This window comes from Sus scrofa, chromosome 4 (genome assembly GCF_054392235.1).
Source record: "Sus scrofa isolate SSC_HxYL_T2T_F1_AM1 chromosome 4, Sscrofa_HxYL_maternal_Yorkshire_Landrace_v2.0, whole genome shotgun sequence".
Classification (NCBI taxonomy): domain Eukaryota; kingdom Metazoa; phylum Chordata; class Mammalia; order Artiodactyla; family Suidae; genus Sus; species Sus scrofa.
The window spans coordinates 111044832-112198264 of NC_139386.1; the positions used below are offsets into that span (position 1 = coordinate 111044832).

The 1153433-nt window shown below is 42.5% G+C and overlaps 15 protein-coding genes, 7 long non-coding RNA genes and 2 pseudogenes across 118 annotated transcripts in view; 14 read left to right on the top strand and 10 right to left on the bottom strand.

Moving 5' to 3' along the window:
* Positions 1-5552: 5552 nt before the first annotated feature.
* AMPD1 (adenosine monophosphate deaminase 1) lies at positions 5553-28814 on the top strand. Of its 4 annotated transcripts, NM_001123076.1 has the most exon segments (16): positions 5628-5649; positions 7276-7287; positions 11092-11272; positions 12219-12384; positions 16326-16491; positions 20106-20325; positions 20798-20927; positions 22132-22326; positions 22620-22751; positions 23410-23573; positions 25236-25362; positions 25541-25704; positions 26392-26512; positions 27552-27725; positions 27896-28006; positions 28635-28793. In NM_001123076.1, coding segments are annotated over 16 exon segments (2244 nt in total).
* Positions 28815-31678: 2864 nt separating this feature from the next.
* DENND2C (DENN domain containing 2C) lies at positions 31679-128459 on the top strand. 4 transcript variants are annotated; one of them, XM_085023574.1, is made up of 19 exons: positions 31679-31778; positions 85477-86486; positions 87079-87215; positions 87632-87744; positions 88268-88438; positions 92704-92800; positions 98138-98275; positions 100514-100701; positions 104314-104423; positions 108951-109020; positions 109547-109624; positions 110200-110340; positions 110823-110971; positions 112575-112752; positions 118809-118850; positions 120086-120191; positions 125091-125330; positions 125573-125659; positions 126356-128459. In XM_085023574.1, the coding sequence occupies exons 2-19, from the start codon at positions 85666-85668 to the stop codon at positions 126385-126387; spliced, it is 2898 nt and encodes a 965-aa protein (XP_084879700.1). In that variant the 5' UTR covers positions 31679-31778; positions 85477-85665; the 3' UTR covers positions 126388-128459. The 4 variants fall into 4 exon arrangements, with proteins under 4 accessions (XP_084879700.1, XP_084879701.1, XP_084879702.1 ...); XM_085023575.1 differs by having other exon boundaries at positions 125094-125330; XM_085023576.1 differs by having other exon boundaries at positions 98231-98275.
* A 1010-nt stretch (positions 128460-129469) lies between these two features.
* Positions 129470-140064, top strand: BCAS2 (BCAS2 pre-mRNA processing factor). Its single transcript, NM_001244424.1, is given in 7 exon segments — positions 129470-129655; positions 129765-129857; positions 132927-132997; positions 133944-134105; positions 137835-137885; positions 138501-138581; positions 139763-140064. Coding segments are annotated over 7 exon segments (678 nt in total). The 5' UTR covers positions 129470-129562; the 3' UTR covers positions 139890-140064.
* A 6160-nt stretch (positions 140065-146224) lies between these two features.
* Positions 146225-178759, top strand: LOC106507446 (uncharacterized). Of its 3 annotated transcripts, XR_014844544.1 has the most exons (5): positions 146225-146389; positions 162836-163078; positions 164941-165094; positions 170464-171163; positions 171476-172037. It is a non-coding gene; the product is annotated as an uncharacterized LOC106507446 (long non-coding RNA). The 3 variants fall into 3 exon arrangements; XR_014844543.1 differs by lacking the exons at positions 162836-163078; positions 164941-165094 and adding an exon at positions 176777-178759 and having other exon boundaries at positions 171040-171163; positions 171476-174879; XR_001303429.3 differs by lacking the exons at positions 162836-163078; positions 164941-165094 and adding an exon at positions 177243-178232 and having other exon boundaries at positions 171040-171163; positions 171476-173649.
* A 15640-nt stretch (positions 178760-194399) lies between these two features.
* Positions 194400-327555, top strand: TRIM33 (tripartite motif containing 33). 5 transcript variants are annotated; one of them, XM_085023530.1, is made up of 21 exons: positions 194400-194486; positions 194867-195094; positions 259283-259401; positions 259823-259967; positions 260131-260263; positions 288244-288360; positions 292425-292539; positions 294629-294775; positions 295565-295682; positions 297311-297585; positions 298461-298625; positions 302130-302330; positions 310006-310138; positions 311843-311906; positions 315081-315240; positions 316958-317307; positions 320163-320286; positions 321971-322045; positions 323980-324132; positions 325539-325589; positions 325669-327555. In XM_085023530.1, the coding sequence occupies exons 8-21, from the start codon at positions 294650-294652 to the stop codon at positions 325879-325881; spliced, it is 2208 nt and encodes a 735-aa protein (XP_084879656.1). In that variant the 5' UTR covers positions 194400-194486; positions 194867-195094; positions 259283-259401; positions 259823-259967; positions 260131-260263; positions 288244-288360; positions 292425-292539; positions 294629-294649; the 3' UTR covers positions 325882-327555. The 5 variants fall into 5 exon arrangements, 3 of the variants coding, with proteins under 3 accessions (XP_084879656.1, XP_020945665.1, XP_020945666.1); XR_014844458.1 differs by lacking the exon at positions 194400-194486 and having other exon boundaries at positions 194543-195094; positions 298461-298645; XM_021090006.2 differs by lacking the exon at positions 194400-194486 and having other exon boundaries at positions 194543-195094.
* Positions 205385-238330, bottom strand: LOC146404185 (uncharacterized). The gene is made up of 3 exons (XR_014844553.1): positions 237696-238330; positions 234824-237085; positions 205385-205626 (listed from the first exon to the last, which is right to left on the bottom strand). It is a non-coding gene; the product is annotated as an uncharacterized LOC146404185 (long non-coding RNA).
* Positions 265090-267948, top strand: LOC146404186 (uncharacterized). The gene is made up of 2 exons (XR_014844552.1): positions 265090-265843; positions 266029-267948. It is a non-coding gene; the product is annotated as an uncharacterized LOC146404186 (long non-coding RNA).
* Positions 275961-276574, bottom strand: LOC146404187 (cytochrome c pseudogene; annotated as a pseudogene).
* On the bottom strand, positions 325900-691498 carry LOC110260341 (uncharacterized). Of its 10 annotated transcripts, XM_085023671.1 has the most exons (15): positions 691272-691498; positions 689979-690069; positions 631589-631703; positions 547321-547717; positions 546454-546619; positions 533535-533739; positions 533034-533147; positions 473504-473643; positions 461862-461950; positions 454293-454345; positions 442216-442341; positions 441294-441554; positions 432790-432930; positions 429523-429742; positions 428152-429464 (listed from the first exon to the last, which is right to left on the bottom strand). In XM_085023671.1, exons 1-5 carry the CDS (start codon positions 691496-691498, stop codon positions 546556-546558), a joined length of 894 nt encoding a protein of 297 aa, XP_084879797.1. In that variant the 3' UTR covers positions 428152-429464; positions 429523-429742; positions 432790-432930; positions 441294-441554; positions 442216-442341; positions 454293-454345; positions 461862-461950; positions 473504-473643; positions 533034-533147; positions 533535-533739; positions 546454-546555. The 10 variants fall into 10 exon arrangements, 4 of the variants coding, with proteins under 4 accessions (XP_084879797.1, XP_084879798.1, XP_084879800.1 ...); XR_014844531.1 differs by lacking the exons at positions 428152-429464; positions 429523-429742; positions 432790-432930; ... (4 more) ...; positions 689979-690069; positions 691272-691498 and adding exons at positions 438307-439081; positions 552600-552797; XR_014844529.1 differs by lacking the exons at positions 428152-429464; positions 429523-429742; positions 432790-432930; ... (4 more) ...; positions 547321-547717; positions 691272-691498 and adding an exon at positions 325900-327975 and having other exon boundaries at positions 689891-690069.
* On the top strand, positions 494345-496399 carry LOC110260488 (tumor protein p53-inducible protein 11 pseudogene; annotated as a pseudogene).
* Positions 558567-621785, top strand: SYT6 (synaptotagmin 6). Of its 14 annotated transcripts, none has more exons than XR_002343499.2 (8): positions 558567-562240; positions 573949-574297; positions 575627-576182; positions 608500-608620; positions 613310-613481; positions 614682-614832; positions 618335-618403; positions 620218-621785. XR_002343499.2 is itself a non-coding variant. In XM_085023647.1 (7 exons), the coding sequence occupies exons 1-7, from the start codon at positions 562078-562080 to the stop codon at positions 620287-620289; spliced, it is 1563 nt and encodes a 520-aa protein (XP_084879773.1). In that variant the 5' UTR covers positions 558567-562077; the 3' UTR covers positions 620290-621785. The 14 variants fall into 14 exon arrangements, 4 of the variants coding, with proteins under 4 accessions (XP_084879773.1, XP_020945679.1, XP_020945680.2 ...); XR_014844513.1 differs by having other exon boundaries at positions 614682-614811; positions 620218-621088; XR_014844512.1 differs by having other exon boundaries at positions 618266-618403; positions 620218-620355.
* A 195-nt stretch (positions 691499-691693) lies between the features above and the next one.
* On the bottom strand, positions 691694-697981 carry LOC146404188 (uncharacterized). The gene is made up of 2 exons (XR_014844557.1): positions 696206-697981; positions 691694-695652 (listed from the first exon to the last, which is right to left on the bottom strand). It is a non-coding gene; the product is annotated as an uncharacterized LOC146404188 (long non-coding RNA).
* A 2654-nt stretch (positions 697982-700635) lies between these two features.
* LOC102157897 (uncharacterized) lies at positions 700636-706623 on the top strand. Its single transcript, XR_002343500.2, has 2 exons — positions 700636-700767; positions 700993-706623. It is a non-coding gene; the product is annotated as an uncharacterized LOC102157897 (long non-coding RNA).
* OLFML3 (olfactomedin like 3) lies at positions 703420-706211 on the bottom strand. Of its 3 annotated transcripts, none has more exons than XM_005655421.4 (3): positions 706040-706211; positions 705047-705335; positions 703420-704722 (listed from the first exon to the last, which is right to left on the bottom strand). In XM_005655421.4, exons 1-3 carry the CDS (start codon positions 706151-706153, stop codon positions 703902-703904), a joined length of 1224 nt encoding a protein of 407 aa, XP_005655478.1. In that variant the 5' UTR covers positions 706154-706211; the 3' UTR covers positions 703420-703901. The 3 variants fall into 3 exon arrangements, with proteins under 3 accessions (XP_005655478.1, XP_020945682.1, XP_020945681.1); XM_021090023.2 differs by having other exon boundaries at positions 705047-705617; XM_021090022.2 differs by having other exon boundaries at positions 705047-705689.
* A 763-nt stretch (positions 706624-707386) lies between the features above and the next one.
* On the bottom strand, positions 707387-763857 carry HIPK1 (homeodomain interacting protein kinase 1). Of its 12 annotated transcripts, none has more exons than XM_085023529.1 (16): positions 763693-763857; positions 751602-752679; positions 741218-741341; positions 733882-734001; positions 732960-733046; positions 732088-732272; positions 731336-731498; positions 730221-730446; positions 724272-724393; positions 722854-722988; positions 719840-719979; positions 718917-719099; positions 718234-718440; positions 715984-716225; positions 713708-713838; positions 707387-707575 (listed from the first exon to the last, which is right to left on the bottom strand). In XM_085023529.1, the coding sequence occupies exons 2-16, from the start codon at positions 752675-752677 to the stop codon at positions 707555-707557; spliced, it is 3162 nt and encodes a 1053-aa protein (XP_084879655.1). In that variant the 5' UTR covers positions 752678-752679; positions 763693-763857; the 3' UTR covers positions 707387-707554. The 12 variants fall into 12 exon arrangements, with proteins under 12 accessions (XP_084879655.1, XP_084879654.1, XP_084879652.1 ...); XM_085023528.1 differs by having other exon boundaries at positions 719840-719982; XM_085023526.1 differs by lacking the exon at positions 763693-763857 and adding an exon at positions 763289-763581.
* Positions 763858-785915: 22058 nt separating this feature from the next.
* On the bottom strand, positions 785916-792847 carry DCLRE1B (DNA cross-link repair 1B). The gene is made up of 4 exons (XM_003125837.5): positions 792460-792847; positions 791423-791588; positions 790850-791032; positions 785916-787235 (listed from the first exon to the last, which is right to left on the bottom strand). Exons 1-4 carry the CDS (start codon positions 792646-792648, stop codon positions 786160-786162), a joined length of 1614 nt encoding a protein of 537 aa, XP_003125885.1. The 5' UTR covers positions 792649-792847; the 3' UTR covers positions 785916-786159.
* On the top strand, positions 792326-804432 carry AP4B1 (adaptor related protein complex 4 subunit beta 1). 23 transcript variants are annotated; one of them, XM_085023591.1, is made up of 11 exons: positions 792326-793019; positions 793455-793644; positions 795234-795458; positions 796728-796858; positions 797489-797636; positions 797971-798467; positions 799617-799700; positions 800634-800737; positions 802266-802473; positions 802989-803270; positions 803657-804432. In XM_085023591.1, exons 2-11 carry the CDS (start codon positions 793532-793534, stop codon positions 804076-804078), a joined length of 2214 nt encoding a protein of 737 aa, XP_084879717.1. In that variant the 5' UTR covers positions 792326-793019; positions 793455-793531; the 3' UTR covers positions 804079-804432. The 23 variants fall into 23 exon arrangements, 21 of the variants coding, with proteins under 21 accessions (XP_084879717.1, XP_084879715.1, XP_084879728.1 ...); XM_085023589.1 differs by having other exon boundaries at positions 792456-793019; positions 800592-800737; XR_014844481.1 differs by lacking the exon at positions 792326-793019 and adding an exon at positions 793139-793332 and having other exon boundaries at positions 800623-800737.
* Positions 804019-819544, top strand: BCL2L15 (BCL2 like 15). Of its 3 annotated transcripts, XR_014844532.1 has the most exons (6): positions 804019-804158; positions 811150-811301; positions 811853-811974; positions 815457-815579; positions 816221-816445; positions 817061-819544. XR_014844532.1 is itself a non-coding variant. In XM_003125839.5 (5 exons), the coding sequence occupies exons 1-5, from the start codon at positions 804103-804105 to the stop codon at positions 817076-817078; spliced, it is 573 nt and encodes a 190-aa protein (XP_003125887.3). In that variant the 5' UTR covers positions 804019-804102; the 3' UTR covers positions 817079-819544. The 3 variants fall into 3 exon arrangements, 2 of the variants coding, with proteins under 2 accessions (XP_003125887.3, XP_084879803.1); XM_003125839.5 differs by lacking the exon at positions 815457-815579; XM_085023677.1 differs by lacking the exons at positions 811150-811301; positions 815457-815579 and having other exon boundaries at positions 804126-804158.
* An 8673-nt stretch (positions 819545-828217) lies between these two features.
* Positions 828218-894313, top strand: PTPN22 (protein tyrosine phosphatase non-receptor type 22). 2 transcript variants are annotated; one of them, XM_021090719.2, is made up of 21 exons: positions 828218-828500; positions 848744-848852; positions 849381-849457; positions 849563-849658; positions 850079-850117; positions 851687-851758; positions 851875-851934; positions 853050-853192; positions 853961-854027; positions 854803-854880; positions 858275-858361; positions 868273-868349; positions 868501-869315; positions 872235-872318; positions 872467-872576; positions 874428-874455; positions 879072-879155; positions 879392-879507; positions 882242-882272; positions 887410-887487; positions 893192-894313. In XM_021090719.2, exons 1-21 carry the CDS (start codon positions 828414-828416, stop codon positions 893254-893256), a joined length of 2403 nt encoding a protein of 800 aa, XP_020946378.1. In that variant the 5' UTR covers positions 828218-828413; the 3' UTR covers positions 893257-894313. The 2 variants fall into 2 exon arrangements, with proteins under 2 accessions (XP_020946378.1, XP_020946377.1); XM_021090718.2 differs by having other exon boundaries at positions 828251-828500; positions 868498-869315.
* A 480-nt stretch (positions 894314-894793) lies between these two features.
* On the top strand, positions 894794-943295 carry RSBN1 (round spermatid basic protein 1). Of its 3 annotated transcripts, none has more exons than XR_014844470.1 (8): positions 894795-895964; positions 908462-909135; positions 910277-910394; positions 927996-928133; positions 928431-928573; positions 936306-936473; positions 937648-937756; positions 938673-943295. XR_014844470.1 is itself a non-coding variant. In XM_021090720.2 (7 exons), exons 1-7 carry the CDS (start codon positions 895280-895282, stop codon positions 939144-939146), a joined length of 2391 nt encoding a protein of 796 aa, XP_020946379.1. In that variant the 5' UTR covers positions 894794-895279; the 3' UTR covers positions 939147-943295. The 3 variants fall into 3 exon arrangements, 1 of the variants encoding a protein (XP_020946379.1); XR_014844469.1 differs by having other exon boundaries at positions 910280-910394; XM_021090720.2 differs by lacking the exon at positions 910277-910394 and having other exon boundaries at positions 894794-895964.
* Positions 922909-924510, bottom strand: LOC110260436 (uncharacterized). Its single transcript, XR_002343729.2, has 2 exons — positions 924359-924510; positions 922909-923518 (listed from the first exon to the last, which is right to left on the bottom strand). It is a non-coding gene; the product is annotated as an uncharacterized LOC110260436 (long non-coding RNA).
* LOC110260434 (uncharacterized) lies at positions 941159-945761 on the bottom strand. The gene is made up of 2 exons (XR_002343727.2): positions 945624-945761; positions 941159-941344 (listed from the first exon to the last, which is right to left on the bottom strand). It is a non-coding gene; the product is annotated as an uncharacterized LOC110260434 (long non-coding RNA).
* A 61-nt stretch (positions 945762-945822) lies between these two features.
* On the top strand, positions 945823-1020691 carry PHTF1 (putative homeodomain transcription factor 1). 14 transcript variants are annotated; one of them, XR_014844472.1, is made up of 23 exons: positions 945823-946335; positions 946620-946694; positions 947948-948004; positions 975252-975321; positions 975798-975956; positions 982019-982175; positions 983496-983630; positions 985826-985985; positions 987045-987218; positions 987300-987389; positions 989445-989666; positions 993020-993148; positions 993767-994039; positions 995555-995686; positions 996438-996524; positions 1008587-1008742; positions 1010376-1010471; positions 1011172-1011297; positions 1011807-1011939; positions 1015011-1015095; positions 1015307-1015418; positions 1019184-1019294; positions 1020087-1020691. XR_014844472.1 is itself a non-coding variant. In XM_085023582.1 (19 exons), the coding sequence occupies exons 2-19, from the start codon at positions 946650-946652 to the stop codon at positions 1011825-1011827; spliced, it is 2289 nt and encodes a 762-aa protein (XP_084879708.1). In that variant the 5' UTR covers positions 945823-946335; positions 946620-946649; the 3' UTR covers positions 1011828-1012354. The 14 variants fall into 14 exon arrangements, 5 of the variants coding, with proteins under 5 accessions (XP_084879708.1, XP_084879709.1, XP_084879710.1 ...); XR_014844474.1 differs by having other exon boundaries at positions 1015378-1015418; XR_014844471.1 differs by lacking the exon at positions 1015011-1015095.
* MAGI3 (membrane associated guanylate kinase, WW and PDZ domain containing 3) overlaps positions 1017285-1153433 on the bottom strand; it is a 266980-nt gene continuing 130831 nt past the window's right edge. For 3 of the 10 annotated variants that reach the window (XM_085023519.1, XM_005655429.4, XM_085023517.1), the window contains exons 2-22: positions 1117575-1117691; positions 1105534-1105653; positions 1099631-1099840; positions 1094035-1094209; positions 1089772-1089851; positions 1074948-1075005; positions 1070630-1070724; positions 1063277-1063465; positions 1060403-1061008; positions 1059138-1059169; positions 1056752-1056908; positions 1054934-1055025; positions 1050448-1050640; positions 1047316-1047504; positions 1041460-1041645; positions 1032577-1032679; positions 1031720-1031846; positions 1030375-1030518; positions 1021783-1021921; positions 1020868-1020958; positions 1019361-1020263 (exon numbers count right to left, since the gene is read on the bottom strand). In XM_085023519.1, coding sequence (XP_084879645.1) covers positions 1020909-1020958; positions 1021783-1021921; positions 1030375-1030518; positions 1031720-1031846; positions 1032577-1032679; positions 1041460-1041645; positions 1047316-1047504; positions 1050448-1050640; positions 1054934-1055025; positions 1056752-1056908; positions 1059138-1059169; positions 1060403-1061008; positions 1063277-1063465; positions 1070630-1070724; positions 1074948-1075005; positions 1089772-1089851; positions 1094035-1094209; positions 1099631-1099709 — 2694 coding nt within the window. In that variant the 5' untranslated portion in view covers positions 1099710-1099840; positions 1105534-1105653; positions 1117575-1117691 and the 3' untranslated portion in view covers positions 1019361-1020263; positions 1020868-1020908. Of the gene's footprint in view, positions 1020264-1020867; positions 1020959-1021782; positions 1021922-1030374; positions 1030519-1031719; positions 1031847-1032576; positions 1032680-1035918; positions 1037514-1041459; positions 1041646-1047315; positions 1047505-1050447; positions 1050641-1054933; positions 1055026-1056751; positions 1056909-1059137; positions 1059170-1060402; positions 1061009-1063276; positions 1063466-1070629; positions 1070725-1074947; positions 1075006-1089771; positions 1089852-1094034; positions 1094210-1099630; positions 1099841-1105533; positions 1105654-1117574; positions 1117692-1153433 lie in introns of those variants that run through there. The other 7 variants (XM_085023515.1, XM_001925127.8, XM_085023514.1 and 4 more) reach the window with 4 other exon arrangements.

Below are 1153433 nucleotides of genomic sequence, written 5' to 3' on the forward strand. Positions count from 1 at the left end.
AATGATTTCCAGGTTAATGCATATGCATCTACATTATCATATTAATGACTAAGTGATATTTTATATAATGGTTTTACCATACTTTAATCAGTCTTCTGTTGCAGATGTGTCCATTGTTTCTATTCCTTGGCTCTTATAAGCTTGGCGAAGGTTAACATTATTGAAACACATCTTTGACGACTTGTATAATAATTTACTTAAGTCATAAAAATGAAATTGTTTCATCAATGGTAAGTATATTTTTTAAAGGCTTTTGATGAATATATTGCCAAATTTCCTCCCAGAAAGGCTAAAATCTTACATTTCCACCAACTACATGAGGGTCTATTTCCCCATATATTAAACACTGAGTATTATCAAGAAACTGGTTCTTTTTTATAACCAAATTCACTTCAAATTACATGGGGAAAACAAAATAGGCTGAGAATTCTTGAAAAAAAAAACTAATTTTTACAATATATGCAGTTTTAGAAGCTCTACAGCATAATCAATCATATTTTTCTTGCCTGCATCCAGTGAAATTCCCCAAAAGAGTACAGGTTTTTTGTTTGTTTGTTTGTTTTTGTTTTTTTGTCTTTTTGCCTTTTCTAGGGCCACTCCCATGGCATATGGAGGTTCCCAGGCTAGGGATCTAATCGGAGCTGTTGCTGCTGGCCTACTTCAGAGCCACAGCAACACGGGATCTGAGCTGCGTCTGCAACACACACCACAGTTCAGGGCAATGCTGGATCCTTAACCCACTGAGCAAGGCCAGGGATCGAACCCACCCGCAACCTCATGGTTCCTAGTCAGATTCATTAACCACTGTGCCACGACAGGAACTCCAGGACACTATTTTCTTTCTTTTTCTTTCTTTCTTTCTTTTTTTTTTTTTTTTACTGTTATTCAAACCACTGATTTCTTTTTATTTTTATCTATTTTTTTATTTTATTTTCCCACTGTACAGCAAGGGGATCAAGTTATCCTTACATGTATACATTACATTTACATTTTTTCCCCACCCTTTGTTCTGTTGCAACATGAGTATCTAGACATAGTTCTCAATGCTACTCAGCAGGATCTCCTTGTAAATCTATTCTAATCTGTGTCTGATAAGCCCAAACTCCGGATCCCTCCCACTCCCTCCCTCTCCCATCAGGCAGCCACAAGTCTTTTCTCCAAGTCCATGATTTTCTTTTCTGAGGAGATGTTCCTTTGTGCTGGATATTAGATTCCAGTTATAAGTGATATCATATGGTATTTGTCTTTGTCTTTCTGGCTCATTTCACTCAGTATGAGAGTCTCTAGTTCCATCCATGTTGCTGCAAATGGCATTATGTCATTCTTTTTATGGCTGAGTAGTATTCCATTGTGTATATATATACCACATCTTCCGAATCCAATCATCTGTTGATGGACATTTGGGTTGTTTCCATGTCCTGGCTATTGTGAATAGTGCTGCAATGAACATGCGGGTGCATGTGTCTCTTTTAAGTAGAGTTTTGTCCAGATATATACCCAAGATTGGGATTGTGGGGTCATATGGAAGTTCTATGTATAGGTTTCTAAGGTATCTCCAAACTCTTCTCCATAGTGGCTGTACAGTTTACATTCCCACCAACAGTGGAGGAGGGTTCCCTTTTCTCCACAGCCCCTCCAGCACTTGTTATTTGTGGATTTATTAACGATGGCCATTCTGACTGGTGTGAGGTGGTATCTCATGGTAGTTTTGATTTGCATTTCTCTTATAATCAGCGATGTTGAGCATTTTCTCATGTGTTGGCAGGCCATCTGTATATCTTCCTTGGAGAAATGTCTATTCAGGTCTTTTGCCCATTTTTCCATTGGTTGATTGGCTTTTTTGCTGTTGGGTTGTATAAGTTGTTTATATATTCTAGAGATTAAGCCCTTGTCGGTTGCATCATTTGAAACTGTTTTCTCCCATTCTGAAAGTTGTCTTTTTGTTTTCTTTTGGGTTTCCTTTGCTGTGCAAAAGCTTTTCAGTTTGATGAGGTCCCATGGGTTTATTTTTGCTCTAATTTCTATTGCTTTGGGAGACCGACCTGAGAAAATATTCATGATGTTGATGTCAGAGAGTGTTTTGCCTATATTCTTTTCTAGGAGTTTGATGGTGTCCTGTCGTATATTTAAGTCTTTCAGCCATTTTGAGTTTATTTGTGTGCATGGTGTGAGGGTGTGTTCTAGTTTCATAGCTTTGCATGCAGCTGTCCAGGTTTCCCAGCAGTGCTTGCTGAATAGACTTTCTTTTTCCCATTTTATGTTCTTGCTTCCCTTGTCAAAGATTAATTGACCGTAGGTGTTAGGGTTTATTTCCGGGTTCTCTATTCTGTTCTATTGGTCTGTCTGTCTGTTTTGATACCAGTACCACACTGTTTTGATGACTGTGGCTTTGTAGTATTTCTTGAAGTCTGGGAGAGTTATGCCTCCTGCTTGGTTTTTGTTTCTCAGGATTGCTTTGGCGATTCTGGGTCTTTTGTTGTCAGGACACTATTTTCTTAATTTGCTGAGCCACATGGGGAACTCCTTCAGTCACAAATTCAGGTTCCACTTCTAACTCTATTTCTCTTGCTATTTCCACCACATTTGCAGTTACTTCCTCCACTGAAGTCTTGAACCCCTCAGAGTCATCCATGAGAATTGGAATCACCTTCTTCCAAACTCCTGTTAATGTTGATATTTTGATCTCTACCCATGATTCATGAATGTTCTTAATGGCCTCTACAGTGGTGAATCTTTTCCCTAAGATTTTCAATTACTTTGCCCAGATCCATCAGAGGAATCACTATCTATGAAAGCTGTAGCCTTATGGAATATATTTTGTAAAAAACAAGTGAAAGTCAAAATTACTCCTTAAGCCATGGACTGAAGAATGGATGTTGTGTTAGCAGCTATAAAGACAACATAAATCTCATTGTACATCTCTATTTGAGCTTTTGGGTGGCCAGGTGCATGGTCAATGAGCAATAACATTTTGAAAAGAATTTTGTTTTTCCGAAGCAGTAAGTCTCAACAGTGGGCTTAAAGTAAGCAGAAAACCATGTTGAAACAGATGTGCTGTCCTCCTGGCTTTGTTGTTCCATTTCTGGGGTACAGGTGGGTTAGATTTAGCATAATTCTTAAGGGCCTTAAGACTTTCAGAATGGTAAATGAGTATTGGTTTCAACTTCAAGTCACCAGCTGCATTAGTCCCTAACAAGAGAGTCAGCTTTTTCTTTGAAGCTTTGAAGCACTCAAGCCAGACATTGACTTCTCCTCTCTAGCTATGGAAGTCCTAAATGGCATCTTCTTCCACTGTAAGGTTATTCCATCTATATTGCAAATCTCTTGTTTAGTGTAGCCACCTTCTTTCATTACAAAGGTAGGTCTTCTGGGTAACTTGCTGCAGTTTCTACATCTGTACTTGCTGCTTCACCTTGTACTTTTATGGAGATGGCTGCTTTTCTTAAATCTCATGAACCCAGCTCTGCTAGCTTCAGACTTTACTTCTTCAGCTTCTTCATAAATCTCAGCCTTTGTAGAATTAAAGAGAATTAAGGCTTTGCTCTGGATTAGGCTTTGGCTTAAGGGAATGTTGTGGCTGTTTTGATCTTCTGTTCAGACTACTAAAACTCTTTTCTTCTTTATTTTATTTTATTTTATTTATTTATTTATTTATTTTTGTCTTTTGTCCTTTTTAGGGCCACACCCGAGGCATATGGAGGTTCCCAGGCTAGGGGTCTAATCCAAGCTGTGGCTGCCGGCCTACACCACAGCCATAGCAATGCCAGAGCCAAGCCACGTCTGCGACCTACGCCACAGCTCACGGCAACGCCAGATCCTTAACCCATTGAGTGAGGCCAGGGATCGACCCTGCAACCTCATGGTTCCTAGTCAGATTTGTTTCCTCTGCGCCACTACAGGAACTCCTAAAGCTTTCTTCATATCAACAATGGAACTGTTTGGCTTTCTCATCACTCACGTGTTCACCTTTAATTTCCTTCAAGAACTTTTCCTTTGCATTTACAACTTGGCTGTTTGGTGCAAGAGGCCTAGATTTCAGCCTGTCTTGGCTTTTGATATGCCTTCCTCACTAAGCTTAATCATTTCTAGTTTTTTATTTAGAATGAGAGATGTGCGACTTTCCTTTCCTTGGAACACTTAGAGGCCATTGTAGGGTTATTCATGGACCTAATTTCAGTACATTTATGTCTCAGCGAAAAGGAAACTCAGAGAGAGAGAGGGAATAGCCCAGTCAGTGGAGCAGTCCAAATACACAGATTTATCAGTTTAGCTCTCTGTCTTATATGCAACCAGTTTGAGGCATCCCAAAACAGTTACAATAGTAACATCAAAGATCACTGGTCAGCAGTTCCCGTGGTGGCAGAGCGGAAACTAATCCGACCAGGAACCATGAGTTTGCAGGTTCGATCCCTGGCCTTGCTCAGTGGGTTAAGGATCCTGCGCTGCTGTGGCTGTGGCACAGGCTGGCAGCTGTAGCTCCAATTAGACCCCCTAACCTTGGAACCTCCATATGCTGTGGGCTCCAGAGAGCCTTGGCTTTCCATTAACGAGCAGGATGACTTTGGGCAAGACACGTCTCTTCTTAGAGCCTCAGTTTTCTCATTTGGGAAGCAAGGGTAAGGTACTCCCTACCTTACAGGATTATAAGTAGGATCGAATAGACAACATTTGGGAAGTGCTTTATATACTGTAAAATGCTGCACATGAGAAGGAATATATAGAGTAAGGGTACCAGAGCATTCTAGATGGTGGTTGTGCTTCTCTAAGATTTGAAGTAAATTTATGACTTATTTGAGTTCCCGTCGTGGCTCAGTGGAAACAAATCTAATTAGCATCCATGAGGGCAGATTCCATCTCTGCCCTTGCTCAGTGGGTTAAGGATCTGGCATTGCTGAGAGCTGTGGTGTAGGTTGTAGACATGGCTCGGATCTCGAGTTGCTGTGACTGTGGTGTAGGCTGGCAGCTGCAGCTCTGATTCAACCCCTAGCCTGGGAACCTCCATATGCTGTGGATGCAGCCCTAAAAAGACACACACAAAACAAGTGTGACTTAACCATTCAATAAATTCTATCAGGTGAGTTTCTGCCAAGTCAGGGATATTTCTTATGAGGTGTGTGTGTGTGTGTGTGTGTGTGTGTGAGTGTGTGTTTTGAGAGCTTGATGAATGTACCAGCATATTCACCAACCATGGTTAGCCGTATTCAGGATTAAAATCCTGAGGACCTTGACTTTGCAGAGCCGGGAAGACTACATTGTGTTTCACTAGGGTGGAATATACTTGACCGTCACTGGTCAAGTCAAACAAGAAAAGTACACTTGAAGAGAATCCAATCTGTAGGAAGATTTAGAGGGTATTGAAATGAAATTCTTGGCCTACCACCGATATCTTGTCTGAAATCCCAGGGTAAACACGGAAGGCTTCACCTGTTTTTCACTGTCAAAGCTAAAGCTATAAATAGGTCTAAAGCTCATCTCTCTCCTTTTAGCAGAGAAGGGTCAAGTTACCAGGGCAAAGCAAAAATAATAAAATAAATGTCAGCGTATTTTATAGTGTCAGTCAGTCATCCTCACAGTCTCCTGTCTCTTCCTTTCTACTGTGCTATCCTAGAACCAAGGATCCCAGCACAATGCCTCTGTTGAAACTTCCAGGTAGGTGTGCAAAAGTGTTTGGAGAGTTCAGTTCTTTTAATGTGCACTCATTCCTTTAACTATCATGTCAGCTCTGGGAATCCTTTCTTTAGGGTTCATGGTAGTTTTAATGAATACATTTCAGGAAGAGACAAGACAAAGTTTTCAAGAGGGTTTCGGTTTTTAGTTTTAGGAGGAAGGTAATCTTCTAAAACTGTATCATGGGATAGCATCCTTGATGATCTCAGGAGAAAACTGTGTGAGATATGTCATATCTACTCTGCTAGTCTAAACAAAACTTGTACTGCTACACTTCTGAGAAGAGTCCTATATAATGTTTGTAGCTATGCTATTAGCTGAAAATCATGAGCATAACAGCAGTATTAACCCAATCTGTATATTCTGCTTGTTCACAATCCAGGTTTGTACACAGATTAATTTTTAAAATAATAATGTTATAGGTTATTCTCATTATAAAAGTAATACCATGTTTCAGGTGAAATAAAAAGAAATTTCACTGAAAAATAAAAGTAATAAACACTAATTTAGAAAAATTGGAAATAAAATACAACCACAATCCCATTATCCGAAGATAACACTTTTAACCTCTTAGTGTTTTTCTTTTGAAATGTTTCCTTTCAAATTTAAAGATTTAAAAAAAATACAGTTGAGATTATATTATGAATCCTGCCCTTTTTTGATTTCATATTATAACTTAATTATTTACCATGGTACTCCACATTCTTCCTAAACATGATTTTAAATGGCTATGTAATATTCCAATTTTCTTAACTAACCTCTTAGCTAACCTTTATGATTTTCTTAACTAACCTTTATGATTTTTTTTTGTTTTTGTTTTTTTTCTTTTTTGTCTGCCCTGAGGCATATGGAATTCCTGGGATCAGATCCAAGCCACACCTGTGGCAATACCTGATCCTCCAACCCACTGCACTGGGCCAGGGATGGAACCTGCATCCTGGCAATGCAGAGACACCACCACTCCTGTTGCGCCACAGCAGAAACTCCTCTTTATGATTTTTTAAGTATGAATATTCTCTGACAATAATATTTATAACTAAAAATGTTTCCATGTTTAAGGATTATTTCAGTAGAGTAGATGCTCAGAAATAGCTGTTTTGTAGGTGTTAATTGTTTACCAAATGATCTATTTTAGTTTGCCTGCTGCCAGCATTGTGTGAGGGTTTCCATCTCTCCATCAGGTTTTTAAAAATCACATTTGGAGTTCCCCGATGGTGCACCAGGTTAAGGATCTGGCGTTGTCACGGCTGTAGCTTGGGTTCAATCCCTGGCCTGGAAACTTCCACATTCAGCAGGCACAGCAAAAATAAAAATAAAAAATCAAATAAAATCACATTTTATAAAGAGTACCTCAATAAGCTTATAAACATAAATTTAGAGACAAATTAGAAAGGAAAAGAAAATGAAGAGGCACATAATGACTGTCTTCCCAGGGTTTTCTAATGGCAGCAAATTGTAGAACAGAGGAGAGAGATGTAATCTCACATTCCACCACACCCCTTCCTTGTATCAACCTACATATTTCTATTCCAAAGCACTGATTAGCAGCCACTATGATTTCTGAATGTTGTTCATACATTTTATCTTGTTCTATTTTACTTCATACAGCAGAAGAAAAACGTGAGTATTTTGGATTATTTTTCCTGCCCTTTGCCATTGTATCAATTTTTAAAAGATACTATTCTTTAATTCAGAAACATAGCTATTTTTCAGCAGTGTTTATTAAGTGATAGCCAGCAAATATTTATAATGACCATGGATCACCCAGAGTGTAGCAAATGAACTCATGGATTTTCCTGACTCCAATAAAAATCCATCTTTTAAAGAGAACCTCATGGAGCATTCATCTGCTATTTTGAAATAAAATAATATTGTCCTTTAGACACTAGCTAAGGGGCTCTACTGAATCTTACCTTTGTAGACCCTCAACTCCAATGTAAAAAATTTACGGTAAAGTTTCATGACCAGATAAAATGAAACCCCATTTAAAAAAATAAGATCGGGTGTTCCCGTCATGGGGCAGTGGTTAATGAATCCGACTAGGATCCATGAGGTTAATGAATCCGATTAGGAACCATGAGGTTTCAAGGCCAATCCCTGGCCTCGCTCAGTGGGTTAAGGATCTGGTGTTGCTGTGAGCTGTGGTGTAGGTCGCAGATGTGGCTCGGATCTGGCGTTGCTGTGGCTGTGGTATAGGCCGGCGGCTACAGCTCCGCTTAGACCCCTAGCCTGGGAACCTCCATATGCCGCAGGTGTGGCCCTAGAAAAAAACAAATAAAATTAAAATAAAATCCTGACTTTTTATGTATCTTCCACTCCATCTCAAATGCAGAGTTGGCCTTTCACTGACTGCAAGTATCTCATAGTGCCTCTGAGTTGCTCTGTGAGATGAGATGTGGCCGATGAAAGGCAGGCAACCTGTCTTTCCTCCACGTGTATAAAGCACTGCTGAGAAATACACATGTTTTTCTGAATCTGTTGGGTGAAGAAGCAAGCATGATATTCTTTTTCTCAAGAGTCTTGGACTTTTTATGTTAATAATAATAATCCCCAACTTCTGGGTCATTTCATCTTTAGAACAATTCTCTGAAGTTGCCATTATTATTATTAACATCCCCCTTTTATGATGATGAACACTGAGGCTCCTAGTCATTAATGCTTTGCCGCTGTCACAGACACTTTCTCTCGCTCCTAGTCTAGTGTCCTTTCTGCATCCCCATCCCCACTCTCCTTCTGGTTTCTACTCTCTTATCTATTTTCTATCTAAATGCGGATGTCCTAACCTCAAGACATTGCCACTCAGATGCTTCCTTTATCTCAAACAGGCTCAAAAACGAGCTCAGCAGTTATCTCTACAAACCCAAGGGAGTCATCTGTCCTTTAGTCCATGAATTCACGGTTACCAAATCTTACTGGCTCGTCTTGTGAAATACCAGTTTCGTTCTTTCCTTTCCCTAATCATCACCACTCCCTGAAGTATTTTTAAAAGGCAACAGCTCTTCAATTAGGAATCAAATTTCAGCTGTGGTTACATGAAGTCAAAACAATTGGTTGATGCATTGGAAGGAAATAATCCAACCGTATAATATCTGATGATAATGTAAGCTACTTCCTGAGAGTAGACTTTTCAGCTTTCTATAGTGGCTTAGGGAGATATAACCTTAGGAAAAACAATAACGTTTAAAACCATGAAATACAGAGATACATGCCATCCCAGATAACAGATGCTTGTTTTGGAAAAGCCAGCTCTCCAGCAAGCAGGATTTGGTTCTTGAGAATCCATTTTCCAGACTGTCCCCCCTGGGGCCTCTAACAGCATTGCCACAGACTGATGACAAGCCAGGTGATTGTCATCTTTACCCTCTTCCTCTTCATCATCATCATAACCAACTGGCCTACTTCCACTTGCTCTCCATTGTGCATGAAACTTCTTCTAACTCCTGCTTGTCATTCATCCTTGAGGTGCATGTGCTTGCTTGTGATGCTCCGGAAGGAATGATACTATTTTGGGGGGAACAGCTGGCAGTAGGTTGGCGAGGCATTCTCAGGCCATCAAGTGTATCTACTTAGTGTTTTGTTTGTTCCTTTGTGGTTCATGGTGCTTGCCAAAAAACCAGGTATAGCATCCAAAGTTGCTTTTCAGTTTCAGGAAGTGCTTGAGTTCAATGAGACAAATAGATGCATGAAGTTCAGCCAACACAGTGGGCTTCTCTGTTACTCTGGTGTGACCAGCCAGGTTTAAAAACTGGCTGACCTGAGTGTAAGTGTTGGTGAGGTTATGAATCAGTTACTATTTCTAATGTATGCTTCAGCCTGTACTAAGCCATATCATTTATCATTTCCTCAATAGCCAAAGCTAACCCCAAATACCAAATACATGTGTAGTTAATGTTATCAACCTATATCATTCACTTTAATCTGGTGGCTTCTTTTCCTTTAAAAAATTGCTTCAGGAGTTCCCATTGTGGCTCAGCAGTAATGAACCCAACTAGTATTCATGAGGACATGGGTTCGATCCCTGGCCTTGCTCAGTGGGTTAAGGCTCCAGTGTTGCTGTGAGCTGCAGTGTCGGTTGCAGATGCAGCTAGGATCCCAACTGCTGTGGCTGTGGCATAGGCTGGCAACTGTAGCTCCAATTTGAGCCCTAGCCTGAGAATTTCCGTATGCCCTAAAAAAAATAATTGCTTTAAAAGTGCATTTCCACACATATTAACTCACTTGATATCACAACAGCCTTGTGAGTGAGACTTGGTAGGTATCAGTGCTCCACTTGATAGGTAAGGAAACTGAAACCAAGGAAGGTAAAGGAGGTGATAAGTGCAGAACCATACTTGAACACATTACACTTACGTAATTATAATCGAAAATGTGTCATGTTGGAGGACATAGAGGTATTGATGGGGCAGGGATGGGGAGAATCTATCTTTCTGCATGCAGTTTGATTTGTCATCACGTCAACGTTTCTGTTTTCTACCGTTGTTTCAAATATCTAGCTGTTTGCCCTTCTCATTATTTGCTACCTGCTCTTTTCTGGAAATACCAAGAGACTTTTAGAAGTATTAGAGGTAATGGCTATTCAGATGGAAACACTTGGGAATCTGGAACATACAATGGAACTTAACAGAAAGGCAGATACTTAATGGCCACCACCACCCTGTATGATGAAACCTTTTCTCTTATATCCTGAGGGTCCTGGGGTTGCTCATTGCCAAGATAAAAGTCATCCCTCTACTCATGTTAAGAATGGGAAAATTAAGGCATGTAAACATAAAATTGGCTTCCAAGGGTCATTCATGATGGAAGTGCAACGCGTTCACACGAAATGGGACTCCCAACACGAGGTAGTGGATTTTAGTTATCACCTTCCCCCAGACACCGGCATACCACCAAGTTGTCAGGATTTGAGGGGGAAAAAAAAAAAAAAAAAGATTGTGACGTGCAACAGAGGAGGAAAGGCCCTAAAGCACACCTTTCTCTCTCAGAACTACTTAGATCACTGGTTCTTTAGGAAGAAAAATGCCAAGGACCAACTACCCTATCTACATCTTTAAAACCATCAGAAAAACTCCACCAACCCAGTGAGAACGACTGTGCTGCATGGTGACTATGAAATCAAACTTAGCCCCGTCAGAAACAGGTGATCTTGTATTAAGTGTTCGTCCTGCAAGAGCCCAATCCCATCTTTAGGACTCTTCTAAAGTTTGTTATAAGAATCTGACCCATGATTCTGAGCACAGATTTCCAAGCAACCCACACAGAAAGAGAGTAGGCGTTAAGCTCCATCAGGTGTCTGGGACTCTCGCTGGAGAGCAGGAGAGCCGTGTACTCGGGGTAGTCCTTAGCCGTGCACCTTACCCGTAGAAAAAACTCTCGGATGACTTTTGAGAAAATGCTTGAATATTAACATGTGAAAACCTCTTTTAGACCTTGATGACGCAACGCGTAGCTTTGCTGAAAAAGTGTTTGCCTCTGAAGTCAAAGATGAGGGAGGCCGTCATGAGATCTCCCCCTTTGATGTGGATGAGATCTGTCCAATTTCTCATCATGAGATGCAAGCACACATATTCCAGCTGGAGGCTCTGTCCACCCCCACAGAAAGCAGGAGGTAAGTGTACAAGGGGAATGCTTAGTGCGTTGGGACACAAGGAAGGGGCAATATCAGGGAAGATGGTTTAGTCTGTTTGAACGATGCTTCAACTTGGAGGAGAAATTCTGCCAGAGTTAAAAATCCACCCGCCTCCCGAGCCCCACATACCCCACACAGAATGAGCTGGGGCAAAGTTACAATGACTAGACAAGAAAACAGTGCCTCCCACTGCTGTCACCCACATCTCCCTTTAGCTGCAGCCTCCCTATCCTCCCAAGCCAGAGGACACAATCGACTCCTTGATTAGTCCAAACCAAAGCAGGCTGACGGCTGCTGTGCACACTGTCAATTTCCCCACTATAGGCGTAGAAACTGGAACCCAAGAGCTTCATCTACAGACCCTGTCCTTAGTCAACCTTAGTGCCGGGCTGACTGATAGGACTCCTGTCCTCCAGCCAGTCCGACTCCTCCTGGTCTCAAGGACACAGCCCTCTGTTTCTGCCCTCATGCCCTGCCTATCCTATGCCTCTGGTGCATAATTACTGCCCTCCCTGAACAGATCCCTCTCCACAGAGCCTGTTCATTTTTCCTTGTTTGAACTACTCTAGTACTTTCTGTCACTCTGTGCCACAGGCTAGTCCTCAAACCTGTCACTGACCCCTTACGTGGAACCCTGTCCTCACAGCACCCCCCACCCCCACCAGCTTCATGATGAAGAGATCATACTGCTGTGCTTTCCTTGGTTTTGTATCTTTAAAGAAAGAACAACAATCTACCTTCTTCGGCATCCTCCATAGGACCTAACAAAGGGCTGTGGTGGCTTGGGTTGCTGCTGCTGCGGTTCGGTTTGATCCCTGGCCCAGGAACTTCCGCATGCCATGGGAGTGGCCAAAAAAATTTTATTGCCATGAAATTCCCAATGAAGATAACGTTACGCCATTTTATTTTTCCATTTCAAACACAGAAAAAAGCGTTTCTTTGGACGGAAGACCATTAGCTTGTCTGTTCCACAAAGTGAAGCCTCTTCCACCAAGCTGTCCCACATTGACGAGTACATCTCTACATCTCCCACTTATCAGACAGTGCCTGATTTTCAGAGGGTGCAGATCACTGGTGATTATGCCTCTGGGGTGAGTTCTTCTTGCCCCTCAGCTGTATCTGCTGGGAAGATACTCGGCTTGATTATTTCAGCTTCTTTCCTTCCTCAGTTCCTTTTGAGGAAGGTGTTGCTCCCCTGTCCTTTGTTATATTGCATAATTGCATTTTGATACTGATGTGCTAGGACTTCCATTTCTGTTTTGCTTTTTTTTTAAAAAAAATTATTGGGGTAGAGTTGACTTATAACATTGTGTTAGTTTTGGGTGTACAGCAAAGTGAATCGGTTATACATGTACATATATTCATTCCTTTTCAGCTTCTTTTCCCATATAGGTTATTAGATCAAATCGAGTAGATTTCCCTGTGCTATACAGTAGGTCCTTGTTACTTATCTACTGTAGATGCAGTAGTGTGTATATGTTAAAGCCAACCTCCTAATTTATCCCTCCCTCCATGTTTTGCTTTTATCATCTCACCTTTCTCCTCCTTTATTTCATTGCTTGCAGTAGAATGTGGTGTATGTGTTGTTACAGAATGCAGTGGACAGATTTTGGCCGAAGAGAGGAGCATCTGGACTAGTCCCACCGAAGGGATCATAAAGCAGGAAAGGGAGCCACCGGGAAGCACGGGGAGAGGGGGAAGGGCTCTTGGGCAAAAATGGACACAGAGCAGACCTAGGATGGAGAGAAGGGCTGCAGGTACCAAAAACCAATTGGAAGAAAACAGATCAGGGGAAAGCGAGGGAGAAGAGAAAAAAAGAGTTGAGAGACCAGAGAAAAGAAGATAAGTTGAGAGTTCCCATTGTGGCTCAGTGGTTAACGAATCCGACTAGGAACCATGAGGTTGCGGGTTTGATCCCTGGCCTTGCTCAGTGGGGTAAAGATCCAGCATTGCCGTGAGCTGTGGTGTAGGTCGCAGATCCTGCATTGCTGTAGCTATGGTGTAGGCCAGCGGCTGCAGCTCCAATTAGACCCCTAGCCTGGGAACCTCTGCATGCCTCAGGAGCAGCCCTAGAAAAGGAAAAAAAAAAAAAAAAAAAAAAAAAAAAGATAAGTTGGAACATTCTAAGGGGGCTATTGTTTTTCCACCAACTGCCCTCTCCGATTTCACTGCACATGCTTACACAGTAGATTATTGCTTGGAACAGACTCTAGGATGCCACATGGAGAGTAAATTCAGGTTGCAAACAACTTGACCCACTTGTCCTATCCAAAACAGTTGGTCAATTAATAAATCTCTGCCACAGGGACTTGCAGAATCAGCATCGTATTGGTGAAACTGCTATTTAGCCATTAGCCTATGCTCCAAATATAGTTTTAACGACCAGTCCTAAGCCCCCTTCTCATGTAACTGACCCACTTAGGGTCAGTCCTAAGATATTTAAAAGTGACAGAGCAATGAAATGGACCCTATTTTTGTTTATTCATTATCTCTATGATAATCTGAGTGTTCTACAGATAGCAAGGGTTTTAGACACTAAATAGCCCAAACAAAATGTTTGATAGCAACAATGAACAACAAAGTTTGGAAAGGTCCAGAGTTCAAAAAGCCACAAATATTAGGAGTTCCCTCCGTGGCTCAGCAGAAACAAATCTGACTAGTATCCATTAGGATGCAGGTTGGATCCCTGGCCTCGTCAGTGGGTTAAGGATCCGGCGTTGCCATGAGCTGTGGTGTAGGTGGAAGATTCGGCTTGGATCCTGTGTTGCTATGGCTGTGGTATAAGCCAGCAGCTACAGCTCCAATTTGATCCCTAGCCTGGGAGACTCCATATGCTGAGGAACCCTTAAAAAAAAAAAAAGCCACAAATATTAGGCAATCGACTTAATCCCTATGTGCTTGATGGAAATGCAAAAGGAATAAAAAGAAAGAAAATGAAAGGAAGGACAAGGTTCACAGAAGTCAGGGAGTAGCTTCTCCTCCTGTAAGAGCTGGAGGGTGCCTGAAACCTTGTCCCATAGAGACTTTGAAGACACAAGTATGTTGCTACACCTGTTGGCTGAAGGTGGCTGAGCTACTGAGCAACGCCCCACCTGGTTGTAGTCTGTACTGGAGTCAGTCTTCACCCTTGTAACTGAACAGAGAGGTAAATGGGGAATTAGATCCAAATTTCCAAGGCCATTCATTCCAGATAAACAACAATTCAATTTAATGTCTTTTTTTTTTTTTTCTGTCTCTTTGCCTTTTCTAGGGCTGCTCCTGCGGCATATGGAGGTTCCCAGGCTAGGGTCTAATCGGAGCTGTAGCCACTGGCCTACGCCACAGCCACAGCAATGCAGTATCTGAGCCGCGTCTGCAACCTACACCACAGCTCATGGCAATGCCGGATCTTTAACCCACTGAGCAAGGCCAGGGATCGAACCCGAAACCTCATGGTTTCTAGTCAGATTCGTTAACCACTGAACCACGATGGGAACTCCCAATTTAATCAGTCTTTATAGAGCACCTTACTTTGTGTCAGGCATTGCATGTTAAGTGCTAGGATGCGAAGGTATATAAGATCCAGCTCTTGGAGTTCCCGTTGTGGTGCAGTGGAAAAGAATCTGACTACAAATAATGAGGTTGCAGGTTCGATCCCTGGCCTTGCTCAGTGGGTTAAGGATTCAGCGTTGCCATGAGCTGTGGTGTAGGTCACAGATGCGGCTCCGATCTGGCATTGCTGTGGCTCTGGCGTAGGCCGGCAGCTACAGTTCCGATTAGACCCCTAGCCTAGGAACCTCCATATGCTGCAGGTGCGGCCCTAAAAAGCAAAAAAAAAAAAAAAAAAAAAAAAAAAAAAAAGATACAGCACTGTCCTTGGGATCTGAGAGGTTAGCAGCCTATTAGGTGGCAAAGGAAAAAGCATACCATTGGAAGCAGATTCCCAGGCCTATCACTTGTCCCAGATGCTCTTGGCCAAGGTCAGCTGGTCTTTAAAAAGAATTTCGACTGATTAGAATCAATATCTGGACCTCAAATCCCTGGGAACAAACTTACATGGGTCTCAGAAAGTCATCCAACTCTGGTGATAAGTATGCAGTGATTTCAAGTTATAAGTGCTTGGGCATGCCAGGCCCCACCAGCAGTCTGGGATGGAGCAGGGGAAATAGATCAGCTTAGGAAATTTTCAGCAGTTCTGAGAAAATTTTACTCGAGAATCTATTTTTAGTCACAAAGTTCTCCTTGGAATAACTATACGGGAAACAGTCTGGAAAAGAATGGATGTGTGTATATGTGTAATGATTCACTTGGCTGTACACTTGAAACTAACAGAACATCATAAATCAACTATACTCCAATAACATTTTAAAAAAATTCATTATGTTACACAGTTGAACTTCAGAAATGTACGTTCTCAAGCTCAACATTTGTCAGGAACTGTCACTCACAGCTTATTTCTTTTACAGTCAAAATAGCATTTAATTTTCGTTTTGTTAAAGTTCTCTTTAAAACCATCCCAATGATTGCTTACAGGACGATGTTCTGAGCCATTTACAGCTACAGAAGGTAATGCATGCAGGACAAGATTTGAGGAGTGTGTGTGACACCTCATTCACTCTCCAATATTTCCCCCACTGAGCAGCAGATGGTTTGAATTCTCAAATTAGACCAACCTTATCTTTCAGTTGAGAGACTATCTTCAGAAGCCCATACCTAAAATATCTCTGTGTCATCAGGAGGAAGCATTTTCCATGTTAGAATGGGTTCTTTTACTCATACTTGCTAGATAATCACTGCCTTCTAGCAAAAACCGGACATGAGACTCTAAGGAAAGACTCGAAGGACAAATACATTTTGGTAGAAATGAAAGAGTGAGAAAAATTTTAGGAGCTGCTCCTGGAGGGAGACCAGGGCCCAGGTCGAGTGGGAAGCAGCCGAGTGGGTGGAGGTGGCTCAGCAGGGGCTGCGACCCCAGGAGAGCTGGGAGGTGCCTAAGACAAGCTTTAGCATGTCTCTGATTTTCACAGGAGCTACTCTGAAATTCTCTTGGTAGGTTACAGTGGAAGATTTTGAAATGGTTTGCAAAGGTCTTTATCGGGCATTGTGTATACGGGAGAAGTACATGCAGAAGTCGTTTCAGAGGTTTCCAAAAACCGCTTCCAAGTATTTGAGGAATATTGACGGTGAGGCTTGGGTAGCAAAGGAGAGCTTCTATCCCGGTGAGTCATTTTCTTATATAATGTCTGGAATATAGCTTTAGGTTTAACTACTAGCTATTAAATGTGCTCCGTCATTGTAAATAACCCAGCTTTAAAATACCATAGTCGGAGTTCCCTGGTCACCTAGTGGCTAAGGATTTGGCATTATCAGTGCTATGGCTCAGGTTACTGCTGTGGCTCCCAAGCCAGGAATTTCTCCATGTCATGAGTGCAGCAAAAGAAAAAAGAAGGAAAAAAATACCATATTCACCTTTGGCACCATGCTCTGTCCTACCCAAGTGCCCAATCACTTGATTCAATCTGTACATCATCTCTCAGAACGTACCTCTCCACCATTCCCCAAGCACTAATTTAGGCCTGTATTTCTCTTTGTCCAGGTTATTGTAATAGCTTCCTCACTACGCTATGAAATTCTTTTTTTTTTTTTTTTCTTTTTAGGGCCACACCCACAGCATATGGAAGTTACCAGGCTAGTGGTCCCGTTGAGCTACAGCTGCTGGCCTACGCCACAATCACAGCAACACGGGATCTGAGCCACATCTTCAACCCACACCACAGCTCACAATAACACCAGATCCCCGACCCACTGAGCGAGGCCAGGGATCAAACCCGAATCCTCATGAACACTAGTCAGCTTCATTTCCACTGTGCCACAACGGGAACTCCCTGCTCTGTGAAATTCTGATCTCATTCCCCTTTGGTTCATCCTCACTTTGGTACCAGCTATTATAACAGGGATCTAAGCACATCTGCCTCCTGACAAAAATCTTCAACCGCTCCCCGTTACTTTCAAAGTCCAGTCTTTAGCCTGGCATTCAAGGCCTACCACCATCTGGCCTACTAACTCTGTTTTTTTATCTATTATTTATTTATTATCAGAATTGCACACTCAATCTCTGTTTTGTTTTGTTTTTTTGTTTGTTTGTTTTTGTTTTTGTTTTTTTTGTCTTTTTGTCTTTGCAACCGTGGCATATGGAGGTTCCCAGGCTAGGGGCCCAAGCGGAGCTGTAGCTGCCGGCCTTTGCCAGAGCTACAGCAACGTGGGATCCAAGCTGCTGTCTGCAACCTACACCACAGCTCATGGCAACGCCGGATCCCCAACCCACTGAGCAAGGGCAGGGATCGAACCCGCAACCTCATGGTTCCTCGTCGGATCTGTTAATCACTGAGCCACGACGGGAACTCCTCACTCTCTTTATAGACTTACCTCCTTACTCCACCTTTGAACTCTTTGTTCTGCTTGGAAGTATGCCCTGTCCTCCATCTAGTTCAGCACATTCCTGTCTCTGAACTGTTGCCATGCTGTGCCCTGTGCTGCAGTGCCCTTCCCTTCACACTTTCGCTGTACGCCTGAATATCCAGATCCAATCTCATCCTTCAAGGTGCAGCTCAAACATCATCATTTCCTGCCTTCCTCTGACCTGTAGATAAAAGTAAACTACATGGGAGTTCCCTGGTGGCTCAGTGGGTTCGATCCCTGGCCTGGGAACTTTAGCATGCCAAGGGCATGGCCAAAAAAAAGTAAAATAAAAAGATTCTAGATTCTAGGTCCTTATCCACATTATTCCTCCTCAAATCCTTTCCATTGCACTTTATTTATATATCTCATTTTTTCCACACTGTCTTGTAAAAGTTGAGTGCATATATTAAAACCATCAGATTTTGATAATTTCACAATTTAACAATTTCTAGTCTATGACATATCATTATTCATTTAACTCATTGTGGGCATTTAGATTTCTGACTTTTAAAAATTAATTTCTAACAAGGCTACAATAGGCATCCTTAGGTAAACATCCTTGAGCCGTTGCTTTATAGCTTTAGGATTAGATTCTAGAATTGAAATTTCAGGGGAGGCAAATATTTAAGGTTATTGAATTATTAAACTGCTATGTTGTTAAAACTGTAGCAATGCACTGTTTCACTTCTTTCATGTTTCATATCTCTCTTTTAGATAGAAAATGTGCAAACTTTTTCTTTCTATATTATTTTTCTCACGCTGGTGGTCTTTGTCCTCATAAACCGGAGACTTTCTGATGCCTTGGGCACATCTTGTTGAAAGTAAAGGAGTGTTTTCAAGGTTGTGACAGTGTGGAATTCATTCTTGACTTTCTTAGGTTGAAACTGTTAGCAGTAGAAAGAAGGAGGCCCTTATCCACATTATTCCTCCTCAAATCCTTTAGCAAATATTGTATGGGCTTTAAAAGGTGGAAAATATAATAAGAATGGCCATTCTTTTTTTTTTTTTTTTTTTTGCTTTTTAGGGCCTCACCCGCAGCATATGGAAATTCCCAGGCTAGGGGTCGAATCAGAGCTACAGCTGCTGGCCTACACCACAGGCACAGCAATGCAGGATCTCAGCCACATCTGCGACCTGCACCACAGCTCACAACAACGCCAGATTCTTAACCACTGAGCAAGACCATGGGTCGAAGCCGCAACCTCATGGTTCCTGGTCAGATTTGTTTCCACTTGCACCATGATGGGAACTTCAAAAATGACCACTCTTAAAATAAGAATTTATTTTATATTTCCATTTATATTAAAACCACTCCAGATGGAGCACGAAGGATTTTTTAGAGCAGTAAGACCATTCTGTATGATACTATAAGGGTGGATTCATGTCATTATAAAAACATTTGTCAAACCTCAGAGAATGTACACCACCAAGAGTGAACCCTAAAGTCAACATTATGGACTTTGGATGATAGTGATGTGTCTGCGTAGGTTCATCGACTGTAGCCACTCTGATGTGAGGTGTGAATAGTGAGGAAGGCTGTGCCTGTGTGGGGATAGGGGTACATGCAAACTTGTGTTTGATGCTCAGTGTTGCTGTGAACTTAAAACAGTTCTAGAAAATTAAGTCTACTAAAAAATAGCCATTCTAAATTAAGACTAATAGAAAAGGTTTAAACAAGGAAAAGGTTCAAACTGCTTTTTAACTATAGTTTTACTTTTATTTCTATGCAATTATAACAACAAAATGCTCTAAACAGGAAGACTTTTATAAACTTTATTAAATTATTAAAATTAGTTGTAAGTATATAGCAATTATATAAACAGCACTTCTAAAGAACTTGAAAATCATTCTTACACTTTATACTACTAATTGAGTCACTTTTGAAAAGCGTTATAAAAATGAACTTCAGCTTAGCTCTGGATAATTACAACCTGTGATGTACAGAACTGCAAATAAATGAGATCTCCTAGGGTTTTTTTGTTTGTTTTTTGTCTTTTTGTCTTTATAGGGCCACACCTGCGGCATATGGAGGTTCCCAGGCTAGGGGTCTAATCGGAACTGTTGCTGCCAGCCTATGCCAGAGCCACAGCAATGCCAGATCCGAGCCGCATCTGCAACCTACACCACAGCTCACGGCAACGCTGTATCCTTAACCCACTGAGCCAGGCCAGGGATGGAACCCGTGACCTCATGGTTCCTAGTCGGATTCGTTTCCCCTGCACCATGACGGGAACTCCCCAGTATTTTTTTAATTACTCCATGAATTTTATTACATTTGTAGTTGTACAATGATTTATAGTATTTAATTTTGGTTATTTTTATGTGGTCACTCATCCTATGTGCTGATATATTACCATGTGTTTTATTGAAAAAGTCTTTACCCCTCCTATGAAGAAGGGAGAAGACCCCTTCCGAACAGATAACCTCCCGGAAAACCTGGGTTATCACCTCAAAATGAAGGACGGTGTGGTTTACGTCTATCCTAATGAAGAAGCAGCCAGCAAAGAGGAGCCCAAGCCCCTTCCCTACCCAAATCTGGACACCTTCTTAGATGATATGAATTTCTTACTAGCTTTAATTGCCCAAGGGCCTGTGTAAGTATAAGACCTAATCTGCTGCTACTATTACTACTGCTGATAGTAAGACTAAGTATTTACCGATTGCTGGCAATGTTCAAACACTATGTTAAACCCTTCATATTCATGATTTCCTTTACTCCTCGCAATTGTTCTATGAGGCGGGTACTTTTATAATTGTTATAATTCCAGATTTATAAGCTGAGACTCTGATGAGTTAATTTGCCCAAAGTCACCCAGGTGACTGAGGCAGGATTTAAGCCCAAACCCCCTCTTACTGTTTTGTCCAACTTTGATGAAACGATTATGTATTTGGAGCCCAATAGTTTTCAAATTAGATTAACTGCAGAGTAAGCCAAACTATTTGTTCCGTTTCAAAACAAACATAATTGTTTCCTGTAAGTGATAAGGGTCCTGATGGTTTTGAAATTGTGACTGTCCTCCTTAAATGTCCGGAACTTTTTACATTATGTGATTTAATTTTCCACAGTAAGACCTATACCCACCGGCGCCTGAAGTTCCTCTCCTCCAAGTTCCAGGTCCATCAGATGCTCAATGAGATGGATGAGTTGAAGGAGCTGAAGAACAATCCTCACCGGGACTTTTACAATTGCAGGAAGGTAAGTACATTTGCTGTTCAGAGGTCACTCCTGGACAAAAACACTATCCCAATTACTTCTTGAGCAGGACCAGAAAGGTACTGCTTTTCTGATTAATGTAAGATTTCTGCAGGCTCAGGGGAATTTAGTGAAAGCAGATAGATTATGTCGGAGAGACTAAAATGCCACTTCTACTGTTTCCTACATGGAAAAGTTTACCACATTCTTGCCATAAAAAATTATAGTTATTATCAACAACCAAAACAACAAAATATATAAAACCTCAAAAACCGCTGTTCTAGGTTTTGGAAGATCTTCATTCTAGTCTCTCTTCTTCTGCTTCCTGAGTGTAAGGCACTGGGGGAAGGGATTAAATATTTCTGAGTTTCAGTTTCCTCAGTTGTAAAACTGGGAATTATTCTGCTCATCTAGCTCACAAGAGGATTGTGAATATCAAATAAGCTAATGCTGGTGGAAAACAAATCAACTAGAAACACTTCCAGGATGTCTTCTGACCATTTAAGTGATTGCAAGGAGGTGGGAGTAGGAAATAGGAGCAGAGGTTCAGGACCAACTCCTGGCTGAGCCGCCTGTATAATCTTGAGCAAATTACTTAATCTATCAAAACTTCATCTTATAAAATTGTAATTGTAAAACATCTAAGAGTTCCCTGGTAGCTCAGTGGGTTAAGGATCCAGTGTTGTCACTGCAGCGGCTCAGGTTGCTGCTGTGGCTCAGGTTGGATCTCTGGCCCCAGAACTTCTGCATGCTGCAGGAGTGGCCAAAAAACAAAGACACAACAACAGCAAAAACCCATCTAATGCATAAGTGCCATCGCGGTGCCACAGCTTCATCATTTCAGTCCTTTCTCACTTTAGGGATGAAAGCCGTGGCAGCTACTTCACTTCAGTTATGTCTCAGGAATGGAGAATTATCCCTAAGAATTTTGTGTGGATCAAATGCAGGAGTTAAATTGGATGTACAGATGTCCAAGAGAAGCAGGCACCCTTATTGCATCCAGCCTAAACTTTCACATCCTCTCAAGGGCACAAAAAAGTACCACGGGTTCTTTTCTTGCTCGGCCACCTCCACCAGCTGTCAGGTCACACCCTTACCATTTACCCCTTTCTCCCATCACAGTGGGATCTGCAGCCCCCATAGCCTCTAATAGAGCAGCATCACTAAGGCTGATTGTCGGTTTTTCCTTCTCTGAATGTACACACAGGTGGACACCCATATCCACGCGGCTGCGTGCATGAACCAGAAACATCTGCTTCGCTTTATTAAGAAATCTTACCAAATTGATGCCGACAGAGTGGTCTATAGCACCAAGGAGAAAAATCTGACCCTAAAGGAACTTTTTGTTAAATTAAAAATGCATCCCTACGACCTGACTGTTGATTCTCTGGATGTTCATGCTGTAGGTTGAAAAGCTAATGTCAGTTTCATCTCATGCTTAGAAGGCCACATGCCTTTCTCCTACAACCTCTCCCTTCTCAGAGCCCTCTTAACCATGTTGGTAAGCACCATGCTGGCTGAAAGAACCCACGGACGTTTTGGGGGTTCTGTCATTGTCAGCCATCCTGGATTCCATTCTTGGAGAGCAACCCCTTCCCCTGCTACCAGACCCCTGTTCCTTGTGGTCATTCCCTAACTCTCTGTGTCCGGGCAGCTCTGATAATGATACACTTGTGCTCCTGTGTCCTGATGCAGGGACGTCAGACTTTCCAGCGTTTTGATAAGTTCAATGACAAGTACAATCCTGTGGGAGCAAGTGAGCTCCGAGACCTCTACCTGAAGACAGACAATTACATTAATGGGGAGTATTTTGCCACTATCATCAAGGTGAGGAGGAACCACCCAGATTTATGATACCCGGCCTGGTTCTTGAGGAGGGGGAAGTAGAGAAGGAGGGAAGGAAGGAGAGAAAGAAAGGGAGGGCAGAAGGATGATTTCCTGCTATTCCCGGGGTCAAGCACTGCAACAAATGAACGTGGTCATTTCTTCTGAAACACTCACTATAATGATTTTTAAAGTCCTCAATGCCTAGGGCAGAGAAACTAAGGGTATGGATTTGGGATGATGGAACTGGCTCTTGCAGGATTGGGGAGTTACAGTTCAGGAAGAGTTAGGATCTGAATCTACCCTGATCTTTGTGACATCTGAGCATTAGAGGGCAGGAATGACATGTGGAGTTGGGAGATGTGTGTTTTGGGAGAGAGGGGACATAGGAAAAGCTGACCCTTTTGCAGCAGTGCTTTGGGGTCTCATCATCCTTAGTCTGACGCTTTTTCTCTCTAGAGTCCATTCCTATTGTCTTTTACTTGAACTAGATTCCCTCACCTCTCAGTCCTCTTAGATCTTAACCTTGATAGTTTTCTTCTGACTTCCTTTCACATTTCTTCTGTTTTTCTTAGTACTCATCTTCCTAGATCCCACAGGTTTACACCCCTGAGGGACCGGTGGGAATTCCTGGCTTTGGACTCCTGTCTTGGCTTTGCAGGAGGTAGGTGCAGACTTGGTGGACGCCAAGTACCAGCACGCTGAGCCTCGCCTGTCAATCTATGGCCGCAGTCCTGACGAGTGGAGCAAACTGTCTACCTGGTTCGTCCAAAACCGCATCTACTGCCCCAACATGACATGGATGATCCAGGTCCCCAGGATCTAGTACGTACCTGCCCACCGGAAACCCTAAAGCCTGCTTTCATCCCACCTGTCTCACCTCCTCCGCATGACCAAGGAATAGGCAGCACATCTGTATAGAAATAAGCTTTGTTAAACTGTACTGGTCCTGGGTGTCTGGTTTGTCCACCCTGGGTTTAGAACTTTTTTTTTTTTTGCCTTGGTGTGCAGTGGCTGAATGTGGGATCTCAGTTCCCAGACCAGGGATTGAACTGGCAGCGATAGCGCTGAGTCCTATCCACTAGACCACCAGGGAACTCCCTGGGTTTAGCAATCTTGTTCATAGACAGGACCTACAAAGATCATTTCAGTTCAGTTTTCTAACAACATAATTTTTGGTTTTGTTTTTTAAAACACAGGCGTTTATGCAGATCACACAATAACTTATCGTGAATGATTAAAACTTAGCTAGGATAAGAACTATTTACATTTTACTATATATTTTCTCTCTCTGGGTCTTCCTCTCTCTGCCCAGGTCATTCTTGCCTACGTGCATCTGTCCTTAGGTGCATTTTTCTTGTATCAGAACCTCTACCACTGTCTGCTGATACTCTCATTGGCAAGTGCTCAAGTTCTCCGTAATCAATAAGTATTTATCAATGGCATTATTACCTGCTAAGTACTCATTGCCTTCAGGGATGTTCATATCACTGATTTTTTGATCTAAGTATTTGTATATGGTCTGGCCACTGCCTTTATGTTCTGTGTGCCCTGTAACAAGGCAGGAGTTTTATCCTGTCTCTGTAGCCCCTCCCCCAAGTTAACTTTTTGACTGGGGTAAACTTTGTGTCTAATACCATTAAGGCAGAGTGTGGTGGCCAGGAGCATGGGTCCTGGACCTGGACTGGCTATGCTTGAATCCTGCCTCTTCCGTTTATTAGCTTATTGGGCACATCACATGATCCCTCTGGGCCTTGGTTTCCTCATTTTAAAAATGAAGTCCTAACAGTACCTATTTATTGAGTTGTTATGAGGCTTAAATTAGATCATAACTTCTGGCCACTTGAAAGAGTGGATGGCATATATCGAGGGCTGTGTAAGAGTTAGGGAGTTCCTGCTGTGGAACTGCAGCAGCTCGGGTCACTGCGGAGGTTCAGGTTCAATCCCTGGCCTGATGCAGTGGGTTAAAGGATCCAGCATTGCCACAGCTGCAGCGTAGTTTGCAGCTGCAGCTCAGATTCAGTCCCTGGCCTGGGAACTTCCATGTGCTGAAGATGTGGCCATTAAACAAATAAATAAACAAAAAAGAACTTGTTGGATTGTCCCTGGCTACAGCATATCAGAGGTCTTCTTGATAACTGTTTCCTGTCACCGTCTTGTATAGCACACACATAAAAATCATCGAATCTTTTATGGCATAGCTCCTATAACTCTTCATTCTCCATCCGGACGTAGCTGTGAAGGTTTCGTTTTCTTACCAATAGAGGGTTTATAGACGAGATAGGGCATGCTGTCCAACAAGAAATATGTACCTCTGATGCCAAACTCTAATGGAATCCCTCCTCAGGGGTGACCAAGAAGAGTGCACCTAGGATGGACATGCTAGGTCTTTTCCTGCTCATGGCATGTGGTCCTCTGCTTCCCTCATACTGGGACTATCAGTCCAAAAATCTTTTCCTCCTAAATTCTCTTCATTCTTGCCTCTAGCGATGTGTTCCGATTGAAGAACTTCCTTCCACACTTTGGAAAGATGCTGGAGAACATTTTCATGCCAGTGTTTGAGGCCACCATCAACCCCCAGGCTCACCCAGACCTCAGTGTCTTTCTCAAGCACGTAAGCATGACCCTGCCTTCTTATGGCTGCGCATGGGCCAGTCTGCCTATGTAGCCATGATAATTCTTGATGCTTATTTCTGCCATTTGGTCCATGCCTTTGGGAGCTGAAAGTCTGTCTGAGGGCTGGGACCCTGCATTCAGACTGAACCCACTGCGTGGTTCACCTTTCCTGACAGATTACTGGCTTCGACAGCGTGGATGATGAGTCCAAACACAGTGGCCACATGTTCTCCTCCAAGAGCCCCAAGCCCCAGGAGTGGACCATGGAAAAGAATCCATCTTACACTTATTATACCTATTACATGTACGCAAACATCTTGGTGCTCAACAGCTTGAGGAAGTAAGTCCACGTGAACTGGAGCTAGAAGAGGAATCTCTGTGACACATGCCTTCCGCCATACGTTGGCCCTGTCATGGTTGAGGGCCAGTGCTGCATTGCCAGGATGCCACCAACTGGCCCCTTGGCTTTTTTCTTCAGTTTCTTTACTTTTTTAGAGGGCAGGAATGGACCCTTTGGAGGCTTCAGTAACTTTCACAGTTCCTTGTCTTTTCTTTGGACAATTAAGAATTTACACTAACCACTGTTCAGTTTATTATAAAATTCCATACATTTTATCCTTCTTGATATATCAGGGTAAGGAATAAATAGAGGGATATTATAATGGGTTTTCTGGAAACATTTCCCCCTTAAATTTACGTAGGAGAAATGATGCCATGGTAATAACGATATATTTGGAGGGGAAACTAAAGACGTTTCTGTCCAGGTCATCAAATCTTAACTTTCCTCCATACCCTCATAGCCTATATGGACTCTTTTTTTTTTTTTTTTTTTTTTTCTTTTTCAAAAAGTCTGTGTTTAGGAAAAATTAAGATTATGATTTGGATTGCCAGTTTTCCTTTGGATGCCCTCCTCCCTTTCAGAGTGTTAATTTTTCCTAGCAGATTTGCTTATACATCACTCTGCCCAGAATTGTTGTCAGGACCCAGCCAGTCACCTGTGATTCCTATAGCAGTTCCATTTCCCTAGGGAACGAGGCATGAATACGTTTCTGTTCCGACCTCACTGTGGGGAAGCTGGAGCTCTCACCCATCTCATGACAGCATTCATGACAGCCGATAATATCTCTCATGGCCTGAATTTAAAAAAGGTGAGTTGGAGAGTTCCCGTTGTGGCTCAGTGGAAACAAATCCGACTAGGAACCAGGAGGTTGCTCAGTGGGTTAAGGATCCGGCGTTGCCACGAGCTGTGGTGTAGGTCGCAGGTGCAGTTCGGATCCCGCATTGCTGTGGCTGTGGCGTAGGCCGGTGGCTACAGCTCCGATTAGACCCCTAGCCTGGGAACCTCCTTATGCTGCGGGTGAGGCCCTAAAAGGACCCCAAAAAAGACAACAACAACGAAAACGATGAGTTGGGAGTTCCCTTGTGGCACAGTGGGTTAAGGATTCAGTGTTGTCACTGCAGTGGCTCTGTGATGGCCCAGATTCAATCCCTGGCCTAGGAACTTCCCCATGCTGTGGTGAGTTGGAGCTCTTTTCAATGCTAGCTTTTATATTGGAACTAGAGGAACAGAATTTTTTCCGTTATCATTCTGTCACAAGTCATTATCAACACTGGAATCTAATTAGAGCAAAAAAAGATTTTTTAAGATTATTTGGTGCATTTCATTTTACAGAGGCAGAGAAGGAAAAGCACTTGCTCAAGATTCCCTGGCTAGTTGGTGGCAGAGAAGAGTTAATGCAAATCTCCTGGCTTCCATTTTAGGACTCTGACAAGGGAGAAATCAGAGGCAGCTTGGCTTACCTTAAATTGGTTTTTGCCAGATTTCTTGTTAGAGCATGTCTTAAAATGCCTCTTGTAAGAGTCAGAACTTTCTTGTAGACAAAAAAAAAAAAAAAAAAAAAAAAAAATGTTTCCAGGTGAAGTCTTTTGCCTGAGATGGACCATCTAACTTAGACAATTAAAAATCCAACAATTTGGTTTGACTCAATGCTTCTGAAAATCGATTCCAAATAAACCTATTCCTAATATATTTACATTTAAAAACCATTATTCTTCTTTACAGGGGAATTTAAAGAATAGGTGATAGTTTTGTTGAAAGCTAAAACTTGAGGTAGACTGTGGGGTTTTAACATTTCTGGCTTATGTTCCTTATTTATTTTAAAATATTTTTTCATGTTTCCTTTTCAGAGTCCTGTGTTACAGTACCTGTTTTTCTTAGCCCAGATTCCTATCGCTATGTCACCATTAAGTAACAACAGCTTATTTCTAGAATATGCCAAAAATCCTTTTTTAGATTTTCTCCAGAAAGGGCTAATGATTTCACTGTCGACAGATGACCCGATGCAATTTCACTTCACCAAGGTACGCATATGGGATTGTGAGTAATGCAAGTCTATTTTGTTGACTGTGGTTTACCACCCAGAATTTTAAAGCCAAATGAAAGCATTTCACTATTCTTTTTGTGCAGGATGGCTGTTATTTCTTTTAATGCATTCCTTTTTCTATTTTTTTTCTCAAATAAATAACCTAAGGAGCCCCTAATGGAAGAATACGCCATTGCTGCACAAGTCTTCAAGCTGAGCACCTGTGATATGTGTGAAGTGGCAAGAAACAGTGTTTTGCAATGTGGAATTTCTCATGAGGTAGACCTGCCCTTGACTGACTGTTCTTCTTTTTCTGAGCATAGAATCCGGTAACTTGAATATTGAAAAATTAGTTGGGGAAACATATGTTAAAAATTTATTTCAGGGAGTTCCTGTCATGGCTCAGCAGTAATGAACCTGACTAGTATCCATGAGGAAGCGAGTTCAATTCCTGGCTTCGCTCATTGGGTTAAGGACCAGCGTTGCCATGAGCTGTGGTGTAGGTTGCAGATGCAGCTCAGGTCTGGAGTTTGTGGCTGTGGTATGGGCCATCGGCTACAGCTCTGATTCGACCCCTAGCCTGGGAACGTCCATATGCCAAGGGTGCAGCCCTAAAAAGACCACAAAAAATTTTTTATTTCATAAATCATATGATGTTACTATGGGATAGGGACTAGAAGGAATTATTTTGTTTTTCTGGCCATGCTTTTTGGGCAAGGGAAAGAAAATACCCTGGATTTCTCAGCAGCCCATGCACATTGAGGCACTGGATGAGCGCTTTTAATGGTTTATTGTTTTCCTTTGGCCTATAGCGAACATAAGGAAGGAATCTTTGTGGAGGATGTAATAAATGTCTATATCAGGGGGAAAAGAGAAAACAACCATTCTCTTTCTTTTTCTCTTACAGGAGAAAGCAAAGTTTCTGGGTGCCAATTATCTTGAGGAAGGTCCTATTGGAAATGATATCCGAAAGACAAATGTGGCCCAAATCCGCATGGCCTATCGCTATGAAACCTGGTGTTATGAACTTAATTTAATTGTTGAAGGCATTAAATCAGGAGAATAAAACAAATACACCAATCAATAATATCGGCGAAATTTTCATTGTAGACTGTGAATAATAATAGTTACCAGTTATTGATTCCCTATTATAAGCCAAAGATTGTATTAGATATTGTTCCATTGGCATTGTTTTGTTTAGTTCTTTGCACAACTTTATAAATATTATTATCGCCACTCGGTGGAAGATGAATAAACTGAGGTTAGTGATGCTAATAATCTGCATAAGGACACACTTCGTGAGAAGTAGCCGAACCTGGTTTTGTCTGACTCGAGAGTCTCGCTGACTTTCAGGCAAAACAGTCATTGAGGCAGGGCACAAATAGAAGCAAACAATTTGTTATAGGGAGAATATAAGCTTTCGACTTATAGAATGAAACTTGCTAAAGGCACTTTGATGAAAAGTCCTTTTATTAGGACACAACTGAAGTGTGGCTTTCTTGGACAAAAAAGGAACAGGTGTGCCCCCTATAGAAAATTTGTAACTCTGAGTTATTGTACTTAGGGAGAATTTATCTTAGGAAAGAATTCTTAGTTTTAAGGATGTAATTGACAATACAATTATAGTTAGCTGTAGTGGTATATTTTAAATGATTTCACTTACCAAAATAAGATACATGTGTAACTTTTTAGAAACATTCCTGTCACTCAAGGTCAGGTGGCATTCCAATTAGCCAGACTCTACTTGCATGCACATGCAGTTGTGTTGCCATCTAGCGGTTGGGCTGATACTTCATTCACCGTGATAACTGATGAGAGGTCTAAAGTATCCAGTACTATTCTAAACAGCAAAGGTTCACAGCCAGAAGGTACAGCATGAGTGGATACAAATGTGAAAGAACATTTTGTGGGAGTTCCCGTCGTGGCGCAGTGGTTAACGAATCCAACTAGGAACCATGAGGTTGCGGGTTTGGTCCCTGCCCTTGCTCAGTGGGTTGCCGATCTGGCGTTGCCGTTAGCTGTGTAGGTTGCAGACGCGGCTCCGATCCCGCGTTGCTGTGGCTCTGGTGTAGGCTGTGGCTATGGCTCCGATTCGACCTCTAGCCTGGGAACCCCCATATGCCTCGGGAGCGGCCCAAGAAATAGCAAAAAGACAAAAAAAAAAAAACCAAAAAAACATTTTGTGAAATATTTCAGAAAGTAATGATATTTAAAATGGGGGGGGGGGAAAAAAAAGCAGATTCCTGCATGCTTCCTCATTCTGTACAGGTAGCCGTAAGCATAGGTGTGATCTCAACAGCATGTCTGTACTAGTCCTAGTGTAAGAATTCTCTCCTTGGTTTCTGAAGTTGAAGTTCTGTTTGCTGAGTATTTGTAAGTCCCTTAGAGAACCTGGTTTTATTTTACCTTGGCCTCTTTGTCATCAAAAATAATATAAATTGCCAAATTAAACTTTCTATTCTCAGATTCTAAAAGGCACCAACATTATGTATATCTCCAACTTACCCATGAGAGGGCAGTAGAATACATACATATTAATTCAGTTATTCCATCCATAGAATCCATGGAGATTTGGTTTTAAATTTGGTACTTGGGAATTCAATCTGCTCATTTTGGCAGATGACCTTCCTGAATGCAAAGTTTGAACTTTGAAATAAAAGTTGAATTTTGAAATAAATTCCAGAACTATGCTATTCTAGCCCCAAATTTTATTTTAGGCAGGTGTTTGGAAAGATTTCTAAATACGTAAGGTTTTTTGTTTGTTTGTGTTTGTTTTTGTTTTGTTTTGTTTTTTGGTGTGTGTGGGGGGAGCGGGGAGAAGTCCATAAAGATCAGGGTTCAACATTTACTACAAACAGTATTCACATTTATTTGCTCATTGGGACATGACTAAAAACGTCCTGTCGTTCCTCTTTATTTTCCTCCATCATAGAAGGTAATTCCTGTCTTACTGTCCACAGCTTGTGGTTTCACGACGGTGTGGGATATGCAGCTTTTATTGCTTTGGCTAAGCTGGCTTGTGACGGTCATCTGTGATGTGTGACCAAACACTTTCTTTCTGGCCGTCTTCTATTTTGGTACCTCTCTGTGAACAGATGTGGGAAGAGTTTGGTCACCAGATCCAAGAGGCGCTGGTGGGGTAGGGTAGGGTAGGGTAGGGCGGTATGGGGCGGGGCGAGGCGGGGTGGGGTGGTTAGCGAGCGCTTGGGAAACAGGCTCAACTCATCCTTGACTCGCAGCCTTAGTGAAACTGGGCTGCTGCTCGAGGTAGGCACTGTGCCATGCGCATACCTGAGTGTGAGCGTGTTGCAGGCGCAGTGCTTAAGCATGTGTGTCACAACAGGGCGTGGGAGCCGACCTCAGACACTAGGAGTGTCAAGGCACCTCTGCTCCGGGATTTCAAGCCTCAGGTGTCCGTCTACGTTTCAAGTTGCCGCTGTAGTGCAACTGCCAGAGAAATGTTTGCTCCTTGAACTCAGCCAGAGAAATGGTGCTACTCTTTCACTGGAAACACCAGGCCTTCTGCCTCCGGCGGCAGGAGACATTTCTATGGTTTCCTTGAGAGAGTTGCCATTTGGATTCCTTAATTAAACAAGGCTTTTTCCTTGTGGCTGTGAAGAGTCAACCTTCATGTTAAGTTCTGGTCCATCACTGGTGGGTCTGTCGGACAGCATGCGCAGCGACGGCGAAGGAGCTTAGGTTAGAGGCGTCGGCCGGATAATAGTGGCGCTGGTCGCCTACCTGCTGAGGCCGGTACATGGCAGTGCCCAGGTTTCTGGGCAAGGTTCTGGGACTTACGCAGGACTCAGACGGGGGCGGTTCCCCTCTGGAAGGTCCCAGGGAGGCGCCGGGGGGGCGGGCCCGAGCATGAAGGGTGGGAACAGGAGCCAATAAGGACAGAGCTTGGCCGGGCCGGGGCGGGGCCTGCGGCCGGGCCTGCGGGGGCGGGACAGAGCCCACCCTAAGCGGGACTGAGCAGACCAGGCGCCTCCGCCAAAAGAACTAGAGCCTGGCAGCCCAGCCGCGGAGGTGGCGTCGAGGCCCAGGGCAGGTAGGAGCCCGGCGACCCGGGGCGGGGTGTGAGACAAGGGTTTCGGCCTCTCGCGGCGGCGGGTGTCGCACACCGGCTGTCGGGAGCCGGCTGCGGTACGTCGGGCGCCGTCCGCCGGCGGTGCGGGAGCGGGCTGGCGGAGGTGTCGGCCGCGCTGTTTTAGCACCTCCCGGGCCTGGAGGGACGCCGGGCTTTGCGAGCCCTGCTCGGCGGCCGTGGCGGTTGTGGAGGAGCCTGGCTGAGGGTCTCCTCGCCGCTCACTTCGGAGCGCCGGGACCGTCGGCCGGGTGGCACTCGGGCGCGCTCGGCAGTCCCGGGAAAGAGGGAGGGAGCGACGGCATACAGGAGGAAATGCGGGACATTGGCCAGGATTAGCCTTGGAGCTTGAACTTCGACAGGCGGAGAGAATGGGCTTTAAAATACTTTTGCTTTTTTTGTGTTTTGATTGTCAACAGAATTTGACGAACACAATAGTGAAAGTCGTCTAGTAGGATTTAGATTTAAAAATCTGACATTGGAACACTTAAGAGCTTTTAACTAGTATGGCAGGAGGTGATCGGATTATGAGTCAGGGGCCTCTCGGCCAGGACCCACATACCAGGTGTGATACCTGCGTCAAGTCAACTTTTCTGGGCCTCTGTTTCCTTAGCTGTAAAACTGAGATGCTCATGCCTAGGGGTATTCTGAGGGTCAAATGAGATGAGTGAGAGTATTCTATAAATGTTAGGTATTAGGTATTATGTAAAACAACTACTGAGTGCCAGGCACATAGTAGGCACTTTGTAAACCTTTACCCTAAAGCTAGTGATCCACCTACAGTGTTTTAGATATAAAGTCCTACATCTCTGTTTACTGTGTAAGTAAATAAGCTTATTTTCCACAAATCACCATTATTGGAAGTGTGGTCCACTTTTAACTGATTAATCAATTTTTCTAGAAGCACTGTTTATCCATACACTGTTACTGATTTATTTACCAAGCAGTTTGTTTGGTAGCAGTCAATCTATGCCTTTGCTTGAGGTAAATAGTTGTAATTTGAGTTACCTGGTAAAGTAAGCAGGGAGTATTGCTTCAAATCAAGACTTGTATTTGCTTTTGTAAGATTTAAGTCCTCCAAAACAAAATTAATATGTAGCTGCATTTTTAACTTTTTTTGTACAGGCTTTATTATAGACATTTGCATTCTTTTCTGTGGGTATGTGAGCATTTGAGGAGAATTGGGGGAGACTGGAAATTAAAAAGTTTATAATCAGCAAACTTTGACTAAGGATACTTACAGGCATGTTCTAAAGTAGTTTCCCAGGCAGAATCCAGGAAATGTAGTAATTGTGTCTCTTGGCTTCTCATTAGTTGTTTGTGTGTGTGTTGAATGTGGCAATAGATTTTTTTAAAATGCAGATATAAAGGGATAATATTATTTATCTGATGTGACATTAGACAGTTTTCTAAAGCTGGAAATTATATTTTAAGTGATCTGTAGTGAATCTCACATTGTAGACAAGAATTTTAGGCCTCTGGATAAGTGGAATAGAGAAAAATTCTCGGCGAATATAGTTTGTGTGTGCTTTAACAGTTTTATATCTTTCAACAGTTCAGTGTAAGATTGGTATTTTGGAACACCAATTTCAAATACGTACTTCACATATAAATTTTGCTGTGATTTGTAATTTGTTGATCTAGGAGGACTGAAGCTTTTATGTTCATATTATTTATTGAGCACCTATTACATTCCAAGGCAGTTTTAGCACTTATATTCATGTATGGGCAGGATATAGTTCCTTCCATGTGCTCTGTACTAAGCAGACCAACATAAGTACAGTGAAAGCAGTTTTAAAAACTGATGATAAACCATGAGGTTGCGGGTTCGATTCCTGGCCTTGCCCAGTGGGTTAAGGATCCAGCGTTGCCATGAGCTGTAGTGTAGGTTGCAGATGCAGCTCGGACTCCAAGTTGCTGTGGCTCTGGCATAGACTGGCAGCTACAGCTCTGATTAGACCCCCTAGCCTGGGAATCTCCATATGCCTCAGGAGCGGCCCTAGAAAAGGCAAAAAGACAAAAAAAAAAAAAAAAAAGAAAAAAAAGAAACCTGATGATAACAATAACATCAACCAACATTTATTGGGAGCTGCTCTGGGCCAGACAGTGTTCTAAATTCTTTACCTGCATTAGCTTATTTAATCTTAAAACAGCACCTTGAGGGGTGTTACTGTGATTTCCTCATTGAGAGACATAGAAAGGTTGAATAACTCCTATATCAGCGGAGGTACCAGAGCTAGGTAGGATTCAGACCAGACAGTTGGGTTCCAGAAATCCTGATTTTAACCTCTTCACTACACTGAGTTTAAAATTCTGTGAATGAGGAGTTCCCGTCGTGGCTCAGCAGATTGGAATCTATCATCCATGAGGACACAGGTTCAATCCCTGGCCTTGCTCAGTGGGTTAAGGATCTGGTGTTGCCATCAGCTGTGGTGTAGTTTGCAGATATGGCTTGGATTCTGTGTTGCTGTGGCTGTGGTGTAGGCCAGCAGCTACAGCTCCAGTTTGAGCCCTAGCCTGGAAACCTCCATAAGCTGCAGGTGCGGCCCTTAAAAAAAGACAATAAAATAAAATTCTGTAAATGAGATACAGATGAAATCCAACAAGTATTTAAAAGGAAGTAAAGAACTTCTTCAAAAAGAAAGAAAGAAACTGGTATTGCAAGGTGTAGATTAAGGCGTATCCAAGCTACAGTTAAATTATACTTTATATATAGGAGAATTTTTGCCCTGGTAAATGACATGGGATTCTTTTTTGTTTCTAAGCTCTCAGTCACTCAGTTACTACAATTATGGCATTATCTTAATACTACAAGAGATGATTGTTTTTCAATAACAAGTTTAAAATGTCTGTTCTTAGACCATAAGTTGAATGTTAGATGCAAGAAAATAAAATGCTTTCCTGCCTTCAAGATGCTTATAACCAGACATGAAATAAATCCCTACAATTTCAGTGTGATAAAAGTTATAACAGATATAGAATTTAATGGGGCCATTGATGGGGGAAAATAATTCTATATATTTTAGAGAGAGCCATATTTGAATTTGGCTTTGAAGGATGAATAAGAGTTTCCTGAGTTGGGAAAGGGAACAGAAGATACGGATGAAAACCAGGAATATTATGTGACACTATATTTTATGTTTGAGAAATGTGTTGTGGTCCACTTTGTCACTAAAAGTTCGTGACTAGACATGAGGATTGGGCTAAAGGAGATGGTACTTGGAAATAAGCTGAAAAAAGAAAATTGCAGAGCATAGTTGCCAGTCATGTTAGCATCACTGACATTTCTAGAAATTGGTTAAGTGTGGGATTTCAGTGTCTTTCATTTGAAAGAATAAAGATTTGTCCAGTTTGGCAAAATCTTTCACTATAGATTATCGTGGGTTTTTAATGTTTGTTTGTTTTATGGCCGAACCCAAGACATATGGAAGTTCCCAGGCCAGGGATTGAATTCTAGCTGCAACTGCAGTTTACACCTCCGCCAGCAACACCGGATCCTTTAACCCATCCTGCTGGGCCTGGGAACTGACCCATGCCTCCACAGCTACCTGAGCCACAGCAGTCGGATTCTTAACTCACTGCCACAGCAGGAACTCCCTAGAACATGGTGTTAAAGGTAGTTGTTAATACTTTGAAGTATAGGATATATTATAAAACAACATACAGATTTAGGCGAGTAAAAAGTTATGACTCAAAAAACGGAGTCTGTGGTGCTACATGAAGAGCCTTTGTATCACGCTGAGGACTTTGGACTTGATTGTAAAGACAATGGAGAAGCAGTGAAGGACTTTAAGTAATTAGGAAAGATAGCACGGTGGTGGTATGGTGTAGAGGCTGGATTGGATGGAGAGAGGCAGACGGGAGATAAGTTAGAAGGCTGTTGCTATTGAAATGGCCCAGATAAGATAGGATAAGGTCCTTGAGTAGGAAAATAGTAATAGAGATGAAGAGAAGATAGGTGATAAAGATGTAGAATTTTTTTTTTTTTTTTTTGGTCTTTTTTGCCTTTTATAGGGCCGCTCCCGAGGCATATGGAGGTTTCCAGGCTAGGGGTCAAATCAGAGCTGTAGCCGCCGGCCTACGCCAGAGCCACAGCAACGTGGTATCCGAGCCATGTCTGCAACCAACACCACAGCTCAGGGCAATGCTGGATCCTTAACCCACTGAGCGAAGCCAGGGATCGAACCCTCATCCTCATGGATCCTAGTCGGGTTTGTTAACTACTGAGCCACGAAGGGAACTCCTGATTTAATTTTTAATGTGAGAGGAAGATAATTCTTTGGGTTTTGAACACAATGAATTTGAAGTGTCTGTGGAGCATTCAGATGGAGAGGTGGAGAGAGGTTCCAGAATCCAGAAGAGAGTCAGAGATTGGGGATTCAAATTTCAGAGTTAGCCAGTAAGTAGTCATTGAAGCTGTAAGAGCAGATGAAATTGTTCAGGGAGCACATAAAGAATTAGAAGAGAAGAGGGCCAGTGATAAATGACTTGCTTTGTATGGTGGAAAGGATTGTTAATTCATTTATGCCAAATTTTTTTTATTAATCGTGATTATAAAGCAGTTAAATGGGTTTAACTGGAGATTGAATAACTTTTGTATCCAAAGAATCCTGTTCTTTTAAACTTTCACTTGGAAATCGCTCATTTATTCCCAAAGTGTATTGCTTATACTGTTATTGGAGTGCCTCTTTGTAAGAAAAAAAAAGAAAAAGAAAAAACCCTTATAGCAGATTCACAGCCAATCAAGAAAGTAGGTCTCTGGCTTTATTATAGAATTATTTTTCCTCCTCTGTACTTTCTGGTTCCATACTTATATAGATGGTTCCCAACTTGACGGTTCCATTTCTGATTTTTCAACCACAGGATGATGCAAAAGTGATATTCATTTGGTAGAAACTTCAACTTTGACTTTTGATCTTTTCCCAGGCTAGTAATATGTGGTACGATGCTGTCTCCTGATGCTGGGCAGAGGCAGCAGCTCCCAGTCAGCCACATGGTCAGGAGGGTAAACAACCAGGACACTTGCAGCCGTTCCGTACGCATGCAGTCATTCTGTGGTTCACTTTCAGTACAGTATTCAGTAAATTACATGAGGTATTCAACACTTTAGTATAGAATGGGCTTTCATCAGAGTCTTCCCCCACTTAACCATTGGGTTACGTCCTGATAAAGCAATGGGAAAGTGAAAATGTTAAGTTGAAAGTGTATTTAATACATCTAACCCACCATACATTGTACTTAGCCTAACCTGCTTTAAATGTGCTCAGAACATTCGCATTAGCCTACAGTTAGGCAAAATCATCTAACACAGGTCTGTTTTATAATACAGTTATCTCATGTATTCAATAAATTATTGAATACCATACCAAAAATGGAAAGCAGAATGGTGTCATTGTATTGTGGTTTTTTTGTTTGTTTTATGGCACCCCTGCATAGAGACCTGAGCTGCTGCAGTCAGATTCTTTTTTTCTTTTCTTTTCTTTTTTTTTTTTTTTTTTCCGCTGCCCTGGAGCATATGGAGTTCCCAGGCCAGGGATCAGATCTGAGCCACAGTTGTGACCTATGCCGCAGCTGTGGCAACGCAGGATCCTTTAACCCTCTATACCAGGCCGGGGATTGAACCTGCGTCTCAGCATTTCAGAGACACTGCCAATCCTGTTGCACCACAGCAGAAACTCCTGCAGTCAGATTCTTAACCCACTGCGCCACAGCATGAAGGGTTTTTGACCAGCATATCGGTTTTTGACCCTTGCGATCCTGTGGCTCCCTGGAAGCTGTGGCTCCCTGCTGCTGCCCAGCATCAGGAGTATCATACTGCATGTGACTAGCTTGGGAAAAGATGAAAATTCAAAATTTGAAATATGGTTTCTACTGAATGTGTATTACTTTGGTACCATTATAAAGTCAAAATTTTTATTTTTTTAAGTGTTATTGAAGTAGAATTGTTTTACAGTGTGTTAATTTCTGCTCTACAGCGAAGTGGTTAAGTTTTACATATATATTCTTCATATTCTTTTCCGTTATGATTTATTACAGGAGTGATATCATGATATTTGTCTTTCTCTTTCTGACTTACTTCACTTAGTGTAATAATCTCTAGGTCCATTCATGTTGCTGCAAATGGCATTATTTCAGTTCATTTTTATGGCTGAATAATATTCTATTGTATATATGTACCACATCTTTATTCATTGATCTGTTGATGAACACTTAGGTTGTTTCCATGACTTACCTGTTGTGAATATGAACACAGATTAACTTGTACATTGCCAGAATAAAAAACATCTTTGAAAATATTTTACAGTGTTCAGTACTCCTTACTGAACCTGTAAAACAGCAGTCTTTCAGCCTCAGTGAAGGTGGGACATTGAAAGCTGGGACATTGAAAAGACCAAAACTGGAAGGAGTGTCCTGCACTGGTTCCCAGAGGGTTGGGCGGGATGGGATCTTTTGTCTTTTCTCTTTGAGTTGCATGAATAATTTTTATCCTAAGGAAAAGAAAAGATGCAGTTTTTCTTCACCTCATGGGCGTTACACCAAGTTTTAAGGTTGAAGGATTAAATAATGGTGAGATAAAAGAAGGAAATTTAAAGTTCTTACATTTTTTACATCTATCCATCCCAGTGCTTCTCTTGTACCTCCTATTTTTGAGGCGTAAATTTATGATTTTTTTTTTTTGCTTATAAATCTTAGATTCCTGGTTAGCAGCCTGAAACTATCATTTTTAATCTTCTGTTTAAGCAGTATTAATCCATTTATCTTAGTTACAGGTTATTATTTATGCTCTATTTCTTAAAGTTAGATTTCTGACTTTCATGGCTTTCATAGCAATAAATGTTTATAAGAGGGGATGTGGAGGACAATTATGAATTTTATTTCAAAGTTTAAATTCATAGAAATGGCATATTTGTGGATTTTTTTCTGTTGTATGTTGAAATGTAGGACAGATTGGGATGTGTGTATGTTTGTGTGTGTGTTGATGCTGCTTAAAAGAGATGTGCTTTTTTTCTTTCTTTTTTCCCATTTGAGTAAAAAAACCAAGAAACTCCAGCTGTCTGGCATATTTTTGAATTGGTTACTTAGCAATATGAAGCATAATTTTGTATTTAAATATTTATCTGTATTCTTTGGTACTCTGATTAAATAAGAGTCTATTAAGGCTGATGATAATAGGGCCTGCTGTGAGGAAATGACACAGCCTGCTCTGCACGAGTATTTACTACAAATCACCATTTCCCTGGTTTCTACTTAAACTGTAAGGGGTAGCATGGAACATAAGAACAACATTATGTGAATTAGAGTGATGGTCTATTTGATGATGATCATAATGCAATGCGTCGCCCAGTTAATTTATATTAACAGAGTTCAAGGTCAAGCAGAATGCCGCAGAATTTTCTCTACAGTTGGTAAAAATGGTGAGTCACTGTCTAACCAGGCTTTATTTTTGAACTTTAAATGCATTCTTCAAGTGCAGTGTTTTTAAGAATTCCATGACAATTGTTATTTAATAACAAACCAGATCAATTTGCCCTTAATATGTATTGTTTCATTATTAGGAGAAGAAAATATGAAGTAAAACAAAAAATACAGAGCTATGTTAATAGATGCATCTAGAAGTACAAAAATGTTGAGGAAATGGTGACATGAGGAAAAGTGTAAGACTTTAATGAAGATTATTTTAAAAATGAGTTTATCAGATGTGCAAAGCCTGAGTACAATGACAGACTCCTCCGTGTATTTGTATTCATGCTGTAAACTAAAAATTTTTTTTTCTTTTTAGGGCTACACACACAGCATATGGAGGTTCCCAGGCTAGCGGTTGAATCAGAGATGTAGCCGCTGGCCTACACCACAGCTCACAGCAACTCAGGATCCTTGACCCACTGAGCAAGGCCAGGAATCGAACCTGTGTCCTCACGGATGTTAGATTCGTTTCCACTGAGCCACGAGGGGAACTCTGAAAATTAAAATCTTTAAAATTGAAAAGATTCTTGGAAATAGTGTACTGGATTTTTCTTTTTTCTCTTCTTTTTGACTGCACCCGCAGCATGTGAAAGTTCCTGGGCCAGGGATCAAACCTGCATGCCTGGACCAGGGGTCAAACCTGCGCCACAGCAGCAGCCTGAGCCACTGCAGTGACAATGCCAGATCCTTAACTCACTTATTGGATTTTTCAAGAAACTGTTTCAAATATTTTCAAAGAAAGAAGAGAATATAAAATTATCTTGATTTCCCTTTTATATAAGGGCCATTTCTGAGAAATAATAGTTTTTTAAATTTAGTTTCATATCAGTGGCGTGAGAAAAATGGCCGCATATTTCTTGGAAAAAGTATTTGTCTAGAATGCATGTAAGTTATGTTTGTGATATGGAAAATTGAAAATTACACCTCTTCATATCGGCATACCCCTATTCTGTATCGTTATAGGAAATTTCAACAATGCTTGTAAGGTGGTTACGGTCTGATGTAGATTTTACAATCCAAATTAATGAGATCACTGATACAACTTTCACTATGCTTCTAGTTTACCCCATATGAAAGCTAGATAATTAATAAGGAAGATTTTCTTGTGTAGTTTAAATTTAACCCAGCTGTAATGAGCATATTTATAGAAAAGTTAATTGTTGATCCTTGTAAATTAAACTGGGAACATTTTTTGAAATAATTGTAATGGCATAGCAAATATGATTAGAAAACATAGAGGAGTTATCTAAACATTGTTTGAAGCTAGTGGTAGTAGTGCTGCCTTTTTTGCCCCAAAGGTCCACACTTTCCTTCAAGCACCCTTCTAGCACTCAAAGAGAGGGAGAGAGAGTGATAGAGACAGAGACTGAGAGAGATAGCCATACAGACAGTAGTCAAAGCAGCACAAGTGACAGTGCAGGCACCCTCCTGCTTTCTTCTGGACCTCCAGAGCGGCAGGACCACTGGTCTCCTGGAAGCTTTCCCTCCAGCAGAAGCAGCAGGCTGGGCATGAGTGAGCACACTGCTAGGAGATCATTGCTGGTCTCTCTTTCTGTTCCATTTGTTCTAAGGGCTTAGAGTGCTCTTGGGAATCTCTGGTTTGTGTATCACAAAACTTTGTTATGTGTTAAAAACTCTCTGAATCTCTTGGATATATTGAAAAACATCGAATGTTATTAATTATTATAAAGGAGACTTACTGAATGGCCAAGTTTTAAAAATGTTTTATTCAGAGCTAGTCATACTTATTTACTATGTCACAGCAGAGTTTAATAGTTGTTAAGAGATAAGCTAAGCAGATTGTGTGAATGTAGAATTTTTCTAGTTGAAAGGCAAGCTCATTTGGCAGTGTTTTCCAATATTTTTGAATAACAAAATTTGAATATTTAACTGATATTTTTGGCAACCTAATGAACTAAATTTGAAGCTGTATGTCTAAAAGTTCCAAGATATTGTTATGGCAAGTAATACTTTCTAGCCACTATATTTTTAGACATTGTTGCTGCATTTGGAAGAGAGCATTATCATTGAGGGAAATTTGAACAAAATAAAATGTAGGGATATTATGAATCTCATTTCTTTCTCTGCACACTATTAATTATTATTTTCCTGAGGGAAGGTTTGAAACATTAGAGAAAAACATTTGGCTAAAAAATCCTTTTGCCTTGTATCAGTAATTGAGTTCATGGAGTTCCCTTGTGGCTCAGTGGGTTAAGGATCAATTGTTGTCATTGCTGTGGCACAGATTCCGTCTTTAGCTCTAATGTGCTAAGATGCATGCTGTGGCCAAAAACATTGAGTTCATTGTGTATTCCAAGAAGAAAATGAATTCGTACAATTTATTCTTAATTTACCCTGAAGTGATTAAGAATAACACTAACCGTCATTTCATGTTAAGAGCAAAGAATTTCCACTACTAAGCAGAATGAGTATGGTACTATTTTTACCATTCACAACAACTTATTGTTTCATCTAGAGTTTTCAACCCTGACCCAATTTTAATCAAAAGAATACAAGACTGTAGGGAACCTGAGAAGTACACAGCATTGTCCTTGTGTTTTTTCCAGTCTGGAAATAATTTATGAACAGGAAGGTTCACACATTGCATTGCATTGACTCTTTTCTAATTTTAATATTTATGTTAAATAATGATAACATAATATTTGATGTTAACTTTATTTTTATCATATATAGTAAGGTTAATTATTGTTCTGTGAAACTTCTGTTTCAGTTGTATGTGTGCGTATGGTGAATCAAACGTCTTTCTTACCTTGGGTTTTGGTCAGAGGAAAATTCATGAAACACTGGCCTACAGTGCAAGAGAAAAAGGATTTGATTTGCTAAGCAATCCTTCTCTCCCACTAAGCAGGCTCAAGGCCCTTGCGGATAGTGTGTGTTTTATAGTCCGTAAAACCATACCAACATACACTTCGCCTGTTACTGCCCTTAGATGATTCCTTTTTGATTTTCCATTCCTCCGCCGATTATGATTGCTCACTCTGTCTCCTTTCCTGTTGATAGTATGTGTGCCCATGTTGCTTGTGCTTCCAGCAGACATGTCTCTCCTTCACCCAATGCCTTTGACTTCAGTTTTGCTCTTATATCCCTGGGTTCCTTTGCTCAGCTGATCTTCCGTCATACACGCTGAGGAGCAGGGCCTTCCCCCTACTGGACATAATTACTAGGTTTCCTATCTCTGGCCCCAGTTTACTTTGCTCACTCTCGTGCCCAGCTGTAGGAAACAGATGAAGAACCACTTAGGCCAGACTCTCTGAATTCTGTTTGCACCTTCAATTGAGTATCCTACCATTAATCTGTTAATTACTCAGCTGCTTGTTGTTGAGCAGCTCTTAATTTTATCCTCAAGAGCTTTCCTCTATCTCTTAACATGGTTATTATCATTTTCATAGATTAAAGTTATGAGCAAGCTTAACTGATTTGGTCTGGGTCTTAAGCATAAACAGATCTTCTCATTTTTTTCCCAGTTCCATAAGATTGTCATCCTTTTCAGACCCCTAACCCCTCTTTTTTCCATGTGACTTAACTTCCCCTCCCTCTTCCATGTATTTATTATATCTTTCATTACTTTTTTGCTGTAGTTTTAAAAAATACATAGTTTTCAATCCCAGCTTTAAAGCGTTGTATTTAAAATTGTTTCCTTTTTTGACCTTATTCAAAAACTGTTTAAAAAATATGATCTGAGTGCATAAAAACTACCATTGTGAAGGCAATGAAACTTTAATTGACCCAACTACCATATCCTGAGCTAATGTCCAAGGGATAGGGTGATCACTTCCTAACCACCTGCTTCCTCCGCCTTGAGGAAGATTGATCTATCGCACCCAGGCGTCTTTCAAAAAAGGGCACCACAGAGGGTAGGAGTCAGTTGTGTAACATACAAATGCACATTATTACAAGATATCTATGTGTATGTGGGTGGGTGATTATACATATAGATATACGTGTGTCCTTTTTAAAAAGTCTCTGGAGAAGTTCCCTGGTGGCTCAGTGAGTTAAGGACCCAGTGTTGTCCCTGCTGTGGTGTGGGTTTGATCCCTGGCCGGAGAATTTTGGCATGATGCAGGCATGGCCAAAGAATAAATAAATAAATTAAAAGTTTATATAAAGGGAACCATAATAGAGAAATACTTTCCCCTTGCTTTCCCCCTGCTTTCCCCCCACTTTATTCTGAACATCTTTCCATATCTACATACAAATCTCTACCTCATTGTTTTATTTTTATTATTTATTTATTTATTTATTTTTTGGTCATTTTGATATTTCTAGGGCCGCTCCCATGGCATATGGAGGTTCCCAGGCTAGGGATCTAATCGAAGCTGTAGCCCCCGGCCTGTGCCACAGCCACAGCAACCCGGGATCCAAGCCTCATCTGCGACCTACACCACAGCTCCCGGCAATGCCGGGTCCTTAGCCCACTGAGCGAGGCCAGGGATCGAACCCGCAACCTCGTGGTTCCTAGTCGGATTCGTTAACCACTGAGCCACAACAGGAACTCCTCTACCTCATTGTTTTAATACTCATATAATATTCAGTCAGGATGCCTATGTAATTGAATAGTTTGTGTATTACAAATAGACACCCAGCTGAGGGACTGAAATTCAGCCCAAGGGCCACTTGTCAATGCTGTGCCCGTCTGCCCTTAACACAAGGATCCTCTCTTCACCCCGCTCTGGCTCTGAAAACCCACACCAGGCCACCCATCAGGCTGGTCTCCCCCTCGTTCTGTTCCAACACTAACATCTCACAGAGGCTCCTTACCCTAGCAGAACTTTTATGTGTTTTAAATGGTAGTTTGAGGGATAGGAGATGTGTTTAATATCCATGTAAATGTGGTTTTACCTTTTGTTGCTTTTATGTTGTCAAGTGACCAAATATCCAGTGGATGTATAATTCGGGGATGTGATTTGAAAACTTGAGAAGTTGTCTTCTGGCTTTTTAAAAAGCTTTAGTTTGAAGTAAGAAGTTACATTGTATAATGGATATGAATATGCATTTTTAGGAGAGCCTGTTATGTCTTAGTTTTAAACCTTGAAAAGTACATCTTTTTAGACAACACTAAAAAGAAAAGCAGGATATAATTACATATACACTGTAATTGCAATATATAAAAATATGCTTATGGCCGGCAGCTGCAGTGCTGATTCGACCCCTAGCCTGGGAGCTTCCATATGCTGCAGGTGCAGCCCTAAAAAGACAAAAAAAATGTGCTTATGAAATAAGACAGGAAGGAAATATACCAAAATATACCAGTGATTATGCTGGATGTGGTAGGCTTACAGATATTTTTCCCCTGTTTTCTATATTTTCAAAATTTCTAAAAAGTAGTAGTGTTACTTTATGACCTTTAAAACCTTGAAAAAATATTTTTAGTTTCTGGACATTTGTTTCAACCTTTGAACACTATAGGAAGAATTTTGCTGCTTTTATTTTCCAATGTCTTGCTAAGAATTTAGCCAGGTTTGAGTTTATGATTTAAAAACTGGGTTATTTTTTGGAGTTCCCGTTGTGGCTTAGTGGTAATGAACCTTAATGAACCTTACTAGTATTCATGAGGATGCAGGTTCAATCCCTTGCCTCGCTCAGTGGGTTAAGTATCTGACATTGCCATGAGCTGTGGTGTAGGTCGCAGACACGGCTCGGATCTGGTATTGCTGTGGCTGTGGTGTAGGCCAGCAGCTACAACTCCAATTCGACCCCTAGCCTGGGAACTTTCGTAGGCCACAGGTGCAGCCCTAAAAAGATTCAAAAAAAAAAAAAGATAAATTTCATTTAATTATGCAGACAGTTACTAACATTGCATTAATGTAATAAAATTCTAAAATTTCATGTTATTAAAGTTAATCTTAAGAAGTTCCCACATGGCGTAGCCAGTTAAGGATCCCGTGTTGCTGCAGCTGTGGCACGGATCGCAATTGTATCGCAGGTTTAATCCCTGTTCTGGAAACTTCCACATGCTGCGTGTGTGGCCAAAAGAAAAAAAAGTTAATTTTATGTGTAAATTTCCACATTGAAGCATTTTGTAAGACTTCCTCTTTTTTTTAAATTTTTTAAATTGCTTTTATTTTTTTTTTTTTTGTTTGTAAAACTTCCTCTTCCTCTGAGACATTTATATGACTGAGGTACCTAAGCAGCCTTTAAAATTTAGCTGTGAGCCAGCTCTAGCCAGGAGTTGATCCTCGGCCCCTGTGCCTCCTCCTTCAGCATGCATAGGAAAGTAGGCTGAGTGGTTATCTTGAGGTTTCAGTCCCTTGGCTTGAGGTGGGCAGGACGTATCTCCCCCTCTTCCCTTAGGAGACAGAGAAACATATACCTCCTAGTTTTTTAAAAGAAGTCCTCTCTATTGTCTTTTGTGATCTTTACAATTAAGGAATTGAAATTCTTCTTGTATAGTCTTGACAGGGGTAATGAACTATAGTCAGCAGAGCTAGATCTTGGCCCCCGACCTTATAAGCCTTGCACTTCTCTTTACAATAGGAACGTGTTTGACTCCTATTGTTTTGGTTTTGGCCGGTGAGGCCCCTGCTGAAACTCAGGACAGGAAAAGTTGCATTTGACATCCTGTTATATTAGCTGATATTATTGTTATGTCTACCACCAAAACAAGTAATATATAGTGGTTAAATGCACAAGCTTTGGAATAAAGTGGAACTAAATTTGTGTTACTTTGGGAAATGTACTTAACCAGTCTCAGCTTCCTTATCCACAAAATAGAGATAATAATGACTGTCACAGTTGTGAGAATTAAACCTATCGATGAAAGTAGGTACTAAGCACAGTGCTTGGGACATACAAGCACTTAATAAATAGGAATATCATCATTTAAAATATCATATCGCTATACAAACACATCTCTTCTGCATCATCTGGAGTTTTTCCTTACATTTTATTTGCTGAAAACATTTGAATAGTGGTAATTAGGTTCTACTGCTGATCAGAAATATGTAAGAATTGAATTAGACTGAAAGACTGTTTTGACCTCAACCATGCAATTAGATAACATTAAACACTCTCCTGTTAAAGTATTGCCTTATGGGAGAGGAGCAGTGATGTGGTTAATGAACCATATCATTAGATTATTTAGAAAATATTTAAAAAATTTTGATGCGATATAGTTTCCAGTTTTCAAAGTATCTTTATAACTTTATCTTTCTTGAGTAAATGTCGTCAAAGACCTTTAAAATGCTGCTGTTTGGTAAAACCTTATAAGCCAACTGCATTAATTACTCTTTTATTCAGTGTAATTGTTGTGTTTCAGTTCAAGGATGTGATTTAATCTGTGTACTGGTTAGCATATACGTTAGAGCAGGAAAATTAGTTTTTCTTGGAGTTCCCGTCATGGCTCAGTGGAAATGAATCTGACTAGTGTCCATGAGGACAGAGGTTTGATCCTTGGCTTCACTCAGTGCGTTAAGGATCCAGCATTGCCATGAGCTGTGGTGTAGGTTGCAGACGTGGCTGAGACCTGTGGCTGTGGTGTAGGCCAGCAACTACGGCTCTAATTCGACCCCCAGCCTGGGAACCTCCCTAAAAACAACAAAAAATAAAATAAAATAAAGTTAGTTTTTCTTTAAGTCCTGATATAATCCTGGCTAAGAAGCTAGTTGGGGAAGTTAGTTCTTTTCCAACATTCCTTAAGGCCTTTTTCTCCAGCGGCCCATCCAGCATTTGGGGACCAGTACATTTCTGGATACCGAATCATTTGCAGTAACCAAAGCTAGGTTGTCTCTAAACTAGGTTACTAGCTGGAACGCTAGATTAAGGTCCAGCTGCAGCAGAAGTACAGCTACTGCTGTGATTTCTAGCCTCGTTGATGTTTAGACTGAGGGAGCTTTCTCGAATCACATTCTTCTTTTCTTCTGCCTGTAGTGCAGGTCCGCCCATCTCCTGCAGGCTTCCTTTGTGTTTCCCCATCATTGAGGAAAGCCTGCAGACTCTCCAGATGTAAATGTCCTGTGAGCATGTACTTTTGCACCTTTCAAAAAATAGTTCTTGGTGATTATAGTTAACAATATTGTTGCTGAGAGAGTAGATCTTAAATGTTCTCATTGAAAAAAAATAGTCATTATGTGAGGAGATGAATATGTTAACCAGCCTTATTGTGCTGATCATTTCACAGTGTATGTATGTATGAAATTGTGTTATGTAGCTTAAAGTTACACAATGTTTATATGTCAATTATATCTCAAAAAAGGTGGGGAAAAATAGTTTCCTGCTTCACACTACTTCTTTTGAGTCTCAGCGGGAAGAGTTGTTTACATTTTCTGTTCATAGAATTCAGGGGTCTAACCACTTGGTTACTTTGGCAGACCCCTGAATATCCTCAATTTACCTTTGTAAAATGGTGAACATTAAAGTTAATGCACATGTAAGTTATAATACCTTACTCTATACTCATGGTCTGCTGGGGGTGCCCAAGATGATATCTTAGGATGTGAAAAGAGCACTAGAGTTGAAATCATTCTTTCTGTTCATAGGAGCTTAGAATCAAAGTTTGGAGACCCCTGACTTAAATATTGCCCCCCGCTTCCGCCTTTTTTTTTTTTTTTTTTTTGCTTTTTAGGGCTGCACCCTCAGCATATGGAAATTCCCAGGCTAGGGGTCGAATTGGAGCTGCAGCTGCCAGCCTACCCTACAGCCACAGCAAGGCCAGACTTGAGCTGCATCTGTGACCAACACTACAACTCATGACAACGCTAGATCCATAGCCCACTGAGCAGGACCGGGGATTGAACCTGCATCCTCAGCGATACTTGTCAGGTTCATTACTTCTGAGCCACAACAGGAACTCCTTGCCCCCTTTTAAAAATGTCTTTCTATGGCGTTTCCTGGTGGCATTAACAGTTAAAGGCTCTGGATTGTCATTGCTGTGGCTCATATCACTGCTGTGGGGCGGGTTTGATCCCTGGCCTGGGAACTTCTGTGTGCCATGGGTGTGGCCAAAAAAAAATGTGTTTCTATTCTGAAGGGAATATGTTAAGTGCTATTAATAATAATAGGAGAAAAAAATCAAGGAGTTCCCTTCATAGCTTAGTGGAAACAAATCCAGCTAGTATTCATGAGGATGCAGGTTCAATCCCGGGTCTTGCTCAGTGGGTCGGGGAGCTGTGGTGTAGGTTGTCGATGAGGCTCGGATCCTGTGTTGCTATGGCTGTGGCATAGGCTGGCAGCTGTAGTTCTGATTCGACCCCTAGTCTGGGAACTTCCGTATGTCACGGGTGCAGTCCTAAAAAGCCAAAAAAAAAAAAGAAAAAAACAGGGGTTTTTGAGTTTAAATTCTAGTTTTCCCACTTATAGTAATGAATATGACCTTAAAAAGTTATCTATCCTTTCTTCTTTTTTTTTTTTTTTTTTTTGTCTTTTGTCTTTTTTGTTGTTGTTTTGTTGTTGTTGTTGCTATTTCTTGGGCCGCTCCCGCGGCATATGGAGGTTCCCAGGCTAGGGGTTGAATCGGAGCTGTAGCCACCGGCCTACGCCAGAGCCACAGCAGCGCGGGGTCCAAGCCGCATCTGCAACCTACACCACAGCTCACGGCAACGCCGGATCGTTAACCCACTGAGGAAGGGCAGGGACCGAACCCGCAACCTCATGGTTCCTAGTCGGATTCGTTAACCACTGCGCCACGACGGGAACTCCTATCTATCCTTTCTAAACCTCAGTTTCCTCATCTAGAAAATGAAGATATCTTCCTCTAAGGATTATTATAAGGATTAAATGAGATTATGCATGTAGTGGCTGTCAAATAAGAAATGTACAAAAAAGTCATTATTGTGGTGCTTATAATCATTTAAATAAGTTGTTTTGGTGTTACTCATTTATCTTTAAAGTAGTCTAAGATGTTTTCCTATTTTACAGATGAAGCAATTTCAAATCATTAGAGGCCCTTAAAGTAGAGGGCATCGCTAATTTTCAGAAACCTTTCCTTTTTATACCTACTTACGTTCAGGGTTTAGTCACTTGGAGTTCCCATCATGGCTCAGCGGAAAACAAATCTGATTAGTATCCATGAGGATGCAGATTCAATCCCTGGCCTTGCTCAGTGGGTTAAGGATCTGGTGTTGTCGTGAGCTGTGGTGTAGGCCGGCAGCTATAGCTCTGATTCGACTCCTAGCCTGGGAACTTCCATATGCTGCGGGTGTGTCCCTAAAAAGTCAAAAAAAAAAAAAAAAAAAGGGACTTATTCATTTGACAAATATTTACTGAGGGATTACTGCATGATGCATACATACTCTTAGGAACTGGGGATACAGTAATGAAAAAGCATATGTTCCAGTAAGAGAGAGACAAACAAGTAAACAAATAATAGAATTTCAGGTAAATGATAAACTCTATGGACAAAATATAGCTAGGTGAAGGCATAGAGAAATATTTGAGCAAAAAAAAAAAAAAAGACAAAAAAAGGGAGTTCCCATGGTGGTGCAGTGGTTAACGAATCCGACTAGGAACCATGAGGTTGTGGGTTCGATCCCTGCCCTTGCTCAGTGGGTTAAGGACCCAGTGTTGCCGTGAGCTGTGGTGAAGGTTGCAGGTGCGGCTCGGACCCCGCGTTGCTGTGGCCCTGGCGCAGGCCAGTGGCTACGGCTCCAATTCAACCCCTAGCCTGGGAACCTCCATGTGCCATGGAAGCGGCCCTAGAAAAGGCCAAAAGGCAAAAAAAAAAAAAAAAAAGAAAAAAAAAAGAAAGAAATATTTGGGGAAAGAAGCCTCATTTGAGATAAGATAGGCAGGGAAAGTGAAAACAATAGAAACCAAAAAATGAGAAAGGGAGGAATGATGGTGATGGCCTGGATTAGTGTGGCCTCAGTGAAGGTGGTCAGTGGAGTCAGAGATATGTTTTGGAGGTGGAACTAAGAAGAATTACCATTTGTCTTAGTACGCTTGGGCAGCTGTTACAAAAACACAGTGGACCAAGTGGCTTGAGCAACAAAAATTTAATTCTCTCAGTTCTGGAGGCTGGAAAGTCCAAGAACAAGGTGCCATCCAGTCCAGTTCCTGGTGAAGTGCCTCTTCCTGGTCTGGAGATGGCCATCCTCTCACTGTATCCTCCCAAAGTGGAGAGAAGGACCATTTCTGCTGTGTCTCTTATTATAAGGGGACTAGTCCTATTCACGAGGGCTTCACTCTCGTGACTTAATTACCTCCCAAAGCCCTGCCTTCAAATACCATCACATTGGCAATTAAGGCTTCAGCATATTTGCATTTCAGGGGAACGTAAACATTCAATCCATAACAGCATTAGTTTAGTTACAGGGATGACTCCTAAGGTCACACAGCTGTGATAAACAAACCTCCAGCAGTGCCAGTAGAATCTGAACAGCAAAGAGGAAGAATTGTCATCATATGGAAGTTTTATGAATAATGTGGATAACCATCTGTCACACAATCACAAAGTTAGTATTATTCCAAGTCTTTGGCTTGTGCCTCAAAATTCTGAATATAATCTGCAATAAATCAACTATTAGGAGTTCCCGTTGTAGCTCAGTGGGTGAAGAATGTAGCATTGTGTCCGTGAGGATGTGGGTTTGATCCCTGGCCTCACTCAGTGGGTTAAGGGTCCGGTGTTGCCACAAGCTGCGGCCTAAGTCACAGATGCCACTCGGATCCATTGTTGCTGTGGCTGTGGTGTAGGCCAGCAGCTGCAGCTCCAATTTAACCCCTAGCCTGGGAACTTCCATAGGCTACAGGTGTGGCCCTAAAAAGAAAAGGAAAAAAAAAATTCTTAAAAACAAATCAACTATATTTTAGAAAAACCTTACAACATTCCCACGACAGATGTTTCAACAGAGTTGATAGAATTGTTAAAGTTCAATTTTTTTTCAAGAATCATATTTCTTGCTTTGCATTTAGGCACAATAACTGCTTGAGATGTTTATGTTGTCTATTATTCATAATATTAGGCATTTTTTAAAGTTTCTTTGCTATTTTGGGAGTCATTTTTAGTTACCTATAAGGCTGTTTCCTCTGATAGAAGTGAGATAAAAGGCTGATATCCTGTATGTGCTTGCTTTGAAGATTTGTTATTCCAGAACCAGTCAGCAAAATGGCAAAAGTTTTGAAAGGCAGAAGCCTGTCTGACATTTACTTTTTTCCTCTTGCTTTGTTCCTTTATTCTTGGCTTTAAAATATTTCTAGTTAAATTTAATGAAAAATTTAGGCAAGATTTTCTCCTGTGGGTTTTATTAAAAATATAGAGAGAGGCTTTAAAATTAAATACTATATTGATATTTTAATTAATTGTACCTAATAGAAAATTCAAAAAAAGCAAATACCATGAGCAGTTCAAATTCCTACCTGTCTTCCTGAGCAGATTTTATTATGTTCAGTTTTCTCTGATTCATGTCTTAGCATCCTCTGCTGTAACAAGTACAGAAGTGACATGTCGAAATTCAGGTTTACTTTAGGTCTTTCAAGACAGCATTGCAAAAGCATTTACCCCTCTTGGCTATTAATGCTGTCTTTCTTTCCATTTTCAACCCTGCAACTCTGAGTTTCCTTTTTTTTCTAAATATACCCAGCAAGAATGACTCAAGAATCATTCTAGAGTGAATGAGTGAAGTTAAAAAGACAAATAAATAAATAAATTTAGGGAATTCCCATTGTGGCGCAGTGGAAACAAATCCGACGAGGAACCACGAGGTTTGATCCCTGGCCTCGCTCAGTGGGTTAAGGATCCGGCGTTGCTGTGAGCTGTGGTGCAGGTCGCAGACCCGGCTCGGATCTGGTGTTGCTGTGGCTGTGGCATAGGCTGGCAGCTACAGCTCTGATTCAACCTCTAGCCTGGGAACCTCCATATGCCACAAGTGCGGCCCTAAAAAGACAAAAAAATAAAAATAAATAAATAAATTTAGAATGAGTGAAGTATTCTAGAATGAATCTAGAATATTAAGATTCTTAAGGTCATGAAAAGTTATACAGAAGTATTTATTGTAAGGAGAACTCAAAATTGGGAAACAATTACAGAAAATTATTGGGAGTAATGGGAGTGCACAGAAAGAGTGATTAACTCTGGGTAAAGAGCTAAGGAAGATCTCACAGAAAAACTGATCTTGAAAGTGTATTATATGTTCACGAAGGAATTAATAGTAGCTACCATTTATTGAGCAGTTACTAAATGTAGGAACTGTCTTAAACATTTTATTTGAATTCCCACAGCCATCTTATAGAATAAATAAATACCTGTGTCTTTTTGTGGCAGAGAGTACTCAGCCAAACATCAGTTACTTAACCCTTTTGTGCCTTGTTTCCTCATCTGAAAAATGAAGATAGTATTTACCAATGGATTGTCACGAGAATTAGATGAGTTAGTGCTGGTAAAGTGAGTAGCTCTTGGCTCATAGTAGGTGCTCAATATGTTATTACCTATAATCACTATGACCATCCCGTAGATAGAGAAGCAGGCTTAGAAGGATAGAGTAATTTGACTAAGGTTACACAGCCCAGAAGCAAGTCTGGTGGTATTTGAGCTCTGTGTTAACTCTAATATTCTAGCTCTAAACCACTAGTAGATGACAAGGATTCGATGTTGTTAGAACGTGGCGTGTGAACAAGGCATGTGGAGGGAGTCAGGGCTGGAATCAGAGGGCGAAAGACCTGTGTCATGTTAAGGAGTATGGACTTTATCTTGTCGCTGATACAACCATGAAATATCTACAGGTTTAATTTTTATCATTTAAACCAGAAACTATTTTAGAGCAAAATTGTGACCATTTGTGTGCATGCACTGTAAAAATACAGATGTGTGTGTATTCATGACATATTTTTAAAGCTCTGTAACTTCATTATTGGCTTGTTCCAATTTTTTCATTAATATTTGTTGGCCGTATATTTATTTGTTTTGCCATTTTGGTTTTTGGGTTTTTTTTGCCTTTTTGCTTTTTCAAGGGCCACTCCCACAGCATATGGAGGTTTCCAGGCTGGGGTCTAATCAGAGCTGTAGCCACCGGCCTACACCACAACCACAGCAACAGTAACATGGGATCTGAGCTGTGTCTGCGACCTACACCACAACTCATGGCAACGCTGGATCCTTAACCCACTGAGCAAGGCCAGGGATCGAACCCACAACCTCATGGTTCCTAGTCGGATTCGTTAACCACTGTGCCACAACAGGAACTCCTGTTTTGGGTTCTTTTTTTTTTTCAGGGCTTCACCTGCAGCTTATGGAAGGAAGTTCCCAAGCAAGGGGTTAACATAGGAGCTACAGCTGTTAGCCACAGCCGCAACCACAGCAATGCTGTGGGATCCTAGCTGTGTCTGTGACCTATACCACAGCTCATGGCAACGCCAGATCCTTAACCCATTGATCAGGGCCAGGGATCGAACCAGTGTCCTCATGGATACTAGTTGGGTTCGTTACTGCTGAGCCATGACAGGAACTCCTGTTTTGCCATTTTGTTAGTATTGACTATCACCATGAATAGTAGCAAGGCTCATATGTTCAAGATAAATTTATGGAGGAAAAAACTTAATATTGAGGAAATTATGCCCACTAATTTAGCTTCTTTCTGCAAACTGATAGGGGAGATATTATGCAATTTTGATAGCAGAACTTGGTCAGTTCTTGAAAATGCATATCACCTTGGTAGATTATGGAGCACCACTAAAAGATCTAAACTGAATTATGACCTGATCATATCTACGTTTTAGAAATGGTGCTCTGGCAGCAGTGTTGGAAGGGAAAGGAAAGGAAACCATTAAAAAAAACGAAAAGACAAATTACAGAATGTGAGAAAATAGTTTCAAATGATGCAACTGACAAGGGCTTAATCTCTAAAATACACAAACAACTTACATAACTAAACAGCAAAAAAAGCCAACAACCCAACTGAAAAATGGGCAAAAGACCTGAATAGACATTTCTCCAAAGATGGCCAAGAGGCATATGAAACAATGCTCAACATCACTGATTATTAGAGAAATGCAAATCAAAACCACTATGAGGTACTACCTCACACCAGTCAGAATGGCCATCATTAACAAGTCCACAAATAACAAATGCTGGAGATGGTATAGAGGAAAGGAAACCCTCCTGCACTGCTCGTGGGAATGTAAATTGGTACAACCACAATGGGAAATAGTATGGAGGTGCCTTAGAAAACTAAATATGGAGCTACGATATGACCCAGCAATCCCACCTTTGGGTATATATCCTACAAAACTTTCCTTGAAAAAGACACATGCACCCATATGTTCATTGTAGCACTAGTCACAGTAGTCAAGACATGGAAACAACCCAAATGTCCATCGACAGATGATTGGATTAAGAAGATGTGGTATATATACACAATGGAATACTACTCGGCCATAAAAAGAACAAAATAATGCCATTTGCAGCAACATGGATGGAACCAGAAACTCTCATACTAAGTGTAGTCAAAAAGAGAAAGACAAATACCGTATGGTATCACTTATATCTGGAATCTAATATACGGCATAAATGAATCCACAGAAAAGAAAATCATGGACATGGAGAACAGACTTGTGGTTGCCAAGGGGGAGGGGGAAGGAAGTGATGGACTGGGAATTTGGGGTTAATAGATGCAAACTCTTGCCTTTGGAATGGATAAACAATGGGATCCTGCTGTATAGTACTGGGAACTGTGGTCACTTGTGATGGAGCATGATAATGTGAGAAAAAAGAATGTATACATGTATGTGTGAATGGGTCATCTTGCTGTGCAGTAGAAAATTGAGAGAACACTGTAAATCAGCTATAATGGAAAAAATAAAAATCATTATAAAAATAAAATATCTGGATGTATTTTATTCTTCTCTAATAGCATTTGCCTATTGTGATAATTTATGGCTTTACATTTTTTATAGGAACTTACTTGGTTCTGTGTTGGCATGTAAAAGCCTTTGAGTTTCTGAAAAGTTGCAATGCATGAAATTGATCTAGCAGTAGACTGTTCTCTTTACAGATTGGTATCCTAATATCCTTTCTCTAAACGTGTGCTTTTACTAAAGAGGACTTTAATATCTCTAGAACAGAGACTTTCCAAAATTTTTTGACCACAACGGACCATAATAACTACATTATAAATCCATTATATATACATACATCTGAAGTAAACATCTCTGAAGCAATACTTTCCTTTATGTACATGCAGTGTATTCTGATTTTTTTTTTTTCTTTTTAGGGCCACACCACGGCATATGGAGGTTCCCAGGCTAGGGGTAGAATTGGAACTACAGCTGCCGGCCTATGCCACAGCCACAGCAATGCAGGATCCAGGCCACGTCTGCGACCTATACCACAGCTCACGACAACGCCAGATCCTTAACCCACTGAGTGAGGCCAGAGATTGAACCTGCAACCTCAATAGTTCCTAGTCGGATTCGTTTCCGCTGCACCACAACAGGAACTCCTGACTTTTTCTATTTTGCCAGAAACATTCCTTAGCATGTAGAAGGACTTGAAAAATCATATTAGCAAGAAAATCCTGCACAAACAAAAATCCTGTATTTCTCTGGCCCCAGTGAATAGCAGTGGGCACAGGGAAACTTTGATGAACTGAGCTCCAAAATGGATTCCTTTTAAAGTGAGTGGAAAACCCAGCAACTTTCATACCCAGGGACAGGCACATGATCTGGATACATGTAGCCCTGACATAGATGTTGAGGCCTTATAGAGTCAAGGGGAGATCTGCCAAGCCTCAGTTAACAGTAAGGTCTCTTGGAATGTGAATTGGAATTTGAAAGATCCCAAATGCAAAAACAAATAAATTGGCCCAACAATTATGTGCTCTGTCTGCTGTCTTCAAATTTTTACTAATAAAGCAGCATTGCAGGAGAGTGTGGGAGACACAAAGAAATTGTTCAGTCTCCTATATTTATGCAGCGATGCTCTACCAGTGTTGAATCCAATGGTTAGGCCAAAAATATCTGAAATTATAGCCAAGGGGGGAAAACAGATTTAATCAAAAACATCAACTCAAGACTGAGAAGCTCTACAGACATCAAGCAAGATAAATATAATTAAAACCACACTTAGGATTATTGTAGTCAAATTGCTGAAACACAAAGATAAAGATTAAATTTTAAAAGCAGCCAGAGGAAAAAAGCTACATTATAATAGCTAAGAATGCTGCAAACTTCTCATCCTATAGAAACAATGCAAAGTGCAAGTCAGAAGACCGATAACCTAAAAAAATAGAAAAACACTACCAACCTGAAATTCTGTATCCAGAAAACTTATCTTTCAAAAATGACAGTGAAACAGCTATTCTAGATTAATGAAATCGGAGGAAATTTGTTCACCACAGATGTGCAGGACAAGAAGTATTCAAGAAAGTACACAGAGAGCAGTGATTAATCAGAATTTACAGATGAAAAAATTGAAACCCAGAAAGGTAAAGTGACTTTCCTAAGGTCACACAGCTAATATGTTGCAGGGCTAGGACTAAACTCCTTTTCTTCTGATTTCTAGTCTAGTGATTCTTGTTTGGGGAACAGTATAACATAATGAGTGGGAAAAGCAAATGGCTTTGGAGTAGTCATATTCAGGTCTGAATCCCAGCTCCTCCAGCTGCTGGGACCTTGGACTTTTCTCAAGAGATTGAGAAAATCTCTCTTTCCATTTCTCAGATGGAGAATATGCACAGAGATTATTCTGTTTCATAAGGTTGAGAGGAGGATCGTAAAGTTTGCTAAAGGATCTTGCATACTGTAGGCATAATATGAATAGTAATACTCTTCCCCTCTTTCTCCTATGATACCTCGTTTCTTTTATGGTTGTACCTGCAGCATATAAAAGTTCCTGGACCAGGGATTGAATCTGAGCTGCAGCTGCAACCTACGCCACAGCTTCGGCAATGAGGGATCCTTTAAAACCACTGTAATGGGCCAGGGATTGAACCCACATCTTTGTAGTGACCCAAGGCCACTGCAGTCAGATTCTTTTTTTGTTTGTTTGTTTTTTAGGGCTGCTCCCACAGCATATGGAGGTTCCCAGGCTAGGGGTCAAATCGTAGCTACAGCCGCCGGCCTACACAACAGCCACAGCAATGCAGGATTCGAGCTGTCTGTGACCTACACCACAGCTCATGGCAACACCGGATCCTTAACCCACTGAGCAAGGCCAGGAATCGAAGCCGCACCCTCATGGTTCCTAGTCAGATTCACTTGCACTGTGCCACGATGGGAACTCCTGCAGTCAGATTCTTAACCCACTATACCACAGCAGGAATTCCTACTATGATGTCTTTTTAAAAAAATCAATAGAGGAGGGTTTTTTTTTGGGGGGGGGGGACGACTGTCATCTTTCCAAGAGATTTTATCTTTTTTTTTAATCTTTTTTTCTAACTTTGCGTATGTATGTATGTATGCATTTATTTATTCCCTAGGAATATCATATTCAGTCTTACCTTTTTTCTGAAATAAGACACCAATAGTGAGTCTGTCTCCATTCGGCTATGTTCCAACTAGTATCTGAATAGTTGGAATCCTTTTAGCACCCATTTTCTTCAGAGAGCACCAGTCATTCTGGCACAAACTTGAAACTGGCATTTAAAAAATAGGCAACTTTACCCCTTAAGCCCCCTTTTTTCCTAGGACAAAGGAAGAGCTAAGAGCTTAAAGTAAATCTGCAATGAAGAGTATTGGTATTCCTGGGGGCTAAATTCACTTATGAGGAAAAATAATCAGCTTATTTAAATGTTTAAAAATATGGTTGCATGACAACTTGTTTTAGATTTCCTGACTAAAATCTGTTGTTCAGAGAAAGGTAATACTGGTCCTATAGAATTTAGGCTTGAATACAGAGTGATTTTTGTTTGGAATAATTAACTTGTCTTACCCAGCATACATTCATTGTTCGCAAAAGGTCTAATATTCATTACAAGTATATGGGTCTGAAATTCATGACATAAATGGACCCTTGTTAAGTCCAAAGCTTCCTTTGCATCCAAGCAGTAAGCTGTATGTGAAAATTGAATAGAAGATTATTTAAGTGAAAGCTAATCAGATTTTCCACAAAGTGAAATTCACTATGTTTAGATTTTGTCTACTTTAGTAACCAGTTTATTAACACAATTTAATTAAATGATTGTCACTTCATTATTAAGGATCCAGAAGACCAGTGACACCTGTTTTGGGGCATTAACTTCAACAAAAGAGATTTTTCAATTTGATATTGCAGTATTTTCCCTTAAAGCATTCAGATTCAGGAAATTAAATCCTGTTGGCCTTTTTTTTTTTTTTTTTTTTTTTTTTTGACTTGGGAAACAATTAAAGAGCTAGTGTCTCTAGCTCTGGAGAGGAAAAACAGGTTGAAATAAACTCAACTGTCAACTTTTAATAGTCGTTGTGATATAGAAGAAAACTCTGGGCTTTGTGACCTGAGTACGTCATTTATCTTCTCTGAACATAAGTATTCTCACCTATAAAAATGTATACAATAATATATTATACTAATCAAAGTTGTTATGAGGAGTAAAGAAGATAAGCTGAAACTGCTTTGTAATTGGAAGTACGATGCAAATTGATGTTGAAATCAATGACATGTTTTAAGTCTGTTTTAAAAGTCAGGATGATGGAGTTCCTGTTGTAGCTCAGTGGGTTACAAACCTGGCTAGTATCCATGAGGAATAGTGTTTGATCCCTGGCCTCAATCAGTGGGTTAAGAATCTGGCATTGCCATGAGCTGAGGTGTAGGTGGAAGCCATGGTTTGGATCCTGCCTTACTGTGACTGTGGCATAAGCTGGCAGCTGCAGATCCAATTTGATCCCTAGTCTGGGAACTTCCATATGCCCCGGGTGCAGCTCTGAAAAGACAAAATAAAATGAAAGTCAGGATTATTTTCTCATTCAAATTATGAGCGAAAATGCATGGGATTTTCAGAGTGTACTAGAAATTTTATCTTTGATTTTTTTTTTCGCATTTAAAAACTAACTTCACTGAGATACAATTTCGAACAGTAAAATGCACCCATTTTAAGTATATGGTTAGTTAATTTTTTTAATGGCCACACCCAGGGAATATTGGAAGTTCCTATGCCAGGAATTGAATCCAGTCTGCAGCTGCAACCTGTGCCGCAGCTGCTGCAATGCCTGATCCTTTAACCCACTGCTCTGGGCCAGGGATTGAACCCTACCTCTGCAGAGACCCGAGCTGCTGCAATCAGATTCTTAACCCACTGCACCACAGCAGGAACTCCTATGATTAGTTAATTTTGGCAAATATATACACCTATGCAACTTCCATCCCACTGAAGATATGTAATATTTTCATCACTCCAGAAAGTTCCTTAATACTTCTCTGTGGTTGGTTCTTACCCTCCTAGCCCTAGGCAATTCCTGATTTGCTTTTATTGTAATGGATTAGTTTTGGCTGTTCTTGAATTTCATGTAAATGGAATCATACTGTATGTACTCTTGTTTCTGTGTAGTGTTTTTGAGAGACATTCAAGTTATTGTCATATCATTAGCTTATTCTTTTTAATTGATGATTAGTATCCTATTGTATGAATATATCACAGTGTGCATATGCATTCACTTTTTTTTTTTTTTTTTGCCATGCCCACAGCGTGTGGAAGTTCCCCATCCAGGGATCAAATCTGTGCCATGCTCAGCAGTTAACAAACCTGACTAGTATCCATGTGGATGCGATCCCTGGCCTCACTCAGTGGGTTAAAGATCTGGCGTTGCCATGAGCTGTTGTATAGGTTGCAGATGCAGCTCAGATTTTGTGTTGCTGTGGCTGTGGCGTAAGCCAGCAGGTGTGGTGTAAGCCAGCTGCTGTAGCTCCAATTCGACCCCTAGCCTGGGAACCTCCATATGTCCCGGGTGCAGCCCTGAAAAAAAAATCTGTACCACAGCAGCACCCAACCTGATAGAGTGACAATGCCAGATCCTTAACCCAATGTGCCACAAGGGAACTCTAGCATTCACTTCCTGATGACCTTTTGGTTGTTTCTGGTTGGGACTTATATGAACAAAGCTGCTATGAGTGTTCATGTAAAGGCATTTGTGTGAACATATACTTTCACATGAAAGTGAGATTGTCACTGACCAGTGTTCTTGGACTGTTCAATCAATGGGATATTGATAAGGGGCCAGATGAGAAATTCAGGCAGGGCTTTAATGGGACTCCATAGAGGGGAAACAAGTAACAGGTTTTCTTGCTTCCTGAAGGGGATGTGAGCTGGTCCCTTAAATGGGGTGAGAGTAGTGGTGGACCATGGGACAGAAGGGGTGGCTTAGGTGCTTTGCCCACCCACTTGGTGGTGCTGTGTACAGGGATTGTATGCAGTACCTTGCTGTTTCTCTGGATACCTCAGAAGTAGGAGTTGAGTTTTTGGCCTTTTTGTTTCTTGTTGTTCACAATTTGTCCCACCTGCTCATGCATGCAGTTAGTTTTAGTTCCTTGTAGTTTCTTTGTATGTTGTTGCTGGAGGAGATGTTTGTCCAGGTGTAAGGACCACAGTAAAGGGTCTCAGGTCCCAGCCTCAAAATTGCTATCTAATATGGCAGTCATGTTTAATTTTATAAGAAACTGCCAAACTATTTTCCAAAGTAGTTACACAGTATTACACCAGTAGTGTTTGAGAGTTCTGTTTGCTCCAATACTTAGTATTGTGATTCTTTTACATTTTTAGCCATTCTAGTATGTATATAGTGGTATCTCGTGTTTTAATTTGCTTGTTTTTGATAACTGATGATAGTGTGCATTTTTCACATGCTCTGTTGCCAACTCTTAAGATCTTTTGTGACGTGTCTATTCATATCTAATGTTCATTTTAATTGTGTGACTTATTATTCAGTTGTTATAGTTCTTTATATATTAAGGATTTAAATCCTTGTCATATATATGTACTGTGTATAATTTCTCCCTGTGTGTGTGTGGCTTGCTTTTCTTTTTTAAATCTTTTTTTTTTTTTTTTTTTTTTTGGCCATGCCTATGGCATGCAAAAGTTTGGGGGCCAGGGGTTGAACCCATGCCACAGCAGTGACCATGCCAGATCCTTAACCTGCTAGGCCACCAGGGAACTCCTTAAAATCTTCTTTAGAAGAGCATAAGATCTTAATTTTGATTAAGTCCATTTTAGCCATTTTTTGCCTTTATAGTTAATACTTTTTGTGCTGTGAGAAATCTTTTCCCTCCCTAAAGTTACAAAGGTTTTTTTCCTCTGTTGTTTCTAGAAGGTTTATAGTTTTAGTTCTTAGGTTTAGGTTTATGATATAGTAATTCCCACTTACCTATGGTCTTAATTTCGTGGTTTCAGTGACACACAGTCAACCATGATCCAAAAATATTAAATGGAAAATTCCAGAAATAAATAGTTCACAACTTTTAAATTGCATGATGTTCTGAGTAGCATGATCAAATCTCCCACCATCTTGCTCTGCCCCTCAAGGGACGTGAACAGTCCCTTTGTCTAGAAAATCTATACCGATTATGCTGCTGCTCCGTATGGGAAAAAGCATAGTATATATAAAATTTGGTATCATCAGCAGTTTCAGTATCCACTGGGAGTCTTAGAATGTATCTCCGTGTATCATGGCTATTGGAGGAGACTACATGCAGGTAACTGTATTTCCGGTTAATTTTTGTAAATGGTATGAGTTAGGGTCAAGGCTCACTTTTTCTGTATGGATATCCATTTCTTCTGTGCCACTCACAGAAAAGATTATTCTTTCCCCAGTTTTGTGGAAATCAATTATCTATATAAGCGTGAGTCTCTTTCTGGACTCTCTACTGTTCTACCGACGCATTTGTCTCTGCTTTCACTAACACATGGTCATGATTACCATAGCTTTATAATGCCTCGAAATGTATTTCTGAAAAATTTTTAGGTTAATCTAGGTCATTTAGATTTCCATATGTGGAGTTCCCAGTGTGGCTCAGTGGAAACAAATCCAACTAGAAACAATGAGGTTGCAGGTTTGATCCCTGGCCTCGCCCAGTGGGTCAAGGATCCGGCGTTGCCAAGAGCTGTGGAATAGGTCCCATACACAGCTCGGATCCTGCATTGCTGTGGCCGTGATGTAGGCTGGCAGCTGTAGCTCTGATTCAACCCCTAGCCTGGGAACCTTCCATGTGCTGTGGGTACGGCCCTAAAAAGGGGGGGGAGGCAAAAAAAATTAAATAAGTAAATACATTTCCATATAAATTTAAGAACAACTTTTCAGTTTCTGAACAAAGCCTGTTATGAATATGATTAGGATTGTATTGAATCTACTAATCAATTTTGAAAGATATCTACAATTGAATCTTTTGGTTTTTTAATGTGATAGATCTCTTTGTTTAATTATTCTTTTTTTGTTTGTTTGTTTGCATCTTAGGCATATGGAAATTCCTGGGCCAGGGATTCAATCCAGGCCACAACTGCCATCCATTGTGACAATGCCAGATTCTTAACCCACTGTGCTGGGCTGATGATTGAACTTGCGCCTCAACCTAAGCCACTGCAGAGACAATGCCAGGTCCTTAACCCCTATGCCACAGTGGGAACTCCTAGTTCTTCTCTTTTTTTTTTTTTTCCTCAGAAGTATCTTATAGTTTTAAGGGTAAAAGTCTTGTCCTCCTGGGTATTTCCTGTTTTTCATGCTACTATAAATGTTGTTTTAAATTTTATTTTCCAGTTGTTTATTCTCAGTATCTATAAAGACAATTAATTCTTAAGTACTTACCATGTATACTGAGATCTTGCTAAATTCCCTAGTAGCTTGTAGTTATATTTTTTTTGGGAGTAACTAAATTCAAAATCTTACAGTTTGTAAAACAAACCTTTTACTTCTTTTCCAATCTGAATGCCTTTTATTTAATTTTTCTTGCCTTATGACATCGATTTTGACTTCTTATACAGTGAAAAGTTTATTCTCTCACAACAGTGAGAAGTTTATTCTCCTACAATGAGAAGTAAAAGTGGAAAAAGAACATACTTGCCTTTTTCCGTGTCTTCAGGGAAAGATGTTCATTCTGTTTTCTTTTTTTATTTATTTTTTATTTTTTATTTTATTTTTTGTCTTTTGTCTTTTTAGGGCCGCACCCGTGGCACATGGAGGTTCCCAGGCTGGGGGTCTAATTGGCCGCCAGCCTACACCAGAGCCATAGCAATGCCACATCCAAGCCTTGTCTGTGACCTACAGCACAGCTCACGGCAATGCCGGATCCTTAACCCACTGAGTGAGGACAGGGATTGAACCTGCAACCTCATGGTTCCTAGTCAGATTCGTTTCTGCTGCGCCACAACAGGAACTCTTCATTCTGTTTTCTTTTGGCTGCCCTGTGGCATATGGAGTTCCTGGGCCAGGGAACAGATCCAAGCCACAATTTTGACCTGTGGCAACGCTGGATCCTTTAGCCCACTGTGCCACGCTGGGGATCAGACCTGCATCCTGGCACTGCAGAGGCATTGCCAATCCCATTGTGCCACAGTGGGAATGCCAGATGTTCAGTCTTTTACTGCTTAGTATGATATTGCCAGTAGTTTGTTTTATAGATGCCCTTTGTGAGATTGTGGAAATTTAATTACTAAGTTGCCAAAGGGTTATTTTTTTTTTAATTATGAATGAGAATGAATTTTTTTCACATGCTTTTTCTGCATGTTTGTTTTTATTGGGGTGTAGTTGATTTATATTTTTTTTTACATTCTTTTTTAAAATAGTATTTTCCACCATGATCTCTCCCAGGAGATTGGGTATAGTTCCCTGTGCTATACAGTAGGACTTTATGGTATATCCATTCTATATGTAATAGTTTACATCTATAAACTCCCAGTCCATCCCACTCCCTCCCTTCTTCCCTTTGGCGACCACAAGTCTGTTCTCTATGTCTGTGAGTCGCTTTCTGTTCTGTAGATAGGTTCATTTGTGCCATATTTTAGATTCCACATATAAGTGATATCATGAGGTGTTTGTCCTGCCCTTCCTGACTTACTTCATTTAGGATGATAATCTCTAGTTGTATCTGTGTTGCAATAAATGGCATTATTTTGTTCTTTTTATGGCTGAATAATATACCACATCTTCTGAATCCATTTATCTGTCAGTAGACATTTAGTTTGCTTCCTTGGCTTGGCTCTTTTGAATAGTGCTGCAGTAAATATGGGGGTGCATGTATATTTTTGAATGAAAGTTTTGTCTGGATATATATCCAGGAGTGGGGTTGCTGGATCATACGGTAGTTCTATGTTTAGTTTTCTCAGGAACCTCCATATTATTTTCCATAGTGGTTGTACCAGTTTACATTCCCACCGGTAGCGTAGGAGGGTTCTCTTTTCTCCGCACCCTCTCTAGCATTTTTTGTTAATGATAGCCATTCTGACTGCTGTGAGGTGGTACTTCGTTATAGTTTGACTTACACTATGGTATTAGTTTCAGGTATAAAGCATAGTGATTCAAAAATTTTATACATTATACTCCATTTATACTTGTTATAAGATATTGCCTATATCCCCTGTATTGTACAGTTTGTCCTTGTAGCTTGTTTATTTTATATATAGTAGGATTGTTTTGGCCACACTCTTGACATGCGGAAGTTCCCAGGCCAGGGATCAAATCCATGCCACAGCAGTGACCCAAGCGACAGCAGTGACAGTGCCAGGTTCTTAACCCGCTGAGCCACCAGGGAACTCAGTCATACATAGTAGTTTGTACCTCTTAATCCCCTAACTCTATCTTGTCCCTCCCCCATCCCTTCTTCTCCCCACTGGTAACCACTAGTTTGATCTTGGTATCTGTAAGTCTTTTGGGCTTTTTTGTGATATTCACTGGTTTGTTTTATTTTTTGGAGTCCACATATGAGTGATAAAATACAGTATTTGTCTTTCTCTTGATGATTTATTTAACTAAGCATAATACCCTCTAGGTCTGTCCCTGTTGTTGAAAATGACAAAATTTCATTCTTTTTATGATTGAGGAGTATTCCACTACACACACACACACACACACACACACACACACACACACACACACACAGCATCCTTTTTATCCATTCATCTGTTTTTTGATACTTAGGTTGCTTCCATATCTGGGATATTGTAAAAAAAAGCTACAAAGAACATTGGGGTGCATGTATGTTTTGAATTAGTGTTTTCATTTTTTCTGGATATATACACACCCAGGTCCAATTGCTAGATCATATGGTAGTTCTATTTTTAGTTTACAGAGGAGCCTCCATACTGTTTTCCACAGTGGTTGCACCAGTTTACACCACCAGCAGTGTCCAAGAGTTCCCTTTTCTCAGCATCCCACCAACATTTGTTATTTATGGTCTTTTTGATGATAGCCATTCTGGCAGGTGTGAGGTGTGATATCTCATTATAGTTTTTATTTACATTTCCCTGATGATAAATGATGTTTCATATGCCTGTTGGTCATATGTTTGTCTTCTTTGGAAAGATGTCTATTCAGGACTTCTGCCCATTTTTTAATTGAGTTGTTTGTTTTCCTGATGTTGAATTCTATGAGCTACTTATATACTTTGGATATTATCCCCTTATTGGTCATATCATTTGCAAATATATTCTCCCATTCAGTATGTTGTTTTTTTGTTTTTTATTTTGTCGTGGTTTCCTTTGCTGTGCAAAAGCTTTTAAGTTTAATTAAGTTCCTTGTTTTTCCTCTTTTCACAGCTGCGCATGTGACATATAGAAGCTCCTGGAGCTAGGGGTCGAATCAGAGCTACCATAGCCATAGCAATGCTGGATCCAAGCTGCATCTGTGACCTACGCTGCAGCTTGCAGCAATGCTGGATCCTTAACCCACTGAGCAAGGCCAGGGACTGAATCCACATCCTCATGGATACTATGTTGGGTCTTTAACCTGCTGAGTCACAATGTGAACTCCCTATTTGTTTATTTTTGTTTTTATTTCCTTTGCCTTAGGAAATAGATGAAAGAAATATTGCTATGATTTATGTCAAAGAGTGTTCTTCCTATGTTTTGTTCTAGGAGTTTAATGATTTCTGGTCTTACATTTAAGTTTTTAATCCATTTTGAGTTTATTTTTGTATATGGTGTTAGGGAATGATGTAATTTCATTCTTTTACATGTAGCTGTCCAGCTTTTTCTGCACCAGTTATTGAAGATACTGACATTTCTCCATTGTATATTCTTGTCACCTTTGTTGTAGATTAATTGTCCATAGGTGTGTGGTTCTGTTCTGTTCCATTGAACTTAGTGTCTGTTTTTGTGCCAGTACCATACTGTTTTGATTACTATAGCTTTGAGGAATAGGCTGAGGTCGGGGAGCATAATACCTCTAGCTCTGTTCTTTCTCCCAATTGTTTTGGCTATTTGGGAACTTTTGTGTATCCATACAAATTTTATTTATTCTGGTTCTGTGAAAAATATCATTAGTAATTTGATAGGAATTGCCATCAAGCCTATAGATTGCCTTAGATGGTATGGTCATTTTAACAATATTAATTTTTCCATTACATGAGCACAATATATCTTTCCATCTGTTTGTTTCATCTTTGATTTCTTTTATTAATGTATTATAGTATCCAAATAGAAGTCTTACCTCCTTAGGTAGGTTTATTCTTAAGTATTTTATTCTTTTGATGTGATGGTAAATGGGATTGTTGCCTTAATTTCTCTTTCTGATCATCTATTGTTACTGTATAGAAATGCAACAGATTTCTGATTATTAACTCTGTATCCCTTAACTTTACCGAATTCATTGATGAGCTGTAGTAGTTTTTTTCGGTGGTGTCTTTAGGATTTTCTGTGTGTAGCATCATGTCATCAGCAAATAGTGACATTGCTACTTCTTCCTTTCCAATTTAGATTCCTTTTATTGTGTGATTGCAATGGCTAGGACTTCCAGAATTATGTTGAATAAAAGTGGCAAGAGTGGGCATCCTTGTTTTGTTCCTGATCTTAGAGCAAATGCTTTCAGCTTTCACTATCGAGTATGATATTAGTTAGTCATGGGCTTACCATATATGGCCGTTATTATGTGAACTATGTTCCCTCTGTACTCACTGAAGAGTTTTTTTCATAAATGAGTGTCACATTTTTTCAAAAGCTTTTCTGTATCTACTGAGGTGATCAGATGGTCTTTATTCTTCAATTTGTTAATGTGGTATATACCACATTGATTTTCAGATATTGAATCATCCTTGCATCCCTGGGATAAATCCCACTTGATGATGGTGTATATCCTTTTAATATTAAAGTCTTGTTGGATTCCATTTGCCATTATTTTGGTGAGGGTTCTGTATCTGTGTTCATCAGTATTATTGACCTATAATTTTCTTTTTTTGTGATATCTTTGTCTGGTTTCAGTATCAGGGTGATTTTGGCCTCATAGAATGACTGAAAGTTTTCCTTCTTCTGCACCTTTGGAAGTAGTTTGAGGATAAGTGTTAACTCCTCTCTAACTCTTTGGTGAAATCAACCTGTGAAATCATTGGCCCTGTACGTTTGTTTGTTGGCAGTTTTTTGTTTGTTATTTTTATCACTGATTCAGTTTCAGTACTGGTATTTGGTCTGTTCATGTTTTCTGTCTTTACCTGGTTCAGTCTTGGGAGATTGTACATATCTAGGAATCTGTTTCTTCCAGGTCGTCCATTTCATTCATGTAGTTATTTGTAGTCATCTTTTGTGATCCTTTGTATTTCTGTGCTGTAAGTTGTAACTTCCTTTCCATTTCTGACTTTATTGATTTGGGCCCTCTTTTTTTCTGGATGAGTCTGGCTAAAAGTTTATCAATTTTAGGAGTTCCCATTGTGGCTCAGTGGTAACAAATCCAACTAGCAGCCATGAGGGTGCAGGTTGGTCCCTGGCCTCACTTAGTGGGTTAAGGATCTGGCGTTGCCATGAGTGTAAAGTCATAGACGTGGCTCGGATCTGGCATTGCTGGGCTGTGGCATAGGCTGGCAGCTGCAGCTCCAGTTCGACCTGGGAACCTCCATGTGCTGCAGGTATGGCCCTAAAAAGACAAAAAAATAAAAATAAAAAATAAAGTAATTATTGATATGTATGTACTTACTTTGTTAATTGTGTTGGGGTTGGTTTTGGTAGTTCTTTTTTGTTCCTTCTTCTTTTGTTCTCTTGTGACTTGATCACTGTCTCTAGTGTTTTGTTTTGATTCCTTTCTCTTTTGTGTCTGTTATCTAAGATTCATTTGTGTGTGTGGTTACTATGAGGTTTATACATACATATATAGACACATACGTCCCTACATACATATGTATGTATTTTAAGTATGTATTATTAATACGTATTATTTTAAGTTGCTGATCTCTTCAGTTTAAACTCATTTTAACAACTCTGCTTTTGTACTCCCCTTTCCTCACAATTACTGTTTTCGACATCTTTTTGTTTTATGTATCCCTTAACTGCTTATTGTGGCTACAGATGATCTTACTACTTTTGTCTTTTAGCCTTCCTCCTAGCTTTGCATGTGGTTGATTTACTGCTTTTACTATATATTTGCCTTTACCAATGAGCTTTTTCATTTCATTATTTTCATGTTTCTAGTTGTGGCCTTTTCTTTCCTGTATAGAGAAGTCACTTTAACATTTCTTGTAAAGCTGGTTGGGTGGTGCTAAACTCTTTTAGCTTTTCCTTGCCTCTATCAAAACTTTTGTTATCTCTGTCAAATCTGAATGAGAGTCCTGGTGGGCAGAGTATTCTTAGTTGTAGATTTTTCTCTTTCATCATTTTAGTTGTATTGTGTCACTCCCTTCTGGTCTATGAATTTCTGTGGAAAAGCCAGCTGATAGTCTTATGGGAATTCCCGTGTAGGTAATTTGTTGCCTTTCACTTGCTGCTTTTAATATTCTCTCTTTATCTTTAATTTTGTCATTTTAGTTATAGTGTATAGTGATGTGATCCTCTTTGGGTTGATTCTATTTGGGGCTCTCTGTGATTCCTGGCTTGGATTTCTGTTTGCTTTCTCAGGTTAGGAAAGTTATCATCTATTATGTTTTCAGATATGTTCTCTGCCCCTTTTCCTCTCTCTTCTCTTTCTTGGACCCCTATAATGCAAGTGTTAGTATGCATAATGTTGTACCAGAAGTGTCTTAAATTGTTCTCATTTCTTTTAATTCTTTTTCCATTTTTCTGTTCAGCTTCAGTGATGTCCACTACTTTATCTGCCAGCTCATGGACCCGTTCCTCTTTATTGTTTAGTCTACTGTTGATTTCTTCTAGCAAATTTTTTTGTTTCAGTTGTTGTATTTTTTAATCTCTGTTTGGTTGTTCTTTATATTTTCTAAATCTTTGTTAAAAATTTCTAACTTCTATGGAGTTCCCGTTGTGGCTCAGTGGTTAACAAATCCGGCTAGGAACCATAAGTTTGCGGGTTCAATCTCTGGTCTGGCTCAGTGGGTTAGGGATCCGGTGTTGCCGTGAGCTGTGGTGTAGGTCACAGACACAGCTTGGATCCCACGTTGCTGTGGCTCTGGCGTAGGCCAGCAGCTACAGCTTCAATTAGACCCCTAGCCTGGGAACCTCCATATGTCGTGGGTGCAGCCATGGAAAAAGACAAAAAACAAAACAAAACCAAAAAAAACTTCTAACTTCTTGCTCTGTTCATCTTTTTTTTCCCCTGAGTTCTGAGGTCATCTTTACAGTCATTTCCTGGAACTCTTTCTTGAGTAGATTGTCTGTCTCCACATTACTTAGTTCTTCTTCTGGAGTTTTATCTTGTTCCTTTGTTTGGAATAGATTCCTTTGTCACTTGCTGTTTTTATTTCTGTGTACCTGGTAGGTTGGTTATGCTTCTCAATGCTGAAAAAATGTCCTTTTGTAAAGAGACATCCTATGCACCTGGAGGTACAGCTCTCTCTAATCACCAGAACTAGGGTTGCCCCCTTTTTGGGTTGTGTGGGTAGTTCTTTTGTGGTGGGCTGACTACTGTGGTCAGTTCTGGTAGGCATGGCTGGCCCTCTGTCTAGTTGGTTGCCAGGCTCTGCCTTGTGAAGAGGCCGTCATTTGCTTTTTGGCAGGGCTGGTCATGGGTCAGCTGGCTTCAGAACCCTGGAGAGCCCCAGGGCTAGTGTTGGCTCACTGGTGGAGTCTGGGTCCAGGAAGTCCCAGGACTGGTACTCACCCACCAGCGAGTGAAGCTAGATTCTGGAGCTAGTGCCTGCCCACCGGCAGGCAGAGCTGGGTCCTGGAATCTGTCTGAGGAGCCCAGTTGCCCCAGAGCTGGTGTTGGACCACTGGTGGGTGGGGCCTGTTCCTGACACAGCTGACTGTGGGGTCCACGGTGGCCCAATGCCTGTGTTGGTCTGCTGATGGGCAGGATCAGTTCCTAGCCTATCCCAGGGATGTTGCTGGCCCGCTGGTGAGTGGGCTGGGTCCTGCCATGGCAGGGTGCAGAGCTGCAGTTGTCCAGGGGCTGGTGGCTGCCCACTGGTACATGAGGCTGGTACTGAGGCTAGTTCAGACTTTCTGGTGTGTGGGGCTGGGACCCAGGGGGTTCTAGGATTGTCACGTGCTCAGTGGTGGGCAGAGTTGGGTTCTAGGGTGTCTGGCTGCAGGGCCCTAAGGGTCCTGGATCCTGTGGAGGGGGCTAGATCTTGGGTCCTCTGTTGAACAGGGCTGTGTCCAAGGTCAGCTCTGTGTTCAGGAGATCTTAAAGCAGCTTGTCTGCTGGTGGGTGGGGCTGTGTCCCCACACAGTTTGTCGCTTGGCCTGAGGTATCCCAGTACTGTTGCCTATATTCTAGTGAGCGGGATCCTGAGACTAATGAGCTAGAGGGAGGATTCCAAAATGGTGCCTGCCATACCAGTGTCCACATGGTAGGAAAATCTCCCCTAAATGGCTGCCACCAGGGCCTGTGTCCCCAGGGTGAGCTGCAGTTGCCTCCTGCCTCTCTAGGAGACTCTCCAAGATCAGGATGTAGGTCTAACCCAGGTTCCTTTCAAATTATTGCTTCTTCCCTGGGTTCTGGAATATGTGGAATTTTGTGTGCTCCCTTTAATAGTGGAGTCTATTTCCTATAGCCCTCTGACATTCCCAAAATTAAGTCCTGCTGGTCTTCCAAGCCAGACATTTTGGGGGCTTGTCTTTCTGGTGTAGGAACCCCAGACCAAGGACCTAATGTGGGGCTCAGACCCCTGGCTTCTTGGGAAACCTCTGCAATTGTATTTACTCTCCCATTTGTGGGTTGCCCACCCCGAGGTATGAGTGTTAGAATCTTAGCAGAGAGTTTGCCTCTCTGCCCCTCCTTCTCATCTTGTTGTGGTTCCTTCTTTATATCTTTAGTGGTAGAATATCTTTTCTGGTATGGCTCAGTCTTTTCATCAATATTTGTTCTGTAAGTAGTTATAATTTTGGTGTGCCTGTGACAAGAGATAAACGTAGGGTCTTTCTCCTCTGCCACTGGGACACTTTTTCTGCATCTATTAAGATAACCATATATTTATTTTTTTAACTGACATAATTTACAGTATTGTCTTCATTTCAGGTGTATAACAAAATGATTTGGTTATACATATATATGTATGTATCTATATTTTTTCAATTCTTTCCCATTATTATAAGATTTTGAATATACTTCCTTGTGCTATACAGTAAATCATTATTGTTTATTTTATATATGGTAGTATGCATCTGTTAATCCCATACTCCCAATTTATCCTTCCTCTTACTTCCCCTTTGGTAACCGTAAGTTTGTTTTCTGTGTCTGTGGGTCTGTTTCAGTTTTGTATATAAGTTCATTTGTACTGTTATTTAGATTCCACATATAAGTGATATCATATAATATTCTGTTTCACTCTGACTTACGTCACTTAGTATGGTAATCTCTAGGTCCATCATGTTGGCATTACTTCATTCTTTTTTATGGCTGAGTAATATTCCATTTTGTGTGGAATATTCCATCTTTATCCATTCATCTGTTGATGGACCCTTAGATTGTTTCCGTGTCTTGGCTATTGTAAATAGTGCTTCTGTAAACATTAGGGTATATATATCTTTTTGAATTAGAGATTGTATCTTTTCTAGATATATGCCCAGAAATAGGATTGCTGGCACATATGGTAAGTCTGTATTTAGTTTTTTAAGGAACTTCTATACTGTTCTCCATAGTGGCTGCACCAATTTACGTTCCCACCAACAGTGTAGGAGCGTTCCTTTTTCTCCACACCTTCTCCAGCATTTATTATTTTAAACTTTTTGATGACGGCCATTCTGACCAGTGTGAGAGTTTTTTCTCTTAATGACATAAATGAGATGGCTTTTCATGTTAATCTTGTAATCTGTTATAAACTATACTTAGTCATGGCTTAGTATCCTTTTTTATTTATTTATGGAATTTATTTACTAATATTTTATTTTATTTTTATTTATTTATATATTTTTTGCCATTTCTTGGGCAGCTTCCACGGCATATCGAGGTTCCCAGGCTAGGGGCCGAATTGGCGCTGTAGCCACTGGCCTACACCAGAGCCACAGCAACGCTGGATCCGAGCCACGTCTGCAGCGTACACCACAGCTCATGGCAAGGCCGGATCCTTAACCCACTGAGCAAGGCCAGGGATCGAACCCACAACCTCATGGTTCTTAGTTGGATTCGTTAACCACTGAGCCAGCACGGGAACTCCCTATTTGCTAATATTTTGAAACGACTTTTACTTTCATGAGTTACGTTCTTTGTTTTTCTTCTCTTGTAATATCTTTGTCTTGTTTTCTGACAGGGTAATGCTGGCCTCATAAAATGAGTTGTAAAGTGTTTCTTCTTTTCTGAGATAGTTTGTGTACAATTGGTATTACTTCTTTACATGTTTAATAAAATTCACCAGTGACTCACTCTTGACCTGGAGTTTTAATTATGGAAAGGTTTTTAATTAACATTTTTAAAAAGTTAATTTTTAAGAAAATATAGAGATACTCAGAATTCCTATATCTTTTTATATAAGTTTTAGTAACTTTGTTTCTTTCAAGAAGGTTGTCCCTTTAAGTCATCAGATTTATTAGTGTAGATTCATTCTTATATTCCTTTATATACTTTAATGTGGGATCCGCAGTGATGCCCCCTTTTCATTCCTGATATTGTGAATTTGTGTTTTTTCTCTCTTATGTTTGTTCAGCCTGCCTAGAAGTTTATCAGTTTATTAGTCTTTTTAAATTATTTTGTTTTATTGATTTTTCTCCATTGCTCATCTGTTGCTGTTTCATCAATATTCACTATTATTTCCTTCTGCTTGCTTTGGGATTAGTTTGTTTTTTTTTTCTTCTTAAGGAAGAGCCTTACTTAAATCATTTATTTTTCATGTATTAGGTGGAATGACACTCAAATTTCACTGCATGGTTTATAAACATGTAATTTTGAAAAGGATAGTACAGGGAGTTCCCATCATGGCTCAGTGGTTAATGAATCCAACTAGGCACCATGAGGTTGCGGGGTCGATCCCTGGCCTCACTCAGTGGGTTAAGGATCTGGTGTTGCTGTGAGCTGTGGTGTAGGTCGCAGATGTGGCTCGGATCCTGCGTTGCTGTGGCTGTGGCGTAGGCCAGGTGGATACAGCTCCAATTAGACCCCTAGCCTGGGGACCTCCGTATGCCGTGAGAGTGGCCCAAGAAATGGCAAAAAGACAAAAAAAAAAAAAAAAAAAAGAAAGAAAGAAAGAAAAGAAAAGGATAGTACATTTTTTTTTCAGGATTGACCATATAATAATTTAAACAAATGTTAGGCTAGAGCATTTAATCTGGAAAGAAAAAAATAGAACTTGAAACTTAATGGGAGAAAATGTGTTCCAGTTTAAAATACCAAGAAAAATAACCTCCTTCATTGTTTTTAAACTTTTTTTCTTTTGTAATATAAGCATTAATTTCCAGATATTTGGGGATTTTCCAGATATCTTTTGGTTTAGAACTGATTTCCAATTCAGTTCCATTGTGGGTTAGAAAACATTCTCAGAATGATTTCAATCCTTTTATATTTATCAAGTCTTATTTTATGGCCCAACTTAGAGTATCTTGGTAAATGTTCTGTGTATACTTCAATTCTGTTGTTGGGAGTGGTGTTCTAAAATGTTACTTAAGTTGATTGATAGTGGTATTCAAGTCTTTTATATATTTACTGATTTTCTACATTTCTGTCAGTTACTGCTAATGAAGAGCGATAAAATCCTCACTATAAGTTGTGGATTTGTCTTGTCCTTTTAGTTCTGACCTTTTCTGCTTCTTGCATTTTGAAACTCTAGTATTAGGTGCGTGAACATTTCAGACTGCTGTTTTTGTTGTTGTTGTTTTTGTTTTTAGGGCTGCATGTGCGGCATATGCAAGTTCCTGGGCTGGGGTCAAATCAGAGCTATAGCTACTGGCCACAGCCACAGCCACAGCAACACAGGACCCGGGCCATGTCTGCGACCTACGCCCCAGCTCATGGCAACACTAGATCCTTAACCCACTGGGCCAGGAATCAAACTCGAATTCTCATGGTTACCAGTCAGGTTTGATACCATGGAGCTGCAACAGGAACTCCTAGGATTGCTAGTTCTTGATGAATTGACTCTTATTATCTATTTGAAATGTCCTTTTTTATTTATATAATATTTCTTGCCTAGGAGTCTGTTGTTAGTATAGGCAATCCAATGTTCTTATGATAATGTTTGTATCTCTTTACTTTAGCCAGATCTGTGTTTTTATATTCAAAGTGCAATTTTAAAAAAGGGTAGAATTAGGTCTCGCTTTTTTTCTTTCAAGTTTGATCATTTTCGCCTTTTATTTAGAGCTTCTTCGCTCATTTACACTTAACGTAATTATTGATATGGTCAGATTTAAGTGTACCATCTTACTATTCATTTTCTGTTTGTCTTGTGGTAATTTTGTGGTTGCTATTGTTCTTGTGTTTCTTCCTCCTCTCCTCACTCCCACATCTTTTTCTACAGTGAGTATTTTTTAGAATTCCATAGAATCTTTTTTATTAACTTTCTGGCTGTTCCTCTTTCCTTTTAGTAGTAGCTTTAGACTTTGCAACGTACTACTTGGACCTATCCCCTTCCTATAGTCTACCTACTTCATTTATAAAGAAAGAAACTCAGTGTTACAGTTCCATTTTCTTTCCCTCCTTTGAGCTTTTGTCTTTACTGTGACATTGTTTTAAATGCCACTGTACATTTTTATGTTTACTTTAAAGTCATTTTTAAAAGAGATTAATAATGAGAAAAATGTGTTTATTATTTACCCATGTGTAGCATTTTTTGGTTCTCATCATTCCTTTATTTATATCCAGATTTCCATCTCGTATCATTTTTCTTCAACTTGAATAACTTTTTTTTTCCCCACTATACAGCAAGGGGATCAAGTTATCCTTACATGTATACATTACATTTACATTTTTTCCCCACCCTTTGTTCTGTTGCAACATGAGTATCTAGACATAGTTCTCAATGCTACTCAGCAGGATCTCCTTGTAAACCCATTCCAAGTTGTGTCTGATAAGCCCAAACTCCCGATCCCTCCCACTCCCTCCCTCTCCCGTCGGACAGCCACAAGTCTATTTTCCAAGTCCATGATTTTCTTTTCTGAGGAGATGTTCCTTTATGCTGGATATTAGATTCCAGTTATAAGTGATATCATATGATACTTGTCTTTGTCTTTCTGGCTCATTTCACTCAAGATGAGAGTCTCTAGTTCCATCCATGTTGCTGCAAATGGCATTATGTCATTCTTTTTTATGGCTGAGTAGTATTCCATTGTGTATATATACCACCTCTTCCGAATCCAATCATCTGTTGATGGACATTTGGGTTGTTTCCATGTCCTGGCTATTGTGAATAGTGCTGCAATGAACATGCGGGTGCATGTGTCTCTTTTAAGTAGAGTTTTGTCTGGATAGATGCCCAAGAGTGGGATTGTGGGGTCATATGGAAGTTCTATGTATAGATTTCTAAGGTATCTCCAAACTGTTCTCCATAGTGGCTGTACCAGTTTACATTCCCACCAACAGTGCAGGAGGGTTCCCTTTTCTCCACAGCCCCTCCAGCACTTGTTATTTGTGGATTTATTTATTTATTTATTTATTTATTTGTCTTTTTGCTATTTCTTTGGGCCGCTCCTGCGGCATATGGAGGTTCCCAGGCTAGGGGTTGAATTGGAGCTGTAGCCACCGGCCTACGCCAGAGCCCCAGCAACGCGGGATCCGAGCCGCGTCTGCAACCTACACCACAGCTCACGACAACGCCGGATCGTTAACCCACTGAGCAAGGGCAGGGACTGAACCCGCAACCTCATTGTTCCTAGTCGGATTCGTTAACCACTGCACCACGATGGGAACTCCTATTTGTGGATTTATCAATGATGGCCATTCTGACTGGTGTGAGGTGGTATCTCATGGTAGTTTTGATTTGCATTTCACTCATAATCAACGATGTTGAGCATTTTCTCATGTGTTTGCTGGCCATCTGTATATCTTCCTTGGAGAAATGTCTATTCATGTCTTTTGCCCATTTTTCCATTGGTTGATTGGCTTTTTTGCTGTTGGGTTGTGTAAGTTGCTTATATATTCTAGAGATTAAGCCCTTGTTGGTTGCATCATTTGAAACTATTTTCTCCCATTCTGAAAGTTGTCTTTTTGTTTTCTTTTGGGTTTCCTTTGCTGTGCACAAGCTTTTCAGTTTGATGAGGTCCCATGGGTTTATTTTTGCTCTAATTTCTATTGCTTTGGGAGACAGACCTGGGAAAATATTCATGATGTTGATGTCAGAGAGTGTTTTGCCTCTGTTTTCTTCTAGGAGTTTGATAGTGTCCTGTCGTATATTTAAGTCTTTCAGCCATTTGGAGTTTATTTGTGTGCATGGTGTGAGGGTGTGTTCTAGTTTCATTGCTTTGCATGCAGCTGTCCAGGTTTCCCAGCAATGCTTGCTGAATAGACTTTCTTTTTCCCATTTTATGTTGTTGCTTCCCTTGTCAAAGATTAATTGACCATAGGTGTCAGGGTTTATTTCCGGGTTCTCTCTTCTGTTCCATTGGTCTGTCTGTCTGTTTTGATACCCGTACCACACTGTTTTGATGACTGTGGCTTTGTAGTATTTCTTGAAGTCTGGGAGAGTTATGCCTCCTGCTTGGTTTTTGTTTCTCAGGATTGCTTTGGCGATTCTGGGTCTTTTGTTGTTCCATATAAATGTTTGGATTATTTGTTCTAGTTCTGTGAAAAATGTCCTAGGTAATTTGCTAGGGATTGCATTGAATCTGTAGATTGCTTTGGGTAGTATGGCCATTTTTACAATATTGATTTTTCCAATCCATGAACATGGAATATCTTTCCATTTCTTTACCTCTTCTTTGATTTCTTTGATTAAAGTTTTATAGTTCTTGGCATATAGGTCCTTTACATGAATAACTTTCTTTAACATTTCTTATGGTATAAACAGGGTCAGCTTCATGGGCATATGATCAGTGTAGTTGCATTGGGTCCCTCACTCAGAAGTGCCCTGTGGGGTTTTGCTATATAGTAGCCATATTGAAATTCTGATCATTTTATCTTTGAATTTTGGTTTTGCAAGTGAAGTCTGATTGGACAACGTAGTGTTCACCAGGGGCTTGGGGATGGAATTCACCCACAGTCTGAATCCTGGAATGGAGTCTCAGCTGTCCTCTCTCTGACTCCCTGGCATCCCTGGCCCTGTCTGGTCCCCTCCTCCCTGCCCCCTGTTACCCTCCGACCATTGTTACCCTCTGTTCTCAACAGAAGCTTGGGTGTTTGAGGGTGGAGGTTGGGCATGCATACCCCATGGTGTCTTGGGTTGGAGAATGAATGGCTTTCCCACACTGTGCTGGCAGCAATGGTATATCTTGTAAACAGCCAAGCAGAGGCCTTGGTTTTGCAGGGGCAAGTCTGTCACCCACCTCAATCCAGATAGCAGGTATGTTCTGACAGAGGTTTAAAGATCCTTAGGATTACATGTCTGTCATGAGTTAGAAGGCAGGCCTGTGGGATGGGGAGATACCTGGCTGTACTTCCCCAGATCCTACTTCAGCTAGAGCATGGCCTCTTAGCTTAGTGGCTGACAGGAGGGGATTCCAGCAGCTGTTAAGCCCAAGTCGGCGTGTGTGTTCCCCACATCACAGGGCTGGGCTTCCAGGTCCACGTGAGGATCTTCACTCGCCTCACAAGTATCCCTAGGCCTGGGAACTTTCTCTTGGCTGCTTCCCATGTCTGAGGGGACCCTCTCTTCCTCCTTCCAACCTTCCTAAATCTGGCTGTGTTTGTCTCTTGCGGCCAGCTGGAGGCACCCTTCAGGACGGGCCATGAAATGGGAGTTGTTTACTTTCAGAAATTCTGCATTCAAGTTAAATGTTCTGATATTTGCTTTTAAAATGACATTGTAGAAGGAGTTCCCCCGTGGCCTAGCAGCTAAGGATTCCACATTGTCACTGCTGTAACTCAGGCTTGATTCCTGGCCTGGGAACTTCCACATGCGGTAAAATAACTAAAATGACATTGCACAATATACAAATGAATGGTAGAACTCATGCTAACAATTTAAATGTTTAATTTTTTTTTCCCTTTTTTGGCCACACTTGTGGCTTGTGGAAGTTCCAGAGCTGTGGATTGAACCTGCACCACAGCAGTGACCCAAGCTGCTACAATGACAATGCCAGATCCCTAACCTGCTGAGCCACAAAAGAACTAAAATTTTAATTTATTTACATAAAACATTAAATAGTAAATTTAGAACACCGTGACAGGTTGAAAGGGAGACTGCAGAAAAAAAGGGAAAAGCTTCTTATATTCCTTTAAAGCACTTTGAAAAAGGGACCCTACATTTTGAATTTGCCCTAGGACCTAGAAGTTATGTTACTGGCCCTGGGTGCAGGTCTTCTGTGTCAATACGCAACAGTTTTGTTTAACTGAAAATGTCTTTATTTCATTTTCATCTTAAGGATATGTCTAGAATCTTAACAGTTTTTCTCTCTAAGGACTTTAAATATTTTCCCTTGTTGACTTTCTTACCTGTTGCCCCTATATGTAATATATATATATTTCCTTTGGCTCTTAAGAATTTTCTCTTTATCAGGAGTTCCTGTCATGGCTCAGAGGTAACAAACCCAACTAGTATCCAAGATGTGGGTTCAATCCCTGACCCCGCTTAGTGGGTTAAAGATCCGGTGTTGTCGTGAGCTGTGGTGTATGTAGGTCGCAGATGTGGCTCAGATGCGGGGTTCCTGTGTTTAGAATTTACTGTGGCTGTGGCATGAGCCAGCAGCTGCAGTTCCAAATTGACCCATAGCCTGGGAACTTCCATATGCCTCATGGTTCCTAGTGGGATTCTTTTCCGCTGTGCCTTGACGGGAACTCCCTACAGTCAGATTTTTATCCCAGTGCACAATGGCACCAACTTCCCAGTGAGACTTTTTGTTTTAGCCTTTTCTTTTCTCTGTGCCTCAGTTTTTTAGTTTTTGACAGTGTCTCTTGCACCTTTTTCAACTTCATTGATCATTTCTTCTGTAGTATCTAAAATCTGCTATTCAAACAATCCAGTGAAGTTTTCATTTCAGATGGGGTATTTTTAAGCACTCTAAGTTCCATTTGTTTTCCTTTTTACATCTTCCATTTATCTACTTGCTATTTTCATGTCTTCCTTTAACTTTGCAAATATATTTGAAATATCTGATGAATTCCTTCTCTAGCATGTCTGTCATTTTTGATTCTCTTTCTACTGACTGATATTTCTCCTAATTATGGGTCTCTTTTTTAGGCTTCTTTGCATGATTAGTAATTTTGATTAGATGCTAGGTATTGTAAATGTTAGGTTTATGGCATGTCTTGATTTTGATGTGCTTATGTAAAAATTACTGACTTTTGTTTCTATGGGCACTTAAATTACTTATGAATCAACTCAATCCTTCTGAGGCTTTTTAAAAGCTTTTTCATGGTGACTCTAATGTAGCCTTCACTCTAGGGCCACCCACGACCCAGTTAGTTTCATCTAACTGGCAAGCCATGACCTGCTGTCATGACAAGGCCTCTCTTCTGTAGATCATTGGAAGTTGAATGTTTCCCAGATCTTTGTGAGCTCCGCGTATTAGTCAACTTATAGGATCCCCATAGTTGTTCTTTCCCAGTAATTTGATGTTTGGCCTTGTGCAATGTTACTCTCTGCATACCAGCTTAGTATTCAGCCCAAGACTCAAGTAGATCTTATGCAGCTTTCTGGAGTTGTTCCTCTGTGTTGTTCCCTTCTTTCTATCTTTTTTCTTTTTTCTTTTTTTTTTTTTTTTTTTGCCATTTCTTGGGTCGCTCCTGCGGCATATGGAGGTTCCCAGGCTAGGGGTTGAATCGGAGCTGTAGCCACCCACCTACGCCAGAGCCACAGCAACGCAGGATCCGAGCCGCGTCTGCAACCTACACCACAGCTCATGGCAACGCCGAATCCTTAACCCACTGAGCAAGGCCAGGGACCAAACCCGCAACCTCATGGTTCCTAGTCGGAGTCGTTAACCACTGTGCCACGACGGGAACTCCCCGCTTCTTTCTGATATTCCACCCTGAAAATTTCATTTACCTCTGTCCTTCCACACCCAACCTCTTTGTCTTTGACTTGGCGTAGTTACTATGTTCTAAGCTATTTTGTGAAAAGAGCCTCCAGGGCCATCTTGGTGCCCACCTCATTTGTTTTTCGTCTTTCAGGGATCACAATCTTTTGTTGTTATCCAAAATACCAAGGTATTTTATGTACAAGTCCAGCTTTATAGTCATTTATGTTGGGAAGGCCAGTCTAGTCCAGTTATTCTGTCATGCCAGGAGTGGGAGTCTTCTTGGTCCCTTTCATCAGTTTTCTTTCTAATTGAGGTAAAAATGAAAAAGTAACCATTTAAAAGTGTACCATTTTTGGAGTTCCTGTCGTGGCTCGATGGAAATGAATCTGACTAGGAACCATGAGGTTGTGGGTTCAATCTCTGGCCTTGCTCAGAGGGTTTAAGGATCCACATTGTTGTAAGCTCTGGTGTAAGTTGCAGATGCGGCTTGGATCCTGTGTTGCTGTGGCTGTGGTGTAGGCCAGCGGCTACAGCTCCAATTGGCCCCCTAGCCTGGGAACCTCCATGTGCCACAGATGTGGCCCTGAAAAGCAAAAAAAAAAAAAGTACACCCTCTTACTGGGTTTTTTTGTTTGTTTGTTTGTTTTGTTTTGTCTTTTTGCTGTTTCTAGGGCCACTCTCGCGGCATATGGAGGTTCCCAGGCTAGGGGTGGAATCGGAGCTGTAGCTGTTGGCCTGCACCAGAGCCACAGCAACACAGGATCCAAGCCACATCTGCGACCTACACCACAGCTCACGGCAACGCCGGGTCCTTAACCCACTGAGCAAGGCCAGGGATCAAACCCGCAACCTCATGGTTCCTAGTCGGAGTCGTTAACCTCTGCGCCACAATGGAAACTCCCTCTTACTGGTTTTTAAGTCAACTTTTAGAATGTTCCAAATTCTTCCTATTTTGCCAGATTATATTTAATCAAATAAAATATTTTAAAGGGTTTGGAACAAGAAACTTTCCCTACGTAGACGTCAGTTAGTAAAATAGAGCATTAATATTCTCTTTCTTAAAGAGAATTTCATTTACCTGAATGGGTTTAGGTTGAATTCTTTTAATGTACTAAGAACACAGAATCCTATATATGATAGGTTGTGCTATACTATAAATAACATCTTAAGCTGATAAACTACAGTTGATATATTTCTTGGATGAAAGTAAATAGTCAGAAAAGCAATAGGGAGTTCCCGTCGTGGCGCAGTGGTTAACGAATCCGACTAGGAACCATGAGGTTGCGGGTTCGGTCCCTGCCCTTGCTCAGTGGGTTAATGATCTGGCGTTGCCGTGAGCTGTGGTGTAGTTTGCAGACGCGGCTCGGATCCTGCATTGCTGTGGCTCTGGCGTAGGCCGGTGGCTACAGCTCCGATTCAACCCCTAGCCTGGGAACCTCCATATGCCTCGGGAGCGGCCCAAAGAAATAGCAAAAAGACAAAAAAAAAAAAAAAAAAGAAAAGCAATAGAAAATAAAAACAAAGGGACATGATTACAAATCACCTCTCTGGCAACAAATAATAGGACACAAATTTGATTAGTACCCTTTACTCCAGGTATTCTGTTTTATACACACACACACACACACACACACACACACACACACACACACAAATTTCTTTTTTGGCCATGCCCACGGCATGTGGAGGTTCCCAGGCCAGGATCAAACCCATGCTGGAGCTGTAACCAGAGCCATGGCAGTGAAAGCACTGGATCCTTAACCAGCTGGGCCATGAGGGAACTTCTTATTATACTTTTAAAATCATACTTAATCTTCACATTTATACTTCTTTTGCTCGCTCCTGAGGAACTGAGTTGCTCTTTCTTATGTCGAAGTTGCCATTGTGGTTATCATGAGCTCTAGCTTCTCTTTGTGGGAATCCTGCCTGCTATATAGTCTTGAACAGTTGGAAAAGCCTTTAACTCATTTTGTGTGTTAAGAAACAACATGTTAGAAGTTGTTGAAGCCGTTATAGTTTCTCAACCTATGATTCTTTTAGAACTGTTGAAGCAAGCTTGAGATGGTAATCTCTAAGGACAAATATGTGAATAAGTTGGCTTTAGGGAGTTTTCAAAAGATGAAGCTTAGAGACATCCAAAACTTAAACACTGGGCCAGGACTTAGGGATTAGAATGTCTACTGACAGTAGAGGTCAAGGCAAGAAATTTGAGAGGTGGTGGGAGGGGTGTATAAAGAATCTTGCAAGTTAGAAAAGCCATGGGAAAGAAGGTGCTGGGTATCAAAGTGGCTCAGAATTTAATTAGGAAAAGAAAGTCCAGTGTGAGATGCCTTTAAGAAAAAAAAACTAGGAGTTCCCCTCGTTGCGCAGTGGAAATTAATCCAACTGGAAACCATGAGGTTGCAGGTTCGATCCCTGGCCTCGCTCAGTGAGTGGGTCAAGGATCCGGCATTGCCGTGAGCTGTGCTGTAGGTCACAGACGAGGCTGGCATCTGGCATTGCTGTGGCTGTGGTGTAGATCCGATTAGACCCCTAGCCTGGGACCCTCCATATGCCACGGGTGCCCTAAAAAGACAAAAAAAAAAAAAAAAGAAAGAAAAGAAAACAACTGAGACAACTCTTGGTTTGGTGAGCGAATCTTATTTTTTGGATGGGGCAAAATTACAGCTCCTATGTAAGAATAGGCAAGCCACTTTATAAAGCTTTTAAGTTAATTTGGCCAAAATTGGAGCTGTGCAATCAGGTATAAAGACAAACTCTCTATAATATCAATACAGGCATTGATCTAATTAGAATGCTGTAAAACTTTTGGTTTTGAAATAATTTGTCATTTTTTAAAAAACTCCAGTGTATTAACACATACAAGTCAAAGAAAGTGGCGTTTTCTCTTTGTAATACCTGCCTAGCTTAGGAGTGTCATGACGCTATGTTGCTCTGTTGCCACTGAAACACCATTAATACACATCATTTATATTTGTAAGTGAATTCTGTACTTTGAGCCATTTGTTGCCAGTACTTTTCAAGTTAAACTTTTTTTTTTTTCGGCCCAAGCAGTTGTCTTTTTCTTTGTTTGACCCATTCATACTTAAAACACATTAACAAGGGAAGAGTAATGAAAGAGTTAACAAAGACTGCCAAAAGCCTTGACTAGGCTCTCAGGAGAGAGAAAAATACTCCCATCTCATCTATAGTGAGGAAAACCTGAGTTTCAGGGACACCCTAAAATCTTTAGGAATCCTCCGTAAACATCAGAAACAAGAAAAGGATTTTCAAAGTTTTAATAATGACCAGTAGCTGAGTAGATGTTCAAATTCTATGCATTAGTCTTTTATCATGAGTTCTATAATGATAGCTTTTACATTTTGCATGCTGTTTTGTGTTGTTTTTCTACCCAAATGAGTTTAATTTCTTGAGGTTTTTGGAATGATTTTCTTTGCCTCAGACCCTCATCAAAGTTTGTTTCCTAGCAAAGCTGGTTTTACGTACAACTTGCAGAAATGGTTTAATTGGAAGTTGATGGGAGTCCTGATTAGCAGTTGCTCTGCCTGGACTCAATTTGTGTGTATGTTGTGTGTGTATCAGTTTTGTCAGCTGTACTGACAGAGCTGGCCCAAGACATTTTCCTGCCTGTTAATCAAGGCCACACAGACAAAGCTTAAGGAAGGATGACCCCTGCCTCAGGAAGTATTGAATCAGTTGCTAATTATAACCAGTAGACAGTAGAACTTGAGATCAGGTCTTTACTCAGTTCATAGGAAAAGTTCTCTGGCAAATATTGCATTTGAGGAAACAGTTTTATGGGCCTACATGAGTGAAGCCTCTATGTGAAAGGAAGGAATGTGACAGGGACTGTAAGTATTTTTGCTGATTTGGGTCAAGGGTGTGGTGGCAGAGATATGGGGAGTTCAGAGTCAGTGACAAACTCGGTTATTACTTTTCAGAGCAACAGATAGGTAATGGCCCTGTGGTTGGTCTTTAGCCCTGTGTGTGTGGAACTCTGCTGCCAGTAGTGAAGCTGACATGAGGGTATGTGATGAGCCAATATTACCTCTCAACATAGAACTGGAGAAGGAAATCAGCTTATTGGTGTGTTTCCAGACTAACTGGCTCTTCCTCTGGATGGATACATAAACTTTTTGGTTATTTGAGATGTAATTCTGTATACTTTTTATAATACATTGTTGGTCTTTATTTCATTAAGAGAAGGCTTCATAGGAGTTCCTGTTGTGGCTCAGTGGTTAACGAACCTGACTGGTGTTCATGAGGATGCAGGTTTGATCCCTGGCCTCACTCAGTGGGTTAAGGATCTGGTGCTGCCATGAGCTGTGGTGTAGGTCACAGACGAATCTTGGATCTGGCATTGCTGTGGCTGTGGTGTAGGCCAGCGACTATAGCTCTGATTCAACCCCTAGCCTGGGAACCTCCATATGCCACAGGTGTGGCCCTAAAAAGACCCCCCCCCAAAAAGAATTGATTTATTACAAAATAATATTGTCTACTACTGTGTGTAATCTCTTGTAAAACCTCATTCTACCTAACTTTAGGAAGTTAAATACGCAGAACATTAAAGCAGACAATTTAAGAAATACCCTAAGTAACATTTTCTCTGTAGTGTTAAATCACTATCTTGGGAATGCCGTTATGAATCTGAATAACTTAATGGCTGACAGGTACATTTTTACATATGTAGTATAAATGAATTATTTAGGGATAGGTGGGCAGTGATTTACTGGAGTTTAAATTAGAAAATTACAAAACTCTGTTAACATATTCTTGTCTCATTTTAATAGGATTACTCAAGATAAAGTTATAGCTATTTTCAACAAGGATCAATGATCAGGATTTTTCTTTTTAAAGAGAGGTTTCCAAGTTAAAGATGAAAGGAAAATACTGGAATTGTTTGGATTCTAACTGATGGGATAAAGAATACAGTATTTCAGTTACTTGGAATGGAACCTTAGTGAAATTCATCGCTTGTCATGCACCCAACTGGGAACATGGATGTTGGTTTTTCTCGTTCTGCTGTTCAGACACTGTCAAGAAGCCACTGCAAAAACATTAAACAAAAAATTTCTCAGTGGGAAGGAAGAACTAATGGTATATCTAGTCCAGATAAATGGCATCCAAAGGACTTTGGAGTGAAATATAATAACTATAATCAAGAGATTCTTCTTAAGACAAATCCTGTTACTGAAGAAAAGAGCAGAAAGTCAGATGGAACCGGCTCTCACAATGTTGATCCAGGCCTTGAAGATGCCAAAAGCCGCAATCGAAGTGAGGATGAAAGCGAGAAACATGAATATGATGATAGACGCTTCTGTAAAAGTGAATCAGAATCCAAATGGGTATGTTCCCGGGTCAAGCAAATTGAAAGTTGGAAAGAAGTTTTGGATCCAGAGACTTCATTACCTCCAGGAAATTTCTATACCTCACAAATATTATGGAAGAAAATAGAAGCACTTCCTCCAGATAAAGTCTTAAATTTGGCTTTAGAACGTTGTGACTCTTCAGAAAAAGAACTGGATTTCAGAGTTCTGGATAGTTCATATGGAATAACAAAGAGCTTGGAAAATATTTACTCTGAACCCGAGGGACAAGAATGTGGACCTTCTATTAATCCTTTGCCAAAACCTCGTAGGACATTCAGATATTTATCTGAATCTGGTGTTACACCATTTAAAGAAAGAAACTGTGACAGAAAATACTGTGAAAAGAATTCTTGTGCAGAGTCCTCTTTAACCGCTTCTCAGGAACCTGAACCAAAGAAATATGGTGGAAAAATCAAAGGGAGATCCAAAAGGTATGTTTTTACTTGATGGGTGTAATTTGCAAGTTCCTTACAGAACTATTGAGCTTTTTTTTCTTTTCAAACCCAATTTCCATTTCATATCTGAATTACACCTCTAATTTCATTATACAGTTGTTGATTAACCTGAGGGGAAAATATATACAAGAGAAATAGTAGGGGGAAAAAAAGAGAAATAGTAGGAGTATAGGTGATATCTAAGACAGTCTGCTGACATGAGAGCAGTAGAAAAACTTCCATTTTGTATCTTTTAAGATGTGTGGGAAAACAAGTACATTCTCCTTTGTCATGTAGGGCATGCTGCCCTTAGCTTCACTTTTCATTAGAGAGCGAATTTAATAAAGAAGAACATGAATGTGATTGGCTAAAAGCCTCCAAGTTTCTCATGGTGGGTGTAGGACACCAGCCTAATTTATTATTCTTAGGTATCTGATAAGATACCTTTGTAATTTTGTACGCAGGTCCTTTACTTATCAAGTTCTGTCTCTCATGCCAAATCAAAGAATCTAGAGTTTTAAAAGGTACAACGTTTAAAAATAATACAAAAAGAAAAAAAGGTACAACTTTAAAATATCTCCTTATTTAGGAAATCCTTTGAATTTGAGGACATTCAGCACTTTCGAAATCGGAACTCACGGAAGATTCATGAAGAACTTGGAAGAAACTCTGGCTCGGCACTTTATTACACACAGTCTGAGGACAATATCTATGAAGATATCATATGTAGGTGTCCATACAGTTTGTGATTAAATGAATATATAGTTGGTGGGGCCCTTCACTATAGTATGGTATTTTCTTTTACAATTAAGTATGTCTCATTCCAGGTTTTCCTTTTTAACATCAAAACCTTTGCTGTATAGATACTTTTATTCTCTAATGGATTTTACAGTGAGTTTAGCAGACTCCTTAGTTCAGAAGTAGATTTGTGTGGTATGGTATTTTGAGAATTTTTTTTAGGTTGGTTGAACACCTGAGTGGTGTCAAGTACCATTGATTTTTAAGACCTACACCCCTACAGCAACGTAGAGTAGAAAACTAAACATATTTAGTCAGGTTTTTCTTTCTTTTCCATTTATGTAGTCACTTTGTTTCCATTTAATTATGTTCCTCTAAACTTATTTTTTTCGTTATTTTTCAAGATCCCACCAAAGAAAATCCATATGAAGATATTCCGGTGCAGCCTCTGCCCATGTGGAGATCCCCTTCAGCGTGGAAGCTACCGCCCCCTAAAAGTACTTTCAGAGCACCCAAGGTATAACCAGAGAATTAATCTGAGACGACATTCGAGTTTTGTTTGTGATTCATTCAGAAAGGTTAAAATAGTTGAAGGCCAAAACTAAGAGGCACGGAAATGTGGGTTTTATTCTTCTTTGTTTTGTTTTTGGGGGGCAGCACAAAAACTTTTCTTTGGTTTTGGGAGGGGTTTCTTTAGAGAGGCCGTGAACTCTTCAGTTCACTGCAGTTCCTGCAGCTCTGTACCAGTCTCAGGTCAACCTGTGGGCTCAGTTACCTGCCTGGTCCCTGAAAGCGCTCACCACCCCCGAAAGCAAAAAGGCTGCCTTGAGTTAATGAGGACTCTGAGCCATTGTTTTCTGGAAATTTGATTATGTTGTTGTAAAAGAAACTTGAGACGCTTCTTTTCAATTGGCGAAAAAGAAATTGCACTTGAGATGATTTTAAAGGCAAGATAAATATTTTCTGGGGATAGCTCTGACTTTGAGAACATAGGCATTAACGAGACGGTCTTACGCTTACCAGTGTGTCTTCTGCTTTAGCTTCCTCCCAAACCTCAGTTCCTTCACCGAAAGACTATGGAGCTGAAGAACTCACAAGCTTATATATGGTCGAAGCTCTCAAAGGAAACCACTTTGCCTGTCACTTTAACTGAATGGAAGCTTTTCCGAGCTGGAGAAGTCGCAAACAGGAAAAGGAAGAATCTTCCGAGGGTAAAGATGCCAGTACTTTCTTTCTTTGACTCTTCAGCATTTCCATAGATGAGAAGAAATAAGCTTTCAACTGAAATGAATAATAGGTTAGAACTAACCTACTGGAATTAGAAGATTTGGAAGGCTGCCTTAAGCTTTAAGTTTTTGCTCATGCAAGAAAAATGCATGAATGGCTTTTGCCAAGATTTGTGTGTGTGTGTGTGTGTGTGTGCGCGCGCGCGCATATTTGGAAAATTGATTTTGAGTGGAGGACTTTACTTCGGTTATACCTTAATTCTCATTAAAACAGCTGCATATTTGAAGGAAGCACTAGAATTCCATATAAAAGGACCTCTATTAAGATGGCTACAGCGTTGTCTCACTCATTTGTATAATAGCTGAAGTTAATTCAGTTTTGAACCTGAGTTTATAGATTTTCAGCCATAACAACATATATGCCAAGAATTTCCATTCGGAGAAAGGAAAAAATAAATTCTACTACTAATTGAGAATAGAAATTTTTACCAATTAAACTAAATAAATGACTCTGTCTCAAACGAGAAAAAGCAGTAGATAAATCCTCCCAACTAGAGCCATGGAACCAAAATGAAGAAATTGGGACTATTTCTAATGTATGTTTTTTCGGGAGAGACATTTAAGAATATCACATGAGAATATTTTAAAGTCCTTTATGTTACTTTATTTTAAAGTCCTTTATGTTCTATAATTCAGGATGTTTTCAGGATTATTATGCAGAAATAAAGATACAACATTATTTAAATCACATTCCTTTCCTTAATCACATCCGAATTAACTATATATTCATTTAGCACATGAATTTTGTACCAGATTTTAATACTAAACAGAAGTCATAACTGTTTCTTGGTTTAGTTATTGCTGATTGGTTCCTTGCAAAATACTTAGTTCCACAATTACTTTAATTCTTCTGATCCATTTCCTGCCCCTCACTCTTTAATGTGTGAAGTTTTAAAGACACACGGTTTTTTAAAAGCACTAAACTGATCTCTGAGTAGAAAAAAAATCTTTAGGTGTTTATTCGCCTGTGTATGGTGAGGAATACTTAAAAATCAGAGGTTTAAAAACTGACAAGATATATGTTTGTGTGTGTGTGTGTGTGTGTGTGTGTGTGCGCGCGTGTGTATAAAACTGAATCACTTTCTCGTACACCAGACAATTAAAAAGAAAGAAAGAAAGACTTGCCAGGCATTCTGCAGTAGTTCTCTCCTCTGATAAATCATGCTGGCACAAGAAAGCAGCCTCCTCCGTGTCCCTGGAGCAACAGATCATGTGTTCACAGGGCCTGGAACACAGACACATAAGGGATTGCATTTAAGATGTGGTTCTTGGAATGGCATCAACAAATATTTAGAAATTATGGATTGCAGAGCTTAATGAGACCCAAGGAGATTTGCAGTGCTTTTGATTTCATGCCTTAGGAGTTTATGTACTGTGGCTCCCTTGAGAACTCAAAGTTTGTTCTCCTTCTGATTTTAAGTGAGATGATCCAACTTTTCCTGCTCCAATATTCTCCCAGAGGTTTTTTGGCGAAGTAGGGAAGAGAAAAATGGTGATGGATTCCTGATTTTCAGGCAGGAACTGACTGTTAGCATTTCTACCCTTGACCTTCTTTGGATGACATCCTTTTAGGATGTTCCATTTGCAGTACAAATTTTGGTTTTGGAGCATCTTCAGCAACAGCATTCCGTGAGGAAAGCCATTTTCATTTATTTCCTCTTTGATGACTAGAGCTGTCCCTGGAAGGGAAACTGGTTTCATAGCTTGAAAATAACTGATATAGTCCATATGCCTCTTCCCCACCCTTCCTTTCTTTCTCTCATGTGGAAGTCTGTGAGGGACTGTTTGCTAGAGTTGATTTCCTAGTGTTTTATATTGTTTGTGTCAAGTGTGTACAGCAGTATGGGTTCCACCATTCCTTAGACGAGTATCCTACACTATTTCCTGAAAGTAGAAGGTAATTGTAGGCTCCTCTTCCTAGCTCGTAATCAAAATTCAATTACTTTAGCTCATACTTCTAGAATACATAGTTCCCTTTCCTTTTTAACATTTGAGTATACTTTTCAAATGCACATTAATAATTATACAATTTTTGGTCATTATGTACCCAAAATATGTGTTTACTTTCCTATGTCTTTCCTGTAGGCCTGAACAATACCTTTTTATATTGGGTTCTTTTATTTTTTTATAGTGCTAGTATTTAAGAATATTGGTAACTTTTCATTTGAATTACAGCCATAAAAATCTTTAAAAGAATAAACTCATCCAAAAATGTGGGAATAATCTGCATATTGGAAGCACATGTTTCTCTCCTGTTATTTTCTTTGCACTGGACTGATTCACTGCCTATGGATTGCCAGGACTGCTAGAGAAAGAAGGACAAAGGAAAAAACAAGAGTATTTTTCTCAAGCAACTTTGTTGGTTTTCATATTATATAATGTTGCTAACAGTTGTAATTCTGGGCATTCAGTCGGTTAAATCAAAATTAACAGTTAAAGGAGTTTCTGTTGTGGCACAGCCAAAAGGAACCCAACTAGCATCCATGAGGACACAGGTTCGATCCCTTGTCTCACTCAGTGGGTCAAGGAGCTGGCGTTGCCGTGAGCTGTGGTGTAGGTCACAGACTTGGCTTGGATTCCATGTGGCTATGGCTGTGGTGTAGGCCAGCAGCTGTAGCTATGATTTGACCTCTAGCCTGGGAACTTCCATATGCTATGGGTGCAGCCCTAAAAAGAAAAGAAAAAAAATCAACAGTCAAGAAAAAGTTTCGAAGTTTAAGAAAAATATACCTGGAAAAACTAATCAATTTCTCCTTTAAAAAGTGGCTGTTTCGGAGTTTCCGTTGTGGCGCAGTGGTTAACGACTCCGACTAGGAACCATGAGGTTGCGGTTCAATCCCTGGCCTTGCTCAGTGGGTTAAGGATCCGGCGTTGCCATGAGCTGTGGTGTAGGTTGCAGACGAGGCTCAGATCTGGCATTGCTGTGGCTGTGGTGTAGGCCGGCGGCTACAGCTCTGATTAGACCCGTAGCCTGGGAATCTCCATATGCTGCGGGAGAGGCCCAAGAAACGGCAAAAAGACAAAAAAAAAAAAAAAGTGGCTGTTTGGAGTTCCCGTTGTGGCTCAGTGGTTAGCGAACCCAGCTAGCATCCATGAGGATGTGGGTTTGATCCCTTGTCTTGCTCAGTGGGTCAAGGACCGGGCATTGCTGTGAGCTATGGTATAGGTCACAGACTCAGCTTGGACCCCATGTTTCTGTGGCTGTGGCGTAGACCAGCAGCTGCAGCTCCGATTGGACCCCTAGTCTGGGAAACTCCAATGCCTCAGGTGCAAACCTAAAAAGACCAAAAAAAAAAAGTGGTTATTGTTGGGGGGTGCTCCCTGATGTTTCACAGTGCGTTAGGAATCCTACTGAAGTGGCTCAGGTCACTGCAGAGGCTTGGGTTCAATCCCTAGCCCAGCGCAGTGGGTTAAGGATCTGGCATTGCTGCTGCTGCACCATAGGTTGCAGCTGCAGCTCTGATTTAATCCCTAGCCCAGGAACTTCCACATGCCACTGGCACAGCCAAAAAAAAAAAAAATGGGGAGGTGGGGGGTGGCTATTGATTAACTTTCTACCTCTGTGTCTGTCAAAGAAAGAATTGTAATGACTAATGCATATTAAATGGAACATGGTTTTTGTGCTTGGGCATATTTCAGAGTCACCTATATTTATAACATGTCTAAAATAAATTGTAGTATCAGTGCTCCCAGGAGCAAAGAGAGTATTCCTTTTGACTAAAACTTTCTGAGCATGACTATCCTCTCTTTGCAAAAAAATTCCTAGGAGCAGAAATAAGTGAGCGTCACCCTGCCTTCCAAGTGAATAAATACTCCACTTCCTACTCTGGGCAAGCAAAAACCTGAGTCCATGAATAAGGCTTGTTCAACATATGGAATGCAGTAGCCAGATTTCCTGCCCGTGGTGGCATGGAATGCCCAGCAGTCTCTCTAATAGCCTGTGCTGGGTTTCTTTGGAAAAGAAATATCCTTTCCCCACTTCTCTTACCCATGTTAAGCAGACTTTGTATTAGAACAACATGTCATCTTACTGAAGATAATTCTAAATTCAAAATTGAAAAATGTAAGAGTTTTTATTTATAAAATGAATCTTTCTCTAAATGAGAATGACTGATAAGTTAATACTTGTTGGTAAGCTATAATACTTGTTGGTATTGGTTTTAACTTGTATTTTTCTGGTCTTTTTTCAGCTTGTATTGAAAATAGATGATATATTTGAATCTAAGAGAGGGAAGAAGAGGGTAAAGTTACACCCTTACACTGGAAAAGATGTACCTCCCTCAAAAGGTAAGAATTGTTCCAACTGACCATAGCTGGAACAATTATATAATGATTCTCATAGGGGAGAATCATTATATAATGTAACATTTGATGTGAATTATAATTTTTGGTTTACTTTCCTGTATGTCCCACTTAAACATAAAACTTACTTGCGCTAAGACACCATTTCCTACTCTTCCTCAAATCCCTTTTAGTCAGTTCTGTACCAAGTAATAACTATTGGATGAATAAATAAAACTAAAAAATAGTTATAAACCATGAGACTAATTTTCATAGGCAGATTGCATCCTTATTTTGTAGTCCTACTTTGATTTAAAGTCTTTTGTCAGTAATGGAAAAAATAAAAATCATTATTAAAAAAGTCTTTTGTCTGTATAGACTCTTTTAGTGGAGAAATGAAAATATTAAGTGTATATATATATATGTATATATGCTGAAGATGTGTGCCACTTAATCTATAGTCATCTAATAAGTTTAGTAGTTTTATCCTGCAAATGCCTAGATAAGACTTATATTGTTTTAAGAAACTTTCAACATCTGCAGTAAATTATTAGAATTTTCTTTAATACCTTGAAATTGGTTGTCTGGCAAAGAATATATAGAATTTAGCAGTTTTTGTCTATGAGATTCATGAGTGAGAAACAGCAGTCAAGTCATACCAGAGAAGAATATTTCTGATTTCTACAGATTTCCAAAGGCAGAAATTTCTGAATTTCCATTAAAAATCTATTCTACATTCTAATAGTTACTATGTGAAAATAATCTTTTCTGTGCAGTAATTCAAAACTCTTTCTTACTACTTTGTGATGATTAAAATCAACTTGTCACCATTTTAAATGTGAGTTTTCATATTTTCAAAAGCAATTATTGGAACGTTTCAGTCTTCTAAAATGTTCTGTTTATGGAACGAAGTAGTAGTTTCTTCGTTTTTTCTGGCCTATAACATAGGACCACACTAGGAGGTAGGGACTATCCTAATTTTACAAAGGAAGCTGAGCCAGAGGAGGAAGCATCCTTTTGAGTCAAGGAGCATGACAGCACGAAGTCTTACTCTTCTCTCTCACCAACAGTTACTCTCATTTTTCTTTTAAACCTTGATTTTTAGCAGTTTAACTATCCCCTCTCCATGTGTTTTCATATCTTCAGTAAAGTATGGTTAAATGCTTTCTATTTGTATAATTCAGGATGACATACAGTAGATGAAAACTGATGCTAGATATATTAGCTGGCTACTTTAAGATACATTAAATGATTAATTTTCTAAATACCTCCAGGTAGCAAATATTATTTTATCAGTAAGGAAACAAATAATAAATTACAAATTATGTGAAGTATCAAGACATTGGACCAGGACACATTCTTAGAAAACATTATCATTTTCTCAGATTAACAGCAGTCTGGGGAGTTCCCATCGTGGCACAGTGGTTAACGAACCCAACTAGTATCCATGAGGATGAGGGTTCGATCCCTGACCTTGCTCAATGGGTTAAGGATCCAGCATTGCTGTGAGCTGTGGTGTAGGTTGCAGTCGAGTCTCGGATCTGGCGTTGCTGTGGCTGTAGTGTAGGCCGGCAACTGTAGTTCTGATTCAACCCCTAGCCTGGGAACCTCCATATGCCACAGGTGCAGCCTTAAAAAAAGACAAAAGACAAAAAACAAACAAAAACCATAGTCTGTTGTTAACTATGTTCTCCAGATATGCTGCTTGAGGTAGATTATTACCAATTTTTTATTTTATTTGTATGCTTTATGCTTTATGGGTTGGGAACTTTAGTAAATTTGGCTCTAAGAAAAGTTTTTGAAGAGCCAAATCCTTTTTTTCCACTGTATCATTGAAAAGAAAAAAATTCAACAGTGTGGAATGACAACTTCTAACACATACTCACAAAAAAAGGAGTGGACCCCACCAACTTTTTTCCTTTTGCATGGCTCAAAGAAAATATGTGTTTATCCAGTTTCTTAAGACCAACCTCTTCAATGCATTGGAGAAATTTAATGGCTGAGGATCTTGTGGCTCCATAGTCACAGTTCTCCGATTTTGGTTTTCCTCCTTAAGCTTTCATCTGGGTATATAAACAATGCCTTGTAGAACCAGATAATTACATTTACTTGCTCTGCCAGTACATGCTAAGTTTTACTGACTCTGTTCCAGCCTAAGCATTTCTTAACTTCAGTTATCAGGTATCACAAAATGATTTATTGCTCTTCTTCAAAATTATAATTTTGTGTATCAAAGTCACATGTAAAAAAGGGACAAGCTAGTACCTTTTTGATTCCTACAGATTCTCAGTAGATTTTCCTACTGGCTTATAAACCCCTTAACTTCCACTCAGTGTCTTGGAATGCAGATCATCAAAACCCACAGATGTGAGTATGTTAGAACTATTTAAATGATCTTTTGTAAGGTCTTTTCTGGGTAAATTACCTTTCCTCCCTTCTTTTCTTTTTTTCTTTCCAGACACTACATAGGCTCCTGAGAGGTACCTGGTGCTAAGGATACAAATAGGACTTAGGAGCTCACAGTGTTTGTCCTCTCATTTTGAACAATATTTTATAGCCCCAATTTTTGTCATTGTAGTTAGTTTGAAGTTGTAAAATGTATATAGTATGCAACATATAGTTACTTTTTCTGCAACATCTCTTGTGTTCCTTTCCTACATAAGAAGAGGTAGTATTTTTTTAATGTTCTTTTCTTCCTTATTACAAAATTAAAATGAACACAGCAAGAAACTACAATACTATAGAATAGATAAAATGGAAAGTCATAGTTTCCCAAACCTCCTCCTACTCCCAGAAGATTTTATGCACATGCAAATATTTTTTTCTCCCCAGATAGTTTTATACTATTCAGACTTTGTATGTCTTTTTTTTTTTTTTTTTTTTTTTTTTTTTGGCTGCCTGGTGGTATGTGGAGCTACTGGGCCAGGGACCAGATCTGAGCTGCTATTGTGACCTGTGCCGTGGCTGCAGCAATGATGGATCCTTTAACCCACTGTGTGGGGCTGGGGATCGAACCTGAGTCCTGGTATTGCAGAGACACCCTGTGCTACAGTGGAAACTCTGACTTTGTATGCCTGTTTTCTAAAAAAAAATATATATGTGTGTGTGTGTGTATATATATATATATATAATTAATATATTTTGGAGCTCTTTCAGTATCAACACATAGAGATCTACATAGCTGTACTGTATTTCTTTATATAGATATAAAATAATTTTATTTAGCTGGTAGACATTTTGGTTGTTTCTAACATTTTGTTTAACCTGTGGATATTTAAGTTTTAGATAGATAGATAAATAGATACAGATATAGGATTTTTTGCTCTCTTTTTTTTAGGGCTGTACCCATGGCGTATAGAGGTCCTAGGCTAGGGGTCTCATCGGAGCTGTAGCTTCTGGCACACGCCAGAGCCACAGCAATGCCAGATCCGAGCCGCCTCTGCAGTCTACAACACAGCTCACGACAACGCTGGATCCTTAATCCACTGCTCCAGGCCAGGGATCAAACCTGCAACCTCACGGTTCCTAGTTGGATTCGTTTCCACTGTGCCATGATGGGAACTTTGAATTTTTGCTCTTAAAGCAGTGATATAACCTGCATTTTTTGCTTATATTTTTGTATATTGACAAGTAGACATCTGTAGAATAAGTTCCTAGCAGTGGACTTAAAGAATCTATGCATTTAAAATTTTTGTAACTGCTTCCGGATTGTCCCACAAACTGACTGTAAAAGCTTATGTTTCTTTGAACAGCTTTTGAAAATTACTTTTTTCCTTTTAATCTTCATTAATAATGTTTTATTAAATCTTTTTTTTTGCCAGTATCTTCACTGAAAACTATATCTTATTGCTTTAATTTATATTTCTTTAATAATGCATTTGGATAATTATCATGTTCATCGATAGTTAGAAATCTTTTCTATAAATTTCCTATTTATTAATTTTTTTTGGGAGTTCCCGTCGTGGCGCAGTGGTTAACGAATCCGACTGGGAACCATGAGGTTGCGGGTTCGGTCCCTGCCCTTGCTCAGTGGGTTGACGATCCGGCGTTGCCGTGAGCTGTGGTGTAGGTTGCAGACGCGGCTCGGATCCCGCGTTGCTGTGGCTCTGGCGTAGGCTGGCAGCTACAGCTCCGATTAGACCCCTAGCCTGGGAAACTCCATATGCCGCGGGAGCGGCCCAAGAAATAGCAAAAAAAAAAAAAAAAAAAAAAAAAAATTTTTTTTGTTGTGCCTTTTTTTCTTATTCATTTGTAACAGCTATTTGAATATTTTTTTTCAGCTATTTGAATATTAAGAAACAGCCTGTGTCTGCAGTGTGTATTATAAATATTTTCACAATTGATTGTTTACCTTTTGCATTTACTAGTGATTTTTTATTAGATTAGAAAATTTTACATTTTTTTATAATCAGACTTATATATATTTTCATTTATGACTCCTGGTCCCTGTTTTTCTGTTCCTTTTTTTTCTTTTTACAGCTTCACCCACAGCATATGGAAGTTCCCAGGCCACGGGTCAAATCAGAGCTGCAGCTGTGGCCTACCCCACAGCTTGCAGCAACACTGGATCCTTAACTCACTGTGCGGGGCTAAAGGATTGAACCTGCATCTTCACAGAGACAGCATTGGGTCCTTAACCTGCTGAGCCACAGTGGGAACTCCCTGTTTTTCTTGATACATTAAACTTTTTTCCCTTTTCTTTACATTTTTAAATTTTGCTCTGACTTTTCAGATCTCATCAAGACATTTTTTCACTCACTTGTTCATGAAGTTTTGGTCCTTTTTGATAAACTTACAATGTGCCTAGTATTGTACAAACCATTCTCTTGTAAAAGCAAAGCCCCTTATCCTCAAGATACTTAAAAATCTGATTGTGGCAAATAAGGGCAGTTCAAAGCCATCTGAGTACTGTAAGAATTCAGAGTAAAGTTCGTTCAGTTTGGCCTTAAAAGTAGCTTAGAGGCATCCTAAAAGAGGCAGAATGTTGCTTTGTGAATTTAGTCAGTAATCTCTCTTAGCCTCACATATTTTCCTATTAATCCAAATTCATAGTTTGTTCCATGTTGACGTTTTTGTTTAGCCGGGTTGGTGTTCTACCTTTGATACCTTACTGGAGAATCTCAAGGCAAGGGTAAGAATGCAGAAATAGGATCCACTCTGACCTAGACTTGCTAAAACTGGTCTTAACTGCTTTTAATTTATAGAATTAGGCATGAGAGGGGAACTGAGGAGGGAAGTGGGTGTAGGAAGAGGAGGAAAAAGAGTGGTTTCTTCCCTGAGCCTTCATTCTTTTTTGTAAGTGGTTGGAGAGAGGCTCAGGGTCCTTTGTACTCCTTATTCCAGGTCCCCAGGGCTGCGGAGCTGTTAAATTGTTCTCGTCCCCATGTACTTCCTGCTGTTGTTGGCCAATACAAATGGAAACTCCTCTCTTTTCAGGTGAAACCAGTGGGTACGAAAGTGATGCCGAGTACCTGCCAAAGAGTGAGTGAGTCAGTGGGGCTGCTCCCTTTTTCATGACAATCCTGGCTATAGGCGGGGTGGTACCTACCTTTGTGATTAAGCATGTTTTTTTCTACACCAAGTTTCACTTTGTCGGTGATTTCTTCATTATAAGAACCTGTTGAGATCTGGGGACCTAAGTAGAACACCGTCAGGTGTTTGACAGCATTAAATACCTTCCCTGGTGGAGGGAGGCAAAGCAGTGTGGCTCTTAAGATGGAATGTTCTTCGGGGAGTGGCAGAGCTGCATGTTCAGACGTCGTACAGTAGTTTCCCAGCAGCCAAAACAGAGTGTGTGAATCATCTTCTCAGACAAATACTTAGCATTAAATATCTGATTTTTCATAGTTACTCAGGTGTGATTTTTTTTTAAGTAAAAACATATATATCTCTGATATTGAGATAGGAAACACTGATCTGTTTCTTATTCAGACACTTATATTCTAAATTATTGTGCCATTCACTTTTCTGTTAGAATGCAGAATATGCCATGCATTTGGGGCTATATTTGTTCAGGTACTCGTAGTGCTCTGTATCCTTCATCTTATAGATTTTCACAGCAAATTATTTAGTTTCTGTTTGACTGACATACTGAGGCATGGAAAACATAGAAGACGTGAATTATAAAGGCTGAGTACAGGGCAGTTCCAGGTCTGATACTCCCATCTTATGATTAATAATCATGTGCTCCTACCATTAGCCTATGTTGCTTCCGGCGTTTGATTCTGTAGCCAGCTGAAGGTGAAACTTAAGTCATCATCTCCTCAAGTTCAGCTTGGATGTGCAAAGATGACTAATTTAGTGCTGCTGCTACTGAGAAACAGACCCTAAAACTTTCCTAACTTGAACTGAGCCCTGTGGAATAAGTAAGCTATGCCTAGGAACTAAATGTACTGGATAATTTTGTCCTTTTGTCTTTTAGGGCCGCACCTGCGGTATATGGAGGTTCCCAGGGTAGGGGTCGAATTGGAGCTGTAGCTTCCGGCTTACCCCATAGCCACAGCAACGCCAGATCCGAGCCGCATCTGCAACCTACACCACAGCTCATGGCAGCGCCGGATCCTTAACCCACTGAGCGAGGCCAGGGATTGAACCCGCGTCCTCATGGATGCTAGTCAGGTTCGTTAACTACTGAGCCACGACAGGAACTCCTAAATGTACTGGATAATCTTGGAGAGGCACCCCAAAATTATGTTTTAAGTGTTCTTAATATTTTGATTTACATTGTAACTTCTTTGGGGGCAGAATGCATCATATCTCAAAAGAAAAGCAAAATAATTAGAGGATGAGTCTTTCAGTCTTTGGTTCAGAATGACACCTAGTAAATCTCTGGGATGCTTAGACTATTTCTTCTGGCAATTATGGCCTATTCCCTAGTGGAGACTACCCCAAATTATTCAGAATTTAGAGATAAATGAAAATAAAAGATAAATGCTATCCACTTTTGGGTGATATTGCTCATACTATTTAAATAGTTTGCTTTGGAGTTCCCTGGTGGCACAACAGGTTAAGGACCTGGCATTCACTGCAATGGCTTGGGTCACTGTTGTGATGTGGGTTTGATCCTTGGTCCAGGAACTTCTGCATGCTGTGGGTGCAGCCAATGAATAAATAAATAAATAAATAAATAATACACTTCCATCAGTTCTTTCTTTTGAGAAATAGTCTGCTATTGGATGTCTTCTTATACTTCAATTTTTTTCCTCTTGTATTTACCACCATTTATTAACACAAGGATGTGTCCATTATTAGTAATATATGCCAAGAAGAGAAGGGAAATTAATAGTTTCTTTAATGTGAGGATAGTTTTTGTTTTAATTTTATCAGACTTATCCCTTTATGTACTTACCTTCTATAGGACTCGGTCCTTTTATCAAATCTCCCCCCACCTGTGATTTTATGGTCCCAACAGTGGCATCTGTTGTCAGCCAGTGCTTTTACTTGACGTTTTCCATGTGTCCTGGTGTCACCCCGTGATAGATGGGATGGTATAGAGTATGGACTGGGACACAGAACACCAGTCCCGCTGCAGGGCCCCCAGGTGCTTGTCCTCCAGGTGTGTCACAGCCCTAACAAGCCCGTCTGTTTGGCAGACGTTGGTTAGTCAGCATTCATTAGCAACGACTGAGTGAAGATGAGCCCCTCGGGGGTCATGACCGCTGGAGACTGCACGGAAGACAGGGCTGCAAAGGAAAACAACACTCTGTGATGTCATTGCAGACCGCCACAAGCGCATAGCACAGCTGCAGCAGTCTTCCAAGAGGAATCCTCACTACCAGACCTTAGAGCGGGATCTGATTGAATTACAGGAGCAGCAGCTGTTTGAACTTTTTGTGGTGGTGTCTCTACAAAAGAAGCCATCAGAGATAAGCTACAGTCCCCAGGTCATACAGCAGTTCCCCAGCAAGGTAGGTGCAAGGAAGCCATGAGGCATTCAGGAAAGTTCTTGAGTCTCCATATATTTATTCCCTCTCGTTGTTTATTGTTGTCTCCATCAGCTTTTATCAGTACTACACTGTTTCTGTTTTTGTTTTTGTTTTTTTGCTTTTTTTAGGGTCACGCCCATGGCATATGGAGGTTCCCAGGCTAGGGGTCGAATTGGAGCTGCAGCTACCAGCCTACGCCACAGCCACAGCACTGCCAGATCTGAGACGTGACTGCAACCTCCACCACAGCTCACGGCAACGCCAGATCCTTAACCCACTGAGCAAGGCCAGGGATCAAACCCACAATCTCATGGTTCCTAGTCGGATTCATTTCTGCTGAGCCACGACAGGAACTCCGCCAGTATTATACTTCTTGTAGGATCTGGTAGGTGACTCTGATGACATCTTACGTCAGGCATGAGCTGCAGCTAAGGAGGAATAAAGCCCATTATCCAAGTTAGGTTTTTACTTTTTGTTCTGTTTCCTTAAATGACCTTTAGCAAGTTAGAGCCTCAATTTTCTCAACCCTAATGAAGGAAGTAAAAAATGTGACAGAATAGGGTAGCAGTTCAGAGCCAGCTATTTGCAGTTGCCACTTATAAGCTCTGTGACTTAGAGCAGTTACACTGCTCTGTGCCTTGGTGTCTTCATCAGTAAGGTGGAGGTAATCGTAATAGTGTCTACCCCACGGAGTTGTGAGGTTTTTTAAATGAGGTAATTATAATTAGTACAAGGCACACAGAACACTGTCTGGCATATAGTAATAGTTACCCACTATCAGGAAGGGTTTAATGAGATAATGTACGTAAAGTGCTTAATGCAGTTCCTGGCACATAGCAAGCACTTGATAAATAGTAACTATTTTTCTTTTCTTTTTTTTTTTTTTTTGTCTTTTTGCCTTTTCTAGGGCTGTACCTGTGGCATATGGAGGTTCCCAGGCTAGGGGTCCAATCTTAGGTGCAGCCGCTGGCCTACATCACAGCCACAGCAACGCAGGATCCGAGACACATCTGCAGCCTACAGCACAGCTCACGGCAATGCCAGATCCTTAACCCACTGAGCAAGGCCAGGGATCGAACCCTCAACCTCATGGTTCCTAGTTGGATTCGTTAACCACTGCGCCATAATGGGAACCCCACTCACCTTTTTCAAAAAATGCTACATTCATTTATTTAATCAGTATTTCAAAATACCTACTCTTGGATGAGATTAGGACTGGGAACACAACTTAAATAGATCTTCTTGGTCCCTGCCCTCACAGAGCTTACCAAGTAGACCCCAAATGTGGCTCTGAGCTCTTTGACAGTAACAGAGAAACATAATCATTACATCAGGGTTTGCAAACTGGCGGCTTCTGAGCAAATTGAGCCACAGACATGTTTTTGGGGTTTGCAGTGTTTTTGTAAAAATAGTAATACATTTTTTTTTGCTTATTTTTTGTTTAAAAATCAAATTTCACATACAAATCTGTATATCTGCTTTTTTTTGGGAAACTGGAAAGACTGCCAGCACTCAGCCTACATTCCTAAGTGTCATGAATTGGCTGAAGCTGAGTAAGGAGCAGAACCGTCTTCGTGGGCGTGTGACCAGCGGGGTCACACAGGGCCCCTCACTTGGAAGGGCCCTGCGCCCTGCTCGCCACTGAATTTCTTAATAATTTTATGTTTGAATTTGTGTTTTGTAAGTGAGGAGTGAGGTCTGATGGGACAGTGGGGCCCCTGCCAAGGTCTTAAAGCCTTGGTTCATGGATGCACTCACCTTCTGCTGCCTCCAGATGGCTTCTCTAGTTGTCCTCAGGCCTACGCCCTGGTTCCTCAGGCTCTGGGGTTCTGGCTGGCTTCCCCCTTCCTGTCCCCACTCATTGACAGCTGCCTCCCTCTGCACAGGCATGGAGAGAGGGTCAGGATCAGGCAAGCATTAAGCCCACAACATATAGCAAAGCCTTCCCTGCCTGGGCAGTGCCTCTTGTATTCGGTGGGTGGCTTGGTGGGGCACATGTTTTCACCACCCCAATCCAAGTACCAAGGCATCTCTGTGTGGAGGCTTCAATCCCTTCAGGGTTTCCCAGCTGCTGTGGGTTTGAGTGATGGGCCCGTGGCAGCAGGAGATGCCTTGGCTGAACTTGCCCACCCCTAGTCAGGGACACAGAATTTCCATCCTGCAGCTGGCCAGAGGAGCACCCCATCAGCTGGTGGGCCACTTGTGTGCCAGATGCAAGCCAGAGCCCCTGGGCACCTGTGAGGGTCTGTATTTGTCCCCGGGATCTTTCTGCCTAAGGGAGCATGACATTAAATAGAAAATCGGGAGTTTCCGTCATGGCACAGTGGTTAATGAACCCGACTAGGAACCATGAGGTTTTGGGTTCGATCCCTGGCCTTGCTCAGTGGGTTAAGGATCCGGCATTGTGGTGAGCTATGGTGTGGGCCGACAGCTATAGCTCCGATTCATCCCCTAAGCTGGGAACGTCCATATGCTAAAGGTGTAGCCCAAAAAAAAAAAAACCAAAACTTAATATCTAAGTGACCTAGCATGGCTATATGTTTTGTTTTAAAAATTAAAGGATATATCATTTGTATTAGTTACATGAAGGCAATACGGTAATTAAACTTATCTGCTTGTTTTTATACTAATTTTTTGAGGCAGCACTTGCAGTATGTGGAAATTCCCTGGTCAGGGATCAAACCCAAGCCACTGCAGTGACAGCGCCAGATCCTTAACCTGCTGCACCACAAGGGAACTCCATTTTTATACTAATTTTTAAATGGCTTTTGGTTTAACTAAATTTAGACTGACCTTTAAAGTACAATACTAGACTTGGACAAAAGGGTCTTCCATGCTAAAATTTTACAGGAAGTTTCAAACCACCAATTAGGTTGCAAAGATTATATGCTAAGGGAAATGATTATACATGGGATATATTCTAAAAATAGTGTCTTTCCTCAACTATAATAGAAAAAATAAAAATCTTACCAAAAAAATTTTGTTAAATAGAATCTTTTCTAAATAATATTCTTCTATCTGCCTTTTCAAAACATCTTGGATTATTGATCAGAGAGTGTCCTGAGCTGACTAGGTTTTTGTTACCAGTATATTATAGAATAGGCTCTCATTTATGTCCCATGATTCCTAAAAATATTATCCCTACTATGTGAATTCTGAATTAAAATTCTACCTCTAGGAGTTCATGGGTTAAGGATCCAGGGTTGTCACTGCTGTGGCTTAGGTCACTACTAGAAGTTCGATCTGTGGCCTGGGAACTTCTGTGGGTGGGCATGGCCAAAAAAAATTTTTTTTTCCACCTCTAGATAAGAAATTTTTCCGGCATTCTTCTTACATCAGATTATAGGATCTCCTTAAGTACCTTCTCTATGTAAAAACAGAATTCTTTATTCTTAGTAACTCTGTCCTCAGTGCACTTTCAGTGGTTACCAGTCTTGGCCTTCCTATTTTGTTAAACCACAAAACCACTCTGAGATAACTACCTAGACTTATCAGAGACCTCTTTTCCTGAGACAAGGCTGAGTTTTTTTTATTATTATTTCTGTTCTCCACTTATATAGAATGTTAGTCACTTACAGTGTTATCTTTTTGCAGGGTGATCATGGCTTTAAGCAATCCAAAGACACTGAAGAGAGGCTCAAAGTTATCCCCAAATTTTGTTTTCCTGATTCAAAGGACTGGGTGCCAACCTCAGAACTCAAGAGGTAAATAGGCTGCTTTATTTGACTTCTGTTTGTTGGAACTGCAAAAGTAGACTCAGAACATTTGAGAAATGGGTAGAGCAAACAATGAAGCTACATGGACCCAGTGGCAGATCAAGGATGCAGTGGGAGGAAAGGAAGAGGCAGAATTAGGGCATTTCCTGTTCAGGGCTCAAAAAAGAAAAACACAGTGTCAAAGGGAAAAGTTTGAGAGTTTCTTCAATTTGCCAAATCTGCAAAAAGTTCCATTTTACACACAATCAGAAATGCCATCAAGTGGTCAAAAAAGGAAAAAAAAAGACTTCAACTCAGGGACTCAGAAACGGAGATAAAACATGGCAATTTCTGCATCTTATTTCTCCTTCTGTTAGAAGAAGCCATAGCCAGATTATATGTTCCCTTGTCAAACTTGTACAAAGAGGGGGCTCTAGTTGAGAAGGTGTAAGTACATTGAGAAGGGAATTATGAGAAATTTCTTCCCGGTATCTAGGGGAAATTACCATTTTCAACTAATCATCATCATTTCATATCCTCCTTATAAATAGGTAACTGTTTTGTTCAAACTAATTATTGATCATGTATTTAGACTGAAAAGCATGATTATGTGAACCATATTATGTGCCAGTGACCTGCTGGAAGACAGCCTCACCTGTTGTCTAAGTAGCTCTGCCTGTCCAGCCCATGTTGCTCCAGACTAAGCTGCTGTCTCTTGTAACCAGTTTAGCCTGATTACCACTCTCATCTCTAAGCCAACAATCTGATGCTTTCGTTCTGTCAGTTGCACTGCTAACTGCATAGGCAGCTCTTTTACTATTGACCTGGCTGCTCCCCACCTCCCCAAGAGTTATGTGTGTTTATTCTAGAATATTTGGAAGAAATAGAGGAGTAAAGAAAAAGCAGAAATTGAAAATCACTGGCATTATGGTTACTCATAGATAATCACTGTAAATGTTTTGAAGTATTCCCTTCCAATCTTTATTGGCCATATATAGACCAAGACCATATTTATTGACCATATTTATTGTTAGATAGACCATATTTATTGTTCAGATATGAATTTTTTTAGTTTGTTGAATTTTTACATTTTTTTGAAGTGTAGGCCCTACTTTATTAAGAAATTTTGAGTAATTTTTCTGTCGTTGATGTTATTGCTGAACCCATGGCATATGGAAGTTCCCAGGCCAGGAATTGAGTCTGAGCGACAGTTGCAGCCTATGCTGCAGCTGCAGCAACACTGGATCCTTTAATCCACTGTGCTGGGCAGGGGATTGAACCCACACCCCCACAGGGACCCAAGCCTCTGCATTTGGATTTTTAACCCACTGAGTCACAGCAGAAACTCCAGCTTTGAGTAATTTTTTAAAGATTTTATTGGGGTATAATTCATTTATGATGTTGTATTAGTTTCAGGTTTACAGCACAGTGAAATAGCTCTACATATACATATATCCATTCTTTTCTCCCACATACATTATTACAGAACACTGAGTAGATGTCTGTGCTATCCAGTAGATCCTTGTTAGTTATCTATTTTATATGTAGTAGAGTGTATGTATTAATCCCATCCTCCCTGTTTATCCCTCCCTGCCATGGTTTACCCTGTGGTAACCCTAAGTTTGATTTCAAAATCTGTTTGTTTCTATTTTATGAATAAGTTCTTTCATATTATTTTTATTAGCTTCTACATATAAGTGATACCATATGATATTTGTCTTTTTCTGTCTGACTTCACTTAATATGGGAATCTTTAGGTCCATCCATGTTACTGCAAATGACATTTCATTCTTTTTTATGGCTGAGTAATATTCCATTGTATATATGTACCATATCTTTTTTTTTTTTTTTTTTTGGCCATATCTGTGCCATGTGGAAGTTCTAGGGATCAGGGATCAAACCTGAGCCACAGCAGTGACAGTGCCAGATCCTTAACCCACTGTGCCACCAAGGGAGCAGCTATACCATATCTTTTTTTCTCCATTCCTCTGTCGATGGACATTTAGGTCGTTTCCATGTCTTGGCTACTGTCAGTAGTGCTGCAGTGAACATTGTGGTGCATATATCTTTTTGAATTACAGTTATCTCTGGATATATGCCTAGGAGTGGAATTGCTGGGTCATATGGTAGTTCTGTATTTAGTTTTTTAAGGAACCTCTGTACTGTTCTTCATAGTGGATGTGCCAATTTACATTCCCACCAATGGTGTAGGAGGGTTCTCTTTTCTCCACAACCTGAACTGCATTTATTGTTTGTAGACTTTTTTGATGATGGCCATTCTGATTGATGTGAGGTGAGACCTCATTGTAGTTCTGATTTGCATTTCTCTAATAGTTAGTGATGTTGAGTATGTTTTCTTGTGCTTTTTGGCTATCTGTCTTCTTTGGAAAATTGTCTCTTTAGATCTTCAGCCCTTTTTTGATTGGGCTGGGTTTTTTTATATAAAGCTTTGTGAGACATTTGTGTATTTTGGAGATTAGTCTTTGCTGGTTGCTTTGTTTGCAAAGATTTTCTCCCATTCTGTGGGTTGTCTTTTCATTTTTTTTTATGGTTTCCTTTGCTGTGCAAAAGCTTTTAAGTTTAATTAGGTCCTATTTGTGTATTTTATTTTTATTTTCATTACTCTAGAAGGTGGACAAAAAAAGATATTGCTGCAATTTATGTCAGAGACTGTTCTGCCTGTTTTCCTCTGGAAGTTATATAGTATTTGGCCTTGTGTCTAGGTCTTTAATCTATTTTGAGTTTATTTTTGCGTATGGTGTTAGAGAATATTCTAATTTTATTCTTTTACATGTAGCTTTCTAGTTTTCCTGGCACCATTTATTGAAGATGCCTTTTTTTCCATAATATATTCTTGCCTCCTTTGTCATAGATTAGTTTGGCATAGGTGCATGGGTTTGTCTCTGGGGTTTCTATCCTGTTCCATTGATCTATATTTCTGTTTTGATGCCAGTATCATACTGCTTTGATGACTGTAGCTTTGTAGTATAATCTGAAGTGTGGGAGCCTGAGTCCTTCAATTCTGTTTTCTTTTTCAAGGTTGCCTTGGCTCTTCAAGGTCTTTTGTATTTCCATACAAATTAAAAAATTTTTTGTCTGGAGTTCCCTTCATGGCTCAGCAGTTAAAGAACCTGACTAGGATCCATGAGGTTGTGGGTTTGATCCCTGGCCTCACTCAGTAGGTTAAGGATCTGGCATTGCCATGAGCTGTGGTGTAGGTCACAGATGTGGTTCGGATCCCACATTGCTGTGGCTGTGTCATAGGCTGGCAGCTGTAGCTCTGATTTGCCCCCTAGTCTGGGAATTTTCATATGCCACAGGTGCAGCCCTAAAAAAAGCAAAAAAAAAAAAATTTTTTTTGTTCTAGGTCTGTGAAAAATGCTGTTGGTAATTTGATAGGGATTACATTAATATATAGATTGCCTTAGGTAGTATAGTCATGTTGACGATATTGATTCTTCCATTCCAAGAGCATGGTGTATCTTTCCATCTGTTTGTGTCATCTTTGATTTCTTTCATCAGCATCTTGTAGTTTTCAGAGTACAGATCTTTTACCTCCTTAGGTAGGTTTATTCTTAGGCATTTTATTCTTTTTGGTGCAATGGTAAATGAAATTGTTTCTTTAATTTCTTTTTCTCTCTCTTTTTTTCTTTTTACAGCCACACTTGTGGCATATGGAAGTCCCTGGGCCAGGGGTCAAAACAGAGCTGCAGCTGAGGCCTGTGCCACAGCCATGGCAACGCTAGATCTGAGCATCATCTGTGACCTATGCCACAGCTTGTAGCAATGCTGGATCCATAACCCACTGAACAAGGACAGGGTCGAACCCCTATCTCACAGGGGCCCCAACGGAACTCCTGCTTCTTTCATTTCTTCTCTGATCTTTCATTGTTGATATATAGGAATGCAAGAGATTTCTGTGTATTAATTTTGTATCCTGCAACTTTACCAAATTCACTGATTAGCTATAGTAGTTTTCTGAATTTTTCAATTATTAGTAAATTTATTTCTTGGGCATCTTTATATCTTCTTTTTGTAAATTATCCATGCAAATCTTTTGTTTGTGTTTCTAGTGAAGAGATAATAATTTCTCCATTAATTTTTATATACTAAGGATACAACCTTTTTCCTATCACTGTTCCATATGACGTCTCAGAACTAAATAGAAGAATTTGGAAGGGAAAATAACTTATCAAAATCCATAATAGCTTACATAGATGTTTGACTAAACTGGACAGTCAGCAAAAGGAAAGTAGACTTAATTAATAGCAAGACTGGATAAATAAGAAAGTAAAAGGGGGCAGTGGCACCAACAGCTCATCCTATGCCTTTCCTTTTCACTCCAATACAAAGCAAGATATTCTCAAGGTCTGGACATTCTCCCTCGGGAGGAATGTGGCTTGCAGTAAATCTAATACCGATGTGTCCTCTTCCATCGCAGAATGACTGCTGTTGGACTCTAATTTTTAATTGTTTATTCCAAGGAATAACATAGGCAGTTGTTTGGATCTCAAACTATTGCCTTTTTTTTTTCAGTGAAACATTCTCCTTTGTCCTAACTGGAGAAGATGGCAGCCGGTGGTTTGGTTACTGTAAGAAGCTCCTGGTAAGTCCCAGACTTGTGCTACAGGCAAGTTTAGTTGAGGAACAATAGAGTCAGACTAGGAACTTCAGAAATATAACCTCTAGATGAATTTGGGGGCTTCTCAGTGATCTGTGTATTATAAAGAAGCCTCATTAGCTCTAAACAGTAAGATCAAGGTAGAGGTTAGCCACAGAGTGTTCCAGAATAGAAAGGGTATGGGTTTATTTTACTTGTTAGTTTGTAATTGATGAAGAAAGCACTGACTTTGTGGCTGGCTCTCAGTCTGGGTATATTTGAGGACTGGAGTACAAGGAGCCAATAGAGGGAGCTCTGAGTTACTTTTTTCTTGCTTAGATGCCTTCACTAAACTGGAGTAAATGATACTCAACTTTTTTCTTAGCATTTTCCCATCTTTCAGTGCTTGTTGAGGATGAGAGCTTTGGTTCCTACCCTGTATTAAAGAGTATTAAGAGAGTATTAATACTCCAAATTAGTAAAGACTTGTGCTGCTTAATTTTTGCTTTGTTGTTTTTCTTTTACTTTTTAGCCAGAAGGCAAAGGAAAGCGGCTCCCTGAGGTGTACTGCATGGTCAGTCGCCTTGGCTGCTTCAACCTTTTTTCAAAGGTGAGTGGAGAATGGGCCTTACAAAAAGTGACGGTGTTCTTTCTGAGCTCTGAGTAAGTTTTTGTTTCTGATGACTTCACTAGACAATGTTAAGTGGCATAGATTTTAACATACTACTTTAGAAAGGGTTCCCCATTTGTAGATTAGAACCACAGGTTTAAAGGCTTCAACTTGGATCTCTAATCCCGATGATATTTCCCTGTCATCCTCATTTTGGTTTGCTCAACCTCTCAGCTTAAAGAACATTACCTGAAGTTTATCTTATGTCTTCCCCAGACCACAGACTGCAGGAGATTATCTCTGCCCCTATTTTAGGGAAATAAAAAGGGCCTCCTCTTCTAAAATTAAGTTTATTTATTTTAGTGACTTTCCTTAAAGATTTAAAGCTACCTCCAAGAGAAGTGATGCCTTTAATGAACTTCTCTTGGTTTCAGAAGATTATCTGTTTTAAAATCTGTTGGTGTTATTTTCAAGTTTGTGCTTCCAGTTTAGCAGTTCCTTTAATAGGATTCTTTTATGTTTTTTAATTGAGTCCCTAATAAAAAAAATAACTTTTTTTTTTTTGGTGTATACAGATTCTGGATGAAGTAGAGAAGAGAAGAGAAATGTCCCCAGCCTTGGTTTACCCATTCATGAGAAGTGTCATGGAAGCACCTTTCCCAGCCCCAGGACGCACCATCACAGTGAAGAGCTACCTCCCTGGGGCTGGAGATGAGGTAAATTAATTCATCCTGAAAAGGTTTCATAGCTGCCAAAAAGCAGGCCGTATGCTCATAGGCCTTACCAGGTAGAGGCCTCAGGGGATAGTTTTCCCTTTTTCATAAAATGCCCAGAATATGTTTTAGTCACACAAAGTACTGGGGAAATCGCCAGTTATCTGTGAGACAGTCGATCCTAGACCCAGGAAGTAGAGGTTTTCTACCTGTCATGGATTGAGCCCTTCATGAGGGCAGCTTCAGTGTGATAAATGAAAATTATACTTACTATTGTCAGGTGGGATGGAAGATGTTTCCAGAAGTTTACAGCACGAAAATAAGGTATTAGGTTTTGGGATTCGTGTAGGCAGCTCCAAAGACTCTTCGTAGCAGACCCTCTCTCTTGAATGGAACCTGTACAAGGATGACGGGGATCCGTTAGTGTGGTCACTAGGGATTGTTTTCCTACCTCCGCTCCCCTGATTGAAATTCTTGCATTTCAGTCAATTGAACTGTGCCGACCCCTGGATTCCCGATTGGAACATGTTGACTTTGAATGCCTCTTTAAGTGCCTGAGTGTGTGCCATCTCCTCCGGGTCTGTGCCTCTCTTCTTTTGGAGCGGAGGGTAATCTTTGTTGCCAACAGCCTAAGGTGAGAAATAAGTAAAATGTGTCACTTCAGACTGGTGTTTTATTTGTTCTTGCTATGTTAAAATTTGAGCACATTAAAAAAAAACCTGTCAGGAGGGGCTGTGGAGAAAAGGGAACCCTCCTGCACTGTTGGTGGGAATGTAAACTGGTACAGCTGCTATGGAGAACAGTTTGGAGATACCTATGCATAGAACTTCCATATGACCCTGCAGTCCCACTCTTGGGCATATATCCAGACAAAACTATACTTAAAGACACATGCACCCACATGTTCACTGCAGCACTATTCACAATAGCCAGGACATGGAAACAACCCAAATGTCCATCAACAGATGATTGGATTTGGAAGATGTGGTATATTTACACAATGGAATACTACTCAGCCATAAAAAAGAATGACATAATGCCATTTGCAGCAACATGGATGGAACTAGAGACTCTCATCCTGTGTGAAATGAGCCAGAAAGACAAAGACAAATACCATGTGATATCACTTATAACTGGAATCTAATATCCAGCACAAATGAATATCTCCTCAGAAAAGAAAATCATGGACTTGGAGAATAGACTTGTGGCTTCCCAACGGGAGAGGGAGGGAGTGGGAGGGATCAGGAGCTTGGGGTTATCGGATACAACTTGGAATAGATTTATAAGGAGATCCTGCTGAGTAGCATTGAGAACTATGTCTAGATACTCATATTGCAGCAGAACAAAGGGTGGGGGAAAAAATGTATACACGTAAGAGTAACTTCATCCCCATGCTGTACAGTGGGAAAAAAATAAAATAAAATAAAATAAAATTTTAAAAAACCTGTCAGATCTCAATTACCTGACGCTACAGTGACATGGATGATTAGATTATAACGATGACTTTAGGGGGTTCCAATTAATTTAGCATTCAAAATGTGTTTTGCTTTAACTGTTGTTAAAAATTGGTGTTGCTTTTCTAAGTACACACTGGGTTTTAGCAGTATAAATTGTGGGAAACAGGAGTACCCTGGTGGCTCAGCAGGTTAAGGATATTCCTGTTTGTCACTGCTGTGGTGCAAGTTTAACCCCTGGCCCATGAACTTCAACGTGCCATAGGTATGGCCAAAAAAAAATTGTGGGAAACAACTGAGTTGAGAGTAAAGTTTTTCGGTAAATTAAAATTTTATTTATTTATTTATTTATTTATTTATTTATTTATTTATTTATTTATTTGTCTTTTGTCGTTTTTAGGGCCACACCCGCGGCATATGGAGGTTCTCAGGCCAGGAGTCCAATCGGAGCTGTTGCTGCCGGCCTGCGCCAGAGCCACAGCAACACCAGATCCGTGCTGCATCTGCAACCACAGCTCAGGGCAACGCTGGATCATTAACCCACTGGTTCGAGGCCAGGGACAGAACCCACAACCTCTTGGTTCCTAGTTGGATTCGTTTCCGCTGGGCCATGAGAGGAACTCCTAAAATTTTAAATAAAATGTTAAAAGTTAATGAGCAATGACAGAATTGTTAATTTGTGGTCACTAACTGGCATGGATTTGTAATTCTGTAACATGATATCTGAAATGCCTTCTGCATGTTGCTCTGTATGTAACCCCCTTTGCTTTATCTTCTGGCCAGCACCCTGTCAAAATGTGGCCATGCTGTGGTTGCCACCCTGTATCCATTCACCTGGCAGCACACCTACATCCCAGTCCTACCAGCATCTATGATCGATATTGTGTGCTCACCTACGCCATTCCTCATTGGGATCCTGTCTTGCTCCTTACCACAGCTCCAGGACCTGCCCATTGAAGAGGTGAGATGGGAGAGGTAGTGGTACCTGTGGAAAAGATTGGAGCCCTGGCAAATGAAAACAAGTGATCTTTAAGAGAGATGGATATGTCATTAATTAATAATAATCTGTGATTATTATTGTTAATACATTACGCTGTCATATTTTTGTATCTGTTTATTTAAGTAAGAAAAATTCTTAGTACCCATGAATGCAAAGTTGTATCTTAGTAGTTCCCACTGTGTTGCAGTGGGTTAAGAATCCAACTGCAGCAGCTCGGGTCACAGCAGAGGAAGGGGTTCAATCCCCAGCCCAGCACAGTTGGTTAAAGGATCTGGCTCTGCCACATCTATAGCTTGAATTCAGTCCCTGGCCCAAGAACTTTGATATGCTGTGCGTGGGTGGAGCCATTAAAAAAAAGTTACATCTTGTATCATATTTACGATATTGAACCATGGGCTAATTCTTGTATTATTCTGAAGGTCTTTTTTTTAAAAATCATACGTAAAAATGACTTTGAGTTAATTTAAAAATTTGTTTCAAATATAACACACATACAGATAAGTGCCCCAAACACTTGTAATGTACAGCTGAGTGAGTTATCACAAAGGGAATGCTTATATAACCAACATTGGAATAGAATGAAAACATTTCGGCAGTGGAAACAGAAGTCCCCTCATGACTCTTAATCACTGTTCTCTCCTCCCATAAAAGGTAACCGCTATCTTGACTTTTATGATGCAAATTCTCTTGTTTTTCTCTATATTTTAGCATTTAAGGCATGTATCCCTAAACAATGTAATACAGTTTTGCCTAGTTTTTTTTTTTTTGCTTTTTTTCTTTTTTTGCTTTCTAGGGCCACACCTGTGGCACGTGGAGGTTCCCAGGCTAGAGGTTGAATCATAGCTACAGCTGCCAGCCTACACCACAGCCACAGCAACACCAGATCTGAGCCGCGTCTGTGACCTACACCACAGCTCACAGCAGTGCTGGATCCTTAACCCATTGAGCAAGGCCAGGGATCAAACCCGCAACCGCATGTTACTAGTAGGATTCACTTCCGTTGCGCCATGACAGGAACTCCTGGTTTTGCCTGGTTTTAAGCTTGATATAAATAGACTCGCATAGTATTTATATATTCTTTTCTTTTTGAGGGGAAGGGAGTGTGACTTCTTTTGAACAACATTGTGTCTGTAAGATTCATCCATGTTGACGAGCTTAACAGCAATTTGATCATTTTATCATGTGTAGCATTCCATTGTGTGAATGTACCATAATTTCCTTATCCATTTTACAGTTGATGGACATTTGAGTTGTTTCCAGTTTGGGGTTATTATGAATAATGTTGCTACAAATATTCTTGTACCTGACTCTTGGTACATATGTGCCTGCGGTTTTATGGGAATATGCTTGGATTTGGAATTGTTAGGTCATGGGATGGACATAGTTTCAACTTCAGTAAGTAAAATCAAGCTTTTCCAACGTAGTTGTGCCAAGTTAAACTTCTGTTATCAGTTTGTATAATTTAGCCTGTTTGGTGGGTATGTAGTTGTATTCTCATTGTGGTCTAATTAGCATTCTCTGGTTATCGTTGAAGGTGAACATCTTTCTATATGTTTATTGGCTGTTTGAATATCATCTTTTGTAAAATTCATCGTCTATCCTTCTATTGAATCGCTTACCCTTGATTTCTAAGAGGATTTTTTATACTCTAAATTTGAACCCTTTTGTGGCTTTCCTTTTCACTCTCCAAAATGATGTGTTTTCAGTGCAGAGATATTCTTAAGTTGGTTTTTAGTTTTTGTTTTGTTTTCTTTTATGGCTCACCTGCAGCATATAGAGTTCCCAGGCTAGGGATTGAATCCAAGCTGTAGCTGGGACCTATATCACAGCTGCAGCAGTGCCAGATCCTTAACCTGCTGCACCACAGTGGGTACTACAAGACGTTCTTAGTTTTAGTGTGATTAGGATTATCAGTCTTTTTATTTATGGTTAATGTTTTTGTGTGTTTTTGTGAGCTGTTTAAGTTTTTCTTTATATTAACTTCATGGAGCTATCCTTCTGTATTATCTCCTCGAAGCTTTATTATTATGCCTTTAATTTTTGGTTCTAAGCCTAGTGCTTGATTCTTTTATATATGTATGGTAGGAGGTAAAGGTCATTTCATTTTTTTTTTCAGATGTATAGCCAACTATCCCAGTACCATTTATTGAAAAAACTCTTCTTCCCTGTTAACTCTGCTGGGTTAACTGTTTTTAATCCCCCAGTTTCATTGAGCTGATTAACATCTAACATTGTATTAGTTTAAGATGGACAACATAATGATATGGTATGACATGCGTATACTTCAAGAAGATTACCACAATGAGTTTAGTTAATATCTATTACCTAGTTTATAAAACTTTTTTTTATGATAAGGACTTTTAAGATGGACTCTTAGCAACTTTTTTTTCCTTTTTTTTTTTTTTTGACTGCCCCATGGCATATGGAATTCTTGGGCCAGGGATCAGATCCAAGCTGCAGTCACAACCTAAGCCACAACTGCAGCAATGCTGGATCCTTAACCCACTGTCCAGGCCAGGTTTTGAACCTGCGTCCTAGCACTCCCAAGATGCCACTGATCCCTTCGCACCACAGTAGAAACGTCTCAACTTTCAAATATACAATATGGTATTAACTATAGTTACCATGGTATACATTACACATCCAGGATTTATTTATCTTATAACTGGAAGTGTGTTCCTTCTGAGCCCCTTCACCCGTTTTGCACATCCCCCATGCCCACCTCTGGCAACCACCAGTCTGTTCCCTGTATCTGTGAATTCAGCTGATTTAGATTCCACATGTCAGTGAGACCGTATAGTATTTGTCTTTCTCTGCCTGCCTTATTTCACTTAGCATTCATGTTACCAGTGGCAGGATTTCCTTCTTTTTTATGGATGAATAATATTCCATTGTATAATTATAGACCACATCTTTATTCATCGGTTGATGGACATTTTGGTTGTTTCCATGTCATGGCTGTTATAAATAACACTGCAGTGAACATGCGGGTGCAGAGATCTCTTCAAGGTAGTGGTTTTGTTTCCTTTGGATATATGCCCAAAGTGAGATTGCTAAATCATATGCTAATTCTATTTTTAATTTTCTGTGGAACCTCGCCACTGTTTTCCATAGTGGCTAAATCAACTTATATTCCCATCAAGAGCACAATAGTTCCCTTCTCTCCACATTCTTGCCAATATTTGTTATCTCTTACATTTTGATAATAACCATTCTAACAGGTGATTGTATCTCATTGTGGTTTTGATTTGCATTTCCCTGATGCTGACTGAGTACCTTTTCATGGGCCTGTTCACCATTTGTATGTCTTCTTTGGAAAAATGTTAGTTCCTCTGCCCTAATTGGATTGTTTGGGGGGTTTTTTGCTTTTGAATTGTTTGAGTTCTTTATATATTTGAGGCATTTAACTCCTTATCCAGTATATGATTTGCAAATATTTCCTCCCTTCCTCTAGGTTTCTTTTATATTTTATTGATGATTTCCTTTGCTGTACAGAAGCTTTTTAGTTTGATGTAGTCCCAGTTTATTTTTGCTTTTGTTGCCTTTGCTTTTGGTGTCAAATCAAAGAAATCATTGCCAAGACCAGTGGATGTAAAGACACTACCTTTCTTGGAAGTTCCCAGGTGGCTCCTTGGGTTAAGTGTCCCGTATCGTCACTGCAGTGGCTCAGGCTGTGTGTCAAGGGTTCAATCTCTGGTCCAGGAACTTCCACCTGCCAAAAAATAAAATTAAATTAAATTTAAAAAGATGCTATCCCTTATATTTTCTTCTAGGAATTTTATGATTTCAGGCCTTATGTTCAAGTCCTTAATCCATTTTGAGTTGGTTTTTGTGTGTTGTGTAAGATACGGATGTAACTTCATTTTGGGGCATGCAGGTATTCAATTTTCCCAACACCATTTATTGAAAAGACTATCATTTCCCCATTGTATATTCTTGCATCCTTTGTTATAAGTTAGTTGACTATGTGTGGGACTTTATTTAAGGACTTTCTGTTCTGTTCCATTGATCTATGTGTCTGTTTTTATGTCAGAACCACACTGCTTTGATTACTATATAGCTTTGTAATATAGTCTGAAAGCATAAAATGTGATGGCGTCCACCTTTGTTCTTCTTTCTCAAGATTGCTTTGATGAGTTCCTGTCGTGACTCAGTGGTAACGAACCCAACTAGTATCCATGAGGGTGTGGGTTCGATCCCTGGCCTCGTTCAGTGGATTAAGGATTTGGCGTTGCCGTGAGCTGCAGGGTAGGTCGCAGACATGGCTCAGATCTCACATTGCAGTGGCTGTGGCTCTGGCCAGCAGCTGCAGCTCCTGCTGGACCTCTGCCCTGGGAATTTCCATATGCCACAGATGCGACCCTAAAAAAAAAGAAAGAAAGAAAAGATTGCTTTGACTATTTCGAGCCTTTCGTGGCTGCATAGAAATTTTAGAATTGTTTTATTTTTTTATTTTTTTATTTTTATTTTATTTCATTTTTCTGTCTTTTTAGGGCATCATCCGAGGCATATGGAGGTTCCCAGGCTAGGGGTCTAATTGGAGCTATAGCTGCCAGCCTACGCCACAGGCACAGCAACTCGGGATCTGAGCCACGTCTGCAACCTACACCACAGCTCATGGCAACGCCAGATCCTTAACCCACTGAGCGAGGCCAGGGATCTAACCCGCAACCTCATGGTTCCTAGTCGGATTCGTTAACCACTGAGCCATGATAGGAGCTCCCTTAGTTGGATTCTTTTCTGCTGCGCCATGACAGGAACTCCTAGGATTGTTTTAGATTTATTTCTGTGATAAATGCCATTGGGATTTTGATAAGGGATGCCTTGCATCTGTAGGTTACTTTGGGTATTTTAGACATTTTAACTATATTTATTCTTCTAATCCCTGAGCAAAGACTATCTTTCTATTTATTTCTGTATTGTTCATTTTCTCTCATCAATATCTCATGGTTTTCAATGTAAATATCTTTCACCTCCTTGTTTAAATTTACTTCTACTTTTTTTTTTTTCTGCTTTTTTTAGGGCTGCACTCATAGCATATGGAGGTTCCAAGGCGAGGGGTCGAATTGGAGCTACAAACTCCTGGCCTTCACCACAGCCACAGCAGTGCAAGATCTGAGCCGCGTCTGCAACCTACGCCATGGCTCACAGCAACACTGGATTCTTAACCCACTGAGAGGGAGGCCAGGGGTCAAACCTGTAACCTCATGGTTCCTAGTAGGATTCATTTCTGCTGTGCCATGACAGGAACTCCTACATATTTTATTCTTTTTGATACAATTGAAAATGGGATTGTTTTGTTCATTTCTTTTTGAATTAAGTCCCAAGTAAAGTCCATGCATTGCATTTGGTCGATGTGGTTTTTCAGTTGCTTTTAATCTGTTGGTGTGCCTGCCATCATTTTTTCCTTGTATTTCTTTCTTTTTCTTTTTTTTTTTTTGGCTTGCAGTTTTGTTTTGTTTTTTTAGGGCCGCACCCATGGCATATAGAAGTTCCCTGGCTAGGGGTCAAATCAGAACTACAGCTGCTGGCCACAGCCACAGCAACGCCAGATTGAGGCTGTCTGCAACCTACACTGAAGCTCTCAGCAAACATCGGATCCTTAACCTACTGAGCAAGACCAGGGATCAAACCTGCATCCTCATGGATACTAGCTTAGCCACAATGGGAACTCCTCTTCCAAGTTTTTTTTTTTTGCTCATGTTGAGGAGTTACCTTTTAAACAGGCTAAAAAAATTTTTTTGGCCACACCCACAGCATTCACAAGTTCTCTGGGACAGGAAATATATAATAGAGTCTAATCACTATGTTATACACCTGAAACTAATATAATATTGTAAGTCAATTTAAAAAACAAAGAAAACAAAGCAAACCAAAAACACCCCTGTAAGTTAATTTTGTTTAAAGCTATTTCTATTGCATGAAAGAATCAAAACATTCTTCCTGATCTAGCAGTATCTAATGTATTGCTCTGTGAAGGTCTCTGGTTTAACCTGCCTGGCTCCTTTATTTCATAGGTGCTGATAGTTGATCTCTGTGCCGACAAGTTCTTACAGGAGGTAAGTGACAAAGGAGGTGATTACATAATGTTTGGGGATAATTGGCCAGAAAAATATGTGAAAGTACTTAGAGAAGATGACTCAGGGAAGACTTTTGGTTCCCATACATACTTGATTTGAGATGGTGGCCATTCATACAAGATTGACCTGAAACATTTGGCTTGGGTTCACAGCTATCTGTCCCAATTTAAGGAAGGAGGAAGCAGATTAAATGTCATTCTCAAAAGAGCTAACCCTCCCTTCAAGTCTCATGGGTTGGTGTATATAGGCCTCCAATTTAATTAAATTTAATAAGCATATAGCATCAATTATTTCTAGATATTCTGTTAGTCAGAAACTAAACATGAGTAAGACACACTTTGAGCCCTCAGGCCTTGTAGTTGAAAGGGGAGGGGGAGAAGACATATCCATAAAGTTTTAAAAGTGGTGTAGTAGAAATTTATAGGAGCTCCCATCGTGGCTTAGCAGTAACAAACTCGACTAGTATCCATGAAGACACAGGTTCAATCCCAGGCCTCACTCAGTGGGTTAAGGATCCTGTGTTGTCATGAGCTGTGGTGTGGGTCATAGACACGGCTCAGATCTGATATTGCTGTGCCTGTGCGGTAGGCCAGTGGCTACAACTCCGATTCGCCCCCCAGCCTGGGAAGTTCCATATGCTGTGGGTGCAGCCCTAAAAAGACAAAAGAAAGAAAGAAGGAAGGAAGGAAGGGAAGATACTTATACCGCATACAGTAGGGGTAGAAAAGAAGTGGTCACTTATTCTGGATGGTGAAGTAGAGGAGAGAGTAAAGCCTTAGAGCAACCCTCTGTATGTCACCTGTATAGAGGTTTATGAGCACTGGACAGAGATAGAAAAGAATGTTTCCCAAAACCGTCTTTTTAAAAAAGTCCATCAGCTCATCATATTTCATTTCATTTATTATTGTTTGTAATATAGCGTAAGATTTGGAGATGAGGAATATTTGGTGGGAGAGTGGCAGAAAATCTTATAAGGAGTATTATTTATTTTTCTTAAATGTAGTTAGGATATATACACCATAGACATCATGGATTCTGCTCACCATGGGGAAGGAAGCTTCAAACTCATTCTTCACCCAAAATATACACAATTTAGGGGACTTAACTCAGACTCATTCTTCAGCCAAAATGTATACAATTTGGGGGACTTAACTAGTGCATGTTTGAGACTTTCTCTTTCACAACTCATGAAAATCTCAATTTCTTCTCTTGAGGTATCTGATGAGGATGAGATTCTACCACCTAAACTCCAAGCTGCCTTGATGCAGATTTTGGAAGAACGAAATGAAATCTTGGCTCAGGAGCAGAATTTTTCACAAGGTATAAGACAAGTGGTCTGAGGATTTAAGGTTAAGGTGGTTAGTATTTACCAAATGCTTAGCATCCTGCCAAAGCATATACAAAAGTAGCATGAATGATAAAAATGAACTTATTTACAAAACAAAGAGATTCGTAGACACAGAAAATAAACCTATGGCAGACATAGAAAATACACCTATGGAGTTCCCGTCGTGGCACAGTGGTTAACGAATCTGACTAGGAACCATGAGGTTGCGGGTTCCATCCCTGCCCTTGCTCAGTGGGTTAATGATCCGGCGTTGCCGTGAGCTGTGGTGTAGGTTGCAGACGCAGCTCGGATCCTGTGTTGCTCTGGCGTAGGCCGGTGGCTACAGCTCCGATGGGACCCCTAGCCTGGGAACTTCCATATGCTGCGGGAGCAGCCCAAGAAATGGCAAAAAGACAAAAAAGAAAAGAAACCTATGGTTACCAAAAGAATTGGGGTGGGAGAAAATAAATTAAGAGTTTGGGATTAAAATAGACACACTACTATATATACAATAGATAACCGACAAGGACCTACTGCATAGCACAGAGAACTGTATTCAGTATCTTGAAATAAGCTATAATGGAAAAGAGTCTAAAAAAGAATATATGTATGTATGTATGTATATAACTAAATATATATATATATGTATGATAACTGAACACATATCTATGTATGCATAACTGTGCCACTTTGCCATCCACCTGAAAGTAATAGAACGTTGTAAATCAACAATTATTTCAACTTTTAAAAAAAGCAGTGTAAGATTGTCTCTACCTTCATGAGCTCATGGTCCGATTCCTGGCTCACCCTCAGATGTGCCATGTCCCCTTCTGTTTCAGGACTTTTGCACTTGCTCAGTTCCATTTATGGAAATCTATTCCCACAGATTATCCACAGGGCCCCTGCTCTTTGTTCTTGAGAGTCTGTGCTCAAACATCACTTTTGGAGTTCCCGTCGTGGCGCAGTAGTTAACGAATCCAGCTAGGAACCATGAGGTTGCGGGTTCGATCCCAGGCCTTGCTCCATGGGTTAAGGCCCCAGCGTTGCCGTGAGCTGTGGTTTGGGTTGCAGACGCAGCTCGGATCCTGAGTTGCTGTGGCTCTGGTGTGGGCTGGTGGCTATGGCTCCGATTCGACCCCTAGCCTGGGAACCTCCATATGCCGTGAGAGCGGCCCTAGAAACAGCAAAAAGACAAAAAAAAAAAAAGTCACTTTCTCAGTGGGGCCTTTCCTAACTGCCCTGTTTAAAATTGTTCCCGTTCCCTTAGCACTTCCTATCCACTTCCCTGACCTTATTTTTCTCCAAAGTTTTCAGCGCCATCTGATGTGCTAGAATGCAAGTTCTGTGAGAGCAGTGGCTTTTCTACTTGTTTGTTTTCTATTTCCACGACTTTAAGTAGCATTCAATAAATGGGTACTCAGTAAGTATTTGTCGAATAAAGGTATGAATAATATTTATTGGGTGGCTTACTCTGTACCAGGCCTTGTTTTAAGCACTTAGCATATACATCTTTTTTCATCCTTGTAATATGTTTATGTAGCAAGTATTATTCAAATGTTATTATTTAATCCCCATTTTACAGATTAGAACACTAAGGCTATTTACTGATGGAGAACATTACAGAAGGAGCAGGTTTAGAGGAGTAATTAAAAGTTCAGCTTTGGGGAGTTCTCACTGTTGCACAGTGGGATTAACAGCGTCTCTGGAGCACCAGGATGCAGGTTCAATCCCCAGCTTCAGCACAGGTTGCAGCTACAGTCTGAATCTGATCCCTGGCTTGGGAATTCTATATGCTAAGCGGTGGCCAAAAAAGAAAAAGACAAGAAAATTAAACAATTCAAGTCTTTGGAGTTCCCATTGTGGCTGAGTGGATTAAGAACCCAACTAGTATCCTTGAGGATGTGAGTTTGATCCCTGGCCTCTCTCAGTGGGTTAAGGATCCTGTGTTGCTGAAAGCTGCGGCATAGGTCACAAATGCTGCTTGGATCTGGCATTGCTGTAGCTGTGGCGTAGGCCAGCAGCTGCAGCTCTGATTTGACCCCTAGCCTGGGAACTTCCATATGCTGTGGATGTGGCCATTAAACACACATTGAATAAAACAGTAAGTAGCAGAAGAACATAAAGTTTTCTATAATGTTCAAAGACATACGAAATCTAACCGTACGTTGTTGAGGTTGTGTTATATAGTAAAATTATAATGTAAAACAAACGATATACACAAGATTCTAAGGAATCGTCACCCTCTACTGGAAGGTGGGGGAAGAACCCCCCTGAGAGCGCATCACACAGGGAACTACAGTGACGCATGTGCAGTTCTACTTGAAGCTTTGTGGTGGGCACTTGTGTGGTCATTTCACTGCTGATATATTCACATATGTGAAAGAATGTATAATGTATATACCTTAAAACAGAAACAAAGAATGGAAGATAAGTTATAGAAAAAAAATTTTTTTTAAAAATGGCATCAGGTGTAAGAAAGTGAGTACAACAGGTGTAAACAACTCTTCGAGAGAAATTTTTTGCTGCGGAGTGGGGGAGAAATAGGACTGGAGGGGATGGAGAGTGGGGCAAAAGTGTTGACAATAAAAGCTGTGAGGACCATGGATTCTCAGCTCCAGAAGGAAAGACCTGAGAAGGAAGTCTGTTGAACAAACTATAACAAAAATCTAGATTAGGAGTTCCTGTGGTGACTCATCAGTAATGAACCTGACTAGTATTCATGAGGATGCTGGTTTTGTTTTGTTTTGTTTTTTAGGGCCACAGTCCAGGCACATGGAAATTCCCAGGCTAGGGAATCTAACCGGAGCTGTGGCTGCCGGCCTACACCACAGCCACCGCAACACAGGATCCAAGCTCCGTCTGGAACCTACACTGCAGCTTATAGCAATGCCAGATCCTAACCCACTGAGTGAGGCCAGGGATCAAACCAGCATCTTCATGGATCCTAGTTGGGTTGGTTAACCACTGAGCCACGACGGGAACTCCCGAGGATGCAGGTTTGATCCCTGGCCCCATTCAGTGGGTTAAGGATCCATCCAGTGTTGCAGCTGTGGTGTAGGTTTTCAGACACGGCTTAGATCTGGCATTGCTGCGGCTGTGGTCTAGCTGCAGCTTTGACTGGACCCCTAGCCTGGGAACTTCCATATACCCTGGGTCCACCCTAAAAAAAGAAAAAAATACCATTTGGGTATGAAAGAAAAAGGAGGAGTCTTAAGTTGAGCCTGGAACCTGGAAGCCAGCACATCTTGTAGTGGTTCAGAGTGACTTGACTGGAGTTTCTCAGTGGCCTACAAATTAAGGAACTGGCCTTGTCTTTGCTGTGGCTCAGGTCCCTGCTGTGGCTCCCTCCCTGGACCAAGAGTTTCCATATACCGTGGGCATGGCCCCCCAAAAAGAATCACCTGACTTGGGAATCCTGCAGCGTCTCCACTGCACTACATGAGGTGACCCTGGAGAGTGTCTTTTTTTTTTTTTTCCCCCTCTCTCTCTTTCTTTTTATAGCTGCACCTGCATGTGAAAGTTTCCAGGCCAAGGGTTGAATGGGAGCCACAGCTGGAGCCTCTGCCACAGCCACAACACCACCAGATCGAGCCACATCTATGACCTACACCACAGCCTATGACAACGCCAGATCCCAACCCGATGAGCGAGGCCAGGGGTCGAAGCCGCACTCTCACAGAGACAACGTCAGATCCTTAACCACTGAACCACAATGGAAACTCCCTTGGAGAATGTCTTTGATTGAGCAACAGTTTCCTTAAGTATAAAAAGGAAATAATATACCTACCTCACTGGATTATCATGTTTGTAATTGTAATTTGTTATTATTTTTATGGAATAATCGTGATGTAATATGTCATGGGAAAGTTGACAGAGAAACAGATTTGGTGGAAAAATATGATGAATTTGGTTTTGGCATGTATTGTTTATTTATTTGATTCATAGTCTACAATTTTCCAAAAGGACCTAAGATGGTGACTTTTTTTTTTTTTAGGGCCATACCTACAGCATGCAGAAGTTCCCAGGCTAGGGATCCCATCAGAGCTTCAGCTGCCAGCTTACACCACAGCCACGGCAACACTGAGATCCAAGCCATATCTGTGACCTGGGCCACAGTTTGCAGCAGTGCCAGATTCTTAACCCACTGAGGGAGGCTGGGGAAAAATCCACATCCTTGTGGGCACTGTGTTAGGTTCTTTATCCACTGAGCCATGACAGGAGCTGCAATGGTGACTTTTAGACAAATGGAATGTAAGTGTTCAAGAGACAGCCAAACAGTGATCACCTGTAGGTAGCCTGAAAATGTAGGTGTATTTTGGCGAAATGCCTAGGCTGGAGATCTGGGCTGGTTGAGAATTATCAACATAGAAAACCAGCTCTCTCTTTATACCAGTTAGCTCTTTACAGAAGGGAATATTGAAGAGAAGGGGTCTGAAGACCATGCTGAGGTAGAGGAAGAAGAGGCAGGAGCAAACCAGTGTCTGGTCATAAAGGCAGGAGAGGAATCGGGACACGAGGAGAGTGGAAAGGGAGACGAGGAATGAGGAGGTCACTCAAGTGCAGCAGAGAGCTCAAAGGACAATAACAATAGGAAATCATGTTAAATTTGGCTGGTTCTCACTGGTGGCCTTTGAAAGAACAGTTACAGTGAAATCACAGGTGTGCAAACCACAGTATATGTGGGAAGAAAATGAGGGTTAGGATATAAGCCATTTTGCTTTTTTCAGGTCATGGAGAGTTCAAGAAAGCTAAGCATGAGGATTCCTGCCTTTATTCTCTTTTAATATATGATTCCCTATGCATCACTTTCATACCAGAGCCAGTGTCCCTATACACATAAAACTTAGGGGTTTTTGTTTTCCCCTTTCTTTCTTTTTTCTTTCATTTTGCAGAAGATGTGACACTCAACTCTCTGGTGTCTGAAGCATTTGTCAGGTTCTTTGTGGAGCTGGTGGGACATTATTCTTTGAATATGACTGTCACTGAGCGCGGGGAGCGTGTATTCCAAAGGGAGCCGTTTCGTAAATCCCACACCTCCCGAAGTGTACGCCACTTCCTGGATCTCTTCATGGAGACTCAGATGTTTGCAGGATTCATCCAGGACCGAGAGCTTCGGAAAAGTGGGGTAAAAGGTCAGTTTCATCATGACATTCTCCTTCTGTATTTCAGGGGCACTTGAAAGATTTGAAAATAATGTAAACAAAAACAGCATAAAGCTACAAAGGCTCACTATGAGTTATTTATTGTGGGAAACATTTATTTTGTGATATTGTTTTGACTACAGAAGTACATTGGTAGTGAGCACAGACTTTTATTTAATTGATTTTCAGTCTTGAATATGTGACAGCTTCACTAACATGAAGTTTCCTTGTAGGTTTGTTTGAAGTCCGGGCCCTCCAGTATTTGGAAACAATTCCTGAGTCTGAGCCCAGTGGGGTGAATAGAATTTTGCGAAGTCTTGGTAAGTTGCTGTGTTTTCCTGTTAGATAAATGTAGTTTTTTATATTTTTAAGATAAATGTAGTTTTTAAAAAAACTGCAGTGAACATGCCTCATCACAAAACCTTTATTATCAGGGAGTTCCCATTGGGGCTCAGCAGGTTAAGAACCCAACTAATATCCATGAGGATGCGGTTCAGTCCCTGGCCTCCTTGCTCAGTGGGTTGAGGATCCGGCATCACCGCAAGCTGTGTTGCTGTGGCTGTGGTATAGGCCAGAAGCTGCAGCTCTGATTCCACCTTTAGCCTGGGAATTTCCATATGCCATGGGTGCAGCCCTAAAAAGAAGGAAAAGAAAAGTTTTTTTAAATGCTTTATAATCAGATCAACAATATATTGAAAATCCACCCCACACCAATACCAGGCTACAATAAATCTCCAGGGAGCAGGGCAAGTGATTTTAACCTACAGTCAGGGTTGAAAACCATGGAATTACATGAAGCCTGAGTTCTCTTCTACCTCTGCAGTTAGACACATTTGCGGGGGAGGGGGGGTGGTATTTTGTTTTGTTTTTATTTTGGGTGGTTAAACCTATCAACTGATAGCTTGAGGTGTCAGCTTCCTCCTGGTTGAATGACTAGGTTAAATCCTTGCCTCAAGTAATGTACAATAAATAAAAATGAACTAATGAGAGTTCACTCTACTTTTTTCTCCCTTTAGGAAGTAAAATGAAATTTCTTCAGAAGAAGTGAAATCTTTGATTGACTGCTTCCATCATAAATAGAACAAAAAGTGCTAAAGAAATTATTTTTCCAAGAGACAGGATGCTATGAAGTATTCTACAAAATTTTGAAAGTTGAAAGGTTACCAAGCGGGCCAGTTCTTGGAGGAGGACTCTCCTGTTGCTGCTGTAGTGATCACTGGAGAATTGTTGAGAGTGGTCTGCAACCACTGCCCAAAGCTCTCTTTACTCTGCCTCCAGGTTGTTTTGTTTTGTTTTGTTTTTTTCTATTTTGGCCGCTCCCGTGGCATATGGAAGTTCCTGGGCTGGGCCAGAGATCAAATCCCAGCCAGAGCTGCAACCTGCACCGCAGCTGCAGCAATACTGGATTCTTTAACCCCCTGCACTGGGCCAGGGAATGCACCAGCACCTCCACAGAGATGAGCTAGATCATTAACCCACTGTACCACGGTGGGACCTCCCCAGATTTTTTTTTTTTAAGTGGCCTTTTCTTTTTGATTCTTGGATTCATTCTTTGTGTTTTGTGCTTAGTCTTCTACAAGAGAATGACTTGGTGTTGCATTTAAAAAAAACAGCTCACAATGAGCCCAGTGAGAAAAGTGCTGCATTTAAGGTACTAGAGGGGCATGATAGAAGTAGAGGACACTCGCCCTTCATACGTAATTCTCATCACTGAAATAACCATGGCATCTTTAAAGCTGTGGGCTGTTTGAGCTGAACTAAGAATATACTCATTATATAGCTCCTTTTTTTTTTTTTAAGTCTAATGTTCTGTCTAGGGGAATCTCACTTACATGGAAACCCTGTTTATTAGCACTGTTAATTATCTTATAAAAGTAGACATCTCGAGGCTCCATTTCCATATTATGTGGCACTTGGGTAGCTTGTCCCTCATGTGTCAACATTAAATTTTGTGGAATTATATCTAATAGGAAAATGCCCTTTAAGGGCATGAGAACTACCTTCTTTTTTAGTATCCACCATGTGCCATGAATGGATGTCATCTTATTCAATCTTTAAATAATCTCATGAGTTATTTGCATCTCCATGTTACTAACAAAGAAAATGGAATTCAAAGAGATTAAATAATTTGCCCAACTGAAGCTAGGACTATTAGTTTATGAACATAGAGAAGGTTGGTTACTTTTGCAGATGGAAATTTGAGCTCTATGGGATTATAGCTATTGAAAGTTTTTTTTCTTTAAGCTGAACTGTACCAGAGCCAACTTGCTGCTCTGAGGATAAGGCTATTGGTGTCTAGAGAAGACTTTTTTTTTGGTTCCCTTAGAAATGTTGGGCTTTTTGTTCTAATTAAATTGGACTCAGAATAGGGACATTTCCTAGGCACACACCACATAATCACTCCTACTCTTAATATCTAAAGCTGTCATAGTGATTGGAGAGAAGAATTTGTCAGCAGTGGTGTAATTTTCATTGATATATGTTCCAGCAAGTGTCAGTTTTTCTTCAACTCCTGCTGACGGCTTGAACTGGCATTAAAAAATATTTATTCAAACTTAAAACCTTGTAAGTTACAGTATGATACAACTTATTAACCTGTGCAGTATTGTCTTTACAACCCATTCAGGTTTGCTTGAATGGATCTGAAGCAGACACCATTTAAGACGGGTGCTGTATAATACAACTCCTATATATGTGGGTCCAGAAAATAAAACTGAGCCTATGTCTTTTAAAAAAAAAAAAAACATGTTAAGCAGCTTACCCCAGTGGGGATCTTACCAGACATCTCCCCATTTGGTCACTTCTGAGGGAACTCCAATCCTGAGGGAACAGTTAGTAATTGGGAATTGAGTGTTTATAAAATGGGGATAGAAGGTGTAACTGGTGGATCCTGGCCATCCCTCTGTGAGGAGACTTTTGCTTTGCTACAGGGATGGGGGTCTTATTTTATCCCTGCAATCTGAAGCTGCTTCCTTTTCTTAAGTCTTTTATTTTGCTTTTGTAAAGTATTACAAATTCTGGACATGTTTGTAAAGTAATTGCTCAAGATTTGTATAAAATGTTGTTTACAGATCTTTTAATAAACAAAAAATTCCGTGGATCTCTTGGGAGAATCTTAAATGGCTTAAGTTGTAGATTTTTTACTTCAGTTAAATCTATATAGCTAGCACACTTAATTAATGGTAGGTTAAAAGATAATCCTAGGTTCAAGCTTAATAACCGTGGCCGACATTTCCAGGCTCTTGGCAAAGTCTGGGTCGATATTTGCACACCGGACACGGTATAGAGTCCTACCTACCTTATTTAGTCTTCCCCTGCTTAATCAAAGGGAGCTGGAAATAGGTACTGGCAGTATCACGAGTGTTAGGATGCAATGAGAAAGATTGTCCTGTTACCAGAAGCCCTAAAAGCAAAATGATTGGATTTTATACACGTCCTGAAGGCAAAAATCAGTTTTTTAAAAGATGAGGTTAGTGGGCAGTTACCAATCTCGCCCCGGGGGAAGATCAGGTTCCTTTTGTTAGGCACACTCCAGACTCCAAAGCTTCGCAGTTTTCACTGGAGTCTAACGCCCACTTCTAGAGTCTGCGAGAGCTGCACTTATTCCACTTATTCGGTGCAAAGATTCTCAAGGGACGGAGAACAATAGTGCAGATAGAGCAAGGAAGTGAAAAGGGAGAGTAGTTTAACCGAAGACTGGAAGGTTAGGGGAATAAAGCCGAGGTGGGAAACCAGGATCCTTCTCTTCGCTAAATCTTGCAGCGAGTTCCCTCAAAAGTTTTATTAAAGGGTTTCCCCTCCCTCAAAAGTTTTATTAAAGGGTTTCCCCTCCCAGATATCAGCGAGCCGGAGGAAACCAAAAGTCCCAACTCTTCCACTTGGCTGCCAATCGGAGGCAAAAAAGCGCAGCAGGTGGGGACAGGAAATTGAGACGTTCCTGCAGACTCCGGAGCCACACAACATGACGTCACGTCCGACCAAAACAAGAAGGCTGGACAATTTCTAGTTAGCACGCCCTCGGAATTAACTGAGCATGCGCCAAAAGCTATTACGCAAGCGACGTGCTTAGGACAGTGTCGGCGCTGACGATAGACGTGATTACATGTTCGACGTGATTACGTAGGTGTCGGACGTCGGCAACGTGATTATGTTAATATCGGGTGCAGGCCTATTTAAGCGAGCCTGAGCCCGCGCAGACTCAGAGAAGTCAGGCGAGCCCAAGAATGGCGGGCACCGGTTTGGTGGCTGGAGAGGTTGTTGTAGACGCGCTGCCGTATTTTGACCAGGGTTATGAAGCGCCTGGTGTGCGGGAAGCGGTAAGTTCCGGGTGTCTGTGTGACTGACTCAGCGCTCGCGGACACTTCGGGCTGGAAGACTGACCTAACAATGTGCTCCTCTTATTTTGGCCTCTGTTCTCTTTCTTAGGCCGCGGCGTTGGTAGAGGAGGAAACTCGCAGGTACCGACCTACCAAGAACTACTTGAGCTACCTGACAGCCCCAGATTATTCCGCTTTTGAAGTGAGTGTGATATTTTGAGTCCACGTTATAAACCAGGATCCTGTGAATCTTTGTTTTGGATTGAGAGCCTTAGCCACACAAAAGTGAATTTCAGATTCCAGCTTTAACTGTTACTTGCCTAGCCACAGCTTACTCATTGGTATAGGTAGTGTCAGTCAATTGAAAATAGCTGCATGGATAAACTGTCTCCCGGGTTCTTATTCTTAGAGCCACAGAAGGACTTTCTAGGGCTTCGCGAACTGATCTAACAATGCAAAAACGAATGTTAACGTTTTTCCGAGGTAGGTTCACTGCGTAAATTCTCAAAGGGATCCTTTTCTCTTTAAGGTCTACTGCAAAACAAGTGATCTAGGGTTTTTTAAATACACAAAAGCCTAGTTACCTAAGCTTCTGAGAACCACTGGAGGGCGGTCTTTGAACCAAAGTTTAAGTATTTTCTGAATCTGTGAGAATGACTGAAGAGACAAACCGTATCTAAGTAATGCACCCTTTAAATATTTAGAAGTGCATCTGTAATACTATTTAGGGTCTAATCAGCTAAATGAAATGTAAAATATTTCTAAATTAATGGATTCTGTTAGGCATTTTAGTATATACATGTTCCGTTTTTCCCCATATCTGGTAACCATTTATTTACAAAAGAAATCTCTTATAAAAAGCAGTATTTCTATTGAAGTAACATGAAAAAAATATATCGGTTAAGTTTTAAGTAGGAGAGAGATGTTCCTATGGCATCCTGTTTTCCCATGCTTTTTCTAAATGTCACCCAAATGTAGATGTTACAGTATTAAGAACTATGCACAGGAGTTCTTGTCCTGGCTCACGTGGTTAACGAACCTGACTAGTATCCATGAGGGCTTGGGTTCGATCCCTGGCCATGCTCTGTGGGTTAAGGATCCAGTGTTGCCGTAAGCTGTGATGTAGGTCACAGAGGCCACTGGGTCTGCGTTGCTGTGGCATAGGCTGGCAGCTACAGCTCTGATTCAACCCCTAGCCTGGGAACTTCAGCATGCCAAGGCTGTGGCCCTAAAATGACAAAAAAACAAAACAAAAAAAAAACTAGGTACAGTAATAATAAGTCCTTATTAGCCTGATTTCTGAAAATTTCAGATAACTTCATTCAATCACAAACTTTTAAACACTTGAACAGGTTTTCTTTTTTGGTCTCTTGAGTAGAACCTATACTTCTATGTTTATAATTAGTATAGTGATTCTTAATAGTAGGAGCTAATAGTGTACTGAGCTCACTATCTCAGTCCTAAAAGCAGTCCTGTGAATTGTAAACTGTATGTTTTTTATACCAGTTTTTTGGATAGGAAAAGTGCAGCTTACTAACTTCCCCATGATCTTCAAACTGCCTTTGAAGCTGCTCTTTCATTAATTCATTTAACAACTATTTCTGACATTCTTTTTAAGTTATTGGGGAACAGGAGTTTACATTCTAGTGTAGAGACGGATCAGAAATTATTAGATTATTGGTAAAGCTACATGGAGAATTAAAGTAATGATGTGATACAGAGTGACTGGGTGACTACTTTAGATAGGATGGTTGAGGAAGGCCTATGTAATCTGAGATGATACTCCATGAGCAGGGATGCTTTTTGTCTTCTTCACTGTATTTTCATCCCTTAGGACAGTGTCTGGCACACAATAGGCACCCAAATATTTGTCAGTTGAATGTATGAAGAGCTCCTAAGGCATTCTGATTTAACGAATACTTACCATGTGCCATTCATGCCTGGACTTCTTATATGACAGCCCTGTGAGTGTTGGCTCAGTCTTTGGAGAGAGTTGAGTTAAAATTCCAGATCTCTCACTTATTGGCCATGTGAGTTAGGTAAGGGCTTCTATGTTACGTGGCTCAAGTTTGTGTGTGCTGTATTTTTGTAGTTTCTCTCACCTCATTAGTAGTGTTTACTCTTTATCTGTCACTGTGCATAGCCTTCTAGCTAGAATGCCTTAGTGTCTGCAGGAAACAAAATAACCACATTTTCTTAGAGGTGTGTGCAGCTCAGCAGTATTCCAAAAAAAAAAAAAAAAAAAAAAAAAAAAAAGGCTTTCTCCAACAAGACATACTTAATGCAGAACTTTTAAACAAGGAATGTGGGCTTCTGGAAGTCCTTTTTAGCTTACTCTTTAGTCTAAACGGAATAGAATGTTGACCAAAACATTGGCCTGAAGAGGTAGAGCTATACCACATTTTTTTTTAATAGTAAAATTGTTGGAGCAAACAGCAGAACCAGTTCCTTTTGTCCCTTCTTCTAGTCTCCATTCTTTTTTTTCTTTTTAGGTCCTGCACCCACAGCATATGGAAGTTCCCAGGCTAGGGGTCGAATCAGAGCTACAGCTGCCGGCCTACACCACAGCCACAGCAATGCGAGATCCAAGCTACATCTGCGACCTACACCACAGCTTACGGCAACACTGGATCCTTAACCCACTGAGCAAGGCCAGGGATCTACCAGCATCCTCATGGATACTACTCAGGTTCATTACTGCTGAGCCACAATGGGAACTCTCTCTCCATTCTTTCCAAAGAGTAAAGTGTAAAAAGAGCAGCAAGGATCAAAAAGGAAGTGTAAATTTAGGCTCATAGCTCTAAAGCAAATTATGTATGTCCAGGCCATCTTCTTTCTCCCCTGCCCCCAGTGAATCCTTAGAGCCGTGGTTCTCAGCACAGCCTTCACTTTACAGACAACTGGTGAGTTTTTAAAAAAAGTTATTATAGTGTCCAGTCTCTGCCTCAGAACAATTACTCGGAGTAGGGAAGAGGAGCTACATGTGGCTGGTATTAAAATTGTTTGCTCCTGTATGATTCTACATGTGCTGCTGGCACTGAGAACCACTGATCTAGGATTAATCCTTTTCTCTATAGGCTCCTTTACATATGAAGTATGTGTGTGCCTGTGCATTGAACCCAGAGAAGACTTGGGAGAAGGGAAGTGCTCCGCTATAGTGGACAGTCATAAAGTAAATACCTAAGTAGCTTAGATCCGTTATTTGATGGTTGTTAATATAAGTTTATTGATATGATTTTGGAAATAATTCTTTCTCTAATTTATATATCAGACTGACATAATGAGAAATGAATTTGAAAGACTGGCTGCTCGACAACCAATTGAATTGCTCAGTATGAAACGGTAAGTTCTATTTCTGCATTCAGATGCTCTCAAATCATAGTTTAATTTTAAATTATTAGTCAAACTACTGTAAACTGTTAAATATGGAAAAACAATTCTTGTCTGTTTTTTATATATTTATATTTTTCTGTATAAAAGTTATAATAGTGGTTCGTGTAATCACGTGTTAATATTCAGAAATATTCTTTGCACCGTTATTTTAATACAAAAAATATTTTAAAATACCTAACAGGGAAAGAGTAAATTAAAACACAGTTCACGTTTAAGAGTTCCTAAGGGGGGATTTCCCTGGTGGTCTAGTGGTTAGGACTTGGCGCTTTCACTGCTGAGGCCAAGGTTCAATCCCTGGTCTGAGAACTGAGATCCCACATCAAGCTGCTGCAAGCTGTGGCGCCCTCTGGCCCCCTCATCCCCCAAAAAACTCAGAAATTAAAAGTTAGTTTGTAGTAATTCAGTACTGAACAGAGATTTATGAAGAGGTTATGTTGCCGGCTATATTGGCAGTATTGAAGTAGTATGAAGATAAAGACTGAGTTCCAAATGTAAAAAATTACTGTATCCCTTTACCATTTTTTTTCTCTAGAAGGAGGTGGGTAAGTGGCAGTGAGAGTGGGTGGATATAGGTATGTTTTACAAAATAACTTCATATCCTGCTTTTTTTCCCCTTAAGATATCACAAACATTTTAATGTTTTAGGTATTCTTTAGTAATGTTTAATAGCTATTATAATAATCATTTATATGAATGCACTGCAGCTTGTTTAATCAGTTCACATTGAAGTTTGTCAATTGCTTGTTTCTTAGGATAAATAGGTTTCTTATTATTGCAAGGTCTGCAACCTAAGTCTTCTGTAGTTTTCAATGTGTATAGGTCCATGATCCTGTTGGGAGGAGACAAAAGGTTTGGAAGAATAATGTGATTTTATTTCATTGTTGTTTAATTTCAGATATGAACTTCCGGCCCCTTCCTCAGGTCAGAAAAATGACATTACTGCATGGCAAGAATGTGTAAACAATTCTATGGCTCAGTTGGAGCATCAGGCAGTTCGAATTGAGAATCTGGAACTAATGTCACAGCATGGATGCAATGCCTGGAAAGTATATAATGAGTAAGAAGCTTTTTTTTTTTTTTTTTTTAAACCCATCCCACCCATAGTCTTGCTAGGGGAAGTAGGATTAAAAATAGTATAACTGGACTTTCACTTGGATTATGTCCTAGAACTAGAATTCATATAAAAGGCTACTGCTTTGAGACCCATCTCAACATTTGAGAATACTAAAGGGACCTAAAACTAATGCATTTATTGTATAATATTGCAATAGTGAGTTCTGAGGTCTAGATTTACAAATCACAGCATGGTAGAACGTAGGGGATTGCTTATACAGTCAGCTCTCATTAGTTGCATGTTCTGCTTTATAAAGTGGCCTTGAATACTGAATTAGCAAACAATGAACCAGTTCTCCTGGGAGAAATACATACATATGTAGATATACATATCTCTCACATAGATTATAATCTTAAATACTTTAAAGCAACTTATCATGGCAGGTTCTATATTTTCTTTATAAAAGAGAGGACAAAGTTGAGAAGTGTTAAGTAATTTACCAGAGTTGGAAATTAAACTCTTTCCTTTGGTCATGTCTGTATGGGACCTGAAACAAGAAGGCAGAGTATCACCTTGTTCCACTCTAGCTAGAAATGTTCATGTCCAGCAACTCAGTTTTTTTGCTGCTCTGAGCATGAATGATCACAAAACACTGCAAGTGTTGATTTTAGGTTACAGAAAAATTTGAGTAAATAGGCAAAAATTCACAGATACAGAATCTGCAAATAATGAGACCTGACTGTAAGTAGAGAATTAACACCAGCAAAAAAATCCCAAAACAAGCCACTGAGTTCCTATTTCTGTTCCATATAATTAGCTTTAGGTTTTGTTATTTATTTAGGGTTCAGTTCCTATTTGTAAGTCAGTGCTTAGATGATCTCCATGGCCCCTTTGGGCCCTAAAATCCCAAGTCTCTATTAACAGTTTAAGGAGAAAAGGCCGTTGAACCTCATGAGTGTGCATAAAACTGTTAAAGAGTATGATTCCTGAAACTGTAAAGCAAAATTGCAAAATGATAAAAACCTTTTCCCAAATTTTCAGAATTGTGTTTAAATTTCTGTGGCCATATAGAGATTTGTGGGCAAAATCCAGCATTTAAGAAGCTACAGAACAATTCACTTTCTACTGTGAATATATTACAAGCAGAATAAAGGGGAAATGGGGCTGGAAGGATTAAGAAATATAAAAGAGCAGATCATTCCTAAAAATGTTTGTATTTTACTAAGTGGAAAAATGTCCTCTTTATCCTCAAGAAGCTTTATCTAGTTGAGGAGACAATATATTCTGTGGCAGATAACCACTAGTTCATTTTGGTGATACGGGGGCAACTGCTGCATTGCATGTTGTGGTCCATAAAGTACTGAGATCCAAAGAAGGGACATTTAGATCCCACATAAAAGTGATTTCATGCAGTATTTGTCTGACTTATTTCACTAACCTTCATATTCTGTAGAGCCATCCACATCACTGCCTATGGCAGTATTTCATTCTTTTTCCTGGCTAATACTCCACTGTATGTGTATATGCATAGCACATCTTAATCCTGTCACCTGAAAGGCATTTGGGTTGCTTCTATATCTTGCCTGTTGTAAATAGTGCTGCTATGAACATTGGGGTGCATGCATCTTTTTGAATTTAGAGTTTTCATTTTTTCCAGATAATTGCACAGCAATGGAATTGCTGTATCACACTTTTTTTAGTTTTTTAAGGAACCTCCATACTGTTTTCCAAAGTAGCTGGACCAATTTACATTCCCACCAACAGTGCACAAGCGTTCCAGAAAAGAGTGAGCACATCCCAGGAATGGAGGAGGGCATAGATTTCAGGGTGGGCCTGGAATATTACATTGAAGAGAACATTGCTTTCAACTTGCCTAGAAACCATTTAGTAATTTTCCCTTACCTACAAGGTAAGGTCCAGACTCTTTAACATGGTATTCAAAGCAAAAGGCTATACTTCGGTTGTAGACTTTGACTCCAGCCAAACTAGTCCTGACTTTGGTAATTATCATAAACCCTGCTCCTGAGCCTTTACTCAGGCATTGCCTCCTCCCGGAATACCTTGAACTCTTCTACCCAGATTCAGCTTATTTAGAGCCCGACTCTGATCTGCTTCCTTGTCTTCCTTGATTGAAATTCTACCTCTGGTACTCTCTTCATGTTCTTAGTAACTTTACAAATAATCATGCACGTGTTTTCCATTTAATTACGTAACACTTTATAGTGTTGGCCGTTCTCCTGTGCACCATGTTTTCTCTCCTCCAAACCCAGTGGATACTTCTCTAGAAATGTACTATGTCTTAACAAAGTAAATTTTCTTTCCTTGTGGAAGGATTTGAGGGTGTCAAATAGGCTAGACAGTGCTTTTAGCTTTTAGCAGGACTGCTAACATATGTATGTATATGAATATATATATATGTATGTATATTTCATTCATTAATAAGAGAATTCTGTACATGAAACTGAGGAGTAAACCTTCAAGGTCAGCTCCCAGTTTTACAAATAAGCAGATTTGGGCCCAGTGATGTCAAGTGACTCAAGGACACATACCTATTTAGGGAAGCGCTGGGACTAGAACCCAAGTCTTCTGACTCCGTGGCACAATGTGGGAAGTTTCAGGTTCAGAGTACTTGAGGAGGGACCTGGGTACTTAAGAGGGAGGCTGGAAGAAGGGAGACGATGACAAACTGGGCATTCTGAAAGAGGTAATTCAAAGGAAAGCAAAAAAAAGCAAAGGAAAGTTCCCTGTTAATGGTTAGAGGTCAGGAAGAGACCACTGAGCTTCGTTGTTCTTGGCATGGAATGATGGTCAAAGTCAAGGAAAGTGGGATGAGCTAAAGGAAAGCCTGGAGAGGCACAGCTGTTTGAAGATCAACTCTAGAGAATTGGGGTTAGTTACAGAAAATTTGTCAGTAGAGAGAGGAGAACAGCAGGAAATTTGAGTCACAAAAGCAGGGAAACAATACTAGATCTACAGCAAGAGCATAGTAGTCAGTATGGTTGAAATGGACTCCAAAAGTGATTGTCTGCTGCCTTAAGAGGAAATTGATACAGTATGCGAATTATATCTCAATGAAGTTGTTATTTAAGAAAAAGAGGACAGTTGAACTCTGCCTTGAATCACTTCTCTAATGATAATAATCTCATGGAATTCTGTTATCACTCAACTTCTCCCCTCTGTACTTAGAGCAGGCTTGGACTAGAATCTGAATCTGCAGCCCTCCACAACAGGTCTCTTCTTAGTTAGCAGTAGACAGGAGAGAAGAATAATGCAATAAATGTAGATAAAAAAGGAATTCACGTTGTGCCTCAGCGGGTTAGGAATCCAACTGGTATCCATGAGGATGCAGGTTCGATCCTTAGCCTGGCTCAGTGAGTTAAAGATCCGTTGTTGCCATGAGCTCTGGCATGAAAAAGATTAAAAGGGGTTTAAATGAGTATTTTCCATCTTCTTTATAAAAAAAGTAATAACAGTTTAAGGAGTAATGTAAGTACACAAAATCAGAATATCGGTGAACAGCTTGGATCTAAAGTAGAATTCACCTCTGACACTTAGCATTAAATTAACTAGTATTATAGAGTGCCTAACAAGGTGTTTGGCACAGAGAGCTCAATAGATATTAACTATTTTTAGCAGAAAAACTTGACCTTGTATCAGCTAGATAGTTCGGTTTTAGCTGGTGGTATTTGATTTTAATGTACATTAATCTGATTTCCTTTTTCTTTTCCTTAGAAATCTAGTTCATATGATTGAACATGCCCAGAAAGAACTCCAGAAATTAAGGTAAATTGTTAGGTGAATCCTTAATAAATAGAGTGGGAAGAAGGAACAATGGGTTGTTGTCATATGAGAGTAGACAATTGATGATCCGCTCTTAGTCCAGTGTTTAGTGTCGAGTTTGCCTCACCTGAATGGAGGAGCAGAAGACCTGGTGTCTGAAAGCATCTCTACCAAGTCATTTGCTATCTGCAAGTCTGCAGTTGTTGAAAGGTCCCCTTTAGAAGGGGAAAAAGTTGTAGAATAATGTGTATAACCTGATTTATGTCAAAATGAAAGCCCTGATCTCTATATGTACATGTACATACAGGAAAAAATCTGAAGGAACACTCACCAAAAACTGAACAGAAGTTATCAGGGAGAAGGAGAAACACATGGGAGGAGGGACTTTCAGTTTTTAATTTGTACATGTGTGTGTGTATGTATTTTCCACTGTGAGCATGTTTTATGAAATTTGTAATTGAAAAATAATTAGAAGAAAGTTAATTCCTAGAATTAGTCCATAACTTTATGTATCTGTTCTTCTCAGTGATTAAAGATGTATTAATTATAGATTTTTCTGCTGATTTTGGTCTTATGTTAAAATGTAGATGGGTTATATAAATACATTTTTTTTTTCAGGAAACATATTCAAGATTTAAATTGGCAACGAAAGAACATGCAGCTCACAGCTGGATCTAAATTAAGAGAAATGGAGTCAACGTGAGTATTTACAATTCCATCATCTTTTAAATTGCTTAGTACATTTTAACGTCAAGATTCAGCGATGTAATTGGAGTTCCTTTCCCTTCATGGCTCAGTGGTTAATAAACCTGATTAGGATGCATGAGGATACAGGTTTGACCCCTGGCCTCTATCAGTGGCTTAAGGATCCAGTGTTGCCATGAGCTGTGGTATAGGTCACAGGCATGGTTTGGATCCCATGTTGCTGTGGCTGTGGTGTAGGCCGGCAGCTGTAGCTCTCATTCAACCCCTAGCTTGGGAGCCTCCATATGCCAAGGGTGTGGCCCTAAAGAGCAAAAAAAAAAAAAAAAAAAGAACAAATAAAATAAAAATTCAACAATATAATGAAAACAGTATTCAAATGGGGTGCCAAAAGTGCCTTAAAAATGCTGTTTTCTAAATCCCACTCTTCATTGCCTCTGCCTCTTCATGAAGTCTGGGCTTGGAAGGAAAACAAAAACTGAATCACTTCCAATTGATTCTGGTCTTAAGCTCCCTGTTTTCCATTCAATACTTCTGCTCTGAATAGGATTCTATGTATATTCTCCTTTTAAAAGAAAAAAAGTTTACTTTTTGATTCTTGCAGGAGGGAGATACTTTCTTGATAGTTTGTAAACTTTTTGTTTTGAGATAAGTGTAAGTTCACATGCAATGTTAAGAAATAAAAGAGATCCTGTACACCCTTTACTCACTTTCTCCCTTAATTGTTTTTGAAAATGTAAAGCTAGAAGTAAAAGTGAGTTTAATGATCCCATTTGAAAATGTATATACTATAAAAATCTTCTAAGAGGAATTCCTGGAGTTCCTGCTGTGGTGCAACAGGACCTGCAGCATCTTTGCAGCACCTGAACATAGGTTCCATCCCCATCGCAGCACAGTGGGTTAAAGGATCTGGCTGCAGCGTCAGCCACAACTGTGGCTCGAAGCTGATCCCTTGTCTGGGAACTCCATATGCTGTGTGGCAAAAAAAAGAAGAAAGAATTCCTTTGGCACTGGGGGTTAAGGATCCAACATTTTCACTACTGTGGCTCAGGCTGTATCTGTGGGGAGGGTTCAGTCTCTGGCCCCAGAACTTCCCCATGCTGTGGGCATGACCCCCCCCCCCAAAAAAAATCTTAAAAGAGAGATTAAGTAATTTCCCCCCTTTTCTTCTTTTTTAGTTGGGTATCCCTGGTCAGTAAGAATTACGAGATTGAAAGGACTATTGTACAATTAGAAAATGAACTCTTTCAAATGAAGCAGCAACATGGAGAGGCAAACAAAGAAAACATACGGCAAGACTTCTGAAAAAGATTAATTTGGCGGGTAGGAAGGAAGGCTTTCACAGAAGATCAGGCATCTGAGCTATGAGGAACAATAACATCCTATGAAAATCATCCAGGTTAAATGTGGAAACCGTAGAATGTGGACTGTTATATGTCATTTGTACATTTAAGCAAAATAAAAAATTTCAAAATGGTGGTGTTTTTGTTTTTGCTATTAAAAAAAAAATCTTTAGGTCTCCAAGTAAGTATGACCTTAGAATAATGGTTATATAATTAATTTTGAGCCACTAGGACCATATTTTTTGTACCCAAGAGATCTTTATTGAAAGTTTTTTTGAGTGCCTGTTGTGGCGCAGTGGTTAACAAATCCAACCAGGAACCATGAGGTTGTGGGTTCGACCCCTGGCCTTGCTCAGTGGGTTAAGGATCCGGCATTGCCGTGAGCTGTGGTGTAGGTCGCAGACGCGGCTCAGAATCCCACACTGCTGTGGCTCTGGCGTAGGCCGGCGGCTACAGCTCTGATTAGACCCCTAGCCTGGGAACCTCCATATGCTGCGGGAGTGGCTCAAGAAAAGACAAAGTTTTTTCAACCTGTACGAGAAGTTGGAAACCTTTGGTTTATAAGTGTTTGAAATAAAGAGGTGGTTCTAAACAAATTCTTGATTACCAAACAATAAGAAATACAGTGGCTTCATATATCACCTATGATCATCACCACAGGTAACAGTTACATTAAGCTTAGTATGTGCTGAGCACTCTTCTAGGCACTTTGGGTAGATGAACTAAATTTACATGAATTTTAAAAATAATTTTTTTTTATCTTTTTAGGGCCGCATCGGTGGCATATGGAGGTTCCCAAGCTAAGGGTTGAATTGGAGCTGTAGCTGCTGGCCTACACCACATACATCCACAGCAATGTGGGATCCAAGCCGGGTCTGTGACCTATATACCACAGCTCACGACCACACCAGATCCTTAACCCACTGAGACACCAGGGTTGAACCTGCATTCTCATGGATACTAGATTCGCTTCTGCTGAGCCACGATGGGAGCTCCAAAAAAATTGATCCTCACAAAAAATTTGTTCCCATACATTTAACAGGTACTGATTAACTAATCTGCCAAAGTTTGTTAAGCTAGAGGGCATCATCCGTGTTTTTTGTGGGGTTTTTTTGCTGTTGTTGCAGTTACTCCTTTTTAGGGCCACAACTGTGGCATGTGGAAATTCCCAGGTTAGGGATTGAATTGGAGCTGCAGCTGCTGGCCTTTGCCACAGACACAGAAATGTGGGATCGAGCTGCATCTGCCACCTACACCACACGGCAATGCTGTATCCTTAACCCACTGAGTAAGGCCAGGAATCAAACCTGCATCTTCATGGATACTGGTTGGGTTTGTTACCACTGAGCCACAATGGGAGCTCCATCATTTGCTTTTTAGGGCCACACACCCATGATATTTGGAAGTTCCCAGTCTAGGGGTCAAATCAGAGCTGCAGCTGTTGGCCTCTGCCACAGCAACAGCAACACAAAGCCAGTGATGGAACCCACATCCTCATGGATACTGGTTGGATTCATTTCCACTGTGTCACAATAGGAACTCCCCATCATCCAGGTTTTGAACCCACTAATCTAGTGCCATGATTGTGTTCTTAACCCTCTATATTTTAAGGGATTAAAATATAAAAAATTACTGCCTAATTAAAAAAAAATACAACATACCTAAGGATTAGTAGTCTTTAAGGACAGAGACCTTTTATAAATCACTGAGAGGTGGACTCCCACCAGAAAAAAAAGATGTTTAGCATTAATAATACAAATGAAATCTAGAACTTTTAAAACCCATTATGTTGATGATAGTGCCTTTTTTTTGAAGTATAATTGAAAATAAGGCTCAGTGCTTTTTTTCCCCCACCAACTGTATTGAAGTAGAGTTGATTTACAGTGTGTTAGTTTCAGGTGTATAGTACAGTAATTCAGTTACATGTATACTTTTTCAGATACTTTCCCTTTAGAGGTTCTAAAGGGAATATAGTTCTCTGCTATACAGTAGGTCCTTGTTGATTACTATGTATATAGTAGTTAATCTGCTCCTACTAATTTGTCTCTTCTCCCCTTGCCCTGTTGGCAACCCTACATTTGTTTTCAATGTGAGTCTCTGTTTTGAACATAGGTTCTTTTCTCTTTGTGTGTGTGTTTACATATATGTATGTATATACACACACATAAGTACACACTTTTTTAGATTCATGTATAAGTGATGATATTTGTCTTTCTCTGACTTCACTTAGTGTAAGTGGTCCATCCATGTTGCTCCGAATGATATTAGATAATTCATTCTTACGGCTGAATAATATTCTGATGCATCTTTATTCATTCATCTGTTATTTTTAAGTTTTTTAAGGAGCGTCCATCCTGTTCTCCCAGTGACTATACCAAATTACATTCCCACCAACTGTGTGGGAGGATTCGTTTTTTCTGCATAACCTCTCTAGCATTTATTATTTGTAGACTTTTTTTTTTTTTTTTTTTTTTTTTTGCCATACCTATGACATGAAGACGTTCCCAGGCCTGCGATCAAACCTGAACCACATCAGTGACAAGGCAGAATCCTTAACCACTAGGCCTCCAGGGAACTCCTCTGGTAAACTTTTTGATGATGGCCATTCTGACAGATGTGAAGTGATACCTCACTGTGGTTTTGATTTGCATTTCTCTAATAAGTAACGATGTTGAGCATTTTTTCATATGCCTGTTCACCACCTGTATGTCTTTGGAGAAATGTCTATTATTTCATTTTCTTTTATTTAGTTTTGGGTTTTAGGGCCACACCCGCAGCATATGGAAGTTCCCAGGCTAGGGGTCCAATCCGAGCTACAGCTGCCGGCCTACCCCACAGCCACAGCAGCATGGGATCTGAACCGCATCTGCAACATACACCACAGCTCATGGCACTGCCAGATTCTTGACCCACTGAGCAAGGCCAGGGATTGAACCCACATTGTCATGGATACTCGTCAGATTCATTTCTGCTGTGCCACAATGGGAACTCTGAGAAATATCTGTTTAGATGTGCCTTTTTTTTTTTTTCTTTTTAGAGCTGCACCTGAGGCATATGGAAGTTCCTAGGCTAGGGGTTGAATCAGAGCTGCAGCTGCAGGCCTACTCCACAGCCACAGCAATACTGGATCAGAGCAGTGTCTGCAACCTATACCACAACTCGTGGCAATGCTGGATCCTTAATCGGCTGAGTCAAGGGATAGGACCCACATTCTCATGGATACTAGTCGGGTTCATTTCTGCTGAGCCACAAAGGGAACTCCAGATTTGCCCATTTTTTGATTGGGTTGTTGGTTTCTTTGATATTGAGCTGTACGAGTTTGCTGGAACTGGCAAATCTTTAGCCTCAGTTAAAAGCTCATTGGGGAGTTCCCGTCGTGGCGCAGTGGTTAACGAATCCGACTAGGAACCATGAGGTTGCGGGTTCGGTCCCTGCCCTTGCTCAGTGGGTTAACGATCCGGCGTTGCCGTGAGCTGTGGTGTAGATTGCAGACGCGGCTCGGATCCCACGTTGCTGTGGCTCTGGTGTAGGCCGGTGGCTACAGCTCCGATTCAACCCCTAGCCTGGGAACCTCCATATGCCGCGGGAGCGGCCCAAGAAATAGCAACAACAACAACAACAACAACAACAAGACAAAAGACAAAAAAAAAAAAAAAAAAAAAAAAAGCTCATTGGTCTTGAGCTGTTGACTGCTCAATTGCAGAGGACAATAAATTAGAGAAATGTATGAACTACTTACAAAATGTAGTCAAAAAAGTTATAGGGATGGAGTTTCCATTGTGGCGCAGTAGGTTAAGAGCCCAACTAGTATATATGAGGACTCAGGTTTAATACCTGGCCTCACTCAGTGGGTTAAGGATCCGGCCTTACCCTGAGCCGCAGCATAGGTCATACCATCCAGCCGCACCTGGGACAGGTATATGTGAATGCATTTTTTTTTTTCTTTTCAGCTGCACTTGGGACATGTAGAAGTTCCCAGGCCAGGGACTCAGAGTAGCAACCTGAGCTGCTGCAGTGACAAAACCAGAGCCTTAACCCTCTGAGCCACAAGAAAATGCCATGAAGGCATTTTAAATAGTATAATTTACATCAAGTTCCCAAAAGGTCTGTATACAAGAAAGATCTGGTAGGAGTTCCCGTTGTGGCTCAGTGGTTAACGAATCTGACTAAGAACCATGAGGTTGCGGGGTCAGTCCCTGGCCTCACTCAGTGGGTTAAGAATCTGGCGTTGCCGAGCTGTGGTGTAGGTCGCAGATGCGGCTCAGATCCCGAGTTGCTGTGGCTGTGATGTAGGCTGGCAGCTTCAGCTCCGATTCAACCCCTAGCCTGGGAACCTCCATATGCCGCGGGAGCGGCCCTAGAAAAGGCAAAAAGACAAAAAAAAAAGAGAAAGATCTGGTAGACATGACCATTCTGTGACATCAAGTTCCATCTTCCTCTGTCCCTTTGCCATCTCCCCAACCCCCTCGTGATTACATTGAGCCACCCAGATAATCCAGGATAATCTCCCCATCTCAAGGACCTTAACTTAATCACATCTGCAAAATCCCTTTTGCCAAGGAAAGGAACATGTTTACAGGTGCCAGGTATTAGGACCCGACATCTTTGGGGGCCATTATTCAGGGTACTGTAAGTATCTACATGTGAGTGAATGTGCAAGGTAACACAAGAACTGAGAGGTAAGCACTTAGCTGTGTAAAGAGAAGGTGTCTTAGTTCATGTGAGGTGCTGTAACAAAAATACCACAGACTGGATTAAACAACAGGCATTGATTTCTTACAGTTCGAGAGGTGGGAAATCCAGGATCGAGGTGTCAGCAGATTTGTGTCTGGTGATAGCCTATTTCCTGGTTCAGAGCAGGCTTCTGTGTCCTCATATGACAGAAGGTGGGAGGGAGCTTTTTGGGGGTCTCCTTTATAAAGACCTTAATCCCATTCATGAGGCTCCATCCTCATGACTTAATCACTTCCTAAAGGCTCCACCTCCAAATACCAGCACACTGGGGATTAGGTTTCAACATGTGAATTTGGCAGAAGGCACAAATATTCAGGCTAGAGCACGAGGCAATATTTCAAAGGTTGAATGAAGATGGGAGAGGACAGAGGATGTGAACTGCTAGCTTTAAAGATGATAGAAAGGGATCATGAGCTAAGGAATGTGAGTAGCTTCTTGAAACTAGAAAAGGAAACAAATTGCCCTAGAAAGTTCTGCCAAAGAAACTCAGCCTTGTCGTTCGGTTTTAAACTTCAGATATCCCAAACTGTAAAGTAATAGTTTTTACTTTAAGCCACTAAATTTGTGGTAATTTTCTACAGCAGCAATAGAAAGCTAATACAACAGTTGGTGAATACTAACAACTCTGACTAAAATGGTTTAAAAATGTTTATTATAGGCAGTTCAGAAAATGAAGGTACAAAAAAATTATTCATAAACCACCAAAGATAGCCACTCCAGCGTTTTCCTGGTGGCCTAGCAGTTAAGAATTCAGTGTTGTCACTGCTGTGACTCCAGTTTAATCCCTGGCCCAGGGACTTATGCATATGATGGGTGTGGCCAAAAAAGACAGTCACTCTGTGCATCCAAAGGTATTATTTTCATTTAATGTCAGAAGAGCACATAGTCACAGATGGAAACCCTACATTTCATTTAGTTTCAATATAAGTTTATTGGCTACCATGGAATAAAAATTAATCAAATGGACTAATGGGACACTTTGTAAATATTTATGAATGGATGTTTATATGTCTGTTTCACTCTGTTTTCTACCCTAAGGACTAGTGTTTATTACATCAGATCCTCTTTGCTTCTTCCATCCTTCGAATGTATTTCTGCATATTGGAACTCTATTTGCAGGTGACAGCTAACTAAAACTTAGTTAAAAGCAGGAGTTCCCCCTTGTGGTGCAGTGGAAATGAGTCCAACGAGGAACCATGAGGTGGTGGGTTCGATCCCTGGCCTCGCTCATTGGGTTAAGGATCTGGCGTTGCCATGACCTGTGGTGTAGGTTGCAGACGCAACTCAGATCCTGTGTGGCTGTGGAGGTGGCATAGGCCGGCAGCTGTAGCTCTGATTGGACCCTAGCCTGGAAACGTGCCATATGCTGTGGGTGCGGCCCTAAAAAGCAAAAAAAAAAAAAAAAAAAAAAAGCAGTAAAAGGGTCTTTATTGGCTCATTTAACTGGTATGGAGAAGTGGAGGTGCCTTCAGGATCAATGAAATCTAGGGATTCCTGTCATCCTCATTGTTTTTCATCTCTTTTTTGTTTCTCCTTTTCTTACCTTATTCTCTTCTCCTGCAGAGAGGTTTCCTCAGGATAACTTGAGCCAAAGACGAGGCAGCTGCAGATGCACATCATCCCACTTTAGCAATCCCAGAGGAAAGCAAGGGTATCAGTACACATAATTCCAGAGAAGAATTTCAGTTGACCTCGTCTGGATTCCATGTTCAATCCTTGGACTCAGAGGTATGGCTGGGGGTTTGAGATATTATGATTGCCCATACTCAGGGCACATGCCTGTGGCCTTGTGGCAGGGTACTATAGGCAGCAGCTGGATATGGTCAGCATTGCTATGAGCTGTGGTGTAGGTCACAGAAGCGGCTCGGATCTGGTGTTGCTGTGGCTGTGGCACAGGCCAGCAGCTGTAGCTCCGATTAGACCCCTAATCTGGGAACCTCCATATGCCTTGGGGGGGGTGGCCCTAAAAAGCCAAAAAAAAAAAAAAAAAAAGAAGAAAAAAAATGGAGGTCAGTATCTGAATTTTTTAATAACTGTCTTTCGAAAGATATTATACAGGCATTCTCTGGTGGTGCAAAATATTCAGGATCTGGCATTAAGGATCTAGTGTTGTTACTGCAGCAGCTTGAGTCACTGCTGTGGCATGGGGCATGGATTTGATCTCCAGCCCGGGAACTTCCATATGCTGTGGTCATGGCCAATAGAAAAAAAAAAAAAAAAAGATATTATGCAAATTCAAGATTACCCCCTCTCATCTCTGTCTTACTTGGTTGGATTCTTATGTCTTTTGAGAGGGAAAGGGGTAAACTCAGCTCACTTGCAGTGAGTTACTGTAGCAGGGACCACTACTTATCCTCTAGTTTGTGTTATCCCCTTCTATATTAGAAGTTTTAGCTTCTGGGCACATGGATGCTTAGCTTAAAACCAATTTCCCAATTTCCCATCTGATCATGTGCGTGCATCATGTAACTAGATTGTGCTCAGTGAGATAAGAACTGAAGTGATATATGCAACTTGAAAGTCATGCTTTTTCGTGTTATCGCTTTTGTTTTTTTAGGGCCACACACTGGGTATATGGAGGTTCCCAGGCTAGGGGTCTAATAGGAACTACAGCTGCCAGGCTATGCACAGGCGCAACAATTCCAGACCTGAGCCATGTCTGGGACCTATACCACAGCTCACAGCAACGCTGGATCCTTAACCCACTGAGCAAGGCCAGGGATCAAACCCACCACCTCATGGTTCCTAGTCGGATTCGTTTCCCCTGCGCCACAATGGGAACTCCACAAATCATGCTCTTGATTCCTACATTTTACCAACCAGGAATCTTATCCCTGGTAGTGATGACTTATCTAACATCACACACTAAATTACTGTCGGGCTACATTAAAAGAAAGGGTGGTGTATAAACAAGGAAAAAGGAGAATTCTGTGCTAATAATGATGTGAACAATATGCTTAGTATTTATTTTACTTAAATGATTAGTCTGTGCACAGTAGCAGGAAATTTCCATTTTAATGAGATTTGGATACAACATAGTAATTCATATTCATTATAATGGGATTTTACTGAACAGAAAAAAAACCCATTAATATCAGCCTCAATGTTTAGAATTTCCTTCAGTTAAGCTCTGGTTTTTGCAAAGCTGATTTTGCACTATCATTAAAAAAATTACAAAAGAATGTCTAACCAGTTGAAGAGACTAGAAAGAAATATTCTAGTGGAGTTCCCACTGTGGCACAGTGGGTTAAGAACCTGACTGCAGGAGTTTCCATCATGGCTTAGTGGTTAACGAACCCGACTAGTATCTATGAGGATGCGGGTTCAATTCCTGGCCTTGCTCAGTGGGTTAAGGATCTGGCATTGCCGTGAGCTGTGGTGTAGGTCACAGACGTGACTCGGATCTGGCGTTGGTATGGCTGTGGCGTGGGCTGGCAGCTACAGCTCCGATTAGACCCCTAGCCTGAAAACCTCCATATGCTGCAGGTATGGCCTTAGAGAGACAAAAGAAAGGAAAAAAAAAAAAAAAGAATCTGACTGCTGCAGCAGCTCAGGTCGCTGCAGAGTTGCGGGTCTGATACAGCTGCAGCTCGTATTCAATCCCTGGCCTGGGGAACTTCCATATGCCATGAGGAGTACAGCCAAAAGACACGCACCGGTAATACTAATTTATATACAATTTGCTACAGATAAAATGCCTTTAAAATGCATAACATTTTGATATAACCAAATTTTGTTCATGTGAATATATAATCTCACTCTACAGAATCTAAAAATGAAATGAATGGTAAGCAGAATGTCCCATTACATTTCAATATGTGAAAAATGCTTTGTGTATAATAGGAGGCAGTTCCCTTGTGGCACCGCTAGTTAAGCTGTCATTGTAGTTAATTAGATTGCTGCTGTTATGTGGGTTCAATCCCTGCCCTGGGAATTTCTGTATGTGGCAGGCATAGCCAAAAAGAAAAATAAATAGATTAAATAAATAAATAGGAGCAGTGGGGGTTAATAGCCTAATATAAAATTTTCATTCTCTAGATCTTAAAGATTTTTGGTCCAGTAATTTGCGTATGGAGTTTAAGGTTACATAATTCAGGACAGTAAAAAGCTCAATTTCACCTTCCTCAGTCTTCCCTTTGTCTTCCATACTGTACGATTAAATTTTGTCAAAAGAAAGATGTGTATACAGCTTAGAAAATAACTCTTAAACCAAATTCTGTTAATGACCATATATGTTAGATTTATGCTTATAGCTGTAATTAAGTCGTAACAATTCACTAAAATTGGCCCTGAGAACATCTACTTAGTCATGCTTAAATGTCCTTTGTGTTATTTTATGTCTTGTACTTTTCACTAAATTTGAAGGTTTCAATCCACATTCTGTTAAGCAGAGAAACTGCATATTTCTTGTAGTTTTCTCGTCTGACCACAGAGGGCACAAGGTCATTAAAAAGTTAAGTATGTTACATAGGCACCAATTCATAATACCTGTCTGTTCCCCCGTTTCATGGCTTGAGAAAATGGAGATAATTAATTTACTCTGATGCTTCACATATTGAAAGATTCTTCTGTTTCTTTGCAAGGTTAAACTTACTCCCCCCCCCCCAAGGTTAAATTTAATCTCAAGTAGACCTCACTTTCATTGTTACAAATATAAAGGGCACCAGACTCAGCAGAGTATCAACTTGTCCTGCTAAACTGTTAAATTCACACTTTGTAGATCTGCAAAGGAACAGTGTTCTACTTTATATAGAATAGCAATTACTTTGCCACCTTCAATCTCAATCTCTAACAAAAAGTAAACAATAGCTGATATTGTCACTGGGTTGCTGCTGTGGCACAGGTTTAGTCCCAGAGATTTCCATATGCCACAGGCAAGCCAAAAAAAGAAAAAAAGCAGCGATTAAAACAAAGGCAATGACAGTATTCTAGTAGCACAGTAGAAACAGATTAGAAAGTTAGAAACCAGGGAATTCACATTGTGGCACAGTGGAAACGAATCTGACTAGGCTCCATGAGGATGTAGGTTCAATCCCTGGCCTCGCTCAGTGGGTCTGGGATCTAGGGTTGCCATGAGCTGTGGTGTAGGTTGCAGATGCAGCTCGGATCTGGCGTTGCTGTGGCTGTGGCTGTGTCTATGGCCGGCAGCTATAGCTCGGATTGGACCCCTAGCCTGGGAACTTCCATGTGCCTCGGGTTCGACCCTAAAAAGCAAAAAAAAAAAAAAAGAAAGAAAGAAAGAAAGAAAAAGAAAAGAAAGTTAGAAAACATAGTAACATAAAACAATGAAAATTATAGCATAGCTAAATAAATTTCATCATGGGTAATAATACAGATTCCCAGTATTCTTCCAAGTTCATTGAATTTAATCAGTTATAAAAAGGGATTTTAAAGAGGAATCAGATATCTTCATACATCAGAGCCTTCTTGCAGCATAAGATAGTATAATAAATGAGTGCATTTTTTAATGTTAATACCAACTAATCAATTGTAATTGGTATAATTACTACTTTGCTCTTTTCTCCTAGTATTCATTATTGCTGAATACGTAATTACCGCACAGGATATAATTTATTCTTTGGCAATATGTCAATTGCAAATCCAGCATTTTCAATAGATGTTTCCCTTTACTGAATTTGTATGTATTGAAAAGTGCACTGTAAGCCTATTTACTTCAGGGTTAAAAACTTGACAATTTCACTGAGTACTGAATGTTACTTGTTTCTAAACTACATCTATTAATCTCGGTGAAAAAAGGACATTTTGTAAAACAAGGCAAAAAAAGTGACTGTAGCCTATCAGCAAGATAGCCAGCCAATCTCTCCGTATCTTTTCCATACCACTTCTTTCCTTCAAAAGCTGTCAAACCAATCATTGTCTTATCAGTATATTTATCCACAGGCCCTTTGATGCTATAGGCTTTTTGAGGCAATAGGTCTATCCATGCTAACCACTTTACTACCTATTTTATTTTATTTTATTTTTAGCTTTTTTTAGGGCCACACCCATGGCATATGGAAATTTGCAGGCTAAGGGTCAAATTGGAGTTGCAGCTGCTGGCCTACGCCACAGCCACAGCAATGCCAGATCTGAGCTGGGTCTGGGACCTGTACCACAGTTAGTGGCAATGCCAGATCCTTTAATCCACTGAGCAAGGCCAGGGATTGAACCTGTGTCCTTATAGATACTAGTCAGATTCTTAAGCCACTGATCCACAATGGGAACTCCCTATTTTTAATTTTTATTTTATACTGGAATATAATTGATTTATAGTGTTGTGTTAGTTTCAGATGTACAGCAGTGATTCAGGTATACATAAACATGTTTTTATCCTTTTTCTGTTTTTTTTTTTTTTCTTTTCACTGCTGCACCTGCAGCTTATGGAAATTCCCAGGCTAGGGGTTGAATTAGAGCTGCAGCCGCAGCCTATACCGCAACCACAACAACGCCAGATCCAAGCCACCTCTGCAACCTATGCTGCAGCTTGTGGCAATGCCAGATCCTTAACCCACTAAGCTGAAACGGGAACTCCTACATATATTTATTCTTTTTCATATTCTTTCCCCATTTAGGTTATTATAGAATACTGAGTAGAGCTCCCTGTGCTATGCAATAGGTCCTTGTTAATGATCTATTTTTGATATAGTAATGACTATATATTCATCTCAAACTCCTAACTTATCCCTCTCCCCTACTTTCCCCTTTGGTAACTGAAAGTTTGTTCTCTAAATCTATGAATCTTTTTCTGCTTTGTAAATAAATTCTTTTGTATCATGTTTTTAGTTTCTACAGATAAGTGATATCATATATATAAGTGATAATCTCTAGGTCCATCCATGTTGCTGCAAATAGCACTGTATCATTCTTTCTTATGGCTGGGTAATATTCCACTGTATACAGGTACCACATCTTTATCCATTCCTCTGGTGATGGACATTTAGGTTGCTTCCATATCTTGCCTATTGTAAATAGTGCTGCAGTGAACATTGTGGTACATGTATCTTTTCAAATTAGGTCTTTCTCTGTGTATGTATCCAGAAGTGGGATGGCTTGATCATATGGTAACTATTTTTAGTTTTTTTGAGGAACTTCCATACTGTTCTCCATAATGGCTATACCAATTTACATTCCCCACCAGCAGTGTAAGAGGGTTCCCTTTTCTCCATACCCTCTTGAGCATTTCTTGCTTGTAGGCTTTTTGACGGGTGAGGTGGTACCTCACTGTAGTTTTGATTTGCATTTCTCTAATTAACAGTGTTTAGCATTTTTTCTTGTGCTTTTTGTCTGTCTTCTTTGGAGAAATAGCTATTTAGATCTTGTGCCCATTTTTTGATACTGAGCTGTGTGAGCTATTTGTATATTTTGTCAGTCACTTCATTTGCAAATATATTCTGCCATTGTGTGGGTTGTCTTTTCATTTTGGTTGTTGTTGTTGTTGTTGTTGTTTGTCTTTTTGTCCTTTCTACAGACGCACCCATGGCATATAGACGTTCCCAGGCTAGGGGTCTAATCAGAGCTGTTGCTGCCAGTCTATGCCAGAGCCACAGCAACATGGGATCCAAGCCACGTCTGTGACCTACGCCACAGTTCATGGCAATGCTGGATCCTTAACCCACTGAGCAACCAGGAATTGAACCCCCAACCTCATGGTTCCTAGTCAGATTTGTTAACCACTGAGCCACGACAGGAACTCCCCTGTATTTTCATTTTGTTGATGATTTCCTTTGCTGTGCAAAAGTTTTAAGTTTAATTAGGTCCTGTTTGTTTATTTTTGTTTTTATTTCCATTATTTTGGGAGGTAGGTCCAAAAAGACACTGCTACAATTTATGTCAGAGAGTGTTTTGCCCATGTTTTACTCTAAGGACCTAATAACATCCAGTCTTACATTTCAGTCTTTAATCCACTTGGAGCTTATTTTTGTGTATGATGTTAGAGAATGTTCTAATTTCACTCTTTTACATGTAGCTGTCCAGTTTTCCCTGCACCAATTATTGAAAAGACTTTCTTTTCTCCATTGTATATTCTTGCCTCCTTTTTCATAGGTTAATTGACCATAGGTTATGTGAGTTTATCTCTGTACTTCCTATCCTCTTCCGCTGACTATATTTCTGTTTTTGTGCCAGTACCATACTGTTTTGATAACTTTAGCTTTGTAATATAGTCTGAAGTCAGGGAGCCTGATTCCTCCAGCTCTATTTTTTTCTCAAGATTGCTTTGGCTTACCACCAGTTTAGAATGACAGTGTTTTGTTGCCCATTTTAATTCCAAGTTTTAAATGTATGAACTTTGTTCACGGTGCTTTTATTTGTTTGTTTCAGGGCTGCACCCAGGGCACATGGAAGTTCCCAGGTTGTTAGGGGTCAAATCCAGTCCTCATGGATTCTAGCTGGTTTCGTTACCACTGAGCCACAACAGGAACTCCTCATGGTGTTTTTTTGTTTGTTTGTTTGTTTGCTTGCTTTTTTTAGGACCACCCTTGAGACATATGGAAGTTAGGGGTCCAATTGGAGCTACAGCTGCTGGCCTATGCCACAGCCACAGCACCACAGCATTTGAGCTACATCTGCAACCTATACCACAGCTCATGACAATGCTGGATCCTTAACCTACTGAGCAGGGCCAGGGAGTGAACCTGCATCCTCATGGATCCTAGTTGGTTTCATTACCAGTGAGCCATAATGGGAACTCCCTCCTCATGGTGCTTTTAGACTAAAGGACAGTAATCCACTCTGCTGAGAGCCATCTGTAGTATAATGGTTGGTGATTTAAAAAAACAAAACAAAAAAAACTGGTGCTAAGTGCAAAATATATAAAAGAAAGTTATTTTGGACAACTGCAAAAAAAAATCAAATTGTGTCACAATTTCTTTGTAAGCTGAAACCACACTCTGTAAAATCTTCAGCTATGCTCCTATCATAGCAGCTTCGACTTGCAAGTATAGCTAGTACTCTACAAGGTACCCAGCAATGTGTTCACTTAGCCCAGGATATATCCTGCCAAGCCATGATTTTATAAAAGGTAGATCTTGGTGTTCTATCCAACAAATGTCAACAGTATTGAGGAAAACTGCTCAAACCAAAATCTGGGTTCACAGATTTTCTGTTAAACTAATAAGTAGCATAGATGAAGAATTGAGTGAAAATATAATTATCATGGGTGTTGCAGATTGATTCCCTGGGGAAAAAATCTGAGATTGAAATTACTGTGTAATAAGTTTCTTAGGGAATGTTCTTAGGATCAACATATGTGGGGGAGTGACAGGAAAAAAGAGTGGGCAGGAGGAGTAGTTACACTGTGATACAGTTACAAGAAAGGCCTCAGTCCATCTTTACTGGGAGCTCTGGAGCTGAGATGACACTTCAGCTTTTCTGAACTGGTGTGTGTTTTCTGGGCCTTTGTAGATACTGTCAACCAGTTATTGAATGTGGGCTGCACCTGGTGAGGTAGCCTGACATTGGACAAAGTGGCTGTCTTTAGCCAAGGGCAACTTCCAGAAAGGGACTTAACTGAGAGCTGCCAGCTGTCTATTCTCCCAGAAGCTGGAGTGCTTCAGACCTAGAGTGGGGGTGGGGGGTGATCTGGGCCGAACCACAGCATCCACAACGCAGAAACTGGCAGTGGGAAAGAGTGTAATAGCAGTAAACATTTTGTACAGTAACACTAGCTAAGATCAAATATGTCCTGTACCTTAAATATATCACAGCCCTGCCCAAGAACCCACAGTAGCACTCTGCTCCTTCCCGGTCAGTTTTAAACCCCATTCTCTGGCGTATAAAAACCACCATCATCTGACCTTATGCTACCTCCTAAAACTCTACTTCCCATGAACTTCCAACTGAGATCTTCAAGTTCATTCGGAAGTGGACTCATATCTTTATTTCTGCCTGCACTCTTCTTCTCTATCTAAATCCAGCCCATGGAGTTCCCGTCGTGGCGCAGTGGTTAACGAATCCGACTAGGAACCATGAGGTTGCGGGTTCGGTCCCTGCCCTTGCTCAGTGGGTTAACGATCCGGCGTTGCCGTGAGCTGTGGTGTAGGTTGCAGACGCGGCTCGGATCCCGAGTTACTGTGGCTCTGGCTGGCGTAGGCCGGCGGCTACAGCTCCGATTAGACCCCTAGCCTGGGAACCTCCATATGCCGCAGGAGCGGCCCAAGAAATAGCAACAATAACAACAACAACAACAACAACAAAAAGACCAAAAAAAAAAAAAATAAATCCAGCCCAATTCCACTCTCCATTAAGCTTCTATACACACATTATCTTACTGTCTTCGCTGAATTTGCATCCCATAGGCTCTGCCACAAAATTAATCCCTTACTTATTTATATAAATGATCTCCATCTGCAGTGTTTTTCCAGTCTGTGTGGATGGGGCGGAGGGGGATAGGCTAGGATCCCCAGTAGATTGAAAGCTCCTCCGTAGCAGGTTGTGTTGTCTTGCACCTTCCCATAACATCTGCCCTGTTAGTGGGCGTATGACAGGCATGGAATAGATTCAGAGGTTTAGAGACAAAAGAGACTTCAGGGATCATTTCGTCCAACCTGATTTTATAGATGACTTAACAGAGGCTCAGAAAGATTAAATTGTAATCCTCCTTTGAACTCCCATAGGACTTTGTACCTCTTTATAGTATTTATTGCTTTCTATTTTTTGTTAATTATCTGCCTACCTGTTTTACTTTACCTGTATTTTTAGAGACTACTTCTCTTCTGCCCATTGCTTACATGCTGGAATTCCCTAAGGCTCTGTTGGGTTGTTTTATCTGGGGCTTCAATTCCCATAGGCTTCAATTACCACCAATAAGCTGGATGACTCTTCAGCCAACTCTACCTGGATGTTTTGTAAGATTCTAATACTGAACGTATTGTCCCTGATATCTCCCTAATCCTTATATTGAACTGGCCACACAGTCCTATTCATTTACTTGGGAAATGCCGCACTAATCCTGTATATCCTCTGTATTCACTGCCATTTATTATGAATTCAGATCCTCCTTATCTCTGAATGATAGGAACAGCTTCTTCTCTGTGCCCCTTGTAACCACTTTTTCCTTCTACTCACCTTCAAATTGCTACCAAAGTAATCTGCCTCCCCCTACCCCCACCACCCAAATTTACCTAGTAAATCATTCCTTTCTTGAATTTTTTTTTTTTTTTTTTTTTTTTTTACTTTTTAGAGCTGCTCCTGTGGCATATGGAAGTTCCCAGGTTAGGGGTCAAATCGGAGCTGCAGCTGCCAGCCACAGCCACACAGGTTCCAAGCTGCATCTTCAACCTACCCCACAGCTCAAGGCAACGCCAGATCGTTAATCCACTGAACAAGGCCAGGAATCAAACCCGCAACCTCATGTCTACTAGTCAGGTTCGTTACTGTTGTGCCACAATGGGAACGCCTCCATTTCTTGAAAATTCTTTATTGGTTCTTTGTTACCAATAATTAAAAGTGAAACATTTTACCATGGCATACAAAGCTTTTAAGAGAGAGGCAGATAGTGAACCTAGTGGTTAAGTCAAACCTCCAGGAGTAAATTTTTTTTTTTTTTTTTTTGCTTTTTAGGGCCACACCCATGGCATATGGAACGTATGCCTTCCCCCCTTTGCCACTGATGAATTTATGCTCATCCTTCAAGGAACAGGTTAGGGTCATAGCCTCCTTGCAGCCTTCCCTAATACCCATTTCCATGTGCCAGTTGCATTCTTTCGTATCTATTCTTTAAGGTTAGATACACTTTTGTATTTGCCTGTCACACATTATGTCAGAACTACCTGTTTACTTGTCCCTCCTCCCAGCCAGGATATGAGTTCCTAGAAGCCATGTGTTAATTTTTATTTCTCTAATGCCTAGTACAGCACCTAATACATATTGGGCATTTAAGAACTATTTATTAAAAGGAGATAGGAGTTCCCGTTGTGGCACAGTGGTTAACGAATCCGACTAGGCACCATGAGGTTGCGGATTCGATCCCTGGCCTTGCTCAGTGGGTTAAGGATCCGGCGTTGCCGTGAGCTGTGGTGTAGATTGCAGATGCGGCTGAGATCCCTCGCTGCTGTGGCTCTGGTGAAGGCCGGCGGCTACAGCTCCGATTAGATCCCTAGCCTGGGAACCTCCATATGCTGTGGGAGTGGCCTTAGAAAAGGCAAAAAGACAAGATAAATAAATAAATAAAATAAAATGAGATATATGTTTGTAGGGGAGTTCCCTTTGTGGCGCAGCAGAAACAAATCCAACTAGGAAACATGAGGTGGTGGGTTCGATCCCTGGCCTCATGGGGTAAGGATCTGGCATTGCTGTGAGCTGTGGTGTAGGTCGCAGATGCAGCTTGGCACCCAAGTGGCTGTGGCTGGCAGCTGCAGCTCCAGTTCAACCCCTAACCTGGGCACTTCCATATGCTGCGGATGCATCCCTAAAAAGCAAAAAACAAAAACAAATATATATTTTTAATTGAATAAAATTTTAAGGAGTTCCCATCGTGGCTCAGTGGAAACAAATCTGACTAGGAACCATTAGGTTGTGGATTCAGTCCCTGATCTTGCTCAATGAGTTAAGGATTCTGCATTGCCATGAGCTGTAGTGTAAGTCACAGACCCAGCTCAGATCTGGTGTTGCTGTGGCTGTGGTGTAGACTGGCAGCTGCAGCTCTGATTAGACCCCTAACCTGGGAACTTCCATATGCCTTGGGTGCAGCCCTAAAAAAGCAAAAAAAAAAAAAATATATATATATATTTTTTAAAATGTTTTTGGCTAGGAAGTCTAAAATAGATTATAAGTATACCATTTTTTTTTCACAAAATCAATCTGTAATTCAGTGTAGCTCTAAATCTAGATACTAATTGGTCTACGTTTATTTGCTTATTTGGTTAGGATTTCATGATATGATTTTATAGTTTATCTAGAAGAGTAAATGTTTGAGAAGAGCCAGGTAACAGCCAACAAAGATGAATAATAGGTGGCAAGCCAAACCAAATAACCAGATAATAAAACTTATAAAGCTGTAGTAATTTATGAATATTGGTACTAATGGAGGAATGGACCTGAATCAAATCAAAGGAAAACATTGTAAGTAGAAAAATAGACCGAAATGCACAAAAATTTAGGATGCATTAAAAATCTTTTTCAGGGAGTTCCCATCGTGGTACAGCAGAAATGAATCCAACGAGGAACCATGAGGTTGAGGGTTTGATCCCTGGCCTTGCTCAGTGGGTTAAGGATCTGGCATTGCCGTGAGCTGTGGTGTAGGTCACAGATGTGGCTCAGATCCTGTGTTGCTGTGGCTGTGGTGTAGGCCAGCAGCTGGAGCTCCAATTAGACCCCTAGCCTGGAAACTTCCATATGCTGCAGGTGCAGCTCTAAAAAGCAAAAAAAAAAAAAAAAAAAAATCTCTTTTACATCAGTGGGGAAAGATAGATTACTTGAAATTGTAAGGCCATTTTGAAAAAAAAAAATATATATATCTTTAATTTGTTCTTTATTCTTTGTATAACCATAAATTCTAGATCAATAAAAAATTACAGGAGTTCCCCTTGTGGCTCAGTGATAATGAAGCCAACTAGTATCCATGAGGATGTGGTTGGATCCCTGACCTTGCTCAGTGGGTTAGGGATCTGGCATTGCCATGGGCTGTGGTATATAGACCGGTGGCTGCAGCTCTGATTCAACCCTTAGCCTGGGAATTTCCATATGCCGGGGGTGCATCCCTAAAAAGAAATTCTTTTTAAATGAATAAATAAAAACCCAGGGGAAGTTCCTGGTGTGGTGCAGCAAGTTAAGGATCTGGTGTTATCTCTGCTGCGGCTCAGGTTGCTGCTGAGGTGCAATTTCAATTCCTGGCTTGGTACGCTGGTGTACCTTGCACCTGTGCTTTAGATTTGATCCCTGGCCCAGGAACCTCCCTCTGCCATGGGTTTTATTTATTTATTTTCTTTTTTGGCCACCCTGTGGCTTATGAAGTTTCCAGGTCAGAGCCACAGCTGCCGTCCTATACCACAGTCACAGCAACTCGGTATCGGAGCCATGTCTGCAACCTCCACCACCGTTCATGGCAATGCTAGATCCTTAACCCACTGAGCGAGGCCAGGGATGGAACCCACATCCTCATGGATAGTAGTTTCCACTGAGCTACTACAGGAACTCCAAATGAACCTTTCTTGAGAAAACCGCAGCCAGCAGAGAACATGGGCAAACTATAGCTAACAGGCTGGCCATGAGAATCAATTCAGATAAAAAACAAGTATGCAAAACTAAAGGTAGATGTAAGAAAAAAAAAGATGGAAATGAGCATGACAGAAACATACATGCTCTTACAATGTAGGAAAATGAGACCCACCAAAAATCTGGAAGGCAAGGCAAGAGAGAGACAATTTGGAGGTATAGTAAGTTTTGAAGACCTCATCTGAAATAGTGAAGGGTAAAAGGTATTATTTAAGGGTGACAAATCGGGTAGGAAAAGGATAAATAATGGCACAAAAGGAAGCCCCGAGTCAGGTAATGTTACTGATTGAAATTGGATGAAGAGACGGAGGTGAGACAAGAAGAAGCTACAGGATCACATCGTTCATGGGTTGGAAGTAATAAATATTGCTTAAACAAAGAAGGGGGAAAGTAGTATTATATTCTTATAATATATATTATAAAGGCAACCGTGAGAAAAATATCACAGCACATTTTAAATAGTAGAACTACAGTAACAAAAAAATGTAGAGGAGACAAAAGAATTAAACTTCTTGTTACTAAATATAAAAGAATATATATAAAATATGAATTGCAGAATAACCAAACACCACAGAGCACATAAAGGGTGAACACTGCCCAAGTCAGGAAATGCAGCATTACTAGCATTCCTTTCTGATCCTAATCTCTTTCCCCACACAGATAGCCACCATCCTGACTTTTATGCTAATGAGATGATTTTTCACAAGAATACCTCATTTTCTTGTGCTTCAGGTGTACTGTGTTTTGCAGATATTGCAGTTTTGTGGTTTTTGTTGTTTTTTTTTTTTAACAAACTGAAGTTTTGTGGCAATCCTGTGTTGAACATGTTTAACAGACCCATCTTTTTCCTCATTTTATTTATTTAAATTTTTTTCTTCCAGTTTTATTGTGACATAAGTAACATACACACTGTATAATTTTTGTGTGTGTCTTTTTAGGGCTGTATCAGCCACATATGGAGGTTCCCAGGCTAGGGGTTGAATCAGAGCTGCAGTCGCCAGCCTACCCCACAGCCACAGCAAAACCAGATCTGAGACGTGTCTGCAACCTACACCACAGCTCGCGGCAATACCCGGTCCTTAACCCACTGAGCAAGGCCAGGAAGGCCAGGGATCGAATCCACGTCCTCTTAGATACTAGTTAGGTTCATTTCCGCTGCACCACAGTTGGAACTCCAGCAATAAAGACTTTTTAAGGAGTTCCCGTCGTGGCGCAGTGGTTAACGAATCCCACTAGGAACCATGAGTTTGTGGGTTCAGTCCCTGCCCTTGCACAGTGGGTTAACGATCTGGCGTTGCCGTGAGCTGTGGTGTAGGTTGCAGACTCCGCTCGGATCCGAGTTGCTGTGGCTCTGGCGTAGGTGGCTACAGCTCCGATTCGACCCCTAGCCTGGGAACCTCCATATGCCAAGGGTGCGGCCCTAGAAATAGCAAAAAAAAAAAAAGAATTTTTAAATTAAGGTATGTGTATTTTTTAGACATAATGCTGTTTTACACTTAGGCTACAATATAGTGTAAACATAACTTTCATATATACTGGGAAACCAGAAAATTCATATGACTCACTTTATTGTGATCTTTATTGTGGTGGTCTAGAACCAAACCTACAATATCTCTGAGGTATGCCTGTATATATATGTGTATGAGTGTGTGTGTGTATATGTGTGTATGTGTATTCACTATCTATGTATACATTCCTGGTTTTGCCTGATTCGGGACTTTATGTGAATAGAATCATACGATATATATTCTTTTATAAATTCCTTCTTTTATTTAAAGATGTGTTGGAGAGAGTTCATGTTGTGGCTCAGCAGGTTAAGAATCTGACTAGTATCCATGAGGATGCAGGTTCAATCCCTGGCCTTGCTCAGTGGATTAAAGGATCTGGTGCTGCCATGAGCTGCCGTGTAGGCCGCAGATACTGCTCGGCTCTGGCTTTGCTGAGGCTTTGGTAAAGGCCAGCAGCTGCAGCTCCAGTTTTACCCCCAGCCTGAGAACTTCCATATGCCCTGGGTGAGGCCCTAAAAAGAAAAACAGAAACAAATGTATTGGCGTTCCGGAGTAACGTAGCAGTTAAGGAGCTGGTATCATCACTACTGTGGCATGGGTCATTGTTGTGGCCCAGGAACTTCCACATGCCTGGGGCTCAGCCAAAATAAATACACAAAAAACCCCACACATTTCAAGGAGGAGTTCCTCTCATGGCTCAGCAGAAACGAATCTGACTAGTGTTCATGAGGATGCAGGTTCGATCCCTGGTCTCTCTCAGTGGGTTAAGGATCCAGTGTTGCCATGAGCTGTGGTGCTGTTCGCAGACAAAGCTCGGACCTGGTGTTGCTCCAATTGGACCCCTGGCCTGAGAACCTCCGTATGCAGTGGGTATGGCCCTAAAAAGAGAAAACAAACAAAGAATCAAAAACGTATCAAGATTCATCCATTATGTTACATATAGCTTTCTTTTGTACATTGTCTTAGAAGGATAGTATTTGATTGTGTGAACATAGCAATTTACTCACCATGCTTCTGCTCATAGATATTTGCATTTTATACAGTGTGTTGGTACCTCACCTAGGTTTTTATTTGCATTTTACCGATTACCAACAACATTAAGTGCTTTTTTTTTTTTTTTTCTGTCTTTTGTCTTTTTAGGGCTGCATCTGTGGCATATGGAGGTTCGAAGGCTAGGGGTCAAATCAGAGCTATAGCTGCCCGCCTACACCACAGCCACAGCAACAGCAGATCCAAGCCATGTCTACATCCTACACCACATCAGCAACACTGGATCCTTAACCCACTGAGCAAGCCCAGGGATCAAACCTGCATCCTCTGGATACTAGTTGGGTTTGTTAACCACTGAGCCATGACCTGGGAACTCCTGAGCATTTCTTCGATGATTGTTAAATGTCCTCATTTGTGAATTGCCTGTTGAGCGCTTTTCACCTATTTTTCCCCAGTGGGTCGCCTTTGTTTTCTAATTGATTTTAAAGATACCTTTAATAGTTAGGTTACGAACTTCTTTTGAGTTATATGTGTTGTAACCATATATGTCTTGTCTTTCTACTCTTTTTTATGGTTTTTTGGATTACAGAAGTTCTTCTATTTCATGTACACCATTTTATAATTTTTTAATAATTTTCGTATTTTAAAACTTAGAGAAATCTTTCTCTATCCTTAGGTCAGGAAGATATTTATCATATTCTTCTATATTATCTTTGCAGCTTTATAATTTTGTTCTACATGGTAGATCTGTAGCTCTTTTGGGGTTGCTTTTTGTGAAAAATGCTAGTTACTTTAAAAGGGGAGAATAAGGATCTGGGCTCAAAATCTGTATGCAAAGCAGGTAGATCCATTGGTCTCTTCTCCCCCTGGGTGTGATTACAACTTCTCCAGATAGATGGATGGGTCACCTCCAGACAGATGCTTCTGAAAGTCTTCAAAAGGAGACACAGGAAACACACTAGAGGGCAGGGCTTTGCCTTATGGCTAAAAATGGAAGGAATAGATTAAAGTTTGGTCCCCTTTTCAGTTCTAGCACCTGAACTTAGGAAGCCAGGCATATGGTCTCTGGGAAATTGAAGAGAACAAATTGAATAGCCTCAGAAAAAATACCTACAGATGAAAAACAATTCTGGATACTCAATACATAAAAACTTCTTGATCACCTAACATTGTAGCCCACTGTGTAACAAATTACTCCAAAACTTAGCTGCTTAAACAACAAACACGTGGAGTTCTCTTGTGGTGCAGTGGGTTAAGGATCTATTATTATCACTGTGGATGCTCAGATCACTGCTGCGGAGAGGGTTTGATCCCTGGCAGGAACTTCCACATGTTGTGAGAGTGGCCAAACAATACAAATAAAATAAATAAACCCAAATATTTATTACCTCCCAGTTTCTGTGTTAAGAATCATGGTATGGCTTAGCTGAGTACTTCTGGCTCAAGGTCTCTTTTGGCATTGCAGTCTAGCTGTCAGCCAGGGATGCAGTTTCATCTTAAGATTCAAGTGAAGTAAGATCCGCATCCAAGTTCATTATGTGGTTGCTGGACTCTCTCCATGGAGTGGATTCAGGATGTGACAGCTTTCTCCCTGAGCAAGCAATGCAAGAAAGAGCACCACAGATGGAAGCCTCAGCCTCTTCATAAACTCATCTCAGACATGACATCCTATTGCTTCATTCATATTTCGTTTGCTAGAAATGAGTCGGTAAGTCCAGCCTACTCTCAAAAGGAGAGGACTACACAAAGGCATTGCAAATTTAGGGGTCCCTAAGGCCACCCTCAGGTTTGATAATTTGCTAAGTCTCATAAAAATCACTGAAAGTTGGGAGTTCCCATCGTGGCGCAGTGGTTAATGAAGCCGACTAGGAACCATGAGGTTGTGGGTTCAGTCCCTGCCCTTGCTCAGTGGGTTAAGGATCTGGCGTTGCCATGAGCTGTGGTGTAGGTCTCAGATGCAGCTCGGATCCCGAGTTGCTGTGGCTCTGGCGTAGGCCAGTGGCTACAGCTCCGATTCGACCCCTGGCCTGGGAACCGCCATATGCTGCAGGAGTGGCCCAAGAAATGGCAAAAAGACAAAAAACAAACAAACAAAAAAAAAAAACCACTAAAAGTTGTTATGTTCATGGTTGCGGTTTATTACAATGAAAACACAGAGATCAAAAGCAGCCAAGGGGAGAGGCACGTAAGGCAGTGTCCAGGAGAGTTGTAAGGGCAGAGCATCTGATCGATCATCTCCACACACAGATAGCGTGTGCAGATAGCACTTACTTCTCAGAGCAAAGATGTGTGACAGTACACATGGAACACTGCCAGCTGGGGCAGCTTCCCCCAGCCTTGGTGTCCAGAATTTGCACTGAGGTTTAGTCATGGAGATATGATTGACTGCTTGCCTGGCTGGCCTCAGGCTCCAGCCCCTCTGGAGGTTGAGCTGTTACTGTGCCGCCCAGAGCCACCACCATCCATCACATTGTTAGCACAGACTATCTGGCATGGCCCTATGCCCCCAGGTAAACAAGATACTCTTATCAGGGAGAATACTCCAAGGGCATAGAAATGAGCTTCCAGGAACTGAGGGCCAAGACCTCTTTAGAAAAAGGTGGATCCTTCACTGTAGAGGCGGGTAAGGGAGATAAGGATCACTGGGAACCTCCTGGAGCCTGCCCGCCACACCCCAAATTCACAAAACTTCCCCAGGCTGGGTTCCTGTCAGTTTTTAAGTGGCTTGATACATGTAATTGGATTACCACCATTTAGGAAAAGTCTCCAGTATAAGAGAGAGGCCTAAACGGAGAGGAAAGAAGGAAACAGACTATTTAGGGAGTTAACTAAGCTCTAAAACCAACTGAGACAAAACAAACCCTGCAATATTACCAGGGAGAGGAAATATTGCATCCACAGGACAACACAGGAAAATGTGGCAAAGAGAACAAGGAAGAGCATCTGAAGGTTAAAACATGGTAGATGAGGTTTTGTTGTTGGTTTTTTTGCCACACCTGTAGCATGTGGAATTTCCTGGGCCAGGGATTGAACCCTATTGCAGTTTCGGCAACACCAGATCCTTAATTAACCCACTGTGCCACAAGGGAACTTTTAAAGCTTTTTAATCATTATAATTGTGGGAGATTGAGGAGGGGAAATAGGTGTGTTTTTGTGTGTGCATTGAAGGGAGTGGAGTGTAGTTTAGCTAAAAGTCCTCATTGTCCAAAATCAGTAGTAAATGAGGAATGAATTAGAAATTTGTAGGGCCAGAAACACGATTTGAGGGGTTCTTTAAAAAAAGTAGTACAAAATTACAGGTTTGAAGTTAAGAAAGGGGCCTTGAAAAGGACCTGTTGAAAGTGAGACACTCTGAAACTTAAGCTGTATTAGTTTCACAATAAACCTCCCTCTGCGGTCAATAGAAAGCATCTAAAATTGGAAAATGAAGAAATAAGAGTTGAAAACCTTTCTTAGAAAAACATGATAAGTACCAAAAGAAAAACCTGAAAGAGTTGAATATTTGTGGTCGTGAGACTTGGCATAGAGTGGGTTGGGGCAAGGATTTACTAGCTTTTCTTTTTTTTTTAGGGCTGCACGCTCGGCTCGGCATATGGAAGTCTAGGGGTCAAATCAGAGCCACAACTGCAGGCCTACACCACAGCAACAGCAACAGCAACAGCAACACCAGATCCAAGCCTCATGAACGACACCAGGGATCGAACCCAAATCCTCATGGATACCAGTTGGGTTCTTAACCCGCTGAGCCACAATGGGTACTCTGGGGAATTACTATTTTTTACAATAAACCCTGGATATAATATGTGACTTTTTGCTCCATTCAAGGCCCCTCTCCTGTTTGTTTATTCATTCATTACCTTTTTAAAAAAATTGCAGTTGATTTACAGTGTTGAGTCAATTTCTGCCATACAGCAAAGTGACCCAGTCACACATATGTAGACATTTTTTTCTATTGCTGTCTTCCATCGTGTTCTATCCCAAGAGATTTGATGTAGTTCCCTGTGCTGTACAGCAGGACCTCGTTTCTTATCCATTCTAAATGTACTAGTTTTGTGTCTACTAACCCCAAACTCCCAGTCCATCCCACTTCCTCCCCGCCCCCCTTGGCAACCACCCATCTCTTCTCTGTGTCTGTGAGTCTGTTTCTGTGTTGTAGACAGGATTCATTTGTGCCATAGTTTAGATCCCACATATAAGTAATATCAGTGGTATTTCTCTTTCTCTTTCTGACTTCACTTAGTATGAGAATCTCCTCTAGTTGCATCCATCTTGCCACAAACACCATTATTTTGTTCTTTTTTATGACTGAGTAGTCATTCATTCCCTTTTACCTCCATACCCCAGTACCAACTCCCCTTGTTTTTTTCTTTCTTTCTTTTTTTTTTTTTTTTTTTTTTTTTTTTTTGTCTTTTGTCTTTTTAAGGCTGCATCCATGGCGTATGGAGGTTCCCAAGCTAGGGGTCTAATCAGAGCTACAGCTGCGGGCCTACGCCACAGGAATATGGGATCCAAGCCGTGTCTGTGACCTACACCACAGCTCACGGCAACGCCGGATCCTTAACCCACTGATCGAGGCCAGGGATCGAACTGGAAACCTCATGGTTCCTAGTCTGATTCATTTCCACTGAGCCACGAGGGGAACTCCCCCCTTGTTTCTTATAGTAATGTTCTAATGTGTTTAATGCATCTTTTGACCAATATGGTGAAATAGGCTGCTGGCTCCTCCCCTTGAGATTAACCTTGGGAAAACTGTGAGTTTCCAGGAACAAGCAAACCCTAAGAACCCCCTGAGCAGATAAAAGTTTGTTTGAACTAGTATGTGTGTCGGGGGTGGTGAACTGAGGGGGCAGTGGTGGTGGTGGTTGCATCCTGGGACAGAATGTTGCCTTGGCTATGAGAGGGTAACTTGGAGAAAAACAGTTTACATTCCTCTTGCCTGTCCATCCCCTTGGCGTTGGGACAGTCATTGCTAGCCTTTACTGTAGAAATCTTTACTGTCCAGGACTTCTGGTCCAGAGATCAATTTATGACAGTACGAAAACCCTGCTGGAGTGAAGAGTTAGGAAAAAGTGGATGGGCCAGCCATGCGCACGCCTCCTGTTTTCTTAGCCTCCAGCCACCATGGCTGGTGGATGACAATCCTGAGAGTGCTTCCTTCCAGTGATTCTTCTCCCAGAAAGTTTGACAGTAAAGTCCAAACACTGGATTGCTGCTTAGAACAAGGAGATGTGGTGTGATTTGCTGGTTTGCTAGTGCCTTGGGCTCCCCATCCTAGCAGTTTCTCTGGGTTGACAAAGACCGTGGTCTGGCTTCCCAGCCTTTTCCAACAGGCAGTGGCAAAGAGACTGGCCATCACACGCAGGGAAATATGTACTCACAGATCAAAACAGAGTAGAACTGAGCCGAAAGGAAGAAAAAGTAGGGGAGGAAACCACATCTGTCAAGGGAAGCAGAGGAACTAGAACAGACGATAAGTACTTTAAATTAATATTTAAAAAAGTGCATCTTCATATTTTATATTTGTTCTAACAAGTGTGTATACCTTTTTAGTATGAGGGGTTTTTTTGTTTGTCTATCTTTTTAGGGCTGCATCTGCAGCATATGGCTGTTCCCAGGCTGGGGATTGAATCAGAGCTACAGCAGCCAGCCTACACCACAGCCACAGCAACGTAGGATCCGAGCCGCGTCAGTGACCAACACCACAGCTCACTGCAGGACTGGATCCTTAACGCACTGAGCAAGGCCAGGGATCGAACCTGCATCCTTATGGATCCTAGTCAGGTTCATTAACTTCTGAGTCACTACGGGAATTCCTAGTATGAGTTATTTTTAATTAACAAAGATGGAAAATTATGTTTTATAATACCTCTCATTCCATTTTTTTATAGTAAAAAAAAACCAGTAAAATTTACTATCTCCACTTTAAAATATACAGTATCATTCTTTTTCTTACTATTTTTACTTACTATTTTGAGAACCGTCTGTGCAGCCAGCTTTAAACCTAGTCTGCTGCTATCAACTTATGCACCGATCTCCATGGTGAGTGTCTCCCAGCCAGGGACATGAGGGCAGCCTCTAGTTACTCACAGTTAAATAACACTGTAGTGAATAGTCTTGATTATTTCCTTGCATGGGCCCATTGGAGAATTTGAGAGATATACCCACGAGGGAATTTGCTGGATATAGAGGGTGGGTAATTTGACTGTTTGAGCAAACGTGCTCTCCAGGAGGGTGCACCAGGCCACACTCCCCACCAGCAGGGTATGGAGGTTCCCAGTTATTTTTGTTCCAAATATCTCTGATTATCAATGAATCTGAACATCATGTGATTTGTAGCTTTTTTGGTTTCCTCTTTGCTAAATTATCTGTTCATATCCTTTGTTCATTCTTCTTTTGCAGTTGCTGATTTTGTTCCCTGTTGATTTATCAGAATTACCTGTATTCTAGATATTAATTAATCCCTTATTGAATTCTCGTGTGTGTGTGTGTGTGTGTGTGTGTGTGTGTGTGTGTGTGTTTTAGGGCCACACTCAAGGCATATGGAGGTTCCCAGGCTAGGGGTCAAATGGGAGCTGCCAAGCTACACCACATCCATAGCAACACAGGATCCATGTCTGCAACCTACACTACAGCTCACAGCAAGGCTGGATCCTTAACCCACTGAGCAAGGCCAGGGATTGAAACTGTGTCCTCATGGATACTATTCATATTCATTTCCTCTGAGCCTTGACAGAAACTCCCCCTTATTGCATTTAGATTGCAATTATCTCATTCATTCATTTGTTAAACTTCGTGGTGGGTTTCTTTGAACAAAATATTAAAAATATATATATTTGGAAACAATTTGGAGCTTATGGGAAAATATATTTCAAGATATATAGCAATAGAGACCTTTCATTTGAGCATATCTTTCTGACTTGATGCCCATCTGTCTTTTATAGTTTGGTGTGTGATTTCCTATAAACAAGGTGTTCTCGTATATAATTACATCACGGTCCTCAAAATCAGGAAATTAACACTGTATACACTTCAGACCCCTTTCAAGTTTCAACAGTTGTCTCAATAATATACTTTATAACAGAATAATCCAATCAATGGCATATATTGCTAATAGAAGGAAATTTCCTCAACCTAATAAAGGACATTTATAGCAATCTGAGATCTAGCATCATACTCAGTGGTAAAAGACTGAAAGCTTTTCCCTCTAAGATCAGGAACAAGACAAGGAATCTCTTTTTGTTGCTTCCATTCAACCTTGTACTAGAAGTTCCAGCCAGAGAAATTAGGCAAGAAGAAGAAATAAAAGGCATCAATATTGGAAGGAAAATACAAAAAATAACAAAAAAGAAAAAATATTAGAAAGAAGTAAAACTATTCCTGTTTGCAGATGACATGATCTTATATACAGAAAATCCTAAAATATCCACCAAAAAACTATTAAAGCTAAGAAACAGGAGTTCCCGTCGTGGTGCAATGGTTAAGGAATCCGACTAGGAAACATGAGGTTGCGGGTTCGGTCCCTGGCCTTGCTCAGTGGGTTAAGGATCCGGCGTTGCCGTGAGCTGTGGTGTAGGTTGCAGACGCGGCTCGGATCCCACATTGCTGTGGCTCTGGCGTAGGCCAGTGGCTACAGCTCCGATTGGACCCCTAGCCTGGGAACCTCCATATGCCGCGGGAGCGGCCCAAGAAAATGGCAAAAAGACAAAAAAAAAAAAAAAAAAAAAGAAAGAAACATATTCAGGAAATTTGCAGGTACAAGATCAGTGCACAAAATCAGTTGTATTTCTACATACTAACAGTGAACATTCTGAAAAGAAAATTAAGAAAACAATTTCATTTATAATACCATTTGAAAGACTAAAATTTTTAGGAATAAATTTAACCCAAGAGGCTTATAGATTGAAAACATAGAACATTACACAAAATAATCTTCTTTGTGGTCACTTTTCCACTTCCCTCCTTTATTTTCTTTATAGCTCTTAGAACAATCATGAGTTATACAATTTGAATATTTTGGGATCTGGCCCCCATATTAGCATGTAAATTCCACAAGAACAAGGATTTTTGTCTTTTTTTTTTTTTTTGTCTTTTTGTCTTTTTGTCGTTTTTAGGGCTGCACCCCTCAGCACATGGAGGTCCCCAGGCTAGGAGTCCATCAGAGCTGTAGCCGCCAGCCTGCGCCACAGCCACAGCAATAGCAATTCCAGATCCGAGCTTCTTCTGCAACCTACACCACAGCTTATGGCAATGCCTGATCCTTAACTCACTGAGGCCAGGGATCAAACCCACAAGCTCGTGGTTCCCAGTCAGATTTGTTTCTGCTGAGCCATGATGAGAACTCCAGGATTTTTGTCTTTTTAATTTATTACTAGGATGGTGCCCAGCCCAGAATAAGCAGAAGATATAAATGGTCACAGCCATTTAAACTTGTAATGTTCCAACATTTTATAAAGATACCATGTTACTTGTCAATAAATGTTAATTTTTGGAGAAGGAAGGCATAGTTGTGTAATGAGAACTTAAGGAACTGATGTCTTAAGACAGCCTATTGTTTGATTTGCACTAAGTTTAAAGGAGCTGACTAGACAACAGCTGAAGAGCAGGGAAAGTGAACTTGAATTTGGGCACCATGACTGTTCACAGAACCAGGTCTAAGAAGGAACCTGGTAAGCATGGACCCATGGTACTGACTGCCTTCTGAAATAGAAACTATCATTTAATTAAGGACTCTTAGAATTCAGGGCAGATCTAAGCAAATAGTTAAGGATATAGGCATTCCTTGGTGGAACACTGATTTCAATTCAAATCAAACATCACAAGGTCTTTTCTCACTTTCTCCCATTCCATATTTCATTTTCCTCCCCCTACAGGGAAAACCCTGGGTCTCATTATCACTCATTTGCTCTTTCCTATATTATACACAAGAGTTTCAAGATTGCAACACCTATATCACTACCAACAACGGATCTTCTAAGTAAAATTTTAAGATTTCGTTTTAGTTCTTTTTGCCTTCAAATCATATCCCATTAAATGAATGCAGTGAGAAGCTTGCACTCAAATGACTTGAATTATTTTTCTCTGAGCTTATATTAGTTGATATACAATTAAGTTTATTTTTCTTCTTATTCAAATTTAAAATTTGCTTTTAAAATTCACATGATGGAGGAGTTCCCATCATGGCGCAGCAGAAACGAATCTGACCAGGAACCCTGAGGTTGCAGGTTTGATCCCTGGCCTCGCTCAGTGGGTTAAGGATCCGGCATTGCTGTGGCTGTGGTGTAGGCCAGCAGCAACAGCTCCGATTAGACCCCTAGCCAAGGAACCTCCTTATGCCAGAAGTGTGGCCCTAAAAGGACAAAAGACAAAAATAAATAAATAAATAAAATTAAAAATAAAATTCACATAATGGAGTACTGTGTAGTCAGTCATTAAAAAGATCAAGGAAGATCTCTATGTCCTAATGAGGAGTGAAATTGTAAGCTGCAAAATAGTATATATGGTAAGCTGAGTTTTGTGCAATAAAAAGGAGCAATATGAATATACACACTCCCCCCCCCAAAAAAAACCCAACACACATGTGCAGCAAGAAGAAACCAGTTCCTTAACAGTCCTGTTCTGTTTTCTTGCTAATGGGTATTGTGTATCAAATATTTTATATATTCCAAACAGGAAGAAGGAAATGGAGAAGGAGCAGCAGCACTTCCACTTTAATCGCATCAGCCTGGATTGAATCACCTGGTCACACTTAGCAACAAGAGGGCCCCGGGAGCACAACCCTCTATGTCAGATGAAGGTGAGTAAAAAAGCGTTTGGAAGGAAGACTGAATGAGCCAACCTCCTGCATCTGCCACTACTTCCCTTTTATTTTTTAAAAGTGAAACTGAAGATGGTCATTAGTTAGACTCATTAAACTATAACTTGCTTGTCTAGTAAATAGTAAATGGTAATCTGTCTTCACTGATCGAGCTTGCGAAACTGCACGCCCTTCAAGCTTCACGTAGCTCAGACAATGTATCAGGAGATTCCCTTCACACCTGACTATAGATAGCATCTGTGACATGAGTCTTAAGATGTGTGCTTAACATTGCTTTTTTTTTTTTTTCAGGAACTCTGAGTCAGCTCTTGTCCAGTTCAAGCCGGTTGAGACCACAGACCCCTCAACTGGGCCTGCTTGAGTGTTCCACAGGTGACCTTTTGTGTCAGAGGGCTGAAAATTCCATTGGATCATGCTAACACCGCTGGTGTTCTGAACATACACCCTGTCCAGACGCATGAAGCCCATCTGCACATGCGCAGAGCAACCATTCAATCCTTCCTCACGTGTCTTACCCACAGTTGCCTTGCCCTGCACCTCTGCCGGCACTGTGCCCTTTACTCACAAATATCCCAACCCTCTTGCCTTTGGGAGAGCAGACTTCGCGATCTGTTCTCCTGTCTCATGAGTAAACCCTCTCTTTGCTGCAAACGTCAGCGTCTGTCAGGCAAAGGAACATGGTTTGGTAACGAAATGACAGGAATCTAAAGAATTAGCAACAAGCATTTTTCAAAAGTGTTAAAGTGCTTATAATAAAAGCAGCCTATTTGTGAAGCAGAATCCAGGTAAGAAGAAAATTTAGTGAACTATATTATACTATGAAATGGATCTCTATTAAAATTATTGTGCCATATGTCTCTACATCTTTCACAAACCCGTCAACATTTTCTCTTGCTAGCTACGATCTATCTTATTTGTGCTTTAATTTACTTCAGTTGACACCTACTAATATCTAAAGTCAATTAGACCTGTTTTTCCCAGGACAGTCACAGCATAATTATTAATAGCATCCCCTTTCATTCTCAAGTGTTTTGGTTTAGATGATCAGTTATATGGTTTCCATTATATCTAAAGAACAACAACAACAAAAAAATGAACTGGTCCAAGTGGAACTGTTTGGTAATGACTTGGAAAGGGCCATTGAAGAGTCTACTTCCCAGAAAAGAGCAAATCACTTTGACATGTCACGTGAAGCACACTAGAATTTCCCTTGTGCTAATACAGAAGACTAGGCGGCATCCTTCAGTTCCTTACAGCCATAGACAACGTCACAATTTGTGTAGACTGGGAAATCCCAGTTCCTCCTGTTACAAAAACCAGGATCCTTTGCCCGATACACAGCAAGCCAAACACTGAGACTGGAAATAAGGGAAAGATGAAGTAATTGTTGCACTGACAGGCGAACCTAAGCTACATGCTTCTTCATGGGACACATATTCAGAAAATGGCGGCATTAGTGTGTTCTGAGGGAGGAGGTTTGCCCTCTGGCCCCAAAAGGTCAGCCATTGGACACTTGAGCATGCCCAGTTGGGGTCTGTGGCCCCAACCAGTTTGAACTGGCTTGAAATGGACAACAGCTAACTCCAAGCTCCTGGAAAAACAACTTGGGCAAACATCTTGACTCATGACTTAATGTTTAGACTACATGACACTTGTAGGATATGCAAGTTTTTATAAAAACAAAGCGAGTTTGATCAGTGAAAGCAGGTTACAGTTTATTGTTTATTAAGCAAGTTATATTTAATAGATGTGATGATTAGCCTCAGATTCACCCTCTTTTCTTTCCATTTAACTTTGATACTACTTTCTTTTGTTCTTGTTTAGAACATCTGACAGAATTTCTTTAACTTAGGCATAGTTGGGGGTAGGAGTTGATATTGGAGGGCAAGGAATGAGATTCCAATAATATAGACATTAAACTGAATGGAGATCTTGGGATGCTCATAAATTTGGAAGGCGTTGCACCAATCTATTTATGCACCTCTACTCCAAGGCACAAATTATCTAACAGTGCTACAGCAAATATTCTCATATCTTTGGGTGCTTGCCCAATTATTTCCTTATAAATCCTTCTATTTCTATTTATTTTCTAAATTTAAACAAATATGCATACTATTTTTAATACATAATGGCAGTTTGTTTTACTGTTATAGTAAATGGGAATATATATTTTTTCACACATACAACACTGAATAATATTTTCCTGGAGCATCAGATCTGTGACAAATAATATCACTTTCTTTTCGTATGGTTTTTTTTTTTTGTCTTTGTAGGGCCACACCTGCAGCATATGGAAGTTCCCAGGCTACTGGTAGATTTGGAGCTATAGCTGCTGGCCTACACCACAGCCACAGCAATGTGGGATCCAAGCCATATCTTCGACCTACACCACACCTCATAGCAATGCTGGATCCTTAACCCCCTGAAAGAGGTGAGGAATTGAAGCTGCATCCTCATGGATATTAGTTGGATTCTTTTTTTTTTTTCAAACTCAAGAAATTTTATTATAGTTGTATAACGATCATCACAGCCCAATTTTACAGTATTTACATCGCAAATCCTCAGCCCATCTCTGCCCCCTAACCTGTCTCCTTTGGTAACCATAAGTTTTTCAAAGCCAGTATCTGTTATACAACAGAAGTTCATTGTATCCTTTTTTTAGATTGCACTTATAAGTGATAGCATATCACCCTTGTGCCTTATTGTCTGACTAACTCACTTAGCATGATAATTTCTAGGTCCATCCAGGTTGCTGCAAATGCCATTATTTCATTCCTTTTTATGGCTGAGTAATATTCCATTGTGTATATGTACTACATATTCTTTATTCATTCCTCTGTCAATGGACACTTAAGTTGCTTCCATGTCTTGGCTATTGTATATAGTGCTGCAATGATCATTGGAGGACATGTATCTTTTCAAGTCATGGTTTTCTCTGGGTAGATGCCCAGGAGTGGGATTGCTGGATCAAATGGTAGTTCTATTTTTAGTTTTCTGAGGAGTCTCCATACTGTTTTCCATAGTGGTTGCACCAATTTACATTTCCACCAACAGTGTAAGAGGGTTCCTGTTTCTCCACACCCTCTCCAACATTTATTGTTTGTAGACTTTTTGATGATGGCCCTTCTGGCTGGTGTGAGGTGGTATACCTCATAGTAGTTTTGATTTGCATTTCTCTGATAATTAGTGATGTTGCACATCTTTTCATGTGTTTTTTTGGCTATTTGTGTGTCTTCTTTGGAGAATTTTCTCTTTAGATCTGCCCAATTATTGATGGGGTTGTGTGTTTTTTTGGTATTGAGCTGCAGGGGGTGTTTATATATTTTGGAGATTAATCCTTGTCAGTCACTTCATTTGCAAATATTTTCTCCCATTTGTGGGTTGTCTTTTCATTTTGTGTAGGGCTTCCTTTGCTGTGCACTGAGCGAGGACAGGAATTGAACCCGCATCCTTGTGGATACTAGTTGGGTTCTTTTTTTTTTTTTTTTTTTTTGTCTTTTTAGGCCTGCCCTTGTGGCATGTGGAAGTTCCCAGGCTAGGGGTCTAATTGGAGCTGTTGCCACCAGACTTCACCATAGCCACAGCAACACCAGATCTGAGCCTCGTCTGCGACCTATACCACAGCTCACAGCAACACCGGATCCTTGACCCACTGAGCAAGGCCAGGGATCGAACCCGCAACCCCATGGTTCCTAGTTGGATTCGTTTCCACTGTGCCACAACGGGAACCCCACTAGTTGGGTTCTTGACCAGCTGAGCCACAATGGGAACCTCCTAGGTAGTGCACCTTAAACATTTTTTATACCATTAATGTCCATTTATTTTTATTCTTCCTTTTTTTTTTTTTTTTTTTTGGCCATGCCCACAGCATGTGGAAGTTCTGAGGCCAGGGATTCAGCAGGGACTTCAGCCACAGCAGTGACAATGCCAGATCCTTAACCTGCTGAGCCACCAGAGACCTCCCATTTTTAGTCTTATTTGTAATTGCTTAGTCATGCTTTTTATCTATTCTATATTGAATGGTTTTTTCTTCTTGATTTTTAAAAGAATTCTTTCTATTCTAGTGTAACTAGTATGCTATGCTTCACAAACTCAAGTTAGAAATGTGGTCAGTTACATCCATTAATTTTCTCTGCTGTGGTTGAGGCCTCCTACTTGCCCTCTTAGAAGAGTCCAGTTTTTCCCACTGTGGTTTCTCCTCTGCTCCACTGATCATCCAAGAATCCTGACGGGGGCTTACTCAGCCCAGAAGGCAACAGACCCCTCCTTTTACAGCAAAATACAGAGAGAACTAAAACGGGTCTCTACTCAATCTTCCTTTGCCACTGGGTCTTTGCACATCCAAATAGATCCTCTTTAACTTCAGAACTTGGTGAGCAGAACTTGGGTTCTTGGTCTCCTCTTTCCTATGGTGCTAGGCTTCTAGTGCAAATTGACTTACCTTCTTCCCCATGACTGGCTAGGCATAACGAAAGCTGAGGCAGTTTTTGCTAAGTGGGAAACACACACACACAAACGCACACCCCCCCAAAAGTTTTGTTAGAACCTTTTTGCAGTCCAAAGAGCACCTTCTCCAAATACATTTGCATAACTAAGACAGTCACTTAATTGACTCTTCATAGAACAAAGACTATCAACCTCATCTGATTAAAAATTTTAAATAAACAACAAAAAAACCCTATTATGTTAAGAGATACAATCCTAACCCTTTTTCATGTATATTGTGACATATTTTTCCATTTGAATTGCTTTTTAGCCTTGAATACTTTTTTTTTAAATTGGGAGGAGTCAAATGTACAGCCTCAACTTTCATTTCTTAAATCTTAATCAAGATTCAAAAGACATTTCGCATCGCAAATTATGAAAGATATTTACTCAAACTTCCTCTTGATGCTTTAATGTTTTTGTTCTTTCACCTATAAAATTTTCATCTATACAAAGTTACTTGGCAAAGGAGTGAGGTAACAACCTAATTTTCTTTTTGCTGTATATGATCAGCCAGTGACATAACACATATTAAGATTCTAACTCTTTCTGGAGTTCCCGTCGTGGCGCAGTGCTTAACGAATTCGACCAGGAACCATGAGGTTACGGGTTTGATCCCTGGCCTTGTTCAGCGGGTTAAGGATCCGGCGTTGCCATGAGCTGTGGTGTAGGTTGCAGGCCATGAGTTGCTGTGGCTCTGGCATAGGCTGGTGGCTACAGCTCCTATTAGCCTGGGAACCTCCATATGCCACAGGTGCGGCCCTAGAAAAGATGAAAACACACACACACAAAAAAAGATTTTAACTCTTATGATTTGAACTGTCCCTTTATCATATATGGTCAGTTCCCACAGCAATTATTTCAAAACTTTATTTATTTATTTATTTATTTATTTGTCTTTTTGCTATTTCTTGGGCTGCTCCCACAGCATATGGAGGTTCCCAGGCTAGGGGTCAAATCGGAGCTGTAGCCACCAGCCTACGCCAGAGCCACAGCAACGCGGGATCCGAGCGGCGTCTGCAACCTACACCGCAGCTCACAGCAATGCGGGATTGTTAACCTACTGAGCAAGGCCAGGGACCGAACCCACAACCTCATGGTTCCTAGTCAGATTCGTTAATCACTGCGCCACGCCAGGAACTCCTATTTCAAAACTTTATACCTATTTTATCCCATGTCAGCCACTTTTCCATCACTCTCAGCAGACAGATCTTCACAAATAATCAAGTATGTCAAGAAGTCCAACTTTTGGAGTTCCCTGGTGGCTCAATGGGTTAAGGATTAGGCATTGTCATTGCTGTGGCTCAGGTTGTAGCTGTGGCACAGGTTTGATCCCTGGGCTGGAATTTTTTTTTTTTTTTTTTGGTTTTAGGGCCGCAGGTGTGGCATATGGAAGTTCACAGGCTACGAGTTGAATTGGAGCTACAGCTGCCGGCCTACGCCACAGCCATAGCAACATGGGATCCAAGCTACGTCTATGACCTACACTGAAGCTCACGGTAATGCCACATCCTTAACCCACTGAGTGAGGCCAGGGGGCGAACCCATGAACCCATGTCCTCATGGATACTAGTTGGGTTTGTTATCACTGAGCCACAATGGGAACACCAGCAAGCCTCCAAATTTTGGGACAAATCTATTCTTCATATGAACACAGACCATTGCCTACCTCCCTCTAGAATAGGGCTCGGCAAACACTTCTGTAAAGGGACAGATAGTAAATATGTGAGACTTTGAAGGCCAAGAGGCAAAATCGAGGATATTACATGGGTTTTTATGTAATTCATTCTAATGAGAAGACTGAAAAAAAATTTTTTTGGGGGAATAACATTTTACTTAATTGGGGCTCAGATCAGTTGCAAATATTCATCCATTAAAATCACTATGACCTTCTGGGACCTTGCAAAAACAGGCCAGATTTAGCCCTTGACTTTTGACATCTTCCTTCTATCCATTTATTGGAGGAAAACTGCCCTAGGAGCATCCTTCCTACCCACCAAGGCCATTTCCAGTTCCAAATTCTTGCCTGCTTTTTCGGTGACATTAGCCATAAATCTATTTAGCAATTCAGTTACAATCCCAAATGAGCTTCCTGGACTATTTAGTGATAAATTTATACATTGTCATAATAAAAAGCTGTCTTTTTAAAGCCAAGTAAAAGTAATTTAAAATAGGTGGACTGCACTTCCTGTTTTTGCAGAATATATTTAAAACTAAGGAAAGTTAAAAAGCACATTCTCTAGTAACTCCACACATTCCTATGACAAGTATAATACAAAATAAAACTTTAAACTGAAGGAGAAGCTGCCAGGAGAAATATTTTCTGCTGACCTGACTCTCTGAAAGGGGAGATTAGCTATCTTGATTACTGTAAATTTTCCAAAGAGAAGTTCACAAGGAAGCAGTCCACTTGTGACCAAAATCAATAGTGATGGAACTTTTTGCTTCTTTGAGGGAAGGACAGCAGTGAGATGTGCTATGGCTAATTTTAGAAACATGATCCAATGTCAACTTTATGAGCTTAGATAAAATTCAATATAAATTAAAGAAACTGAAAGAAAAAGATGTTGTACATATATACAATGGGATATTACTCAGTCATAAAAAAGAAGAAAACAATGTCATTTGCAGCAACATGAATGGACCTAGAAATTATCATACTAAGTGAAGTAAGTCAAAGACAAATATATGTAATCATTAATATGTAGAATCTAAAAAAATTTGATAAAAAGAACTTACTAAAAATAGAAACGGACTCAAAGATTTCAAAAACAAACTTAGGGATACCAAAGGAGAAAAACATTGGTGGGGGAAGGATAAATTAGGAGGTTGAGACTGACATATATGCACTACTATATGTAAAACAGGTGGCATGACTGTGTCTGTGGTGTAGGCTGGCTTATTGTATAGCACAGGGAAATCTACTCAATAGTGTGTAATAACTTATATGGGAAAAGAATCTGAAAAGGAATGGATATATGTATATGTAACTGATTTACTTTGCTGTACACCTGAAGCTAACAAAACATTGTAAATCAACTGTACTCCAATAAAATTTTTTTAAAAGTTAAACAACAACAACAACAAAAATTTAAAACTGGAGTTCCCATCGTGGTTCAGCAGATTAAGAACCTAACTAGTATCCATGAGGATGTGGGTTCAACCCCTGGCCTTGCTCAGTGTCTTAAGGATCCAGCATTGCTGTGAGCTGTGGTGTAGGCTGGCAGCTATGGCTGCAATTGGATCCCTGACCTGCAAACTTCCATATGCTGCAGGTGTGGCCCTAAAAAGAAAAAAGAAATTAAAAATCATTTGTGGTGAGTTTCAGAATCCAGATACAATTTTTTTTTGTCCATTAGACTTGCTTTTCTATGTCTAGTCTCTTTTCATTAATATTAACTATGGCTGTCTTTCCGAAAGGTATGTTGTCTGGAGGATGGGGACTCATAACACAGTAATGTGCGAGGTAGTTAGAAAAAGCCAACCTTGAACAAATAAAACCCCATATGTACAAAAATACATATTTTGGAGTCCAACTTATATTATTGTTGCATTGACCACATGCAAAAGTGCTCCAGACTATGTCTCAGGAGACCCGTGCTCAAATCCTGATGTTAAAACTAACCCAGGATTCATTTTTCTCAATTGTTTAATAGACACCTGCTCATTTCCATTTTTTTTTTTTTTTTTGGTCATGCCTATGGCATGTGGGAGTTTCCAGGCCAGGAATTGAACCTGAGCCACAGCAGTGACCTGAGTCACAGCAGTGACAATGTCAGATACGTAACCTGCTGAGCTACTAGGGAACTACCCTAATTTCCATTATTTATTCTATCTTTAATTTTTTTTGGAAATAGGGAGTTCGCATCATGACACAGCAGAAAGGAATCCAACTAGGAACCATGAGGTTGCAGGTTCGATCCCTGGCCCTGTTCAGTGGGTTAAGGATCCAGCGTTGTCATGAATTGTGGTGTAGGTCCCAGAGGTGGCTTGGATCTGGCATTACTGTGTCTGTGGTGTAGGCTGGCAGCTGTAAGTCCACTTTGACCCTAGCCTGGGAACATCCATATGCCTCGGTTATGGCCCTAAAAAGAAAAAAAAAAAAATGTTTTTTGGAAATAATCTTAAGTATGTGGCAGAGTTATAAGCACAGCACAAAAAATGTTTTGTTTTGTTTTCTCTCCTGGGTCATTTGAGAGCAGAGAGCACATATAATGTCCCATCATTCTCAAATATTTCCATCTATTTCCTGCCATCAAGGATATTCTAGGAATTCCTGCTGTGGTGCAATGGATTAAGGATTCTGTATTGATGTAGCTGTGGTGTAGGTTGCAGCTGCTGCTTGGATTTGATCCTTGGAATTTCCATATGCAAAGTGTGCAACCAAAAAATAAGATGAAATAAACTTAAGGGAGTTCCTGTTGTGGCTCAGCAGTAACGAACCCAACTAGTATCCGTGAGGACTCAGGTTTGATCCCTGGCCTCGCTCAGTGGGTTAAGGATCCAGTGTTGTCGTGAGCTATGGTGTTGGTTGCACACGTGGCTCGGATCTGGCATTGCTGTGGCTGTGGCGTAGGCTGGCCGCTACAGCTCTGATTCGACCCCTAGCCTGGGAGCCTCCATAGGCTGTGAGTATGGCCCCGAAAAGCAAAACAAACAAAAACTTAAAAAAAAAACCAAAAACCCAAACCTGATATTCTCCCAAATAGCCTCAGTGCAACCATCAAAATTACGAAATTAATATCCATACGTCACTACTACCTCAGACCCATTCAAGTTTTTCCAATTATACCAGATATCAGAACAAAACAAATTTACCATTTTAACCATTTAAAAATATACAGCTTAGCGGCATTAATATATTCACATTGTTGTGCAACCATCACCACCATCCATCTCCAGAACTTTTTCGTCTTTCCGAAATGAAATCCCATACCCATAAAGCTCCCATTTTTTTCTTCCCAACCATGGCAACCACCATTCAACTTTCTGTCTCTATAAATTTTACTACTCTAGGCACTTCGCATAAGTAGAATCATACAACATTTGTCTTTTTGTGTTTAGCTTTTTTCACATAGCATAATGTCTTCAAGGTCTATTCATGTTGTTGCATATGTCAGAATTTCCTTTCTTCTTAAGGCGAAATAATATTCTATGGTTTGTATATACCTTTTGTTTATCCATTCATTCATCAGTGGACACTTGAGTGGTTTCCACCTGTTAGGTATCGTGAATAATACTGCGATGAACATTGGTGTACAAATATCTGTTCGAGTTCCTGCTTTCAATTCTTTGGAGTACATATCCAGAAGTGGCAGTGGTAGATCACATGGTAATTCTGAGTATAATTTTTTAGGAACTACCATACTGTTTTCCGGAGCAGCTGCATTTTACATTCTCATCAGCAAGATACAAGAGTTTAAATTTCTTTACGTAATTGCCAACACTTGTTCTTTTCTTTTGGTAAGATCTATCCCTATTATGTGTGAAGGGCTCTCTCAGGGTAGTTTGGATTTGTATTTTGTCACATGTTTTTATTTTTATTTATTATTAGAAGTATTTTTTGTCTTTTTAGGGCCACGCCCGTGGCATATGAAAGTTCCCAGACTAAGGGTCAAATCAGAGCTGCAGCTGCTGGCCTATGCCACAGCCACAGCAATGCCAGATCCAAGCCATGTCTGTGACCTACACCACAGCTCACAGCAATGCCAGATGCTTAATCCACTGAGTGGGACCAGGGGTCAAACCCATATCCTCATGGATACTAGTCAGGTTCTTTACTGCTGAGTGACAACGGAAACTCCTATATATTTTTAAAATTTATTTTAGGAGTTCCTGCTGTGGTGTAGTGAGTTAAGAATCTGACTGCAGCAGCTCCAAGTAGCTGTAGAGGTGCAGGTTCCACCTCTGGTCTAGTACAGTGGGTTAAAAAACCCAGCATTGCCACAGCTGTGGCTTAGGTCACAATTGCAGCTTGGATTCAATCCCTACCTCAGGAACTTCCATATGCCGTGAGTGTGGCCGTAAAAAATGTATTTTATTTTTGGCCATGGTGTTGAGCATCTTGATATGGGATCTCTGTTCCCAGAACATGGATCGAACCTAGGCCACAGCAGGGAAAGCATAGACTCTTAACCGCTGGACCACCAGAAAACTCCCTTTAATTTCCTTCACATCTTTTAATTTCCTGTCACATCTTTAATTTCCTTCAGTCTGGAATAGTTCGTCAGACTTCCCTTGATATTCCTGACTTAGATACCTTTGCTTTTGTTCCTCCAAATGAGTAGTGGCTCAAGCAGAAGTTTATTTATCACTCCCATAAATTCCATAATCAGTGTTCCTGATCAATAGATAGGGATTCAAGATCCCAGACTTTGGAGTTTCCTGGTGGCGGCTCTGCAGGGTAAGGATCTGTCATTGTTACTGCTGTGGCTTGGATTACTGCTGTGTGGCGTGGATTTGGTCCCTGAGCCAAGAAGCTCTGCATACCATAGGCACAGCCAAAAAAGGCTAAGATCTGGGTACTAGGTGTCTTTTTTTTTAAATAGCAAAAGTCAGATTTTACTGCCAAAATTTATTAAAAAAAAAAAAAAAGCCTTCTGATTTTCAAAATCTGTGAAGTTTAGAACTTTTTTTTTTTTTTTTTTTTTTTTTTTTTTTTTTTTTTTTAGCTTTTTGGACTGTACCCACTGCATATGGAAGTTCCCAGGCTAGAGGTTGAATCTGAGCTGCAGCTGCTGGCCTACACCACAGCCACAGCAACAAGGGATCTGAGTTGTGCCTGTGAGCTACACTGCAACTCTCTGCAACACTGGATCATTAGCCCACTGAGTGAGGCCGGGGATCGAAGCCACATCATCATGGATACTAGTCAGGTTCCTTACTGCTGAGCCACAACAGGAACTCCTGGGTTTTGGAACTTTAAACAAGAGCTTATGAATCTGTAACATCTATCTTATTTTTTCAATTCAGTTTTTTTTGGGGGGGTCTTTCAGTCTTTTTAGGGCTGCACCTGCAGCATATGGAAGTTCCCAGGTTAGGGGCTGAATCGCACCTGTAGCTGCTGGCCTATGCCACAGCCACAGCAACGCAGGTCCTGAGCCACATCTGCAACCTACCACAGCTCACGGCAACACTGGATCCTTAACCCACTGAGCAAGGCCAGGGATTGAACCAGAAACCTCATGGTTTCCAGTCGGATTCATTTCCGCTGCGCCACGACGGGAACTCCCTTAATTTAATTTTTGATCGAAGTATTATTGATGTACAATATGTGCGAGGAGTATGTTTCTATTGGGGTATTGTCACCCCCAAGCCTCTCAGTGGACAGGCCCAAGAAGTGTATATTTTATATGCACACATATACATAAAAGGGCCAGAATATGCCATCTCAAAATATGCTACTGTGGCCTCAGGATTATTTTAAGCAAAAGGCTCTTAAACAACAGTAGGTGCAAGAAGGCTGCTCTGACGTCCCCTTTTCTACCTGAAAGCAGGAGATGAACCGCCCATGAGAAAGCTGGCTTCCCTTTACCAGGAAGAAAGAAACATTCTTATCACCAGAGACGGGGTGCTGAGGCCGAGAGAATGCTATACAAACAGGTCTTGTTAAAACAACCCTGATCTTCCTTTAGTTTTCCCACAGATTTTAGTTACTTTTCCCCAATTGCCTCTCTTTGTTCAATCTAATATATAAGCCCTTAGGTTCTGTCATTGCTTTGAGTCTTCCATTTCCTTCCCAAGGTGCCCATGCCATGTAAAACTGTCTTACATAGATCTGTACGCTTTTCTCCTCTTAATGCATCTGATGTCAATTTAACTCTCGGGTCCCCCAGAGACCTTAAGAGAGTAGAGGTAAAGTTTTTCTCCCCTTCTATATACATACACACACAACCACACATTTATGTCTGTGTTTATTTCTCTATGATTTCTCTAACTACCTCTGTGTCATGACCCCTGTGAGGACACATAGATACCACAATTCCACCCCAGAACTGCAGAGTTCACTCTAGTTTTCTCCTTCTGCATGTGTAACTGAGGAGGATGTCCTCACCCTGCCAAGGCTCTGACACACTGTGATGGGTCCCACTCCTGCAATGATGCTCTCCCTAACCCTCTCGGGCTATCCCATGCTGGGCTCACCCCTGCCCATGCAAGGCCGTTCGTCCTCCCCCTGGATGTCTTCCTAACCTGCTCAGGGTCCATCCCTGTACACTGGATTTTCCTTCCACACTGATGCCTTCTTCATCCAGACCATTTTCCCCCTGGGCCTGGCCACTCTCCGCATCCTGTGCTGCCTCTGATGTCCCATGCCGCTTGCCCCCACCCTGCTCTGTTTTTGACTGTCTGTGCCAGGTGGTAATCCCCCGCCTGGACCCCTTCTTCACCCTGCTTGTTCCCCACACTCGTGATGGCCCACCCGCCTGTATAGAAGCCTCCCTTCCCATCCCGCAGAGGTGGAACCCTGCTCAGTCTCTGACTCTCTGCTCTGGAGAACAGCTGCCCTCCCTCTCAGGCACAAACATCTCTACTGTTGAACCCCTACTCAGTGGCTTTGGGGCTGACGAAGGAAAAGGAAAGGGTAAGAAGCAGAAGAGCTCAGTGACTATTTTTAATATTTGTCAATTAAAGCAGAGAGTTGACTACCTTCTCAGTAACTATTCTTTCCACTATCTTTTATTACCTGCAGCCAAAAGAATTCCAACTGCCCAACAAAGCCTACTGATGCCCTCTCATGGCATACAGCCTTGCTTCTTTCTCAGAGGCTGTGCAGGCTTTTCCTGCTCTTCTTTCCACATCCCTTAAGGCACAACACCAACTCCATCTCCACAGTAGGGATCTTCTTGCCCATAATTCCCAGGCAGTGATATTCTTTTTCTCACCCAAAGCTAATTTACCCATCTATGTTTATCCAATTTTCTCCCAGATTCTTAGGAAGTCTGCTTTGTTAAAAATTTCCTTTCTTTATTTTTAAATTCTGGATTATTATTGGTTCTTTCCTTTAAGGGGCAAACATAGTTAAGTCTCTCCTTTCTTATAAACCATGATAAATCTTCCTCCAAGCAGAAAACATTTGAGATGTACAATTTTTTTTTTGATTCAATATAATTCTACTTTTTTTTTTTCTTTTTATGGCTGCACCTGCAGTACATGGAAGTTCCCTGGCTAGAGGTTGAATCAGAACTGCAGCTGGCTGGCACAACAGCCACAGCAACGCCAGATCCAAGCTGCATCTGCAACCTATGCTGTAACTTGAAGCAACACTGGATCCTTAACCCACTGAGCAAGGCCAGGGATCGATCCTGCATCCTCATGGATATTAGTCAGGTTCTTAACCCTCTGAGCCATAGTGGGAACTCTGACTTCTAAGAGTCATTTTTTTTCTTTTTCATATTCTTTTCCATTATGGTTTATTACAGGGTATTGAATATAGTAATAATCACTCATTAGTTTATTGACTATTTATGAGCACTTATGTACCAGGGAATGTGAATAAAATGATAAGCAGAAACAGATATCACCATTTCATGAAGCTTAATGAGAGAGACACATATCAGTGAGATACAGTAATGAATGCATTATTGCAAATTGAGATCTTAAAGATAAAATATTATATACTTATATTTGCTGGTCCCTATTCCAAACTCTTTCTATGCATTAATTTAATCATAAAATAATGTATTATATGTACTATAATATATATCTAGTTTTAGTATGCCCAACACTATTATACCCACTTGCAGATAACTAAACTAAGTCAGAAAGAGGTTAAGTAACCCATCCAAGGTTGCACAGCCATTAAGTGATAGAGCTGGAATTCAAACCCAGGGAGCCTGGCACCTGCTCTTATAGTATACTGATTCTCACAAGCAGCTTTGAAGGAAAGAAACAGGGATCTATAAGAATATCCCGCAGAGAAAATTAATCTAGACAGGACCTCTCTGGGGAAGTATGGCTTGTACTCAGACCCCAGGTTTGAATAGGCATTAAATGTGCAAAGTAAGTGGTGATGGTGGTAGAAACAATCATTTCACCTAGAGGACAGAACGTGCAAAGGCTCTGAGGCAAGAGGGAGTATGGCACAGTGAGTGAAGAGACTGAAAGGCCAATGTAGCTGGAATGTAGAAATCGAGGGAAAAGTAGAATTTTATATGGCTAGAGAGGTGGTCCAGGCCAGCTGAAACAGGGCCTTATTGGCCCTTAAGGATTTTGTTTATCATCCTAAGAGCAAGAGAAAGCCATGAAGATAAGGATTGAGGAAGCAGGGATAAGTTTCCTTTGAAAAGCTTATTCTAACTGCAGTTTAGACAATGGATTACAGGGGCGTCACAGGGAATTCAGAGATGAGGGTTGTGATATCTTGAGGGTGGTAAGTTGATTTAGGGTGGTGACAGGGGAAATAGAGACAAATGGAGGGATTTGGAGAAATATTTAGAAAGTCAAAGTGTCAGGACTGGGTAATAGATTGAATATGAGCTATGAGAAATTGGAGGTTTTAAGGATGTCAATAAAATCAGTTAATGTATCTTCTAAATATCCTTTCTGGTGCGAGTAAGTTAATGGTAACACCATTTATTGGAAGAGGGAATGTGGAAGGAGATGAGGAGATTTGGAGAGAAGATTATTGAGTCTTGGACATGCTGAGTTTGAGGTGCCTTTGAGATATTCATGTAGAGATACTAATTGACCTGGGCTAAAGTCATACACTTGGTGGTTATCAATGTATGGATGGCAAGTAAAGCTACAGCATGGGTGAGTTTGCCTAGGGAAAGAAAATTGAGAAGAGAAGGGGATCTAGAGTTGGTATTTCAGAAAGTACAACATTGAATAACTCTAAGTGCAGTAAAGGGCTAACTTAGTAGGCCGGGCTTGCTCAAACCCTGCCCATTCCAAAGAAAAGCTAGTGTTTAGAGCTGGTCCTTGGCTGACTCCTGGGAGATAACCTCTGAGCCCTTGGAATGCTCTGGTTTTTATGCCTTCTGCCTTTGGCGACACTGTATAACTTTGACCCAATAGTTTATGCTTCAATGTGATTTATGATGAATCATGCTCAATCATTTTGACCTCTGTGGCCTGGAATTTGAGCAGCTGAGGCCAGTTATGTGGGTGATCCATGACCATAAGACAGACCCTCCCCCCCCAATCAAAACCCTGTAAACCAAGGCTTGAGTGAACATCCCTGTTTGGCAACACTTCACAAATGTGTTGTCACACATCATTGCTGGGAGAATTAGTACCTGTGCACTCCACTGGGAGGAGATTCCTGGAAATATGTGCCTCTTTCTATTTTTTTTTTTTTTTTTTTGGTCTTTTTAGGGCTGCACCCAAGGCATATGGAATTTCCCAGGCTGGGGTCAAATTGGAGCAGTAGCTGCCAGGCTACACCACAGCCACAGCAATGTAGGATCCAAGCCATGTCTGTGACCTACACCACAGCTCATGACAATGCTGGATCCTTAACCCACTGGGTGAGTCCAGCGATCTGACATGCATCCTCATGGATCCTAGTCAAGTTCATTAACCACTGAGCCATGACGAGAACTCCCTGTACCTGCTTTTCTTTGGGAAATTTCTCCATGTACCTTTTACCTTTGCTGATTTTAATCTGCATCATTTCACTGTAATAAACCATAACCATGAGTACAGCAGCTTTTCTGAGTCCTGTGAGTTCTTCTAGTCTCATCTTGGGGAATGCTGACACCGTCTGTAAAAGATAAACATCAGTCCGAGATGTGGAAGGGAAACCAGCAGATTGTAGTATCATGAAAGCCATGGAAGTAGGTGGTTCCAGAAGGGGAGATAGCCAACAGTGTTAAATCCCACTGAGGAGAGAAGTAAGGTTAGGAATAAAGTATATCTACTGGATTTCAAAACCATGAAGGACCATGATGACCTTCATAAAAGCTCTTTTAGGAGAGTGAAGGGAATGGAAGCCAGGCCAGAGTAGATTGAGAAATGAGTGTGATGTGAGGAAATAGAGAACTTCAGAGAGAGCAACAAATTTGAAAAAAGATTGCATGTTAATCTGCCTTTATTTATAGTAGCAAAATACATCAAATGCAACTAGTTACTTAATAATCTAATAAGAACCCTCTGAATTTATTTATTAATAACTTTTACAATGGGTATACTTGCTGAACCAGCAATTCTATCTTTAGAAATATTCAGAAAAAATAAACTGTAGACATGCAAAGTATTATTCATCACAATGTTTATCACAGTATTTTTTATAATAGCAAAAAAATTGAAAACAACCTTATTATGTAATAACAAGCAGCTAATACATCAAAGTACATTCATATTATGAAGTCTGTTTATTGTCTAAACTGGAACATATCTTACTGGTTGCAAGAATTAGAGAGAATGTTTGTGAAATGTTTGTAAGTTGTAAACTAATGTTCAAATGTTGTATTTATTAATAGGCTTACCAATGTGCCCCTGGAAGGCATTAGAAATATAGAAAAGCCAAAGCACTAGCAATTAGACTCAGACTCTGCCATATGTCTCTCTTTCTTGGTATTAGTGGTACTCAAACTCAGATGACATAGCACCTGGAAGTCAAAGTGCACTTGGCGCAACATCATGAAATGCTGAGAAGTTAACCTTATTTTTTCTATGATTTTTTAATTTATCTTAAGCCTTATGAGCACAAAATTTATAAATGTGTGCTGATATTTGTGTATATCTCCTCTACTTGCTATCATATCTTGTTACACTGATTTTTTTTTTTAGGGCCACACCTGCAGCATATGGAAGTTCCTAGGCTAGGGGTCAAATCGGAGCTGTAGCTGCCAGCCTACATCACAGCCACAGCAATGCGGGATCCAAGCCACATCTGCATCCTACACCACAGCTCATGGCAACGCCGGCTTCTTAACCCACTGAGCGAGGCCAGGGATTGAACCTGCATCCTCATGAATACTAGTTGGGTTCGTTAACCACTGATCCACAACAGGAATTCCCACTAGTTGGGTTCTTAATCTACTGAGTCACAACAGGACTTGTCACAATGATTTTTAAAAGCATCTGACCTTATAGATTATCTACAAAATGTGAAAAGTGTTAAATATCCTTTGATATCATACATAAACCAAACTAAAATGCCTTTCATTAAGTTAAAAGTCAGCATTTTAGATATAGGGAATTTTTATTTTGTGGCAGCACCTGTGGCATGTGGAAGTTCCAGGACCAGAGACCAAACCTGTGCCATAGCTGTAACCAGGGCCACAGCAGTGACAAAGCCAGATCCTTAACCCGCCAAGCCACTAGGGAACTCCAAAACAGTGAATTTTAAATTGCCATCATTAAGACCAAAAAGATAAATATAGCTTATCTTCAGCCCTTTATAGCCTAATGAACACAAATTGAAATATAAATGTCTCACTCAATTTTATGAGACAACAAAGGGATACCAGTATTTAAATATTATATTCATATAATAAGTTATATAAATTTTTTTTTGGCCATGCCCATGGCATGTGGAAGTTCCTGGGCCAGGGATCAAACCTGTGCCACAGCAGTAACCAGGACTACTGCAGTGACAATGCCAGATCCTTAACCTGCTGAGCCACCAGGGAACTCCTATAAATCTTAATTAAAATCAATCTATAGGTTTTAAGGTAGCATTCACCATTTCTGTGAAAAGCTGAACACTACCAATCAAATCCATTCGTATCTTTAAAAGGGGAAAACAGTGATAGCACTTGGTGAACTGGAATTATTATAAAAATGCAAAAAGCTGATCATGTTAATTTAACCACAAGTCAATCTTATTTAAATCAGGACTAACCAAAAAAATATTTTATCATCCATTCATGATCTGTGTTCTGGTATATGAGATCAATCTAAATATATTACACATATGTATACCTATAAATGTAATAAAATTCATTGATTAATTTAAAAAAATCTGAAAAAAAATGTTACACATAGAAGAAGTTGAGACATTTCTGTTTTGTAAGAAATAAGGCAGTGGGCCAGCTTTTACTCATTGGTAGCTTTGAGATAAGTGATCAAATCTTCCCTTTCTGCTGCTGCCTTTTTTTTTTTTTCTTTTTTTGGCCATACCCACAGCATGCAGAAGTTGCTGGGCCAAGGATTGAACTCAGGGCACAGCAGTGACCAGAGCTCTGCAGTGGCAATGCTGGATCCTTAACCCACTGTGCCACCAGAGAACTCCATTTCTGCCTTATTCTTAATGCCATTGAAGATCATTTTTAAACATTTCAATAAGGTACATTTGATATACAAAATTGTGTTAATTTCTACTGTACACCAAAGTGATTCAGTTATACACATTTTTTCTTTTTCATATCCTTTTCCATTATGTTTATAACAAGTTATTGGATATAGTTCCCTGTAAGACTTTGTTGTTTATCCATCCTATATATATTACTTGGCCTCTGCTAATCCCAAACTCCCAGTCCTTCCCTTCCCCACATCCCCTTGCCCCTGGCAACCACAAGTCTATTCTCTATGTCTCTAAGTCTGTTTCTATTTCATAGATATTTTTCATTTGTGTCGTACTTTAGATTCCACATATGAGTGATATCATATGGTATTTATTTTTCTCTTTTCGACCTCACTTAGTATGATAATCTCTAGGTCCATCCATGTTGCTTTGAATGACATTATTTTATTCTCTTTAATGATTAATATTCCATGGTATATATATATATATACCACATCTTCTTTATCCATTCAGTTGTTGATGGACATTTAGGTTCCATACTTGGCTATTGTAAACAGTGCTGCTATGAACTTTTGCATTTTTTTGAATTATAGTTTGGTCTGAATATATACCCAGAAGTGGTATTGCTCAATCATATGGTAACTCTGTTTTTAGTTTTTAAAGGACTCCCCATTCTGTTTTCCATAGTGGCCTCACCAATTTACATTCATGTAGGTTTCCTCTTCTCCACACCGTCTCCATCATTTGTTACCTGTAGACATTGTAATGATGGTCATTCTGACAGGTGTGACGTGGTACCTCATTGTAGTTTTGACTTACATTTCTCTAGTAATTAGCGATGATGACCATCTTTTCATGTGCCTATTGGCCACCTGTATGTCCAGCAAAGATCATTTTTGTTCCAGGAATGTACTTAGTGAGATTCTCCAAATATATTTCTCCCCAGGTGATGCTTTTGTTCTTGTTGGCATTAGTCTAAGAGAATCCAGGGGCGTGACCTGTCATCTGTCCAAAGAGACCATTTCTTGTGCTTGCTTTTCTTTTCCATGGTGTGGTACTGGTCATACTTCTAGACAAAAACTTGCCATTCTCAACATCACCCATTTTAAGTTTGCTCTTAATGCTAATCCAAGGTATGTGTGCCTGTGTACCTGTGTTCAGAGAAGTGAACTTTAAATCACAAAATGTCACCTTTATATCTCCTGGCCTCACCCACTCATAATTACAAGTATGGCCCATTAACAGAAGTGCCCCAAATCTTTTTTTTTTTTTTGTCTTTTTCGGGCCACACTTTGGCACATGGAAGTTCCCAGGCTAGGGGTTTAACTGGAGCTGCAGCTGCCTACACCACAGCCACAGCAACAACAGATCTGAGCTGTATCTACAATCTACACTACAGCACATGGCAACGCTGGATCCTTAATCCACAGCAAGGCCAGGGATTGAACCTGTATCCTCATGGACACTGGTCAGGTTTGTTACTGATGAGCCACAACGGAACTCTGAAATGCCCCCAGATCTTAACTGCAGCTCAATATTCCTCTGCTGGTCCTCATGATCTCTTCCGCTTTTTGCTGCTAACCATGGTTTCTCTGTCCAAGAGTGGCAGAACTGGACAGTGCTCATCTTCATGCTACTCTTGGGCTTGCGCTGCCTTACTGTTGCCAGCTTCCTGTGCCCATCTGATGAATTATGCTCTCACTGTTGCTTACCTATCTATGTCACCTTCTCCCAGTGCTCTTTCTCTTTTCTGGACAACTGGAAAGCTCTTTTCACTTCTGATTACCAGCAATCAGGGAAGTTTTCTCCATAGCATCACTACTAGGCATCTACTGATAGCTCTCCCCTTTATTTCAGGACTGTGTTTTTCTTATAATGTTCCGGCAAGATGGTCAGGGGTAAAAGATGGTTTAGGTCAGAGGAATGGCTGGACACAGCCTCTCCGTGTATCTGCTGCTCAGTTCAGCCCAGAGCATGGTTTCTCTTCTGGAGATTTTTCTGAGATACCTTTGTTTCTCCCTCCAGTTCTGTTCTCTTCATGAACCTTTGGTTCTATCTTTACATTCATTTCATGTTTACCACATGCCAGGTACTGTTAGCCTTTACAAATATTGAATTGCCAACTTTTTTTTTTTGGCTGTGCCTACAGCATACAGAAGTTCTTGGGCCAGTGATTGAATGTACACAACAGCTGTGGTGTAGGTTGCAGCCACTGCTTGGATCAGGCATTGATGTGTCTGTAGTGTAAGCTGGCAGCTGCAGCTCTGATTCAACCCCTGGCCTGGGAACTTTCATATGCTGTGGGTGCAGCCCTAAAAAAGAAAAACAAACAAACAAAACACCCTATCTATATGTGTGTGTATCAATTAATATAAAAATCTCAGCGTTCTCGTCATGGCTCAGTGGTTAACAAACCAGATTAGCATCCATGAGGACGCAAGTTTACTCAGGGGGTTAAGGATCTAGTGTTGCCATGAGCTATGGTGTAGGTCACAGATGTGGCTCGGAGCCTGCATTGCTGTGGTTGTGGTGTAGGCCAGTGGCTACAGCTCTGATTCGACCCCTAGCCTAGGAACCTCCGCGTGCCTCTGGTGTGGCTGGAAAAAGCAAAAAAGCAAAAAAAAAAAAAAAAAAAAGTTATCTTTGGAGTTTCCGCTGTGGCACAAGAGATCAGCAGTATCTCTGCAGCACCAGGACACAGGTTCAATCCCTGCCGGGGTCAGTGAGTTAAAGGATCCCACTACTGCAGCTGTGGTGGCTTGGATCTGATCCTGGCCAGGGAACTCTATATGCTGCCAAGTTAATGTTGGCAAAACGTCAGAAATTACACTCTTTGCAACTATGTACACTCATGATGAAAAGTTCCCGGAGTCAATTTATAACGTTTGAGGGGAAAAATATACTTTCCAAAGGGTACGAAGTTTAAGAAATTGAAGGCTACTTCTGTACATGATCTGGCTCTTTTAATTCTCTTATGTTCTACTGCTCTTAACCTCTTAACTCAGCCACACTGACTCTGCTGTTCCTCTAACTAACCAAGAATCTCTGCCTCAGGGGCTTTGTCTTTATTGTTTATTCCTCTGCCTGAACACTCTTCTGCAAGAGAACTACAAAGCTTGTTCACCTATCAACAGAGGCCTTCTTCAATCTTTTCTAATTTCTTTTATTCTGCCTTTTTTGGGATAGCATTTATCACTCCCTGTGAATATAAATGTCAATTTTCCTCCATGAGATTGCAAACTCCTTGAAGGTAAGGCTCTTCTTTGTTATCTGCTATAATCCTAGCACCTCTAAAACATCCTGACGTATTCTAAGAGGTCAATGTATTTTTTTTTCTTTTTGTCTTTTCTAGGGCCGCACCCGTGGCGTACGGAAGTTCCCAGGCTAGGGGTCTAATTGGAGCTATAGCCTTCGCCAGAGCCACAGCAACGCGGGATCTGAGCCGTGTCAGCGATCTACATCACACCTCACCGCATTGCCGGATCCTTAACCCAATGAGTGAGGCCAGGGATCAAACCTGCAACCTCATGATTCCTAGTTGGATTCATTAACCACTGAGCCAGGAAGAGAACGCCAATATTTTTGAACAAATAAATGAAAAATCTTTCGAGGCTTATTTTAAAGACTTAACACTAGTTCAAGAATAGCAGTTTCTTGGGAACACAAGAGAAAAGCACCGCATGATCCTATCCTTAAAACAGGCTGTAGTATTTGTTTCTCAAAAAAAGACAACCGTGAAAGTTTTTATTACTGACACTGTAAGGGCATCTGAAACCCAACTCATGCCAGGACACTAAGTGGGACTCTTGGGACATAATATTAGCTTCATTGGTGACTCCCAAACTGATGCACATCAGAATCAGCCAAAGTGACTTTCAGTGCTCATCAGCTCTTCCCCACTTCCTGATGCAGGTCTGGGGTGTGGTCCTGGCACATTTCTGCTTTGAAAATACTTCAGTTGACTGGGTTTCTGATAGGTACCAATGTCAGAGCATCAATCACTTTAAGAAGCTAAAAACGGCTGCTAAAGTTTTTTTCCCCCCCTCAGTGGATCTTTTCAGCCTATTTCTGTCTGGTACGTCACCATTAAAAAAAAAAAAAAAAAAAAAAAGCTTCACTCTGCGGCTCCCCTGAGGTACAACCCCCCAAAGGAACGCGGCGGGTTAAAGCTCAGAGACCCAGGAGGCCCGGGAGTCTGACCGTGCGCGGAGTGAGATTTCGGCGGAGACGCGCCCGCCCCTGGGGACAGCGCCGCCCGGGAGACGCTCGCGGGCAGGAACCAGCCGCGGCCTTCTACCCCTTTCTCGCTTCTCCCCGCATCGCCGCAGCGTCTGAGCTTTTAACCACGACCTGTCAAAGGCGTCATCTGCCCCTGGGTTTAAAGGCTCACTTGGAGCGGAACCCCGGTGGCACATACTCAACCGACCAGCCCGGCAGGTCTGGAAGGGAGGCGAGGGCGCCTGCGCGCCCGCGTTCCGAGTTCCCGCCTCCCTCCGGAGGACGTCCATGCGTACGTGCGCGCGCCGCGTCCGCCCTCCTGAAACCGCGCGACGCGAGGGTGGGGGAGCCGCGTGCGCGCGCGCTCTCGTTCGTTCTCTCGCCTGCTCGTTCTCGGCGGCCGCTCTCGCTGCGGCTGCGGCTGGGGCTGGGGGCGGCGGCGGCGGCGGCGGGCGGCGCGGGGCGGTCCGGCGGGTTCAAAGAGGAAAACATGGCGGAAAACAAAGGCGGCGGCGAGGCTGAGAGCGGCGGCGGGGGCAGCGGCAGCGCGCCGGTAACTGCCGGGGCCGCCGGGCCCGCGGCGCAGGAGGCGGAGCCGCCTCTCGCCGCTGTGCTGGTGGAGGAGGAGGAGGAGGAAGGCAGCAGGGCCGGCGCGGAGAGCGGCGCGGCCGGGCCCGACGACGGTGGGGTAGCCGCGGCCTCCTCGGGCTCGGCCCCGGCTGCCTCTGCCCCTGCAGCCTCCGTGGCCCCTGGAGTTCCAGGGGGTGCGGTATCGACCCCGGCCCCAGCTGCAGCCTCGGCTCCGGCTCCGGCTCCCTCGGCGGGGCCGCCTCCTGGACCGCCAGCCTCGCTCCTGGACACCTGCGCCGTGTGTCAGCAGAGCCTGCAGAGCCGACGTGAGGCGGAGCCCAAGCTGCTGCCCTGTCTTCACTCCTTCTGCCTGCGCTGCCTTCCCGAACCCGAGCGCCAGCTCAACGTGCCCATCCCGGGGGGCAGTAACGGCGACATCCAGCAAGGTGAGCGGGAGGCCCTGACGCGGTCTGGGCCGAAGGGGATTTGTAGGGCCGAAGAGGATCTGAGGACCGAGGTGCTCGGGCCCGGGGTTGCTCTGACCGGCGTGATCCTGAGGGGTCTGAAAGGTGAAAGACACGGCTCCTGGGACAGTTCCGTGGACCTCCAGAGATACGGAGAGGGTGAGGGGAGGGGTGCCGGCTCCGAGAGACTGGGGGAGGGGACACCGGCTGCAGGAGAGGTTTGCGATGTGTGGATTTGGGCCGGGAAGGCGTGGACTCCGGCGGAGCGCAGGTTCGGGGGCCGGTGGGCCGGAATTGGGGGGGGGGTCTGGGAATCCGCTTGCGGGAAGCGTTTTGGAGTGAAGGCCCAGCCGCGAGAGGTGTTGCGGAGGGTGTAGGTGAAAGATAAGGGCAGTAAGGATGAATTGCCATAGAGGGAGAACTTGACCTGTTCAGAGCTAGGGGAAAGAAAGATTAGTGATTAAATAGAGGAGGTTAAAGGGGCTAAGAGAAGGTATCTGGAAGAAAGTAATTTTAAGATGATATTGAGAAGGAGGAACTCTGGAAACAAAATAGCTGTGGGGACCTTGCATGCTTAGGGAAAAATTCTAAGGTTTAGGGGTGAAGGAGAAATGAACTTTGAAGGGAATTGGGAGTTAGGGAGAGCTGGGCACGAATTTCAGTTCCTTGTACATTAATGAACCCTTGGTGTGGAGGAGGTGGGTACTTGGGACAGTGGTTGTGACAGTCAAGAGAAGGTCAGGGAAACTTTATTGAAAAGGAAACCCTAGACAGGTCTCTTGAAGGGTGAGTAGCTCACTGAGTTGGAGAGTATTCAGGGCACAGGACACCTTACACATCCCTGGAACCAAGGAAATTAGGTTGGTTTGATGGGCTGAATAGGTAAGGGGTCTGCAGTCTCTTATCTGAAACCCTTGGGACCAACGGTTCTGGATGTTCAGTAGTTTGGAAATTTTTCTTTTTCCTGGTAAGGTCTCTGATACTCCAGAAGGATCTGGGTTAACAACTCATTATCAAACATGAATTTTTTTTAGTGAAGCATGTGTATTTCACTTTAATGGGGCAGACAGCCTCCTGCAATTCAGGGTGGGTTTTGTTGCAAGCTTAAGAAAGAAAACTTTAAAATCTCAAAGCTTTTGAATTTTGGAACTGCAGGTAAGGGGTTCTGGTACTAAAGGGCTTGGGATTCTTTCTGTAGTGTGTATCCTGTGCAGTATAGATAGACTAAAGGGAGTTCCCAACAGACTTTATTATGTCAGGAGGATGAAAGGATCACATTTGTGATCTAGAAAGATCGCTTGGGGGCATATTGAAGGGTACAGGAAGAAAAGATGTGAGGCAGGACCAGTTAGGAGAATCATGGCGGTAAATCTGGGAGAAATTAGTGTTTGGAGTAGGTAGTAAAGGACTGATACCAGGTGTTAAAGAAGGAGGTGTATTTTTGGTATGGGGGACTGTCTACTTTGTCACTTACTACTTGTGGATAGATTAATTTTTCTTTTCTCTTTCCTTTTTGGCTGTCCTGTGGCATATGGAGTTCCCTGGCCAGGGATCAGATTGGAGCCACAGCTGCAGCAACGACGGATCCTTAACCCACTGTGCTGGGCTGGGGATCAAACCTGCATCCCAGCGCTCCCAAGATGCTGCCGATCCTGTTGCGCCCTAATGGGAACTCCAGGGAAATAGATTAATTTTTCTTGGCTTCAGTTTTCTCATTTGTGAAATAAGGACAAGATTATTGACCTCATAGGGTTATTGATAGGATGAATTAAGTGACTGGTACATGGTCGTTATTAATGAAATGGCAGCTAGTTTATTGTTGTGGTAACTCATTGTAAGTAGCTATGGGAATGGAGATGAGGGGCCGACTGAGATTGGTGTGAGAGAGACAGAAGTATCTAGCTGAGGTCTAGGTTTCTTGTTTGGTGTGTGGCAGCGCTGTTAATGCAAATAAAAGAATTCAGCTACCGAAGCAGATGTGTGTGGTGGAGGGAGGATATAATGGTTTCAGTTTGGGATTTGAAGTATTATTGAGATCTGCAAGGAAGAATGTTATGTTAAGGATAAAAGTTTGATTGATGGAAAAGATGCTAAATGATGATGGTATATAGAGGGTGGATAATGGGTGTGTAACTAACTGCTCATGGCCTCATGAGTATAATAAGACATGTGGGATTCAGTGTTCTTGTGGGAACCTGGATTAGGTGAGAGATTTAGAGGGAAAACAAGATGAAAATTGTGTTTGATCGATGAGGCTGAGGGACTGAGGTTATGAAATTGGCTCTACGATATTTATGCCGGAGAGAGTAATAGTCTGAAAATTCCCTCTTCATCTCCATCCTTTGTTTTGAACTAGGAGAAATAAGTAGATGAGACTGAATACTGTCAGTCTTAAGGTATTGTTGCTTTCTATTTTTTTCTTTTTCTTTTTTGCTTTTTTTTTAGTGCTGCACTTGAGGCATATGGAGGTTCGAAGGCTAGGGTTTAATCAGAGCTATAGCTGCTGGCCTACGCCACAGCCATGGCAATGATAGATTTGAGCCACGTCTGCTGCCTGTACCACCACAATGCCGGATCCTTAGCCCACTGAGCCGAGGTCAGGGATCGAACCCACAACTCATGGTTCCTAGTGGGATTCGTTTCTGCTGTGCCAGGAGGGGAACTCCCTATTGTTGCTTTCTAACTAGTATCTAAAACAAAAGTCTTGAAGCTACCATGTTTTTAGACAGGGCATCTAGAAAGCGACTGGTTAGTATAAACTCTTGTATGTATCCTTTGCTTTGCCTTTTTAAAAAAATCAAATATGCTGTTCTGGAAGGAACACTGGAATTGGAGTCAGGAGACACAGTTTTGCCACTTAATTGTTTTCTGGTTCCCTCAGGTTCATAATGTTTTCTGTCCTTCAGTTTCTTTATCTCCAGTGTGCAGCTAGTAGTCCTTCACTTGTATCTAAGTCAAATTAAATAATGTGAAAATGCTTTTATAAACAAATGCTTTGCAAATGTTAGGAATTATTAAATAACCTGTGATTCCACCTCTGGTCTGGGTAGTCATACATAGTTGGTAGTTTAATTCACCATCTTAAGTGGTTCTGAAACAATGATACTACCCTCCCTCCTAATGGCCTTTTTTTTTTCCTGTTCCTCTGATAACACCAAAGTTATTCAAACCCTTTAGCTCTTCTCTCTAGACTGATGATTCTCCAAGGGTGTGTTTTGGACTAGCAGCATCAGCATCATCTGCAGTCTTGGGCTCTACTTAAGATGTTCTAACCAGAAATCTTTTTTAGTAAGTTGTCCAGGTGATTTTGACGTACACCGAGTTTGAGATCTCAAGAGTGGAGGGCTCTTCGCTTCAAATGTTGCCTGTGCAGAAATACCTTCTCTTGACTGCATTTTTGTTTAAAAAAGGCTTTATTTTTAAAGAGCAGTTTTAAGTTTACAGCAAAGTTAAACGGAATATATGGAGGAGTTCCCATCGTGGCTTAGTGGTTAACGAATCCAACTAGGAACCATGAGGTTTCGGGTTCCTTCCCTGGCCTTGCTCAACAGATTTAAGGATCCGGCGTTGCCATGAGCTGTGGTGTGGGTCGCAGACGCAGCTCAGATCCCGAGTTGCTGAGGCTCTGGAGTAGGCCGGCGGCTACAGCTTCAATTCGATCCCTAGCCTGGGAACCTCCGTATGCCTCAGGTGTGGCCCTAGAAAAGACAAAAAAACCCAAAAGTGGAATAAATGGAGATTTCCCATAGATCCCTTTCCCCCAGACCTACAGTTTGCTCCCCAACCAGAGTATATTTTTTTTAGAGTCGATGGCCCTTCATCATAATCACTGAAAGTCCAGAGTTTATATTAGGTTTCTCTCTTAGTGTTGTACATTCTGTGGGTTTCTACAAGTGTATAATGATATGTATCCTTTATTATAATATATAGAGTATTTTCACTGCCCTAAAAAATTCTTTGTGTGGCTGCTCCTTTTATAGTTTGCTCTCTGTATCTGATGTTTTTGGAACCAACTCCCTGAGGTTACTGAAGGACAATTGTAGTCTTCCTGGTCACTCTGACATTTTACCTTTTTCTTTCTTTTCTTTTTCTTTCTTTCTTTTTTTACTCTTTAGGGCCACACCCTGGGCATATGGAAATTCCCAGGCTAGGGGTTGAATCACAGCTGTAGCTGTCGGTCTGTGCCATAGCTATAGCAACACTAGATGCGAACCGCATCTGCTACCTACATCACAGCTCACGGGTCTTTAACCCACTGAGTGAGGCCAGGGATTGAACCTGCATCGTCATGGGTGCTAGTCAGATTCCTTACCCACCTCTTTTTCTTTTCTTTTGCCTTCTAGGGCTGCACTTGCAGCATATGGCAGTTCCCAGGCAAGGGGGTCAAACTAGCCTATACCACAGCCACAGCAACACGGAATCTGAGCCCTGTCTGCAACCTACACCACAGCTCACGGCAGTTCCAGATCCTGGCCACTGAGCAAGGCCTGGGATTGAACTTGCAACCTCATGGTTCCTGGTTGGATTCGTTTCTGCTGTGTGGGACGGGAACTCCTGTTCTTGTTACCTTTATTTTTTCACAGCACAGCTAAAATCCAAAATGTTTGCTTGTTTTTGTTTATTTGTTCCTTGTTTTCCACTAGAATAATGTTCAATAGATAGCTTTTTTTTTTACTTTGTAGGGCTGCATTCAAGGCATATGGAAGTGCTCAGGCTAGGGGTTGAACTGGGGCTGTAGCCGCTGGCCTACACTGCAGCAACACCAGATCGGAGTTGCATCTGCGACCTACACCACAGCTCATGGCAACGCCGGATCCCCGATCCACTGAGCGAGGCCAGGGATCGAACCCTTGTCCTCATGGATACTACTCAGGATCCTTACCACTGAGCCACAAGAGGAACTCCTCTATAGATAGCTTTTGAATGTGTGAGAATCATCTGGAGAGCTTTTAAAAATACCATTTTGAAAGAGTTTTTCCTGTGGCAGTTGGTTAAGAATCCCACTGCAGATTGACTTGGGTTGATGTAGAGGTTCGGGTTCCATCCCTGGCCCAGGAACTTCTATATGCCACGGATGCAGCCAAACACCGCCCCCGCCCCCCCAAATGAAAAAAGCAAACAAACAAAAAAACATTTTGAGACTGCTTCCACTGATTTGGGGATGACACCAGGAATTTGAATTTTTATTTATTTATTTTTGGAATTGGAATTTGAATTTAAATATTTTGAGGAGAAAAACTGATCTATGTGCTGTTGGAGTATTTGGGACATTAAAATAGATAAAACTAGTTAATATTTGTTGAATCAATAGCTTTTTAGAGGGCTTTTGTGATTTTTATTTTTTGAGTTTATTTCAGGTTGGTTAGAATAGTTATCAGTAGTGAGTATGTACAGCTCTATAATGTATCAATAAAAATACAAATATGTTGTGATATAGCTGAACAAACTCTCAAATGAGCTCTTAAAGGAGATGAGACTTTTGTTGCAGGGCATTTCCGAGACAGCACGGTGATGTGGATGAATATCTGGATTGAGGGTAACTTGCATTGGGTTCTACTATCAATTAGCTATGTAGCCTTGGGCAAGTCACCTGGACAGCCTTTCCAGGTGTGCAATATGAAGGAGTTGAGTTCCTATCCAGTAAAATTCTGTGATTCTGTTAGTGCCGTTTATGCAAACTTTTTACATCTTGTAAGTTTGGTATTCATATCTTTTGTGGGGAATAATGGAAGAATCAACGTGGAAAATGATTATGTTTCTGAATCTTCAACTTTTTGTGGTAACAGTCATACAGTAAGTGTGAGGGAATACCTCTCTCTGGGTATAGTGTGAAGGGCACCTCCTCACAGTGGTTCTGTTTTATCACTGAGCATAGTGAGCCACTCTGGGGATTCTTCTGTTTATGCCCTTGGAAGTTCTTGCCCCAGGAGTACATTATAATATATGGCAATTTGCTAGATCTTGGTGTGTCTCGTCGTCTGGGGATTTTGTAGGCCCTACTTTGTCTAATGCCTTATTTGACATAAACAGGCTTGAAGTTTTGAATGGTAACACAGTCATCAGCAACCAGTCATTAAAGATGTATCAAAGAACAACACTTTTTAACAACTTCTAGCAGTGTGGTTGGTTTAAGCACACACAATTCAGGAGGCAGAATACCTGAATTCATTTTTGAGCTCCATTGTTTACTATTTGAATGACAGTTGATATGTTACTTAACATCCATAAATTGAGAGTAATAATTATACCTCTTGCATAGTGTTGATGTGAGGATTAAATTAGTTAATACATTGTACATTGCTTCATATAGTGTCTGGTACTTGGTGAGCCTCAATAAATTATACTACTCTTATGTTTTTTGACTTCCAGTTGTCTCCCATTGCCCTTATGGTTGTCTCTATTTCACAGTAAGCAGGAAGAAGAGGCAGAAAGGTAAATTGTTGGCATTTTTTTTCTAGGTTTTTCTGATATTTAATGAAGTGCAGCACACCTGACAAAGTCATTTGTATTCCAAACCTCTTCAGCTACCTAAAATTTATAGTGTAAAAACTTGTAAACTAATGTTCTAAATGCTAATTCTTTACAAAGGCTAGTATCTGTACATCAAAAATTTTAGTTAGGAGATTCTAATTGCTTTTAATTTCCTCATATATACACTTCTTAACAGACGCTAAATGAGAATAGAACCTTAAAGCAGTGATTCTCAGTGTTGATCCATGCAACTTGGTGGGGGTGGGGGGTGGGGTTATTGTCTCTGATACCCTTTCAGGTGTTGGGAGAGTTGAAACTGCTTTCAATATAACACTGCTTCATTATTTGCCTTATTCACTGTTCTAACATTTATATTAACAACACAAAAGCAGTGATGAGTTTAAACTCCTCTGCGCCTTAGGAATAAAGATTGTGCCTTCAAGCCTCTAAAAAGGTCATTGTTTCTTTATTACCATTACATATTTAGAATAAAACCACCACCAACAAAAATCATGTTAGTTTTACTTTATGTCCTTGATGAAGCAGTAAGAATTATTTTTAAAATCTTGATCCTTAATATTCTGTGTGATGAAATGGGATAGTGCATAAAGTGCTTCTGCTGCAGACTAAGTAAGTCTGCAGTAAGAAAAGTACTTGTGCAGTTGTTTGAATTCTAAGCTAAATTAGTTGCTTTTTTTTCTTGGAAAATAATTTTTACCTGCAAGTGTATTTAACAGACTATGGCTTTGAGGCATGGATATTTGGCAGCTGTTTTCTTAAAAATGAATGAATTGAGCTTTGTTGCTTCAAGGAAGAACAACTGACGTTATAAATTGACAATGATAAAAATTGAGCTTTTAAATGAAAGTTAGGATTTTGGGAAACTGGTATTTGCTACCATGAGCTTGACAGCTTCTCATTACTTAAAGGCTTTTCTGATGAGATGGTAGTGATATTAACACCTTTTTTCTTTTCACCTTTCTTTCTTTTCATAGCTGCACCTGCAGCATATGGAAGTTACCAGGCTAGGGACTGAATCAGAGCTGCAGCTGCAGCCTATGCCATAGCCATGGCAGCACCGGATCTGAGCCTCATGTTGCAGCAACTCTGGATCCTTAACCCACTGAGCAAGGACAGGGATCAAACCTGCATCTTCACAGAGACAATGTTGAGTCCTTAACCTGCTGAGCTTCAACAGGAACTCCCTTAACACCTTTTTTTTTTTTTTTGATACTGTGCAATGAAATGTCAGCATTTGAAAAAGCTACGTATTGGACCAGTATTTCCCAAATGACCAGTGCATGACCAAAATCATGCATAGGGAAGAGACTCAAAATGCAAGACAGACCAATAGATTTTAATATAAAAGAGTAGTAAAAGTTCATCAGCATGGTTGGAAATTTCACATTGCACCTGACATTTAAGAAATAAATAAATACACATTAAAATTTTTGAATCGTATCAAAGAAGAATATCCATAGATTATATAAAAAGGCTATTAAAATACTCTTCCCTTTTCTTAAGTACTTGGCTCTATGAGGGCAAGTTTTCTTAGTACAGCCATGTACTTAAGAAAACTGCATTAAATACTAAGGAAAATATTTTTCAAACAAAACAACTTATCACAGCAGATTAAATGCAGAAGCATATTATTTAGACATCTTCCATTAAACTAGACATTAAAGAGGTTTAAAAAGTATAAAATCAGTGCCACTCTTAAAAAAAACTTTTTGTTTTGGAAATTATAGTTATTTCTGATAAAAATGTTACTTAAGGAGTTCTCTTATGTCATAGCAGGTTAAGGATCTTGTGTTGCCACTGCAGCAACTTGGGTCACTGCTGTAGATTTGATCCCTGGCAGGAGAACTTCCACATGTAGCAAGTGCGGCCAAAAAAAAAATGTTTTATTTATTGATTCTCTTTTTTTGGGGGGTGCTGCCCCAAGGCATATGGAGTTCCTGGGCCAGGGATCAGATCTGAGCTGCAGTTGTGAATCTATGCCACAGCTCTCTCTGGCAACGCCAGATCCTTAAACCCACCACAGCAGGCCATGGATTTAACCCTTGACCCTCACTATTGCAGTCAGATTCTTAACCTATTGTGCCATAGTGGGAACTCCAAAAAAGTTATTTAAACATGTGGTGAGTTTATTTTTAAACGAATTAATAAAATAATTTTAATGAAAGAAATTATTTTTTTTTTTTTTTTTTTTTTTTTTTTGTCTCTTGTCTTTTTGGTGGTTGTTGTTGTTATTGTTGCTATTTCTTGGGCCGCTCCCGCGGCATATGGAGGTTCCCAGGCCAGGGGTCCAATCGGAGCTGTAGCCACTGGCCTACGCCAGAGCCACAGCAACGCAGGATCCGAGCCGCGTCTGCAATCTACACCACAGCTCACGGCAACGCCGGATCGTTAACCCACTGAGCAAGGGCAGGGACCGAACCCGCAACCTCATGGTTCCTAGTCGGATTCGTTAACCACTGCGCCACGACGGGAACTCCAGAAATTATTTTTTTACATTAACATTTATTTATCGTAATAAAATATTTTAAAATTCTCAGTTTTTATTTCTAATACTGTACACATTGATGGATAAAAGTCATGTAAACAAAAACTTTTTGAGGTCCTCAATAATTAAGAGTGTAAGAGGGATTCTGAGGCCAAAAGATTTGACACCTGAATTTTTAAAGGGGCCAATAAGAAAGTGATAATAAAGAGTCATTGGAAAGAATGTCAGACCTAGAAGGTGGCAGATTCTCATACATCATTTTTGGGGTATGCATCACAATTCATAAAGAGCTTGCCCCTCAAAGAATGTAAAGATAAGAAAGATACTGGAGTTCCCCTCGTGGCGCAGTGGTTAACGAATCCGACTAGGAACCATGAGGTTGTGGGTTCGGTCCCTGCCCTTGCTCAGTGGGTTAATGATCCGGCATTGCTGTGAGCTGTGGTGTAGGTCACGGATGCGGCTCGGATCCCGCATTGCTGTGGCTCTGGCGTAGGCTGGCGGCTACAGCTCCGATTGGACCCCTAGCCTGGAAACCTCCATATGCCGCGGGAGCAGCCCAAGAAATGGCAAAAAGACAAAAAAAAAGATACTTAATAACTGAAGTTGATCTTTTGTAAATAACTCACTGTCAGTTTGCAGATTCCCCCTCCCCCCATTTATGACTGTTTGACTTAGTTCTTTCACTTTATTTTCCTGAGGACAAGTTTTGAGGTTGGGTTTACGGTGTTGGGTACATTAACCTATATGTCTTCTTTGGCCACAAACTACCTTCATCTATAACCAGCTTTTTTTTTTTTTTTTCCCCCCTTTGGCTGCACCTGCAGAATGCAGAAGTTTCCAGATTGGGGACTGACCCATGCCACAGCAGTGATAATATCAATCCTCAACTTGCTAGGCCACCAGGGAGCTCCCATAGTTTCTAGACCACATTAGTCACAAGGGAAAATGGGAAAAAAACAAGGATGAATGAACAAAAAACACATTGTTTTTAGAGAAATATTTAAAGTCTATGTGTTAATGATAGGTAAATAGTTTGAATTACGTGGTACTAGTGAATGATACCTTATGTGGAATCTCAGTTTCCAGACCAGAGATTGAACCTGGGCTGCTGCTGTGAAAGCACCAAGTTCTAACCACTATACCATTGGGGAGCTCCCAAATAATACTTCTTGAATGTTTGTTACATATGATTTATTGCTGCTTCTGTGAATTGTCCATATGTCTTCTATTTTTCTTTAGTTTGCTTATGTCTTTTTGATTTTGATTTATAAGTTTTTTTTTTTTTTTTGGTCTTTTTGCCATTTCTTGGGCTGCTCCCGCGGCATATGGAGGTTCCCAGGCTAGGGGTCTAATCAGAGCTGTAGCCGCTGGCCTACACCAAAGCTACAGCAACTCGGGGTCCGAGCCAAGAAAGTGACCTACACCACAGCTCATGGCAATGCCGGATCCTTAACCCACTGAGCAAGGGCAGGGATGGAACCTGCAACCTCATGGTTCCTAGTTGGATTCGTTAACCACTACGCCACGACGGGAACTCCTGTAAGTTTTTTTTGTTGGTTTGTTTTGTCTTTTTAGGGCTGTACCTGAGACATATGGAGATTCCCAGGCTTAGGGGTCGAATCGGAGCTGTAGCCGTTGGCCTACACCACAGCCACAGCAATGCCAGATCTGAGCTGTGTCTGTGACCTACATCACAGCTCACGGCAACGCTGGATCCTTAACCCACTGAGCGAAGCCAGGGATGGAACTGTCATCCTCATGGATCCTAGTCAGGTTCATTAACCACTGAGCCATGACGGGAACTTTGAATATGTAGATTAATTTGGGAGAAAATCCTATCCTTACAATGTGAATCTGCCTGTTAATAAACATTGTATGCCTTTCCCTTTGCTTAAATCTTTTATTTTTGAATATTATATAGTTTTTCCCCCAGAAAAGTCTTGTACATCTTTTATGAGTTATTATTATATACTTTATATTTTATTTTTGCTGTAAATGGTTTCCCTTAAATTACATTTAGTTGTGTTTGTTTTCTTGTTTTGCATTTCCTTTTTATTTTTTAAATATCTGAAGAATAATGACTTCATATTTATGTTTGATAATTCCATTATCTGAAGTTCTTGAAGTTTTATTTCCTATTTCCTGCTTCTGCCTACCTGTGATTATAGCGATGATGTCCAACGTTTTATAGTTTTGGATTGTGAGCATGTTACCAGGGCCTTTATCTGTGAATCCTGCCAGATCTGGCTTTAGGAACAAGCCTCCAAGCAGTGTTTTTCCTTTGCCTCTATCAGGTGCCACCAGTGAAAAAAATCACTGAAGTTAATTTTTAGTTTGGTGTTTCTTAGAACTGTCAGATGTTGATTCAGAGTTTACTTTATAGGCTGACCTGTATTTGGAACATCTCAGGAGAAAAATTTTTCCCCCACTCCTAAACCAGGCAGTGACTTTTTGGATTTATTTTTTTAAAAGTTTGCGGAGTTTCTGTCATGGCGCAGTGGTTAACGAATCTGACTAGGAACCATGAGGTTTCGGGTTCGATCCCTGGCCTTGCTCAGTGGGTTAAGGATCCAGCATTGCTGTGAGCTGTGGTGTAGGTCACAGACACAGCTCAGATCCCGAGTTGCTGTGTCTGTGGTGTAGGCCGGCGGCTTCAGCTCCAATTAGACCCCTAGCCTGGGAACCTCCATATGCCGAGGGTGCGGCCCTAGAAGAGACAAAGAGACCAAAAAAAAAAAAAAAAAAGTTTGCTGTTATTATTTGCTTATGTATGCACCCTCTGACCAAAGGGGTAATCTTTCTTGTGCACTTTATAGAGAGTCTTGGTTCTGATTAATTTACACAGGCTTCCCTGTTCTTTTGTTTATTCCCTTGTTTGTATATCCTAAGAAAGACTCCCTTAGGAGTACAATTTCTGAAGTTCTCTTTATTTTATTCTTATATTTAAATGGTAGTTTGACTGGATATGGAATTCCAGGTTAAAAATTTTTTTCTTCAGAATTTTGAAGGTGAATCTTCCAGTACTACTGATGGTAGTCTGGTTTTGCTGCTTTATTAACCCCAGTTAGGTTTTATTTATTTATTTATTTAGGATTTTTTTTTTTTTTTTTTGCTTTTTAGGGCCATACCCACAGCGTATGGAAGTTCCCAGGCTAGGCGGGGAATGAGAGCTACTACTGCCAGCCTACGCCACACCCATAGCAACGCCAGATCTGAGCCGCTTCTTAGGGCAACTCCAGATCCTTAACCTACTGAGGGAGGCCATGGATGGAACCTGCATCCTCATGGATCCTAGTCTGGTTTGTTACCACTGAGCCACAATGGGAACTCCTCGGAACCTTTTAATATTAATCTGTCCTTTTTTCTGAAGTATAATGGTGGCTCTCTATTTTGTTTCACTGTTTTTAAAAGTTCACTGCTTTTTCTGTTGGTTTTGTACTCTAGTAAGAAAATTTTTTTTTTTTTTTTTTTTTTTGTCTTTTGTTGTTGTTGTTGCTATTTCTTGGGCCGCTCCCGCGGCATATGGAGGTTCCCAGGCTAGGGGTTGAATCGGAGCTGTAGCCACTGGCCTACGCCAGAGCCACAGCAAGGTGGGATGTCTGCAACCTACACCACAGCTCATGGCAACGCCGGATCATTAACCCACTGAGCAAGGGCAGGGACCGAACCCGCAACCTCATGGTTCCTAGTCGGATTCGTTAACCACTGCGCCACGACGGGAACTCCGTTTTTTCATAAGAACCTTCCTCTCTTCACACCCTTCATAATATGAAGTCATTCTTCAAATATTTAAAAAATAAAGGCCCTTCCCCAACTCTTTTTGGAACCGTTACTATTTGAATGTTGACACTCCTGGGTTCATAGTCTCTCCTTTTTTTCACTTATGCTTTCCATCTCTTTGTTTTCTTTTTCTTTTCTTTTTTTGTCTTTTTTTTGCTATTTCTTGGGCCGCTCCAGTGGCATATGGAGGTTCCCAGGTTAGGGGTCGAATTGGAGCTGTAGCCACCAGCCTACACCACAGCCACAGCAACGTGGGATCCGAGCCTCGTCTGCAACCTACACCACAGCTCACGGCAATGCCGGATCGTTAACCCACTGAGCAAGGGCAGGGACCGAACCTGCAACCTCATGGTTCCCAGTCGGATTCGTTGACCACTGCGCCACGACAGGAACTCTTCTTTGTCTTATTCAACTGATGTCTGAAGATTGCCTTGACTTTATTTTCTCATCTTTTTTTTTTTCTTTTTATCTTGATCTCTTTTTCTGTCAGAGGCTTAGGCTCTCTCAAGCAGTGGGTAATCCTTGGTTCTCTTCCTATTTGAGTTGGTAAAATTCTAATTGGGAGTTCTGTGCCTGTTAGTTGTTGGACCTTACTTTAGGTCAGGGATTGGCAAAATTTGGTCCATGGGCCAAATCTAGCCTGTTGCCTGGTTTTAATTTTATGAAAATCAAGTTTATGTCTATAAATTAAAATTTTGGAACACAGCTATGTCCATTGGTTTGTGTTATATATGACTGCTTTCATGCTACAGTGGCAAAATGAGTAGTTGTGACAAAGACTATTGGTGTTCATTGCTTTTTTTTTGGACTCATTTGTGGCATATGGAAATTCCCAGGCTAGGGGTCAAATTGGAGCTGCAGCTGCTGGCCTACACCACAGCAATACCACATCCAAGCCATATCTGAGACCTATACCATAGCTCGAGGCAATGCCAGATCCTTAACCCAGTGAGCAAGGACAGGGATCAAACTGGCATTCTCATGGATACTGGTTGGGTTTGTAACCGCTGAGCCACAATGGGAACTCCTGTTTGTTTTTTGTCTTTGCCCATGACATGGGGAAGTTTCCAGGCCAGGGATCAAACCCATACCACACCTGAAATAATGCCAGACCCTTAACCCCTGAGCCACCAGGAACTCCCTATATTACTTTTTGGGGCATTACAAATTACAGTGATGAGTCATAATTTGATAGGCATGTGTATGTCTGTACTACAACATTTACAAAGATTTTTCAGTTACCAGTGCATACCTATCTTTTCAAACAAGAAAGAGAAAAGTGGATTTCAAATGTCATACTTTTAAGTCACAGTGGAATATGGGTTATTTTGTTTTGAATTAGTTGGCAAAGTGGTGTTTTTGTTTTTGTTTTCCTTTTTAGGGCTGCACGTGGGGCATGTGGAAGTTCCCAGGCAAGCGGTTGAATCAGAGCTGTAGCTGCCAGCTTATGCCACAGCCACAGCAATGTCAGATCTGAGCCCTGTCTGGGACCTACACTATAGCTCATGACAATGCTCAATCCTTAACCCATTGATCGAACCCATGTCCTCATGTATACTAGTTGGATTTGTAACTGCTGAGTCAAAACGGGAACTTGGGTAAAGTGTTTTTTACATGCTTTTACTATAGCTTTGCTAAAAGAGCATATAACACGTAGACAGTACCAGACTAAGTACCGGACACGATATTTCCGATTCACAGGAAAGCAATAGACAGAAAAATTAGAAAATCTAAAATGGTTTATCTCATCACAGCAGAATTTTTTAGAAATAGAAAAGTGAAACCAAGATTTTTCACTCTGAAATGTGGCTCAGAAGTAGCTGAGCTGAAATTTACTGCTTTCATTCTGAATATTGGTTGGGAGGTGAAGATCCCTTGTGTGCATATTATGTGACTGATTTTGGCTTTTTGCTTTTGGTTGTAATCCAGGGTGTTTTAACATTGATTTTTTTTTTTTTTTTAACTTTTTTTAGGGCCGCACCCAAAGTATATGGAAATTCCCAGGCTAAGGGTCAAATTGGAGCTTCACCTGCCAGCCTACACCACAGCCACAGCAATGCCAGATCCTTTAACTCATGAGTGAGGCCACGGATTGAACCCACATCCTCATGGATCCTAGTTGGGTTACCACTGAGCCACAACAGGAACTTATGATCGAGTTTTCCTTTTCTGTTTTCTGTCCTCAGTTTTGTCATTTCGCAAGAGGGTATCTGAATTATTAAGGGCAAGAGAGAATTAGACATGGGTAGGTTTATTTGAATCTGACTAGACTTCATGTTCCTTATCTGTAAAATAACATCAGCTCCAAGTTAACATTTTTTTCATCTCGTCTCAGTTGGTTATAAAAATTCTGTCAGGGAGTTCCTGTCATGGCTCAATACTAACGAACTCGACTAGTATCCATGAGGACTCGGGTTCAATCCCTGGCCTTGCTCAGTGAGTTAAGGATCCTGTGTTGCAGTGAGCTGTAGTGTAGGGCTGCAGCTTCAGTCCCAATTCGACCCCTTGCCTGGGAACTTCCCTATGCCATGGGTGTGGCCCTAAAAAGACATTTAAAAAAAAAAAACAAACAACCCCAAAACCTCAGGAAATGTTATCTTAATTTCTCTCTCTCTCTCTCTTTTTTTTTTTCTTTTTATGGCTACACCTTCCGCATATGGAAGTTCCCAGGCTAGGGGTCAATTTGGAACTGCAGCCTCATCTTATGCCACAGCCATAGCAATGCTGGATCCTTAACCCACTGATTGAGGCCAGGGATGGAACCCACATCCTTACAGAGACAATGTCAGGATCTTAACCCTCTGAGCCACAACAGGAACTCCTACATTTTTTTTTTTTAAACAAACCTATTAAGGCACAATGGTAAAATTTTACCTGAATGTGGCTCTCCCATATGGAGATAATAGACCAACCTCAGATAAATGTTTTCAGGGGCTAGACAGGTAATTCGTCTAAGACTTACAGAGTATCACAGCTTCCCTAGCCTAAGAGCAGTAAAAATTAAACTTAAAAATACTTCCTTGGGAGTTCCCGTCGTGGCGCAGTGGTTAACGAATCCGGCTAGGATTTGAGGTTGCGGGTTCTGTCCCTGCCCTTGCTCAGTGGATTAACGATCTGGCGATGCCGTGAGCTGTGGTATAGGTTGCAGACGCCGCCCGGATCCTGCGTTGCTGTGGCTCTGGCATAGGCTGGCAGCTACAGCTCCGATTAGGCCCCTAGCCTGGAAACCTCCATATGCCGAGGGAGCGGCCCAAGAAATGGCAAAAAAGACAAAAAACAAAACAAAACAAAACAAAAAAACTTCTTCCTGGCCAAAGAATAAGACAGACTGCCAGTTTTTCACCTTTGTCCTTATTCAGAATCTGATTAGTCACTTTTATTAGACTTGGATATAATTAATTTATAATTAGATTGATATCAGTTTTAAAAGTTTAAGTACTTATGTAAACTTTTCCCTTTAGAATTAATTTCACTAAGTGATATTGTTATATTTTAATAAGAATTAAGTATCATTAGAATGATGAGTCTTTTTTACTATCTAGTAAGATAGACAAGAAAAAAACTTAAGAGAATTTTCAAAGTACGAATTGTGTAGTCACATTTGCTAAGTTGAAATACTGAAAATAGTGACTAGCAAGTGCCCAAAAGTATTTAATCTGTGATACAGATGTCTTAAGAATTTTACTAATTCTGTACCAAACCATATTATAATAGATGTTGAAATTTACTTACCTGTTCTTCCTACTTCTAAAAACACTCAAGTTTTACATGTTCCAATGGAGTTAGACGAGTGGTTCTCAGCTGATGTGTCATATATAGCAGCATGTTACACTTGAGCACTTCACAGGTCTAATGCCAAATTTTGAACCGTGTGAAATTAATTTTTATTACAATGGCACATTCAGTGTCTATTTGTTTTACTCTTGAGTGCTGTGGGTCATTTAATGTGGCATAAAACATGATGCAACTTGCTTCTCCTTGCACAAGTTTGGGAAAAGGCAATCTCATGCCAAAAAAAAGTTGTATGAAAACTTTGCCATTTCAGTAGAGAACATGGTAGTAGTTTTGTGATGGGACACTAAAATGTTTAGTTTTTTGTTTTGTTTTGTTTTTTTTAATCTTTGGCCACGCCCATGACATTTGGAAGTTCCCAGGCCAGGGAACAAATCCACACCACAGGAGTGACCCCTGCCACAGCAGTGACGACATCAGATCTTTAACCTGCTCTGACCCTGGGAAATTCCCAAAATATTGGTTTATTTTATTTTTTTTGTTTGATTGTGCCATTCATTTATTTATTTGTTTTTAAAGTTTTACTGAAGTATAGTTGATGTACAAGGTTGTGAATTTCTGCTGTACAACAGAGTGATTCAGTCATACATGTAACATATCCATTCTCTTTCAGATTCTTTTCCTATATAAATTATCACAGAATATTAGGCAGAGTTCTCTGTGCTGTACAGTTTATTTTTATTGATAAGTATAATTTTAAAGTAAATGTCCTGTTGAAATATACATGAAAAGAGTATAAAAATCTGAGGTATATAGTTCAGTAAATATGCATAAACATACTTGTAAATCCAGCAACTGGAGTAAGAAAATACATTATTATCACCCTTATAAGCCTGTACTCTTTGTGTCCCCTTCTAGTTACCACCTGTGAACCTGACTTCTGGCGTCATGGGTTAATATGCCTGTTTTAAAAGTTTATTTAGGACTTCTCTTGTGGTGCAGTGGGTTAAGGATCCAGCGTTGCCACTATCACTGGCGTGGGTTGCTGCTGTGGCCCAGGAACTTGCACATGTCATGGGCACAGCATTCCCCTTCCCTGCCACCCCAAAACAAAACTTTATGTAGGACTAAACAGTATATACTAGTTTGTGACTGCTTTTGCTCAACATTTTGAGATTATTTATGTTGCTCATGATTGCAGTTTGTTCTTTGTCTTCACAGCATTCATTGTATGAATATACTAAAATGTATTCATCCATTGAGATGTTGATGACTATTTGTTTATAGTTTAAAGAGATATGTTCACATAACATGTGTCTTGGGGGAACATGTGCACACATCCTGTTCATTATGTATGTTAGAGTGGAGTTGAGGAGTCCTAAATTGCATTTGAGTTCATCTTTACTAGATATTGTCAAACAGTTAAGTTCTTAAGTGGTTATATCAATTTACACTTCTGCCAGCAGTGTTTGAGGTTTTTAATTGCTTCATGTTCTTACGATGTTATGTGTCTTTGAGATTTTGGCCATTCCGACGGGTGTGTTATAGGTACAGCGTTGTAATTTAATTTGCATTTCCCTGATAAACTATAAAATTGAGCACCTTTTTTGCATCGTTATTGGCTTTTGGATATCTTCGATTGTGATAATGCCTGTTCATGTTGTGTCCATGTTCCCCCCGCCCCCACAGTGGGTCGTCTGCCTTTTACCAAATGCTTTTGTGGAATTCTTTGTATATTCCAAGCATGAGTCCTTTGTCAGGTATACATCCTATTCTGTAGTTTGCCTATTTAATCGCATTTTAAAAGCTTGAATTTATTTTAGCTTTTGAATAAGTGGTACTTTCGTATGGCTCAAAAGTTTTAAAAATACTCAAAGCTAAATAGTGAAAAGCCTTCCTTCCAGTTCTTGTCCTCATCCAGTTGCTATCTCCCTCCAAATATAATGTGTGTTAATAGTTTATTTGTTCCCCCCCAGTATATCCAAATGATTTTTGACAAGAGAGCCAAATCCATTTAGTAGGAGAAAGAGTATTTCATCAGCAAATGTTGGGACAACTGGATTTTGCATGTAAAAGAATGAAGTTGGACCTCTGCCTCCCCACCATATTGAAAAAAGTTAACTCAAAATGGATCAGCATCCTAAATGTAAAGGCAAAACTCATAAAACTCTTAAAGTAAATATAGGAGTAGCTAAATCTTCATGACTTTGGATTTGGTCTTGGATTCTTTTGTTTGTTTGTTTTTTTGCCATTTCTTGGGGCGGCTTCTGTGGCATATGGAGGGTCCTAGGCTAGGGGTCGAATCGGAGTGATAGCTGCTGGCCTACACCAGAACCACAGCAACGCAGGATCTGAGCCGCATCTGCAACCTACACCACAGCTCACAGCAGCGCTGGATTCTTAACCCACTGAACAAGGCCAGGGATTGAACCCGCAACTTCATGGTTCCTAGTCTAATTCATTAACCACTGAGCCACGATGGGAACTCCTTGGATTCTTGATATGACACCAAAAGCATGAGCAATGGAAGAAAAAATTAATAAACTGGACTTTATCAAAATTAAAATTTTTGTATATCAGAGGACATTATCAAGAAAGTGAGGGGGCTCTTCTCCCCCTTCCCAGCAGCGCTGGGAGCTCTTTGCTTTCCTGTAATAAAGCCTTTGCTTGCTTGCAAAAACAAAAAAACGACAAAAAAAGAAGGTGAGGAGTTCCCATTGTGGCTCAGTGGTTAATGAACCTGACTAGGATCCATGTGTATGTGGGTTTGATCCCTGTCCTTGCTCAGTGGGTTAAGGATTCAGTGTGGCCATGAGCTGTGGTATAGGTCACAGACAAGGTTTGGAACCCTAGTTGCTGTGGCTGTGGTGTAGGCTGGCAGCTACAGCTCGCATTCAACCTCTAGCGTGGGAACCTCCATATGCTGTGGTGTGGCCCTAAAAAGAGCAACAAACAAACAAACACCCCCAAAAGTATAATGGAAAAGATAAAAATCATTAAAAAAAAAAGTGAAAAAACAACTTGCAGGATGGGAGACTCAGATAGAAATCTGGTACCTGGAATAAATAAAGAATGCTTACAATGTAATACTTAAGACAAACAATACAATTAAATAATGAACAAAGCATCTGAATGGATAATTCTCCCAAGAATTCTAGTGGCCAGTTAGCGCGTGAAAAGGTGCTCAAGATCATTCATTAGAGATGTAAATCGGAATCCACTGAGATACCATTTCACATCTACTAGGATATTTCCAATGAAGAAATCAGAAAGTGTTGGCAAGAATATGGAGAAATGTGAACCCTTGTGCATTGCTGGTGGGAATGTAAGAGGATGCTGCTAAAACTGTGAAAAACAGTTTGGCAGTAGTGGTTGGATGGTTACATAACATTGTGAATGTAATTAATGCTTCAAAACTTAAGTACATGAAAATGGTTAAAATGGCAAATTTTTATTGTGGTAAAACATACATACATAAAAAATACTTCTTCTTTTTTTTTTTTTTAAGCCACACTTTTGGAAAAAGGAAGTTCCTGGGCCAGGGGTTGAATCCTAGCCCCAGGTGCAACCTACATCAGAACTGTGGCAATGTCAGCTCCTTAATCCACTGTGCCACAGTGGGAATCCCACTTCATTTATTTGTTTGTTTGTTTTGTCTCTTTAGGGTCTCACCTGTGGAGTATGGAAGTTCCCAGACTAAGGGTCAAATTGGAGCTTCAGCTGGCAGTTTATGCCACAGCCATGGCAACACCAGATCTGAGCTGCGTCTGTGACCTACACCATGGCTCATGGCAATGCTGGATCCTTATTAACCCACTGAGCAAGGCCAGGGATCGAACTTGAATCCTCATGGATACTAGTTGGGTTCATTACTGCTGAACCACAACGGGAACTCTGAAACTTCCACTTTAAAAAATGTTTTTCCTTCCAGAGGCATAAAAACTATTTATATTTTGTGTTTTAGAATTTAGCTACTCACTAAAATTTATTTGTATTCCCTAAATCAGTAATTGTGACACTTTCTCATTTGTGACATGAGCAAAGTGGCAAAAAATTCAGGTTGCCCAGTTCATGTGTTCTAAGCTCAGGGAGAACAAGATAATCTGCCTTTCGTCTTTCATGCTGGAAACTGTCCTTCTTGTGGTATGTTTTGTGCCATGTTTTACTCATTTTTTGTGCTTTTCTTTTTGTCTTTTGAGGGCCGCACCCACGGCATATGGAGGTTCCCAGGCTAGGGGTCTAATTGGAGCTGTTGCCACCAGCCTATGCCAAAGCCACAGCAACTCGGGATCCAAGCCGCGTCTGCAACCTACACCACAGCTCACGGCAATGCCAGATCGTTAACCCACTGAGCAAGGGCAGGGATTGAACCCGCAACCTCATGGTTCCCAGTCAGATTCATTTCTGCTGCGTCACAATGGGAACTCCTTTTTATGCTTTTTTTGTTTGTGATTTCATTGTTTAAGATGACCCCCAACCATAGAGCTGAAGCGCTGTCTGGTGTTCTCAAGTGCAAGAAGGCTGTAAAAAGAAAAACAAAAACAAAAACAAAAACATATTAGATAAGTTTTCTTCAGAGATTTATAGTATTATTGGAGTTAGGATGTTTTTGGCTTGAATTCGTTGTTAATGAATGAACCAAGATAATATATTAACTAAAGTATAACTAAACAGAAATACACTTAAAACAGGGTTGTCCACTGGTTGTTTTTATTTATTTGTTTGTTTGTTTGTTTATTTATTCTAGAGCTGCACCCAAAGCATACGGAAGTTACCAGGGTAGGGGTCAAATCAGAGCTGCAGTTGCCGGCCTACACTATAGCCACAGCAATGCCAGATCTGAGCTGCATTTGTGACCTACACCACAGCTCACGGTAACACTGGATCCTTAGTCCACTGAATGAGGCCAGTGATTGAAACTGTATCCTCATGGATACTAGTTGAGTTCCTTACCACTGAGCCACAGTGGGAACTCCCAGTGCATTGACTGATGAAAATGTTTTGACCACTACCCCTCAGAAACCTAACCCTGTGTTTTTCCTAGAGATGGTTCGGTATCATTTTTGTAGCAACTTTATAGAACATAACTATTGTGAATAATGAGAGCTGACCCTATGTATGTACAAATAGAAACCATTTTATTCTTTTATGTAAATGGCAACATTTAACTTTTTCATTAAAAATGTATCTTGAAGAGCTTTTTTTGTTGTTGTTGTTGTTGTTGTTGTTGTTGTTGCTATTTCTTGGGCCGCTCCCGCGGCATATGGAGGTTCCCAGGCTAGGGGTTGAATCGGAGCTGTAGCCACCGGCCTACACCAGAGGCACAGCAACGCAGGATCCGAGCCGCGTCTGCAACCTACACCACAGCTCACGGCAACGCCGGATCGTTAACCCACTGAGCAAGGGCAGGGATCGAACCCGCAACCTCATGGTTCCTAGTCGGATTCGTTAACCACTGCGCCACGACGGGAACTCCATATTTTTTTTTTTTTTTTTTTTAAAGAGCTTTTTTTTTGTTCTGAAAATTTTTTTTTTGGCCATGCCGATGGCATGAGGAAGTTCCCAGGCCAGGGATGGATTCTGTGCCACAGCAGTGACAACTCTGGATTCTTAACTCCCTTGGCCACCAGGGAACTCCTGAAATCTTTTATCTGATATTAAGATAGCCACCTTTTAAAAAATATAAGGGCTTTGGAGTTTTCTTGTGGTCCAGTGAATGAAAGATCTGGCACTGTCACTGCAGTGGCTTGGGTCACTGCTGTGTGTGGGTTTGATTATTGGCCCAGGAGCTTCCATGTGCTGTAGGCATGGCCAAAGATAAAAATTATATATATACTTTATATATATTATGTATTATGTCTATTTTATATATATATGTGTGTATAAAGGGCTTTATTGTGATAAAATTCACAAACCATATACATTCCTCATTTGTATCCTTAGGAGATTGATTCCAGGACCCCCATGCCAAGATCTGAGGATGCTCAAGTCCCTTATATCAAATGGCATAGCATTCACATGTAACCTATCCTTCTATATACCTTAAATCATCTCTAGATCATAATAGCTAATAAAATGCTATATAAATAATTCCAGCACGTGGCAAATTAAAGTTTTGCTTTTTGGCATTTTCTGCAAGTTTTTTTCTCTTTTGAATTTTTTTTTATCTGTAGTGGGTTGAATCTGCAGATGTGGAATCTGCTGATAATGGGGGGCTGATTGTATTTCATACATTTGAAGTGTATGGCTTATTGGTTTTAGTGTATTCATAGAGTTGTTACCACCACCTCAGTCAATTTTAGAATATTTTCATCATTCCAGAAGGAAACTCTACCCATTAATGCTCACTCACCATTTATTCATGGTACCCACTGATCTAGATCTAGACAACCATTCATCAATTTTTTTGTCTCTGTAGATTTGTTTGTTTTGCGCATTTTATGTAAATGGGATCATAAAGTATGTCATCTCTTGTGACCGGCATCTTTTATTTATCATAAAGCTTTCAAGGGTCATATATACTGTAGCAGTGTCAGTATACTACTCTTTTTAGTATTGAGTAATAATAACTCCAGGAGTTCCTGCTGTGGAGCAACAGGATTGGTGACCTCTTGGAAGTGCTGGGATGCAGGTTTGATCCCTGGCCTGGCACGGTGGGTTAAGGATCTGGCTTAGGCGAAGGTTGCACTTGGGGCTCGGATCTGATCCCTGGCCCGGCAACTCTGTATGCCTCAAGGCAGCCAAAAAAGGAAAAAAAAATTAAAAAATTAAAAATAAATAAAAAGTGTGACTCTCTCTTAAAAAAAATAATTCCATTTTATGGTTATCGTATGTTTTCTTTATACATCAGTTGAGGGACATTTGAGTTATTTCCCCTTTTTGGACTATTATGACTAATAATGCAGCTGTGAACATTTTTTACATGTTTTTACATGAATATATGTTTTATTTTTTCTCGTATGTATGTTTAGGGGTGGAATTTCTGGGTTATATTGTAACTCTGTATTTAGTCTTTTGAGGAACTGCCAAACTTTTCCGTTGTGACTCTAATATTTTACATTCCCATCAGCACTGTGTATGAGGGCTCCATTTTTTCCTTATTCTTGCTAACAGTTGTTATTATGTCTTTTTTATTAGAGCCATCCCAGTAGGTATTAAATAGTATCTCATTGTGGTTTTAATTTGCGTTTTCTTGATGCTAATGATGTTCTGCATCTTCTCAAGTGCTTATTTTATCTGTATATCTTCTTTGAGGAAATATCTGTTCAGACTTTTGCCCATTATTTAATTGGATTATTTGACATTATTAAGTTGTCAGAGTTCTTTATATATTCTCAATAGTAAACCTTTTTATTTATTTATTCATTTATTTATTTTCCACTGTACAGCATGGGGGCCAAGTTACACATACATGTATACATACTTTTTCCTCCCTCAATAGTAAACTTTTTATATCTGCTTTGCTTTTATCTTCTTTCAATTTTTTGATGATATCATTTACCACTCAATTTTTTTTTAACTTCTTGTTATTTTTTTAATCTTTTTGTTGTGGAAAAATGTGTAACAAAACTTGCCACTTATCAGTTATTGAGCCTACAACTCATTGGCATGAATTATGTTCATAGTGTTGGCAGCACAAAAGTTTTTGTGTTGATGTTCAATATATTTTTTTTTCCTGTGCTCTTTTGTTTGATGTCATATCTAAAATACTACTTCCAGGGAGTTCCTGCTGTGGCACAATGGGTTAAGAATCTGGCATTGTCTCTGGTGAGAGGGTTTGATCCCCAGCCTGGCCCAGTGCATTAAGGATCTGGTGTTACCGCAGCTGGTGGTGTAGGTTGCAGCTTCAGCTTGGATTCGATCCCTGGCCCTGGCCACAGGTGTAGTGAAAAAAGAAAAAAAAAATATTTCCTATTTCCTAACCCAGGTCATGATGTACTCTCATGTTTTCTTTTAACAGTTTTACAGTTTTAGCTCTTAGATTTCCACCAGTGATACAGTTGAGTTAATTTTTTTTATGTAATATTTGTGTGTGAACCAAAGATAACAGTTTCAGTTTTTTTGCACTGTCCTAGCACCATTTTTCACAGACTGTTTTTTCCTTTTTGAACTCTCTTAGAACCCATAAAAGTGAATTTTTATTTCCAGAGTCTCAATTTCATTCCATTCACTTACAGTTGGCCTTCTGTATCCATGGGTTTCACATCTGTGGATTCATCCAACTGCAGGTCCAAAATATTCAGGAAAAATATTTTTATAAAGTTACAAATAGCAAAACCACCTTGGCAATTATTCATATAGCATTTGCATTGTATTTACAACTATTTATGAAACATTTATATTGTATTATGTATTATAAGTAATCTAAAGACGATTTAAAGTATATGGTAGAAATTATATAGGGTATATACAGATATTACTTCATTTTATAAAAGGGACTTGAGTATCTGCACATTTTTGTATCCATGGAAGTCCTGGAACCAACCCCCATGAATACTGAAGAATGTTTATTTGCATCCTTGTGCCTGGAACAAATTTTCTTGCTTACTCTAGTGTTGTTTTTCACTGCACCTACAGCATGTGGATATTCTTGGACTAGGGATCAAATCCTCACTACAGCAGCTACCCTAGCTGCTGCAGTGACAGTGCTAGATGCTTAACCTGTTGTGGTACATGTGAACTCCTTGCTTGCTGGAGTTTTGTAGTAAGATTTGAAATTGGTAGTAAGTCCCTATCTTTGTTCTTTTTTTGAGGTTATATTAGCTCTTCTGGGTCCCTTGTCTTTTCAAATGAATTTTAGCATTGGCCTGTCAATTTCTGTACACAAGTCAGCCAGGATTTTGATAGAGATTGTGTTGAATATATAAGTAGTTTTGAGGAGTATTGCCATCTTAACACTATTAAGTTTTTTGATCCTAGGACATCTTTATATTCATAGGCATACCTTGCTTTGTCGTGCTTTGCTTTATTTTGCTTTGCAGATAGTGTTTTCTTATATTTTTTTTAATAGATTGGAGTTTTTTTGGTAATCCTGCGTCAAGCATGTAAGTCAGTGCCATTTTTCCAATAGCATTTGCTCTATTCATGTCTCTGTGTCACATTTTGGTAATTCTTAGAATATTTCAAACCTTCCATCAGCAAAATCATTATGACTTGTTGAAGACTCAGATGATAGCATTTTTTAGCAGTAAACTATTTTTATATATTTTTATTTTTAAATTTTATTTATTTATTTATTCTTATGGCCACACCCATGGCATATGGAAGTTCCTGGGCCAGGGATTGAATCTTCCATAGCTGCAACCTACGCTGTAGCTGTGGCAACGCTGGATCTTTTAACCCACTGCGCCTGGCTGGGGGTCGAATATGCATCTCTGCAGTGACCCATACTGCTGCAGTCAAAAAAAAATTTTTTTTTTTTTTTTTGGTCTTTTGTCTTTTGTCTTTTTAGAGCTGCACCTGCAGCATATGGAGGTTCCCAGGCTAGGGGTCTAATCGGAGCTACAGCTGCTGGCCTACACCAGAGTCACAGCAACACCAGATCCGAGCCGAGTCTTCGACCTACGCCACAGCTCATGGCAACGCCGGATCCTTAACCCACTGAGTGAGGCCAGGGATCGAGCCCGCAACCTCATGCTTCCTAGTCGGATTCATTTCCGCTGCGCCGAGACGGGAACTCCTGCAGTCGAATTTTTAACCCATTGTGCCACAGCAAGAACTCCTGCAGTAAAGTATTTTTATTTTTAAAAATTTTTTGTCTTTTTATGGCTACACCCATGGCACATGGAAGTTCCCATGCTAGGGGTCAAATCGGAGCTACAACTGCTGGCCTACGCTTGAGCCATAGCAGTGCAGGATTTGAGCTGAGTCTGTGACCTACAACACAGCTCATGGCAATGCTGGATCTTTAACCCACTGAGTGAGGCCAGGGATCGAACCCTCAACCTTATGGTTACTAGCTGGGTTTGTTAACCACTGAGCCAGGATGGGAACTCCAGTAAAGTATTTTAAAATTAAAGTATGTGCATTTTTTGTTCCTTTTTTTTTTTAAACACATAATGCTATGGTACCTTTAATAGACTATAGCATGGTATAAACATAACTTTTATATGCAATGAGAAACTCAATAGTTTGGGGAGTTCCTGCTGTGGTGCAGTGGGTTAATGATTTGGTCCTTGGCTGGACCAAGGATCAAATCCAAGCTACACCTGCAACCTATGTGGCATTGCTGGTTTGATCCCTAGCCTGGGGCAGTGGGTTAAGAATCCAGCGTTGCCGCAGCTGTGGCATAGGTTTGCAGATGTGGCTTGGATTTGATCCTTGGTCTGGGAACTTCCTTATGCTGTGGGTGCGGTGAAAAAGAAAAAAAAAAAAAAAAAGCAAAGAATATAGGTTTTATGTTTTAAGAAATCTAAGTAAAGTTGACCCTTGAACCAACATGAGGATTGGGGTGCCAACCCTCTGAGCAGGGAAAAATCTATGTATAATGTATAATTAATAGTTGGCCTTTGGTATACGCAGTTTGTTTCCTCCATATCCAGACTCTGCACCTGCAAATTCAAACAACCATGAGTTGAGTGGAACTGTAGTATTTGCTATTGAAAAAAATTCATGTATAAGTGGACCTGCAGTGTTCAAACCCATGCTGCTCAAGGGTCAACTGCATTATGTCCTTTCTAATCCTATTGTAAATGAAATTGTCTTCTTAATTTCATTTTTTTGGATTGTCTGTTACATCATATTCATTATTTATTCACTGCCTAAAAATGCAATTGAAGAAGTTCCTGTGTGGTGCAGTAGGTTAAGGATCTGGTGTTGCTACAGCTGTTGAACAGGTTGCAACTGTGCCCTGGGTTTGATCCCTGACCCAGAAACTTCCACATGCCATGAGTGTGGCCAATAAAAAAATACAATTGAATTTTTTACATTTTGCATCTTTGATTCTTCAGCATTCTGGGGATTAGGAAGTACTGTAATTAGTGTAGCCACTATCTTTCTTCTGGTTATTTGTATGATATCTTTTCCCACTCTTTTATTTTGAACCTATTTGTGTCTTTGAATCTAAATTGTATCTTTTATAGACAGTGGTAGTTGGGTCTTATTTTGGTTTTATTTTTGTTTTTAATCCAGCCTAACAATCTCTGTCTTTTGGTTGGATTGTTTAACCCATTTACATTTAAAATGTTACTATTGATATAGTTGGATTTATGCCTGCCTTTTTTCTTTTTCTTTTCTATATGTCTTATATCCTTTGTTCTTTCATATTTCCATTTCTTTCTTCTTTTGTGATACTGATTCCTCTACCCCTGGGGCTGCTAGTTATATTTATTTGTTTAGTGACTTGACTAGATAATTTTAGTGAAGTTAAGTTTATTTTCCACTGTATTGTGAAGCTTCTGATGATAGCTCTTGTCAGAGGTTACAATCTTGGGCATGTGTAGTCAACCTGGCATAGGAGGGCTCTTTTTATTTACTATCTTTTTTAATTTTTTAAATTTATTTGTTTTATTTTTTGCTATTTCTTGGGCCGCTCATGTGGCATATGGAGGTTCCTAGGCTAGAGGTCTAATCGGAGCTGTAGCTGCCAGCCTATGCCAGGGCCACAGCAACGCGGGATCCGAGCCGCATCTGCAACCTACACCACAGCTCATGGCAACGCCGGATCGTCAACCCACTGAGCAAAGCCAGGGATCGAACCTGCAACCTTATGGTTCCTAGTCGGATTCGTTAACCACTGCGCCAGGACAGGAACTCCCTTATTTACTTTTTGATCTCCGTTAAGCTCCCTGCCTTTGTTGATGTTGTACCAACTGTTAGGCTCTGCTGATTGTGGTCTAGTTGCTCTCTTGTTTTGACAGTTCCCTGGGACACAACTTTTTCCATAGTCTGTTGTAGTGAAATTCAGATCACTTCCAAAGGTAGTTTTTGAGGTCATTTTTGGGGGATTTCTTATGACCCCCGGTGGGCTCCTTTATAGGTTCCTTGGGTCTCTGATAAACTAGCTGGTCTGTGGTTTAGATTATTGTTTTCATGAAGGTATCAACTTCCTCTTAATTAATTTGCTACCAGAATTTTGTGTTTCATGACCTGTTCTTAGGTTTGAACTTTTGTACACTCTGGTCCAAGTAAAGCCAATTCTTTTGGGAAGATCTAAAGAGCTTTCTGTTCTTATTGTCTGCCTCTCTCCCTGGGTAAATTCTTGTCCCCTGCTCTAGAGCTGTAATGGGGCCAGTGGCTCACTTCTTGGGGGGCTGGGTGGCATAATTGCGTCTGGTCTTACTGGCTTGTCTGCTCTTAGGCATGGGACCTCTACACTACAAGCAAGTGAGCCAGTTGCCCCATTATTTTTGTCCTACTGTGCCTGGCATAAAATTATGCCTTAAATATTGGGACTGCCTGGGGGAATGGGACTCCTGACTTCTTGGTTACACTGCCTTGAATTTAGCATTTGCAGTCCAGAGCTGTGCAGGATAAGTGCTGATGGCTTGCCCCTCTTGAGGAAGGTATTATAGACCTTGACTTGGAGCCTGTGGGAAAGTTTTTTTTGGTCCTGTCTACCTGGAGTGTTGGTTTCATCATGTTGAGTTGTTGAGGGCAGTAGGGAGTGGGTTGTGGCTTCAGTGCCACAGCCTCACTTTTTTTCACCAAGATTTAGTAGATTTTCTTAAATAAACATTTCTTTCTTTCTTTTTCTTTGGCCGTGCCCACGACATACGAAAGTTCCAGGGCTGGGGATCAAATCCACACCACAGCAGCAGTCCAAGCCACTGCAGTGACAGTGCTGTATCCTTAACCTGCTGCACTGCAGAGAAACTCCTTCCAGAGTCTTTAAATGGTGGTAATTTATGTATTTATTTATTTTTAGGGCATATGGAGGTTTTCAGGTTAGGGGTCAAATCAGAGCTACAGCTGCTGGCCTACGCCAGAGCCACAGCAAAGTGGGATCCGAGCCATGTCTGCGACCTACACCACAGCTACGGCAACGCCAGATCCTTAACCCACTGAGTGAGGGCAGGGGTTGAACCCGCAACCTCATGGTTCCTAGTCAGATTCGTTTCTGCTGCGCCATGATGGGAACTCCCTAAATGGTGTTTTGTTTTGTTTTGTTTTTTTTGTCTTTTTGCTATTTCTTTGGGCCGCTCCCGTGGCATATGGAGGTTCCCAGGCTAGGGGTCGAGTCGGAGCTGTAGCCCCTGGCCTACGCCAGAGCCACAGCAATGTGGGATCCGAGCCGTGTCTGCAACCTTCACCACAGCTCACGGCAACGCCGGATTGTCAACCCACTGAGCAAGGGCAGGGACCGAACCCGCAACCTCGTGGTTCCTAGTCGGATTCGCCAACCACTGCGCCACGACGGGAACTCCGGTGTTTTTTTTAAAAAAATAATCCACACCACAGCAGTTTTTTTTAAAAAAATAATTTTCCCGGAGTTCCCGTCGTGGCGCAGTGGTTGGCGAATCCGACTAGGAACCACGAGGTTGCGGGTTCGGTCCCTGCCCTTGCTCAGTGGGTTGACAATCCGGCGTTGCCGTGAGCTGTGGTGAAGGTTGCAGACACGGCTCGGATCCCACATTGCTGTGGCTCTGGCGTAGGCCAGGGGCTACAGCTCCGACTCGACCCCTAGCCTGGGAACCTCCATATGCCGCGGGAGCGGCCCAAGAAATAGCAACAACAACAACAACAACAACAACAACAACAACAAAAAAAAAAACAAAAGACAAAAAGACACAAGACAAAAAAAAAAAAAATAATAATTTTCCCCAGTTATAGTTGTTTCCCCAAGAAGACATCTGCAGAATTCCTCTCACTACTGTTTCAAAAACTGTACTGTCCTACTTTTTAAGAAAATTAATATCTTCATGATGTGTCTTTTCCTGTCTTTTTGCTTTTAGTGTGCTTATGTCTTTTGTTTGACAAAGGGGGGTTTGAGGAGCTTTGGGCTGGTGAAGACATCCAGGTGTTGGTAGAGTGCTATGCCCGAGAGGGCAGTGCTCACTGCTCCCCTTACTTTGCCTTATGCATTGCTTCTGTCTGACTTTCTGAGTTGTATCCTTTATAATAAATCAGTAATGGTAAGTTAAGCACTTTCTTGAGTTCTGTGAGTTGTTCTTGTGAGTAATTGAACCTGAGAAGAGGTTTGTGAAAACCCTCTGGATTTTATCACTAGTTGTTCAGAGGTATTGGTGATAACCAAGGACTTTTAACTGGCATCTGGAGTAGGGGCAGTTTTGTGAGACAGCCCTTAATTGAATTGAATTTTAAGACAGAGTTAGAGAAGTGGTGATAGAAAGAAAGACACCAGGCATTTGGTGTCAGGAGGTTAAAAACAAAACAAAACAAAAACCTCTCACGAATCTTTGAAAAATGTAATCACGTCTTAACTTGTGGGCCATACAGAACACACTAGGCTGAATGTGGCCCATGGGCCTTACTTAGTACTGGTGCCCATCTTTGGACTAATAAATGATCTGTCCTTGAGAATCTTTCTTTTGTGCTGTGGTAGAGTTTGTATTGTACTGTCTGTCTATGGAGTGTTCTCTGTCAGTTACATCAGGTTGGTTACTATGTTGTTCAAGGCTTTTATATCCTACTAATATAATTTATCACTTCCTGAGAAACAAGTATTGAATTCTCCAACTGAAATTGTTGAATTGTCCATTTCTCCTTTTATTTTATTAGTTTTGCTTTGTGTGTTTTTTAGGTGCATATACATTTATAATTGTTAAATATTTCTGATGTATTGGCCCTTTAGCATATAAAATGTTTATCTTTGTGTCTTGTAACACTTCTTACCTGAGAGTCTTTTTTTCCTGATATTAATGATATTAATGTTTTTTCCTGATATTAAAATTAACTCCACCTCTTTATGGTTATTATTTTCATAGTGTATCTTTTCTCCTTTTTTTTTTTTTGTCTTTTTGCTATTTCCTGGGCCGATCCCACGGCATGTGGAGGTTCCCAGGCGAGGGGTCGAATCGGAGCTGTAGCCACCGGCCTATACCAGAGCCACAGCAACGTGGGATCCGAGCCACGTCTGCAACCTACACCACAGCTCATGGCAATGCCGGATTGTTAACCCACTGAGCAAGGGCAGGGACCGAACCCGCAACCTCATGGTTCCTAGTCGGATTCGTTAACCACTGCGCCACAACGGGAACTCCTCTTTTCTCCTTTTAATTTCAGCTTACTGTGTCTTTGAATCTAAATTTTTTTTGGAGGGGGGGCCACACCATCAGTATATGGAAGTTCCCAGGCTAGGAATCCAATCAGGGCTGCAGCTGCCAGCCTATGCCACAGCCACAGCAATGCCAGATCCGAGCCGCATCTGTGACCTATACCACAGCTCACAGCACCACTGGATCCTTAATCCACTGAGTAAGGCCAGGGATTGAATCTGCATCCTCATGGACACTAGTCGGTTTCGTTAACCACTATGCCACTAAGGGAACTCCTGAAAATGTTTACTTTAGACAACACATAGTTGGATTTTTGTGTTTTATCCAGTGTCATAATCTCTGCCTTTTATTGGAGTACTTAGTCCATTCTTATTTAATGTGTAATGATATGGTGGGATTCAGGTTGTTTCTTTTCTTTGTCATGTCTTTTTTTTTTTTTTTTTTTGTCTTTTTAGGGCTGCTCCTGAGACATGTGGAAGTTTCCAGGCTAGGCGTCAAATCAGAACTGCAGCTGCTGGCCTATGCCAAAGCCACAGCAGCACCAGATCTGAGCTGAGTCTGCAACCTATACCACACACAGCTCAATGCAATGCTGGATCTTTAACCCCCGATCGAGGCCAGGGATTGAACTAGAGTCCTCATGGATACTAGTTGGGTTCGTTAACAATGAACCATGACGAAAATTCCTTGTCATGTCTTTTTTTTTTTTTTTTTGTCTTTTTGCCATTTCTTGGGCTGCTCCCGCGGCATATGGAGGTTCCCAGGCTAGGGGTTGAATTGGAGCTGTAGCCACTGGGCAACGCCAGAGCCACAGCAACGCGGGATCCGAGCCATGTCTGCGACCTACACTACAGCTCACGGCAACGCAAGATCGTTAACCCACTGAGCAAGGGCAGGGATCGAACCTGCAACCTCATGGTTCCTAGTGGGATTCGTTAACCACTGCGCCACTACGGGAACTCCTCATGTCATTTTTTGATTCCTTTCTTTTATTAAACCTTTTGTATTCACCACTTTTTAATATTCCTTACATTTTTCTTTCATTTTGTTTTTACTTTTTGTTTTAGTTGTTGCTTTAGAAACTATATGTTTAATTTAATATAAGCCACTTCAAAGTAACACTGTAGGAGTTCCCGTCGTGGCTCATTGGTTAACAAATCCGACTAGGAACCACGAGGTTGTGGGTTCGATCCGTGGCCTTGCTCAGTGGGTTAAGGATCCGTCGTTGCCGTGAGCTGTGGTGTAGGTTGCAGACGAGGCTCGGATCCCGAGTTGCTGTGGCCCTGGCATAGGCCGGTGGCTGCAGCTTGGATTCGACCCCTAACCTGGGAAGATCCATATGCTGGGGGTGGCCCAAGAAATGGCAAAAAGACAAAAAAAAACAAAAACAAAAACTGTATTAATCTTGTCAAAATGTAGCAACTTTGCTTATAGATCCATTCCTCTCCTTTGTAATAACTAGTCATATTATTCCATTTATATGTTTATAAATTTTAGTTTATTATTCTCATTCTTGCTTTAAACAATCTTATGTGGTTTTTTACAAAAGAAATTAAGAAATAAAAATAATCTTTTATAGCTTTCATATTTTACTGTTTTTTAGTGCATCTCATTTCTGTTGATTAAAGTTAGTCTGAGTTCAGTTCTTTTCAGCCTGAATGGAATTCATTTAGTGTTTTTTGTTACACATATGCTAGTCACATTCTGTTAATTTTTGTTTATCTGGAAATCTTTATTTTGCTTTTGTATTGAGTAATATTTTTGCTTTATATAGAATTCTTGGTTTTACAGTCTTTCAGTTACCTTATGTCATTTCATTGCTTTGTGACCTTCATTGTTTCTGATGAAAAGTCAGATGTTAATGTTATTGTTGTTCCCCTATTTGTGACGAATTGTTTCTCTCTTGCTGCTTTCAAGATTTTCTTTGAAAATTTTTGCCTTTCAGCAGTTTGAGTATGATAAATCAAGATTTCATTCTGTTTTATTTGACTCTACAGATTAATGTATCTCCTCAAGTGTTGGACAGTTTTGCCATTATTTCATCATTTTTCTTATTCTCATCTCCTGGGACTTTGATTACATTTATGTTGGTATTCTTAATGTTGTTACTCTGGTCTCTGAGAACCTGTTCCCCTCTTTTAGTCTTTATTCCTCTTTTAAGGATTGGATACTTTTTGTCTATATACAGGTTCATTCAAGTCTGCTATTGAGCCCATATGTATAATGAAAATTTTACTTTGTATTTGTACTTTTCATTGTATGGGTTGTTATAATTTCTAGTTCTCTTTTGAGACTTCCTCTATGTTGAGGCATTGCCATTATATTTTACTTTATTCTTAGGAATGTTTATAGTAGTTGCTTTGAAATCTTTCTTGACTAACTCCAGTGTCTGGTCTCAGTTGATTAGTTGATCTCCCCCACCCCACTCTGTTAGATCACACTTTTATATATTTCCTTAATTAGATTATAATACATTGTATTAACTCTGAATTTTGCTTTATTTTTCTGTGGGTTGTTGATATTTTTTAGTAACTTGCTTAAAGTATGGAATCTGTATAGTTTACAGCCACTGATGTCTCTTTTCAGTATTTTAATTTTTATTATTTAGTATGGCTTCCTAGGGTTTGCTCCAATATCTGCATATCTTGGTATCAGCCAGTACTTTAGATAAAAGTTGTGATCAGACACCTCGAGCCTATCAGCCTTGTCCCATGAATGATTCATCTCAGTGGTTTGGGAAACCCGTCGTGGCTCAGTGGTTAACGAATCCGACTAGGAACCATGAGGTTGCGGGTTTGATACCTCGCCTTGCTCAGTGGCTTAAGGATCTGGCGTTGCCGTGAGCTGTGATGTAGGTCGCAGACATGGTTTGGATCCAGCGTTGCTGTGGCTCTGGCGTAGGCTGGCGGCTACAGCTCCGATTGGACCCCTAGCCTGGGAATCTCCATATGCCGCAGGAGCAGCCCTAGAAAAGGCAAAAAGACCAAAAAATAAATAAATAAATAAAAGAAAAGTAGTAAAAAATTACATGTTTGAAGTTAAGAAAGGGGCCTTGAAAAGGGCCAGTTGAAAGTGAGACACTCTGAAACTTAAGCTGTATTAGTTTCACAATAAACCTTCCTCTGCGGTCAATAGAAAGCATCTAAAATTGGAAAATGAAGAAATAAGAGTTGAAAACCTTTCCTTAGAAAAACATGATAAGTACCAAAAGAAAAACCTGAAAGAGTTGAATATTTGTGGTTGTGAGACTTGGCATAGAGTGGGTTGGGGCAAGGATTTACTAGCTTTTCTTTTTTTTTTTTAGGGCTGCACGCTCGGCTCGGCATATGGAAGTCTAGGGGTCAAATCAGAGCCACAACTGCAGGCCTACACCACAGCAACAGCAACAGCAACAGCAACACCAGATCCAAGCCTCATGAGCGACACCAGGGATCGAACCCAAATCCTCATGGATACCAGTTGGGTTCTTAACCCGCTGAGCCACAATGGGTACTCTGGGGAATTACTATTTTTTACAATAAACCCTGGATATAATATGTGACTTTTTGCTCCATTCAAGGCCCCTCTCCTGTTTGTTTATTCATTCATTACCTTTTTAAAAAAATTGCAGTTGATTTACAGTGTTGAGTCAATTTCTGCCGTACAGCAAAGTGACCCAGTCACACATATGTAGACATTTTTTTCTATTGCTGTCTTCCATCGTGTTCTCTCCCAAGGGATTTGATGTAGTTCCCTGTGCTGTACAGCAGGACCTCGTTTCTTATCCATTCTAAATGTACTAGTTTTGTGTCTACTAACCCCAAACTCCCAGTCCATCCCACTTCCTCCCCGCCCCCCTTGGCAACCACCCATCTCTTCTCTGTGTCTGTGAGTCTGTTTCTGTGTTGTAGATAGGATTCATTTGTGCCATAGTTTAGATCCCACATATAAGTAATATCAGTGGTATTTCTCTTTCTCTTTCTGACTTCACTTAGTATGAGAATCTCCTCTAGTTGCATCCATCTTGCCACAAACACCATTATTTTGTTCTTTTTTATGACTGAGTAGTCATTCATTCCCTTTTACCTCCATACCCCAGTACCAACTCCCCTTGTTTTTTTCTTTCTTTCTTTTTTTTTTTTTTTTTTTTTTTTTGTCTTTTGTCTTTTTAAGGCTGCATCCATGGCGTATGGAGGTTCCCAAGCTAGGGGTCTAATCAGAGCTACAGCTGCGGGCCTACGCCACAGGAATATGGGATCCAAGCCGTGTCTGCGACCTACACCACAGCTCATGGCAACGCCGGATCCTTAACCCACTGAGCGAGGCCAGGGATCGAACCGGAAACCTCATGGTTCCTAGTCTGATTCATTTCCACTGAGCCACGAGGGGAGCTCCCCCCTTGTTTCTTATAGTAATGTTCTAATGTGTTTAATGCATCTTTTGACCAATATGGTGAAATAGGCTGCTGGCTCCTCCCCTTGAGATTAACCTTGGGAAAACTGTGAGTTTCCAGGAACAAGCAAACCCTAAGAACCCCCTGAGCAGATAAAAGTTTGTTTGAACTAGTATGTGTGTTGGGGGGGGTGGTTACATCCTGGGACAGAATGTTGCCTTGGCTATGAGAGGGTAACTTGGAGAAAAACAGTTTACATTCCTCTTGCCTGTCCATCCCCTTGGCATTGGGACAGTCATTGCCAGCCTTTACTGTAGAAATCTTTACTGTCCAGGACTTCTGGTCCAGAGATCAATTTATGACAGTACGAAAACCCTGCTGGAGTGAAGAGTTAGGAAAAAGTGGATGGGCCAGCCATGCGCACGCCTCCTGTTTTCTTAGCCTCCAGCCACCATGGCTGGTGGATGACAATCCTGAGAGTGCTTCCTCCCAGTGATTCTTTTCCCAGAAGGCTCATCCACCTTGTTGCAAATGGCAGATTTTCATTCTTTTTTATGGCTGAGTAGTATTCCATTGTGTGTGTGTGTGTGTGTGTGTGTGTGTGTGTGTGTGTACGTACACGTACACATCACTTCATTCATCTGTTGATAGATGCTTAGGTTACTTTCATGTCTTGACAGTTGTGAATAATGCTGTTATAAACGTTGGGTATGTGCGTATCTTTTTGAGTTAGTGTTTGTTTTCTTCAGGTGTAGTCTCAGGAGTAGAATTGCTGGGTCATATGACAGGTCAATTTTTAGTTTTTTGAGGAACCTCCATACCATGTTCCAAAATGGCTGCACCAGTTTACTTTCCTACTAACAGTGTAGGAGGGTTCCTTTTTCTGCATATCCTCACCAACGTTTGTTATTTGTAATCTTTGTTGTTGTTGTTTTTGGCCACACCCCTGGCATGCAGAAGTTCCCAGGTCAGGGTTTGAACCCACAGCACAGCAGTGACCCAAGCTGCTGCAGTGACAATGCTAGATCCTTAGCCTTCTGTACTACAGGAAACTCCTATTTGTGGTCTTTTGTTAAAGGTTGTTCTGACAGGTGTGAGGTAATATCTCACTGTGGTTTTTCTCTTCTAAGTCATGCTGAGCATCTTTTCATGTGCCTGTTGGCCGTCTGTATATATTTTTTGGAAAAAAATGTCTACTCTGGTCTTCTGCCCATGTTTTAATTGGGATGTTAGGTTTTTTTTGAAGTTGCTTTGTATGAACTGCTTCTATAATTTGGACTTTTGTTTTTATCATTTGCACATATTTTCTCCTGCTCAGTAGGTTGTCTTTTCATTTTGTTGATGGTGTCCTTTGCTGGCAATACCTTTGTTTTTCTTCCCTTTTTAAGGCTGCACCTGTGGCATATCGAAGTTCCCAGGCTATGGGTTGAATCAGAGCTGCAGCTGTGGTCTACGCCACACCACAGCAACACCAGATCCAAGCTGCATCTGCTACCTGCACCACAGTGCAGCAATGCCAGATCCTTAAGCTACTGAGTGAGGCCGGGGAGCGAACCACATCCCCACCTACACTATGTCGGGTTCTTAATCTGCTAAGCTACAACAGGAACTCCATAGAGGCTTTTAAGTTTCATTAGGTCACTTGTTTATTTTTGCTTTTGTTTTCTTTGCCTTGGGAGACAGATCCAAAAAAAATATTGCTATCATTGATGTCAAAGAGTGTTATGCCTGTGTTTTGTTCTAGGAGTTTTATGGTTTCTGGTCTTATATTTAGGTCTTCAATCCATTTTTATTTTATTTTATATATGGTATAAGAACAAAGCTGCTATTTCTTTTTTTGTTTTTTGTTTTTGTCTTTTCTAAGGCCGCACTTGTGGCATATGGAGGTTCCCAGGCTAGGGGTCTAATTGGAGCTGTAGCTGCCAGCCTACACCACAGGCACAGCAACTTGGGTTCCGAGCTGTGTCTGCGACCTACCCCTCAGCTCACGGCAACGCGGGATCCTTAACCTACTGAGCAAGGCCAGGGATTGAACCCGCAACCTCATGGTTCCTAGTCGGGCTCATTAACCACTGCGTCACAGTGGGAACGCCAAGCTGCTGTTTTTATGGAGTTTCACTCTAGTAAAACTCCTGATCTTGCAGACCAGACTTTCGGGGTTGGAGTGGGGATCATAGGATCATTCTCAGGCAAGAAGGCCAGTGCCTTCCACTGTTGTTACCAGAAAACCTAGCAGTTTTTGTGGATTAAGCACTTCTCATTTTGTATGATAATGGTTGTTTCCCAGTGCTTTTAAATCTCTGATGGTTTTTGTTTGTGTATGACAATTCTGTCAAGTTTTATTACTCCTGTACTTTGAGGGGAGGATTTGCTTTTTATTCTTCCATTAGTGGAAGCTAGCTACCTGTTGAGTTTTTCTTTTGTAGTTTCATTTTCTCAAAAATTTAAAAATATTTTAGGCATTCCTGTCATGGCTCAGTGGTTAACAAACCTGACTAGTATCCATGAGGACGTGGGTTTGATCCCTGACCTTGCTCAGGTGGGTTAAGGATCTGGCGTTGCTGTGAGCTGCAGTGTAGGCTGGTGCCTACAGCCCTGATTCGACCCCTAGCCTGGGAACCTCCATGTGCTGCCCACACCCGCAGCACATGGAGGTTCCCAGGCTAGGGGTCTAACTGTAGCTGTAGCCGCCGGCCTACGCCACAGCCACAGCAGTGTGGGATCTGAGCTGTGTCTTTGATGCACACCACAGCTCACAGCAATGCTGATCCTTAACCCACTGAGCAAGGCCAGGGATCAAACCCGCAACCTCATAGTTCCTGGTCAGGTTTGTTAACCACTGAGCCATGGCGGGAACTCCCAGTATTTTTGTTTAAAAAAGATAATATTTCAGGTACTTTATATGTTCTGATCTAAATTGTCCTGTGCCATTGCCACTAGTCATTTTAGTTAACTAAAAATAAATTTAAAAATTCATTTTGTTAGTTGCACTAATAAAGCACTTTTTCGGAGTACTCAGTGGGCGCTTGTATTGGCTGCTGCACTGGATAGTGCAGATATAGCACCTTTCCATTAATACACAGAGTTCTGCCACACAGTGATGCTCTAAAATTTTTGAGACAAATAGTAACTAATAATAGCTACCTTTTTTTTTTGTACTTTATGTTGGATTTTACTTTTATTAGCACATACAGTCTTCCCCCTTGAGATAAGTACTATGATTATTCCTATTTTACAGATGGAAAACAAAGACTCCAAGGTTAGGAAACTAATCCACAGTCACACAATGCAGAAGGGAATGGGCTTGGAATTTAAACCTAATTAGTCTGGTTCTAGAGCCTGTGCTATTATTTTGTTGTATTGTCTCTTTGATAAATGATGCTTGGATTTGGACTTGAGTTGAAAAGTTGTTTGTTTGTTTGTTTTTTGTCTTTTTGAGGGTACACTCCCAGCATATGAAGGTTCCCAGGCTAGGGGTCTCAGAGCTGTTGCCTGAGTTGTTGCTGCTGGCCTACACCACAGCCACAGCAACCCCAGATCTGAGCTGTGTCTGCAACCTACACCACAGCTCATAGCAACGCCAGATCCTTAACCCACTGAGTGAGGCTAGGGATTTGAACCCTCAACCTCATGGTTCCCAGTCAGATTTGTTTCCGCTGTGCCATGATGGGAACTCCCGAAAAGTTTTTAATGTTTTGCTAATTTTGAATGCTATGTGATGTTTTTTGATAAATGATTCTGTTTGTATTTTAAGTTGTTTGCTTCTATTTCTTATAGTTTTTATTATCTGAATTTGATCATAGGCCAAATTTATTTATGTAACCATATGGTTTTCTCCTTTAGTTATTTTGATATGATTGTTTTATTGATATCCTTGCTATTGAATAATACTTGAATTCCTGCTACAAACCTTAGTGATCTATCTGGAAATCTGTCAAAACAGTATTTTTTTATTTTTTAGGGCTGTACCCAGGGCATATGGAGGTTCCCAGGCTAGGGGTCACATCAGAGCTGTAGCTGCCCACCAGCCTACATCATAGCCACAGCAACACGGGATCCATAACCCGCTGAGCAAGGCCAGGGATTGAACCTGCATCCTCATGGATACAGGTCAGATTTGTTTCTGCTGAGCCATGATGGGAACTCCTGTCAAAACAATATTTTCATCAATTTTTATTTCATTTGGAAATATGGAATTCATGTTAGAATGGTCTCTGGTTTTTTTTTTGTTTTTCTTTTGCATTGTCTTTGTCCACTTTCAGTATTAAGGTTATGTTGAACTTTATAAAATGAATTGGGGTTTTCCTTTTTCACTCATGTTCTAGATTAGCTTAAATTATAATGGAATGCTGGTCTGTTAATTAAAACATAAGTCCCCTGTAAAGCCATCATGATTTTGAATTTTTTTTAAATGGCAGTTCTTCCTAATCTCTGTATGCTAATACAGGTCTTCATAAATGTGTTACTTCTTGGTTCTTCTGTGTTTTTGGTAAATCACATTTTACTAGGTGATAGTCTGTTTTTCCAGGTTTTAAAATTTCTTGCTGTGGAGTTATTTGCTAACATAGACCTAGTAATATTCTTTATAATTCTTTTGTATTTGTTGCTTCTTTTCCATTCTTCCATTTATATCTTTTCATTAGCTTCATGAAGTTTTACTTTTTCCTCAAAGAAAATAATTTAAATTCAATTTTCAATTTTGTTTTCAGTAATAATTCTTGTTTCACACCTATTTAGATTTTATAATTTAAATTTCTTAGGGAAGTAGATAAGTTATTGTTATTTCTAATCTTTTTTTTTTTTTTTTTTTTTTTTTTTGCCTTTTAGGGCCGCACCCGCAGCACATGGAGGTTCCTGGGCTAGGGGTCAAATCAGAACTATAACTGCTGGCCTACGCCAGAGCCACAGCCACGCAGGATCTGAGCCGCATCTGTGACCTACACCACAATGCTGGATCCTTAATCCACTGAGCAAGGCCAGGGATCGAATCCGCAACTTCAGTTCCTAGTTGAATTCATTTCTGCTGTGCCACCATGGGGAACTCCTCTAATCTTTGGTAAAGACCAACGATAGTCTACTTTCTTTTTAAACTCTTTTTTTTTTTTTTTTTAATTAAAGTATTGTTGATTTACAGTGTTATTTTCAGTGTACAGCAAAGTGATTCAGGTACACATCTATATATTCTTTTTCAGATTCTTTTTAATTATAGGTTATTACAAGATAATAATACAGTTCCCTATGCTATACAGTAGGTCCTTATTGGTTATCTATTTTATAAATAGTAGGGTGTATTTATTAATCCCAGATTCCTAATTTGTCCCTCCCCCTTCCCTTCCCCTTTGGTAACCACAGTTCTGATCTCTATGTCTATGAGTCTGTTTCTGTCTTGCAGATAAATTTGTGTCATGTTTTAGATTGCATATATAAACGATGTTGTATTTGTCTTTCTCTGTCTGGCTTACATCACTTAGTATGCTAGTCTCTAGGACAATCCAAGTTGCTGCAAATGGCATTATTTCATTCTTTTTTTAGCAGATCAATATTCTATCATGTGTATATTCTACATCTTCTTTATCCATTCATCTGTTGATGGACATTTAGGTTGAAAGATAGGGTAGTTTTGGGTTTTAATTTTTTTGTCTTTTTTTTTTAATTTTTTTTTTGGGGAGGTGATGCCCTCACTTACGGCATGTGAAAGTTCCTAGACCAGGGACTGAACTAGAGCCAACACAGAATCCTTAACTGCTAGGCCACCACCAGGGAACTCTAAAAGATAGGATAGTTTTAATGTCTGTGAGTATCAGCTGTTTATGCTACACTGTTTTTTGGAGCGCCTGTACTTTTTGTTTGGATTCGCCTGTACTTTTTGTTGGGATTTCCATGCATTTTTCTTTTGGGTTTTGTGTATGTGATCATTTAATTAATTAATTAATTAACTTATTTATTTATTTAGTCTTTTTAGGGCCACACCTTCGGCATATGGAAGTTCCCTGGCTAGGGGTAGAATCAGCTGCAGCTGCCAGCCTACATCACAGCCACAGCAATACCAGATCTGAGCTACACCGCAGCTCATGGCAAAGCCTGATCCTTTAACCCATTGAGCGAGGTCAGAGATTGAACTCGTGTTCTCATGGATACTAGTTTCGTTCGTTACCACTGAGCCATGACAGGAACTCCTCATTTATTTTTACTTTGTAAAAATTTTTATTGGGTCATAATCAGAATATGGACAGTATAAACCAAAACCTTCCGAATTGGAAACGTTTTCTTTATTTTGTAATGAAATACAGGATAAAATTTTCTCTGTGTTCTATACTCATACCAAAAATATATGTTTTTTGGAGTTGCTGTTGTGGCTCAGTGGAAACAAATCTGACTAGCGTCCACAAGGACCTAGGTTCAGTCCCTGGCTTTGCTCAGTGAGTTAAGGATTTGATGTTGCTGTGAGCTGTGGTGTAGTTCACAGATATGGCTCGGATTCCAAGTTGCTGTGGCTGTGGCATAGGCAGGAGGCTGTAGCTCTGATTTGACCCCTAGCCTGGGAACTTCCATATGTTGGGTGCGGCCCTAAGAAGACCAAAAAAGTTTTTACATGTGTTATGTTTATATGTGACAAATCCAGCAATACTGTTATTGTGTACATAATCTTAGGGTTTTTAAATAAGAGAAGAAAGAAAAAATACACACTTGTTTATATTAATCTGCATATATTTACCGTTTGTGTTACTCTTTAATTCCTGTGGATTTGGACTGTGGTTTGGTGTTATCTTCTTGCATCGGTGTTACTGTGTTTCCTCTCTGCTCCTCTTTGCTGTTATTCTTTTATGCAACTTAAAAAAAAAAAAATCAGTTAAGGGAGTTCGGCTCAGCAGTAACAAACCCGACTGGTATCCATGAGGATTCAGGTTCTATCCCTGGCCTCGCTCAGTGTGTTAAGGATTCAGCATTGCCCTAGGCTGTGGTGTAGGATGCAGATGTGGCTCGGATCCTATGTTGCTGTGGCTGTGGTGTAGGCCGGCAGCTGCAGCTCTGATTCGACCCCTAACCTGGAAACTTCCATATGCCTCGAGCTAGACCCTAAAAAAAAGAAGAATCCCACTGCTGCGGCTCAGTTGGTTTGATCTCTGGCGCAGCCAGTGTTGCCCTGACCCAGGTGTAGACATTAAAAAAAAAAAAAAAAAGGCCATAGAGACCAAGTATTTTATTCCTTTTGTATTTTGCTGTGTAGTAATTTGTTATAAAGTAAAAAATGTTAAGTTATAGAATGTACTCCATTTTGGTAATTTTTAAAATTTTCACTTAATTTCTTTTCTTAGCCAGAATATCATTTCTTATTTAGGAATCATTTCAACTTGGGGGGGGGGAATGGGGAGGTAATTTATTTATTTTTAGGATTATATTGGTTATGTCAATACATATGGATAGTGAAAACCTTTTACTCCCCTTCCCCCCTTATTGGCCAAGTTACATGATTAAAATTTTATGGACATAGGAAAAGAAAGATATTTTATTATTTTTAAGTTAAAAAATTCCATTCAAGGATTCAGTGTGGTGTCAGAGGTGTTCATTTTAGGTTGCATGAATTCTCACATTTTAGAGAGGCAAGGTGGTATCAACCTTTGTCAGAGTCCGTGGTAGTATTCTTGTAATCAAAAACCTTAGTCTTCTGCAGCAGTATTTTCACTAAATAGGGTAACTAAAGATATAGTTTCATGCCAGTTCAGGTCAGGTCTTTTTCACTAAATTGAGTTTTAAAGCTAAAGTTTTATCAGAATTTCCTGAATTTCAGAATTTGATAAGGAGATATGGGTTTATGGGCAACTAAATTTTAAGTTTCACAGTTATGTTTGTATATTTTCATATATTTTTACTTTTTGTTTGTAGCTTCCATCCTGTTTGTTGCATAAAAGTTTATGAGAGTTTATGGATTGTATCCTTCATTGTTAAATACAATTCTTGTACTGTTTTATGATTTTTGAGGTCTGAGTACATTCACCTAATGCTGGTATTGTTTTTCCTCTTCTATTTTTTGTTTGTTCTATCCTCCATCCATGCACCTCCATTTAGTGGTAATATTTATTATCCTTTTCTCTTTAAACTATTTTTTATTTTAGGTATGTTTCTTAATTTGATCAATTGGTTACCCTTTTATTTTTTATGACTTTTTTTTTTTTTTTTTTTTTTTTTGCTTTTTTTTGGGCCACACCTGTGGCATATGGAAATTTCAGGCCAAGGTCACAGCCACAGCAACGCCAGATCTGAGCCACATCTGTGATCTATACCACAGCTTGAGGCAATGCCAGATCCTAACCCACTGCTTGAAGCCAGGGATTGAACCCACATCCTCAAGGATAATAATTGAATTTGTAATGTGCTGAGCTGCAATGAGAATTCCGTCTTCTGTTGTTTTTAATGTGAAAATTATGCTTAATTGTAGCAGAGCTCTTTTTCTTATACTTGTGATATATATTCTAATTGCATTTTTCTGAGAGTTCTTAATCCTCCCCCTTTTTTTCCCTAGTAAAGTTCTTTTTTGTTTCTTCTGTTAGTTCTGCCTTAGTAGGAGCCAGTTGGCTGGTTGTTCACTGTGATCTCATTCAAGTTTCTGACCCTCCTCAAATGGGATATACTTATTCTTTGCCTATTCTTGAATATGGCTCCCTTTACAGGGTCAAATTTGTGGAGAGGGGGATGTATTTAGTACCTGCCCTGTACTAAATACATTTTTTTGGGGGGGTGCCTTTTTGGGCTGCAGCTGAGCCATATGGAGGTTCCCAGGCTAGCATGGAGTCGAATCAGAGCTACAGCTGCCGGCCCACACCACAGCCACAGCAACACTGATCCGAGCCGTGTCTGTAACCTATACCACAGCTCACGGCAATGCTGGATCCTTAACCCACTGAGCAAGGCCCGGGATCGAACTCGAAACCTCATGGTTCCTAGTCGGATTCGTTTCCGCTGTGCCACAACGGGAACTCTATAAATACATTTTCAAGTTAAATTCCTTATCCCAAGAGTAGCAGAGCTTTACTGTTTCTCTGCCCAGTTTGTACAGCTGGGATTGGAGCAGTCCTGTCATGATCCAGTGACTGACTCACTGATTGAAGCCACAAGTGCAAAATTCAGATGACCTCCTAAAGGAGGCAGTGAATAAGCAAGTGCTTGGACCAGGCAGCCATGGAATCCTGGCTCTTCATGGTCAGGACTCCAGGTTCCACTGGCCTTTTTCATTCCATACCTCCTTCTCCCATAAAAAGAGAATAAGGAAAACCTAGGTGCATGCAGGTTTACTCACATAAGCACATGTGTGTATATATACAGATGAAGTCATCTTTCCTGTGAGCTATACCTACTAAGACTCAGAATTCCTGTAATTTGTACCCCTCTCTCACCCCCCGAGCCAGGGATAGAACCTGAGCCATAGCAGGGCCCCGAGCTGCTGCAGGTTCGTAATCTGCTGTGCTGCAAGAGAACTCCACCACATCTTTATCCATTCATTGGTCGATAGACACTTAGATTTCTTCCATGTCTTGGGCATTGTAAATAATGCTGCTATGAACATTGGGTTGCTTGTATCTTTTTCTTTTTCTTTTTTTTTTTTTTTTTGGTCTTTTTGCTATTTCTTTGGGCCGCTCCCGCAGCATATGGAGATTCCCAGGCTAGGGGTCGAATCGGAGCTGTAGCCACCGGCCTACGCCAGAGCCACAGCAACGCGGGATCCGAGCTGCGTCTGCAACTTACACCACAGCCCACGGCAACGCCGGATCGTTAACCCACTGAGCAAGGGCAGGGACCGAACCCGCAACCTCATGGTTCCTAGTTGGATTCGTTAACCACTGCGCCACGACGGGAACTCCGCTTGTATCTTTTTGATTAAAGTTTTTTCTGGATAGATCCCCAGGAGAGGTATTGCAGGGTCATATAGTAGCTCTATTTTTAGTTTTTTGAGGAACCTCACTACTGTTCTCCATACTGTCTATACCAATTTATATTGCTACCAACAGTGTTGGAGGGTTCCTTTTTTTCCATTCCAACAGTTATTTGTAGATCTTTTTTTTTTTTTTTTTAATGGCTGTATGCGCAGCATATGGAAATTGTCGGGCCAGGGATAGAACCCACACCTCTGCATGGAACCAGGCTGTTGCAGTCAGGTTCTTAACCCACTGTGCCGCAATGGGAACGCCTATAGATTTTTTGATGGTGGCCATTCTGATTGGTGTGAGGTGATACCTTATTTTGGTTTTGCCTTGCATTTCTCTGATAATTAGTGAACGTCTTCATGAGCCTTTTGGAGTTCCCTGGTAGCTCAGCAGGGTAAGGATCTGGCATTGTCAGTGCTGCGGCTTGGGCCAGTGCTATGGTGTGGGTTTGATCCCTGGCCTGGGTACTTCCACATGCCAGGAGCATGGTCAAAAAAAAAAAGGAGTTCCCGTCGTGGCTCAGTGGTTGACGAATCCGACTAGGAACCATGAGGTTGCGGGTTCGATCCCTGCCCTTGCTCAGTGGGTTAATGATCCGGCGTTGCCGTGAGCTGAGGTGTAGGTTGCAGACGCGGCTCGGATCCCGCGTTGCTGTGGCTCTGGCATAGGCCGGTGGCTACAGCTCCGATTCAACCCCTAGCCTGGGAACCTCCATATGCCGCGGGAGTGGCCCAAGAAATAGCAACAATAACAACAACAAAAAAGACAAAAGACAAAAAAAAAAAAAAAATCATGTGCCCTTTAGCCATCTGTATGTATTCTTTGGGGAAATATTTTTTTAGATCTTCTGCCCATTTTTTGATTGGGTTTTTTTTTTTGATGTTGAGTTGTATGAGCTGTTTGTATATTTTGTAGATAATTCCTTGTCAGTCTCATTGTTTGCAAATATTTTTTCCTCTTCTATAGATTGTCCTTTCATTTTGTTTATGGTTTCCTTTGCTATGGAAAAGCTTTGAAGTTTAACCAAGTCCCATTTGTTTATTTGTGGCATTGTTAATTATTTGCTGAACTATTTTTTTTTTTCTTTTTTCCTTTTTGGCTGCCCCCTGGCATAATGGAGTTCCTGGACCAGGCATCAGATCCAAGTCACAGTTGCAACCTACCCCACAGCTGCAGCAAAGCTGGGTCATTAACCCACTCTCCCAGGCCAGGGATTGAACCTGTGTCCCAGTGTTCCAGAGATGCTGCAGATCCCATTGTGCCACAGAGGGAATTCCAGTGTCTATTATTTTTTTTTTAACTGCATTCTTTTAGTAGCTAGCAGGCTATAAATATAACATTATCAGTTTAAAAGTATATTATTTTTAGGAGTTCCCATTGTGAATCAGTGGTAATGAGTCTGACTTCATTAGTAGTATCTATGAGGATGTGGGTTCAATCCCTAGCCTTGCTCTGTGGGTTAAGAATCCAGCATTGCTATGAGCTGTGGTGTGGGTTGCAGATGTGGCTTGGATCTGGCAGTGCTGTGGCTGTAGTGTAGGCTGGCAGCTGTAGCTCCTCTTCAACCCCTAGCCTGGATCTTCCGTATGCCACAGGTGCGGCCCTGAAAGAAAAACAAACAAACAAAAAAGCCCCCCCCCAAAGTATGTTATTTTTACACAAGTTTCTGTTAATATTGAAAAAACTTTGGGAACCTTGTTTCAAATCATTCTGAGTATTAGAATTAGATTGCTATATTGGTAATGAACTTACTCATAATTTCCTGAGTTTGTGAGATTTTTGAATTTTAAAGATTGATGTATCTTTGGAAATTAAGCTTAAAGAATACTGAGAAGCTTTATGATAACATCTATACTTATTAATGTATTTCCTAAGTATATTTTCTTATGTTTGATAGTGTCAGGTCTTATATGATCATTTGTGCACGTAAGTGGTCATATGTAACTGTGACTTCAGCTTAGTCCGGTTTTATATTTAGTAGTAAACAAAATTTTTTTTCGACTTTTCGAGTTTTTGTTTTATTATGCTTAGGCTGTGTTCTGTGTCGATAACATATGTATTATAAATATTCTTTTGTGTGATATTCAATTTTTTATTTAAGTATAATTGACTTACAATATTGCATTAATTTTTTGTGTACGATGTAGTGATTTGATATTTTTATACATTAAAAATGAATCACTGCAGTGGTAAAGCTGACTTGTGCAAAGTTACTGGATACTTACTAGCATAATTTAAATACACGTTATTGTATTATTTTGTAGGGTTAAGCCAGTTTGATTATAAATTAATTATTTTAGTTATTTTCTATATTATATCTCCCAATTTTTTTCCTGTATAAAGCAGCATTTTTCTTTATTCTGCCTCTCCGAGCAGATCACTCTGTCTCTTTCCCTCTCTTTATTGCCAACTCTTTTGGTAAGAATGGGCAAAATATTTAACACTCCACATTTCCAGCTCCCCCACACTCATACACACTTCTTTCTGCTTCTACCTCCTCTGTAGAAAAAGCCAGTGACTTGTTGCTTCAGAACCTAGTTATTTTTTGCTTTCTTTTTACCAAACATGTACTGCTTTCTAGGTGCCTGTTTTTGTGTGCCCACAGGGAAAGGAATAGAGATGAACAGGAGATAGGTGCAAGGTAGAGGCAGGAAGTACCATTGGGAATGGTTATACCTTTCAAACTAGGGCTGTTGGCCCTACCTCATAATCTTATTTTCTCCAGCCTCTTTTTCCTTTTCCCTGAATTATTCAATTCAGACTTTTAACACTCAGCTCACAAGACTCTCATTCTTATCATTTGATCTGGCCTCCTAGTTAAGTAATTAGAAACTATATGTGTAAATTCCCCTTTGCTCCCTTGTCCACCTGAAAACATGTCTGTATTTTTCATCCATAGTTATTTTCTAAGTGAAAAGAAGGAGGTTGATGATTGAAGTTTTGGACTGACTGCTTCAGGCTATGGGAAGGAGAATCTAGGGCTGAATAAAAAGAGTGTTAGGTCATCTCAAGGGCCAGCTGACATTTTAGGACAAAAATGTCCTGAAAAATTTTAAAAGTAAATGATGACAAGTGATGACAAGATCATGAGTGGTTAATGGAAGAGGTAGTATACTCTTGTTTGATTCTCATTTATTTCAGTTACATATATATGTTTGTGTAACTGGCTTCTGATATAAAATGTACTTATTGTGATTTGCAGTTGAAAATATTTGAAATCTGTCTCTTAAATCTGAGAACTCCTTTTCTTTTCGCTTGACCCATAAATGTTGGTGTAACAAAGGATGATGTTCTTGATCCAATACTTCATTAATCTTTTTTTTTATTACTCAGTGGATTTATTACATTTATACTTGTACAGTGATTATCACAATGCAGTTTTATAGGATTTCCATTCCACAATCCCAGTGAAACCTCCCCCCCCCGGCCCTGAACTGTCTCCTTTGGAAACCATAAGTTTTTCAAAGTCTGTGAGTTAGTGTCTGTTCTGCAAAGAAGTTCATTCTGTCCTTTTTTCAGATTCCACATGTCAGTGAAAGCATTTGATGTTGGTGTCTCATTGTATGACTGACTTCACTCAGCATGATAATTTCTGAGTCCATCCATGTTGCTAAAAATGCTGGTATTTCGTTCCTTTTGATGGCTGAGTAATATTCCACTGTGTATATGTACCACATCTTCTTGATCCACTTCTCTGTTGATGGACATTTAGGTTGTTTCCATGTCTTGGCTATTGAAAATAGGGCTGTAGTGAACATGGGAGTACATGTGTCTTTTCGGGTCATGGTTTTCTCTGGATCGATGCCCAGGAGTGGGATTGCTGGATCAAATGGTAGTTCTATTTTAGTTTTCTGAGGCATCTCCATACTGTTTTTCCACAGGGGTTGCACCAATTTACAATCCCACCAACAGTGTAAAAGGGTTCCTTTTTCTCCATACCCTCTCCAGCACTTACTGTTTGTAGACTTTGATGATGGCCATTGTAGCTGGTGTAAGGCGGTACCTCACTGGTTTTGATATGCATTTCTCTAATAATGAGTGATGCTGAACATCTTTTCATGTGTTTATTGGCCATCTGTATGTATGTCTTCTTTGGAGAATTGTCTGTTTAGGTCTTCTGCCTGTTTTTTTGGTTGGCGTTGGTTTTGTTTTTGTTTTTGTTTTTGTTTTTGGTATTGAGTTGCAGAAGGTGTTTATAAATTTTGGAGATTAATCCCTTGTCAGTCGATTCATCTGCAAAGATTTTCTCCCATTCTGTGGGTTGTCTTTTCATTTTGTTTAGGGTTTCCTTTGCTGTGCAGAAACTTTTAAGTTTAATTAGGTCCCATTTATTTATTTTTACTGTCATTACTGTAAGAGGTGGATCTGAGATGTTGCTATCATTTATGTCAGAGAGTGTTTGGCCTATGTTTTCCTCAAAGAGTTTTATAGTGTCTGGCCTTGTATCTAGGTCTTTAATCCATTTTGAGTTTATTTTTGTATATGGTGTTAGGGAGTATTCTGATTTCATTCTTTTCCATGTGGCTGTCCAGTTTTCCCTGCACCACTTACTGAACAGGCTGTCTATTCTCCATTGTATATTCTTGCCTTCTTTGTCATAGATTAGTTGGCTGTAGGTGCATGGGTTTAATTCTGGGCTTTCTATCCTGTTCCACTGATCTGTATTTCTCTCTTTGTGCCAGTACCAAACAGTTTTGATGATTGCTGCTTTGTAGTATCGTCTGAGGTTGGGAACCTGATTCCTCCAGCTCCATTTTTCTTTTTCAGGATGTCTTTGGCTATTCTGGGTCTTTTGTGCTTCCAAACAAACTTGAAAATATTTGAGTTCTGTGGAAAATGTCCTTGGTAATTTGATGGGCTTGCATTGAATCTGTAGATTACCTTGGGTAGTAGAGTCATTTTGATAATATTAACTCTTCCAGTCCAAGAGCATGTTATGTCTTTCCATCTATTTGTGTCACCTTTGATTTATTTCATCAGTGTTTTATAGTTTTCAGAGTACAGGTCTTTTGTTTCTTTAGGTAGGTTTACTCCTAGGTATTTTATTCTTTTGGATGCGATGGTAAACGGGATTGCTTCCGTAATTTCTCTTTCTCATCTTCCATTGTTAGTGTATAGAAACGCCATCAATTTTTGTATTAATTTTGTATCTTGCGACTTTGCCAAATTCCTGGATGAGCTCTAACAGTTTTCTGGTAGAGTCTTTAGGATTCTCTAGGTATAGTATCATGTCATCTGCAAATAGTGATGGTTTTACTTCTTCCTTTCCAATTTGGATTCTTTTTATCTCTTTTACTTCTCTGATTGCTGTGTCTAGGACTTCCAAAACTATGTTGAAGAGTAGTGGTGAGAGCGGATATCTTTGTCTTGTTCCTGATCTCAGCAGGAATTCTTTCAGCTTTTCACCATTGAGAATGATGTTAGCTGTGGGTTTGTCATATATGGCCTTTATTATGTTGTGGTAGGTTCCCTCTATGCCCACTTTCTGAAGGGTTTTTATCAGAAATGGGTGTTGGATTTTGTCAAAGGCCTTTTCTGCCTCAATAGAGAGGATCATGTGGTTTTTATTCTTCAGTTTGTTAATGGGTGTAACACATTGATTGATTGGCAGATATTAAAGAACCCTTGCATCCCTGGGATAAATCCCACTTGATCATGATGTACAATCTTTTTATTTATTTATTTATTTGTTTTTGTCTTTTTGCCATTTCTTGGGCCGCTCCCGCAGCATATGGAGGTTCCCAGGCTAGGGGTCTAATCGGAGCTGTAGCCACCGGCCTACACCAGAGTCACAGCAATGCGGTATCCGAGCCGCGTCTGCAACCTACAATCACAGCTCACGGCAACGCCGGATCCTTAACCCCCTGAGCAAGGCCGGGGATCGAACTCGCAACCTCATGGTTCCTAGTCGGACTCGTTAACCACTGAGCCATGACAGGAACTCCAGTGTACAATCCTTTTAATGTATTGTTGGATGTGGTTCTTTTGTTGAGGATTTTCGCATCTATGTTCATAAGTGGCATTGCCTGTAGTTTTCTGTTTTTGTGGTATCTTTGTCTGGTTTTGGTATCAGGGTGATGCTGGCCTCATAGAATGAGTTTGGGAGTATCCCTTCCTCTGCAATTTTTTGAAATAGTTTCATAAGAATAGGTGTTAGCTCTTCTCTAAATGTTTGCTAGAATTGGCCTGTGAAGCCGTCTGGTCTGGATTTTGTTTGTTAGAAGTTTTTTTAATCACAGTTTCAATTTCAGTTCTTGTGATTGGTCTGTTCATCTTTGCTGTTTCATCTTGGTTTAGTCTTAGAAGATTGTACTTTTCTAAGAATTTGTGCATTTCTTCTAGGTTTTCCATTTTATTGGCGTATAGTTGCATATCTCTTATGATCCTTTGTATTTCTGTGATGTCCGTTGTGACTTCTCCTTTTTCATTTCTAATTTTATTGATTTGAGTCTTCTTTTTTTCTTGATAGCTCTGGCTAAGGGTTTATCAATTTTGTTGATCTTTTCGAAGAACCATCTTTTCGTTTGATTGATCTTTTCTATGGTTTTCTTCGTTTCTGTGTTATTGATTTCTGCTCTGATCTTTATGAATTCTTTCCTTCTACTAACTTTAGGTCTTGTCTGTTCTTCTCTCTCAAGCTGCTTTAGATGTAAAGTTAGCTTGTTTATTTGAGCTTTTTCTTGTTTCCTGAGGTGGGCTTGTATTGCTATAAACTTTCCTCTTAGAATGGCTTTCGCTGCATCCCATAGGTTTTGGAGTGTTGTATCTTTGTCATTTGCTTCTAGGTGTTTTTTAATTTCCTCTTTGATTTCTTCAGTGATCCATTGGTTGTTTAGTAGCATGTTGTTTAGTCTCCATGTGTTTGTTTTTTTGGTTTTTTTTTTTGCAATTTTTTTCTTGTTGATTTCCAGTGTATAGTGTTGTGGTCGGAAAAGATACTTGATGTGATTTCAATTTTCTTAAAGTTACCGAGGTTTCATTTGTAGCCCAGGATGTGATCAATCTTAGAGAGTGTTCCATGTGCACTTGAGAAGAATGTGTATTCTGTTGCTTTTGGATGGAATGTCCTATAAATATCTATTAAGCCCATCTGATCTAATGCTTCATTCAGGGCCTGTGTTTCCTTAGTGATTTTCTGTCTGGATGATCTGTCCATTGCTGTAAGTGAGGTGTTAAAGTCTCCCGCTGTTATTGTGTTATGGTTGATCTGTCCTTGTAAGGTTTTTAGCAGTTGCCTTATATATTGTGGTGAACCTATGCTGGGTGCATAGATATTTAAAATTGTTATATCTTCTTGGATTGATCCTTTGATCATTATGTAGTGACCTTCCTTGTCCCTTAAAATGTTTTTCATTTTAAAGTCTATTTTATCTGTTATGAGTATTGCTACTCCAGTTTCTTTTGATCCCTGTTTGCATGGAATATTTTCTTCTATCCTCTCACTTTCAATTGATATGTGTCCCTAGAAGTGAAGGGTCTCTTGAAGACAGCATATATATGGATCTTGTTTTTGTATTCATTCAGCTAGTCTAGGTCTTTTGGTTGGGGCCTTTAGCCCATTAACATTTAAGGTAATTATTGATATGTATGTTCTTACTGCCATTTTATTAATTGCTTTAGATTTGTTTTTGTTGATCTTTAGTCTTCCCTTCTTTTCTTATTCTCTCCTCTGTGGTTTGATGCCTATCTTTAGTGTTGTATTTGAGTTGATTTTTCTTATTTGTTTGTGTATCAATTGTAGATTTTTGTTTTGCAGTTATTCTGAAGTTTTGATATAAGTGTCTCTATATATATGAGATTGTTTTAAAGTTGTTGGTCTCTTAATTGCAAGTGTATCTCCAGCGTCCTGCATTTGTACACACCTCTTCTTAAGATTTCTGATTTTGGTGGCATAGTTGTGCATGGGTGATTTCGTATCTTTACTGTATATATACGTTTACTCGTGGGCCTTGTCATGTGTGGTATTTTTGTTTCCTGTTGCAGCCTTTTCTTTTCTGCCTAAAGACGTTCCTTTAGTATTTGTTATAAAGCTGGTTTAGTGTTGCTGAATTCTCTTAGCTTTTGCTTCTCTGTGAAGCGTTTGATTTCTCCTTCAAATCGGAATGAGAGATTTACCTTGCTGGGTAAAGTAATCTTGGTTGGAAGTTTTTTTCCTTTCATCACGTTAAGTATATCATGCTACTCCCTTCTGGCTTGCAGAGTTTCTGCTGAAAAATCTGCCAGTAATCTTATTGGGGTTCCCTTGTATGCTATTTGTTTCTTTTCCCTAGCTGCTTTCAGTATTTTCTCTTTGTCTTTAATTTTGGTCAGTTTGATTAATATGTTTCTTGGGGTGTTCCTCCTTGGGTTTATTTTATGTGGTAGTCATTGCACTTCCTGGATTTGAGTGAGTGGTTTCTTTCCCATGTTAGGGAAATTTTCGACTATTGTCTCTTTGAATATTTTTTCTGTCCCCTTCACTCTCTCTTCTTCTAGCACCCCTATAATACAGATACTGGTGCGTTTAACGTTGTCCCAGAGTTCTCTGAGACTCTCTTCATTTGTTTTTAATCTTTTTTCTCTTTTCTGTTCTGCATCCATAATTTCCACTAATATGTTCTCCACCTTGCTATTTATTTGCCTCCTATATTCTGCTGTTAGCTGCTTCTAGTGAATTTTTTATTTCAGTCATTTTGCATCTCTTCTTGTTTAAGTTTTATATCTTGTATCTCTTTGCTCAGTGTTTCCTGTAAGTTATCCATCTTTGCCTCCAGTTATTTACAGTGTCTTGCATCATCTTCAGCATCAACAGTCTAAAGTCTTTTTCCTGGAGATTGAGAATCTCCTGATCACTTAACTGGATTTTCTGGGATTTTTTCTTTCTCCCTCATCTGAGTTATAGTTCTCTGCCTTCTCACTTTTATAGGTTTTTGGTGTGGTGACCTTTTTACAGATAATAGAGTTGTAGCCTCTCTTACTTCTGGTGGCTGCCCCCCTTGTGGCTGATGTTGATACGGGGGCTTGCTGTAGGCTTCCTGCTGGGAGGTATTGATGCCTGCCCACTGGTAGGTGGAGCTGATTCCTGTCCCTCTGGTGCTTGGGGCTTTGTCTCTGGATGGAATTAGAGCTGCTGTGTGCCTGGGGGGGTCTTTAGGCAACCCATTTACTGAGGGGCGGGACTGTGATCCCACCTGGATTGTTGTTTGCCCTGGGGCTTCTCAGTGCTGATAGGTGTGGCCAGATTTTTCCCAAAATGGCCACCTCCAGAGAAAGGCATGCTGCTCAATATTCCCAAGAGCATTGTTTCCCATGTCTTTCCCCCACAACAAGCCACACTCACCCCTGTTTTCCCAGGAGGTCCTCCAAGTCAGGTTTGACCCAGATTCCTATGGAGACTTTGCTTTGCCCTGGGACCCAGTGCACATGAAAGTCTATGTGTGCCTTTTAAGAATGGGGTCTCCATTTCCCCCAGTCCCATGGAGCTCCTTTGTACAAGCCCCACTGACCTTCAATGCCAGATGCTCTGGGGGCTCTTTCTCCCAGTGCCGGATCCCCACACGTGGGAGTTCAATGTGGGGTTTCCCACCCAGAAGGTATGTGGTTGCTTATATCGGGTAATCGCCCCTCCTCCCTCTTGATGTGGCCTCCTCTTTGTCTTCTGGAGTAGGATATCTTTTTGAAAGTTTCCAGTCCATTTGGCTGAAGATTGCTTTTGTTCAGCATTTAGTTGTAAATTTTGTTGTTTTTAGGAGAGAAGTTGAGCTCCAGTCCTATTCCTCCATCATCCTCAATACTTCATTAATCTTAACTGTGCTTTAGATTTGAACTATTTATATGCTAGTGATTCACTCTTCAATTCCAAAAGTATGGTAAACACCATCTATCCAAAATGTATCTATTCTGGCTAAAATTACTTTTCCCTCATTTTGAGTAGGTTTGTAATTATCCATGAATTATATCCATATCAGAAACTTGCATATTATCTAGAATTTCTAATTTCTTTCCTTGCTATAACTGTTAATATCTCTCCATAATCATATACTTGTTCATTAAATCAATCACTTCTGCCTCTAATTTATCCTCTACTTTTCTTTTATGACTGCATTAATGTAATTTGTTACTAATCTACCAGCCTTTTAATTAGAGAGCTAGTTTAGCATAGATTTTAGAGCATAGGTTCACAAATTGTGGTTTCAGATCTTGGTCTCCTCTCCCCTCCATTTACATATGACTTGAGAACATTATCTAATCTCCTTGAACCTCAATTTATTCACCTTTGAAGTGGGGGTAATGACTGAATCTACTTTACAGAGATGTTATGAGGACTAAATGAAATAATACATATAGGGTTCTCATAAATACTAACTGATCTTAAAGTGAACCTTGTACTAAGGCAGATGTGGATATAATTTGATCATGATTATCTCCTGTCCCCAGCACAGCCCTTATTTTCAAATGAGCAGGTTAGAATCACTTTTATCACTGGGATAAAGACTGAAGTGCAAGTTAGAGCAAGGTTAGGCTGGAAAACGTCTGACAAGGAAAGTGGGGTGGCAGAGTCTCTGTGTCCTAAGTAGTCTCATGAGCCAGTTTTTGGACTCTGACTTAAGAAAAAGGTTCCAACTAATAGAGATTCCTGGAATTTCTGAAACTTGACTATTTTGTCTGATTGAGTTTTGAGGTCCTTGCTTATTTTCTTAAGGCAAGGATTTACCTTGTTTTAATTGACATACGTTTAATTATATATTACTTTCCTCTTCATGTTGTAATTAGAATGATCATGACAGAACACATTATTATATATATTTTGTGGCTGTGGCATGTGGCTTGGGTCACTGCTGCTGCTGGGCCAGCAGTCCAACCCACATCACAGCAGTGACCCAAGCCACAGTAGTGACAACACTGAATCCTTAACCATTAAGGCCAGCAGGGAATTGCCTTGGTGGGAATTTAATTTTTTTAAAATTTCATTTTATTTACCTCTCTAATATTTATATAATATTTACTTTTAGCCCATGCATGTTTAGATATCAGTGTATTTTATTGATGCCTTTGCTAATTATTTTTTGTATCTCATTTCTAAATATTTTTCCATGTTCTAAAAGTAAATATAACTGTATAAAATTGCCATATTTGCAGGTGATAAGTAGTCTAATATTGGCAGTTTTATATGGTTCAACTTAATGTTTATTACTTTTTATAGCAATAAATAGTACTGTTATATGTCTGATAATTTAATTTGCTCTTATTGTTGAATAGCAATTTTATCAAGATACAGATTTCTGGGTGACTGTTATTTTCTCTAGCAGCTTTGAAGATATTATTCCTGTTATTTTTTCGCAGTTTTTACTGTTGAGGTCAGCTTTAACTTTGATTTTCTTCCTTCCTTCCTTCCTTCCTCCCTCCCTCCCTCCCTTTCTTCCTTCCTTCCTTCTTTTGTCCTTTTAGGACTGCACCTGTGGAGGTTCCCAAGCTAGAGGTCTCATGGGAGCTGTAGCCTAAACCCCAGCCACAGAAATGCAGGATCTGAACCGTGTCTGTGACCTACACCACAGCTCATGGCAACACCAGGTCCTTAACCCACTGAGTGAGGCCAGGGATTGAACCTGTGTCCTGTCCTCATGGATGCTAGTCAGATTCATTTCCCACTGAGCCATGACGGGAACTCCTGGTTTTCTTCCATTACTAATAGTTACTAAGAGTTTTTTCTTCGTCTTTGTTATGTTTAGGTGCAGATTTATTTATTTATTTGTCTTTTTTTTTTTTTTGGTCTTCTCTAGGGCCGCACCCACGGCATATGGAGGTTCCCAGGCTAGGGGTCTAATCGGAGCTGTAGCTGCCAGCCTACGCCAGAGCCACAGCAATGCCAGATCTGAGCTGCGTCTGTGATCGTTGTGAGCAATGCCGGATCCTTAATCCACTGAGTGAGACCAGGGATCGAACCTGCAACCTCATGGTTCCTAGTCGGATTTGTTAACCCCTGAGCCACTACGGGAACTCCAGATTTATTTTTATTTATCCCACTCTGAACCTGGATTGCAGTCTGAGGTCTCATTTCTTCAGTTCTGAGATTTCCAGTCATTATCTCTTTTGCATCTATACCTCTTTTCCTTCATGAACGTCTAGAATGGAGTTTCTCATTCACTTCTTTAGCTTGCTGCTTCTCTTTTTGTAGTTTCTATCCCTCCTTATCTCTCTGTTGAATTCTGTGTGATTTCTTCATATCTACCTTCTTCTACCTTGATAATTTTCTTTACAGTTTATATATTTGTTTTGAATTTATTCAGTAGTTATATTTTATTTTCTTTGATTCTTGTTCAGATCACTTCTTTTCAGATTCCTTTTGTCACTTTATCTCTGAACGTGTTGCACAAATTTAAAGTCTTTTTTTTTGTTTGTTTGTTTTTGTCTTTTAGGGCCTCACCCACGGCATATGGAGGTTCCCAAGCTAGGGGTCAAATCAGAGCTGTAGTCGCCAGTCTATACCACAGCCACAGCAATGCGGGATCCAAGGTGTGTGTGTGACCTCCACCACAGCTCACGGCAACACTGGATCCTTAACCCACTGAGCAAGGCCAGGGATAATTCACGTCCTCATGGGTGCTACTTGGGTTTGTTTACCATTGAGCCACAGTGGGAACTCCCTTAGAAAGTCTTTTTGCTTTCTGTTGTTTAGGTTTTTACTTCTTGGTTTAGTGTGTTTTTGACTCACTCTGATAGTGTTGGGTTTCTTCACGTGCATTGTAGTTTTATTTATGTGCTGATCTTCAGTGAGTGTCCCACTTGTGCCTTGGGTTAGGGGTATTCTCATGAGATGATTTTGTGTCGAAACAAGCCTCTTTTTGTTGTTGTTGAATGAATATATAAATTGACCTAAATAGGAATCCCAGGAAGAGAAGTAGATATTAGGCAGAAATAATAACTTCTGCTTTTGGACATTTTATTTGGAGTTCTGATTTGATTAAAGAGGAGATTTTAGGAGTTCCCATTGCGGTGCAGCGGAAATGAATCCGACTAGGAACCATGAGGTTGCAGGTTTGATCCCTGGCCTTGCTCAGTGGGTTAGGGATCCGGCGTTGCCGTGAGCTGTGGTGTAGGTTGTAGATGTGGTTTGGATCTGGCATTGCTGTGGCTCTGGTGTAGGCTGGCAGCAACAGCTCCAATTAGACCTAGCATGGGAACCTCCATAGGCCGCAGGTGTGGCCCTAAAAAGACAAAAGACAAAAAAAAAAAAAAAAAAAGAGAGATTTTTAAATAAGAACTTAAGTTTAGTATAGAGAACAGAAGAGAAACATTGACTTCAGCTTTAGGGAAAATGACTAATATGATGAACTGGATTCTTTGGGTTCCTTCTGGTTCATAATAGATTCACTTCCACTTTTCCATTCATTGTTTCTTAAGTCTCAGGAAAACCAGTGCCAGGACATGAATGTGCTCAGCTGGAGGTTGCATCACTACATGAACTTCCTCTAAGTCATCTGGCATTGGATAATCTACCAGTTTATTATTTTAAAAATATAATTCAGGAACAGCCAGATGGGAGAGATGCATAGGGCAGGATATATGGGAAGAGTTGTGGAGCTTCCATGCTTGCTGAGTATGTCACTCTCCCTGAATCTCCAGGTTCACTAACTCAGAAGCTACTACTAGGCGACTTACTAGTTTCCTAACTTGGCCTATCTGGGTACTTACTGTGCAGATAATACACGCTTTGGTTACATATCTATGCTTGACTTTGTTTAGTAATACGACTTTTTTTTTTTTTTTTAATATTTTTTTGGCTGTACCCATGGCATGTGGAAGTTCCAGAGCCAGGAATCAAATTCTAGCCATAGCAGTGACTTGAGGCACAGCAATGACAGCGCTCAATCCTTAACCCACTGTGCTGCAAGAGAACTCCAAGTGTTCTGACTTCTTGCGGATGACTCCAGAGCTGGCAAAGATTTTAGGTTGTAGGGTACTTAAAGCCTGCCCCATGGCTCTCTTAAAGGAGTTCCGTTTCAAAACCTTCTAACCTTTGTCTTACTTCCTATTCTCAGCAGTGGTACCACTCATCCTTGCGGCCCACTTGCATCAGCACCTCACTACTTGGGCTCCGAGTACCCTTTTTGTTTCTGGCAGTTCAAAATTTTGCCTTCTTGGTTATAGACTCAGTTATATATTTTTGGATCTGCACTTTAATTTGTTACCTGTTGACCATTTTCTTTGAGTTGGTGGTCAGGTGGTCTTTACACATCTGCGTAGTAATCCATCTTGAATGGAAGACTACCAGTTTACTGCCCATAAATTCCACTTAGCATAATAACACAATAGAAATAAACTAGTTGGTAGATTTGTCAATTTTTGGCCTTTTAACCCACCCCACCCCCAGATAATTATACATTTTAGTAAGTTGGAATTTAAAAGAAATTAATCTAATCTAATAGGTATGAATGAGTCTCTCAGAACTTGAGCTTTGAAGTAATGAAATCAGTTTTAGGGATATTATGCATAAAACTGGTTAGTAGCTTTGGCTTTGGAGTTTGAGTTTGAGTTTTATATAATAATCAAAACTCGCCATGACAACTAATACTGAGTGACTGAGTCAGAAGCATACTCATCTGATCTACACTAATTACAAGGGCATAATACTTACTCATAAACTTAAATGGAAATGACTCATTTTCAGCATAAACATTTATGTAGTTTTCAAATTTATTTATAAATATAGAAGCAAATAGCAAAAAGATCCCCAAAGAAGCTTCAGTTCTTTTTGTCTTGGTGGTAAGATACCTTGGCTTCTGGGTAATCTGACAGAAGTAATTAGCATAGAAATGGGATTTGCTGATGTTGGCTAACTCAAATTTTCCTTGTATCTCATGGACAGTTTTTTCATGCCTTGAATTTCTGAATTCCAAGTCTCTCTGAAAATTTTTATAGCAAATAAGGAGTCTTTCTCAAATGTATTCCCTCCCTTCTTTTGTGTTTCTATTGCTACAGCTAGGTACCCTTTTACCATTTACATTTCTTGAAAATGCTTGTGTACCAATTTGTGTGCCTTGCTGCCCTAGTTTTCCTCTACTTTAAGTTTTTTGGATATTGTCTTTATCTATTAAATTGCTTGATGCTATTTTTTTTTTTTTGTCTTTTTGCCATTTCTTGGGCTGCTCCCGCGGCATATGGAGGTTCCCAGGCTAGGGGTCGAATCGGAGCTGTAGCCCCTGGCCTACGCCAGAGCCACAGCAACGCAGGATCCGAGCCGCGTCTGCAACCTACACCACAGCTCACGGCAGTGCCGGATTGTCAACCCACTGAGCAAGGGCAGGGATCGAACCCGCAACCTCATGGTTCCTAGTCGGATTCGTTAACCACTGCGCCACAACGGGATCTCCTGCTTGATGTTATTTTAACGGGGGTTTGGAGTGAAAAAAAGATGAAGTAGAAGCTTTTCAGATAGAAGTAGAAATGTCAAGAATCTGAGAATCAGCTAATTAAATAAATACATAAACTACCTGGCATGTGACTTTTACATAGATAAAATGGATACATTTATAATGTTGAATGTTTCTTACACAGAACAGAATGTCTCTTCAGAGATATTCCTTCAGGAGTTCCCTGGTTTCTCATCTCAGCAAGTTCTTGTGTTGTTAACTTCTGTGGTGCAGGTTTGATCCCTGGCCTGGGAATTTCAACATGCTGCAGGTTCAGCCCCCCTCCCAAAAAAAAGCCAATTAAATGTTGCAAACTTTACATTAACTTTCTCAGTATTTTACACATATATAATTATGTATACATATAGATATTTTTCTATCTTTAGTCTCCTTTTCCTTTTTTTCCATTTGTGAGCATTGAACCAATGTTTTTGGTTTGCCTGTGGTTTCTTCCTTTCCTAGTTTTCTTGGACTTCCCAAGACAACCCTCAGGTTCAGTGATTTGCTGGAAGGACTCACAGAATTACAAAAAAGTCTTATAGTCATGGTTGCATTTTATTTATCTATCTTTTATTTTCTGGCCATGCTCATCGCATACGGAAGCTCCCGTGCCAGGGATCAAACCTGAACCACATCAGTGACAACACCAAATCCTTAATTGCTAGGCCACCGGGGAACTTCATGGTTGCATTTTATTATAGTGAAAGAACTTGTATTAAAATTAGCAAAGGGAAAAGGTGTGTGGTGTGAAGTCCAGGAGAGATGCTTAATTTAATTTTGTCAGTTACAGTGAATGTAGGACAATATACAGGAGGAGTATTGCCAACCAGGGAAGCTCACCTGAGGTTTTTTTTATTGGGGAATCAGTCATATTGGGGGTCAGCCTCCACAGAACTGATACTACCTACTTGGACTCCAGCTGACCCTAGAGGTCAAACTGAGTAAAAATGGCCCAGGGCCTCAGGCAAACAAAAACAGTTTTGTCAGGCATAATATTCTAAAACTTCAGAGGTCATCTTCCGTGAGCCAGTCTAGGGCTAGTATTGAAGACAAGCCTTCCTTAGGAATGTGCAGGGTTTAAGGAAGCAAGGCCAATCAAGTATACTCTTGGTTTTCGTGCACACTCATGAATGCATGTTGACTCTTTAAGACCGTGTATAAGTATCATCACCTCGTCAGTGAAAACTTACCTTATTCACTGTAGGTTAGTTGCTCATATAATTTTGCCTCTAAATTACTTAGACTTATCTCCTTTGTAGTTATAGTATTTGTTTCTTGAATGTATTTTGCCATCATATTCATTTTCCCCTTTCTCCTGACTATATTGTTTCACTCTTTGATTTGAAAAATGTTTCTGTGCATTTTCTTTGAGCAAGATCTTTGTATGCATTTTGTATTTTAAAGACAATATTTTGTTTTGAAATATAATTATAAATTTGAGTTTAACAATATATATGACTGCTAAGAGACTGACTTCCTGCTTTTAGCATAACATTTTGTTTTCATTTTCTTTCTTCTTTTTCTTTTTTTTTCGTCTTTTTATGGCCGCACCCGTGGCATATGGAGATTCACAGGCTAGGAGTTGAATCTGAGCTGTGGTTTCGAGCCTACAGCCACAGTAATGCAGGATCCGAGTCGCATCTGCCACCTACACCACAGCTCACGGCAACGCTAGATCCTTAACCCAAGACCAGGCATCGAACCTGCAACCTCATGGATGCTAATCAGATTCGTTTCTGCTGAGCCATAATGGGAACTCCTGTTTGCATTTTCTGCTACAGTTACTAAATGTACAACTCTTTGGACTTAATAGCCATATCTTTGTATTGTGCTCCCTATAGTTGTACATGGTATAAGCTGTAAAAATTATATACTAGTCTTGAACCCTTTCTTAAAAAGCAAAGATTGTGTCATTTATGCTTTATGCTCAATTTTGTGGCTAACATATAGTAATCAGGTTTTTGTGTTTGTAGTGCTATTTTTTAGTTCTTAACTTTTATTTCCAAGTGTTGCCTCAGCAGGTTTAGAACACTAGCAGGTTAAGTCACAGGTGATCTTTCTTCCCACATAAGCATAAATTCAAGTAGTTCTGAACCAAATCAAAATTTGTAAGATGATAGATTGTATATTTCTGTTGCTGCTGTGACAAAATTACCATAAACTTAAGTGTATCAAAGTGTCTTAAAACAACATATATTTTATTCTCTTACTGTTCTTGGAGGCTCAAGTTTGAAATCAGTTTTACTGGGCTAGAGTCAAAGTGTCAGCAGTCTTGTTCCTTCTGGAGGCTCCGAGATGGATTCTCTCCTCTCTTCTCTCTCTGTATTCCTTGGCTTGTGTCTCCATCTCCAAAGCACATTAATCTCTGCTTTTATTATCAATTGCCTTCTCTTCTGTAGTCTAATCTTCTTCTACGTCCCTCTTAATATCCACCTGTGATGACACTTAGAGCCTATCAAATAATCCAGGACAGCATTCCCATCTCAAGAGCCTTAATTTAATCACATCTGTAAAATCCTTTTTGCTGTATAAGGTGACATAGTTTTCTAAGGATTAAGACCTGGATATCTTTTGGGGCCATTATTCAGCCAACCACATATTGTAATAAAGAAGAACCTTAAATTTTTTTTCATATTAATGCTTATTTTCTCTTAAATAGGTTATCATTTTTCCTCAATGGAATAAGATATTTTACTCAGCTCAGTCCTCATTTCTTTGTTCTTGCCTTTGATCTATATCAATGAGTAGTTTCTGTAGGCATTGTGCACAATTTCCTTATTTTTTTCTTGAAGAATATTTTTTTTAATGTTGTTTTGTGTTGTAGTTGGTGTGATACGGTGCCCAGTATGCCGCCAAGAATGCAGACAGATAGACCTTGTGGATAATTATTTTGTGAAAGATACATCTGAAGCTCCTAGCAGTTCTGATGAGAAATCAGAACAGGTATGCTTCTCAATTTTTCTTTATATTCCTATCTTGATAGCAAAATGTAAATTATAAGAAACACATATTTGGATTGTTACATAATTTAGGGTAGTATGCCTTAGTTTCATCTTTCAAATTGAAAATGAAGGATGTCTTTATTTTGTACCCTCATCAGACCTGGACAAATGAGATGAAAAGTCATAACTTAAAAATTGTAATCTTGTGTAGATTTTGTTTTCTGAGATTTAGGCTTTTACCTGCCTGAATGTTTGATCTGGAAGGGAAAGGATTTTGTCGAAGATAAATGGATAACAATAATTTTGTTCTGTTACTGTGAATTAGTATATTTGAGAGCAAATGTGAAAGTTTTCATCTTTTTATTTTGTGCATCTGTTATTTTGTAAATTTAATGTGGATTAGTATTTATTTTCTCCTTTAGGTATGTACTAGTTGTGAAGACAATGCAAGTGCAGTTGGCTTTTGTGTAGAATGTGGAGAATGGCTGTGTAAGACATGTATTGAAGCACATCAAAGAGTAAAATTCACTAAAGATCACTTGATCAGGAAGAAGGAAGATGTCTCAGGTAAGTTAGAAGCAATTTTAATGATTACTATTAATCTCCCTCTTTGGTCCCTAGAGCATTTCTACTTGTTTTTATAAGCTTTTGATACCAATATCAGTACGAATTTTAAAAGTTAGACAAAAATTTTGTTTAGTTTAAAAATGTATGTTTTATTTTATTACAGAGTCTGTTGGAGCATCTGGTCAGCGCCCTGTCTTCTGCCCTGTACACAAACAAGAGCAGTTGAAACTTTTCTGTGAAACATGTGATAGACTGACATGTAGAGACTGTCAGCTATTGGAACACAAAGAACATAGGTATAGAAGTCATAATTGCTTTTTCAAGAAATATTTTTAAAAGTTCTTATAAAACTAATTATTTTTCTTAAGGCGAATATTTCCCATAGTTTTGTTAGCATTTAAAAATTTTCAATTTCCTGGGAGTTCCATTGTGGCACACTGGAAACGAATCTGACTGGTATCCATGATGATGTGGGTTTGATCCCTGGCCTTGCTCAGTGGTTTGGGGATCCAGCGTTGCGGTGAGCTGTGGTCACAGATGTGGCTTGGATCCCAGGTTGCTGTGGCTGTGGTGTAGGCCTGCAGCTGCAGCTCCAACTTAACTTAGCCTGGGAACTTCCATATGCCACGGGGGCAGCCTTAAAAAGAAAAAAAAAAAAAAAAATTGTTTCCTGTATTTTATTTCTTGGAGAAAGATTTTTTTTTATAAATTTTTATAGATTTTAATATTCATATTCAATTGTCTTATGATATTGAAAATGTATCAGTGTATGGACTTGGTTTGCAAAAATGGACTTGTATTATTTCTTTATGTGCAATGTCTCTGGTTCAGATACACTTTTTTTCAAGTGTACTATAGTATTTAGGTTATGGACGATCATCTTAAAAATTAATATTTCAATTGATACCCAATTAATATTTCAACTGATACTGAATTTAACATCAAAGCATAAATACACTGATTTCATGTTAGATATACAGTTTGGAGTTACAAGCATCTAAGTAAGCATAGTTACTAATTCATTAGTATATAGCTTTTACCGTCAGAATACAATAGTATTCACCTATCACCAGCCTGTTACATCTAAATGTTCTGGAACTATTGAAATTTCTAGTCAGTTGTTAAGTTGGACTAACCATACTTAAATGTGTTGCTGTTGTTGGGTTTTTTTGGCCATATCCACAGCACATGGAAGTTCCTGGCCCAGGTATTGAATCCAAACCACAGCTGCTACCTACACCGAAGCTTCTCCCTATGCCACAGCTGCAACAACACCAGGTCCTTAACCTGCTGTGCTACAGTAGGAACTCCTTAAATGTGTATTTTAAACTGTAGAATGTCTTAGAGCTTTTAGTTTGTTAGAGTCATTGGAATTCATTAGAATCCTCTTGGGGGGGGGATACATTAATTCTAGTCAGTGACAATTATTGCATCTGTAGTTTGTGCCAGGCACTTTTCTGAATGCTGCATGTTGATTTAATTCACACCAGCTACCCATGAAGTGTTGGTACTGGTGTCTTGACTGTATTAGAGATGAGCGAGCCTACTCAGAGAAATATTTAGTAACCTATATGGGGTTTCACTATAAGTGGTAGATCCAGGATTTGAACATAGGCTGTTGGGACTCCAGACCTATTTTTTGCCCATGTGCTCTTTTTCTTCCATGTGGTCTTTGGAATATAGGATACAGTCTATGTATGGAATCTCTCAAACTTGACCACATAAAGGTAATGTTCTTTTTTCTTTTTCAAGGCACCTCTCACTGTAACCTTTGTATAGCAGCAAATGCTACTTTAAACTTCTTTATCCTTTTTTATAGAATGTTTCATTTTACCTGCAAATTGGCTTAATTTTTACTTGTGGTGACTCATCTTATAGATGCCTTCACCTCAGGGCCACATCATACCCTTATCTTGTAATCAATCTCAGTAACAAATTAAATTACTTTCTCACAGCTGAAGTTAGATCTTTGTGGCTTTTTAAATTGATGGTGCAAGGCAAAAAGAATAGGAACATGGCATCTTTTTTCCTGTAAAAGAATAGCTTCAACCACCCCTCTCTCCAAGTTTAACTACAATCTGACCTTCCTTTTCCTTCACCACGTTCCTTTACCACTTATATCCACGTCCTGCTTATATCTTAAATGTTCCTCTCTTTTCTTTAGCTCACGTTTTATAATTTTCCTAAATGGACTTTACAGAACCAATGTCATTGGACTCAAAAGGCTAGAGTCCTGGTACTACAGCAGATTTACAGTTTGTCTCCCTACTTGGGGTTGTATCTTGTCAAATTCATTCTGTCTGCATTGTTGCCAGTGTCATTTGGCTAACATATGATTGTGCCCCACCCCACCCCCTTTAAAGACACCTTTCATTGATACCGCATAGTCAGAGTTTAAAGTGTTCAGTATAGCATATCCATTTTTGAGTCTTTCCAGACTCTTTCTCTATACCATCTGTACAAAGTCAGGAAACGGACCTCAAGACTACCCTCTCTGCTGACACCAACAGAGTTCAGTAAACGTCCAAGGCGGGGGGAGGGATAACAGCAGGCAGTCCAGCTCATTGATACAATTTGTTATTACCTACTTCAATTAGAGTGGTCTTCTAAACAGGAAGCTCTTAGACTTCCCCTTGTGGCTCAGAGGTAAAGAACCTAACTAGTATCCATGAGGAGGTGGGTTTGATCCCTGGCCCTGTTCAGAAGGTTAAGGATCTGGCATTGCCACTAGCTGTGGTGTAGGTTGCAGACTTGGCTCAGATCCGGTGTTGCCATGGCTGTGGTGTAGGCAGGCTGCTACAGCTCTGATTAGACCCCTAGCCTGGGGGGGAGCTTCCATATGCAATGCGTGCAGCCCTAAAAAGACAAAAACCAAACCAAAACAAAAAACTCAAAAAAACTCTGCAGGATGCTCTCTGTTCACCTTGGAACTGCCATCTGTAAACCAAGCAGCCCTTTGTTGGCTAACAGAGAGAGCTGTTTATACAGCACCACCTATGTGATCATACAGCATTCAGCAGCTCCTCGGGTGGTTCTAAAGTCATATTTAGGGGAAAAGAGGCCAACTACCTGCTCATAAATACAATAAATACTTATTTGCATCCTCCTCGTTTCATGTTTCTTCATAAACCATCTCTATTTATGTGGAACTTTTTTGGGTCCTGTCTTCCTTATTAGAGTGTTCTTCCATCACCTAAGACTGAGTATTTCAGGTTTCAGGGTTATTTTATGTCTTTCAGTCAGAGTCAAACTTAATCAATATCCAATATCAAGCTAGTAATTTTCCTCTAAATGACATATTTTATCATGTCATTCCAGAAATTTTCCAGTCCCAAATCCTGGTGGATCTCTGCTGAATGGCACTCAGAGGTTTTGTTTTTCTTTTTGTCTTTTTGCCATTTCTTGGGCCACTCCTGCGGCACAAGGAGGTTCCCAGGCTAAGGGTCTAATCGGAGCTGTAGCCACCAGCTTACGCCAGAGCCACAGCAACACGGGATCCAAGCCGCGTCTGTGACCCACACCACAGCTCACGGCAACGCAAGATCGTTAACCCACTGAGCAAGGGCGGGGATCGAACCCGCAACCTCATGGTTCCTAGTCGGATTCGTTAACCACTGTGCCACGACGGGAACTCCGGTACTCAGAGATTTTTGCCATAAGTTTGAATCTGCATGAGTATGTGTTGCTGACACTTCCTAAATCATGTCTGTGTGTGTGGATCATAGGGGCTTAAAAGCATCAGGAGAGAGACTGTTTTTTTCAGTTCAGAATGGCATGCTTTGTTTGGGCCCCTGTTCAGAAATGACTGTCTTTTGGGTGGTTGTGTTGATTGGAGTCTTGTTGTCAAGAATTTTTATTGGAATCTGTCATGTAGATGTAGTTCACTGTCCATGTGACTGATCTGCCCCAGCCCCTCCTGAAGTTGAGTTGATATTTGTTTAACCCCAAGACCCTACTATAAATAATATCATTAACATGTGGCCTGAGGCCCCAAGTAAACAAAGATACTTTTATCAGGCAGTATATTTCAAGGACTTAGAGATGCCTGCCCAGCAGCTGAGGGCAAAGGCCAGACCTCTCTTTGGGCAAGATTAAATTCTTTACTACATAATCTGCTATCTCCTATTTCCACTCTTACAGTAGGAAACCCCGTTTAAAACTTGTCTGCCTTTACAAATGCTGTTTCTTAACTTACAGAACAGTGTCAGGACAACCAGTTAACCTTAAAGCCAGTTCACTTCTGTGTGTTGTCTTCCCTAACACTTTTGTTCTGTCTTACCCACCCCATTTTCCTGTCTGGACTTAAGGCCTTTTACGAGTAGTTCTTTAGGGGCTCAGTTTCTCACATGCTTGTTGATCAGTTTGGGTTTCCCACCACTTCTTGAGTCACTCATCCAATTGTGATAATTAATATTTTCTTAGAAAATCATCTATTTAGTAGAGATTTTAAAAACATATTCGCTTAGAAATTTTACAAAAATCTGTGGTTATATCTCCTTCTTGTTTATAATGTTGAATAGCTGAATTCGTTTCCATATTCTTTATTAGCCTAGCCATAGATTTGAGTCTTTTATTGGTAATTTTAGTTCTCTAGTATTTGAAATCATTTATTCTGTTTTTTTAAAAGGTATTCTAATCCTCGCAGTTCTCTTTTTATTCTTTCTTTGGCTTGATTTTGTTGTACTTTCTTAGATTCTTACGTTGAATCTTGACCTTATTCAAAGGATGTGCATTTTTCTTTGATTAAAATTTAGCTTCGGGAGTTCCTGTCATGGCTCAGGGGAAACGAATCTGACTAGTATCCTAGTATCCATGAGGATGTGGATTCCATAGTTGACTTTACTCAGTGGGTTGGGGATCCAGGGTTGCCGTGAGCTGTGGTGTAGATTGCAGATGTAGCTTGGATCCCACGTTGCTGAGGCTGTGGTATAGGCTAGCAGCTGTATCTCTGATTCGACCCCTAGCCTGGGAGCTTCCATATGCCACAAATGCGGTCCTAAAATACAAAACAAACAAACAAAAAACAAACAAAATTTAGCTTCAGAGATCCTATTGTGGCACAGTAGAAATGAACACTTCTGTTATCCATGAGGATATGGGGTCAATCCCTGGCCTCACTCAGTGGGTTAAGGATCTGGCGTTGCTGTGAGCTGTGGTGTAGGTTGAAGATGTGGCTCAGATCCCATGTTGCTGTGGCTGTAGAGTAGGCCAGCAGCTGTAGCTCCGTTTCCACCCCTAGCCCAGGAACTTCCATATTCCGCAGGCTCGGCCCTAAAAACCAAAAAAAAAGAAAAGAAAAAAATTTAGCTTTATTCCATAATCATTCTCAATTTAAATACTCTAAAGTTATAGAGTTTGGGGTCCTCTTTTTTTAAGGTGATTGCTACATAGTTTAGTGATGCAGATAATGAACTCTGGTTTGTGTGCATATATATCTTTCAAATGGAGAAAACATAGTACCAGCTTTGTAAAGGTGGCTTTGAAGATTGAACTGAGAATTGTACCTGTAAAGTGCTTAGCACAGTAAGTGCTCAGTAACAGTCTAACTATTGTTACTAACATTGTGACCTATACATTTCCTTTTTTCTCTTTTTTTAAAAAAAGCACTTTATTGAGGTCTTGGGTTTTTTTTTTTGACTTCATAAGTTGTTTTCAAAAAGGAAAGCATCTTTAGAACTTGATGAAACACTGTACCTCAAAGCATGACATCATTTCTAGCTAAACTATGGGGTTTTCCCTCTTTCCTTTAGTAATTCTGTTCATAGTAAATGAATAAACCATGTATAGACTTATTTTTCTATTTTTTTGTCTTTTTTTTAGCGCCACACCTGGGGCATATGGAAGTTCCCAAGCTAGATAGAGGTCAAATCAGAGCTGTAGCTACCGGCCTGCATCACAGCCACAGCAACACCAGATCCGAGCCAGGTCTGCAGCCTACACCACAGCTCACGGCAACGCCGGATCCTTAACCCACTGAGTGAGTCCAGGGATTGAACCCGCCTCCTCGTGGATACTAGTCAGATTCGTTACCGCCGAGCCATGATGGGAACTCCCTGTATAGATTTATAAAAGACAAGAATGAGAGAAGAGGAGTTCCCATTGTGGCTCAGCAGAAACGAGTCTGACTAGTATCCGTGAGGAGGAGGGTTTGATCCATGGCCTCGCTCAGTGGGTTAAGAATCCATTGTTTCTGTAAGCTGTGGTATATAGGTCGCAGATGAGGCTCAGCTCTGCTGTGGTTGTGGCTGTGGCTGTTGCTGTGGCTGGCAGCTGCAGCTCCTATTCAACCCAGCCCAGGAACTTCATATGCCACAGGTATAGCCCTAAAAAGAGAAAAAAAAAGAAAAGGAATGAGAGAAGAGTCACCAGTGGAAATCAGGGAAATGGATGTTGGATCTGGTAATTGACCTAGTAGACTAAAACCCAAGGGCATGAAAATGAGTTATAAAGGAAGCCATTTGATGTATTTCCCAGAAACCTATGGTGATTCAGGGTCTGTCACAAAAGTTGGCTTATTCTCTGGATGAATAAGATCAGAGGCTCTGGACTTGAGGAATATAGAGCTAGATGGAGGGAGGGTGGGGATGAGTGCACTGAGCTGTGGACCTTCATTTACCCCGACTTGCTTCCAGATTGCCAGAGTGACCCTTTTTCCATTTCACTACTCTTCTCTATCTTGCTTTCTGGAATTAGAGGCCTTTTTACTCTCTGGAGAAAGTGAATAATTGGGAGAGGCCCATTTCTGATTAAAAAGTACCTTATAGTAAAGCCTGATAGTTTCTAAGTTCTGCTCTCTGTCTCATACATGATTCTAAGCAGTCTTACAGTATATTTAAATATAAATAGATATGGATGGAAGGATCATCCGACATTTGAGTGCAGCCATTGTCATATGCCAAACATTGTGGGATAGTTGAGAATTCTCAACTTTTTTTCTTTTTTTTTTTTTGGCTTCTTAGGGCCACACCTGTGGCATGTGGAATTTCCCAGTGAGGGGTCGAATCAGAACTGCAGCTGCTGGCCTAAACTTCAGCCACAGCAGTGAGGGATCCGAGCCAAGTTTGCAACCTACACCACAGCTAGCAGGAAGGCCAGGGATTGCACTCACATTCTCAAGGATACTAGTTGGGTTCGTAACCTGATGAGCTGCAACGGGAACTTGAGAGAATTCTCAACTTTTCTGTTTTGTCTGGCTTCAGATATAGAGACTGGAAAAGCTAAGTGTTTCCGTTCTCAGCATTCTTGGCATTGGGGTACCTCTGATCCACAGTTTATGCCCCTAAAATACAAGCAGAGTTCTGTGTTGTGGGTGATTTTCAGAAAGTTTGCCTTCCTGATAAAGGGATAGATAGTGCTCGTGGGGCGTAGAGTATAGGTCATAGCTGTGGCCGCCATTTTCCTTCCTGGAATTTGGATGTGGAACTTGGAGCTCTGCTGCATTATTTACTCATGAGGGTAAAGCCAAGATCATCTCAGAGATTCTAACTTTGATGTTGTTGAACTACACTGTCATCTGCCTACATTCGTCTTGTTATATGAGCAACTATTAGTCACTACAACTGTGCATGTTTCCGATTGACACAGCTATCCACATGAAAGGGTATGAAAGGACATAATATAGAACAAAGGAAATGTGAAATAAAAATTATGATGTTCTGAAAAATATGACAAGGTATTGGCCACAAATTAAGGACACAATCTCTACAAGAGGTCATTAAAATAAGAAAGAGCTCTTAGAAGTATGATAGCTAAAAGAATTTATAGGTTTGATAAATAAATTCTAGTTAGTCTCCTAGAAGATAAAAAGATTTTTTAAAAGATTGGGAGTTCCCATTGAGCCTCAGTGGGTTGAGAACCTGACTAGTATACATGAGGATGTGGGTTTGATCCCTGGCTTGCTCAGTGGGTTAAGGATCCAGTGTTGCTGAGGCTGTCGTGTAGGCCAGCGGCTATAGCTCTGGTTTGACCCCTAGCCCAGGTACTTTCATATGCCACAGGTATGGCCCTAAAAAGGAAAAAAAAAAAAAAAAAGAAAGACACAATTAAAAAAAAATTACATTATAAGAGATCAACTGCCAACCAGTGTGAATTACAGAAATTTTAGAAATTGGCATTCCCCCTGTGGCGCAACAGGATCAGTAGCCTCTCTGAAGGTCTGTGACTTACACCACAGTTCATGGCAACACCAGATCCTTAACCCACAGAGCGAGGCCAGGGATCAAACCCATATCCTCATTGATGCTAGTCGGATTTGTAACCTGCTTGAGCCACAATGGGAACTCCCCTTAAAAAAATTTTTTTTCCAGCCATCTTTTAAGTTGAAACCTTTGTTAGTATTTAACTTACATCCACTTTCGGCTTTTTAAGGTATACCTCTTTATTGTTTTCAGTGATTGCTCTAGGGCAGATGGTATGCAGCTTTAACTTAAAGCCTACTTAAAATAGTGTACTGTTTTCTCACTTCACAAATATAATAATCTTAAATTTATTGTAAGATTAATTTTAAAATTATTGTCAGATTAATTTTACAAAATTTTGTAAGATTATTATATTCAGTTTTAAATCCTCAAACCTGTTAATGCCATATCATTTACTCATAAATGCATTATGAACCTTACCTTATAATTTTTTTAATGTTTAGTCTTTTATGGAAATTATGAGAGGAGAAAATAAAAGCCTAGTCTTGTATATTTACCCAATTATTACCATTACTATTTCTCTACATCTCTTACGTTCCTTTGTCCTGAAAAAATATTCTTCACCATTTCTTGTTTTTTAGGCCTGCAGGCGGTGAACACTCTCAGTTTCTGCTCATTGGAACATCATTAGTTTAGAAGGATGTTTGCACTATTTATAGAATTCTGGATTGACAGTTTTTTTCTTCAACATTTAGAAGCTGTCATTACTTTGTATTGTGGCCGTCTTTGTTTTTCATTATAGGATTCTTACTGTTCTTGCCTGAATGTTGTCTGGCTGTTCTCTGACTGTTTTCAAGATTTTTCTCTGTGAGTTCCCTTTGTTGTTCAGCAGTTAGGAACCCAACCAGTATCCATGGGGATGCAGGTTTGATCCCTGGCCTTTAGTGAGTAAGGATCTGGCATTGCCATGAGCTGTGGTGTAGGTCATAGACACGGCTCAGATCTGGCATTGCTGTGGCTGTGGTGTAGATTGGCAGCTGAAGCTCTGATTTGACCCCTGGCCTGGGAACTTCCTATGCTGTAGGTGCAGCCCTAAGGAAAAAAAGATTTTTCTCTGTTTCATTGGTCTTCACCATTTGACCATGATGTTTTTAGGTATATATTTCATTTTTTTTTACCCTCTGTATGGTTGACTGAACTTGTTGTATCTTTAAGTTTGTAGTTCTCATCAAATTTGGAAAGTTAGGCATTTAAAAAATTTCTCTCCACATTCTTACTGTCCTCTGGGACTCTAGTTACATGTGTATTAGACCTTTGATTTTGTCACACAGGCCCCTGAAGCTATGTTCATTTTCCTTTAGTCTAGTTTCTCCCCTCTTTAGGCTTGATAACTTTTCATTTGTATTTATTTTCACTCACCATTTCTTCAGTCATATTTCTTTTGCTACAGTGAATTATTTCATTTTAGTTATTGTATTTTTCTAGAATTCACTTTTTAAATTTTTAAAAAATTATATTTATGTGTGTGTGTGTGTATGTATATATATATGTGTGTATATATATATTTTGTTTGTTTGTTTGTTTTTTAATGGCCGCATCCACGGCAGGCATATGGAAGTTCCCAGGCTAGGGGTCAAATTAGAGCTTGGTCTGTGACCTAAACCACAGCTCACTGCAACACTGGATCCTTAACCCATGGAGCAAGGCCAGGGATCAAACTTGCATCCTCATGGATATCAGTCGGGCTCATTACCTCTGAGCCACTACAGGAACTCCCTGTTTTATTTTATATTTTTTATGGCCACATCCACAGCATATGGAGGTTCCAGGGCCAGGGATTGAATCAGTGCTGCAGCTGTGGCAGTGCCAGAGCCTTTAACCCACTACGCTTGTTGGGGAATCAAACCCACACCTCCACAGGGACTTGAGCTGCTGCAGTCAGATTCTTAACCCACTGCACCACAGTAGCTCAGGTAGTCCCAAACCCTGATTTCTGCCTCCTCCGCTCAGACAGACATCTATGCTCTGCTTGGTCTCCAGCCTTCTGTGCTGTCATCGTATAATTGTCTATAGATAGAGAGGTGCTCTCTAAAGAATTGCAGGATTTCTCTGCCTGTAACAATGATTAAATATAGTTGTTTCATGTATTTCTGTCTTGTTTTTTAGTTTTTGGTGGCAGGGCTAGTCTGCTACCAGTTATTTTGTCATGTTTAAGAGTGGAAGCCACCTTTGCTCCACCTTAATATTTTTTATCCCTGATTATAATTTTTTGTATAGTTAGAGAAGGGTGTTTGTAGATTGTTTCTTGACAGTGGTTTAAAAGAGAGTGGTTCATAGATTCTAAATCAGACATTTTTGTCAAAGAATAAGATAGTTTATAGTGATGGTCATTTGAATGGAACTATATAAGTGAAATTTCTCTGAAATATTGTCCTAAAGAAATAGCTTTTCTTGGAATTAGGCTTTTGTTTTTTATTTTTGATTATGTCCCTAGCATTTGGAAGTTTCCTGGGCCAGGCGTTGAACCCATGCCACAGCAATTACTGAAGCCACAGCAGTGACAGTCCCAGATCCTTAACCTGTTAGGCCACCAGGGAACTTCAGAATTAGGCCTTTAAGTTTTAAAAAAATGCATAGATGGAGTTCCCATCGTGGCTCAGTGGTTAACAAATCCGACTAGGAACCACGAGGTGGGTTCGATCCGTGGCCTTGCTCAGTGGGTTAAGGATCCGTCATTGTTGTGAGCTGTGGTGTAGGTTGCAGACGCGGCTCGGATCCTGTGTGGCTGTGGCTGTGGTGTAGCCGGCGGCTACAGCTCCGATTCGACCCCTAGCCTGGGAACCTACATATGCTGTGGTTGCTGCCCTAAAAAGCAAAAAAAAAAAAAAAAAGCATAGATGGATGAATGGATAGATTAACTTGAGCAGATATTTTCAATCTTATATGTATGTTAGAACTACCTAGAGATATTTAAATACAATATTGATCCCTTAGTCTGACTCTACACTGGTTAAATAAGAATCTTAGATGACATCCTAAGTATCAGCTGTTTTTTACAGTATAGGAAGAGTAACAGTAAATCACCCCAGGTGGTTTTTGTTATTCAGCGAAGGTTGAAGACCAGTACTTTAGAAGAACTTTCGTCAAATTCAGTTTTTTTGTTTGTTTGGCCACGCTGGCAGCATGCAGAAGTTCCCAGGCCAGGGATCCCAGCCACAGCAGTCTCAATGCTGGATCCTTAACCCACTGAACCTGCCAGGAAACTCCCAAACTCGGTTTTAAGTTTTGCTGTAAATTCCTCTAAAGTTCAAAAAGGTTTTTCAGATGTGATCCAGATAGCTGGTAAAAGTGACATATAAATTCATACCTGCTATCAGTCTTCTCAGGAAGGGCTATGCAAACAAATCAAGATTTCCTATTCAAACACTTTGTTTTCATGAGGCATATTGTCAGAGAAAAAGCAGCTTTTTAAATTGAACTTGAATTAATTAAAAGACATTCTCAATAAATACCTGACAGGTTAAAAAAGTAAGTAAATAAATTGAACTTAATTCAATATTCATTCAACTCATTTGTTCATTGGTAGTTGAGTGCTCACCACATATTATGTACCATGTTAGCCGATGACCGTACAGCAATATAAAAACTGAGACTATCCTTGCTGTTTTTTGAAGGTTGTTTTTTTTTTTTTTTTTTTTTTTTTTTAAGGGTGCTCCTGTGGCATATGGAAGTTCCCAGGCTAGGGGTTGAATTGGAGTTGCAGCTGCCAGCCTGCACTACAACCATGGCAATGCCGTATCCTTAACGCACTGAGCAAGGCCAGGGATTGAACTTGCATCTTCATGGATTCTAGTCGGATTTGTAACATGCTAAGCCACAACAGGAGCTCCGGATTTTGAAGTTTAGTAGTCCAGATGAGACTTGAGATTGAGTATATTGTTCAGTAGTAGTTCGTTTAGCAATTACATCCAAAAATAGAGTTAATTCATTTTGATTTTACTGAAAAAAGCCTTGTTAATTTTAGTATCATCTTTGTGGGTCTGTCAAGCTATTAGAGAAACTCATAGGCTCAGTGAATCAGTCACCTGGCAGAATGATTGCTTACAACTAGAAAGAGAAGAATTGGCTATGGTTAAGTATTAGCTTGAAAAAGAGAGAGAAGATTTGAGAAAGAAACATGTTAGGAATCATCAGTTATCCATTTGGCAAAGACACAGATAGCTTGAGAACTATGTTGGTAAAAATGTTAACTGGTAAAATTACTATAAAAGTAAAAACTGAATTGGTTGGTCATTTTCCTTTGTAGCAATGCAAACCTGCCTTTCATGTATATGTTTGTTTTTTTAGGGCTGTAGGTGTGGCATATGGAAATTCCTAGGCTGGGGTCAAATTGGAACTACAGCTGACAGCCTACACCACAGCAATGCCAGATCCGGGCCTTGTCTGTGAGTTATACCACAGGTTATGGCAATGCTGGGTCCTTAACCCACTGAGCAGGGACAGGGACTGAACATGCATCCCCAGGGATACTAGTTGGGTTGGTTTCCGCTAAGCCACAACAGGAACTCCTCATCTCTGATCTTGGTATGGCTGGCTCTTATCTTTGAGATCTTAGCATAAATGTCACTTTCATGAACTGATTTTTCTATAGCCAATTTAGAATGTTTAACCACTGATGTCTTCTCTATCACATCACTATTAAATTTTGATTTTCTCAATAAATAGAGTGCAAAAAAAGAAAGAAGAGGACCCGTTTTTGTCTTGTTCCTGTGATATTTGTACCATTTGAATGCCTCTGGCCAGTAGAAAAAATTTATTGCATATCAATAATGGCTGCATACTTTAAAAAGTTTTAAAATCACAAGATATATGTGAAAAGTGTATATACACACACACAGAAAAGTATCTAAAAATAGTTTAAAGAATAACTAAAATATCCTTAAAAATCCAGGTTTTTGTTTTTTATTTTACCATCTACTTGGTAAGTGGAACTGTTAGGTATTTTAGCTTTGTGAAAAAAATTGCTGAGATGCTAAATGGCATCATGATCTGAGAAAGTTTGAGAACCTCTTGGCTATAGTTAATCCATCCTTTTACTGATAGTAATTTATGTTGTTTCTCCTCTTGGCTAGTATGAAAAATAAGAACATTCCTTCATGTCTCCAGGGATACTTGTGCATGTGTTTCTCTAAGGATAGGTATTTTGGATAGGAACTTTGTGGTTATATTTATTTTTTAATATAGATTCAGATTCTTTGTCATTCAGGTTTTCTTTTTTTTGCTATTTCTTGGGCCTCTCCCGTGGCATATGGAGGTTCCCAGGCTAGGGGTCGAATCGGGGTTGCAGCCACCGGCCTACGCCAGAACCACAGCAACGCTGTATCCGAGCCGCGTCTGCAACCTACACCACAGCTCACAGCAACACTGGATCATTAACCCACTGAGCAAGGGCAGGGACCGAACCCGCAACCTCATGGTTCCTAGTTGGATTTGTTAACCACTGCGCCACGACGGGAACTCCTTTTTTTTTTTTTTTTTTGTATTTCTTCTTATATCAATTTTACAAAGTTATATTTTTTCTATAGATTTGTCCATTTTATTTAAAACTTCAAGTTTCTTGATACCAGGATTTTTTTTCCCCCTTCTTTTTTGGCTGCTTCGGGGCGTATGGAGTTCTTGGGGGCAGGGATCAAATTCAAGCCATGGTTGTCACCGGTGGCAACCCGCTGTGCTGGGCTGGGGATAGAACCTGTGTCCTGGTGCTACAGAGATGCCACCAATCCCGTTGCGCCACAGTGGGAACTCTGATACCAGGTTTTAGTAATATTTTTTTAATGACTTCATGTTTATATTGATGGTGACTTTTTTTTTTTTGCTTTTTAGGGCCGCACCTGTGGCATATGGAGTTACCCAGGCTAGGGGTCTAATCAGAGCTACAACTGCTGGCCTGCACCACAGCTCACGGCAACGCCAGATCCTTAACCCACTGAGCGAGGCCAGGGATCAAACCCCCAAGCTCATGGTTCCTAGTCAGATTTGTTTCTGCTGCGCCACAATGGGAACTCCGATGGTGACCTGTTTTTAATCCCTGATATTATTTGTGCCTTTTCTGTTTTTTCTTGATCAGTCTTTTCACAGATTTGTCAATATTAGTCTTTTCACAGATTTGTCAATATTAGTCTTTTCAAAGAACCAACTTTTGGCTCGTTGATCTCTACAAAGTTTTATTTTCTTCCTCATTATTTTCTGTTTTCATCCTAATTTATTCCTTCTACTTTCTTTGGTTTTATTTTTCGTTTCTTTCTTTTTTTAACCTTCTTGAGTTGAATGCTTGTGTTATTAAATTTCATCCTTTTTTCCCAATAAATATTAATTTCCTATTAAGTACTGCCATAGCCCTGTCTCACATTTTGATAAATGGTATTTTAACAGTTCAATTTAAAATATTTTCTGGTTGCCATTATAATTTCTTTTTTGAACAATGGCTAGGTTATAGAATAGCTTTTTAATTTCCAAACACATGGAAAGCGTACTTTTTTTTTTTTTTTTTTTTTTTTTTGTCTTTTTGCCATTTCTTGGGCCGCTCCCATGGCATATGGAGGTTCCCAGGCTAGGGGTCTAATCGAAGCTGTAGCTGCCGGCCTACGCCAGAGCCACAGCAACGCGGGGTCCGAGCCGAGAATGTGACCTACACCACAGCTCATGGCAACGCCGGATCCTTAACCCACTGAGCAAGGGCAGGGATCAAACCCGCAACCTCATGGTTCCTAGTCGGATTCGTTAACCACTGCGCCACGACGGGAACTCCTTTTTTTTTTTTTTTTTTTTTTTTTTAAGTTTTAATTTGTTTGCATTTTATTTAAAATATGTGGCTTGTATGATTTCAGTCCTTTGAAGTTTGTTAACACTTTATGGCCTAGTGCGCCCATTGGTGAACTGTGACCTGTAGACCAAATCCATTCATGCTATCGTGGCTTCTCTTTTCACTGTGAAGGCAGAGGAACAGTTGAGCAGTTGTGATAGAGGCCTTTGGGTCTGCAGACTTAAAAATATGTACCATCTGGACCTTTACCAGATTGCTGACCTTTGCCCTAGTATAAAATTAGTTTCTTTAAAGGTTCTGTGTACATTTGATGAGAATGTATATTGTACTTTAGGGTACAGTTTCTGTGTTCAGGTGTAGTAGTCTTCAGATATGTCTTATTCTGTCTATATCCTCAGGTCTTCTGTTTGTTACTAAGAGACATGTTAAAATCTCAATTATGATTCTGAATTTCTTCAGTTATTGTTTTATCACTGCTTGCTTTCTATGTATTTAAGGTATGTTGTCAGGAACATACATACCTAAAATTTGAGTTGATCTCTATCTCCTAACGTATTAGCCTTGAATTTTATTGTTTGTAGGCTTTCTTTTTGTGTGTGAGAGAGATGCTAAATATTCTTTATTTGATGCTGTACCACACTAAAATGACTTTCAATAAGTAAAAGGCAAAAGGCCGTATTTTAGATATAGAGAATTTTAATGAAATTGGCATAGTTAAGACATTGTGGACATTGTCATTTTATCTTCAGCTCTTGCCTTAATAGGCTAGTGAACACAACTTGAAACACAGGTAAATCTTGCTCTTTTGTATGAGACAGTGAAGGGTTCGTCTCAGTATTTAAATATATTAATATAACCAGGTGTAGAAATCTAAATGTAAAACCAATCTCCTATAGGTTTTGAGAAGGTATTCACCTTTCATCTTCCTGAAAAGTTTAACATTCCATATTGAAGTTTAATTGTCTCTTTAGAAGGGGAAAACCATGATAGTAGCACTTGTTGAACTGGAATTACTACTAAAATTCAAAAAGCTGATGATAGTCATTTAGCCACAAGCCAATCTTATTTAAGTCAGGACTCTCCAATAGAAACATTCCATCAGCCATACATGATCTGAATTCTAGTGTGTGAGATCAGTTTAAATATGGTACATGTATAAAAGTCATGAGACATTTCGGTCTTGTAATAAATAAGGCGGTGGCCAACTATTACTAATGGTAGCTTTTTTGAGATAAGCTACCAAGTCTTCCCTTTCTCCCTTCTTCTTAATGCTGGCAAGGATCATTTTTGTTTCAGGGATGTACTTCTTGTGATTCTCCAAGTGCTCCATCAGCGTCTCCTCTCCCCAGGTGGTGCCTTTGTTCTTGTTGGCATCTGTGTAAGAGAATCCAACAACCTGATCTGTATTTCACCCAAACAGACCATGGAGGTTCAGCCCAGTCCTGTGCTTGACTCTCTCCTCCACAGTGTAACACTGAGCACACGTCTAGACAAAAATCTTTGTGCCCCTCTCAACATCACCCATTTTTAAGTTGTTCTTTCCTTGAGTGTGACAGAAAAGTGCTGCAAGCTTTCTTTTGTTTAATAATTGTGTCATATATCTTTTCCTTTAATATTTGCTTTTTGCTTTGCTCTTATCCTTCTGTTCTGGATTTGTTGCTTATGAACAAATATGGTTAGATTTTTCAAAGTCCATCCTGAGAATCTTTACCCTTTAGCTTAATTAGTTAATGTAAGTATTTTGACTATTGTACATCATGGGCTTGAACTGCATAGTGTGCTTATATGTGGATATTTTCAATAGTTAATACTACAGTACTGCATGGTCTGGTTGCTTGAATCCATGGATGCAGAGGAACCATGAATTTGGAGAGCTGACTATAAGTTATATACATGTTAACCCATACATTGTTCAAGGTTCAGCTGTACTTATGTTTTCACTTAAATCTACCATTTCATCATTGCTTATTTTTCTTCCCGTTTTAGTTTAGTTTCTCATTTTTTTCTTCTTTTGGATTGGCTAAGTATTTTTCATAATTCTGTTTTCCCCATTTTACTAGTTTCAAAGTTATTTGTAGTGTTTTGTTCTCTTACATGTTAGTTTAGAAACTACAGTATGTACAATCAAAGTCTGAACTTGGTATAATCACCCATTGCCTCATAATTTTAGACCACTTTAAAAATTCATTCCTGGGAGTTCCTATGTGGCTCGGTTGGTTAAACATCCACCATTGTCACTGCAGTGGCTCAGGTTGCTGTATGGCTTGGGTTTTATCCCTGTCCTGAGAACTTACACATGCCTTGGGTGTGCCCCCCCCCCAAAACAAAACCAAAAAAACCCCACTCCACTCCCCCCAAAAAACTGCTAGAGCTCATCAATGAGTTGAGTAAAGTTGCAGGATACAAAATTAATATACAAAAATCTGTTGCATTTCTATACACTAATAAGTAACTATCAGAAAGGGAAATTAAGGAAACAATCTCATTTACAGATGCATCAAAAAGAATAAAATACCTAGGAATAAATGGAGTGAGGAAGTAAAAACCTGTACTCAGAAAACTATTGGACACTGGTAAAATAAATTGAAGAGGGCACAACAGATGGAAAGGTACACCATAGTCATAGATTGGAAGAGTCAGTATTGTTAAAATTGTTAATAATGTTGCTCTCTAGAGAATCTCAGCAACCCCTATCAAAATACCAAAGGCATTTTTCACAGAACTCAGATAAAACACAAAAGACCTCACATGACCAGAACAGTCTGAGAAAGAATAGATCTGAGTATTAAACTCCTTGACTGTTCACTATATTATGGGGCTACAACAAACAAGCAATATGGCACTAGCACAAAACCAGAACACAGATCAGTGAAACAGAACAATGAGCTCAGAATAAATCCAAGTATTTCTGGTCAGTCTAAAGCAAAGTAGACAAGAATATGCAATGGAGAAAAGATAGTCTCTTCAGGTAAATGGTGCTGGGAAAACTGGACAGCTCCATGTAAAAGAAAGAAAATAGATCATTCTCTGACATCATATATAAATATAAACTCAAAATGGATTAAAAACCTAAATATAAGACCAAAAACCATAAAACTAGAACAACAAAACATAAGCAGAACACTTTGATGTAGATCATAGCAGTATTTCTTTGGATCCGTCCCCAAAGGCAAAGGAAACAAAAGCAAAAAAATAAACAGATGAGTTCCAATTAAACTTGAAAGCTTTTGCACAACAAAAGAAACTGTCAACAAAACAAAAAGACAACATACTGAACCAGAGAAAATATAAGTGAAAGGACCACTAAGCTGTTAATGTCCAAAGTATATAAACAGCTCATACAACCCAAAATCAAAGGAAACCCCCCCCCAAACAAGCAACCTGCTCAACATTGTTAATCATCAGAGAAATGCAAATCTGAGTCACAATAAGATAATCACCTCACACCTGTCAGAATGGCTGTTATCAAAAAGACCTCAAATAATACATGTTGGTAAGGATGTGGAGAAAAGGGAACCCTCTTATACTGTTTATAGGAATGTAAATTGGTATAGCCACTGTGGAAAAAAAATATGGAGATTTCTCAAAAAACTAAAAATAGAACTACCATATGATGTAGCCATTCTACTCTTAGGTATATATCTGAAAAAAGAATGGAAACACTAATTTGAGAAGACATATGTACTCCAATATTCATAGCAGTGTTGTTTACAGTGGTCAAGTTATGAAAGTAACCTGAGTGTCCACCTGCATATGAAGAGGAAACAGTATGTATCTGTGCAGTAAGATTGACAAATACCGTATGATATCACTTACATGTGAAATCTTAAAAAAAAACCAAAGTAGTGAACATAACAAAGCAACAGACTCCCAGGTATAGAGAAATAGTGCTTTACCAGTGAGAAGGAAGAGGGGAGGGGCAAGCTAGGGGTAGGGGATTAAGAGGTACAAACTACTATGTATAAAATAAGCTGCAAGGATGTATTGAACAGCACAGGGAATATAGCCAATGTTTTATAATAGCTATAAATGGAGTATAACCTTTTAAAATTGTGAATCACTGTGTTGTACACCTGCAAGTATAATATTGTACATCAATTATACTTCAATTAAAAAATGAATTTATTCCTCTCTCTCGTTTACACTCCTTGTAATCTTCATGTATTCTTTTGTTTTCTTATCCCTGCTCAATGTACTGTTATTGATTTTACATAGTTTTAGATATGTGGTTTTAGCTTTATCTCACTTTTTTTACCCCTATTTTTTTCCCTTCTTGCTTCTCAGTCAGTCCCTCTTCCTTGCCTGAAGTTTATAAAGTCCACTGGTATTTTTGTTTTAGTTCATTTAAAAATGGCTCCCATTTGCTTTCATTTTTTTTGAAAAATACTTTGCTGTATATAGCATTTTATGTATAGATTGTTGATTTTTTTGTTGTTGTTAGCACATTGGTTATGTAAGTACATTGCCTTTTTGCCCTTAAGAGGTCAGTAGACTTTCTACCTGTCATTCTTTTGAAGGTAACCTTTCTTTGTTTTCTGACTGCTTTTCAGGATTACCTCTTTTGATTTGGTTTTCAAGATTTTTGGGTTGTGTCTTTTAGTCAGTAATCTTACCAAATAATGTATCTGTTGCATTTTTGTCTTTCTTTCTGAAACTCTAACATCTGTATGTAGGCCTCTCTATCATTCTCCATCTCTCTTTTTTTTTTCTTGGCTGTGCCTGCAACTTGCAGAAATTCTCAGGCCAGGGATTGAACCTACACCATGACATCTACCTGAGCCACCAAGGAGTTCTATCATTCTCCATGTCTCCTAACTTAAGTATTTCCTGTTTTTGAAATTCATGATGTAAAGTAGAGAGGCATTGTCTTCTGAACAATCTCAGTTTATGAATATGCTCTTTAATTATATTACACTTTCGTTAAAACCCATTCATTGCTTTTAAAATATTTTAAATCTGCCACCCCACCCCCCCTTTTAAAAAAAACTTTATTTTGAGGTATGAGACTTTTTTCTTTTCTTTTTTGGCTGTACCCGCAGGATGTGGAAGTTCCCAGGCCAGGGATCAAATTCGAGCCAGGGCCATGATACAGCTGCAGCAACACCAGATTCTTAACCCACTGTGTTGAGCTAGGGATTGAACTAGAGCCTCCACAGAGACAAGCTGGATCCTTAACCCACTGTGCCACAGCGGGAACTCTGAGATTCTTTTGTTTTGAGGTTCCCAGGGAGTTGCCAAAAAATGTTAGAAGTCCTTTGTATTCTTAGCCCATCTTTTAAAATAGTTTTCTGAATATTTGCTAGCTTCTGTTTCATTCTTTAAATATAGTAAGTAGAGATACTTTGCTTCTGTTACTAGTCTTTTTTTCCTTTTTTTTATATGGATTTTTGCTCAAGGTACAGTGTTTCCATATATATCATATACATACACACACACATATATGGTTGTTTTAAACTAAGAACTTTCTCATTTTCCTTGAAAATTGTTTATGCACATTTTTTGTCTAGAATTATGCTTTGTTCAATAGAGGTGTAAATTTCCTTTTGCCAGTTCATAGAAGCAGTGCTAGATTGGGACCATTAAGTTTCCAGAATGAAGTTGTTTTGGACCATATGCTGTGCACTTTGTTAGAAAGTCCACATAGAATGCTTTGTGACTACTACTTCTAAGTGTTCTTCCCTCTTCTCTTCCTCAGTATTGTTATAATTTTACTTTTGTCCTATAGAGGTGGTGGAGGAACAGGTTACTCTTTTTTTTTTTTTTTTTTGTACTTTTTAAGGAATTAAAATTTTATTATAGTTGATATACAGTGTTCTGCCAATTTCTGCTGTATAGCAAAGTGAACCAGTTGTACATAAATGTATGCATTATTTTTCTCACATTATCCTCCATCATGTTCCATCCCAAGTGATTAGATATAGTTTCCTGTGCTGCAGAATCTCATTGGGGTTACTCTTACTACATCCTTACATCGGGTTCATAGCTCTTTTAGATCTCTGCCTTATGGTGGCATGGTAATACACTTGTGAAACCATCATCACACTGAAAATATTTATTATCCCCAAAAGTTGCACCTTCATATTCGATAGCCATTTTTGCTAGGTAACAACTAATTCTAGGCTGACAGTTTATTTCAGTTCTTTAAAGATGTTGCTCTACTCTATTATGATTTACATTGTTTTCATTGTGAAGTCTGTTGTTCTATCTTTATTCCTCTATGTATATCTATTTTCCCCTTCTAGGTACTTAAATTTTTTTTCTTTTTATTATTGGCTTTAAGCAGTCTGGAAATAATATACTTTTGTATATTATTTTGTGTTTGGAGGACGTTGAGCTTCTTAGATTTATGTAGATTTTATAGTTTTCATCATATTTGTGGAATTTTACTCTAATTCTTCTAATTTTTTTTTCCTCTTTCCCCAACCTTTCCATTCGGGGATGCTAATCATACATATATTATATATAATCATACATATATTAGTGTTATTGCAGTTGTCTTAAAACTTTCTGTTACTCTGGAGTTCCCATCGTGGCGCAGTGGTTAACGAATCTGACTGGGAACCATGAGGTTGCGGGTTCAATCCCTGGCCTTGCTCAGTGGGTTAAGGATCCGGCGTTGCCATGAGCTGTGCTGTGGGTCACAGATGCGGCTTGGATCCCGAGTTGCTTGGCTCTGGTGTAGGCCGGTGGCTACAGCTCCGATTAGACGCCTAGCTTGGGAACCTACATATGCCATGGGAGCGGCTCAAGAAAAAGGCAAAAAGACAAAAAACAAACAAAACTTTCTGTTACTCTCTTGTCCCCCCTCCCAGTTTTTTTGTGTTTAACTTCAGATGGGATTAATAGCAGATTAGACATTACAGAAGAAAAGATTAGTGAATTTGAAGAATGATAGCAATATAAAGTAACAGCTTGTTCTGTGTCTTAAGTAATTGAAACATCATTTGATGTTAGTGGGTTTTTTTTTTTTAAGCTTTAATTAAAGTTGACTTTTGTTCCTCTTCTTATTTATGTGAGAATTCTAATATCGTCCCCAAGCTTTCTTGAGATTTTCGCCTTTCTGGTTCTCATGGTTGCTCAGAGTACGTGCTCTCTGCAGCTGTTACTGAACCCTTAGGGCATTATCCTCTCACTTTCATTTAGAACCTTGAAAAAGGAACATAGCCTCATTTAAAAATTCTCAAAAACGTGGAGTTCCCATTGAGGAAAAAAAAAGTCCTCAAAAATAGTCATTGAGGTTTTTGTGTACATTGTAGGCTTTTCTTCATTGTTGAAGGATTGGATTTTTTTTTATTATAACAATGAAAATCATTTAAAAATTACTGCTAAAAATAGCAGTGATAACTAGCTTAATCCCTTACTTACTGTGCTTTAGTAAGCAAAGTACCATTTTGTTGTTGTTGTTTGTCTTTTTAGGGCCGCACTTGTGGCATATGGAAATTCCCAGGCTAGGGGTCCAGTAAGAGCTGTAGCTACCATCCTATAACACAGTTCAGAGCAACGCTGGATCCTTGGCCCATGAGTGGGGCCAGGGATCAAACCCATGTCCTCATGAATACTAGTCAGGTTTGTTACTGCTGAGCCACAAGGGGAACTCTGAAAAGTACTATTTTTGTTAAGTGCTTGGTGTTGTTTTGATCAGTTTAATTTGAGGAATAATCCTATAAGATAAATACAGTGATTGTTATACATTTTTCTGAAGAAGAACTGAGACAGAGAAGGTTGTCCAAATCATCTGTTACTGTGAAGACAGTAGTTAAATCTAGTTGTTAAATCTTTCTAAAGATTAAATAAAAAAATCCATGTAAGATACTTAGCTCAGTGCCTGAAAATATAGTAAGTTCTCAAAACAGACTGACTTTACTATTTCTAGGCTGATAAATTCTTAGAACAAATATAATGTTGGAAATTTTTTTTCCAGAATAATATTGAGGATAGAGTGGGTAGGTGTGTTGACAAAATTGGCTATAAATGGATACTTTTTGCAAGTGGATGATAAATTCAGTGGGATTGAACTTTAAGCTTGAAAATTTGTGTAATTTTATGTAATTCATATTGATTAAATTTTATGGAATGACTGAATTTAAAAAACTGAGTCAGAGTTACTACTTAGCAACTTTAAAAAATATTTCCCTACGTATTCAGTTTGAATGCAGACTGAGATGATACATTTCCCTAAAAGTGTCAGAGTTAAAATCTTATGAGTTGTTAAACACTTTGACAGTTACTAAGAAAAATACTGTAATTACTTGGCAAATAGAATAGCATCCCTATACAACTCAGATAAGATTCTAAATTTTGTAGGGAGTTCCCTTTGTGGCTCAGCAGGGTACAAACCCAGCAAGTATCCATGAGGATGCAGGTTTGATCCCAAGCCTTGCTTAGTGGGTTAAGGATCCGGCGTTGCTGTGAGTTGTGGTGTGGTCACAGACATGGCTTGGATCTGGTGTTGCTGTGGCTTTGTTGTAGGCCAGCAGCTGCAGCTCCAGTTTGACCGCTAGCCTGGGAATTTCCATATGTTGTAAGTGGGGCCATAAAAAAGCAAAAAAAAAAAAAAAAAGAAGTTACAGTTTGTAGTTAGTAGTTAAGTGATTCTCAACCTTAAAAAAGCCCTCTTAGGGAGTTCCTGTTGTGGCACAGCAGGAACTAATCTGACTAGTATCCATGAGAATGTAGGTTTGCTCCCCAGTCTTGCTCATTGGGTTAGGGATCTGGCATTGCCTTGAGCTGTGGTGTAGGTCACATACACGACTTAGATCCCTGCATTGCCGTGGCTGTGGCTTAGGCCAGCAGTTATAGTTCCCATTTGACCCCTCACCTGGGAACTTAAATATGCCATGGGTGCAGCCCTAAAAAGCAAAAAGCAAAGCAAAAAAAAAAAAAAAAAAAAAAAGCCTATTTTTTATTATTCATTTCCCATACTGATGAGAACCATATTTTCCAAACCTCTTAGCAAACTACATTAAATAATAATTTATTTCTCAATTATGTATATATACAGAAGCATGATGATCAGTCATATGTGTTATACTGAGTTTCTAAAATTCTAGCTAAAGTTCCACAAAGTCTTGTTTATAAGGCCCATCATAGCTAAATCATGGGCATGCACAGCTTTTACGTAGACATTTCGAAATATTGAAAATAGCTCACTTTCACTAGGAATCGCATGTTAAGAAGCGCTGCTTCATATGCAAGATAGAAATCTAAGAAATGACTTTGGAGTTCCTGTTGTGACTCAGTGGTTAACAACTCCAACTAGGAACCATGAGATTGTGGGTTCGATCCCTGACCTTGCTCAGTGGGTTAAGGATCTGGCGTTGCCATGAGCTGTGGTGTAGGTCACAGACGTGGCTTGGAGCCCATGTTGCTGTGGCTGTGGTGTAGACCGGCAGCAACAGCTCCGATCAGACCCCTAGCCTGGGAACCTCCATATGCCATGGGAGCGGCCCCAGAAAAGGCAAAAAGCTGGAAAAAAAAAAAAAAAAGAAACCTAAGAAATTATTTTCATTTGTTTGCCTATTAACAAAATTATGCTTAATCCATTTATTGGTTCTTTCCCCCCATTTTTTGCAGTGTTTTCAATTGTAAGTTTTGATTGTTCAAAAAGAAAGCTCAGTGTTAGTTTATTATGTTAGCTAAGGGAATCAAAAGTAGCTTCTAACCAAAACTGTCCATAGTTGTCCCTTTGTTTTTCAAGCTCCAGTTAGTATGTTTCTTTTAATAATACAATTGAAATTTATTTCAATGAACAGAGACAGTTAGGATTATCACTGTTTAATCAATACCTTGATGGCTCACTGTTATTTATTATCTGAGTACAAGTTGAGCAAAATGAACAGTGCTTTAGCTTCTGGTTCCCCCTTCTCTTCTAGCATTGCCTTCTTTTCCTTATCCCTGAAAATGACAGATGGCTTCAGAACTGTGTACTTCTGTACATTCAGATTTTTCCCCCAGTGAAGGTTCTTACCTTCCTCCCAATATCTAGAAAGCTCTTATTTATCCTTTAATATCCAGCACAGATGTCAACTCCTATGTGAGGGGAGGAAAACTTACTTTCACCTAGGTGTATCATGATGTGTGTGTTTGCTACTTGTTCACATTAGTGCAACAAGACATTTCTAGAAAAAAGGATTTTAAATCACTTATTTTGAGGTGAGAAAAGATGTACAGGGTTAAATTTTATGAATTAAAATTTTGTGAGTTATGATACTAGTTGACATTTCTACTAAATGCCTTATTTGCTGACATAATTAAACTCTGGGTCAAAGGATCTTTCTTCCTCACAATGTAAAGCTTCAGTCTAAAAGGCTAGCTTGGTAATCTCATATTCCTGATTTATCTGTTCAGACTAAATAAAATAAAATTTTATTTTGGAATAGAGAAATTATGGTATAGGAAATAAACCAAGTGTTTGCTCCTTCAGTGAAAGAACAGTCTTTGGGTTACCTATGTAACAGTAGCAACTCTTTTTGAAAGCCTTTTGAATCAAAATACTCACATGCTTTTATGCTGTTTAATTAATGTCTTCTACAGCTTATAATGTGCTAGACTTTATATTACATTGTAGACAGCTGTTTTTTGCTTTAAAGTATTCTTTAAAATTTTAAACAATATGTTATGTATATTTTACTATAATAAAAAATTAATGCACAAAATAGAAACCTCATTTGCCAACTGTTTTCTATAACGCTGTTCTCCATTTGCTCTAAACTTTGCCTTCCAAAGCTCTCTGGTTGTCCTTGAACCATACCGCTCAGCGAACTTTGCTTTTGTCAACAACTTCCTAGCCTTTCCTCCTGGATTTACCTTAACCTAGACCTTCACTGAAGGCAACAAATATCTAGATGCTCATACCCTTCCTTTCATCTCAATTTCTGCCTTTACTTTAATGATTTACTTTAATGATTTCATTGTTAACATAGATAATTATAACTTTGTCAGTACCTTGAACTCTCATTTCCAGTGGTCTTTTCTTAACTCTGTCTTAGTTACGCATTCAGTTTTTAGGTCATACCATGGATATTACTTTATATGGATCCAGTTAAACTCCCAAATTACCAAAGGTGCTGATTTCTGACAGAGTCCATTCTTCAAACTTGTTTATTCAGCTATATCAATTAGTATTGTATGTACCGTGATAACTCCTCTGAGCTGTGGTATAGGTCACAAATGTGGCTCAAATCGTGTATTGTGGTTTTGGCATAAGCTGGCAGCTGCAGCTTTGATTTGACCATTAGCCTGGGAACTTCCATATGCTGCAGGTGCAGCCCTAAAATGGGGGGGGGGGGGCAGGGCAATGGAGGAAGCATAATAAAAAGGCTAAGAAACTATATATAACAGTAGCTGCAGTGATTTTATCATGTTGGAACTGTGGGTAGTTTCCCTACCTTTAAAGGTATTTTGTAATATATATATTTATTTTACGATTTAAAATGTATGCAACTTATCACCAGTATTTGGATATTTTAAAATTCAATTGTTAAAAAATTTTATTGTAATTGATTTATAATGTTCTGTCAATTTCTGCTGTACAGCAGTGACCCAACTATACATATATATATATATATATGCATTCTTTTTCTCACATTATCCTCCATTATGTACCTTCTCAAGTGATTAGATATATATAGTACCCTGTGCTATACAGTAGGATCTCATTGCTTATCCACTCCACATTCAATAGTTTGCATCTATGAACCTCAAACCCCAGTCCACCCCGCTCCTTCCCCCTTTGGCAATCACAAGTCTGTTCTCAAAGTCCATGAGTTTGTTTCTTTTCTGTAGATAGGTTCATCTGTGCCATATGTTAGATTCCAGGTATAAGTGATATCATATGGTATTTGTCTTTCTCTTTCTGACTTACTTCACTTAGTATGAGAATCTCTAGTTCCATTCATGTTGCTGCAAATGGCATTGTTTTGTCCTTTTTTTTGTGGCTGGTAGTATTTCATTGTGTATATATATCACATCTTCTCAATCCATTCGTCTGTGGATGGACACTGGGTTGTTTGCATGTCTTGGCTACTGTGAATAGTGCTGCTATGAACATAGGGGTGCATGTATCTTTTTCAGTGAAAAGGTTGTTCTGATATATGCCTAGGAGTGGGATTGCTGGGTCATATGGCAATTCTGTATTTAGTTTTCTGAGGTACCTCCGTACTGTTTTCCATAGTGGTTGTACCTTACATTCCCACCAACAGTGAAGGAAAGTACTCTTTTCTCCACACCCTCTCCAGCATGTTATTTGTTCACTTGTTAATAATGGCCATTCTCACTGGTGCGAGGTGGTACCTCATTGTAGTTTTGATTTGCATTTTTCTAATAATGAGTGATGTTGAGCATTTTGTCGTGTGCCTGCTGGCCATCTGTATGTCTTCTCTGGAGAAATGTCTATTCAGGTCTTTTGCCCATTTTTTCAGTTGGGTTGTTTTTTTGTTGTAGAGTTGTATGAGTTGTTTGTATATTTTAGATTAAGGCTTTGTCAGTTGCATTGTTTTAAAATATTTTCTCCCATTCCATAGGTTATCTTTTTTTTTTTTTTTTTTTTTTAATGGGTTCCTTTGCTGTGCAAAAGCTTGTCAGTTTGATTAGGTCCCATTGGTTTATTTTTGTTTTTATTTCTGTTGACTGGGGATACTGACCTAAGAAGACATTTGTACGGTTGATGTCAAAGAATGTTTTGCCTGTGTTCTCTTCTAGGAGTTTGATGGTGTCTTGTCTTATGTTTAAGTGGTTAAGCCATTTTGAGTTTATTTTTGTGCATGGTGTGAGGCTGTGTTCTAGTTTCATTGATTTACATGCAGCTGTCCAGTTTTCCCAGCACCACTTCCTGAAGGGCTGTCTTTTTCCTATTTTATGTTCTTGCCTCCTTTCTCGAAGATTAATTGACAATAGGTGTTGTGGTTTATTTTTGGGTTCTCTATTCTGTTTCATTGGTCTGTATGTCTGTTTTTATACCAGTACCACACTGTCTTGATTTCTCTAGCTTTGTAATATTGTCTGAAGTCTGGGAGAGTTAGGCTTCCTGCTTGCTTTTTTTCCCCCCTCAGGATAAAAATTTAATCTTGAATCAGAACTCTTAAGAGTACTGGAACAATTTTGAGTAATTTCTTTTTGTCCTGTAGTGGCTTCTCAGGGTCAGGTTGAAAGGGTAGGAATTGGTAGTTAAAAATTGCTGGTGACATAAGGGGTGTGTGGCTAACATTGTTGATCATTAAAGGAAGGTTTCCAGATTGACTCATGCTGCAGTTCTTCATTTCCAAATCATAATTGTAAATTTTCCATTTAAAATGTAATTTTTGTTTTGGTTTTAAAGGTATCAGTTTTTGGAAGAAGCTTTTCAAAACCAGAAAGGTGCAATTGAGAATCTACTGGCTAAGCTTCTTGAGAAGAAGAATTATGTTCATTTTGCAGCTACTCAGGTGCAAAATAGGTACGTTGTGTTTCCTGGAAATCATAATTTTACTTTATGGATTATTAAACACATTGGGTCCAGTTTAAATTTGTTTTCCTTCTATGTTATATTAGGCATAAATTGAAAATATGTTTTTGTTTTGGAGGGGTCAGTGGTGTGTTTGAGTTTTGATTATAGTATTTGTTAATTAATGGAAACTTGAATGAGGAGTTCCCGTCGTGGCACAGCGGAAGCAAATCTGACTAGGAACCATGAAGTTGCAGGTTCAGTCCTTGGCCTTGCTCAGTGGGTTAAGGATCCGGCGTTTCCCTGAGCTTTGGTGTAGGTCTCAGACTCGGCTTGGATCTGGCATTGCTGTGGCTGTGGTGTAGGCCGTCAGCTACAGCTCCAATTAGATCCCTGGCCTGGGAACCTCATATGCCGACGGTGTGGCCCTAGAAAGACAAAAGGCGAAAAAAAAAGAAAAAAGAAAATTTAAGTGACTAAAATTTTGAGTACTGTTTTAGGATACATTTTTGACTATTTATAATTAATATGACTGTAGTCTTTGTAAGCCTTAGTTAAATGTAGAAAAAGCAATTACTGTGTAGAGAGTTGAATTACAAAATTTTAACTGGAGACTGTGTGGAAGATAGGAGAGAATATGACAAGTGGTAGACAAATTAATTTTCTATCTGTAAAACAAGCGTTAAAGACAGTACTCATTGGAGTTCCTATTGTGGCTTAGCAATTAACGAATCTGACTAGCATCCATGAGCATGCAGGTTTGATCCCTGGCCTTGCTTAGTGTGCTAAGGATCTGGCATTGCTGTGAGCTGTGGTGTAGGTCGCAGACGTGACTCAGGCCACCAGCTACAGCTCCAATTCGACCCCTAGCCTGGGAACCTTCATATGCCACGGGTGCGGCCCTAAAAAGCAAAAAAAAAAAAAAAAAAAAAAAGCAGTTCTTATTTTAGGGATATTATAAGGTAGTATAGTTTCTAGCACATAGTAAACTTTCAAATTTTAGCTGTTGTGATTTTTTTAAATCAATAACACCATGAGTTTTTAAAAATCCTATTTTGGCTTATTTCTAAATAAATTTATTGATAAAGCAAGCAGAACTAAGTTCTATGAGTGAATAGGTTAAGATTAGGAATCCTGAAAAAGTCCTTAAAGACAAACATGGAGCTGGCATAAATAAAACCCATCTTTTAATTTTAGTTCCTTTTATTGTCTTTTTTTTCTTTAGGGCCACACCCTCGACATAGGGAAGTTCCTGGGCTAGGGGTCAAATTGGAGCTGTAGCTGCCAGCCTACACCACAGCCACAGCAACATGCCAGATCGGAGCCATGTCTTTAATCTACACCACAGCTTACAGTAATTTCGGATCCTTAAACTACTAAGCAAGGCCAGGGATTGAACCTGTGTTCTCATGGATACTAGTTTGGTTCTTTACCACTGAGCCTCAACGGGAACTCCTAAAACCCATGTTTTTATAGCTATGAATAGGGTTGATATATGCTTATTCTTCAGATTCACAAATATTGAAACTTCTAGGTACTCTGGAATATTAAAGTCAATTTATGATGATTTAAAATGATACATAATATGGAGTTCCTGTTGTGGCTCAGTGTCTAATGAACCTGAGTAGTATCCATGAGGATGCAGGTTCAATCCCTGGCCTCAGTCAGTGGGTTAAGGATCTGACATTGCCATGAGCTGTGGTGTAGGTTGCACATGTGGCTTGAATCCCCTGTTGCTGTGGCTGTGGTGTAGGCCAGCAGCTACAGCTCTGATTCAACCCCTAGCCTGGGAACTTCCATATGCTATGGGTGCGGTCCTAAACATACAAAAAAATAAAAATTAAAAATTGATGAATAAAATGATAATAAAAAATATTGAAGATGAATGAATAGTACATCGTATGTTATATTAGAGAATAGTACATTAGGCAGTAGTAAGGTGTTAGAACTTTCATCTTATAAAGTGATGCCAAAGGAAAATAAAGGCTCCTCAGAGGTTGTGGATAATGTATAAATATATGGATACACACTAGTCATAGTTAGCTCTTGTGGATCTGTCAGGGTGTATTTTATACTGCTGATGTACTGTAGATGATATTGGAGAGGGTAACTGTCATCTCATAAATTACAAATGGATGTCCTTTTCAGAGACAGGATAGTGAGACAAATTATATAGCAGTCCCATATTTTTATTTGTATATTTTGTACATATTTTGTATATATGTTCCTGAATCTGTGTAGGAAAGTGAGGTTTATGTGTTAGAAGATCACAAAGGGTTAGGGACATTATTTCATCTCAAGAGAGCTTTACAAAAAAGTATCAAAGTATTAAAATGTCTAATGATACTTCTCCATTTCAACAGATTCTCCAATGACTTTTCTCCATTTTTAAATATACTTTCATTTTATTTCCTCCTTCTCAGTTGAACATAGAGTATGCATACTTTAAATCCAGGAGAGTTTGACTGTGGCTCTGTGATCTCTGCTTTCAGCATGCTTAATAATTTTAACCTTTGGCTGAAGCATTTTAAGTTTGAGTCATATGTTTCTTACCACTAGTAATCAGCACTCTCACTTTAAAAAATGTCTTCCACTCACTTTAATAAGATAAGAATAGAATTGGGAGTTCCCATCATGGTGCAGCAGAAACGAATCCGACTAGGAACCATGAGGTTGTGGGTTTGATCCCAGGCAGGCCTCGCTCATTGGGTTAAGGATCCAGCGTTGCTGTGGCTGTGGTGTAGGCTGGCAGCAACAGCTCCGATTCGACGCCTAGCCTGGGAACCTCCATATGCCGTGGGTGAGGCCCTCAAAAGATAAAAAGACAAAAAAAAAAAAATAAATAAAAGATAGGATAGAGTTGAATGAAATTTTTATTTTATTTTTTAAATTATTTACTTCATTATTTATTTATTTTTTTGCTTTTTAGGGCCGCACCTGCGGCATATGGAGGTTCCCAGCCTAGATGTCATGTCTGAGCTACAACTGCTGGCCTACACCACAGCCACAGCAATGCAGGATCTGAACTGCATCTGTGACCTACAGCAGCTCATGGCAATGCCGGATCCTTAACCCAGTGAGCAAGGCCAGGGATCGAACCTTTAGCCTCATGGTTCCTAGTCGTATTTGTTTCTGCTGTGCCATGACGGGAACTCCTTAATAAAATTTTTAAATAAATGCCTTAGTACTGATGTACAAAGGAGACAAAACTGCATTTTTGGCTTAATGTATTAAAGTTACTCAAATTCGAATTTGGAAAATTTAAGGCAGTTTTAGGTGTTGAAAGTATCAGTTATGGTTTTTACAGAAGTAGAATGTATAAAAATTGAAGATTACCATCTTACGATTGTTAAGGTTTTATGTATTCATTGGTAGGTTTCTTCTTTTCCTGTTCTATACATAGCAAGCTATTGGCTATTTCATATTTGTACCCAGAATTTTCATAACTGCACAGGAACTTATACATATTTCTAAAACATCTACAGCTGTTTTTTAAAAAGGAATGAGAATGTTTTATTCAAGGAAATAAATATACAGTTAAGGAACTGTATACAGTAGCTAATCATTTTGAGAAGAACCTATGAGTAGGGTGTATCCAAATTCACATTCGAAGTGGTTAAGTTATAAGTGAAACTAAATGCTTCTAGGCTTCCTGCTATTTCAAAAGATAATAGTATTGGTGGCAACATTGTTTCCTTTCACATTATTCTTGAAAAGCATTAAAATTAAATAAAACCAGGGGTCCAGGTTTGACACTAACCAGAGTTATTGATGTCAGATGTTTGTATATCATATTCATGTTATTGGAACTAAAGGAGATCACGTCTAGGTTAATAAACTGCCCTTTGTGAGCTTAATTTAAAGCTACTGAATTTTTAATCCATTCTATGTCTACATATATAACTGGTGTTTAGCAGATTGAGTGGTCAGTTCTGCCAAAACTTTAGTTGGACATTTGACAAAGGTTTAATTTTAATTACTTGGTTAAGTGCCCAGTGGGGTGAATTTCTTTAGCAGTTGGTAATACAGAGATGTAGGATAAGTTGATAACCTAATGATGCATTTCTCTTATTCAGGATAAAAGAAGTAAATGAAACTAACAAACGAGTAGAACAGGAAATTAAAGTGGCCATTTTCACCCTTATCAATGAAATTAATAAGAAAGGAAAATCTCTCTTACAGCAGCTAGAGGTATGGTTCAAAGCCAAAATAAAACAAAAACTGCTTCTCTTGCTCTTTAGCTGTTTTTAATGTTTATTGAAAGCTGTTTTAGATTGGTTTGGGGGGGTGGAGGGAAGTAAAGTAAATTAAAAAAAATTTTTTTGGTGTTTTTAATTGGAAAATAGACCTTTTTCAAGTTACTTTGCAACCCAGTTTAATTAATAACACTGATTTTAGCTGTATAAATTAGGAGATAGTGTTGTCCTCTTAAGAAAGCAAGAATTATTACTAAAATGTGATATAAATGAAGACAAAGCTCACCTGCCACATCCCCTCTGCTCCTCCCCCCAACATGAGCCTCAGTTTAATTTTTACATATGAATGTGTATTGGGAGTCTTACTGACTCATGTGTGTGCTTCACTTTATTTTTTAAATGTTCCATAGTTTTGCTACAAATGCTACTCATTTTGAAATTTATAAACTTTAAAGTTACTGATAATTTTGTTTTATTAGGTCTCTGTGTTATGTATTTTGAGATTACTATGTGGATGTAAATTTCTAAATGAGAATCTAGTCAATTTGTGAAACCCAAAATGTTTTAATCAGACTCTACTGACCAGAGTTGATTGGTTCTCAAAATTTTATGCATTTAAGTAGGCTTAGATGGTACAGGGTTTTTAAAGCTCCATGGAATACTAATAATTTAAATTATGTGAATATTTGATTAACTTTTAATTAATATTAACCTCAAATTTTTCATAGTAAATTTTTTTTCTGTTCCATTTCTTCATAGAATATTGTTGAAATATTAGACAGTTACATACAAATAAAAGAAATTATGTCAGCAGAGAGTTATTTCTGTCTGAAATACATGGGACCTTGTAAGTGGAGAGCATGAGCAAGCAATTATTTTTGATAACTTTTAACTTACTGCAAATATATTTTAATTATAGTTCTAAAATAATGTTCTGAAACCATTTTAAAAACTTTTAAGTGAGGCATTCCCTGGTGGCTCAGCAGGTTCAGGGTCTTTGGTATTGTCATTGCTGTGGTACAGGTTTGATCACTGACCCCTGAAACTTTTGTATGCTGTAGGCATAGCCAAAAAAACCCCAAAACTTTTGAATGAAAAGATGCCTCTTAATGCTAAAATATACACAAATACCTAATGAATCATGTGCCATGTATTTCTAACATACTAATAATTTAAGTAATAGATGTTTTCAAGTGTACCGTGTTTCTAAACTTTGTAAAATAGAGGTTTTCCTAAGCTTTGTGAAGGGGATGATTTCTGAGGGAAGCTGTAAATGAAGCTTCTGTTAGTTGAATATATTTATTCATTGATTTACCTTATAAAATAACCAACTTGTTTCCTTAGGGAAAAAAATTGTTCAGTAAATCAAGCTGGGTCTTTTTTTGTAAGAAAGTGGTTAAGAATGAAGAGGCAAATTGTTTAGCCTGCTGAATGTCAAAGGACATAGGACTTCACCTATCCCTTCTGGGAATTTTAGTTCCTAGAAAACATTTCACTTTTCCTGTGCAGCATTTTTCCCAAATTGGCCTTTCCTTCATCCCTCACTTACTCCCTTGTTCTTTGTGAACTTTTGTCATGTGACCAGTTTCCCTAGCTCTGGCTCTTTCTTTTGTCTTAAGTACTTAGAAGAGAATTTAACTTCAGACTTATGCCACACCGGTAGGTGGCACTGATAACAAAATTTTCTTTGGCCTAAGAAGTATATTGAGTCAAGAGTATATGAAACTATTTTTAAAGATTAGCACATATGTCATAGATTCTATATATTGCATTAGTCTAATAGATGCTATACTATATTTAACCAAGACTTTTCCATCTTTTGAAGGAAAAGGGAGACATCATTAACATTGATTTCTGTATGTGAAACGTCTGTTTTAGCCTAGAGAGCTAAAGTTTTAATCCCGCTTTTTGTTAGTAACTTTTTCCTTGCTCATAGACTCATTAAGTCTAATAAGTAAGGAGCTCATTAAGTTATCCCATTTTTAAAAAGAAGTATAGGTATTGTATTCAGTTACAGTAGAAATTATGAGTGGATTTTTTTTTAATATAAAGAATTCTTGAGTAAACTTCTTGCTCTGTTTCAGAATGTTACAAAAGAGAGACAGATGAAGTTACTGCAGCAACAGAATGACATCACAGGCCTTTCCCGGCAGGTGAAGCATGTTATGAACTTTACAAACTGGGCAATTGCAAGTGGCAGCAGCACGGCACTACTGTACAGCAAGCGATTGGTGAGACATATAGTATCTTATTTTTCTTTAAATTGACCTTAAGATATTATTTACATTCAGTGAATTGCACCTGTTTGTCTTTTGTTTTTTGTTTTTTTTTTTAGGGCTGCACCCTCAGCATATGGAGGTTCCAGGCTAGGGATCAAATCAGAGTTGTTCCTACCAGTCTACACCACAGCCACAGCAACGCCAGATCTGAGCCATATCTGCAAACTACACCACAGCTCACAGCAATGCCGGATCCTTAACCCACTAATAAGTAAGGCCAGGGATCAAACCCGCAACCTCATGATTCTAGTTGGATTCGTTAACCACTGAGCCATGACAGGAACTCCTTTTTTTTTTTTTTTTTTTTTTTGGTCTTTTGTTTTTGAATTGCACCTGTTTAAAGTATAGATTTTTTTATTTTAGTAAATGTAATAGCATCACATAAAAATACAGAAAATTTCCTTCACCCACAAAAGTTTTCTTGTTCCCTTCTATCCCTGGCCTTAGGCAACCATCAGTCTGATTTCTGTCATTTTCTAAAATTTCATATGATTGGAATCATACATTAGATTTTGAGTCAATCATAGGTTTTGAAGATACTTAGTAATGTAGTTTATCACCAGAAATAGCAGAAATTCAAGCATGTGCATTTGATTGCTAATATAGACAGTGTTTTGAACACCGATACTGTCTCATTTGAGACGGACACTGTGGGGCTACATGAGCTTTTATGTCTCTATCTTGTATGTTTTCTCAAGTGATATTTAATTTTAAGACTAATGTGAATTTTTTCCCTTTAAGATTACTTTTCAATTGCGCCATATTTTGAAAGCACGGTGTGATCCTGTCCCTGCTGCTAATGGAGCAATACGTTTCCATTGTGATCCCACCTTCTGGGCAAAGAATGTAGTCAATTTAGGTGAGAAATAAATAGATTTATGGCTATAACTTGGAACACTGAATTAGGAGAAAGACTCTAAATCAAATTTTAGCTACTTAAAGTTTTAAAACTTCATTCTAACTGTAAACTTTTTGGAAAATATGTTCTTCATTGGAAACTCACATCAGCTATGTTCATTACATCTTTATGAATGTTGAGAGTCTCCTCTTTATAGCTTTTAAAAATATACATCATTTCTAACTTTCCCCCCACATCTTTTAAGATTGATAATGACTGTTTCATTTCAAAAACTTAGCAAATAGGTCTTTATTCTCTGGATGAATTTCTTAGATGCCTAATGGTTTATGTAGTAATTCTTCCAAATTGCCCACTTGAGGAGGACCTCCAGGATACTGATGTGTCCAAATGCTATGTTCTGAGAATGTTGGAAAGATAAGATTAGCTCTTTTTCACATGGAAGAGAAATGGACTTTGCTTTTGTTACTCCACAGTGTGGACCTAAGGACCATAGATAAAAGTTACAGATGGACAGAAAAACAGCTCAGTTTAAAATAGAACAACAACAAAAAACCCTTAAAACTAACCAACAATTAGAGCTGTCTGCAGATTAAGTAAACTCATTTTCAAAGTAGTGAAGTCCTCACCATTGGAAACTGTAAAAGCAGAGGTAGATAGCCTTTTGTAAAAAAAAGCAATCTTTGTTTATATTCAGGTTTGGCTATACCTTTAGATTAGACATTGGCACAATGTTTTTGTGTGACAGGGTAGCTACGTTTGGTTTTTACCTTTTAAAGAGCTGTGAAAACTAACAAGTAAAAAACAAAAGAGTACCCTGCCATATATATATAGCACAGGGAACTATGTCCAATCACTTGTGATAGAACATGATGAAAGATAATATGAGAAAGAGAGTGTATGACTGGGTCACTTTGCTGTACAGCAGAAATTGACAGAACAATGTAAATGAACTATAATTAAAAATTAAAAAAAAAAAAAAAAACCAAGGAAGCAAAGAATGTATGCCAGATCTTATGTAGCTTGACCCTTTATAGGAAAATATCTGGCCCATTACTGGAAAAAAAGTTTTACCAGCTCTACTTTTTTAGATCAAATCTTTATAAAAATTTCCTTCTATTCCTGGAAATTACCTGGCTCTGTAAGAATCATGGAAAAGTTGCCATTTCCAAGGATGTAAGTAGTTTAAAACATTTAGCATTTCCACGGAAAACAGTTTTGTAGCGATGTAGTACTCTGCCCTGCACATTTTGACGATCCAACTGCAGATGGAATCAGTATTAGCCATCTTGAGTATCCTTGGATTTTGTCAGGGGAGAATTGATTTAGACTGACTAGGTGGGCCTCTAATAATAATCTCTTTCAGCTCTTTAAGTTTCTGTAATCTGTATAAATACAAAATAAGGGCATGTAATATATTTTTCTGAATAATCAAAGTCAGTTATTTGGCTTTGGACTATATTAGATTTTTGATCTACATCGTCTTTAAACCTAGCTTCCATCCCTGCTGTGCTGTTGGAAGTTTTGAGTACTGATAGTTGTCAGAGGAAAGAGGAAAATATAATGATTAATCCACAAAGTGTATGTTAGTTGATTATATGCCAATTATTCTCATTTTTTAAATCCTTCAGGTAATCTAGTAATAGAGAGTAAACCAGCTCCTGGTTATACTCCTAATGTTGTAGTTGGGCAAGTTCCTCCAGGAACAAACCACATTAGTAAAACCCCTGGGCAGATTAACTTAGCACAGCTTCGACTTCAGCACATGCAACAACAAGTGTATGCACAGAAGCATCAGCAGTTGCAACAGATGAGGATGCAGCAACCACCTGCACCTGTACCAACAACAACAGCAACAACACAGCAGCACCCTAGACAAGCAGCCCCTCAGATGTTACAACAACAGGTAAGCATTATATCATATTATTGATATAAATTACCCTCTGTCCTATACAGATAAGTTACACATTTCAAAGTTACTAACAAAGACGGGGCTCAGAGGTCAGTTTAAATATTTGCTTTGGGTATGGCAGGGATGTGGGGGAAGGTGTGAGGAAGGACAAGAATTAAATACTTACAGTGGGAAACAAAATATAACTCACCAGTACTAGGGAGGCATAAACATTTTTATCCCTCCATACCAGATCTTTTTTGTTTTACACATGTGGTTTTTGGGCCAAAGAGCCGTGTTGTTTCAGCTTAAGATCTGGTTTCTCTACTCATTTGTTCAAATCACTCCCATCCCTGCATGTCTTCTACCCCCTCTCCCATCCAAATCAAATTATTAATCCAGGGTTAAGTTAATGCTGATAGGCTTTAAAACACACCCAACCATTGAGGAGTTCCCATTATGGCTCAGTGGTTAACGAATCCGACTAGGAGCCATGAGGTTGTGGGTTTGATTCCTGGCCTCGCTTAGTGGGTTGAGAATCCGGCATTGCCGTGAGCTGTGGTGTAGGTCACAGACACATCTTGGATCCCATGTTGCTGTGGCTGTGGCGTAGGCCGGCAGCTACAGCTCCGATTTGACCCCTAGCCTGGGAACCTCCACATGCCACGGGGGTGGTCCTAGAAAAGACAAAAAGACAAAAAAAAAAAAAAAAAACCCAAAAACAAAAAACACACATATACTGAGAGGAGGAGATTAGGGTTAGAGATGAGAATGTCTTTCACTTTTTACTTGATGCTCTTCTATCTTAAATTATTTTTACCATAATATTTTATAATTGAAAAGTAAATTTATGAATATTATTACATAAATGCAATTTCTACTTTTCGTAGCCTCCAAGATTGATCAGTGTGCAAGCAATGCAAAGAGGCAACATGAACTGTGGAGCTTTCCAGGCCCATCAGATGAGATTGGCTCAGAATGCTGCCCGAATACCAGGGTTACCCAGGCACAGTGGCCCTCAGTATTCCATGATGCAGCCACACCTCCAAAGACAAGTATGCCTAGAGTTACATTTGTAAGAATCATACAATTTTAAAACTAAAAGACAACAGTTTTCTGAATCAGTGGCGGTGGGGGGGGGGTGGTCATTGATAACTTTAAGAATTTGATTAATGCTATGTATCTTCTTGACCCAGAAAAATACATGTAAAATTTGTATTAAATTTGAAGTTTCTTTGATGTCGTTAAACCCATTATATACTTTAGATTGAAAAATCCCTGATCTAATCCAACCAGTTCATTTTACAGTGAAAAACAAAGGAGCTTGTTATGTACCCACAGTCTTAAGAGATAATGGTAAAATCAAAATTAAAGCTTTAGTTTCCTAGAGTTTCTGTTGTGGCTCAGTGGTAACAAACCCAACTGATATCCATGAGGAATCGGGTTCAGTCCCTGGCCTCGCTTAGTGCGTTAAGGATCCGGCGTTGCCATGAGTTGCAGTGTAGGTTGCAGACATGGCTCAGATCCTACATTGCTGTGGCTGTGGCTGGCAGCAGCAGCTCTGATTTGACCTCTAGCCTGGGAACTTCCATATGCCATAGGTGTGGCCCTAAAAAGCAAAAAAACCAAAACGAAATAAAACAAAAAAACCTTTAGTTTCCTTTGAAATTGTTCCTTTGCTCTTTTAATGTGACATTTTGAACCTAATATATGAAAAGGACTTGGAAAAAAATAGAGCCATGCTGTCTATAATTTTTTTTCCACCTCTTTGCTCAGTATTCTTTCTTTTAGGATGGATATGCCTATTCTTAAAAATAAGTATGTTTTAGAGCCATGTTTTCTAATCTTTGCTTGAAATAGTAGATGATATTTTTATGGAGGTATGATTATAAAAATGAAGCTACTTTAGGCTTTCTAGTTATGAAGGAAATAAAGGTCATTTTATACTTTGTTAGAGTGATGTTTCTCAAAGCATGGTTTAAATACCGTTAGAGTGTCTATGACTTCTTGTCAGAAGCAGATTCTGAACTATATTCGTTGAATCATAATTTCCAGGAGGGGAATACTTAGAAATATGTTAACTTTTACTGACTCAGATCCTCAATATACGTACTAAAATTGGACAAATACTGTCCTAAGCATTAGTCTTTCAACTTTTGGCCCAGTTACCTCTGGGAAGTCTTGAAAAATACACACTCCCTCATATTTGAATGTTGACATTTAAAACTTCCATTACAAGTTTAAGTGTAAATAGTTGCAAAGGACATATTGTCTAGCATATTGTAAATATTAACATTATAAAATAAAACCTTTACATTTTTCTTGTAAATAGATCCGCTGGAGTCCCAAATACTGTAGTAAGTTCTTTTTTGAAAATCAAAATTTTATATTCCCGTTTCTCCTTGGCCTTGAATTTCTCTTTGCTTTTACAGAATTTTATCTTAATAAATATATTTGATAGATTTATGAATCAGTTTATTGCAATTTTCTGCTGGAAGGATTCTATTTCAATTTAAAAATTCTTAAATTTCTGGTTGATAATGCTATTATTAAGCTTTAAACTTTTTCTTTAGACCAAATTTTTTATTATAGTTATTCCTACACAGTTGTTTAAAGAAGAAAAATATGTTTACATGGTTTAAGAAAATTAGGAAACAAAAAATAAATTCCTTTAGGTATGTATTTCTTTATGAGATAGATGGAATCTTTTCTACTTCCTCTTTATTTATGCGTGTTTGTATGTCTGTTACCTTGTATTATTAGAGTAAAAGGCAGAATTCAACATCGATCTTTTTTTTTTTTTTTTTTGCTTTTAGGGCCACTCTCGCAGCCTATGGAAGTTCCCAGGCCAGGGGTCAAATTGGAGCTACAGCTGCTGGCCTATGCCACAGTAATAGGGGATCCAAGCCATGTTCCACTCCACCACAACGGGAACTCCCAGCATTGGTCTTTATTACTAGTTTTTCTGTTTTCATGTGATGTGTGGGAAACTTTTTCACAAAAATTTGTGTCGGGGAATTCAAAACTATTTAAAAAACCTTTATCATCTGACAGCTACTTCAGGTCTTGCCTCATTTTTGTTTATCACCTACAATCAGAACCCACTCAAAGATTTGTTACCCAGGTTTTGGAGCCAGTAACTGTGCCAACAACTTGGCACTTCTATTTCCTTCTGTACCTTTGCCTGTCTCTCCAGAAGGGTTTTTGTTTTTGTTTTTTTCCTGGGACAGTATGCTCGATAAGATTAGGAATGGATTAAAGATGTATGGAGTTCCCGTCGTGGCGCAGTGGTTAACTAATCCGACTAGGAACCATGAGGTTGCGGGTTCGGTCCCTGCCCTTGCTCAGTGGGTTGACAATCCGGCGTTGCCGTGAGCTGTGGTGTAGGTTGCAGACGAGGCTCGGGTCCCACGTTGCTGTGGCTCTGGCGTAGGCCGGTGGCTACAGCTCTGATTCAACCCCTAGCCTGGGAACCTCCATATGCCGCGGGAGCGGCCCAAGAAATAGCAACAACAACAACAAAAAAAGACAAAAGACAAAAAAAAAAAAAAAAAAAGATGTACTGTATTGTATTTTGGTTTTGGAGAAGGGCAGTTGTGAAAGAAGTAGTTGAAGAAAACAACTTAGAAACCATGGCACATTCTTAGGTATAGGTACATCAGGTTCTTTTTCAGAAAAAAGTACCTGTGAAGGTTGACTCTCTGGACTTTAATTTCCTTAAAAGTGTTCACATATACCTGTACCTCTTAGTACATGGAAAGCCTTCAGCTATCACCCGGGGCAGGTTCACCTTCAGAAGAGTGCAGAAGCTACAGAATCTGAGCAACCAACAATCTCAGCACATTGTCCTGAGACTTTGGGGCCCCTATAGAAATCACTGGATGTTAGAATTTTAAGTTTTTAAATATTTCATATGGTTTATATGTGTATAGTAATTTATTTCCCAACTATTTCCATCTATATATTAAATGATCCTTGTAAACACTCCCTTAAAGACCAGCATCCATTTTCATTCGTCATTATCCCTATTTCTAAATTGCCGAGATAGTGTTTTGGCCTAAAGAAACATGGCATTAGAGTCAGAAATAGATGCCATGTTTCCATTTGTAATTCATTGTTCTTTCTACTATATTAGTTACATAATACACAATTAATTGTTGCATTTTATAAAAGATAAAAAAGTCAAGGTGAAATATAGACAGAATAGTGGCTTTCCTGGGCTGATGTTTGAAAACTTTAGTGATATATAAATCATCTATTTATATATATATCTTTGTTCTGAAGTAAAATCATATCGCCAGGCTGACAAGGTATGATTATTGGCAAGCCTGTTTTTTCTAAATACTATACAAAAATGAATAGAAAAATGAAAAAGCTAGGTTTGATTTTCTTTCTTTTTTTTCCTGAGTAAGTTTGAGAAGGCCTACTTCTTTATCGCTCAGCCACAGAGAAACACTGAACTTCTGTATCCTTTCTAAGCTAAAGATTGTTGTCAAAGTAAAGGTCATGTTAGGATATCCTGGCAGATCAAGTAACGATCACATCTTCTTTTCTAACAGCACTCAAACCCGGGGCATGCTGGACCCTTTCCTGTTGTGTCGGTGCACAACAACCCAGTCAATCCAACCAGCCCTACTACAGCTACCATGGCAAATGCAAATCGAGGTCCCACCAGCCCGTCTGTTACAGCAATAGAACTAATTCCCTCAGTGACCAATCCAGAAAACCTTCCATCGCTTCCAGATATTCCACCCATACAGGTTTGTATTTGAGTCAAATGAGAGTTTAAAACCTGTTAATAGGGAGCTAGAGTATTTATTTCTGGTTGGGTGTGAGGGGTTTTTTTGTTTATTTTTAATTCAGGAGCAACTTTTTTGGGGGGGGGGAATTTCCAAAGAGAGTGTGAATATTTGAATTTTTAAAAGTTATGTGTGCTAAAACTAGCACTTCTCAATATTTTAAAGTTACAGGGTGTCAGCTTTGCCAATCTTCCAAACCTCGTGTTGAATGAAGCACTTCTGTTATAAATTTAACTCGGTTGGGGGGGGGGGGGACCCAGGGCCAAGATACAGTCAAATTTTTGTCAGTCTTCTGTTAAGTCCAAAAGGGGTAGTCAGCCTCTGGTGCAGACAGGTTGGACTGAGAAAAGGAGCGATTGGAAGGTCTAGTAGCAGGCGTGTTGAGGGGTTTACTGAGAGAGGAAGTGATAGTGCGGAATAGACGATGGAACGTGAAGGGCCTTTGAGCTGTTTGTCCTGTTGCTTTCACCTGTAGCATTTTTCTGAAGAAAAATAGCATTCGATGCCTTCTGAAATTTTATAAATTCATTCGAATTCAAGGCATTTTATTTTTAAATATAAATACAAAATTTGAAGGTTATACTGAGTCATCTCATGCATTGTATGAGTTATTCAGAGTCAGAGGAGCAAGAAGTAGGGACTCTACTATAAAGACACTAGGACCCATAACTTACTTTATGGCTGCAGTTTAATATTTTTATGTGTTTAGTGGATTTTTAGAGTTAGTTTTAAAGGATGTTTCTCTAACTTCAGAATTACTGTGAAATCACTAACTTGTGAATTTTCTTAATCTGATTGCTTACCTGGTAATATGAGAGATCTTTTTGGGCTAAGTGGATAGTCGTACTAGAAGCACAGGACTATATATATAAAAGGGAAAATTTGGGGATATATCAACAAAATATGTGTAAGTTGAAAGCTTAGAAATATAATGAACTTTCAGTTTAATGCTTAAAATTTTCTCATATGATACATAATATGCCTTTTTTATGGATGAAAGTAAGAGGTTAATGACTTTCCGAGTCATCCAGTAAATGGATAAGTTGGAATTCAAAGCTCAATTCCTAATTACAAATCCAGTTCTCTCCCCGACATCCATAGAGATTGCAGGGAGATAGTTTGGGATTTCAAGCCTGGAAAGGTAGAGTTTTGAGAGTCTTTGGGCAACCATAGAGAAATAGGGACAGTGTTAAAGGAATCATTCAAATTTTACCAAGCACTCATTGCATGCTAAAATGCTTGGGCATTGAAGATAAAAAGAAACAAGACATGGTTCCAATTCTTAAGAGTTTTTCAAAGGAAGAAGGAAGGTTGCCAATGTCAAACTTAATGTAACTTGCTAGGGCCACACTGACATTGATTCAGTTCTTCTCACAAAGCACAGATGGAAGAAGGATAGATGCTCCATATCTTTGAAAAGCTGGGCATCCTTATCATCTTGCCCAAAAGAGCTTTGAAATCAAGACAAGGAGCTCCGGAAAATATCCCCTTCTATCTTTAGTTTTTTTAAGTAGGGTAGAAGGAGCAGATCCCCCCCCCCCCCTTTTTTTTAAAGGGCTGCACTCACAGCATATGGAGGTTCCCAGGCTCGGGGTCTAATCGGAGCTACAGCTGCTGGCCTACGCCACAGCCACAGCAACACCAGGTCTGAGCTACATCTTCCACCTACACCACAGCTCATGGTAACGCCAGGTCCTTAACCCACTGAGTGAGGCCAGGGATCGAACCCGCAAGCTCATGGTTCCTAGTTGGATTGTTTCCACTGCGCCATGACAGGAACTCCCAACGCTGGATCTTTAACCCACTGAGCAAGGCCAGGGATTGAACCTGTGTCTTCATTGATGCTAGTCAGATTTGTTTCTGATGAGCCACGACGGGAACTCCCATGTCTTCTTTTATGAACCTTCTCTTCCTTGTAGACATGTGGTCTAACCTTATTTTTATTTACTCATTTTTTAAAAGTACTGTTTACTTTTAAAAGTTAAGGTATGATTAACATACTGTAAAATCCAACTTTTGAAAAGTGTATAATTCATGAGTTCCCATTGTGGCTCAGTGATAACAAACCTGACCAGATCCATGAGGACATGTGTTTGATCCCTGGCCTTGCTCAGTGGGTTTAGGATCTGGTGTTGATGTGAGCTGTGGTGTGGGTCACAGATGTGGCTTGGATCCTGCCTTGCTGTGGCTGTGGTGTAGGCCAGCAGTTGCAACTCCAATTCGACCCCAGCCTGGGAACTTCCATATGCTGCAGATACAGCCCTGAAAAGACCAAAAAAACAAAAACAAACCAATTCAGTGGTTTTTAGTATATTCATAAGATTGTGTAACCATCACTATCTAATGCCAGAACATTTTCGTCACCCCAAAAGAAGCTACCCATTAGCAGTCACTCTCTATTTCCGTCTTTCCTAGCCTCTGGAAATCACTAATTTACTTTGTTTTTATGGATTTTTCTGGACATTTTGTATGAATGGACTTATGCAATATGTGGCCTTTTATGTCTGGCATCTTTCACTTAGCATAATGTTTACCAGGTCCATCCACATGGTAGCATGTATCAGTACTTAATTCCTTCTTATGGCTGAATATTCCATTCTGTGAATATACCACATTTAGTCACCCATTCATCAGCTGATGGACATTTGAATTTCTACTTCTTGGCTATTAGGAATAATGCTGCTGTGAACATTTGTGTGCAAGTTTTTGTGAACACAGGTTATCAGTTCTCTATGTAAATTTCTAGGAGTGGAATTTCATGGTCATGTTGTATGTTTAAGTTTTTGAAGAACTGCCAAACTTTCCCACAGTGGCTGCACCATTTTTCATTCTCAGCAGCAGTGTCAGTGTACACGGATTTCACGTTTCCCATATCCTTGCCAACACTTGTTATTGTCACCTGCTTTTAAGAGCAATTAGAGGTGATTACCACAGAAGTACAGTAACAGTAAGAAGTAGTTAGCCATATGAATCAAAAAGAAAGGAAAGCAAACCTTTCATCCCTTAAAGAATCACCTACTTCCTCCTATCTTGTAGTTTCTATGGTATAGTGAAAAGAAACCTGGGGGAGGTTAGACAGAAGGAAGACATAGCACTAACTATGCAACTCAAACAGGAAAAACCAGGCAGCTTGTTGATATACCTTAAAACTGATCGATACGGCCATCCAATATGGATTTAGGAGTTCCCATCATGGCGCAGCGGAAACGAATCCGACTAGGAACCATGAGGTTGCAGGTTTGATCCCTGGCCTTGGCTCAGTGGGTTGAGGATCCAGCATTGCCGTGAGCTGTGTTGTAGGTCGCAGAGGTGGCTTCGATCTGGCGTCACTGTGGCTGTGGTGTAGGCTGGTAGCAACAGCTCCAATTAGTCCCTTAGCTTGGGAACCTCCGCATGCCATGGGTGTGGTCCTAAAAAGACAAAAAGAAGTTGATTTATTTATATATATATATATTCTCTCAGCCTGAATTTTTTATTTATTGTTTATTGCACTCTGCTGACTGTCCATCTCTAGCAGAGTGACCTTGGGTTACGTGATGAATACATTTTAAATAGCTAAATGTATGTTAAATTCTGTTCAGATTAGTTTATATTTAATAAATATAGTATTCTACTAATTTATTGCATGCTTTGTAAACAATTTTCCATATTTGGCATACTTAGTAACTTAATTTATCTGAATATTATACAGGATATTATGAAGTCTTGGGAAATCTGTGTGTGTCTTTCTGATATTCACCTATAGGTGTACATGTTATAGAATACCCATTTCTGTACTGTGTTCCCAATGCTGGCTGTCTTCCATCTTTACCAATGTGTATAGTTATCAATGATGGTTGTTGATTTCATTTACGTTTCTTTTATTTGTGTGGTTTGTTATCTTTTCTTAGGTTCATTGATAATTTGAATTCCTTTGTGGATTGTCTTTTTCCTTTAAATTTATAGAAATTATTTATATAGCACTTAACCTGTTCGATGCAGTTATTCAGGGATTTCTTTCTTTTTTTTTGTCTTTCTGCCTTTTCTAGGGCCGCTCCCATGGCATATGGAGGTTCCCAGGCTAGGGGTCTAATCAGAGCTGTAGCCACTGGCCTATGCCAGAGCCACAGCAACAAGGGATACGAGCCGCGTCTGCAACCTACACCACAGCTCACGGCAATGCTGGATCCTTAACCTGCTGAGCAAGACCAGAGATTGAACCTGCAACCTCATGGTTACTAGTCAAATTCGTTAACCACTGAGCCATGATGGGAACTCCTCAGGGATTTTAAAAAACATTGGTTTAGGAGTTTCTACTGTGGTGCAGTGGGTTAAGAATCTGACTGCAGTGGCTCAGGTTACTGTGGAGGCATGGGTTTGATCCCTAGCTTAGGGCAGTGGGTTAGGGGATCTGGCATTGCCGTAGCTGGGGGTTAACATTCATTCCCTGGCCCAGGAACTTCCATGTGCCATGGGTGCAGCCATTTTTTTTAAAAAAAGCATTGGTGTAATGAACAAGTGAATTAATGTTTTTCCAGGTAGACCTCTAACTTTATTTGTAGTGACTCTTTGTTTTTTGTGTTTTTGCATTTTAGGGCTGCATGTGCAGTCTATGTAAGTTCCCAGGCTAGGGATCTAGTTGGACTGCAGCTGCCGGCCTATGCCACAGCCATAGCAACATGGGATCCGAGCCACGTCCAGCGCGGGATACTTGAACCACTGAATGAGGACAGGGATCAAACCCACATCCTCATGGATACTAGTTGGGTTCATTACCGCTGACCACAACGGGAACTCCCTCTAGTGACTCTTAATCCATGTTTGGTGAAACCTTGAGGTAAATACTTAAGCTGGCATTTCCCCATTGGTGCTATAGTGGCATCAGGGAAGCCCTTCTTTGTGCTTGTGGTTTGCCCCTTCCTAATCTTTCCACTGTTCTAGGCTTAAGATTGTGTCTCTGGCCAGCAACTTAAATTGTAGGTGGGAACGTATAAAAGGAGTGGGAGTAGAAATAGGTAACATGTTTTGAATCCCCCTCCTTTTTGTTTAGGTGGGACAGGGCTCAGCTTCCCTCTGTGGTCCCTGTTAGGAACCGCCCCTCTTCACAAATCCTCTCGTTGACTTTAGTTGCAGCTGGGGATTCTCCTGTAGTTTTAGCTTAGAAGTGAATCCTTGACCAAAAGCTGTGCCCCTGGGCAGGCACAACTGCTAATGTCCCTTCGTTGTCTCGCTAGTTAGCCCACAGCATACTCTCATTTTTAGCCCTTTATGTCTCTGACATGACATTTTTTAAGGGCTTTTATGAGAAAGGCCTATTTACTTTTGGGGGGAGGGGTATAATTGACATAAAACATTAATTTTAGTTGTAGAACATAGTAATTTGATATTTGTAAACATTTCAAAATGATTACCACAGTAAATCTAGTTAATGTTAGTCACCACACATAGTTAAAAAAAAGTTTGTGTACGAAATGAGGGTTTTGAAGATTTATCCTCTTAGCAACTTTCAGATATACAGTAGAGTATTCCTTGTTGTCACCATGGTATATATTACCCTCCCATGATTGATTTTGAAACTGGAAGTGTTTACTTCTTGATCCCTTTCACCCATTTAGCCCACCCACCACCTCTGGGACCCCACAAATCTATTCTCTGTATTTTTTCATATATCAGATCATATGATGATCCTGTCTTTAAAGGAACTTCCATACTGTTTTCCATAGCAGCTGTACCAGTTTTTTTATATTCCCACAAAAAACGCAAGAGTTCCCTTTTCTTTGCATTCTTACCAGCACTTGTTATCTCTTGGCCTTTTGGTAGCAGCCATTCTGACAGCTGTGAGGTGATATTTCAGTGTGGTTTTGGTTTGCATTTCCTGATGAGTGATGTTGAGCACCTTTGCTTATACCTGCGGCCATATGCATGTCTTCTTTGAAAATATCTCTATTCAGATCCTTTGCCCATTTTTTAATTGGATTGTTTGGTTTTTTTGCTCTTGAGTTGTATGAGTTCTTTATGTATTTTGGATGCTAACCCTTTATCAGATAAATTATATGTGAATATTTTATGTTTCAGTAGATTTCCTTTTCATTTTATTGATGGTTTCCTTTGCTGTGCAGAAGCTTTTCAGTTTGCCGTTTATTTTTGCCTTTAGAATCAGATCCAAAAAATCATTGCCAAGACCAATATCGAAGAGCTTACTGCCTATGTTTTCTTCTAGTTTTATGGTTTCAGGTCTTTAATCCATTTTGAGTTGATTTCTGTGTATGGTGTAAGATAGTCTAGTTTCATTCTTTTGCATGTGGCTATCCTGTTTTCCCAACATTGTTTATTGAAGACACTGTCCTTTCCCAGTTGTATATTCTTAGCTCCTTTGTCTTAAATTAACTGACCATATATGTGTGGGTTTATTTCTGGCCTCTTTATTCTGTTTCACTGCTCTGTATATCTGCTTTTATGCCAATGTCATAATGTTTTGATTACTAGAGCTTTTTCGGGGGGATGGGGGCACATGGGAATTCCCTGACCAGGGATTGACCCTTGCCACAGCAGCAACCCAGCCACTGTAGTGACAATGCCAGATCCTTAATCTGCTGCACCATAAGAGAACTTCTGATTACTATAGCTTTGCAATAGTAGTTTGAAATCAGGGCCTCGGATAACTCCAACTTTTTTCTTTTTTTTCTCAGGATTGCTTTGGCTATTTGGTTTTTCTGTTTTGTTGGTGGTGGTGGTGGTGGTGGTGGTGTGTGTGTGTGTGTGTGTGTGTGTGTGTGTGCACGTGTGGTTCCATAAGGGATTGTAGGAATGTTTGTTCTATTTCTGTAAAATATGCCATTGGAATATTAATATGGATTGCATTGAATCTGTAGATTGTTTTTCATGTTATAGACATTTTAACAATTTTAATTCTTTTATTTTAACAATATTAATTCTTCCAATCCCTGAGCTCAGAGTATTTTTCCATTTATTTGTGTCGTCTTCAGTTTTTTTCATCAGTGTTGTACAGTTTTCAGTGTAGATATCTTTTACCTCCTCATTTAAAGTTAATCTTGGTTAGTTTATTCTTTTTCATGTAATTTTTAAGTGGGATTGATAATTTCTCTTTCTGATATTTCATTATTAGTGTATAGAAATGCAACAGATTTTTATACTGATTTTGTGTTTTGCAGCTTTACTGAATTTGTTGAAATTTTTGGGTGGAGTCTTTAGGGTTTTCCATATATAATAACGTATCATCTGCAAATAGTGAGAGTTTTATATCTTCCTTTTCAATTTATTTGCTCTGGTAAGACTTCAAATACTATGTTGAATAAAAGTGGTGAGAGTGAGCATCCTTGTCTCTTTCCTGAGCTCACGGGAGAAGCTTTCATTTCTCCAGCTTTTCACTGTTAGGTATGATGTTAAATGTGGACTTACCATAAACAGCCTTTATTGTATTGAGGTACATTCCCTCTATACCCCACTTTGTTGATAGGTTCAACTTAGAGTTATGATGAAAACTTTACTTTAGCTTAAGGAAGCAACAGTTTAGCTGAGTTTGATGTAGGATAATCTGTTTATTAGTAAACTGTGAGTATAAGTGATTATACTAATGAAATTATTAACTTCTCTGCTTTAATCAAAGCAAATCTGTCTTTCTGTTCTTTTTCTTTAGTTGGAAGATGCTGGTTCAAGTAGTTTAGATAATCTACTAAGTAGATATATCTCAGGCAGTCACCTACCCCCACAGCCCACAAGCACCATGAATCCCTCCCCAGGACCCTCTGCCCTGTCTCCAGGATCATCAGGTAAAGTGAGCTGAGGTACCGCCTCATTTCTTTAACACCTTAAAAATGTATCTCTCATCATATGTATTAGGTTTCTTGGAGAAACAGAACCAGGAGGAGAGGGGCACGCGCTCGCACGTGCGTGTGTGTGTGTGTTTGTGTGTGTGTAGAGACAGAGAAGAGAGAGCCTGAGGAATTAGTTGGCTCACTTGATTGTCTGGGCTGGCAAGTGCAAAATCTGCAGGCCAGGTCAGCAGGTTGCAAACTTAGGCAAGAGTTGATGTTTGTTTTGAATTGAGTCAGAATTCCTTCTTGTTGCGGGGACCTCAGTCTTTTCTTTTAAAGTCTTCAATGGATTGGAGGCCTGCCCTCATTTATGTTTTACTCAAAATCTACTGATTTAAATATCAATCCCATCTAAAAAGAATCTTCACAGCAGCATCTGGACTGGTGTTTGGCTGGCTAAACATCTAGGTATTGTATTCTAGCCAAATTGAGACATAAAATAACCATTACAGTAACATTTTTTTCTCCTTATTGTGCTTTCTAATTGCTTTTTTCAAATACTGTGGATAGGCTTGAGCAAACTGAAATAATATTAATGTATATATCTGTAGCATACACTCTTTAGAACTCTAAAGTACCCCCCCCCCCAGCTCTTGGCTTTTTCATGCTTTTTGCTGCATTTGAAGATGCACTTTTACGTCTTATATTTTACAATACAAGCTATCAGTTGAAGACTTTTTTTTTTTTTTTTTTTTTGGTCTTTTTGCCTTTTCTAGGGCCACACCCTCGGCATATGGAGGTTCCCAAACTAGGGGTCTAATCAGAGTTGTAGCCACTGGCTTATACCAGAGCCACAGCAACGTGGGATCCGAGCCGCGTCTGCAACCTACACCACAGCTCACGGCAATGCTGGATCCTTAACCTACTGAGCAAGGCCAGGGATCGAATCCGCAACCTCATGGTTCTTAGTCAGATTCGTTAACCACTGAGCCACGACGGGAAGTCCAGTTGAAGAATTTTTTGATTTCAACCCAAGTTTAAAACATTTTGTTAAAAAATGAAAAAATTGAAGAATTGTTTAAAAAGCAAGATTTGAGGAAGGACAAGTGAATTGTCACTTTGCAGTTAAAAATTTTTAATTTCTTGGAAGCTACTAAAATATGACTGATCAAGCTCATGAGTTATTTATTACATGAATGAATGATTAAAGCAACTCCATACAGATTGACAGTGCAGAAGTGGTTATAAAATATATTTTTCATGGTTTTCTACTGAAACATACTACCTCATTATTTTTAGAGTAAGAATACTTCCAATTTAAATGTGGGTTTTTCATTAAATGCATTGTTAATACATTTTTTAAATCATATTATTTTTGAGGTTTAATATACATATTCCAGGACTCCTACAAGAACAATTAATGGAAATCTAACATATTTTCTAAATGACTTGAGGTGGGACAGCAGGTAACTTTCTCTTGATCTGGTCATTTTCAGTAATTGAATATTGTTTCTCTGAGAGGATTCTGAGAATGGTATCTGGGCTCAGCTGAGAGAAACTGGTAGATAGCTGCCAACCATTAGACTTAAAGACTAAGACTAGGTCTGATTTCCAAGGATTGCTGAATTGAGTTACAATAATCTTGAATTCTGTAACTAGTAGATAGAATTCTGAATTTTCTTAACTTGCCTAGAACTTATTTTGATTTATGTTTTTCAGGTTTATCCAATTCTCATACACCTGTGAGGCCCCCTAGTACTTCTAGTACTGGTAGTCGAGGCAGGTGAGTAATACATTGTTAATACCTTTATTTTTTCTTTTTATTAAGAAAAATTTCATATATGCATTTTAAAAAGTAGACTGTTAATGCCCGCTATGGCACAGTGGGTTAAGAATCCAGCTGCAGTGCCTTGGGTCTCTGGTGAGGCATGGGTTTGAGCCCTGCCTTGGCACAGAGGGTTAAAGGATCTGGTGTTGCCATAACTGCAGTTTGGATTCAGTCGCTGGCTCAGGAACTTCCATATGCCATGAGTGCAGCCTTGAAAAGACCAAAAAAAAAAAAACCATAATAAATTTCTCTATGCTTTTTACCCTTCTTCAATGATAATCAAGTTGTGTCCATTCTTATTTCTTCTGTACTGCTACCCATTCCCTCCTGATCTGGATTATTTTGAAATAAATCTTAGAGATTTTATTATTTTACTTATCAATGTTTTAGTATATATCACTTAAAGATAAGGAGTTTAAAGTTTTATAATCATTGAACCATTACCACACCAAAAAGAAAAATTTTTTTTGGTCTTTTTAGGGAGACACGTGCGGCATATGGAGGTTCCCAGACTAGAGGTTGAATCAGAACTGTAACCTCCAGCCTATACCATAGCCATAGCAAGATGGGATCCATGCCATGTCTGTGACCTACACCACAGCTTACAGCAGTGCCTGATCCTTAACCCACTGAGCAAGGCCAGGGATCAAACTTGGTTCTTGTGGACACTAGTCAGGTTTGTTACTGCTGAGCTACAGTGGGAACCCCCACACCAAAAAGAAAATTTAATAGCTGACTTCCTGACATCAGTAGAGCTATGGTTAATATTCAGGTTTCCTAATTTTTCTCAAATGCTTTTCTTTTCTTTTCTTTTTTTGCTTTTTGGGCCTGCACTCGCAGTATATGGAGGTCCGAAGGCTAGGGGTGTAGTCGGAGCTACAGCCGCTGGCCTACACCACAGCCACAGCAACACTGGCTCCTTAACCCACTGAGCGAGGCCAGAGATTGAAACCGCAACCTCATGATTCCGAGTTGGATTTATTTCTACTGAGCCACAATGGGAACTCCTCAAATGCTTTTCTTTTCTTTCTTCTTTTTCTTTTTTGTCTTTTGTCCTTTTAGGGCCGCACCCACGGCATATGGAGGTTCCCAGGCTAGGAGTCTAATCGGAGCTGTAGCCGCTGGCCCATGCCAGAGCCACAGTAACGTGGGATCCGAGCCACGTCTATGACCTACACCACAGCTCACGGCACTGCAGGATCCTCAACCCACAGAGCAAAGACAGAGATCGAACTCGAAACCTCATGGTTCCTAGTTGGATTCGTTAACCACTGAAGCACAACGGGAACTCCGCAAATACTTTTCTTAAAAAATAAATTGTTTAAATCAGATTCAGATAGGCACTATACATTGTCATCAACATATATATTGAGGCCAAATTCATTGTATTTGTTGAAGAAATGTCTTGTTTCTTCTCATTTCCCCTATTTTGTCATTTAAATACACTATACTACCTTCTGTTTTTTCTTTCATTAATGGTATTCAGATCAGGAGGTTTTTATTAGATTCAGGTTTGGTTTGAGTGCAAGAGATGGGGAGAATGTTTCATTGTGGTGACATGTACTTCTATCAGGGTCACAAAATGGTCTTTTTAGGGCCACATTTGAAGCATATGGAAGTTCCCAAGCTAGGGGTTGAATTGGAGCTGCAGCTGCCAGCCTATGCCACAGCCATGCCAGATGCATGGCGAGTCTGCAACCTATACCTCAGCCCACGGCCACACCGGATCCATAACCCACTGAGTGAGCCAAGGAATCGAACCTGCATCCTCATGGATCCTAGCAGATTGGTTTCCGCTGAGCCACGATGGGAACTCCAGTAAAGTGGTCATTTTTTTGTTTTTATAGCAACTATTAATGATCATGGCCTTAGCTTTTTTTTACTGGTTTAAAAATGATATTTTAATTACTGTATCATACTTCATACTTTATTAGTTTAGAATACTTGTATAAAGAAATTTTCTGCCATCAATTATTTGATTATAGGAAAGGCAGAATAAATTAACTCTTTGAGTTTATTTACCTGTTTTTATTATAAAGAGTTGATTCTCAGCACTCTTCAACAGTGAGTATAATTAACTTTGAGCTCATGTATTCAAACATGTTTTTGTATGTTCTGAAATTACAGATGTTATTTTTATTGATGCCTAAATTGTTCCATATATGGCTTGTCAGAACTTTTTCAGGTTGGCTTCTTAGTTACTTTGCTATAATATACCCAATAATACATGAAAGCATTCTTGTTTCCTATTATGAAATGATGTTCCAGGTTCACCTTGTATATTTCTTGCCTCAGGCCTGAAATCAGCCATTTCTCTTTAAGAAATCCTGGTCATATGGGTGGGGAAATGGTGCTTCGAGACAATCTTCTGGGTACTTTGGGGACTTACTGCTACTGAATTGTTGATGGTTTCTTAAGCCTTTTTGGTACAGAAAGCTAAGAAATGGTAGGGCATGTGTGTTTTATTAAAGATAAATACATTAAATGTTGACTGTTTATTAAAGTACATTAATTTTGCTGTTTGAATAATTTCATGAAGTGTAAGAAAGGTTTTATATGAATATTTTTTATTTGTATATGGGGGTATATATGCACTTTGAAGACTGGCTCTATATTATATACTTGCTTGCTTTTAAATTATGCTTTAAATAAATCAGTACTTGTATTTATTTATTTATTTATTTATGTAGTCTTTTTTTTTTTGCCACACCATGTCACGTGGAGGTTCCCAGGCTAGAAAGTCCAATTGGAGCTACAGCTGCTGGCCCGCGCCACAGCCACAGCAATGCAGGATCCGAGCTGTGTCTTCGACCTACACCATGGCCCACGACAATACCAGATCCTTAACGCACTGAGTGAGGCCAGGGATCTAACCTGCAACTTCATGGTTCCCAGTCAGATTCGTTTCTGCTGTGCCACAACAGGAATTCTGATCTATGTTTTTAAAAATTTGAAGCCAAATTTATACACACTCCTCTTAACGTGTTATGAAGTATCCTCATCTGCTATAAGGTTAAAAAATTCCTTTCACTTTAATGAGCATTTCATGTAAGTTGAACTTTTTATATAGTTGTTTTTATTTATACCATACAGTCAGACATATGTGACCTTCATTTTTATTTTTGTTAGCTGTGGGTCATCAGGAAGAACTGCTGAGAAGACAAGTCTTAGTTTCAAGTCTGATCAAGTGAAGGTCAAGCAAGAACCTGGCACTGAAGATGAAATATGTAGCTTTTCAGGAGCTGTGAAACAAGAAAAGACAGAGGATGGCAGGAGGAGTGCCTGCATGGTAAGTTCCCACTAAAGTCTATCAGGAGGGTTAAGGAGGTCACTTGAGTAATTATTCTATCTCTGGGTGTATTAGTCTGAAAGTGGTCATACTTTTGAATTTTTATGCCTGGTACGAGCCAATTATCTCTTTTTTCTGACTGACCTTTTTCATCTGCCAGCTATAATTGATCAGAAAAGACTTACTTGTATTAAGGACTCATTTCAGATTATCTTTTAGTTTGTAATTGGTCAATATTTTTGCCTCGATTCTAAGTTGGGTTCTAGCTTGTTCTACGTTTATTAATCATTTCAGTAGTCACATTGAGTCTCAAGCCACAAAAGATCCTTGGCTATTTCCTGGACCTTTGAGCTCAAGTTAAGATTCATGACATGAAAGAAGTTTAATGATCAAAAGTTTTATAATGCGAAGATTGCTTTTGGTTAGGAATTGTTAACCATTTATTAGAGTTCCTCAGATGGAATTTTATAAAATTTATAATACAGATTGAAGGAAGGACTAAGTCCCTCTTTTCTTAGAAATTTTGATGTTTTTTCTTCCTACCTAGGCTATGTCTCATTTTTGCATGGTTATTAGCACATAGAAATTCAACTCAGGGCATTAGTATATTGAATGCAGTTTATGTAGATTTAGAGATCTAGATACAGAGCTCTTCATTCAGAACTTGGTTTGGGAAGCACCCCCCCACCCACCCAAAAAAAACCTGGGTGCAAAAGGGTGGTGAAAGATTTTACAGTGTCATAATCTTCCTGTATTAGTAGAAATGATAAGTGGGCAGAAGAGTATTTTAAAATACTTCTCAAAAGCTCTGTGACAAAAGGACCTACTACATAGCACAGACAGCTGTATTTAATTTTTTTTTTTTTTTTTGGCTTTATGGCTTTTTGCCTTTTTGCCTTTTCTAGGGCCGCTTCCCGCAGCATATGGAGGTTCCCAGGCTAGGAGTCTAATCGGAGCTGTAGCCACCAGCCTATGCCAGAGCCACAGCAACGTGGGATCCGAGCCACGTTTGCGACCTGCACCACAGCTCACGGCAACTGTGGATCCTTAACCCACCGAGCGAGGCCAGGGATTGAACCTGCAACCTCATGGTTCCTAGTCAGATTCATTAACCACTGCACCACAATGGGAACTTCCTTTTTTTAAAAAATATTTTTAATAAACCGTAATGGAAAAGAATCTGAAAAAGTTTGTGTGTATGTATATACATACATATACATACATTCGTGTGTGTGTATATATAACTGAGTCACTTTATATTTGGAAGTAATACAACATTGTAAATTAACTGTACTTCAATTTTTTAAAATGGTTAAAAAAAATAAAGGCACTATAAAAGGAAAAATAAGAAATAGTGTATCATAGTTCTCTGTAGTATCATAGTCTGTGTATCATAGCTCTTTGTAGGGAAACTATAACCCTGTGCTTACTTCCCAGTCAATATACCTAACAGTTAATTATTTCCTTTGTTATCTGGGTGGTCCAATATGAGACTGCTCCCTAAAATCATTCATTAACGTGCCTAAAAAATTTGGGGGTTATTTTCATTCTTTTATGTTACTAATATTTCAAATAATAATAAATGCCAAAATAATTTTAAGTTATGTCAGTATTTCATGTTGTAAGTACATGTTGACAAAACTTTATAAACATTCGCACATACACTGCATACAGTGAGGATTAAATGCTTCAAGAATTTGTCCTTGCTTTGTTTTAGTTGAGCAGTCCTGAGAGTAGCTTGACACCACCTCTCTCAACCAACCTGCATCTAGAGAGTGAGCTGGATGCGTTAGCAAGTCTCGAAAACCATGTGAAAACTGAACCCACGGATATGAATGAAAGCTGCAAACAATCAGGGCTCAGTAGCCTTGTTAACGGAAAGTCCCCAGTTCGAAGCCTCATGCACAGGTCGGCAAGGATCGGAGGAGATGGCAGTAACAAAGATGACGACCCAAATGAAGACTGGTGTGCTGTCTGCCAAAATGGAGGGGATCTCTTGTGCTGTGAAAAATGTCCAAAGGTCTTTCATCTAACTTGTCATGTTCCAACACTTCTTAGCTTTCCAAGGTACCAGTGAAATTACTTTTTTAGCTTATAAAAATACACAACAAAAAATCAGTTAGTTATTCAGGGCAGATGGCCTTCTTAAAAAGGGAGCCTATTCATTATCTTTTAGAGAAACTGACAGGTGAATGATGACATGACCGAGATCTAAGTTGTGCATTAATGATAAAAATAAACTATTTCTTGGCCTTCAGTTGATATTTAATATAAGCAAATTATGAGGGGTAAGAAAATAGGGTATAGAGAAACTTTTTTTTTTAGGGCTACATCTGTGGCATGTGGGAGTTCCCAGGCTCGGGTCAAATTACAGCTGCAGCTGCCAGTGTACACCACAGCCACATTGGATCCTTAACCCACTGAGCAGTGCCAGGGATGGAACCCATGAATCCTCATGTATGCTAGTTGGGTTTGTAACCCTCTGAGCCAGAATTGGAACTCCCAGGATATTGAGAAACTTAGTTTATTTCCTCTTGAAGATTTTTTTTAATGGCTGCATCCCTAGCAGATAGAAGTTCCTAGACCAGGGATTGAATCCGAGCCACAGCCATGACCTACGCTGCAGCCATGGCAATGCTGGATCCTTTAACCCAGTGTGCCAGGCCAGGGATCCAAGCTGCACTTCTGCATTAACCCTAGCTGCTAGAGTCAGATTCTTGACCCTTTGCACCACAGTGGAAACTCCTTGAAGATAATTTTTTAATTTGTCGCCAATCTTAGTAGGGTCTATAATGCCTTATTTACAAATACTATCCAGTTGGAGACAGCTCTATTGGGTCCTACCAAAAACTTGCCTTTCAAGAGCTTTGAAACATTAGAAAAGTTATTTAAGGAAAAAAAAAAAACAAGTATTTTGTAAAAAACACCATTAATATCTTAAATTTTTTTTTTTTAGGAATAGTTTCCTCTTAATCATTGCCAACAGTTAATTGCTAATGCCTGCCTGAAGTACTTGCAGATTTCTCAGGCTTTTCCTTTGATCCTCTAGTTGGAGTGTCTTTTAGTCATTAACTTTGGAATGGACAGTTACTGAACTCCTTATTTAGAACTTGGAGTAGAGATAATGAAGATTGAGGGAACATATGAGCATTGTCCTCAGACTCTGTGACTCCATGGCAGCTAAGTCTGGTTTTAAACATTCAGACATTCATTGTTGAGCACCCAAGGCAAGCTGATGATACCAGCTAATACAGTAGAATGATATGCAGGGCTAGGTTATGACACCTGTGGTCTGGTTATAATTCTGTAGTAAACTAACTTAGCTTTGTCAATTCACTAATTTTTAGGGATTAATTTCTGTATCTATAAATGATAGAGTTTGGGAGTTCCCATCGTGGCTCAGTGGTTAACGAATCCGACGAGGAACCATGAGGTTGTGAGTTCGGCCCCTGCCCTTGCTCAGTGGGTTAAGGATCCTGCGTTGCCGTGAGCTGTGATGTAGGTCGCAGACTCGGCTCGGATCCCATGTTGCTGTGGCTCTGGCCGGCAGCTGTAGTTCCGATTGGACCCCTAGCCTTGGAATCTCCATATGCCGCGGGTGCGGCCATAGGAAAAAGGGGGAAAAAAAAAAAGCAGTTTGAATTAGAAGAGCTCTTTTTCTTCCCTAACATTTGCCATAGGAGTTGCGGGGGGCCGGGGCGGGGGGCATGCTCATGGCATGCAGAAGTTCCTGGGCCAGGGATTGAACCCAAGCTGCCACAGTGACAATGACAAATTCTTAAGGAGTTCCATGGTGGCCTAGTGGTTAACATATGTATGCTCATGCAGTTTCATCTTCAGTTGATTTTAGACACCATAAGATAAGTGGATTCATACTTAATTCTTTCAGCCTTCCTTCCCTAACCCTTACCCCCAAGTTTTGCGGTTTTTTTTTTTTTTTTTAAAAGTAAACCAGTGTCCTTGGGAAAACCCACCTTCTTTCTACCTGTAGACAAAAAAGTTCACATCTCTTCTCAGATTCCTAAGAAGTAATTGAATTTTTCAAAAAGGGCAGCATTATTCAACTAAAGCAACCTTTAGTATTAGAAAAGTGGACATATATGAATAGTACCTGAATATTTTTCTAAAGAACTGTAATTCTCACTTAAATCTTAGTACATCTATGGCAAATGACTATATCTTCTAACGGCCTTTATCTTCACTCTTAGAAAAGAAAAAGCCTTAATTTCAAGACCAAAATGCCAATGCTTTTATTTCTTTTGGGTAGTAACATCTGCTGGAATGTTATGATTTTGCCATGAAAGCTTTCTCTCAAAGGCAGATGCTGTGGAAGAAATCGAAAGTGTTGACACAGTGTTAGTGTAATCCCTGGATTTAGAATGCATATATGAAGGAGGAGGGAAAGGAGAGAATGCATGTGAAGTAATGTATCAGAGTTTATATTAGGATTTCTGTCAAACCATAAACTATTGACTGAGCAGATTTAAAAGATCAGACATGAAAAAAAAAACACGATTATTTTTGACATGTTTAATACATGCTAAAACAGTACAAGATAGCTGAGAAACTCTGTATCCTGTACTCTTCTTCGTGCATGTGGCGTCACTGTGATGGTGATAACTGGGTTTTAAAAATTGGTCTTAAGCTACAAGTTCTGATCTTCAGCTTGTTTATCAAATAGCTGATATTCAGCTATTTGAATAGAGATAGTGGTTTTTTACTGCTTTCCAGAAGGTGGTCAGTTGAAGAGTGGAAACGTTTTTGGAAGTTTTCATCACACAGCTTTACTTTATGAGATGAGGCAGAAATAGTACCTCTCTTTTCCACACAAACTGGAAAGGAAACAAGACACTGGAGAATTAGCTTCCTTAGAGCAAGTTTTGTTGTAATTACATGGACTAATTGCCTATTTCCTTCTTTAGTGGGGACTGGATATGCACATTTTGCAGAGATATTGGGAAACCAGAAGTTGAATATGATTGTGATAATTTACAGCATAGCAAAAAGGGGAAAACTGTACAGGGGTTAAGCCCCGTGGACCAAAGGGTAAGTGTCAAACAACTTGATTTATTATACGGATTCTGTAGTTGTCTGGCTGTACATCTTTTTGTCCTTCTTCATGTAATATACATGTAACCTGATAAATTTCCTTTTTTTTTAATCTCTCTGATAGTATGTTCCTGACTTCTGAAATCTTTATCTCTAGCCCTCAGCTCCAGGCTTTTATATCAAGCATCCTCATACTTAAGATTTTGGTTGTGAAATGCTGCTTTTTGAAGGAGAGCATTAGAAATCAATAAAAACAAGCAAATAACATAAAAAAGCTGCATTCCTCCCCCCGTAATCCCCATCATCACCATTTTCCTATTCCCCCCACCATTACCTTCTGAGATAGCCATCATAATTTTTCATCTGCATTGTTTTAATAATCTCTTTACTGAATTCCCTGATCTACTCTCTTGCCCCTTACAGCCCATTTTCTGTACTGTTCTTTTTTAAAAAATATGTCAGCAGCTCTCTCCCTTCCTTGCTTAAAAATCCTCTAATATAGCTTCCCATCATAGAATGAAATCTAAAATCCTCTGATTTCACTCATATTTTTGTTGATCTGGTCTAGTTTGATTTCCAAAGACAGAGTGTCTGTCACATAGTTTTGTGGCCATTACAGTTATGTTTGGCTTTGATCTGATGTATAAACTTGCAAAATTCATCCTCCACTGTCTTTGAGGAGAAGGTATGTATTTAGAGTATAGAAACATATGCTAAAAGAAATTTAAGCAGATAAAAACTATAAATGTAAAATTGCCTTTCAATTTTATTCTGATTGTATAAAAAAATTCTGGAATTGGATTGAGATTGAGAAGACAGTTTTTATTTAATTTTGAACCTAAGCAGAATCCTTTCAAGAAAGGGAATAGCCAACCCCCTCCCCCACCACCTGACCCCCCCCCCCCGCCCAAAAAAAAGGGAGTTCCTGCTGTGGCACAGTGGGTTAAGAATCCCCACAGTAGCTGCTGCTTCGGCCTAGATTCAGTCCCAGGCCCAGGAGCTTCCATGTGCCATGGGTGTGGCCATAAAAGGGAGGGGGGGCGCCAGAATATAGACTGTGTCTTGCCTGCCTCAGGGAATTACAATGAGTAGCAACAATGATAAATTTTTGTATAGAATGCTGTGTATATTGCATTTATGACTTCTTTCCATTTGTGTAGTTAGAAGTAGGTAAATTATCTGAGTTTATTTTATTTTTTTGTCTTTTCTAGGGCTGCACCCGCGGCATATGGAGATTCCCCAGCTAGGGGTCTAATCAGAGCTCTAGCCGCCAGCCACAGCCACAGCAATGTGGGATCACAGCCGCATCTGTGACCTATACCACAGCTCACAGCAACGCCAGATCCTTAACTCACTGAGCAAGGCCAGGGATCAAACCTGCAACCTTAGGGTTCCTAGTCAGATTCATTAATTGCTGAGCCATGACGGGAACTCCAATTTACCTACTTTTTAATCAAATAAGAACACAGCCACTCTGTCTTTGATAAAGTTCATTTAAAGTAGGACACTAAATGGGAAACAAGGTAGTTTTCTTTGGGTGTGTATATTTTGTTGGATAACTAGTATGTATCTAGGAGGCTTATTTTCAGTTTTGTTGTAATAATACTGAGAAAGTTCTCTTCTCCCTAAGATATTCGTGAGAATAACATTTCATAGATTTTCCTTTTTTTTCTTGGGCCAGAAATGTGAACGTCTTCTGCTTTACCTCTATTGCCATGAATTAAGTATTGAATTTCAGGAGCCAGTTCCTGCTTCGGTGAGTTATTTAGTTAGTACCTTCCTAGTGAAGATGTTTAGTATAATACTTAAGGGTATGGGCCATAGCCTTAGACTGATGTTAAAACTAAGGCTTCTTGAATAATTTCCTCAATCAAGGTGCTTATTAAGTTCTCTTTTCTAATACTGTTTCTTCCCTTTTTGGGTTATTTTGAGGATTCCACACATAACCTGTGTAAAATGTTTTAGCATAGTACCTGATAAAATTTCTGATTAATAAGACGTACTTATGATTTATTAGGGTAAGTGGCATATAAAATTCACTTGTTAAAATTGCAGTCTGTTTTTAAAGACTTTGTTGCAGTGATGAAAACTTAATGAATTTAATCACCATGTCCTCTTTTACTTTTGAGATGGACATAAGGGATTTTAGGTACAGGTATAATAGAAAAAATCTTGAACTGGGAATCAAAAGACTTAACTTCTTCTCCTAGTTCTGCCATTAACCAACCTTGTAACTTTGGGGAAATTATGTAATTTTCTGCCTGCAGCAAGTGGAAGTTCCTGAACCAGGGCAATGACAATGCCAGATCCTCAACCTGCTGCACTGCAAGAGAACTCTCTGCCTCTACTTTTTTAAACTATATAGTGGGAATATTGGACTAAATTATTTCTAAGATTCCAGTTCTGTGATTCTAGGATCTGTACCTTGGGGAGAAAACAATCTCTATGTAAGAATTCATTTGAATAAAGTGTAAAGTTGAATCTTTCACATTGGTTCTGCCTTCAAAAACCCTTTATTTTGTAAGCCAATACCCTTTATCTTAAAGGAGACTTTTGTAAGGAATAAAGGCTCCAAAACCCCATAGTGAAAGAGAATACCAGGGATGCTCAGTGCCTCATAAATGGGATGAGAAGATGCTACACATATTTTATTTGGTTGCCATCAGTTATTGAATTAAAGTATTGAATACCAGGCAGGTTATATAGAGTATTGAATAGTAATTTGTTTACTAGGTAAGCTCAGAAATGGATTTTTTTTTTTTTTTTGCTTTTTGCTTTTTAGGGCCACACCCACAGCATATGGAGGTTTCCAGACTAGGGGTCAAATCGAAGCTGTAGCCACCAGCCTATGTCACAACCATAGCAATGCCAGATCTGAGCCATATCTGCGATTTACACCACAGCTCACGCCAGCTCGGACCCTTAACCCACTGAGTGAGGCCAAAGATTGACTAGTGTCCATAAGGACACAGTTTCTGATTCGTTTCTGCTGAGCCACGATGGGAAGTCCTCAGAAATGGATTTTAAAATGCAAAAGGTCTAGATACAAGATAGATATTTTCTTCAGATAGTAATCATCTGTTACTGGACTTGAGATATAGGAGGTCTGTCTGGTCTGCAGGTTCAGGGACTTTACAGTAGAAAATGACTGACTGTGCAGTATTTTCATGAACTATTTAAGTAGCTTCTCTCTGTTCAGTTACTTACCAGGGATACACAGTTTTTGGCCAAAAGTTGGGACCAGAGCTCCTAAGCATGATCACTAAATGGTTAAGATTTTTTCTTGTATCGCTCCCATCTTTTCCCCTCTAATGCTATGACCAGAGTTCCTCTTATTAAACATTTTAATAATACATTTTGTAATATTTTTTCTTATTTTTACTAGTCATACAATTCTGATGGGCTATATGTGGCTTTTACACTAGTGGTCAGCCACCCCTGCTGATTGCTTTATTTCCAAATCTTTGTATTAAAAATAGGCCATGAAGACTGCTGCATATTCTGAATATGACTTGATTTTTATGATGTGATTATGGCGGAAGATTTAAAGTTCAATTCACTGTACTCAGAATTTGCATGCAGCTGGCTCAATAATCAGCACATTTATCTCAATCAATAGGGTATGCATTTTCAAATTAAATACTTTGGCATTTTTGGAGAATCCTTATCTATACTTATTTGTTTCTTTAGATACCAAACTACTATAAAATTATAAAGAAACCAATGGATTTATCCACCGTGAAAAAGAAGCTTCAGAAAAAACATTCCCAACACTACCAAATCCCGGATGACTTTGTGGCTGATGTTCGTTTGATCTTCAAGAACTGTGAAAGGTTTAATGAAGTATGTTAGCTTCCAAACTATAGAGTCTTGAATTACTAGTTTTTGTTTGCTTCCTTATTTTGATTTTTGAATTTTGTTTTTCCTGCCAAAAGATTTTTCCAAGTTGATTTTTTAAAAATTTACTCTTGACAGAACTGAAGCAAAGTAAAATTTGATCACATCCACAGCTCCAAAGAAGAAAGTTGACTGTATTAATTTGAAGTATATACTTAAATATAATGTAATAAATTATGAATAATTTGCATATCCCTTCCCGAACATGTCAAGGGTTGAGATAACTAGAGACTACTTTCTATACTTAAGTATATATTTGTGGGTTACAGGCAAGCCTACGTTTTGGGTACATTTAGGAGAGGCATTTGTATCAGTGTCCTTTGGTGTTATTATTGACCATATAAATATAGAACCTTAAAATTATAAACTTTGATGGCTTCTCTTAAATAGTAGGCCAGAATATATATAATGTTGAGTTTTCTGATCTCAGAATGTGACCTTCATTAACTTTGTCCTCAAAAAAAATACATAACCAAAGATGAGCTGTCTATACCTTTAGAAGAAATGTGATCGATATATACCTCCTTCAAGGAAATCTTTGTTATCTTTGGGAAAGGTCAAGCCTCTTATAATAATGAAAATACTCCTTAACAATAAGAGAAGACAGTGAAATTGGATGAGAATCCACTAACTGTTCAAAGAGATTACATTAATACTAAAATCTCTTCATTGCGAATAAATTTTGGGTGCTATATGATTATTCCTAAAAAATCACATTGGATCATTTAAAGTGTACTCACCATAATTGCCTTTGGAAGCACCTAGGTAACTTAAAGAAAAAATTTCTTATTAGGTGAAAAATCATCACCCTTATAGCAATATGCCATGGAGAATATAGTAAAACTTCACTCACTTTAAATTAATAGTCCCAAGTATTTTGTCTTATTTTCTAATCTAGTTAGGTTATTCAAATAAATATGGTTTTATGAACCATAGCTAACATTTGCCAGGAAGAAGACCCATTTTATCTGCTTCAATAAATAACTTATGATTAACAGAGTGTCATACAGATAGAATACTGATTAAGTCGTTGCTGAAAGTTTGGCAGTTTTTTTTTTTTAATTTCTTCTATTTGTTTCACAAGTATTTTTCTCTTAGATGAATTCAGACCAACACCTACGCAGGTTGACTTCACTAATTCAGAATTTGAGACAGTTTCACAGTAGCTTTAGTAATAGCTTTGTAAAGAAAGTGGGTCCATGTTCTGTATTATTCTAGAAAGCACTTAGCTGGTCATAGCAGTTTGTTCCCCCTAGTATGGCTGACTTTCGTCACCAATCCTATACAGTCTTATAACTTTAGAAAGGATTATAATTTCCCTTTTTTTTTTTTGACTCTGGTATCCTTTTTAGATGATGAAAGTTGTTCAAGTTTATGCAGAAACACAAGAGATTAATTTGAAGGTAAGCTTTTCAGACCATGCAAACTTGGTGAAGGAATATGCATTACCAATAGGTGAATATTCCTATCTTTTGCTTGCAGGCTGATTCAGAAGTAGCTCAGGCAGGGAAAGCAGTTGCATTGTACTTTGAAGATAAACTCACAGAGATCTACTCAGACAGGACCTTCGCACCTTTGCCAGAGTTTGAGCAGGAAGAGGATGATGGTGAGGTAACTGAGGACTCTGATGAAGACTTTATACAGCCCCGCAGAAAACGCCTAAAGTCAGATGAGAGACCAGTACATATAAAGTAAAATGACATGAACTTAAAATCAATTGTTTAAAAAAAAACAAAGAAAACTTTTATTTAAGTGTTGCTGGAATATCTTGCCTACAGTGGGCACCTCCTTGAAGAAGCTGATAGCTTTTTACACAGTATTAGAGTGAAATAATGGACAGAAAACATATTCTTATCAAGAAAGGGGGCGAGAACTCTATTTGCAACTTTAAAAGCAAAAGTGAAATGATTTGAAGATTTCTGTTACTAAAGAGGATGGTTCTGATTGTTAGAATGGGCTGAAGTTCATGATCATTTGGTACTGATTGGTGCAGGATACTGAGTGTTTAAGTACTTAAGGGTCATGTCGCTGGTTAAATTGTCTCTTTGGACTAGAGAGCACAGCTATTAAAACAACTTTGATGCCTCCCTCTGCGCACATATACATACCGGCTTATTTTCTAGTTAAAAATCGAAGTTGCTCAGATTCCACTTTGATGTCAGTGCAGATGTGCATTGGATCATGCCGTTACATTTTTTTCTCATTTCGATGCTGTTGGGCCTTAGTTTTTATATTGGTTTAAAGAACTATTCGTACTTAAGAATCTAGGAAACATGACCATTGATTGTCATTTAATCAACTTTAATATTCCACTGAAATAAATGTGGTAACTTTTCAGTACCAGATTATTAACAGTAGCATTTCCAAAAGACACTTGCACAGACTCACACTTCCCAATCAAATCATCTGACCATACAGTTATTCCCATGAAAGGCAGAATGTTTGAAAATTAATCTAGTTTTCTGTACATTTAAAATTTGATTGAGAAGGTGACAACTGGCTCTTATCCAGTCTTCCTTCATATCAGTTTTCTGATAGACCACTATTGGCAAACAGTAATCTGTCAACTACCAAATGTGTAAAATTTTCTGTATTTCACTTTGTCTTATTTGTAAATAGTGAACTAAAACTTCTGGCAGATCAGCAACATTTGCTGAGCCTGTTTTTTAAGCTAATATGTATTCTTACTAATGTTCCTATCAAGAATGGATTTGTAATATATGCTGTCTATTTCTAATGTTCACATTCATATTTTGAGGTTCTATCTTATTTTAATAGAGAACAGACTTCTCAGAAAATCTTCAGAAGCAGCTTATTATTAAAATATCAAAATATTGAAATAAACCCGGTGGGGTTAGATTACTCATCCGTCCACCAAGTGGGACATTTGCATGGACTGGGGGCTTAAAGGACTTAAAAGAGACCTGTAAGTATATCCTGAAAATGAGCCAATCAATCCCCACTTGAATGGTTACTGGAGTAAACCCACCTTTACTACCCTGATTTCAGCACCTGAGGCAGATAAACCACCTTGGCTCTGTTTTTTTCTGCTTTTCATTTGTGATGCTCAGATCCAAGATACGTGTGCTAGACTGTACAGGCTTCTCTTTTGTTGGGTTAAAAATTTTTAGTCCTATGTTTGTATGGACATGTTAGAATGTAAAGTGACCAAAATAGAAAACTTGCCATTAGGTATTTTTCAGACGTCAGCAGATTTGTGGCAGATAATTTCTTTTTAAAAATTCAGCTTAAACAGTTCAGGCAGTAGACTACTTGGGAAAACATTATTTGACATAATTGTCTAAGAGGTAAATATTTTTTAGTGCGTATTGAACCAAATAAAGTGCTCTAAAGAAATTATTATACAAATTTCTTTGGGTTTTTCTTTTCTTAAGTGGTGGTAGTAAATATGGTTCAAGCCTTCTAATGGTATATTGGTTTTATTGCTGTTGATTTTTTTCATTCTGTGGCTTTCTTTAGGCTTCTTTTTCAGTTTTATCAAACTTCAAAACATATACCAAAAGGTTCTTGTTATTTTACTCAAATTTCAGACTCGTAAGAACAGCTTTCTTAGAAGGAGAACATCATTTTAAAATGCCCTTATCTATGTGCATTTCCTCCTTCCCATAATCTTCATGGTTGCCGTTCATCAGGAGACTTACCTGCGGGCACATTTTTGGACAGTGATGGATACAGCATAACTTCATTTTCCCAAGCCATTTTGAGTTCTGATATTGTATGCTTGCTCTCTTCATATGACTCGTCTTCATGATTCTTAGATAATAGTTTCTGCCAACAGGGGGAGAAAACCAAATTTTAAGTAAATACTTTCTTCTTGATATTTGGGGCCTTAAAGGTAATGTGTTGCTTCTAAAACATTTCAATGTGAGATGGAGTTTTGGGTTTTTGCTTTCTGTTAATTTAAGATTGGTTCTTAAAAAGCCACTTATTGTCATCATTTAATAGGCTCCATTTCTGTTAACAGAAGGTAATTCATAGTGCTGAGGAATTACTATTAAGCCACCATTATATGAAGGTGTTCACTTTAGATTTCATTAAAGCTTTTTTTCTTGCACATTGATCATTGTGTTTCTAAGCTGATGTGTTCAGCACTAATACAATGGTAAAACAATATAAAAATTTAATACTGATATCTTACATGTTTCCTATTCTTTTGTTTTAAAAAGACAAACATTGATTATCTATCCCTGAATGCAGTTTGTTTTGATATTCCCTCACATTTGCATTCTTTGTTAAAAGGGAGTATTTTAGATCTGGATAAATATTTCCTTAAAAGCTTGCAAACTTTCACCCCACTTCAGACTCTGATTTCCACTAAGAACAAAGCATTCCTCAGTCTGTTCCGCTGGCCTAAATTTATGTTTTTTAGTACTTGGCTCAGCTGATTCACTGAATGAAGGAATTGCTTTAAAGTCAATTCCCATATTTTTTATTACAATAGTTTTTGAGATTTTTAGTTAATCCAAAGAAATAATGTTTTTAAGTGAAAGAAAAGTTTATAGTGTGCAGATTATAGATTTATCAATTACCTCAGCAGGTATCCTGCCATGTAACTTTAGTGATTAGTGGTTTTTGTTTTTTTCTTTTTTGGCCAGCCTTAGGCATATGGAGTTCCTGGGCCAGGGATCAGATCCAAGCCACAGTTGTGAGCTACATACACCACAGCTGTGGCAACACCAGATCCTTTAACTGCTGTGCTAGGCTGGGGATTGAACCTGCATCCTGGCCACCAATCCTCGATGCACCATAGCAGGAACTCCAGTGATTAGTGTTAATAAGCCAGTAGATGTATGTTTTCTGAATATGCCCTTGGGTTGTGGCCAGCCATGTGTTATTCATGCCATGTGTGTTAAGTGTTCAGAATGCGAGTAGATGCTGTGGCCTCGTCTCCCTCGGCCATTTCAGTCCCTCACCCACTCCTACTTACGTACAACACATCAAGTATAAAAGCCTCTTTTTTTTTTTTTTTTTTTTTTTTTTCTTTTTTTCTTTTTAGGGCTGCACCCATGGCATATGGAGATTCCCAGGCTGGGGGTCCTATCAGAGCTGTAGCCACCAGCCTACGCCACAGCCACAAAACACTGGATCCAAGCCTTGTCTGCGACCTACACCACAACCCATGGCAGCACAGGATCCTTAACCCACTGAGTGAGGCCAGGGATGAAACCGGCATCCTCATGCATGCTAGTTGGGTTCGCTAACCACTGAGCCATGACAGGAACTCCTAAAAGCCTCATTTCCTGAAGTCAGCGTTACTTACTTGCATACTCAACATTGGATCAGTGCAGTTTTATAAAACCCACCCTCTCCAACTCCCCTGATTGAAACAATCAAGTTCTTAATTCATACCGTGCATTCTTAACTCATGCCATCTAAATTAATAGTCTGCTAGAGGTGACCCAACGTTTAAGATGTATCACGGTTTGATCATATACCAGACCCGGATGCTTTTATTTCTCTCACAATTATATCCTCCTTGATAAAGCAATAACACTGCTTTAAGTCTGTTGCCTAATAGCATGTTAAAATCTTCTCCTGGATGGTGATTTTATAGGAAAGTTTGTATGCATATCACCCAGTCTATCTTTTAAAAATTAAGGAATTTAAATGTATGCCGGAGCTAATGACAATATATTGTGGCATTTTATTTTAAAAGTTGGGGAAAGTTGCATATTTTTTTAAAAGCAGGCATTTGAGTAAAAAAAAAAATTGAAGGTACTTTTTTAAGAAGTTTATATGCCACAGTTTACATAGACATTTCAGATTTCAACATGTACTCTTGGATATAATGGTTTCTTTTCACTTGGTCAAAATGCATGTATAGCATTTCTTCCATCTTAGTTCCTTATGTTTGCCTTCGTGGTCTTTTATATATTTTTTAATTGTATCTCTAAGAAACAAAGTTATCTTTAAAATAAGTCAATTTAGATATATTTGTTATAATCAAACTACAAAGTGTACAAAATTAAATTTAGCCCTTTTCTAGCAAGTGATCTTTAAAATGAAAAATGCTGTTCTTTTAAATTCACCAAATTTGTATGTGGGAAGGCGCTGAAATGATTTTGTAAGTGCCACTGCAGTGTTCCCTTTCAAGTGTGACCTAAATTTCAATCTAACAAAACGCACGTCTGCTCCTAGTCTGAAAAATGTAGGCATTAAGTATATATTTTAAATCACAGTGAAACATGTATATAAGCCTATAACAAAGATTTGTACAATCTGAAAGCCTGTTAATTTTCTATGTAGACATACCTACACATGAAAGGGTTAAATTCACAGCCTTACTAAGTTCCTTGCTTCCAGTATTTCGACTGGTTTCCTCCCCTCATTATTACTAATCCTACAATTACTATTATTTTTGCACATAGTTAACTTCCCTTCAATATGATTCTGAAAGAAAAGTGCTGTTTCGGTGGTATTGTATTCTCTAAATAATCATATTTAATTTTTTTAAACAAGGTTGCAGTTTCTAATTGTTCCGTTCCTGTGTTTTTTGCTGGTGTGTAATAAAAGCAAGATTTTCTTTTCATGGTTATTTAATACATTAGCTGCCTGTAAATATTTCTTGTTCTAATGCTCTGGAATGTGTTGTAGAAGTTGTATTAGATTAGTTTAAAGCCTTGTTTGAAAGCCACATTGTTTTGGTTATTTCTATTAAATTAGAAAATTGAAAAAGTTTTCAAATGAATTTCTTTTTTTCCCCTCCCTCTTTGAGTTGAGACTTTTATCATTTAAATTTATTTTAAAAATTCATAACTGTATCTCTGGTGCCTGGCACATGGTACGAACAAGATAAAATGTAGTCCCTGCCCTCAAAAGGGTTTAGACCATTTGAGAATGAGTGCTATGACAGGGACTAACTCAGAATATAGTTAGTATATGGGAAAGAATTTAACCCCAAGTTTTATTGGTCAGGGAAGTGATCTCTCTCGCTCATAAAAGTACCAGGTAAAGAGAATAAGCATACAGAAGCCTGAAAAGGAAAGAACATCTATGCATTCCAACACCTGAAAAGTTTGGCTAGAATAGAGTATAAGTTGGAGCAGTAAAATACTAAGCTGGGGAACTGAGCAGAGTTTTCCTGAGTGGAGTGTCTTGAAAGTCATTGTTCAGGGGCATGGGGCTTTCACTGAGGACAATAAGGAGTCCCTGAAGAATTTTTAGCAGGATGGGGCTTAAAGAGTTGACATAATCAGACTCACCTTTTTGAAATATCATTGTAATTATGAAGATTGGAAGTAGAGAGGCAGTTGTAGGCTGTTAGTAAATCAGGTGAACCCTAAACTAGCTATCTGGCAGTGGAGGTGGGAAAACAGCAGTCAAATTTTACATTTAAAAAGTGAAATAAACCAGTAACTATGGCCATGCAGTTATCTATGATGTATTTTATACCGTACCTATTAAAGTAATGGAGGGAGAAAAGAATAGAGGGGAGTAAGTTTAGTTTGTGTATTTGTTGAGATTAAGGTACATATAGAAAATTAAAGTTCAGGTGTCCCTGGCTCTGGCTCACTGGAAATCCCTGTGCTACAGACAGAACCTGTAACATCCATCAGAATCGTGTGTTATCCATCACTGAATGTGCATAGCACGTGGTCGGCATTCAGTAAATAAATGTCAAAGTTGAGCCACTTGCATAAGAGTTGGTAACTAAAACAATTTAAGAGTATGATACTAATAAATTTATAGGATGACTGTGGAATAGATTAGTTTAAAGCCTTGATAGCTTGATGGCAGAGGAAACATGGGAGTAGGAAAAAAGATTCTACAAGGACATTGGTTTAGTCATGGAAGAAAGCCAGGCGAGCTATGATAGACAAGAGAAAAAGATTTCAAGAAGGAGTGTGAAGTATCAGCGATATCAAGTGTTCGAGCAAGAGATGAAGTAATGATAAAGTGGCTATTATATTTAGGAATTCAGAAGCCATGGATAACCTTGCTGCTCCAGTTTGAGCAAGAGTATAGTGCTGCTGTACTGGGTGAATAAATTTGATTTTGGTTTTTCTTTAGGTTATACAGAGCTTATGGTCATGAATAGGCAAGTAAAACCTCATAATTAAACTTCCAGATTATCTTTCTTAGATGCATTTTGTGTGGTAGACAAAGCATGGATTTTTTGCCAATTGGAAAAACTTTAGTTTGCATCTTTTGGCCTGAAGTGATAAACTCAGATTTACCGGTTATGTGTGTAAAATCACTGAGTTTTACTTTATTTGTGAAATGGGGGGTAGTCATGTCCAGCTCACAGAATTGCAATGGACGTAAGATCCTTTATAAAACAGGGTTGACAGTTCTCAGAAATTTAGCTTTTTCCTATTTCTTCACCCTGCTATTGCCATGAAAAGGAGAGGTTAGAAATATAAATTTCTCCTTTTTTACTGATGAAATGAGAAAAGACTTCAGTATAGGACTCCAGGACTTTTAAATCTATTTTCGACTCTTAAGTAGATAACTTATCCTTCACTAATTTAATTGGCCCTTAGACTTTGAGATTATAACAAATAGCCATATTTTGCTCTAAACTTATAAGGGATAATAAATGCCAAAATGAATCGGTGGGTTCCTTTTTGTGAAATCTAATGCCAGGTTTTGTCTCAAGCGTCCCCTTTTCATATTACTTGGCCTCAGGTGGTACCAAATATATCCCTGTTCTTTCATTTGCAAATATGTTCCTGTTGGTAATATGGAAAGGAAATAAATAGGGAGGAACCTCAGTTTCTGACAACATGGCAGACTGCATGTCCTGAGGAATTCTTCTGATGGTACGGATCATCTGAAATGCTGAATAGATGCACTTACAACATCTTTAAATGTATTGCTGAGCTAGGAAGGGATAAAGATGTTCAAAACACCCAGTTTCCCCTGTAGTATTTTGGCCCACAGTATTTGACCTGAATCTAATCATGTGGAATAGTTAAAAGTGGAATATGGGACATTTAAAGAAATGCCTGATATGAATTCTTAAGTAACTTGTGTAGAACAGGTGGGGAGACTATTCCAGATGAAAACCACATACAGTGCAACTTACGTTTGATCTTGAGTTAAATAATCCTAGCCATTAAAAGACATTTAGGCACATCTGTGGGAATTTGTGTATGAAATCTTAGATGATATGGAATGTTTAATTTTCTTAGGTATGATGTGGATTTGTGCTTAAATAGGAAATCTTTTTTCTTAGGAGATGGCATGCCGACATATCTATGGATCAAGTACCATCTTATTACTATAAATGGTTAGATAAAATGTGTGTGCATGCACACACGCAAATGTGGCAGAATAACAACTGGTGAATCAGTTCAAGTTAGATAGATGGGTGCTTGCTGTATTGTTTCAGACTTCTGGAGACTTGAAATTTCAAAATAAATTAATGGGAGGTGGGACAAAAATCATGAATCCAAAGAAGCATGTTCAAGAGGACAATACTGCAATCCTTGTGTCTTAAAGACTTTGGAATGAGCTCAACTTTAAAATGGCAACAAAGCATAAGACCATCGTAAGTGTGAAGTCAGAGTGAGATACTCTTACAAAACCTGGGACCTCAAAACACGATGCACACAATGAAAGCATGAACCAGAATAGTCCACCTCAGAGAGGGAAAACTAGGTGGGTGGAGGGAAGAAAAAAACATCTTCCCTGAGAATTTGTATCCACAAGCCAATTACTTACGCAGTCAAGAAAAGTAAGAAAGTGATTTTAGCTTAGAAGTGATTCCAGGTGCTTAACCGAATTAATACTCTTTTAAGGAACAATTTCACATTTCATAGGTACTGTTCCAGTAATCATGGACTCAATCAGAGTCACAAAAATGAGCAAATTATTATTTTTTTAAATCAGGAGAAATAGCAGATTTTGACTTGTAATGACTTCAGAAAATATTGGATGAGTGTGTCCAAAGACATTCTAAAAAAAATTAACTTCTCTAAAATATTGGGGTGGCCTAGTAGTATATTGTGGCTAGGTTAGTGGTACATCCTTCAGTAATTGGTGGCTTAGTTCACTGAAATGCCGTGCAAGGAATAGAACATCAAAAAATTAAGAAACAAGATGTTATTAAAAATGGTGGGGTGGGGGATAACAAGGATGCATGGAAAGAGAAATGATCAGACTTCAAAACAGTATAACATCTAGACATGAAAAACAGATTAAGAGACCAGGATGAAATTACACAAAATTCAGTACATTGCAATGAGACTGTGTGAAGGACAGGCTAGAGGACATCAACAACATATGGACAAGATCAGTGAGCGTCTAATAGTGTATCAGGAGGAGATGACAGAATGGTTATGGATGTTTGAGGGTGTTTTAGCTAAGGATTTGTCAAATTTGGTTAAAGTCAAACACTACACCTACTTGACTAAGTTCTGTAAGATAGTGGGACGTTCCTACCAAAGTGGGAAGTCAGAACAACACCCTTATGAAGCAAACTACCAGAACAGAGAGGGTCTTCAAAGAGCAAGACCTTACCTAGAAGTAACAGTAATTAATGTTATGGCTGTTAGAGAACAATGAAAACCAGAAGACATTTTAGCTACTGAGAGGAGGCTGTTAATCTAGAATTCTGTCCCCAACAAAACTATCAAGAAAAAAGGCAAAGACATTTTGGCTAGCAAGAGCTTAATTACTAACCAATATATCTTCATTAAGTGAATTTCTGGGGGTTTACACCAAGAAAAAACAGATGTTCTAAGACACAAGGAAATGGCTAATGAAGATTAACTTGCAAAAATGGACATCATTACTGTTTTATAGTGTGAGAACTGAATGATTTGCAGCATGGCATCATGAGGAGCTCTGCTTCCTAGCGTCCAAAGAAGCTAATGAAAATGATTAACTTGTAAAGCCTCTGAAAATGGTTCTGTGTGCACACAGCAGATGGAGAACCATCTCTTGAAGAAAAGCTGTGAAAACTCAGAAAAAGACTCTGTGATATTTGAACCAAGACTCATTTCCTCCCCCTTCTCAGCTTTGTGACATGGAGACTTCAGAAGCCGAAAACACAGGCTTCCTTTTCAACTCCCAGCTGGAAGGCTCTCTTCCTGGGAAAAGCAGTCTTTCTCATCCTTCCCCCAGCTACCTGTTGCAGAGGTTAGGTCTGGAGTGAGTGAGACTGAGAAGTGGGAGCTCCTTTCTACTCAGCCTATCCACTCAGACTGGAGGCTCTACCTTGAGTATGGCATGCTTAGAATGCTGGGACACTGATCACCTTCGCCCTGGCTCATGAAGTTCCATGCCAGGAGAGACAAGCTGAGACGGCTGCAGGCTGCTTTCCCACCGCCTCCACTGAGCTAGAGGAGTGTCACTCAGAAGGATGACATTGTCTGAGCTAAACCTAGGATTAGATGTATTTCCTTGGGGGAGGAGCAGTTTACGAAACTATTATCGCCTAATCTCATCTAAAAGAATTGACTATTTGCAACAGAGCACAGATAACTTCAACTGTGAGGGCACAGCACTGGAGGTTGTAACTTGAATTTCTTCTCAGTTGACTTTTGCCACAATCTAAACTACAGGTTAACTAGTTTCTAGGAGAGAACCATGGAGTAAGAGCTTGAATGAGCTATCTTGGGTTTATGAGAAATAGCAAACAGATCTCTATGTCTTTAAAGGAGCCATAATATGATTGGATTAGGTTATATAGAGCAATCTTATGCCCCACAGCATTGTTGAAAACAATACTGCAACTGCCAGTTATGGGAATTTAACAGCTGGGCCTAGTCAAAGAAACAAAGGAGCCCTGCCAAGCCCAAAGGAAATTGTGATTATACCCAAAGCTGTGCTGTTCTTGAGATATATCAGCAGTGTAGTACTGGGAGGAAAGAAGGGAGTACATTTCACTAAAAATCCAGCCAGTCACCAAACATGTAACAGTTCCTTGTGGTGAGGGAGGGGCAAGGATCCATTGCTAAAGTACATTACCTAAAATTTACAGTCCCTGACAAATAGTTATGCAAAGAAATAGGAACGTATAATTCATACGCTAGAAATAAAGCAAGCAACAGAAATTGCCTGTGAGAGTGGCAAGATGTTTGGTTTATAAGAGAGAGAACTGAAAGTAGAACTAGAGGACACAATGGTTAAAAAGTAAGTGAAGGTGTGAATGCCATGTCATATCAAATGGAGAATATAAATATAAATATTAAAAAGAACCTTCTGGAGTTGAGAAGTACAACCTTAAAAATTCACCAGTGAGACTCCACAGTATACTTGAATTGGAAAAAGAAAAAATGAATGAACTTGAAAATGGATCAATAGAGATAAAAAGATTAATACATTGCTTCAGAGAAATGTTGGGACACCATTAAAGCCCAACAGCATGCAGAATGAGAATACCAGATGGAGAGCACAGAATGGGGAAACTTGAAGTTTTTTACTTCTCCTAATTCTGCCAAGCAATAACTATATATATCCAAGGACTTGAGGGAAAGTTAGGTATGATAAAAACAACACCTTAAACAGACCTGTCAAATTTAAAAGAGCTGAAAATTAAAGAGAGAATATCTTGAATGCAGCATGAGAAAAACAACTCCTTACTTTTAAAGGGATGAGATTAACAATTGACTTCTCAACAGTAATAGTGGAGGCCAGAAGACCGGATAGCATATTCAAAATGTTCAAATGTCAGCCAAGAATACCACATTCAGCAAAGGCATCTTCCAGAAATAAAGGTCAAAGAAAGACTCAGACAAAACAAGATGGATTCAGATTATCACATGGTGTCATTTGCTTTCAGCCATAACTCCTCTTTAGGAATTTCTGGTAAAACAGGTCTGCTAGCAACAAATTCTCCATTATTGGTAAAGGTGATTATATAAGATGTTACATAATTATGCATTTATATAAGACAGCATAAATGCATTTTCCTTAATTGTTGTAAAAAGCAACTGTATGAAAAAAAATGTGTATCTGATAGATCATTGGGCCCAGACTGAAATATAAGATATGCATATTATATTTGCTAATAGCAGCATAAAGAAGGTGGGTTGTAGTAGTATAAAGAAATTACTATACATCTGACCCTTGAACACCATGGGATTGGGAGAACTGACCCTTCATACATTTGAAAGTCTGTGTATATAACATTATAGTTGGCCCTCCGTATCTGCAGCTTTGCATCTGTGGATTCAACCAATTATGGATCATGTGGTACTATAGTATATGTTTACTGAAAAATTCCACCTATAAATGGACCCATGCAGTGTTCAAGAATCAACATTTAAGTTGGTTAATTATAATAGTGTATCATTGGGTTTGTAACATTAATGGAATTTTATGTACAATAATATTACAAAAAGGAAGAAACAGGAATAGAGCTATAGCAGAATAATGTTTCTATGTAGAATATTAAACATATTAGGAGTTCCCATTGTGGCACAGTGGAAACGAATCCTACTAGGAACCATGAGGGTGTGGGTTCAACCCCTGGCCTCGCTCAGTGAGTTAAGGATCTGGTGTTGCCGTGAGCTGTGGTGTAGGGAGCAGACTTGGCTTGGATCTGGTGTTGCTGTGGCTCTGGTGTAGACTGGTGGCTACAGCTCACATTCGACCCCTAGCTTGGGAACCTCCATATGCCGCGGGTGCGGCCCTAAAAAGGACAAAAGACCCCCCCCCCAAAAAAAAAAAATTAAAATACTACTTTGCAAAATACTCACTTAAAGCAAAAGAAAGCATGAAAGGAAGAACAAAAAAGATGAGACAGAAAACAAAAAGAAATTTCAGGCACTAATCCAATGATATTAGTAACATTGAATTGAGTGGATTAAACAATCCAGACAGATGGCTTACATTGTCAGAATAAAATACCTGATTCAACTATATGCTGTCTAAAGGAGATACACTTTAGATTCAAAGATACAAATAGATTGAGATAGAGAAGGGAATAAGATATGTCTTACAAACCGCAAGTACAAGAAAACTGGAGTGGCTATACTTTGAGAGAAAATAGTCTTCAAAATGAAGCATAGTATGGGGCACATTATATAAAATGATAAAAATATCAGTCCATATTAGGGAGATTTAACAATTACATATACACACACCTACTAAGAGCACTAACACAAGAAAGCAAAAAACACATGAAAAAGACAATATAACAATAATGATTGAAGATTTCAGTATCCCACTTTCAATAATGGATAGAACAAGCTAGCAAACAAGATGAATTACACCACAGACTAACTGATCTAACAGACTTTTGTAAAACACTTTTTACACGACAATATATATTCTTCTCAAGTGCACATGGAACCTTCTCCAAGAGAGGTCATGTGCTAAACCATAAAACAAACCTCAATTAGTTGAAGAGGATATAAATACAAAATGTTCCTTGTCCACAACGGAATGAAATTAGAACTCAATCGAAAAAAGTTTGAGAAAAATAAAAAATGTGGAATTATTAAACATAACACTCCTAAATAACCAGTGGATCAAAGAAGAAATCAAGAGAAAACAGGAAATAACTTTGAGATGAATGAAAATAATAAAATGTAACAATTTAGGAAATTCAGCTAACAATTTAGGAAATTCAGCTAAAATAATAAAACATAACAATTTAGGAAATTCACCTGGCTTAGAGGGAAACTTACAGCTATTAATGCCTATGTTAAGAAAAAAAATTTGACGATACTGGAGGCCTGAGAATGGAAGCTGTTTTAGTCTGTCTGCTGCCGACCAGTGTACGGAAGGAGCCATGGATACATTGATTTCAGACCAGTTGGGTGTCAGAAGCAATTTGTTTTGCCGTGATGATCACATGAAGTGGGTTCCCTACCTTTGTGGGAAGTCTTGCTGGAAAGTGACTGGATCACGGTGGCAGCTGATGTATGACACTGATAAAGATGGACATTTCTTCATAGTAAGGAGTTGCTGGGTGTGTCTGGAGAAGCTCCACAAAGATCAATAAGTGCCTGTGGAAGCAAGAGAAGGAAGACTGCAACAGAATTCAGGAAATTCTCACAATGGTGCATGGAAATGGAGACAAGCACCAAGTCTCTAGCCTACCTTTAGATGAAGGAACAAAAACAAGGAGTGGGGTGGGTGACACCCACTGCTGTCACGTGACTGGCAATGTAATCCCACTCTCCTTTCCCACATGCTGACTGCCTCAAACCTGAGGATGGGAGAAAGCCACACAGACCACTGCTTACCTGGTCCTCGGGGAATGGGGAAAATGGGCTGGGCTAATAACTACAGTTGAGCTGTTAAAAGCCCCTGAGAACAGGAACAGGGTCCCTAAACTCACCATTTTGCCTTGGAAGGTTTATTATTTTACATTTCTCAAAATAACTTAGTAAAATTACAGGCAGTACAAGATTCAAGCTATGTGAGTCTTTTAATTCAGGTAGAATTTAATGTATAATTAGTTTAATTATACAATAATGGAGTTGTAGGCATGTGATTATTGCATCTTCTTCCTTGCAGACAGGCTTCTTGCTTGCCTCACTCTGGCTTCTTAGGCTGAGGCACATGCTGAGAGGAAGAGCCAACGGAATCCAACTGCATTTTGCAGGATGTGTTTGTTACAAGGTCCTTGTGGAAGTTAATTTTTGCCAGTGCTCATTTCAGAAGTGCTTGAAATATGCCCAAATGTGACAGCCTTTAAAAGAAAAAAGAGGAGTTCCAATTTGTGGAACAGTGGTTAACAAATCCGACTAGGAACCATGAGGTTGCGAGTTCGGCCCCTGCCCTTGCTTAGTGGGTTAAGGATCCAGCGTTGCCGTGAGCTGTGGTGTAGGTTGCAGACACGGCTCGGATCCCGCGTTGCTGTGGCTCCGGCATAGAGTGAATGTTTGTATGAAAACAAATTAGGTTACCTAGATTAAAATGATAAATTCCTAGAAAAAGGCAAATTACTAAAACTAAAGTAAAAATTTTTTTGACAATCTAAATAGGCTTTTAACAAGCAAATAGATTGAAGAAATAATTTTCAAAAACAAAAAACTACCTGCAAAGAAAAGCCCGTGGTTATTTGACTTTACTGCTGAATTTAAAGAATTTATGTCAATTTTTCAGTTGATATATTTCCCCAAAAATAGAAAATAAGGGAATAGGAGTTCCCATTGTGGCACAGCAGAAACAAATCTAATTGGGAACCATGACGTTGCAGGTTTGATTCCTGGTCTCTCTCAGTGGATTAAGGATCCAGCGTTGCCATGAGCTGTGGTGTAGGTTGCAGATGCAGCTCAAATCTGGGGTTGCTGTGGCTCTGGCATAGACCCACAGCAACAGCTCCAATTAGACCCCCAGCCTGGGAACCTCCACATGCCAGGGATGTGGCCCTAAAAAGACAAAAAAAAAAAAAAAAAAAAGGGGGACTGTGTCCCAACAAATTTTATGAGGCATTACTTTGATACCAAAACCAGAAAGAAGTACAGACTTTATACTCTTGTAAATATGGATATACAGACTCTCTACAAAATACCATCTAACTGAATGAAGCAACATAAAGAATTATATACCACATCTAAGTATGATTTATCTGAGGAATGCAAAGTTCATTCAGATCTGAAAATCGACAATAAAAAAACCAAATTACATCATCTCAGTAGATGCAAGAAAAGCACTCGACAGAATCTAACACCATTTCATGATTTTTAAAAAAAGTTCTTCCTAGCCACAGCAATCAGAGAAGTAAAAGCAATGAAAGGAATCCAAATTGGAAAGAAAGAAGTACAGCTATCACTATTTGCAGATGACATGATACTATACCTAGAGAATCCTAAAGACTCTACCAGAAAACTGTTAGAGCTCAATGAATTTGGCAAAGTCACAGGATACAAAATTAATGCACAGAAATCAATGGCATTTCTACATACTAACAATGAAAGATCAGAAAGAGAAATTAGGGAAGCAATCCCATTTACACTGCATCCGAAAGAATAAAATACTTAGGAGTGAACCTACCTAAAGAGAAAAAAAGACCTGGAGTTCCCCTCCTGGCTCAGTGGTTAATGAATCTGACTAGGAACCAGAGGTTGCGGGTTCAATCCTTGGCCTTGCTCAGTGGGTTAAGGATCCGGCATTGCTGTGAGCTGTGGTGTAGGTCGCAGATGTGGCTCAGGTCCCACGTTGCTGTGGCATAGGCCAGTGGCTACAGCTCCGATTTAACCCCTAGCTTGGGAACCTCCATATGCCGCATGGGTGTGGCCCTAGAAAAGGCAAAAAGATACAAACAAACAAAAAAAAACAAAAGACCTGTACTCTGAAAAGTATAAGACACTGATGAAAGAAGTCAAAGATGACACAAATAGATGGAAAGACCATGCTCTTAGACTAGAAGAGTCAATATTATCAAAATGACTATACTACCCAAGGTAATCTACAGATTCAATGCAATCCCATCAAATTACCAAGGACATTTTTCACAGAACTCAAACAAAATATTTTCAAGTTTGTTTGGAAGCACAAAAGACCCAGAATAGCCAAAGACATCCTGAAAAAGAAAAATGGAGCTGGAGGAATAAGACTCCCTGACTTCAGGTTATACTACAAAGCAGCAATCATCAAAACTGTTTGGTACTGGCACAAAGAGAGAAATACAGATCAGTGGAAAAGGATAGAAACCCCAGAATTAAACCCATGCGCCTATAGCCAACAAATCTATGACAAAGGAGGCAAGAATATACAATGGAGAAAAGATAGCCTTTGCAATAAGTGGTGCTGGGAAAACTGGACAGCCACATGGAAAAGAATGAAATTAGAACCCTCCCAGGAGTTCCTGTCATGGCGCAGTGGTTAACAAATCCGACTAGGAACCATGAGGTTGTGGGTTCGGTCCTTGTCCTTGCTCAGTGGGTTAACGATCCGGCGTTGCCGTGAGCTGTGGTGTAGGTTGCAGACGCGGCTCGGATCCTGTGTTGCTGTGGCTGCTGGCCAGCGGCTACAGCTCCGATTCAACCCCTAGCCTGGGAACCTCCATATGCCGTGGGAGCAGTCCAAGAAATAGCAAAAAAAAAAAAAAAAGAACCCTCCCTAACACCATACACAAAAATAAACTCAAAAATGGATTAAAGACCTAGATATGGAGTTCCCGTCGTGGCGCAGTGGTTAACGAATCCGACTAGGAACCATGAGGTTGCGGGTTCAGTCCCTGTCCTTGCTCAGTGGGTTAAGGATCCGGCGTTGCCGTGAGCTGTGGTGTAGGTTGCAGACGCGGCTCGGATCCTGCGTTGCTGTGGCTCTGGTGTAGGCCGGTGGCTATAGCTCCGATTCAACCCCTAGCCTGGGAACCTCCATATGCCGAGGAGGTAATCTACAGATTCAATGCAATCCCATCAAATTACCAAGGACATTTTTCACAGAACTCAAACAAAATATTTTCAAGTTTGTTTGGAAGCACAAAAGACCCAGAATAGCCAAAGACATCCCAAGAAATAGCAACAACAACAACAAAAAGACAAAAGACAAAAAAAAAAAAAAAAAAGGCCTAGATATAAGACCAGACACTACAAAACTCTTTGAGGAAAACAGGCCAAACACTCTGACATAAATGACAGCAACATCTTCTCAGATCCACCTCTTAGAGTAATGACAGTAAAAATAAAAATAAACAAATGGGACCTAATTAAACTTAAAAGTTTCTGCACAGCAAAGGAAACCCTAAACAAAATGAAAATACAACCCACGGAATGAGAGAAAATCTTTGCAGATGAATCAACTGACAAGGGATTAATCTCCAAAATTTATAAACACCTGCAGCTCAATACCAAAACAAAAAACAAAAAAACAACTCCATCAAAAAATGGGCAGAATATCTGTACAGACAAGTCTCCAAAGAAGACATACATACAGATGGCCAAAAAACATGAAAAGATGTTCAGCATCACTCATTATTAGAGAAATGCAAATCAAAACCCCTATGAGGTACCACCTTATACCAGCCAGAATGGCCATCATCAAAAAGTCTACACATACTAAGTGCTGGAGAGGGTGTGGAGAAAAAGGAACCCTCTTACACTGTTGGTGGGATTATAAATTGGTGCAACCCCTGTGGCAAAACAGTACGGAGATGCCTCAGAAAACTAAAATAGAACTACCATTTGATCCAGCAATTCCACTCCTGGACATCTATCCAGAGAAAACCATGACTCGCCAAGACACATGTACTCCAATATTCACTGCAGCCCTATTTTCAATATCCAAGACATGGAAACAACCTAAATGTCCATCAACAGAGAAGTGGATCAAGAAGATGTGGTACATATACACAGTGGAATATTACTCAGCCATCAAAAGGAACGAAATACCAGCATTTTCAGCAACATGAATGGACTTAGAAATTATCATGCTGAGTGAAGTCAGTCATACAATGACACCAACATCAAATGCTTTCACTGACATGTGGAATCTGAAAAAAGGACAGAATGAACTTCTTTGCAGACCAGATACTGACTCACAGACTTTCAAAAACTTGTGGTTTCCAAAGGAGACAGTTCGGGGGTTGGGTGTGCGCTGGGGTTGTGGGATGGAAATCCTATAAAATTGGATTGTGATGATCATTGTACAACTATAAATGTAATAAATTCATTGAGTAATAAAAAATTTTTTAAAGTTCAACAAACTAGGGATAACATTAAAGAGAATAAAATACCTAGGAATAAACCTTACCTAAAGAGACAAAAAAAGACCTATACTCTGAAATCTTTAAAATGCTAAAGAAAGAAATCTAAGATGATACAAACAGAAGGAAAGATATACCATGGTCTTGGATTGGAAGCGTCAATGTTGTCAAAATGACTATACTACCCAAGGCAATCTACAGATTCAGTGCAATCCCTAGCAAATTACCAAGGACATTCTTCACAGTACTTGAGCAAAATATTTTAAAATCTGTATGGAAACACAATAGATCTTGAGTATCCAAAGCAATATTGAAAAAGCAAAATGGAAATGGAAGAATCAGGCCCCCTGGCTTCAGACTATACTATAATGCTACAGTTATCAAAACAGTATGGTACTGGCACATAAACAGAAATATAGTTCAATGGACTAGGATAAAAAGCCTAGCCACAAACACAAGCACCCATGGTCAACTAATCTATGATAAAGGAGATAAGAACATATAGTGGAAGGAAGATAGTCTCTTTCATAAGTGCTGCTGGGAAAATTAGACAGCTATATATAAAAAGAATAAAATTAGAACACTAACTCCATACACAAATATAAATTCACAGTGGATTGAAGACCTAAATATAAGGCCAGATAGTATAAAACTCCTAGAGGAAAATATAGGCAGAATACTTCTTTGGCATAAATCACGGCAACATTTTGTTTGATCCACCTCCTAGAATAAGGTCAATAAAAACAAAAAGCAACCTAATTAAAAAGTGGACCTAAACAAAAAGCTTTTGCACAGCAAAGGAAACCATTTTAAAAAATGAAAAGAAAATCTGAAGAATGGGAGAAAATCCTTGCAAACAATGCAACACACAAGGGCCTAATCTCAGAAACATAAACAACTCATACAACTCAACCACAACAACAACAACAAAAAAAAACCTAATTGAAAAATGGCCAGAAGACCTAACTAGACATTTCTCCAAAGAAGACATATGGTTAGCCAGTAGGCACATGGAAAAATGTGCCTGATTATTAGAGAAATGCAAATCAAAACTACAATGAGGTATCACCTTGCACTGGTCAGAATGGCTATCATACAATGAATAACAAGTGCTGGAGAGGGTATGGAGAAAAGGAAACCCTCCTGCACTGTTGATGGGAATGTAAATTGGTACAACCACTACGGAAAACAGTATAGCAGTACCCCAGAAAACTAAATATAGAACTACCATATGATCCAGCAATCCCACTCTGGGCATATACCCAGACAAAACATTCATTCAAAAAGATACATGCACCCCTGTGTTCATCACAGCATTATTAATAGCCAAGACATGGAAACAACATAAGTGTCCATTGACAGATGAATGGATTAGGAAGATGTGGTAAATATAGACAATGGATTACTACTCAGCCATAAAAAGGACAGAATAATGCTATTTGCAGTAACATAGATGCAACTAGAGATTCTCATACTAAGTGAAATAATTAGAAAGAGAAAGACAAATACCATATGTTATCACTTATATGTGGAGCCTCAAATATAGCACAAATGATCCTAGCTACAAAACAAACACATCTCTGACACGGAGAGTAGACTTGCGGTTGGTTGGATGGGGGGAGGGAGTAGGATGGATGGGGAGTTTGGGGTTAGTAGATAAAACTGTTACATTTGGAATAGATAAGCAATGGATCCTAATGTACAGCACAGGGAACTATGTCCAATCTCTTGGGTCAGAACATAATAGAAGATAGTATAAAAAAAAACAACAAAGCAAATGCATATATATATGATTGGGTCATTTTGCTGTACAACAAAAATTGAAGGACATTGTAAATCAACTACACTCTAATGAAAATATTTAAAAACACCAGGTATAAAAAGACTTTTCAACATAATTAGGGCATCTATGAAAAATCCACAGCTAACATCATATTTAGTGGTAAAGGAGTTCCCGTCGTGGCGCAGTGGTTAACAAATCCGACTAGGAACTATGAGGTTGCGGGTTCGGTCCCTGCCCCTTGCTCAGTGGGTTAACGATCCGGCGTTGCCGTGAGCTGTGGTGTAGGTTGCAGACGCTGCTCGGATCACGCGTTGCTGTGGCTCTGGCGTAGGCCGGTAGCTACAGCTCCGATTCAACCCCTAGCCTGGGAACCTCCATATGCCGCGGGAGCGGCCCAAGAAATAGCAACAACAACAACAACAAAAAGACAAAAGACCAAAAAAAAAAAAAATATTTAGTGGTAAAATACTGGATACTTTCTCTCAAACATTAGCAAAAAGATATGGATATTTGCTTTTGTTCAGCATTGTACTGGAGGCTCTAGCCAGTGCAATCAGGCAAGAAAAAGAAATAAAAGGCATCCAAATTGGAAAAGATGAAGTGAAAGCATTTCTATTGACAGAGGACATGATTTTATATATAGAAAATCCTATGGAATCCACTAAATTACCTATTAGAACTAAAAATCATGTTCAACAAGGTTGAAGGATAAAAGATTAATGTTTAAAAATCCATTGTGTTTCTACACATTTGCAATAAACAATTTGTAAATAAAATTCAGAAAAATGGAGTTCCCATCATGGCTCAGTGGTTAACGAATCTGACTAGGAACCATGAGCTTGAGGGTTCAATCCCTGGCCTCGCTCAGTGGGTTAAGGATCCGGCATTGCCATGAGCTGTGGTGTGGGTTGCAGATGCAGCCACGAGTTGCTGTGGCTGTAGTGTAGGCTGGCAGCTATAGCTCTGATTAGACCCCTGGCCTGGGAACCTCCATATGTCTCAGGTGCAGCCCTAGAAAAGACAAAAAAAAAAAAAATTTAGAAAAATAATTCCACTTACAGTAGCATCAAAAAGAATAAGATACTTAGAAATTAAATGTAAAAAATAAGTGCAAAACATATTCTGAAAATTACAAAACAACAAAATTAAAGGTCTAAATACTTAGAAAAACATCTCATGTTAATGGATCCAAAGACATAACATTAGTAATTATGTCAACACACAAACTGATGTATTCATTTAGCATAATCCCTATCGGAATCCAAGATGGACTTTCCTTTGTGGTTCAGTGGGTGAAGGATCTGGTGTTATCATTGCTATGGCTTAGGTCGCCAGTGTGGCTTGGGTTTGATCCCTGGCTGGGGAACTTCTACATGCCACTGGCTCAACCAAAAAGAAAAAAAAATCCAAGCCGACTTCTCTGTAGAAATTGACAAGCTGATTCTAAAATTCATATCAAATTGCAAGGGATCAGAATAGCTGAAACGATCTTGAAAAAGATTACAAAACAATAATAATCAAGCTTCACACTGCCCCCCCCCCCAAAAAAAGGAGTTCCCATTGTGGCCCAGCAGAAACAATTCTGACTGGGAACCATGAGGTTTCGGGGCCTCACTCAGTGGGGTGAGAATCCAGCGTTACTGTGAAATGTGGTGTAGGTCACAGACGCAGTTTGGATCCTGTGTTGCTGTGGCTGTGGTGTAGGCCCGCAGCTATAACTCCGATTAGACCCCTAGCCTGGGAACCTCCACGTGCCCCAGGTGTGGCCCTAAAAAAAAAAAAAAAAAAAGATTCACACTTCCCATTTCAAAACTTATTACAAAACCATAATAAACAAGACATTATAGTGTGAACACAAAGACTAAAATAGATCAGTGGAATAGAAACAACCCCATAAATCTCTTGTCAACTGATTTGTTAGCAAGAGTGCCAAGACCATTCAATGGGGAAAGAATAGTTCTTCCCTCAGATGTCAGTGGTTCAACCAGATAGTCACATGCAAAAGAATGAAGTTGGACCCCTGCCCCATAACAAAATTAAAATGTATCAAAGATGTAAATATGAGCTAAAATATAAAAGTTTTAGAAGACAACATAAGGAAAGATCTTCATTACCCTGTGTTTGGCAAAAAATTCTTAGACCTGACACCAAAACACAGCAGCAACAACAAAAAGATGAATTTGACTTATCAAGGAAAATTTCTATTTTCATTTAAAAATGAAAAATTCTCAGAGTTCCTGTCACGGTGCAGCAGAAATGAATCCAACTAGGAACCATGAGGATGCAGGTTCAATCTCTGGCCTCACTCAGTGGGGTAAGGATCTGGCATTGCCGTGAACTGTGGTGGAGGTCTCAGATGCGGCTTGGATCCTGCATTGCTGTGGCTGTGGGGTAGGCTGACAGCCGTAGCTCTGATTAGACCCCTAGCCTGGGAACCTCCATATGCCAGGGGTGAGGACCTAAAAAGAAAAAAAAAAAAGAAAAATTCTGTTTATAAACAGACAAGAAAGTCAACCAAAAAACCCCCACAGAATGGGAGAAAACATTGGTAAGTCAGGTATCTGACAAAGGACTTTTATCCAGAATGTATAAGGATCTTTTAAAATTCAATAATAAGACAACCCAATGAAGAAGTGGGTAAAGGATATGAACAGACATTTCTCCAAAGATATGCAAATGGCCAGTATGCACATGAAAATGTTCAACATCCTCAGCTATCAGAGAAATGCAAAACAAAACCCCAAGAAGATACCACTTCATACCTGCTAGGTTGGCTAGAAGTAAAAAGTCAGATAATAGCAAGTGTTAGCAAGTGGAGAAATCAGAATTTTATGCCGCTGGCGAGACTAATCTGGGACAGCCGCTTTTGAAAACAGTCTAGTGCTTTTTTAAACTATGAAGCATAGATTTACCATATGATCCAGTAAGTCTACTCCTAGTGTATAACCAACAGAAATGGAAACATATTTCCGCAGAAAACTTCAACACAAATGTTTATAGCAGCATTGTTCGTAATTGCCAAAAGGTCGAAATAATACAAATGTCCACCAATAACTAATGTTTAAACAACATGTGCTATGTTTATACAGGAAAACCTAGAGAGACAGAAAATAGATCAGTGGTTGCTTAGAGGTAGGGATTGATTATGGAGTGTCTTTTGGAAGTGATAAAAATATTCTAAAATTGACTGTAGAGACTGCACATTGATTATGGAGTTTCTTTTGGAAGTGATGAAAATATTCTAAAATTGGCTGTAGTGATTGCACTAAAAACCACTGAATTGCATACTGTAAATCGGTGAATTCTGTGGTGTTTGAAATATCTTAATACTGAAAAATAAAGTCCCCTCACAAACAATAAGAGGAACTAAAACACTGAATAAAAGTAGTAAATAAGCAGGAAAGAGGAAATCAAAAGCATTTTAAGGATCTTGAATTGTTTGACAGTTGAGTCAAGCTATTGTTCACTGTTAGATCTCAATATGCGTATTAATAACCTTTTAAAAATAACAGAAATAGAATGTGTAATATACATTAATAATATACAAGGAAAAGGTAAAGAGGGAAAATATAAAAGGTAAGGAAGGAAGGGGAAAATAAAAGCCAGGATGAATAGAAGACAAAATATTATAGAAATAAATCCAAATATTAATAATCAGTAAATACAAACAAACCAAACTGCCTAACGGAATTTTGTCTAAATAAATTTAAAGATTTATATATATAGAGTTCCCTGGTGGCTCAGTGGATTAAGGATCTGGTGTCACTGCTGTGGCTTGGGTTCAACCCCTGGCTCAGGAACTTCTGCGTGCAGCAGGCATGGTGGCCAAAATAAATAAATAAATAAAAAACCTTAATGTTTACAAAGGATATACCTAAAACAAGGGTGCAGAAAAATAAAGTGAGGATTTATAATACACAGTAGCTAATAATTGGAAAGTATACTTTTCTTTTTAATAGATGAAAGCAATGCATGGTAGTGGCAATTAGATTAGTGGTTCCTTCCAGTTGGAGGAGTAGTTTTACTGAAAAAGATCATAATGTTTTTGGTAGTGAAAATGCTTTATATCTTGATTGGGGTGGTGGTTACAAAAATTTGTAAAAATTCAGATAGTTTTATATACTTAGAATGCATTTTATGTGAATGATCTCATTTTATTTTAAAAGAATAGTTTTATTTTGCTTTCCTAACTGTTCCACTGCAAAAGATCATTATATCCAAGCTAGCTCATGATGTGGTCTTGAAATACTACTCCCACTAAAATTAGATTTTCTGTTAAATGACTGTTTCTAATTTTGGTGTGACAGAGAAAAGTATAAGCCTGGAGCATCTTAACACACAAGAGGATGAAGGACACTAACCACTGCTATTGTCAAAGGATTCAGGGGACAATGTGAGAGATTTCCATGTTCCAAAAATGGTGCAATTTGAATTTCGAGAAGGATAATAATTGCAGCTGATTAAAGTTTATGTTTGTGAGTATACAGCAGTGTAAAACTTCATCACCTTTAAAAGATGGCTGTAAATCAACTATAATGGAAAAAATAATAAAATTTAAAAAGGTGGGAGCCAATTCATTACCCTGAAAAATGGTCAATATATGGAGAGACTCAAATATTATACAGTCTTTCCTGACTGTATCATTGAGTAACCAATGGTCAATGAAGGAAGCATTCCTTTCTAAATTTGTTTCAGCTAATGAATGGAAATCAAATTATAGAATCAAAATAACCTTTTGCAACCCTCAGTGAAACAGTGGATCTATGCAAAGAGCAATCCACGCTGGGGGAAAAGCATTATATGCTTCCTGATGAAAGAACACAATCCTTGGAGTTCCCGTTGTGGCTCAGAGGGTTAAGAACTGACATCTCTGTGAGGATGCAGATTCAATCTCTGGCCTTGCTCAGTGGGTTAAGGATCTGGTGTTGCCCCAATCTGCAATGTAGGTCACAGATGCGGCTCAGATCCGGTATTGCTACACCTGTGGAAGGAAAAAAAAAAAAAAAAAAACTCAACCCAACCTATAGTCTTGAATCTGGATCCAACTGTCAATTTGTAGAAATTACAAGAGCATAGAAGAATACACTGAACTACCACACCATGACTATGCAGTCAGCAAAATCCAGACTGTGTGGACCTCTAGGTGAAATGCCCTTGTTCTTCAGCAGATACGTTGTGACAAAAAGAAAGGAGTGGAAACTGAAACGTGTGCACTGAAAGGGGTTTAAAAGACATGCCAGTATCTATCTATCTATATCTAGATAGATATAGATATACAGCTAAATTACATTGTTTCAGGATGTTTTCTTGGGCCATTAAAAACTCCAGTGATTTTTTTTTAATTATTATTTTTTTTTTTTTTGTCTTTTTAGGGCTGCACTTGCAGCATATGGAAATTCCCTGGCTTGGGGTTGAATTGGAGCTGCAGCCGTGACCTACACCACAGCTCATGGCAATGCCGCATCCTTAATCCACTGAGCAAGGCCAGGGATCAAACCCACATCCTCTTGGATACTAGATGGGTTGTTACTGCTGAGCCACATGGGAACTCCTTAAATGATTCTCATAACTTAGGATGGTGGTTACATTTAGAGGGAGGAAGTGGGCAGGACACAGAGAGCCTATGGGGGCTTCTGAGGTGGCTGCCAGAGCTCTAGTTATTGTTCCAATTAGCAGTTACAAGGAGCTGGACCTCATCAAAATCCATTAAACGGTACCTCTGTGTGATTTCCCTTTTTCCTTTTTTTGCTTTTTAACGCATGCGGCATGCGGAATTTCCTGGGCCGGTGACTGAACCCATGTTGCAACCTGCACCACAGCTGTGGCGACACCAGATCCTTAACCTGCTACGCCACACTTCCTAGCAAGTCAAAATTTTCAAGATAGCTATTATGGAGGTTTCTGCCAATAACTTAGAAAAGTTAGATAAAATTAACCCATTTCTAGAAATTTGTATTCAGAAATTCTGATACAAATTCTTCTAACGTTTAAAGCAATCGGTTCTATAATTTACAATCTTTCATTAAAGAAAACTCCAAGTTATTTTATAAACTAATTCTAATCATATGAGGAATAATACTTTACCCAATCCTTCCAAAGAATAGTAAGAAATGGATTGCTCCTTAACCCATTTTCTATGGCCTTTCTTCTTCCAAGATAAGAAAATCCTAACTGAAGGAGTGTATTACAGAACATTTCTTTCAACACACATTTTCTTTGTCGTCTGCATGTGGTCATAGGCCTTTTCATATGTGTGATCCATTTAGCAGACTTCATCATCCAGTTTTTTGTTTGTTTTCTGTCTTTTTAGGGTTGCACCTGTGGCATATGGAGGTTCCCAGGCTAGGGGTCTAATCAGAGCTGTAGCCAACGGCCTACACCACGGCCACAGCAACGTGGGATCTGAGCCGCGTCTGCAACCTACACCACAGCTCACGGCAACGCCGGATCCTTCACCCACTGAGCAAACCCACAACCCAGTGGTTCCTAGTCAGATTCGTTAACCACTGAGCCACGACGGCAACTCCCACAGTTGTTTCTTTCCACATGTACATTCCCTTCCTCTCAAGTCAGCCCAGACTGCATGAGACTGTATGTGACTGTTTCTGCGCTCATTTCTACAACAGGCCAGCTATTTGCTGAGTCTCTAATGTCCTACATGATACCTGTTTGGGGAAGGGATGTACAGACTAAAGTTCCCAAACTGCCTGTCATGAAGACTCCAGTTCTTTGTTCTTTCTTTTTAGGGCTGCACCTGTGGCCTATGGAAGTTCCCAGGTTAGGGGTTGAATTGGAGCTGCAGCTGCTGGCCTATGTTGCAGCCAGAGCAAATAGAGATGATAGGATTTTTCATCCTTAGATCTTTTTAAAAAATGTTTTGTCCACACCATATAGAAGTTCCCCGGCCAGGGATCAAAACCTGTGCTACAGCTGCAGCCACACTGGATTCTTTAACCCACTGCACTGGGCCGGGGATGGAACTTGCGCCCCTGCAGAGACCCCAGCGGCTTCAGTCAGATGCTTAACCCACTGAGCCACAGCAGGAACTTCTGAGACACTGATTCTTTTTCATCCCACCCTATTAACTGCTACCTGCTTTTAAAGAAATAGCAGAGTCTGGTTCTTGAAGATGAATTCCTGGCTCTTGGCACCTTCCATTTCTGAACATCAGTCTGTTACTCTGGCCATCTCATCTCTTCAGCCTGTCCACTGAACTCTTCCACTGGCCTGTGTCAGGAGAATTTCATGAAGGTCTTAGGCCATAAATCTCCTGGAGGGATGTTTCTGTTGATCAGGAGGCCAAAATGTTTTCAGAGAGATGTGCTTGAGGCTTGAACACAAAGGAAAAGGCAAAAATGAGAGGGTGGATTTGGTAGACTAGAATAGCCAGGGCCTGGGTGGAGGCAAGAGGAGAGGGTTCTCCAAAACCAAGCTGTGACAGACTTTACAAGACACCCCCAGAGCTGTGGGAGTTTGCCCCCACCCCCCGCCGTGACGCTACCAAAGGGTATAGGAGAATCTGGTTGGTTGGTGATGGCTGCTCCAATGATGACTCTATAGTGTCTGGTTAGGAGCATTCGTAATAGTGCTAAGGGAACTACTGTCATTTCTTCTCCTGAGGTTGAAAGGGAAACGAGCTCCTGAGTGATTTCAAAGAGACGCCCTATCCATAGGTAGGGAGGGTGAGTGTTCAGTTTGTGGATGCCAGACCCTTTCCTGGGTTTGAGGCTGCAACAGTCCACAGTCCACCTGCTGAAGTATGGATCATAGATGGACCCCCATTACTGCTTTGATATTGAAGGTTTCTGTTCCACTTGAAGTGGGTACTGAACCTAAGAAGTGGTACTTTCCTCTTCATCCTCTTCCAAGTCGAAGAGGTGAAGACAGCATCCTTGAACAATTGGGAAAGCCTTTAGTGATGACACCTGGTTGTGAGTCAAGACTAGTCCTCGAGTTTGGTTAAACAAGCCTCTGCCCATGGTGCAGTTTGTGATCCTTTTGGGGTTTTTCTGTCAAAAAAGCCTTGAAGGGACTGGTGCCACCAGAGTCTGTGGTCCCTGGCTCGATGGTACAGAGAAAGAAAGGCAAGGCCATGGTGGTCCCATGCAGTTCACCCTTTCTTTATGGTCCTCCAGAACTTGCATCTTGTGCTCCCATTCTTCAGCACGACTAAGGCATCAGAAGAATTGACTCTAAGAGAGCACAGACCATGTTTCAGAGATATTTGGTCACAAGGAGGAAGAGACAGAGAGGGAAGTATGAAGGGGGATGGTTGGCTTTGTAATGAGAGACACTTGCGCAAGTTGAAAGCTGCTATGAAAAACCCAGCATCGAAGGTCAAGACTGCAGAGAGCTGGGATCATCAGTAGAGAATGCGAGTCCCAAGGAAAGGGAGTAGGGGCGATCCAGAGAGCCTGGTAGAAGTGGCCATCGCCAAGAGGCAGGACAGCCACTCCTCTCACAGAACGGATTTTGGGGAGGATGGCAGAGCGTGGCGCGTACGGATCTGGCGGTGGGAAGTTGAAGACATCATGTTTGCTGGCTTCCCTTTTTCCCCGGGATCACGATGGAGGGAGTGAGAGGCTGGAGAGAGGGTGGATGCAGAACATCATGGGTTTGAGACAAATGAAAATTGGAAAAAGCTGTAGTGAAGAGACGAGCAAGAGAGTTTGACCTGAGAAAAACAGGATCACCAGGCATTCATCGATGAGGCACTACGTGAAGTTGGTGACCATGAATTTAGAAGTGGGTAGCAATCTGATTATCTGGGAGACTTTATATAAGAAACGTCATGTAATGATTAGAGCGCACAGGTTTTTGAGCCAGAGAAACCTGGTCTGTGTGACTTCGTATGTGTTACTTACTGTCTCTGAGCTCATCTGTACAATAAGAATAGTAATCCTTTTCTCACAGCATTGTTGGGAGAAGTAAATGAATTAGTGTGTGAGAAGCACTTCCGGCAGAGCTGGTGTGCAGTAAGTCATTCACAGGTGTTAGTTTCAGGTCTCTATTTTCTCTACATGCTCAACTGGCTGAGGGCGGGCAGAGGGATAGCAGAATGATCCAGGGTTAGGATTTTGCCTGATTGGTGCATAAAAGGAAAGAAGGCTGCTGTGTAACACAGGGAACTCTACCCAATACTCTGTGATCATCTATATGGGAAAAAAATCAGAAAAAGAATGGATGTGTGTATATGTATAACTGAATCATTTTGTTGTACAGCAGAAATTATCACTACATTGTAAGTCAACAATACGTCAATAAAACTTTTTTAAAAAGGAACGAAGGCAAAGGAGTTTAGAATAATAACAAATTAAAGATGTGATGAGGAGTTCCCATCGTGGCTCAGTGGTTAATGAATCTGACTAAGAACCATGAGGTTGCGGGTATGATCCTTGGCCTCACTCAGTGGGTTAAGGATCCGGTGTTGCCATGAGCTGTGGTGTAGGTCGCAGATGTGGCTCAGATCCGAGTTGCTGTGGCTCTGGCGTAGGCCGTTGGCTACAGCTCCTATTAGACCCCTAGCCTGGGAACCTACATATGTCTTGGGTGCAGCCCTAGAAAAGACAAAAAAAAAAAAAAACAAAAAAAAAAAACGTGATGAGCCATAGATTAAGATGAATCATAAATCAAGAGAGCTTCCTGTTGTGGCTTAGTGGGTTAAGAGCCTGATTACTCTCCATGAGGAAATGGCTTTAATCCCTAGCCTTGCTCAGTGGGTTAAGGATCTGGCATTACCCTAAGCTGCAGTGTAGGTCATAGATGCAGCTCGGATCCAGCGTTGCTGTGGTGTAGGTGGCAGCCAAAGCTCCAATTCGACCCCTAGACTAGGAACGTCCATATGCCAAAGGGGCAGGCATGAAAAAGAAAAAAAGAAAAAGAGGTGATGAGAGGAAGAGGTGATGGGTAAGGAGAAAACCACCTGGATGGGCAGGATATTTGAACGATGTTGATCTGTTACGTCTGGGGTAGCTGAATAGACAAGCTGGGGGACAGAAGATTGTCATCAGGCAATAGGACACTTGGGACTTTCCTTGTGACACAGAAGGTTAAGGATCTGGCATGGTCACTGCAGTGGCCTGGGCCACTGCTGTGCTGTTGTGGCACAGCTTCCATCCCTGGCCTGGGAACTTCCATATGCCGCAGGTGCGGCCGAAAAAGATAAGAGGACACTTGAGTTAGTGGCTTTTCAAGGTGAAGGCTATTGGAAGGATGAGGTCCCCACTGAACATAGGAGGTAGGCAGGGTGGAGAAGAGGTCAAGGTGGCAAGAAACCAGGGATTGGACGGCCCATCCACCTGGATGGTGAAGTTCCCCTGGATGATGGGGGCAAGAGTGGGAACAGGGAGGAAGCAGGTGTTTGTTCATCTTCTCTGGGAAGAGGATGAAGTGGGTCCCCATTATCAGTCCTATTTCTTAAGTGAAGTAACGGAGGCTCATGCACTCCAGTCCCCAGAGCTCGCAAGAGACAGACCTTAGATTTAAATTCGGTTAACCTGGCTTCAGGTCTATTCGCGGGACCACCGCCACCCTGCCTCTCTTAGCACATGAGGTCACTGTTGCCTTGGGATGGAGTCCTTTCTCTGGGGCATTTCTCCGTGTGCACTTAAGAGCCCACGCTGGGGTGAGGGCTGTCTGCAATAACTGTGGGTGTGTCCACCAGTTCCCACTTCCTCGGGGCCTGACATGAGTCAGAACGATGTCCCCCCCATCATGGGGGCGGCATCTACTGGGCGGGGGAACCTGCCTGAAGGTCCGCCAGGGCTGACAGGTATGGGACGTGGGCTTGTGCTCCAGTGCCTGGATGCCACCTGTCCTCTGTTGCCTGCTCAGGACACTGAAGAAATCTGCCTCCCCCGTGTGGCCAGTCACTGAGCTAAGAGCCATCTCGATGGGCGTGCAGTGAGGGGACTGAGCGCAAAGGCCAGCACCCTCTTGGTGCCCTCTGGTCCCACAGCTTTTGGCCCGTGGGAGGGAGGAGAGAACAGGCTGTGCGGAGGAAGCTAGGAAAAGCCCCGGAGGCAGCGACTAGTCTTAGGATGCTCCAGTGCTCCTGGGGACCCTGGGGCAATGTCTGCTTTGCCTACCAAACCCCTTGCGAGGGAAGAGCGGGTGGGCAGGCATCTGACGTTGAGCACCAGGGAGGGGGTAGAGGTGGGGGCTGGAAGGACACTGCAGGAGGATGTGGAGAAGCAAGCCCTCTTTGCCATCAGAGGTGAGCCCGCCAGGATCTGCAGCCCCGTCACCATTTGTCTGGGTGCAGGGAAGCTCAGGTGTTAAAAATCCCTGGTTTGGGAGTTCCCGTCGGGGCGCAGTGGTTAACGAATCTGACTAGGAACCATGAGGTTGCGGGTTCGGTCCCTGCCCTTGCTCAGTGGGTTAAGGATTCAGCGTTGCCGTGAGCTGTGGTGTAGGTTGCAGACATGGCTCAGATCTCGCGTTGCTGTGGCTCTGGCGTAGGCCGGCAGCTACAGCTCCAGATTCGACCCCTAGACTGGGAACCTCCATATACCCCGGAAGTGGCCCAAAGAAATAGCAAAAAGACCAAAAAAAAAAAAAAAAAAAAATCCCTGGTTCCTTCAGAGACCTGGATGGGACAAAGCAGGAGTGAAGCTTTGGCCTGGGAGTGGAAGAGGCCAGCCCGACAAGGTCTGTGTCTCTGAGGGTTGGGAGCTGTCTACTTTCCGCTTTCCCACAGTAAGAGCTTCACCTGGACATACGGCTGCCAAGCCAAGGACTTTTCCCAGCCTCCTTCACATGAAACCAAGTCCTGCCAACAAGACATGAGCTGAAGTAACATATCCTGTTTCCCAGTCTGGCTCTTGTAGGACTGAGCGTGTGCTGCCCGCTTCTCCCCTCCCTGTTGGCTGGGGCTTTGGCAAGAACTGCACTGGGTACTTGAACTCCAAGTGGAAACCAGATGCCAAGGATGGCAGCGCTGCCCACCTGGGTCCCCTGACTGCTTCTGGACTGTTACACGAGAGACACAAAACTTTGGTCTTGTTTAAGCCCTCCGCCTTTCCAGATTTGTGTTAAGGTACAGGATAACCTGCTATGAGACATGGCCTTCCACTTGGAAAGGTGGAGAGAAGCAGGACCAGGTGCTAGAGATGGTCTGAGGCCTTGAACCTGAGCCAGGCTATCTATAGGAGACTTTGCTTGGCTCTGGAGCTGAAGCCCACCTTTCCTGTGCAGCAAGCATTGACTGCCCTGCCCCCACCAGGCATAACACTTGTCACTGGCCATGCTCACAGCCCCTGCGGGAGGGTGGCGCTAAGAGGGCTCATAGCTCCTTCCTCTCAGCTCCAACGCAGAGGACGCAGGCTGCAGGGATCCCAACCTGATGCCCAGGGCCTGAGCTGGGCCCCACCCTGCAGAAATAGGCTGTGCCAATCCCATCCTCCCTCCTGGACTGAGAAGGTAGCATCTGCCTGGCCATTTATGCTGGAATAACAGACAGATAAAGCAAACTGCAAAGTTGATACGAAACAGTACCTGCCTCAAGAACACAACTCCCTTCCCCGAGTGACTGTGTTCTCACTGTGAAACTTTGTCCTCTAAAAATCATAGATCAGAGTTCCCGACTAGCACAGTGGGTTAAGGATCTGGTGTTGTCACCACTGGGGCTTGGGCCACTGCTATGGTGTGGGTTTGATCCCTGGCCTGGGAACATCCCCTTGCCTCAGGTGCAGCCAAAAAAAAAAAAAAAAAAAAAAAAAAAAAAATCACAGATCAGAAATTTCACTGTTTGAAATTCTATCAATATGAATGAAACCTCCCCTCTTGCCTGAAGGATCTAAGTCACTTTGACACAGGGAGGCAGCCTGTGTTTACAGCCCAGGGGCAGAGCCATGGTTAAGGGCATTCCAGACACAACCGTCCACAGTTGTCCTGGCTTTAACCGATTCTGAGGAAACAGGACTTTGTTCTCTTTGCAGCCCAGACCTGCTCTGACCTCTTCCCACTCAGCATGGCTGCGCTGTGAGCCTAACAAAATACTGCTCATTTAAATGTCACTTGCAAGCCACCTGTCCCCAGCATTCTATAATAACTGAGTTTCTCTGCATTTGCTTAGATCCCTCATGGCTCCCGTGGGATGAACCCTCTCTGATTGCCACAGGTCAGCAAACCTGCTCGGTCAGGTCAAGACCCAGCTTGTCCCTGGTGGTTTTAGGCTGACTGATCTAAGACAGGCATTTGAATTTGGGGATTAAAAAAAAAATGCAGAACTAAGAAAAAAATTAAAATTGTATGGAAACACAATAGATCCTGAATAGTCAAAACAATCTTAAGAAAAACAGAGCTAAGGAATCAGGCTACCTGACCTTAGACTATACCACAAATCTGCAGTCATCAAAACAGTATGGTGCTGGCACAAAAATAGACATATAGATCAATGAAACAGAATAGAAAGCCCAGAAATAAACCCACACACCCATGGTCAATTAATCTATGATAAGAATAAAGGAGGCAAGACTATATAATGGAGAAAGGACAGTCTCTTCAATAAGTGGTGCAGGCCCGTGTTCATGGTAGCACTATTTACAATAGCCCAGACATGGAAGTAACCTAAAGGGCCATTGAAAGAGGAATGGATAAAGATATGGTATAGATATACAATGGAGTATAGTCATTTTTTTTTTAATTTTGTCTTTTTTTTTTTTTTTTTTTTGTCTTTCTAGGGCTAGGGGTCTAATCGGAGCTGTAGCCACTTGCCTATGCTACAGCCACAGCAATGCCAGATTCGAGCCGCATCTGCAACCTACACCACAGCTCATGGCAATACCAGATTCTTAACCCACTGAGCGAGGCCAGGGATTGAACCTGCAACCTCATGGTTCCTAGTCGCATTTGTTAACCACTGAGCCACGATGGGAACTCCAGAATATAGTCATTAAAAAGAATGAAATGATGCCATGTGCAGCAAATGAATGGATCTAGAGATTATCATTTAAAGTGAAGGAAGTCAGAAAGGCAAATACCGTAGGATATCACTTATATATGGAATCTAAAATATGACACAAATCAACATCTATGAAACAAAACAGCCTTGTGGTTGCCAAAGGGGAGGGGTGTGGAGGGGGAAGGCTTGAATTGGGGATTAGCAGATACAAAGTATCATGCATAGAAGAGGCAAACAACAAGGCGCTACTGCGGGAGAGCATGGTGTTCTCTCTGCTGTCGCCTTTCAACCCGGCTGGCTTCCCTGGCTGCCTGGGGCTCCCAGGAGCTTCTGAGGTGCAGGGTGAGGTGAGGAGGACGCCCTGGGCTCCTGCAGACCATCAACCCCCGAGGGCTGGGAGACTTCCGGCCTTGCCCAGGACAAGCTTCCTGGAGAATGTGGAATGAGCCTGGGGGCTAAGTTGTCTGCCCCACAGAAGATGATCCACCCCTCCTCCCGCCCTGCCAGGGGAGGCCAGGGGTGTAAGGCTGAGTGCAGAGGGTTGCTTCAGGAGAACTGGCCCAATGCTGTGGTCTGCAGCATCTCAGGAATGCGGCCCCATAAATTTCTGCTTAGCTTGTCCTGGGTCAACCTGGAGGGGACACTTGGTGCCCAGCCCACGAGATGGCCCACCCCCTCAGGGCGGTCAGGCATGGCCCAGGGGACACAGGACGTGCTCCTCAGGACACCTTGCCTAGGGCTGGAGGACAGGCCACTGGGCTCTCAGCCTCCTCCTCAAAGCCCACCTCCCTCCTGGGTTTCTGAGACACCAGTCTGGTACAGGTGCAGGGGAACCCTCTCTGGAGGACAAAAAGAACCAAAGCAACTTTGACAAAGGACTCTCAGGAATCCGCGAGGGAACCACTTAGCTGGTGGTGCCTGATGAAAGGCGCTATGTAAATGCCTCACATTAGAGCGATTACGCTCGTCAGAAAAACATGTGAGCAAAATTTTTTTTGAAAGCCACCTGATTTAAGTCTTTGAACCACACTCACACGCACCAGCAAAATGCAAATGCGTTGGTTCTTGGCATCTGTGTGCTTTCCTTTACTGTGAGACTATTATTACGTAAGGCGTCCTGAAAACTCCAGAGTCTGTCCACTTCCCTTAGGAAAAAGACAGCTTTTGCAATTAATCTGACCATTACAGTGGATCACTCTCAGGCATCTGGAAGCAATAAAACAAAGGGGTCTAGGAGCTCCCCTACAGAACTGAGGATGGAGAGATGGGAGGTGGGGGTTAATGAAATAAAAGAGTCAATGGCAGAGGTGGGAGCAGCACCTGGAGCGAATCCACGGCCACCCGTGGTCGCCTGCCGCCCGCGCTGCACAGGTGTCCTCCTGCAGATCTGACCTGTCAAAGGTTTGTTCTTATAAGTGGTTGTCAGATCAACACACCCAGCTGGAGGGGGTGTTCCCTTTTGGTGCAGCAGGTTAAGGATCTGCTGTCACTGCAGCAGCTGGGGTTGCTGCTGTGGCTCTGGTTCAGTCCCTGGCTTGGAAACTTCTACATGCCATAGGGGCAGACAAAAACCAAAAAACTGCAACCCCCCTCCCCCCAGTTTTGGGCATGAAAATCTGGCTCCTGGGAAGGGGTTTGTTGGCCATGAGGAGGAGCGGGATGGGCAGAGCTCAGAGCTGGCTTTGGTGGGAAGCTCTGTGCTCTGACTTGACTGATGAGTGGAAATGTTACCAAACTAGGCTGTCATGGTCTGTGCACGCTGGTTGGAAAAGACATCAGGGTAAAAAGAGAGAAGAGTTTGCTGAGCAGGGGGAGGTGGAGAGAGAGTAGAGTTTATGGAGACAGAGACACAGCAAGTGCAGCAGGACCACTTCCGGATCATCTGGGAGAGTGGACTCCGAGCCCGTGGTCATGTCTCTTTAACAGCCAGGGAGAGGGGAGGTCTCGCCCTACACCTGCTGATTGGTTTGGGAAAGAGGGGTCTTATGGGGCATATAATACCCCTAAAGGGATGGGTGAGGAGTGGGCCCCATACCTTTCCTACCTGGGGCTAAGGAGTTGGCCAGGTTGCTCAGGGTGGCGGAGGGGGCATTACAATGAGACAGGTGGGGCGAAGATAAGGGTCTGGTCTTTCCCGTCTTGGCCAGAGGCTTTGAGTTCAATCTCCTCGAAGGGGATTTGAAGCCCAGCAGAGTCGACTGGACCTGAACTGGGGTCCTAGGTTCAGGTTGAGAACACTTGTCTTGACCAGGGAGATTTTTTTTCCAGTTGGATTTGTACAGCCAATAATAAAGTCAATGCTGAGATTGGAACCACTCAAGCTTTAACCAAAGGCCAAAGAATGGAGAAGTGGGAACCGAATTTGCAAATCAACGCGATGACTCAATTCCGGCAGAGACACCAAATATATAGGAGGGTCCAGGTAAAAAAAGAAAAGCAATTGGAAGGAGGGGGCGGATATTCATGAGTTATTTGAGAACAAGGGTACAGGCTTTTCCAGTTATTGTCATGGCAACTGTCAGCTGTCAGGGTGCTGGTGGGTGTGGCGCTTACTATGCTAATTTATTACCATGAGTGCATAATGAGGCTGACGGTCTACCGGAAGTCAAATCTTCCGCTATCTTGGGCCAAGTTAGTTCTAACGGGTTTTTTCTCTTTGCAGCTTCCTCCTGAAACTTAGCTCAGAGTCGTGGTTTCCCTTTGAGGGAGGGGCAGGCGAATGATTCAGGGCAGTAGCCTTGGTAACAAACACACCGTTTGACACAAGACGGTTTTTCCTCAGTGGTGGGCTTTTGCTTTCCGAACAATCACCATCCAGAATAACAAAGTTTCATGCAGCCTCCTCCGAGACTACCGTCCAGCCCACCTCCTCAGTCTATAGTTCAGGGACCGGGGTTAGTGTGGTGCCCAGGGTCACCCAGGTGCAAGCAGGACAAGGACCAGAACCTGGATCTCCAGAGTCTGTCTGAAGAGGTTGTCACTGTGCTGCCCCATTTCTACAGCTGCTCTCTGCCCAGCAGCTGCGGGGCCAGGGCTTGGTACCCTCATCTGTGCTCCCCCAGGGGTAAATATCTATGTGACAGAAAATGCCAAAGGAAGGGTGTGTGATAAGGGAGTTCCCTGGTGTCTCAGTGGGTTAAGGACCCGGTTTTGTCACCGCTGGGGCTCTGATGGTTATTGCTATGGTATGGGTTTAGATCCCTGGCCCTGGAACTTCCACATGCCACAGGCAGAGCCAGAAAGAAAAAAAACGGATGTATGAGAAGCATTGCAGGTGGGTAAGCAAAGGATTTGGGGAAGGCAAAGGAGCAGGGATTCAAGATGCAGAGTCCAGGTTCAGGTGCTGTTCACTAGCTGGGCCTGTCTTTCCAAGAACAGGAATGACCTCTACAAATGAGCAAACAGATTTGCAAAGAGGGAATCAAAAGATTTGTGAAATCTAAATGAGAGGTTTTTGAAGAGTACTTTAAAAGCTAGTCAAATATGCAAATGTAACACATTAGTCGCTACAACCTTGCAAACACCCGAGGGAGAGGTAATAGTTTAGGCCCCCAAAAGTAATCCTTTATCAGGAGGCGCGAAGACAAGCTTCTTCCACGACAGAAAACTCTCTGGGCAAGGGGCTATCACAAAGTCATCATCATCATCTTAACTACTATCTGGGAGGACTGCCACAGGGGATGTAAAATGGCTTAAGTCTTAAAAAAAAAAAAAAAAAATCCCTAGGCTGCATGTTCAGGTAAACATAAGGTCCTGAAGCAAGGTGGCTGGCTGTGTGCACCGGCTGTGGCAGCCTTTTGCATCATGACGACTCTGGCGCCTCCGTGAAGCGTGGACGCGGCGGCCCTCTTCTGAAGAGCGCTGGCGCCCTCTCGTGGACAGAGCTGAGACAGACACCTCAGCGCCGCAGAAGCGCCATGGCTGGGAGGCCGCTAGGGGCGCTGCAGATGGGCCGACGCGCTGGAACCAAGGGAGCGGTTCCCAGGCAGTTGGACAGACAGGTACTAGGGGGAAACAGGCAGTTATGTTTCTGCCGGTGTGTTTAGAATAGGGTCTAGAGATTTATAAATACGAAAATCTTACTGGTTCTGCACTGGTCATTTAAAACATGAAGTCATCCTTGATTATCCAAGGCACAAACTTCTGTTTGTTCCAGGAGCAGCAAAAGCATTTGCTAAACAAATTAAACCTATGATTCCTTCACATGGTTATCTATTTGCTCTTAAAACCCTTGAATTTCTTAAGAGGGCATTGGGAAGAAATAAGTGGAGAGGGAAGAAGGGCATGGAGAGCAGGCAGCCCCATGTCCTTTGGGGTTCCCCCACATCCTACCATCACTGGCTGGATGTCCTGGTGGGAGGTGGGGACATGGAAGCCATCACAAGGAGGACTTGGCTGCATGCCCCTCCTGCAGGACCGGTGACTTCTGAGCTGCGGGCAGAGCTGTGGTCCCTACTGCAGACCAACCTACTGGGTGCAGCTGGGGGAAGGGTCTTTTTGGTGGAAATCTTGGCCCATCTCTGACCCATGGAGGCTCCTGGCACTCACAGAAGATTTTCTCTTGATCTGCTCACTTGGCTCCTCCTCGGCAGAAAAGGAGGTGCCTTCTTGGGCAGCTTGCCGGGGGTCAGAAGACAGGAATTGGACCCTGTGCAAGGGCCACCAGTAACCCATCCTCTGCTTCCCCCCCCCCTTTTTTTGGTTTTTAGGGCCGCACTCACAGCACATGGAGGTTCCCAGGCTAGGAGTTGAATTGGAGCTGCAGCTGCTGGCCTACACCAGAGCCACAGCAATGCCAGATCCGAGCTGTGTCTGTGACCTACACCACAGCTCACAGCAACACAGGATCTGAGACGCAACTGCAATCTACACCACAGCTCACAGCAATGCCGGATCCTTAACCCACTGAGCGAGGCCAGGGATCGAACCCGCAACCTCATGGTTCCTAGTCGGATTTGTTTCCACTGTGCCACAATGGGAACTCCTCCACCCCTTAATTCCCTCCCCTCATCCTTTCACCTGAACCCCCCACTACAACCTCTAATCCCCTTTTCCTGCTCAATGGGCCTTGATGGTCCAGAAAACTAGAGCTCAAGTGTCAGGCATCCAAAAAGTGTTTCCTTTTTCCCTGGGCAAAGGGAGCGCGGGCTCATTCCTTCCTGCTGCTAGAGTGGGCGGAATCCTAAGGCAATCAGAAAAGAAGTCAAGACAAGGTAGCTGATTTCCAAATTAAACCCGACTGAAATTCATACTGAGCTCCACTATTAATAATTTTAAAAAGTGCTTGAGTGTCCACTGTACATTGGGCATTTCCAGTTCAATATTTCTACTCCTTACAACAGCCCAGCAAGCTCTATTTTCTACATGAGAAAAGTGAGAATCAGTTTAAATGCCTTGCCACAGCCACACAGCTACGGTTAATTAATTGAAATAGGCAGGTTAGGCTCCTGTACTAAAGAACTCCCACCTTCCAGAGGCTTATGTTAAGCCAGTAACTGTTTATTTCTTACGAAAATTTTAAGTGCCTCCCTCTCCCCTGCATTGTCCTGGTTCTGAGGCCCAGACTGTTGTTCTGGGTCAGAGGCTAGAGAGCTCTCGAGGGTCCCCTGCCGGCAACTGCTTGCAGGGCCTGTGGGCTCTTGCTCACGGCTCCCTGCGCCGGCAGGGACTCAGCCCCGCCAACCACAGTCTACACGGATCAGGAGTCAAAGGCCGGAAGTGCCAGAAGTGCCAGGCACCAGCCTTCAAGACAGAAGGCCGGTCCTGCCTGTGCCTCCTCTCCTTCACCTGGATCCCACTCACTCCCTTTCTCTCTCCCATCCTTCCTTTTCCCAATCTCTCTGCTTCTCTCCGTATCCCAACATCACTTACAATTTTCTCATGGATTAGCCAAGAAGGAAACACAAGTTCTTACCAAATAAAACTGACCATGGTAGACTTGATAGAATGAGTCATGGACTGAAAATTCCCAGGACAACACATCCACTTGGCCGCGTTTACAACACTTGGTTTGAAAGAAATGGTCACAAAGGCACGTTCATAATTGCAGATGCTCTAATGGGTCAAATAAATGGATCACAAATTGCCGGTGAATCAACTTGATGCAAAATGGCAATGAAGTGTCGCCGGTGCAATGATTTCAAGATTATAAAATGCAACATGCAAAAACCTGGCAACTGTTTAACTGCATGATAGGGAAGATGTATTAAGAAATTAAATTGGATTCAAGGCATTTGCTCTGAAAAAGGCTTGCTTGGTAAGAATTCGGCGTTTTCACCTTCTATGACCATGTAAGTGACTTACTGGCTTCCTGGTTGCTATAAATGTCACCAGCCTTCTTTGTATTCTATTTACACAGAGAACAACTCCGGTTCCACGTATGGAACCCGGAACGCCATCTCTGCACACACTCTTCATTTTCTACAACTCCATTTGCTATCACTTCCTGTTTGCTCATCACTTTCTTCTCTCCCTAAGAGCTTCTGTTCCCACCAGCTTGTCTCCAGGTCACGTCTCTCCTACATGTTCTCTCTGGGCAATTTCAAACCATCTCATGTATTTGCTATGACTTTGGGCTGATGACTGCAAAATTGATATTCTTCCCTGTAACTGTCATGCTTCTTAGCTTTAAACAGCAGCAAAAAGATAGATTAACTTGCACACACAAAAAGGCAATTTATTGGAAAGATAAGTTTCTCAAGACTGACCACAATGCTGAGGTGATCAGGCTCAGAAGATGCGCAGGTGCAATGCGGAATCAGAGGCCAGAACCCCCATCCGAGCCACGTACTGTCCCCTCAGGCTGCTGGCACCACTGCCTCTAGACAGGGGGGACACACTGGGTTACCTGAGGAAATTCCGACTGCCCTGCCTATTTGTGTCACTTGCCCAGAGTTGGGCTACACATAGGCCACCTGCCCCCACTCTGGCTGCCAGAGTGAAGGGGACCCGCCCTTACTCTCAACCACGGTCCACACCCTCCAGATCCTGCAAACCTAGGATGTAGCATCAGGGCCACAGAGCCCACGAAGCCTAAAAATATTTACCAGCTGGTCCTTTTCATAAAAGGTGGGCAGACCTCAGCTTTAGAGGTTGAACAGTCATAAACTTGAAGGTTGGCCAGTCACATGAATTTTCAGGTCAGGCTTGTGTTACCTTTGGCCAGCTCTCTTGTGTAGACACACATTTTTTGGTCTGAAGGCTCTGGCTATTTGCTCACTGACCTTCGTGCTCAATCCATCCCTCAACTCAGCCCTAGTTTAATGGCTGTTATCTTGAGGCCGTCGAAAACAGCTGGTTTGCAGAAGGGGGGCGGGAATCAATGCCCCTGCATTCTGGGCCCCTGCGTGATTCTCTCGTGTTGGAGAGAGACATTAAAGGCATCTGCTTGAGAAAGGTCAGGGCCACGCCACAGACCTATTTCCTGCTGCAAGGCTACCTCCTAAATTTAGAAATGCTTCGGTTCAGTGACTAGAATCAGTTTAGATTTTTGACCCACAAAAGGCCCCACATTCTCGAACTCTCAGGCAACCTGGATTGCAGGCTGGAGGCCAAGAAAGTAACGTCAGCAGAGCTGCAGGCCCACCTAGCCGTCCCTGAAGGCTGACGAGGTTTCCCCAAATTATTCTAAAAGGGGCAAAGAGTACTCCCCATGTGCCAAGATTCGGATTTTTTTTCTCAGTCATTTCCTTCAGAACCACAGGCTTGGTTCATGCCCCCCCCACCGCGCCCCCGTGTGTTGTAGGTGACCCTGTGAGCAAGTGCCTTGTCATGGCATCACCAACATCACAGGCTTTCCAGCAGGTGATTCTTTCATGCCATTGGCTACATCGGTGCTGTGCTTTTAGGTACCAACTTTGCGGTCACATAGGACATATGGACTTTTCTGGGTGCGAGATCCCCAGATAACAATGACCTGGCCAGAAATGCCCCATTTCCCACATCACTGTCTGAAGGCGGGTGGTAGGGCTGGTGTGGCAGCTCTGCTTTAAGAGGTTGTCCAGGGGCCCAGCCTCTATCCTGCTGCTCCCCTCCCCACGCCCATATTTCATGTCCCAGGATGGAGAGAATGAACATGACACCCTTCCCGCCCCTTTAAAGGCACACCTGGGAAACGCCCTATCTCCCTTCTCCCTGGCCACAGCCTACTAGTCATAGAACCACGCAGAGCTGAAAGGAGGCTGGGGATGTGGTCTTCGTTAGAGAGAAGGAAAGCCGATGATGACGGACCACGTGATTAATCCCCCCCATCAGCTCAGACGCCTCTGAGGACCACTCCAGCCCCGACGTCTCGCGTAACGACCGTGATTATCTTGCTTTGGGCAGTGAGGTGCCTGAACTCAGCGGTTTCTGCTCTGGTTATCTTTCCTCTTCCATTAAAATCAAGGATCCCCCTTCAGCTGCATCACTGGTTTATGGAACTGGGTCAGGAAATTGCTTTTCAGAGATGCTGGTACTCTATTCATCAATGCACTTGGTCTTCCGGGCCCGCTTGAGAACAGACGTATGGGCAGGTCACCTGTTATCCTTCCTCCACGGCATGTCCACAGCCCTAAGGTTTTGCATCCTTTCCTCCACTATTCCACTGAGTTTCATTGGGCACGAGTTACTTGGTTTGGTTTCAAATCAATGAGTGACATGGCAATTAGAGCCACTCACAGTGGCCAGAGCTAGAACACGCTAGGGGTCGAATCAGAGCTGCAGCTGTTGGCCTACACCATAGCCACAACAATGCAGGATCTGAACCATGTTTGTGACCTACACCACGGCCGTGCCAGATCCTTAACCCACTGGGCAAGGCCAAGGATCGAACCCACATCCTCATAGATACTAGTTGGATTCATTTCCCCTTCAGCATCATGGGAAATCCAGATTTCACTTTCTAAGTACCGCTGAGCCTTGAACAGCCCCTGGGTTAGGGCCCTGACCCTCTGCACAGTCCAAATTATCCTGGAATTTTCTAGTTGGCTCTCCACACAAGCAGGTCCTCTCTACCCACGGATTCAAGCAACCATGACTTGTGGCATTTACTACTGAAAATAATCTGTGTTCAAGGGTCCACTGTGATTATGCTCCACCCCTCTTTCCCCTGTTTCCAGGTTGTTTGGGGGTCTGACTCTGGTTATAGATCCATAAGCAATAAATGATGGAGTGGGGGAAGGCCACAAGTCGAACTGGCTTCCTTCTGCAAGGAAATGTATGAAGGAAATCGCAGCATCTTCAATGGGGCCATCAGACAGGGAGAGGACTGAGTTTCAGTTGGCAAGGGAGACCTCGTGGAGGTTTAAAGCTCAGTGTTCTGAGTTCTGGGAAGATCCAACAGACTTCCCCAAGTATCTTTAAACTTTGGAGGCCATACATAATCCTTCCTGAAAGACGCCCTAGCCTTTCCATATCATACCTACGGAGTTAGTCAATTCAATAGATGTTGAAATTTGGTAATGCAATTCTCTGCTTGGTTTTCAGCTATTTTAGCCTTCAAGGACTGCAAATGATAAGATATTGTTTTAGCACAGTATTAGACAGTTTAGAGATTTAAGCTTGTCATTAAGCAAACAAACATTATTTATATTGGCCAAACACTCTCCAATATAAATAACAGCAACATTTCAGATCCACCTCAGAGTAATGACAATAAAAACAAAAATAAACAAATGGCATTTAAAAGTTTCTTCACAGTAAAGGAAACCCTAAACAAAATGAAAAGACAACCCACAGAATAGGAGAAAATCTTTGCAGATCAATTGACTGACAAGGGATTAATCTCCAGAATTTATAAACACCTTCTGCAGCTGCATACCAAAAAAAACAACCCCATCAAAAAATGGGCAGAAGATCTAAACAGTTCTCCAAAGAAGACATACAGATGGCCAATAAACACATGAAAAAATGTTCAACATCACTCATTATTAGAGAAATGCAAATCAAAACCACTATGAGATACTACCTTACACCAGCCAGAATGGCCATCATCAAAAAGTCTACAAACAATAAGTGCTGGAGAGGGTGTGGAGAAAAAGGAACCCTGTTACGCTTTTGGTGGGATTGTAAATTGGTGCAACCACTGTGGAAAACAGTATGGAGATTCCTCAGAAAACTGAAAATATAACTACCATTCGATCCAGCAATCCCACTCCTGGGCATCTATCCAGAGAGAAAACCATGACCCAAAAAGACACATGTACTCCAGTGTTCATTGCAGCACTATTTGCAATAGCCAAGACATGGAAACAACCTAAATGCCCATTGACAGAGGAGTGGATCAAGAAGATGTGGTACATATACACAGTGGGATATTACTCAGCCATTAAAAGGCACGAAATAACGGCATTTTTAGCAACATGGATGGACCTAGAAATTATCATGCTAAGTGAAGTCAGTCAGTGAGATACTAACATCAAATGCTATTGCTTAACATGTGGAATCGGAAAAAAGGACACAATGAACTTCTTTGTAGAACAAATACCGACTCACAGACTTTGAAAAACTTGTTTCCAAATGAGACAGGTTAGGGTGCTGGTGGGGGGGTGCAGTGAGGGTTTGGGATGGAAATGCTGTAAAAAAATTTGGTTGTAATGATTGTTGTACGCCTATAAATGTAATAAAATTAAGTAATAAAAGATTTTAAAAAAAGGAAAAGCCATGCTTCCAACAGTCCTCGTAACTCATGCTCTTCATTTTGTTCTATGCAAGTAGCTACATGGTTTTCAAAGTTTTACTTTAATGAGTTCATCCTTCTAGGTGACAAAGTGATGACTTAATTTTAACAGTTTACCACAGTGGGCCAAGGATTGCCAGATTCCCTTCCCTGAACATTTACTAATTTTAATTTAAAATTTTTTTGGCCTCCCTGTGGCATAGGAAGTTCCAGAGCCAGGGATCAGATCTGAGCCACAGTTGTGATCTACACCACAGGATTTTACTGTCCCCTGCCTCTCCCCGAGTAGCCAGAGAACCCACCCTCTGGTCAACACTCCCATTATCCTGCTTCTCTCTCTTCTTATTGATTTCTTTACTAGGCAGGGTTCCTGACTGGGAACAATAGAAACCAACTCTGACTTCATAAAAAGAACTGATTTAGGGAGGATACTGGATTAACTCAAAGAGTCTGCAGGAGGCTGGAGAATCAGGCTTAGAGAATGAGCAGGAGCCGAGATAGGGTGAGGTGGGGGGGGGAGGTGCCATGGTTACCTCCACGTGACAGAGACACCTTACCTGGACCCAACACTGGGCATGGCCTGTTACTACTAAAACCATCTGAATGAATTACCTGTCCCCTGCTTTTGGTGGAATTAGCTGGTTGGTTGCCCTTGGGTCATGGGACCAATGACCCCAGATGTCATGGAGCATGAAAATCTGCCCTCTTTGCATTTTGAGTTTCAGTGGGGTGTTGTCTCCCACCAAACTCAGACAATGGCAGACTCTCCAATATAAAGGATGGGTTCAGATGCTAGACAGTGAGAAACAAAAACAGTAAAACCAAGTTCATTACACTAACTCCACTTCCCTCTTTTCTACCCGTCTCCTGGTCATCTCCACATGGATACGCCCACGCCAGACTGCTCACGTTCCACAAGTTTAAACTGAAGTCATCCTTTGTCAGCTAAACCTGCTCCTCCTTACACCCTCAACTTGGTGACATTTCTCTCCTTCTGCTCAGTTGTCCAAGCTAGAGTCCCACGAGATGTCCTTGCCCCCACATCCAATTACCCCGCTGTTGAGATCTGCCTAAGGATCTCATGAACTCACTCTCATGACTTCCTTGTCTTTACTGCCACAAGCCTATTTCAAGTCTTCATTATCTTCTCACTGAACTATTTCCATAGTTTCTTAACTAGTATATCAATTACTGAAGCTTAACTGGTATATCAAGCTATTGAAGCAATAATTCTCGCAGCAAATCACCCAAGACTCAGTGGCTTATAACTCATGTGCCTGTAAGTTGGCTGTGGTCAGTGGTCTAGGATGGACTTGACTGGACTTCAGCTGCAGGTTGGGTGTAAGGTCTGTTTCATTGGACTGTCATCCTTCTGACACTGTTGGCTTCCAGAGGGATGCAGAGGCATGCTCTTCTTATGGCAGCAGGCAGGAGTGCATGTGGGTTAGCTCAACTACACAAGTACATTTTAAAACTTTGCTTGTGCCATACCTATAACATCCCATCGGCCAAATTGAGTCCAGTGTCAACAAGTGTACTGCACCCACCATGAAGCCAAAGGAAAGAAATGGATGTGTAATGCTATTAAAGTGGGGTGAAGAATTGGGTCCTATAATTCAATCTATCACAACTGGTTTCTCTCCCTCCAGAGTCTTGTACCCCTTAGCTTCATCTTCCAAACTGCTTCCAGAAGCATCATTCCAAATGACAATCCAACTTCGTGATTTTCCTGCTTAGAGCTCTGGTTTTTATAAGAAAAGTAGGATATATTAAGTTCTTCATAATTTGGCTGCTGGCTACCCCCATTAGTTTCACCTCTTGCTACCTTCATATCTTTATTCCCTGACTTGATTTTTAATATCCAGAAATGTAAAGCCACCAGTGTTTTGTCTTCATACCTTTGCTCATACTGTTCCTTCTTGCCTTCTGCCTCATTTCAGCAGGCTAATTCCTACCTGCCTTCAGGAAGCATCACATCCTCCAGGTTGTTCCCTCTGCAGGCCAGTTACCCTTTCCACTAGCCTTTGTTGCTGAGCTCCTGTTATAGACTTAATGTTCATGTCCCCCTAAAAGTCATGTGTTGAAATATAACCTTCCATGTGATGGTATTTGGAGGTGGGGCACTGGGAGGTAATAAGTTATGGGGTGGAATCCTCGTGATTGGGACGGGTGTTCTTTTAAGTGGCAAAGGGATCAGAGCCTTGTCCATCATGGGGAGGAGGCAAAAAGGAGATGGCGCTCTGCAGCCCAGAAGGGGGTCCTCACCAGAACCCAACCATGCTAGTGCCTTGAGCTCAAGACTTCCAGCCTCCAGGCTGTGAGAAATGTTTGTTGTTTAAGCCAGCCAGTCTATGGTACTTTGTTATAGCTGCCTAAGACAAGAACCATAATAGCAACCCAGATGTATCTGTTGACTTCCTTGTCATTTTCTCCCATCCTTCCATGAGCTATTTGAATCTTCATGCTGTTATGGTGTTTAGCTCACAGAAGGTGTTTAGTAAATGTTGATCTGAACTCAACTGCCTAACACTTATTGACGTCTTATCCTCCAGAGTGCCTGCATTTTTTTTTTTTTTTTTGAGTCTACTAGACTGGAAAGGAAGGACTAGAACTTTGTGACTTCTTCAATGAGGATGGAAAAGTCATAGGGTGGTTGGAGAATAACACATTATTAGGATGAATCAGGGCTCATAATATGGAAGTGTAATAAGGAATTTTGATTTATAAGTTGGGTTTCAGCTAGTCACAACTTAATAGGAATGACATCTGAAAGCCAATGATGAGAAATGTATTGTTCATAAAAAGAGATCATGGCTGGAGATGTGTATTTGGCATCATCGGTTTTTAGATGATAACAGAAGCCCCTAGAGTTACCTAGAGAGAAGAGCAAAGCTTGGAACAGAGGGCTTTTCAGGCAAGAATTCCTTTGTAGTGTGAAGAGAATGGAAGGCTATTGAACAACTAACTGATCAGATGAACAAGCATGTTCCAATGTGTTAGTAAATCTTGAAGTTAATTGTGCAGAAGTGGCAGGTGCTGTAACGTGAACTTTCCGAAGAAAATATCTCACTTGAAGGAATAGCTGATGGTGGACAATCCACTCCTGGAATAGGGTTTTTGTGGCCCTCTCAAATTCCATTGCCTATGTGGCTGCAGATCGTAAACACTCATGGAGGTTCCCACAATAAGAAGATGTGGTATTTAAAGCTCATAGCGTATGAAAATTGGTTTTGATTTATTTTTAATGAGCTTAGACATTCAGGAGGGGCATTAGAGACTTCTTAGAAGACTGAAAATCATCTAAGACTAGCAATATGTTCTTCCAGCAATCAGACCATAGCAATTCATTGAAAAGAAAATCCCTAAGTTTTTATTAACGTGAATGTTTAGGGGAAAACCCTGTGAACCGTCTGTGTTAAAGATCTGTGTAGCCAGCTGTTCCTATAACAAGAATAGAAGATGTTCTGAAAGGTTTAAATGAAGAAAAACCAGTTAACCTTGCACTCGATTTCCTCAGAGTGCCACAAAATTCTCCTCTGAATCTACACTAGACTGAAACACTTGTTAAAGTTGCATTGATTGTGTTCACAGTTAGATGCTCTGGCCCCCCAAATTTGCCAATCCTGCTTTATTAGCCATGAAATTATTTTCTTTTAATACATTATTGAAAGCCCCAAGTTGAATAAAGTCAAAGGAATAATAATGTTAGAAATGGGTAGAGATGCTTTTCACAATTTAAGAAACTTTGACAGCGAAAGTGTGGAGAGCAGGGAGGGGCTACATCAGGGATGAAAGTGGGGGATATAAGCCAGCCTCTTGGTCGGTTACAGCTTCCCTTTCTGAATTAGAAGGAATCTTTTTGACTCATGCCACTTTAATTTTTTCAGCTTTGCACCGAGATAGGAGAATGAGATAAAAATGTAAGCCAGAAATATTAGGAAGATGGAGTTTAAAATGCTGTTTTACTTCAGTTTGAGAGTGGAATGTATCAGATACAACAGACTTCAAGAAAAAAAGTATTACCAGAGATGGAGGAGGGACATTTCATAGTAAGATCAACTCAGTAGGAAGACAAGATTTGTAAATGCTTACGGGTCCTATTTAACACATTGGTATATGCTTATGTGCCTAATAAGAGCTTCGAAATACATGAAGCGTAAATCTCTCAACAATTGATAGAACCACCAGACGCCCCCCAAAAGTTACTAAACTGTGTAAATGATCTGAACAACACAATCAACCACCTTAACCTAATTATTATATAGCAGTGCATCTTAGTTATAGAATGCACATTCTTTTCAAATGTGCATGGAGTATTCAACAAAATAGATCATATATTAGGCCATAAAACAAGTCTCAATGAATGAAAAAGAATTGAGATCATATAGAGTATTTCTCTGACCACCGTGTCGTTGTATTGGAAATAATACTGTATGTAGGAAAACTCAAGATATTTGAATTAAACCACATGCTCTCAACCATGTATCGCTAAAGAAAGGGTAAAGTTAGAAAATTTAAGTGAAATAACAAAAATGCAATATCAAATTTGTGGGATAGAGTCAGTATGGGAACATGGGCTTTGATGCATTCTTTGAAACGGCTACTGATTAACATTTGTGGATTAGGGGCTCCAGGGAGTAACATCCCACAGGCCTTGTGTACTATAGCGAGGGTACCTACGACCAGATGGACATTAATCTCTAACCCCCTGTGACTCAGTTTATGAGAAGAAAAGGGCAAAGAAACCATGAGACTCACAGGACATTTCCACCCCTACGACCCCTGTTGGTCAAGGACTGATATAGGTAATTGGGCAAGACCAATGGGAGAAAACATCTTTCTGGACCCCACGTTGGTACCCCCCCATCTTTAAGGGATAAAAACCCCTATAAGACAATATAGAAGGGGGCTCCTTCTCCCCCCCTCCCAGCTGTTCTAGGAGCTCTTTGCTTTCCTGTAATAAAGACTTGGCTTGCAAAACAAAAAAGACAACTGTGGATACAGATAAAGCAAAGAGGGAAATTAACAGGTTTCTATGACTAGAAAAAAGGTCTAAAAGGAATAGGTGTAGTCCTATTATTATTTAATGATATCAAGTTCCTAATTGGGTGTGTAGCTTTCATCTCTACAAATGAATATTCTAACTTTTCTTGGCTCCTCCTTATAGTTTTCAGTTCCTTTTTAAAGGCATCTGTGTTACTGTTTGTTCTGAATTCCTTCAGTATTTTCATTACCTCCTTTTTGAACTGTTAGACCGCAGAGGTCTATTTCATTGTTTGTTCCTTCAGGGGGATCCTTCTGCTCTTTTACCTGGGAATTGTTCCTGTGCTTCTTCATTTTGCTTATATTTTTCTTGCCTTGTCAGTGTAGGGAAAACAATTGTCTACTGTCGTCTTGGAGGGCTATTTACATGTGGGACCACCCCTGGGTAGCGTGCTTTTGGTTTGGATGCTTGCTATCTCTTTCCTCAGTGTGTACAGGCCATCATCCCCTTGCTAGGGGGCATGCAGTTGTATGACCTCCTTGAGCTTCCAGAGAGGTGGGGGCAATGGGTGGCACCTGGTTGCTGGTCCCTTGACAGTGGTGGGGACCCATGGGGAGGTGGGGATGCAGGGTGCTCCTGTTTGCAGGGCCCTTGGCAGTGGCAGGGAGGTGGAGGCAGTACTCAGAACCCTTGGTAGTGGCAACGGTGGGGCGTGTGCATTCCCAGGGAGGTGAGGGCAATGGGCAGGGCATGGTCACAGGGCCTTCCACAGTGGCAACTCCCCGAGGTGACTGGGGCTGCTGGTGGTGCCTGGTTTCATGGAACCCTTAGCGGTGGTGGGCTGCACCCACCTCTGGAGTCCGAGATGGCTGTGGCAGTTTGTACCCACCCACGTTGCCCATGTAAGAGGCTCCCTGCCACCTGAGAGCCTGCATGTGCAGAGCAAGAAGTTCTTATGGTGGTTCCCCCACCTCCCCTGGCACTCCCGGCAGTGCAGCCTTGCTTCTCTGGCAGGCCCAGGCCTCCTCCTGCCCTCCCTCGGCCGTGGCACACTGCTCCCCAGCCCCTCACGCTGTTTCCACACAGCCAACCTAGTCCTTTCCCCAGACCTGACCTCCAGAGCCCGAGTCTCAGTGCCAGCACCCCCCCCCCCACCTGAGTATCTCGGGCTGTGGTGCATCCGGTAACAGTACAGATCAACTCCGCTGCTCTCTCTGCTTTGCCATCCTTGAACTGGTGGCTGTGCTTTTCTCCGAGGCTTGGAGGCTCCCCATCCATCCCAACTGATCTCCCCCCTCCCAGTTAAGTGGCCTCCAGGGGTGCGGATTCCTTTCCTCTTTTGCAGCTCCCTGAGGGGTGCTGGTCCCATCCTGACTCCCTTTCCCTTTTGTTCTACCCAGTTATGTGGAGGGTTCCCCCCCCCCCCCCTTTTGGAGGCCTAAGATCTGCCAGCACTCAATCGATATTCTGTGTGAATTGTTCTACATGTAGATTTTTTGGGGTTTTTATATGTTTGTGGGAGAAAGGGAGCATCACTGTCCTCCTCCGCATCTTGATCCTGCCTCTGGAGCTCGGTTTTTGGCTTCATCCACTGACACAGGGCACTCGCGGAGAATCTCCCTTTCTGGGGCTCGAGAACTGTGCCCCTGAGAGACCGTTTTGTGTGGCATTGGTTTGTTTACTTTGCTATTGGACAACGTGGGCGAGGAGTAATTTAGCATGGGCCATCAGCTGTTATCTCTTGTGGTTCTTCCCAGGGTACAGTATTTTGCAACAACCGGGCTATCTTCAGCTAAGCTCCCATAAAAGCAGCAAAATTATATTTTTAAAATTGTTAACACTGTTTGGCCTCAGTATATCCTGAGATCTGGAAAACAAGGCCAAATGGCTCTGCTATTGTATTAAAGTGAGCTTTTCGGAATTGGTTTGGCTTTTATCTTGGGTGTGTGTATGAGACAAACACATATCATTCACTATTACTGTAATTTGTTTAAGCTCAGCTGAATATTTGGAAACTGAAGGGGGAAAAAAATCCTTGAAAACAGGTATAATGGCTGGTTTTTGTATATGCAGTTACAAGAAAATTGTTTTCTAGGAGAAACTTGTATTTCCCTCCCCATACCTTTAAAATGTAAATGTTCTGCCTGAGCACTCAGCTGCTTATCTGATCTTCTGTAGAAGGAGGAGGGGGAAGAAAAAGGCTTTTTTTAATGCAAGATCTCTTGTTCTATTTTGTAAAAAATTAACTTATAAATGAGCTCTGTTTAATTGACTTAAAATGATTACAAATTAAATACTTCTAAATATAAAAACTGGCAAGAATACATTTTCGGTCATCAGGGTCTAGGAAATATTTAGTATTTATATCCTATATATTATTTATATCCAATATTAAATCTGGCTTTAACTTGTCGGTTTAATCAACACAGACACATCTTACTTTTATTGTACCCAGGTTTACTGAAGGCCACTAAGTTCATGTTTCTGTTACAATGTCAGTAAAAATTAAACTTTGTATAATTTTTATGTCATAAAAGTAAATGAGCTAAGAGTTTTCAGGTGTATGCTTTTAGGAATCGTGTTTTGGGTATGTCTCAAGTATCTTCTCCAGATTATGGTAATGTGAACTGGAGTTTGGCACTTGCCATCATCTGCCTCTACATGGATTCAATCATGAGCCACTGCAGCTGCGATGTGCAGCATCCCCTGAGTGGAGATGAGGCTGGAAATGAGTGAGGCACTCTGTGCTTTGGGAAGATTTACGTGCCCCATTCTGGCATCTCCTCTTATCTAGAAAAACACGACAATCCTTCGTGGTGATGTCTGCTCCTTGTGACTAGTAGTGACCTTCCCAAGACCAGCAACACACTTGGGTTGTAAGGTTTTTAGGGGTTAAAATTCTATCACACGAAATTAAGTCTGCAAAAACAAGGGAAACATTTCTGTATGCCAGGAAGATGTATGTTTTTAGTAAAAAAGTGTGCAAAATGAAGATAACTTTTTTTCCTTAGACAAAAATTATTTTGTATCCTAGAGGTGGTTGTCTCTGGATGGGAAAATAAGGAACAAACTAATGTGGACACAGAAGACCATGCATGCTTTATCATAAAAGGAGACCTGAAAAAGTTTTGTGCATGGTCTGGCTGGAATTAAATTAGGTAAATGATGGATTTTGTTATCAAAATTAGACTGGTTCAGCAGTAGATTTGGTTCCTTTCTGTTAAAACAACAAAGTTTTCTTGGAATGCTGCTTTTGATAAGACTGTGTGAACTTCCTTGCTTTTAAGTAGTCTGTATTGCTTTTGAAGTCTTTTTATCACTTTGGGTTAAGTGAATAAATATTCAGCGACTCATGATCCTACTTGACCAAGTGTTTTGAAACTTGACAAACGCCCTATCACATTCTAATTAAAATTATTTTGACCTCCAGCTAACCTTATGAAGCTTCAGAGGGCCCCTAGGGCATCTCGGAGAGGAATATTATACTAGGATTGTTTGGTGTGTTAAATTATACATTGTCAAGTGAGGAATAACCCTCCTCAGATTATATTATAGAGGTAAACATTATTAATAAGATATTCTAGAAGTTATAGAAAATTTCTGAAGTTCGAATATGTTCTGGTATGCTATCAGTCATAATTCCAGTTATCTTAAAATGTTTCATGCCACAGCAACTTGGTTAAGCTTCTTTGTCAAAAACATTGTATTATTTTTTTTTGGTAATCAGATTTTTGACCTTGCATTTTTAAGCCTTTTGACATCCCTGGACAGTTAATCTGATGCTTTGCAAAAATGCTTCATCTTGGAGTTCCCATCGTGGTGCAGTGGTTAACGAATCCGACTAAGAACCATGAGGTTGCGGGTTTGATCCCTGGCCTTGCTCAGTGGGTTAATGATCCGGCATTGCCGTGAGCTGTGGTGTAGGTCGCAGACAAGGCTTGGATCCCGGGTTGCTGTGGCTCTGGCATAGGCTGGCAGCTACAGCTCCGATTCAACCCCTAGCCTGGGAACCTCCATGTGCCATGAGAAGCGGCCCTAGAAAAGGTAAAAAGACAAAAAATAAAACCAAAAAACACCTTCATCTTTGGGAGTTCTCTTGTGCCTCAGTGGGTTAAGGATCCATCATTGTCACTGCAACAACTTGCGTCACTGCTGTGGCATGGGTTCGGTCCCTGGTGTGGGAATATTTGCATGCTGCAGGTGCATCAAAAAAAAAAAAAAAAACTTCAAGGAGATTTATAGAAAGGACTTTTTGACAAGTACAGGTTTCTAATAACTTTTGGATCATACTGATGAACTGGGTAAGAAATTTTGAAAGTCTAGGAGTTCCTACTGTGGTGCAGTGGGTTAATTTAATCTTGTTTGTCTCTAATTTTGTTTTTGTTTGTTCAATCCCTAGCCAAGTGCAGTGGGTTAAGGATCCAGCTTTGCTATGGCTGTGGCACAGGTCACAGCTCCAGTTTGGATTCAGTCCCTGGTCTGGAAACTTCCATATGCCACAGGGTGGCTGTCAGAGAAAAAAGATTTATAAGTCTCATGGGAACTCTTGCTTTTATAAAACTTAGCGAAAATGACTAGTTACATAGGATTGGGTAAACTGATGAATGTGATTATACCATTTTTTGGTTTTGCCTGAAATATTACTGGCTTTTAATCTTTTCCAGATGTGGGAAAATTTCCCCTTAAGCTAATTATGATTGATACCAACTTGGACAATTATACCTTTGTAAGTAGAATTGAAACATTTATCTTTTCTACTAGATCCATCCAGCAATTGGAAACTTAGGTTTCCCAGCAGCTTTATCAGTTAAATAATAAGTAAGGCCACCTCTTAACAGATTGAGGAATCCCAAGGTATTTTGGGGATCTTGGAAAGGGAGGAATTCATCCAAATTTGTAAGGTGAAGTCGTGACAATTCCTTGATGTGGCTTTCCTGACTATGAAGGGCCTTTTAAAAGTTCAATCTGAGATTCCATATAAAAAGTTCCGCCACAGCCCATTTAAAAGAGCCTGTGTGATCAGTTAACCAGACTTATCTTGCCAATTATCTTAACGTGGCCATATTGGTAAAAAGGAGGGTAATTTTAGAGAAAATTACACTTCAATGGACATTAAATTCTAGTTTTGTTGATTGAGGTCAGTTTTTACTGCCCAAGAATCACTTCCCAGCTAGCTCTATGTTGCTTTGTTATATTATAAAGTTTGCCTGAGTTACTAAGAGGATACTCGAAGTTTCTGAAGCTTTTCATCGCTCTCTATCTTTGGATGAGGATCAGATGCCTCATGATGTGCAGCCAGGGGACTGCACTTGCTGGAAGGGGCAACACTTAAAGAACTGTCTCCAACCTGGATAAAAGGACCCCGTCGGGTGCTTAACTAGCTCGTGTGTAGTGAAGCTGAATGGAATTGATGCTCGGGTGCATATTTTCCACTTGAGAAAGTTTTCTGCATTTGGCTGGTCTGTAGAAGGAACTGCTGACCTCAAACAACATCCACTCCAGGATGGGAAGAGGATAGCAGGTGTGGGCAACTGACCCAGGAGTCTGGACTAAGCCTGTGAGGCCTACTCATCTGATTGCATCATTTCCCCAAGTTTGTCTATCTACCATTGAAAGTGATTTATTTTTAACCACACTGTTGCCCCCCTCCCCATAACCCCCGCCTTTCTTTGTCTCTTTAGGGCCGCACCCATGGCATACAGAAGATCCCAGGCTAGGGGTTGAATCGGAGCTGCAGTTGCCGGCCACGGATCTGAGCCGTGTCTGCGACCTGCTCCACACATCACACAGAGCTGGATCCCTGATCCATTGAATGGGGCCAGGTATTGAACCCGCATCCTCATGGATACTAGTCAGATTTGTTTCCATTGTGCCACAATGGGAATTCCCTGTTGCCCTCATTTAGAATGGGAAGAGGATTCTCTAGTGGAGTGGTCAGATTATAACTACACATGATGCGTAATACTGCTTGCTTTAAGTCTGTTACTGAAAACACCTATACAATGCTCGTATAATTGGCTATGATAAAATGTGTAGCCTGTATAATGTCTTCTTATTAACATACCTCCGAACTACTTATGCTGTCTGATTGGTTTTTTTCCTAATGTAGGTAATTAGGCAAAATTATATATATATAAATATGCCTACCATGGAGGGATATGAAGGACCCAGGGCAAGCAAGCAGGCAGCAAACACCCTGGTGTCAGGGGACAAATACTTTTGGTCTCTTAAAAGATTTCCAATTAAAAGGGGAAATGCTGGGGAAAAAAAAAATCACATATTGAGGTATGGGGACATCATTCTGGCTTATACATTGTTTAACTTAAACTCTACTGACCGCAGTGCCTTGTTACATGCCTTTTTTTTTTTTAATGGCCACACCCACGGCATATGGAAGTTCCCAGGCCAGGAGTTGAATTGGAGTTGCACCTGCTAGCCTACACCACAGCCATGGCAACCTCAGATCAGATCCACATCTGTGACCTACTCTGCAGCTTGCAGCAAAGCCAGATCTTCAACCCACTGAGCAAGGCTGAGGATCGAACCCACATGGTCATGGATACCAGTCAGATTCGTAACCTGTGGAACCACAGCAGGAACTCCTGTTTCATGGCTTATTAAACATATATTGTACATCTGCTTTAGCCACTGAGGAGGGGAATGCATTTAAAAGTCAAAATCAGATAGTTGGTTCAGACATCCAAGGTTAAAAAACAGGGGACATTGTGGACATGATTTCAGACATGTTTATGTGTTGCCGAGAACTTGAATTTTCTGAACTATATCGGATTTGAGGATATCATCTCCTGTTCTCAGAACAATTATCTGCCAGCAGTTGCCAACTGCAAACTTAGTGTCTCAAGATCTCTTCTTGCAACCATGAAAGCTTTCTCTTACTTCAGGAGTTGTTGCACACAAGACTGCTCAAGTTAGTCTTCCAACAAAATGCACTGGATTCTTTATTAATATCCCTGGAGAAATTAAAACCCAAATAAGTAATTCAAAAAGCTACTTGTTTTTGTAGGGAGGACACATTGTAAAGAGGACACGCTTCGTATTATTTCCTGGTCGCTATCTTGATTAGAAAGACTCCTTAGGGAAATATTACAAAGGTGCATTTTGATTATCCTAATTATGTCTACCAATTTTCAAATCTCTGTCCAAGTGCTATGACAAAGCCATAAAATAGAGGTAAGGTTTTCATAATCAATACTGCTAAGCTTGGGACTCAAGAATTCTTTTAAAGTCAATGACTTTCTCCTAAAACTAAAAATTTGACTTTGCTCCCTGTTCAGGGAGTAGCTATAGCGGTTACTGCCCATTTCCGCCCCCCCGGACTGAGGAGTTTCAAAGAAAAGGGGGCAATTTAACTAAGCAGGTCCCTGTGGGGTCTTCCTCTGATAGACTCCTTCCCCATGTCCTCTGCTTCATCTCCTCTCTGAAGTATCCAGATAACAGTATTTGATGCCTATTTCCCAAGTTGTTTGGCAGATGCTAGGATCTCCCACCAAATGGAAGAAATTAACATATCCACTCCAGAGTCTGTCTGAAACCAGGAAATATTTGCAACAACTTATCACTTTCTTACTTTACTTCACTTTCAACCAATCAGAATTGTTCATGCGCTGATCCTATACCCTGGGACTCCCCTGTCTTGCCTTGCTTTTAAAAGTATTTTGCTGAAACCTATGGGGGAGTCTGGGCTCTCTGAGCACTAGCTGTCCCAGACTCCTTGTACCGCACCTTCCAGAAACACGGCTTTCCTTCATCACAACCCGGTTCAGTAGATCGGGTTTACTGCATGCAGGTAAGTGGACAAAAGTTTGGTTCAGTACCAGTCTTGCAGGAACCAGGGGGTAAAAACACAGAACTGTCTATAGAGTGTGGATCCTCAGCTGATCCAGAGTAACACCCACAATTCACAGTAATAGATCACCAATCCTGTAAACAGAAGGTGGGGGACTTTCGCAGAACATAAGGCAGTAGGCTCTCCCGATTTTTGGTCTCTGGACTCCTTTACATTCTTTAAAATGGATAATCCCCAAGAACTTGTTTACTTGTATATACAGTAGGATTGCCAAATATAGGATGTCTGGTTAAATATGAATTTCAGGCAAATAGTTTAACATAAGTATGTCCCATGCCATTACCTACATTTTTATCTACTAAATCTGGTAACCCTAATCTATACTGAATCAGAAAAAGAAATTCCTCAATTTTAATATCAATGAAAAGTAATAGTAAACTCATTACATTAATATTTTTATTAAAACCAATTTTCTAAGTAGTTATTGAGAAGGGCAGCATTTAGATTTTTGCAAATCTTATGTCTAGCTTGATAGAAGACTTTGATCTGTTTCTGCAGATAATATGTTGTTCTGGTCGTATGAGAAGAAAATCACCATTTCTCAGAAAAAAGGAGGTAACTGGATTATTCTTTGGCATAGCATTAAAACTTGCTAAGGAGTAGTTTTTTAAAGATTAGTTACAATGTGGAATCTGAATCTATCAATGAACCTTTCATACTCATTTACATTAAAATCTATTATCTTGAACTTTGAATAGATCTTTTACTTAAATGATTTTGTAACATCCTATACTGGTCATTTGCAAAATATTGGCTTCACAAATGATGCAGATTTTCTAAATGTAGTTTTCATTTTACAGTATCAAAAAATCACGTTCATTGTGATAAATTTCATTAGAAAAGTATATCAGGAAGCTATCAAACACAAAGCAGAGGAAATGAGTTTTCCAAAATTCTAGTTTTTACTTCAAAGCTTAGGTTTTTTCATTGGCTGTTTTTTTTTTTTTTTTTTTTTTTTTTTTTTTTTTTGGTCTTTTTAGGGCTGCAGCCATAACAATATGGAGGTTTCCAGGCTAGCGGTCCAATCGAAGCTATAGCTACCGGCCTACTCCACAGACATAGCAATGCCAGATCTGAGCTGAGTTTGTGACCAACGCCACAGCTCACAGCAACCCTGGATTCTTAACCCACTAACTGAGGCCAGGAATCGAACCTGTGTCCTCATGGATACTAAGTCAGATTCATTTCCACTGAGCCACGGTGGGAACTCTGTTTTCATCGAAAGGACAGGCTCAATTGTTAATTTTCAAAGATTTGTCTTCCAAATATCTTAATTCTGAGGAGCCATGACTGGTCAGTTCTTTCAAGTGAAAATGGTTCCATGAAAAAGTGACTAGTCCAGCTTGGAACTCAAACACAGAAGTGCTTTTCCTGGAGACAGTCTTACTTCAGGAGGTAGCAGAAGTGCTTTTTGGGTAATCCCTATTTTGACACTGAGCTTTATTTTTTAATTTTTTAAAAGTATAGTTGATTTACAATGCTGTGTTATTTCTGCTGTACGTTAAAGCGATTCAGTTATACATGTTCTTTTTCATGTTCTTTTCCGTTATGGTTTATCACAGGATATTGACTGTAGTTCACTGTGCTATACAATAAGACCCTGTTTATCATTCTGTATATAAAAAATAGTTTTGCCTCTACTAATCCCAAACTCCCAATCATTCTCTCCCTGCTTCCTCCCCCTTGGCAACCACAAGCCTATTCTTTGTATCTGAGTCTGGTTTTGTTTTGTAGTTATGTTGATTTTTTTTGTCATTTTTTTTTTTTTTCCTTTTTAGGGCTGCACCTGCAGTGTACTCAAGTTCCCAGGTTAGGGGTCCAGTAGGAGTTGTAGCTGCCAGCCTACACCACAACCTTAGCAATGTGAGATCCGAGTCGTGTCTGTGACCTACACCACAGCTCACAGCAACACCGGATCTCCAACCTACTAGGCCAGGGATTCAACCTGCATCCTCATGGATACTAGTCAGATTCGTAATCCACTAAGCCACAGTGGGAACTCTGATTTGTGTTGTCTTTTAGATTTCACATAAAAGTGATATATGGTATTTGTCTTTTTCTTTCTGATTTACTTTGCTTAGTATGATAATCTCTAGTTGCATCCATGTTATTGCAAATGGCATTTCATTTTTTTATGCCCGAGTAGTATTCCATTGTATATGCATATATTACATCTTTATCCATTCATCTGTCAGTGGGCATTTAGGTTCTATTTATATCTTGGTTATTATAAATAGGGCTGCTATGAACATAGGGGTGCATGTATCTTTTTGAATTATAGTTTTGTCTGGGTACATGCCCAGGAATGGTATTGTTGAACCATAGGCTAACTATTTTTAGTTTTGAGGAAGCTCCACACTGTTTTCCATAGTGATTGTACCAACCTACATTCCCACCAACAGTGTAAGAGGGTTTCCTTTTCTCCATGCCCTCTCCAGCATTTATTATTTGTAGACTTTAACAATGGTCATTCTAACCAGTGTGACATGGTATTTCATTATAGTTTTGATTTGCATTTTTCTAATAGCAATGATGAGCATCTTTCCATGTGTGTATTGGCCATCTGTATGTCTTCCTTGGAGAAACATCTATTGGTGTCTTCTGCCTCTTTTTGGGGCCACACCTGTGGCATATGGAGGTTCCCAGGCTAGAGGTCAAATTGGAGCTGCAGCTGCCTACCTATGCCATAGCCATAGCAACTCAGGATCTGAGCCGTGTCTGTGACCTACACCACAGCTCACAGCAAGACTGGCTCCTTGACCTACACCACAGCTCACAGCCAGACTGGCTCCTTAACCCACTGAGAGAGGTCAGGGATCAAACCCACATCCTCATGGATACCAGTCAGTTTCTTAACCCACTGACCTACAGCAGGAACTCACTGTGTTGGGTTTTTTTGTTGTTGCATTGTAGGAGTTGTTTGTATATTTTGGAAATTAAACCTTTGTTATAGCTACATCATTTGCAAATATTTTGTCAGTAGGTTGTCTTTGTTTTATGGTTTCCTTTGCTGTGCAAAAGCTTGCAAGTTCCATTAGGTCTCATTTGTTTATTTTTTCTTTTATTTCTACTGCCTTGGGAGACTGACCTAAGACATTGGTATGATTTATCTGAGAATGCTGTCTATATTTTCTTCGAGGAGTTTGAGGAGTTCTATGGTGTCCTGCCTTTTATTTAATTCTAAGCCATTTTGAGTTTATTTTTGCATATGGTGTGAGGGTGTGCTCCAATTTGATTGATTTACACATGGCTGTCCAACTTTCTCAATGCCACTTGCTGAAAAGACCATCTTTCCTCCGTTATGTATTCTCACTTCCTTCGTTGAGGATTAATTTTCCATAGATGTGTATTTCTGGGCTCTCTTTTCTGTTCCATTGATCCATATGTCTGTTTTTGTGCTAAAACCGTGCTTTTTTTTGATTACTATAGCTTTGGAGTATTTTGATTACTGTAGCTTTGTAGTATTGTCCGAAGTCTGGGAAGCTTATGCCTCCTGCTTTGTTCTTTTTCCTCAGAATTGCTCTGGCAATCCTGAGTCTTTTATGGTTCCATATAAATTTTAGGATTATTTGTTCTACTTCTATGAGAAATGTCATTGATAGTTTGATAGCAATCACATCAAATTTCTAGATTGCTTTGGGTGGAATGGCCATGTTGACAATATTAGTTCTTCTAATCCCAGGGCATGTGATATCTTTCCATTTCTTTGAATCTTTAATTTCCTTTATTAATGCTTTGTAGTTCTCAGCATACAAACTCTTTGCCTCCTTGGTGAGGTTTATTCCTAAGTTTTGCTTGTTTTAAAACATTCCCTTTCTGGAGTTCCCGTCGTGGCGCAGTGGGTTAATGAATCCGACTAGGAACCATGAGGTTGCGGGTTCAGTCCCTGCCCTTGCTCAGTGGGTTAATGATCCGGCGTTGCCGTGAGCTGTGGTGTAGGTTGCAGACTCGGCTGGGATCCCTTGTTGCTATGGCTCTGGCGTAGGCCGGTGGCTACAGCTCCGACTCACCCCCTAGCCTGGGAACCTCCATATGCCGCGGGAGCAGCCCAAGAAATAGCAACAACAAAAAATAAAACATTCCCTTTCTAATATTTCATTGTCAGTGTAAAGAAAAGCAACTGATTTCTGACATTAATCTTGAACCTTGCTTCTTCACTGAATTTAGCAGATCTAGTAGTTTGTGTGTGGAGTCTTTAGGGTTTTCTATATATAGCATTCTGTCATTTACTTACAGTGACAGTTTTACCTCTTCTCTCTTCCAATTTGGATACATTTCATGTTTAGTTTAAGGAATCTCTATACTGTTTTCCATAGTGGTTGCACCAATTTACCTTCCCACCCACAGTGCAGAAGTGTTCTTTTTTCACCACACCCTCCCCAGCATTTATCATGTGTAAACTTTTTGGTGATAGCCATTTTGACTGATGTGATACATCATTGTGGTTTTGATTTTTGTTTCTCTAATAATTAGCACTGTTGAACATCTTTTCATGTACCTGTTGGCCCCTGTATGTCTTCTTTGGAGGCGTGTCTATTTAGGTTTTCCACCCATTTTTTTTTTGAATTGAGTTTCATTGTTTAATATTGGGTTGTATGAGGTATTTTTATATTTTGAAAATTAAGCCCTTGTCAGTCATATTGTTTGCAAATGTTTTCTCCTATTCTGTAGGTTGCCTTTGTGTTCTGTTGACGGTTTTCCTTTGTTGTGCAAAAGCTTTAAAGTTTACCTAGATCAGTCTCCCAAGGCAAAAGAAATAAAAGCAAAAATAAATGGGATCTAAGAAGATACTGCTATGATTTATTTCTGAGAATGTTTTGCCTATGCTCTGTTCTAGGAATTTTATGGTGTCACGTCTTATATTTAGGTTTTAAGCTGTTGAGTTTAGTTTTGTATATGGTGTGAAGAAGCATTCTTATTTCATTGATTTTCATGTATTTGTCCAGATTTCCTAACACCACTTGAAGAGACTGTCTTGTCTCCAATGTGTTTTCTTGCCTCTTTATATAGATTAATTGATCATAGACATGTGGTTTATTTCTGAGGTTTCTATTCTGTTCCACTGATCCATGTATCTGTTTCTGTGCTAATACCGTTCTGTTTTGATAACTGTAGCTTTTAAGTATTGTCTAAAGTCTAGAAGGGTTATTCCTCCAGATTGGTTCTTTTTCCTCAGGATTGTTTTGGCAATTCTGGATCTTTTGTGGTTCCATACAAATCTTATGATTATTTGTTCTAGTTCTGTGAAAACTTATGGGTAGCTTGTTAGGGATTACATTAAATTTGAAGATTGCTTTGGGTAGTATAACCATTTTAACAATATTAATTCTTCCAATACAAGAGCATGCAGATCTATTCCATCATGATCTATCCAAAGAGATTAGATATAGTTCCCCATTCTATGCAGTAGGATCTTGTTTATCCATTCTCAATGTAATACTTTGTGCCTATTAACCCAAAATTTCCAATCACTCTCACTCCCTCCCCAACCCCTGGCAACCACAAGTCTGTTCTATATGTCTGAATCTGTTTTGTAGATAGGTTCATTTGTGCCATATTTTAGATTCCACATGTAAGTGATATCATATGGTATTTTCCTTTCTCTTTCTGAATTCACTTCGTATGAGAATCTCTATTTGCATCCATGTTGCTAAAAACTACATTTTTTTTATGGTTGAGGAGTATTCCATTGTATATATGTATTGCATTTTTTCCCCTCCTCACACTCATGACATATGGAAGTTCCTAGGCCAGTGATCAAAACTGAGCTGCAGCTGCGACCTATATCATAGCTGTGGCAGTGCTTGATACTTAATCCACTGTGCTGGGCTGGGGATTGAACACACATCTCACTAGCTGATCTGAGAACCTGCAAAGACAGTGCCAGATTGCTAACCTGCTGTGCCACAGTGCTAAGTCCTGTACTACATCTCTTAACCCATTCATCTGTTAATGCACATTTAGGTTGTTTCCATATTGTAGGTATCATGAGTAGTGCTGCTATGAACATAGGGATGCATGTACTTTTTTTTTTTTTTTTTGTCTTTTTTGCTATTTCTTTGGGCCCCTCCCGCGGTATATGGAGGTTTCCAGGCTAGGGGTCGAATCGGAGCTGTAGCCACCAGCCTACGCCAGAGCCACAGCAACGCGGGATCCAAGCCGTGTCTGCGAACTATACCACAGCTCACTGGCAACGCCGCATCATTAACCCACTGAGCAAGGGCAGGGACTGAACCCGCACCTTCATGGTTCCTAGTCGGATTCGTTAACCACTGAGCCACGACGGGAACTCCTACTTTTTGAATTATAGTTTTGTTTAGATATATGCTTAGATATACGCCCAGGAGTGGGATTGCTGGGTCATGTGGTAATTCTATTTTTAGTTTTCTGAGGAACCTCCACATTGTTCTCCATAGTTGTTGTACCAACTCCCATTCCCACCAACAGTGTAGAAGGATTCTCTTTTCCCCACATCCTCCCCAGTACTTGTTACTTGTAGACTTTTTATGATGGCCATTCTGGCTGGTATGAGGTGGTACCTCAATGTAGTTTTAATTTCCATTTCTTTAGTAGTTAGTGGTGTTGTACATTTTTTCATGTGTCTACTGGCCATCTGTATGTCTTCTTTGGACATTATTTAGGTCTTCTGCCCATTTTTTTTTATATGGAGGTTCCCAGGGTAGGGGTTGAATCAGAGCTGTAGCTGCTGGCCCATACCACAGCAATGCCAGATCCGAGTCACATGTGCAGCCTACACCACAGCATATGGCAATGCTAGAACCTTAACCTACTGAGGGAGGCCAGGGATCAAACCTGTGTCCTCATGGATGCTAGTCAGATTTGTTTCTGCTGAACTACGGTGGGAACTCCCTTCTGCCCACTTTTAATTTGGGTTGTTTTTTGTTGTTGGGTTGTATGTGTTGTTGGTATATTTTGGAGATTAAGCTCTTGTCAGTTGAAGCCCTTGCTGGTTACATAATTTGCAAGTATTTTTTCCCATTTCATACTCTTTTTTTAGGGCTGCACCCATGGTATATGGAGATTCCCAGGCCAGGGGTCCAATCGGAGATGAAGCCACCAGCCTATGCCAGGGCCACAGCAACACAGGATCTGAGCCACATCTGACCTACACCACAGCAACATGGGATCCTTAACCCACTAAGTGAGGCCAGGGATCAAACCCACATCCTGGTGGATGCCAGTCAGGTTCATTAACTGCTGAGTCATCATGGAACTCCATACATATTTTTTAATGGTTTCTTTTGCTGTGCAAAATTTGTAAGTTTGATTAGGTCCCATTTGTTTTGTTTTTGTTTTTATTTCTATTGCCTTGGGAGACTGACCTAAGAAAACATTTGTCCATTTTGTGTCAGAGAATGTTTTACCTATATTCTCTTCTAGGAGTTTTGTGGAGTCATGTCTTATGTTTAAGTCTTTAAGCCATTTTGAGTTTAGTTTTGTGCATGGTGTGGGGGTGTGTTCTAGTGTCACTGATTTACATGCAGCTGTCCCGTTTTCCCAGCATCACTTGAAGAGATTTTACCCACTTTGTATTCTTGCCTCCTTTGTTGAGGATTAATTGACCATAGGTGTTTGGGTTTGTTTCTGGGCTCTCTGTCCTATTCCATCAATCCATATGTCTTTGTACCAGAACCATATTGTCTTGATTACTCTAACTTTGTAATATGGTCTGAAGTCTGGGGTGACTTATGCCTCCTGCTTAGTTTCTCTTCCTCAGGATTGCTTTGGCAGTTCTGGGTCTTTTATGATTCTATATATAAATTTTTGGATTGTTTATTCTTGTTCTATGAAAAATATCATGGGTAACTTGATAGGGATTGGGTTAAATCTGTAGATTCCTTCTGGTGGTATGGCCATTTTAATATTAATTCTTCCAATCCAGGAGCATGGAATATCTTTGCATTCTTTCAATACTCACTTGATTAATGTTTTATAGTTCTCAGTACCCTTGGTCAGGTTTATTCCTAATTTTTTGGATGCATTTAAAAAAGGTATTTTCTAATATTTAGTTTTTAGTATTGAGAAATGCAACAAATTTCTGAATGTTAATCTTGTATCCGGTTACTTTGCTGAGTTCATTGATCAGTTAGAGTAGAGTCCTTAGGGTTTTCTATGTATTGTATCAGGTCACCTGCATATAGTGACCATTCTACCTCATCCCTTCCAATTTGGCTACCTTTTATTTGTTTTTTCTGACTGATGTGGCTAGGACTTCCCAACACTATGCTGAAGAAAAGTGCCAAGAGTGCGCATTCTTGTCTTGTTCCAGATTTTAGTGGGAAGGCATTCAGCTTTTCTCTATTATGTATTGGCTGTGGGTTTATCATAAATGGCTTTTATTATGTTGAGATGTTCCCTTTATACCCACTTTTGGTAAGAATTTTATCATGAATGGATGTTGAATTTTGTTAAAAGCTTTTTCTGCATCTATTAAGACGGTCACATGGGTTTTGACTTTTGTTAATATGGTGTGTGACACTGATTTGCATATGTTGAACCATCCTTGTGAACTTGGAATGAATCCCACTTGACTGGATATATGACATTTTTATGTATTGTTGGATCCAGTTGGCTAAAATTGAGGATTTTTTGTGTCTATATCCAAGATACTGGCTGTAATTATCTTTTGGTGGTTATCTTTGTCTGGTTTTAGTATCAAGGTGATGGATTCAAAGAATGTTGTTGGGAGTGTTAATTTTTTGGATGATTGAGAAGGAGCAATATAAGTTCTTTGTATATTTGGTACAATTCACCTGTGAAGCCATCTGGTTCTAGACTTTTGTTTGTAGGCAGAGTTAAAATTACAGATTCTGTTTCATTTCTAGTGATCGGTCTGTACATTTTCTTTTGTGGGGGGGGCACAGCATATGGAGTTTCCCAGGCTAGAGGTCTAATCGGAGCTACAGCTGCTGGCCTACACAGCAATGCCAGATCCGAGCCGCAACTGTGACCTACACTACAGCTCATGGCAACGCTGGATCCTTAGCCCACTGAGCAGGGCCAGGGATCGAACCCGAAACCTCATGGCTATTAGTCAGGTTCGTTAACCACTGTGCCACGATGGGAACTCCAAGATTATGTGATTCAGTTTTGGTGGCCTCTAAGTCTCTAGAAAGTTGTCCCTTTCTTCTACGTTTTCCAATTTGTTCATATATAATAGCATTTTTTTTTTTTTGGTATTTCTGCAGTATCTGTTGGGATTTCTTTTTCATTTTTTATTTGGGTTCATCTCTCTTCTTGGTGAGTCTGGCCAGAGGTTTGTCAGTTTTGTTGATCCTTTGAAAGAATCACCTTGATTTTTTTTATTTTTATTTCCTATCATTTTAAAAATACTGACTTCTGATCTTTTATGATTTCCTTCCTTCTGCTGATCATAAGTTTTTTTTCTTTTTCTAATTTTTTTGTGGTAGATTCGGCTACTGATTTGAGGTTTTTCTTGTTTTTGAGCAAGGACTGTATTGCGATGAACTTCATTCTAAGAACTCCTTTTGAGGCATTCCATAATTTTCTATGGTTGTGTTTTGTCATTTGTCTCAAGGTATTTTAAAGTTTCCTTTTTGATTACCTCATTGACCTATTGGTTTTTTTAGTAGCATGTTGGTTGGTGTCCCCATGGGCATTCTTATTTCTTTTCCTGTGGTTGATTTCCAGTTCCATGATATTGTCATAGAAGATACTTGAAATAATTTTATACTCTTAAAATTTGTTGGTTAGTTCTGTGCCCCAGTATGTGGTCAATCTTGCGCACTGGTAGAGAATGCATTTGTTTTGTTTTTGGATGCAATGTTTGGAAAATATCAATTAAATCTAACTCTTCTATTGTGTCAGTTAGGCTCCCTTTGCCTTATTGATTCAGTCTAGAGTATCTGTTCATTGATGTTTGGGATGTTTAAAGTCTCCTACTATTGTATTCCCATAATTTTCTCCTTTTGTGTCTGTATTTGTTGTATGTATTTGGGTGCTGCTATATTAGGGGGATTTATATTGACGAGTGTAACAGTCTCTTATTGAAATGATCCTTTTATCGTAAGTAGTGGGTTTTTTTTCCCCCCTCTTTAAAGCCCTCACCCATGGCATATGGAAGTTCCTAAGCTAGGAGTCCAATCATAGCTGCAGCTGCTGGCCTACACCACAGCCACACCAGATCCAAGCTGTGTCCTCAATCTACACCACAGCTTATGGCAACACCAGATCCTTAACCCAATGAGCAAGACCAGGGATGAAACTTGTGTCCTCATGGATACTAGGAGGTTTTGTTGTCACTGAGCCACAGTGGGAACTTCCAGTGTGCTTTTGTAAAATGGTCTTTCTTTTTGTGGCTGTACTTGTGGCATACGGAAGTTCTTGGGCTAGGGGTCAAATTGGCCTATGCCACAGCCATGCTGGAGTTGAGCCACATCTGTGATCTGTTCTGCATCTTGAGACAATGCCAGATCCTTAACCCACTGATTGAGGCCAGGGATCAAACCCATATCCTCATAGGCCCTATGTTGGGTTCTTAACCTGCTAAGCCAGAGCAGGAATTCTGGTCTTTGATTTAAAGTCTATTTTGTGTCATATGAGAATTGCAACTCCTACTTTCCCATTGTTTCCATTCACTTGGAATATCTTTTTCCAGCCCTTCACTTTTCAATTTATGTGTCCTTTGCCCTATGGTTGGACTCTTGTAGGCAGCATATTGTAGGCTCTTGTTTTTTTAATCCAGTCTGCCACTCTGTCTTTTGATTGGAGAATTCAGTCCATTGACATTTAAAGTAGTTGATAAATATGTATTCATTTCCCACTTAAACCTTGTTTTCCAGTTGAGTCTGTTTCTTCTTTGTTCCTTTTTGTGTGATTTCATTTCATGCTTGTAACCTTTTTGTTTGTGTGATTTCCTTTTATTTCATGCTTGTATCCTCATTTTTCGTTTTTGTTTAATGTACTGTTTGTTTGACTTGCGGTTGCCCCCTTTCTCAAGTATGTAAACCCCTTCCTATATCTGCTTGCTTTAGACTGATAGTCATATAGGCAAAACATTAAGCGTCTAGATTTTTCTTACTCTTTGCCAACATTATAATTGATGGTTTTTACATTTTGATGCTTCTTTTATTATTGCTTTCGCAAATAGTTTTTTCTTTTGGACCCGTGTACTGGCTATGTAAGTGTTTACTTTCCAATTGTGATTTCCCCCATCCTTTCAATATTTTAGAATGGATTTAGTATTGCTGTGTTCTTTTATGCTTTTAGTTTTTGGTTTGTCTGAGAAATTCTTATTTTAAGTGCTGCTGGGTGAAGTATTCTAGATTGCAAACTTTTCCCTTTTAGAATTTGGAATATATCTTGCCACCCTCTTCTGGCCTCTAGTGTTTCTGTAGAGAAATCAGCTGATAGCCTTTTGGGGGTTCCCTTGTAATTAACTTTTTCTCTTGCTGCCTTTAGACTCTTCTCTTTAACTCTTGCAATTTTTATTATATATTGTCTTGGTGTAGGTCTGTTTGGGGGCCTATGTGCTTCCTGTACCTGGATATGTTTCCTTCTTTAGGTTAGGAAATTTCTGTCATAAATTTCTTCAACTACATTTGAGATCCACTTTCTCTTTCCTCCTGGAATTCTTATTATATGTAGGTTTCTGTTATCCCCTAGATCTCATCATTTTTTCCATTTGTCTTTGCTGCTCTGATTGGGTGATTTCTATCGGTTTTTCAGATCACTTATTCTGTGTCATATAGTCTTATTATTTCTAGATTGATTTGTTGATTCCTATCATTTCCAGTTCCTTGTTATAGTGATTTGTATTTCTAGTGATAATCTTTCTAAATTCCTTTAGCCTTTTCGTTTTTGGAGGTGGGGGGTTGCAATCATGGCATGCAGAAGTTCCAGGGTCAGAGCTCAAAACTGAGACACAGCAGTGACAATGCTGGATCCTTAACCCACTGAGCCCCCAGGGAATTTCCCATTACCCAGTTTTTGACAGACCAGGGTGACTAGGGTGTGATCCAGCCAAACCACAGAGATCATTGTCAATGTATACAGAGGAGTGGTGGATCAAACTGGGCAGATTATTGTCAACACACACACCGGGCTGTGCCACAGATATGGGCAGTAGCTAAGCGTCAAACCTCAGGCAACAGTTCTGGGGAGAGGGCTAAATTTAGCTGTACAGACAGCCTACAGGGCTTAGAGTGAGGTCCAGGAGGAACCATGGAGTCCATTTCCAGTTCCCTCCTAGGGGTGCCAGTCCCATTCTGGAGCTTTTTTATCCTACCCAGTTACATGGAGATCCTTCCTGTGGCTTTGGTTTTATAGAATATCTTCTGCCAGTTTTTAGTTGGTTTTCTGTGAGGATTGCTCCACACATAGATGTATTTTTTTTTTATGTGTTTTTGGGGAAGGGGGTAAGCTCCACGTCTTCCTACTCCACCATTTTTCTCCCCTCCCTCTCCATTGTGTATATTTGCCTCCTTTGTCATAGATTGACTATAGGTACATGGGTTTATTTCTGGGCTCTCTATTCTGTTCCATTGACGTATGCGTCTGTTTTTTTTGTGCTGTGCTGTTTTGATTACTATAGGTTTGTGGTATAATATGAACTCTGCAAGTATTATGCCTCCAGCTTTGTTCTTTCTCCACAGGGTTGCTTTGGCAATTCTGGGTGTTTTGCAGTTCCATACAAGTTTTAGGATTGAGTTTTGTGAAAAAAGTCATGGGTATTTTGATAGAGATCATATTAAATCTGCAGATTGCTTTGTGTAGTATGGTCATTTTGATTACATTCTTTCAGTTCAAGAACATGAGCTAGCTTTCCATTTCTTTGAATTATATTCAATTTCTTTATCAGTGTGTTAATTTTTGGCAGGTAGGTCTTTCACCTCCTTTGTTAAGGATACCCTTTTTGAATAAAGTATCTAGAACTTAAGGGAGTTTGGCTTTGTTTTCTTCTGCAAGGGCATAATGGGAAAGACAGTGTTCCTATTGTAGTTTATAGTTTCATGCCACTGCCTAAATTTATGCCAGTTTCACTCATCATTGCTTATGTGTTTTTGTGAAAAAGACAAATGTCCCAATAATTTTGTGAAGTTTGACCTTGTAGACCTCCTGAAAGTGTCTCAGTAGCTTCCAGGTATCTGGGGACCACCCCTTGAAACCACTGATAGCTGTTAACTGGAAATCCTTGGCCCCTGACCAAGGTGGGACAGAACAGATCTAATTAGAAACTTCTCTCAGTAGGGCCAGTGATGGACAGACAACCATCAATATGGAAGCCAATCGTGGCTTAAATAGAAAATTGACTTACTGAACAGATGCTGGATATCTCACAGAATCAGGAAGCCTTCAGAGCCAGGCTTGTAAACTGGGCAGAAAGAATCAAAAGGAGGCTCTATGTCCAGAACCTAGTCCAACATCTCACCAGCAGGCAAAATACTGTTATTGCCACTGCAGCTGCTGTTGACATGGAATGTTGCATCTTGTATCTTGATATTCCAGCCCTGATCCCAGGAGGCTGCTGCCATGCTGTCATCCTCACTTTTGTCATCTGGAAAAATCTTGACTGCGTCCCTGAATGAACCTCTGATTGATGGGCTCGGGTCACTTGCTTCAGCCCTAGCTGCTCAGTAAGATGGGGAAGCCTTATTACCCAATGTCTCAAGTTTCTGTGGCAGACTGCAGGTTTTCTACCAAGACTTAAGAGAATGGGAATTCTCCATGAATAGAAAAGTAGATGCTACGAACAGCCAAAAATGAGCCTGTTTCAGCTGAAAACAGAAAAGGGGAGTAATCAGGCAAATACTGACCATTGGAAAGATGACAGGGAAGATAGCACTTAATTTAGGTACAGATGATTTACATTATATAAGTTTCAGGTGCAGAACAGCGATTCAGTTTTTAAAGTTATACTCCATTTATAGTCGTAAGGTATTGGCTATATTCCCTGTGCTGTACAGTATATCCTTGTACCTTATTTTACATCTAGTAGTTTATACCTCTTAATTCTCTACCCCTAGCTTGCCCCACACTCTCCTTTTCCCCACCGGGTTGTTCCCTATACCTGAGTATATTTGTTACATTCACTAGCTTGTTTTGCTTTTTTACATTCCATGCATACCTGATATCGTACATCATTTATCTTTGACTTATTTCATTAATCACAATATCCTCCAAGTCAATTGCAAAATGTTGCAAATGGCAAAGTTTCATTTTTTAATGGCCAAGTAGTATTTTATTGTGTTTATATATTACACATCACTTCTTTACTTACTCATCTTAGTTTGCTTGCATATCTTGGCTATTGTAAACAACACTGCTATGAACATTGGGGGCATATCTTTTCAAATAGATTTTTCTTTGGATATATACTCAAGAGTAAAATTGCTGGATTATAATTATTTTTTTTTAGTAATTCTATTTTTAGTTTTCTGAGGAATCTCCATATTGTTTCTCAGACTGGCTGCACCTGTTTATATTCCCACCAACAGTGTACAAGAGTTCTTTTCTCCAAATCCTTATCAACATCTATTTGAGGTCTTTTTGACAATAGCCATTCTGACAGGTGTGAGGGGCTATCTCACTGTGGTTTTTTCATTTCTGATGATTAATGATGTTGAGCATATTTTCATGTGCCTTTGGCCACCTTTATGTCTTTGGAAAAATGACTACTCAGGTCTCATGCCTATTTTTAAATCAGGTTGTTTCCTTCTTGGTGGTGTTAATTGAAGAATCTGATATATTTTGGATATTGACCCCTTATAGGTCATATAATTTGTAAATATTTTCTCTCATTCAGCAGATTGTCAGCAGATTGTCTTCATTCTGTCCATGGTTTCCTTTGCTTTGCAAAAGCTTTTAATTAGGTTCCATTTGTGTATTTTTGCTTTTGTTTCCTTTGTCTTAGAAATATTGCTACAATTTATGTGAAAGTATTTTGCCTACATTTTGTAATAGGAGTTCTATGTTTTTAGTATTATATTTGGGTCTTGAATCCATTTTGAGTTTATTTTTTGTATGTGGTGTAAAAATGTTTCCAATTTCATTCGTTTACATGTAGGTATCAGTTTTCCCAGCACAACTTATTCAAGAGGCTGTTTTTTCTCTGTTGTATATTCTTGCCTCCTTTGTCATAGATTAATTGACCACAAGTACATGGGTCTATTTCAGGCTCTCTATTCTGTTCCATAGAGATCTTTTGTCTGGTTTCCCCCCCCAATATCATGCTATTTTGATTACTGTAGCTTTGTGGTATAGCCTGAAGTCAGGGAGCCCAATTCCTTCAGCTCCATTTTTCTTAGGTTTGTTTTGGAGCCTTTTGTATTTCCATACAAATTAAAAATTTTTTGATTTCTATGAAAAATAACATTGGTATTTTGATGGGGATTGGGTTGAATCTGTAGATTGCCTTGGGTAGTATGGTCATTTTAACCATTTTAATTCTTCCAATCCATGAACATAGTATGTCTTTCCATCTGTTTGGGTCACCTTTAATTTCTCAGTGTCTTATAGTTTTCTGAGTGTAATTCTTACCTCCTTAGGTAAGTTTATTCCTTGGTTCTTTTATCCTTTTTGATGTCATTATAAGTGGCATTATTGCAATTTCTCTGCTAATTCATTGTTAGTTTGTTCTTGGTGTATAGAAATGCGACAGATTTGTTTATCAATCTTGTATTCTGCAAGTTTATAAAATTCATTGATGAGCTCTAGTAGTTTTTTGGTGGCATCTTCATATTTTTTGGTGGCATCTTTTGTATATTCTATGTACAGAATCACATAATCTGCCAACAGTGACTATTTTACTTCTTTTCTAGATTCCTTTTATTTTTCTGATTGCCATTGAGTAGGACTTCCAATACTATGTAGAATAGAAGAGGTAAGAATGGGCAGCCTTAGCATTTCCTCTAAGATTAGGAACAAGACTTCAGTTTTTCACCACTGAGTATGATCTTAACTGTGGCCTTAACATAAATGGCCTTTATTGTTTGAAGTATGTTTCCTCTATACCCGGCTTTCTGGAGAGTTCCATAAATGAATGTTGAATTTTATCAAAAGCTTTTATTTGCATCTATTGAAATGATCCTGTGGTTTAATTCTTCCATTTTTTAGTGTGATGTATCATTTGTTTTGCAAATATTGAATCACCCTTGCATGTCTAGGATAAATTCCACTTGATCACAGTACATGATTCTTTCAATGTATTATTAAATGAATTTGCTAGTATTTAGTGTTTTTGCACCTATGTTTCATTATACTGACCCATAAGTTTCTTTGGTTTTGATATCAGGGTAATGTTGGCCTGATTGAAATGAGTTTGGAAACACTCCTTCCTCTTAAATTTTCCTCCAAGAGTTTGAGAAGGATAGGTGTTAAATCTTTAAATGTTTGGTAGAATTCCACCTGAGAAGTCATCTGGCCCTAGAATTGGAGTTTTAAAAATTCCTGATTTACTATTACTGGTAATTTGTCTGTTCCTATTTCTTTTACTGCTTCATTCTTGGAAGATTGTACATTTCTAGGAATTTATCCTTATCTTATAGGTTGTCCATTTTATTTACATGTAGTTGTAGTAGTCTCTTATGATCTTTTGTATTTCTGTGGTGTTGGTTATAATTTTTCATTTATAAATATTGACTTGGGTCCTTTTCCTTCTTGATGGTTCTGGCTAGATATTTATCAATTTTGTTTCTTTTTAAGGAATTAGCTCTTAGTTTCATTGCCTTTTTTTTAGTCCCTATTTGTTTCTGCTCTGATCTTTGATTTCTTTTCTAATAAACTTTGGATTTTTGGTTTTCATTTTTAAAACTTGAAGTATAGTTGATTTATAATGTGATATTTTCTGCTGTACAGAGTGATTCAGTTATACATATACACAATCCATTATTTTGCAGAGTCTTTCCCTATACTATCACAGAATATTGGGTAGAATTCCCTGTGCTATGCAGCAGGTCCCCATTGACCAGGCATTCCTTATACCATAGTGTGCATATGTCAATCCCAAACCCCTAGTATATCCCTCCCCCCAACTTTGGATTTTGTTTTATTTTTCTAGCTCCTTTTGGTGTAAGGTTGAGATTTTTCTGGTTTCCTTACTTAAGGTTTTATCACTATAAACTTTCCTCCTAGAGCTGCTCTGTTGTGTCCTATAGATTTTGGATTATTGTATTTATTTTCTCGTCTCCAGGTACATTTTGATTTCCTTTTTGGTTTTTTCAGTGTTCTCTTGGTTGTTTAGATGCATATTGTTTCACTTCCATGTTTGTGGGGTTTTTTTTTTTTTTTTGCAGTTTTTCATTGTAGTTGATTTCTAGTCTCATAGCAGTGTGGTTGGAAAAAGCTCAATATGATTTCAATTTTCTTAAATTTACTGAGACATGTGATCAAGCCTGGAGACTGTTGTATGTGCACTTGAAAACATTTATTCTGTTTTGGATGAAATGTTCTATATACTTAAAGTCCACTTGGTCTAACGTGTCATTTAAGGCCAGTGTTTCCTTATGGCTGTTGTCTGGATGATCTGTCCATTGATGTAAGTGGGGTGTTAAAGTCCTCTATTGTTTTAGTGGCAATTTCTCCACTTTGTTTCTTAATGTTTGCCTTTTTTTTTTTTTTTTAGGTGCTCCTAACGTTACCTGTATATTTACAATTGTTGTGTCTTCTTGGATTGATCCCTTGATCATTATGTAATATCTTAGAGTGTTTTAAAGTCTATTGTCTGATATACACATTGGTATCCCAGCTTTCTTTTGATTTCAATTTGCATGGACTCTTATTCCATCTCACTTTCAGTCTGTGTGTGTCTAGATCTGAAATGAGTCTCTTGCAGGCAGCTTATATACAGAGGTCTTGCTTTTGTATCTATTAATCCATTGTATCTCTTTGGAGTACTTAGTCCATTTAAAATGTTTTCATTGCCATTTTGTTAATTGTTTTGGAATTTTGTAGGTTTTTGTTACTTTTGTTCTTGTGATTTGAGGACTTTAGTTTTATATTTGGGTTTTTTTTAATGTTTGTATCTATTACAGATTTTTGGTTTGTGGTTACTATATTTAAGTTGCTGATCTCAATTGCAAATGCATCTTAACAACCCTCTTTCTCATGATTAGTTTGATTTTTTCATCTAATTTCTGTGTGCATCTCTTAACTGATACAAAGTTTTTAAACCTTACTAACTAGCTTTGTGCATAATCACTGTCTTTACTATACTTTCACCTTTACTGAGGAGTTTCTTTTGTAATTTTCATGTTCCAATTTGACTTTTGCTTAGAGAAATTCATTTAACATTTTATAAAGCTTGTTTGATGGTGCTGAACTTTAGCTTTTGCTTATCTATAAAAAATTTGACCTGTCAAATCTGAGTGAGACCCTTCCCAGGTAGAGATTCTTGGTTGTAGGTTTTTACCTTTCATTACTTTAAATATATCAGGTCACAAGAAAGAGCATTTGAGTGAGGTAAGGGCCTAGGAATTTTCCTTGGGTTCTCCCAGCACTTAAGGTGAGCAGAGTGATGTGTTTCAGAAGCCAAGAGAGAAGGGTGCTTTGAGAAGGAAGACATGGTTATCAGTATTGAATCCTTCCCAGAGGCCCAAAAAGCTGAGGCCTAAGAAATGTCCAGAGATGAATTATAAAATGTCTCAAATCTGCTTTTATCCTATTCCTCATTTCTGCTGCACTGGAATGTGAATTATTGTTACCTAAGTTGGAGAGATAAGGATGTCATTTATTATTCACTATATGTAGTTATTTCAGAAAAAAAAAAAAAAAAGCACATGGGTACCACTTGGCCATCATTCTCTAAGCATAAGCAGTCCCTTCTGCAGCCAGGGCCTGGACTGAGTCTCTTACTGACAGGAAGCCTGACAGACAGCGCATGGGAACTATAGAAAGGTCTCTCTTCCTTAACACATTTGCAAAGAGTTGTAATCTATTTGCTGACATTTTATGGAGCATTGCACTGCCTGTGCTTACTAAGCTGTGTTAAGAATTGGCTGTTTCACAGAGGAAAAGACAATGATGGTACATGAGATGGAATACAAACTTAAAAGCACAAACTTAGAAGGACTACAAAGCAAGATAAAGAGGCACAAATTATAGTTCCACGTCCTGTCTGGTGCTCATTTCACTTCTCTAGGATGTGGTCCCTGGTGCCCCTCGAGCCTCTCTGCAAGAACCACTTCCACATTCACCCTTGTCATGCTATCCTGGCCTTGCCCATCACCTACCAGGTTTCAGTATAGACATCCCTGAAGACTGCCTTGTAGGTCTGCTTAGGAGTCTTCCTGTGTGCCACACATCTTCACTTCTATCTTATCACTTAGATATCACTTTACTGATCTTCCTGACAAAATGGAAAGTTTTTCTTTTTAGGGTTGCACCCACTTTATATGGAGGTTCCCTGGCTAGGGGTCCAATTGGAGCTACAGCTGCCAGCCTACACCACAGCTCATAGCAACGCCCGATCCTTAACCCACTGAGTGAGGCCGGGGATTGAACCTGCAAGCTCATAGTTCCTAGTCAGATTTGTTTCTGCTGCATCATGACAGGAACTCTGTAAATGGAAAGTCTTAAACACAAGACTTTATTTATCTTGTTTACTTATGTAGGTCTTTCTCACAATTGCAGCCCCAGAACCCAGCACATAGTAGGTGCTCCAGAAATATTTGTGGAAATAATGTGATCAATGATAGTGAATAAATCAAGAGCCTCGGTATAGAGGGCTAACCTGAGCTCATGTGTGGAAGAGCCAGAAGGGCTTGGTGGCAGGTTTACAGAGGCAAATGGACCCAGATTAGCAGAGGCCAGAGAAGCCAGATTAGACAGTTGATACATTTTGAGTGGGATGGGGAATGATTTGCACTGCTGGAGGGAGGCATCTATTTTGGGTAGTTAACTAGGAGTTTAAGTATTCTAGGTGCTGCTGGGAGAACATGCTCCTTCCAAGCCTGTGCCATAGAGAATGTGGTAAATATAGGAGCAGAACAAACCCCTGTCCTTCTCTACCACCATGCTTGTGCCAAGACTACAGCCCAATATAGTGCTGCAGTGATGGTGGCTGGAGTGGGGTGCAGGTGCCCTACAAGTAGGGCCCAGCTCCATTGGCTGAAGAGCTCTGTAATGTGAGGGTTCCAGCCAACCCTTGGCTATGTGACAGGAGCACCATCTGCACCCTGGGGCGCCTCAATTTTGCAGCTGCCACAGCCTCTCAGGCAGATTTGACACAAGCTTAGCAAATAGCTTTTCCAGGAGGTTCGTAAATTTCCAATCTGCTGTGCTACGTTTTTCCCCACAACTGCCACCAACCAAATGTTAATTTGGATCCAAGACCTAAAGGGTATTCAGCAAACGTATGGGCTCATCACAGAATTGGAAAGGAGATTGGGGCTCAGGTGGCCCCTTGAATGGATCCTTCCTAGACATACCATACATGTAATTGTCAAATATTCACCAGCGTGTCTTTACACATAGATGTATTCCTCAGGCATTGCACGTAAATTGAATATGATACTTTCAATTTAACTTTAGCCCCAAGTTAATGCAATCTTTAATGTTTTTTTAAGAAAGTCTGTGCCAAGTATTCCATTTGCCAAAGTAAGTGACCCTCAATTTGTCTTTCATAACTATATAAATGCGGATATATTTACGTTTGTGCTTTTATCTTTTGTGAACCTAGGTTGAGGATCCTAGGTTTTCTCCTTGTGAAAAATGCAGAAAATGTTGGTCCCAGACTAGATGAGTTCTACACTTAATTTACAAGAGCATAAGGTTTTCTCTTTTAATTGTTAAAAGAGCGTAAGGTTTGAGTTATATACACAAAGTAGGTGGCACAAAGATTGTCTTCATTGTTATCCACACATCATCCATACAAAAGATGGAAGTGCAAAATTGTACAGCATACTGTGGTGATTACAGCTCAGAGTTACATTTCAAATACAGCTTTTTGATATCTTGATACCCAGGGAGGTTAAAAGTGTTTACTAATTGAAGAACTGGGGGACTTGTTGCTATTTCCGAGTAAAATCTAGTTATAGAAAAAGACAAGTGCATGAATATATAAAAGAAAATTTCTGGGATGATTGGAGTGTCCCCAGTCCATGCTGTTTGACTGCAATGACTATTCCTCTCCACGTGTCCATACTAGTTAACAAGCAATTTTTTTTTCTTTTTGCCTTTTTCTTGAGCCGCTCCCGCGGCATATGGAGGTTCCCAGGCTAGGGGTCTAATTGGAGCTGTAGCCACTGGCCTATGCCAGAGCCACAGCAACGCAGGATCCAAGCCACATCTGCGACCTACACCACAACTCACGGCAACGCCGGATCGTTAACCCACTGAGCAAGGCCAGGGACCGAACCCGCAACCTCATGGTTCCTAGTCAGATTCATTAACCACTGCGCCACGACGGGAACTCCAACAAGCACTTCTGATGATGATGCTGAGTAGCTTTGGGAGCCAGAGAAATAATCCTATAAAAGCTAATATCAAGTTCACCTAACTGTGTGGAGGTAGAGAGACCACTTAATTTGGTGGGGCTCTATAGAATCAGAAATGATCACAATTTAACAGTTGTGAGCCAAGAGTGTTATTTGGAGGTTCTTGGAATAAAACAAAAAACCAAACCAAAAAAAAAGTATTTTCTCCAGGACTGTCTCCACACTGATGCACCTGGTGGCCCCAGGGTAGTGCCCCTAAAATAGCTCCTTTAACTGTCGAAGGGTCTTTTGAATTCGGCACCTTGTGGCAGGGGCTGTGTCTAATCTTATATCCTCAGCATCTAGGGCAGAGCATGGCACACTGCAGGCTGCTTGAACAAATCAGAGCAAAATGACCAAATGAAGACTAGTTTAGGCTGTGACAGTGCAACCCAGTACTAAAGAGGGTGAGAAAATGGGTATACACATTCTATTCACTTAACATGAAGGAGATGACATTAGTAATTTTTATGTTTTCATATTGCTGGCAGTAGAGAGGAGTTCAAGCTTTTGACTCAGGCAGGATCAATCAATTGCTTTTCTTGGCTTGTTGCGCACACGTTGGGAATGGTGCTCGCCTTTTCACTCTCGAGTTGCTAAATGGAAAGATGTGACGTCAGGGTGGCTCTCCTCACTGGGTGCCTGAAGAAAGCAGTGGGTGGTAGGTAAAAATGCAGCTCACCCACCAAATGAGGTACATAGAGCTGATAGGGGAGAGAGCTGGAAACTGGAGCTGTTGGAACCAAACCGAACCCCTGAAGAGTTCCACTCCCCACCCCGATCCCCACACAAAACTGGGAAGCTAATTGACAGTGCAGTCAGACTCAATGTCTGATGCATATTGCCGAGTTGTTTTATAGCTACGATAACTGCCAGAGGGAAAAAACTAATTGCATGATGACCAGACTGCAGCCATGACCTAAGCTGCTGCATGTTGAGCAGTACTGAATCATGGCTGGCACAATTCTAAGAACGGGTCTCAAGAAAGCAGGGTTAACATTATTGCTCATAATAACCTCCATCTTTTTGGGCAAAATAGTTGTGGCTTGCTCTGTGTATGTTAAGTGGGCAACTAAAATTGTTAGCCCAGAGATGCTACAGTTGCATGTTGACATCTTCTGCTCTGAGAATACAGTTCCATTGTTATGTCACCATGAAGCTGAAGATGGACCTTCATACCCCATTGTTAGAAATGGAATGTTTGACAGGGAGAATTGAAAGCAGCTCTTTTGCCCCTTTCCTATTTGCCTATTTCTGTTCACTTTTAACCTTGAAAGAACCTAATTACCCTGTTGATTCTTTTCCTAGTGAGGAGTGAGTAAAGAATAACTAGCTCTCTACCCTAACAGCCTCCTTCACAACCTTCACTTGATTTGGACAAGGTGACATCTGAAGAGTGTCAGCCAGCCCACACGCAATGGAGAATGATCCAGAACCCCACCTCCTTCCTTGATGATTCACTGAGATTCCTTCTCCCCTTTTCCTCTTTAGAAACTGTCATGGCTGAGCAGAATCTTCAGGGTTGGACTCAAGATACGAGTCCACTTTCTCCCCAGACTGGTGGTTTTTCTGATTGAAGCGACTTTGTACTGACACTTACCTCTCGAATTACTGTTTTGTTTTTTGTTGAGGGCTGCACCTGTGACACACGGATGTTCCCAGGCTAGGGGTTGAATTGGGGCAGCAGCTGCTGGCCTACACCATAGCAACACAAAACTGGAGCCACATCTGTGACCTACACTACAGTTTATAGCAATGCTGGATCCTTAGACCACTGAGTGAGGCCAGGGATGGAAACCTGTGTCCTTATAGATACTAGTAGTGTTTGTTTCCACTGAGCCACAATGGAACTCTGAATGATTGGCTTTTTGAGTGGCGAGCAGCCAAACGTGAGTTCGGTAACATTACTTGAGTCTTGGAATCAGCTGTTCTTAAAGTCACTATGCTTCAGGATGAGCTGGTTAGGCGGCCCAACAATCTTGGATTAAGCTATTTAAATGGAGATTCTGTCAATTGAAACCAATAATTTCTGGGTCATTAGCATTTTCTGATGAGTAAAGAACATACATTACTCTTAAAAAAAAAAAAAAACACCTAAACGTTCCTTGACAGAGGAGTGGATCAAGAAGATGTGGTACATATACACAATGGAATATTACTCAGCCATCAAAAGGAATGAAATACCAGCATTTTTAGCAACATGCATGGACCCAGAAATTATCATGCTGAGTGAAGTCAGTCATACAATGAGGCACCAACATCAAATGCTTTCACTGACATGTGGAATCTGAAAAAATGACAGAATGAATTTCTTTGCAGAATAGATACTGACTCACAGACTTTCAAAAACTTATGGTTTCCAAAGGAGACAGTTCAGGGAGTGGAGGGATGCACTGGGGTTGTGGGATGGAAATCCTATAAAATTCGATTGTGATGATCATTGTACAACTATAAATGTAATAAATTGAGTAATAAAAAATCTTAAAAAAAAGGCAGTGAAAACGAAAACATACCCTTATTTAGGGCAAGGGCTCCATTTCTTGGATTTGAGACAAAGTGAGCTCAGGGGTCATCCTCTCAGTTTCATTACACAGCTGTGTAAAATCTAGTTCGAGGAGTGAGCAGGAATCAGATCACAAAGGTATAGTAGTACTCAGCAGCAGTGGACAGTAAAATCCAAATTTAGCAAAGCCAGGAAGCTATAAAGTAGAATCGTCTTCCATTGGATGGGAATTCATCCCGAATCTATGGCCTTAATAAACTTACTTTCGGAATCTTTCCACTTTTTGACAGTGCTCATCTTTGTTTTCTTCGTTGTCCTTTGAGAAGTTTTAAAGTTGATCAAGTTCAGTTTATTTTCTTTTGTAAGTAGCAGTTTGTGTCCTAAGCAATCTTTGACGAGCCTAAGTCAAGAAGATTCTTCTCCTGTGGTTATCTCAGACATTTTATTGTTTAAGTTTACATTTAGACATGTGACCCCATTTCAGGTTAACGTTTTTGTATGATGTGACAAGGTCCATTCTGCCCCCACTTACATATATCCATTAGTTTTAGCACCATTTTTTGAAGATTGTCCTTTCCCGATGAGTTCCCTTGCCAAACTGGCTGAAGTTCTATTTCTAGATCCTGTTTTTGTCTATCATTCTATATATCTTCCCAATGTCAACAGCACATTGTCTTGGTCACTGAGAGTCTTAAGGTTAGGTAGCACCGGTCTTCCAGGATTATTTCTCTTTTTCAAAGGATCTTGGGCTCTTAGATTCAAGTTTTAGGATCAATTTGTTTCTACCAAAAATGTTTCAGAAATTTAGATTGCATTGAATCTGAATCAATTTGAAGCAACAGCACTAACAATGTTGAGTCTTCTGATCCATGGACATGGTATTTCTTGATTTAGATCTTTAATTTCTCCCAGAAATGTTTTATGCTTCAGTCTACAGGTAAACTTCAACATAAATTGGTTAAGTCCATCCCTTTTATCTTATACACTTGATACTATAGATGGTGTTTTTACAATTCTAATTTCTGTTGTTCACTATAGAAATAGTTGATTTTCAAGTATTTCTCATATCCTGTGACATTGCTTAACTAGTTAGTTCTGGAAGTTTGTCTTTTTGTTTTTTCTAGGGCCACACCCTCAGCATATGGAAGTTCTCAGGCCAGGGGGTCTAATGGGAGCTGTAGCCACCAGTGTACGGGCCAAAGCCACAGCAATGCAGGATCCGAGCCACAGCTCGTGGCAATGCTGGATCCTCAACTCACTGAGTGGGGCCAGGGATCGAACCCACAACCTCATGGTTCCCAGTCAGATTCATTAACCACTGTGCCATGACAGGAACTCTAGTTCTGGAAGTTTTTTTAGGATTTTCCATGTGCATAAAAATGTCATCTGTACGTAATTTGCTTTCTAATCTATATTTCCCTTTTATTGCAATGGTTTGAAATTCCAGTACAATGCTGAATAAGAAATCAGAGCTTTGTCTTGTTCCTGATATTTGAAAGCATTTAGTCTTTAACCATTATGATAGTAGCTGTAAGTTTTTTCCACAGATGTCTATCAGGTTAAGGAGTTCTAGTTTAAGTAATGAACATTTGACTTTTGCCAAATGCTTTCTTCATCTCTACTAAGCTGATCATAGGCATTCTCTTCAATTCTGTTAACATGGTAAATTACGTTGGTTTAATATTACACTACTTTGTATTCATAAGTTCTACTTGGTCATAGTGCATTATCCTTTTGAACAATTGAATTAGGTGAATTTAAGAATTTTAACCTTTATGTTCACAAGGGATATTAGTCTATATAGTTTTAATTGTCTTTTCCTGGTTTTTGACATGAAGATAATGTTTGGCTTCGAGACGGCAACTGATTTTTCCCTGGAAGTTCATGTAGGATTGCTATTTCTTCTTTAAATGAGCTCACCATTTTGACTCAATTTTCCATTTTGGAAGGATTTTAACTAGGAGTTACTTTGTTGTTGAAGAATTTGGGGTGAAGTTAGAACTTAAGCCCGGGAGACATCTCAGGTAACCCGAAGAAACAGCACCTAGGAGTTATTTCTCTTTGATATTGTCATGTTTTCCTTGTCATTTGTATGACCTGTATTTATATTTTTTTCCCCCATTTTACCTGAGTGGTCATATTGGCATAGTTCATAATTTTTAAATGTCTGTAAGATCTGTAGTGCTCTTTCATCTTTCTTGATATTGGTAACTCTTTGGAGTTAATATAGTGAATAATGTGGAAAGACGGGGAACATAGGGAGTTGTGATCACAGGATGAGAATGCTTATAATTACAAGCAGAGAGGGGTGCAATTATTGGTAATGACAAGGAATACAGCTGGGCAGGTGGGTGAGGTTTGGCAGAGAACAAGATCATTGCAGGAAAGTAGGTCAAGAAGATGAGAGGCCAGAGTATTGGCAGGAATTCTGAGACTGAGGATGGGAAGAGGGGTGGAAAAAGTGAGCCCAGTGCTGACTCTTCAGGGAATGAGGGGAGTGAGTTGGAGGGCTGTGTGCGAGGAACCCTTGGTAGTTTATCCTGGCTTGACAGGCAAAGGAGCTGGGGCTTTAGGTGACGGTGGGGAAAATGGCCTGTAAATAAGAACTCCTCCTACTCTTTCAGGCCTAGTGGGAAGGTTTTAGAGGAGGCTGTGTCCTCAACAAGAGCCAGATATCCACTATGGCAGGAGTGTGACCCAGCTCTTCAGAGGTGAGGATCTGGGATGGTTGGCCAAGGGCAGCTGGAGTCCCAGAGGACACAGAAGACTTAGAGAAGTCTGAGATACGGGAATGTAAAAGCCACACGGGGATGAGAGTCGGGGTGCTCAGAAGTGAAAGGGGATCAGCTTTGTGTGATGACCCAGACAAGGCGGGGTGTTGAAACTGAGCAGGGCCCTGTGGGGCTCCTGGGCACAAAAAGCCTTTCTGTATCTCTCTCCATGCCCCTCTCCCATTTGCTTGTTTGTAGGAAATAGGCCTCATTCAGCCTCCATGACTTTCCACAAATTTCAGAGGGCAGGTTAAAACAGTCACTAATCAGAGGAGGTAAGAAGTAAGGAGGAGGAGGTAATGCAGAGACAAGTAAGAAGTATTCAAGAAACAATAGTGTAGCCTTGGGGCCAGGGTCCGGGTGTCTCCTCAAAGGATACGCATATCTTTGCACTCCTCTGCAGAGCTCAAACCCAACAAGTGGAAGATGTTAACTGCCTCATGAATCATTCTTTCCAGAAAGGTCATGGTGTGATAATCTGAAGGACCTCCTGAACTTGTCCTGGGACTTCCCTGACATCAGCTTTGAAGAAAGCAAGCTTGCATCTACCCTGATCTTTATCTGCAACCCTACTTTCCACTCCCAACTCTAAGATCACCTCCTATTCTCTCCCAAAGCAGGGCATAGTCCTTGGGGTATTAGCCTGTGGTAGACTCCCTTCCCTGGCAAGGCAGTAAAAGCTACTCATTTCTCCTTTACCCAAAATGGTCTCTGCATTTTTATTGGGCACCGGTGGATAGAGGTCAAGTTTTAGCAACAGTGGTGAGGTTGCGGGGGGTTCTGTTGGGCACTGTCGAAACTGAGCAGGACCATGTAGGGCTCTCATGGGCCTAAAAGCCTTTCCATGTCCCTTCCAGTTTTTTTTTGTGGGAAAAAGGCTTTCAGTTTCCTAGCCCTTCCCTTAGTTCCAAAAGGGCAGATGTAAACAATTACTAATTAGAGGAAATGCAGAAAGAAACCGTGTAGGGATGAGGCAGGATCCTGGTTCCTCCTTGGGTATGTGCATATCAACTCGACCTGTATCCGAGGGCTCTAACAGAAACTAGCGGGGGATGCTAGCTTCAGGCTGAGCATAGCACGTGGTGGATTCTAGACTGGTTGGAATCACAAGGCTGATTGAGATTCCTGGACCACCACCAACCAATCAGGATTACACACCCTGCAGCCCTCCCTGTTTTGCCTATAGAAACACCTCCCCCCAAACCAATTGGGGCTTTTGAGCATGGACCACCTGTTTCCTTCGCATGGCCCTGCAATTAGCCTTTCTCTGCTCCACACGCCAACGTTTTTGGTTTGTTTGGCCTCACTGCGTTTGGGGCACACAAACTTGGACGTGACTACATGGTGATAGCAAGGCTGCAAGTATGGAGGGGAAGTCTTGGGCTTGCACATTGGTGGAGTTAACATTTGAGTTTTAAGCCTTGTAGTAGCAAAGATTTTACTTTTTCCCCCCTTCACCTCCACATTTGTTTCAACTTTTTAGCAAATTAATGAACTGAGGCTGTGGTCAGTTTTCTAAAGCCAGTGCTCCAGGGCTCCTTGAGGGCCCCAAACCACCTGAGATTAGCCCAGTGAGTTACGGTCGCCTCACTGGAAATCCCACTAATACCTAGCTCTCAGGTCTGTCTCTCCCAGCTTTTAGATGTTCCAGTTTTTTTTTTTTTTAATAAAGAGAACAGAGGCCTGGTCTACTGTTTGTGTTTCATTTGCTTTGCTGTTCTCCTACTCTCAGGAACACCCAGCTTCCCACAAGTTTAACCTGAATCCTAAGTGATCTATTTTGTTCTCCAACCACTTAGGGCTTGCACTGTTTGCTGGAGTGAAGTGCAGTGCTAGTTCTTGGCTTTCTGTCAGACATTTTAAAGAAGCATCTTCATTGTTTTTAGGTCTTTGAGATCTCCCAGAGAGAGATAGGAAGGTAATGAGGCTCAAGTGTGCTCAAAAACATCTTTTGCTTATACAGTCATAACCATTCTCGCCTCCCTCTCAGGAGGGTCTCCCATCAGGTCAGCACCTGATGTTTGTTACTGGCTTATTGAAACTGATCAGGGCCCTGTGGGGTTCCTGGGCCCAAGAGCCTTTCTGTGTTCCCCATTGCTTATTTGTAGGAAGAGGCCTCATGTAGCGTCCATGACTTTCCCCAGGTTCTAAAGGGTAGGTTCAGACAGTGCTAGTCAGGGAAGGGAGGTGATGCACAAAGTAGAACAGTTAAGAATCAAGAGGGTAACTTTGGGGCTACGGTCCTGGTTCCTCAAGGAATATACATTATCTTGGAGTTCTTCTGCAGAACTAAAACCCCCAGGCAAGAGAAAGAAGCTAGCTACTTGCTGAAACATCTTTCACTCCAGAAAGGAGGACCACCAGAACCAATCCTGACGCCACTAAACACGAACTTTGAAGGGGCATGCAAGCTTGCATCTACCCTGATTTTTTGTTTGTGGCCCTATTTTCCACTCCCCAAACCACGAGACCACCTCCTATTATCTCCCAAAATAGGGTATGGTCTTCAGAGCAGTAGTCTGCCGTGGCCTCTTTGCCTGGCAAAGCAGAACTTTTTCTCCCCTCCTTTTGCCCGAAATCATCTCCACATTTGTATTCAGTACTGGAGGACCGAGGCCAAGTTTCAGCAACACTGTCTCACTTCCCTATAGTTGGTCTTGTTTATGCTGTATTTTCCTTTAGCGTCGCATAAATGATTCAGTAAGTCGCTCAGTGTATTCCCTCAAGACACAGGCCCCACCTCATCTGCCCCTCTAATGGCTACATCCTCCCAAGATTCAATATTTTATACTAATTCCTGGTGTTCCCCTCTTAAGTTGATTCAGATTTCCCTAGCTTTTTGGTCTGGAATGCTTAGCCTAATAAGATGCTTTCCAACTGTTCTCACTACAGAGCTTTTAGATGAGAAGTGCCTTCTTGAACCTACAACAGTTTCAGGTTCCCGCTAGTGCTGCAGTTTTTTCCAGACTTCTGATTTTACCTCACTTTTGTTACTAGATTTCAGTAGGTGCAAGCTTTCTGACTTAGTAACACACCCCCCACCCCCCTTTCCCTCTTCTTTATGCCAGCCCACCCGATCTTCTGGGATTTCAACTTTCCTTCAAAGCATTATTGAGCAAGGGCTCACTACCTAACTCACAAAGAAATAGTTTTGAGAAAAGAAAGAGCTTTTATCACGAGGTCAACGGACAGAGAGACAGGAAGCAAGAACCCTCAAGTCTGTCTTCCCAAGCCTGGGTTCCGGGTTAAATTTAAGAGGTTAGAGGAATTTCAACCCTGGAAGCTGATTGGCTAGTCTTGAATTAGCCAGAATGAGCTCCTCTTGTTGCTGGAAGCCAGACTTTCTTTGTTGAAGGACTTCTTAAAGGGCTCTGGTTGCAACACTTCTACTCTTTGAATTCCCTAGATTGAGGACTGCTGGTTCTGGGTCATCCTGGAGCCTGGGTTCCTGTCTTGTACACGTGCAGTGCTGTTTCTGTAAAATAACTCCAGGTTTGACTAGTCAACAACCTATTTAAGAAGGCAAAACCAGTTTAAGCTTGTCAATATTTTATGCACTGTTTCAAAAGGAAATCTGGTTCTCTCTACAATTCAAATGGCTTGTATTTTCACTTTCAAGCTTCCACTGCCCTGAGTGTGAGAATCAGGCATGTTTTTTAAATTACTTTTCATCTTCCTTGATGTCTTGAGAAAACCTGACTCCAAAAGTCAGAAGACTCCACGCACAGGAATTTTATGTTAGCCTCTGATTCTTTGGTTTTGTAATAATTTCATTGAACTGTTTTTCTGTCTAACCCAAGAAGATGCTATATTGTTTTTAAAATAAGGTCCCTCATTTTTTTGGTTCCTTCATTGATCAACTCTGTCACTTGGAGGTGAAGCCAGAGTTTGGGTCTCTGAAACCCCAAACTGTAGTTGTAGTTTATGTCAACAAATTGGAGCCAACTTGAGACCACACTGAGCCTTCTAAGCCTGTGGTGATGCTACAGGAAGTTTAATTTGGTGCTTCACCATCTAATTTCTTGGCACCACGGACAACTTGAAAAAGTCTGAGAGCTGAATGCAGGGCAGCTGATCTTGTCCTTGCTTGTCTATATCTGGTAAAATAATTTATTTTTAAATTATTTTTTCTTTTCCATTATGATTTATTAAGGGATATTGAAGAGAGTCCCCCATACTATACTGTAGAACTTGTTGTTTATCCATTTTATATATAGTAACTTGTATCTGCTAATCCCAAAATCCTAATTTATCCCTTCCCCACATCCATTCCCCTGATGCAATAATTTACAGCTGGAACCACACTGATGCTCTCCAACAGTATGAAACTTAGTCATGTCAGTGCCTGTGGGGAAAGGCAGACTCCCAGGCCATGGATCTTCAGTATAAACTGGCATGACCATTCTGGAGAGCAAAGCTGCAGTACTTAGTAGAATTAGGTGTTTATCTGCCCTTCAATACAGTAGTTCTCCAGAGAAATTCTCATGTAAGGGAACACTAAAGCATTGTTTCTGTAGAGAAGCTGGAAGCAACTAAGACTCCTCCATTAAGGGATGGATAAGTCAAGAGCAGTCTAAGAAACATTATACTGCAGCTGGATGCTAAAGCTAGATGATTATAACATAACATAGATGGCTCTTTAAAACATAGTGTTGAATGAAAAAAGAAACAGGTATTAAGGCAATACTATCTCTGCAAATTAAAACCTTATAAGCAAAACTCACTTCATATTTTATAAGGATATTTATAATTCCAAGGATATATAAAAATACTTTAGAATAAGTAGTTTATATTTATGAGTAAAGGGAGTGAGAATGGAAATTAGGGTTTGTATTAAGTATGCCTTTGTGTTCTGATGTTTTGTTTTCCAGGGTCTTGCTGACCCCAGGGCTAGCTAATTTCTTGAGGGAGCCAACAACTCCCCTGCGAGCGTGCCTTTCATATGCAAATCAACGACTCCAGAGCACATACTCCAAACCACCTCATTTTTCAGGCTCTCACAGGGGCACTATCTACCCACAGGGGCACTATCTACCCACCATAATCACCCCAGGGCCAGGGACCAGACTACTACAAAGAGCCCCCAAGCCCAGAGCCTGCCGAAATTGTTCAGACTAGCCAGTCCTAAGCCTGCTTATCCAACCTCGCCTTGCCTTCCCATGAAAACCGCAATAAAGGCTCTTGCCTATGTTGTTCTCCTGCTCCTTCTGCCTCCTGACTTTACTCTGGTGCTTCCTGTGTGGCCCTGTGTGGCCCTACGTGGCATGGCATGCCTCCTGGGGCTAGGAATTTGTGAGAACAGAACACTTCCTTCATGATAGTCATCTCTGTGACTGTGTGTCATACCATGACCAACTAAAATATAACTAAGGTAAATGTTGATACAAACAAGGATGAATTAAAAAAAAAAAAAAGAGAGAGTGGAATCTTGCTTTAACCATTATGAAATGGGTCATTTAAAAGAAAACTCTTGGAGTTCTCTGGTGGCCTAGTGGTTAAGGATTCAGTGTTGTCACTGCTGTAGCTTGGGTTTGATCTCTGGCCTGGGAACTTCTGTGTTCTCAGGTGTTGCCAAAAAATAAATGAAACTCTTTTGTGTGTTTCTTTGCTCTATATACTCAATACACTTCTGCCCATCACATTTTTGAGGGTTTCTCCCACACCAAGCACTCTCAGATTCTCTGGCCACCAGCTGGGTGTACTGCCATTCAACTCAGTTATGGAGGTAATGTCAGATCCCACAGGGTATGGCTCATTCCTATGGGACTTCCCCCTCCCCCTTCTCCCACTTTAGATGCCAGTTGCAAGTCCAGGTTGTTTACCTGTGCCTCTGACTGGCTATAAATTGGAGGTTCCTACAACTCCCTCCTCAGTTTCCATTAATTTGCTAGAGCAGCTCACAGAATTTGGGAAAATATTTTACTTATTGGATTACCAGTTTATTATAGAAGAATATATCAAGTACAGCCAGATAGAAGAGATGCATAGGCAAGGTGTGTTGCAAAGGGGGATGGAAGCTCTTTGGGCATGCCACTCTCCCAGCACCTTGACGTGGTTATCAACTGGGAAACTCTCTGAGCCTGGTCCTTTTGTATTTTTATGGAGACTTCACTGCATAGTCACGGTTGATTAAATCATTGGTCATTAATGGTTAACTCAACATCCAGTCCTTATACCTTGCCCAATAGGTTGCAGGGTGAAACTACCAACCCACTAATCACAAGGTTGGTTTCCCTGACAACCAATCCCCAAACTTGGGGGCTTTCCAAAAGTCACCTTATTAACATAAACTCTAGTGGTTGAAAGAGGATTTTTATGAATAGCAAAAGACACATTTATCACTTAGGGGAGTCCAATAGTTTTAAGAGCTCTGCACCAGGAAAGGGGAGAAGACATATGTATACACACACACACACACACACACACACATATATACTAGATAATAAGATACATAATGTGTATATAAGGCATATGTATATAATATGTATTTTATTATAAATCCCAATATCACAGGTCATGAACTGAGAAGTATAATTACCCTAAACATCTGTGCCTAAGAACCAAAAGAGACCACCACTACCAAAGAACCCCCAAAGAAACAATCCCAGGGCCTGCCTCCAAATGTAAGTTCTAATTCCATTCTCTGCAATATGCTTGTCCTCATACATTGATGCAGATTGTCCAGAGTTCACTAGATAAACCAGTGGGTCTAGCTAGTCATTGGGACACTAAGACTCAGTTAAGCAAATCAAACAAGTTCACTCACTGCAGGTCTTCTCGGAGTCTTTGGTACATTGTGCCTCTCCAGGAGGGCCACCTAATATGTAGTATTTCTGAGACATGCTTTCTTAGAAGTCTTCATTTTTGTGTAAATCTAGCATTCTGTGAGTCAGAGTTGGGGGCTATGGTGCAGGGTGAAGGTAAACTGGGGCAGGAAATGAGCAATATGATCTTGGCTCATACAGGAAGGACTTCAGAAGAATTCTGGCCATTCCTCAGTTTTCACTGAGGGAGGTGTTATAATGACACAACTCAAGACACACACAGAGAACTGAAAGGCCAAACTCAGACCTGGGTCTTCTATCATGTAGGAGAGCATTTTACTACATGGCGATATTTTCTCTAAATATTTAAGGGAGCATTGTAAAAACTGCATTAACTACACTCTATTAACTCTCGCATATGATCTGTAGCATTACATTTTATGGTATATTTGTGATAAAAATGTATGATTTCCTTTATACAATAAATACAAGCTGGTTAGCTATATAGTTGGAATTTAGCCTGTTTTCATACAAATTTCTCAAAGTATGAACTCTATCAGAGTTAAATATTTACCTTTTTGGACACTTTTCTGTTTTTCATATCTCTACCGATATTGCTCCCCAAATCATATTTTAAGGTAAACTCTCTATTTTTCTTCATTTTTATCTGCTTGGGATAATCCCGAAGCACAAAAAGACTTAAACTGAAATATGAATCTTACCTACAGCAATAACTCACATGATCTTAAGTTCTGGGGAAAGAAGAAATCATGAGGAAAATCTCATGAAAGTATCATGAGGATTAATGGAGTTGATACATGTAAATTGCGTGTAGCATTGCTCAGCACAAAGTAAACTATATAAATGTTTATTGAATAAATGAAGTAAAAAGTTTAAAAAGCAAGTCAGACATTGATAAAGTGATGACAATTTCTTATCTGTTCTCCAAACAAGACAAGTTCCACAGAGGACTCTGAGAGAATAAGCAATTTTTTCCTTTTCATAGTAAAGAAAGAAGAGTCTTTCCATGCTGCCATATATATATATATATATTTTTTTTTTAACCAAGGAAAAAACTCTTCCAAATCTTAAACTTTAAAGAAAACTAGTTTCTTTGAACAAGACTTGTTATTACTTGGACAGAAAAAGCAAATGGTTTTCATTACTCACCAGCAGAGAAACCACATGATCTGAGGGTACACATATTGCCTATTAATAGTGAGTTGCTGACCGGCTCTCTTATTTTGAAGGTGTTGGCTTAGCCAGATGTACAAACCACATCTTCTTCCAAAGAACCTACATTTACTTCATCTATCAGAAAAGACATGAGGCGAAGTGCTTCTGGAACTTACTCTATCAAATCTTGTGAGCACCAGCCTAAACTATCCTCTACAATTATTCCTAGTTCAAGACTCATCAGTTTTTCAACATTGGATGTTTATGGCATAACTAGTAATTGAGGAGGAAGAAAAGTCCAGAGGTCATTTTCTGTACAAACATAAGGATTTGTGGAATTTGCAAAACTGGACTGGGAATATAAAAGTCATAACATAAATCATTTATTTTTGCCATCATCTGGGAACATTATTTGTCATTGTAAGACTTTCGATGGCAAGTTTTCCTAAATAGATATTGGGAGATCGGCAGGCAAAATTTGATGAATATTTTATTTTGTCTCCCAAAAAGGCATTCTTAAACCACCAATTCTTTCTGTGAGAAAAAATTCTGTTCTGCCAAAGAGAGCATATTTCAGAGAGAATAATTTAGGGATTCTAGGGACCTCGGAAACCATCAAAAGAGGCAAAACCATTGTACAGTGGCCACAAACTCCTCGTTGCCTCAGAGAGAAAATAGCAAATACATTTTAAAGAGAAAATTAATTTTAATATGTCATTTCACATCAGTGGATCTTGTTTTTTTTTTTCATGTTTACTGTTTTATAGCTCTAGTCCTGCAAACAAAAAAAAGCCCTTTTAATGTGAGTAATATTTCAAAAGCCTTAAGGAGAGCAATGCCTTCCGACCCATGAACCTAGGCCCAATATTCCATTTCTCATATGATTCTAAATGTGTTTTGTGATTTAAAGAAGTTTATTGGACCTTGGAAAATGTGACAGGCGATAAGAAGGTAAAGAATTTAGTAGCTCTATTTGAACATGATGAAATATGGCCTTAAAAATGGGGATTCTTAATCTTTTTGGAGATGGTACACCAAATTTTATTTTGTTTGGATAAAGCCCTGATAAAATATTTTTTAAAAATCTTCATTGTGGAGTTTTCCTTGTAGCTCAGTGGAAACGAATCTGACTAACATCCATGAGGACACAGGTTCGATCCCTGCCTCAATCAGTGGGTTGAGAATCCTGTGTTGCCATGAGCTGTGGTGTAGGTTGCAGAAGTGGCTTTGATCTGGTGTTGCTGTGCTGTGGTGTAGGCCAGCAATTACAGCTCTACTCAGACCTCTAGCCTGGGAACCTCCATATACCAGGGGTGTGTGGCTCTAAAGAGACAAAAAAATAATAATAATAAAAAAAAAATAAAAATAAAAATCTTGACAATTTACAGAATGGGAGAAAATAGTTTCAAACAATGCAATGGACAAGGGCTTAATCTCCAGAATATATAAGCAACTTATACAACTCAACAGTAAAAAAGCCAATCAACCAATGGAAAAATGAGCAAAAGACCTGAATAGACTGTTCTCCAAGGAAGATATGTAGATGGCAAGCAAACAACTGAAAAAATGCTCAACATCGCTGATTATAAGAGAAATGCAAATCAAAACTACCATGAGATACCATCTCACACCAGTCAGAATGGCCATCATTAATAAATCCACAAATAACAAGTGCTAGAGGGGGTGTGGAGAAAAGGGAACCCTCCTCCACTGTTGGTGGGAATGTAAACTGGTACAGCCACTATGGAGAACAGTTTGGAGATACCTTAGAAACCTATACATAGAACTTCCACATGACCCCACAATCCCACTCTTGGGCATATATTCGGACAAAACTCTACTTAAAAGAGACACATGCACCTGTATGTTCATTGCAGCACTATTCACAATAGACAGGACATGGAAACAACCCAAATGCCCATCAACAGATGATTGGATTTGGAAGATGTGGTATATATACACAATGGAATACTACTCAGCCATAAAAAAGAATGGCATAATGCCATTTGCAGCAACATGGATGGAACTAGAGACTCTCATACTGAGTGAAATGAGTCAGAAAGACAAAGACAAATACCATTTGATATCACTTTTAACTGGAATCTAATATCCAGCACAAATGAACATCTCCACAGAAAAGAAAATCATGGACTTGGAGAAAAGACTTGTGGCTGCCCAACGGGAGAGGGAGGGAGTGGGAGGGATCGGGAGCTTGGGGTTATCAGATACAATTTAGAATAGATTTACAAGGAGATCCTGCTGAGTAGCATTGAGAACTTTGTCTAGATACTCATGTTGCAACAGAACAAAGAGTGGGGGAAAAATGTATACATGTAAGAGTCGCTTGATCCCCATGCTATGCAGCGGGGGAAAAAAAATCTTCATTGAAATTGTTGACTACATCCTGAGTAGTTTCCAGAATTAAACCTGTGTGTGACCGGACTACTTAAACCAGTGTTTCCCCTACTTATTTGCATTGGGGATCTCAGATTTCTTCAAGCCCCAGAATTTTTAATAACAGATATTCTGCCCCTTCATTAGCAAAACTACTTCAACTTGAACTTCACATGAAGAACTGTCCGGTATGAACATTTTGACTATACCAGGCACTTTTTCTTTACTTTAAAATCCTGCAGTGCTATTTTGATTTTTAACAGCAACAGTAAATTTGTATGATTTTTAAAGCCCTGAAAAATAAGATTTGTGGTATTTCCTTGATTCTAAGGTGTCCCAGTCATTTAATGGAAACTTTGGGGGAAATGGACCTCTCAAATATGAGCTACCTCTCAATTTCAACAAGTGAAGTTGCAGGGAATAAAGTATGTCTTATAAGAAATATACAGTAGACCGACATGGAAAAATGTCTGAGATAGATTACTAAGGGAAAGGAGCAAGTTGCAGAGCAATATGTTAGCTAGTATAACAAATAGGCCCCTAATGTACCCAGGAGAAGTATTTCTTTTTTTCTTTTTTTGTCCTTTTGTCTTTTCTAGGGCCACTTCCCGCGGCATATGGAGGGTCCCAGGCTAGGGGTTGAATTGGAGCTGTAGCTGCCAGCCTATGCCAGAGCCACAGCAACCCGGGATCCAAGCCGCGTCTGCAACCTACACCACAGCTCACAGCAACGCTGGATCCCTAATCCACTGAGCAAGGCCAGGGATCGAACCCGCAACCTCATGGTTCCTAGTCGGATTCGTTAACCACTGCGCCACGACGGGAACTCCAGGAGAAGTATTTCTTGTTCATTTAACAATCCTGAGCAGGTGAACAGGTTCTTGGGGTGACTCTCCTCCAAGCGGTCATGCAGAGCTCAGCTCAACAGGGAGGCAGAAAGAAAAGGAATGAGTTTCTCCTTCCTCCACGTTTTGTTCTGTCCAGACCCTTTGAGGACTGGATGATGTCCACCACATTAGAGGGGCAATTTACTTTGCTGAGCCCATGGTTTCAAAGGTTAATCTCATCTGGAAGCACCCTCACAGACGCACCCAGAAATCATGTTTAATCTAAGCAGTCTGTGGCCCATCAAGTTGACACATAAAATTAATCATCACATTAGCAAATACATAGAAATACATATGGAAAAATATGAATGAAATTACTTATCATGACCTCACACAGATGGGATACAGGAAACTATTTTTTAAGTTTTCTATTAATATCTTAAAAAACATTATTTCTGGAAGCAGAAAAATTAGTGTTTTGTTTGTTTTTTTAAATAATGTATAAGACAGTGAAATAGAAATACCTTCTCTTTGTGTAAAGTTTCTAAGGTGTGGCATCCAGCTAAGGCTGCAAGCATGCTCAGCTATTTTCATACAATATTCTGGAGCCTGTTGATTCAGTAAGAAATACCAGTGTCAGTCTTCCATAAATCTCACTCAGATATGTATAGATGTGTATGCATTATTCCTCAACTTGATCCTTTGTGGCCTTAGGAGTGAACCTCCTTCTCAGACTATGTATGGGGATTTTAGGCACGAAAATATGGCAGCTTCTCCACAAGTTTCCAGGTAAAGAGACACCTGGATACGGAGAAAGGACTGGTGTTATGAGCCACCTACTAGTTGTAGTTCAGTGACCTCAAACAAATCACTTACTCCAGGGTTTTTCAACCTCAGCACAACTGACATTTGGAGTCAATAGTCTTTGTTGTGGAGGTTGTCCAGCACACTGTACGATGTGCAGCTGATGCCTCTGTGTACCAGATGCCAGGAGCACACACACCCCCCTCCCAACCTGTGACGACAAAAATAGTCTCCAGACATTGCTAAATGTCCCCTGGGAGTCAAGCTCCCTGCTGGTTGGGAGTTCCCACTGTGGCGCAGTGGTAACAAACCCAACTGGTATCCATGAGGATGCCCACTTGATCCCTGGCCTCGCTCAGTGGGTTAAGGATCTGGCATTGCTGTGAGCTGTGGTGTAGGTCGCAGATGTGGTTTGGATCCTGCCTTGCTGTGGCTGTGGCCAGCAGCTGTAGCTCTGACTGGACCCCTAGCCTGGGAACCTCCATATGCCGCAGGTATAGCCCTAAAAAGACAAAAAAAAAAAAAAAAAAAAAAAAAGTAGAAAAAAAAAAACACTCCCTGCTGATAGAGAACCACTATGCATTAACCCCATATGCATTTCAATCTCCTCTTGACAGACTAGGGATAATAATACTTTCTTGATGTAACAGGTGAGGAAGGCAACGCTAGATTTTATAATAAACAATGCCCAAATCTCAGCCTAAGCACAGTGAAAGTTTATTTTTTGCCTGTGTCCTACCGCTGTGGATCTCTGTGGTCTGGCAGCTTTCTTTGTGGAAGAATTCAGGGGCTGGGCTCCTTCCCTTTTGTGAACCACAGTATGTATCCTCCTCTCTCTAGGTCCTTGGAGTCCTCTCCACTCAGCGGAGAGGCAGACAAAGAGGCAGGTCACAACGAGTGGGGGCCTGGAAGCAGCACGTATTTTCCTGCTTCCTCTCCATTTGCCAGGGCTGAGTCACTGGGAGACACCTGACCTTATCAGCACAAAGGTTTGGATAGTTTGTCTACTGATTATGGGGTGTGTGTGTGTGTGTGTGTGTGTGTGTGTGTGTGTGTGTGTGAGTGTCTCAGGTTTCTCTCAGTGGATGGAGTGAAAGAGGTGACATTGACATTGGAACTCTCTAGAAGAATGAAGGATTTCAATCCAATAGCCCTTCCAAATCTCCTCTAGGTGTTTCTGTGAGGCTCCAGGGACAACTCTTAGGTACTCACAAAGAGTGTCTTCCTGTTCTTTTGGTCCATCTTCTCATGGAAGCCTGTAACGCACAAGCCCTCGCAGGGGCTACTGGCTTCTGCTCTGGCTGGTGACACTTGTGAGACCAGGTCTTCATCCAGGACAGTCACCACTGCAGCTGTGCCCTGCAGCTTTGCAGCCCCTGCCAGAACCTGCTTATTTGTTGTCGTTCCAGAAACAGGGGCAATGACCCCTCTCTCCCAACTTGGTTGCACTTGGCTGCCACAGCCTCAGAATTTCTCCAGAATTTTCGTTAAAGTTGCTCCTTCGGGTTTCTGTCCTAACCCCCCTCTCTGTAGGTGATCAAATCTGGTCCGGCAGCTTCCACAGTTGACAGGAGCTGGCCAAGGTGAGGAGACTTCCTTTCCTCTGCTACCCTAGTACCTGGCCCTTCAAAATTCTTCCCAGGCAAACAGACACCACAGGGGTCACTAGCCCGCGGGTTCTGCAATAGCAACCTGGGTTGGCTCAGCCAGGGCTGCTATGTATGTATTAGACTTACGTATGTACTTGATTTAGCAACAGCCTTCCTTCCCAGATTCCCAGAATGCACTCAAAAAAGGATGACGCTGCCATAAAGAGCATCTAAATGAAGTGGAAGACATTGCAGGGTAAGGCAGCATTTATTGTGCCTGCCCAGTGACACAGGCTTACTGCTGATTTAGTCCAGGGGAATTTTAGGGCTCTTGGAGCTTAATAATACTTAATAATACTTTGGTTATGGCATATTAGGCACACGTGATAAATCAGATGCTATTCACACTTAATTAAAGCTGTGGCTTTCTAAAATAAATCACTACCAGCAGCGATCTCAGGGACATTAAGCCACCCACGTCACTTGCCTGCTCACTCACCCGTCCTCCGACTTAGAATGGGTACTTAGCTCAGTCACCTAATTAGGTTAACAAGTGTTTTTAATGAACCTAGCTTCTACTACCTGTCATAAAGATCATATTTGAGATTTATAAAAGACATATAGAAACTGTGGGGTTTGGCTTCATATTGATTCAAGTCTATTTAGCAAATCCAGACTGGTTTCTTTTGACCCCTAGGGTTGGCTGTCCCTGCATTTTAATTGTGTTGGCTACTTTCCAGGCTACTGTGATGATGAACAGGATAACATTTGAGAGTATTTCTGTGACTGAGGGGATACTGCTTCTTGATGCTTAAGAGTGGGAATGATTTCTTTTTCTTTCAATAGGGAGAAGAGTTTAACAGGAATGTGTTTGAGTGAGTGAAGTTTTGTGTGTGTGTGTGTGTGTGTGAGCGCATGCATGTGGGTGACAGTGCGAATGTGGCTGGGTGACAGTGCGAATGTGGCTCTGTGTGTGTGAGTGCTCGTATGTGTGTGTACATTTATGTGTCAATGTGTGTATATGTGTAAAATATGTGTCTGTTTGTGAATGTATGTATAACCTTGAGTGAGAGAGAGAGAGAATAAATGCTTAGAGAACTTAAATCACCGAGCTGACTGATTGCTCAGCGCTGCTTCTGGAATCCCCCCAAAGGCTTTGTCTTCTCTCTCACTTGCCTTTGACTCAGTGGCTCATTTTCTTGGGAGGAGGATGGCATCTGCTCACTCTCAGAGGGCTCTAGGCATCTGTGAGTCACAGGAAACAAGGGGCTGTTTATTAGTTTTTTGCCCATGGCTAAGTCCGGATTCACATCGGTCCTTACACTCAGCTCTGCATCCTTTGTCCCTAGAATAAACAACGCTGGTTTCCACCACCCCTGTGTCTGGTCAATCCTGACACTGAGAAAGTTTACAAGAAGGAAGTGAAAAAGAGGTGAACATTTCCTGAGTATTTATTATTTGACAGGCACCAAGCTAGCCACTTTATAGGTGAAGAAATGAGGCTGGGTGAGGTTAAGGACCTCGCTCTAAGTCACGCAGCTGGAAGTGATAGGGCTGAGAGTCAAATCCAGTCTATTTCCTCTCCACGAGCCACACTGACTTGCAACAATGTAGGGGAGACTCAGGAACTTTTTTTTTTTTCACTTTGTGGCCCAAATCTTGCCCAACACTTTGGTTAGATCATGGCTCAAATGATCACAAAGATCTTCAAAAAGAAAAAAAAAGAAAAAAAAGGAAGGAAAGAAATTAAAAAAAAAAGTAAGATCACAAACACTTCCGCTACAAAAATTAAATGTAAAAACCACCAGAAACTGCAATTAGCAAATCAACTCATCTATACCAAATCAATAATGACATGGTTACAAATTCACACCACAAACTTCAAAACTGGATGGTCAAAGAATGAAATGGAAGATGCTGGTGCAGTTCAGTGAGGCTCTGTACCAACCCATCAGAACTGTTGCTGGGGAAAGCATCCTGAGGGCTGTCTGACCCCTCAGTCTGGACAAAAGCGGTCCAGGGGAGTGATGAGGAGAAGCATGACTGTCACAGAGAGGGGAGGAGAGGCTCCCATCAGAGAAAGCAAAGAAGGGAGGAGTCAGAACGATCATAACCACACACACACACACACATCCCTGAAACAAATAGGAATTTAATGTTCTTGAAGACACAAAAAATAAATGAGGAGGAGTTCCCGTCGTGGCTCAGTGGTTAATGAACACGACTAGTATCTGTGAGGATGCAGGTTCGATCCCTGGCCTCACTCAGGGGGTTAAGGATCTGGTGTTGCCCTGGGCTGTGGTGTAGGTTGCAGATGTGGCTCAGATCCCATGTGGCTGTGGCTGTGTTGTAGGCTGGCAGCTGTAGCTCTGATAAGACCCCTAGTCTGGGAACGTCCATATGCCTCGTGGGTGGCCCTAAAAAGACAAAAATAAATAAATAAAATTAAAAAAATAAATGAGACAAGATACTTTGGGGGATCAGGAGGTCAGTCAGAAGAGCAAAATTCCTCTCTTGGTGTGGGAGCTGCTGACCCAGGGCTGACCTTGCAGGTACCTGCCCCTCCTCTGCCTCCGCACCTGAGGAGGGCAGTGGATGGGTTCTCAGGTAGGTGGGTGAGTGAAGTGAACAATCTGCGGCTGACATGGAAGCCCAGGGTCCAAGACTCCCCCCACGAGGAGGGGGGGGGATACCCGCACTGGGGTGGGGACACAGCCTGGGAACAGATCTTTACCAAAAATCTAAACATAAAAAAAGGTAAGAGTCCAGATTTTTTTTTTAACAGGATAAAGAAAAGCTTTTCCTAGAAGCCAAGCAATCATATATCAAAAAACCTAGGAGGAAGCAAACTGTTAGGAAATAAATTTGCTCCAATCAGAGAGGTAACACTCCAAATGTCAGTGAGTGGAGGGGTCCTTGTGGACCAGCGGGGGCCACTTCATTGTGCAGAAGAAGAAAATGACGCCCAGAGAGCGACTGGCTCAGGCTCACGGGTCTACCATTCAGGGAGCTGTGCCGTAGGCTGAGTGACGGTCAGGGAGCTGTGTGTCCTTTGCTTTTCCAAAATGTGAAGGGGTGAACTTGCTGTAGAATTCCCAGAAACCACCTCAGAGGCCACTCGAGGAAGAAAGAGAACAGCTTTATTCCGCCTGTGGGTCCACGGGGAATCCCTTCCCAATCATGGACCCTGAACAAAGCAAGGGGAGATACATTTATAGGGCTGCTTAGGTGTCTAACTTGCTACATTAATCTTTAGTTACATGCAGGATACAGAAAGATGTATAGCTGTTCAGAATGCCTTATATTGTTACTTTAATGATTAACCTCAAGCACATTCTAGCTATTTTTGAATTTCTTTAGAACAATCGGGCCAGAGGTTCCCAAGTCCTAATGACTTTGTTGTTCTCAGAGTCCTTGTATGAGTCATCTTAAGTTCATCGAGATAGACGGTGGCAGCAAGATGGCTTCACTCTTGCCAAGCCCCTTAGTCCCTTTTCCACACCCTTACAAACTCACTTGGATTTTATCGAACACGAATCGAGGCATTTGGATCTCACACGTGGAGCAATAAACACGTTTGAGAGAAGAACAGAGGAAGAATTCAATTCCCGGCTTGATTTCTGGGTACCTTTAGAAAAACTTAGAAAGCTTTCTAAGTTCCTTTTCTGGAGGTCCTCCTAATGTGTGACCTCTTCCGAGAAGTGGTCCGCCTATGGCCTGAAAACCTCTGTGACACACAGAGGGACATGCCCAGCGGCAGACATTCAAAGTCCCTTTGAAGATGGAAGGCCGAGGTGGGAGGTTCGGCTCGGCTCTGCTGTTGGACCAGACAAAGGGAAAGCAGGTTTCAGGAGCATTTGCTGAAGCAGAACAGACCGTATCCATCCGGCTCCATGTTGCAAATTGCCTCCGCTGCTTGTCTGTCATTGAATGAAGTCACTCCTTGGGTTTTGCTGATAATTTCTGCAAATTCATGGCCAACAGCCTGTCTGGGGCCCCTGCTGGGGCTGGGTTGTGGGTTGTCGGGATGGCCAGGATGGATTCCCACTCTCCTTGCCTCTGCTGGGCTCCACGTGTGTGGTCCTGGCCAGCTCTGCTCCTTACTGAGGGCCGCAAGGCGGAGTTTATTTACACGAAACCTTCCCTGACATTTTGCTGAAGTTACGATTTTCCAGCACCCAGCAGCTCTCTGGTGGCCTTAATGGGAAGGGAGCCAGCCTCCAGCAAATGTCTTTTCGAGGCGAGAGGAACCTCACCATGAAACCAGCAATAAATACGGGCCCAGTGCAGTGAGGGTGACGAGGATGGAAACCGGCTGTTTTGTCCAATTGCATCAAGAAATAAAAGCATCTGTGACTCTATCTTGTCTGATTCGGTTGTTGTTTCTTTCAGAGGACACTTCCCGGGGGAGGCTGATGCTCCTGTTTTCATCTTGCTTCTTTCTGCCACCACAAGAGGGCTGGAGAGGTTTGGCGCTGTAATCGGTCCCCCTCTCCCGGGCTCCTTCAAGGACTGGCAGGGCTCACTTCTGGAGCTAATGGGCTGTCTTTGGAAAAGTCGTGCTTCACTCAGAACATGTTTGGGAAGCCTGACAAGGAAGCGGGATGAGCAGAGGTATTGCATGGCTCAGGCAACAACTCATCCTTTCAGCAACTGACACGTCCGCCACTTTAATTGAGCACATTCTATGTTCCAGGTATTGTATTCGGCGCAGGGCTGCAGCTCGGAGGAGGGCAGGGAGGTGGAGGGCTTACGGCAGTGGGGGAATTATAAGTAGCTCAGAAGAGCTGGAAGAAGGCTGCATATGATTTTGTTTATTGTTTTCAAAGATGAAAAAGACAAAACCATTTTTTCCTCGTGGAGCTCCCATTTCAATGAAAAGGACGGAGAAGAAAATACCCCATGTGTTGTGTCCTTTTTCTTTTTTTTTTTTTTTTTTTTTTTTTTTGTCTTTTTGTTATTTCTTTGGGCCGCTCCCGCGGCATATGGAGGTTCCCAGGCTAGGGGTCCAATCGGAGCTGCAGCCACCGGCCTACACCAGAGCCACAGCAACGCTGGATCCGAGCCGCGTCTGCAACCTACACCACAGCTCACGGCAACGCCGGATCGTCAACCCACTGAGCAAGGGCAGGGACCGAACCTGCAACCTCATGGTTCCTAGTCGGATTCGCTAACCACTGCGCCACGACGGGAACTCCGTGTTGTGTCCTTTAATAAAAGTCTGTGTTGTGCTTTGGGAGCTGAGAAGAAAGGACTGAAATCGGCTGCGGGGGCGGGGGGGAGGCTGGGGGAGGGCAGAGAGGGTTTCCGAGCACAGAAGAAAGCTGAGCTGAGGGCTGACAGGCGAGTGGATTTTTTCTCAAGTCCACAGTGGCTGAGCGGGACCCGCAGACAGTGGAAACAGGACGTGCAAATGCTGGACCGTGGGAGCAAACACTGCTGTGGGGGAACCACAGCTATAACACAATGGTTCGCAGACTGCCCCCCCCCCCGCCCCCCCGAACGATCTCTTGTGTCCTGGGGCTGAAAAGCCTTGGCTCTGGGGACAGCAGGCCTGCACACCTGACCCAACAGAGAGGTCTCAGTGTAATCTTGAGCAAGTGAATGTCTCCAGGCCTTAGCTTCACCCTTTCGAAGATGGGGACAATGAGGTCCATGTCGCAGGTGTTGTAAGAAGTAAATGGATGCTCTGAAGTGATGGGCACTGCGCCTGATTCCAGAGTGTGGCTTCCCTTCCCTCACTTCTCTTCCCTCGGGGGGAGGGCTGCCCTGGTTGTGCGGGGCCCAGGTTGCCTCTGGAGTGAGAGGCAGGCTTCCCCCAGGGTCACGCTGGCTCCAGGGCTGGGGCTACAGCAGGGAGTCCAGGGAAGCAGAAAGGCAGCTGGACTGACCTTCCACCTTCGGCTTCAGGGGGCTGTGGATAGACCAGCACCCATGGCCACTGCCAGCAAGGACATCTCGGAGCTCCCAGTGCTAATTCACTCTGGCGATATTCAGGGAACCCGGAGGGGAAGCTGCCAGCTCTTTAAGGCAATGCCACCTTTTGAGGGGCACAGATTCTTTGGGAAATCTTCCCAGATAACCTGCACACTCACACCAAAGCCTGCAGACAAGTTCAGGGTCTTTGCAGACCCCTCAGAAGCCCATGCTCGGCTCTCAGGTAGCTTCTGATGACTTCACAAGTGGGCAAAGGGAGGCAGGCGTGTTTCTGGACAGCGAGCTGCCTTCCTGGGTTGCAAATGCCCTTCCAGTCTCACTGCACCCTAGAGACACAGCCTGAGAGCACCTGTGCTCCCCGGCTTCTCCTGCGGCTCCCTCTTCACCTCTTTTTTTCAGTTTTCTCGGTGGCAGCAGCATGCATTAGGTCACTGGAAGTGATTTCATTTGTGCACAGCAAGTGATGGCAGGAAATTGCTGAGCCGCCGCAGCCTCACGCGGGCGTCCGAGGGCCATCGATCCACAGCAGCATCAGGACCTGACCTCGCTTCATGGGCTCTGGCGCTGTGCTGGAAGGAGTTTTAATTAGAACACTGAAGTGCATTTGTCTTCTAAAGCACATCAGGGATAAAATATTAAAAGGGCAAATACTCTTTTTCAAGTGAATGAGTTTTTCTGCCAGTATATTTTATTGGAACAATAATCCTGACGAAATCAAAGGAACACCCAGGCTCCTGCCAGGGGAAGCTGATGCAAGTAAAAGCATCTTTGTCATCACAACTAATATGCTTTCTTCAGCACCAAGTATGCGCCAGCCACCTTCTACAGTTATTGGTTTATTTAACCCTCCTGATGACCCTACCAGGACCCATCTTACAGGGGGGAAGACTGAGGCTGAATTTGTCCAAGTCACCCAGCCACTAAGCGGCAGAGATGGAATTTAAACCAGAGCTTCCTGATTATGAAGCATATCTTCTTTCCTTCTTTCTCCTTCTTTCTCTCTTTCCTTCTCTCTCTCTCTTTCTTTTCTTCCCTTCCTCCCTCCCTCCTTCTCTTTTTTCTTTGCTTTTTAGGGCCACGGGTGCGGTATATGGAGGTTCCCAGGCTAGGGATCCAGTTGGAGCTACAGCTGCCGGCCTATGCCACAGCCACAGCCACGTAGGATCAGAGCCACATCTTCGATCTACACCACAGCTTGTAAAACGCTGGATCCTTAAACCAATGAGGCAGGCCAGGGATTGAACTTGCATCCTCATGGATACTAGTCGGGTTCGTTTCTGCTGAGCCACAAAAGGAATTCCTCATCTTTTTCTTCTTAACCATTTTTAAATGGAATTCTTTTCCCTCAAGGAAACAAATACACATAGTCTAAAAGATCAGAAATGTCTACCAGGAGTTCCCGTTGTGGTGCAGTGGTTAACGAATCCGACTATGAACCATGAGGTTGCGGGTTCGGTCCCTGCCCTTGCTCAGTGGGTTAACGATCCGGCGTTGCTGTGAGCTGTGGTGTAGGTTGCAGGTGCGGCTCGGATCCCGTGTTGCTGTGGCTCTGGCGTAGGCTGGTGGCTGCAGCTCTGATTGGACCCCTAGCCTGGGAACCTCCATATGCCGCAGGAGCGGCCCAAGAAATAGCAACAACAACAACAACAACAAAAGACAAAAAAAAAAAAAAAAAAAAAAAAAAAAAGGTCTACCAGGTGCATAACCAAAAAAATCCATTTTCTTCTGGGTGTCTCAGCCCCATCCTACACCAGGTGACATCCACTGCATTAGTCAGCCTTCTTTGGAAAGACAGGACAAATAGGGTGCATGTGTACAAAGAGATTCGTTTTAAGGAACTGGCTCATGCTGTCATGTAAGCTGGCAATTCCAAAATCTGCAGGGGAGATGGGAGGCCCATGGAGGACCAGATGCTGCTGCTCAGGTTTGAAGGCTGTCTGCTAGCAGAATTCCTTGGTTGGAGGAAGTTAGTCTTTGTTCTAGAAAGACCTTCAACTGATTGGGCAAGACCCACCCATGTCAAGGAAGGTGATCTGCTTTACTCAGAGTCCACGGATTTAAATGTTAATCTCATCCAGAAACACCCTCATAGAAATAATCTTTGACTAAATATCTGGGCACCCAGGCCCAGTTAAGTGGATGCATAAAATTAACTATCGCACTCCCTTTTGTGTGTGTGTGTGTGTGTGTGTGTGTGTGCGCGTGCGTGCTTTTTGGGGCCTCACCTGTGGCATATGGAAGTTCCCAGGCTAGGGGTTGAATCAGAGCTGCAGCTGCCGGCCTGCACCACAGCCACAGCAATGCGGGATCCGAGCCACGTCTGCAACCTACACCACAGCTCACGGCCACGCCGGATCCTTAACTGACTGAGACTAGGGATCGAACCTGCGTCCTCATGGATACTATTAAGGTTTGTTACCGCTGAGCCACAGTGGGAACTCCTGAAAATCATTTTTCCTTCACAATTTTAAAATCTGTCTTCCATTGTCTCATAGGTCCTAGTGTTGCTATTGAGGGAATCATTGCCACTCTGATTCCTGATCAGCTTCGGAAATGTCTGTGTCATCTCTTTTCTAATTTCCCCTCTCTGGAAGTTTTTTAAGAATCTTTTCTTTGTCCTTGGTGCACTGAAATTCCATGATTATGAACTTTGGTGAACTTTGGTTTTTCATTCATCACACACTTGTGAGGCCCTTTCAGACTAGAGGCCTATGTTCTGTTTTCTGAAATTTTTTATGTATCATTTCTTGAGTAATTTCTTCCTCTTTAATCTTCATTGCTTTCTCTTTCATATCTGTTATTCAAATGTTTATCCTCTTTGATGGATTCTCTCATTTTCTTATCTTTCCTTTTCCCATTTATTTTCTTTTTAGTTCTAATTTTCTGGGAAATTTCCTCAATTTTATCACTCAATATTCCTATTGAGTTTAAATTTTTTTAAATCATATTTTTAACTTCAAAGAGCTTTTTTATTATTTTATGAATATATTTTTAAGAGCCTCTTATTCTTTAATTCAGGGATGCAATTATTTTACTCTGAGGGTAATATTTATAAAATTTAGGATGTTTTCTTCTGTTCTCTTTACTCTTTCTCCTTCCTTCCTTCCTTTTGGCTACACCTGTGGCACATGGAAGTTTCCAGGCCAGGGACTGAACCCATGACACAGTTGTGACCTGTGCCGTCACTGCAGCAATGCCAGATTCTTAACCCACTGTGCCACAAGGGAACTTCCTCCTCTGAGTTTTTTTTCTTTTCTTTCTTTCTTTTTTTTTTTTTTTTTTTATGGCTGCACTTGCAGCATATGGAAGTTCCCAGGCCAGTGGCTGAATCTGAGCCAGAGCTGCAGCAATGCCGGATCATTTAACCCACAGTGCCATGCTGGTGATTGAACCCACACCTCCACAGCAACCAGAGCTGCTGAGGTCGGATTCTTATCACACTGAACCAGAGAAGGAACTTCTACATTTTTTTTTTTTATTTACTGGTTTGTTTTGCTCTCTTCTTATAGGAATTCTCTAAATGTCAGGTAGTCCTCGATTGTCCATTTTTAAGACACTAAGGCACTATCAGTGTTTTAAGGCACTACACTGAAGATACAGAACTTAGTGTACATACCAGTGGGCTGCTGTCTGGTGGGCTTTGCTGGGCAGTGGTGGTCAGATGGGGACCAGGCTGCTTTGTTGGAGGTCTCCCCAAGTCAGTACTGGTAGGCATTTTTTCTCGAGCTGGTCAGTTTCCTTGGAGAGGAAGCCTTACCTGAGGAATGCAAGCCTGATTCTAGCATTCTGGAACAGAGGAGGGGAAGGGCGCTGGGGTTTATAGTACACTGGCTTTCATACAATCCCTGCTTTCAGTAGAGAGGCTAATAGCCATCATCAGCTGGACCCAGTATCCCCAAGTTTGGAGCCTCACTGGTTCACCTTTCCAGGGGGGTAAATCCCTTGCCTTCTAGCGGGTGGGGTAAGGAGTAATCAATCGTCCGCTTGGGCAGGCAGAGGGGATGATGGGTGGGTCTAATTGCTTCTTTCAGTTATGTATGTAGGTATGTATGTATGCATATTTTGCTTTTTAGGGTTGCAGGTATGGTATATGGAAGTTCCCAGGCTAAGGGTTGAATTGGAGCTACAACTGCCAGTCTACACCACAGCCATAGCAACTCATGATCTGAGCAGCATCTGTGACCTACACCATAGTTCACAGCAATACTGGATCCCCAACCCACTGAGCGAGACAAAGGATCCAACCTGTGTCCTCATGGATACTAGTTGGATTCGTCTCTGCTGTGCCACAATAGGAACTCCTGCTTCTTTCAGTCTTTTTTTTTTTTTTTCCTTTTGTCTTTTTAGGTCCATACCCAAGGCATATGGAGGTTCCCAGGCTAGGGGTTGAATCAGAGCTGTAGTCACTGGCCTACACCACAGCCACAGCAATGCAGGATCTGAGCTGCATCTGCAACCTACACCACAGCTCATGGAATGCCAGATCCTTAACCCTCTGAGGAGGCCAGGGATTGAACCCACATCCTCATGGATACTAGTGGGGTTTGTTACCACTGAGCCACAGTGGGAACTCCCTTTCGGTCTTCTAATCATATGTCTTTTTCCAGCCCCTCTGGAACTGGGGAGTCTCCAATGTCTGAGCCTTCCTAGGGCTCTGCAGTACAGATAGGCTGGCTTCTATTTAACTTCCTACCCCTCTGCTGGCTTTGTCCCTGGTTACCTCTGATCCACCTGCTCCTCAGCTTTGGGAATTTTATAGACATTTACTCTCTGCTGAGTTTCCTCCCCTATTATCTTAGTTTTCGTAGATTTTTTAAATAAAAATACTATGATCTTAGTGGACTTTTGGTGGGAAATAGAGATGAAGACGTGTTCTAGTTTAAACAGCAGTTCCCTGAAGCAGCCACCCTTCACTCCTGGGTTTAGAGGAGGCTGATGGGGAAAATGCCTCCTGGTTACAGAGCTTGAGCCCATTTTATCCCCAGGCTATCCCCAACACTGCTCTGTTCCACAGGATGTGAGATTTGCTCTATTAACTAAACTTTTAGCAATGCTCTTTGTGGCTCTTTGTCTGGAGAGGTTCAAGAAGTCAGATTTTAAGCACCAGGTAGAGCATCCTTAATGGAATAGGAGTCCTTTGGCCAAGGTGGCTGTAAAGTGAGTCCCTTTCCCCATTATTCTGTTGCCAGCTAGCTTGGCTCACTGAACATGTGGTTATACAGCTAAAGTGGCTGGTCCACTGTACACGGCCAGCAGCCGGCCCCCTAGGATTTCTGGGTAGGTTTCAGAGCTAGCATGTTGCTTTGGTTACAGGGGAAATCCAGGTTTTAGCTTGGCCAAGTACAGCTTTATCCCCAGGAGTGTAAAATCCTCTTGAATGCCTGTCTAAACACTCCTTTCTCTTTTTCCATTTGTTGTTTGACAAGCTTCCGATTTTTTCAGGTCCAGATAAAACGTCAACTCTTCTACAACATGCTTCCTCTTGCCCTCATCCCCATGCCCACAGGGTGTTTTGTATGGGGCACTGGAATAACCTTTTCTACAGGAGTCATTCACTCATTCATCAGTTTCTTTTCCTTGTTGGACAGTGAGCTTGTCAGGCCAGACACTCGTTTCAACTGAGCTACCTTTTTGGCTCCACACGGTAACCTTTAGAGACAACTCAAGGCTTTCCATGGCAAGACCCTCTCCCCCAACCTCCTGCCAGGAGAAGGGGCTCGGGTACAGGTCAAGAACAAGATATTATCCTAAGACACAATGAGCCTCTGCATTGGGAGTGCACTTTGGAAGAAGGCTAGGAGAGAAGAATCCAACTTCTGGCTCTCTCCTTGGACCTCTTCCTTTGGAATGTAGCCTGCTCCTCTGTTGCTGGTGTGATGGGCTGGGCTTCCATCTCCCTGACTCTTCTTGATCTGGTCCCTCTTAAGATCAGCAGTGATGCGATCTGCAAATATCCTATGCCCAAAGGGGGTCATTGGCCCTAGTGTATACACTCTGGTTGGAAAATTCTTGTATTTCAAGGTATCAGGGACTGGAAAATGGATGATTTCCCTACTTTAGCATTTGGTTCTACCCCTTATGAGGCATGCCTGTGTCCAGAATCAGAATGGACTCTTTGCTGTCATGTTGGAAGAGGGGGTCTTTTCACAGGGGCCCTGCAGGATGTGTTTCAAGGGGCCCAGTTCTTATGGCAAAGGAATATTTCTGGGAAAGATTAACAAAGAGTGTCTTCAAAGAAACGGGATCAACCTCCTTTACCTGGACCATTTTTACAAAGAGGCTACTACCAACCCAAACGTTCCTCAGCTGGCGAATGGCTACACGCAACATGGTCTAACTGGTACCTCCGCCTAACACAGCAAAGCGGAGGAACCACGACTGATACATGCAACCGTGTGGGCGAGTCTCAGGAACGCTGGGTGAAAGGAGCCAGAAGACAAAAGACTACACCGTGTATGATTCCATTTTTATGAATTTCTACAAAAGGCAAATCTGGAGAGACAGAAGCAGATTCGTCTTCACCCGAGGCTAGGGGTGGGAGTGGGCACTGACTGAAAAGGGCACGTGATTTCTAGGTGGCATACTGGAATCGCCCTAAAACTGGATTGTGGTGATGGTTATGCAACTATATACATTAACTAACTATCCTCCAACTGTCCGCCTTTAATGGAGAATTATATGGTCTGTAATTTACGTTTCAGTGAAGCTGCTGAGTGTGAGGGGAAACGAAAGAAGCCAGACCCCCAAATTCACTGAAAACCTCTCTTTCCAGCTTTGACTTGGATGGAAAAGAATAGCTGAGAGTCCACAGCTCTCTGTTGATCTAGATGTTTAGGTGTGCGTCAGGCTTCCCATCTTTTTCCCTTTCGTTTAACGACTCTGTCTTCTTGCCCTTGGAGAGGAGGAAATGGCACAGGATCCTCCTTCTGCTAAAGACAGGGGAATCAGAAAAGCAAAGGGAGAGGAACTTGGCTCCCCCGAGCTGCCTCCCCCACATGTAACCTCTTCAGCTCCCCCGGCCCCGCAGCGTCTAAGCTCCTCTTTTAGCTGTGACTTTAGTCAGCCAGGCACTGAGCACAAAGACCTAAATTATCAGTGTGAGCAAGTTCAACCTACACATTTCAGCTCCAGTCTCTTAAGGACCCTTGTGTTTCCTTGAGCGACAGTCCCAAAGGGGCAGCTTGCAAGGAGGGCAAGGCGGGGGATGTGGGCAGCCTGAGGGCAGCGCTCTGCCCACCAGTCCCTGCTGTGGACCCAGGTCCTTGAGGTCCAGACCGCCGAGAAAGAGTTGAGCCCACCAGGATGCAGAAGGAAACAGAAATAAAGTGTAGGATAGACAACATCCTCATGATAATAGCTCCTATCTGTCTACACTTTTTTTTTTCCCCCTCTTTTGGCTGCCCCATGGCATATGGAGTACCTGCACCAGGGATTAGACCCGAGGCACAGTTGCAACCTATGCCGCTGCAGCTGCGGCAACACTGGATCCTTTAACCCCCCTGTGCCGGACCAGGGATCGAACCTGTGTCCTGGTGCTGCAGAGACACGGCCAATCCTGTTAGGCCACCAATCTCATTGTGCTATAGTGAGAACTCCTGTCTATACTGTTTTATACTTTGCTTGACTCTTTCACATGATCATACTTAACCTTGACAAGCTCCAGGCAAGATTGCCACCTCCTGGAAACCGAGGGAAAGAGGTAAGATAACCAGTGACAGAGGTGGGGACTCAAAGTCAGTCCTTCGGACACATACCATGTGATGTCACTTCTATGTGGAATCTAAAATATGATACAAATGAACTTATCTATGAAACAGAGAACAGACTTATGGTTGCCAAGCGGGAGGGGGAAGGACAGGGATAGACTGGGAGTTTGGGGTTAGTGGATGCAAACTATTACATTTAGAATGGATAAGCAATGCAGTCCTGCTGTAGAGCACAGGGAACTAGAGTCAATATCCTGTGATAAACCGTAATGGGAAAGAATGTGAAAAGGAACATAACTGAACACTGCTCTACAGCAGAAATTAAAACATCATAAATCAATTATACTTCAATAAAATAAGTTTTTAAAATAGTCTTTTTTTAACCATTTTATTATTATTATTATTGCTAAAGTATAGTTGATTTACAATGTTTCTTCAAGTTCTGTTGCACAGAAAAGTGACCCAATCACACACATCTCCCTGTGCTGTACAGTAGGGTCCCACTGCCCATCCATTCCAAATATAGCAGTTTGCATCCAAAGAACCCTCAAAATGCCCATCCAGCCCACTCTCACCCCTTCCCCCCCCCCAGGAACCCCACATCTGCTCTCCTTAGCCATGAACTGTTTCTGTTTCTGTTTTGTTTTTTTTGTTTTGTTTTTTTTTATTTTTTCAGATAGGATCATTTGTTTCACATTTTAGATTCCTCAAATAAGTGGTATCATGTGCTTTCTGTCTTTTTCTTTCTGGCTTACTTCACTTAGAATGAGAGTCTTTAGGTCCATTCATGTAGCTGCAAATGGCATTGTCTTTTTTTTTTTTTTTTTTTTTTTTTCTTTTCTTTTTAGGGCCTCACCCTCGGCATATGGAGGTTCCCAGGCTAGGGGTCTAATCAGAGCTGTAGCTGCCGGTCTACACCACAGCCACAGGTACGCGGGATCCAAGCCACATCTGCAACCTACACCACAGCTCATGGCAACGCCGGATCCTTAACCCACTGAGCAAGGCCAGGGATCGAACCTGCAACCTCATGGTTCCTAGTCAGGTTCATTTCCACTGTGCCACAACAGGAACTCCAGTTTGTCTTTTTTTATGGCTAATATTCCAGTGTATATATGTATGACATCTTCTTAATCCATTCATCTGTCAATGGACATTTAGGTTGTTTCCGTGTCTTGGCTATTGTGAATAGTGCTGCTATGAACAAAGGGGCGCGTATATCTTTTTAAAGAAAATTTTGTCTGGATATATGCCCAGCAGTGGGATTGCTGGATCATATGGTAGCTCTATATTTAGAGAGACAATCCTTTTGAGTTTAACTATGTATACTATGCATGCGTGTACATATATACACTATATATGGTATAGGTATTGTATAGGTATGCATATCTGTGTGTGTGTATATATCAATCTAATGATCTATCATCTTTTTTTTTTCTTTTTTTTCTTTTTGCTTTTTAGGGCCGCAGCCGTGGTATATGGAAGTTCCCAGGCTAAGAGTAAAATCTGAGCTACAGCTGCTGGCATATACCACAGCAATGCGAGGTCTGAGTCACATCTGCAACCTACACCACCACAGCTCATTGCCACACCAGATCCCCAACCCACTGAATGAAGCCAGGGATCGAACCCACATCCTCATGGATCCTAGTCAGGTTTGTTAACCGCTGAGCCACAAAGGGAACTCCCATTTCATCTTTTTTTTTATGTCTGTATATCTACATATAGATGCGTATTTCTCTCCCTATTGCGTATTAGGCTTGTTTTAAGCCCCTTACATTGAGTCTTCCCCGCAACTCCATGAAGCTGGTACAGATGAGGAAACTGAGGCAGAGAGAGACTACTTTGCCTAAGGTCGCACAGTGCCCAAGTGGCAGAGCTGAGGTTTGAACCCATAACACCCAGTGTGCTTTTCAAGCCCCCATGCTCCCTGCCTCCAGGCCCGCCATGTTGGTGAGTTTTGGATTGGATTTCAGGCTACAGACTGTACTCAAATCCTGGCTCTCGTAGCCCCAGCCTGTCACGCCTGCACCGCCTTCCTCGGCAAGGACTTTACTTCCTGCTGTCACGGCAGCTCCTCTCCCGAGTCTCCTAAACGCTCAGCACTTTCTCTCACTCCCGGGCTTGGCTTCTGTTTCTGCTGCTGCTGGTATCAGGGTACAGTCCCAGGAGGAACTGGAAAAGCGTGTGAATTTTATAAGCCTGTGGGTTTTTGAAGGGAGATGAATGTTGATTTATTTGCTTCTCTGTCTGTTGAAATGGCCTTCTAAAAACTTTATGGGTATATTTCCATGGAAATCTTCCAACCAAAGAATGTACTGTGATACAAAGAAATTTGCTGCCAATATTGTTTCAGTGCAAAGTGACACTGAATCAGGGCTGAGTAAATATTTATGATTTCTCTTGAAATGTGACAGACTCATGACATGGTAATTAATTTTACTGTAGGCTGAATTCAGAATGACTTTGGTAATATATGAGTAGGTGTGTAAAATGTTTATAGGGCTTTCAAAAATAAGCCCAAGGCTTAAATGAAACCTTAACCAGACAACCGAGGAAGAATAAAATTGCAATTCTAATTTAGCTGGTAGAATTTCTGTGGGAAGCAAGGCATTTTCGCGATTGATATTCATTGCAGAGAATCAGCACACATCATATATTTTATGTACTCTTAGACTATTTGGAAACTTCAAATACACTTACTTTTCAAGAAATGCATGTGTTGAGCAATGGTTAAAAAAGGAAGGATGAATTTAGAAAACTGGCTTTGGTTTAGGGCAAAAGCTTAGGACTATAAGCAAGGAACACATATTTCATCACTCTCTACAAGAGGCTAAAGAGTAGTGGCTCATCTGGGGTCTCTGATTTGGGGTGCTTCTTTCACCCTCCGCATTGAATCTGTCAGCAAATTCTGCATTATCTTCCTTTCTTTTGCTTTTTAGGGCCCCACCCATGGCATATGGAGGTTCGGAGGCTAGGGGTCTAATCGGAGCTACAGCTGCCGGCCTGCACCACAGCTCACGGCAACGCCAGATCCTTAACCCACTGAGCGAGGCCAGGGATCGAACCCACAGCCTCATGGTTACTAGTCAGATTCATTTTCTGCTGCACCATAATGGGAACTCCAGTAGCATTTTCTACCTTAAAAAGATAGCCAGAATCTGGCTACTTCTCACCAGCTCCATCTCATTACCACATGGTCCAAGCCATGTCCTGTCTCACCTACGTTACTGTACGATCCCCTCCCTGGCCTCCCCGCCTCCCATTGCCCCTGCCCCCGCCCAGAGTCTATGACTGACACGGCAGCAGCATGATCGGGTTAGAGCATAGGTGAGTTCACGTCTCTGCATTCACTGGCTTCGAGTCTCACTCAGAGTATAAGGCAAACAAGTTCAGATCCTACAGCCCCTGCCCGACGGGGCTCTTCTACTGTTTCCTGCCATACATCCCTCTGCTCCCTCCTCTTGGTCACAGACACCCTCCTGTCTCAGGTCTTCAGCTTTGGTCCTTTCATCTGGCAAGCTCTTCTTCCAGGATCCCCCTGGCTCCATCCTCTCCTCCAGGTTTTTACACACGTGTTGCTTTCTCAGTGAAACTTCACTCGACCACCCTTTTAACATAAGCAACCTGCCCCCCTAACTCTGCCACACTCCCTGTCCCCCACGTCTGCTTTACTTTTTTCTTTAGCACTTAACTGCTGTCTGATCTTACATGTTTTACTTATTTATTATATTTAGACTGTAAGCTCCATGAGGTCAGACACGTGTGCCTGTTTTGTTTGCTGTTATACACCCCCTATCTACAATAATGCCAGGTACGTCATAGGCATAAGAGAAAACACACGATTTATAGAATGGATGGATGGATAAACGGATGGATGGAAAGGAATTTTCATCACTGCTGGTAAGCAATGGGGGTTCTGAGAAAGGAGCCAAAGGCTTAGTGAATATACCAAAAGGGACCGTTGAAGCAGTGTAGTCTCGGGGCACAAGCTGTTGAATAATGGGTCACTGGTTAGACTACTTCTATGGAACAGTAGCAGATGTAGCAGCATCAAATGAACTAACTAGGAAGGCTGTTACAAAGCTGATTCTAGAATCACAGGTGCAAGGGTAGAGAGAATAAAACTATACATCTTATACCTTACTTGGTATAATTAGACATGTAGCCTAATTAAAAATGGCTGTGTACCCCAGAGTGGTAATGGGGCCTGGGCACATTCGAGACTCTTGATATTTCTCAGGAGATTAGTTTCTACAGTGGAAATGGAAGAATTCAAAACCATAAACTAATGTACTGTTTTGCAGTTTACAAAGTACTGTTGAAAAATATCCTAATAAAATTGCTCACCGATTAAGCAATTATCTTACATGATAGTAAGATACTTATACTTATTGAGAAATAAGATACTTACCCTGTGCTAAGTGTTTTACTTTTGGTATCTTCTCTAGGTCCTCACAGCTTCTAATAATTATCCCCAAGTGTGTAGCCTCAAAAACTTCTATAGAGCACCTACTAAACCAGGCACCATGCAAGGCACTGAAGCTGCAAAACTGTATTGGTCTTGCCTCAAGGAACCTACAATCTTGTAAAGGAGACAAATGCAAAAACAGCTATTGCAGCCCACGGTGATACATGCTGTGGTGTAGGATGAGGCATAAGCACATCATAAGACCTGTGGGCAAAGGAACAGTAGCTTCAAAAAAAATTCCCATATCCCCTTCCTCAATCACATACGGTTATTTGTTAATTTCCTCTTTTGCCTTATGAGTGGACTTTTCCAGGGAAGTCCATTAGTCTATAACCACTCTATTTACAATGCCCAGAAATCGGATTAGTGGTTGTCTTGTGACTACGCATGAGGGAGGGGTGGTGGAAGCCTTGTGTGTCTCCTCCTTTCCTTCTAGGGCCTTTCCAGAGAAGGCTGATGTAAGGTTTGAAGTCTGTTTGATGGTGACCTGACTCAGAGGGGGATCAAAACCCCACCAATGTACCCACAGATGTAGACCTCGATGGTGCCTGAATCTCGGAGGACATGGCCCTGATACCCCAGAGTGGAGACTGGGCAGCTTAGGAAGTGCCAAGTGATGTATCAAGGGTACAGGAAGAAAATATTGGAATGTGTGCTAATAACTAAAAATAAGAAAGGAGTCAAGCTTTAATTACATTTAATATACAGAGTGACCCCTACATGATTGTTTGGTCTGTGTGTCTGTTGGTCCCATGTCACAGTGACTGTAAGGGGTATCCTGAGGCACACTGAGTATCACATGCACACACACACACACACACACACACACACACACACACACACACACAGAGGCTGATGGTTGTACCTTCCTTCACGCATCTGTTCTCAGGGTGTTGTAGCTCATTTGTGCTATTTGTGAGGATATGCTGATTTACACCATTTCGTTTTAACTAAATGAACTTTCACAAAATGGAGAAGTGGCTTAAGAACCCTGCAAAGAAAGAAAGAGCATCTTGAAGAGAATAACACAAATCCAAGCAAACATAAGAAAATGGCATATTGTTCCTAAGCTGATATCTGCTCATTGTCTGATACATTATGACGTTAGAAACGAGGACCATCTAATCAGATCAGACAAGTAGTTGGCAAAAACAAATTTAGAAATTATCAAGAGGACTGCACCCTTTTCTCTGCTGGTGTTTATTATAAGCCTCACCCTAAGTGTATATTAAATCCTGAGATACTAGCTAATAATAGAGGTACACGAATCTATAGTTTATAGATAAAGAAATATAGTACTTATATTGGGTTGGGGTACAAATGTTTTCACTGCTAAAGGTGTATGAAAAAAATGGAAGGCCCCTATTGGGGAATGAGACCTGCTTTGAGACGTCCTGGCCCTTTAAGATAAATCTTCTCTGTTATATGGGCAGAAGCTGAAGGCTAGTCTGTGCGGACTTGAGATCAAGGACTTGTTGCTTATTTGCTTTCAAGCTGTATTTTTAAAACAACCCTATCTGCATGCTGGTGCTCCCTGAAGAAGCTTCCAGTGTGCTGTGAGCCTTTGGAAAAATCATTTCATACTTCACAACAAATAACGATTTTATATTATACGGTAATGAGAAAGATGGATATGGAGTTTTATATAATTTTTTCCTTTATCTTGTAAGATTTAACTTATATTTTTAAAGTCTCCTATATGTGTTATTTTTGTTTGTGTCTTTTCTTAGTCTGACAATGATTTTTCTTACTGGGGAAGAAAATTTACGTAATTGCTTCACATGTAAAACAGTGTTGCTTGGTGAGTCATGGTCACAAAAACTTCCTTTAGAGCCTGTGAGTAAATGGCTGCCTCAGCCAGGTTTTTTTTTTTTTTTTTTTTTTTTTTTCTTTTTCCCCCATGGTCCTCTTTGACCTTCCAAGCCCAGAAGCTCCCCACTGGCCTGGACCCCTGCTCTCTGAAGATCAAGTCAAGGGTTAAGGGCTTACCCAGCTGCCTCCCGGCCCTTGAGGGTGAGACCTGAGAAGAGACCTTTGGGACTCTGTAAGAGGTCACTCTGAACCATTCCTGGACCTTGTGAAGCAGGTGCCATTTAATTCTAGGCACCTCAGCCCTGCCTCAGCCCTGGATCCTGATCAGGGCATGACACTTCGAGACCAGTCTGCTCCAGAAGCATCTTTGCATGGGAAGTGGGGAGTTCAGTGGTGAGTCCCTCTAATTAGGCTCTGTTTGGGGGGTGCAGTACTCAGCCTCATTGTGTGTCAGTTTTCTCGTCAATACAATGGGAATAACAATGCCTATTTCATGGACTTATGAAATATGAAATGAGAATCCATATAATGCATTTAGCCTGATAGATTGAAGCTGTCAAAAATGGGCATTACGCTTATCATGATTGTGTATCACATATCCAGACTCAGTTTCCAGCTGCGTAAGCTGGGGGGAGCTTCATGGCTGAAGTCAAATTAAACTTTGACCACACCTTTTAAAAGGGATGACCATCGCCCACCCTGAAAATAATAGGATAACAGGAGCTCATACTCTCTCTCCCACTTAAAACGGCCTAAAAATAGTTTATAACAATGGGCTTTGGGAGCAGATAGATTTGGATTCAAATACTGGCTCTGCCACTTACATGATCTTGGGCGAGTCCCTTAGCCTCTGCGACAATCTGTACAGGGGTCTTCACACAGTAATACTGAGTTTGGGAACATGATGTAAGCACGACATTCAGAAGAGTGTCTGGCACTTAGCTGGGCCCTCATATATTTTCCCTTTCTCCTTTCAGAATGGCCACTAAATAAGTCAAATAGTAAATGCTTAGGATAAGAAAAATTAGGATATCTTTATTGTCCAAGACTTTAGGCCCATTATGATATTGTGATATAAGATATATATATTTGGTTTTTATCCCTGGTAAAGGGTCTCCTTGGGTTCTGCGAGACAGTACAGCAAATTAGGGACCTGAGGAGGAGTTGGTAGGAACCCCTGATTTGTAGCCAAGTGGGCAGAAGTGTGGGTAACCTGGGGGCCCTCTACTTGCAATTGGCCTCTGAAGTGGAGCTAGTCTTGTGGGTCTGAGCTCTTAACCTATGGGGTTTGTGTTACCTCTGGGGAATTAGTGTCAGAACTAAATTAAATCGCAGGGCATCCTGTCCGTATCTGCGGAGGATTAGAGAATGGTTTGGTGTGGAAAACTCTCACATCTGGTGTTGGGAATGTCGTGCGTAGAGAAGCATTTTTTTTTTTTTCTCTTTTCTTTTTCTTTTTTTCACATGGAAGTTCCTGGGCTAGGAGGTCAAATCAGAGCCGCATATTCGACCTCTGCCTAAACTTGCTACGGTAATGTGGGATCCTTAATCCACTGAGCAAGGCCAGGGATTGAACCCGCATCTTTCCAGACACTTTGTCAGATTCTTAGCCCGCTAGGCCACAAGGGAAACTCTGAGAAACAGTTTTCATTTACCTATATGTAGGAATCTCCAATCAGATGGGAACATTTGTGTATCTTGATAGACGAATAAACACTGAATTCCTACTATGTGTCATGCACTAGTCAGGCATTTTTAATCTCAGGTATTCTTTTTTCTTTTTTTTTTTTTTTTTTTTGGCCTTTTGCCTTTTCTAGGGCTGCTCTTGTGGCATACGGAGGTTCCGAGGCTAGGGGTCTAATCGGAGCTGAAGCTGCCGGCCACAGCCACAGCAATGCTAGATTCGAGCCGTGTCGGCGACCTACACCACAGCTCACGGCAACTCTGGATCCTTAACCCACTGAACAAGGCCAGGGATCAAACCTGCAACCTCATGGTTCCTAGTCGGATTCGTTAACCACTGCGCCACGACGGGAACTTGTCTCGGGTATTCTTTAAAACTGCGTGAACGTGTTAATAACAGAACTTTATAGATGGGAGAATTGAAGTTCAGAGAATTTAGGACCTTATGCCCAGTCAATTTGTTCCTACCTTCCTCTTCCCCTGCACCACCCAGCTCTCGGGACCCGTAGATACCACATCCCTAAAGGAAAACACCTGATTTCCCCTCTAGTTGAGGCAACTGTAGTTAAATCAGGACCAGCGGGATAAAGTGGTTGTTTGGAACTCGTCCACTGAGCCTAGAGGACTTCCTGTCACCAGCATAGCCCTGGGGACCTTGGGGAAGAGCAATATGCTTCAGTTTCCCCAGCCCCCAATTACAGCGACTTCCAAGACCTGGTCTCGCAGCCGAAACGTCTATCTAGCTCTTATTACCAACCCAGGAATGGCCCTATTTGATCCTTTCGTGGTGGAATTTGGGGCCAGTTCTCTTACTTGGGCACAGAATCTTGCCGTCAGGACTAGAGACAGCACTTCTCCAGGATTTCATTGATGAAAGTTCAGTTGGCAATCCAAGGCAGACTTTGTCAAGAAGAAATATGGAGAGAGAAACCTCTGCAATGACCGCTAGCTATTAAATTTGACCACTATCTGAAATCAATACTCCCTCAAGTTAATCCCAGACTGTCCAAATCAGTTACAGTCAACTATAATTTATGTCACACAGGAGCTACTGAGATGTACGGAGAAGCAGGGGTAGGAAGGTGATGGGTGCAGGATACAGGCAGGTCATTTCCACACACCTGGACTGTTGCAGATGCAATTCCAGAAGGATTCTTTCTGGGCCTGGGATTGAACCTGAGCCACAGCAGTGACCACACTGAATCCTTAACCACTAGGCCACCAGGGAACTCCCAGAAGGCTTCTTTTTAAAAATGAAAGTACCCTTTTCTTATCATTGTAAAATGATGCATGCTTATTATTGTTGTTGTTTTAAAATCAGACAATAGGAAATGTTTTTAAAAGCAAATGGAAAATCTCACCCTTACTCCTGACAACCAGTAGTAACATTCTGGGTAAATCCTTCCAAACATTTTTTTTTCCCATATATCTCTAGCTCCCCAAAATTGCTTTAAAAATAGGACTCATTTTTGTGATTTTTTTTTTTTTTTTTTTGGCCATGCCTGTAGTATGTGGAAATTCCTGGGCCAGGGATTGAACCCACGTCACAGCAGTGCCTAGAGCTACTGCAGTGACAATGCTGGATCCTTAATCAGCTGTGCCACAAGGGAACTCTTTTGAGATTTTATTTTATCACTTCTAATATATCATAAATATATATCCAAAAGTTGCTGTATATATCTCTTTGGCTGTTTTAAGGAAGTTACAATACCCATTAGAGAGATGTACCATAATTTGCTTAGTGTTTCCCCTCATTTAAATGGTTTCCAAATTGCCATGATTATAAAGAAAGCTGCAATAAACGCAATGGTACATTTTTGGTAAATACTTTATCTTGTGGTCATTAGCCTTGAACATGAAATTCCACAAGACTCCAGGAAACTCAGTCTCACCTACATGCAACTCTTTGATAGATTATAGTGAAAATATTCATTCACTCATCCATTCAGTCAGCAAATCTTTATTGGGTGACCGTGTCATTCCAAATACAGGCCTAGGCTCTGTGGATATGCAGTGAGCAAAACAGAAAAAAACCTCTGCCCCCAGAAAGCTCACATTTAGAGGGATGAAATGAATGATAAAATAAATAGTACTGTGTTAGAAGGTAGCATGTGTTAAAGAGAAAAATAAGGCATGAAAAGGGGATTTTCTTCTCACAGTCATTCAGCATTTATTCCCTCTGTCATCTTGCTATTCAGTTTAATTCACTAAACATTTTCAAGCCCTTACATTATACCATAAACTGTTCTAAGTACTGGGAATGGGGTGTGTAAAGCTGAATGAAGTATAAGCCCTAGTGTAGATAAGCTCACAAATATTTTCATGCTTGTGACTTAAACATTTCATATATGTATATTTATCTTCACAATAAGATTAGAAAATCCTCAAAGGCAAGAATCCGTGTTTTATACTTCTCTTATGTTCTCCTGAGCTTTTAGCATAATTGATTTTTTTGGGGGGGGGATTTCTTTACAGAGCTAATGGTCAATAAATGCTTGTTACATACTTGTGAAATAGAAACAGCGTTGGTGGTTTTGAGAGATGGCAAACTGGGTTTTGATGAGCTAAGAAAGATTCGAGATGAAAAAAAGTACTGGTTAATATCCATGATGAATCAGAAAGCTACCTATTTAGATCACAGCGTTGGCATTAAAAAAAAACTTGCTCTAAATCATGGATCATCTAATTAAATATAGTAATATAGATATGTTAATGTTAAATATGGTACTTTTAGCACCGTTGTGCAAAGCCAGTTAATAAGTAACGCTTTTTTTTTTTTTTTTTAGAAGAAAAACAAACCACCAAGGGGGAGGAGGAAGGAGTGGGTTGGACTGGGAATTGGGGTTAGTAGATGCAAACTACTACATTTAGGATGGATGAGCAATGAGGTCCTGCTGTACAGCACAGGGAACTATATCCAATCTCCAATATCCAATCTCCTACACACACACGCGTATATACATATATATATAAAATCATTCATATATATATGAATGATTGGGTCACTTTGATGTATAGCAGAACTTGGCCCAAATTGTAAATCAAGTATACTTAAAAGAAAGAAAAAAAAGCAAGCAGCAGAGAAGTGTACTGGGTTTTCATCTGGCTCTGTGTGGCTTGTTTAAACTTATGCACCCACACCTGACTAATACACACCAAACTATGCCTGAAGGGGGCGCTCTAACACTCACTTTCCGTTCACTGCCTTAGTTCTACAGACTCGAAGCAAGGTCAACAGACCTTGATCTTATGCTCCTTCCCACATTCCTGGCCATCTTCTGGCTGTTTCATCTCTTATTTAAAAAAAAAAAAAAAAATCCTTGCCATACAAAAGTAGGTAACTCTAAGTATGAAGTGGTGCAAGATAAGATGGGCTTTTTATCTGTTAGAATTGAATGCCTATTTGTCTGAGATTATATCCTATATGCTACATATATTACTTCTAATCCCCAAGGCAACCTTGCAAGAGGATCAGTATTGTTCCCATTTTGCAGACAAGGGCTCTGGGGACAAGAGAGGCCACAGTATAAGGTGGGGAGGCAGGTCAGCACAGTGCTCTCTGCAGATGTCTTTGTCTATTTACTTATTATTAGCAGTATCATACTGTCTAACTATTATCATAGTTGATGTCATTCTGGCAGAAGTAGCACAATTTAAAAATATTTCAGAGTTCCCATTGTGGTGCACTGGAAACAAATCCGACTAGGAACCATGAGGTTGCGGGTTCGATCCCTGGTCTCGCTCAGTGGGCTAAGGATCTGGTGTTGCCGTGAGCTGTGGTGTAGGTTGCGGATGTGGCTCAGATCTCCCGAGTTGCTATGGCTCTGGTGTAGGCCGGAGGCTACAGCTCTGATTAGACCCCTAGACTGGGAACCTCCATATGCCGCAGGTGTGGCCCTAAAAAGACAGAAAGACAAAAAAAAAAAATTATCTGTAAACATAACATTCACTTCTCCCCCATGGCTTCTCTCAACAAAGACTCCTCCCATCTGGGCTTGGAGGGTTTTAGTGAGGACCTGTGAGCTCTTTCTGGTATTTTCTGACCCGGGGCCCTGATTTCAGCTGGACCAGGTAAAGCTCCTACACCAGGCAGATCCCAGCTGCCCACAGGTCCAGGCCGGGCTTTTGACTCAATTAATTCTCATCATTTATTTATTTTTTTCTTTTTCAGCTGTGCCTGCAGCATATGGACGTTCCCGGGCCAGGGACTGAACCTGAGCTGCAGTTCTGGCAATGCTGGATCCTTCACCCACGTCACCACAGTGGGAACTCCTAATTCTCATCCTTTAATGATATCGAATGGACATGTAACATTGTGTAAGTTTAAGGCATACAGTGTGATGAGTTGACACACATATGTGTTGTAAAAGTTTACCACAATAAGGTTAGTTAACATCTCCATAATTTCACATAATTACCTTTTTAATGGGGAGAACACTTAAGATCTATTAGGAATATTTCAAGTGTATAATACAGTATGGTTGACTGTGATGACGATGCTGGTCCTTAGATCTCTAGAACTTCCTCATCTCATAGCTGGAAGTCTGTACCCTTTGACCAACATCTTCCCATCTCCCCCACCTCCCAGCCCTTGGCAACCACCATTCTACTCTCTGTTGGTTCGGACTTTGGCTTTTTTAGATGCTACATGTGAGATCAAACATTATTTGTCTTTCTCTGTCTGACTTATTTTACTTAGCATGATGGCCTCAAGTTCCATCCGCAGTGTTGCACATGGCAGAACTGCCTTCTTTGTTGTTGAGCCTTCCTCTCTGATTGCATTTCTCCTGGCACATCCCAGCCTGTAGGAGCACTTGGGAATAAATAAATAGCCAACTTTTCAAGCCCCCATCTGCAGAGTGACATAAAGAGCTCAGAATGAAATGGACCTTTTCCCAGTGCCTGTAATAGTACCTGGGGCCCAGTAGGTGCATGACGATTTTTTTTTTTTTTTGGCTTTTCTTTTTAGGGCCGCACCCGCAGCATATGGAGGTTCCCAGGCTAGGGGTTGACTTGGAGCTACAGCTGCCGGCCTACACCACAGCCACAGCAATGACAGATCCAAGCCACCTCTGCAACCTACACCACGGCTCACAGCAACATCAGATCTTTAACCCACTGAGCAAGGCCAGGGATCTAACCCGAGTCCTCATGGATTCCAATTGGGTTCATTACCCCTGAGCCATGATGGGAACTCTGCATGATGATTTTTGAGTGGACAGATGACACTACTTACAAAAGTGTGTTTACTAACTTTTGAAGCCTTTCCTACAGAATACAAAGATAGGTTTCAGAGCAGCTGCTGTCTGGGCTAAGATGGAAAACAAGACAAAAATCACTGAGCCAAATCTGTAATGTGGCTGACTCTGCCGACCTTAGGCCTAAGTAAGGGTGGAATTCTCCCCAAAGTAGCAAAAAGATTTATTCTCTTTGGTATAAAAACTTCTTCTGCAATTGCCCTAGAGTCAATTGTGGTATCCAGGAGAAGTCAACGCTCTGTATTTTTATCTTTATGGTTTTATAGCCAATCCCTCTGTCTTAAACAATAAAAAAAATTGTGTAACATATATGTATTATAAAAGAAATGGATAATACTGACAAGTATGAAGAAGAATCACATATCCCAAATAATTCTACCACACAGAAATAATCGCAACTAATATTTCAGTGTATTTCCTTCTAATCATTTTCCCATGCATGGCAACCGTGAAAATACCCAGAGTTTTGCATCTTGATTTTTTCACTTAATAAAGCATTTCCCCACATCATTAAATATCTTTAAAATCTTGATACAGATATACAATGTTTTATTGTAAGAATGTCATATAATTCATCATGGACACCTTCAGCCATCATTCTGACTTCCCAACTGCATAAATGCCCCACGGTGGATGGCTCAGTACAGTGACTGTATACACCTGTGATTCTTTCCTTTTCTCTTTCTTTCTTTTTCTTTTTCTTTTTTTTTTTTTTTTTGCTATTTCTTTGGGCCGCTCCTGCGGCATATGGAGGTTCCCAGGCTAGGGGTCTCATCAGAGCTGTAGCTGCCAGCCTACGCCAGAGCCACAGCAATGCAGGATCCGAGCCACGTCTGTAGCGTACACCACAGCTCACGGCAACGCCGGATCGTCAACCCACCGAGCAAGGGCAGGGACGGAACCCACAACCTCATGGTTCCTAGTGGGATTCGTTAACCACTGCGCCATGACGGGAACTCCCCTTTTCTCTTTCTTTCTTTCTTTTTTTTTTTTTGGCCGCCCCGTGACACATGGAGCTCCCAGGCCAGATCAGATCTAAGCTGCCGTTGTGACCCAAGCTACAGCTGCTCCAATGTAAGATCCTTAACCCACTGTGTTGGGGCAGGGATTGAACCTGTGTCCCAGGGCTCCCAAGATGCTGCTGATTCCCGTTGCACCACAGCGGGAACTCCTGATTCTTTCCTTTTGATCTTCTCATTTTTAAACTCCAGACCTGGCTATTTCTAAGGCAGCAATTTTTAACCCAGAGGGGAGGGCAAAGAGTAAGATGTATGTAAACTGAAAAACCCTACTCACAATTCCCATTGTAGTAATTTTTTATTAAGATATTTAACTGTTGTGAAACTAAAGAGCAAAATGTGGAATTTTGTTTTTCTAATGGGGGAATGGATTAAACATGTACAATCATTTAAAGATACGTATTCAGCAGTTATTACATGTGAGATCCTGTGTTAGGACCTGGGGATCCAGCCGTGAACGAGACAGACTGAGAATCACATGCTAAGATTTGCATATAGCACTTTTAAAGCCTCTAATGGTCTGTACAGATCTTTTTTTTTCTTCCTCTTTATCAGTCTCGCTTGGAGCAAATCACATTGGTGCTGAGACGAAAAGGGATTACATATGTTAAGTGCCTGGGATCCAGTAGGTCTTCAACAGCACCAGTTGCCTTCCACCTTCCCATCCCCTCAAGACAAACTTTTCGTTCACGTTGGTGGTTGTGCCGAGCTTCACAACTCAGACCCAGCATGCTGGGGAGAGCCGCTGCCCAGGGCTCTTCTCCGCAAACACGGAATCTTGGCATCATCATTGCCAGACTCTCTCTACGCTAAAACCAATATGACTCACAGACTTTGGGGTTCAATACTATCCTATGAATCTGGGTGGTAGGCCTTATGTGAAATGTTCTCTTTGGAGTTCCCATCGTGGCTCAGTGGTTAAGGAATCCGACTAGGAAACATGAGGTTGCGGGTTCGGTCCCTGGCCTCGCGCAGTGCATTAAGGATCCGGCATTGCCGTGAGCTGTGGTGTGGGTTGCAGGCGTGGCTTGGATCCCACCTTGCTGTGGCTGTGGCATAGGCTGGTAGCTACAGCTCCGATTAGACCCCGAGCCTGGGAACCTCCATATGCCTCAGGTGCAGCCCTAGAAAAGGCAAGAAGACAAAAAAAAAAAAAAATAAATAAAGCAATGTTCTCTTTGCTGTGATGAAAATTTAGGGGATTTTTGCCTTTTTATATCACTGTTATCTCCCCCTTTAACACTCAGCGCTCTGGTGCTGTGTCTCAAGAATATTTCTTGCTTTGGGAACAACCTCTCACCACCTTGCGAGAGACCTGACAAGCCAGGGGAAGATGGGAAGGTCATGTGATGGGGCTGGAGGATGAAAACTGTCCTCCTGGGACAGGCCAACGCTCCCTGCTCCCCACAGAACACAGGGGCCACACACAAGATTATCTGGGGGAGTCAAGTTCTTATTGTGATTGTTTGGGTCTTTTCTGTGAGCACGGAACCCTTCCGTGTTCTCAGAAGGAAGCCTGTCTCTTAGGCACATTGTCCTTTAGCGTGGGTCTGCTGCGAACCCAGGGGGACAGCCAGGCGCCCCCACAGACGTTCACCCAGCAGGTCAGTGGCTTTTTTCGTGAAAGTTCTAGGTGGTCCTGGTGACCCTTAACTTCTTGGAGACACTGTTCTCAGAGACTGAAACTTAAAACACAAATCACTTTCTGGCCTTGATAAAGTGAACCAAAGACATATGTTTGGAGAGGCCGTGGAACTCAGAGCTGGGTTAAAAGTAAGGAAAAATATTCTTTACCTCTTCCTACCTCCTAAGGTATGACCCTTAGTATCTTATTTTCTGCTCTTTCTCCAGGGTATTGAGAATAAAAAATATTTTCTTGGCAGCCCATCATAATACCACGTTTCCTAAAGTAAATCTAGCCTCACCTGAGGAAATTATTCACCAAGTTTCTTTTATCCACATTAAAGAGTATTTGAAACATTGATCTTCTGAACATTCTTGATAAAGCACAGCCAACTGCTAAGTCTTTGGCCAAAGTGGATTTACTACTAGTCAAATACATGATATACTCTGTACTTCAATAGAGCAAGGCTAGACACACATAGCTGTAATGGAAAATGAAGTAGGGGGATTTATGTGCCTAATTAAAGCAGCAAACGTTCAAATCCAGACCCATAAATTGACTTTTAGAGTTCTGATTGCCGGAAGAGCTGCAAATAAAAGCATTTTGAGGTGAGAGTTCATTTTTTCCCGAATCAGGTGAGCCCAGTGCTTTAAAAATTGAAAGCTTTTACTCATTCTTAATTTCACTTACAACAAAAGAGTATAAATGTAATCTGAATTATGACTATATATAAAGCTGATTTATGAATATCTGTCAAAAGAATCGTAGGCTCTAAGAATCAGTGGCAGATATAGCTTGAGATAGAGAACCATGGGATTCTTCAGCTAATAAACTCTAAAGTACACAAGACATATAAAATGTGTTGTGTTTGGATAAAGTTATATACAAAATTTCAAAATGGAATCTGGAAAAATGCTGGAACTGAAACCAGAGTAAGAAGCTGAATTCACCAGTGTCATCCACACAAGGCCACAAATAAATTCATTTTCTCTTTCATTTTGCTGTTCTGAAAATATTTTTCTCATTGATAGCTGGTTATCACGTCCCCGTATTGCTTCATTTTATTATCATTCTAGGCCTTTTAAAGGGTAAAGCTGCTTTTTAATCACATCAGTAACATAAAACATAATGTCATTTTTTTTTTTCCTGGATAAATGCCTTAAGACTGTGAGTTGACTATCCTGTGAGCTCCTTTAGAACAGAGCCATGCCTTTCTGTGACCAGCTGGTACCCAGCTCTGGGCTCAGTTCCGCAAGCACAAGTTCACATGAATTAAGGGACCCCACACATCCAGCCCTTGCTCATCCCTGAGCCTGAGGAAAGCAATCCATTGGGTTATGCCCTCGGCTGGGACGTCTCAGCAGCCACATGGGGGACGGTTATGGAATTTGGAGGCTTTGACTCTTTAGGACCACAGGTGCTTCATTTTTTGTAAAATGGGAAAGATTTGGAAACAGAGAACCTGAACAGGCCAAAGATGTAGAACACAGGAAAAATTCCTAGAGAGACGCGAACCTTGGTTGCAGAAGAGAAATGTCATCCTTACCATTCAGCAGAAAGCCTTCAGCGGGTCTCCTTCAAGGCTGAGCGATTCCCTGCCTGCCGGAGGGAAGAAGGATGACTGGGGGGAGCTAATGGGCTCCCTATTATCAGCTGTAAACTAAATGTGGGTTTGCTTCTATAAATATTTGGCACGTGAGTAGCAAGCAGGGCATAATGATCGGGTCCAAATTACTCATTTGTTTCTCTCTAAGTGGCAAAGTTAGTGTCAGCTGATGCAATCGGCCAGAATCAGATCTGATACAATCCGCCAGGGACACGCCCTCAGTGACTGCGACAAAAGGTTCAAGGTGGCTTGTTTGTGATGAGAAGAATTCATCTGAGGTTGTCCTCTTGCCCTTCAGCACTGTCCCTTCTGTAGTTAGTCCTCAAACCTGCGCCAAGCCCTGCCACCTGTGGCTCTTTAAACCACCATCATCCTCCATAGGACCTCACAGCTACTTCTCATCACCCTAGCAACTGCACTCAGGGCTCACCTGCTGGGGTGTGTCACAGCCTTTACCAGTGTGCCCTGGACAACCCCACTTTCTTTTTCTCCAATGTTCCAATCTGTTCTGTCAATACTAGTCCCATCCTCCAGATAGATGTGGAATTGAATTTATAAGACAAGTTGATGAAGGTAACTGATGAGATTCAGCATCTTTAAAATGTAGGGTGAACAACCATCGTGGGTTTGCCTAGGATGTAGGACTTTTAGTGTTGAAACCAAGAATGTCCCAAACAAACCAGGATGAATTGGTCATCTTACTAAAACAGGAATAATTAACACCTCATTTCTTGGGTGGATGAAATGTAATTTTGTTTGCAGAGTTTGGGGGTAAGTATTTGATAAATGCCAGCCTCTCACCTTCCTTAATCAATTAAAAGTAGTTAAGAGATAAGTGCTTGTGGAAAACCTGCCAGGTACCCCTCTGGGTACTGGGGGGATGTAATCAAGTGAAGTCTAAACCACAATTCCTGCAAGGACAACAGATTTGAAGTTGCCAAGGGGAAGGGAGTTGGGGGTGGGATGGAGTGGGAGGCTGGGGTTAGCAGACCTGTTACTACACGTGGAGAGGATAAACAACAAGGTCCTGCCACATAGCACACAGAACTATATTCAATGTCCTATATAAACCATATGGAAAAGAATATTAAGAAGAGTGTATGGAGTTCTCATCATGGCTCAGTGGAAATGAACCTGACTGGCATCCATGAGGATGCAGGTTCGATCCCTGGCCTCGCTCAATGGGTTAAAGATCCAGCATTGCCATGAGCTGTGGTGTAGGTTGCAGACATGGCTTGGATCTGGCATTGCTGTGGCTGTGATGTAAGCAAGTGTCTATAGCTCTGATTCAACCCCTAGCCTGGGAACCTCCGTATGCCATGGGCGCAGCCCTAGAAAGACAAAAAATTAAAAAATTTTAAAAAAAGCGTGTAGGAGTTCTCTTGTGGTGCAGCGGGTAAAGGATCTGATGTTGTCACTACAGCAACTTGGGTCACTGCTGTGGTGCAGGTTTGATCCCTAGCCAGGGAACTGCCATATGCAGCAAGCGTGGCCAAAAGAAAAAAGAAAAAAAAAAAAGAATGTCTAAACATGTGTATAACTGAATCACTTTGCTGTACAGCAGAAATTAACACAACATCATACCTCGGCTATATTTCAGTAAAAAAATAAAACACAATTCCTGCCTTTGAGGTGCTCACAATCCGGTTGGAGACGTAACAGTAATACATATGAAACCGATATTTTATTTACTTACACTATTTTTTCGTCTTTTTAGGGTCACACCCTCAGTATATGGATGTTCCCAGGCTAGGGGTGGAATTGGAGCTGCAGCTGCTGGGCTACACCACAGCCATGGCAACTTGGGATCCAAGCCACATCAGCAACCTATACCACAGCTCACAGCAACACCAAATCCTTAACCTACTGAGTGAGGCCAGGGATCAAACCTCATGGATACTAGTCAGGTTTGTTACCGCTGAGTCACGATGGAAACTCCTATATTCTTACACTTTTATACTCCATTTCTCCCCCCCCCCAAAAAAAATTAGAGGAAGCTCAGAATAAATGATATAGATACATGAAAATAAGGGTTGAAGGACAACAGTCACATGCTTATAGAGACAGTGGTGGAGCAATGACACTAGAAGCCAAGGCTAAGAAAAGCTGCTGCAATTGAACACAAAACAGCCAAGAACAAAGCAAGAATAACAGAGACGCCATTAGACAGTAAATGATACGGTGTCTGTTTCAGAAGTTCAAGGTAGTGGTCTAGAAATTCAAGGTGGAGTTCAGCGATGCTTTGCCTCCGACCAGCTATGTGATGGAGGGGAGGGAGAATGCTTCTCATGACAAGACATCAACTACCCAGGCCTGTGTCTTCAAACTCTCCTTTTCTCCTGCCCATTAAGGAGGCTGTGCTGCCCAAATTTCTCCCGGGGTACAGGCAGACGAGCAAGGGCCTGCGCTGGGGGAGAAGTTTAGGAGAAAATTTTTCTCAAGAAATTGGGAGAAGAGAGAAGATGAGAAAGGCTGTGGTCAGAGAGGGAATGAGATGAGAGGAAAGAAGCATTTTTAGGAAGTGTTGTCCAGAGACATATACTCCCTTCATGGTGCTTGAGTAATTTGGGAAATTTCTTTTTAGTTGCCAGGCAGGGTTTTTTTGATGCCAACCTCCTCTGAGACTCGGGCTGATGAGGGAATGAAGGAGAAAGTCCTTTGCGAAGGCTGTGTTTGAAGCTGGATCTGAATCATCTTCCCCAGCAGCTCAGAGCCTCGCTTCTGCTCTTCGGTTAAAAAGGAAAAATGCAAAAGACTGGGGCAACTGGGGTTCTAGCTCATTGGTTTCATAATTATTTGTCTTTGGACAAGTTATTTACCCTGTCGAACACTCAAGTTCATCATCTGTAAAATGGATTATTTGAAGAGAAATGTATTTGCATATAAAGCACAGTGCCAGGCATATACGGACCCTCAGTAAATGTTCGTTTCCTGCCTTCCTTCCCCTTTTGCAATCCCATCTTTTTCATGATGAGTAATTGGCAGCAGGTGAAAAATTCACTCCTCTCGGACCAACCCTATGCAAAGATGAAGGTCCCACGACTCTCTCCTTCCAGCTACTCCCCATACCTCCCAGGTGCACCCACCTAGGAGTCTGCTTGTCCAGAGTCTACCTTTCCTGTGTCTGCCCCCTGGGCTTGCTCCTCTGGGACAGTGACCACAACTTGGTGTGTAGTGTCGAGCACAAAAGTCAGACAGATGCTATAACAGAGTAAACCCCTCCATTGCTTTGCCATTATGTTATAATTCTCATCTTTGCTCTGCTTCATTCCCATGGCCTGGACCTAACAGCTAGAACTGCTCCAATTATGAAGCTTAATACCCAACTTTCTTTCTTTCTTTTTTTTTTTGTGTGTGTCTTTTTGCCTTTTCTTGAGCTGCTCCCATGGTATGTGGAGGTTCCCAGGCTAGGGGTCGAATCGGAGCTGTAGCCACTGGCCTATACCAGAGCCAGAGCAACGTGAGATCCGAGCCTCGTCTGCAACCTGTACCACAGCTCACGGCAACGCCAGATCCTCAACCCACTGAGCAAGGCCAGGGATCGAACCTGCAACCTCATGGTTCCTAGTCGGATTCGTTAACCACTGCGCCACGATAGGAACTCCCAACTTTCTTTCTGATAATAACACGCCGCCCTGGCAGCTCATTTACTCCCTTAACACACGCTCCCAAACCCAGTGCGACCTCGGGTCCCAGAACCGCTCATTTAGCCCCAATCTCTTTTCTCCCTTTGGCTTGACTTCCTCTCCAACCATGGTCTATCATTTCGGTTGTTCTCTCACCATTTCTCTTTACCCTCGTACCCCGTGGTCATCCATCCACCCAGCCCTGGATCAATTCAGACACTTACACTCAGGCCAATGAGCTCTGCTAAAGAAAATCACATCACGGGAGTTCCCGTCATGGCGCAGTGGAAACGAATCCGACTAGGAACCATGAGGTTGCAGGTTCAATCCCCTGGCTTCGCTCGGTGGGTTAAGAATCTGGCGTTATTGTGAGCTGTGGTGTAGGTCACAGACGCGGCTCGGATCTGGCGTCGCTGTGGCTCTGGCATAGGCTAGTGGCTACAGCTCTGACTGGATCCCTAGCCTGGGAACCTCCACATGCCACAGGTACGGCCCCCAAAAGACAAAAAGACAGAAAAAAAAAAGAAAATCACAAGTTTATGCTTTCCAACTTCCCAGGGCTCATTGCTGCCAGGAATACTCCGTGTATCCCAGTCTTTCTCCTTAGCAACGACTCCACATTTCACGTCTGCCCTTAAATCTGCCCTTCCATCTTCCTCTGTCCCCTCAATGACCTTGCCTCTCAGTTCCAAGGGGCGGTGGTAGGGGTTGCGACCTCCTTTTAAGGTCTTCCTTGGGCCCCTTGGCTGCTCACAGATTTCAGCCTGTACCATCCTTGCCCTCTTCCTAATTCCCTCAGTGGAAGAGGTGGCTTTTCTTGCTTTTTAAATTTCCCCTCACCTAGGTGACGGACTCGCCCCTCATCTGTGCCACAGACCCCCTCCTCCCCCATCACCTGAATGATTGCACTCCATCAGTCAACCCAGATTTCTTTATTCAATTTCCGATTGTTCTACTCCATCGGTCCTGTTTCCTCAGTGTGTGACTTTGCTCAAATTTTTCTCCTCAAAAAAAAAAAAAAAAAATCCCATCATCGCATTACCTACCCTTATCCCCAATTATTGTATTAGGGGACAGGAACAAAAATACTAACAGATGAATATCCACAGACTCTTGCCTTAAGCCACCCTCTGATGAGAATTCACCACCTTAGCCTTTCCTCCCCCTCCGGCCATAGGGGAAGGGCAATGAGGCAAGAGGAACCTGGAAAGAAGTCAGAGTAGCCGAGTGGATCTGCAGAGTAAAAGCAGCGCCAAAGATGAGAAGAAAGATAAGGGAACTTGCCTAGTCAGATTTCCATACGTATTTTAGGGGAAGGGATGGAGGTTTTAAAAAATGTACACTCTCAGGTACCACGGTAGACTCAACTGCACCAGCATATGCATTTTTTCCCCCCGTCAGAATGAGGATTTAACAAGCTCCCTAGATAACTTATACATTAAGATTTGAAAAACATACCCAAATTAACTAAAAATGAACCACAGATATAAATCTGAAAAGCTAAGAAGATCAAATTTCTAAGAGAAAATATAGAAGAAAATCTAAGGACCTTAGGTTGAGCAAAGAGTTCTGAGGTATAACAAAAACAAAGCAAATAAAAAACTATGATCTATAAAAGAAAAAAATAGATAAATTGAACTTTACCAGTATTAAAAATTTGTACACTTCAAAAGACATAATTAAGAGTGGGAGAAAATATTTGCAAGTAACATGTCTGATAAGGAACTTGTTGTATCCAGAATACAGCAAGAACTCTCAAAACTCAATAATAAGAAGATTAAACCACCCAAATTAAAAATGGGCAATGGGTATACATTTCATTAAAGAAGATACATGAATGGCTAATAAATGCATGAAAACATGCTCAACATCATTAGTCATCATGGAAATGCAAATTAAGCCCCAGTGAGATACCACTATATACCCTCGAGAAGAGCTATAATCAAAACAATTGAAAATTCCAACTTTGACGCTGATGGGACTATAGAGTGGTACAGACACTTTGGAAAATTAGTCTGGCAGTTTCTTTAAAAGTTACACATAAACTTAAGAGAGAACCTGGAAATTATACTCCTGGGATTTTACTCAAGAGAAACAAAAATGTATATCTACACAAAGATATGTATATGATCATTCATAAAGGCATTAACCATAATAGCTGAAAGCTTGAAACACTTCAGTTGTTTGTGAAGGCAGAAACGAATGAGCAGCTAGAACTCTAGAGGTCACTGCAGTCAGGAGTCAGGGTGGACAGGTGCACAGGTGCCCAGTACTTCCCAACATGCCGCCTTTGCTCTCCTCTCCATGTCCAACTCTTCTCCCCAACTCTGAGATCCACTGACCTACAGGACCCTCAGACTCACCACCGACACTTGGCTGGGGCCCATAGAAGCACTAGCTCCACCAAGGCCAAAGCTTCCCATAGACGAGCCATTAGTCTCCCATCAGGAGTGGCTGGATGTGTCTGGCTTCTCAGAGTGAGTGAGTGACCCCTCCCGCTGGTGATCATCCAATGCTGCTTTCAGACCTTTTCTTCCCCGGCTCCTTCCACAATGGGGAAAGTTCTTATTCCTACAGTAAGTCCTTCATCCCATCATACTGACAGTCACTCTGCTCCCCTGACTGAGCACTGATGTTGGTACCAGAGGTGGTTCCAGGGAACAGACCCTCAGGGATGGGAATACAGAATCGGCTGACTGATCTGACTAGATTCAAAGGCATTTAAGACTCTTGCGAATGGTGCAGTGGACATGGCGAGTCCATGGCATTTGAGTAAAGCAGCACACTTTACTTAAATGGCCACCTGTAATCACCTGCAGTCAAGCTCCTAGAGAAAGTGAGGCTTTGAGTACCAAATCGCTGTGGCCACATAAGATTTTAGTGCAAATAAAAATTGTAAAGAATTTGGCTGCTTCTAAGTACACAGGAGAGCTTGGGTAAAGCAAATGATGAGCTCAACGTTCTCCATGCCCAGATCAAGGTCCAAGTGACAAACCAGAAGGCCCGAAAAAAACAAAACCCTTGTCTTCTGCAGGTTCAGGGCCAAGATTTCTGAAATCCAAACCCAAGGTTTAATCTTGAAGATGGCTGGATTACAATGCAAAAAGAATTTACATCTGTGAATGTACTGAAAAACCACTGAGTCATATGATTTAAATGGGTGAACTGTACACTGTGTGACTTATATCTTTAAAAAGATATTACCAAAAAAAAAAAAAAACCCCACAAAAATTGATAACCTTGCAAGTTTTTCTGTTCAAGTTAGGGCACTGATTGGGAAGAGAAGGATCCTGAAAATTGGGGTGGGGACATATGGGCAGTTTCTGATGAACTTGAGGGCTTCAAGCTCCAAATTCTGCCAAGCCTCTTTTGGCAGTAGAAGCAATCTTTCCTTCCCCTGCCTGAGGAGGTTAACTTCCCCATTTCATATGCCGTAGTGAGCTCTCCTAAAGTGGGTGACCTGCAAGGGACCGCCGAACTCCCTCAGGGCCCACCCTTACCCTAGAGCCTTTCCTGGTCCCATCCACCATCACTGATGATCTCATGCAAGCTCATGGCTTTAAGTGCCATCTCTACGTTGCTGACTCAAATTGATAGCTTCAGATCAGACCTCTCTCCTGAACTCCAGACGCATATATTCAACTGCTTTCTTTAAATCTCTGCTTAGATGCCTAGCAGGCATCTCATCATTAACTTGTCACAAAAGAGCCCTTTTAGCTTCCCTCCCCCAACTTGCTCCTCCACGGCTCTTGGTGTCATTCCCCTCTCTTCTCTCACACCCACGTCTAAAACATGAGCCAATCCTTCAAAAATGTCTCCAGGATTTACTGCTTCTCACAGTTGCCGCTGCCATCACCTGGCCTAAGACTTTATCACCTCTCACCTGTGTAGTTGGAGTGGCCTCCCAGCCAGTCCCTTGCTTCTGGCTCTGTCCATTTTTAGTCTATCTCCAACACAGTAGCCGCCATGATCCTGTCAAAATGCAAGTCAGATCACATTACTCCTTTGCTCAAACCTCGCGACAGCTTCCCACTTCCTTCAGGGGAAGAGCTAGAGTTGTTACAACAGTCTGCACGACCTTAGATGATCTGCTTTCCCCACCCTACCCCCACCTCATTCTGCCCAGCCAATGGCTGTTTCAGGGGTCCTTGCTCATGCTGGGTTTACTTCACACCAGGGCCTCTGCTCAGAAGGCCCCCCCAAATAGCCACACTCCCTGGTCTTAGTGCTTTTCAGCACTTGCCCAGTGAGGCCTTCCCTGGCTCCCCTATTTAAACCTTAAACTCCCTCCACTCGTGTTCGTATCACCTTTCCTGCTTCACGTTTCTTTCCTATTACTTACCACGCTCCTACATACCGAATATAGGCAGGGATTTTTATCTTTTTTCCCCCTCCACTGCTATATCCCCATGGTCTAACACTATGCCTGGCACATAACAGGCTCTCAATAAAAATTGTAGGATGATGCATATATCCAGATAAAACTCTAATCTGAAAAGATGCATGCACCCCAATGTTCGTAGAGCATTGTTTACAATAGCTAAGACACAGAAGCAACCTAAATGTCCATTGACAAATGAGGAGATTAAAAGATGTGGTACACATGTATAATAGAATACTACTCAGCCATAAAAATTAGTGAAATAATGCCATCTGCAGAAACATGGATGAACTAGAGATTCTCATACTAAGTGAAGTAAGTCAGAAAGAGAAAGACAAATACTGCATAATAGCACTTATATGTGGAATCTAAAATATGGCAGAGTTCCCATCATGGCTCAGCAATAATGAACCCGATTAGTATCCATGAGGATGTGGGTTCAACCCCTGGCCTTGCTCAGTCAGTTAAGGATACAGAGTGGCCATGAGCTGTGGTGTAGTTTGCAGACATGGCTTGGATCCCACACTGCTGTGGCTATGGCATAGGCTGGCAGCTGCAGTTCCAATTCGACCTCTAGCCTGGGAACTTCCATATGCCACAGGTGTGGTCTTAAAAAGAAAAAAGGCAAAATGAACCTATTTACAAAATAGAAACAGACTCACAGACATAGAGAACAGACTTGTGGTTGCCAAGGGGAAGGGAGGATGGAGGGGAACAGATGGGGAGTTTGGGGTCAGTAGATGCACACTATCACATTTAGAATGGAAAAGCAATGAGGTCCTGCTGTACAGCACAGGGAACTATATCCAGTCTCTTGGGACAGAACATGATGGAAGATTTTATATATATATATATATATATGACTGGGTCACTTTGCTGTACAGCAGAAATTGGCACGACATTGTAAATCAACTATATTTTAATTTTAAAAAAAGAATGAAATGCCATTTACAGCAACATGGATGGACCTAGAGATTATCACATTAAGTGAAGAAGAAGTCAGACAAAGACAAACATCATATGTTATTGTTTATAGGCAGAACCTCAAAAATGATACAAACTTATTTACAAAAAAAGAAATAGACTCAATGGAGTTCCCATCGTGGCTCAGTGGTTAACAAATCCGACTAGGAACCATGAGGTTGCAGGTTCGATCCCTGGCCTTGCTCAGCGGGTTAAGGATCCAGCGTTGCCGTGAGCTGTGGTGTAAGTTGCAGATGCGGCTTGGATCCCACATTGCCGTGGCTCTGGCATAGCCCGGCGGCTACAACTGATTAGACTCCTAGCCTGGAAACCTCCATGTGCTGCGGGTGTGGCCCTGGAAAAGACAAAAAGACAAAAAAGACAAAAAAAAAAAAAAAAAAAAAAAAGAAAAAAGAAATAGATTCACAAACACAGAAAACAAACTTATAGTTACCAAAGGGGAAAGGAGAGAGGGATAAATTAGAAGTTTAGGATTAATATATACACACTGCTATATATAAAATAGATAAACAACAAGAACCTACTGCAGAGCACAGGGAACTATATTCAATATCTTATAATGACTTACAATGGAAAAGAATCTGAATCACTTCACTGTACACCTGAAATCAACTACCCTTCAATTAAAAAAATAAAGGAAAAATCAGCATAAAATCTAAATAAGTAAATAAATAAACTTTTAGGACAAAAGAATCAAAATATACAAATAATTAACATGGTATGTTGCAGACCCTCAATTATGTTAGCTGTCACTATTTAGCTGATTATTTCAATCACAGAGTTGGGAGGTGTTCTAGACTTTTCCTTCCCTTTCTTCCTCCCACTCCCATAGCTAAATTATCACAAAATTCCGTAGCATCTACTTTAGCTTCAGCCCTCATCACTTCTCACCTGGATTATTGTAACAGGCTCCAGCCTGAATCTTGTCCTTTCCCCCTCTTTGATCTTTTTCTAAACATTGCTCACGTTTCAAAGTCACAAACCTGATCATGTCAATCCCCTGCTTAAAATTCTTCGGTGGCTCCCAGGACCTGTCAGATAGCATTTATACTCTTTCCCTTGGTACCCAAGTCCTTTCCTGATCCAGCCTCTGAAGCCCCTTTCTGGCCTCTTCTGAGATTCTCCCTCACGTCCTTTGCTCCAAGCCAACAGAGCTAGTTGGTTCTCCCAAAAGCAATGCTCTTTTATAGCTTCCTGCTTCTGTCCATGCAGACCCTGCTGCCTGAAATGACCTCCTTTTTCCTCTCTTTTGAAGCCTTAGCAAATCATACTTATCTCTCACATCTCATCTCAAGCATGACGGGCTCCAGAAATTCTTGCTGAATGGACCTCTCAGTCTGATTTAGACAGCACTTTCCTGTGCAGGTCCGCATCACAGCACTGCAAGCCAGCATTGGAGCGGGTAGCATGCTGGTCTGCCTTCCACGCTTATAAATATAAACCTGGAGGTAGGGGAGGTGTTACACTGTACTCACACCTCCATGTCTGGCACAGACATGAGGGGTCCAGAAGTGTTTGCTGAATTCGTGATGGTTGTAAGGTTAGGACTCTGCTAGCTTCTTGAGTCTGCCTTGTCTGGAAAAAGAGAGGCAGGCTGGGAGCCAGGAAGCAAGATATTCATACAAAGGACATTAAGAGTTGGTCCCTTCTTGAGGTTAGAAAGTAACCATTTCAGAAGTTCTCCTTGGGGCACAACAGAAACAAATCTGACTAGTATCCCAGAGGAAGAGGGTTTGATCCCTGGCCTTGATCAGTGGGTTGGGGATCCCGCGTTGTCAGGAGCCCTTGGTGTAGGTCATAGATGCAGCTCAGATCCTGTGTGGCTGTGGCTGTGGCGTAGGATGATAGCTGTAGCTCGGATTTGACCCCTAGCCTGGGAACTTCCATATGACAAGGGTGTGGCCCTAAAAAAGCAAAACAAACAAAAACGAAAAAAGAAATTAACCACTTCAGAGAGAACAGGAGATGGGCCAGGCTCAATAAAACAGGAATGGTAGGGAAAAGAAATTTGAAGTTTGCACTGTTGATTGAAAGAATGTTTCTGACTTTTTTATGTGTGTATTTCCTTTATATTATCCTTTAGTATTTAAAAAAGTCTAATGGAAAATCCCAGTCTGCTTTAGGGTTCTAAAATAATCTGGGAGAAACAGTTGAGCCATAGTATTAAGGGTGTAGCCGTGTGTGTCTTGGTGACGGCAGCTAGAATGATTTCCAAACAGAGAAGAATTTTAAGTGATCTATCACTTTGGAGGGCTTAAGGTTTCCCTCTATGCTCTCGCCAAAGGGAAGGTAATATTTACAGCATGCAGTCCTCTCCACTTACAGATTTTCCTTCCTCGGCTGAAACCTTGAAGCTTCATGTTTTCTTTTATGAAGGAAGCTCCTCCTACCCAACAGACATTTAATAACTACTTGGAATGGGGACGCTTTCTGATTGGTTGGCCAGACATAAAGAGACATTCTGATTGGTTGGAGCCGAGGAGGATGGGGTGGGTGAGGGATGGGGTGGGTGAGGGGTGGGGTGGTAATGGAAAGGCGGGAAAAGCCCCCTCTGTTCAGAGCAAACACAAAGGCACCAGCAATGGTGAACACATAAGCACATGACTCGACGGTGAGAATTTCATTCTTTGCAAACACGCTGTTGTAAGAAAGGGACGAATAGTTAAGCAACGGTTGGAGTGTTTGCAATTGCAACTCCCACTGATGAATTTACGATGGTAAAAGGGCGACAAGACATTGGCTCAGAACAGAGTCTTAAGACTGTAGTAATAGAAAGCAGTCTGTTCAAGGTGAGGTCTTGGAGGGCAAAGAAAACAAAAATAAAACCGAGCAAGTGAAATGGATAAATATTGGAGAGAGGCAATAACAACAACCACCTCATAATCACTGAGAAAATACCGACAGTAGTTAAGTCTTGAAAGCCGGATACGGATGCTGAAGTGGAGGGAGGGGACTCTCTCCGAACATCCAGTGACAATGGGAAAAGTGAAGCTATTGGAAGAGGGGAACAAGTAACAAAAATAAGTTAGAAAAACTTTTTTTCTGATAGAAACACTATCAGATACTAACCTGTTCTTTGTGTTATATGGGAATAGAACACGTCTATATAGTTTCCTTCCTTTCAAAATGTCAGCTGTTCTTATAAATATTCACCTTCACGTAGCTAGGAGAGAGTGATTTTGACTCATAAAATTTTAGTGCTGAGGCTCAGAGGCCATCACTTCCAGCCCCCATCGTTTTAAAGATGAGGATCCTGAGGTCTGGGGAGGGGGTGTGATTTGTCCGGGATCACACTCCCAGAAAACACCCCTGACTTCCCTTCCAGCATTCTTTCTGTGACCTCAGGAGTTTCCAGGTGTTTAAAATAAAAATAGTCCCTTTTTAATGTCAGATATGTTGAACACTCTCACATGACCAAAGCTGTGTTTTTAGTATCTACTGATTTTAAACTTTATATGTGGACCTGATCAAAAGCAACCATGAATTCGGTAAAACTTATAAACTATCTTGTATTCATCATGTCCGTTTGGAAAATGCAGCGTGTCTCTATGAGTTACACGCGTTAGTTTCAGTAGGCAGCCTTGGCCTCAAATGGACCATAACCCTGATGCCTCCCAAGGTCAGGAGCTTCAAGTTTGGGAAAAGCGCCCTGTACCAGGATGAGCTGGCTCTTTCCAAACCCAACATGAAAAGAAATACTTCCATTCTCTTAAGAACGAAGAAGGTATCAAGTGAGATCAAGTATCTTAATTTGAAAAGAATTTCGTAAGGACTCTGGGTAATTTCAGACCATAGCAAAAGAGAATCCTATTCTGTGAGCCCAGATCAGGGCTCATCACCAGATGAGCAGAGCAGAGGGGCAGGGGCTGCCCTTCTATCTTCACAGGTAGGAAGGAAGTCCATCCCACAGTGGGAGACACTCAGTGTCAGCAGATCAGTCCTGGGAATTGGAGGAGGGTGGGGGTGGGGGAGACTGAGAGCCACAGGGTTCCCTAGAACAGGAGACTGCTGAATCTGGAATCTGTGGGTGGTAAGACAGGGATACTCCCAGGAGAGTCCTGAGTCAGTTACCACTTATTAAACACTTACTCTGTGCTGGGCACTCTGCTTGGCTTCACAGGCACCATTTCATCTAATAATAGCACTTCAAGGTCAAGGCCATTCTTAACCCCATTTTACAATGAGGAAGGGAAGGCTTAGATTTTGCAACTTGCCTAAGATCTTGGGGCTGGAATTAGAACCCTGACAGCTTGATCTCAAAGTGCCTGTTCCTAGCTATAGCCTCAGCCAGCAAGAAAGTTGCAAGCCATTGCAAGCTTCAGCTGAGATAATCCACATAAAGTGCTTAACACTGTGTCTGACTTTATAAAAAGAGCTTAGTACAGGGTGAGGAATGATTATTAATATGTTCAATATTGTTATGTTGGAAATGCAAATGACATGAAAAGGATGAAAACACTAGGGTGTTGTAAGAAAATTAGAGTGTGAAAGCTTCCAAGATGGGGTCTTAGAAAAAGAAGAAGAGCCATGCCCTTGGGTAAGAGAAGGGAACCAGACTGTGAGCCCAGAGGGGTGGCCAAAGACCAGAGGACTGATGTGGTAGATACTGATCCCTCCCAGGGGTGACCAGGCTGCCTCCACCAGGATGACAAGAATTGCCCCCAGTGCAGAGGGTGGATCCCGGGACAGGCGGATGGTATGGAGAAGTGTGTGATGCCGTGGGGAGCCCCTGGGATTTGATTGGTTGGGTTCAGAGACAAGTACATTTCATCACCCTTTACTCTTATTTCTTGTTACCCCTTTCCTTGTGTCCAAGTGGGTATGAAGGGGACATTTGCTAGGAATGACATCGTAATAGAAAATTTAGATATGATCAAAATGACATTGTAATAGCTGTTACGTAAAAGCTAGATAGAGTCAGGATCCAGTAAAGTTGAGCTTCGGTGGGAGGAGTCTGCATACGTGTTAAATTTAGTTAATCCACTTACTAAATCAGAAGTGGCCCTTTGGAACAGTTATTCAGGATCTGTGGTTTTTTGAAAGTAGGGAGCGCTTCAAAAGAGTTCTGCCAAGGTGTGTGAGAAAGAAGGCATGGTTTGATGGCTTATGTTTTCAAAAATTATAAGCTTCATTTTAGAGAATTAAAATTGTATACGTGTAGCAAAAATAACTTTCTTTAAAATTGCAAGCAGAGCTCAAAAAACCTCACACCCAATTGAGCTTATTCATTCTCCAGGGGGAAAAGTTCTTTTGCAGAGAATGATTTAATCCATGAAACTGGCTCTTACTGTCTCTTTTAGAGGATAAGATTTTTCTACTTAATTTGACCAAATGATTGAGCAAGTTTTTTTTTGTGGAATTTGGCAAATTTTCCTCTAGAAGTTGCCGGTTTTTTCCTGTTGTTAACTGAAAACAGGGAGGTATATATGACAGGAACCACAGAAGAAAATGCATTGTTTGCCGTAATTGGTTAATTTGCCGAGGCTCAGATGGTATATTGTCGCAGAAACTGCTCAAAAATGAGACTGCTCTACCCTGAAAAGTCTGATGAGATAAGAAAGACAGCATTTTTGGGGGGTCCTGTGTCCAAGGTTTATCGTGAGGAGGAGGAAATGTGTTAACACGTCAGTACTTTCAGGTGACATCGACACTAATTGTCTAGAGAAGGACAAGACTCAGCATATCATATAAAGCGACTGGTCCTCTGATGGCCAGACTCCCAAGCAGAAAGGTATCATAATAGGGACAAATGGGTGTTAATAACATAAATAGTCTGGGACAGGCGCTCATGATAAGCAGGGCTGTTACAAAGCCTGACCAGGATGTCAGACTGGCGAGGACAGAAGACATTTCTAATCTGGCCACATCATAGGGAGAAAGGACAGCTGGCCCGGGGAGGAGTTTTCTGTGGAAAGGAATTGGTGCATTTCTCTCAAAAGCTAAGATTCTCGAACCGTACCAGGCTGAGTTCTTTCTTTGCAGAACATCGGCTTCTCCCATGACTCAGCCTGTCCTCAGCCATGAGGTCACTGCTGGCATTTATGGTGCTGTGTTGTCTGGGAGGCCTGGCTGGCATCCCACATAAGGCGCCCCACACATGCACATGTCAGCAGCTCCAGTGAGACACTCCTATTTTCTTGAAGACTCCTAACAGACCTTAGGATCACCATCTGTGATGATTAATTTCATGCATCGACTTGACTGGGCCATGAGGGTTGCCCAGACATTTGGTCAAACATTATTCTGGGTGTTTCAGTAAGGGTGTTTGGGGATGAGATTAGCACTTGAATCAGTAGAATGAATAAAGCAGATTGCCCTCCCTAATGTGGTGGGCCTCGTCCAATCAGTTAAAGGACTGGCTAGAACGAAAAGGCTAACCCTTTCTTGAGAAAGAGAGAATTCTTCCTGCTAGACTGCCTTTGGACTGAGACATCAAATTTTTCTTGCCTTTGCACCTGAACTGAAACATCAGTTCTTCCTGGGTCTTGAGCCTGTGACTTCCAGATCGGAACTGACGCTATTGGCTTTTCTGGGTTTCCTGCTTGCCAACTTACCCTGCAGGTCTTGGGACTTGTCAGCCTCCATAATCACATGAGCCAATTCCTTACAATAAATCTCCTTCCATATTTATTTACATAGGCATCCTATTGGCTCTGTTTCTCTAGAGAACCCCGGGTAATACACTGTCCAACATCTAATTCCCCTCTCTGGTTTGGGGAGTTTCCTAGTGAATTAGTCAGAGTCCTCTAGAGAAAGAGAACAAATAACATATATTGAGAGAGAGAAAAAGAGAGGGATTTATTACGAGGAATTGGCTCATGTGATTATAGAGGCTGAGAAATCCCATGACTTGTGGTCTCCAAGTTGGAGACCCAGGAGAGCTGGTGGTGTAATTCCGTCTGAATCTGAAAGCTTAAGCACCAGGGGATCTGATGAACAGATTCCAATCCAGGTCTGAAAACCCAGGTGAGAGCCAGGAGTGCCAAGGGCAGAAAAGTGATGTCCTGGCTCAAGCAATCAGCCAGGAAGGACTGAATGCTTCCTTTCTCCCGCTTTGGCCCCTCAGTGGATTGGATGTTGCCCAGTCACATTGGGGAGGGCAAACTGCTTGACTGAGTTCACTGACTCAAATGCTAATTTCAGCCAGAAACATCTTGACAGACATGCTCAGAGAAAAATGTTTAGTCAAATATCGGCATTTTATGATCCAGTCAAGTTGATACGCAAAATTAACCCTCACACTCGATGAGCACCTTCTTGGTGGGAGACAATGCTCCAGGAAAACAAGAGCTGGATGGTCCCTCTCCCCACACCTTGGCTGCAGTCAGATGTTCCTTCCAGGGACTCTGCACATGAAGAGGATGAACTAAGGGAAAAGGGCAATTAGATCTCAGTGCCAGTTGTGGCAGAGAGTGGCTAATAGAGGATTTGTCTTTGTTCTCCAAACATGCTGATTTTCTTCTCATTTTCCACCCTGGTTCTCCTACCACCAATGGCTTCTGAAAGACCTCTATCTTTCCAATAAATGCTCTTTCCAACTAAAGATATAAAGTCAATCTCTTCCTTGTAACCAAGAACTCTGACTGGTACAGAGGTGCAGCCTATCTTTCAGGCTGGACACTTGGAATCAAGACAGCTCTATTCCCGTTATTTGTCTGGTGTAAAATTACAGGCAGATGGCTCCGGCTGCAACTGAGTGGGTCAGCCATGGGAGGCGTGCTGAAGCCAAAGCACCCAATCACATCAATGACACTGACCAAGTATCAAGCCTTTCCCATGTTCCGGGCACTGTGATCTGAGCTCCTCTTGCATTAGCTCACCTGATCTGTGGTTGGGATGAGGAATCTGAAACAGAAAGATAAAGGAGTTTGCCTGTTTGTACTGTTCTAAGTGGCAGAGCTGGAATTCAAACTCAGGACTAAAGGTATAACTGGTGTGGTAGGTGGAGTGAGGCTCCGTGAATCCTGTTTGGAAGGATTGAATGAGGAATGTACAGAGGCAGAAGGATGAGGAATCAGCCAAGAAAAAAAAAAGGGCCAGGCATGTTGACAAGGGCCACCTAAGAGTTTGCTTTGGTGTTTCTTGGCCGCTGTACTCAGGCAAGAGAGCTCATCCTCACTAGTTCACACAGAAAGGGATTTGTTGCAAGGTATGGTTTAGCTTGTAGAATTTCCAGAATTGGCCCAAATCATGCTCGATTGTTACAAATTCCAGGATCACACTGTCAGCGGATATGACCAAGCAGAACTCTGCACTGTTCTAGAGGAAACCCACTGCTGCCATTGCTGGCCTCCCAGACACCATGATGTTAGGGACAGAACGATCATCCCAGCTGCTCCAGAAAAGCCAGTCCTTCTGCTATCACTCTTGCTGGAAGGTCCAGCCTCTCACGGCATATGGCCACTGACCCAACTGGTCACCTTTGCCTTCCAAGTCTCATGTGGGTGTCTTGGCTTGATGGACGTAGGTCATGGGGGGAAACACTGGCTGCAAAGAATCTGCAAACTGTAGTTTCTAGCTTTTCAGCGTCTTTAGTTCAGGAAAGCACTTTAGAAGGGTGTTTGAGTGGGTGCTGAATGCCAAGTCAAAAGCATTGTCCTGCCTTAACTCCACTGCTCTCCATACACATGCATGGTGGAAAATGAGTCTGAGGTCCTGATACTCCAAGTTGCCATCATACAACTTTACATCTGGCGGGGATCCGGGATTGGCAGCTCCTAGGGTTTCCTGAAAGGGCATTTGGGATTGTCATGGTGATCAAGGAGGGAGGTGAGGGAGGGGAAGGGCCAACACGTTTTATAACAGCTCAGCTCTGGTATATTTCAGATTCTGTGCTACAAAAATATAAATAAATAAAATAAAAGAGGTTGCAAATGGCTGGCTAATCTAACTTCTTCATTTTTACTCATGAGAAAACAGGAACTCAGAAACGCAAATGCCTTGTTCACAGTCACGGAACTAGCAGAAGGTAAAACAGACAAAACGAGAACTTCTGAGCCTTTCTCTACTGCACCACAGTGTCTGAAGGCATGTTCATTCAAATTTGCCCAAGATTACTAATTTCCAAAATATGCAAACAGCTCATACATGTTAATATCAAAAAACCCAAATAATCCAGTCAAAAAATGGGCAGACATTTCTCCAAAGAAGACATGTAGGTAGCCAACTGGGACATGGAAAGATGCTCGATATCACCAATTATTAGAGAAATGCAAATCAAAATTACAATGACTTCACACCAGTTAGAATGGCCATCATCAAAAAATCTACATCTTGGGATAATCCATAATGGAAAATAATATTAAAAAAGAATGTATATATATATATGTCTGACTGAGTCACTTTGCTGTATAACAGAATTGGCAAAACACTGTAAATCAACTGTAGTTTAATACAAAAATTTTTAAAGTCTACAAATAATAAATGTTGGAGAGGGTGTAGAGAAAAGGGAACCCTCCTACACTGTTGGTGGGAATGTAAATTAGTGCACCCATTGTGGAGAAGAGTATGGAGGTTCCTTAAAAAACTAAAAATAGAACAATCCAGCCATTCCACTCCAGCATGTATCTGGAGAAAACTTCAATTCAAAAAGACACATGCACCGCAATGTTCATAGCGCTATTTACAATAACAAGACATGGAATCAACCTGAATGGCCATCAGCAGATGAGAGGACCAAGAAGATAAGGTACATATACACAATGGAATATTACTCAACAATAAAAAAGAATGAAATAATGCCATTTGCAGCAACATGGATCAACCCAGAGATTACCATGCTAAGTGAAACTAAAACAGGAAAAAGACAAATAACATATGATATCACTTATATGCGGAATCTGAAAATGATACAAATGAATTTATTTACAAAACAGAAACAGTCTCATAGACACAGAAAACAAACTTATGGTTACCAATGGGGAAAGGGGTAGGGAGGGATAAACTAGGAGTTTGAAATTAACAGATACATACTACTATATTGGGAACTATACTCAATATCTTGTATATCTCATAACCTATATTGGAAAATAATATGAAAAAATACATGTATCAAACATTGAACCACTTTGCTATACACCTGAAATGAACACCACATTATAAATCAACTATACAAAAAAAAAAAAAAAAAAAAAAGGAAAAAAGAGAGAGTATTTCCTTACCTCTTGAATTTGGATTTGCTTTGGCCAGCAGGATGTGATGAAAGTTATAGTGTACTGGTTCTCAGTCTAAGTCTCGAGAAGCATTGCATGCTTCCACTCCTTCTTTTGGGATTCCACCATGTGAACAAACATGGGCTAACCTGTTGGAAGATAAAAGTCCACATGGAGGTTAATTGTCCCAGTCAATTGTAAACCAGTCTACACTGGCTGACCTCCAAACATGTGAGAGCCCTCCAAGGATCAGCAGAGCTGCCTACCCAACCCACATCTGACTACAGAATCAACCAAAGGTCAACCAACAAGCTTATTGTTTCAAGCTACTGAGTTTTGGAGCCGTTGGTTATATGGCAATAGCTAACAGACAGTGATGTTTTCATATTAGTACAGTAAATAAATTAACATATATAAAGCACTTAGAACAGAGCCTGGCCCATAGCAAGCTTTCCAAAATGTCAGCTGTAAATTATCCTTACATGCAAATAATGCCTGTAACATAGTCTATTGTGTGATGGGCCATAATATACATTATTTATTCAAAGAGCCTTCATTTGTTGACCATTTATATGGCTTCCATTTTGTTTCTACTATAAAGAATGCTGCAATTATTCTAGTGTATACATTTTTAGGGGGTCTATTAATAAGGAAAGAATTATTCAAAATGTAATTGCTGGATCGAAGTACCTATACACTTTAAATAATGATGGATAATAAAAATTTGCTTTCCAAAGAGGTTACTCAATTTGTTTCCACCAATACCGTATGGTATGGCTGTTTCTCCTCACCATCACCAGACCCCAAATTACTTCAATGACCATGTAATAGTCTACCATAATATGTGCCATAATTTATTTAACCAGTTTTCTTTGTTGAACATTTAGGTTGTTTCCTTTTCCCCCTTATTATAAACAAGATTGTGGAGAACATTCCAGTAGATAAATCTTTTTCACACATTCATGATTATTTCCTAAGAATAAATTCCTAGAAGTAGAATTTTTGAGTCACAGGATTTACACATTTTAAAGGATTTTGAATATATAATACCAAATTACTCCTCAGGAAAAAAAAATATATCAGATTATACTCAGAGGCAGCATCGGCAAAAACCTTTATTATGGAACATTTCAAAAATATACAAAAGAATAGATAATGTTACAATGGCTCCCCCAGGCATCCATCACATGGATTTAATAATGATCAATTTATGTCCAGTCTCCTTCATCTACAATGTTCCCATTTGGCTAGATTATTTTGAATCAGATCCAAAAGGGATGGTTTTAGGGTACTTTCCTTTGAGCAGCTGAAGATTCGGAAGACAAATGAAAGTCCCCTTTTTTAGAAGGGGTCCTGGTGGGAATCTCTAGTGACCAAAGCCCAGGTCCCTGGCCAGGGGAGGATCTCACTGAGGGCAACAGGGTACATTGTGTTTATTCCCTGCCCTGGGGGAGCCATTGATCTTGCAGGAAATGACTAATTCCGCCCACTTCTGGGGGTGTCCAGGGCTTGTTCTGAGTCCCTGTATTCTCCAGCACACGCCATTCTCCATTTGAATAAAGCAGAGGTAGATAATGCAATCCATCGTAAGAGCAAACATTATGAGTTGTGTTTACAGTGACTGCACCCAAGCGGGAGGCTCTTCTTTGGTCTCTGTTGAAATTTTCCAGGCTCATTGAATTTTGTAATACTGGTTGGTTACCTTGCATCCACTACAAGTCATACAATCTTGGGACAGAAATACAAGCAATTTCCTTTAATAAGAAAGTACAGTGAAGGCTCAGTGTCTTCCCAGCTCTCAGGGCATATTATGTAGGACTGTACCATGAAGCACACTGCACTACTGCTGAGACGTGGCTCTGAGGGGAAAGAAAGAGGTAACCTGAAGACAGATGTCAGTCAATTTGCAGATAAAGAGCAGCAGGAGACCTGTCTTCTAGACCAGAATAGTAAGTGGAGGGAAGATGAATACTCAATGCTCATTTCAAAATGTCAGATTCAAACCGCCCTCAAGAGTTCACTGCGATGATTCCCAAGATACTGTTTTAGCTCCAGAGGTCATCCAGCCTCGCTTTAAATAATCCCCATGATAATGCATCCATCACCAGAGTGCAAAGGAAAGGCCATAGCAGTAAGGAAGACAGAACTGGGTTTGAATCAAACTCCACCATCTAATTGCTGAGCAACTTTGGGCAAGTTACTTGGTCATTTGTTCATTCACTCACTCACTCACCAAAAAGGTCCTAAGCACCAGCTGTGTGCCAGAGGTTGTGCCCAGCACTCAGGACTCCACTGGAGTGAGACACCATCTGTCCTTCAGGAGTTTACAGTCTGGTTGGGGGAGTGTCGTGCTCTGACAAGGGTTAGGAACAGAGTGACAAGGGAGCACAGGGGTGTTGGGTCGCCACCTCCATGGGGGCTTCCCAGGTGAAATCCGAAACCTGGCCTGATACACAGAGGGCAAGGAGAGACCAAAGCAAGAGGTAGACCACTCCAGATTGGTGGTGGCGGGCTTAACAAGCAAGGGAACTTACTCAGGAGGCTTGACTTGGGCAGCAAGGCAGGGAGGTTTCCACCCCCACCCCTCAGAATCTTAGAAGTTTATATAGCAAGGCCATCCCTGGTCTGGTCACCCAGTCTCATCACCGCATTACCATCTCAAGGCTGTATCCTTGGGGCAACTTCCGGGAGCGGGCGAGGCAAGCAGAACCCACATTTCAAGGACGGGGGGGGGTGCAGCTTGCCCGTCAAACCAATGGTCACATCTTCTTAATGACCTCCCCCAACTGTGGTAAAGAGGGCAGGGGTATTTCTCGCGAAAGAGGCATCTCAGCTAGAATCAGAGAACCAGTGGGAGTCAGCCAGCTGACATGAGGGCAGGTGAACAAGGAGATGGATGTTTGTTGGTAGGAGGGTCCTAGACAGAGCGAACAGCCTCTGAAGCTTCAGAGAAAGAAGCACATTTGGGGAATTAAAGTTGTCAAGAGTAGCTGGAGTGTGGTGTGCCAGGATTGGAGTGGCAGGGTGACATTGAGGAGGTAGCAGGAGCCAGATCTTGAAGAGACATCCAGGGCAGAGTCAGGACGATTCAGGAAAGTGCAGAGTTTCAAGGTTGACAGCGACAGGATCAGGTGGCTGAGATAAATCCTTGGCTGCTGTGCAGAATGGACTGGAGAGGGTGATCCCTTCGGAGGTGGGTGGGCCAGGGCAGTCACAGGGGAATAGCGCCCCGTGGGCTATTTCACAAGTAAGCACCTGGACCAGGTGATGCGGGGATACAGCAGGTAAAGGGAAGAGGGACCCTGGGGTGATTGGGTAGGTGGTGGTGCTCTTGGGAGAGACGGGGTGGTCACAGGGGTGGCACAGGGCAAGAAGGGGAGTTTGTGCTGAGTTTGAGGCCAAAGAGGTTCCATGGGCAATTGCGTACATGCACCGGAGACTGAGGAGGGTGATGGAGCTTGATTGTAAGTTGTCAGTGCACGGGGGCCCGCTGAAGCCACACGAGCAGAGATGATCTCCAGGAAGGACATTCAGTCAATGAGGAGGAAAACAATCTCATTCATGAAATGGCCAAGGTCACAGGTGCAAGGGACACGCAAGCTGTCTTGTGTGAAACGCTGAGGAGGGAGCCTGGCGCTGGGTCAGGGGTGGGTAGGTGATGGCAGGGCCCTTCTCTTGGTCTCCCTGTGGCCTACAGGACAGCCCTTTCCCACCCCAGTGCCATTTTCACCCTTTCACCTGCCCGCCCTCTTCTTGGCTGCCTCCTTGGTTTAACACCAGCTCTGAACATCCAAGTCTGCCCCCCATCCCTGCCCGCGTTCCAGAAAATAAACATGGCCCTGACCTAAGTAAATCCTGCAAGGATTGAGACGTTCCCCACCCTAGTAGGGTTCGAGTCGGAGCCTGGGGCGGCCTGTCGCTCCACGGGTGGATCTTAAAGCCATGGTTTGCTTCAGGATACAGAGGAGAGAAATCTGGTCAGGAAACTCCAGAAAAGCATTTCTCGGCCATCTGTCTTCCCCTGAAAGGCAGCCAGAGATGGCTCACCGAGTCGTGTACGGCAGCTCGGCAGCTCAGTTGGAAACGAACCACAGCCAAGGTGCCAGGGGGCGGCGTGCTCCGTGTTTGGTGACAGCAGCCGGCTGCCAGGCCGCTCCCGGGGTCAGCAGGACCAGATTATGTGAGGACAGGAAAATGCACTCCCCAAGCCGTCCCAGGAGAGTCCATTGTTGAAATTCACTTTCCATTCTGATGGGATGTGGCTGTGCTGCATTGAGAGCCAAGCCCCGAGTCCAGGCAATGGCAGGCCCCCTGGCGCTAGCTTTTCCCCTTGGGATTCATTGAGACCAACCATGGACCAAATAGACTCTTGCTGCCGCTGGAGGAGCCTCGGTGCCTTCTGCAATGCCCAGCTGCCCCAGGGCCTCAAAGGAGGCATTAACTCCTCTTCCGTGGAGTCTATGGAAAGTGGGCTGACTCAGTGGAAAGCCTGAATCAATGCACTGTGCTTCCAAGCAAGTAAAAGGAAAGAAAAGCACAAACAGGTGTTGCTCTCCAGGAGCGGCAAATGTTTATATTTATAAGAAACCTTTCTGACTCCCTCCTCACCACTCTCCTCTCCTGACATCAGGCTGCAGCACCGCTGACTCTATTCTTGGCAGAGCACATGGCTTTGATTTGGAGCCACATGCAGAAGGCAAGCATCCTACTCTTTGGTTTATTGAACTGGATCATTTTTCATTATGTGTATCAAGGGGCAATCTTGGCTGAGCTAGCCAGTCATTGCAAGTTATTATCTCTCTCTATGTGCACCCATTCCTATGCATGGGGCTTGGACTATGTAGCTGGGGGAGGAAGAAGGCAGGGGTTTCATGGATCTGCCCTCCATCTCCCTCCTGGGCCTGGGGTTGCTCACTGCGGGGGGTTAAGGATTTGAAACTGATGCAGTTACTTTCACGGAAGGCTCTGTAAGATTCTGGACACAAGTTGGGATGCTTAGGACCCAGGGGACATGGTGTGAGTAGAACTTCCCACTGCCTAGAACTCAGTGCCAGCCTGAGGACTGTGGCCTTGGAAGGCTTCCTCTAGTAGCTTGATGGGTAAGTGGAAGTCTGAGAAAGAGATCATGCAGGGAAGCCCCCCACCCCCACAGTTGCTGCCGCCCAAAACCTGGCCCGGGGCCCAACATCAAGCCTCTCCTAGAATTTACCAAGGGGGCAGATTCTTCTTGGACCAGTGAAGGGCTCACCCAGGATCCTTGCATTTGGAGTATAAACAAATACACTCCCAGCCTGGACAAGCAGGAGGCATTTCTTCCCATCACTCAGATGAGGGATTTTGATCTTATTTTATTTGTTTGTTTCTTTATTTTTGGTCGAACCCATGGCAGGTGGAATTTCCTGGGTCAGGGACTGAACCTGTGCCACAGCAGTGACCCAAGCTGCCACAGTGACGCCAGATCCTTAACCCACTGTGCCACAGGGGAAATCCCGGATGAGGGATTTGTTTAACCAAAGCCAGGACCTTGAGTGTGCTGCCTCTATGGGAGGTCCCAGGGGGTAGGGAGGGGGTGGGGGCAGAGAGGCTGGTCCTGGGGGGTGGGGTTGGTCTCGGGCAGGAGGAAAAGAGGAGGGAGGAGGAAATAGTCTCAGACGGCTACTTCGAGTAACCAGTATTGCCACAGACAGAAGTTCATTTTCTTTACAGCCGAGCAAATTGATAGAGACAATTGTGTGATTTTTCTGAGGAGGAATCAGCAAGGCCAGAAAAATCTACCTCTAGGAAGGGTTTCTTTCATTCCGCAACTGGTACACAGCTGAGGGACCAAAACACTCCAAATTTTAAAAAAGGCCTAAGACCAACAACTCCCAGATACCCTAATGCCTGTTTAACAGTAACTCTCTCAATGTGGTCCAGGAGTTCCCTTCGTGGCTCAGCGGAAATGAATTTGACTAGTATCCATGAAGACGCAGGTTCAATCCCTGGCATCGCTCAGTGGGTTAAGGAGCCAGCACTGCCATGAGCTGTGGTGTAGGTCGCTCAGATCTGGCATTGCTGTGGCTGTGGCGTAGGCTGGCAGCTGTAGCTCGGATTCGACCCCTAGCCTGGGGACCACCACATGCCATGGGTTCTGCCCTAAAAAGACCGAAATAAATAAATAAATAAATAAATAAATAAGGTCCAAATGCCAGCCTGTATGAGACGTCCTTGGGATGCTGGTTAAAGATGAAATTCCTTGGTCCCACCCAAATCCACTGAATCAGATTTCCTTGGGGAGAGCCTGGAATTCTATTTTTCTGCTACGTTTCCAGAAAATTACCATGCACACTAAAATTTAAGAACATTTTGTTTATACCTTCACTGTCTAATACAGTAGCTACTACTACCCACTTAGGACTAATTAAATTAATGGAAATTAAAGACAATTTAAAAATTCACTTGCATCATCACGCTAGCCATACTTCAAGCATGCAGTAGCCCCACGTGACTGGTGGCGACTGCACTGGACGGTGCAAAACATTTGCAACATCACAGAAAAGTCTGTTGGACAGGGCTGGCTGTAAGGAACGTTGTAAATATGAGTTAGAAGTTCACACATTTTTCTATGCTAATATTTGAAGTTTAATCATTTTTTTTCTATAAAAATGCTTCTAAAGAGTGAGCTTTGCCTTGGTTGGTATTGATCGGTGAGGATGTGGCTGTCCCTGTGGGTCACCTCTTTCCTGCCTTTTGGCTGAGTCATACAAAGCCTCTGCAGGAATTAGGTGAGTATAACCAAATACACTAGCCCAATACATCTCTGTCCCTCTACTGGGACAGTGGAGTCTTTGTGCAAAGCCAGAGTCTCCCATGGCTCTGGGCCAATGCAAACCTGGGCCAGTGCATGTGGCTGGGCAAGTGGACTGCGGTTGGGACTTCAGCTCCCACTTGCCCCCTCAGCCAGGCACCTTTGCACAGTGCACAATCTATAAAACCTTATATGGAGGCCCTGAGTGTGGAGCAGCTTTAGTTGAAGTTGCAGATTTCTTTATTCAAAAAACACAAAGCTTGAAAAAAAAAGTTATATATATATATATATATATATGAACAAGTCACTTTGCTTTACAGCAGAAATTGACAAAACATTGTAAATCGATTATTAAAAAAACAAACACACACACAGGGAGTTCCCATTGTGGCTCAGTGGTAACAAACCTATTATCTGTGGGGATTTGGGTTTGATCCCTGGCCCCACTCAGTGGGTTAAGGATCTGGTATTGCTGGTGTGCTGCAGTGTAGGTCGCAGACCCGGTCGGATCTGGCAGTGCTGTGGCTGTGACATAGGCCAGCAGCTGCAGCATTGGGAAGGGACTCAACTAAACAGAACATCCAGTGCAGCGGGGTGCAGAGAGGTGGTGGAGGGGTCGCTTTCATTCATGGACATTAACCATCTGGGGGTGGGGGCGAGCAAGGAAGTCCTCTTAGACGTCTGAGATGATACAGAAGAAACCCTAGGAGCCAAGGGAATGGGGTGAGGGGAGGCCGAGTAAGCAGAGGAAACGGCAGGAGTGAAGGCGAGGGCAAAGCAGCATCGTGCTTGGGGAAGCTGCGCATCTAAGCTGCTGTCACTGGAGCTAAAGGGTGAAGAGCTGGAGATGAGGAAAGAGCTCCAGGCGGAGGCTGTGGCTCGAGCCACAAAGCTGGGGCTTTAGCCAGCTTCGAATGGGGAGTCAGGGAAAGGCTTTCAGCTGCTCAGATTGTCATTTTAAATAGACTGTTTTGAAAAACATATCAGATGTTATATTTTTAGGTTGCTTTTTATTTTGTCTATATAGTTGAGCTTTACAACACCCCCTAGAAAAGCAAGATAGGAGTTCCCATTGCAGCCCTAAAAAAAGAAGAAAAAAGAAAAGCAAGATAGGTATTGTTTACCATTTTACAGAAGTGGAAAGGAAGGCTCGGAGAGGTGGTTTCACTTGCTCAAGGGTCACATAACCCATGCCAAGCATTGAATTTTTTTTTGGTCTTTTTTGCCATTTCTTGGGCTGCTCCCGCAGCACATGGAGGTTCCCAGGCTAGGGGTCTAATCGGAGCTGTAGCTGCTGGCCTACACCACAGCCACAGCCACTCACCATCCAAGCTGTGTCTGCGACCTACACCACAGCTCACAGCAACACTGGATCCTTAACCCACTGAGCAAGGCCAGGGATTGAACCTGCAACCTCATGGTTCCTAGTCAGATTTGTTAACCACTGAGCCACAACCAGAACTCTGAGCATTGAAATTTTTTAAAAAAATTATTTTAACTTGTTTTCTAATTATAAAGGCAGTGTGTGTTCATGAGAAAATATAGGAAACTGTAAAAAATATGAAGAAAATAAGATTCACCTATAAATTCACATTTACTATATCTGTTTTATTGCATTAATTTTCAGTCATACAATTATTTATACCACAAATATAAATTATGTATCCGTATATAACAATGTAGATATTATACATTCTATGTATGTTATATATACTATTTTCATACGTTAGGATTTTGTATCCTGCTTTTTTCACTTTACAACTCTCCATAAGTAACATTACAGGTCTTTGGATAGTGTTTGGAAGGAAGATTTTCAATGGTTGCATGTAGTGAAATTTCTTTAGTTAATTCCTTGTTTGGGACATTTTTAGCTCGCTTCTGGTTTTTTGCTAATACAAATATGCTTCATTTTTTTTTTTTTTTTTTTGGTTGGGGGGGGTGGCCATGCTCGAGATGTGTGGAAGTTCCCGGGACAGGGATTGAATCCACACCACAGCAGCAGCAACATCAGATCCTTTACCCACTGAGCCACCCGTGAACTCCTAAACATGCTTTAAAGAATATTACTATTACCTTTGGATACATTTCTTTTAAAAAATTACCTGTGTCGGAGTTCCCACTGTGGCACAGTGGAAATGAATCTAACTAGGAACAATGAGGTTGCGGGTTCGATCCCTGGCCTTGCTCAGTGGGTTAAGGATCCAGTGTTGCCGTGAGCTGTGGTGTAGGTTGCAAATGTAGCTTGGATCCCACGTTGTTGTGGCTGTGGTGTAGGCCGGCAGCTGCAGCTCCAATTAGACCCCTAGCCTGGGAACCTCCATATGCTTCCGGTATAACCCTAAAAAGCAAAAAAAAAAAAAAAAAAAAAATTACCTGTGTCAAAAGTATGACCCACTTTAAAGCTCGTGATACATGTGGCCAAACTGCCCTTCGGAAAGGTGGAACCAGTTTGCTCTCCTACCAGCTGGGTGTGACAGTGTCCTTTTTACCAGAGAGTCGCCTCTGGTCACGGCTCAGCACAGTACAAGCACTTCCCGTGATTTTGTTTGGAGGCTCCAGAGGTAGATGGCAAGGCAACCAGCCCAGGGAAGCAAGATACATAGTAGCTGCTGTCTGGGCGGGGAGGTGCCAGAACAGCCCCAGGAAGTGTGCATGGAGAGGTGAGGGTGAAGATAACCGCACCTGGTCAGGACTCTAGAAGGGCATGCCTGGCCCTTGGCGAGAGGACACGGGACACCTGCCTTTCCTTTCAGCCGCCTGCAGCGAGTTAGCCCTTCTGCCCAACATGTTCCCAAAGCTCTCGGTGCTTCATGAGGAGGGTTCGTTTGAAAGCTTTGGGTGAACACAGGAAACAGATTTGTGTTCAGAGCTAGAGAGAAGCCCTTGTTAACCAACAAGTCCCATGAAATGCATCCTCCTGATCCTAAGACCCATTTAAAGTGATTTAATAAAATCAAGGGTGTGAGGGTGTATTTGATCACTGGGTCTTACTTCGCCCTTTTTTTTTTTTTTTTTTTTTAAATGGCCACACCTGCAGCATATGGAAGTTCCCAGGCTAGGGATCGAGTCAGAGCTACAGGGCTGGCCTACACCACAGCTACAGCAACTCAGGACTTGAGCCTCATCTGCAACCTACACCACAGCTCATGGCGATGCTGGATCCCTACCCCACTGAAAGAGGCCAGAGATCGAACCTGTGTCCTTACGGGTACTAGTCAGATAAGTTTCCACTATTCCACAACAGGAACTCCACTGAATTTTACTTTGAATGAAGGAAAGAATGTGGTTACCAGGGGAAAGGGAAAAAAAGGCTTGTGCTCAAATGTGGAGAAGACCCTCCCAGGCCTCAGTCTGGGTGGGGTCTGATCTGTGTGCCCCAAAGCAAATGGCCTGTAAATCGCTGTGTCATGGCTCCCTGTCACCATTCTAGTTCCCTGGAGGAACTGTACACCAGAGAGAGCAAACATGTCCTTCCAGGGTTGCCAGAAGGGCTAGGGGACAAAGTGAGCCTTAGATCCCAAGGCTGCGGAGGTGCAAGGAGCTGAGAGGTGACCGCACTAGAAGGTGCCGTAGGTGGGGTGGGAAGGGTGACTGCGGGCAAGGCATGGGCCACCTCAGGGCTGCTGCAGGACAGAAGGGAAGAACTGGGGTATCATGGGGAGCAAGGTCAGGATCCCAGGCCCCCTTCTCTGCCTTCTAGTGGCCATTTCTTTTTGTTTGCTCTTGTTCTTTTTCCACCTGTCTCCAGTTTCCTATTTCACGTGGCCCCCAAATAGCCATCTTGACCCCCAAGTCAGCCTGAGCTTTCAGCTCCAGGATGCTGCAACAATCTGACGACACCCTCTGTGTCTCTCAAATCAAATTCTTTTTTTTTCCCATATATTTACTTTTTATTGAATTTGTTAATGTCACAGAGTTCTTGCACTGCCAAACCATGCCTGAGAATTCAAAGAAAGAAACAGTATCATGGACAGCCTCATCCACCCATCATACGGCATATTAAAACTTGATTCATGTGCATTTTGGTAATTTCACAATCTTTTAAAAAGTCATAGCAAGGGTTGGAATTTTTCAATCTCCTGCAGGTCTCCAGGATTCTAGGACAGTATGCCGTTAATAACAGTTCCACATATTCTTCTCAGTTCATTCTTCAACAACATAACCCCAGCAAAATTTTGCTGGAAAAAAATGCATATTTTTCAGGGAAAACATGTAGCTCAAGATCCAGGAGATTTTTTTTGTTAAAAGATTGTTGGTTCCCAAACAAAATCTTCAGATTAACCAAGAATCCTTTGTTTCTCAATCATCCAACCTCTCCTTAGCTGGCTCAGCTACTTAACCAAATCTATTAGAATATAGGCATCCCGCCTACCACCTCAAATAATGCCAACATTATTGCCCAGATATGGTTGGCAGGTCCTGAGGGGTAAAACTGCAACCCTCCTAGAAGTGCGATTCCTGCACTGTCACCTTTATCAAGACTCAACTCCTAGAGAAAATTGCTCCCACATCAGGATAGTTTTATTCACCCATTTGCTTCACTCCTGCCAGTAGCAAGTCTGCAACTCCTGCACTTGGCAAAGGGATTTATTATAGAGAAACCCAGACTCTGCCTCAAGTGATAACATGCCACTTTGAAATATTTCTAGTCAACCAAAGATACAAAACTGGGAAATTACCAGACTATCGCATCACATGGAAAGACTTTTGTCAGTAATCCCGGGTAACTTCCTGATGAAATCAAATTCTTGAAGAGAGAAGCCGACTCGGCCTGAAACATCTATGAATGGTCTCTGCCCCCAGGTCAAGTGACGACCCCGGTCCCTCCATCACAGATTGTCATTATGGGGGACAGATGGGTCACATGGCATAGAGGGCTGCAGGCTATAGTCAATTACAGAATGTTTGAAGTGGAAAAAGAATTTCAGTTTCTCTCTCTCTCATTTTTTTTTTTTTTTTTTTTTTTGTCCTTTGAGGGCCGCATCAGGGACATATGGAGGTTCCCGGGCTAGGGGTCTAATCGGAGCTGTGGCTGCTGGCCTACACCAGAGCCACAGCAATGCCAGATCTGAGCCGCATCTGTTACCTACACCACAGCTCACAGCAACACCAGATCCTTAACCCACCGATCGAGGTCAGGGATTGAACCTGCAACCTCATGGTTCCTAGTCGGATTCGCTTCTGCTGCGCCACAACGGGAACTCCTCAGTTTCTCTTTTAAGACAGCCTCTGAGTTTTCGTTGTGGCTCATCCGCAACAAACCCGACTAGTATCCATGAGGACGTGGCTTTGATCCCCGGCCTCAACTAAGTGGGTTTTGGATCTGGTGTTGCCGTGAGCTGCAGTGTGGTTTGCAGATGTGGCTTGGATCCCATGTTACTGTGGCTGTGGGGTAGGCTGGCAGCTGCAGCTCCAATTTGACCCCCAGGCTGGGAACTTCCATATGCCACAGGTGCGGCTATAAAAAGATCGCATGCGCGCACATGCGCGATGCGCGTGCGCCCACACCCACACCCACACCCACACACACACAACAGTCTCACATTGCCCATGAGACCAAACCAGGGGAAAGATCAGGAAGGGAGGGGGCTAAGGCTCCTCTAGGCACACAGGTCAGGTGCACAGGAGCAGAGAGAGCTTTGGGCTTAGAGTCAGAGGACCTGGGTTCATGTCCTGGCTGGTCTGCCTGGGAGCTGGTCTGGTACCAGCTATTACATCACTCACAGTCTCAGTTTCTCATCCAGGGAAGGCAGATCCTGCTGCCCTTCCAGAGAGGGGGTGAGAATAACATGATATCAGATACAGGAAAGGGAATTTTCAATTACAAATCATAACCTCTATTGCAGCCCCCAGACTACAGAATGAATTCGTGGCTCTTAATGGCCGTGATCTTGCTGGGCTCTCCAGAGAATCAGAGGAAGACAGGTACAACTTGTTCTAGGTTAAAGCAGTTCTCAAAATTCACCATCACATGCTCCCTTTACACTCTGAAAAAAACCAAGGACAATCTATGTGGGCAATAGTTACTTGCGATGCTCAAAGTTAAAACTAAGACTGCAAAAAATACGTACTTAGTAATTCATTGTAAGAAAATAATAAGCCATTAACTGTTAATTTGAACTCGTATTTTTATTTTAAAATGGCGATATTTTCTGAACCAAAAAATATCAAGCAAGAAGAGTGGCACAGTTTTACATTTTTGCAACTGTCTTTAATGTCTAGCTTATTGCATTCAATCTGTTGGGATATGTTGTTTTGGTTGAAATATATGAAAATCTGGTCTCCATACATGTAGAGTTGGAAAAGGGAGACATATGTTAATAGCCTTTTCAGATTATTATAGATGCTCTTTAATGCCACACCCACTCAATGAGCAGTAGTTATTTAAAGATAAGTTGCAATGTGGAATCTGAAATCCTATCAATGAACTCTTCATTCCTTGTTACATGAAAATCCATTGGTTGGTCTTGTACTATAAGTGGATCTTTTCCCAAAGCATGATTTTGCAGCATCATGAATTGGTCATTTGGAAAATACTGGTTCAATGAGTTATGCAGATCATCTAAATAATGACACATTTCCTTAGATGACATTTTTAAAAATCCCATTCATTAATTTTATAGCCAATCTCATTAGAAACATCTTAGAACACTAGCAAGCTGCCATGCTCAGAGTTGTGGATGCAAAGTTTTCCAAAAATTTAAAATTTTTGTTTAAAGGCCCAAATTCTATCATTGGCAACAAATACTGTCAGTTGATTTCTTTGATGTGACAGGCTCACTTTGTTCACTTCAGAAAATTTCTGCCAAACACCCAATTCTGCACAACCATATTTTGTCTATCAGGGCTTCTTTCAAGTAAAAATGGTGTTCCATTTTTTAAAAAAGGCTAGTTCAGCTCACAACTCAAACCCATCACGCAGTGCTTTTCTTCAAGCACTTTTCTGGAACCATCATTCTTTGGCATACAGCAGAACTGCTTTATGCCTAGTTCTCAATTTGTTACAGAGACTATTAAAATACATGCACTCAGGGTCAGGATTAATAAAATTAATAATTATTACTACTTCGTCAAGAACATTCACAAGCGAAACTGGCCACTGTTTTCAAGGTGACATTCTAGAAATGACACATTTCTTTATTTTCTTAAGAAAATTAACTCTGGGAGTTCCCGTCATGGCGCAGTGGTTAACGAATCCGACTAGGAACCATGAGGTTGCAGGTTCGGTCCCTGCCTTTGCTCAGTGGGTTAATGATCCGGTGTTGCCGTGAGCTGTGGTGTAGGTTGCAGACGCGGCTCAGATCCCACGTTGCTGTGGCTCTGGCGCAGGCCAGTGGCTACAGCTCTGATGCAACCCCTAGCCTGGGACCCTCCATATGCTGCGGGAGCGGCCCAAGAAATAGCAAAAAGCCAAAAAGCCAAAAAGCAAAAAAAATTAACTCTGGCTCAAGGAAGTCCACGCCTCCTAATTTTCTGGGATTCTTTCCTCCTCTCCTGGGTCCAGCAACAATCTTGGCACAGAGGAGAGGCAAGCATCCCTCCTGGTTGATGCTGACCCTGCTCCTGGCCCGGCCCCCTGGGTCTATGCAGAAGAGAGTGGCTCTGCTGGCAGCCGCCCCGTGCCAGAGCCGTGCTCGGCAGCGGGCTCTTCTCCAGACCCTCCTGGCTCTGCACTGGTGCCCCATCCACATAGACCTTTGTCCCAAGATCCTGCCTCCTGTGTTGGCTCAGGTCCTTGTCACTGTGGAACCTGCAACTCTCCCTCTCTTCCTAGTTCCTCTGTGTCCAACCACCTCCTGGATCAGGCTATCCCCCCTTTTATTTCCTTTAAAAATATTTTTATTAAATTATAGTTGATTTACAATGTTGTGCTAATTTCTGTTGTACAGCAAAGTGACTCAGTTATATACTAAATATATATATATGTAGTATAGAATGCATGTGTAATATATATAAACACATTTAGTGTATAAATATATATAGTGTATATATAGTGTGTGTATATACATACATTCTTTTTTCTAACATTCTTTTTCAACATTTTAACATTCCTGTCTATTATGGTTTATCCCAGGAGATTGGATAGAGTTTGGATAGAGTTCCCTGCGCTATACAATAGGATCTTATTGTTCATCCATTCCAACGTAATAGTTTGCATCCACTACCCCCAAACTCCAAGCCCACCCCTCCCTCTCACCCCCCTTTCCTCCCCCCCCCCCACCCCTGAGGCAACCTTCAGTCTGTTCTCCTTGTCCGTGGGTCTGTTTCTGTTTTGCAGATGGGTTCATTTGCCAGGCTTTCCCTTTTCAATCCCTGAACTTTGAAACCTTCAAATATTCTTCTCTTTTCCAATATTCTGGCTTAATTCACTCAATGGACCTAAACCAGACATCCATGGCCCCCAGACTGCCTGTGACTTTGCCTACAAATGTTTCTGTTTTTCTTAAAAAAAACTGAATTGCCAACACTGAAAACTCAGAATATTTACAGACACGTGCGATACCTGTCTTTTCCTGAAGCGTCGGGTGGTCTGGCGATTGTAGGCCTGCACTTCTGCATGGCAGCTGCTGGCTGAAGGCAAGAAGAACACATCCTGCACTTTGTCAAAGACCCTGCCACGCGGGATGGTTTCACGGCAGGCCTCTTGGCTCATTCATTGACCTGCCTGACTTCATTAACATTTGAGTTCGTCTTCCCTGTCCAGCGCTTGGAGGAACAAAGATTTTGAAGGTTTATCTTTCCCTACCTGGCAAACCAGATGCAAATTTGTTTTTTCATCACCTTCCTATAGCCAAGGAGACAGAGATAAGCTTGTCTGACAGAATTTTAGGAAAGGATAACTACATTGTCCCAAGCCCAGTTCGAAAGTGGAGCTTCTCTACTTGCAGTTTGTAACAGGTGCCGCGTTTCATCCGCTCAGGGGGCTTGAGCTCCCTTCACACAATCCATGGGGATCCACAGAGCAGCTCTGAAAGACCACAGATCCAGCTCCTGCAAAGCTCAGAAGAGGAAATACAGGGAGCGCTTGACTGAACCCAGCCAGAGAAAGGGGGTTAGGGAGCTGACGCCGCACACCGAGACGACCCCAGTTTGGTGGCCCTAGAACAGGGGTTGGAAATCATTGTTGACTTCAGGGCTCTGCCTGACCACCTGGGTGCCCAGGTGGATCACCCCCGCCCTGCCTGAGCATGTCACATTTTAAGCCTCCTCAACACCAATTGTCACTCACAGGGTAGGTCTTTTATGACCCAGCTGGGGGTGGGGAGAACCGGTTGAGCCAGCTCTTCTCTGAGTGGAAGCAGACCTTGTCTGGGTGGTTGTGTGCTATGTTCACTGTCTTGGTGAAACCACAGGGCATTTCTGGCCACCAGCCCCCGCCATGGTCTGTGCCTGGGTCAGGGCCAGAGCTCAGACCTACCTGAAGCCATGAGCTGAGGCAGCTTAGGGAAACTGGAAGTGGGGGCGGGCAGTAGTTCAAAACTCAGCATCACTCTTGCTTTTCTCTCTTTTGTATAAAAAGATCAATCTCATGTCTAATTCATTTGAACCATCTCCACGTCTCTGTGTGTGTTTTTGGTAAAAATAGAAGTCTCTGAGGATTGCAGGCTCCTACTGAATTTTATGAGCAATGTTTCAAAGCTTGGTAACCAGGATCTTCTAATCTTTCTTGAGTGAATTAAGCACCAGGGGGAAGCTAGCTTTCCAGGTGACTGGCTTGGGTGAAATACTTCCAGGGGTGGGGTTAGGAAGCTTTTAAGATCATTTCATCAGTTTGCAGGCTGAAGAAACACAACAGAGTGGACATGCTGGCAGGAAGTTGGCCTCATAGACCCCTGTTCCCATACCCCTCTCCTTCCTTCCTTCCTTCCTTCTTCTCTTCTTTCCATCCATCCATCCATCCATCCTTCCTTTCTTCCTGCTTCCTTTCTGGTCCCAGCCATCCACCTCTGCAACAGATTCCCAACTCATCTCCCTGCCTACAGTCTTACCCTCTTCCAAGCCAGGGAGTACTTTCCAGAGGCCAAATATGATCGCATTTCCTCCCTGCTTTAAACCTTCATTGCTTCTCTGGTTAGAAGTCAGGAGAGATGTTATCTTTGAGGAGGAGAGCAGGGCTGATGATAAAGAGGGGCGTGAAGGAGGCTTCTAGGGGGCTGGCGATGCCCTACGTCTTATCACATGGAGAGTCATGTTGTGATAATTTATCAAGCTGTGCCATTATGATGAGTGAGCTTTCCTGTGTTACACTACATAAAAAATATTTAAATTGCTTCTGTGTTTAAGATCACCCTCCTGTGCTTTCCAAGATGGGGGTGAGGAATGGCTTTGAATGCTGGAGAAGGGGACCCCTGGGATTCCTTGGGCGGGGGGGTCACCAAATCTTGTGGCAGCTTTGAAGCAGGGGTATGAGAATAATGAACTAATTTCAATGACTGTTGGTATGAAAAGCTTGTGGACAGTCTGATGAATGATGCCATGTGACTGCAGAGTTCCGGGATAATGATGATTCAAAGAAGCCTCTAACAGCCTTTATAAAAGCTGATGGTTTGGGACTGAGTAGGGAGACTTCATCCTGGCCCTGTTTCCATCCAAAGAAAGGCTTTGTGGCATGGAGGTCGATTAGGCATGGGCTTGGTGCCTCTCCAGGAATGAGATGCTCCACAGAAATGCCTTCCTGGATTTGTGACCAGGGTTCCAAGGGGGCAGAAGGCCACAGGACCTGGGAAGAACACCAGGCCTTCCTCAGAGGTTGGCTGCAAAGCTGTCACCGAGAAGTGACCCTAACAGTGGACCAATAAAGGGGCCCTGGAGGAAGCCCAGGGTGCTGGGAGCCTCCCACTGGTCCCTTGGCAGAGCTGAGGAATGTGGCAGCTGTGAGTCCCAGAGCAAAGAAAGAAGTGGTGTGTGGTCAGTGGTTGGGGACAGACCAGAAGGGGGTGGCTCCTTTGTCCCTCAACTGAGTTCCCGACTTGCTGAGCTATTACAATCATTGGACTTGCTGAATATTGCATTTTTAAAGAAACTACTCTTGGTTGACCTAAGTCTGCCTCCACTTAGCGCTTTGCACCTTACCCTGACATTTATCCTCTCATGCCTTGGCCTCTTTGCTGGCCACGCTGGCCTTTTATGATGTTATACCCATTCCTAGCATGGCACCTGGCACCTCGAAGGGACCTAGTGGGCATCTATGGAACAATCAGAAGTGGGCAGGTCATCAGAGGGAGAGCTTGCCTTCGCTCTCCCACCTCCCTGAGGAGGGGGACCTAACCATCTCCCGGAAAACCGAGACTGAGAGAAATTTGTTCAAAGAACATCACCCATTAGGGGTAGACCTGTGATTCAAACCGTGGCCTGTCTGTTGCCAAAGCCCTTGCCCTGAATCTCTGTGCAGTGCTGACCCCCATCCGCAATAGCCTCGTTATCCCCCCTTCAGCAAGGCTATGGCTTGCTGACTTCTTTTTCAGGGTAACTCAACCTTTTCATCAATGCACCCCCAATTGGCCCAAAGATAAGGTTCTCCAGCAAAAGTGTACATGTCCCCTTGAGACCTGGCTCTTGCCTGTACCTCTGATCCCATTTCTAGCCACATGGTATCCTGAACTTCATGCATTAGTCATCCTGAAATACTTCTAGTTGCTTGCATATATCCTGCTTCTTTAATGGGTTCCTCCTTCGAGGATAAGACTTTCCCATCTCTATTGGGCTGGGAAATTAGGAATAGATGCTCTGATGCTCTTGGTGGAAGACGGCAGAAAACTCACCCCTGAAGGGTGTAAGCACCAGGAGGAGTCATCGTTTGACACAGTAAGAAGTCCAGGGAGGGGAGGCTGACTGTGCAGGGCGCCAGCCCTCCAGCTCCTCTGCTCGGTTCTCTCTGCTCTGCCCCTCTCTGCGTTGGCTTCATTCTCAGCTGAGGGCAAGATGGCTGTGGTGGTTCCATATCTCACGTCCAGACACATCGACGTCATGCACAAGAAGATGGACGGTTTGTCCTGAGTCTCCCTGACACCCCCCAGCCCAGGTCCATCACTAGCATGGCTCACTGGCATGACCTGACCCCAGATCCACCCCAAACCCAGAGGAACAGTGTTGATGAGATTAGTTTCAAGCCATTAGGATATACCCCTCTAGGGCTGGGGATTAGGCTGTGCCAGGGTGAGTGGGTACTCTTTGAAGGGTGGGACTCTGTCTGCAAAGAAGCTCTTAGGGTTGGAGTGGATTTTAGAAGGTATCCAACCCAACGTATCTAAGGAAGCCTCCTCTAGGCAGCATTTTAGCCTCCTCTCAAATCCCATTCTCACTTCACCAGCCCTTCCCCTCATAGCCAACGTCCTCAGCCTCACCCTGTGCTCTCCCACGCAGTGATCCTCTCTGTGCGCCTGGCTCTCTGCCCTGCCTGGCTGCATCTGCTTACTGTCCTTCCCATGTGCCTTGCTAACTCACTGGCCCCAACGCGCTCCTACCCACAACACTGCACCTGCTTTCTGACGGGTCCGCGTGCATCTTGTCTGGGAGCCGTGCCTGGCTTAACCTCACCCACCTGTATCACGCCTTTCCCTCTGCAATCCTCTAACCCTGGAGGATTCTCTCCACGTGATTTCCCTGATGATGTTTTGTTTGCAAACCTTCCAGGCTCCGAAATCATTTCTGCATCTCACAGACATATTCTCCCAAACAAGGGTGTTTGTTTGTTTCTTGACAAGGGTTCTGTCTTCTAATTCTTTAGCAACTCCAGGAACAATGACACCCCCCCCACTCCTCATCTCTTTGATCTCCGCAGCCATGGGGAGGGTAGGCAGCCAATCAATGCTTCGGATGAACTAATTAACTGCGGGAATCCTCAGCCTGGCCTCTCACCCTTGCCCCTCTGTTTGCAGAGATAGCAGCTGCCTCTAGGAAGGCACAGCTTCAGCATCTAGGGCCAGAAAATCCTGGGAACAAAGGCTCTTTGGGGCTAACGTGTTACATCTCTAGAAATGACTTAAGCTCTATGGTGAACAAACCACCTGTCACAGTGGTAGGACACAGCTGAAGGAAACTGGAAACTACAGCAACCCCTGTGTGCCATGTCCTGGTCCCCCGCCTCAGATGCTTGTCTATTTCAGCTGTGCACTTGCCAGAGCAGCAACGCCTCTTTTTTTGGGGGGGGGGCTGTGTCCAGGGAAGTTCCTGGGTCAGGGATGGCACCCAAGCTACAGCAATAACAACACTGGATCCTTAACACACTGAGCTCCCAGGGAACTCCCAGAGCAGCTTCTTCTGCCAGTCCTTCTCCTGCACCTCTCTGGAAAGTTCCACATCCCTGCACAACTAAGCTCAACAGCACCCATGATGAAGCTTCACTGAATCCCCAGGAAAATCCCTTCTCCCCCTCTCTGTTGTTCTTACACTTTGTGCTACTCTCTGTGTGGCCCGAATGTAGTATAAGTGAGTTCACAGCTCACCTTTCCTTCTCTCTTTAGATCCCGTTAAAGTGGATGCCAGCTACTACACACAAGATGGATAAACAAGAACGTCCTACTGGACAGCACAGGAGCCATATGCCATGTCCTGTGATAAATCACAACAGAAAAGAATATGAAAAAGAACATATATGCATAATTGAATCACTGTTCAGCAGAAATTAACACCACAGTGTCAATCAACCATACTGCAATAAAATACATTTTAAAAATAAATCCCTGTTAATTAAAATTAACTTAATTTTTGCTTAGGTCAGCAGAAAGCATGATTCTGAAAAGGTAAACCTGGAGCTTAATAAATACAATGACTCTTAAATGTGTTTGTCCTTTAATGTGGCTCACGGATAGGGAACGAATGTGGAAGACGGAAGGAGATAGAAGAGCAGGGTTCTCTTAAGGCCTCTCTCCATCTTTAGGGGAGCTGTTTGTCTTGTCTTTTCTTGTTCTCGTGGATCCTAGTCGGATTCGTTTCTGCTGAGCCACAATGGGAATTCCTAGGCAAGCTTCTTAAGAGCAAGAACTATTTACATCCCATGGCCCAGCCTAGAGCCTGGGATACAGGCGATACACCTAAGTGCTTATTGAATGGATGAGCGGGAGATGGGTCAGGTTGAGCTTTGGGGTTAGATTCCGAGCACTGGCTGGGGTAGGGCATGGGGACCCTGGAATCCGGGATGGGACAGGGGTGCCCCCAGGAGGGAATAATCAACTTTGCTTATTTCGCCCAGGGCTGCAGACCTATGGTTGATCAATCAGCTCTTCTCTCTCTACAACCTTCCCTCCCCTTCTGTTCTCTACTCCCCCCACCCCCCACCCCCGCTCCAGCACCTACACAGTCCCCTTTAAGGCTCTGAACTGAGGCCCCAGGTCAAGGGCAGTGGACCAGACCTGTTCTTCATGTGTGCCAGACCCTCTGGCAAAGGAGAAGTGCTGGCCCGGGGGCCATATATCTGTGTATTTAAAGCTATAACCCAACGAATAAACTGTTGAATGAAAATGTATTCTAGGGAGTTCCCATTTTGGCTTAATGGGTTAAAAGCCCGACAGAGTCTCTTTGAGGATGTGGGTTCAATCCTTGGCCTCGTTCAGTGGGATAAGGATCTGGCATTGCTGCAAGCTGCAGCGGAGGTTGCAGATGTGATTCAGATCCAGAGCTGCTGTGGCTGTGGTGTAGGCCAGCAGCTGCAGCTCCTATTTGACCCCTAACTGGGAACCTCCATATACCACAGATACAGACATCAAAAGAAAAAAAAATGTATTCTAGCCTCCTACTTTGACAAATACATATTCAAAACAACAAAATTTTAAAAATGTATAAAGCTAGAGTTCTTATATAACTGAAATTTAGCCAAATGTCAAAAATGACTGACTTAAATTATTATTGTGCATGTCTTGGCGAGCGATATCGGGATGAGTAATAAAAGAAAAGCATACATAATTAATAACCTAGTACATATATATATTCCATACATTTCTCTCACTCTCTTTTTTTTTTTTTGTCTTTTTAGGGCTGCACCTGCAGCGTACTAGGCTAGGGGTCGAATCAGAGCTGTAGCCTCTGGCCTAGATCACAGCCACAGCCCCGCCAGATCCAAGCCACGTCTTGGACCTGCACCACAGCTCACAGCAACACCGGATCCTTAACCCACTGAGTGAGGCCAGGGATCGAACCTGTGTCCTCATGGATGCTCATCAGATTCGTTTCCCCTGAGCCACGTCGGGAACTCCATATTTTTCATGTTTTTGGTTAGGCAGAGTCTAACCAAAGTCTTTGATAGTGTGCTGTTACATTATCAAAATATTCACAGCAAATGTATTCTATTGACGGTAATGATCTGGATTTTAAAAACGTGCCCAGGCAGTCCAGCCCGCACTGCCCGGCCCTGGGGCGCCCGACGGCCCGCGCGTCCCCCTGGCACAACAACTCCGCGCAGCGTCGGTGCCAGCGGCGCTAGGCACGTTTCGTGCCGGCTGAAGGCGAGGGCGGTCACTCGACTCACTTGAGCGTCACTCACAGTCGCCCGGCCTAGCGCCCTGCCCACACGTCCCGCGGAGGCCGGGCTCAGGACAAGACGGCAGCCGAGCAGCCCCCGCCTCTCAGGAAGAAGCACAGCCCCGACCGACCGACCTCCGAGACCCGCAAGAGCCTGGGTGTGGGCGGGAGGACGACGAGGGCGAGGTCCCTGCTCCAAGATCAGCCAGGTCCTGGGCAGTGAAATCAAGTCCGCGCTTCGGGAGCCTTTGGGGCTCAGGGACTGGCCGTTCGTTTCTGCGTGCTCCTCTCGGGGGGGGGGGGGCACTGCCATCACCGCCCTCGCCTTCCTGACCAGCTCTACCAGCGGGGCTTCAGTGGAGCCCACGTGACCAGCAAGATCCTCCCCCCCCCCCCGCGCCCCCTCCACCGCGGCGCTGTCCTCAGCATCTTCCTGATCGCGTGGGACGCTTTCTATACCGCTGAGAAGGTTATCAGCCGATGGACTCTGCTCACCGAAGCCTGCGAGTTCGGGGTCCAGGGTTTGGCGGTCACTGCCACGCTACCCGAGACAGGCCTTGTGTCCCTGGGGATCCTGCTGCTCCTGGCCACCCCCCTTCCTTTTTGTCGCCATCAGCGTTTACTCCTGTTACTAAGTAGGCAGCAAACCCAAGAAAGTTTAGCCTCCGGTGGGGCCAGCGGCGCCTCTCAGGCAGGAAGGCCCAGGGACCTCGGTTTCCCTTTGGTTCTGGGAGGCGGGAAGGCCACCTTGCACTCCTCCCAGGCACCGCCCACCCCTCCCCCTGGATGCTGTGATCTCCTGGGCCCTCAGGTTTGGGGAGGGCTGGGGCCTCTGCACCCCGTCCTTCCCCCACCCCCGTCCCGCCTCCTTTTCTTGGGTCCCTGGGCCTCTGGATCCCCCAGACAGACACCCATGGAAGAGCCTGAGTCTCGGGGCAGGAGACCCATCTTTCTAGAAGAGGCGGTGGACTGACGCTCCCCCCTCCCCCTCCCCCGCCCTCGATCTAAGGCCCAAGAAGCTGAATGTGGTGTCTGTCTCTTGCTGGAAAACCTGAGAACTTGACCCTCAGCTTCCCTCTCCACGTGTAGGGGCCCCTCTGCCCCCTAAACAGCCCAGCTGCAGGCTGGCAGGCAGGGTGGCTGTCTTAGAGCTGAGACATCCCTTTCAGCCTTCTGCGAGGTGGGCCACGGGCAGCCAGAGCCCTGTCCCCAGCCCCAGGCCTGGCTGCCACGAGCTCTTCTAGGGCCTTGCTCTTGGCTGCTCTGTCTCCACTCCAGCTCTTGGAAGCCCCCCCAGGCGACCACCCCCACTCCCACCTGGCCTGGGTCCAAGGCTGCCATTGGCCTCAGCCAGAGGCTGGCCGTGACAGGTGGACAGATGGAGGCCACCTGTACAGGATGGTGTTTGGGAAGGAGGAAGAAAGAAAAGCACATCCTTGTCCCTCGGCACGTCTTCCGGGGTTGGATATGCATCTGGCTCGGTCCCCTCATCTGCCCTGGCCCCCTCCCCAGGGTGCTGCCCTCTGGTCCTCCTCTGAGCAGCCTCTGAGGCCTGGCCAGGGGGCACTGGGTGTCCTTCAAGCTCAGCAGGGGGAAGAAATAGAAATATTTCAGCACGGAGTTCCACGGTGGCGGGGTGGTTAAGAATTCAGCACCATCACCGCTGTGGCTCAGGTTCAGTCCCTGGCCGAGGAACTTCTGGTTGCAGTGGTTTGGCCAAAAAGAAAAAAAAAAGAAATTTCAGCAGGCCGCCTCCTCTCATGCCCAGCCCCCATCAAATGCCCTGGAGGAGGCCGAGCGCTGGCTTCCTTAGAGCCGAAGCCCCCTGCAGTCCCCAGCAGCCTGTGTGCCCCCCAGGAGTCCTTCACCCTCATTTCTTGAGCACACCAGGAATGGCGGCCCCCAAGTCTGGGGACAGATGTGGAGAGAAGCAGCTCAGGCCCCCACCCTGCTTCCCATCTTGGAATGGAGTGTTTGGGGCAGGGATGGAGGGTCCAGAGGCACAGCCCAGCTCTGGCTGCTGCCACCTGGGCTTCTGTCTGGGAACCCTGTCCTGCCCTTCCCTGTGCCCAGCAGTCCCTGCAGCCACACACCCAGCGACATGGCCTCTGCTCAGCAGAGGTGGCACCATCACTGTTAACACAGAGGAGAGAGGGCCAGCGGGTTGCATGCCCCAGGCTGTACCATTGGCACCAGGGGCCAAGCAGCATGGAACCTGGACCCTCAGGGGGGCCCTCGCTTTCCTGGCCTCAGTCTCATGCCACTGAGGTCTGTGTCTCTCGCCAGCATCCTGCTCCTGCTGCCGAGCCTTTGGGAAGTGGTATCGGTGGCTGGTGGGCAGTGTCCCCAGGCCAAGGCCATGTCCTCTCAGCTGGCCCAGGTTTTCTGAGGCCTGGCTAATGCGATGACATGCGGTGGGTGGTCCACCCTGACAACTGCTGGGCGTGGTGAATGGACTCCCCTCACCTGGGCAGGACGAGAGCAGCGGCTTTGCCCTGGGTGTCTGCTGGGGCTGAGCCAACCAAGCTGGGGGGCAGGGGGCCCTGTCACAGCCTCACCCCACGAGGCGGTGATGAGGGCCCGCTGGGATGGCACTCTCCAGGCTCTGGCACAGAGCACCATAGTGAGGCCTGGAGGGAGGGGGCCTGGCAAGCAGATTTGGCTTGGGGAGTGGGGGGACGTTGAGGCAAAGAGTGGTGGCCTGAGAGAAGGCAGAGACAAAGGAGAGGGGAACATCTTGGCCCACAAATCCAGGGACGGAGGCCTGGTGAGGGCTCAGCTGTCTGTCCTAGTAACAGTTTGGGAAGATGCAGAATGCCCGTTCCCAGGCCCGCCCCTGCCCCACCCCACCCCACCCCCACATCACGACCACCTTTCCTCGCAGTCACTATTTATCCTTCATTCCTTTTTCTTTTTGTAAGACACAGTCACAAAAACCAGTGCAAAACCGTCAGAAAAAAAACAGTGACCGTATTCAAAGTGTGTATATTTCCATCCTAAAGTACAGGGCGCGCTAAATGTAAATTATTTGAATATAAAATTTTATATTGAGTTTCAAAAAGTCATATTTCTCTTACTATAGCTTACTATATTAAGGGTAAAATACAATTATAGCAAATATAAAACATGTAACACAAATTATTTGAATTAAGCTAAACAAAATACCATGCCCGCAATTCTAAGAGGTAACAGCTACGCAGTTGCGAGGGTGAAAAAACAGTATCCCTCTCTCTCTCCACTATGTCTAGACTCGTAGCTCTCACCTGGGGAGGGTTTTGCCCTCCAAGAGCATCTGGTAATGTCTGGAGACATCTTTGATTGACACAACTTGCTCCTGGTTTCCAGTGGGGAAAGGTCAGGAATGCTGCTCAATATCCTGCAGTGCATACACGGCCACGAAGAATTAATGAGTCTAAGCTGTCAATAGTGCCAAAGTTGAGAAACCCTGGTTACACACACTTACACACACACACACACGAGCACATGAAAGTAATATGAACTGTTTAGTATCGCCAACAGTCCCTTAACTGCTATGTGCAATTGTTGTGAAAACTACACTAATTACAGGTAACTCCAGAATCACACACTGGAACAGGAAGAGAAGCGAGGATATGCTCCTGCAACACAGATTGCATTACGCTAGAATCTCCTGCATGCTTGCTGTGCAAGAGGAAGGATTTGACATTTTAATTAATTTGTCTTTTCTTTGATCTCAGTACTTCTGCCAATCAGCCACCCTTCCCCCTCCCCAGCTAACACACATTCTGAAATCATGTCCAAATCCAGCCTCAGAAGCCACACAACCCATAGGTCTCAATGTTCAAACTCAATCACCTTTTGTTTCAAAGATTTAAGAAAAGAGATGTGGACAAGTGCTGTCCTGAGGCCTGAATGGTGTCATTTCAAATGAGGGCGCTTGAGAGGACCCGAGCAGCAGATCCCCAGCGACAGAGGTGCCCGCATTTTCCTTCATAAATATGGTTTCAGGGGGCTTGGGCCCTGGGGGAGGGGCCCTACAGCACAAGGCCCAGGGCAGCGACCTGGAGAAGCCATGTCCCGTCATCACCCCCGGGTTCCGAGCAGAAATACGGGCGAGCTGAGAGGCTGTGCATGTCGGATCATTAGCATTTCCCAACTCTTTTGCAGAACAGCATGCTGTTTGGCTGCCAAAATATTAGGATGGAAAGCAGCTGGCGAAAACGTTTAGCAAGGAAGCGAGCCTGCTTGGAGAAGCCAAAGGGATAATTCCTCTGAGACTGTGACCCGAGGAGGAACGCAGCTCGCAGGTCCTCTTTTGGAAGCCTTGGCTCAGTCAGGCCGGGGTCCCCCGATCCCCGACCCCCAGGGCTCCTTCAAAGAGCTGTGCTCTGGGACCCGTGCTTATTGCAGGGCCTTGCGGGGCAATGGGACTGAGAAGGCTCTGTCACTGCCCTATAGGAAGCCACAGTCTAATAGTTACTTTATTCTCAGCACAGCCTTAATGAAGTAGGAAAATAGACGTGGGCAGAAAACGCCCCCTCCACAGAAGCTCAGCTAATGTTTCTAAAGAGACAGGTCCAAGGGGGAATCGGATGACAGGCCCCCGTGTACTGGAGGGTTAAGAGGCAGAAGGAACATGTCACTTTACTATACTTCATCCTGGCATTCATCCACCAGTCCCTTCACAGTCTATCAGGAGAGCCTCCCTGCAGCCCCCGCACAGGCTCCAGGCAGGCTTCCTATTTCTGAGGACCTTGACTTTGAAGGCAAGAGCAACGTGCTCAGTGAGGCACGGCCAGTAGGTGGCGGAACCAGGAGTGAGACCCGGTCTTTTGACTCGAAGAATAACGTTCTTCCCAGTCGCATCAGTGTTTCCGACTGGGGATCCTGCAGTTTCAGTAACTGCAAGGGGTTCGTGAATCCAGATGCACAGTAAATACCATTCGTAGCCTCAATCAATAGATACAAAACCACCATCGTGTGCAGAGGGCCTAGAGTTTTTGACACTGAAAGAGAGTCCTACAGAAGGGTGGGAAACACTACATCACCCCACCTGAGATGTGACAAGCTTTATTGCTAGGGACACTAGGCATAAACATTCCTAAGGGTGGGGATAACTAGGATGGTGGCGCAAATGTTTGGTCCCTGTTTTGTGGTGCACAAAATTTTTATCAACTGATCAATTGATTGGTTGAATCCAAGAAGAGAAATAGAAGTCAAAAGCCAAAGGGAAAACCAGCCTCCTAAGGGTGATGAGAGTGGGATAATGAGCAAGCAAATCCCTTCACCCATTAGGAAAAAAAAAAAAAAACTGGAAAAAACCCACAGAAGTATTTAGCACATTGTTAATCACTGGAAAGCTGTTGCTTTTGGAATAATAACACAGCAGTACAGTCTCATCAGAGGTTCTAATGGGAACAGAAAAGAAATATGGCCAATTCCCTTCTGTTCCTATTATTAGTAGCACATTTTTAAAGCACCGAGTCGGATAAGTCCTTTTCAATTACTACAAGTTCATTCATTCATTTATTCAACACAAAAAATATTTACTGAATGCCTGTTATATGCCAGGCACTGATCTAGTGTTGGAGCTGTTAACAGGGAACAAAAGAGACAAAAGACTCTGCCTGGGAGATTGGCCAGAATGGCAGCGTAGAAAGACCCTGTGCTCACCTCCTCGCACAGGCACAGCAAAACCACAACTAGTTTTGGGACAACCACTAATGAAAAAGACTAGAACCTGCCAAAAAAGATCTTCTACAACCAGAGATGTAAAAAGGGAACCACAGTGCAATGGGTAGGTGGGGCAGACTTGTGATATAGTCAAGTCCCACACCCCCAGGTGGGCAACTCACAAGCAGGAGAAGGATTACATTGCAGAAGTTCTTCCACAGGAGTGAGAGGTCTGAGCTTCACGTCAGTCTTCTCAGCCCAAGGGTCCTGCACTGGGAAGATGAGCCCCAAGAACGTTTGGTTTTGGAGGTCAACAAGGCTTACTTTCAGAAGACCCAGAGGCTGCGAGAAATTGAGACTCAACTCTTAAAAGACTCATACAAAATCTCACATAGTCCAGGACCCAAGGCCAAAGCAGCATTTCGAAAAGAGCCTGGGTCAGACCTATCTGCTGATCTCTTGGAGAGTGTCTAGGAGAGGAAGGAGACAACTGCAGCTCACTCTAGGGACACAGACATTGGCAGCAGTCATGAAGACACTGATGCTGGCAAACTCATTAGCACCAAGACCTGGCCCCACCCAATAGCCTGCAGGTGCCAGTGTTGGAATACCTCCAGCCAAGCAGCTAACTGGGCTGGGACACCATTAGCCAACTGGCTTTCTTAAGACCCCTAAGCCCACAGCTATCTCTGGACATGGCCCTACCTATCATAGGGCCCAGGACCTAGCTCTACCCACCAGTGGCAGGCACCAACCCCAGAATCCCCTGGGCCCTGGCCCTGTGCTCCAGAAATCCTTCTCTAATCTCTAGACCAGACTCACCCACAAGACACAAACCACACCCTCATAGCTCGGGGATCCAGGTTTCCTACTAGCAGGCCCACCTACCCTGAGACCCACTGGGCCCTGGCCGGGTCCACTAGTAGGCCAACGCAAGCTTTGGGACACCCTAGACTCCACAGACAGCTGTGTCAGGAACCAGCCCCCTGCTACCAATGATCCAAACCCAGCTCTGGGACCCTTGAGCCCTACGGCTAGAATCCAGGACCTGGCTCTGCCTGCCAGTAAGCCAGCATTAATCCCACTAGTGGGTGGGTAATAGCACAAATGTCTTCTGAACCCTAACTATGCCCACCAGTGAGCCAGTATTAGCCCTGGGGCCCTCTGGGGTTCCATAGTCAGCTAGCTGCCTTATGACCCAGCCCTGCCAACCAGCAGCTGGTAGCCTCCACACAAGGCAAGGCCCGGCAACTATCTGGACTGGGAATGAATCAAGCCTACGAGACTGTCCACATAGCCCCCCACAAAAGAAGGATGCACACGGCCCTCATGGGAAGAACTCTGGAGCATATAGCTTAGGTGATGTGAAGGGAGGGTGCTGCTGGGATGCACAGGACAAGTCCCACAAAAGGCCACTTTGCCAAGGTCATGAAATATAAAAAACCTACCAGATACTTTAAAAATATAAACAGTAACTTGGGCAAAATGGAAGGACAGAGGAACATGTTCCAGATGAAGGGACAAGATAAAACCCCAGAAGAACTAAGTGGAGATTGGCAATCTTCCCAAGAAGGAGTTCAAGGCAGTGATTGTAAAAGATGATTAAAGAACTCGGGAGGAGAAGAGACTTACAGAGTGAGAAGTGAGAAGTTTTTAACAAAGAGAAAATATAAAGCACAACCAAAAGCATGAAGAATACAATAACTGAAATGAAAAAAATACACTAGAAGGAATCAACAGCAGACTAAATGGCAGAGGAATGGATGGGTGAGCTGAAACACAGAGCAGTGGAAGTCACTGATGCTAAACAGAAAAAAGAATGAAAAGAAATGAGTACAGTTTAAGAGACCTCTGGGACAACATCAAGTGTACTAATATTTCATTAAAGGGGTTCCAGAAGGAGAAGAGAGAGAGAGAGAGAGAAAGGGACTAAGAATATACTTGAAGATGTAATACTTAAAAACTTCCCTAACCTAGCAAAGGAAACAGACATCCAGGAAGTGCAGAGTCCCACACGGAATTAACTCAAAGAGGAACACCCCAAGATATATTGTAATTCAAATGACAAAAATTAAAGAAAAAGAGAGAGTATTAAAAGCAGCAAGTGAAAAGAAAAAAGTTATGTACATAAGGCTATCAGTTGACTTTTCAGCAGAAATTCTGCAGGCCAGAAGGGAGTGGTGTGATATATTTAAAGGGATGAAAGGTAAAAACCTATAACTGAGAATACTCTACCTAGCAAGGCTCTCATTCAGATTTGATGGAGCAATCAAAAGCTTTAGAGACAAGCAAAAGCTAAAAGAATTCAGTACCACCAAACCAAATTTACCAGAAATGTTAAAAGAACTTCTCTAAGCAAAAAAGAAAAAGCCACAACTAGAAACAGGAAAATAATGCAATGAAAAAGCTCATCAAGAAAGGCAAACAGACAGTAAAGGTAGGAAATCATCCAGACACAATGCTAGTAGGAAGATTGAAAGAAAAAAGTAGTAAAATCTTCTATATCCACAAAAAGCAGTTAAGTGATATATAAAACAATTCAATATAAAATATGATATCCAAAACAGTCATCATGAGGAGAGGAGATACAATCCAGGGTTGTTAAAATGCGTTTGAAATTAAGAGATTAGTAGTTTAAAACAATCTATCTATCTATCTAACTATCTATCTCATGTTAACCACAAACCAAAAATCGATAATACATGCATACATCCAAAAAGAAAAAGGAACCCAAACAACACCAAAGACAGTCATCAAATCACAAGACAACAAAAGAAGCAATAAGGAACAGGAGTTCCTGTGGCTTAGTTGTTAATGAACCTGACTGGCATCCGTGAGAACGTGGGTTCCATCCCTGGCCTCACTCAGTGGGTTAAGGATCCAGCGTTGCTGTGAGCTGTGGTGTAGGTCACAGAGGCGGCTTGGATCCCACATTGCTGTGGCTGAGGCGTAGGCTGGCGGCTACAGTTCTGATTCGACCCTTAACTTGGGAACCTCCATATCCCTCAGGTGGGGCCCTAAAAAGACAAAAGACCAAAACAAAACAAAACAAAACCATAAGTAGTAAGGACCAAAAAAGACCTACAAAAACTCTGCCTTTATGGAGCTTACCTTCTAGATGACAAAGAAATGAAAAGGTAAACTACATAGTACATTCAGTGGTGGCAAATGCTATAGAGACGATGAGGTGGAGGAAGGGGATATGGAAGAAAACTTACCATTTTTAAACAGGATGCTCGGGGAAAGCCTCCTTGAGAAAGTGATACTTGAGTAAAGCCTGAGGCTATAAGGGAGCAGTTAGGCAGATATCTGCAGGAGGAGCAGGTCTGGTATGTTCTAGAAGCAGCCAGAAGAGCATTGTGGCGAGCAGAGTGAGCAAGTAGAGAGAAGTAGGGTGAGGCTGGAGGAGGAATTAGGAGCCCAGATTATACAGAAGGGACCTGGGCTTTCATCCTGAGTAACATGATCTGACTTGCATTTTAGCAGGTTGCCCTGACTACTGTGTTGACAGTTAAAGTAGAGAGTCAAGGGTAGGATTAAGGAGACCAGTTAGGAGATTCTGAAAAAAATCCAGGAGAGAGCTGATGGTGATCTGAACCAGGGTGGTGGCAATGGAGGTGGTGAGAAGTGGTTGGATTTTAGATCTATTATGAAAGCGGAAGAGACAAGATTTGCTAACAGCTTAGATGCACAATGGAAGGAAAAGAGAATTATCAAAGGTGATGCCAAGGTTTTGAACAATGGTGAGGATACAGTTGCCATTTAACTATTAACTGACAAGGCAGTGGAGAGTACATGGGTTTGGGGGAAGAAAATTGGAAGTTAGGTTTTGATTTGATTAAATTTGATCTAACGGATATCTGAATTTCAAGGGAGTGGATCATGTCTGAAACATAAATCGGAAAGTTATAGCCCATCAATGGTCTTGAAAACATTTGAATGTTTGGAGAGGAAAAGAGGTCAGGAATTGAACCCTGAGGATTTGCGCAAGATGGAATCAACTGAAAGGAACTGAGCATGAGTGGCCTGTGAAGTAGGAGGATTCCACAGAGTCAAATGAAGATGCTGAAGAGGTGCCAGCGGTTCACCTGTGTCAAAGGCTGAGAGATGGAGCAGGGTGAGGACTGAGGACTGACCATTGGATTTAGTAGCATGGGAGTCAATGGAATGGGGTGGGGTGACTGACAACTTGACTTCTCGGGTCTCGGAGAAAACAAGAAGGGATGGCATCAACAAATGCAGACACTCCTTTGAGGAGATGGATGCCAAAGGGGGTGTGGAGAGGGGCGAGTGTAGCTGGAGGGTGTGTCAGTCAGGAGAGGTGATTTTATTTTTTATTTTTTAATGTGGGAGACGTTATAGCATGTTTATTAGTTGGTGGGATGACCCAGATCTATGGAGGGAAAAGTGATGATGGGAGATAGGAGAAGAGTCCTATCCCAGTCCTTCTCCTGGAGAAGAGTCCTTGAGTAGGTAAAAGGATTCAGTTCTGGCCACGTGTGGAGAGGCTGCCCTTAGACTGGGGGCACAGGCAAGTGCTTTTCAACCGTAGGAGGAACTCGGATGGGCGGGCGCAGATGGTGGCCGGAGGTGAGGAGGTGGCAGGAGATTGTGAATGTTCTCTTATGGCTTCGGTTTTCTCAGTGGAGTAGGAAGACTATGAGCTGAAAGTGAGGGGCAGGGGGAAGTGTAAGAGGTATGAGAAGAGACATCCATTCCAAGTGTGTCCTGAGGATTCACCGAGATGACAGAGCCCAGGGCCTGACACACAAGAGATGCTTGTAAATATCAGTGCCTTTCCCATGACTGTCTTTGTAATTGTTGTTCATAACAACTTTGTGTTTTAATCATGTATCTTGTCTTCATTATTATAATAATACATCATGCTCAATACAGAAAATTATGGAAAATACAAAAAATAGAAAGAAAAAAATTACTTCTAATCTTTCCTCAAAGAAAACTGCTATTAACAGTTTAATGTATATCCTTTCAGCCCCCTTCTCTATGGATGTGTGTGTGTGCACGTGCATGTGTATAGTATGTGGCTTTTTCCACTTTACATTATATTTCATTATTTTTCCTGTCATTTAGGAGTGTCCAAAAATATGATTTTCCATGGCCATATAGCATTTCATCATGTGCTCTTTTTCCCACCATTTAGCTTAAAACTTCCCTATTTTGAACATTAAATTTAATACCAGTTTTTCACATTTATAACTGACATTGCAATGGACACCTTCATAGAAAAAATCTTTATGCTTTGATGAGTTCTTTAGAGTAAACTCTTAGCAATGGAATTATTTCATCAAGGGGTAAGAACATTTGAAGGCTCTCAATATGTATTGACAAACTTCTAGAAAAGTTCTACTAATTTACATTTCTTGCAGCAACATACGAAAAGTGCCCCGGCATGATCATTATTAAAACTTTTGCCAAGTCAATATTGATTTATTGTTTTAATTTGCATTTCCTTGATGCATGTGAAGTCAAATGTCTTTTCACACGTTTACTTCATCTGCATTTCTCTGGAATGCCTCTGTGCAGGGGAGTTTGGCTTGAAGAAAAGCCTCTCACTGGAAATACTTTTGAAGCTGCTGCAGTGGTCTGGGCTGATCCCTCTCTATAATGCATTTCTGGGCAAGGACCCCAACTCCAGGAATCTAGCTGGTGGGACAATATCTCCTAGCCCCTTCCTGCCCCTAGATGGCACCTCTCTATTAGGGTGACTTAGCATTTTCTCCAGGATTCATTCCAAATCCTAGGAGACCCTAAGTCCTTCATAATATTCCACAAAGAGGGAATTTCATCCTGTCTGTGACCTGGCAAACAGGAGCCATCACAGTTGCAGAGATGAATCTATAGAGGGCAATGGGTTTGTCTCATTTCCCTCCCAGTGTAGCGTTGGAAACTCGACTTGTTCTAAAATTAAATATTCTTTCTCACCCAGTGGAAGGAATCTGAAAGCGCTGCATTGTGAGCACCAGGCTGTTTTTTTCATGCTTCTCTCCCAAATATTGTTAACACTCTTTTACTTGATTGAAATCCAACTCGGCCTTTTTGACTCTGAGCATCAGAGACTCTCTGCACAGAAGTTTTAGCCAATAAGGAACTTATTCTGGCAAATTTCTAGGGAACAGAGAAACTCCCTTTTCAGCTTATTTTGCGAAAAGATGGCTTCACTCTCACCCTGTCTCTTTTCACGCACACACACACTCACACCCACACACGTCCCCTACCATCCCTACTACTATGTCTGTCCTCCCCCCAACTCATACCACATCGCACAGTCACACACACACCACACACACACTTGACCTACACAGCACACTTGGCAGCATGTGACATACTGTGCCACCTGTGAACATACCCACACTGCTCCGAGGCCCCCTCCGCACACACACACACACATACCCCTTCTCTCTTCCGATTCCTTCTAGCCAGACTCCACCCCCAAGATTTTAAACACAAATGTGGTTCTGCGACGTCCTTGCGGATGGAGAGGACGTGAGCTGCCCGGCCTGCGTGACGTCTTGCTCCCTGCTTGTGAGGGGGGCAGGGCCCGGGCACTTGATATGCTCCAGCCAGGGCCCTGGGATGGATCCGGGGATTAATTAGAAATTAGTGAGTCGTTTGTGAGGCAGTAACTTTAGTCCAGAGCAAGCCTCGGCCGGAGACTGTTCCCCTGCTTGCTCATTAATATGGCTCATGGAACTTGCAATCTGGAAAAAATCGAGGCTAGGGCAGATGTTCAGGCCAAGAAGAGCCTTGAAGCATCCACCTTTCGAATTTTCTTCCACTTTCCTCATTTCAAGGTAAAGAAATTTTGAAAATAAAATCCCGGAGGTAGGAAGGAGTTCCAACCTCATTGCTCTGCTGATCAGAAAGAGCAAATCTCATCAGTGTTGCTGGATCCGCTTCACGGGGTCACGTTTTCAGGCCTCAGCAGTGGCTCCATCCCGACCCTCCTTCAGAGTCACACCCCCCCACCCCCCTACCCACTGAGCCAGAGTATTCTCAGAGACACCTCCCTCCCCGGCCACTTTTAATACCTGACCTGGAAAAACATCATTCTAGAAGCAATCCACTGCCACCCATCCCGGCAAGGCAGCCCCAGGCCCAACCTAAACCATTTCCTGAGAGTCCCTTGTGGGCGTTACCCACACCACTGCTCTCTCCTTTCCATCAGCTGGTGATGGAAAATGATTCCCTCTTCACTAGAGGTGTTGAGGTTGAGCTGCACAGGCTGAGTAAATTCTTTCAACCATTCAGAAATTTCCAAACGGCAGTGGAGGGGATGGTTGAGATCTTGAGTTCTGGATTCCGACGTGAGACAATTGGAATCCTAACCAACTGGGTTGACCTGAGCCTAAGGTCTCCCTCAGAGACCCTGAGTGTGAGGGATAATAACCGGATTCCCTTCCGAGGGCAGGCGGCGAGGACGAAATGAGGGGTCCACGGCGCCTGGCACACGGAAAGGCTGCAGTAAATTACCAGCGTGCTCTAAGTCTCTGCAGCCAAACTACCTAATAGATGGACACATCATGGTAGAGCTTTTCTTGCCCTCATGATGCCCCTGGACAGGGAACAAGGAGGGAAGATTTTAGCTGCACATTTTTTTTTTCTAATGATTTTAATTTCTTTCCATTATAGTTGGTTTAGTGTTTTGTCAATTTTCTACTGTACAGCAAAGTGACCCAGTCACACATATATATACATTCTTTTTCTCACATTATCCTCCACCAACCTCCACCACAAGTGACTAGATATCATTGCCAGCGCTATACAGCAGGGCCCCATTGCTTATCCACTCGGCATGCCATAGTTTGCAACTATTAATCCCAGACTCCCAGTCCCTCCCACTCCTCCCCCTTGGCAACCACAGTCTGTTCTCCAAGTCCATGAGTTTCTTTTCTGTGGAAGGGTTCATTTCGGCCTATATATTAGATTCCAGATACAAGTGATATCATACGGTGTTTGTCTTTCTCTTTCTGACTTACTAGCTGCACGTTTTCAAAAGGATGAACCATCACGGCTCAGTTGTAGTGCGGGCCAGAAGGATGGACCAGTGTTTCTCTCTCTGAGTTTCCAACATCAGCGGCATGAGGTCACTATAGTGAGTGACCACGTGGTAACCATGTCCCTGCCCTTCCCAGAGTTCCCCTAATGAGACCCTCCTTGTCCTGAAATGGAGCTTGTCCACCCATTTGGAAAGAGGCCTCCCTTCTGCTTTACAGTAAATTGGCAAATCTTTATTCTAGTCATGATACATATTATTACCAGGAAACCACTTTTGATAATAAATTACTATTAGATCCTTGGCTAACTTTTTATAGTTATAATGTGTAAAGGTCAGATTAAATAGAACAATAAAACTCAAAGTACTAATAATGACATCTTGCATTTCCATGGTGCATTTATTTTTCAAGTACATACTACGTCAGCAGGCCACTCCCTGACCTCCCTCGGCCAAGAAATCCTGGCATTGCGCCTTGGATTCTACTTGGAACCCTAAGTTTTCAGGTCACATGGCCCTTTGGAAAGCTCTGTGCAAGCGTATCTTCAGTCTCAGGCGACAGTCATGCCAGCCAGACCTGGGAAGCGGGAGGGGGCTGTTTTTCTGCAAACACATGCCCCTGACCCCACAGAGGCAGCTCCTTTATTATGGCCGTTTATTATTTACAAAGCACTGCAGGTGTACATGGCATTTTATGAAACACAAAGACAAGGTCCCTGCCCCGTGCACCGAGAGGTTTTATCCAGCATTTCATCTGTCTGAGCTGAGCTGCAGGGACGCAAAGCAAGCAGGGCTGAAAAGCTGAGTGCCACGTCTCAGATGTCAGGGTGGAAGGAAGGATTTCTGATGAGGAATTGTAAATGGGGAAAGTCAGACGTGTGAAACTCGAAGCATCATTTCAGGGTCCAGGAGAGGTTTAGCGATGCCCTGTGTTCCAGCCCTGGGAAGAGACATTCTGCCTGGAACAGCTCCGGGAGGAATAAGTTGAAAGGCTAAGGAAACAAATGCTCTGTTGATCCCAAGAGCCTCTTACACCAGCCCACATCCCCTGGCCCCTCCTCTCCTGCAAGTTCTCTTGTTTTCCTGTTTTGTTTTGGGGAGTGATCATGGCAGCGAGGGGCACAGCCAGGGTTGTTTTGTTTTTACGAAGTGTATTATTATTATTCATTCACTAGATAGCTTTAAGCAGATTCATTTTCCTCTTCACGAAAGGTAAATTTCATAGTATTTGCTTTTTGGTTTTGGGGGTTTTTTGTTTGTTTGTTTTGGCCATGCCAGCAGCAGGCAGAAAATCTAGTGCCAGGGATCGAATCTGTACCGCAGCAGGAACAACACCAGATCCTTAACTGGCTGAGCCTCCAGAGAACTCCAGCTTTGGAGTATTTGGACCCCTCTTCAGCCACCAGATGCTGCTGATCAATTACTCAGGCTGGTCCCAGTGATGCGTGGCCATCACCTGCCTGTATCATCCTTCCATCCACCCAGCAGACACTCACTGTACAGCTCCCATGAAACAGGCTGTGGCCTGAAAAGAAGGGCAAAACCCTGTCCCTGCCTCCAGAAGCCGTAGACCAACAGGAACGAAGATGTGAAGAAGCGATGGGGTTGGGGCCAAAGCTGCCCTCTTCTGTGGGAGGAGACCAAAGGCTGGCTGCGCGAGCACAGATTCTTTCAGAGCTTTCAATCATTCATTTGGACATGCTCCTGGGTTCACACCCTGTGGAACAAGGGCTCAAATTCTAGGAAGGCTCTGAGAGGTAGACTTGTCCTGGGCTTGGGAGAAACTGCTCACGTCCTTGGCATGGGATTCTTCCTGCTCAGAGCTCAGGGCTTAGTCCAATACCAGGCAAGTTTTGCAGCCAGAAACAGATATAAATTTGGCTGAGCAGCCCTGGCGCAAGCGAAAGAGATTCTGTAATGTGCCGAATATGCACCAGATGGCTCTGCTTCCTACCAGCCTTGTAAGGCTAGGGAACAAAGCCCACTGCCCTCCATCACCAGCAGCAGCACTGCCAGCACCATCATCACCACCATCATCATCAAATCTTATTAAAAGCCCTCTGGTACACGGCGTGCTGCAGATGTGCCACATCTGGATGTTTGGTTGAGACTATTTCCTGCCTCCCTCCCTTCTTTTCCTCCCTCAGCCTCCACATCCCAGCGGTGTTTGTGCTCTGGGTTACCACTTCCTCTGCAATCCTCCTCTCTCCCCTTGCCTCTCCATTTCCCTCTGCCACTGTTACCCTGTTCCGTCATCATGTTCCCTTCCACTTTCTAAACCCATGTCTCTCAAACTGCGGACTTCCATTCCTTGTGCATCGGGATCCTCTGGGGAGTGTGGGCATGTTTCTGGGAGCACACTTTCCCTGTGTCTGATGGTGGTCCACGGTCATGTGCATTTTAACAAGGTCCCTGTGTGAGCCTCATACATCAGAGTTTAAGAAATGCTGCCTTACTCTCCCTCCTTCCAACAAAAGCCACTTCAAGTGTCCAGACAAAAGAACACTGAGTCTTCTATCTTCCCATGCAGAGGGGCAGGGACCAGAAGCCAGCTCTGGAAGGGACACCAACAGGGAGGTATCAGAGCTGCCCTGTACTTAATGGCAGGAGCAACATTTTTAGGACATGTGTAAGCTGACTGGTAAACCATTGATAGTCTGAAATCACCCATGGGGGTAGTATTTACACTGTAGAAATCATCAAACAGGAGTTCCCATTGTGGCTCAGCAGAAATGAATCTGACTAGCATCCATGAGGATGCAGGTTCGATCCCTGGCCTCGCTCAGTGGGTTAAGGATCCAGCACTGCAGTGACTGTGGTGTAGGCCACAGTCCGATTCCACCCATAGCCTGGGAACCTCCATATGCTGCGGGTTCAGCCCTAAAAAGACAAAAAAAAAAAAAAAAAAAAAAAAAAGACAAAAAAAGAAAAGAAAAAGAAAGAAAAATTTAAAAAGAAAGAAATCATCAAACATTATGAATCAAGCCCCCCTCGTTAGAGAATCAGTTCACTACACACCCCTGGCCACCAAGTTATCATCCAGCCCAGTACTGTGACTTGCAGATGAGAGCACTAAAGCCCAGAAAGGTGAAGAGATCCAGCCAAGATCCTCTGACAAGTTAAGATGGAATCACAGAATCTAAAAGCCTTCTAGTCCCGGTTCTGGTGCACATGACAGTGCTATCTTTTTTCCCCATTGTGACTAGTTGCTGCTGTTCGGAGATTGGTTTGTAAGGATTCCTACACAGAGTTCCCAGAGTGTTCGTCACTCTGTGAGTCGGTTGGGGTTCTTTGACTGCAAGCCACAGATTCTAGCTTCTAAGCAGAAGAAAAAATCCAATTGAAGAATTTCACTGAGTTCACAGAATTGAAAGGAAAGCTGGAAAGGCCAGTTTGCAGAAGGACTGAGCCAGGGCAGCTCGGGATTCCATGGAGCAGGGACAGGTGGACAGTCTCTGGAGGGAGATGTTGCTGGGTTGAACCAACTCCAAACTCTTCTTTCCAGCCTTGCTTTACTCAGCTCAAGATATCAAGTCCTTGAACAGTATCTGATTGTCCCTGGGCTCCACACCCACCTCTTAGCCCGGGGCTGGGCAGGGCACCTTGATGGACACTCCCAAGACTGCACACAGTGGGTGAGACAATTCCCCCAAAGAAACCAGGTGCCACTGCAATGAGAAGAGGAAATGGATGCAGGGTAGCCAAAACCCACTTGCTCTCTATGTGCTTCAACCAGACCATGAGCTCCAGGAAGCTGGGCTCAAGAGCTCCCTCTTTCCACTAATAACCAGCGCAGTGCCTGGGGCCCTGGGCACACCCTGCCTTGACTTGGTGTGGGGACTGGGAGACCTGACTTGAGGATTCTGATGCTGAAATGATGTTACTGGTCATCTTCTGTTCACTCCCTGTGCCCCCTCTTATGGTATTAACAACCATCTAAATGCTGATGCTTCCCAGATGAGGTCTCCAGACCCACAGTCTGGGTTTCCCTTCGGACATAGCTGCTTTAGAAGCATCTCTCGGCTCCAGCTTTCCCTCCATATCCGATGCCACTGCCTTGTCTAAGGTCCGCATCATTTTCCCTTATCTTTTGCACTGGTCTCTTTCTGCATCCTCATTTTCCTTCCTTCCCAATCTCTTTTCTCTGTTGCACCAGTTTCCTCTTTTCTTTCTTTCTTTCTCCTTTTTTTTTTTTTTTTTTTTTTTTTAGGGCTGCACCCCTGGCATATGAAAGTTCCTAAGCTAGGGGTCAAATCGGAGCTGTAGCTACAGCTCACAGCAACGCCAGATCCTTAATCCACTGAGCGGGGTCAGAATCAAACCTGCATCCTCGTGGATGCTAGTCAGGTGCATTACCACTAAACCATGATAGGAACTCCTTTTTTCTTTTTTTCAGTTTATGTCTTTAAAAAAGAAGATTCTATCAGCTCTCATCCTTAAATGATGCCCAATGAGTCTTTTTTTCTCAAAATGAAGTCCATCCTCCCTACCTGCCGTACAAGGCTGTTCATGATCTGACCTTAACCCCTCACTGCGGACCAACCACCTTCACCTCACCACGTGGAACTCTCAGCAGACATACCAAGCCTTCCACCCGTGCCTTTTCACACGTCTGCATTTAGGTGCTGTGCCTCTGCTCAGAATCTTTCCCAGGAAGCTCTTACTTTTGTCCTTTATGACCCAGAGACAAGACAGCAATGTGGGCAGAATGATAATGCGTGGGGAAGAAAGAGAGGTGGAGATTGCCTTGGGGAAATTTTTGCTGATCTGCCCAGTCAGATTTTACTTCTCTGTCCTCTGCGTTCCCACAACTGTGTTTATAACATTTATACAACACTCTGTTTTCATGTATGCATTTGCATGGATTTTTTTTCACCTCATCGTGAACATTTATTTAACTATGTTGCCACCCAAGACCTTCCACATTCTTCCTATGTTTGGAGAATTCTCTGTTTTATGAATCCCCACATGCTGTCACAGAAGGGACATACTTTGCCAGCCTCCCTTGCAGCTAAGGCACAACACTTGACCTGGACCACCAACCACACCCTGACTCAGAAGCTAGTGCTGCAAAGCTGTGAGCACCAGAAGGAATGAATTTTGGCAAAGGTGGCTTGTACCTACAGCAGTCTCAGAGGTACAGTGGTGGAAGGTCTGATGAGAGTATCTGAGGTCCCACATCAGCAATGTCACGAGTTCAAGTTGTGTGTCTGTGCCAACGGGGGACCATTGGTATCTCCTATAGACTAGTTCTGCAGAGTGTTTTGGGGTGCGATTCCTAGCTGTGTAGCTCCCCGGAGATTTTGCAATCTAACTAATGTTCTTCAGTGAACTCATTTTCTGCTTAAAGTAGCCAGAATTGGTTTCTGATTTTTGCAATTAGGAATTTTGACCTTGTGGTCTGAAAAACTTTCGAGAGCAGAGACTATTGTTTATTTCTTTATTCTCTGTGTGGCGTCTAGCACCAAGTAGCTTCTGTACACATTCGTTGAATGAACAACTGAGTTATGGCAGAGCAGTTTACTTATCCACAGTGCATGACTTTAATAGCTCCAGGCTGGAGTTTCAGAGCTGAACATAATGCTCATGTTACTTGCCTCAGAAATCTGGGCCCTACAGTCTATTCCAAGGAGATCAGAACTGCTCAGAAAGAAATGTTGCACAATCCTTTACATTACTTTAACTTTTATGTAGAATTCCCTTTTTGCTGGACTCTTCCATTAAGGTCCTAGTCTTGAAATTTCATTGATTTCATTTTTTGAACTCCACTGTGTTCCTGGATTCTCCTTTTTGTTTTTTCCCCCACACAGATTCATGGAAAGATTAAATAAATTTCACTGCCCCAGATGGGAAACTATTTTTCAGAGGCAATGCAGGCCACATGTATGGCATCTTTTTACAAGGCCCTGGAAATGATTTCCTTTTGTGATAGGTTGCCAGGCCAGTGGCGGAGCAGAAAGGCCATTGATTTTATAAAGCATTTTGGAGAGTCTGACTTTATTTCCTTGAGGACAAGATAGAAAACGTGGGCTGAATGATAATGCATTAGGAGACTTGCTAGAGTGGCTCAGCAGTAACAAACCCAACTAGTACCTATGAGGATTCAGGTTTGATCCCTGGTCCCATTCATTGGATTAAGGATCCGGCCTTGCTGCGAGCTGTGATGCAGGTTGTAGACCCAGCTCAGATCTGGCGTTGTTGTGGCTATGGTGTAGGCCGGCAGCTGCAGCTCTGATTCAACCCCTAAGCTGGGAACCTCCATATGTTGTGGGTGTGGCTCTAAAAAAATATGATAATGCATTAGAGGCATGTTGAGGTGGAGATGGCCAGATGTCCCGCAAGTTCCCATCTCCCCAGGAAGAGGAGTGGAACTGGTCCCTGGCTGCTGAGTGGTACTGCCTTTCCCACGTTCCATGGAGGCAGGCGCCCGCTGTGTCTACATTCTCCCCACTGACATGTGAGCAGAGTGATGCCAGCCACTTCCAGGCCTGCCCATCATCCTGTCTCATCCACTCCTCCAAGGCCTTCCCCTTCTTGCTGGCTGGGACGGAGGCCAGCAGAGCAACGGAAACCATGACACACTAAAGAAGGAAGAATTGCTCTCCACGTGGGACATTGACTGACAGTGGAAGGATGGCTTCCTGCCCAAGTGGGGCCTCTCCAGACTCTTACTGCGAGAGAAAGAAACTTGTAGCCTGTCAAGCCTCTGAATGGTTGCATGGTCTCAATATGGAGTTCACTTTCCCTCTAATGCACTGCGTTAGCCGGGTTAACAGCCATGTCCCGAGAACAGTGACCAAGGCATCACCATGAATTTGGAAAGAGAACACCAGACACAGGCCACAGGGTTCTGTCTCAGACACTAATGCAGGTTATTTTAAGCAATAATTCAGGCAAAGCCACAGAAGTCATACTTATCAGATTTAAAGATGGCATGCTATTGAGAAAGATAGCTGGTCAAATTCAAGACGATCTCAAGAAGCTAAAAATAACAGGTGATATTTTTCTAAGCACTTAATGTAAGCCAGGCTCCGGGTTAAATACTTTCCGTAAATGATCTTGTTTGATGCTTACGATAACCCTATGATGTAGGAATATTATCTCCCTTTTCAAGATGGGAAAGAGAAACTTTGAGAGGTTAAGTTCAGAGCTGGTATATGAGAGCACTGGGTTTTGAACTTGGACTCTCTGGTCCTAACCTCTACACTGAGGGTGGCCTTGTGTCCAGGTTCATCTGGGATAGGTCCAGTTATGCCTGCTGTCTCCATGGGATTACTAATAGCAATAACAGCCCCCCTCTCCCTCTCAAGAGTCTCCTGATTCAGGTGATAAATTATATGGTCACCTTAGTGATTCTGCCCAGTCTAAAGATGACAAGACAAGATTAGGGAGAAACCGATGCAGAGCTCCATACATCAAATGTTCAAATATGGAAAAGTTCAATGAATGCTTTTCTTGATTACATTCTATTGAACCAATAATACAGTGGGGCTGTCAAAATGACACTGGAAACTTAATGTCATCATTAACAGGTGTGGTGAGTCCAGAATGAAGAACGGATGGTTCCGTTGTACTTGGTGCTGGACAGGCCATGCCTAGACGGCTGAGCTCTCTTGGAGCAGCTGTATTTTCAGAGGGACAACCACCAACTGGCACACATCCAGAGGATGATGGGCTAGTGCAGTATCTGGAAACGAAATCATAGGAGGATGGAGGGAGGGGCACAAGGGGTGCTCTGCCTGGAGTCAAGCAGACTTTGGGGACATGAGAGCTGTCCTCATATATCCCAATGGCTGCCACGCGGGGGAGGGATCAGGCTGATGCCAGCGACTCCAGATGGCAGAGCCAGGACTAGGTGGAATGACAAGGAAGCAGATTCCAGCTCAATTTCAGGAAGAACTTTCTAACAATCTGAGCTGTCTGACAATATGCCTGCTTCGCAAAGGATGGAGCAGCCGGTCCCTGGGCTTGTTCAAGCCAAGGCAGGCGAGACCCCATATCCTGGGAGACGGTCGATCTAGATGACCTCTTTGTTTCTTTCTCAAATTCTGGGATTCCAACAACAAGAATAGCAACATTGCTAACACCAATGGGGCACAGAATTCATTCTGAGTGTGCATAGAAGAGCCAATCACAGTCTGGATTTTTTTTTTTTTTTAAGGCAAATAGACAGTGCCCTAAATCTGTGCTGGTCCCTAACCAGCTCTGAGTTACTAGATCTGCTAAGGCAGGTTGGGGTTGAATGAAGTGAGTCAGGGATGAGTCTGCAAATGGGACTGAGAGTTGAGGATTGAGTCTTAGCCAGAAAGAGGAGTTTTTGGATTTGCAGGGTCCAGGGGGACTGGGGGAGGGATGTCTGACCAGCCCTTGAGTAGGAAGAAGGGAGAAAGAAGTAGAACTAGCCTTTCCAGGTACCACAGTAGAGAGCTGAGCATTTCCAGGGCCTTCCCTGTGCCAGGCCTCATGGTTGCCAGTCCCCAGATTTCTCACCCAGAACCTCTGTTCTCCCTTTACCCACAGCGAAGCGTGAGGTGCTATGCTGAGCCCTGCAGAGACAGCAGTGATACAGCTGAGTTTGAAATCAGGATGTTTCTTAGTTGTAAGTAGCAACAACAGCAAAACAAACCCTCAAGCTGGTTTAAATATAAAGGGGATTTATTCGTCCAAGTAACTGACACGTCTAAAGGGAGCTCTAGTTTCAGGCAATGCTTGATCCAGGGGCTCAAATCATGTGGCCAGGACTTTGTTTCTTTCTCTCCATGTCCTAGCTCTGCTTGGCTCCATTGCTGGCCAGACTCGCCAGCATCTAATCCTCACCCGCATCTGTCCTGGGTGGCTTCCAGTATCCTAGGAGTCTACATGTGCAGCAGGGGAAAAAGGACAGGGCTCATCATTTCCAGGGGAAGCCTTGAGGTTCTGTCTGATGGGACCCACCTAAGTCACATGTCAGCCCTGAGCCAATCACTGTGACAGGGAGAATGGAGGTGAGGGATGCTGGTTAACTTAAGCTCCACAACTGGAGCCGGGCATAGGTGTCAATTCCACACGAGGCACCAGGCTGATGCAGAAGGAGGTTCCCAGAGGATGTTTGATGAGCTGTTTCTCAGAGGAGAGTAAGTCCTGGGCGGCAAACAGATGCCCAGCTGGCATGGTCCCTGATCTCAGGCAGCCCCTGTAGAAACACCAAATAGATGTGAAGCTGCGATGGTGGTCCCCTATCATAGAAGAAATCTTGGGTGTCCGTAGAGCAGAGACATACCCAGACAGGAAGTGAGGTGGGTAGGGAAGGCTTCCTGGAAGAAGTGGCTTTTGCACTGAGCTGGGAAGCACGAATGGGCTTTAATCAGGTGTTAAGAGGGAAAGATTGTTCTAGGTAGAGGCACAAGCATGTCCGAGCCAGCAGGTGAGGGAGCATGACAAGCTCAGGGACTGAAAGAAAGGCGGTGCAGCAGAAGCAAGGAATGATGGGAGGCCATTGTTTGTTCACAAGGCTATAGCCAGTCCAGCCCTAGAGGCTAAGCCCTCTGCATTGGGGGACAGTCCTGGATTGTCCTCTCCCCACCCCTGACAGACAGCACAGGTGCGTGTGGATGAGGAGGACAGAGACTCAGGCTCAGTTGGGACTCTGGGTTGTCCCAAGATAAAATGTCACAATTTTGTCCAAAACTGGCTTGAGAGTAAATAAATGTCCTGTTAAAGTAGAGACTGAGGCAGGCACTGCATGAATATTTTTCACTGACTATCAAAGTATAAGATGGGACTCTTTAGAGAAAAGGTTCCCATCCCAGGCTGTTCATTAGGATTTCCCAGGGGGCAGCTTTAGAAATGGTCTCATGGTGACGAGGATCCTATGACAGCGGGGCCCGTGCCCTGCAGGTGCCCTGGTGTGGGGCTGCTGCCTTGTTGCTGGGGAGCCAGCCATGAGTGTGGACCATGGAGGCAGAGAGCCATGGGTTCAGACCTCGGCTCTTCCTTTCACTACGTGACTGTCACTAAGTTTCTTCCCCTGTAAAATGATGATAATGAGAGCACCTACCTTGTGGGATCATCATAAGAATTAAATAAAATTACGTTTGTCAATTCCCTAGACTATAATACCCCCCCCCAATGGAAAATATTATTACTGTGTTAGAGATGATTTCATTTTTACAAACATTTAAATTCATTCATTCATCCTGGCAACATTTACCGAAAATCCCCTGAATCCCAGGCACTGGGAATACAGTAATGAACAAAACAGACAAAAATCCCTGCCCTTGTGGATCTTACCTTCTAGGTACCGAGACAGGTAATAGACTAACAAAAACATATGCAATTTCAGATAGCGACGGGTGGTCTGAGGAAAATAAAGTAGAATAAGTGGGGAGGGGGAGTAGGGGAGGTTTCAGATGGGGGTGGTCAGAAAAAGCCCTCCTGAGGAGGTGACATCTGAGTCAAGACCCAAGTGATGGGAAGGGAACCATGTGGGCAGTGTTCAAGGCAGGAGGATCAGCTGGCACCAAGGCAGGAGTGGGTTTGGTGTAGAGCAGAAACCTGATGGCTCCTGTGGTTGGAGCAGCAGGAGTCAGGTGGATGGTGGCATAAGGTGTGGGCAGAGGTCAGAATGTGAAATGCAGACATTGCTCTTGGATGAGATGGAAGCTTTGCAGAAATTAGTAATAGCTCTTACTACACTTTCTAAGGACCACTCTGGCTGCTACAGGGGCAAGTGACTGGCACGCGTAGTCCAGGTGACTATGAAAGGATGTGCATACCTTTGTTCTATTCTTGGGGCACCTTCGGTGATCCCCACAGGCCGGTATGTGCATCCTTCTGTAATCCCCTCCCCTTGGATGTGGGCGGGACCTAATGACTCACTTCCATAATATGGCAAAAAGTGATGCGATGTCACTTCAAAGATTAAGGGATAAACAGACTGTGGCTTCCGTTGTGCTCACACTCCTGCTGGCTTGCTTTGTTGTGAGCTCCAAGTGGCGAGGAGCTGGGATCTCCAGCTAAGAGCCAGTGAGGACCTGCCAACAGCCACCTGGGTGATCTTGGAAGCAGATCCTCTTCCACCTGAGCCTGGGGACGACTGCACCCCTGGCCAACATCTTGAAACCACCCTTGTGAGAAGGACCCTGCCAAACCACACTTGGGGATTCCTGGCCCGCAGCAACTATGAGAATATAAAAATTGGTTGTATTAAGTTACTAAGTTTGGGGCCAGTTTGTTACATAGCAAATGATAGCTAATATACGTGGCATGAATAAGTACAATACGAACCTGGTGTAGCCAATTGGGAGTGTGAGCGTTACAACAGAATCACGGTGAGTTCTTCCCTCAGATATGTCAGGCTCCCATGCCTCCTTCAGATCTGCAGTCAATGGCATCTTTTCACTGAGGGCCCTCTGGAGCCACTCTTTAATGACTGACTTGCTTTTTAGGGCTGCACCTGCAGCATATGGAAGTTCCCAGGCTAGGGGTCAAATCGAAGCTACAGCTGCTGGCCTATACCACAGCCACAGCAATGCGGGATCCAAGCTGCGCCTGCGACCTACACTGCAGCTCACAGCAACTCCGGATCCTTAACCCACTGAGTGAGGCCAGAGATCAAACCCACATCCTCATGGATACTAGCTGGGTTTGTTACCCCTTAGCCACAACAGGACCTCCCATGGAGCACCCTTTAGAAACTGGCACCCCCACCTCTACACTCTTCTGCTTTCTTGTCACCTTTTGACACACTATACATCTGACTTATTTTATTACCTACCTCTCCTGCCCTATCAGCTCTACAATGTAGTTTCCACATGAGCAGGGATTTTTCGGCTGTTTAATCACCACTGTATTCCCAGTGCCTAGAAGTCCGTATCATACCTGGAACATAGTAGGTGCTCAAAAACACCTGTTCCTACATTTACTTCAGTGCCTGAGCCGGGGAGGTGGGAACAAAAGGAACAGCTCGAGTTGGCTAGAGACTTTAGCCTTCTGTTCAACAGTACTCCACGTGCACAAAGAACAAAGGGCATCAATGAAAGCAAACAACAGGCTCTGAGAGGCAGGGAGAATTCCAGAACATAGAAGATGAGCAGCAAGAGAAGATGTGCAAAAGATGAGGAAATGAAAGGGTTGTCTGGAGAAGCAGGATCTGAGGGCAGAGCGCACTACACAGAACAAAGCTCTCTTTGCGGCAGGTCGTCTTGGCACAGTGTCCCCCTGCCACTGTCACAGTGGTGGATTGTGATCGGTCCCGAGTAACTCCGCTGGCTAAGTGGGTGTGTTGTCGGGTTATGGCATCGGATAGAGTCTTGAACTGGCTACTACGCTCCGTGGTATTTGTTCATTATGTAAGCTCCCGCCTTCCCACTTTTACATAGGAAAATGAACTCCTGCTTTTTTGAAATAGTGTTAGGGGAAAGGAAAAAGGAGTTAGGGAAAATGATGCATGTCCCAGTGGAGAGTCCGCGAGGGAGCAGAGGTTCAGATGCTTACCCTTTAGTCTTTTGACTGAACATGGTTGATTTCCATTTGGGGGATGGTCAGGGCGAATTTCCTCCATTCACAACCCTGGTAAACTTTTCTTTAGGCTCCTTAGAAACTTAGTTTCCCCATCCCACAGCATCTGTTTCAGGATAGGCTGCTGCCAGCCTCTAACGTATGTAAATTCTAAAAGGTTGTCCCTTCCGTGTGGACACACTCCACTAGCATATGGCTTAGTGAAGAGCTGCTGCTTTGGGGCAAAAAACAAACAGACAAACAAAACAAAACACCCCTTCCTGCAGGCCTGGGATTCAGCCCTACTTGCCTCCTCGGCTGGGCACCTCTGCACGTGCATAAACTCACATGCATACACGAGTGACCCGGTCTTCCAGGTCTCTCTTTCCCTCACCTACAAATGTGAAATACTCGAAAAATAAAACCCTAACCGTGTGAAGCCAAAGGGGGAGCTTGAATGGAGTTGTTCAAGAAGTGGCCTATATCTATACTTCCTTCCAAAGGGATCAGATCCAGCCCAGAAGCAATGCTTGATACCAAGAATTCCAGTTCCTAACCCAGCCCACCATTGAGGCAGTTGAGCAGAAGGAAGCAGATGCAAATGATGGAGCAGAAGAACACATGCAAGTAGAGAAAGGAGCCCTTTGTGGGTTACAACTAAGGGACAAGAGGCATTTTGCAGAACACATTGGAAAAGGCAACCTCCCTGGATATCAATTGATATGACCTTTGTTATCTAAAATCCAAACTTTGAGAGATTACAGATATAGAGATTGAGAATTCTCTGCAATGAATATCGAGAGCCTTGCTACGAGAACCCATCACCTGAACCAGAATGAGTCAAGAATGAGGCAGAAAGGAAGAAGCTGTGGCTCAGTGGTAATGAACCTGACTAGTAACCATGAGGATGCAGGTTTGATCCGTGGCCTTGCTCAGTGGGTTAAGGATCTGGTGCTGCCATGAGCTGTAATGTAGGTCACAGACATGGCTAGGATTTGGCACTGCTGTGGCTGTAGCTGTGGTGTAGGCTGGCAACTGCAGCTCCAGATTCAACCCCTAGCCTGGGAGCTTCCACATGCTGCACATTTGGGCCTAAAAAGCAAAAAAAAAAAAAAAAAAAAAAAAAAAAAGACTTTTAAAGATCAGCTAGGCCTGGATAACAGAAAATCAACCAACTCCTCACATTCTTACTTTGGAAGGAGTGAAAGTCAATATCAAACTCAGCTGCAGTTTTCCCAAGTTAACAGTAAAGTTTAGGTAGTTCTCATCCCAGAATGCGAGACGCAGCCATTCTCAATCAACCTCTTCATGGAAGTCTAAATTAGAGAACTCCTCCAAGTATTTTCATAGATGGGATCCGCCTGGGAGAAGCGCGCCACCTAAGCACCGCTGGCCGGATCCTGGGGTCCAGAGTGGGTGGGACAGGGATCACAGCCTCCCTCAGGGGACTCCGCCTCAGCCAGCCCGCTCTGTGCCCAGAAGGGCTGCACGTTGGAATGATGTGACATGTGGCTGCTGGCCGGGCTGGCTTTCATGTAGCCATCTGTGTGACAGTCTCCACCAAGCCGTCTTTGTGCACACCACCGTGTGGCATCGATGACCCAGCACGTTCCGGTGTGTGCCTTGCGGCCAGCCTGGGGTAACTCCTGGGAGCCCTAGCGTTGCTACCAGCCAGCTCCCCATGCGGGTCTGTCTTTGCCTGTCTCAAGCCTCTGGTAGCTGTGGGGGTTAGGATGGGAAGAAGTCAAGGACTAATAAAATTTGAGTAAGAACTCATGTGTCTCAAGAATGAAATAATGCCATTTGTGGCAACATGGATGCAACGAGAGATTCTCATACTAAGTGAAGTAAGAAAGATAAAGACAAACACCATGTGACATCACTAATATGTGGAATCTAAAATATGATGCAGATGAACTTATCTACAAAACAGAAACAGACTCATAGACCTAGAGAGCAGACTTGTGGTTGCCAAAGGGGGAAGAGGGTGGGGGCGAGCTGGATTGGGAATGCGGCATTAACGGGTACAAACTACTGTATATAAAATAGACAGACAACAAAGACCTACTGTGTAGCACGGGAACTATGCTCAATATCCTGTAATAAATCATGATGGAAAAGAATATATATATATAGTGTGTGTGTGTAACTGGGTCACTTTGCTCTACATCAGAAACTAACACAACACTGTAAATCAACTATACCTCAATTGGAAAAAAAAAAGAATAAAAAGGGTTAGGTTTCTAGGAAAGGAGAAGGTAGAACCAATGATACCAAAATCTTTCCTCCTGGTAAAGTTGTCTTTGTCTTCTCACTCTCCTTTCAATGCCTTGCCCCCACCTCCTCTGGAGGAACAGTATCACTCCCTTTGCACTTCACAAAGCACCTTTTGATAGCTCAGAACCCCTGGCCTTGATCTGTGTATCATTACAGAGTTCTATGACTTAGGGTTAATTTTTTCCCCCCATTTTTGGCTGCCCCTTGGCATATGGCGTTCCCAGGCTAGCGATCAGATCCAAGCTGCAGCAGCGATGGATCCTTAACCCACTGTGCCAGTCCAGGATCAAACCCGCAGCCCAGCACTCCCAAGATGCCGCCGATCCCATTGCACCACAGCAGGAACTCTGCCCTCAGGTTATTTATTTTATTATATTTTGGTCTACACCATAGCCACTGCAAGGCCAGATCCAAGCCACGTGTGCAACTGACACAACTCACGGTAACACCAGATCCTTAACCCACTGAGTGAGGCCAGGGCACAAACCCACAACCTCATGATTCCTAGTGGGATTCATTTCTGCTGCACCATGACGGGAACCCCCTTCAGGTAATTCTTAATATCTGCTCTATTATGCTAGGTGTAGGGAAAGCAATCTGATTAAATTCCAAAATGCTCACCACTGATTGGTGAGATTTTTAAATGGTCGTAAGCACTCCTTTTCTGCCAGCATTAAGGGCCTTTCTGACAGCTCTGGCAATGCATTGTACAATGCCAGCTATGACAGTGCTGCATTATTCTTATTTGCGTGTGTGTGTGTATGTGTGTATAATACTGCAAATAATCCTTTTTTTGACTACAACTCAGCTTGCATCCCATCACTCCTTCTTCCCTTCCTCTCCCCTCTTCTTCCCACTTCTGAATGTTCCTTTTTTGAAATTACACCAGGTGGATGTTTCTTTTGACATTTATTCTGCCAGAGAAGGAATCACCTGTCACTTTTGACTTCCAAAACTTACCGGAATTTGATTCTGGGGCCGATTACTGCCTCCTTATCCTTGCTTTTTTTGTTTGTTTCGAATGACAGAATAGCTCAGCTCTAGTTTTCGTTCTCTTTTTCCAACAATTTTTTAATTGCGTAGAAAATGTATAACAAACTTTTGGGGGGGGGGCTGCATCTGAGGCATGTGGAGTTTCCCTGGCTAGGAGTCAAATTAGAGCTGCAGCTGCCAGCCACAGCCACAGCCATAGCAACACCAGATCTGAGCCGCACCTGCGACCTGCACCACAGCTCTCGGCAACGCCAGATCCTTAACCCACTGAGCGTGGCCAGGGATCCAACCCGCGTCGTCATGGATACTCTTTGGGTTCATTACTGCTGAGCCACAGGTGGAACTCCCAATAACATAAAATGGACCCTCTTAACCATTTAAAAATATGCAGTTCAATGGTGTCAACTGTATTCACACTGGTGTGCAACAGCTCTCTAGAACCCTTTCATCTCACAGCACTGAAACTCCACACCCACGGAACTCCCACTTCCCTTCCCTCCAGCCCCGGCCACTCTCCTTCTATTTTCTGTCTCCATGAGTCTGACCACTTTAGAGACCTCATGTAAGTGGAATCACACAGTATTTGTCTTTCTGTGACAAAATACTAATACTTCCCTTTAGCATAATGTCCTCAAAGACGTTACACTGGAGGACGTCACTGTAGTATAACATTACCTGGACATTAAGTCCACATTGTAGAGTGGGTCCCAATTGCCTTCCTTTTTAAGGCTGAATTATACTCCCTTGTCTATACGTCACATTTTCTTTATCCAGTCATCCATCATCGGACATGCAGGCTGCTTCTTCTTCTTCACTATTGTTAATGATGCTGCCATGAACAAGGCTGTGTGATCTGGTTCTCTCTCTTATACTACAAGTACGTTAAAAATATCCAGAAAGCAAAATGAACTGAAAGAATAAAGCAATAAAGCTCTACTTTGCCACAATGGAAAAAAAAAAAAAAAAAAAAAAAACCTGCTGCCTACTTTGTCACTCACTCTGGAAGCTGCTTGCTAGGGTGAAAGTTATTTTGCATAAAATTACCTATTAACTCAAAGCTTTCAACTCTATTTAAAGCTCCACTTTAAAGCTGGAGGTTTTTTTTTTTAGCCCTTCAGAAGTTTGTTTTTTTTTTTTTTTTTTTTTTTGGTTGGTCTTTTTGCCATTTCTTGGGCTGCTCCTGCGGCATATGGAGGTTCCCAGGCTAGGGGTCTAATTGGAGCCGTAGCCACCGGCCTACACCAGAGCCACAGCAACACGGGATCTGAGCCGTGTCTGCGACCTACACCACAGATCACGGCAACGCCGGATCGTTAACCCACTGAGCAAGGGCAGGGACCGAACCCGCAACCTCATGGTTCCTAGTCAGATTCATTAACCACTGCACCACGACGGGAACTCCCAGAAGTTTTTATAATGTGAAAGTACTCAGAAATGTCTCCAGTCATCTGGGATCTCTAGAACACCTTATTCTAGAACAAGAGTGTCCATCCTATAATTCACACTGATATGCCAGGGAACATTGAGCAGCTTTAGCTTTTAAAACTAATAGACATTTACTTGGTGGACTCGAAAGTACCTATTGAGAAGGCATTTGCAGGCAGGGGTCTTCCCTCAAAGTCGATAATTCTCAACCGTTTCTCCAGTAGGGCATACAGGCAAGAAAAATCCCCCCCACCAATGCCAAGGTCATGACAAAGTCATGCCCGCTGGTTTTAGCATTACGTCTCCCCCACTCGAGAAAGCATCCAATACAAGTGAACACAATGGATATTGTTATAGGAATAACCTTGAATTTTCTCTGATTTCTTTTAAAGGATAAATCGTTTACAAATTCCAGTATTTAACCATTAATAAAACAAATCATTTGCAAGGCACCTTACAAGTGAGTTATCACACTGGTGTGACCACTGGCGGTTGAACAACTTTTGCTTGAAGTGGCTTATTCTGCATATTATGTATTTGGCCTTGGAAGAGGTAAGAAGAGGCAGGTGTGCTTGTGGCTCCCCAGTTCTTTCCTTACAGCCAGGAAAAGGCAGAGAAGGAGGAATTGAGCAGGGCAACAAGTTCCTTGAGAGTCTGGGTGTCTCAAACTCACTCTCAGGCTCCCTGCAACTTCGGTTATTTTGGAAGCGCTGAAAATTTTTTGGTAAAAATCAACCAAATCAACCTGGCACAGATATGGGTTGACCATAGACCCGAGTGATGTAAACAAATGGTCAGCAGGTCATTCTAAGAGCTATCTACTAGGTGGTACTTTTCCCTCCAGAACAGGTGTTTCTGGCATCACATGCACATTGATGGAACAAGGAGAGAGGGGGAGGAGGCCGTGGGCAGTGCCCTGTGGCAACCGCACATGAGGAGGAGCACCCTGGCCTCTACCGGCCCGAGGGGCTGGTGACGGAGGCCCAGGTTGCCTCAACCTCATCCTGCAGGAGGAAGATGCCAGGACCCAGCCTTAAATCCCTTCATAGACATTATTCCCCCAGTGACTTCCAAGTAGTCTACTAGTCAAGGCTTTGGGTTATGGATGTCAGGAACCCAACTCTGTACTTTTTTTTTTTTTTTTTTACTTTTATAATTATTTGTATTTTTTCCATTCTAGCTGGTTTACAGTGTTCTGTCAATTTTTTACTGCACAGCAAGGGGACCCAGTCACACATACAGGTATACATTCTTTTTCCTCACATTACCATGCTCCATCATAAGTGACTAGATACAGTTCCCTGTCCAACTCTGTACTTAAAACACAGAAGGGAATTTACTGACTTGGCTAACAGAAAACTGAGAGGGTCATGTGCTCTCCAACAGAGTTGCAACCAAAACTTACATTATTTAATTAAGGCTCTCTTTCTTAACCTCAGCTATTTCTACCTGGATTCATTCTTTGGACAGCCCATTCCCACATGGTAGGAGGGTCTGCCTACTGCACCCCATACTCCATCCTCCCAGTTAGCAGCTCCAGGGAGGATGTAGGTTCAATCCCTGGCCTCACTCAGTGGATTAAGAATTCAGCATTGCTCTGAACTGTGGTGTAGGTCACAGATGCGCCTCAGATCTGGCGTTGCTGTGACTGTGGTGTAGGCCGGCAGCTGCAGCTTCAATTTGACCCATGGTCTGGGAATTTCCATATGCCACAGATGTGGCCATAAATTTTTAAATTTCTAAAAATTAAAAAAAAGAAAATGAAACATCTGATTGACCAGCTTGAATCAAACTCTGTGGCCAGAGGGATGAAATTCTCCAAGTGGACAGACCTGGGTCACATGTCTCCCCTATGACAGAGAGGACGAAGCAGCTCCAGAAGAAAAATAATTCATCTTTCTCACTCGTCCCATCAGAAAAATCTGATAGAGGAGTTCCCGCTGTGGCTCAGCAGGTTAAGAACTGGAATTGGACCCCTAGCCTGGGAACCTCCATATGCCATGGGTGTGGCCCTAAAAAAGAAACAAAAAACAAACAAACAAAAAAACCCCTATTTTGCAGATGAGAAAATTAAGGATCAGATTTGTTAAATACCTCACCTAAGGTCACAGAACCAGGAAGTTGCAGAGCTTGGTCCAATCAGAGTTACAGCTGCCGGCCTCCGCCAGAGCCACAGCAAATCCAGATCCAAGCCACATCTGCCACCTACACCACAGCTCACGGCAACACCAGATCTTTAATCCACTGAGCAAGGCCAGGGATCGAACCAGCAACCTCATGGTTCCTAGTCAGATTCATTTCTGCTGTGCCACAACAGGAACTGCCAAAATGGGTTTAACAATCTATTTGAGGAAATCTGATGTCTTCGTCTGTCTGGAATCCCTTCCTGACCCACTTCTTTCCTGTGGATTAATCTATGTCATGGGATTCAAGCAGGTTGACCCCCCCAACTTTGTCAACCAGAATGACAAGCGCCAAGTATGTGGAGCCGGAATAAGGGGGCCCCTGGGCATGCTGGGACAGATTCGATAAAAAACTGCACTGAGATGTGGTTCAAGACTGGCGTTCAGGAGTTCCCTGGTGGCTCAGTGGTTAAGGATCTGGCACTATAATGGCTGTGGCTCTGGTTACCACTGCAGAGCAGGTTTGATCCCTGGCCTGGGAACTTCCACATGCCATGGGCGTGGTCAAAAATTTTTTTTAAAACCAGCCTGGTCTTCAGAGGGCTGGGCACCTGATTCATTTCGGCATCACTTACCCCAGCACAGGGCATGGCCCGTCTCTAGCTGCTCACCGAGAGAGTACTAAAAGGACAGAAACCTCCCCTGCTTCCTTGCGGCTCTTGCCCCCAGGGTTGCAGGGCTGGCCGGCAGGGCTCAGACAGGACAGGACATGGGTACCTGCAAGACGCTACTCCCGCGGTCCCCTCTACTCCCTGCACAGTGGCTTAAGGAGCCGAGGCAGGGCAGGATTGCTGAGCAAGGTACGGGGGCTTCTCCTGCCCTCTTCCCTCCCTCCCCTCAATCCCCAAACTGTCTCTGTCCCTTTGATGTCTTTGCAGCCCAGATTAACAGTTGTCAGTATGAAGGAACTCTGACTTCCAGCATGAAGTCATTTTTCATAGGCACAGCTGGTGCCTGCTGGGTCCCCTCCTGATGTTGCTTCAGGAGCAAAGTGATTGGGGCTGCAGTGTTAGGAACAGGCTGTCGAGTGGTAACAGCACATTAATTTTGAGTGTGTGCAGAGGTACAAGTGGCATTTCTGAGCATAGACATTTTGTTCATATAGAATTAAGGCTGTGACAGCTTCCACTCGCCGTCCGTCTTCATTCACGGCGGTTTGTGGAGCAATGCAGGGCTGTCTGCAACAGCCTGGTGCCCATGACAGGATCTATGAGATACAGGGCTCTACAAAGTTCAAAGGGTGCCTCGGAATCATCAGATCATAGACTGAGAAGGGGCCGTGGGTCTGGTCTAAGCCCAGAGCCGTGCTTTATGGTGTGGCTGACCACAAAAGCCAAAGACAGAAAGGGAAAGGGCACAGGCTTTGTGCCAAAGCAAGGAGGACCCAGGGCTTCTGACTACCACCCAAGTGCTTCCTCTGCACAGAATCCCTATCGAGGACCTGTATGGCCTAGAATCTTTTCCCCTGAACTCTGTCTACCAAAGGGACAGGAGCCCAGGAAGTTAGCTCCACCTCGGGCTGGGCCACACCAAGCTTCCAGGAATCCAAGTCTGGATGATTCAATTGCTCTGAAGCATCTTGGTCAAGCCCTGTCCACAGTGCCCCACTCACTGGATGGCAGGACCACATCCGTCCACTACCCTCCTCCTTCCTCACCTGTTCCTCCAGCTCCCTTCCCTATTCTGTCTTCAGGAAAGCACACAGCACTGTGGAGAACAGTTTGGAGGTTCCTCAAAAAACTAAAATTAGAGCTACCCTATGACCCAGCCATCCAACTCCTGGGCATATATCTGGAAAGGACAAAAACTCTACTTCAAAGAGATACACGCAGTGTTCATTATGGCACTAGTTACAATAGCCAAGACATGGCAGCAACCTAAATGTCCATCAACAGATGGAATGGATGATGAATGTGGTACATATATACAACGGAGTACTACTCAGCCATAAAAAAGAATGAAATACTGCTTTTTGCAGCAACATGGATGCAACTAGAGATACTCTTACTAAGTAAAGTAAATCAGGCAAAGGCAAATATCATATGATATGGCTTATATGTGGAATCTAAAAAAATGATATGAATGCATTTATTTACAAAGCAGAAATAGACTTACAGACATAGAAACCTTATGGTTACCAAAGGGAAGGGGATAAATTAGGAATTAGGGATTAACATATACACACCACTACATATAAAATAAACAGCAAGTCCTACTATACAACACAGGGAACTATATTCAATAGCTTATGAGAACCTATAATGGAAAATAATCTGAAAAATTATATATAAATAAAACAGAATCACAGGGCTGTACACCTGAAACATTGTAAAATCAACTGTACGTCCATAAAAAAATAAAATGAGAAAGCACACAGCTCTACTTCCGACAGGCTGGACGGGGGCCCTGCCCCAGAAGCCTTCCTTCTTAGAGCTGGAGGGCATCTCAGAAATCAACCAGTCCTGTGCCCCCCGGAAGAAACTGGGGCCAAGAGGACCAGCCTAAGGTGACATGGTGGGGGAATAACTGGCTGAAACCTAGGACTCTGGGACTGAAGAGCCAGCACCCTCTAAGTGGGGTTCCTCCAAATGGGGCCTAGGAACCAATGGGCTCAGCTCGGCTGGGAATCTTGCTGAAAATGCAGAGTTCTGAGGCCCACCCCAGACGGACCAGGTCAGAACCAGTGGGGTGGGGACCAGGAATCTGCTTCTGATGAGCCACTTCCTTTGAGAAGCACTGAGGCATGTGTGACAATCGGTTGGGAAGGGTGTTGCAAATAATTTGTTACTAATAATACTAAAAGCACTCAATTTGGGGCATCATTTCCTTTTTGAACAGAACAGACACAATAGCATGGCTCTCCCACACTTGCATAATGATGAGCTCCCTTGACCAGCAGAGAAAGTGACGGCGCTCCAGCCGCCCCGCGGAAGAGACACGTGCCCTAGAGCCTGCGTGGTTCCGCACCCTGGGACCAGACCCCTTGCCTGTATTAGGGCCGCCGCTAAGTGGATATCTGGGGGAGCGGACCAGGGCATCTGCTTTGGAGCGAAGCAGAGCTGGGGGTGCATCCAAGCTCCACTGCTCACCAGCTGTCCGTCACATCCCTTGGCGTCTCTCCGTTTTCTCGCATGTAAATTGGGAGCAGTTCCTACCCCGAGGGTTGCAGTGAAGATTCAACTAAAACATCCTAATGCATGTGTATTGGAACAAAACAAAGACACAGAGCGCAGGCCCCCTCCTGCTCGCCCCCCCCCCCACACACACACACCTCCCACAGCCTGTGACAGGGCCTCTGCCATTGCCACCTGGCTTGTCCCCCTTCCCCAGCAGAGCAGAAAGACCCTTATGGCTGAGATTCTTGAAGAACTACATGTTATCCATCCATATATTCACTGGTATAAATAGACCTATAAATAAAATACCTTCCGCCCGTAATGTAAGTGAATATTCGTAAAATGTCTTAAAAAGCAGTATTTTGATTTTTATTTTTTTAACAGATGTCAATGTAGTGTCTCTTTTTTTTTGTTTTGTTTTTTTTTGTTTGTTTGTTTTTTCCTTTTTTGGCTGCCCAGCAGCACGTGGAGTTCCCAGGCCAGGGGGGATCAGATCCGAGCCATGGTTGTGACCTAAGCCACAGGGGCGGGGCAACACCAGATCCTGAACCTGCTGTGCCAGGCCGGGGATTGAACCTGTGTCCCAGCACAACCCAAACACCGCCTGCCTGTCCTGCTGCACAACAGTGGGAACGCCTCAATGTCGTTCAACCCTTCCACATTAAAAGCTAATATGCAGACAGAAATTACAGGCCTTCAACAAACATGAATATTCATCAAACCTCATTGCCATCAACTATATACAGTAATCTGGGCACATGGTCAAATCAGCAGGGACCACAGTCGAATCAGACCAAGGGCCTTTTCCTGGGTTCTTAACTGGCTGGCTGATGGTATCCCAAAGGTCACCGAGCAAGTTTAAGCATACAATTCCACATCAGGAGGGAAGAAGTTCCCCTTGGGAGAATGTAAAAATTGCACTTAACACAGCGCCCCAGCCCCCGCCCCACCTACCTGGCGGGCCACCCCAGGAAGCCTCAACAAAGGGAAGAGACAGCACCATCCTGGTCACGGGCCGTCTTTCCGGCTCCGACCTTCCCTCTGGGCGGCCTCCTCCCCGCTCTATCACAGAAGTTTCTGCCCTGCCCTGCATCCACTCTGGTGAGAACAGAGGCGGGCAGGGCATCAGGTGGGAGGATGGAAGAAATAAAAGACTCACCCCTGGCTCTTGAGAAGCTTCCAGCCAAGCAGAGAAAGAATGCTAAGCCCAATCATTTCTTGCATCTTCGCTTTAATGCAGTTCCACTTGGTTCTGGTCGGTGGCCGCTCCCGTCTGGCAAGGAGAGAGCAGGGAGCAGCTCGTTGGGGCTTCCAGCAGGCCAGCAAAGCTGAGTCCCACACAAGCCCCCCACTCCCACCTTCCTGCACAGTGCGCTTAGCTCCCCACCTAATGGGCAGCTCTGTCTCCATTTCAATGTATGGATAGGCGAGCTTTCACTAATGACATGCGGCAAGAAACGACGTTTCTTAGTCCCGGCACATGGGCCTCATTAAGTCCTGTAGTTTGTGTGACATCTCAAGAAGAAACCACCTCTTTTGCAGCGCGTCACCCTCGCACAAATACTGGGTAGGGGCCCCATGGGGGCCACACCTCACTGCACAACGGAAGAAACACATTCTCAACAAGCCAAGAAATGGGAATAATGAGAGAGCTCCATACCGGATCCATCCGCCTCAGGGCACTGGCGAAGGGAGAGGGGACCGTGGCTCCGCGTACACCCAGAGCATCGGGAGTGGCCCGGGCAGAGGAGCTCCCAGGCTTTGACCGCCGGTGACCGACCCCGGAGAGAAGCTTTATAAATAGCGTCTGCTCCCCCAGCCTGCAGACTGTGCCTCTGACTGTGGGTCCGAGGCCCTCTCTCCACCTGTCGGCAAAGAAGCTCATTAGCGCTTGCGAGTCTCCCATCAAAGGTGGCGCTTGTTAAAATTTGTAGGAATCAGGCTGCTTTAATTATCCATGCCAGGGGGTGGGGTCCTTGGGGCAAGGACGCTTTCTTTAAAGTGCAGGTTATCTGGATGGGAGTGGATGGTGGTGGAAGGCCTGGGAGATGATTAGAACCGGTTGGGCGATGGGAGTCATGCTGGGATAGCGGTAGAGGAGAGCTGGCTTTCTAAGCAGCCTTTGCTTGTCAATTATTTAATCCCTTGGATGTACACAGCCTCATAGGTAGAGGCAACCCAGAGTTATATACTTGGAAACCACAGGGAGCGGGGCTTGGATTAGACTCTTAAACCTGGCCTGTGCGGTAAGAGGAGAGAGGCCGTTGCTCCCGGGCAGGCAGGGGGCTTCGCGGGGGCTCAGGCTGGGCTGTGTCTTTCCCGTCGACATCTCCCTTCCCAAGAACCCCCTGTAGCTGAGTTGGCCCAGCCTTCCCCAGCTGTGCCTGGAGAAAGTGGGGGACGCATTCCAAGGGAGCTGAAGCCCCTACCCCATCACCCCCACCTTCTCTCATGACCTCTCACAAATGCCCCCTGGAGAGAGCCCGGGCCATTTGTCCTCAGCAGCCTCCATCACGTCCCACCTGCCTGACTCCAGGAAGCAGCCCTGACGGGCCGAGCCCCCAGCTTCTAAGTCAGAATTAGTTCTCTCTCCTCTGGGTTTCCTTGGCACCTGGGACTCACGCTGTTGTTGTTGTTGGCTTTGTTGTTGTTGTTGATGGCCACACCCAAGGCATAGGTACGTTCCCAGACCAAAGATTGAATCTGAGCCACAGCTGCGATCACACTGGATCCTTTAATCTACTGCCCTGGGCCGGGATTCGAACCTGCACCTCCGCAGAGACCTGAGCAGCTGCAGTTGGATTCTTCACCCACTGCACAACAGCAGGAACTCCTGGGTTCACGTCTAATGGCTCTATCTTACAAATGCTGACATGGCGTTTGCTGGGCAATTCGAGGAGTAATTACTCATTGAATCTTCATAACAACCAAGAAAGTAGTGATGAGTATGATGCCTATTTTATTGATCAGAAAACAAAGGCACAGAGAGACTGGGCTACCTGTTCAAAGTCACCCGGCATGGAAGTGGAAGGGCCAGAATTCAAATGCAATCTGGTCACAGAATCTGGGCTCTTAACCGCTCTGTTCAACTCCGTGCACCAAATGCCTTGAAGAATAGTCCATTTGTAAGTCTTTTCTCCCTCACCCGCCTGTGGGTTCTGTGAGAGCTGGAATTCACTGCCAGGTACACAGCAGATGTTCCAAATGCTTCTGGGAATAACATGCCCTGGGTGGGTACAGTCCGGCCTTGAGTCAAGGCGGGAAAAACATCAGCCAGGAATTTCCTCCTGGTGCCAAGAAGGGGGCGCCAAAAACGGAGTAATGCTTCCTGTCAGCATCTTCATTTCCTTTGGGGAGACTACCTGTTTCCTGCTGGGTACAGTTTCGACAGGATTATAAATGGTGGTAACCTGTCCTTCCCCTGGCCAGGGAGAACATGGACCCCAAGTCAGGCCAGCTGGACTCCACTTTAGGTTTGGGTTTTTTGGCTTTTGGTTTTTTGGTTTTTCGATTGCACCTGTGGCATGTGGAAGTTCCCAGCCAGGGATCAAACCCTTGCCACAGCAGCAGCCCAAGTCGCTAAAGTAGCAATGCCAGATACTTAACCTGCTGAGCCATGAGGGAACTCCCTCAGCTGGACTCTCTTTCCCTGGACTTTGAACATAGACTAGAGTGGCACAGGGATAGAAATTCCCATGGATGGCAGGCCTGCCTGTTCCCTCAGGCCGTGCCTGAGCCCTGTCTGGAGGTCTGCACTCTGCTTCTGCCTTCTTCCCCCTGCCTAGTTGTCACCTCTGCACCTTGACCTTAGCCTACTTTGCTCTGGGCCTGCTCGGCCTAGCTAGGTCTGACACCTGGACTCCAGTGCACTTGCACAGCTTTTTATCTATACAGTTAACTGTACAATAGGCAAAACATTCTCTGACATCAACCTTACCAATGGTTTCTCAGGTCAGTCTCCCCAGGCAACAAAAATAAAAGCAAAAAGAAACCATTGGGATGTAACAAAACCGACATGCTTTTGCACAGCAAAGGAAACCATAAAAAAAAATCCCCAAAAGACCACTTACAGAATGGGAGAAAAGAGTTTCAAAGGATGCAACTGACAAGGGCTTAATCCCTGAAATATACAAACAACTTAATACAACTCAACAGCAAAAAAGCTAACAACCCAACGGAAAAATGGGCAGAAGACCTGAACAGACATTTCTCCAAAGAACGTATACAGATGGCCAACAAGCACATGAAAAAATGCTTGACATCACTGATTATTAGAGAAATGCAAATCAAAACCACCATGAGGTACCACCTCACACCAGTCAGAATGGCCATGATTGATAAGTCCACAAATAACGAGTGCTAGAGAGCATGTGGAGAAAAGGGAACCCTCCTGCCCTGTTGGTGGGAATGTAAATTGGTACAACCACTATGGAAAACAGTATGAGGTTTCTCAGAAAAATATACCTAGAACTACCATATGACCCAGCAAGCCCACTCTTGGGCATATATCTGGACAAAACTTTCCTTGAAAAATACACATGCACCTGTATGTTCATTGCAGCACTAGTCACAGTAGCTAAGACATGGAAACAACCTGAATGTCCATCCACAGATGATTGGATTAAGATGTGGTATATATACACAACAGAATACTACTCAGCCATAGAAAGAACAAAATAATGCCATTTGCAACAACATGGATGGAACTAGAGACTCTCATACTGAGTGAAGTAAGTCAGAAAGAGAAAGACAAATACCATATGATAGCACTTATATCTGGAATCTAATACACAGCACAAATGAACCTTTCCACAGAAAAGAAAGTCATGGACTTGGAGAACAGACTTGTGGTTGCCAAGGGGGAGGAGGAGGGAGTGAGATGGACTGGGAATCGGGTTAATAGATGCAAGCTATTGGAGTTCCCATCGTGGCTCAGTGGAAATGAACCTGACTAGCATCCATGAGGACAGAGGTTTAATCCCTGGCCTTGCCCAGTGGGTTAAGGATCTGGCATTGCCGTGAGCTATGGTGTAGGTTGCATGCAACTTGGATCCTGTGTTGCTGTGGCTGTGGCGTAGGTCAGCGGCTACAGCTCCAATTTGACCCCTAGCTAGGTGCGGCCCTAAAGAGACAAAAAAAAAAAAAAAAAAAAAAAAAAAAAAGATGCAAACTATTGCCTTCGGAATGGATAAGCAATGGGATCCTGCTGTATAGCACTGGGAACTATATCTAGTCACTTACGATGGAGCATGATAATGTGAGAAAAAAGAATGCATATGTGTATGTGTGACTGGATTACTGCCTTATTGCACAGTAGAAAATTGACAGAACACTGTAAACCAGCTAGAAGGGAAAAAAATTAAAATCATTAAAAAAAAATAGCCAAACTCATAGAAGCAGAGAATAGAATGGTGGTTGCCAGGGGCTGGAGGAGGGGGAAAGGGGGACGTATTAATGTAAGGATACAAAGTTTCCGTTATATAAGATGCAAAAGTCCTAGAGATCTGCTGTCTAGCATAAAGCCCACAGTTAATAATACTACTGTATGGTACACATAAGTTTTTACTAAGAGGGTAGATCTTATGTTAAGAGCTCTTATTGCGCATCAAAAAAAGGTAAAAAAGTGGGCAGGAGCAAACTTTTGGAAGTGGTGAATATATTTATGGCATAGATTGTAGTTGATTTCATGACACATATTTATCTCCAAACATGTCAAATTATACCTATTAAATATGTACAACTTTTTTGTATGTCAATCATAACCTCAATAAAATGGTTTTTTTAAAAAAACAATTTACTGTACACTTGCTTGGGCGGGGTGGCGGGGGTGGGGAGGTGTCACACTGCCACCTGGTCTGCTCTTGCTCTAAACTTAAACCATCCTCCTGGTTAGGCTGTCCCTTGCCCTCTCCTCCAACTGGAGTTCCCTGGTGTCTTCTCTGAGCTTCAGGGGTACCACCGTGGTGGGAGGCAGAGGCCAGGAGAGAGGCTGAGTGGGAAATCTATTAGTGGCCCTTTTATCTGCCTTAAATATTCAAGTTCTACTTAAGACTTGAGTTAAAAAAAAAAAAAAAAAAAAAGCTCCTCTACTTAAAAAGTTTGAAAACCATTATCTTAGATCTTTCTGAAGCCATCCGTTCATTTCTTCATACTGCTCTGTTTGCTCAGAACTGAGTTAACCATTCATTTCACATTTACTTAGTGCCTGTTCTATGCCAGGCACTGTGCTGGGTGCTTGAGAGACCAGGTGAGGAAGCCCAGCCTCAGTCATCAAAATGCCCTTGAGCTGGAGGGATGCCTCTCAGATTTAATGCTCACATAAGTCACCTGCAGGATCTTTTTTTATTTTTATTTTTTTGTCTTTTTAGGGCTGCACCTAGGGAGGTTCCCAGGCTAGGGGTTGAATGAGAGCTGCAGCTACTGGTCTACACCACAGTCACAGCAACTTGGGAATCGAGCCACATTTGCAACCTACACCACAGCTCAGGGTGACATCAGATCCTTGACCCACTGAGCAAGGTCAGGGATCGTACCTGTGACCTCATGGATGCTAGTCAGATTCCTTTCCGGTGAGCCACGATAGGAACTCCTACCTGTGGGATCTTTTAACACGCAGATTTTTGACTTGGTAGATCTGAGATAGGGCCTGAAACGCTGCCTTTTTAATGAGCTCTCCAGTGGTAGAATCCAGAGCCCAGCGCTCCCTAATTCTCTCTGAGATGCTTTTAAAAATCCTCACGTGTAGCCCGTGATGAAATCAGCATCCGGAACTTTATTCTTAGTGATTTTAACATGGAGCTAAGATGAAGAACCACTGATCTGTAGGGAAAGACAGACTGCCTTCATTTCCCATGTCTGCTTTAACAAATTGCCACAAACGTATTTAAAGCAACACAAATTTATTATCTTAGCATTCAGGAGGTCAGAAATTTAAAAGGGGCCTCACTAAATCAACTTCACTAGAACCAACAGGTTGGCAGGGCTGGGTTCCTTTCTAGAGATGCCAGGGGAGAACCCTTTTTCTGGCCTTTTCCAGCTTCTGCAGGCTGCCCTGTTCCTTGGCTCGTGGCTCCTCCCAGCAACTCTGAAGGAGGCCTTCTCCCCTTCTTGCGTCACCCTGACTCTCCTGCTTCTCTCTTCGATTTCTTTTTTTTTTTTTTTTTTTTTTTTTTGGTCTTTTTACCATTTCTTGGGCCGCTCTCGCGGCATACAGAGGTTCCCAGGCTAGGGGTCGAATCGGAGCTGTAACCTCCGGCCTACACCAGAGCCACAGCAACGCTGGATCCGAGCCATGTCTGCGACCTACACCACAGCTCACGGCAACGCCGGATCGTTAACCCACTGAGCAAGGGCAGGGATCGAACCCACAACCTTCTGGTTCCTAGTCAGATTCGTTAACCACTGCGCCATGACGGAACTCCCTCTCTTCGATTTCTAAGGACCCTTGTGATTATACTCAATTCAGTGGATAATCAACAACTGCCTTCCCAATCCCAAGGCCAGCTGCTAGTAACCCAGCATAACTTCCTAACAATTCTGGGAATTAGGACATGGACATCCTGGGGGAGCCAAAGTCCTTCCTGCAACACAGGCACTGACTAAGATGAAGAAGACGTGTGGTTCTGCCTTGAAGGAGATGAGCGCGGGCGGGGGTCCCTACCAACCGGAGAAAAGTGGGAGGAGGAGGCGTCAGGAAGGGCTTCGTGGAGGAAGTTACCACAGTTGACTCAGACTGACTCTCGAGAGCTGATTGGCCAATTCCCAGAAATGCTACCCCAGACAATCACTGGTAGTTTCAACTCAGCCATGGGAGGAATATTTACACCATGGAAAGTGGCACATGCTACAAATCAGGTATCTTTTTTTCCCTTCTTTCCCAGAGACCCAGTTTTTAGACATTTACCACCAATGAGAAGATGCCCCGGAGCCTTCAGAGAGGAGACACCAGCCAGCCAAGTGGATAAGGCGCTTGCGTTTGAAGTATAGCTGCTCTTATCAAATACAGGATAAGCTCCCACTGGCCGAGTCCCAAATTTCAATGCCTCTAGAGCAGGGCTTCTCTAACCGTAATATGCACACATACTACCTGGGGAGCTTATTGGATCTGATTTCAGAGGTCTGGCGGGGGAGGGGGGGGCTACTTTTCTAACTAACTCGCAGGGGGTGTCCATAAGGTTGGTCCCAAAACACACTTGGAGTACCAAGACTCCAGAGCAGTCATCTCCAAAAGTGACCACAAAGCCATCCATTCAGGTCTAGAGAAGATGATTCTAGAATTTCCATTTCTCATATTGTATTTACCGAAGATACCACGGATTACCATTATTTTGTGTATACTGGGGGAAAAAATCTGTTAAAGCTACCAATTAAACCAGGACATGTTATCAGTTATAAAATGCATCATAATTTCAGAGATACTAAAATGTGGAAAAGCTATGCATCCTTCAATCAATAAAATGCAGTGTTTGGGAGTTCCTGCTGTAGCTCAGTTAAGAACATGACATAGTATTGGTGAGGATGCAGGTTCTATCCCTGGCCTTGCTCAGGGGGTTAAAGCTCTCGTGTTGCCACGGCAGAGGCAGCTTGGATCTGGTGTTGCTGTGGCTGTGGTGTAGACTTGTAGCTCCATTCAACCCCTAGCCTGGGAACTTCCATATGCCGCAGGTGTGGCTATAAAAAGAAAAAAAATGCAGTGTTTATTTTTTATAGTTTAAAAAATAAGAAATCACACTTAGCATAATTTAATACTTTGACATCAGACCCCTTACTTGGCCCACATGTTGGATGGTTCTGAACTGTGTCTGGTCTAGAACACTCTGAAGGAAAAGTGGGGGCCCTACCCCCAGAGGGGTTCATGTGGTGTCCCCTTTTGTCACTGCACTTTTTTGGTTTTCCCATAATGTTTCGTTTTTATTGAGTTAGAGAGGTGTGCTATCTAGTTTTAGTTTAAATGGCTCTCATAAAATAGACACAGTTTAAAAGGATTCCTGTGGTTTGAAGTTAACACCAATCATAAAAACCTGAGTGAGCAATAAGAAAGAGGCAGAACTGACATGCCTGTTCCCAATCTGAGTTCCACACCTGCCATATTCTGCAATAAAACAACGGTGATCTAATCAGATCTGACAAGACATTGGCGAAAAGAAAGGAAAAAAAAAGAATGAAAGAAACCATCAGGAGCCCCTTTTTGAAATGTGGGTTTACATTCATTTTTATTAGGGATGAATGTCACACTTGGGACCTTGAGCGTTCGTTACAGCGGTACCTGCGTATCTTTCCCACATACTAGGAAGAGCAGGTCAGCTCATTGCAGGTGCCCAGGGACCCTTGCTGAGGGAGCTGCCACTAGTTCGAATGCTCTGGAGGCTTTCAAACCAGCAATTTATTGCTCTGGTGTGAAAGCGTCTCGTGTTTCTTTTGTTTCCAACTCATTGGCCCAAGCCAACCATGTGGGTGCAAACATCGGGAGAGCCGGAAGCTCCATCCTGGTAGACAAGGCTAACCACTGCCCTGACTGACTCCTGATTCCTTTTTCTTCACCTGTCGTGCTATCTCCCGCCCATTTGGGGTCATGATTGTTGCAAAATACAGACAAATCTGGATGCTCTATGTGAGAAAAAGCTGCCTTGATAAGCCTGTATAGCTCAAAAAAAAAAAAAAAAAAAAAAAGGCTGCCTGGGCTTTAACGCCTTCGAATATGAAGAGGTCTAATGTTTGGAGAAACTGCAAAGCTTCTGAACAGACAATAAAGTCAAACCATGAAGGAAAACCTGCAAGACCTTGAGAACTTGCCTCTCTCCCAAGTCAGCCCTGGTCTGCGCTGGGAAATGACTGCATCGCCTCTTAGCCTTCTGCCGAGAACTGAGCTAAGGACACCTTTTCTCACCCTTCCCTTCCTGGCTCCAGTGCCATGAAGCTTAAAGGAAGTTGGTCAAGATCGCTTGAAGAACGGAGTTCATCAGGGGAGAGGATCATGCCCGGAGAACCTGGAAGCATGAAGAAAAGCCCAGGGCAGAGCATCTGTCATCTGTCCCAAGAGAATCCAGAGCTACAGGGGACTGTTTTCTACTTACTAAGCTTACAGGCACATTCTGATTTTTAAGAAGAGGAGTTCCCTGGTGGCCGAGCAGTGAAGGATTCAGGGTCGCTGCTGTGGCTCAGGTTGGATCCCTGGCCCGGGAACTTCTGCATGCTATGGGTATGGCCTAAATAAATAAATAAGTCTATTTAAAAAATAAATAAAAAGAAGAGCACCGGGTGGTATAAAAAACATCACCAGAGAATTAACGTTTTGGTGACTCCATAGGAATGTGTCAGAGCTGAGTCTTACATGAAGCAAATTTCATTCACATTTAATACTGAATAAATGGGGGGGAAACAGAAGGCAGTGTTTCATAAGGATGTAATTATTCATCCGTAGAGGGATCCCAGCACCACTGTGTTCATTCAAGGAACGGCATCTCTTCATTAGCCACTGGAGTTGCGTCCCAGTTTTACCTGCCTGGGGGCCAGTGACGTTTGGAAGGAGCAGCACCTGCTCCCCTGGGAGGCGACAGAACAACAGGCAAGGAAAACGGTTCTCAGAGTATTTACCACGAGGCCAGGGTTAGGGGCTGGCAGCCTTGAAAGCAGAAGAACAAGGGAGGGTTTGGTATGTGGAATTGTGTTGTTTCAAGACTAGGGCCAGTTTGACCGACTGAATTAATACCAAAGCTGGGGTTTAAAGAAATTGATCTAGGAGTTCCCATCGTGGCTCAGTGGCAATGAGCCTGACTAGTATCCCTCAGGATGCGGGTTCGATCCCTGGCCCCGCTCAGTGGGTTAAGGATCCGGTGTAGCTGTGGCTGTGGCTGTGGTGTAGGCTGGCAGCTGTAGCTCCAATTTGACCCCTAGCCTGGGAACCTCCATGTGCTGCTGTTGTGGCCCTAAAAAGACAAAAAAAAAAAAAAATGATCTACATATGAAACTTGTGGAGGACTTAGCAGTCTCTTCCGAAAAGTCCTCCTGGAAATACCCCAGATGGGGTTGCATGCCGAATCTTTGTACCTCTTCTGTGCTGTCAGTACAACTGTGTGAGCATGCTTGCTTACTTGTTCCCTGCCCACTGGCCTATGGACTCCCCGAGAATGGAGACTGCATCCGTGCCATCCCCTGGTGTGTGACACGGAACACACACTTGATGTATTTGATGAAAGGATGAGTGGATGGCATGACTCATTTCAAGCCCCCAGCTGCAAACCCTTTGGAAATAGCATGGAGGACCCAGCACGGGGTGGCGTAGGCTTTGTTGAGAGCCGCACGCCTTAACCTGAACTACTCCCGTGGGTGGGGGTGTGGTTCACGCATGGGATTCGGGGTGGCGTTGGCACATTTGACAAAATTGAATCCTGTATTTTATGTGCATGTTCATTTTTCTGGAGACGGTGCCCAGAGCTTTTTTATCAGCTTTTCAAGCTGATTCATGACCACGAAAGAGCATAAGAAATTCATGTGCTCATGTAATCTTTGGTCTTGACCCCAGTGGGCTGGGAGTGAGTTCTGGTTTTGCGGGGCAGACCCAGCCATCTGCTGCAGATCCTGAGCCACAGGCAGTCACCCCCAGGCCCTTTGCCTCTGCAGACATGTGTCACTCTGCCCAGTGGGTCCTAAACACAAAGAGAAAAACCTGTGTCTGAATTTGAGTTGCAACCTTGGAGTTTTAGCATTTTGGATTTTAGAAGGCCATGGGCATCAAAGGAGACCTTAGAAAAATGGCATTTCCAAAGCGAAGTGATCAGAGACATTGACTCCAAGGGAGATGGAAAAGGTGCCTTGTCACACACGAACTTCTGTGTGTAGCAGGCTCTGGAGAATAAAAGTGGCCTCAATAGGTGAATGTGGCAGAAAGTCCATTTCTGCCCTTACAGAGGAAGAACCTTCTCCCAGCTAAAACTGCTTGAAAATGCCATGGTCTGTCTTTACAGGTAGTGAGTTTCTTGTCACTAGAGAAATGCAAACAAAGGCTAAACAAACAAATATCAGGGATACGGTGGGAGAGAGTATTGATCCTAAGGCTCTGAGTTTTCTTTTCAGTCTCTGCTTCTTAAGTAATTCTGTTTATTTTGAAAGGCATTTCATCTTCTCTCCTTCCTTCCTTCCTTCTTGCCTTTTTTAATGGCCACACCAGTGGCATATGGAGATCCCGGACCTGCAGCAATATCACCGTGCCACAGTGGGAACTCCTCGCTTTTCTTAAGTTGGTCCCTGTGAGAGATTCTCTTTCACCAGGCTCACCCACAGTTTCTAAGCTTTTGTTTTCAAGTTGAAGTCAAGGGCTTGTGTAGGCAAGCTGACTCTAAATAAAATGATGAGACTCTGAGCAAGATCTCTCTAGAAAATGTACTGAAATATATCCTTCTAAACTATGAAACAGATAAGCAAAATAGTTTCTATTCTGATGTGCTATTTCCTTGAACCACCTAGGAGCAACCACTCTTAAAGATTGAGCTGTCGGAGCCAAAGGCTCTGAAATTAATGGAATGCAATTTTCTGCCATTTGTGATAAATTTCTGGCCTTTTTATGCATATGAAAGTCATAGGGATGAGCAGAAGCAAAATGCTAACCAGGAGGTTGTTTTGACAAGCTCTCTCCACCCATCCTTCTATTGTATTTTCATGATCACAGCCTTTTGTTTTGCACTGAATAACAATAATATAAAAAATGAGAACAAGTGAGAGAGAAGACCAACGACGCAATGTTCAGCCAACAATGCAAACAGAATAAAAATGTTCTTCGATTTTAAACAAAGAGAGAAGAATTTGGTTAAGGGCAAAAAAAAAAAAAAAAAAAGGGGCATTTTATAAAAAGCGGGTATTGGGAATACTCTAACTTTTCTGAGCCACACAAAGATTCATCAAGGATGTTCTTTTCAGGAAGGAGTTCCCGTCGTGGTGCAGCAGAAATGAATCCGACTAGGAACCATGAGGTTGCAGGTTTGATCCCTGGCCTCACCCAGTGGGGTAAGGATCTGGCATTGCCATGAGCTGTGGTGGAGGTTACAGATGTGGCTCGGATCCTGCGTTGCTGGCAGCTACAGCTCCTATTAGACCCCTAGCCTGGAAACTTCCATATGCCACGCGTGCGGCCCTAAAAGACAAAAAATAAAAAACGGATGTTCTTTGCAGCTCTAATACATCCTCCGGCACCGTAGACACACGATTCCAGTTCAGATCCTCGTTTCTTGGGGGCCCTGTTCGGCTAAGTGCGGAGTGCCTCTTTGAGACGTGGAGTGCAGTCCCCTGGGTCTGGAGGAATCCTGATCTTCTCTGATCTTGCTTCAAGTGTACCGTGCTTTTGAACTTGGCACTTGCTTCTCCTCTTGCTGGGATGTCTGCTACCCACGGCCAACTCACTGAGACACTCCAACGGGAAAGCAACTCCGCCCCACTCCCAGTGGCCAGACCCCATCAATGACATCACCCATTGAAGTAGAGTTAACGTACAATGCTGTGTTAGTTTCAAGTGTACAGCAAAGTGATTCAGTTACACACATGTATGTGTGTGTGTGTTCTTTTTCAGATCCTTTTCCATTATAGCTTATTACAAGCTATTAATACCATGGGACCTGTTTATGCCATAGGACCTGTGTGCTTATTTTATATATAATAATGTGTGTATGTTCATTTCCAACCCCTAATTTATCTCCCTCCCCAGCTGTCCACTTTGGTAACCGTAAGTTTGTTTTCTATGTCTGTGAGTCTATTTGTTTTGTAAATAAGTTCATTTGCATCATTTTTTTAGATTCCACATGTAAGCGATATTGTAACATCACCCTTTTCACTTCCATCATAACTCTTCTCATTTTCTGATATTACCTTGTATATTTATTTACGTACTTGCATATCATCTGTCTTCCTCAGTTGAGATATAACCTCCATGAAATCCATGCCTGGCTGGTTCACAGCCTCGTCCCGGCACCAGGAGCCCGACACCTCACCTCCACCCTGGACCCAGACCTAGGCTCGGTGCCCTCACTCCTCTGCCACTTTCAGAAGATCTTCTCCCTTTCTTCCCCAGAATCCCCAGCTCCCTGGAGCACAGGCCATCAGCTGACACTACCCACTTGTCTCCCTTTTTGCAATTATCCACTGTCCTTCCTAGGGACTCTCCCATCCACTGATGACTTCATCACCTGGTTTACTTGCTTTCTCCACCTGTCACCATTTCCGGGGACTTCAACCATATCAAAGGCCCTGGCCTTTCAGCTCCCGGGCTTGCTCACTGCCCCAAACCTGTCCTCCTCCTTGGCCACCTGCTCCCATTTGTCTTTACTGTCACTCTGACTCCACCGCCCGAAACCCTCCATCCCCCTGCCCGTGCCAGCCTCCCTCCTTTCCTGTTGAGATCTCACATCCGTCCATAGCATCACCACCATGCCTCACCAATAAACTCTCTAACTCTGTCTTATTCTTGGTATGGTCCTGGCACAATCCCAACCCTGATTAAATCCAACTCTGCCTACTCCTCACCTGCGATCGTGGCTCAAAAAAACACACACACCCATGTTGATCTGTCTTATTTCAAATTCATGACCACACACCTTAAGCGAGCCCGCAGTGCTGCCAGGCAGTGCTCCTACATTCATCCAGTTGATTCACGCTCCTACTTTCCAAGGGGCCTCTTTCATACTCTCTCCACCTCGTCAACGCCGCCCCGTCCCCACACCCGCGATCCCGTCCTCACGCTCCTCTGATGATCTGGCGTCACTGAAAGGAGAGAAATTCCCAAGGTTGTATTCGTCTATCAGTCCGCACAGCGAATGCATGGAGTCTGCCTCCCTCTGGTTACCAGGAATGACGTGTCCGTGTCGCTGTCAAAGGCCAGGCCCTGGATCTCTCCCCTCCCACTCAAGGTCACGGTTCCCGCACAACCTCCTCTTCCTGCTGCATCATCACTGCCCCTGCCCCCCACTCGGTCCTCCTCATCAGCGCACAAACATGCTGTGACATCTCTCATCTTAAAAGCAAAGGTATCCCTTGGCACCACAAACTCCTCCAGCAACTGCCTGGTTTCTCTGTGCCCCGTTATAGCAAAACTCCTTGAAGAACTGACCGTACTTGTTAGCTCCTCAACCTCCCCAGCCGTTCTCTCTTGCATGCTCCCCAATCATGTTATGAGCTTCCTCTTGTCTCAGCTCATGCTACTCTTTTAGGCAGCTTAAATGAAAACATTCATTTCTCAACATTCTAGAGGCTGGGGAGTCCAAGACTGCGGGGCAGGATGATTCAGTTCCAGGTAAAGGCTCTCTTCCTGCCTTGCAGACAGTGGCCTTCTTGCTGTTTCCCCGTAGGTGGAGAGACAGAGGCGGGGGAGCCGGGAGGATGCTCTGGTCTTTTCTCCTTTTCAGGGCAGGAATCCCATTTGGGGGGCCCCACCCCCATAACCTCTTCTTAACCGAATCACTTACATCCAGAAGTCCCTGGACGATGACTTCGCGTTGCAACAAGTGCTTGTATAATGCGGAAGATCCTGGGGAAATGCTGGGCCCTCCATGGCCGTCTCTGAGGGCAGGGCGGGTGGGCAGGTCTGCAAAGATTGGCACGGAAAGCAAAAGGCAATCCGGAGAAGCCTTCCTGGAGGGGACTCTGTGAGCAATGGGATACGGCGGAAAGGATTTGGGCAGGGGCTCTGGGCCAGGAAAACACCTTGAGCAAGGACACGGAGGCCACTGGCTGGACTGGAAGCCCTCCTCTCCCTTCGTGTGTGAGGCCTCCTCGAGCTGATCCACAGCTTCGCCTGGCCCACGCCGACCGAGACAGACGTCGCAATGTCATCCTCCAGGGACCACGCTAACGAAGCTCTACCTGTTCACAGCAGCATTTTACAACTTCTCAGTATTTCCTGAAGGTGGCATTCTGTTGTCTCTGTCTCTCTGCCTCCCTATTACATTCAACTTAAAATCACTCAGAATGAGGACCAGGGCCTTGGACCCCCTGGGCCTTGGATCTAAGCTTTTTTCCCCCATTCAGCGTCGCTTGCCATAAAGCAGATATCTGACCTCTCTCTGATTTGTGTGTCTGCTTCTGATTTAACATCTGGAAATCTGGAGTTCCCTTGTGGTACAGCGGGTTAAAGACCCGGCATTGTCACTGCAGAGCCTCGGGTCGCTGCTGAGGCCCATTGCGCAGGTCTGAACCCTGGCCCAGGAATTTCTGCATGCCTAGGTGCAGCCAAAAAAAAACCCAAAATCTGGAGATCTGACCTACGGGCCCCCTCAGAAACCGCAAAACTTCCAGAATCAGCTCAAAATGTGACCCCTGCTGGAAGTCTTCTCTGACTCCCTGCAGTCTCAGTGGCTCCCTCCTCTGGCTTTTGCTGCTCTTTGCACAAGCTTGACAAGGGGCTTAGGACACCCAGCCTAAGTCTGCTCCTTACTCTATGCTCCCCTAGTTCTCCGCTCAGAACAGATACCAAATAACCATCCCTTCCGTCCATGAATGGAAGAGGCAGCCCCAGCTTCTGAGATGCAAGCAGCACGAAGGCTCCGGCCCCAGCCCAGTTTGTAGTGATCACGAGAGACCTCCTGCAAGGATGGATATTCTATCATGCCAAAGGGGTATCTCTTCCCAAGGCTCCAAGGCAAATTCCCCAAAAGTCCAATTAAAACAATTTTCTGGGGCTCAGGTCTTGTCTTTGGAAAATGTAGATTTTTTTCCTCATGTCGCCATCTCCACCCCACAGTAGCAACTACCAAGCTTTCCTCTAGGCTATTCCATTTGGTCATTCCACCAACTTTGAAAGACGAAAACCCTTAAGAACCAACAACTTTGGATCCTAATCGAAACAAAGCAACCATAAAAAGACATTTTGGGGAGAGTTCCCATTGTGGCACAGCAGAAACGAATCCAACTAGGAACCATGAGGTTGTAAGTTCGATCCCTGACCTCGCTCAGTGGGTTAAGGATCTGGCATTGTTGTGAGCTGTGGTGTAGGACCACAGCCACGGCCTGGATCCCACATTGCTGTGGCTGTGGTTATGGCAGGCAGCTGTGGCTCCAATTTGACCCCTAGCTTGGGAACCTCCATATGCTTCAGGTGCGGCCCTAAAAAGCAAAAAAAAAAAAAAAAAGCTTTTTTTCTTTTTTTTTAGATAACCAGGTAATGTGAATATGGATTGTGTAATATTAGAGAATTACCATTTTGTTAGTTTTATGATGTATACATAATATAAATGGTTTTTATCAATTAGAAGCACATGCAAAAGAATCTATTGGCAGGTGAGATGATTTAATATCTATAATTTGCTTCAAAATACTTTAGGAAAATAAAGGAATGGGGGAAAAGATGAAGCAAATTGGGAGGATATTGATAATTTTCAAAGCTAGGGGACAGGGATGTGTGATTTCATTTTACTCTCACATATTTTTGAGCTTTTCTATTGAAAAAAATCAGCCTCTTGGCTTCCCTCTCAAGGCTGCTCCGATTCTACCCCTAGCCTGGGAACCTCCCTATGCCGCAGGTGTGGCCCTAAAAAGCAAAAACAAACAAACAAAAACAAACCCATAGATCTATTAGTATTTCAGCTTCATTAATAACCCTCAGGTTCAACTTTTTTAAAAAAATTAGCTGGCAATGATATCAAGCTTAAAAGAATGATAAGGTGATTCTGCAAAGGTCAAGAGATTAGGCGAGCCCAAGGGGGCCAGCCCCTGACCTAGGGCGGGACCTTCATCACAGTGAGAGAACGCTTCCTCCCCCAGAAATAGCCACACAAACCAGAGTGGATGAAAGCAGAAGCTCTAGGCCCTGGGCTTTGCTGGCTGTGAGCAGAATTTGCCCCCCGGGGGCCTAGCACCAGAGCCCAGACCACCCAGCACTGGGCGTAATTAAGCTAGGAAAGGTCACTGATTCATAATTTATGTCCAAATGGCTAGATTTAACCATCGGCCCCTCCTCCACCAGCGCCCACCTCAGTGTTGAGGCAAAGGGGCATCTGAAGGTTTCCAGGCGCAAAGACACCTGCCTGCCCCACCTGGAGGCAGAGCCTCTACCGGAGCCTTGGGCAATCTCGGGCGCGCGTGTGTGTGTGTGTGTGTGTGTGTGTGTGTGTGTGTGTCTGTGTGTGTCTGTGTCTGTGTGTGTCTGTGTGTCTGTGCTCATGTGGTTAAGGTGTTCAGTCGGGGTCTGTAGGGGGACTTTACCAAGGTTATCCCCTTGTACTTGAGGTCACACCGTATCACTTGCCAAGTCTGAATAAACATCACTGCCATTTATTAAGCCCTTACTGAATGCTAAGTCTTTCTCAGGTGTGACCACACTCAGTCCTCCTGACAGCTCTAACAGGTGGTCGTATTTTCCCCCTTTACAGATGACGAAATGGAGACTGGGGTGGGGGTATATAGATTGAATTAATCAGATCCCCAGGATTCATATCTGCCTCTGACCAACTCCAAGGCCCACGCTCTTAACCTCTGCTGGGTCTTGCCCACTGACAACTGTCTTGGGCTGAAAATGAAGGTCACCCGAGTTCCTGGGTGAGAGTTTACTGTGGTCCTATTTCATGTTTCGATCAGAGAGGCTGGTGTAGCCTGACCAGCTCATCTGAAGCCTGGCAGCGGCTGGAAGGAAAGGGAGCCTTCTGCTCGGCCCCAGATTCTCACATCGGGCTCAAGCCACTCAACCACGCAGCACCCCACTACCTCCCCGCAAAGGCAAGCTGTGAACATTCGCGAGTACCTGTGGCACTTGCCCTGGGGCCCAGCCTGCTTTGGGCTGACCCCATCCCTGCTGGCCTCTGACATTCTGGGTCTGCAGAGGGGAGCCCCGGCTCCTGCCTCTGGTCCTGTTGGACTTTAGGTTTGGCCTCTCTGGTACTCTGAGCTCCCAATTAGCTGCCACTTCAGAGCTTATGCTGAGGAGCCCCTCGTTCCTGCCATTTAGTCGGTGACCTCCCAGGATCCAGCTCCAACCCAGCCCCACTGGCTCAACCTCATGGAGCCAGGACTGCAGGAAGGCACCTGTTCTTTCTGGCTTGAGTGTGGGGACTCTGATCAGAGGCTGTGCTTTGCAAATGTGAATACCCCAAACATTTTTTATATGATCTAAAATTCGTTCCTTAGTCGTTCTTGAGGTTCGTTTTCAAACTACTAGCCTGTCATTGCTCCCCAAGGAGACCCAAGGAAGAGCGTTCTGTTGTCACTTGGGTGGGAGCATCAAGGGAGGAAGCAGCTCCTCCCGGAAGCAGAAGGTGAAGGTGGCAGCAAACAGCTCCTGGGCGAAATGAGGTGCCCGGTTCAAGGAAGAGGATTTACAGGGTGTGGAGCCAGTCAGGCAGCATCTGTCCTGAGCTACGTCGGGGGAGGCACCTAGCATCGGAGTCAGGGAGATCAGAGAGGGAGGGGAAAAGCTGCTTTGGAGGGGTCCCCCGGCTCTCATCCAGGTGGCTTGCGAGGAGATCTCAGGGCTTTACCTGGTAGACCTTCAAAGCAGTCGTTTTTAGGAATTTCAGGGGAAGACACGCCCCTCTCCCATTCTGTGGTCCACAAACCTGTCCTAAATGAGGCACTTCGTAGTTATCCCTTCCCTTCCTGGCAAGGAGGAAGTGATCAAATTCAAAACACCTCTGCCCATCACCATCGCCAGTTCTGAAACTCTTATCTCCGTTAACCCATTTGATTAAAAGGGACGGAGCGCCTACTAGGGAACCGACCCTAAGCGAGGGCTGCGAAAACTAAAGTGACCTAAACGGATGCGGAACGTGCCCTCCATCGGCCAATGGTCTGGTCTCTTTGGTCTAGGAGACAGATCGTTACGTCATTTTGGTGAAGTCCGAGGGCAGTTAAGGCAGCAGCAATAAAGCGTCTATAAAGGGCTCTAAGCAGATAGGAAGATGGGACCCTCCTCCCAAAGCAGATGCTCAAAACCCGGCAAGGCCCAAGGCTGGCCTCCCTGGGCCTCGGGGCGGGGGAGGGGTGAGAGGCCCTCAGAGCTGAGGGAGGCTGCGGGGGAGTTGCTTTCTGGGCCGAGTGGCTGTGTGAGCAGGGTTTGAGGGTAGCCGGAGGGGACTAAGGAGAGCAGAGCCTAAATTCCACTCACAAGCCCAAAGGCAGCCTCCAGGACAAATGGAGTGGCTTTCAAGGGGAGCAACTGGCTTCCCTTTGTTGTGCTGTTTGGCTCTAGCGATGTAACCCAACCAACAATGGAAAGCCCTGGCCACCCTCCCACCACCTCCCGCTCCAGTTGTGCACAGCTGTGAGCAAAGCAATTGGTTTTCGGCAATTTTCAAGGACAAAAATCATAAAGACTTGGATAGGAGATGAGCCAGGTTGTCCACCAGGCCTGCTGGCTTCCCCCGAGCTGTGGAGCTGTGGCCCAGCTGCCCCCTCCACGCCTGCTATCTGGAAGTTTCCTCTGCATCCAGGCCCCACTTCAGCAACCTCCCGCCCCCAGCTCCTCTTCCTCAAGCCCTAGGCTTAACCATATCTTCTTCCTTCCTTGTTCTTTCATCTCTGCCCACCCTCTCCCCCTCCCCCCACCCCAGCCCAGGCAGTGGGGGATGGGGCTGGGCTCCATCGGCCGCTGCTGGTTTCTGCGCACCCGTGGGATCAGGGGGCGGCTCTCCAGCCCACGGAGGAGAAGCCCACCCAGGAACGGAGGCCTCACTGGGCTCTGGGCCTCCCCTTGGTGAGTTTCAAAACTTGTCCCATCTGTCTTGGGAAGATTGCTGAGGCCGCAGGGAGTCCTTACCCACGCGGAGGGGCAGGCTGCGCCCCCAGGCTACAGGGGTCTCCGTTTTTGACTTTACAGATGCGAGAGGCGAGGGGGGCGCGGGATGACGGGCTGGCAGCCTTTGGAACCCCGCCCAAGGGTTTGGGGCGTCCTTGGGCCTTGCACGCATCCCATCATTCCAGAGGGACTGGAAGGCTCTTCTCCATGGTTGTACCACTATAAAGGTAATTAAAATTCATTGAGAAAAAAACTCTTTACAGATGTTCTCATCCAAAGCCAACTTCTCCCTCCCCTTCATCCTCCCCCCTCTCTTCCCTGCCCCCTCCCCGCTCCACGTGCGCTTCGCTCACTTGGGAGGCGGGAGAGCCGGGGCCCTGTCTTCTCCCCCAGCCAGCTCAGCGGTTGGAGGGAGACACGGGAGAGCGTGGGTGCAGGGGTGACAAAAAGCCCAGGGAGTGGAGAGGGCGATGGCGGGCGAGAGAGTGGGCGGGAGGCGGCGGGAGGGGGACCTCGACTCCGCAGTCCCCATTAGCGGCGCTAATTGCACGGTAATGACTCTGTGTTATCATCCTGGAAAACAGTCAGCTGCCCCAGCAGACACACACTTGCTTCGCAGCGATGGCTTGACACGTGGAAAAAATGAGCCATTTCTTCTCCTAAAGAAACTTCTTAGGACCCAAACTCTGGTGTGATCGGAGGAGTTGGGAGCAGGCTCCTCCCAGCTTCCCGGAGCTTCTTCCTCACCTCCCTGAGGGCGAGGAGTGGGCTCCCGACCGGCTGGGACAGCCTGGGCTCTTTGTAAAAATCCAGCCCTGTGATACTGAGCTTCCTGGCGGTGCATTCGGGAATGTGGGAGGGCTCACCGTCCTTTCCCCACCTTGTCCCTCATCTGTGCTCCAGCCCAGAAAAATCTGTTCACCGTCCCTGCACAGGAGGGGCTTATTTTTGCCTGAACGCCTTGTCCCAGGCTGTTTCCTGCAGCCTGGAATGAAAGCGTGTCCCCATTACTTCGGGTCTCACCTGCCTAAAAATCCGCAAAACTTCACTCCCCCAGGATGCCGTCCCTGATTTGGCCCGTTTAATTTAATTTAATTTTTAAGCCTGCACCCACAGCATTTGGAGGTTCCCAGGCTAGGGGTCAAATGGGAGCTATAGCCACTGGCCTATGCCAGAGCCACAGCATCATCGCCAGATCCAAGCCATATCTTCGACCCACACCATGGCTCAGGCCACGCTGGATCCTTAACCCACTGAATGAGGCCAGGGATCAAACCTGCGTCCTCATGGATGCCAGCCAGATTTGTTTCCCCTGAGCCACGACGGGAAATCCAGGCCCATTTAATTCTACCCTGGGATTCTTCCAGGACCCACACCCTGGCTTTGCATGGTATTGCATTCACATATCTACCTGTCTTCAAAGCCGTAGTCACTCACTGAAAGTGGATTAGGTGTGAGGCACTGAGGAGATCAAAAGGAATGAGATACAGGCTCTGGCTCAAGGAGCTCACAGTCTAGCAATAAGTCAATGGTGTGCTGTTGCTATACTTGGAAAAAAGTGAGCATCAGGCTGACGAGAAAGGGGACCTCTGAGACAGCTTTGGAAGCCAAGGAAGGGGCTGTTCCTGAGTGCTTCGTGTCTGTCAACTCATTTAAACTTCTCAGCAAATTGACGAGAGAGGTACTGCCATGATCGCTTCCATTTTATGGACAAGAAAACTGAAGCACAGAGAGGTTTAGTAACTTGCCCAAGGTCACACAGCTACTACATGGCAGATCTAAGATGTGCACCTATATAGTCTGGCTCCAAAGCCCATAATCTTAACCTCTATGCCCCTCTATGTCCTGTAGGAACCGGGAGGGGGAGTGAGGAAGAGAGGAGAGGGGTTTAAGGCTGAGGAACAAGCAATTGCAAAGCTCCAAAATCTAGAGGGAGCACAAGGAGAAGAGAGAGGACCTGCAGGAACAATCAGCAGAAGCCCAGCGGTTGGGTGGGGCGTGAGGATGGGAGACAGGGGTTCTCCAGGGGTGACCAGAGCCCAGGCAGTTTACTGGGATGACCAGGGTGCCTGGAGAGGAGGCTGCGTAGGTGGACGGAGGCCAAGTCTGAAAGGGACTTGTAAGCCGTGCTAAAGAGTGCCAACCTCATCCTCAAGGCCCCGCGAAGTCTGAGAAGGATTTTTAAGCCAGAGGGTGACATAATTATAGTGTCCCATAAGGTGTCTGCCATGATCCAGAAGATGGATGATGAGTGTCTGAGCTAGGACAGTGACAGGGAGGAGGACAGAGTCAGTCATTTTAAAGATGCAAACAAAGGATTCAGTGACAGACAGAAGGCAGGTGGATAAGGGAGAGGCGAGAATCAGGGAGGGCTCTGAGATTTTCAGTTTAGTCATGTCCTTCTTTAAGGAAGTAGAGCAGGTTTGCCAAGGAAGATATGAATTCTGTCTTGGACATGTTAAACTTAGGAGGTCTGGGGTACCAGTGTGCAGAAGAGAAGCTTAGAAATGCACGTGTAGAACCAAGAAGAGACAGATGCATCCAAGACACAGAACTGGGAGTCCTTAGGGTCTGGGCCCTGGCTCCGTCACTTGGTACCTATAAACTACAGATAATAATAGGGTTGTTGGAATCCATACTAAGCGAGCAGCATAGACCCTGAAACAGAGTAAGTCTGGGTACGCCTTTCGTACCATTACTACCACTTAGTGTTTAAAGCCCTCGGAGCGGATGAGATCACTCAGAATGTGCAGAGACAGAAGGAAGAAGGGGTGAGAGCTGAACCCTGGAGAAAATGGAATGGGTGGGAGGAGGCAGAGGAGAGAGTGAGAGAATCTGGAAAGGAGGGAAACCCAGAGAGAGACACGCCACCGGAGAGAATTCCCCAGTCGATGTGGGCATGGGTGACCCTGCAGCAAAGAGGTCAAAGAACTCATTTTAAACCAATTTCACATGTGGCCTCTCTCCACAACTCATTCTGTGCATTCCGCCGGGACAGAGCCCATGGGGTTAGGGCTCTGCACACTCTGTTATTTCCCATCAGCTCTGGCCTCAGATGATGCATAGAACTGGCTCTTGGTAGTACCTCAATAAATGCTGGATGGGTGGATGGATGGATGGATGGATGAATGTGAAAAGAGAGGCCCAACTTCTGGCTCTGCCACTTGCTAGCTGTGATCCCAAGTCAGTTGTTTTTAGCCTCTCTTGAGACCTCACCAGGGAGAGGAAGATAATAATATGAGTAGGAAATGAGACAACATATGTGAGAGTGTTGTGCAAAGCATACCACTTTATAAATGTACAGGAGTGGGAATAAAGGTGGGGGCTGAGTCAGGAAAACCACTGACTGTACTTTTGGCACACAGCAGATACGTAGATGAGGCTTGGGGGCTGGGCTGGAAAGAGACATTTATTCCACTGAATGGTCGGAGGCTAAAATTTAGGGAACAGATTTGTTCTCTCCAGGGGCTCTGGCCCCTCAATTGCACAGGGGGGCTGTAGGTCTCTGACCCAAAGCACGTTGTGTTGATTCTTGCTGCTTGGGTTCCATTGAAATCAAGGATTAAGACTTCCTAGTTTTGACAGGGCCTTTTCGGATTTGTCACCTTAATTAGTTTTGGCATTTTATCTGGTTTCTTTTCATTAGTGGCACAGCCAGAGGCCTGAGATTACAAACTCTCTCTCTCCAGGCTCCTTGGGGATAATTCCAGTCTTTGGGGTCCTGGTCTTACAAGAATCTCAGCTTGGCCCTTTCCTGGAAGCTGGGCTGTGACTGCAGGACCCAGCCCGGCTGCTGCCGAGACTCCCCAAGCTGCCCTCTGAGGAGTCCTGTCTTTGTCACGAGTGAAGCAGCCAAGCATGTCCTGAGCCAGGAAGCTGTCGCTGGGTTTTATCAACAACACTCTCATTCCTCTAGACCAGCAACTGGGCCTAAGGGGTAATTGCCGGGTAAGGTCAGGGGGCCAGGACCTTCGCAAAGAGACACAGGAGAGAATCTTTCACTCTTCTGTAATTTCTTTCCGAATATCTTCTATTTACTATGAAGTCAATTTTAAAATATTATAACCTTTTTGTAAAAGAAAAAACATTATTCACACCCTCACCATCCTCCCCAGTAGAAAGGAGGGATACTCACCAGGGATCACAAGCCCTAGATTCCAGGTGTGTTATCTCCTGGTTTGTGTGACCAGGGACCAGCCACTTAATAGCCTCATTTACCAAATGGAGTCACCCATTCTGCCTCTGAGGGTGGTTATAAACCCAAATGAGGGAGGGCGTTCCCACTGTGGCTTGGAGGCGGTGGGTTACAAACCCAATTAGCATCCATGAGGATGCGGGTTCCATCCCTGGCCTCACTCAGTGGGTTAAGGATCTGGCGTTTCATTGAGCTGTGGTGTAGTCGCAGATGCGGCTTGGATCCTGAGTTGCTGTAGCTCTCAGCGTAGGATGAGGATGGATGGCGTAGGATGGCAGCTGAGGCTCTGATGCAACCTCTAGCCTGGGAACCTCCATATGCTACAGGTGTGGCCCCCAAAAGAAGAAAAAAGTAAATGAGCTCAATGTTCTCTTGGCAATCTTTAGGGCATGGGTTCGCCTCTAGATAATGTGCCTGCTGGCTTTCCCTCTATGACCTGAGAGAAGGAAGAAAGGGATAGGAACTGGCACTTGTTGAATACCTGCCATGAATCAGTCACAGTATAGTAGGCATTTAACCCAACACATCACCCTTGTACAGCATAAACCAGGTATTATATGTCCCATTTTACAGATGAGGAAGTTGAGGTTCAGAGAGCTTAAAGTGATACAGTTGGTAAGTGACAGAGCCAGGATTTGAACACACACACAGGTCTGTGTGACTCCGAAACTGATGCTCTTTCTTCTACACAAGGTCAGTGTGAAGAGGAGCGCACTTGGCTTCCTTCCCAGCCCTTCCCCTCCAATATCATTCTCGAGTAATACAGAGAAAGCCCTGGACCCACCACGTTTAGGTCCAGCTCTAAAACTGTTATAGGGATGATATTGCCTTCGGACCTTGAATCTGTATCTGCTTTCCTGGTCCCCGGCTTGCTTCAGCCCACAAACCCAGGCTGGAAGCATCGAACCCTGTCCAGCCCTTCCCAAATCTGATCTGGAACTCTTTTTATGTTTGAGCAGAAAGCACAGAACAGACGTGAGGCCTTGAAACAGGGACGGAACGAGAGACAGGCAAATATCACGTCTGCTCAAGAAGTTTGAATCATCGAGGACCTTTCCTAGAATAAAAACAAGACTGGAGTCTCAAACACACCTGGGCATTGACTCAGGTGTGGTCTTCTGCACCTTTCAGGCAAAGAGGAATTCCTGACAACTCTTGTAATGGCTTGGAGGGGCATGGTTTGCAGAAATTACCCAGCTTTGGCTAGAGTTTCTGTTGGTGTAGGCGTGCGAGGCACAGGGTGGTATCTGCTGGAAATACTGATAAAGCTGTTCTGGCAGAAACCCCATGGGGATTCCATAGACAGCTTTGTTCCAAATAATGGCACAAAGTTACTCCTACCCTCCCAATTCAGGACATCAGCTTCATTCTCCACCAGCAGTAGGACAGGTTCAACTGATGTCTGTGTTCTTAGGGTAAATTTCAAAGCTTCATAGAAAGCAGCCAGATGCCTCGGCAAGCAGGAGATGGGCGCAGCGGGGAGAGGAGATCCAGGGATATTCAAGGTTGAATCAGAGTCCTCTTGGCTTCGATTTGCTTGGCAAAGCAGTGGGTCTGCTTGTGTCTTTTTCTCTCTATCTCTCCCCGCGCATGAGATGATCCAGCTCTGAACGTCAGACTGCTCCCTTTACATCTCTGCTGGGGGTTTGGAGGGGAGGAGGGAATGGGGAAAGGGCTCCCTATTTAGAAATTGCATTGAGATGGAAAGACAATATGACACATCGGCTCATGTCAAAGGAGCTCATTCTTCCCGCCTACAGCATTAGCAATTTCCTACTGAGGTTTAATTTTTTTTTTTATAAATTATTATTTTTCTTTAATGTATTTTATTTGTAGCACAACTCAACAGGACATTGCTGCTCAGAGCAGGGCGGGAGGCTGGCCAAGGGCAGTCAGGCCACTGCCTAAGAGACCTGGCGTAGGAGGCAGGGGAAAGGTACTTGGGCTTTTTCTCAGGCAAGGAGGCCATAGGAGTGGGAGGCCCCTGGTTTTTGCCTCAAACCTCCTCTCATTCTGCCTCTTCTCCCACCTCCAACCCCTTCTCCTGCTTCAGAGCAGGCTGGCCTGGGGGCTCCAGACTCAGGATGTTCCAGCCATGACTGTGCAGCAGTGATGAGGGGGGGGAGGTGCAAAGTGAGCCCCACCATCTGAGACACCCCCTTTCCTTCATAGCCAGAAAAAACGGCTCCCTGGCCCTTCCTTCCTTTCCCTGCTCAGCTTCCTTCTCCCCCCCCCCCCACTTAAAACCCTAGAGTGTAGTTGCTAGAAGGAGCCTCAAAGAGCCCGTTATCCTATTTCACTGTTTTGCAGATAAGGAAACCAAGGCCCTGACCGGGGACTGGGGACACAACTGTCCCAGGGCGTAGTGCACCCAAACCCAGAGCCTCCTAGGCCAGGCTAGCTGTCTCTGCTCCTCTTTCTCTTCTCCACCCCCAGCCAAAACTCAGAATGGTCGTCCTCTGAGAGACAGCACTGATGGGCAATAATTTCACTTCTCTCCTCTCCTTCCCTCCCTGGGTCTGAGTAGGACCCTGAGAGTGTAAATTTGGTCTCTTCAGATGGGAAGAAGCATAGATGTGTTTGGGGAGTGGGCCTGTAGCAGAAAGGGTGCTCTAGAGAGGAAAAGGTCCCATCTTTACCAGGAGATTTTTTTTTTCCTGCTTTGTGGCTGGCGATGTGACCAAAAGTATCAGCAATTAACTGCGGGGGAGAGGGCAAGAAGATAACAACTACGGCAGAGCTTTTCTCTTAATGAAAAAAAATTTTTTCTTTTATCTTTCTTTCTGAATGAGTGTCGCTTTATATGCATGCCAGTTCTGTGTCTTTTTCTTCTTTGTATCTCTCTCTGCATCTCCTATATTGGTCTATATGTCTCTCTCATCCTCTGCCTCTCCACGTGTCTGTCTCTGATCTCTGTCTCTGTCTCTGTCTCTCTCTCTCACACACACACACAGAGTCACTTATGCAGACCAAATTCAATAGTTATTGATTGGCCAGGGAGCCCCAGCCCCTTCCAGCAGCCCCATCAGAGCAAAACCTTTTTCTCCCTGTTCAGTTGAGAAATGCCAGGTCCGGAGCTGCTGCCGAGGCGCCAGAGACGCCGCAGAACCGCCTGCCGAGTGTGGAGGCTGAATCCGGGAACAATGAGAAATTATCTGTTAATTCTCGATTCCTGCCACCTGCTCTGCTCCGAACCGGCTCCTTTGCCTTCAGTTTAGATGCAAATTCCCTCACTCGTTGTAAAGCAAAATATTGATTTCCCTGCATCACGGCCCGGGCCCTTGGAACGGACCTTGTTTTTTTCATTCTCTGCAAAGGCAAAACAAGGCGCTTTGTTCTGCAAATTTCCCCAGGAACTCGAGAGGGGGAGGGATAAGTCGCCGCCGAGTGGCAGAGTTGCCATAAACATGGGCAGAGAGCGATTCTTCTCCATTTGTTATTTTACATAAACACAAACCTACTCCCTAGGAAACTGCTAATGAGCGCGTGACAAGGGGGCCTCTGAGCTCCAGTCTCTCCCAGGTACTGAGCTCTGCATTGGGTGGTGGAGGGAAAAGTGACTTGGCCTCTAGGCTCCTCAGGTGGATTCTAAAAGCACTGGGAGGCGAATGGGGACTCCACAGCCTCACCTGTTCTTGGAATGCAGTTTAGCACCTCCCACAGGAAGGCAGCCTGGATTGCATCGTGTGGCCACGACCATGCCTACTCAGTCCCTCTTGCCTGCTTTCCTAGCTCCTCCATATCGCGAGCTCCTAAAGTCTGGGTGGAAGCTTTGAACCCGCCGCAATGGCCCACCCCACCCTTCTTCCCTAACGCAGTGCCCACGAGACGGTTGCACCAACGGGGCCTTCAGCACCGCGGACAGAGCTGCGAAGCGCAGAGGGAGAGAAAAAACCTCCAAGTTAGGCCAGGGTCCTCTTAGGCCTCGGCTTGACTCTCCGTACTTGGGGGCACTAGCTGCCCGGCGCTGTCAAGGGCTGGCTAGCGCAGCTGGCACAGATGGCGCACGGTGGAGACCGCCAAGAGCTGGCGCTCCGAATCTCCTCCCTCCGGAACCTGAGTCACTGCCCAAGCCACTTCCAATTAGCGTGTTAATTAGGAGGAAAGACCCTCCTCCTCCACCCACCACCCGGGTACACACCAGCCCCGCGGCTTCCAGAGGCTCCGGATAAAGTTTCCTTCCTAGCTGCGGAAGGCAAAGGGGCCTGAGCCTGGAGTGTCAGGTGAATCCCACAGAGGAAGGGGCCCACCCTCCTACCAGCCCAGAAAGCAAGACTTTTATGACAGGACCACCGCAGGGCTGCGACCTGGTGGCTGTCCACAGACCTCCAGGGCTGACTGAGGCATGTAGGAGTTCCTCAGTCAACCTGCTCCTAGGCCACACACCACAATTCCTGGAAGAGAGTTCTGCCCGGTCTAGCCTCAATCTTTCGTTTCAGTTTTCGGTCTTTCTGGCCCTTGTTACACTTATTAGCAAGATTCATCATCTCCGATTGTGTTGCACCTTTGCGGGGAGATGGGTCTGGCGGGAACCGAGCGCCCTCTTGAAACGCCCCCCATTCCTATTCGGCAGAAACTTTCCCCTCCGGTTGCCATGGAGAGAGACGGCCGCTGCCTCCCGTCGCCATAGCAACGTGCGGGTACCGCGGACCGCAGGATTGCGGGGCTCAGAAAGTCTTTTTGCAGTTCGCATCGCCCCGCGGTCTTAGGGTCTTCTGCCTCCGAAGCCAGGAGCTGGAGCAAGTCTAACTTCTCCCATCAGAAACCTTGGCCAAGGTCCTCCTGCCCCCAGCGGGGTCATTCTTCTTTCCGTAGAAGGTTCATCTATTTCGTTACCACTTGTGTGGTATGTGGCAATCTACCCAGTGTTTTCACAAACATCATCTTTATATCCCCAGGCAGCCCGTGAAACACTCGTAATTATTATACCCCTTTTACAGAGAGGAAACACTGAGGCTCAGAAAGGCTTAAGGTCACTCCAGGCAGTGGATGCGGAACCAGATCCCAGGCTCTTTCCTGGGTCCTGCACCCTCCAGGATGCGGGACAACCTGGCTCCCAGCCTTGAACCGCCCGGACTCAGACCGGTCGCTGAGTGTAGAGGGGGCGGCCGTGAGGCGCCAGACTTGCCAGCTGCCGCGGGATGCCACGTGAGGGGCGGAGACCCTGCGGGGAAGTGATTAAAAGCTGAACCGAGCCGGAGGGGGCTGCTGCGGGGAGGGTCTTCTTGAGGCCGTCTTGCCCCGCCCCACTCCGGCCGCGGCGCGGGTTTGGGCGGCTGCTTGGAGGGCCTGGGTGTCCCGGGCATGAGCGGCGTGTGGGGGACCGGGGAGCCTCGGTGCCAGGCGGCGCTCGCGGTCCTGGCCTCGCTGTGCCGGGCCCGGCCGCCCCCGCTCGGGCTGGACGTGGAGACTTGTCGGAGCTTCGAGCTAGAGCCCCCAGAGCGGAGTCCGAGCGCAGCCGACTCAGGTAACAGGAAAGCCGAGGCCCCCTCCCTTCCTAGCTTCTCGCCCTGGCTGTCCCAGCTCTCCAAAGCCGCGGGCCCGGAACCCCGGAACCCAGATGGAGAACTCCGGCTCGGGATTAGGGATTCGGATCCAGCCTGGTCCAGTGCCCTGGCCTATCGCCCTCAGGGCAAGTGGAGAGACACGAAAGGGACCGGGAGAGACAGAATCCCCCCTGCCCCCTCCCGTGAGACTCTGCGGGGTCCCCGCGGAAAGCGGGCTCCAGGGACGCGGTGCCCTAAGGGCCTCAGTTTCCCTCGCGTCTTTCCACTCGCCCAGCGGGCGATCTGCCAGGGGAGGGGTCCATGGGGCGAGCAGCAGACCAAGGACATCCCGGCTGAGGAAGTAAACTCATCTCTTGGCCGGTGTCGAGGTCCCGGGGTCCGCCGGTCGGTCTGTCCGTCAGTGTATCTGTTCTCTCGGGGAAGGCGGCCCGAGAGCCCCTGGGTCTCTCGGGGAGAAACTTGGGTCTGCGGCTGGCACGAGGTCTTTGTGTCCGGGTGTCTCCGGCTGCCGGCGGCTTTCTGCGTCTCGGCGGGGGGCGGGGGGGCGGCGGGGGGCGGGGTGGGGGAGGGTGTCGCCGCGTCCTCCCGCCCACCCCCCGCCCCTATAACTCGCTCCCTCGGTCTCCCTCTGACTCACTCGGACTCGGGGGCCGGTGCGCGACTGAGCCGCTGCCTCTCGCCGACTTTGCCAAGCGGGCGCCTCCTGCCCGAACGGCGCGGACCCTGCGCCGGACGCAGCCCCAGGCGGCCGCCGAGCCCAGGCGGGAGCCCGAGCCGAGCCGAGCCCGCCGGAGCCGGTGAGTCCCGAGCCCGAGCCCCGCGGGGCCGGGGCCCGGCGCACAGCTGCGGCGTCTCCCGGGAATCGCGACAGCTGGAATGGCGTGTCGCGCCCTGGCGGCCGGAGCCGCGGGAGGGTGGGTGGCGTGGCAGCCGGCCGGCCGCGGGTATTTACCTGCGGCACCGGCGCCGCGCGGCCGCGCTCGCCCGCTGCAGCCGGGCTTCTTTGTCCGGATCCCGACGTCTGGAGGGTCCTGGGCGGGAGGGGCACCAGGTCGCGTTCCCTCCGGGGGGAAGAGGCTGGAGGCAGTGCGAAGCCTCGAGAGAATGCGGAGTGGAGGTGGGGAGATCCTGCGGGGACCGAGACGCCCGGGTTCCTTGGGCTCCGCAGACTCCAGCCCTCCTGGTACCCCGACCCTGACCTCAGCGGCGCTGGGCCTAAAGGTACGCGGGGGTCGCCCCGCGGCTGCGCACCATCCGCGCGGGAAAGCGAGGAGGGGGCCGCTGGAGGCGGGAATTTCGTCTCCCTGCGCTTCTCCTGGGACCAGAAGCGGGGACGGATGCCGCGGTTTGGGGAGGAGGTACAGGTGGGGTAAGCTCCCCTGGGGCCGCAGGTTCCAGGGCCCTGTTTTCACTTGAGGTTAAAGGTCGAACATAGAGAGAGGTCCTGGGTTAGGAACGGGCCTCGAGGATAGGGGAGAGGAAGCGGGGGAGTGGGCCCGTGGGAGGCTTGTGTGTGTGAGGGGGCTGTGTCCAGCCTTGGGTGGGTGGAGCCCACTTTGGCCGTGTGTGAGTTGTAGGGGGCGCTGCTCTCTCTTTCTCCCTCTCTCTGGCTCTGGCCTGTTTAATCAATGGGTCGATTACTGCAGCAGATGGGATTGAGGTTAGACATGCAGAAGAACTTTTAGAGGGTGGTACAATGATGGAGGTTCGAGAGGTTGATTCTTCTTGAAGAACCTCAGAATGTATTAGGCCCAGCTGGCATTATTAGACTTTGGTTCTCTGGTGCCATCACCTCCTGCACCACCCAACTCCCTGTACCCAACAGACACAAAACGTTTCCCGAGTCAGGGGCTTTCTTCCTGCCTGCCTCCCCAGCTCCCTTCCATCTCTTCCTCCAATGATTCATCTCCAGGGGATTCTGACCCCTCAGACCCTAAAGCGGCTAATTCAAGGTGAGAGCACACCTGTCGAGTTCCACCTGGGATGGAGGCTGTTCCTCCTGTTCAGGGGAGAAATGCCGTTAGGGGCGGGGGGCACGGCACTGGCATATGTGTTGTGGCACATCCCGATGCAGGGCGATACTAGTGTTCTGACTCCAGAGGGAGGCCTCATAGTCTGGAATGGTGGGTAGCTGGATGGCCAGGCTGGGGGTGAGAGAAGGCTGAGAAGTAAGAGCCCCAAGGCCCAGAAGAATCAGTATGCCTTCCCCGCAGGCTGCTTCAGAAAGCAAGCTTGAGTTGTCAGCCCTGGGGAACTTTAACTTTGGCTGCTGAGTCACAAGCCTCAGGAAGCCCGGGGACCAAGCTGGGGGGCTGAAACGGATGGAGCAGGCAGAAGGAGACCCTTGATTGAAGGAGAAGAAAGAGACTGGTCGGGCATGGCTTTGGAATTGCGGGGGTTGGAGGGGTTCAGTGAGCAGGGGGTCTGGGGGAGATGCTGTGGAATTTGGGACCAGGTCCCCAAGTGCCCTCCCTTCCAGCCAACTCCCTGCATCTCAGAGCCACTGTCTGGGTCCAGATTCTCCAGTCAGAGAAATGCTGCATCTTTTCATTTGCAGTTTCATGAAAAATGCAAGTGACTAGAGCATGCCCAGTTTCCTTTACCCATTGAGTGTTTTTCCCCCTGCCTTCCTCCTTCCCTAAGTCTCAAGCTTATGGGATTTCTAGTAACACCCTGAGAGTCAACCACCGAGATTCAGACTCTACTGTCATTTACCGGGACCCTCCTATACACCAAGGTCTGTGCTAGGAATTGCCCAGGAAATCTCAGCCAGACCCTGACGGGGGAACATCTCTACACAAACTGTCCAAGCTAAAAGCAAGTCCCATCTTTCTTTAAAAACTCTAAAAGTGAAGGGTCTGCTTTCCTTCCTAATACCCACCCCTACCTCCTTCAGTGGATACTGGCAGGCCGTTCTCCACCTTTCTTTGTGTCATTTGTCTTATGGAGATGAATGTACTTTTTACGTGGCCAAGTTGCAGAGTGTTAGGTCTGGGGAGCATGGGTTCTAGTAGCATAGTTCTCAAGGTAGTAAGCAGAGGCACAGTGTTGTTCCAGAAAGTGCAGGAATCTATTGGAGAGCCTGAGCTGCCCTGCCCCTCCCAGGCTGGCAGCCAGGAATGGTTATTCTTTGGCTTACCTATGACCATGGGATGTATGTGATGTTCGTTCACTTTCCCAATGACTCTGGAGAGGTTCTGTGATTCAGCCTCCTGGCTTTGAGGTTGGCCTTTCGCAGCGCTGATAATATTTTTCCTGCTTGTGATGCCAAGTGAAATACACAGCATTTCATCAAAACACAAGCGTCCTGCTTCTATAACTGAAGAGTCAGCCACTCCCTCACTCCTTGATGGAAGGAAGGAATTCTGCAGACTTTGCCTTCCTTGGGGGAAGGTGCAATGCACAATCCTTCTGAACCCATGATGATGGTATTTGGATGCTGTGATGTGTCTTGTGCATTGGGATTCCTGAACCAGGGTCCAGTATCTAGGAGTTGCAGAGCCTTTGGCTTTAGAGGTCTAGAAGTTCTGTGTGGGGACTTCAGGAGTCGGGGGAGGTAGATCCGGAATGCTGCATCCCTCTGAGCTCTGTGCAGAAGATGTGTGCTCTTCTGACTAGTCTAACATGATCCCACCAACAGACTGTGGGTATAACGTGTGACTACCAATAATTAGGACTCAGACGGAGGCATCTGGATCAGGCCAGGTTTCTTTAGGTCTGTGTAGGGCTCTCTGGAGTAGGGGGACGCAGGGTAAGAGAAAGTCCTGACCCAGCCAGGTGGCGCCTCTGCTGGTCCAGCTTTGGAGGAGAAGCCTCTAAAAACCGAAGGGCTCAGCCACCCTCAGGAAATGAAAGCAGAGGGGCTGAAAGTAGAAGTTAGCCTGGCATCCAGCTCTGGGCGCTCCGGGTGTGTTGCTACCCGCTCCCTCCCTTCTCTCTACTGGGGGCGGTGGGTAGCACTGAACTTTTTCTCCTCCGTGAGGACCCAGGCAGACCTCTCTTCTCACTAGTTGCAGGTATGAACTGGGTGAGGGAGGCAGAGGGAGAAGGATCTGGCTTTCTGTCTGCCTCTCCCCGCATCACCCCAGCCTTGACTGCCCCATTCGGAGGGGCCACGCGCCTGACCAATCGGGCAGAGAGGTACAGTTACCATTTGCCAAAAAAATAATACTAATAATTGCTAAATTAATGTCAATGCTCTGTTAGCCGTAACACTCCACATTAGTCTCCAATTTATCCCTGAGTCCCCTAATGATGGTGGAAACGGGGCCCAGTCATAAAGCTTGGTGCGGCCGTAATTAGCCCAGCATTGTCTCTCCTCATCACAGCTTTTCCGAGAGCATTAATTCCTTCTCTGTTTGGACTCTGCTAATTATCCCCATCGGTAGTTCGGCCTGGATCTCTGAAAGAAGGAAAGGAAGCAAAGGCTTTCTGCTCCCCCTCCCCACAACCTGAATTTTAATTACACCAGGTTCTCCTAATACATTTACAAGCCACAGCAGAGTTTATTATTAATGGAAGAAGACTGTGAGCCTCAGAACAGAATAGCCCCTGCTGCCCCAACACACACACACTCAGGTATTTCTCAGGTACATCTCTGGATGGACCTTTTCCGGGGGCCAGTGGTTATTTGCTGGGTGGCTATAGTGTCTGCACTTTCCAGGGAAGAAGAAAGAGATGGGGCATGAGCAGGCTGGTCCCAAGCCTAGTCCCCAAAGTTCTGTCCGGGTTCAGAGGGTCCGGCCAAAGGGTAGTGATGCCTTCCGCCCTCTCCCAATTAGAGTGAAGAAATGCCTCCCCAGCTTCTCTGCCCAGCTGTCGCCTCTGCAGTTCCCTCAGAGGCGTCCCGACCCCTGGCTCAAGAGGTCTGGCTCAAGAGCCTAGGCTTTGGCATCAGGAAGGCCCAGATTCGGATCCCAGCTCTGCACAAGTTACTTTCTTAACATCTCTAAGTTTAGTTAATTTATCTTTGAGGAGCTCCCACTGTGACACAATGGGATGTGCAGCGTCCTGGGAGCCCTGGAACATGGGTTCAACCCCTGGTCTAGCACAGCGGGTTAAGGATCCGGTGTTGCCACAGCTGTGGCTTAGTTCAAGGCTGTGGCTCAGATCTGATCCCTGGCCGGGGAGCTCCATATGCCACGGCGTGGCCAAAAAAAAAAACACACACACACAAACATTATCTTTGAGAAGTGAATATTAATTTTTTAGGGAGGATGTAAAGAGTAAATGAGGGAGTTCCCGTTGTGGCTCAGCAGAAAACGAATCTGACTAGTATCTATGAGGACGCAAGTTCAATCCCTGGCCTCACTCAGTGGGTTAAGGATCGGGCGTTGCTGTGACTGTGGTGCAGGTCGCAGATGCGGCTCGCGTCTGACATCGCTTGGTTGTGGCGTAGGCCAGCAGCTACAGCTCTAATTTGACCCCTAGCCTGGGGACCTCTCCATATGCCTCACATATGGCCCTAAAAAAAAAAAAAAAAAAAAAATGAGTAAATGAAAGTAAATGAGATAATATAAGGGGCACTGTGCCCACTATAGAAATAAACAACTAATATTACTAGTATTAATGGTTCTGTCTAGAGTCTTTTCCTTTCCTGGGCTAGACACTGTTCCTTCCAGGCTTTGAGTTTCTTGCTATCTGGTCTCTGGGTTGTGCTGGTCTATGTCTCTGTGTCTGAATGGGAGCCCCTTGGCCGATGTAGCACCTGCCCAGCAGCGCCTGCCCAACAGAGCCGGGCACTGCCTGTTTCTGAGGTCCATCAGCAGCCCAGGCCTGGAAGCCAGGCTTCTCCAGCTCTGGGAGCAGCCAGGAAAATGGTCCTTTCTTTTCACTTCCTCTCCCCAGTTTATCTTTTCAATTACAGTCTGTGAGCGAGAATGCCTGTTACTATTACAAAGTAGATCTTCCCAACATGGAAACCCATTAGAAAAGTGGGAACAATAGCAAGCGATAAGAACTGCTGATAAATCCTAACACTATGGGTGGAGAGAAGGGGAGGGGACACTGGGACACCAGGGCTCTATCTCTGGAGAAAGACGTGTCAGTGGGGAGATAAGAAAAGCCCTGCATTGCTAATTAATAGCCTACCGTTTTCCAGAGGGAGAAGGAGGCCATGAGCCATCACCCCCGCCAGACAGTCTCACTTAAGGTGACAAGCAAGTGCTGCCCTGATGGCATTCAGGGGGATCTTAACTTCCCAGGAGAGAAGGGGCCTGAGGTCTTTCAGACGCTTTGCCCTCTGGTCCTGGGTCCTCCTTCCTTGTTTGAGATGGCCAAGCTTTGGGCCCGTTCAGTACCCGGGAAACAATGATCCTCCAATAAAAACAAAAACCAGGGAGAAATAATAGCAGCTTACTTTTGGGAGCATGCAGGCACTGTGCTCAAAGCCTTAGATTATTTAATATTTGCAATGATTGTGTGAGGGAGGGATAATTAGAATCCCCATTAAGTAAAAGAGGACACCAAGGCTTGGAGAAGTGAAGTTACTTGCTCAAGATCATACATTTAGAAATGCGGATGGATTCTGGCACTGGTGCTCAGCTGAGATGTGTGCCTGGTGTCCGAGCACCCAGTGAGGTCCATTTCCCCAGCCAAGGCTAGAAGCCAGGTGCCCTGCACAGCGCCGGGCCACTGGGTATTTCCGAAGCCAACTTCCATGCCTGTTTGCTCTCCTAGAGGCAGCTGGGTACTTGGCCAGTATGGTTTCCCAAATCAGGTGCCCGCTGAATACTGCTCTCCTCTGATGCCTGAGTGCAAAAGTTTCACACCGGATATTAAATTACAGACTTCTTTTCCCCAATTTCCAAGAAAACTTTGCAAAAGCATAGCATGTTCTCAATTGTACATTTTTCTTCCCCAAATTTCTTCTTATTCCTTTGGAGCTTGCTCCTATTCACCAGCTGGCTGGTGACGGTAATGACAAAACAACTGAACAAGCAGCAAGCAAATGAGTATTGACAGAGAAACTTGGAGAGTGAGATCTTTGATACAGCACACAGTATGTCTTGAGGTACTGGGAGCTCTACCTACCTATGACATAGTTATATTATGTCTACTAGTAAGATTGCCCCTGGTTTTAGGTCTACTAGTAAGATTGCCCCTGGTTTTAGGTCTACCAGTAAGATTGCCCCTGGTTTTAGGTCTACCAGTAAGATTGCCCCTGGTTTTAGGTCTACCAGTAAGATTGCCTCTGGTTTATAAAGTTAAAGCTGTTTATTAATGTCCATGGTTTGCACGTGTTCTGCCCACGAAACAAATTTCAAAACTAGGGGATGTTCAAAACAAAACTGGGCTGAACTAGCTAAGCCTAGTAGACATAGCTAGTATTTACTAGAAGGTTCACTACCTTCTAGGCATTGTCCTTAGCCCTTCTGATATACTCGATCTCATTTCAATCCCACAACGACCCTCCGAGGTAGATCCTATCACTATCCCCATTTTACAGACGAGGAAAAGCAGCCTGAGAGAGATGAAAAGTCACAGTTTGAAACCAGTAGAGATGGACATTGAAGGAGCCCAGTCTGACTCCAGGGCAAGGCCTCTTTCTCTCCAGGCTGAAGAGAAATTAAAGAAGGAAAAAGAGGGAGGAAGAATACGAATACAAACAAAGTTCTTTCTCTCTTTCAGTGCTGTGCTAAGGGCTTTCTCCCTTCCTAGAGGCTCACCTCTCTCTTGTCACGAAGCTAGTGTCTGGCATAAACATGAAGGGCACTGGGTCAGGATTTAAAAGGTGGCTGAGCTGCCCATCAAATCTCTATTCGCTTCACAGGGTTGAAGTTCAAAAAAGACATGAATGAGACCTCCCTGTGCTGTGGGTGCAGCCCTAGAAAAGACAAAAAGACCCCCCCCAGAAAAAGACATGAGTGAGAATAAGGCTTCAAAGGCTGCCTGTGCCCCTGGATTTACACTAGGGCAACACATCCTGGTGGGTTGGCCCCGGTGGGTAGGAAGGCCCATACTGCAGGTCATCGGGGCCTTTTTTTTTGTTTTTTGTCTTTTTGCCATTTCTTGGGCCATTCCCTCGGCATGTGGAGGTTCCCAGGCTAGGGGTCCAATCGGAGCTGTAGCGGCCGGCCTACGCCAGAGCCATAGCAACATGGGATCCGAGCCATGTCTGCAACCTACACCACAGCTCACGGCAACGCCGGATCCTTAACCCACGGAGCGAGGGCAGGGATCGAACCCGCAACTTCATGGTTCCTAGTCGGATTCGTTAACCACTGCGCCACGACGTGAACTCCCATCGGGGCCTTTGGACAGCCCTGGGCCATCCAGGAGCCTCAGTGTACCTTCAGCCAGGCTCTTCGGGCTGGCCGAGTTCAAGGGCACAGGTCGTGATTTTAGAGGGGCTAACTCCCGTCCAGTCATGCCCACCCAGGCCTCATTCTGCTCTTCCCAGCCTGGCTCACCACCTTGCTCCCCCGTGGGAGTGAACCCACCCAGCATCAGGGCGTAGTTCTCCTTGCATGGCCTCTCTGTGAGATCCCCTGGAAGAAGATTTTCCAGGAGAGGAAGGGGCCCCTAGTCTTACCCAGCCAGTATTGAGTGCTGGGTGCTGAGTCCTGATAATCCATACCTCCGCCTTCCCTAATCACAGCTCCCAGGGAACCGGAGCCGGGGGTCACGTGGAGACGCATTCAAAATAGCAACCACACCGAGGAAAAATTGATTCCTCCACCTCTCTTTTCATTTATGAATTCATTTTTTTTTTTTCAGGCTGAACATTCAAATGCACTCTCTGCTCTCTGGATTCCCCCCCATTTCTCCCCCTTTCTCATTAAAATTCTAATTATTACCAGAGCAAGTAAGAGGTATGATCAAAGGAAAGCAAAACCCTAGAAATACCTTTTGTTTTCAGGTGATTCATAGTGCAGAGAAGGCACCCGGAACAGCTGTCATGGAACAGATGTGAAGGGCCTAGAGACGGCTGGTTACGTAGAAGAAAGACGGGTGTATCTGCAGTAGCGCTCCTGGTGGACCCTGGGGTCTAGGTGGGGGCTAAAGAGATGGTCTCGGAACCATTTAGATCAGGAGCTCCTAAGAGCAACATTTATTTTGATCTAAGACCTCCAATCTGCATGTATTTGTTCCCACATTCTATACACATACACGGGGCGAGGCGGGTGGGTGGTGTTGACCTGAACGGTCTGGGTTGTATCTCAGTCCAAACACTTAGGAGCTGTGTGACCCTGGGCAAATCTATTGAACCCCCGGTTTCCTCATCTGCGAGATGAGGATAATCATCTTACCTATGTCACTGGAGACTACGAAACGAGCGAATACCTAAAAAGCCCTTTGTACCTAGGACGCAGTCATGTTCAATTCCTTGACTACATCCAATAACCAAATGCTATCATTCCCATCACTATCAACCTGTATATTATACGTTTGATTTCTTCTTTTTAAGACAATGAACGAATATTCAAGCAATCTGATCATGTTTCCTCTTGGATTGCCAGGATACATGCACGCCAGGATTGGAGACCTTTAGACGTTAACTTAGAAGCAGCTTTCCTGGTCCCTGCCAGTCTCTGGCTGACTCACCTCAGTTCCTGTGCTGGGAAAGGCTCCTGTGTCTCTGTGCAGGGGCCTGGGGGCTGGGCTAGGTGGCTAAGGACTTGAGGATCCTGTGCTCTTACTCCCTATTCCTGAAGGTGGTACCCTACAGCCAGTGCGGTCAGGGGCAGTGCTGGCTCCCCAGAGAGGGTGGCTGATGTCTCAGCCTCCTTCTCAGATCCCTCTGGAGGGACCGCTTTCCCAGGGGCCTGTGTGCTGTGGGAATATGTGTGATCCCCGCCCAGGAGGGACCAGGCATTTCTGTACTCTCAGCCTAGTTTAGCACCTGGAACGTGGCAAGTGCTCAGTCCATGTTGGTTGAGAGATAATGACAGCTGTTTTATGTGCTGTTGATGGATTGATTGATTCACCCATTCATTCTCATGCACCAGTTTCTGTACTGAGCCCTGAGTCAGATAAATACAAAAGCCACAGGGTTATAGTAGCCTACAGTTTAACCAGGGACAGTCTGCGACAGTAAAACAAGCCCCGAGTAGGGCAGTGGACATCTAGATCCTGGTCCAGGGTCTGTCTGACCTGTGACCGCCCGCCCCTCACCCCCCTGCCCAGGCAAGTCCCTTCTCTGGACCACAGCTCCCATCTGCAAAAGCACAGCCTGATCTCAGTACTTGGGGGTCATTTCTCACCTTAAATCCCAAGAGTCTTAAAGCATTGGGACAGGACAGTCGAGAGGCCTGCAGGGGCCAGGCAGATAACAGGGAGTGCAGCTGCTGAGCAGCCACCCTTCCCAAGGGCATCACCAGTTCCCACCATGTAGGAGCACGGGTCCAGATGCCAGGTCCTTAGGCCTTTCCCAGAGAAGCCAGGAATCTGTGTGATGACGACAATGGTGATGATGGGATTGCTCAATTTCCCAAGCATCGTGCAAGCCAAACAAGACTCTTCTGCTGGCTTTGTCTACTCGTGACCTTTGTGCAAACCCACTGGTTCAAGGCCTTCTGACCTCTCACAGTAAGAGCAGCCCTTGGCTCAAAGGCTCACTCCTAAGGGTGGGGTGGAGGCCTCGTTCACAGCTCACCTGGGGTAATGGGCAGCCTGCTGGGGCAGAGGAGGGCTGGAGGTGGGACAGTGAACACTCCCCTCTGGAGCAGCCATCACATTCAAAAATACCTGCTTTGGAGTTCCCATCGTGGCTCAGGGGAAACAAATGTGACGAGCATCCATGAGGATGCAAGTTTGATCCCTGGCCTCGCTCAGTGGGTTAAGGATCTGGCATTGCCGTGAGCTGCAGTGTAGGTTGCAGACATGGTTCGGACCTGGCGTTGCTGTGGCTGTGGTGTATGCCCTAGCCTGGGAACTTCCATATGCTGCGTGTGCGCCTCCCCCCTCCCCCCCCCAAAAAAAACGCTTTCCAGCTAAGCTCTCACATAGCCACAGGAATGGAAAAAATGGCTATCGGAATCATTTGTATTTATCCTTGAAGTTAAACTGTGTGGCTCGGGCTCCCATTCAATACAAGTGTTTATTGAGCCTACTGTGTGCAAAGCTCTGGGCGTGCAGAAGATGCAGTTGATCTAATCCCCACTCTCGAGATTACGCCCTATCTCATTCACCTCAAGTCAATCCAGTAACTATATATTAGTTCCTGGTGGGTGCGGGGTAAGGGGAGAGGACGAGGGAGCCCAGCCTCGGGTCCCCAAGGTCTTGCAGCCTGTGGAGGAAGAGAGCTGTGTACAAAAACCGGCTCTGCTCTACTCCGGCCAGAGTAACGCTCTAATAGAAATTCAAACAGCATCCACATGTGAATGCTTCACGAATTTGCACATTTGCTTAGGCTGCTATTTCAATTACTTTCCCTTCCCCATGCACTTGCCCGCGGGGAGCCGGGGAGGAGGCCCAGGTGCTCCCCAGGCTGGTGGGGGGTGGGGGGAGCCGGAGCCAGAGCCGGAGGGGACGTGGCTGCAGCTATTTCCCAAGGTGGACCGTTACCCCTACAACCGTCCCCCCCTCTGCGTGGGCAGCTTTCTCATGACCACTCTTTTCTCTTCTTCCGTCTCTGTCCCTTCTGTGTGGCCCCTCTTGGAACACCCTTCCCCGCGTCTCCCCGCCTCTGTCTGTCTCTGTCCCCTCCCTGCCTGGCTGAGGGCAGGCCCCTCTGTCAGCCTCCTGGCAGTGGTAGTTATTGTGTGTGGCGTGGCCCTGGTGGCAGTTTTTCTCTTTCTCTTTTGGAAGCTGTGCTGGACGCCCTGGAGGAACAAGGAGGCCTCCAGCCCCTCCTCTGCTAACCCCTCCCCCGAGGCCCTCCCGAGCCCCAGCGCCAGGGGCAGCATGGCAGACAAGCTGAAGGACCCCAGCAGCCTCGGCTTCCTAGAGGCAGCCGTCAAGATCAGCCACACGTCCCCAGATATTCCGGCCGAGGTGCAGATGTCCGTCAAGGAGCACATCATGCGTCACACGCGGCTGCAGCGACAGACCACAGAGCCAGCGTCATCCACCAGGTGAGCGGGGGACCCTCCCTTCCCTGCGCTGACCTTCCTGTAGCCAAAGCAGGAATTGAGATTCCAGCCCAGAAATAACCGCACGTGCGCTTTGGCGGGAGATCACGGCAGAGGACGAGCTCCCCCGCGGGGGACCAGCTAGAAAGGGGGCCCCAGGGGTGACCTTGGGCGAGGGAAACTTTGAGGTGGGGGGCTGTGCAGGTGGGCAGCCCCGGGATGTGGGTGGGGGGCAGGGGTCGGCTGGTGTGGAGGGAAGGAAGGACTTCCGGCAGAGGCGCAGAAGTTCTCGGTGGGTCTGGGCTGTGGCAGTACAGCCTCTCGAAGGAACCGCAGTGCGTGGGAGATGGAGCAGGACAGTCCTAACATTGTGCGTTCCCCGCACGACAGCGACTGTACGGACGGCATTCTTTAACTGAAAAAACAAAATGACAGCAAAAAACAAGAACCGCGTAATGACAAAAAACCTACTCTAAATTCAAACAACACTTTAAAAAGATGTGGTACACCCAGGTATTAGGCATTGTATTTAGGAGAAACCTGGGGTTCTTGTGGATTCCTGGGTCCCTGGAAGGCTTCCTCAGGCTCCCAGGGGACCAGCCAAAGGGAAGCAGGCCTGGGCTTCGGATCGTAAGCCAGAAATGATGAAAGTGTGGGGTCACGTTTACAGAGTTTACGGTTTGATCTCAGGCAAGGTGCTCATCTTTCCTAAGCCTCACTTTTCCCGACTGCAAAATAGGCCGAATGACTCTCATGAGGTTGCCGTGAGGAGCCAGTGAAAGAATCCCTGTGATAATAAGCACTAACCATGGGTCACTTATTATATACCCGGCCCTCTTCTAAGGACTTCAGGTATATTGATTCGTTTCACTCCCCCCTCAGCAATCCTATGCAATTGCTACTTTTATTATTCTCATCTTACAGCACAGACAGGCTGTCCAGGTCACAGAGCTAGAAAGTGGCAGAGCCCAGATTAACCTGGCTAAGCATGAACTACGGTGGCGGTGATGGTCCTTCCCAGTGAGGGAGCTTACGGTTTCCTGGGGGAACCAGAGCCACGTCTACCAGGAAAGAAGCCTAGAAAGCAGGCAGCAGCAAGCGGGGGAATGATAATGATCGCCACGGCTAACAGTTACTGCCGCTTACTGTATACCAGGCCCCATTCCAACTGCTCTACATATGTTAAGACGTGCAGGCAAAGTGGGCGCAGAGGGAAAGAAGGTCACCGAGCGGGAGGAAGAGGGGGCCCCACGAGGGCTAGGATGAGCCAGGGCCCCGGGCCATGTCTGCCTGCAACCCCCTTACCCTGCGACCGCTCCTGCCCTCCGCCAGGCACACGTCCTTCAAGCGCCACCTGCCGCGGCAGATGCATGTCTCCAGCGTGGACTACGGCAACGAGCTGCCCCCCGCGGCCGAGCAGCCCACCAGCATTGGCCGCATCAAGCCCGAGCTCTACAAGCAGAAGTCCGTGGATGGGGACGATGCCAAATCCGAGGCCAAGAGCTGTGGGAAGATCAACTTCAGCCTGCGCTACGACTACGAGAACGAGACCCTGATCGTGCGCATCCTGAAGGCCTTCGACCTCCCTGCCAAGGACTTTTGCGGCAGCTCCGACCCTTACGTCAAGATCTACCTCCTGCCCGACCGCAAATGCAAGCTGCAGACCCGGGTGCACCGCAAGACCCTGAACCCCACCTTCGATGAGAACTTCCACTTCCCCGTGCCCTACGAGGAGCTGGCCGACCGCAAGCTGCACCTCAGCGTCTTCGACTTTGACCGCTTCTCCCGCCACGACATGATCGGGGAGGTCATCCTGGACAACCTCTTTGAGGCCTCCGACCTGTCCCGGGAAACCTCCATCTGGAAGGACATCCAGTACGCCACCAGCGTGAGTACAGCCCTGCCCCGGGGCTGCTTGAGGGTGTGCGGTTCTGGGTTCGCATGGGATGTGTCCCCACCCCGCTCCCCCCTCCAGACAAGGGGGCCTTTGCCCTGCAGGACAGGAAGGGGTCTCTGGAAACCGACGAACAGCCCCGTCCACCCTGGGGAAGCCCTTGCTGCTGTGCCCCAGGTTGTGGAGGGTAGGGGCAGCAGAGCCCCCATGGGGGGAGAAGGGAAGGGAATTTGCAGCGATCGCTTCTGATCACGTGTTCTGGGATGGGTCTCTCTACCTGCCACCTATAAAATAATGTACCTCGTGGAGTTTCCCTTGTGGCTCAGGGGTAACAAACCTGACTAGCATCCGTGAGGACAGTGTTCAATCGCTGGCCTCACTCTGGGTTAAGGATTCGGTGTTGCTGTGAGCTGTGGCACAGACATGGCTCAGATGCCCCATTGCTGTGGCTGTGGCGTAGACTGGCAACTGCAGCTCCTATTTGACCCCTACCCTTGGAACCTCCATATGCCTCAGGTGCAGCCCTAAAAAGACAAACAAAAGAGGAGTTCCCTTTGTGGCTCAGTGGTTAATGAATCTGACTAGGAACCATGAGGTTGCAGGTTTGATCCCTGGCCTCACTCAGTGGGTTAAGGATCCAGCGTTGCCTATGAGCCGTGGTGTAGGTCAAAGACACAGTTCGGATCCTGTGTTGCTGTGGCTCTGGCATAGGCCTTCGGTTACAGCTCCGATTAGACCCCTAGCTTGGGAAACACCATATGCCGTGGGACCGTCCGTAGAAAAGGCAAAAAGACAAAAATAAATAAAGAAAGAAAAACAAAACAAAACAAAACATGTCTTCAATGGTGGGTAAGGACTGGGCCAGGCAGCAGCATCTGCCAAGGTCACTGATGTGTCCTAGAAGCTTCATGCAGGCCCTCGGCAACAGGCTACATTAATCGAGCTGAACCAGGTTATGCTGTAGCAACAAACAATCCTAGGATCTGGTAGTTTAACTCAGCTGAGATTTAGTTCTTGTTCATGTTACACATGCTTGGCAGCTTGGCAGGAGTTCCATTCTACCTTGTTACCCAGGGGCCCAAGCCGACAGCGGCTCCATTTTGACCTACAGACACCAGGAGGAAGAGGAGGTGGCAAATCGTGCGCTATTTCTTAAAGCTTCCATGCAGACGCATGCCACGTCCAGCCACCTTTCATTAGCCAAAGCAAGACACATACAACTCCTAAAATCAAGGGGGCCGGGCACAGGGCTCCTATCACGTGCCCAGAAGGGAGACCAGAAGCACTTAATGACCGGCAGTGACCACCACGCAGTGCAGCTCCTGCCCGGGCCCAGCTGGAAGGTGGGGGGCCAGCCTAAAGGGAGACCTGGCTGATCCACGCATGGAAGCGGCGATTCTTGACTGTTCACGGTCCAGTGGAATTAACCAGGAAGTTTTTAGGGAGCTGGGGCTCAAGTTGGCTTTTAAGAGGGAGGACAGGTTTGGCAGAGAATTAAGAGGGCATCTCCAGGGCCCTTCTGCACAGTGTAGACAGCATTCTCCAGTCCCCCGAGTGGCTACTGAGGAAGCTGTGCAGCTGCACCTGGCAGGGGTAGGGGGCGTGCCTGTCTTGAAGCCCAGCCAGGCAGTTGAGAGCCCCGCAGGGGTGTTACCACCAAACACCCATGGCCCTGTGTCTGTGTCTTGAGCGCTGCGTGACTGGCTGAGTGTCTCCTGGGATATTTCTCGCACTATTTCTCTAGGTGTGGAGGTGACCCCCACCCCCCGCCCCGGTCTGCAGACCCCCCCTTTGGATGGTCAGTACTCAGTATCTCTGTGCTGCATCTGTAAGGAGAGAAGCTGGGGAAGTCAGCCCCACTCTGGTGGGAAAAGGGCGAGAGTCTTGATTTGTTCCAAGGGAGAAAGCTTGCTGGGCTCCGTTTCTGCTCCAGGGAACGTCTCTGGGACACCCCATCCTCCTGGCTGGTGCTGGCTTTGACCGGTCCAGTCCGATGTCCCAGTGTGTCCCCCACCTTTGCTTTCCTGAACCGTCATCCCCAAAACCAGCACAAGCAGCGGGGCTGGCAGACGGGGCAGGCTGGAACAGCAGCTGTGCGCCGACCCTAAGCCCAGGAGCTCTGCTCTATAAATCACTCTGAAGTTTACATCTGGTGCAGCTCTCCCCTTGTGGTCTCGGAAGGCAGCAGCTTCATTATGGTGACTATACAGGTAGAGAAAAGCAGCTCAATCTTCCCCGTCTGGAGGGGAGGCTCAGAAAGAGGGAGAGGTGCAAGCCAGGGGCTGGGGCAACGGGGCTCAACTCCAGCCCTCCGAGGAGCCTGTCTTCTCCTCTCCAGAGACCCCCCCCCTCTCCGCCGGCCCCCACCCAATCCTGTGACTTTAGCTCTGGGCATGATGCAAATCCTAGTCCTGGTGCAGGCAGTCCGTGCACAGGGGTGCTGTTCACCTGAACGCCAACATCCTACCTGCTGGAACTCTGTGGCTGTCCCTGCCCTTGTCCCACAGCCCCTCCCCCGCCCAGCTCCAGAAAAAGGCAGATTATCCAAAAGGAGCTGGACAAAGCGTCGCCGTGGTCATCATCCTTGCTCGGTACCCTTACAGCCCTGCTCCGGCTCCTTCCCTGCAGGACACTGTGCCAGGCGCTGGGGAGTGAGTGGGGAGTGAGGGGGGCTGGGGTAGAAGACACCCTCTCAAACCCAGCACGTTATAACCTGATTGCAGAGACAAGAATGTTCACGTGACAGCCAGCGAGGCAAAGTTGCAAATACTCAACGCTGTGTGCAATTCTGAGAGTTAGGACAGGAAGGTTTCCTGGGTGAGGGAGGAGAACTGAGCTGGGTGGGGAGGGACCGGGGCACATAACTCACTGGGCAGAGAGGAAGGGGAAGCATTCCAGCCAAGAGCAGGGGGAGTCCCGGCCCGGCCCGGGAATTGCTGAAGCCGGAGAGTGGGTCGCCTGCTCAGGCTGCACTGAACTTTCTGCCTGGTGAGGCCTCTGGGACCCTCCCATCCGCAGCCTCCCCGGCAGGCCGGCTCTCAGGGGCAGGCTCTTTATCCTGAGGTGAGGAATCAGGCGAAGGAAGGGAAAAGGAAATAAGAAAGCTGGTGCATTTACCTGCCTTTTTTGGTGCTGACTCTAAAACTGAAATTGTTTGGAGCCCAGAGAGGCCTGAGTCCCAGCGACGGGGAATGATGGAGCGCGCAGTGTATATGACATCCTGCAGCCAGTGCGGGGGGCGGGGGGGGGGGGTGCGCAACGCAGCCAGCTCTCACCTCGCCTGCACCAGAATCCTGCCAGATTCCCTTCCTAGAGCTGCATTTCAGCCTCCAGCTCCTCGGCCCCAAAGGCTGGTCCCTGAACACGCCCGGCATTCCTGCCTCTTGCTTGTGCTCCTAGGGCTTCCTCTGGCAGGTGCGCCTTTCCCCACCCCTGCCTGGCACAAACCAAACCTTTCAAAGCTTCCCCCAAGTCCTTCCGCTCTCACAGCAATTGCTCCTTCGGATTTGTTCTCTGGGTCCCTCAGTTACACGCCCAGCCGCAGTCTGTTTTGCAAGGCCCTCCCAACGGCTCAGGAACGGCTTGTGTCCCACATTTGACTCTCTCTTGTATTTTCCCTCGGGGCTGAGTGTGTCATTTTAGGCAAACATAAGAACTCTTATGCACATTCTTGTTAAATGACCAATGGCTTAGTTAATTCAAATACAAATATGTATTGATGCACAAGGAAAGGATTATTAGAGAAGCAATGGCAGTTGGGTGCAGTTAACCTGGGAAGGTTTCCTGGAGGAGAGAGTCAAGCGCTATTTTGAAAATGGGTAGAGCCAGGCGTGATGGGGAGAGACCCAGGCGGTGCATTCCTGCCAGAGGTATGGTTAGGGTGGATGGTTTGTGTCTGGAGTAACAAAGAGATTAACACCTGGATCCAATAGTCTGCACTGAAGTGGAGGGTCCGTGACCCACACTCGAGGTGTAAGGAGAGGTCCTGTGAGTAGGGAGCTCAGGAGGCTGCACTGAGGTCAGACGGGCCACGAATGTTGTCCCCTGGCTATTCCTCGCATTTGTATGGGAGAACCAGGTGCAGCCCTGGCAGCTGGAAGCAGGCAGGGCCCTGTTTGGGTCCCTGCCCCGGTGCTCAAGGTGGTGGCAAGTAGCAAAGCCTGGAGCATTTGTGTTGCTTGTTCACAGCCACTGACCATGGAGCTTCAAGGCTAGTGAAGCGGAGGATGCATTTTTGCTAATTGCAGATCTTAAGCCTCAAGGGACACGGGCTCCGGCACCCCCAGGTTGCTCTGGCGGGAAGCCTAGGCTGTAATGGAGCTAAGGTACCCCCCAACTGGAGGGTGAGAAGCAGGCAAAAGAGATGGACCAGGGCAGTCGGAGGCCTCTGCTGTTCCCTGGAATCAGGAAGTGCTGGCGTGGGAAGGAAATCACAGGAGTTCATCAAATGCACTCGGGCCCAGGCAGGGCTGCTTCTGAGGCCACCCCACTCTTGCCTGGCTTGACCAAGGTCCCCGGGGGGTCTCCTGGGCATTCCCAGCGGCTTGCCATTTTCTCTCTAACCAGAACTTTGATTGGCTGAAACCACCCTGCTCTTCCCTTCCCCCCCTCCAGCCCCCAGTCTCATTATTTCTATATAAAGCTGTAGATTTATCATTATAATAGAGCCGCCATCACCGGGCTTTGCTAACATCTCTGTAATCTTGTAGTTATTGCTACGGAGGCGCCTCAGACCCCACTGCACACAACTATTCCTGTCGCCATTCCAGCTCCTTCATGGAGGCTGTAATTGGGGCCATAAATATGTGTTGTGCTCGGTGGCATTAATGGACTCAGCCATCTTCCTGCCCTACCAGGTCCCTGCCAGGTCAGAGTGAGTGTGTGCATGTGTGTGGGTGTGTCTGTGTGTGTGTGTTGTTGGGGGTGACGGAGTGCTCTCTATATTCCATGGAGCCTGGATTCAAGAGTCTGCAGGGAGAAGGGGAGGCCTTATGAGGCAGAACAGTCTCTCCTCTAGCCTGGGAGTGAGCAGCAGACAAAGAGCTCAGGCTTTGGTGCCAGACAAACTTGTGCTGCATTCTCGCTTCTTCATTTTCTAACTCTGAGACCTTGGGGACATTATCTAAACTGTGCCTCAGTTTCAACATCAGTAAAATGGGGATAATATCGACACAGAGCACATAGCGGTATTACAGTAGTAAATTAAATTAAATACACAAGATGCCTAGGACTGCCTGTCACAGAGCAGCCTCCTGAGCCCCATTCTCACAGTGCCCTTCCTTTTCACTTGGCCTGTGGGTCACTACATGTACCACTCCCAGGCCTGATCCCCTACTTTGGCCCAGACCACCTATTCCGGATAGGTCATTTGTTATTCTTATTCCTCTTTTATTGATTTCTCTAGTTTATGTCTTGTCCCATCACCTGTTCTCTGTATGACTTTGGAAAAGTGACTTGCCCTCCCTGGACTGCAGTTTTCTCAGAAACCAGCTGCAAGGTTCTGAGATTCTTGGCTTCTCCTGTAGGGAGGCGCTTGGCTCTCTGGCTTTCAGAGCAGAGCCACCCAGTCCCGGGAATGTGGACTCCCAGGCAGAGGCCTAAAGCCCAGGTTCATAAGCCACTGTGCAGAATTTCCAGACATGTCTTCCTCCCTTCAGTGTCAGTGAGAATCAGTCCTGTCCTCAAGCCCCTGGGAAATGCCCTCCAGGGGGTTCCTGCCACAGGGTCCGCTGTCTCCCTCCTTTGCCCGCGGGGCAGTCTTGTGACCAGGCTTAACCCCCGCCCCCTTTCAGGTCCCCCGTTTACTGGTGATGAATATGCACGTTATTACTGGAGCTTCTCCCAGGAGCACAGCCACTTGATCATATTTCATCCTCACCATAAGGCTTATTATTGTGCCCTATATGTAACTAAGAAACAGAGGTGCCAGGTTAAGTGCCACCTGGTGCCACCCAGGCAGAACGTGGTAGAGAGCCAAGTCTCAAGCCCAGGCCTTCAGCAGAGCCTGCGTTCCGGCCCGGCCCCTCGCACGGAAGACAGACCCTGAAGCTGTGCAGCTCATCAGGGGATCCGCAGAGGCGCTGCTGTGCTCTCTGTGGCCTGCTTCGTTCCCCTCCCTGCAGGGGACACTCCTGGGCTGACACTTGGATTCCATTGCCATCTCCCCAGGGTTCCTCCTGTGGGCACTGAGGGTGACAGTCATTCCTCGGTCCTTCAACAAACACGTACTGAGTGTCAACGACGTGCTGTCCGTTCAATCACTGAGCACGTGTGGCAAAGAGGGAGCCCAGCTCCCAGCCCGTGGGGGGGCAGAGCATGCCCAGTGGCCCCCAAGCCCCTGACCCCCTCGCGCCCCGGGTACACTCTTGGGGACAGACCAGGTCAGGATGCTGGCCACATAATCCCGCAGGCTGCGGCACTGCAAGGCATGGGCACGAGTGTTGTGGAGAAAGAGAGGAAAGAAATCCACGTCAGATGAGACGGGTCTGGCAAAGTTTTAGAGAAGGAAAATTTGAGGCCAGGCTTTATGGCAGTGAAGGAGGAGAATGCTCGAGGAGGGAGGGGAGTGTTTCTCTGTTGTCTTTGGAAGGACCCAGAAAGAACTTCTCTCACATGTGATGGGTTCCTTTGTTTGTGCAGGAACTACCTTCGGGGTAGTTACCATGCAGCCGGCACCCGGCCAGCACCGGGAGTCCAAGAGTTGCAACGCAATCCTGTCCGCAAAGCCTCACAGCTTAACGGGGGAGGCCAGGAAAGCAGGCTCACCGTCCCGGGGCACACGCAGGGCCCAGCACACTGATGGAAGGCTGGCCTCCTGCAACGCAACCGCCTGCCTTGCCAGAAAAGAGTTAGTTGCCTCCTTTTCTTACACCCACATCCTTGAGTCCATGAAATCCCGAGGTAGCTCACAAAAGGCTTTTGCAAGCAGAGCCCCAGAATCCGCAACATTGATTCACTGTGACTCACTCAATCATCCTGGGATGGGGCCTCCCAGGGCTCCCTGACCAGCAGCTTGGGGCAGCACCGTCGGGTGCACACCTTGGATCTAGGGTCCCGGTTCTGTCCTGGCCAGGAGAGCAGCAGGAGCACGAAAGAAGCATCATGAACTGTCATCCACCCACCATGTCTTCAGTGGTCCCTGAGAACTTATTTGGGGTCCCCAAACACTGGATATTAAAGAGACACACATAGCCCTTGCTTTCAAGGAGTTTACAGTTGGGGTGGAGCTTCCAGAGCAAGTGAAAGTGTAATCAAAAGAACACAATTATTTCAGCTGCATGAAAAGGGAAAAGGGGGGAGAGGGAGGGGACTATTGAAGCTGGAAGAATGGGGGAGCGGGATGGGGGCTGCAGGTGGTGGAAGGAGAATTCGAGAACAAGAACTGAGTCCTGGGGAACACGGACAGGCAAGAAGAAGGAGGGGGCGGGCCAGCAAAGGGTCCCAAGTAGGCGGAGAGCCGAGAACAACGGGAACTGAGGAAGGTACAGGAGGGATGGCGGGGCGACTGTGCATCTAGCACGATCTGTGTGAGCATCTGCGAGGCAAGGACAGTCCTAGACACGGGGCGTGCAGGGTAAACGAAGCCTTGCTCTCCTGGAGCCCAGACCCCGGTGCGGTGAGGTAACTGGCACGCCTGAGAGCGCTGAGTGGCGTGGAGAAAACAAAGTCAGGAAGTGTGCTGGGGGTGGGCTGGGGCGGGGCTTGAGTTGAGGATTACAGGGTAAGACAGGGCAGTCAGGGGAGCCGTCCCTAAGAGGCCATCTGAGAAGGTCCGCAAGAGCAGAGGAGAGAGCCACGGGGATGCCTGGACGAAGCACAGGCTGGGCGGAGAGAATGGCTGATGCAGAGACCCCGAGGCGGGAGGATGTCCAGCCTGTTCAAAGAACAGTAAGGGTCCAGCGTGGCTGAAGCCGAAACGGGGCTGGGGAGCAGAGAGGCGAGGAGAGGAAGTGAGACAGGTGAAGGGGCAGGAAAAGTTCATGGAGACGCCGAGTCAAAAGCTGAAAAGCATCACTGCAGCTGGCAGGGTGGGAAGAGCCTAAACGGCCAGGGCAAAGTGGGGGAGGGCAGCTGGGAGGCCGCCACCATAAAAAAAGAGACAGCAGTGGCTTGCACAAGGATGAGGGTAGGGATGTAAGATGTGGCTTGATTCCAGGTGTATTTTGAAAGTAGAACTCTCAGTACTGGCTGACAGATTGGGTATAGGGTGGCGGGTGGGGAGAAAGAGAAGCATCACAGTTGGCAGCCTGGCCAGCCCAGGAGGGCATCGCCACTGGCTGGGTTGGGGAATCCTGGCAGGAGAACCCCCACAGGGAGGAAGACCAAGACCCCAGACTTGGACACGTTGTTGTCGTCGAGGTACTGTTGGGCCATCCAAGTGGAGATGCTGGTCAGGAGCTTGGATAAAGAGTGGAAGGTCAGGAAGAGAGGCCTCGGGTGAAGAAATACATTTAGGAGACTGCTGAGCAGCAGCCAGTGGAACAGGAGGAAACCAGGCAAAGGCAGTGCCCTGGGAAACAAAGACCGTGTCTCCAGGATGAGAGAGGGAAGGATCAGCTGTATCGGGCGCTGCGATGGATGGAGGAAGATGCAGGCTGAGTCGGGACCACTTTGTTGAGCACCAGCCTTGCCAAGAGGCGTTTAGGAGGAGCCCCACTGGAGATGAGGTCATCTGTGGAAGACTGGGACATGGGCTGTATCATTTTAGGGGAACTCTTGTTTATCATTTCTGTATCATTTAGGGAAATGAGATTTCAAGTACCAGCAGGCTAGTTCCAGGTAATGGGCCAGAGCCTGGGGGAGAGATGGGGGTAGGGAAGGCGGGGGGTGGGGGGCAGTTTCCCCCGTCCACTCAGAGCAGCTCAGGCCAGGACAGCACATTGTGTCAGGAATTTGCACCCCTAGAGCTCTGCCTTCAATTCCCAAGTGTCTGGACTCTTGCTGGCAGCCCCAAGCCAGGACAGAGGCAGAGAGAGAGCTTTTCCTAAGAGCCCGGCAGGGCAGATCAAGGTCACATGGAAGCTCCAGGAGGTGTGAAGGGAGCAAGGCTGGGCCTGGGCTGTCCGCCCAAATCCGTGAAGGCTGCTTCCCCAGCCCTACAGCCAGAGCTGCTCTGAATCACATATGAGATGACCAGTCCCACCGGCTCTTTGAGCGGCCTGGCCCAGGGAGCCCCAGCTGTGCCGCCTGACCCCACGCCTGAGTCAGAGGGCCCTGGGTGGCTCCAGGGCTGCAGGCCTTGCTTGTTTACTTGCTGCTCAGCTGGAGCGGCTTGTCTCTGCTAATGGTCACTTACCCTCCCTCCCTCGGCTGGGCCTCGTTATCCTCATTTGCCTCTGGAATGCCCAGCTCTCCTCCTGCACCCCCACCCTCAGGTGGGGGGGGGTGGAGGCGTGTCCAGCCCAGACCCCTGCCTGGTTTACTTCTTTGGTCCCTTGCAGCGCAGAGGGCAGCTGGCTGGGGGCTTTCCTTTGCTCTCCTCCCTGAGGAGGGAGGAGGGAAGGGGCCTGGGCGTTTGTCCCCTGCAAGGACACTGTGGGACGTGGGATGACGGGGGCTTGGAAGCCAGGAGCAGCTCTTCTTGCTCCAGAATGAGGAGTGCAGCCCCGCCTCCCCAGCTCATGTCCTATGATGACAGGGAGGAAGTTGGGAGGGGCTGTCCCAGGGGGCCCTCCATGCTCCAAGCGGAGGTCCTGAGAACGTGGCTGTCCCCCCCCCAGGCCCCAGGTTCTGAAGCCACTGTGACCTTGAATTTTCTGGGACTAAGCAAAGGGCCAGGTCTCCCCTAGCAAAGGGTTGCTGAAAATCCATCAAGAACCCCAAAAGCGGGAGAGGCAGGGTGTGGGGTCCGGGCAGCGTGACTGTTCCCGAGCGAGGGAGGGGACACGATCCCAGAATGGCACCAGGGCCTCTGCACCGCTGGTGTGAGCTCCAGGTCTGCGAGTTGTCCCTTCCGCAGAGGTGATGAGATCTTCCGCACCCTCTCACTTAGGCTAATGGGGATGAGTAGCCGTTCTTGGGTGCATGGGGTTAAAGGTTTCCCTTGCGGTGCCGGAAACAAAGCAAATTGGTGCAGGCAGGGCTCGGACCCGGCTGTAGGCAGAGTTGCTCCGTAACCGCTCCACTGGCCTTGGGTGTTCTCTCCTAAGTCCTTTCTAAACTCAGGCTTTCACAGTAGGTCCTTCCCTGCAGCTGCAGAGGAAGGGGCCCTAAGAGGCTGCCAGAGGCTCAGAACAGCAGAGACGGTGCCCTTCTCATCCTTGATAAATCCCTAGCATCCAGACAGCCCCACTGCCCACTCTGGCCAGCTGCCCACAGAACCCAGTTCCCACTGGCAACCGGGCCACAGCCCTTTCCGCCTCCCTCCTCTGCTGGCAGCTTGCTGTAGCTCCGAGCTGGCTGGGCCAGCAGACCCTGCCCTGCCCCGGCCCCACGTGCCCCTCATTTGTATGCTGTGCATCTCCACGGCATAAATATCTAATCTCCCCCTTACGAGAGGATGAGTGGGAAATCATTAGGCAACAAGCTCATGCATCAACATAAAGCTATTCCTCCAGCACTGGTGCATTTTCTGTGCTTCCCGCACCTTGCCCGGCCGAGCCTTTGCGCTTGGCTTGTTGCTTCTGCCACCTGATAACCCACAGTTGACACCTTCTCCTGGAGAGAGATTATGTGGTCACAAGGGACGCAACAGCCAAACCTCCCCTCTGGACATTGCCAAGGACATGCAAGCTGCAAGAATCATTCAGGAGGAAGGGACCGCAATGGGTGCCCTGGATCCGCGGCAATCCAGCGACTGGGGTCACCAGGTGTTACTCTGACCCGAATGGCAGCCAAACTGGAAGAACTGGGGGGAGTCCCTGAGGGGTTTCTACTTCCTGCAGACGCCGGTGTTATGACTCCATATCCTCATGGACTTGGGGAAGGTCAGAGCTGGAAAGGGCCTTGGAAATGATCAGGCCCAACCGCCTCCTGCCACAGATGGGCAGGTTGAGACCAGAGAAGTGACATGGCTGTCTGAGGCGGCTCCGTGAGCCTGTGCAGATTGGGACCCGAGCCCCGGTCTCACGAGACCCAGCCCTGTGTCTTCCCACCGCCTTCCTGTCTCTAGGTTTTTACAGGGGATTCTCTTGCCCTGTTTTGTTTTTTAACTCCCTCCCCCCTCCCCTCCTAGGCCTCTGCCCACTCCCAGTCCTCATCCTGTGCCTGCGCCTGCGCCTCTCTAATCTGCAGGGAAGACAGCCAACACTTGGAGTCCCGGGCACGAAGGGTCAAAGGGCACAGAGCAGAGACGACACTCTCTCTGCCAGTTAGCGTCTTCCGTGCAAGAGACTTCCAGTCTCTACTGGGAGCGGGAACAGGCAAACCAACAGGCAGCGTCAGCAAGGAGACTAAGGAGCAAAGAGAAGCTATGTTTCAAAGTGCCTCGGACCCTAAGCCAACGAACCCTCCGACCTCCAAGCAGGTATATATTTATACCTTGGAGGAGGAAGGGGCCAAAAAGCGGGCTGTAGGGTCGGGGTCAACCCCGTCCAAGTGTTCGCATATTTTTATGGTGTTTTGGTGTCGGCAACAATGCAGAAAAATGTGGCCTCTCCAGCAGGCACGCTCCTGCCAGCCCTGGTCCCCCGCCAGCCCCGTGCCCATCTGGCCATCATTCATCCTCATCAGTGGTCCCCCGTAGCCACACTGTCCTCTCAGGTCTGAATTGGCACCTGCTCATTCTCCCTGAATATTTAATGCCTGCCTTTCTGGACAAAGTCTCTGAGACCTTCGGGGTCTCTCTAGGGCTGCAGCAAAATTTGGGAAGGAGGGTTTTCCACAGAGTCCACTTGGCCTCGGGATTAGAGTAGGGAGACAGCCCCTGGGGCCGAAGGGGCTCGCCCCTCTGTGGCAGTGCAGGCTGGCCTTGCCCTCGGTCTCGGTGGCCTGAGAAGCACCCGTGATTGCTTCAGAAGACTTGCCTGTCTTCCTGCTGATGGTCTGGACTTGGCACAGCTTGGAGTTCAGGGAAGGCACCGACTCCCTTGACAATGAGACTGGTTTCTCCAGGAGCTATTTTCTGTTGTGATCAGAAATCGTGTGTCTGAGTGTACGTGGTGGGAGTCGAGGGGAGATGGGATCAGATGAGAGAACAAGGCTCAGATCACCGTATGGGTGCAGAATGCCCATGACAGGTGTGAGCGGGGCATCAGCTGGGGCCTCCCTGCCTCCATGTGCCAGGCTCCAGGGGCTCACATTCATCCTCACCGCCACCCTGCAGGGCAGGTACCATTATTATCCAGCCTCGAGGTCACAAAGCCAGTGGGAGGCTGAGCTTGGAGTCAAAGTGGGTGATCTGGCGCCGCAGTATGTGAGCTGACTCCTTTCAGCTGCCTTAGGAGCTGGCTCAGAGGGGCTCTCCCTGAGGGCCCGCCTCCTCCTGGGATGGGGACAGCAGAGGTTTTCCTGGTCCCCTCTTGCTCTAATTTTCTGTCCCTTCTGAAGTCACCTCCTCCCAGCCTCAGATAGCTCTTCCTCCTTCACTGACCCAGTCTCAGGATGCAAACCCCCACTCCAGCCCACTCCAAACAACGCCGTGAGTAGCAGCACACCGACTGGAGGTTTGTCCTCCTGGGAACTGGGGATCCAGGCGCCGGTGCCACATGAACAGCCTCACGTGGCCGGGGAGGCTCCGGGGGCACTTACCCCAGACGTGGTCCCCAGTCAGCCCGCTCCCATCGGCCCTCCCCATCCCCACCCTTCCCTGGTTCCCTGATTCCATCACAGACAAATGAACTCGGCCCCTTTAAGTGCCCTGGGCAATGTGGTTCTCACCAGCTCCCACCCGGGCTCACTTCCAGCCCCACCTTCAAACATTCAGAGCTCAAGAAGGTATTCAACTCAATGACGGCCCTGCCCCGGTTGGTGGAACCCTGAGACTGGTCTGGTGTCTTTGCTGGGCTCCACCCTCCATAGAAGGTGACTGTGGTTTTAAAAAGCATTTTTTTTCTCTTGTTATCTAAGAACTGCTATGGCTTCTGGCATCCTGTGATCCCAGAAAAGGCAGGTAGCACCATCCCTGTATAGAGGAGAGGCCCTCTTTAGGGGGAGAGAGGGAGCGGCTACCTGAGATATAGGAGGACCCACTTCCGACCCAGCCCTCCCAGTTCCGCCAATGGGCTGAGGCTGAAACAGCCCCGCCCACCAAAACGAGGCTTCAGAGGGAGGCCCCAGGCAGTGGGAGAATTGGATGGAGTTTCAGCCTCGAAGGATAGAGGTTGTTAGGAGACCACAGATGAGTGCCCAGAAAAGAGAGGATGCCACTCCCCAGAAAAGGGCAGAGGGCTGCCAGGGAGGGGCCTGTGATGTTGTCCCAGACCTTTGGGCCTAGAGCCCAGTGGTTAAAGACTCCAAAGGCACCCTCTCTGTGTGCCATTGTGTTGTCTGTGCTTATTTCTTTTGTTCAGCCCTAGTGTTGGAGAAGTTCTTTTTCCCATTGCTGAGTTATTTAGAGATGCTGTGGGAACCAGGAATAGGCCAGGTTCAGGTCTACACTTAGGTTGGAGTTTTAAAGAGAGTGCAAAAGATGATGGGGCAGCTGGAACTGAACAGAAAACCCCACAGGAAAGACAGCTTGGGGGTCAGGGAAAAGGGAGGTACTGCCCCCCAGCCCTCTCCCGAGGCCTCCTATGGGAGGGATGGGGAGAGGGGGCTCCCCGCCCCCAGCCCTAGAGCAGCACCGGCCTGGGGCTCTTTCCCTTTGGGACCGAGTAAGTCGTTGGTTGACTCACATCCCTGACTCACATTGGACCATGTGCTAGGAACAGTCCAGCTTCCAGAGAGAGAAAAACAGCCCTGATGGTGTGTCATGAAAACATGATAAGCATGTCCCTTCTTGAGAAGTTGGGGACAGGCTGGCTTTGTGACTCGAGGCACCTGCTCGAAAATGCCTCCCCCACATTGTCAGAAACCATCTCCAGCTGAGTCACTCCCCAAGGGCCCTGATACGGGGACACTCCAAGCACCCCCACCCCAATCTCCCCAAGACCAGTACATCAGACTAACGGAGAGTTAGCTGGCAAGTGAAAAAGCAGGAAGAAAGCACACAGGACAGCCAGGTGTGGGGTGCCTGGAGGGCAAGGGACAGTGTAATTAGGGAGAATTCTGGAGCCAGTGTGCTCTCCTGGGAAGCAGACCCTGCACAGGCATTTTGAAGGCAAGCTTTAGGACTCTGAGGTGGCTCTTTAGGGGGCAAAACATGGAACCAAACTTTCTTGTGGCTTCTGGGCATTTTGGTCGGCTTGGGAAGAGACAGGGGTGAAGGGGGGAAGGCAGACAGGGCGTGCTTTTGTAAGTCCAGTTCCTGCTGACAGGGCCTTTTTTTTTTTTTTTTTTTTTTTTTTGTACTAGTAAATCCTATCTGAGACTGGGCAGACGCCCAGCTCTCTTTAGGGAGTGAGTGTTCCCTAAGGAAAAATACTCCCCAACCCGATGTGGGCCATGTTTACCTGAGGAACTCTGGCCGAACAGCTGTTTTCTCTTGCCTGCGAGAGGAAGGGAGTGTCTCAGCAGAGTCCCCTGACCAGCCTGGCTCTGGCCAGCTGGAGCCAGACCTCAGGAGCCCACGCGCGCGCACACACACACACACACACGCACACACACACACACACACGCGCGCGCACACACACACACACACACACACGCTGCGTCCCTCAGACACTGAGGGCCCTGCAAGGGGCTTGTTCCCCTTCAATTTTGCTTGACGGGCCCTTTGTCACCTCCCCTCCCAGAGGACTCCAGGCCCCCCCAGAGAGGGACATCTTTTGGTTTGTTCTGAGAAACTGGAAATTCTGGAAAAGAATTTCAGGAAGACCTTGGGTCCTGAAGATCGTGCCACTGGTTCATGCCCATAGGAGTGACAAGCCCACAACAGCCTCCGCTTCAGACCGTCCCCCTCATGCTGAGAAGGGGCTAAGGGTCACCTGCCCACGTAACGCGTGGGGAAGCCGACGTGCCGAGAAGGGAGCAGGAGGGTTCAAGGCTGCATGGCCCGCTCGGGCCTGTCGGTCAGGACCCACGGGGCCCTGGCAGGCATTTAGCAGACCCCACCTCCGTCCCCCAGAACCTGCAGGTCTGTAGGACTTGGAGTCTGGAGGCCAGGACAGAATCCTGCCTCTGCTGTGTGGCCTTAGGCCAGTCACATCACCTCTCTGCTCTCTCATTGGTTGAATGTGGGAAATGGCCTGTAGCCCATAAGGATGAGGTGAAATGTCAGCAGGAAAGGGCCTCCAGAGTTTCTCATCAAGGTTTCTTGCTCCCGATTCTAACAACAATAACACCTGGCATGTCCATGAAGCAAGCTGCAAGTACGGTCTCTCATTTAACCCTCTCCACACAGTTAGAAACCAGCATTTCAATTTTATACATGAGGCCAACTGAGGAGATTCCCTGGAGTCAGTTTTAAAGCCATAGAACAGGGAACCAAAGCGGAGATCATTTTCTTTAAAAGCTGTATGACTGTAATGTATTTCACCCTTCCTCGCCTCAAGGCAAAGAATTATATTCTTGTTTTAGATATTTTGGAAAATACAGAAAGCCACAAAAAAAGAGAAATACAATTCACTAGAAGCCCATTATCCCAAGATAACCACCATTAACATTTTGATGAAATCTAAAATCTTCCTATTACTTAGAAAAATTGCATGAATGCAGAGAGAAGCAGGAAGGCTCTGGAGACTGAGAGAGGGTTGACGCACTGGCTGGTTAGGGCTGGAAGTTTCTGGCATCAAATGATTCTGGAAGAATGCTAGAAGGAAGAGAAGGATGCGGTGTGGAGAAACGGAGCAGGCGGTTAGGCGAGCAGGGCAGAGGCTCACAGGCGGGGCAGTGAAGGAAGACAGACTCAGAAGCCGGGGTCTCCCACCCCACCTCACCCCCGCCCCAGGGACCAAGGACACGCTCATCTGTTACCAGTGAATCCCTGAACTGTGAGGAGCCGTCTCTTCCTGGCCGATGAGGTTGACACATCCTGGAAGACCCTCTGGGGAGCCGTAGAGCCTCACTGTGACCTTCCCTTGGGGACACGGGGTGGCCCTGGGGACAGCGGCAGTCTCTCTTCAGCCGACTGCTTCCCTTTTCCAGTGGGCAGAGCCGCAGGCACAGCCTCTGAGTTTGGGAGGGTGCAGCCTGGCACAGCTCTAACGCCCAGGGCGCGTTGGGCCATTCCCTCCAGGAAACCCAACAGCAGCTCTGAAAGTGTCTTCTCAACGTGCAGGACTGGGCCCAGCCAGCCAGGCCCTCCCCACCAACCCCTAGGTCCAGACCACTCATGGTGCAGGTTCCCCAAGGGCAGGGACCCCCTCTTGTTATCAATAACAATACTGCTATCACGTCCACCTTGCCCACACCCCGCACTGTCCAACTGGCAGATCCCTTTGGCACACAGTGTCTCATTTGATCCTCAGCAAGCCTTTGTAGGGAATGAGCCTAATACCGCAGGCAGAGAAAAATCAAGCTGAGACAGCCTGAGTGAATTGTCTGCAGGTTGCACAGCAAGTACTAAAACCTTTCGTTTATTTGCAACTGTCGCTTCGTGTTGCTCCAAAAAGGATTTAGCTAGCTCACAAGATCTAGAACATGATGAAATATAAGTTGAAGGCATCACACACATGTGGCAAAAGGCTAAAATGAAAGAAAGTCAAGCAGGGTCCAGAGAGGCCATTACCCATTACGTGGGGGACCCGCAGTCCAAACACTGCCCGGGGCAGGCTCACACTTGCCCCGAAGCATTCCAGCAGCTACGTGACAAGGGAAGCCCAGTCACAGAGTCCATGAAATAAACATAAACCAGATGCTCGCGGAAAACAAAGCTGTTCCTGCTCCTAGGATGGGCAGGAATCCTGAACATCACAGCGGCAGCTCAGAGCCCAGTCTCTGAATTCCAAAGCCTGAGCAGTATCTCTAAGTTCAGTTTCTCCATCTGCAAAGCGGCGCGGGGCGGGGGGAGATCCTAAGACCTGGTGCATAAATTTGTTGTGACAAGGACATGAGTTTCTTTCTAAAAGGATTTATACACATGAGGAACTGAGATAACCAGCACACAGTACTGTCACACACGGCCTAACCAGAGCTCCAGAAGCACTGGAGGAAACCAGAACATCGGGTAATGAGATCGTGGAGGAGGTCCGAACACAACCTTTCAGCGAGCCAAGCGGGTTTGGCGCGGTGGTGGAGAGGGTGGGCCCTGGGGTCTGGCCGCACTTCCCTCCTCTTAGGCAGAGTGGACTGGTTACGATCTCTGCGAGCCTCTCTGAGCTAGCTTCCTCATCTGTAAGGAGGGGGTAAGAATAATCTCCAAGCTCTTAGCCAAGCGCCTGTGAACCAGGGCGCAGTGAACACGAGCTGCACGTAGAACCTTGAGGGCTCTGTCTTGTCACCACCCTCCCTGTGACACCGTGGAGGTGGGCGGTCTCTGGAATCGGGGGCTCTCGACGTTCCACTGCCACCCCTTGTTTATTTGCACATCCCCTGTCACCCTTAACCCAGCCTCCATCTCATAGGTGCCCAGTTTACACACGTGGAATGAAATGCAAACTGGGAGAGGGCTTACAAGTGGTCCAGGCGCTGAAAGACTCCATCTAGCTTCTGATCTGTAAAATGAGGTCTTTGTGCTATCTAAGGGCCCTTGAACTCTTACATGGATCATCACAGAGAGGTCCTGACTGTGAAACTGCTAATTGTGCTGGTGACAGAAGGTGCTCGGCTAGGAATTCTCTAAAGAGCGCGGGCTCCAGCCCTCATCTCTAAGAAAGGGCTGTGCTAGAACAGAGCTGGGCGTGTGCATGGCGGTGCTTTTCCAGGAGCCATCCCAGGTCCCGGAATCTGATTTCTCATTGCCTTGCCTCGCGGGAAGAGTCTGGGTGGGCCTGAGAAGGGCCTACCTCCTTGAGGAAGAGTGACCTCGGCTGACAGACAGGAGATGGTGCTGCCTGGTGTGAGAGAGGCGGCAGATAGGGGAGGGGGCGCGTGAAAGAGGATGGCTCTGGGTGGGAGGTCAGGAAAGCAGGGCTGCCACTTGGAGAAGGAGCCTGAGAGGTGGGGAGGTTACAGCAGCCACATCAGGAGGAGCAGGAACCCCAGGGGTGCCGGGGCCTGAGGGGCTGAGGCTGGGCCAGGATGTGGCCGTGGGTTGTGGCCTTGCCTTGGTGCCATGCTGACCTCTTCCTGAGTCTGGGGGCTGTCCAGGCTCATTCAGGGCCCAGAGGCAGTCCCTCCAGGAGAGAAGGAAGGAAGGATTTGCAGGAACTTCCTCGGCGGAGCTCAGGCACCTCTAGCCTCTGACTCCCAAAAGGCAGCATCAGAAGGTCAGAGCCCCAGGAGCCTCGGCTCCACCAGCCCTCCCTGCCCACCCCCGGGGCTGCCTCCTGGCCCTGGCCTCACTCTTTGTTTCTGCCTCTCTGCAGCGGGGAGGAAACAACCATTAGTGTCACCTGCTCACCACTGGGAGACATTAGCGGCTCTGGCAGAACATGCGGCCTATAATTTTTGGAGGAGTTACAATAATGGAGCTAATTTGGTGTTTCATCATCATGCTTCTGGGTGAGCAGAGGGGGAAGGGGGGCATGGGGCCTGGTTCAGAGCAACCTCCCAGCACAGAGCATTTGTACTTCTTCCCGCATCTTTGGGGGTCCTGGAACCAGGTCCCCTCCTCCCTTGGCCTCCTCTCCCACCAGTAGCTTCTCCTCCTAGAGATGGGCTTGTCAGGATGCAGCCTGGAGATGGCCCCAGCCGCCAGGTGCAGCTCCCCGGCAGGACAAAGCCGCAAGGGGCCTGAGAGTTTGAGGAAGTGTACGAAGAGCCTGCTCCACACTGGATGCCCTGCACGGGCGCTCAGGGCACACAGTCATTCATCTCCAGGTCCCCCGCTTTACAGATGGGACAGTGAGGTCATCGGGACAATACTTTGGAAACCGCAGCTCAGAGAGGCCCGGGGGTGGGCCCTGGATCACTCCGCCGGCCTCCTGGCCCTAAGTTCAATGTTACCCCTACGTTTGTCCTGTTGCTGGGGGCACCTGAGCTCAAGAAGACCCTTAGATGCCGCTGGGTGGGGAAGCCCAGGGCTGAAAGGAAAGCAAGAGGCAGCCTTCCAGCCAGTACAGCTCCCTGTGAAGCCAGGGGCTGTGGCCTCTGAAACCCAGGCTGGAAGATGCCCTGTTCCCATCCTCCACCTGGGGACATGGCCAAGGCAGCTGCTCCTCTTCCTTCTCTTGCTGACTCAGACACCCACAGAGCATACCTGGCCCCTTGGCCCAGCAGGTGGCTTTGGGCAGCACCCCACGTGGGTGCAGGGCTACCACCTGCTGGACGTGGCAGGAGAAGGAGAGACGTACAAACACTGCACCCTCGCTATACATAAACCTTCATTTTCCTACTAGCGGCTGGCAAAGAGGTTTCCTCCTCTGCCTCCAAATCAGGGGCTTAGGGCAGCTGCCAGAAGGGAACCACCTGGGGGATGGTTGATGCTCCTTGTCAGAGGGGGTCAGACAAGGTCACAGATGTCACAGTCATGCCAACTGGAATGCAGTAGAGGAGGGACCTGAACCCCGGATTTGGCCCTCAACTCCAGGCATCCGCCAATGGGGCTTTTCCCTTGTAGCAGAATTGTGGTTCCCGCTCCTCTGGTTGGATGAAGAGCTGAGACCTCAGCTTTCCTCCAGCCCCCGATGAAGAATTCTTTGTTGATGACAGTTGTGAGTCTAGATGGAGGCCCTGAAATGCCTGGAAACTATAGGCAGCCAAGGATGCTGAATTTCTCAGCTTTGGAGAAGGGAAGGCAGTAAAAACTACGGTCTTCAAGGCTCTGAAGGCGTAATGTCTGCGTTATGATGAAACAGCAGGCGGGAACTAGGAGAGAAGGGCCGAAGTGACCTGGGAGGCAGTGGATTGGACAGCAGGGGAATTTCCTGTGTTCCAGATGGAACACGGAAAAGGTGTGAGTGAGATGTTTTAAAAGAGGCCTCAGTTGCTGAGTTTGGCGTGGTTCTGCCTGGAAGATGAGCTGACCAGTCACACGTGGTCTCTTGCTGCCTAGTGACAGGGGGCTGGGGTTGTCTTGCTACGATCCACAAAGGGCCCACATCAAGGGAGCGAATCCTGAGACAGGATACCTGCAACCCTCCCAGGAGGCCCGCAGAGGCTGCAAACCATCCCTTGCAGCACCTCCAGAGCTAAGCAAGAAAGAAAACCAAAAGGAGGAAAATAGCTCCAACCCTGCAGGAGACGGAGGGAAAGGCGTTAGCCACCCAAAACTTGCGCGTGAAGGCTTCCTCCTCCCAGGCCCGGTGTCTGTACCCCAGAGACGCGCGGGTGGGAAGACCCCCACAGAGGGCAGGCCCAGCTTCCTCCACGAGGCAATGCCCACAGCGCCCCTTAGCACTTGGCCAGCCCGTGCCGTAGGTGTGCTGCATGAGCAACGGCTTCCCGAGGCCGGGATGCAGCGAGGCTGGGATGAGGGCCCCAGGCTGCGCTGGAGGGAGCAGGGGAGTGAGCCCCCCCAGAGTCTGTAAGAGGCTGACATCACAACCTTGGCCCCTTTCAAGAGGAAGCCCACTGGGCAGGCAGGCGGCAGCCACCACTCTAAGTCTCAGACAGCAGGTAGTCACAGCACAATTTCCGAGCAGGGTACGTGGCTCTGTGGAGAAGAAGCAAGGCCTTGAGAGTCACAGGCGGGAGTCCGGGTTGCTCACTCTGAGACTCTTGGTGATTCCTGAACCTCTGTGGTCCTCAGTATGGCGATAACTGTGGATTCCCCCCAGAAACGTTGTATGAATGAAATGAACCAAGTCCAGTGAGTGAAGGACCCAGCATGGGTCCCCACAAGCAAGCTGAAGCTCCCAACCTGTTAGTCACCTTCTCCCCAGACTCTGGCTTTGATCTCAAAAATAAGGAGAAGAATTGGAAGAAACTCCAACATCTTGGCCAGGATGCGGGTGCTCAGTGGGTTCTTCCACCTCCACAAGGCAGTAGTGGTTCCCCGTCCCTAAGTGCAGTGGTGAGTCCCACCCCCTGGCGACGGCTGCCGGGTAATTGGCGTTTCTGGCAAGTTCCAGGTGAAACTGATGCTGCTGGGCAGGCAGCCTCCCTTAGAGAACGGCTCGAGTAAGAAACATTCGCAGAGGTGTCAGACACCTTTAAAACACCGTTCCGTTTTCTTAACCGCTCTACATGTGGGTGAGGCATCCTCTCGCTGAAATTTAGCTCTGCAGCGAGCCTGAGGTTCGCCGGGAAAATATAAAGGGTGAGAGTGAGCCAGTGCTCCAGGTGGATCAGCAAGGCTTTGACCCCCTGGACCCTTGTTCTCCGCTATCGGAGGAGAAGGGGCCCTTCTGTGACCCTGTGTTTACTTGCCAACACTGACACCCAATGACACTACTGAGTGACACTCCACATCACAGAGACTCTAACAGGGTCTCGTCCCGGGCGGCCTCAGAATCGCCTGTCTGCCTTCTGTTACCAACCGAGGTGACAGAAGAGTCACCTGGGATACCTGCCAATCACTCACACCTGCAGCCGCACCCTCTGGGGTTCTGACTCCGGAGACCTCGGGCGCAGCTCAGGCGTCAGGTCCTCTCCTCCCCTGTGCACCTAACACAGGACATCTCCAGACCACACCCTGAGAAACCCCTCGTCCCCGTCTCGTTACTCACCCGCGGGGACGCTGCTGGGCAGACCGAGGCTGAGGTTAAGCCAGGGCCCACGCCGGTCCTTTTCACCACCTTCCCGCCACATGCACCCCACAAAGCTGTGTTGCTCCTTAAGTCAACAACTATGGGGGAGCACGTGGTGTTTCCCAGGCACTGTGCTCAGTCTTGGGAACACGGTGGTGCGTAAAATACAGGGCTGGGACAGGGTTAGGCAAGCAAAGCCCTAAGGAGGCAGAATTTAAGGCGGCGCTGGCTCTCGGAGGCAGACATGATGCCAAGAGGGAGGCCCTCTGCTGCTTTTGTTTCTGTGCTCTGGGCACCTGGTTTGCTCTGCCTGGTAAAACAGACCCTGTTCCTGTCTCTGGGGAACACACAGCCTCTGCAGGGGGTGTGGCTTTGGAGGAAGGGGCCTGAAGGATGAGTGGACTGACACCTGCCCTGTGAGCAGTTTGGGAAAGAGTGATCAAGCAGAGGGAGCAGAATGTGCAAAGTCCCTGGGGCAGAAGGAACTTGGGACACTTGAGGAGCGGCAAGGGCCTGAGGGGCTGATGCTCAGTGAGAATGGCTGTGGTGGCAGGAGTGTGGAGGGTTGCTGGGCCCTGTAAGTCTTGGCAAAGGTTTTGACTTTTATTCGACCACAAGGGGAAGCCATTGGAGGGTTTTAACAAAGGAGTGACATGCTCCACCTTACAGGTGGGGAAGAACTTTCTCCTTGCTCTGTGGAAAGTGAGGCAGGAGGACAAAGGGAAGCAGGGGGACTGTTAGGTGGCTCTGGCGTGTGGGCAGGTGAGAGGTGGCTCTGCCCTCTGCGTGGCGCTAGAGGTGGAGAGAGGTGGGTAGACTCAAGATCTGGAGCTAGAATTGATAGGGCTTGACAGGGCTTGGAGAACTAACGCAAAAGAAAGAGGAGGTCTTGCCTTCATGATGAGGTCTTGCTTCTGTCTGTCTGGAGACGCCGGGTGGATGGAGGGGCCATTTCCTGAGTCGGGAAAACGAGACCAAAATGTACATGGAAGCTCAGCATCCACACTGAGCCTCTGAGAAAGCTGGGTTTCTGTGAGACGTCCAAGCTGGGATGTGGTGTTTCACATGAGCCTGGAGTTTAGAGGGGAGGTCTGAAGGCATCATCGATTCAGGGGGCATGAGCATGGAGATGGGCATTGACATGATGGGTGGGCGAGAAGGATCAGATGGCGGAGGCGCTCACCTTCTCCCACAAACACATCCAAAAAAAAAAACCCATCTACATGTAGAACAATCACACAGAACATCCACTGAATGCTGGCAGAAGAACTTAAACCTCCAAAAAGGTCAAGAAATCCTCCAAAAAGGTCAAGAACCAAAGAAGAAAACAAGACGGGTGAGTGAGGAGAGAATGAGGGTTTAGAACCCACTGCTCAGAGTCAGGGAGGGGAGGCGGATCCAGCAGAGACGGGGAAGGAGTGGCCGCAGAGGTGGGAGGAGAAGGACGAGGATGCTTCGAGAGCAGCAGGGGCAACTCCATGAAAGGCTACAAAGAAGCTCTTCACCGAGCAGCCCCCCCACAGCAAGACCCGAGATCTGGAGCATCTGGAGCAGGTGAAGACCCAAACCCTCAGGTCATCAAGGACGCAAAGACGCTAAAGCCCTCCGTCCCCAGTGGTTCAAGCACTTGCCCTCAGCTGGGACCAAAGCCCTGTCTGTTGGCATCCCGCCAGCCCGGCACCTGTTTGCCAGCTGTTCCTCCTCCATCCCAGGGGGCCACCCCATTGGGATCAGGACATCTTCCCTCCTGCTGAGAGCCTGCTGCGACAGCTCTGCGCTGGCAGAGAGCAGATCACTCTCTGCTGAGCTGCCCGCCCTCTTGGGGGGAAACTGACAGCTGTTTGACAGCCACATGGCAGGACAACTTGAGACAAGAAACAAAGACAGAGTCTCATCATTAACTTTATGAACGTGCCGTTTACTCCCCTCTGTCATTCCTGAAGATGCCAGTGGATGGACCAGAGTGGAGGTCAGGTCTCTCCCAGACCAGCACCTGTGGTGCAGCCCCTCCAGCTTGACCAAGAATTGCCTCCATCTCTTCCAGAACTTCCCCAAACTGCTCTCCTCAAACTCCTTCCACCCCCTCGTAGCCCCTCTCCCTTTCCACCCACCTTTTAAAAAGTCATTAAGAAGAGATCTGCACCTCCCAGTGTGATTCTGACTCACGGATATTTGCCCAAAAGTAATGGTGCGTGTGAAACGCTAAACCTCTTTTCAAGGGCAGGTTCACAAAAGAGAAGCTGTGAAAAAGTTTCCTAAATAAAACCATCTGTTTCCCTGAAGATGCTCAGATAGAGAAACATTTGCCTCCCACTGACATACTGTAGTCTCTCAAGGGGTCCCACCCGCCCCCTCCACACCAGACCAAACCCACCGCAAGGCCTCACCCACCTCCTCCCGCACCCTCCCCGATTCCCACAAGCTGGAGGGTCTCTCTCTTTTCCACTGGCCCGTCCCGGGCTCTCAGTGTCCACGCCACAGGCCGCAGCAAGAGTGTATGGAGCTCGTTTAAGGCGCCTCCATTCTGCTGGATCATTTATTCATAATGCTGCAAATCCTTTGGGGCAGAAAGCACTTGAGAGAAAAAGCAGGCGTGGAAGTCAGAACAAATAGAAGCTGCCCCAGCTCCCAGCAGGGAGCCTGAGCAGCACAGCAGACAGAGCCCGCCCTTCCACCCCGGCCACCCCCAGCAGGCATTCTCCCCAAGCCCGGCAAGCCCAGGCCCCAGAGGAGCAGGGAACAGCCTATGCCAGCGCCAGCCCCGTGCTCACAGCAGGAGCTCCCTCCTGGCACCCCCGGGGGAGAAGCACCCACCCGTCAGCTCTCCTTTCCCAGCAGAGAGTTGAGCCAGGCACGGGGGCGCGGGGCGGGCAGGGTGTCAGTCTCTGCTCTCCTCCACCGCAGCCCCCGCAGCCATTGGGTCACCAGATCCTACTGATTTTGTCTGAAGCAAGATGTGCCTTGCCTTGCTTCGAGGAGTCTGTAACACCTGTCGCCAGGCCGTTAGACCCGGGGGCCATGGGAGACAACCAAGTCAGACCAGAGAAGTGAGGGCAGGTGGCCCAAGAGGAGGGAATGGGACAGCTGGCCTGGAAAGACGAGTGTGCTCTGGGACAGTCAGAGGGAGGGAGAGGTCACTTCAAGCAGTGGAAGGAACAGGGCGAAGGCACAAAGGTGCAGATGAACCCAGAGGGCTGGGGGAGAGGGGCTGGCAGAGGAGGGTGTAGTGGCTGAAAGTGCAGGCTCTCGAGCCTGGCCCTGTGGGTCCCATCCCCACCCTGCCAGGTACTGGCTGTGTGCTGGGCCAGTGGCACGCCCTTCTGTATGTCAGGGGCCCCACGTAGAAGATGGAAATAATCCCAGCACCCATCTCATAAGGCTGTTGTGAAGATTATATGGCTTAATACACATGCGCACTTGGGACAGGATGGCCCATAACAGGGCACTCGGACCAGAATGGTTGGTGAGAAAGACAAGGGCCAAATCATGAGGAAACCGGAATGCCACTTGATGCTGGGCTAAGTGATTTTCAAGCCGACTCCTAGAAGCTCCAAGGAGGTGGGCTGAGGGGCTGAAGCAGGAGCACTGGGTACCTGGTCTCTAAGCCACTTGTCATCCATTTGGGTATATATTTGGATTTCTAGCAATATTTCATGTGAAGAGTTTTCCAACCACAAAACAAGTTTGGAATGGGGAGCCAGTGAAGGGTTTTGAGCAGGAGAACAAGCCACCCCCTCCCCGTTCATGGCACAGAGGACAGATCGGAGGGGTAGGAGGAGGGAGTTAGAAAGTGGGAGGTCAGGGGAGAGGTGCTGCCGTCGGAGCTGAGGTGGGGGCTGGGGGGGGGGAGAGTCTGGGGACTCTGAGCCAGCAGAGCGTGTGGCTGGGCTATAGGAGGGCGAGGAACCGTCTGGCTTCCACTCCACCTCCCCCACCCCCATCCATTCTCTGCAAGCCTCCCCAGGTCCTGCGTTTCACAGGGAAGAAAATCCAAATGTCCCCCAGGGCCTCTGAGCCCTGGCCTGCCGCTCTCCCCGCTCTCCCTGCCGGGCAGCCCTCCCCTCCACGCATCCCCACCCCGCCTGCCAGCCCCGGCACTCCCTGCGGTCCCCTGGCTCCCTGAAGGTCACTTCCCTCTCCCAGGTCTGACCGACCTTCTAAACTGCCCCCCGCCTCGCCCCCACTCATCACCCTCCCTCACATCCCTGGCTCCCTGGGCGCCCTCAGACACTCTCTTGCTTCCTTTATTCTTGTACAAGCTCCAGGGGCGGGCTAGGACTCCGTCTCGCCACTCCGTGTCCCCCTACTCCGGAACATTTAGTAGGCGGGCAATGAATGAATGACACACACGTGAAGATGGTCTCGGGCGTGGGTGTCTGGGCGGAGGGGGGCGCTGTGGACCGAGTGGGAAACCGGGGGCGGAGGAGCGAATGTCAAGATGTCTCCATCACCTGCGGGGTCAAGGGCAAATTCTCTGGGCTGCTCGAGGCCCCACCTCTGTGTAGCCCTCTAGCCACATGGAACTTCTGCGCCTTCCCTACGCGTCTTTAAGCCCCGCTGCCTGTTTCCTCTGTTGTAAAACCCCTTCTGCTCCCCTGGCCAGAGCCTATGGAATATCACCCCTCTGGGAAGCCTGCCCTGACACCCCTGGCAGCGTTTCCTCCTCCCTCCTCCACCTCCCACACCTTGTCCACACCTCCCTTCCAGCACTGATCAAACCAGACACCACTGCCGATCCCCTGCCCCTGACCCAAGACTGTGAGCTCGTGAGAACAGCAGTCCTTACAGTAGTAACAATGATAATAGCAGCCAATGCTTCCTGAGCACCTGCCCTGGGCCAGGCACTGTGCTAAGCACTTTGCACAAAACGATTTCATTTAATCTTTACCTAACAACCCTAAGAGGTAGGTACTATTATTAGCCCCATTTCACAGATTAGAAAACCACGACGATGAAGGGATTAAAGTAAGTCACCCTCCTCAGAAACGTCAGAGCTGGACCCAGAGCTGCCAGACTCCAAATCCATAGGCTCAGCTGTTCCTCCGTCAGCCAGTATCTCCTGAGCACTCACTGTGCATCAGGCCCTGGGCTAGACATGGGGCGGGGAGCACAATGATGAGTAAAACCAGACCCCATCCCTGTCCCCAAAGAGCCCACTTTCTAATGAGAACACAGCATTCCTCACAGACTCCCCACAATCGACAAAAAAGTTCTGCTCGAGGCGTGGGCTCCGGAGATGTCTGTGGTGCTGTGGGGGCAGGTATCAGGGAGGTCGGCCCAGGCCGGGCGTCCAGCCTCTGCGCTGACTCATCTGCACCCCCCAATTCCAAGCCCCAGGCTGGAGCCAAATTGGCTTCCACCCCACCTCGCTTCCAGCCCCCCAGCCCTAGGGTAACTTAACAGTACTTCCTGCCCAGTGCTTCAGAGATCCTTCTAGGTCTCCTGTGGCTTTCCTGAAAGTGTAGTGGATGCTTCTCTGCTGATGATGAGCGATTCAGACAAGCCACTTAATGATGAAGAGACTAGAAGTGTTTTCTAAGAGATGGGGAAGCTTCGTTCTTGCTTGGCTCAGCCTGGATTCCCAAGACGACGCGGAGGCGCTGATGCCACTCACCGCCTCCTGAGGAGGAAGAACGCTGGCCCTGGAGAAGGACGCTGCACGGGGGCGGGGGAGGGGGGGAGTGGGAACTGAAGGCACGAGAGCATCGGGGTTTCAAAACAAGAGTGGCTACAAGTTCCCGCTGTGGTTCCACTGGGTTGGCGGCATCTTGGGAGCCCTGGGACGCAGGTTCTCTCCCCGGCCCGACACAGTGGGTTAAGGATCCAGCATTGCCATAGCTGTGGCTTAGGTCACAACTGGGGCTAGGATCTGATCCCCAGCCCAGGAGCTCCATATGCCATGTGGCGTCTAAAAATGAAAACAAAAAAACCAAAAAAACAGCCTTGCTAGATTCTGAGGTGGATGACAGACTCTAGTGAGGCCTCCTTGAGCCATCACCATCGGCGATAGCTGACGATAGGTTTTCCAGATTGAATGAGGATTGGTTTTTACGGCTGGCGGGGACCTTAAGGCTACTACATCTAGTGCAATGCCCTCATTTTACGGACCGAAGCCCAGAGATGTGAGATGACGAGCCCGACGTCCCTTGGCTGGTTAGTGGTGAAGCCCAAGTCTCCTGACTTGTGTTTCACTGCTCTTTCCTGTGCCGCCATGGAGAGGAATGTTTTTCCAGGCCGAGGGCTGTGTGAGTGCATCAAGGAGAGAGAAGAGCTTTAATGAGCTGTTGCAGATGGGCTGCTGGGGAACCAGCGAGGGCAACGCTGTGCAATGGACGGGTCTTTACAAACCTTACTGACCAGACGCCCTGGCACTGCAGCCAGGGGACAGCACTACTGTAATGGCCAGCAATGTAGGTGGACAAGCTGCATGTACTTAAAAGACAGACTTCTCCAGAAGCTAACATCCTAGCTGCAGGCCCACCTGCTCCAAGCACTAGTCAAGACTTCTACCAGCTGCTCCTGGGCTCAGATCCACCCTGTCAGCCCCCGGAAGGGCGGCTGAGAGGGCCAAGTTGGATTCTGCAGCTTTCTGGACAGCAGGGACCACTCCAGCACCAGGGAGCTCATTACCAGTCAGGGGCCCTACGGCAGCTTCCCTGACAGAGGGGGAAGATGAGAGCAATAACACGCCGGCTATCCTGCAGCCCCCAGTCACCCCTGGTTTTATTAAAGCCAACGTCTCAGGCATCTCTAATGAAGATTAAAAAGGCTGGCAAGATGCACAGGATCTTGGGCTGAAACCTCCTGAGAAAGGGGGTGGCGCCGAGAGGACCTGGCAAGGCCACCCATGGGGCTGAGCTGGGCCCGGCTTTCCAGAGAGGAAAGTGGCTTCCAGGAGATGCTGGCTCTGTTTGCTTAGCCCCACCTCTCTATTTACTGAAAAGTAACCTATTTATCTTCCTTTATCAAATAATCCAGTCCTCTGCTGCCTGTGTGTGCAGGGGAATTAACATCCCCTTGATCCACTCAGCCATGAGCAGCCAGCCTGCTGTCAGGCCCAGTGAGGCCTGATCACTGGGACGGTCCGGGGCCAGCCTTTGGGTCCCCTGGCCCCTCTTTCCTCTCCGCCTCCAGGTCATAGTGGGGGTTTGGCCTGCTGTCTTTGCCTGTCTGGGCCCAGTGATGGAGGGTGGAGCTCACTGTTGGATGCAGAGACCAGGCTGGGGGTTGGGAGTTCCAAACCAGACTGCGGACTCAGCTTCCAGCTGCTCCAGTTCTGTAGGGAAAGGGCACCCCTGCAGAAAAGAGGGGGCCCTGTTGGGTCAGCGCTCCCCCTGGAGGGAGCCATCCTTGAGAGCTGCAGGTGGTTCCATGACCCCTGAAGGATCTCCCACATTCCCAGGCGCGTCTCTCAAGTTCACAAATCAACTTAGACTCCCTAAGATGGGATGCCCTTGAAGCCTCCACTGTGCATCTGTCAGGTGGCCCAGGGGGCGGGGGGGAAGAGTGACCCTCTTTGGTTCACCCTCTCTCAGGGGGGCCCTAGGAGCTTCCAAATTCCTTCCCAGGGCGCTAACTTGATTGTAACACTGATGTTGAGAACCATTCCTTCGAGGGCTCTTCCGGCTAAAATGTTACCATCTGTTTCAGGCATCTGGTAGCTCCTCCTGTGCTACCGGTCGCCTCTGAAGCACAGCAGGCAGGAAGTGAAGCCCCTGCCCCAAGGGGCCTCCAGTCCCTGGACGCTATGGGAGGGCCCCGCTCTGGCAAAGCAGGGACTCAAAAACACCGGTGAGCAGCTCAGGGCCAGAAAGTGCTGCAGGGATGCAGGGGAGACGGGCTCTGTGTGGGACGAGCCTCGGGGAGGATCCCTGCCCTCCAAGAGGCAGGGGATTGTCCGAGCACAGAGAAGAGGAGGAGACATTCTGGCCAAGGAGACCAAAGATACACCGGCCATGTGGAAGAGAGGGTTGGTGCAGAGGGAGAGAGAGAGAGAACTGGGTGAGGAGGGAAGAAGGAACCCAACTGCCGAGGGTCCTGAAAGCAAGCTAGGAAGATAGGCCTTGATCCCAGGAGCCAAACCAGAAGTCACCACGAGCGTTCGAGCAGCAGAGCTGGTCTCTGAAAGTCTTGCTAGTCGTGGAAGCTCGGGCAAGTTGCCTAACTTCAGGGAACAGTCATCTGCTCTTGTGTGCGATGGGTTATTAAGAGCGCCTACCTCACAGGCTGTGGGGAGACTCAGGGGGATAATTTAGCAAAGAACTTGGCACATGGTACACATGCAATAACCTTTGTTCTTACACCTGTCAGTGTGTCTGAAAGGGTTCCCCTAACTCTGGGCAGGATTGAACCTTGGAGGGTTATAAGGAAATAAAGGGAGCGGGGGGGGGGGGGGGCCTCCTTGAAGCTCGGTGCCTTAGCCAGGTGCACTGCGGACCCAACTCCTGCCGCAGAGGGGACAGTCAGGCTCCCACACCACCGGTCACAGGCCACCCCTATGTCTCCCTCCCGGGACAAGGGGACTTGGGAGACAGGAGATGCATCGGAGGGAGATGGGGATCCTGGTGCCTTCTTTTAACTGGTTACACCCCACTAGGCTCGTGCGCGTTGAAGGGGACAGCACACGCCACACAAAACATGGTGCCCCGAGCAGGTCCTCAGTAGATACAAACAGAAGAACAGGTAGGGTTGTGGTCGAAGGTCTACAGGGGCCAGGGTTACCCTGAGATGCTCCCCAGGTGAGCTGGGAGGGCGCTGCTCTCCTAAGGGTCGGAGTCCAGCTGTGTCCTCCACCCCAACCCCTCACCGTGGGAGCCTGGGAAGGACTTTACACTTGAGTTTAAATACTCGGTTTTTCTGTGAGCTGGAGGGTATCATGATAATACCCCCTGCCTTGCAGAGATGCTATGAGCCCCAAAGGTGGGAATGCGTGCCACAGAAGAGCTTTCCAGGGCACAGGAGCCCACAGGTGTTGGTCTCGGCTCTGTGTGCTGGGGTGGGGGCGTGGTGGATCTCTCTACCGTGTGTCCATCTCTGCCCCAGCCAAACTCCACCCCCTTCCCCCACCCCCTCCACCCCACTCCCTAGGGAGCTGGGGGGATTCACCTGCTGCTGAGGGCATTTGATTGGGGAAGGGGTGAAAAAAAGGACTGGGGCTAGGGAAAGAGTGGGTGTGAGTGCCACCTACAGGAGAGCATTGGGACCACATGCTCTGGAAGGGGTGGGGGATTATTTCCGGTAGGGCCAAGCATCAGTTGTCTCTCTGAGTTCCCACTCAAGGGTCGTTCTTTGGAAGAAGCAGCAACAAAAACCTTGGAGTCACCCTTGACCGCTCTCTTTCTCAGAATCACCTCTTCAGGAAGGCCTCCCCAGCCAACCTGTCTAAAATTTCAACAACTACAGCCCATGAGCATTCCACGGCCTCTTTCCCCGCCTTACTTTTTTCTCCTTGGCCCTTTTTACCACCATATTTACCTTCTTGTCTTTTGCCCTAGTATAAAATGTAAGCTCCGTGAAGGCAGCAATTTTTGTCTGTGTTGTTCTTTTCTGTATCTCCAGCAGCCTGAGCACCACCTAGCACATGGCGGGTGCTCAATTAATATTTGTAGATTGAAAGAATGAATGAACCAATGGGAGTCCTCATGTGAAATCAGAGCAAGCTACCCCAAACCCTGTCTTCCTCCTCTCCCACTCCAGGTCTGCGGGCTTTAAGGGAGGAAACATCTCCATGGCTTGGAGCCCCATGTCAGCCTCAGAGCCTGAGGCAGGGGGTTGGCAGGGACAGCACCCTCCTCTATCAGGTGGGGAGCAGGACGCCGAGGCATTCCAGCAGGGTGCTGTTTAATTCAACAGCCAGACGTGCTTCCCATCTCTGAAGTTTCCTAGTTCCTGCTGCTCAGAAGCTTGCTGGTACTGGGATCCCCGGTCATGGTGCTTCTGGGGGCAGGAGAGGCAGCAGAGTGTGTGCTCCGAGCTGGGTTCATTTTTGAAGGATGACCACATTTAAGGACAAAGTGGATCCAAGGCCTGGCCCAAACATGGAATGGCGAGTGGACGTCTCCTTGGTCAGCAGCAGGTCCTGGGCCAGTCCCAAGTACCAAGTGAGTTTCGGGAGAGGCAAGAAAACTGCCAAGGCAGAGGGACTCACAAAGAATGACTGAGCTGAGGGCTAGCAGCAGATCTGCAGGGAGAGGGGATCCTGATGGCTGGAGTGCATCTTGTAAGGGACACTGACCAAGCCAGGCAGTGCAGGGACTCAAAGGGACCAGTGACCGAGAAGGGTGAGCTGGAGAATGTGGTGAGCCCCAGAAGGCCTGGTGATCTGGAGGCTGCAGCCACGGGGCAGAGGTAGGGCAGGTGAGGCCAAAGCAAGAGGGGGAGGACCTGGACCCGAGTCTGATCAGAGCTGAGAAGGCATATTGAAGGGGCCGAATTCTACTGAAGAACCAATATTGCTATCATTGCCTTACAGACCCTGGGACTCCCAGCATGGAGGCCAGACCCTCGGGTCTTAAAGACACGGTGCTCTGCCTCGGAGAGCCTTCCCCTGGGCCCCCACGGGTGCTGCGTGCCCCTCACCTGCTCTCTTGTCTGCTTCTTTGCAGGAAAGTGTGGATCTGGGGGAGATCATGTTCTCCCTCTGCTACCTGCCCACAGCAGGCAGGCTCACCCTCACGGTGATCAAGTGTCGGAACCTCAAGGCGATGGACATCACGGGCTACTCAGGTACCTTTCCTCCCCGAGGGCCTGCCCCGTGGCCTCTCGGCAACCCAGATGTTTAGATTTGGAGAGATGCTGAGAGAGAAGGGGGAAGAATCGTCAGTACTCTTAGATAGGAGCACAGCCCTGGAGGCAAACGGCCTGGCTGTGAAGGCCAGTTCTGCCACTTTGCTGTGGGATGCTTTGGTTTCCTGACCAAAAAAAAAGAAAAAAAAAAATGAAAAAGAACCACGAAAAAGAAAAAAAAAAAAAAAAAGAAAAAAAATTTATGCAGGTTGCTTTAAGGATAAACATGTAAATGCTTAGAAATGTGTCAGACACATAATGAGCACTCAGTAGGTATCAGCTATTACTATCATTCTTTCTCTTTGATGATGGAGAGAAGAAGTAAATAAATAGAAAAAAATAAGGAAAAATCTTTCTAGTTTGTGTGAGGTCTCGGGACTGCCAAGGGTTATGTCAAGTTTGAGTGTCCAAGTGTCTGTAGGTCCACGCAGCCCTGCGGCAGCCCTGCAGACTGAGTCAAAGGAACAGAGCCAATGACAAGCAAAGCGCATTTGTATTTGAGGTTTTCCTGCAGGGCCCTGGGCCTCCGTGTCAGCACCAGGAGAGCTGCTGGGTACAGCAGGAGTAAGCAAGTCCTGTTCTAGCAACCGAGGAGGTGCTTGTTTAAATGCAGCTCGGAGCCTGCAGGCTGGATGTGGTGTCACAGGCTTAATCCTTTTGCACGATGCTGCAGGTCGTTGTCAGAGAAGGTTTCTGAGTTCTGATGTAACAGAGGAGTCCCTGGCGCCTCCATCCCTGTGTCAGCTCACATTAGCCCAGGAAGTGAAATGGGCTGGAGTGCCTCAAAGAGCAGGCACGTACGCCGGGCTGCACTCAGAGCAGCAAATGCAGGGAAAGGCTGGGTTTATTTTCTTTGACCCCTACCCAAGGGGCTCTTTTGAAGATTCCAATCACCAATGTAAATCCACTCCAGAGGTGCCTCTGAACTTGGCGGAGAGTATATGGAAGATTTTTCCTTTGAATCATTCATTATTTCCTGGAAAACTCCTTAGTATAATCAGAGTGGCCAGGAAGCGGGGACGGTCCAGCTGGAAAACATCTGGGCCCAGGCCCAACCTGGCGCAGCTGGAAGGAGATGAGACATGAGGCCTTGAAAAATGAGGTTTCGGGGAAGGGTAGTCAAGAAACGCTGAAGGAAGGTGTGTTTGCTGCGGCTCTGAGTCCCTCAGAGCCTCTGCTCCCAGCCCCCACCGCGTCTCTGCAACACTCAGGTCTTTCAGGCCAAAAGCTGCCCCAGACAGTGCCTGCCCTGGCATGTCTCCTTCCACTGAAGCTGCCACCACACACCAGGTCGTGGCGAGGAGCTCAAACCACCTCTCCTGACACTGTGCAAACCTCTGAGGCAGCAGGAAGCAGGGCCTCCTCTAAATATACAGCCAATGTAGATTTCATTTTAATATCAAAATAAGTATGTGCAGGGATGGAAATTCACTGAGGACTCTCAAGACTGCTGAAGGAAATAGGATTTTGCTGCCCCAGTCCCCACACTATCTTCTCTGGTGTAATTAAATTGATGGGCTAGAGAGAAAGCTTACGGCAAAGCCACCAAGGTAATCTTAAAGGCTGTTCCACGTCAGAGGGTTGGGGGGCAAGAGATTTTTCTCCTGCGAAGTTCTAACCTCCCTCTCAAGATCGCCCCTCTTTTCTACCTGACTTTGGAATCTGGTATTCAATCTCGGCTGCATTCTGAAAATCCCGGGGTCCTGTTTTTGTCAGGGCTGTCTATCTATTTTGTTCACTGATAGAAGCAAACGTATGAAACAGTGCATGGAACATAATAAGCACTGGATAAATATGTACTGAATGATGAATAAATGATGAATGAATGAACGAACAAACTTACAGCGTAAGGAACCTTGTCAGAGGGTGATGCTGTGGGGACGCACATGCCAGGGGCCTCTCACACCAGATCTCCTGTTTCAGAGGATAAGGCTGAGGTTGCCTTCAGCTCAGACCGCTTTGATGTTAGACTAAACGAAGGAGCGCATGGAGCTCATTAATTGCCTGTTCTTGATGTATATGACACTGACCTCTAAAACCCAGCATCTTCCTATTCTCCTTGATCCAGTCCAGTCATGAATCAATTCTCTAAGCCTATCCACTAAAACTATGGCAATAAAAATAATACAAAATAATAATAAGGATGAGTACGCCCCAAAGGGGTGGTAAGTCGGTAAGCCTGCCCATCTCTGCCACCCCTGGTCTATACTGCTCTCTGTCCAGGGATTACAAATGTAAACTTTGGAGTCAGGCCTAACTTCAAATCTTAGGCAGGTTTCTTAATCTCTCAAACTTCCATTCCCCTATCTATAAAAGAGAGATGATGATAAATATAGAGTTGATGTGATGTTTAAATGACATGGTATGTGTGGAGTTTCTGCTGTCACACGAGGAGACTGGCAGCGTCTCTGTATCGCAAGCACACAGAGTCGACCCCCAGCCCAGCACAGTGGGTTAAAGGAGCCAGCGTTGCTGTAGCTGTGGCATAGGTCACAACAAGTGTGTGTGGATGTGATCCGTGGCCCAGGAACTCCATATGCTGCAGGGCAGCCAAAAAAAGACATAAATAAATAAATAAATAATAAATAACGGACACGATATATGTAAATTTCTTAGCACAGTGCCTGGCACATACCAAATGCTGAATTATGAGGCTTCATGACAAGGAGGCTGAAACGCACTACTGGTCTTTGCGCCCCTCTCTCACCACATAAAATAGCACAGGCCGATAGAGATGAAAGGACCCCAAAGGTTGTCCGGGGTCAGCGTCCCCCTAGAAGCACAAGCTTTTGCTCCAGAGCAAAAACCCTAGGAAACAGTCATCTCTCTGCTTAGCTCTTTGGACGAGGGTGAGATTGCTGGTTCCGTCATGGGCAACAGCCCCTGAATGGTATAAACTGGATATGCCTGGTGGGGATGAAGAGGGTTGGGGAAGGAAGCTGAGATTCTCCCAGTTAGTAACCAGACATTTGCCTAGTGGCCCATGGGACAGGTGGTCTGTCACATCTTTCCAAGCCTGGCGATGGGCATGTTTGCTCCGCTGTGGGGATGGAAACAGGCATGCAGGCAAGGAGACAGCGCCAGGGCAGCCACAAGCCCAGAGACACTTTCCAAGGCCACATTCACCCCCGCGGAGTGCAGAGGTTGCCTGGCTCATGCAGGTCTCAGAGGTGGCTTTCCCACCTGTCCCCTAGGACCTGAACACTTGTCCAGGGCGTATCCATAGAGCATGGAGTGGAAACCAGAAAGCTGTCTCTCAACAGCTCCAGGAACTCCTCCTTACTCTTTACCGATCCCCTTGAGACAGAGCACTTGCAAAGGTTTGGTCAGAGATGGCAGGGTGATTAAGCGCCTCCTGGTCTCCCCAGGTCCCCCACAAACCCAGGTGCCCCCACGGCTGAGGCACAGCTGCTGCTGTCACATTGCTTAGACGGCGGCTCCTGTGGGCGTCTAAGGCTTGGGCTTCTGATCAGTTGTCGCACTTCTCTGTAGCTTCCCCAAAGCTGTGCGCCTCATCTGCCACGTGAACGATGCCCCCTGGGGCAAGAAGGCCTCGGGGGTACTCAGGTGCCCCAGAGGTAGAGCCATATGCCTGTGAGTCAAGGAGCGGGGGAGCAGCTGCTTGGCCCGCACCTCCTGGCAGATTCACATGAGCCCTGGCTCCTGGGCAAGAAGGTATCTCAGCACATCAGCGTCTCAAAGGCTGTTATTACCCGTGCATCGCCCTCCCATTTCTTGAGCTGTGCAGCATAAATAACAATTACGACGGTGGCCGAGACACCTGCACGAGGAGATACAATAGGTGTCACTTTACTTGGATGAGTAGAAAATTTCAGGGTAGGAAGCTGACCATGAAATACCCATTCAGAAAATGAAAGAAGAGACAGAGATCGGAGGCACGTGGAAACTCAGTAAAAAGACATCTCCTAGGGGGCTGGAGCAAGTCCGAGATCCTGCTGAGAAATGAAATGTCAGCCGGCCACCCTGAGTCCCAGGAGGCTGCCTCCCTCACTCCCCCGGCCACAGCCCCTCCTCCTCCACTGCCCTGAAGTGGGCAGGAAACAGCTTCAGGGCCACTGCTCCTCTCCCTGATGCCAGGGGGAAGTGAGCTTCCTGGGACAAAGGGACCCGTAACCCTACTGTCAGGTGGGAAGGACACAACAAGCATCAGGAATGTTGCTGTTCACTCACTCTGTCACGCTGCTGCTACTCCTTGGGTGTCACCGATTGTTTTTACCCACTTTATCCTTTGGTTAATAATGCTGACAGGTCCCCTGAGAAAGGCTCCAAGTAGGTGAAAAGAACAGAGAGCTGGTTTAGGGCCATGAACTGCATGCCCACGGGCAGGTGTCCTGTCTGATTTGGGGCCAGCTTTCCCATTAGTGAAAGTCCATTAAGCACTCTCTCCAGAAGCCTGAGGTCACTAAAGACTCTGTGCTTATTAAGCACAGGGCGTCCTCAGAGACAGGTGTGCTACATAAATACAAGGTGGTTGAATTATTTTAACAACCCACGGACAGCATCTGAGGACAACAGCAGGCCTGGGGCTCCCATCCCCCGCCGCACATGCCGTTTGACGACATCCGTTTAACACGCTCCCCTCCCTGCCCGCTGCTCCCATCGGCACAGATCCATACGTCAAGGTGTCCCTGCTTTGTGACGGGCGGAGACTGAAGAAAAAGAAAACCACCATCAAGAAGAACACCCTCAACCCCGTCTACAACGAGGCCATAATCTTTGACATTCCGCCCGAGAATATGGATCAAGTCAGCCTGCTCATCTCGGTTATGGATTATGATCGGTAGGTACAGGCCCCAGAGGGCCACGTTTTCTGCCCCCCCCCCCCCCGCCCCAGTGCAGTGTAGGGCTCCTTGACCTTGGACCTTGTGGGTCACGGCACAGGCACTCACTGGCCTCAAATCTGGCTGCACCCCAGGAGGGTACAGGGGTTTGAGGAAGAGCCTGGATTCCCTCCAAGGCAGAAGCTTAAGCTTTTTTCCCCAGAGGCCTCGTTTCCGTCAGGGGCTGCCCCACCCATCAATTTCCCGGAATTCACTCCTGATCATTCCCGTTCCTCCATCTGGCACCAAGTCTTAGCATCTGTCCTTTCGAATCCCTCTGTCCTCTCCATTCCTGCTGTTGCTACCACTCCCCCTGGGGGATGGCTGCGCGGCCTCCCAGCTGAGCCCTGCCTCCCTCACCCCCTGCCTCAACCCAGCCAGCACCCTAAAGGCACACCTCCCTAAACAATCACTTTGCTCCTGGACCGGCCCTTCTCAAGAACCATCAATGGCTCCTGTTGTCCAAGCTCTTCCCCTGGCCTCTTAAGACCCCCCCCAGATCTGGACCCAGCATATCCATTCAACCTGATTTCCCCTTCCTTGGCTATGTTTCTTCTCTTCCACTTTCCAAAGTCTGCTCTCCTGTGCCGACTCAAACACGTTTTCCAACTACTCCAGCCTCTGTGACTCCTTCTCTCCAGTTGCCATTTCACTGAGGTAGGAAGCAAACATGCAGTAAAAGCTCATCTAAGATCGTTGGCACAAGTTCTCGGGCATAGTAGGTGCCTGGTGAGCAAATGTGAGTGATGACTGATGTTCTTTCTGAGTGAATAGCTCACATCACAGCCGCTGGGTGAGGAGGAACGGTACTCAGAACAGGCGGATTTATTTCCAAGTAGTGCTGGTGTCTCAAATGCTCGCTGAGTCAAATAAAGGCAGAGACTGACACTCTCCCACTCCCCAAAGCCAGGCCATCTGCCCACCTGTCCTGAGATGCCAAACAAGTTGAGAACCTTTCACTCATCTGTCTGTGTCCACTGTCCACCCAAGGAGGCTGGGCCATGTTTCACTGCCGCTGGCACCCTGAGGCCCGGCCAAGCATCTGTTTGCAGAGCTCAGCTTTCTGAGTTGGATGTGTGGGGCTGAGACCCAGACCCGGGGACCTCCCTTTAGGAGCGCATGTCTGGTCTCCGACACCAGGCCCTCTGTTTCTCCCTCAGAGTGGGCCACAATGAGATCATAGGAGTCTGTCGTGTGGGGATCAACGCCGAAGGCCTGGGCAGGGACCACTGGAACGAGATGCTGGCGTACCCTCGGAAGCCCATAGCACACTGGCACTCCTTGGTGGAGGTAAAGAAATCCTTCAAAGAGGTGGGTGAGGTTGCGCTTGGCCCTTGGCATGTTTGCTGCATGGCAGCGTGGGCTGGAGAATGGCAGTCGGCTGCTGCGAGACCTCGCCTTCATGGGTCCTTGCGGTGTGGGGGGCAGGGGGGGCACACGCTTCTCAGGCAGGGTGTGACAGGTGGGAAGGAAGTGGACGAAGATGGTGGGAAGCTGCCTGACAGACAGCCACTGATGCTGAGTCTATTGAAAGCGACCCTGACTTCTAAGCGGAAAATAAAAACTTGGTGAAGCCTTCCAGCAGCAGACCATGCCAGGCCCAGGGCCAGGTCAGTCCTTTTGGAGGAAGCCCCAAGAGGGTGAGGTCAGAACTTGGCAAGAAAGGCCACCCCTGTCACAGCAGTAAGTTCCCTGAGGCTCTAGCTAGGCAGTCCTGTGGCGGTTTCCACTGTGTGGACGGAGCTGGCCAGAGAGCAAATCCTGCTCTCGGGAATGTGGCTGGAGGAGAGAGTGTGGCTTCAAGGTGGCACACCTGCTGGCTGGGTCCTAACAGAGACGTAATGGACACAGCACTGCCTGGGAGTCCCGAGACTTGGCTCCAACCCCAGCCCTTTCCACTTGCTGTATAATCTTGAGCTAGTTACTTCTCTCTCCACTGCAAAGAAAATGTCCCAGTGATACTGGAATCTGCTCCACCACCACCAAACTCCACCACTCTAAGATCCCGCCATCCAGCACCTTGGTGCTTCCCCGACCGGCTTTTTCTCAAGTGGGCTGGGACACAGGGTAGCCAGGCAAGTTTTAACCTCGTGTTGAGTATCTCACACGCCATCCCGGTCCTCCAAAGCCAGGTGATCACTCGCTCAGTTGAATAGGCTTCAAGCCAGAAAGTCTAGAGAGTTGTACAAAATTGGAAAATCTGCTAATAAAAAAATGAAGCTCTAACCCTGACATCCCATGGTCTGTCGGCTTAAAAGCAGAGTCGCATTAAAAACAGAGTAACCCGTGACACAGAAAAGGTGTGGACAGCAGGCCAGAGGACCTGCCAGCTCCCCTTCCTTCTCAGGGTGGACTAGCCTCCTTCCACCTGTTTCTAGCAGGGTGAGGTCTCGCCAGAGAGACAGAGCTGAGGGCCCTGGACCCGGGGCCTCCAGAGAGCCAGGCTCATGATTTGCCTTCCCAGGTAGGCATGGGTGGTGTGAAGCTCCCGGAGGAGTAAGGCACACGCGCCAGGTGGCTGTCCATCTGAGGCCTCACGTTTCTGTCCCGTGGTTGCCTTGATTTTCCCATGGTTGTGGAGCTCGAATGCGTGAGTCCAGTCCCTCAGCTCCTGGGCGCCCCTCCTCCTTCTTTTCCAGAAGGCCCTCTCTGTGGAGCGTAGGTGAGGCGCCCACCACCAGCCTCCTTGTACACAGGAGGCAGCTACTGGGCAGAAGTCTAGATGACCTTGAGACAGAAGTCTAGATGACCTTGAGACAGCACTCAGCCCCTGACTGCAGGCTGATACAATCTAGGGAAGGGGCAAGGCAACCTTTTTTTTAATCCTTTGGAGATAGTGAAGAATACAGTAAGTTTACCAAAATGCTCAGGATAGCATAGGGGCGGGGCAAGGAATGGGCCCTAAGAGGCCTCTGATGGGCTGCAGGGCCTCAGGCAACTCACTGCCCCACCAGGCCTTCAGTTTCCTGGTTGACAAAATGCGGGGTGGGGTCCTCCCATCTCAGCGTTTCTAAAACTCTGACCCTAAATGCTGGACGAAGGGTGGCAGCTGAGCCCACGTCTTGCATTGCCTTTCTTTCTAATCTTGAAGCTGCAATAACCCATCACTGTTACCCAGCTGGTCTGTCCACTCACACTGGATTAACCAGCCAGCAGTGGCTGGAGTTGGGAGTGGGGGGCAGGCGTAGCATGGAGGGCCTGGCCCTCGGCCCCAGGATCACTCTCCATGATGAATACAACCTAATTAAGCCACATAATTGATTCCAAGTCCTGTTTCTTTGAGAACTCCAACTCAGTAGCCCAGACTACAAAAGAAAGACAAAGTAGAATCAAGCCCTTGAAAATGAATATTTGATGAGACAGAAAAGGGAGTGTAACAGTATATGGAAAACGAAAAGAGAATAAATTGACTCATATCCTCTTGGGTTTGCTTTTTGCCTGACCTCGCACACGGAGGTCCCGAGCCTGCCCCTCCCCGGCCCCCTAGCCTTCCCTTTTCTGCTCAGCTGATCATGGTTCTCCGTATGAAGGAGCCGGAAATGACACTCATCCTGGCCACTTCGGATTCCATCCGTGCAGATTTTTACAAATGGGTACCTACACGTTCAGCACCCGCAGTTTATGTACCTTTATAAACATGCATCTAAACCCCACCGCGCTAATAGGAAGTAAACCCCCTTTGTGTTCTTGTGGGACTCTGTCCTTGAACACGTACCATCTCAGCCGTCCTTAGTGCTCACATCCCGCCAGCTTTTTGGTCCTGTTTTGGAAACCCAGCAAGAACCCAGCTCCTGGTACTTCTTTCTACCATTTGTATAAGACAGAGAGAGATCTTCCTCTCGAAGCCCCGGGAAGATATATGGCATCCTATCTATGAAGCGCTGTGTTCCTATTGCAGCTCTCTCAGAGAAACATCAAGTGCTGTGATCATTTCTGTTTCATTAACGAGAACAGGGGGCACCACACTTGCTCTCTTGTTTGGGGTTTTGAAATAAGGTTGAGGAAACAAATTACCTGGAAAGGCATTTTTCCCTGCTGGGATTTTTTTTTTTTTCCATGAATAAAAACTGATTAAGCCATAGCGAGCATCCTTCCCCGGCAGTGGCTGTGGCCCCCTCCCCTCTGAGCACTGCCCAGGGCCTGTGTGTCGTGGCTGTCACCACGCGCCGAGGCCAGGCTGACCAGCCGTCTTCTCTAAGGCGTTTTATAAGGGCCAAATCCAGGTCATCTGCCGGAGGTTTTAGATGCTCTGTTGGAACGTGACCCATTTCAGAACAATACAAGATCTGACTGGGACACAGCCGCCCTAGAACAATCGTCATCCTTGGTGCGCTGGGGACCAACCCCTGCCATTCCAGAGCCTGCAGGAATCATTCACCTTCTCATTGTCCACAAACCCATCTCCTCCCTCTGTGTATCTTCCCAGGAAAAGTCAGGGGCTGGCAGGGGAGCCAGTGTGCCTTCTTCATTTGTCCTGCATCAACAATTATGCTCCGTGTGACTCCTCTTTGAGCTCTGATATAAAGAAAAAAAGAGGTACCCAGTGTGGCCATTTCGCTTTTTCTCCTCCGAACTGGCCCATCAATCAGGTTGTTTAAGTGGCATGCTTACCCAGGGGAGAAGCCCGTCATTACAATGTACCTTTCACTGACGTTAAAGGTTGTCCTGAAAAAGGAGAACTTCTAAAACGAAGGTCTGTGAAATGAGAGCATTAGTAATCATCTTATGTCACCTTCTGGTTAAGAAACACTTGAGGCAGAAGTCACGGTGGGCGCAACAACCAGGCATTTATTTATCTGAAATATTTCACCAGGGAAACCCTCGGTTGTGATTTCATTCACGTGGATGCTGCAAGCAGAGAGACTGCCACCCGGAGTTAGGAGTAAGTACCTGGTGTGGACCCAAAGAAGTTAGGTTTCTTATTCCATCGTGTCTCCTTCTCCTGGTGTGGCCAGGTGCCAAGGTGGCCGCAGGTTGGAGTGGACAGAGCACTGCGTATGGAGTTAGGAGACCGGGTTTCTGCTCCTAGCTCTGCTCTTAACCAGCTGTGCGTTGACTCCTCTGTGTCTTTGGTTTCTTAACTGCAAGAACAAGAGAGTTAGCCTGGAGGCTCCCCCAGGCCACCTCCCAGTCGCTTCATGCTAAGATTGCTCAGCCTTCATCCCATAAGGGTGGGCATCAGGACCTCCCTGTCCAGCCTTGCTTAGTTGTAAAGACCTGCAGGTTGGCCAGTCCGGGGGGACCAGAGAGAACCGAACCCCAGGAAGGGTAACAGAGGCTTTCCTTAGATCTGGGAACTTGGTAGGCGACCAGCAGGTCTGGGTCCTCCTCGGCAGTGCGGGTTCCCACAGGAGATACTGGATGGGACAGTCTGATCCTTAGGTGGCTCGGCTCTGTCTGGAAGGGGCTGTGCTGTGAGCTAGGGGTGCGGGAAGGAGCGTGTCCTTCCCCACCCCACCCCCACCAATGGCACAAATGCGTAGTACCCTTCTCCTCGGCCCCATCACTCCCCATGGAGACCCCAAAAACCCACGAGAAGCAGAAGGGACTGCACCTCAGGTTCAGAAAAGCCATCTCACCCACCTACCTAGCTTCTCTCCCTGGAGCCTAGTCCTGCAGGCATCCAGGAGAGTACTGAGTCTCCTCTGCCCACAGAAAGGATGGTGTGGGCAGTGGACACCCACTAGCTTTGAAGTTATTCTGCCCCCAGGGGCAGGTCAAGAATAGTCATGGGGTCAGACCCTTGCCCAGGAGACACTGTGCCAGCTCTGTCTGGCTTTTCAATTTAAAGAAGGGTTTGGGAGTTCCCATTGTGGCTCAGCAGGTTAAGAACCAGGGTCCATGAGGATTCAGTTTCAATCCCTGGCTCCACTCAGTGGGTTAAGGACTCAGCGCTGCCATGAACTGTGGTGTAGGTCTCAGACATAGCTCAGATCCTGCATTGCTGTGGCTGTGGTGTAGGCCGGCAGCTGCAGCTCCGGTTTGACACCTAGCCTGGGAACCTCCATATGCCATGGGTGCGGCCATAAAAAGCAAAAAATAAAAGGCAGGGGGGTGATCACCCAAGGGTGGGATATCCATCCTCAGCCCTCCCCTCACTCCATGACGCCTCATTACATCACTGTCTTTACAGAGGGTTAGAGTTGGGCTGAGGTGGCCAACTTGTGAGACAGGAGAGTGAGGAGCAGAAGGGGGGGAGGGGCTGCCATCTGCTCCCACCTCTCCACTAGTCAGGAGTGAGGCCCCCTAAGACTGAAGAGGAGAGCCCAACGCCGAAGCAGTATCAGGGTTTTAGCTGTACTAACAGCTCCCAGACAAATTGCTAATAATTCATGATTGCGGGCTCTTGGCAGTAAGGGCATACTCTGCAGACGGCCTCTTTTGCTGCTACCAAAATCCGATTTTCAGTGTGAGAAATGACTGAAGCACTCAGAAATGGTCCAGCCGTAGCATCTCATTAACTCACACACGCACACACTCCACGTGCTAAAGAAAGCTTTCATTATCTCTGCAGTAGATCTTTTCTAGAAGCTCGAAAGCTGTTTTCCTTCTGTTTTTGCATGGCTAACAGCAAAATTCAAGAAAGCTTACAAAAAGCCGGGAAAAGGTGAATTCAGTGCATGGGCCGGATGAGTTGCAGAAGTTGAGATGTTCGTTCCCTCGGCTGTGGGTAAGCGGCTCTTTTCCTCTCCGCAGTGGCAGGGCCGAGCCGCCAGCTTCGACAGCGAGAGCTCGTGCCCGTCTCCAAAACCACCTCCGACACCATGAGCTGCACAGCCGGCCGGGCTACACAAACGAAACTGAGCAGCGTTCTTTTTGCACTTGTTCAATGTCTAAACACAGTGTGTGCAGCAGCGGCCGCAGGGGCAGCGCGCCTCTCACTCCAGAGTCTTAACTGCCCCTGTGTCGGTCAAGGCCGAGACGCTCGTCACGTGCTCAGAGCTGTCTTCGTCGTCTCTTGTCTCCCAAGGTGATGTTTTTGTGGTTTTTTCACTTTGTATGGATCTGCTGCCAAGAAGGGAAAACACGTAGAGAAAAACAAAGAGGGGAGAGCCGTTGGTTCTATTAAATATGTAAAATAGTCTGGGGGGGAGGTGGTTTGAGTTTCTGAAATTTTGTGTCTCCGCCGAGCTCTGTAACCTCAGAGGACAAGGAGGTAGGATGGGCAGTGACTGTTTTTGCAGACGCTAGCTGGAAGGGGAAGGTGCAAACCAGGCGAAGAGCCCTTACAAGGACTACTTAGGACTCTCAGAAGCTCTTTGCTAATGTGACGTGAACCGAGATTCAGACTCCTGGTCCCGTGTTGAAATCGCAAGCGCTCCGAGGTATCCGTAGAACTTCAGCTGGCCTTGCAGGGCTCCTCGCTCCCCTTCCTCGTGGACTTTCCTCCTGAACTGACCGTGTCTTGATTCCTCACGGGAACTGAGTCACTTTCTTTGGGAATGATTCTGCAGAAACTCAACATGCCATATGTTTTCTGGCGTGCCACAGTTAATGGCCACATTTGTTTGAAAACAGATCTTTGTCCTCAAAAATAACCTTCATTGTTTTAAAAAAAAAAAAAAAAGGAAGCACATATGTTCTGGAATGATTTCTGCATTATACATAGCTTTATAATTCCATGCAGTATCAAGCAGCTGTTTAAAATGCCTAAACAGATCCAAGAAAAACCTACCTAATGTGTTCATTTCTGAACGGGGAGTTGTGAAATCCAAGTAAAAGGTAGAGTCTGTTTTTCTGTGAAGAGCATCTTCTTGATGGAAACCAAGTCAACTTGAGTCTATTTCAGCCCCCTTGACTCCGGGACAATGTTCATCTTAACTTTAGTTCTATAAATTACTAAGTACTGCAGTGTGTGTTTGTTTCAGTGGTAGTAAAGGGTTGTTTTCCTTTAGATCTCTACCGTAGGCCATATTCAGTAAAAAAGAAATGTTTGAACTCTTCTGTATTGTAATCGTACATTTCTGTTAAGAGCGGCCTTCCTACCAACCCCCTAGAACTAGGTTGATTTGCTCCATCTCAGTCTGTATAGTCCTGGTACATGTGTGGAGGTGGGTTTTTACGTCTGTTTGTGGCAGTGAAATGCCAATTTCCAGAGCTGTGTGTGTGACCTGCAAGAGGCAAGTCTGCTGAAGAAACAACCCTTCTTTCAGCAATGGAAGGTCAAGAACGTGAACACTGTTCACATACCCTGTGTCTTACTCTTTACATGTCACCTGCTTTAGGAGCAACAACTCAATAAAGTAACCCTTGTTCTAAGCCAAGTTATCAGGTTTCTGTACTGACATTAACTTTGGGTAGTGTCTTCTAGTCCTAAAAATGACCACACCGGGCAGGAGGTAACAGGATATTGTGGCAAAAGAAGCTTTCAGCTTAAAAAGAAAAATGTAGATAAACCCATACTCCACCCTATACAGAGCCCTGGACTAGGGGCTAATGCGTCATTGGTACAAAGATGAGTTTTCTCCCCAAATGTCTTGTGATTGATAGGCCTTCCCAGTTAGGTGGTCTTGCAGCTGGATGTTCTCCTGAGAGGAAACAAACCAACCCCAAAAAACCTCAAGGTCATCACAAGACTTCCCACAGGCCATGAACCTTATTCTGTTTCTTGACTCTAGAATGACCCCATCAAGCTGGCCATCTGAATCATTGGGTAGATCCTGCAGGACCCGCACTAGGAAGGGGTCATTGAGTTTCCTAGGCCACAAGGAGCCCAGAAATTAGTGTGAGGGGGCCTTTCCAGAAGTGAGCTTGAAATGCATGTCCAGCTGTCATCGTCAAGCCTGTGGGCAAGTGAGGATGACCGTCGACCTTTTGGAGAAGGGAGGGTGATGAGTGCGAACCGTGGGAGAGTGACTGCTCTTAGACACCCCTCTAACAACACCCTTTCATGTCCAAGCAGCCATCTCTCACGGGGAAGCCTCCAGTGAGGGGGCAGCTCTGGAGAATCTTTTCCTGGGCAGTTTACGGTCAGCCCCTGTACCACCCTGGCCAACCGCCACCACTCCCGCTACAGCCGCCTAGGTAAATGCCTACAGGCTGTGGAGCCCACCCCATCGAGCTCTCAGCTCCTGGACCCCCACCCCCGGCATCCTTGGGGGAGACCAGTCCTCAATTCAAAGCACGAATGGAACCTGAATTTCTGCCAATTTCATTATCTACCGTGTGTGATCTCTCTCCCTCACGGAGGAAAATAAAATGATTACAAGTTGCAGAATAAAATGAAAATACAAGGTTGATTCATGTGTCAGCTTCCTCTGCCATGAGAAATCTTTCTTGGTTTGGTGATGTGAGTTTTGCAAAGTCACCACAACCAGGACCTTTTGGGTTGTTGTTGTTTTTTTTCATTTTTTTTTTTTTTTTTTTTTTGAAAATGCGAAGTTCCTTTCTCCTTTATTGAGCTGTATTTCCAGGCTAAAGAATGCCACTCCCCCCTGCCCCATACTCAGGATGTTAATTAATTGCATCGTCATTTTAAAAAATTACGTTATTAATTACTGCTTTGTGTCTTTCACCCCGTCAAAGGCTGGAGTTTAGTTTCTATTCAATTAAATCTCTGTCTCTTGCCCATTTCTCTTGTTATTGTCTGTTCCTGAGGTTTGGCAGTCAGCACACACACCGGACACTACAAGGCTTTTATTTTTAACCTTTGTTTCACATAGATAACCACTTCTCTTCAATCAGAGGTACAGGAGAAGGGCTTGTTTTTTATCCAGCCCAAGGAACGCCTGCGTAACCCGCAAGGCTGGAAGCCACCTGTGTTTTGTCAGGCTTGAAGCTCAGAGCATTTGGTACACGGGGTTCTGCTATTTCCTCAGCTGTTCAGCTCAACAAGCAGCCCCTCCAGATGCCGAGGCTTCTCTCGGGAAGCTTCACACACTCACATTGAGAAAGTGTGAAGCTTTCACTCACCGGGAGAGAAATCCTGCGAACTCTCGTAAAACACAACTTGATGAGAAAATCCTTTTGCAGACTCAAACATTTAAAAAGAACATTCTAACTTAATAGAATATCCTCTCTGCTCACCCCAGCTTTTAATTAATTTAGACGTCAGCTCCTAGAGTGGAGAGTGGAAAGTACCATCCCTTCTTGCCCATCTGTATCAAAATGACTTGCAGCCACCGTGAGACGCCACCGCCACCAAGGGAGCTGAACTGCTGAGAGAAGCATTTGCTGCCCAAAGATGCAGCTCCCTCTTGCTTCTGCTTTCCCATCAGGTCACCCACCAGCCACAGGGATCCAATGATGTGCTAGGCACATCAAGAGCAGATCAACCATCAGGGTAAAACGCGTCTGGCTTGCTGGGCTGCGCTATGCCACAGGGGCAACCTTCAGATTTCAGCGGCTGAAAACAGCAAAGGTTTATTTCTCATTCGTGCTAGATGTTCATCACAGGTCAGCGAGGATGGATGGGGGGAACTCAAGATGACCACGCAGCCAACCTCTCAGACATTGTCAGTAGCCACACCAGGGGATAAACAGAGCTCAGGAGGATCTCATCCTGGCCCCAGTGCTCTGGCCCGACAAGAACACATGTCACTTTCCTTCACAGTTCCTTGCCCAGAAGTACTCATATGGTCTCTAAAACCTAGGGGGTTCATTCCCAGAGGAAGAAGAAGTAGAAAATATTTGGTCATTAGCCCTTGGGAAGACCCAGTGAACTTGGGGTCCCGTGAAGGGTCCAGCTATGAAGGGTTGACTCAGAGAAACGAATGAAGGGAAACTGCAGTCTATTCATTTTGGAATGAAGTCATGGACTGTACACTGAGCCACACAACTGTACTAGTTTCAGACTTGAATCTTGCCCACAAAAAGCTTTTTAGTCTAGTAAGTCAGCCACATAAGTAACTACAGTCCATGGTAGAAAGTGCTAAATGCAGGAAGGGAGGCGAAATATAAGGCTGCATCCTGTCGTGGCGCAGCGGAGACGAATCCAACTAGTATCCATGAGGACACAGGTTCAATCCTCTGGCCTCGCTTAGTGGGTTAAGGATCTGGCATTGCCGTGAGCTACGGCGTAGGTCACAGATGTGGCTCGGATCTGGCGTTGCTGTAGCTGTGGTGTAGGCCAGCAACTGCAGCTCTGATTCGACCCCTAGTCTGGGAACTTACAGCCTTAAAAAGCAAAAAGCAAAAAAAATAAAGAAAGGACGGACATCTTCTAGCCCTTCTAAGGATGGGTAGGATTTGGGGATGTGGAAGCTGTGAGGAGGGGGCACTTTCCTGGCTGAGGGGTCCACAAAGGGGAAGACCTGGAGCTGAGGAATTCCCAGGGCTGCCAGGTGCCCTGCATCCAGGGGAGACAAGGAGCCCCCTGAGTACGACTGCCCCCTTGCCGGCATTCGTCAGCCCAGGTTTCTTCCTGGGGACTGCATCTTTCCCCTCCCCGGCCCTCCCTGACCCTACCTGGTTCTTGCCAGTTGCCCCCACCGGGCAAGGACCTGCTGCCCCTCCCTCCTCCAAGGGCTTGGCTTCTGCTCCCAAAAGGACTGATCCCCTGGAACGGCAAGACTCTCAGGAATCTGAGATCAGTCTAGCTGCCACACCTCCTTACCCAGCCTCACCTCCTGAGGCCCTTCTTCAGCCACAGGGCCATGCTTTGTCCTGTGTCCTGCTCTGTTCCTCTTTGAGGTGAGCCCTATTCAGATGTTTGAACTTCTAGTAAGTCTTGAACTCAGGAAGTGTTAATTCTCCAACTTTTTTTTTTTTTCAAAATTATTTTTGCTCTTTGGAGTCCCTTGAGATTCTATATCAATTTTAGGATGAGTTTATTTTTACTAAAAAAAAAAAAAATTGAGATTTTGATAGAGATTACACTGAATCTGTACATTGCTTTGAGTAGTTCTGACAGGGGTCCAACTTTTAAGGACAACTAAATCCCCCACAAGGGCCATTTGGTGACATTCTGGCCATGAATTCATCCTCACCTCTGGGGTTCCTCCTGATAAACACATGTGTGCTCCTTGGTATGGGGCCAAGTCACGGAGGTCAAAGCCACTGATTGGACCTTTTATAGTAAAGGAAGTCATCTCCCACAACTGCAGATGTCCTGGCCCAACTCCCAGCCTGCCGCTCAAACTCAACCTTACAGACCAGTTCTCTCTCCTGCCCTGCTCAGTCCCAGAACACTCAGCGGGACTTATTGCCATGAATGTGGCTCGTCTCTCTCTACCTGCACACAGGTATTCACTCCACAAACGTGTGTCGAGCACCTAGTATATATCAGGTAACATGCTAGGGCTGAGGGCACATCAATTCATAATAAAAACTAACAAACACTAAGCATTTCCTATATGGCAGGCACTGTTCTAAATGCTTTACACTCATTACACCACTGATTTCTCCCTCTAGCCCTAAAGGGTTCAGAAACTTGCCCAAGGGACACAGCTGAACCCAGATAACTAAATCCCAGACTCACATGCTTAAGCACCATGCCAAGCTGCCTTCTAACAAAACACAGGAGCTCATGCCAAGCTGCCTTCTAACAAAACATAGGAGCTCACGATTCAGAAGAGGAGACAGACACAGGAGTAGATCAGAAAATTATTAGAAAATAGAAAATTATTCTACAAAGAGGGCAATGGTAGAGATACAGCAGAGGTGTAAGGTATCCAGCCATCTATGCATATACCCCTCATGGCACACCCCTAAATGTACCCAGCCTCCCTGGAGAGAGCGCGACAACGGCCTCTTTGTGAACCCTCAGTCACACATCCTAGTTTGATCCCCTACATCAGCTAAAGAGCTGTGGAGTCAGCCCATAAACTCGTTCTATGCTGGACAATGCAAGGAGGAGGGAAGGTGGGCTGTAGTTTAGCAGCTCTACTGAAAAGCAGAGTCGAGTTCAGACAAGGGCTCATCACTCTACAATGTGCAGCTCCGAACAGAGCCTGTGCCATTCGACTGGAAAAAAAGGGAAATTGATGATGAGCTGCCACAGGTGAGAACAGACAGAAGAATTCAGAGGGTTCAGAGGATGCCCGCAAAGTCAGGAACTCACATAGGCGAGCCCCCCCTCCACCCCCCACCCACCGCCTTCCTGCATCTCTTTCCTTTCAGACCTGGGTGGTGAGTCTCCCCCTGCAGGGATCTCAGCCGAGGACGAGGACAACTAACTCGCAGTAAATTAGTACTGGGAGGAGGAGTGGGGAGATGTGTGACTCTTTTCCCTGAGGTGACTCTTTTTTCTGCACAGATTGGGAAAGTTTGGTGACACATCAGGGATTATCCAGAGAAACACATAGCATCAACGTGGGCAGGGGCCTCAGGCATCCTGAGCCATGTAGCAATTCTCCTTTTCTCGGTGGCTTCACCTTGCAGTCTGTGCCTGAGTCAGGTCTATGGGGACGCTTCAGGCTGAAGCAATAAGGGATGAAAACCCGTGGCTGGAAAGTCTGAGTGTTTTTGGAAACGTGAGTCCCTGAGATGACAGAGGACTTGCTAATCACAGTTGAAAGGGTTACGGCCCTTTATACCATGGTCTTTCATCTCTTCAGAGAAATTACTGACAATGACACACTGCAGTTAAAATGGATTGTGAAATCAAAGAGCTAGACAAGCAGCAGACACTGTCTTCCTTCAATTACTAGGAACTTTCTCTCCCAGATAATCCAAATATGCATGACCTTCTATGCAGAAAAGTTCTTCCTGTTATCCCCTGGTCTCGAACCTGGGACTGCCTTGACGCTCCCAGGGGCCCGCTCCCTGGCAGTGAAGCAGGGGTACAACTGTATTCGCTGTAGGCGCTTTTCATTCCAGCAGCTACCTGTTTCCTGCCAGATCTGCCATATGAGGATGGATTCATCTCTTTGACCCCAATAGATGTGGAAAACTCAAGAGCCTAAAGCCAGGAGAGCTGGGCTAAGTCCTGGCTCCCCCAGCTTCCCCAGTCCACCCTGGGCCTATGGAGTGCCCTCTCTGAGCCTTACCACCCCACCTGTGGGACAGGGGTGTCCTTGCTTTGATGGTGGCCGTGGTCAGACCCCGCCTCTGAACTGCACCCTGAGAGCCTGTTGCAGCACTGCTGCCTGGACCATCTCCTCTTTCCTTGAAGGCCTGTCATTTTCACAACCAGGGAACTTGAGAACAAAGGGGATAAGCCACCGCGCTGCTTCTCAGTCTGCAGAGGGTGGGAGGGAGCAGCGAGGGGGAATGTAAGGAATAAATCAAGCGGCTATGTAATTAATTTAGAATAACTTAGGCGCTGAACATTGAAAAGAAACAAAAGTGGTGACATTTAGTGAGTGTGTCAGTCGATATCTCACTCATTCTGGCTGTCTTTTTAAATGTCAAATCTCTCACAGTCCCTTTTCCTTGCAGCTGGAAGGTTCGTGTTAACAACAACCGCTGGTTGTGGCTGATGCCCAGTAGGTCAGTTCGGACACGTGATTTCAGAAGCGGGAAATCCTGGAGGCCGCAGGAACAGGAGACAATGCCTGTCACCGCCAGAGAGCCAGGCTCTGCAGCTGCTCCCGGGGCCCCCCAGCGATTCATCCTCCGGCCCCTCCCCGCCTCTGGCCATCAATGCCAAAAACCACGAGGTGTCCACACCCAGAGGAAGATAGTCAGTGTGTTTTCACGTACACCCCCCATTTGTGCCTCTTCCAACTTCTCGGAGCTTGAAAGTTTTCAGGAGAAAAACCTCAGCTGAACTCCTGGGAGAGAGAAAGCCAGGAGCCGGTTGCTCCAGAGAACTCCAGGCTCAGGAATTTCCATTCCGAGCTGATTGGCCCTTGGTTCAGTCCTCTATAAATACCAGATACAGCTTCGCAGACAAACCAGGGGAAGGAGCCAGCTGGGTTTTCACCGTGGGGAGAAAGCGTGAAGCCAGGCGGCACTGATCAGCCTCCGTCCCCACCTCCGTGCCTCCCCCAGAGCCGCCGCCCCACTGGGAGCCAGAGCTCCGCCGCCAGTCTCTTCAACCCCAGCGGGCGCAGCGCTGCAAGGAGGGGGGGCACCTCAAACCCAAATGGAAAACTGGCTGGTGTTCAACCAACCTGGAAGTTTAAGTGGCCTAGGCGGACGGGAAAGTTCCAGCAACCCCAGCTCATTTAGCAGAGTGCAGCTTCTGGCTGGAGGAGCAGCTGGGGCTGCGGTATTCTGGGCCGCCTGGGGAGTGGGGAAGGGGCAGCCGGTTTGGGACAAATGGTGACAGCTCAGCCTCGGCCAAGCCCAGCTGCGCAGGGAGGACACAGTGACATGTCAGAGGAGGGGCTACCCTTCTACTGTCCAGTTCGCAGCCCGATTGTGCGAGAGTCCACACCAGCCCCTCAGGGAAGCCAAACGCACAGGTGCTCCACCGCCCCAGCGTCCCCCCACTTAGAGCAGAGCCAAAGCACATGAAGGCTCGCCTCCACTGCTGCCTCGCCAGGACGCAGAGCCAGTGGCTTATTAAAGTCAGTGTTCCCACTCGGTCCCCGTGGCTCCCGGATGGAGTGTCTCCTGCACAATCAGCCTCCTTCCTTGAGGTCCTCTCCTCACCACAGCATCCCACCTCGAAGCCGCCCCAGCTCTTAGCCACTCGCTCCTAGAATCATGACGTCCCCGGGGCCCAATGCTCTCCACCCTCTCCCTGGACGGTTTCACCCACCTCCTCCTCCACGTCACCTACCACCTCTGTGCTGGTGCTGATCTGCATCCCCGCTGCCCCACCCTCAGAGCACCAGGCCTAAATGGCCACCTGTCACAGACAAGGCCCTTGGACATCCTGCTGCAGCTTAAACCCAGTATTTCCCAAAGCAAACTTCTCTCCGAGCTGGCTCCCATGGCTGTGTGTGAACTTCAGCTCTGGCCCATTGGTGTAATTTCAACTCTCCCTCCATCAGCGACCAGGATCAGAGCCTTTTTCTTGTCCAGCAACCTGCCCCCTCCCCTGCTGGCCGTGCCCTGCATGTCCAGCTCCCCACCACCGTGGACCTGCTAAGAGGACGCACCTACCGCCAGAAGCGGGAGGACTCAGGAGCCAAGACCAGAGTCAGTTACCCAGATTCAGACACAAGCGTGTGGTTCTAGAAAATCAAGCATCATAGTAACGAGGCTGATTCTCCAGCAGTGGGTCTCAGGCTTTGCACTTGAGCCACCTGGAAAGCTTGTTAAAAATGTAAATCACTACCACAGAGATTCCGATGTAGCAGACCTGGGGTGTAGCCTGGGAATCTGTCTTTCTTTCTTTTTAGGGCCCCACCTGCAACATATGGAAATTTCCAGGCTAGGGGCTGAACTGGAGTTGTAGCTGAAGATCTACGCCACAACTACAGCAACGCCAGATCCTTAACCCACTGAGCGACAATAGGGATTGAACCTGCATCCTCATGGATCCTAGTCAGGCTGGCTTCCACTGCACCACGACGGAAACTCTGGAATCTGTATTTCAACAAGCCGACAAGTGATTCTGATGTTGGTGAAGTCCATGCATTGAGGACCATTTGGCCCCAGAATTAAGACTGGCTTTACCTGGAGTGGGACAGCTGTTCCTACTCCAGAAGACCCTGACCCAGCCCCAGCTCCTGGGGGACTGGGCTCCGAATTCCAGGTGCAGGCAGGCACAGAGGGCTGCGTTCATGGACAGTATTGGGGTGGGGCTGTGCCCCCACCAGGTATCTGTCTGGCAGCCCATGAGCAGCACTGTCAACCTGACCAGGAAGGGGGATTGGCAGCAAAGGGCCCCACTCTGAAAACTCTGCTCTGTGCCCTGAAGGTCACCCCCACCCACCGGCAATAGTTCAGACCCGACCACAGCAGGGCAAGGGCACTGCTTCCCACCCCACACCCTCGCTCTGCAGCCACGGAGCAAAACAGGGGCAGACGGCCTGATCATGACCGACAGCACTGCTCTAAACCAGGCTGACCGCAGGCTGTGCAGGGACGGCAGGCAGTGGCCAAGTGCTGTCCAGAGCCCCTCCATCCACTCGCTCCCTAACCCCATCTTCTCCTTCTTATAGTTGACAAGCACCCAGGGTCTGAGAGACAGATGCGGAGGATCTTAGGAGGCCGGCTCTACGTGATCAGGGATGGACTGGAGCAGAAGGTAACAGAAGGTGGAGGCCCGGGAGGGCGCTCGTCCCACTCTGTGCACTGAGTGTGAGGCTGCAAGGTCAACGGAGTCCCAGGTTTTCTGCCCCTGGGAAAATGTCTTGAGATGCCTCCCAGGCTCCTGACTTCCTGCTGGCAAACTCCACGTGGCTGACTGCATGGACCCCAGACTAAGAGTGTCCCTGTCTCCCCAACTCTCCCCTCCCAGCCTTGGGGCTCCTGCGCCCCCACCCTCGCCTAGTGCACCAGTGACATTCCCTCCCTGGGCCAGGGCCTCCGAATCACCGGCTCTCTATTCCTCCCTCTCCTTGGCCGCAGTCGCTCACACGTCCTGTCCGTTGCAACCGCAGACTATCCCATACCTGTTCCCAGGTATGGGGTTTCGGAAACCCCAGCCCTGCCTTAACTCAGGCTCTGTCACTTCTGGTCCAGGCGACTGTGGGCGTTGACCAGGGGGCCTGCAGATCTCTGCTCTTTGACTTCTCTTGGTTCCCAACCTGGCACTTTCGGATTATCTATGGATCGTCAATATTTAAAAGAACTACCGAAAGTGTACCCCAATACCGCCTCATGGACTATTAATAAACATGATTTGTGAAAGGGCTGAAATAAAAGTGTGGGATCTATGGAGGTAAAGTTATGAAAGGGGTTTCCTGATGGTGAAATGTTGGGACCCAACCTATCTTCACACGGTCCCAGCTAGCCACCTCCTGCAACGAAGGTCTGAAGTCCCTTGTCTTTGGCCACCTACCTCCATTCCTCCAGATCCCCTCCCAGGCATTCGAGTCAGTGCCGTTCAGCTCTCTCCACACAGGTGTGTTTCCCACCCCTCGCTGCATCTCCCACTTTGCTAAAGCGGTTCCCTCATCCTGGAGTGTTCTTCCGTTCCTCCTCCTTTGCCTTGAAACTTTTCCTGTCCTTCATGTTGCTGCTCAAATGTTCCCCCTCGGTCTTCCCGGAGTTCTGCACCTCTCGAGCCAAAATTAACAGCTCCTTCCTCTCTGCCCCTCTAGGTCCAACGTTTGTCATCTCTTACCTGGAAGACGTTTCATTCTGACGTAGGTCGTGGTCAGGGTCTTCCCATCAGAGCAGACGCTGCTTGAGAGCTGATGTCCCCCCTGCACTCTGCACAGTAGGTGCTTGACAAATGCCTGTCGGATAAGTTGGAAGTGAAAGCATGAGTGGACGACTTCTACAGACTAAAATCAGCATCATCACAATGACCCAGGATGATCTAACACCATCCATAGAGCATAGGATCATTTCCGGGAGAAACAGGCGAAAGAGAATACACCTTTGGAAGGTTCTCTAAGTGTTCCCACCACCCCTGTGGTCCAGAGTGGCCACTTAGGACCACAAAGCCACTATCTTCTGACAATACTAACACTAAGAAGAACCGCTGTTATCTGTTAAATGATCATGATGTGCCAGGCCCCGCGCCAGGTTCTTTACATGCAGGACCTGATTCCTTCTGACATCAATCCAGCCAGGCAGGTTCTATTAGCATTATCTCACTGTACACATGAGGAAACAAGAGAAGCCAAGCCACTTGCCCAAGGCCAAGGAGAGGAGCTGAGAACAAAACCTAGATAAGTCTGATCCTAATCCTGCTTCTAGAGGGCGGGGCCACCACCACAGCCTGCAGCCCTGAGCCATCAGCATGGTCACTGGGTTTATCTCTTGCCAGGGAGGCTGTGAGCTCTGCCAGGCAAACTGGGCTCAAGCCACAAAGGATAGACCACTGGCTGCTTGCCCTGCCCAAAGTGCAGGTTCCTCCACAGGCCCCCAAACACTGCCCAGGAAGCATCTTCCTTTCTGTCCTAGAAACCTGGACCCATGCCACTGAGTGTCACCAGACTGAAAGTGCTGCTTCTGCCCCCATGCCAGCCTTCTTTCCTTCACAAAGTGGTACCTGAGATCGATGCCTCTGATAATAGATGCTTTCAGTACTTTGGCCAGCCCTGCTAAGAAGGTTTGAATATAAACTGGGCCAGCAGGAAATGGTAATTAGGCAGCACTTTCCTGATGAGATGGGAGGATCAGCAGGTGTAAGATCAGGGATCTGAGTCCTAGGGTGTATTTAATTAAGCATTGCTGTTCTGTTCACACATTGGGTGGCAAAGCTTGAAAAAAATCCCAACCAATCTCTTTCCTCCTAATTCCGGATGGGGCAGAGGAAGGAGGACAAGGGTGCCAAAAAAAAAAAAAAGAAAAAGAAAGAAAAAAACCAACAACACAAAACAGAGCAGAGCAGCCAGAATCTCGAGACTTGTTCTTCTACAAGCTCAGCTCTTGATTATGAAAAAGAAGAACCAAAAGGGAACAGAGAGAACCTTGGGGAGACAGGGCTCTAGACAACCCAGTGGCACACAAAAGGGTTGTAGGAAGGGGAAGGAATGCTTAAAATCGGTAAGGCAATAGCTGGGAGTCATCCCATTTAAATTCTAACAAGGCTGCTATTCAGAGATAACAAAGGCCACGGTGTTTAATTAAGGGTATAAATGGTAGAAATATGAGACAGGAGCTTTTACGAACTGTTAATGAGGTGGATGGGAAACCTCTAAAAATAAACCAGGGCGAGTTGAAAGGGTAATTAGGGGCGCAAAAATAAACAGAGGGTGTCAATTTGAGAGATGTTCCTGCAAAGGCTCCTGCAGCTTGTCCTCAGTAGGTAGGGCAGGCCTAAGAGAGGGCCCCCAGCGGTCAGGGCCCGCAGCAAGGGCCCAGGAGTCCTCTTAACTTGCCTGGTCGCCTTCCTAGACGTTCAAGAATGATAATGAACTCTCCTACCCCGCCCTCACCCACTCCGACCAATCAGCCACAGACCCCCGCAGAGTGTGAGGCAGGCTGGGCCTTATTTAACAGGGAGTCCTCAAAGGGACCTGAGCAAATATTAGAGGATGAAAGACCTTAAGAGCTAAGGGATAAAAATCAATCTGGTTCTGCCCTTGAGCTGATAGCCAGGAATTCTGCCTACCTGCAGAGGTGCGTGGACACGGACCCCCCCACTTATCAATGGGGAGATTTCCAATCAAGGCCAGTTGCTCCCTATAGACAGCGGGAGTTGCTAACCCTTGAAGTGGATTTGCGGTGTCCTTATAAGCCTCTGGCCTCCCACCTCCACACTCTGTATCTCCCCTCCCCCATTACCACTCTAAACACTCCCACACTCCCTAGTGTTCTGTGGTCAAGGAGGTTCGGGAAATTCTTCCCACGATCTGCCCCTGGAGAGATGTGCATTAACACATTTAACGCTCTGAGGAGTGTGGTAAAGAAATTTCTTTGTGTTTCTTTAACCCGGCCTTTTCCAAACTAACCCTTTGTCCACAAAATACCATCGACCATGGCTCCCCGCTACCCACCCCCAGCTAGTAAAATCTGGGGGCATCACACGCAGCTCTGGGGACCAGGGAAGTGACTGTGAGAGGGAGGCTCTGGAGCCCAGGCCCCTCCCTGCTCCCTTGATGAGGCAGCAGTGCTCTCGGCCCCCAAGGCTCTGGGGGGCAGCAGGCTGCTCCTGGGGACCCGGAAGGAGGACACTTACCAAGGGAAACGAGGGGGACTCTGGAGACTAACATCACTCATTTCACTCTCTTGCCAACTTCCCTGCAAATATTAGGCAACGCGGGTTCTTAGAGAGTTGTGTCCACCTCAAGGGAAGACCAAATCCCCCAGGTTCTAGTCCAGAGCAAATAGCTCGGCCCTGTGGATCCCTATCTGTTCCTAATGGGAGCTTAAAAATGGGTCAGTCAGGAGTTCCTGTTGTGGCTCAGCAGTTAAAGAACCCGACTAGTATCTATGAGGACGTGGGTTCAATCCTGACCTCGCTCAGTGGGTTAAGGATCCGGCGTTGCCCTGAGCTGTGGTGCAGGTTGCAGATGCGGCTCGGATCCCGAGTTGCTGTGACTCTGGCGTAGGCCGGCAGCTACAGCTCCGATTAGACCCCTACCCTGGGAACCTCCATATGCCGCAGGTACAGTCCTAGAAAAGGCAAAAAGACAAAGATAAATAAATAAAACCATGGCCAGATATGAGAGGATCTGGAATTGAAATCAGGGGAAACCCGTTAAGAACAGAGGCAGCACTCCGGTCTCTCCCTCGCCAGGGTCTACTTGTTCTCATCTCCCACCCCGTCACCTTCCTCTGTCTACTCGTTAACCCCCAGGTGTTTAGGACCCAACTCAGAGCCCACAAGTTCCATGAATCCTTGTTCAAGTGTTGGAAGAAACAGTCTCCTTAAAGGAGCTTATCCATTCAATCCAAACAACAGAGGTCATAGGATTGCCTGCCCAGGGTTAGGTGTCCAACGCAGGTCCAAGGGCCATGACCCTGTGGAGGGAGGGTATCATGTGATATACAGAGCTGTCCCTTCCAGCATCCCTGGATGGGACAAATAATGAAGGCCTGTCAATTCCATTCTTCTGCTTGCCTGTCTGGCACACATAACCTTTTCCCCAGTCAAACATTTCCAAAGCTGCTCTCATCTAATTCGATCACATTTACAGCTACAAATCATACATCTTCCCAACAGAAACGTGAAGTCACATTCTGCTCCTCATCCGGAGTCAGTGAGTGTCATGAGGCCGTCTCAAAGGTTGCTTGCTTGGCCCAGAATCCACAATATTCCATTTCTGTCTCTCCCTCTTCTACTTCTGTGAGATCCTGTCCAAATATGACTGCTCATTTTCTTGTAAGCTATGAACTAAACAGTAAATTTAACTGTTGCCACTCCTCTACTGTCCAACAATAGAGCAAAAACAAGAGGACTGCAGAGCGGAAAATCATTTTCTTAGAAAAATAGAGGAAAGAAAGAAATCTCTAGGATAAGAATCATACAGTGACTCCTTATCCAAGCGTACATCAGATCCCGAAGCAACAGGGGACTCCTGGCCGCCACCATAAAGCCAATGTCCTTGGGAAGCTGCCTATTCTTAGCAGCCCAAACGAATCCCAAGGTCCAGGCTTACACACCTTCTATTGTTTAGAACCCAGGATTCATTTCTTCAATCTGACTGTTCTTCCCTTAATGGCTGATACCACATGGTACAGAAGGGATGTCACTGAAAAACACTAGGCACGTCATTCCTAGTCTGTCTGTCCTTATCCACACTCCACCCCAGCCATGAGACTTGCCTATCAGTGGGAGGGTTCTTCTTGGGAAAGACGGGGTGAGAAATGCCTGGAGGGGCTTTCGGGAGTATCAGCTTCTCCAGCAACTCCTTCTCCTCCCAAGGAATTCTTTCCCAATGGCCTGAACATCCATCTTTGTCCATCAGAGCTCTTAACTTTGGCACTAGAAACTCAATGAGACAGAAAATTAGGACCAGACCAAAGTCGGGCTGGGTCCATTGGTTTCTAAACTTGGCTCTAAGTAATCAGAGAGCTCCAGCTACAGGCAAAATGGGCTTCCTGCATCCAAGTTACATAATCACCCTGCTTTTCTTATTCACTCATAGACAGCCACTCTGGACAGAAACCTGTCTCTGCTGCTGGCCCTTATGTAGGTTATAAACAACAAATAATCTGCTTCCTTATCCTTACATTCAGGCATCAGGCTTCCCGAAGTTCCGTCGTTGGTGTGCCTGTGGTCTGGGTCTTAAGGGATAGCAGGTGGCAAATTAATTAGTTGTTTTTCCACCAAAAATTACAGACTAAAAACTTCCTATTCTGTAATGAAAAAAAATTTTTTTATTATATCTCATTCCAATGATACCATAGCTGGTCTCAAGTCTTAAGGCTCTAGCACTAGAAACCCCACTCCTGGTACCAATTTCCATTCTAATTATAACTTTTCTGGTTGAACATTTAAAAGAATGAAGGTAAACTTTTTAAAATATGTTTAACACTTAAACATACATATGTGTGTATTTGTGGGTGTATGTGTACATGTGTGTATATATGTGTACACACACACACACACACACACACACACACAGACTAAGGGAGAGAAAGAATGACAGACATGCTCAAGGAAATAAAGTACAAAACAGAAAACCAGGCATCTTCTCTTTCTGTCTCTTTCTCTCTCAGGGTGGTGACACATGGTGACCCAGGTTTTCAGCAATCTGTGTCCATTCCATTAGCCTCTCTTTCAGGCCTTTCAGGAAGACAACTGGGAACTTATTCACTGCCCTCTCAATAACTTCCACACGGCCCCAACGGTGTTACCACGGCCCCTGATTCTATAAGACCTTCCAATACCAGTGTCCACTGGTAACAGGCAGTACTCAGTGGCTTGGTTGAAACTCTACAGAGGCAAAATCTGATTGGCAACGCTCACTTATCTGAGCCAGACCACACACAGACAGGTGCTGGTCAGCCATTGTATCCTCTGCCTCTTTGTCTGCCATCTATCCCATGTCAAGCCAGTCTTGTGAGAACCACGTAGTCTGTAATTCTGTCCTTCCTGGAGTTATGAGCAGCCAAATATCATGAAACAAATATCAGAATATCCAAATACTATGTATATCTATCTCTACATGGAATCCACAGGCCCTGAAAGTGAGTCACAGCCCAGACTGAAACTGTCATCTTTCTGTATGACCATCCTTCTCCTTTCATGGTCCTGACCTGAGTGAGTGGCACCAGCATCCATACAGCTCTCCAAGCTAGAAACAGGGGGTTGCCCTTCACCGTCTCTTCTACTCCAATCACATATAATTAAACAGTAAATTTCATGATTTTTACTTCCTAAATATCTCTTGAATCCATCCACTTCTCTGAACCCTCCAGCGTCATCTTAGATAATGCTACTGTAATCTCTTAACTAGCTTATCTCTATAGTCTTTTAACTGATCTTTCTTATTCAGTCTTTCCTCCTTCCAAAATATTGCCCATACGGCTTTTAGACAAATCTGATCCTACCACCCTTAAAACCCTTCAGTAGTGCCCCGACGTTCCAAAGCCTCCATAACCTAGCTTCCGCCTACCTCTCCAGCCTCGTTACTGGATTTCACTCTTAGAGCCATGCTGAGCACCACTGTCTTCCTGTCTCTCTTCTGGCTCAGCTTTGCACATGCCAGACCCCTCCAGGAGGTCTTCTCTGATTTCCCTTAGTCTAGGTTAGTTGTGTTTTCTGTGCACTCTCAGAGGGGACTTAGCATTACCAAAGTTCTTATCCCTCAGAATTGTAAGCACCTGTTTTCTTATCTGTAGCCAACACAAGACTTTTAGTGCCTTAAAGGTGGGGACTGTGTCTTGTTGATGCTTGTGCTTGGCACACACGCAATACCGGTTTGTTGAATTAAAAAAGACACGCTTAGCTATTGCCATATATATATACCTCCCACCTCCTGGAGACGCTTCTTTGTTATTACAATGAGTGCTAGCCTTAGTGCAGGTCGTAGATTTTGTAAAGGATCTGCATAAGTCCCATTGGATCATCCCAGTAACCACCCCACCCCTGCCCCTGGCACAATGCCAAGAAAGAAGGACGGGAGGAATGTAACTCTTATTTACCTAAGACGGAAATATGATTCAAATCTGTTCAGTGACTTGCCTGCTAGCAAGTGGTCAGGAATGGCTCCTACTTGGGAAATTCATAAGTGACAACTGGGGAGCAGGAGCCAAACTCTGGTGACAGAGAAAGCAAATGAATGAGCATGTTCTCAGGAAAACGATGCTATGGGTAGTGAGATTTGAGACCCTAACTCAGGCCATGCTGAAGTTAAGAAGGCCACGAGGGGCTTCTTCCAGACGCTCACAACTGCCACTTGGACACAAAGGAGAGGGTGACCTCATGTTCTAACCATTAGGCTGGTTATCATGGTCCTTAAACGATGATGTGTGATGCTCTCTAATGGCAGCGCACAGGGCTGGGCTGAGCAGGGAATAGACATAACACAACAAGCTCAAGAGGCGGCTAAAAATCATTGACCAGGGGAAAGTTAGGTACAGGGTGACCTGATTTTCAAGAGAACAACATGACAGGGCAGGCCAAGCGCTGGGCGGAAAGCACGGATCAGGGGGGATGGCAGAACACGGAACAGGCTGGGCAGCTGCTGCTTACGAGGGATGAGGTCGGCCTCGTCTCGCACAGCCCCATCCCAACCACATTCCGGGCACCGTTCAGAGCCTCTTTTCTTGATCAGTAACAGCACTCTGTGTGTGTGTGTGTGTGTGTGTGTGTGTGTGTTTTTGTATTTTCGCACCAGGACATCAGAGCACTTCAGCAATAACAACAGCAAAAAAAGCATTTTGCTTTACGCATAGGGAAAAAACTCAGGCAAAAAAAAGACCTGGCTCCATTAAACAAGCTTATATCCAGAAAACCCAAAGCCACTGATAGATCCACAGTGACAAATGCACATCTCCATTTGTCTTACCAGTTGTACTGAAAGGAAAAAGAAAAGGGTGACACCAAAAACAAATAGCTACCAACAAATAGCTTTGCCCCTGGGCAGATCACAGGCAGTCAGTCAGGAGATCCTTTGCTGCGACCAGGACTTGCAGCTGAATTAAAGCTCCCTAAATGCTGACACAGTGGTTCTGGCGGCTAAACGGGTGTTTGCACAATTGATCTAACCAAGAGTAAATTTGAGATCTGTGTTTCTGGGTTCCGCTGCTGACGGGCACTATGGGATGACCGAGCGTGGGAGAAAACAATTTCTTCCAGGAGAGGCTAAACCAAGGGTTTTACCTGAAGGTTAGAACTACGGGTCCTAATAGGAAGTGACTTCTTCCAATTGCCCAGCATTAAGGAATCTGTAGCTATTCCAAACTTTTCAGCCATTCTTCCAGTCCCCCTGCCTCTTCGCCAGCTCCACATAGTTGTGTTTCTAACTTGGGCTCAGCCCAGCCTCAAGGCCAAGAACATAAATTTGACCTGTGACATAAAGAATTTGAAGAGCCTGGGTTCCCCATTTCTCCAGCCCCAATCTATTAAGGATTAGTTTGAGAATGTAAGCCCTGGGGTGGAAAAACGGGCTCCCTCATTGTCCCCAAAGTCCCTTTCTTATTAATCTTACCCAGGCTGCTACCATACCCCTCAGACCTGACCTGCAGTTCTGTGGCGTCTACTCTGAAATCTGTCTTTATTTCCATCGCCACCCCCACCCCTCCCACCCTACTCTAAGCCACCATCTCCTCTCTCCTCTCTTTAGATGACTGCAAAGGCCTCCTAACCAGTACTTCGCTTCCACTCTTGCCCCCTGCAATCCCTTCTTCACACAAAAACCAAATTCTTTTCTTTGCAACTTTTAAGATGTACCCCCCCCCCCTTTTTCGGTCTTTTTGCCTTTTCTAGGGCTGCGCTCTCGGCCTATGGAGGTTCCCAGGCTAGGGGTCTGATCGGAGCTGTAGCCGCCAGCCTACGCCAGAGCCACAGCAACCCGGGATCCGAGCCGTCTCTGCGACCTACACCACAGCTCACAGCCACGCCACCCACGGAGCAAGGCCAGGGACCGAACCCGCAACCTCATGGTTCCTAGTCGGATTCGTTACCCACTGAGCCACAATGGGAACTCCCTCCCCAATTTTTTGAAGTATGGTTGCAATGTTCCAGGTATAGAGCAAAGTGATTCATTCATACATGTATATAGATTCTTTTTCATATTCTTTTTCATTATTACCAGATATGGAGTTTAGTATGGAATTCAGTCCCCTGTGCTATGCCGTAGGTCCTTGCTGTTTATCCATCTACACATAGTAGTGTATATCCGTTAATCCCCAATCCCTATGTTATCCCTTTCCCCTCTGGGAACCGTAAGTTTGTTTTCTATGTCTGTGAGGCTATTTCTATTTTGTAAATAAGTTCCTTTGTATCATTTTTTAGATTCCACATATAAGTGATACCACATGCATTTTTTAAAAGATTACCTAAGTAGAGAATATAATATAACAAAGCCCTGAGTTTTTGTTGCTTTTTTAATGTATGCACGTGTGTGTGTGTGTGTGTGTGTGTGTGTGTGTGTGTGTGTGTGTGTGTGAGAGAGAGAGAGAGAGAGAGAGAGAGCGCGCTATGTCAAAGCAAATCTTAGGTATCATGGCATATCACCCACAAACACCTGCACATTATGCATCTCAAACGAATACAGAATTTCTTTTATCCTAAGAATCATGCTATTATTCCACTTAACAAAACTAACAATAATTACTTAATATCATCTGATACCAAGTCTGTATTCAAATTTCCTAGGTTTTCTCAAAGATCTCTTTTCATAATTTGTTTGAATAAGGATTCAAAGTGGGTCTATACCCTGTGTTTCCTTATGTCTTTAAGGCTCTTTTATTCTATAATAGACCCCTCTCCTTTCTTTCCATGTTATTGATTGATCTCTTTAAAACAGAAATCAGACCAGGTCACTTCCTGCTCAAAACCTCCAACGACTTGCCCTTGCAGTCAGAACAAATCCAGACCCTCACCAAGCCCATGGCCCTGCATGATGCAGGCCCCGCCCACCTCTCCACTGTCCTCTGGCCACTTGTCCCATTCAGTCCAGCTGCCTTCAGTGGCCTTCCCTGGACTCACCAAACCTGCTCCCCGCAGGGTTCTGCGCTTGCTGTTCCCACCCCCTGAAATGCTTTACCCTGCGTCACCACACACACACCCAGATGTTGGCAGAAGCAACTCCTTGTCCTTCAGGTCACAACTCAGACTGCCACCTCCTCAGAGGGAGAACCTTCCCCAGCCTAAATTCTACATTCGTTCTTCTTCCCCGAGGCCACCTTCTAGCTGCATTTCACCCCATTGGCATTTCTTCCGGCAGCTTACTACAATCTGAAATGATCATCTCTTTAATTTGTTTACCTGTGTAACAGGACATTAAATAGAAGTTTCAGGGAGTTCCCATCATGGCGCAGCAGAAACGAATCCACCTAGGAACCATGAGGTTGCAGGTTTGATCCCTGGCCTCGCTCAGTGGGTTAAGGATCTGGCGAGCTGTGGCTGTGGTGTAGGCCAGCAGCTGTAGCTCCAATTCGACCCCTAGCCTGGGAAGCTCCAGCGGGTGCGGCTTTAAAAAAAAAAGGAAGTTTCCACCAAAACGACAGGGGACAATAGATGTGACATATCAAAGCTAGATAACATATATGAAATCTACAAAGGAAATGATGAGAACATGTCCACGATTGTCAGTCCCTGCAGACACATCAGATAATATATAACCAAGAGGTAAGAAAATAAAGAAGGAAGGACTTCTAGAGGATTTCTTTGGAAGGAGCTATTGCTGTCCTGAACCAGCCAACTCCTTCCACCCAAGGGGAAGGCCTAGGATGGGGACGCCACCTCCTTCAGGCCTGGAGAGAGGACCACTTAGAGCTCCTACCGCACGTTCTCTCGGGTTAGCAAGAGAGGAGGAGGAGGAGAGAGAGCAGACGTGTGCCTGACTCTCACCTGAGGAAACTGAGGTGGTTAGCCTGGGAAATAGGACGGAGGGTGCTGTACTGGGTCCAGTCTGCACTTCCAGAGCCTGCTACGATAAAGAGGTGCTTGAGTACTTCCCATGGACCAATGTGGTTTTGTTTGTTTTGGTTTTTTGTGTTGTGTGTGTGTGTGTGTTTTTAGGGTTGCCCCCACGGCATATGGAAGTTCCCAGGCTGGGGGTCGAATCAGAGCTACAGCTACTGGCCTACACCACAGCCACAGCAATGCCCGATCCTTAACCCACTGAGTGAGGCCAGGGATGGAACCTGTGTCCTCATGGATACTAGTCAGGCTTGTTACCACCGAGCCACGACGAAACTCCTCCGTGCAAGAAAATTCAGAGGGGTTCTGCCCAATGGGAGTCCCCAGAGGATGCAGTGATCCCAGCTGCAAGAAGCTGGAAGAGAAGGCTGGTCTCTAGAGACAGAGGAAAGCAAATGACCCCTCACAATTAAGATGCACGGACCTGGGCCAAAGGAACTTTAGTGACTGGCATTTCCAAAGGAAGGTCAGCTTTAAGTATCTGCCCGGCCAGAAGAACACAGAATGAAATCAGTCTAGTAAGAACTGCCCCATCCCCTTACCACACACCCCATAGCCCTCTCACACACACACTCCTCACCCTGAAAGGAGCAAAATCCTAGCCAGGAAGAGGTGAGAGGTGAGATGTGGAAGACTATGTAACAAGAGAAAGCAGAAGCTGGCTATGTCCCTTTTCCTGGAGTTAGGAAGCCATCAACAGGTCAAAACTCAGAGGCTTTAATTCAATCTTTGGGTGAAACTGGAGTATTTAATCATTATCTTGCATCAGACATTCCAGTTTCTGTTTTTTATTTTATTTTTTTGGATGTTAAGAAGCAAGCAATTTATTTTTTAATTTTTTTTCTACAGTACAGTATGGTGACCCAGTTACACATACATGTATATGTTCTTTTTTCTCCCATTATCATGCTCCATCATAAGTGACTAGACATAGTACTCAGCACTACACACCAGGATCGCATTGCTAATCCATTCCAAAAGCAATAGTTTGCATCTATTAATCCCAAGCTCCCAATAGTGTATTTTTTAATAATGATTTTTTTTTTCCATTATAGCTGGTTTACAGTGTTCTGTCAACTTTTTACTGCACAGCAAGGGGACCCAGTCACACATACATGTATACATTCTTTTTTCTCACATTATCATGCTCCATCACAAGTTACCAGACACAGTTCCCAGTGCTGTACAGCAGGATCTCATTGCTTATCCATTCCAAAGGCAATAGTTTGCATCTATTAATCCCAAATTCCCAGTTCATCCCATTCCCTCCCCCTCCCCCTTGGCAACCACAAGTCTGTTATCCAAGTCCATGGTTTTCTTTTCTGTGGAAAGTTTCATTTGTGCCATATATTAGACTCCAGATATAAGTGCTATCTATACAGTATTTGTCTTTCTCTTTCTGACTTCACTTAGTATGAGAGTCTCTAGTTCCATCCATGTTGCTGCAAATGGCATTATTTTGTTCTTTTTTATGGCTGAGTAGTATTCCATTGCATATATATACCACATCTTCTTAATCCAATCACCTGTCAATGGACATTTAGGTTGTTTCCATGTCTTAGCTACTGTGACTAGTGCTGCAATGAACATGCAGGTGCATGTATCTTTTTCAAGCAAAGTTTTGTTCAGATATACGCCCAAGAGTGGGCTTGCTGGGTCAAATGGTAGTTCTATGTATAGTTTTCTGAGGAATCTCATACTGTTTTCCATAGTGGTTGTACCAATTTACATCCCCACCAACAGAGCAGGAGGGTTCCCTTTTCTCCACATACTCACCAGAACTTGTTATTTGTGGACTTATTAATGATAGCTATTCTGACTGGTGTGAGGTGGTACCTTATAGTAGTTTTGATTTGCATTTCTCTAATAATCAGTGATGTTGAGCATTTACCACTGCTGTCCCAGCAGCCACCCGAAGCACTGACTGAAGCCCTTCTTGTTTGCATAAATAAGTCCTCTTCCCAGCAGAATGGGGCCCAGATGATAAGCCCAGACAGGTACCTGGGCCCAACCAACCCCAGCCTCACCTCCCTGGTGCCAGCTGCTACTTCATCCAGCTTCCCTCAGGTCTTTACTATTTAGAAACCCTGCTATCTCATTAGGGGTCTCAGAGCGGAATGTCTGCCTGTTGCATCAGCAAAGAGGTCCGCTCCTTATTCTGTGGGGCTGGAAAGACCCCGTTCACCCCATAGCTGGGTCAGCCACCAATTCTAGTTCTGTCCAGTTCCCTCGTTGCTGACTCGTCCCGCTGTGAGTCAACACCCAAGCCTCCGAGAGCCCGGAAATACCTCCCTCACTTCACGGAAGAAGAACAGGGACCTGGCATTTGACATGCCCAAGGTCACAGCTGGTCAGAGGCAGAGCTGGAATCTGACCCTGGCCCCCCGCCCACTCCTCCCATCACACACACACACACACACACACACACACACACACACACACACACACACACACACACACACACACACACGCCTTTGGAGCTCCATCTCCACGCAATCCCCAAATCACCTACAGTTCTCCAGGCGCTGAGCCCTCCTTGTCCCCACATCCTGGGAGCCTTTCCACATCCTCTACCTCAGCCTCGCCTCCTTCACTTGACTCCCAGGACACACTTTGCCCAGGAAGCCTGCTCCCAGGTCCCAGACCTGTCCTTTCTCCTTGGGTCCCGTTGGGAAGGTTTGTCACTTCTATGCGGAATGTTGAAATCAAAAGGGGCCCTAATGACTGGGTTTACTGCCCTGTCTCCCATCCCCCATCTCATAAACAAGGAAACTAAAGTCCTGGGGGCTGAAATGCCCTGACGGAGATCACACTGCCGGTTGTGGCTGTTTGAAGGAGCGGGCACTGCATACACACCCCTTCAGACACTCTTGGCGGTACTGCTCCCTCTTTACGCAACAGTCAGGCCTCTGCGGGATGGGGCCACCTTCGTGCTGTTACCCTGATGGCTGCCACTGCTCCCCCCACCCACTGCCCCCCAGCCAGGACTTCTCTGCCTACAAGGAGGGGAACCTGAAACAGCTGGGGAGTCAACATTCGGCCAGTTGGTGGAGGAATGAAGCTCTGACCAGAAAGGGATGGGAACTGATGGAGAAATGCTGCTTCTTTCTTTCCTCCAGATAGATAGCTCTGAGATGGTCCCACGCCATCAGACAACCAGGGAGTGGCCCACTTGCTAATGCATCGGGGTTTTTTTTTTTTTAATTTATTTTGCTTTTTTTTTTTTTTTTTAGGGCCATGGGTGCGGCCTATGGAAGTTCCCAGCCTGGGGGATGAATCACAGCTATAGCTGCTGGCCTGCGCCACAGCCATAGCAATGTCAGAGCCGAGCCACATCAGCAACCTACCTACCCCACAGCTCACAGCAATGCCAGATCTCTAATCCACTGAGCAAGGCCAGGGATGGAACCCGCTGCCCTCATGGACACTTGTTGGGTTCATTCCCTCTTGACAGGAACACCCTGCTAATGCATCTTTGCATCAGCTCTCACGTCCCTGCCTCACACCCTCTGATCCTCACTCCGGCTCTCTGGTTCCCTCCTGCCAGTACAATCTCCCATTTAAGCCTTAGCTGCAGGCTCTTTCCGCAGATCCTGGACACAGACAGAGACAGAAAAGGTGACCCCGAGGAGTGCCTGGCTGCCAGGTGGGTCTCATGAGAGTGCGCCGGTTTGGGTTAATTCATCAATCCCATGTCTTGCCCTCAGCCTCCCCAGTTCAGAAATTTGATTTTTCCGGAACCAGATAGAAGAGCTCTCCCAAGGGCGCTTAGGTCGCCCAAGCTCACCAGGATAGGATACCTATCTGCTTAGTTACCATATAAAACACAACTGTCAAACAGGCCAGAGGCCTGAATGCACTGAACCAGTGCCTCTTCTCTCTGTGGATGAGAAACTTGAGAGGCCACAAAGCCAGCAAGTCCTTCAGTGAGAGGTGAACCCCAGTCGTTCTAGAAGATCCCATCACTTTGGGTCATACCTCTCAGCTAAGCAGCTTGAGAAGCTCTTAAGCAGCCTTGTCAAGATATTAACGGTAAGTCTACTTGGTCAAGAGCTCTTTTCGCTAAACAGTGTTTAGATGGGCACCATCCATATCTGCCTGTTATATTCCTATTTCTACACTTCTACATCATTATATTGTGATTATGATGATGAGACGTCAAAAAAAAATTTTTTTTTTCTTTTTAGGGCTGCACCTGCAGCATACGGAAATTCCCAAGCTAGGGGTCGAATCGGCCACAGCCACGTGGGATCCAAGACATCTGTGACCTACACCGCAGTTTGCGGCAATGCCGGATCCTTAACCCACTGAGCAAGCTCAGGGATCAAACCCGCATTCTCACAGACACTGTGTCAGGATCTTAACCCACTGAGCCACAATGGGAACTCCATGAAGTCAAAATTTTGAAAAATTACTAATATGCTTTTCTCTTTTGCCATTCAGAGGATATGATCTCCCCTTCACTTAGCCCCAAGGATCCATCTGCCTGGGGAGAGATTAAATTGTTAGAGAAGAAGAAAAAAAATTAATATTCTGCTATGGACATTTAAAATGAGATTTCTCAGCAAGACACTTGTCTTTAGATCCAAGCCATTATTTTGAAAAAGTTAGAACTGCCAAGTGGCTAAAATGAAAGACTCGGAGGCACGATGTCTGTATTCAAATCCAGGTTCTACCATTTACCAGTTATGTGAAATTAAGAAAGTTACTGAGGGAGTTCCCGTTGACTAGTAACTATGAGGTCCCAGGTTCAATCCCTGGCCTCGCTCAGTGGGTTAAGGATCTGGCATTGCTGTGAGCTGTGGTGTAGGTTGAAGACACGGCTCGGATCTGGCATTGCTGTGGCTGTGGTGTAGAACAGCAGCTACAGCTCTGATTAGACCCCTGGCCTGGAACCTCCATATGCCATGGATGTGACCCTAGAAAGAAAAAGAGAGACAGAGAAAGAAAGGAAGTTACTGAATTTCTCTCAGACTTAAGACTCCTTTTCTATAAAATGGAAGTAATTACAGTGCCTTCCTTATAAGATTGTTATAAGAATTTAACAAGCTAATACATACAAAGCACACATTCAATAAATTGGATTCCCTTTAAATATCAAGTGCTGTAATACTTAGAAGTTGTTACAAAGTGTCTGGAACATAATGAGTAGTCAATAAACATAGGCCATCAGTTTCAAAATTCTTTTATCTTCCTCTTTAGTGTATCAAGAACCAGTTCTGAGAGGGCCAATGAAGCCACTATGCTCTCTCTGAGGCAGATGAGGGACAGGACACAGAGAAAGTGAAGAAGGCCTTTCCTTTCAGTCCTGAGGGGTTATGGGTGGAGGAGGTAAGAAAGAGACAGAGAAAGGAGATAATTTCTCTCATCACACACACACACATACACACTCATTGACCTTCTGAAATGCCCAGAAAATGAAAAGTATTAAGGACACAGAGGAGCTCCTGTCATGGCTCAGTGGTAAAGAACCCGATTCGTATCCACGAGGATGTGGGTTTGATCCTTGGCCTCACTCAGTGGGTTAAGGATCTGGTGTTGCTGTGAGCTGTGGTGTAGGTGGCAGAAGTGGCTCAGATCCCATGTTGGTGTGGCTGTGGTGTAGGCCAGCAGCTGCAGCTCCCATTTGACCCCTAGTCTGGGAACTGCCATATGCTGCAGGTGCAGCCCTAGAAAGGATAAAAAAGGACACAGAGACCTCATGAGGCAAAGAGTCGATAATGAGGACCAAGTAGCCATGTTGGGCAGGAGGAGGGTGCAGGGACCATGAACAGATCAGCAGGGTTGGGGAGCCAGGGGAGGGACACAGTGGAAACTCAGAGGGACCTCCACCCCACCAGGAACCCTTAAGGGAGGCTGAGTTAGCCAGAGAGTAATAGTGTGCCTGCCCAAGCTGAGAGGGACTAAATCAGAAATCCCTCTAGCTGCTGGCTTTGGTTGAACAAGCAGTGACCAGGACCAGGGACGGGAACCTCAGGAACCAAGGACATCCCCACACGGTTCCAAAGGGGTGGGGGGGGGGCGGTGCGTGGACAGAAGACCCTGGAAACTGGGAGACGGGACATTTTTACACAGAGAGACCAAACGTTTCCCAGACTTACTGTTTACATTGTTGCCCGGATTGAAGTGAATCTAGATTTTTCTAACAGCTATGAAGAGGCTGGAGACAAAATCAAGACTCTAGGTCCCTCCAGATGCCCAAGGGATGGTGTAAGTCTAACGAGCCCCGTTCAGTATCTACTGCCAGTGTTATTCTGGTGGATGCTGTCATCCGTGGAGCCCTTCTCCTGGGGCAACTGCTCTCCACAGGGCAGTCCAAACATCGTTGCATGAAGAGGTCCCGCTCCCTTCTCCCCCCCCCCCCCCCGCCAACCCAGCCCCGTGGATGACTGGTCCAGGGTGGACACCTGGCTCAGGCTGGGCCAACTGTACTCTCTGCCTTGGGATTTAAAGATTTGGACCTGAGGAAGATGAGCTGTTAGTTACTAGAAATCACGGTAGATTTCCAGAGCAGTGACCTTCAAAGTACTACGGTGCGTGAGCCTCAACCCTTCCCCAAAATACAAGTCCTTGCTTCTCTTCTTCTGTGGAAGGACATTTCTATGTAACGCCATAAATTTGTATACATAACACGGGATGATTTTCGCATATCTACTGAATGGGTCATTGTGGATCACTAAAATTTAGGACCTACAAACTAAAGGGACTGTTATAAAAATGTTCTGAGGACTCTAATGGGATGTTCTGCCGAGGAAGCTGTCTGCTGGGCCAAGTTGGCAATGATGAGCTGCTCTCACAGCGCGGGCGCACAGAGAATTGGAATTCCTGCAATTTGGGGTAATGACACTTTATTCAGTGCCTCATCAGTGTTGTTTTGAATCAACTGCGGGTTTTGGTAGCTTAATTATATTGATCATTAATTATAAATTGCATTCATTATCAATCACTGTAAATTTGGCTTCTCGATTGTTTAGGTTTATAATTATCAGTTTAGTTTATTGTGGTTGTTGGGTGTAGTGAACTTTTAGACCTATCATTTTTCAATAATTAGGCTTTAAAACTGCATTATAATTCAATTAATACCATGCCCCCATACATGCATATGCATGCATATTCTCCCTTGCAATTTTATTAGTGCAGTGATAATTCATGTAATACTTCTATCCTCTAGAAATTGGGAATCCTTGGAAGGTTTCAAGGTTTTTGCTCTTCAGTGAGTCACAGTGAAAAATCTGAGCCCCTACTCTGGAGGAAGGACCACAAATATCTGACATTAACCGGCCAGAACTGTCCTTTTTCTTGCCTTTTTAGGAACCTCATTAGTCAACTCCTCTTTTAGTTCCATGAATGTATACAATAAGTTCTCCTTTTGACTTAAACTAGCTTGAGTTGGTTTTGGTTAATTGTATCCCAAAAAACCCTTAACTAATAAAGTCATCATATTCAAGAGGGAAACATAAGTATTAGTCAATTCACAATCATTCTCCCTCCAAGTTCCAAGGAAAATTCCACCTTTTTTTTTTTTTAAACAAAAAGGCTCTGAGTGGAATGGAGATGGTAAAGACTAATCAGATTTAGGTTACAAGAGGCATGGCACTAGGAAAAGAGGGAGACTCAGAAGGCGAGAGGAAGGGGGTTGGAACAAAGAATGAAGGAGGAGCCAGATGGGCTAGAAGATTCTGGAAGAAGAGGAGAGTTTTGCAGAAAATGGCTGCCATGATGAGTGGGGGATAGGAGGATTTTTAGGAATTTTTACTTTGGGCAGAGACCACCCAAAAGTAGCCAGTGGCATTCAGGTTTGAACCTGATCAATCCTCTTCAGTGTACAGAGATTTTTTCTTTTTTTTTTCTTCTTTTTTTTTTTGCTATTTCTTGGGCCGCTCCCGTGGCATATGGACGTTCCCAGGCTAGGGGTCCAATCGGAGCTGTAGCCACCAGCCTACACCAGAGCCACAGCAACGCGGGACCCGAGCCGCATCTGCAACCTACACCACAGCTCACGGCAACGCCGGATCCTTAACCCACTGAGCAAGGCCAGGGACCGAACCCGCAACCTCATGGTTCCTAGTCGGATTCGTTAACCACTGCGCCACGACGGGAACTCCCGAGATTTTTTTTCTTAAAATGGGTACAATCACTAGAACCAAATCCCTGGATTCCACTAAATTCCAATCACATTTTAGTCTTGTTTCCCTGGGGTTCCTCCCATGTTCCCAAATTCTTCATTCCCACATGAGAGACCATCTCTTAGTTTATTCCCACAGACATACAATCACATCTATTGAAAGTTTTATTCTTTATCTCTGAGGCGACCTTAATTCCAAGTTCTGAGCAGGCTGTTCACTGCTGCTAAACCGACAACAGCTCCTTCTTCCTGACGCTGAGGCCTAACTACATAAGCCCAGAGCCCAGCTCTCAGCCTGGTGCTCTTCCCCTGCCCCTCGGCCTGCCTAACTTTCGCCTGAGTACCTGAGTGTCTGTTTTGTCCATCCGGTCAAACGGACAGCACCATGAAGCCAGACCTATCAGTTCAGTTGTTCTTGTCATGGTGATACATCAAAATCAATTGGGGGGGGGGGCTTTCAAAAACCATAGATTCCTAGGAGTTGCCATTGTGGCTCAGCAGTAACAAACCTGACTAGTATCCAAGAGGACATGGGTTCGATCCCTGGCATCACTCAGTGGATTAAGGATCCAGCTTTGCCATGAGCTGTGGTGTAGGCCGCAGTCACAGCTTGGATCCCAAGTTGCTGTGGCTGTGGTGTAGGCCGGCAGCTGCAACTCTGATTCGACCCCTAGTCTGGGAACCTCCATATGCCGTGGGTGTGGCCCTAAAAACAAAACAACAAAAAATAGAATCCTAGGCCCCAACTTAAACCCACCAAATATGAATTTCCCTGGGGGAGACTATTATTTAGAAAACAAAAATCTCCTCACAAATACTGATAGATACGCCTGATTTTAAAATACTGAAGAGTGGTACTTTTTTTTTTTTTTTGCTTTTTAGGGCTGCACCTGTGGCATATGGAGGTTCCCAGGCTAGGAGTCTAATCGGAGCTACAGCTGCCAGCCTATGTCACAGCCACAGCAATGCAGGATCCAAGCCGAGTCTTCGACCTACACCACAGCTCGTGGCAACACCAGATCCTTAAACCACTGAGCAAGGCCAGGGATGGAACCCGAATCCTCATGGTTCCTAGTCAGATTCGTTAACCACTGAGCCACAACGGGAACTCCCTGAATGGTACGTTTTTAAAGAACGTTTTAGTGTCTATGGTGTTTTATATCCTACTTCTAAATCCTGTAGTGTTAGACACATTAAAATATCAGCTAAATAAATTCTTGTTTGTTTGGCTAAACAGCCTGTTTATTATTAAACACGTCTTTGACTTAGTAAATATTTGTTTATTACCCAGGGAAGTGGAGGCCTTTGGAAAAGTAAAACTAATGCAGAATTACTATATCAATAAATATTTATAATGTCATCATAAAGGATATAAAAGAGAAAAATCAGTTATTCTTGGTTGTAAATAACAGAATCCACACTAACTAGTTTAAACAGGAAAGGAACAAGTTCCTGCTGCAGAGCACAGGGAACTATATTCAATATCCTGTGATAAACCGTAATAGAAAAGAATATGAAAAGAGGAGTTTCTATTGTAGCTCAGTGGGTTAAGAATCTGACTAGTATCCACGAGGATGCAGGTTTGATCCCTGGACTCACTCAGTGGGTTAAAGGATCCAGCGTTGCCACAAAATGTGGTGTAGATCACGGATGTGGCTCAGATCTGGCATGGCTGTGGCTGTGGGCGAAGGCCAGCCGCTATGGCTTCAATTTGACCCCCAGCCTGGGAACTTCCATATGCTGTGGGTGAGGCCCTAAAAAAGACCAAAAAAAAAAAAGAATGTATGTGTACATATATATATAACTGAATCACTTTGCTGTATGTACATCAGAAATTAATACCACATTGTAAATCAATTATACTTCAATAAATTTTTAAAAAAAAATAGAAAAGGAACTTATTAAAGAATATTGGATCATTCAAAGAATCTCTAGAAGAACCAGACAGTGGGCTCAGAAGCTACACAGTTAGGGACCCTGCTCCAAGCACCTTGTAGGGTGTTCCCACGAAGAACCCCCATCTCAGCCACTCGGCAGCCCACACCGATGATGCAGAGGATGGACAGATACAGCGTTTGCATCCATGAAGGGCTGAAGCCTCCATCGCCACTCTCACCAAAAAGAGAGAAAAAGAAAAAGCAGATTCTACTTTCTCCTGTGGGTCACTCCTGAACTAAAGGCTCTAGAGTCAGCTGGCTGGAAGATTCAGATGTCCGTGCCTGAGCCACAGGGGAGCTAAGAGAGGGAGCTGGATTTCTGGCTTCTGTCGTGAGGCGGCAGGACTAAATTTCCCAGAGATAGAAAAGCTACCCAAAAGTTGGTAAGAGATTCTTCTTTCCCTTTCCACTCCTCTTCCTCTTCCCTTCCCTTCCTGACCTAAACAAATGTGACATCTGCACTGGGGGAGGGGAAGTGGCTGTGATGGGATGTCGGAACCCCATTAAGGTGAGGTCATCTACACTGAGGAGGAGGTGGGTGTCCAGAACAGAGTATGAGGGCCTGAATGCAGTGAGAACACCAGCAAGGGAGAGGGGCAACACAGAACCATGGAGCCCTGAGGAGAGGGGCAACACAGAACCGTGGAGCCTGAGCAGGGTAAGGAGGGAGACGGTGTCACAGTCCCAGAGGGTGACGATGGCAGGATGGGGGGTACAACCCAGTGTAAGGTATTGAAGCCTGAGAGGATGCAGGTGGCTTTTGCATACAAAGCTGGCCCAGGGCAGAATGTTGGAGCCTGCGAGGAGTGGGAAGGACAGTAACATGAGGGTGGGGACATCGCAGCATGAGTATCTGAGCAAGCGCATGAGGAGGACTTGCATATTGGGGTGGGCCTGTGTGCAGTTTGGGGGCCCAGGCAGGCTGAAGATGGCATCCACACAGAGGGAAGCTGCAGTGACCCAGCACTGGGCGTCAGAGCCCAGAAGGATGAGGGAGGGGTTCTTGCTGTGGAGGGGGCAGCATCGGGGGACTGGCTTCATTTAAGAAATTGACCAAACAAGCAAATTACGCATAATGGAGCTAGATGTATCATTATCGGAAATGGGAGTTACAAACACGGAAAGGCAGATAACTAGAATCAACACTGTAGTTTGAGTCTTGAAATGGAGGCACTGGTGTGAATTCACGGTTTTCAATATACACAGAGAAATAAATACATATGTAAACGTGTACACACAAACACACACGCACACACACACACACACGCACACATGCACACAAGCATATTGTATCCTCCCTCTCTGTCTCCTCAGAGAACAGCAGTACCTCCAGTGTCATGAGCACCTACAGCATCCAGCTGGTGGCTTCTAAATACCATCCTCAAGTGAAAGAACTAAAGCTTCTTGGAGAAACAGCTGATCCCATGATATCCTAGTCTGTCTAAGATAATATCAAAATATCACAGACCGATTGGCTTAAATAACAGAAGTGCCCTTTACAGTTCTGGGGGTTAGAAGTCCAAAATCAAGGTGCCAGCTGTTTCACCTCCTGGTAAAGTCTGTCTTCTTGATTTGCAGAAGGCTGCCTTCTCACTGTGCCTTCGCATGGCAGAGAGAGAGAAAGGAAGCTCTCTGGCGTCTCTTCCTATAAGAACACTAATGGTACCAGACCAGGACCACACCTTAATGATCTCATTTAACCTTGACTGCTTCCTCACATAACTGTCTCCAAATATAGTCACTTTCAGGGTTAGGGCTTCAATATATGAATCTGGGGATACAATTCGGTCCATAGCACATAACTGGAATAGGGACACTGTAAGCTGAACCTAGAACACTTTGTTTTTCCAAAAAGTAAGGAAGTCCTCAAGGAATGATTGAGATGTGTCAAAAGAAAAAAAAAAAAAAAAGTCACAGAAGTCAGTTTGAAGGGAATCACGATGACAAAATCTGTGGGAAAATATTATCATAGTAACACATTGTAACCCTTTGAATAAAACGGAAAAACGAGCCCTATTGCTATAAAAACCAGAATAAATAGAAAGTCTGATAAGGAAGGAGATTGTTACATAGTCTCTGAGTACCACCTCACAAACTACTCATGACAAAAGTAACAAAGAATAACTTCACAGTGGAAAGAGCTATAGACATCACCTTAATTAAGTGACCAAAGTTAATGCCATCAGCAGCGGGACAAATAGAAACCCTGTGTTACCTGGTAAGATGCAACAAGAATAACAAAGCATCACTCCTGTGATAACTGTACTGAAGGTTCGTACCCTAAATACCTTAAGTTGAAGAACAGTGTGGAAAATAACTGGCCTGGAATCTTCCAAAGTGCTAAGATCATGAAACTCAAGGAGAGACTGAGGAAAGCCTTCCAGATTAAAACAAACTAAAGAGACATGACCAAGAACACGACACGTGATCCTCAGCTGAATCCTTTTGCTCGAATAAACACTGTCAGAACAACTAGCGGAACTTGAACAGGGTCTGAGAATTACATGGTGGCATTGTGTCTACCTGAGTGTCTGTGTTTCAAAGGTTATGTGGGCGAATATTCTTTTTTGTAGAAAATACACCATAAAGGATTTGGGGATAATGAGCCACCACGTCGGCAACTTCCTCACAAATGATTCAGAAGAACAGTACTTGCAACTCTCCTCTAAGTGTGAAATTGTTTGAAAATAAAAAAAAGAAAAGAAAAATTTAAAAAGGAACCAGGGAACCACAACAGGACAAATGTATACTCCATACCCAATGTCACCACTTTTCTCTCACGACCCAGCAAACAAGGTTACTTCTTCCTCAACAGAGAGGCTGGATTCCCTTCCTCCCCCTCCTCCCGACAGCGGGCAGCCTGCCTTCCTCTGTCAGCTTCGTGCCTCCCCCCAGGTCAGTGAGAGCCGCATCCCTCCCCAACCAAGGCCAGCCCTGCCGCTTCCCCCTGAGATCCCACCTCTGCTCCTGCCATCAGTCCCCTCGACCCTTTGTCTCCAGGCTCCTCTCTTTCTATTGGCTCTGCCCCTCCAACAACAAGCCACGCTTACCCATCCGCCACTGCCACATGTTTCAAGCCCCCTCCCTTTCTCCACGATTACTATTTCAGACCCTCATCCTTTTCCTCCAGCCCACCATTTCCTCAAGTATCCTTACTTTGAGGTAGCAGAACCTACTCTAAGAGTTAACTAGAAAAAAATTATTCTATGACTATCTACCTCCTAGTGCCTCTGGGAGTACCAGAAAGTTAGACTCCAAAGGAGTGGGACTTGGAAACAACTTCTGCAAACCTCTCTCACCCAAGCTCACTCCCCCACTAAACTTCTGGCAAAGTCAGTCCACCCTGACTGCCTCCCCTGCCCTCACATTTCCCCTGAAAATCACCCTTGCCCAAGTCTCTGGCATCCTCCCAGTTGCTAAGTATACAGACCCTTTTCCATTCTCAGCCTCTCCGAAGTCTCTGCAGCATCGGAGGCTACTGTCCCTCTGGACACTTTCTCCCCACTTGACCTCCGTAACCCCTCCACCGCCTCACCTACCGCTGGTCTTCCTCCTCTCGGGCTGGCCCGGCTCACTCGCCTCCGCAGGCTCTTCTCACTCGCCCGGCTCCTGAGGGCTGGTGCGCCTCAGGCTCCCTGCCACCTCTTTCTCCTGTACGCATGTGCTTCTTCCCAGGTGCACCCCCCGCCCCAGACGCACGTCCCCTTCGCCGGGTTCAACTCCTACCCACATGCTGGGGGCTCCTGAGTCTCCGTCTCTAGCTCAGACTGTCCCCAGTTTCTGACCCATATGTGGTACCTAGTGGCTACCCAGCGCTTTCACCAAGATGGCCCCCAAACATGTTGGCATCGATGTTACAAGTGAAAGAAAATCCAAAATGTTTTCAATGGAAAGGAAGTTAAGGAGAAGAGTCACAATACATGTGGGTTATTTTAAGCTGCTAACTTTGTGGTAATTTGTTACACAGCGTTAGAAAACCCATACAGCCTCTCTGAGGCAGGCAGATTATTCTGCAAGAAAGCTAAGCCATGGAAGAGATTCCATGTTCCTAAACTCACCCCTCAGATCGCTCAGGGAGCCCAGGACTGGTCGTCTAATGAAGGCGCCTCCACATAGAAACATGAAGCCAAAGAGAAGGAAAACTGTGCTTCCGTTCTGCCCCGTCTCCAGAGTAAGAAGAGTAGAAGCGAGAACTGTTAGGAGGCTACGATCATAGTCCAGGCAGAAGATGACGGTGATCAGGATGGGGAGAAGTAGACGGATCTGAGACATGTTTGCAAAATATATAAATGGCCAGAGTTGCTAACTGACTGGATACAGAGGGTGAGAGAGAAGGGAACTGGAATCACTTCTCGGTTTCTGGCTCGAACCTAGAAATCAGTAGGGCTCTGGGGCTATGCAGATGCCACTGACCGAGACAGGAAACTCTGGGAGAGGGACAGTTTGGAGGAAGAGTGGAAACCTAGGGGTTTCATTCGGGACATGTTAAGCGTGAGCCCCTGGGAGGCATCCAAGCAGAGATGTCAGTTAGGGGGCTGCGTGTGCCAGTCTGGAACTCCGAAGAGAAGTCGGGGGCTGGAAATAAAAATGTATGAGTCATCAGCAAAGAGATGTTATTTAAAGCCATGGGAAGGGCTAGAACCACCAGGGGAGGGAATGCAGACTCATGCCCTTCCAGCCTCTCCTCCATACCGCCCTCGGACACGTCTTGCTAAAATGCAAATCTGATCATGTCGTTCTGCTTACAATTATGCAATGGCAGGCAAAGCGATTTTTCTTCTTTAAAGTTTCAATTTTCTAAAACTTAAAAGTTGTTTAAACTGTAAAAGCAAAGTTATGTTAACACATTGTACACTGACCTAGTTTCACAGAGGAAGTCATATAGCACGGATTAAACGCCGGTACCATATCTGGCGAGTTGGAAGGGAAACAGAGAACACAAAGAAAATACAATGAAGGCAAGCAAATAATTAAATTACAGCACATGTGTCGCTTTTAAGGTTATGCTTCTCAGAGTAACTATGATCATTTACACACCCAGCCAAAGATGTGAACTGCTATAAAGGCTACTCGCTAGCTGCGTGACCTTGTAAATGGCTTTAATCTTTCTATGTCTCCTTCTGCTTTTTCTATAAGGTGGGAATAATGATGTTTGCACTACTTTCCTGGAAAGGCTGCTGAGAGAGCCAAGTGAGATCATGGAAATAAAAACACTGGAAAGTTTACAGGAGGAAGGGGAGGGTATAAGCTCCTTAAGTTCAAGGACTATGACATGTTATATTTGTATCCTGTCTGCCCGGCAGAGTGCCTAGAGTTCATTGCAGGGTCACTATCACAAAGGGAAAAAAAAAAAAAAAAAAAAAGTTTCAAGGGCTCCCTGTTGCCTTCAGAATAAATCTCAGTTCAACCCTGAGAACAGAGTTGAAGATTGAGGCTTGGGTACAGATAGTTTATAAAACTGTCCAGAAAGAAGGGATGAGAGAACAGGAAGAGAGAGAGACAAAGGGAGCAAACCATACAATAGGGTACAATAGGGACCCCACAACTGAAGACCCCTGAGAAGCTGACTGGGTGACTCCCAGAACTGTCCACCTGACAGACAGGAGGCTAGAGCACGTGTTCGCCTGGGTTCGAGCCCCTCCACTCCACGCGGCTGTCCTGAAGTGTATTGACCACCCACCCGCCCCAAGTGGAGCAGCTCCTGTGTCCTTGGAGATACTCAGAGGCAGCAGGTGGACAGTGCCTGAGGGGGAGCTATCACTGAGCCATGAGCCTGAGCTGGCCCTGAACCACCCACCGCCGCAGCAAGTGAAAGCAGAGGTGGCCCAAGGGGATGCGATGTCAGACACCAAAAGCTGTCTGCTACGAGTTCCAAAACTTTTCACCTGCCCTCTGTCCTCCCACAGCTCACAGCCCTTCCAGAGGGAGTTTTCCTGCCCCTGAACTCTGCTGAAGAGGAAGCCAGGTGTGGGCCTCTTTTCTGTTTTGTTGTGTTTTTTAGGGCCACATCTGTGGCATATGGAAGTTCCCAGGCTAGGGACTGAAATGGAACTGCAGCTGCCAGCCTATGCCACAGCCACAGCAATGTGACCTATGCTGCAGCTTGTGGCAATGCCAGATCCTTAACCCACTGAGTGAGGCCACATCCTCACAGACACCATGTCGGGTTCTTAATCAGCTCCACCACAATAGAAACTCCTATGTGGGCCTCTTTTGTGCTTTGAAGCCCTATCTACCTCCAAGTGCCACAGCTAATAAGACCAAGGAGAGACACCCATCCTGTCTTAGACAACTCAGGCTCTTATGACAGCGTGCCACAGATTGGGTGAAAAATTGAAAAACAGAGGAGTTCCTAGATAGAGTTCCTGTTGTGGCTTAGTAGGTTATAAACCCTACTAGTATCCATGAGGATGTGGGTTCGATCCCTTGACCTCACTCAGTGGGTTAAGGATCTGGCATTGCCATGACCTGTGGTGTAGGTCGCAGATGCCACTCAGATCCTGCAGTGCTGTGGCTGTGGTGTAGGCTGGCAGCCGCAGCTCTCATTTGACTTGACCCCTTACCTTGGAACTCCCATAAGCTTCAGGTGCGGCCCTAAAAAAAAGAAAAAAAAAATTCCAAAAACAAAACAAAAAATAGAGGAGTTCCCATCATGGCTCAGTGGTAACAAACCTGGCTAATATCCATAAGGATGTGGGTTCCATCCCTGGCCTCACTCACTGGGTTAGATCTGGCATTTCTGTGAGCTGTGGTGTAGCCTGCAGAAATGGCTCAGATCCCACATAGCTGTGGCTGTGGTGTAGGCCGGCAGCTGTAGCTCTGAGTTGACCCCTAGCCTAGGAACCTCCATATGCCACAGACTTCTTGAAGCTAGGAAGTCCATGATCAAGATGCCAGCTGATTCAGTTCCTAGGGAGAACTCTCTGCCCGGCTTACAGACAGCCACTTTTTCACTATGTCTTCACATAGTGGAGAGAGAGAGAGAGAGAAAGCACTCTGGTCTGGTTTTTATATAAGGACACTAATCCCTTAATGGGAGCCCCACCCTCATGACATTTTCTAAACCCATTACTCCCACAGGCCCCACCTCCAATACTATCACCGTTGGGAGTGAAGGGCTTCAAGATATAGATTTTTGAGGGGACACAAAAATTTAGTCTATTAACATGTCCCAAAGGCAGTCAAACTTTAGGCTGACTAGTAAGCCGTAACTAGATAAGACAGACCAATCGGGTTCTTCCTCTGGGGAATGTGAACAGGGGAAAGCCAAGAGAATGAGCCCAGCTGCACTGAGTGTTGAAACTGGCCAGATGAAAGGCCAAGATAAGGCCATAAGAACAGGTCCGTTTTACCTGGGGCAGGTGGGTCAGGAAAATTTATCATAAAAGAGACAATTCTTAGACTGAATCTTGAAGGTTGATTGATCATGTACATGTCTAAGAGTAACCATGTAGACAAAATGAATCAAAATTACGACCAGACCAAGATGATGAGAAAATAAAAGAAAATGTAAAGAAAAAGCGAGTGAGGGTGAGAATCAGGCAGTGGTGGTGGGCGGTGCGGAGATACTTAAAGAGAGACTAAACTTCCTGAAAGACCAGCACTACCCTATAGGAGTTGTTCCTGCTGCTTCTGAAGCCACAACAAGGGGCTTCCCCATCCCTGTGTCTTCTGACCACCCCTCACTCCTTCAAATAAAGGGCCTGAAGAGTTCCTGGCACCCACAACGGTGCCCTTCTCTGTATATTCCACAGTTTCTCAAGCCAGCCCTGCTTCAACTTCCCAGCCTCCTCTGTTCACCCTTTAAAAACTCAGCTCAGGCCTCAGAGCATTTCCTGTCTCCACTGTACCCCTCTAACCCTGAGTTACAGGCCTTTCCTCTGTCCTCTAGAATACCCCATACTTAACTCCATTCTAGCATATTCTTTGTCTGCTACCATTACATTGAGGCTCTCTGAGGAGAGGAGCAAGCAATTGATTATCTTCATTTAACAAATACATTGAGTGCCAACTATATGCCAGGCACTGTCCTGGACAATGGGACAGGAAAGTGAATAAGCCAGACAGATTTCTTGTTCACAGCTTCTACTCTGTTTGTTTGGGATGGATGGATGGGTGGGTGACTTGATGGTTGGGTGTGTAGGAGGATGAATGGATGACGGATGGATGGACCAAAAGACAGATGGTTAGATGGATGAATGGATGGGTATGTGAGGGCATAAGTAGGTGAAGCTTTGACATAGGTAAGTCTACTGTGAGGGAACAAAAGGTCCTCTCTTCAACTCAACTTAAGGGAGTCAGTTCTCAGATCCAGGCCAGGTCCAACTTCATCCCTGTATTGCTTAACTATCACTGCAAACAAATCAGCTTAAACCAACAATGATCAATTATTATCTCAGAGTTGTTGTGTCTCATGAATTTAGACAAGGCGCACCAGGAATGACTTGTCTCCACTCCATCCCACAACTTCTGGGTCTCACCTGGACAACTTGAAACCTGGGGACCTGAAATCACCGGCAGGTTTGACTGAGGATGGAAGACCTGCTTCCAAGGCACCTCACTCACACGGTTGTGAGCAGGCTAGTCCTCTTCCATATGGGCTTCTCCCCAGGGCTACCTGAGTGTCCTCAAGACGCTGCAAACAGAATTTCTAAATGGGAAGTCTAGGGAAATTTTAAAGTTGCCAGAAGAACTGAGAAAGAATTGGTAAGAGGTTATTATCCCTGGGAATCCCCAAAGCTACCACACCCTCAGTCCCCTTGGCTCTCATAGGCCTCCTACCCTGAGATGGTCCCACAAAGGAATTTGTTTTTTTTTCGTTTTTTTTGTTTGTTTGTTTGTTTTTTTGCTTTTTAGGGCTGCTCCCATGGCATACGGAGGTTCCCAGGCTAGGGGTCAAATGGGAGCTGTAGCCACCGGCCTATACCACAGTCACACCAACGTGGGATCTGAGCTATGTCTGTGACCTACACCACAGCTCATGGCAACACTGGATCCTTAACCCACTGAGCAAGGCCAGGAATCGAACCCACATCCTCATTACCGCTGAGCCACAACTGGAACTTCCAAAAAGGAGTCATTTCCCTTCCCGGGGATTGGCCTATACTTCCTGTCTGGCTGGATGACAGACAAAGCTATTTAACCCAAGTATATCTGTTGTGACAGCTCTTTTACATGAGATGGAATTTTTGGTCTTCCAGATCGCCTCACTCCGTGAGGGCACCTTAAGTTACTCTACTTGTAAACTCTGCAGCTGCCCGTGCTGGTGCTTCTGTCCTGGTTGCTAGACACCGGGAAAGGAAGGCCAAACACATCTACAGATATCTCTCCCTGGTCTGGGGGTGTCCTACACAGACCTGAAGGTCACAGCACCATCATCTCTTGCTTGGAAAACTTCAACTGCCCCTGCCTGGTTCCCTCCCAACGACCTTGCACACCTTAGCTAGAGTGACCTTGCTAAGTAAGGTCTCATCTCCCTGCTCCCATTCTGGAGACTCTTCAAAGTCTCTTCATGGCCCCAGAATAAAATCCACACTGTGACAGAATCTACGAGGCCATTCATGCTCTTGCTTTGGTCACCTCTCCTGACATCAGCTTTCAACCGGTCATTACTAGGTTGTCCGAGTTCTGTATCACCCGTGGACTTTTACACAAGCTGTATGCCTCCCCTGCCACCACCAGCCCACCCAGGCCTGTCTCATTCCCACGCACTTTCCAGTGTCAGCTTGAGTACCACCCTTCCCAGGGGCATATGCCTGTCCTCTCCCCACCCCAAACTGACACATTCACTCCCACTTTTCACACTCAACTGAATGTTGCTTGTTTGTCTATCTGTACTGTAAAAACCTTGAAGGCAGAAACCAGGTCCTGGATCTTTACTACCCGCCACGGTGCCTGGCTCAGAGTCCTCACTCAGTGAACATTTCTGGCTGAATGAATGAGCAGGGCCCCTCATCGCTCTCCTCCAGGATCTGTGGTTCTGCTTTCTGGAAGCCTGCCTCAGCCTGTTTCCGCCACATGCAGCTGCCTAAAGAAAGCTGACTTAGCAGACAGATGGGTGCTAAGGTGAACTCAGTTCTCCTGCAACCTCTGCCATCCTAAGCCACTGTCACAGCTGTCTCGTTAGCTGCCATGCAACATGGTGGACTGGCATCGCCATCACCAGCTTAGGTCCAGCCCAGGAATCCATGCAACAGGTCCCTCCAAATCTCTAGGTGGCAGGGGAATAACCTGCCATCTGGCCACCCTCTCTGCCTGAGTAATCAAAGCTGTCACGGGGTGTCAGATAACCAGCAAGTGCGGACTCTCCTTTTCCTGGTACAGCCTGGTCAGTCCTTGCCAGGCTGGAGAGTCACATTTGTCATGGCAGTTGAAGCAGCTCTTTACCAAGGGCACCCAAAGCTGGAAAGATCCCAAGCACTGGAGTTGACACCATTCTGCTTCCATCTCTTTATACCGGTTCAGTGCAGGGTTTGGGAGCTGAGGTCCAGACTCACACTTCCCAAGATGCAGGTGGCTTCCACCACTTGCTGGTGGAATGACCTTGGGCAAGTCACATGAGCTTTTTAATCTTTTGGTTTCTCATCTATAAAACAGATAGTGCCTTCTCTTAGGATTGTTGTGGGCGGGGGGGGGGGTGGAGTTAAGGGAAACCATGGATGTAAGAGCTTTGAACAGACTCAATCCTCACGTAACTGAGAGCTACTGTTATTTACACAGAGGGGAGGCAAGGCCCCAGGGAATGGTCCTCATTCCCTAACTCTCTTCCTCGTCCCACTTCTTCCCCCTCCGACAGGATGATGACAGGATCAGCCCACTATCTTCCTGGCCTTTCATCCCTCCAGGAGGCTGTCTCAAGGTCTTCCTCCTCTGGGGCTCTGCAGGTCCACTGAGAACTTCCGTGCCTGCCGGAGCTGATGAGCAGCTTATGGGTGTTTTAACTCCATCTCAGCTTCTCTCCACCAGCAATGCTGTAGTCTGCTTTTTCCCCTGAATGACCCCAAAACGAACACCCCTTGCTAGGGCAACAATTTATTTTCTTCCAAAGACCAGAGTCTAGAATACAGAAGGAGTGCACATTCTTCCCATTAACGCAGCTTTGACCTCTTTGGGAAGTAATTACCCTGGCCCTATTATGCTAAGATCATCCACCCACTTCTGGGCATGATTTTTATTACAAAGCATCTCCTGTTAACTGAAAAGGTACTGGCTGCACCATCTCCCTGCTATCACTTCTCAGATCCCCATATTTCCCTTTTAATAACAGCTGTTTTGCTTTCTGCTATCCCACCATCCACTTCCACCTTCCTATCCCGAAGCTCCAGCCCCTGTGGCAACTCCCACTCAGCCGCAGTTGCCAGCCTGAAGGGCATGTCTTGGTCCCAGCAGCTCACTGCAGAGATGACTAACACAACCTAAACCCAAAGATGACTCACTCAGGTTCCCAGCTCCGACCAGTTGGCTCACAGACCCCGTGACCCCCGTCAGGCACCTATTCCATCCCTGTCCTCCTGGAACTGTGACTCTTGCCTTTGTCCCTGTCCAACCACCCCACGTGCACCTGTTCCCACATCCTTAGCACACAGGGAAAAAAATCTCTGGATTTTTTCCTTTTCTCTCCATCTGTTGAAGTCTAAGGCTATAATCCATAAATTTCCTAAACACACAGTAATAACAAACATGATTCCTTCAAGGGGAAGAGACGCCCCGCCCCTACCCCCCAAATCTCTGAGAGTTAATTCCATCTAAACCCCAAGCCCCCACACTCCCGGAGGCCACCAGTAACAAGGCACCCATAATAGGCACTCCCAGCGCCCCAGTTTTCTAAGTCTGCTCAGCAACCAGAGCCATTAAATCCAGAAACTAATTTGTAAGGAAAACAATGAAAAGAGTAATAGCCTCTCTGTAGGATTCCAATGGCAGGTCCCCGCCCGGACTGGTGCTCTGTAAAGAACGGAGAAGGGCACCTGGAGAGAAATGCCTATTAACATTCAAAAGGCCCCTAGTGGAACGGAAGCTGACCCGCTGCAAAATGGAAATCTGCCCCTGCCCACGGGAGCCAGCACTCCGGTTCACATTATTTATCCTGCAAACCGAGGCGCTAATAGGAAGCAATGGTGGGGCCGCTCCGGCAGCTCAGGGGCAGCCGACAGAGGCGTCCCCAAGACACGCGCCTGGGTGCTTTGGAGCAGTGCTATTTGGAAAAGAAGAAAAGGAAAAATAAAGTGGTGAAGCGGGAGGGGGAGAAAGAGCCAGGAAAGCCGAAGAGAGTCCACGGAGGGCAGAGAGGGCAGTACAGGAGTCTTGGCAGGGCCCCGGCGGAGACAGCCAACATTGGCGGGAGGGAAAGATGGCTGTGGTCTCCTGTTCCCCCGGGAGGGGGCCGGGGACTCAGTGATGGGTAGAAATTCACCTTGAGTCATCCCCTGAGTCAGAGGCAGGCAACAGAAACAGGTCTTCTGACCCGCTGTTCCTTGTCACGGGTGTCTTGGAGCATCTTTAACCAGGACTCCTGAGTGGGGATGGATTCGGCTGCTCCTTGGCAGCCAGCCGGATTCGTTTGATGAGATGTCTATCCTCTGCCACCCTCAAGGCAAGGGATTTAAACTCAAGAAGGAGCAGGATCTTCAAACAGACGTCCTTGGCGGAGGTTACCTCTCACCTCACATCAAGTACACCTGCTACCGCCACGGCCAGGTGTGACTCATCAGCTTTGTTTCTCCCTCATCTCTACCACCGGCTCTGCTCACTGCTACACACCTCATCCACCAAGCCCCCTAGGAAGCTCATGCTCTCAGAAGGCCTTCCTTGATTAGTTCAACCCAATTTTGCTCTTTTCTATTGCTTGTGACGCAGTGTGGAGTGCCCACCCAACAGCCAAGGCCCCCCACTAACTTGCATCGGAACTCAGATTAGGGTTCAATATTCACCCTCCCCAGGTGCTCAAGGAAGGTGTTCCTTCCCAAGGCCCCTTCATACTTTGAGCTCATCACGATAGGACGTTATCATTTTTAAAATCTGGGGTTTATTATTTTTCCGGTATGGTGAGGCCGACACATCAGGAAGCTGATTGCCATGAAACGACAGTTACAGCTTCCAAGAAGAGAGAGCAGGCCACACCACGCGGGGGTGTGGGGGTGTTGGGGGAAGAACTGGGGTGAGTCTGGAGGGAGAGGGAGCCACAGAAAATGCAGGCAAGAGCCTTTCTTGCAGTTTCTCTAGGAGGAACAGGTGAGGCAGGGTAAGCAGGCCAAGGATAGGCTAAGTAGATAATTTCAGCAGACTCTGGGGCACTGGGGGCATCCCCAGTTGCCTGGAACCTGGGTCTGGGGTGATCAGGAGACAGGGATGGTTGGGAAAGGTGGCCAGGGGATGAGAGCCTGATAAGGGAGGTGGCTGGGGTATGAGGTACAGGATCTGGATTGGTTGTGAGGCAGGAGATAGATGGCCTCCAGGAGAGACGCTGACAACTCACCTGTTGTTTACGCTTCCGGAGGCAGGAGACAGGTGGGCTCTGGGATGGACATTTACAACCAGCCACCTATGGATACTTCAAGATAGAAAGAACCACAGGCGCAAGGCAAATAATTGGCACTTGTCTTCCGTGGACCTCTTAAACAATGGTAATGACAGGAGCAGAATAGGGCCTGAGCCCTGCTTGGGCAAAGGACCAAGAGACCACATGCTTCCCATCCTCAGGATCAGGGAGACCCCAACTGCACATGCACAGAGAGATGCCTCTGGCTCAGAAAGGCAGCGGACGCCAGACCATAATACGCCTAAATAACCTTCCCACCATGCTTTGTTTTGGAATCCATCTTGACCAAAAGATATGCACACATATCAGGGAGGGCCCTGGGTCTGGTCAGGGGTAAAACATAAAACAAGATAATTGGCCAGAGGAAAACAAAGACCCCGAAGAACTGTCCTATATAAGAGATGGAAATCACCTCGCTGGGGCGTGCCTCATTCAAGAAGACCCCCCCACAACCCGCACTCCTCTTTGGGGTGTGTATTACTGCTTTGCTTCTGCCTTAGATAAAACAGACTACTTCTCTGTGTGCTCTCCCACATGTCCTACTGTGTTTCTAACAATAAACCCTATATCTGTTTTCAGTCTTTGCCTCCTTGAATCATTCTTGCTTTCAATAGGGAGCAAGAATCAGGACAATTCAGCTTTTAGCCTATAGCATTCCTGGTTTTCAACCAGGCTGCCCAGGTTCAATTTCTGAGCAGAGAATGAAGATCTTGCTTCAAGCCATCACTCACTGCTGGCTCTCCAAAATCAGCTGGTTGGTACATGAAACGTTTGCTTGCAGGCCAGCGCCAGCCCTAGGAGAGGCAGTTTCTCCAGGGTCAGCAAGGGTCCGAGAGGTCAAAGCGTCAGTTCAGAAAATGGAAGGTCATGACCAATACAGTTAGACCTGAAGCTGCTCTAGCCGTCTTCTGACCACGGAAAAAGCCAGCAGGATCCCCAAGAAGCCACTTCAAATCCCCTGACCTTGTTGAACTACCAAGCAGAGCAACCCTAAATTGCTTCACTCGGATGCTCTCATTATGAGAGAGAAATCCTCTACTGCTGCAGCCACTTTTTTTCAGCTATTATGTTACTTACAGCTGAAAGCATCCTAACTCATACCGCATTTAAGCCTTCTGTTTACTCTCAGGTAAAAATTCTAACTCCAACTTGTTTTGTTACACTAGAATTGCTTTTTAAAAAATGAGTTGCCTGAAATAACATCCTGCCCAGGTTGCAGGAACTATACACGAAGTCATAACAGCCCATTACGTTTGTTTAGAGCTTCATATTTTACAGCCTCCCCAGAGTCAAAGAGGGAGTGAAAAACAATCCAGCTGAAGGAGGAGGGCGGTATCCTTCTCCTCTCCTGATTCCTGGATCTTCTTGTATGATGTTTCCTCTTGGAGAGAGGTTTGGACTCCAGGTAGGTGAGATGGTTGGAGGGGAGACTTGATGAGGCCAAAGACAGTGAAATTCAATTGCTATTTGACTCAAGGATCAACTAAGTACATGGTAGAAACCTTTTCTTAGAAGGGCGAAAACAAGCTTCCTAGAGTTGGCTTGGCTGCTGTCCAGATACGTGCCCTCTGCCAAATCACATCACATGTCTAAGCTTTGGGTCCCTCAAATCACAAAATGAAGGAGCTGGACTAAGTGATTCCTGGGCATGTCAAATTCCATGTAAAGACGGACCATCTCAATTCTCTTTCTGTTAAAACGCCAACCATGGAGTTCCCGTTGTGGCTCAGTGGTTTAAGGGCCCAACAAATCACTGAGTTGTCGGAAAAGATGCGAGGGTCAATCTCTGACCTCACTCAGTGGGTTAAGGATCTGATGTTGCCATAAGCTGTGGTGTAGGTCACAGATAAGGCTCTATCTAGCGTGGCTGTGGCATAGGCTGGCAGCTGCAGCTCCGATTCAATGCCTAACCTGGGAACTTCCATGTGCCACAGGTGCGGCCATAAACATAAATAAATAAATAAGTAAAATTCCAAGCACAGGACAAGGACTATTTTACGAATGGAAAAAACTAGTTGTAAGTGTTTCTGTTTGGCAGGGCCCTCTACCAAGATATGGAAATAACTTATCTGTGATGTCATTTCGACTGGGCTGAATGGTGTCCTTCTTCCCAAACCCTGGTACCTCAGAATGTAGCCTTACTTGAAAGTCAGGTCCTTGCAGATGTAATTAGCTAAAATGAGATTGTACTGAAGAAGGGTGAGCCCTTAGTCCAGTGACTGGTGTCCTTACAAGAAGAGAGGGAGAGCCACAGAGAGAACCCCATGTGAAGACCCCGGGGGGAAAGACGGCCAGCGACAACAGAGGCACAGGCTGGCGTGATGCATCTACCAGCCAAGGTGCGCCAAGGGTCAAGGGCAACTCCACAAGCTGGAATAAGCAAGGAAGGATCCTCCACTACAGGCTTCCCAGGGAACAGAGCCCTGGTGATACCTTGATTTCCAGCCTCCAGAACTCTGAGACAATACATTTCTGGGTTTTGGAGCCATCCAGTTGGTGGGACTCCGTTTGGACAGCCCTAGGAAACGAATACAATTGCCAATAGCTGATACTTATTGAATGCTGACCCCGTACCAAGAGCCATGCTAAGTACTCTACGCACACAATCTCTTTTAATTTTCCCCACAACCTTGTGAAGTTGATGCTGTTTTTATCCAGGTTTTACAGGTGGGGAATATAAGGTTTTAGGAGTTAAGTACATAGCCGCAATCATCTAGGTAAATAGTCAGCTCGGAGCTTTGAGGATCCTTTGGTGCAGGAATTTCAGTGTTAAGGGGATGTTATATATTCGAGGCCTCTTGTGAATACCAAGCTTCTGTGCTACTTGAGCTGTGTCTCTGTGCACGGTTTATTTGCCCACCAAGCAGCACAGTAAAGCCCCTCAAGTTTAACAGGTCCAAAATGGCACCCCTCATTCCCCCCTGCAAACTTCTCCTTCTCACTCTTCACCAGTCTCACCGAGGGCTCTGGGCATCTGCTCAGACCAAAATCCTAAGTCTTTGCATTTCCTCCACTCACCCCCAACACAGGAGCCTCCAGCAAGTTCCTGTGCCCTCGGGTTATGTGTTAAATGAGTCTCCACCCTCCCCTCTGCCACCACCCAGGTCCTAAGCACTAGCATCTTACTGCTCTGGCCTAACTAGTCTCCCTACTAGTAGTCTGCACTTCTGCTTCCTGGGAGTCCTCTCTGCATAAAATGTCCTTTCATACTTGAAGACAAAGCAGATCATACTATTCTCCTGATTAAAACTCTCCAAAGGCTTCTGACTCCACCTAGAATAAGATCCAACTAACTCTTTCCGTGGTCTCTGAGGCTCAGATGATCTGGCCTTTGGCCCCCTGGTAGCCTCATCACCTATCACTCTCTAGCTGTGCTGCTTGTTTTCGTGATCTTCAAAATTCCTTGGCTTTGTTGTTTTCACCTAAAATGATCTCCCCTGGTTGGCTGCTTGCTTCCTCCTCATCATTCAGGCCCCCAAGGCCTTCCCTGACCACTATACCCATTTTGTAAATTGTCTCCAGGAGTTCCCTGGTGGCTCAGCAGATTAAGGATCTGGCATTGTCAGTGCTGTGGTGCAGATTTAATCCCCATCCTGGGAACTTCTGCATGCCTCAGGCATGGCAAAAAAAAAAGATTGTCCCTTTTCCCAATCCCATTTCACCCCTGTTTTATTTCCTTTATTCTCAGAAAATTAGCATATATATTTATTCTTCATTAACTCTCTTGCCTGTTTGTTGTCTCTCTACATTAAAATTTAAACTCCCTGGGAGCAGGGGCCTCATCTACATGGGTTCACTGCTTTATTCCCTTGCCTAGAATGTGTCTGGCATATAACAGGTGCTTCCTAAATGCTGCCTGAATGCACGAATGAGATGCTAAGGTTCTCAAAGTGAGATCTGTGTTTCCGGCGACTCTCTCACATCTTTTGCTGCTCCCGGTTCAGTTTTGAGGCCCAGGTGTCACCCAACCAAACTCGGGTCCACTCGTTCGCAGGCCGTAAAACCAATCTATTGACCCAGGGTTGTGGGGAAGGAAAGTATGGCTTTATTGTAAAGGCGCCAACCTAAGAAGAACGGGTGGCTGGTGCGCTAATAAAACTCCCAACTCCCTGAAAGGTTTCAGCAAAGCACTTTTATAGGCCAGGTGAGGGAGGGGCATTCCAGGGGACGTGATCAGCTTGTGCACAATTCTCTGATTCTGATGGTGATCAATTCTTAGGTGCCAGGAGGTCTGGGGGCTGTGTGCTCCTAATCATCAAGTAGTTGGGAGTTAATTTCTTCCAGCTAGTAGTGGTTTTCAGCATCTGAAAAGCTCAGGATATGTGCAGCAGATACTGTTAGCCTGGTACTTCTGAGAGGAGCTACAGCTGAGGATGTGGGGGAAGGGTCTGTCCTGGGGAGGCCTCAGAGGGTCCCGCTGGGTTGAACAAGCAAGGTGTTCATCAAGTGCTTGCTGGTTGCATGACCAGAGAAAATTTTCTTCTCAAATTTCTGATCTTCTCGAATAGAGAATTTTCTGGGTGAAGCCAAGGACTTCACATTCAGAAAGCCATCACACGCTGTGCAGATGACTCAGGACGGTACCCTCCAGCTTCTTCTCTAGAGGAAGTCTGTTCAGTGAGACAGATTGACTCTCCACACACACACACATACACACATACACACACACACACACACACACACACACACAGGCCGGACCTGCCCCCAAGCCTGGGACACTGCTCTTCTAACTAAACTCACATGTGTAAATATTTTCTGGATTTTTAATTACTTCCAACAGAGAGAACACATTTGGAGGCCCTTGCCAGTCATTCTGCTTCTCTTACCACTCCAAACTGCTTGGGAAAATGAGTTTCTCTGCCACAGGGGACAGAGAAGAACTCTAAGGACTTTTTTTTTTTTTTTTAATTAAGTCCATATTTGGTGCTCTTGTCAGATGCATTGCCTCTATTTGTAATAAATGGAAGTGGACTTGTGTTTCTTGGGAACTCATTTATCCATTCCCCTTAGTGCTCTGTGGACCTGAAAGCCCCTCAGAAAGTTGTTCTTAACTCCAAGTTCCCTGGAGAGGCTGGGGTGGAAGTAGATGGAGAAGGAGGCGTTGGCTGGAACTGTGGTAGCAGGTTCCATGAGACCCTTGAAAAGTCTGCAGGAAGCAGGGTCTGATGAGGGAAACTGAGCTTTCAATGAGTCCTGGCAGTTGTTTGCTCTTCCAAGAATATGACATCACACAGCACACATAAAGTCTCCAGGGCAGATGTCTGCATCCTGTCCCTACCCGTCTCCATAGTCATCCATCCCCGTTCTGGCCTAATCACTCCAGGCCAGGAAGGAGAAGGAGGGAAGTGCTTTAAAGCAAGTTAAGTAAGCCTGGCATTAGCCTCTAAGAAGGAAGCAGCCGTGTCTATTTTGGGCAGTATCATTTCTCAACAGAATTCTCCAAATTCCTCTTCCTTTGGTAAAAGGTTGGGAAACCAAGCTGACTAAGCAACGTGTTTTGGTGAAGGTTCTTTTGGTTGCAAATAACAAAAACCCATCTGAGCCAGCTTAAACAAAATAGGAAAATGGATCATATGGAGGCAAGGTATCTCCCAGAACCCAAGATGGGGGGGGGGGGGGGAATCTCAGGTCAAATGTAAACCAGAAGCTAGCAGGCCCATGGGAACCAAATCAGCCATGATCCAGCTTTCTTTTATTTCAGGATCACACAGTCGCTCATCTCTGCTTCTCTCTGCACCACTATTTGATTCTCTCTCTCTGTAGGGTTTTTTTTTTTTTCCTGCTTCTCTCTACAGAGATCATCACTCAATTCTCAAGTTCATTCGTTCTCAGTTCAAGCCACACACAAGAACTCATGGTCCTGAATCACAGCGCCAGGCTCTCTGGAGAAAGAGTCTGATTGGCTGAGCCGAGTCCACTCCTGATCCAATTCAGTCTCAGCCAAGTGCACATACACGAGCACATGTGGGGAAACAGGGTGAAGCAAGAAAGCTTCTCAGACAGAGCACTGAGGGGCAGGCAGCAATCCTCCAAACACTTCTACTGTATCACTACCGTGCATGGACGGAGAACTGCTTTTTCATTGTTGCCTCTGTTCCTTTAGTAACCACGGAGCGTTGAAAATGATTGTAATCTGACTCTTTATATATGGCTTTTGTATCTGAGAAGGTATTGTTTGTTTTGGAGAGGGGGCGTGTTGGCCATGCCTATGGCATATGGAAATTCCCTGTCAGGGATCCAGCCTGAGCCACTGGAGTGACCAAACTGGATCCTTAACCCAGTGAGCCACCAGGGAACTCCTATCATTTGTTATTAGAACTTTCTAATGAATCCTAAAATGATTTTTTTCCAAAGTTGTTGTTTTTTGTCCTCTTTTTGAATGTCTGAACAATGGTTCCCAAACCCCTAGCTCATGATTCATTCTCAAATACTGGGAACTAAGGTAGCAGTCCTGGGACCATGTTCACTGAGACTAAGAAATAATGGTAATAATAATAATAACAGGAAGAGGTAAGTAAAGGAGAAGAAATAGACGTGAAAGAGGAGGAGGGAACGTGTATCAAATGCTTCCGACTGCCAGGCATTGTAATAAGCATCTTAGGGATCCACTGTCCCCTCCTTTCCTCAAGCAAGTCAGAGACACCAGGAACTTTAACTGCATTACCCACCCACATTCAGGACTGCTGCTCTCCCCCAGAGGCCCTGCAAGTGCTTGGTTTGATTGAACAAAATATTACTGACTATTCTCACTTACACAAATAGCCTTCATTTATACCTAATCACCACGTAGCACGAAGATGATTATATGCTGATTAACTTGGCTTTAAGATTAATTTCAACATTAAACTCTGCCCATTACTTTCAGGCTTCCTAGTTTATTGTTTTACAGAATCGATTGTCTATTCAAACTTAAAAATAATTAGAGGAAATATCATGATACTAGGCTGTAATATAGACGGCATACGTACGGCTCCTTCCCAAACAGAAGAGGATAACTGGATATCTTGAAGAACTGATCTTAAGATATCTGGGTATCCCTTTGGAAATGGAAAGAATACGAGTGTCATGGAGATATATGGTATGGCCTAGCTGCATTGTCAGGTGCTAAACAGAGAGGTGGGAAATAAGATATTGTGGAAGGGTACTTGCTTCCAACAGCGACTAGTTATGATATCTCAGGGAAGTGAGGACGTGGAGGAAACTATTATTTGTTGAGTGTATACCACTGTAAGTAATACCAATGCCAGATACTTTAGTGATAGTAGGAAGTAAAGACAATAATACAGAAACTATAGAAATAAGAGAGCTAGGGAGTTCCCGTCGTGGCTCAGTGGTTAATGAATCCAACTAGGAACCATGGGTTGCGGGTTCCATCCCTGGCCTTGCTCAGTGGGTTAAGGATCTGGCGTTGCCGTGAGCTGTGGTGTAGGTCGCAGACGCAGCTCGGATTCCGCGTTGCTGTGGCTCTGGCGTAGGCTGGTGGCTACAGCTCCGATTCGACCCCTAGCCTGGGAACCTCCACATGCCACAGGTGCAGCTCTAAAAAGACAAAAAGACAAAAAAAGAAAAAAAAAAGAAAGAAAAAGAAGTAAGAGAGCTAGTGTCTATTGAGCTCTTGTGCCTCAGAATAACCCTGATGCTGTCACTGTCCTCGGTTTTCCAGAAGAGGAAACCAAAGCTCAGAGATGCTAAGTAACCTGACAAAGACCATGTTGATAATTCATAGCTAGTCTGGATTTGAAACCAGGTCTGCTGGGCATCAAAACTTAAGGTCTTCCCTGTTCTTCTAGGCTGTCTCTAGGATCTCTCATCTCCAGGATTCTCAGCTTCCTCACTTGTAAAGTTGGATAATAATATTTTCACTTAAAATACAAGTTTTTTTGTTTGTTTTTGTTTTTTGTTTTTTTGCCATTTCTTGGGCCGCTCCCGTGGCATATGGAGGTTCCCAGGCTACGGTCGAATCAGAGCTGTAGCCACTGGGCTACGCCACAGCCACAGCAACTAGGGGTCCAAGCCGCATCTGCAACCTACACCACAGCTCACGGCAACGCCAGATCCTTAACGCACTGAGCAAGGCCAGGGATTGAACCCACAACCTCATGGTTCCTAGTCGGATTCGTTAACCACTGAGCCACGACGGGAACTCCAAAACACAAGTTCTTGATGAGGGTCACAGGGTTCTATGTCTGAGAGAACATGCTAGCAAATGTAAATTTGTTAGGGACTCATAAACGTAACCTGTCTTCCTTGGAAAATATAGGCAAACCCTCCTGCCTTCCTTCCTTCTCTCCCTTGCTCTTTTTCTTTCTCCCCTCCCATTCCCTTCATCTCTTTGGTTCTTCCTCTGCTTTCTCTGGATCCTGCAACAACATCACCACCCTCCCCATCCCCACCTGGTCTGGGAAAGCTTTAACTAGGGAGCCCTGGAGAGCGTGAATTTTAATTAGTTACCTATGACTCACTGGGAGATGGCTTTGTGACTCCGAAGTGAGAGGTCTGGCTGAGAGCTGGCTGCACACCCAGCAGTGGCTCAGGGCAGAGTTGCTACATGATGGATGATATTGTTGCTCCAGTTAGGGTGCTCACTGGAGAGATATGAACAATTTCCTTTTATAATATCATCTTCACGCTGTGTCTCAGGCACCAACCTGGAATTCTTCAACAGGAAATTGGACAACTGCCCCTGATAGGCATATTGTCTGTGATCAGAAGATCTAGATCTGAGTCCCAGTTGTGCTACGTTTTTGCTGTGTGACCTTGGGGAAGTTATTTAACCTCTCTGAGCCTCAATTGTCTCATCTCTGAAAAGGGGACAGTGGTAAGAACATGTGTTGGAGATGTGAATATTAAATGAGGTAACAGCTACTTGTAAACAGTGTGCTTACAATTATCACAAATATTAGTTGTAATTATAATTATGAATTTTCCCAGTAAAGGGGAGAGGACAGGGTGAAAGGCAGTGACCTGAGGCTCTGAAAACTCCCTCATGGGTGGCATCTACAGAGGGTTTGCCTGGCACTTACTGTCCTTTATAATTTTTGCTGTTTAGAAAAACAAACACAGGTGTCTCCTATCATAACTTGCAGTGTAGACCCAGGTACCTGAGACAAGGCAGTGACAATGGTGAGCAGAAGGGGTAAATTCCAGGGGAATGGGCTTTGTGAGGAAGGGGCCCAGCAGGCAACTCAACAATGGCTCAGGGAGGTAAGTGAGGCGAGAGAGACAAATGCCCATTAAACACAATTAGCAATCACCCCACAATCCTGAACCATGTGGATGCCAACACCCCTGAAGCTGTTGCCTGGTCCCTACCTCCACCCCCGGCTGCCCTTCTAACCTGACTTTGAGTAGGCAAGGATGCTGGAGGAGGAAGACATCCGGTGAGGTTTGCCCCCGGCCCCTCCTGCCCCTCGTCAGCAGGGCAAGCTCGCATCTACCACATCCTTAGACAACAGCAATGCCACACCCCCTGTTGAGAAGGGAGCATGACCCTTGCCCAAGCGCTGAACTTGGTATTAGAGGACCGGGAACCCCATTCGGTTTCTGCCATAGAAATACTGTGACTCAGGCAGCTCACTTCATCTCTTGAGTTGTCTCCTCCGTCAACTGGCGATGTTAGTCTGTCCTGACCTCCTCTTTGACATGAGGATCAAAGTAAAAGCAAAAATCATGGGAACAAAAAAAAAAAATCCGTTTCAATGTTTATTTTCAGGAGAATAAAAATGCAGTTAAAAGCAACGGACGAGGTGTACACATGGCAACATGACTGGATCTTAAAAACATGGCCCTGAATAAAAAATGCAAACATAATGAGCTCTATAACACAATGCTGGTAACATAAATTAAAAATATATGCTCATAGGAATTCCCTGGTGGCCTAGTGGTTAAGGACTCGATGTTGTCACTGCTGTGGCTCGGGTTTGATCTCTGTCCTGGGGACTTCTATATGTCACAGGCGCAAGTCAAAATATATCTATATACACTCACAAAATAATCATACGTGTTTTTCAGAGAGTCAGCCAATGCGGCTTTACACAGGAAAACATCACACCTAGACACGTCTTTTATTTTTTTGTTTTTTGTTTTGTTTTGTTTTGTTTTTCTTTTTATAGCCGCACCTGCAGCATACAGAAGTTCCCAAGCTAGGGGTCAAATCAGAGCTGCAGCTGCTGGCCTACACCACAGCCACAGCAACACCAGATCTGAACCACATCTGTGATCTACATGGCAGCTTGCGGCAACACCAGATCTTTAACCCACTTAGTGAGGCCAGGGATTGAACTCGCATCCTCACAGATACCATGTCAGGTTCTCAACCTGCTGAACCACAATGGGAACTTCTCCCATGCCTTTTAATAACCACTCTGGGAGTTCCAGTAATGGTTCGGTGGTTAACGAATCCAACTAGGAACCATGAGGTTGCGGGTTCGATCCCTGGCCTTGCTCAGTGGGTTAAGGATCCAGTGTTGCTATGAGTTGTGGTGTAGGTCACAGATGTGGATCGGATCTGGTGTTGCTGTGGCTCTGGTGTAGGCCAGTGGCTACAGCTCCAATTAGACTCCCTAGCCTGGGAACCTCCGCATGCTGTGGGTGCAGCCCTAGAAAAGACAGAAAGACAAAAATAATAATAATAATTAATTTAAAAAAATAATCACTCTGGACACTGGGACTGGGTACCAGGAGGGAAGCCTGAGGGTAAGGAGACCATTTAGGAGATTGTAGGAACATGGGGAGCCTGAACTAAGGCAGTGGCCATGGGATGGAGAGAAGAGCCCAATCATCTCTGACCACCTCTGAGGACTTCTCTCCCTGCATCCAGTCAGACACCAATCAGCAGGATCCCGGATTCTTCCTCCCTCTTCCTATCTCATGCCCTTGGTCTCCTCTCACCATCCCCATGGCCACTGCCTTAGCGCCAAGTTTCTTGTTGGAAACCAAGGCTGCTGACCGTGCCCTTCTCTAGCACAGGAAATCCAGGAGGAGGTATGCGTGGGCAAGACAATGACTTCGGTTTTGGAGAGATTAAGTTGCAGAAGGTGGCTGAACATGCAATCACCTACACAGCTCAGGAGAGGGCCCTGGGCTGGAAAGATCCATATTTGGCAGCACAGAAACGTGAAGCCACAGGAGGAGATGACACATCAGGGAGAACTTGGAGGTGAAAAGAGAAGAGGGCCAAGAATGGGCTATTCGTTGAAGGGGCGGGTAGAGGAACGGAAACTGCAGAAAGAAGGAAAAGAAGAAGAGACCAGAGGAGAAGAGATTAAAAGTGAGTCATGGAAATTAAGGAGGAGGGAGGTTTCAAGGAGGAGGAAATGCAGGGTCAGAAGCTAATGCAAACAGGTCAAATGACAGCAAGGCTGAGATGAGTACAGTAACAACAGGAAGTAAACCGAGACACAGCCAAAGAAGAAGCAGAGAGAGCAGAAAATTCTTTCAAAAAATATGGCCCGGGAAGGGAAAGAGGGAGAGAGAACTGTAACTAGAGGGATTCAAGGAAGGAATTTTTAAAGAATGAGGACATTCTTTAAAATGAACATAGCACAGGGAACTATATTCAGTATCTTATAAGAACCTATAATGGAAAAAAATCTGGAAAAGAATATATATAGCTGAATCTCTTTGCTGTACACCTGAAACTGTAAATTATCCAGACTTCATTTACAAATATTTTAAAGGATGACAACTTGAGTATCTACAGAGGAAAGGTTTGGGGAGAGAAGAAGAGCCTGAAGATTTGAGAGAGACAGGCAAATGGATGGTAGGGGATCCTGGTAGGATGGCCAGAGAAGGTAATGAGGGCAGAGTTCAAGGGCACAGCTAAAAGGCTTCACATGGGTTGAAGAAGGCACCTCTGGCCCTGGATGCAATGAATTTTCCAGCTTTCCTAATACTGCAGACGCTTTCCGCCCCCTGTAAATTAAGACTGGTCTCTTAATGAGATGACTGTACAGTCTGCTCCACTTCCTATTTCCTCTTTCCCAACTTCCTCCAACAATGGCAAGAACGCTGAGGTGCCTGAGAAGCAGGAAGAGCCAGGAGCCAGTAGGGCTGAGGATGGAAAAGAGAATTGGCCTGTAACAGGACAGAGAGAGATGTCAACATCCCTCATAATCCCCAAAGCAACACCTCAGCTGAACTGCAAGGCAGGCTGAGACTCCTCACTAATTCACAGGGAAAGTGTCCTGGCTGCTCCATGATTTAAACTTGTTCTCACTTCCCCCACCTCCGAACGCCGGGTCCACCTCTCAGTGTTCACACACACACACACACCTGCTCCTCTGGCCTTGGCTGTCCTTTCACCCCCGCTCCTGATGCGTGGCTCCTCCTCCAGAGCTTGCCTTGTAGTCATTACCTTGACTCGCTAGCTTTTGTCTTTCTTGGGTAAAGGGATTTGAGGGGGTTAACAAAGATCCACTGAATAGAACAAGATTTAACAATTAGATCATGAATCGCAAGGAAAAACAAAGTTAGAAGAAACAGGATAAATTCAAGGTTAAGGTGAAAATGTCAAAAATGCATTCCATAAGTTTCTGTAACCCTTATTTTAAACGGCCATAGAGTGAGTTCTGAGCCCCCCAGCAGTCAATGTAAAGAAAAAAACAGGAGGAGGTATGCTTTTATTCACTGTATTTTAATTTAATTTAATTTATTTATTTATTTTGTCTTTTTAGGGCCATACCTGCAGAATATGGAAGTTTCCAGGCTAGGGGTCGAATGGAAGTGAGGCTGCTAGCCTACACCACAGCCATGGCAATGCCGGATCTGAGCCACATTTGCAACCTGGACCGCAGCTTGCCGAAATGCCAGATCCTTGACCTACTGAGCGATGTCAGGGATCAAACTCATGTCCTCATGGATACTGGTTAGGTTCATTACCACTGAGCCACAACGGGAACTCCTGTGCTTTAAAATAAAAACAACTGTATTGAAATATAAGAAAAAGGGAACCCAAAGTAAAGGAGGAGCAAAGGGAACCTCCAGGAGGAGAGTAAAGGAAAATCCCAGGGTACCAGCCACTAGAGCGCACCGGAACATTCCTGGAGCTGTCCCCATCAGAGGAAACTGATGGGATACCTGATACGTTTGAAAGTATTAAAGAATTTAGATAAGTAGGGAAACGGTCAGCATGAAATAATGATAAATACACATAAATTAAGCATAAAGACAATAATTATCCCCAGAATAAAAAAATAAATAAAATAGTATAAGAAAGAAAAACTAACACTCTGCTACCAACAGCATTTCAGTGGTCATAATAATCATGAAATATCAATATAAATGTTGATCAAATTTATGCTATATTGAGAGAAGAAAATGATGATGAAAGATATTTATTGTTTTAGTCCACTAAATTTTGGTGTAATTATATTTCTCACTATAAAAATGAAAAAGTGGGAAATCAATAATGCCTAAAATCAAAAGATCGAGAAGTAGTAGTTTAAATTTATTATTTAGTGATATGAAAGTTTGTAAGAAAAAGAAAGCTTACAAAATTTGGGGCTAGAGGGAGTTCTGGATGTGGCTCAGCAGTAACAAACCCAACTAGAATCCATGAGGACAAGGGTCTGATCCCTGACCTCGCTTAGTGAGTTACGGATCTAGTGTCGCTGCGGAGCTGTGGTGTAGGTCATAGATGCGGCTCGGATCTGGCGTTGCTGTGGCTCTGGCGTAGGCTGGCAGCTACAGCTCTGATCGGACCCCTAGCCTGGGAACCTCCATATGCCACACATGTGGCCCTAAAAAGGAAAAAAATTGGGGGGCTGGAGATCTGCTTCCAAGATGACTCATTCACGTGGCTGGCTGTGGGCAGAAGGTCTCAGTTCCTCACCACACAGACTCTCCATAAGGCTGCTTGAATGTCCTCACAACAAGCAGCCAAATTCCCCCCAAGTGGGCAGGATGAGAAAGAACATGGTGAAAGCCACAGTACCGTTTATGATCTGGCTTCAGAAGTCACACACGCAGTGTCATTTCAGGTTGGTATAGGGTCATACACGACAGCCCTACTCAGTGGGGGCGGTGACTCCACAGACATGAATTACCGGGTGGCAAGGATGATTGAAGGCTGCTACACAAGTATTCAAAAAGCAGAAACTTGCCTAATAAAGTGAACCTTATCCTTAACATTCTTATAATAAGTACATCGTTTAGCCCATGGCATTGCAGAGAAACCCTGTTTTAAAAGGCTAGCCAACCAGAGGCCAAAATGATATGTTCCAGCACCCAATCTCTGAAAATCTCTGTAGGTCTGACTTATCCATGGATAAGACAAGGGATCTAGAGGGATGGTGGGAATGCATGTCTTTTGCCTCCATTGATGCTATTTTTTGCAACCGAGCAGTTGGTAAATGTTGAGTCGCAGAGAGCTCAATGTTATACTATCTGACAAGTACATGGAGTTCAGCTCCTCCCTGCTACCAATTAAGGGCAAATCCACATTCTTTAATAAGCTGAGCTGGAGATGGGCTGTCATCCACCTGTGAAAGTTCAGGAGCCTGGCTGGGACACATGCTTGGCTGGAAGGACAGCCTCTTGTATGTAATACCTGTCCTCGATGCAGACAGCCTTGGCATTTAGGACATTCCTACTGGAAATCTACACCCTTCCTTTTTGCCCAAGAGCAGAAAAATGACCCATTCCCTCTTTCAAAGCTCTGTTACCCTCAGGAGTTCCCTAGAGGCCTACTGGGTTAAGGCTCAGGCATTGTCACTGCTGTGGCTTGGGTCACTGCTGTGGTGTGGGATCAATCACTGGCCTGAGAATTTCCAGAGGCCACAACTGTGGCCAAAAGATAGATAAATACAATTGAAAGTTAAACAAAAAAAAAAAAAAAAAAAGAAGAAGAAAGAAAGAAGTTCCCATCGTCGGAAAAGAATCCAACTAGGAACCATAAGGCTGTGGGTTCAATCCCTGGCCTTGATCAGTGGGCTAAGGATCCGGAGTTGCTGTGAGTAGGTTGCAGACGCGGCTCAGATCCCCCATTGCTGTGGCTGTGGTGTAGGCCGACAGCTGTAGCTCTGATTTAACCCCTAGCCTGGGAACCTCCACATGCCACAAGTGCGGCCCTAAAAAGCAAAAAAAAAAAAAAGTAAATTCCTGGTGTTTCCTATGTGGCTCAGAGGTAACAAACCCAACTAGAATCCATGAGGACTCAGGTTCAACCCGTGACCCCACTCAGTGGGTTAAGGATCCGGCATTGCCAATGAGCTGCAGTGCAGGTCGCAGACACGGCTTGGATCGGCATTGCTGTGGCTGTGATGTTAGCAGGCAGCTGCAGCTCCCATTCCACCCCTAGCCTGGGAATTGCTATATGCCGTGGGTGAGGCCCTAAAACAAATAAATACACAAATACATACATAAATAAAGTTCTGTGGATCCTCGAAGTCCAGCTCAAAAGCTCCCTGTCCATCAAGGCTCCTGCACTCCCTCCACACCTGCTCTTCTACCTCCTCCAGACCAGTGTCCAGGTCTCCCAGCCCCTCCTCTGTACTGACCATGGTTAACAGGGTGCACAGAGGGATGTATTGACTCAACAAACTCCACCATCTCATTCAGGTACAGGACACACCTCATCCAGGTACCACCATGTCAGCTTGTACCTTCCTAGACCTCAGGTCTGTTCACGAGAAATCCTTGTCACATTTGCCTCTACAAAGTGCCTTTAGAACGGGATGGTTCTAGGGGCACAGGGACACCTACAAAGGACATCCATAATTTTGTGTGTTTGTTCAGGCATTTCCCCCCTAGGGACAAGACCATAGTTTTCATCAGATCCTCAAGGTCCAAAGAGCTTAAGAATCCTTGTTAGAGGTCACAAATCAGGGTGTGCAACCATATATGACCCTCTTTAAAGGTCAGAGGATTTTACACAATAATAAAGATTTCTAGCTTTTAGAAAGAAATTAGAAAATGAGGCAACCCTGAGCCCTGGTGGCAAGAACTGACTAGATCAGGGCAGCAGCTGCCCCTCGGATGGGGCCCACAGGCTGCCCACAGGCTGCCCACAGTCCCCAAAAGACCAGTTTCTTTTTGCTGATTCTGCCATCTTAACCCGGGTTTTTCGAGTTATTTCAGATCTTCAAAAACTGGCAAATGTTTCTCTCCCCGCAGTTGGTTTTTAGTGGTTTCAGTCCACTGCTCGCCTTTTTAGGAACTCTCCACCTGGCGCCTCGTCTTTCTAAGGAGCTCACCCTCACACACACTCTTCATTTCCAGAGAAGATATTTCTGTACCTGGGAAGGGGCCCATCTGGGCAGAACCCCCGCCTGACTCCGCCCCCCACTCCTGATTGGCGGGTGGGCGGGGCGAACCCTGCCACCTCCCGCCTACTGAACGAGTCTTTGATTCCGTTCTTCAGGCCTGCGAGTCTGTGAACTTACATATGCCACGGATGCGGCCCTAAAAAAAGGAAAATCAAAAGCAAAGCAAAGAAAAAAAATATACTGACTAGGCCTCATTTAAAAGGATACTTTTTTTTTTTCTTTTTTAAGGGCCGCACCTGCGGCATATGGAAGTTCCCAGGGAAGGGGTCCAAGGGGAGCTACGGTTGCCGGCCTACACCACAGCCACAGCAATGCTGGATCCTTGACGCACTGAGCGAGGCCACGGATCGAACCCGAATCCTCATGGATACTCGCCGGGCTGGTTGCCGCTGAGCCACCATGGAAACTTGGGAAAAGAAGACTTTAAGCAAAGGCTTGAAGGAGATAAGAGAGTCAACGATCTTCCCTCCAGATGGAGGAAGACTGTTCCAGAGGAAGAGAAAGCGCAAAGTCCCAGAGGTTCCTGAGACAGGAGTGTTCACGAATCAGCTGTCGGGGTGGCTGAGCCAGGGACGACTGAGTGGGAGATGAGGTCAGAGAGATAACAGGTCAGTATGCCCCCCACACACACACTTCATCGTAGTCTTTGTTGGTCTTACTCCGAGTAAGATCAACTCAGCCTTAACTGAGACGCCCCATTTTTCACCTGCATTATTGCAGTAGTCTCCTATCTGGCCTCCCTGACTCCAGCCTTCACTCTGCTCCACCTGTCAGTGCTGTCAGAGTCAGCTTTCTAAGACTCATCACTCCAATTTTTTTTTTAAATGACCACCCCCATTAAAGGCATATGGAAGTTCCTGGGCCAGGGATCAAATCCGAGCTGCAGCTGTGACCTACTCTACAGCTGCAGCAACACCAGATCCTTTAATTCACTGGGCCAGAAATCGAACCCAAACTCAGCAGTGACCGGAGCCACTGCAGTCAAATTCCTAACACACTGCACCCCTGCAGGAACTCCTCCTCACTCCCATTCTTAACACCTTCAACAAACACCTGCCCCCCCCCCACAATGTTGCCAGAAAATGTCAATTTCCTCATTGAGGCTTTTTTTTTCTTTTTTTGTCTTCTTAGGGCAGCACCCGAAGCATATGGAGGTTCCCAGGCTAGGGGTCTAATCAGAGCTGAGGCTGCGGGCCTACACCACAGCCACAGCAACGTGGGATCCGAGCCGCATCTGCAACAGCCACATCCAGCAATGCCGGATCCTTAACCCACTGGGTGGGACCAGGGACTGAACCTGCATTGTCATGGATGCTAGTCAGATTCATTTCCACTGAGTTGCGACGGGAAGTGGTTGTTGAGGCTTTAAAACTTTGTAATTTGGGCTTAGATCCACCTCTCTTATCTTCCTCCAGTGCTGTCCAAGGAGCACGCCCTGCACCCAACAATGTGAAACCCACCCTAATTCCCTGTGTGGGGCCTGCCTCTCACCCTGTATTTATGCCAGCTGCTCCTTCTGCTTCAACCCCTTCCCCTCCCTCTCTGCCAATAGCTCTAGTGCTTCCCTAAGCGGCCTGGGGGTGGGGAGGGGCCAGGAGGTTCCCCTTTGTGGGCACCTCTACTGCAGACTGTTTCATTGCTTTCTCATCACCTGTTCTCTCATCTGTCTGCCTTAGAGAGCCTGCTGAAGACTAGACAGTGTCTTTTTCAACTCCGTATCTCTAGTTCCTGGCACAATTCTCTGCACATAGTAGCCGCTCAATTAAATTCTAGTTTTAAAATGAATGATCTCTTTCCTACCCCCTTCAATCCTAACCCATGAAGCCCGAGTTAATCTTTTCCTCTGCTCTTAAGTACTCTCTTGCCCTTGAATTTGAGCAGTTACTGTAGTCCAGCCTTCATTAGTTACATACGTACAGGTGTCCTATCCCTTCTTGGGTTATGAACAAATTGTCCAGGACGCTGGAATTAATTTTGATAACTACACTCCACCCTCATCCCCACACCACCTAAGATGATGCCTCTTACAGAAAGATTCTAATAAAATTAAGAGCATGGCCCTGGAGAGTTCCCGCTGTGGCACAGCAGAAATGAATCCGACTAGGAACCATGACGTTGAGGGGTTCAATCCCTGGCCCCGCTCAGTGGGTTAAGGTTCTGGCATTGCCATGAGCTGTGGTGTAGGTCGCAGACGTGGCTTGGATCTGGCGTTGCTATGGCTCTGGCGTAGGCCAGCAGCTACGGCTCCAATTAGACCCCTAGCCTGGGAACCTCCATATGCAGCAAGTGCGGCCCTAAAAAGGCAAAAAAAAAAAAAAAAAAAGCATGGGCCAGACTGGTGTTTCCTTTTTAGCTTCCAGGCCTGTGTGGTCTTGTCCAGCCATTTTACCTCTAAGCTTGTTCCTCTTTTTTGGGAAATGTTTATGAGGATGGGGATGCCTACCTCAGAGCACCACTGAAGGAGTTAGATGAGCACAGAGTTTGCTATTTGATCAAAGGCTCAGCAAAGGCAGCTGTAATCATAAGAGGCACCATGCAGAACTTCTCAAACTTGTGTGAAGTTTGGTCACAGGGAGAAAATTTTTCATGGGATCCCTTAGAACAAATGCAAAAACACTGACTTAAAAATAGGTTGTGTCTCAGAGTTCCTGTCATGGCTCATCAGTTAACAAACCTGACTAGTATCCATGAGGAATCAGGGTTCGATCCCTGGCCTAGCTCAGTGGGTTAAGGATCCGGCATTGCTATGAGCTGTGGTGTAGGTCGCAGATTCGGTTTGGATCCCATGTTGCTGTGGCTGTGGTGTAGCCCGGTAGCTACAGCTCCGATTCGACCTCTAGCCTGGGAACCTCCCTATGCCACGGGTACAGCCCTAAAAAGACAAAAAATAAATAAATAAATAAAGTGTCTTTATAAGTGGTGTGAGAACTTTTGTAATGCTTCCCATAAAAGTGCAAAGTCAAAATTCAAGCAATTCTTGGAGAACCCACAGACCCTAATGGAGGAGCCTCTGTTTACTAAGCTGACTTGGGGCAGAACCAAAGGCAGAAGCAGGCGGGAGGCCACTTCCAGGGCCAGCCGTGGGGTTATCCTCCAGGGGACATTCACCGCTGTGGTCTGCAGACATAGAAGCCTTTTGTTCTTCCCACGGGGAGGGGGAGGGGTGAGGCCAGGGAGGAGGAGCCAAAAGGCCAGCGGTTTGTCCCTGGCGACTCCAGCCTGATGTGGGTCCAGCCTGTGGGTGTGAGTGACCTCTCACCAGAGCCCTGGAGCCAGCAGCGCCTTGCACAAGACTGAGGGGAGAGGGACTGTGGGCAGAGGCAGAAAGAAGCTCAGGGGAAACAACGCAACTCAGAAATTTTATCTGCAGCAGATGGGAAAATCAGCAGGGCAGGAGCGGGTCATCCAAGCAAAGAAGAACCGCAGCAGCTAAACAGAAAGACAGACCCCTGTTCCCGCTCCTTCCTGGCCCCAGACCCTGCAGGGGCTGAGGGGCAGAGGAGACTTTGGGGGTCTGCTGCCCTGCGGGTCCCTAAATGCCACTTCTCCAGCCCACACCACCCAGAACACCACCCTTCCCTCTCCTCTCTCCTAGCAGAAGCCGGTGTCTGGGAGCCACCCTGGCCACAGACCCAGAGCGGAAACATCTAGAGATTTTCCAACTCGCACTTCAAAGAGATCTGGAGCGCTCCCTCCCCACCAGCCACACAGGGCCGCTTCTCCCACAAAGACAGGCCGAAGCCTCAGTAGTAAACATACAAGCCGCACATCGTTCCCGCTCCTCCCAAAACTAAATAAAAGTCTAAACGACCAAGACAGCCACCGGTGGCCTCATGGTGCAAATCCGACAGAGATCATTTCCCTTTCGGAAGGAATCTGCAGGGGGCATCAGCCTCTCCAGGCTCTCTTTCCTCTCGGAAGAGGCTCAAGCTTGAAATGTTATTTTCCTCTTCCTCCCATCAGGAGACTTTGGAAAGATACAGGTATGAAGCCGAGCCTAGCATCCTAAAAACGTTCCCAGTGGCAACTCTGCAGGGGTAGAGAGTGCCTGTGTCCTCCAGCCACCGCACCCACACGCACGTGACACAGCTCCTGGGAGACCACCTTCCCCATGGCTGTCAGATCACCTGTGACAGTGCTGGTAGAGGCAGGACATGCCAGGCCCAGCACCTCCTGGGAAGGTTCTGGATTAGTGGGAAAGCAGCTCTGCTCCAAATCTCTGTAGTGTATACCACTGTCTGGAAAAGTGAAACTCAATGGTTGACCCAGGGCCCAAAGCCGAGGCAGAGCTCCCTTTTCTTCTATCATTTTCTTCTCCTTCAACGCCTTCCCTCCTCCCTTCCCCACTGGAAACTGGAAGTATTTTCCAGAGGCCACTTAGGCCATGTGTTCCTAAGTCTGATTTCTAGGAACTAGCCCAAGAAAATAATGTTTGGTTTGGTTTATATCTGTAAGCGTTCTCTTTGGACTGTTACCTATAATAAGCATAAAATGACCCAACAGTAAGGGACTGAGTAAATGACAGTATGCTTGTACTCTGGAGTACGATAAAATCTAGGGAAAAAATATGGGGAAAATCTCAAGCTACACAGGGAATTTTTAAAAAGTATTTTTCCAGGAGTTCCCTTTGTGGTGCAGTGGAAATGTGAGCTGTGGTGTAGGTCACAGACATGGCTCAGATCCCGAGTTGCTGTGGCTGTGGCATAGGCCGGCAGCTATAGCTCTGATTCGACCCTTAGCCTGGGAATCTCCATATGCCTCGAGCGCAGCCATAAAAAGCAAAAAAAAAAAAAAAAGAAGAAGAAGAAGAAGAAGAAGAAAGAAAGAAAAGTATTTTTCCAAAACATTATTTCAGCATATTTCCAATGAGATAAAGATAGAAGAAAACAAAAATATGTAAGAAAGAGGACTGGAAAGTAGTTCTTGGGTGGCTCAGTGGTTAAGGATCTGTTATTGTCATCACTGCTGTGACAGAGATTTGATCCCTGGCCAGGGAACTTCCACATGCCTCAGACAAGACCAAAAAAAAATGGGGGGGGGGAGTTCCCTTTGTGGCTCAGCGGGTTACAAACCCAACTAGTATCCATGAGGATGCAGGTTTGGTCCCTGGCCTCACTCAGTGGGTTAAGGATCTGTGTTGTCATGAGCTGTGGTGTAGGCTGGCAGCTGCAGCTCCAATTCAGACACTAGCCTGAGAACTTCCACATGGCACAGTGTGGCCCTAAAAAGAAAAAAAAGAGGACTGGAAAGATACATTGTCATGTGGTAGGAACACTGATGATTTTTTTCTTCTTTGTACTTCTCAGTTTTTCCACAATTAACATGTATTATATTTTAATCAGGGTGTAAAAAGCAATAAACTCTCAGTCTTTCTAAAACACAGACACATGCTTTTACCCAATACACATATTTGTAGAACAAACATTTTATCACTTTGTCCTCTGAGAAAAGCCAGAGTTGGAAAGGGCAAAGGAACACAAGGCAGGTGGTGATCATTGGCTGATCATTAATAAGTCTACAAATAACAAATGCTGGAGAGGGTGTGGAGAAAAGGGAACCTTCCTGCACTGCTGGTGGGAATGTAAATTGGTACAACCACTATGGAGAAAGGTATGGAGGTTCTTCAGAAAACTGAATATAGAACTACCAAATGATCCAGCAATCCCACTCCTGGGCATATATCCAGACAAAACTACAATTCAAAAAGATGCCTGCACCCCTATGTTCATAGCAATGCTATTCACAATAGCCAAGACATGGAAATAACTTAAATGTCCATTGACAGATGAATGGATTAAGAAGATGTGGTACACATACACATGGGAATACTACTCAGCCATAAAAAAGAACCAAATAATGCCATTTGCAGCCATGTGGATGTAACTAGAGATTATCATACTAAGTGATGCAAATCAGAAAGACAAAAACAAATACCATATGATGTCACTTTTATGTGGAATCTAAAATATGGCACAAATGAATCTATCTACAAAACAGAAACAGACTCACAAACATAGAGAACAGACTTATGGTTGCCAAGAGGGAGGGGGAGGGAGTGGAATGGATTGGGAGTTTGGGGTCAGTAGATGCAAACTATTACATTTAGAATAGATATGCAATGAGGTACTGCTGTACAGCACAGGGAACTATATCCAGTCTCTTGGGATAGACCACGATGGAAGATAACATAAGAAAGGGAATGTACGTATATGTATGATTGGCTCATTTTGCTGTATAGCAGAAATTAGCACAACACTGCAAATCAACTATATATATTTTTTTAATTTTAATAAAAAAAAAAAAAGAATCACTGGCTGGCAGGTCTGGCTACATAATTTGCAGGGCCCAGTGCAAAATGAAATGGGGCGGGGCGAGGTGCTCCTTTTTCCAAAACTGAGAATTTCAAGACTGCAATAGCAGGAGTTCCCGTCATGGCTCAGTGGTATCGAACATGACTACTATCCATGACGACTCGGGTTTGATCCCTGGCCCTACTCAGTGGGTTAAGGACCCAGCGTTGCCATGAGCTGTGGTGTAGGTCACAGATGAGGCTTGGATCTGGCGTTGCTGTGGCACAGGCCAGCAGCTACAGCTCTGATTAGACCCCTAGCTTGGGAACTTCCATATGCCACAGGTGCAGCCTATTTAAAAAAAGCAAAAACAAAAACAGACTGCATAGCAGAGCATGAACCAGGGGTGGGGCCCTTCTAAGCATGGGGCTCTGGGAGGCTGCCTGGGTCACATAACCAGCAAGCTGGCCCTGGTCATTGGCCTGGAGCGGAACACTTCGGCCCAGCAGAAGTTGACAAGCTGGGAGGAGCTGACGGGAGGTCCCACTGCTTCCTCACCTGTTGCTAAACAGATTTTCTTTCTTCCTGAGTCCAGCTTCCCAACAATCAACCTCTGGGACAGTGACGCACTTCGTCACATACATGCATATCAGAAGCCAACCAAGATGACTTAAACTCTGGATCATAACCTCCCTTTTTCTTTTTTGAAGGGAACAGCTTATTTATTCTATTTTAAGGATACAAGAGATGCCAAGCCATCTTCTACCCTGAAATTAATGACAGTCCCTACTGAGAAGATATTGTGGAATTTTTTAAAAGCAATTTCTAATTGTTTTTTCTTCAGAAGCATCAAGAACTTTGATGTGCACAGCTTCTTGGTCTTTTTCTGGTCCAAGTCCCCCCCACCTCACCCCCTTTTTTTTTTTGCCAGTCCCTTTATTTTGAGAGCAGAGAGGAAATTCATTAACAAATTCACTCCAGAGCATTATTCATTCCGCATGTCTCACTCCGAGGTTTTTAATATCAGGAGTTATGGTAAATCACCCCTGAGTTGTGATCCCGTGAATCTAATGAGGTGCTCAGAGCAGCATCTCTGCTAATGACTGAGCGAAGGCAAGGCTGGAGGAGTGTTGATTCCCCTTGTCTGGGGGCGAGCAAGCTCATTACCTACCCCTTGGATTAAATTATGTGCAAAGCAAATCTCTCCCTCTGCAGCCAGTCACAGCGGCCTCCTGCTACAGAAACGCAAACAAATCAGATTCAAACCACGGCCAGACACCTGCCTGAGCCAGAGCTTGTGAAAAATGGATGCGGAGTTGCTCAGGCAGAAACACACACACTAAACTCCCTCCTCTAACTTCTCTGGGAAACTGTGCAGGATGCCAGGTCAGGGGTGGGAGAGGCAGGGCCCCAGTTCTACCCTTCACCCTAAAGGCCAGAAAAGCCCCTCTCGTTTTCTAAGATGCAGCATGTGGAGCTTTGCCCCATGGCCAGCCATTCCAAGCCCTCTGAACCTCTTTCCTCATGACGCTTCCTTTTTTATCTTGCTGAAAACTGAACAAAGTTTGAATGCTGGAAAACACTGTGAGGAGCATTTAGGTTCCACTCCTCCAACACGTGCACCCTCCATAAAGCCCCACCCAACATTCATCCAGCCTTTGCTTGAACACTTGCAGGAACAGGAAGCTCACTACCACCAAGGGTAACACGAAACATTCTGATACAGGACTGATCATTCTTCCTTGTGTTAACTGGAACTCCCTTTCTTTGTGTAACCTACCTCTTCTGAGAGCTTTGTCCTACCCTTCGGGCCCAGATAAAACAGCTCTTACGATGAATTTTCTGATATTTGAAGACAGCGCTCTTACTTCCCATAGGTCTTCTCTTCGGTGGGCGTTCGCAACACCGGTTTCCAGTGACTTTGGCCTGGGACAGCCTCTTGGAGGCTCAGTTTTCGTGCTTGTAAAATGAAGAGAACAACATCAACTTTCAGGATTGTTGTTGGGATTAAAAAGAACACATGTGAAACATTTCACAGGAGCCCAGCATACAGTAGGTGCCTAATAAAGGGCACTCCTCACCTAGGACAGAAAAGAACACTGCTTCTCCCATCTGACCACAGCAGAGTAACCAGGCTGTTGCCCCTCCCCGCCCGCTAAAGCTGTGCTTCTATTCACTCAGCTTGAGAATCACCCTCCAGGCAGCCACACCATAGAGACCTACTGACATAACCTTACATCAAACAAAACCTTGAAGCTTTTTTGCTTTAAGCCTGTCATGCAACTAAAGGTGGTTGTTAAATGGGAAGATGCTAGTCAAGTGCCCACCGTAAGGACTCAAAAAAGAGAGGAGCTGTTAGCTGTTACCAGTGACAAACATGATCGTCCAGGAGGAGAAGGGAATGCAGGCTCTGAGGAGACTTGCAGGCTCGGCCGGCCCTCACTTCCTCTCAGCCTGATTCCAGTCATCTCTTGCTGCCTTTGTGCCAAATTCCCTTCGGTGTTGGCTGTTCCCCTTTTCTGCCTTCTCAAGTTCCCAGCTGCTTCCCAGCCCCTCACCCTCAGCAGGCCACCTTCTCCATAAGACTGGGATTCTTGGAGTTCCCGCAGTGGCTCAGTGGTTAACAAGACCAACCAGTATCCACTGAGGATGCGGGTTCCATCCCTGGCCTTGCTCAATGGGTTGAAGATGCAGAGTTGCCCTGAACTGTGGCGTGGGTCGCAGACGCACTCGGATTGGCATTGCTGTGGCTGTGGTGTAGGCCGGCACCTGCAGATCCGATTCCACCCCTAGCCTGGGAGCCTCCATATGCCGCGGGTACGGCCCTAAAAAGACAAAAAAAAAAAAAAAAAAAAAAAGGACTGGGATTCTTTTTTTTTTTTTTGGCCAATTTCATGTCGCTCAGAAGTTCCCCGATCAGGGATAGAACCTGTGCCACAGCAATAACCAGAGCCACAGCAGTGACAACACGGCAGCCTCAAGCTGCTGAGCCACCCAGAAACTCCAGCACTGGGTTTTTCTAAAGCCATTTCCCTCGGTACCTCGGCCCCTTGCGCCTTTTTAAGGAACCTTGTCCTTTTTCCTCCCCTCTCCTCCGTCCTCATCCTAAAGAGGCTGGCCCCCTGTCTCTGTTAACACATCAGCTCTGCCCAGACGCCTACCTTTTCCCCTCTGGAAACAAATACTGTGCGGAATCGCGAAATAAGCAGCGACCCCATGGGCGAGAACTCCGGCGCGCAGTGAACATGAAGACTGACGCACAGTGACGCACGGCTTCCCCCACTTCCGGGATCGTGGACCCGCCCACGCGAGCACGAGGAGGCCTGACCCCGGATGCTCTACACTGTGGGTGCAAGTGAGAAGTGGAAACAGCACGCAGGAGGGGCATGGCGTATTAATGACGCAGGGATTAAAATGAAGTAACCAGAGCTCTGTGATCATCTTGGACCGTCTGCAAAGTAACGCTGAGGTTTAAAAGACTGCCTACATGTATTTATAGGAGGTGCGAATTTTAAAACCTACGAAATCATTCTTCTCGCTGCATTGGTACAGGTATGAGCGATAAACATGTTTGTTTGTGGGGTTTTTATTTATTCGTTTTTGGGTTTTTTTTTTTGTTTTTTTGTTTGTTTGTTTGTTTGTTTTTGCTTTTTACGGCCACACCCGCGGCATGTGGAGGTTCCCAGACTAGGGGTTCAGTTGGAGCTACAGCTGCCGGCCTACGACTCAGTAACGCAGGATCTGAGTGGAGTCTGCGACCTACACCACAGCTCATGGCAACGCCAGATCCTTAACCCAGTGAGGGAGGCCAGGGATGGAACTCTCAACCTCATGGTTCCTAATGGGATTCATTTCCCCTGTGCCATGATGGGAACTCCATGGGGTTTTTGTTTGTTTGTTTCAATGTAAGGGACTCATACTAACTTAAGGATGGTAATTACCAGTGAGGAGGGAGAGAGGAGAAGTGAGGATGGGAGGGGGATTAGCTGAATCTGTAAGCCTCTTAAGTCTTTTTTTGTTTTTAAAGAAAGGGGGAAAGAGCCATATCAAATATCAGAAATGCTAACATCTTAAGTCTGAAGGGTGATTCGTGGTTGCCAGCTATATTATTTTTTTACTTTCAAAATATTTCATAGTTAAAAATACATGAAAAAAGAAACCTCCCCTCAACCCTGCTTCTCTTTTTGTCCTACCTCCTGCTCAGCCTAACTACTGGCTGTTCACCACATTTCTTCAATGAGTAACCTTGTTTCACTGCCTCCCCGCCCCTCACTGACTTGCAGTGCACTGCAAATGCCCTCCAGCCGCCTCCAGCTCTGTCCCTCCTCTTCCTGGCCTCTCTGAATGTTGGAGAGTCCCGGCTGCCTTCTCCTTCTTGGTTCTCCCTCCTCTCTGGGATTTAGTCCTGAGGAAGTCTAGTTCTACTCCGTCTCTCTCCTACCCTGGCTCCTCTTCATTCTCCCAGCCCCTGAGTAAACATCGATGCTGCCTTGAATCTCAGACCTTTTCCCCATCTCTGCTGTCTCCCTCGACAAGCTCACCCACTCCCATGCGGTCGCTACAGTGAAGGGGTCAAGGACATGACCTTTGGTGCCAGAGCCAGACAGACCTTGATACATGTTCTGGCTCCATAGCTTTCTAGGTGTGTGACCTTGGAAAAATTATGTCTTTAAACCTCAGCTTCGCCGTCTGTAAAACGGAGCTGCCTGTCCAAATCTGCAGGGCGATTGTTCTGTTAGCTCAATAAATGTTGGTGATAACTCACACAACATACTCACCTTGATTCAAAAGCTCTCCCTCAGCAATATGGCCTGACGGAGGGGTTTTGTTTTGTCTTGTCGGCTTTCTTTTCCCTTAAAGACAATGTATATTCTCATAAAACTCACCTAGTAGGTCTTTCGCAGCTACCCTTGTGCCTGATCCTCTCCACACCTGGGCGTGTGCCAGTCCCCGCTCCTGGGACGCCCTCTCAGTCCAGCCCTTGGCTGAGGCACCTCAAACACTGCCACTTGATGGCATTCTCTCCAAGCCCCGCCTCCTGGGAGTATGACCGCTTCGTCCTTGGAATTCTCATGAAGCGCCCATCTCTTCAGGCACCGATCTTGAACGACTCGGGCAGTGGGGAGTAGAGAGAAACACATGCCTGCACATCATCCTACCCTTAACCACCTCCCTGTGAGTTTTCACCCCTCACCCCAAGTGAGTTTTCAGCCTCCGGGAAGTCAAAACGGAGTCTTCTCAGTCGCCAGGACAAAGCCTGGCTCTTCCTTAAATGTGTTGGGAACCACTGTCCTGAGGGTTGAGACCCCTGCATTTGGGCCCTGTATGGTGGGTACAAGAGCCTCCGTAAACACTACTACAATTTACTCTTACTGTGGACAGAGCTGAGTGCCCTGCAGGGACTGCAGCCCAAGGCAAAGGTGAATCCCCCAGGGGAATCTAGTGAGACTTGCTCCAGGGGCCGCGAAGCTGGCAAGGAGTTCCTGTTCCCAGGAGACTTGCAAAGAAAACTGTGTGCAAAAGCGAAAAACTGGCCTGGGTTCTGGCTCTCTGGCTGCTGGCTGGCTCATGAGGGAAGCCACTGCATCAGGAAGAGCTCACAGCTCTGCGAAGTCCTAATGCCCCAGGTTCTCACCTTCAAGTTCATGGAGAACAAGCTTGGAAGGAGAAGACAGCCGTGGACATGAAGACCCTCCTTTCTCCCTCTGTGCCTTCCCGCCCTTTCCTCTCCTTGTTCTCCTCCAACACCCACTGAGCTGGAGCACTAGGTACCAAAGCCGTACAGACCAAAGTCGCTGTCCTTGCTCTCAAGGGGCTGCTTCCCCACAGAAAGGGCCAGTTTCATAGTCTAGTCTGGGTCCATTAACAAACAATGACCTAAGGAATGACACCAGAGGCTGGAGCCAAGAGAGACTCCGGGGCAAGGAGGTCAGGTGGGAGCCTCCTGCTGTGGCCCAGCTGAGTGAGGGCCACAGCAGGGGCAATGGCGTGCAGAGGGGCCCTCATGGGTATCCCTCCAGCCAGGCTGAGGACCCTGCAGAAGTTGGGTCCCACCACCCCCGCCACGGACAAGGCCGGGGTAAAAGCTCTTCCTGGAGCACAAGCCCTTCCCCGCTGCAGCGTGATTCCTATTTATTCATCTCTTTAAACCACCAGTCCATGAGCCGTGAAGACGTGTCCGCGTCTGTCTTACTCACTGTTGCTAAAGAAGTACGTAGCATGTGGTAACTACTTCATCGATAGCCATTAAATTATTAATTAATCCATCATGCACCCCAGTTGGCTTGGACACTGCGGTGAACCCACAGATGCTGCCTCCCACCTGAGCTCCACTCAGACTCCACCATCGCTCAGGGGCCTTCCCTGACTCGGACCTATGTCTCACCCTGGATTTGCTTCCTGCTCCAGAACCAGCTGTCGGGCCTTACGCTGCCCTGTCTCTGGCTGTGCAGAATGAACACCATCTTGGACTTTGTATTTTCTGCCCGCCGACAACCACTTGTAACAATTCAATCCCACAACAAGGTCCGGGCTCCGTAGACTTCATCTCCCTTTTGTGAGTCTAAGATATCTACATGTTCCTTTGCCTGGTAATCATCAGCTTTCCTGATGATGGGTTTTCATTTGAACAGCATCTCTTTGCTCCTTCTTGCCAGACGGGCTCCTTGGCCTGCCCCATGCCTTGGCCGCCCGAAGCCCAGCACAGCGAGAAGACCCTCTATGCTGAGTCAACTGAGTAATGTGAGCGGCAGGCATCTGTGTAGCTTTATGATTTACGAATCACTGTCACAAGCATTATCTCATTTGAGTCATCACACCCCACCCTGCGAGGGAGATATCAATATTGTTGCTCTCTTACAGATGAGGAAACTGAGATCACACAGGCAGAAAAGAGCTTGAACCTCAGGCATCTGCTCTGTGCCCTGCCACCGCCCTGCCCTCAGGGAGGTGGTAAGCCAGGCTGATCCTTCCCAGACGGTGAATCAGTAAGAGCATTGAGCTGCCCCAACTGCCCTTGTTAAAAACCCACAGAACATAAATCCCAATTTGTGGCTGATAATTTGTCTGCCATTTACAGGCTTTCAAATGAATAGTGAAGTCTGATTTCAATGAGTTTACTCCTACCTCAATTTAAAATCCAGTGATAAAACTCCCATTTCCCCTATATCTCCCCTTATCGACTTAATTATTAATAGTGTTTCTGGTTTACATCTTTTAAGCTTCACCTAGATACCTCAACAGTCTATAACAGTAAAAAATGTTTCACTTCAGTCAAGACTAAGGGGGGCTGGAAAGGACAAAGAGAGGAAGAGAAGGGAACTTCTATCAGGAGTGAGAGGGGAGGAGTTCCTGTCGTGGCTCAGTGGTTAACGAATCCGACTAGGAACCATGAGGTTACAGGTTCGATCCCTGGCCTTGCTCAGTGGGTTAAGGATCCAGTGTTGCCGTGAGCTGTGGTGTGGGTCGCAGACGTGGCTCAGATCCCACATTGCTGTGGCTCTGGTGTAGGCCGTCGGCTACAGTTCCGATTAGACTCCTAGCCTGGGAACCTCCATATGCTGCAAGTGAGGCCCTAGAAAAGGCAAAAAGACAAAAAAAAAAAAAAGGAATGACAGGAGAAAGCCACATCTACGTGTGTTTTACCTTCCCTGTGCTGTGAAGGGACAATGCTTAAGAATCCAGGTCATTGATTCCAGAGGCAGAAACCATTGCATTAGTAGCCGCTGCCCGCAGAAAGCATGCACCCGCTTCCTAAGCCACTGAGTAAACTGACCCCATCATGGCAGAGGCCCTGGAAAGGTACAGTGAGTTAAGAAATACTTGCAGGACTTAAGAGTCCCAGACCGGACGACAGTAAGGCCTCCTCCAGATTCAAATAGCCTATGCTTCTGGTCTGTGCAGTAAGTATACTGCGACTCCAGTAAAGGTACCTGACATGTGCTGACTTTAAATCGTTCACGGCCATTTAACTCTTGTTCTGCCCTAGCCTAGAGTGGACAGCTGATTAGAAAGAGCGATGGAGATTTCTCGGAGTGGACCCCAAGGCTGCAGAGCGAACTGACAGGTGACAGTGAGGGAGGAGAAAGGAGAAAACCTGGGAAGAAAAGCATCATGGCCGCATCCTACACAGACTAATTGGTTCTGAAGGCATCAGGGCCTAACGGCACATATAGTAATTGATGTTGATAACAACCCTGAGTCATCATGAGGTTAAATCATAGATGTGTCACCGCAAGCTGATTCCCCACTCACTTACAAAATATTTATTGGACACCTAGTATGTGCCTGACTCTGTCTGGATCCCCAGGAAAGAAAGATGGATAAGGCATGGTCCCTGCCCTCGAAAGTCTCTCTGGACTTCAGTGTCTTTCTTTGTAAAATGACGGAGCTAAACACTGTAATTCCTAAGATCCTTCCTGGAGGTCCTAAAAGCTTCACCCATTAGGGCTTGAACCTCAACAGTCCTGTGAGATGGTAATCCAGGGAACATAATCCTATTTTGCAAATGAGCACTGAGACTCCGGTTAGCATCCGACTCAAGGGCACACAGTTAACGAGAGGCAGAGCCAAGACACTCAGCCCTGTGAACCAGTCACACTGAAATAGAAGTCTTCTTCCTCCCACCCTGTGCTCTTTCCACACTGTCTTCCTTCCTCCAGAAGGGCAAGCAGAATAGATGGAGAACAGCTCATGCATTTGACAACTGCCTGGATTTACGGTCTGAAATACAATATTCAGCAGCTACAAAACAAAAATCATGTGCAATTGGACAGTAATAAATATCTGCAAGGCCAAGTGCAACCAAAATGGCATCAAAGGATCTATCAAAATCAACAGCAAGATAAATCCAAAGAGTCGATAGTGATGGCTTCTAGGGACCCATGCTGAACAACCAGAATATCTCTGAGAGAGAAAATGCGGTAGAAAGAAAGGCAGGTTGGGAGCACTGTATTTAAAAAAAGAAAGAAAAAAAAACTGAAAACCAAGCACACATTATGGCAGGTGGAGTTGATTCAGGCACAGAGAAAAGACAGGGCTGCTTCCACAGACCCCGCTAACTTCCCTCACGGCTGGCACAGGACACCTGTCAACCCCACTGTTACTGATAATATAGAGACTATGGTGGGAAAGCTGCCCTGCCTTCCCACTGCCAATGGACAGAGAGAAAGGGCAGCCAAAGAGCCACTGGATCAAGACAGACAGTTGATCACCAAACAGAGATGGCCCCCTGCACTGTCCAATATGAGACAGCAAGTCATGGCCCTGGGAGCAAGCATTTGGTGAGCAGATGTTCTGCTAGATATTTTATAACCACTAGTCCATGCATCCTTCCTGACAAGTCTTCGGAGTGGGTAAGACTCTCTGACATGCAGAGAACTGATTTGCTCAGGATGACATGGCCAGCAAGTGGCCGAGCAAGGATTTGAACTCAGCTTGCTTTCAGAGCCCTGGCCCTTCTCCACCCATCCACAGTCTCCAAGCCTTGGTTCTGGCCCCACTACACTTATTAGCTGTGCAACCTCAGACAGACCGTTTCTCTCTATAATGCTCGGGGTCCTGAGACCTGCCTATCTCAGGGAATTGTAAAGGTCTGAGGAGATAAAAAGCACGAACAGGGAATTCCCATCATGGCTCAGCAGTAACAAACCCAACTAGTATCCGTGAGGATGAATGTTTGATCCCTGGCCTCACACAGTTTGCTGAGGATCCAGTGTTGCTATGAGATGTGGTATAGGTCACAGACACAGCTCAGATCTGGCATTGCTGTGGCTGTGGCTGGCAGCTGTAGCCCCCATTTGACCCCTAGCCCGGGAACTTCCATATGCCATAGGCAGGGCCCTAAAAAGAAAAAAAAAAAAAAAAAAAAAAACATGAACTTTTTTTTAATCCAAAAAACCTCCTGCAATCAGGATGATATCAATAACAATAAAAAATACTTTTTTTTTTTTTGGCCTGCCCCAGGCCAGGGATTGAACCCAAGCCACAGCAGTGACAACACCAGATCCTTAATCACTAAACCACGAGGGAACTCCAAAATCATACTTCTTGAGCACCTACTCTGTGCCAGGCACGAGGCTTACTGCTTTACAGAGATTACTTCACTTCATTCTCACAACAATCTATGCAGTTGATATTATCCACATTATATAAACTAGGAAAACTGAGGCTCTCAGAGGTGAAGTAACTTGCTCGCAAGTGGCAGGGCCGGGGTGGGAGCAGGCTTAACTACTCCAGAACCCCTGCTGTGACCCAGATGCTGAACCACAAAGGTCTTCTGTAGCTTTATTGCCTTCCTTCCCTTGGCCACAGGGCTTAGCTGTGCTGGCCTACTTTGAGCCGGTCCCCTTAGATGTAGGAGCTAGAAATCGTCACTGTGGGAAGGCCAGCACGTTCCGCAGTTGAAAGCAGACTGCTTTCTGTTTTTATCTGTAGCTCGGCTTTGTCCAACTGAATTGAAAAATGCCACGGAGAGCATTTACTGCCTGCTGGCCCGAGTTAGCTCCCAAGTTAGGAGACCAACCTGCCCAGAAATCCAAGGGTTCACAGTCTCGTGGGGGAGCATGAATACAAGGATGTATGGCGCCCCATCTCGGAGCCAGGCTCTGGGTTAGGCCCTGGGGACACAAAGATGAGCAACACAGAACCCACTGTTACCAGCTCCAGCTGGGATGCACACAGGGTCAATCAGGGCCCAGAGAAAAGGGCCCCCGACTCTGCTCCTGCCAGATGGGAGTGCCGGAAAAGCACTCCTCCCCCAAGGAAGTGGGGCTTCAGAGCTCCATTCCGATTGTCTGCAGTGCTAGAGTTGGCATCAGTCCTCACAGCAACAATCCTGTTGGGGAGATATTATTATCTTGCAGATAAGGTATTAAGGAATTTGCTCAAGGTATCCAAGCAGTAAGTAGCAGAGCCAGACACCGACCTCAGGAGCTCTGACTCCAAGCTGGCCAGACCCTAAAGTCTGTGCTCTAACAAGTCAGGTTGCCTCAGAGAACACTGTGCTGCAAGCTGTGACGGAGGAGGAGACAGAGCTCGGGGGACCAGAAGAGGAGAGGGGAAATGAGCCCTCTGCGAGCTGTTCTGGAGGACAAAGGGTGTGAACGAGCGCAGTAGTGATTCAGGACAGGCCTGCCCAGGTTCTTTAGTGGTCTCGTGAGTCCCTAGGGCATGTGCAGGGAGGAACACTAAAAGGTCAAGGCCAGGAGTTCCTGCTGTGGCACAGTGGGTTAAGGATCCGACTGCAGCAGCTCAGGTCGTGGAGATGTAGGTTTGATCCCCGACCCGGCACAAGGGGTTAAGGATCCATGTAGGTCACTGCTGCACTTGGATTCAGTCCCTGGCCCGGGAACTTCCACACGTTGCAGGTGCAGCCAAAAAAAAGCAGGGGTGAGGAGGTCAAGGCCAAGTGCCCAACAGTTCAGAGGATGGTGTGTTTTTTTGGTGGGAAGGAAAGGTGAAGATGAGTTGGGTTTGGGTTGTAGGAAACAGAAACCCACTCATCTTAACTTGAGCAAAGAAATAATTTAAGAAAAGCAAACAATGGTGTTCCCATTGTGGCTCATCAGAAGTGAATCAGACCAGCATCCAAGAGGACGCAGGTTCGATCCCTGGCCTCGCTCAGTGGGTTAAGGATCCAGCGTTGCTGTGGCTGTGGTGTAGGCCGGCAGCTGTAGCTCCGATTTGCCCCTAGCCTAAGTTCCCTATGCTGCAGGTTCGGCCCTAAAAAAACAAAAAAAAAAAATTAAAAAATAAAAAGACAAAAAACAAAAGCAACAAGAAAAAGGAGTGTTTATTTTAGGGATTCAGGCATTTTGTAGAACCCAAGGGTAGAAATGTACCATAAGCCCAGGAGGGCTAGTTTAAGATGGGACATGCACACTGGCCCCATCAGCCGCCCTCTCACTCCCGCCTCTGCTTCTGCCTGGGTCTCCTCACCCTTTTCCTTCTACAGTCTGGCTCTGGCTCTGGCTCTGCGCAGGAGGGCAAAAGATGCTTTCTCAGATCTAAAGAGCTCTGATCTGCAATTCTAAAGCCCTGGGAGAAAGAATCTGATTTGCTCCTCTTGGGCCCCGCAGCTCTGGACAGGGAATAAGGGTCCATGCTCAGAGAAGGTGAAGTCTGGGTGGCTGGGCAGACCCCAGAGGTCATGCCGGAGTGTTCTGGAATGTGTCCAACTCCAGATATTGTCAGAACCCATGTTCCGGAGGGAGGGTGCTGAGAGGTCTTCGTTTTTAACTTCCTCATTCCGCCCTTTAAAGTAGAACATTGGCTTCCACATTTATAATTCTTCTGTGGAGTTATTAAATCCATAAATAAAGATTTAATCTTTTAAGCTCTGCATCGTGAGAGCAGAAGAGCAGGCAGAGGAGAGCTGACCAGCCTTGGAGGCCAGGATAGCAAAGGAGGAAGCGGCTGGGCTGCTGGGGCAGAGGAGCAGGCAAGGCTGCCGCGGTGGAGAGGAGCAAAGGGCAGAAGGACGGCCCCTGCCCTCTGGCTGAAGGAACAGAAGAGCCCTCCTGGGGCAGAAACCACCCTGCCGAGGCAGCCACAGAGAGGCTAGACCGCAGGCCCTAAGGAGACCTATCCTGCAGGCTGGGAGGAATACCAGGACAGTCTCAACAGCTCTCCAAACAGACATGTTTTGACCTTGAGCAGGTAGAGAAACGGGGAGCAGTGGCCGGGGATGCTCCCAGGAGTCTCGGGGAAGGGGCGCCTATCCAAGGAGGAGAGTGAGAAGGAATCCAGAAAATCCGAGTCTGGAGAAAGAGGAAGAGAGAAAGGGCTCTGGCTCCTATTGAGCTCAGAGCCTAATCCCAGAGGCGGCAGTGACAGCTGAATCAACATCTTCATTCCTGACATCTCTGCCCTCTCCCTCCCCAGCATCCCGGGCTCAGACATTGGCTCAGGTTCCTTGACGAAGACGGCGAGAGGAACACGGTTTTTCTGGCAGACAGATGCAAGGACCAGCACGGGCAGGAGAGGATACTGAGAACAAAGAGGACAGCTGGGAAGGTACGGCGGGAAACCCTACGGGCAGAGTGGGGGGTCAAGGGAGCCCCGAGACCTTGCCCAGTGATGGAGAGGCGACGCCTGGGCCAGAGATGTGGCGGACAGCTGTCCCCACAGCAGCAGGCCCTCCTGCTTCTTCATGCCGGTCCCACAGCCCCTTCCCTGGCTCTCAACTGTCTCGGGGCCAGCTGTCAGGAGCAGACGTGGAACTTCTCCTTGGGCTCGTAGCCCCTCTTTCCCCCACCAGGGCCTCAGCTTTCCAGTCTTCTGTTCAGCCCAAACCAGAGGCTGTAGCCTTTTTCTGCCACGTAAGGTGTTACGGAGGGTCTGAGAAGGGGCGGTGAGGCTGTTTCTTGGTGATAGGATTCAGCTACCGAGGCTGTCTCCTCGAGCAGCGGATAATTTAGTTTAATGAATTTAGACAGTTCACTGGATCTGCCCACAGAGTTCCACTCACCTCCTAAAACACGTCCAAAATAGCACTAGCTATTGTACACCAGCCAAAAAGGCAAAAAGCGAAGTAAGAAATGACAAGGCCCCAGAGATTCCTGCCCTTTCAGAAAAGTCTGAGTGAACTTTTCCCACGAAATTGTAAAGGGGGGTGGGCATGCTCTTTCCCTCTCGCCACGGAACCAGGCAAAGGAAGCTGCCCCAGAGGCGGCACATGCCTTGGAAGGGAAGGACGCGCTGTTAGCAGGTGCTCCTCGCACGGATGTCACCGACACAGTCTGGGAAGCTGTTCCCTCCCCGGGGTCGTCAAAACGCCAATTTTTTTTTTCTTCCGGTGTTTGGTGCTTTTTCAAGATACCTCTCCAGACACGACCTCGCCCTTCAGCAGCTCACGGTCAGACACTGACAATATGGTGTCGCACGAGGAAGCTGCCCCTCCCCACGTGCGCATGCGCACACGCCCCCCCCGAGGCTGGACACCCCCCCCCCCGCCCCGTGGCACGGCTGCCACCGAGAACTCCCTCCTTCCTCCACTCCTTTCCCGTGCACGGTGCGCGGCTGGAGCCAGATGTTCCGTGGGCAGACCCCTCCGTGGGCTGACAGGCGGTGATTACTGCTGCCAGCCCCACATTAGAGAGAACTGAATGGGTGCGAGCCCCCTCCCGCCCCGGGCTCCCGACAAAGCTCGTTTGTGAGGTGCTGCGCTGCCTTGCTTTGCCCCTGCCTCCCCAACCTCCAGCAGCTCCGCCTGGGGAGACCAGAAAAGACGACAAAGGGAGGATCTCAGGGCCCTGACTGATCACCCTACCCTGAGTGGAGGAGGAGGGCTGTCCTGGGATGGGGGGATGAGGGGGGAAGACCTGTTCCTTCCCCTCCCCCCTCCCCCCCCCCCCCCCCCCCCGGATCAATAACCAGGACTCCCAGGGCTGCCTGACATCAGCACACTGTCAAAATGCTGGATCTTGTCCACCAGCCTGCCTTGCTCCTGGGCGTTGGACGTGAGGTTGAGGCTGGAGTGGGGCCTGGTACAGAGCTCAGCAGATTCCTAGAGGCGGGAGTCCAAAGCCCGGGCTTCCTCCTCCTGCCCCTTCTTCCTTCCCCAGAAGGCCTTCTGCATTTCCAGACCCAAGGCCAGAGTGATAGGCAGGAGAGGGTTAAGTCTCCTAGACAGACTGCAGCCAGGTGCCAGGCCTGGGGTTAGGAAGGTGGGAATGAGGAAGGGGCGAGAGGGATGTGCTGGGAAACTGGCTAGACTAACGTTTGGGACTTGGTCACTGCCCCTCCTCCTTGCCCAAACCGCAGACACCGTGGCAGCAGGAAAATCAGAGTGGTTCAGACCAGGCACGATTGTGCAACCTGGCCCTGGGGACGAGCCTGATGCTGGAGATGGGAGTGGGGTTCAGCGTAGGGGGCAGAGTCCAAAGGTGAGACTTCAAGTTCTTACTGAACAACACCCAGGCCCCCGGGCGCTGGTTTCCACACTCGACTATCAGTGGGACTAAAATCCATTTTCTGGTTCAAAACCTCAGAGAATTGGAAGCTCTGCCCTGGGCCCCAGTCTCGTGGCCAGAGGCACGGTGCCACGGGTGGTTCTGGGAGGGCCGCTGCGGACCTCGGTGGGTGTGGAGGGAGGCCTTGCGCCCAACCTCCTCGACTGGCGGGATTCTGCCGCCTCTCCAGGCGCCTCACAGTAAAATCTGTAACCGGAGAAGTCCCCTCTCCCTCAGCAAGGGAGGCCAGCCAAGTCCTTAATGTGGCCTAAAGAGTGGGGATGGGGCGGAGGAGAAGACGGAGGGTCACGGGGAGAAGTCTGATCCGAGGGCTACCCCAAACAAACACAGGCGAGGAGCAGAGGATTTTCCTTTTAATGCAAAATGCCGCAGTACAAACCGAGTCTCGAGTCTCCTTCTTTAGGGCACTGAAGGGAGAAAGGAGAGAGGGGCCGAGTTCAAAGTCTCCTCCCAGCCCTCTCTCCCCTGACTCACACTGTGCAAAAAAGAATCTGTGGCCTGTTCACCAGGGTCGCCCCCCTACAAGGGTCAGAGCTCTGGGTCTGAGTCATCTTTCACTGGCTTGAAATTCTTCGATAGGGGGCAGGAGAGCAGGAATGAATTGCTGCGGGCTTTCTCTCTCTCTCAGCTCCAAAGGGATTCCTCAAGATCTGGAGTCCCATGTGAAATGAGGGGGCAATGAGAGTTTGGTTTCCATTGGCTAAAAAGAGGAGATCTGAATCGCAACTCGCGCACATCTGGAGAATGAGGAGCAGAAACTTTGGGAGGGATAGAAATGGATGGAGGCGAAGGAGATTCAGAAAACAAAGACCAGCTCCCTCACACTTCTTCCTCTTTCTTCCTCATCTCCAGCTTATAGACAATCTGGTAGCCATCATCCCAGGCGTAGAGCTGGCGCTCTCGGGGGTTATAGCGGAGGCTGGCATGGGCACCATATCGGCGGGGGAAATAAGGCAGTGCTGCCCTCTCAGGGGTCAGGGTGCCGCTGGCATCAAAGGAGCACTGGATGCGGGCCCGACTGGCCGGGCGAGTATTATAGACGACATACAGGGTCCCACAGATGACAAAGGCAGCCTCCGCATTCTCTCTGGGACACGGCGTGTCCCACTGCTGCTCTGTGTCCAGTGTCTGTGGGTCTAACTTGGCCAGACACAGGTGCCTGTCATCCTCCCGGGTGGCATAGACAGCCCAAAGGCCCTCCTCATCAGCCGCCAGGTCTATGTACGTGTCTGCCGTCAGCCCGTACGGGGGGATCAAACCCTCTGCTGGGAACACCGAACTGTCCACCACTGTGCGGTTTGCCAGGTGGAATTTGATGAGCTGCAAAGTGTTCTCCAAGTCACCACCCCCGCCGGGTCCTCCAGGGGGCCTCCGGGCATAATAAAGAAAGCCACCATATACCAGCTGGCCCGTGCCTACCCAGGGGAAGGGCACCCGGATTCGGGAAGCTTTCCGGGCAGCCATGGCAAGGGTGAAGTCACGCAGCCTTGGGAAGACAAAGGCCGTGTCATTCTGGGTCCCATCTAACACGAAGATCTTCTCTGTGGGCCCCAGTGGATCCTTGGTCCATAGACCAGCTGGGCCACCGAACCGCTTCAGGATCTTCATTGATCTCACCTGAGAGATTGTGTAGCCACAGTCTGGTGGGAAAGGAGAAAAGTACAGGACAAGGAAACACAGGCACGAGTTAGATGCTCACTGCAGGAACCCCCCACGGTGGGCCATTCGGAGAAGAGAAGGCATTTGCCCCGTGGACGCCTCCACTCTTACGGAGGCCGGGGAAAAAGCGCACCACAGAGGCTTGGGTCCCCAGAAACTCTCCTTAACAAACCTGACACCACAGATTTCCCTAAGAGATTCCAGAAGACAGAGCTCAAGGGACCGGGACACGGAGGAAAGAAAAGGGAAAGAGCCAAGGACGAGTAAAGGTACTGAGTGTCAGGAGCCTGTTTGAGATCACTTACCTGTCACCATGTCGTACTTCTCATTTCTTCTTCTGCCCTTGCCTTTGGTCCCAGGGCCTCCGGTCACCTTCTCATCAACCTCCACACAGGGTGAGGCTGGGTTCTGGGTCTCCAGATAGTCCACCTCCCGCTCCAGACGGTCCACTCTCCCCGCAATGGTGTCAGCCTCAGTTCTCAGCGCCTCCCGCTCCTTCTCGGCCACCTCCAGCAGCGGCAGCATCTTGTTCTTGAAGTCGCGCAGCTCAGCAGCGTGCCGACTACTCTGGTCTTGGCACTGGGCCAGCCGTTCCTGAAGGGACGACGGGGTAGCAGGAGGGAGGGCTGAAGGGTTACAGCTCCCAGGCAGGGAGAGGCCCAACCAGGGAGTTGGGAACAGGGAAAAGTACAAACTCAGCCAGGCATCAACATCCCCTTCAACCCCCACCGAAAGGAAACCAAATGTTCAGAGATGCTAAATGTGCAGAGAGCCCGGCTGAGATTCACCAAGGCCCCGTCTCCACGTCTGTCCTTCAGCCCGCGTTCTGTGAGCAGGGCCACTGAGTCTTCTGAGCCTCTGGGGCAGTCTGAGCGCCTGAGGGTGAGAAGGGGTCTCAGCTCCATTATACAAGCCTCCTCTCAGGAATAGGCTGCTACAGACTTCAAACTGTTGAAAAGGCAGAAAGTTGCAGATTCGCTGAGAACTTCCAACTTTCACAGAATCATCAGCTCAGCCTGAAATGCACCCGCACAACCCTAGCTCTCATTTCTACTCTGTTCCCTTATCCCATCTAACCCCAGGGGTAAAATGCAAAGGTCTCTGCTCTGGAATTGCCCTATGCATGTGGGGGAAGAGGAGGGCTTGCCATTTTGAAGGTCCTCTTATTAAAAGAGGGAGTTTTCTGTAGGTTCTTACAGAGCCCTAACTAGTCATCCCCAGATCCCCGACAAACTGGGCAAATCAACAGAAGCTGTGGAATCCTTCCAGGCGGGGCCAGGAGAGAAGGAGTCACTTACCTCTAAAGCAGCTAGTCGGCGTTCCATGTACTCCACAAGGTGCTGCTGCTGTCCTTGAATGGGTCCCGACCACGACAAAAGGACCAGGATGAGGACAGGAGTGCGGGGCCCCATGGCAGCGGGAGAGCAGGGCCCGGCAGCGTGCAGTCGTGCGGCCAGCCTCCTCCACTCTAGCGGGCGGCGCGGCTAGCTTTGGAGGCGGGCTGGGGGCGGTGCCTCCTCTCTTTCTGGATCTCCCAGTCTCCCTCACTACTCTGGAATGCTTTCAGTCTCCTTACGGGCCGCCACCCCCTCCCTTCCGCCTGGATTGATCAAACACAGATGGCCCTGTTACAGAGAAGCCAGAAGCCTTAACCACCTCCCGCCTGGGCTGGTAGGCTCCCCAGAAGAAGGGAAGGAGATTGGAAACCCCAGGGCAAAGGCCTTCTGGGCAGTCACCAAGGAAAAGATGCTAGCAGCAGGAGGCAGAGGCCCCAGAGAAAACAGCAAACTCTGTTCCTGTTTCAGAATGCTCCCAGTGCTGAATGAAGAAACATCCTTCATTAATTCCTTCCTTTACCGGCAATAAAATAGTGTGAATTGTTTTCTGCCTTTAGTGGAAGCCGGAAGCAGGGGTGATGAGGGTTATGGGGAAGAGATGGGAAAAAAGGCCTTGGAGGTTGTCTGTACTACCTCTTCTACAGCTCATTGGCGCCACCTTGTGCTAAATAAGCACCTGATGTCATCTCAGGATTAACAGGGAAACCAAGGCTTAGACTTCACCTCTTGAGGAAAATTTTCCACAAAGCAAGCCAAGTAGATTGAATTTACAGGGATTTTCATGATTAAAATGCAGCCTTCCCCATGGGGCTATTCAATTATTTATGAGGGCTATCTCAATCTCTCTCTGATTTAGCCTAAGAGAATGTAATTGAAATAAACAATTATATAAAAAAAAGCCCAAAAATAGGTCATTGAGAAATGAGTAAATTAATTCTTGATTATCTAGACGTGAGACTGACAGCAGAGCTTTTCTATATATAGTCTTCCTTTGCCTGAAATCATCTATGCATATTCTCTTACCAAACTTGGGGAGTGTTGAGTGAGTTCACATTAATTTTACACTCATCTATTTAGGGGGAAAAAAATCAGAAAAACATGTTGAGTCTAAATCAAAATAAATGCATTCTGACTTCCCTACCAATAGGAGAGAAGAGATTATGGATCATTTCTCTTGGTTATGGCCCCAAAGGGCCTTTCTAAATGTTTCTCATTTCCATATCCAAAGTAGGACTGCAGGAGCCAGCCCAAAATGAATTAATGGCCACCGTAAGGTACCCTTGTCCTAAAACACATGCATCAAAAGAATTCAAACAAACACAGCATTTATTCAGAGACCTGCAGTGAATGAAGCTCTAATTCCTTATCAGGAGAAATTTTACTCACTTTAATCAAGAGAAATCTGATCAGATGTCCTTCTCCTCTGGGAAAAAAATAGTATCTTCTTGTGGTTATTCTTATTTTCATTCTGCTACTTTAGATGTCTGGTGGAACATGCTAGGAGGCAAAGTTTAATTACAACCAGTGTGAGAAGTCTGTGCCTCTTTCAGAGGGCCAGATCCAGATGATCTTAAGTTAGGGCCCTGGACGCTCCATTCTTGGGAAGCGTCCTCTACCGACCCCTATTCATTTCTGCGTGGAGATCTGTATGAAGAATGAATTTGCCTCTAACACTCTACTGAGGTTCAGATGCAATGGACCTGGCCATTCCAAAGATGCCTATTACCGACCCTTTGGAACACTTACAACAGAAATCAAAGAGAGCCACTTGAATCAGAAAATTTATCCATTTTATTGATGCATTGCAATTGCTCTACATTTTACCATATTATGTAGAAAATACTGAAAATACAAGCTACTTTGTAAAACTAAAGACAAACATTGAATCCAAAGATAAACTATGTTTTACACAATGGACCCTTTTCCCATAGTTAGTATTAAATTTTAAATATCTATTTCCTTTGTTAAAATGATTATTTTACATACTCCCTAAGTACATCTGCATTACAAACAAAGCTCAGTAATTCTCAGAAACTGTTTCTAGAGGCTTGTTGTAAAAGGAAGCGCACAACCGGAAAAGGGAGAAAGCAAAAAAAGTTTAAATCGCACACAATAACTAGCATATCAAATACATTTAATAAAGTTGGAATTCCATTGCAATATCAAGGGTTCAAAGCAGAAATACTAACAATACATATAATGTACATAAAATGTACTGCTACATGTAGTGAGATTATTTTTCAAGCTGAATCAAAACCACACATTATATAAAGTTTAGCAACAAACAACCATGTAGACATGCTGCACCATCCATCAGTTTAAAAAAAAAAAAAATCGAAATAGGAAGCAGGCTTGGGTCATTCCTGTCACTGAGAGGCAATTTCATTTCCTATCCTAAAATAAATCACCCTAACCAGTGGGTTTTGCATAATAATGCTGAAGAAAACACACACTACTGTGCTTGCCTGGCTCTAGGCAGTCAAGCTCAGCCCCTCTAGTGGAGGACGATGGATGGTCACAACTGTTTAAGTGGAGTTATTCCTGGGCCTGGGGATTTTAGCTGAGCACTGACTGTAGTATCACTTCCTGGAAGCGACTGAAAACTCTGGAATGATCTAGTGTCCTGCTGAGCCTAGAGTGGCTGTACCTAACCCTTCCCACTTCCTCTCTCACCCCGAAGGGGAGAAGTTGGAAATACAAATTCTGAGAGGACCTAAAGCCTTAAGCTGATCTGAGGTCAGGCCACTGTGACCTGGGCCAGATGCTCACTTAATTCCAGGGGCTTCCCCCATCCTGTCAGGGCCAGTAATGTTAAGCCCCAGGGACAGGCTCTAAAGCCACACTGAGCACATATACACAGACATGGGTGGATGTTTTTATCTTGGTAAGTCTGAAATGCCAATTTGCAAACTAAGACTGAAAATGTTTAAAATTCTTAAAGCCACACATTGCTAGTAAGGTGATTAAGGTAACAATACAAGCTCTTGGTATTGTCTTCTCCCTGTGAAGACTCCTATCTTAAGTGGTATCCACTCATTGGACTGGGGGTGGGGAGGGGTGGGTAGGAGTGGAGTGTTTTGTGGTGTTTTTTTTTTTTTTTTTTTTTTTTTTTTTTCCTGCATCTCATTTCTTACAAAAACAACAAATCTTATCCCTTGTAGAAGAAAGATAAGGAACAAAAAATGTTTCCATCAGAAACTAGATCTGTCTTTGAGCAAGAAAATGAGAATGTGCTTGGCAAAAAGAGACACAAAGATCACACACGCTGACCAGAAAACTATGTAATACTAGTGACAGAAACTATACAAACTGCTTGGGTATCTTGACCAATAATGCTGAAAACACAACTCAATATAATGATAAAAAATATATATAGAAAACGCCGACATGTTCCTGGTCGGCTGTACTGACTATCTGTCCCCTCTTGAAAGCCCTTCCTACTTACAATGAAGATATTCCAAATACCTTGACAGCTCCTCGGTGTTCAACCTGGTACAGAGCTTGCTGACCAGGCTCCATGAAATCTCCCATCTCCATCCTGCACCTCCTTGACACCATCTTTACAAAGAACCAGTCCTAGACTTATCCCTCAAATATATAACTTTCAGTTCAGATGGAACACGTTTAGATCTCAGGGTTAACCTTCTTCCCCTAAATCTTTCACGGGCAGGAACTTCGCCATCCCTAGTGCCCTCTACCTGACCCAGATCCGAGCAGGAGCTGAGAGTACAAGGACAATTTCACAATTTGAAGGGCCCCAAGAATCCACAGTTGTTACAAAGAAACCTCAAGAGCCCAATGACTCAACAGGCTTTGGTTCCTTCTCGATATTCTTCACCGGCTAAGAAACCTTTCTGTGAGTTCCCTGTCACCAGCGGCATCACAAAACTCTTCCTCATAGCATGGGGACGTGGTAAGCAATACAACAGGCTCTTTGGTATAAACACATCTGTTACATGTTTTGTCAACAAGCAAATATTTTACTAGGAATGTCAACTATTTGCAGGAAGGACTGCCACATGGAATAAAGGAAAAAATAAATCTCATCTAAAAGTGATTGCACATACTTAAAAAAATGCATATTTAATATTGGCTTGACTCCTCTCACCTGCTTCCCAAATTCTCACAGAAGCAAGGTAGCAACGCACAGTGAGAGAGCCACGTGGGGAAAATGCTTCTGTGAGAACTCAGCTGAGACTCCAACATGGAAAGGGGTAGAGGTGACAGTAAAAAAGAGAAGCTGCTGTTTTTATTTTTCACTGTCGGCAGGGAAACTGAGAACAATGCATATACACAACACAGCTACTAATCAATCCTGTTCTGATAAATCCCAGTGAACAGCTCAGGGTCCACGGGGGCTTGCTGGTCCATCCTAAGGCAAGCTCACTGTAAACTCTATTAACCACTACATTATCATATAAGGCACTACAAGAAGGGAAGGAGGAGAGAAGGAAGGAAGAGACACACACTGAACAACTCCTCACCAGACACACCTGTGCAAAACAATTCCAAGGGTCTCCTCTCCTTGCAGGCAATGCCCCTGCTCACTCAGCACTACAGTAATATGCTCTAATATAGTTGCAATTAGTTCACATACATTCCAACAAGTATCAGTTCATTTTGGTTTAAATACAATGGAGACATCAATCCCATCTCCGGGGGTAACACTGGAGGATCAGATACACACTAAATACACAATTCAAGTGTAATCACTACACATTTGATTACAAATAACATTTTGGGTTAGCAGGAAAAATTGCTTGTTATAGTCTTCTAATCAATATGTACATATTTAATTATGCAAAATATTAAAACACCACCAATTACAAAACTTCTAAAATATTTTTAAATTCAGTAATAAATTTTTAAAATATTTTGCAATTCCTACATGCACTTATTGTGTAAGTCTTAATAAGAGAGCATTCAATTTGCTGCTGGCATACAAAGAAAGCTACTTTAAAGTATAAAAGCTATACACAACGTTCTTATCTGGTGTCAGATTCTCTAGCTTTTGCCCCAAATAAATCACATAGAATGAAGGAAGAGATGAGGCAAAGAGAGAGAGAGGTGTATTACTGAAAATTCATTCTAAATCTTCAGGCAAAGCTCATCAATGCCAGTATCGCATAATACAAAGAGATTTTGCGTATAATAGGTCAATCACCACCATACAATAATAACCACCTTAATGGCTTTTCTAGTAATAAAATTTAAGCTGAATCAGAGAGAAGGACTTTTAAAAAATAATTTAAAAAGAACACACAGGGCTTCATTAAAAAATACCTGATGCTTTCACGGTAGGTATAGATTCTCTCACACACTAAGTTGCCAGCAAATGGTGAGCTGCCTCTTTAACATTACTCTATAATTAACACAGGAGCAACTGAGAGAACCCCAAAAGCAACACAAAGTAGCATGTAACCAGTTTTGCAGAAAATAACAATTTTCCATTAAGTATAATGTCACATGAAAATAAAACTAAAACACTAAATGTCCCATTAGCAAGGGTAAAATCTTCAGGAGAAGTGCGAGATAGTAAAATATAGACTTGTGCAAGTTGCTCTTAAAGTAAGCGATTAAGTCTTGGTTTTTAAATAAGCAGAAAGTAATGATTCTTTCTTTTCTCATTTGTTACCAGATTTCTAGTCTTCCTATCAGCATTGTCCTCTGATCAGCAATTACAATACAATAAAGTTAAATAAAGAGGGGCTTCACTTGTTTTTAAAAGCATTTATAGAAATCAAGTCAAAGAGAGAAAATATTTTTCAAAGGCTAACTTCAGAATGATCTCTCTTCCTGGGTAATTGCAGAAGATGGGCATCTGAACTCTTCCAAATACCAAAAATGCTGTCACAAAAACGAAGAAGTAAAAAATAGGGCAGACTTTGGGAGACTACAACAATGCAGTCAACACTGAGACAGGTTCCCCAGAGAAAAGCCTTCTGCTTCAGTGGGCCCCTGCAGAGCAAGTTGCTGGCTACGGAGTTTCAGGAGAGGGTAAGGGAGGAAGGAGCTCTTCACAGCCCATGATTACGAACTCTGACCCCTCCTCCCTCATGCTCACCAACTACAAGTACGAATACTGGCTGATCTTGGTAGGACTCAGTGGATATCCAGTGTAAATTGCTGAGCCTCGGGAAGACCCAATATAAGACTGGGTGGCAAACTGGTGTTGGTACTGAGCAGGGGCCACGCTGGCAGAAGTGAGGAGACTGGGCCCAACACTGACAGGGACCTGGTGCACCAGAGTGCTAGGGTGGGTGGTATAGGCTGCAGCATGCCTTGAGGAGCCCTGGGGGGAGAAGAGATGAGCAATGGAGCTGGTGGAGCCCAATGCAGCAGCAGAGGTGGGGGCAGCATACGTATACAGGTGAGGCTGGCTTGGCAGGTGAGCAGGGGCTGGGGCGAGGTGTGGGTGGCCCGACGAGTGTAGTGGGCTGCCATGCTGGAAGGCGTAGGGGGCTTGGGAGAGCGGGGCCACAAACGCCTGCTGCCTGCGGGGAGCAGGGTTGCTGCTTCTCTCCTGCGAGGTTGGAGCTGATGATGACTGCTGGTTCTGGAAGGAGGAAGAAGGGAGTGAGGAATGTGGAGATCACTCTGGTTCAGGGGACCAAAGGCCAATATGAGAGCTGAAGTTCTAACTTATACTGCTTCCGGGCTGCCACAGCACAGAATCCCCCCAGCTGGCAATGCTGTCAGAAGTCAGCCAGCCATCTCTCTGCCCCTTAGAAGAAGAGATCCTAACCCAGCCCAGATAGCAGAAAGCTTGCTCTCAAGTTTGACAGAGAAAGGGAGAAATCAAGAGTTCACAGGGTTATTATCCACTCCTGCACATGAATAACTGTTGACTCAACTCACCCTATTCTGGCGTCAGTGACTTTGAATTTTTCCTAACCTTTCTTCCTTGCCATTGTTTTCTTTTGTTCTCCTCTAAGTTCTTCATATCCCTCTTCAACTGTGGAGCCTAAAACACTAACTCGAACTTACATTTGCACTTGCATGTGCTTCCTCTCTCTCACGCACATAGCACACACACAGTTACACCCTCATATTTACACTTTCTCACTACTGGTAGACGTCGTTCAAGCACCAGAATTTTAGCTGAGCAAAAAGTGAACACAAATAGAACAGTGACTGACCCAACCCCATCAAAGGAACAGATGGGAGGGAAACACCCCAAGTCCCAGACTCAAGCAACATGTAGGACTAGAACCAGTTAAGTGGCCAGAAAGCTTTTCGCTGTCTCTTGCCTCAAGTAAACAGTGTAAGGCTCAGAGCTATGACCTGGGCAATAAAGGAAGAGAATCTGTCTCAATGCATGTGGTGGTATGGAGCTAGGCACGGACTAAAGCATCTTAGGCTCTTTCTAAATTCCAGATATTTCTCTAATCTTCCAGGACGGATTAGGGAGGTCTGATAGAAATCCTGGAGATTACATCCTGAGCGCACCTGAGAGGGAAAGAAGAGACACAGCACATGCAGATATGACGCAGGCCACAAAACACCAAACTGTGTGACACCAAAGGGGCTTCATTTGGCTTTATTCAGCGATCCAGCCAGAAGCAGGGTTCTCCAGAGAGTAACAATAGGGGGGGCCCCAAACAGAAGGCAGCAGCCCCTAGCTCTTACCTGGCTAAGGTTGAGTGGCTGTGCTGCGCTGGTCCCCCCGCGTTGAGCTCGATACCCTGTGGGGGTGATACAACATCCAGATGACTGCCCACTCACTGAAGCCACTGGCTTGGTCTTACTGCTCAGGAGACCTAAAAGAGGGTCAAAGGCCTTAGTTATGAGCAGACATGGGCATCATATTAATCAGCCCATGTTTGTATGAGGTTTGCAAGAATTAAGGTTTCATGTATATTTCATTTCTTCAATCGCATTACACCAGAAAAACAAAAACTGTTACTATTTCTTTTCTGTCTTGCTACAAAACTCCATAAAGGATCTTCAAAAGGTTTTGCTGCAGTAAATATTACCTAATCTCCTATAATGTGGAAGGTACTATTAGAAATACAAACACAGGAGTTTGCCGTCATGGCTCAGTGGTTAACGAACTCGACCAATGTCCATGAGGACGTGCATTCGAACCCTGGCCTTGCTCAGTGGGTTAAGGATCACGGCATTGTGGTTAGGTCACAGACTCGGCTCAGATCCCAAGTTCCTGTGCCTGTGGCGCAGGCCAGCAGCTACAGCTCCGATTTGACCCCTAGCCTGGGAACCTCCGTATGGCGCAGGTTCGGCCCTAAATAGACAAAAGACCAAAAAATATATATATATTAAAAACAAGTAAGACTCCCAAGGATACTTGGAAGGGGTTAAGTAAGTATAGAAATGACAATGTGAAGCCGAGTAAAATACTGGTAACACTCAGGACATTTAAGTGTCAAAGGGGTTTAAAGGAAGGCAAGATTGTAACTTGTTGGGCATTCACTGTCTTTAGATTATAAGCAAGTGCATGGTAATTGAATATAAGCATGATCATTATTCAACTTTTTGTTTCCCTCTGTGGTCCCACTAAGACAACTGGAGCATTTATTCAGTGACTGGTGGAGTAGCCTGTTTTCTTTGGACCCAATGGGGAACAGAGCTGCTAACAATGCCGCTCAGTAGCCTGGCTTCAGGAAGTTTTGCCTTGTCTGCAGTGGAACAGCTGTCTACTTCTGGGGAGGGGAACCACACATCACCTTCAAACTAGAACCATGTTTATGTCTCTAGCAGTAATATAATCCAGAATAAAACATTAACTTATAAAAATATGTAATAGACAGCTATACTGATGCCAAAAATTCATGCTCCGCTTCTTTGGTGTATATATAGAGTTGCCACTGGAAAGGAGATGTCCAGACAAGGGCTATGTTTCCTGGGCCCTCTTGCGTCTATAGGGGCCACATGATGAGTTTTCACTATTTCTAGGGCTGAAGAGGTTAAAGACTACGTGCCTCCTCCAAACTTTCTCTTCCTGATTGGATGCTGAGAAGTCCAAGGCTCTGATCCTTAACTCCCTGCCGCCCTACCAACCAGGAGCACCTGCACTGGGAACTTATGTGAGTAAGAAATAAACTTCTATTATGTTAAGCCAGGAAAACTAGGGCTAGTTACCAAATAACTGAAGCAGGGCACCTAAATCCAGTACCTCACAGAAAAAAAAAGATGGAGGTAGTCAGGTTAATAATAAAACCCACAAACACATCAATGTATATATACCACTGGGTGAGAAAAGATCTACAGTACATGCTGTTTTTTTAAAAAAAAACTTTTGTACTTTTAATATTATCATTTCTTTTCCATTTTTGGATTGTCAAATTTGAATCACTTGTAGCAAAAAAAAAAAAAAAAAAATTGCCCAATTCCCCCTGTCATACAACAGATGTCTTATCCACCTTCTCCCATCAACAGGGAGTGTATTTCTGAGACTACAAGCTAATTTTATATTAACCCAAGCAAAATAAGCATAGGAGAGAATTCCCATTGTGGCTTAGCAGGTTAAGAACCTGACACAGTCTCTGTGAGGATGTGGGTTCAATCCCTGGCTTCACCCAGTGGGTTAAGGATCTGGTGTTGCCAAAAACTGCAGTGTAAGTCACAGATTTGGCTCGGGTGCAGTGTTGCTGTGGCTGCAGTGTAGACCTGCAGCTTCAGTTGTGATTAAGACTCCTAGCCTAGGAACTTCCATATGTCGCAGGTGTGGTCATAAAAAAAGGAAAAAGAAATAAGCACAGGAAGATAAACTGATGGCCCAAGATAATTTCGCATCACAAGGAACTGATTTCTGAATTAAGTAATTTTTAAGAACATCTGTGCCTATGCCACTGGTCTATATACCACTGGTGTTGTATAGATTAGAGCAAAATATTAACAACACACACATCAAAGGAGAACTCAACTCCAGCTGTGAAAATACTCACCTGAGGCCTGGGTTGCTACAGTGCAGTCACCAAGCTGAGTTTTCAGTGGAGGCACAATGATGGTGCGGGTGCCAGTGCCATCCCCCACGACTCTGCCAGGCCCCTCGGGAAGGGGTCCACTATTGCCCCGGAGAGCACTGAGGGTATCAGTGGAATATGGGCTGCTCAAGGAAGAGTCAGAGTCTGGAGAATCATTGACGGTGACATAACTGATGACATTAGACCTTGCCTTCAGGCCAGAGCTGACAAAAAGAAAATACACAGAAATTCAACCCCCTTTTAGCAATGCTTCTTTGATGGTCTCTAGTCCTTCCTTAGTAACGATGATGAAGATCATGATGATAATAATAACAGTAGCAGCAGTAACTTCTGAGAACTTATACCTTCTTGGAGGTCCCGTCGTGGCAAAAAGGAGAAGAAAAATAGATCTTATCTTTTCTTTTTGCTTTTTTTAGGGCCACACCCATGGCATATGGAAGTTCACAGGCTAGGGGTGGAATGAGAGCTACAGCTGCCAGCCCACACCACAGCCACAGCCACAGCAACACCAGATACTTAACCCGCTGAGCCACAATGGGAACTCCAAGCACTATCCTTACACACATGTGTATCCTCTACACATTTCTCACTGAATCATCTCAACACTTTTAGGAAGTAGGTAGTATTATCCTGGTTTTGCGGATAAGGGAACTGAGGCAGAGGGAGATTAAGAAACTTGATCAGGAATTCCCATCATGGCTCAGTGGTTAATGAATCCGACTAGGAATCATGAGGTTTCGGGTTGGATCCCTGGCCTTGCTCAGTGGGATAAGGATCTGGCGTTGCCGTGAGCTGTGGTGTAGGTCGCAGACACAGCTTGGATGGTGAGTGGCTGTGGCTGTGGTGTAGGCCGGCGGCTACAGCTCCGATTAGACCCCTAGCCTGGGAACCTCCATATGCTGCGGGTACGGCCCTGGAAAAGACAAAAAGACAAAAGGACAAAAAAAAAGAAAGTTGATCAAAGTCACACAAGTGATGAGAGGATGAGGACAGGATTCAGACCCAGGACGGAATGACTGCAGAGCACACACCTCTAACAACTACTCCGTGTTGCTTCTCAGCCATTTCCACTCACAGTTACTTCAACAATATTCTTCCAACACCACTTCTTTTCCATATCATCCTACTAGGCTACCAATGGTTCCTTACTGTACCTAATCAAACTTCTCACTACAGGTGTTTTTTAAAAAGTTTCTTCACAACTGATCCCACCTTACTAACTTGAGTTTTCCTTAATTTTTAATAGGCTTGGCTCCAGTCAAAGCAATCCTGCTAGTCATATAATTATGGCCATATTAGGCCCCTTCTCCTCACTGCAAAGTTTACCTCTTTCCTTCCCCAAATCACTTCAAAGACCACTTTCAAAACTGAGCTTCAAGTCTACTTACCATTTGTAAGTACTCTTTTGTAACTGTAAATACCATTTTGTAAATAGCCCTTTTGAAGTATTTCATTCTAAACTTACTCTTTCAAGTTCATTTAAACTTCATTTACATATGACTCTGTTAGGTCTCCTAAGTTACTTTCCTACTTCCTCAGGTAAAAGTAGAGTTATTTCTTCTTTTCATATGCCTGACACCAAAAACCCAATGAAGAACAGAGAACAGTGAAGGCAACTGACTCTGTTCCCTCGGAGAGAGATGTGTATCACTGTTCTTAAATGTGGCCACTCTCTTTTAGGTGACTGCCCAATTAAGGATTTGGATTAAGGTGCTGGAATAAGAGGAAATAATCTGGTACTTAAATTCTTAAACTGAATGACCATATAGCAGAGGGGGTAAAAGAAGGTAGCTTAAAGTTCTACCTCTTCCAAAGAGGCAGCAAGTTGCAAATCTACCAACTTGTTCCAATTAACTGTTGTTTATAGGCTTCTGCTACAGTATCTATTTTCAGATTCTGAAATTCCCTAAAGACAGGGGATCATGTCTGGACATCCAAGCTAGGAAAGCCTGACAAAGTAATATATACCTTCCATCTAATGTATCTGAAAAAGCTCATTTAACTGATGAACATATATAATATTACAGAAAACTTGACAAGGCTCAGTTATGGAAACTTGAGTGTTCTGGCTCACTCATCCAAGGCCATACTTCCAAAATATTCCTTTTCAGTCCTTTCTTTCATAGCCCAAAATGGGCCACTTGCCTCAAACCAACAGACTAAGACCAAGGGCGGGAGCTACTGAGCCAGCGAACCATTCACCTGTCTTACCTATTGGGCTTATATTTGTTGTCTTCTTCCTCATCAGTGTCACTGCGGATAGTGATGACACTCACAGGAGGGCTGGGAGTATCTGGAATGATGATTGGCTGATGCTGATCTTGTACAGGGACTAGGGAATTATAAGAAGATGTGGTACGGAGGGGGCTGCTTCCAACTAGAGAATAGACTTGAGAAGGCAGAACATCCAGAGAGGACCTGTTGGAAAAGGTCGAAGGAAAGATCATCCAGTGCCTGGTCCCCAAAACTATTTATCTTTTACCTAGAACTCTTTCAAATTTGCTCTTTGATTCTCTTACAGAATCATTAAGCCAATACACTTTGCTATAAACGTTCCAATAAAAAATAAACTAAGCACTTTAGCCAGGGTTTCCAGGGACAAGAACATACATTTTATTTTTGTATGTTCTTTACCCCATGGTTAAATTTCACTTTGTAAAGTAGGCAGAAAAATAAAAGTATCAGCAAAAAGAAGGCTGGATTCAAAGTGGCAGCAGAAAGAAATGATTAGCATAACCAAGACACCTCTGTATACATACTCAAAGGTTAGCTCTTTTCAACTGGCAGCTTTTTGCTGCTTCATAGCCAAAGTATCTATAGCACAACACTCTAAATGCCAGGCAACATCTCTCTCAAACTGACAATTTTAATTATTAGTCCTAACAAAGACTTACTTAGAAGAGACTGGAGCAGACTGCTTATTCTTCTTTGAAGGGAGGGAACTGGATTGTTGTTGTCTGACAACATGGGCAACGCCAACATTAAGGGGCTGAGCAGTGGCCAACGTCACATGGTTAGTTAGCAAGGACGGCTGCTGCATAATAGTGCTGTACTGGTTGCCATGAGAGTGGGCATTCCTGTATCAAGAGAAAGAAGAGTGAATGCCTAAAACAACTGGGAAATCAGGACCAAATGCAGTTAAAATAACCAATAAAGCTGTTTTATTTTTACAATTGGGTTTCTAGATTACAAGCCTTTGGAGTTTTCACTGTATAGTTGCCTTTTTTTTTTTTTTTTTTTTTGTCTTTTTGCTATTTCTTGGGCCGCTCCTGCGGCATATAGAGGTTCCCAGGCTAGGGGTCAAATCGGAGCTGTAGCCACCGGCCTACGCCAGAGCCACAGCAACGCGGGATCCAAGCCGCGTCTGCAACCTACACCACAGTTCACAGCAACGCTGGATCCTTAACCCACTGAGCAAGGCCAGGGACCGAACCCGCAACCTCATGGTTCCTAGTCGGATTCATTAACCACTGCGCCATGACAGGAACTCCAGCAAAGCTTTTATTAAAGAAAAGCAAATAACTCCCAGGGCTGCTGGGAGTGGGGAGAAGAGCCCCCACCCCGTATAGTTTCTAATTGCGTAAGATTTTCTTTAAATCTGAAGAAAATAATTCCTGAACTTACAACCTATTATTTTCTTGTATTCAAGTTTTCTTACAACTCTGACTCTTAGCCTGGTATGGATTCTTTTCTCCCAGGATTTCACAGATAATCTCTTCTTTCCTTTATTTTTTTCCTGTCTCACCAAATCCGAAAGTGTTCCTACTCTAAGGGATCTGCCCTTGCAAAGCTCCCAGAGAGGAACACAGGCACTTGCCTCCAGTCTGTGAGCTGCTGGCCACTGCCCATGGCCTCTGGAATCACTGCTGTGGGCTGGACAGAGTTGTGTAGAGCCACCCCAGGCAACTGTTGCCAAGTTGAAGGCAGGAGAATTTGTTGGGTTCCTCCAGGCCAAGCCTGCTGTAAGGAAACACACAAAGAAAAAATCCAGACTTGATTCATTCTTGGCTTTTTATTCTGTTTTTTAGATGAAAGAAAAATTCGTATCTAAAAGAAGTTGCTCGTAGATTGTTAACTTGCAGAGATTAAAAAAGAAAGTCAGAGGGGCTCAAGGTTCCAAGTCTTATGAATAGGGAAAGAGGACACGCTGCTTCCTCTTGGCCACCTCCATAACCTGACCACGAGGGTATTAAAGAGAAGACCCCTGTGGTTAAGAGTTTCTATTATACTGTAAAGTAAAGGAGTCTGAAAGTTCAAAGGTAAGTGCTAGTTAAATGCTGGAGTAACATTTTTGCAGAGTCTTAAGACATCCCTAGAAAGAGTTAAGATAGCTCTCTTGAGATTAAAAATGGGAATTTAAAAATATGAGTGCTAATCAGATAAAAGACATCAGGTCAATTCAACCCATAAAACAAAGGGGAGAATTGTTCCTTTTTAAAAGGGTAGTACTTGGAAAATGGAGCCAGATGTGGATGACAAAAGGCCAAAATCCTTTGGCAAACAAGTTTAAACCAGAAAGAGAAAACTAACTTCATCATTTATAGCCATGGGAGAGAATTTAAAAATATGGCAATAAGAAAAATATGTAAGAAATAGATGCAGGGAGTACCATATTTTGTTTTTATTAGTTACCTAAAATATGTATCACTTGTAGAAACATAACATAAAAACTAATCACCAGAAGAAAACACATTATTTGTAGTTTTTAACAAGCCATGCCACTTGCCACAGACAGCAACAAATATGTTTTCTGTATTTCTTAGAGAAATTGTGGCATTTCCTAAAAAAATGGGAACAGATTTGAAAGTTTCCTTTTTAAACTTGAATTGTACAGTACAATCACCTACAATGCTGGGGTACATATGGTTCTGTTTCTTGAATTTGAAACTGCAAGGCTATCAACAAACTGCTTTAAAAATACTTCTGCAAGTAACAGATCCACTTGTTACAAATACTGGTTCCAAACAAGAAGCCTTCAAATCAGAGAAACTGCAAACACGTCTGCTACCATAAGCAGAATTCAAAACAAAACAAAACAGAACAAAAAATAAGAGAAGTCTGTTAAGTCACACCATGCGTCTTTCCATAAGCCAACACCTGCACAAGACAAAGCATGTAGTTTAATACAGAGCAAGAAATAACATTTCAACGTGAGGCAGAAATCTGGCGTTCCAAGCGACGAACTGTTTTGACAGAGGAAGAACAAAAATATGCAAAGCTTAGCAAACGGCTAATGCAAACTTAAGAGAAGCAGCAAAGGAGAAGTGTCAACTAACATTCCCAACCTCAAAACTCTAGGTGTGCAAGTTAAAACCAGTGGCTTAGATCAGTCAAGTTAGAAATACATCTGATCCCTTACACTCAAGTTTTATGCTTATGCTGTAATTAATTTGGCAGTGACAAAGACTTTTAAATTGAAAACCAAATTCCAGTATGTTTCTGAAAGTGTTTTTCACTCACATGAAACAACAAATTTAAAGCTACTTTGAAAGATGGAGAAATATTAGGATTCAACAGTATCAGTTGGGTTTTCAAGAACTTACTAATTTCATTTTTATTTTATTTTTATTATTATTATTTTTTGTCTTTTTAGGGCCATACCTGCAGCATATGGAGGTTCCCAGGCTAGGGGTCTAATCGGAGCTGTAGCCGCCGGCCTACACCACAGCCACAGCCACTCACCATCCAAGCCGTGTCTGCGACCTACACCACAGCTCACGGCAACGCCAGATCATTAACCCACTGAACAAGGCCGGGATTGAACCCGCAACCTCATGGTTCCTAGTCGGATTTGTTTCCACTGTGCCACGATGGGAACTCAAGAGCTTGCTAATTTTAAATTTTAAATAATAAAGTGCTAGATGTCAAATAAACAATTCTAACTCCCCCAAAGAAACCAAAACACATCCAAAATCACTATTAATAGGTTACAAATCCTGCAATTTATCTCTAAGTCCTGTTTGTTTTCCTATCTCTAAGACCCATTACTGCATTTGCTGATGTATTTAATAACTTTTCCCATGACTTTTGATAACGAAGATATTGTACTTGCATGCAGTTTTTCAGTCCTATTTTCACCTTTGTATAAAGACATATTCGTAAAATACTTAACTTCTCCAAAGCCCCTATAAATGAGCTCACCTTTGATTTCAACCAACAAATGAAATATAATCTAAAAGGGTTCCAAAGGGAACATGTTTAAGTGGAAGATATAAGCTGCCACTGATCATGAGTGGCAAAGAGTTATCTTCATGTGTTTATAGAGGGAAGGTTACTATCAACAGATAAAGAAATAAATTAAGAGCATCTTAAACATCTCTACAGGCACAAAAGTTGTAGAAGCTTAAAACAGAAAATAAAGAAGGAAGCTAACTTGCCAAGGGGTTCAAATTTTGGTCATCCGGGTACCTGTAGCAGAGCCAAATCAAAGGCCATTTCCTTCATTCTCAAGATTCAGAGGGTAAAAGATAGGGCAGAAAACAGGTAACAGTATTGAAGCTTTTTCGAGGCTACACCGAGAGCTTTTATCACACTAGGCTGGCAAAGAAGAATCAATGGAGCTGACTCCTTACAGAGCCACACTGAACATCAGAGTCAAACAGTGCTTCAGCAAATGTTGGGGAGGAAAACAATGAGACATTAAGGATGTAGCAAGAACACAGCCACAAGATGGCACATGCTTCCATGCCCTCTGCAAAGACTAAGTCAAAAAAATTTTTTTGAAAAATGAGAAAACCAGAAGAAAACAGAACAAAAACAAACAGGAAAAAGTAAAAAAAGAAAGAAACCAAAGAAACTCCGTTAGTAACACAATCAAGTGAGGGGAATTACCAGTACAGCGGCAGTCTGTTCAACCAGCGCCGGCCGGCCGGCTGCGCAGCTCAGAGTAAAGGGCACCGCATACTGCGGTGTGATGGTGGCTACTTGAGGGTGGAGAGTTGCTACCATTAGTGGTGTACAGCTTCCCTGAAATGTAGATCAGGCAGGTGAGTGAAACAAACATGGAGGCAGGTTATCTGGATTCAGAAGGGTTTTCATGCCCCCCAGGTTATTACCAACAATACGCAGTAATTTCATATTATTGAAAGTGCATGTACAAAACACATCTTTCCCCTTCAACTGCACATACAGCACTGGCCCACCAGGTCAAATGTCAATGGCCTAAAGCAAAACAGTACAAGAATCCTTCTTGAGTCAGATTCTGAGGATCAGTTCTACAAAACTCAATTCTTAACAAAGGCTTGTATTAAGAATTCCTCCTCTTACAACTCATGAAATAAGTTGGATTTCAGATTTCAGAGAATGTGTCATGGGCCACAAACACTTACACACAGAATGTAAAATACTGTATCTGTTGCTCATATGAACATTTCATGATTTTCTTGAGCATCTTAGTTGCATTTTACATGGCAGATAGAAACTTTTTTAAGCTTTCTAGAGCCTGACCACAATGAATGCAGGAATGTAATACTTGAAGAGGCATCTTTTTTTTTTTTTTTTTAAGTTGTTGGACCTCTGGACCCTGAGCTCTTTAAGAGTGGACAGCAGCTTCTTTTTTTTGCTTTTTAGGCTACACCCTTGTTGGCACATGGAGGTTCCCAGGCTAGGGGTCTAATTGGAGCTACAGCTGCTGGCCTACACCACAGCCACAGCAATGCAAGATCTGAGCCACATCTGTGACCTACACCACAGCTCACGGCAACACCAGATCCTTAACCCACTGAGTGAGGCCAGGGATCGAACCCGAAACCTCACAGGGCCTAGTCGGATTCGTTTCCGCTGCACCATGATGGGAACTCCTTGAAGAGGCATCTTGATGTGATCCAGCCTCTTAACTGTGATAAAAGTCTGAAAGAATGAGTTAAGGGGACACTAAGAGCGCAAAAGGGAAACCTTTTACTTTTAGAATCAAGGTGTCATTACATATGTTCTATACCTTTAAAAGCATCAAGATAAAAAAATTAACTGCATCCCACAAAATTTGAATAAATTCACTCAGGAGACAATTTCTCAAAGTTGGGATATTTATCTCTCCAAGTCTAAGGAAGAGATACTAGCAGAGTTGCAATAGTGTTAGGGATGAGTATGTCAGTCCAGTATAGATGCTGCATTTTAAGTCCACTGAATCATGACCAAGAAAGCTCTCATGGTCAAAGCAAATACCATTTTCTAGGACAAAATATGTTGATTTTCAACAGTATTTCAGAGAACGTGAGCACTACTGAGCATCCAAGCTGCTCTGCTTTTACCTGTGTAAGAACTCCCGACTGTATCTGTAGTGGCTGAGCAGCTGGTGCCTGGGGTACAATTGGCACAGCATTATCCATCCTCACAGGGAATCCAGAGTGCTTTGTTGTTGCCTGTAGTCCAGCTGGAAAAAGCAGCATCAGTTACATTGCTTTGCTAGGTCCAGGATACTGTTTATTTGGGGGCTTTCTGGTTTGTTTTTAGCTTTGTTGTTCAAATAATCCACCCCCGAGGTTTTAGTTCTATGTCCTTAAGACCAAAGAGTTTCACAGAAGTCTGGGGAGTTAAGAAGAGGGAGATTTGATTCCCTGCAGGTTAGTTAATGGAAAGATGCTTGATACAGGGAAGGTTGGATTCAGGAAATTCTAAAAAAATTTTTTTCATCTGACAAAGCTTAAAATATAATACTCATCTTACTCCCATTAACAAACAGTACAGGCAAAAATAAACAAGAAATTTTCAGTTAGTAATTTACATTCACCTTTTAATTCATTAGAGGGGGGACAAAAGCGTAAACATTTAAAAATGTAATTTATTAAAAGCGAGGACTTTTAATTATTTATAACTTTTGGTTAATTATAAGAAAAATTATGAAAATCTCAATATTTATTATTATTTAGTTGCCCTTTTGTTTAGAATATTTTAAAGGGATGTTTTACTCAACCCCTCAAAAACATATAACATAACTCAAAAATTAGTCATATACTTTATCTTTAACCAGTATGTGAACTGAAGGAATTATGTCTAGAATAAAAATATTTTAAAAGCAGATCCTGTAGTTTTTAGAAACACCTTTTTATACTTATTTTAGAAATCTGATCTTGTCACTGACAGCTTTCTAAGAAGACTCTTTTGCAGCTAATGGAAAGCTAGGAAAATCAAGAACTTTTTGCTGCCTTTAAAAGAGTGACCATGTCTCTCTCTCTTTTTTTTTTTTTTTTGCTCTTCAGGGCCACACCCACAGCATATGTAAGTTCCCAAGCTAGGGGCTGAATTGGAGCTACAACTGCCAGCCTATGCCACAGCTCACAGCAACATGGGATCCCCAACCCACTGATGGAGGCCAGAGATCAAACCCTCGTGCTCCTGGATATTAGTCGGATTTGTTTCCACTGAACCACAAAGGGAACTCCCACGTCTTACCATTTTTTATTCATTATCCTCTGAGCACAAATGCTGAATAAATTTTCCTACGGTTGGGAGGATCTCATTCTGGGGAAAAGAAGGGCTCAAGATAGTTCTCCCTTTTGCTAAGGCTTGAGAAGACAGCCTTCAAAAAGCCTTCTTTTAAACCTACCTATCAAAGCTTTCAGTGTAGAAAATTTAAATCTCTATTATGCCTCTAATCACTAATGCCTACAGTTTTCTTAAGTGAGGATATATCCTTTTTTTTTTTTTTTTTCCTCTGTCTTTTTGTCTTTTCTAGGGCCATACCTGCAGCATATGGAGGTTCCCAGGCTAGGGGTCTAATAGGAGCTATAGCTGCTGGCCTTCGCCAGAGCCACAGCAATGCCAGATCTGAGCTGCGTCTGTGACCTACACCACAGCTCACAGCAACGCCAGATCCTTAACCCACTGAGCAAGGTCTGGGATTGAACCTGCAACCTTGAGGTTCCTAGTCGGATTCGTTAACCACTGAGCTACAATGGGAACTCCAAGGATATATCCATTTTAATTAGAATATCCTTCAGTGACATTTTCTAGGCTATCGCCAACTAATTTCTCCAAAAATTACTATGGAGATATTAAATGAGCATAACTCATAAATTCTAATATTGTGTTCAACAAGTCCTCCAATTTCCCATTTCAGTAATTTAAATAATTCAGTAACTAATTTTCACATAGGAAGACTTAATCAAGAAATGTACAAAGTAAGAGAGACTAGTAGAATTAAAAGACTCTAGTAATAACTTTTTAAAAAATGCTACTTACATAAATAGGTAACATATTCATAGAAAAAAAAATGTACCAGCCATTCTTCCAAAGCAATACTATCAAAAAGCTAAGTGACATCAAAATTCTTGTTTCTATGCCCATGGCTAACTACAAGACAGTATTACTGTAACAGCTTCCTACATATTAGTAGGAACTGAGGAGGCAAAACCTTAGGAAGAAATGTTCGCTATAAAAGTTCATCGTTATGTCCCAGGATGATGAAGTAAAAGAGGACAAAATTACAGAATAATAGTTGTTCAACTGGAACAGTACAGAAAGTAGTATTTATATTACTGACCTACAAAATGACTCTAAATAAGTATGAGATTGCCAAAGTAATTTAGGCTAAACCACAGCAAATCAAGACAGTTTAAAATTAGCTTCTTCAGGGAACCCCAAGTGGAAACTAAGAATTAAACAAAGGCAACATAGGAGTTCCCTTCGTGACTCAGTGGTTTAACGAACCCAACTAGGATCCATGAGGATGCAGGTTCGATCCCTGGCCTTTCTCAGTGGGTTAAGGAACCGGCATTGCCATGGTATAGATCGCAGACACGGCTGGGATCTGGTGTTGCTGTGGCTGTGGCATTGGGCAGTGGCTACAGCTCTGATTCGAAACTCCTAGCTTGGGAACCTCCATATGCCTTAGGTGTGGCCCTAAAATAGCAAAAATAAAATAAATAAATAAATACATAAATAAATAAGGCAATATTTTGGACAGGTTCTCCCTGAACTAAATAGGACTAAAGTTTTGTTTTAATTTGTTTTGTTGAACATAACTAAATTAAAAAGCATTGCAATGAGTGTGGCCAAAAACGCAAAAACAAAATAGAACTAAACAAAAAATCCAAACCCAACAAACAAACAAAAAAACAAACATATGGAAAGAAGAATGAAACTGTCTAATGGATGAGGGACTATTCTCCTCTAAGTGTAGGACCTTGTACTGTAAAACAGCAGATGGTGAAAGAAAAGCACGCAGCCCGGAATAGAGGACTATTGGGCAGAAACCAGCATATGCCTGTGGCTGGCAAATCAACTGACAACTCTTCACAGCTATTTGAGTTTTAATATAGAATAATACTTCAAAATATATAAGCTATGGACCCCACTGTCTGGGTTCAAACTGTGGTTCTACCACTAACTAGTCATAAAAATTGGGGGCAGATGAAGGAAAAACTGAATGATCAATTTTCTCATCTATAAATTGGGCATAATGACATTACCCACTTCCCAGGGTTATGAGGATGAATACATGTAAGTACTGAGAACATTATCTAACATGTAGTAATACATATCAGTTTTCATCACTGTCATCAATTTATTTATTTATTTATTTATTTTGGTCTTTTTGCCTTTTCTAGGGCTGTTCCTGCAGCATGTGGAGGTTCCCAGGCTAGGGGTCGAATCCGAGCTATAGCCACCGGCCTACGCCAGAGCCACAGCAACGCCAGATCCGAGCCACGTCTGCTACCTACACCACAGCTCACAGCAACGCCAGATCCTTAACCCACTGAGCAAGGCCAGGGATCAAACTCGCAACCTCATGGCTCATAGTTGGATTTGTTAACCACTGAGCCACGATGGGAACTCCACTGTCATCAATTTAATTAATTAATTTATTTTTTTGTCTTTTCTAGGGCCGCACCTGAGGCATATGGAGGTTCCCAGGCTAGGGGTCTAATCGGAGCTGTAGCTGCCGGCCTATACCAGAGCCACAGAAATGTGGGATCCGAGCCGTGTCTGTGACCTACACCACAACTGATGGCAACGCCGGATCCTTAACCCACCGAGCAAGGCCAGGGATTGAACCTGCAGCCTCATGGTTCCTAGTTGGATTCGTTAACCACCGAGCCACAACAGGAACTCCCATCAATTTAATTTAAAAATTCTCTTTAATTTGGAAATTTAAAAATTTGCTCTATAGCTAGCTCCTCAGGTTATTCAGACTTCCTAAATAGCAAAAAAAATTCCCAAAGCTTATACTTACCTAATTATACCAAAAGGGTTGTTAAAACCACTTTCCTCTCTACCTCTTCAGTTTACATTTTTTATTAAAGGAACTATAAAGTTCTTTTGCCTGATCTTTTTTTTTTTTTTTTTTTTTTTTGGTCTTTTTTAGGGCTGCACTCACAGCATATGGAAGTTCAGGGGCTGAATCAGAGCTAAACTACAGCCACAGCCAACTTGGAATCAGAGCTGCATTTGTGACCTACACCACAGCTCACAGCAACGCTGGATCCTTAACCCACTGAGCAAGGCCAGGGTTTGAACATGCAACCTCATGGTTACTAATTGGATTTGTTACCACTGAGCCATGACGGGAACTCCTGCCTCATCTCTTAAATATCATGAGAAGAAGGAGAAAACTTCAGAGTCCCACATTTGAAAACTGTTCCAATGAAACTCACTTTGGGAAAGGTGAGGGAAATGGGGGGTGGCTATTTGCTTAGTTCAGTAGAAGAATACTCAACACATGACAACCCAAAGTATAGAATTTACTATAATGAACACAAAAAAACAATTTGGTAAATTAGGCTAAATTTGCATTTACGGGTTTTGAATCTGCTCCTCCGCTCTCCCTGTAGTTTCTCCCTGGTTTACATGGCTATCGCTCTCCTGTCCTCCCGGTAATCTCTCAGTCTCCCCTAGCCCCTCTTTTCCTTCTGCTTGCTCCAACTCTGTCAGAAACCAAACAAACAAAAGAGTCACAGTCAATAAGTAACTGAAGTAAAAAGATAAAAATGCTAACTGCTTCTACATAAACTGCTATGAGAAGCCTGAGTCTTGGTTTATTCCCAGAGGGCACCAACACTGACTTGTCATTAGAAAAGTCAAGGTGTCGTCAGAATACATCCTTAAAAAAAATTATTTAACTTTTTAAATGGCTCACCAGATCAATAAACAAGGAACAATAATGAGAAAATGAGGAAGGATGGGAATGTAAAAATTAAAATCTTATTGTAACACATCAGGTCAGAGCCCCCTGCAGCTATTCTGTTCCTCGGTTGACAGGAGTTTGCAGGAACAATGTAAAATTCACAAGCTGAAGGAGATAATCCTTTTTTTTTTTTTTTGTCTTTTTGCCATGTCTTGGGCCGCTCCCATGGCATATGGAGTTTCCCAGGCTAGGGGTCTAAACGGAGCTGTAGCCGCCGGCCTACGCTAGAGCCACAGCAACGTGGGATCTGAGCTGCATCCGCAACCTACACCACAGTTCACGGCAACGCCGGATCGTTAACCCACTGAGCAAGGCCAGGGACTGAACCCGCAACCTCGTGGTTCCTAGCTGGATTCTTGTTAATCACTGCGCCACGACGGGAACTCCTGAAGGAGATAATCTTAATGCCTTCCCCACACAAATACCTCAGCTTGTAGAATTTTTCAATTCAATAATGATCTGGGGGCAGAGCCTCCTTGCCTGCCCACTTGCATCTCTCACAAGCGTCCTAGCTTAATAAATCTATTTCTTGCCTATCAAATAAATAAATAAACAAATAAATAAATAATGATCTTTACTTCTGAATGTAATCGAAGAGGTTTCTACATTCTTAAACATGATTTTTACATTTTTGAATAAAGTTACCTTTTATTTGGCATGTCAAGTTACCTTTTATTTGTAGTTTTATTTTACAAAGGAAATAAGATCCAATATATGGCAGTTCTGTTTACAAGTTTTTTTAAGATGTATATACTCTGCTATTAAAAGATACATGTTTGTGCTAGATATAGGACACTGGTACAAGACCTCTGCAGGCAAGAAAACTGGTATTAGGCAGTTCAAATAAGGAAATATTAACTGAACTCCTACGTGTCAAACAGTACCATAACTAGATAAATAACCAATGTAAAAAAGGTAAACCAACTTTGTTAATTTCAGTTATCCTCATAATCAGAGACTGAGTTTAAATGTGTCAAAGATCAAAACTAAACAACTAGATAACCTAATTAGGATCTGCCTAAAGGAGGTATGCCTGATAATTCACCATATATGATATAGGAGTTTCCCCACTTACTTTGAAAAGCAGGTGGACATACTATAAACGTTTGCTGAAATGGATCTGTCTGAGTGCAAATCTGGGTGGTTCCAGGCTGCAAGGAAACACCCTGCTGGGCAACTCCAGGGACTGGTGCTGCAGATGATGGGTACAAAGCCGACTGGTAGTTTAGCAGTGAGACATCTGAATTAGCCAGAGAAAGAGTAGCAGCTGCTGCAGTAGAACTGGATGCTAGAACACTGGCCTAAAAACAAAAGGATTATAACTGTATACTGGCATAAACTTTTTTTTTTTTTTCCAGTTGTACCTGTGGCATATGTAACCCAGGTTAGGGGTCAAATAGGAGCTGCAGCTGTCAGGCTATGCCACAGCCACAGCAACACTGGATCCAAGCTGCATCTGGACCCATGCCCCAGCTTGTGGCAATGCCAGATCCTTAATCCACTGAGTGAGGCCAGGGATCAAACCTGCCATCCTCACAGACACACCGTGTTGGGTTTTTAACCCACTGAGCCACAACGGAACTCTGGTATAATCTTTTTTTTTTTTTTGTCTTTTTTGTTGTTGTTGTTGCTATTTCTTGGGCCGCTCCCGCGGCATATGGAGGTTCCCAGGCTAGGGGTCCAGTCGGAGCTGTAGCCACCGGCCTACGCCAGAGCCACAGCAACTCGGGATCCGAGCCGCGTCTGCGACCTACACCACAGCTCACGGCAACGCCGGATCCTTAACCCACTGAGCAAGGCCAGGGACCGAACCCGCAACCTCATGGTTCCTAGTCGGATTCGTTAACCACTGCGCCACAATGGGAACTCCTGGTATAATCATTTTTACATGCATAGAATCTATCCAGAAAAAGAACAAAGTTCTTTCAAATAAATAGAGTCATTTGGTTAAAGTCAATACAATCAACAGCAGTACAAATGGCAAGTTCTACTTATTTGACAATGCTAAGACTATGAGGGTGTGCGTGGATTAGGCCTTTGTGCTTAATTTTTATCAGCAAATGACTGGTAGGTATTATCAGTCTGAAAATTCTTACAAAGCAAGACAACCAAAGCACAGACTGGTTTCTTTACTTCACCTTGTGCTCTTATAGTTTCTACCCAACTTAGGTTTGAGTTAAAATCATTTACCTGATTGTGCACTGTATTGAGTTGGTTGCTAAAACTCATGGTTAGATTTGTGCTTGTATTTGGAGCAACATGTGTAGTGAAGGGACTCTTGATCTGACTCACTGTATCATACATGTGAACCCTCCGCTTGCAGATCTCCATGTTCTGAAAACATGACTTAACACTGAAAAAAGATATTAAAAATTCACTGAAATAAATGCTGAGATTTAACAGGCAGCAAATACAAATCAACATTTCCCTCCCCCTAAGTACTTTCAGAGAAAATGAATCAAAAGTTTTTATAACCATAAAGAGGAAAAATACATGCCTAATTTTTATTCTATTTTATTTCATTTATTTTTTTATCTTTTTGCCTTTTCTAGGGCTGTTCCCGAGGCATATGGAGGTTCCCAGGCTAGGGGTCAAATCGGAGCTGTAGCAACCAGCCTACGCCACAGCCACAGCAACGCGGGATCCAGGCCACATCTGCGACCCACACCACAGCTCATGGCAACACTGGATCCTTAACCCACTGAGCAAGGGCAGGGATCGAACCTGCAACCTCATGGTTCCTAGTCAGACTGGTTAACCACTGCGCCACGAAGGGAACTCCATGCCTAATTTTTAATCTCATGATTTTTCAATAAGAAAACCATAAGTGAGCCAAATATCCAAGTACCAAAGCCAATGCTCATGTGATACTTCCATTTAGCTGTAAGATGGTAACAGAGAACCATATCATGGCAAGATGCCCCAGATCATACTATACTCACTGATTGCTATGTGGAAAATCCAGAAGGTGAGTCATTGTTACAAACTGATGGTTAAGAGTTTTCAGAGGAGTAATTCTCTTATCTGCATCAATTGTTAGCATTTTTTTTAAAAGATCAATGTATTCTCTTCGATCCGCCTTCTCTGCCAACATGTCTGTTCCCTCTAAGTCTGTGGACATATTCACCTTCCAAAGAAAATTTAAAATTATTATACTTCATCATTTAACCTACCATGTTGACATTTAACATCTGCACTATGTATACGTATTTTTATAGAGAGAATATTGATGTGTATATGTGTGTGTGTATATGTGTGTGTGAGTATCTCTCAAGAGAAAAAGCTGAAGAAATTTTTTCACAAATGTAAGCTCTTCTTATACTGTCTAACTAAAATCTTCAATTTGGTACAGTTTTTTAATAGAATAAAGTTGAATAAACTCTTTTCCCTAAAAAATCGGGACCAAAGAAGTTAAGCAAAAGGGATTGCAAAAAAAAAGTGATTGCTATTACTTAAGTTTCTATTACTGAGAAGATTAAATGACTTAGTACATGTTTAAACAAAGTTTGGAACAAAAGCATTAAATAAATTTTAGCTCTTTTGTAAGTATTTAGTAGAGAAAATGGACAGTAAACAATATTTCAAAATATTGAAATGTAAGCAAAAAAAGCAAAGGAGAAATACATAATTCTAAAAATAAACTTTGCTATCCTTTTAACACAAGGCAGAATATTAATGTTTATTTTTCTATAAAAAATGAAAGCATATACTAGAAGATAACAATTTGAACCTCCCCTCAATATAACCAATGGAAGTGTATCTCTGATTAAAGAGATACATAAATGTCTGGCTTTCTGAAACTTTTCATACTCACCTGAGCCATGTCATCTAAACAATTAAAAATGTACTTTCGAGCTTCTTTTGATTTGATTCCAGTCTCCAATTCATGTTCTTCAGGTGTCTATAAAACACAGATTTTTTTAAAAAATTCCATCTGTATGCTAATTATCATATTTTATTCTAAATTAAAGCCAGATTACAAAGAAACAAGTGTTGTCACCCTGCCAACAAGATCACAAACATAAAAGTAATTTACAACCAAAAAAATCTTTCGGTAGAGAGATGAGGTCTTGACACCTGGCCACCCTTTGAACAGTGATAAAATAAATATGCAAGCAGTGATGCAGCACAGTTCCTAAAGAATGTCAATTAAGAAGAGACATTACCATTTTTCTCTAAAAGCTACCTTCAAATGAAACAATATTTCAAATGCTAACTATTCAATAGATTCAGAGGCCAAGAGTCACAGAGTTAATCAAATTACTCAGACACCTCTCAAGTAACAGAAGTAGGCTCAAAAGTAAAAAAGGAAATATTTGTTTCAAGAAAATATGCAGGGTCTTAATGTGGGGCAGTTATCAAATAATGTTGTTTTGTCATATTTATTGAGAATTCTCTAAAAAAAGGCCACTACTAAATCACTCTAGTTCTTCCTATCACTCAACGGTAAGCACTACTCGCCATACCCCCGTCTCAGTTGCTGACTGAAATATATAAAATAACCGCAGTCAAATGGACTGGAGTTTAATGTTTTGTTGTTTTAACCAAAGTTAGGGCCAAATGAGTACAACGAAATAATTTTGAGAAGTATTTCCTCCTGCAAACACACCTTCCCACTGCATCCCCCCCAACCCCCTCCCAACCTCTGCCCTCCTCTACCTCAAGAATAACTAAACTTTGTATTTAAATTGGGATTAAGAAGTACAGGAATGAATAGTAGAGTAGGGGAGTCAGACCTTAAGCCTCCACAGTGGGTACCCCAAATTAGGATCTCTGTTGAAAAACCTGGTTGTTTTCGTTCCGGCACTGAGAAGATATTCAGCTGGCAGGCCTTGTGTTTGTGAAATGTAACGAATCTGAAATGTCAAGACCATCAACAAACATTGATTTGGAGTGAAAAGGGAAATTATTTAAAACTTCTACACTAAAACATTATTAGCTCTAGCCAAAAAAAGAAAGGTATGCAAAGAAATTAACTGTTTGATCAATATAAACAAAATTTATCTGTTAATACATACATATGCTAACCCACTCAGACCATTCCAAATATTTATTCAGTAACTTCCTTGTTACTATACCTGACATTTACGAGGAAAACTCAGTCTTGAAAATGTTCTGTGTGACTTTTTTTGGTTTTTTTTGTAGACTTCTGATACAGAGTTTAGAAAACTTTTAAGAGATTTCTAGGACAGAGCAGAATAGTTTCCAACAAACTATATCATGGATTACCAAGGGTTTGTCTGCTTGTTGATACATCACCAGATTTAAAAGATTAGAAACAAATTTTCATAAGCCTTTTTCTTCCTTGGCTACTCTAGCTCTTATCAACTGCCCCTACCCTAAACTGCCATTGAACTTATCTCTCATCCCATAAAATTAATCGCTTAATTTAGTTTCTCTGTCCCTACATCAGTAAAGGAGGTATGATGTTCATTCATTCAAAATTTACCAAACACTTACTTTGAACTAGACCAACAGTGCTCAAAGTGTGGTCTAAGGGAACCCTTGGGGTTCTCTAAGAAACAAACTATTTTCATAATAATACTAAGAAGTTATTTGTCTTCTTCATCTCTTTCTCATGGATGTACATACAGTAGAGATTTCCAGAGGTGATATGTAATGTCTTTGCTCCAATGACTAAAAAGACATGTACCTGCATATTCTTGTGTTTTCTCAGTTTTATTGTTCACACTTTTATTTGTTTTCACAATTCTCCCTACTCAAAAAAGCAATATGCTTTTTTCCTAACCTACTGAAACAATACAAGAGGTCATTTCTTTTACCATCCCCCCTCCATATATGAATGGCTATATTTAACAAAGAACTTAAAAAGAAACTTGTAAGCAAGGAGATCTTACTTCCCACTTCTCCCAAAAAACTTGCTGTAATTTCTAATGCAATATATATTAATAGATATAAGCTATATAAGAGTCCTCAACAGTTTTTTAAGAGTGTAAAACACAGGTCAGCAAACTATGGCCTACAGACCAAATCTGGCCTGTTGCTACAAGACTATTTTAGACAACAGTAGGATATTACTATAAATCTGTGGGAGCTGCATAGCTGAAAACCAAAATATAGCACTAGCAAAATAGAAAAAAAAAATGTAATGTGGATAAGAACATTTAAGAGTCTCATGCTCTACCAACTGAGCTAGACGGACACATAAGAACATTTTAAATGTGAACTTCTGCATACAAAAAGGGTGAAATATTTAAAATCCAGGATAAAATCTGTACAATGAAATTATTATGCTGGTATTTTTTGTTTTGTTTTATTTTTTAGGGCTGCACCTGTGGCAAATGGAAGTTTCCAGGCTAGGGGTTGAATCAGAACTATAGCTGATGGCTATGCCACAGCTACTGCAACACTGGATCTGAGCTGCCTCTGCAACCTACACTGCAGCTCACAGCAACACCAGATCCTTAAAGCACTGAGCAAGGACAGGGATCATAAATGCATCCTCATGGATACTAGTTGGATTTGTTACCACTGAGCCACCATGGGAACTCCCATGCTGATACTTTAAATGATAGGGTAGAAATACATTTATTGACATGTAAAGAAAGATATTTCATAACATACTAAGTGAAAAAGCAGATTCAAATTAAATATAACCTCACTTAAAAAATTACTATATTTTACTGATTCTAAGAGGCACATTTTTTCATATTAACATCTTAAAATCAAGATATGACTTACAACTGATGGCCATGATAAATCACGGTTTTAGTGGCAGCACTCTTTCTTAGAGGTACAGAAAAATGGTGCATCTTTTAATCAATGATGTCTTAGATTTGATGAAACACAGTATACAGGTTCCTCTCTATCTGTAAGGTTATATTTGAAACTATAGGTAGCATGTATTCATTCATTCTTTCAATAAGTACTTACTGAGTCAGGCAGTGGTGATTTTTAAGATAGACATGGTTCCTGCTCTCACAGACCTTGCAGTCAAGTGAGGGAAAAGAAACTGAATGCATAATTTGAATTGAATAGACATTCTAAAGAAAAATAGGCTTCTACAAAAATACATAATGAAGGAACTTGATCTAGACTGGGAACTGGTGAGGAAAAGGTCCTTGAAGAAGTGACACTATAGCTAATAAATGAGTAGGGACTGACTAACTGAAATGAATGGGTGGTGGAGAAGCATTCCAGAAGAAAACAGTTTGTGTGAGGGCCTGTGCTGGAAGGAAACATTCTTACCCAGGATTGAAATGATGCCAGTAGGGCTAGGGTAAGAAAAGTAAGAAGAAATGGTTTAAGGTCAAATCTAGAGAGAAGAAAGGGGAGGGACAACCCATGTTTAGGGCTCAAAGGCCATATTAATTAAGGATCTCGCCCGTCAGGCTAGGTGATGGAAAATCATGGAAGAACAGGGGAATGGCACGATCAAATCTGTGCTCTGAAAAATCACTCTGGAAAAAAGATTGGAGGGAGGTCAGAGTAGATAAAAGGAGACTGTCTAGTAGCCCAAGTAATGATGAAGAGAGCCAAGACTAGGGTAACAGCACGGGAAAGAATGAGTAGACTCAAGAGGCACTAGGACATAAATGGTCAGGAGACACATGCATGCACATGCATGTACACAGTAAAACTACATTTTCCTTCAGAGAACTTATCTCAATTGCACTGTACAATTATTTGTGTGATTATTTAATGTCTGGTTCCCATTACCAACTATAGCCTCCAGAGGGCAAGTTTTATTCAGTCCTATATCCCTAATATCCAGAGTTATCTGGGACACAAAGTAGGTACTCAACAAACACATGAAGAAAATTAACAAATTAAATATATAAATATATACAAAATATACCAAAACATTAATAGGTTACCTTTGAGGAACAGAACTACTAAAGGTTGAAATTTTTGTCTCTTGGCTTATTGTACCTTTTCCAATTTTTCTACAATGATGCACTTATAAAGTTAAAACATTAAAAATTCTAATATTATAGAATGAGTTTCACTGTGAAAGTATAATGGGAAGATATCATACAGATACTGCTTTTCACATAGCTTAAAATAAAGCGACAACAAAAGTCCCACATTTATGCAAACAAAATATTATTGTCCCTTGTTTTAAATAATTAAAATGTTTGCAACAAAGTTGAAGCCATTAACTAACATCTAGAGAGGGCACAGACATTTCACTTCAAGACTCACAAACATCTGCTATAAAATCTAAATCATAGCCTTTATGAAACAACCACAGCTGATAGCATACTTAATAGTTAAATACTACTTTCCCCCAAAATCAGAAACGAGACAAGGATATCCACTCTTACTACTTCTATTCAACACTGCACCAGTGTGGTTCAATTAAAAGTAGTTAGGAAGTTCCCGTCGTGGCTCAGTGATTAACGAATCTGACTAGGAACCATGAGGTTTCAGGTTCGATCCCTCACCTTGCTCAGTGGGTTAAGGATCCAGTGTTGCCGTGAGCTGTGATGTAGGCTGCAGAAGTGGCTGGGATCCTGCATTGCTGTGGCTGTGGTGTAGGCCAGTGGCTACAGCTCCAATTTGACCCCTAGCCTGGGAACCTCCATATGCCATGGGAGCGGTCCAAGAAATGGCAAAAAGACAAAAAAAAATTTTTTTAATAAAATTTTTTAAAAAAGTAGTTAGGCACAGGAAAAGGAATCCAATTGGAAAGGAAGATGTAAAATTATCTTTTTTTTAGATAACATGATCTTGTTAAAAACTGTAAGAAATTCATCATAAAAACTATTAGAACTAGGGAGTTCCCTGCGTGGCTCAGCAGTTACCAAACCCCCGAGAGGATCCATGAGGATGTGGGTTCCATCCCTGGCCTCATTCAGTGGGTTAAGGATTTGACGTTGCCTTGAGATATGGTATAGGTCACAGATGCGGCTCAGATCCTGCATTGCTATGGCTATCTATGGCTGTGGCTGTGGCTGTAGCCGTAGCTATAATGGTGGCCAGCAGCTGTAGCTCCAATTCGACCCCTAGCCTGGGAACTTCCACATGCCCCAGGTGCGCCCCCCGCCCCCCCTTAAAATTAGAACTAGAGTTCTACTAGAAAACTAAGAAGAGTTCAACAAGGTTGCAGAATACAAGATCAATTACAAAACTCACTGCATTTCTATGTGCTAGCAATTAACAGAAAATGAAATTAAGAAAATAATTCCATTCCCTATAGATCTAAAACACAGAATAGTTAAAAATAAATTTAACAAAAAAAGTGTAAAACTTGGACTCTGACAATTATAAAACACTTGTAAAGAAAACCCAAATAAATCTGATCATGTTTAAAGATCAGAAGACAATATTAAGACAGCGATTATTTCCTAAAGCAATTTACAGATTCAAGCAATCCCTACTAAAAAAAAAAAAAAAAAAAAAAAATTATTATTATTTTTTTTTGCAGAAATAGAAAAATCCAACCTTAAAATGAATATGGAATCTCAAGGGACCCTGAATAGCCAGAACAATCTTGAAAAAGAATGAAGTTAGAAGACTCACAATTCCTGGAGTTCCCGTCATGGCTCAGTGGTTAACGAATCCAACCAGGAACCATGAGGTTTCGGGTTCGATCCCTGGCCTTGTTGCTCAGTGGGTTAAGGATCTGGTGTTGCTGTGAGCTGTGGTGTAGGCTGCAGACGTGGCTCGGATCCCGCGTTGCTGTGGCTCTGGTATAGGCCGGTGGCTACAGATCTGATTAGATCCCTAGTCTGGGAACCACCATATGCCACAGAAGCAGCCCTAGAAATACCAAAAAAACAAAAAAACAAAAAAAGGAAGACACAATTCCTGGTTTCAAAACTGAAAGCCACCTAACAGAGAAAGACAAGTATCATGTGATATCATTGCTAGCGGAATCTGAAAAAATGACACAAATGAACTTACTTAGAGACTCACAGACATACAAGACAAAGACATACAAGACAAAGAAAGGGAGGGGAGAGGATAAATTAGGAGTTTGGGATTAACATATTTAACTATTACATATAAAAAGGATAAATAACAAGAATCTACCCTATACAATGGAAAAGAATCTGAAAAAGAATATACATCTGATTCACTTTGCTGTGTACCTGAAACTAACACAACATTGTAAATCAACTATACCTCAATTAAAAAAGAAAAGAGGAGTTCCTGTTGAGGCTCAGTGGTAACAAACCCAACTAGTATCCATGATTCTTGGCCCTGCTCAACAGGTTAAGGGTCTGGCATTGCTGTGAGATGAGGTGTAGGTAGCAGATATGGCTTGAATCTGGCATGGCTGTGTTGTAGGCTGGCAGCTGAAGCTCCAATTTGATCCCTAACCTGGGACTTCCATATGCCATGGTGCGGCCCTAAAAAAAAAGACGACCAAAAAAAAAAAAACCAAAAAACCCCTGCTCAGCTCTAAGACCAAAGATCCTGCTATAGGAATCTATTTGTATAAGCAAAGATGCATCAGGATAAACTATCCCAATTCTTGCTCTACAGAAGCAACATCCTATTTATTCATGATTCAGCATGGGAAAAACAACTTTCTCCTACCAGCTACAGTTTCGCATCTATGCAGCAGGCAAAAATTCTCAAAACTATCAGTTTCTTTATAAGGTAAGCCCCCATTGTATCTTACCTTCTAAATCTTACTTTATTTGGTTCCACTTCCTAGGAATATTTACAATTCAATCTGTTTACTAAGGTTGGAAATGCCACAAAACGGTTGACCTAGGAATGGCACACTGGAGGCTATAATTGCTCAGAGCAAGGTTTCTTAATCAAGGGGTTCATTCTCTAACTTTGTATATAAAACATTGTGCACTTATTTTTCTGAGAAGATCCATAGCTTCAACAGATTCTCAAAAGAATTTAAAACCCAGAAAGGGCGTTCCCCTTGTGGTGCATTGGAAATAAATCTGACTAGGAATCATGAGGTTGTGGGCTCGATCCCTGGCCTTGCTCAGTGGGTTAAGGATTCGGCATTGCCATGAGCTGTGATGTGAGTAACAGAATCGGCTCAGATCTGGTATTGCTGTGGCTGTGGTGGAGGCCGGCAACTGTAGCTCCGACTGGACCCCTAGCCTGGGAATCTCCATATGCCTCAGGTACGGCCCTAAAAAACAAAGCAAAAACAAAAAAACAAAACAAAAAAATTCATTTATCAAAAAAACCTCAAAATACAAAACAAAACAAAAAAACCTCATGTACCTACTATGTGCCAGATACAATGTCAGTAGCTTGGATATACTGCTAGAATCAAACAGTCTCTGCCCTCAAAGAGCTTATAGCATAGTAGTTAAAACTGTTTTTTGATGGGTTGTTGTTGCTGTTGTTGTTTTAAAGAATAAGAAATGTAAGAATTCACAATATACTTCCATGACAAAACTTTTCCCCTTAGAACTAGCTTCTTAGGAAAGTATAGCATATCTTCTAAAGTATGTCTGTTTTGAAACATAGATAATATATTATAGTATTTTTCAACTCATACGATTTCTATGATATGACATAAATCCTATGATATGATATAAACCTTATGTTATAGAGACCTAATCCACACCATAGCTTCTGGGGCCCAAGGTGTTTTAGTATGCAGAGAGTAATAATTACTTCATTGTGTGTCATGTATAAAAGGAAATAACAGCTCTGAATGAGCCAAAGTTTGTTCTTAAAATTCCAGCTTCACATCCTTGCATTACTCTCCTATCTTAACTCACAAGACACATTCGTTAAGCAAAGTTAAATCTCTAAAAAACTATTACAGATTTGGAACAGTAGCAACCTAAAGTAATATAAAATAAAATCTTTAAGTGCAGAATTGCAAATATAACTTCAGAATAAGAAGCAGGGGGAGTTTCGGTGGTGGCTCAGCAGTTAACAAACCCAACTAGGATCCATGAAGATGCGGGTTCAATCTGTGGCCTCGATCAGTGGGTTAAGGGTCCAGCATTGCCATGAGCCGTGGTCAAGGTCGCAGACGAAGCTCAGATCCCGAGCTGCTGTGGCTGTGGTATAGGCAGGCAGCTGTAGTTCCTATTCAACCCCTAGCTTAGGAACTTCCATATGCCACAGGTGCAGCCCTGGGAAAAAAAAAAAAAAGACAAAAAACACTCTTACCTGATCATATTCTGAAGCACCAGGATAAAGAGGCCATCCCAGGAACAGCTCAGCTATCACACAGCCCAATGACCACATATCAATAGCTTCACAAAATGGTAATCCAAGAATTATTTCAGGGGCTCTAGCAAAATCAAAAATAGTATATTAAAATAATAAACATTATTTTGGGAAATTAACTATGTTTACCAAGTTGTGCTTTAGTATCAGGTAAAAGTACACTGATTTAATGAAATGGAAAGGATCTTTGGTATAAAATCTGGAAATTGAAACTCCCAGTTGTGTTTTGAAATTCAGAATGTTTTGAATTTCAGAAAGATACTACCATGTATAAACTACCCACTGTGTAATAACCCCAATGAAGTATATAGGGAAGCACCCTATAAATAAACATATTAATATTTCTGCAACAAAACATGAGCAATCACACCAAGCCAAACAAATACTTTTAAAAGCCTTACACTGATTCAAGTCAGGTCTTGCCAAGAAATAGTTTATATCAAACTTAGAAAAAGATTTTTAGTTTTGAGAGCTTTCGGAATTTTAAAATTATGGATTTAATTTTTAAATTAAGGGATTATGGATTTATTCTTTTTATTTTTAGCATCTTTTAGTTATAGACAAATTAAATGACCTGATCAGTAACTACCCCTTTAGGATAAAAATGCCTTCAGTAGAGACATAGTGGTTCAAATTCTAGTCCATTATTTAACAGCTGTAGGCAATTAATCTTTTGATGCCCCAGGTTCCTCATTCATAAAATGGAGATGACTACCTACTACATAGAGCCATGGTAAGATTTAAATAAATTAATTAAAAATAGGAGTTCCCATCATGGCTCAGTGCAAACGAATGTGACTAGTATCCGTGAACACACAGGTTCGATCCCGTGCCTCACTCAGTGGGTTAAGGAGCTGGCGTTGCCATGAGCTGTGGTGTAGGTCATAGACACAGCTCAAATCTGGTGGTGCTGTGGCTGTAGAGTAGGCAGGCCTCTACAGCTCTGACTGGGTTCCTAGCTGGGGAACCTCCATGTGCTGTGTGTACGGCCCTGAAAAGACCAAAAAAAAAAAAAAAAAAAAAAAGTTAAAAATAGTAAAGATGATGATGATGATGATGTTGTTTAAATATGAACACTCTTGACCAGTGCCTGGCACACAGTAGAAGCACTATGTATGTGTTAGATAAAACAATGACTATTATTTTTAAAACTTTGAAAAATAAATAAATAAATACACAAGGAGTTCCCGTCATGGCTCAGTGGTTAACGAACCCGACTAGGAACCATGAGGTTACGGGTTTGATCCCCGGCCTCGCTCAGTGGGTTAAGGACCCAGTGTTGCTCTGAACTGTGCTGTAGGTAGCAGACACGGCTCAGACCCCTGTGGCTGTGGCTGTGGCGTAGGTGGCAGCTGTGGCTCCGATTCAACCCCTAGCCTGGGAACCTCCGTATGCCGAGGCAAATTATCCCCATTTAGAGAGAAGAAACAGAGGCAAACAGATTAAGAAATGTGCCCAAAATCACATAGTTAATAGTGGCAGAGCTAGAATTTGAATCCTGGCAGTCTGGCTCTGAAGTTGAGTAAATTATACTGTCTCTAAATAAGTAAAATACATACCCATCTATGCACATCTATTTGGCAGGGTGGTACATAACGGTACTTTTTAATTGTGACTAAAATTAAGAGATAAGTGGGTTCAAAAGAGGGATGATAATAATAGGTAACAATATTCATAAAAATAGATGATATGTATATAGTGCTTACTATGGGCCAGGCACTATTCTAAGTTCTTTATAAATGTGGAGTTCACGTAATACTTACAACAACTTTTTTTTTTTTGGCTTTTCTGGGACCACACCTGAGGCATGTGGAGATTCCCAAGCTAGGGGTTGAATCGGAGCTGTGGCTGCCGGCCTGAGCCAGAGCCACAGTAATTAGGGATCCGAGCTGCATCTACGACCTCCACCACAGCTCACGGCAACGCCGGGTCCTTAACCCACTGATCGAGGCCAGGGATCGAACCCACATCCTCACGGTTCCTAGTTGGGATTTGTTAACCACTGAGCCACAACGGGAACTCCAATCCCTACAACAATTCTTGAAAGCAGGTATTATCATTGCTAAGTCATCAACTATAAGATGCACTTTTTTTTTCACATTTTAACACCTCTGAAATTAAGACGATTCCTGCAAATGGTTTAATGGCAGTGCCTTCACTTTCTTATTGGTACATAAAAAACAGTTCATCTTAAGGACACTCCAGATCTAGATCCTTCATTTAAAAAGAGCTAAATGGAAAAGCAGATCTCTCCATTAGGAACCATCTAATAGGCTGTGTCTCCTCATGGAGTGCCTAGGTTTCCAAACTTTATTTTCAAGCAATACATGCTTATTGTTGCTTTGTGTGTATGTGGGGGAAGAAGAAGGGACAAAGATTGAGTGGGGAGGGTATAAAGTTATCTCCCTAAATAAGAATATCCTCCCTGAGTAATTTTCTAAGTAGCCCTTAGAAAATAGAGTAAATTAGAGAACTTCATAGGGTTTAGAAGCTTTCTTGATCCTTGCACAGAAATAGCAGAAGATCCAAGCCTGCTGATACTGAACACTACTTGACAGCTAAGGATAGAACCACTAATACCATTAGGTCTTATACTATTTGATGAGACCTGTGGTTTTATTAGCCAAAGAAAACAACCTTTAAAAGTGATAATCCCATTGCAGGTGGCTAGAGCCCCATATTACTGATGGAATCGCAAAGTTCAATTAAATACAACCACTGTGGCATGTTTGGTAGCATGAATAAACGAGAGTACAAGAGTACACAGAAACATAAAAGCCTTTCCAAAATTGAAAAGGAACAAAATCTTTACTTTCACTGAGCAGAATCGTTAATTTCTAAGTTTATGGCAGTGCCAAAAATAGCTGGCAGGGAGAACACAAATGGCTTTGTGCCAAAATAAAAACTGGGCTTAGAACATTCCTAAACATCAACTGAAGAACAGCATATTGATTTTGCCATCCCCACTATACCAGGAAGACATTTTAGAATCCAAAAGGTAGGTCATAGGAAGGGGCCAGGCCACCCAGTAACTTTCTTTTAAAAGGCAGCCCTAAGATGTGATAACTGTTAGGCTTCTAGAGCTTGAAGTTTCAGGGAAATTAAGAAAAACACTAACTCCAGCCCCCAAGCCCTATTAAACAAAAAGAAAACTCTGAAGGTTGGCTGGAATCAGTTTTTCCATTTGGTCTTGCCCTGCTTCTGGAGTAACAAAAGCCACTAAGGACTTTGAGCAAAAGCTCACTCAAAACAGTAACTCTACCACATCTACCATCCGAAAAGATAAGTACAAAGGGAAAAAAATGAAAGCAGTAAAAACAAAATAAACTAAGGTTTATTGAGGATTTTTTTTTTTTACTATCATTAGAGCCTAAAAATGTTAGACTTACCTAAACTCTAAGAAGAAAAGACTGAAGCTATCTTCTTTTACTGCACAGAAAGTAATGAGGATTTTTTACTATCATTAGAGCCTAAAAATGTTAATGAGGATTTTTTACTATCATTAGAGCCTAAAAATGTTAGACTTACCTAAACTCTAAGAAGCAAAAAGACTGAAGTTATCTTCTTTTACTGCACAGAAAGGAATCATTTAGATTCACCTCTAAAGACAATGTTTCAGACTCTGAATTCAGATTAAAATTCTTGATAATATTTTCATTACTATATCATCTTTCCCCTTGGCCTCCACTATTTCTCAATGCTTCAATATAAACACTGAAATTCTGGTTTTACTTCATCTATCTATAAAGTTACTCTTTCAGGTCTTTTTCCAGTTCTGACATTCTAAAAACCAGGCAGTAAAAAAGATTACTAGTGAAGTATAGGAAAGAGGAAAACAAAACTAGCAGCCTTCATTTTGGTAGAAGAATGGCATTAATTATACTTTGGACATGGTGGCTCTCCTCTATGAAGACATCTCTCATCCTTAAAGAACAATTACTAAACAGGCTCTAATTACTGTAACCAGGTGGTAGAAATAGCAATCCCCGCCTTTTGATTTCCCAATTTCAAACTCCTTTAAATTGAAAAAGTTCACCTTAAGTTATAAAGCATTATTTCACTGGAACCCAGAGCAAGCTGAGGTTGGTATCACTTAACAGCACAAATCATTCTCTGCTCATTTTCATGAATATTCTTGTTTCTTCCTACCCTTCTCAGAGGCATCATACCAGAAAAGAGATGTTACATGAAGTCTAACTTCCTGCATCTGTGGCTTAGGTGTAACTGGTTTCAGTGTCAGATGAAACTGGATTGATTGTCTGTCTAGGATAAACTAAAAATACGCTTTTCTTATCCAGAAGGTCCAGATAAGAAATGTCCTTCCATACATAACAAAGTGCTCTTTCAAGATTTTAAGTATGGCAAAGCTTTGCGCCTAAAATTCAAGCCCCAAAGACACCAACTTTTCTTGGAATTAGTCTACATTTACATTTACAGTGGGCTAGGAAATAAAGCACTTTACTTCTACTACCTGAGTCATTTAGCCATGTCCATGGTGGACAGAGACAGGGTGGCGGTAAAAGCTTATGTCAACTGATAGAACTCTGGCACGTTATCAACAAGATAAAGCAATGTAAACTAAAAAGGAGGATAAGAGGAAAGCTGGCTCTAGAGCCAGAATGCTTCACTGACCAAAGGATTTCAGAGAGGTTTTCTGAAAGACAACTGGGTGAGGACTTAATGGACTCCAATAAAGCAACAACGCAACACAAAGAGGACCACTGTGGATAAAACTAATGATAAAGAAGGAATGCCTGAGCTGCTGTTCCATTTGCCTAAGGCTCTAGCATTAAAGTGATACAAGAGAATACTCATGTTATTTATTTTTTTCTTATTAGGGCCACACCTGCAGCATATGGAAGTTCCTAGGGTAGTGGTCAAATTGGGGCTGCAGCTGCCGGCCTTCGCCACAGCCACAGCAATGCCAGATCCGAGCCACATCTGCAGCCTACACTGCAGCTCAAGACTACACCAGACCCTTTAACCTGCTGACTGAGGCCAGGGATCGAACCTATATCTTCACGGATACTAGCTGGGTTCTTAACCCACTGAGCCACAAAGGGAACTGCAATGCTCAAGTTAAATCCTAAATGTAGTCAAGCCCTGGATACTGAATCTCAATATGCACAGTAATTACGCAATGATACACAGAATGAACTCCTGTTTTTAAGGGGTAAACTCAGTTCCATTTAAAATTATAGTTGGGGAGTTCCCATGGTGGCTCAGCGGTAATGAACCCAAGACTGGTATCCATGGGGATGTAGGTTCAGTAGTCTCAATTGGTGGGTTAAGGATGCCGTTGAGCCATGGTGTAGGTCGCAGACGCGGCTTGGATCCAGCGTTGCTATGGCTGTGGTATAGGCCAGCAGCTGTAGCTCTGATTCGATCCCTAGCCTGGGAACCTCCATATGCCTCAGGTATGGCCCTAAAAAAAACAAAAAAAAAAATAAAAATTAAAATAGAAAAATAAAATTACACTTGGCCCTCTGGATCTGCAGGTACAAAACCTGTGGATGCAGAAGAACAACTATACTGCTGTACTACAGCTTTTTTTTTTTTTTTTTTTTTTGGCTGCCCCCGTGGTATATGGAAGTTCCCCAGCCAAGGATCTAATCAGGATCGAATCCATGCCACAACTACAGCAACACCAGATCCTTAACCCACTGTTCCAGGTTGGGGACCGAATGCGCACCACTGCAGAGACAACTGCCAGAATCCCAACCGGCCACGCCACAATGGGAACTCTTTTATCATTTTTAATAAGAGACTTGAGCATCTGTGGATTTCACGTGAGGGGGCCTAAAGAATTTATCCCCAGTGGATAACAAAGGATAACTGTATTCCTACAGTGAACAACTAAATGCAATGGACTTATAGGAAGCTTTGTTGAAGTTGGTGGATTTAAAATTTTGAAAAACATATTTTCTATAAAAATAAAACAGAACCAAATTACTCAAATGGCAGCTTAAATTAAAAGGATAAGGAAAGTAGCAAAGAACAGCAACCTAACACTGAAAATTATTCAAATAAATTACATATTAGAGAAAGCTAAGCTACCAGTACTATTTATCCCTCAAGCCTCCTTTACCCTTTAAGAGAAAATATCAGAAAAAAAAATTTTATGAAATAATTCTTTTTTTCTGTGTCTTTTTAGGGCTGCATCTTAGGTATATGGAGGTTCCCAAGCTAGGGGTCTACTCAGAGCTGTTGCTCTCCACCTACACCACAGCTCACAGCAATGGCAGATCCTTAACCCACTCAGCGAGGCCAGGGATGGAACCCGCAATCTCATGGTTCCTAGTCAGATTCATTTCCACTAAGCCACGAAGGGAACTCCTATGAAATTATTCTTATCTCTATTGCTCTGTTTCCACAAGAGATTGCCCTTTGTCTTTGACAGAGCAAGTAGTTAAAGGACATCTGCAGTTACCGACTAGAGAAAAGATCAAGAAAGCAGGCACTGATCAGCCCTCACGCCTCAGCTGTGCTCTCCTTCTTAGCTCCCCAGTGCTTACAAAATGAGATTTAGAATTGAACTCTCTGGTGCCGAAAGTAGAAAGTACTGTATTTATGTACTGCGGACATTATGTATTTATGTATTAAGACATTAATACTACGCAAAGTGATTTACAGACGAGTGAGGTTTTTTTCAGAAATAGAAAAAACTCCATCCTAAAATTTCTATGAAATTTCAGGGGACTCCAAATAGGCAAAACAATCTTTTTTTTTCCTTTGTTTTTTTGGGCCGCACCCGAGGCATATAGAGGTTCCCAGGCTAGGGGTCTAATTGGAGCTGCTGCTGCCGGCCTACATCACAGCCACAGCAACTCGAGATCTGAGCCACATATTTGAGCTACACCACAGTTCACGGCAACGCCGGATCCTTAACCCACTGAGCGAGGCCGGGGATTGAACCCAAAACCTCATGGTTCCTAGTCAGATTGTTTCTGCTGTGCCACAATGGGAACTCCCACAATAATCTTGAAAGAGAGTAAAACTGGAGGTCTCTCACTTCCAGATTTCAAAACTTATGACAAATCTACAAGCAATCAAAAAAGTATAGACAGACATTTAGAACAGCAGAAGAGAACAGAGAACCCACAAATAAACCCTCATATATAAGGTCAAAGGCTTCTGACAAGGATTCTCCACTCAATGGAGAAAGGACAGTCTTTTCAGCAAATGGTGTTGGGAAAACTGAATATCTACATGCAAAAAAATGAAACTGGATCCATACTTTATATCATACAAGAATTGAGTCAAAATGGATCAAAAATTCAAACATAAGAGCTAAAACTATTCAAAGAAAACACAGGGGAAAAGTTTCATGACATTGGTTCAGCAATGATTTCTTGGATGCCAAAAGTATAAGCAACAACAAAAAAAGACAAATTGGACTCTTTTTTTTTTTTTTTTGGTCTTTTCTAGGGCCGCACCCGCAGCTCATGGAGGTTCCCAGGCTAGAAGTCTAATTGGAGCTGTAGCTGCCAGCCTATACCACAGCCACAGCAATGCAGGATCCAAGCCAAGTCTGTAACCTACACCACAGCTCGCGGCAACGCCGGGTCCTTAACCCACTGAGTGAGGCCAGGGATCAAACCCATAAACTCATGGTCCCTAGTCGGATTTGTTAACCACCGAGCCAAGACAGGAACTCCAAGACAAATTGGACTTTATCAAAATTCAAAAATTTTTGTGCAAATGACACCATCAAGAGTAAAAAGGCAACCCCACGAAATGAGAGCAAACATTTGCCAATTATGTATCTGACCACGGATTAATATCCAGAATATATTAAGAACTCCTGCAACTCAACAACAATAAACAAGCAATCCAATACAAAAATGGCCTAGCAGTTAAGGATCTTGCATTGTTACTACTGTGGCATAGGTTCAATTCCTAGCCCAGAAAATTCTGTATGCTGCGAGTGTGGCCTGAAGAAAAAAAAAAAAAAAAAAAAGGAAGACTTAGACATTTGTCCAAAGAATATACAGATGGTCCATAAGCACATAAAATGATGCTCACCATCACTAATCATGCAAATCAAAACCACAGAAGATATCATTTCACATATATAAAGATGTCTATTAGCAAAAAAAAAAAGAAAAAGAAAGTGGAAAATTTGGAATTCTTATACACTGCTGGTGGGAATGTAAAACTGCGTAGTGGCTGAGGAAAACAGTTTAGCGGTTCCTCAAAAAGTTAAATACACCCAGCAACTCTCTACCCAGCAACTCTACTTCTAGCTTTATACCCAGAATAATTGAAAAGAGGGATTTAAGCACTTGAACGCCAATGTTCACCACACTATTATTCACAATAACCAAAAATGCATAAAAAAAACCCAAGTGCCCATCAACAGATGAATAAATAGATAAAACGTGGTACATATATGCAATAGAATATTATTCAGTCCTGAAAAGGAATGACATTCTTGGAGTTCCCATTGTGGCTCAGCGGTAATGAACCAGACTAGCATCCATGAGGACTTGGGTTCGATCCCTGGCGTCACCTAATGGGTTAAGGATCCAGTGCTGCTGTGAGCTGCAGTGTACCCGTCACAGACGCAGCCTGGATCTGGTGTGGCTGTGGCTGTGGCGTAGGCTGGTAGCTACAGCTCTGGTTCAACTCCTAGCCTGGGAACTTCCATATGCCACAGGTGCGGCCTTAAAAAAAAACAACCAAAAAAAAAAAAAAAAGAAAAGAAAAGAAAGGAACTCTGATACATGCTACAGAAATTCAGAGATTAACCTTGAAAACACTGCACTAAGTGAAATAAGCCAGACCTCAAAAAGGACCTATATACTGTATGACTCTACTCATATGCAGTATCTAGAATAGACAAATTCATAGAGACAGAAAGTCAAACAAAAGTAACTAAGTGGGAGCTCCGGCGGTGGTGCAACAGGATTGTCCGAGTCTTGGGAACCACTGGGACAGGGATTCAATCCCTGGCCCGGCACAGTAGGTTAGGGATCCAATGTTGCCGCAGGTGTGGCTTAGGTCATAACTGTGGCTCTGATCTGATTTCTGGCCCAGGAGCTCCAACATGCCACAGGGTAGGTGGCCAAAAATGACCCCCCAAAAAAGGTAACTAAGGATGGGAGGTTGGGGGGGGGGGGTAGTAACTGCTCAATGGTTATAGTTTCTGTTTCAGGTGATTAAAAAAATTTGGAAATGGATAGTGGTGAGGGCAATATCACATTGTGAATGTACTTCACAAAATAGAATGGTACACTAAAAAATGGTTAAAATGGTAAACTCCATGTTAGGTAGATTTTACCACAAATTAGAAAAAACAAAAAAATACATAGATGGCATATTTTCTGAGTCTTTGGTTAAATAGGTTAAAATATCCCTTACATTATTTTCACACATAATATAAAATTATTAGTTCAGAATTTCCACTTTGTCAAAAAAATTTATTATAGGCATTTGACATGGTGGGCATCACTCTCGATAAACATATTTTGTGTGTTATCTTTGTTTATTGTTTTACTTCTTGATTCAGTGAGTGTACAATCTGTGTTTAATGCATGACTATTAAAATAAATACCAGATTCTCTTAAAATTAACAAGACAGAAAAACAAGGTACTGAGAAACAAAAATCCTTTAAAGACTTTCCTCTCTCCTTTCAGTAACACTCCTTGGTTACAGCACAAAGAAAAATTCCATATACTAGCATTTAAGTACTGGCCCAATAATTATTATATATTGAAAAGGTAGCTTTGTTAGAAGTATCAATACGGAAATATAAATCACTAAAATGCTTGCTTGGGTCAAGGCTATTTTAGGATAACGAAGTAAGTTCATAGAACTATGGAGAATGTTAAAATGAGAAGAAACCTTAGCAATCATCTCATCTAATTCTATTACACAAGAAAGAAAATGTAAAATAAACTGTTGCTAGAGCTAAAGTTGGACTTATTCCCAAGGCATCTTACCTGCCAAGATAGGAACCTGGAAAAAATAGCAGCATATGCTCAAATTCATCACAAATAAGTAAATACCTTATACATTTAAAGATACTTTGAGGTGGGGAAATTAGGTATAATGGTGGTAAAGAAAGAACCACATGCTAGTATCATTCAACCAGGAACATCCTTTAGAATCAGACTGAATTAATTTTTCAAGAGTAAACAAAATTTCAAAACTAATGTTACATATAGGAATGCTGCACACATGGAATGAACTAAAACATATTATCTTATTCTGTGTTGAAATCTGTAAATAAATTCATTGTCATATGTAGCCCTTTGTGATATGGTAAACATAAAGACAGATCTCTAGCCTAAGACATGTTTTTCAGCATTTGCCACTTGCCTGTAGTAACGTGACTGTAAGTAGGTTGAGCACACAGCTTTGGAAACGTGACTAGCAGAACCAAAGTCAATGACCTTCACTCGGTAGGGCTGGCGTACTGGATCAACCAGCATTATGTTTTCAGGCTTAAGGTCAGCATGAATCAGACCAAGACTCTTGAGCTTCATCAGGGCTGTGGCCACCTGCTGCAAGATTGGTCTGATGTACTTGAGTGGCAGTGGGCTAAACTTGTTCTGCTTTAGAAAATCATATAAGTTCTGCTCCAGCATCTCGAACACAAGGCAGGTATGATTCTTATGCTGAAAACACTCGTAAGAACGGACAAAATTATACTCATCAGCATTTTCACTGCTTAGGCGAGAAAGGATGCTCACTTCAATCTGTCCTTGTCTGGCATAGGAGGGGTGGTTCTTCAAGATTTTAATAGCCACAATTTCCTTGGTGCTTCGCTTCCAGCACTTAGCCACCTGTCCAAATGTTCCCCGGCCTAGGAACTCCAAGACTTCATAGCTGTTGGTCATAGAGCAAAGGATCTCATGCTGGACCAGCTGGTAATCCCCTTCTCCACTGGAACTGCTACTCTTCGTGGTCACAGTGGTGGTCGTGGCAGCAGCACCCACCACAGTCCTGTTTTGCAGCATGAGAGGGGGATGTTCTTCTATGATTTGCACGCTACCGTTGCTGTCAACTTCCTCACTTTTTCTTTTCAATCCACATTTTTGATATGGCTCAAGCAAAGAAACGTTGCTTCTGTGAGTCAGGGTCTGGCTGCTTTGGAAGGTTGATGTAGCAGCACTGGCCGAGCTATCAGCGGCTGTTACAACAATATGCTCCACTGCAGGAGCTGGGAGGAGTAGGCCCTGGTCGTAAGCAGGGATGTTGAAATTTGCTACCTGGTGAGAGGAGTTGGCTTGCCCTTGTGTGGCTGGGAGGGTTTTGCTGTGAGTATAGTATTTGTCGTTGCTGCTCTGTCCAGAAACATCCCAGCCAGAGGGCTCTATTTTCAGTTTCTTCGCACTGCAAAAGGCACTCGACGACACTGATGGGGGGGAAAACACCTGCAGCTGTGATGCCATACCTACATTGAGAAAGAGGAAGAATTAGACTCTCAATTTTGTACAAGCCCTCAATTAGTATTTAAGAAAACTTCAAGTTTAGCAAAACCACAAGTAAACATATACCTAGCTGCAGTTTTATATACATTTTCCAAAACATGTTTCCTGTGATAGAATGATAAACTTTTTGGTCTAATTACACATCCTTAATCACTCTTTGAGATTCAATATAATAGGACATATTGTTAAATGAGTATGAATATCTATGATGGTTTACAAAATAAAAACAATAATAATAAGCTTAGACAACTGATGGCTTACTATGTGCCAAGTAGTAGTCTAAACACTTCATATATACTAGTCATTTAATTCTCACTACAACCTTTTGAAAGAAGATCATTATTTCCATTTTATAGATGAGAAAACTAAGGCACAGACCGGTTAAAATCATTTGCCCAAAATGACACAGCTATTAAGTGGCAGCACTGGAATTTAAAACTAGGCTCTTTGGCCCCAGAGTTCATTCCACAGGTGTCTTCATTCCTGTCCTGATTAGCTTTTTAATCAATTATTTAAATTTAGACATAAATGGCATGCTTATAAAATTCATAGATGAACCAAATTTGGACAGGACACTCAATATTGCTAACAGGTCCAAAAAGATCATAAAGAGCAGAAACCATAAGGTAAACCTAGCGGATGACATTTAACACAAATTTAGACTTCCTTCTTAGGTCCAAAATATGGCTAGCACAAAAAGATAAAAGATTTTAGAAGGAGCATATACAAAAAACACTTTGTAAGCAAGAGAAATATTGTGTAATAATGTTTCCCATCCACAAAAGCTAATTCAATCTTCAACTATATTCACAGAAATAGTGGTGTCCAGAATGTGGCAGACAAAGTGTAGGCAATCCGCTCTGCTCAAATCACACATAAAGACAATGTCTAGGTCTGTCCACTATATTGTGAGAGGACCACTGATAAACTAACAAAGTAATCAGGATGATGTGAAGCCTAGGGAAAATCTTCTAAAGAACCGTGGAAAGTTATTTTTAGAAAAATATGGAGAAAGGGAATAAGAACAACCCATCTTTCTGTCCCTTAATGTCCCATAGACACCTCAAGCTCACTAAGCCCAAAGTTATTATTTTTCAGAATGAAGTCTAAACATTTGACGTAGCATATAAGCCATTTCAAACTTCTTTTTTCCCTTCTCAACTATATAACCCCCAGGTGCCTTGGGGCTCCATACTAATCCTGCTTGCCTTGATCCAACATTCCCCTTTTGCTATTTCCCAAGTTTAGTCATCTGAGAAAAATTCTCATACTTCTCTCTCTAACCCAGAATTCCCTCTCTTGAACTCTAAATCCTTATTTCCAAATAACTACCCCACACCACACTTCAACATGGATATCTTAGAGACATCTCATATTCAACATATCCAAAATTAAATTTTTGAGCCTCCACCCCGTGCCCAGTTTTTTACCCCAATTATGAGACACCACCATACCTCCAACACCTCAAGCCAAAAATCAGTGAGCTAATGAGTCTCAGTTTTCTCATTTGCTAAAATATTGACAGCAGTACCTACCTTATGGGGTTATTCTAAGGATTAAATAACTTAATACACACTATGTGTTCAGTGCCTAGAGCTCATTTAATAATATTATCCTCACTCATTCCCCTCCCTTAGTTCCCCATATCTAATCTATAGTCAAATCTTATCATTCTACTTCCTAAGCATATTTCAGATGAGCCATTTTTCTCTAACCCATCAACCTTTCTAGTTAACTGCCAATAGCCTCCAAACTCATCTGGAATGCACTCAGATCTTTGTTTTTAAACTATGTAAATCCAAGGACTGCTCTTTCTTAATCACCTCTCTGCCTTTAGGGTTTTTTCTTTGGGGATAAAGTCCAAAATCTTCAACCTCCCTTACAAAGCTCTCCAAAAATCTGGTTGCCTCTTCCAAAATCTCCCCACCTGGATTCCTCCATTCCAGCAGTACAGCCCTTCTTCCAGTTCTTGGAAGGCCTTCTAATATGTTAGAGACCTTCTGCTGGGAAAACTGTTCTCTCTCGTGCTCACTCATTCACACAGAAACACACCCCACAATCACCACTACCACTCCCGTAACACTCTGTTCCTACTTTATAACATAAAATTATTTATTTAATGTTACATTCCCAGCTACAGTAAAAGTTCCACAAGGACAGGTACCAAATCTGTCTTGTTCCTTTGCTTATGTCACCAGAACCTACTATACAGACTCTGGTAATATACAGATACTAAGTATTTGTTGGGAAATTTGACAGCTGCCTACCAACCTCGTTTTTACTCTACTCTCATAATAGTATTTGGTGTTAAACTGCAGGATTTGCAAATGCTTTTGATTTTTGACCTCCCTCTCTTTCATCTCTGCAGTCCTGGAGATATGGGGGAGTCTCCACTCTAGTACATACAGCATAATTTTACTAGTCATAAGAGAATAAATACACACAACTAGAAAGGAAGGAAACATAACAAAAGATGTTACAGAACATAAGAAAGCAAAGTATACATTTCTTTGTCGCTGCATGCAACTAAAAACCATCTGCACTGGACCAGATTGCTGGAAGAACAAATCTGCAAAATTCAATTTCTAAAATGTGATCTGGATTTACTTTAAAACAAAGTTTCCATAATTTATGTGAACCCTGAAGAGAAAAAAGTATAAATTAAAAGATGCTATTGCAATTTAACTCACTGGCTACAAAAATTTACAAATCATCTTGTTCTACGTAAATCACTGACACAATACCAAACTACAATAAAAGAAAAATTGTAATCAAGTAGTGCCTTTACAGAGTTCCCGCCGTGGCTCAGTGGTTAACAAATCTGACTAGGAACCGTGAGGTTGCGGGTTCGATCCCTGGCCTTGCTCAGTGGGTTAAGGAGCCGGCGTTGCTGTGAGCTGTGGTGTAGGTTGCAGACTCGGCTTGGATCCCTCAGTGCTGTGGCTGTGGCATAGGCTTGTGGCTATAGCTCCAATTAAACCCGTAGCCTGGGAACCTCCATAGAAAAGGCAAAAAGACAAAAAAGTAGTGCCTTTACAAAATTTACCCACTAAGGGAGTTCCCTGGTTGGTTAGCAGGTAGGATTCAATGCTTTCACTGCTGTGGCCCGGGTTCAATACCTGGTCTGGGAACTGAGATCCCACATCAAGCTGCTTGCCACAGCCAAAAAGATTAAAAACTAAAAAACAACCAAACAAAATTTACCTGCTAATATATGCAAAACTATTTATAGTCATCATAATATCAAGCCAGTTTTTGAACAGTGAAGCATACTGTTTTGAAATTTGTTTTCCATTGTATGTTGAGTTACTAATTTTAACAATCTCGAAAAACATGAACACAACATTTACGTACCTAAAAATATTTGGTAAAACAATTTAAATACAAAATTTGCAGTTTGTAGCCATGTCTAGGAATACAGGGGCTTAAACTAACAGTAAAAAGAAGTCATGAAATGTAACATCAAATTGTTGAAAGTATTATCATAACTAAACATTTTTAAAAAATATTCCATTTACCAGAGGAATGTTAAAAACTTTTCACCTCATGAACAAAGTAACAGATACCGATGGCCTCAAATTCACATTGAACACTGCGAAAAACACAAATTCTAAGAAACTGTTCTAAAAGTTTAAGTATACAAATGAACATAATTCTGACTCAGTAAGATAAACTTAAGTCCACTCGTAAGGAAATAAGAACCTAGAATTTCACTTGCCTTCCCCTTAGCAAAGGTGTGTGGTACCTGAGTCAACATCGTGCCACCAGGACTACTACAGTGTGGTTGAGACTCTCCTGACCCAGTCAACTAGCACCGGGTAAGAAGATACCAAATCAAAGCTGCCTAGAAAAATCTAGGCTAATTTATATAATATTCTCAAATTCAGCTAAGAACAGCCAATTCTAGACACAAAATAAAGATACTACGTCCCACAAAATTTGCTTTTGCAAATGGGGACGCATTTTTGACGCATTCCCCCCCCCACACACCTGTAGCATGTGGAAATTCCCAGGCCAGGGATCAAACCCTTGCCATAGCAGCAGCCTGAGCCACTGCAGCGACAACTCCAGATCTTTAACTCACTGCACCACAAGAGAACTTGGGGAGGCACTTTTCTTCCTAGGCTGATAATTCCCAAATAAAACCATGGAACAAAATTAACAAACATCTGTGGAAAATTTACTATGTATGAGACTCTATTAAGCAAATCACACATATTTTCAATTCACATGAGAACAGCTCCCAATAAATTAAAAGCTAACTTCCTGAAAATGCTGCACCTCTTCACTCTAGCAATAAACTGATCTTCTCATTTTAAACTTGACTTTCCAAAGATTTAACCATCTAAATATGATGACAAACTTGCCCCCTACATTAATCCCAAACTAGAACTAATAGGCAAAAGGCTACTGGTACTTATATGTATTACTAAAAAGAGAACTGAGTCTTGCTAGAATCCAAGGCTTTCAAAAATAATCAAATTAGCAGCTTCCCCACTCCCTGCAACAGTCACATCTATTTAACAACATTTACTGATGCCCCACCCTATAGGCACTACAGGTAGATAATCTTACTATAAAGAATTCAAATATTTTATCTGTGAATGAAATAGCTGGGATGACAAACAAGGTAATCATTTGCCAATGTTTCACCCTTAGTCTCTAGTAACTTCCACCTTTTCCCTGCTACATCAATAATAAATTCCTACTGCTTTTGCTTGGTGCCATCTTTGCCTTTTTGATTCAGTTTAACAACTGGTGACCTAAATAACCTAAAACCAGTACTGCTTATTGATTTCTTCCTCTAGCACTTGTCCTCAGCTGCCATGTACAGATGTACACATTCTCCAGCACACTGATACATAAAAAAACACCCATATCATTCAAGTGGGTAAATAAGAATACACATTCTGTAAAAATAACAAGGTTGGGAAGAAAACTCTTTCACTAGAACACCAAATATCTCTCATTTCACCCCTACTGCACAATTCTGGGCTATTTACTTCAACAGCCTAACCTGTCTCCCCAAATGGTACTTACTCTCAAGCCCCCTAAAAAGACAAGACTGGAAAAAAAATATCTATCCCCCACTTAAAACCTTAGCCTAGTCCAAAATCTCTAATTTGGATTGTCAGGCTTTATAAGATCTGGACCCTGATTATTTCCGCAGCCTCGTTTCAGCAACTCTTTCCCCCAGGCACTCTTCCAGTAGTGCTAAATGTCTCTGGGACTAGAGCAAGCCTTGATTTTCCTGCCCCAGTTCCTTCACACATAATGTTCTCTCTCTGAACTGCATTTTACTCTCTTAGCCTTCTCTTCTACTACTACTTCTCCTTTTAGCCTACGTTTAAAGCTCATTTTTTTCAGAGTAGCATAGGCTGTTGGTCTGGATCAAAGGCTACTACTCTCTTCTTCATGCCAGGCACAAGGCTAGACTATGTTTACCACTCCCTTTCCAACAGAAAGTGATGTATGAATCCTGAGTGTTCCTTTACCTTTCCACCAGCAGGAACTCATGGAGACCCAGTTTCTGCAACGAGACCACACCCAAGGGATGCAGAGCAGAAGGATGGAAAAAACATCAGTACGTGAATGATCTTGTAGAACACAGCCACCTGCCCATTATGAATGCTCACTTCAACCTGGACCATTAACTTCAGGCTGTTACATGAAAGAAAAATGACCTTCCTTAGCAAGACTATTGTCCAGTCAAGGCCTCTGCGGATAAAATATACTCAGGAAAGTGTATTGCCCGGACCACTGCATACTGTTAGGTTTCCCTGGTAAAGCCTCCCATAGTATCCTCTACTACTTCTTAGCATTTATCACATTTGTACTTGTTTCAATTATTCATTGAACAAATGTATACTGAGCACCTAGTACATCTGCCTGGCATTGTTCTAAATCCCAGGGAAAACAGCGGTGCTCCAGATGGACAAGATCCCTCATTCCCTGGAATTTACTTTCTACTGGGAAGACAAACACCCCTCCCTAAAAGAGCAACTAGTGATAAATGTATGATGAAAACAAACACAATGTTATGATAGAGCTGGTAGGAGAGAAAGAGATACTCTCGATTTGGTGGTCAGGGAAGACACTCTAAGATGGTAATGAGACCGGAGTTCCCTGGTGGCCTTGTGGTTGAAGACTGGTTATTGTCATTGCTGTGGCTTCAATCCCTGACCCAGGACTTCCACACGCAGCAGGTGCAGCCAAAAAAAAAAAAAAAAAAAAAAGCTGACACCTAATTGACAAGAAAGAGCCATTCCAGCGAAAGAGAACAGTTAGTGCCAAGGTACTTTCTTGGACTGTTTGAGAATGAGATCAGGGAGTTCCCGTGGTGGCTCAGTGGCAAAAAAACCCAACTAGTGTCCACGAGGATGTGGGTTCGATCCCTGGCCTCGCTCAGTGCTCAGTGGGTTAACAGTCTGGCATTGCCATGAGCTGTGGTGTAGGTCGCAGACAGGGCTCAGATCTGGTGTTATTATGGCTGTGGTGCAGGCCAGCAGCTGTAGCTCCAATTAGACCCCCAGCCTGGGAACTTTCATATGCCACAGGTGAGGCCCTAAAAAGACCAAAAAGAAAAAAAGAGAGACCAATATAGATGGAATGGAACAAATGAAAAAACAGCAGAAACAGGACCCAAAGAGGGAGACAAGGCTCAGAATCCAATGATTTGTAAGCCTCTCTGGATTTTATTCTATTTGTTTATTAAAAAGTGACTTCTAAACTGCAAGTTCCATGAGGGCAATTCTCAATATCAGAATACATATTTTCTTTTTTGTATCATCAGCATCAATCACGATGGTTGGCATTCAGCATGTGTCAAATTTTGCTAGAATGAATGGCTATAAAGAGATCACAGAACTTCTCCATATAAACAAATGAAAGGAGCCTCAGAAGTCATTCTGTCTAAATTAGAGAAATACTCACATGATAGAACAGAAATTATAGTCCCCTGTCTACAAGAGAGTACTTTTCTAAGAATAGTGATACAGAAAGAAAAAGTAATCTTGAAACCCTAAGGACAGCATGTGAATCAATGTTCCCCGCCCCCTTTCCTGTAGCACTTCCTTCATATGGAACCATGTGAAACAAGTCAGTTCCCCAACTAGTATGCAAAAATAGCGTGTGGAATATAGGTGATGTTAGCTGACAAAGGAGTAACTCTACAATTCTATGTAATTTCCAGCCATTTAAACCAATTTTGTTATGTTCTGGTAAACCACTGAGGGGTGCTTTCCTCCTAGGCAGGATATTTTTTCCTAAATTTTAAAAGCTCTCAGATTTACCTGGAATGACAAACCCACAGCAACAGACAAAAGAAAAGTAGAGAGTTCCCATCACGGCTCAGCAGTTAACGAACCCGACTAGCATCCAAGAGGACACAGAACTGATCCCTGGCCTTGCTCAGTGAACTAAGGATCCAGCGTTGCCCTGAGCTGTGGTGTAGGTCGCAGATGCGGCTCAAATCCCAAGTTGCCGTGCCTTTGGTATAGGCCAGTGGCTACAGCTCTGATTTGACCCCTAGCCTGGAACAACCTTCATATGCCCCCAGGTACAGCCCCCCCAAAAAAGACAAAAAAAAGGTAGGTGCTTTTTGTGTTTGGTAAAAAGGTACTATCTTACTGTGTGTACAGAACAATTTACAAGGTCTACAAAGTTTAGAATAAAGAAAACTATACCTCAAGGAGTTTCAATCACCGGAAAAAATGACAAATTAACAAAGCCCAAATCAATGTGAAATGTTAATAGAAAGGACCCTGTTTAGATCAGCCAGAAAAGGCCTAAGGAAAATAGGGCTTAAGTAAAGTAACAACAGTTTGACAGATGGGAGATAGAAGAAGCTCTTATAGATGCAATAACTTTTGCCAATATGCCAGAATATGTCAAAAAAAGAAAAACCATTTAGAGTAACGTATTTGATTAGAAGCAGAAGATACTGGCAAAAAAAAAAAAAAAAAAAAAACAGGGATTCTTACAGCTAAAATGAATCTTTAAAGACTCTAAAAGCCCCCTAATTCCAAGAAGAGAAAAAGTAGACCCAAAAAAGCCAAACAAGTTTTACACAGAGCTAATGAGTAGCAATGCTGGCCAAAAAAAGTCAGGTTTTCTGATTCTTGTTCACTAAGCATGGTGGGAAAGCACTGTACCAGGTACTCTTAAAGAATCCAAAACAAACACATTTAAGTTACTCTATCTTCAAAGAACTTAGAACGTTGCTTAGGTGATAATGACACACAAAAAAAGAAAAATATAAAAACAGGATGTGAAAAAAATTTTACATCCCTGATCATGCCCTTTTTACAAAACTGCGTAAGGCATTTAGGGTGCTGGAAGATTAGGAACAAAAAATAAATACAAAAAAAAAAAAAAAAAAAGAAGCAGCAGCAAAAAGCAAACCAGTGATTAAGTGGTACTTGAAAGAAAAATTATTTTGATGATTTACGTTCAGAATGGCATGAAATTAAGGCAAGAAACTGGAGAGGAATTAACTAACTTTTTCAAAAATTGATTGTTTTATAAGCAATATCAATATATAGTCAATCAATCATGACATATATAAACTATATATAGTCATGAAAATGGAAATAAAAGAACCAATCAGGAAGTTCATGTTTGCAAAACTACTTCAAGTTACAAAAGAACCAGTTACCATACGTAACTAACAACAAGTTGCACAAGTTCTGAGTGTAAGAAGTTTATAAGGCAGATTTGGCTCACTGATTTCCACCAACACAACCACTGACTAAGCTATGCTTATGAAAACAAAACCACAGAATAAAAGAATTTTATTTTCCAAGAGAATTGTGAATCTTGAGATTATCTTTTTTCTTTTAGGAGTTCTGGTTTGGTTTTCGATCTCACGTTAAACCAATCAACTTGCTCTGCAATCCATAAAGCTACAATGTCCAAAGAGATGATAAACTATTCATGGATAAAAAATTCCTGAAGATACCACCAGCAAAAGTCCTACTGACTAACTAGTCAGTACATTTACAATATCTCATTCACCATTTTACTCCTCAGATGCTTCACTGGCTTGGCAGCCTCCAGTTCCAACCACAAGTACTTTACCAAAATATCCCTCAAATCAGCAACAGTGTCTTAGAGTCAATCCATCATACCAGTTTTATAACGCAGAACCCTGAGATGATCACATGTATATCCAAAATCACCAGCTGAATTAACTACTATCAGATGAAATGACTTGTTGGTATATTTTTAAGTGTTTTACAGAAAGCTTTAGACCTACGTATAAAAAAGAACTGGTATGATTTGCATTCTCTATAATTAAAAAGAAAAAGGAAAAAACAAAAAACAAAAAAACAACTACAGACCAAGAATCAAAAATAGCTTTACACAAACAAGAGCAAAATTGTAGGTTTTGCTGAGGGCATCAGCCACTTAATTTAACCCCACTTCATCAGGAGCAGGAAGCCATGCTGCTGTTTTCATCAGTTACTAGGAAACAAGTAAGATAAAGGACAGACTGGGCAGTCGAAATTAATATTTTGATGCAATTACTGAAAATTCCCAAAGTGTCGCTAAGAAAAAGCGTCTATCAAGGGCTCCCTCAAGATGAGTATCTGCAACTGAGTCAGTGGTTTAAGGGTAGGAAAGACACCTTCGAGCTTGGGGTTGTTTTTTTCCCCTTCTCTAGCCCCTCCTCCCTTCCCCCACCTAAACAGGAAAGAAAGCGCGCCCAGCATAAACACAGGCCAAAGCTCACGGTTTGTCACCACAACACACTGGAGGTTAGACCAGCGCTCTTAGAGACAGAGCCCCAGGTCTCGGTTGCTAGGCACAAAAAGGGCCTCTTTCCCACAGACCTGTGAACAGCAGGAGCCTTACCCAAGAGTTTTAGTAGTTTCCTCATAACCCGTTTTTTTTTTTTTTTTTTTTTAACGAAAGCTTTGGAAAACTGGCGACAGATAGCAAAAGTTTCCCTCTGAGCCAAACCTCTAGATCTGCCTTGCACAGATATACATCAGGTGGGCCGGTCCCACCGAGTCTCCACCATCACTACAATTTACCAACCTAAGGATTAAAAAACTGAAGCCGAAAGGATAGAAAGGCTTCCACACCCACCCCAGCAGCGCCGTCCTTCCCAGACACCGCTTCCCGGTCCGCAACGGCACAAATAATCCCAAACCATGGCGCTAAGCAGAGCTGTGAAATCCACACGCAGAAGCCCCACACTGGGAACCGGCCACAGCAGCCGGGGGAAAAAAACCGGCCGGGTGAGGAGACGCCAGGCGGCCCCCTGTCATCTGAGGACAACAACACGCCCTGGAGAGAAGTGGCAGGAGATAGGGGGAGTTGCCCCGAAAACAAGACCCGAGCCTCCCCACTTTCCTGGGAACGCCATCTCCTCCGCGGCCACGAACGGCCGGGCCGCAGGACTCGGCGCCGGGTCCCGGGTGGGGGCCGCGAAGGGAGGCGCCCCCCGCAGGCCGGGTGCCCGGGAGAACCCGCGGCCGGCCCGGCCCCGCCTCGGGGAGCCGACGGGAGGTCGCTCCCGCCGGGGCCCCTGCCTGCCCGCCTGCCCGCCCGCCCGCCCCGACTCACCGCCGGTGTGTCTGGTTCTCAGCCGCGAGCTGGGGCTGCCGTGAGGAGGCGGCGGAGGAGACGAGATCCGGGGCCCCGCCGCCGGGTCATCATACCCCCCGCGCGAGCCGGCCCGGGCCCCGGCCCCCGCCCCCCGGAGCCGTCCCTGCGCCCGTCCCGCGGGGGGAGCCCCCTCAGCCTCCCGCCCGTGCCGCCGCCCGGCCCCTCGCCGCCGCCGCCGCCGCCGCCTCAGCCCCGCGCACTCCCGCCTCGGCCTCCCGCTGCCGTCCGGGGCCACCGCCGGCCCCTCGCTCCGCAGCCGCCGTTGTCGCCAGACCAGATAAGCTGAGCGCCGAGCGGCCGCCCCCATCCGGCCGGCCCCGCCTCGCGGGAACTAGTCCCCCGCCCCGCGCCATGACACCTACTGAGGCGGAAGTGCCGGAGGGCGGGCGGGTCAGGCCGACCGCATCGTACTGATGGGAATGGGAGTGGGTGGGCCTCCGTGGGGAGCCAGCGTGGATCGCGTGCGGGGGTCGGATTCTCCGCCCCCTCCGCACGGCCGACTCCGCTGTGATCAAAAAGTGCTTGGTGGCGGTGGGGAGGTCCAGCTTTAAAATGTCATCCCCGCCAATGTGACATCACCACCGGCTTGTGTGACACCCCTCAGAAATTGGGCAGCGCGCAGGGAGGCAGTGCCTGCCCGGGAAGCCCCCCTGCTGGTGAGGAATTACCTCCGTTTAGGCTTTACTGTTCCTCGCTATCTAGAGACGTCCTGAGTGACAGCCGCGTAGGGGATCAGTAAGCCTCCACGAACATTAGCAGCCCCTTAAGGTGCTCTTCCATTGCCACCTTGGAAACCTTGGTTTGCATTGGATGAGAAAGAATAGCTTCGCACTGAGCCTAACCCCTCAAAACCTGTAGTGAGCAAATACTACCATAATTTTCTCTTCTCTACCAGGAGATAGTAAAGCCGGGTATTCAGGAAACGGCATGTGTTGGGCACACAACATTCTGAAAAAACATAAACACTGCATGGAAACTGGGTTATCCTAATAGAAAGACAGTTGCCATCTCCCAGGGCCAAGATATTCTGGAACACTTCAGATGTACCTCTCACTATGTGAAATGCTCTGATTCCTAAAGTGTGGGACACTTGTAGGGAGAAGGTAGTATATATATATATATACTTTTTTTTTCATCCCTCAGGTGTTGGAGGCAACAGGGATCTGAGCCCTAGAAAGTAGCTGTACAGCAATAATACATAAATACCAGATATGTATTTGCATATGCTCTTTAAGGAGTGGGTAGATATGGCTAAGACAAGATTCTGCTATCAAGTTCTATTTCTCCGGTCTCACTCATACATCCTTGACCTCTTTGAATCAGAGATAATTTTTGTGAAGATGTGCTAAAGTGATTATACTACCTTTGGGATTCTCTCCTGGCTTAACAACACTGGGAGCAGTTCTGTTTTACTGGGAACAGGGAAGTGTATTTCCCTAGAGAACTAGGGTTAACAGAAGTGTTCAATCCCATAGGGAAGCTTTGTTTGCTTATTTTCATAGAAACTTAGAGAACACAAAGTCCTACACTGGGCTAACCTGGGAAACATCAAGACACAGAGTGCGGGTGAGCATGCCTGCCTGGGGAACCAGGAAAAAGGCAGAACTTGGGTTCTGGGGTAGAATAGATTCCAATTGAAAAGCAGGCTTCAAACACACTAATTGCTTACCATGTCTTGGTTCCAGCCAACTCCATGACAGGCTTCTAAGATCCTTCTCTCCCAAGTTATATCTGTTTCCTCTTTTCAAACCCATGGCAAAATCTACCTGTTAGAAAGCCTTTCCTGATTGATTCTCGTTGTTCACTTCAGTATCTTCATTTGACTACTTTATTTCTTGTGTCTTATTTATTTATACTTTATCTTATTTATTATCTTATTTATTTATTTATTCATTATCCTTAGATCATTTCTTCAGTATATATCACTACATAGACACTTTCTTAAAAATCTAGTATTTTCCCCCCTGTGATATTCATTCATCCTTCGGACAAACTGTGCCTGCCTGATGCCAGGCATTCTCCCAGACATTGGATCATATGCAAAATACATAAGATGGGACCCTTTCCCTCAGAGAGTTTACAGTCTAGTGAGGGGAAAAAATACACAAAGACATCTATATTTAAGATTTGAGGACTTCCTGTGTGGCTCACAACATAACTACTCGGCGTTGCTTCTACAGTGGCTGTGGCTCGACCCCTAGCCTGGGAACTTCCATATGCCGCAGGCGCAGCCACTTGTTTGTTGGAGTTCCTGTCGTGGTGCAGTGGTTAACGAATCCGACTAGGAACCATGAGGTTGCAGGTTTGATCCCTGGCCTTGCTCAGTAGGTTAAGGATCCGGCGTTGCCATGAGCTGTGGTGTGGGTCGCAGACGTGGCTTGGATCCCACATTGCTGTGGCTGTGACGTAGGCCGGTGGCTACAGCTCCAATTAGACCCTAGCCTGGGAACCTCCATATGCCATGGCAGTGGCCCTAGAAATGGAAAAAAAAAAAAAAAAAAAGATTTGAATGATTGAGTCAGGGAGGATATTCAGAGAATGCCCTGTTTCAACATAGTATACTCAAAGAAGTTTCAGAGTTTAATGTAATTGGAGTTCATTCATCCATTCAGCAAATATCTATTATCTTCTATATGCCTGCACTATATTAGAAATTAAAGATACAAAGAAGAAAATGTGTGATCTGTGCCCTGAAAGAGCCTACAGTTTAGCAGAGAAGCGGCAGAATGTGGAATTAGTGAGGTAGTCTTATTTATTTATACTTTATCTTATTTATTTATTATCTTATTTATTTATTTATTTATTCATTATCCTTAGATCATTTGAAAGGCAATGAAGCTTCAGTGGAGGTTTAATCATTCAGGTAATATGAAGGAATCTGTGCTTTAAAGAGAGAGCTGGTGGCTGGCTGGAGTGGGCAAAGACTGAAGAAAGAGAGCCTAATAGAAAACTATGATGAGGGAGTTCCCTTTGTGGCTCAGCAGTTAGCAAACCCAACTAGGATCCATGAGGATGAAGGCTCAATCCCTGGCCTCGTTCAGTGGGTTAAGGATCCAGCGTTGGCTGTGGCTGTGGTGTAGGCCAGTAGCTACAGCTCCTATTTGACCCCTAGTCTGGGAACCTCCATATGCCCCTGGTGCAGCCCTAAAACAAAAGGAAAAAAAGAGAACTATGATGAGGGTTTGTTCAAGCAGGGAACTTGCAGAGAAGGGGGCAGATATTTGAACCATTTCCTCCCAGACCAAGCCAGGGCAGCTGGAGAGGAATATGGAGCTGTTGCCAGTTGGAAGGACTGGCATCCCATCTAGCGTGTGATATCCCTCTAGGGCCTGGAGCCTAAATTCAGTGTTATCAACAAGAAGTCGGAGAGGGAGTGGGAGGGATCGGGAGCTTGGGCTTATCAGACACAACTTAGAATAGATTTACAAGGAGATCCTGCTGAATAGCATTGAGAACTTTGTCTAGATACTCATATTGCAACAGAAGAAAGGGTGGGGGAAAAATGTAATTGTAATGTATACATGTAAGGATAACCTGACCCCCTTGCTGTACAGTGGGAAAATAAAAAAAATTATAAAAAACAAAACAAAACAAAACAAAAAAAACCAAGAAGTCCCTTGCTTAGGAGCTGCAGTGCTCAAGGCCAAGTAGGAGAAACTGACCAAAAGGCTGTGGCTTGAGAGAAAGTGAGTCAAAAAGCTAGGCAAACTATCCAAACAAGTGGTAAATCCAAGGAACCAAGAAGAAAAAGAGAATTCAAGTAGAAGCCAACAGTTGGAAAAGTGGGAAAAGTGGATGAGGGTGAAGGTCGGAAGGAACGGATAGGAGGCAGAACCTGGGGAAATCCTTTGAACCAACAAGAGAGAATCCTCACTTTTTTTTATTTTGTTTTTAAATCTAGACTCCAGAAAGCTTTTTATTTGGAAGTTATTTCAAAATATAGAAAAGTTGCAAGAATAATAAAAAGAGCACCCATACACCCTTTACTCAGATTCACTTATTAACATTTTATCCCTGTTGCTTTAATATTTGCATTCTCGGAGTTCCTGTCATGGTGCAGTGGTTAATGAATCTGACTAGGAACCATGAGGTTGCAGGTTCGACCCCTGACCTTGTTCAGTGTGTTAAGGATCTGGCATTGCTGTGAGCTGTGGTGTAGGTTGCAGACGAGGCTCGGATCCCACGTTGCTGTGGCTGTGGCATAGGCTGGCGGCTACAGCTCTAATTAGACCCCCTAGCCTGGGAACCTCCATATGCCGAGGGAAGTGGCCCTAGAAATGGCAAAGAGATTTTAAAAAAAAATTGCATTCTCATCCAAATAGGAGATTAAGCACACTTAACTTTTTTTTTTTTGGCCACACTGGTTGCACATGGAAGTTTCCAAGCCAGGGATCAAATCTGTGCCACAGGGCAACGACCCAAGCCGCTGCGGTGACAACGCCAGATCCTACTGTACCACAAGGGAACTCCTACACACACATTTTATCTGACCATTTGAAAATAAATTACATACATCATGCCCCTTTATCCCTTAATACTTGAACGTCCTACGTACACTCTTTGTTATTTGGGAATTTTTCTTTTCCGCTTTTTGAGGCCACACCCATAGCATAAGAAGTTTCCCAGGCTAGGGGGTCAAATCATAGCTATAGCTGCCGGTCTACACGACAGCCACAGCAACTAGGGATCCAAGCCCTGTTGCTCATGGCAGCACCAGATCCCTGACCTGCTGATGGAGACCAGGGATCAAACCCACATCCTCATGGATACTGATCAGGTTTGTTTCTGCTGCGCCACAACAGGAACTCCCCATACATTCTTTTACATATACAATACATACAATTATCAATTCCAGGATAAAACACTTTTATCTCATATGCCACCCATATTCCAAATTTGCCAATCTAATCATGTCTTTCTTACTGTCTTTTCCCCTTCCAGTATAAGATCCAATTTAGAACCATTTATGCACTTAATGTCATGACTCTTTAGACTCCGTTAATCTGAAACTTTTCCTTAGCCTTTCTCTTTGATATTTTTTGAAGATTACGGACTCATTTTTATTTTTATTTTATTTTTTGTCTTTTTAGGGCTGTTCACCCGCAGGACATGGAAGTTCCCAGGCTAGGGGTCAAAACAGAACTGTAGCTGGTGGCCTACACTACAGACACAGCAACGCCAGATCCAAGCCAGGTCTGTGACCCATGCTGCAGCTTATGGCAATGCAGATCCTTAACCCACTGAGTAAGGCCAGGGATCGTACTAGTCAGGTTCGTTAACCACTGAGTCAAGATGGGAACTCTGATAATATTTTTTTAAAATTGAAGTAGAGTTGATTTACAATATTGTGTTAGTTTCAGGTGTACAGCAAAGTGATTCAGTTATATATATATGTGTGTGTGTGTGTGTGTGTGTGTATTTTATTCAGATTATTTTCCACTACAGGTAATTACAAGATATTGAATTTAGTTCCCTGTGATATACAGAAAATCCTTGTTGCTTATCTATTTCACTTACATTAGTTTATAATCTGTTAATTCCATACTCCTAATTTATCCCTTCCCTCCCTCTTTCTTTTTTCTTTCTTTCTTTTTTTTTTTTTTTTTTTTTTTTTGTCTTTTTGTCTTTTTAGGACCGCACCTGTGGCATATGGAGGTTCCCGGGCTAGGGGTCAAATTGGAGCTACAGCTGCCAGCCTACACCACAGCAGCAATGCAGGATCTGAGCCATGTCTGCTACCTACACCACAGTTCATGGCAACCCCCGAGCCGATCCTTAAACCTACAAGCAAGGCCAGGGATCGAACCCGCAACGTCATGGTTACTAGCCAGATTCATTTCCTCTGAGCCACGACGGGAACTCCCCTCCCTCCCTTTCCCCTTTGGTAAACAAGTTTATTTTCTATGTCTGTGAGTCTGTTTCTGTTTTGTATATAAATTCATTTGTATTATTTCTTAGATTCCACATATAAGTTATGGGGTGATAGTTTTTTCCACTTTTTATCATTTTAGTTTTTTCCACTTTTTATCATTTTATTGAAGTACAGTTGATTTACGATGTGTTGATTTCTGCTGTACAACACAGTGATTCAGTTATACGTATACACACATCCATTCTCTTTCAGATTCTTTTCCCATGGGTGATAATAATTTTGATCACCTTGTTGAGGTTTCTGATTTCTCCACAGTATATTTACTCTTTTTTCTTGTTATAAGCAGTTTGTGTGGAGACACCTTAGACCATGCAAATATCTTGCTCCTCATTAAACATGTTCCCTTAGATTTAGCATCAATTGATGATGCAATTGTTAGTTATTTGTTAATAACACAGACTGATGGGAGTTACCATCGTGGCTCAGTGGTTAACAAAACCAACTAGTGCCCATGAAGGTTCGATCCCTGACCTTCCTCAGTGGGTTAGGGATCCAGTGTTGCCGTGAGCTGTGGTGCGGTTGCAGAGGCGGCTTGGATCCTGCATAGCTGTGGCTGTGGTATAAGCCAACAGCTGTAGCTCCGATTCGACCCCTAGCTTGGGAACCTCCATATGCTGCCAGTGTGGTCCTAAAAAGATTTTTAAAAAGACAAAAAATAATAATAATACAGACTGATGGATTACTATGCTTTTCCTTACAGTCCTTAATTATTTGGCTGCTGAAATTTTCCAGATTTAGCCAGTGGGTGCCTTTTCAAAATCTGGTATCTTTTTTTTTTTTTTTTTTTTTTTTTTTGTCTTTTTAGGGCTGTACCCACAGCATATGGAAGGTCCCAGGCTAGGGGTCAAATCAGAGCCACAGCAACATGGGATCCAAGCCGCGTCTGCAACCTACACCACAGCTCACAGCAGCACTGGATCCTTAACCCACTGACCGAGGCCAGGGAATCAGACCTGTGTCCTCATGGATCATAGTTGGGTTCATTACTACTGAGCCACAATGGGAACTCCCCCCTTGTATCTTTTTAAGCATGTCTCTCTAACAAGATATTCTAGACTCATAATTTCTCTTTCCCAGATCTAAAGTCAGCCATTTCTCTGAGGAGTCCTGGTTCTCTTTGAGAGTAATTATATTAGAAAACAAGGTCTGGGCAAGTAGGAGCACAGTGATTTCCTACAGATGCTTGTGGCTTTGGGTATGAATGCCAACCCTGAATGGACAGTTTGCTCGTTTGTCCCTTCTCCCAGGGTTGCAAGACAGGTATCCCCGAGATTTTCCTTTCCAAGACTCCTTTAGGGTGTCTTTAGCAAAGAGAGCTTGGGTACGAGAATGTGGCAGACATTGTTCATTGCCTGTTCACTGTATAGTTAGGGTTTGATGACTGCTATGACACATAATCTCTGTCTGTTAGTGGCTTAACACAATTTAGGTTCATTGCTTGCTCATATCATCAGTCTGTTGTAGGTGGCCAGAGCAAAGTGCCAGTGATGGGTGCTTTCTGTCTAAATTCTTGGATTTCTTCACTGGATGTTTTACATCTGAGCAGGAAAAAAGGGGAAGTTTTTATAGGACAGAACTGGAGGTCGCCAACACATATACCCACTCTTCACACATTACACTGGTGAGAATTCGGGAACACGGATGCTGCTAACTACAGAGAAGCTAAGAGATGCTGCAACCTAGCTCTGTGCCCAAGAGGCAAAGATACGATTTAGCGAAAATTAAGGCAGTATCTACTATGCTTATCCAAAAGCCATTCCCTACATTACTTCTCTTTTTTTTTTTTTTCTTTTTTGTCTTTTTTTGTTGTTGTTGTTGTTGCTATTTCTTGGGCCGCTCCAGCGGCATATGGAGGTTCCCAGGCTAGGGGTTGAATCGGAGCTGGAGCCACCGGCCTACGCCAGAGCCACAGCAACGCGGGATCCGAGCCGCGTCTGCAACCTACACCACAGCTCACGGCAACACCGAATCGTTAACCCACTGAGCAAGGGCAGGGACTGAACCCGCAACCTCATGGTTCCTAGTCGGATTCGTTAACCACTGCGCCACGACGGGAACTCCTACTTCTCTTAATGAGGGAAGAAGCATCCCAGTTTCCTTCAGACAGAAGGAAAATCCTTTGATTTCAGGGATGGTAAGTTCCTCTCTTCAAATCAAGGGATAAATCATACTTGGTCTAAACCAGTCCTGGTAATTCCATTTCTCTTTGCCAGTGAGTGGTCTAGAAGTGGGTATAGGGACTCAGTTCCGGTGGATGATACATGAAAAGAAGTCAGCTGAGAGGCTCCTGGGAAAGTCTCTCTTTTTGTATATATACATAAAAGTTCTTTGAGAGAAGAAATTCTTTTGCTCCTGTCTCCGTCTTTTGGCTAAGATAAAGGAATGGAGCCACAAGGCCTGGAGCTACCAAAGCCACCTCAGTGCTCTGCTGGGGCATCAGTGAGATGAGCTTTGCTTTTGGTAACAATCTTAAGGACATTTTTCATGCAAAATGTGAACAAAAGAATAAATATGCCATTAAAGTATCATACACAAGGGACACGAGTTCTTAAGTATGACAAGTGTGCTCTTGGGAAAAAGAGGTTAGTGGTTGCCAGAGAGCTGTGGGGTTAAAACTAAAACCAAGGGAGAGAAGAGTGTGGTATACAAAGCTGAGAAGTGAAGGGCCCGCCTGCCTTTGGAACCAGCCCAGGATAATCAGGTGGGTAAGTACTCTTCAATCACCATGAAAATCTCTCATCTGTACTGTGAGAAGGCTGTGTTCCCTCGCTGCCTCTGCACCTCCCTCCTTCCCCAGAATCTCCCTCCCTGAGGCTGAGTTGGCTTCTGGGCTGAAGAGTGTGACTGCAGGTGAAAATCTGACTTGCAGAGTTCCTGCTGTGGTGCAGCTCCAGGTTGCAGGTTCAATCCCTGGCCTGGCAGGGTGGGTTAAAGGATCTGGCATTGCCACAGCTGCAGCTTAGGTTGCAGCTGTGGCTTGAATCTCATCCCTGGCCCAGAAACTCCATATGCTGCAGGGTAGCCAAAAAAGAAAAAAAAATCTGACTTGCTTGCTCTCAAGTCTAAATCTCACTAGTCTTGTTTTCTTTTTGCATCAGAATAGGACATTTTGGGGACTGGGTCCCCACAGAACTGATGGCTTTGGTGGAACAAGAGTTTGGGTGAAGGCCATGCCTGTGGGATTAAAGGGAAACAGTCAAATACAAGCAATGAAAAGAATGAGGGAGTTCCCATCATGGCTCAGTGGTAACAAACCCAACTAGTATCCATGAGGAAGAGAGTTCAACCCCTGGTCTTACACAGTGGCTTAAAGGATTTGGCTTTGCCATGAGCTGTGGTATAGGTTGCAGACGTGGCTCAGATTCCATGTTGCTGGTAGCTGTGGTGTAGGCCAATGGCTACAGCTCCGATTCAGCCCCTAGCCTGGTAACTTCCATATGCTGAGGGTGTAGCCCTAAAAAAAAAAAAAAAAAAAAAAAAGAACAACAACACAAAAGAATGAGAAGGTGAAACAAGAGAGAGGCAGTATTGCATAGCATTGTGAATGCACGAAATCCCACTGAATTGTACACTTAAAAATGGTTAATTGTATATTAAACGAATTTCACTTCAATTTTTAAAAAGGGAGGGGAGGATGAGACGTTTGCAGGATTTAGGGATGATGGTGTAAAAAGACTTCACCCCTAATTTTCAAGGGTCAACCAGAAACTATTCTGGAGGAAGCGCAAATGCCTACACAACCCAGTCTATTCCTCCTCAAACCCTCTTCCCTCCGTAATCATTTCTGTTTCCTCCCTTATCTACACATGACCATCTTACTCTCTCACTTTCTTCATGCCCTGACTCTTCAGCAAAACCAAGGGATTGTGCTTGTCTCTCCCCCTCCCCTGGATCAGTATCCTTTCTCATTATCATGCCTCCATCATTCCCTACCTTTCACCTTTTCTCTGACCACCTGTTACATCAGCTTTTAGCACCTGCGTCCCATAGGTCATTCCCTACCGTCAGTTCCAAGCCAAAGCCAAAGCCAAAACAAATGCTCTGGGAAGATACACAGAGACCTACAAGGGAGAGAGCAAAGAATAGGTCAGGAACTCAGAATTTAATAACTAAATATTATTTGTGCTAAGTCATTTTCCACTTCCTACAAACTCAGAAATCAAAAACACCTGAATGATGTATCCCTTACCTAACACAATTTCTGATATGTGCTTGGTACTAATAACTGTTTGGTTCATTTGTTTGTTTTTTTGTCTTTTTTAGGGCCACACCTATGGCATATGGAGGTTCCCATACTAGGGGTTGAATCAGAGCTAGAGCTGCTGACCTACACCACAGCCACAGCAACGTGGGATCTGAGCCACATCTGTGACCTATACCACAGCTCACAGCAACGCCAGATCCTTAACCCACTGAGCGAGGCCAGGGATCGAACCCTCATCCTCATGGATGCTAGTCCGGTTCGTTACCCACTGAACCTTGATAGGAACTCCAGTAATAACTATTTTGCTGGAGTTCCCGTCAAGGCTCAGCAGTTAAGGAACCCAAATGGTATCCATGAGGATGGGAGTTCCATCCCTGGCTTTGCTCAGTGGGTTAAGGATCCGGCATTGCCATGAGTTGTGGTGTATGTCGAAGATGCGGCTCAGATCCCATGTTGCTGTGGATGTGGCATAGGCCAGAAGCTACAGCTCGGATTCGACCCCTAGCCTGGGAACCTCCATAGGCTGTGAGTGGGGCCCTAAAAGACAAAAAAAAAAAAAAAAAAAACCAACTATTTTGCTAAATAAATTACTGAGTGTTTATTCACAATGTTCAAAGCCTCCGGATTCAGTGAAACTAGAGAATAGAGTTTAAGAAATCTCAAAATAGCAATCTTCATCTTTGGTTGTGAATATAACTGAATTTTTGTATTACTTTTGGAAACTCTGTAAGCAGTCATCACGGGGTTACAAATGGTACTATCCAGTGAGGTCGGAAGAGGTGCCTTATCAAAATTCTAGAGGGTAAATTCTCTGATGTGAAATAGGGCTTCTGCCTGACCGAGCTCAGTGCTCCCAAGACGTCCAGCATAGAAGAGAACATGGGCTTTGGAGCCCGATGTCAGCAGGAATCTTGACTCTTCTAGGGCATCGGAGTGAACATGCTCAGAAGCCTCATCTGCCTCATCCTTAAATGGACATGATAATACTTTTGCTTTAGCTCCCTCATTCTGTCAGATAATGTCTTTAGTGTTATTTCCAAAAGAATACCCTGAATCCACGAATGTTCACCTCCACTGATACTGTCTATGAAATCAGAAAGTCTATGAGAAGTAAAATATAGAACAATAATAAATAGGGACTTTTCATCCTATCTTGATGAAAAAGTGCAGGTTTTCACTTTTGTTTCTGAGCAGAGCAAGGTTTATTGCAAGAGAATGGGTGACTCATGCTCAAAAACCCTTAAGTCCCCAGTTGTTTTCTGGGAGAAGTTTGTGTTTTTTTCTTTGGCTGTGCCCTGAGGCATGTGGAAATTCCCAGGCCAGAGGTGGAATCTGCGCCACAGCAGTGACAATGCCAGATCCTTAACCCACTGAGCCACCAGGGAACTCTGAGAAGTGTTTTTTGTTTCTGTTTATTGCAGTATAGTTGATGTGCTATGTTGTGTTAATTCTGTTGTACAGCAAAGTGACTCAGTCATACATAGATATTCTTTTCCCTATTCTTTTCCATTATCATTTATCACAGAATATCAAATATCGTTCCCTGCACTATGCAGTAGGACCTTGTTGTATATCCATCCTATATGTAGCAGTTTGCATCTGCTAATCCCAAACTCCCAATTCGTCCCTTCCCCACCTCGCCTCCCCCTTGGCAACCACAAGTCTGTCCTCTATATCTTTGAGTCTGTTTTCATTTCGTAGATACGTTGATTTGTGTCCTATTTTAGATTCCACATTTAGATATCTGCCTAAAAGTGCAAGTTTGAATTATGTGCACATCGACCAAGAGCCTTGCAGAAAGAGGCAGCTTTCTCTAGAACCGAAAATTACTTTGTTCATTCAGGTGCTCTTCTGTAAGGATGGAAAATATCAAACTTGGTGAATTAAACAGAAAGGCTCAATTCAAACTCAATTCGATGATGCTCTGTTCTCTATTATATCTAACAGATCTCTCCTCAAAGATGCAGCTATTCAAGGGTCGGGACTAATGTTATGCTCTATAAAATTTGATGGTTAAAACTTCATAATAATTTGGAGATACCACTGCGGCTCAATGGTTAACGAATCCGACTAGAAACCATGAGGTTGCGGATTCAATCCCTGACCGTGTTCAGTGGGTTAAGGATCCAGCATTGCCGTGAGCTGTGGTGTAGGTTGCAGACACGGCTCGGATCCCCAGTTGCTGTGGCTCTGGTGTAGGCCAGCAGCCACAGCTCCGATTGGACCCCTAGCCTGGGAACCTCCATATGCCGCGGGTGAGACCCTAGAAAAGGCAAAAAACCACAAACAAACAAAAAAACAAAAACCCTTCATAATAATTTAAAAATAAGTATTTTCTGATAAATTAATCTTTTTACTGAAGAATCCTAATCTTTCAGGAAGTGTAACCTCTAACCCTGAGGCTTGTGTTGACTCCAAAGCAAGTAAAACATGTTTTTTCCCGTCTTCAGTACATAGTTATAAAACATGTCTGTTATAGGAAATCATGTTAATTCATAAAATATTCCAATTATTTACTTGCAAATACACTCTTTTTTTCTTCTTCCTTTCTTCATTCCACCCAAATATGTGTATCTATATAATATCTTTGGGTGTATATATGTGGTTATAGATACACTTTGCCTTTGTGAAAGCTTTGATGGAGGAAAAGGGATGTCTTTCTCCCTTCAGCTGCTTGTGCAAAAGTGGTAACTCTTGATAGATTCGCCTCCAAACACAACGCAAAACCTCTTTTTCCAAAAACCCCAGTTCAGCTCACCAAATCTGTCAGTGCTGTAAGAACTTCCTGATTGGTATTCCTGATTTCATTCTTGCCCCATTCTCCATCTGATGTATACATCAGGAGTTCCTTCCATGGCACAGGGGGTTGAGAATCCGACTGCAGGGGCTTGAGTTGCTGCACAGGCGCATGTTCGATTCTTGGCCCGGGAACTTCATGTGATGTGCTTATAGCCAGAAAAATATCTCTGTCTACATATAGGCATCAGATCACATCACCCTCCCCCTACAGTAAGCACTCCAACAGCATCCCCTTATACTTAGACAGAAACTCACGCTGCTTGCTTTTACCTGTACGTCATGTCAGATCTGACTTCTCCCTCCCTCTCGGAGCCCATCCACCTTTGTCTTCTCCCCAGCTGGCACAGCTCTTCATGATGGTCCTTGCGCACAGAGCTCATTGCCATCACACAGTCTTGGCTGTGATGCTCCCCCAGCCCTTTGGCTGACTGGCTCCTTTTCATCTCTCAGGTCTCTTCCGAAGTGTCAGTCTCACAGAGACACTTCCTTGATGCACATCTGAACTGCTCCCCACCCCTATTAGCCAGCATTATTTTCCTCTTAACATATGTCACACTCTGATACTTATTTATGTATACCGCCGTCTCTCTCCTTTAGAATGTAAGTTCCACATGAGCAGGACATTTTCTTTGTTTGTTTGTTTCTTTGCCTTTTCTAGGGCCGCTCCCTCAACATATGGAGGTTCCCAGGCTAGGGGTCGAATTGGAGCTGTAGCTGCCGACCTACACAATAGCCACAGCAACACAGGATCTGAGCCTCGTGTGTGAACTACACCACTGCTCACGGCAACACCGGATCCTTAACCCACTGAGCAAGGCCAGGGATTGAACCCGAAACCTCATGGTTCCTAGTTGGATTCGTTAACCACTGAGGCATGCCGGGAACTCCAAGCAGGACATTTTCTGTCTTGTTCACCATTTCCTGTCCCCAATGTCTAGAATACATGGCTGGCACTTAGCAGGCATGCAATAAATATTTGTTAAATGAACAAATGAATGAAGGAATTTATGGACACTAGCTTTCTCATAAGAGAGTTGCAAGTTATAGAGATAATATTTATAAAGTATCTGCCGAACCAAGCACTCAGTGGTTGTCAGCTCCTTGAGGGCTGCGGACTCTGCTTTATTCCCTGCTTGAGAGAAATAGTATTTATTGGGAGAGGATTGCCTAAAGGATGTGCAGTCCATCTGTTCTCCCATATTCATTCATTTACTCATTCAGCCACTGTTTATCATTAAGAACTTGCTCTGTGTTCTAGATAGTAGGGACAAAGCAGTGAACAGAACAGATGGGGAAAAAAAACAAAGTCCTGGAGTTTCCCTCTAGTACAGTGAGGCGCATGCCAACTCAGTAAGTCAATGATATAGTATGGTACATGCTCTACGGAGAAAAAGTCAGGCAGGGAATGAAAGGATGGCAGGCCAGGTGATTGCAGCCTTAAATAAGATGATCAAGAGTAGCCTCACTAAGCAAAACCTTGAAGGAGGTGAGGGAGCCCTGTGGTATCTCGGGTGGAAAAGATTGTAGGGAGAGGGAAGAAGGGAGACAGTGCTTACCGGGCACATTGGAGTAACTGCAAGGAGGTCAGCTTGCCTGGAGTAGAGTGAGTGAAGGTGGGAGAGGAGGCGGCCGGTCATGAGAACTCGGGGTTTTGTTCTGAGTGAGCTGGAAAGCCATTCATTGGAAGATGTGAGCAGAGCAGTAACAAGTCTGATGTATGTCCTGCCTGCTGTGCGGACTATTCTTGTGTGTTTAGAGAAGGAGGACAGTGCTGGAAGCAGGGAGAACGTCTGAGGGGCTGTTGAATAACTCGGACAAGAGACGAAGGTTGCTTGGACAAGGGTGGTAGAGGTGAAGATGGTAAAAAAAAAACAAAAAAACCAAGACTCAGGATATGTTTCAAGGTAGAGTCAACAGGATTTACTGACAGATGGTAGTGTGGATGGGAGGGGAAAGCAAAGAGAGAAAATAGGAAACCAAGCCGACTAGGGAAACATAAGAGGATCACTCGGCGGCATGGAAGGCCATTCTGTTGTATGAGGTGATGAATTTAAAATGAAACCAGGAAGTTCCTGCCATGGCTCCAGTGGTAACTAATCTGACTAGTATCCATGAGGATACAGGTTCCATCCCTGGCCTCGCCCAGCGGGTTGGGGATCTGACATTGCCGTGAGCTCTGGTGTAGGTAGCAGATGTGGCTTGGATCCTGAGTTGCTGTGGTTGCGGTGTAGGCAAGCAGCTGAAGCTCTGATTCAACCCTTGGCCTGGAACCTCCACATACCACGGGTGTGACCCTAAAAGGCAAAAAATAATAAAATAAAAATAAAAAGTCATCCTGGCTGAATGATGCCTCCAACAGCATTTGGTTGCTCCAGTTCAGGCAAAGAGTAGGTAGATAGCATGATTTATCCAGAATTAGAGTTTTTCAAGGCAAGTTTGAGTGAGAGCAAGCAAGGGAGTGAGGTTATGTTGCTGAATCCTGGGCTGCAGTCCGGTCAAGGTAGGAAGCGAAGCTCAGAAAGGGCTTATAATAGTAAAACGCTGGCAATGAAGGTACTTGAGCAGATAAGCTGGGAGAAAAGAGACTTTAAATGTGAGGTTTCATAATTTCTGGTAACGACAGGGTGGTAAGGTCGAGGGAAATAAAGTCTTCGGGGTCAGAGACACTGAGAGGGCAGAAAGTGGAAGTCATCCAGAATGACACAGTTCCGAAGGAGGAAGTGACCATGGAGGCGGGGAGGTGGCCCTAGGAGGGCGTGGAAGCTCCCTGCCCTTTCCCACGCGCTTCGCCCCATGCATCTCTCCCATCTGGCTCTTCCTGAGTTACATTCTTTGATAATAAACTGATGAACTAGAGAGTAAAATGTTTCTCTGAGTTCTGCGAGGTGCTCTAGCAAATGAATCGAACCCAAGGAGGGGGTCATTGAACCCTCCAATCTATAGTGGTCAGTCAGAAGCGCAGATGATAACCTGGACTCGTGATTGGCGTCTGAAGTGATAGGAGGGCCGTGTTGTGAGAGCAAAGCCTTAATCTGTGAAATCTCCTAGTAGTCTCAGAACTGAGTTGAATTAGAGGGTACCCCCAACTGGTGTTAGAGCATTGTTGGTTGGCAGGGGCCCCAATTTAGGCATTCAGTGCTCAGACCTTTTAGCAGGTTTTCTCCAAACTTTATATTCCTGATGCCCTAAGCCCCAGGAGTCTGATCTCACCCTCATGCTTTTTTTTCTCCAGGATCTGATTCATAGGGTGAGTGAGCGGGACCCTATTTTCTTTCTTTTTTTTCCTTTTCTTTTTGCTTTTCAGGGCCACACCCATAGCATATGGAGGTTCCCAGGCTAGGGGTTGAATCGGAGCTACAGCTGTTGGCTTATGCCACAGCCATAGCAACATTAGATCTGAGCCACATCTGTGACCTACACCACAGCTCACAGCAACGCCAGATCCTTAACCCACTGAATGAGGCCAGGGATCAAACCCGCAACCTCATGGTTCCTAGTCGGATTCGTTTCCACTGCCCCACGACGGGAACTCCTTGACCCTATTTTCTTGGTTCCTCAAAAGCACATCTTTCAGTGAGCACATTAAGGATGGGGACAGACTTCACCCTCCACTCCCCAAAGTTATAAGAAATTGATGGGAGGAGTTCCCATCATGGCTCACTGGTTAATGAATCCGACTAGGAACCATGAGGTTTTGGCTTTGATCCCTGACCTCGCTCAGTGGGTTAAGGATCCGGCGTTGCTGTGGGCTGTGGTGTAGGTCACAGACGCGGCTCAGATCTGGCTCTGGCGTTGCTGTGGCTCTGGTGTAGGCCGGTGACCACAGCTCCGATTAGACCCCTAGCCTGGGAACCTCCATGTGCCGCAGGTGCGGGCCTAGAAAAGACCAAAAAATAAATAAATAAAAATAAATTGATGGGAAGAGTCAGGACTGGTTAGATAGCCTTATTATAATAGTGTTTTAAATATGTGAATATTGCAAGGGAAAAACCAATCCAAGCCTAACCAGAAGTTTTGTGTGACTAAAAAATGATTCAATAGGTTATCTGTTTCAGTGAAGAACTACTCCCAAGATTCTGGGTGCTTTCTGTGATCTGATGGGTCAAGGATATGTTCAAGGAAGAGAAAGTTAACCAGGAATGAGACAGTCAAGGTGGAAGGGTATGTCTAAACAAAAGCACTGTAGATGGCCAGCTAGCTCAGTCCGCAGAGTGTGAGACTCTTAAATAAAAACATTGTGGTTAAAGGAGTTCCCATCATGGCGCAATGGAAACGAATCTGACTAGGAACCATGAGGCTGCAGGTTCGATCCCTGGCCTCACTCAGTGGGTTAAGGTTCCGGCGTTGCCGTGAGCTGTGGTGTAGGTTGCAGATGCGGCTCGGATCCAGCGTTGCTGTGGCTCTGGCGTAGGCCAGTGGCTACAGCTCCGATTCGACCCCTAGCCTGGGAACCTCCATATGCCTCGGGAGTGGCCCAAGAAACAGCAACAACAACAACAAAAAAGACAAAAAAAAAAAAAAATAGGTTTTTAAAAAATGTGCACATGGACCCCCAGATGGAACTTCTCCTGCCCATGAACCACTCCAGGAATGCAGAGAACTTTCTCCCTGGGAGTAGGCCTGACACAGAGAACCTAGGTCTAAATCCCTTTTCTTGAACAGGAGAGTCACTTCTATGTCTTACCACGAAGGGCAGTCTGGGTCAGGAATAAGAGATGGTCCCCCAAGGCCAGCCAGGCAGATTTTCTTCTCTAACGAGACAAATCACTGTCAATCTCCTTGTGGAAAAGTAAAACTTTTCCCACACATCATGAAATAAACAACAAATTGCTCTCTAGGGAACTTCCTTTCTCCCAGTTAAACTTCAAGCTTAATTGCAAGATTTTCTTAGATCTATGGGGTCATCCTTGGATGCTAAAAATAAATTGGCTTCTAAAAGATATATTGCAATGCTATGTTTTAATATGAGAGTGTGTTGAGAAGTCAAAAGTAGGCAACTGTCAATCTCTATTATAAGAAGCCAGACAATTTAGAATAGTATGGGAGTTCCCATCATGGTGCAGTGGAAACGAATCCGATTAGGAACCACGGGGTTGTGGGTTTGATCCCTGGCCTCGCTCAGTAGATTCAGGATCCGGCGTTGCTGTAAGCTGTGGTGTGGGTCACAGATGTGGCTCGGATCCCATGTTGCTGTGGCTGTGGTGTAGACCGGCAGCTGTAGCTCCGACTTGACCCCTAGCCTGGGAACTTGCATATGCTGCAGGTGCGGCCATGAAAAGCAAAAAAAAGAAAAAGAGAAAAAAGAATAGTATGGGATCTTCCCATTATTCACACACAGACATGACACCAACCACCAAATTCCCCAAAGCCTTTTACTTCTACTCCATCTGAGTTCATATAGATCCCAATTCAAGGAATATGTGTGACACAGCATGTGCCAGGAATGGGCAGGTTTTCTTGCTGCTAGAAGATAACTCTGATCTGGGGGCCCCTGTGCTGGAGACAGCCTTATCTCTCTCTCCCAGCCACCTTCGAGTAGCACAGAAGTGAGACAGCTAGAGGTTTCCGGATGAAGTCAGGCGAAGCCTTGCCCACACAGCCTCGTAAATATAGCACACAAGATGAGTTTTCATGTACCATTCTTTTTTTTTGGTTTGGTTTGGTTTTTTTTTTTGCTATTTCTTTGGGCCGCTCCCGTGGCATATGGAGGTTCCCAGGCTAGGGGTCAAATCGGAGCTGTAGCCCCTGGCCTATGCCAGAGCCACAGCAACGCAGGATCCGAGCCGTGTCTGCAACCTACACCACAGCTCATGGCAATGCTGGATCATTAACCCACTGAGCAAGGCAGGGACCAAACCTGCAACCTCATGGTTCCTAGTCGGATTCGTTAACCACTGCGCCACGACGGGAACTCCCTCATGTACCATTCTAATGACATCATTTGAACTTAATGAGTCTTCAAGGTACTTTGACACAAAAATGATGGTAAAAAAAAAAACACAAAAAAACCCTCTGGAGGGCACTGGAACTTGGTACAATTTGCATCAGGAACTTAAGATGGTTATCCCACTTCCCATAATTTACTCCAGGAAAATAAACAAAAATATCATGATATATGCATAGGGATGTTCATTGTAAGATGTATAATTGTGAAAAAGGGGCACACGAAATGCTGACTAAAACAGAGGCAGTTTAATTAAGGTATACCCATATAACAGGGTATTATACAACCATTAAAAATGACATTTTGAGGAGTTCCCTGGTGGCTAAGCAGTTAAGGATTCACTGTTGTCACTGCTATGGCTCGGATTCTATTCCTGGCCCAGCAACTTCTGCATGCCAAGGGCATGGCCAAAAAAAAAAAAAAAAAAAAGGCAGACATTTTGAATACTAATGATACAAGAAAATGCTTAAGATACTAAGAAAGTAAAAAGTGTAGGACATAGGAGTTCCCGTCGTGGCGCAGTGGTTAACGAATCCGACTAGGAACCATGAGGTTGTGGGTTCGGTCCCTGCCCTTGCTCAGTGGGTTAACGATCCGGCGTTGCCGTGAGCTGTGGTGTAGGTTGCAGACTTGGCTCAGATCCCACGTTGCTGTGTCTCTGGCGTAGGCCGGTGGCTATAGCTCCGATTCGACCCCTAGCCTGGGAACCTCCACATGCCGTGGGAGCGGCCCAAGAAATAGTAACAACAACAACAACAAAAGGCCAAAAAAAAAAAAAAATGTAGGACATAAAACTATATACGTATCATCCCAACTTGGAAAAAATTATGTATTTAATATATCTACATGCACAGAAAAAGACTAAAACTGATCTATATGGACGAATTATAACTGAGTTTTTCTTCTTTATAGTTTATGACTTCCAAAGTTTCTTATTTTATATAGAGAATAATTTTTTTAAAGAACCAGAGGCTAAGAGAGCCAATATTCGAAATACCCATCACGTGGTAAGCACCGAGCTAGGAATTTTACCAATTACCTGTCAGGGCAATCAGGAGGGGTAGATATATTTCAGCCCCTTTTACAGATAAGAAACCAAGGCTCTGCTTTTCTTTTGGCCTTGCCTGTAGCTTGTGGAAGTTCCCTGGGCCAGGGATCGAACTTGTACCACAGCAGCGACCCAAGCCACTGCAGTGACAATGCCAGGTCTTTATCCAGCTGTCTACAAGAGAACTCCCCAAGGATCTGCTTTGAAGCATGGTATCTCTATTTGCTCAGCGTGCCCTGGATTCAAGCCCAGGACAGTGCCCAATTTCCCTGCCACCCCACATGCCCGCCCTGCTACAGCTCCTGCGGGCCCATGGGAGGTTTACGGTGAAGGTCATTGGCAAAACAGAGCTGCATACAGCTTGTCCAAGAAAAAGGCCTTATTTTGCTTTGTAAACTCTTCATATCTTCCTCTAGAAGTAGGAAAAAAAATCCCTCCCCCCTCCCGCAAAAGAAACAGAGGCGTCTTCATTGTGAAGGCTTGGGGCTCCATCCTGAAGCAGTTCTTATCTGTCGCAAGACATGTTTCCTTGAAAACTCCATCTTGTCCTTCTTTACTTTATCCCATCTTCTTGTCTTACTTTATCCCATCTTCCCGCTTTGAAAAACAGTCACATGGGAGTTCCCGTCGTGGCGCAGTGGTTAACGAATCCGACTAGGAACCATGAGGCTGCGGGTTCGGTCCCTGCCCTTGCTCAGTGGGTTAACGATTCGGTGTTGCCGTGAGCTGTGGTGTAGGTTGCAGACGCGGCTCGGATCCCGCGTTGCAGTGGCTCTGGCATAGGCCGGTGACTACAGCTCCGATTCGACCCCTAGCCTGGGAACCTCCATATGCCGCAGGAGCGGCCCAAGAAATAGCAAAAAGACAAAAAAAAAAAAAAAAAAAAAGAAAAACAGTCACAGTGCTGGTAAATGACTTAAGTTTAAGAGCAAAGACCTAAAGGCATAAGTGACTTAAGCTTAAGTACTGTTATGTGCCTAGAGGTCAGAGTAAGAGCTTAACCCTTTACCACCTAAGTGGCTTTCTAAATAGTAAAAGAACTTATATATAATAATAGTAAACAAACCCTGTATCATCCACCTATAGCCACTCCTCACTTGATCTCACAATAAAAGCAGTGTGGTTTCTTGAGGCAGGGCGCTCTTGGTCCCTGAGACTTTGAGTCCCCAGCTCCCACCTTTACTTAAGATAAATGTCTCTGTGTCTTGTTTTATGTTAACTATTTTTCCTTAAGTTCCACAGCACCTGTTCTTCAGCCCCATCCTGCTGAGCTGGCCCCGGCAAGTCTTATCCATGTGCCCAGCTCCACATGCCTGAGCCTTCTGAGACCATGGTATCTGGCGTCCTGCTTATCGGTTTGGCATTTTGTCAGGCTGTGAGCAGAAGGACAGGACAGAACTGCACGCCCCCACCCCGTCCACCAGCTGGCTCCTTGGTCTCTGCCCTGGATTCTAGAACAAACAGGCTGTGTCCTCTGGCTCCCTGCTCAACCCAAGGATGGAGGGGGGGATAATGGGAGCAGGGGGGCCAGCAAATACCCCAGCTATGTGAACAATCAGGACTATCTGGCAGCACATTTGATCCTCTGTAAACTTGTTTCAGCCAAATGGTCAGGCCCTCCAAGCGGCTGGGGGGGCCCCTAGTACCCTAAGCCTCATGTTTGGCTGGGTTCCAGGTACTGCCATGGCGAGGGGTGCCCAGTCCCCCAGCTGGCTCCCTTCCAGGTAGGTCCCCAAGGACACTAACTAACACTCCACTAACAAGGAGGCAGAGGTGGAATTTTCCTCCACTGTTTCAAGGATCTTCATCACTTCCTGTTCCCTCTCAGGGGCAGAGAGGGGAAGTGACTTGGATGGAGTCACAAGAAGTCAGTGACATTCAAAATTGGAATGTGCTGCCTGGGTCACCATGTTATCCTCCAGCACCACAGTTCCTAAACTAAAAAACAGAATTACCTAGGGACTTCTATCTAGGAAGAGACAGAAAGGGACATGGGAAATGTCATGTGACACACAAAACAGTGTGAACAGGAGTTCCCGTCATGGCGCAGTGGAAAGGAATCTGACTAGGAACCATGAGCTTGCGGGTTTGATCCCTGGCCTCACCCAAAGGGTTAAGGATCCGGTGTTACCGTGAGCTGTGGTATAGGTTGCTGACACTGCTCGGATCTGCCGTTGCTGTGGCTGTGGTGTAGGCCGGCTATAGCTCTAATTTGACTCCTAGCCTGGGAACCTCCATATGCTGCAGGTGCGGCCCTTAAAAAAAAAAAAAAAAATTACAAAAATGTGAACAAATTGGCCTTTTTTTCTTTTTGCCTTTTCTAGGGCTGCACCCACGGCATATGGAGGTTCCCAGGCTAGGGGTGGAATCGGAGCTGTAGCCGCCCACCTACGCCGGAGCCACAGCAACGCGGGATCTGAGCTGCGTCTGCAATCTACACCACAGCTCGTGGCAATGCCAGATCCTAACCCACTGGTCAAGGCCAGGGATCGAACCCACAACCTCAGGGTTCCTGGTCAGATTCATTAACCACTGAGCCACAATGGAAACTCCCAAATTGGCCTTTTGGATCAGACTCTTTTTCTGCAGCCATGTAAGAGGACTATATGTTCAATTTGGAGAAATACGGGTTAAACAAAGTTAAACAGATTAAGTTACTGCAGGAGTTCTCAGTACCTTTAGTGTGCTCACATGTACTGTTAGCAGGTTATAATGAAATGTTTCTTAAATATAGTCAATTATAAAACTAAGGATTCCATAGGCACTAGGATTCTAATGATCACCCTTGGAGAAGTCTCGTTACAGGGTGAGTTCATGAGGATCCTGTCAACACAGAAAAGTAAGGCCCCAAGTAAGCTGTCAGTCACTATCTTGAACTTCAGCATTGGATCCAACAAGGCTGTCACTCTGTACTCTCCTTTTTGTGCTTGAGCAAGAGTTTATGGTATTTTTCCACTTGCTGGTCAAAGCCCCTGGAAGAGAACCTTGCCGGGAGAACATTCACTGGGGTCAGAAGGTATTTTAGTGCCAGGCTCCTGAACTCAGGAGCCAGGACAGGGGCAGCCTTGCTGCTGTGAGACAGGGGACAATCCTGGCCCATCCAGGCTCTCAGGTTCCCTGGGGCTGCTGAGTCCTCACTGTTGCCCCTGGGCCCCAAGGAGGGCCCTATGCTGATTTCCTCCCCAGTTTTCCAAGAGAGAAATTCTTCCTCTGTAGACCTTAAGTGCACTGGAAAACTGGAGGGGGCAGTCAACACAGTCACCATCTTTGGAGACTCAGAGGAAGGGACTGCCCCCTCCCTTGCTTTGCTGCAGACGTCTGGGAACGACTGCTTCTCGGTCCGCAAAGGAGGGTGGCACGGCTGCTTCTCAAGGTCCCCAGGAAGGTTCTTGGTCTTCTTGGAATCCCTATCAGCTTGAGGGTGATCAGCATTTTCCTCAAGGGATTCAAACACGACACCCTGAGCCCTCAGTCTCTTGAGCTTCCTTTCCAACAAGAGCCAGAGAAAACTTGGTTTTCTGGAGGAGGAGCTCATGTACTGCTGCACAGAGTCAGGAATCAGGGGCACAGAGAGCCTGGGGCTCAGGCTGTCCTGAAAGTAGTCCTTACAGGGTTGTCGACTGACAATGGGCACCACCTGGCAGGGCCTGAGGGCTGCCACAAAGGCCCGGAGCTCAGAGAAGGAGGAGTGGTCAGAGTAAGGGATGATATGGATATCGGGGTGGGAGCGGTAGATTCTCCGGCTTGTGGGAAGGATAGCGATGGTAGGGTGGGTCTGGTTCCACCGCAACACGGCGGAACGGCAGATCTCCATGTGGTCCACGGCGTGGATGCGGCCGGCCTTCTCCTCCACTGTGAATACATCTGCCAGGCCCAGGAGCTGCACCAACTCCAGGCGCCGAGGACTCAGTACCACCCAGGTCTGAAACTCCAGGGCCAGCTGCTCCAGCAGTGACTCTTTTCCCAGGCTATAGAGTCCTGAATAATGCGAAAGGGGGTGCGGGAATAAGAGAAGAAAGAGAATCAAGCTACCGGGGAATCCTAATAAATCAACCAAATGTTTAGCCAAAATATCTAAAATCAATGGGGCTATCCCCTGACGGTGCATCAGGAAGGAGGTGGCATTTGAGCTGAGGTCTACGGAGGATGGGGTAGGGGGAAATTTAAGACAGAATCCACTCATTCATTCATTTCAACAAAGGGAAGCATCTGCCGAGTGTTAGGTACTATGAGAACAAGCAAAAATCGCAGTCCTTAAGGAGCATAATCTACATGGGGACACAGAACAACGCATGTTGGAGACATCCACACAGTATGATGAGGGCACAGAAAAGTATCTACCAGCTGGTGGAGTTAGGGAAAGTTTCCTGAAAATGACAATTCAAATGTCTTAAATGATGAGTCCAAGTTACTCTGGCAGGGGAAAGGGATGGGAGAGGACATTTTAAGAGGGGTCATTTCAGGGGCGTTCCCATTTTGGCACATTGGAAATGAATCCGAGTAGGATCCATGAGGACGCAGGTTCAATACCTGGCCTTGCTCAGTGGGTTAAGGATCCGGTGTTGCCGTGGCTGCGGTGTAGGCCAGCAGCTGTAGCTCTGATTCGATGCCTGATCTGGGACCCTCCGTAGACCCCAAATGTGGCCCTTAAAAGCAAAAGAAAGGAAAAGAAAGGAAAAGAAAAGAAAAGAAAAAGAAGGAAAAGTGAAAAAGAACCTGTATTTCTTTTTTTTTTTTTTTTCCTTGCTTTTTAGGGCTGCACCATGGCATATGGAGGTTCCCAGGCTAGGGGCTGAATCGGAGCTAGAGCTACCAGCCTATACCACAGCCACAGCCACGCAGGATCCAAGCAGCATCTACAAACTACACCAGAGCTCATGGCAATGCTGGATCCTTAACCCACTGAGTGAGGCCAGGGATCGAACCCTGAAACCTTTCGGATCCTAGTTGGGTTTGTTAACTACTTAGCCACGAAGGGAACTCCCGAACCTGTATTTCTTTCAAATCTTATTCTTCAGCATGGTTCAATACCTCACTCTTTGGGCATAAACGTAGCTGGCTTTCTTTTCTCTCTCCCTATTTCCTCCCTCCCGCCTCTTTTTTTTACCTTTTCTAGACTAGACTGTAAGCCCTCATACTTTTTTTTTTTTTTGTCTTCTTGACTTTTTAGGGCCACACCTGTGGAATACGGAGGTTCCCAGGCTAGGGGTTGAACTGGAGCTGTAGCTGCTGGCCTGCGCCACAGCCACAGCAACGCTGGACCCTTAACCTGCTGAGTAGTGCCAGGGATTGAACCTGCATCTTCATGGATGCTAGTCAGATTTGTTTCCAATGAGCCAACACGGGAACTCTTAAACCCTCATACTTTATTCATTTTTCCATTCCCACTGCCTTTCAGGATACTTGGCACAGAATAAGGGCTTACTGTTTATTTGCAAAATTAATCAAGCCTGACTATAGTCTCTTCCTAGCCAGGTGTGCTTCTCTGGGAAAACTGCAGTGAAAACTCCAAGAATAGTTAGGACAGATATTTCTTCATGAGTAGTCAAGCAATCCTGAGGAGGAATAGCTCTTCATCAATTTGCTAGTCACTTTGAAAGGTATACGATTTTTTTTCAATGCCTTTGTTTAAACCTATTTTGAAACTCCTTTCAGAGTTGGGTATGTCCTTTTAAAATAGTCATTGTGGTGGCAAATCTTTTTCCTTTTGTGGATTTATTACAATTTTAGAAATAATCAAAAAATCATATGAAACTAAATTAATTACATTTTTTTTTTCTTTTTTGGCCACCCCCAAGGTATATGGAAGTTCCCTGGCCAGGGATCAAATCCAAACTGGAGCTGCGACCTATGCTGCAGCTGCAGCAACACTGGATCCTTAACCCACTGCACCACAGTAGGAACTTCCGGCTATTACATTTTTTAAAATAAAAATTGATTTTCGGGAGTTCCTGTCATGGCTCAGTGGTTAATAAATCCATGAGAACGCAGGTTCGATCCTTGGCCTTGCTCAATGGGTTAAGGATCCAGCATTGCTGTGACCTGTGGTGTAGGTTGCAGATGTGGCTTGGATCCTGAGTTGCTGTGGCTGTGGCGTAGGCTGGCAGCTACAGCTCTGAATCGACCCCTAGCCTAGAACCTCCATGTGCCTCGGGTGCGGCCCTAAAAAGCAAAGAAAGGAGTTTCCATCATGGCACAGTGGAAACGAATCCGACTAGGAACCATGAGGTTGTGGGTTCGATCCCTGGCCTCGCTCAGTGAATTAAGGATCCAGCGTTGCTGAGACCTGTGGTGCTGATCGCAGACACAGCTCAAATCTGGCGTTGCTGTTGCTGTGGCTGTCGAGTAGGCTGGCAGCTAGAGCTCCAATTCGACCCCTAGCCTGGGAACCTCCATATGCTATGGTTGCAGCCCTAAAAAGCAAAATAAAAAAAGAAAAATATTTACTGAATATCTCTACCAGGCATTAATCTAGACATTTAGGATATATCCATAAGTGAAATAAAAAGCCTGTCTATTGTGGAGGTTTCATTCTAGCAGGGGGAGACAGATTAATAAAAACTAAATACAGGGAGTTCCATCATGGCTCAGTGGTTAATGAATATGACTAGTAACCATGAGGTTGTGGGTTCGATCCCTGGCCCCGATCAGTGGGTTAAGGATCCAGCATTGCTGTGAGCTGTGGTGTAGGTAGCAGACGCGGCTCGAATCCCACGTTGCTGTGGCTATGGTGTAGGCTGGCAACTGTAGCTCTGATTAGACCCCTAGCCCGGGAACCTCCATATGCTGCGGATGCAGTCCTAAAAAAACAAAAAGACAACAACAAAAAAACCCTAAATACAATCAATACGTAAACTATGGAATACACTGTTAGGTGATAAGTGCAATAGTGTTCCTCTCCTACTTAAAACCCTTCAATAACTTTGTCCGAAGAGCAGTGGTTCAAAATGGCTTACAAGCACTTCAGTCCTTCCTGTTTTTCCAGCCTCCTCAACAACTGTGTGCCTGTCACACTGGCTACTGCTTCTCTTTTCCACCAACACAGAAGACTTCCTCCCACCTCCACGCATGCTCTCAAGGCATCTGTGTGCATGCGTGTGGCTGGGGAAGTGGGGTCAGACAATCAACAGTAAGCAACAGCAGTGAGTTCTCTCATGGCGCAGTGGGTTGGGGATCTGGTGGCACTGCCACTGTTGTGGCTTGGGTCACTGCTGTGGCACAAGTGCAATCCCTGGCCGGGGAACTTCACATGCTGTAGGCTCGGCCAAAAAAACCCAAAAAAACAAAAAAACCCCAAAAAACCCCCAACCAAACCCAATGAGCAACAGCATATTAAAACATATACATATATGGAGCATATCAGAAGTTGATGAGTCCTACGAAAAAATGAAAAAGTTGAATTGGAATAGGGGATTGGGAGTTGGGAATGTGGGAGCAGGGATGCGGGGCAGATGGCAATTTTCAATAAGGTGGTCAGGGTAGGTTTCATGGAGAAAGGAGATCTGCACAAAGAAGGATGTAAGAAACCCCCAAAGAACCTAGATCTCCTAGCTCCAGATGAGTGAGAGAAAAAGGAAAGGAAAACCCCTCACCAATTTTTATGTTATGTTGTGGGTGCTTTCGAATGAGCTCAACAATCTGGCGGGCAGCTTCTTGCTGGGAGGGAAGAACCAGAGCTGGGTTGCAGTTGGTGTTGTCTAAGTACAAGGTGTGGATCGGCTTCCCCAGTTGTAGGGCTGGCTCCTTCAGCATGGACGGTGTGAACCGAAAATCACCTGGAAGAAGAATGTATGGGAGGCAGAGAGTCAGAAACAAAAAAGTACAGAAAACAAGCTTCTCCCAACTCTGGCGAGAGATGGGCATTTATTTACTAGCCTGTTAGAAAAAACTCAAGTCTGTTAGAAAAAACTCGAGTCTGGCAACGATCTAATGCAGCACAGCTTCTTTGCAGAAATGTCTTCATCTTGCTCCTTTTTTTTTTTTTTTTTTTTTTAAATTACTCTTTACAAAGTTTCTGCCCTTACAGAGTGGGAAATAAGTTGCGAAAGGGTCACTGTGCTCATATGTCAAAGGTCAGAGGCCTCCAGACTTCTATCGTGAGTCAAGGCTGCTTGAGAAAAACAGTGTCTAGACTGAGAGTGGGAAGGACTCTTCTGGAGGCTCACCTGTGTAGAGGATGGTTCCAAAGTATCCTTCAAAGAGAAACATGACAGAGCCAGGGCAGTGATTGGCATCAATGAGAGTTACAGTCATGGTCTCTCGCCCAACTTCATCTAGAGGCAGGATGTGGCTCTCACCAACCTCCAGGGCTCGGATCCACTGCTTAGATACCTGAGGAAACAGGTGGTCATCCCAGGGAACACAGACTCCCCTCCCTCATTTTTCCCTGGATCAGAAGCTGTGATGCGGATTTCCAAACAATCTTCCCTTCCACCTCCCACTCTCTCTCTCTCTTTTTTTTTGGTCTTTTTTTAGGGCCACACCCAAGGCATGTGGAAGTTCACAGGCTAGGGGTCTAAAGGGAACTGCAGCGGCGGACTTACACCACAGCAACTCGGGATCTGAGCCCCTCTGAGACCTACACCACAGCTCAGCAACGCCAGATTCTTAACCCACTTAGCAAGGCCAGGGATAGATCCTGCGTCCTCATGGATGCTAGACAGATTCCTTTCTGCTGAGCCAGCTGGGAACTAACTCCCCCTGCCCCGCCTTTGTACAAGTTTAAATTAAGAATCCAGAAAACAAGTCTAGTCAGCGATTCTCAAACTTTCTTGATCATAATAATCTTTTAGGAGGCGCCTGCTTAAAAAAAAATCCAACTAGATTTCCAGGACCTGCACCAGCTATCTACTGAATCAGATGAGGGAGGAGTGAGGTCCTGGAGAATCTGTGTATTTACTCACTACATGAGGTGGATTCTTAAGATAAGGCAAGTTTGGGAAACACTGGCCTAGTTTATGTCAAGAGGTAGGAACAGTTTCTTTGGCTGGACTAAAAGATATCCCCGACTTATCGTTAAAACATTCCTATTCGGCCAGATATAAGCCATACTCCTATTTTGGGCTAACGATGCATATCTGGGTTCAAACAACTATGGCATTTGTAAACATCAGTCCTCCCTAGCCCCTACCTTAAGACTTCAAGGCTGGGACAGATCAGAAGTCCCCACCCACATGCCGGGACCATCTCTTGGTCCCCATACCTGCAGGTGACGATGCAAGAGGTAAGCAGTGATTGGGGAGCAGTAGACGGGCCGGCACCAGGTGCTAGACAGACCCACGGTATGGTCCGAGTGCATGTGGGACAAGAAGAAGAGCCGGGCGCAGCCAGCCCGGCGTAGGCTCCAAAAGTCCACAGCGATGGGCGTATGAGGGATCAGGACCCCGTTCATGGTGGCAGGGTTGGCGAGTCACCAGGCGGATCTTCATGGAAACAGAGCTCCTGCGTGAGGCTACGACAGCGGCATCATGAAAAAAGGCATGCCGGGGCAAGTACGGAGCCAGAGACGCTAAGAAAAGCCAACCCAGTGGAAGAATGAGTGGGCAGAAAGAAGGAAGTGACCATGCTCGTGGGCGTCCTGGGGTGGAAAGGCAAATCTCGGAAGGCGCCGGGCGGAGCGCCACTCCCCGCAGCGCGCGCGGGAGCCGGGGCCGAGGCTGGGCACTCAAAGCGCGCGCTATTGGGCGGAGACAGGCCGAAGTAGCCGACTTCCGATTGCGCGCCGCTGCTCCGCCAGAGGGAGCCGCGCGGCTGCGCCGGGAGGTGAGAGCTTGGGGGAAGGGCACCCTAAGGTCGGGATCCAGTCTGCGCTCGGCGCTCCCTGGGAGCGGGTGATTGGCAGCTGCTCTGCGTGGTCTCTCTCGAGGAGGCGGGACTTCCGCAGAAAGCTTGATTGGGCCTGTCGGTGACCGCAACCGCGTGGAGGCGCAAGAAAGGCTGGGACCGGAGAGGGTGGGGTCCGCGGACTGTTGGCTGCCAGGCTGGAAATCCGCCCCGGGCCCTAGAGGTTGCGGGAGAGACCTGTGGACGGGGTGAACCTGTCTGCAGGTCCGGGGATGGAACGGCACAGCTTAGGGTGGGCCTCGCCCCGCAGCGAGAGGGTTGAAGTTTGGGCCTGGATGCCGGCCCTGGGGAAGCCAAGGCTGGGGCAACATCGCGCCTGTAGTGTCTTCACTGACTGACTTTTCCTTTACCCAGGTTCCCACATCAGGGCTGGAAGGAGCCCACGAGTTACCCAGAGATCTGTGGGAACTGCCCCGTGACTGTTGGAGAAGATGCCGTACCTTGGCTCGGAGGATGTGGTGAAGGAGCTGAAGAAGGCTCTGTGTAACCCTCACATACAGGCTGATAGGCTGCGCTATCGGAATGTCATCCAGCGCGTGATTAGGTATCACCTAACGCCCCACCTCCCCCCTGGCCACCCCCATCAGGGCTCTCTACCCCTGGCCGCTCGGAAAGAGTAAATGAACTTTCTTACATGGCAGTCGTATGATTTGGTCTTGCTGCTTCTCCGGAATGCCATCTAAGTCTCCCTTGTGGGACATATTTTACTTCTTTGACTCGGCTGGGTGTTGTCATCCATTTCTTGGACTTGTACAGCTGGCTTCGGATACCTAGTACAGACCTCCTCTTTTATTTTTCCGCCCACACATCCTACTGCCTGCTTGTGATTTTAACCTGGATATGTCTTCAAAGACATGCAAAAATAGCACTTACATCCCTCCTGGCTCCCCAAACCTGCTCTTCTGCTTGTTATTCATGCTGATGAATGTCACCAGCCAGCTGACCAAGCGGTGTCGGTCTTGACACCTGATCTTCACTACTTGAGTCAGATGGTGTGGATTCATGGTTCTAAATATCCATCCCCCCCTCCACTTGTTAAAATTGGCACTCTGTTGTTCTAGTTTCCTTTATAAAAGCAGTTGCCTTGGCTTAGTAGTAGGTCACCTTGGCACCTCATTTCATTCAGAATGGTTTTGCAGCATACGAGTTTGACAGTGACCTGTGGGTCACAAACTTTGGTATGCACAAAGTCCCTTGGGGATGCTTTTTAGGAAAATATAAAATTTCCACCCAATCCAGTAACTCTCATTTCAGTACAGTGGGATAGAACCCAGGAATCTGCCTTTGAAACAGGTAAACTCTCTAATTCATGTAGGAGATCATAGTTCGAGAAACAGCGATCTACAGAATAAAGTCCAAATTTCTTATCATAGCGCCCAAGAAACACCCAACTACCTGCAGACTCTCAAAAGAATGTTCCATTCTTGCTTATGTCTACGTGCCTCAAAGTGTGTCTCATTACCTATCTACTACACTTTCCTGGAGCTTCTGCTCATTCAGCTCAAGTAAATTACTTCCTCTGTGGAAACATTTTACAGCTTCTTGGCAGTGTTAGATATGATTCCCACTGCATCTTTTCTGTTACTTCTGTTAATAATACTATAATAGCTATCATTCTGTAATTAGTGGTGTTCTTGTCTGGCTCCTTGGTAGACTTTGAGTTCCTAGATATCTGAGACCGTGCCTTCTTCAAGATTATGTCCCCAGAGGACCTGCTGGGAACTCTACCCCGTATTCTATGATAATCTACATGGGAAAAGAATCTGAAAAAGAATGGATATGTGTACATGTATAACTGAATCACTTTGTTGTATAGCAGAAATTGTCACAACATTGTGAATCAACTATACTTCAATAAAACTTTTAAAAATTGAAAGAAAAGAAAAAACATATCCCTGGAATGTAAAACCTGAATGTCACTGAAATGTACTAGGAGTTTAGTAAATGTTTGTTGAATGAATAGAAGAACGTTTACTACAGGTCTATGGTATGAAGTATTGTGTGATATGATAGACTTCCCTCCAAGAGATCACAATCTAGTTGGGTATCCAGGATAGGTATAAGTAAAACGTTGTCTGTTGTAGGCTGGGGATTATATATTTTACTTTTTCCTGCTATGCCTTTTGGTTTCAGGCACATGACTCAGGGCTTGGACATGTCTGGTGTTTTCATGGAAATGGTGAAGGCCAGTGCCACTGTAGATATTGTTCAGAAGAAGTTGGTTTATCTGTACATGTGTACCTATGCCCCCCTGAAACCAGATCTGGCTCTCCTGGCCATCAATACCCTGTGCAAAGACTGTTCGGACCCCAACCCAATGGTGCGAGGGCTGGCGCTACGGAGCATGTGTAGCCTCAGGTGAGCACCCCTTTCCCTACCTGTATCTTGGGCTGATGAGTTCACGTGGGCATCAGGCAGAGTTTTTTTCTTTTTAGGGCTGCACCTGCAGCACATGGAAGGTCCTAGGCAAGGGGTCAAATTGGAGCTGTAGCCGCTTGCTGGCCTACGGCACAGCCACAGCAATGCCAGATCCTTAACCTACTGAGTGAAGCCAGGGATTAAACCTGCATCCTCATGGATACTAGTTGGGTTCATTACCACTGAGCCACAGTAGGGATTCCCAGGGAAGGTTTTCAATGATGACTATTTACTTGAACTCCTTAATACTGAGGAAAACACTGTTGTAACTTGAACTCATGTTTTCAGCCATTACCTTGGTTTAAAAAGCTATGTTTATGATTTCATTAAGGGATTTTTTTTTCTTTTTTCTTTTCTTTTCTTTTCTTTTTTTTTTGCCACACCTATGGCATGTGGAGGTTCTCAGGCTAGGGATTAAATCTGAGCTGCAGCTTCAGCCTATGCCATAGCTGCAGCAACGCCAGATCTTTAACCCACTGTGCCAGGCTGGGGATCAAACCTGCATCTCAGCAGCAATCTGAGCTGCTGCAGAGACAATGCCGGATCCTTTAACCTACTGCTTCACAGTGAGAACTCGTGTGTGTATGTGTGTGTGCGTACATGTAGGTGTGTGTATATACATATATGTGTACATTTTCAACCTTCCCGTGCGGCATTATTCCACGTGGAAAAACCAAGTGAGAGTTTTTAAATTTGACAGGATCTTTCTCCAGTTTGCTGGAGAAGAATCTGACTGATGCATATTCAAACATATACATGTGATGATCTTTGTACAACTGTAAATATAATAAAATTCATTGAGTTTAAATAATGAATAATTAAAAAACCCATACACTGAATCCTCTCTTAAGTAATAGGAGCTAAATTATGTCAAAACTAGTACTTCAGGGAGTTCCTGTCGTGGCGCAGTGGTTAACAAATCCGACTAGGAACCATGAGGTTGCAGGTTCAGTCCCTGCCCTTGCTCAGTGGGTTAAGGATCCGGCGTTGCCGTGAGCTGTGGTGTAGGTTGCAGACTCGGCTCAGATCCCGTGTTGCTGTGGCTCTGGTGTAGGCCGGCAGCTGCAGCTTTGATTAGACCCCTAGCCTGGGAACTTCCATATGCCTCGGGAATGGCCCAAGAAATAGCAAAAAGACAAGAAAAAAAAAAAAAACCAACAAAAAAACTAGTACTTCAGGATCTGGCTGACTCTGGGATGTGTTGCTTAGGATGCCTGGCGTGCAGGAATATATCCAACAGCCTATTCTCAATGGTCTGCGGGATAAGGCTTCATATGTCAGAAGAGTCGCAGTGCTTGGTTGTGCCAAGATGCATAATCTTCAAGGAGACTCTGAAGTGGGTACGTTTCAGTGTAATCCATCATGATCAATATCTGTTTATATTTCTATTTTATGTTTGACTTTGTAAAAGATTGTGTTGCTTTGGTAGATGGTATTGTGGCTGCACTTCTGTATATTTCTTTGTAGTAGGATACAGGGCTGTTTTCTGAGATTAGATTAGATAAGTCCTTTCTTTGGGTCCCGGGTGAGATCCTCTGCATCAGCTACATAGAACAGCCTGGAAATGGCAATGTTTTGGCCTTGTAGTTTGTTACTGCCTTTGCTATTTTTGTAGCAGAGAAGTTCTGCTTTGTCTACCAGGAACCATTACTCTGGCTCTATCCCTGTGATTCTGGAGCTTTTCGTTGTTCTTTTTTTTTTGGTCTTTTGTCTTTTTAGGGCCTCATTCATGGTATATGGAAGGTCCCAGGCTAGGGATTGAATCAGAGCTGTAGCTGCTGGCCTACACCACAGCCACAGCAACACAGGATCCAAGCTACCTCTGTGACCTACACCACAGAACACAGCAATGCCACATCCTTAACCCACTGAGCAAGGCCAGGAATGGAACCTGTGTCCTCATGGATGCCAGTCAGATTCGTTTCCACTGAGCCACGATGGGAATTCCAGGTCTTTGTTCTCTTTTATAGATGGTGCCCTAGTAAATGAATTATATAGTTTGCTGCGTGACCAGGATCCAATTGTGGTTGTGAACTGCCTGAGGTCTCTCGAGGAAATCCTGAAGCAGGAAGGAGGTGTTGTCATCAATAAGCCCATCGCCCACCATCTCTTAAATCGGTTTGGATGTCCCTGTGCTCTTTTTGTCATGATCAGATTTGCATATTAGTGGGATCTTTTCGATGTGTTAATTTGAGGAGAGGTCTTGAATCTGGATCTGTGCTACAGTGATCATATCTTTGACCTTAGACAACTGCGCATTTGGGGATTTAAAGCCTTATTTTTTTGTAAACTTTAAGTGATAAATAAACAGAGTAATTCAATTATGCCACAACCTATCTTCAAGAATTCTCCCCTCGTTTTGATGGAACAGATGACTAGTAGCATGGCAGTAGCATGGAGGAGGTCCTAATTTTGTTGCTGCAATAGCACTTTTGTTTTCTTTTTTGGATAGAATGCCAAAACTGGACCAGTGGGGCCAGGCCGAAGTATTGAACTTTTTGCTTCGCTACCAGCCCCGCAGTGAGGAGGAGCTGTTTGACATTCTCAATCTGTTGGACAGTTTTCTCAAGAGCAGCAGTCCAGGTGTGGTGATGGGAGCCACCAAACTCTTTCTGATCTTGGCAAAAAAATTCCCCCATGTGCAAACTGACGTGCTCGTGCAAGTCAAGGGACCTCTGCTGGCTGCCTGTTCTTCAGAGAGCCGTGAGCTCTGCTTCGCTGCCCTCTGTCACGTGCGCCAGATCCTGCACAGTTTGCCGGGTCACTTTAGCAGCCACTACAAAAAGTTTTTCTGCTCCTACTCGGAGCCCCACTACATCAAGCTGCAGAAGGTGGAGGTGCTATGTGAGCTGGTGAATGACGAGAACGTGCAGCAGGTGCTGGAGGAGCTCCGGGGGTACTGCACTGACGTGTCTGCTGACTTTGCGCAGGCTGCCATCCTTGCCATAGGTAGGTGTCTGCTGCTTTTCCTTTTTGAGAGCCTAGACCAACCAGCCAGAAACCACAGAGACCAAAAGGGAATGAATCTTGCTTCAGAGACCAAGTACCTTGCACCAAAGAATTGCAAACCAGGTGGGGGTGGAAGGATTTTTTGGTCAACACTGGTATTCCATGTCTTCTGAGATATAGACTATGGGTGACTCAAACTGTAGCACAATTTATATTGCCTCTTGTTGTCTGTTATCCAAAATACTTTACTATTTGTTCTGTTACTACAGTCTTGTGGGGCAGTCAAGAAAAGTACATAAGTGTTATTAACTTCATTTTAAACATGCAGAAACCCAGGAGTTCCCTGGTGACTCAGCAGGTTAAGGATCCAACGTTGTCACTGCTGTGGCTTGGGTCACTGCTATGGTGCAGTTTCGATCCCTGGCCCAGAACTCCCACATGCTGCAGGTGCAGCCAAAAAAAAGAAAAACTTGAAGAAACTCAGCTACTGTAGGGTTCTTAAGTTGCCCAAAGGTCATATAGTTCTTGAACTGAGATTGGAACCCAGCTTTCCTGACCTAAAGTCCTGTGTTAATTCAGCAGTCATTTATTGAGCGTCTATTCTGGGCTACGTTTTGTACTGTGTAAACCAAATAGAATAAAACCTAAGACTTACAGACCTTTTCATGCTACCATGTCTGGAATGTAAAAGGCTAGAGAAAATCACAAAATGCAAGCAGCCAGGGAGCTAAGTTTTGGAGGGTTTCAAGTGGAGGCGGAGAAGAAACCCTCACATGTAGAATAAAGTGTGGTTATTTTTAGGGGCAGAGGAGGGAACAAAGGAGCATAGAAATTCTTGCAGTTAGGAGCCAGCTGCCAGGTGTCCCCAGCAGGGATATTCCTGTGCAGGTGTGTTACAGTAAACCGGCTGCTGCATAAATAGCTCTGTTACTAGAAGTTTTCAACCTTGTTCAATGGGAAATTCTCTTTTACCAAAGTTCCCTTTATGGCAACTCTAGATCCTTATTTCATCAAGCAAGCAGTGATTTTTTTTTTCTTTTTTTTTAAGGTATTTCTGGCTCTGCATGTCTTTGGCTGGTGGGAAATTATTTTAGAATGAGGTGGTAGTACTTGACCTAACACTTTTTTCTGCTTTCCCTTCCTCTGTAGGTGGCATTGCCAGGACCTACACTGATCAATGTGTGCAGATTTTAACAGAGCTGCTGGGGCTTCGGCAGGAGCACATTACCACAGGTAACAGATACCTTTCTAGGATTTTTTTTTTTTCTTTTTGAGGGGGCCATACCCTAAGCACATGGAGGTTCCCAGGCTAGGGGTCTAATTGGAGCTACAGCTGCTGGCCTACACCACAGCCCACAGCAATGCCAGATCCTTAACCCACTGAGCAAGGCCAGGGATCCAACCTGCGTCCTCATGGATGCTAGTCAGATTCATTAACCACTGAGCCACGATGGGAACTCCCGGATTTTTTTTTTTTTTTTTAATTGCTCGGCCTATAGTAGTTACACAAAACATATTTGTTGTTGAATAACAGAGGTTTCAGCGTTTCTTTGCATCATCAGAGGAACATATAGATCTAACAGGGTAGAGAGTCTCAGGTTGCCATGAGTCTACAGGCTCTTCTGTAGATGGGAAGGGTGCTAGGATGACCGCGTATGTCATTTCCCCACCTTTACCCCTCTTTTTGCTTTATGGCAGCATACTGTAGGCAGTGGTTTCCAGGGCTGGGCCAAGGGTGAGGCAAGCAAAGTGCCTAGAATGCAAACATTTAAAGAGGCACCCACTCTTAGCTTTGTGCAAGTGCCAACTCTGTGTGTCTCCTTAAATTTTACACCCTGGCACCTCGCTTGTAGCCCTAGCCCTGGCAGCTCCATCTATATTGTCTTCAGAGTCTCATTCGACAACAGCACTCCCCACATCTGTTTACGTCTTTCTGGTTTGCCTAGTGCCTTTGCATACATGGATTCATTTATCCTCATGGCGATTGGATAAGAGCCACATTCATTTAAGACATCGCTGTCCATGTCAGACATTTCTCTGGTAACCACTGATGACCCCTCCGACACCCGTTTTACAGACAGTCACCCAGCAATCTAGTCTGAATATGTGACTTTTCCTGCACAGAGGCACTAATCCTGTGCTCTTGTATCCTGAGCTGTGTTGTAGTGGTGGTACAAACTTTCCGAGACCTGGTCTGGCTGTGCCCTCAGTGTACGGAAGCTGTGTGTCAGGCCCTGCCCGGCTGTGAAGAAAACATTCAAGACAGCGAGGTGACTGTAATTCTCCTTTACTTCTCGGTGGAGGGGGAGTGCTCGGGACCCTGCTCTGTGAGATAGAATAATTGCTTTTTCTACCCAGTATCTAAAGTGGAAATTCTTAAAATTGATTGCCACCTTGGATTCTCTTTTGGTGTAGATGGGATATCCATTATTTATCTATGCATTTATCTATGGTTTTATTACGTGTGTGTGTGTATACTTTTTTTTTTTTTTTTTTTTTTGCTTTTTAGGGCCATACACGCAGCATACAGAAGTTCCCAGGCTAGGGTTCTACACCAGAGCCACAGCAACGAGGGATCCAAGCCTTGTCTGCGACCCATACCACAGTTAATGGCAATGCCAGTTCCTTAACCCACCGAGAGAGGCCAGGTATCGAACCTGAGTCCTCATGGATACTAGTCACTGCTGAGACACTCCAGTTTTATTACAAATGTTTTGACACCATTTTTCTTGTGAACAGATCTGCGTCAGAAATTTAGACATATGGTGTTTTTAGCTGGCGTGAAAATGAGAATCATTTGGCGTTCCCGTCATGGCTCCAAGGTTAATGAACCCGACGAGTATCTATCAGGACACTGGTTTGATCCCTGGCCTTGCTTAGTGTGTTAAGGATCCAGTGTTTCCATGAGCTGTGATGTAGGTCGCAGATGTGTCTCGAATCCTGAGTTGCTGTGGCTGTGGCATAGGCTGGCAGCTACAGTTCCAATTTGACCCCTAGCCTGGGAACCTCCATATGCTGAGAGCGTGGCCCTAAAGAAGACAAAATAAATAAATACAGGAAAGAAAATTAGAATAATTTGTGGAATTTTTATAAATATTTGGGCTTAACCCCAGGTCTGCTCAAATGATCAGGTATGATAGCCCTAGATGCATGTGGTTTTTTGTTTGTTTGTTTGTTTTTTTGCTTTTTAGGGCCACACCCATGGCATATGAAAGTTCTCAGGCTAGAGGTCGAATTAGAGCTAAAGCTGCCAGCCTATACCTCAGCCACAGATACATCAGATCTGAGCCATGTCTGCGACCCACACCGCAGCTCACGGCAATGCCAGATCCTTAACCCACTGAGGGAGGCCAGGGATCGAACCCGCAACCTCATGGTTCCTAGTCAGATTCGTTTCTGCTGCACCATGGTGGGAACTCTGACACATATAGTTTCAAGAAGCTTTGCAGGTAACTCTGCTGTTAATCACCACTTTAATGGAGTAACTTGGGGAAATCTTCCAGTAGCTTCCACTGAAACATTAAACTCCAAGTTGGATTAGAGACCCCAAAACTGAGGACGCCTTATTGTGTAAGCAGCACAGGCTATGAGAGTCCAGATTCTCCTTTTGTGTAGTAGAATTTTATTCCTGTTTGTTGTAGAGACTGTAGTGGGAGGAGGGGAATCAATAAATGCCAGTTGAAGTGAATAAAATGTTGCACCTTTTCTGCTGACACTGGGGAAAAGCAACTGCCTACTCTCACCTGTGTTTGGAGCAGCCAAATGTTGAGCACCTGTTTTTACCCCTGTACTCCCTAGGGGAAGCAGGCGCTTATTTGGCTGCTCGGCGTCCATGGGGAAAGAATCCCCAATGCTCCTTATGTGTTGGAAGACTTTGTAGAGAACGTGAAATCGGAGGCGTTCCCAGCTGTCAAGATGGAGCTGCTCACTGCTCTGCTGCGCCTTTTCCTCTCACGGCCCGCCGAGTGCCAGGACATGCTGGGGCGTTTGTTATATTATTGCATAGGTAAGCTCTTCGGAAGGAAATAGTACTTGCCATGACCAGTCATAAAGGTTCTCACAGCTTTCACTGTTCAGTGAGCTGTGTCTGGGACCCCAGAAGGAAATGTCAGCATCTTCTAGGGATTCCTCCATCCTTCACTTTCTTTTTTTTTCTGCTACTTTGGTTGGCCCAGGGGTAGATAGAGGGCTTTTATTTTTATTTTTATTTATTTATTTATTTATTTTGTCTTTTTGCCTTTTCTAGGGCCGCTCCCAAGGCATATGGAGGTTTCCAGGCTAGGGGTCGAATTGGAGCTGTAGCCGCTGGCCTATGCCACAGCCACAGCCACAGGGGATCTGAGCCGCGTCTGCGACCTACATCATAGCCCACGGCAATGCCGGATCCTTAACCCACTGAGCAAGGGCAGGGATCGAACCTGAAACCTAATGGTTCCTAGTCGGATTCGTTAACCACTGAACTACAACGGGAACTCCAAGGGCCTTTATTTTTAATTAACTTAGTCTGTTGTCTCACCTCAGAGGAAGAGAAGGACATGGCAGTACGGGACCGAGGTCTCTTCTATTATCGTCTCCTCTTATCTGGCATTGATGAAGTGAAGCGGATCCTATGTAGCCCTAAGTCTGACCCTTCTCTCGGACTCTTGGAGGATCAGGCAGAAAGACCTGTGAACAGCTGGGCCTCAGACTTCAACACACTGGTGCCAGTATATGGCAAAGCCCGCTGGGCAACCATCTCTAAATGCCACGGGGTAGAACGTCATGGCCCAGAGCTTCCTAACGCCACATCCTTTGCTACAGCAGGTAAAAACAGTCCTTACTTTCTATCTTGTCATTAAAAATCTTTATCTTTTGTAATGACTGATAGAGAGTGGGGTACCTAGCTAAACCTCAGATTGTTCTCGGAATCTGAAGTCTTTGTGAACAAGAAAGAAGTTGGCCATTGGCTTTATGCCATTTCTCCAAAGATAGAAGACACGTGGAGTACTTTTGGAAATCTAGATTAAAAAATGTTGGAGTTCCCCAGTGCCCTAGCGGGTTAAGGCTCTGGCTAGGTCACTGCTGTGACGCAGGTTTAATCCCTGGCCTGGGAACCTCCGCATGCCGCAGACGTGGCCAAAACAAAACAAAACAAATGTGGTTCCCCCAGGTTAAGAGCATGTCTTACACGAGCCGTCTGACTCTTTTAGGACCCCTGATTCCGGAAGAGAACAAGGAGAGCGGGCAAGAACTCCCTGATTCCGGAGCCCTCACGCTAGTCCCCAATCACCAGCTCACTGCCGAGTGTTTTGAGAAAACATGGCTGAGCCTCCAGGTTGCCCATCAGCAGGTGCTCCCGTGGCAGGGCGTGGTCCATCCCGACACCCTCCAGATGGCCCTGCAAGTCGTGAACATCCAGACCATCGCCATGAGCAGGGCTGGGGCGCAGCCGTGGAAAGCCTACCTCAGTGCTCGGGATGACCGAGGCTGTCTGTTCCTCACAGAGCTGCTGTGGGAGCCTGAGACCTTGCAGATCTCTGTGAAACAAAACGAGCCGAGGACGGAGGCACTGAACAGTTTTGTTTCTGTGTTAGCAACTGTGATTGGCACGATTGGAGACTTAAAATCCTAACAGCTTCTTCCCTGTCCTGATGAAATGAGTAGCTGTCAGAGTTCCTTGGTTTTTCTTGTTATAGCTGCTTGTAAGTCCAGGTAATATCAAAAACGCCAAGGCGAGTGGGAATCTGGGGAGTAGGATTCTTAGGTTTTTGTCCAAAGGCCGTTGACCTATTCTCATAGCTGTTGGCGGGTGGCTCCATTTTTCCAGGTGATGTTGTAAAGGTTAAGGTTGTTGGTAAGGGGGTGGGAACATCCCACACTGAGGGATGTGTGGAAGATTCCTAAGAGGGATGGAAAAAAAGAATTTGGATTCTTTCCTAATCAGTTCAGGGGACAGTTTTACTAATTAAAGAGACCTGGAAACTGATGGAGTTGTTATTTGCAGAGGCTGTCTTTCTTTCCGGGATTATTGCCGTAATCCGTACTGTTCTCATATTTCTAATCATGCTTCATAGGCCAGAGTTCAGAGTCCTTGGCTGGCATGTAAAGAACCTCTTGGTGCCATGTCTCAGCACTCTCCAAGACACCCTCTGTTTTGGCAAGAGCAAACCACTTGCGGTTCCCTCAATACACGAGGCTCTCTCTTGCCTCTGCACTCTGGCACCTGCTTTTGTTTCTTGCCTGGAACATTTCCTCACCCTCACATCCTCTTTAACTAACACCTAGTCTGTCTCTCGGTGTTCAGCTCAGGCGCAGGCTCTTTCTGGGACCCTCACTGCCTTCATGAGGGTCTGGTTCAGGCTGTGAAAGCGGTCAGCACAGATGTCTAGCCGTCCTATTGTGATTGTTGTTTGTTTGTTTTGTTTGTTTTGTCACTCTCACTTTTAATTTTATTTATTCCTGGCCATGTTTTATACATTGAGACAACTTCTGGCAAAAACAGATGTAATAAAATGATGGCAAAGTGTAAATAACCAGAGAATTCGGCATAGGAAAAATAAAAATATCTGTTAAGACCAGCTGGGTTAGGGCATTTCCCATTGTGGCTCAGCAGAAACAAATCCGACTAGTATCCATGAGAATTCAATCCCTCGTCGCGCTCAGTGGGTTAAGGATCTGGCGTTGCTGTGAGCTGCGCTAAGGTTCCCATAGGTGGCTTGGATCCCGAGTCGCCGTAGCTGTGGTGTAGGCTGGCAGCTGTAGCTCTGATTGGACCCCTAGCCTGGCAACTTCCATATGCCACGGGTGTGACCCTCAAAACAAAAAACAAAAAACAAAAAACAAACAAACAAACAAAAAAGACCAGCTGAGTTTGGGATTGGAAAGTATACAAAATGTTCAGGCCAAAAGGGCCTGCATAGTTGGTACAGTTTAGCCTCAGATTTAGCTCTGTAAGTGATTTGGCATTCAGAATAAAGAGAAATACATAGTTGGCATCACAGAGGAAGAAACACTTCAATTCTAATTTCTTTTTTTTTTTTTTTTTTTTGTCTTTTTGCTATTTCTTTGGGCCGCTCCCGCGGCATATGGAGGTTCCCAGGCTAGGGGTCTCATCGGAGCTGTACCACTGGCCTACGCCAGAGCCACAGCAACGCGGGATCCAAGCCACGTCTGCAAACCTACACCACAGCTCACGGCAACGCCAGATCATTAACCCACTGAGCAAGGGCAGGGACCGAACCCGCAACCTCATGGTTCCTAGTCGGATTTGTTAACCACTGCGCCATGACGGGAACTCCCTCAATTCTAATTTCTAAGAGAAATTCACACGTAGTTTCGCATAGATGGCACTGAGGGATGTGTGGAAGATTCCTAAGAGTGATGGAAAAAAAGAATATATATATATATGTATATATATATGAATATGTGTGTGTGTGTGTGTGTATATATATGGCTGAGTTACTTTGCTCTACAGCAGAAATTGGCACAACATTGTAAGTGAACTATACTGTAATTTAAAAATAGATATGTAAAAGAAGATTCCCGTAGGGAGTTAGTAAAGGGTTTCCCAGGGCTTTCTTATGGTGTTCTTTAACGTAGGCAGAGAGCATAACTAATATGGAGCTTAGTGAGGGCATTTTTTCAAGGACTAAAGATAATAGGATCTAAATATCACCCAGCTTAATTCAAGAACTTCTACCAAGATACATAGGTGGACTGCATATCCCTCAAAGAGTGCTTCACCCATCATTTCTCCCGACTAGGGTTTTTTTTTTAAAGGTCTTTTTGTCTTTTTAGGGCTGTACTCTCGGCATGTGGAAGTTCCCAGGCTAGGGGTCCAATCGGAGCTGCAGCTGCCAGCCAATACCCCAGCCACAGCAACGCAGGATCCGAGCCACATCTGTGACCTACACCACAGCTCATGGCAACACCAGATCCTTAACCCACTGAGTGAGGCCAGGGATCAAACCCTCATCCTCATGGATGCTAGTCAGATTCGCTAACCACTGAGCCATGACGGGAACTCCCCAACTAGGCTTTTAAGAGGTGTAAATAACAGACAGTACTGAATTTTCTGGCAAGGGCCTGGGTTTTGTGATTGTCCACTGGACAGTTTCTAAGGACAGTGATTATCTTTCCTTCTATCGCTGTAGTGCCTACCACATAGTAATCTCTCAATATGCAGTGCTGAATGATTGGCTGTATGTAAGTAATTAGATTCTGATGATGTTTTGGGATTGGTGTTTGAATTGTGTTTTGCTGTAGCGTGTCGACTATACAAAAGATGATAGATGGATTTCTGTTTAGACTAGGGTTTCTCAAAAGTGGTACTATTGACATTTGGGGCTAGCTAATTCCTTGCTTGGGAGGTTTTCCTGTGCACTGTAGGATAATTATTAGCAGTACCCTGCTCTATATCATGAGATGCCAATGGAACCCCCAGTTGTGACAACTAAAAATGTCATCAGACATTGCCAAAGGTACCATGGGGGGTAAAGTTGCCCCCATTTGAGAAAGACTGATCTAGACCATGGATCCCCAGGGACTGGAAGTAGGGCGATCAGAACAGCTTCAGAATTGCTTTCCATATTTTGACTTGTTCAGTTAAACTGTGAATGTTTAATTAGGTACTAAAAGAAATGAAAGTGTTAAGTGCTGCCAATTTAAAGTGTTACAAGGGGAGCTTCCACTGTAGCGGCAGCGTCTTGGGAGCACTGGGACTGGGATTTGATTCCCAGCCCAGCACAGTGAGTTAAGGATCTGGCATTGCTGCAGCTTTAGCTTAGTTTAAGGTTAAGGCTCGAATCTGATCCCTGGCCTGGGAGCTCCACCTGCTGCTGGGCAGCCAAGAAATAAAGAAAAGAAAAAAAAAGTGTTACAGGGAACAGGATTTAAGTGGTAGAAATTGAATAAATTGATTAACTTTTTAAAAATTAAAGACTATAATTGAAATGCTGACCTAGGGAGTTCAAGTCGTGGCACAGCGGAAACAATCTGATTAGGAACCATGAGGTTGCAGTTTCCATCCCTGGCCTCGCTCAGTGGATTGAGGATCCGGCATTGCTGTGAGCTGTAGTGTAGGTCACAGACGTGGCTCAGATCTGATGTGGCTGTGGTGTGAGGTAGGCCGGCAGCTGTATCTCCAATTCAACCCCTAGCCTGGGATCCTCCATGTGCCATAGGTGTGGTACTAAAAAGAAAAAAAAAAGCTGACCTAAGGAAAATTAGGTATGGCTCAGCAGTCGGATGTTACTAGAGTGATCCCAACTATTGGAACTTTTAGACAATTAAGTCCCATTTTAGCTGCTTTTCTGTAATGTAAGGGGCAGAGCAAAGTATGAAACTGTTGCTTTTGAGAAGTGTAATTTTAAAATGATCTCAATGAAGAACTGATTTCTTTTAACTATAAAAATGACTAAGGCTTATAAAATACCATGAAGGTATACCATGAAATTAATTATTTAATATTCCTTCTTTCTAGGAGCTCTCTCTAGCTTCTGCAAATGTATGGTTTAGTGATATAAGTAGACGCTTATCTGTAAAATCCGTAAGAATAGTTGATGCTGTGCTTTTAGAAAAATGGCTTTCTAATATCTGTCTTAGTAAGTGATATGTAACATGTAATGAATGTCCACCAATGACAGTGGTGCTTTGGAACATTGCAGAAGCAATCATTTTCATAGTTCCTGACGATAATTTTACTGCTGTGGACCAGTGACTGTTTGATGCCTCCATTCCCTCTTTTTTTTTTTTTTATTTTGGCCTCTTAGGGCCGCACCTGTGGCATATGGAGGTTCTCAGCCTCGGGGTCCAGTCGGAGCTACAGTTGCCAGCCAACATCACAGCCACAGCAATAAAGGATCCTTAATCCACTGAGTGAGACCAGGGATCAAACCCAGAACCTCATGGTTCCTCTTCAGATTCATTTCCTCTGTGCCATGACAGGAACTCCCTCTTCCTCTTTTTTGAATGTCCTTTTCTCACATACTGGGTATTTAGGAGGCAAAAAACTTATTTTCCTAGTTGCAGGTCTTCACATTGATTCTCGTTCACATTCAGACTGGGTGCACATGACAAGATCTTGGATTTTGAGCCAGTGATATAAAAAGATAAGGCTTCGGGAAAGGGATAGAAATTGTTATGGCCAGAGCAGCAAGAGAAGCAAATGATAGTGATAAAAAATGCCAGCCTCATTTTTCAGTGGTGAAATCAGGATACAATATTTGCACTGCAAGAATAAAGGATACGTGGACTAAGGGGGAAGGGAATTGATGGCTGGGAGACTGATCCATTGCAGATTCAGAGAGAAATAAAAGGAGGAGAAAATTTTATCCCACATTGCTCAAGGAAGTTATACTCTCTTTTCTATGGTCTTACAACCTTGATTATACTAGATAATGCAAAGAATAGATAAGATAGGGAGTTCCTGTCATGGCTCAGCAATTAGCAACCTGACATCCATGAGGATGTGAGTTGGATCCCTGGCCTAGCTCAGTGGGTCAAGGATCTGGTGTTGCTGTGAGCTGTGGTGTAAGTCGCAGACAGGGCTGGGATCCTGAATTGCTATGGCTGTGGCTGTGGCAAAGGCTGGCAGCTGTAGCTCCAATTGGACCCCTAGCCTGGGAACCTCAATGTAGAGTGCAGCCCTAAAAGGCAAAAAGACAAAAAAAAAAAAAAAGATAAGATAAGATAATGCAAAGATTAAATTCCCATAAGCATATCAATAAACCTTTGTGGGAAAAGGTTTATTATTTATGGTAAGACACACTTGGTTTTAAGTTTCTCTTCTGCCACTTACCTTGAGCAAGCTACTTAACACCATTTGGAGAGTATCTTATAAGCTTTTTTTGTTTTGTATATTATTTTGGAAGTATGTTGTAAATGCATTTATAGGAATCCTTAAATTGTCAATAGCCAGCTCCAGTGTGAAAGGAGGTTGGCCTCAGAGATAAGGGATCTTCTGACAAAAGTCTGAAGGCTACTTAGCAGAAACTGAAGTTTTGAAGTTCCTGTCATAGCTCAGTGGTTAGTGAATCCGAATAGGAACCATGAGGTTGCAGGTTCGATCCCTGGCCTTGCCCAGTGGGTTAAGGATCTGGCGTTGCCGTGAACTGTGGTGTAGCTTACAGATGCAGCTTGGATCTCGCGTTGCTGTGGCTCTGGCATAGGCCAGTAGCTATGGCTCCAATTTGACCCCTAGCCTGGGAACCTCCATATGCCGTGGGAGCAGCTCAAGAAATGACAAAAAGCCAAAAAAGAAAAGAAACTGAAGTTTTAGCCCTAATGATAAATAATGACACACAAAAAAAGGCCTTTAGTGGAGTTCCCATTCTGGCACAGCGGAAACAAATCCACCTAGGAACCATGAGGTGCACAGCGGAAACAAATCTAACTAGGAACCATGAGGTTGCCAGTTCGATCCCTGGCCTTGCTCGGTGGGTTAAGGATCCAGGGTTGCCATGAACTGTGGTGTTAAGTTGCCGACATGGTTCAGATCCCACGTTGCTGTTGCTGTTGTTGCAGCTGTAGCTCCGATTAGACCCCTAGCCTGGGAACTTCCATATTCCGCACCTGCAGCCCTAAAAAACAAAAAGGAAAAAAGAAAATATCCTGGAAGGGCTGATATGTTTGAATGCTGCTCCTCAGATGCTAACCCAAAATCTAGGTGTAGCTAATTAAGAAGGCAACTGCTAAGGCTAAGTGTCCAATCCTGAGAATCTGTAAAACAAGGATGGAGTTCAACCCTGTTAGGAAAATCTCAGTTAATCCCATTAGAGAATAAATCCCAGATCCCTTTCCTCCTGGTCATTAGGCCTTGGGCTAAAAGGAGTGTCTTAGATACTGCTGGGTCATTCCACAAAACCTTATCTTATTTAATCCTCATTATTTCCCTATGAAATATTCTGTGTTATCTCCATTTACAACTCCTCAAAATGCCCAAAATTTTTATTCACCTTCTCATCTTGTACATATCCTCTTCCCTCCACCTGGAGTGGTCTTATTCCTACTCTTTGCCTCATGAAGCCCTACTTGTCCTAGAGCTCATCTCAGATGTTACTGCTCCGGGGAAGCCTTTCTTATTATACACTTTGTCATAATTCACTGTACCTCAATAAACACAAGAAATTATGTGATTAGTCACTTCATGTATCATTCATGCTGAAGTGTGAACTCCATGAGGATGGGAATTATAATCTATGTCACTTTTCCAGGTTATTTATAGTGCCCAGTATGTGTAGTTCCTTAGACAAGGGCACTCAGTAAATACTCAGTGTGTGGTTATGGCAAATGAATGCCAGTCAGGAGTCGAATGCTTGTGTAATATAACTTCAAACATTTCCTTTAGATTACACCATTCCCAGAACCCAACAGGAAGTTTCTTAGTGAAATTACCCAAGAGGCCCTTCCTCAACTCTATTTCAGTTCTAGGTTGGCTATCTAACTTTTAAGGTTATTCATTAACCTTAGGTCTGGCTTGGGCGTGGCTCTGAGATAAAGAGCTGAAAGGCTTCAGCAAAACCTCCCCACTTAAGTGTGGGTGAGCTCTTCAGAGAAGGCCCACATTTCTGAGCAACTCTTTGGAAGACAGGTGTAGGATGGGCTCCATGTCCCATTAAGAAGCTTTGCAAGAGGTAGACACATCTGGTTTACCAGTGTTTTGGACTTGCTGCTGAGCTGAAAACTGCTTTGTTTTGTGGAAAAGGAAAACTCGGCTGCAAACATCGAAAATGAAACCCCCCCGAACTTTTGAGGAGCAAACGGAATGTATTGTGGATTCTCTCCTCACAGACTTCTTAGGCCCCTCTTGCCAGGTTGCTAACCGGAGCCTACGTGGTGTAGATGAAACAGATTCAGGTAAGGCTTTTGGCCTGAGGTGGTAAATGCTAGTCAATTAGAGAAACTGAATATGCTTTCTTAAGTTTTCTGGGGATTTAAAAAAATTGTTTAGGGCTGTGCTGGTGACACATGGAGGTTCCCAGGCTAGGGGTTGAATTGGAGCTGAAGCCGCTGGCCTACACCACAGCCACAGCAACTCGGGATCTGAGCTGCGTCTACAACCTACACCACAGCTCACGGCAACTGGGGATCCTTAACCACTGAGCGAGGCTCGGGATCAAAACTGCCACCTCATGGATGCCAGTCAGATTCATTTCCACTGAGCCACAACAGGAACTCCATTTTCTTAAGTTTTTTAAGTTTTAAAAGGTAAACTCTAAGCTTTTAGCAATGTCTGAAGGGAAAGTAATTCTCATTGAAGGGAGATTTTCTGTCTGTTGGTATTGATGGAATATTGAAGATTTTCTTAAGAGGGAACAATGCCAAAATTGTTTAGAAGTCCAATGCCCAGATTCCTAGAACTTGCCATCCCTTCAAGCACTGTGACAAATGTTTTCCTTCTGTTTTAGGAGAAGCTTGCTCTTTTGATGTGGCCATCATTGCTGGTCGCCTTCGGATGTTGGGTGACAAGTTCAATGGAGAATTGGAAGCTTCTGCCAAAAGCATCATTGCAGAAACCATTCAGGGACAGGTCAGATTTCCACTACCTTCTATTGTTTGCTGCTTTTTAAATTTCAAGCATTATTCCTATATGAATGTGACTAGAAATGTTCTAGGAAAGATTTGGGGGGTTAACGCATTCAAGGAAAGGCAGCAGGAATTCTTCAGTTGCCAGTTCTGTAGGAGTAAAGGCCTAGGTGATATTGAGGTGGAGAGTTGTTTTTGTTTGTTTGTTTGTTTGTCTTTTTGCCATTTCTTGGGCTGCTCCTACAGCATATAGAGGTTCCCAGGCTAGGGGTCGAATTGGAGCTGTAGCCACTGGCCTATGCCAGAGCCACAGCAAAGAGAGATCTGAGCCGCATCTGCAACCCACACCACAGCCCACGGCAACGCCGGATCCTCAACCCACTGAGCAAGGCTAGGGATCAAACCTGCAACGTCATGTCTCCCAGTCGAATTCGTTAACCACTGAGCCACAACGGGAACTCCGAGGTGGAGAGTTTGTAGCATAGGCTGATGAACCTCAGATTATTTCGTATTTTTCATCAGAGCTGTGCTTAATGGCATAGAACATATATTTAGCACTTTATTCTTTTTTGGTCTTTTTAGGGCCACACCCGTGGCATACGGAAGTTTCCAGTCTAGGGGTCAAATCAGAGCTGTAGCTGCCAGCCTATACCACAACCACAGCAACGCTGGATCCTTAACCCACTGGGTGAGGCAGCTAGGGATCAAACCCAAATTCTCATGGATGTTAGTTACCGCTAAGCCTCAATGAGAACTCCCTAGCACTTTATTCTTGGTAAAACATTTTATTCTTTTATGCACCTGTTTTAATATTTATTTTGCTGGTAGTGGTTGTCTTTTTTTCCTCAAGGTCCAGCAATAACATTATATACAGGAAGAATAGGAAGTTGACAAGTCTGATGAAATTAAGGATAAATATTTACAGCAGTTCACTAGGGTGTATCTGGCTTTTCTTCAGAGTCCTGGTTCCTGGACTCTGTATTGGGTATAAATATTGATAGACAATGCTCTAGAAGATGTTGCTGATTAATATCAATCATGACAGCTCAGGAGTTCCCATTGTGGCTCAGCAGGTTAAGAACCCAACTAGTATCTATGAAGATGCAGATTCAGTCATTGGCCTCGCTCAGTGGGTTAAGGATCTGGCATTGCTGTGAGCTGTGGTGTAGGTCACAGATGAGGCTCAGATCTGGCGTTACTGTAGCTGTGGCATAGGCAGGCAGCTGCAGCTCCATTTTGTTTTTTTTTGTTTTGTTTTGTTTTGTTATTTATTTATTTGTTTATTTATTTATTTATTATTTTTTATTTTTTTGTCTTTTTCTTTTTTTTTTTTTTTTTTTTTTTTTTTGCTATTTCTTTGGGCCACTTCCGTGGCATGTGGAGGTTCCCAGGCTAGGGGTCTAATCGGAGCTGTAGCCACCGGCCTACGCCAGAGCCACAGCAACGCAGGATCCAAGCCGCGTCTGCAACCTACACCACAGCTCACGGCAACGCCGGATCGTCAACCCACTGAGCAAGGGCAGGGACCGAACCCGCAACCTCATGGTTCCTAGTCGGATTCGTTAACCACTGCGCCACGACGGGAACTCCTGCAGCTCCATTTTGACCCCTCGCCTGGGAACTTCCATATGAGGCCCTAAAAAGAAAAAAAAAATGACAGCTCATATTAACTTATCACTTACCATGTACCAGTCAGTATTCTAAATGCTTTACACTTATTATCTCATTTAATCCTTACACCCCTCTATGAGGTATTAGAGAAGCTATTATCCAAAATAAAAATAAAAATAAGGAAAAAAAAGAAGCTATTATCCTTAGCACGACCTCTTCTCGTTTGCATATAACACCGTGTGAGCAAACATCTATCCTGTTTTGTTCAAAGCTGTATTCACACAACCTAGAACAAAACTTGATATACAGGAGGCCCGCAATAAGTATTTTGACCCAATAAGTGTTTTGACCCACTGATTGAGGACAGGGATCGAACCCGCAACCTCATGGTTCCTAGTCAAATTCGTTAACCACTGAGCCACGATGGAAGCTCCTGGGCCAGTTATTTTTAGACTGTCCATTTGGGTTTGTTTGATGTTTCCTCTTGAAGAGATACAAGAGATGTCCCTTTGGTAGGAATATGTTGCCAAGTCCATCTCACTGCATCCCATCAAGTGGCACAGATTTCCCTTTGTGGGACTGGTGGAATTTTAATCACTTAAGATGGTATCTGCAAGGCTTCTTCACTGTCAAGTTAATCCTTTCCCCTTACTTAGTGTTTGTAGGGAGGTACTCTGAAGCCATTAGATGTCCCTTATCTCCATTTGAATCTCTTCATTGATTTACTTTTTTACCAGCATGGACTCATGAATTCCTACTTCATTTAGTGGGTTGCAATTTGTTCCTATTGTTGTTTATTTGTTTTTGTTTGTGTTTTGCTTTTTAGGGTCACACCTGTGGCAAATGGAAGTTCCTAGGCTAGGGGTTGAATTGGAGCTGCAGCTGCCAGCCCACACCACAGCCATAGCAACGCCAGATCCGAGCCTTGTCTGCAACCTATGCCACAGTTCACAGCAATGCTGGATCCCCAACCCACTGAGCAAGGCCAGGGATCAAACCCGCATCCTCAAGGATACAATTTGGATTCGTTTCCTCTGTGCCACAATGGGAACTCCATCGTTATTCATTTGTATGCTCAAATTGCCCTATCTCTGCCAGCAGGAGTCCTCGCAATCTGGGCAGTGTTTTTTTTGCATGTCACTATCATTCTCTGAGTACTTTAATTCCTTCCTTCCTTCCTTCCTTCCTTCCTTCTTTCTTTCTTTCTTTCTTTCTTTCTTTCTTTCTTTCTTTCTTTCTTTCTTTCTTTCTTTCTCTTTCCTTCCTTCTTTCCTTCCTTCCTTCCTTCCTTCCTTCTTTCTTTCTTTCTTTCTTTCTTCCTTCATTCCTTGCTTGCTTACTGCACCTGCACCATTTGGAAGTTCCAGGGCCAGGGATCGAATTTGCACCACATTAGCAATCTGAGCCACAGCAGTGACAATGCCAGATCCTCAACCCACTGCACTGCCAGGGAGCTCCACTTCCTTAATTTCTGACAGAAATCTTGAATTTTCCAAACCTCAGCCTGAAATTAGCCATTCCCTAAGGAGCTCTGGTTCCTTTTTTTTTTTTTTTTTTTTTTTGGTCTTTTCTAGGGCCGCACTTGTGGCATATGGAGGTTCCCAGGCCAGGGGTCTAATCAGAGCTGTAGTTGCTGGCCTACATCACAGCCACAGCAATGCCAGATGTGAGCCGCGTCTGCGACCTACACCACAGCTCACGCCAACGCCAGATCCTTAACCCACTGAGCGAGGCCAGGGATCGAACCCGCAACCTCATGGTTCCCAGTCGGATTCGTTAACCACTGAGCCACGACGGGAACGCCTCTGGTTTCTTTTAATGCAGAACAATATTTAGAAACCAGAATCTAGTACTTTCCACATGATGCCCTTCCAGCTCATTTGGGTTGACACCCTGCTCTGACCACCACGGGCCCCCCTAGACTACACTACGGTGGATTTTGCTTGGCCTCACCTAATGGCTTTTGGACCAAAATGTTGGGAAAGGAAAGAAGAAAAGGTAAGCTGTTTTATCACTTTAGAGTTTCCCAGACTTTGGTCATTCAAGCCATACCTTCGCACTTTGACCACCTACACTGTCATATACTTACTCTTTTGAATCCTTTTGTTTTTCTTTTAATCATTTCATCCATCCTGAGCAATAATATCTGAAATCATGGGTTTGATGGGCTACTTATGTTTTCTTCTAATACCCATTATAATAAATTTTTTATTTGTTTTATCTTTTTTGTCTTTGCAGGGCCGCACTTGTGGCATATGGAGGTTCCCAGGCCAGGGGTCCAAACAGAGCTGTTGCTGCCGGCCTACACCAGAGCCAGAGCAAGGCCAGATCTGACCTACACTGCAGCTCACGGCAACACCAGATCCTTAACCCACTGAGCGAGGCCAGGGATCAAACCCGCAACCTCATGGTTCCTAGTCGGATTCTTTTCCACTATGCCATGACAGGAACTCCCTACAATAAATTTAAAATATTAAAACAAGGAAAGTTTATCTGTCTGCTCCTTAAGATGCCCTCAGATGCAACAAACGTACACCTGCCACTCTTTGAGAGATACATGCATTACCGGACTCCTACCCCTACAGGCTCCTGTCTTTTTTTAATCATACTCTGCTAATATATTCTGTGTTTTTCCCCAGGCAGAAGCTGTATTTCAGGACATAGTAAAGTCTCTCAGCAAGGCCTGGTGCGCTCAGGATTCTAACTTGGCTTACGAGAGAGCCCTTCTGGGAGTGTCAGTCAAGCTTCTTGAATATGTGGCCCACTTGGCTCCTGATGTAGCAAGACAGGTGGCCATGCCCATGAGAAATATGATCAATGGGAACAGTGCCATCCGAGAGTACATCCAGGGCCAGGGAGGTTGGGTAAGTATTTTGGGACCCCTGGCTTTGCTAGACATTTGCACTGTTTCTGGGTCTCCCAGTTGCGATTCTTTCTGTCAAGTGGAAACCACACAGGAAAACAGGCCTTCCAACTTTGCTGAAAATGCCAGGATTTTTCAAAGGGGAGCAGTCGGAAGCTCAGCCAGCAAGTCCTAGACCCCAGTGTCAGGCTGTCTAAAATGTTGACTGCCAACTCTGTCAAGTGACTTTCCACTTCCTGCCATGATCATCTGTGAATTATATTGATGGTGGGGTTCTAATCTCAGTCTGACTTCACTCTGCTCCCTAGTAAATTTCTGGATCTTCTTTCCCTAACATCGTTGGATGTGTGTTGAGGAAATTCAGAATCATCTTACCGTCATCTAACAAAGAACCATCAGTGACATCTGCTGTGGTGATGATGATAGGAGGCATTCTAGGCCCAGGTTTTAGTGATCATAGGACCATTTGCCCCTGTAGAGCTCTCCCCTTCGTCTCAGGATCGGAAGCCTTACAAAGGGCTGCATTCCCTGGAGGTATCTGCAGGTCATTCTGATTTCTTTAGGGAGGTCCTGATGGCCATCCCTTTAACCGTAGGTTGTTCGTTGTCCTTCCTAGGAAAATCTGGAGAGCTGAAGAAGAGGAGGAGCTGTTTCCTGGACTTCTTCTCTGACTGATCGGGTGATTGATTTCCAGCAGTTAAAACAGAGAAACAACGAAATCGAACACCACTTTCTCTTGGACAGAATTAAACTTAGCCAAATAATCTATTTTCTGCTGATCGTTAAGTTAGGAGCAGCTCCCAGAAGTCTACAGAGATTTCATACTTTCTGTTTTTTAGGTGATTTTTTTTCCCCCTGCATCTGTGGCATGTTTAAGTTCCAGGTCATGGGTCAAACGCACACCACAGCAGTGACCCAAGCTGCTCCCGTGACCATGCTGGATCCTTAACTCACCGAGCCACAAGGGAACTCCCATGATTTTATGTGAGTTTTAATGAAGTTTTGTTGAAGCAAAGACTTCCAGGTGCAAAGTGGTAACTTGTTAGTAGTGGAATTCCAGGCAACAGGACAGGCCTTTGCTGGAGGTGTTGCAGGGGGAAGGGAGCACATGGTAAACCAGCCCTTCAGACTTAGCCCTTTCCTTTGGTAAGGCTTGTCACTAATTTTGCAGTCTAAAGGATCTCAGGGAGATCTTCGGTTGGAAAATCTTGTTATTTTAAGTTGAGGATTTTCTTTTAAATTCATAACCTAAATTTCGTGTTAATTTCATCTGAGCCAAATTATTTTATGTATTTTCAAGGTTGGAAGCAAAAAAATAGGTTCATCTGCCTTTCTACTAAAGGCCAAAGAGAAGTAGGATAGGTACTGCATTTTTATTGCCTCAGGATGCGGGCAGTGCTGGCCCATTTCTAGGACTGTGGGGCCATCCCAGTGTAGATGAAGCCAGCTATATACCACAGAGTTTTTCAAAGTGTGGGTCACATACCACTTGTGGACCTTCTACATTGCTGATTTCCAGGCCCCTTCTATAGGGATTCTGATTCTGTAGTTGTGGGCTGGGGCCTAGGATCCTACGTATTAAATCTGATCCACAGCTGATTTTGATGTACGTATGAAATTTGAGTACCATCACTTGATCAGAGGTTGGAAAATTACAGTCCAAATCAGCCCACTGCTTTTTTTTTTTTTCCTGTAAAGAACATTTGATTGGAATGCAGCCACACTCACTTGTCTACATATTACCTATGGCTGTTTTAGCATTGCAGCGGCAGAGATGAGTAGTCATGGCAGACACCATACAGCCTGTCCTGTAAAGCTTAAAATATGTGCTATCTGGCTCTTTAAGTTTACAGACCCCTGCTCTAAAGCTAAATGAACATTTCTCCCCGAGTAATTTAAACTCTGTTGCAATCCCGATAATTCCTGCCAAACAGAATTGTATGTTACTCAGCTCTTTTTTTCAGAATTTAATCTGCATGTTTGTTAGTTCTCGCATAGTCCACACTTTCTCTAGGACCTTTGGCAAATCAGAGAGCTCTGTGACTCCTGAGTATTTGACGGTGGGCATACATTTCCCCGGCCCTGCCGCAAGTGATTGGAAGTAAAGCATGTGGTTTCTGTGGTCTGTGTATCCCATAATAGTTCTTAATAATTTCATAGACTAGTAGGCTGTCATCAAGTAGAGGCTCCTTCATCTCTAAGCCCCCAAACCAGACAACGTACCTCAACATCAAGAAGAAAACATTGCTCTATCTGTTTTTTAAGAGAGGTGTTAATGGCTTCGGCTAAAGTGCAGCAAAGCTAACCACATCCCCTCCCTTCAGCCACCCCGCCACTTGGCTCCCCTAGATGCACAGAAATAAAGATGTAGTTCTGCTAATACATTTTGACTTTTTCAAGTTATGCTATTTCCTCTATCCTTAGATAAATCACAATAGGTTATAATCCAGAAATGAGATTTCATGTTTCCCTTTAGTAGAAATTAGCTTTTTTGGGGGCTACCAATTTAAGACACTTGATGTACTCCTTTGTGTCCTTACATTACCATAAACTCAACCTGGTGAGTTTTGTGGTATTTGACCTCTTAGGTGGAATCACTATTTTCACTTTGACTGATGCTGTTCTATTCATGAAAATAAGATTCTTCGGTCTACGCATTTGAGCAAGTGCAAATGTTCTACAAGTGCAATAGAACAAGTGCACACCTCAGCAAGTGCAATGTAAATTGGACAATGTAGAGACAGAGCAGATTGGCGGTTACCGGGGCGGGGGTTGGGGGGCGGGGTGGGGACATAAGTGAAGGTGGTCAAAAGGTACAAACTTCCTATGAGCTGAGAAGTCCTGGGGCTCTACCCTACAGCATGGTGACTAGACTTAACAGTACTGTAATGTGTATTTGAAAGGTGCTAAGAGAGTTGATTTTTAAAGTTCTCCTCGCACACCCAAACTGTAGCTACGTGAGGTGATGGATATGCTAATTTATAGTAATCATTTTGATATATATATATATGCCAAATCTTTATGTTGTATGCCTTAAAACTTATACAAAGTTATATGCCAATTATATTGCAATAAAGCTAGAAAAAGATTGAACGATAAATGTTAGAGGCCAGCAGCCTCCTCTTTTCTTTTCCCTGTTAGCCGTACTTTTTTATCCTATATTGCCTGCAAAATGTCAGAATGTGAATGTGAATCAAGTTCCAAGTATATTGTCGTATTTTTTTTTTTTTTTCATCTTTTTGCCTTTTCTAGGGTCTCTCCCACGGCATACGGAGGTTCCCAGGCTAGGGGTCCAATCGGAGCTGCAGCCGCCAGCTTACGCCACAGCCACAGCAATGCGGGCTCATCTGCAACCTACACCACAGCTCACGGCAACACCAGATCCCTAACCCACTGAGCCAGGCCAGGGATGGAACCTGCAACCCCATGGTTCCTAGTCGGAGTCATTAACCACTGAGCCATGACGGGAACTCCATACTGTCCTATTTTGAGACAGAGGCTGGGGTGCCCCAGGGGTTATACCAGAACAATTGGTAAAGCATCTCTGGCCTGGGTGCTGTGTTTGTTGTTAGGCTGCCCAGTCTTGGGAGAGCTAAAGTGCTTGGGCTGTGGGAAGACCCTGTTGCCCAGAGACGAAGAATGCATTCAGATTGTGTGATTTTGACAGCTTAGTTTCACATAGATCATGTGACATCTGGGCAAGTAATCCAATTCCTTTGTGCCTGTGTTTCCTTAATCGGATTATTTTGAGGGATAAATGATACACTATACTTTGTAATGGGCTTAGCCCAGTGCCTGGAATAGTTTGTAAGTACTGCTTAAATAATTTGGAGCCCCTGGAGTTCCTGTGTGGCACAGTGGTTAACAAATCCGACTAGAAGCCATGAGGTTGCGGGTTCAGTCCCTGGCCTTGCTCAGTGGGTTAAGGATCCAGCGTTGCCGTGAGCTGTGGTGTAGGTTGCAGATGAGGCTCGGATCCCGCGTTGCTGTGGCTGTGGCGTAAGCTGGCGGCTGCAGCTCCGTTTGGACCCCTAGCCTGGGAACCTCCATATGCTGTGGGAGCGGCCCTAGAAAAGGCAAAAAGACAAAAAAAATAAAAAATAAAAAATAATAATTTGGAGCCCCTGTGCTTTGGAGTCCATTAAGTTCTAGCCTGACTTTTTTCTCTCCATTAACTCTGCCTCCCACAAAGTTAAGCCAATCTTGTTTTACCTTTTACCTCAATGTGGGTTATTCATAAATCTGACTTATTCTCTCTTCTCCCCAAATCCACATCCACAAACTCAATTTTTATTTCTATTGACATTTCTTATCCCCATTCTTTCCCATATTGTTATCCAACTAGCCCCAAACTGTCATTTTTCCCTTTTGCCTGCTTCCAGTCCTACTCCCCCACTTAGTCTTTCATGATTATTCTTCCCTTTTGTCCTGATTCTCCCTCCAAGTTTATTACCACCTGCATGGACTACTGGTAAAGTCTTCTAGTTACGCTTTCAATGGGTCATTGATCGTCCTGTTGCAGGCTCACCCTGTTCCAGTCTGTCCCATGTATTGGTACCAGATTGGTCAAAGCTGTTTCTTTGTCCCTTGTTTTGATTCATTTTTATTTTTTATTTTATTTTATTGTCTTTTTAGGGCCATACCCACGGCATATGGAAGTTCCCAGGCTAGGGGTTGAATCAGAGCTGCAGCTGCCAGCCTACGCCACAGCCACAGTAATGCAGGATCTGAGCTGTGTCTGTAACCTACACCTCAGCTCACGGCAACGCCAGATCCTTAACCCACTGAACAAGGCCAGAGATCAAACCCAAGTCCTCATGGATACTAGTTGGGTTCATTAACCACTGAGCCACGACAGAAACTCCTGATTCATTTTCAAACTTTATATACTACTGAAGGAGGTTTTTAAGAACTGCGAAAAATTCATCAGAAAGGGGCATTTACGGAGTTCCCGTTGTGGCTCAGTGGTTAATGAATCCGACTAGGAACCATGAGGTTGTGGGTTCGATCCCTGGCCTTGCTCAGTAGGTTAAGGATCCGGCCTTGCCGTGAGCTGTGGTGTAGGTCGCAGATGCGGCTCAGGTCCTATGTTTCTGTGGTTGTGGTGTAGGCCGATAGCTGTAGCTCTGATTTGACCCCTAGCCTGGGAACCTCCATATGCCGTGGGAGTGGCCCTAGAAAAGGTAGAGTCCAAAAAAAAAAAAAAAAAGAAAGAGAAAGGAAGGGGCATTTATTTATTTTTTTAAATTAAGAATCATTTTCCCAAAGCATTGTCCCCCCCACTTATTTTTGGCTGTACCACTGCATGCAGAAATACCTGGGCCAGGAATCGAACTGCACCATGGCAGTAACATCCTTAACCCACCGAGTCACTGGGAAGCTCCCCACAGCATTGCTTCGATTGCCATTCTCTTATAATCATTCAGTGGAGCTTTTGAAGGTAATTGGATATATCCATTATCTTGATTGTGGGGATGATTTCATGAGGATGTATAGGGGCTGGGGAGCCATCAACCCTACACTTTGAAGTGTATAGTTTATTCTGTGCCAATACTCCTCAATAAAGTTGTTTTTAAACAAACAGTGGTTTTCCATTCCTATTAAATAAAGCCTGACTTTTCAGCCTGGTATTCAACTTTTCCCAGGGTCTGGCTCCAACTGCCCTTTCTAACTTTATGGATCAAGAGCCTCCTCCACATAACCAGTTCTCCAGTCAAGTTGAGCCACTCACTAAGCTACCCTCCTCCGACTGTTCTCTGTGTTTCCTATTTTTCTCAGGCTCTACAGGCATCTTCAAGACCCAGCTCAAATGTCACCTCATGAAGATTATCTAGGTAACCCCAGTAAGAAGGGATCTTTGCCTTCTCATAATTTTTTTTCTCACCCCAACCCTGACTGCCCTCTCATAATTTTATTTGCCCCATATCTATGGTCATATCACAAATGGTCTTATATTATAGTTTTTTGTGTATTTACCTTCCCTACTAGAATAAAGGATCCTTGAATGAGGAGAATTTATCCTTCACTTTCGGAGCCCCCCTCCTCCCCATTCTCTTGCCTGTATGCAGATCTTAAAAGTATTCATTAAATGAATAAATGGGTGAAAATGGAGTGAACAATCAAATGAATGATTCAGCTTTGATTGTATTTTGAATAGAAGTCAACCTTACCAAGAATTCCAACTCTGTGGAGAAAAAAAAAAAGGTACATTACTTCCGTTGCAAGTTATCAATTGACATTTGCCTCTTGAGGATTGGTGTTTCTGAAACCAAATTGCCTGTGTGCTGGGTGGGACGCGGGCTAGGAAGCTCCCCATGGGGACCGAAGAACACGATGAGGTCTCAGAATGCTGCGGTGGCTAGAAGCCAGCTGGAAGATGGGTAGGGGACTTTTTGCTGTGGGTGATGTGAGAACAAGAGCAAAGCAAACAGGCTTTGTTAGAGGTGCTTATAAGCCTCTTCTGTGTACATTTCTAAAAGGAGGAACATTCTTTTCTGGAAATAAACGAGGCATTTCTTTCCTGGACATTGGGGGTGCATTGCAGCCCTTTGGGCGGGGGGGCGGAGGTACTCTGTGCTTCAGCAATGGAACCTTTCCTTTCACAGTGACAGCCCTGCTGCTTGGGCAGCAGCATTCAGGGAAGGACTCTGTGCCAGGACCCTGGACCTCTCCATAGGGAAGGCCCATCTGCTCCTGGCATAGTGAAGGTGCCCAGCCAGAGAAAGCAAGAGACCTGAGTAACCGATGGAATGAATAACCAAGTCAGAGTGGATCTCTCACGAATGCCTAACCACAACAGTTATTTGTCACAGTAGAGCTATTTTAGGTAGGCTCAAAACCATGTGAAGCCCTGTGGGTTATACAAATGTATAGAAGGCACTCTCATTGCCTTTGATAAGCTTAAAACTATGGGGAGGGGGTGGGCATTTTAAGTGCTTCCTTTTGAATAAATTCCTCTTTTCAATAAATGTATGGGAGACAAGAAATGTGAAAAAATTAAAACATCTGTAGTGGAATATAAGGATTTATACTGAAAGAATTCATACTAAAAGGAGGTCATGGTGAGACAGAGTTAGGGGCTGGGTTTTTGAAGAAAAGAGTAACTAATTAGTCTTTATGGTTTTATTTTCATCTTGATGAAAATTAGGAGTAATTGTGAGAGTAGCCAAAGAAGTGGCAATAGAATGACCAAGTCGATGGGTGATGTTGTGTAGGTGGGCTGGGGACACTTGATGAGGAGGGGCAATGGGACAAGCTAAGAAGTCTGGACTGGTCCCCATCAATGACCAGTAAGGCCTTTAGTTGTTCAGCATTAAAGTGGAGTCTTAAGAACATTTATCCAGCCTTCGTGACCAGGAGATAGAAGAGCGGAAGATAGGAAGATGACCAAGAGCTTACTGCTGCAGGAATCCAGATGTGAGATGGGGACAGTGGTTAACATGGGAACAGAAAAGACAGATTGAATCTGAAAGACACTGAGAAGAAGGGACCAAGAGACCTTTTAAACCAAGAGGATGCTCACAAAGGACAGGGTGTTGCACAGAAAATACGCAAAGCCCATGTCACGTCAACGACCTTTGGATGTAGGGGAAGGCAGGAGTAGTGAAACTGAAGCAAAGTGGGTGAATGGCTTTCTGAGGGTAAAAACCGCCTCTCCCGGGAGAAGGGTGTTCTGAGAAAGCTGAGTGTCTTCCCTATTGACAGGTTTATTTCGTTCTAATAACCTCCCCGCCCAACCCCGCCTTCCAACAGTCTCTTTGGTTAAAGTGCTTTTGTCATTTAACGCCCAACCTTCGTGACACTAATGTTTCCCCTTACACTGGCACACTCCCCTCTCGTTGGAACAGGTGACAGTGTCTTCGGGGCGCTCCTCCCTGTTGTCGTCTTCCTCCTGAACAAACACGGGGGCCAGATGAGGCAACAGTGAGACGTTCCTTCCTCACGCCTCCTCAGGTACCGTGGGATCACTTTCCACTAGAACTCAGCCTTGATGGCACTGATAAAGTGTTTCTGAGCCTTTTGCTGCACGGAATTGTTGTGTTCCTGTAGGGCTTCTGCCAGACTGGTTTAAATGTTTCATCGTAAATGCTTCACTGCTTTGAGGTATTTGCCAGTCTTTGCTGAATGACTTGTTTCCCTTCCCCAGCTCTGATCTTCCCACAAGATACAAGTGAGTCAACAGAATCTTCAGTTATGCTCCTATTGTCCTCCAATGTCGGTAGACGTGTGAAAAATTAGGTCGTAGCTCAGATTTATTAAAAATAAAACAAGTGTTTTGTTTTCTCCTTCAGTTTGTTTTTTGCTTGCTTGAGTGGTCTGCTCAGGAAATGGCCTTTCAGCTAAGTGGGTTTTTGAGGTTTGGTTATTTCATGATGTTTCTGTATCTTTTAGTTTTACGGTGGAGCAGAATCCTAAGCATGGCTGCTTGCTTTTAAAGATCTGCAGTTCTGCGAAGACACTGTTTTCAGATCCTTCTGTATCATATCTAAGCAAGTTTTTCTTTCTTATCTCATATCTATCTCCATCTTGTCCCTCCCTAAGAAGAAAACAAAAAGAGAAATTGTTCTGCAATATGGGCTTGCGGAAAATAGATTTAAATTTTATTTTACTCACCATCTTTTTGTTTATTCCTTAGTAAAGTTCTGATTCTGATGGAAGTAAAGATTTTCTAAGGTGACAGAGAGATTATGAAACTGTATGTCTCTTACTTGTCCAAATATAGAAAAATCACTCTCCTTTTAAGGTTATACTTGGCTACTTTGCAAATGTGTAAGTTAGCTTGGAATCTTTTAATTTTTATCAGTAATTAAGTCTATACTTTAATTCTAAGATGCTTTATTATTGGTTAAGGATGGTTTTCACCACGTTCTGCTTGTTCACTATTGTATACACAGCCTCAAACCTAGTGCTTAGCATTCAGCAAGTATTCAATAAATTCGCTGAGCAAATGAATACATTTTTTTCTAATTAGAAAATAATCTTAAAGGAAGCATTTTAAAAACCATCCGTAATCCCAGCACATATGAAATTGATTCTTTTCTGCAACTTTTAGTCTTCATTTAATCATGTACGTACTTTCACATGGTTTTAGTTGTTGTGAACTTGAAATTTTGTCTCTTAAAATTTTTTTCCCATATTTCATGTTTTTAAAAAGCCACATTAGGAGATTCCATTGTGGCTCAGCAGGTTACAAACCTGACTAGTATCCATGAGGATGCGGTAAGATCCCCGGCCTCACTCAATGGGTTAAGTATCCAGCGTTGCCATGAGCTGTGGCGTAGGTCACAGATATGTATCAGATCATGAGTTGCTGTGACTGTGGCACAGGCTGGCAGCTGTGGCTCCTAGCCTGGGAATTTCCATATGCCTCAAGTGTAGCCCTAAAAAGAAAAAAGAAAAAAAAAAGCCACATTAAATATTGCATTATTTAGAGCAGCAGGGAATTTTCCTTTAAAGCTAGTTAGGGATAATTTGAGAAATACTATCCTGCTCTCAACAAATGTTGAAGAATTGTGGTTCATTTTATTTTATTTATTTATTTTTACAGCTGCACACACAGCATATGAAAGTTCCTGGGCTAGAGGTTGAATTGGAGCTGTAGCTGCAGCCTACGCCGCAGCCCCAACAACACTGGATCTGAGCCACATCTGTGGCCTACAACACAGCTTGCAGTAAAGTTGGATCCTTAACCCACCGAGAGAAGCCAGGGGTAGACTGCAATTTCACAGAGACAATGTTGGGTTCTTAACCCCCTGCACCACAACAGGAACTCCTATAGTTCATTTAATTTATTATGGAGATCAGGATTGAAATTCTTCATTGGCTTCACATTGCCAGTAAGCAAGATACCTCAGTGGCCTCTCCCTCCCGGTTGTAAGGCTCAGTGAAGAAGATGCAGCCCAAGAGTGTTCAGAATCATGTCCTGAAAGAAGTTTAAAAAATGTTGCAAGACAGAGGAGTTCCCGTCATGGGTTGGTGGATATGAATCTGACAGGTTCGATCCCTGGCCTTGCTCAGTGGGTTAAGGATCCAGTGTTGCTGTGAACTGTGGTGTAGGTCACAGAGATGGCTAGGATCCGGCATTGCTGTGGCTGTGGTGTAAGCCAGTGGCTGTAGCTCTGATTCGACCCCTAGCCTAGGACCCTCCAGGTGCGGCACCCCCCCAAAAAGACAAATGTTGCAAAACAGAAAGGATTGCTAATATCAAATAGAGGAATTTCTTTTGGAGTTCCCGTTGTGGCTCAGTGATTAACAAATCTGACTAGGAACCATGAAGTTGCGGGTTTGATCCCTGGCCTTGTTCAGTGGGTTAAGGATCCAGCATTGCTGTGGCTGTGGTGTAGGCCAGTGGCTGCAGCTCCGATTCAACCCCTAGCCTGGGAACCTCCATATGCCATGGGTGCGGCCCTAGAAAAAAGACCAAAAAAAAAAAAAAAAAAATAGAGGAAGTTCTAACAGTGTATTTTCAAATTTTCTTCATGATTATTTCCGACTAGTTTTGTTAACATATTATTAGTTGAATTTCTGTCCTCAAACAGATATGTTATGCTGATTTTTATTTTGTTCTGTTACCAAATGAGATACTCTTGGGTAGGTCTGTACCCATTGAGGAGAGAATTTATGCAAGCTGAGCCATGGAAGCTTTTTCTAGAACAGAAAGGCCCCATTAGGGGCCAAATGCCACATGCACAGCGTGGCTTCCTGAAACAGTGGCCTTCCCACATTGGCTGCAGAGTATACGTGTCTTCTATAGAGATAGTTGTTCAGGCTTTCAGCCTTGAAAGTTGCACTGTTCCCGGCAGGGTGGTTGATTTTTACTCTTTTTCCTCTTCCTTCATATTTTACTAGCATGACATTCAGGGGATTTTTTTTTTTTTTTCCCGCCTTTTAGGGCCACACTCGCAGCATATGGAGGTTCCCAGGCTAGGGGTTTAATCGGAGCTGCAACTGCTGGCCTACACCACAGCCACAGCAGCGCCAGAACTGTGCCACGTCTGCAACGTAAACAGCTCATGGCCACGCCAGATCCTTAACCCACTGAGCAAGGCCAGGGATCAAACCCGGAACCTCATGGTTCCTAGTCGGAATTATTTCTACTGTGCCACACAGGAACTCCACATTCATGGGTTTTGTGCCACCTTCCCGGTCAGGGGCTCCTTCTGGGGGCCACTGTGCTCCTGGATCCTCTACAGACCAGTGCCCTCAGTCTTTATACCCAGAACCCAAAGAAGCTCAAGAAGTGCTGGAGGGCTGGGGTGGGTTCTGAACTCAACGGCACTTCCCTTACTGGACGTGAGCACTTCCCCAGCCCTGGGAGAGACGTGGACTGTCAGAAGCAGCTGACTTTGCTTCACACAAAGGAGAGTTTGAGATCTCTATGGCAGACTTAAACTTTCTGAAGAAAACTGCCTTCTCTGATGCAGAGAAGTTTGCTAGGATCACACTGACAAGGAACTTCTGAGAAGACTCCAGGGTCTGTCTCTCTTCTGAGGTTAAATGAACCTTATAGAGTTCATCTGGGCCTTAAGGAATCAGAAGCATCAAAGGGTCTTTGTGCTCATTGGGGAACTAGGAAGAGACCATCCATCCATGGGGACCTGTAATTCTGCCTTTTCTCTAGGAAGCAAGAAAAACAATGACTTTGGCTTCAGGGCAATGGAGGAGAATAGACTCGGAGCTATGTTCTGCTTGGCCTCCTGTGTATTACAAACCTGACTTGTAATCAGGTTCTTCTCTTGGGAAGGAAGGCACTAGGGCCCAGGAGTGAGGTGCTGGCTTTGTTGTGTGACCACAGAGGGCTGGTTACGCACTAATTTCCTCTGGGGCTTGTGATGAAGTCAGTAAACCACAGCCTTCAACATGCTCTGCTCAGGCAGCAGCGGTGGCTTCTCAGTGCTGTCTCGGCCATGACACACATTTGACATGCCCTCCTTTAAACCGCTCAGAGACGGTCTCTCTTGCCCTGCAGCATGGACCAAAGAGAAGTCCTACAGAAGTTCCTGGATGAGGCCCAAAACAAGAAAAATAACAAAAAGGAGTTTGCCAGTGAATTTCTGGTAAGTCCTATATGTGACCCGGTCGGGCTAGTGACATAGATGTTTAACTGCTTGCAATGGTCCAATTCTTTTAGACCAAATTGCTCTTGTGATCAAGTGCATATCAGACCTTTGGGGGAAGAAGGCATCCTAAAAGTGTGACTTCTCTAAGTGGCGTGTGTGTCCTTCGGGTGTCCTCTACCATGCCTGATAGCTTAGCTTTCTTAGCAAAACATAGTTTGGAATATTTTGTGTGCTAGTTCTTGGAGGTTGACTGGGAATCCTCCAAAAGACCTGCATCATTCCAGGGGTACAAACCTAATATTCATTGAACATCTGGAGTTCCCAGGTATCTGAGTTCTAGGTTTATGTTTCAAAGGACTCATTTTCATGCATATCAAGAGGAACCAGAGCAAGGTTCCCTTTTCATGGAGCATTACCCTTTTGGCCTCCTGTGGGGTTCCATTTGGATGACAGAGGCTTTTGAAGAGCACCAAGCCACGTTTATTTTTTGTCGTGTCTTTGGGCAATAACAGGGTTTCCTTAACCTTCTTTTGCTGGCTGGGGTAGGACAGGGAGCAGAGAAAAGTGAGGGACATGGTGAGAAACATAAGCACAAGGGAGCCTGGGATCACCTGGGTTTGATTACCCAGGGGAACACGGCATCTCCTGCGGGGGAACTGGTTATTGACGCAGTGGCAGCTGAGCAGGCCTCATTCATTCAATGAGCCAGCTCGCCCGGGGACACAGGATATCTGAGGGTACCTACCATGCATTTTGGAATACTTCCAGCTGATGATTCGAAGCTGTAGGGACTTCAAACTGTACCTTTTCAGCTGTGAAGAAATGGGAAAAATAAGAGAGTTTAAGTGTAAAATCTGAAATTAAATCATGATTCTGTCCTCAAGCAAATGATCAACTATTTGAAATGTGCCTTGATCTCACCTGGTCTCTATTTTCTAACTTCCGCAGTGGGGATAAGTCAGGCCCTGCCTCTCTGCACAGGATTATTGTGATGTCTCAATATCCACAACAATAATGCTTAAATGTGGCTGTTCATTCAGTAACACTTAATGAGCACCTGCTGTGTACCAAGTTCAGTTCTAGGCACTGAGGATATGGTAGTGAACAAAACAAAAACCTTTGCCCCCGTGGAGTTAACATTTCGCAGATAGATGTGAAACCACTTTGTAAATGTTCTCGAGTGATTAGGTTCTTATCACTGAGTTATTGCCTATTATGATAGAAACCACTGTGTCAGCTCAACTTGGATTATATTGTGGTGTCATGAAAAATTGCACTCTAACTGCCGCTGGCCAGGCATCTGAGTCTCTTTGAGTAGAGTTAGCAGGGATGGAGGGAAGACAGAAATCCTGGCCTCTGTGTCTGTTAGACATGTATCTGCTCCTGGACTATAACTGGACTATAGCTGGAGCCAGATTCACCCAATGCAGAGAGGTGAATCGTGAGCTGAGGGGGCAGTGGCAGCTTCTGTTTTATTTTGGTTGTGTTTTTGAAAATAATATAGACAAAAAAAAAATAGAAAAGAAAATAATACAGACTACATCCCTAATATTTCACCTTTTCTCAGCTCAGTTATTATAACCTCTCACCAAATTCTAGCAGCTACCTCACCTCCTGTTTTCTCTGCCTCTTGCCTTGCCCCACCTTCAGTCAATTTTCCATTCAACACCCAAGTGATCTTTTAAGACTACAGATCTGGTTATTTGGTTTTTTTTCCCTGCTCAAAAACTTTTGACAGTTTGCATTTTTTTCCCAGCTGTTTGAAATTGTGAACTGTAGCACATTTAGAAAAGTCCACACAACATGTTTAAGTATAATGATAATGCAACCACTACTCAGGTCAAGGAATTAGAACCCTGTCAGACCCCAGAAGACCCGTTAAAAAAAAACCCTTCCCCATCTGGTCCCTCACCCCACCCTGTCCTGCCCAGGCCAAGGAATAACCACTAAATTGACTTCTATATTAATCACTTCCTTACTCTTCTAGCTTCTGAGTTTAAGGACTTTGTTTTTGGGTGGTGATTAAGTGGAACCTCACTGTTCACTGACTCATGTCCTCCAGTGGAAAAACAGAGCCTTTCCCTCCCTCAGCCCCACCTAAAGGTTTAGCTGAGATACCAGAGAGTGGCTTTGATGGGGTGCGGGGTGTGAATGGGGTCAGGCTGCTTGCTTGGACAAGGTAAATAACTGCCCTTAAATTGGAAGGCTTTCCACTAGGTCACGTCCCACATTCCATCTTCAGCTCTTCACATGTTCTCCCAGGATGTGCTGTTTCTGAGATCTGGGAGCTGATTCTGTGACATAGGCCTGCAGAGGGCTGCCTCTGTGGGAATTATCAAAAGTCCTCTCCACTTCCAGGTAGATGCTCTGTGCACCCTGCCCCCCCAACCCGCTGGGTCCCTAGCTTTGATTTCTGTCCCCACTTCCCTCTTGTGCAGAGCGCATAGCCCTGCTATGACAGCTAGAGCCAATATCATACTGTTTCCATTTTTCCCCATGCCAAGCTTAAACTCAATAATCCTTCTGTAGTTGAAACTGCCACTGACCCCTCCTGTAAGGTTTTCACGCATTCACTCTAATATTTATTGAGTGCTCACTGTGTGCAAAGCATCATGCTAGATGCTGGTTCTGCAATGCAATGCTCCAGGCTTTGGCAGAGCTTATCTTCTAGGACAATAGAGGATGCCTTAGAGATGCAGATGTTAAACATTAACTACTCTATTAAATATTTATATAACTGTGATAGTCCTGGTGGGGTGTCAAGGAAGCATCACATTTATTGTCTTATTTATTACTCATATAAAAAAAAAACCAAACTCGGAGTTCCCATTGTGGCTTAGCAGTAACGAAACTGACTCATATCCATGAGGTTGTGAGTTCCATCCCTGGCCTCGCTCAGTGGGTTAAGGATCTGGTGCTGCCGTGAGCCGTGGTATAGGTCTGTAGGTGGTAGACGTGGCTTGATCCTAGTTGCTGTGGCTGTGGCATCAATGGTAGCTGCAGCTCTGATTTGACCCCTAGCTTGGGAACCTCCATATGCAGCCCTAAAAAGAAAAAAAAAAAAAAAAAAATCTAAGCAAACCTTATGAGCTTGTTCTGATCTCTGACTTCCAGATAAGAAAACCAATCTCTAAGAAGTTAAATAATTGGCCCAAGCACACTCAGCTCTTTAGCCATAGACATGAAATTTAACCTGGATCTGTCATTTCAGAGCCTGTTGAATTAATTCTTATACAATAGTGCCATGCTTCAACCAATAACTTGAGTCCCTCAAAGGCCCTAGCCTGATGGTAAGTCTCTAGTTCTATAGCATAGTTTCTATACAGCAGACATAGCAGTATGCAGGAAGTTCCCGCTGCGGCACAGTGGAAATGAATCAGGCTAGCATCCATGAGGATGCGGGTTCGATCCCTGGCCTCGCTCAGTGGGTTAAGGATCTGGTGTTGCTGTGAGCTGTGGTGTAGGTCCCAGATGCGGCTCAGATCTCAAGCTGCTGTGGCTGTGGTGTAGGCCTGCAGCTGTAGCTCTGATTCAACCCCTAGCCTGGGAACCTCCATATGCCACAGGTGCAGCCCTAAAAAGAAAAAGAAAAGACAAAAAAAAAAAAAAATAGCAGTATGCAACCACACTCTAGAAAATTCCTTAAAGGTACTTAAAGAAAAGGCCCTTATTGTTGTTATTTTTATAAAAAAAATCATTGCAAGTTAAAAGAAAATAAATTCATCATAGTACCAAGATCCCAACAAATACTATTTTGGGGGTTGTAGAAATTCTAGTTCTTGTCCTTTTATAGGATGCCTTTTATATTATCATAATTATAAACATAGCTATAATTTTTCATATTTTCACTTAAAATGACAAAAGACTCTCATGATGATTAAAATCTATATTAATGACGATGCAGAGCAGTATAATGAAAGTGTAATTATCATAGTAATGGCTAATACTTACAGAAACTGTCCTAAAGCCTTTTATATATCAATTCATTTAATCTATTGAGGAGGCACTGTTATTATTTCCTTTTTAGGGATGAGGAAATTGAGACACAGAGAGGTTAAGTGACTTGCTCAGGGTCACATCGCTTGTAAGGTGCAGAACTGAGTTTTGAGTTCAGGTAGTCTTGCTTTGCCATCAGTACTTGTAACCCCTCTGGAGTCGTATACATCTGGGTTTGGATTTACCTTCTGCCTATTAGTAGCTATGTGACCTTGAACAAAGTAACTACAAAGTGATAGCAAATAATATTCACTTTGCAGAATTGCTGTGGAGCTAATCAAATAAATATATAAAATACCTGACACGTAGTAGGCACCCATATACTTTAATTCTTTCTCAATTGTTGGACATTTAAGCTCTTTCTAATTTTTTCATGATGAGTGATAATACCGAAATAAACATGTTGGTCCACGTGGTTTTTCCCTTCGTTTGGATTATCTCCTGAGGCTAGATTCGCCCGAAGTATCATTACTGGACCAAAGAATATTAGCATCTAATTGGTTAAGTTTTGCCAAATGTGTTTCCAACAGAGTTTGAAAAATTTGCAATATCTGAATTTATCATCTTCTCTACGACCTTGCTAGTCTCAATTTAATATCTAAAAAAAATAGTAATAGATAAATGTTTTCACTGCTTATCATATGCGAGGCAATCTAAGTGGTTTACCACTTGTGATGTTAATCACTACAACCAACCCAAGAGGAAAATATTATCTTCATTTCACCCGTGAAATGGCAAACTAGGATTTGAAATGTGGTATGTTTGATTCCAAATCCTCTTAGCCTCTATACGTACACTTTGTCAAGTAAAATCATAACATGTTTTATGTTTCTAATTTAATTAGTATAAAATACTACTTGTTAGGTTAAATTTTTTTTTTCTTTTCTTTTTAGGGCTGCACTCACGGCATATGGAGGTTTGAAGGCTAGGGGTCGAATCGGAGCTGTAGCCTCTGGCCTACGCCAGAGCCACAGCAACACCAGATATGAGTCGTGTCTGCTACCTAGACCTACACCACAGCTCACAGTAATGCTGGATCCTTAACCCACTGAGCAAGGCCAGGAATCAAACCTGCAACCTCATGGTTCCCAGTCGGATTCGTTTCCACTGCACCATGACAGGAACTCCTTTGTTAATTTTGTTTATTTGATTACAGAACCTGAAAATTTTCCATGACTATTTTCTTTTATTTTATTTTAATGATTTTTAAAATTTTCTTCCCTTATAGCTGGTTTACAGTGTTCTGTCAATTTTCTACTGTACAGCAAGGTGACCCAGTCACACATACACATATACATTCTTTTTTCTCACATTATCATGCTCCATCATAAGTGACTAGATATAATTCCCAGTGTTATACAGCAGGATCCCATTGCTCACCCATTCCAAAGGCAATAGTTTGCATCTATTAACCTCAAATTCCCAGTCCGTCCCACTCCCTCCCCCTCCCCCCTTGCCAACCACAAGTCTATTCTCCAAGTCCATGATTTTCTTTTCTGTGGAAAGGTTCGTTTGTGCCATATATTAGATTCCAGATATAAGTAACATCATATGGTATTTGTCTTTCTCTTTCTGACTTACTTCACTTAGTATGAGAGTCTCTAGTTCCATCCATGTTGCTGCAAATGGCCTGAGTAGTATTCTATTGTGTATATATGCCACATCTTCTCAATCTGTCTGTGGATGGCCATTTAGGTTGGTTCCATGTCTTGGCTATTGTGACTAGTGCTGCAATGAACATACAGGTGCATGTGTCTTTTTCAAAGAAAGTTTTGTCCGGATATATGCCCAAGAGTAGGGTTGCTGGGTTAAGTGGTAATTCTATACCATATGGGAGCTATGCATACTATTTTCCATAGTGGGTTGTACCAATTTACATTCCCACCAACAGTGAAGGAAATTCGCTTTTCTCCATACCCTCTCCAGCATTTGTTATTTGTGGACTTATTAATGATGGCCATTCTGACTGGTGTGAGGTGGTACCTCATAGTAGTTTTGATTTGCATTTCCCTAATAATCAGTGGTTGAGCGTTTTTTCATGTGCTTGTTGGCCATCTGTATATCTTCTTTGGGGAAATGTCTGTTCAGGTCTTTTGCCCGTTTTTCAATTGGGTTGTTGGCTTTTTTGCTGTTGAGTTGTATCGGTTGTTTGTATATTTTAGAGATTAAGTCCTTGTCAGTTGCATCTTTTGAAACACTTTTCTCCCATTCTGTAAGCTGTCTTTTTGGTTTTTTTTATGGTTTCCTTTGCTGTGCCAAAGCTTGTCAGTTCGATTAGGTCCCCATGACTATACTCAGTCTCCATTTCTTCATATGAACTTTCTGTTCATGCACTTTTCATAATAACTAACCCATGGAACTGAGTTTCAGACTCTGTGCTTGAGAGCTTCACAAACAGAACATCATTTACTTCCCCAAAAGCCCTTTATAATGAATGGCCAGCAAAGTCCTGCCTGGACCACCCGTCAAGTGCTTCCCTGCTTCTCACAGCATCTTCAATTTCTTGCCCTTGTCTTGCTTCCTCTGCCACAGGGACTTTGCACATGCTGTTACCTCTGCTTGAATATTCCCTCATACTCCTCTACCTAGTTAACGCTTCATAGTTCTTCAGCTATCAATTTGGTGGTGACTTTCTCAGAGAAGCATTCCATCTCTAACTATATCAAATACGGTCTTAGCATTATCAGACATTTTTTAAAACGTTTTTTGCTCCTCCCACTCCTCCAGCTTTAGTAAGCTATTTGCAGCACTTATTGCAGTTCTAATCTTACATTTATTTGTGTGATTACTTGATTAATGTCTGCTTTCCCATCAGATTGACGCTCCACAAAGGTAAGGCTCAGGTTTAGTTCTGCTTATTTTGGTACCCTCAGCGACCAGCATAGTGTTTGTATTAGACACTGAGGAACAGAGAAATTAAACAACTTACCTGAGGTCATGGATTTCATAAGTGGTGTAACTCAGACTTGAAATAGAGCTATCCAACTTTTAAGCCTGTGCTCCTAGTCCATTCCGCATCTTCCCACTCTATTGCTTTCAATTTTTTCATTGGTGTTAACTTCTTAAATTTAAAAAGAAAAAAATTGTAGAATATAGGAGTTTCCATCATGGCACAGCAGAAATGAATCTAACTAGGAACCATGAGGTTTCGGGTTCGATCCCTGGCCTCACTCAGTGAGTTAAGGATGCAGTGTTGCTGTGAGCTTTGGTATAGGTCGCAGACGTGGCTTGGATCCTGTGTTGCTGTGGCTGTGGTGTAGGCCGGCAGCTGTAACTCCGATTGGACCCCTAGCCTGAGAACCTTCATATACTGTGGGTGCAGCCCTAAAAAGAAAAAAGAAAAAAAGAAAAAAACAAAAAAACAAAACCCAAAAAACAAACAAAAAAATGTAGAATATAACATACACAGGAAAGTGCTTTAAACATACATATAGAATTTAACAATTAGTAATAAAGCAGGCATCTATATAAGTGCCACTCAAATCAAGAAATAGGACATTTGGAATTCCCATTGTGGTACAGCAGAAATGGATCCGACTAGGAACCATGAGGTTGCGTATTCGATCCCTGGCTTCACTTGGTGGGTTAAGGATCAGGCATTGCCGTGAGCTGTGGTGTAGGTCGAAGACTTGGATCCCCTGTTGCTGTGGCTGTGGCGAAGGCTGGCAGCTATAGCTTCAATTTGACCCCTAGCCTGGGAATCTCCATATGCTGCAGGTGCTGCCCTAAAAAGAAAAAAAAAAAAAAAAAAAAAAAGGACATTAGCTTACAGATGCAGCTTGGATCTGTCATTGCTGTTGCTGTGTAGAAAATACATAGCCAGCAGCTGCAGCTCCCATTTGACCCCTAGCCCAGGAACTTCCATATGCAGCAGGTGCATCTGTAAAAGGAAAAGAAAAAAGGGGGGGGGGGAGAAATAGGACATTGCCCACACCACACCCCAGAAATACCTTGGGGTATCCTTCCAGATCCCACCAGACTAGAGGTAAACCTATCATGATGTTATTTTTTTTCTTTGTTTTTCTGCATAGCCTCAAGGCCTATATATCACTAAGCAACAGAGATTAATTTTACCTGTTTTTGAACTCTATGTAAAATTATGCTATATATACCTTTTTAATATCTTCCTTCTTTTGCTCTACATTATGTTTATAAAATCCATTTAGTTGCATGTTTCTAGGTCTTAATTCTTTTAATCATTTTTATGAACTCTGTCAATGTTTAATATGTTGCAGAGTGCACTGACAGATGCCGGCAGGTAGTCACTTTGGATGGTATTAACTATTTTGGATCACCATAGTCCAGTGTCTTTTTTTTTTTTAAGGGTCACACCCACAACACATGGAGGTTCTCAGGCTAGGGGTCTAATTGGAGCTGCAGCTGCCAGCCTACACCACAGCTCATGGCAACGCCACATCCTTAACCCACTGAGCGAGGCCAGGGATCAAACCTGCAACCTCATGGTTCCTAGTTGGATTCATTGCTGCTGTGCCACGATGGGAACTCCCATAGTCCAATGTCTTGACTTCAGCTTTACTGGCTTAAAAATTCAGTTTTGTCAGTTGATCAGGTTCAGGCAAACACGCAAGAAATTCACTAGAAACAGGAATGTTAAGTTATTGATTTTGGGGGGAGAGAAATCAGTGTCAAACAGAGCAGAAGTTTGCACTACTGGCCAGCATCTTCTCTAAATTTGGAGAAAAACTCACGTGAGAACCAACTATAATCAGAAAGTTGTCTGATGAGGATTTTAGCGGCCTCAACAGTGATGGTATAAAGTCACCATCTCCTTCTTCGAATCCCCAGGCTATTGGCCACCACTCTTTTCTGGAGGACACAAGAGACTTTACTTCTGAAGACCATCCTCTTCCATTAGCATTTTTTAGCAGATCAGTTATAATTCACAGAGAAAGAGTTCACTGGTGGTTCAGTGAGTTAAGGACCTAGTGTTGTCACTGCAGCAGCTCGGGTCTCTCTCCTGTAGCGCATGCTCCTGCCTTGGCCCGGGAACTTTCACAGGCCGCAGGTGCGGCCCAAAACAAAAAATTTGCAGAGGAACATGTATTCACGTTGGTCAACTACTACCACCAAGTGTGGTTTTCTGACATGTACATTTCAACCATTGTGTTAAATAACGCGTTAAAGCTTGGTCATACGTGTTATGCTGGTCATTTTGCCGCAGTCTTTAGGTTTAAAACTTCTTAGATGTAGTTTTTCTTTTCTACATTGGAGGCGGATGAGGCATTTTCACTTAGAAAGCATATTTTAAAAAGGTTAATATGTGTATAAAAAGTGAGAGCTTATTGAAGGACAAGAATTGTGCTAAATATACATATATGAACGCATTGGATGTCTACCTGTATTTTTTCAAAGATCGTAGGTACGAAAATATGAACATGGCTTCATGTAGGGAGGGCAATTTGATTACAGTGTATTTTCCTCCTTCTAAAAAAATGTTTGGGGGAGTTCCCGTCGTGGCGCAGTGATTAATGAATCCGACTAGGAACCATGAAGTTGCAGGTTCGATCCCTGGCCTTGCTCAGTGGGTCAAGGATCCGGCATTGCCGTGAACTGTGATGTAGGTTGCAGACGCGGTTCGGATCCCGCGTTGCTGTGGCTCTGGCGTAGGCCGGTGGCTACAGCTCCGATTAGACCCCTAGCCTGGGAACCTCCATATGCCAAAGGTGTGGCCCAAAGAAATAGCAAAAAGACAAAAAAAAAAAAAAAAGAAATATATGGTTGAATAAAAATTGAAACTTAAAAAAAAAAAAAATGTTTTGGGAGTTCCCGTCATGGCTCAGCGGAAACGAATGTGACTAGCATCCATGAGGATGCAGGTTCAATCCCTAGCCTTACTCAGTGGGTTAAGGATCCAGTGTTGCCCTGAGCTGCAGTGTAGGCTGCAGATGCTGCTCGGAACCCGCGTTGCTGTGGCTGTGGTGTAGGCCGGCAGTGACAGCTCCAATTCGACCCCTAGCCTGGGAACCTCCATATGCTAAAGGTATGGCCCTAAAAAAACAACAATAAAAAAATGTTTGGGAGTGAAGACACTGCAAATAGAAGTACAAAAAACAAAAATACCACTAATATCACTTCACCTATCAAATGCACCTATACTTAAAACATTATCATCCTAATGTTTTTCAGAGTTGAGAAATATGCATTCTCCTACATTGTTGTTACAACTTTCTGGAGGTAAAATTTTTATATCAGTTCTGATATATATAGTTAGGAATATAGGCCAAAAGCCTTTGAAATGGGAAAATTCTTTTATTTTTTTATTTTTTTAGTCTTTTTTTTTTTTTTTGTTGTTGTTGTTGTTGTTGTTGTTGTTGCTGCTATTTCTTGGGCCGCTCCCGCGGCATATGGAGGTTCCCAGGCTAGGGGTCAAATCGGAGCTGTAGCCACCAGCCCACGCCAGAGCCACAGCAACGCGGGATCCGAGCCACGTCTGCAACCTACACCACAGCTCACGGCAACGCCGGATTGTTAACCCACTGAGCAAGGGCAGGGACCGAACCCGCAACCTCATGGTTCCTAGTCGGATTCGTTAACCACTGCGCCATGACGGGAACTCCGAAATGGGAAAATTCTTTAACTGCTCCTGAGAATTCATCTGAAGGAAATAATGAAAGATATTTATATAGATTTTGGCCACCTATTGTCATAGCATTCAGAATTATTGTTTAGGAAGACTGGAAGCCACTTAAACGTCCAATAATATAAAGGAGCATGTGAAAAAACTTACGTTGCATCTCACACAATAGAATACTCTGACATTATTAAAAATAATGTAGAAGAATACAATTTGGTAAGTAAAAGAGAAAGTTAAAAAACCCTTTATACAATATGAACCCATTGTCATGACACACATATAGATAAAAGGTTGGAATATAATTTTTTTTTTTTTGTCTTCTGTCTTTTTAGGGCTGCACTCGCAGCATGTGGAGGTTTGCAGGCTAGGGGTCAAACTGGAGCTGTAGCTGCTGGCCTACGCCATAGCCACAGCAACAAGGGATCCGAGCTGCGTCTTCGACCTATACCACAGCTCACGGCAAGGCTGGATCCTTAACCCAGTGAGCAAGACCAGGGATCAAACCTGCGTCCTCATGGATACCAGTCAATTTCATTAACCACTGAGTCAGGACAGGAACTCCTGAATGTAATATTTTGAGATATTAAGAATGATTAACTCTGGAGTTCCCCGGTCACCTAGTGGGTTAAGACTCTGGCATTGTCACTGCTGTGGTTTGGTTCATTCCACTGTGGCTCAGGTTTGATTCCTGGGCTGGGAACTTCCCCATGCCTTGGGCATTGTCTGAAAAAGAGCATGACTAACTCTGAGTAGTGGGGGTTATAGGTTATTTTTATGTCTTTTTTTCTTTTTCTTCTAGGGCCACCTCCTGAGGCAAATGGAGGTTCCCAGGCTAGGGGTCTAATCGGAGCTGTACCTGCCCGCCTATGCCAGAGCCACAGCAACGCGGGATCCGAGCCACGTCTGCAACCTACACCACAGCTCACAGCAACGCCAGATCCTTAACCCACTGAGCAAGGCCAGGGATCGAACCCGCAACCTCATGGTTCCTAGTCGGATTCATTAACCACTGCACCACGACGGGAACTCCTATAGGTGATTTTTAATCATCATTTTTTTGTTGTTCTCTGTGTTCTAAAACTTCTCCAATTAATATATATATATTTTTAATTTAAAGAATCTGTATTTAAATTTTTCCTTTAATGTTGTTGGATTCAATTTAAACAATGATAAAAAAAAAAGACATGTTTCCTGAAGATGAGCTTTCATAGAAAAGGTAAATATTTCATTTATTAAATACAAAGACATATTTATTAAATACGAAGAACTCAGTGAACCTAATAGAAAGAAGATACCCAGTTCTGAAGGCCAGGTGCTAATGTCCATTTATAATGCATTAGAAATCAGATTGGGGAGTTCCCGTCGTGGCTCAGCGGAAACGAATCTGACTAGGAACAATGAGGTTCCTAGAAAAGACCAAAAAAAATAAAAATAAAACAATAATAATAAAAAAAAGTCAGATTGGTTTTGGAGCAATTCTGGAGACTTATCATAGACAGACCAGAGAAGGCTTAGATACATTTTAGTTCTATAGAGAAGATCTAGATACATCCTAATTCTAGGTGTTCCTTTTGTGGCTCAGCCCTACAGCTCCAATTTGACCCTCTAATGCAGGAACTTCCATATGCCCATGTGGCTGTTAAAAAAAAAATAAAATTAAAAAAATTTTAAAAATAGATACATCTAGTTCTGTATTTACTTATAGTTACAATATTTGCCAAGCAGTCAGGAACATAGTAGCTCCTGCATAGCAAGTGCACAAACATCTGTTGAACTGAAATGACTCATTTATGTGAATCAGCCTGTCACTTGAACATATTATCAGCACTTCCTGACTTTCGTGCCGGTGAAGGTGCACTTTTTTGCTGCTTCCACCAGATTAAATATATCATATTACCTCTGAAGCTAATTTCTCCCAATTCTATCTCCAGCGTCTCCCTAGGGACCTTCCCGTCCCACATTTTCAGTTATTCACAGGTCATTTAAAATACACTTTTAGGAGTTCCCATCATGGCTCAGCAGTAACGAACCCGACTAGTATCCATGAGGATGTGGGTTGGAGAATTAAACCCAGTGGGTTAAAGGATCTGGTGTTGCCGTGAGCTGTGGTGTAGGTCACAGACGTGGCTCTGATCTGGTATTGATGTGGCTGTGGGGTAGCCTGGTGGCTGCAGCTCTGATTCAACCCCTAGCCTGAGAACTTCCATATGCCACAGGTATGACCCTAAAAAGAGCAAAAACAAATAAACAAACAAACCCACCGCATTTTACAAACCCACCACATTTTAAATAAATTTCTTGCCATATCCTCTCATTTTCTTTATTTAAAGTTGAATCTCATGGTTTATTCACCCCAGTGTAGTTTAGTGCTTATCCACCCACTCACCTACCTTTCTATAGGATTGCAACCCAATCCCCATAAGTTTATTTAGTTGGAGACGACTGCGCACACACTCAGGGCCAGTTCAGTCTTGCCCTGTTCCTAATGCAGTAGTACAGCACCCTTGTTTACTGGTGTAGAGGCCAGAGCGCCTAATTCCATTCTTTAGCATTCATGCTTTTTGTTGCAGGGCTTACAAACAGGGAGAGAGGAAGCAGCCTTTATTCGTGCAGGCACTGCCTCAGGGGGTTCATAGCCAAAGGCTGAGCTGGGAAGGCAGGGGGGTGCTGTTTTACACACCCTCTGTTATTTTTTTCTTTTGCTCTTTGGTCCCTTTGTCCCCCTTATAAGGTAACATACATTCTGTAATTTCTGAGTGGACAGTTATACATATGGTTGGCCCCTGGATTCAGGTTATGTTACTCTTACAGGTGCTGCTGCCGCATGTTGCCTTCCCTTTGTTCTGGGAGGGCCCGTCCCCCTCCCCACTATACTTTCTCTATCCTGTTGGAGGCTTGGAATAGATAATACTGACCTGCAGCTGTAAGTCGTTGAGGGAGGCTCTGGAGATACCCCAACTCTGAGTCCCCTCTTCTACCTGAGACAGAAAGGCCAAGTTTGATTTTTGCTACTCCCAAATGTAGCTTATGCTATGTATTTTATGCAGTAGTGTAGCCTCCAAGGCAAAGATAATTGTAGTCTCGTGCTTTCTCTTTTCTTTCCCTTTTCTTTTGGGAGTGACCTTAATTCATTTACTAGTAATTACTAGTTAACGAGAAGTACAAGCAATAGATTTGTTACTGACCAGGGTTCTTGGCCTTCCTTTTCTTTTCTTTTCTTCTTTTTTTGTTTGTTTTGCTTTTTTTTTTTTGTCTTTTTGCTATTTCTTTGGGCCGCTGCCTCGGCATATGGAGGTTCCCAGGCTAGGGGTCTCATCAGAGCTGTACCACCGGCCTACGCCAGAGCCACAGCAACGCGGGATCCGAGCCGCGTCTGCAACCTACACCACAGCTCACGGCAACGCCGGATCATTAACCCACTGAGCAAGGGCAGGGACCGAACCCGCAACCTCATGGTTCCTAGTCAGATTCGTTAACCACTGTGCCACGACGGGAACTTCTGTTTTGCTTTTTAGGGCCATACCTGCGCCATATGGAGGTTCCCACAATAGGGGTCGAATTGGAGCTACAGCTGCCAGCCACAGCCACAGCCACAGCAATGTTGGATTGGAGTCTCGTCTGCAACCTACACCACAGCGCACAGCAACGAGGGATCCCTGAACCTGACCCACTGAGAGAGGCCAGGGATTGAACCTACAACCTCATGGATACCAGTCAGATTTGTTTCACTGTGCCACAAGGGGAACTCCATCTTGGCCTTTCTTAATCAAAAGAAATTGATAAGGGAGTTCCCGCTGTGGTGCAGCAGAAATGAATCCGACTAGGAACCATGAGGTTGAGGGTTTGATCCCTGGCCTCGCTCAGTGGGTTAAAGATCTGGCTTTGCTGTGAGCTGTGGTGTAGGTCGAAGACTCGGCCCGGATCCTGCATTGCTGTGGCTGTGCGGCAGCTATAGCTCCAATTCAACCCCTAGCTTGGGAACCTCCATATGCTGCAGGTGTGGCCCTAAAAAGCAAAGAAAGCAAAGCAAAGAAACTGAAAAGAGGCCAGAGAAGAAACTCAGGCAATGCTTTATTGGGGCCCTTGCTGCAGCAATAGGCTAGTGAACATAAGTAACAGTTTCCCTTGCCCACTGTCCTAGGGAAGTGGCGGGGAGGTGAGATGAGAGGGGGGGAAGTGTAATGGGGGGAGGGCTGCTGGTTCCTTATATGGGGTGAGGGTAGGGGTGGGGCCAGGGGTCGGAAAGGGTGGCTTAGATAGTTTGCCCACCCCTTAGGTGGTGGTGTATGCAGGGTGCATGCTTAGCACCGCTTCTGCTCCTGGTACTCTGTCCTATTTGCTCAGGGCTCTTCAGAAGTGGCAGTTGGATTTTTGGTCTTTTAGTAGCATCTTGTTCACAATTTGCCCTAGTGGCTCAGGCACATCGTTATTTTTAGTCCCTTCGTTTCTTCCTATTTTGTTGCTTGCGGAGTTGCTTTGTCCAGGTGCAAGCACTGTAGCAAAGGGTCTCAGGTCCCAGACTGTCTCAGACTCAGTCCTAATTTCTAGAGTTTTATGGTCAGGACCTCAGTTCTGTTCTCCTGTCTTGAAAGGAAATGGGTAGTAAGTACAGTCCAGAAACCAAATCGGCTTGCTGTTAACTTATTGAGCACACACAGAATCTGGTTTCTCATACGTTTCAACTGATCAGGGCTCAGGAAGGATTCTGGCCCCTTTTCCTTATTCTTTCAGCATCTTTTCTTTATTCCCCCCTCGCTCTTATTGGTGCCATCTCTAGGGAACTCACATCCCTTTTGCGGCTGGCAAAGAAATACCTTCTTTTGACCTCTCTTTTCTCCCTCACCCCCAGCCCACTCTCATGGCCTTGCTTTCACTTTTATACCCTTTTGCTTCCTATTCTCAGAGTTTCTCTTTCTCTGGTGAGGTTTATCACTTCTTCTGTCCCAAGTCAGCTCGGCTTTATTTTCTTTTGGGGTGTTGCAACCTGAGGCTCTAGCAGGGAGAGGAGAGGAATGAGAAAGATGAGACCTTTACAGTGGTCTGACCACAAGGTAAAATATCTGAAAAAAAAAAAAACTTTCACACTTTCCAAATTAACAATTCTCCAGGCATTTTCTATCCTATGCTAGAAGAATGTCTCCATTTGTCATCAGCCAGATAACACCAAGAGAAGGAGTAGAGTGGGAAATAAAAAGCCATTCTTTCCCGTTGTCGTCGAAAGTGGCAGTCAACACAGCTAAACAAGCATAGGTTACACACACACACACACACACACACACACACACACCTTTTATCTGTGAAATGTTATCCAATTAATGTAGGCATGTCTTTCAAAAAAGGGCTTTGCCTAAAGCATCTCCCTGGAAAGCATTGCATGAGCAAGAAAAGCAAAACAAACGAAAACAGTGTAACAAGGAATATGCACTAGGCTTCGTTTTCAAGATTTTTAGAATGAACTACACTGGGACTTGATATCTCTTCAGCAGCCCTGGAATCAATGGAAACCTGAAAATTATTGTTATTGTTCTGTGGGTGCATAAGAGCAGAGTGAGCTGAAAAACTGGTATAACTTGAGTGGAAATATTTTCTTAGTCTTTCATGTGTTTGTGCCACCTCCTTAAATTCCCAAACTAGCCCGCCTATATCCATCTCAGCATAAAAATATGCTGTATAATGATCATTCAGCATCTCTCCTCCTGAGTCCAATTCTGAAAACCCATAAGAATTCAAACCATGGTAAGAAACTAGGATTTAAGAACGGACTGTACACCTGTTTTTTAATAGGTTGCCTATGTCTGATCTAATTCTACAAATAGAAGGAAAAAAAATGGTCATTAGAACAATACATCCTAGTATTTGTGGTCCAGCAAATAAGTAGGCAGTGGCTATCTGTTCCATTTGTCATTCTTAGTTGGAAACAGCTTACACTACTATACTTTGAGTTGTTATAATAATTAATGATGTAGTTATTATTCGGAAAGTCTCAGCTGAATTAGATTCTAGATATTTGATAATTCTTTGTATTATGCTGACAAAGCTTTCATGACCCCACTTCTTTCCTCTCCTTACAGACTCAGTTGTCAAGTTATCCTGAACTGATTTTGAAATCTAATGATGAATTTGGATGCTTTGTTGGAACACTTTTCTATTCTCAACTTCCTCTTTTATCTTTCTGTCTTTCTGTGCCATTATACCTTTATTTATAGGCTCTCCCTTCCTCGCCCATTTCTTTTAATGACTTAGTTATGATTGCCCTTAAGTAAAATCCTACAGATAAGACACACATCCTCATTAAGTATGTGAAAACTCTATATGAAATCTAAACACCTAAGGAAAATAATTAACCATTTCCTTCTTTTACAGTTTTTCTTATTACTAGTCACAGGGGAAAAGTTCTCTCTCTATTTCCTTATTTCTTTCTATTAGTTTAGGCTATGGAACAAAATAGACCATCATCATGGGTGAGAAATGCAAAAACAGTTCCGGGTGTACATTTATGAGAAAGGAACGGAAAGCCACCGTTTTAAAGAAGGGCTGTTACCCATAATTGTCAGTGACATCAGTTTGTACAATCTTGAAAGAACTTAAAAATCAATCTTTAGAAGACTCATGATTGTGGGACAGTGGAAAATATGGAAAATTAGCTTGGAGTCCAAGTGGGGAGAGTCTTCAGTACCTGGCTAAGGAGTTTTGACTTTTTCCTAGGAGCAAGGGGGATTCGCTGGATAGGTTTGAGCCAAGAGAGATAAGAAAAACAATACTTTAGTAAGAATAAGTTAGCATAATTGTGCCTAATTAATATGAATTGGGAAAGACAAAAGTGTAGAGAGGAGTTAAGAGCAACTATCATTATTCAGGCTTTAAGGGAAAGAGCCTGAATTAAGGTATCTCCAGGGACATAGGAAGGAAGGTTGATGTGAGACATTGCATGGATAGAAGTGTTAACCTTGCGGACTGAGTTAGCCGTGGGAATTGTGGGAAGTAGGGAACCAAAAGTAACTCTCAGTTTCTGGAATATGGTTGCCTAAGATAAAGATATTGCCATCGACATTAACAGTGGGGAGAGTAATGATTTTACTTTTAAATGTGCTTAGTTTGAAGCTGCAATAAGATACCCACTATGGCTCAGTGAATTAAGAATCCAACTAGTATCCATGAGGATGCAGGTTCAATCCCTGGCCTCACTCAGTAGGTTAAAGGACGCGGCATTGCTGGGAGCTGCGGTGTAGGTCGCAGACACGGCTCAAATCTGGCATTGCTATGGCTGTGGTGTAGGCCAGCAGCTGTGGTTTTGATTTCACCCCTGGCCAGGGAGCTTCCACATGCTGCAGGTGCGGACCTAGAAAGAGAAAAATGACAACCAAGGGGAAATGCCGAGGACAGGCTTGGAAATTCAGGACTGGAACTCAAATCTCATCTCAATCTCAATAAAGAAATTTGAGTTATTCAATAAGGATTGGAATTATAATTCAATTTGAATCGGTTAAATATTAAAAAAAACCAAACAAACACTAGTATGCCGTCTGTAAAATATACTATCTCTGAGCAAAAGCCTTTAGTGAGAAGAACAGAGAGTTGCAGACTTAACTTTGGAACTTTGGATAATTCATAATTAGAAGATAGAAATAGACGTGGAAGAAAGATTGAGAAGTGCGAAAGAGAAGTCAGATAAGACAGATGAGAACCAAATAATGTGAACTAATAAGGGCAGAGGGAGGAGGACATTTCTAGAAGGAAGTTAAGTTAAAAAGAACGAAAACTGAGAAGATGCTGGGGCATCTGACGCAGAGGAAATAATCAATGATCTGCACGTGACCAAGTCACCACTAACTAGTAGGCAAATGATGAAAATTCTTTTCTGTAGTTCAATTCAGTACATACTTATTAGCTATCACACATGCTTTCCCTTGTCTTTCTCAAATTGAATAAGGGTTGACCAAAGTCAGATCTGCTGAATATGCTTTCTTTGAGTGATAAAGGAGTTAAAATCCAGAACAAGGCTGATTCATAAGAAGGAACAAAAGAGGAATTATCATGTCCTCTCACCTGAAATTTTGGTCTATAGTATAATATTGACAAGTGAGAATTATTTTATTATTTTAATAACAGAGCTTCTCTTTATTAAACATCTACTCTGTACCAGTGCTTCACTCATTTTAATTCCCCCTCTAAGGTAAATATCCCCCCCCCACTTTCCTTACAAAGAAATTGTGATGCAGAAAGATTAAGTAACATGCCCAATTTCATTCAGCCAGTAAATGTAGAAGTCATTATTCAAACCCTAGTTTATCCAACTCAAAAACATACATCAAAATTAACGACAGAGCTGGTTAATAATACAGATGCCCAGAGTTACTGCTATGACTCAGAGGGTTAAGAACCCAACTGGTATCCATGAGGATATGGGTTTGATTCCTGGCCTTGCTCAGTGGGTTAAGGATCCGGTGATGCTGTGAGCTGTGGTGTAGGTTGCAGACGCGGCTCGGATCTGGTGTGGCTGTGGCTGTGGCTCTGGCCAGAGGCTGCAGCTCTAATTGGATCCCTAGCCTGGGAACTTCCATATGCCACCATGGGTACGGCAATAAAAAGAAGAAAAAAATAATACAGATGCCCTTGGACTGCCATTGACTAAGTCATGTGGTGCAGGTTTCTGTGCAGGTTGAGCCCTGAACCAGGTTCTAGACACTCTCTCCATTTAGAATTGTGAGCACTGTTTTGGTAGTTTTGTGATCCTGGGACCTTTACTTAACTTCCCGGTGCCTCAGTTTCCTTATCTTTAAAATAAAGAATAATTTTATTTTATGTTTTTATTTTTGTCTTTTTAGGGCCACACCTGCGGCACATGGAGGTTCCCAGGCTAGAGGTCAAATTGGAGCGGTAGCTGCTGGCCTACGCCACAGCCATAGCAACGCCAGATCCAAGCCACATCTTCGGCCTACACCACAGCTCAGGGCAGTGCTGGACCCTTAACCCACTGAGCAAGGCCAGGGATTAAACCTGCATCCTCATGGATGCTAGTCAGATTCGTTTCTGCTGAGCCACTATGAGAACTCCTAACAGAGAATTATTTTAAAGAGATACTTCACTGTCTTTTTCAACCATATTATGCTAGCCTCTGACTGGCCCAGATCATGTTCTATCAACAGAATATGATATTATTTAAAGATTATTGTTTGGTTGAGGGGTGGACTTGAAGTTTGGGTTATCTTTTAAAAAATAACTGCTTTGGGGACTGAAATCTTTGAAATTTTGCTAGCTGCGGAGAGATTTTAGTCATCTTAAATTCCATTTCTACTTGGAATAGCCATGTCTTAGGTATAAAGAAAGCAAATCAAACTTTTAATATCTGATTTTCGGGTGGAACGTAGTTTCTTTTCGGAAGATATTGCTTTTTAAAATATTCACCAGTTTCGCCTCTAAGTTTTAGCTATGTGTAGTTCAGCTGCATTAAGTGTGATCTTTTCACCTCTCCAAATCCACTGAACTCCGAAATCCTCATGCTCTGGGGCTCTGTTCTGGATGGAACCAGCCCTAGCAGATGCTAAAACGGCTGAAGTGGAATGTCTGGGCGGTGGAGACCAAAAGCTCTGTAGAGAAAGCCTCTTACCTTTTTCTCTAGGAAGATTGAATTACTGTAATTTTATTACAGATGCTGAAACGACAATCTACCAAGTACAAGGCAGATAAAACCTATCCCACAACAGTGGCTGAGAACCCCAAGAATATCAAGAAAAACAGATATAAGGATATCTTGCCATGTAAGTTTCATTTCTCCCTTTGAACTTGTACCTTCTCCTTCTCCTAAATTCAATCATCTTATCTCTTTTTACTCACTGGTTTCTGTTTTGTTGTTGTTGTTTTTCTTTTGCTTTTGGGGGCCAAACCCATGGCATATGGAAGTTCCCAGGCTAGGGGTCGAATTGGAGCTCCAGCTGCCAGCTTACACCATAGCAACGCCAGATCCAAGCCACATCTGCGACTTACACCACAGCTCATGGAAACGCAGGCTCCCCGACCCACTGAGCAAGGGCAGGGATTGAACCCTCATCCTCATGGATACTAGTTGGATTGGTTTCCACTGTGCCACAATGGGAACTTCTAGTTTCTGTTTCTAATCCTGGATTGCGGCTTTGACAAGTTAGTTTGTACCGTGTATGACTACAAAGGAACATGCATCCGTTCGCTCTTCAAACACTTATGAGCAGCCACTATTCCCTGTGTTGGTTTCTGACTTACAGAAAGCCCTCTGAGCAAGCTTCTCAATTATTCTTTCTTGTGTGTTACAGATGATCACAGCCTAGTAGAGCTGTCCATGATAACCTCTGATGAGGATTCCAGCTACATCAACGCCAGCTTCATTAAGGTACACTCAATAGTTCCTATTTCTCTAGGTCCCTAAAAGAAAGGACGCGGGAAAAGCAGCACATACTATTTGTAGTTGCCTCATGTAATTTCTCTTCCCCTTTAGGGAGTTTATGGACCCAAGGCTTATATTGCCACCCAGGGACCTTTGCCTACAACTGTCCTGGACTTCTGGAGGATGATTTGGGAATACAGCGTCCTGGTAAGTGCAGAGTGGCTTTTGGTACGAGATCCTCCCAGTGTTTAGAGAGGAAGCAGTGTCAGGATATGGGACTGAGGTTTCCTGTGTATTAAAACCAGTGGGTGTGGGGGTCAGTGGCTAGAATTTTGGTGTTCAGACATCTTTTAGTCAAAATCACTGTGTCATTACTGTTCAAGGCAAGAAAAATTCTCGTCTTGACAGGCTCATTTGTTAATGAGAATTTGCTGATTTGAATAGAGAAAAGGGAAGTAAGGACAGAAGGAAGAGTGAGAGCAACATTTGATCATTTATCAGGACTTCTTTTTTTGGTTATAAGACAAATAAAGAATAAGTAACACCTTTGAACTCTGGAACCCATGTATGAACTGCTTTTTTCTAACTGTATCAATGTTTAAGTTCCTGTCTATTTCATCCCCTCAGGTCATTGTTATGGCATGCATGGAGTTTGAAATGGGGAAGGTGAGTTGCTTTCTGGTATACCTTAAGGTAAAGGAAGAAGGAAAAGAAGGGGGGACATTGGTAGCGGAACTCTTCCTTAAGTGTGACTTGGTAAAAATGCTCCTCTTCCTAGTTTTCAGTTTGGGAAACTTGAAACACATGACTCTCAAGGCTTCTTTTTTTTTTTTTTTTTTTTTTCCACCCCTGAGAACCTCTTTTGTCTATTTTCCCAGTAGACTCTGTGGGTTTTATTTTGGTTGTGCTTGTGGCATGCAGAAGTTTCCAGGCCAGGGATTGAATCTGCAGTAGCAATAATCAAAGCCATAGTCGTGACAGTGCTGCTGAGCCACCAGGGAACTCCCTAGACTCTGTGTTTTAAAATAAAAATAAGGTATACTTTTGAAAGTAACAATTCATTTTCCTGTCATTACTGAGCAGACACTTAAAACTACCAGTCAGAGCTTTTTTGTGCTGTCTGGCTTGGCTGCCACTAGCCACCTGTGGCTCTTGCCCTCTTAAAATATGGCTGGTGTGACCGAGGAGCTCATTTTATTTCAAGGAATTTAAATGTAAAAACTGATATTCACTTTAGTTTTTGGAAAATCTTAAGTTATTTTTGGAATAGCACAGACACTTGAACCTTTTTCAACCATAAATTTTATGAAATCTAAAGAGAGGTAAAATATTTTCAATTAATAGTCACCATATTAATTGAAATGTGCTGTTAATATAAAATACACACTAGATTTTGAGACAGTTTAAAAATGTCAGATATCTAATACAGCCACCAGGGAACTCCTCTAATAACTGTTTTAAATTGATGACATGTTGAAATTTTTTTATCTATTGGGCTAAGATACATTAAAATTAATTCCATCTTTTTTCATTTTGAATGTGGCTATTAGAAAATTTTAAATGGTATACACAACTCATATTTCTATTGAACAACGCTCTTTGAATCTGCTCTTGCCATTCTGAGTTGATACAATTCCAGCTAAAACCCAGAGAACGTGGGTTTCAGTTGGCTTGTGCAGCTTTGTTTTAATCCTTTTGAAATACTGAAAATGTCAGATCCCTATTTCTACCTCCTCAGACTTCTAGGAAGTCTGTAATTTGTTTTTTGTGGTTTATTTTATTTTATTTTTATTTTTTAATTTAATAGTTATTTCCCAAATACAGTTTTTTTTTCTACTGTATAGCATGGTGACCCAGTTACACATACATGTGCATATTCTATTTTCACACATTATCATGCTCCATCATAAGTGACTAGACATAGTTCACAGTGCTACACAGCAGGATCTCATTGCTAATCCATTCCAAAGGTAATAGTTTGTATCTATTAACCCCAGGCTTCCCAACCACCCCACTCCCTCCCAGAAGTCTGTAATTTGTATATCTTTATTTAATGTTTGTTTTTCCATCTTTGAGAATTCAGACTTGGGTTGAAGCCTAAGGGGGTTAGGAATTCCTAACCTAAGGTGAAGGACACATTGCTGAATTTGCTTCTAAACAAGGGAGGGGGTTCTGTTACCCACAAAAGACTAGAATATATGGAGGGGAGTCACTATATTCTGCTTTGTGCAACAGAAAAAATGTGAGCGATACTGGGCTGAGCCAGGAGAGATGCAACTGCAGCTTGGCCCTTTCTCCATATCCTGTGTAAGTATCATGTCTATTTCCTTTACGGCTGAGCAAATGATCCAAGACTTACTTTATTGAAAGTAGTCTTTGAATATTAGTCTTTGAAATAACTAAGATTTTAATTTTCTTCTTAGGAAACTGAAAATAGAAAATCTGATTATACAATCAGGACTCTAAAAGCCAAGTTCAATAGTGTAAGTATACGACACTAGAGGTAAACCAAAGCCCCACAGAGATCAGGCAAATGAATATACAGATATGTGACTTGCGTCACAGGGTGTGGTGGGACCTTTGATGTTCTGGATAAATCTTCATATCCATAAAAGACCTTTGGTGTAATCTATGCTCCTCAGTCTTCCTGCCGTGGCTCAGGGGAAACGAATCTGACTAGTTTCCATAAGGACATAGGGTCCATCCCTGACCTTGCTCAGTGGGTTAAGCATCTGGCGTTGCCGGGACCTGTGGTTTAGGTTGCAGATGTAGCTCGGATCTGGTGTTGCTGGGGCTGTGGTCTAGGCCAGTGGCTACAGCTCTGATTCAACACCTAGCCTGGGACCCCCCCATATGCTGCAGGTGCAGCCCTAAAAAGCCAAACAAACAAACAAAACTACTCCATAGCAATGGCATACATATAAAATGATAATATTTCTAGGGTGAATAGAGGCTATGTACAGTAGATAGAGGCTGGGAACCAGCTTCAGAGCTCAGGCTGCTTGGTTTCTTTAAGGCAAAGGGATTTAGAATATCATCATGACTGTGACCCATTGGGATGCTCTGGTTTGGATTATTTTCTTTTTTATTATTATTATTTATTTATTTATTTGCTCTTTTAGGGCCACACCTGCAGCATACGGAGGTTCCCAGCCTAGGGGTCAAATTGGGGCTGCAGCTGCCGGCCTTCATCATAGCCACAGCAACGCAGAATTTGAGCCACATCTACGACCTACACCACAGCTGGCAGCAATGTCGGATCCTCAACCGAGGCCAGGGATTGAACCTACATCCTCATGGATACTAGTCGGGTTCATTTCTGCTGAGCTGCAATGGACACTCCTGGCAGGAGGGACTATTTTTGTACCTCCTCTTGTGAGTGGGGCAGATAGGGACAGGTCAATAGTAAATATCCTGAAATTATTTATAATTGTTCCTAGAGGGAGTATGGTCACCAAAGGTCTATAGGGAAGAAAGTCCCATCAACTGCAAAAAAAGATACAGATGCTATTTACTAAATTAGAGTAATCTTGTGGTGGAATGAGGTGGAGTCGAAGCCTTGAGCTCTCCTTTTAATCTGGCTTTTTTTTTTTAATAGGAAACTCGAACTATCTATCAGTTTCATTACAAGAATTGGCCAGACCATGATGTGCCTTCATCTATAGACCCTATTCTTGAGCTCATCTGGGATGTGCGTTCTTACCAAGAGGATAACAGTGTCCCCATATGCATTCACTGCAGGTATGATGCTGTTGCATGAACCTTCTACCCAGAATAAACCAAATGTTACAGTCTGGCCAGGACTCCTGCTTTAACTGAAGGAAGACTGGCTTTGTTAGAACTAAAGGATGTAGGCTCCTAATTCTAGGCTTACTTTTTCCAGTCAATCAGAAAGGAATGAAGCATAAAAATGCAAATGATTGAAAGGGAAAGGTCAATAGCAGAAACTATAATAAATTCCACCTGAGCATTAAATTCATATTTCTCTAAATTTTTTTGGTGAACGCCAAAACTGCAGAGACTCTATTTTTTTTTTTTCCCTGTCTTTTATTTTTTTAGGGCCGCACCCATGGCATATGGAGGTTCCCAGGCTAGGGCTCTAATCAGAGCTGCAGCTGCCGACCTACACCACAGCCACAGCAACACCAGATCTGAGCTGCATCTGTGACCTACACCACAGCTCATGGCAACACTGGATCCTTAACCCACTGATCGAGGCCGGGGATCAAACCCACAACCTCATGGTTCCTAGTCGGATTTGTTTCCGCTGTGCCACGATGGGAACTCCACAACTCTAGAGACTCTTGCAGTGAGCTGTTGCCTCAGATCTGTCCTGAGGCTCAGTATGGCATACGGCAATTGACAAATATGTTCTGGGAAATGTGGGGTTTAGAAAGTTTCATGGCCTCTGGGTTTCTTCTTCTACCAACCTGCTGGGGAAAATTTTCCAGCTACTTTCAATGATCCGCTCTCTGCAACTCGACATGCTGCTGTGATCTTTCATTTTAGCGCTGGTTGCGGAAGGACTGGTGTTATTTGCGCTATTGATTATACGTGGATGTTGCTAAAAGATGGGGTGAGTTTCTCTCAGCAAGCACTTGCATTTTCTTACCTTGTTCCTTTCAGACTAGGAATTGTTTGGTTCTCCAAAATATCTATCTCTGCAGTTTTTTTTTTCTAGAATATTAACTTGCTTTGTCAGATGATTAATTTAGTTTCTAAGCTGGTGGTTCTCAAAACGTGGTCCCCACAGCAAGTGGCATCAGTATTACTGGAGAACTTGTTAGAAATGCAAAATCTTGGGCCCCACCTCAGGTGAACTGAAGCAGAAACTCTGGAGGCTGCTTGTTGCTTCTGGCACATGCTGTAGTTTTGAGAAGCACTGCCCTAAATGACATAGTTACCCTTCCTTTAGCCATACTGCTTTAGCAGAAGAACTCGATTTACTGTAAGTTTTGTGTTCCAATCTATAAATTGTTTTTTAAAAAGTCTAATAGGAAATTAGAAGTTTAAAATGTGGGCTTTAGAACTGTCTGCAAACTTCTTTCATTTCCATAAAACTCTCATCCTTGCTCCCTTACTGAGATTTCTCCTTCATTATATTTTGAACTTTAGACATTTGATCACCCCAGGTGAAATTATTCTGAAGAGTTTCAATATTTCTGAGGTTGTAAATCATGATGCAAGTGATGAGAAACTTCATTAGCTTAAAAAATACATCCTTTTTTTCTGATATTGTCCCATGTTAGGAGAGCAGATTTCATGAAGGTAACAAGTCTATGAGACAGTGGCAATAATTTATTAACAAAGATAGGAACAAAGGAGTAAGATATTTTTTCTTTATTTGATAGATAATTCCTGAGAACTTCAGTGTTTTCAATTTGATCCAGGAAATGCGAACACAGAGGCCTTCATTCGTTCAAACTCAGGTATGGCTTATGGTGAACAACATGACATGTCTGAACCTGGCTCCATCTCTCTGTTTGATAACAGTAAGGCATCTAAAAACAGCCGACTGCTTTACTGTCAAGGATATTAGTCCATTTCCTCTAACTCTGAATAGCCTAATATTTTGCCCTTATCCCTTGCCTGGGCCAAATTCCTTTCATCCTTTATATTTTACTGTTTATTCAGAAATATTAAGAAAACAATATAGATATTTCTTACAAAGGTATTGAAAAAACTCAGCAAGCTTTTCGACTTATTAGGAAGAAATCGCTGAGTCAGGTTAACTTGAAGTTCTATAGGAGTTCCTGACCAGGCTCAGCAGTAATGAACCTGACAAGTATCCATGAGGACGTGGTTTCAATCCCTGGCCTCGCTCTGGGTTAAGGATCTGGTGTTGCTGTGAGCTGGGGTGTAGGCCACAGCTGCACTCCGATTCAACCCCTAGCCTGGGAAGTTCCATTATGCTATAGGTGCTGACCTAAAAAGCAAAAAAAAGAAAGAAAGAAAGAAAGAAATTGTGTAGTAGTAGTTCATTTTTGAAACCACAGAAAATCAGAGATTTGTCATTTCTTCTTCAGGAGGTAGTAGCAGAACCTGGAAGATGCAGTCTACAAGTTCATTTTAGGAAATAATAAAAAAAAATCTAAAATCATCCATATTCCTGTCATCTAGATGTAGCCACTGTTAACTGTTTTTCTATAGTTTCGCCTGGTCCTTATTGTATGCATATTTTAAAATTACAAAAACCCCCATAATTATGATTATCATACTAACTGAAGTAAGTCAGACAAAGACAAATATCATATGATATCACTTATATGTGGAATCTAGTAAAAAATGATACAAATGGATTTATTTACAAAACAGAAGTAGACTCACAGATTTTGAAAACAAACATATGGTCACCAAAGGGTAAGTGGGGGTAGGGAGGGATAAATTAAGAGTTTGGGATTAACGTATACACACTACTGTACATAAAATTGATAACTGATGAGGACCTACTGTATAGGACAGGGAACTCTACTCAATATTCTATAATAATGTATATGGGAAAAGAATATGAAAAAGAATGGGTATATGTCTGTGTATTATTGAACCACTTTGCAGTACACCTGAAACTGACACAACATTGTAAATCAAGTTTAATTTTTAAATACCTCATAATTACAGTCATACTATATATATGATTATATATGTATCACAGTATATTAACTCGCCCCAGATCGCTCACACTTGTTCATTCCATTAAAAATGTTCTTCCCCGGGAGTTCCTGTGGTGGCGCAGCGGTAACGAACCAGACTAGTATCCAGGAGGATGTGGGTTTGATCCTTGGTCTTGCTCAGTGGGTTAAGGATCCAGCATTGCTGTGATCTGTGGTGTAGGTCACAAACATGGCTTGGATCCCGCGTTGCTGCGGCTGTGGTGCAGGCCTGCAGCTGCAGCTCCAATTGGACACCTAGCCTGGGAACTTCCATATGCCACAGATGTGGCCATAAAAAGCGGGGGAAAAAAAAAAGTTCTTTCCCTTTTCTTTTCTCCAGCTCACATTCCACCTCCTAGGTAAAACATTCCTAGCCCAGGTCTCTCCCTTTCTATGATATTAATTCCTCCCACATTTCTGTACCAATAATTTAACTATATTTCTAAATGGTCTCCTTCTTTAAGATAGAGCTTAGCATTCACCCATTCATTCCTTCATTTCTTACTGTTTAATAGGTAACAGACACTTTGCAAAATTTGTTAGAAGTACTTTTTAGTGCTTAACCAGCAAGACCCTGAAGTATTTAAGGCACTTACAAATGAACTTGCACATAGGTTTAGAAATAAAACAATTGACAGTGGCAGTTCAGATATTTTCATCTAGAAGTTGTGAATCAAGGGGAAAAAATGAAGAGCAATTATAATATTGTTTGGCCCACACAGGTTTTCCACTAATAGCTAGTGGAAAAAAAAGAATTCTTTTTAATGCGTTGACAGTAGGTGTTTTCTATATTCAACCTGTAGAGAGGAAAGTGTAGGTCAAATGATATTGGCTGGTTTAGTGCTGTCAGACTAAAAGGCTGATCCATGTAAATGTATTAAGATTCCAGGAGGTATGCGACCCAGTTCTATAATATTAAATTGTAAATTAATACCAAATCAATAAATAAAAGCCATACCCCGTCTCGGAAAAAGTCCATTTCAGGCCTACTGTTAAGAATTGGAAGGGAGTGGAATCACTTTTAAGTAAGCCTTCCTGTTTTGGCATTTTCAACGACTGTCTTCATTGATCTATGGAACAAATATCTTACCAGGGATGGCTGCTTCCTTCTGACACGATTCTAACCAGGAAATTGCACAGTAACCAGACGAGTGCTTCCTGTGTAATTTTTCTCTCTTCTTAAAAACACTGAAGAGTGTGGGGGAAAAAAATGTATACATGTGAGAATAACTTGATCCCCATGCTGTACAGAGGGAAAAAATAAAAAAATTTAAAAAAAATTGAAAAGTGTTCCAATGGCTGTTTGGGGTAACATAGACTCTGTATTGTTCTCTTGCTACAATTATTTTTGGAAAAAGTTATCCTTTATTTATATACGATTATGTAAAGTGTCAGGGATAATCCTGAATAGGCCCATCCGGATGAAAAGTAGAGTTAAAATTAAGCACAGGTACAGAGGCAAAAACGGAGCAGTAAGAACCCGTAAATGTTCTAATTGTAGAGATCTCATTTTTCTATGGTGAAATCCGTTTATAACCACAAATTGCCAAACTCGATTTGGCAGTCTACTCTTCTTTGGTATCTTTGCTAAGACAGTAACAGCCGCTTGATTGAAGTGTACCAAACAAAGAGTCGAAAGATTCATATTCTAACCAGGAAATTACTTTCTGAATGACCTTGAACAAATTGTAAAGAGGGATAACTTTATAGATCAAATGTGGGAGTCATGTTAAACAATACATATTAAAGCTGTCTGTGTAGCCATTAACCATGTATTTTCCCTGAAGAGATGAATTACCAAAAACAACAACAACAATGCATCCAGGGTAAAATAAAATTTTTTTAAGTGTGAGCAAGGAAAACAGAATTAGAGAATGACAGTGGAAAGAAAGATAAATAAGGAAGTGGGATTAGAACATAAAAAGCATGCTGCAGCTTCCTTGTATATTAGCTAGAGGTAGAGCAAGTATTTAGCTGTTTCTAGCAGCCTAAACGTGCTTCAAGGTCTAACATGGGCTACACAGACACAGGGCACTGTAACGAAATCGATGTGGATGGCCCTTTTGGGTCTGCTCTACGAAGATTGGATGGCTGTTCATGTTCCCGAAATGTGATTAGTTCATCAAGTGTTTTGTTTGTTTTTGTTTGTTCCGGTTTTCGATGCCCGCTTCAGGAACAGTACGAACTGGTCTACAACGCTGTAGTAGAACTATTTAAGAGACAGATGGATGTTATCAGGGATAAACACGCTGGGACAGAGGTAAATTTTAAACTTGATATTTTTGTCGAAAAATTTTTGTCATGTTTGGTTTTGGTCAAGTTGTAGGACAACTTGGAACTTGTCACCTCACTGGAACTGGAGTGTCAGGTATGCAGGGGGCTGCACTATAAATCTCCTCTGGAGAAGGACAATGTAAATGAAGTGCTTTAATTTAGAAAATTAATCTCTTGGTCACCCTGTTGCATACAATTTTCAGCTGAATTTAGAAATAATAGGAGTGAGCGAAAGGGCAAGCCTGTATTCTGTTCCCACGTTTTAAGCAGTTGTGTGATAAGTTAGAAGTGAGAGTGGATAATTACGAAATGAAATGATAGTTGAGTACTGATGTGATTTTTCACATCATGTTAGCCTCATTTTGATTACATATGTATCATCAGATTTTGAGAGGTTTTTGTTTTGTTTTGTTTTGTTTGCTTTTTAGGGCCGCACCCATGGCACATGGAAGTTCCCAGGCTAGAGGTCTAATCACAGCTACAGCTGCCAGCCTACACCACAGCCACAGCAACTCAGGATCCAAGCCAAATCTGGCAACCTACACCACAACTCACAGCAACGCTGGATCCTTAATCCACTGAGCGAGGCCAGGGATCGAACCTGCACCCTCACAGTTTCTAGTCAGATTTGTTTCCGCTGAGCCATCACAGGAACTCCTTTGATATTTTAAAATTACAGTTTGGGGAGTTCCCATCGTGGCGCAGTGGTTAACGAATCCGACTAGGAACCATGAGGTTGCGGGTTCGATCCCTGGCCTTGCTCAGTGGGTTAAGGATCTGGCATTGCCGTGAGCTGTGGTGTAGGTTGCAGACGCGGCTCGGATCCCGGATCCCGAGTTGCCGTGGCTCTGGTGTAGGCCGGCGGCTACAGCTCCGATTGGACCCCTAGCCTGGGAACCTCCATATGCCATGGGAATGGCCCTAGAAAAGGCAAAAAGACCAAAAAAAAAAAAAAAAAAAAAAAGTGTTAGATATGAAATCAATTATGATTTGGCCAAATTGTAATTTTATTTTTTCTTTCTTTCTTTTTTGGTCTTTTTGCCATTTCTTGGGCCGCTCCCGCGGCATATGGAGGTTCCCAGGCTAGGGGCCCAATCGGAGCTGTAGCCGCCGGCCTACACCAGAGCCACGGCAACTCAGGATCCGAGCCGCGTCTGCAACCTACACCACAGCTCACAGCAACGCCAGATCCTTAACCCACTGGGCAAGGCCAGGGATCGAACCCGCAACCTCATGGTTCCTAGTCAGATTCGTTAACCACTGTGCCACTACGAAAACTTCTCATATCTCATATTTTTTTTCAGCTAAAAATCCTTTGTATATTCTAAAATACTCTCAGAGTTCCCATCATGGCGCAGCAGAAATGAATCCGACTAGGAACCATGAAGTTGCAGGTTTGATCCTTGGCCTCGCTGCTCAGTGGGTTAAGGATCTGGCATTGCCATGGTTGTGGTGTAGGCCAGCAGCTACAGCTCCAATTCGACCTCTAGCCTGGGAACCTCCATATGCCGCAAGTGTGGCCCTAAAAAGCAAAAAAAAAAAAAAAAGAAGCATCTGAAGTTCCCATTGTGGCTCAGCAGATTAAGAATCTGACTAATCGAGTTTCTGTTGTGGCACAGTGGAAACGAATCCAACTAGTATTCATGAGGATGTGGGTTCCATCCCTGGCCTTGCTCAGTGGGTTAAGGATCTGGCATTGCTGTGAGCTGTGGTGTAGTTCGCAGATGTGGCTTGGATCTGGCGTTGCTGTGGCTGTGGTGTAGGTTGGCAGCTCCAGCTCTAGTTGAACCCCTAGCCTGGGAGCTTCCAAATGCTTCAGGTACTGTTCTAAAAAAAAGAGAAATAAAAATATTGGTATGTGAAGCAAAAACTGATAGAACTAAAGGAGTGATAGAAAAATCTGCAGTTATTGTTGGAGACTTCAATACCCTCCTCTCCACAATTGACAGAAAATCAGCAGGAATAGAAGAGAACTTAACAGCATCATCACCCAACAGGATCAAAATTGATGTTTATAGAACACTCCACTCAACAATGCTAGACTATATATACATTTTTTCAAGTGCTGATTGAAATATGCCATATGAATCCTCTCTGGGGCCATCCAACAATCTCAAAAATATGAAGAATTGATATCACATAGAGTGTACTCTCTGACTACTGTGGAATCTAACTAGAAGTCAGTAACAGAAAAAAAAAAAAACGAGAAAAGATTCAAACACTTGGAAACTAAACTAGACTCTTCTAAATAATTCATTGAGTCAAAAAGAAAAGTTCAAAGGAAATTTCTAAAAAACACCTTGAACAGAATAAAAATGAATACATATCAAAATTTGTTGGACAGAGTTCTAGTAGTGCTGAGAAGGAAGTTTATGGCACCCTAAATGCATACATTAGAAAACAGTAAGGGTCTCAAATCAATAATGTGAATTCCCACTTTACAAATCTAGGGGGGAAAAGAACAAAATAAACCCAAGGAACACAGAAGGAAGGAGATAGTAAAGAGTATGAATCAGTTTGAAAATAGGAAGACAAAAGAGAAAAATCCGAACCAAAAATCTGGGTTTTTTTTGTTTGTTTGTTTGTTTGTTTTTGTCTTTTTAGTGCCACACCTGCGGCACATGGAAGTTCCCAAGCTAGGGATTGAATCAGAGCTATACCGCCAGCCTACACCACAGCCACAGCAGCACAGGATCTGAGCCTCGTCTGTGACCTACACCATAGCTCACAGCAACGCTGGATCTTGAACCCACTAAACAAGGCCAAGGATCGAAACTGCGTCCTCATGGATACTAGTCAGGTTCGTTTCTGCTGAGCCATGAGGGTAATGCCAAGATCTGGTTCTTTGAAATAAAATAAAATTGGCAAACTTCTAGGAAGAATGATAAAAGGGGGGGAGATAAAAAATAAAAATTACCAATATCAGGAATGAAAAAGGGGATATCTTTACAGACTTCACAGATATCAAAATGATAATAAAGGAATATAGTATGAACAACTCAACATACATATATTTTACCACTTAGGTAAAATGGATTACTTTCTCAAAAAACAAGCTACCACTGCTTAACTCAACATGAAATAATTTGAATAGCCCCATAATGATAAAAGAAACTGAATTTTTAATTTAAAAATTTCCAAAAAAGATATCTCCAGGCCCACATAGTTTCACTTCAGAATTCTACCAAATGTTTAAGGAAGAATTAACATCAATTTTGCACAATCTGGGCGTTCCCATTGTGGCACAGCAGTAATGAACCTGACCCGTATCCTGAGGACATGGGTTCAATCCCTGACCCCTGTGGTGTAGTTCGCAGATGAGGCTCGGATCTGGCAGTGCTGTGGCTGTGGCGTAGGCAGGCAGCTGCAGCTCCAGTTAGACCCCTAGCCTGGGAACTTCCATATGCTGTGGGAGTGGCCATAAAGAAAAAAAAATTTTTTAAACAATCTGTACCAGAAAACAGAAGAGGAGACAATTTTCCATGAATAATTTTTATTGTGGTAAAACATATTATTTTACCACAATGGGAAAAAATGACCATTTTAACCATTTTGAAATGTGCAGTGCAGTGGCAGTAAGTACCTTCACAATGTATGTGACCAGTCTCTCCTAGTTATTTCTAGAACATTTTCATCATTCTAAACGAAACTTTCCATTCCCCCGTACACCAACTCCTAATAGGTTCAATTATGTCTCTCTGAATTTGCCTATTTTAGGTACATAATAAAGTGGAGTCATATATTTATTCTTTTTATCTGGCTTATTTCAGGTGGTGTGTTTTCAAGTTTCATCCATTTTGTAACTTGCATTGGAATTTCACTCCTTTGTGGCTATATAATATTCCATTGTGTGTAATACCACGTTTTGTTTATTCATTCATCTGTTGATGGACACTGTTTTGTTTCCACCTTTTGGCTATTGTGAATAATGCTTCTATAAAAACTGGTGTACAGGAGTTCCCATTGTGGCTCAGTGGTTAGCAAATCCTGCTAGTATCCATGAGATACCATGAGATACCATGGATCCCTGGTCTCACTCAGTGGGTTAAGGATCTGGCATTGCTATGAGCTGTGGTGTAGGTCACAGATGTAGCTCGGATCCTGCATTGCTGTGGCTGTGGCATAGGCTGGCAGGTACAGCCCCAATTCAACCTCCGGCTTGGGTACCTCCATATGCCGTGGATGCAGCGCTGGAAACACAAAAGATAGAAAGAAAAAAAAAAAATGGTGTACAAATATTTGTTCAAGTCCCTCCTGTAAATTCTTACGGGTAAATACACAGAAGTAGAATTGCTGGATTATGTAGTAATCCTATGTTCAATCTTTTAAGGTATTGCTATACTGATTTTCACAGTGGCTGCAAAATTTTACATCTGCACCAGCAATGCACAAAGGTTTCGGTTTCTCCACATTCTTATTAATACTTGGTAACAAAAAATACCTATTTTCTTTGTTTTTTGATTTTTTGTGGATAACAGCCATCCTAATGGATATTGATTTGCATTTGTGAAGTGGTATCTCGTGACCTTGGTTTGCATTTCTCTAATGATTAGTGATGTTGAACATCTTTTTATGTGCCATTGGTGTATCTTCTTTGGACAAATGTCTATCTGAAATCCTTTGCTCTTTTTTTTTTCTCCAATATCTTTATTGTGGTAGCACGTACATAAAAATTACAACCCTAACCAATTTTATGTGTATAGTTTAGTAATGTTATGTATATATGTGTTATTGTACAACCATTGCCACTATCCATTTCCAGAACTCCTTTCATCCTGCAAAACTGAAGCTTTATGCCCATTAAACAGTAATTCCTCAGTCCTCTCTATCCCTAGCCCTTAGTAACCGCCATTCTACCTTCTTCGTCTGTGAACTTGACTACTCTAGGTGTTTCACCAGTGCTTGTTATGCTCTGTTTTTGTTTGTTTTTAGATAGTAGCCACCCTGATGGGTGTAAAGTAATAGTTCATTGTGGTCCTCTTTCGCATTTTCCTAATTAGTGATGGTAAGCATATTTTCACATGCTCATCAGCCATTTGTATATCATTTTTGGAAAAATATCTATTTAAGACTTTTGCCCATTTTTAGTTGGTTGTTGTTGAGTTTTAAAATTTCACCCTATATTTTGGAAATTAATCTCTTATTAGATACGTGGTTTGAAAATGTTGTCTCCTTTTCTGTGTATTTCCCTTTAATGCTTTTGATTGGGCACTTTGATGTATGAAAGTTTTTAATTTTCATAAAATCCAATTTGTCTATTTTTTCTTTTATTGCTGGTGCTTTTGGTGTCACATCCAGGAAATTGTTGCCAAATCCAGTATCATGAAGCTTTGTGTTTTCTTCTAAGAATTTTAGTTTTAGCTCTTATATTTAGGTATTTGATGCTTTTTGAGTTAATTTTTGTATATACTGTAAGGTAAGGATCCTACTTCATTCATTTACATGTGTATGCCCAGTTTTCCCAGCACCATTTGTTGAAAAGACTGTCTTTTCTCCATTGAATGCTCTTGGCAGTCTCATTGAAAATCAAGTGCTCACATATGTGAGTTTATTGTTGGGATCTCTATTTTATTTTATTGGCCTATATGGCTGTCCTGTGCCAGTACTATACTATTTTATTATTGTAGCTTTGTAGGACCTTCTGAAATAAGAATGTGTGTGTCCTCCAAGTTTGCTCTTCTTTTTCAAGATTGTTTTGGCCATTCATGGTCCCTTGAGATTCTGCATGAATTTTAAGATGAAGTTTTCTTTTTTTGCAAAAGCACCATTGAGATTTTGATAGGAATTGCATTGAATCTATAGGTCACTTTGGAAAATATCATTACTGTAACATATTATGTCTTCCACTTCATGAACATGGAATATCTCTTCATTTATTTGTTTCATTTAATTTGTAAGCAATGTTTTACAGTTTTCAGTATATAAGTCTTTCACTTCCTTGGTTAAATTTATTCCTTATATATATATATAATATATATATGTTATAAAATATATATATTGATGCTAATATAAATAGAATTGTCTTAATTCTCTTCTCAGATTGTTTATTGATAATGTATAGAAATGCAACTTGTCTCTGTGTGTTGGTTTAATATTCTGCAATTTTGCTGTATTAATTTACAAGCTCTACTATTGTTTGTATAATCTTTCAACATATCAAATCATGTCATCTGCAAATGAAGATAATTTTATTTCCTCCTTTCCCAATTTGATGCCCTTTATTTGTTTTTTCTTAACTGATCTCTCAGGCTTAGAACTTCCAGTATTATGTTGACTAGAAGTGTCAAAATTTGGCATACTTGTCTTATTCTTCATCTTAGGAGAAAAGCTTTTGGTCTTTCACCATTGAGTATGATAATTGTTATGGGTTTTTCATATATGGCCCTTATCATGTTGAGAAAGTTCCCTTACATTCCCAGTTTATTTAGTGCTTTTATCCTGAATTTGTCAAAAAATTTTTTCTGCATCAATCGATATGTTCATGTGGGTTTCTTCCCCTTAATTTTATTACTGTGGTGTCTTCCATTGAATGATTTTTGTATGCTGAATCATTCTTGCATTCTGGAACTAAATTCCACTTGGTCCTGGTGTATAATCCTTTTAGTATGTTAAATAGAGTTTACTAGTATTTTATTGAGGACATCTGCATCAATATTCATAAAGAATATTTGTTTGTAGTTTTCTTTTTCTTGTATAGTCTTTGTCTAGCTTTGGTAACAGGAAAATGCTGGCCTCATAGAATGAATGACTTGGTATTCCCGCCTATTCAATTTTTAAGAAGAGTTTATGCAGGATTAGTATTAATTCTTTTTTTTTTTTTAATCTTTTTTTGTCTTTTTTTTGTTGTTGTTGTTGTTATTTCTTGGGCCGCTCCCGCGGCACATGGAGGTTCCCAGGCTCGGGGTTGAATCGGAGCTGTAGCCACCGGCCTACGCCAGAGCCACAGCAACGCGGGATCCGAGCCGCGTCTGCAACCTACACCACAGCTCACGGCAACGCTGGATCGTTAACCCACTGAGCAAGGGCAGGGACCGAACCCGCAACCTCATGGTTCCTAGTCGGATTCGTTAACCACTGCGCCACGACGGGAACTCCCAGTATTAATTCTTTATTAAATGTTTGCTAGAACTCACCAATGAAGCCATCTGGTCCCAAGCCCTCCTTTCTTGGGAAAACATTTGATTACTGATTCAGTCTACTTACTAGTTGTAGGTCCATTTCTTCCTGAATCAGTTTTGGCTGATCACATATTTCTAGGAATTTGTCCATTTAATCTAGGTTAAGGCCTCCTTTCTTGGGAAAACATTTGAATACTGATTCAGTCTACTTAATAGTTGTAGATCCATTTCTTCTTGAATCAGTTTTGGCTGATCACATGTTTCTAGGAATTTGTCTATTTAATCTAGGTTATGTACTTCTACTTCTGTAATTTGAGATTTTAGCAATTTTTGTCTTTCTTATTTCTTTGGTCAACTTAGATAAAGGTTTTATGAATTTTACTGATCCCTGCAAAGGATCAAATTTTGGTTTTGTTGATTTTCTCCATTGTTTTCTTTGTCTCTATTTCAATTATCTCTGCTCTAATTTATCATCATTATTATTATTATTATTATTGTTTTTATTGGCTGCATCTACACTATACAAAAGTTCCTAGGCCGGGAACCAAATTTGCCCCTTGGCAGTAAGCAATGACAATGCACGATCCTTAATGTGCTAAGCCACCAGGGAACTCCTATGCTTTAATCTTTAGCATTTCCTTCCTTCTGCTGGCTTTGGGTTTAGTTTGCTCTTTTTTTAATTCCTTAAGGAATAAAGTTAAATTATTGATTTGAGATCTTCTTTTTCGATGTAGGCATTTGCAGCTATACATTTACTTCTGAGCACGGCTTTCACTATATCCCATGAATTTTGGTGTGATATATTTCCATTCGTTTCTAAGTATTTCTAATTTCTATTATAAATTGTTCTTCGGCCTATTCATTGTTTAAGAGGGTTTAATTAACACGTAATTGTGAATGTTTCAGTTTTCCTTCTGTTATTGATTTCTAGTGATTGGAAAAGATATATTATATGATTTCTATCCTTTGAAAATTTATTACACCTTGTTTTGTGGCCTAACATATGGTCCATCCTGGAGCCTGTTCCATATATGTTTGAGAAGAACATTTGTGTTGTTTGGTGGAATGTTCTATAAGTGTTTATTCTAATTGGTTTACATGTTTATTCATGTCTTTCCTCTCTTTACTTATTGATCTTCTGATTTTTCTATCCATTATTGAAAGTGGGGTATTAAAGTCTCTGTATCAGTTTACTAGGCCTGCTGTTACAAGTACGACAAACTGAGGAGGGTTTAAAATGACAAATTAATTTTCTCACAGTTCATCATGCATAGCTCTAGGGAAATAATCTTTTTTTTTTTTTTTTTTGCTTTTTAGGGCCAAGCCATGGCATATGGAAGTTCCCAGGTTAAGGGTCCAATCAGAGCTACAGCTGCTGGCCACAGCCACAGCCACAGCAACTCAGGATCCGAGCCACATCTGCAGCCTACACCATAGCTCACAGCAATGTCAGATCCTTAACCCACTGAGTGAGCCTAAGGATCAAACCCACATCCTCATGGATCCTAGTCGGTTCGTTAACCACTGAGCCAGAACAAACTCCTTGCCAGCCATCTTTGATGTTCTTTTGCTTGCAGATACATTACTCTAGTCTCTTCCTGCATCATCACACTACATTCTCCCTGTTTGTCTCTGAGTCTCTGTTTTTTCTCCTTGGAAGGACACAAGTCATTGCATTAGGGCTTACCCTAATCCAATATGACCTCATCTTCATTAATCACATCTTCAAAGACCCTGTTTCCAAATAACTTCATATTCACAGATATCAGGGGTTAGATTTCAACATCTTTTTGAGAGTCACAATTAAACCCATTATAGGTAGAATCTTATAATTACTAACTTTAAAAAAATATTTAAACATCCCCAAAGGCAGGACATATTTTACAGTTGATGATGCCTTGGATTCTATGAGCTACAGTAACAGACTTCATAATGTGATCATTTCTATGAAGAAAATAAATATCGAGAGTGGGCAAGTGTGTGGGAATGTGATTTTAGGTTGTGTGGTCAGAGACGGTTTCCTTATGTAGGTGGCTTTTAAGTAGAGAATAGTTACTTAGAAGGAGCCAGCCATGCAAAACATAGAGCAAAAGTATTTCAATCAGAGTGGGTAGTAAAAGTAGAAGCCTTGAATTGGAAATGAGTTTGATATGTTTAAGGAATGGCAAGAAAATCAGTATAGCTAGAGCATAGTAAGGAAGAAAAGGGTAGAACAAGATAAGTAAGAGGACTTATAAAGGGTTGGAATGATGAAATTTCTGGAAGTAAAAGTATTCCGGAGAATGAAGTTATATTTTAAATAAAGTATTTTACACTTTAACACTCCTGCATATGAAAAGATGATACTATAAGTAAATCCTCCCTAATTTCGTTCTGATCCTTTGATCTCAGTATGTGAACAAGTCCTTGCTGGGCTCAGTATTTGGGGAACTCAGAGGTTTTGCTGTGGTGCATTGGGATTGGCGGTGTCTCTGCAGTGCCAGGACGCAGGTTCAATTCCCAGCCCACCGCAGTGGGTTATAGGGTCCAGTGTCGCCACAGCTGTACTATAGGTTGCAAATGTGGCTTGGATCTGACCCCTGGCCCAGGAATTCCATATGCCACAGGGCAGCAAAAAACAAAAAACAAAAAACAAAAAAACCCTGGAAACTCATCTGAGTCTTTTATTAATTGTTTTAAATTGTTATATTTTCTGAAAAATACCTTCTCAGCTTTATGATTGTTAAAATCTCTTATTGACAGTGTTTCACTAAAAAACAATCTCTCACTTCTCTTGAAGATTCCAGCAAAGTATTCAGATTCTCAGCAAAATCCCAATATAGAAGCAGGCTTTTATTCTCCTAATTTACCAAAAAGGTGAGTATAATTTTATACATCTAAATGTTCTCTAATTGGGTCTGAGAGGTACATCTCATGCTTCTAGCTTCATTGTGATGCTGAGAAGAGGATAAGAGAAGAGGCCTTTTGGGGATATGATATCATCAGTACTTTCTTTTTGTTTCAGCAGCATACAAGAAGCAAAAGTGATGGACCAACAGAGCAAAAGAAGGATAAGGGTGAAAAGTGCAGAAGCTTCTTCCTTTGACTTCAGGACTTCTGAAATTAGTGAAAAGGAAGGGCTAGTTATGCACCCTGCTAAACAGAGCAGTTCTTTAGAATTTTTGGAGCTGAATTGTGGTTGTAACAAAAATGCTGACACAACCATGAAATGGGAGACTAAGGCATTTCCAATAGTTGGGGAGCCTCTTCAGAAGCATCAGAGTTTGGACTTGAGCTCCATTTTGTTTGGAGCATGTCCTAACTCTAAACCCGTTAATGCAGCTGGAAGATATTCTAATTTAAAGGAACCAATAATGCGGACCAAATCAACTCCCTTTGAATTGATACAAGAGAGAGACACCAGAAAATTCAACATCAGGGAAAATTTCTATTTGGAATCTCAAGCACACAATTCTTGTGTTGAGCAGGCTCAAAAAATGAAGCATGTTTCTTCAGCGGAACTGAATTATTCACTGCCGTACGACTCCAAGCATCAAGTGTGTAATGTCTCTGAGGCCAAGCAGTGTGACTCTGGTGCATTGAATGTACATTCTTACATGTCTTTAGCAGAAGATTCTAATTTTTCATCCTTGTCCCCAAGTAGTGCTGGTTCTAAGATGTCTCTTGATTTACCTGAAAAGCAAGATGAAACTATTCTACCTTGTTCTTCTCCGCCAAAATCCTCGACAACTTTCCTTCCATATAACAATTCACGTGATTCTTTAGCACTGAATCCTCCAACCAATTTTCCTATGCCCCTGAACCAAGAGACAGCAGTAATAGGTAAGTTATTTTATAACGTTTGTGTGGCATCTTAGATTTGACCTCATTTCTATAAGATTTGGTTTCAGCTCATCCTCCCCCTTGTCCTTCTCTGCTTCCTTCTTCTTTTTGTCCTTGTTTGTTTGTTTGTTTGTTTTTTGATTTTTAGGGCTGCACCCAAGGCATGTGGAAGTTCCCAGACTAGGGGTTGAATCGGAGCTACGGCTGCAAACCTACACCACAGCCACAGCAACGCTGGATCTGAGTCATGTCTTTGACCTACACCACAACTCACGGCAATGCCTGATGCTTGACTCACTGTTTGAGGACAGGGGTCGAACCTGCAACCTCATGATTCCTAGTCGGATTCGTGTTTACTGCGCCATCCACGGGAACTCCTTCTTTTTGACCTCTTGAAAGAAATAAATTCCAGGAGTATGTTGATGATAAATTGAACATAACAATAACAAATATGTAATATTCCATGTAACAAGCAGCCGTGGAGGCAGTCAGATCTGGTATAAGACCTATGCCAGCAAGAGTGCTTCTAAACACAGCAAACCTCGGTCCTAGAAGTATCTGTCAAAATCCACAGTTTATCCCTAGCATGCAGAAGAAACTTCCAGAAGAACATCAGAGAAGATTTTTATCAACAGCACCACATGGTCACTAAGAATTTTTGTTGGAGAATCGTGTGGCTATACTTAATTGAATAGATTGCTAAGAATTGAATTCTCTTCCTGTAGGAGTTGGAAGATAAGAATCTGATTTCCTCTGGTCCTTTTGTAATAACTTCATAATCAAGGATATGTGTTCAGTATTCTGTATGGGATTTTAATCTTGCATAAGCCTTTTTTTTTTTCTCTTTTCTAGGGCCGCACCCACAGCATATGGAAGTCCCCAGGCTAGGGGTCTAATCGGAGCTCTTGCTGCCGGCCTACACCACAGCCACAGCCACGCCAGATCCGAGCCACATCTGTGACCTACACCACAGCTCACGGCAACACAGGATCCTTAATCCACTGATCGGGGCCAGGGATCAACTAACATCCTCGTGGATACTAGCTGTGTTCATTAATGGCTGAGCCATGACCAGAACTCCCTCTTTTGTAATTCTGGATTTTTTCATATTGTACATATTGTTTCATTTTACTGAGTGGTTTGAAAGTACAACTATACATTCTGTTAGATAATTATAACAGTTTGATGTGGAGAAGATGAAGGAAAGCAAAAAGTAAGTTTAACTCTTATAGGTAGATCATCAGAAAATGATAAAGAACATTCCCCTGATAGGAAGCAGAGAAAGCCTTTTCTCTGTAACATTATTTACTGTACAGTTTCTCAATAGATGTGTAGATGTATAGCTTTGTTATTTAAAAAAAATATATATTTTTTCAGCTGGCCTGTGGCATATGGATGGCATCCAAGCTGCAAGTTGTGACCTAAGCCACAGCTGTGACAACACTGGATCCTTAACCCACTGTGCTGGGGCCAGGGATCAAAACTGCTTGACATGCCATCCCAGCACTCTCAAGACACCTCTGATCCTGTTGTGCCACAGCAGGAACTCCTTCTATGAGAATATTTTATATGGATCTAGTGCCTTCTTTGATTATTTATATACTTTGATGTTGTTTTATAAAGAAATTTTATTTTTCTGGATACTCATAATACCTTAAACTCAGAGCATCAACATTAGAAAATGAATCCTTAGCATCAAGGATTGTAGCAGCACTGACATGTGTGCCATCTGGTGGTAGCTTCTTATAATAACATTTAAATTTTTCTATATAAATTCTGAATATTTCTATAGAAATATAGAAAACCCCATCATACCATTGCTTTGTAAAAAGGAAAAATACTCCTATTCTTTATTCTATAAGTTTGAAGAAGAAATACTAAAATCTGTATGATTTTAGTCTATAATTGAATCTGGCATGTCAGTGGGCTTTTTGATTCTGTATTGTATATTCTATGTAAAACAAAAGGCAAGAGTTATGCAGAAAACAGTCCAAAGCTTCCTAAATTGATGTAACATTTTACATTATATTAACTGATGCTCAATGACTTGATCAAAACACCTTTGGACTTTAAAAGAAACAATGAATTTTGAAGAAGAATCAAAAACCTCTTAAGTTTCCAACTTAGGATAAGAGAATTTATTTTACCTTTTCCTTGAGTTAACAGATACCAGCTTAGGAGTTCCCATCATGGCTCAGTGGTTAATGACTCCGACTAGGAACCATGAGGTTGCAGGTTCAATGGGTTAAGGATCTGGTGTTGCTGTGAGCTGTGGCATAGGCCAGCAGCTACGGCTCCGATTAGACCCCTAGGCTGGGAACCTCCATATGTGGCAGGTGCGGCCCTAAAAAGCAAAAACAAAAAACAGAAAAACCCAAATAGCTTAAATATTTTAGTGATATTTGATATAATTTCTATCAAGATTAGAATATAAATTTTTTTTGAATTTCCTAGTGGTCTAGTGGGTTAAGGATCTGGCAATTTTTTTAAAATTTTTTTTTTTTTTTTTGGCTTTTTGCCTTTTTCTTGAGCTGCTCCTGTGGCATATGGAGGTTCCCAGGCTAGGGGTCTAATCCGAGCTGTAGCCACCGGCCTACGCCAGAGCCACAGCAACTCGGGATCCAAGCCGAGTCTGCAACCTACACCACAGTTCACGGCAACGCCTGGATCCTTAACCACTGAGCAAGGGCAGGGACCGAACCCGCAACGCAAGGTTCCTAGTCGGATTCGTTAACCACTGTGCCATGACAGGAACTCCCAAGGACCTGGCATTTTTACTGCTGTGGCTAGGGTTACTCCTGTGGCATGAACTGGCCTGAGAACTTCTGCATGCTGTGGTCGTGCCCCTCCTCCCCCACCAAAGATAAAAGAATATAAAATGTTCAAAATTTGTGATTATGTTTCTGACATTTTGGACAGCAAATTCTCCAAGGATAGATGATGAAATTCCCCCTCCACTTCCTGAACGGACACCCGAGTCTTTTATTGTGGTCGAGGAAACTGGTGAGTACAGTTCAGTTAAGTGCAACAGTGGATTAATTAGATTACTTCTCAGCCCCTTTCAATGTTCTGTGTGCTTTTGCTGAGAAACCCTTGCTCTCTAAAATTATAACACTCCTAAGAACTGAACCATATTTACTTTTTTTCCCAGGAGAATTACCACTTAGTGGCCCCAAATCTGTATCTTCCACTGTGAAGGTAAAAACTGGAGCATCACTAGAATGTAGTGGAACATCTGAATCTAAGAATTCTGATGACCTGGTAAGATTTAGATTAAACAAGGTCAATAACTTTTCTGACTCTGCTCCCTGAATTCAACAGACTATAGTCCTAGTTCTTATATTTTTAACACTTAATAAATGTTAAGCAGGAGTTCCTGTCATGGCAAAGTGGTTAATGAATCCGACTAAGAACCATGAGGTTGTGGGTTCGATCCCTGGCCTTGCTCAGTGGGTTAAGGATCTGGCATTGCCGTGAGCTGTGGTGTAGGTTGCAGATTCGGCTTGGATCCAGTGCTCCTGTGGCTCAGGAAAAGGCAAAAAGACAAAAAAAAAAAAAATGTTAAGCAGATACTTAATATTAAACAGATACTACTTCTAAAACAATGTGCTAAACAGCAGGGTCCTCCTATATAACAGGGAATTATATGTGATATCCTGAGATAAACCACAATGGAGAAGAATATACACAAGGAACTATATCCAATCACTTGTGATAGAACAGGATGGAGGGTAAATGTGAGAAAAAGAATGCATAAATGTATAACTGGGTCACTTTGCTATACAGCAGAAATTGGTAGAACTTCATAAATCAACTACAGTAAAATTTTTATATTAAAGTTAATATAAAAAGAATGAATATATATGTGTAACTGGATCACTTTGCTGTACAGCAGAAATTAACGCAACATAATAAATCAACTATATGTCAATAAAAAATTAAAATTAAAAAAATATAAAAATATGCTAGAGGATGTGGGGGATAAACAGATGTATAAGACACAATTATTCCCTTTAAGAAACTTATACTTTAGCAGTGGAGATATAGCCTGTGTACACAAGTCTTTATTGTTGTATTTATTATAACAAGGCAACTATGATCAGTGCCACATGAAAGATAAGAGCTTTGAAAGTGTGAGAGATCCCTTCGGATTGGAAGTGATCAAGGAAGACTTAGTAAAAGAGGAAAGAAACATTTGACCTTATTCCTGAAGGACAGTGAGGAAAAAATAAATGTTTCATGGAGTTCCTGTCATGGCTTAGCAGTTAACAAACCCAACTAGTATCCATGAGGATGTGGGTTCAATCCCTGGCCTTGCTCAATGGGTTAAGGATCCAGCATTGCCCTGAGCTGTGGTGTAGGTCACAGATGTGGCTCAGATCTGGCATTGCTGTGGCTCTGGTGTAAATGTTTCGTAAGTAGGGTGCTTGTTCATAGTGGTTATTTGGTAAGCTGTGTCATATTAGCTGTGATAACATATTACAGAGAGTAATTTTTTTAAATGACAGATGTCTATATTATTTAAGATAAACCTTTGGAATTATGTTTCCTGCTTCTAGAAGAGAAACCTACACTTTCAATAATCTGTGTTTGTATATAATTCTATGAACCAATTATTTTAAAATTTCAGAGATCGGAAAAATAATTAAAATATTTGAATATGCCTGCAATTGCATTGCTGGTAGGCAAATACTCTCTACCTTTTAAATTACACTTTTAATTTACTAGTAGCTGTTATTATTATTGCTAATGGTTTTTATCTTAACAACTCCCAGATAAAGAACAATCACTACTTCTCCAGTGGCATGAAGTACCTTCAATTGTAGCAGCCTTACCTCAAATTAAATTTTCAGAGAAATGTTCTGGGTAGGAAGGAAATAAGTATAAAAAGGATCAGTTTAGGACCAATTGCTGTGATATATAAAAATCACTCTAAGAGTGGATGATTCTTCACAGTTCAGCACATTTATAAATCAGGAAAAATAAGGTTAATGTTTCACAACTATTCTATTGGTATGTGAAGTATAATTTCAAAAATGCTATTTAGTGCTTTGAGTGTGTAAATTTGTGTACATATTCTTCTTTCACTTTGAATTTCTTTTTTCTTTCCAGAGTATTAAACTCCAGAGTCCCAACTCAGGTAAAAAATTTCCCTTGGCTTTATTTTATTTTATTTTTTGCTTTTTAGGGCCACATCTTCGGCATACAGAAGTTTCCAGGCTAGGGGTTAGATTGGAACTATAGCTGCCGGCCTGCACCACAGCCACAGCAACGGGGGATCCGAGCCTCGTCTGCGACCTGTATCACAGCTCACGGCAACGCCAGGTCCTCAACCCACTGAGCAGCGAGGCTGGGAATTGAACCCACATCCTCACGGATACTAGTTGGATTTGTTTCCACTGCGCCACAATGGGAACTTCTCCTTTGGCTTTAGATGACATTTATCCCCTAAGAACTTGTGCTGTAAAAATGGCTCATTGGCTCATTAAGTTTATTGTAATTTACTTCAGGCGGTGACATGGTTTCCATACTAGCTTCCACTGTTTATTGATTGATCTCTTGTTTTCTTGGGCTAGTAGTTTGTATTGTTAGGGGTAAGGGGAAGACAGGATTTTAGAATTCTGCTCCTTGGTATATAATCCTTAAAGAAAAACCAAAAATGATACAATCTCTTAAAGCTTTGCAGCAGTTACATTTTATTGGTTTTATCATCGTCAATTCTAAAAAGTTATTTCTGGCTACTTAGGTCTTTTCTTTTCTTTTTCTTTTTTCTTTTTTTTTGTCTTCTGTCTTTTTAGGGCCCTACCTGCAGCATATGGAGGTTCCCAGGCTAGGGGTCTAATCGGAGCTGTTGCTGCCAGCCTGCACCAGAGCCACAACAACATGGGATCTGAGCCACATCTGTGACCTACACCACAGCTCACGCCAACGCCAGATCCTTAACCCACTGATCGAGGCCAGGGATCCAACGCAAAACCTCATGGTTCCCAGTCAGATTCATTTCCACTGAGCCGCTATGGGAACTCCGGGCTTTTCTTTTGGCTTTTTAGGGCCGCACCCACAGTATATGGAGGTTCCTAGGCTAGGGGTCGAATCAGAACTGAAGCTACTGGCCTACGCCAGAGCCACAGCAACATGGGATCCAAGCTGTGTCTGCGACCTACACCACAGCTCACAGCAACGCTGGATCCTTAACCCACTGAGCAAGGCCAAGGAGTGAACTTGCGTCCTCATGGATACTAGTCAGGTTTGTTAACTGCTGTGCCACGACGGGAACTCCCACTTAGGTCTTTAATTTGCCTTTGCTTCTCCAGTCCTTTTCTATATTTTAGACATTGAATAACAACATCAACAGCAAACATTTATTGAGCACTGATAGGTGTTTTATATACACTGTAACAGGTAGTAGTTGCCTGCCCTTAGCATATTTATTCATATTAACATATTATTCAAATACATAGGTAGTATAACATGGAGGTTAAAAAGCATGGGCTTTGGAGTTCCCGCTGTGGCACAGTGGATTAAGAATCTGACTGCAGGTGTTTGGGTTGCTGTAGAGGCGTGGGCTCCATCCTCGGCCCAGCATAGTGGGTTAAAGAATCTGGGGTTGATACAACTGCAGCTTGGATTCAGTCTCTGGCCTGGGAACCTCCATATGCCACAGGTGCGGCCATTTAAAAAAAGAAAGAAAGAAAAGCATGATCTCTGGAGTAAGGTAGACTTTAATTCAAATCCCTAGACTACCAGTAATTATTAAAATGTATGGCCTTGATTAAATTATATACTTTATCGATTTTTCTCATTTGTAAAATGAGAATAATAGAATTTTCCTTCTAAGAGGATTTTTGTGGGGATTGAGATAATGCATATAAAGCTTTTATTTTTAGCACAGCGGACAGTGGTTGTCAGATAATAAGCTCTCATTAAATGCTACCTATCATAACTTTTATTAGGTTATTTTTCTTTTAAAAATTTTATTAGGTAATTATAAAATAAATATTTCCTAAGCAAGTTCTGTGTGCCTTATGTGATGTTAGAATAGGCAAGATATATGAGAAAGGGCACTGCCTAATACTTACATATGTATTCAAATTGGGTAGACAAATTAATACTCTAAGTGATAGTCTATGTGGCACTGACTATAATTGCCAGGAATTTGGAAAAAAGGAAGGTAGCATTGGAGTGGATGGCAAAGGCTTCACTGAGTAGCAGAAATAAATTTAAGAATATAGATAGAGGAGTTCCCGTCGTGGCGCAGTGGTTAACGAATCCGACTAGGAACCATGAGGTTGCGGGTTCAGTCCCTGCCCTTGCTCAGTGGGTTAATGATCCGGCGTTGCCGTGAGCTGTGGTGTAGGTTGCAGACGCGGCTCGGATCCCGCGTTGCTGTGGCTCTGGCGTAGGCCAGTGGCTACAGCTTCGATTCGACCCCTAGCCTGGGAACCTCCATATGCCACGGGAGTGGCCCAAAGAAATAGCAAAAAGACAAAAAAAAAAAAAAAAAAAAAAAAAAAAAAAGAATATAGATATAGGGAATTCCAGGAGCAGAGATCAGGAGATAAATATAAGCATGATGGGTACAGAGAATTGGTAAGTAGGTTAATTTAATTGTAATAGAGCTTCTCTTTTAGGGACTATGGAAAATAAATTTGAAGGACTTAAAAGCTAGGGAGATGAGATATCCAGAACAGGAAAACATATATAGAGAGAGCAGATTTGTGGTTGCCAGTCTTATCTGGGAGGAATGGAGAGTGACCACTAAATGAGTGTGGAGTTTCTTTGCAAGATGATTAAAATATTTTGGAATCAGAGAGCAGTGATGGCCCATAATTGTGAACGTACTAAATGTCATTAATGGCATTATGTATTTTATCACACACAAACTAGGCAGAAAATTTTAGATTTAATTCAGTAATAAGTACTGTAGGGTCTTCATTGGGGGAATATTAAGAAAACGGTATTTTAGGAAGGTATTTGGCAGGATTATCATTCCCTGAAAGTTATCGTTTTCATAATATTTCCTAAAAGCAAATCGGAAGATAATAAGCTACTTGCAAGTAGTTATCAAATATTTATTAAATGCCTACTATCTGCCAGTTACTGTATTAAGTGTTAGAAATGTTAGTAGTTTACTTTTGCATATTACCCAGCATTTAAGGAATAAACAAGAGAACTTGCTTTGTAGATAAGTCCTAAGACCTAAAAAAGCCCAATGACCAAAGGTAGATAAGACTCTAGCAGTTAACCACATATTCATTTTCAAAAGGCATTAGTAAAGTTTATAATCATACTTGGCATTGTGTAATAAGGAGTGGATCTGTCCAGGAGTGGATCAAGAAGATGTGGTACATATATATACACAATGGAATATTACTCAGCCGTTAAAATGAACAAAATACCAGCATTTTTAGCAACATGGATGGACCTAGAAATTATCATGCTAAGTGAAGTCAGCCATACAATGAGATACCAACATCAAATGCTTTCACTGACATGTGGAATATGAAAAAAGGACAGACTGAACTTCTTTGCAGAATAGATGTTGACTCACAGACATTGAAAAACTTATGGTCTCTGGAGGAGACAGTTTGGGCGGGTGGGGGGATGTTCTTGAGTTATGGGATGGAAATCCTGTGAAATTGGATTGTTATGATTATTATATAACTACAGAGGTGATAAATTCATTTGAGTAATAATTTTTAAAAAAGCTAAAAAAAAAAAAAAAAGAAGCCTCTGTCAATAGAATACCATTTGTGTCTTTAGGATTTACATTGTAGGAAAATAGCTCCATTATTTAAAATCCTTTATTGTAGAAAATTTCAAACATACAGTTTAAACCTACCGTAATGGCATTAATCACACTAATAAAATCAGTAATAATTCCTTAGTATTATCCAATATCCAAAGTGTCCAGTTTTCTCAAATTGTCTCAAACATCTTTTCACAGTTTGCTTATTTGAAGCTGGATTCCAACAAAGTCTACCCTTTGTATTTATTTGGTTTATATGTTTCCCTTTTAAAGTTTGTAACAGTTCTCCTTTTTATTTTATTTTTTTTTAATTTTTTGTCTTTTTTGCCATTTCTTGGGTCGCTCCTGTGGCATATGGAGGTTCCCAGGCTAGGTGTCGAAATCGGAGCCATAGCCACTAGCCTACACCACAGCCACAGCAACACGGGATCTGAGCCGAGTCTGCAACCTACATCACAGCTCACGGCGACGCTGGATCCTTAACCCACTGAGCAAGGCCAGGGATTGAACCCACAACCTCATGGTTCCTAGTCGGATTCGTTAACCACTGAGCCACGACGGAAACTCCCAGTTGTCCTTTTTTATATTTATCATGTCATTTACTTGTTGGCAATAATGGGCCTTTTGTCCTTAAGAAGGCTAACATTCTGGATTTGTCTGTTTGCATCCTCATGGTTTTATTTAACATGTTCCTCTAGCCCCAGGATTCTCTGTAAAATTGTAGTGAGAACTAGGATTTTGACTAAATTCAGGTTCAATTTCTTTGGAAGAATACTTTCGTAAGTGAATGACAAGTTTGTGATGGAGTATAACACCGAGTGAAAAGCTAAGATAACTGAGTTCTTGAAGCTCCAAATCATTGTTCAGATAATATTTTCGGGGGGTTGTTGTGGATTAACATTGAAAAATTGGAAACGTTGTACAAAACCAAAAAGGGATCTTGACTTGTGACTTTTCATTGATGATTTTTTTTTTTTGCTTTGTTGTATACTCTCTTCTTTTCATAGATCTATACCAAGATCGTTCTTCTTCTCCACCACCTCCACTGCCAGAAAGAACCTTAGAGTCCTTCATTGTTGCTGATGAGGATTGTAAGTGGCAGTGCTCTCTTTCAAAAAAGTTATAGAAAATGAGACTGTTAAAAGGTGAACAATAAAGTAGGACCTAAGTGGAAAAGGTACAAAGAATGATTAAATAAGATTAAAATAATACATTTTAAAAACGCATAATATATTGTAAAAATAATGCATAAAAAGTCAAGCTAAGAATTACTGAATATATACCTATATATAATCTGAAAGCAACAACCTCCCCCCTTTTTTTAAAGGTATGCAGGCTAAATCTATAGAGACTTATTCTACGAGCTGTTCTAATACCATGGAAAATTCAACATCTTCAAAACAGACACTGAAGACTCCTGGAAAAAGTTTCACAAGGAGTAAGGTAAAGAGATAGGGGTTTATGGAAACATGCCAGAGGCTTTTCATTATTTAAAGTGTCCCCAGGGCTGCCAGCATTAAGATGAAAAATTAGACTAAGTATCTTCACCATATTGATTGTTGACCTCACAACAATCAAAATTAATGGAGGGAAACTAAAAATAAAAAAAATCATAAAGCATGCTCAATAAGATGATAAACTCTTTCCTCCTGAAACTAGACAAACTGATTCCAAAGTTCAGATGCAGGAAAAAAAGAACAAGAATAGCCAAGGAGTTTCCTGGTGGCCTCGTGTGACCTGGCATTGTTACGGCTATGGCACAGGTTTGATCCCTGGCTTGGGAACTTCTGCATGCCACAGGCACAGCCGGGAAAAAAAAAGGCCAGTAAACAGCCAAACAGAAAAAGAGTAAAAGCAATGAAAGGAGATGTTACCAGATGTTAAAATACTGTGAAGCCTCAGTAGTTAAAATGGCATGATATTGGTGTATGAAAAGAAACTCCTACCAACAGAGCAGAAAGAAAAGTTCAGAAGTAGATCCAAATATATGTAGGAATTTAGTATATGATGAAGGGAGCCTTTCAAATAGTGGATAAAGGTGGATGTTTTCATCGTTGTTGTTGATGAACTGGAAACCACCTAGAGGGAAAAAAAGTAGGATCCATACCTCACAGCTATATTCTAGAATATATCCAGGATATATTCTAGATGGAGAAAATATTTAAATATTTTAAAAAACTAGAAACAACAAAAAACTAACCCATCAAAATACTAAAAAAAAAAAAAAAACTTGGAAAGATTATTTTACAACCTGGGAGTAGGAATGACCTTTATAACTATGACTCAAAATCCAGAAGCCATAGGAAGAGAGATTTACAAGTTCAGCTAAATAAAGCAAAATTTCTGCATGGCAAAACAAAGCAAAAAAACCAAACCAAACCAAACCAAAACAAAAACAAAAACAAAAACAACCTTGAAAATCAAAAGATAAAAAACAAATTGGGAAAAAAAGAAATCTACATTGGCATCACAGTCAAAGGACTATATTTCTTTTTTTTTTTTTTTTTTTGGCCCACACCTATGGCATATGGAAGTTCCAGGGCTAGGGATCAAATCCAAGCCACACAGCTACCTATACCACAGCTGTGGCAATGCTGGATCCTTAACCTGTTGTGCCACAGTGGAAACTCCTTTATTTCTTTAATATTTCATATTTCTTTAATATATAAAGAGCTCTTAGAAATTCATAGAAAATAATAATCTTAAAAGAAAAAACGAGCAAAAATATAGGATCTGATAGTTCAAAGATAAGTAAACGTTCATGATCTGCCCTTTAAACATTTGATGTGTTGAGCCCCACCATAGTAAGAGACATACAAATTAAAACCCCAGTGACACACTGTTTTTCATGTTTTAGAATGGCATATTCCACCCTGACCACTCTCTCTTAGGCAGGCGATGGGAAAATAAGCACACTCTTGCACTGTTGGTGCGAACGTCAAGTAGTTTAACTTCCACAGAGGACAAGTTAGCAATATCATCAAAATTACAAATGCAAATATCTTTGGACCCGACAATTCCACTTCTAGGAATTTATCCTACAAATACACTTGCTTACAGCATTAAATGAAATATATACTTGGTTATTCATTAAGTCTTCATTTATAAGGGCAGACAATTGGGAACAGATTAAATAAACCATAAATCATGGCATATGAAACAGCAGAATTGTATACGGCTAAAAAAAGAATGAGGACTCTCTCAATATGTTTTTAGATATTTTCTTAACTTTTGTTTAAAAGGGTAAAACTAGGACCTATATTATATTATATATTCCTGAGTAACTCTGGAAAGATACATAAAAAACTAACGACAATGGTTACCTGCAGGGGGAGGGTTAGAAACTAGATAGATGGAGAACAAGGATGGGAACATTTTTACTAGGATATTTTGAATGATAAATAATCTATATTTAAAAATCTAAATAAAATATTTCAAAAAAATAATTTATGAAGTATCTCATATAGAAAATCACCTTTCTGTTAAGCAGTTAGGAAAACAGAAATGTCATAAAGGACATAGACATGCCCTTGAAAAGAGTACAGTTAATTTCTTCAACTAGAGCACCTGTATGAGAAACAACATGAAAATTATAAAAAACAAAATACCATGAAACCCATTGAAAATGTACATCCTGAGGAAATGTGAAGAAAAGAATCAATCTGGGCAGGTTCCTGGAAGAGCTAAGTTAGCGCCTCTATCCTAAAGGAGGCAGAAGACCTGGGTTTGCTGAAAGGAGGGAGCAGAGAGTAATGTGGTTCACAGGAGGCGTGAACCTCAGGAAACTGAGTACAGAAAATGACCGGCAATTTTTTTTGGCTAACATAGGAACGGCACTGTATCATAGCTATCTTCAGGAACCCTTGTGGGCCCTGGAATGGTTCCTCATAAAGAAGAGACGTAGGAACACCGTCTTTCCCCCTGAGACAACATAGCACTATTTCTAAATACACAGTATGATTCTGATATGGGTGGGGAAAATAGCAAGATGAAGTCAAGTGGAGACTTTGCACTGAATTGAAAAAATTCGAATGGAAAGATAGAAGAATAATTTTGTGCATTTGGATAGTCATTTTGAAAGCAAGGAATCCTTTTGACTGAAGTCCATATCTCGAGTTGATTAGTTTGGATTTCACAGGGAAAAAAACTAACTTATTCCTTTTCTTCGTTTTTGTAGAGTTTGAAAATTTTGCGAAACATGAAAAAGAGTAAGTTTCTTTTACTTATTTTCACTTGTTTTTGTTGGTTTGTTGTTTTTTTTTTTAATTTTCTTTTTTTTTTATAATTTTTTTTATTTCCCACTGTACAGCAAGGGGGTCAGGTTATCCTTACATGTATACATTACAATTACATTTTTTCCCCCACCCTTTCTTCTGTTGCAACATGAGTATCTAGACAAAGTTCTCAAGGTTTGTTTGTTTTTGGTGGCACCTCTGGCATTCGGAAATCCTGGGCCAGGGATTGAACCCATGCCACAGCAGTAACCCAAGCCGCAGCAGTGACAATGCCAGATCCTTAACCTGCTGAGCCATCAGGGAACTCCTTTTTCACTTGTTTTTAGAATATAAGAGTTCCTGTTGTGGCTTAGCGGAAATGATTCTGACTAGTATCCATGAGGATATGAGTTCGATTCCTGGCCTTGCTCGGTGGGTTAAGGATCTGGCATTGCCGTGAGCTGTGGTGTAGGTTGCAGATGCAGCTCAGATCTGGCATTGCTGTGGCTCTGGCACAGACTGGCAGCTGCGGCTCCAATTAAACCCTTAGTCTGGGAACTTCCATATGCTGCAGGTACGGCCCTAAAAAGAAAATACCATGCCACTTTCACAATTATGTAATTTTTCCTTATATAACCACTCTGAAAAAAATTAACACTCTTATTTCTAAACAGAGCCTCACTAGGGTCCTATGTATCAGAACAGTTACCCCCAAGCTTTACACTGTGCTAGGCTCCACAATGCTAATATTCAGTAGGGAGTAAGGGGAAGGAAAGTTTGTTTGATAGACAGGAATAATCATATGATATGTGGCACTTCCTACCCATTCTAAGATGCTGTCATACAGGAGTATTATTTAAAATTCCCAGCAGCCTAACCTCAGATGTATTTTCTTTGAAAGTAGTCACGGCGAAGCATATTGTGAAACAAATGTGTTGGTTTAGTGAAATAAGCCAAGTATTGACACATTTCCATTTTTACCAAGTATTATTAGCAATAAAAGTCTGTTGCTTACTGGTTTTCCTATATTGCACAGAAAACAAAACTCAACTCCTGAAACTGTGGGAAACTGATTATCTCAGAAATCCTATTTACAATTACACAGAATATAAAACATGGTGATATATTTTTTATAAACTTGAGCTCCTGGGTTAATCATCAAGGACCAAATAGATACTTGGTATTCTCCTGGTATTGTAGGGAGGGAGAAAGAGCGCTGAGAAAACTTGATTTACAATATTATCTAAGTAAGAAGGTTTATAGGATTACAATTGAATCGTATGCTTTTCTTTTGAGTTTTCACTCTATCTCCCTATCCATAAACTTGTGCTAGTCCACTTTCATTGCCACTGCACTTGATCTCTAAAGTGAACTGATTTCTCACCTACAATGGGCTAAAGCATGATTGGAAAATACACTCTTTCCTCTAAAGTCACTCAAAAGCGAATTTATTTATTTATTTATTTATTTATTTATTTTTTGTCTTTTTGCCATTTTATTGGGCCGCTCTCGCAGCATATGGAGGTTCCCAGGCTAGGGGTCGAATCGGAGCTGTAGCCACCGGCCTACGCCAGAGCCACAGCAACGCGGGATCCGAGCCGCGTCTGCAACCTACACCACAGCCCACAGCAACGCCGGATCGTTAATCCACTGAGCAAGGGCAGGGATCGAACCCGCAACCTCATGGTTCCTAGTCGGGTTCGTTAACCACTGTGCCATGGCGGGAACTCCTCAAAAGTGAATTTAAACATTTCAAGAGGAAATCATAGTACAAAACATATGAAATAATACAGCTAAAAGCAAAGAAATGAGTGACTGTGACTAGCCAGCCAGAGACTGATTTTTATCAGCTTAGTTTATGAAATACCTAGTTTTAGTTCTCTAAAAAAAGCAGAAAACAAAATCAAAAAACTTTCTTTCTGTAGCTCCAATCCCGTCTCGGGGATACCAAAGATACAGAAATTTCAGGTAAATTTAGGTTGACATAGATTCGAGTCTGAATCTTTTAGACTCTAATCTTATTTCTAGTAAGAGCTCCCAGGTCATTCTCTAGATTTAGGCTAATTTCTGTTTCTCAGCTGCTTCCATCCTCTGGTCTTTGGTACTTAAATGAAGAACAAAATCCAGCCTCTAAAACTGATCCTGAAGTTTTATACTTATCTGCCTTTGCTTGCATGTGTGTTCTCTTTCCCTTCTAGAAGGTCCCGGACTCCTAAATTCTATATATTCTTCCTTTAGCCTGGATCTCTTATCAGTCCTACTTTGAACAAAATTAGGATTCTTCACTCGTTGTTTTAAGTTAGCATCCAAGCCTGATGTCTGCCTCTTTCTTTCTTTCACTTATGTGCTGAATATTTGTTGAGTGCCTACTATGTGCCAGACATTATGCAAGGCACTGGGTACCTGATGGTGAACAGAATAGTGTGAATTTGGTGTGTTGTTGGAACTCAAAGGAAGTCATAGCTGCAGGGTACTAAGGGCAGAAAGGGGTAAGCTGTGTCTGAAAGATGAGAGAGATGAGGGAGAGGTAGTTAGAGCCTTGTGGGCGTGTTAATGACCCAGTGGGTGGTCACAGAAGTGTTTGAAACAGAGATGTTACAGGATCTGTTTTTTGAAAAGATCCTTCTGGCTGCTGGTTGAAGCTGTCAACTATCATGCCTGATGCCTATTTTTAGTGGGAAACTTTAATTGCTGAGAAATTCTTCAGTGCCAAGTGACAGAAAGCCCAACTTAAACTAGAGTAAGCAGAAAAATTTGCTGGCCTATGACCAAGAGTTCAGATGATGTAATTAGGGCCTAATCTCTCATTATGTATCTCCCAACGTTGTTTCACTCCGTGGTAGCTCAGCCATAGGCAGGATGTTATCATGTAATTTTAAGCTTATGATGAAAAAAAAAAAAAATGAGCTCTTTCCTGGTTGCTCAAGAAACAGCCTGATGCCTCGTGTTGATTGGGCCTGATTGTTTTGGCTAAACCCCTAAACCAATTATTGCCAGAGTAGTCAATGCTCTGACGAAGAGGACAGTGTTACACCTTATTTTTAACAATTGTTACATGTGGACATTGACCAATAAGGAATGAGGTCAGGCCTAGGTAACTGGTGTGACCATGGCAAAGTACCAACTGACAGCTCCAGTCACTGGTCAGTTCCTTGACCTAAGGGTGGAATCAGCTTCACCCTAAGTATGAAAGCTGAAAACTGGAGAGGGGTGATTTCTTAAAGGAAACTCCAAGTTTTTTGGTTTGTTTGTTTTTGTTTTTGTTTTTTTTTTTTGCTTTTTAGGGCCACACTCATGGCATATGGAGGTTCCCAGGCTAGGGGTCAAATCAGAGCGGTAGCTGCCGGCCTATGCCGCAGCCACAGCAATGCAGGATCCGAGCTGCATCTGCGACCTATACCATAGTTCGCGGCAACACCGGATCCTTAACCCACTGAGCAAGGCTAGGGATCAAATCCATATCCTTATGGATGCTAGTCAGACTCGTTAACCACTGAGCCACGACGGGAGCTCCCAATTCAAGTTCTGTTATCAGAAGAAGGAATTAATGCTGAGTAGGCAGCATAAAAATATTGATGACAACCCAAATATTCAGAATAGTAGTTCACTGAATGTATATGCGAAATCTTAGTCTCCAGTTGTAAAAAACCAATATTCTCTTTAGGAACAATTGCTTTCTTCCTGAAAGATGTATATAGTTCTCAGCTCATACGCACTTTAGCGATGACTGCTATCCCCTAACTTTCTCACCTTCACCTACTTATTATGCATGTCCCTATTGTCAGTGCCTGGGCCAATGCTTGACACATAGTAGGTTTTCAATAAAATACATATTTTAATTGAATCTGATTGAAATGCATGGTTTACTCTAGTGATTCATACTCAAGTAGCTCTGGGAATGGGGCGATGTTTCTAGAATCTTAGTATTGGGTATTGGTGCACAAAACACATATGCAGTCCTTACACTACATTCTGTGAATGAACCCAAAAAAATGTGAATATTTAATCATTTCTCCCTAATTATGTACTGTTTCTTAGAAAGTTTATTCAAACCTGAAATTATCTTTTTTTTTTCCTGACTACACAGTGCTTGTGCAAAATATGGATCATGTTTCACTGGATTGTTTTCAAAATTGGGCAGAAACTGATGCATGAATATATTAAGGTGCTGGGAATAGAACTACATACATATATATGTACTATATATATTATGTATAAATACATTATATATATATATAGTCTTTTCAGGGCGGTGCCTATGGCATGCGGAAGTTCCCAGGCTAGGGGTCAAATCAGAGCTGCAGCTGCTGGCCTACACCACAGCCACAACAACACCAGATCCAAGCTGAATCTGTGACCTATACCACAGCTTGTGACAATGCTGATCCTTAACCCACTGAGTGAGGCCAGGGATTAAACCTGCAACCTCATGGATACTAGTCGGGTTTGCTACTGCTGAGTCACAACAGGAACTCCTGAGAAATATGTTTTTAAGTTTACCTATATGTAGCTAAAATGCAAAAACAAGGCAATATAACAAGGATTTGGGGAGATTCTGGGCCTAACTAGCATCATCTATAATTAAAAAAAAAAAAAGAGTAGGCTAGGAAGTGAAAAAAGATATTCCAGGAATGGAAGATGGTTGAAAAAAATCACAGGCTTGTCATGGATGAACTAATGTGAAGAACAAATGATTTAAAAGTGTGCAAAGAATGCTGGCACAACATTGTAAATCAACTATACTTTAATAAAAAAAATAAAAGATTAAAAAGTGTACTAAGAATGGTCAGAGTGCAAAGAAAGATGAAGTTGAAAGCCAAAATGAGAATCCCAGAAAAAGTTGATTCATAATAAAATGGATCTTACTGAGTTCTTTGGTGATTTTCTTTAGTGTTGGGTTTACTACACAATCTGTTTGCAGAGAAAATAAATCTTTTTAAAAAATATGCACACAAAAATGAGAAAATTATACTGTCACCCCATTTGTAAGCATCTGTATTTTGTTACATTTGATAGTGATGTGTTTATATGGAAGTACTAATTAATTTGGGGAAAATGTTTAATCTCAACAGTTATGTAGTCTGAGTTAGTCTTTACTCTTTCCCTTACATTTTTTTCTTTTGACTTCTAGATGTCTGTAATTCTTCCCCACCAAACAAGCCTGCAGACCCTGTTCCGTCAAATAACTCCAGTTCCTTTCTGAATTTTGGTATGTGTGTTACCTCCCAGCAGAGTTTTAAAAAATGTTTATCTTAATTATTCATGTATAGTATAAAATATACAACTTTAAATGATTTAAGTTTGCATGTATAAGTCCTTATATTTATATTATTTTCCATGCCATTTACATCTATCTATCTATCTATCTATCTACCCGTGGCATATGGAAGTTCTCAGGCTAGGAGCTGAATCAGAGCTGAAGCTGCTGGCCTATGCCACAAGCACAGCATTGCTGGATCCGAGCTGTGTCTGCAACCTATACCACAGCTCACGGCAATGTCGGATCCTTAACCCACTGAGCAAGGGCAGGGATTGAACCCGAATCCTCATGGATGCCAGTCGGGTTTGTTAATTGCTGAGCCATGATGGGAACTCCGTATTTTTATTTTTGACCTCAGCCACCTCTTACACCTTACATAGGCCTGAATTACATAGCATATGTGGAAAATAAAGCTAGGTAACCAAATGATCACGTTGGCAGGTAGTAAATGAATGTGAAAACCGAATGAAATGTTACAATACTTTAACAGTAACAAAAAAAATGTACAAGTGTGATGAAAAGAAGAGCAGTATTGCTATCCTGTATAATTCATTCAATGGTAGCTGAAGCCCAATTCTGACCGTTTAAAGGAATGTTTGCCCAATTGCTCCTAAGGATAAGCTATACATTGAAATGATAATTTTATATTAAACATTCTATTGTTCTTTTTTTTTTTTTTTTCATCTTTTTGCCATTTCTTGGGCTGCTCCCATGGCACATGGAGGTTCCCAGGCTAGGGGTCGAGTCGGAGCTATAGCCGCCGGCCTACATCAGAGCCACAGCAACAAGGGATCTGAGCCGAGTCTGCAACCTACACCACAGCTCACGGCAACGCCAGATCCCTAACCCACTGAGCAAGGCCAGGGATTGAACCCACAACCTCATGGTTCCTAGCTGGATTCGTTAACCACTGAGCCACGATGGGAACTCCAAACATTCTATTCTATATGCCAAATTCATGACACTATCTAAGGCAATAATATGTATACTATAACTTTTTGTAAGAAGTACAGTAAATAATGTAGGCTATTACTACTAAGAATGATTACTAATCAAAAGCCAGATCCCCCTGAAGAGGTCTAGGGAATCCCCAGTGGTCCCTGGGAACTGCTGCTCTATGGTATCGTCCTTATCTGAATAATCAAAATTGTTGCTGCCACATTCAAATTGCAGGTGACAAGAAGAGGAGAGAAAAATGTGGAAGAGGTTTGGCCTCCTCTTCCGATCTAAAGGCACTGACTGGCCTGGAAGAGGCAACATTACACTGGTTCATTCCTTTCCCTTGAAGAGAGCTTATACGTGTGCTATATCTAAATTGTAAAAGACACTGGGAAATGAAATAATGCTGGGCATACAGTTTCCCATAAACTATTCTATTCCTGAAGAAGAAGCAAGGAAAAATTTTGGTGGACAGATAGCAATTTCCGCTGTACCTGGTGTTATGGTCCCAATCTTACTATGGCAAAATATTTAACTAGAATCTCTGGATCTATTTCTTGGGCTTTAAAATTTTTATTTGGATTACATTAACTCTAAAGTTTAAAAGGCTATAATTAGAAACAAGGTATTCTTCTTATGAAATCATTTAGTTAAAAATTTCAGGAGTTCCCGGCTTGGTACAGCAGAAATGAATCCGACTAGGAACCAAGAGGTTGTGGGTTTGAACCCTGACCTTGCTCAGTGAGTTGGGGATTCGGCGTTGCCGGGAGCTATGGTGGAGGTTGCAGATGCGGTTCGGATCCTGTGTTGCTGTGGCTGTGGTGTAGGCCAGCAGCTGTAGCTCCATTTGGACCCCTGGCCTGGGAACCTCCACATGCCCCAGGTGCGGCTCTAAAAAGAAAAAAAAAAAAAAATTTCAAATAAAATATTATTTAACCTATGAGAAAAGCACCAAACTCTGGAACACAAATGTTTCTTGCTTCCTTCTTTTCTCTCAATGAGAAATAACACTTGAGTAAACTCATGGCCCATCTAACTTTACAATGACCTATGATCTGAGGATAAAATATACAGCTGCCTCCATGTTGTTTCTTCAAAGTTGAATATTTTACCTACATAAAAAACAGCACTTGGAGTTCCCTTGGTGGCTCAGCGCTTAACCAACCTGACTAGGATCCAGGTTGTTGGATGTGTGTTGCATCCCTGGTCTCACTCAATGGGTTAAGGATCTGGTGTTGTCGTGAGCTGTGGTTTAGGTCACAGACGAGGCGAGGCTCAGATCCCGAGTTGCTGTGACTGTGGTGTAGGCCGGCATCTGTAGCTGCGATTAGACCCCTAGCCTGGGAACCTCCATATGTGGAGGGTGGGGCGGCCCTAACAAAGACAAAGAGGCAAAAAAAAAAAAAAAAAAAAAAAAGAACAAAGAAAAAGGGGCAATATAGGTATTCCTCAAATTTCAGATATTTAGTACTTGCAAGTATGTTCTTACTTCTATTCTCAGTCTATTTGGTTTAATTCAAACTATCTGGACGAATGGATAATTTTGTAACTATTGTGTGAAACAATTTAACCTGGACTATTTTTCCTTCTATTTTACTTACCATTCTGAAGAGTAAAATGTACATGAATTAGGTTGTGTTCCCCCTCCCACAATTTTTTTTTTTTTACCATCACATTAATAAATTAAATTTTAGTGGGTTTCTGGGTTTTATCCTCTTTTCTTCTTCCCTTATCTCTTTTTCTTCCAGTTCTGATATAGTTTTGTGGTTTAGATTTAAGCAACACTTGAGTAGTTTACTATGTGCCAAGCGTTGAGCTAGAAGCTTTAACAAATATCTGGTCGTTTTCATCACTTCTATAAGGTATTAAATTCCCGCAATTTTATAAGATGATGAAATTGAGTTTTGTTTGAGTTTTGTTTTCCCTTTGTATTTTTATTCTTTCATTGCTCAATTTGAGCCCTTCAAATTGCTGAATGCAAGAATACCTTGAAAATATATCTCCACCAAATAAAAGCAAAGTTATATGTTGCTAACGTGATAAAGAACCTATGTCACCAACCTGTATATATTCTGAAGTTACCCACAAATAGCCTTCATTGGTTATGCAAAATTGCCTGATTCTCCTTCTGTGTGTGTTCTGTGGGTGAGGAGGTTGGAGGGGAGTATTTGAAGGGAGAGATAAATAAAAAGAATTAACTACTTAGGTTTTCAGAATTATTTCTTTATTTTCAAATATAATCTCTGAGTAGATTGAGGGCTTTCTGGGTCGAAGTAGAACTGGATTTAATACAATAATTTTTTAAAGCAATAGTGCTTATTTTTCTGAAATTTAAATTTCCTAGGTTTTTTTTTTTTTTTTTTTTTTTTTTTTTTTTTGTCTTTTGTCTTTTTATCTTTTTGTTGTTGTTGTTGCTATTTCTTGGGCCGCTCCCTCGGCACATGGAGGTTCCCAGGCTAGGGGTTGAATCGGAGCTGTAGCCACCGGCCTACGCCAGAGCCACAGCAACGCAGGATCCGAGCCACGTCTGCAGCCTACACCACAGCTCACGGCAACGCCGGATCATTAACCCACTGAGCCAGGCCAGGGATGGAACCCGTGACCTCATGGTTCCTAGTCGGATTCGTTAACCACTGCACCACGACGGGAACTCCTAAATTTCCTAGGTTTTTTTGTTTGTTTTATCAACGAGTGGTGGATGAAAAGATGCAGATAAAGGATATTACTAAAACAACAAAACAAAACAGATTAAAAAATGGGTAAAGGAATTGGATAGAAAGTTTTCCAGAAAAGACATATAAAGGCTCAACAGGCACATGAAAAGATGCTTAACGTCAGTAATCATAAGGGAAATGCAAACCGAAAACCACAATGATATAGCACATCATATGTTAGAATGGCCATTATCAAAAAGACAAGAGGCAAGTGTTGGTGAGCCTATGGAGAAAGGGAGCCCTTGTGTAGTGGAAATGTAAATTCGGGCAGTCGCTACAGAGAACAGTATGGAAGTGCCTCAAAATATTAAAGACAGAACTATTATATGATCTAAAAATCCCACTCGAATATATATAGCTGAAGGAAATGAAATTATCTCAGAACAAATATTTGTACCTCCCATTCATTCCAGCTTTTTTTTTTTTTTTCTTTTTAGGGCTGCACCCTTGGCATATGAAAGTTCTCAGGCTAGGGGTCGAATTAGAGCTGTAGCCACCGGCCTACACCACAGCCACAACAACGCAGGATCCGAGGAGTGTCTGTGACCTACACCACAGCTTACAGCAACACCGGATCCTTAACCCACTGAGGGAGACCAGGGATTGAACCCCCATCCTCATGGATCCTAGTTGGATTCAGGAACTGCTGAGCCATGAGGAGAACTCCGTGTTCTGGCTTTATCTACAATAGCCAATTCACGGAAATAACCTATGTGTCCACTGATAGATGAATGGCTAGAGAAGATATGAGAGGTGTATGTATACAGTTGACTCTTGAACAACACCTGGGTTAGGGGTACTGACCCCCTTCACTGCAGTGGAAAATCCTCCTATGGTCACCCCTGTCCCACAGGGACTTGGTTCCAGGCCCTCCCGTGGATACCAAAATACAAGGATACTGAAATCCTTTATACAAAATGTTTTATTTAGTATTTGCATATAACCTATCCACATCTTCCTGATTACTCTAAATCATCTCTAGATTACTTATAATACTCCATACAATGGAAATGCTATGTAAATTATTTGCTGATGTGTGGTAAATTCAAATTTTGCTTTTGAGACTTTATGGAAGGATTTTTTGAATGTTTTTGATCCACTGTTGGTGGAATATGCAGATGTGGAAATTGTAGATGCATAATCTGATGATAGGGAGGGCTGACTCTATATATACATATATGAATATTTGAATATTATATATGAAGGTATATACACATATATTCACTCACAAAAAAGAAGGAAGTCCTGTCTTTCTTTTGTGACAACATGGATGGACCGTGGGGGCATTACTCTAAGTGAAATAAATCAGACAGAAAGACAAATACTTTATGTTCTCACTTATATGTGGAATCTAAACAAGCTGAGCTCACAGAAATACAGTGGTGGTTGCCAGGGGCTGGGAGGTGGGGGAAATGGGGAAATGTTGGTCAAGGGGTACAAACTTCCAGATATAAGAAGAATAAGTTCTGAAGATGTAATATACAGCATGGTAACTATAATTAACAGTTCTGTATTATATACTTGAAAGCTGTTAGAAGAATCTGAAATGTAATCACCTCACACACTAAACGGCAATTATGTGAGGGGATGGAGGTGTTAACTAACCTTAATGGGGTAATCATTTTGCAATACATACATGTAGCACCTTAAACTCATATATGTCACGTGTGAACATACATATGTCAATAATATGTCAACAAATTTGGGAAAAAAGCCTATTACATGCTGAAATAGCAAAGGCTGTTATAACCAGGGTTCTTTCATCTATTACCATTATTAAATTTGTAAGTGTTCTACAATTTTAAAATGTTATTAGTATTGTTATCATTTAAATATTAACCTATTAGAATGCCTTTACAATCTATTACTAACTTAATCAAAGATGCGTCTAAACTTTTGGAAAAAACTCCATGTATTTGCATGTATAATACACACTAAAATCCAAGTGATAATTTCTATATAAGAAATCTTTTTTCATTCAATTTTGTTTTTGTTCCCAGGTTTTGCAAATCGTTTTTCAAAACCCAAAGGACCAAGGAAACCACCATCAACTTGGAATCTTTAACACAACTTTGGAATATAGACTGGAACTGAATATGCAAATAAAACTACTAGAATACTGCTAGCTAAAATAAATGATCTATATTCATAATATCAACAATGAAGATATGGAATGTGTTAGTTTTTAAAAGAAAAGCAATATGCAAATAAGTGCCAGAAGTTTTACATTTTCATCTCATTTACATTGGGTTGGGAAAGTGCAAATAAGAGTTTGTCACTTGAGCTATGTATAAAGAATGCTGTATAAGAAAGTTTTAGAATGGACTTATTTTCCATTTTTGGAAGTTATTTTTATTTTACTTTACTTTTCTACCTAAATAGAAACTAAAAGACTTGTAAGAATTGGATCTCAATTAAATGTCGGATACTGCCAGAAATGACTATAAATAGCGTTTTGAAAAAATCTTACTTTGTGGTTACAGTACAAAATTACTGCTTGTGACAATGACTATTCTCTGGGAGTTATTTTTGCCTACATGGAGTATACATCTTTCTAAATGTTGTGGGAAATAAAGAGTAGTAAGAAAAGAAGTTATATTTAAGAGAATAAAATATGTGTGTAATGCCAGTAATCAATCTTTTATATGGATACACCAAATAACAAGAGTTCAGTTACATTTCTGATGAGTTTTAGGTGAAATTATTCAATTACTAAATCTAGAAGAATAATCAACAAAGTAGCTATCTTTTGATAGCATTTTTTTTTTTCATCTCAAAAGTCCTATATAAATAAACATGGACAATTTATATTCAGCTCATCAGAGGTACTACTACTTAAATTTTTTTTTTCTATGTGAATATGGCTCTGTGTTAAGAAAGTTTATCTAATTTTATGTAACAAATAAATTAGCAGGTAATAATTAAGCATTCTGCTGAATTCCCCTCAACGATTTCATTTAAAATTTTTATAAACTCTCTAAAAATCAAATACTTAAGACAGTATTTGTTCTTCAATATTTTTCATTAGCAATCCCAACGAAGGCACACATTGGATGAAATATTACCTGTTTATTGTGTAATGTATACAACAGGTGCTCAATAAACTTCTGTTTTTAAACTAACTTTAGTGTTCGTTGAGTTGAATCCTTCTTGAGGCACTAGAGGTACCAAACCACAGTGATTTTATCTGAGTACTTTATTGTAATCTATTACTTCCGAATATCTTTATCAAGGAGATAAAATCCTAACGCGATGGCGAAATTGTAAATAAATTTCTGTCCAGAAACCTTGGGGAGCAGTGACGATTTCTGGAGTGTTCTCTGGGAGGCACACTTCTCAAGTTTATGCAACCTTATACTTAAACGATTTGAAAAAACCTTAAATTCCTAAACACGCTTTTCCATCTAGAATTTTTTCTTAACTGTAGAGAGGGACTCGACCCTTCCAAGCACTAGCTGGGATGGGGCTCGACCGCGAGCTGGGGCGGCGCTCATCAGTCTCTCAAGCAGTTCTTGCACCTGCCTCGTCGCGCCTCTACTTGTAACCATAGCAATCGGTGGCTAGGAAGAGGTTCAAAAATGTCTGATTTGCAGTTCCGCTCTATTTTAAAGCAAAATCGCCCTCAGAGCACATTACTAAGTGCCCCTTTCCTCCGCATCTCAACGCTTGTCCAAGGGTAAAAGGCCGGAGATTCTTTTACCTCACAAAGGTTATGGAAGGAAGAGGAAATTTAAAAGTAACTATGGAGACACCTCCTCTGTGTTAAACGACGAAGGGGCAAACGGAGACGATAATGGGAACGCGCCGACAGACTCCGAAAGCCATTAACATTGTTTCGGCCGTTAAGGCGGTTGGCGGCAACTCTCCGCCCAGCGGCGGTTGCGTCGCATCCCGAAGCGTGACTCGGCGCACGCTCTCTTTCTGCTCCTCCGCTTGCCGAGCCACCGACGCGGAGGGGGCGCGGGGGAACTACCGCTCCCGTGAGGCTCTGCGCGGCCCAGGGTGCTTTACAATAGAGCTGGGTCGGCGGGGCCTGCGGAGAAGAGCTGGGAAGTGCCGCTTCCGGCTTGTTCAGCTCTGGACGAAGAATGGCCGAGAAGTGGAGGGTGGGGGAGAGACTCCAATGCCCAGCGGGCCGTGCGCGGGCGGCGCCTGCGCGGTACGCGGACGGGGGGGCGGTCGGGCCATTTAAATGTGTGTTTGTGGGTGAAATGGCTGCGCAGGTCGGAGCGGTGCGCGTAGTACGGGCGGTGGCGGCGCAGGAGGAGCCGGACAAAGAGGGGAAGGAGAAGCCCCATGCTGGGGTCTCGCCACGGGGAGTGAAGCGGCAACGTCGAGCGAGCAGTGGGGGGTCTCAGGAGAAGCGGGGGCGGCCGAGCCAGGACCCCCCTCTCGCTCCCCCTCACCGGCGCCGTCGCAGCCGCCAACATCCCGGGCCGCTGCCGCCAACGAATGCCGCCCCAACTGTCCCAGGCCCTGTTGAGCCTCTGCTCCTGCCGCCTCCGCCGCCACCTTCGCTGGCACCCGCCGGGCCCGCTGTCGCTGCCCCGCTCCCCGCTCCGGGCACCTCGGCCCTCTTCACCTTCTCGCCGCTGACGGTGAGCGCGGCCGGGCCCAAGCATAAGGGCCACAAGGAGCGGCACAAGCACCATCACCACCGCGGCTCTGATGGTGATCCCAGCTCCTGCGTTCCGGGAGAGCTCAAGCACAAGGACAAGCAGGAAAACGGCGAGAGGACTGGAGGGGTGCCTCTAATCAAGGCCCCCAAGAGAGGTGAGAGGGGGCGATGTGCCCCGAGCTTGAGTTCCATCTAGGTCTCCTCTCTCTGTTGCGATATCCCGCCCCTTTAGCCCTGAAAGACGCCACCCCCCTGCTTACCTCCTGCTGCTCTACTCCCTTGAGCCTGCTGGGGTGGACCCTGGATTTCAAACCGTTGACATAGTCTGACCTACTTGGGGCTCCTCGTTTCGAGGCCGAGCTGTCAGTTAGTAACCCTCTTGTCCCCTCCCGAGCCCTTACCAACGTTTGTTTTCAAATTCGCCAGGCTTTCCGCGCCGCGCGGTCCTTGGCGTGGGATTAGTAGGTGGGTTATTAAAAACTGCCTGTCTAAAGTAAAGGTTTGTCGCTGAAATCCTTTTTTCCCGTTTTCCTTGATGGGAAGCTTTAATATTCCCTCTCTTCTGCTCCAAAATATTTACGAGTGTGGTTTGGGGCTTTAATGAGTTTAAATTTTTACGGAGATCAATTCGACTCACTGGTTTTCTTAGCTTCTGCAAGGTGAGATATCAGATGCAGTTTATCTTGGTTGGTTTTTTACTTGGAGGTAAAAAAATCATTTTTAATCTTTATGTGCAAGCTTAATTTTCAGAAAAGTAGTGGGGGAGGTTTCCTCTCCTTGATCCTAGACTATTGGCCCAACCGTACCTCTGAAAAGTGGCAGTGTTCAGTAGTTGCATTTTAATCTGTCTGGCACAGCAAATTGAGAGTTTATTTATTTCCAGCAATCCTCTCTAGAGTCAAGAATATTTAACCTAGAAAGTGAAGAGTTATCTAAGTGAGTGTGGGTTCCAAAGAAATTAGGTTGACTAAAATTGGGTTTTCCTATTTCCTAGTACCTGTAGCATTTATTTACATTCTCTTTAGCAGAAAAGGCAGGGCGAATAAGAATTTTGATTATGCCCTGTGTTTGTACTTTGTATAAGATTTTATATAATTTGTTAGTGTTATCTAATCAAGAATTTAAAATACTGTGTTTCTTAGTACTGGGGCAGTTATTGCATGTTAGTGAACTTGTCTTTCAGTCTAAAGTTGGTGAGTCTTGGATTTCTCCCACATATTTGTTCTTAACTTAGGGCTAATAAGTTTTTTTGTGGTGCCATTTTCAGATATTGCAGTTCCTTGCAAATAATTGTGTGATAAGCTTTTATTGAATTGAATTAAATCTTTCTTCTTTTGGTGTATCCAAACCCAAATTCCTCAGGAATAGCACTTATGCCAAACTGACACGAGTGTCTGTTTCCACCACCAGTATGCAGTGACCTTGCTCTCTTTTTGTTTTTACCTTTATTTCTCACCTTCTTTCATGTGTGTATGTGTTTTTGTGTGTTTTAACTGTACAGAGCTAGTGGGACTCTCAGAGATCATCCAAGTCAAATTTGTATTGTAAAAGAGAGAAAACTGAGGCCTAAAGTAGTGAAGGCACTTGTCTAACCTAATCACAATAACACGTATCCCCCAAAAAAATTAAAAAAAAAAAAAAAAAAAAAAGACTCATTGGCACAATAGGGAGTAGAACCCAGATCTCCTGAATCCTGGTTCAGACTTCATCCCCAAGCTGCATCATGTTGCTTTCTCCTTTTGCTCTTCATTTCCCCCACTTCTTTCCTTATCCTTTCCCTGTGCCGTGGCATCAGGGTGGCAGTAGTCATTCCCATTAGGAATTTTTGACCTATCCTCCTCTTATGGGGGATAGTGGCAAATTAATGTATAATAATGTATTCACAGTATGACAATTTTCTCTGAAAATTGCAAAAGCTGTGTCTTTAAAAAACAAAAACAAATCATTAACCCAGTGCTGCCAAAACTTTGTCCAGTGATGGAAATGTTTTCTATAAATGTGTTGTCCAGCATGGTAGCTATTAGTCATCTTCGGCCCTTGAAATAAATACTGAATACTTGAAATGTGGCTACTGTGACTGAGGAACTGAATTTTTAATTTTATTTCATTCTAATTAATTTATGATAGTTTCCTTAGGCTAGCAACTACCACACTGGGCAGTGCAGCTCCAAGCATTTGTAGTTTGCCAATATCTGAAGAAAGAAAGTGGGTTAAGATTAGATCATTTAGGGAGTGCCCTAATGTAATCTAGTGGTTAGGTTCGGCACTTTTACCAGCTGCTGCTGCTGCTGTGGCCTGAGTTCAATCCCTGGTCTCCGAACTGAGATCCTATATCAAGGTGCTGTCTGTATGTGTGGCCAGAAAAAAAAAAAAGTTAGGCCATTTAAAAATGTTTAAACATTTAAGTTTTTCTAAATATTGACATGTAATTGACATTTAACATTGTGATTAGTTTTAAATATATAAAATAATGATACAATATTTGTATGTATTACAAAATGATCACCACAATAAGTCTGGCTTAAACATTTTGACTTTAGAAATGAGAGGCTCTTGGATTACATGTCTGGGGGGGAAGGTTCCCTGCCTGGCCAGATATATTGGGGAAAAACAAAGTGTACAATAGCCTTCTAGATACATGACCCATGCTGACATTTAAAAAATTCTGAGAATCTTACAGAAAAACTGATTTAACCTTGTTTAATTCAGGTTTTGTACCTGTTTTAATGGATACCTTTTGTTTTTCCACTGAGTATCTTTATACGTGTTATAATGGTAAACATACCTCTGGAGTCAACATGAGTTTAAATTGTGACTCTGCCCCTTCCTTTGTGACCAGGAACAAATTAACATCCCTCAGTTTCAGTTTTCCTGTCTGTAAAATGGGGTTTTGGAGTTCCTGTTGTAGGCCAGCGGAAAGGAATCTGACTAGTATCCATGAGGATTCCGGTTTGATTCCTGGCCTCGCTAGTGGGTTGCTGTGAGCTGTGGTACAGGGTTGCAGATGTGGCTCGGGTCTGGCATTACTGTGGCTGTGGTGTAGGCCAGCAGCTGTAGCTCTGATTCAACTCTTAGGCTGGGAACTTCCATATGCCTCGGTTATGGCCCTAAAAAGCAAAAAAGAAAAACTAAAATAAAATGGGGTTTTGGAATTTCTTTTATAAGATTGTTATGTGGATTAAATGAGGCAGTATGTGGAAAGCTCTTGAAACAGTGTCAGTCATTAGGCACTGTGAAGACTGCATTTTGTTATTTTATTGTGCTTGGTCCTTGAAGCAGCTATAAGGTTAATACGAGGAGTGGCTAGATTCTTACAGAACTATGTCTTCCCTTCTCTTATCCTCAGATTTTCAGAAACTATTTTAACTTTTTATTTTGAGATAATTATATATTTGTAGAAATTGCAAAACTGGTACAGGGAGGTCTTTACCCTTCACTAATTTCCTCCAAAGGTTACACCTTACATAACTATTGTATACTATCAACACCAGAACATTACACACAGTGTTGTCTGTATAGTTTGTTTGTGTCACCTTTTTTTTCCTTTTTTGGCTATGCTGCAGCATGCGGAAGTTCCCAGGCCAAGGTTCCAGTCTATGCCACAGCAACAACCTGGGCCATAGCAGTGGCAGTTTAGGATCCTTAACCTGCTGTGCCACCAGGGAACTTGTGCCATCCTAACACCTGTAGATTAGTTTAACCACCACTGCAATCAAGATAACTATTCCATCACCACAAAGATCACCCTTGTGCTATCCCTTTGTAGTTTTAGAACATCCCATGTTTTCACCTTTCTTAGCCTCTAGAAACCATCAGTTTATTTTTCAGCTCTATAATTTTGTCATTTTGATAATGTGACATAAATGGAATAATATGGTATATGATCTTTTGGGATTTTTTTTTTCACTCATTATGTTTTCAAAATCATTTCAAGTTGTGTGTCTCAGTAGCTCACTCTTTTTCACTGCTGAGTAGTGTTCTATGGTATGGATATACCACAGTTCAACTAGTCACCTTCTAAATAACATTTTGATTATTTCCAATTTGGACATTATGGATAAAGCTTCTGTGAACATTCACATTTAAATTTTTGTGTGGACGTAAATTTTTATTTCTCAGTGAATGTGATTGCTGGGTCATGTGGTAGGTATATGTTTGGTTTTGTTTGTATTTTTGGTTTTTTGTTTTTGGAAGATAGGGCCAAACTTTTTTGGATTATCTGTACCACTTTACATTCCCACCAACACTGTATAAGAGATCCACTTTATCCACATCCTTGTCAGTATCTGGCATTGTTACTATTTTTATTTTGTCTAGAATGATACCTCATCATGGACTGAAGTTGCATTTCCCCAATGGCTAGTGACATCTTTTCATGCTATCATTTGCTGACCATATATCCTCAAAATGTCTTTATGTCTTTTGCCCATTTTCTAATTGTTTGGGTTTTTTTTACTACTAAGTGTCAAAAATTCTTTATATATTACACACACACACACACACACACACACACAAACACACACATCCTTTATCAGAATAATGGTTTGCAAATATTTTCACCCACTCTCTTGTTTTTTTATCCTCTTAACAGAGTCTTTACAGAGTAAACATTTTAAATTTTGTTGAGGTCCTATTTATTAATTTAGTTTCATGGATTATGCTTTTGGTGTCATGGGTAAGGTCCTACAAACTAGGTCCCAAAGATTTTCTCTTGTTGGTGTCCCCAAAATTTTACAATTTTAACTTTTACATTTGAATACCTGATTCATTTTAGTTAATTTTGTATAATGTGAGGTTTAGGTCAAGGTTCTTTTTTTTTTTTTTTTTTGCCTGTGATATCCAATTGCTCCAGCACCTTTTGATAAGACTAGTCTTTCCCCATTGAATTACTTTTGTACCTTTGTCAAAAATCAGTTCTACTGCCTATTTTTATACAACTAATGAGCTAAGAATAGTTTTTACATTAAAAAAATTTTTTTTATTATTTACAGGTTTTTACATTTTAAATGGTTGGAGAAAAACCCATGACACGTAAGAATCATATGTAATTCAAGTTTTCTAGAAATAAAAGTTTTATTGGGACACCACTCCACTCATTCAAATATACTCTCTGTGGGAATTTTCATACTACAGCAGTATAGACATTACATGGGACAGATCATATGGCCTGCAAAGCTTACTCTTTGGCTCTTTATAGAAGTTTGCTGACCCCTGAGATAGATCATTCAGCTAAGACACATGCACACCAGCCCAACAGTATTCAATCCAGATTCATGTAGAAGTCAATTATAAATTTTGAATTCTAGACATTTCAAGTTGCTCGTAAATAGTTGAAAGAAAAATTTAATCTGTGGATGTTAAGGTAAACCTGCTTCATGTATAAAATGGAAAGTAAAGGATTTTTGAAGAGGTGAAGTGTCACTTCAAATTTTCTCCTTAGTATATGAAAGAACTGAATCTAGAATACAGGTTTTTGTTTTGTTTTGTTTTTTTCACTCACGGGTCAGTTCTCTTTTCACTTTTTACAAAGCTCATTTGCATTGTTAATTAAGAGATGTTAGGAGTTCACACTGTGGTGCAGTGGGTTAAGAATCGCTGGCTGTGGCTTGTGTTGCTTTGGAGGCATGGGTTCAATCCCTGTCCTGGTGCACTGGGTTAACAGATCTGGTGTTGTTGCAACTGTGACATAGGTGGCAGCTGTGGCTCAGATTCAGTCCCTGGCCAGGGATTTTCCATTTTGCTGTGGATGTAGCCGTTAAAAAAAAAAAAAGGTACTAAAATATTTTTTGTTTCTTGTAAGCAACAGGTTTGAATCTTGATGAAATATTATAGATACTTTTGCCTTTTTTTTTTCTGTTTATGGCCACACCTGCGGCATATGAAAGCTCCCAGGCTAGAGGTTGCAGCTGAGGCCTACGCCACCGCCATGGCAACACGAGGTCCAAGCCACATTTGCTACCTGTGCGGCAGGTTGTGGCAACACTGGATTCTTAACCCACTGAGAGAGGCCAGGAATCCCCATGGAGACTCTGTCCAGTCCTTAACCTGCTGAGCCACAATGGGATTCCAACTTGTGTCTTTTGAAATCTTAATTTTTTCTGTCCCTCTTATTACTCATAAAAAACCTAGAACAAACTTCCTCAAAAAAAAAAATCAAAATAAGTAAATGCTTCTTTTTAGTTTTTCTTGGCTAATGAATTTATGATCTTAGTAGTATTTATATATATACATACTTTTTTTTTTTTTTTCTGTCTTTTTAGGGCCACACCCATGGCATATGGAGGTTCCCAGGCTAGGGGTCCAATCAGAGCTGTTGCCGCCGGCCTGCGCTACAGCCATAGCAATGCCAGATCGGAGCCACATCTGTGACCTACACCACAGCTCATGATAATGCTAATTTCCGCTGTGCCATGATGGGAACTCCTCACAGTTTTCATCTTTGACCAACTGTCCAACTTCTGTCGTAGGAAGAGTGTACCTAGGTTACACAACTAATCGAACTTTTCTGTAATGTCAAGAAGCTATTTGTAGGAATTTTAATCGAGAAACAGCTGATTGTTTTTGGTGATAGGAGTGGGGAATTATTTGGGGATTATGCAGAGACCTGAAATAATCAAAAATCTCATTTATCAGAACAACACCTTCAGGCACTAGTATTTTTTTCTTACCCTAGAGAAAGGCGAAAAACTTTTAAGGACGTTTTTGCATAACCTAAATAATGTTATTTTTCGCGATTATGCAGAATTATTATGTTGTGGGTACTAAGTAAAATATTTGTTGAATATACTGATGTTCCTTTTATTGGAGGTTCTTCCAAGCCACCTCAGGTCCCTTAGTTACAACGAGATAATTTTAGTTGATCATCTAAGGGGAGTGTTGCAGAGGAGTAGATAAGGCAGAAAGGAAGAGCATATGGTATAGTGTACTGGAAGAGTTGCGGAGTCATACAGGTAAGAGTTTGAATCTAGGTTGTCACCTACCATCTTTGTGACCTAATATAAGTAACATACCTTGGTTCAAGCTCTGTTTCCTTCTCTGTAGAAAGGATTTCCATATCTACTTCACTGGTTTGTTTGGGGATTAAAATGAGCTAATAAACGTGATCCCTAGCAGACACTTGGTGACTAATAGTTTTCTTCCCTTTCAGAGATCCCCCCCCCCCTTTTATGTGATTCTCCTGTGGTATACCACATTGTACTCTAGGACGATAAATTCCAGCTCTAGTTTTGATATGCTAGAGTTATTGCCAATTATTTCAAGGAATGTTATCAAATATTGTTGTGAAAATGATAAAGACGGTGAGGGAGGGCTCATTCTGTGTCAAATGCTGTGATAAGGGCCTTCTGTTCATTGTCTTAATTCTTACAATAACTCTGTGAGATAAGTATTAGTATTAATAGTATTTTAGATGGTAAAATGGAAGTTTAAGAAGATTTGTGAGCTTGCCCAGAGGCCTTAGTTAGCAGTAGAGTCAGGACGTTAACCTAAATCGGTCTAAGTGTGAAGCACCTGCTCTTAAATAGGACAGTCTGCTGCCTCTACAATTCAACTATTTTGGAGTAATAGTACTAGTTAACATGTCTTGAGTATTTGTCATGTCCTGGGACTATTCTAAATATATACTTTGTTTTACACTGATTTTATGAGGAGGTATTATTTCCCCCCATTTTACCAATGAGAAACAAGGTACAAAGAAATTAACTGTGAAGGTGTTACTGCTGTGAAGTGGTAGGACAGGGATTCAGCCAGTCACTTTTATTTATTCATTTTTTGTCTTTCTAGTACCACACCTGAGGCCTATGGAAGTTCCCAGGCTATGGGTTGAATTGGAGCTGCAGCTGCCAGCCTATACCGCAGCCATGGCAACTCGGGATCCAAGCTGAGTCTGCGACCTACATCGCAACTCATGGCAACGCTGGATTCTTAACCCACTGATCAAGGCTAGGGATTGAACCTGAGTCCTCAAAGATGCTAGTCAGATTAATTTCTGCTGAGCCATGATGAGAACTCCGCCAATCACTTTTAAGCACCATACATAATTAGAGGGGTGGCAGGAAAAGTAAGACAGTGTTACAAGCATGAATGATTTACTAAAATGATGGCCTTCAAAATCTGCAGTTTTTTGGTTTTGTCCTTGGTGTTTTCCTTTTGTCTTTTTGTCCTTCAGTGGCATATGGAGGTTCCCAGGCTGGAGCATAATTGGAGCTGTAGCTGCCCACCTGCCAGAGCCACAGTAACACCGTATTTGAGCCATGTCTGCGACCTACACCACAGCTCACGGCAACACCAGGTGGTTAACCCACTGAGCAAAGCCAGGGATCGAACCTGCAAGCTCATGGTTCCTAGTTGGATTCGTTAACCACTGAGCCATGATGGGAACTCCTTGTTCCCATAAAAATAAAACTTTACCCTTTATTATGATTAATAAAATATAAAAAATTATAATTTTTTTGCTTATCCACCATAATTTTTAGGAATTGGGGCTATCATGTATTTTTTAGTCTGAGCTGTAATTCAAGCATAATATGGTATTATGAATTTTTAAGTTTTGTAATATGGCAAGGTAATTTTTTTACATTAAGGAAGGATTCAGTAGTGATGTTAAATGGTAGTATTTAATTGTTGCTAATATTAAGGGTATTACCACATATGAGGATTTTATTGATAATGTCATGTATTAATCTACAGTTACAACCACTTTTTTTTTTTTTTTTTTTTTTTTTCTTTTTTTTTCCCCCTAGTGCTACACCTGTGGCATATGGAAGTTCCGAGGCTAGGGGTTGATTCGGAGCTGCAGATCTGGTCTACACCACAGCCACAGCAATGTGGGATCCGAGCCGCATCTGTGACCTATACCACACCTCACAACACCAGATTCCTAACCCACTGAGCAGGGCTCTGGGATTGAACCCGCATTCTCATGGATACTAGTTGGGTTTGTAACCTGCTGAGCCACAGTGAGAATTCCTTTTTTTTTTTTTTTTTTTTTTTGGTCTTTTTGATCGAACCTGCAACCTCATGGTTCCTAGTCGGATTTGTTTCTTCTGTGCCACATTGGGAGCTCCGAGAATTCCTTACAGTGACTTTTTTTTTTTTAAAGACAGCCAGCAGGTTGTCTCTCAGATATTTGTATCTTTTCCTTTGTAGAATTACATACTTCTCTTTATATTTAATTTCACAGTTTGATATGTGAAAGCTGTCCTTAATCACAGATACAGTGTATGTTAGTTCTTTTTCTGTTAAAGAATGGATGTCAGTTAAACATTAACTTTTGCACCATAGGGAAATACTCAAAATATTACTCCCTAAATATGTTTCCTGGAAAGCTAAAAGCACTCTACTAGAAATGGAGATTGTGAGGACTTCAGACATTGACTTTTTTTAAAAAATTGCTACATAATTGACATATAACACTGTGTACATTTAAGGTATAAAACATACTGATTTGTTACATTTATTGCATAAACATTGACTTTATTTATTTTAAAAAATTGTTTTGCTTTTTAGGGCTGCACTGCAGCTTGTGGAGGTTCCCAGACTAGAGGTCTAATCAGAGCTACAAGCTGCTGGCCTATGCCACAGCTCACAGCAACACCAGATCTTTAACCACTGAGCAAGGCCAGGGATCAAACCTGTGTCCTCATGGATGCTAGTCGGATTCGTTAACCACTGAGCCACTGTGGAGCTCCCAGAAACACTGACTTTTAAATAACATTTTTAATTCAAGGCAAGACAACCCCAGTATCATTCTCTTAAAGCAATGATGACTAATCTTACTCTAATAACCTTTAACAACTTTGTACATATATGCCATTGTCAATTAGTTGCCACCACAATGATTAAAAAAATAAATTTTCTTTATTCATGGAAATTCATTAGCTAGTATGATACAGCTAGTCTGAAATATCTGTAAACAAAGGTGAGCTTTCTTTATCCCAGCCTTAGATAAGAATCAAAATTTGAAAAATAGGATTAGTGAGGAGATTGAAATTTATTTCACATTTCAAACTTTTATGTTGAAATATGAAATTACAATCAATTTAAAGTCCATTTCCTTGTATGGTGGTTTTATTTGAGATAGATAGGCTGTGTTGGATTAATTGAATGGTTCTCAAATAAATGAGTTTTGGAATAAAATCTGCAGAGATTTGGCCATGATAGAAATACCATTTGTAAGCTGATAGTAATATAGAAAATGTGTTACAATCAGGGTAGCTCCTTCTTGGTATTAACTTCAGTGGCAGATCTAGGTCACAATTTATCTTCTGCATATACCAGATACCTCCTCTGATGCTTAAAATAACAGGGTCTATTTAGAGGTATTTTTTTTTTTCTTTCTTTCTTTCTTTTCTTTTTTCTCCTGCAAAATTGCCAAAACATTTAGCAGAGGGTAATTAGATGACTGTTTTAAAATTGGTTTAACCTTTATATTTAATTGCATTAACATTTAGTTGCTTGGGAGAAATGCTCAAATTACTGATTTGATGTATGAGAAAAGTATTTAGATTAATTTTATTTGATAAGAAATATTAATGGCTGTTACTAAGTATTGTAAGGAATTCTCAAAGATTTAGTTATAAATAAAAGATTGTTTTTTCTCTTGCCACTTTAAACAGTCTAATTACATTATATTTTGATAGATGATCTTAGTTTAATCCTAAGTTATACTTGAAAATGAAGAGTTTTCTTTTGTTTAAAAGCAATTTATTAAACAATAAAAATCATTTGGTATCTGTACACTTTTAAGTCTTTGACTTGTACTTTTAAATATTTTCTTTAGAAGGTTTTGTAGCTATTATATCTGGTGATTTGGAGTGATTTTGTATTGAGCACTGTGATTTGACATATATTTATTTACTATGCTAAGTAGATTCTTTACTGGAAAATTTATTGAACTTGTTCTTCCCAGATGTAGTAATAGAATTAATTGGAGTATCTGTCTTAACACTGAATTACTTAAATCATATCAGAAATACTATTTTTAGGTGGATAAATTCTATGCAGTAACTATCACACCAAGCTTGAAGGTTGGTCAAGACTATATACCTGATATTTAATCCTAAAGATATCTTGCTAGAACTGTTTTCCAACTAGTAAATAAAGATGCTATCCTATTTTGGATTTAGCAATATGTGATAATCCTTTAAAAATTGAAAAAATATTTAAAATTATACAACTAATAATGTTTATTTTAGAAATTAGAAAATACAAATAAGCAATAAAGAAGAAAGCTAGGCATTGATAATCCTACCAGCTTAGATAACTACCATTAATACTTTGGTGAATATTTTTCCAGATATTTTTCTGTGTTATGTATATATAAAACAGATATAGATCAGTCATACTTTTTTTTCTCTTTTAGGTCCTTTGCTTCTCTCTGAATATTTTCCCCTAGAAAACATATTTGGTGGGTCTTATTATTTAGGACTCAGCCTAAATGTCACCTCCCAAAGCCCCAGCATCTAGAGTCGCCTACTGAACTTTCTCTTTGTAGTCCATCTAGATTTTAACGTCCAAGAGAGTAGGAATTGTGTCTGTCTTGTTCAACACTATCTCTGTGCTCAGAAGTGTCGTTGGCATGTAGTAGGTACTTAATAAATGTTTGAATGAATCAATATTTAATATTTTAAAAATGAGGTCAGATCATGCATGTGTTAACTGCTCTGGAAAGAAAGGTAAGATATATATGTTTGACTTTAGATTGCTTGTAGTCTAGAGGAAAGGTGGAAAATTAAATAATAACACTCTATGATAAGTGCTGTAATGGGGAAGTACTAGGGGAAGTACAGTGTTAAGGAAGCACATAGTAGGAGTAGCTGTTCAAATTGGGTGAGAAGAGTTGTTAGAGAAGGCTTTCTGGAAGTGTGACATGTAAACATTTCATAAGCTTGTGATTTGTCAGTTCTTTTCCGTCTATAATAGAATTTATAATGGCCATGTAGTATTTTGCCAGTATGTAAGTACCAGAGTTTTATCAATATCCTGTTAGTCATTTAGGGGATTCCCCAAATAACACCATCTTGGATGTCTTTAAGTATCTTTCCTTATTTTTTTGGGTGTAGAATTTATGGGTCTAAGAATTACAAATATTTTCAAGGCTTTTTGGTACGTACTCACTTTGGAGGGGGGCTACCAAATTGCCCTTCATGAAGGTTGTACGGGTTTATATTTCTAGCAACAGTATATAAGAATGCTACCCCTCCTCCAAAAAAAATCTTGCCAATTTTGTAGGCAAAATGATGTCTTACAGCTTAATTTGCCTTTGTTTGATTCTGCTGTATGTATCACAGTAATTTGTAGACAAACAGCAAAATAGGATGAGCTTCAGTTTAGATTTTACAGTGGTTTCTGAACAGGTATTCCATACATGTGAGACTATTGGAAAAAAATAAAAACTTATTTCAATTTCGATTGTAAGTCATATTTAGTTATATGCTTACCTTTGCATTACCTACTTTTTAGCATAATCTTCAACCCAGAATATTTTTGCATTTTAAGATATTTGTCTCATTCATCTTATAAACATGTAAATTATAATGGCAAAATCAGAGAAATTGAGAATAGACTGTTTAATTTGAGATCAAGTACCTTAAGAAGCTTGTATGTTGACACTAGGCCTAGCAACTAACTTCTTTTTAATTATCGTGGCCAGAAACACCAGATGAAAATGGTAAAACCCAGAGAGCCGATGATTTTGTCTTGAAGAAAATAAAGAAGAAAAAGAAAAAGAAACACCGAGAAGATATGCGAGGAAGACGCCTTAAAATGTACAATAAGGAAGTACAAACCGTCTGTGCTGGCCTGACCCGCATCAGTAAGGAAATCCTCACCCAAGGACAAATAAATAGCACTTCAGGAGTTAATAAGGAGTCCTTCAGGTATCTGAAAGATGAACAACTGTGTCGATTAAATTTGGGCATGCAAGAATATCGGGTACCCCAGGGAGTACAAACACCTTTTATGACTCACCAGGAGCATTCTATTCGTAGAAATTTCTTAAAAACAGGTACTAAATTTAGCAACTTTATCCATGAGGAACACCAGTCCAATGGTGGTGCTCTTGTCCTTCATGCTTACATGGATGAACTCTCATTTTTGTCTCCAATGGAGATGGAGAGATTTTCTGAGGAATTTCTTGCTTTGACATTCAGTGAAAATGAGAAAAATGCTGCTTACTATGCTTTAGCAATAGTGCATGGAGCGGCCGCTTATCTCCCAGACTTCTTGGACTACTTTGCTTTTAATTTCCCCAACACGCCAGTGAAAATGGAAATTCTGGGCAAGAAAGATATCGAAACAACCACCATTTCAAATTTTCACACTCAGGTAAGGTAAAATGATTATTAAATTATTTAGTAAATACGGGTTACAGTATTTACAAAAGTAGTATCCTCATTCTGTTGGAAGCACATACTAGTACACTTTTAAAAAAATGTATTTTATTGAAATTTAGTTGATTATGTACCAGTGTATGTTGATTATATACATTTAATAAAAATTCATGGTGGTAAAGGTGGTTCAAATTGTTCATTTATACTTTTAATTGAAAATTCTTAATTGCTGAAATTCTTTGGGATGTGGCTTGTTACTTGCTTTGTCTAAGAAATACTTTATACATGTTTTATATCAGTTTTTGAGGAACAAGTTTTTGTGGGAAGCCAGCTTGAAAACCAGTCCAGTTTTTCACAAATTGGGTAATGTTAGCATGGAAGATGTGATTTAGTAGCCTCAAGGTAACTTTTCTTAAGACTTACCTTTCATGTCATAATAGAACACATGAGGGCATTGGCTTGTTTGTCAGGTTTTTGCTGTTTTTGTTTTTCTTCTTTCAGTAACTTGTTGGCAGTCTGTCCCAGAAACATACCGCATTTATGTGACTTGGAAGTGTCACTAGGAAGACCGCCGTAGCCTCTGCTCCTTCTGCCTATGCACTGTTGTAGGTGAAGACGTTTTCTGAAGCCTTGCTTGGGCAGCTAGGCTTAAGTCAGCAGGGAAATCTCGCCTTCCTAACTAGTGATTTTTAACCAAACATTTTTTTCATCGAAGTTATTTTAGGGCATAAAAAGTTGATATCGTATCCTAGTTTTTTCCTTGCTTGCTTTTCTCAAGGATTATGAACATGAATGGTCAGCTATAAGTTTGTATTATAAATTCTACAGAGGTTTAGTGGAGAGTGTTTCACTTTTTAGAGATTTATGATTATATAACCTGTTTCTTCAGGTTATCTAATAATTTGCTGCCATTCTTTTCCTTAAGATTTTTTTTTTTCCCTTAGGTAAATAGACCGTTCCATAATAAGACTCTCAGCCACCTGCATTATAGTGGTTTCAAGCCACTTAGATTTATATGAAACCTTTTCTAACTTGAATCTTTTTAGTAATTCTTACCATCCTTGCCTCCAGTGAGGAGAGTATCCAGTTTAGATTTATGAGCTTCAGAATTTCTCTAATTGAAGTTCTCTCTACAGTAGAGAGAGCAGGAGCAGCCAATCTGGAGAGGTCGCAAGATGGGGCTGCCCAAGACGTTGGAACACGATGTGCAATAAAGGGCTTCGTCTTGGATTTTGGCCTTGTTACCACAATCAGGTACCGAAGTGCTGACTTTTGTAGTAGATTTTGTTTTTTCTTTTTCTTTTTTTTTTTTTTAAAGGAGTTTTGCCCTTTGAAGGTTAAGGAGTCCTATTTTTATAAATATTGCAAAAGGGACTGAAAGCTATTAAGTTCTCTTAATATAATCCATAATCCTCCTAAGTCCCTATTTAACAAAGAAAGATATTGCTGAGAGCAGAAATAATGTGCTCTATCACTTTTTTAGTTTAGAAAAATGCAGCAAATTTTCTCTTCTGATTGATAGTCCAGCAAGCATATCTGAGAAATAAGCCAGACACTTGGGGGAAAAAGTCTCGGTTTTGAATGGTGACTTTTTAACTTTCATATTAGTTAATCTCTAGTAGATCAAGCTTATATGTCAATAGATAGTACCCAGTCTAAATAGTTAATAAGAGAAAATATTTCTAAATATTCCCTGCTGATTTTTGTCCTCCAATTAATTTTTTTAATGGAGCTGAAATTTAAATGACTGTACCAACAACTTACCTTGAGATTTACTTTGAGATTTATAAAATACCATGTTTTAAGAACATAAGTTATTAAGTTAAATATCGTTAATCACTTCAACCACATTAAGAACGTTGAGAACTATTGAGTAAGTCTTATGCTCCTGGTAATCCTGGAACTTTATTTATGAATTTTCAGTCGTTGGAGAGACACATGGGGTGGGTATGGGAGGCTGAAGTAGCTCATGAAACTATATTTTGAGGCTGTAAAATCTTTAGCACATGTTGGGATGGAAGCTAACACAGAAGTTTAAAATTGTTTAGCACTTCATGGTTTATTTAAATGCTTTCACATTCATATCTCACTATTTGAAATAATCTGTGGAATAGGTAAGCAATTTTATCTATTTTCCATCGAAGAAACTGAGGTTTGGAGACACTTGTTGTTACGCAAAGTTGTGTAGCTAGTGAGTAGAAGAAGTCAGTGTGCAGGCCTAAGTCACCTGAACAATAAATGCATTGTTTTACCATGTCCCTCTCTTCACTGGAAGAGAGAGTAGTATTTTTATTTGTCTAAACATTGTAGTCAGTGAAATTAAAATATCTCCGTTTAACACAATATTCAGAAAGCTATTCTAATATTTTTCACAAATACCTTTAGATTGTTGGGAATTAAGTGAATACCTTAGGACTTCCGTGGTTGTAAAGTCTTAGGAAGTTCTGTTAAGCCTATTAATAAAGTGAAGTAGAATTTTTATTACCTTTAGAGTCACAGTTAATTGAAGTTGTTTATTGTTTAAATGTATAGTGATGGTAATTACTCATGACTGTATTTCAAGGTGGTTTATTCAGCAAACATTTATTGAAAAACTACCATGTACTGTACATTTTGTTCTTAAAATAACTAATTGGAGTTCCCGTAGTGGCGCAGCAGAAATGAATCCGACTAGGGACCATAAGGTTGCAGGTTCAATCCCAGGCCTTGCTCAGTGGGTTTAGGATCCGGCGTTGCTGTGAGCTGTGGTGTAGGTCATAGACGAGGCTTGGTTCCTGCATTGCTGTGGTGTAGACCAGCAGCTGCAGCTCCAGTTAGACCCCTACCCTGGGAACCTCCATATGCCACAGGTGGAACCCTAAAAAGAAAAGGAAAAAAAAAAAAAAAGGACTAATTGATGAACTCAATCTAGTGGAAGAGACGAATACACCAGCAATTATAATACAGTTTGATAAGTAGTAGACTAGAGGTATGCATAGGGAAAAACCCTACCATAGAGGGAGCACAGTTGGTAGTGTTACCTAACTCAGACCTAAAGGGATTAGAAAAGGCATTTGCAGCCTGTGATACTTGAGTAGAGTCTTGAAAGAAGATTAGTACTTAGTGTTAATAAGGGCATTTTAAACAAAAGGAATAATATCCTATGTAAATACATGGATGCATTAGAGAATGTGGCACTTTTAGGGAGCTGCTATTGCTTGACATGGCAGGAGTACATGCTAACTCTTAAAGGGTGGTGGGAATTAATACCAGTGAGACAGACAAAAATCAAAATTGTTAAGAGGTTTGTATGATCTGCAGAAAAGAAGTTAGTACTATTTCCCAAAGGTAATGGGGACCTGTTGGTGAATTTTAATAGGGGAGTGCTATCAAGTTACGTTTACAAAGATTACATAGTGGTGTGAAGTGGGGCGTTGAGGACAATGAAATTGGAAGCAAGAAGACTGGTTAGGTTACTATAGTAACCAGGTAAAAAATGAGCCATGTCCAAACTGAAACTAGAGAGGAGGGAATGCAATTTGAGAAATAATTAGAAGACAGGATTAATTGCAGTTGGTGAGGGAAAAGGAGAGTCTTCAAATGTGCTTTGGACAAATAGGTGGATGGTGGTGCTGGTCACACAATTGATACAAGGTTGAAAAAGTTTGTTTCTAAGGGTATAAGGTGTTGATGAGTTCAGTTTGAGATATTTAATGTTGAGGTAGGTGCTTGTGAGGACTAACAGTTGGAAATGTCTATTAGGTAGTTGAATATCTGGATCTAAAACTAGGACATATCTAAGCCTGAGATGCAGAAGTTGGACCATTAGCATGTAGATAATCCAGGGACAGAATTAGAAATGGAAGAGAGATGAAGCTAAGAATGGAGTTCTGTGATGCACCTGCATGTGTGAGGAACATGGGAAGAGATCAGAAAGAAAGAGATAGAAGGTTACAGTACAGGTTTTAAAGGTTTTAAGAATGAAGGGGTGCTTAGATATCATATCCTTATTGGGGGTCAAGTAAGAAAAGGACAGAGAAGTGTTAGGTTACTCAATTAGGAATTTAATTGCCAACATCAAGACCAGTACTTTGCAAACCATGGCCATCTAAATATTGTAATTTTTTTTTTTTTTTAATTTTTGAAGAATTTTGCTACTTGCTCTGTGAATAAATTTGGCAGCACCAGGGAGCTTGCTAGGCATGCAGACTCCTAGACCCTTACCCAGATCTTCTGAATCAGAATCTTCATTTTAAGGAGACCCTTAGGTGATTCATGTGCACATTAAGGTTTGAGTAGTACTGCTTTAGAACTCCTGCTCTAGCTGGAGGAAATAAAATGTAGCTTTGTTTGGTGCAAGAAGGATTATAGCTTCTGTTACTTTTATATTTTTTAAATTATTATAGTTAGCAAAGCTAGGATGTACATATTAGTAGTTATTTTTTCTTTTAATATTCTATAAAACTCAAGTGTTTTAACACCAGAACAGGTAAGTTCATGATAAATATCAATTGAAGCACCAAGCTGATCCTCAAATTTTATTAGCTCTCAACAGCTAATACATGATAACTTTATAGAGTTTCTAACATATTATGTATTAACACAATATGGTATTTTTATAATTCTGTAGAATTATTAGGTCTAATTAAGTTTTAAATAGTCATTGGCTAAGTAACAGTTTTGACTAAAAATAAGTTTGTGGAATCTTTTGGTTGGTTAATGGAGAAAAATTAACGGTCTTTTAGAAATGTATTTCTCCCTTAGAAGTAATGAAATAAATACAATTTTAAAATATAATTTATGATTTTTTTTCCTTAGGTGTTATAGCTTGTAATTATTGGCTTTTAGTAATGGTTTTCAACTTTGAAGTGTAATAGTTCTGCAATAAATATGCAATCCTTGGCTTTCTTCCTTATAAAAATCCTGTGGCAGCTGATAAACTGACTAAAAGTTCAAATATTATTCTAGTCATTTTATGGACTAAAAGGATTTTAGAGCAAGTGGGGACCATTTCCAAGCTTTTGTTTTATGGATGAGGAAGTTCACTTTTTTTTTCTTCCCATGGCTGTATCTGCAGCATATGGAAGTTCCTGTGCTATGGGTTGAATTGGAGCTGCAGCTCCTGGCCTATGCTGCAGCAGCACCAGATCTGAGCCGCATCTGTGACCTATGCTGCAGCTTGTAACAATGCTGGATCCTTAACCCACAGAGCGAGGTTAGGGATGGAACCTGCATCCTCACGGATACCAGTAGAGTTCCTAACCTGCTGAGCCACAACAAGAACTCTGAGGAAGGTCACATTTTGGTTTACCTTCCCCAAGGTTGAGTAGTGGCAGATCTTCAGAGGAATTTTTTCCTCTGTCTTTAATCCTGTAGTTGAGGGTTTAGCAAATTTTAATGTGCATATGAAATACAGATTTTGATTTTGTAACCCTGGATTGGGGCTTTAGAGTCTATATTTCTCACAAGCTTACAGATGACGTTTATGTTACTGGTCCAAGAATCAGTAAGGCTATAAGTATTTGGTTTTGTACATGAATTTCAAACAAAAGCAACAAAAAATACTAAAATATGTATGAAGTGGGGAGTTGTTTTAAATATCACCATCTGAGACTATTTTCATTTTATAACATCTATTAATTGAAGGGTATAATGAAGATGAAGGGTATGTGGTGGAGGAGAGAGGGGATTGAGTTTTAAAATATGTCTACTGTCATAGGATTTTGTTCTCTTTATCTGGCAGAGGTGTGTTTTTGTTTTTGTTTTTGCTGCACTTGCAGCACATGGGAGTTCCCAGGCCAGGGATGGAATCTGAGCCTTAGCTGTGACCTATATGCCTCAGCTATTGCAAACGCTGAATCTTTAATCCACTGTGCTGAGCCAGGGATAGAACCTACTTAGCCACAGAGACAATGCCAGGTCCTTAATCTGTTGCACCACAGTGGGAACTCCCAAATGTGCATATTTTAAGTTATGCTTTAACAAAAATTTCTCCATACATAAAATATTGAAATATTTTAAATTTTAAATATTTTAAATTAATACTCATTTTAACTTTAGGTGATAATAGAAGTTCTCACAACTGTTACTTTTACTGCTATAAAATGGTAATGTCTACTATTTCAGAGAAAATTAACAAATGTCATTGTGTGTTGTGACAAGACTTAAGATGGGTTTATTGGGTGTTCCCCGTCTTTGATTAATTAACATTTTATAGTGAAATGATAGTACTGATTAAGAGTGGAACTCATGGAGTGCTTTGTAGTTGGTAAATAATGGAGAAACTCGTAAGGAACCACATATCAGTGTGTTATATAAAAGGAGAAATAAATATTTTAGTTAGCTGATTTTATAAAACAGCATAAAAATGGTAGGTTTGGTTCTTTTCTCTCATTCTAAGTACAGCTTGTAATAAACTCATTTTGACTCACACTGATTTTTCACTGTATGTTTTAAAGTGGGAATGTCTTTCTATTCATAGGTCACAAGATTAGGAAGATTGCTGGCTAGCTTTTTCCTTTCTGTTTTTAAATGGTCAGCTCAAATTGACTTCTTTCTGGAACATGAGTTCTGTGGAATAATTTCTACCCCATCTCTCCACCTGTCTCTCCTGCCTCGGGTTTTTTTTTTTTTCTTTTTTCTTTCCGTATTGTGTATTTCTGGCTTGGTGTTCTGAGTTTTTATTTTTTAAAAAGAATTTATTTTTTCTAGAGCAGTTTTTGGTTCACAGTAAAATTGAAAGGAAGGTACAGTGATTTCTCATATATTCACTGTCCCTACCTGTGCATAGCTTCCCACGTTATCAGTATCCCCTCCCAGAGTGGTATGCATTTATTACAGTTGCTGAACACTGACATATCATAATCACCCAGAGTTCATAGTTTACATTGCAGTTCACTCTGGTATTGTACAGTCTGTGCGTTTGGACTAATGTTTAATGATACGTGTCTATCATTATGGCAATGTACAGAGTATTTTCTCTGCCCCAAAAATCTGTGCTCTGCCTAATTCTCCCCTTTTTTCCTTACGCCTGGCAACCACTGATCTTTTTAGTGTCTCCATAGTTTTAACTTTAAAAGAATATCCTATAGTTGGAATCATATAATATGTAACCTTTTCAGATTGGCCTCTTCCACTTAGTAATATACATTTGAAGTTCCTCCATGTCTTTTCATAGCTTGATAGCTTATTGTTTTTTAGTATCTCATTGTCTGGATGTACCACAGTTTATTTATCCATTCACTTTACTAAAGGACATGTTCGTTGCTTCCAAGTTTTGGAAATTATGAATAAAGATGTTATCTTCTAGGTTTTTAATCAAATATAAGTGTTTAAACTTTTATAGACATAAATATAAAATTTTTTTTTTTTTCCTTTTTTGTCTTTTTGTCTGTTTTGAGGGCTGCACCCACGGCATATGGAGGTTCCCAGGCGAGGAGTCCAATCAGAGCTGTAGCCGCTGGCCTACATCACAGCCACAGCAACAGCAATGCCAGATATGAGCCGCCTCTGCAACCTACACCACAACTCATGGCAATGCCAGATCCTTAACCCACTGAGCGAGGCCAGGGATCGAACCCACAACCTCACGATTCCTAGTTGGATATGTTTCTGCTGCGCCACGGCGGGAACTCCCCTAAATTTGAAAATTTTAATGCTGCATAGCTAACTACTGTTTTCTTATAGGCATTATCCCCCTATGTACAATCTATTCTATAATCTCACCCCTCCCCCTTTGCCTTCTGATTTTACTAAAGGCTGAGTTTTCCCTGTTGGACATTGTTTCTTTCTTCCATAGCAATCTTCCTTTTTTCTGTTCTTTAGTCTCCTTCCAGTCGTCCTTATACTTACTCCTTCCTTCACTGTGCCCCTGTAGTACACTAGGTGAGGTGGTAGAACTCGATTTGTTCTTTGCTTTGAATGTCATTTCCAGGCCAGTTTCTCAAACGTGCCAGATCCTAAGAATAATCTTGGTTTGCTAGTTCCAGGGACATAATTAGAATTCTCACATTCCTCTCCTGGAAATTCTCATTCGTTAGGTCTGGAGGGAGGCCTGAGATAAATAGTCCAGGTGATTCGGTTCCTATGATCAGGCAAGTTTAAGAAACGCTGTTTTAAACTGTATGCCGGAGTTCCTGTCGTGGCGCAGTGGTTAACGAATTCGACTAGGAACCATGAGGTTGCGGGTTCAGTCCCTGCCCTTGCTCAGTGGGTTTAGGATCCGGCGTTGCCGTGAGCTGTGGTATAGGTTGCAGACGCGGCTTGGATCCCGCGTTGCTGTGGCTCTGGCGTAGGCCGGTGGCTACAGCTCCGATTAGAACCCTAGCCTGGGAACCTCCATATGCTGCGGGAGCGGCCCAAGAAATAGCAAAAAGCCAAAAAAATAAAAAATTAAAAAAAAAATAAACTGTATGCCATCTACCTAATATTCAGACTCCCTTCACTTCACCAGTAGGTACAGTCCTCTTAGAATTTCACAGAATCATAAAGGGCTTTTGAAGATAATCTTGTCTAATGTCTACCTAGTGCAAGTGTTTTAGAAAATCAGTTTTGGATTGATAATTATTCAGGGTTTGTCTCTTCATAAGGTTTTATAAGGCCTCCAGTGGGCCCACAACATTGTGTAAGAAACTTACTTCTTTTCTTTGGTCAACTTGCTTGCCTTCATGATGACTATTCAAGCTTTTTATCTTTTCTGCATTCCCTCTTGTTACAGTAGAGAAGCTATCCCAACTCCTTCTCAGAATTAATCCTTCTACCTTTGTTCTGGATTCCATCCCTCATTCTGTTTAGGGCTCTTAAAACATTGTTACAAAATATACATAACATGATTTACTATTTAACTAGTTTAAGTTGTGTAAGTCATTGGCATTAAGTACTTTCACAGTGTTGTGCAGCCATCACCACTATCCATTTCTAGAATTTTTTTTATCATCCCTAACTGAAACTGTAGCCATTTGCTTAGGATCTCCCCCCATACCATCTTTCCCCCTTCCATTCCCATATAAAGAAGAGTGCACATTATTTTAAGTGAATTCCTGCTTTATATGTTTTCTTCATTTTTATTAAAAGAATTTTTTCTTCCGCAGAACTAAATCTTTATTCTGTATTTGAGGTTTATCATATCCATGTATCTTCTAATATTTTGCTATGCATGTATCAATACGTAAACAATATATGTAACTATTTTGTGTGATTTAGCACTCTACAAATAGTATATTGCATGTATCATTCTGCAGATTGCTTTGGTTCAACATTGCTTTTGAGAATTATGTTATAATATAATTCTAGTTCATTTATTTAAATCACTGTATTTGTTATTTTGTTGTATGACTACATCACTATTTATTCTGTTTTCAGACATTTAGTATCTTTACAGTTTTGTAATATTACTGTGTTTCAGTAAGAATGTTTTTGGAGGTCTATCCCAAGATGTGTATACATCTCACCTATCTTGTACATGTATATCCTGGGGTTTCTGTTTGCCTTTTACCTGAGTCTCTTCTGGGATCCTGTGACTGCTCTGCCTCAGTTCCATGACTCAAATGAGATCTCACATGTCTGAAAAGTGTCTCTACCATTACATTTGATTGATAGTTTAGATAGGTTTGGAATTCTAGGTTGGAGGTCATTTTTCTGCAGATTTATAAAGGTATTACTCCACTGTCTTTATTTACACTTCTAGTGTTGCTACTGAGAAATCCAATGTCAAGATGTCATGTTTCCTCTCTGGAAGCTTTCAAAACTCCTTCTTGCAAAATTTCAGAAGACTGAGAATAAGCTTTGAGATGGGTCTTTTCTTGATTTTTAATTTATGAAATATTTCAGACATAAAGAGGTATAAAGAATAATAGGAATTCCCTTTGTAGCTCAATGGGTTAAGAGCCTGACGTCTTTGTGAGGATACAGGTTTGATCCCTGGCCTTGCTCAGTGGGTTGGGAATCTGGTGTTGCCATAAGTTACAGCATAGGTCCAGATGTGGCATGGATCCGGTGTTGCCATGGCTGGGACTGGGACTCAGCTGTGACTCTGATTCGACCCCTGGAATGGGAACTTCCATCTGGCGCGGGTGGCCATAAAAAGAAAAAAATAATAATAAAGACCTATGTTCTTGCCACCTGGCCCAAGGCATAAAATATCACCAATATAGTTGAAGGCCATCCCCAACCCTGTGATTTTTCTCATCTCTCATTGGGGTGAGTCTTTTTTTTAATTCACTCTCTTGAACATTTAGGGTTTTTTCAATGTGGGAATGCATAGCCTTCTGTTAGGGTAAATTTTTTTGTATTCTTAGTTCATTTCCTTATCTCACTTTTTCTGAGGCTTTTGTAACTTGGATGTTAGGCCTTCTGATTGAACCTCTAATTTTTTTTATCTTTCCTGTAATTTTTCTTTGTCTTTTTGTTATTTTCTTTGTCTTTTTTTATTTTCTTTGTATTTTTATTCTGGAGATATTTAATTACCTTCTTTTTCTCCTGTTGATCTATTTTAGCTGCAATATTTTGAATTTAAGAGTTCTTTTTTTTTCATAACTTCTTGTTTTGATTTCATGGGTGCAGTATCTTTCAGATATTATACTTGTTTTGAATTTTTATTTTATTCCCTGGGTTGTCTCTGTTTCATCAGTTTCCTTTTTGTTTTAATCTCCTATTTATGTGAGATACTTTCTTCAAACGTCTGGTGAGCTGTTTATATTTAAATGAGTTAGTAAAAAACTGTTCAGAAACTCTGTGAACACGTAAATGGGACTTATTCTTTGATGACTGGGTAGAAGATCCGGCCATATCACTTTAAGAAAAGCTCCAAATGTCAGCATTTAGAGATCTTTTCTTTGGGGCTTTTAGTTTTTACAGCTAAGAATCTACCTCATTTTTGCCAGAGAGGTAGAGTAGTTTATACATACCCGTATCTGCTAGAAGTCTTGGAGCTGAAGTATGAAATTAAATGTATGGAATTTTAATTCCCTCTTTCAGTATACTGGGTCTCTTCCGTACTTGTGCCTGGTTTCTTTGTGTAGTCTCTTTGGTTCATTTTCTTCATAAAATAGGGTTAAGAAAGAGTATAGGATGGAGAGATGGAAGGTAAATGGAGGGGTTTGACTCTTTAAATAGATTTTACCCATCTCCTTTGTTTTTAGTTACATGCTTTGTTCCCCACCTGTGATGCTTAGCCTTTCTGTGATTTTGTAGCACAAACCTGCTTTTTGGATATCTTCTGTACAGGTACTCAGTATCCAGAGTTTGCAAACTGCTAATTCCTCTATATATTTTTTACCTTCTAAAAATGTTTTGATAGCTAATATCATTTTTACTTCTGTTCTCTTTGAGCTTCTGGAATTTATAGCCTTTCTATTTTACTCTCACTTGAGTGGGGTTTTGATAAGGAATATGAGTAAATCATATGTTCAGCCTGCCTTGTTTAACTAGCAGTTGTCTTTTTTTGTTTTGTTTTTGTTTTTTGTTTTTTTGGCTACATCTGCAGCATGCAGAAGTTCCTGCCCCCCCTAACCCCCCGGTGCCACAGCAATGGCAACACTGGGTCCTTAACCCATTGGGCCATGAGGGAACTCCTAACTAGCAGTCTTCTTCACCTTTTCACCTTTACCAAACTCTTGGCATTAGTATTAAAATATAACAAAAAGGAAGACGTAAATGGAAAGATATCGTATGTTCTTGCGTTAAGAAGAACCAGCATCAAAATAATAATTTCCCCTAAATTATAAATTAAGCATAATCCCAATAAAAACACTACCAATAATTGTTTTTTTTGTTGTTGTTTTTTCCTGTGACAGTCACCTGATTTGGAAGTTTATATGAAAAAAATAAACAGACAAGAATATCCAGGGAAACTTGGAAAAAGAAAAGCTATAATGAAGGAGTGCCCTATTAGATACCAATACAGTCTAAAGATTTAAGTATTAAATAATTGTGTACTAGTTTATGAATATTGTTCAATGAAACAGAAAAGTAAGTCCAGAAATAGACCCCAAAACATATTAGGTATTTAATATGTAAAAATGATAGCATCTCAAATCATGGGTGGCAGAGAGAAGGTAGTATTGGGACATTAGGGTATCTAGAATTTATCTTAGTGTACATAGCACTGTATACCATGATAAACTCTAAATGAGATCAGAGACATGTAGAAAATGGAGACATAAACATAAGAAAACATAAGAAGAACATGGAAGAATTATTTTCATAACTTTGGAGTGGCAAATGTCTAACTATGACTAAAACCAAAACAAAAATCACTGTAAACAAAGTCAGAAGACAAATTTGTTTCATTTTGTTTGTTTTTTTAGGGCCACACCCAAGGCATATGGAGGTTCCCAGGCTAGGGTCCAATCGTAGGTGTAGCCGCTGGCCTACACCACAGCCACAGCAACGCCAGATCTGTGCCACGTCTGTGACCTACATCACTGCTCACAACAACGCCCAATCCTTAACCCACTGAGCGAGGCCAGGGATTGAACCCTCGACCTCATGGTTCCCAGTTGTATTTGTTTCCACTGCACCATGACGGGCACTCCAAAAGACAAATTTTTAACACTGACAAGATTAACCTTCCTAAACTATCTCTAGAAATAGATAAGAGAAATAGTAGCAACACCATATAAAAATAAGCAAACATAATGAACAGTTGACTGAAAGATACACATGGCCATTTAGTCCTCTTATCTGAAAAGATACACAACTTTATTCCTAAGAAAATGAAATTAAAAATACTAATATGCTAGTTTTTACTTATCAATTAGTAAAAATCCAAAAGTTTTATAACATCCTGTTTCATGAGATTCTGGGGCAGCACATACTTTCTTATATATACAGCTCATTGAGGATTTCTCAGTCTTTCTGTGTAAAAAATTCCCCCTTTATCCTATTTCCTCTTCTAACTACAACCATTCTTTCTTTCCAGCCAAACTTTTTGAAAGAATTGTCTACACATGCTGTCTCCATTTCCTCATCTCTCCACGCTGATTTGGTTTCTGCCCTCATAATTTCTCTGAAACATCTCTTGCTCAGGGTCACTAATGGTTATTTTTCGTCTTCATCTTACTAGGGGTCTCAGCAGCATTTTGACCAAACTCTTGAAATATGTTCTTAGGTTGACTTTCATGATACTGTGCTCTCTTAGTTTTCTTAACTTCTCTGACCACTTGACAACTCCTTACATTGTTTTTTGGTCAGCTTTTCTTTCCCTTTTGTGTTCTTTAGTTTGGCATTTTCCGAGACCTCTGCTCTTTGATCTCTGTCTATTCTCCAGTCATCTCTTATAAATTTAAAGTTCCAGTTATGCCAGTGACTGGGGTTTATATCCTCAGTCCGCATTTCTTCTAATTTCAGGCTCATCTGCCTTCTTGATGTATGCACTTGGATGTTTCAGAGGTACTTTGTATTAGTTTCTGTCACTGCTATTACCAGTTACCGCAAATATAGCGTCTTAAGACAACACAAATTTAGTCTCTTACAGTTCTGAGGGCTCTGAAGGAGAATCTATTTTGTGTGTGTGTGTGTGTGTGTGTGTGTGTGTGTTTGTTGTGCTTGGGTTTTTTTGTTTTGTAGGGTGTTTTTTGTGGGTTTTGTGTGTGTGTGTGTGGTTTTTTTTTTCCCCCTACCTCTACTGGCCGTCTGTATTTCGTGGCCTGTGGCCTCCTCCTCTGTCTTCAAAATATATCAATCCAGTCTCACTTCTAATCATCACATCACCTTCACATCTCTGTGATCAGCTCTCCTTCTGTTTCCTTGTCATAAGTACACTGATTACATTTAGGGTGCACTTGGTTAATCCAGGTTAATAACTCCATCTCAAAATCCTTTATTTATAGCTACAAAGTCCTTTTGCCATATAAGGTTAACAGTCACAGGTTTTGGGGAATAGGTTCTGGATATCTTTGGATCTCTCACTCTTTTTTGGGGGGGGCACACCCTCGGTATATTGAGGTTCCCAGGTTAGGAGTTGAATCAGAGCTGTAGCTGCTGGCCTGTGCCACAGCCACAGCAGTGTCAGATCTGAGCTGAGTCTGTGACCTACACCACAGCTCACGGCAATGCCGGATCCTTAACCCACTGAGAGAGGCCAGGGAATGGACCCTGCATCCTCATGGTTACTAGTCAGAGTTGTTTTTGCCTAGCCACAATAGGAACTCCAGGTTCTGGATATCTTTGGGAGCCAAATTATTCAGCCTGTGACATACTTCAAGCTCATGATGTCCCACACTGAAGCTATCACCTCCCCACCCAAACCTGGTCCTCTCCTCCAGTAAAAAGAGTGGTTTCTCCATTTGATTGCAAAGGGCAGAACCTGAGAGACATCCTTGACACTCCTTTTTCTTCTCTATCATATCCAGTCTTTTTCCAAGTCTTGACAGTTTTATCTCGTGGATATTTTTCAAATCCTTTAAAAAAAAAAAAAAAAAAAACTTCTTAAAATCAGCTTCACTGCTATTAGGTTAGTCTATTGTTTCTTATTTGGAATAGTAAAGAAACCTAATAGTCTCTTTTCTTTCAGTGTCCCTTTGAGAAAACAAAAAACAAAACATCCAAGCCCCCCCCCCCCCCAAAAAAAACAAAGGCAAATCTGCTAACTTTCTTTTCCTTTTACTACTTTAGAACTTTTAGTGATTTCCCAAATTCTTTTTTTTTTTTTTTCCTTCTTTTTGGGCTGCACCCGCAGTATATGGAAATTCCCAGGCTAGGGGTCAAATCAGAGCTACAGCTGCTGGCCACAGCCACAGCAATTCAGGGTCCAAGGCACACCTGCAACCTACTCCACAGCTCACAGCAACACCAGATCCTTAATCTCCTGAGTGAGGCCAGGGATTGAACCCAAGTCCTCATGGTTACTAGTCAGATTCGTTACTGCTGAGCCACAACAGGAACTCCTGATTTCCCAAATTCTTAATGTGGTCTTTAAGACTTTCCATAATCCAGCCATAGCTCATTTCTCCAATCTTTGTTTTTCTCTTTTGTTCGTGTTTATTTAAGGTTATAAGTTTACTCTTCTGTGATAAGCTTCCAAGTATGTGAAGATTATTGTGTCCCCACTTTTATCTTTCCAAGTCAAATACTTTTGAAATAATTTTAATTTCATCACTCTTCCTCCAATTTGTATGATTTCCAAGTCACTAATCATCTTAATTGTTCTCTTTGGGGTGTGTTGTTTTAATAGATTTTTTTTTTAAAGCCCAGAGTAGGAGATGGAGGCTAAACCATTGTAACAAAGAGATCTCACATACAGTGGCTTGAACAAAATAAGTTTCTCTCTTAAGTGATAAGTCCAGAGGTAAGCAGCTTTGTCCCATGATGTCATCCAGGATTCTACTTTCCTTCTGTCTTTCCAGTTTTGCCATTTCCTTTGGTGTTGTCATGTGCATGGTTGAACTTGGCCCTCAAAAGAGAGAAAGAGGAAGTGGAAAGCTAGCCATGTACTTAAAAAGACATGATCTAGAAATTGCATATTTAACTTATGCTCATATTTCACTGACTAGAACTCAGTCACAGACCACACTTAGCTGCCAAGGAGTCTAGCTCACTGGGTATATGCTCAGGAAGTTCTGTTGCTAAAAAGACGGTAGAATAGATACTGGGGGATAATTTTAGTTGCTTGTTTGGCATTGGTGTCACACAGTTGGTACCTGTTGAATTTCTGGCCGTAAATGCTGGCCATCTTCTAATTTTGCTGTTAATTATTGAAATACATCACAAACATTAGCATTTGTTAAAATTTTTTATACAATTGATAGATACTGTTAATCAGCTTTACTACCACTACTTTTTTTTAGCTATAGTTTAATGGTCAACAGCAAACATAAATAGTTTCTCCTCTTTGTTTCCAAAAAAAGGAAGGATGCTTTATATTTATTCATGTCACATATTAATTATTCTAGGTGTTTACATTTTTACTTTGTCCTCAAGTTCAGTGCTGTTGATTTAGTGGTATTTAAATTAGGTAAACTTGGAATACTGTGGTATAAAGATGTTAAATCAGTCTCACTTTGTGTGCAAAATTTGAAGTAATGTGAATTCCTTCAAATTAATAGTGCATTAAGAGTCGTATAATCTTGGAGTTCCCATTGTGGCTCAGTGGGTTAAGAACCCAACATAGTGTCTGTGAGGATGTGGGTTCGATCCCTGGCCTCACTCAGTGGGTTAAGGATCTGGTGTTGGACAAGTTGCAGCATAGATTGCAGATGCAGCTCAGATCTGGTGTTGCTATGGCTGTGATGTAGGCCTATAGCTGCAGCTCCAATTTGACCCCTAGCCTGGGAACTTCCGTATGATGCATGTGCAGCTATAAAAAGAAAAAAGAAAGAAAAAGAGTTGTACAATAATCTCAAAGCTAGCACGCCATGTAAGTTGATGAAAACTACCATGTGACAGTATACTTAAGACTGGCCTGTTAAGTTATGTGAGATTTAAATTGTGACAGGTCTTTAGGAAATTTATCACATAGCTTGAAAGCCTTTTTTGGAAGGCATTTCTGGTAATTGGGAAGAGTTGGGGGAGGTATTTGGAGGAAACTGATATTTCTTTTATTAGCCTTGAAAGCATACCACTGTTTCCAGAACTGGTACTAATGTAAATCTGCTTTAGTCATTTTAGGGTGCTTGGCTTAGAAAGGTTAAAATAATGCTTGGAAAAGCTCTCTTACTTCCCCTTTCTTATCTCTCTATCCTATAATCATCCTCTTTCTCAGACTGCCTCCACTGGCTTTTACAGCATGATGATGGTACAAGTGGAAGGTAATTCATACAAATATATGCAAGGTAATTCTGGCCTGAGCAGTTACTGTGCAAGGATTACCCAGGGAGATTTTGGGGGAAAGATTTGTAAGGAATTAAGAAATCACTACAATTTGATAACAAGATGAGACTTTGTGTGTGTGTGTATGTGTGGGATAATGTTAAATTGTCTGTGTAAACAAAACCAGTGGCATGCTTCTGAAAGTGCTGTTAAGGAACTGCTAGTAAAGAACTGTGTAAGAAATCCTAGATGGTTATTTATGCTTTCTATTGAGGCAGAATTTAAAATAGTAGCAATTGGAGTTCCCATTGTGGTTCAGTGGTTAGTGAACCCAGCTGGCATCCATGGGGACGTGGGTTTGATCCCTTGGTCTTGCTTAGTGGGTCGAGCATGTGTTTGCAGATGCAGCTCAGATCCCATGTTGCTGTGGCTGTGAAGTAGGCCGGCAGCTGCAACTCCGATTTGACGTCTAGCCTGGGAACCTCCATGTGCCACAGGTATGGCCCTAAAAAGAAAAATAATACGAAATAAAATAAAAAGTAAATAAAATAGTAACAGTTGATGCTTTTTTTCTTTTTTGGCTGCCATGTGGCATATAGAGTTTCTGGCCCAGGGATCAGATCCAAGCCACAGTTGTGACCTATGCCACAGCTGCAGAAACGCCAGATCCTTAACCCACTGTGCCGGGCCAGGGATCAAACCTGTGTCCTGGTGCTCCAGAGAATGCTGCCTATCCTGTTGCTCCACAGTAGAAATTCCACAATTGAGTCTTTAAAAAAAACCTTTTTTTGAATGTTCAATAGAGACCCACTTTAAAATATAATAATATATTAGGCTTTTCAATTTAATCTGCATCTTAACTAGGGTAGAAAATTCTAGGTTATTGATTCAAAGAGGAAATCCTTGTTAGAATGCAGCATTTTTAGTTTAGTCATCTGTATGCGTAAGATCTGTGACTGTGTTTGAGAAACATTCGTTCTGGATTGGAGGTAGGAGTGTTAAGAACATACATGGGATGACTAGAAGAATAACGTCTTTTTTTTTTTGTCTTTTTGCTATTGCTTTGGGCCGCTTCTGCGGCATATGGAGGTTCCCAGGCTAGGGGTCTAATCGGAGCTGTAGCCACCGGCCTACGCCAGAGCCATAGCAACGTGGGATCCGAGCTGTGTCTGCAACCTACACCACAGCTCACGGCAACGCCGGATCGTTAACCCACTGAGCAAGGGCAGGGACCGAACCCACAACCTCATGGTTCCTAGTCGGATTCATTAACCACTGCGCCACAACGGGAACTCCAAGAATAACATCTTTTATTGTACTGAATCAATTGGTAGATTCTGTTTGAATGTTAGGATTCTTTGGGCTACAGATTTGTATAGAATAGGCCCTATGTTTACTGGAGAGTCAATACAGAGAAATTGTGTGTGTGCTTGCAGGTAACATTAGACTTCAGAAAAGGGAAAGATTATGAGGAGTGATCAGGAAGGCTTCTAGAAGAAAAATCTTGAACTGATCTTTGCAAGATAAGATTAGGTTGACAGAAAAGAGGATATCCTAAGAAGGGCAGATTCAAGAGAAAAGTCTTGCAAATAGAAATAAGTTTGGCGTAAGTTGGTTAGAGAAAAAGATTAGCCTGCCTAGAGTGCCGGATCTTATATGACTGGGTTTGATAACCATCATCTCGGTTGTCTGGCCTGATGGGAGAGTTTTCAGGCTAGGGAGTATGAAGTGAATGTGGAATATTAATTTGACAATAGTTTTTTTTTTTTTTTTTCCTGCTCTGTCAATTTAAATGTTTATATACTGATTTTTTTGCTAATAAAGATGACTTTAAGTGTTCACAAAGTTCAGAAATCATTCTCAGAGATGTTTAAGTGTATCTTACTGTTTTCAGTATTTCCTTGAGATGTTGGAACCATAGACTAACTTGCACCTTGAAATTTCTGTTCGTGGCTCATATATCAATGTATTTGCCAGTGTGCTAGAGTGCCCTTCTGTAACAATTGACTTTATCCAAGGTACTGACTGTTGAGTTCTTAGTATGTAGAAGAAATAGCAGCATTGGAAACAATACCCTATCCTAATTCTTATAATATACTTCAGTCCTCCCCCCCTTTCGTTTTATCTCAGGTCAACAGGACATACTGCTGTGGCACCTACCGGGCAGGTCCTATGCGGCAGATAAGTCTTGTTGGAGCAGTAGATGAAGAAGTTGGTGATTATTTCCCAGAGTTCCTTGATATGTTAGAAGAATCACCATTTCTGAAAGTGAGTGTCTTTCAGATTATTAAAGTTCTGATCATTACCTAAATGGACATTTTCCATTAAAAAGATTTAAGCTGATGTTGTCTGTTAAAATTAAATTTTATCCAGTGTTTTGAATAGAAATGTTTAGAAAATTATTGATATATTTCAATTATTCTTTTTTACATATAAATTACTGTCTAATAATAGCATTTTTCCTTCATATGTACACACAAAATACACTTCCTAGAATTTTCTTTTGGATGTAAGGGGTTAACTTCTAAATAGTATAAACTTTTTTCTTTTTATTGTGACTTCCAGATGACTTTGCCCTGGGGTACACTTTCCAGCCTTCGACTCCAGTGTAGGTCCCAGAGTGATGATGGGCCTATCATGTGGGTAAGGCCAGGAGAGCAGATGATCCCTACAGCAGATATGCCAAAGTCACCCTTCAAAAGACGACGGTAAACATCCATTTTTCTCAAATAAACAAAAGCACTTTTTAAAGTGTAGAAATGATTGAGACCTGAGCACAGTTTGAAAACTGCTTGTTTAAATTATTTGAAGAGCTATCTTAAGAAATTAGTCCAGTTCACTCATTACGTGGTTATGAGAGTGAGGTGTCCTCCTAAAAAACATTTAATTTTTACTTTTTTTCTTAAAACCTGGCTCCTAAATGCCTGCAATAGAAATGTCCAAACTCCTTTGTATGGTTTTCAAGGATCTTTCATAATCTGGCTCCAACATTGTCTCTTCTAGGTGAATCTGCTTCTAGTCCACTTTAGCCACATTGAATTCAGTTTCTAAACGATGATCTTTCATAATTCTGGGTTTTTGCATTGTTGCTTTTACTTGGAATGGCACGTCTTCCCGCATTTTTTTCTCTACTGGGCAAACTCTTAATAAATTTTCAGACCTTAACATGGATGTCACCTCCTTTGTGAAGCTTTTCTTTGTTCCCTTAGACAATTAGTTGTTCCCTTCTCTGTGTTTATTGTTCTGTTCATTAATGATCTGTTATATGTTTTTTGGTTTTTACTAAATTTTTACAAAGTTCTTCTGTTTTCATGACACATAATGAGTGTTCAGTATTTGCTGAATGAAAGCAATAATGTGTTCTCCTATAGTAACTCATACTGACCTAACATTCTTTATTTCAGACAGAATGTGTTTTTGTTTGGAACATATAGATTACCTTACTCTAGACCTGTGAAAAATCTCATTTATTAAATGACTGAAAATGATTTTTATTTGCTTAGACTGTGCAAATAGCAGCTCAAAATAAGTACCCAAATGGGAGTTTTAATGGACTAGGCTAGACTTTACCTTAAAGCTCATAGGAGAATAATACTAGAGACAAGTATGGAATAACATTAAGTATTTGAGATAATCATGAAAATACTTTGTAAAAAGTATTTATGAATGCACAGTGGTGGCATGGTAAAACATGGCAGTGAACCCAAACGTCTGCACATTGCTAGACCACACTAGTTGTACATCGTGATGACTCTTGATATTCTGATACTCTCAGTTCTTGAGTATTGTACATATTTTTTATGCTCTAATCTTTCCCAAAAGGAAATGAGCATTGTTTGTATCCTGGTTATTATTATAAACTTAAAAAAATCAGATAATAGAAGAAAGTGAAAAGGCAAGAATACCCATAATCCCACCCATTTAGGCATATTAACGTTTCAAATTTTGGTCCATATATACTCATAAATTTTCTTTGTGTACAAATGAACTCATTCTTTACATGATGTTTACTTTAAAACTTGTTCCTCCCTACGTGTTATAAACCATAAGATACAGCCATATCATCATTTCTAAATGACTGTATAGTTTTGACTCTATGGTTGTATCATGATTTATTTAACCAATTCTTTATTAGTGTAAATTATTTCCAATTTTTCTTTTTTAAAGATTTTTTTTTTAAGTATAATTGATTCACAATGTTGTGCCAATTTCTCCTGTACAGCTAAGTGACCCAGTCATGCATACATATACATTCTCTATCCCAAGTAACTGGGCATAATAGTTCCTTGTGCTATACAGTAGGACCAATTTTTCAGTATAAATGATGTTTTGACAAGCATGACAGTGGTGTGCTGGAACCAGTTTGTATCACCTCATAGGGCCATTATTAGCCTTGCAATTTTACATTGAGTGGGGTCACATTAGTAGCTTGAAATTGGCCACACTGGCAGTAGTAATACCATAGAAGTCAGCTACAAATCAGCCGTCTCTCCTCTGAGGCCAGGACCCCTCCCCCCCTTTTATTTTTCCACAGCCGCACCTGTAGCATATGAAAGTTCCCAGGCCAGGGGTTGAGTTGGAGCTGTGGCTGTGGCCTACCACACAGCCACAGCAATACTGGATCGGAGCCCTGCGTCTGTGACCTATGCTGCAGCTTGATCAGCTCCGGATCCTTTTAATCCACTAAGCCAGGCCAGGGTTGAACCCGCATACTCATGAGACAGGTCCTTACACCACTGAGCCACAAGGGGAACTCCTGAAGGCAGTTGTTGAAACATGTATAACACATCGCTGATGTTGGCTGGCTGGTTGGTTGATAGGTAGTAGGTAGATAATATCTTTGCACATATGCACATTTATTTTCTTAGTAGAAATTACTAAATGTTCAAAGTATATGTACCTTTCTAACTGACTTCCACAAATGTACCACTTTATACTCCCCCCCACATTGTAAGATCACTTTTTTTATCTGATGGAAGAAAAAGTGGTATTTTAATTTGCTCTTCTCTGAGGAGTTTGTATTTTTTCTTCTGTGATTCTCTTAATTTTCTTTACTCTTATTTCTGTCGGGGTGTTTTTCATTTGTAAAAACCCCTATATTTTATAAATATTAACTTATGTTGCAGGCTTTTCTTTTTCCTTTTAGCTTTTTTGTTATTCTTTATTCATAGTCTTTTTCATTTTTTTTTTCTTTACTCACAAAGTTTTGTTTGTATGTTGTCAGATATATCTTTTTTTCCTAAGGTTTTTCTTTAGTGGAAAGTGTAGAAAGCCCTCCTTTCATTTAGTATTGTAAAATGCTCACCTACATTTTCTCCTAGTACATCTGTGATTTCAGTATTTACATGTTTTATCTACCTGACATTGATTTCAGTATTTACATGTTTTATCTACCTGACATTGATTTCAGTATAGAGGGAGAGATTTAGTTTAACACTGTTTCCCAATAGTTAGGCAGCTGTACCACAATTTATTTAATACTTTATTATTTCTCCATTAATCTAAGGTGCTGTCAAATTTTATTTCTCTTGAGAGTAAAGATTAAGACGGGCATTCAAAGTTATAGTGAATAAATCAGAACTTAAACCCTAAAGCCATCTTTTTGTGTTAATGAAAATGCCTGGTTGCTGAAAATGATGGAATCAAAGTGATAAGCTGTCTAGTTATCAATGGTATGGCTAATGAAGATGATCTTTAAATTTATAAACTCTAGAGTTAAATAAATATATATATAGGGTTTTAAAACATCAAATAGTATAGTAGGGTTTATAATGAAAAATCCTGGCCACCTTTCCTTCCAGAGGCAAACAAACTTTTTACCAGATGCAAAAACCATTTTTTTTTTTTTTGTCATGCCTTCAGCATGCGAAGTTTCCAAGCTAGGGATCGAACCCACGCCATAGCAGCAACTGGAGCTGCTGCAGTGATGCCATATCCTTAAGCTGCTGCATCACAAGGGAATTTCCCATTTCTATTTTATAATGATTTTTATTTTTTTCCATTATAGCTGGTTTATAGTGTTCTGTCAATTTTCTACTGTACAGCAAGGTGACCCAGTCACACATACATGTATACATTCTTTTTTCTCACGTTGTCATGCTCCATCATAAGTAACTAGATACAGTTCCCAGTGTTATACAGCAGAATCTCATTGGTTATCCATTCCAAAGGCAGTAGTTTGCATCTGTTAACCCCAAATTCCCAGTCCCTTCCACTCCTTCCCCCTCCCCCTTGGCAGCCACAAGTCTGTTCTCCATGTTCATGATTTTCTTTTCTGTGGAAAGGTTCCCATTTCTGTTTTTAATATTTTGTTTTGTTTTAAGTCTTTGACAGGACATTTGTTAATTTCTTGGTATAAGAGATAGGGATGCCTTCCCTTCATGGGTTATCCAAATAGTTAAATGACCTTTACTTTACCCTCTTCCTCCCTCTCTACTTTTTGTCAGCTGTGCTTATACATTGTTGAGGTTAATTCATATTCTGCTTTAAAACCATAATTGGGCTTTATATGCTTTGTCAATAAGTGTATTCTAAAATTTGAAAGCCAGTAAATGGTATTTTAAATTTTTTTTTGTCTTTTTAGGGCCTCAGCTGTGGCGTATGGAGGTTCCCAGGCTAGGGGTCCAGTCCAAGCTACAGCTGCTGGCCTATGCCACAGCCACAGCAACACAGGATCCTTAACCCACTGAGCGGGGCCAGAGATCAAAGCCATGTCCTCATGGTTACTAGTCAGGTTCACGAACCACTGAGCCATGAAGTCCTTTTTTTTGGAGGGGGTATTTTAAATATTATGGATAGGTAAAAAATGTAAAACAGACCCAACTAGTAGGCTAAAACTCATTTAAGGTTCCAGTGGTTTATTTTTCATTCAAATGAATAATGTAAAAAAAGGATCTTTCTTTTCTATATTTCTTAGATACTGAAAATCCTGCCACATTTTAATGTGTTTCGTATTTGGATTGTGTAAATTTTTTAAAAATTGTTCCATTTCTTCTGTAGTTTCTGAGTGCTCTTTTTTTTTGAGGGGGTACATAGATTTTTCTTAACCATATCCCTGATTTCTTTTGTTTTCTTTGTTGCTTAAGATAGATTGCTTTTTTTAGAATCACACTGATGTTCTCTATGATTATGGCTGTCAAGGAGAGTATTGGTAGTTATATTGCATTCTTTGCTTTTATCATACCCTTGAAAATCCAGAATTTTAATCATACTATCTGTTATAACATAGCACTTTTTACTTGGAAATATTTGGAGCTCTGTGTTTTCTTAGCTCAGTGTGAAAAGCTTATTTCACAGTTACTATGTAGAACTTCCTATTTAATGCTCTTCTGCTTTAGCCTAAGGTTTCTCTTTTTCCTGGGTTTATTTCTTTTTCTTATTTGATTACATACTCATAGTCTAAGAAAAGGAAGGTATTGAGTCAAGTATGTATGAAAGTTTCTTTTTATCTCATTAAATATGGTTGATAGTTTAGCTGGAGTCCAGAAGGTATATTTCCTGTAGAATTTTTGGCATTGTCCCAGTGTCCTCTGGTATCTAATATATATATATTTTTTTCTTTTTTTTGCTTTTGCTTTTGCTTTTTAGGGCCACACCCATGGTATATGGAGGTTCCCAGGCTAGGGGTCCAGTCAGAGCTACAGCTGCTGGCCTACACCACAGCCACAGCAATGTGGGGTCTGAGCCTTGTCTGCGGCCTACACTACAGCTCACTGCAACGCTGGATCCTTAACCCACTGAGCGAGGCCAGGGATCGAACCCGCAACCTCATGGTTCCTAGTCAGATTCGTTTCTGCTGTGCCACGACGGGAACTCCTGGTATCTAATATTGTTTATGAGTTTATGAGAAGTCTTTCTTTTTTTTTTTCATTTTTGGCCCCCCTGCGACATATGGAGCTCCTGGGCCAGGGAATCAGATCGGAGCCATAGTCTCACCCTAAGTTGCAGCTGTGGCAATGCTGGATCCCTAACCCACTGTGCTGCCCTGGGGATTGAACCCAAGTCCCAGTGCCCCCAAGATGCTGCTGATCCTGTTGTACCACAGTGGGAGCTCCTATTTATGAAAAGTCTTAATGCCAGTGTAATTTTTGTTCTTTTGTAAGTAACCTATTTTCTCTTAAAAATTCATGTCTCTTGAAGTTTCCCTTGTGGCTCAGCGGTACCAAACCCATCTAGTATCTGTGAGGACTCAGGTTCTGTCCCTGGCCCCACTCAGTGGGTTAAGGATCTGGTTTTGCCGTGAGCTGTGGTGTAGGTTGCAGACGCGGCTCAGATCTGGCGTTGCTGTGGCTGTGGTGTAGGCTGGCAGCTGCAGCTCCAATTAGACCCCTAGCCTGGGAACTTCCGTATGCCTCAGGTTCAGCCCTAAAAAGACAAAAAAATTTAAAAAAAAAGATTCATGTCTCTTAACTTCTAGGAATTTTTCTTGCTTATTTGTTTCACTAACCTCTTCATTTTCTGTGTTATTTCTTTTAGAAACTACTGTTGGTTGAATAATGGATCTTCCAGTTTGATTATCTTCATGTGTCTTATTGCTTATCTTTTTGCTTTCAGTTTTGGGGCTGGAATTTTCTTCCGACAAAATTATACATTTCAGCATTGTTTATTTTGGTCAGGTTGTTACAAGTTATCTTCCACATATCTGGTGATTCTTGGTTGATGTATTTATATTTCAGTGAGGCTTGTCAATAGCTTTCTTTTTATAGTTAACAGACATAGAAGTAGACATTAAAGATATGTCCAAATGCTAGAGGATTACATTAGTTCTATTCATATGGTAAGTTTAATGTGTTCAGAGAAGAACATGCAGGGGGCTTTTTTGGCTGAAAGTTTATCAGGATGCTTTTGGTTAAAAGCAACAAGACTGATTCATACTGACTCATAAAATATTATTTAGTATATCAAGAAGTTCAGAGAGGTTGACTCTAGGCACCATAGAGTGCTGTCATTAATGAACAAAGGCTTGTTCTTTTCTCTCCTGTCATTCTCTTTGCCTACCTAGGCTTTGTATTCATGGTGGCTTCCTTTATGGTTGCTGGATGGCTGTAGTAGTTCTAGGTATCACATCTGGATTTTGTTATATCTAATAGTGGAAGAGACCTTTTACTTCTTTCTTAGGTGCTCGGAAGCTTATCAGAATTCTTCTGAGCAGATATCCTCTTGTACTGCTAGCCAGAATCTGTTCGTCCTCTTTTCTAAGTCAGTCACTAACAAAGGGAATAAGCTTGGCATAATATCCCAGAACTTATCAGGATCTACTTTTGGAGCTTGTGAATGAGGTTCCATATAGGGTAGGAGCAGATTCCTAATAAAGATCAGAGACTTTCAGAGAGATTGAGATGAGAGATGGATGCAGGTGAGTCACCCACAGTCTTTTCCATGACAGTAAATGGCTGAACGTCCAAATTACTGCCACCAGCGTGGCAGGTGACAAGTTTGTTTGCAGAATTTCACTTTATTTGTCCCTTTCTCAGTCTTTCTTCATTTCTGTTATTATCATTATACTAGCCTTTTTAGCTGCCAATCTCTCCTCGTGTGGTCTAGACCTACGACTTTCTATGCTTAGGTTCATTAGTCCAAGACACTTGTAATCGTTTTTCATCTTCCAGAAATGTGTTGATATTGTTCTTTCACTCACTGATTCATTTCTTTTGTTGCTTTATATTCATTTCTTTACTATCACCTTTATTCTATTTAGAAGGGTTTGAGCATATTAAAAGAGCAGAAGATAATACAATAAACTCCCATGTATTCAGTATTAGCAATTCACAGCCAATTCTGTTTCATCTGTACTCCCATTCATTCCCCCACTGCTCTCCTCCAGTCCTCCCACATTAGTTTCATTTTCGTGTGGAAGAAGATCATGTAGGTGACCAGTTTGCCATCTTGAGTTAAGTCTAGTAGGATGTTTTGAAAGTTAAGAATGTTTTGAGGGTTAAAAATGACTCAGCGTAAAGAAACATACAGCTTTGAACTTTGAATTGTATTTTCTGTTGCTAGACAACTAAATTTTCTCTATTCAAATACTACTATATTTGAGCCAAATCAAAGTTTCAGCTTTTTTTTTGGTCTTTTTGCCTTTTCTAGGGCCGCACATGCGGGCATGTGGAGGTTCCCAGGCTAGGGGTCTAATCAGAGCTGCAGCCGCCAGCCTACGCCAGAGCCATAGCAGTGCCAGGTCCGAGCCGTGTCTGCGACCTACACCACAGCTCACTTAACCCACTGAGCAAGGCCAGGGATTGAGCCCGAGACCTCATGGTTCCTAGTCGGATTCGTTAACCACTGAGCCACGATGGGAACTCCTAACATGTTAATGTTAGTGATTAAAATCATGAACCTTCTCAGCCCTCATCTTGTTTAAAACTTAGTATTTTAACATAGTTTTTGCCTTATTGCTATTAATACTTTTCCCCCCTTTACTTCAAACCAAATCAACTGCAGATCAATGAATGAAATTAAAAATCTCCAGTACCTACCTCGGACCAGTGAACCCCGTGAAGTCCTCTTTGAAGATAGGACAAGAGCTCATGCTGATCATGTAGGTCAGGGGTTTGACTGGCAGAGTACGGCTGCTGTTGGGGTTTTGAAAGCTGTACAGTTTGGTGAATGGTAAGTTAATGGAACTTAGCTGCAAGATTGGTTAATGTTGTCTTAAGAAAATGTAGCCTCGGTTTGAATGGTAGGGGACAGTTTTTAAAAAGTTGTGGTAAAATGTACATAACAAAATTAAAATTAAAATCTTAACCATTTTTTAAGTGTACATTTCAGTAGTGTTAATTATGTTCACATTGTTGTAAAACAGATCTTTAGGACTTTTTCATCTTGGAAAACTCTAACTTTATACCCATTAAACATTAACTCCCTTTTCTCCTCTCCGCCACCCACCCCCAGTTCCTAGTAACCGTCATTTGACTTTGTTTCTATGGATTTGACTACTTTAAATACCTCATATAAGTAGAATCAAACAGTCATTGTCTTTTTGTGATTGATTTATTTCAGTTAGCAGGATATCCCTAAAGTTCATCCATATTGTACTGTGTATCATAATGTCCTTTTTTTTTTTAAGGCTGAATAGTATTCTCTTTTATGTATATGCCACATTTGTTTATCTGTGTATCTGTCAGTGGGCACTTGGATTGCTTTCATCACCTTTTGGCTGCTGTGAACAAATATCTCTTCATGTCTGTGCTTTCATTCTTTAGGATATATACCCAGATATAGAATTGCTAGATCATGTGGTAATTCTATTTTTAATTTTTGGAGACACTATGTACTGTTTTTCAGAGGTTAGTACCTTGTGTACTTGGTTGGGACCCTGTTTTAAACAAGGCTCAGAACATATTTAGAAACTATTTTACTTTTGTTTTTTCATATTTATGCCTTCAAGCCCTTTATAATTACTTTGAAAACTGGAAGGTGTTATGTTTGTGTGGCTGAGACCTGTTCTCCATTTCTTTCCATCCTGGTGATGTCATCATAGGGTGGCATGGAGATAGTGGGAAAAGTGATTAGGGGATGCAAATGCATTCATTACCACTGCACCACAATGGGAACTCCTGTTTTAGTTTTATAACAGCTAATTTTCACCTTAAAAAAAACCAGCTTTATTGATGTTTAATTTTTTTAAAGTTCATTAAAGAAACAAATGTATACTTTGCCTTAGGAACTGCTTTGTATCTATTTCTGGGCTAGTGTAGCATTTCCAGCAACAGGAAGATTGAAATTTCTCATCATTTTCCATTATGAGATGCTTGTTTCTAAAGCTTAATATTATTAATCTTAGGAGTGACCAACCTCGCATAACCAAAGATGTGATTTGTTTTCATGCTGAGGATTTTACTGATGTTGTACAGAGACTTCAGTTAGACCTTCATGAACCTCCAGTTTCCCAGGTAATAACTTTTATTTTTTTATTACTCTTTGAGATTTTGGAAGTAGGTGTGTACCCATTAAATTTTGCGTTTTATCTTATAGTAGGATACATGGGATAGTGAATTTAATTTTATTACTATTAAAGGCTGTTTGTGGAGGATGTTGAAAATCATTAAAAGATCTTCCTAAGCAGAATGCTTAGGAAATCTTTGGGATGCCAGTCTTGGGCCTGGGATGGTCAGAGGGTGCAGGATGCTCTGTTCTGGCCACGAGCAGGCTCAGCTGTTTAAGCCCACTGCACTGCGTGCCCTCACCTGAAGAAGTTGAAAAACACCAAAGGCACAGATAATTGTTGCCCTTATGTGTGGTAGAGAATATTGATATTTAGCTGCAAATGAGTATTGAAATACTTATTTAAATGATTCCCTCAGCCATCGGAACTTTAACTTGTACTTTGTTACCAGAAAAGTAGTAAGGAGTTCTCTTCATGGCTCAGTGGTTAACGAATCCAACTAGGAACCATGAGGTTGAGGGTTCAATCCCTGGCCTTGCTCAGTGGGTTAAGGATCCAGCGATGCCATGAGCTGTGGTATAGGTTGCAGATGCCGCTCAGATCCTGCGTTGCTGTGGCTGTGGTGTAGGCTGGCAGCTATAGCTCTGATTCGACCCCTAGCCTGGAAACCTCCACATGCCATGGATGTGCGGCCATAGAAAAGACAAAAGACCAAAAAAAAAAAAAAAAAAAAAAACCAAACCAAAAAAAAATGTAGTAAAATATGAGGAAAAATGAGTCTCCAGAATTATAGGAAATTTTAGAAAATTGTGTCATTTAATATTGCTTAGCTTTAATTTGACCCTCCTGTTTTTCCTGTGCTAATGTTATTTGACAGAATCATTACATATTTTATTGTAATAAAACTTTTGTCCTCTTTTCAGTGTGTACAGTGGGTGGATGAAGCGAAACTAAACCAAATGAGGCGGGAAGGCATTCGTTATGCTAGAATTCAGCTATGTGACAACGATATCTACTTCATCCCTAGAAATGTCATTCATCAGTTCAAAACAGTGTCAGCAGTGTGCAGCTTAGCCTGGCATATAAGGCTGAAACAGTACCACCCGGTTGTGGAAGCGTCTCAAAACACAGAAAGCAGTTCTAGCACGGACTGTGATTTAAATGGAAAGCGAGAATTAGAAGTTGACTCCCAGTGTGTGAGGATAAAAACTGAATCTGAAGAAACATGCACAGAGATGCAGCTTTTGACAACTGCTTCATCGTCCTTCCCACCTTCATCTGAACTTAATCTACAGCAAGATCAGATGACTCAGCCTCTTCCAGTTTTAAAGGTGGAAAGTAGACTGGACTCTGACCAGCAACACAATCTACAGGAACATTCAAGCACTCCTGTGTGATATGTACATATTCAAACACATTTTTTAACTTTTTTAAATTTTGATGTGAAGTTATAGTTTTATAACTGGCTTAAGTTAAGTTTTATTGGAGAAATCTTGCCTATAATTCTATAAAGAGAAATGACATTCCACAAATGTCAAGCATATCTTTTTTACACAGATTATGCAAAGTTAAGAGTTGTATCTTATCCCGTTAGTACAGTATGTAATAGTGGGTCTGCTGCTACTTTCTGTTTTAAGGTGTGAGGTAACAATTCAATCTCTTCTTCAAATCAAAATGAGGATTCTCTGGAATAACAGATTCTTATTTGGTAAATTATTCACTTCCTTTAAATTTATCTTGCCCTGTCTCTTGCCATATTTGCTGTTTTTATGATAGAAGATCAGATTTATGGTTTAGTACTGGTGCTTTTATGGCACAGATCCAATTTCTACAGTTAAAATGGCATACATAGGTTGCAGGAAGGAGACTTTCCTGCATCTTATACATGGGCTTGTCAGTTACTTAGTTGCAACCATAAAGAACAGGTAGTTTCTAAGGAATTCAGTGACTCTTTGGTTTCTTTAACAAAAGAGAAAGCACAGCACTTTCTGATCCAAACTCTTTTTTTGTATCTGTTATTTAAAGCCCAGTGGATATTTCGATTAAAAATATCTAAAGATGAATAGTCCTTGGTCATTCATTATCCATGATTCATTAATCTCTTCTAGAATACATGGTAACTATGGAAGATATTTTGGGTAAAAGAGATAATGTTGACATGATACTCTGTTGTTCTGCTTCCCAACTTCCTCACATTTTGTGTGGATACTTTTGCTTCCTAAACTGATCATGAGTATCAAACTTAGAGAATGATATCTTTCTGATGAGGCTGCCATATTTTGTGCATGAAACTTAGGAAAAACTATTTTTGTCACCTGACATCAACTTCTTCATGGTAAAGATCTGTTGAGATACTTCATTTCACAGTTTCAACTGGTGAATACTTGGGTTTATTTATTATTACTCTGTGTTGCTACTGTCTAATAAAGAATATGGCACTAAACTTCATCCTAGTTTCAGGTAGCCTAATCCTTATTAGTGCCTGAGTATTTAACAATTTTTTTCAAACAGGCACGGTTCATATAGCTAGTGTAGTCTTAACTTTCTATTATTTTAGAATGTTAATGTGATACACATTTCACTTTCTCTTAGTTAATAATACAGTAGGCCTTTTGTTTATTAAAGGAAGAGTACTCCCCACACCTAAGACCAGATTCTTATATCTACCTGGTTATAGTGCAATTTGGAGATTTTTTTTTTTTTTTCTTTCCTGGAGGGTGAGATTTGGAATATTTACATTAACATAGGCAAAAAAAAAGATGCTGCTTTATTATGTCTGTCACCATGAAAACTTAGCTGCATCTTTTGAAATATCAAATATGAATTTTCTCAAATATTCTGAAATAGGTTAAATCTTATATAAATATTACTTTGTGCAATATTGTTGTGTAGTTAAATGCATATTAGCAAAGTATAGAGGTCACTGTGTAAACGATAGAAAAGTAACCATCAGCAAATACTGCAGTGATTAGTTAGAATCTGTATTATTCCTTATATATATGTATATGTATGTATTCTCTGTTACAAAGGATGAAGACAAATAGAGAAACGTTTCAATGTAAACCATTTATGAATTGGAAGTGATGTTGGTTTTAGTTATCTTTGTAAATAAGGTAATTAGAATGGTATGAAAAGTAATGTGATTATTGCAGGGGTGTTTTAAAATCTTGGGTATAAATTTTAGGGTAAATTCTAGCTTATGAAGACTAGTTTTTAAGGGACCTGCCTTTGAGGGTGTTTTTTTGGGTTATTTTTTGGGGGGGGGGTGTTAATCACAAAGTATGTGGGTTTGGTTATTTTTGTTTTTGTTTTTCTGTCCAGAAGAATTTCATAGAGCTTTACTAGGCTGTGCAAAGTAAAATTCTTCTCAGGCAACATTTGCTTTTTAAAATAATCATGAAGAACAAGGTGGTTGTTAAAGCAAAAACTTTTTATTTTTTTCTTGTCTTCCAAGATCCGATTTCCCCATCTCCCACTTGCCATCCAGCAGATGCCATCTGTCATCTAAGCTGGTCATTGTTAATAAACAAGGAGACTGTCTCCTGACAGCCAGCACTGTGTATAATCACTCAGGAACCAGCGGATCTGCAAAGACCTACAATCAAAAGCAAATCCCCATTTTCTTTTTATAAAACATTCTACCCTCAACTCCAGTATAAACATATTAAAAGAGATAAAAATGTTTAAAATCATGTACTAATTCATTGTATGTTAGAATTGCAGTAGAACGGAGAGAGAAACATTTAGCTAGTAATGTATTTGGAAACTCTGAATGTCCTATGTGAGTATTAGATTTTAATAGCATGCTTTAAAGACTGATGAATATAAAAGCGCAAGTTTTGAGTTATTTACTGCTTTAAAGCTGTATCCTAGTTTAGTGATACCAATGATTGCAACTTTTCTAAAATCATTAAATTATTTGGTGGAGTGAGGCATGGAGCAATCTGGCGTCTTCTGATTTGTAAAGTAGTGATGGCAGTGAAGTTGTAGCTGAAATTTAAACTGATCTTCCTTTTTAGTATATTATCCGTTGTGCCAACTCTTTGAGATTATTTGCAGAATGTGGCTATAAGTTTTAGTATTTTGTGGAGCAGAGGGATATTTTTAAATGTGCTCATGGGAAGGGCTCAGTAAATGAGTATTCCTAACTTAGTCACTAGAAGGATTTTAAGGTATTCGTCAATCAGGAGAAAAGTCTTCCCCCTGCCCCAGGAGTCATTCTGTAATTACCAAGATATGTCAGGAGTAGGATTATGATTCAAAGAGGTATCCCAAATTCATAAGCAATACTAATAAAAACTATGTATTTGTTTTCCCCTCCAAAGTTTTAACTCTTTAAAAATGAATTCCTAGGCTTAACTGTACATTTAATTTGCTTATTAGTACTTAGAATTTATTTCACTGATAGTTTATTATTTTGAATTAAAGACTTTTGAAAGGTGCCCATTTCCCCTAAGAGACAGGTGGAATAAGTTGACTAATATTACAAGCTCTTGTAGGGAAAAGGAGCTTTTAAAATTATTTACTGAACCTTAGGAAAATACGTCTTAACATCATCTTGCATCAGTCTTAATAGGCATAAAGTTCATGCTTAATGACTGGAGAAACTTTTGCTTATTGCTTTTCCCTCTATAAATATTGTCTAGAATGAAAGCTAATTTAGGAACAAGACAAAAAAAAAAGCCCTTAGTGCATATATTTTTGATTAATATTAGTTCATTATTAGATCATTTATTTTCATCTATATTTGCCATTAAAAATTTATTTGCATTTATTCCTTTAGAATAATTGAGTTTGTGTCTAATAAATCTGTTTTATCATTGCTACAAGTTTTAAAAAAGAACCTTTCACTAGTACATGCAGAGGTTCATATTTCTGCTAAAAATTATTTTTTTAAAAATAGGTTGTAGCTGTATTTATTGGTCATGCAGTAAATAGAGGAAATGTACAAGACATATTTTTTCTTTAGCACAAAGGGACCTATCCTCATCCTGAAAGTTTGTTGCTTTAAAAGCAAGTATCTCTCCATAAATATTATGGCCTTCCATTTTCTCCATACATCTTTTAGGATCCACTTGTGCATGTAGTTGAGACCACTGTCTCTTAATATAGCACTTTTCAATTCTCTCTAAAGAAATACTTATGTACTACTATCACATGTTGTAAATTTTCATGTAATAGTGTTTTCTGTGACTAAACTCCATTTTGATTGGCAGCTAAGACTTTTTTTCCTGTGGCTTTAATTTATCTAAGAGGTCTTTGCATATAGATGAAATGTATAATTTGCCTGGCGGACTATTTGCGTTTTGTGGCCTTAGTTTGTTTATTGACATTAATGAGTGTTTTAAAAAAGTTTTTAATGAATAGTCTTAAATCTAAATTTGTGTGAATAATAATCCTTTTAACACAGTGCTTTTTTGTAGCTGTCTAAGTGTGTTAAATTGTTAAGCTATTTCTTTGTAAAATAGGACAATGGAATGCATAGAGGTTTTTTTTTTTTTCCTGTAAAGTATTTTTTTAATAAACAAAGTCTGATTTGTCCTTTACTGATGTTTCATGACGAAATGAATAGCACATGTGAATTCCAGGTACGGGGTACCTGTTTCTTAAATATTTATCCCTTCCTTCTGTGTTGTGTGTTGTTTTGTAGTGTTTTAGAAACTCTTGTGACTTTTCTGTCCTAAAGACAACGTCACAGATACCTGGAGAAAATTTCAATCCACATCAAGAGGCAGTTTGGGAGAAGAAGAAAAACTATACTTGGCATTTGTGGCAGTTATGCCTCTTGCTGCATAAATTGATTTATACTTATGAGAGAAAAATCTTAGATTTTTGTTCTGGGGAGCTAATTATTTTTCCTTTCATTTCTTTTTTTCTTTTTTTTTTTAGGGCCGCATCTGTGGCATGTGGACATTCCTAGGCTAGGTGTAGAATTGGAGCTGCAGCTGCTGGCCTCCACAGCCACCAATCCTTAACTAATTAATCAAGCCAGGAAACAAACCCACATCCTCATGGATACTAGTCAGGGTCTTAACCTGCTGAGCCACAATGGGAACTCCTGGGATGCCGGCATTTTTGAAGGTATAGGCACGCAATGTTAGTTAATGAAGGTGATTTATAGATGTTTCAGATGTCATTGATGTATTGACATAACCCAGTGTATTTTTTTCCTCATCAGTTTTTGTGTGAACTTCTCTATAATTAACCTACCTGTCCTAAACACTGATAGCCCTTACTTAGGATTAGGAAAGGAAAAGGAAGCAAACAGTTTTAAGTAACTGCTGTGGGCCAGGCATTTTATATCAGAGTATTACCTCATTTAATCCTCACAGCCTTGAGTAGGAAATTAACAATACAAGTAAGAACACAGGCTTGTTATGTTGAATAAATTGCATAAGGTCACACAGTTTGTCAGTGGGAGCAGGGATGTGAATGCAGTTCTGGGTTCAAAGCCTATGCTTTGTTCAGTGAGAGCCCTACATTTGTAAAGGGGGTCCTGAAATAAGATTTGCTGTTTACCACTCTTCTCTAGTGTGTCTTACCTGGTTTCTGTTCTAGGAACTCCCCTCAAAGCCTATTTGTGTGCTAAGCAATGAAGTAAAATTTTCCTATTTAGTGTAATTTACGTCTTAAAGCAAAAATGGACATTTTCCAGTTTTTGTTTTTTTTGTTTTTTTTAAGGCAGCCGTTTGTTTGGAAACCCAACAGAAGTGTCATGTTTAGCTCTAGGGAAGGAGAACCTGTCAGAACAAAAGCAGAAAGAAAACCACTGCCAATGTGTGCAATATAGAAATCAAGCCTGGAGTTCCCGTCATGGTGCATTGGAAACGAGTCTGGCTAGGAACTAGAGGCTGCAGGTTCGATGCCTGGCCTCGTTCAGTGGGTTAAGGATCTGGTGTTGCTGTGAGCTGTGGTGTAAGACGCCGCTCGGACCTGGCCTTGCTGTGGCTCTGGCGTTGGCCGGCAGCTGTAGCTCCGATTTGACCCCTAGCCTGGGAACCTTCATATGCTGTGGGTGCGGCCCCCAAAAGACCAAAAATAAATACATAAATAAAACTGAGTAGTGCTATTCATTAAAATGAAAAATCAAGCCCGGGTGAAATAAATTAGTTCTATGGGTGTTATTTTTATCTTAGTCGACTTTCCTCAAAACGGGGGTAACTTACGCCTTTATATCGATTTGATAGATAATCAAAAATAATGATGTAAATCATTTAGAACTGCACTCCTTAGAAGGCTTGCTGAAGTGGTCTCATCATCGCAGCTTCAACTGACTCAAACGCTGCGTGCTGGGCTAGCAAGGACATTGCTTCAGTTGAGGTGAGAATGGCCGTTAGGGGTCAGTGTTCCATTAATGGCCAAAAGAAAAAAAGCAGGGAAGCAGCTTAAAACCTTATTAACGTACCCTTAAATATTCATTAGCGGTCGCAACCGTCCCTTTTCCCTGGCCTCTATCAGCCTGCTTGAATTAACCTAGAAACAGTTCTTCCTGCCGCTCCCCTCCGCTCCGGTATTTGGGGAAAGGGCCCCGAGCTGCCGGAAGCCTCGGCCTCCTCTTCCTTTACCCTTGAGCACCTAGAAAGCTTAAGTCCTAGAGCAGCGGAGGGAGGAGCGAGGCGGGGAATCAGCCACAGCCCGCCAGGCCCTTCGTCTCAGGACGGCGTAAATTCTTGACAACATTCTTTCATTCAGCAAAGATTGGGAACCTATGTGCCGGGCTCGTGCCAGACCCCCGTCTCTCACCTCATGGAGCCCACAGCCCATTGAGGACGACCGGGTAGTAAATAACGAAGCACTAAAACCCTATAAAATCACAAGGAAAGAAGAGGGTCGCAAAGAAATGAACGGGGAACTATTGGAATATCGGGACCGACCTCCTTTAGATCGATGTCTGGGAAAGTCATTTCCGAGCAAGTGACCTGAAGGGTGATCTTGAGCAGCTGCTCTGGGCCGAGATCTCGGTGTATCTCCCTAGCTCCTCGTTCAGGAGCCCTGCGGAGGCTCGGCTGGAAGGCCCCGGGCGGGGGCGGAGCCATCTTCTCAGCAAAACCCGGAAAGCGGAAGCCGAGGCCCGGCTGCACCGTGGTCTGCGGAGCTGCAGTTGCCCAGGTCTCGGCCGGCTGAGTCACGGCCCTGCCGGGCCCGGCCTAGCGAGGACGCGCCCCCAAGCAGCTGCCAGCCGAGCCCTGGGGGCTCTGCACTTGACTTTTCCAGTCGGGCACAAAGCCTTTTGCCGTTGCCGTGGCGACTAGCAACCTGGCGAAGACCCCTTTCACTTTCTATCCCCCTCCTTTCCCAGTTCCTTCTTTGCTTATTTTGGGGTCAGTCCGATGACCCTATAGGTCTGGCTAGCAGGGCGCCGGCTCTCTGGCAACAGACTGCCCTCCTCCGGGCGCTGGGCGGCCGGCTACTTCTCAGGCTGGGGCGGCCTCGGCAGTCTCCATGGTAACGGCCCCGCCGGCGTCTCAGCCTGGGAGGGAAGATGCTGCCTGCCGGGCCCGCTCCCTTGCCCCCGGCCTCACGGCCGGGCAGGGGCCACTGAGGAAGAAGGTCCCGGCCGCCGGACTTCGGGGCAGGGGGCACCAGGTGAGAGCTGGACTCTGGGGAGCGGAAGAGGTGGGGTGCAGGTCAACTCCAGCGACCTCCCCTCCTCTCCCCCTTCCCTGCATCAAACGCTCGCACAAAATATCGCAAGAGAGGCTTCTGTCGCCACTGCGCCAGAGGTTTTTTTGGTATGTTTTTGTTTCTCCTGGCAAATAGCCGGAGAACGAGACCCGGAGAGGCTGAGAGAAGCGGTTTTGAGTTCTACCCAAACTGCGAGAGTCCCTTTCAGCAACTGCACTCACCGACTGGTGTTCCTTCATTTTCAGTGAAATCCCATTCTCTGGCTGGAGACACAGATGGCCTCAAATGAGAGAGATGCTATATCGTGGTACCAAAAGAAGGTAATTAATATCGGTGTATTTTTATTTGTAAAGCATGCTTCCTGCAAAAACTCCCACAAAGAATACCGACGATGTTAGTTTGCCCTGAGCTTGGTAGTACAGGTATTCTTACATGGTATCTTTCAACATAAATGGGAAAACTGATGTACAAGGTCATCGGGTCTTTTAAACTCAGTTCCATGTCCCCGAAGAAGATTTTCAACCTCCCATCTCCAGGTTGCGTTCACAGTGTCACAGCAGTGCTTTGAAAGTTTGCTTCTGATCAAATTGCTGTTTTTTTTCAGACAGAAAACTTATCTGCAGAAGCTCAGATTGACACTGTCAACAATCTTATCGAGTTATTTATTACCTTTTATTTTTCTGTAGTTTCCTACTGATGTTTTCCTTAAGAAGTGGAAATACCTTTTTTTTAATTTTTAAATTTTATTGAGGTATATTTGACTTACAATGTCATGTTAGTTTCAAGTGTACAGCAAAGTGAATCAGTTAAACATATATCCATTCTATTTCATATTCTTTTATCACATAGGTTATTACAGATTATTGAGATCTTCCTATGCTATACCATAGGTCCTTGTTATTTTTATTCCATTATTTGCTTTTCTTTTTTTATCACTTAATGAATTTTATTACATTTATAGGTGTACAATAATCATCACAACCTGATTTTATAGCATTATCATCCCAAACCCCCAGCACATCCCCCTTCCCCTGAACCTGTCTCATTTGGAAACCATAAGTTTTTCAAAGTCTGTGAGTCAGTATCTGTTCTGCAAAGAAGTTCATTGTGTCCTTTTTTTAGATTCCACATGTAAGTGATAGCATTTGACGGTGTCTCATTGTCTGATTGACTTCACTTAGCATGATAATTTCTAGGTCCATTCATGTTGCTAAAAATGCCATTATTTCTTTCCTTTTAATGGCTGAGTACTATTCCATTGTGTATATGCACCACATCTTTATCCACTCCTCTGTCGATGGGCATTTTAGGTTAAGAAGTGGAAATATCTTTTAAGGTGATATTTAATTTGAAATATTTTGGACATTGCTTTTAAACTTACTTTTAGATCCAGCTAACTTTGGAATTTTGAAGGAAATGGTCCCTGGAAATAATAATTTATTCTAGCCTCAGAGAAGCACAGACATTTCCCAGGTATCATATTGATAATTAATAGTTCCGTGGCTTTTGTGAAACTTAACCTAAATCAAAGAATTTCCTTTGCATCATTTAAATAGCTTGCTTCCTATTTCAGATTGGAGCATATGATCAGCAGATATGGGAAAAGTCGATCGAACAGACTCAGATTAAGGTAAATTGATTTCTTTGATGTTTTAGCTTTGTTTTGGTGTATCAATGTGAAGAGTGGATTGTACTTGCTTTTTTAAAAATCTACTTATCCATCAAGTATGGCGTTCTTTGTTCTTTGAAGTTTATAAGGAAAACAACACTGCAAGTGAAATAGTGAATGACATTTGACCTCTGTATCAGGGAACTAGAAAGGGGTAGTTGGTCTGTGATGAATCTGAAAGCAGATGCTCCATAAAAACGGAGCCATGGCTGTTTAACTCGTGGGTTTTACTTTGTGATAATGCAGGCCCAGTATTGCCAGAGCGTCAGAGTTTTCAAGAGAAGCTCAAATAATGCATTTTTATGTGAACAGCTGAGGTTTTTCAGAGCATCTCCTCTTCTTCTTCCCTCCCCCGCTTCCCCTCCCCTCCTCCCCCACCTTTTTCTTCCTCTTTTTCTTCCTGTGCAAGTCGGATAAAATACATTTGTTGCCTGAATCACTTTTTCAGTATTGGTTTGGAGTATGGTCTTAAGTACCTCAGGTTCTTAAACTTTGTCTCTATACTGTTCTTGGAACTGAGCAGATTTTGGGGGTTATTTCATGCTAACCAAGCAACCCAAAATTGATGTGTGATTCAGAATGCCAGTTTATTAATTTATAATAGGGAGGTGAGGGTTAAATAATCTTATGTTCCAAAGTCAGGGTTGTAGGGACAACATGTGTGGTGGGGAAGGGTGATGTAAATTAGTCATGGAAAGTCTGCTTGGTAGTCAAATGTAATTGCATAGTCTTGATAGATGTGGAAACACCGAAAGACCACCTTGCGCTTATAGAGTGTCTCTCTGTTGGCCTTAATACTTAGATCTTTGACCTTATGGGGGCGAGGGTAAGGGTGAATCTAAGGGTGAGGAGGGGTGGCTTAGGCGGTCTGCCCACCCCCTTGGCTTTGCTGTGGGCAGAGTGCATATGCAGTACCCTGCTTTTGCTCCTGGCTCCTCAGAAGTGGCAGTTGGGTTTGTTGTCTTTTTGTATCCTATTGTTCATAATTTGTCCCAACTGCCCATGCATGCAGTTACTTTTAGTCCATTATAGTTTCTTTGTATTTTGTTGCTGGAGGAGATGTTTGTGCAGGTGCAGTTACTGCAGCAGAGGGCCCTAGGTCTCAGGTGCCAGCCTGCCTCAAGACTAACTAAAAATTTACTGAGTTAATGTCCCAGCATGTCCTAAGTGCTAGGAGTACAGTCAACAAGATATACGTGGTCTTGCCTTTATGAATTTTACAGTCTAAATGTGATGGGAGGAGTTCCCATCGTGGCTTAGCGGTAAATGAACCCCACTAGTATCTTTGCGGACTCGGGTTTGATCCCTGGCCTTGATCAGTGGGTTAAGTAAGGATCTGGCCTTGCCATGAGCTGTGGTGTAGGTTACAGACATGGCTTGGATCCCGTGTTGCTGTGGTGTAGGTGTAGGCTGGCAGCTGCAGCTCCATTTCAACCCCTAGCCTGAAAACTTCCATATGCCAAAGGTGCAGCACTTAAAAAAAAAAAAAAAAGGTGGTGGGAGAAAAGCTGAGTTATCTTTTTAAGTATGTTTAAGTCTTAGATGAAAATTTACCAAAGTATAGGATACAAAGAAGCATTTAATGCAATTTAAAACAGATTACACAAATATAAATATTTTTAAAATAAATTACAAGAAAAAAGAAAAAATTAAAAACAGAAAATAATACACACTATTAACATCAGCTCATAATACAATAAAATTAGAAATTATGTAATAAAAATATAACTCAAAATTATAAAAGATAAAGATTTTAAAAATCTTGGATCATGAAAAGTGGTATGAACTATTCTACATTTTTTGAGCTGCTATATTTAAGGCATTTTGCTAGGTTCTGAGCACAAGAAAAATATTTATAAACAGAAGGGCGCAGGTTTGATCCCTGGCCTTGCTCAGTGGGTTAAGGATCCGGTGTTGCTGTGAGCTATGATGTAGGTCACAGATGCAGTTTGGATCCGGTGTTGCTGTGGCATAGTCTGGCAGCTGTAGCTCCGGTTAGACCCCTAGCCTGGGAACCTCCTTGGGTGCAGCGCTTAAAAAAAAAAAAGAAAAAAAAGAGAGAGAGAGAGAAATAAAAAGACTGTAAAATTTGCCATGTGGAAAATATAGTCATTAATTATGTAGATCTTTATATGGTGACAGATTATAAGTAGACTTATCTTTGTGGTCATTTTGAAATGTATAGAAATATGGAATCACTATGTTGTGTAACAGGAACTAACATACTGTTTTAGGTCAATTATATTTCAAAACCAAACAAGCTCATAGAAAAAGAGATCAGATTTGTGATTGCCAGAGGTGGTGGGTTGGGGAAAGAAGAATCAGATGAAGGCAGTTAGATGGTACAAACTTCCAATTATATGATAAATAAGTATTAGGAATGTGGTATATAACATGATAGATATAATTCATGCCTCTGCATGTTATATATGAAAGTTGTTAAAAGAGAGTGAACCCTAAAATTTTTAAAAATAGAGTAAAACCTAAAATAGTGAAAAAAAAACCCAGGAAAACCATTTTTTTTTCATTTTTTAAATTTTGTATCTATATGAGATGATGGATGTTCCCTAATTTACTGTCATCAATTCATGATATATGTCAGTCAAATCATTATGCTCTACACCTTAAAACATTCAGTGCCATATGTCAATTATATCTCAATAAAACCGCAGGAAAAGCGACATGGAACTAAGAAATGTCTAATTACACTCTTGTTATTTAATACACTAGGAAAGGCTATACATTCAAATATTTTGAATATTTAAAAAATGGTTGGAGTTCCCGTCATGGCTCAGTGGTTAACGAATCTGACTAGGAACCATGGGGTTGAGGGTTTGATCCCTGGCCTTGCTCAGTGGGTTTAGGATCTGGTATTGCCGTGAGCTGTGGTGTAGGTCGCAGACGTGGTTCAGATCCCGCGTTGCTGCGGCTTTGGGTATAGGCTGGCGGCTACAGCTCTGATTTGACCCCTAGCCTGGGAACATCCATGTGCCGCGGGAGTGGCCCTAGAAATGGCAAAATGACAGAAAAAAAAAAAAAAAAGAAAAGAAACAAAAAAATGGATAAGGAGTTCCCTGTGGCACAGCAGGTTAAGGACCTGGCATTGTCCCTGCAGTGATTGAGGTTGCTACTATGGCACAGGTTCGATTCCTGGCCAGGGAGCTTACACATGCTTCAGGCACAGCCAAAAAAAAATTAAAAATTAAAAATTTTAAAAATAAAAACTGTTGAGAGGCTCCTTGCCCAAGCTGAAGTGAAGTTGCCACTGGAGTGTGTCCCAGACCCCCTGAGGACACACAGGTTCACCTGCTTGGTTCAGAAGCCCGAGTGATGGAAGGGAAGGGCCCCTCACGCACCTGGTCACCACAACACCCTGAAGGCTAGGACCAGCCCCTTCCAGGTGGGGGCCACTTCAGTGATGAGCATCAGGTCAAGGTCAAAGTCAGAGGTTCCAGACCCACTGGGGCCACCCCTGCCTGTGTCCAGGGCAGTGACTTGGTGGGACAGTAGAATGGATTCTGAGTTCTGGGCATAGTCTAGATCGTGATTTGGGCAATGGCTACAGGAGTGTGAATAATTTGTAAATAATCATCAAGCACTACAATTACTATCTGTTAGGCTTCACTATATAATTACTTCAATAAATGTTTATTATAAAAAAACTGCAAGAAAAAATTCTACCCCAAGCATAATATGGAGCTTTTAATAAACTATCATCCTGATTTATTTTTCGAAAATTTATCATAAATATAAGTATAAAAATCTTATACTGAAGCCAATAATGTATAGAACAGATTAACTACCATAAACAAGGGGGATAGCTGAGAAATGTGTCATTGATTTAACATTCGAAAATAAATTAACGTAAAAAAAGAAAATAATGTAACATAAATTAATAGACTAAAGGTCAGAACCGCATGATCTTTTCAGTAGAGACAGAACAAACCTTTGACAAAATTCAGGATGCATCAATGATATAGTAGAAATAGTAAGTAATTTCTTCAGTCTGTCAAAGGGTGTCTGTTAAAAACTTACAGCTAACACGGTACTTAAAGATTAAAAACTGAGGGCTTTGCCCCTCAAATCAGGAGCAAAGCAAGGATGTTTGCGCTCTCCGCAACTCTTTAATGTTGTACTAGGGAGTCCCGTCAGTGCAGTAAGGCAAGGAAAAAAAAGACATTGAGATGGGAAAGAAAATGAAAATTGCCTTTATTCAGGATGACGTGATCCTATATGTAGAAAATCCTGAGATATTATTAACAACAAATGAGTTTAGCAAGATCCCTAGATAAAAGGTCAGTATATGCGCATTCCCATCGTGGTGCGGGGGAAATGAATCCAAGTGGGGACCATGAGGTTGCGAGTTCGCAGATGCCGCTCAGATCACACGTTGCTCTGGCTCTGGCATAGGCCGGCAGCTGTAGCTCGGACTGGACTCCTAGCCTAGGAACCTCTGTATGCCATGGGTGTGGCCCTAAAAAGCAAAAAAAAAAAAAAATCAGTATACAAAAATTACTTATTTTTTCTGTATACCAGCAATGAGTATTCCAAAAATGAAATTAAGAAATCAACTCATTCACAATGGCATCAAAAAGGATAAAACAAGATTGACAGAACATTGTAAATCAGCTGTAATGGAGAAAATAAAAAATATTAAAACATTTACAAAAAGGTTAAAACACTTAGGAATGAGTTTAACATAGAATGTATAAGATGGTAATTCTCTCCAAATTGTATCTATAGCTTCACTGTAATCCCTTTAAAATTCCAACATTCTTTTTTTGTTTTTGGTAGAAATTGATAAGCTAATTCTAAAGTTGATAAGGAATGCAAAGGACCTAGAAAGTTGAAAACAAGGTTTAAAAAGAGTAACAAAGTTAGGGGACTTACTGGATTTCAAAATTTACTGTAAAGCTGTAAGTGATCCAGATAAAGTAGGCTTTTTTCTTTTTCAGCCACACCTGTGGCAATTGGAAGTTCCTGGGCCAGGCATCAAATCCGAGCTGCAGCTGTGACCTATGCCACAGCTGTGGCAATGCTGGATCCTAACTCAGTGTGCCACAGCAGGAACTCCAGATAGTATAGTATTGGCATGAGTAATAGATCAACGAACAGGATAGAAAATCTAGGAATAAATCCTTACAGTTTTGATAAATTGATTTTTATAGAGATGCCAAAACAATTCAATGAAGAAATGATAGTCTTGTCAACAAATGGTTCTGGAACATTTGAATATCCAGAAGAATAAACATGAGCTTTGATTTTTACCTCACTCTGCACACAAAAGTTACATAAAAGGACCATGTGGCTTAGTGGGTTTAAAGACCTGATATAGCCTCCTTGAGGATGTGGGGTCGATCACTGGCCTCACTGAGTGGGTTAAGGATCTGGTGTTGCCACAAGCTGTGGCATAGGCCTGCAGCTCCGACTTGACTCTTAGCCTGGAAATGTCCAAATGTCTCAGGTGCAGCCTAAAAAGGAAAAAAAAAAAAAAAAAAAAAAAAAGGATCTTAGATGTACGTGTAAGAACTAAAAGTCTAAGGTTTTCTAGAAAGACATAGAAGATCTTTGGGAAAGGCAAAGATTTCTTAGGAACATAGGTATAAAAGAAAAATTCTGATAAATTGGGGCTTATCAGAAATTAAAACTTTTCTTCAAAATATCCCATTTTAAAAAAATGGGAAAAAGCACACCCACAGACTGGGGAAAAATATTTTCAAATCGTATGTATAATGGAGTATTTGTACCTATAATACATAAAGGACTCCTACATATCAATAAGAAGACAAAAAACTCAATTTAAAAATGGGCAAGGAGTTCCCGTCCTGGCTTAGTGGTTAACGAACCTGACTAGTATCCATGAGGACATGAGTTCGATCCCTGACCTTGCTCAGTGGGTTAAGGATCTGGCGTTGCCGTGAGCTGTGCTGTAGGTTGCAGACACGGCTCGGATCTGGCGTTGCTGTGGCTGTGGTGTAGGCCAGCCGCTACAGTTCCGATTAGACCCCTAACCTGGGAACCTCCATATGCTGCAGGCACATATGCCTCAGACAAAAGACCAAAAAATATATATAATAAAATAAAATAAATAAAATGGGCAAAAGATTTGAATAGCTGTATCACCAAAGACAGCACATGAATGACTGGGCCCATTAAAAGATGTTCCACATTATCCATCAGTCATTAGGGAAGTAAAAATTAAAACCATGATGAGATGCTACTGTGCACCTATTAGAATGGCTAAAATTTAAAGTAAGTGCTGGCCGGGACCTGGAGGGACTAGAACTCTCGAACACTGCTGGTGGGGATGGAAAGTGGAAAATAATTTGATGGTTTCTTAAAAATTTAAATATGTGTTTCTCCTATGACTCAGCATTTCCATCCCCAGGTATGTCCTCAAGAGAAATAAAAACATATGAGCACATGCAAGTGTTCATAGCAGTGCTATTCATAATTGCCAAAAACTAGAAAAAAAGTCCAAATGGCCCATCAACTTGTGAGTAGATAAACAAATGTGTTAGATCCATGCAGTGGAATATGACTGGGCAATAAAAATTATTAATACATGCTACAGCATGGAGTAACCTCAGAAATGTTATGCTTAGTGAAAGGGGCCAGACACAACAATACTGTGTGTTTCGGTTTATATGAAATTTCTAGAAAAGGCAAATCTAGAGAAACAGAAAGCAGATCAGTGTTCATCTATAGCCGGGGGATGGGAACAGAGATTTATTGCCATTGTCTTTCAGGTGATGGAAATATTCTAAAATTTGAATGTGATGATAACTCTATAAATTTACCAGAAATCTACCAAATTATTTACTAAAACTATGCACCTAAAAATGAGTGCGTTTTATAGTGTGTTAATTGTACTTCAATATAGCTGTTTTCTTAATCACACCAATGGAAAATAGGAGAAATCATAATGTAGCACATAGAAATTCATATATCTTCTAAAATTTCTTAATAAAATATATTAAGTCAACTATGTCTAGATACTCATGTCACAACAGAAGAAAGGGTGGGGGAAAAAACTGTAACTGCAATGTATACCTCTAAGGATAACCTGACCCCCTTGATGTACAGTGGGAAAAAAAAAATATGTATATTAAGTCTAAGGTCTAACATTATTTAGCGTGAAGCTCAACTTAGTTCTCTCCTAAAAATTGAATAAATCAAGAATTGCTCTTATTACTATTTAATATGCTGAGATATATTTGCTAAGATGAGCAGAACAGTCTAATTTTATCTTTGCTTTAAAATATTTTTCTTGGGGAGGTTCCTCTGTGGCCCAGTGGGTTAAGAATATGACTGCAGGAGTTCCTGTCGTGGCTCAGTGGATAACGAATCCGACTAGGAACCATGAGGTTGCAGGTTCCATCCCTGGCCTCGCTCAGTGGATTAAGGATCTGGCATTGCTGTGCGCTGGGATGTATGTAGGTCACAGATGCGGCTCAGATCCAATGTTGCTGTGGCTGTGGTGTAGGCTGGCAGCTGTAGCTCCAATTGGACTCCTAGCCTGGGAACCTCCATGTGCCATGGGTGTGGCCCTAAAAAGCAAAAAAATAAAAATAAAAAATAAGAACCTCAGGAATTAGATGCATCAGGTATTGCTACAGTTATAAGGTAGAACTGAAAGTAGAATTGTCTGCATATATGAATAAATGGGAATAAACCCCTCCCCACATTCTCTTCTTACTCTACATAGCCTCAGAGTCACCTTTATCTTCCTCTGAGACGAAATTGAAGTTTGCTCTCTGGAGAGGCTGACCCGAGAAGTTCTGAATTATGGAATACCATACACAAATGAGGTGCACTAATAAAGGGGATTAAATAAAAGTCTGGTGGCCCGGCTGATGATCCCTGAACAGAAGACTGGATTTCTTTTTGCAAAAGCTGACTAGAAAGACCTAAACAAGCGAGGGCTGGTTACCCCTCTGTAGTGAAGCTGCTGTTCAACAGCTCCCAACACTGCACCTTTGCACTCCACATTTTAGCACCTCATTCTTTTTCTTTTCGTTCTTCTTTTTTTTTTCTCTTTTTGCTTTATAGGGCTGCACCTGCAGCATATGGAAGTTCCCAGGCTAAGGGTTGAATTGGAGCTACAGCTGCCTGCCTACCCCACAGCCACAGCAATGTGGGATCCAAGCCGTGTCTGCAACCGTGTCTACACCACAGCTCAGGCCAACGCTGGATTCTTAACCCACTGAGCAAGGCCAGGGATGGAACCCGCCATCCTCATGGATACTAGTCGGGTTTGCAAGCTGCTGAGCCGCAACAGGAATTCCCTAGTACGTCATTCGTAAGTATAAATAAATAATTGAAGATGCTAAACTATCTGAGACCTAAAGACAAAGAAGGAAAGAGATTTAAAAAATGATACAGGAATCAGGAGTTCCCGTCGTAGTGCAGCAGAGGTGAATCCGACTAGGAGCCGTGAGGTTTCAGGTTTGATCCCAGGCCTTGCTCAGTGGGTTAAAGATCCGGCGTTACTGTGAGCTGTGGTGTAGGTTGCAGATGTGGCTCGGATCTGGCGTTGCTGTGGCTCTGTCATAGGCTGGTGGCAACTGCTTTGATAGGACCCCTAGCCTGGGAATCTCCATATGCTGCAGGTGTGGCCCTAAAAAAGACAAAAAATAAAAATAAAAAATGATATAGGAATCATAAGAATACTGTTTTAAAAGATAATTGATATATTTAAAGAATTGGATACTATTTGGGGAAAAAAAAGTGATCAGTAGATGAAAAAGTAGGAGAACCAGAAAATAAAAATAACCCAAAGAAATCCAGTAGAAAAATTGGAAGATAAAGTTGAAGCCATTTCCCAGAAAAATAGTATGCAAGAACCAGGAAAAAGAAAACAGAAAAGTGAGTACAATTCATGCGGGAAGCCTAACATCCAACTAAGTGTTCCAGTAAAAGGAAACACATGGAGGAGGAGAAGTCACTTAATAAGTAATGTAAAAAAAATTTCCCAGAACTGAAATACACATACCAATCAAAAGGATGTTTTGAACAATGAGCATCTATACTAAGAAACATCATTATGAAATTTCAGAACTAAATTTTAGAAAAATTCAATTCAATCTACATGTGTTTCTCCTGTGAGTCTCCCTTACCACTCACACAAAACACCACTCCTGGTCACCGAATGTGTGGTGGTTTTTCCCCCCTCCAGGCAATTCTATGTGACACCAGCTGGGTGTCCTACAATTCAACTCGATTCTGATGCTGTGTACCTGGATGTAGTGTCAGCGCCTACAAGTTAAGGCCTCAGTCCCACAAGACTGCTCCTACCCACTTTGGATGCCAATTGCAAGCAGCAGGTCCTAGGTTATCCCCACCTTCTGTCCAGTTTGGCCCCAACTCAGAGGTTCCCACAACCTTCTCAGTTTAATTAATTTCCTAGGGTGGTTTACAGAACTCAGGGAAATGCTTCCTTAAACATTTTATCAGTTAATGAAAGGATATGATAAAGGATGAGATGAATAGCCAGATGAAGAGATAGCAGGGTAAGGTCTGGGAGGGTCCCGAACACAGGAGTTTCTGTCCCTGTGGAGTTTGGGGTAGGTCACCCTACCAGGGTGGATGTGTTCAGCAACCTGGAAGCTCTCTGAATCCTTATTGGCATTTTTATGGAGAATGCATCAAGTGGGCATGACTAATCATTAACTCTGTTCTCAGTCCTTCTCCCTTCTCAAGGGAATGGGAAGTGGGGCTGAAAATTCCAAGCTTCTAATCATGGCTTGTTCCTTCTGGTGACCAGCCCTCATCCAGGAGCCCTCCAGGAGCCCACCTAGAGTTGCTTCATTAGAACAAAAGGTACACTTGTTACCCAGGAAATTATAAGGGTTTCAGGAGCTCTGTGTCAAGAACTGGGGACAGGAGTTCCCTTCATGGCACAGTGGAAACGAATCTGATTAGAAACCATGAGGTTGTGGGTTCCATCCCTGGCCTTGCTCAGTGCGTTAAGGATCTGGCGTTGCCTTGAGCTGTGGTATAGGTTGCAGATGCCACTCAAATCTGGCATTGCTGTGGCTGTGGCTCTGGTGTAGGCCGGCAGCTACAGCTCTGATTCGACCCCTAGCCTGGGAACCTCCATATGCCGCGGGTGCAGCCCTATAAAGACAAAAAAAAAAAAAAAAAAAGAACTGGGGACAGAGACCAATATAAATTTCTTATTATGTCATAACATCATAAAAACACTGGGAATTAGAGCCTGGGTTACGCAGGGAGTAGGGAGAAGGATCAAAACAGATCATAGACAAGATTGGGAGTCAGAATGACATTGGGCCTCTCAGCAGCAACTTCTGGCTCATCTGGAAGCTAGAAGATGATGGGCCTTTTAATTCTCAGAGAAAATGACTTTCAACCTAAAATTTTATGCCCAGCCTATTAACCGAGTATAAAAATACCACATGAAGACATATTTAGACCATCACAGTCTAAAAAAAATGTACACTCATTTCCCCTTTCTCAGAGGAGGACATGTGAGTAAACCGTAAAAGGAATCCATAGTGTCAGGAAACAGGACAGCCAACACAGGGGTAAACAGATTCTAGGATAATTAAGATGAAAGTTCATTTATTAGACCTAGAAAATAACAAGACCAGAAAGGAACAGGAGGTCAGAAAACTTGGTATACAGACATTTTCAAAGAGGAAAAAAAGAAAGTGGTGTTTGTTGTGTTTGAGCATATTGGGAGCAGGTCTGTACACTTATAGAGAGTTGCTGGAGTTCCCGTAGTGGCTCAGTGGTTGACAAATCTGACTAGGAACCATGAGGTTGCGGGTTCAGTCCCTGGCCTTGCTCAGTGGATTAAGGATCTGGCGTCGCCATGAGCTGTGGTGTAGGTTGCAGACGAGGCTCAGATCTGGCGTGGCTGTGGCTGTGGTGTAGGCTGGCAGCTGCAGCTCCGATTGGACCCCTAGCCTGGGAACCTCCATATGCTGCAGGAGCTGCCCAAGAAATGGCAAAAAGACAAAAAACAAACAAACAAAAAAACACTTATAGAGAGTTGCAAAATGAATTAGTAATAGATACGTTTATCATAGATGGCCTTTATTATGTTGCGTTTCTTTGCCTCCATACTCACTTTGTTGGGAATTTTTTTTTTTTTATCATAAATGGTTGTTGAATTTGGTAAAGTGGTTTCCCTGTATTTATTGAGATGATAATATGATTTTTATCCTTCATTTGGATAATGTAATATATCACATTGATTTGTGGATATTGAACAATCCTTATGTCCCTGAAATACAGTATATGATCCTTTAAATGTATTGTTGAATTCATTTTGCAAATATTTTGTTTAGAATTTCTGCATCTATATTCATTAGAGATATTGGCTTGAAAATTTTTTTTTTTTTTTTTTTTTTTTGTCTTTTTGCTATTTCTTGGGCCGCTCCCGCGGCATATGGAGGTTCCCAGGCTAGGGGTCCAATTGGAGCTGTAGCCGCCAGCCTACACCAGAGCCACAGCAACTCAGGATCCGAGCCTCGTCTGCAACCTACACCACAGCTCATGGCAACGCCGGATCATTAACCCACTGAGCAAGGGCAGGGACTGAACCCGCAACCTCATGGTTCCTAGTCAGATTCGTTAACCACTGCGCCACGATAGGAACTCCAAATTTTTTTTTAATAATATGCTTGTCTGGTTTTAATTTCAGGGTAATACTGACTTCCTAAAATGAATTTGGAAGTGTTCCTCTTCTTCTTTTTTTGGAAGAGTTTGCGAAGAATTGGTATTAATTCTTATTTGAATGTTTGGTAGAATTCACCAGTGAGGCCATGTGGTCTTAGACTTTCATTTATTTGGAGGGTTTTTTTTGTTTTGTGGTTTTTTTTTTTTTTGGTCTTTTTGCCATTTCTTGGGCTGCTCCCATGGCATATGGAAGTTTAATCGGAGCTGTAGCTGCCGGCGTACGCCAGGGCCACAGCAACACGGGATCCGAGCCGCGTCTGTAACCGACACCACAAGCTCACGGCAATGCTGGGTCCTAACCCACTGAGCAAGGCCAGGGATTGAACCCACAACCTCATGGTTCCTAGTCGGATTCGTTAACCACTGAGCCACGGTGGGAACTCCTATTTGGAGGTTTTTGATTACTGATCCCATCTCCTTACTAATAATTGGTCTGTTCAAATTTTCTGTTTCCTCATGATTCCATCTTGGTAAGTTACGTGTTTCTAGAAGTTTATCCACTTCTAAAATGTCCAGTTTGTTGGTGTATAATTGTTCGGTAGTCTCTTTTGACCCTTTGTGTTTCTGTGGTATCAGTTGTCATGTCTCCTCTTTCATTTCTGACTTTATTTATGAGGTTTTTTTTTTCGTGGTGAAGCTAGCTGAAGTTTTGTCTATTTTTTCTTTTCAAAAAAACAGCTCTTAGTTTTGTTGATCTTTTCTATTATCTTTTTAGTTGCTGTTTATTTCTGCTCAGATCTTTATTTCCTTTTATCAACTAACTTTGGGCTTCATTTGTTCTTTTTTCCTAGTCCCTTGGAGTATAAAGTTAGGTTTATATTTATAATCTTTCTTGTTTCTTAATATAGGCATTTACCACTAGGAACTCCCCCTTTTAATCTGCTTTTTTTTTCTGAATCCCATAAGTTTTGGTATGCTATATTTCTTTTTTTTTTCATTTTTAAACGTTTTATTGACTTATAGTTGATTTATAATTCTGTAATAATTTCTGCTCTACAACAACGTGATTCAGTTATACACATACACATATCCACTCTTTTTCAGATTCTTTTCCCATATAGGTTATCACAGAATATTGGGGAGAGTTCCTTGTGCTATGTAGCAGGTGTCCTTTTACCCTCTGTCATATATACAGTAGTATGTATATGCCAAACCCAAACCCCCCCATCTATCCCTCCCCAACAACTGTCCCCTTTGGTAACAATATGTTTGTCTGTGAAGTCTGAGTCTATTTCTGTTCTGTAAATAAGTTCATTTGTATCATTTTTTTTAGATTTCACCTGTAAGTGATATCATATGATGTTTGCCTTTCTGTTTATGACTTTTTCACTTAGTGTGATAGTCTTCAGGTCCATCCATGTTGCTGCAAATGGCATTGCTTTATTTTTTATGACTGAGTAATACGCCATGTATATATGTATCACATCTTTATCCATCCATTCCTATTTCAATGGACATTTAGGTTGCTTCCATGTTTTGGCTATTGTAAATAACGCTGCACTGCACATTGAGGTGCATGTATTTTTTTGATTTGGAGTTTCCTCTGGATATATGCCTAGGAATGGCATTGCTGTATCAGATGTTATTTCTATTTTTAGTTTTTTTGAGGAACCTCCATACTGTTTTCCACTGTAGTTGAACCAATTTACATTCCCACCAATGGTGTAGGAGGGCTACTTTTGCTTTGTATCCGCTCTAGTATTGTTTGTAGACTTTTTGATGATGGCCATTCTGACCCACATGAGGTGGTACCTCAAAGTAGTTTTGATTTGCATTTCTCTAATAATTAGTGATATGAGCATCTTTTCATGCGTTTTTTGCCATCTGTCTGTCTTCTTTAGAGAAATGTCTATACAGATATTCTCCCACTTTTTAATTGGGTTGTTCTTTTTTTGATAGTGAGCTGTTGAGTTGCTTGTATATTTTGGAGATTAATGTCTTGTCAGTCACTTTATTTGCAAATATGTTCTCCCATTCTGTGGCTTGTCGTTTTATTTTGTTTATGCATTTCTTTGCTGTGCAAAGCTTTTAAGTTTATATAAATCCCGTTTATTTTTGTTTTTATTTTCATTATTCTAGGAGGTGGTTCTGTAATTTATGCCAAAGAGGATTCTGCTTATGTTTTTTTCTAAGGGTTTTATAGTATTTAGTCTTATATTTAGGTTTTTAATCCATTTTGAGTTTTTTTTTTTTTTGCATGGTATAAGAGAGTGTTCTAATTTCATTCTTTTACATGTAGCTATCCAGTTTTTTCAGCACCACTTATTGAAGAGACTGTCTTTTCTGTATTGTATAATCTTGCCTCCTTTGTTATAGATTAGGTGACCATAGGTGTGTGGGTTTCTTTCTGGGCTCTCTATCCTGTTCTGTTGATCTTTATTCTGGTTTTTGTGCCAGTACCATACTGCTTTGATGATTGTATCTTTTTTTGTTGTTGTTGTTGTTGTTGTTGCTATTTCTTGGGCTGCTCCCGCGGCATATGGAGGTTCCCGGGCTAGGGGTCCAATCAGAGCTGTAGCCACCGGCCTACACCAGAGCCACAGCAACGCGGGATCCGAGCCGCGCCTGCAACCTACACCACAGCTCACAGCAACGCCGGATCCTTAACCCACTGAGCAAGGGCAGGGACCGAACCCGCAACCTCATGGTTCCTAGTCGGATTCGTTAACCACTGCGCCACGACAGGAACTCCTGATGATTGTATCTTTGTAGTAGAGTCTGAAGCCAGGAGCCGGATTCTTCCAGTTCCATTTTTTCCCCCTCAGGATTGCTTTGGCTGTTTGGAGTCTTTTGTTTCCATGCAAATTTTAGAGTTTTTTGTTCTAGTTCTGTGAAAAATGCCTTTGGTACTTTGATAGGGATTGCATTGAATCTGTAGATTGCCTTGGGTAGCATAGTCATTTTGACAACATTGATTTCTTTCAATCCAAGAGCATATTTATCTTTCCATCTGTGTCATCTTCAATTTCTTTCAACAGTGTCTTATAGTTTTTGCAGTTTAGGTGTTTTGCCTCCTTAGGTAGGTTTATTTCTAGGTATTTTATTCTTTTTGATGTGATGATAAATGGGATTGTTTCCTTAATTTCTCTCTCTGATCTTTTGTTGTTAATGTATAGAAATGTGAGAGATTTCTGTGTCTTAATTTTTATCCTGCAACTTTATTGAATTCATTGATGGGCTCTAATAACTTTCTGATAGCATCTTTAGTATTTTCCATGTATAGTATTTTCATGTCATCTGCAAACAGTCATAGTTTTACTTCTTCCTGTCCAATTTGGATTCCTTTTATTTCTTTTTCTTCTCTGATTGTCATGGCTAGGACTTCCAAAACTATGTGGAATAAAAGTGGCAAGAGTGGACTTCCTTGTCTTGTTCTTGATCTTAGCAGAAATTCTTTCAACTTTTCACCAATGATTTTAGCTGTGGGCTTGTCATATATAGCCTTTATTATGTTGAGTTAGGTTCTGTCTATGCCCACTTTTTGGAGTTTTTTTTAATTTAATTTAATTTTTTTTAATCAAAAATGGGTGTTCGGTTTTTCTTCAAAAGCTTTTGCTGCATTTGTTGAGATGATCATATAGTTTTTATTCTTCAATGTGTTAATGTGCTGTATCACACCGGTTGATTTGCTGATACTGAAAAATTCTTGCATCCCTGGGATAAATCCCACTTGGTCATGGTGTATGATCCTTTTAACGTATTATTGGATTTGGTTTTCTAGTATTTTGTTGAGGATTTTTGCATCTATACTCATCAGTGATATTGGCCTATAATTTTCTTTTTTTGTGGCATCTTTGTCTGGTTTTGGTATCAGGATGATGGTAGCCTCAGAATAAGTTTAGGAGTATTCCTTCCTTTGCCCTTCGATGGAATAGTTTCAGGATAGTTGTTAACTGCTCTCTAAGTATTTGATAGAATTTGCCTGTGGAGCCAGCCACCCAGTCATGGGCTTTTGTTTGTTGGAAGCTTTTAAATCAGAGTTTCAATTTCAGTACTTTTTATTGGTCTGCTTGTATTTTCTATTTCTTTGTGCTTCAGTCTTGGAAGATTGTACCTTTCTATTTCTTCTAGGTTGTCCATTTTATTGGCATATAGGTCCTTGTAATAGTCTTTCAAGATCCTTTGTATTTCTGTGATGTCCATTGTAACTTCTCCTTTTTCATTTCCAATTTTACTGATTTAAGCCCTCCTCTCCCTTTTTTTCTGGATGAGTCTGCCTAAGGGTTTATAAATTTTGTTGATCTTTTGTAAAAACCAGCTTTTAGTTTCACTGATCTTTTCTATTGTTTTCCTCATTTCTATTTCATTTATTTTTGTTCTGGTCTTTATGATTTCTTTCCATCTACCAATAGCAGGTTTGTTCTTCTTTCTCTAGTTGCTTTAGGTGTAAGGTTAGGTTGTTTATTTGAGATTTTTCTTGTTTACTGAGATAAGCTTGTATTGCTATAAACTTCCCTCTTAGAACTGCTGCATCCTGTAGGTTTTATATCATTGTGTTTTCGTTTTCATTTGTCTCTAGGTATGTTTTGATTTCCTTTTTGATATCTTCAGTGATCCATTGGTTGTTTAGTAGTATATTATTTAGTCTCCACATGTTCGTGTTTTCTGCAGTTTTATTGTGGTTGTTGTTGACTTCTAGTCTTATACCATTGTGGTCAGAAAAGATGCTTGATATGATTTCAGTTTTTTTTAATTTACTGAGACTTGATTTATGGCCTGGAATGTGATCTATTCTGTAGAATGTTCCATGTGCGCTTGAGATGAATGTGTATTCTCTTGCTTTTTGATGGAATCTTTTTAAAATTTATTTTTAACTAATTAATTAAAAAAAATTTTTTGGGAGTTCCTGTCGTGGTGCAGTGGTTAACGAATCTGACTAGGAACCATGAGGTTGCGGGTTCGGTCCCTGCCCTTGCTCAGTGGGTTAAGGATCCGGCGTTGCCGTGAGCTGTGGTGTAGGTTGCAGGCGCGGCTCGGATCCCGCATTGCTGTGGCTCTGGCGTAGGCCGGTGGCTACAGCTCTGATTCAACCCCTAGCCTGGGAACCTCCACATGCCGTGGGAGCGGCCCAAGAAATAGCAACAACAACAACAACAAAAGACAAAAGACAAAAAAAAAAAAATTTTTTTTTTTTGAAGTATAGTTGGTTTACAATGTTGTGGTAATTTCTGCTGTACAACAAAGTGATTCATTTATACATATACATATAGCCATTCTTTTTGAGATTATTTTCCCATATAAGTTGTCACATAATAATGAGTAGAGTTCCCTGTGCTATACAGCAAGTCCTTGTTGACAATCCATTTCATATACAATATTGTGCATATGCCATTCCCAAACCTCCAGTTCTTCCTTCTCCTCATTGGCCTTCACCGTGGAATGCTCTGGGTGTTCCTCTTCCCAACGCCAGACCCCCAGACTGGGGAACCTGATGTGGAGATCTCTCACTCCTGTGATATAATTATTTTCCAGTTTTTGAGTTGCCCACCTGGTGGGTATGGGATATGCTCATATCACAAAAACATCTCTCCTACTGTCTCCTTGTTACTTCTTCTTTGTCTTTGGGTGCAGAATATCTTTTGGGTAGTTTCTAGTCCTTTTTGTCAATGGTTGTTCAACAGTTAGTTGTGATTTTGATGTTTTTGTGAGAGGAGGCGATCTTGAGTCCTTGTACTCTGCCGTCTTATCTCTAATCCTGAAGTCCATTTGGTCTAATATGTTTCTTAAGGCTATTGTTTCATTATTATTTTTTAGAAGGATTTGTATTCAATTCATTTAAACTGAAAAAACAAAACTTTACACATTTCTCTTATCCTCTACTGCCCACCTCTTGCAACCACCAGTCTGCTCTTATCTGTATCTATGAGCATGGTTTTGTTTGTAAATTCTACGTATATGAGAAATCATTCAGTATTTTTTTTTCGTCATGGCTCTGCGGTTAATGAACTAGGATCCCTGAGGATGCGGGTTCCATCCCTGGCCTTGCTCAGTGGGTTAAGGATCTGGTGTTGCCGAGATCTGTGGTATAGGTCAAAAATGTGGCTCAGATCCCATGTTCCTGTGGCTGTGGCGTTAGGCCAGCAGCTGTAGCTCTGATTTGACCCCTGGCCTGGGAAACTCCACATGCCACGAGTGTGGCCCTAAAAGGCAAAACAAACAAACAAACAAAAAACAGACTACAGTGAGATATCACCTCATACCTGTTAGGAGGACAATTATCAGAGAAGTCAAAAGATAATAAGTATTGGCGAGGCTGTAGAGAATAGGGAACCCTTGTGTACTGTTGGTGGGAATGTAAATCGGTACAGCTGTTATGGAAAAGAGTATGGAGGCTCCTCAAAAAATTAAAAATAGAACTACCTTGTGATCCAGCAATCCCTCTTCAAAGGAAATGAAATTCCTTGCTTGAGATAGCTGGACTTCCCATTCATTGCAGCATTATTCATAGTAGTCAAGATATGGAAACAAACTGTGTCCATTGACAGATGAATGGGTAAAGGGAACATGCCCTATCTCTTTATCTGTCTCATGTGGTAGAATGTTATAAACCTTAAAAAAGAAGGAAGTACTGCCATTAGTGACAACACAGAGGAGTCTGAAGGGCATCATAGTAAGTGAAAAAAGCCAAACACAGAAAGCAGATCCTGCAAAATCTCACTTAGATGCAGAATCTAGAAAAGTCAAACTCAGAAGCAGAGAGGAGAATAGTCAGCAGGGGCTGAGAGGTGGGGGACATGGGCGTGTTGGTCAAAGGTTACAGACTTGTAGTTAAAAGATGAATAAATTTGGGAGATCTAGTATACAGCATCTTGGAGTTCCCATCCTGGTTCAGTGGTAATGAACCCGACTAGTACCCATGAGGATGTGGGTTCAGTCCCTGGCCTCACTCTGTGGGTTAAGGATCCAGTATTGCTGTGAGCTGTGGTGTAGCTGCAGACATGGCTCAGATCCCCTGTTGGTGTGGCTGTGGTGTAGGCCTCAGCTGCAACTCTGATTCAACCCCTTGCTTGGGAACTTCGTTATGCCATAGGTGCAGACCTAAAAAGCAAAAGCAAAACAAAACAAACCAGCATGGTGACTGTAGTTTATAAGATTGTCTTGTATACTTTAAACTTGCAAAGAGTAGATTTCAAATGTTCACAACACATACACAAAATGCTAACAGTTTGAATTGATGGATAATAAGCTTGATTGTGGTAATTATTTCACAGTGTGTGTGTGTGTGTGTGTGTATGTGTGTATATATATATCAAAACATCACATTGTATATCTTCAATATATACAGTTTTTATTGCCAATCATACCGCAATATATATATATATATGAGGGGAATGAGAAAATTAACAATTTCAGGACAAACAATTTCTAAGAAAGGAAATAAAAGCATTGGTTACTACTTGACTTAGATGGGAACACGTTTAATGTAATCATAATACTATAACATCAATTTTTTTTTAATCTTTTGTCTTTTTTTAGGGCTGCACCTGTAGCATATGGAGGTTCCCAGGCTAGAGGTCTAATTGGAGCTGTTGTTGCTGGCCTATGCCAGAGCCACAGCAACGCCAGATCCAAGCCACTGGATCTTCGACCTGCACCACAGCTCACGGCAATGCCGGACCCTTAACCCACTGAGTGAGGCCAGGGATCAAACCTGCAACCTCATAGTTCCTAGTGGGATTTGTTTCTGATGTGCCAGAATGGGAACTCCATCATCAAATATTGCGTTAACTAAAATTGCGACAAAACTATATGGGGGAAACTATAGGGCATGCGGCAGGGCATGTGTATGTGTGTTTGGTGGTGTAACTGTAATCATTGCCAACTCTTGGCATGCGTCTTGCATTGTTTTTAAGTACTTCTCTCTCTCTGTCTCACTCTCTTAATTGATCCTGATGACAGTCCCATGAGCTGGAAGTGTTATCATTCTCATTTTACAGGTGAAGGAGCTGAGGTGCAGAAAAGCTAAGTAGGAAAGCTATCTCCTCATCTTCAACAGTTAAGAAGTGAGTGGAGAGCATCTAAAATTGAAGAAAGCACTTATTTAGAAGTAAGGCACATCTTATTTAGAAGTAGGAAGGAAGAAATAACTAGGATGTAGGAAACAAGAGGAAGGAAGGGTGAGGCTACAAAGAGTTTTTTTTAGCCTTGTGATATATGGGTTTTTTTGTTGTTGTTTTTTTGTTTTTTGTTTTTTTTGCTTTTTAGGGTCGCACCTGTGGCATGTGGAGGTTCTCGGGCTAGAGGTCAGATCAGAGCTATAGCTGCCAGCCTACACCACAGCCACAGAAAAATGAGATCCAAGCCATGTCTGCAGTCTACACCGCAGCTCACGGCAATGCTGGATCCATAAACCCACTGAGTGAGGCCAGGGATCCAACCTGCATCCTCATGGATGCTTGTCAGATTCATTTCCACTGAGCCATAATGGGAATTCCATGTAATATATGTATTTTATTTTTTATTTTTTAATGTATTTTAATAAAAATAAAGATTTAATGTAATTTGCCTTCCATAATATATACATATTGAATGAAGTTTCCTGAGTAATAAGATTGGTATAGATAATCCATGAGATAGATGAATAAATGCATAGATGGAGGTATGTAAATGTATAGGTGTATAGATATACCACCAGCAAAAACAACACATCTCATCAAGATTTAGGCATAAGCTTTGGAATCAGAATTAAATGTGTATTATAGTAATTTTCTTAATTATTCAGTCCCCTACCTGTAAGAGATTATGATGGCGTCACCTTTTGTCACGTGATTTGCAGTGCCTTCCTGATTTCCAGCTCGGCTGGCGGCCTGTGAGCAGAATGTGACCTCCCTGCCCTTTGGCGTCTTTTACTTTTCCCTTTTAGTGAGAAGTTAGTGCTGCAGTTGGGGTTTAGAATTCTTCTGTGGCTTAGCTTCACACTGATCCCACATTTTGAATTACCAAGACTTCTGGATTCGACCTTCTAATATTTTTTGACTATGAATGCTTTTCCCAGTTTATGCTTCTGATGCCTGGACTGACCTGTTGTCTGTACTCAACTGGTCCACAAACCATTACCTGCAGCCAAACTCGCTGGAGCACCTGTACATGCTTATTGTCTGTCTAAGTCAGCTTTTATGCACTGGCGGCACACACCCTAAAATACCACCCGCCCTTTACAGACAAAATTTGTCCACTCCTGATCTAGATTACTGGAGCAGATTTTTTTTTTTTTTCTTTTCTTTTAGGGCCGCAGCATTTGGAAATTCCCAGGCTAGGGGTCAAATGGGAGCTGCAGCCGTTGGCCTACACCACAGCCACTGCAACAATCCAAGCTGAATCTGCAACCTACACCGCAGCTCACAGCAATGCCAGATCCTTAACCCACTCAGTGGGGCCAGGGATTGAACTCACATCCTTATGCATACTAGTCAGGTTCCTTTCTGCTGAACCCCAATGGGAACTCTCAGAGTAGCTCTTTTAGCTCTTTGTTTACGTTGTCGCCCCCCATAATCACTGAAGCCAACTTATTGTTACTTTGTTTTTTTTTGTTTTGTCTTTTTGCCATTTCTTGGGCCGCTCCTTCGGCATATGGAGGTTCCCGGGCTAGAGGTCAAATCGGAGCTGCAGCTGCCAGCCTACGCCAGAGCCACAGCAACGCAGGATCCGAGCCGTGTCTGTGACCTACACCACAGCTCACGGCAACGCTGGAACCTTGACCCACTGAGCAAGGGCAGGGATCGAACCCGCAACCTCATGGTTCCTAGTCAGATTCGTTAACCACTGCGCCACGACGGGAACACCTGTTTTTGTTTTAATACAAATCTGATTGTTGTTCTCATATTTAAAACTGTTGTCTGACTTCCTAGTATCTTTACAATAAATGCAGACTCAGCGTGATGATAATCTTTAAAATCTGGCTTTTATTTACCTCTCTGATTTTTCTCTCTCATACTTTAACCCCCGTTCCCTTCCACTCTGCTTTAGGCCTTTTGAACTTTCTTCAGTTTTTGTCATGCTGTCTCTTATTTCTCGGTTTTCTCATATACTTTTCTTAATGTCCCCTCTTGCTACACCCCCATGTTCATCTTTACAAATTCTTGTGCCTCCTTCAGGTCTCAGAACAGGTGTTATTTCCTTTGGAAGTCTTTCTTGGACTGCTTAAATCTGACTTAGGTGTCTTACCCATGTCCCTGTAGTGCTCTACTTGCCTTGTCATTGTTCCTTTGTTGTTCATCATCTGCCCTCAATCGAGTGACTTCTCTCTTTGTGCCTGACTGCTATCCGGTAGTGCAGAATCAATGGCAATAAAATGGACATCTCAGCACCCTGAGAGAGAGAGAGAGACGTGTTACAGGGTTTCACTTGTCTTTTATTCCCTGTTAAATGTGGAGCCTGACAAAATAGCAGCAGTCTTTCTAGTGCTTTTGTCCCTCTGCCTAAAAGTAGGAACTACACTGGTCGGGCGCTTCTGAGCTTTGATGATGTTACACAGCTATGTGGAGACAAACAGTAGAGAGGACTGAATACAGCCTGTAGCTGGGCTCTGCAGAAAGCTTCCAGACCATTTCCAGATAACTAGTGCAGAGTTAGCCTAATTCTTTCCTTCAGTTTTCCCCTGGGCTGCTAGGTTGTGGCCAATATGCAGATTCACTTACAGCTCCAGGGTTTAATCCCATTACCTTTCAGAGGCTTGCAGTTTTAGCTCAAACAAAATCTCTCCCTCCATTTAATCAATGCATTTTGTACTGTCTAGTGAGAGGCAGGATGTGTAGCCGTTTGTAGTGAAAATGAATGGGTTAGAGTCTCTATGTCTTATTTTTTGTTCTTGTTTTTTTTTGTTTTTTGAAATTGAGGAATAATTGATTTAGAAGTTTGCTGGTGGCTCAGCAGGTTAAGGATCTGGCACTGGTCATTGCTGTGGCTTGGATCACTGCTGTGGTGTAGGTTTGATCCCTGGCCCTGGACCTTCTGCATGCTACAGGCGGGGCCAAAAAAAAAAAAGAATAGTTGATTTACAGTGTTTCAGGTGTACAGCAAGCAAAACAATCAGTTATACATATGTTATATGTGTGTGTGTGTGTATATATATGTATATATATATATTCTTTTTCAGATTCTTTTCCATTATCGTTATTACAAGATAAAGAATATAGTTCCCTGTGCTATAAGCAGGTCCTTGTTATTTATCTGTATTATATATAGTAGTGAATATCTGCTAATCCCAAACTCCTAACTTATCCCTTCACCTTTTTCCCCTTTGGTAACTATGAGTTTATTTTCTGTGTCTGTGAGTCTATTTCTGTTCTATGAATAAGTTCAAAACCATATGATATCACTTATATGTGGAATCTTTTCAAAAAAGATACAAATGTGCCTTGTTTTTGTCATGTGTAAAGTGCAGAAGATCAAGGTGCCTGTCTCACACAACAGTTGTGAGGACTAAATGAGTCAAACAAATTAATGTAAGTTTATGTAAAATGCCGAGAAGAGTGGCTGGCACGTTTTCCCTTATTATATATGCTATGGAATGTGTAGGCGAAAAAAGAAGGCTCCTAAAACAAAAGCATGGGATGTGTTTTTTATTCTTCCTCAGCAGAAAAATACATGAAAGTATTTAGTGACTTTGGCATCTGTCTCAAGAACAGTGGTAATAAATTTCTGAGTGACTTCTGTCCTCTTAGGAAAGAAAAAGTGATGAGGGAGGTTCAGGGGGCATTTCCTTCCAGAACCCTGGAACTTTCGTCCTTATAGTCTGTCTTCCCTTCAGTGCTGTGCGCTCTTTGGAGGTAGAACTGTTCTTCGACCTCCTTATTACTGTATTCTTAGTTCAAGCAGAGTGTCTGGATTGTAAAAAAAATGCATTGCTTTATTTGTTGACTAAGTGATTGAATGAATATTTTTCTGTTGCTAAGGGAAGTTTTCCTGGTTTGGTATTTACCTTTAGTTAATGCTAATTCTGATTCTATAACATTGTGAGACCTTTAGAATGCAAAGAAAGTAGAAAAATTCATTTGGCTCTAGAGTTAAGGGACTCTAAGCTTCTTTAGTTAGGAAAGTACTGATGCAAATGTCCCAAGGCCTATGTCTGATAGAATACAATACAGTGATATTTTTACTTTTTAAATGTTAATTTCTGATTTTTTTTTTTTTATTGGTCTTTTTGCCATTTTCTTGGGCCACTCTCTTGAGGCATATGGAGGTTCCCAGGCTAGGGGTCAAATCGGAGCTGTAGCCTCCGGCCTACACTAGAGTCACAGCAATGCGGGATCTAGCCACATCTGCAATCCATACCACAGCTCATGGCAACACTGGATCCCTAACCCATTGAGAAAGGCCAGGGATTGAACCCGCAACCTCATGGTTGCTAGTCGGACTTGTCAACCACTGAGCCACTATGGGAACTCCCCTAATTTCTGATTTTGAATGTGACACAAGATCATTGTTATTCCCATGAAATTACACGTATTTCAAAAATTAGCGCACCTGCTTTTCCATAGGGTTCCTTTTTCCTCTGAAATGTCTAAATTTCAAAATTTTATTCTTTCTTAGACTTAATTTAATTATATTTAGAATTTTCAAATGAGAGGGTAAAATCTGCAGTTTGTAGTTAACTGGATAGAAACATAGGATTCACTTAAGAGGAATTGACTGCATCTATTTAAACAGAACTAAAGATTAATACCGGCTCAATATCAGAAGTGAGGAAATAGCAAATTATTGTGACATTTAGTTTTTACATAGTTTTATTTTATTTTATTTTTTGCTTTTTAGGGCCATACCTATGGAAGTTCCCAGGCTAGGGGTCAGACTGGTGCTCTAGCTGCTGGCCTATGCCACAGCAATGCAGGATCTGAGCTGTGTCTGCAGCCTACACCACAGCTCCTGGCAATGCCAGATCCCTGACCCACTCATCAAGGCCAGGGATCGAACCCGCATTCTCATGGTTACTAGTCAAATTTGTTTCTACTGCACCACAATGGGAACTCCCTAACTGTTACTTAATTTTAATAGTTAAATATCTAACTTAAAAAAACTTGATTGGGCATTAGCGTGTGCAAGTGTTAATTGAGGATGAAATTAAAACTCACCTTTTAAAAGTTTTATTTATCAATGGTAAAAAAACAAAACTATGATGCAAACCGGGAGTTCGAAACACAAAACATAATTCACAGATTTGCTTTTATTTGTAATATACAGCACGGTTATCATGACTTTCAAATCCAGAGTTTTTCCCTATAAAACCATTGTTTATGTGTGTTGATAAAATAAAACATATTTAGTAAATATGAACATACAGGTTTCCCCCATTATCTGAAAATAGAGCATTCCTATGAAACTTTTCCTAAGCCGAAGTGGTGTAAAGCGAAGAAGTAATTAATTATCTTAGGACATTTGCTGACAGATGCACAAAATAAATGGAGACAGAGCACAGATGCTCACAGACACAGTTCAAAGCTCCGGGGCCTTGATGCTGAGACACTGAGTATAGCGCCTGGGGAAGGAGCGTGGTGGGGCCCTCTCCCTGCTCAGATGTGCACTGTAAGGGCTCCTGCAAAGCAATCCCTGAATGCTATTTGTGCTCTTTGCCTTTTTCTGTGATATAGCTTATATGTGGAATCTAAAAAAAATTGTACAAATGAACTTGCTTATAAAACAGACTGATAGGCATAGACAACAAACTTATGGTTATCAAAGGGGAAAGGTGAGAGAGGGGTAAATTGGGAGCTTGGGATTAGCAGATACACAATACTGCATATAAAACCGATAACCAGCAAGGACCTACTGTACAGCACAGTGAACTATATTCAGTATCTTGTAATAACTTATAATGGAACAGAATCTAAAAATGAAACTTGTGAACATCATGAATAAAGTGAGGATTCAGGAGCTCTTGTCTTGGCTCAGAGGAAACAAGTCTGACTAGCATCCATGAGGATGCAGGATCGATCCCTGGCCTCGCTCAGTGGGTTAAGAATCGGGTGTGCCATGAGCCGTGCTGTGGGTTGCACACGTGGCTCGGATTTGGCATGGCTGTGGCTGTGGTGTAGGCTGGCAGCTGTAGCTCTGATTTGACCCCTAGCCTGGGAACCACCACATGCCACACATGTGGCCCTAAAAAGACAATAAATAAATAAATACATAAATAAATAAAGTGAGGATTCAGGGGAAAAAAACAATTCACATTCCAAGGATCAGGAATCAGAATGGCATTGGAGTTTGCAACAGCAGCATTGGAAAGTAGAAAACAATGGAATAGTATCTTAATTCCTGAGGGAAACTTAAAATTCTACATCTAGTGTACCTTTTAATGAAGCACAGGGGTAGCATGAATTGGTATTCAGGCATGCAGGATTAAAAACACTGTGTTCTGTGAGCATTTTCTCTGGAAGCTGCTGAAAGACATGCTCCCAGAAGACATGGATCTAGAAATAATGGACTCATCGCAGAGAGAGGGGCAGGGATTGCCAGTATGAGAGTGAGAAGTTCTGGGGTGACAGCTGGGCAGCAGGCCCAGCGAGCATCTAGTCCATTGCAGCAGGAAGACAGGGGGTCCTTGGGAAGGGGCTTCCACGGTTTTTGTTTTTTAAGGGAAGAAAGGAATCTGATTAATTTTTTGGTATTTGAGTATTTGGAAAATGAGAAATATTTTCACTAACCTCACAGAGTAACTGGAAGAATATAAATGTAGCTTACAAGGAAAGATTTTTTTTTTGTCCTTTTAGGGTCACTCCTGAGGCATATGGAAATTTCAAGGCTAGGGGTCAAATCAGAGCTGCAGCCGCCGGCCTACACCACAATCACAGCATTGTAGGATCCGAATCACTTCTTCGACCTACACCACAGCTCATAGCCATGCCAGATCCTTAACCCACTGAGCGGGGCTAGGGATCAAACCCGCATCCTCATGGATACTGCTTAGGTTCCATACTGCTGAGCCACAACAGGAACCCCCACAAGGAATGATTTTCATAGTGATCAAACTGTAACTACTGATTACTGATTTGTCAAAAATTAATTGACTATATTGTGAAGATATATTTTTGGGGGGTGGGGTCAGAATGTGGAGATTAGTGGAGATTAAGAGAGCTCAATTCTCATTAACTGTATTAGGAATCCATAGATGATTTGTAAAATCAATTAAGTTAAAAAATATCAGTCTGAACATATTATTTAGCCTATGTAAGTAAATACCAAGAGAAACAGCTAAAAAAAGATGAAAGTTATTTGTTTGTAATGACTGAAATTGGGAGGAGAGGTGAGGTGGATCAGGGGAGTACTGTTTTTTACTTACTGACCTTTTGGTGCTGTTTGATTATTTTTAAAGATGATAGAAGCGTTTGCATGCATTACTTGGTAAAACTAAAAACTAAAGCAAATGTCAATGGGCAGGTTCCTTTAAGGAGCACTAGGATTCAAGTGGACCCAGTGAAAGAGAAAAAGAAACATAAGTTTACCTTTTGTTTTAAAAGGGCTTTTTAAACTTTGTTTACTTTTGGTTTTCTGTTTTGGTTTATTCTAGGGCTTCAAAAACAAACCAAAAAAGATGGGTCACATAAAGGCAGATTTGATTGATGTGGACTTAATCAGAGGTGAGTTCTAAGGTTGTCTTGTTTCTTAGGTATATCATTACATTATTTCATAGCGGTACTAAAGATTCTTTTCCCACATCTTCCCTGTTTGATGGTGTACTTTCATTTCCAAAAGCGATGTTCTTCCCTCATCATTCAGGCTTTAGCATTTTTCTCCCCTTTGCTGAATACCGTGTGGCTCTGTAAATTACACGGTTTCCATGAGGGCGAAGGAGGGCTGGACTTGGAGGCTTACTGCTGTGTAATCAAAATATATTATGTACCATTCAAACAAGCCTGCCTTTTTTTGAACTCCTGATCTAGTGTTTGAGGCAAGAAGTTAGTGTCGGTAAGGAACACCTAAGAGGATTCTTTTTAACTGAACGGGTTATGTGCTGATTTTTGCTCTCATCTGTTTTTATATCCTGTTACACGTGGGCTAATGTTAGTACAGTGTATATCAATGTTTGATGTTTTGTTTTGTTGTATGTTTAAAGGCTCAACATTTGCCAAAGCCAAACCTGAAATTCCGTGGACGTCTCTGACTCGAAAGGGGCTTGTTCGAGTTGTATTGTTTCCATTTTTCAGCACTTGGTGGATTCAGGTTACCTCTTTAAGAATCTTTGTTTGGCTGCTGCTGCTTTACCTCATGCAAGGTAATGGGAGGAGTCGGAATAAATGATGACAGTTTCTTTTTGCTGCTTTTGCTATTAGATCGTGCAGACCTTACTGTTCTTACATTTACCCTTTCCCTTGGTGGTATCACATACACTTGGACATCATCATCAATTCATTTGCTGAGAGAGAGCAAACAGGATTGTCTGACTCTCCGCTCTCGAGTTTCTTCCCACCTCTCTCCCCAGCCAGGCCTTTCCAAACTTTTCTTCTTTCTGCCCTTTGAATACTGGATTACCTCAAGGTTGCTCCTGGATTCCCTTCTCTTCCCTGGGTGCTCTCATCAAGCCCTGATGCTTTCAACATAATCACATACTGGTGATTCTCAAATTTGTATTTTCAGGCACATCTCTCTGCTGAATTTCAGTCTCGTAAATCCAACGCCCTGTTTGACATTTCCATATGGGGATTTAATAGGTATCTTGAACTTAATCATATCCAAAATGGAACTCTTGATTTTTTTTTTTTTTGAACAAACGTTTCTTTTGTACGGACTTAACCCCTCTTCAGGTCTTCCCTTATTTCATTAAATGATACTATCAACCGCCCAGTTTTCAAGTGAAAAATTCAGTCTTCCTATTCTTCTCAACCATCAACTCTCGCTTGCCATCTGTCGCCAGGTCTGTAAGTTTGACCTCCAACATGTGTCCTGACCACTTATCCCAGCCTCTGCTGCCACCGTCATAGTCCATGGCACCAGGATCCCTTCATCTGGATCGTGAGAGTGATGTCTGCTCTGAGCTTTCTTTCTACCAATCACTCTTTGCACAGCAATTAGAGAAATCTTTTGAAATGGAAACCATATCACACCATCTTCCTGCTTAAACCCTTTAGTGACGTCTCATTGCCCTTAGAATAGAAACCCCAACTTTTCACCAGGGCTGCGGTGTGCCCTCCATGGTCTGTTCCCCGCGAACCTCTGGGATGTGATAGCACCCTGCTCCTTGCTCACCCCAGGCGTAAGGACCTTTTCCACTTCCTCACACAGGGCCTTTCTTTCTGTTTGAAACAATCATGAAGTTTTCACGTGGCTACCTTTGCTCTCATCTTTAAGATCTATGCTCAGACGTAACTTTCATAGAGAGGCTGTCCTTGTCTATACCGTCTAAGTAGTCCTTCCACCCCTCAGTCACTATCACAGGAATATTTTTTTTTTTTTTGGCCACGCGCACAGCATGGGGAAGTTCCCGGGGCAGGGATTAAATCTGAACCACAACAGCACAAGGGAACTCCCAGGAATCTTTTAACTTCTGTATTGCACATCACTACCTGATGTTTTTTCTCTTCTCACTGTGTGCAGGGAGGGACCCCGTGTATTCACTTCACTATATTCTATTGCCTACCAGGAGCACTTCCTGAAAGAGGGCAGTGTATATATGGTTATACCTGAGCAATCAGACATGAATTAGAACAAAGAGTAGGTGGAAGGTGAAGTTTGGGTTAGGATGAAAGGGTTTGGGGTGATTTTTTTTTTTTTTTTTAATCTTCTTAGGGCCGTACCCTAGGCATATGGAAATTCACAAACTAGGAATTGAATTAGAACTGCAGCTGCCGGCCTACACCACAGCCACAGCAACTCAGGATCCGAGCCATGTCTGTGACTTACACCACAGCTCATGGCAATGCCAGATCTTTAACTCACTGAGTGAGGCCAGGGATCCAACCCGCATCCTCATGGATACTTGTTACCCGTGAGCCACGAAGGGAACTCCTAAGGTGATTTTTGTTACCTTTTATCAGTGTCAGTTTTTTGAATTGTCTTCCTAACTATCATTTTAGTGGCTGCATAATATTCCATCATGTGGACACACCATCATTTAAAGCTATCATTTTAAGCTTGTGTGAGTCTATCATATGGATTTACCATAAATACTCTTTAATAACTGCTTAATATTCTATTATATAAAAGTATCATAATTTATATACCATTCCCATATTGTGAGCATTTAGGTTGTTTGTAGATTTTTCCCTATTAATAATACTATCATGAACAAAATTTCTCACGTTTTATATTACTTCCTTGGAATTTATTCTCTGAAACAATTAACAGATCAAAGAATGTAAACATTTTAAGGCTTTTAGTACATATAGTGAAGTCGTGGGCCACACAATTCTTTTGGAAAGTAGGTGATAAGAATGTTTCTTTTACCACAATCTTACCAGCATTATTATGATTTAAAAAATTGTTACCTAGTTTAATATACAGAAGATACTTTGCTTGTCTAATGTGCATTTATTTGGTCACTTGAAAGGATGAAGTTAAATGTTAAATATTTTTTCTACATGTTGAACAATTTCTTTCTTGTTGAGATAAATTTATTTTCATGTACACCATTACCTATTTCTGGACTACGTATTCTGCACCATCAACTTGTCTGATTATTCTCTTATCTATGCCAATTTTTTAAATGACTGTAGCTACTTAATATGTAGAAACCTTGAGCAGGACAAGTATTCCTCTGTTATTCTACCTTTTCAACATTTTGTCTTAGGCTCTTAGTTGGTTATGCTTTCCAAAATAATTAGAATTATTTTATCATGAACAGAAACAAAAACAAAAAATTTTGGAATTTGGACTGGAATTCCCTGTTTCCCGCCCCCAACTCCAAAATGTAGATATGGATATATTTAGGGGGAATGGGAAGAAAATTGAGCTCTCTCTCTTTTTAATCAAGTCTCCTGTTAATCTTTCAGTAAAGTTTTATAGGAATTTTTTTTTCTTATAAGACTTGCTTAGATCTTCTTAAACTCAAATTTTTAAAATTGTGTTAAAATATACATAACCTACAAGTTACCATCGTAACCATTTCTAAGTATACAGTTCAGTGACAGGCAGTACATTCATGTTATTATGCAGCCATCACCACCGTCCATCTCTTTTTTCATTTTTTTTTCATTTTTTTTTCCGAACTGAAACTGTACCCATTAAATCAGCAACTCTCCAATTCCTCCTCCCTCTAGCCCCGGGCAATCACCATGCTCCTTTCTGACTCTAGGACTCTGACGACTCTATAGGTAGCTCATAGAAGTGGAATCATAGAGCATTTGTCCTTGTTTCACTTAGCACGTGTCTTCAAGATTCATCCATTTGGAGCACATGTCAGTATTTCCTTCCTTTTTAAGGGTGAATTAATAATTGATTGTATGTTTATGCCACATTTTGTTTGTATATTCATCCATCAGAGATGCTTGGGGGCTTCCACATCAAAGTAAAATATTTTTTTTTTTTTGGTCTTTTTTTGCCTTTTTAGGACTGCACCTGCGGCACATGGAGGTTCCCAGGCTAGGGGTCTAATCGGAGCTGTGGCTGCCGGCCTACCCCACAGCCACAGCACCTCGGGATCCAGGCCACATCTTCGACCTACACCACAGCTCATGGCAACACTGGATCCTTAACCCACTGAGCGAGGCCAGGGATCAGACCCGAGTCCTCATGGATGCTAGTCAGGTTCACTAACTGCTGAGCCACGACAGGAGCTCCTAAAATCAACTATTTAATGTTTTAATTTCTGTTGCTCCTGTTACAAGTATGAGACTTTTTGTTATGAATTTTAACAGTTACATTTGAAAGCATTTAGTTTATATTTAAAATTGTTATAACCAGGCACTTTATTAAACTTTCATTGATTCTCATAGTTTTTCAGTGCTTCTCGTACATTTTCCAATGGTACAGTCTTACTGTTTGCATGATGAAAAGTTGTTCTCTTTTTCATACATTTCATTTACTCATATTGAGTTAGTGAACATGTTCAGAGCAGTGTTAAGTAATAACCGTACGCGTGGTCATCTTGTTTTGTTCCTATTCAGAATGTCTTCGTTAATATGATTCATGCTGATTTAACTTAGATATTCCTTAGTATATGTGCTGCCGAAGCGAGCACTACCTCTATATTCTTTAGGGTGTTAAAGAAATATTTTTATATTCCTCATATTTTTGAAAAGATTGGCATGTATGATCAATTACAAATCAGGAACAAATCGTTTGTTTTTATGGAATCCTTTTTCACTATTCACGTTGGACCAAACCTCGCAGGTTAAAGGCACAGTCCTTCCCAAGACACCAGCCTTACTCTGGGAGTCCCTAGGGCCGCCCTTCCTCTGACCAGCTGACTCCAGCTCATTCCTCATGGTTTAATGATTCACTCGAATGACCCATAGAAGCCAGGAAAGTACTGTACTTAGAGGATACAAATGAGAAGAAATGCATGGGGCGAAGTCGGGGAAGACTCCAGTCAGAAAGTGTTCATCATCCTCAGGGCTCTGTTACCTTGCCATCCCTGATGGATGGCAGCGTGCAGAAGGTAGTGCCAGCCAGAGATGCTCACCCAAGCTTTGGTATCCAGAGTTTTTACTGAGGGTTTATTGTGCAGGCGTGATTGATGGAGTCACTGGCCAAGTAGTGGCCCTCTGTCTTTAGCGCCCCTTCCCTTCCCAGAGGTCAGGCTGATACTATGTGGCTCAAAGACCCAGCCCTCTAATTACATAGTTGGTCTTTGTGGTGTGGCTACTCCTACTCCTAGTCACTTTATTGGCACACACTGTCAGGTATGGTCCAAGATGCCCACCACGAATAACAAAGATACTTCCATCATTTGGGAAATTCCACGAGTTTAGAGGTTACCTCCCAGGAATCAGGGACAAAGCCTGTTGACGCAGCTGTCAGTTGAGACGGTATGTATGCAGGCAATCAAAATGACATCATATTAAAATATTAAATTACATCAGTTTAGTCAACAAATCCTTAAGTACATGGCATGTCTGTGCCAAGTATTCTTCTATTCAACATGGTCTTGGTGCGTTATTCTTTTGCTCTATTGTCAGATGACTTTGATAGGGTTTCAGCTATTTGTTCAACAAATGCTGAGTGCTTACTATGTGCCAGATACTGAACTAGGTATAGCAGTGAACAAAATAGACAAAAATTCCTGCCTTCATGGTGTTTACTTTCTAGAGGTAAATTTATAACCATTTTCACAAGTCAGCAAGGTTTGCAGTGTGTTGTTTTGGTGCTGCTCTTGCTATGTTTGGGTATCAGAGTATCAGGGCATGAGATTGATTTGGTAGCTTTTTCTCCATATACGAAAGTTCATGTAGCACAAAAATTATCTTTATGTTAAAGTCTGAATGAACTAATCTGGAAGTTGTATCTGGAAGTTTAGGGAGATGGTTTGTGACTTTTTTCTTGCTTTTCTTTTTTTTTAACTGGAGTAGAGTTGATTTACAATGTTGTGTTAGTTTCAGGTGTACAGCAAATCCAATCAGTGATACATACAAACACACACACACACATCCATTCTTTTTCAGTGTGATGTTTTAATGTTTGTTTCTTTCATTATTTATTTCTTTGGACATTTCGTATACATGTACAAAGAGGCAGTGTAACATAGCAGTTAAGAGTAGGACTCTTGGAGCCTGGCTGCTGGGTTCCAATCCCAGCTCTGCTGATTGCTAACTCTGGGCCTTGGAAACTACTGTTCCTTTGAGCAAAACAACACTTCGAAGGATTTTGTGGCATCTAGTTTTGTGGTAGAAAGTCTTTTGAAATATCTAGATTATCATACTGCTAGAAAGGCAGATCCTTTGGACACATCGTTCTTTACCTGTGCTGCGGTCTAGGGCTTCAGGTTTTCACTCAGCTAACGTGCAGGTGGATTGTATTGTAGGAAATTATATGCTTTCACTTGCGTACTTTTTTTTTTTTTCAGGACCATACTCGTGGCATACGGATGTTCCCAGGCTAGGGGTCCAATTGGATCAAAAGCTGCTGACCTACACCACAGCCACAGCAACGCCAGATTTGAGCCTTGCCTGCAACCTACACCACAGCTCATGGCAACACTGGATCCTTAACCCACTGAGTGAGGCCAGGGATCAAACCTGCATCCTCATGGATACTTGTCAGGTTTGTTATCGGTGAGCCACAACGGGAACTCCTGTATGCTTTTGTAAATGATAGATTTTTATAGAAATAATGTGTCTAGTTATTAGAATTGGTGTTAAAGCTGAGCCCTAATGTTTTCCATTTTGAAACTCTTCTTTTCAGTTATAGCTCTCGTGTTATATTTTCTGATGCCTATTGTGAATGTAAGTGAAGTCCTTGGACCCTTGTGCCTTATGTTACTCATGGGAACTGTCCACTGTCAAATCGTGTCTACTCAGATCACAAGGCCATCAGGGAACAATGGAAATCGGAGAAGAAGGTGAGACGAGAAATCACACTTCTGGTTGTGTATTTTACAGGATAGGCAACGTCTCTAAGTAAATTAATTAAAAAGTCATCCACTTTTGCATGTATTTGTCATTATTTTTTGGCTTAAAAAGATGAATGCTTTACTTTTAGTTTTTCTCCTTGAAGATAAGAAACCTTGTCATGAATTTTTAGTCCAAGGTGAGGCTTTGTCATTCAGTACAGCTGTTTAAAAGGAAAATTCCTACACTATATTATTCTTTATTAAAATTTACCTTAAATAATGATTTTGAAAAAGTGTTTTTATTCACATTCATTCTCAGTTGAAATTTGGTGAAAATTCACTATCAACAAAGATCTTATTAGTACATTGGATTAGGGCTACTAAAGTTTTTACCTTTTTTCAGTGGTGTCTGATAAGAGTGGTTTTCTAAGTGTTCTAAACTTTTAATAAAGATTTAACTTTTCTGCACATCGAATTCATGTCATGTTTTTATTGATTATGTGCTGTGTGGAGGTTTTGGAGCTATTAAAGGTTTCTTAGATATATATGGCATTATCTTCCAAAAGTCATCTTTCCTCACAATATATATAGATTTTCGTCCCCCTAAGGAGTTAATATATCAGATTGCTTTCACTTGGTGCAAGGAATTTCAACCTGTTTATTCTTAGTTTTGAATGTTGTTTTCAAAACTTTTTTTTTTTCCCCAGAAGAGAATATCCAGTTTAATTGATTTAATTTTGTTTGTTTGGTTTGGTTTGCTGTGCCCACAGCATGCAAAAGTGAGACCAAGGATCAAACCAGAGCTGTAGCAGTGACAACACTGCATAGCTTTAGCCCACCAGGGAATTCTGATTTAATGATTTGTAAGGAAATTAAATTCTGTGCTGTGTCTCTTTGATATTTACAGGGTATATCTTTTCACCAAACAGGGTATCAATAAAAAGTGATCGGTTGCTATTATTTTGTGTTCCCCTGATTAAAAGGTGCCAGATGGTTAGATTTCTTACTTAAAGACATTGTTTATTCTTTTAGTGGTTCCTAAAAAGATTCTTGGTCATACATATGAAAATTTTCCTTCTAGTAATGTTTTTGAATAGTGGTCTCTTTCTTTAATGAATGAACAAGATGATAACATAGGATTTTGTTTGGAAGCTTTTTTGCCCTTAAGTCAGAAATGTTCCTGCATAATTTATTCTCATAATATGAAGTTCATTATACTTAATTTCAGGTAGCAGTTGGTAGGGATATTCTGAGCAGAAAAAGAAAAGGTCTTGAATAATCTGAAGTTGTTGAATTTTTTTTTTTTTTTTTTTTTTTTTTTTTTTGTAGAAAGTTACGAAAAACAGCAAATGGTGATGGGAGCCGAGAAAATGGAAATAATTCCTCTGATAAAGCCAGAGGAATAGAAACTTTGGAATCTGCACCCTTTAATGGTGGCTTTTGGGGGACTCTCTTTGGCAACAGGTGGGAAGTCTTACATTCGAATTTTTACGTAGTTTTTACTAATTGTGTTCACATTAGTGTTTACACAGTATAGAGTCTGATTAGGTTATAGGTTAGAGGAATATGCAGTGTAAGTGTATTATCATTGTGGGATTTTTTTGTCTTCTTAGGGCCACACCTGTGGCATACGGCAGTTCCCAGGCTAGGGGTTGAATCAGAGCTACCGCTGCCGGCCTACACCACAGCCACAGCAGATCCAAGCGACCTCCTATGGCCTACACCACAGCTCATGGCAATGCTGGATCCTTAACCCATGGCGTGAGGCCAGGGATTGAACCTGCGTCTTCATGGATACTAGTTGAATTTATTACCACTGAGCCACGATGGGAACTCCTGTGTTGTGATTTTTAAAGGCTCTGGAGTGATTTGCTTATTTGTCGTTTTTTTTGTTTGTTTTTTGTTTTTTGTTTTTTTTTGTTTTTTGTTTTTTGGTTTTTTTTGTCTTTTTAGGGCTGTGCACGCACAGCATATGGAGGTTCCCAGGCTAGGGGTCCAATTGGAGCTGTAGCTGCCGGCCTACACCACAGCCACAGCAACACTGGATCCGAGCCACATCTGCGACCTACACCACAGCTCACGGCAATGCCAGATCCTTAACCCACTGAGCAAGGCCAGGGATCCAACCTGCGTCCCCATGAATACTAGTCAGATTCATTTCTGCTGAGCCATGATAGGTATTGTTTTTAAAAAAATTTTTTTTTATTATTATTTTGTCTGTACCTGTGGTATGTGGAAATTCCTGGGCCAGGTATGAAACCCTCACCATAGCAGCAACCCAAGCCACAGCAGTGACAATGCTTGATCCTTAACCTGATGAGCCACCAGGGAACTCCTGATTCGTTTATTTGAAATGTCTCCACAGTCTGTCATGTTACTTATAAGTCCAGTTATCTACCATAAAGTTTTCATTCTATCTGATCTTTAATGGTCTGTTAGACCACAAGATTACGGAAATATAAACATTCTCAAAGAGTAAATATTTTAAGCCACATTGGAGAGAGAAGAATTTTGAAAACGAGGTATTTTTCAGTGCGGGAGCTGATTAGAAGTGGGATGCGGGACAGGAGGCTGGTGTCAGTGGGCTGTAGGACAGAAAGGGAAATGAATCTAAGACAAATTCGACCTCTTTCATGATTTTCTAGGTCATGACAACACCAGCATGACTTGAAGAAATATTTATTTTGGAATATATTTCTTTTTGTGACTCAAAAGTAACATTCTTTGACAGCTTCTTTTTTGAAGATGAAGTGGTTCACACAGTTTTTCTAAAGATAGATTGACACTGTTAAGTCCAAGTGTTTCAATTCTTATGCTCAACATTGTACTGGGCTCTGGGTATCCCTGTTCCCAGTGAGTTTACCCATCTAGTTGGGAAGGTAAGAGTAGCAGCTATGATACAGTGGCAACCATGTGAAAACACCATAAACGGTTCCATGCAGTTCAGCAGGTGGATTGATTATTCTAGGGTGACATGGACAGCAGGAGGCATGGAGGAGCTGAGAGTTGTTGGGCTTGGAACGTCAGGAGAGGGAAGATCTGTGAGGAAGGGCGCAAGTAGGCTTCATGAGGGAGGGGTCGGCATCGTGTTTGAGAGAGAGACTGTGAACCCACTTCCTTGGAAAACAAAAGAACAGGCTTCCTCTCAGTTAACTGATGCGAGACTTTGGAGACTTGGAGCGAACTATGTTCTGGCTTCCTACACCCTTAGGCAAACTAGGAGCCTGAACAATATCATTTCTGAATTTCCTTTTTCTTTCCTTTCCTTTCCTTTCTTTTTTTTTTTTTTTTTTTTTTTTTGTATTTTTAGGGCCACACCTGAACCATGTGGATATTCCCAGACTAGGGGTTGAATCAGCTGCAACTGCCGGCCTATGTCATAGTCAGAGCAATGCCAGATCTGAGCCACCTCTGCAACCTACACCACAGCTCACAGCAACGCCAGATCCCTAACCCACTGAGCGGGGCCAGGGATTGAACCTGCATCCTCATGGATACTAGTGGGGTTCATTACCACCGAACCACAACGGGAACTCCTGATTTCTGAATTTTCCTGATTTCCAGAATAACATGTTATATTCCTCCAAAGAAAGTGATGTCATGAAAGATATTATTTTCCGAAAACTAATGAGTAACCTTTTCTCCTTTTTTAAAAATAGGATTAAAAGAGTAAAATTAATATGTAACAAAGGGACGGAAACTGACAATGACTCAAGTTGTTTACATCCTGTCATCAAGAAGAGACAGTGTCGACCAGAGTTTAGAATGTGGCAAACAAGAGAGAAAGCAAAATTTTCAGATGGAGAAAAGGGACGAAGGGTAAGATCGAGATGAGTGTAAATATTACAAGGTCTTTTCTTTCCTGTGTAAAAGTTTTCTCTTCTTAAACTCTGCTGGAGAGACAAAATAGTTGCTGATAGATTTTGTGATTTGTGTGCATGGAAAAACCACGGGACATGAAGAGGAGGGCATCATGAAGAACGGCTTGAAGACTGTACCTTATTGTTCCAAGTTCGAGGACCAGAGCCTGTCATTGGATCTGCTCGGGTTCAGCCTGAGCAGGAGGCTGGTAGATTTAATAAACAGATGAGCCTGAAGGCTTCCGTGTCATCGTCCAGAGAGGCAGCGTTAGTGTGTTAAGGTTTGGGAAACTCTTTTCTCAGTTTTGGTAGAAATATTCTGCTTTATGTCTAAAACTAAGTACACTTTTACTTCATAGTCTTGAAATACTTTCTTATGTGTTAGTCTGTGGCGTCTGCACATTACGAAAAGAGCTAACGTTTTTGAGCCTTGGCTGCACCCAGGCACTATTCTAAGTGCTTTTACATGTAGCAGCTCACTTGTTTCAAGAGCTTTGAGGTAGGTGCTTTTATTTAATTATTTTTAGTCTTGTTTTTGAGGTAGACGCTTTTATTATCATCACTTTTCGGATAAGGAAGTTGGGCCCCAGAGACATCTCCTTACTTGCCTGAGGTTACACAGCTAGTAAGTAGAAGCGCTGTGATTCCGACTTAGAGTTTGAGTCAAGCCTGTGCTTCTAACCTCTGCATCATTTAGGCTATTTAGTTTCAAGAACATTTAATATTTTTCTTTCTTTTGTGTGTGTGTGTGTGTGTGTCTTTTTAGGGCCCCACCCGTGGCACATGGAGATTCCCAGGCTAGGGGTCGAATCGGAGCTGTAGCCGCCAGCCTACACCACAGCCACAGCCACATGGGATCCAACCTGCATCTGCAACCTACACCACAGCTCACGGCAACACCGCATCCTCAAACCACTGAGCAAGGCCAGGGAGTAAACCCAAAACCTCATGGTTCCTAGTCAGATTCATTAACCTCTGAGCCATGACGGGAGCTCCGAAACGGCTGTTCTCTTTGCAGGAGTCTTTTAGGCATTTGGGTAATGGGATTTCAGATGATCTGTCAAGTGAGGAAGACGGCGAAGCCCGGACACAGATGATGATACTGCGGAGGAGCGTGGAAGGGGCCTCGAGTGACAATGGTTGTGAAGTTAAGAATAGAAAATCAGTACTTTCAAGGCACCTAAACACTCAGGTAATTTTTGTTTTAGTTTATAGAAGATAAACAAGATATTTAATGTTTTTCCTACTATTTGTTGACTTGATTTTTTGGCAGGTAAAGAAAACCACCTCCAAGTGGTGTCCTATTATGCGGGATTCAGATAGTCTGGCTGAATCAGAGTTCGAATCAGCTGCCTTCAGTCAGGTAACATCTTTTTTTCAAGGCGTATTCTTGCTTGTGATAACTTTACCCATTCCCCCATTTCATTGTCTTAAAGTAGTGTTTATATTTGCCGGCCCCTCTCCTGCCTCCACATATCTTTCTACCCCTCAAACAACTTTTTTATTTTATTTTGCTTAATTTATTTGCTTTTCAGGGCTGTACCCATGGCATATGGAAATTCCCAGGTTGGGGTTGAATCAGAGCTGCAGCTGCTGGCCTCCACCACAGCCACAGCAGTGTGGGATCTGAGCCATGTCTGCAGCAGTGTGGAATCTGAGCCGTGTCTGTGACCTACACCGCAGCTCACAGCAACGCTGGAACTTTGAACAAGGCCAGGGAATGAACCCACACCCTCATGGAATCTAGTCAGGTTTGAAACCCGCTGAGCCACAACAGGAACTTCATCAAGCAACTTTTATATGACTGCTCACCCCCAGAAAGAGAATGAGCTCTTTCTCTTTGATCTAATCTGAAAAGTATCATGGATGAGGAGTTCCCGTCGTGGCTCAGTGGTTAACGAATCTGACTAGGAACCATGAGGTTGCAGGTTCGATCCCTGGCCTTGCTCAGGGGGTTAAGGATCTGGCGTTGCTGTGAGCTGTGGGGTAGGTCACAGACGTGGCTTGGATCCTGCGTTGCTGTGGCTCTGGCATAGGCCAGCAGCTACAGCTCCGATTGGACCCCTAGCCTGGGAACCTCCATATGCTGCAGAAGCAGCCCTAGAAATGGCAAAAAAAAAAAGACAAAAAAAAAAAAAGTATCATGGATGATACTCAGATTCCTCAATCCTAAAATGATGAGAAGGCAACTTAATTTTCCTTTGGAATATAGCATTTAGTTATTTTTATGTATTTCTTTTTATGGCCGCACCTGCAGCATATGGAAGTTCTCAGGCTGAGTCGAATTGGAGCTGCAGCGCTAGCCTACACTACAGCCACAGCGACACCAGATCTGAGCTGCATCTGTGACCTACGCTGCGGCTTGTGGCAACCCTGAATCCTTAACCCACTGAGTAATGCCAGGGATTGAATCTTCATTCTCAGAGAAACTGTGTTAGGTTCTCAACCAGCTAAGCCTCCACGGGAACTCCTGAAATTTATTTTTAAGCATCATTTTTAGTTAAGTGGGTTCGATGCTGATGAGGATAGATTTTTGAGAAGGGACCCCTGAGAGATGGGAGCAGTAAACCTCATGAAAGCTAACAGACATATTGTATATTTTGGGACATTGTACTTCAGGGGTGAGAAGAGTAGATGGCAGTAGCTTTTGCTTTGATTGACAGTTGGGATTGTGGAACAACTTTCGTATTTATGTTTGTACTGCAGGAGGGCTACAGTGTCCATCCTTTTCTCTGCCTGATGAGCCTTTTCCCTGTTTGGCTGGGCCCTTGGATGTGACTAGATCTACAGTCGAGCTCATGATATTTAGACTAGGAGACACTTTAGGTGTGTCATTAGGCTAGCCACTCCTGCGTCCAGAGTCGGTCCTCTGGATGGGCTTGCAGGAGTCACTCCCATCCCAGGGCGCCTGAGTGGGCAGTAACTTCTCAGAGGGGGTCCCCTTTTATAGTCTGTTGGAGAGTCATCAGAGGTTGCCCTTTAAATATGGAAATGTATTATTGTTATCTGAAGCCTTGTGTGCAAACAACTACATGTGATCAGTTCATGAAAGCTTCCCAGCCGTCACCAGAGGGAACTTTGTTTTCATTTTATTTCAGATATATAGGTGTTTTTTTGTTTTGTTTTGTTTTTTTGCCTTTTCTAGGGCCACTCCCGTGGCATATGGAGGTTCCCAGGATAGGGGTCAAATCAGAGCTGTAGCCACCAGCCTACGCCAAAGCCACAGCAACGAGGGATTCCAGCCGCATCTGCAACCTACGCCACAGCTCACGTTAACGCCAGATCCTTAACCCACTGAGCAAGGCCAGGGGTCGAACCCACAACCTCATGGTTGCCACAATGGGAACTCCTCAGATATATAGTTGTTTTTTTAAAAAAAGAATGAAAAAATAATTGGGGGTTTCGTTTTCCCTTGAAGGGCTCTAGATCTGGCATGAGCGGTGGTTCTCGAAGCCTCAGCATGTCGCGAAGAGACTCGGAGAGCACCCGCCATGACTCGGAGACAGAGGACATGTTGTGGGACGATCTGCTGCACGGCCCCGAGTGCCGGTCGTCGGTCACCAGCGACAGTGAGGGGGCCCGTGTGAACTCCCTTCACTCGGGGACCAAACGCGACCCCAAAGAGGATGTTTTTCAGCAGGTCTGTCAAGGTGGTGATGAGAATAGCTCGTGTTTACTGTGTACTTTCCATGTGCCGGGCACTGTATTATCTCATCTGACTCTACGGTAGTTCTATAAGTGGACGTTATTATTATCCTTAATTTAGAGATGAAGAGATTGAATGTAGTTTGTAAATGGAGATGTTGGGATTAGAACTCAAGAGCAAAGTACTCTTGAGGTCCTTTTTTCTTTTGCTCTTTTTTTTTTTTTTTTTTTTTTTTTTTTGTCTTTTTGCCTTTTCTAGGGCCGCTCCCGCGGCATATGGTGGTTCCCAGGCTAGGGGTCCAATCGGAGCTGTAGCTGCCGCCCTACGCCAGAGCCACAGCAATGCAGGGTCTGTGCCGAGTCTGTGACCTACACCACAGCTCATGGCAATGCCAGATCCTTAACCCACTGAGCAAGGCCAGGGATCGAACCTGCAACCTCATGGTTCCTAGTCAGATTCGTTAACCACTGAGCCACAACAGGAACGCCTCTTGAGGTCCTTTTTAACGTGAATTTTTCTTCCCAATGCCTTTTCTCATTATTTTCCTTAGAATGATACTTAATGTTCCTTTTATTTGAGCAGGGTACATTGTTTGTTACGTAACCTCATGTGATATTTTCGTAGATATCACACAGTGTTACATGAATTACCAGGAGACTGCGTTGCTTGCTTCTCTAATAATGTATAAACCAAGTAATGCTTTTAATTTTAAGTTTTATTTTTATCTAATAAAATCAGCCTAGAAATGGAAATTTCTTAGAAGGTTATTTCAGCCTTCCAGGCAATATAGGAATTCATTTTACACCTACAGAAATTTTTTTTACTAATTGTCACCTAGTAATAACAGCTCCTCCTTCTTAGAAATATTGTAATCTATCTCGTGGGATAATATGAAGTGCTTAGCACAATGCTTGGCAAAGAGTAAGTACTAATACATCTTAGTGTGGTTATTAATACCCCATCAAATGATCAGTTAGTCTCTGCTTAAATACTTGTGGAGCTGGAGTGGTTGTCATTTTATGATTAAACCTTTTGTATGTCTAATGACAATGACCATGATTCTTCTTAGCTTTATTTTTTTCTTAGGCTAAATATTTCCACAAGGACTTAATCATTTGTTTAATTGTATTTTCTTGGTCCTAAGTTACCATTGATTTAGGTTACACCTTTTAATGAAAAAAATCCTGCTTCATTAAATCTGTACAATTTTCAAAAACCAACTAGAAACAACATACATTTTTTCACCAAAGTTGTAAGCTTTCTCTTCCAATTTTGCTATTGAAATATGAATCTAAATATTGTTTGCCTTTGGTGTGAGGATTCATCTACATTATTTCAGCCCTTGGTGGGTACGCCTAGCATTGTGCTGACTATAACCTCCTTGGAGCCTCGGGGATTTGCAGTATAATTTTAAGGCCTATGTAAGAATAACTAGGTAAGGTGAAACTCACCATTGGGAAGTCATCGTTTCCAAGTTCTCCCACCTAACCTGTTTTTTCTCTTTTATTTTCCGTATTTCTAAATGCCACCACTAACCACCCAAATCAGAAACCCTTGGGGCCGCTCTTGGCCCTGCACTCTCCACCAGGCTTCTCATTCTCTTGATTCTCCTGGCTCTTTTCTGCGTCTGCCCACCTGTGTCCATTCTGCTTGGCACAGATCATCCTCAGCCCTCGTCTGGTCCCTTACAACAGCTTCTCCAGGCTCGATCCCTTTCGTTTCATTTCCCACACTGCAGCCAGAATGATGCTTCTAAATTGCAAATCTGGTGCCACTCCTCTTAGAATCCTTTAATCGCTTTCTTTTCCCTTCTGGATTAGTTGCTTCTGTTCCTTTATGTGCTCTGACACCGTCTCACGTGGTAGAGTGTAACTTAACTGAATTTCTTCCAGTTTCTTCATGTTCCTCTGGGACTTTGCAAACCTGGTTTATTTACCCAGAACACATTTTTCTCCAATACTCATTCCTTGGGCTCATTTCTTTTCATTTTTGAAGTCTTGGCTTGAGTGATACATCTTTGGAAGCTTTTTCTGTATATTCCTAAAGCCTTCTTTCCTTCCCTTGTCACACTGTTCAGTAACGTTACTTAATCACCTCTCCTTCGTAAGTCTGTGAGCTCCTTGATGTCAAGGACCACGTCTGTCTGGTTCTCCATTGTAGCTCTAGTGTGTGTTGCATAGGAGCTGCTTAATAAATATTTTTGGCCAAGTCTGTTAAACAATCCACACAATATCCTCAGCATTATGTTAAGCATTATTGTAGAAGGAGAAGAAATACGCAAGGTAGTCTTTTTTTAAGTGACTTATATATTAGTTTGGGGACAAGGTGATTTTGTGGGAAATAAGTAGAGGACATCATAAAAGCCGTATATTACTAGATGTGAATTTATCTGATTGATCGGACCCAAAACCTCATGGTTCCTAGTCAGGTTCGTTCCCTCTGCGCCACGACGGGAACTCCAAGGGTTTTTAATTTCAGAGAAGGACAACATGAGTGAGGCTTGTGGCCATCAGAGAGGCAAAGTTGGTGAAACAGGAATTGAATGAGACATGATGTGGCAGGAGTTCCTACTGTGGCACAGTGGAAATGAATCTGACTAGTATCCATGAGGACGCAGGTTCAATCCCTGGCCTTGTTCAGTGGGTTAAGAACCTGGCGTGTCCATGAGCTGTGGTGTAGGTCGCAGTCATGGCTTAGATCTGGGGTTGCTTGGCTGTGGTGTAGGCCGGCAGCTATAGCTCCGACACAACCCCTTTCCTAGGAACCTCCATATGCTGTGGGTACAGCTCTAAAAAGACCAAAAAAAAAAAAAAAGGCATGATGTGGCAGAGGAAAATGCAAGGCTGTTTTCATTGTAACCTTCTCTGGAGCTTTCTATGCTTTTCCATATCGTGATTAGACTGGAGAAAGGCTTACCTCCTCAGTCCTTCATGTAATAGCTAAGGCCTGTCAGCACCTCTACCGCCTAACTTCCTGCTGCCGCTGATACAATCATGTTGCTCTGCAAATCCTTCTTACTTGATCTCCCATAAATACACCAAGCTTATCTTCATTCCCTACGTTTAGAGAGGGAAGGAACCTTGGGGATGATAGCATCGTACCTCCTGTCATTACGGAAGACCCTTAAGACCCTTAGCCTCTCTCCAGGTGAGGAACTGGCTAAGTAAGGAAAAAAGGACCAGAAGCCAGCATCCTGGGGGTGGTGATTGGAGTGATGAGCTTTGTGAGGAAGAGCATAGGATGATGAGGCTGAGCCCTGGTAGTGACCTGGGAGCTGGACAAAGGGAAAATTTTTAATGGAAGAAAGAAAGAAGGAGTGGATGGAAATATTTATTTTTTCTTTTCAGAACCATTTATTCTGGCTTCAGAACTCAAGCCCTGCATCTGATCGCGTTAGTGCCATAATCTGGGAAGGGAGTGAATGCAAAAAGATGGATATGTCTGTGCTGGAAATAAGTGGCATCATCATGAGCAGGGTAAGGTTTGATGAGTTTTCTCATCAGAACATTGACTCTGTTTGTTTTTTTTTTTTTTTTTTTCTTTTCTTTTCTTTTTAGGGCCACACCCATGGCATATGGAAGTTCCCAGGCTAGGGGTCAAATCGGAGCTACAGCTGCTGGCCTACACCATGGCCACAGCCACTCAGGATCCAAGCCGCATCTACAACCTACACCACAGCTCATGGCAATGCTGGATCTCCAGCCTACTGAGTGGGGCCAGGGACCGAACCGGCATCCTCATGGACACTAGTCAGATTCATTTCTGCTGCACCCCAATGGGACCTCCTGACTCTGCTTTTGAAACACAGATCTGTATCTTAAATTCTGTGATCAGAGGCTTCACTTGGTAGTACATTTTTTTAAATTTGTTGTGAGGATCTCTGTGAACATGATCAGTTGTTCAGATGGACTTTACATATGTCCCTTACCTCATTCAGACCTCAAAGTGAGAAATCTGTTCATCATTTTTGTTTGTATTTCTTTGAGATTTAAAACAGATTTCGTTTTAAATAACCTAAACAGTATTTGATAAACACTACTTCACAACTCCATGTAGCTATGCAATAATGATGGACATTTTAAATTCATTCCCAGGTCAATGCATATCAGCAAGGAGTCGGTTATCAGATGCTGGGGAATGTCGTCACCATCGGATTAGCATTTTTTCCTTTTTTACATCGACTGTTCCGTGAGAAGAGCCTTGACCAGCTAAAGACCATCTCAGCTGAGGAGATCTTGACTCTCTTTTGTGGGGCACCACCTGTTACGCCTATTATTATTTTGTCTATAATTAATTTTTTTGAACGATTGTGTCTTACTTGGATGTTTTTTTTCATGATGTGTGTGGCAGAGAGAACATATAAACAGGTTGGTAGTAAATTAAGTAAAATTTCTTAATTCTGTTTTCATATATGATGTTCTGTTGAGTTCCTTTTATCCTCTTTTATCCTCTTTTTTTTTTTTTTTTTTTTTTTTTGGTCTTTTTGTTTTTTAGGGCTGCACCTGTGGCAAGTGGAGGTTCCCAGGCTAGGGGTTGAATCAGAGCTGTGGCTGCCAGCCTATGCCACAGCCATAGCAATGCAGGATCTGAGCTGTGTCTGCGACCTACACCACAGCTTACCACTACGCTGGATCCTTAACCTGCAGAGTGAGGCCAGGGATTGAATCCTAGTCCTCATGGATACTAGTCAGGTTCATTAACTGCTGAGCCACAATGGGAACTCCGCTTTTGTCCTCTTGGTTTGTTCTCTTAATGGGGCAATGAAAGATTGATAAGTGGGCTTTGGGTATTTGTGGGTTTAGCCATTGTGATACTGACTATTCACAAATGACATGTTATAACTGAAATTTTGCTGAGCTCATGTGTAGAAGGCAGTGGTTTAGCCAGAGAGAGGGGCCCCTGACTGCTCAGCACCTGCACCTCCATGTGCCTTTTGCTGTTTTTCACCTGTAGCGTATGTAATAATTCTCAAAGTGAAAATGTTTCTGAGAAAAATGGCCAAATGAGAAATAAATTTATTGCTCAGAGTTAGGTATTGAGGACTTAATATATTGGACTCAATATGTTGGTGATGTGTATAAAACCCACGATTTTAGGGTGGGCGCAATCCTGACAGGTGGAAATTCCTAGGCCAGGGATTGAACTTGCGCCATGGCAGTGACCCAAGCTGCTGCAGTGACAACACCAGATCCTTAATCTGATGCGCCAGAAGCAAACTCCCAAAAAACCATGAATTTGAATGGAAATGTAATTTGGGAGGAAGTTAGAATTTTGTATAAACATTTGCGTTTGTGAGGGTAGAAATTTACAGAGGTCTCCTTGAAAAGGTCCAAAGTGTACCCTATTGTGAAGAAGTGTTTGTTTTCTTTTGTTTTGTTTTGTTTTTTGCTTTGTTTGTCTTTTTTTTTTTGCCTTTTCTAGGGCCACTCCTGCTGCATATGGAGGTTCCCAGGCTAGGGGTCTAATCGGAGCTGTAGCCACCGGCCTACACCACAGCCACAGCAACGCCAGAGCCAGATCTGAGCCGCATCTGTGACCTACACCACAGCTCACCTCACCACAACACCGGATCCTTAACCCACTAAGCAAGGCCGGGGGTCGAACCCACAACCTCATGGTTCCTCGTGGGATTCGTTAACCACTGCGCCACGACAGGAACGCCGAAGAACTATGTTACTACACAATGTGCTTTGTAAGCAACGGGTTAATGAAATAGTAACAATGTTTTTTCACTGCCTGGCTTACTGCCTACGGATTAGAACTTGATCCTTTTAATACCATTTTTTATATTCTGGAGATATTGTTTGCAGTTATGTAAATATACACATGGTGACACATAAGTACATTTCACTTTGTGATTATTTTTTTTTAACTTCCTCCAGAGATTTTTATTTGCAAAACTCTTCAGCCATATTACTTCTGCCAGGAAAGCTAGGAAGTATGAAATACCTCATTTCAGACTTAAAAAAGTAGAGAACATTAAGATATGGTTATCACTGCGTTCCTTTCTAAAGGTGAGTTATATTTGACTAACTATGAATAATAGTTATGAATAAGCAAGAATAAGCAGAAAACATGCTCATTGAGATTTCTGGTGGCAGGTACACAGTAGGCGGTGTAGTTCTGTGTACTGGACAGATTTTATCAGTGGCTGACAGACTTGCTGGGTACTAGTTTGGGAGTGATCTATCTGCAAAGCTGTAGAGCTAAAGATGCAAACTATTATATGTAGAATGGATAGCAAGATCCTACTGGATAGCAGGGGAACTATATTCAATACCCTATGATAAACTGTAATAGGGAAGAATATGAAAAAGAATGTGTGTGTGTGTGTGTGTGTGTGTGTGTGTATCTGAATCACTTCGCTATAGACCTAAAACTAACACAACATTGTAAATCAACTGTACTTCAGTAAACAAACTAAAAAAAGACCCTAGTAGAGCTAATAGGAGCTTAGAAAGGGCAAAGAAGATTTAAATTCCTAGGGCAGAGTGGTACATTGAATATTGCATCTTTCGTTGACCTTTGGGGAACTGTTGCACATGAAAATACGTTAGTGTATCAGTCACACCCTTAATTTGAAGGGCACGGCTCTCAGAGCTTAATTAAAGTTGAAGGTGTCCAACGTATGTTAAAATTCTCAGTCGGAAGCTTCTTGTAAGCGTTTGTTTTCACATCAGTAGAGTCAGATCAGAAGCGTGAAAGATGCGAGGGCTGTGAGTCTCCGCGCTGATCCCAAACACTAACCTCCGTCTCACTCCACAGAGACGGGGCCCACAGCGTTCAGTGGACGTGGTTGTGTCTTCAGTCTTCCTACTGACACTTTCCATTGCTTTCATTTGCTGTGCGCAGGTAAGAGCTTCAGATCTGTTTTAGTAAAAAATGGAAAACATTTTCTGTTTTAAACCAGTTAAACTTTCTGTTTTAAACCTGTTAAACTACTGTGTTTAAGTGTGTGCGTGTGTGTATACACAAAAGAGTATATGTATGTACAAAAGACTGTATGTACACACACACCCACACCCACACACACACACCAGACTATTGTTTCTCACAGCTCTGGGAACTGGGGAGTCCAAGCTCAAGGTCCCAGCATGGTTATGTTCAAGTATATACGCATATATATATTAATATGTCTAATTTTCTTTTGCTATTTTGAATATGTGTTAATTTTTCTAACTTTTGGAATGAGAATAAAGGTAACTTTGAAGTCCTTTAAGACTCTTTTAAGACCAGAGTTCCCTTGCAGCTCAGTGGGTTAATGGACCATGTTGCCACTGCTGTGGCTCTGGTTTCTGCTACGGTGCGGGTTGGGTCCCTGGCCTGGGAACTTCCGCATGCCATGGGTGCAGCCAAAAAAAAAAAAAAGTCAAGGCAAAGTAAAATCTTTATTTTAAAAAAAAGACTCTAAAATCATGCTAATTTAATTTCAGTTGGCAATTTTTGATTAATAATAAAGCCATCTACCATGGTTACAAAATGATTTTGCTAACGTCATCTTTTTTTCTACTTTGACTACTTGCCCCTTTAAAGTAGACATTTCCTTTTTTCCCATTTATTCATTCAATTATTTATTATGCTATGGACTCCTGTGTTCTTATTTTTATGCAATGGATTATAAACTATTACTATATTTCTTTTGATGTTTAAATTGTCCCAGATTTGGTTAGTGGAAGGCCCTTAAAGCCCTTTCCTCTGACAGGTCCCTATATCTTTATTTTTTTGTTACTTCTGTTTCTTGTTTGTTTTAAGGGCTGCATGTTTGGCATGTGGAAGTTCCAAGCTAGGGGTCGAATTAGAGCTGCAGCAGCTGGCCTACACCACAGCCACAGCAACACGGGATCATAGCTGTGTCTGCAACCTACACCTTAGCTCACAGCAATGCCAACACTGGATCCTTAACCCACTTAGCAAGGCCAGGGATCCAAACCTGCATCCTCATGGATACTAGTTGGGTTCATTACTGCTGAGCCACAACAGGTACTCCCGTTACTTCTGTTTTCTTTGTTACAAGATGTTACAGCCTTACTTGTGCTTTTCCATTAATCGAGTTTTTTAACTTAATTCTGTTCTGGTCAGAGAACATGAACAGAAAAACTGAATGTTTTCAGTCCTTTGACATATGTAGAGGGAGTTCCCGTTGTGGCGCAGTGGAAATGAATCCAACTAGGAACCATGAGGTTGTGGGTTCAATCCCTGGCCTTGCTCAGTGGGTTAAGGATCCGGTGCTGTGGTGAGCTGTGGTGTAGGTTGCGGACATGGCTCGGATCTGGCGTTGCTGTGGCTCTGGCGTAGGCTGGCGGCTCTGATTCAGCCTGTAGCCTGGGAACCTTCATACGCCACAGGTGCGGCCCTAAAGAGACAAAAGACAAAAAAAGAAAAAAAAAAAAGAAATGTAGAGAGGGATGTGCAGGGGGTTTGGGATAGAAATGCTATAAAATTGGGTCGTGATAATCACTGTACAACTATAAATGTTATAAAATTCATTAAAAAAAGAAATATGTAGAAACTTCTTTATCATCCAGTATATGTTCAGTTTTAGTAAATCTTCCATCAGCACTTTGAAATCATTTGTATTCTATTGTTTTGAGAAGCAGTGTTCTCTCTGTATAAATTAGCCCAAGTTTATTAGTTGTATTGCTGCAATTTCCTATATCCTTACTCATTTCTTTTGGTTTGCTGATTCTGTCAGCCATTGAGAGGTGTGGTCAGGTTTGCTATAATGGTGGATTTATTTTTTCTCCCTTTTATTTCTGTCCATTTTTGCTTTGTGTTTTTAGCAGTGTAATTTGGTACATACAGATTTAGAATTATTATCCATCTTCTTGGTGGATTGACTTTTATGTTCTTTATAGTAATTTTTTTTCCCTCAATCCAGGATCACATATTACATTTGGCTGTCACGTCACTTTAATCTCCTTTAATTGTGATCGGTGTCAGACTTTATCTTTCATGATACTATAAAATGTCTCTATTTCTTATTTATTTATTTATTATGAAATATAGTTGATTTACAGTGTTGTCTTAGTTTCTGGTATACAGCAAAGTAATTCAGTTATACTTTCATACTTATTCTTTTTTTCATATTATTTTTCTTATAGGTTATAACAAAATATTAAGTATAGTTCCCTGTACTATAAAGTAGGTCCTTGTTGATATGTGTTTTATATAGTAGTGTGTATATTGTAATCCCACACTCCTAATGTATCCCTCCCACCTTCTGCTTTTTTCCCTTTGGTAACCATAAGTTTGTTTTCTATGAATGTGGGTCTACTTCTGTTTTTGTATGTAAGTTCATTTATGTCTTCTTTTTGTTTAGATTACACATATAAATGATGTCATATTTTTGCCTTTCTCTGTCTGGTTTACTTAGTATGATAATCTCTAGGTCCATCTATGTTGCTGCAAATGGCATTATTTCATTCTTTTTTATGGCTGAGTAATATTTCATTATATATATGTACCACATCTTCTGTATCCATTCCTCTGTCTATGGATGTTTAGGTTACTTCTGTGTCTTGGCGATCGTAAAATAGTGCTGTGATGAACATTGGGGTGCATGTATCTTTTTGAATTATGGTTTTCTCTGGATAGATGCCCAAAAGTGGGATTGAAGGATCATGTAGTAATTCTCTTTTTAGTTTTTTAAGGAACTTCCATGCTGTTCTCCATAGTGGCTTCACTGATTTGCATTCCTCCGAACAGTGTTGGAGGGTTCCTATTTTCCACACTCTCTCTAGCATTTATTATTTGTAGATTTTTTGATAACCATTCTGACTGATGTGAGGTGATACCTCATTGTAGTTTTGATTCGCATTTTTCAAATAATTAGTGATGTAGAACATCTTTTCATATGCCTTTTGACCATCTGTATGTTTTCTTCAGAGAAATGTCGGTTTAGAAGTTGAGCCAATTTTTCTATTGTGTTTGTTGTTTTTTTGATACTGAGCTGTGTGATCTGTTTGTATATTTTGGGGATTAATTTCTTGTCAGTTGCATTATTTTCAAATATTTTCTCCCCTTCTGTGGGTTGTCTTTCACTTTATTTATGGTTTCCTTTGCTGGGCAAAAACTTTTAAGTTTATATAGGTCCCATTTGTTTATTTTTGTTTTTATTACTCTAGAAGATGGATCCATCTTGATTTATGGCAAAGGGTGTTCTGCCTATGTTTTCTTCTAGGAGTTTTATAGTATTCAGCCTTACATTTAAGTCTTTAATTCATTTTGAGTTTATTTTTGTGTATGGTATAGAGTGTTCTAATTTCATTCTTTTACATGTAGCTATCCAGTTTTCCTAGCACCACTTGTTGAAGAGACTGTCTTTTTATCCATTGTGTATTCTTGCCTCCTTTGTCATAGATTAATTGAACATATGTCCATGGATTCATTTCTATTTCTGGGCTTTCTATCCTGTTCCACTGATCTATGTTTATACTTCTCTTTTGGTGCCAGTACTGTTTTGATTACTGTAGCTTTGTAGTATAGTCTGAAGTCAGGGAGCCTGATTCTTCCACCTCCATTTTCTTTCTCAAGATTGCTTTGGTTATTCATGGTCTTTTGTGTTTCCATATAAATTCAAAATTTTTTTGTTCTAGTTCTGTGAAAAATGCCATAGGTAATTTGATAGGAATTGCATTGTATTTATGGATTGATTGGACAGCATAGTCATTTTGATAATATTGATTCTTCTACTCCAAGAACATGTTATATCTTTCCATCTGTTTGTGTCATCTTCTGTTTCTTTCATCAGTGTCTTATAGTTTTTAGCACACAGGTCTTTTGCCTCTTTAGGTAGGTTTATTCTTAGTTATTTTATTCTTTTTGATGTGATGGTTAATGGGATTGTTTTCTTAATTTCTCTTGTAAGTGTATAGAAATTCAAGAGATTTTTCTGTAGTAATTTAGTATCCTGCAACTTTACTGAATTCATTCATGAATTTTAGTAGTTTTCTGGTAGTATCTAGGATTTTTTATGTATAGTATCACGTCAACTGCAAATAGTGACTGTTTTACTATTTTTCCAATTTGGATTCCTTTTATTTCCTTTTCTTCTCTGATTGACATGGCTAGGACTTCTAGAACTATGTTGAATAAAACTGGTGAGAGTAAACATCCTTGTCTTGTTTGTGATCTGAGAAGTGATTCTTTCAGCTTTTCCCCATTGAGTCTGATGTTAGCTGTAGGTTTGTCATATATGGCCTTTATGATGTTGAGGTAGGTTCCTTCTGTGCCCACTTTATGGAGAGTTTTTGTAGTAAATGGATGTTGAATTTTAGCAAGAGCTTTTAGCAAAAGCTTTTTCTGCATCTATTGAGATGACCACATGATTTTTATTCTTTGATTTGTTAATGTGGTATATGTATTGCACTGATCAACTTGTGGATATTGAAAAATCCTTGCATCCCTGGGATAAATACCACTTGATCATGGTGTATGATCCTTTTAACAAATTGTTGGATTTGGTTTGCTGATATTTTGTTGAGGATTTTTGAATCTATATTCATCAGTGATATCAGCCTATAATTTTCTTTTTTGTGTGATATCTTTGTCTGATTTTGGTATCAAGAAGATAGTGGCCTCATAGAAAGAATTTAGACAGGTTCCTTCTGCAATTTTTTGGAATAGTTTCAGAATGGTAGGTGTTAATTAACCCTTCTCTAAATGTTTGATGGAATTTGCCTGTGTAGTCATGCTGGTCCTGGACTTTTGTTTGTTGGGAGTCTTTTTAATCACTGATTTGATTTCAGTACTGGTAATTGGTCTGTTCGTAGTTTTTATTTCTTTGGGTTCAGTCTTTGGAGATTATAGCTTTCTAAGAATTTGTCCATTTCTCTTGTCCAACTCTTCTTTCTAGGAGTTGTCCATTTTATTGGCATATAGTTGTTCATAATAGTCTCTCAAGGTCCTTCATATTTCTGTGATGTCAGTTGTAACTTCTTTTTCACTTCCAATTTTACTGATTTGGGCCCTCTTTTTTTCTTGATGAGTCTGGCTAAAGGTTTATCAATTTTGTTTATCTTTTCAAAGAACCAGCTTTTATTTTTTATTTTATTTTATTTTTTGTCTTTAATCTTTTTAGGGCCACACCCACAGCATATGGAGGTTCCCAGGCTAGGGGTCTAATCAGAGCTGTAGCTGCCAGCCTACGCCACAGCCACAGCAATGCGGGATCTGAGCTGCGTCTGCAACCTATACCACAGCTCATGGCAATGCCGGATCCTTAACCCACTGAGTGAGGCCAGGGATCGAACCCGTATCTCATGGTTCCTAGTCAGATTTGTTTCCACTGTGCCACGACGGGAACTCCAAGAACCAGCTTTTAGTTTGTTTCATTGATCTTTCTGTGGTTTTCTTTGTCTCTGTTTCATTTATTTCTGCTCTGATCTTTATGACTCCTTTCCTTCTATTAACTTTGGGTTTTGTTTGTTCTTCTTTCTCTAGTTGCTTTAGATATAAGTTTAGATTGTTTATTTGGGTTTTTTCTTGTTTCTTGAGATAAGCTTGTATCACTATAAACTTCCCTTTTAGAACTGCTTTTGCTGCATTCTGGAGATTTTGGATTGTCATATTTTCATTTTCATCTATCTCTAGGTATTTTTAAAATTTTCTTTTTGAAAATTGGTTATTTAGTTAGCATATTGTTAACTAAATCCATTGATAATTAGCATACTGTTTAGTCTCCATAGGTTTGTGTTTTCGCAGTTTTTTTTCTTATAATTGATTTCTAGTCTTATAGCATTGTGACGGTCAGAAAAGATGCTTGATATGATTTCACTTTTCTTAAATTTAACTAGGCTTACTTTGTGACCCAGCATGTGATCTATCCTGAGGAATGTTCCATGTGCACTTAAGAAGAATGCTTATACTGCTGCTTTAGGATGGAATGATCCATATATCAATTAATTCTAATGTGGATTTAAGGCCTGTGTCTCCTTATTGGTTTTCTGTCTGGATTATTTGTCCAGTGAAGTGAGTAGGGTATTAGAGTCCCTCACTATTATTGTTACTATTGATTTCTTCTTTTGTGTCTGTTAATATTTTCCTTGTATATTGAAGTGCTTCTATGTTGGGTGCATATATATTTACATTTGTTATACTTTCTTCTTGGATTGATCCCCTGATCATTAAATAGTATCCTTCTTTGTCTTGTAACTGTCTTTATTTTAAAGTTTATTATTTTTATTTTTACTTTTTGGTATTTTAGGGCTGCACCTGCAGCATATGGAGGTTCCCAGGCTAGGGGTTGAATTGGAGCTGTAGCTACTGGCCTACACCACAGCCACAGTAACACCAGATTTGAGCCACATCTGTGACCTACACCACAGCTCATGGCATTGCCAAATTCTTAACCCACTGAGTGAGGCCAGGGATCAAACCCACATCCTCATGGATACCAGCTGGGTTCATTAACTGCTAGGCTATGATGGGAACGCCAAAGTTTATTTTGTCTGATGTGAGTATTGCTGCTCCAGCTTTCTTTTGATTTCCATTTCCCTGGAATACCTTTTTCCATCCCCTCACTTTCAGTCTGTGTGTGTCTCTAGATCTGAAGTGGGTCTCTCATGGTCAGCATGTATACAGGTCTTGTTTTTGCATCCATTCAATCAGTCTGTGTCTTTTGTTTGGAGCATTTAATCCATTTATATTTAAGATAATTATCGATATATATGTTCTTATTGTCATTTTGTGAATTGTTTTGGATTTGTTTGTGTACTTTTTTCTTCCCTTCCTCTTTGTTCTCCTCTTTTATGATTTGATGACTATTTTTAGTGTTGTGTTGGATTCTGTTTGTGTTTACATCTATTATAGATTTTTGGTTTTCACTTACCGTGATGTTTGTCACAGAAGTCATGATTGTTTTAAGTTACCGATCTCCTAATTTCAAATGCATTTCACATATCCTGCAATTGTGCTCCTCTTCTCTCACGATTACTGCTTTTTTTTTTTTTTTCTTCGCTTTTTAGGGCCACACCATGGCATATGGAGGTTCCCAGGCTAGGGGGTCTAATCAGAGCTACTACTGCTGGCATATACCACAGCCACAGCAACGTGGGATCCAAACTGCATCTGCAGCCTACACCACAGCTCACAGCAATGCCGGATCTTTCACCCACTGAGTGAGGCCAGGGATCAAACCCACAACCTCATCGTTCCTAGTTGGATTCATTTCTGTTGCACCATGATGGGAACTCCAGCGATTACTGTTTTAGGTATCATATTTGCACATGGATGATTTCCTACCTTTACTGTACACTTGGCTTCACTGGTGAACTTTCCCATTTCACTATTTTCTTGTTTCTAGTTGTGATCTTTTCTGCCTAGAGAAGTTCCTTTGACGTTTGTGGTAAAGCCAACATGCGGATGCTGAATTCTTTTAACTTTTGCTTGTCTCTAAGCTTTTGCTTTCTCCATAAAATCTGTATGAGAGCCTTGCTGGGTAGAGTATTCTTGGTTATAGGTTTTTCCCTTTTATCACTTTAAATATAGCATGCCACTCTCTCCTGGCCAGCAGTATTTTTGGTAAAAAATTAGCTGGTAACCTTATGGGGATTCCTTTGTATGTTATTTGTTGCTTTTCCCTTGTTGATTTTAATATTTTCTCTTCTTTTGAGTTTTGCCCATTTGATTATTAAGCCTGTTGGAGACTGCACTTCCTGGACTTGATTGACTATTTCCCATGTTAGGAAAGTTTTTAGCTATTATCTCTTGAAATATTTTCTCAGGCCCTTTCTCTTTCTCTTCTCTTTCTGGGACCCCTATAATGTGAATATTGTGTGTCTGACATTGTCCTACAGGCCTCTTAAACTGTCCTTATTTCATTCTTTTTTCTTTATTCTGTTCTGCAGCAGTGATTTCCGCCACTCTGTCTTCCAGCTCACTTATGCACTCCTGCCTCGTTTATTCTGCCATTGATTCATTCTAGTGTTTTTCACTTCAGTTATTGTAATCTTCAACTCTGTTTGTTCTTTATATTTTTAAAATATTTGTTTATAAACTTCTTGAAACTTCTCACTCTGTGCCTCCATTCTTTTCCCTAGTTCTTGGATCATCTTTATGAGATTGTTACTCTGAACTCTTTCTTGGGTAAAATGTCTATCTCTGTGTTACTTACTTATTCTTTTTTTTTTTTTTTTTTTTTTTTTTTTTTTTTTTTTTTGTCTTTTTGCTATTTCTGGGGCTGCTCCCACGGCATATGGAGGTTCCAAGGCTAGGGGTCTAATTGGAGCTGTAGCTGCCAGTCTACGCCAGAACCACAGCAACACAGGATCCGAGTTGCGTCTGCAACCTACACCACAGCTCACAGCAACGCTGGATCCTTGACCCACTGAGCAAGGCCAGGGATCGAACCTGCAACCTCATGGTTCCCAGTCGGATTCATTAACCACTGAGCCATGACGGGAACTCCTACTTACTTATTCTTTAGGGGTGTTGTTCTTTTGTCTGTAACATATTTCTTTGCCTTCTCATTTTATATAAATTTTTATGTATTTGGAAGGCTACCTTGACTTTGGAGAGTGGCCCTCTGTTGCGGATATTCTATGTGTCCCAGCAGTACTCTCCTCTTGTCACCCAAGGATCAGGGAACCAGCTGGTCCCAGGATAGGTTCTGATTTTGTGGACTCAGTTCCTCAGCCTGTGAGATTATATTTTTCTTGCTTCTGGTGTCTGCCCCGTAGTGAGTGAGGCTGGTCTAGAAACTTGTGCAAGCTCCCTGGTAGAAGCAGCCAGTGCTTGCTCACTGGTGAGTGGAGCTGGGTCTTGGCCCTCTCGTGGCCAGGGCAGTGTCCAGGTGTGTGTGTGGAGGTGGCTGTGGGCTCAGGATGACTTTAAGCAGACTATCTGTTGATGGGTGGGCCTGTGCTCTCGCCCTGTTGGGTGTTTGGTCTGAGGCAACACAGCACTGGAGCCTATAGGCTATTGGGTGGGACTGGGTCTTGGTGCCAAAATGGCGACCTCCTGGAGAATTCATGCCAAGGAATACTTCCTGGTCCCTCCACCACCAGTGACCTTATCCCCACAGTGAGTCACAGCCCTGCCACCCCCCGCCACCTCCCCAGGAGACCATCCAAGACCAAAGGTGGGTCTGGCCCAGGCTCTTATGAAGTCCTTGCTTTCGCCCTGGCTTCCAGCACACATGAAACCTTGTGTGTGCCCTCTAAGAATAGAGTCTCTCTTTCCCCCAGTTGTGTGGAGTTCCTGCCCTCAAACTCTGATGGACTTTAGAGCCAAATGCTCTGGCACACCACCTCCTCCTCTGACTCCTAGGCAGGGGAGCCTGACATGGGGCTCAGAACTGTATCTCCTGTGGGAGAACTTCTGCAATGTAATTGTTTTCCAGTTTGTATTTTGCCCCCCCCCCCAGGGGTATGCAATTTGATGCTATCACACTTGCACCCTTCCTACTGTCTCCTTCTGTCTTTGTTTTTGGATGTAAAATATGTTTTTTGGTAAATTCCAGTCTTTTTTATTGATGGTTGTTCAGCAATTAATTGTGATTTTGCTGGGCTCGTGAGAGGAAGTGAGCTCAAGGGGCTTCTATTCCATCTTCAATAATATTCCAAAATGTGTCCGTTTTTAATGTTTCTTAACTTCAATTCTAGTCTATTTGATATTAATTTAACTATACCATTTATCTTTTGATTAGTTTTCATATGCTATATATTTTCCCCCCCTCTTTTTTTCTTTTTCTTTTTAGGGCTGCACCCACAGTATATCACAGTATATGGAAGTTCCTAGGCTATGGGTCATATTGGAGCTACAGCTGCCAGCCTACACCACAGTCACAGCAGTGCTGGATCTGAGCTGTGTCTGTAACTTAGACCACAGCTCATGGCAACACTGGATCCTCGACCCACTGAGTGAGGCCAGGGATCGAACCTGCATGCTCATGGATACTGGTCAGATTCACTTCTGCTGTGCCACAACAGGAAGCCCTGTCCCTCCTCTTTGATTTATTTTGTCTTTGTATTTATTTTGTCTTTCATTTAGTTGTGTCTCTTGTAATCACCATATCCCTTTTTCATTGCTTGTTTCTTAATCCAGCCTCCCAGTTTTTGTGTTTTGGAATGTCTGACCTAGTTAAAATGAATGTAGCTACTATAACCACAAATAGTATTTTGTTACTATTTGGTCTACTTAATGTCCCTTTTTTTCTCCTTTTTTTGGGGCCATCTTTAAGTAATCAAATATTCCTTAATATTTCATTTAATCTTCTCTCTTAACTTTTTATATATTCCTTTGCTCCTACTGATGCCAGAGACTACAACATACATCCTTAGTTCATTATAGTCTAATAAAGTTATTAATTTACCATGCTAGGACCTTACAACACTATCTCATTTGCCTATTCACTTTTCTGTTATTAGCATCCTTCATTTTAATTTTAAAACTATAAGACGTAATTATTATTTTTTGAGGTTAATTATTCATTTATATTTGCCTTCACATTTACCCTTCCCATCGCTTTTTATTAGTTTATGCATTTCTGTGTTTTTCTCTGGGATTATTTTCTTCCTGCTAGAAGATTCTACTGGTGATGAGTTCTCTCAATTTTTGATTGAAAATGTCTTTTATCACTTTCATGTTTGAAGGATATTTTCACTGGGTATAGATTTCTAGGTTGCCAGTTACTTTCAGGACTATTAGTGTTCTGTTGTCTTATGATTTCTATATTTTATCTTGAGACAGCAGTGTTAGTCTTATTGCTGCTCTTTTAAAAGTAATGTCCTTTTTCTCTGGCTGGTTTTAAGAGTTTTTGTGTTTGGTTTTATAGCAGTTTGGCTGTGATCTGTGTCTTAAGTTATCTGTGGTATCATGCTGCTAAAGAGGTTGCTACTAGTTGTTACTTTCTTCTGGTAGTTATAACTAACTGGCAGGGGTGAATACCTGACCTAGACTAAGCTATGTATATTCCCTCTTTTGGAAATTATAAATGAAAAGTCAGAAGGGATTGGTGGGGCCGGTGGGGTGCTATGACAAACCAAAGCTGGAACAAGTCAAATTTAGTGGGGGGAACAGTAGTAAGGGTCTTGCAAAGCAATGGAATTAGCTGAAAGGAGTGGTTTTCTGTATATTTTTCATTAAATCTCATTTTACCTTGGGCTTGCTTGAGTAAACTTCTTTACATTTCTATCAACAAAAAATTTTTGGAAAAAAAACCTGGGAGTCCCCATTGTGGCACAGTGGAAACAAATCCAACTAGGGACCTTGAGGTTGAGGATTCAGTCCCTGGCCTTGCCCAGTGGGTTAAGGATCCGGCATTGCCATGAGCTGTGGTGTAGGTTGAAGATATGGCTCGGATCTGACGTTGCTGTGGCTCTGGTGTAGGCTGGCAGCAACAGCTCCGATTAGACCCCTAGCCTAGCAACCTCCATGTGCTGCAGGTGTGGCCCTAAAAAGGCAAAAAAAAAAAAAAAAAGAAAAACTTTTATCTGAAACTTGACACATAATAGACATTTATTTGATATCTAGTGGCTGCTGCTGCTATTGTTATTCAGATCCTAAAATCGAGTAAAGAACTGATCCTCAGGATTTTCTAGTCTTGCCAGTGGCATGGGCCACATGTTTTGGGAGTCTCTACTAATCCAGTGCAAATTTAATACTTTGAAAAATGGTCGCTGTATAATTGTGGGTGGACACACCGATGGTTAAAAAGTTTGGAAATGCATCTGTCTGATTTCACTTACTGTATTTTGTTTTTCTCCTTTGTTATTTCCAGACCCGTGCTGTCTTTCATGCAAAGGAGAAAATCTAGGCAACTTAGATACATAATGACTAATTTAATTAAATAGATCATACTTTATGAGTATTAAAATATTGATTTCTTGGAAACATTTTTAACTTTCTAGAGTAAAGGAGTAATTATAGATTTTAAGACAAATGAAAGAGTTAACTTTTTTTGGTCCTTTTTATAGGTTCTCCGGGGACATAAAACTTTCCTGAATGATGTTTATAATTGGGAGTTTTTGATCTGGGAATCAGCTTTACTACTTTTCTTACTGCGCCTAGCCTCATTGGGGTCTGAAACCAATAAGAAATACAGCAATGTTTCAATATTACTTACTGAACAGGTACTGCTTGATCCCTGTCAGTTTGGTTCAGTGGTTAGAGACGGCATAATAAGATGTGTGTAGAAGAATCAAGGTTGAGTCTAGGGTCTGTCACTTTCTTTCTTTCTTTGTGTGTGTGTGTGTGTGTGTGTGTGTGTGTGTGTGTGTGTGTGTGTGTGTGTGTCTTTTTTTGCCTTTCCTAGGGCTGCTCCCTCGGCATATGGAGGTTTCCAGGCGAGGGGTCGAATCGGAGCTGTAGCCCCTGGCCTACGCCAGAGCCACAGCAATGCAGGATCCAAGCCACATCTGCAACCTACACCACAGCTCACGGCATCGCCAGATCCTTAACCCACTGAGCAAGGCCAGGAATCAAACCTGCAACCTCATGGTTCCTAGTTGGATTTGTTAACCACTGTGCCACAACGGGAACTCCTAGAGTCTGTCACTTTCTAGCTATATGACCTTACACCTTGCAAGTTACTTTGCAACCATATAGTTGCTTCCTCTTGTAAAATGAGGATAGTATCTTCCCCACCTGCTCCCAGGGCTGGATGCTATTTTGTAGTATAAAAATTATTTTTGTTGGTGGTAATGGAGCATGTTTTTAATCTCATATTCTTTGCAAGTATTAGATCTTTAGAATTCCTGTCATTTAAGTATGTTTAATAAGCTTCTTGAGGAGTTCCCTGGTGGCCTAGTGGTTAAAGGATCTGGTATTGTCACTGCTATGGTATGGGTTCAATGTCTGGCTAAGGAACTTCTGCATGCCATGGGCACAGCCAAAAAATTTTTTTTGAATTTCTTCTCTACCAGTATTAGAATGCATTCAGTGTTTGGGAAGTACTTGCTCTTTAATATGTGAATAAATGTTATGATTGAGAAATATTTCTCAGAAATACAGAAGAGTGTAAAGGTAGTTTTTTGTTTTTAATGTCATGTTTTTCCATATGTTTTAAATAAAAATATCTGATAGCATTCATTTTTTTAGTTAGCCTTAGAATTATGGTGGAGAATTCTTCCTATAAGGGAAAAAATAAGGGATTATTCTCCCATTCTGTAAAGTTTAACGAGGATGGATTATTTGGATACCAAGATTAATAAGATACGGTTTTTGAACTCAAGGAGTTGACACCTTTTTTATGGCCACACCCAAGGCATGTGGAAGTTCCCAGGCTAGGGGTTAAATCGGAGCTATAGCTGCCGACCTACACCACAGCCACAGCAATGTGGGATCTGAGCTGTGTCTGCAGGCTACACCACAGCTCACAGCAATTCTGGATCTTTGACCCACTGAGTGAGGCCAGGGATTGAATCATGTCCTCATGGATCCTAGTTGGGTTCATTACTGCTAAGCCATGATGGGAACTCCGAAGGAGCTTACATATTAACGGTTATAATTAATATGAAAATTTCATTGTTTTGATAAATTGCTGCATCATTATTTTTTTCTCCACTGAATAGCTCTTCTTTGCCAAATGTGACTGATTAGAGATGGGGGTTTGTGCAGTAACATATTTACTCTGCCAGAGTAGCTACTGAAATTTCAAAATTTATTTTACTTGAAAATCTTGCCCTCAAAATCCACCATATTGAATGCAATGTGTATATGTATCTTTTCCATGACATATATCCTAATCTCTGTTCCTTCCCTTAGATTAATTTATATCTTAAGATGGAAAAAAAGCCGAATAAGAAAGAACAGCTTACTCTAGTAAACAATGTATTAAAGCTCTCCACCAAATTGTTGAAAGTAAGTAATATCCCGTGATAGGCTTTTCCTACCATGTCGATCAGTTCAGTGCTGTGCTTCTGGAAGAGGATCCTGGGAACAGATCGAGGCTGTGTAGAGTCAAAATGCCAACTTGATGGTTTAGGGTTGGTGACTCTCGGGGGGAAGGTTTCCTGTCTTAGGACCCAAGTTCTAGTAATTGCTCATGTCTGTTACATTTTTTAAATTACATTTAAAAATCACAAATAGCACATTGTTTGAATCGACCTTTAAACACTTCGCTAGTGGAAAAGTAGGTGAGAGTCCATTGCAGGTTTTTCTTTCTTTCTTTACTTATTTTTATTTATTTATTTTAGTTGAAGTGTAGTTAATTTACAATGTTACGTGTACAGCAAAGTGGCTCAGTTACACACACACACCATATTTTTTGTCAGATTCTTTTCCATGGCAGGTTATGATATTAAATCTAGTTCCCTATGTTATTCACTGGCTCCTTGTTGTTTGTCTTTTTTGTATATAGTAGTGTGCATATGTTGGTTCCAAATTCATCCCTCCCCAGTTTCCTCTCATTTAGGTTTTTTGTAGGTAGCTATTGAACATTTAAGGGACGCGATCTTAAGGGGTCATCCTCACCCAGAACCCAAGGAAGAACCAGCCCAGAGATCCTTGATAGCTCTTGGGAAGCCATGTATTTTATCTCAGTTCCTTCACGTTTTTGTAGGAGTTGGACACACCGTTTAGACTCTATGGACTGACGATGAATCCCTTAATCTACAACATCACACGAGTCGTTATCCTCTCTGCTGTCTCAGGTGTTATCAGCGATCTTCTAGGATTTAATATACGAGTGAGTGTGATTACCACGCTAGTGTCTGCTGTGGTCTTCAAACTTATTGTATATCGTCATCTTTGTTGTTCCCTCGGTGTGGGGCTGGTGGGGAAGGACGGGTGGGGTGGAGGAAGGGAGGCACTGGCACGGGAATAACCCTTGAGGTAGAGGAATGGACATTTGAAAGAGACTCAGCTTAGGTTTTCTCATTTTACCCAAGTACAATAGACCATGCTCTTCAGTGGAGCAAAAAAATCAAGTATGAGTCTCCTGTCAATTTAGTAGCGTGGGCTAGGTTAGCCTCTGACATAGGGAAACGTACAGAGTCAGAGTGAATGCAAACCACAAGCCCCATGACCTGGAAATTGTTACTGTTTTTTCCTCTGTGGTGTTTTGTGGTTGCTGTTGCCGGAGCTGATGCTTTTATCTTACGTAAAGGGTTCTTGGTTCAGAGTCACGTAAGTGTACCTATCAATGCCACCACTTTGTTTTAAAACTAACTTACTTTGGTGATTTTCTTTTCTTAGCTGTGGAAAATTAAGTCATAAGCTGAGCCATGTGCCTGGACTCTCTCCCCTTGCTGGCGTCACTGCTTAACCCATTAAGGAAAGAGATGACTGCAAAACCATGAGATACCCACCTGCTTGTTCACACACAGAGGTGCCCTCAGCTCTGCCTAATCTAACAAATGGTGTTTTCAAAGGAACAGATCCTTTTCCAGCTGGGCGTGCAGGCTAAAAATCTGTGTTTGTTTTTTTTTCATGGTTTTCAAATAGTATGAATAGTCAGGAGACTGAAGAACTGTTGTGTTATAGAAATGTAAGAGCAACTTTTTCAGTTAGGAAATTTATTCTGGGCATTTCAGTGCTGTGACAGTTATATTTATGGAAATAGACTTTTGGGCAACTATGGTAGACACCCAAAGCATGAAGCAAATATTCTTTATTGGAAATATGCAAATTCAGTACTTTTTTTTTTTATAGTCTATGGAATTGGAGATTTCACTTCTCTAACAAAGAGAAATCAAGTTTAAACTATTTTAGGTTGAACCCAAATAAAATAACTTTATTGGAGAGTTTCAGTTTCTAGGCTTTTTTGTTATTGAAAGAAAAAAATAACTTTTTAAACTGATTTTCTGTTAAGCTCTGGGGAAAATTTGAATTAGTTTTTAAAGTTAATCCTATAGTTAATTGTATAGTTGTTGGTGAAAGAGTCATGCATATAATATGGCAAACTTAAGTATGTGACACTCATGCATGTCCACTGTACAGCGTTTTCCATTTAAGTCATATGAGCTGTGTTTTCCATCACAGTTAATGGTTTATCTGTTGTAGGACCTGACCTAACGTATTCAACCCTCAGCACAGTCTCAGGTCCTGGGTGTCGGCACTGAGCCATTAATAATTGGAGCCTCCCATCAGCATCCCCCTATTACACATCCTGTAACACATACATATGTTAATGAAAACTAGAGGTCCGCATATAATTCCTGCTCATTAAGTTACCTGCTTTGAAGAATCCCCTCAGGCCAATTGAAAGCCCATATTTTAATGATAAGATTTTATGAACTTTTAAATGGAAATAATTAAGAAACTTGGTTAATACATGCAAAGTATGTACAGGTACAATCACTGTATCATTTACAGATATCCCAATATACAAGAGGATTTTTGGGTTTAAAGATGAATTTCTCAAGTCTAGGGATTGAGGTCAGACTTTTCTGGATTCATATCTTTGGTTCTGCCACTTATTAGCTTTAGAGTCTAAGGCATGTTAACCTGTTTGCATCTCAATTTCCTTACCTGTTTAATGGGGATAATAACCACCTAATAGGGCTGTTAAGGTTAAAAGAGATTATCATGTAAAGTACTTAACACAGCATAAAGTACTTAGCCCATAGTAAATCCACAGTAAACATTTGTAATTACTTATGATTTAAGCTCTTTAAAAATCTTTTGCTAGATTTTGCTAGATAGATTCCTAACTGTGAAGATAGAAACATAGCGGGAGTTCCCGTTGTGGCGCAGTGGTTAACGAATCCGACTAGGAACCATGAGGTTGTGGGTTCGGTCCCTGCCCTTGCTCAGTGGGTTAAGGATCCGGCGTTGCCGTGAGCTGTGGTGTAGGTTGCAGACGCGGCTCGGGTCCCAAGTTGCGGTGCCTCTGGTGTAGGCCAGTGGCTAGAGCTCCGATTAGACCCCTAGCCTGGGACCCTCCATATGCCGCGGGAGCGGCCCAAGAAATAGCAAAAAAGACAAAAAAGAAAGAAAAAAAAAAAAAAAGAAACATAGGGGGCAAGGTTGCTGAACTGGAAGTACATTACCCCAAATTTGCAGCCACTCTAAATGCTGTGTGAGGGTTGACATTGTTTTTTTGTTGAAGGTAAAACCCCATTATAGTGGCGTACCTTAAGAAGGAACTCTTCTGTAAAGGCACTGCGGCATCTCAGCGGGTGGCTCATAGAAATCATGCTTTAACTGTTTTCCATAAGGAACATTAGCAACTATCTCAAATCCAAGACTGAGCTTTTCAGTACAGATTTCAGATGAAGAAAGCTGATGCCTTTATCTTTTGCCCCACAAAAAAACGCTGTTCTATTTTTAATTGATTTTTTTTACACAGTGAATTCTCACGTTAAATGCACTATTTAGAATAATTTACTGTTGTGAGTTGCCTCAGTTATGGTTTTGATGGTGTGTAATTGGCTTAAATGACTTTTCAGGGGGGTAAAATTACATGTCTGTATAGTTGTTCATGTCAGAAACTTGGGAATCATTTTTGACTCTTGCTTCTTATACCTCACATCCATTTGCCGAGATTTTGAATAATTACCTTCTAGATATTTTTATAATCAGTCAGTTCTTCTCTAGCCCTCTGCCCCTGCCCTCATCTAAGTCAGTATCCTTTGTTTTTGAACAAGATTCCAAAACAAGATTTTGAAAAGATGATGCTTTTCTGCTCTTGCATATCGTGGCCCCTCTCCCCCATTCCCATCTGTTCATCTCAAAAGCTAATGTTGTCTTTTCTGAAATGCAGGTCTTATCATTTAGAATCTATTAATCTACTTAGAAGATAAAAATTCAAAATCTTTTTAGTAAGGTGTATAGAGAGAAAGATTTTGAATCTCTATGTTTGAAGGACATTTTGCTAGGCATAAAATTGTAGTTTTAAAGATACGGTTGCTGTATTGCCTCTTGGATTGCACTGCTTTTGTCAAGAAGTCTGCTGTCACTCTTTTCACTTTCTTCTATATGAAATGTCTTTTTTTAAAAACTCCGGTTTTAAGGTTGTCTTCTTTTTCATTGAATTTGTGCTATTTAATGATAATGTGCATTGCTGTAGTTTTTTTCCCTTTTTTTGGTCTTTTTAGGGCTGTACCCACAGCATATGGAGGTTCCCGGGGTAGGAGTCTAATTGGAGCTGCAGCCGCCAGCCTCTACCACAGCTGCAGCGATGCTGGATCCTTAACCCATTGAGTGAAGCCAGGGGATTGAACCTGAATCCTCATGTATACTAGTCAGTTTCATAACCTGCTGCGCCACAATGGGAATTCCCTGTTAAGTTACTTTTATAATTTGTTGTTTTGGGGAAAATTACCCCTTCTAAAACTGCTTTGGAGGTATAACGTCAAACTTCCTAAATATACATTATGCCTCATCTATACTAGAAACGCTTTGAAAAGTTTAACTAAATCCTTGCCTAATTAGGGTATGATTTTTCTTGACTTTCAGAGACAAGTAAAAAAATTCTAAATACCAGGATATGTTACAAAGTCTAAACTTATATGGCTGTGTTTTTGTTTTATTGTATCTAGAGGTAAGTGAACCTGTGCACTGTAAAAATAATCTTTCAAATTAGTATAATTCACTTTTGAAATTTTTTATATATGACTTTATAATGAGCCAAATCGGTCTCACTACCAAATAAGAGTGTGCGCTTTGGGATTATCAAGAAGTAAATTCATTAATCTCATCTGTACGTGTATTGACTAGTTTGGTCATTTAAAATAATCCTTTGCTTTTTGCAGTTATTGGTGCCCATCTTGAATAATGAAGTTTGAATTTCACAAATTGCAATAATCCCCTCCCTTTCCTGCAGCACATCCTGAGCCCAAATGCTGTAATACAGTCTTATTCAAGGTAACAAATAGTTATTGTTTACCAAGGACAAAATAAGCCTCTTGGTTTCTGTATTTGCTTACAGTTCTGCTTGACTTTGATGCAAACATTGTAAAATAGACAAATACCCATAGTAGTGTTTGGACAAATATAGGTTCAGGCCAAATGAGAACACACTTGGCGATGTTTTTGTTTTGCTTTTTTTCTTTTTTTGTCATGGCCATGGCTTTCAGAAGTTCCTGGGCCAGGGATCAAACCTGAGCCACTGCAGCGATAGTTGCTGAGTCCTTAACTGCGAGGCCATCAGGGAACTCCCTATGTTTTTGTATTTTAATGTATATGTGAGAAAGGTTCGGAGTTCTTTAGCAGATAAATTCTAATCTTCATAAGCCCTTCATACTCCCGTCTTACTCTTAAGGGTCTCTTTGTATAGCAACACTGAAAACAGAGTCACCTTAGTGGGGATCTTAAACTGATTGATCTAACTGAAGCAAAGATTGTAGAGTTCATGTAATTATGGCATGCTTTAAACCAGTCACACACAGCATTGCTGCTAAACCGCCATAGCATGACCGGTCGAGAGCTGCCTAAATAAATAAATCTGCTATTGTTTGAAAAGCACAAGTAGGCCTTAGCATTGGAGCATGCCAGGATGATGTAAGGCGTTGCTTTGATGTATTCTTGATGCCAGACTGAAACATCACGTTTTGAAACTCGTCTGTTTTCAACCAGTGTTGCTTAGTTGCTGGAGCTCGCTCTGGACCAGACTTCAGCTTAAACACATCTTTGTGGAGGTCAATAGTTAAGCTGTGTGACAGTCTTAACTAATTTGAGGACTCCCTGCTTTCTTAAAACCCAATTCTCTTTGAATGTTGGACACATTAAACATGAACTCCTTCATTTGTTTGTTTAAATGCAAGTAACTTTTTCTACATGAGACTTTTAAAAAATAATCCAGATATTCTCATGTAGAAATAAAGCCAAATGCTTTTCTTTGTCCAAGACTTCTGAAATAGGAGTTGACGCTGTGCAAAAGCTACTTGGTCCAAATAATTTGATAGAAGTAGGTTAGAAGAAGATTATAGGATCTTCCTCACTAATCTCTCTAGGGAGACAGTGTAATCGCCTCCCAGAGCTTTTTTGCCATTGCGATCAGTAGGAAAATATGTCCATTGAAACAACTAAATGATCTTGCTGCCACCCTGCCGGCTTTGCTGTGACACACATCTCCATGGTGGGGCTTAGGAGCCAGGGGTTTGGGGTTTATTTTCAGTGTGCGTTCGCTGTGTGATAGAGAGGAATTAACTTTCCTCCTTAAGAATATTAAATTAACCTCGGCCTTGAAATAGGTCTTAGGCATTATTCATACCAGGAAATTTAAGTGAAGTCAAAACACTTCGTTCTACAAGTAAGTACAACCCATAGTAAGTAAAATGATTTAAAAATAATGTAACGTGTGAAATGTCATAGTCTGATGACAGTGACGTAAGAGTTTGTGACCTTATGGTAACCTAACTTACACAACTTTGTCCATCAGAAATGTCTAATAACAAAAGACAAGTCCTTTACTGTCCCCGACAGTATAAGAAAGGACTTTGGAGGTAGCAAATTATTTATAAGGCTCCTTTCCTTAAAATGAATGGTACAAAGTAGATATAATGATATTCAACTCAAACTAATTTCGAGCTTTACATATAGATAAAAGCCCAGCTATACAAGGCAAGCCATCCTTCTAGGCGGCTTCCTGATGGTGGGGCTATGAATGTTTGTTACTTGCAGGGATAGAATCTATTTGAGAACTCAGACAGTGATGAGACTCAGCTTTATGAACAGAAGCAGCAGCAACATTAAATAAACCTGACAGTAAAAGAAGTGCAGGCCATGAGCTGATTTTTGTTTTTTTTTTTAATATCTATATAAAAAATAACGAGCGATTTACAGATCTTTCTCTAATCGGAACCTCAAGTGTATATATAAAGGTACTGTACAATATATAAACATTTACAACCAGTACATCCATGTTTTGCTTAGCATTCCAAGGCCACATTGCTAAGTCAGTAAGGAATCAGTACAGTGACAAGTTACTTGGAAAGGAAAGAGCCACATCTGACTGACAATGTATGACATCAAAGTTATGTCACAGTTAACCATTAAAAATAGGATTTTTATCACTAATTGTGGACTATAGGGAAAATAAATCATTTTTGTGGTACTAAATTCTTAGCATTTATTAAGCCTTCTAATTTTTCTCTATTCAAGTAGTGACAACAGGTGGGTAAATATAGTTCTGGATGAAAACGGGATTTCAAAAATCTCACGCTGGGAAGCATGTCTTATCTACAGGGGCTGATTCAGTTGTTATATTAGAGACTTTCACAGTCAGACTCTGAGAGGGACGAACCTGGACATGATGCGTTTCACAATAATGAGATGAACCCGAGGTGACAGGACGAGTGTGTTCAGATACTCCAGGAAATGGCTGTATTCTGAGAATGTCCCTTTATTTATAGATGCTACTGAATGCTGCTTCCAGGGGCTAAGAAACCTGGGTCTATTTTATGGAGTTAAAAACTGTCTCCACCTCCCAACAAACATCTTTAGACTTTAAAGAAAGAATTCTGAAAATTTGTGTAAGCTAAGCAGGTGCTTCGTCTCCCTTTCTTATTTTTAAATAAGTTAATGTAGCTAGAAATTGAAATTGGATCTAGCAGGGGCTGTCTGCCGTCACATTTGTCCTCACGTGCTGGGCTTGGCTACACGGTTCTGCTTGGAAACACCCGACTCTGTGCTGCTGCTGCCAGATGAGGAGGTCCTTCATCTGGCAACAGACTGTGAAACTGGCTTCATGATTAAGTCCCTCCTCAACTATGTCTTAGTGACTGGTGCCTTAGTAGTTGGTACAATCAAAATAGCCAGAGATGGAAATTTGGTAGTTTTTCTTCAAATAGCAAGGGGCAATAATTCCACATGCTTCTTTGTGATTTCATCCTAAAATAACAGAAATAAAAGGGTGACCTGAGAGGCTGTAACACGTTAGGGTTGGATAACCTAGCAGGAGGTGAACTCTTTCTCATTTGAACATTCATTTGTAAGTAATATCTTTAAGTTCCTTGAAATACCTTAGCCAGCCGAATTAAAATAAACAACCATCAGAAAGTCAATATTTAACTACGTTTTTTTTTCTTTTTTTCTTTCCAGTAGTGATGTTTGGAAGTTGTATTTTTAAATGGGGACATCATCAGTAGCTGTCAGAAGAGGCTGAAGGCCATCCTTAATGATGAATTCACAATCTCTTCTGCAAGGGCTCAAATATTTCTCTCTTGTAAACATGCAACATGCTATTGAGAATATCAACTTCCAAGCCAAACCTAGTTTTTTCATTACTGTGGAAATAGCCGAGTGAGAAGGATAGAATAGACATGATACAGTAGATAACTTGGCACAAATATAAAGTGAGTTGTGACCTCGTCGTCAGTGTCAGCATGTCGTTCGTTCAGACACTCGGGAGGACAAGCTGGGCAGCTGAGCAGGACACGTCAGATGAGTGCGTAGGGGCAGCTCCTTCCTGAGTGCAAGGCGGGCAGCCAGCCGGGGACAGTGGGTGCTTAGCAATCCTAAAGGCCCCTCATGCAGCCTAGGTAACTTGATGCTCAAGTTAAAATGTACTATGTTTCAGAATTTCTGAAAAAAATGATTTTTTTTTTTTTTTTTTGCTGGGGTGGGCAGGGCTGTGAATGCTGCTTTTTAGGAAGATTACAACTTGTTTTTCTTTGTTTTATACTAAAGGTCACAACCGCTTCTCGGCCACACCCGTAGTGCCTGTGGCTCTGCTTGCACTTGGCACCTTCCAGGGCCCTGGAGTTATTGGTGTTTTCTTAGCTGGAGAACCGCTTTCAGGTTTGAACCCTCTGCTCTCCTTGTTCTTGTCGGCCGTCTCTAGTTCTTTTCCTTTGTGATCTTCTATTTTGTTTGTGACCATTCTTTCTTCCGGTTGCTGCTTCAGCTTCTTTTCTGCTCTTTTGACATTTTCTCCTGTTTCATCTTTACTCGAACTTGTTTCTCCTAAGGTTGCTTTCTTTCCTTTGTCATTTTCTGACACTACTCTACTAGAGATGTTATTCGTCTTTCGGGATGGAAGAGACTTTTCCTCCATTCTCTTGCTTTTCTTCTCTGGAGACCTGGCTCTGCTTTTTCCAAGCTGACTCTGGGTTGCGTCTTTCCTGGTGACGCCTGATCTTTCTTTCCTGTCTGCGATCTGCTCAGCATGGTCGCTGGCATGGCCCCCGGCTCTTCGACTCATGCTTGACTGGTCTTTGCTGCCTTCGGTTTTTGGCTGCTGCTTTGGGCTGGAGGACCGTCCCCTGCCTTTTCTGCAGTGATCTGGTCCAGTCTGACAGCTCTTGTTCTCCCCTTTCCTGGGGCTGAGTGATCGATCTCTGGGTCTTCTCTTGGGGTCATTTTTTAAAGGACTGGGGATCTTTTCCAAATGTTCCTCTGAGTGTCGACTGGCTGACTTTTTGGGACTAGCAGATCTACCTCTTTGCGTGACACCATTTTCTGCTTTCAAGAGATTTTTCTTATCACCATGCCCATGACTGTTGGGTGGATCCCTTTTATTCACATTTTTATGGAGAAGAGACTGATGTTTTATATCAGACTGATGTTCATTTAAAGTGCTTTTCTTTTCAGGCACAATGTCCTTTAATTCTTCTGCCTTTTCGCATATCTGAACTCTCATTAAAGATTCTTCAGTTACTGGCACCTGAGACTCTTCAAATATGGAAGCAGAATGTGAAGATGGGGGAAATGATGACTGTTCATCATAAATCACATTTGAAGACGAAGGATTATTAACATCCCAATCACCTAAAAAAAGTGATTTGAGTAGAACATCAATCATTAAATTTTGAATTATAAACAGGAACAGTTAAATTTTGAACTTTGACAGCCATATGAATTGTACTGACTAAACAGCCCAAGTATTTTATAAATAAAGTTGATCTATGTTTTCTCTCTCTCTATAAAGGCAGATGTATACCGACAGCTGTAGTTATACATGAAGGGTAGGTTGTTTTATATATACCCCAAATAACAGTATCATCTTTCAATTACTTTTGTTTAATAAATGAGGTAATATATGATGTGTCAATTCTTTATAAGTAGTAAAAAAGCCCAATGAAAAACTTAAATAATTAAAGTGGACCAAATTACCTGGTCCAAATAGCTTACTGATTTAGCTATTATTGCTGGATAGTTCAAAATCACTAATAAAGGAGACCAAGCTGTGGTAACCAGAATGGAGTTCATGGGCATTTGTACATAATTTTCTTGCATTAAGCTGTCAAATTTAATGTCAAAAGGAAACTGAAAAAGTGCAGAAGACAGAAGTAGATGTATTTAATAGCATCATTTTTAATTAAAAAGAAAAAAAAAAAAAGAAGGAAGTGATTTACAAGACATGCAAATTTACCAAGTCTTTTTAAGGAAAGACCAAGAAAAGCCCTGAAAGCCTTAATGTTGCTCAGGTTTCACGTAGGAGCACAGACCGGAAGGAGCCAAACCTGAAGAAGGAAGAGAAAAAGCCTAGGACTGTGTAAAAAAAGAAAAAAAAATCACAGTGCAGTTAGCAAAGATGTCACTGGGGACGTATGATTTACAAGCAGATGGTGGAAGATAATACAGTCAGAGGATCACAGGCTGGAAGGGCACTGTAGGAGGTCATGGCTACTCTTATCCCTCAAAAGCTCTCTGGGGGGAAGGGATGGAAACTAGAAGGGACAAGTGCTAAGTGGTGTATTTTATCTCCAGACTACTGCACTCATTGAAAGACACTGACTCTCAAATACTGTGATATTTCCAAAACACATGCTGAAACCAAGCAATTAATCAGATCAGTCCAGGAGTACAGGTATGGCCCCAGGTCCAACTCCTTGTCTCCAAGTAAGGCCATAGCAACTAATTTTTGACAAGTGACTAGAAAAGCCTAAAGTTCTTATGCTGCTCATTACGGAACTTATCATACTATTGGGGGGAAAAAACACCTGAAAAGATTTCAAATGCTTTTTTATGACATTAAAATAATTTGTCTCTAATATTCTTGTTCTTTACAGCATATTTTTCTATACAAGCAACTGTTTTCTGTTGAAACTAGTTTTGTATATATTCTATACTAACCAAAGTCCTACAAAAAGTCACTTATTTTGTAATATTATTATTTATAAGAGCTATGCTGTGTAACTAACTGTAGGTGTTCTGGTGGTTACCTTTGAATGAGCTAGTAAACCATCTGTCTCCTCCAAATAGATATTCCTTTTCCTTCTGCTGCTGCTGCCCCCTCCCTGACACCCTCTCAGCCTTTCAGCAACAGGGGAGCTCCTTCACTTACCATGGTCAGGTATCAAGCCAGTTCCTGGCCTCAAAAGAAGAAGAACTTTATTTCCACCGGCCTGAATGAGCTCAATTGCTCGAGTATGTGTGATGCCTTGAGTAGGTTCCCCATTGATTTCAACAATCTGGTCACCAACCTAGACGGGAAACATTCACAGAAATCACATGCAACTCCGCATCCTCCTTCAGAGCTGCTCTATGGGCTGTCAACCCTGGAGTCCCTCCCACCCCGGCCCCAGCTCCACGGAATGACTCTCTCCTGTCTGTGAAATATTTCGCTCATCCACGGTGCTATCATGCTCACGGAGAGGAGGAGTGGACAGACGGCAGCAACAGGAAGAGACAAGGTCCAGTTTTATTTACTCTATAAATGTTTCTATGACTAGTAAGCAGTTCCTGGGCATCTTGAAATCCAGAATTCAATCCTAATTAACCTTAACCTGAGGTTAAGTGGTGGAAGAGGTGAAGGCTCTATGACCAACATGATGCCAGGGGGCTGCCTGATTAATCCACGTGTGAACTTGAGCTGAACATCCTAAAACCCAGGCAGGGAGCTCCGTGTCTTGAAGCCTTTCCTGGCCTCCAGGGAGAAGTGTCCACTCCTCCCTTTGCGTTGCCACTATGTATATGAGGCAGTAGATAAACGAAATACTTATTAAAACTGAGAAATTCAGCTTGGAGAATATACTGCTATGAATACTTATTTAAAACCAAAGCTGGCTTATACTTCCTAACTTTATAGTAAGTTCCCTAGAAAACAACTAGAGATGAGAACAAGATCCCTCAGAACCCCACTGCTATTTACTGGAAATGTCTCCAGTTTGGAAAAAAAAAAAAAAAAGGAAAAATATGAATGAGTGATGTATAACTTTTGCAAAGGACCTGACAGCTTAAAGATAATGATGGTAATGATTTTAAAATGTATTCCAGATTTTAAGCTGTATTTCAAGGTGACAAGCAACTGAAGGGAATTGGCTTCAAAAACAAAAAGTGAACAATGGACAATTACTGAAATGTCAAAAGACAATTAAGTATTTGTAAAAGCTTACTAAAGAAATACAAGCCAGAAATAACAGCAGCGGATGCAATAATTCTTTCACAAAGGCTGGTAGAACAGCTGTGTATCCACGACTGCGGCAGAGCACGAGGGCTCAGAAGCTGGGCTCTGGGGTCACGGTGTCTGCGCTTCACTGTGGGCCCGACCCGGGCCTGCGGCGGGCTCTCCTTTTCCCCTCCATTCAGCAGGGGTAACACGAGTACCTCCCTACCTCCTGGGGTTGCCGGGATGATTTAATGAGATAAAAATACGATCATCCGCCAAGCACAAATAAGTGTTAGTTTTCAAATGATCTATTTTCTGGTTTTCAAAAAAAGATTTTAAAGTGTATTAGGATGAAGAAGGTTCACCTGTAGGCTGCACCCCATTCTATACAATGCAAAAAAATTTTCATGTAAACTATGAAACAGAAAATAGAACGAGTTGTGCGGCATATTTTTTGGGGAAAAAAAGAGATGAGAGTCTTACTCTTGAAGAAACAGAGGATATCACAAGACAGATGGATTTAATATATAAAGTGGGGGGAAAAACCCTTAAAGTAAGATGTTAATAAACAGAATGGGAAAAAAAAGGCTAACCCTAATTCATAAAAACCTCTATATACAGAGTAGGTATATAAATAAAAGGACGGCCATTTCCTTTAATAAGTGACTGAAGAAAAATTATTTTCATGGGGAAAGACAGATGGCAAATCAGCACCAGATATGTTAAAGAAATGAAAATTAAAGTAGATACTATTTGGGGTATGCTTTGGGTACAGCTTGTAAAAACATGATTGAGGTTATAATTAATTTCAGTTAATTCTTTGGCTTAAATTCACTGTCCAAATCTGCATATTATTCTTTCAGCACAAGTATAAACTTGTAATTGAACAGATCTGCCACCAGGTGTCATTTTTGTTTAACTTTGAAACTAAATTAGGGGAAAACAGAGGAAAGCCAAGACTTTAGGATTTATGGTAGAGAGGCCCTCAGAAGGGGAAAAGGTTCTAAATTGGACTATACAAAGTTAAAGATTAAAAAAATCACACCTTCGGAGTTCCCATCGTGGCACAGTGGTTAACGAATCTGACTAGGAACCATGAGGTTGCAGGTTCGATCCCTGGCCTTGCTCAGTGGGTTAAGGATCCTGCGTTGCTGTGAGCTGCAGTGTAAGTTGCAGATGTGACTCGGATCCTGTGTTGCTGTGGCTGTGGTGTAGGCCGGCGGCTACAGCTCCGATTGGACCCCTAGCCTGGGAACCACCATATGCCACGAGAGCAGCCCTAGAAAAGACAAAAAAAAAAAAAAAAAATCACACCTTTGAGAGGGAAATGTAAACATTCTTTTAAAAGTTTGTTAAATTCAAAGGTGTACAGTACAGTATGGTAGTGGTACAAGGGCAGACATACAGACGAATGGAACAGAATAGAGAACCCAGAAATAAACAGAGATACCTACGGTCAATTAATCTTTGACAAAGGAGGCAAGAATATAAAATGGGAAAAAGACTGTCTCTTCAGCAAGTGGTGCTGGGAAAACTAGACAGCTGCTTGTAAATCAATGAAACTGGAACACACCCTCACACCATGCCCCCAAATAAACTCAAAATGGCTTAAAGACTTAAACATAAGACAAGATACCATCAACTCCTAGAAGAGAACACAGGCAAAACACTCTCTGATATCAACCTTACAAATGCTTTCTTAGGTCAATTTCCTAAGGCAACAGAAATAAAAACAAAAATAAACCAATGGGACCTAATCAAACTGACAGCTTTTTGCACAGCAGAGTAAACCATAAAAAAAGACCAAAAGACAACCTATGGAATGGGAGAAAATAGTTTCAAATGATGCCTCTGACAAGGGCTTAATCTCTAAAATATACAAACAACTTATACAACTCAACAGCAAAAAAAAAACCAACAACCCAATTGAAAAATGGGCAAATAGACATTTCTCCAAAGAAGATATGCAGATGACCAACGAGCACATGAAAAAATGCTCAGCATCACTGATTATCAGTGAAATGCAAATCAAAACTACTATGAGGTACCACCTCACACCAGTCAGAATGGCCATCATTAATAAGTCCACAAATAACAAATGCTGGAGAACATGTGGAGAAAAGGGTACCTTCCTTCGCTGTTGGTAGGAATGTAAACTGGTATAACCACCATGGAATATAGTATGGAAGTACCTCAGAAAATGAAATATAAAACAAACGTATGATGCAACAATCCCACCCCTGTGCATATATCTGGATGAAGCTTTCCTTGAAAAAGATACATGCACCTGTATGTTCACTGCAGCACTATTCACAATAGCCAAGATATAGAAACAATGCAAATGCCCATCAACAGATGAATGAATTAAGAAGACATGGTATGTATACACAATGGAATACTACTCAGCCATAAAAAAGAACAAAATAATGCCATTTGCAGCAACATGGATGGAACTAGAGACTCTCAAACTAAGTGAAGTCAGAAAGAGAAAGACAAATACCATATGGCATCACTTATATCTGGAATATAATATATGGCACAAATGAAACTTTCCACAGAAATGAAACAAACTTATGGACATAGAGAACAGACTTGTGGTTGCCAAGGGGGAAGGGGAGGGAGTGGGATGGACTGGGAATATGGGGTTAGTAGATGCAAACTATTGCATTTGGAGTGGAGAAGCAATGAGATCCTGCTCTGCAGCACAGGGAATTATATCTAGTCACTTGTTATGGAACATGATGGAAGATAATGTGAGAAAAAGAATGTGTGTGTATGAATGACTGTGTCACTTTGCTGCACAGCAGAGACTGACAAACATTGTGAATCAACTATAATAGAAAAAATGAAAAATATTTTAAAAATAAAATGTAATTAAATCTGATAAGAAAAAATAAATGGGGAATATATCTTTTGATAAAAAAATACTCAAGGGGAGGTTTTTTTGTTTTGTCTTTTTTTTTTTTTTTTTTAGGGCCACACCCATGGCATATGGAGGTTCCCCAGGCTAGGGGTTTAATCAGAGCTGTAGCCACCAGCCTACGCCACAGCCACAGCAACTCCAGATCCGAGCTGCATCTGCAACCTACACCACAGCTCACGGCAACGCCGGATCCTTAACCCACAGAGTGAGGCCTGGGATCGAACCCGCAACCTCAGGGTTCCTAGTCGGATTTGTTTCCGCTGCGCCACGATGGCAACTCCCTCAAGATCAGGTTTTTGTGTTATTGAAAAATGGAATTATGGGAGAAGAGAGAAATAAAAGGGAGAAAAAAATAGAATCAAAAGGAGAAAAGAAGAAGGATAAAGAAAATTGTGTTCCTTTTTTAAAAAAAGGTCACTCTTTTTAGATAGCCCTATAATTTTTAAAACAACATCCACTAAAAATGTATTAAAATGAAAAAACGGTGGAGCTCTCTGATGGCCCAGTGGGTTGAGGCTCCTGTGTTCTCACTGCTGTGGCTCTGGTATAGTGTAGGTTTGATCCTCAGCCTTGGAACTCCCACATACTGCCTGTGTGGCAAAAAAGAAAAAAAATACCCCCCCCCCAAAAAAATCAAGAGAGAACCTGAAATAAATGCTGCAACTCTTACTTAAAAAATAAAATGAAAAACCATATTTCTAACACATTGCTTACATTGTCTTATAACCCATTAAGAAACTACATGCCTCCCACAAAGGCATCACGTGTAAATGACACAAGCCAGGGCCTGACATGAAGGCACACAAAGTGGTGAGGGACCAGGGACCCAGGTCCCACCAGGTCCCACCATGGCTGTGACTTAGTTTCCTGGAGCCCCCGTTTTCAATCCTTAAGTGGGGATGATGCCACCTTCCTCACGGGGTTTCTGTGAGACTAAAACCAGTACAAGTGAAAACACATTGTCTCGAAGAGAGCAGACTCTTAATATTTGCCAAATCTGATTCTCCGATAAATACTGAAGTCGGGCACTCTTCTCTGATAGGAACTTCTCCCATTCAGCTGATTTCTCATTCCCTCAGCCCAGAACCTTTTTATCACCTCTCAAGTCTTAACAGGACTTAAGGACCAGCTGAAGACACACTAAACGTACAGATCCTCTCAACAGCTTTCCAGCTATATTAAAAGTTAACATTTTCTTCCTTTAGGGAATTCCACTGTTATATGTGTTTGCGCAAGTCCTGTCTACCCAGTAATAAGTTCTGGGAGTTAATCTCAAATATTGAAAAAAAGTTCTTTTCTGGAAATATCAACCATGCACCCTATCACCCTATTCTTTCAACAAATATCTATGGAGCACCTACTAGCAATATTCAGGGCACTATTTCAGGTGCTACAGTACAAGCACAACAGTTGTCAGCCTAACAGAAAAAACACAGGAGGCCACGGAGACAAGAGGCTGCTCAGGGGCAGTGTCGGCTGGAGAAAAACGCTCAGTTCTTTGGGGCCACCTGAGTCACTTGTCATCAACAAAGCTCCCATGATCGTCATGCCAAGTCAAGCTTTTGATAATTTAGTCGCCAGAAAAACAATTCCCTGAAACACAGACCTATTTTCTTAAGAGTTTAGAACAAACCTGGGCACAGCTGTTAAGAGCTTATTTTTGTTTTCAAATCTCAGAGTTTTTTTTTTTTTTTTAAATTCAAGCTGATTCAATCATAGCATTCTAAAATTTCTGATCATTTATAAAGAATACTGTGTTTCAGAAATAGACTGTGAATCCTTCAAGGCCTCTGTTTGCCTTTTATTTGATGAGATTAGTACATCGAGGATTCTACTGAAACCAACATTTCAATTATATCCTCATTTTTTAGTTTAATTGGATTTTTGTGATAACAATAGGTGTTTTTGTTTTGTTTTTTGCTTTTTAGGGCCCCACCTGTGGCATATGGAGGTTCCCAGGCTAGGGGTCAAATCAGAGTTACAGCTGCCGGCCTACACCACAGCCACAGGATCTGAGCCATGTCTGCGACCTACACCACAGCTCACGGCAACACCAGATCCCTGAATGACGCCAGGGATCGAACCTACAACCTCATGGTTCCTAGTCGGATTCATTTCCACTGTGCCACAATGGGAACTCCTACAATAGGTGACTTTTAAGAAAAACTCCAGATTTAACAGTGCCTCAAACTGCTCTTACTAAAACTTTAAGACGACATGTAAATAAATGTGTATTTTACATGTACATGTGTGTTTTACAGATTAGGAAACTGAGGTTCAGAGAAGATACCCAACTGTACATGGCTGCAGGGTGGCCAAACTGGAGTCCGAGCCTTGTCCTATCTGATTTCCAACCCATGTTCTCCCCACATTATTCAACTGTCTCTACAAGAACGTGAACTGTGGGGAGAGCCAGCAGCTCTTGATCAGCTTCAGCTACAGGCACGGATGGGCCATCGGCCCCCCTCTCCAGCTCTGGTCTGCTGCTCCCCAGTCTCACCCTCCCCATTTTCTCTGCCTTCTCTGGCCCACTCATGACAGGCCTTCCCCAGAGTCCTGCCCCTGCTCACACCTCTCTCGATTTTCCCCTTTGGGGATTGCATCCACAGAGGCAGCAGCAGTCATCACCTCTGTCTGCTTGATGCCACAACCTGGGACGTGACCTCTCGTCCTAACGGCCTGCTAAATATTTACACCTGCTCATGGTGCTGGTCCTTCAACATGACCCAAACTTAAGAGATCATCAGTTTCGCCACGTCCTTCCTCCCACTGGCCTCCCTAGCATTTTGCCCACAGTGCGCAGCACAGGGCGAAGCCTCTAAGCCGTCCTTCCTCTTTCTTTTCCTTCATTCTTCACTCATTCAATACTTGTCAGTCATCGAAACTGGTCTTTTGTTCAGGGTGACCATTCAAATTACACTCCCACCACTACGACCGGATGCCTTCTCTACAGCGGGCTCTACCCCCTCACCCATCCTACACACTAACAGACCCAGTGCACCAGCGTATCGCTCTGAGAGGGAACTCATGGCTCAAAAGCCTTCTGGGACTTCCCATTCTCTTAGATGTACATAGTGTTGAGCCAGCCTACTTTTATATTCTTCTTTCTTTATTCCCCTATGAAGTTTCTAAACAGACTCCAGGTAAACCTGACCACTGGGTAGTTCCCTCTATGCAGTGTGTACTTGCTTAGTTTTACCCTTTTGCTCATTTCTTCAGCCTGGACTGTGTTCTTTCCTTCATTTCTCCCTATTCAATTCCTACCCACCGTCGATGCCACCTATTCTGTGAAATTGGCTCTGTTCATACCCACCTTTGAACTTGTACAAAAGTCTAGTCAGCCATCCAGAGAAAGGATGCTCTCTTGTTTGGGGGTTACTCTCCTGAGGCCTTCAGTACGATGTCTAAGTCCTTGGGTAAAGCAAACGCTCAGTACATGTTTATGAAATGAGTGAGGGAAGGGGAGCAGTGATGTGGCAAATTCAAAACTGCAATCACCCAGAAGACTTTTCTAATCATTATGAGAATATACCATCTAACAGTATCCCAGCATCATTTGCCTTGCTAACTAGTTTACATGGTTAAAAGAGAAAAAAAGAAGAAGAGAAAGAAAAATTCCTCCTTCCCTGAAGCTTAGGGTAGTAGAGAGATGAAGTCCAAAGTTCTCTTGAGTAGCAGGGATGAATGCTGCCCAGATTTAGAAATGTTTAGTGTATAACCTAACCGAGTATCAGTGAATGAACTGTTTTTTAAAAATTGAGGCCAGCAAGTGTAGATTCCTTTAAGTGACAGAGAGGGAAGGAAAACATCTCATGCAGATCCACACACAATTTGGCCCGCAATGCTCTGGACTAAGCTACAGCGTGGAGTTCCCGTTGTGGCTCAGGGGAAGTGAATCTGACTAGTATCCATGAGGACCCAGGTTTCATCTCTGGCCTCACTTAGTGGGTTAAGGATCCAGCGTTGCCCTGAGCTGTGGTGTAGGTTGCAGACGTGGCTCGGATCCTGAGTTGCTGTGGCTCTGATGTAGGCCAGTGGCTACGGCTCTGATATGACCCCCAACCTCCATATGCCCCGGGTGTGGCCCTAAAAAGACAAACAAACAAACCCCAAACCAAAAAACAAAACAAAGCTACAGTGTTGCAGCCTCGAGAACAGCTATGCTAGAACACTGCTGATGTGACTTCCAGTCCTGCGAATGATAGTAAAGGTTGGGAGAGTCATGCTTTTCCATCTCTGGCTGCCTCCAGAAGATGCTAAGAGGAAGAACGAAAATCTTGGGCCTATTGTTTTTGGAAGAAGTCAATGAATCTGTTTCATCCTGGTTCCCCCAAGACACTTAATAAGATGAAGGTACATTTATTATCCATTTGCCTTTGAATGTTGACTCTGTACGTAAAAAATGATTTTCTCTTCCTGACCAACGTCAATGCAGCCAAAGCGGCATCGCTGTGATGCCGGACCGCACCCGCGGGGAAGGAAATCACGAGCATCTGCCCTTCAGGCTTTAGTGATGGAAAATCTTGCTTCATAGATTCAGGAGGTCTCTGCGTTCCCTTTCATCACCTATTTTCAGAAGTTTCCGGTCTGGAGCCAGAACCAAAGGCTGCAAGAAGGCGACTCACGTGAATTCTGCCGTCTTTGATGGCAGGACCGTCCTCGGCGAGACGCAGGATGAAGAGCCCCATGTTGTACTCCTTCCCGCCCCTGAGGCTGAAGCCAAAGCCCCGGGGGCCTCGCTCCAGCTCCACTGGGTAACAGCCAAGGCTCTAGACAGAAAGGAGTGTAAGAGAAACAAGTCTGCATGGGCCACTGTATTAAGCCTCAAGAAACACTGCTTTGATGGCTGGAAGAAATGATTTATAGTCTCAATATGCATTTCTTTTTTGTTGTTGCTGAAGTATTATTCATTTACAATCCGGTGTTAGTTTCAAGTGATTCAGTTTTGCACACTCACGTGTATATTCTTTGTTCAGATTCTTTTCCATTATAAGTTATTACAAGACACTGAATATAGTTCCCTGTGCCATACAGTAGGTCCATGTTGTTTATTTTATATACAGTGGTGTGGATATATATATAACTCTCAAACTCCTAATTTCTCCCCCCTCCCAACCCCCACTACTCCCTTTGGTAACCATAAGTTTGTTTTCTAAGTCTGTGAGTCTATTTCTGTTTTGTAATTGAGTTTGTATCTTTTTAAAAAAAATTAAAAATTTTTATTTATTTATTTTTTGCTTTCTTTTAGGGCCGCATACAGCATATGGAAGGTCCCAGGCTAGGGGCTGAATCGGAGCTACAGCTGCAGGCCCTCACCACAGCCACAGGCGATCCAAGCTGCGTCTGTGACCCACCGCAGCTCACAGCAACACCAGATCACTGACCCACTAAGCAAGGCCAGGGATCGAACCTGCATCCTCATGGCTACCAGCCAGATTCATTTTCACTGCGCCGCGACAGGAACGCCCTCGTTATTTTTTTTTAGATGCCACATATAAGTGATATCATATGATAGCAGTATTCACTTCTGTATCATAGGAAGGAAGGTAAGTTTTGGTTGAGGGGCTACGTAATTTCTATAAATGCAGCCTAGATCAATTTGAAGACCTCACATCTTCTCTACTAGTTGGTCAATGTGCAGCAGAACAGAATTTTGGAAAGTGCTTCCTTTAAGTAGATTTTGACTAATTTTCCTGAAAAAAGACCCCCCCCATCCTACTCTGACGAGCCAGAACACTGCTATTTCTAGGAAATTAACTAGAGGTTCCGATTCCTCCAATGGAGGGTAAACTTCTCTTTCAGTCTGTGTTCTCACAGACACCAACAGAATGCCAACTACCCAGGAGGTCCTTAGGAATGACTCATGTGGGGAACACATTTATCTGAACTGATTTGCAATTAAAATCCACCGATGTCAGGGATCCAGCAACTGAGAAGAACAGCCTGCGTCTGCGTCTGCGGGGCTGTTACCTGATTGTGCCGACCGCCTACGACCGAGATCGTCGCCGTGTCGGGCTGCGCCAGGTGCTTGTGGTCAGACCAGGAGTGTCTGTACGAAGTGGGGACGTCCTTTCCAACCTCACCTTCTGTGGCGCTTCTACAGGAGAGAGAAACCTAATCACTCCCTGAACTGAGAAAACGAAAAACGGCCTAAAAGGAAAGGCAGATCGCTTTTTCTTTTAAAAGCCGGACCCTGCCCCTCTCGCTCGGAAAACCTGCTGTAAGGACCGGCTCTCCAGAAGCAGAGGGATGCCAGGCAAAAACCTGGCCGTTAACCCTAGCGGGGCTGAGTCTGGCAGCAGCCCCACGCTTTGTTTTGCTTCGTTTTGGGGTGAAGGGCGTCTCAGTGCCGTGTGTATTAAAGAAAGCTGCACTCAAGTCACTGAACCAGAGGGCAGACAAACGGACCTTCTCACAGAGAAAAATGGCTCTCCTGTAGCACCAAGGCCTGAGAAGACGCTCAGTTTCCGGCAATTTAGTTTCTGGTTCATGGCTAATATTTTTAACCCAAGAGGAAAGACATATGCACAAATACTGCCCTGTTCCGCGCAGGTCAGAGGATGGCGATCCGTGCGCATCTGGGCTCCCCTGCGAAACTGAGCAGCAGAGCGGGTGCTGCGGGCCTTCTTTCGAACCCCCACCCATCCGCATGGTCTGATGGTTACTGCACCCAGGCTGCCTCTGGGACAAGGGCTGAGGGGTGGTGGGCGTACAGGGAGCAGAGGTTTCACGTCACCCTTACTGGCTGCTCCCGCAGGACCATATGGAGACAGGGGTTGGGGGGGGGGCAAGAAAAAAACCCCGAAACTTGAGAAGCGCAGCCCCACCTGTCCCCAGGCAGGTGGTTGGCCTGTGACTGTCCCATGGGCCGGTGCTGCAGGGCTGGGCTTTGCCTGGCGGAGTTTGTTCCCGAGGGTGGGCCAAGATGCTCTGTTCAAAGGAGAAAGCAACAGACTTGAGAGTTTGTACATAAAAACGTGGAGGCCGAGGGGCTCTATGGACAGGATGACCTGACGCGTGGCTACGGCCTTCCTGACGGTGGTGACGTCACACGAGCAGCACTGTTGTCACCTGCCTGCAACTGGAACGTTAACGTCTTTGCCCCTGTGGCTTCCGGCTGATGTGTAGGTTTGTTCTGGTCGTCCACACAACATCAACATCGGAAATGGACAAACTCCGCACTGGCTAGAGGCCTGAGCTCCGGGGACTCTCTGGCAGCCCGTTTCCGGAGTGCAGAGCTGGTAACCACTCTAGCCGACAGGGACACGTCTCAGGAACGCTGGAGTGTGGGGGCCAGTCTGGAAACCACACTCATATCTTTAACCTGCATCTTTTATACAGGAGTGGTTATTTTACCTGACACTAATATCAAAGACAAATTTATACAATCATCCTGAGTGTTGACAAATGTTTATAACGAGTTGACTGATTCTGTTTCCTAAGAGCACAGACATAAGTGAAAAAGGACCATTTGTTTCTGTAGCAGCCTCAACAGCTCCAGGCCTCCTGTTGTTCCTTGAAGGCAGATTTCATAACTAAGCACAGCAACTGCTTGTATCTAAAACTGGATGCCAATTCATGGGAAGGACAGCTTTTAAAAGACACTCTCAAGGTTGTCAGATGGAACCTGAGCCACAACAGTTACAACACAGGATCCTTTAACCACTAGGCCACCAGGAAACTCCCAGACTCATCTTTTTAAAGCTGAAATTTCTAATGTTTTATCCGGCCCACATTTCAAAACATAGGATATTTATAATATCAAAAAGAGGAGTTCCTATTGTGGCCCAGTGGTTAACGAACCCAACTAGCACCCATGAGGACATGGGTTTGATCCCTGGTCTCAATCAGTGGGTTAAGGATCCAGCGTTGCTGTGAGCTGTGGTGTAGGTCACAGATGTGGCTTGGATCCCGAGTTGCTGTGGTTGTGGTGTAGGCTGGCAGCAACAGCTCTGACTGGACCCCTAGCCTGGGAACCTCCATATGCCGTGGGTTTGGCCCTAAAAAGACAAAAAAAAAATACATGTATATCAGAGAGAGAGCGAGCATAGCTTAATGATTAAGACTGTGAACTTAGGAGCAAGATTGAGGAGGTTTATATCTGACCTCATCATTTACTAGCTCTGTGTCCTTGAACGAATTACTTAAATTTTCTGTGCTTCTAACCATCTCACTATAAAAAGGGAAGTACCTCATGGGGCCATTGTATGAAATGAGCGCATCAAGGTACATGCTTGGAACAGTACCTGGGACATCATGTTCGCTATGTGGATGTTTACATCAAAATCACTATTTAGATTATTATTATCATAATCATCAAGATGGTTGGGGCTATATTTCTCTTCAAGTGTACATTCTGAAATATTTACCTAACTTAGCAAAAATGTTCCATGTAGGGGCCATTTTTAGGTTAGGACACGTAGATACTGATATAAACTGAATTTCAGAATATGATGAGAGCAAGACTGATGTGAAAGACAAGGAGTATGAATGTTTAGGAAGCAACCTCTATGGAGACAGCTGTGACTTCAGGGTTGCTCAATGCATCACTATTTTATGGCTCGGATTAAGCTGTTTCTCTTCAAAGTACTAGGGACTAAAAACATAAATAATGCATTCTTATTTAAGAACTTCTTGTAACTTTTCGTACTCTGAAAACACAGGCAAGAGTATAGACAGTATCAGAGGAGATTAATGATCTAAGCTAGGCTGGGGCAACCCCCAAGGATTTCTGATGCTCTGCCCGCTGGGCATGTGTCTCTGCGGATTTCAAAAATTGGACCAGGTGTAGAGATGGAGGACCAGCCTCTGCAGAACTTATCCAGAGGGCTATCGCTCCTCTTAAAAGTCAAATGTTCCAGGAATTCCAAGAAGGCAGAATGGAGCATGAATTTTTTTTTTTTTTTTTGGTGACAGCAGTGTGGGGGTGGGTGGGTGGGGGCTGGGAAACTTGCTTGCTGCTCTTTTATTTACTATCATCAGTTTTCCTAATTAGCTTAACAAGTTACTGAGGTTGGCCTCCTCGCCACCAATCTCATCTTTATTCTGCCTCCTGGATTCCAGTCCTAGCATATCCACTGAAATATGCCCCTGCCCTGGTTCAAAACCTATGCCAACTTTCTCTTGCTCCTAAGACACCAACCAAATTCATCACCTGGCACTCCTGGCTTCCCACTTCATCTCCTGTTCAAAATGTCACCTCCTCTGGGAAGTCTTACCTGGCCCCTTAAGCACCCTGTTTTCACAGCATTTATCACACTGTGTCAGAGCTAGGATACCTGTCTCCCCCGCTAGACTGTGAACTCCTTGACTGCAGGAATCATCTCTCATTTATATTCCTATACCCACTAGAAATTCCAGAAATTCCAGAAGTCCTTCCACCTTTGCTTCTTTGGATGTCAACTTCAGTGCCCATTATAGGGTTGAATTCTCGTCCGTCATTGAAAATTCATGGCTACTATTAAGGGAATGGAAACTGGTGGGAAAAATTACATCTATCATCTAGATGACTAGGAGATCCCTGTACCTTTGTATGAATTCAATTTAGATAACTTTTCGCTTCATTAGCTTGGCTAGAACAATGGGTGTATACAGAGCAGGACATTTTAAATAAGCTGATCAATTCCAAGTTTTCCTCTACCTTCCCTCAAGGATAAGAGATGTCACTGCTAGGCAAAAAGCACCTCAAATTATGCTTATTCTTTTAGTGACATGTTTTTTTGTTGTCCTCTTCAAGGTTAAATAAACTTTCCGTCACTGGTATTTTTTTCATGTTAGCCCTTTGACCCATGCTACATAACTTCTCCAATTTACTTCTGTGTCAAAAGATCTTCTGCTTCTCACAGTTAAATATTTATTCCATAATGTCAAACAGGCCTATATTCTCTCTGAATTTTAACTGAAAGTTCTTCAAATAGTAAAGCAATAGGTTAAATATACCTTTCCCTTGATGAGAATTAAACTTTTGCTGGCGTTTCTGTATGTAGCTACTTAAGAGCAAGTGCATTATCAGAGGCTAAATGAAAAATCCTAGAGTTAAAACTCCAGCAATGAACATTACAATCTATTTGGCATCATCTTTACCAAAAATAAATAGGATCCTTATGAGAGAACTTCCTAAAACTCTATTGAGAAGATGATCTGAATAACTGGAGAGAGAGCCCCTGCTCTTTGGTGGGATGATTTAATATTTAAAGGTATACATTTTCCCAAAAGTTAATATATTTTCAATATACGTCAATTAAAATTCTGGTTGGACTTTTGAGAGGAGCGTAATAATCGGCTCTAAAATTTTGCATGAAAAAGTTTCATAAATATCTAGTTGACCTGGAGAAAAGTCTGCCTCAAGATACATTAGAATATGCCACAAAGTTACAGATTAAGAAAAAAAGTGTATGTGTATACATACATATATAGGTATGTATACACTCTTAAAATTACATTTATATTAAAATTATATTTATATGTATTACAAATACATATAGATAAGAATGGATAAACTGACAGACTAGAATAGAGAGCTTGGAAATTCATGTTTAAAGGGGAGTTAATATACAGAATAAATGGTTCCACGGGTCAATGAGAAAAAAAGAAGTACTATTTAGTACTTAGCTGGTATTAGAAAAACTGACTCACTATAATAATAAAAAACAAAACTGGAGCCCTCTTAAAACTATATATAAAGGTAGGGTCCAGGTGGATTAAAGGCTTAAATGCAAAATCAGTCATCTAAAACATGAACAGAAAATCTCTGTGACATGGGGTAGGTAAGGATAACTCAACCTCAAAAGCGCAAGCCCTAAGGTGAAAATTGACTAATTTGGTGACATCTAAATTAAGAATCTCTGTGTAATGAAGGGCACCATGGTCAAAGTGAACGTACAGATGACAAGAAGAGATATTTGTACTTTCTAAAACTAAACTGGACCACTGCCTGTACAATTCACAAGGAATCTCTCAATATCAACAAGAAAAAGAAGATACCACAACTAAATGCCCTGGAAGATCCCGGATTTGATCCTGTAACAATAAAGTGACACACACAGAAAAGCATATGGTTCTGTGAAAAAAAGCAGCATAAAATCTGTAACATAATATCCTCCATACAGCTCAAAAATAAATGACAAGGCACAGAAAATTACGAATTTTATAGATATAACTAGGAAGTTCCTGAGGTGCACAGTGGGTTAAGGATCCAGCGTTGCTGCAGCTGGGGCGTAGGTCACAGCGGTAGCTCGGATTCGATCCCTGGCCTGGGAACTTCCACATGCCACGGGTGCAGCGGAAAAAGAAAAAAAAAAAAAAAAAAAAACTTAAATGAAAAGAGGCACATAAAACACATTGGCATTGACTGCCGGTGGGAGTGGTGAAAGAAAGGTGACTGGAAAACAGAGACAAGTGAGAATTAACAGATAAACAAAATCAAACAAAAATGATGGCAACGCCACCAGAACAATTCTAACGTTAAGTCCTCGGGAGCCTTCGGTAACTTGTGTTCATTCTTAAACATTGCAATGAAATAAAAATGTCCTGACACAAAATGAGAAGTCAATTTTGAAAAATAATACAATCGAAAGATTTCTTTACGAGAAGCAAGAAAAAGCAGGCTGATCAACTGATGCTGGACACTTGCGGGATGAGGCGGCAGTGCTGCGGGAGGCCAGCGCCACGCGACTGAGGGAGGCCCGGGTCCGGAATGCTGGAGGCTTTAGGCCCCACACAACACTTGGCTTGGAAACTTGGCAAAATTAGCATGACTGTGAATCTGTATGGAGCAAAAGGGGGAAAAGCAGATGCTGGGGACACGTGTTCTTTTTCCGGGCAGCTCTTCTATCTCTGAACAGGGACTGGCTGACGGGGAGTGGGGAGCAGCACCACAGGGGAAGGACTGCAGCTCTGAGCTGCCGATCGATCGGGATGTGCCATTTCGGAAACAGCTGGAGAGCGATGAATGCTCGTTTGACTCTTTAGTGCAGTTGGTGGACTTTGGTGGAGACGATGAGAAGCTTGGAAGACTCTAAAACTCCATAAATGGGATTTTTATGGACAGAAGGGACACTTTTTTTTTTTTCACCTGAGCAAAGATATTCTGAATGTTTCCATAGTTTAATTGAACTTAGAGTATAATGAAATAAACTGTAACCATCAAAATGAGATTTTACGTGTCAAAGTGATTGCCTTTTAAGAGGCGGCTCCTCCATGTGAAATACACTGTAAAGCATGGATCTGCTAGGGAGTCTCCTTCCTCCCATCTGCTTTTCCTAGATACTGACTGGCATATATAAGAGATCTTCGTACCGTCCAGAAGGATTTGGGTCAGAACATCAAAGTTAACTTTTACTCCAAGAAAAGTGACTGAGCAGTTTTCCCAGGGAAAACGCCATCAACAATACAGGGTAATTTAGGAAAAGAAAATTATGCCAACAAAACTCAGCCGCAGAGAGACCACTTTCTCTGTCTCAAGGCTACTCAATGTGTGGTCTGCTGGTCAGTCTGCAAAAAGATGCGTGCTGATATTGAGAGTAAGAATTTAGAAAACTGTATGATGATTTGACAAGAATTTTCTCTTTGTTCTTATTATTCATTGTGACGGACTGCCAGACCCCTTGATGCCTCTAGAGAAGGTCTGAAGAACCCTGATCTATGCTACCTTCCAGCAGCTTCTATCACTCCTACACCATTCTCAGAGCAACCCAGAAATGTCATTTCCTGTGGCACTGAGGCCTGCTTCTCTTTGTGGGTTACAGAACAAATCTAAGGCTAAGAAGCAGGCTTTAGAGATCATGGTAAAGAAACTGAGACAAGGAGTTCCCATCGTGGCTCAGCAGTTAACAAATCCGACTAGGGTCCATGAGGATGCGAGTTTGACCCCTGGCCTTGCTCGCAGGATTCGGAATCCAGCATTCTTGTGAGCTGTGGTGTCGGTTGCAGATGTGGCTTGGATCTGGCATTGCAGGGGGCTGTGGTATAGGCTGGCAGCTGTAGTTCTGATTACACCCCTAGCCTGGGAACCTCCAGATGCTGTGGGTGTGGCCCTAAAAAGCAAATAAAGAAAGAAAGAAAGAAAGAAAGAAACTGAGATAAAGAAATCTGACCAAAGTCACATTATGTTATGCTAAGCCTTCATTCAAAAAATGTTTCTGTGCACCGCCTCTGGGGTTAACGCTGTTTTAGGCCCTTGGGATTTAGCACCAGGACTTGACCAGCTCTCTAACCTCACAAATCTCAGGACTTTACATTCTAGTCCAAGAGATGACAATAAACCATAAACACATAGTTCAATAACCCCAGGTGGAGATAAGTACAATGAAGAAAAGCAAAGCAGAGCTGAGTTAGGGGCCAGAGGAAGACTGGGGCAGGCGGCGGGAGGGGCGGTATTTTAGATGCTGTGGTTCGTTAGGGAAGCAGAGCACTTGGGAGCACAGACTATGGAGCCAGATGGCCTGATTCCAATACTTGTTCTGCCGCTAGTTTTAGGACCATAGGCAAGTCCTCTTGCTGCTCTGCGGTTCCTTTCCTCACCTGTGAACTGGGAGAGCAACAGTGCCTACCTAGGGTTAGTGCGAAGGTTAAATGAGTTCGCAGCTGTAAAGTACTTAGGACAACACCTGCCACACAGGTAAGTGCTTCCTAAATATTATTATTTCCTTAGGCGGTGAGATTTAGGCAGAGGCCGAATGAGGGAGGCAGCCATGCGCAGCTGTGATAAAGTAATGAGAGCGATTATTAGAGGAGCACCTCAGGGTATGCACGCAGGTTATGTACATTTTCACCTTTCATCTTCACGGTGATCCTGAAAATAGATATTATTATTCCCCTTCCATAGACAAAAAACTGAAGGTGAGAAATGTTAAGTGGCTTGCTTTAGGTCAGAAAACTAGCTAATAGGTGTCGGTGAACTCTGTCTGTCAAAAGTCTTACTTCGATTGCGTTTAAATCGCCTCTGCTAGGGACTGGCCCAGAACTGAAAGCTTCTGACTTTGACTTTGGCCATTCATTCATTTATCCGTTCACTCATTCCTTCATTCAAACAAATATTTACTGAGTGCCTACCAAGCATCATAGTCCACTGGGAGCATTTTCTTTGTTTGCAAAGAGCAGAGCCTTTCCATAGGGAGAGAGTTGTACAGGAAGAATGCTCCAGGCATTGCAGAGATCAGGAGGGCTGTGCGACTCAGGGGAGGGAGCCCAAGTGCGGAGACCAAGGAGGCTGCGTTCACAAGAGGCTTTGGAAAGAGCACTTGCTGGGAAGTAATCCGAAAGGCAGGCTGGGAGCCAAAGCACAAACACTTCCTGTGCAGAGAGTGGGGAAGCACTGGAGCTTCCACTCAGGAGGAGCTTAGAACAAAGAATCAGCGGAATCTGGGACAGAGTCTGGGCAGAGTGTGAACAGACTAGAGAGGGGGAAAGAGCAGAGGCAGGGCTGTCACTCAGTCTTAGAACAAGAAGGGGCCTCGGAGAGCAGCCAGGGAAACGCAGGTCCACGGAGAAACAGTCCCTCCCGAACCTTGGACAGAAGGGAGATTGACGGGAGTTCCCGTCGTGGTGCAGTGGTTAATGAATTCGACTAGGAACCGTGAGGTTGCGGGTTCGATCCCTGCCCTTGCTCAGTGGGTTGACGATCCGGCGTTGTTGTGAGCTGTGGTGTAGGTCACAGACGTGGCTCGGATCCCGGTTGCTGTGGCTCTGGTGTAGGTTGGTGGCTACAGCTCTGATTAGACCCCTAGCCTGGGAACCTCCATATGCTGTGGGAGCAGCCCAAGAAATGGCAAAATGGCAAAAAGACAAAAAAAAAAAAAAAAAAAAAAAAAAAAGAAGGGAAATTTATGGAATTCCTTAGAGACAGACGTATGTGAGGGGAACAGGAGGAAGGGCAAAGAAATGAAGAATCAGAATTAAAGACCTGAAAAGGGACTAGATGAGAGGGTCGTGGGGGAAAGGGCGACATGAAGACACATCACGGTACAAGGAATTTTAACAAGACAGACTGGCCCGTCACAATCCTGCTGCTTTTGGCTTCTTGTTAGTTTTTGAAAAATCAGGAAAAATGAGATGGACATTATGGAATGGTTACCTTGTAGTTCATAAACAAAGAACATGGACTGGTGCTATGCAAAATGCTTCCTAATTAGAAACTCTTAATGATCAAAGGCAGCCTTAACGCAAGGCCAGACACTAAGTGCGTTTTATGCCCTATTTTCCGCCCATTCCTACGCGCTCCCTTTCCCCCATTTTTCAAGCAGCTACCTGACGAAGCCCTGCCCCCAAGGCCAGGCACACTGGCATGGGCCTGACATGAAAGGCTCAATATCAACAGTGACTTTCTCTGAACTCTTTAGAGGATTTTCTCTCACTCAAGCAGAGACTTAAAGACATTCTTTTAAGAAAATAAGACCTGAAAAGTATCACCAATCTCTTTCCCTCTGGGTGCTTGCTTCTCCAGCACATTAAAAAAAAAAAAAAAAAAAGGCTCCCACTCACTAACTCACTAGCTGGATTATTTTTCTTGAGCTACTGACAACTTTATAATAAGCTGTCTCTTAAATTCATTAGATGGAATTAGATGGAAAAGGCAAAAAATGAGACTCCAGGGTGCATAAATGGTTCTATCACTGCAGTGGTTCTGGCAGCGTCGGAGGGAGCCACAAGCCTTCTGCAGGCTCTAGGGCCCTCAGATCAGTTCGGGGGAGGCAGGCCTACTGGTTGCTTACCTTCTTCAGCGACGACCGTTAATGTGACAGTGACACCAGCATCTTTGATCAGCTGAACAATGTTATCATGGGACAATTCAACAATGGACTGCCCGTTTACAGCAGAGATATGGTCTCCAACTTTCAGCTTTCCACAGCGATCAGCTGGACTTCCTTCTATGACTCGGCCAATCTTATGAGGAATAACTTTGGGGAAAAAAAAAATCCTCAGTGTTGGATTTATCATCATCATCATCATCAAAATTCAACATAATAACATCAAAGAATATTCTTTTCTTGTCTTTTGTCCTTTTTAGGGCCGCACCCTTGCATATGGAGGTTCCCAGGCTAGGGGTCTAATCGGAGCTGTAGCCACCGGCCTACACCACAGCCACAGCCACACCAGATCCGAGCTGCGTCTGCGACCTACACCACAGCTCACGGCAACGCCGGATCCTTAACCCATTGAGCGAGACCAGGGATCAAACCCGCAACCTCATGGTTCCTAGTCGGATTCGTTAACCACTGAGCCACGACAGGAACTCCAAATGCAACTATTTTCATGTTGTCTTCCACTCTTTGCCCACATGTATAGATATTCTTTACATAGCTGCAATCATAGCATATAAACCTCTTTGGTATCTTCCACTTACCATAAATCTTTTACCAATTTTTATGTTGTCATCCTAATAATCCCGTTTAAAGGCCACTGACCTCAGTGATACTTATAATATCTCATGGGTCTGATGGTTTTTGTTTGTCATTGGCTGTTTAGACTGCATCATGATTTTGGCTATTTTAGAAAGTATTACAATGAGACCATCTTTGGTTCTGTTGAAGGAGTATTTATTCCCACAAGGAATCTTACAAATAAATGCAGTTCAAAATCAAGTTTAGGACTCAGATTGGTCAGAAACCCATGTGCACACTGTGGTATATGAAATGACTAGCCTGCTGTATAGCACAGTGCACTCTATCCAACATTTTGTGACAATATATATGGGAAAAGAATCTGAAAAAGAATGGATGTGTGTACATGTATAAATGAATCATTTTGTTGTACAGCAGAAAAATAACACTGTAAATAAACTCTGCTTCGATCGAACTTTAAAAGCTGAAAAAAACCCCTACAAAATACAAAATAAATAAACAGCCACCTCCCAAAAAAGAAACTGCACTTTATCTACAATTCAAATTAGTTGATTTTACTTTTCATGTTCATTTAAAACTGTTGTCTATCCATTAATGTTTCTTAAACTGAAAGTCATTAAATAATATTAAACAATACTTTTTATATGCTAGAAATGGCTTTAAAATTTTTTATTGAAGTGTAATTGATTTTCATTAAACTATTTTTATTATGCAAAGAAAAATAAAATGAATCATACTTACTTCCCTAGCAAAATTAATTCCCTTTATTTATGCCTTTAGATTTTTTTTAAATTAGAAAAGCTGAGTGCAATGTTAATGTTTAACATTAAGAGTATGGATAAAACTCTACCCTGAATGCACAAAGATGAGTCTAAGACGTTTGCAAAGACACGACGTGCAGTTCTATTCTCTCTCTAGCATTAATGGTAAAGGCTTTCCTAGACTAACTGTTAAGACCCTTCACTGTTATAATGGCTTCAAATGAGTTCTCAGACATTCAGGGAATCTTGTCAAAATATCTTTCACCCTTTAATAAGCGGCATTCGTATTAAGAAACAAATGTTCTTTTTATGTTCTCTGAGAAGTTCTTTGCCTAGGTCAGTAAATTTATTAGGCTCTTGGGCTCCTGCTGAATATGGTCTGTTAAGAATAAGGATAATTCATATTTTTAAGTGGCACTGTGATTACATTTCATTTCCATAGTAAAATGGGCTCCTTACTAGTATTTCTGAATTATATCTAGGTGTATGTTAGGGACATTTTAATAGACCTCCGTTTGGACTGGAAGTTACACTTGACCATGATTTATGACCCCCCAGAAAGTGAGGGCCATTCCTTGGCTCTTCTAGGATTATAGAGTGGAAGATTTGAATATTAAAAAAGAGGAAGCCAATGTTGGAAGCAAGTGCTTTTTAGTTCTGAAGGATATTAAGCCCTTATTGTACCACTTGCCTTATAAGCAAAATAATTAGAACGCTCCAGAGCGGTAAGGGCCGTGTGCTGGGCCAGGCGGCAGGAGCTGATGCCCTGAAAGAGCAGGTGGCACATCAGAAACATATGGTGACTCACACAGTGGCCCTGTGGTGACCTTCTAAATCAACATCTTAGTTATTCTCCTTCTTAGAAGCGATTTTCTTGTGCTCAGTGTTCATTCCAGATCCCCTGAGAAGAAAATCATTCCGTTCCTTGGCACACTCAAAGGCGTTGGTTCACACGTGGGGAAGCATCAAACAAAATTAATCTCTGATGTCTCAGTGGTTCCTTTCTCATCATGTGAGCGATGTGGTCAAAAAGAACCGGTGCATCTTGGTACGGAACTTCCTCGAGGGTGAGTTGGTGAGGTGAGGAAGATGAGAGTAAGCACGTGGTTATTGTCTCGGCGTTTATAGCAGTGCCTCCAAAACAGTTAAAAATGTAAATAGACCGGTAGAAAAGTAACTTCTGAGCAAACTCTGAAGAGCCTGGGAAGTTTTCAAGGTACCTGCTCAGAGTACACATGCCAAGGACAAGTCTCAAGCCCTGCCTTGCTGCTGTTGGTATACACAGTCTATAGGCATTTGCCATAAAGCCAATTTATCTGTCTTCACTCATCTTTGGCCTAAATCTGTCTCACAGCTTGGCTGCTGAAATCACCTTCGTGCTCTCAAAATGTTTCTTTTCAGGAAAAGAAAGGACAGTAACAGGAAATGTCCCCTTCTCAAAGAAATCCTTTGCCACCAGAACTGAAAAGCATACGATAAGAGAAACACTTAAAACCTCTGAAGTACTGGCAATGCAAAAACTAGCCAAGTCCTTTTCATCTTCAATAGAGGTCTTTTCTAAGTAGAGGTCCATTCATTTATTAGCCCTTCCGCAAACTGGGTCCAGGGCAAGAAGGATGCTGGGCCTGTCACCCTGATCTTTGAAAAAAGTCTCAGAATTTTATAACTGGTATTAGAAATGCTATTGGGGGCATTCCCGTCATGGCGCAGTGGAATCGAATCCGACTAGGAACCATGAGGTTGTGGGTTCGATCCCTGGCTTTGCTCAGTGAGTTAAAGATCCGGTGTTGCTGAGAGCTGTGATGTAGGCTGCAGATGCAGCTCAGATCTGGAGTTGCTGCGGCTGTGGCGTAGGCCAGCAGCAACAGCTCCAATTGGACCCCTAGCCTGGGAACCTCCATATGCCACAGGTGTGGCCCTAAAAGGACAAAAGACCAAAAAAAAAAAAAAAAAAAAAAGGAATGCTATTGGGAACTCTTCTTGTGACATTTCATCAGAAGAAAAAAAAAACCACCAATATCCTATACTGTGCAGAATATCAATCTATACCAAGACAAGAGCCATAAAGAAGGCTCTATTCTGACAGAGAGGTTTCTGGCCTTTTCACCGGTGCAAACTCTTTTCTAAACCAAACTTCTACTGTTATGCAGTTTGCAGTAACTGCTCAGGTTTTCTGAGTGACAGCTCCACATCCAAGCTCACCCCAGGATCCTTCCAGCTATAAGAGAGAATGGAGTTCAAGAAGGACGCTTGCGGGGCTCAGAATATCATGAAATTATTAACCAGCACTTCAGTGAAAGTCTGAATTCTGATTCTGCACCAAGACTGAAAATCTCAAGTACTTTATATAAAATTCATTGACAACCTAAGCCTAATTTACCATCAGGCTGATAATTAATGAGCTGCAAACACTCATTTCCTGCCACACATTAGCTGCTGCCTCGAGCGTACATTTTAATTGGGCTTTCTTTCCCATCTCATTACTCAAATATTGATAAAGTTTTTAAAATTTCTTAAAAAAAAAAAAAGGTCAAGAGGCAGTGACAATTTTATAAACAATGATGATGGTAACGGCAGCGGAAACTACAACAAGCAACAGCAAATGACATGGATGGAAGGTCCAGGCAAAGGGTTTCACACGCATTATCTCCTTGAATCCTCACAGACACGTGAGGCAGGAAGGGGTACCGTCATCATTTCATCGGGGAAGACGGAGCACTTGGGGAGGGTGAATAATATGCGCAAGATCAGATGGCTAGTGAGAGACGTAAGCGGGTCTAAAATTCAAGTTTGCCTGTTTACCAAGCCCGGCACTTAATGACACTGTCTTCAGAGGTCTAGCATCTAGCCATCAAAAGAGTTAAAAAAAAAAAAAACTTCAATAGGTATAAAAATATTTGTACATTTTCAATGTAACAAAATATATACAAAAAACATATTTAACATATAATGTATGAAAATATAAATTTTACATATCAACAGAGACAAAAATATGTCCAACACATTCGAGTGAGCACAATTCGTTTTTCTTAATTCCTCTGTATCTCTTAGTTTCATGGTGAACACTACACTCTTCTCTAAATTTTGTAGTGTTAGAGAAGGGGTGTCCTCAACATGAGAAGTGGGGAGCATCTACCACGACGAGCAACAATCCTTCGCTGTTTTTGTTCATCTGAATGTCTGGGATTATTGCATGGTATTAGAATATGATGATCTAAAATGTTTAATTGCTTTTGGAAATACTGATTTCCAATGATACAACATCGAATCCACCTAAAAGCTGCCCCCTTTCATTTTTCTGACGCCGGCCACATAATCATCCGTACAGCATCAGTGACAGTTCCAGTTCCAAGCGTTACCATAGCAACTGCTTTTGGAAAATGGAAACTAGTATCAGCGAGCAGTGACCTGATACTAGAGTAATAACTCATCCATGTCATAGAATGTTCTTCCTTTACACACTTGCATTAATTTTAGCAAGATTTTTGCAAATTGGTTTGGCTCAAAACACTTTCCTAAAAGTGTTTTTTTTTTTTTCTTCACTCAGGTTTTAGTGACCACCTAGTCCAAAAGGATCACACTACCCAAAACATAATCAAATCCACTGGCAAAGGCATGAGCACATTTTCTTGTGGTGAAAGATTTTTATCACTTGACTTGGAAAAATAAAGCTACCAGACAAGCATGATACATAAATATCAATTTCCTGGTTCACATCTTATATTCATTTGGAGTTTATAATTATATTTAAAGATGATTACTTCTTAAAAACATAAAGACGTGACAAATATTTAATTTGCTGAATAATAACAGCCCTGAACACACTAGAGTAATTCCTCCTTTGTTAAGGGAATTAATATATACACTTGTCCTTTTCAGATGACAATATGTGTTCAACTGGGTTCAGGATATTTAGATTAATTTTTCAAGGTTCTGACAAAATTTTTAACTTTCATTGAAGCATATAAGGTAAAAATGCCTCTTATCATTCACAAAGGTTGCTTTTAGAATGTGACAGTTACTATCAAAAACATGAGAGGACTATTTAAGACATATTTGGGTCAAGATTTTTCTGTTAATCTGTTTTACTTCTCAATTACATCTAGCATCTAATTCATTTCTGCATACATGGTTTTTCCTAATTAAAAAAAAAAATCTATGCCCCCATATTTAAAAAAATTCAGCATTCCTTTCACTAAATCAATGAAGTCACATCCCTGATACACTGCCGCCATAGCACCTTGAAGCAAACTGAGCTACTAAATAAGACTTGTTTTGTGAAATCTGAAGCCTCCAAGGTTTCATTCAGATTACCTAATTTTGAAAATAAAGAAAATATTCAGCATTGAAAAAAAGAGCTAAGTCTGTAAGGCAAATATGATTCCTAATTAGTTTCATAAACCCCAGTGGGTGACTCAGAAAATTGGAATTACGGAGATGGACAACAGGACACAGAAACCCTTACCTCCTGGAGGTGGTTTGTTTTTGGAAGTTAGAATGACAAAGCCAAATCCTTCATTTTCTTTCCGTTGCAACACAACATCATAGGCCTCCTGGGGAGCAGGCCTGGCTGGGACCTCTGCTCGGTTCAGGCGGGGAGATCCATTCTGTGTTGAAAGGAAGGCTTGAGAGCTGTCATCCTCAGGTTGTTTCTCTATAACAAACATGATCCATTTTGATATTTCTGCAACATTGTTATTTTCGATAACTAAAGTCTTTGTTTGTTTGTTTTGTCTTTTTGCCTTTTCCAGGGCCGCTCCCGTGACATATGGAGGTTCCCAGGCTAGGGGTCTAATCGGAGCTGTAGCCATTGGCCTACGCCAGAGCCACAGCAACTCCCAGAGCCACAGCAACTCGGGATCCGAGCCACATCTGCAATCTACACCACAGCTCATGGCAACGCCGGATCCTTAACCCACTGAGCAAGGTCAGGGATCAAACCCGCAACCTCGTGATTCCTAGTCGGATTCGTTAACCACTGCGCCACAATGGGAACTCCAATAACTAAGGTGTTTTTGTGCTAAACCTTTCACAAGAAAGTTTAGTTTCTAGTAACATAAAGACTAGAAAAGCAGTGCCTCCACCTAAATGAGCTCTGGACATAATTTGCATGCAGAGGTAGGCAGCAGCAGTCCATCTGGCTTGTAAACATTCTTTAAGTATATAACTGGAAAAAAAATACATGGTATCTCACGTTAAAGGAAGTTTTTCAAAGCTTCCATGAAATTTGATGGTAAAAAAATCCTTCTTGCAATTGTTTTAATTCCAACAAGTTTTTTAACCTTGACTAGCAACTTTAAGTTAATAATGGGAAACAACATAGTCAACTTTCTTTTAAAATCAACCCTAGATATAATTTAGTGAGTAACAGACTGGTCATTCATGACATCTAAGAGGTGACCACGGCAGGACAGAGATGTTACAGGTTAGAACAGTGTCCTATCTACAAAGTCTTTTACGGTGTGTTTTACAACTGCTGATTTTTTTCTGGATCAATGACGCTGGATGAGTTCACCATTAATGGTTCTCAGGCCTATAATGAGCTGGGCACATGAACAGGAAACTCTCCTAGAAATAGATCAGGGTATGTGGCCTCGCCAGCAAATGAGCCGTTCACCTACACTGTCTTCCTCCTATTCGAGGATAACGTTAGACTTTGAGAAAGAATGACACAAGTTAGTCCTTACTGATTTCAAAAAAGTGCCCAATTTCATGCCATAATTTGGTACAAAATATCAACAACCACCACAACAGTCACTGGTGAATATGCATTTACAAGGTCTCTTTGGTGCAAAATCCCCGCAACTCTGAGAATACGGTTTGAACCTTAACAGTGTCACCAACATCCAATCATTAATAAAAAACAAAGTTCTTTTTGATATAATGCATGGTGAGAATGAACTAGCTAAAATGCTAATTTTAGCAAGTAGTTAATATCAAACTACTATGAACCTTCTTCATGAGGCTTTCCAGGAGGGAGCCAACCTCTAGTTGGCACATCACATTTTTCATGTTTTGTAGCTATGTTTTGACTCTAGCACAACCAAATGGAGGCATTAAATCTGTGTGTGTCTCAGAATGCCTGAAATTTACGAAGAGAGGTGGGCCTTTACTTTGGATGTGGCGATCAAACACACTGTGCCTCCTTTTTTAGAGTTACTGCAAAAGTTCATCAAGTCAGCAATCACTTTTTTTCATGCCCACTCTGTGCCGGGCAGGCATTCTTCCAACTATGGAGGATACAGCACATAACTAAAAACCCCAACATTCAAGGGGCTTACATTCTTGTGGTACTACAGAGTTGTCTTTTGAACATTTTTAAGTAGCAATAATCCACTTCTAAAAATTTCTACTGAATGTTCAAAAATATACTGAAGAGAGAAATATGAGAGATTTTCACATCCTAGTGTAATGGTTTAGACTATAGGCTCTGCGATTTTTTTTTCTTTTTTTCTTTTCGTTTGGCCTTTTCTAGGGCCACTCCCGAGGCATATGGAGGTTCCTAGGCTAGGGGTCTAATCGGAGCTATAGCCGCCGGCCTATGCCAGAGCCACAGCAACACTGGATCCAAGCCGCGTCTTCGACCTACACCAGGGCTCATGGCAACACTGGATCCTTAACCCATTGAGCAAGGCCAGGGATCGAACCCTCAACCTCATGGTTCCTAGTCAGATTTGTTAACCACTGAGCCATGATGGGAACTCCAACAGGCTCTGTGATTAAACTACCTGGTCCTACTACTTACCAGACAAGCATTTCTCAACCTTTCTGTGAATAACTAGAATGGTGTCAGTGTTTATATCATAGTGTTGTAAAGAGTAAGTAAAAGAATACTTATGTCTGGGATACAGTAAGCCCTCAAAAACTGTTTACACCGACACTTCTCAAGTAGAAAGAGTCTGTCTTCTTTGAATATTTAGGATTTCATCGGGATCCAAAATCCTTTGCTATTCAGTTAATGAAATATCTTGGTATGACTAAATTAACTTTGTATTGGCATTTCAGAAAATATATTTAACCTTATACTCCAATCTACAATATCAGATTGGAAAAATTTATCACTATATTAATATAATCTTAATATAGAGGCCCCAAATTTATTTATTTTTGATAATAGTAGTATTATTTCTGAATCCTTTTGACCATACATGGTCTTTCACAATGAGGCCCTGGATCATACCAAATGAGTTATGTCATACACTATTAAACACAAGAAAATGATCTCAGAAAAAATAAATTAAAAAAAAAGTGGACTAAGTAGTCTCTTTGTTTCTTTTTTTCTTTCTTTCTTTTTTTTTTTTTTTTTTTTGCACTTTTTAGGGCTGCACCTGTGGCATAGGGAAGTTCCCAGGCTAAGGGTCGAATTGGAGCTGTAGCTGCCAGCCTGTAGCACAGCCACAGCAACGTGCGATCTGAGCTCCATCTGGGACCTACACCAGAGCTCACTGGCAATGTTGGATCCTTAACCCACTGAGTGAGGCCAGGGATTGAACCTGCATCCTCATGGATACTACATGGGTTCATTACTGCTGAACCACAACGGAAACTCCTCTTTGTTTCTTTTTTAACTTAACAGAGCAGGAATAGGTTCACTTACCACCATAGAAGATCTTTCTTCTGACAGTTAATAACACGTGGCCATTTCGAGCAGCAGTTGTCATTAGGTCTAGGACTTGTTTGTGTGATTTCCCTTTAACAGGAATTCCATCAATGCACATCAGCTCATCAGCCGCACGGAGCCGACCATCTTTCTCAGCTGCACCCAAAGGAATGATGGCCCCAATGTATATCTAATAGGATATAAAGTATAGGTTGGTCTATACAGTCTATTAAGATCTACTAAGATCCTTAACTACTAAGTTAAGGATTTTCTGACTCAGTACTGTGCAAACCAACAATTTTTGCAGCTCAATATGCAAACAGTCATGTTTTAGAAAAGTGCAATCTCAGAAATTGATCATTCTCCAAAATGGCACTTCCAACCACACCACACCACATGATCTCTTCTGGATCCTCTGGGCTGGGTACAAGGAAGACAGAAAATACAAAGTAGTTCAAGAACTTAAAAGTACCACTATCACTTCCATCACTATAACAAAATAAAAGTATTAAACTCAGAAAATGCAATTCTATGGAGAAGCTACTAAAAGGAAAGTCCACTGAATGTCATCAGGAAAGACTTTCTGTACACTATTCACAGCAACCGGGATAATTCTTACAATACTGCCATTACATAAGGCTATCAGTACAAACTGAGTATATACCAAAGAGAAATATTTCCTTTTTTAAAAAATTTTTTATTACTCAACTGAATTTATCACATCTGTAGTTATATAATGATCATAACAATCTCATTTCACAGGATTCCCATCCCACAGCCCAAGCACATCCCTCCACCCCCCAAACTGTCTCCTCTGGAGACCATAAGTTTTTCAATGTGTGTGAGTCAGCATCTGTTCTGCAAAGAAGTTGAGTCTGTCCTTTTTTCAGATTCCACCTGTAAGTGACAGCATGAGAAATATTTCTTGTTCCATAATTATAAAGCAGTAAATATTTTAAAGGAACAGAGTGGTATAAGATACATTTCTGTCTAGGTGAAGAGATCTAGTTCATTGCATTTGATAGCAACTAGAATCCTATAATAGGATTAGGTAATTAGGTAATCCTAAATGTTTGGGCTAGTTTCAGAGCTGCTAAAACTTGACATTTAAGAGAAGATAAAATGCAAGCATTTCCTCTAAAGACAGGAGGAAGACAAGGATGCCCACTCTCACCATTTTTATTCAACATAGTATTGGAAATCCTAGCCATAGCAATTAGACAAGAAAAAGAAACAGAAGGAATCCAAATTGGAAAGAAGTAAAACTGTCACTGTTTATAGGTGACATAGTACTACATGCAGAAAATCCTAAAGATGCCATCAGAAAATTAGTAGAGCTTTGGAGCCTCCATCGTGGTGCAGCAGAAACGAATCTGACTAGGAGCCATGAGGTTGCGGGTTTGATCCCTGGTCTTGCTCAGTGGGTTACGGATCTGGTGCTACTGTGAGCTGTGGTGTAGGCTGCAGATGCAGTTCGGAGAAATAAAGGAAATAATCCCATTTACCACTGCATCAAAAAGAGTAAAATATCTAGGACCAAACTTACTAAGGAGTGTAAAAATCTCATGTTTGGAAAACTATAGGTCACTAATGAAAGAAACTGAAGATGACACAGACAGATGGAGATATACCACGTTCTTTGATTGGAAGAATTAATACTGCTAAAATGACCACACTATCCAAGGCAATCTACAGATTCAATGCAATCCCTATTAAAACACCAAGGGAATATTTTACAGACCCAGAACAAAATATTTGTAAATTTGTATGGAAACACAAAAGACCCCAAATAGCCAAAACAATATTGAGAAAGAAGAATAGAGCTGGAGGAATCACTTTTCCTGACTTCAGACCATACTAGAAATCTACAATAATCAAAACAATATGGTACTGGCACAGAAGCAGACACATAGATCAATGAAACAAAATAGAGAGCTCGAAATAAACTCACACACTTATGATCAATTAATCTATGATAAAGGAGGGGCAAGAATATACAATGGAGAAAAGACAAATCTCTTTGATAAGTGTTTCTGGGAAAACTAGACAGCTACATGTAAAAGGATAAAAAGAGCGTTCAAAAAGAAAGTCAGAAATGAAAGAGAAGTTACCATTGATACCACAGAAATACAGAGGAACTACCTTTGGGGAAATACAAAGGGAATTTGTAGCAAAATACAAAGTAGTTCATAAGAAACTACTATGAACAGTTGTATGCCAAAAAATGGACAACCTAAAAAAACGGATATATTTCTAGAAGCATGTATCCTTTCAAGACTGAATCATGAAAAAGTAGAAAATCTGAACACATAAGTTACTAGTAAGGAGATCAAATCAGTAATTAAAAACCTTCCAGTCAACAAAAGTCCGGGACCAGATAGCTTCACTGGTGAATTCTACCAAACATTTAAAGAAGATTTAATACCTATCCTTCTCAAACTCTTCCAAAAAACTAAAAAGGAGGGAACACTTCTAAACTCATTTCATCATGCCAGCATTACCCTGAAACCAAAACCAGACATGGACACCATGAAGAAAGAAAATTACAGGTCAGGATCATGGATGAACATAGATGCAAAAATCCTCAACAAAACCAAATTTAAAAATTCATTAAAAGGACCATATACTATGATCAAATAGAATTTATTCCAGGGATGCCAGAATGGTTCAACATCCACAAATCAATCAACATGATATACCACATCAACAAAGGAAGGATAAAAACCTTATGATCATCTCAAAAGATACAGAAAAAAAGCATTTGACAAAATTCAGCATCCATCTGTAACAACTCTCAACAAACTGAGGGAACATGCTTCAACATAATAAAGGCCATACCTGACCAGCCTACAGCTAACATCATATTAAATAGCGAAAAGGTGAAAGCCTTCCCTCTAAGATCAGGAACAAAACAAGGATGTCCACTATTGCCACTTTCATTCAGTGAGTCCTAGCCATAGCAATTAGGGAAAAAAAAGAAATTCACAATCACATCTTTTTGATACACACACACACAAGAAAACTACTCAGACATAAAAAAGAACAAAATCTTGCCAACTGTGACAACACAAATGAACCTCAAGGGCATTATGCTAAGTGAAATAAGTCAGACAGATGAAGACAAATACTATATAATCTCATGTATATGTGAAATAAAAAAAAAAAAACCAAAATAAACCAACAAAAATAAAACTCACAAATAGAAAGAACAGAATGGTGGCTGACAGTGGGAAGGGGGTAGGGAATAGGTACAAACTTCTGGTTATAAAATAAATAAATCATGCAGATGTTATATGAAGCATGGGGGCTAGAGTCAACGAAATTGTAGTGCAGATCTGAAAGTTGCCAAGAAAGTAAATCTTAAAAGCTCTTATCATAAGAAAAAAATTTGTAACTCCGTATGGTGATGGACGGTAGCTAGAATTATTGTGATGATCATTTTGCAGTGTATACAAACATCAATCATTATGTTGTACATTCGAAACTGCTATAATGCTACGTGTCAGTCATACCTCAATTAAAAAGAAAAAAAGAGAAACAACCAAGATATTTCATATTTGTCCTACATAGGGCAACCTGCCTTAAGCTTTATTTGCCTCTGATGATTATTTTAACATAATCAATATGACTAATTAGAACATTTATGCCATAAAAATATTCTAGTCAGAAACAGAAAGAAGCGGAGTTCCCGTCGTGGCGCAGTGGTTAACGAATCCGACTAGGAACCATGAGGTTGCGGGTTCGGTCCCTGCCCTTGCTCAGTGGGTTAACGATCCGGCATTGCCGTGAGCTGTGGTGTATGTAGGTTGCAGACGCGGCTCGGATCCCGCGTTGCTGTGGCTCTGGTGTAGGCCGGTGGCTACAGCTCCGATTCGACCCCTAGCCTGGGAACCTCCATATGTCGTGGGAGCGGCCCAAAGAAATAGCAACAGCAACAACAACAACAACAACAACTACAAAAAGACAAAAGACAAAAAAAAAAAAAAAAAAAAAAAAAAATAGAAAGAAGCTTGTCATATTAAAACAATATTGTTATTCACTTAACTTCCAAGCATGATAATAAAGTAGTCTTTCTTGATAGTCTACCAGAAAACTTTAAATACATTCTTAAATTCTAAAAAGCACCTTATTTCATGGTCAAACTAAGGGCAAAACAAAAATAAACCCACTATATTTGTTCTTTAAGGGAGAATCCCATATAAATAAAATTCTACATTGAAATGCTTTGCAAATATAACCATTTATTATTCTCAATTTACAGCTGACATATTCAGATTTTACCTGCAGTTTTACCCTCAGCTATATACCAAGTTAACAGAGGTATCAACACCAGCAGAAATGCAGTGCTTCCCTGTATTAATGAAACCATTAGAGAAATCTTAAAAAACCAAAGTAGAAAACAAAACAAAAACACCATTTTCTATCAAATCTACACTTTAAAGTTTTAACAGAAATGGCCAAATTCCAAAGCATTTAAACTTACAGATTGGTCAGGTCCATCTCCTCCAAGCACTCTGAAGCCAAACCCTGATTCCTGCTTCCGAAGAAAAACATCCAAATCTTTGGTGTTTGGCGCTAAGGGAAACCGGAAAATAATAAGTACACCCAAACATACATACACATATATTCTGATGTATTTTAAAAGGATTAATACTGCAAACATTTCAATCATAAATCTTTGTTTTCTCTCTAACCAAAACTTTGAATCGAGACACCTTAGGAGGGAGTTCCCATCGTGGCTCAGCGGAAACGAATCTGAGCAGCATCCATGAGGACTCAGGTTTGATCCCTGGCCTCGCTCAGTGGGTTAAGGATCCCGTGTTGCCATGAGCTGTGGTGTAGGTCACAGACACAGCTCGGATCCTGTGCGGCTGTGGCTGTAGGCGGGCAGCTGCAGCTCCAATTGGACCCCTAGCCTGGGAACTTCCATATGCCTAAAATGTGGCCCTAAAAAGACAGTCAGTAAATAAATAAATAAATAAATAAATAAATAAATAAGCAAGCCTCAGGAATCTTTACGCCCACTTCCCTGCACTTGGTCTTACACCGCCATTAATTCTTGATGCTTTCAAATCAATGCTTCACCTTCCTAAATGCAGCCTGCGACTATCCAGATAAAGACCTGCAAATGGTAAGTATGAAGTCAACTGTATATAATATTTCCGCCTGCATACATTTTCCCAAGGTAGAGTTAGAGCTATTCCTAAAAATAAATAAATTAAAAAAACTAAACCTACTTAAATCTACAATTTTACTTTGGAAAAGATCTATTAGTAAGCAAATTAGTACGAAAGTGAGCTTCTGCCTTATGCACACTCCCTTCTCATCCCCTCTCAGGTGGGCTCCTCTACAGAGTCTACTCTTTTGCTTCCCCCCCCCCGAGACTGCACACCCCTCGGCTTCATCATCCTTCGTATTCCTGCCAGGAAAAACTTTCTAAAACACACGTCCAACCATTTCATCCCTCTGGTTAAAACCACCCTGTGGCTCTCTCATGTCTATCACCGTCTCCATCTTCCCAAGAACGACACAATCCACCTCCGTAAGCTGCCCCTGCCTGCGCCCCTCTGGTTTCCCTGGCCCACTACACCCAGCTAAAGGGAACTACTGGCAGAACCTAGGTCATGCAAGGCCAGTGTGCAAATGCTAGTCCTTCTTTCTTTCTCTTGCATCTGTCTCTTAAACACCTCTTTGGCATTCAAGACAAAGCTCAACTCTCTATATGAAGCAGTATTTGCCACTTCCTACGACCCGCAGTGGTAAAACTGACCACTTCCTACTTCAGATGCCAATTCATCCAGTCCCTCCTTCTATTACTGCACCTGTTAGGGGCTTATCTGTACTTAGTTATATATTTACTTGATTAGCTATTTATCTTTACCCACAGTGGTAAAAGTGACCATTTCCTACTTTAGAACCCAATTCATCCAGTCTATCGTTCTATCGCTGCAGCTGTTAGGGGCTTATTTGTACTTATTTCTATATTTATTTGATAGCCCTGTATCTTTTCCATTTAGGTTTAATCATCTTTTTAGGTGCGGGGCCCATGTAACCTGTTTCCTCTGTAGTTCCACTACCTACTGTGATGTCAGGTGGACAGAGAACACTTAATATATCCTTTTTGAAGAAAATAAATGAGTTAATGTTGAGTATTCAGGGAAGAAGCCCAGAGTCATATTAAAATTGGAGTGAAGGTATAACCTCAATATGATTTTGAAAGACAGGTAAGTCTTGAGTTTTTTTTTTTTAATTCAAATTAATTTTGCAGCATGCTCTCTTGAAATATTCCACAACTACTTACGTTTATCTTCGTATAAAGTCTTAGATTTCAGGTAGACCTCAGAAGGATCCAGTTTCGGAGATCCTGACCTGATAATGCTGGGTGGGAAAGGCATAGGCTGGGGGATGGGCTCATTTATGGCCTCCAAACTTCCTGAATTTTCCTTCTTCTCTGTTTTCTGAAATGGAAAAGGATCTTAGTATTTCAAAAAACCAGATGGTTGATGAGTGCATGAAACTGTTGTCTAAATCAAGTATGTCAACTGATTACAGCTGTATAATTGGCAGGGACAAAACCAAAGTCTATTTGCAATCTTAAAGGAATCCACTTTCATAGCCAGGTGTAGATGGTTAAAACACATTTCACTCAATTTAGAAAAAGTTATAATGAAGTCAAGAAAAATGCCTTAATTAGCCCTATGTTTAAGCAATTTCGCCCCTTTCTCCTCCACCAAAACACAAGCTGATTTTAGGAAGATAAACAGGGATACAACACAAGGCAGGACTTATTTTTTCTTGTTTGTTTTTTTTTTTTTTGTTTTTTTTTTTTTTTTGCTTTTTAGGGCCACAGCCAAGGCAGATGGAGGTTCCCAGGCTAGAGGTCTAATTGGAGCTACAGCTACTGGCCTATGCTACAGCCACAGCAGTGCAGGGATCTTAGCCGTGTCTGTGTGTGACCTACACCACAACTCAAGACAATGCCAGATCCTTAACCCACTGAGCGAGACCAGGGATCGAACCCGCAACATCATGGTTCTTAGTCGTATTCATTTCTGCTGCGCCACGATGGGAACTCTAAGGCAGGACTTCTTTGTAAAGCAAGAGGGAGCCTCTGAGAGAACAGCTCCATAAAGCCCTGGGTAAGTCCTACCTCCCCACTCACTGAATTGAATTCCCAGGGAAGATGTTTAAGGTGATATTCGTTCTAAGAAAATGAAACAGGAAGTGTTAACTCTAATTTAGGTTATAAAGATGTCACTGTGAAAACCCGTGTGGCCCATTCAAATGTATCACGAAAAACTGCCCCACACCAGGGAATCAGATTTGGGATAACAGAGTAGCCTATTTTCACATGTTCCCATTTAGATAGAACTTGCACAAAAGAAGAGCTCAGCAAAATGACCTCTCTAATAAAACTTTAAAAATGAAATTCAATAAATAGCCTAAGAAAAAAATACTTTGAGAACAGCTTGTTATCCTGATTCATGGTTAGGAGAGGGAGATTACAGAAGTTTGTGATAAAATAATTAATGTGACTAGAATGCAGGAGCAGGAGTTCTTGTTGTGGCTCAGCGGTAACAAACCCGACTAGGACCCATGAGGACGTGGGTTCGACCCTGGCCTTGCTCAGTGGATAAAAAAGGATCCATTGCTGCAGTGAGCTGTGGTGTTGGTTGCACATGTGGCCTGGATTCTGTATGGCTGGGGCTGGGGCGAGGGCCAGCAGTTGCAGCTTCGATTCAACCCCCAGCCTGGGAACTTCCATGCGCCGCGAGGGTGACCCTAAAAAAAAAAAAAAAAAAAAAAAAAAAAAAAAAAAAAAAAAAGACGCAGTAGCAGCAGCTTGTTAGGGAGGAGTGAGAGGACAGCCTCCACAAAGTGCTGTGTCCAAGAGGCCCCTACACTGGCCCGGACCCAGTCAGAGTCCACGTCCTAAGACTGCCAGAAGCAGTGAGAGGTCATTAGAGACGTTCAGCAATTATAAAGCATCATGGTTGCTGTGTCTGCATTGGCATCTGTTACGAAATAGATACAGTGGCACAGGAGTTAAAAATGGTTACCAGGGGACCAGAGAAATGGAGAAAAACACAGTGCAATTTTAAGTAAACAGGCAAGAGAATTTCTGCTCACTGGACCTACGTGGGACAGTCTTTACAAGTGCTGAGTGTTTCTTTCCTTTGACCCATAAAACAGCAAATCTGTGGCAGATCCTATTTGGTGGGCTATAGAGAATTAACCCATTTTATGTCTGATGGCCTTTTGTTTAGTAGCCTAAGGTTTATGGTAATGGAAGACCATCTTTCAACAAAAGACGACAGACCTCAAATCAAGCAACTTAGGATTCTATACAAAACTGTCTTTATATCCATCTAATTGTGGATATTTAAGTTGGCACACATGTGTACCAGGCACAGTTTCTTTCAAAGCATTATCGGTGGACTATCGGTGGTATAGGCTCCGAGAGTCTTCCAACAGAAATACCCAACCAGGAGAGCACGTCTTCTCTCTAGGGGGCTTTTTCTAACTCACAGGCTTCCCTGGTTTCTGATACAAGCCCGGCGCAGAACGCCTCCTGCCTCCTCCCCATCTGTCATCACCACCACCACAAGCTGCCCTCACAGAGGGCAAAGTGGTATCTCTCTCCCCGTGATGAGAAGAAGCATTTGAGGACCACTGCGTATACTCACCATTTTGGCAGTTTTAGTTGGTGATGGAGGACCTTAAAAAAAAATGAGCCACATTTTAAAAACAGAGGAAGCATTGCCAGATCACAAATACTGCTATGTTTATGCTAAAACTAGCTTTGACTTTTAGTAGGCGAGTCAATTATGTCCAACATGTGTTCTACGTGTCAAGGGTTAAGGACAATCCTAAGGCATAAATGTTACTACCGTTTTATAAAGAAAGAAAACAAAGACTCAAATAGATGAACATCACTTTCCGCTCCTGCTGAACTAATAGGTAATAAGACAGGAAATTGACACCCAATTTGTTTGACATCAAACCCTGGACTCGGACCTTTTCTGGGACACTGGGTAACTCTCCAGCCCTCACAAAGGGATCTGTACCTACTCTGAGCGCATTCTACCGTATCACCCAGAGAAGAAGCAAAAAGGGTTCAAAGAAATGAGAATAATGAAAAATGCCCCAATGAAGCTAAACTGCTCATGTGCCTCAAAAAATGAAAACTAAAAGCCAGAGAGATACATGTGAAGGGCTAAATTTTATTCTTTAAAATGTTAGTCATTCACAGGTATGGATTTAAGAAAGCCCATTAAAATGCAACTTTGTGATTGGTCCTTGGAACTGGATTGATGTCTGGGAGCCGTTCAAGTCAGCTGATGACCTGGGAAAATAAAATTGTATTTCTCTCATATGAGCACTGTGGGGTTTAATTAACATTTATGAACAGATACTAAAGCTTAAGATAAAAGTTTTATGAGCACAAGCTACCATGATTGCTTTTACAGAACAGATTAACACGCCAGCCAACATTTTGCTTATTCACAGAGATGCTATGCTCTTTCAAAACATCTTTGGTACATTACAGAGGTCTGGATCAAGTACCAGTGGTTGAAAGAGTCCATTCCTATTATTGCCATCAACAGAGAAAATGAAATTAAGAAGATATATTTTGCTGAAGAAGCACAATGCTGTGACTCTCTCTAATCATTAAAGTCATAGATTAGATTTTTAAAAAAAATATAGAGGGAAAGAAACCCATAATGGACACAATGAAGCCACTAATAACTAAAAAAGAAAAAAAAAGAAAAAAAAACTGCTGCAAAAGATACTGCTTATGGAAGCAGTCGGGCAGAACTTAAGGAAAATGCACACTAATTACCAGTTAAGCCTGCTGGAAAAAAAGATTCTGACCTGTAGTAAGGAAGGACAGCGAGTAGGTATAAATCTACGAACAATGAAGCTTTTTCCTTTTTGTGCTTTTACTCACCTCCTCTTAAGATAAGCAATGGTACATCTGCACCTACTGGAAACTGCTTTAGCACCTCTACCACTTGGAGATGTGTTAAATTCTGCACATTTTGATGGTAAATTTCCTTAATTATATCCCCTTTCTGTAGGCCTTGACACCACTGGCTATCCAGTATCATTTTCACCTTCTGTCCAGTGGGGCTGTCAGCAATTGCAAACCCAAAGCCTTTAGGGCCCTTAATCAGAGGGATAGTCACTAGTTCAGGCTGGGAGCTGCCTGATGATGCCATAGATGCTCTCTGCTCACTCAGATCTACCGGTCCATTGAGACGATCACTGATCAAGGTGTGTCCCGATTTGCCATTCTGGTCCAGAATCACGGCTCCTGACTTAAACTCCTGAGTACTCATGCAAGTCTCTCCCTTCGTTAACGGCTGTCCATTGATGACAGGAGTAGCAGCAACAATGTCCACGACCGGATCTTCATTGTCATCAGGAAGTGGATAACCACGACATAAAGTGAGGTTGACATACTGATTGACGGGTACCAACTGAAACATCTGGACAACATCTGCATGGGTGTGACCAAGGACACAGTTGCCATTGATGTCGACAATAACATCACCTGGTAAAACATAAGTCATGTTAATATATTAAAACTATCAAGTGAATTTTTGTTGTTGGAAGAGTCAAAAATAACTGAAATTCAGCATCTAAATTTGGATCCTAGAAACTTCTTCCTGGACATTAACAACTGAAAAGATAGCTTTTCAACATAGATATGCCATTCTCCCTTCTGTGACTCCTCTTTGAAAAGAACATATAAATGCATACATTCTTAGTTTTCTTAGTGCCAAAGAATCACGACCTCAAGCTCGAGTGAATCTTTAAAAAAGTAACTGAAAACTCCTATTACCAATGTTGGTATATCCTTTGAGTCATACCAAAGTGGCCACACAAAGCTAGGCGCATTATAGTAGGTATTCAGTACACAACAAAGGAGCAAATATTCCACTGGCTACTTGCACAAACAGGCAATCTTGAAATCCTACCTTATTTCTTGATTTTAAGCAGGCACTGATTACAGTGTACTTAAAAAGTCATTCTAGATTGAACAATGTATGGCTGAAGATTAGAATAATAACTTATGAATGTATTTTCTTTTAGCACCCTTCTTTTTTGTAAAGATTTTCAATTTAATATAATTCAGTTTTCAAAAGGAGAAATACCAACACAAAAGCTCAATGCAAGCAAACAACATATTATTTAAGACATTGAAAAGTCAGCTCAATTAATCCTTGTGAAAGTTGGGTTTTGCTTTCCTGATTTTACATTATTATGCCCGCTTTTGGTTGCAGGATCATTACCACTTGACATTCATCAATTGTGTGTGTTTTTTTTAATGCAGCTTGAACTTCTAAAATTTGTCCTCTGATGTCTCATCTATTTGCTGCTTTTATTTGAATATGATTATTTAAAAGGTTATTGCCAAATAAAGGTGCTATAATTTGTTCTGATTGCGTGTAGGCTTTAAAAAAATCAACATGAATGGTATTTAAAAACAAATGTTAGTCTGTAGAAATGTTTCAAAATTCAAGAAGATATAGAAATTAGACTAATTAGAAACAAAGTTTTTGACTTTTCCTCCCCGACCAAAGTTGCCAGATTTTTAATCTAAGTATTATATTGTTATATAAACTCATAACAGTTTCAGACAAACCTGAATCTATATTACAAAATTCTGGTAGCATATACAATAGCTACCAGATGCGTTTCATGAACAACATATAAAAAAGTAAAAATTGAGGACTTCGGAAAAAAAACACCTTACTATCAATTTTAATCTCTAGAGTTTGTAAATGTTAGAAAATAATAAAGGAGGGCTAAAAAATTTTTTTTATAAATAAAACTTTTGATTATTTTAAATTTTCTTGTTTTAAGTTTTCTATCACCTAAATGGGAAAGCATGAGTGATCCCATATTCTAACTGAAAATAAGTTGATATCGGCCATCAAAAGTAATATGACAATTGAATCATGCAAATGTGGGGCATATTTATACCTAATATGTGAAATAACAGAGGATTAGAAAAGCATAGCCAATAGTGTAAGAAGCAATCTCAGTGGAATACTAACCTCTTTCTGGAAAAAAGTACTTAAACTTTTCCCATAATCAGTAGCTAGTTTTAAATTTCCTCTAACCATCCCCAGCCATAAATACTGTCAGTCATAAAAAATACCTAACAATTACCAAATAAATTTTAGGAAAACTATGTAAAGGACAAATTTATATACCTCTGTAAAAATGGTAATATTATTACCTATAATTCTTAACATGGCAGTTTAATTTCACTAACAGACAGTAAGGAGGCAAAAAACAAACAAAAAACTCCCAACTTGGGGAAAAAACTGTGGGATACAACAATTTGTTCAGTATCACTATAAACACCACAATGAATCATCTTCCAAAAAATATTATAGATGAAAGTTAAAAACTCCAAAAGTACTCTATATAATCAATGAAAATCAAACAATTACAAACAGTTTTCTGAGATGGTTACTAAATCTTTAGTGGAGCCAAAATTATACTACTTGAAATTCATACTACTCAAAAATCAAGAACTTAAGGTTTTCACTAAGTTTCTACTTTTTCCTCAAAACTAGAATACACTTAGTTTAGAAGCTAAACTATTTTAATATAGGAATCTCCCTCTTCAGTTGAATAACTTAGTTCTCTCTCTCTCTCTATATATATATAAAATTACATGTGATATATACTTAATAGCTATTATATAATATTTATTATGTAAATTACATATATATATATAAACTTTTTTACTATAATTTTTGTTATAGTGTCACAACTCTCCAAGTATTTCTGAGCAATCTGTTACCTGGTGCAATCTTCCCATCCTGAGCTGCAGGACCATCCTTCAGCACATTTTTCACTTGTAGGAACTCATCAGGCCTATCTCCACCAATAATGGTAAAGCCAAATCCCATTGTGCTCTTTTTCAATGACGCTCGAACAAGGATGCCTTTAAGCTGAGATGGATCTCGAGTAAAATGTGATTTTTCCACATCTGCACAGAAATGAGGGACAAGAATAATGACAATGAGGGAGTTCCTGCCGTGGCTCAGTGGTAACAAGCCAGACTAGCAATCCGTGAGGATGAGGGTTCGATCCCTGGCCTCATTCAGTGGGTTAAGGATCTGGATTTGCCATGAGCTGCAGCGTAGGTGGTAGACACGGCCTGGATCCCACATTGCTATGGCTGTGGTGTAGGCCAGCAGCAGCAGCTCCAATTTGACCCCTAGCCTGGGAACTTCCATATGCCATGGATGTAGCCCTAAAAAATACAAAAAAAAAAATAATAATAATAATAATTACAATGAATATAGCCCTCAAAGCTAATCTCTAAGATAGTCTATATAATTTAACAAATCATAACAGAAAGAAAATAGATTCTAAAGTTAAAGAAGAGCTGTAATTTAAATTCATTAACTAAATCAATGAAAAAAATTCTTAGTGAACAAATCATTTATTTTATAGGACTCTTCACATCAACTGAAAGGTAAAAGCGTCCACTTTACCTCTTCATCATTGCCTTGTTTGGGCTTACTTGTTCTTATCCCAGAGTCCTTTACACAGAAATTAAAATGACACACCTGAAGGACAGTCTTTATCAGTAAATACCTGAAAGCCATGGGCACGCATTTGGCTGTCTATTTCCTTAGAATAAGCAGCTATGGAGCTCTGTGTAGAAAACACTACACTAAGGGGAGTTCCTGTAGTGGCTCAGTGGTTAATGAATCGAACTAGAAACCATAAGGTTTCAGGTTCGATCCCTGGCCTCGCTCAGTGGGTTAAGGATCTGGCATTGCTGTGAGCTGTGGTATAGGTTGCAGACGCTGCTGGGATCCAGCGTTGCTGTGACTCTGGCATAGACTGGCGGCTACTACCTTTGATAAGACCCCTAGCCTGGGAACCTCCATATGCCGTGGGTGTGGCCCTAGAAAAAGACACACACACACACACACACACACACACACACACACACACAAAAAGAGAGAGAAGAAAACACTATACTAGGAAGATGAGGGCAACTGTCATGAACTTGTTGTACAAGAGAATACATCAGATTTTATCATTTACAACTCGGGCTTTCTGCAGTCTTTAATTTCCAACTGATGAGAGGAGTGAATCCCTGCACTGCCAGTAAATAGCTGTATGCTTCTTTCTCTTTTACTCATGTTGAGGGGATACTTTAGGAAGGAAAACAACAACAACAAAACAAAAACACACAGCTTCTTTGAAAAGTCTATTTTAAAAGTTTTTCTCAGGTGATCCTAGAACGAAAAGTGATCTACATTTGCATGTAAGACCTCCCTTCTCTTTTCCAGAAACTTTCCCTCCTCTCTTCCACCCTGCTGCCATAAGGCACTTGTGGGGATCAAATTGTACAGGTTCATAATCCTCAAAGAATTGTTTACATTATCTTTTGAAAAGATAGTTAAAACTTTTCTACAGGAGTTCCCGTTGTGGCTCAGTGGTTAACGATCCCGACTAATATCCATGAGGACTCAGGTTCAATCCCTGGCCTCACTCAGTGGGTTAAAGATCTGGCATTGCAGTGACCTGTGGTGGAGGTCACAGACGTGGCTTGGGTCTGGCATTGCTGTGACTCTGGCGTAGGCCGGTGGCTACAGCTCCGATTAAACCCCTAAGCCTGGGAACCTCCACATGCCATGGGTGCGGCACTTAAAAAAACAAAGACCAAAAAAACCCCCTTTTTCTACAAATCTATAGCCTTATTGAGATATAATCCACGAACAATAGAATTTAGCCATTTAAAGCATACAAGTCAATGATGTGCAGCCATCCTCACAATCTAATTTTAGCACGTTATCCCCCCACCCCTAATACACATCAAAGAAATCCCCGTGCCCATTACGAGTCACTTCCCATTTCTCTCCAACCCACCTGCACACCCTAGTCTTAGACAACCACCAATCTACTTTCTGTCTACAGATATGTCCAATCTGGACATTTACTATAAATGGAATCATAGGTGGTTTTTTAAGTGGTTTATTTCACTTAGCATAATTTTTTTTGAGGTTCATCCATGTTGTAGCATGTTAGTACTTTGTTCCTTTTTATTGCCAAATAATATTCCACTGTTTGGACATTTATTTACCCATTTATTAGCTGATGAACATTTGGGTTGTTGATATCTGGATACTATGAATTATGTTGCTATGAACACTCATGTAGAAGGTTTTACACAGGCAACTATCTTCGTTCCTTTTAGGTACATACTGGGAGTGGAAATGCAACAGTTACCGTAAACATACCGTAACTACATTTAGCATTTTGAAGGACTGCCAAACATTTCCAAAGGGGACCGCCCCATTTTAAGTTTCTACCATCAGTGTCTGAGGCTTCCAACTTCTGCACATCCTTGCCAACACTTGCTACTGCCTGCTTTTTTGGTTACAGCTATTCAGGTAGGTATCCAATAGACTCTCACTGTGGTTTTGATGCTCATTTCTCTAAAGACACAAATTAACAAGGGTGACATGTCATATTTTGACCACACCTGGCCCTAGTACCAAGCCCAGAGTTATCAGTTATGTGTGTTTATCTGCCGCTGCCTCTCTTAGCAAAGTGTTCTAAGAGGCGTGCATTAAAGCTTGACCTCAGAAAAGAGCAATCCCTGGGGCTGCCCTGTATAGTTGTACAGATTTTGCAGTATAGACCTGGCTCCCTTAAGATGCAGGGCTGTCTTGCAAATACTGACAAAGGCAGGTTTGGGGTAGGAGTAGGTTTGCTTTATTTGTTATCTTCTTCCCAGATTTGCTGATCTCTTACAAAGAAAACACTTGACGTTAAAAAAAAAAAAAATCAGCTATTTTGGGCTTCTCGAAGTAGAAGACTTAGACTCCAGACAGCAGTGCATTACCACACACAGTAAACTATTATTTTGTGAGGCCTCTGAGTTTGGCCAGTCAGGCTGCGTGTGGTGATACCTCTGTGCATTGCTGAGCTCTTGATGTGTTTCTGACATTCAAACTAGCAACTCATCTCTGAACAAAATATCACTTGAAAAAATTATCTGACACGGTCAAAGCCTATTCAGTTATGTAAGCTGGTCATGACTGCCCACTACTGCTGCCTACCAGACTGTAGATAAGATCATTTGTTTAAGTATTGTGGTATTGTGTACTTGGACAGGTATTTGAGGAAAATACTTTTTTTTTTTTTTTCCTTTTTAGGGCCACACTGGCAGCATATGGAGGTTCCTAGGCTAGGAGTTGAATTGGAGCTACAGCTGCCAGCCTATGCCACAGCCACAGCGTGGGCTCCGAGCTGCATCTGTGACCAGCTCATGGCAACACCGGATCCTTAACCCACTGATTGAGGCCAGGGATTGAACCCGCAACCTCATGGATGCTAGTCGGATTCCCTTCTGCTGAGCCACGTCAGGAACTCCCGAGGAAAACACCTTTAATGAAATGTACCTTTCTCATTTTTATGTCAACTATTGAGATATTTCTGATCAGCTACCCCATGCTCTAATCCCTGCGCATATCAGAGCAAGACTAGTCTGTAAGGGCTAAGCCAGAAAATCAGCCTATAACAGAGGAGCACCGAGATGTACAAACATTCAAAGGGGAGGGTAAGTTTTGGTTAACGCCTAATTAGGGGAAGTAGTAATAAAACAGCCAAAGCCAGTTAGAAGTTGGTCAGAAGTAGGTCTTATCAGAATTAGATACAGGAAAGTGAGAATAAGAAAGGTACAGAGAAACTATGAGTCCAATAATCCTGATTTTAAATTCAAGCTTCGTGATTTAGTTGTCATCTTGGAATATTATTTAATCTTTTTTTTAATTTTAATTTTTATTTATTTATTTATTTATTTATTTATTTATTTATTTATTTATTTATTTATTGTCTTTTTGCCATTTCTTGGGCTGCTCCAGAGGCATATGGAGGTTCCCAGGCTAGGGGTCGAATCGGAGCTGTAAGCTGCCAGCCTACGCCAGAGCCACAGCAACGCAGGATTCAAGCCGCGTCTGCAACCTACACCACAGCTCACGGCAACGCCGGATCGTTAACCCACTGAGCAAGGGCAGGGATCGAACCCGCAACCTCATGGTTCCTAGTCGGATTCGTTAACCACTGCGCCACGACAGGAACTCCTATTTAATCTTTTAAGTCTCAGTTGCCTCATCTATAAAATGGGGATAACAGTACCTACTTCATGGGATTGTTACAGGGATTGAACTAGGTAATGCACAGAAAGCCTAAGAAACAGTGCTTGACAAATAGTAAGTGCTCAAAAAATGCAGGTAAGTACAAACACATACAGGTTGGCTAAGAAAGGCGGGTCATAAACTTTGAGTATTTCTGTCCCCGTGGCAAGTATATTCCTGGGATGGAAGCATTAGGCAACTGTAACTTGATACCACTGAGGCATCTGGATAGGGAAAATAATATTAATAATCTTGCAGCAATAGTTTGAAGTTTAGATGAGATGATGTTTACAAAGCATCCAATTCAGTACCTCGACGTTATCTCAGTAGATGGTAACCACTGTTCTTCCAGGACTAGCATAACTTCCATCGCTACTAGGAAGCCTTTCCTTCCCTCTCACTGTCAGATTTAAAGTCTCTCTCCTTTGTTCCAACACTGTAGTTTATTTCATTTCATTTTATTTTTTGCTTTTTAAGGCCGCTCCTTCAGCATATTTAAGTTCCCAGGCTAGGTGTCAAGTCAGAGCTGCATCTGCGACCTACGCCACAGCTCACGGCAATGCCTGTTCCCTGACCCACTGAGCGAGGCCAGGGATTGAACCCTCATCCTCATGGATACTAGTCGGATTTGTTTCTGCTGAGCCACAATGGAAACTCCCACTATAGTTTATATATCTAACATCATACAGAACAAAACGATGTGTCTATCTCCCTGGCTAAGTTGTGGGCTCCTAAAAGACAGGGGCTAAGTCCTTACTCTTTTAATGCCTAGTTCACAGGCAAGCGCCTGGTAATTAAAATCAATGAAACACAAGGTTACTGGCTTCAAGGAGCTTAGAGTTTAGTGGGGAGAGAAGATCTCCTCTGATGGGCACCGTGGAAGCCACGGGCCTTCAGGAACGACACGTTCTAATACAAAGAACTCTGCATCCAAAGTCAGTAAAGCCAGGTTCAGATTCGGGCCTGACACTCGCTGTGATTCTAAGGAAGAGGCCTGATCTTTCCTAAAGTCTGTTTCTTCATCTGTAAAATGGGGACTCATGTTTCTCTTCGGTTAATGTCCTCTGACTACTCTCTTTCAAAGTCAAAGCTCTCCAAAAAGCTGGTTAAATCCACTGTCCTCACTTCTACACGGCCCATTTCCTCCTTATTCTACCTGATTTTTACTTTACTCCCCCCCTTGCCCTTGCTGGAATGACAAATGACCTTCATATTTTCAAGTCCAAGGCAGATACTTCTCAGTGTTCACCTTTCTTGACTTTTCAGCACCATGGAACACCACAAATACCCAACTTCTTAAAACTTGCTTCTTTTCATGGCTGCCTATCCTCTCAACTTCAGCTCTTGTCACTACCCCGCAAAACCCCTACCCTACACTCTGTTCCCTCTACCCATTATGCCTCCTTGCTCCTCTAAAATTTTTATCTGCCTGATTTAGCTTTTTCTGATGCTTCAAGACCCAGTTCAAATATGGCCTCTGTTCACAGGTTCCCCTGCCCCCTTGACTCCCTCCACCAAAGCAAAGATGAGCATGCCCTCCCTTCTGCCAGCCAGCACTGTACCTTGTATGTCTCTATTAATTTAAACAATGAGAGCTACTGTTTATTGGTTACTATGTGCCAGAAAGGTGTTTGTAAGCCCTTTACTTGTATTAATTTGCATACTCAGAACCACCTTGAGTCATAGGAATTACTATTATTCCTTTTTTACGGATGAGGAAACAGACGCAAAGAGTTTAAAAACTCATCCAAGATGATACACCTGGGAGTCGAGCCTGCTCCACTTCCTGCACCTTGACTGATACAGGGTGGCACTTATAGATACTAACCATATATTGTACCCGTTCATTGCCTTTGTGAGACTGTCAACTCCTGAGGGCAAGACCGGCCTTACTCTTAATCATTTTTTAGTACATGCACCTAGCAAAGCACTTGCTATGTAGCAGGTGCTCCAAAATATTTGTTAAACTAAATGTCTTTGCTAAATCCAATGAAAAACTTAAGAGAAGGTTCTGTGCTTTTGAAGAGTAGCTATAAGAAAAAACTGTTTCTTTCTTTGGCAACAAAAGGGAAGAATCCACTCGATTTCTCCACTATGGCCATTCAGACCTCTGGTTATTAACAACAAGTAGAGAAGGGCGAGGAGATGAGGAGAGAGAAGTAGGACATAAGAAATTCTTGGGCATCTTTCTCAAAATACACACGGCTAATCTTATCAAAATCTCAGGACCTCCATATGTTTGTAATGTTCCCCAAATGACCCTGATATTACTAATACCCTACCATCTGACTTGAGAATCAATGATGTAAGGCAAAAAATATACTGAGTTTACTTATTATTACTGTTATTTTGCTTTTTAGGGCTACTCCTGCAGCATATGAAGTTCCCAAGCTGGGGGTCAAACCAGAGCTGCAGCTGCCAGCCTAGGCCACAGCCACAGCAATGCAGGATCCCAGCAGCATCTGTGGCCCTTCACCACAGCTCACAGCAATATCGGATCCTTAACCCACTGAGCCAGGCCAGGAATTGAACCTGTGTTCTCATGGATGCTAGTCCATGTAACCTGCTGAACCACAACAGGAACTCCCTATGGTGGGTTTATTTAGTATTTGTTCATATCAGTTAATGAAGAATCCTGAACGGTTTCTGACAGGAGATCTAAGCAATTAACTTGGGAGAAGCTCATAATGAATTTGAGATCTCACACTGGCTGTAAAAACTAGGAAACAATCCAAACTTCGAATCAAAACTTTGAACCCTTCTCCCAACAATTTCATACTTTCTATATAAGCAGCAAGAAACATCCCAGGATTCTCAATATGTACAGATGTTTTATTAAGATTATTCATCACTTTACAGTGACAAAAATTAGACATTCTCTGTTTAATTTCAAAGTCCCAGCAATAAAAATATCAAACTCACTTTTATTATTTTAGCATATAAAATTCACAAATTATTCTTAGCAGAGAAGACGGAAGTAAAAGTCCTACCTGGTTTTGAAGCGCCAGGATCGGCCTGTCCTAACTGCTTTTTCCTTTTGGCTTCCTCCACGGGATTTTCAAACTGGGTTTTCTGGTTAAGATGACTATAAAATGTAGAAAAATAAGTATTTCAGTCTCATATGAAAGAATTACATATAAATGGACTAGCAAACCATTCCATCATCTTGGGTTAAGGGACAGATAAGAATCTTTAAGCTATGGAACCCAGAGAGGCTGAGAGGTCAGTCATAGTGGAAGGAACTTTTGGTAACTAAAGAGGGGCCACAGAAGATACCTACACGTCCAAGCTGGTGAACTATTCACAACAGCGTCTTTAGAAATCTTCCCAATATAGCTAGTAACAGTTTTCAAAACTATAGCAGAAGCCCTCATACATGACACAATTGGAACTGCTGGTAATTAATCAGTTAAATTTTTGTAAGGCAGTTAATGTAGGAGGGTTTTAAGTTTCTCTAAAGTAAAGCAGCTGTGAAGACACTTTTGAAGAAATCTGAGGACAGAGCCTTCTAGAATTTTACTCTTATTTTTCCAACCCATGTCATTTAGCAGCAACTGAGAAAGTGAGTTGCTTTTACCAAACTGCATCACAGAGCAACTCTTTCACACTTAAAGTTCTGTCAAACTATGTAATAATTAAATGAATGATGCAATTATAAGTTTTAACTGGTTTTTATGACTTAGGAACAATCACAACTGATTCTTAGAAAGCATACAAGTCTACGGGGGAAGCAGAAGAGTGTGGGGAGATCATTAGCCTATCGGATTCAGTAGCCTATGGGCAAGAGCATGTTTCACAGAGGGAACTGAGCATCGGATGATCTGGCAAGTCAGTTAAGTGTAAGTTGGTTAAGAACACAACTACTGTACAAAAGAAGTTTAAGATTGCAAATAGGTCTAATACAGAAGCAAGGAGAATTATACTCTAACATATTTATTTATTATTGAAGTGCAGTTGCTTTGCAATGTTGTGTTAGTTGCTGGTGTATATAGCACAGGGATTCAGTTATGCATATATCTGTATTTTTTCATATTATTTTCCATTATGGGTTCTCACAGGCATCGAATACAGTTCTATGTACAATACAGTAGGACTGCGTTGTTTATTTTATACACAGTAAGCTTGCATCTCCAGTACTTTTATAGTACAAATGTATTTCAGCCAAATGATGTGCATTTTCCAATAGAATCCATTTTATCAGGAGGTGACATTTGTAATATCAACAATTAAACACAAAATCACTAGGATTTCAGATTATGATTGTTTCAGGTAAGCTGAATATTACAAAATCCACATATAGTTATGCAACATGGGTGTTGCGGTTTGTGAGCACTAATCCTGACGGAGGAGGGGCAGCAAGGACCAAAAAACCAAAAAAACCTTACTGCAAGGTATGCTGGCTTCTGAGTATCCATTGCCATGCCTTTTAGGCTTCTAGCGCATTATTAACCCTGGAACAGATGTAGTTATTTAATTTCAGAGCTCTGAAAATGGCAAGTTCTACTTGACAGTCTTTGGATTCTGATTTCGCTCAAACTCAAGTATGCTCTGTTTCTCCCAATGAGGGGGTACCTTATCAGCTGAGCTAACTGTTTAACCCTATGTGAAAATGAAGATTTCTGGTGTTAAGGTAGGTACCATTTTTAAAGTTATTTATTAGGTACTGATATTTTACATATTCTTGAAAAAATAAAACACCTAGAAACTGACACTTGGAAAAGAATAAACCTGTTTAGCAAGAACCTTGGCTCACTTTAATGTCATCAGCTAGAATGACTCACTTTGCCACCCAGGCATTAGAACATAAAAAGTAGTAATTTGTATTTATACTCTTTGTAATGTGTGGGAAAAGAGAGTAGAAGTATGCAAATGAGTAATCCCTTTCCTGAATTCTTTGACAAAAAAATGTAAGATTTTAGTGAAGGGAGTAATTGCATCTGTTACCTTAGAATACCTAGGTTAAATACCCCCCCCCAAACAAAACAGTAAAAACACTCCTTTTCATTTAGTTACTTATACCCTTAATATTATTAAGAAGTAACAGATTTTGTTTTCCTTATAACTAGCTATGGGAAGTAAGAGAGGAGAATATGACAGATTATCAGAAAAATTAAACAAGGGTGGCAAACAAGCATAATTAAATATATAATATGAAATTTGAGATCTCATTTGTATTAAGATTTTGTATATAATATATGAATTTTAAGAATTCATCTCTACAAAATCATGATCCTTTATGAAGAGCTGAGATATGTAAGCAGATGTATATTTTGACTTTGTCACCTAACCACACCAAGACGGTTAAAGCAATATGGTAAGACAACAATTCTAAATACATAAGCATTCTTATGGAAGGCCTGCCATTAGATTTGGGGAAGAATTTTATGTTCAAAAAGAAATTAATCCATTTCAGAATCTCATTTTCTAAAACAAATACTCACCAAAAAAACCTTGCCATTGCCGTTGGTGTTACTACTACAAGGCTCCTGCCAAGAGCAATCATTGTGCCATCTGGTTTGACAAACTAAGAGAGCCAAAGAGTAGCCATTCAAGTAACAGCTTTTTATCTCCACCAGTAAACTCACTGCAGGTTACTATAGTTGAGATTCAAAGCCTACCTAATCTGGGAATCAGGCCACACTCCACAGCTCAGCTGACTCTGTACTAATGTGCATCTTGAGTACAGCCTGCTTTTTCTTTTTCTTTCTTTTTTTTTTTTGCTTTTTCTTAATCTAATAAATTACCCTCCTGTAAAATGAGCTCGTTCTGGGAACAATCATACAAAATCACATTGCTGCCACTGCCGTTGCTTCTAATCAGGCTATTTCACATACCTCCACGGCAGCTGGGAGCAGGTCACTTCAGGATTTGCCCTGAACTTGCTTCAACATTAGTATATCTTTGCTTAATGAGAACCAGATCTTTTAGCCTAAGATTTTATAACAGGCAAATGTCTTTCACCTCTTGACCATGTATTCAAATTCACTTGGAGCAGATAGTACGAGAATGAGAATCATTAGTGCAGAGATGTTTGGCAGTATTAGCGGCAAGTAGTAATGGATTAAAGCCCACTTTAAATAGGCTGACTATGAGGGGAGAAAAACCCCCACAAATCCTTCTCAGATAGCCTTCAAAGGTTCTTTTGACGAGAAAAATTTTTTCTTTTAACTAAATGTGCTTTAGAAAAACATAACAAAAGAGCTGCTATATACTTTTCACATCACAGTATCAGAAAGATATTAAATTAGCACTACGGAAATAAAATTAATATAACCTTTCAACAGAACTGAAATATTAACGCTATTAAGTTATAGATCTAAGGGTCAAACTGAGTCATTTTCTTAGTTAGATCTTAAGAGATAATTCCAAAAATCTTTCTAACCACCCTGACTCAAGTAATAGCCTACACATTAGAATAAAGACTAAGGTTACAAGAGAACTCAGAGTTTAGGGAAGTGACACTGGTTTATGCCAACGAGTGAGGAAATACTACTAAGCAGTCATAAAACAAGAAGATCCTCATATTTGCTATTTTTCCAGGTAAAAATATCATTTTGCCTTCACCACCTAGGCAGTTGGTGCAGATACTTAGCTTCCAGGTAGAGTAACCTTTCTGATGCAATTATTTGCCTGATACTAGATGCCTGGGGTCAAAATTCTATCTATAGCATCTGGAAAGAAAGCAATCCCAATGATCAAAACAATATAGCAATTAGAGAAGAGAAGAAAAGGCAAAGAAAAATTAGATGTTGACTTTCTCCTAATTTCTCTGGCTAACACGGACAGGGGCCTAAACCACAACAGTTTAAACTCCGACACGCTTTATGTTTAAATTTAACCACAACAGCTGTGTGAGAAGCACCTCGCACCCCCCAAAAGAATACTGAGCTTTCCTTGATTAACTCCTTGAAAGAGAGAATCACATACTTCAAATCTCTGGACCATTATGGTACAATACCCTTCAAGTCCTTTCCTTGCTTTCAGCACCATGCAGGTACAGTGTGGAAGGTGACCTTGGCAGTGTGTTTAGTCTGGTGCCCTTATTTCAGTTCTCTATCTCCAATATTCCTCTTCAGAGGCTGGAGAAGCAATGACAACATCTGCAGCTGTTAATCATCGGGGCAGCTCTCTATCCGTACTTCAAAAGTCAGTGAAGTACACGTTCACTGTCCCCACCTTCTCGTTCCCCTGGTGGCAGAACCTGAAAGCTCGACTGCAGAAGCACAAAGTGCTGCGTTCAGTATTCCCTAAAGTGGTGCGATGAAAGGAGAACATTTGGGAGAACATCAACCGAGGTAACACACTTACTCAACATAGTACGTCCCATACTGAGGGTCCTCTATTTTCTCCCAGCCATAGGGAAGTTCTGCACAAAAAAAAGAGAAAAGAACTGAGCGAAACGACAGTTTCAAAACTATCGAGAGAAGAGTTTATCTAGAGAATCTGGCTTTTATTTCATTATACTAATACTTGGGAGACAGAAAGCTGAGGGTTCGCTTTCAAAAAACCAACAGCTTTGAGGCTGAGTGGTTCTTCAAGAGCTAGTGAGCATCTCAGAGAGTAATTAGAAGCCCAGAACAAAAGATGACATTCAACTCAAAAGGTGTTTATGCGAATCACCAGCTATAAAAATGCTAATTATTTAAGAAATCGCCTGGTATACATCTTTCATTTAAAAAGCTTGATAACAGTGATGTGAGACACACCCTGTAGTCAATACGAGCAGCAGGTACTTGTTAATTTTTTCACTATTAAATAAAGGATCTGTCAATTATTTGTTATCATTCTTTTTTTTTTTTTTTTTTTCCCCTGGTTGCACCAGAGGCATAGGGATGTTCCTGGGCCAGGGATGGAACCCTCACCACAGCAGGGAACCAGGTCACTGCAGTGACAATGTCAGGTCCTCAACCTGCTTGCCACAAGGGAACTCCCTATTATATTCCTTTTTAAACATTAAAATATAGTTGATTAAAATATAGTTGATTTATAATAGTGTTAATTTCTGCTATATAGCAAAGTGACTCAGATATACATATATATATATCACATATATATATAAAAAATTCTTTTTCGTATTCTCTTCCATTATGGTTTCTTACAGGCTATTGAATATGATTCCCTGTGCTATACAGTAGGAACTTGCTGTTTATTCATTTTATGTATAACAGTTTGCATCTGTTAATCCGAAACTCCCCAATCCTTCCCTCCCCCAAGTTATTACACTCTGACCCTCTTCTCCCCACAGGAAGGTCCAGCCTTGGATTTTTGCCATTTCAAGTAGACAATCTAGTTTTGCTTAAAATCTAAGAAAATAGCTACTTTACCCTCCATCGACTTGATCTAGGCATCTGAAGGAAAACTTAATTACCACTGTGCCTTGTGCAGAATGTACATTTGCGTATAGTAACAAAGAAATATCTTATATAGGTTATTATGCATTATTGCAAGTAACTGACCAGTAAAATACAATCAGAAAAACTGAAGGTGGTTGAAGTTCTGATAATTAAAAGGAAAAAATTCTGACCTTTCCAACATAAACTGTCCCTGTGAAGAAAAACATCCTCCTTCCCGCCTATTCTGTCTGTTTTTCAAGGTAAGGCAGCTGAACAATGGCTTTATTAGTCAGACATGGATTAAGTTGGCAGGAATGTTCTTAGCAGGTAGTTTTTATTGCTATCAATTATATACAGGAGCCCAGCAAGCAGGACTTATTATTATTTTTTTTGGCTTTTTAGGGCCATACCCATGGCATACAGCAGTTCCCAGGCTAGGGGTCGAATCGGATCTGCTGGCCTACACCACAGCCGCAGCAATGTCAGATCCAATCTGCGTCTACGACCTACACCATGGCTCACGGCAACACTGGATCCTTAACCACTGAGGGAGGCCAGGGATCGAACCCGCAACCTCATGGTTCCTAGTCGGATTGGTTTCTGCTGCGCCATGACAGGAACTCCAAGAAGGTATTTTTTAAAAACCTACAGCTGTGCACTATGATGACCACCTTTTTATTTTCAATTTCTTTTAGACTGTTTTTCTTTTATGCTCAAACATGTTCACATGTGCATACACACATACGAATGACATGCTAGAGAGCAAACAGGCTTAGGAACTATCAAGGGACTTATTAATTTCATGTACTATTTAATTCATTTCATATATTTTCTATATATTTACATATTAACTTTAGCTTCAGTATGATGTGTTGACTTTGGAAATAAAAATTCCATTATAAAGAACCTAATAAACAATACAAACTGCTATGCTCTAAAAAAGGTATTATTCCACATTCAGAACAAAAGGAGAGAATGGATGACGAGCCTCTTGATGAAAAGCTCTGAATCACCTCCACCCCTTTTCTCCAGTATATTTTTCTGCCTGTGTATATATATTAATTGGTGGTTTTGAAGCTTGGTGAGTATACTTTGTGGTTTTCCTTTGAAGGACCTGGTTGAAGTGTCTCAGAAGGAAAAAATGAGAAGCGCTGAAAAGTAACTGCCACGTGAAAACAGATCAAAACAACTGAGAAGAACTAGGACACACTTCGGTTCACTTTGATCCTCCACAGCTATGAAGCAAACAATCATGAATTAAGTCAGTACAATATTTTATGACCCACGCGAACAAGAAAAGAACAAAGAGCATCACTCATCATCCAGTTCTGTGAGGGTTAAGTTGCAACCCACCGCAGTCACCCAGAACAGTGCCTCCTGAAAGGCATTCAGGATGAAAACAAAACAAAACAGGATGAGGCACTCTGTGCTTTGGATAACAGGGCCCCTGGATAATTAGATGCGTAGAGCAGCACGAATTTCAATGGCCCCAGATCCTCGCATCTTCCCATACACAGAAAAGTACCAAGACTACTAAATAGAGGTATCTGTTCTTTGTGATTAACAGTCATTTTTTTTTTTTTTTTTTTTTTTTTTTTTTGCCATTTCTTGGGCCGCTCTCACAGCATATGGAGGTTCCCAGGCTAGGGGTCGAATCGGAGCTGTAGCTACCGGCCTATGTATGCCAGAGCCACAGCAACGTGGGATCCGAACCACGTCTGCAACCTACACCACAGCTCATGGCAGCGCTGGATCGTTAACCCACTGAGCAAGGGCAGGGACCGAACCCGCAACCTCATGGTTCCTAGTCGGATTCGTTAACCACTGCACCACTATGGGAACTCCCACAGTCATCTTTTTTTAAGATGTATGCTTGACTGCATGTATCTCCTAGCCAAAACAAACAAACAAACAAACAAACAAACAAAAACAAAAAAACAAACAAAAAAACATATCCTGGCTCCTTTCCTACCTCTCAGAGCAGGTCCTCAAGCTACTGAGTGGCTGTCTTCTGGGCTGTGGTGCTCAGCAAGACCCCAAATAAAACTTACAACTCTCATGCTGTGTGCTTTTCTTTAGGTTGGCACCAAGCAACTGTTACGTGGATAAGAGTATTTGTTGGATTATATCTGTGAAACATGCTCTGTGATATTACTAAAGCATCATCATTAAGGATCTTTGATGAAAGAGATATTTTTCTTTAATAGAAATTTTCTTGAAATAGCATGGGGACTCAGTCGTGTTATGTAAGGATGAATTCCACAACTGGAGTTAACCCTTTATCTTTAGAGAATTCTGGGGAAATCGAAGCAACTACTGAGCTGGTTGAAACATTCCATTTGATAGCTTAAAAATTCACTAAAAAGGATGTATTAATGTTTAACAAAAGATCAGGGGTTCCCACTATGGCTCAGTGGAAAAGAATCTAACTAGTATCCATGAGGATGTGGGTTGGATCCCTGGTCTCGCTCAGTGGGTTAAGAATTCAGCATCGCCATGAGCTGTGGTGTAGGTCATAGATGTGGCTCGGAGCTCGAGTTGCTGTGGCTGACGGCTCCAATTTGACCCCTAGCCTGGGAACTTCTATATACTTTGGGTGCAGCCCTAAAACAAACAAACAAAAGAATCAAAGATCAACATAAATATATTTCAGTGTTAATGTGGAAATTAGCTAATTTTAGTTAGTACTTAAATCAATTCGCAACTAACAGATGAAGTATAGCCCTTTCTTTAGGTGAGTAAACAAACTGGTAGTTTATCTTCTGATTACTTTCAGTAGTCACTTTAAACTTTCACAGGTAGTAACATTAACCGGGTTATTTTGCAGAGCAGATTCATGCAGATAAAGAAGTGGTTATTATTTGCCCACTTACGTAAGGTAATAAAAACAAAACTAAAATAACAAGTTTATACACTAACCAGTGAGTCAATCTGTTCACTGAATTCCTTCCCCTTTTCTTCCGTTTTCCCCTGCCTACCTGCTTTTCCTTCTCTTTCCTTCCTAATGCAAAAATAAAAATTAGAAACAACACAGTTCTTGGCCTCAAGGAGTTGGTAGTCGAAACATGAAGACAAAGGAAGTAAGTGATACAATGAAGATAAACACAAGCTTTTGGGGGAGTGCTGTGGAATGACACCTACTGCCTGGTAAAGGGGTTATTAGAATAAGCCTTCTGGAGTTCCCGTTGTGGTGCAACACGACTGTCGGCGTTTCTGCAGAGCCAGGATGCAGGTTCAATCCCCAGTCTGGCACAGTGGGTTAAGGGATCTGGTGTTGCCACAACTGTGACTCAGATCTGATCCCTGGCCCGGGAACTCCATATGCTGCAGGGCAGCCCAAAAAAGATAGAAAAGAAAAGCCTTCTCAAAGAGGGTGATGTTTGAACCGTCCTTAAAGGATGCGTTGGGATTGAGGAGAGGGAGAACATTCCACAGATCAAAAAGCACCCAAGTGTTAAGAATGCCTGCCATTTGTAGTAATTACAAATAATTTGATGGGACCAGAGTGAAGGTTGTATACAGGGGGCTTGTCTTATAAGCAAGTACCAAAACACATCTCTAGAGGGCTGGGTTATGAAGTTTGGTCTTTATTTTAAGGACGATGAAACTGATTAAGCTGGACTGTGACATGATGAAATTTATATTTGAGAAATATTATGGGTAACAGTGATAACGGATGCCATAGATGAAGTGGAGTGAGAATAAAAGCAGACCAACAAGAACATCGTTAACAGCCAAGGTAAGGAATTACGACGGCTGGAACTAGGGCATTGATGGTGGGAACACAGAGAAAGAATGGGTCATAGAGACAGAAGGACAAAGTAACAAGACTCAATGACTAACCCGAAGGCTGAGGGAGGAAGAGGGGCAGGAGGCCAAGATGCACCCAGGTTAATGGCTCTTCACACATGAGGATGATACATTACCAAATATTTATTGGATACCTACCATGCAAAGAGCTGTGGGAAGAGGAAAAAGGTATTACACCTTGGATTTAGAAAACACAATATATAAAAAGTGCCTCGTGCCAACGGACACCTGAAAGAGGGCATATTTTTGGCGGGGGGTGGGCAATATCTGTGCATGCATTAGTTCCCCGGGCCAGGGATCAAGCCCGAGCTACAGCAGTGACAACAAACCACAGCACCGACAACATTGAATCCTCAACCAGTAGGCCACCAGACAACTCTGAGATGGCCAAGTTTTTTAAAGTCACAATTGCTAGAACATGGTACTTGGCTGCAATGAAGAAGACGGAGGAAGGAAAAAGTCGAGGGTGAAAACCTGTTTTAAACTCCGGGAACTGGGAGGATGAGATGTCATTTGTTGACAGCAGGAAGGGCAGGGATACAGAAGATCTAGGTCCATTTGGGAGGTATTAGGTTTGAGGGGCTATGCAATAAGGATATACAGATCTCCATCCATCTCTTAGAAACAGGAAGCTGGGTCTCAGAAGAGAAATGCAGGAAGATAAAGATTTGCAAGCACTGTAGTTAAAGTAATGGCACTAGACAAGATCCCCTAGATAAACTGTGAATAGAAAAAGATGGTGAACAGAAGCTAAGGTGCATTAACCATTTAAGGAGCAGAGAAAGTGAGAATAGTCAGGGGGAATGGTGTCAAAAAGACAGAAGAGGTCAATGCCAGCAAGGGCTTTTTAAAGCTGTCGGGACTAGAGATAAGGGCTAAAAAGAGTTCACTAAATTTGGTGATCAGGCAGCAGGTTATTGGTGACCTTAAGAAAAGCAGGTTCATTGAAGAGGTTGGGGCAAAATTCAGCACACTGTAGTACTGAAAAGTAAAGCAGAAGCAGAGCCCTTGAGAAAAGATAGCTTTGGAGTTCCTGTGGTGGCTAAGCAGTAATGAACCCGGCTAGGTCACAGGTTTGATCCCTGGACTCGCTCAGTGGATTAAGGATCCCGCATTGCTGTGGCTGTGGTGTAGGCCAGCAGCTGCAGCTCCGATTCGACCCCTAGCCTGGGAACTTCCATATGCCATGGGTGTGGCCCTTAAAAAAAAAAAGAAGGAAGGAAAAGAAAGAAAGAAAAAACAGCTTTTCTTTTTCTCCTGGAAACTTGGTTGTAAAAAAAAAAAATTGTGTTGAGAACCCTGAGGGAGAGGTAGAGTCAAGAGAAAATCTGTTTATATACTTTTGAGATAGGAAAAACCTAACCATATTTTTCTGTGTTAGAAACTAAAGCATTCCCCACAAAAACGGATTCAAAAGGCAAAATCATTTCTGGCATATCAAGCAGCTGATTGGTTCTAAAGTCCATGAATTTATCTTTTTTCCTCTTCCCAAAGTAGGATTTTTTTTTTTTTTTTTTTTTTTTTTTGGCTTTTCTAGGGCTGCTTCCCACAGCATATGGAGGTTCCCAGGCTAGGGGTCTAATCGGAGCTGTAGCCGCCGGCCTACGCCACAGCCACAGCAACACAGGATCCAAGCCGCATCTGCAACCTACACCACAGCTCACGGCAACGCTGGATCCTTAACCCACTGAGCAAGGGCAGGGATCAAACCCGCAACCTCATGGTTCCTAGTTGGATTTGTTAACCACTGCACCACGATGGGAACTCCGGATTTTTCTTATTTAAGCCTATGAATTACAGTTGTTTTCTTGCTGTGGAGCTCTATTCAGTTGATTGTTTTCTTTTACTATTCTCTAAGTTCCAAAATGACATTGGACATTCAATACGTTTTAGTAAAAATGTCTTTAGTAAAAAAAATTTCATCTTTCCTTCATCATAAGAGAAAAGGGGTGGTTTGAGGGTAAAATGGATTCCTGACGTAGCATTTTTAAGATAACCACTTAACTTAAATGTTAATTATTTTACCTGAGTGGAAGAGAAATATGTATATCAATTAAACCATCAGATATACTAGAAAAACACAGGTTCTGAATATCAGAAGCCTGGGGACTCAAAGGGAAAATTTTAGAAACTAAGATTTTTCTAGAAGATTTTAAATGGTCAGCATAATACAAACAATATCTTAAACAATGGACATTTTAAATATTATTATTACTATCCCCTCTTGAGCATCTCCTCTGTGCAAAGTACTGTGGAGGTTACCAATGTTAGTCGGATATCGTCTAGTCTGGAAATAGCTATTGTGGGGCTACTTCTCCCCGATTCAGGGAGGAGACAAAGTATATGGCGAAAGTGGGAATGGCTGGCTGAGCATGAAACAAATAGGCTTCAGGTTCCAAATTTTGGGGTCCCCGTAGGCAAGTACAGTTGATGCTGGAAAAGTATACCCAGTAATGGCAATGGGAGAGTAGCCCTTGTATTAAAAGTTTATGGACTTCTCTAGAACACTGAGTGCAAAGTTGCTCTATCTTAAGAAAAACATAATCGAGATGACCATAAAATGTACTGTCCACTTTTGAGAGGAAAAAGAAATACCATTAATAATTATGTTGGGACAAGGAAGAAGCCAGGTTAGTCCTGGGCCAAGCAGGACAGACGGTCTTCCATAATGTAAAGAGCATCAGGAGGACACAGTCACCCAGAGAAACATTTCCACTTTCTCTAAACCCTTTACGTTGTTCTCCAAGGAAGGAAGAATGGAGTTCCTGTTGTGGTGCAGTGGAAATGAATCCGACTGGTATCCATGAGGATGTGGGCTCGATCCCTGGCTTCGCTCAGTGGGTTGGGGATCCAGCGATGCCATGAGCTGTGGTGTAGGTCACAGATGTGGTTCGGATACTGAGTTGCTGTGGCGTAGGCCAGTCGATTCGACTCCAAGCCTGGGAACTTCCACATGCTGCAGGTGTGGCCCTAAAAAAAAGAGAAAAAAGGTCTTATCGGATCTGACTAGTGAGTTTTAGAGAATGCATTCAATCTTCTTGGCTCAGGGCCTCTCGAGTTCTCTTGCTGTTTTAGATGCCAGGCTCTCTGCAGAGAGGGTGCAATTTGGTCTATTTGCCATGCCTGCCTTGTGCGAGAAGTCAAAACAGCTGAACACACAGACCAGAGACTGAGTGCTCAAGTCTGCTTCCTGCAGGGGTAAAATCTTAGCAAGCCCATAAAGGTGCAGAGCTAAAGCTATGTTCACTCATCAGACAGCATTCTAACTGCATCTTTTTCCTGTGTCCTATTTCTCCATTGATTTTTTAAGAGTGGATGAAGACAGAATTATAGTTTATTGCTTCCCCCAGAACCTTAAAGAGATTAAACATTATTTTCAAGAAGGACGACCAAAATAATCTGAAAGATAGAATGTTCCCTTCTCTTCCTCCTCCTCTTCTTCCAAACGTTTAAGTCTTTACTGAAGGAATACACAGATAAGACAAAATCGAGGCTCTTACAGAATGTAGGTATCAGCTAGTTCCCGTGCAGTGTAGTAAGTACTACAATAGAAATACACATGCGGTACTGCTGTGCAGATGAGAGAACATCTAATCCCAACCTGGAAGAGAATGACAGACGAAGCTACAAAAAAAATATGTACTTTAGACGTGAGCTAAAAAGGATAAGTAGCTATGGGCCAGGTAGACACAGGGAACAAGGGTGGTTCCTGGCAGAAGAAACGGGACTGTGGCAAAGGCAAAGACAAAAATGAGTTATATGTATGGCATGAAAATATTCTGAGGAAGAAATAAAGAATTTAGTTCAGTTACAAAAAATCTTCAAGGCGTCCCCAAGGAGTCTAGACTTTACTCTGCTGATAGTAGGGAGCCATTTACTATAATGGCCACTAACCTGAGCAAGGGAGACGTTTGGAGGCAGGTATATTTTAGAAAGATTAATAGACAATAAAGCAAAAGCTTTTTTGATCATGCAGCCTTGTCAGTAAAAAAAGTCTGTACATGTACTTCTGAGAGAGATATGTGTATATATATGTGTGTGTATATATAAACATATATGCACGACTCTAATAATAAAATGTCTGTAATAGAGCATACAAAAATAGAAATTTTAAAAGGAGATGAATACTAAATAAGTAATTGTCACTATTTTACCTCAATGTGGTTTAAAAAAGCTCACATGAGGTGTATGAGAAGTGTCAGTTCTAATGTTTTCTCACTGTTACCTTGGTTTGCATATCTGCATTATCTTCAATTGGCAGTGTCTTTGCAGAAATCTTTCTAAGTCACATTGCAGTTTTGTGTGGACTAAAAACCATGGAACATAGTCTATAAATCCACTTAACTGGACATAAGTAAACTGTAAAACTTTATAGGGCTCTTGACAAGAGAAAGGGTGCCAGTTCTAGTCTTTTGTCAAGACACTCCGGGAAGGGTACATGATAATCTGATAAACAGGATGAGGCAGAATGCCACTGCCCTTCTGTAGATAAAATAGAGAAAAGCCTAATTTCTTTGCCCAATAGAAGCATTCTGACATTTTCTTTCTGGACCTGAATAGGCAGCTGGAACACACCAGGAACACCACCATTTTACAGACCACAGGCATAAAAGACATATTGGAGAAATAACTAGGAAAGAAAAAGATCAAGAATAATCCAAGGGTGTGGTGGGTAAAAGGAAGGCAGAGAAAGACATAAAAGGAAAACCATGGAGAGACACAGAGAGGAGAGAGGGATAGGTAGCTACGTGAAAAGGCAGAGATAGCAAAATGTTCGTGATAATATATATACTCACTGAAAAGTTCTTTCAATTTTTCTATGTGTTAGAAAATTTTCATAATAATCCATTGGCAAAGCACAGGGGAAAAAAAAAAATAAAGAACAACAGGAATTGGGAACTATACAAGGGAAGAGAGTAACAGAAGAGGAAAAAGCAAATACGCCTCAAAGGATTTGGCCCAGAGGAGCTGAGGATGGTACCTACGACAGAAAGAGGGATGCGGTGACTGTGGGAGAAAGATGTGAAATTCAGTTTTAAGTATGTTTATCTGAGAGTTCCCTGGTGGCTCAGTGGGTCAGGGTTCTGGTGTTGTCACTGCGTTGACTTGGGTGGCAGCTGTGCCACAGGTTTAATTCCTGGCCCTGAAATATCCACATGCTGTGGGCATGGCCAAAAAAAAATATTTATCTGAAGCGCTGGTAGAGCAATCAGAAAGTCTCAAACATAGCACGAAATACAGAAATAGCATTCAGAGCAAAGGACATGCTACAGATTTAGATAAGGGAACCAGCTCCAGCAAGTTGATAGTTAAGGCCATGAAAATAAATACATTCTACCAGGGACAACAGGAAAAGGCAGAGAATTAAACTGAAACAATCAGTAGGCAGGGAAAGAAATGGAGTCCAGGGAAAGAGACATGCCTGAGAAGACTAATACCACATTTACCGTCTTTAAAAAGTCCAATTCTGTCATATCACATGTTCCAGTTTACCTTTACAATGGCTAATTTCACCCTAAGAAACCTACTTCGGAAAGCCCTAGAGATAAGGGAAGTATGTTATAAAAATTTCTTTGAAAAATTATTTCTTGAGGTATTCAACAAAATGTACAGATCTTAAATGCTCATTCAGTGATCAATGTCAATTTAAGTGCTCATTCAGGAATAAATAAATGAGTTTGGGCATTGCATGTGCCTATATAACTGTCGCCCCAAACGAGGTGGAGAATATATCCATCATTTCAGAGAATTATTTCATTTCACCCTGCTCTCCCCTCATTTGCTCACTTCCGTCAGCCAGAGGAGTTTGCCTGTAGTGAGGCTTTAAACAATGTTCTTTTTAAGTACCCCTTCTTTTGAGTCTGGCTTCTTTCATTCGACATATTTCTGAGATTCATCTATGCTGCTGAGTGTTATCAACAGCTCTTTCTTTTTATTGACGAGTAGTATGTTGTTGCACAAACATACCACAAACTGTTTACCCACTCCAGCTGATGAATATCTGGAGTATTTCCAAGTTGGAACTTTTACCAATAAGGCTGTTGTGATCATTCAGGTAAAGTCTTTTGAGGAACCAATGTTTTCATTTCTCTTGATACAATATCTCAAAGGAAATTGCCAAAATTTCTCCAAAAGGTTTACATAATTTTATATCCCCACCAACTGAAAGTTCCAGTTGCTCTACAATCTCACCAATTGTGAGCATTGTATTTGACTTTAGCCCTTTGAGAGGGTGTGAATGGCATCATGCTGTAAGGATGATTAATGGTAAGTGCCTTTTAATGTTCTTTTTAGATTTATTTATTTTTCCTTGGCTTTTTAGGGCTACACCCACAGCACATGGAAGTTCCAAGGCTAGGGGTCCAATCAGAGCTGCAGGTGCAAGCCTATGTCACAGCCACAGACACAGCAACATGGGATCAGAGTTGCGTCTGTGACCTACACCACAGCTAACAGCAACGCCGGATCCTTAACCCACTGAGCGAGACCAGGGATTGAACCCGCATCCTCATGGATACTAGTGGTTTAGTACTACTAAGCCACAATGGGAACTCCCTATTTATTTTAATTAATTTATTTTTGGTTACACTTGCAGCATGTGGAAGTTCCCAGGCCTAGAACTGAACCTGCACTACAGCAGCGACCTAAGCCACAGCAGTGACAGCATCAGATTCTTAACCTGCTGCACCCCAAGAAAACTCCTATTCTCCCTTTTTAAAATTAAGTTGATGTACACACATTTTCATGTTCTCATTGGCTTTTTTTTTTTTTTTTTTTTTTTTTTTTTTTGTCTCTTTGCTTTTTCTAGGGCCGCTCCCGCTGCATATGGAGGTTCCCAGGCTAAGGGTCTAATCGAATCGGAGCTGTAGCCGTCAGCCTACGTCAGAGCCACAGCAACACGGGATCCAAGCTGCGTCTGCACAGCTCATGGCAATGCCAGATCCTTAACCCACTGAGCAAGGGCAGGGATCGAACCCACAACCTCATGGTTCCTGTCGGATTCGTTAACCACTGTGCCTCCACAACCTCATGGTTCCTGTCGGATTCGTTAACCACTGTGCCTCGACGGAAACTCCCGTCATTGGCTATTCTTTTATCTTCTTTTGTGAAGTGTCTGTTCCAGTCCTTTGACCATGTTAAAAAAAAAAAAAAACTTTATTGAGGTATAATTAACATGTCATTAAATTCTTCTGTTTTTGGAGGTCCTATCGTGGTGCAGTGGAAACGAATCTGACTAGGAACCGTGAGGCTTTGGGTTCGATCCCTGGCCTTGCTCAGCGGGTTAAGGATCCAGCGTTGCCGTGAGCTGTGGTGTAGGTCGCAGATGCGGCTCGGATCTTGTGTTGCTGTGGCTCTGGTGTAGGCTGGCAGCAACAGCTCCGATTCCACCCCTAGCCTGGGAACTTCTATATTCCGCGGCAGCAGCCCTAAAAAGGACAAAAGCAATAATAATAATAATAATGAAATAAAACTCTTCTGTTTTTAAAACAATTCAGTGATTTTTAGTAATTTACTGAGTTGTGCCACCATCACCATGATCCAGTTTTAGAACATTTCCGTCACCAGTAAGATCCCTCGTGCTGTGTACAGTCCTCAGTCCGGGGCAACCACTGACATACTCTGTCTATAGATTGGCCTATTCTGGACACTTCATGTGAATGGAATCATACAATAGCTGATCTTTCGTGCTTAGTTTTTCCACTTTGCGTAACATTTTTGAGGTTCGTTCATGTTGTGTTTCATTATTTTCACTGCTGAGTAGTATTCCACTGTATGCTTATGCCACAGTTTATTTATCCATTCATTGCTTAATGGACATCTGGGCTGTTTCCCCTTTTAAGCTATTATGACTAGGGCCACAGTGAACATTCACATTCAAGTCTTTGTGTGGGCATACGATTTCATTTCTCTTGGATAGATTATCTAGGAATATAAGTGCTGGATGATATGGTAATTTTTTTTGGCTGCAGCATGCAGTGACTTGATGTGGGATCTCACTTCCCATACCAGGGACTGAAACCAGACCGCAGTGGTAAAAGCACTGAGTCCTAAGCACTAGACCACCAGGGAACTCGTGGTATTGTAAATTATTTATTTATTTATTTTCGTCTTTTGTCTTTTTAGGGCCGCACCCATGGCATATGGAGGTTCCCAGGCTAGGGGTCCAATCGGAACTGTAGCCGCCGGCCTACACCACAGCCACATCAACGAGTGATCCAAGACGCGTCTGCGACCTACACCACAGCTCAGGGCAACACGGGATCCTTAACCCACTGAGCAAGGGCAGGGATCACCTGCAACCTCGTCGTTCCTAGTTGGATTCGTTAACCACTGAGCCACACCGGGAACTCCAGTATTGTAAATTTATATTTAACCTTTTAAGAAACTCCAAACTCCCATTCAAAGCAGTTGTGCTATTCTACATTCTTCCCAGCAATGTACAACGGTTACTATTTTGCCCCCATCTTTGTGAATCTCAAAGTTATGAAGATACTGTCCTAAGTTTTATTCTAAAAGCTTTAGGGTTCTAGCTATCTGAAATCAATTTTTGTACACGGAGTGAGGGCATAGTTGAAGTTCATTTCTCCTTAATTGTCCCATCATCATCTGCTAGAGACTTTCCTCCCCTCTCTGAACGGACTTGGCACCTTGGCTGCAAATGAAGTGATCACATATGTATGCATCGATTCCTGGATCCTTTTGTCTTGTCCCACTGATCCATTTGTCTTTCCTACAGACACTCACTCTTGAATGCTGCAGCTCAGGAAGTCTTCAAATCTGGGAGCCTAAGGCCTTTACCTTTGTCTTTTTTTTAAAGGATGTTTTGCTAACTAGAGCCTTTCTAGTTCCATATATGTTTTAGAATCAGGTTGTCGGTTTCTTAAAAACAGACTTTTAGAATTTTGATTGGGATTGTATTGAATCTAGATAACAAGTTAGGGAAGTGATCATTGGCAATATGAGTCATCCTATCAACATAGTATATCAATGAACACAGGGTATCGCTTCAGTAATTTTAAGTCTTCACTAATTCCTTCCAGTGATGTTTTTAAATTTTTAGGGTAGTGCACTTGCACATCTTTCAGATTTGCTCCAAAGTGTTTAATTTTTCATATCATTACAAAATATTTTAAGTATTTCATTTTTCAATTGTTTATTTCTAGAAAAATTCTTAATTTGCAATCTTGAACAAAATACATGTAAATTCTGCTTAAATTTTTCTCATAGATTGGAATTCAAGCTACAGGGCTATCTGAATCTCATTCTAATCTCATTTTTATTAAACCTAGGTGAATAATTTCTGATAAGTGATACAAAATGAACACAAATTACACCCACCTACACTCTAATTCGACACACATAGCAAATATTTTGGTTGGGGTAAATTCTACACTTATTTGTAAGACTACATATTAAACAGAACCTATAATATACTAGACAGACAAACATTATTATCTAAGTATTCTTAGAGAAATAATGTTTCTAATAAGCAACAAAAATTGTGTGTGGGGTGGGAGGTACATCAGAGACTCTACTGCTGAGTTCTACTGTAGCTTAAAATGGCTAAGGATTATAGATACTGGCACATCTATCCTATTGATACTAAGTTAAATATATTTTTTGAGGGATTAGCAGTCATGTTGAGGCTACCCTGTGGTTGAGAATATACCTAACTTACTAAAATATTTATTCAGAATTTTAAAAGTTTGCCTTTAAAACAAATGTGGAAAATGGTCCATTCATTTTTATTAGGATTTTCTAAAGAGGATTTAATTGCATACTTCTCAAGAAAGAGAAATAAAATCTCTCATAAAATTAGATGTAATGACACGATGACCAGAATTAGCTGATTATGACACCCACCCACTGCTCACGTGCTTTTGCGCATTACGGTTTGTTTAGGGTTTCGTACAATTCATTTGCTAATCAAGAACAACAAGAAGGGACAAAGAGAAGAGATACGGTAGAAAAAAATTCTGAATCTCTACCTCCATCTTCACAGTCTTCAGGGGCTTTGGCTTTCTTACAAAGGCGAGGATCCAACCAGGTGGTTGTCTTGGTATTGTGGCTGGAGAACAAAGATTTCAATTAGAAACAGTGAAATAAAGAGGGAGAAAGGTATTTCAAAAGCAAGGATGAAAAGTGACAAAAAGGGATATGATGTTTGAACATTTATCTCCTCTGGGCTTCATTTGTATACCTCTGATTCAACAGTCCTCTTCTTCTCAGTCTGTTACTTCAAAACTGCCACAAAGGAAAGGTAATGCTAGAGGCACTAATTTGAGAATGAAGACTCTAAAGAAGGCATACAGTGCCAAGTGCATAACAACAGATGCTGATGTAAGGAGTCAAAAGCGTTTCAAAGGCTGGGCACATGGCCCCATACTGTGCATTATCTTAGCCAAAAAAGCTGCCCTGAAAACCCTGCTTACTTGCTGGCTGAATTCCTTCCTCCTTTCCTTCAAAGAACATTACATTTCTTAAGTGCCTTTGATGTGTGGACATTGGGCTGGGGGCTGGGAAGATAGAGAGGAAGAAGCCATCAGAGCCTCTGCCCTCACTGGGACTCTTTAAAGAGTTAGAATCTAATACAACATTAGAAGTCAACTATACTCCAATCAATTTAAAAAAAAAAAAAAACAGTTAAATAAAATAGAAAGTGTCTGTTTCCGCAACATGCAAGTAATAATGATGGATTTAGTAAAAATCAACTCTACAAAATTGTTTTCATCAGTATGGACCATATATTTAACAGGAAGAAAAAGGTAGATCAAAGAGATCCCCCTGGAATTCCTGTCATGACGCAGTGGAAACGAATCCGACCAGGAACCATGAGGTTGCGGGTTTGATTCCTGGGCTGGATCAGTGGGTCAAGGATCTGGCGTTGCAATAAGCTGTGCTGTAGGTCGCAGATGTGGCTTGGGTCTGGCATTCCTGTGGCTCTGGCGTAGGCCAGTGGCTAAAGCTCTGATTAGACCCCTAGTCTGGGAACCTCTCTATGCTGCAGGTGCAGTCCTAGAAAGACAACAACAACAAAAATCCCCCTCACTCCTTTGCATGAAGTAGGCCTCAGATGCTTCCAAAGAGCAGTGTGTGTTTAATTTCACTATGGGTCATAATCAGTTAGCTTCAGGGCAGGTCACCATGCAGCAAATAATAAAGCTAAGATAAAGCTATCACACTGCAGAGTATACAGTGTTTAAGTATCTGAAATATGAGGATAGGAGTTTGCATCATGGCTCAGTGGAAACGAATCTGACTGGTATCCCTGAGGACGCAGGTTTGATCTCTGGCCTTGCTGAGTGGGTTAAGGATCTGGCGGTGCCATGAGTTGTGGTGCAGGTTGCAGATGCGGATTGGATCTGGCGTTCCTGTGGCTACGGTGCAGACCAGGAGCTGCAGCTCCAATTGGACCCCTAGCCTGGGAAGCTCCATATGCTGTGGGTACAGCCCTAAAAAAGAAAAAAAAATAAGTAGTATGAGGATATTCAAGAAAGAAAAAATCATGGAAGAAAATGTATAGGAAGGATGACTAAAAAGTGCAACAAAATGTAAAGTTACTATCAGATCAGTCTGAGAATAACAATGTGAACGTATCATCTTTTCCTGGTGATTTCAGTCAGATTAACTCACTAACCTCTACACTGACCACTCTTGGGAAAGGAAGCCAACGGTTTCAAGGAATTAATCACATCTTCTATTCCTTTTCTGGAATGCTGAATAATGCATAATCTAAGCAAGAGAAATTGGGATTGTTTCTAGAAAGTCTGTGTTATCCCTTCTGTCAAAAAGATAATCTCCCCAGACTAAAACCAGTTAAAGCAATCTTGGCAAAATGAAAATGATCAGGACTCTAAAGCCCAGGAGCATACAGGGTGCCAGAAAAATAATACATACCAACATGGACATATCTAGCTAAACCAAATTCAAAGTTGCTACTTGAGAAATAATGCTTGACTTTAGTTCCAAAGACCCAAAACTGTTACTGCTAAATTAGCAGATGTGGGCAATCTGCTAGGATTTTACTCGTTATTTCCCAAGGTAAAGAAATGCCGATGGAGTCTATACGCAGAACAAAATAGCTAAAGACTATAGACCTATATTAATATTTTTTACAGATTCATGATCTAATGGCAGCAGTAACACAAGACTAAACACATTAGCTACAGCAAGCAAGAGAGTTTGATCAAGCAGCACATAATATTATTCAACTATATTCTGGATATTAACCACTTATCAGATACATGGTTTGCACGTATCTTCTGTTCCATAGATGGCACTTTCACTCTGCTGATTGTTTCCTTTTGCTGCACATTAGTTTTAAAGTTTGATGTAGTCCCATTTGCCTTTTTTTGCTTTTGTTTGCTATCATATCTAAGAAGTCCTTACCAAATTCAACATCATGAAGCTTTTCCCCTGTCTTCCTTCAGGAATTTTTTTAGTTTCAGATCACACATTTAGGCATTTAATACATTTTTTTTCCTTTTTAGGACTGCACATGAGGCATATCGAAGTTCCCAGACTAGAGGTCGAATCAGAGCTGCACCTGTTGGCCTACACCACAGCAACAGCAATGCCAGATCTGAGCCGCATCTGCGATCTACACTGCAGCTTGCGGCAATGCCAGATCCTTAACCCCACTGAGCAAAGTCAGGGGTCAAACCCATATCCTCGTGGATACGAGTCAGGTTCTTAACCTGCTGAGCCACAATGGGAACTTCCAGCCTTTAATACATTTTAATAATGTTCACCTATAAAAACATTTCTTTTACAAATTCTCCCCTCTGCTCCCAGAATTTACTAACTTTATCTCTGTTTGCAGGGTGAAGGGCTGTCAGCTTCAGTGTCTCATAATGTGCTTCTAGAGACACCTTAGCCTCTTGTAGTGACTCTACATCTTACCTGGCGATTTAGTTCTAAAGTCAGCATTAAAGTCAAAAGTCTAAATTACCCTTAAAAGGCCCCTTAAATTAGAGCACACCTGATTTTGTTTTGTATAATCCCGGCCATTAGTGTGTACATAAATATATAATGTAATCAATAAGGTACCATATATGGTAAAAAGAACACCATGTATATAAAATTCACATCTTTTTTTTTTGTCTTTGGTCTTTTTAGGGCCGTACCCACGGCACATGGAGGTTCCCAGGCTAGGGGTTGAACTGGAACTGTAGCCGCCGGCCTACACCACAGCCCAGCAACTTCAGATCCAAGCCGCGTCTGCAACCTACACCACAGCGCACAGCGACACCGGATCCTTAACCCACTGAGTGAGGCCAGGGATCGAACCCGCAACCTCAGGGTTCCTAGTCGGATTTGTTTCCGCTGCACCACGATGGCAACTCCAAAATCCACATCTTTTAAACACTAGAATCACACTCGTACAGCAAGCTATTCACTCTATGGGAAGATTGTGGAATTTGGGACCAATTGAGGAAACAAGTTCAAGTCTCCCACCCCTGATTCCTTTCTGAGTATGTATATATTTTTTTGAGTGTAGGTTCAGCCCTCGATATTTTAATTATTATTTAATTATTATATTCTATTACTTTACTACATTCATATTCTACCTCCGGGCAAATCACCTTAAAGAGAATTATAGCTACATGGGAATATAAAAATACTTCCTATTTTATAGTATATTTGCATAATTATTTGTATAATATTTGTACTCAGGTGCAAACAATATAAAATTTTAGGTTGAGCAAATACACATGGTATTACATTAATAGGCTTTTCCACAGAATAATTTTATTTTGGGGGAATTTATATTGTACCAATTGCTCTAAGTATCAGTGACGTTTTCCTCCTATATTACTTAACTAGATCGCCTGAATACATCAATTCCAAACTCTAGGTCTGAAAATATTTAGCTCATTTAATAAATATGGCTCCCTTCCAAATGACAGTAATTTGTGAAATGCTCATTTGGACAATCTATCCAAAAGGTTTTTTAAAAAAAAGCAAAGCAAAATACCCTTTATTCCTTGTATTTTTCCTGATAAATCTGTTTTTAATCCTCCAGTTTCTAATCAAAGCAGAGGTCAAGTACCCTGTGACTTTATCCAAATCAAATCAAAATGAAATACCATCCAGGGAAATAGTCAGATCAAGAATGTATCATAGCTTGTATGAACAGTACTTTTAAAGAAAGAAGAAAGAAACGGAAGCCTTGTGAAATGGGGTTGAGAAAATTTAGGCAAGTCTCACAGTGACAGGGCACATCAGAAAAGACTCAGACACTTGCTTACTCAATGAAGTAGATCATTCCTGTGTCAGTGTAGGCCATTTCCCAGTTTTTTGGCAGTGGTTCCAGATTCTCATCTCTCATCATGTAATTTCTAAAGTCCATGGAACTGTTTGTTTGGTTGTAACTCGGGACGGTCTTCATCCAATCAGATGCCTCAGAATGCCTCTCTCGGTTTTCTGTTTTTCGAACAGATGAGAGTGAAAAGTAAAGTTACATTCTCTTCAAACAGTGCTATTTCTAACAAAATGCCAAATATATATGGCAAATTTCCTTGTCTGTCTACATTCTGTTTTAATTTTTGAACAAAACAAAGAAGCATACTGACTTTTGTCTTTTTTTCCTGCTTTTTCGGGCTGCACCCGTGGCATATGGAAGTTCCCAGGCTAGGGGTCGAATCAGCGCTGTAGCTGCCAGCCTAGGCCACAGCCCTGCCAGATTCAAGCCGAGTCTGGGACCTACATCACAGCTCAGGGCAACACTGGCTCCTTAATCCACTGAGTAATGTCATCATGGATACTGGCCGGGTTCATTATCGCTGAGTCATAATGGGAACTCCCACATACTGATTTTTTTCATTTGCTAAGTGACATTAACCCTGTGCAGCACCTCTGATGCTAGTTTGGGAAAGAAGCAAAAAACAACACTAGAACCAATTCTCTATATACTAAATATGTACCAATTGATATTATATCTATGACAACAGCCACACCAGCCCTTATCCTGCCCTTTTATGCACCAGGCTCTATTTTGAGGACTTTACACATCTTAACTCATCAACTTCACAGCAACCTTGTGAGTATATACTGCTATTACTGCCATTTCATAGATAAGGAAACTAAAGCACAGCAAGGTGAAGTTAATTTCGTCAAGGTTACACAGCTAATAAACAGCAAAGCCAGGATGTGAATTTCAGCTGTCTGTGCTCTTAACAGTTCTGTCAAGCCTACTTGTACACACTTAACATAGGCCTTCAAAAAAATACTAATTAAAAAAAATTAAACCCAGTAGACTTCCTATTGTTAAACATAATTCTCTGTTGGTAATAATTAAAATCCTTTTAGAGTCCCAAAGTCCACAATATAGGTTAAGAATTCTAAAATTTGGTTCCCCTCTAGGGAGCTCACAATTCCTACACTTAGAACTTGTTTCTAGAACTTTAAAGATAACACGGCTGTAGTAACTTCAAACTGCAGGCAATGCCTCAGGATCAGAGAATCTTAGAAAGGGCCGTAGATCCCATTATATGTTACTCCTCATAGTACTTTCACTCCAACCATCATTTATTTATCCAACCAAGTTCTGTAACCCACTAAACCTACTAGTTACTGCCTTTCACTGTTTCTCACCCCATCCATGCCCCTGCCATCGCCTCATTGCCCTACGTACCTAACGTACCCACAATCAACCACTGTAATCATTCCTCTGTAGGTGCTTCTGATTCCTTTGCCCCGGCCCTCATCACACTTGCCTGGCTGAACTAGAACTCTGCTTAGATCTTACTCTCTGCCTACTCTTTGCCAATATATGTAGCTGAATGCAGGAAGCACAAACTAGTTCACTTTTAACTTATGATCACTAACCTCGAGAGTGCATTATAATGATGTACGACAGCCATGGGACATTTCTTTAGTCCATTCACCCTGACTCTCCAAGATAAGTATTTCATACCTTCTTTCTCCTTAAATCGTCTACTTTCGCCTTATCCTTAATCTCATTTCATGACCTTGATTCTGAGAAAACAGAAGCAAGCCGAAGAGAATTTCCGCAAATTCCCACCGTCATATCTACACAGCAACTGTGTCCACCTATTCCACCTTCTGTTACTATGAAGAACAGTCTGCTTCTAGCAGATATCCCCACCCCCTCTTGCCTCTAGCGTCCCTCTGTCTCTCATCACCAGTCTGTCTTACCTGGTAGATCGTATCCATTTACACAAAAACAAATCATTTCCCCATTCTTTAAGAGGAAATGAAGTAATTCTCTTTCCCCTCCAGCGAGCATCTCATTTCTCTCCCTTTTATACCAAACCTCCTTGAAAGAGTTTATACTTGCTACCTCCACGTCCCCTCTTCCATTTATCTTGAACTCACTCCAACAAGGCTTCTGATTGCTCATCAATAAAACTCTTCTTATCCAGGTCACCAATCATCGCCACGCGGCTAAATCCAATGATCAATGCTCAGTGTCCATCTTACTTGCGCTATCAGGAGCATCTGATATGGGGAGGTGAATCACTCTTTTCTGAAATACTCTCTTCCCCTGGCGTCCAGGACACTGTACTCTCCTGGTGCTCCTATCTCACTGGCTCTTCTCAGTCTGCCTGATCCCCATATACTCGAGTGCCTTCTCAGGGTTCAATCCTTGGACCTTTTCTACACTCGCTCTCCTGGTGATCTCACTCAGTGTCATTGCTATACAAGCTGTATGATGATGGTGTCCAAATGTGTACCTTCAGACCAGACCAGAGCCTTTTAAATCCAACTTCAAACACGACCTTTCCATTTGGATGCTAATGAACATCTCAAACTTAAATATCCCGGCCTGAGCTCTCTTTCCCACCCCAAACGGACTCCTCTTAAAACCCTTCTCATATCAATACCTGCAATTCCATTCTTCTAGACACTAAAACCCTTGGAATGACCTCTGACTTTGCTCTCAAACCTCATATCCAGTCTGTTGACAAGTATTATTGGCTCAGGCCACTTCTTACCTTTCATGCTTTCAATGGGCCTATGCCACCATTTTTCACTTAAATTACCATAATAACCTAACTAGTGTCCCTGTTTATGCTCATGCCCTTCTACTGCCTATTCGTAATACAGTAGCCAGAGTGAACCTAATAAAACTTGTTTTATCACAGCACTCTTCTAAAAACCATAGAATGGCTTCTCATCTCAGAATAAAAAGCAAAATTCTTCCAATGACCTCTAAGGCCCTACAGAGTGACTTCTGCCCCACCCTTCCCCATCATCTGCCTGATGACATTGCTTTCCTTGCTCTCTGAATAATCCAGGCAAGCTCCCACCTCAGGGCTTTTGTATTTATAATTCCCTTTGGCTGGAATGTTCTTTACCAAGATATTTTGAGCTTCCTCCCCTCACTTCTTTCAACGTCCTCTTCTCAGTGAGATCTTTTCTGACCTCACTCTGTCTAAAGGTGCCAACTTTGGCCACTGCTACTTTTTAATCCTTTTCCTCCTCTGCTTTTCCCCTTTAGCACCATCGAACATACTATATGTTATTTTTTTTATGGTGGATGATGCTGTCTCTCCCACCAGAAGGTAAGACTCACAAAGACAGGGGTTTCTGTCTGCTTTGTTCACTGCTTCATTCCCAGCTTTTAGAATAATACCAAGGCACTTGGTAGCCTAGCAGGTACTCAATAAATATTTGTTGAATGAACAATGTGAATGAAACACATGATTTATTCTTTATATAGAAAAAGTGAGAGAAATTAAAAAGACACCCATTGTATAAACCAATCTGAGAGGGATTTACATTCTTGGAATACAAATAGACTGGAGAAAAGCAGAAGCAACTATAAGAGCTATTATATTTTTCGGGATACAGTTTCAAGAGACTGCATAAAGGAGTTTGCTGAGCAGCCAATGACTTGAAAATGTTGTTTATCTAATACCACCTCCTGGAAAAAAAATTTAGCATTACTGCCTAACATATATCATCCTATTGGGACACATTAGCATTCTTATTCTCAGCAAGATATAAAATAATATACATATTAGTATATACAAATAAACTTCTATCTAGCCTCTCCTACCTCCATTCCCCAACGATTATCTGATTTTTCAAGGCAGGGATTTTAGTCCCCCAAAGCAATACACAAAGCAACTTTGAATAAGTTAACCACAATGGTTAGTACTGATTCAGAAAAGACCAAGGGCTTTTATTTTCTGTTTCAAAGAGATATACAATCCAATGGAAGTGTTTTATGATACCCTCACACAAGAGGGAATATACAAACTACCTCCCACACATCTTGGATACCCCCCCCCTTTCTTTTTGTCTTTTGTCCTCTTGGGGTTGCATCCGAGGCACATGGAGGTTCCCAGGCTAGGGGTCTAATTGCAGCTGTAGCCGCCAGTCTACGGCGGAGCCACAGCAACGCAGGATCCGAGCCTCGTTTGCGACCTACACCACAGCTCACGGCAATGCTGCATCACTAACCCACTGAGTAAGGCCAGGGATTGAACCCGCAACCTCATGGTTCCTAGTCGGATTCGTTTCTGCTGCGCCACAACGGGAACTCTTACACTCCCTTTAAATGTTAGCATCAAAGAGTATGTAACATCTGGTTTAACAACTGGCTCACATGGCAAGCATAAACTATTGAGTTGACAGCTAAGTTTATCTCTAGGGGAACTGCAGCGGTTACTGAAAGGCTCTGCATTAGAAGTAAAAAAATAAGAGCATTTTCTTTTCCTTCAAATTAACAACATAAAAATTCCCATATTCAGACAGAGTCATGGTCTCTAATCCCAGTCTTAAGCATTAAAATTGTTAATACATGTAATTTTATGGAAGAGCAAAGCTGACATCAGCATCATCAATTAGATGTGGATTTACCTAACCCTTTTTAGAGCTGTTTTCACCGAAATACATTGGCGTAATTCATTAAACATACATGTGACATAACAATGTGAGATGTTGGGACCATTAAACAGGACTCACACTTGAGGGAGATGCAAGTGGTGAATGTATTAAAACAATAGATATAATATATATTGCAAATTTTAATAACTCATGAAGGAAAATATCAGGATGTTTTGGAAAATGATATGGTAATGGATTCAGCAAATTTGAGGATATAAGCAAATTCATTCATTACTGGGTGCCAATAAGATTATTTTTTTAGTTTCTAGTATATGCCATGCACTGTTTATGGTTCAAGAAATCCAACAATGAACAAAACAAGCAAGAATTCCAGCCCTTATAAATCTAATGTTTTGAATGGAGATATTATAATAAATACCCCTGAAATCAGTTTTGCTATGAGTCTATGGTTTCCTACTTATACTCTTAATTAGAGGTTATAAGAATTTCCTAAGTAATCACTACCTTCTTTAAGGGTCCTCTAAAGAAGATTCTCCACCACAAAATTTTTGGTGGTTTTGGAAAATTTTTTTGAGTGATTTAGAATTTAAACTCAAAATACTGCTAACAGATCTTTAATATAATTTTTACTAGCTTATTTCCAAATATCTGTATTTTGTTTTGGATGAAGGCTGTATTTCATTCATATTCTATAAAGCAGGACTTAGGCCAATAAGATTCTAATATTTAAGCATCAGAAACAGATCTCTTAAGCCGCAGGGTAATGGCATATTATATTCATACAAATGACATACCATATTATAATTGATTTATCAAAACTGCCACTTGGGGCACCTCACTTCAGCTTACAAAATGGTCAACAAGAGACACACTTTGCTTCACACAAAACCTTACAAAAAGAAAAAAAACAACTTAGAATCCCACGCCTTTCTCTGCATATGCTTTGTAAAAAATTGTACTGCTTTCAATTCAGTGTCATATTACAACCCAGAGAATCAGTCAGAAATTGTTCATCTGTTCACAAACCTGCATTTCCACTGCCATTAACAGCTTCCTTGTCTTCATCTTCTTCCTCTTCGGGAAGAGAGCTGTCCATTCTTTCCATCTTGCTGACAGATGTAGTTCGTTTTCTTTGGGATTCTGTGTCAAACTCATTATCAAAGAGGACCTGATCAACCGGATCTGGCTGGAAAGGGCTGGGCTCCGCTGGAGGCTTGGGAGTTCCATAGAAGTTTCCTGAAGTGAACAAAATAACTGCAGCTGAAAGTACTAATGTTGAGTTGAGAGTCAGAACAATGTGATCTAGTGTATGTCTCTGCCGTGTATCTTAGGGTTTTTTTCATACCCACCATTGGCCAAAAGAAGGCCAAAGCACCTTTTCCTGGGAAGAGGAGGCAGTAGAATGACCAGGAGGAATGGATAGCACAAGTGCCCTCCATCATATATTATCTAACATTTTAAGACTAATTGTACTAAAGCCAGGAAGTTGACTTTAAGTGTGTAGGTTATTTATTCCTACAGGGCTTGCTTTGCATGGGTTCTATATTAGTGCCTAATTTGTGAATTTAAATGCATCAATGCTCTCATGCAAGACTAATTGGCATAAAAAGTGGGAGTAAAGGAGGAGAAAACTAATTCAAATAATTTTGTTCTGGTGTGAAACATAATGAACTATTTTGGTGAAATAAGGAAACACGCAGGCAAAGGAGAAAGCTAAGAACCAACCAGTCTGTTTTGAAATGCAGGCTGCATGTATAAAAGTAATTTTTAAAAGTTTTTCTGAGCATTTAAATTATATTATTTTATCAGACAATCCAGTGAACAAATAGAGGCTTTATTAGCATAATTCAATGTTGGCTTACTCTCAGGCAAGTAAGAAATACTTTAATATGTTAAGTCTTAAAAATCAGTAATTTTTGCACTAAAAATGAATGTCGCAGAATAGAAAGAAAACAATTGAATATCTTCTCAATTTGCCATACAGTCCCCAGTAGGCAGCCACAGACAATGGAAAAGTGCTCACTGGGTTTAATCTGCATTAACAGTTGTGGTTCTTGGTTTAACCTTTTATCCATCTCCATGCTGATGTTATAGAAAGATAGACAGGGAGTCCAATACTCATGATCTTCTTTCATTATTTTTGAAAATCACATCTCCTAATTAAATTCCTTGGCTCCTAAGGACGTCATTAGGATGGTTGTTCACATACGGTAAATTAATGGTGTATGTGACGTATTACTTTTCCTAGATAAAAAAAGAAAAGCATAGGTTGTTTACTGTATCACTGAGGCCAATCTATAAATAACACAGTTTGCCTTAAGTCGTGCACGCTTTGCTGGGGAAAAATATTAAAACGGATTCTTCGGTTTTGACTTTGGGCAGTAATTGTCATTAAAATATTCAAGATAAAAAATGAAGCCTAACTAATAATACTTTTCAGCCTTTCCCTACGGATTTATTCCCTTGCTTCCAAATCCATGTTTGAAATGGAGTTACTCTGGTCATGCCAACGGAAGCAAAAAATCACATTAAAACAGAGCATCTCTACAAATGGTTCTGGTCCACAAGAAAAGCAAGGACCAATGGCAAAGCCGGTTCCCACTTCTCTGGGACAGAGGGCACAGAGATGCTCCAGACAGAGGTTTGGCTGGGGAGCAGGATGTGGTTCAATACATTCATGAGGATGAATAGATTCCTGTATTATATCCAACAATCATGCTACCAGGGAATGTGGATGTACCACGAAAAAGTAAGAAGTCTACTTTTCCCAAGGATGGTAGTTTTACAGGAAACAACTAGAAACACATTATAGTGGGTATGCTTAGTAATTATTACCTAATTCTAGAAGGTTTAATTTTTTGTAGAGTGAAAATTAGAAAAATTCAGGATATTGTGACTGCTTTGTCCACAGTCACTGATAAGAGTTTAGGACTACATAATACATTCTGGCAGTTTCCTAATTTTAAAAAATTATTAGCTGAGATTAAAAAAGAAAACTAGCATTGCTTATAAAAATAAATTTGATCTACTTTTCTTGAGTTATTGGTAAATATCAAGATTTCAGATTCAGGAAGGTAGAGAGTTGCAAGGTTTGTGAACTCTACCACGGTTATTCACAGAAATAGTTTTTTCATCTTTGTGAAGCTGTTTTGGAGCATTTTCTCTTTTTTGGAGAAAAATTTTTACAATGGAACAATCAACTATTAGATATTTTAAACTGCTCTGAAATCATAGACCATAGTGTTAGAATAGTATTAGGAACTTATTCATTTATTTACACATCCCCAGATACTAACTTTAGCCAGATTCCCTCAGGTCTCCCCCTTTCCCCTCTTTAAGGACACAGATGTATGGTCACATATACAATTAAACCCTCACTTCCTGTCTCTGTCCTCCCCTCTCTCTCCTTGAGTTATTCTAATGTTGGTATATGTCATTTCCCAGCAGAGTGTGTGTATCCAGAACATGTGTCTATGCACACATAACATATAAATACTATAATTTTAATAAAAGCTTCATCTCGTGCTTATGACACTTCATAGCTTTCTAAATAATATACTGTCCAAACCCTTTGGCAACCTTTTTATACAACTGTTTCTAAAATGTTTTCTTATTGATACATGTCCATTCTAGTTTACCTAACTGCTATATAGTAGTCCCTTTTTATGAACAAATTAAAATGTATTTTACTCATTCTCCTACTGAAAGACCTGTTTCTATTATCTCCTTGTTTCAAATAATGCTATAGGCTATTTTGGTATTCTATACATGTCTACATATGCACATAGACAAGGGTTTTTCTAGACTAAGCCTCCAGAGGGAAGTGCTGGGTCGGAGTTAGGTGCATCTCAGAATTCACTGGCTATTATCAAGATGCTCTGCAAAGGGACTGTACCGTTTTATATTCTACCCAGCTGTGTGTGGGAGCTTCCATTTCCCACAATTATCAGACTTTAAAATTTCTGTCAATCTGATGGGTGTGAAATGGTGGCTGACTGTTATTTCAATTTGCATGTCCTCTGAATTGAGTGTGCAGTAGCTAATAATGTGGTATGTGCCACTGTGCCACTGTGTCACATACCAGGTCCTTAACAGGAGAAAATGTGGGAGAATGTCTTCTTGATCTAAGGACAGGGAACAACTTTTTTCTTTTTTTTTTTCCTTTTTCAGCCACAGCTATGGCGTATAGAAGCTGCCGGGCCAGGGACTGAACTGAGCTGCAGCTGTGACCTACACCACAGCTGTGACAATGCCAGATCTTTAACTCACTGCACCACAGCAGGAACTCCTCAGAGAATGACTTCTTAAAACAAAACTTCAAAGCACAAATCATAAGGAAAACAGTGATAAATCTGCTAGATAAAAGTTAAGGATTTCTGTTTAATGGAGAAACACAGGACAAGGTTATTAGGAGTCAGAATGGGAGAAAAACATCTATATCCAGCAAGGGATTGATATCTAAATAAGTATCAAAACATTTAAGGAATCTCTGCAAACTGGAATGTGATTTAGATCTCACTTCTTTAAAAGTGGACAAAGGAGGAGTTCCTGTCGGGGTGCAGCGGAAACGAACCTGACTAGGAACTGTGAGGTTGTGGGTTCAATCCCTGGCCTCGCTCAGTGGGTTAAGGATCTGGCGTCACCATGAGCTGTAGTGTAGGTCTCATATGTGGCTTGGGTCTGGCATTGCTGTGGCTCTGGCATAGGCCAGCAGCAACAGTTTCGATTAGACCCCTAGCCTGGGAACTTCCATATGCCGCAGGTGCAGCCCTAAAAAGACAAAAGACCAAAAAAAAAAAAAAAAAAAGTGTAAAAAGGAAATGAAAACAATTTGCAGAAGCCCAAAAAATGTAAAAACCCTATGAAAAGATGCTCAAACTCTTGGACTCTCAGAGAAACTAAAATTAAAAATGAGATACCATTTCTACAACCATCAGATTGACAAAATTATAAAGCTGGATGATGGCGGGTATTGATGAGGACATGAAATCATTACTACGCTGCTGCAGAACCATGTCCACGTGGCACTGCTGGTAGAATACAGACTGTGGAGCTACCCAAAACTACTCCATCAGATGACCTGCATGTATACCTTACAAGCCGACAGTTCGGCTCTTGGGTATATACTCCGCAGACATTCTCACACAGCTCTCTCTGTAAGGTGCCAGGTGTGAGGATGCTGCAGATTTATCGGTGGTGATGGGGAACTGGAGGCAATCTGGAAGTCCATCACTAGAATAGTTAGGTAAAATGTAGCAGATTCACAAAGTGGAGTACTGTGCAGTGGTTAAAAAGTAGTGAATTACATGCAGATACAGTATACCGACATGGATGAATCTAAAAAACAGTAATAAGTGAAAACAGTCAAAAACTAATTTTATATAGAACATGGTCCAGATGCAAATGATACCTGTACACAAGACACAACATACATTTTGCAAGAATAAATATACCAACAAAAATATACATGTTAAACACATCGGAATGCTTGCCTATAAGAGGGAGGTGAATGAGAGGAGGCTCTTTGGATGAAAATAAAAAATAAGCAGCTGTCATTTCCTCTGAGAAGTCCTCACTGGCCGTCTTAACTAAACAAGACTTTCCTATTCTCTTCTTTAAATCCCTTGTTTTTGTTTCCTTCATAACATCTCAATTTAGTTATTTGGTTAGTTTTTTTGACTGCCTTCCCCACTGACATGTAGGATTTATGAAGGCAGTATCATTTTACTCTTGCTCAGCACAGCACCTCCAGTCCCTCTGATAGTGCTTGGCACATAGTAGGTACTTAACAAATGGGATGGTGAACAAATGAAAAAGGATCAATAAACCAATACATGAATGAATGAGTTGGGGGAGCTAAGCCCAGAAAGGGGAGCTGAGTCAAACTTAGCAGGGAAAAGGAAATCACGCAAGATTCTGAAAGAGAGCCGTGACCACAACTGCACCTGAGGAAGACCAGCATGGTGGAAACAAGCAGGGTGGATGGCTGAGAGGGACGAGGTTGGAACAAATGAGGTCCCCTGTGACAGCTGACATGCGCTAGTTCAGTGGGTCTGCAATGAGGTGATGGAGGTAGAAGGGCAGAGTGAAAGCCGTTCCAGAGGGAGCAATGACTAGATTTGGTAACAGACTAGATGAAAACTGTGAGAAAAAGAAGGAAGCAAATGAAGACTCCCCTGTTTTGAGCACTTGGTGCAGCTCAAGAGAAATTACAAAGAACTACTCTTGGGTATGTTGCATTCATGGCTAGAAACCTATGAACACCGTCTCTAAGCACCAAAGATAATATTGAGTAAGAAAGACATGCTCTCTGTGAGAAGGGCAATTACAGCAGCATGATGAAGCAGGGATGGGAAGGTATAGGTGCCCGCGGGGTGCACAAGTGTGCCAGTCATGAGGGTTAGATAAGAAAGAAAAAAAGATCCAATCAAGAATCTTAACAGTTGAAATTGATCTTACATCAGTACTTCTTAGAATCACTTGACTAGAGAAGATTTAGGACAAGAAAACCAATTTTTTCTGGTCTTTTGTTATTTTCTCCCTCAACCTATGTTTTCCCCAGACAGCCAAGGTATAAACAGATTTTTTTCAAATATATGGTATTTGGATTTCCAACCACAAATAGAACTCACAAGTACTTGGTGACTTGATATGATAAAATAGGAATCGCATGCAAACTGGCCAGTCTGAATGACTTTAATATACTGCATACTTTATAGTAGGATGGAGTGCTTCTGCTAATCGATTAGTCCATTTTAATTAGTAAATCACAAATAGCCTAATCAAAAGAAAAATCACCCAAGGACTGATAGAAAAAACTTAAAAAAAAAAAAAAAAAAAGGGTATTTTGCTGATTAAATTCCCTCTAAAAGAATTCCAAACAATCACGTAGTTTTCTGGGTTGCTGTTGTCAGTATTTAGGGACATACCATCATACGTTCCACTTTCTAATAATGCTCCACTCTCTTCCAGTGCTTTGAATTGTTCAACAGAAATGAAATTATAGTCCACCCCTGGTACTTCCCCATCCCTGGGGGCCCTCGTAGTGCCTAAGGAAAAAAAACAAGAAAAAAAAAAAAGAGGTTGTAAAGTGCTTTTAAACTTAGAGAATTTTGAGACTAAGAGAAAATTCAGTTTATAGAGAACACATGGAAGAAACAGACTACTGAATATAGTTATCTTCTAAGAGTGATGATCAGAGAATTTTAGGCAAATCAACATTCCTAGATGAAAGGAGGACAGTAAATAATGCAGGATGGGTACATGTATTTTAATAAAATCTACAGATAGCTATGAAATCCAAAATCACAAAGATTAAAATGTTAACCTCAAAGGAAGCTTAAGTTTCAGAGACACAATAGTTAACGCTTCTTTCAAATCTCAATTATCATGACTTAACACTTGAAGGAGAGAGAAATCCACTAAGGATAAACTTTGTGTTTTTGTAGCTGCCTTACGTATTTTCCCTTCCTTAGCATAAATGTAAATTAACATTCTACTTAACCAGAGGTGTGAAAGGCAATAAAAAGAAACAATGTTTAAAAGCTCTTCTAATGAATCCCATTTAAAAAACTTGAACAAATGTTGATTATGAAATTATGTTAGACTAATGAATAAAGGGCTTAAGGCTTAAGCTAGGAACTCACATATTGCTTCTCCAAGCCATTATTCTCTTCAAGTAATTTTAAAAAACTAAGCACTAAGTAAACTGTTCAATGAAATTCACTACGGCAACAGAGCACTAAATGTCTGTCTATTAAGGAATTGATGACAAAGTAAAATCTTTCGTTTAGATCGAAGACATAAGTTCAGGTTATGGCAGCATTGCTGTATTTTACTGAATTTCACTGGACAAAAATCTATACTCTTTTGAACTGATGTTGGAAATATTGCAAATACTAGAGAATATGAAAAAAAAAGAAATCCAGGTAGTCAGCCTAGAAACAGAGTTGGGATACTGTCCTGTGCAAGGATGCCTTCTCCAGCCCGTTACTCTACTTCTGCTCCCTATTTGTCATCAGCATTCCAAGCCAGAAACCTGAGAGTCAGTCGCCCTGAGTTCTTCCCTCTACTCCACGTCCAGTCACCAAATCAGATTGATTCCGTCTCCTAACTACCTGCAGGATTTAGAGCCTTGTCTTCATTCTCACACCCACTTCATATCATTACCTATGGTCTGTTGCTATGGTCTCCTGGAATCAACCCTTTCAGCTTCCTGGCTCCACCTCTTATCCAACCTATAGCCAATGCCTTTTCTAAAACAGACTGAACAACAACAACAAAAAACCCCTCTAAACCCATCAATAGTTCCCATGATCCTTGGCATAAAAATCCAGACTCTACCTCACTGGCTTTTTTCTTGCCTCACCCTTTTCATATTCTAAGTTTTAGCCATAAAAGATTTTTTCCCCCCAGCTCTTTCAGTGTTCTTTGCAGCTGCTTATCTCCAAGGCCTTTGTCCAAGCCATTCTTTTCCTTGGAAGACTTTCTATTCTCTTTGGCGCCCCCTTTCCTCAGCTAATTTCTACTCATCCTTCAGGTCCCAGTTTAGAAAGCTTCTTTAGAGAATCTGCCTTGATTCCCATCGAGGGAACGGCAATATGCAGGGACCACGTCTACTCGGTTCAGAGTAATAGCCCCACGTCTGAGCACAGTACAGAACCCCAGTAAGTACTTAATATAAATAGCTGTCAAAGAAATTAAGTGAAACTTTATACAAATGTAATTAGCACAGTGCCTGGCAATATGCTATCATTATTATAAATTAACTCATGGCAAGTTATTAATTGCATTTACTTATCAGTAGCATTACATTCTATTATATTTTGTGACATGTGAAAAAAATCCACAATGATGATGATAAAACATTTATGGTAATGCTCTCAGAAAATAACGATTAAGCCAACATTCCAAGCAATGAAGACTGTATTCAATGAATGTTCCCTCTTATTTTTACTCAACTTTTTATAAAAACAATTATTTCTTTGCTGTCTTATCTCACGGAGGATAGAAAAATCTGGAAAACATCACTTCCTTTTTTCTTAACATATTTTTTATCATCAAATTTTTGTTTCTCATATACTGATGAAAATTACACTGTTAGATTCCCTGAATCGACAGCTTTTAGTTCCATATGAAGTACAAGTTAACATTAGAAAATAAATTCAATGATTGAATTTATGATTAGTAGCTGTGAAAGATGGAAACACATGGCCACATTTGTACTGTTGCCTCACCTTCTGAATCTGGACTGGATTTTTTGGCTTGCTTTGAATAAATTAAGATGATGTTGTGCAAGTTCAGGAGTCTAGATTTCCATCTTTGCCTTCTTGGAATGGTCCCACCACATGTACGGATGTCCAGGCTAGACTACTGAATGATAAGAGGCCCATCCAACAAACAGCACCAAGGCCCCAGACATGTGAATGAGGCCAGTGCAGCCCCTCTGACCCCAGCTGAGCTGCCAATGACTGAGCTCAGCTAACTCATGAAATCATGAGAATACATGATGGTTATTTTAAGCCACTAAGTTCTAGGGTAGTCTGTTATGCAGCAAAGGCTAATTGAAATACTATCCAAATAAACTCTGCTATAAAACATAATGAACTATATAAAACCCAATTTAAGAGCAAACCATATTATAGATTTTATATATATATATATATATATATATATATATTTTTTTTTTTTTTAAGGCACTAATCCAATGGGCAGAACAACTCTGCTTCAGTCTGGTGTGATTATTAATGGTACGATTTTGAGCAAGCCCTTAATCCTTCTGGGGCTCCCTTCTGTTTCTACCAAGTGGCACTGAGCAAGAGGGTGTTCACAGTTCTTTCCATTAATAGATATAAAATGTTGTGTGATTCCAACATATAAATTTCTAAGACTTACAAAGTAGCTTTAATGTTAATTCTCTCTACAAATATAAATTTTCACTTCTCCCCAAAACTTGTAATCTTGTATACATAAAAAGTTCTCTGCCTTGCCCTATTCTACTCCATTTTCAGCATGCCAGAAAATTTATTCTTCTATTCTCCTGATACTCTATATATTTAATGTAAAGCCTTGTACATCCCCTCCAGTCAACCCCAAATTTCTCCTTTTTACATAAAAATTCCTCTGAGTTGTGTTTACTCAGTCTCCAATTACTCTCCTCTCGTTCTCTCTTGGGCCCACTCCAAAAAGATCATTGCCCCAACCATTCCCACTGAAACAATCTGTTAACTGCATCATGGGTCTCCACTTTGCTTAATCCAAAGGTCAAGTCTACTACTTGACCAATCAACAACTTTTGACATAACTGATCATTTCCCCCTTCTTGTATTATTCTGAAATATACAGAAAAGTACATAAAACATACAAAGTTTAACAAGCAATAATAAAGCAAACTCATCTGGATGAAGAAAGAGAACATTACCAGGATGCCAAAAGCCTTCTGTGTGCCTCCAATCATAAATCTCTCCTCCCCTCTGTCCCCAAAGTAATCACAACCTTGACATTTGTGAGGAAATCTCTTTTAAAATGTTTTTACCAATTAAGTAATGCATTTCTGAGCAACACAGCTTGGCTTTGCCTGTTTTGTAATTCCGTATGAATGGGATCACACAATATGCATCCTTTTGTGTCCACATCAATACTTGTTATCACGTCTTTTAACTTCTGCCAACAAGCCAAATATGTAAATGCATCTCACTGTGTATTTGATGTGCAACTGCCTTATAAGATTAAACATTCTTTTTCATATACTGACTCGCCACAGAGATTTCTTTTGTTGTGAAGTGGCTGTTCAAGTCCTCTGCCACTTCTCTAGTCGATTGCCTGTCTTTTTAAAGTTGTAGTTCTTTACATTCTGGACATTACTTCACTTCATCAAATCTAAGTAATCAACAGTTTCTGAAACACACTATTATTTTATGCCTAAAAAAGAAAAAAAAAACCTCTGGCAATATGTAATCTAAAGATTTCATGTATTTTAAGACGCATTCCAATTACAAAGAGGTTAAAATGTGAAATAACTGTGTCTTAGTATTGAAGCAGTGCAGTCCTTTGCCAGATATATGTGTTGCAAACGGGGTGTTTCTGCTAAAATGGGAAATATGTTTTCCTGAAATAGTGACTTCTTGCTAAATCATGCACCAAAAATAATAGAAGATTATAGAGAAAATAGGGTAGGGTTGATCTCTCCAAAACTACCGCACCTAGTAAAGTCAGTCCCAATGAAAAACATTAATACAATTTAAAAGATATGTTATATTCCTAATAAGAAATACTAGAGTAAATAAAATACTCTGTCTTTTAAGAACATTAAGAAGAAGCCAGCTAGCATGCACCCCACTCCTCAGCACTGTAGAGAATCTTAGCACTAAATCATGCTGTTCCCTAAAAGCTTTGTCTTGTGTTAATTGACTGACTTTTTATCCGGGTCCTCCAAGGTCATCCTGAGGTGGGCACATGCACAGATCTGGGCAGTAGGAGGGCCTAGGCAGTGCAGACACAAAGCTGTTCCCTGTCTTGAGTGCCTGTGAAATCCTTTATGAAATGAGCCACCCGCCTTAAAAAATACCTTTAAAAAAAAATCAAAAAAAATAAAAATAAGAAAAAGAAAATGAAAAGGTAGCTTGACAGAAAGGGGTACATGGAGAGCTGAGGCTACTGAATAATACAGCCCTTATTGGAGAAGGTATGTAGCCGCCCACTGGATAGTAGAGAAGTTTGCTAGGTGCCTTGGCACAGAGCTGGTTCATAGACAGTGGGCAGGGAACTGTCTGCTGGAGTACCAATAAAGGTCACCAAGCAAGCTGCCTTGAATGGTAGGGATGAATGTAGAAGGTGTTTCTGACTTACTAGAAAACAAGCTGGGACACTAGCTGGGCTTGCTAGAAACCCACTGGAAAGCCACTTGGAAGAGATATTGCTGAAATCTGGGGTCCCCACAGAATTCAGTAGTAAAAGAGGAATTCGGCTGGTGCATTGGTAGAACTCATGAAGCCACCTATGAAGGTGTTCTGGAACTTACTGCTGGGGTTCTCCCTGAACAGCCCCCATGGGCACCACTGAACTTGCCCCTGGGGAGCTGATGCTAGAGTACCATTGAAACTTACTCTATTTTGTAGGCAGAAGCCAAAAGAAAAAGACACACTGGAACCAGGAAAAGAAGGCTCTTCTTTCTCCAGTAGCCTTCCTGCACCCTCTACTGACAAAGCTTAACACTGTGCCAGATGGTAAGGGGAAAATGTGACAGTATCATAAGTGGGCAAAAAAAGATATGAAGCCATGAGGCAGTGAGTAATAACTGGCAGACTAGTTTTCAGAGAACGTCTACCACAAACTGAAGTTGAATTTCTTCAGTCAAATGTTTTTTCAGCACCTATTGAGAAGATCATATGGCTTTTCTAGACTGTTACTATAATAATTTTCAAATGTTATACCAACCTTGCATTCCTGGGACAAATTCCACTTGGTCATAATGTGTTACCTTCCTTACATGTTACTATATAGCATTTTGTTAAAATAGTTAAAGGATTTTTGAGCCTACGTTCATGAAAGAATTTAGTCTAATATTCTTTTAATGTTTTCATCTGGCTTTAAAATCAGGATAATGCTCAGATCACAGTGAGTTAGGAAGTGTTCTATTTTTCAGAAGTTGTGCAGAATTGGCATTATTTCTTCCTTAAATATTTGGAACAATTCACCAGTACCATCTGGGCTTGAAATTCTCTTTATGGAAAAGTTACAAACTACAAATTTAATTTCTTTTACAGATTATAGGGCTGTTCAGTTATCTCAGAATAAGTAAGGATTGGTAGTTTTTGTCTTTCAAGGAATTTATCCATTTCATCTGAGTTGTTGAGTTTACTAGCTTAAGATTGTTTAGCATATCCTTTATTATTCACTTAACATCTAAAGGATTTTTTTTTTGGTCTTTTAAGGACTGCACCCATGGCACATGGAGGTTCCCAGGCTAGGGGTCAAATCAGAGCTGCAGCTGCCAGCCTACACCACAGCCACAGCAACTCGGGTTCCAAGCCATGGAACTGCAGCTCACGGCAATGCCAGACCCTTCACCTCTGAGTAGGGCCAGGGATCGAACCTGCATCCTCATGGATCCTAGCAGGATTTGTTACCACTGAGCCACAGCCGGAACTCCCTCTAGGATTTTTAGTGATGCCATCTCTCTTATTCCCAACACTGTTGTTTATCACTCGTATTGATCTGAAAGAAGCGGCTCTGGATTTCACTGATTTTTCCCTATCACTTCTGTTTTCTAGTTCATTGACTTCTGCTCTTATCTTTATTATTTCCTTCCTGCTACTTAATTTGGGTTTATTTTCCTCTTAAGATCGAAATTTAGATCACTGAATGAGATCTTTATTATTTTTAATATAAATATTTAATACTATAAATTTTCCTCTAAATACAGCTCTAGCAACATCCCACAAATTGATATGTTATACTGACATGTGTGATACTTTGTGATTTCCCTTGTGGCTTATTTTTTAACTCACAGATTAGTTAGAAGTGTGCTATTTAATTTCCAAATCCTTGGAAATTCTCCAGATGTCTTTCTGTAAATGATTTCTAATTTAATTCCATTAGGATCAGAGAACATATTTTATATGATTTAAACCCTCTAAAATTTACTGAGTCTCATTTTATGGTCCAGAACATGGTCTATGTTTGTAAATGTTTCTATGCACACTAGAAAAGAACATATATCCTTATGTTGCTGGGTGGCACATTCTAACAAATAACAATTAAGACAAGTTGACTGAAAGTATTCCATGTGTTACAGCCTTATAGATTTTTTTGTTTACTTTTTCTAAAGAGGGTACTTATACTTTTCTATTTTCCTTTTATTTTCATTCTGGTATCATTTCCATTCCATCTGAAGAACTTACTTTAGTATTTCTTAAAGTGCAAGTCTGCTGGAAAAAAATTCCCTTACCCTTTTTGTCTCAAAAGTTCTTCATGTTTAAGGTTATTTTATTGTACACAGAAATCTAGGTTGGCATTTGCTCCTTCCAGCATGTTAAAGATGACATTTGATTAACTTCTGGCTTGTATTTTTTTCTATCGATAAGCCTGCAGTTATTCTATGTTCCCTTGTATGTATGGATCTCTTTTTCTGTCTGACTTTTACATTTTTCTCTTTATCACTGGTTTTCAGCAATTAGATTATTATGTACATTGATATATCTTTTGAGATTATTTCTTCAGCTCGGGGCTTGTTGAGTTTCTTAGATCTACCAGACTTAATTTCTGTCAAATGTGGAAACATTTCAGCCACGATTTCTTCAAAGATTTTTTTTTCCTGCTTCCCCGACTTTGGCTTGAACCATAGATCAATATGAACAGACCACAGTTCTGTTCTTCTTACAATCCAATGTATGAAAATAGCTGTTATATATATATCTTGCCCAATTTCTAGTCATTTATGGTAAGAGGGTAAATCCAGTACAAGCTAGTTCTTCATGGCAAAAGTAGAAGTGTCTCTGTCTCTCTCACTTTTTGATTGCTTAAAAAAAGTTTAGTCTTTTTCCTCTCCATGTTTCAGTTTGACTAGTTCATACTGCTATGTCTTCAAGTTTACTGATCTTTTCCCTTGTAGTTTATAATCTGCTCTTAAACCTATCCAGGGAATTTTTGAAGTTCCATTTAGTTCTTTCAAAAATACACATTTTGTTTTCTCTTCATCCTGTTCATACTGTCCTTTAAATCCTTGCACATATTTATGATAACCCTAAAAATTTTGTTATGGTCATCATCTGTGTCATTTCTGATTGTTTTTTCTTAATCAGTTCACTTTTCTTTTGATTATGGGTCACATTTTCTTGCTTTTTTGTATGCCTAATAATTTTTTATTAAATGCTGATATTGTGTCTAATATTCAGTATTTAGATTTTGTTGTCTTTCTTTAAAGAGTGTTGATTTTTTTTCTCTTTTCCTCCCTCCCCTCCTTTGTTTTTTCTAACAGTTAAGTTATATGCATATTCGTTTGATCTTTTGGGGGTTTTTAAAATTAAACTTTGTTAAAGTGGGCCGTAGGAAGCTTAATCTATGGCCATTTTAACCCTACTAGTAAGCTTTGCCCCTTATGAGGTCTCTCCACTCAGACTGGTTAGAACTCCAATTTCTCTTGGCCCTGTGTAAGCTCTGGGAATTATTAACCTTACAGCTCCCAAAGAGTTCTTTATTCTGCCATGTAGATTCCCATCCTACACATTCTCAGTTTAGTATTTAGCAATGCACCCAAGGAGACACCTTAGCAATTTGCCTGAGCTCCTTTTCTTTCCAGCTCTTTCCTCTCTGACACCCTGTCCTGCAAATTCCAGACACCTCTGAATCATGAACTCAGATTTCTGTTCCTTCCACTCAGAGTCTGCTGAACTCTGCCTGGGCTCTCCGTCCCTGTGCTATGGCCTATAAAGTGCCCCCAAGCAGAAAGTTGAGGAAATTATAGGACTCCTTTGTGTGTAGTTTCCTCTCCGCCTCTCTTAGGGATCATAGTTGTGTTCTATCTATAGTCCAATGTCTGACAACAGTACAAGTTTCTCTCTCTCTTATTATTTCGTTAAATAGTCTCAGATTTTGTCAATGGGCATGATTTGTAGGTGGCTTTTTTATATTCTGATATGGCCTCCAAATAAATAAACTTTCTAGTACAATTAGATATTTCAAGCTCACCTTTTACTTTCCTTGCCCAGCCCTGGAATCAGAATTTTCTCCAGGATGATCTGGTACCTCTCAGTAAAGAATTACATTTAGAGGCCAGGAAGTGACCATTCAGTTTGCTAAGTGCTACTCATACATCAGAGCTTCCATATTCTTGGACAGGTTTTGGACATTTCGGTTTTTAAGTTAGGAGGTCTCGTTAGGATCTGAAATAGCTGCAGCTGTTTGGAACCTGTGAATTATAACAAATAAATTGAAGCTCCTTTCTAGGACAAAACCTCATACTGGGGAGAAACTGCAAAACTAGGACATTAGAAGTAAGTTAAAAAGAAGATCCAAGTGAAAGTGGTAGAGGGCAGCAGAAAGTGCAAGGACATATTTTTATTAACTTGCTTTAACAAGGAAGGAGGGAGCTCTAGAGCTACGAAACTAAAAATGCTACCCTGAAACACCCAATGTGGGCAAAATACCAAGTTACTTACAAGGGAATAACCATCAGATTGTTTTCAGATTGTGTAAGAGCAATGTTTCAATGCCAGAAGACAATTAGATAACTGACTAATAAGAGTCAGGGAAATCTTTGTGAGCCAAGGATTTCATATCCATCCAAAAAAACTTGAAAATATAAAGGCCAAGCATACAACTCCGATAAAGATCCTGTGAACCCTTTGCGGCAATCTGGTAGAGAGCAAGTTTTAGAAAACCACAATTACTGAAGAAACAACAATATAAGGGTTGTTAATTAAATATATATCTACCCATAGAATAGAGAATAAATGCTTATAAAAATGGGAGAGTATGTAATGGCTATTTGCATTGCCCATATAGATACAGCTCAAATATCAAAAAACAGTGAGAAAAAGGAAACCATATGCAAAGTAGAATAAGCTTACTGACTACCTTATATTTGTTGGAAATAAAAGATATTACTTCAGGAGTTCCCATTGTGGCTCAGTGAATGAAGGACCTGCTGTTGTCCCTGTGAGGATGCAGGTTGGATCCCTGGCCTCTCTCAGTGGGTTAAGGATCTGGCATGGCTGTGGCCTAGGCCGCAGCTGCAGCTCTGATTCGACCCCTAGCCCAAGAACTTCCATATGTTGCAGGTGCAGCTGTAAAAAAAAAAATTAAAAAAAAAGAAAAGAAAAAGATATTACTTCAAGTCAGATGATGGGACTGGGAGAGGGAAGGGGTTAGAAGAAATGATTAGATAATTTTAACACTGCTCATAGGAGGGACACCAAATGGAGGAGGAGAAACAGAAGAGTTTTATATCGAGGTGTGAAGGTAGCCATTAGCATAAAGAGGCAAATCTTCCTAACAAGAGAGAGAAATTAAACAGACTACACTGTCAAAGCCTTGACAATATGAAAGGCCTGTGTATGGGTAAAACAGAAAAATATGACAAAAATGAGACTAAAGATATCGATCAAACTAATACATACAAAGCTTCACTTCGGGCTACAAAGTTCAACACAATTTGTAAAACAGAGATTCAGAAAGATAAAAGAATAAAAAGAGGGGTAAAGATTTATCAGGCAAATGCCAAGAAAAGATGTTAGGACTTGTGATTCTGAAATCTGACAAGGCAGATTTATGGGAGGAAATAATCAATAGTCAGATTTTAAAACAAAATATTTTATAGCATGTTAAGGAGTCTAGACTTATAGTCAATAGAAGTTTTTGAAGGATAAACTATAGATGGACAAGAATCAGACATGCATTTTAAAGATGGACGCGACTGAGGTGACATGGGAGGCAGGGGACACAATAAGAATGGGGCAGGAGACAAACACTGCTTGAGTACCTGCTCCAGACCAAGTGGTTTACACTTGTGTTCTCCCTTTAATCCTAGTAACCAAACGCGTTGAGCCCAATTATTCACATTTGAAATATGGAGATTCTGAAGCCTAGGAAGTTTAAGTAACCTGCGCAAATGAACCAGCCAACAACATGCTAAAGTCAAGATTTTGAGGTCAGTTTTACAAAGCTATTTGCCACCACATGACATTATTATTTTTTTTCTTTAAAAAAAAAAAAGTCCAAACAAGGAGTGAGTATCTACAGTAGTACAGATGGATAGGTATTTAAGACGCATAATTAGAAAGGCTTGGTGATGGACTGAACATTGTGTGAGATTAAATAACAAGAAAAAGAAATCAAGAATTCCAGAAGCTTTATAAAAGGTAGTATCCACAAGGAGTTGCAGATACACTCCAAAGTAAAAACAAACCAGAATGTTCTTTTATGCCCTTTTATTGTTTTCTGCTATTATCCTTCCCCAGATTACACTAAATTAAACTAAGCATACATGATTTCTTATGTGTTTAGTAATATTGGTGCATTGGTAGTAACATCTCATGTTTTCCTTAATATCAATCTTACATTAGAAATAATGGAGAAGGGACCCTAAACTTAACAGAATTAAATTTAAATTATCTCTATTTCTCAGTAGCAAAATGGAAAGACCAAGAACACTCAGAGAACAAAATAAAAGCTCATAGAGTTTTATGAGAACTGTTGGGGGTCACAGGCGCAACCTCCAAATATGCTTCATACATATTTGAATTAAAATTACTTAAGAAATGGCTGGTGCAAGACAGATACTTCTAGAAAGTACCATTCTATTTTCTTATAGCTCTATAACAACCTTACCCAGATATCAATTATAAAAGCCTGTCTAAACCAAAAAAAAAAAAAAAAAAAAAAAAAAAAAAAGCCGAAAATAAGATACCATTACAGTAACAGTCAGGTCCTGTGAAGACTAGTATAGATAAATACACCAACATTTAGATAAAAATTCAAAGTGGATTACCACAAAGCTGGCGCTTCATGCTTCCTCCTTTTTTCCTTTGGAGAAGAGGCAGACTTTAAGATTAGTAATATCCATATAATTAATATAAGAATGTTTGTTCTAGTGTATAAAGAATTGAGGGCAAAAAAGTCTTCATACTGCATAGGCTTTAGAAATGGATTCATAGGAATGAAACCTAGTTAGCAACACATACATTTAGACTCTTAAATTTTTTTAAATTTCCCCAATACATTTACTTTTAAATTCTTAAGGTCCAATGACTTTAAAAGTCACACTATAGACTCTCCTATTTTTTCTATTTTAAAAACAAAACCCATGAAAGTCCTCTGAAAATTTTTCTCTTTATCCATTTTTTCTTTCATTCCAGTGTCCCAGCTTAGTCTTCAATTTCATCTAAAACACTCTACTTAATATGCCTAAGTGTTAACTAGTTTAAATAAAGACATTGCGACCTCCATTTCTTTTATTCCATCTCATACTTACATGGAATGGTTCTCAAATAGAGATTATCTCTGATCACTTGCTGCAGTTTGTGGTCAATTGATCCTTTCTGAAACTGAAGACTCAGGTAATGTCGCAAATCTTTATTAATGACTTTGCCTAAAAAGAAAAACAAAACACAGAAGAAAAAACACGTAACTGTTAGATCTCCAGTTAAATATTGATGCCAGTGAATGAATACCCTTAAGCCATTGAGCTATAAATAGGAAAAAGAAATCAGAATATTTTACCAAATAAGATAACTATACAAATTTATTATAGGTACTATAATATTAAATAATTATATTTAATATATTAATACTAATTAATGTACTAAAACATATCCCTGTAATACACAATGCGGTCATCATTTTACCTGGTAGGAGAGAGAAGAATAGGACTTAAATACGATCTATACACTTACCACATCTCTTTCCCTGACCTATCTTCAAAATCATCAAACTCTTTCATATATACTGCAGATGTATTTTGGAAGTCAAAAAAGCACCTCAAATTTCAGATGACCAAAACAGAACTCTTAATTCTATACTCCCCCAGTGTTTTCCTCATCTTAAAAAATTACCACCCTCGATTCAATAAAATAAAAACCCAAAGCTAGAAGTCATCCTCAATTTCTCCCTTTTATTTCCACCCCCTGATGTAGTTTATTAACAGCTTTTGTCAGTTCTACAACCAAACATATTCCATAAATGCCCACCTTCTCCCCATTTCCACTGCCACCACTCTAAGCTAAGCCACCATCACTTCTCATCTGAAACTCAGCAACAGACTTCTAATCAGTCTCCCTGCATCCATTCTAGGCTCCCTCCTGCTCCCACCACTGACACACAAGAATGAGGTTTTAAACATAAATCAGATATTCACCACTCTGTTTAGAGCCACCATTGACTTCTTGCTGCCCTTGGAATATAATTCTAACATGTTCCAGCTCTGGCCATCTCTGACCCAAATTCATTCACTCTTTCCTTTCTCAAACTCTGTTCCACCCAGACTGGCCATCTTTCTGATCTCTAACAAGTTGAATGTTAGAGATCAGAAAGATCAGAACTTTCTGCCCATCACTAGGTTGAATAGGCATTTTCTGTCCCAGATACAATGCGAATAAATAAAAGCAAATTTTTTTTTTATTTGTGGGGAAAATGGGAAATTAAGAAGAGGAACATTAGGGGTCTCAAAAGAAATACTAAGCAGAAAAACGGGACTGCAGAAATCAGACAGCAATTAATTTTTTTTTTTTTTTTTTTTTAGGGCTGTACCGTGGCATATGGAGGTTCTCGGGCTAGAGGTCCAATCAGAGCTACTGCTGCCGGCCACAGCCACAACCACAAAAACACAGGATCCGAGCTATGTCTGCAACCCACACTGAAGCTCACGGCAACACCAGATCCTTAACCCACTGAGCAAGGCCAGGGACCAAACCTGAATCCTCATGGATACTAGTTGGGTTTGTTACTGCTGAGCCATGACAGGAACTCCTGACAGCAGTGAATTTGTAATAAGGGTTGAACTTAAAATGAACATCAAAGCAATCCAAACATTTTAGACAAGACTTCAGATAATTAGAAAAGAGCAAAGTCAAAAGAAAATAGATTATCTTATTGAATACGAAATGACTAATTAATTAAAATATACTCTTTGGGTGTTTCATTTGGAACAGTATAAGCATGACCAGATCAAATCATTTAAAAGGTTACTACAGATCAGTTCATTCTTGTAACTATTATTCCAAAGCACAGCATTTCTAACCCCCTCTTTTGGTCTTTTCTCACATATATAAATAAACACTAACCTATACGAGAGGGTGTTAAAATAAGCAGGAAACCAGAGTGCTTCAAAACCTTAGCGATAACATTCACGTCCTCAACTAATAAACATAAACCAAAAAGTCCCTATTTAGCCTTGTCAAAAATAGATGCTGAGGAAGGGAAACTTGTGATCAAAGAAAAACCTGAGAGATACTCACAGGGATAACACAGAACAGTCTTCGGTCACAGAGGCTGCTTGTGCCAGGCACTTTGGGGCCCCAGCAACCCATGTCCAATTTAGATGGAATCTTATTATTTCATTATTTATTTATATTATAGTACTTGTTCCTTGCTGGGTAGAAGAAAAACCCAATTCATAATCAATTCTGGGAGTTCCGTTCGTGGCTCAGTGGGTAATGAACCTGACTAGGATCCATGAGAATGTGGGTTTGATCCCTGGCCTCACTCAGTGGGTGAAGGATCCGGTGTTGCTGTGAGCTGTGGTGTAGGTTGCAGCTGTGGCTCTGATTCGACCTCTAGCGTGGGAATTTCTATACGCTGCGAGTGCAGCCCTAAAAAGACCCCCCCAAAATTTTTTTCAATTCTGTAGTCCCATTGCTTATTGAACCAAATCATACCCAAAAATGAGTTCGCTAAGCATTTTAAAAATTAGGTAAGGAGTGCTTCAAATGCATTGTAATAATCATTATACAAAAGCTTTGGTGGACAGTTACATAGCTCTTGAAAGTGTTTGACAACGTTCATGGAAGTTTGGTTAAAGTTTTTAACTAGACAGAGAATGCATCTTTTTTTCTATTTAAAATATTATTATATAGGTTCTAATATCTAAAAACCTGCAATCCAACATATTCTCAGGAATCGATTTAATTTGGATACAGGAGAAAGAAGACAATCTGAATCAACGCTTTTTTAAATTCAAGGTTTTTTTATTTTTTAATTTGAAGTTTTACTATAAAATATGGTATAACACAGATAACTATAAAATGCTAAAAACCCAGATTGGATTTTACTCTATAAAAATGACAGCCATTAAATTAGATATAATTGAAAACAAAGCCGTAATAAAAATTATAGATCACAAATTTTAACAGGAGGGGCTCTCTTAAGGCAAAGTGAAGTTAACTCAATTCCTGTTTCAAAAGCCCACAAGATCTGAAGACAGAATTGTTAAAAGCAGAAAGAGATTTAAAGAGTAGCACCTAGAATTATCAGGACAGACACTGCTCTCTATTTTCACTCTCAACTTTTACTGGCTCTGGATGCAAGGATAAGATGAATAGCTGCAAAGAAGAGGATGACGTACGATTTCATAAAAGGGTATTTCATTTGAAGTGTACAACTCTTCAAAGAAATCATCATACTTTTCTTAGGTTAGGGAAAAAACATTATAAATACCAAAGAAATGTCGGTTATAAAAGATTAACACATATATGAGTTGGCACTCTTTAATAATAATTAATAAAATACACTGGATGTAGCAGTCATCATGGACTCCCTGCTTGAAGAAACCAAAAAAACTTCTGTAAGGGGACAGAATATTATAGTTCCTTCTTTGATGTGATTCCAGGGAATTTTTTTTAAGTACAAATATCCTGTATAAGCAGATGGCAGTGGAATCACCAGAAGGCCAACAGAAACATTAGCTCACAAAGATGCTGCTGAGATTATCTGTACTACTGAATTGTATATGGTCTTCTGCCTTTTGTTGAGGGAGAGTTTCCTAGAAATTTGACATTTCAAGAATATGAAAAACATCTCCTTGCAGTTAATGCAGATGTTGTTAAACAAATAAGAAAAAAGCTGCTTCGTAACTGCATTCTTATCCAGCCAGCCTTTGCTTTTAAGTGGTAAGATTATTCTTGGACTTTTAAGTGATTTATCAGCCAAGTTGATTTGATTTATGAAACTTAAAAGTAGACGGATAAATCTTTACACATACAGCTCAGCGCAGATGGGGCAAAGTCTATAACTGAAATCTCAATCATATGAATAAATCCAGGTGCTCACTCATGTTTCACTAAATAAATCCTTTATCAAAAGAACTCATAACTCAGGTCTATGCTTTGTGAAAGTATGCCAATTAATATTCACCACCAGTTCTTTTCTTTAATTAGAGTATAGATGAGTCAGTGTCATGTCAATTTCTGCTGTACAGCGTCATGACCTAATCGTATACATACACGTGTGTGTACACACACACACACACACATTCTTTTCCTCATATCACACACACACGCATTCTTTTTCTTGTACTATCTTCCATCACGTTCTACGCCAAGAGACTGGACATCATTCCCCGTGCTGTTCACTACCGTTTCTCTTTAAGGAATCAGTATATAGAGTCACTGGTTATTACCTAAAGACTGTGGAATGCTGGCATAGGTGTGGCCATGTAAGCAGCTGTAAACCAACCCAACTGCCAACATTTCACTGCCTTTTCCATAAGGATAGTCTAGGAAACTTTGTAAACTACTTGTTCAAGTCAAGATATGACATGTCTTTATTACCGTCTAATCCAACAGTAATTACACAACTGAAAAAAAATAGATCAGTTTGGCATATCTTGTTCTTATAGATTCACACTGATTCATGGAGATCATCCCATTCTTTTCTAAACACTGAACCTTTTTTTTCTGTCTTTTTGTCTTTTCTAGGGCTGCTCCCACAGCATATGGAGGATCGCAGGGTAGGGGGTCAAATCAGAGCTGTAGCCACCAGCCTACGCCACAACCACAGCAACGCGGGATCTGAGCCACGTCTGCAACCTACACCACAGCTCACGGCAACGCCGGATCCTTAACCCACTGAGCGAGGCCAGGGATCGAACCCGCAACCTCATGGTTCCTAGTCGGATTCATTAACCACTGAGCCACGACGGGAACTCCTGAACATTTTATTGTTATTATCATTATCACAACCTCTGCAAATGTTGCTGCAGTTTAAAGTTAGGGAAGTGGACTTGTGTTTTCACAATCTATGCCTTTCTGGAAATGGGGACTTTTGTCTCTCTCTCCTCAGTCTCCTGGTACTTCTCACCTTCTCCATGATTTCACAAAGAACACTGACAGTACCCCTGAGATTATACTTGAGAGTCACTTTAACTCCTGGAAGGCAATTCAGCTCCGTCTTGAAAACTTAAGTGAATGGTACTCTTATTATCGCCTCCTCTTTAAAAAATTTAATTTCCCTCATTTGAGGTTGTTTGTTTTAGCTTTCACTGCTGGAAAAGTAATTTTTCTAGAAGCAAAGTAAGAATTTTTGCCCATAAACAGCCGGTGGTGGAGTTTGGAAATGAATTGGACTAGTATTCATGAGGATGCTAGTTCGATCCCTGGCCTTGCTCAATGGATTAAGGGTCCAGTGTTGCCATAAGCTGTGGTATAGGTGGCAGGCGCAGCTTGGATCCTGTGTTGCTGTGGCTGTGGCGCTGGCCAATGGCTATAGCTCTGATTCGACCCTTAGTCTGGGAACCTCTGTGTGCCATGGGTGCAGGCCCCCCCCAAAAAAAAATCCAGTAGTAACACCTTCTGGCAGTAAGCCTATCTCCTTCTCCTTGCTCTTGCTCTAAACGAAACCTCAAAAGCTCTTTGAGCTCTCTAAAGTAGCTTAACTCCTTTTGAGCTTTGTCCTAGAGCAAAGGAAATTTTTTTTTTTTTTTTTTTTTTTTTTTTTTTTTGCTTTTTAGGGCCGAACCCACAACACATGGACGTTCCCAGGCTAAGGGTTGAATCGGAGCTACAGCTGCCGGCCTACACCACGCTGCAGCAAGGAGGGATCCAGAGCCACATCTGCAACCTACAACTCAAGGCAACACTGGATCCTTAATCCACTGAGCGAAGCCAGGGATCGAACCCGCGTCCTCAAGGATACAAGCTGGGTTCTTAAGCCACTGAACCACAATGGGAACTCCAAAACTCTTCAATGTTTACTTCTCACAGTCTACTGAGCATAGTACAAATGTGATTATGTGTTCCATCCAACTAGCAAACATATACATCTTTTAGAGCCCTGAGCTGCTCAGAACATTCTGTGTACCTCTAAGAATTTCTTCACATAATTTTTCTTTTAGAAATCTCTAGTCTTAGAGCCACATGTATAGATGACATAAACTTAAAAAAAAATTCTGTCTTCCTCAAAGGCCAAGTACAGGCATAACCGTGTCCCACTTCTCTTCCTGGGTATGAGGACGGTGAGACAGCCAACAAACTGCTTCATCTAACTAGCGCAGCACAACTCATGTTACTAACTAGTTGTTTCCCACTAAACCAGACTCAGAAGAGCAATGTATCTTATTGGGTATTTTATTGCCTCCTCTAAATCCTGAGCTCCATGAAATCAGTGAAAAAGATACAAGTAAGCTTACCTCCAAATGGCTCCTTGGCCCAAGTTCTTTTCTAGGTCATCAGTATCTACACTTTCCATATGGAGACAGAGTCTATGGCACCCAAGTTATTTTAAAATTTCTTATACAGTCCTTAAACATTAACAGTTTGTCAGCGATTTCAGGGCCAAAGCCGTGGTTTGTTTTTACATGTAGTTCGGTATCTGGTGCACAGAACTAGTCAACCTGCTTAACTGATCATTTGACCTTCAACATCCTTTAATACATGACATTCTAGAATACTCACTTAACTGATACAGGATTCGTTAAGGGTCTATGTACACCTTTAAACTGGGTTTCTTAAACAAGGAAATTAACTTTACTGGACTCGGTCAAAATGCTAAAATAAATTCTTCATTGACACAGCAAGTTTAATGTCTTTAAAGGTACGTTTTAATTATAGTTTACATGGCAATTCCTCAAATTCTGTTCTTTGTGAATATCTTAAAATGTATTTACAAAATGGTATCTGGCTATCCTGAAATACAAAATGAGGCTGAATCAACAAATCAGGTCTATTGTCTTCTAGCTCCACTGGGGATAACAATTCTAGAGCTAGGAGGGAAAAAAAATCCCAAACTCTTCTTCTGCTTTTTCTGGGGGGAAGATGTAAGGATGAAAAGACAGTGGGAAAAAGAGAACACTGGTGACTAGGACTGTTATTTTATAATCATAATTATTATACTGTACACACATGATACATATTTTCACTCACTTCTCATGAAAACCTTTTGGGTAGATATTATTACCTTTCCCATTTTATAGGTAAGGAGCTGAGGTATAAAGGTCTTGGCCAAGTTCACATCACTCAGAGTCACAGATCCAGGGTCTGTACCCAGTTAATCCAGCTCCGCAACCTGCGCTGTCAGCACTGAGCTAGAATATCTCCTTCCCTTCTTCCCTCCCGCCTTCTTTCTCTCTTGCCATCCAACCATCCATCCACCCGTATCTTTCAATGCATTTCTTCTCTGGCACAGCAGACAAGAATATGAGCTTAGAAGACCATCTTTCATAAGAGCTCACCCTTCCATGAAGCAGTCACATCTACAGTATTAAAAAAAAAAAAAAAAAAAAAGATTTACTGAGTCCTGAGCAGTGGGCTCTTGGAGGTAAACCATGAATGAGAGACAGCACCCAAAGGAAGCTGAAGTCTCACAGGGGGACATCAACACCGAGGAAGAAATGTCAAACATGAGAGCATGATGAAAGCCACGTATAGAGCACCGTGGAAATCTATAATCTAGATCCTAACTAGAGTTAGGGAGTCTGGGAAGATGTCACTATGTCACACTAGAGCTGAAACCTAAAGGATACATAGGAGCCCACTGGGCAAAAAAAAAAGGGGGGGGGTGTTGGTAGAGGGAGTGGTACATGCAAAGGCACTTCCTTGAGGAGAGACAACACACAGTGCTTGCAGGAACTGAGAGAAATCCAGTATAGCTGGTTCTTAGAAAGTCAGCAAGCGTCCACACAAGCTGAGACAAGAGTTCCAAGGACAAGTGGGTTGAGAAGAACCATGTTCCGATCATTTAAAAAGAACTTCAACCACCTCAGATATGACACCAAGGCCCTTCATAACTGCTATAAGCCTACAACTATGGACATATTCTTACTAGCCACATCTGCATTTCATATTTGTGTTCAAATGCCACGTCATGATGTCTATTGTCTTTCATCTGTAACTATTCAAGGTTGTAAACTTAGAAGACTCCTAACAATATAATTCTTTAAGTGTGCCACTCTCATTCAAGCCAAGTAGAACTTAATGAATTTTAAAAGTATTTTATATAACGAAATTCTTATTCTGTCCCAGATTCGAAAAGCGCTAAATCTTCTGGAATCTCTTGAGCCGCTTCAGTGTTTAAACCTGGCCCATTTTCAGTACTCCTCCGGGTTACAGTATGAAGAAATGCAGACTGAAGCCATCAAGCAGCATTGCTCTCTTCTTCAAAGCACTGCTGCCACTCACCCATCGGGAGAAAGTCTCCTGCCCGCAGAGGTCCCATTCCTTTCTCCCCCACCCCCAGTCTTTTGAGATATTACTGACATGGAACACATGTACGTTTAAGGGGTACATGTGATGGTCTGACCCACGTGTGTGTTGCTAAATGATCACCACGAGAAGGTCAGTATGTAATCCCAGCCCTCACACAATTACCATTTTCTGTTTTTACGGTCCTAACATTTAAGATACTCTCTCTCCACTTTCATGTATGTAGTCCGGTGTCATAAATCACCATGCTGTCCATTAAACCCCAGACCTTACTCATCTTAGAGCTGTAGGCTTCTAATACTTTGGACCAACATCTCCCCATTTCCCCCACTGAAAACCATCATTCGACTCTATTTCTTGGAGCATATGAGTTTCTATTTCTAACCCTATTACCTTCCACATATAAGAAGATACAGTATTTGTCCTTCTCTGCCAGAGGTCACATAATAAGTCTACCTTACAAGTCATGGCAGTGGTACATATTCAAACGGGAGTGTCTGTTCTCCACCAGTGCCTGGAAGCAGCCATCACAAAGGCATTGGTCAGATTTCACCTACTGCCCTGGGTCCTGTATCACTGGCAGGTGAAGGTCAGGTCTATGGCTGCACACCTGGTTCTTGCCCAGGAAACCCTAGAAAAGCCTTCTGTTCTCTCTCCCTCCTTTCCATCCTGGCTTCTTTCCTTCAATCCCGTCTTTGATTATTATTTTTGTTAATGCATTTAGCACCAGAACTGGGAGCACAGCTCAAGAAAGAACCCTTTGGTTTAGCAGTCCATAGATCTGAAAAATCCCCGAGTTACACCAAGCTAAACATATCTCCTTCTAAAAGCCTAACACTGTTTACTACATGCAGAACTCAGTATTAACACAGCATTGAAATTGCTTCATTACCCTCAAATTACGTGTAAATAAAACCCATTATCATGCTGTACACCTCTTCTGGAAACTTTTTTTTACGGTTTTTATTTGCTTAAACGAAGCAAGTATTTCCAAGTAGAATGTAGCTGCACATAAAATCATTTCTCTAAAAATTCTGATGCATGGCCAGGGATCTGGGTTACAAAGAAAAAGTTGGTGGCCTAGAGGAAAAGGCTGCTGTGCCTGTATTTGCTCTTCTGAGGCAAGAGATACCAGTCCTGTGAACACCCTGCCCTACCCTTCTAACCTCCACACCCAACTCGTTCCCCTCCTGGTTGCAGTGTTGTGCCTACTCCACCTGGCGCCCTGCAGCGCTGTGTACATATCAACACTGTCAGAGCGAAATGCCTGCACGTGGACCACTTGTTCATCTGCTCTTCGAAGCCAACGCACAGGCAGACTCCACAAAAAGAAGCTCCTGTTTTTCTCTCTCCTCCCCACTGATTCCTGCTACGAACAGTGGGGTGCATGGTGGCCTCCCTCACTGCATCTGAAGCCTGGGTGATGTCAGGAACTACGTTTTGTTCATCTCTGCATCTATCCTCCAAAATACCCAGCATAGCGCTGAATAAACACTTTCTCGTAACCACGCCAAAATGACACTTGAGAATGCGATTGCCATTCTGATGGAGCTTTAAGCGGAATTCATCTCAGAAAAACATTTTTACTGTACTCTTTACCGAAATCCCTTCATGAAGCAGCACTGTTAAAAATAATCTTTTGTTAACAAGTGGTCAAATATTCATAATAATGTATTTTATATGAAAAAAGCAGCTCACCAAATCGAATATTCGACCCCAAATTGTAATATATCTGAGGATACGCAAATTTTAAACATGTAAGGGTCATACATAAACTCATACTTAAATACTCAGCAATTCTTAAAATGTTATTTCAGATATAATTATTGGGTGATTTTTAAAAATGTTATCTATGCCGTTTTTGTATTATCAAATTTACTACAGTGAAGAGAAAAAAATCTTTTAAAATCTAGAAACCAGGGAGTTCCTGTTATGGTGCAGTGGAAATAAATCTGACTAGTATCCATGAGGATGTAGGTTCGATCCCCGGCCTCACTCAGTGGGTCGAGGATCCAGCGCTGCCATGAGCTGTGGTGTAGGTCGCAGACACGGCTCAGATTCCATGTTGCTTGTGGCTGTGGCTCTGGTGTAGGCTGGCAGCTGCAGCTCTGATTCGACTCCTAGCCTGGGAACTTCCATATGCCACGGGTGCGGCCCTAAAACAAACAAACAAAAAACTAGAAACCATATTTTCAAAAACTGTACCCTTCAAAGGAAGCCTGACCCAGAGGAATATTATAACAAAAAACTTGCAAAAGTTCCATGCGAAAGCTGATATTATTTGCATAGGTTTTCCTTTCATTATTTGTGTTTTTAATAAGTAGTATTTTTGCCATGCCTAGGTTAAGATGCAACCATTTCGTTTTTAACTGAAACTCTCAATTGATATATAAGCTACAGAACATGAAAATCTACATTTGAAAAATAAGATTCTAGAAAAGACACAACAAAATCACAATTTTCCCTTGAAAAATCTTATATCAGGAAGAGAAGAATAAGATGAACCTTCCTAGCAGAAGAGAGTAGAATGAAATAAGAACTCATCAAAAGTGAGTCTTTTTTCTTTTCAAAGCTTTATTTGATGGGATCATGTAGATTCAGTCCTTAAAGAAAAATGGTATTTGTACAGTGCTTCCCTGAGGCTATTTACAGTTTTTTCTTTGTGGCACTCACATCAGGAATCATTAGCAAACCTGTCATAATGCCAGATAACTAGTGCCTGGATGGCACACCAATATCTGAATCACAGCATTAGCGCTTCATCCTTTTGACAAGAGGGGACAAAGCCATCTATTGTGCCCTGTCATCTTCCCTGAAAGAATAACTGGGTTCAGTGCTCTTTGCAAATCAAAGTTATATGCTGCAGCAGAATGTCCAGGACTGGAGGTGGAAGATCTGTTACTGATGCTTCATTATAACAGCCAATAAAAAGACAACCGAAAGGGCATACAGATGTGCTTGATTAGAAGTCTGACTGGAGAAAGATGACTACTGGAGCATTCAGATTGTATTTTAAGATGCACCCTTATGTAAACCATCTCCGCTTCTATGTTCAGGCAGTAGGGAGAGTCAACATTCATTGAAAAAACTGTCATTCCCCATTTTCATTTCTCATCTCTATGCTTGATCAGTAACATATTTAAAAGGATTTTTTTTTTTTTTACTATCCTTACCTAAAGTGCTAAAATTTCAAAGAAATATTTTTAAAAATAAATGACCATTTCTATGGAGATCCCCCCTATTCAGATTCCTCACTAAAAATCCTCTCCCTGCCACTCACCCCAAATACAAGGCTAAGTAAATTAGGACCTTTCAGAAAATGTCACTGTAAAATGAAAGTGCTAGTCTCCCATTTCCCATTAAAGGACCTTAACAAACCAACACACACACACACACACACAGGAAGGAAGAAGAGAGAGAGAAAGGAAGAAAGAAAGAGGAATGGGAGGGGAGAAAAACAAGGGAAGGGATCTGTATTCCTAAACTAAACCAACAGCAATAAATGATCTATTTCAAAAATCAGTGGCAATTTCTATCCATCCCAATATCAATCCGTGAGAACTAAGAAACTGCACTGTAAGAACCACAATCAAGAGTAACTAAATGCCCTTATCCAGCTTGATCATTCTGAATTTAAGTTCAAGAACTGACAGAGAGGCGTCCCTGTTTGAAAGGTAACCTGACACAATTGCCGAGGGGGCTGGGAGGGAAGCAAATAAAGTGAGAAGAGTTAGTAATTCTTCCTTGGGGTGTTACCTCACAGCTGCATGTGGTAGATGTCACTGTCAAGCCATCTTTCGAAGACCGCTTTTTGAAAAAAAAAGCATTTCACCCATACTTAGGTTATGAGGTCATGAACGTATGCCCACAACAAAAGCGAGGGGAAGAAAATCTGCCCGAATCGTTCTTCTGGCGGGGACGGCAGTATACGCAGATTTTAAAAACATCAAAAACAACGCAGATGGAAGGGGAGGGAGGAGAGGAGAGGAGAAGAGGAGGTGATCTGGAAAACTGTGTTAGACGACTCGTTCCAGGGCTGACAAAATACCCAAGATGTAAGGCGAAGAGTTGGCACCAAATTTTTACATGAAATAAGGGGGAAACAGTATTTCTAAATTTTGTTTCAAATACATGTATAATTAAATATTAGAAGTGGAAATCTAATTATATCCCTAAAAGTTTAGATTCATTCTGCCAAGTCGAAAGGAGGGATATTTTTTTAAAGCTCTTAAAAAAAAAAAAAAATTGCTGAGCTAGCTTAAGCTTAACTGCAGAGTCTCCTCATATTTGTGATACTGTGGTATCTGTGCTATTGTGAATACAATCCATTAGCCTTGCTAATATATTTGATAGGAAGTTTCAGGGGGAAAGAGACAAGAGAAAAGATCACTCCGGACTTCTAACTTGAATAACCAGGAAATTTTAGTTCCATTTAAAGAAAAGAAATAGAAAGCGGAAGAAAAAAAGGCTTGGGAATTGAGGCAGGAAATCAGGTTATGGCTTGGGGCATGTTATTTGAGATGCTAGTGAGACAGATACCACGTGAAAATAACAAGAGATCTGAATTTAGAGCTATAAATTGGGAGTCTTTAGTTCACAGGGAATAATTGACAAAAATCCAGTCTTGGTAGAGATATGGAGCAGTATTTTCTTGCACTATTGATGGTGGATAGACTTTTCTGAAAGGCGTTATGGCAACACTTAGCCACATATTTACCTGCATACCTTCTGGCAGAAGAGCTCTAAAAAAATATAAAAGATGAATATTCATCACAGCATTATTTATAAGGAATTTAAATGTCCAACTACAGTTACTGGTGAGTAAATTACCAATGATGAAACACATCTTCAATTACTGATATATGATGGAGTTTACACATGTTGAATTAAAAAAAAAGGGGGGGAGCTGTAGGACAGCATTTAGCCCAAGATATCACTTAGGAAATAGGTACACTTTTCTTATGTGTATTTATGCAGAAACATACTCTATAAGACGCTTATCTCTGAGTGGCAGGATGTTGAAGAATTTTACCCTCATCTTTGGTAATTTTTCCATGTTGTTTTGAAAGACAGACAACAAAAAAAAGACAACAACAAAAAACATCATTTTCTAGAAATATATAAAGCTTATTTTCCCTCTTTCTTAAGTGTTTAAGAATTAAAGCACAGGATTTCCCGTTGTGGCTCAGTGGTAACGAACCTGACTAGGATCCATGAGGATGCAGGTTCAATTCCTGGCCTCGCTGGGTGGGTTAAGGATCCGGCATTGCATGAGCTGTGGTGTAGGTCACAGACACGGCTCGGATGTGGCACTGCTTTTGCTGTGGAGCAGGCTGGCAGCCACAGTTCCGATTTGACCTCTAGTATGGGAACTTCCATAGGTTGCTGGTGCAGTCCTTGAAAGACCAAAGAAGAAAAAAAAAAGAATTAAGGCACAATATGATCTTGGAGGTAAACAATAAAAACAGAAGAGGAAGACCACCCTGGCTGCAGAGCTGGCTTTCGATTTCAGGGCTGCATAACTAGGAACACATTGTCAAAGCTGGAGCACCCCAGGCTTGAGACCAAACAATTAGGCTAGAGAAGTCGGTCCTAGATGTCCTAAGCCTGTAATTTGATTACTAAAATGAACAGTGACCGGGTGTTTTACAGGTCACTCACAGAACTGGTTCCTGACCTTGACCCAGAAACTGAGTACTATGGTGATTAAGGACAAGTTACCGCTAAGACCACATTTTAAGGATTAGTAACTTATGTACATGAAAACACAGACTGGAGAAATGCAAGTAGATAGATAGGCTAACCCCACTAAAAATATTTCCCGTGAAGAGGAAAAAAAGAATAGAAGGATCATATGATGGAGGCCAGTCTTTCCCTTAAAGTAAATACAACCCAGAAGACAGGAGGGTAATAAATAACACCAGGCACTGCACTAGAATTGAGGCTATAAAAATCATAATACCATACCCGCCCCAATGTTAGGGTGCCATGGACAAGTATAAACCAATAACTACTCAACCTAGTTGGAAAGCATGGTACAAGGTGCAAGAGAGTATGTAGCCAAGAGAAGACAAATACTTATGTTTAGTGGGCAAAACCAGTTCATCAAGGCTGAGAGTACGGGTGGGGAGCATGGGATTGGGAGCATGGTAGGCATTCCAGGCACGGGGCAGAGCAGTGATGGATTACAAGACCAGAGAGAGATGCAGGAAGCTCAGATAACAGGAGGCTTTACTTACAGAACATCGCTCTGTAGAGAAGAGGCAACTACAATTTTTACTGGGAGAATGACAGAACCAGCCTTGTGTTTTAGATGGTTCATTCTAGCAAAAATGTGGACTCTAGAGACAAGGACAAAGTTGGAGGGTACTGAGACCAGCACAGGATAAACTTGGCCACAAATCAATTAATACTGGCAGCAGAAGCAGTAACAGAAGAATCAATGCAGCAGAAAATTGGATTGGTGAAATCAGAGGCAGACTCAAGAAACATACACTCATCATAAGAAATTAACCAAGACATGAAATGAATGCTCACAGATTTACAGAGGGCTGTAATCCCAACTCCACAAGACAGGAGTTCTTAAAGGAAAAAAAGAGAACCAACTATTAACGAACAATTAATAAAACAAGTTGTAAAGTTGAAGAAAACTGAAAAATGTAAAAGGAATGAAATCGGAAATTGAAAGGTTTGCTATATCTCAAGAAAAAGAACAACAGTATCATAAAGACACAAATTTAAATTCTTTAGTTTTTTTTTTTTTTGGAGGGAGGGCCTAATCTCTAAATTTCCCCCAAAGAAAGACCAGATATTATTTAAAGAGTCAAAATTGAGAGATTAAGAAGATAGCTCCACAGTGAAAGACCTGATGTGATATCTATACTCAATTTGCTTGGCAACAAAAAGTCTTTCAGAGTTGCGGTGCTGGTGTTACTTAAAACATTTTTTTTTTTCATCTAATTACCTTTTCTTCAGAGAGTAACAAAAGGAGTCTATGACTGAAGCTAAAAGAAAACCTTGTCATTTAGAGTTGTGTTGGACCAATACTATATAATATCATTACCGTGACGCATCAAAACAAAACAAAACAGGTGACACATGAGAAAAAAATAAGAGACACGGGCAAGGTAACAAGACCAACAGATCCAGGAAGCAGGTATAATCCACAAACTATTTTTCATGGTGAAAAGTCAGAAATTACTGCTTTGTGGAGAAATAATAGCAAAATTAGGTTGGAAAAAGTTTGTGGTACGTTCAAGACTATCAATTCTCAATAGCTCCTCAAAAATAGATACCTTCATATGTGATTATGTCACCTTATTACTGCCATTGTGAGGCATTTTTATAATAAACAGTTAGAATTAATGTTTCTAAATTCTCAAGAGGAGTTCCCATCGTGGCACAGTGGTTAACAGATCCGACTAGGAACCAGGAGGTTGCAGGTTCGATCCCTGGCCTTGCTCAGTGGGTTAAGGATCTGGCGTTGCCGTGAGCTGTGGTGTAGGTTGCAGACGCGGCTAGGATCTGGCGTGGCTGTGGCTTATGGTGTAGGCCGGTGGCTACAGCTCCGATTCGACCCCTAGCCTGGGAACCTCCATATGCCGAGGGAGCAGCCCCAGAAAAGGCAAAAAAAAAAAAAAAAAGAAAGAAAGAAAAGTAGGTATACTTTGTTTTAACTATAAAGACAAAGATATATATTAATGCTGACTGAAAGGGAATTTTCAGACATGGAAATAAAGTTGAAAGTTCAGTTCTGTTTTGGGGGGGTTGTGAACACTTATAATTCAAAAATTCAATGAGACACTGAGATACCCCAAGATTCACAGTTGATTCTAAAACATGAAATTACCATTTTTCTTACAAAGGGTGAATAATCTTTAAGCAGTAAGGCTATATTTACATGACAACAATTTTAATTAAATCATTTAGTCAATTCAGTGAAGAACCTAATTAGCTCCTTTTGTTAAATTAATGATTACTAATTGTCTGGGTTATAATTATATATCTGTCATTGAACAATGGTATTTTACAACATTTAAAATAACAACTCTTTATAGCAGAAGTTTAAAAAATGTTACAAGAACAGAATTCTATCTTCAAAGAAATTTTATGAGGAATTTGAATGGACAAAAATAGTTAAGACTGCCTAGCCCAATTTGAAAACCCCTGCTTCACCAGTCATAGGTTTACCAGGTTAATACATGGGAGGTTGTTTTAGTTCCCAGTACAGCTGCCACACACTTCAGCCACCTTAAAGGGGGAAAACCGGGATTTCTTTTAACATGATGTTATATATTGAGGCTTCCCCAAAGCAAAGGCAATTTAGTCAATGAAAGTGCTCTGCTTTCTTCTTTTTTTTGTTTTTTTCCCCAATACAACTTTTGTTTAAACGTAGAACTCTTCTTTTATAAATTGAAAAGAGGAGGAAAAACCATCAGGAAAAGAATGGCAAAAATTAATGACTGCCATGTTCACAGAAAAAGAAATGCAATGACCTTTAAACATAGAAAAAGATACTCAACTTCATTCATAGTATGATAAACACTAATTAAAAACAACACTGAGGAGTTCCTGTCATGGCTCAGCGGAAATGAATCTGACTCTCATCCCCGAGGACACAGGCTCCATCCCCAGCCTCACTCAGGGGGTTAAGGATCTGGCATTGCCATGAGCTGTGGTGCAGGTTGCAGATGCAGCTCAGATCTGGCAGTGTTGGTGGGCGCAGTGGCATACCAAGAGTATGGTGATAGAAACAGACCATGCCAGGTGCCCTCAGTAAGGGGTTGCACTCTACATAGAGAATTTATAAACCGAAAGTTGATCTGTTTCTTATCATCACATGCCAGCAATTTTTCTAAATGTCAGCAATAAAATGCTGTCTGAAAAAAATCTTTTATTGTTCCAAATTCTAAATACTTGTTGCTGTTGAGTTTTCATAACATATATATGTAAGCTTCAAATTAGACATTTCTATTACTTATTTCTTAAACATCAAACTACAGATTGAAGTTAATTTGGAGAACTCTGATTGGCCTCTGATATACATGGACTCAGTTCTACACAATAATTTCAGAAGTCTGTAATATTCTGAAATGGTTCAAACTCCATTTGAGCACCGTTTTCTTTAGCGCCTGTGTTATACTGCATATTCCTGCATTTAAACAACAGATTCAAAATAAACAATGACAGATGTATGCTATTTCTCTTTTCTAGGTTATCTCTTTTTTTCTGGCGAGAAATTTAGATGAGTTAATCGGACACAAAAATATTTGCAGACAGCCGGAGTCGGCCTTGAACAATGACTAGTAAAACACAAAGCTTTAAATACAGTTATTTAAAGAACAGTGCACGGAAACTGTGGTTAAGGTCATTAACTATACAACATAAAACACAAGGAAATGGACATTTACAAAGAAAAAAGAATTGAATTTTAAAGAATGCTAGGAGTGAAAACAAAAGATGCTTGCTCTTATGTTACTAGAAGAAACCAAAAAGGCAATGTTTATTTGAATACCTGGTTATTAATAGTGCCAATGTTCCCTATCATTCTGTTTATTTTCTCTTGATTTAGTACCAAAAAACCCCCCACAAAACACAAAAAAACTCAGGAGGTTTTTTTTTTTTTTTTAACCAAATATAATAAATTCGAGATGAATTTTCTGGTGCACATATTTTAGCAAACATTTGCTGTAATGGACTCTTTATTTTAAACTTTATTTTTGGAGTTCCCTGGTGGCCTGGCAGTTAAAAAGGAGCCAGTGATGGCACTGCTCTGGCACGGCTTGATCGCCGGCCTGGGAACTTGTGCACCTTGCAGACACAGCCCTCACCGCCCCCCACCGCCCAATTATTTTTACTAGCATGATTGTATATTCAAATGTTCAATAAAAGGCAACATTTGGTATGTGCATTATTTTGTTTCTATCATTATTTCATGATCAATACTGAAAATAATTTTATCATATAGAAGAGGGATATATTAAAAAATTACCTGCTCTAGGCCCAAGTACACTACATATGTCCCTGTGGAATATAAAATGATGTAATAGCGTGAAAGAAAAAAAATGGGGACAGTTATAGTTACACAATAACAAACAGGAGGAGGCTATATCAGAAATTAAGAAGAATGTTTACCTATGATGGAGGTGGTAAAAGAACTGAAGTAAGGGGTATATACAGAAAATAGAATCCAAAGTATACTTTTTAATAAGTTCCACTTCTGAACCATACAAGTGCTTTATAATTCAAGGCAATAAAACTAAATTTTGAAATGTAAACAAGCAAACTTTAACACTAAAAACAAGTGGACACAAATGAATTTAATTGCATATCAAGCTGGTAATATAAATAGCCACATGAAGACAAAAAAATATTTCAAGTCACTTTTGAACATAGTATTTTGAATCGCATCCTTACTGGGATATATTCTAAGGATAATAAAAATTGCAAAGAAATCTTAAATTCTGCATAATGGTTGTGCTATATTACTTTTTATAATTTTGAACCTATTTCATTTGCTCGATAGGAGAAAACACACAGGTTATTATGTAAATGCTATTAGAAACCAAAGTGTTCAATGGAAGACAAAAGAGACAATAAAATTGTAACGTTAAATCTGTACAGATATCAACATGAAGCCATAACTTTAAAATATATATTCATATGTAAACATAATTAGAATAAATATATGTATATATACACATTCTAATTATAGCCACTAGAGTTAATGACATCCTAGCAGTAATGAACATTCTAAGGTTCATATCTTGCTTTCTAAATACCTTCACCATTAAAAGAGGAACCAAGGCTTCTTGGAGAAATGACTGGTTCCAGATCTGGGGCAAGGAATTACATTTTTCTAGAAAATAAGGGAAAACTAATGAAGGGCTGTCAAAAAGGCACTAGAGCCAATTTTGAGAGGTCTTCACCAGCCACTTGAGACAATCTGAGCATTACAAAGCATGACAATAATAACTAATTACAACAAACTGAATAAATAAAAATCTATGAGTCCATAATAACACTCTAAAAAGAGGGGGAAAAAAAGGATTTCATCTGTACCCAGTGGAGAGAACTATAACACCAAACACCAAACTTCCTATTCTTAAAACTTCTCATTACAAGTAAAGAATTAAGCATTTGTTCTGCCTTTTAGCTTAAGAACTATTGCTCATCTCCAGTGGAAAAGGGAAAGTTGTTCAGAATGCCAGCTGTAATACATGTAGAAGGAATGATAGAATTATCAAGGAAATAATCACTTCACAGATTACTTGCTCATTTCAAAGCAGAAAAAGTATGTTGTTACACAGGAAAGATCAAACTTAGATTGTTCACAGTGTACAATGACAATGTGACATCCTCCTAATACAATATGACATGAAGTATACAGTGTCGCCTGTGACATGGTCTTGCCAAAATTTTTCATCTGATTAGAACCAAGCCTTCAAACCCATGTTCCAATTTACAGGAATTACAAAGGATAGAGGAGCAGATAAATGATGTCATGAGAAAACAATCAGACGAATACAGAATTGAGAACATTCTGGTTTCATAGAAAGCAAATATTTCCCTCCCCCAAAAAAGTTCTAGCATAAAAGAGACTAAAGACGTATAACATCCAAAGGTGACATGTGAACCTTGATTGGATTCTTTTTAGGGAGGAAAAAAAAATCAATAAAACATTGAGATAATTGGCAAACCTGGATATGGCCTGAATAGTAAGTGGTATTAAGAAATTATTATTAATTTTCTTAGGCATAATAATGGTACCAAAAGGTACAAGACTGCAAGGTAGAATAGGAAATACATGTTAAATATTTTAGGAATCAAGTAGCATAAAGTTTGCAATTTACTCTGAAATGGTTTCACTCAATACACGCTCACAAGATGAGTATGGAGTGGAGGTGATGGTGACATTACATTGAATTATAGGTAATTCGATGTCTTACTCTTTTCAAGATTTTCGTAGGTTTGAAAACTCTCATAACAATAAGTTGAAGAAGCAGATAATTCTTTAGCAAATGCAACAGTAACTAATCCTAGCAATATTCAATAGGACCTGTGAGTCACCAAAGGATAAGAACTCATTCCATGTTCTGTGTCATTCTGACAATTAGGAATCAACCTTTGATCTTTTATTTCCCTCGGCCAGAAGCAGAACAGCAGTCGGCAGCAGCTGACCATGTTAGCAAATGAACTTCTCTCCCGTTCTAGGTTTTCTCAGCAGAGGAAGAATTTTCTTCCACCGACTTCCACTTCACCTCAGCTCAAAGTCCTCTGCAGCCTCAATTAATGTAAACGAAGTTGTGCTGAATGTTGAAAAGTCTTTTAAACCCTCTCCTTGGCACCAAGTTTTAGACTTTGGCTTATGGACTAAATAATACATCCTTAAAGAAAACACGACCTCATGCCTTTTCCTCCCCATCTAACCTGCTCTGCACTGGAGGGGTCTCATCCAAGTCCCCATCTCTAATCACCTATGTTCTCATAATGCCCAAAAGGATATCGATCGCAACTCCTATCTTTCTCCCTATTCCCCATTTTTTCTGCCTACTAAACGCTTTCACCTGGCTGTCCCAAAAGTTCCTCAAAAACAGCAAGCCCAAACATGGATTCATCATCCCTCCTCTCCTATTAAAAAAAAAACAAAACACACAAAGAACTACCATAATTTGCGTCAACAGCCCAATTAGAAATCTGGACATCAATCCCAGGCCTTCTCTCCCTTCAATGACATATCGAATTAATACTACTACTACTAAAAAATTGCAACAGTAACTACTATAGAAGCTAAGGCTCACATAATATTGCATACCTGTCACTGTTCTAAGTTCTGTACATATATTAACTCATTTAACCCTCCCATAATCTGGTAAGTATTATGTTTTTTTTTTTTTTCATTTTAATGAGGAAATGACACACAGAAGTTCAGTTAATGTGCCAAAGTTCACAAAGCTACTAAATGAGAGAGTTCGGATTGGAACCCAGATGTTTTGATTCTAGACTGTTTTCTTCAACTAATACACTATACCTCCCCCTCAATCACCAAATGCCATTGATTTCATCTTCTGAATATTTCTCCAACTCCTTCAGTTCTCTCCATTTTAAGGACCACTACCCTAATCCAGGCCACCATCATCTTCTGTCTGGTTAAGCCAAGAGCTACCTAACTGGACTCCTGCCACCAGCCTTGTTCTCCAATGCAGTAGCCAAGGTGGTCATCCCAAGTACAAAGCTGATTACATCACACCTCTGCTTTCACATATACAACCTTAATGGTTTCCAGCTGAACTAAGAATAGCATTTCAAATCTCTTAACGTGGTTTATGAAGCCTCCAGCTTTCCTCTTCAGCCTCATTTCCAGCCTCATCTTCTCTGTAGTCCCGGCCCCATACTCCAGCATCACTGCCATTCTTACATTCCTTAAATGTTAGTTTTTCTCCCAGGACTTCGTAAGTGATGCTCCTTGTCTCTGGAACACTCCTCCTTGTATACGCTTTACCTCTACGTTCATGTCTGTGCACAGCTGTCATTTCTTTGATGAGAGCTCCTGATATCCCAATTCTAAATTAACTGCTTTACTTAGATAGTATTTAATTCCTTAGATCCCTGTAATGCTTTTATCAAACATACATACTCAAATGCTTTATCACACGGCACTGCAACGGCCTCTTACTTGTCTGTCTCACTCCCTGGACTGCAAGCATTTAGGAGAACTGGGACAACACAGCAAAAGTAATAGCTCAATACATACTGAGGAATTAATAAAATGCAAAAGAGTAACTGAAAGCCTCTGTCAAAAAAAAAAAAAAGCTTCTTGGTCTAATCATATTTTTTTCTTTATAAATTGAATTAATCTTATCTTCCGGAATAGTCTACTCAAAACATTTATTTTATTTGTAATGATCTTCCCCATTATTCAAATTATCTCCATTATTCACTTATCTTCTCAAAACTCTGAACTGCAATAGTTAAGAGAACACTAGAGAGAAAATACAGTTTAACAAAATCTGCTGTCTTTTAATCTCTCTATGTAGTTTGCAGAAGAACAGTTTACAAAACAATTGCCCTAGACTTTTCAAAAATGTCAATGTCACAAAATGAAGAAAGAAAAAAAAAAGAAGAAGAAGAATATAAAAGAAAAGAAAAAAGGGCAGGAAGCCTGCTTCAAATTAACAGCCTGAAGAGTCAGGACAAGTAAAGTCAATGTGATGCTTGTTTGGACCCTAGATTTTCAAAAAGACAGAAAAAAAAGGAAAAGAAAAAAGTTAAAAAGGCTTTTTTGGAACAACTGAGGCAATCTGAACATAGCCTGTATATTAAGTACTTCTACTGTCTCATTCTAACATTTCTGAGTATAAAAATGTTACGATTATGAAGAACATGTCCTTATTTTTAGGAGATTTATGCTCAAGTATCATGAGCATCATGATGTGTGCCACTTGTTTTCAAATAATTTACCTTAAAAAAAATCACACAGAGGAGTTCCCATTGTGGCTCAGTGGTAATGAAGCCACAGAGGCTGGAGGACAAATCCTAGTATTCAAGAGGATGCAGGTTTGATCCCTGACTTTGCTCAGTGGGTTAAGGATCTGGTGTTGCCCCTGAGCTGTGGTCTAGGTCGCAGATGTGGCTTGGATCCCACGTTGCTGTGGCTGTGGTGTAGGCTGGCAGCTGCAGCTCTGATTCAACCCCCAGCCTGAAATTCCATAAGCTGTTAAGTGCAACCCTAAAAAGCAAAACAAAACAAAAAGTCACATACACACAAAAGAGAGAAAGCAAATCTGTCATAGGTTAAAAAACTAGTCTAAGCAAAGGATAAATACTCAATGACTCTTCTTTTCCTATTTTTGTAGATTTGAACTGAAAAAAAAGTTGGGTAGAAATAGCTAACATTACTGAGTAGTTAATAAGAGGTGGAGGACACCATTCTAAAATATTTGCATGTATTAACTCATAACTCACTTGATCCTAATGAGACCCCTGAGTCTTACTACAGTACTTACTATTATTACCCCCATTTTACAGATGAGTGGCCTGGGGCATTAAGAGGTTGAGTAATTTACCCAAAGTCACAGCTCGTTGCATCTATGTGGTAAAAAACCAAACCTAAACAAACAAAAACACAGCCTCTAAGAGGACAGAAGGTATGCAAGGAACTCCATAGAAAGGTACAATAAACCTAGATGTGCACAGATGGCACTGTAGGAATTTCAAGCAAAGGAAAGACGAGTAAAATCAAAATTCAGAGTCTATGCCTCCTGGTTTCCCAGCTTGTGTCCTTTTGTGGAGCTACAGCTACAGACGTGACAGCAGAATCTGGCACGACGTGAGCAGACAGGAACAACCCTCTTAGAGGAACATGGGCTGGAGGACAAATCATCCTAAGCCTTTTATGTTAGGGTAGTCAGATCAAAGAGGGAAATGAGGAGTTCCCGTCGTGGCGAAGTGGTTAAAGAATCCGACTAGGAACCCTGAGGTTGTGGGTTCGATCCCTGCCCTTGCTCAGTGGGTTAATGATCCGGCGTTGCCGTGAGCTATGGTGTAGGTCGCAGACGTGGCTCAGATCCCTCGTTGCTGTGGCTCTGGCGTAGGTTGGTGGCTACAGCTCCGATTGGACCCCTAGCCTGGGAACCTCCATATGCCGAGGGAGCGGCTTAAAAAAAGGCAAAAAGACTAAATAAATAAATAAATTTTAAAAAGGGGGAATGACATGAATCAAGTGAAATTGATTAATAATTGGTAATTCTGGAATAGAGGGGGAGGAAAAGGGCAAAGACATGCTGAAACAGAAAACAATGATATTTCTTCTCATATCAAATTTTATATGAAAGCAACATCTGATTACTGCTAGTACTGGACATTAGGATTAATGCTAAATACCAACTTTTTCTTAAACTAAAATTACCAGTTACTAAAATGTTAGTGGCGACTGGAAGCAGGAAGAGCATGAAGAGGTGCCAGTACAGTGGTTCATCACAGCCCCAAACTATGTAATTAAACACAGCCCCTCCTCCTCTAGCACAAGAATCCAGAACTCTGAACAAGACATAAAGAAATTTACAAAAATAAAAGCCTTGAGGCTGCAAAGACACATAAATAATAGCATATGGAATTTTTTTTTTTTTTTTTTTTTTGCTTTTTAGGGCTGTACCTACGGCATAAAGATGTTCCCAGGTTAGGGGTCAAATCAGAGCTGTAGCCGCTGGCCTATACCACACTCACTCAGTATCTGAGCAGTGTCTGCGACCTACACTGCAGCTCAGGGCAACACCAGATCCTTAACCCACTGAGCGACACCAGGGATCGAACCCGCATCCTCATGGATGCTAGTCGGGTTCATTAACCGCTGAGCCATGATGGTAACTCTGGAAATTTATTTTAAGACCTCTTATGACATACAATCCAGAAGCGAAATAACATTCCCTATGCTTGTTTACATTTCTGTCACCTTTGCTGGAATGTGGGCTTCTCTGGGGCAGAGCCATGCCTCATGGTTCATTTCTGCATCCCTGATATCTAAAATAGGTACACAACAGGCCCTCAAATGTTTGCTGAACTTAAAACATGTGTACGGAAATTATGCATGAAGAAACTGAATAATAATGTCGCCATATATTCATTCATACTGAGGTCATTTTGTAACATGTAATTTTTATTTCTATTAAAAGTATAACATCAGATCTAAAAATTGAAAGGCTTGAAGTATTAAAGCTGATCATGTTAATATTTATTTCACAGCACAGATATTCGCTGTTCTTAACCTGTTCTATAGGCATGAATTCATTTTCATCTCCCAAAGCAATAATAATTACGATGGGCAAACTTTACCCGTGACAACTCAAGTTATATTGCTCGTATGCGGGAAAGAGTTAAACAGCAGGTCTGAGTCTGCTATCCTCAGAGAGGCTTACTTCAAGATTGGACCTCGGTTCACTCTGGGAACTTGGAGTGGATTTGGAGAGGGTACCCACTGTTCCCGAATAAGAATGTCTCACTGTGCCTAAACTGTTTGTGAAAACAATGTGGGTCATGCATGTCTGCTTTCCTTCTGGGAGCCTGGAATTCGGGCACGTGCTAGGCAGAGGATGTCTCTGTCACCAGCCCCCATAAAAACCAGGAACTGAATCTCTAATGAGCTTCCCTGGTACACAACATCCGCACACACTGCCGTAACTCAATGCCAGAGGAATCAGGAGCATCCTATGGGAGTCCACTGGGAGCTTGAGCCCCGTTTCCTCAGGCTTTGTACATGTGCCTTTCCTTCTGCAGCAGGAAACTCCCCCCCAAGGAGCAAGACTTAATGCTGGCTCTTTTGAGTCCTTCTAGCATAGCACCAAACCCGCAAATGATCGAGGAGACCCCTGACACAAGCATCCTTTATCAGACAGTAGCCCCTTTTGGGGGGGGTGGATATTGAACATTATCAAACATTTAGCACATTGCCATAAAAAGTCATAACCAAAAGAAATTTAAGAGAACCCATTGAGATTTTTACTTTGGACTGTGTTTTACAATAATTACTTTTATCCAGTGGTTATAACAGGCTCCCTCATGGGCCAAGAAAGCCGAAAGATAATTAATTATGAGAAATTCAATCATACTGGTTCATGGATTCAAGATCTCAAGTCTCCAAAGTAATGGAATTATTCTTAAGAAATCTCATTTCCATCTCTCCCTACCTTATATGAAAAAGTTCATATAAAGCCCAATAGACATACCTCTAGAATAGGTTTCTGGAGCTCAGGGATTACATTTGAAAAGAAAAATTCTGAAGCTTTTGTCTCTGTTTACATGAACAGGATTAGGGTTATGTCAGAAAGCATCAGTGCTCCCCCCTTTCTTTCCTCCTATAATGATGTGCAGCTCATGATAATGAAGGAAACAAACCATTATTCATTCCCTGAAAGAAATAAAATCTGGAGATAGTAATATTCAAAAATTGTTTAGCTGCTTCCTGCATTATACATTCCCATTTATATGCAAGCACTGATGAGAACTCTTAGACATCCATTCTCTTAGACTAGGCATATTTTATATAAAACACTGAATAACATTCTAAATAAATATAATTACTTTTTAAATTAAAATGGTTAGATTAAGATCCCTTTAGGGACAACACACAATACTCTGTTTTTACTTATCACAGGAACATGTATTTGATGTAACAAGCTTCATAGCAATTTCACTCTGAAATAATTCTGCTAGCTACAGAAAGATTAGGTACTTTGTCCAAACTGTAAATCACTGCATGAATGGAGGCAACTTATAAATAGCAGTGGGGATGGGGTTAGGAGCGTTGCTCTTCTGATCAGAGGTGAAATGCTTCAATATCTAATCAGGCAACCAAGTTTAAGAGATAAATACTTATATTTTTATGGTGGGACAGGTAGACACGTAAGAAAAAAACACAGCCAAGTTTCTGTCCGGTATGATTTTAACTACTCTGCTTCTCCCAACTACTAAACTGAAACTAAGGATAAGGCCAATCATACTGTTCACTGGAAAGCCATCGCGTACAGAAGTAAAAAACTGCCACTACTGAATTTATAAAGCCAGACTGTAAGACACCAAAACACAGCAACCTGGTCAAGCTAAACACGATGAGCAAAAACAACAGCCACAAATCTAAACCTTCATTCATTCGCTTATTCGTCAAAGACGAGGGAACCATTCCTGGGGACAGAAAAACGTGGTCTCTGCGCTCCAGGACCAACAGTGGAGGTACCCACTGGCTTCATTACAGAAGCCAGTAAGACGGAGTCGGGGGCACAGGAGAGGAAGTGGTCACTTTGGAGGCACTTAAGGAAATGTCAGCAAGGGAATATCTTCCCGGAAGGCAGCCGCGAACCATTAAAGGGTTAACAGAAAGGACAACAGAAGGATCACATTTCCGTTTCACACCCACCTGCTAAAGGAGGGACCAGGAGAGGAAGCAGACGAATCCCACCGCTGAGCCCCTCCTCGGTCCTTTATTTCCAGCTGGCTGAGCGGCCTTCAACAATTTTCTTAAATCTGGTCCCTCACTTCTTTATCCATCCATGAGGATGTTACCTACTCTATTGGGTTGTTTTACGGATTAAATGAGACGGTGAGACAGACCATCATGTAAAAACCTGGCACACCGGCAGAGCACACATCCGAAAGGTTATCAGATCACTTTTCAAGGTCAATAAAAAGCAACTTTAGTCTGTGAAACGTAACTGCTTCATAACATAATAATGAAGTTCTTAACTAATTTTAGACAAACATCTGAGAGGAGAGAGTAAAACTCATTTTCTGGTTTTCATTCCCCATTCTTTTTAGTCAAAACTCTACAATAAGCCATGCTGCTATAACCAAGCAGGGCCTTGTGGGGTTCCTGGGCCCAAAAGCCTTTCCACGTTCCCTTCTGGGTTTTGGGAAATGGGCCTCGTTCAGGCTCCAAGGCCTTCCCTGAGCTCCAAAGGACAGGTTCAGGTAGTTGCTGATCAGGGAAGGAAGGGGATGCAGAGATGGGGGTGGGAGACCAGCCAAGCAATAATAGTACAGCCTTGGGACAGGGTCCTGGTTCTCTCTCAGGGATCCACATGATGACAAAGGCATCTTATATGCTTAGGTGAAAAGGTAAATTCCTTCTGTTTCTTTTAGGAATGAATACTCTAAAACGCAACCGCTTGGAGCTCTTCCTTGAGCTTCTCCCTCATTGGATTGCATCCTAAACACAATCACCTGTAAGCTAAAGATTAGACACCCCGAGCACAGTTGCCTGTGGGTTAAAGATTATTAGTACATGGTGTGGTTTTTTTTTTTTAGGAACTTTCCTAGTTTGTTCTAATCTCTGATCAATATGCCCTTTTTGCAAGTGCTGTTAATTCTAGGCAATAACCCAGAAGACCACCAGCAGGATCATGCTGAGATCTCCTAACCTCAGCTTCAGCTTCGATGACTAAGATCCCCCCAAAGAGAGAGGAATGCATGTTTGCCCCAATCCTGATTCTTATCTGAAACCCTGTTTTTCTCCTTTTAGACTATAAATCTCCCTGCAATTCTCCCCCAAAGGAGGGCACCGTCTTTAAGGCATTAGCCTGCTGTGGTCTCCTTTGCCTGGCAAAGCAATAAAAGTTTCCCTCCTTTACCCAAAACTCCTTCTCCTCATTTCTATTCGGAATCGGTGGACAAAAGGCAAAGTTTTGACAACACTACTGCCACTTCATAGGTTAGATTCCACTACAACAAATGTCATGTCACAAAAACTGAACAGGCGCGAACATTACTCGTGTCAGCCAAGTATCACAACAAAATGCTAAACATCAGCGGCTGTGGGGAGTTTGATGCAAGGAGAGCACAATTTTCTTTGCCATTTTTACTGGAGAAATGATTTTCTCCTTTTCATACTTTCATTTTGTCACTGTGAGGTGGTACAGAAGAGAAACTGTTATTCAGAGACTCAAATCAACATCTATCCTCTGAAGAGCTCTATTGTGTCCACATCAGATTTAATTATAAAGATACACAATATATGCTTAAAAATATCAGGCAAAGGTTGGCAATTAGGTCACTGACCCAGAACTACTAGATGTCAGAATTTATTACAGTATGAAAATTCCTCTCTTCCTCGTTCTTCAAATTTTACATTTTAGCCTTATTCTTTGCCATCTTTTATATCCTGGAGGTAAGTTCTATGTTTAGAATTTGGATCTGTGGTTTAAGAGCGCTAGCTCTAAGAGTACAAATGCATTTAGTATAGATGAGGACGGAAGGAAAAGAACGTGCTTTAAAAATCATAAACACTATGCCCCCCCCAAGCATATTTTTTTATTCCTCTTCCTTACAAATGTAACAAACATAATTTTTTCTTAAGGAGACAGAATAAAAAGAACACAGACATGTGAATGGCTTAGAAAAGAGTAGTTCTCTCCATCATTCTCAAAACAGAACATTCAAAAGTATTTAGATTTCTAAGTGTTTGCAACAGTAATAGAGTTAATCACGCTCTCTTCAAGGCCTGCAATTTACAATTAAAGCCAAATAAAGAGAGATCTTAACATTTCATTTTTAAATCTTAGTTTTCAGAAGGGAAGATTAATGTGCTTAAACATCTGCAAGACACAGTCTGACTTAGATTTAGAAATCTAACATTTGACATAGAAGAAAAATTTTTTTTCTTCATAGTAATTATCTTAGTCTCGCTTTTTAAGGCCACTCTTGTGGCACGTGGAAGTTCCCAGGCTAGGGGCTGAGTCAGAGCTGCAGCTGCAGGCCTGTGTCACAGTAACACTGGATCTGGGCTCCATCTGCAACCTGCGCCACAGCTTGCACCAATGCCAGATCCTTAACCCACTGAACAAAGCCAGGGATCGAACCCGCATCCTCGTGAGCACTATGTTGGGTTCTTAACCTGCTGAACTACAACAGTAGCTCCAAGAAGAGTTATTTTAGTGATTTTAAATGTGGGATTTGCTTTTGCCATTTAAGTACTTCAGATTAAAGTTACTGTCTTTTCCCCTTTAAAGTACTACATTTAAAGAGAAATAAAGATGCCTAAAGGAGAAACTTTTTTGTTCTTAAAATGTATCACCCATACCAAACGAAGCCAGGAAATTTAAGCCAGGAATTTCAGCCTCTATTACAGCTATGTTAGCGGGTTTGGGGGAGCATGTTAGAGAGATAATAACTTGCAATGATTCCATTATAATTTTAAAAGTCATGTTTCCTCCATTCATTGCAATTCCCCCAATTCATTTCCAATATTAAATCTTCTTCCATGCTTGTAATTCATTAATTCTAAATAACATGTAAGAAAGTAGTTTATTTCACTATAATCTTGCTACTTTTACAGCTCCAATTTGCTGCCACCTGAGAGCAATGCTCCTGAAAGGTAACTTTCTCCTCAATTACTTCAATTTTATTGGGTTCAAAACCCCTTAATTTATAGCCCAATATCAGATTCATTAAATATCCTTTCTTATTCATTTTCATAAAACTACTATCTGGCCACTTATAACTACAGTAAGAAATCTTTGATTTAATTGAAACTGAGGCACAGAGAAGATGAAGGAACAGCTCACATTTTCACAGCAAGTTAATGCATGACTTTTTCTTTCTTTCTTTTTTTTTAATTTGTCTTTTTAGGGCTGCACTCACGGCATACAGAGATTCCCAGGGTAGGCATCAAATCAGAGCTGTAGCTGTTGGCCTACACCACAGCCACAGCAATGCAGGATCTGAGCTGTGTCTGTGATCTATACCACAGCTTAGGACAACGCCAGAGCCTTAACCAACTGAGCAAGGCCAGGGATCAAACCTGCGTCCTCATAGATGCTAGTCAGATTCGTTTCCACTGAGCCACAACAGGAACTCCTATACATGACTTTCTTACAAACTTACCTTCATACACTTGTTATTACCTGATATAATTATAAATTATAACAATAGGTTTTAGAGGCCTAAAACTAAAAGAAAATATTTAGAGCATAACAACTTCAACAAAACAAATAAAACTACTCTAACTTGACTTCAAATAAGAGAACATCCCTAAAGTTTAACCAAAACTAGGGAGATCCTAAGTGGGAACTGTATTTTCAGTATTTTTGCTATTAAAATAATCTAAACTCAGACATCCATTCATTTAAAAACAGTATATCCAAAAAAAAAAAAAAAAAAAACAACCTAATCAAAAAATGGGCAGAAGCCATTTCTCCAAAGAAGACATTTCTCCACAGAAGACAGATGGCCAACAGGCACACGAAAAGATGCTCGTTGCTAATTTTTTGAGAAATGCAAATCCAAACTACAATGAGGCATCACCTCACATTGGTCAGAATGGCCACAACCTATAATGGAAAAGATTTTTTAAAGAACACACACACACACAGGAATATTACTCAGCCACAAAAAAATGGAATAATGTCATTAAGCAACATAGACAGACCTAGAGGTTATCATACTAAGCGATGTAAGTCAGAGAGAGAAAGCCAAATATTTTATGATATCACTTACACGTAGAATCTAAACAACAAACAAATGAACTTATTTACAAGACAGAAACAGACTCAGACATAGAAAACAAATTTATGGCGAAGGGGAAGCAGGTAGGGGGAATAAATTAGGAGTGTACAATTAACAGATACGCACGGTCACATATAAAATAGATGAACAACAAGGCTTTACTGTATAGCTCAGGGAACTATATTTAATATCTTGTAATAACCTATATTGGAAAAGAATTTTTAAAAGTGTAGATAACCAAATATACGCACATACACAACTGAATCACTTTGCTGTACACGTGAAACACAATATTGTAAATCAACTATACTTCAATAAAAAAATTAAAATGAAAGCAAAAAAAAAAAAAAGTGAAATAGTTCATCAATTAAAAAAAATTCCACATATCAAATGCCCAGCCTATGCCAAGCCCTGTGATAGGTACTAAAGACAACTAGCTATCACGTCCATGGCAACTGGATAAAGCTATTCCAGGAGCTCTTCAAAGGGCCCTTCAGGCTGCATGCTGGGGGTGGGGGAAGGAGGCGGGACTTCCTTTTCTTAACACTACTTGTGACATTCATTTTAACTCGATTTTACTTAAGACGTTTTAGTCTCTTTTTGTGGGTGGGGTAAATATTAGCATAAGTATTTTGCCCGATGAATGCAATTATTCAATGTAGTGATATGCCAAATTTTTATGCAGTGATAGGCAAATTTTTATGCAGATAGCAGAACATAAAAATGTAATCAACCTGTAATTAATTACCTTGTGGAGGCAGGAAAGACATCTGCCATATCATGAATCAAAATATTCTACACTAATCACCTCAAGACATAAAAATGTTAAGTACACACCTATAACATTTGCATAACAAATAATGAAGTTCCATCAAACTTATGCTTGAATTTGAAACTGATTTGATGCTGGCTGAAAGAAGGGAAACAACAAACCAGATAATATGAAGCAAAAGTGAATTTTTTGTCCCCTTCTAAACATGCACACATGCTTAGAAGGGAAAAATCCAGCTGCTTCAAACTGACAAGTTTCCAAGTAATCAACACTTGGTACTCTGAACTGACCGCTATTTTCTATTCAAGCAAAAACAAGACACAGATAACCTGGACAAGTGCGAAGTTAGATATAATTTAGAAGTTTGCACAATTAAAAAATGGCTACCCTTGCATTCTTTCCCAACGTGTGTTTGTATGTGATCACTCCTCTGTAGTATTTATGAGCTCAATTTTAAATATTCATTACCATGCAAATTTTAACAAGATTTTACAGATCATACTTTAAGGCTACCTCTACCCCCCCACCTACAACCAAATTACCAGAATATTCTGAATAGGTACTACTTTGAAAGAATGCAATGCAAAGAAGATGCTATATTCCTCAGACGTTTTAACAGCTAAAAAAATTCTTTCAGGGGAAAAGATGTGTAAACCTTTTGTCTGTGCCCAATTCACTACCCAAAGGAGTAGCAAACATCCCTACGTGACAGGTACCACCATGGGCACAGAAGGGAGGATTTACAAAAATAATGATTATTCCACAGTTGAAGAGTCCCTAATCTAGTGGGAAAGACAAACAATTCATCATAATATAATTAAGGTTTTAACAGAGACCTAGACACATGCTATAAGGATTCAAAGTCCTAGAGAAATCAAAGGATGTTTGAGCAGCAAAATAAGAGAATGCCACTCCGGGCAAATGGTGCATGAGAAGATGGAATCAGGAAGGCAAGTCTGGGAACAGCGAGTGGTGTGATATGGTTTCATGTTTGGGGGAGAATCACAGTGAAGATTGTGAAACTAGTAAATCAGGCAGAGGCCAGTATAGCGAGGGACCTGCATGTCATGCTAGAGCTTAGCATCTTTCCTCTGTACATTCGAGATGCTGGAGACAGTGAAGCAGGAGTGTGACATGACCAAGAGGGCCTCCAGAAAGATAATCTGGCAACAGTGTGAAAGAGAAGCAGTTGAAGTTCCAAACACTTGAGGGAGCGATCCCAATTACAGCTTCTTTTGAGTCTTCGTCAAAGAGTAAGTTTTCGGCAGAAGAGAAAGACTCAAGAATAATACTAAAAAGACCAAACAGTTATGTGTGATGTGAACTGCATGCACATATACACACTTGGCATGCCATGAGGGTGGATGATATTATCCTAAGTAGGACAAGTGAGTCAAGGCCTAGGATTAAGTTTATTTTACATCTGTTTATCTTAGAAGCATATTGCTCCTCTCTGTAATGTTTAGAAATGCCTTATCAAATGCTTATAAAGTTTCTATTAGCTAAGTAGCAGTTACACTAACAATATGCAGGAGATAATGGTTTACAGATGTTTGGTTCAACAAAATTGCACTTTTCAAATCTACTGAGAAAAAAAATAGGGACCATAACTGATAAACAACGATATAGAAAATAAATACTATTCACCAGCCACCTCTCAAGAATGATTTCTATGGTGGCCCGCTCGTTCTCACACACAAACTGCCAAGGTAACAATGACATAAGTTTCATGAAGACAGTTGAATAGTATTCATTAGCGATGACAAACTGAAACTTTATTGTGATTTCAGTTGAGGGAATTCATAATAAGCAGGCAAAAATAACCACGGAGGTGCTCATTTTAAGGTTGAGACGTAATGGGGCTTTTAAAAATAATAAGTTTTAGGGATTTTGGTTTTTTGCCTGTGTGTATATGATCTGTTGTTCTTTGGGGATGGGAAAATTTTTTCTAGATCTCAAAATGGTAATTTAAGGGGAAAAAAAAAATGGCAAAAAACCCTCATATCAAAGAGTTTCAGTAAATACCCAAACATAACAGCAAAGTCCTCACAAAGACCCTCTTGCTTAATGTTAGGCTCGCCTAAGTGAAAATGGAATTGTTTACAAAGAATACCGTGATTTGCTCACTTTGTATAATTTCCTCCCACTCATTTTTTGGAGGAAAAAAAAAATCAGGAAAATATTCTCTCCACATATTTTATGCATAAGTGTTTCCCTGTTTTGTAACAGGGATGGCAACATCCAACGAAGGTCCTGAAGGGCTTTTTGTGAAATTACTCAATGAATTTTATTACATTTATAGGTGCCCAGTGATCATCACAACCCAATTTTACAGCATTGCCATCCCAAACCCTCAGGGCATCCCCCCAGCCCCACCCTGTTTGAAGGGTTTTTTGTTTTGTTTTTTTTTTTACTACCCATCATTTTCACAGTGGGGAGGAGCACAGACAAATAGCGTTGACCTGTTGCCTCCATTCTGACTCCATTAGGGAACACCTTCTCCACGCAGGTATATTTATGGGGACAAGGAGTGGCCCTGAGAGGTTTCCTGGCGATGAAGGGAGGGGAAAGCACAGCAGCACTCACACCTCCCCCTAGTCTCAGAAACAAGCTTGACCGACTAGGTACCGTGCTAACTGCCCTAAGCAAGTTCAGCTAAACCAGGTGAGTTGAGATGGCTTCAAAGAGCATTTTAGTTACCACTTTAACAGACCTTTGGGTCTGTGAGGACACCATCGGAAAAGGAGCCAGGCCTGCAAAAACAGACCAGATTCTAGCCCTCTGACCAGAGAGATTAAAACTCCCTTCCTGTATGGAAACTTGCAAAGATGGAACCTTTCAATCACTTCAGAGTCTATCGCTTCGTTTTCCCCTTAGCAAAAATACTAAGCTATACTTTTTTTTTTTTTTTTTTTTTTTTTGGTCTTTTTGCCATTTTCTTGGGCTGCTCCTGCGGCATATGGAGGTTATCCAGGCTAGGGGTCTAATCGGAGCTGTAGCTGCCAGCCTACACCACAGCCACAGCAATGGGGGATCTGAGCCACGTCTGCGACCTACACCACAGCTCACAGCAACGCCGGATCCTTAACCTACTGAGCAAGGGCAGGGATCGAACCCGCAACCTCATAGTTCCTAGTCGGATTCGTTAACCACTGCGCCATGACGGGAACTCCCTGCACATTTTCATTTACACACCATTTCTTTTTTTTTTTTTTTTTTTTGAAAATTTCCAGTGTTTCATAAATTAGCAGGGGCTCAAAGAAAGGAGACCTGTTTGAAAATTTAAATCCTAGTTTTCCCTTGTGGTGGACAGTGAAAGTTACCACTTTGGGTTGCTCAAGCTCCCTCTTCCTTTCCTTCTAGAAATGGAACCTGCCTCCATGGCCTAGGATTGGCCAATCATAGTACCTCATCTTTTAGGAGTATTAATTGGTCCAAAAGGACCAGGGTCTTTCAGTAGGACTGATGAGTAAGTAAATATTGGGAGACGGAAATGCTCGCTGCCCACTGGGGTGGCTAAACTGGGGCAGTTGATAGTCATACTGTCCTCCCTCGTAGAGCAAACCTGTCTTTCTTTAGCAGATAAAAGTGGTACCCATTACAAGAGAAACTGGTCTCTCCATACAGTCATTCAGTTAACATTTACTCAACATCTGCTGTGTGCTGAAAGGGTTGCGCTGGGCACTGGGGATTTAAAAACAAAGCAGTACGGTGACTGCATCTTGTGAATCAAAAATGAAGGCATTATCTGTTGAAAACATTTTTGTATAACTTCTGGATGTGAATTGTCATCTGAGAGACACTGTTCAGATTCAAAAACGTGGTAACTTCTAAGACATTTGGGTAATTTGAGGGGAAAAAAAATCAGTCAGATATCCAAAGTTGGAATTACAATAGAAAAAGGCAAGAGTTACTTACACTTTCCATAATTATAAGGTGT

Bases quoted from the DNA above. Each gene is read 5' to 3' on its own strand.
- AMPD1 (XM_085020147.1), top strand. From the start codon at position 10,765: ATGGTGACTATGAAATCAAACTTAGCCCCGTCAGAAACAG. The intron at 10,805-11,091 runs GTGATCTTGTAT...AACCTCTTTTAG, and splicing joins CTTAGCCCCGTCAGAAACAG to ACCTTGATGACGCAACGCGT. The intron at 22,752-23,409 runs GTGAGGAGGAAC...TTGGCTTTGCAG, and splicing joins ATTTTGCCACTATCATCAAG to GAGGTAGGTGCAGACTTGGT.
- DENND2C (XM_085023574.1), top strand. From the start codon at position 85,666: ATGCACCCAACTGGGAACATGGATGTTGGTTTTTCTCGTTCTGCTGTT. The intron at 118,851-120,085 runs GTAAGTGACAAA...TCTTCTCTTGAG, and splicing joins CCGACAAGTTCTTACAGGAG to GTATCTGATGAGGATGAGAT. The intron at 125,331-125,572 runs GTCAGTTTCATC...GTTTCCTTGTAG, and splicing joins TCGGAAAAGTGGGGTAAAAG to GTTTGTTTGAAGTCCGGGCC.
- TRIM33 (XM_021090006.2), top strand. From the start codon at position 194,569: ATGGCGGAAAACAAAGGCGGCGGCGAGGCTGAGAGCGGCGGCGGGGGC. The intron at 288,361-292,424 runs GTACGTTGTGTT...TCTCTTATTCAG, and splicing joins GCTACTCAGGTGCAAAATAG to GATAAAAGAAGTAAATGAAA. The intron at 292,540-294,628 runs GTATGGTTCAAA...GCTCTGTTTCAG, and splicing joins CTCTCTTACAGCAGCTAGAG to AATGTTACAAAAGAGAGACA.
- SYT6 (XM_021090021.2), top strand. From the start codon at position 563,157: ATGGCGTGTCGCGCCCTGGCGGCCGGAGCCGCGGGAGGGTGGGTGGCG. The intron at 563,502-574,031 runs GTACGCGGGGGT...CTCTTTTGGAAG, and splicing joins CAGCGGCGCTGGGCCTAAAG to CTGTGCTGGACGCCCTGGAG. The intron at 613,482-614,681 runs GTAGGTACAGGC...TTTCTCCCTCAG, and splicing joins TCGGTTATGGATTATGATCG to AGTGGGCCACAATGAGATCA.
- LOC110260341 (XM_085023671.1), bottom strand. From the start codon at position 691,498: ATGCCCCTCCTGCGTGCTGTTTCCACTTCTCACTTGCACCCACAGTGT. The intron at 631,704-689,978 runs GTAAGAGCGCTG...CTTATCCGACAG, and splicing joins GAAGAGAAGACCTATGGGAA to GCATTTGTCAAGCACCTACT. The intron at 546,620-547,320 runs GTAAGTGATTCG...CTCTCCTTTCAG, and splicing joins TCGTCCAGGGACTTCTGGAT to TGACGCCAGATCATCAGAGG.
- OLFML3 (XM_005655421.4), bottom strand. From the start codon at position 706,153: ATGGGGCCCCGCACTCCTGTCCTCATCCTGGTCCTTTTGTCGTGGTCG. The intron at 705,336-706,039 runs GTAAGTGACTCC...TCGTCCCTTCAG, and splicing joins GCCGACTAGCTGCTTTAGAG to GAACGGCTGGCCCAGTGCCA. The intron at 704,723-705,046 runs GTAAGTGATCTC...CTTTCCCACCAG, and splicing joins GAAGTACGACATGGTGACAG to ACTGTGGCTACACAATCTCT.
- HIPK1 (XM_021090009.2), bottom strand. From the start codon at position 762,875: ATGGTTTGGGATTATTTGTGCCGTTGCGGACCGGGAAGCGGTGTCTGG. The intron at 730,447-731,335 runs GTAAATGATTTT...TTTTGTTTTTAG, and splicing joins TCAATACAGTGCACAATCAG to GCCAGTGTTCTAGCATCCAG. The intron at 713,839-715,983 runs GTGAGTATTTTC...ACCCTCTTTTAG, and splicing joins TGTAGCAACCCAGGCCTCAG to GTCTCCTGAGCAGTAAGACC.
- DCLRE1B (XM_003125837.5), bottom strand. From the start codon at position 792,648: ATGAACGGGGTCCTGATCCCTCATACGCCCATCGCTGTGGACTTTTGG. The intron at 791,033-791,422 runs GTGAGCCTCCAG...TTCTTCTTCCAG, and splicing joins TGGAACCATCCTCTACACAG to GTGATTTTCGGTTCACACCG. The intron at 787,236-790,849 runs GTGAGGGGTTTT...CGCATTATTCAG, and splicing joins ACAACATAACATAAAAATTG to GACTCTATAGCCTGGGAAAA.
- AP4B1 (XM_085023589.1), top strand. From the start codon at position 793,532: ATGCCGTACCTTGGCTCGGAGGATGTGGTGAAGGAGCTGAAGAAGGCT. The intron at 799,701-800,591 runs GTAACAGATACC...TTTCCTGCACAG, and splicing joins GCAGGAGCACATTACCACAG to AGGCACTAATCCTGTGCTCT. The intron at 800,738-802,265 runs GTGACTGTAATT...TGTACTCCCTAG, and splicing joins AAAACATTCAAGACAGCGAG to GGGAAGCAGGCGCTTATTTG.
- BCL2L15 (XM_003125839.5), top strand. From the start codon at position 804,103: ATGAGTAGCTGTCAGAGTTCCTTGGTTTTTCTTGTTATAGCTGCTTGT. The intron at 811,302-811,852 runs GTAAGGCTTTTG...CTTCTGTTTTAG, and splicing joins TGTAGATGAAACAGATTCAG to GAGAAGCTTGCTCTTTTGAT. The intron at 811,975-816,220 runs GTCAGATTTCCA...GTTTTTCCCCAG, and splicing joins CAGAAACCATTCAGGGACAG to GCAGAAGCTGTATTTCAGGA.
- PTPN22 (XM_021090718.2), top strand. From the start codon at position 828,414: ATGGACCAAAGAGAAGTCCTACAGAAGTTCCTGGATGAGGCCCAAAAC. The intron at 828,501-848,743 runs GTAAGTCCTATA...ATTTTATTACAG, and splicing joins AGTTTGCCAGTGAATTTCTG to ATGCTGAAACGACAATCTAC. The intron at 879,508-882,241 runs GTAAAGAGATAG...TCGTTTTTGTAG, and splicing joins AAAGTTTCACAAGGAGTAAG to AGTTTGAAAATTTTGCGAAA.
- RSBN1 (XM_021090720.2), top strand. From the start codon at position 895,280: ATGGCCGAGAAGTGGAGGGTGGGGGAGAGACTCCAATGCCCAGCGGGC. The intron at 895,965-908,461 runs GTGAGAGGGGGC...TATCGTGGCCAG, and splicing joins AATCAAGGCCCCCAAGAGAG to AAACACCAGATGAAAATGGT. The intron at 928,134-928,430 runs GTGAGTGTCTTT...TGTGACTTCCAG, and splicing joins AAGAATCACCATTTCTGAAA to ATGACTTTGCCCTGGGGTAC.
- PHTF1 (XM_085023582.1), top strand. From the start codon at position 946,650: ATGGCCTCAAATGAGAGAGATGCTATATCGTGGTACCAAAAGAAG. The intron at 985,986-987,044 runs GTAAGATCGAGA...TTCTCTTTGCAG, and splicing joins ATGGAGAAAAGGGACGAAGG to GAGTCTTTTAGGCATTTGGG. The intron at 996,525-1,008,586 runs GTAAGAGCTTCA...TCCTTTTTATAG, and splicing joins CTTTCATTTGCTGTGCGCAG to GTTCTCCGGGGACATAAAAC.